The following is a 1,153,433-nucleotide window of genomic DNA, read 5'->3' as shown; positions in this document are numbered from 1 at the left end:
CTGTAAGGATATTTAAAAGCAGCCCCCATGTTAACCTATGAGTGAGATAGGCCTTGCAACAGTGAAAACTGAATTTGACAGTATTTCACTGTCAGGACATATAAAACACATTAGTATATGTCCTACCTTAAACATACACTGCACCCTGCCCATGGGGCTACCTAGGGCCTACCTTAGGGGTGTCTTACATGTAAGAAAAGGGAAGGTTTAGGCCTGGCAAGTGGGTACACTTGCCAAGTCGAATTGGCAGTTTAAAACTGCACACACAGACACTGCAGTGGCAGGTCTGAGCCATGTTTACAGGGCTACTAACCAGTGCTGCAGGCCCACTAGTAGCATTTGATTTACAGGCACTGGGCACCTCTAGTGCACTGTACTAGGGACTTACCAGTAAATCAAATATGCCAATCATGGATAGCCAATTACATACACATTAAATACAGGAGTACTTGCACTTTAGCACTGCATAGCAGTGGTAAAGTGCCCAGAGTAACAAAAACAGCAAAAACGGAGTCCAGCACACATCAACAACCTGGGAAACAGAGGCAAAAAGTTAGAGGAAACCACGCCAAGGATGAAAAGTCTAACAGAGAGCATTTGTTTTTAAGATTAATTCAATTGCGAAAGGTAATGTCAAATATTAACCTACATATGCTATTACTCTAGATGGATACATTATTACAGTTTTTGCCGGCTCATTATCACCATATACTGCTATAGACAATAACTTGTATCAACAAAAGTGTTAAGAAAGGGGTTATGTTTACAACAGGTAGATGTTAAACCAGGAAGGTATAGCAAGGATCCCACCCTCCTAGCAGACATGTTAACTAGGAGTATTTCATTCAAAGGTTGTCCCACAGTGGGGAAAGTGTATGTTGCTAAATACGTTTCCAATTTATGGGGGTGGAGGCAACAAAAAAACCTCCGGATGAAAATGGATCCCAATAACGAGGAAGGGGTTCTTTGGTGGAAAAGTAATTGCCTGGCAAGGAAGTATGGAGGAAGTTCCAAGAATTGTTTGAGGAGAACACCATGTCAATTTCCATCACAAAATCAAATTAAAAAATACCTCTGTGCCAGTGGAGTATAAGGCAAGACCCATTCCACAAGTTATGCAAGAACCTCTGAAGAAAGAAATTCATATGCTATTGCCTCAAGGGGTTATTAAACCAGCTGAACGCTCTTTATTTGTTCCCCCTATAGTGGCCAACAATAGGGTGGAAGGGGGAGAGGGGTGCATTTGGGTATTGATTTAAGAGATCTTAACACAAATATATGTTTTGACAAGGCCCCATGCCCCAGGATAAGTGAAATGGTTAGTTTAACTGGAGAAGAAAATTGTTTTAACATTATTTGCCCGTGGTCAGCATATCAACAGGTTGAACTCCATCCAGATTATGTATCCCTCACTTCCTTCATCACCCCTTTTGTGGATTTCAGGTTCTGTACAATGCCATTTGGCCTGGTGTCGTAGCTGCCATGTTTCAAAGAATCATGCAGCAGATTTTGGAAGGCCTCAGCAGTGTTTTGTTCTTCCAAGATGACATCCTCATATGAGGGCTAAAAGAGGAAGAGCATAATGATTCTTTGAGAAAAGTTCTCTTCGTAGTTAAGGAAGCTGTTTTTAGGATTAGAGTGGAAAAATGAAGATTGGAGTAGGCTCAGTGGATTATCTAGGGCATATCCTCTCCAAGGGTGGTGTCAAACTTAAAATTGACCTAATTGTTGCTGTCCAAGATGCCCCACCACCTCCTTCCAAGGAAGAACTTAAGTCTTTTCTTGGTCTAATAGAACATATGCCTAAATTTATAAAGAACTTTGCTAATCACGTTTCACTCTTAAGGGACTTCCTTACAAAGGGGATTCAGTTTAATTGGAATCAACATTGTCAAAGCAAATTCAACAAAGTACAAAAATGCATAATAACAGCACCCTCTTTAGGGAATTTTGATATAATGCACACAGCTGTTTTAACCACTGATGCTAGTACTAAGGGTATGCAGGCCAGTCTCGCTTAATGGGAAGGAATTGATTGCCGCATTTGCTTCTAGATTCCAAATAAATTCTGAATGTAAATATTCCACTATAGAAAGAGAAGCTTTGGCTTGCTACTGGGCCAGACTACATTGTAATTAGGAGTGGGTGAAAAGTTCTGCTCTGTTTGCAGAGTTTGCAGAGTTTTGGCCACTCCTTCTTACACATGTAATGCAGAGTTCCAACCAAATTCCACAATCCGCTGAATGGTGGAGTTTTTTTTACATGCACAGCTTGCCAGCATTTAGCTTGGTGAGCGCAAGCAAGAATTAGCATCCCCTAGCGTGATTTTTGGGCACTACAAGTGCACCTGGCGAGATTTTCTCAATGTGGATGGTCACAAGCAGTCACAACCCTCCGGGCTGGAAAAGCTGCCACTCAAGTAGAAAATCTACTCAAGCTGCAGCAACACTAGCTCGACCAGCAGCACCTTCTGGTTCACTGCATGGTGCTGTCCACACTGATTTATCAGCGCAGAACAAGCTATTGCCGCTAAAAATCAGCAGGGGCAGACGAGGTACCGATTTCTGCCCGCTCGTAACTCTTCAGAAATCCACGGATTGGAACTCTGCAAGTTCCACCCACCGCTAGTTGGAAGTCCTGCCTGTGGGAGTGGTCTTTCATGCTAAGCATGGACCACAAATTTTTGACATTTATTTTCCCCTCAAGAGGGGTTGGTTATACCACTCCTCGCATTGCCAAATGGGTGTTAGTTTGGAGCATTACAATTTAAAAATGGAATATGTACCTGGCAATCATAATTGGGTTACAGATTATCTGCCCAGGTTACCTTGGAAAGGGAATGAGTTGGAGGATAACAATGCTGATGAACCAGTACTATCCTTCAATGTACCTGGTATTTTGTAGCTTGAGTGGGCGAGATGCACAAAGAATCAAGAGATGTTGAAGCCGGCGAAGGAGAGAATTGTCTACGGTTGGCCGGCAAAACCTAGTGAGTTGCAGGAAGAAATTAAGGGTTTCTGGGAGATGAGACATTAAGGGCCTCATTACGAGGCTGGCTGTCTTCAGACTGGCAGCCCCGCGATAGCAGTCAGGACCGTCGCTGCTGAGGCAGTCCGACCGCCAGGTTCCGCCACCACCACCGAGATCGGTGATCCCGACGGCCTGGCAGTGCTGGAGATTGTAATCTGACAGGGCAGTGCTACATTCAGCGCCGCCCTGCTGATTACGACCTTGTTCTTCGCCAGCCTTTTCATAACGGTATACCCATCATGAAAAGGTTGGAGAGGAACAGGTGAAGGGGGTCACACGGGGGCTCCTGAACTGCCCATTTACTTGGCATGAGCAGAGCAGGGGTCCCCCTGCCCAGCACCATCGCAATGTTCATTGTCAGACAGTGAACACTGGAAAGGTGCTGGTGCACCCTGCGGCAGCAGCATTGCCACTGGCTCGATTATGAACTAGAGACAATGCTGTTGCTAGTTTCTTATTAGGGTGGGGGGCAGAAACTGAGCCCAGCGGGAAGCTCCTAATGGGTCTGGCGGGGAGGTAGCCGCTACGGCAGCAGCCACCCTGTTGGGAGTATGGAGGATGGGTTTTCCCACCTGCCAAACTCATAATCAGGCCTAGTTGTGTATAAATGACAATGCAATAATGAGAGGTGATAAACTGGTACCACCCAGGGAACTATGGGAAAGGATTTCTGATTTAGCTCATAAATGGCATCTGGGCCACAGCGTCACCAAGAGTAAGGGCAGGGTAAACTACTGGTTTCCACGTATGGACACTATTAGGGAGAACAAGGTCAAAGATTGTCTTCAGTGTGCAATGAGTGATAATTCTAAAACCACCAGGATGCCTCCATTATCAACAGTGAAGGTTTCCCTTAAACCCTGGGGTGAACTAGCACTAGATATTTTAGGTCTACTCAGACAATCCAGATGGATTGGGAAATTTTTAATGGTGCTGGTGGATTACCACTCTCATTGGATAGTGATCCACATTACCACGCATGATCTCATAGATTTCTTAATGGACACATTTATGAAGGAGGGTATTCCCATCATGCTTGTGCCTGATAAAGAGGTTCTGTTTACCTCTGATAAAATAAAATATTTTCTCACTATACTAATCTATTCAGCATTTTAAAACTGCATTGTATTGTCCCAGGGCTAATGACTTAGTCAAATATGTAAATAGAATGATTAAGGGATGGATCCAAATAGCTTTTATATCAGGTGATCCAGTAATCACATCTCTACAGAAACTATTGTAGTGATATACTGCTCCAAATTCTGTCACAGGTTCTTTCCCCATTTTTGTCACTTCAGGGCAACCAGGTACCAAATGTCACCTAAATGGTTGACTGGAGGAGAACCAAATGGGTATAACGAGAGAAAATTTGTGAGCAGTTATAGCAACATCAACGGAACTACAAAAAAAGATATAAAATATGGTACTTAAATGAGCAATTGGAAGGTGGAGATATGCTAATAGTTAAAATGCCAGATCCATGAATGGGGATGGTTAGCAATTTTTCGTAACCCATAAAAATTATACATGAGAAAAAGAACATGGTGATTCTGGAGGATGGGAGAAAAGGAGCATGAATAGACTGTTTAAATGTCTGACGGCTCATGGTGTGGAAAGTACCTACCCTCATCCATTGGTTTCCAAAGATGTTGAGCATTTGTGCACAAAGATTCAAAGAAACAAAATAATGCAAGTATGGCACGGCACAAGGACATTGTAATGTCTTAATCCTTCTTGGGAAGGAGAAGTGTTGTAATGTATTTAATATTTGTAGTGTATTTATTTTCCTATGTTAAGCCCGCTTACCTATCTCTATTTTTCTACTTTTCACTTCCTTTGCCCTCACATGGCCAACCTACCCCGGTAGTTAGTACTTTCCATTTGTTTATGACAGTTAGGGATTCTAAAGATAAGGATTGTGCCTACAGAGTGGAGCTTGGATGGTCATGTTCAACACAGTTTCTACACAGAAGGAGGATGGGAGCACACTGCCTCACATCAAAGCACAGTTTGCCCCTTTGCACTGAGGTAAATGCAGTCAAAGTTTGAACCAGGGGCGTCCCTTCCCCTGTGTCGGAGGAGCGTCGCCCCGCTGCTCGAACAGAAAAATAAAGGGATATTAAAAGATATTATTATCCCTTTATTTTTCTGCTTTCGTAGGGCAGGGCGGGGCTACCATCCTCCACATCGACAAGTGAAGAAGGAGTAGTGGTGCGCTTCTAAGTGCGCATGTCAGTTTGGTCATATGTCAGTTTGATCAGCTGTCCGAGGCCAGCCAAACTGGCATGCGCACTTAGAACTGTACACCCGGCTGTATTTTACAGCTGGGTGGAGACCAAGAGCAGTGTCCTACTCCCTCCCTGAGCAGTATTTCTGCCAACTCAGGTCAATCCTGGCACTTCTTTCCTGCTATGTAACAGGATGAGAGAAGCATCAGCATTGGCTGGGTAGGGACTAAGAAGATTAGAGGCAGCTGGAGTGGGAGTGGTTTTCTACTTCACCCCCAACTCCATGCGCTGCCTTCGCCCCTCTGCCCCTTCCTGGCAGCAGCCGTGACTGTCTGTTTATGACCGTTAGGGATTCTAAAGATAAGGATTGTGCCAACAGAGTGGAGCTTGGATGGTCCTGTTCTTCACAGTTTCTAAACACAAGGGGGATGGGAGCACACTGCCTCACTTCACAGCACAGTTTACCCCTTTGCATTGTTGTAAATGCAGTCAAAGTTTGCGCTTATTCGAATATTAGTTGTAGTTTTTTTTTTACCAGAGTTGATGCAGATAGTGCTGTACATCTCTAGACACATGTTTCTGGATTTTATCCTTCATAAGTAGAGATCAAAAAATAAATTTCATCGGGGGTTGCTGAAAATGCTGCCACATTCTTCTTTGGTCTCAGTACCTCTCAGTGGAATACAGGTGCATTTACAAAAGCTCAACAGCTTGCTGGCTCAAGGGAGCCTTTTTAATTAGAAGGGGGATGGGAGCACACTGCCTCACATCACAGCATAGTTCACCCATTACATTGTGGTAAATGCAATTTAAAGTTTGCGCGTACTTGAATATTAGCTGTAGTTTTTCACCAGAGTTGATGCAGATAGTGCTGTACATCTCTAGAGATGTATTTCTGGATTTTATCATTCATCAGTAGAGATCAAAAAAACGAATTTCATCAGGTGTTTCTGGGAATGCTGCCACAGTCCTCTCAGGTCTCTGTACCTCTCACTGGCACAGAGGTGCATCTCCAAAAGCTCATCAGCTTGCTGCCTCAAGGGAGCCTTTTTAAACAGAAGGGGGATGGGAGCAGGCTGCCGCACATCATAGTTTTTGCTTCCTCAAATAAAGAATTCAATTTAACTCAGGATGTGAACTCTTCCTAGCAAGGCCCCTTTCGGATTATGCAGAAAAACATGCATTTTGGTTGATTGGACAATGTGGGAGCTGGGGGATGGGGAGGAGAATTAATATTTACAAAATTAAACAAAGATGTAGAGAAAAATATAGAAATTATAAAGCTTGCAGATGGATAAAGGAGGAGAATACAGCAATAAATATGTTAGAAAAATAATTAGGGTACAGAGGAATAGAAATGTGCTGAACAGAAGTAATTTTTGTTTGGATTTGAAAATGAGTGGCGCAGATAGCAAGCAGGATTTTGGGAGTGCAGCTAGTGAAAGAGTACATCATGACCAGTTTTGGGGGGCCGCAGAGGAGATTTGATACACCAAACAGGCCACCTTCAGGATGCACCTGGCTTCAATTGGAAGCCATTAAAGTGATCTGAATATGACTGATGTGAGTGGAACTAAATATGGTAGAGATCTGATATTGCCAAAGCAGTTGCTACCAGATACAAAAAGAGTTACAGCATAAGGAGCATCTCTCGGAAGAACAAGATATATTTTTGGTATGCCTATACGAATGGAATTCCTGTAGTCCAGTCTGGAGAACGGTAGAATTTAACTATTGTTTTTATGTCATATTAGAGATTATGGGTTCCAGGCTTTATAGCTCTTTTAATTGATAGAGTGCATTTATTGCCATGCCCATTTATGTGATTGTGGCAGTTGAGCTTAGAGTCATGAAAGAAACTAAGAGAGTTGATGCCATTGATATCTCTAAAAGATGTTGAAAGAGTCTAGCGAAGACTACACCAGGGTAGTAGAATGAGCAGGGGATGAGGAGTAATTGATTTGTGAGAGAGTTGAGTTTATGGTGGGGTGAAACCTGTCAGCTCCCAGTCAATTGTGGATTTACCCTAACATGTTATATAGAAGCATTAACATGTGTGATGCTTACACAGCTGAAGTGGTGAATTACAGCCTTCACCGTTATTGCACACTGGAATGAATGAATGTCAAAGAACACCTGATTGAGTATCTGTGTATAACAGGAAATGGGATGGGAGGAATGAGAGAGAAGAAACGATTGCTCATTGGTTTTGTCTTCACAATTAGCTTGTGAAACCCCCTTCTTTCAATCAAAATACTACACAGTTTCAATCAGCAATTTTATAGCTTGCAACACTGCGTAAAAATATATAATAGAATTCAGTAAAACATTAATGTCACCGTAAAATAATCATCACTAAGTTTATGAATAATATTTACCTCATTAATTTCTCTTAAACATAATGGAGGCTTGTTAGACTTGGCACCAACTCTGCATACACTTCTGGACCTGTGGATACTCTGCCAGGAAGAAGGACTGCTGTGCTGCTGAAAGGACTGCCACTTTGCTGGATTGCTGCTCTGAAAGACTGATATCCTACTGACCCACTGCCTGCTTCCCTTCTCTAGGGTAAGAAGGACTGGACCTGCATCTGTTAACTCAGGATCCCAAAGTGACTCCAAGGGTTAGTTGGCTGGACTCCTGACTAGGGCCTCAGGGACAGAAGGCTCCAACAACCTTGAACCCAGCACCTGGAGTCTGTCATATGCAAGTCTACCCTGCTGAGCGGTGCCACACCAGTCCTGGACTCTTGGAAGTGGGCCTAACGTTCTCTGCCAGCCTGTGTGGTTCCAGGAGAACTGACACATCTCCTGTGCTGCGTGGCACAACCCCAAGCAGTACAGACGCTTTGCCTCTGCTGCATGGATCGTTGTTTTTACAAAGACCTGCATCGCATCACAGCCCATCGCTCATCAGAATTGCATGCATGATGCATCCTCCGCTCAGGCCTTGGCATCCCTCATCAATGGCAGCCTCAACTACGATACCGGACTCTGCATAAGAGCCTCGCAGCTCCTTGGACCTGACTCATCGCCTCAACTGCACAACCCATCCTTGATGTCACTCTTTGCATCACAAGCCCTTGCACCGCAGCCTTGCCGCATCTCAGAAATGATGCTTCTCAGCAGCTGTGCGATGCATTTTTGATGCAAACTAGCGCAACACTCCACAAACAAGGATTTAAAGTGCTTTCAATCAATCAATCAGTGATTTCTAAAGTACAGCTAATCACCCATAGGGTCTCAAGGTACTGTTTGCGGGTGTGCTGCTCCATCAAAGAGCCAGGCCATGAGGACTTTCCTGAACTGCTTCAGTGATGCGGTCTACCTGAGTTTGAGAGGCAGCGTGTTCCATGTTCGGGCTTTGTTCAGTGGACCTATCTGGGTCCCTGTAGCTGGCCTGCGCTGCATCATGATCGGACTGAACTTGTGACTTTGGCCCGGTCTGGTGCAGCCAGATATCCACAGTTGACGCTTTTTGCTTTTTGGTGCTATTTTAACTGACATATTTAAAATTGCAAATCTCCACTTCTGCTGATTGGATTTTTGTTGTTTTGGTCTTATTTTATTTATTAAAAATAAAAATAATTCAATTTTTCTAACTTGGTAAGGGATCCTTATTATGTGATGTTGTTTTCTCCTTATTACTATATGAGTGCTGTACAAATACTTTACACATTGCCTCTAAGTTAAGACTGACTGCTCTGTGCCAAGCTACCAGGGAGTTGGGCACAGGTTAATTTAGGGTTGGCTTGTGCCTCACCCTGACAAGTGCTAGTGTTGCTGCTTGACTAGGGCACACACCCCAGTCAACCACAATCCGATTTCTTACAGGCCTATTCACAAATATAATATAAACTTGTGATCAATTTATATTTGTAATTTACTCTTACACTTTTGAGTAACCTTACTACATTGGGCTATTCACGAAACTGAGAGTGAAGTTAATCAAAAGTGTAGACTTATATGTCTCTACCCCCTAAAAAAAGAGGAGGAGCCAACCTTACCAGTGTAAGTTACTACTGCCAAACAACAGTAAGTCCAGCACCACACATGGTCAACCACTGATACTGGAACATCATCCTATAGAAATCAATAGAGATACAAACTTAAAATAAAACCCAGAGGAAGTTATGGTAAATTAAAACAAGTTATTTAAAATAGATACAAATGTAAAATATAAATACATATAATTTAATGTAAAAATATAAAATAAAAAATATTTTTATGTAATTAGAAAATATTTTAATAACCTTTTTTGCATTCAAAATAATGTAGAACTACATTTAAAAAATATATAATTAAATTGTTTTTAAATATGGCCACCCATTTTAATAATTATTAGAGCACATATAACACAATAAAAACATTTTTGTTACTTTAGGTAGGAATTTATGTTTTAATTTGAACTCAAAATAAGAATTTTAATTTAATGTAATATATTTACATTCACTTAATTTTGAATTCCAAATTAAGCCAATACTACTGCAGCATTTTTTGCGTTCTACATTTAAAGTAAATATATAAAATGAAGTTACAATATTATTTTTTACATTTTTTCCCTATAGTTTACCATAGAGGAGCTCCCAGAGCACAGCCAGTGATGTAGGCCTGTGAGAGGATGGGAGTGTTCATATTTGTGATTTCCAAATTGTGATTTTTTTGTGAATCGCAAATCTGGGTAATGACCTGAAAACCAGTAAGTACTTCTCGTTACAATCTTGGAAATTAGCCAGATTGGAGGTTCTAAACAGTTGTGTGTGCAAATTGCGACTCGGACCAGAAAGCAATATTGTTTTACCTCAGGAATGGCCAGCCAAGAGCCAGAGAAGGAGACAGAGGATAGAAAGGTTTTCAGAGAAGGAATTAGAGATCCTCACTGAGAAATACTGCAATAATCATGGTGTCTTGTTTGGAATGTCATGGGTGACTGTACCAGAGTAACAGAAGGAATAAATCTGACAATGTAGTCAGTGTTAGAAATATATTAAACACATAATGGCTATATAGAAGAAGTGCTGTTCCCTGATAACATTATTTGTGACTCAATTTTTTATACAGATCAACCTGAGAATGACCGTGATGGCACAAATGTTGATGGAAAGGCTGACTCACAAATGGTAGGAAGCTGGCATGGTGTGGGGGAGCACCTACGGTGTTATCACCTTATACCAGGTCCAGGTATCCCCTATTAGTGAGGTGTAGGCAGTGTCTAGGAAGCCAAGGCTCTCTAAAGGTAGCTGTGGATGAGCAGTCAAGACTTATCTAGGAAACACGCAAAGCTTATGCAATACCACTGTAGTCACACAGCACCTGCACACATGAAAGAACCACACAGTGTTGCAATAATAAAGGTACTTTATTATAGTAACACAAATATTAGAATACTAAATAGGGAATCCCCCAACTGGAGGTAAGTAAACACACTATTATATACACATTAGCAATCAGTAAATAGCATTGAAAGCAATAAGCATTAGTAAAAACAATAGCAAATAGTGAGGGCACCAAAGGAGGGCTAAACTACATACTAAAAAAGTGGAATGTGAAAGGCAGTTTCCCCACCCAAAGAAGTGGAATCAGAAGGGAGCTGGAGGAACAAGGAACACCTAAGAGGTGAGTACCAGAGCGACCCCCAGTGACCAGGAGAGCAGAGGTAAGTACCTGGATTTCCACAAAATCAACAGGAGGAATTTGGAAAAGGAATGTGCAAGACCCAACTAAGACTGGAAGAACCCAAAGGTGGATCCTGACAGAAGAGGACCTGCAAAGGAAGAGACCAAGTCCAGTTTGAGTTGGAGTGTCCGATTGTGGCAGGAGTCACTACCCGCCCTTCTGTGGATGCAGGACCAGGTTTGACAGTGGACGAGGAAGGTCAGCAGTGCAGCACAAGAGCTGAAGAAGAGTCCCAGAAGTAATGCAGGTGATGTCCTACATCGGCAGTCGAGATGCAGTCAGTCTGTGGTGCTGGAAAACCACCAACAAGCCTTGGCAAATGCAAGAGTCTGAGAAGATGGTTTGCAAGGCTGAAGAGGACCAGCAAGGTCCAGGGGACTCGACCCAAGGAGGGGAGTCCGGGATGACCCTAAGCAGCTGGGAGAGTCACAAGAAGAGGAGGCAGCCCCCACAGGCAACTCACTGGCAGTAGGAACAGGAGTCACAGTACGGCCCACTCAGCACACCTGGAGGAGTGTCCCACATCACTGGAGCAGCTGGCAGAAAACTGTGCATGGAGGATGGGGTTACACGGAGCCTGAAGATCGCTTGGAGGAGGAACGAACAAGCACTGGTAGCTGCAAGAGTTGCAATGCACAGGGGTACTGTCTTGGATTCAAGCTAGCTTGGCTGAGGAGAGGTGATACCCTGAAACCAGTCCCAGGATGCTTGTTTCCAGTGCAGGGAAGACTTGGCCTGGCAGTTCAGGCTGGACTGTTCACATGGGGAACAGGGTCAAGACTGATTTGCATATGGCTGGGTCCAAATGGCATGGGTAGCAAAAAAACAGTGGGTCGAATGTTTGACATTGTTCAGCATTCCGTCCATCACTTGCTCTTTTTGCATTTGTTGCCATAATTGGAAAGGGTATGCCCAGACGTGGGCCCGTGCCCCCCATGCCACTGGATTCAAGCTAGCCTGACTGAAGAGGGGTGATACCTGAAACCGGTCCTAGGATGCTTGTTTCCAGTCCAGGGAAGACCTGGCCTGTCAGTTTGGGCTGGACTGTTCCCCTGGGGAACAGGGTCAAGACTGATTTGCATATGGCTGGGTCCACACTGGAATGGCATGGGTAACAAAGAAACGATGGATTTAGGCCCGGTATCTGTACTGGGGGTGAACGGTTGACATTGTTCAGCATTCCGTCCATCACTTGTTCTTTTTGCAGGTGGAGTAGAAGTAAGTCATGTCTCAGTGGTAGTGGTAAATAGTGCATCAGTGTTTTATGTATTTAAGAACCCTGCTATGAGCAAAGTGAGCATTAATACCTAAATTACTTACCAGTGATAAAATTACTTTGAGTCCAATTCCCTCGCTTGAAGCCGTAGTCCTCCCACCCTCCCTATGCACAACTGACAAATGGGATTGGTTGGAGTTTGTTTACTGACAGTAGTTGGGGAGGGGTTTTTATTACTCAGGATGGCATGGGATCGGTTTATGGGGTAGGCAGGAAAGTCTCAGTAGTGATGGGTAATGGGCATTTGCAACTGGGATGCTCTGGGTGACATCTGCGGGTGGGTGGGTGTCATGCAGTGATGTAGATGAATTTAAGCATAAAGGGGGTGTTGTGATGTGGCTATGAATTGCAAAGGGTGTATTTATAGAGGTTTGAGGGAGAATGCAATGTGGCTAACCTGGGACAGATAGAGCCAGGCCTGTCCTTTGGTCTTTTCCAGCGCAAGAAAGCAAAACAGGACAGAATCCTAGTAACAACGCGAGCCTATCATCATAAAACTCTATGACAAAGTTTTAACCTTCTGAATTCACAGCTTTCTGTGATATGGAGCCTGTAAAAAAGGTTGCAAAGTAAAATGTGCAGCGTCTTCTTGGCAATTTCAATGAGCAAAGGAAAAACACATTCAAAAGGAGCTATCATTTCTTGAAAATAGTGGCAAAATTGTGTTCCTATAGAATGCTGCAGTATTTGTTAAGTGTAGACCTATATAAGAGTAACTTCAGAGTGCCATGGCTAGCTTACACTCAGCATGCCACACTTAGCACAACATAAATAAAGAGCTGAATCAGATCCATGGCTTAAGTGCTGAACTGAAGTCCTACTGTTTTTCTTGCCTGCTGCCCCGGCTTTTAATGCTTCACACGGCTCTGAAGGTGGACACATAATAACAGTTAAGGTCCTACTACCGCTATGATCTCTGCATGTGTGTCGTACAGGCCATCCCATTTTCCGGGCATATTACCACCTGTTTTTTGAACATGGATATGGGCCAGAAAACACCACTGAAACTTTGAAAAGCTATTTCTTCTGTTGTTTTGGACTTCAGTGTGAAATAAAACAAAGTTTGGAAATATAACAGTCTCAATGTAGTATATTTCTCTAGTGCTCTTGTGCACTGTAGAACGTGTGAGTGTAATATTTACCTCTATACACTTGGGAAGGTGTCACAATGTGAATCACAGAGGGAAAGATTAGGAAACCTGACAGTGCTGACTGGTAAGAGGAAACGCTGTGTAGTCTTGGAGTGGGGTGAGTGAGGTGGAACAGTGATGGTGTGTCAAAGTCATGAGCAAACTGATTTTAGAAAATTAGACCTAAGGTAAAGCAAATTTAATAAGGATTCATTATATTCTGGATCACAAAATTGCAATATGTGCAGTAATACTGCACTTCTTTCCTACACAAATGTTGCAAGGTGTAAACTGGCAGAATTTGTACATGGAAAATATTACACATATTGTGTTTGCAGCTCAGAACACTAGAAGCATGAGGTATTACTTTTTTATCACAATTTCGAGGTGCAAAACTCAGACTGCGGGGGGAGGGTAAAACCTCAACTTGGAAATACCACACCCAGCAGTATGGGCATTTACTCAGCACTATATTACCTTAAAACACAGGATACTCATAAGGAGGCTAAAAATAAACTAATAAATGTTTTAATCTCAAGGCAAAAAAGTACTCAAGGAAGATAGGATATTGAAACTGACAGCTATAAAAGTGGCAAAGCTGATGATTTAGAGTAAAACAAATACCAGATTACTGAAACAGAACAACATCCATTGCAGTGTATAACATAAATACAATTTTAAATATGAGGGTTTACAAAAACAATTACCTCGGCAGGTTGGATGTGCAATGCTCCTATAGCAACTCTTTTAACAGACGAAGCAGGTAAAACTGGATTGCAGAAGAAACAGCAACTAAGTAAAAACATAACAGATATTACTTTGGAGTTTCACACTGATGCCCTTGTTTGGATAAAGTTGAAATATTGGTGGTAATAATAAAACCGGTAGCTATGATATTACCGTGAATGTAACTTTAAATGGGAAATTACATGTAAATGGGCGTATGCCCGTCAGTAACCCCTTTGCTAATTAGTGTCAGGCGTAAGTAAGGTACATTCAGTTGTAAACGTATTTGCGACTGAATTAACCTTTGTGAATAGACCCCCTTAAATTGGTAGACTGAGCCAACTGCGGGTCTTTCTTAAATTTGAATTGTTAATGTTTTAGCTTCAGGGCTTGGAAGAACAGACCTGTGAAGTCCGGCATATGCCACCACCTGCTCGAATCCACCATTACGGACAGCACGTGTGCGTCAGTGGCCTTCGGTGCACGTGACGTTGGGATTAAACAGCACTTCAATCTCAAAAGATTTAACATAAGAGCTCTTGCGCCAGCAGGCGGACACAGGACTCCCGCTCAAGAGGGTGTGAGCTGAGGGTGTTTGTAAACAGGGGGTGGATATGCCGGAGGCTGCAGGAGGCCAGAAGGTTTGTTGTGGAGCCAAGGGTGACTGAAAGGACATTTGACAATAATTGACTGGCTAAACAGATGACTGTCTTGCCCTCGGTGGATGATAGCCGGGGTGCAATCTGAATTGCAATCAGTGCAACGTTGAGCGCTTTACCCTGACCTTTGGTTAACCCGGAGCTACTGATGTACATTGAACATGTTTGGTGAGTGTGGCTGTAGTTAAAACAGTGCATTTTTACTGTAAGTTAAACTCGGCCAGCGCACTGTACAACAGCAAACCTACTCTACTGAAGAAAAGCAGCATTAAGTCTGGTTCATCCTTACCCTTGTACCTTACTTCTCTCGTACTGGTGCTTACGTAGGGTGAACACAGATAGGTACCCTACGTCATAGGGTGAATTCTTCGGGACAATTTGCATATTTATATATTTTAATTATACAATGAAATTAAATGGCATATGTTTACGTTAGTGTACTTTTCACACATATTTATAACTTTAGGCGCAGGTTAAGTAATTTGCCCTAAAGCACAAGATTTCCGTCAAGTGCAGGTAGCCAGAATTAAAACCTAGGCTCGTAGAATCCAAGGTCACCAGGTTAGAGACTAGACCAAATTTCGTCGCTAAAATAGAATTAGTCACAAAAAAGCGTTCGCCAATTTGTTTTTCTCAGGAAAAACTGTCCTTATCTCAGCCCCAATCATAAAAAGCATGGACGTGACATATATATTGAAATAGGTTCAGCGTTAGAAGAGGTGCGTTTCAGTTCAGTGGGTTGCCCCCATCTCGATCCAATAGTCATCTTTACGAAACAAACTAAGAATGGCAAACATGGTAAAATATATAAAATTAAAAAAAACGAGGACATATTTAAGGCCAACAGAGGGACGAGGAAAACAACGGCAATTACGGTATTTGGTGCCCCAATATATATTGTTTAAAAAATATTTGTGCACCCCATACGGGGTATTTAGAACATGTCACGCATGCCTGCATATAAGTGGTAAGTTGCAGGTTGACTGGCTAAACATATGATTTTCTTCTTGTTAAATGTGTACATCCACTTGGCAATGATGATAATCATGCACCAAGTCTGATCCAAATGTACACATGCTAATCCATCCCTGGTTAAAGAAGGGTCACGCATATCAAAGGGCAATTGCCTCTCCCTGAACTGATCCAGATTGGAGATTCAAGTGCTAAGAATTAGAGCCAGATACATTACTCCTCTCAAATACCCAGAGCTGAGAGGGTCTCACACTCCTCAAAGAAAATAAAAAATCTGGGCTTTTGGAATTGGAATGTCCTCTGCATGGTTTTACAGGCATGCAACCCTGCCCTCTGTGCCTCGTTTGTAGCTGAAGTGTGCACAACCATTATGTATATGTATTGAGACCTATGCTGCATGAATATTTTTGAGACCCAAGCTTTGTGACCTGGAAGGATGAACCAAACATGCCTTGATAGGACATAGGACTACGATCCATATCCTGGCGCATAATCATGGAGCTGTGGTGATCTGTCATACAGGACAGGCCTTTCTTCTGTCCATGAAGAGTAAGATACCTACTGGCCTCATTCAGCTAATCTCTACCATGATGTGCGCTGCCCCTATGCTCACATCCATTGGTTAGTGCATGTTCTGCACAGGGAGAATATATGGTGGCTGGTAGTATGACTCCATGTTGAATGAAAGTGTCTGCCTGTGAGGCTAGTAGGATCCATTTTGGAATTCCCCTGATAAAGAATAATACGACATAGAGGCCAAGGGACAGCCTCCCCAGACTGGCAAACGATATTACTGCCATTCTTGAGTTTTGAGTTTAACATTACACATTAAAGCATGGGAGGGTAAAGGCACTTTAGTTATGCAGCAGTGACCTATTTAACTATAGCCTGTTCACTTCTCTTTCTGCACACCACAATTTGGCTTGATAGGCAGCAGTCTGCTTTGTTGTGCAGAGGGATTCATCCAGGCAGGGCCTGCCTCTTTGAAGTTCATTTCTTCAGGCTTGATTGTATTCATGTTTTGGGTGTTCCAGTTTGAGTCAACCCTCCTTAGTACCAGCTTGGAAATCATGACCTTAAACAAAAACGTATCTTCTCTGTAGAGGGGAGAGATAAACTTTGGGCTGGCTCCAGGACTCTGACGATTAAATCAACATTCCCTGTCTGCAACATGACTATAAAAAGGGGGACTGACACTTCTCATTTATTTCCTGATTTTTTTGCTGACTGAAGAGGTAGTAATCCATAGAGTGTCTGAGGAATTCCTGAGATTCAGGGATAATGTCACTGACATTCCTTCTCCAGCAAACAACCCCTGGAAAGTTTGCCAGGAGAGCTAGAGAAATTGTGGGGCTGTCCTGGTTCTAGATACTGGCAGCCCAGCTGAAAAAGGTGAGCAGGAGATACCCCTGATGAGAAGGATGGCTAGATGAGCTCATCTGCTGTGCTCAAGAGGAGGAACATCCCAGAAGTGTGATTTAATGTGCAAGTGATGAAGGAGCTGACCCCAGAGTTGGAGTGGGTCTTTCTGCCTCCCTGAATGCTCTCAAATCAATATCAGCTTGCTGCACCCAAGAAGTAGTGGAAGCAGAAGAGGATCTGACCTGAATGCTGCAGTGGGTCTCCATGCCTCACAATTGCTGTTTAAAATATAGCAGGTGTGTTGTCCCAACCAAAGAGAAAGGGAGAAGGAGAGAGAGTTTGACCACATTGCTGCCACCAAAGACTGCACCCGACACTCAATGTCCTGTTCTGACTCTGCTGATGACTGGAGGATCACCGAAGACTGAAAAGTTGCTGGCACGCAGGGTGAGCACTTAAGTTGTTTGTGAGCAAGTCTTTTTCTTTAGGCCTGGTCACACCACTGAAGTCTGCAACCGCTGACCAGTCACAATCTTCACAGAGCTCCCAAAAACAACAGAGGAATGTGGGTCTTTGAACAAGCACTGCACTTGAAATCGCTGCTGCTACGCACTTGTAACTCCCACTCCCCTGAACTCAGACATTAGGACTCTTTCGGCTGTAGTGAAAGTTACGGTGGGTATTACCAGTGACCAGGCTGGCCTACTGTCAATTGACACAGACGTCTGTTACAGTAATCACTATGGACTTGTACCTGTGATTTTATTCTAAGCCTGATTTATTTTCACATATTTCCCCTGTAGCGCCTGTCATAGAGCCTGTTGGTAGGAGGTATTTGGTAACTGTTGAGGTAAGAGACTCTACCCCGCCTACAACTCTCTCTCCCTGAGAAATCATGGGGTGCTTGCTCTGCTACCCTGAGTAGCAGGTGCTGAAATAGTGTACCTGGTGTTCAATTTGCAGTGCCAAGATAGTTCAGGCCTGGGACAGACTGAACATATATGGGAAAGTCTGAAATCACCACACTGGAGGCCCAGTAACCCCTGCGTGCTTTGCGGTCCCGGTACAGATTCTAACATGGGTCATATTAGACTCAGATCTCTCCTTTGCTCAAATGAAGCTGTTTGTAAGAACAAGCATTTCTAATTGATGATGCTGTGATGAGTAATCCCCTGCATTGGACCAAACATCATTTGGAAATAACCAGGACATTGGTATTGTCCTGATTAGCATTCTGTGACAACATTTATTCAGTAAACCCTACGAAAGAAATCCTTAAATTGTAAATTATGCAAAATCAAGTTATTATAGACTCATACACTTAAACCACTCAGTAAATTCACTCTATTTGCTCTGAGCCGACAAGACAACCACATTCAAGATCCTACTTTTTATTTTTGAAGCAGACAGACTACAGAACCCATTTCCACTAAACCAACACTCAACCCCCCAAAAGATATCAGGTCCAGATCAATCTACAAACATGGTGGCAAGGAGTAGCTTTTTGATGCTGAATTTAGAGCACTATCTTGCTAGGTGTATTTCAAGAAGAGCCAAAAAGAGATGGTTTTCTGGAAGGTCTTGTGAGATTGTCATGCAGACACCATCCGCCATCCTCCACCCTCAGGGACAGGATGCCAACTTGAACTGCAGACCAAGACTACCTCCACTTGTCACATTGGTCAAACCAGTACACCTCAAGGAAAACCCTACCTACCTGGATGATCATTTATTGTGTCTGGAGCACCAACTAAGTTAGAAGTGGTACACATCTTCCATAAGATAACACATTCCCATTAGTTTCATATTCTGGCAGCCCATTTAAAGTGAATTGGTTGTCACAGAGCCATGCTGTTGGTTTACAAAACCCCCAAGCTGAATGAAATGGAAAGAGCAAAGAATAACCCCATCTTCATCTGCTGTAGACCTTGTGTAAACCATGGGCAAGTGTCCTTTAATGTGTGATTTTGACGTGAGGTGCAGTATAGGCCAACTACAGGTGCTGAGGGCTGGGGAGCTCTCTCAGGGCTCTTGCTCAACCTAGTGCTAGCTTGAGTGAAATAGTATGGCAACCTCACCAAATCTTACAGGGATGGCCCATCATTTTGCCTTAGTTCACTCATTTGAGACAGGTATTTCTTCCCCAAGATGTATGTGGATCTCACATTTATCTACAGGGAACACTTTGCAAGGCCATCCAGAAGTACAATATTTCTTGTGGAATATGCAGAAAACAGATATTTGTGTCTGACATCAATACCTTGCATATTGAGAGAGCATGTAGTGTGACACAAAGATTTGTGTGGAGTACTTTACAAGACATAAATATCAGTACAATCTACTTTCTCTTTACTTTACTGTTATTGCCATGTATGTAATAACATAATACAGTGGTTTGCCTTTATGGTAGCACTTAGCTTTAGATTTCAGGTATAGCTTATAGTTTAGTCTTTCACCTGACACAACAGACACAGAAAGAGCCATTGCCAAATAAATAACTCTATAGCAGCATGTGACCACCTGTCTGCCCCCCTTCCTGTTAATACATAGTTAGCACCCATCTAGTCAGTCCGACAACATAGTGCTGTCACCAGAGGAAGAATTCAACATCTTCTGCATTTCCTAGCAGAGCGGCTAGTTTGTTCCACGACTAGACTGCAATTGGTGAAATGTTAGAGGTGGGGCAATAGGGAATGAATAAACTGACAGCAGCGACTCTCTCCCATCAGTCTAATTGCTGACTAAGGGCCTGGTTACAATCTTGGTGGACAGGTTTACTCTGTCACAAATGTGACAGCTGTCCCGTCCACCAAATTACAATTCTATTTTATCTTAGGGAACTTGTAATATGGCGGACGGAATATCCATCACGTTTGTGACAGAGTTTCCATTCACCAAGTTCGTTATCAGGCCCTAAATTTGCTTCAATAGTGTTGGTAAATAGTCTCCCAACTAAGCATGTACAGTCTGCAGTGTTCTAATTTTGAACCTTACATTTTATTCAGTGGAGTGATATTACAGGTCTTGCACTATACGTGTTTTGTCCTATAGATGAAGGACATTCTCTCTTAGGTTTGTAGGGCCTGTTGATTCACACTTGTGGAAGTAACAGTGGCCAGACAGTAATAGCATATCTGCTGAATTGATGAAAGATACTAAAAGCTGCAATTAATAAAATGTCCAAAAACATTACTGTGGAGGAATTAAAAGCACCCATAGGTAAGCTGGCCTTTTAATGAAGTTAAATGAGAGGGTCATTGAAATGTGGATACATATTCACAGGGCCTACACTTCCTGTGCAGGGAGCCTGGGCACTGGGCACGGCTAGGCTGAGTCACCACTGACCTCTGTCAGCATTGTACATTGTCTGCTGCTACCCTATATCAAGCCAATATGGAGTACATGGTTGAGGGACCTCCAGGCGTATCAGACCACACTACTTTATGACTGGTGCTTGCTTCTCCCCAGGCATCACAACCAAGTACTTATTATTTAACCCGGGGCATTTGAGGGGGAATATGTAAATTTCAAACCTGCAGTGCATACTGTCAGTCTCTGTATGCACAAAATGTTCCTCTTCTCTGTTTGCGTTACTGTTTAAACATTAAAATGTAACTTGAAAAATATTTTTTTTAGTGAAACGATGAGCCCATTGATGGGTGTAATATACATAAAATGCTGTGAATGTTTTGCTTTACCCACAACTATGGACTGAACACAAAAATAAAGTCACAGTCAGTTGGATTACGAGGACTGTGTCCTAACTTGAACTTAGTTAAAATAGTGTGCTTTGGCAATTGACACCTCATCTGTCTTTCTTAACAATCTTCCTCATCACAGCCCTTGCTATCTTAGGTGAAGCCTCGCCTCTGAAGTTAGGTTTGGGGCCACACCTGCCCCAAACCTAGGAAGGTTGTTCTCAATACAAAATAATTGTGAATATGTATATTTAGGCAGCCTTTTTCTATGTATATTTGATAGGATCTTCTACGTGGACCTTGTCCATAAGGCAATCAATTCATCCCTTAAGGAGAAAGGTTCTGGGTATGGAGATGTCCATGCTGTAGGTCTCTCAAACCTAACCATTTTTAGCATGCGCATCTGCTACACGCAGTCTTTATCCATCCTACACATCACCACTTCAGGTCCTGACAACAGCAGCTTCAGCCTTAGATCCGCATACAGCTGATATATGTAGCAGGCCCAAGAATGCTACTTTGAACATCTCACATTTTATCAAAGGTATTAGGAGCAGCCTATGTCATTAAGCTTCTCTAGGTGGCTGACATATTTGCTGCTGACAATCCATGGGAGCCTAAGTCTTTCTTTCAGAATTGACAAAATGGATTAGAGAATTGACTAGCCTTTACTGAGGTCTGATGGAACACATCTTTAGATCCTTGCAGAGTCATAGGACTCCCTTTTCTGCACTATGTAATTTCACCTGTATTTGGGCATTGACCACAACAGTAAAGCAGGTTATTATTTTAAACAGTTTTCCCTGCCCAAGACAGAGTTGATTACTGTAGGGGATGTTGCACACGAGCCATTGCCCAACCTTTATTTAGTTGATTATTCAATTGATTGTTTATCAGTGTTATACCTAGCACTTCCGCATCACAAAAGTATTGGGACACTTTACATACAATTCATTTAAGCAATATTGCAATGAAAGTAGAAACAATAGTTATCAATTGACATGTACAGAAAACAATCATAGAATGAATTGATCAAATGCTGCTAACATATTAAACTGACATGCAGACGAGAGGAGGGCTAAGAAGCTGCTGAAAAGGTTACTTTTTTAGTGTTTCCTAAAGGAAAGAAGGGTGTGTTGTTCTGATATCAGACAGGCGCTGTTCTGGTGCCGGGGACTGGGACTTCTATGAGGTAGTAGATGCACCTGTGAAAGAGTGGGTACGGGTAGGAGATGTTATAAATCATGTTATCTCAAGTTGCTGAGATCTGGAATTTCTGTGGGCTCATTGGCCACTGAAAATGTAGCCCTTGTGTTATAAGCTGAGGGGATTGTTCTGGTGAATAACTTTCTAAATGAGGTAGCATAGTCTTAATTAGCTCCCTCTGGATATTGGAAGTCAGCCAAAATCAAGTATGGAATTCATGTGATCAAACGTTCTTGTGTCAATGATGACTCTGGCTGCAGATCAGAAAACAGCTTTGACTGTGCTTTGTGATGGCGGTGGGGCTCCTGCTAAAATAGTGTTTGTAATGGTTTTAGGAGAAAAGTTCCTGAATGTCCTAAAAAAGCAGAAGTAGAAATTTGCATATTTTTTATTGATTATGTGTATCAAAATTAATGTTGAGAGATTTAACAGTGGACAAGAATGAAGGGGAGAAGCATTCAGATTTCAGTAAAACCAGATTAGAACAGTAGAATTTGCAATGATTGGAAAGAGTTAATAGGTTTTACGTGTTATTGTGTGGGCTGAGCAGAAGGAGGTTCCCAAACATCAAGACATGCAGTCTTTTAAGGCAAGTGTGCATTGTCAACATATCCATTGTGCATGATTTTAGTTTGATTTGTGTGTCATTTGTATGTTGGTGTATGAAAACACCAGTATCCCCCAGCATCAGACTCAATGGCTCCATAGACTGATTGAGCAAGGCAAAGGTAAGGCCCAAGCCTTGGGTCACACTGCAAAACAGTGTAGTCCTTCAAAATGTAAATTCCACTGTCTTCACCACTTCTTCCCTGTTTGTAAGAAATGAGGGCTAAAACGACTGGACATGTCCACGGGATCAACTGTGTGAAATATGAATAAATAAATTCTCAGTGCGTGTAATATAGGATCTTCAGTGCAGGTGTATTGACACAGAAATCAGATTGGTAGTCCGCTAGCAGATATTCATTGCACATAAATGAATTTATTAGTTGGCTAGTATACCTCAGTGACCGTCTCTGGTCACGGAACTGTTCATATTCTTCATATAATCAAAATCACACAATCTCAGGGATTGCCAACTGAAGACATCAAAGCAGGCCATAAAAAGCCAAAGGCCATTAAAAACTACTCCATGGTCGACCTTTGGCCAGCTAGAAAATATTGAAAAAGGAGACAGCATACAAAGTACTATGGCCACGTTTGTCTGCATACATGCTCGCAAACACACACACCTTTGCAGTAAAATAAATCTGTGTTCTAACAATAAAAGTTCAAACAACTAATTATTTGGATCTCAAACATGTTTTTAGCAGGTGCCTACAATGCTAGTACAACAGGACCGGAATCATCACTATTCAAATGCACTGAATAATGAATAGACTTGAAAGTTCAGTATTCATACAGAAAAGTCTTCTTAGCATCTGGCTGAAGGAGTTTTTTACCTTCACATTTGGTCGTCTGATGAAATATTGCTGACAAAAATATTGGTGACAAAAATATTACCAATAAAAAGAGAGCACAAATATCAACTTTATATATGTTGTAAAATCAAAAATACCAACTTCATAAATATATGACAAGAATATTGTCAAACATGTGTGAATAATTAGAATTTTCACTACTATTCACTGAATTAAATTTCAAATATATATTAGCTTTAAAAATAATGTTACATTTAAAAATATATACCTAGAATATGTAAAAGCATATAAAAAAGCATAGATGAAAGCACAAGTACATTTGTGACTCAAGATCTTGAGGATCGGAGTGCTTTGTCCAGTATTAAGAGTCCTGGAATGCCTCAGCAGAGGCATGTGTTAATTAAGCCACACGCTAACACGAAGACAAATTGCAGCAAGCTCATAGATAACGCACCTATCCCTGTAGTACCTAGTAATTCACAAGACAGAGTATATGTATATTAGTTGTCATCAGCATGGGCGTGCAACTCCACCAAGGATCCTAATGCAAAAGAAGCCTCAAAGGCTAAACTAGCCCTACTCAAGGAAACACAAAAGGCGGTGCACCGCCACGCAGATACACACGTTGTGTAAATTAAAAGAAAGTTCTATGCTCCAATGATGCAGACGAATATTTCTTTCTTTTTAATACTTCTTTACAAGTCCAATGCTCAGTGTTTTCACAGTTCCGTAAATAAAGCATGTAAGACAATGGATGGACAGCCAACGCGTTTTTCCCAATGTAGGGGCTTCTTCAGGGCATAGTGGAATCCAGTCAATCACAAAAGGCAAAGGATAACAGTAGGTTTGGTGCCAGTAAGGCTGGTAACGGAAGGTATTTACGTCCGGAGTGTGAGGTAACGCGGTCTGAGCGACCGTTCAAGTAAAAGCGGAGCCGCACAGCTGGATCCAAATATGCTAAGCTTTTCTTTCCTCATAATCACAGTTTGATGTTCATGGTAGTGATTAGTTGGTTTGAGCAGCTTGATGATGAAGGAAAGGTGATGAGTGCTGGTGGCTAGGAAGGAGTTCCAGGGGCCACATTGATGCCAGCACCAACAGAAGCAAAGACATCTTTGCCATTGTGAAGACTTTCACCTGACCAGCAGCCCCCTCAAACTCGATAACACCCTGACAGGACCTCAGCAAAAATCAATCTCAATTCTTCAGCAACAAAATCACCACCATCTACAGCAACTTCAGTCTGAAACCGGACTCGTCAGACCTCACCAAACTCTTCTCGATCCTATCCAAAGAGCCAATGCTAACCACATAGTCCATCATCACCCCATAAAAAAATGCCACTACCATGAAGTCCATCCACTCAGGGTGCCCATCTGACCCCTGCCTCCATCATGCCTACTGAAGTGGACTGCGCCCCATCAGCACCATGTTCACACATATTCTGAATGCCTCTACTTCTCCTGTCACCTTCCCAGAACCTGGGAAACATGCAACTGTTGTCCCATTGCTGAAGAAACCATCCAAGGACCCTTCAACGCTTACCAACTAGAGACCGATCTCCATGCCACCATTCTCGTCAAGGTATTAAGGAACATTTTCAAAAGATACCTCACCCAATACCGCAACAACAACTCAATACCACTTAGTCTATTGTCATACCACATCATAGCACAGAAGCTGCTATCATTGCTGCCATTGATGACAGTTGCATGACTCTGGGCATAGCAGACCCAGCAGCCATCATTGTTTGGACTTCTCTGCAGTGTTTCACATAGTTGCCCATCCAATCCTCATCCAATGCCTACACAACATCAGAATCCAAAGACAAGGACTCTGATGGATCTGCTTCTTTCTTGAATGAAAGGGCCCAGTCATTCAGTCAGCCAGAAATTTCATCTGTGAAATTGCGCAATGATCCTCCTTGAGCCTGACCCTCTTCTACTGATGCGTGCTCCCTCTACCTAGCATCATCCAATTTCACAACATCAACATCCTCTCCTATGTCAATGACACCCAACTCAGTCTCTCCCTTCATGGACAAGACATTCTGAGCCTCATTTACAAGGCCTGTGACGCAGGACAGCACAGCAAAGTGCCTCGTTGCGCCACAATGGAAAGGGGAGAAATATGCTGTATCTACAATATATGGCACATTTCTGTCCTTTCCCCCTGCACTGACCAATGTTCTAGGTATGATTGGTTTTGTGCAAGAAGGGACACGTTCCTGCACAAAGCAATCACAAGAGGTTTTTTCCTCTTTCTATGTTTGCGCATGGAAAAATCGGGGAGAAATAAATATACTTCTCCCTGTTGCATCACTCTTATTCCATCCCTGAGGTGGCGTAGGAATCTGATGCATTCCCAGACTTGTAAATCTGGGAATGCGTCAGATTCCTTTGGGTTCCATGAGTGTTCCATGGGAACATCCCATGCAACACCCATGGAATGCCCCTTTCACACAGTGCTATGCGTGAAAGGGGTCCATATTTACAAGGCCATGAAAAGCTATATAAGGTAGCTTTACGTGGCCTTGAAAGTGTGGGCTGGCACACTGCGTCACCAGAGCGTCAAAACAAATGCTGCTCCGGTGGCACAGTATGCTGCAGGGCCTTGTAAATGCAGCAGCGGCTGGCTCTTATTTACAGTGGAGTGTGGGGGGTGAAAGGGTGGTACAATAATAATAAAATAAAAATAAAAAAACGGCACTTACCTTAAGATGGACACCCTCCTCTCAACATCTCTCCTTCTCTCCTGGGTCCAACACGTGACGGGACCCAGGAATCTGCACTAGCCAATCCTTGCACTGCTTTCAAGCTGGTAACTAGCATGAAAGAAGCATCAGGTTTGGTGGGAGCGGCCTTTATCAGTGCTCACAAGAGCGCTGGAGGCTTGTGCTTTCTTTAACCCAGTTGTCTTAGAAAAGTTTAAAGTGCGCATGTCAGGCTGGCCATCGCAAGACGGCCGGCCATAGGGACATGCACACTTTACATAAGTGCACAGTTCCCTGCTGCCACTCGCCAACAATTGCAGTGCCCCATCCTGACACAAGTTCAATACCTACATGACTGAAATGGCTTGGTGGTTGAAGACCAACTGTCTGAAGCCGAACACCAACAAGTTAGAAATTGTGATCTTTGAAAGAGCACTTCACTGTGGAACTGCACATGGTGACCAACAGAGGTAGGACCAACACCCACCGCACCATCCACTCCAAGAAACTCAGGATCAACATTGACAGAAAACTTGACATGACCATGCAAGTCAAAGCCGTCACTGCCTCATGCTTCCATTCCCTGAAGATGCTGAGGAAGATTTTCAAATTACTCCCAATCAGCACCTGGAAACCCATCACACATGCCCTTGCCACAACCAAGCTGGACTATGGGAACACCTTCTAGGCCAGGATCAACAAAGACTCACCAGACAGCTGCAGACCATTGAGAACCTAGGGGCCAGAATCACTCTCAACCTGCCATTCCAGGCTCACATCACACCACACATGTAGGAGCTCAGCTGGCTCTCCATGCTCAATTCAAACTCCTCACCACACTTTCCAGGCACTACACAAAACTAGCCTAGAATAGCTCAACAATCACATCTGCTTTCACAAACCTTCCAGACACCTCCACTCATCCAGGTTCTTACTTGCACACATCCCACACACACAGAAAACCTGATCTGACAGTTGGGCCTTCTTGTACATCAATCCTAAAGGATGAGATGACCTTCCTCTACACATTAGAGCATCCTCTTCACTTCTTGAATTCTGCAAGAAACTGAAGACCTGCCTTTTTGAATAGTCCCACTAGGCCCTAGGTTTGGCTAGACTCACCTGCTCAACACCAGCATACTCTCCCGGATGATAGTGCACTTGACAAACCTGCATAACATAACACAAGTAAAGAATGTGAGCACAGGTCTGCTGTTCAGCACCACTACCCCAGAGTTTTGAACAGAGGCTCTTGAAACATAATTTTTTTCATTGCAACACAATTGTACTACCAGTGTGTATGGAGATGGGGTATGTTAGTTATACTGTACTCTTGGAAATATATCCAATCGTTATGTTATTAGTTCCACCTAATCAATCAACTGTTGGCAGATGGTCCAGTCATGTGACTTTCTGGAGGTGCCCCATCAGGTGAAAAAAGTATGGATCATTGTTTCTCTCTGGCAATGTGCTCTTCCTGGGGCCTGCTGCTGCTTGGCGGTGGTCCTTGGCCTGTCATCAGTCTGTAATGCCACCTAGTGTATGCCTCTTCCAGAATGGAATTACTGCCCAGCTAATATTTATGAAGCAGCTTAATATTCTGTTTCAAAGACTTGAAGAGAATACAATAATTCATTTCCCACTGCCAGCCTTTCACATATCATTACATAGAATACTAAGTATCAAAGATGGATCACTCAAATGGAAAGAACAATCTTAGACAAAATTAATCAATTCTTCAATATAAATACATTCATCGTGGGTTTAATTTAATATTCTATAACCCCAATGTTGGCAGGAGGCACTCCATATGGCCTATTGCATGCATAAAGTCTGTAGTTTGTGATTAGGGTATCCCTCATTTTCTTCTTTGTTTTGGGAATAACCTCAATAATAACTGCGATTAAGAAGACAGAGAAGCAAAGATGTAATTTTGGGGTCGCAAGTGCGACCCCTCGCTTGCCCTTTGTGTTTCTTGGCACTGCCTTTGCACCCCCTGGCCTCAAATTTAGAAAAAAAACAGTGCCAAGAACACAAAGACAGCTCACCCTTACGGGGCTTCGGTGCTCCACCCTTGTTTTCTCCCCATTTTTTATTACACTGGTAAATAATACTTTATTATTCACTATTACCGTAATAAAAAGATGGTGCCATTCTTGCTCATGGAAAGTAACACAGAAATCTAGCTTTAAAAGCACTGCATAGGAAAATATCCTAAAACAATGCAGTGTTTGTAACACTGCCGCAGGATAAGCATGTGCAGATAAAAAAATGCTTCGTTTGTGCCCAGTCAGGGACTTTATAGAGTATAAAGGATTATACTTAGAACTTTTATAACAAAGAATGTTTTTGGCATTAGTGGCCATTTCCCCCACTACTGTAGATATGGACAAGTAGAGGCAAACTGTTGAGAACACTGCAATCACTTAACAAGAAACACATGCAAGAGAGAGTCTGACTATTGTACTCCAGTAGATTTCTTTTGCATGACTTTGTACAAAAGCAATGGAGCACCCCCTGGCGATTGTTCTTTAAAATGTGCCCGAATTAAGCTAAGAGAAATGTCCCATGGCGTTACTCGAGGCATGCCAGTGCTACTTCAGTCACACAGTTCTGCAATTCTGTGATTTCTGTGGTATTATGGATTTGCTGCACTACGAGATCATTTACAATCTGCTACATTCTTTGAAGTATTTATTAAAGACATGTTTCTAGCTCAAACTGATCAAAACATTTTGGAAAGGGTTCAATGCAGCAATAAAAAGGTTAACTGGTCACCTTTTTACTGTTGATTGCAGTCATTAAAATGCGAAAGCTTGGCCCAGTTGGCACTACTGTAACTGTTTGTCTGGGGGACAGGTGTTTGCCAGCAGCAAGAAAGAAAATCTTACATAGTTGAACGCAGTTCCACCGGGTCAGAGTGTATGATTGTTTGTCATGCACATGTTCCTTTTCACTATCCGTGCAAACTCAAGTTTACATCATGCACTGTTGACAGAGCAGCAGATGTGGCACCTACAGTTCTAAAAACTGATGTGTTGACTCTTAAAGTGTATCCTAATGGTACGTGTTCATAGTAAATATGGATTGTTTCATATGCTTTAGGGAAGAGGTGCTCATGAACTTCAAATTCCCAAAATGCTAGAGGTAGCAGAAGTGACATCACACTCCCTTTGCCCTTCAATTTCAAACTCACACGCATTCTTACACACACCCACATTTACGCTCACACACATTCTCTCTCTCACATAAACACACACTCACCTGCAAGCAAGCACACCACATACATTTAAAAGTGCTTTTTTTTTACTTACCACAGTTGCCAGCGAAGGCTGTTTTCCAGCTAACTGTTCTCTATTTTTTATTACATTGACAATGAATAGTAAAACATTATTCACTATTAGTGTAATAAAAATGTTGAGAGAAAACAGTGTGGATCCCCAACTGACCTCTGTAAGGAGGAGCTGCCACTGTGTTCCTGGTACTGATGTTGCAACCTCTGAGGCCAGGGGTCGCAAAGGGCAAGCCAGGGGTCGCAACTGCGACTACTGGTGACACCTAAATGGCGTCCATGGACGTGCTGCGCTTCCAAGAGCCTAGAGCGTGATCACAGAATAGCACAAAAGTGGAGGTTGAGTGACAGTAGCGATTCAACACAGTGCACGGTTAACCTTAAACCTCTCTGGTGGGAAGAAAAGCCTAAGGAATAAAGATGCCTTCCTTGATAAAACAGCAAAATTCAAGCCAAACTCAGCTGCATCTAAATCTTTACAAGTGCTGCTTCTGTTGGTGCCTTTTACCAATAAAAGGGCTGATAAGATGGATCGGACAGTGTGAGTCCCAAAGGATGAGGGTTCTAGGCATTACATTTCAAAACAACTCACACAGGAAAAGCAAGGCAAAATAGTTAGTCAATTCAATTCAGCATCAATCAGTAGTCAAATACTCTAGGTATAAGCCAAAAGGACTATTGCTAAAGAATATGTAAAAGCCTCTTGTAAATCAGTAGTGAGTCTTGCATGAAGCCTGCCACTAGAAGGACCAAGTGAAAAACTCCTGAAACAAACAAAGTAAAGAGTTAAAACACACATATGTGGAGTCGACTCGCTTAGTAAAGTCAAGAAGGTCTGGGTGGAAGGTTAAACAGTCTATGACAATGACAGGGCGATAGGAATCTCAAGAAAGTCTGACAAACATTCCAGAAACAGTAAGTTATATACCTTTTCAAACAGATAAATTGCACTGTTAAAGTGGTGTGACACAAAAGTTACATCTTAATATCTAATGATAAAACGGAAAAACATCACATGTAAGATAGCGTTTTTTCTACTACTAATGAATAATCCTGTATTATGTATGGAGGAGAAAACAAAGACACATTTTAACTATATACGGAAACTCCACTAGACCAGAAGAAATGGGCCTGTAAAGATACAGTCAAGCTATAATCCTTCCTCCAGGAACATCACGAACATGAAAAATAACAAATTTTAATGACATAAGAAAACAGGGGCCTAAAACTGCTTGAATTAAAACCATTTTACAAAATACTGATGACATATATTTTTTTACTTGAGCTGTACAGAGGGAGAGAAAAACAAGAAACCATATTTTAAATTTGCGGTGTACAACACCTGCAAATTAATCTGAGGCCTGGTTATCACAAATCTAAAAGCATTATCATGTTAAATGCAGTGCATTTACATTGTTTACGACTCAATCATCTTACATAACCATAGAATGTGTATTACATTTAAATTCAGCACCAAAAGTCAAGAGAACATTGCTATTTCCAGAAGACAACCAAAGCTTTACTTTTCAACCTGCATTGAAACGTCTAAACGCTTGTTCCTTCCTGTCTTAAGAACAAATATTATTTCATTTCTTCCATAATAATTTTTTATACTCTCTTTTATCTATTCCTTCCCTCTAAACACATTACCTAAATGTGTAGATTATCTGACTTTATTTGCTCATGCACAGTAACTTGGGTTCTTGAGACTCTGGTGGTCATTCTGACCCTGGCGGTCTTTGACCGCCAGGGCGGAGGACCGCGGGAGCACTGCCGACAGGCCGGCGGTGCTCCAATGGGGATTCCGACCGCGGAGGTAAAGCCGCGGTCGGACCGGCACTACTGGCGGGCTCCCGCCAGTGTACCGCCGCCCCATTGAATCCTCCACGGCGGCGCAGCTTGCTGCACCGCCGCGGGGATTCCGACCCCCCCTACCGCCATCCAGATCCCGGCGGTCGGACCGCCGGGATCCGGATGGCGGTAGGGGGGGTCGCGGGGCCCCTGGGGGCCCCTGCAGTGCCCATGCCACTGGCATGGGCATTGCAGGGGCCCCCGTAAGAGGGCCCCTACATGTATTTCACTGTCTGCTGCGCAGACAGTGAAATACGCGACGGGTGCAACTGCACCCGTCGCACAGCTTCCACTCCGCCGGCTCGATTCCGAGCCGGCTTCATCGTGGAAGCCTCTTTCCCGCTGGGCTGGCGGGCGGTCTGAAGGCGACCGCCCGCCAGCCCAGCGGGAAAGTCAGAATTACCGCCGCGGTCTTTCGACCGCGGAACGGTAATCTGACGGCGGGACTTTGGCGGGCGGCCTCCGCCGCCCGCCAAGGTCAGAATGAGGGCCTCTGTCTCGGGAAAAATTGTTTTAATTGTAAAGTGTTCTGACAGCCTAATTAGTAGAACACTGCTATATAAAAAACTGAAATAAAGAAAGCAAAAATCAATTATCAAGGAAGAAAGTAGGCCACATATGTCCAAAAATATGAATCTTAGCAGAGAGGCAGATGAACCCTAACAGTGTGAGAGCTAAATGGGCTAAAACCATAATGAAGGAAGGCAAAAACTTACAAAATTAGTACATATCTGTTAGAAATGTGGTCTCTAGCTGCAGAAGAATACCCCCTTGTCTAGGTAGGGACCATAATCCTAGTCAGGATAAATCACAACACAATCCAAATTATCCTGTGCTCACCCTCTGGTAGCTTGTCACTGAGCAGTCAAGCTTAATTGAGAAGGCAATGTGTAAAGTATTTGTGCAATAAATCATACAATAACACAGTGAAAATTCCACAAAAATACACCACACAGGTTTAGAAAAATAGATAATATTTATCTGAATAAAATAAGGTGAAAACGACAAAGATCCAATAAGCACAAGTTGAAATATCACTTTTAAAAGCTTTAAAAGAGTCTACATTCTTAGAAATCAATAGTTGTTTCTTTGTAACACATAGTACCTAGGATGAATCAAAAATAATGAGACACGGGGACTGCAGAGGAGGAGATGTGTGGAAAAATAGGGTGTTGCGTCGGATTTTCGGGCGCAGCACAGACAATGCATCGTTTCTTTCCACGCTGCAAGGGGTTGCGTCGTTTTTCAGATGCGCAGTCTTGGTTCCTCACTGCGATGTGGGGATACTTTGATATCCAGGGATGATGCATTGAAAAACCTTTGTGCGCTGGTAGAAGGAGCAGGCGCTGCATCAATCCGGTAGGCAATAAAATGCATTTTTACATCGCAAGGCAGGCGCTGCATCAAATTCTCTGTCGGGAAGTTGGTGCTATGTCGTTCTGGTCGGCAGTGCAGCGATTTTCCAGCTGTGATGCAGGCTTTGCATCGATTTCTGCAGGCGTTGCGTTGATTTTCAATGCACAAGGAGTTTCTTGAAGAGATGAAGTCTTTGTTGGCCCTGAGACTTCAGAAACAGGAGCTAGCTCAATCTAAGCCCCTGGAGAGCACTTCAGGAGGCAGAGTCCTTCCAGCATAGTCAGATGCCAGCAGGGCAACAAGCAGGGTGGCAGTCCTTCTCAGCAAAGTCGTCCAGATAAGCCCTTTGGGCAGCCAGGCAGTTCCTCTGACTGAGTGCATGTGTAGGTCCAGAGGTGTCTGATTTTGTGGGGTCAGAGACCCAGTTTATATACCCAAAAATGCTTTCCGAGGGGGGAAACTTCAAAGAGTGGTTTTGAAGTGCACAAGTTCCCCTTTCAGCCCTGCCCTGTTTGCCAGGACCCCTGTGGGGGTTATCAGTCCCTAAGAAGGGGCAGGCCACTGTCCTTTGAAATGCAAGTATGAGTCCCTCCATCCTTCCGGCCCAGGAAGACCGATTCAGTATGCAGGTGAATGCAGATGTGACTGAGTGCCCTGTGTTCATAGTTGTCGGGGAGGAATGCACAATGGGAGCTGTCAATCAGCACAGACCAGGCGTGGATTGGAGACAGTCTGTAAGGCACAGATGGCAGTAAGTGCAAAGAAATGCCCACTTTCTAAAAGTGGCATTTCTAAAAAAGTAATCTTAAATCCAACTTGAACCGTAAGAAAGATTTTCTATTACCATTCTGGTAATACCAAACCTGGCTACTCTTCCAGGTCAGAATCTCCCACTTAAGAGTATATTAGGGCAGTTCTGATGTCAGTCTATGAGAGGAGCAGGCCTCACAGTAGTGGAAAACGAAGTTATGAGTTTTTCACTACCAGAACATGTAAAACACATAAGTACATGTCCTGCCTTTTACCTACATAGCACCCTGCCCGAGGGGTTACCTAGGTCCTACCTTAGGGGGGGACTTTCATGTAGAAAAAGGGGTGTTTAAGGCTTGGCAAGTGATTTTAAATGCCAAGTCGAAGTGGCAGTGAAACCGCACACACAGGCCTTGCAATGGCAGGCCTGAGACATGGTTAAAGGGCTACTTATGTGGGTGGCACGATCAGTGCTGCAGGCCCACTAGTAGCATTTAATTTACAAGCCCTGAGCACACGTAGTGCACTTTACTAGGGACTTACAAGTAAATTAAATATGCCAATTGGGTATGAGCCAATGTTACCATGTTTTTAGGGAGAGAGCACATGCACATTAGCACTGGTTAACAGTGGTAAAGTATCCAGAGTCCAAAAGCCAGCAAGCATGAGGTCAGAAAAAGAAGAGGTGGAAGGCAAAAAGTATGGGGTGACCCTTCAGAGAGGCCATTTTACAACAATATCAAAAATCTTAGACTTAGTGGAGTTCCGGAGAACTCATCATCAATTGTTTTATCAACCAGACCACATCAACTAGAAACCACGTAGATTCTGGATCCAAAGCCCTATGGCTACATAGTGACCTGGTGTGGAAGAAGTTGTCCGCAATCTGGATTGATAACTAGTGAAGAGAGATACCTAAATTTAGATCTGAGATGGGGCTGAGCTCCTACAAAATCAAACTATATAGCATCTGAAAAAAAAACAGGTTTCTGTGAGGAAACCTGAACTTATCCTTGGTGGCTTGGACAAACTAAGCACTTCCCTCTAATGTATGTATTGTATTAAACAGCACCAAACATAACTAACGTGAAAAGAAATAAGATAATATTCCCAAAATACTTTAATAATAAATAATATATATGTATGATTTCAAAGACTGCACTATTCAAAATAATGGCTAAAGGGATCAGGAGTTATGATTTTCCTCTATTAAAAACAATAGGACATGTAAAAATCAATATTGTTTCATCGGATTCTGTAAGCAGGGAGCTAAATAATTTTTGCAGCTAACTGCTATGGAGGATGGGGACAAGAGAGTTCACCCCCTTCAACAGTTTTACCTTCCAACTTTTTTGAAGCTCAAAATCTTCATCAGGGAAAGGATGGATTAGGGTTCCACAACATCCAATAGCATATTTTCGGGGTGTCAAAGAAGCTCCAACGTTTGTGCTAGAATGCTTCAAGCAGAACAAAAAAGTTTGGCAGAGAGATCACATCTTTTTTTAGGTAGGCTTAGCACACTGCCACAGCCCTCCACAAGTCAAAAATCTTATTAAAATGTTGATATATTTTTCCTGCATGTTCCAATTATTCCCTACATTTCAGTAGCTTGTCTTTGAGTATCAGGTCACTGATTGCAGTGGGAGAGCCCAAACACTCTCTTTATGACCACAGCCAAAGGTCCCACGCCTACGGTCCCCACTGGGTTACTCTAGGGCAGCATATTGCACTCTGTTCATTGAACCCTCTTCCTTTCTTCCTGCCATGGGAAGAGTTAGAGCACTGCGGGGGTTCTCCTTGATACGTCCTAGACAGTTTCTTTTTGTGGGCCTGTAGGTCAGCTTCAGTGTCAATGAGAATAGCATTCAGAACTTGGGATTCAGAGCAAAGAATAATTCAGTCCCGAGACCATTCGTAGGTGATAGGTGTACGCCATCAGCAGTCTCTTCTTGTCATTCCGGATTCAAGCTTATTTGTGATTTCTAGATGGTGGAATCCTGACTTCACAAGTCACACTAGATAGTGGTGACTTGCACTCAACCTATCAAAGTAAAGCTACCTCCCTGTCTCTCATTCACTCTTGATCAAAGAGAAACATACTCTTGCCTGTTAGTTCATATCTTTGCCTCTGGGATTCTTTTCTTCAAATATATTCCCTAAAGTGTTCCTTGTTCCTCCTTAGACATGTGTACTTTAATTATTGGGTTGGAATACACACCGGACTGGGACTGTTATATACGTTCTATGTTGTGACCATGTAAATGGTTAACACGTGTGTGTTTTCTCTAACCCACTTTTCATTCCTAGAGTTAAAACAAGAATGTCTGATTATTGTTAATGCTTTATAGTCCATAGAGAGGCCCCCAACAGTTCTGTGTTATGTTTCAGTTGTGCCAGTATCTTTTATTCCAGGAATCCTGTCACATCAATATTCAGTGTACCTGGCAGACAGAGGTTCTGAGTCCGGATCTGAGGCAATCCCTCACCCTTCAAATTCAGTATCAGGTAGATAACCCTTTAAATACTCCTCTGGAGATACTTACTGTGACCCCCTATTCCAATCGGTATTAAAAGGCTTGTGCCTCCCATCCTTCACTCAGTCACACATCACCAGAGCAAATAGCACACAGGAGCTCCTTTTATCTACTTTCTTTCATACCCAGCTCCGTCCCCTGGATGCACACACATATCTATGCTCCACACAGATTTAGCACCCAATATTAACTTGGTTCACCTAGGAGATATAGCATCACAAGAATGCCCGTCCTTACTGTGATTGAAGGATGATACTTTTAACTTGGTGAACACTTTCATGTACCCTGCATGTGATTGGATGCTCTTGTTCAGGCAGATGGTTTTTGTAGTTTTCTGTTTGCTTTTTGAATTGTCTCTCCCCATCACTTAAAAGAGGACTATTTTTGTCCAGTCTGCTATCAACCCAGGAGCAAGGGTGACATAATAAGCTATTATTTCCTTTTGTGTCTAACAAATGCTGCATGATTTGTAGGAGTTTTCCTATAGCGCTCACTAATGGCTTTACTAGACACCCATATAGATGAAGGCTGGAGTAAGCACTGATTAGCCTCATGATAGAAAGTCTGCCTCTGCCACCAACTTATGCCTTTAGCTAACATTCTACTGGTCACAGACCAGCTGAGTGAACCTCGACCCCATAAGGACTGAGATTCTGCATTTTGTGAAGCAACCCCATCTCTGATCGAATGAGCTGCACCATCCATTCCTGGCCTCCAAGGACCTTAGGGACAGTATGTTCCTAGGATAGACCTCATGTTTTTACAACTCCAGTATTCTATAAAGTGTTCTATAAAATGCTCTTTTCTTTCCCTCATCAAGTCGCAGTAACCAATCCGGTCTCTTCATTAGGACTCGATTACAGGCAACCGTACCTAGTGCTCCTGTTGGTACCCACAAACAGACTGGAGAATGTTTACAACTCAGAAGGATTCCCATTGATACGTTTAGGAAACAAATAGCATGTTAACCCTGCTGCAGCTGCACTTCCTAGGGTCTTTTTGACCAAGAGAGTCAAGGCACTATGCATCGCTTCTGAAGCATCCATCACACAATGCTCATGCTTCCTCATCTGTAAATGTGTCCTCAAATGAGCCATTCTGCCCCTGAATTCTTGAAATCCCAATGTCAATATAAAATGTATGGGAGCAAGGTTCTTCTGTGTCCTCGGCACACATCTTCGGAATTCCCTGAAGTCCAATACTACAGATACCAATGACAGCAACGTATGTGCTGATTCCATTGAAACCGAGGTAGATTGCTCAATAAGACAAATCTTATCTTCCCAGAAGTCTCAGCTGTTCTCAGTGCCCAGAGGTCATCTTGATGTTGTAGGAGTCATAATTTAGAAAGGCTATAAACTTAAACTGGCATGCTTGTGTAGATATGGGCCAAATTCCACTAACTAAATAAATAATTTAAAAGCCTTGAGCATCCCTCATGCTTGCACAAATAGAGGCTCATTAACAATGGGCTGGTTTTTAGTCTGTAATTCCCTCTCTCAGGAACAACTGGTACCATGGGAATTAGGAACACTTGGGGAATAATTACTCCAGATTATGGTTTGAGGAGGGATAACAGGGTACTTGTCATGAGACCCCTAGCAGGGAAGCTCCTCAACATAGGTGTCAGTGCTCCACCCTCCTAATTTTCTTATTTTCTGCCTGCTTCTTATATTAATAGTGAGTAATAGGCAATTGTTCACTCCTAAATAAAAAAAGCCAGTCATCACAAGGGTTGCGGGCGTGTGACCTCCTAATATTAGGCTAAGGTGACACGTATTAGGGCAGTGACATCTACTACCCTCAGAGGTCGACTCAAATCTTTTGACTCAGACAGGAGTAATGGGATCATCAAATCAAATAATGAGAGTTAATAGCCATAGACAATCAAAATATGCAATGGGAGTCAGTAGTTTATACACACCATGACCTATGTGGTCATGAATCACCACACCAATTTAATCAACTGTAAACATTTATTGCTGTCATATTAACAATGCTAAAGTTACGGATATGATGCGCAAAACCAAATGACAGAAATACAGAAACACAGGCTGTCCAAAGCTTCTGAAGAATCTCAATCTTGTAAGTACAATTACCATTAAACACTCCAAAAGAATTATGCAAAATAAAAACAGAATTATTTGAGTCATAGCAACAAACTTCATTTAGTTGTGCAGATGAATCAATTACAATCAATTAATAAACATTTCATCAATTATTGGGTCAGACATTCTAACTACCAAACTCTAAAACGAAAAGCATGTGTGGGCTCGGCTTTGCACATGCAAAAAATTAAAAAGTAAGACAAAAATTAATTTGGAAAAACATCTAACTATGGCACTAACAAAAATATGTGGTTGGATAGCTAAAGTGAAAAACCTACAAAAACAAAATAAATGCACATTGGTTATACCGCTTCTAAATGAGATAGCAGCTTGCAAATTCTTCATCAGCCAAGCATAGGAACAGCAGGTCTTCAGTGGTCAGCATCAGGAACATGAAAAGGGAAAACAGTTCAGTAATGTTGCCCTAATGTAACTGAACTGTTAAACAGGAGCATAACTTAAATGAGCAGAAACTGAATGGAATCTGACTGCACAGATAGCTAAACAGAAACTAAACTGAACTGCAAAGAGCGGAATGGAAAAACTGACTTACATCACCTAAAGCTTGCTAAATTAAAGTAGCTAGGCTTCTCTTTTACAAGACTATGAGGTGTGTTAATACACAGACAATTATATTTAATCTGGGCTTCAGGTGTTTCTTTCTTGTTATTTATCCAAGATAGGGTCACATTCACCTCCTCTGGATGCAGTGTCTGTAACAATAATTTTTAAAACAGCAGCAGGGAACATGACATCTAGCTAAGGTTGAGCCCTTTCAAAAACTAAGGCTCATTGCTAAAACTTGCAATATTTATCACAAGGAAATACAGAACAAACAAGAACTGAGAAAGCAGTAACTTTCCACTGTGTACTTTCAATGTGATGTCTAATAAACAATGTTTGCAAAAGCATTTCAGTAAAGTTAGCATAAAATTTCAACATTGTACTTCTGGACAAATGCTAAAATGTAGGCCTTTTTATTAATACTAATACATGAAGAATAAAAGAGTTATAGTAATAATTTCACATCATTATTTTTGCTCACTATTATTAATCATTTTCTGTCAGTACATGTAGTTATAATTAATCATAATATATTTCTCAGTTATTTATTATTTCTCATAGAAAATCTAGGTAGCGGACACCATGTCAACCACAATTTAAACTTGCATGTTTTATTTTTCTAACACATGTTTCTCTATTTAGGCATTTTAATACAAGTTAATCATTTTGTTTTAGCTACTCATTGTTTATTAATAATGTTTGCTCTCTAACAGGCTCAAGCAGTCTCAGGGAGTGAATCTGTTTGATGGCTGGTCCATGCAGATGGAGGCACCGAGCCAGCCAGCAGACAGATTTTTCAGGAGTGGAAAAGTCACAGTCCTATCCTAGGATTTCGGTCAAGCCTACGTGCCACTCCATTTGTGACATGCTGCAGTGTCACAACTAAAGGTAGCCCTGCGTGCTTTAGGCTTTAATCCTATAATGTCCAGGTCAATGTGACATTCAGGCTGTCACCCACCCTTTCCCAGATAGTCCCATGGTGGGGGGGAGTCAGTGAGCCTCTCCCCCCTGTAAATAGTTGGGAGAGGGTGGGGTTAAAAAGCAAAATGCTGATCTGCAGCAAGAAGCTGAAATCTGGAACCTGTTCAGTGCATCAGCATGGACACAATATCAGAGGGTCGCATGCTGCATGCACTGCCTAGGCTCGAGCTTTCAGTTTCCTGCTTCAGTGCTGCTTATCCTGACAAGCCTGCTCACAAGAGCCACTTTAATCAAGAGGGAGTGCTAGCCTGGAGGCCGTGGGTCACCAGCTGTGCCAGTGGAGAGAAGAAGCAGGCCATAAAAGAACACATGGAATGGTGGTTATTGGTAGACAATAAGGGCAGATCTCAGATTAAGACAGCCAACAACTTGTGAATTAATTCAAGGACATAAAGGTTATCATTTGGAAAGGAAACTGGAAAGATAAATGGGAAAGAGAAAAGGAGTGAGAGCAAGTGATTAGAATTTGGTCTGTTATATTAAAGTTATCACATCTTCCATTCTGTTCAGGCCAGAGTTAATTGAATCAAGGCATAAAATCAATTTCCAGTTCCTCCTTATTCAGTATTGACCTAATATGTATATTGCCTGAATGCCTTTGCCACTCAAAGATGGTGGCCACTTTATTTGTCTGCGCCCAGACCACCTCATTCTTACACTGCTGGACCTACTCAGACATCTCTGTTTTAGTACATGTTGAAGTTTCCCACTTACACTAGAGGGGTCCACCAGACCCCCACATTAACTCTCGCATACATCTCCACTTCGGAGCATACCGCCATTTCTCGCTTCCGCCCATAGAGTCTGTCGGACACCATGAACCTTAATATTAAACATGGGACTCCAGTTCATACTTTCCCAGGTAATCACAACACTCTTCATGTGTCTTAATTGGCATGTTGTTCCTCTATTGTGCCTGGTACGCCAACACCTTCTGCTTTTTCCTTTCCTTTCAGTTATAACCAAGTCAACATCCAAATCATATCCTGCTCAGTTACTTTGGTAAGCCTCTCTTGCATTGCTTCGGGCTGGACAGCGCTTCCAAGAACTATAGACTCCCATTAGTGTGCAAAAGGCCACTTTAATGAAACAGATTCATTCCTATTAACAAGACAACTCCTGGCTCTAATGGTTTACACTCTGATATCCTCCTGGCCTGACTAAACATTGTCATGACTATCCAAACAGCCTCCCCCCCCATTTATCCCTTCCCAAACCCATTGGTCAAATTTCCAATTACCACTCTCACCACTCAGATCTCTGCACTCCCACCACTTGCTTCAAGGATTTGTTTTCTACTTTATTCCATTCTTCAAATTGTTTGCCTCTACCCCTCCCCATCCTCTAAAATCTCAACTAGGTCTTAAACTGTCCAACTTTTCTGTTGCGATAACTTCCTAAACTTACCAACACCTGCCACCAGACAAAAAACATGTTTTTCTGTTCTCCCCCGCCCCACCCAAGAGACATATTTACATCCCCACTGGTAAGTGCAGCAGCTGCACTATCACACTCCTGATCTGCATGAGATACACTTCCACTCCAAAAACTGAAAGATGGACTCCGTCCTCCCTGAAAAAACTCCACAGTTTTGTATCTAATGTCAGTGTGCTCAAGAAAAAAAAAACCTGCTGCCCCTTCAGAACTTTTGCAGCTCCCTGGTTCCCTTCTTGCGGGTTCTGTCGACCGCCCATGGTTTCAGAGCACCCCTCCAATTTCTCCTGGGTGTAAATTTGGTCAATATCACTGGAGTACCTGCCCAGGCAGCCTTGATCTCCAGCAAATCGTTCTTAACTGCCTTCACTAGGGCCAAACGTTTCACCCATTACCAAGTTGTTTCCTCCTAGGTGCAGTAGAAATATATCAGGACAAGACGTACCTTGGATTAAACAATTTATTTTGGGCAACAATTCCTGCAAACGCATGCCACCTTTTTAAAACCACCTTATTTGAACCAGCATGTCCGTCAGTCCCAGTTGACGGGCTACTTTACTGGCATCAGCTTGCCTTGCTGGGCACTGCACAAAAGAGTGACTGCATATCTACGCCTCAATGTAACCCCTTGCGGGGCCCGTAATGCACCCTAGGAGAAAACAAACTCAAATTATTGTTGATCCTCAAACATCCAACTCACACGCAAGCAGTGTGGGTAGCCCATGCCCCACCTTCTTAATATCTGCTGCTGACCAGCCCGAGGCCTCCATCGTCATCCCAATCCGAAAAGAATGGGTCCCGAACTCCTGTGCCCTGTAACCCAAAACCCAGAACAATGTGCGCAAAACCCCCAAAACCTGCGCTGCCGAAAAAGAAGAGCCAACCTTGTGATAAAAAATCACTGCCTCCCCTGTCCCCGCTGGCTCAATAACATCCAACACATGTGAGGGCAGATTCTCGGATCCAGATATGCCCTCATTGTAACACACATACCTCTGCCCGACTGATCAGTTTTGAACCATGGTATCCATATCTGCACAAGTGCGGCCAGCATCCTGACATCCCCCACCTGACCCCTGCCCAAGCCTTCTATCCCACGTCCTTCATGACCAGAAAAGCCCCCAAAAATAACCACACTATAATCACCACAAAGTGCAGCATCTCTCCCTCATTGTGGAACACCATCAGTAGTGCTGAGGTGACCTTCTTCAGTATGTCCAGTGTGAAAGCCCTCCCCACTCTTGGACCTTTACCCTTTTCCTGAGTCCAACCCTCAAGCATCCTCCTCCCATTTCCCCTGCTGATGGCTCGTATCCCCACAGCAACCTGACATAGAATGCAATCCATACCAATTTACTTGCAATAGCCCCTTGTCAATTTAAAGACATTATGAAAGTTACCACATCATTCCGCCACGCCAGCCCGCCATCTTCGTTGCCACACCTCACAGCCCCAGACCGCAGAAACTCCTCCCATGCAAGCCTGTTTGCCTAGCATGTGGACACAGATAATGAGCCGAAAATCAACTGTGTGTGCCGGCATCCCTGTTTTTGTTTTGTCAGCCCATGGAACCTTGTCCACTGAAAACGAAAAAGGGCATCAGCAATCTCATTGACCGCCTTGTAGGTGACATTCACATGCAAGCATTCCAGTTCAAACACATGCAGCAACCGCCACACTTTTTTTTCAGCCTTCCATTATTTTAATTTATGTTAATGTTTGTCTTTTTTCATTCTGTATCAGTTATTTTCATTGTACTCTTGACTGTCTCGGGCAAATTATAATTTATGTCATGTTGATGATCCTATAATTTCAATAGGCTTGAAAGCATAAAGACCCACTATACTAATTATTAGGAATATGCTGGTGGTACTGTTTCAAGATTGTGACATGTACTTTCACATTTAGGGGGTCATTCTGACCCTGGCGGCCACCGACCACGGGAGCACCGTCAACAGGCTGGCGGTGCTCCCACGAGCATTCTGACCGCGGCGGTTCAGCCGCGGTCAGAAGCGGCAAGTCGGCGGGCTCCCGCCGACTTACCGCTGCTCGGGGGAATCCTTCATGGCGGCGGAGGATTCTGACAGCCCCTACCGCCATCCTGTTCATGGCGGGAAACCCGCCATGAACAGGATGGCGGTAGGGGGTGCCGCGGGGCCCCTCAGGGCCCCTGCCGTGCCCATGCCAATGGCATGGGCACGGCAGGGGCCCCCGTAAGAGGGCCCCGCAAAGTATTTCAGTGTCTGCCTTGCAGACACTGGAATACGCGACGGGTGCAACTGCACCCGTCGCACCCCAGCAACTACGCCGGCTCAATTCTGAGCGGGCGTCCTCGTTGCAGGGGCATTTCTTCTGGGCCGGCGGGTGCTCTTTTGGAGAGCGCCCGCCGGCCCAGAGGAAATGTCTGAATGGCCGCCGCGGTCTTTTGACCGCGGTGCGGTCATTTGGCGGCGGTACTATGGCGGACGGCCTCCGCCGTCCGCCATAGTCAGAATCACCCCCTTAGTCACCATCCTCTGAGTACCCAGCACATTTTTCTTCACTCAACTGTCATTTATTGTACTGTTTTTGATTATTATGATATATTAAACATTGTTTGATTACATGCATTTTTCAAGATAAGAGTGTAGATATTACAGCTACCATAGGGACCATTGCTCTTTGAAAAGATGAAAACCATTTTGTCACAGGTGAAGCATCTACAATTATGTTCTGCTTCACAATTTGAAATGCAGGGAAAAAGGCACCATCCTGTGGCTATTATAGCTACTACAGGCAAGACAGGTGTGGTAGCTTTGGTAAATGCTTGCAGTTCGATTTTGTGAGTTAAGCTGTCCTGTGTCTATTGTTTTGTTGTTTTTGAAAACAGCAATAGGACGTTGAAAAAGATAGTGCCTGAAATGCTTGGTATAGTTCTATTTTGGCTCACTAGATCCCAATGGGACAAGGGCTGATCCAGAGCACTACATTGTCCTCTAGCCAGTCCCAAGCCTTGCCCACCTCTACTGTGTATGTACGTGCGAGCAAATGTGCTGGCGACTGGTGTATTGTTGGAATTCTAATAATTTTTTGCCATGGTGCACTCACTGCGCAAAATTCGGGCCCTGGCATGTTGGGGTTAATTGTTAGCATTTTGGGTCAAACCAAGTCAGATTGGTGGATGGCCTTGGAGCAAGTGGACTAGCAACAATTGTAGGAAGGATGTCTTAGAGGGCACTCCATTAGAGTACTGGAACGTTGCATGACACACAGACACACACAGACACACAGACACACGCACAAGGGTGCTCTTCAGTGAGGTACAGTTTTCCTAATGGCTTTTTGACAGGATGCCCAGCAGGCCTTTCTGACCACCTTCCTGATAGAAAGGTCGGAAAGGGATATGCATTACAGCAAGTTCATTTAGTGTTGACCATGTAGACAACAATACCAGTGACCAGGTTTAGCAGGCCTGCGAGCTGGTGGAGCCAGTTGAACCACATTCCTAATCAGGATGTTGTTGTTGTTTTATACGGTTCATTCCATTGAAAAAGGGAGCAGTTATTTTACTGTCTTGTTAGGAAGAAAACATTAAATGTTATACTTAGGCAAACTATTGCATTGACGTCTTTATATAAAATGCTGCGTTATGTAAGGTATTAGTGGCATCTTGATGCAACAAACTAAAGTTATATCACTTCACATTGCACAAAGCCTCGAGCGCTATGGACTGTTTAATGTCATCACTTTTAGGTATGTAGACAGCTCACAGGGCAACAATACACAGCCTGTTCTACAAGGCGTGCCTCTTTTGTGAAGCCAAAGAGCTGGAGATCACATTTATAATAAGGAATGCTACTCAAAACAAAAACTAGATTCAGCAGGTTCTATCCGATCTAAGTAGCACTTGCTACAGACATGGTAGAACCTTCAACATTTTTAATTTTGCAAACTGAAAGACATATATTTGAATGCACAAAGCAGCCCTTGTGTTGGGTAGATATACTCATGTATGGCATCAACCCTCTCATGTACAATTTTGTGCCTCTAGACTTTATGGATGTCCTAAAATGCTGCTTATTATTTAAAAACACATTTTCTTCCAGTGTCATACATCTTTAAATCTTAGTTACATATAAATTTCCAAGGACTTTTCATCAGTTTCATCAGAAAACAGGTATTGGCAAAACCAATAGACCTGTGTTTAATATGCTAACGCATGCAGCTCATGCACAAATTTAGAAACAATGGGCCAGTTGTACCAAAGGATTTTGCATTCGCAAATTGTGCGAGACGGTAAATCCACCTTTTGCGAATGCAAAATTGCCTTTCACGATGTATGAAAGGCATTTGCAGTGCATTTTTAAGGAATTGTTAAAATAGTTATTCCTTAAAATTGCAACTTGATTTTGCGAATCGCAATCTGCGATTCACAAATAACGAATTGCAATACAATGCATCAATCATTCGCAAATTGCCATTATTCACAAAATGGGTTTTTGCATGTGCAAATGAGTATCCTGGCAAGTTTGAGGAGAGGGAGGAGGAGACAGGTGCAAATTTTCAGATTGCGCATTATCCTATTTGATCAGACAGAGGAGGAGATTTTTGACAAGTACAGGTTGAACTCTGCCACTATACTTGACTTAATAGCTGATTTACAACCCCTACTGCAGCAACACACACACACACACAGAACCAATGCCATACCCACTCATGTGCAGGTAATATGCTCCCTGCACCTTCTAGTCTCAGGAAGCTATCAAGGGGTCATAGCAGCATCTGGAGGTTTTCTCAAAGTGCTCTTTTACGCTTTTTAAATGCATTCCTAAATGCTATGTTAACAAAACTTAATCTGCACATAAAATTCCCCAATACCCCACAGGATTTGCAAAAAACTAAATTAGATTTCTAGCAGGAAGCCCAATTTCCACACGTCATTGGCTGCATTGATGGGAAACATGTAGCAATCTGTCCACCATCTGCAACAGACTATGTATATAGGAATAGGAAAAGTACACATTCTATGAACATCCAGGTCATATGCAATGCTTCTGATAACGCGTCCAGTCCTTATAAATTAGTTATACTTGGACACGTTGGAGGTCGGTGAACCTTTTAGCCGAGTTGGGCTCTCCTCATCCTAGAATAGTCGGATCACTTAAATCAATAATCAATAACTATTGTAATCGATACCCAATATTTAATTTATAGGTCAAAATAACACATCAGGAATCAATAACAATTGATATTTCGACGCACCATGACCTTTCAGTCATGAATAACCACACCAGTTTATTAAAAGTCAATGAGTTTATTTTCTTATATTAACAAAGCTAACAGAATATATATGAGTCTCAAAATCAAATGATATATGTATACGAACATTACTAGCTGTCCATAACGGCGGAAGAAACGCAATCTACGCAAATGGCAATGCAAATCACTAATATGAGTAACTGAATTTGGCTAATTGCATACATCGGTCAGCATAACAAGATTTCAATTCAACATGGTACATCAAGTGAATACCTCAACTAACCTCTAATTAACATTGGCATGTGGGGCTTCATGCAAAACGAATTTAGTCAACACAAATTTGGAAAACTTCTAGCTTGGGCCCCATCAAAATAGCAGTTGGTACCTGTAAAGAAATGGCTCCCTGTTGCAGTTACCCCCCACTTTTTGCCTGATACTGATGCTGACTTGACTGAGAAGTGTGCTGGGACCCTGCTAACCAGGCCCCAGCACCAGTGTTCTTTCACCTAAAATGTACCATTGTCTCCACAATTGGCACAACCCTTGCACCCAGGTAAGTCCCTTGTAACTGGTACCCCTGGTACCAAGGGCCCTGATGCCAGGAAAGGTCTCTAAGGGCTGCAGCATATGTTATGCCACCCTGGGGACCCCTCACTCAGCACAGACACACTGCTTGCCAGCTTGTGTGCTAGTGGGGATAAAATGACTAAGTCGACATGGCACTCCCCTCAGGGTGCCATGCCAACCTCACACTGCCTGTGGCATAGGTAAGTCACCCCTCTAGCAGGCCTTACAGCCCTAAGGAAGGGTGCACTATACCACAGGTGAGGGCATAGGTGCATGAGCACTATGCCCCTACAGTGTCTAAGCAAAACCTTAGACATTGTAAGTGCAGGGTAGCCATAAGAGTATATGGTCTGGGAGTCTGTCAAAAACGAACTCCACAGCTCCATAATGGCTACACTGAATACTGGGAAGATTGGTATCAAACTTCTCAGAATAATAAACCCACACTGATGCCAGTGTTGGATTTGTTAAAAAATGCACACAGAGAGCATCTTAGAGATGCCCGCTGTATTTTACCCAATTGTTCAGTGCAGGACTGACTGGTCTGTGCCAGCCTGCTGCTGAGAGACGAGTTTCTGACCCCATGTGGTGAGGGCCTTTGTGCTCTCTGAGGACAGAAACAAAAGCCTGCTCTGGGTGGAGGTGCTTCACACCTCCCCCTGCAGGAACTGTAACACCTAGCGGTGAGCTTCAAAGGCTGAAGCTTCGTGTTACAATGCCCCAGGGCACTCCAGCAAGTGGAGATGCCCGCCCCCCTGGACACAGCCCCCACTTTTGGCAGCAAGTCCAGAGGAGATAATGAGAAAAACAAGGAGGAGTCACTGGCCAGTCAGGACAGCCCCTAAGGTGTCCTGAGCTGAGGTGACTCTGACTTTTAGAAATCCTCCATCTTGCAGATGGAGGATTCACCCAATAGGATTAGGGATGTGCCCCCCTCCCCTCAGGGAGGAGGCACAAAGAGGGTGTACCCACCCTCAGGGCTAGTAGCCATTGGCTACCAACCCCCCAGACCTAAACACACCCTTAAATCTAGTATTTAAGGGCTCCCCAGAACCTAGGAAACTAGATTCCTGCAACTTACCAAAGAAGAAGACTGCTGAGCTGAAAACCCCTGCAGAAGAAGAAAGAAGACACCAACTGCTTTGGCCCCAGTCCTACCGGCCTGTCTCCTGCCTTCTAAAGAACCCTGCTCCAGTGACGCTTTCTCCAGTACCAGCGACTTCTCCTCAGAGGACTGCCCTGCTTCAAGAGGAACAAGAAACTCCCGAGGACAGCGGCCCTGCTCAAAAAAGACTGCAACTTTGTTTCAGAGGAGCAGATTTAAAGACCCCTGCAATCCCTGCAAGAAGCGTGAGACTTGCAACACTGCACCCGGCGACCCCGACTCGACTGGTGGAGAAACAACACCTCAGGGAGGACCCTCCGGCGACTCCGAGACTGTGAGTAACCAAAGTTGTCCCCCCTGAGCCCCCACAGCGACGCCTGCAGAGGGAATCCCGAGGCTCCCCCTGACCGCGACTGCCTGACTCTAAAATCCCGACGGCTGGAAAAGACCCTGCACCCGCAGCCCCCAGCACCTGAAGGATCGGAACTTCAGTGCAGGAGTGACCCCCAGGAGGCCCTCTCCCTTGCCCAGGTGGTGGCTACGCTGAGGAGCCCCCCCCTTGCCTGCCTGCATCGCTGAAGAGACCCCTTGGTCTCCCATTGATTTACATTGGAAACCCGACGCTTGTTTCTACACTGCACCCGGCCGCCCCAGTGCCGCTGAGGGTGTAATTTTTGTGTGAACTTGTGTCCCCCCGGTGCCCTACAAAACCCCCCTGGTCTGCCCTCCGAAGACGTGGGTACTTACCTGCTGGCAGACTGGAACCGGGGCACCCCCTTCTCTCCATTGAAGCCAAAGCGTTTTGGGCACCGCTTTGAACTTTGCAGCTGACCGGCCCTGAGCTGCTGGTGTGGTAACTTTGGGGTTGCTCTGAACCCCCAACGGTGGGCTACCTTGGACCCCAATCTTAACCCCGTAGGTGGTTTACTTACCTGCAAAACCTAACAATACTTTACCTCCCCCAGGAACTGTGAAAATTGCACTGTGTCCACCTTTAAAACAGCTAAATGTGTTTTATGTAAAAAGTATATATGCTACTGTGATTATTCAAAGTTCCTAAAGTACTTACCTGCAATACCTTTCAAATGAGATATTACATGTAGAATTTGAACCTGTGGATCTTAAAATAAACTAAGAAAATATATTTTTCTATACCAAAACCTATTGGCCTGGAATTGTTTCTGAGTGTGCGTTCCTCATTTATTGCCTGTGTGTATGTACAACAAATGCTTAACACTACTCCTTTGATAAGCCTACTGCTCGACCACACTACCACAAAATAGAGCATTAGTATTATCTCTTTTTGCCACTATCTTACCTCTAAGGGGAACCCTTGGACTCTATGCATACTATTCCTCACTTTGAAATAGTGCATACAGAGCCAACTTCCTACAGTACCTAAAAGGAAAAACACAATGCATAATACAATTATCCTTTCATAATTACCAAATACAATCAGCATTCAAGAAAGTCTTCGTCCTTCAGGTACCGGTTCGATCAGCATGGGGCAGATTTCAAAGGGGCAAAGTTAAGGGCAAGGTTCCTTGTAGCAGCAAGGAGAATGGGGCAAAGTTACTGCATGGGCAAGACGGGGCAAATTAAAGTTAAAGTCTCTAGGGTGAGAATTCTTAAAGTCTCTTTCTCTGGAATAGAGAAAAGGGCATCAAGATGTCGTCTAAGATGGCGTCCGGCATTTGGCTTCAAAGATGGCATCAAGGAAAATGGCTGACTTCTCTTTGTCCAGTGGGTTTAAGTAAGAAACATTCCAAATTCTGCAGGGTCTTCCATTGGAGGGTTCATAGGGTGGCTTCAATTTGACCAATGAATAGTGTCTTTCTCCTAGTACTCTTTTATGCATACATTGTCTTGGAGCCTTGGAACACAAGTTGCAACAAAGTTTGCCAATTAATTTTATCTTAAGGCCTTTATTGTCTGCACCTGCAGGAGCTGACCTTGTATCAAAGGGGATGAAACCGGCCTAGCACGAAACCTTGGAGATAAGTGTATTAGTCATCTCTACTGGAAAAATACAGAATAATGGGGGTCATTCTGACAGCCAGGGCCAACGACCGCGGAAGCACCGCCAACAGGCTGGCGGTGCTTCCATGGGCATTCTGATCGCGGTGGTACAGCCGCGGTCAGAAACGGGAAACCGGCAGTGTCCCACCGGTTTCCCGCTGCCCCAGGGAATCCTCCACGGCGGCGCTGCTTGCAGCGCCGCCATGGGGATTCCGACCCCCTTACCGCCATCTGGTTCCTGGCGGTTTTCACCGCCGGGAACAGGATGGCGGTAACGGGTGTCATGGGGCCCCTGGGGGCCCCTGCAGTGCCCATGCCAATGGCATGGGCACTGCAGGGGCCCCCTAACAGGGCCCCACATTGATTTTCAGTGTCTGCCAAGCAGACACTGAAAATCACGACGGGTGCCACTGCACCCGTCGCACGCCTTCATCTCCGCCGGCTCCATTCGGAGCCGGCTTCCTCGTTGAAGGCGCTTTCCCGCTGGGCCGGCGGGCGGCCTTCTGGCGGTCGCCCGCCAGCTCAGCGGGAAAGCCAGAATGGCCGCCGCGGTCATTTGACCGCGGTGCGGTAATTCGGCGGCTCCCGCCGGGCGTGCAGTTACCGCCGCCGGCGGGAGTCGGAATGACCCCCTATGTCTTTTGTTAATAAAAGTGAAAACCACGCAGTTAAATTTGAGACCAGGCGACTAGGCCGAAGCCTCTACTAAATTTAAGCTAAGCATAAAACAGTTTCAACAAGAAAATCATAGAACACATTTGCAATTATTGTAATTGTATTGTATTGTAATTGCATTTATATAGCGCTTACTACCCCTGACGAGGAGTCGAAGCGCTTTTCGATGAGTAGCACATTACTCTGGAACCCAACAAGAATTAGTGATGGATTAGTATTGTTAAATAATGAGTACAGTTTTAGTATTATTATGAGTTAATTTGAGCCGTGGATATGAGAGTTTGTTAGTTAGATTGACTGGAGTAATGGAGGGGTGGAGGAGGAAAGAAATCCAGAAGTGTTAATTGGGAGTATAGCCTTCATTTACTCAACCCAAAGGCTTGGGATCAGTAAGGGGGGGCGGAGGGGGAAGAGTATGTGGAAGGGTTAGGGAGAGCATAGTAGCAGGGTGAGATAAATGCAGGAGAAATTTAGTAGGGTTGAGTGGGAGGTCACAGTAGTAGAGTGAGGTTTGGTGAGTTAGATGTGGAAGCGGAGGGAAGAGCTTAGGCAGAGATATTTAGGAGATGAAAGTAGTAGAAGGGATTTGGGATGAGTCAGAGTGAGAATGGAGGATAGTTTAATAGAGACGTGACATATGATGATGAGTAGATAAGTGTGATAAGATGAGAGGAGGAATTCATAGATATCTAGTATAACGACCCACCCAGGAGTCATGCAATGATCCATGAACACGCCAAGCACAGAAAACAACATATACACATACATACATATATATATATACACACACACATACACATGAATACACACACATATGCACATACAATACATAATTAGAACCATGGGTAAAAAATACTTAGTCAAACAGGTTTGGTTTGGGAGTTTGTCAAACACGAACTCCACAGTTCCATAATGGCTACACTGAATACTGGGAAGTTTGGTATCAAACTTCTCAGCACAATAAATCCACACCGGTGCCAGTGTGGGATTTATTGGGAAATGCACAGAGGGCATCTTAGAGATGCTTCCTGTATACCAGCCCAACTTCTAGTACTAGGCTGACCAGTTCCTGCCAGCCTGCCACATCCAAAAGGGCTTCTGGCCACATGGGGTGAGTGCCTTCGTGCACTCTGTGGCCAGGAACAAAGCCTGTACTGGGTGGAGATGCTTCACACCTCCCCCTGCAGGAACTGTAACACCTGGCGGCGAGTCTCGATGGCTCAAGCCTGGTGTGCTACAGTGCCCCAGGGTACTCCAGCTAGTGGAGTTGCCCACCCCTCCGGGCACAGCCCCCACTTTTGGCAGCAAGTCTGGAGGAGATAATGAGAAAAACAAGGAGGAGTCCACCCTCCAGTCAGGACAGCCCCTAAGGTGTCCTGAGCTGAGGTGACCCCTGCCTTAGGAAATCCTCCATCTTGTTTTGGAGAATTCCCCCCCTCCTCCCCAAACAGGATTAGGGATGTGCACCCTCCCCACAGGGAGGAGGCACAAAGAGGGTGTAGACACCCTCCAGGACAGTATCCATTGGCTACTGCCCCACAGACCTAAACACACCCCTAAAACGAGTATTTAGGTGCAACCCTGAACTCAGGAAAGCAGATTCCTGCATCCTGAAACAAGGACTGCTGACCTGAAAGCCCCGCAGAGACGGAGACAAATGACTTGGCCGAAGCCCTACTGACCTGTCTCCAGACTCAGAACCTGCACAGCGACGCATCCAGCGGGACCAGCGACCTATGAGGGCTCACAGGACTGACATGCACCTAAAGGACCAAGAAATCCCAGTGGACAGTGGCTCTGTCCAAAACTACAACCAAGAAACCATCTTTAAAGAGAATCTCCAGAAGCATGAGTTTCCACACTCTGCACCAGATGCCCCCAGCTTGTGTCCAGCGGAACCAACACCGCAGAGAGGACCCCCAGGCTACTCCAAAGACGTGAATACCCTGAGATGACCTCACTGCACCCCCACAGCGAAGCCTGCAGACAGGATTCAGAGGCTCCCCCTGACCGCGGCTGCCCAGTAACAAAGGAACCAGATGCCTGGAAGAAGCACTGTACCTGCAGCTCCCAGGCCCAAGAGGAACCAACTACTGGTGCAGGAGTGACCACCAGACGGCCATCGCCAGAGTGACACCTGGGTCTCCCCATTGATTCCTATCTGAATCACAACACCTACTCGAGGGTGTTTGTGTGCCTACTAGCAGACTGGAACCGGAACACCCCTGTTCTCCATAGGCACCTATGCTATTTTGGCCCTACTTTGACCTCTGCACCAGCCCAGCCCTGTGTTGCTGGGTGTTCGGTGTGGACTTGAAAAACTTAACCCCCCCCACAAAAACTTAACAAAACTTCCCACCCCCAGGAACTGTTGATTTTTGCACTGTGTCCACTTTTAAAATAGCTTATTGTCATTTTAACCTAAACTGTGTGTACTAAATTTTTAAATCAAAAGTTCTATACTTACCTGTGTGAAGTACCTTGCATTTTATGTACTCAACTCAAATCTTGAATCTTGTGGTTCTTGTCTTGAAGCTTGTGTCATGTGTCACAGTAAAGACCAACACCCTGCCAGCAACTCCTACCAACAGAGCAGCACAAATACTACCCATCGTCTAAAGCACTCTGACATCTCATCAGTGGTCTAGAGCGCCACATAAATGCAACTACAATATAATTCAATGCTGACAGATGGAGCAAGGCACCCGACAAAACAAAAGGAGCTGTCTCAGTTTCAGTGCAAAGTGCCTTGAGGAAGGGCTTTCTTGGACATAAAGCACAGCTGAAAATCCCATTCTAATTTCAAACTACAAATGAAAATTTAATTCACAAAAATCTACTTTAGCAAACTAGCATTATGGGGACCTGGGTGAAGGCTGGAACTTACTTGTATGACGTATAAATGTGTTTACACTCCCATTGTTCCAATGATGCGTTAAATTCCAAAGGCCAGAGATAGTTTACACTGAAATACTGTGCCAAGACTTTTTAAACTGAGAAGTGAAGTACACCAGACACACCAAAACATTTAAAGTAGAATACACAACAGTCGTGTCAGTTCCACTTAGATGCTAATATGGAACTTACCAATGGTTGTGGTAAGGAAGGAAACCAGCTCCGCCTCTTTCCCGTCATTGTAGAAGGCCAGGTGCCAGATCCCAGAGTCCAAGTACTGTATGAACCCGGTCTCATGACTGGTCAATGGTGCAATGCCCCGGTGAAGCCGCTGAGGTCCTTCCAGATTTCTGGCCTCTTGCACCAGCAGCCTCCTACCATCAAGGAGCTCCACAAAGTCAAACTGTATGTGAATTATGACGGATTACTACATTTTTCAATTCTTCATGATTAATTAAGCTTGTTTATAATAATGGCGAACTATTCCGAGGGCACAATTTCCCACGTACATTATTTTCTTTGCTAAAATTACACTACATTATACAATTTTGGTTACATGATATATGAATACAGGGAGTGCAGAATTATTAGGCAAATGAGTATTTTGACCACATCATCCTCTTCATGCATGTTGTCTTACTCCAAGCTGTATAGGCTCGAAAGCCTACTACCAATTAAGCATATTAGGTGATGTGCATCTCTGTAATGAGAAGGGGTGTGGTCTAATGACATCAACACCCTATATCAGGTGTGCATAATTATTAGGCAACTTCCTTTCCTTTGGCAAAATGGGTCAAAAGAAGGACTTGACAGGCTCAGAAAAGTCAAAAATAGTGAGATATCTTGCAGAGGGATGCAGCACTCTTAAAATTGCAAAGCTTCTGAAGCGTGATCATCGAACAATCAAGCGTTTCATTCAAAATAGTCAACAGGGTCGCAAGAAGCGTGTGGAAAAACCAAGGCGCAAAATAACTGCCCATGAACTGAGAAAAGTCAAGCGTGCAGCTGCCACGATGCCACTTGCCACCAGTTTGGCCATATTTCAGAGCTGCAACATCACTGGAGTGCCCAAAAGCACAAGGTGTGCAATACTCAGAGACATGGCCAAGGTAAGAAAGGCTGAAAGACGACCACCACTGAACAAGACACACAAGCTGAAACGTCAAGACTGGGCCAAGAAATATCTCAAGACTGATTTTTCTAAGGTTTTATGGACTGATGAAATAAGAGGGAGTCTTGATGGGCCAGATGGATGGGCCCGTGGCTGGATTGGTAAAGGGCAGAGAGCTCCAGTCCGACTCAGACGCCAGCAAGGTGGAGGTGGAGTACTGGTTTGGGCTGGTATCATCAAAGATGAGCTTGTGGGGCCTTTTCGGGTTGAGGATGGAGTCAAGCTCAACTCCCAGTCCTACTGCCAGTTCCTGGAAGACACCTTCTTCAAGCAGTGGTACAGGAAGAAGTCTGCATCCTTCAAGAAAAACATGGTTTTCATGCAGGACAATGCTCCATCACACGCGTCCAAGTACTCCACAGCGTGGCTGGCAAGAAAGGGTATAAAAGAAGGAAATCTAATGACATGGCCTCCTTGTTCACCTGATCTGAACCCCATTGAGAACCTGTGGTCCATCATCAAATGTGAGATTTACAAGAAGGGAAAACAGTACACCTCTCTGAACAGTGTCTGGGAGGCTGTGGTTGCTGCTGCACGCAATGTTGATGGTGAACAGATCAAAACACTGACAGAATCCATGGATGGCAGGCTTTTGAGTGTCCTTGCAAAGAAAGGTGGCTATATTGGTCACTGATTTGTTTTTGTTTTGTTTTTGAATGTCAGAAATGTATATTTGTGAATGTTGAGATGTTATATTGGTTTCACTGGTAATAATAAATAATTGAAATGGGTATATATTTTTTTTGTTAAGTTGCCTAATAATTATGCACAGTAATAGTCACCTGCACACACAGATATCCCCCTAACATAGCTAAAACTAAAAACAAACTAAAAACTACTTCAAAAATATTCAGCTTTGATATTAATGAGTTTTTTGGGTTCATTGAGAACATGGTTGTTGTTCAATAATAAAATTAATCCTCAAAAATACAACTTGCCTAATAATTCTGCACTCCCTGTATATGTTGGTCCTTCTTTTTCTGCGTCATCACTTCCAACATAATAACTGATCTTGTAGCCAGATATCCTGGTAGCACACATGAATCATACATCTTCAGGCACAGTGGAATACACACAAGAATTCTTGCTGGGGAGTTTGGTGAAGGATACAATCTTGGTATCAGTGAACAATATTGCAGAACATATATGTGATGTCACAGATAACAAAAAGTCATTTTACACACCTATCAATCTAGGACACAGTGCATATGCAGTGCGGTCCTTCATCTTGACACCGTACCTCAATCCTGCCACGCCAAGTGAACGGAGAAGTAATGCGGCACACAGGAGGACAGGGAGCATGATTGAGAGGAGCTTCGGCCTGCTGAAGAGTCCTTTCTGATGCATGCATAAGAGTTGGGGTGCACTGCAATACAGTCCGGAAACCACCTGCAAGATCGTGGCCACATGTGCAATGTTGCATAACATCGCTACAAGAGGCGTACCAGTCGAACCCACAGAGAATGATTCTGATGAGGATGATGACCCCTTGCCACCCCTTCACCCAGCAGACTGAACCAGAGTAGCAGAGGGCAGGCAAAGACGTGCTGAGATTAGGCACAACTATTTCTGATGTAAGTTATAACACCACCCCGTCTACTTTCATTTTTTGCTGTAGGTATCACATTTATTGCCTTGACTTCAGGACATATATGTGTGAATAGGACATAGGTATTCAAAAGACACAATCAGGTCCCAATTACAGTGTGATACTATTGACATCATAGTATCAATTCATTGCTATATAATATGCAAGGGCCTGAACTTCTCAACATTACTTTTTACATCCATGCACTCCACGTGAACGCTCAGTAGACTCAGTGGTACCTCTTGTTGTGGGTTCAGAGACAGAACTGTGTCTGGAACTGCAATGCCTATGATCCATAATGGGGGCTGTGACACTGCTGAGGCTAGAGAGCTCCTCACTATCCCACCACCCAGATCGCTGTTTGCAGCATTCCAGGATATCTGCATTGTCTCCAGTACATTGGTGACTTGCACCAATCCTCGTGCAATGTCCTGACTGCAATGTCCCATTTCCACTTGCATGCCCACAGCACGTCATGACAGCAAAGCAGTTGTGTTAGTGGGCCGATTGACAGGCCTGCTGAACCCTTCCAACCTACCCATCAATTGGTGATGGCGCCTACAGTGGGTGACATGCTCCTGCTGCATTACAGTGCAGAGTTCCGTAATGGCATTTGTCATCTCCCTTACATGTTCTGCTGTAGCTTGCTGTCCCTCATGCAGGCTTGCACATGCTGTGATTGAGAGACACCAAATGCCTGTGCATTGATCTCAAGTGTTTACATTGCAGGAGCTGCACTTTCAACATGGATGCCTCAAGACCACCGAACAGCGATGGACCCTCACCTTCCTCTGTGCTCTGTCTGCCTTCTTCATGACGCCTCCTGAGGGGAGTAGACTGACGTTGGAACAGGGACTGCTGTCTGTGGGTGTTTCTACCCTCTAAAGGTCGTGTGGGTACATCTTCCTGCAATTCATCGGACTCCAAAGTGAACTCAGAGAGGGGTTCCACTCTTGCCCTGCGTCTGGTTGATGCTGGTAAGATGGACTCACTGGTGTTTGTATCTGACTGTGGCTGACTTTTGTAATTCCCCCCTTTTCCACTTTCTGCTGTGTCAGGGCCCAGAACATCTTCAACAACAACAAGCAGCATGTCATTCATGATGTTCACCTTGCATTTGTAATCTTACAGTTACTTTCATGATAAACATTTCAACTGGAATAGTGTCTTTAATTGTCTGTTGTGTTGTTTCTCTGTTTGGTTTTACAGTATTCTGTTATTTATGTAGTACATGCACTTTTGGTGTATGGACTACCACTTCCATAAGGCATTGTTGTGTTGAATGGAATATGTGTCATGGACTATTTATCACAGTGCATAGTCCCATTGCAATTTTCTAATGACATTTGTCCATGCACATATGGTGGTTCAAATCATTACTGCCCTTGCCTTTGCTGGTGCCGGTTGTGCTGGAGGTGTCTCTGTCAGTGACACCACCTACTGCTTCAGGCAACAGTGTTGACCCCACCATTTCTTCCAAGGGGTTGGACAGTGTCTGGATGGGTGGTCCAGCACCAGTGCTCCTTGCTTCCTTCAGCCTTCTTGCGACCCTCTCTTTGGCACGTGGTCGCAAGTCGTACCAGCACTTGCATATGTCCTCAATTGAACGCTGCAAAACACCCACTGCACATATTTTGGTCTGGATGTCAGTCCACATTTTCCTCTTCTCATTTTCTGGGACCTGTAGTGAGTGTTTGCCAAATAACTGGTTCCTGACCACCTCTTCTGTGAGCACCTCCAATTCCTGCTCACTGAATTTAAGTTTTCTTTTTCTCCCTCCAATGTCCTTGCCATTTCCATCCGTGGCCATTGTGTTCTCCTGGTCCTGGCTGACTCTCCCGAGTGCCTCCCTGGTGAAGTGCTGGGTCTCTCTGCCTGCTCATGTGGCTCACACTTCTAGAAACAGCATGCACTGACTCACTTCCTGTTTGTGATGTCATCAAGTTGCTCCAGAATACAAAAATCGCAATTTGCAATTTCCAAATACCGATTCACTATTTTAATGAACATCTGTTTGGTACTCGCTATTTGTGATTGCGAATTTTAAGATATCGCAAAAAATTATGCGATGGTGTTGTTACATCGCATTTTGCGAATCCCAGTTAGCGATTCAGTAAAAATCACTATTTGGTATTCGCAAATGTGAACCTTCATACATCTGGCCCAATGTTTTCCACATTGAAGGCTCCTTGGCCTTCAATACACTACTGTTTTTGTTTTTGAGTCAAATGAAGGTTCGATGGCAAGGGAGTCATTATTATAGTAATTCTTTACTTTTTGTGACATAGAAAAAAAGGAAGTACTATAATGAAAGTTCCCCTACCACTTGAACTATGGGCCTAATTAAGAGTTTCGTGGGCAGAGTATGCATTGTCACCTTGATGGAGTACTTTGCTCCCACCATGGTGAGGGTACTCCACCCGACAAATTTAGAGATGTCCACCAGCCCAGCAGATATCTCTTGCATTACAAGAAACCACCCTCACAGCGGTTCATGTAAGTGCATTGAAAGTTTGACAGACAGGTCTGTCAACATGATGGAGTTCTCCATCAAACTTTAAATTGTATTTTTGTTTGACAAAACGAAATGTCAAAGCAGGAATTTGATTCTGAAAATAAAAAAATAATGACCCCTCAGGAATTTGATTTTGGAAATAAAATGACCCCACCCCGTGCTATGGGAACTTTTTCCCATGGTGTCAGAAAAATGTCACAGTTTTTACTGTCCCATACCACCGGGTTTTACCTGGTGGCGATGGACATTGAAAACTGGCCATTTGTCCGTCCAGTCTAAATAAGGTGGGCTGACAAACGGCAAAACCTCTGATGGTCATTGTTCTGTCGGGCCGTCGATGGTGTATGTCACCAGTGATGATGGAATAGTCTCTGGCATCGACATACTGAAGGTCCTCCTGACACAAATGAGGTAGGCGGACCTTCAGTTTCGCAAAGAGGGTACTCCGTTGCATTTGCGACAGAGCACACTCTCCTTCAGACTATAAATCAGGCCCTTTATTTGACATAAGAATAAAAACAGGAGTGCATTGAGCTTTCAATATAGACAGCCTTTCATTTCTAGTCACAGATCAGAAGCCATCAGGAGGGAAAGATGAGCAGGGAGAACAAGGAGGTCACACAGGGGAAAGTCACCACACGCCAAACCAGAATGACGCAGCCCAGCTCCCCGAGAGGAGATTGACACAGCACCAGCGTTGCGACCGGAACTTCAACGCACGGCCCACCGGATCGACCCAAAGCCGAGCCGGAACGACGCAGCCCGACTTCCTGTGAGAAGAATCGATGCAGCGCCTGCCGTGCAGCAGGAATTTCCACGCATCGCCCACCGGATCAACACAGCTCCTGTGACTTTGTCCTGCATGCCCAGGATTTCTCCAAATCATCCCTGGGGCGTTCGAAAACCCCGCAACCTGAAGAGGATCCAAGTCTGCGCATCGGAAATCGACGCAATGCCTTCCCTGCATGACAACTTATCGACGCATCGCCTTTGTGCGCCGGTGACATTGACGCACACCTACCTGTTTTCCACGAATCTCCTCCTCTGCAGCCCCTTTTGGAGATTTTGAATGCAAACCAAGTACTTTGTGCTTGCAAGAGACACTTCAGAACTAAAGACTTTTTATCATTCTCTAAAGTGATATTTTAACTTGTACTTATCAAATCTTGATCGTTTTGACCTGCATTTAACCAAATAAATATCATATATTGTTCTAAACACACTGTGGTGTATTTTTGTAGTGCTATACTGTGTTATTGCATGATTTATTGCACAAATACTTTACACATTGCCTTCTACGTTAAGCCTGACTGCTCAGTGCCAAGCTACCAGAGGGTGGGCACAGGATAATTTGGATTGTGTGTGACTTACCCTGACTAGAGCGGGGGTCCTTGCTTGGACAGTGGGTAACCTGACTGCCAACCAAAGATCCCATTTCTAACAGTCATCATCTGATCTTTCAACCACAGCTTGCTGCCACTCAAGAAAAAGCACACTGTTTGACTTATGGGTTCAAGTTACTAAAACACAAGCTGAGTTGTCCTTCACTTAACTATTTGCTTTCTGTAATGTTGGTGCGGCTAATGCCAATAGTCTCTTACGGGGCCTAAATTATGCGGGCAAGGAAATAGTTTCCTTCATCCGAATTCAAATGAAGGTTTATAAAACAGTGTTCCAGATTCCAAACTCAGTTTCACCTGCCCAGGTATGTTTAGAATTTTGGTTGAAAAACCATGCATTAAAGAGTAAGTGCTTACATTAAACTTTGTTGAAGACTTCGAGCGGCAGAGGTTGGTTCTATCAGCAACCTATGCTGGTTGGAGATCGAGGAACAACAGTGTAGCGGTGTGAAAGGCTCCTGGGGTCATTATTTAAATTATGCTATTAAGGAATTCAATTAGCAAGAAGCGCAAACCTTGAACTTGGGGAAAGTGGAGTTTAACCGCATAGCAAAAGTTACTACCCGGTCCTTGTCTTTTTTAACAGACAAAAACACACTTGCTACGATACGGCATGGCTGGTCTGTATTATCATTATAAAAAATGCTACGGGCCCAGGAATATCTTTCAGTGTCCTTTTCTCAAGTTCTGAAACATCACTTCATTCTATTTCGTTTTGGTATGATGGAGACAAAAGACATTGCTGCATCTTGGAAATTTCAACCGCAGTCTCAATCTTGCCGTCTTTGCGGGTACAAACGAGAGTCACTTGTACATGTTTTCTGTGTGTGCCTGATGCTGGACGTACAAAGGAAAATTCACTTGAAGTATACTTTTAGGATTTTTAACATTCGTTCATGTAGGCAAGCTGTTATTAGTTGGCTAAGTGGCACTTCAATTCCTCTGGCCTGTAGAGGTACTAAATTTCTATTGGCTATTTTTAAAGAAATGTCTAAAATAATTGAGTAGGTCAGGTCAAAGTCAAGAGTTGTCCTGCATGTTTTTTTATGTTCATAGGCATTTAACATAAAACAAAATTAAAAATTAAAAAATAGGCAGGGGCGGAGGAAAGCACAAGCTAATTTTGACCTTGAAGGGTTTACTGTTCTTAGTAGCAAAACTTGTAAGACAACCGGGTTTATAAATTTCAGTTGAAAAGCTCCCTGTCATCTCTATATGGACTGCACTTTCATGCTTATTGTATATTGTTGCACTGTCCCATTAACTAGGTTATTTGTGATTGTATGGTCTCAAGACTTAGGGGGTCATTCTGACCCTGGCGGTAAAATCCACCTGGGCCAACGACCGCGGGAGCACCGCCAACAGGCTGGCAGTGCTCCCATGGGCATTCTGACCGCGGCGGTACAGCCGCGGTCAGAAACGGAAAACCGGCGGTGTACCGCCGGTTTCCCGCTGCCCTGGGGAATCCTCCATGGCGGCGCAGATTCCGACCCCCATACCGCCATCCTGTTCCTGGCGGTTTTGGCCGCCAGGAAGAGAATGGCGGTATGGGGTGTCGTGGGTGCCCCGTAACAGGGCCCCACAAAGATTTTCAGTGTCTGCCATGCAGACACTGAAAATCGCGACGGGTGCAACTGCACCCGTCGCACCCCTTCCACTCCGCCGGCTCCATTCGAGGCCGGAATCCTCATGGAAGGGTGTTTCCCGCTGGGCTGGCGGGCGGCCTTCTGGCGGTCGCCCGCCAGCCCAGCGGGAAACCCAGAATACCCGCGGCGGTCTTTTGACCGCGCAGCGGTATTCTGGTGGTCCCAGCCAGGGCGGCGGCTTCCGCCGCCGGCCGGGGTCAGAATGACCCCCTTAGCCTTTATCATTCATATTTAATGGATATGTTTTTGTCTTAAATATTATTAGGCTGGGATAGTTTTTTAATATTTTGTGTATTTTATGCTAAAATCATGAAGAATGTTTTGTGCTTTAAATTGCCAGGATTATGTGATTTGATCATACAGTTGACACTGCTTTTAATTAACTATGCTAATAAATTTCACTTGAACAAAACAACATGTTGGAGTTAAGGATTAGCTCTGATCAGATGACAATCTGTCCTCGCAACGAGGTTATGACTGTTGACAGGATGTTTCAGGGGGTGAAGCTGTGCTTTGTTAGTGATTAGACAATGAGCTATTTATTTTGCTTGCACGACATCAACCTGGGCTGCTGGTATAGGCACTTGCTGCAGAAATAGATGGTAATTATATGCCGGCAGTCGCAAACGGTCTGTCGCTAGACGGTGGATACATCTCTACGGTACGTGCTGCTTGGTCATGAGGTTCTCGTATTATTGTCTGCATTCTTGGCAAGCTGTACCGAGCACTACCTCTTTTCTCAGAAATTGGCATAAGTCTTGTGTACTGGTTCATGCCAACAGGACCAAGCTCTAATAACTGGAGGGCATTGTCTTCCTTTTTTACTTAGGCTCTCAGAGTCGCAAGGCACTGATGAGGTGCAATGTCGGCACGCACAATTAATGTCAACATGCAGTAACACGGTACCAGTATAATGCAGCTATGAGTAAAGCTCCTTCCCCCCGATTGTGGAATAACTGTGGAGACATGTTTGTGCCAGGCAGATTTCCTCATAGTTTTCTCAATCCTGAAGTTACGCTCATATTTACCCCTTTCTCTGAGTAGGTAGTAAGTATAAGGTGGGAGCAGGTGCCATGCGGCGGGGGAAGGGGAAAAAGCTGCCCTGACATGAGGCTCCCCCTTGACTAAAGAATGCTCGAGCAGGGATGGGGATAGAGGTTTGACTGCTGTTGCAGTCAAAGCTTTATGAGATTTTAACAGCCACAATTTCCAGCTGGTAAAATCAGGTCCGACTGCCCCGCATTTGGAAAAATCGGGTTTGGGAACACTGGGCCAGTCATGATCAGGTAAAGTGTTTGCCCAACCCAGGATAAGGCTCCGCTTGATTTGTAATGAGGGCATTTTTGTCACATTTGGAAATACAGCCTTTCCTCTTCAGCAGGTATTCACAGGAAAACAGCTATCCACGATTTTTTTTATCTTACACACCACATCTTTCTTCTTTTCGTAATTTAAAGTAAAATATACACTGAAGAAAATGAGTCAGTGGCATTTCGTGTTTCTCACTGACAATGTCTGTGCATCCATCATTTATCTACCTTTCCATCCACCATTCTATCACAAATCTCCAAGAAAAGGGTTTCTTGACACTGTTAGTCCAGGATACCTAAAATCGTGACACTTATGTAAATACAAGAGTTTTTGTTTTTCTTTCATAAATCGGGATTGATTGGGCACTTTGCACAAAGCAAGGCCATGATTGCTTCACAACAAAGGAGTCCAGAATTGAAACGGACCATCCACCTTTTGAGTGCAGCAATATCAGGGGTCAAGACCATGACGATTACCTATTCCTGAACCTTCTCTGTCACCCAAAGCTCGAAAACTGCTGACAGTAGAAAGTGATATCTCCCAAAAGACAGTGGTTTTGTGCTACCACAAAACAAATTATGCTTGAACATTTGTGAACAACTTTACACAGCTTGTGGTAGGAAATTCCTAACCAATTCTCTAATATATAGGGAGATCACAATGTTCACTTAGGCTAGAAGATTCATTTTCTAAAATCTCTGGTGTTGTTTACTCGCAGTAACTGCTTTCCACACTTGCCACATATGTTTGTGGACACAAACTATATGTTATTTTTGACAATGTATTAATAGTGCATACAACGAGATGGTCCTCTTGACAAGGACAAACCATGACTTTGTCACGTTGCGTAGTATACCATCAGGTGCAAAACACTACCAAATAGCCCTATGTCTTTCCCCTTTTAGGTTCCGCCATAACTTAAAATGGGAAAATATAACCTACCATCTCTTTTCTGATAAAAGGCAATCAAGGCTGTGCATCACCTGGATCTCACTCCATTTGGGCAAATGTGAAAAGATCCTCTCACCTTGGTCCATGCTCAAGGATAGAAAACCTTAAAATTAAAGCTGGGACAAAAAGATAAAATACTTAAAGATTCACAGCTTGTGTGACAGACTTTCCAACAATTCCATTTGGAAAGAAAGATATTTTGCAGGTAGCAAAATTCTTGATGAGTATGTCTATCCTCCAGTGCATTACCAAACCAAATGCAGCCTCTTATTGGCTGCAGGTCCACATCCTATTCAACAGCCTGTCAATGTTTTATGATAATGTATGATAGGTTAGCAAGATCAAGCTTCATTACTAAGAAAATTTGGTGATGCATCTTCCGCCACATAGGATTTCCACACAAGGTCCAAGCCACCATCTCTCCTCTACTGTCTAAACTTGATTACGCCAGTGGCATCTACCACATATCATCTTTATCAACTATGGAAAGACCACAACGAATTCAGAACTCTACTGCCAGACTACTCCTACATGTAAAGCCATAAGCCCTCATCTCCCTTGTCTTGAGGGCCTTTCATTGGTTATTTGTTGCCAAAAGATCCATCTCCAAGCTGGTTTGTATCACCCACAAAGCAATACATGGAACAGGACCACTTTTAATTAGGAATACAATAACCAAATAGATACAACAAAGGAACCTCTGCTCCATATTGGCACCTCACCTCAAAACACCAGCACACAAGAAAAAAAACATGATTGTTACATCTTTCTCTGTTCAAGCAGCCAAACTATGGAATTTACTAGCCCAAACATAAGATCCAAGGATAACCATCTTATCTTAGGAAGACTACTCAAGAGTTGTCTCTTTCCTACATGACCACCATACTCAAAACACAAATGTACAGCATATGCCTGTGTATGTAAACATGCACAATTTGAGTATATGTATGCATTTAGATATGTGCATTTCTTTTTCCAAATATACATACTACTTACGGTTTAAAAATATATAGATATTCTTATAGGTCTGCTTAACAAATGTATATATTATTTCTGGTATATATGTATAAAAAAAATATATATATATATATATATATATATATATATATATACATACACATTTATGTATTGCTATATATGGTCTGATTTAAGTATATTTGAACGTTTTTGATCATATTTATATAAACTCTATAAGTGATTTTAGTGTCTTAGTACTAGCAATAAATGTCATCTTTCTCATTTTACATGGCTCCATAATCAATTTTACCCACCATTTGTATGGTTCACCTATGTTAATATATATGTTTTAAGATGGCCGCCACAGTATTTGCCCTAGTGTGTCACTGCAATTAATGAAGGACGTAGATAGCATTTATTGTTGGGAAAAAGATGTCTGCCAATGTCCAGTAGAAGGCGTTAACCGAAACGCGTAGACATTCTTTTTGGGGAGACAGCGTTTTGCTGTTTATCATGAATAAAGTGCATGCACTGCAATGGTTGAGATTTGTGTTTTTTCGCCACCTTTGGATTTGCTTTTTTGACTTGGTGCAGCCATTTGATGAGTATTTTCTCATCTTTTTTGGAATATATATATATATATACTTATATATAGTTTTTATGCTTAACATGTATAGGTCACCGCATAGTATACTTATAAATTAGTTGATTACATGCTTATGGGTTTTGGTTTTATTTTGTTTTCTTTATCACAGTACGTGATAAGTTATATAGTTATTTGATTATATGCTTATGAGTCTCTTTTTATTTTATCCATTACAGTGTGTAAATATGATCATAACTGCATATATAAGTGCTTCACTACTGAAGTATAAATAAATATAAATAAATAAATTGAAAGAAATTTTCAAAAACATAGACTTTCCAAAAAATAAGTAAAAAAAAAAACATAAATAAATAAGCTTTATGTGCAGCAACACTTGAAAGTCGGAGTTTCTAACAATTTACACATGTATACCTTTCTATGTAGTTATGTTTCTATATGCTTATTACTTTACCCCTACTGTACAAAAATAATAAATAAAAAAAATCCTTCAATTCTCTCCAGTTCACTACTCTATCTCCCATTCCATACGTCTTTCAATGTATCCTCTACCTCCACTCTTTGACTTTTTCCAAACCTCACTGTACTACTAAGATCTCCCTAATAACCCTTTCTAGCCTATTCCCAACTCTCTCTCTCTTCTTTGACTCATCCTAAACCTCATTTTACTATTATGATCTTCCAAATGACACTTTCGAGACTCTTCATTCCTTAATCTTTCATTTATCCTGTTCAGTCCCACGAACAGAATCATATGTCTACTGCTTGAATTAACAACTCAGATTTCGCTCTACTAATCCACCATTAATCGACTTTGGGTTCCGGAGTAACATGCTACTCGCCCAAAAGTGCTTCAACGCCTCATATTGGGTAGTAAATGCTATATAAATACACTTAAAATTACAATAATGTAAGCACTCCCTGTTATGGATAAATATCAAATAAAGCTGATAACCATTAATCATTGTCTCAATGACTATGTTACTTACCAGATTTTGTTTTTAATAATCCAGCATTTATTAGTGTCCAAGAAAATTAAAGGATTGCTCCTCCATTTTCCTTAATTGTCCCTATTTACCCTGTTCGTAGGCTAGTAAGCAATTCAGGACACCTCTTTGACCCACAGTTAAAAAGTCTTTCACAATTAAAAGCTTTAGTGGAGGCTGGCTACTTTCAACTGCATCCGAAGTATCCAATCCAATTCAGAACTTAATTTCAAAATGTATTCCAGTCTTGTTCCATACCTCTGCTGTAGATTCATTGATAAACTCCAGTTTTTACCATACACCTTTTATTCATGCCACACCACCTCAATCATTACTCCCTTTGCTATGGAAAATGAAAAAGGGCAACATCCTGCATGGTATGTGGTCTGAAATGGACAGATCAAGTTTTAAACACATAGAATATCATTTATTGATTGAGCATTACAGAAAGGCTTACAGTTAAAATTATGTGTCTGCTAATTAATATTTGCCAGTAACACTTAGGCCCATAGTTATACTTTTTGAGCGCCGCATTTGCGCCACTTTTTGATGCAAAAACGGGGCAAACTTTCAAAATACAGTTGTATTTTGCAAGGTTGCGCCACTTTTGCATCAAAAAAGGACACAAATACAGTGCTAAAAAAGTATAAATATGGGCCTTACTACTTTATTTAACTTACAAACCCTCCTCACACAAGAAACTAGGAGGGAGACATTTCTTGTGTAGGACACTCAACTCTAACTCTCTAAAAAGGGAGTAACTAAAACATTGGACAATACCTCTAATAACACCATGCAAGTGAAGATAAACCCTTCATCAAAGAATTAATTTCATCCTTCCTTTCGCTCATCCATCCTTTCACTTTTCTGTTTATTTATTCTTCGCCCTTCCACCCCTGCACTTTCCATTTTTACTTTTTACTTTAGCCATCATTTCGTTCACCAGTCCTCCTTATGTTTTACCCTCTTTTCCTTTGACCTTCCATTCTACTACTTTTCCCTGTATATTCCTCCCATCTTTATTTCTTTTTCTTCCTTTGTCTTTTCCTTCTTAACTGTCTTCCACTCACCCTGTTTGTCTTTCTCTCTGATCTTTTCACATCCTTTGGACCATGTCCCTTCTTCTGTGTTTGTCACCTTAGCAATTTAGCTACATATCTCACATTATCAGTTCACATCTGGAAAATATTGATTTCAACTAGGATGCTTACCAAACTTTTAGTCCACCTTTTCTTCCAGAGATAACCTAAAACGTAGCTAGTCCACTTCACTACTTAATCTTCTTTGCCCTCAACACAAAATCCATACCACAGTTGAATTCTTCAATCTCAAATTTGGTCATAGCTAAACATCGCCAAGCTATTTACAAAATGCACACATCTCAGAACAATCTACATTCTATCTTTCTAACCGATGAACTGATGCATGTTGTGGTACACCTGTATCCTTTCTCTGGCCTCATACACCACACCCAACTCTGTAGCCATAGGATGTCCACTAACCACGCACCTTCCCATCCATACATGCAGAATTTTGTCAGGATTTCAGCACAGATGGGAGTAGAAGAAAGGTTACTTGGTGCCTCTCACAGAAAGAGAGCTAGTCACTGCATTATTACACCACCCCCTCCCCCCAGAATTACAGAATCACCCAATACTGATAGGGCCTGAGTCGAATTTTAAGAAAGATACTTTAACGGCACCTAAGAAAATATAGACTGCCGAGCCACCAATGGGGGTGAGAACTTCCTAGTGAGAGTCACTTCTAAGTTATCACACGCAGAGCATAATTCAGAACTCTGCAAACATGCCAGTAACATTTCATGGTTGTATTGGCTCTCCAATCTTGTACAGTTCATCTAATCAGCCTTGGAAACCAACATCTTTGTTGTGCTCTTTCTTTCCGGTTCACTGTTGGCCAGTCACTGCCCTTCTGCTTGTGGCTTTATCTTCATTGTTAGGCTATCACTATTTTTCTCTATAATTGTTGCTGTTGCTGTTCAAGCCTCCCTGCTCTCAGGTGTCCTGTGGATCATCTCTGGTATCCTGGTCAATGTCTGGTCTCAACATCTTTCCCTTCATCTTTGAGCAGGGTAGGATATTTACAATAATCTCAAAAGATGTTATAGTGCATCATATCCTAACTTTATGATACGTACTCTCCTTATTCAGAATGCATTCCACCATCGAGCAAAGGCAGGAAGCATATCAAGCCGAAAGCCAACACCAGTTTGGTACTGGTCAAATAACAGAAAATGCACTTTTGTTTCTCTTCCCCTTTTCCTCCTTTTTTTCTCCGTTGACGTGGAATTCGAAGCAAAACAGCATCTCAATCTGGCTTTAAGTTGTCTTCGAACTATGCAACAGCGGGACCTCTCACAGCTGCATGATAAAGAAATACGAGATTGTATGGCAATCTGATTCCACGTGTCCTGCACTTCATTAGTCAGAACACGAATCTTATCATGAGAAATTACCTTTGCATATTTTGTCAAAACTAGAAACTGAGGCCCAGATTTACCAGATTCCTATGCAGTGCAGCAGCCAAAAAACCTGTGCTACGCTGCATGAGAAGGAGGGAGCAGGAGTGTGCCATATTTACAGAAATATGGCTCTCTGCTATCCTCTCCCTAATGCATAAAATGGGGTTTATTGGAATCCCAAGAAAATGGGGTTTACAACTCAATGTCACCTACGTTCATTACACCAGTCATAACTGAAATGTGTTCACTATTTAGTAAACTGAAGGCTAAATAGTCATTAATATTTTAAGTGAAGATGATTTTGCTGACGCCACGCCCACTCTAGCCAATGATCACAAGAGGATTAGAACATTCTGCTGCAGCTACTTATTGGGGTGGTGCGCTATTATGCATTGCACAAGGATATTGGTGCCTGCATTAATTTTCCTCAAATGGAACTGAAATGGTTAATTTGACTTTACAAAAGCAGTCTGATGGATTGTCCAGATTCCATAAAAAATAAAGGTATACCAACATCATGTCTAATAAGTCAATGTACTCAATCAATCAGTATTTTTATTGTGCGGCTACTCACCCATGAGTGTCTCAAGGCGCTGGGGGGAGGGAGGGTTCTCATCCAAAGAGCCACAATCAATCAATGGCATAAAATATTCACTAACATAAGATAGGCTGGCCCAAGAATGTAGACAATGACGCATTCAGTGGTATTTCAACACCACCATACTCAAAAACAACATTACACTTAAAACTTTAAGTAACTCATACAAGAAATTTGTCAGGTAGCTGGACAGTGAAATGAGAAGATTCAAGCGATGTCCCTTGACATTCAGTGCATTACTTCACAATCTCACTGGTGCACTTTGGTCTCCTTCTATATATTTCTATGTCCATAGGAATGTTCAGCTGACATGAGTGACCGCAAAATGAATAACAGCACTTGTAAAGTCTTCACCTCCCCAGCAGAGATCTCTGGATGTCGGTTTTTAGGAATCTAGAATAGAAAGGTTTTCAGATCTGCCTTAAAGCTGGCATACGTGAGACCAGGTCCTGAGTTGTCGCTGATGTGAGTTCCACTGAGTGAGTCCGGTCACTGATAAAGATATATTCTTAGTCGAAGTTGTAACCACATCGAAAGAGACAGACAGTTGTTACCTGTGCAGTCTAAAAACTACAATGGGCAGTGTCTTGTAAAGTATAAATGTTAAAACACCATACACAGTCCAGAAAATCCTGACACACAACATACATATTGTATTGTATTTGTCAGAGTTCATGCATGCAACTGGGTTGATGGTTTTCAATTAATAAAACACCTTACGGAGAAACATAGGGTAAACATGAGGAAAATGACAAGCATTGGCAAATACAATAAACAATAATTTGAATATAAAATAGGATTATTAAATGTTTTGATGTAAAACAGTAGAATATTAAATGTGTTCCAATAGTTAAGGCAATTTACCTGCGTGTTACAAGATGAAAATGTTAATTGTTTTTGATAAATAGCAACAAAGTAGCAACAACAAGGTCTTGTGTATTAACCGCTAGTTGCGTAAGTATTTGCACCTTATCGCTAAGTAGGAATTAGGGCTCAGGAGGCAAGTGCATACTATATATATTTATATATTCCCACTATTTAATTCCACAACTTAATATAACAATGGCACACGGAGATCTCATGGTCAAGGTTGAGCTGATCCTTTAAGAACCATGATACCTCACAAACTAATGTCTCACATCTAAAAATGAATCAAGAACGTTCATAGGGATATTCAGTTGTGCACAAAAGTGGTTTAAAACCACAACCCAGCTCTGGTGGTTGTTTCTGTTCTTGTGCTCATTATTATCTCTATAAAATAAAGGTATTATAGCAAAGAACGCAATGCCTGTGAAAGAAATACGAAGAAAAAGGTGGTAGGGTGAGCACCGACCTCCAGTTCACCATGGGTACCGTTTCAGGTCCTGGAACTCTGTGTGATAGCCCAAAGAATTTTAGGTGTTGTAGTCTTGTTTTGCATCAATTGAACTAAGTAGATTAAGAGAGCTGAAGACAATGATTTTTAGGTGAAAAGTGTGGGAACGGAGACAGTGTCCGTAATGACCTTGAGGGAGGTGGTACCCTACGGTACATGTAAGTTATTTTGGATGATTGAAAAAAACACATTCCTCGTCAATGAATTAACGTGGTGTTCTTTAGATTTCTTTAGATTTCATTGATTTAAACCTGGGCCATTGCTATTGTGTCCTTTGTTGGAGTCACATATAACAAAAAAGACTCAAAACAATGCACATGCCTAACTGTTAAATTAAAAAAGGTTATTTAAAAAAATAAGTACAGCTTACTTGAGAGCACCTAGATTGTACTTACTTGAACAAACTACTCTGGGATACACTATTTTCGCATGGTATTATGGAAAAATAATAATATGTTGTTAGTTTACAAAACTTTTCTGAATTATAATTAACGTTCTCTGCTTTTATTTTTTACATTTCAAAATATATTTTACTTGTATTTCTCTATATGTATTTGGCTTCTTGTGAAAAAGGATATAGTAAATGGTACATTTAATTAACCGCTATAGGTACACTCATAGTTGTATGCTTGATGGGTTTTAGTGCTACAAGAAGCAATTTATAATACATCACTAATATGTAATGCCCTTATGACCCCACAGACACACACATCTGCACCCTTTAAAAGCTTGTCCCTTTTTAGGTCAAGCCTACTACAAAGTTCATATGATGTCTGTTGTGAGACATAATGTGGGCTTAACATAAACATATGGAGGGTTGGACCCTACACATTGCTTAGCATTATTTTACTTTCCTGTCATTACCCTTTGCTTGCTTCTTATTCAATGGCTTGCTTTGTCCACCTTGTGTCTATCCCTCCCACGGAGCATCACCAATTTACTTGTGCCCTCCCACTTCTTACTTTTAGGGGCATATTTTTTTCTTTTGTCTTAAGCACTCTGTGAGAGTGGATGTGTTTTCCACCTGTCTTCCCCCCTTCAGCACCCGTGTTGCGCTCTCGTCCATGTACTTCTACTTCATATGCTCCAGGTGGCTCTCTCGCCCACTGCTTCTCCTCCCAATCCGGCCCTCTATTTGCTTCTCCAACCTGCAGCCTCTCTATCTCTCAACCGTTGCTTCACCTCCCCACCTTAGTACTGCCCGCTGCTTACTTGCTGGAGTGCTTCACCGCTGCCTGCTTTATGTTGCTCTTTCGCCTGTTGCTTCTCCCCACCCTCTGAGTCGCTTCCCCCCCCCTTTTTCCCTCTTGCCTGTTCCTTCTCCTCCTCACATTCTGTTTTGCTTCTCTATAATCTGCATTGCTTCAAACCTCCCCCATGTTTCTTCACTCCAGTCCTCCATGTTGCTTCCCCTCCACCTCAGCCCTCCATTTTGTTCGGCCCTCCCTGGCGCTTCAATTAAAAAATAAGTGCTTACGTCGTTTTGTAGGTGCTCGCTGCGAGGCGGGAGCGCCTACAAAATGACACAACCGCCACATCATTGCACTTATTCTTATGTTTATTTCCATTAGCCATGTTCCACAGCACTGAGGACGCTAGACAGCACGGCTTAAACCATTGGCAAAACCAATAGGTCCCAAAGGCGAAATCTATTTATTGACTCGGTCAATGCTTCTCATTTAACTTCCCTGCATGTCAGCCTGCACCCGTGTTAGCCGCGCAGGGGTGTCTGCCAGCCTTGAAAATAACTCGAAAAATGACGTTTCCGTTGTTCCCATATCTGAAAATAAATACAGAAAGATGCATTTCTGTTCTTATTTATCAGCAAAATAGAAATTTGGGAACCTTAAAAAGAATCTTCGTAATAAAATAGCAGGCCTCGTTAAACCTACCTGACTTGGAACAACCCTGTCAGATTACATTATAGTAGATCACCAGTGCGGCCGCGGTTGTGTTCTCAGAAGCTGCGGGACACGTCCCTCGGAATGTTTTATCACGAATTGTGATCGCAAGACGCGATCTGGCCGCTTCTGCGGCTCTTCCGGGAAAAGCAGCCACCTGGATCCCGCCAGCGGCGCACAGAGCTAATATCTGGAAGGCATTGTCTGGAAATCTTCACCTTACATAAGAGAGAGCAAACACAGATCACCCTCTTGTACAGGAGCTTACGGGAAAGGCGTCAATAAACCAAACACTTGTTTCTCTGAACCCGAGAGAGGATTACTGTAGTGGAATATACACGAGGTTTTATGGGGTGACCTTTCGGAGTAGTTGTGGCGTTCCACATCCAACTGTTCCTTCTCTACGCCTAATTTAGAAATGTAAGAACATTTGTATAGTCACTTCAGCAACTAGAACTGCTAGTGTGGGGTACATCGGTTTTGCCGCAGTGAGCACCATCGCTCATTTTTTTTATTTTTCATCATAAGGTTTTTAGCCTGAGCAAGAATGATACAGCCAACAAATGGACAAGAAAGGAGACAGCAAAAGCTAGGAAAATGGGGATGGAGGCGTTAAGAAGGAAAAAATACCTGCAAGAGTGAGAGATGCAGAGACTGTAGGGCAGGGGGTCTTCAAACTGGGGGTCTTCAAGTGATCCCAGAGGGGGCGCCAGGATCTGGCCAAAAGCAGGATCAAGCAAATAATAAATAGTACTTTGTATTAAGCAGGAAAATGTTTATTGCATTTGTAAAAAGGTATCAAAACTTAACTGCATTGTTTAAATAAGTCGAGAGGTATGTAAACATTGCTAACGTAATAGAATAGTTCTGATTAATTCGGGGGGGGGCGTTTTATTTTTTCCTGGGGAGGGGGGCATTGCATTAACAAGTTTGAAAACCACTGCTGTAAGGTGGAAGAAGGAGGCCTGAGCTGGAACCAAGACTACGCAGCCCGGGTATTCTGTTCCGCAGCCTCAAGATTCCACAGCATGGGGGAAGGCGTGTTGGAAAATTGAGGGTCCACACACAAATGGGCCTACAACTTAAATTGAAATTAGGTAAAATGTGTTCTGAGTGAAGCATGGATATCAACAAAGCTCTTGTAGAGAAAAGGCTATGGCCCTAATTAAGCCTTGACCTAATTTAGGAGTCAGGGATACTGGGCTGGATTCCTGCAAGTGTCCTCACATCTAAATCTGGCCTGAGATTTTGTCCCTGAAACGGGGAATAACCATACAACCCTGGAATCACTCAGCAGTTTTCCGACTGCAAGGACTAATCTGCAAAGAATTACCACCTGCTCTGAGCAAGGGGTAAACGGCAGCAGGGTACCCGGTCCAAGACGAGGTGAGCTTCAGAGAGCGGGAAGGGTATCTACGGCCAGGCCTGTCTGTCGCCTTGCTAGCGAGAGCGTTGTCTACTCGTTCTGTGGTGCTGGTGGGGGGCCAGGCTGTGCCCCTGCCCCAGGCCCCTTTCCTTCTCGAGCCCTGCTTTAACTCGGTGCATAGCTGCACCTGGCAAAACTGGGTCCAATGTTTCCAGACCAAGAACTTTTGTCACTTATACACAACAAAATAAGAAACGCACCTAGTTGTAAGTCTGAATTTGCAGTGGGGATTTGAGATGAAAGAAGCCGTCTAGCTTGTGGAAAAAACATACCGATGATGGACCGTGTGAAGCAAACTGGGGATCAGGTAAGGAAGGTGGTCAATTAAGGAAGGGTGACATTTACATTGTACCCAGGATAAAAAAAAGCATAGCACAGTCTTTGAAATCAGAAAACTCGAAAAAAGTACACCTTTTACAACGAGAGAGGTTAGAATTTTGCAGCAACATACGCTGTGCAGTTGTTTCCATTAGACAGGTAATTGAGAGTGGTAGCTGAAATTAATTTGAAACTGACTTATGAGAATAGTGAAGAGATGGAAAAGTTATAATTCCTAAGGCAGCAATCGTATTGCTGTGATGTTCCACGTATGAACCAAGTGGAAAATATCACTGCTTGGATCCAATGTCTTCCAAGAGAACTTTCGTACGAGGAACTGACTTTGGTCTGGTAAAGGGATGGAACTGTGATTAATCCAACATGGACTCACCGTTTTTCACAGTAACCACTGTAAATTTAAGAAATACATTACAAAATATAGGGCTAGTTGAGAGCTGGAGTCAATGCAATCTTGGGTGAAGGAGTTTTCCGTTTTGACCCATGAGCATAAAAACTGTGAAAGATGGGTTCATTTTTTCCTATGCAAGAGTTCTGAACCCCAAGGCCATTTGTGAGTGGGTTTGGTTTACAGATCCAAATAAAACTGCAAAAAATCTATTTGAATTCATAAAAGTTGACTTTGCACTTGTAAAAGCATGGTCTCACAAGAATATTTTGCTATGTGTAAATCTACTCAAAAGTGTATGGATTCATCATTCATGACTCCATAAACAAAAGTCACATAGCTACCATTGGTTGACTTTATTGTTACTCAAATGTATTTCTTCGTATTCAATGGCTTGTTTTGTGTTTGTCTCTTCCCTGGATCACAGTCTCTTTTCCATCCTCTTAAACCATAATCTTTATTTGGCTGAGTCATCTCCTTCTGCTGCTCACTTTTAGGAAACTACTTTTTTTCTTTTTGATTAAGCATTCCATGAGGCAGCATAGTTTTTCTAGCTCTCTCCCTGTCCCTAGTGTGTTCCACAAATGCCCTCATGCTTCATGTTTCTCTTTTTTGTATTTTTCCATTTCCCTTGTGCTCCTTAATCTCTACATTTATCTTGGCAAAGACCATTTGCAGCTGGCTGTCATTAGTCACACACTGTGGAGGGGTGGGGGCTGGAGGATATAGGGAATGACCGGAAGCTGTTATGGGGTATGCAATCAAGGGGAGGAGGCAGGGGCAAGATGCTTTAAAAGTGAGCCAGCACCTGGTTGCCTCATCATCATAACCTGAGATACTGCGATATGGAGGTTGCTGACAGAATTTCATTACCACCCACTCCAGCTTTGCTACAATAAAGTCCACAATAGCCGAATATTGGCACTGTGATACTTGAAAGCATTAGGTTATCCAGTTGGCCACCACCTTCACGAGAAGCTTTTCAGCAGAGAGGCTTGCTGGAAGGAGATACTGGCCTGCTAGAGACCTTACACTTCTGCCTCTACCTCGGTACCTCAAGGATTATGTAGAGTTTGACCAAGAGTCACAGAATTCACCAGCATGGACCAATGCACTACATGGTCTCTAGGTGTGTCAGGGATGTTTGTTGTGTAACTTTATGTCATCTGGTCTTTCCATTCAATGCTGCCCCCAGACAGGGGATGTAAACAGGATATGTGCAATTTGGATTTATTGTGTTCAGGTTTGCTGTGTATTTTTCTATTCTGAACACTGTGCAGTGTTAATGGTTTTAGTGGTTGTTACACAAGTTGTTTAATGGGAAGTAAATTTGCTATGTCCTACTCCTAATGCAAGAAGTAGAGTCCGTTGCCTCTGTGGTGGAAGGGAGGACCTGAGCTGTTTGTAAGACCCATCACCACTGCACAAGTGAATGCACTATTCATCTTGCGCCACTTCATTTCTCCTTGCTTGCACCTTTCCTTCTTTTTCGCTCTGTTGTTTCTCTCATTCGGCTTCCTTCTCTCTTATTCATCATGATATTTTCCAGGGCACGAGTCAAGGGTACACGCAGGTAGATGGCATCTATCTACTGTTTTCACGGGGTGGATGCCATCTACCCTGCCAAGAGTCCAGGCCCCAGAGAAATATTCTAAATTTGTCCTGGTGTAATTTTTACATTCAGCACCCGGCACTTTGATTTTGTTCAGTGCAACAACATGCAGGCGGCAAAAGGGCTTGTTAGATTCCAACTGGGCCCATAACAAAGGGAGAAGCTAAAGGGCCAAAAGGCCTCTTTTTAATGGAGTTTCTAGCTTGGAGCTATTGTGGGGGATGGGGGTGCCTCACACCTAAATGCAGTGGAGGGGAAGCAAAGGCACCCAGCTTTTCTCTTCACAGGTACTTAAGAAAGACATGTTTTTGACTTTGTTTACTTCATGCATATAAGAGATATATCCATGCACTGTAGGAATGTCAGAAGAGTTGATCTGTACCAGTATTTACACAAATATCAATTTAAATACCACTATTTTGCTTGCTTATTTTAAAGCACTAGAGCGCTAGTCTTTCTAATGCAGGGTATCGGAGCGCTTTACATCACACATACAAATTAGACATTGACAATAAATCACACGTGTATCAATGTACAGGATGTGTTACTTATGACAGTGAGGATTATAACGTGTAGGAGTCCAGTGGCCTTCAAAACTCACTGTGCTACATCAGAAGATTACAATTTATGGACTGCAAGTAACAAAAGTATCTTTGTTGTAAAAGCAGTAATCCACTTACCCATTTACATAAAACAAAAATATATTATCTGTGTGTCATATAATGTGCTTTGCAGGAGACATATTAACCTTCTAAGCTACTTTGATTAAAAACTGGGACAGACAAAACACAGATTTCTCCAGAAAATATATTAACATCCAGTTATTTTAATATTATTATTACTCCACAAGATTTTGTTGGCACACAAAGATCTCTGCAGCAGGTACCTTAACCCCATAAGATATTTTAAAATGCAGACTTTACAAACTCAACATTTTATTTGCTACATACTGCAATGAGTTCAGATATACTCCCAATAAACCCGCTAAATATATGTGTGATTTCTTGAGATTTGGTGTCACTTCTTGTGATGTCAGTTCCTGATAGGTCATGGGTTGTGATGCCACTCCCTGTGATTTCACGTGCGATGTCACGCGCCGTGATGTCACCCACTAAGATAGCACTTGCATCCTGTCCAACTTGGTTAGTCACCCTACTTCTTGTTTTTTTCGGACATGTGCCTTAATGTTTTCCTTTTCTTCTCGAGTTTCTTTCCTGTTCTATCTCTGGTAATTCGTGCCGCTCCCTGTGCCCTCCCCCTCCTTCCTTCGCAATTTCCTGTAATAACTTTGCATGTTGCACTCCCCGCAGTCATCGCGCATTTGGCAGAGGGCAGCTGGGTCTGCTCTTGAAGGTGTGTTGGATTCAGCGTATTCACACTGACTGTGAGGAGATGTGGAGTGAAGGATGTCAGCCACGGGTCCTCGTCGTTTTGTACATGTATAGTGCCAAAAAAGGAAGCCGAGTTCTAGGCATGCCATGCTCCTGTATTTCTGGTACCAGGCTCACAATACTCAGTTTTACCTTCAACGATCAAATGGTGTGACCCTGGGCTCCGTGTTTCATTGCTTTGCACTACGGCTACCGCATCTAGCCAAATTCAGAGCGCCTGGAAGCAGGTAAGCTCCCAAGTGCAGAGCACTGTATTAAAATATAATACATGCATATTACCATATAGGCCATCATCACTCTGTTAGTCAGTGGCCTTAAACACGGTGGAATTGTAACTAAAACAAGTCAAACTATAAGCCCCCTGTGCTAAATGCAGTCGACGGAAAACCAAATATGTATGTGCTCAGTTACTAGTTACATAGATGCAAATGTTTTCAGTTAAATAAGCATATATCCACGCAATGGTGCAATATGAAGGGACGCCCGCTAAGACAGCATTAAGCTCCTTGTACACGGACCATTCTAGGGCAGTGGTTCCCAACCTGTGGTCTGGGGACCCCTGGGAGTCCGAAAAGCCTCCTCAGGGGGTCCGCAAATGCTTAGAAAATGCAATAATTTTAATAGACTAGGTCCCCAGTTTTCAGTAATGACTTAGTTGGGGGTCCCCAGATTCCAGTAATGATTCTGTCAGGGTCTCTGGGTTCCAGTATTGATGAAGTGGGGGGCCACAGAAGTCAAAAGTTTGGGAACCACTGTTCTAGGGGACCTGTAGCTACAGGAAGTACGGACGACAGCTGTATTGTCACTAGCCAGATTTGACGCAAAGACTTCTGGGAGACTGGCCACAACATTCGCCCTAAGTCAGCTGATACGCCAGGGGTGTAGATTCCATTGGTGCACCAGGTGCCGTGACAATGGGGCCTAGACACCTGAGGGCCCAGCTCACTGAACCATGATTATTTGTCTATTTCAGGGTTCAAACAGCAGCCCGGAGGCCCATTTGCTTCTTTACACTAGTGCCCATGACACACTGTCTACGCCACTGCGATGTACTGCACACAAGTTGTGAGAAAGTAGCCTCTTTCTAGCCTTGTTACCCCCACTTTTGGCCTGTTTGTGAGTGTATGTCAGGGTGTTTTCACTGTCTCACTGGGATCCTGCTAGCCAGGGCCCAGTGCTCATAGTGAAAACCCTATGTTTTCAGTATGTTTGTTTTGTGTCACTGGGACCCTGCTAGTCAGGACCCCAGTGCTCATAAGTTTTTGGCCTATATGTATGTGTTCCCTGTGTGGTGCCTAACTGTCTCACTGAGGCTCTGCTAACCAGAACCTCAGTGGTTATGCTCTCTCATTTCTTTCAAATTGTCACTAACAGGCTAGTGACCAATTTTACCAATTTACATTGGCTTACTGGAACACCCTTATAATTCCCTAGTATATGGTACTGAGGTACCCAGGGTATTGGGGTTCCAGGAGATCCCTATGGGCTGCAGCATTTCTTTTGCCACCCATAGGGAGCTCTGACAATTCTTACACAGGCCTGCCACTGCAGCCTGAGTGAAATAACGTCCACGTTATTTCACAGCCATTTTACACTGCACTTAAGTAACTTATAAGTCACCTATATGTCTAACCTTTACCTGGTAAAGGTTAGGTGCAAAGTTACTTAGTGTGAGGGCCCCCTGGCACTAGCCAAGGTGCCCCCACATTGTTCAGGGCCAATTCCCCGGACTTTGTGAGTGCAGGGACACCATTACACGCGTGCACTACATATAGGTCACTACCTATATGTAGCTTCACAATGGTAACTCCGAATATGGCCATGTAACATGTCTATGATCATGGAGTTGCCCCCTCTATGCCATCCTGGCATAGTTGGCACAATCCCATGATCCCAGTGGTCTGTAGCACAGACCCTGGTACTGCCAAACTGCCTTTCCTGGGGTTTCACTGCAGCTGCTGCTCCTGCCAACCCCTCAGACAGGTTTCTGCCCCCCTGGGGTCAAGCCAGGCTTGTCCCAGGATGGCAGAACAAAGGACTTCCTCTGAGAGAGGGTGTTACACCCTCTCCCTTTGGAAAATGGTGTGAAGGCAGGGGAGGAGTAGCCTCCCCCAGCCTCTGGAAATGCTTTCATGGGCACTTTTGGTTCCCATTTCTGCATAAGCCAGTCTACACCGGTTCAGGGACCCCTTAGCCCTGCTCTGGCGCGAAACTGGACAAAGGAAAGGGGAGTGACCACTCCTCTGAGCTGCACCTCCCCTGGGAGGTGTCCAGAGCTCCTCCAGTGTGCTCCAGACCTCTGCCATCTTGGAAACAGAGGTGCTGCTGGCACACTGGACTGCTCTGAGTGGCCAGTGCCACCAGGTGACGTCAGAGACTCCTTCTGATATGCTCCTTCAGGTGTTGCTAGCCTATCCTCTCTCCTAGGTAGCCAAACCCTCTTTTCTGGCTATTTAGGGTCTCTGTCTCTGGGGAAACTTTAGATAACAAATGCAAGAGCTCATCAGAGTTCCTCTGCATCTCTCTCTTCACCTTCTGCCAAGGAATCGACTGCTGACCGCGCTGGAAGCCTGCAAAACTGCAACATAGTAGCTAAGACAACTACTGCAACTCTGTAACGCTGATCCTGCCGCCTTCTCGACTGTTTTCCTGGTGGTGCATGCTGTGGGGGTAGTCTGCCTCCTCTCTGCACTAGAAGCTCCGAAGAAATCTCCGGTGGGTCGACGGAATCTTCCCCCTGCAACCGCAGGCACCAAAAAGCTGCATTACCGGTCCCTTGGGTCTCCTCTCAGCACGACGAGCGAGGTCCCTCGAATCCAGCAACTCTGTCCAAGTGACTCCCGCAGTCCAGTGACTCTTCAGTCCAAGTTTGGTGGACGTAAGTCCTTGCCTCACCTCGCTAGACTGCATTGCTGGGAACCGCGACTTTTGCAGCTACTCCGGCCCCTGTGCACTTCCGGCGGAAATCCTTTGTGCACAGCCAAGCCTGGGTCCACGGCACTCTAACCTGCATTGCACGACTTTCTAAGTTGGTCTCCGGCGATGTGGGACTCCTTTGTGTAACTTCGGGTGAGCACCATTTCACGCATCCTTGTAGTGCCTGTTTCTGGCACTTCTGCGGGGGCTACCTGCTGGTAAGAGGGCTCCTTGTCTTGCTCGACGTCCCCTCTACCTCCTGGTCCAATTTGCGACCTCCTGGTCCCTCCTGGGCCACAGCAGCATCCAAAAACGCTAACCGCACGATTTGCAGCTAGCAAGGCTTGTTGGCGTTCTTTCGGCGGGAAAACACTTCTGCACGACTCTCCACGGCGAGAGGGATCCGTCCACCAAAGGGGAAGTCTCTAGCCCTTTTCGTTCCTGCAGAAACCTCAGCTTCTTCTGTCCAGTAGAAGCTTCTTTGCATCCACAGCTGGCATTTCCTGGGCATATGCCCATCTCCGACTTGCTTGTGACTTTTGGACTTGGTCCCCTTGTTCCACAGGTACCCTAGATTGGAAATCCATCGTTGTTGCATTGTTGGTTTGTGTCTTTCCTGCATTATTCCTCTTTTACGACTTCTTTGTCCTTGGGGGAACTTTAGTGCACTTTGCACTCACTTTTCAGGGTCTTGGGGAGGGTTATTTTTCTAACTCTCACTATTTTCTAATAGTCCCAGCGACCCTCTACAAGGTCACATAGGTTTGGGGTCCATTCGTGGTTCGCATTCCACTTTTGGAGTATATGGTTTGTGTTGCCCCTATCCCTATGTGTCCCCATTGCATCCTATTGTAACTATACATTGTTTGCACTGTTTTCTAAGACTATACTGCATATTTTTGCTATTGTGTATATATATCTTGTGTATATTTCCTATCCTCTCACTGAGGGTACACTCTAAAATACTTTGGCATATTGTCATAAAAATAAAGTACCTTTATTTTTAGTATAACTGTGTATTGTGTTTTCTTATGATATTGTGCAAGTGACACTTGTGGTACTGTAGTAGCTTCACACGTCTCCTAGTTCAGCCTAAGCTGCTCTGCTAAGCTACCATTATCTATCAGCCTAAGCTGCTAGACACCCTATACACTAATAAGGGATAACTGGGCCTGGTGCAAGGTGCAAGTACCCCTTGGTACTCACTACAAGCCAGTCCAGACTCCTAAGGGGAATGGATAAACTGACTCAACTGCTAAGTAACTGAACACCCACTGAATACACCGATGACTGACCATATGACAATGCTGAAGTACATCAAAGGACGGTAGAATGAGTTTGCATTTAAAAATGCAGTCTGTGTGAATAAAGAATGGTAGAAAGAAGTGTGTGATTGGCTGGAATGCAGTGAATGAATGAGTGGATGAATGAAGTAACCTAAAAAAGTGCATAGAAAGGAGTTCAGTAGATGAGAGAAAGAGACTGATTGGAGCTCCGATAAGAATAAATGTCACCAACACCCTCACTAAACTCCAGGCGTATCATTCCCAATCTATCCTGTGTTCACAATTTATCACACACTACATAAAAAGTGGAAATGTACAGAACCTGTGCGAGTCTAGAGTGTCCCAAACACCAGATTGGGTTCTATCACTGTGACCTAAAGCCGCAGAGGATGAGGGGGGGGGGGGGGGGTTGTAAATAAAGATAGATCCCTTGTAGATTAAAAGATGTAGGTTTATTCAACTTAGTTACAGGTAACGTCCACCCGGAGCAGCATCCTTGCTGCTCAGCCCACTCTCACCAACTGACCATTCACATCAACCAGGCACTCATCAACATTCCGTTACCTCACACACACATTGGCTAAGCAGCAGAGAACTGATAACAAAGAAGAGAATACATTTGAGGGGCGTGGCCAAACTGGCGACCAAGATAGCGGCATGGCACTGAAACTCTGAGGACCTCGCCCAAATGCCTCTGTCTACAGGTGCCAATTTTACTTCTCTGATGTGCCTCATCGGCAGTATCAAACGGTGTGCGGGCACTGTGCCTAAAAGTGCCATCCGCATGCCTCTGCTGCTCCCGGGTAAACCACTCCCTCATCTGCCAGCAACCTGACGTGGCCTTTAGAGGACCAAAAGAGACAGGGTCTGTTGGTGAGTCTAAGGATGGGGTCATGGTGAGTGCAATCTGAGTCTGCGGCCTAGTGATGTCATTGCCCAACAATGCTGCACTAGACATTGTGCATTCTGCATAGTTGCATCCCTATGATGAGTCGTGGTGCGACGAGTTTATGGGCATATTTCTGCATGCATGAATGACCTCTGAACGGGCCGACCCGTGAAGCACGAGTTGGGCTGGATGCCTCCCTACCTCCAGCAAAGCCTTCCACGCCAGCCTGGTGTGCCCACACAACTTGGGTGGGACGCAGTGGGCAGCCCTATCCCTTGTTTCTGCTGCTCTGACAAGACTCCCTGGGGATCGCCTGCAGGACGTAGGATTGTACAGTTCGTTGCCATTGGACACCACGAGACATCAGGGATTTCAGCCCCTCATGCCCTCTAGGTTTTGACCCATCTGTGCAGCATATTGAAATGGAGCAAGCAAGCATATCCTTGCCCCATACCCAACAGTGCCTGAATGGAACAGTCTGCCTCACTGTACATATGTAGCCCCCTGGAGGTTGGTGGTATCTACTCAATGCTTGAACCCATCCTGGCGATATCTGGTTCTGCTGCAATTTCATCCCTGAGGCCCTGATGTATCCTTGCTGACTGCTGTGCTACTCATCCCACGACATGCAACAATAGTGTATGCCACAATAGTTGCCCACTTGCTCTTTGCTTCCTAAGGAATAACCCCTCATGTATTGGGGCTGTGCTGCTTCCCTCTTTCACTGCCTACTGCATGATCACCATATAAGTGCAACAGGTGGAGGAGACCCCCAAGCAGAAACAATTGGCCTTTGAATCCACAAAGACTTAGCAGAGGCAACATCTAGACAAACTGGGTGACGAAGACCCTCCCTCTAACGCTGCTTCTGGCCCAGTGTTTGAAGGTGCAGCCACCATTTTGGCTTAGTTGAGAGCTGATTTCAAGGACAGAGATTCACAATTCGACACATTGACCACTCATCTAGATCGCATGAATGAGTGCATTGATCGACATGTCACTAGGCCAGATGGCACGAAGTGCAGGATATCAGATAGGGATGATGACAATGTGGATACCAGGAAACATCTTTAAGAGATGGAGCGCCTGGTAAAAACTACAGCTGCCAAAAATGAAGACTTGGAGGTGTGGTCCCGTTGCAATAACCTACGTATTACAGGAAAAGCTGAGGCCACCAACACAGGGCACCTGGGCGTCTTAGTGGAAAAACTCCTGGTGGAACTATTTGGTAAGGAAGCCTTTACTGAAACCTTTGTTGTTGAGAAGGCCCATAGATCACTTGGGCCACGTCTCATACCTGGTGCACCTCCATGCCCAATAATTGCTTGGCTTCTTAATTTCCGGGATTACAACACAGCACTGCGCATGGTCTGTGCAAAGGAGCCGCTTTACTGTCAAGGCATGGCACCATCCCACTTCCCAGACTTCACACAGGTGGTCCTGGAGGCACGCCGGAAGTTCGCTGATGTAAAAAATACCCTCCAGAAATCTGGCCTCTGGTATGGTATGCTGTATCCTGCAAGATTGTGAGTTGAGATGGATGAGCAACACTGTGTTCAATACACCTGCAGATGCTGTCAAATTCTGCAAACAACACAGGCTCAGAGTGACCTTGCCAGGGCTCCCCTCCACCACTGGTTCTTCATTCCCCCTAAATATCTGAGCTACAGGACAACCTCCCACCCTGAACATTCCTTTCAGCATATTCCCTGCCTAATCTGGTGAGACTGGCCTTGCAGCCATCATTATGGCTCGGCACATGAAGATGTTATGCTATAAATGCCGACTGTTCTTGATTCACTCATTAGACAGATTTCATATCTATACATACCCACTATATAAGCGGACCAGGTGCCCCAGAGCGTTGTCACAATCCCTGAGGTGTACCTGATTTGTTTGCGAGTTAGTGGGATTCGCCGGGGGTTGTCTACTCCGGTGTGGGTGGAGAGAGAGGTATTTTATGTTCTTGTTATGTTTATCCATGGATGGTACACTGTTTTTTTGTCGCACGACATTCCATGCCCCTTTCACCACATATATGCAAGATATACCCTTCCGACTACATGATGTCACAAGCTAATGGGGATCGAACTCTTACCCTAACATGTATGACATAGAACATTAGAGGCCTCATAATCCAAGGAAAGGGAAGCAAGTCCTTTCTTACCTGAATAGACATTGTATTAAATTGCCATTTCTGCAGGAGACTCATTTATCACCCAGCACTGATTGCATATATGCTGCACAGTGGGGACCAATATTTTTGTCACACACTACAACTTCTTCTTGTGAGGAGTATGCATGTTAATCCATAAAAGCATTCCCTTCATGAGTCGTGGCAGGGTCTCGGACCCTAAGGGGAGATATCTCCTGGTGACCATGGTCCTGGCTGATAAAACCGTTTTGATGGTAAACGTGTATGCGCCCAGCGTCGGCTCCCTGGAGCTTTATCATGAACTCTCAGTCCTAATGAGTCTCTCCCAGGCTGACTATATCCTCCTAGGTGGGAACTTCAACATTACACACCACCCTAGCCTTGATTCAACTGGCCCCTTTACAATCACTAAACAACATTCACTGCAAGCGCTCACTGATCACATTGATACCTTTCATCTCAGTGATACCTGGTGCTCTGGTCACCCCAAATGAACGATTACACCTTTTACACTGTCCTACACAATGTCTACACCTGCATAGATCATTGGTGCCTGTCTCCTGGGATGCTCTTGTGGCTCACTGATATTACGCGTATCTCTGATCACTTCCCAGTGACACTACATGTCCCACCAAAGTCCCCAAGTTAGACATTGGCACTTCCCTGCAAATGTGCTACTGGATGCAGTCTTCCGCACGGAGGTCCGAGATGCAATAAATAAATACTTTACAACAAATATGGGATCTGTCCGGAAACACTCAGCACTTTGCGAGGCATTCAGTGCTTCATGTGTATAGCTAAACATTCAGGGGAGCCCTCCATAACATTAGAAATGACCTAGCTAAAGTAGAGGAGAAAGTATATGACCTGGATCGTCAGAGCATGTTCCCTACGCATTATTCACATTTACACAGCAGATGCACACTATTGCGAGAATTCCGTGAATTGGCTGCAAGCAGGGTTACATATATTGGGCAAATATGCCAGAGCACGCAGACATGGTGAGGGCGAGAGACTGGGACGCACTTTGGCTCAACTCCTGTGGCCACCTTACCAGGCCATGTACATGACGAGCTTACTGCAGGCAAATAACTTGATAACTACTGATAACACCACCATTATAAATGCATTCACAGCATATTATAAGCAACTGTATACCTCCTGCATGAATGATTCAGCATTGGCTAAATACTTATCTGAGATTTGCATGGTGTGGCTAGAGGGCAGCCAACAACAATTCCTGGTTTCTCCCATCTCATGTGAAGATATATCCTAGGCTATTGATGCCCTGAGTGGCTCCAAGGCCCCAGGATTAGATGGTTTCATGGGGGATTTCTACAAGGCATATACAACTATCCGGACTCCACATCTACTGGAAGTATACCCTGAATTTCTTGAACTGGGCATACTTCCACCCACACTGCATGAAGCCATCATTACTCTGCTTCTCAAACATGGAAAACTCTTTCGTCTCTGTACTTGTTATAGGCACCTGCCATTGCTAAATCACAACAACAAAATACCGGTCAAGGTAATAGCTATGAACCTCTCCCTTTTAACGGATCGTATATTTTCCTCCATGCAGTCAGGATTTGTCCTGCAATGCTCCACATCGATTAACCTCTGCATGGTATTTGCGGTTATTACCCAGATATGCCTTGGGTGGTTGCTCTATTAGATGCTAAAAAGCATTTGCTTCCCTTGAATGACAATTCCTACACGCTACCTTAATGAAACTGGGAATCACAGAAGATCTAGAGACCTCATTAAGCTGCTCTATGAGGCCCTGTTGGCGCATCTAAGCATTATAGACATGCTCTCTGAGTTTTTTCCCTAACAAGAGGCACCCAACAAGGCTGCCCATTTTTTCCGCTTCTATTCATTATTGCCATTGACCCTCTTGTTCGTCACCTTCAAGAACACCATTTAGATACGGGCCTCAGGTTTCATCATGGTCCATTATTGACCTAATTACACGCAGATGATATCCTATTAGTTGTTCGTGACCCAAAGGACTCCCCAAACATCTCGTCATCTATTTAATATGGACAGCTCTGAGGTGATCCATCGTAATTGTGGACCCCTTGTGGACAGGCTCTCAACCCAAATCGAGCGATGGATCAAACTACCTCTGGAAATAGCAGGGTACACTGCTATTAACAAAATGGTGATTCTTCAGCAATTCCTATATATTTTCTCGAAAATCCCTCTTGCCCTGACAAGCACCTTTTTTGCCATGTTGCGCAGCCTGCTTACATGACTCATATGGGCTAGCTGCTGTCTCCACATACAGTGGGACAAACTGACTCTTTCCTATGACCGGGCGGATTTGGGTTTCCTGACTTACATCTATATTATTTAGTGGCTCAAATGTATTTTGCTTACTATTGGTACTACCCAGATGCCAGGATCCCTTATCTCAAACCAGAAAAAAATGCAGGCCCATAATCTCCCCCTTCTTACATCCTGCCTCAGGGGTTACCTAGGAAGCCAGTGGAGATACAGACACTTCCTACTGCTTGCTGGGCTATGTCCAAACTTTTACGTTATTTAGGTTATGTCACTTTCTACTCTCCACATATCCCCCTCACAAATACCCCATGGCTCCCACTCACTCGGGAGAGATTGACACAGCACACATTTACAACACATCATCTACGTGCTGTGGGTGATCTGTTTGTTAATGGCACCCTGTAACCCATTTACGCCATAATGGACGGCAGAAATACTACACATATGGACAGATTCATACTCCACTGTTTGCATAGTACATTGCATGATATTTTGCCTCCTTACCCTGTAGAACCTAGGGAATTTAATCCCCTCACATTAATAATCTCAGCCGCCTGACAACTCCAGCTTACATCCCGATTATACCATAATTCTCTATGGATGAGACCCGTTGGTGGGGAGAAGTCGAGGGCTTCCTGAGAACGTTATTAGGGGCATCCCATCCCTGATAAAACTTGGTATTATTGCTGCATGCAAATCAAGCTAATTTCCAACAATCACTGCCACAAGTTGCTACACTAGAAGTATCTGCATTATGCCTATACCGCTCCTAAGTCAGTAGCCAAATTTGATCCCACTAGGCCGCACCACTGCCCAAAATGTAAAACAGACCAAGCTGATTTTGCCCACTTGTTGTGGAACTCCACAGTGATCCAATCATACTGGGAGGAAATTCACAATGCTTTATCCCTAATGACAGAACAAACACTCAACCCAGATCCGCTTATGTCCCTACTGGGTTGTGTTAAGCCCCTGCCTCTGGGCATACAACGCTTTACTGTCATCGCGATGCTACTGGCTAAATGCCAGGTGGCCCTCCTTTGGGGCAGTAGCACACTCCTTCTATGGCAGCTTGGCTGCAAGATATGTCATACTGTGATATCACCAGTGAAAGTTCTGCTTCCTTACAGCCTCCAGCCTATAGGCTGAAAGACATATGGCAACCACTTAGAGATTATCTCTAAGCAATGGCCCCTGAAGATGACGACGAAAATAACCTTTCTTCTCAGGGATTGTCACGTAGGCTCTCATTATCCTAATGAGACTACTGGATTTTGAGCGGCAAGATCGTTCACAGGGTGGGGGACTAAGTCTGACCCACGGTAAAGGACCCTTGTCACTCTAAATCCGGGTTTTGCTCCGGCTAACTAGAAGTGCCTCATCTCTCCCGAAGGGAAGAGACAATTGGGCAGCCGAGCGCATGACATCTTAGCGCTTCCCAGGGAAGTCGTGTTCACTCGGGTCACAACCGGTTCTCTCATACGCAGTGCGGTCTCACATAGAAATGACAAAGGCAGTTTAAGTTTTAAAGATTAGTTTAATAAAACTACTGCATTTTAGATAGCAAAGCGTGAGCTGCAATAACCAGAACTACACAACACATTAGGATTAAAATAGTAACGATGAGAGTGAAGCACAAGAATAAGGCTATCACAGTGCCACTAGATTATGTTCTCTCTAAATTATATTCTGAGCACAGCATGTGAAGCTCTAAGCCTGCCTTTCAGGTTCCCCCAGGAGGACATCAACCCTCATAACTGAGCAAAGGCCTGTAATCTGCATCAGCATCTGCAACAGGGCAGTCAGCATCTAGTTGTAGGTTCCTGGCCGGAATCTCCCTCTGACCTGTACTAGGACTAAGAAGTGTTTTTATAACTAACACGCAGATGTTCTAAGAAAATGTCCCTAGGTAATGATGAGTATCTTCCACGAATACTGGAGACTAAACTTCTACCACGTTTATCGGCAATGTACCAGACTGTAGCCTTGACTGAGCACGGGGTGATCAAGAATGCATTATTTTAGACCACAGTGCTGAACTAAGCTAAACAGTGTGATGGAAATAAAAACAAGATCGTAAAACTGGTTATTGTAAAATAACAGGGCGAGGTTGAATAAAGTGTATCTAGGGCAAAGCGGCCTAGTATGTTAAACTAACGTGCATGAAGCTATATTAAAAATGGTTACACTACAGGATGATGCTTTCTATTATATTTGACATGCCTTAGGTCCAGGTCATATGATCTGTGTTACTGTATAACCTTTGCCGACAATTGCAACTCAAAGTATGTTAACTATATTTGCCACTTTCCTTCCTCTTCATCCGTCTGATCCCCTCCCTTTTTTCTTTCTCATTGCTTTGCACCTTATTTTTTTTTTGGAATGCAGTATATTGCTCTCTTGCTTGCAATTGTGTGCCTTCTGTGTTCATTTTTTTCATCAACCAAAATAATCTAAATAAAGTTTAAAAAAAAAGAAGAATACATTTCACTAATGAGACACAGAGTGGTGATGGACTGTGGCAGGGGCACAACTTCAAATGAGGGATTGGCCCAGGAAGACTGCATATTGGCATGAGCAACTTGAGCACTACTGGGAACTCGTGCCTGGTATATCACACCCGAAGGACATATGAGGCCTGGTTGTACATTACTTGACAATGCAGTGATGATGTGAGTCCCCCTCATGGAATGCGATTCATCTACAGGGAGGTACAAAATAGGCACCTCACCTTTGGTGTTGGGCCTCTCTGGTCACTGGGAAATGAGATGTAATGCAACCCTGAAGTGAACAAGCATGCTACCTATTTGCAGGGATATTTAAATTATACTGCAGGAGAGGGACAAATTATACGTCAGGGGTCAGTAAATTAAGCGGCATGAAAAGGCAAATTATGCTGCATAATGCGACACATTTTATAAGAGTATTATTTGATTATTTTGTCATTTTTAAACTTGGTACTCTGTATGGGCATTGGTTGCACATCATTAGTGCCAGTTTAACACCCAAATAAAGCAATAAGCAACAGAAAAATGACAAGTCCAGGTCTGCAAAGGGCTTTCCACTGTGCAGCAATATGTGTTGATGCATTTTTAGTAACGTTTGAACTGGTTGAGCTAGAAACAAAATGTATTTTTATTAAAATATGCAGATTATGCATCAGATGATGGATTATGTGGCAAATCTATAATTATGCGAATATAGCAGCAGCCACAGAAAACATGTAATTCCAGTGGCCCGTCCCATTTGTCATCCATACGTGCAGCTGTACCCCCACTAGCCCTCCATCAACTACGCATGCTCTAGATAGATATGCAATTGTCACTACTGCCACTGCCTACTGAACTGCTGTGCTGCCTACCCAGCGATGCAGGTAGATGCAGACTTGTCTTTGCATCAAAAAATTAATGGCAGCTGCAAGCAGGTGCAATTAATGTGGAGTGTGTTGATTTCTCCCAGAAAGCAACAAATTGCATATTTGCTGCATTTCAAAGCACACATCCAATGTGATTATACCATCTGAGATTGTCTACGCATAGGAGTTTGTACTTGAAGGCTATGCCTCTAGGACAAATTCTACAAGACAGCACACACTTAACCCTGTGCTATGGTGTAAAGCTGTGCAACATGCAAGGCAGAGTGTGTGCCTAAGCTGGAGCCAATCTTTGTGTAAATGGCACTGTGTTGTGTTTTTCCTTTCACAAAATAAAGCACAGCAAATTTTGATGCTAAGCTGCATTGTGTGAAATCTTGGTAAATCTAGGCCTGTGCTCTGTACAATACCATACCTGTTATATTGCAGTATATTGCCTGAGGTCATGCTTTGTCAACACTTTACAATGTGAGAGAGAGAAATTTGCAAGCATGGGGATGTTTTGTGTTCTCAAATGGGACCATTTGGTTCGGGTAAAATCTTGTGTCTCTTGAGCAATTTTTGGCTGAGGACAAAGAGGTGTATATATGTAGTCTAGAGTAAGAAGTGCCTGCCGTATAACTATTTTCAGTCTGAAAACTATGAAACACAGCAGTAAACCACTTTATAAGCAAACCAAGAGAATACAATGTTAGTATCAATACAACCTTTGAAAACATCAGGATGGCTTGCAGTCAGTTCAAGAGAACTTAGATAATTTATGAGAAAATCAATCCTCGACAGACACACTTATACATATTATGCAATTCATTTGTCTTGCGTTGGAGTTAACATAATTGGACATTTGTTAGAAATAGAGTCTCCAGTTGGCAGTGGTATGCAGCCTGTTCAAGTAGGGGCACAACCCTAGTCAGGGTAAATTTGATACACACTCTATATTAACCTGGTAGCTTGGCACAGAGCAGTCAGGCTTCACTTAGGAGGCAATATGTGTGCAACACTCAATTACAGTAACACAATGAAAGACACAACAAAAAGGAGTCCACACCGGTTTAGAAAAATAGAGAAAATTTACCTAAGTAAAACAGGCCAAATTGACAAAAATCCAATAAGTAGAATTCAAGATACGATTTTTTAAAGATGAAATCCAAAATAGTGCTTAGAGGTCACTAGCTGTCAAAAGGTTACTTGAGGTCACGAGGGACAGGTGCAAACCCAAAGTTCAGGCTGACCTTGATGGAGGGAGGCTGACTACAGAACCCACGCAGGGTACCCTGAAACAGTACCTTTGATGGGGTAAGTGTTGATGTTGAGGTCTCGATGTGGCGATATTTCCCATGCAGTTAGGTAACTGCATTATTGTCAGGCTCCACAAACGGGAATGTGATGTGTCACTGTCAAGCCACACAAAGCTTCGTCGTTGGGCCACGCAGGCTGTGAATCCACTTTCAAAAAGCCACTGCATCGAAGGAGCGATGTGGTGGAATTTCTCACACACTCGAAACAATACATCGGTTTTTGCAGAACCCACTTATGAGGCACAGGACTGGAGGGGGGCACCTCAGACAAGCATAGGACTCATATACAGCAGAGTCCATCAACACCAGGAGAGTTGCAGGCAGCCTTTGATGTCCCCGAGACTGCAGGTGAACAGGGGGCAAGCCAACAAGCCCTTGAAGATTCTTGGGTTCAAGGATGTAGAGAACAGGTCTAGTCCTTCTCACTCCAGGCAAGAGGCACCAGTCAACAGGCCAACACAGCAAAGCAGGTAGCAAAGTGGCAGTCTCTCCTACAGCACAGCACACAGCCAGCAGTAGGACAACACAACAATGCAATTGCAGTGTGGCAGTCCCTCCGGGCAGCACAGCAGTCCTTCATCCTGGCAGAATGTTCTTGATTCCAGTAGAGTTCTGCTTTGGTGGGGTTTGGAGTCCATTACTTATACCCGGTTGAGTCTTTGAAGTGGGGGAGACTTCAAAGAGAAGCCTTTGAAGTGCACAAAGTCCTTTCCTTTCCTTCCCTGGGTCCAGACACACTACAGGGGGTTATGCAGCCCTTTGTGCGTGGGAGAGGCACAGCCCTATTCAAATGTAAATGAGGCAGTGTTACGCTCCTCCCTCCACCAAATATTTAATAATCCATCAGCCAGATGATGGGCCATCAGAATGCAAATGTCACACCCCAGCTCTCTTTGTGTGTGACTGTCTATAGGGAATGCACAAAGCCCAGATGTCATCCACCCCGGATGTGTATTCAGAGACAGGTAGAGACACTGTATGGTTAAAGTAAGAAAATGCCAACTTTCTAAAAGTGGCATTTTCAAACTTTCAATTTAAAATCTGACTTCACCATAGGTTGTGATTTTAAAAATTTTGAGTCCAGAGTCACCAAGCTCCAAATTTCTTTTTTTTCCCAATTGGAAGTTACTCTTAAAGGTTGCCTCAAGGTAACCCCAATGTTAATCTATGGGAGAGATAGGCTTTGCAGTAGTGAAAAATGAATTTAGCAGTTTTTCACTACCAGGATATGTTAAAACTTAAAAGTCCATGTCCAACCTTTTAATTACACTGCACCCAGCCTTGGGGGCTAACTAGGGCCTACATAAGGGGTGACATATGTAATAACAAGCATTTACAATGCGACGGGTCTTGCGTTTGTTCATGTTAGAGCTGATCGCGTTGTAAACTCTTAACCCGACTTTTCACCTTTCGGGCAAAAGTGCATTTATGTACATAACCCGAAAAAGTGAAATCAATTATGTAAAGCGCTCGACTTCTGCCAAGCGAGATCGCGCTCTAAATTAGAGAGAAAAAAAAAGTCCACAAGCCCGATGGAAAACAGCGAGCCTCGCATGTTTTCTGTACTTGGTTGCTGCGCTCGAGGAAGGCTTGCCACCGGAAAAGGCATGACATATGGGTGCCTTTGACTAATGAAAGCAAGCAGATTTTATTAGGGAAGCCCACGAACCAATAAAAAGCACTGACGTGAAGATAACAGGGCTCCGAGCCCTTTTCTAAATACAAAAGAGTCTCCCTGCGATACGCATGCGCGAGCGCATGCAACGCAGGCTCGACCCTAAAAAGGAAGGTTTGGGCTTGCAGGTGGGTGCACCTGCTGGGTGGAAATGGCAGTTTAAAACTGCACACACAGACTCTGCAGTGGCAGGCCTGAGAAATGCTTACAGGGCTACTGTAGTGGGTGGCACAATCAGTGCTGCAGGCCCACTAGTAGCATTTAATTTACAGGCCCTAGGCAAATATAGTGCACTTTACTAGGGACTTACAAGTAAATTAAATATGCCAATTGTGGATAAGCCAGTATTACCAAATTTTAAGGGGAGAGCACAAGCAATTTAGCACTGGTTAACAGTGGTAAAGTGCACAGAGTCCTAAAGCCAATGAAACAAGGTCAGAAAACGTGGAGGAGGAAGCCAAACAGTCTTCTGATAACCCTGCAGAAAGGGCCATTTCGAATAATATATATATATATATATATATTTTTTTTTTTTTTCACATAGGCTACCTGCAATGCTGTAAATGGAAACATTTTACTTGAGTTACCAAAAAGGAGTGAAGTTTGTGCTACATTCCTAAAAGGGTGCTTAACACACTTTCCGTGTGTATATTGATGGAAGAAAACGTTGACATGGGCGTAAATAGAAGGGCGAGTATTATATAAAGAGGCGGCGAAAAGGACATTATACACCTGAAAAAGCCAAGGACTGGGATCATCTGGTTGACTGTATAAGGGCGCCGGATTTGTCCACCCCTGACAGCTCCATGTCCCCCACAAGACATAAGGATGATGAAGAAGACAGGACCACATGAGCCATATTACATTGGTGTAAACCATCTAATTGAATGGGAAAAGTAGCTAGGGCGGTATCATTCGCTAAATGAGTAGAAGAGGTAACATGGTGTGTAAGTTGAAAATGTTAGAACGTTGGGTTTCACCAGGGGGGTTGCTAACATCACCTAAAGTACAATATTTTACGATGATAATGATTACTGTATAATACATATCTGTAACATACTATGTAGTGTGTTTGAAGTGAAAATCCAATAAAATTCTGTTTAAAAAAAAGTGTACTTAACACACTCAGAAAGAAATCTCCAGTGTTTTTTCACAGCATGCATAGACTGAAACTCTGTACTTAACCCTCCCAATCAGTTTGATAAATACTTGATGTTTTAACAGCATCATTTTTATTTTATATCCAAGGCTTACATAAAATTAAGAACCCATATAAATTATAGAATGCAGAATAAGATCAACCTGTCATCCCTTTCCTTCCTTTTGAAAAAGGTGAAAGCTAAAACCTAAGATGTGAATTTGGACCTGCCTGCAGTTTTACTATATGGTTTAAGAGTGCAAGAGGACACATGGAAGACCATCTTCAAGACTAGTTTGACTTATCTGGATATTGTGCTAAGCTTTTCTGCCTCATCTTGCCATACTTAAGTTTGTGATTAACTATGTGTTGGCAGCATGTTTTGGATATATTTTCATTCTCCCTACCAATGTCATTGTGATTTTTCCAAATTTGATGAATAGGGATGGTTTGCTTGTAAGATCCACAATGAAGATTGAGTTATGACAAAACTAACTATATTCAATACCATGCAAATTCAATTTCTATCTATAAATGGTTAAATTTCCATTCAGCGTCACGATGCCCAAATAGACGAACATGTGCTCTAGAAATACACGTTATGCTGACCTCCAAAGACACAAACATTGCACTGTGTAAAGTAAAAGTTGTGATAGATTGGCCTTTGCCTAAAAAACTGTATTAGACATCCAGTCCTAACCGGTTCTGATCATTGATCTAATGGGGAAGAACATAACTTTAGTTGGATGGTAAACATACGATGTCTTCATTTCCTCATTTGATTTAATTTATTATTTTGCTGATTTATTGGAAGCTATGAAGTACTTCTGGCAGAAGAGATGCCACTTGTAGAGTGTAGATCATGTTAAATGGCACTGACTTGACCAACCCAATCTACAGCTTCTAAGATATGAAAGATGTCTTGCCATAAGGCTGCTTTGCTAAATCTTGCCTTTTGCGGATTGTGATTTAGCAGCCACTTAATGATGGGGCTCAGCCAATCAGAAAGACAACTGGACAAAACTCAGCATCCAAATTAATTTTCATCTTCTAATATGTTAGTGATTGTAACAGTGAAAGAACATGTAATATGTTTTACAGACAGCACAAACAACAACACAAGCTGATACATTTTAAAAGGACGTCTTGAGTAATGTAATATAGGCGTGTCACTGCATAGATATTTGTGTGGCCAAATTTGACACAGGATATATTCAATAATGTGAAACCGTGACGCTGTGTCTGATCATTCTAGGAATCAGGGGTTGTTAAAGCCTTTTTTTTATGTGCACACCCTCACATGCTGTGTTATTTGATATCAGTGCATATTTTCCAAATTACCACTGACGTATTTCTAATTTGTGGGTCTGGATTTGAAAATAAATTAACTCTTTGTGATATTTGCTTAATCCATCTTTTCTATCATAGCACTGCAAATATAGGCAGTTTATCATCTCCATACCTTTATACATGAGAATTGCCCTAGCTGATAGATTTACCTTCCACACTGTTTTATGAGAATATGTTTTGAAATGGACTCCTTTAGCACGAACCACAATGCCAGCTACTATCGTTTTCCAGGGTGAACAGGAATAAGAAATCCATACAATTCTGGGATTCCTTCATTTACCTTGTGAGGATCATCTTGAGCGATAGAGGGAGAGTGCAATGCTGGAAATGAATGTTCTACAAGATCCTATTATTTGTCAAATATTCTTTCAAAGCAATTAAAAATAAAAATAATATACCAGAAAAGTAACACAGTGTGGATGTTGTCATGAATATCCGAGATAGTAATGTAGGACGTTGGTTGAGTGGTGTTTAAGTACATAGGGCCAGATGTATGAATCTGGCCCAGTACGATTCGGTAATTGCGATTTTTAAGAACTCGCAATTACCGAATCGCAAAGGGCCATGTATCACATTTGCGATTCAGTAATTGCGATTTCTTAAAAATCGCAAATGAAATTACCGAATCGCAAATTGCGATACAGGCTCCATTCGCAGCTATGGGTCTGTTGGCCCATAGCTGCGAATTTTTTGCATTTTCGCGAATTGCGATTTCTGAAACAGAAATCGCAATTTGAGAAAAGCAAAGGGCCAGGGTGCTGGGGGCCTAAGGCCCCCTCTCCTGCACCCCATTTTTTTTTTTTTTAGACATGTAAAGGACACACATGCCAAAAGGGCATGTGTGCTTTACATTCCAAATTTAAAAATGCAGTTTTACTGCATTTTTAAATTGTGCACCAGGTTACCACCTGGTTGCTGGACATGGTATTTTGCACTTGCAAAATACCATTCTGCGAAAAATCGCAATTTGCGATTTTTTGCAGAATTGCTTTGCGACCTGGATTTTGCGAATCGCAAATTGCGATTCGCAAAATCCAGGTCGCAACGCAGAAAATCGCAATTTTTGCGATTTTCGGTATTTGGTCTGCGAATGCATTTGTTGCACTGCAGACCCCGATTTTGCACTCGCAAACGGCCGATTTCGCTGTTAGCGAGTGAAAAATCGGATGATACATCTGGCCCTTAGTGCCTTGGAGATGGTGAATCATCTAATCACCAGTATTATAAATAGATAATGGATATTTGCATGTAAATGAAGAAAGTCTTGACTCTCTTCTCAGCCAATTTATGCGGTGGCTTTGTTACTTCTTCTTGCACAGAACTTCATTTCTAGAGGCTGTTCTAGATAATTGATATTTTCTAACTGACCAGAGTCAGTGCAGTTATATAATTGCATCTCCAGAAATTTGTAAGTTAGAAGTCATGTTCTTTTCAATAATTAAAAGAACATAGGCCCAGATGTAGCAAATGTTTGCGACTCGCAAACGGGCAGAATCGCAATTTGCGACAGTGCAAAATCGGAAATGGGATGCAAAAAGCCCATTTCCGACTCGCAAAAAGCGATGTGCCCTGTTTGCGAGTCGCACCCGTTGCGACCCCCTTTTGCGACCCGCAATGTGCGAGTCGCAATTTGCGACTCGCAAAGCTTATGCAATTGCAACTCGCAAATTGCGACTAGTCGCAAAAAACCCAGTTTGCAAGTCGCATTTACCACTAACTCAGAGCAGGTGGTAACCATTACCAAAGTATAAAAGGAGACCCAGAAGGCATCTGGGTCACTCAAGATGGCGGACATATACCTGATAGCAGTGAGGAGGAGAGTCTACGCAGCCCAGCAGAGGAGGAGGAGGGGCCACAGACAGGAGAAGATATATAGAACAAGGCAGACCCTTTTCCAGCAAACTGAAGAGGAGATCTATGCTAAATACCGCCTTAGCAGCGCTGCCATTCTAGAATTAATAGATTTACTAAAACCACAGCTAGAACACAAGACCCTGCGTGGCTGCGCCATCCCTACGCATGTGCAAGTACTATGCGCACTGCACCTCTTGGCATCAGGGAGCTATCAGGGGGTCATTGCCGTGGCAGGTGGGGTATCCCAAAGTGCAGTGTCAAGGTTCCTCAGGGCATTCCTAGATGCCTTAGTAGCGCACAGGTCTCAGTTCATATACTTACCAAGGAATGAGGCAGAAATTAACAGCACGAAGCTGGACTTTTACCGCATTGCCCACTTCCCCCAGGTCATTGGATGTGTAGATGGGACACACATTCAAATATGCCCCCCGCTAATCTGGAACATATTTTTGGCAACAGAAAGTGTACCCACTCACTCAACATACAGGTTGTTTGTGATGCCCATTACGTCATCACGGACATCGTAGCTAAGTTTCCAGGCAGTACCCATGACTCCTACATTTTTAGACATAGTGGGATCCATCAACGCCTGGAACGTGGGGAGTTTGGAGACGGATACCTCCTAGGTAGAGCTGCATACACCTTGCAGACACACACACAGGTCACTGTGCACGACTATCTGGACTTACTAACAGTGTACTTTTGTGCCCAACAGGTGACAGTGCATATGCTCTAAGGCCATGGATCATGACTCCATTTTTAACACCCAGCAATGAATCAGAGAGGCAATACAACAGTGCGCATAAGAGGACCAGGAACCTGATTGAGCGCACCTTCGGACTCCTGAAGGCAAGATTCCGATGCCTCCACCGCAGCGGAGGCGCCCTCCAATACACCCCCATTACCGCCTTCAAAATTGTGGTCGCATGCGCCATCCTCCACAACATAGCCACCAGACGTGGGCTACCTCTCACCCCTGCAGACCCAGATCCTGATGAGGAAGAGCAAGAACAACCACACCGCCATCATGGGGATAGGAGTCTAGCTAATCAAGGCAGACTGAGACGGGAACACATCGCAACGCAATATTTTGGACGGTACGTGTAAACTCCCACCATACTCACCCATTAACCAGACACTCCTTTTGTTAAGTGGAAGAGAAATAACAGTTTTAATAATGTAATGGATGAACTATATACATGATTCAATTGTCCATGGGCAGGGAAATGCCAACCACTCATGTGGCACATTAAAGCCATGTGCCACATTTGTTTGTCCGGGCTGTTGGCTAACTTCTCCTGCCCCTCCTGCCAGCCTGGCTGGTCCCAGCCGCATCTATGGTGCTCTGCCTCCCACTCCTTAGCACCCTACTGTCAGTGGCAGATACACTGCTCACTGTGGAGCCCTCTTCACTATCTTGGGGTGTTTCCCCGGTGGCCCTCGACATCTCACGTGTCTCCATTAGTTCAATGATATGTGTGAGACGTCCCAGGCCCCTGGCAACATCCCCAGCAAAATGGCCCATCTCAATTTGCAGGCCAACTGTCCTCCTCGACAGGCCTGTTGTGTTGATGGCTAGCCTGCCGATTGATGTGGCCATCCTGTCCAGTCTTAACATAATCTGCCTATCCCTGCGCCGCCCAGCCTCTGCCTGACCCAGCAGTCCGGCCGCCAGTTCCCTGATGGCAGAGGCAATGTCCCCAGTGTTCTGGCACATCAGGTCCATCCGCCTGTTGAGGTGCCGCATGCTTGCCTGGTTTTGTCTTTCAATGCGGTGCAGCACCCCACTGATCCTGCCCAATGTTGTGTTTTGCAGGCGCTGACCCCGCAGCAGATGTGCCTCACTGCTGGTTGGAGGATGATTCCGGATATCAGACGCTCTTGCCCTGCGACGCCTGCGCAGTGGTGGCTGCCCTGTCCTCGCACCTGTATCCTCCCTGGCTGTTGCTGGGGCAGCTCCTGGCGTTGCTGTTGCAGCAGGCGTTACAACTGCAGGAATGCTGCTGACTGTGCATGTGGGGGTGCTGGAGGGTCCTGGGGTGTCCTCCTGGGCCTGGGTGCTTGGGGTGTAGGGGGTGTCTTGCTGGAGACCTGTGGGACATGGGGAACACACTGTCAGTGTCTAGTATCTGTTGCACAATTCCTAATAAACATTTGCCTATGCACTGCCTATTGGACTACATTTCCCATAATGCATCATTCTGGCTTTTTCTACCCTGAAATGGAGCTAATTTGGTTGTGCATGCACATGTGTACATGGTGGGTGGGGTATGACATTGATAGGGGTACAGGCTTATCACATGGTACTCACCGGTTGATGTGCTGGGCTCTGAAGTGTCCAGGTCCCCAAATCCACACACTGCCTCCGGCTCAAAGGTTTGCTCAATCCTGTCTTCAAGGGGTGTGGGTGGTGGCACAGATGATGGTCCCCCTCCAGTGCCTCTCATCTCCCGGAGCCTTTCTGCCACCCTCTCCTTGGTCCGAGAGCGGAGGTCATACCACCTCTTCCTTATGTCCTCAATTGTCCTGTGGCTCACCCCCAGGGCATTGATTTTCTCCTGCATTTCCTACCAGATTTTTCTTTTGGTGGCCTCTGGAACAGTGAGGGCAGCTCTCCCAAAGAGCTCATCATGGTGCTGACAACATTCTTCGGTCAGCACCTCAAGCTCCCTCTCTGAGAATTTAATTTTCCTTTTTCGGGGGGTTCCCTCCATGGCTGCTGCAGCTAGCTCAGTGTGCAGACTGGCAGTTGTAAAAGGGTGTGGTCCAGCCTCCTCCCAGGTGTATTTGTTAACTTCCTGGCTGTGATGTCATCATCATGTGCCAGGAAGTGTTTCCAGAGTGTTTTGGTGTGCTTTCTGGAGTGTTCTGCTGCACCTGCAAGCAATTTTGAGGGAACTCGCAATTTGCGACACCAACTCGCTAATTGCGAGTTCGTTTTTTGCACACTCGCAAACAGCGACCTCGCAATCTGCGGACTCGCACACAGCGTTGCGAGTCCGGATGCGAGTCGCTAAATCGGACCGGTTTCTTTCCTGGCATACCAATTTGCGAGTCGCATTTTGCGAGTCGCATTGACTCGCAAAATGCGACTCGCAATTTGTTTGTTTCGTACATCTGGCCCATAATCTGTGAATCACAGAACTGGGAGACAAGGGGATCATCTTGCACCCTGTGAGCCTAAAACAAATACAGAACACAAATGTATGCTTTTGTACAAAGAGCTCCAATGGAGGTCATGGGGCAAAAGGGAAAAATAAGAACTTTGATCAAATTTGTGGCTTGGCAGATGGCACAAGAGTGCGCTATTACCTGAGACCAGAATGGAAGAATGAAGCAAACAAACAGGTACTTGTGGCATGGATCATGCAATCTCTGCTGATGTTATCAAAACTGCGCTATAGTAGGGTGAGGTTGGGGAGGTGGAATGTTGTGGCCGTCACTCACCTAGTGCTGTCCCGACACACTCCATTGGGATTTCTTTTACAGTTCTGTTTTATCCAAGCTTGTTTCTCCATCTCAGAAGCACTTTTCTGCAACTGAGACACATTTTTTAGAGCAAGGAGTCGACAGCCTGAGAAATATACTAATGACAGAATTTGGAATCCACCCAGGCAGTGTTTTTGGCAACTACATCAGCAAAAGCGTTTTCTTAAAATACTACCTCTTGAGAGAACTGATGTGTGATACACTTTACAACTGCAAGTTTACATAGTAGCTTAAGCACCTCCAGCAAACCTATGACAATGACACCATATTTTACTGGGGTTTCAGCTGATGCGAGGAAACACTGTTGCATCCAGAATCATTGGCAATTCTGAAGGCATACTTTGAACCGGTAAATATGGTACAATTATTTGAATAGCAAGAATACAAGCACAGGTAAGAGCAACAAATTCAGCAACTTCATACAAAGCCCATTTGGTATAGGTGGCCAATAATGAGCTGTAATCATAACGTTCACCTTTCTGAGTAATGAATAGCAATGAGTACAGTTCAGGAAAGGACATCAGACTAGTGTAATGTGAGAAACAGACAATAAAATGATTTTGTACTGTGACAGTCCTGGCATCGGCAAATGCTGAGTTTTAGTGGAGCGCTAAAGGGCAACTACAGCTTGGGGAGAAGCCAAGGACAATGCTTTCAGAGGTTACAGCAAGAAAGGTGGCAGCCGCCACAGCTCATGAACGTGGCACAAGGCCTGCCACAACTGTATCAAGGGTGGCAGAGTGGTGTGCAACTAAGAGTCTTGTTATATACTTGATCTCGCACCAACACCCCTGAAGTGAACCAATATTTATTGTGACATTTAAAAGTGAATTGTTTATTATAATCAATTAGCCCTAATGCAGGGGCAGATGATAGCTAATTTTGAAGACACAAAACCTTGTTCTGCCTCTTTGATCCAATGCAAAAGCTCTGGTGTATCATTCTTTACATAATCTTTGAGAGATTTAACAATACTAGCATACACCAATCTCCATTGCCTGCAGTAACCCGCCATTCCTAACAAAGTGTGCACCTGAGAGATGGATACTAGGTTGGGTAAATGAAAGATAGCTTCAGTGTGGTCTGCAGACAGATGCCTCTCTTCAATTGTGATGTCTTGACCTAAATAGCTAATATTGGGAAGACAGGTTTGTAATTTTTCTCTAGAAGCTTTGTTCCCTTTCTTAGCTTACTCATTAAAGGAAGTGCAAATATTGGAATAGTCAACGTTGATGCACACAATACATTCACATAGAAGAAGGAAGTCGCATCACCTTGATTAGATTCCCCTGTTATGAACACTCCATCAACCCCAGCACAAACATACATGGTAAGACAGGCTCTGAGACTTAGGCCTGAGATCACTGACTGACAGGTCATAGGTGGGGTGAGGTGGCGTGAAGCCAGAAGACAAACACGCAAACAGGAAACTTAGATCAAATCCCACATATAGGCACACAACACCACAATGGTCCCAGGAGATTGGCCCCAATAAAACACACATAGCCAGAGGGGTGTGTGCATTCCCAAAAGCACCATAATGTTAGATGCCATATGTATTTCGGAACACTTAACCACTCAGAGCACAGTAACAAGCAGCGACCATGTGCCCCTCATCTGGACATGTTCTAGCTGGCCCATATTGTGTCCACACAAGGTCGAGGCCCACCTGCATTTGTTATCAGGACCTTATTTGTGATTTCATGACAACTGTTCAAATTCTTCATCTCAAAAGGCAGTCCTTAGACCCCAGTTCTATAACTGCTCTCCAGGACGGAATGTTTAATTAAACAAACCATTCCTGTTTTCCCCACAAGCCTCTTGTCTTTTGTTTTTTAAGGTACATTCACATTCGAGCAACAGAAGTCAATTTTGTAGTGGTCCAAGGAGTTAGAGGTCATCAACAAATAATCTATATTTCAAACCAAAATAGAGCCTCTTGGGAAGATGAAGGTCTCCAGATCTTTCTTGAGAGCTTGACAGAAGATAGATGGTGATTCTGTAAACTCTTGAAGGAGTCTACAACACATTAGCCGGCCATCCCAGAATGCAAATTCGAAAAGGTACTGGCCTTTAGAAAATATAGGAATAGAGAAGAACCCCGAACAAAGATCTAATAGTGTAAACCATTTGTCAGTGGCTTGAATAAACAACAATAAGGCTGCTGGGTTAGGAACAACAGAAAACTAGTTCTCACCCCAGCATTAATAGCTTGCAGGTCATGCACAATTCTGTACGTCTTTACTAGGCCTTTACATCAGTAAAACTGGGGCATTACACACACTTACAGTAGGAACCAGCAGTTCTTGTTTGGGTAAGCTGCCAATAACAGGTCTAGGTTCTGCTTTTGGGGTAAAGCAGTTCTTAGAGAATATGAGATAGGGTTTTCATTGGATTTAGTTTACTCTTTTCAGGCTCTGCAGACAGTACACATCCAAGATTATTTTCATGTTCAGACCATGAAGTAGAAGACACTTTATCAAGTATGTCAGAGATAGATTTTATTACCTCACCTGTACATTCAACATTAGCACTATAATTAGTGGTTTCACATTAGACTGCTAGAACTTTATTTACATCATATTTTTGTCCCATTCAAATATTCACCATCACTGGTACAGTAGATATACAGTTCAACCAACAGGTTTAAAGAAGAGCTGGGGCTCTACAGAAAGGCATGTTGATCTGTGATCAATGTGTGTTCAGGACACACATATTTGAAATGTTAATTTCATCAATAGACAAACCTGAGAAAGGTAATGCGGGAAATTCAGAGGTTTGTGACAGCATCAGTATCAATAATGCATGAAGTGCTTTTCCCATTAATGGTACATATGAACCATTTGGCCTACCTCTCAGCAATGCTAAAATGTATGGTATTAGTTAACTCGTCCTAAGGTGTCTTCAATCAGGGTCAAAAGATTCATTGGCCTAAAACGAGTCCCAGAGTGAATAAATTAGTCATAAAGGGATGCGTTAACAGTTCCAAAACTGAGAGACTAGTGTAAGCTCTGCATGGTCAGTTTAGTGGAGATTAGATTGGAACAACCCCATTTTCAGTGACTAAACTGTCCACAATTGAAACTTTAACACCCATCGGGTGAGGCAGGATCACCCTGGAACCTTCCCTGGCTTCATCTGCACTTCCTGCTCCTTGCCCGCACCTCTCACGTGATCTCCCCCATTACTTTCCACTCACCCCTTTCACAGTTGTTTCGAAATTAATGCATTTATTACCATATCAACCTAGCTATATTTGACTCCTTTTTCCTTTCTTCTTCTGTCAGGCAGTGGTTAGTAACAGATACCAGCTCAGCAAGATCCTTGGCCTGCCACCCAGTACAAATGGAGTGGAGTTGTTCCTTTACCTTGGAGAGCAGACCTTGAACAAAAGCAGGATCAGCGTCAGCTTCCTGAGCACTCTCAGAAAGTAAACCAGAGTAATATTCATACGCATCTTTCTAGTGATCAAGCTACTCAACAGGAGATTCAGCCTTATTTAGTTTAAAATTAGAAAATCTTACTCTTGTCAGTTTTGATTGAACATACCTCCATAGTGGCATTCACAAATGCCCCTGTCACGCCCACAAAAGCAGCTACATCACCGGGTGCCTGTCGGGGTCAGTTATTCTTTTATGCCAAATGATTCCTAACTAACTGCCCAGTTGGGTGGGTAGCATTAAAAAGCAGTCAGGAGCTCCTCAATCACACATACTTCTTGTATGTGAAGTCATAGAGTCGGCTTCTCACCTCACGCACATTGCACTGCTCTCTAGTGTGTCGCCCCCAAGGTTCTGCAGCTTGCTTGGTTCATGGCACCCATCTGTGCATCATTTGCTGGTACTTCTCCCACCTGCTGACCCACCGGTGCTGCTTTGTTTCCATTTGCCACTAAGGGCTCACACCAAGCGTCAGCTGCTGGCATGGAGAAACTCAAGACATCTAACAGGTCCTCCTCCTCATCTTCAAATGGCTCTGGCTTTTCAGACGTGATCTGGGAAAACAACTAAGTAGGAGGAGGAATAGTTGGGGCCTAGCCGTACTCATATTTCCAATGGGTCATTCGGTTTTTGAGTCTCACTCTGCTTCCTTTCATACCCTAAATCTGAGACTTTTGTTTGTCCTTCTTGACTTCCTTTTGGCAGTTTAGTAAGACTGGCAATTGGTCAGCATCAGCTTAACGTTTAATCTTTTTCTGAGACTATGCAATCACTCTAGATCAAAGGTACCATCTGTTGGAAAGCAGTACTTCCCATCATCGTTAATGAGCCCACCACACTATTTTATATACTAGCACGTGCTTTTGCCATACTGGTGGTATATTGATCACATAAATGGGAGTCCTTTTGGCCGAGACTTGTTCCTGTGTAAACTTATTAGCCAATGTTTCTCTGACTACACCTTAATTTCCTACCAGGGAGTCATTAACGTGCCTGCCAGCCTTCTTCCACAGCTCATCCCTTGGAGGGCGCTGGTAGAAGGGTAAAATCGTGAGGATGGAAAAGGCAGCCCTTTCCCATCTATTCGTGTGGATGGAGGTACGAAAGTATCTTGTACGCACTGCAGTTAGCCACCTTGGTTTCAAATTTCTCTTGTCACAGTCTGTAAAGGCTCCAAGAAGTCCTGGTGTGGCTGGGTCGGAGTCCCTCTTTCACCCGGACATTATTTTGCTAGGACCTCTGTTGGGGCTCTAGGCATTCATTTATCCCTTTCCCCCTTCTTGCCCTTTCCTAGAGTCTTCTACTCTCTACTGTGGATTTCATTTACACCTCTAACTTCCTAATCCCGGGCGACCCCTTACGTACCCAAAAACTTTAATAGTCAATAAACACTGTTTTCTGTGTTAGGTGTAACTTTCTCTTGATTTACTCCTGGTTTATTCTCAAATCCCTAACATTGAATTGAAACAAACATCCATCCATGGATCTGGACGGATCTTTATCTGATTGACTTCCGCATAAAACGCAGCTCATAAAAGTGAAGCAAAATGTATTTGTAAACGGCGCCAAATTGACATTGGGTAATTGATATTTACACTCCAATACTCCGCAGTGGACATGAGAGAAGCAGTGATCCCTGCAGAGCAGGAATTCACTCACTGTTTAACGTAGGTTCGTGATCTGATCAATGGTTCAAATGCATGCCTAGATGCTCTTGAGCTAATCCCCTCTTTTCCAAAGAATTATTCAGCTTACTTTGGTGCCTGGGGTTCTTGTGTGATGCCCGGTCTGGCCCCTCATCTCTCACTCTGGCAAAACACAAGTACTTCCTGCCAAAAACAAGTCAGATTGTGGCAGAAATCAGCTTGCATGCCAATTAAGAAAGCTAAAAATGTTTATTACCAAAAAGAAAATAATCTGTGAACGGTGCAGGTAACAAGGGCTCTCCCCATGCACCATGTGAGCACAAAAGCTAAAGCAGACAAACACAAAACAAACATTTATATGTTTTCATACATAGGGTTCCAATGGAGTTCATGCAATAAAACCGAAACAAAAGAGCTATCCAGATGCAGAAACTGAAATCATGGGACAGTACACATTCAACCTTCAATCGAATACAAAAATGTGAACTTTTCAGAGCTGGTCAAGCTTTTCAATAATTTTCCTCTGAAATGCTTGCATGAGAGTGAGGTTTTACATGTTAGAGAGGGCCCATCTTGGTAGCACTGGTTTAGTGGGAAGCAGAAATATGTCTGCCCCACTACATTTTATTTCTTAATTCCACAATGGGAACCAGCAAGTTTTGGCGTCTCCTTAATTCTGACTGTGGAGGACATTGGGTGAACTCTTGAAGATCACAGGATTCTGATACCAAGAGCAGATGCTCTCATGTATGCCATTTGGCAAACTTTACCGATGAACAGTGCCGAAAATGTTTACTCCTGTAGGGCTGCAATCCATTCCTACACAACTTCAACCTGTAGTTGTGGCAACAGATCACCTTGCCGTCTTGCTTGAATTGTATCATGACTCCTCATTGAAAAGTTGTAGTACCCTAGTTATTTTTTACTTTTGAAAAGTACTGCAGCATGTCACTGGTTAACTTGCTGAGAGTGCTACAGAATTAAAAACAAGAATGTGAACTTACAACGAGCAAGAAAGTTTAACGAGGGCAGGTGCATATAGTTTGTGACACCAATGACTGAGAAGTACAGAAACCAGACACAAATATTTACTTTATTCTGCTTGTTTATGAGAATGTTAAAGTATCTCCTAATCCCATGGCACGTATATTTACAAAAAAACATGGTACGATTAAAAAACAAGCATTCACTCTACTAAGACATTAGTACCTCAGACAAGGCAAGAGAGCACAGTCAGTTAATGGTCACCTCTGGAACCAGCATATTAGTAAAATGCAATTGCAAAATCAAGGCAGCACAAAATAAAGTACAGCCCCATTCACTACAGCCATCTACACTGCTTTGCCTAACTTAATTTGAATTATTTGGAACTAACACGAATTATCATGTAGGTTATAACCATGTACATTTTGTATTGACGAATTATTTGGAAACACCAGTTCACTCATACTCTGGACACTGACCATGTAACTGGGATCTGTGTAAATATTGCAATGTGGCCCACCAAGGCAATGGAGAACAACAAACTCCTACACATTCCTGCCGTACCTTCCCGTTTGTTATTACAGCTTTCTGCTCGTTCGTCTGCCATGTGTGATGTGCTGCTCCAGTTCAGTTTTTTCTTTGGGTTTTGGGACTTTTGGTCTTGTTCATTCCATTATAGAACAGGTCTACAAGTAGCAGAATTCAAAGGAAAAAACCCGGACTGGAGCAGCACATCACACATGGACATGGGAATCCGGTCAGCGATGCTAGACAGCAATCAATGATCGTAGCCACTCTGCACAGTCCGAGCCTTGACACGAGGTTCTCGCCAGCGGAAGACAAGACCATGAAGGGGAGAAAATGAGGATATGTGTAAATATCACAAACTCGCATTAACTGCTCGTGCAGAATCGGATACATAGCATGAGGGGTTAATGCGAGTTAAAATGCAGCGCGGCAGCCACTTATAAACGAGTCTGTGAGTGGGCTCTGATTCAATCTCTTGCTCACGATTGGACAGCTCTCTTGTCCATCTCAGTTCCTTGCACCTTATTCAATGACGCTCCACCCCTTCAAATTCTGTCTTTTTCCTGCCCCCTAGAGAATAACTTCTTTACATCATTTCTGACTGGAGGATCCTTGCTGACATGAGGGGACTACATTTTAAATATGCTTCAGCACGTCACTTTCCTCACTCAGTCTGCTCACTACCATATAAATATACAGTAATATATGTTTTTTTCTCCTGTGTTTTAGAATTGAGTGAAGGACGAGCACATTCACTACGTTTGTATTTGGTAGTTGCAATAGAATAATTTCCTGTCATATTGTGTCACAAGCTTTGGGTAATACGAACAATGGAGATATTGTTCTCTGGTGTGAAGTGCAATAGCATTCCTCCATACGTCTACTACTTGCCGTATATTTCTAGTTTTTGTTTTTGCTGCAGCACTTTTGCAGATTAGTCCTTTTTTATCTGGATCTGGTGGCTCACTATGTTCAGAGCATCCACTGCAGGGACCTGTGCTTGTCCCAGTGGTCACAGATTCAAAACATGGCAGGTCCATTCAGCCTTTCATCATTTCATGGTTAATAAAATGAGTACCATTTATTTACCTGTATGTGTTATGTACATGATTGTGTTAAGCATGCATGTCTACAAGATTGTCTGTGACCACATACATGTCAGTAGTGTTGTGTGTGCAATGCTTCATATATATATACTGTATATATATATATATATATATATATATATATATATATATATATATATATATCAAAACAAAGTCTAAACGGCCTTGTGAAATTCCTCTATGTAACGTACATCTATTAATTCACAAGAGCCTTCAATAAGACGGCGGCACTCTCCGTTCTTGTATTTCAGGAATTTATTGAATTATTAGAGTGCAAAACGTGATACCCATCAATGAGCTACTGGCAACGCGTTTCGGCCGAAGCCTTCAACTGGCTATTACAGGTGATTCAGTGCACACATATTTAAAGAGGGAGTATTTGGCCACTCCTACTATCGTTTTTTTTTCTCTCTTTTCTCTTTTTTTGCTCTTTCTTTCAAATTTCTAAAGAAAACAAAAAAAATATAAAAAAATAAATAACAACAAAGAGAGAGCTATCCATATAAGTGAAAACACACTATATCACCAAACAAATGAAAATGAAAGGGCATAACTTCATTTCCTATCTCTTCTAATTTCTTATTCTTTCTCCGATTTTTAGGGAAGACAAATTTGTAGTGATTTAAATAGGCATATTATATCAAGTGCAGTATATGTTTAACTGTACAAAACATGACATTAAAGTACTATCAAATATGCATATTACAAAAAGTGCAGTGCGTGTTTAGCTCCCAAATACTTAACAATAAAGTACTTTTGAATTATAATCAATGTTCCATTTAGGTCCTCGCATCTATGCACTTAAATGTTCATGGTCTAAATTACTACTACAAACAATCTCTCACTTTACCTCAATGATATTGGGTAAATAGTCCCTATTTCTCATAATTAACAAGCACATATTATTAAATCCAGACACAATAGCCATCAATTTACCAAATTGAAATAAGATCATATCCATTTTAAACCTATGAGTACAAAACATTAACCATAATGTTGAAAAGTTAAAAATTGAATGATATCAGTTTTCAACCTGCAAACAGGAGAGGAAGAAGATTCACAAACATGTCCATCTGATCTTTTTTTAAGGGAACCAATATTTCAATTCATCATACTTTTAAATGTCATTAAAGATATACATGATTATAAATATACATGAAGTTCCGCATGTTGATTCAAGCCCCAAGGGTGTTCAGTATTTAAAAGGATAATCCACCTGGATTCTGATTGCCTTATATATATATATATATATATATATATACATATAAATATTTTAATTTACTGTTCTAACATAGTCATTGGCCATGTAGGTATGTTAAGTTAAAAATGGCCAACTGGGCGCAATGCTTTAGTCGGGACATGTAGAAAGAAGACAATTAGCTTTTGATAAAATTGACATTTTAATACAAATTCAACAAAGGACAATTGTAAGCTTCGAGTGTGGCCTAGCTTCCTATAGCATATGTCCAGTTCTTCTCATAATGCCATAGTATAAACCTATTAGGATTGTAGGTCAGAGGAACGGGGTTCACAAAGGTTTTTCCTTGTAATTGTTGATCCTGTTTCCTGTGTTAGGTGTGCCTTTTTCTTGATTTACTCCTGGCTTATTCTTAAACCCCTAAGATTTAATTAAAACAAACATACACCCATGTATCTGGACTTATCATTACCTGGTTGTCTTCCATATAAAGGCAGCTCATAAAAAGTGAAGTAAAAATTAAATTGTAAATTGCGCTGAACTGACATCGAAGAATTAATATTTAAACCCCAATACACCACAGCTGACATTAGAGAAGCAGTAATCCCTACAGAGCAGGAATTCACTCACTGTTTAACACAGGATTGTGACCTACACACTCCATGGGAGAAACAAGGAGTGATGAGCAGAACTGAACTCGCTCCCTGGTTTTCATGGGTACTTAAGGAACCCAAACTGGTGTTGAGGTGACATGAGCAACAATGGAGTAGAAGTTATGATGAGGAAAGCACCTAGCAGAATACAAAAATAAATGAGCACAGACAAAATTCACATGTTATTCAGACAAAATCAATAAGACCAACAACAAAAAGAAATCTTTAACATCTTAATGGAACTTACATCCTCAAAAAGAATAACGGTTAGCTTCATCCCTGCTCAGAAACTTTGCTACGATCTTAACAATTTCTTTATAGTAAAAATTAGAGTAATCAAAGACAGCATTACAAATAACACCACAGGCAATCTTGAAGACAAAAATGAGAGAAATCCTGTACCTTTTACTTCCTTAGAAGACATCAATGAGGACTGACTCTGAATTTTTGATAAAGGTTACATTTGTCTCACCAGTATACAGAAGTCCACCTCCATCATAATATACTTCTGAGCAACCTTCTTAATAAGACCCTTGATCAAGGCATGGTGCCAAAGACATTTAAGAATGCTGTGGTGATTCCTTTAATGAAGAAACAAGGAGAAGACCCTTCCAATTTGTAACCCTTTTCAGACAGGTTTCCGACCTACACGTAACAAAGACAGTCATCCTGTCTATAGTTGATGGCCAGGGATCAGCCTCAGTACTGGTACTATTGGATTTGTCCACTGCTTTCGACATAGTTGACCACATGATCCTGGTTGACCTTATAGAAGAGGCAAGCATTCATGGCTTTGCCTGGAACTGGGTTAAATCATTTATGTTGGACCACACTAGTGGTACATCTTGCAAATTTCTTGCAAAGAGAAATTGCATAGATTGCTGAATCTCTCAATGATCATCATTAACTTCGATCTCACCTCTTGAATATTTATGCCAAGCCATTGATCCAGAATTGGCATCTAGAGTTAGACTCTACAAATATGCTGGTGATGCACAATTCCTAGTCTTGGATGGAACATTGGCGTCCCAACTGGAATTCCAAGGTACCATGCACTACACTGCAGACTAGATGAGTTTAAACGATTTCAAGTTAAATACAGACATGACAGACATAGTCATTCTGAATAAAAGAAACGAACCTCTTGGACCAATCATATTGTCCTACAGAAATAGGACCAAAGCCTGAGACAAAATCCTTGGCTAAAACTGGGAAGTTCTAATAGACAGTAATCTGACAATGAAACCACAGATAGGATCAGTGATATTCAAACTTACATTCTCTGTCAAAATTCTCAGAAAAATGGCTCACAATTTACCCACGGAAGTAAGGTTTGTGAATCAGAGTCCATGGGAACAATTTTTAAATGTTAGTCATGAATCTGCACCTGTTTATATCCTTTCATGACTGCCAATTAACGACTACTGTGACATTGTTCCTCAGGAAGAACCCCATTTCTCTACACCTACATCTCTGTTTACTCAATGCACTAAATGTAAACAGAGTAAACTAAGCAAGACCACTGGTAGGACCACAGATTTTTCAATTTGTCTTCTTTTGGGACCAATGAGACTGCCTATACTCAGGCCCAGCCTCACCACACGCCAACATTCACCTACTGAACGCCTGGATACCCTCACGGGTGACAACCAGCACTCTACAAATCCACATTACATCACACTGGTTTTGAGCTAGATCCCCCTGTGAACAATGGTGGCACATGAATTTAAACAGTGAAACTATCATTTACAATTTCACAAGCCCGTGAAACATGCAACATATAGGCATGAGTACGTGTTAAATAAAAAGAAGAGCAATGGAACATAAAAAAAACGCTGGATGTGAAAGACTAACCATCAAGTTAGTCACTCACATTTTCAAAAAGGGGCACACTGCTGATGGTATTAAGTGCACAATATTCGATTATATACCACCAGACCAAGGCAGACTTTCATTTCTAGAACCCTGCTCAGCAAAGAACAGTAGAGATTGCCATGGTAGACTCCAATACTGAACCCACCATAATAGAAATACTGTACATATTATCTTAGGGAAATTAAGGTAAACTCCTTTTTGCATCATATCTTGTGACATCTTAGAGTGCAGAATTCAAAGAGGTATTGGTGGTCTTAGATTTTCCTTGACACTCACTTCCAGCGAGATTACATTTCCCAGATCCCAAACTGTTTCAAAATTACGACACAATGCAATGTTTTATGCTTCATCCCACAAAGGTGTGGGCCCAGTCTTAGGCAGATCACATTCCCAGTTAGAGGAGAAATGTTATTTTCAGTGGCAGCCGCTGCAAATGTCAAGGTGAGGGGCAGGAGGAGGTGGGAGAGAGTGGGGGAAATAAAAAATAAATAAATAAAAAAAAAGAAAAAACATACCTTTCCGATGCTACCGCCTGCCGCATTGCTATTCTGCTCTCCTGGTGTCCCAGCAGTCACTGGGTTACCAGCACAGGCTCCCCATGCAATCCTAGCGCTGCTGTCATGTTATGCCTAGCATGAGAGAAGCGCCAGGATTGACATGAGTGGCTTGTTGAGCCGCTCAGACACTGCATGGGAATCTGTGCAGTTTCTCTAACCCAGCTGTGCAACACAACAGGTTGGAGAAACCTAAGTGCACATGTCAGTTTGGCCTGCCTGAGACGGCCGGCCAAACTGACAAGTGCACTTAGTGCACTGACTCCCCTCCTTCTCCTCCCCCCTCTCATGGACCAGCCTCCCCCTTCCCTGCACCTGCTGGCTGAGCCAGCAGCTGAAAAATAAAACAACAGTATAACATTGTTTTATTTTTCAGCTGCTGGCTCTTATACAGGGGGCGACGCTCCTTCGCCATTGCGAAGGAGCCGCCCTTGATTATTTTGCCTTTACTTTGCACTGTCCATAATGAAGTATTTGAATACCCTTCAGTGGGGCTACATTCCTAGTGTCCTATGCAAGTATCACCCTATAACATTATCATTCAGAAATCTGAAGTTCGGTAATCTCCCTGTGACATGCCTGAGACGTAATATGCAATATGCAAGGAAATTGCTCTCCCACTTAAGAAGCTTCCCTTCACACCTGCCTACCACTTTTCAAGTTGGTGGAAAGACATGTGACCCACCCGAGGAACTATGAAAACAAATGAACATGTACCAATTTCAAGGACTAGATGCTGTGAAGGTGTATCAAGCTTCCTTCTTTATTGGCCACTTCAAGGGTGACTCCTCCCAGTAGCCACAGTGCCATCCTGTATTTAATAGTACATGTGAGAGGTGTCAAGTGACTCCTTAAGAAAGTCTCAGTTTGGGGGAAGATGCCACAAATGAACAAAAACTGTCTACAATCTTGGAGTTCTTGGTTATGAAGATTAATGCAGAAGTAGATATGCAAGGTACCAAACTCTTCCTGACATTAGAGCAGGGGGAATTCTTGCTATAAGGAGTAAACATGCATGCCACCCTGTTGCTGCAATCCATCAGTGGTTCCCTATTAAACAATGCAACCTCTTCAAAAGCTGTTGCCTTTTATTTAAGTGCCTTACTTACATATGATTCAAACAGGGAAAAAACATCACAGAGAAAGACTCAACTGGAAAGCTCAGACAGTGAACCCTCAACAGACCATCAGCTTGGAAAGTGCATTGTATAAGGCTAGCATGCCCTTTTTCCTCACACATAGCAATGATAAAGCACCCAAAAAAGACCAAATTTGATATCTTTTGTCCAATACCAAACTCTACAGCCCCACCACTGCGTCCTGCTTGAGACTCGTCACAAGCCCTGGAGCACCCCTCAGGGTGATCGTGACCCTAAAATCATCAGCGCAGTGTACGCCCCAAGGACACCAAGTAATGCGCTAAGCATGGAGTCCTCAGCAATACACTATCTGGCCATGCAGTGCACTGTTTTTTTTGCATGCTTGCCAACTCAGGTACACTCTTGGCATAGATGTAACATTTGACAAAGTTTGGTTGCTTGGCTATTTTCTGTTCTTTGAAATTACTTTTAACTTTTTTGTGTGTTTAACTTTCTCGTAAATGTAGCAACATTAAGGCCCTTTCCTCCCCTTTACCTTGTAGTCTGGATCAACCAGTCCTAGGTGAGTGGACTCAAAGAATAATTGTACTCCTGGCTACTCTCACAACTTGCTCATATACTGTCACAGATGCAAGTCTGTGTGTGTGAGTTTGATCTGTGGGCAGAGTGCTACTTGAGTTATCATTTCGGTGGGTGCACTTGCTCTCTTGCGATGTTACTGACATTCACTGTGTGAGAGACGAGGTGGGCCTTGTAAGGGACAATCCTGTCAGGCCCATAGAGGGACATTGGAGGAGGCTGAACCTGGAGCGGGAGCCTGGCCACTCCCATCGTGGCCAAAACCAGAAAAGGTTTTGGAAACCATCTGCCATGAATAACATGTGGAGGATTTAAAAAATACACCAACTCTACACAAAATGAAAGCTATCTCTCAGGCACGCTTCACGCTCATCAGTTGTATGACATTACAACAAATATATATATATGTATATATATATATAAATATATTCAAAAAATTGTGCAATGCAATCACACATATATATACAAACTAATATTTTTTCAAGGGGGAGAGACCCCCTAAACCCCTCTTTTTTAAATTATACATTTAAATACTTTCTTAATGAGGAAACACCCCAACCCAATTTTTCTTTTTCTTTACCACCCTATTCCCTTATCAACCCCTAAACCCACTCACCCATACACTTCAAAATCACTCTTACCACTCAATACCTTTACCCACCCATAAACCCTAAAATACTCTTACCTTCTGATTCCCTTACCCACCCCTAAACACCCTTACCACCCAATACCCTTACCTACCCCTAAACCCTAAAGACAACCCTTAACATACTATGCTCTTACTCACCCCTAGACTCTAAAATCACCCTTACCACCCTAGTCCCTTACCCAACCCTAATCCTAAAAACACCCTCATCCCCCTAAACCCTTAAAACAGCCTGACCACCCAATACCATTACCCTATACTAAATGGTAAAAACACCATTACCACCCTATACCTTTACCCACCAGTAAACCCTGAAATCACCCTTACACCCTATATTCTTACACAACCCTAAAAACACCCTTGCCACTCTTTCCCTTACCCACCTCTAAAGCCTAAAAATACCCTTACCCCAATACCCTTTCCCATCCTTAAACCCTAAAAACGCCCTTACCCTAACCCCTAATATTTATATGCATGAATTTATGTACATATATTTATTTATGTATGTATATATTTTTTTTTTCATTGAAAACAACCAAGTTTACATGGACGTTATAGCTAGGAAACAGAATTTAAAAAACATATTAATTCACTGAAAAAAACAAAGATTACAGGGACGTTATAGTTAGGCTTACATTTTAAACGTACAAAACCATAACTCGTGCCCCAAGATAACTATAACTCATGCCCCTGCCATGCACAGTTTTTTCATATTGTTTTTTTTACTGCAAATATTACTTTGATATTATCCATGATGTTATCAAAGATGTCATGAATGTTGTAATTTGTGGGGTAATTAGCAGTGCATGGCAAAGGTTATAGTTATAGTTACCTTAGATCACGAGTTATAGTTACTTGAGATAGCTCTAACTATAACAGATGAATTTGTATGGTTTTGTACGTTTAAAATGTGAGTCTAACTTTAATGTCCCTGAAACCTTTGTGTTTTTTCAGTGCATTTCTTTTTTTTTAATTCTATTTCCTAACTATAACATCTCTGTAACCTTTGTTTATTTCAGTAAATTTCTATGTGTTTTTTTAAACTCATAATAATTTTCATTACTATACGAAACCAGACCCTGCAGCCAACCACCCAATCCTACACTGTGCATGGCCTTTGTGATGTAAGGTGTGAGAACAGGTGTGAGAGGGTATATCTGGGGATGAGATTGGCTGTGAGAGTCTCTGTCTCGGTGTGACAGTGTGTGCATCGGTGTCTTAGCGTGTGCATCAGTGTGTGAGCAGGTCTGTTAGTGGATGCATGAGGGTGTCAGTGGGTCTGTTAGAGGGTGTGTGAGGGTCTGAGTGGGTCTGTGAATAGGTGCATTAGAGTCTGAGTGGGTCTGTCAGTTGGTGTGCAAGGGTCTGAGTGGGGCTGTGAGTGGGTGTGTGAGGGTCTGAGTGGGTCTTTGAGTAGGTACACAAGTGTCTGAGTGGGGCTGTGAGTAGGTGCACAAGGGTCTGAGTGGGTCTGTGAGTGGGTGCGTAAGGGTTTGAATGGGTCTGTGAGTGAGAGATTTGGATGATATACTTGTATGAGATATTTCCAGAAAAATTTAAAAGAATAGTGTATTTGTCAATTAAAAAGCGTGAGATCACCGTTCAGTATGAACCTTAAACTTTTGAAGCTTAAAAGAAATTAAAGGAGGGAAATGTTCATGGACACACTTGGAGTAGAACCCTCAACTGTCAGTGTGAGGGTCTGAGAACGTAACCATTAGGCTACAGGTGACTCCTTATTGTGCTTTGTCCACACATAACTATGACAATCAGCCCACACACTTCAAGGGGATAGCAACATGAATGTTTCATTACTAGAAAGGTTTAACTGTCTGTGCATTAGTAAATAAACAGACACACTGCTTGAGATACTAGGCTTTGAACCATCAGCCTACTGAGTGACAGTCCAAGAGCTTTACCAGTAGGTCAGAAGAGACTCTGTTCTGCTTTGCATCAAAATGTAACTATAACATTCAAACCACACATCTTGCTAGTTTAACTCTTTGAAGTCACTGCATGGAGAGACCATGCAATGACAATCTCTCTCTCGCTCTCTCTCTCTCTCCCATCCCATTATGGGATGGAAGAGAGAGGGTGACATGGGGAGCCTCAAGGCTTCGGAGGTCCTAGCCAGCTCCCTGCATCCTGCAGGAGCCTGCATTGCTCCCAGAAGCAGGGAGCTGCTTTTAATATGTTATCAGCTCCCTGTTTGTGGGAGCAATATTTTAATCTGTCTTCCCTACACGCATATTTGAGTTCAGGGAAGACAGATGAAAACTCCGCTTTCTGATAGCGGGAGCTATTTGACAGGTCCCGCTGTCAGAAAGCTGACTTTGTTCTTTGTTTGCTTTTGCTTGGTGGGGGCTGTCAGTTCCCATTAAGCAAAAGCAAACAGCCATGTCCCAGTGGTGGGCACCCCAGGACATAGCAGGGGCTGGTCCTGGCGCATGACGGTCCAATGGGGCATCATTGGCTCCTCGGGGGAGGGCCTGTGCGGCCCCCCTCCAATGTTACATAGCCACAGGGAGGTGGTGGTCCCTGGGGTTTGGAGGTCTGAAACAGACCCCCTTCACTTTTTATTGTAGCTCCAGGAGGTGGAGGTCACAGGGCTGCGGGGGGGCCATGCCGCCCCCTCATAATATTTATGTAAAACCCCAGGGAGGTGGTAGTCCCCGGGAGGTATTATGTGGGGGAGGTATTGTGTGGGGTGAGCTGCAGAATATTTATGTAAAGCCCAAGGGAGGTGGTAGTTCCCGGGAGGTATTGTGCGAGGAGGTATTGTGCTGGGGGGCCATGCGCCCCCGTAGCCCCGGCGACCACCATCTCCCCGTTGCCCCTGCACAATATTTTTGTAAAGCCCCAGGGAGGGGGTGGTCTCAGGGGCTGCGGGGGGGTTAGGCGCCCTCAACCTTAAATTAGCAAGGCCCTTGGGATGTGGCCCACCTTGGGGCTTCAGAATAAAGAAGCGCGGGAGCCGGCACTTCTTTAAAAAAAAAACATGTTTACCAGATGCACTAAGAATCTCGTAAAATAAATTAAAAAAATGCTTTTTAGCTCTTCGGGGGTGGGGTCCCTCGGGGACCCCAGCACCAGAGCTAAGGGGCCAGGGTGACTGTTTTTTTTAAAACTCTTTTTTCAGTGGGACTCGGCTGAAGCCGAGTCCCAAGGTGGCTGCCAACACTTCCTAGTTTAAAGTGTTGGCAGCCAGTCAGAGCTGGGGATTTCCATGCACAAGCTCATCTTTTTTTGCAAAGTCATTGCGGCCAGAGATGCACAAGTTTATTTTCCCTTTAATATCTCTAAAACTACTGAATGGATTTACACCAAATAAGTAAATGCACAGTTTGTGTACCAAAAGCTAGCTTTCTGCTAAATTTGGTGTAATTCCTTCCAGTGGTTCTGGCTGCAGCCTTGTTAAAAGGTTCTATGGGAATTAACATGGGAAACACAACTTTTTTGAGCCCCCCTTTTTCTCAGCCCCCACTTGAGGAATCACCCCGAAACGTTCTGTGAGCAACAAGAATCCTTGGGGCACTTTTTGGGGGAAACTTTTGTGAATATTCGTCAAATGGTGCCAAAGATATAGGCAAGTCAAAATATGCTTTTTCTATGGAAACATGGTCCTAACTATAACTACATAGTGGTGACCACCATTAGGTTATAAGAGAGTCAGGAGAGAGAGAGATACATATACACACTCCCTTATACTCTTACCTTCTATATACTTACCATTTCGTTGTAAAGGCATGAGAGGTAAAGGCATATGAGCAGTAAAGACCTGTGTGGTAAATGCGACACGTGCTTAAGGATGCATGGTAAAGGCATTGCGTAATAATTGCCGCGTTGTAAAAGCTATTTCCCATGGTCATCTGGTGGTCATCATGTAACATTGGCTCTTCATTGGATGACCATATGAGAACAGCTGCTACCGTGTGACACAATGAGGCACCTTATTTTCTAAAAGAGACGCTGTAAAGTATAATGGGCTGGGTCTTCTCCATATTGATCTCCGTATTGATTTTTAATGTAAATAAACTTGTTTCCGAAGAGGTAATTAACTTTTGGATTATCTAAAGATCTAGTAAAGTGCTGTCAGGTTGTGCGTCTTTTTATGTCTTAAAATGTTTATGTCTAAGGATTGCTCTAGACCCTTTAGGTTTCCATATTAGGCCAGAAACAAGTTCAATACAGTCTTAATACACTACTCTGCTTTTAAAACAGTGGTAGGGAGTTTGCAATAAAACTAAGACTAAAACTAAAACTAAGGTTCCAAACTGTTAACCCCTGAGCTGTAATTTACAAATGAATTTCAAGGGTATGCTTAATCAAAAATCTGATTCACGGATCCGATTCACAAAACTTTTTTCCATGAATAAGTATGAATAAGCATGTCTTACCCATGGAAATTCAGACATAAGTCACACCTAAACTTGGAGTTAGGCTTAACCGCTCACAATGAAATGCTTTCTGAATCGGGGCAGGAAAGAACGGAGTAATTCATATTTCAGACTGGAGTAATTCATACATAAGACTGAAGTGAGATGCAATTACTGACAGTAAACGTTTTGTGGATTAGGTTATAAGTGCCTACCTTTATCAACTGAAGCTGGCACTATTTAAGTCTGAATATTCCATGGTATATAATTTGAACTCTACTTTTAAATTTGTACTCAGATGATGCCCCCAAAGGCATGCAGTGTACGAAATAGGGCTGCTTCTACACTAGCCTTAGAAGATAAGTCAGAACAAAGAGGTAGTCTGATTAAAGTTGCATGGTTTGCTCTGGCTTTCCTACTTCTCTAATTTTTTTATATAACCATCCACTTTAAATGAATCGATTAGTGCTCCCTCAGTAGATGTGAGGTTATGCCACCAAGAGACGTTCCAGCACTTTTATTGGTGTTCCGCACATTCATTTAGTGTCAAATGGAAAATATCAATATTATGACCTGCCAGTAATACTTGGGTGAACTCTGAATATATTTTGGATTACAGTAAATAGTGGCACATTTGCCAGTATCCAAATCTGGTGCCATTGCGTAAGTATAATGTAGTTTAGAATGTGCTATAATTGATGCATGTATACTGTAAAGAGTCACTGACATAAGAATTCGGTGTGGCTTTTTATGTGGTTTTGTTTGGGAACAGTTTAGACATGTTACGTTCTTTAGATGTTTAACTTTAGAAGAAAATACATTTTGCATTTATGTATTTATCAATTTTCATCCTTAACTAAGGGCCACAATACGAGATCGGCGGTTGAACTGCTGAACTCCAATACAGTGATGGGAAGGTGGCCGTCAAGCCAGCAGCCTCCCCACCGTCATATTATGATGTTTGCGCCGGGCTCACTGGCCGAAACAGTGCAGGGGCATTTGCCTCGACTTCCTCAGGGAGCCAAGGCCAATGCTGTTGCACACAGCACCCTCGGAATGCATACTGTCTGCCATATCAGACAGTCGCATTTTGAGGGTTCTGTCAGGGGGGCCCCAAACCTGCCTTTCTGCCAGCGTTTTCATGACAGGGACCACGTCATGAAAAAAAAGGCAGAAAGGAAAGTCACAATCACCGTGGTAGTGCCGAACTTGGCACCACTGTGGCTGACCACGACTTTCACTGCCGCCAACCCATCAGGATCATTGATCCCGGCGTTGGTGGCGGTCTTCTGTCGGTCGACTGCCAGGATCGTAATCTGGCAGTCAGACCACCAGGATTGTGGCGGTCGGACCTCCACTGTGAGTTTGGTAGTCCTAGGACTGCCAAACTCATAATCAATCCCAAAGTCTAAGATGGTCAAAAAGTCCTGGCTAGCAAGGTTATAAAGAAAATACTCTACGGTATTTCACTAAGGAGTTACAACCTGGAATACCTTTTCATAAGCATTCTTAACCATAAGTACAATCTTCAGGGGAACTGAATATTGACAGACTTCATTCATGAGACGATACTTGTGAAAGCAGAAGAATGATAACAGATACTTATTGGAAGGTGTGCAACGATTTCCACAGTTGCTATAGATATGCAGTACAGTACCTTATACTGCTCTTCTAGAAACGGACTGAACCTTCAGCCTAACCCAGCTCATCAATGGACCCACTCACATTGCCGGACGCCTCCTGGACCCAAATTTCACCAGATTGCTGACAGAATATCAGAACCAACAATACTGTGACCAAAAATGTATTTTGATTTATAATGGTGAGCACATAAATATTGACAACAAATATTGTTTTACACTAATATTGTTAAAAAACATACAAAAATAAAGTTTTTAAAAATATATATACAGTTTAAAATAGTAAATCAAATATTTTAATAAATAACATTATTACAATGTAAATTAAATACATTTAACTAATATTGAATAACATTTAAAAGTATATACTTAAATAAGCATGCACATGTGTGTGTGTAAATGTATATAGAGTAACAATTAAAAACATATTTTACATTATATCACATTTTTTATGTATTTTTGTGCACTATCAAAAAAATATATATCCTAAAAATAAAAAATACTTTAAAAATATTATATATATATATATATATATATACATATATATATTATATATATGTATATATATATATACATGTAAAAGTAAACAATAAACAAATAATAATAAATATATTTAAACAATATTAGGAAAAGTCTAACAATAATAGATACACAAATTCCACCTGACCCTGTGCAACATTAGAGAAAGCATTGGACTTTGGAGGGATACGATTTACTATTCCCACTACAATCTGTGCAACTGTAGGGAAAGAGTTGAATTTCTGAAGGGTGAAATTTACTATTCCCACTCCAGTCTGTGCAACAGTAGGGGAAAGCATTGGACTTTGGGGGGAAGGGGTAACATTTTCTATTCCCACTGCAGTCTGTACAACAGTAGGGGAAGTGTTGGCCTGCAGAAGAGCAAGATTTACTATTCCCACTCCCGCTGTGCAACACTAGAGAAAGCGTAGGACTTAGGAGGGGTACAATGTACCATTCCCACTCCAGTCTGTGTGTGCAAAGCAGGAAAAGAGTTGAACTGCAAAGGGGAAAGATTTACCCTTCCCACTGAAGTCTGTGCAAAAATAGGGAAAGCGCTGGACTTTGGGGAATTAAATTTACTATCACCACTCCTGTCTGTGCAACAGAAAAGAAAGCGTTGGACTTCGGAGTGGTAAAATTTACCATTCCCACTCCAGTCTGTGCAACAGTAAGGACGGCATAAGACTTCAGAGAGGTTACATCTACTATTCACACTCTAGTCTGTGCAAAAGTAGGGAAAGTGTTAGACATCACACGGGTAACATTTGCTATTCCCACTCCAGTCTGTGAAACAATATGGAAATCGCTGGACTTTGTAGGGGTTAAAGTTACCATTGCCACTCCAGTCTGTGCAACAGTAGAGAAAGCGCTGGACTTTGGAAGGGTCAAATTTACTATTACCACTCCAGTCTATGTAACTTCACTTTAAACATAAAACATATCTTAATAACCCTATTAATTTACAACAAATACATTTCTTAATGACAAAAAAATAATTAACCAAAAAATAAATAATTTATAAATACTAAAAAACAAAGAATTTACATGATTATTTAACAATTTAATAATTATCAATGGGAAAATATTTTTTACTAATTAACTATCCTACCGTATAACCCCACAAACCTAACAAAACACACCTAAGATATAACTAAAATAAATAAGTAAAACACTTTTAATATAATTAATAATTAAATTATTAATACAGAATTAATACTTTAATAACTTTCCACCCTATGCACCCCTACAAACCCACCAGCCCGCACCCAATATAAACTTAACAATTATAATTATTACACAATTGACATCACTACTGACCGTTTAATAAATGAATACATCAATAATTATTACCTTATTAACTTACCACCCTACATCGCTACAACCCCAACAAAGAGCACCTAATATGTAACTAAAATATATGATTATAAGACACTTTATATAATTAATAATCAATTAAATATTTAAAATATATAACTGTTAATTATTAATTAACTATCTTTCCACCCTTTACCCCTAACAACCCAGCTACCTGCACCTAACACATAATTTAAAAAATATAATTATTACACAATTCACATCACTAATAACCAATCAAATAAATACAAACAAATTAATAATTAATTATTACTTAAACAACTTCCCACCCTATAACCTTACAAACCCAGCAACAGCTCGTTAAATTACTATCAGCAATTAAATTAAAAATTATAATTGGAAAAACATCCCAGGGGAGGACTAGATTCCCAGTCTTTCTGCATGCCCGCCCTGTCACACTAGCAACCTGCAGGTAGACTTTAAAAACTTCAACAGCTGTATCACCACATGCACCAAAACCAATGGTTTTTGCCATCATAAAAGACTTAACCTCACCTGCAGCTTCCTCCAGCTACGTAACCCCTTCACAAGATCTTTGCAACCAATTCTTTTAATTCTTCTTCAACAATATCACCTGCATATCCTGCAACTTTGATCCACATTCGGACACCGTCTCCCTCACAACTTGACTTTCCATCACACTTGAAGAATGCACACTAACCGCATGGCTAACCATCACCATGAATGAGACCACAGCCACAATGAACCCATTCACTCCACAGCTGTCAGATCCCTGGCCCCACTACTACCTATCAGCAAATCTCTAGCACCCATCCTCAACCCCTCCATCAGCACAGCCATCATCCTGATTCCCTGGAAACACAACATGGTCCTGTCCCTGCTCAATAAACCCATGTGGACTGAGTCACATGCACTAAGACCGATCTCTCTCTTACGCCACCCACCCAAAGTCCTTAAGAAGATCATCAACCGCGGGCATGGCTAGCATGGCCAAGATGGAGGATGTTTTCTAAATGGAGGATGTTTTCTAAATGAAGTTCCCATACCTCCACCGAATCCTTATGCTTCTGAGGCTGCATCTGTGGTGCAGGAGCCACTGAGCCCCTCCTGAGCCACCCAGTAACCAGAGTTATCAGTGGGGTTGTCCAGGTAGCCCACATCAACGGACTGTGGGGATGAAGGAGCAGAGTCCTCCAGTGGCACTCATGGGACTCGAATAGGTTCTTCGCCCCCAGCAAAGGCCGGTCACAAACTCCCAGTGGCCCAGACTGTAAGCAGCCCCAAACTACCTGGAACCACTGCCACTGAGGGCTGCGGAGATCCTGGTGACCCGGTGACAGCAGAGAGGTGCCGCAAGAGAGAAGTGTCATCAGTAAGCAGTGGGGAGTCCAAGAGGCAGACCCTCCCCATCCTCTGCTTTCCACAGCAGTCCCCAGGATAAAACCTTGTGGCCCCATCCCTGCGATTCCCAGGATATCTGCGGGTTGGAGGTGATCTGTCCAGGAATAAAGTAGGCCTTGCCTGGTAGCAGTGAAGCCTGGGCACTGGCAAGCAAGGAAACAGCCTGCATCCCACTCTGCCCGGCCGCACCAAGAAGTGGTTTGTGTCGCAGGTCCTTCCTCTTTATACGCATGCAGACACATGGTGACCAAATAATCAGGTTCCTGGGTATAGAAGGCACTCTAGTGAGCTCCCATAATAATCTCGTTAGTGTTTACATCCCATTGCAGTCAGCCAGAGAAGCCTTGGAAGATTGTCTTTAACTAGTTCTGAGGCTCCTACTGCAGGTCAACCATCATCGGAGGGGAATTCAACCATGTCCCTGACACTGAATGCAACTCCACTGTGGGCCCAAAACACACCAGATAGGCAGTTCTAAGTTGTTGCAGTCCTGGATGGTGTCCCTGGGCATTTGCGATGATTGGATGGTTGTCACTCTCATGTTTGCGATGTGTGGAGAGTATGGCACCCTGATGATAAAGAGTATACACATTCATCAGTGGCCCGCAAAACCCTCTCTTGAATTGATTTGATGTTCTCCACAACACAGCAGTGGAGATCCTCCTGCGAGGTATCTCCGATCATTCCCAGTTCATATGGGGACCCCAGTAACAGTTCCCTACATACAGCTACTATACTCTTCACCCTTGGCACAGGTACGTGTTAATGGGACTCTTTCCCATCCCTTACCCATCCGTAAAGCAATCAGGCCGGGCTGACCCTATCTCCCTTGCTCTTTGCCAAGTGATTGAGCTACCAGCTAGGTTCATTCAGTGCGATGCACAGGTGCGAGGTTGGCAATGGGATGGAAGGAAGATGACAGGATTGCGCTATAAACTGATGCTGTTTTCCTTCACTTAATAAACCCACACAAGTTGGATCCCTGCATGATGCAGATCCTGTTTCTTTACAGAGAGGCTTCAGGACTCCAACTAATTCGGCCAAGTCTCTCCTGATCCCCTTACGAGAGGGTCCGAGGCCATGAACTGAGAAACACAGATTCCAAACAAACGCCTCAGGTTCCTCTACGTTTGTGTACATGTCTCACTAGAACCTGCTCCGACCTGGTACCTCAATCTATTCCTACTCCTGTCTAAAATGAAACAAGACTGAGTCCTGGGCAAATCTGTCACTCAAGATTCTCAGCAGATCTCCGCTATTGAAAATTATCATATTGCTGAGGTTTCTATATGTCTTTCAAAACTTCCCAATGCACACCCTGCCGTCTGGTTCCAAGACGTCACAGTCTCGATCCAAGCCTTTCTCTGGGCTGGTCAGACTCCCTGGACTGCCTGGGATAAATGCTGCCAATCAATGTACTACAGGGGCCGGGAATGACAAATATTTGTCTCTACTACGGGACCTCTCAATTACTAGTCATCAACAAATGACTGACTGGCGGCTGGGGGGACCCAGCCTACAGGATGGAGCTCTCGCTCTCTAGGGCCTTGATAATATCCTTCACATGCTATATAGGGGCCCTTTACCTGCCACATCCTCAAGCCCACAAGAGTGGGGATCTCTGTGTGGAACTCATCGTTGTCACAACTTGGCTGTGCGAAATTAATCACCCAACAGACCCTACTGTGGAGAGGGCGACCGCTTTATCAAATATGTCACCTGGAGGGATTCCATAGATGGGACAAGATAGGAATTACCTACCTGGGGGATTTATGGAAGGGATGATCCATTAAATCCTTCAAGAATTTCATACTAAGTTCTTGTTCTCCAGCAAGCAGTTTCATAAATATCTGCAACTGAACGATCTTACAGACCCATCCGAATATAACCTGATGGAAGTCAAATTACTTCAATGTGCCCTGGGTAAAAGAGGGACTTCACAATATATAAATCCTTAATAATTAATTCCCCTTATAAATTTGTCCCCAGAAATAGGAAGCCTTGGTGGGTCCACTTGATAAAGCAGACTGGAGGAATGCACAAATGCCCCCTCAGGTGCTAGCCATTCACTCCCAACTGAGGCTTATCCATCTCCACTACCTACATGTCACATACCTCACACCTTTGTATTTGTGGAAAGTGGGAAGGCAGCCCAAGTCAGACTGTGCTTGATGTGCCTCCACAGATGCAGACTTTTAGCCTGTGGTGTGGTCCTGCTCAGTCATAGCAAACTGTTGGTCAGCAATTGGAAAGGTGTCACCATGCCTCACCAACCACCTCATTAACCACCAACTACTCAATGCTACACAGTCTGGATTCAGGCCCAATAACAGCACCAGAACAGCACTCATTGCCACCTCAGGTGACATCACAAATGAACCTGGACAGAGGTGACACTGCTCCCTCATCCTTGTGGACCTTTTTGTAGCATTTGACATGGCCTCATACTCCATCCTCAAAAGCCAACTTCATGAGATTGGCATCCAAGGAACCACTGTTCACTCAACCTGTCAGCCTGGCACCATACTCTTGGGAATCCCACAATCTCATCTGTGGAGTGCTTAAGATTAATCTGCACTAATCAGTGCCATCACACATCTCACTTCCACATATTGAACAGACTGAGGAAGATCTTCAAATGGCTCCAAAGTAATACTAGAAAACTGTAATTTATGCCATAGTGACCAGCAAACTTGACTACGCAAACTCCCTCTATGTTGGAATCCCCAAGCAACTCACCAGAAAACTAAAAACCATCTATTATTTGGCAACCTGACTCATCCTCAACAGCCCTTGAAGAATACACATCAAACCACACTTCAGCATGCTCCACTGGCTCCCGATGTACAAACTTACTGAGTTCAAACTCCCATATGTGCGCTCAAGGCACCACATAACATAGGCCCACCTTCCTGAACTGCTGCATCCCCTTCAACTAACTATACAGACTACTTTACTCTGCTGCACTTTTACTCACACACATCCCACGCATACACAGAACAAATCAAAAGCCGGGTTCTCCCATACATTGCTCTTAAAGCGTGGAACGGCCTCCCACCAGACGTCAGAGCCTCCTCATGTCTTCCTGAGTTCCAAAAGAAACAGAAGACCTGGCACTTTGAATAACCCCCACCCTAGGCATGGACGTCAATTTGCCAAAATGCTAGGATTAGTGAAGTAACATCACAGGCCCTTTGACCTCCACTTTCACTCACACACACATATATACACACAATTGCACACTTACATGCACACACTCTCTCACATAAACGCACTCTCACCCGCAAGCATGCATACAACATACATTAAAAACATTTTTACGTACCTCAGGTGCCATGGAAGGGCAAATTCCAGCTAATTGTACCCCATTTTTACTGCACTAATAGTGAATAATAATTCTATATTATTCACTATTAGTGTAATAAAAAAAATGACAGAAACCAAAGAGAGTGGAGCCCCACTGATGAGCTGACTCCCTGACACTGAATATGCCACTTCTGAGGCCAGTAATCACAAAGGCAGTACCAGGAGTCACAAAAGGCAAGCCAAGAGTTACAACTTCGACCCCTGGCGGCCCCTAAATGACATCCAGGACCGTAGGTTTGGTTACCACACCTGCTCAGCTCCAGGATACCCCCTGGGTGATAGTGCACTCTACAAATACACATCATACTGCAAAAAACATCATCTCACGCTTCAGCCAATGTACATTCCTATATAATCAGTGTTTCATTAGATATGGTAGTTGTTGGTGGTACCCACCGGAACTCATATTTGGGGTGGGCACTTATTTTATCTCATCAGACTTTGATCCAGAGAAAAAGAAAGAAAAAACAAAAAAGGGAAAGAAGGAGGAAGAGAAAGTCAGAAAGGCAGTGACTAAGAAAGAAAACAGGGATAAATAAGAGCCCAACGAACTAGACAAAAGGGACACAAGTGTCTGGTCATGTATTCAGCACGCTGAGCTTCAATAGCACCAGCCACAGGCTTCTGGGCAAAACTTGAGGACTTAGTCAAAACCATTGACCTATTCTTATACAAATTAAGAACTGAAGAAACCCAATGGATTCCGTGACCACCCTGCTATCTTTCACCCGATCTATTAAGTATGGTTCAGTACTGTTAGGTGCAAGTTCTTTTTTCAGGCTTTCTGTCATTATTGTTTTGGTGTGCAAATATTCTTAATCTCCAGTGGCGGCTGCAGCAAATCTCAAGGGGAGCGGCGGTGGAGGGACGACAGGGGCGGGGGGGCTAAGTAAAAAAACAAGCATTTGCAATGCAACGGGTCTCGCATTTGCTCGAGTTAGAGCTATTAGCCTTGTAAACTCCTAACCGGACTTTTCTTGCCATATAAATTGAAAGAAAAAAAATGAGAGCGATTGTGCTATGTAAAACCATGAAACTGAAAACCAAAAAACTGAGTGTGATCGCACTATGTAAAACCCAGCGCAATCATGCTGCATGGAAAATAAAAAGATCAAGTAGTGCACAAACCAGGCTGAAAACATGAAGCCTCGTATGTTTTCAGTAGTTGGTTGGTGAGCTAAAGGAGGGTTAAACACCGTAAAAGTCAAGATTTATGTTTGCCTTTCACAAATAAAATCAAACTGATTCTAAAAGGCAAGCCCACGAACCAATAAAAGTGTGGGCATGACATGGGCATGGTTAAAAGCCCAAAGAGAGATTACAACAGGGACGGAGCTTCCGCTTGTGCACTCGACCCTAAAAATGACACCAGCACAGGCTCCTCAGCAATCCTGGGGCTGGTTTTATGATAGCATAAAAGCAGCACCAGGATTCATCTAATCGGCATGGACTGCCGCTCAGTCACAATCCTGGGGTCTGTGCAGTTTCTCCAGCCTGGCTGAGAAATCTAAGTGCACATGTGTGTTTGGCCGCCTGAGAGGGCTGGCCAAACGCACATGCGCACTTAGTGCACTCCACTCCTCCCCCCTCCCACCTCCCATGGCCCAGCCCCTCCCCACCCTGAACACGCTGGTGGTCGAGCCAGAAAATGAAAGATAAAACGAAAATTAAGTATAATTTTATCTTTCATCTACTGGCTTAGCCAGGGGGTGACGCTCCTTCGGAGCCGACCCTGTTAAAAGTCTCTAGGAGCACAACCAAATGCTCAAATCTACTTTTTAAGTGATAAGAGAAAGCACAAACAATATAAGTAATAAAAGGGAATGCGATGAAACGTCGTGGGCTGTCTGACAGAAATGGTTCCACTGTCTTCTCTAGAGTTGGGTGCGATGGTAAATGTTACATCAAGGTGGTGATACAGGAGTAACAATCTGGCGCCATCTATTGGCCAATGAGCAATTGTACACTATCGTCCCCTAGCATTTCCTTCTGATGGACAAAAACATTTGATCAGTGACACATTTTTTTCATAAAACTCACTACTACATTGGAGTGTCCCATCTTCTAGTCACAACAAAACCCACAATCTCTACTGAAATGTGAAATTCTGATTGAACTGTCAGCTATGACTTAATAACTATATTTTGTGTTAGATATACCATGCAGCATCGCATAACACTTTACAGGAATAAGGAAGTTAAATGTATTCCTAGGTCAATTAGATCAGCACTGTTCGATAATGGTGACGCCTGACACTGACTTCCTGGCCATGTTCCATGTTTGTGTTTAGTAGAATAACTCCCCCTTTCTTTCAAAAACTGGTTATGCTATCTAAATATATTTATTGTGGGGAGCAGAAGGTGCAGCAAATGTAACCAGCACTCACATTCGCAACAAGTGCCCAACACCAGCACACATGAAAACATTTGTGAAACAGGGAAAAAGCACATTTAGAAAACAAATCGGCGAAATAAAAAAACGCCGACATCGAAGTAGTGAACTTTCTAAGCAGGAGAACGCTGAAATAAAGCTATTTTTGTACTGAAATAGCGGGATTCTCCCCTCCTAAATCAGAACGGTGACACGTTTGAACATCAGTTACACACTGCTGCTGCAATGGCGACCCCGTGTGGGCATTTATGAGCAGCAGCAGCAGTGTAAACTGTTTCCTGCGCCGGGGTCTGCACAGAGCTCAGGTGCAACTGGAGAATGCTGAATACTAGAGGTTCACGCTGTGTCAAAGGTGAGAGGGAGTTGTGAACAATTATATTAAGTGCGGGGTTCAATCGCTGAAATTGATTTCTCTTTTCTCCAACACCCTGACATCTTTAAAAAAATCCACCCTAGTCCTGGGGCATGTCAGCTTGAAACCCATGGAGAATGCTCTTATGTGCTACAGCCAAGCCCCGCCCTGGCAATTTGGAGCAGCTGACCAAATCAAACATGAAGACAAAAGAGAGCTGAGGGTGTGTCCACTGTAGCTCCTGTGACAATGCAAAACTGTTTGGAGTTTGGCAAAAAGATGAATGATTTTGAAAATGTCTATTAAAGTGGATGTGAGCTGTGAACCAGGCAGGGACAGGTGAGGTAGATACTTGCACTATGTGGTGACAATACTTGCTGCCACTCACTAGCAAGAATGATGAGGAGACAGGAACTTCTCGTACTATCTATGGAAGAACAATAGATGAAATAGTACCAGAGTCAACTCAAATGGAAGTAAAAAATGTTGATCAAGATGAAATAGAAGAAACAGCCCCCACAGACATAGGGCCTCATTAAAAGTGTGGCAGGCCATACTCATGTTGACAGTCGGACCTCCACACTCCGGGAGGTTCGACCGCCCAGTTCTAACCTTGGCGGGTGGGTAGACTCGCCAGAGGACCGCCCTCCCTGCCGGGAACATGGTTTCCTACGGCATGACAGCGGTCAGAGTTGTACTCAGCCACGGTGGCAGTGAACTCAGCGCCAACTGGCTGATTACAACTCCCCTCACCGCCAGTCTTTCCATGGCAGTTTCGCCAACATGAAAAGACGGGGTGTGGGTGTGCTGAGGGCCACAGGGGGCTCCCTGCCCAGCACCCTCGGAATGCACACTGTCTGGTCGGCCCGTCTGTGCTATGAGATAGCTCTCGGCTCCTTGAAGGGAGCCAAGTGCTATCTTGTAGCACTGTTCCTGCCAGTCTGACCGGTGGGAATGCTCTATTGCAATGTTCCCGCCAGTCAATCCGGCGGGAACATTGTATTAGGGCATGGGGGAATGCCTCTCCCATGGCGGTGGTGTCCTCCCCGCGAGTTTGGTGGGACCGCCAAACTCGTGCTGAAGCCGATAGTTCCAAATATTAGGTGAACAACACCATTTAGTGAAGTGAGACCAAAGTAATTACTCAGTCTGCAACTGCGCAGGACTTGTCAATGGAGGAATTTCATGGGGAGCTCCAGGTTAACAACAACATACTCTTCTCACAATTTGGCCATGGCATGCTCCTCAACTGCTGCACTGTGGGGGCCCTGCACCTATGAGCACTATGGGTTGTCTCCATAACATGGAAATACATTTCCATAAATGCACTAAACATTGGAGCTGGTGGCCCAGCATAATCACACCTTTCTCTTGAAAGTAAACTGTAAGGGCCTCATTTGCAAGAACTGGTGCATCACCGTATTGCAGCAGCGATGTGTCAAAATTTCTTGTGCTGCATCAATATAGGTTATGACACCTTGGATGCATCATATTTACAATAGAAAGCACCAAGTCGTAAGGACCAAAGGATGTGTCAGAAATTCTGGAGCATCAGTGGGAACTCTACCACAACTCATCAGCCTCAAAAGTGGCACATTGCTGAAGTTGGCCTTAGAACTGATGCAACTTCAGCAATGTGTCAAAAATTAGAGGTGATGCATCAGTTCTCACTGACGCAAGTAACTTATTGTGTGGGGACCAATGTAAAAGACTGTAAAATGGTGGAATGGCACCTTGTACACTCTTACATTGGTTCTGGATGTAATGTATGCATTATGGCCATGTGTAAGTGTACTTGAGTGTATGTAGAGACCTGAGTTTCTATGACATAGTGAGCAACAGTGTAATGTGAGTGAATGGAAGTCTAGCTTGTAGTGTTAAGCGGCAAATCATGTATTAACTACCTTATGTGTATACTCACCTGTTGTGCTTTGGAGTACGGTTGGCTGGACTTGGAGATGCACTCATCTATTGGAGAAGTGACCAACCTGGCCCGTCCCTTACACCTAATACACAATGTCACTTTACCTTGCTGCAGTGGATGATGATATTATAGGTGCCATAGTCACAAGTTGGTCAAGGGGTCCTACAATGTTTGTCACATGTGTAGACCTTCTATTGGTAGAGGGGATGTGATTTAGGGCCATATGTATGAACACTTTTCCCCATAGACACAGAATGGGTAAAAACCTTTGCTACATCTGGCCCCTAATAACTTATTCCAGCGTGTAAGGTGACTTCAGCTGGTCCTAATGAAAAGCCGCTCTGTCATTTCCTATGTCTGGGTTGAAAAGACGTAGGAATTGTGATGCATTCCAGGCTTAGTTCGATCAGTCACACATTGAAGAACTTGTAAATATCACTGCGTCACTTCTAAGTGGGTTTTTACGAGGGAACGCCTACCCTGCATACATTATAAACTGCGTGGCGCAGCGGGTTCCAACACATGTATTTTTTCATGCAGGCCTACAAAAGCTGACGCATTGGGTCTAATGCGTCATATTGCAAATATGGGGCAATATGGAGCAGAGAATACGCAGCCAATGCGATAGTATAAAAGGAAGTAAAAGCGGCACAAGCTCCTTGTAAATAAGCCCCTCAGTATAGAAAGAACTGGAGAAATCTCAAGCTACAAACAATCAAAAACATTAGACACCCCATATCACAGGTTTCATCAATTGTTGCAATGAAGAAACTGAAACAAAGAGGGCAGTAACAAACTGTATAAGTATGAAACCACACAGTAAGGATATCAAGCTGGAGCATGTAATGCCCACCATGGATGAGATTACTACGGATTTCAATTGAGGTCCATCATTTTTTAAGCTTGACCTCCATGACAAATACTGTCAGATGTAGATCAATGAAGATTCCCATTTACATCAACTCTCCCACGACACGTCAATCCCATGAGATAGAATAGGTAGGGTTTTTAGTGTCAGATGTTGGCAGGTCTTCCAGAAAACCATTCAGGAGGCTTTATTTTAACTAAAATGGCTGAAAAATGTCAGGTGGTGTCAGGGCCGGCTTCAGCGCTGATGGCGCCTTGTGTGACAGTCTTTTTTGGTGCCCTTCACCCATGACCACCTCCTTAGATTCACTCACTGCCAATCGGCAAATATGCCCCTTATCTCTCCATAGCCCCCCTTTCACATACATTCATTTGTTTTAAAGCCCTTGTAAGTTCTGGCTTTACTAATCCACTCCGCTATCCACATAAAATATAGTTCTGTTCTTTGCAGCAGGCCATTTAACCCTCTCTGCTACTTTATGGCGAGTCAAAGCTGCCGTGGATAAAATTCCCATCTTTCTCCCTAGCAGTTTAATTACAAGAGATATCTTGACATTTTGTTTCCTGAAGGCTGGACCCAAAAGGAACATTTTAGAAGGTGCTTTTAAATCGCACAGTGCCTCCCTCCCCAATCCAGGTCAGCACCCGGTGCGGCCTCACCACTCGCACCGCCCTAAAGCCGACCTTGGGTGGTGCTAACATATCAGCACAGTGGCCACACAATGAAAATTGTTAAGGTCGAACCCCACAGGTCACTCCCAAACACTGGTAAAGATGAAATTACTCTTCATAATAAATACGAAAGAAAATGCAATACAAACTATGTCAAATTGTAAATCTCATTTGGACGGCTCTTTGTGTTTAGAAATATCACTCTTGATCTTTTTAAATTCTGGGAATACTGGGAAGTATAGACAGAAAGTATGAAGCAGGCAAATTAGCAGCATGGTCTTTCGGTTTTACATTTGGAAATCAGACAGATATGGTTGTGAAGAAATCTTCCTCTGGTTTAGTTTCATTCGATAAATTGTCTTTTAATGTTAACAAGAAATATTTGGATACTTAAGTAAAACGTAGTTCAGCGTCGTGTGCAGCGGACAGCGAGCGCTGTGGACATGCTATCGTTCGATGCTTTAATTTTGGGTCTTGAACTAAATGTGTGTCTTATATAGATATTTTCATACCTGTCTGGTTCTTTAAAACTGTATTTACAGACCCGCAGCCAAGTTTCCAAACTCCCAAGAGAGCATAATGACTTCCTTTCTGCAGGAAAACATCACCCTGGGAGTTTCTTTGCCAACCTTTTGAACGTCTCTTTAAACCCTGACATGACACCCATATGTATTTAAAGGGCAATATTTATTTTGAAATGCAAGAGCGGGCCTTGCAGTTTCCCAATGTAAGGCATAATATGCCGGTTGTGAGGTAATGTGGCCGCATTTCCACAGCTCCCGCCCGAGCACCTGAATCATGAACATATGAAGGCCACCATTGTTTATCTGGGAATTTTCACAGGCATTGCATTTTAAAGCAAAGGAAGGGTGAGGACCTCGCGCAGATTTAGGAATTATTTTCGCAGGTGCAGGTTATTTTAGTAAACGTGACATAACCCAGAAAACGGTATATTTTGCCACAATGAAGCAATTATTCAGAATGTCACAGGCATACTAAAAACAAATCGTGTTCACCAAATGCACATGAAAATGATGGTGTGATAGGTTTATTAACCAACAGCTCATCTGGTCTTTTTGACAGTGCTAGCGCAGGTGTTTTAATAAAAATTATTAATGAGTGTTTATGTATTTTGAATAATAAGTTTATGTAGAAAATATAATAACGTAGCAAAATAATGCACACATTTGAAAATGTGATTACGAAGAATGGCCACCAATGTTAACAAAATGTACTAATCAATGATTTAATAATATGGAATGTTGAATATATATTAGACTAATGCAGTAATATGTCATATGAAGGGTTATGAATTAAACTTTAGCTTTATTAATTGTATGAACGTAGCGGGTGTCTTGGCCTACTTGCCAGGCCTCATGTAAAAGCTGTATTTATTAGCATTTAATAGAATAAATGTTCCAGAGAAAGTTAAACTGTGAATTCCTATTGTATCGTGTAAATTAGCTCATAACAGAAGATTTTCGTGTGAACTGACTGCTAGGAGATTATGTTCTTGCTAAAGCAACATTTTACATGTAATGTGTGTGAAACCAACTTTCCCAGGACAAGAACAATGAAGATACTGACTAGAGCAGAAGCTGCAAGAATATTGTTACCTGACTAACCGGATGATGAGGACATCGCAAGACAAACCAATCAACGACATGTGAACGGAGTAATATTAGGATTCATAGATTTGGGATTTTAGTTTTATTGGACAGAGTGCGACATACGATTAACTGACCAATAGGGATTTGGGGGTAGTTTTGACATTTTGACTTAAAAAGACTGCACAGAGAGAAGACAGCATTACTGCCTATTTTTCCTGACCAAGAGGTTACTACTTTCTTATGCGTCTTGACAAAAGACATGCTTAACTTTAATGCTTAAAGACTTTCCCCTTCCTGAACTCTGATGCAGAATCCTGATGCCTTGCTGATCGAATGATGTCCTGACGACGAAGACTAATTCTGCTTTGCTGATCCACTCTGAGGGTAAGTATATCCAAAACTGTGATTATCATGCATATTTGCTTTTCTTTCTAGGTACCAACTGCGCTGTTTTGGTAAAGCCATAGTTAGATGTTTTCCAAATTTGTGTTACTAAATTGTTATGCATGAAGCCCAACATGCTGATGCTAATCTGATGTTAGTTAAGGATTTTCACTAATTGAGTTATGATAACAGGGACAAATGCTTGATGGAATTCTCTGCTAAACTTCATGTATATTATCACGTTGACACAGTTGACTTTGCTATTGATTTGCATCATAACCGTAGAATGTGTTGTTGTTCAAGCTTTGATTAAATTAAATTTCTTCTGCCGCTTTGGACAGCCAGTGTTGTTTCTGTATGTGTTTCATCTGATTTTGAGATTAAATTACATAACCTTAGCATTGTTAATATAGGGAAATAAATATTCTAAACTTTTACTAAAGGCGTGGCTATTTATGGCTGAAAGGTCATGGTATGTGACAATTACTGACTCCATTGATTATTGATTTTATTGATTACTAATGATTATTGGTTATTGTGTATTGATTATTGATTATGTACTGGATCTATGGTAAGAACATCTTAATTGGGAGTCAAAAGGTTAATCGACCTATTCGCTTACCCTTGTAAGTTTACTTATTAAGGTCAGACGCGCTAACAGCAGTCAGAACAGCAGTTCATTTCCATGACTGCAGAATCAGTCTGTTCTGTGATTAAACTCTCATATGACAGCTCAAAGAAAAACCTATGTTTGGACAACATGAATATGGATTGACATAGAAATGTACTATTGCAGAGGAGAAAGTGGTCCTCTGGAGATCCCACTTGTCACTGAACACTTAAAAGAAAAAAATTGCAACATTTGACCAATCTGCATAAAACGGAAAACAAAATGTGCCTCCCCTTTGTTTAGTACTGCAAATGCTCACCAGATTCAGCAAGACAGTGGCATTTTTGGGGAAGAGGGAACAACACCACAACACATTTGCTGTGTGTGAAAAAGGCTGCTTTATCCTTTTTCATGTCCTCATTATATCCAACCCTGTCCTCTGCACTAAGTCCTTTTCATTGAGATTAATAAATAGGACATGAAGACAATGAACTCTGGCTTTTAACTTCTACATTCTCCCTAACAATCCCTGCCACTTCACGCCCCCTTTTCCATCCCAGCACACCCTGTACCGCTCCCCAACCAGGCTCAGGTTGTCCTCCATTGTCGTTCTTCTTGCTTGCTTCTGGGCCCACTCTATGAACGAATGCTCCATGACCCATATCGAAAGAAAGTTCACCTCTGGACCTGGCACGGTACCTGTGGAAATAGAAACAACATATTAAGAGTTGCCACCCTCCTCCATCCCTTCTACACTTCTCACATACCTCTTGTAGGTGTTGGATTTCAACCTCCCTAGTCCCATTAATTCGTCCCTGCGCCAACCTCTTCTCCCTGCCGCTGCCGCTATCCCAAACCTAAAGGGGTGCGTCCCGAAGTTTGATGCGTCCCATCCCACCAGAGTCAGAGTTGTTCTCATGATTACCAACAGCTGATATGCGGTAACCCCCTTCCCATCTTTATGTCTGAAAACCCTTCCCCCTCTATCTGTACTGCTCGCCCACAGCTGTTTCCCCAGCAAAATGTAGCATATCCCAGAAAGTGAATATTGCCAAAGAAAAATGTGTACTCCCCTTCCCATCTGGTCCGTTTTTGAACTCTTCAGCCTAATAGCTACTCATGCGTACTAAACTGCACGCCAGTCCACAGTAAGCCCACCCTCAACTTTGACCCCAGCAGTTCTGATACTCGAAAAGCTCCAAAAAACATCCATGGCATTATGGTTTGAAACAGCAAGCATTCCTCTCCATCTACACACGTAAGCCAGGCATTACCTCTTTTAGGAGTCGCAACGACATTGGCTGTCTAACCCTGCCCCTCTTCCCCCCTTCTTTAGCCCAACCGTCCAGAATCCGTTAACCTGTTCCCCAGCGGATGGGGCGTAACCCCATAAAATTTTTCCCATAAAGGAAAGACCTGCTAACTTCCCTGCAAACGTGATTCTAGACTGTCCTCTCTCCACCAGGTCCATGATAAACTGCACCACATCTTCCATTCTGTCCTTCACTGAGTCCATCCTGCGCCCCCCAGACCTCAAAAACTCCTGCCAAGCCCTGGCATACGCCTTTTGTGTGGAGTGCGCCAGCGAGTTCACCACCAAGCGAAGCATCCTCTGTTTCCTATGATCCACAGCACCTCCAGCATCCTCGTCCTGCACAGGTCTGCCTCCGAAACTAGCCCATGGAACCTCTCCCACTGTGAAAGGTACAACGCATCTGCTATGCCATTGTTCATTCCCAGGACATGTCTTGCCCTAAACAAAATGTCAAATCTTAAACATTCCAGCACAAACACCCTCAATAACTGTAGCACCTGTAAGTCCTTGCTGACTGTTTATTAACAACCTGTACCACTGCCAAATTGTCAACTCAGACCAACACTTTCTTATGTTCCAAAAGGTGTCCCCATATGCCTACTGCCACCACCAGCGGAAACAATTCTAGAAATGTGATACTCTGCCCCTCACACAACCAATCAACCGGCCAATCCTCCGCACACCATCTGCCTTGCCAATATATACTGAAACCTGATGCTCCTGCTGCATCCGAAAATATTTGAACGTCCCATTCGCAAACCATCCACGACTGTAATGGTATGCCATTAAATGGTTCCAAAAATATGCACCACATTCTCAAATCCTCCTTCACCCCGACGTTAAGCCGCACATGATGGTGAGGAAATGTGCACCCTGACAAAGCCACACCTGCAAAATGTTCTCCCTGCTCTCACCACCCGGCATGCAAAATTAAGGTGGCTGAGTAGCACCTGTATATCCCTCACCATTCCCTTATTTCTGCGCAACATGTCATGGACCGTTGTAATCATAGCCTCCAGCTTTTTGCCCGGTAATCGAGCCATCATGGCCTCGGTATCTCACTCAATTCCTAGGAAGGCTGAGGCCGTTCTGGGCTCCACCGTATTTTCTGGAGCCAGGAGTACACCCAGGTCCCCCATAATATCCTGATACTGCTGTAGTACCGCCGCACACCTGTCCGAGCCTGGCGGTGTGGGAAAGAAAAAATCATCCAGGTAATGGGTCACCTCCTTTTGCCCTGTGATTGTGGAGAATATGCATTGCAAACATGTGCTGAAGCACTCAAATGAAGAGCAAGAAATCGAGCAACCCATGGGCAATGCTTAGTCTACTTGCCAACTCCTGTGAAATTGAATACCCAACAGCTCAAAGTCACCTGGAACCACCAGCAACAGCCAGAAGGCTAATTTTATATCTGTCTTGGCCATCAGGGGGCTTGGGCCGAGGGACTCCACCATGCCAATAGCCACATCCACAGATGCATAAGAAACGTTTGTCAACTCCTCCAGAATGAAATCATTCACGGATGACCCCTCCGGCCAAGATAAATGATGTATAAGTCGGTACTGCCCTGTTTCCTTTTTGGGAACCACGCGAATTGGGGACACAATAAGATTCTCCAGCGGCCATTCCATAAAAGGACCTGCCATGCGCCCTTCCGCCACCTCTTTCTCAAGTTTCATTCCTACCACCTCCTCTTTTCCTCTCACTGATATGAAGTTCTAAGCCCACCGCCTTTGTCTCGGTCCTGTGTATCCCAACTTAAATCCCCTGAGAAAGCCCTGAGTCAAAACTTGTGCATCCCTCCTGCTGTCATACCTCTCCAACCAGAATTGCAATCTGTGAACATTAACCGGCGTAAGAGCTTTTTCCCATAGCTCCTTGCCCCACCCCACTGCCTTGCTGGACCTTGTCCTGCTTGGGCACCCCCTGGATTGAGCTGGCCCTGCCCTATGCCCGGGGATGCGTTGTTGATGTTAGCACAGCAGTTAATGAGAGCGTGTCTCCCTGCACACCTTGAACACTTGTGTCTAAATTTACAGTATTCATGAATGCACAATCCCTTATTGTAGTCCCAACAGGCTCCTGGCTTTGTTACCACCATCCCTGCTGCCCTCGAACTTCCCTTAGTGGCTGTCCCCACCCCCACCCTGGTTGGGGCGCTCTCAAAAGGGCCGGATATGTGATGGGTAATCTGCTGGCTTTTAAAATGGTTATGCCAAACTGTGATGGGCCCATCGTGTGCTGTCATAGATTCACGTCTATCTCCCCCCACTGAACCTCTGGATCGGCCGTCATTCTTGCCCTTAATTCCTCATAGCCTTACGGATAATGTCCATTTATTCCAGGAAGTGTTTGCAGTAAACCCACGTCTGGGCATAACAACCTTCCCACTAAGGCAACTTTAGCAACACAAAAGGATGATGGACAGACTGCTGGACAATGCAAACACTCACCCACAGTCATAGATCTGGGTTTAATCCATCATTCTTTTGCTCACCATGCCACCCCAGTTTGGACCAAGCCATATGCAAATCAGTCTTGACCCTGTTCCTCATGAGAACAGTCCAGCCCAAACTGCCAAGCCAGGTCCTCACTGGACCGGAAACAAGCATCCTGGGACCGGTTTCAGGGTTTCACCCTTCATCAGCCAGGCTAGCTTGAAGCCAGTGGCACAGTGAGCAAGGGTCCCATGTCTGGGCATACCCTTCCCACTTAGGGCAACTTTAGCAACACAAAAAGATGATGGACGGAGTGCTGGACAATGCAAACACTCACCCCCAGTCACAGATCTGGGTTTAATCCATTGTTCTTTTGCTCACCATGCCACCCCATTTTGGACCCAGCCATATGCAAATCAGTCTTGACCCTGTTACTCATGGGAACAGTCTAGCCCGAACTGCCAAGCCAGGTCCTCACTGGACCGGAAACAAGCATCTTGGGACCTTCATCAGCAAGCTAGCTTGAATCCAGTGGCACAGTGAGCAAGGGACCCATGTTCGGGCTGGACTGTTCAATTCATAAGAGAAAGGACAAATGTGTAGGTGAGTAAGTGGATGAAAGAATGAGTTGATGGGGGAGCTGTATTCGTGTATTTGTGTGAAAAGGCAGTGCTATATGGAAAAGGCCTTGAATGGTTTTGGCCCCTCTTAACTCAGGGTGGTGGTTCATTTTTATTGTCTGAGGTGTACACTTTACTTGGGGGATCCGCTCCTGGCTACCATACATTGCTATAAATTAGCCAGGTAGGGTGGTAGGTATTTTCCTTTCCTTGGACCTACTTTATGGCACTCTCTTCATCTAAAAATCCAGATGTGTACCTCTCATCTGGAGTTTCGTAAAATGCCCACAAACGGGCAATTGTAAGATTATTTTAATAATTTAAGATTACTGCTATCATCTACTTTTTGTAGCACTGGGAAACCCCATTGGGGTATCCATGCACTTTATAAACCTAACATAATAATATAATAGCTGTAATAACCTATTACAGTTGAGCAGCCACGTCACTTCTTTATCACAGATCACTAGTGATATAATAAAAAAATTAGAGATGGGCTTTTAAGTAGTGAATGCAGGTTACCTGTGTGTTATAATAATCTCCTAAAGAAGGATTGTGAATCACATTGTCAAAGTCCTGGAACTGGTTTGAGACAGTTCCTTTTCTGTGTGTATTCCAACTCCATGCACTAGATACAGTCTTTGCATCTGGTGATGCTCTACTCAGCAGGTAGCAACAGGGGGAGCACCCACATCAGCAGCACAAACAAGAAAGAGGCTCTGCACCTGGCTCTCAACAGCTCTTTTAGGAGCTGCACTTGGAGGAAGACTAAAGGGAAGGTCTTCCCTTAAATGATTCCCTTTACATCTGAAAAGAATCTGCTGACAGACACACCTGCCACTGCCCACTGTCAGCTCCGCAGGTGTTGTTCAGAAAGAGATAATCTACCTATTTGCCACCAAGTGGTCAATGCCGTATTTCTAAAGCAGCTTTGTCTCCACCATAAAAAGCTTCAGTATCCAGGACTGTTCCTTCCAATTCGGATGTGCCACTAATACACTTCCTTATCAGGGAAGGCTAAGTCATAACCTCTATCCTGTTCTGTGTAGTCTGAGGAGTGGTTCAAAATGGATCCCACTGGTCTAGTGAAGCACACACTCACATTTAACTTGGAGTCCTGATAACATCATTGCATACACATGTTACATGTGCACATTCACTCTGGGTTTCAGCGTACAGTCTGGATCATATATTAAAACACAACATTTCATGAGGAGGTTGCTGGTAAGGATCACACCTCCTTTAAATAGGAAAAAAGGTCTGGTTATGACTATCAATTGGAAAACATATGGTATGCTACCTGTATCTCTTAGAGTATACATTCAATGACACAGATAATAAATAGACTTGTGAAAGCTCGAATGTACGCTTAGTGCATCCCTCCAGACTACTGTTGCAAGCCCTGGATCTCACAACTAACAGAATCACCTAGATCACAGAGGGCAAAAATGTGTTTGTGAGAGCTAGGCCAAAAGAAAAATGCCAGGATGATATTGAATATCATTCAGCTGGGGTATTCTGGGCATCTGTGTCACCATGTGTATTTCTTCAATAACAATGAGGGAGAATATTTTCCCACATAAGAGCCAATGAATATCTTTACAAGCCTGTTGGAAATTGCCCTTTGTGCAGGGTTATCCCCAAACTTTTTACCTTCTTCCTCCTATTTTTGGAGGTCTGTTTTTGCTGGTTTATTGTCTCTGCGCACTTAACCACTGCTAATCAGTGCTAAAGTGCAAGTGCTCCCTATAGAAATTGTACTGTTGATTGGTTTATCCATGACTGGCATATTTGATTTACTAGTAAAGTGCACTAGAGGTGGCCAGGGCCTTTAAATCAAATGCTACTAGTGGGCCTGCAGCACTGGCTATGCCACCCACATTAGTAGCCCTGTAAACATGACTCAGACCTGCCATTGCAGTGTCTGTGTGTGCAGTTTTAAACTGCCAATTCGGCTTGGCAAGTGTACCCACTTGCCAGGCCTCAACCTTCCATTTTACTACATGTAGGGCACCCCTAAGTTAGGCCCTATGTAGCCCTGTGGGCAAGGAGCAGTGTCTGTTTAAGGTAGGACATATACTAGTGTGTTTTATATGTACTAACAGTAAAATAATGCCAAATTCGGTTTTCACTGTGCAAGGCCTATCTCTCTCATAGGTTAACATGGGGGCTGCCTTTAAATATTCTTAAAGCGCAGTTTCTCTTTGAGAGCAGATAAAAATATGGAGTTTAGGGTCTCTGAGCTCACAATTTAAAAATACATCTTTTAGTGAAGTTGGTTTTTAGATTGTTAGTTTGAAAATGCCACTTCTAGGAAGTAGGCATTTTCTTGCTTAATCCATTCTGTGACACTGCCTGTTTGTGGATTCCCCGTCTGGGTCAGTTTGACAGTTGGGCTGTTCACACCTCTCCTCTAGACTGTGACACAAAGAGGGCTGGGGTGTAGCCTGCATATCTTGATTAGCCATCTGTGCTGGAGGGGAGGAGTGGTCACTCACACCTGAAAGGACTGTGCCTGCCCTCACACAATGCCATCTCAGACCCCCTGGTGAGTGTCTGGGGCCTGGCCTGGACAAGGAAGGATCTTGCAAACACTTGAGACTTTGCTTTGAAGTTTGCCAACTTCAAAGGCAGAACTGGGTAAAAGAAGAAGACCTAAAACCCCAGACTTTTAGAATCTTTCTGGAATCAAGAGGAACCTCTGCCCAGGAGAAGAGCTGAAGAGCTGAAGGAGGAGTACTGTTCCTTTGCTGTGTTGCTTTGCTGGACTGGCCTGCAGTTGCTACTTCTGCCTGAAAAGAGTGCAAAGGGTGAACTTTGCTGTGTGTCCTGCTTGAGAAAATTCTCCAAGGGCTTGGAGTAGAGCTTGCCTCCTGTGGGAAGTCTCAGTGACACCAAAGACTTCAGTTTCCTTGACCTGCAGCACTGGGAACTGTGTGTTTTGTGCTGTTTAAGAGGAGAACCCATGGCAACACCGCCAACGACGCCACTGGCCTGCACCGTGACCTTCCGACACCACAGAGTCTCATTGCCCTACTTTGCACCACAATCCTGGTCTCACTGACGCCGTCATCGGACGACTTCACTGAGCCGCTGCTCGCACCGCGACCATACCACTTCCAAAATGTATTTTTGAGCTTTAGAGTTCCCGTCTCAAGATTTGCCAGATGTCTTCTAGTACATATGATAATGCATCTCGGAGAGGCAAGACCAGGTTCATGTTAGGATAGCATGACTCTGAAACTAGAAAGCTTTGGAGGCTAGGTTTTCTTCGATGACACATGCCACAGTGCCATTAAAAGCAGCTTCAAATTCTTGAGAACACTCATACAGGTAGATCTTGGTACATCTCTCAAAAGCACACGGATACAAACTCTTATGTGTACCTAGAACAATAACAGGCCATGCCTCGCAATGAACAAAGTAAAAAGATGTTTTGAGTTGGTGGGTCTGAATTGAAGTCTTCCACGTTCTCAGGATCGGGCTAAATACTTTCAAGTGACAAACTATGTTCATAGCATTGCATAACCTATTTGTGGAATGCACATTTTCGCCATCTTGGGTCTGAGATCAGCTTCTGTAGAGGAGCTGCAGATCTCCAACCTTATATCATCATGGTTCTATTTGATCTTGCAGAACCCCAAAATGTGTTTTGTAGTTGGTGATGCCTTAAAAGTCTTTAATTCTGCGTTGTATTTCTCCTTGTAAACCTATGACACTTGAAACACTAAAGCAAAGATACCTATTTGGAATAAGCCCATGTGAGTAGTAAAACATGGTGAAGTAGCAAAACAATTCTTCTAGTTTAAACTAACGTTAGCCCTTGTCGAGTTCAAACCGAAGTATTATGAACCTCATTCTGCTGCTGGTTCATGTCCTGAATGAGAGGGGCAATAAGTTGCTTGCTCTGCATTGACTGTAGCATCTCCGTACAGAATCTGGTTTGTGTTCTAATTAGGGAAACCAGGGGGCAGGCCTGAAGACAGGCACAGTAATGTCCTGGTGCATCAGACTTCTGATCACAGCTTTCTCATGCATCAGAATGTTCAAGAGAATTCCAAGAAAATGCTGAGAAACTAGTGTAATTTGATATGTCTATCCTTTTGCTTTCCAGATCCTCAAACATTTTTAGGAACAGCTTTACAACATTGCAGTTTGGGAGAGGGTCACCTCAACTTATGAGATGAATGGAAAAGTACTTGCAATATCCCCATTCATAGGCCCGTTTTGAAGCTTAAATAAACACTGTATCTCAGCAACAATGACAGAAATGTAGAACTGACCGACAAGGGGAAAAGGGGATGTAGTTCATGGGTTACCCTTGCAGAGACAAGGCATTTTTGAGACAGTCATATATTGCGGCATTATCTCTAGCTGTGTATCCTAGAGCACTTTGGCAAATTTGTCGTAAGTCGCGACATTTATGGGGCATGTGTCGGCAAGGACTGTGATCTGCTTTCCTTTCACCAGAACGTCTCTTCTGGTTGAGAAAACCTTGCTATTGCCTAGGGTCAGCATAGTCAGACACAGAGGCCTATCTTGCGCAGTGATTCAAATTAATAGCCTTTTCTTTCATACTGGTCACACTACACAGAACGAGTCAGTGAGTGATGCAAATTACCCACTAGAAAGCCACTTTTGAAGCAGTACAGTAGATGGTCTTACTTTTTACCTCTAAGAGGTATGTTCCAGGGTGCTGTGACAAGATGAAGTAGAAATCATTCATTTCTGTCCTTGAGCAGGACAGAACAAACTATAGTCACCTGTTATGGGTCGAGTGAGTCAACCCTTCCCCATCTGGACTGGAAAAAGACGGGAACAGTCACAAGCTTCATATCATGTTAAAAAGGATGCCATGGCCACTAGAGCTTGTTGGTGAGTAAGGAACACGGGTGAGCACTCGGAGGTACAGTTGACAGATGCAGAGAAGCGGAGTGGAGCACAGAAGGTGGTGTGGTCAAGAAGATCATTTGAGAGGGGAAACATCCTGAAAAACTGGGTCCTAAACAACTACTTGCCTAAATCACTACTGCTAAACAACTAAAAAGTCTCTACAACGAATTACTAAACAACTACTGTCTGAACAACGATTTTGCCTGAATAATGATTACCTGAACAACGAATTTTAAGGTAAGTTCTTTTTTTTATGGTATATATATATATATATATATACATATATATATATATATATATATATATTTATACATATAATGTTCTAAACAACTAATAAGGCGTGTATAAGGACCTCCAAAGGTGCACCTGAAACAATCTTTGTGCGGACACGAATGTGCACATGTGGCATATACGGATGCAGCAGAAAATGCAATGACACCTGAAATGACTCATCGGTTCTTGACAGACAGTGGTGTTAGCAGAACATGTCACAGTTACAATGTCATCCAATATTTGGTATTTCTCTAGTAGCATTTTCCAAAATGATGAAAACTCACGTCCGACGATTTAGAACTCGAGTGCCACCTCATAAATGTACTTGTCATAGTTGCAACCATGCATGTGTACTTTTCAGCGTGACAAAAATGTTTTGTCAGCATTTTGCCATTTACAGTGAAAAAACAACATTCATAGCCTACATTTGCTGACACAAAAGCGCACCAGCAAATTGGCTATTTTAGAGAAAGCAACACATCCAGTGTTTTATGGGTGCTCGCAAATGATGCCATCACACCCCACAGACTGCATCTTGGGTTCCACATTTTCACACCTCACCCTTTGTGACCAAAAAACTCTATGTTGATTTCTAACTCTGTGATACACCTGTTTCTCCGAGGTCCCAGATTGTCTGGGTTCATTCAAGTTTAAGTGGAATGCGACACCAACCATCAAAGCATCAGCATGTGACTGTCTGTCACTCAGCATGACTGTCACTCAGCGAAGACATTTCTCTCTTGAGCCTGGTTGTTGGTTGATCGTTGTCTTTACAAGAGCTTCAGTATTGAGACTTTCCTCTGAAATGTAGATTAGTTAGACCATCTTTGAACTTGGCATGAACAGAGTTTAGTACCATCGCATACATGTTTTCATTTTAATTTGGCATTAAATGAATACATGGCTCGTATTTGCTTTACGCATAGCGTGAACTCAACTGGCAAGTAAAAGAGGGAGTGTTGAACAATGGGATACGATTCACAATTGTTTACAATAAGGTATGTGAAATGTATCCATGGTTCCTATTTTGTAGCGGGCTGAGGCTTCTTGAACAGATGTGTCTTGATTTTCTTCCTGAATTGCAGAAGGTTAAGGTTACTTCTAATGTGCCAGAACTGCCTTCAGTTTTTTTCCTTCTTGTATTTTCTCATCTTCAGTACGGAAATTTTCTGCCTCCTGGTATGATGTTGTACGTCTCAGATGGTTAGTTTAATGGCTAAGTATGTGAGGGTGCAGTTCATGAAAGGCATATAGATGATACCTAGCTGGCATTGATGATAATTGATGACGCAGACATGGAGGGAGGAGCAAGTGTACTTACTTCACACAGGGGTAATATGGTCAAATGTGTTCAATCCCTTGAAGCATGTTTAGAATTCCTCATCTGTGCAGAATGGAGTTCAGGTTGCCGAGATGGTGTTATGGAGGATGCTGAGTAGACAGTTATCTCTTCCTAGGTGAGAGGGGACTAAGGAGGGCACTGTTGTGCAAAAGTTGGCTTTCTGGAGAGAGAGAGGTTTCACTTTTTTCAACAGGGAGTATTTGCACAGTGCAGTTTTGTTTTTGTTGGAGATGAGTGCTATCACGGCGAACTCAAGTGGTTTTGCATTGTTGTCACCTGAAGACTAAAGCTGTTTAGGTTCATGACAGATAGACAGATTTGAATCCGTTGTTTGGTTGGGGTTTCGGTATGTACTTCAGGTCCAAATGTAGTTTCACTCAATGACGGTTTTGAGTCGGTGAATGCTCTTGCCTGAGGAGACTTTGGAGGCAGAGTTGAGGTGCACGTAGAGGGTGAAGATGATGAGATAGTGAATGGTTCCCTGGGCTACCACAGAGAAGACAGTGCGTTTCTGGCATCTTGTGGACCCTCTCTGTTCTTAATATTCATTTGGAAGTCTTTCTTAAGTGGCAATGCACATACCACAGAACACAAAAGAAAAAAAAGAACTGAAAAACTCAATTTATTATAATAATGTTATCTAACATGCAAATGAAGCGGAATACTATTATATTAAGGTTCCACGTTATGCACTATGGAAACTAAATGGCATAGTTACGTTAGCTCTTTCAACTTAAGACTCTGCCACATACATTTCTGATAACATCATATGAAACATCATAAAATAACATCTTAACATCATGGACAATTGTTATATTTCGCACATTATCTCTGGGATTTTGTGCTTACACAGAGCGGAAGGTCAAAAATTCCACTCACACATGGAGCACTTCGAAGCCTGACCTAACAATTTGGTAAGTGGCGTAAAGAAACTTGAGCCCCCTCCCCCCTGCAAAGTACATGGACCCCCCCGCCCCGTCTCACTGAACGAATCTTACAACTGCTAATTGTATTGTATTGTATTGTATTGTAATCGTATTTATATAGCGCTTACTACCCCTGACGAGGCGTCGAAGCGCTTTTCGATGAGTAGCACGCTACTTCTCTCAGTTTACAGGGATTGGACCCCTAACAGCTGTGTGAATATTTCTATTACCCTTGCACACGACACAAACTTAGGAAAATATCTTTAATGTGTAACAGCTGAGGCACTAACGACAAAACACTCATACTACTATTACCAACACTAGCTGGAAATCTATCAATGTTCTATTACAGGCGCACGCGTTTACAGGGAACAGACATAATAATCCATTATGTTTTTAATATGTTTTATTACCTAATTTAACGACACTCAAGTTAGTGGTCCCTGCCAGAGGGAGGGCTCAGTTAAAATTGCTGGGATATTACCATGTAAATGCAATGTGATAGATAACTCTGTGCAACATGCACATAACATGATGTCCCTACAGCACTATTTAACCAAGAGGCTGTGCAGCCACTTAGTTTCTTTTTCAAGTGTCCTTTTAATACTCCCTGCCTTTGTATAAAGTGATGCTTTGCACAACAGTTGGCACTGGGGCTGGCTCCAAGCCTTTTAAGTGTGAGATATATGCACTTAACTGTCATTAATCTTTCCGAAACAGCAATTAGGAAAGATAAAGGCAAGGCCTGGACCAGAAACGTCCTTACTTTGGACAACATAAGCTGAAGTCTCACTCTTTCACCCCATTCATCTACCAAATGGCAGAGCTCAGAAAGATACTATTTACCACCCCTTGCTAACATTAAATGCTGCAGTCCACAGGGGACATTCAACTATTTTATTTTTGCAGTTTTATATAACACAGACTCAGCCAAAGGGCACTAAAGAGCTTTACATGTGCACCAGTTACATTACACATGGTCAGGTTCATATTTTTTTAGGCACAGGTAGATTAAGTGATTTCCTTAGAATCACAGGATGTTGAGCCAAAGCTGAGAGCCAAACCCGGTTCTCCAGTTGCAAAGTCAGCAGCTCTGGCAGTAACGCCACATCCCCTCCCCATAGATGCATTTTCAGCACCATACACTATGGCCCTAATAAAAAAGATAAATTAGCCAATTTCCACTTGTTTCATTGGTCAGGTCAGATACACTGGGCACTGGACAGCAGTGTCCAGTGTGCAGAGTTTAAATACCAGCAATATCAGAACAAGCATTTACAATGCAACGGGTCTTGCGTTTGCTCATGTTAGAGCTGATCGCGTTGTAAACTCCTAACCCGACTTTTCACCTATCGGGCAAAAGTGCATTTATGTACATAACCCGAAAAAGTGAAATTAACTATGTAAAGCGCTCGACTTCTGCCAAGCGAGATCGCGCTCATAAATTAGAGAAAAAGAAGTCCACGAGCCCGATGGAAAACAGCGAGCCTCGCATGTTTTCTGTACTTGGTCACTGCGCTCGAGGAGGGCCAGCCACCGGAAAAGGAATGATGTATGCGTGCCTTCGACTAATGAAAGCAAGCAGATTTTATTAGGCAAGCTCACGAACCAATAAATAACACTGACGTGAGGTTGACAGGGCTCCGATCCCTTTTCTAAATACTAAAGAGTCTCGCTGCGATACGCATGCGCGAGCGCATGCAACGCAGGCTCGACCCTAAAAAATGGGGGGGGGGGGTGACCAAGCAAAGAGGGGCAGTAGCCCTACTTCCTTCTTACTTCATCCTCTGGGTATCCGCCCTTTTGGCACAGGATAGCAGGAAATACACTTCTACTGTCTGGAAAAGCTATCTTCACCCAATCTTGTGCCATGCTTCAACCAGGGGCACGTAAATTGAATTCTACTTTGCTGTCAAAATTCTGTGTCATACTTTAATGGTGAATGACAGAAGACACCTGGTCCAGCAATTTCAGGATCTCTTCTTGAATGTTTGCATTATTTACCGCACAATCTCACTCGCATTGCTATAATCATGAGCTGACTGCTGCCTTTGAGTGTAACCTAAAGCTCTCTATTTTTCCTTATATATGGTAACAGCCATTACTTTAAGCTTGCAGCCCTGGAGCTGATTAGCTGTTTTTGCTGAAGTAGTGGTCTAGTGGCAGCCTTTGTGATGAAAGAATGTTTGCTTGATTCTAGTGCTAATCAAAAGTACCTCACAGTAGCAGTTTCCCATATGCAAATAATGTTGTTTGTTTCAACAATTATGCACCCTTAGATTACACATCATCCTAAGAAAGCATCTTCTGTATATCCATCAAAATTTATGTTGACTTAAAACTTCCAATTGCTGTTCCGGGAGGGCAGATCTGCTCTTTTTAGACTTATCTGCTCTCTGGGGGGACAGAAGGGAAATTTGTTTTCATGGGGAGTGACCCCTTGGACAACAGTCAATCCCCATGTGGGGCATTTTGTGTGGTATTCTGCCTCCCCAGGAGTGCTGATTGGTCTTTTTTAGGCGGATCTGACCTCGGGGAGGTGGGGGTAAGAAGCCCACTAGACACCAGAGAAATGTGTTTAGAAGGGAAGAAACACCTTGGGCAATAGTAGCTCTCCTTGGGGCATTTTCTTTGGTATTCTGCCCCCTGGAGGGGAGATCGGCTGTTTTAGGCCAATCTGCTCTCGGTGGGGTGGAAGCCATTAGACACCAGGGAAATGTATTTGCATGGGAAGTGATTGGGCAAGGGTCAATCCCTTTTTGAGGGCATTTTGTTTGATATTCTGCCTTACCCGGAGGGCAGATGGGCCATTTTTAGGCATATTTGCCCTTTGGGTGTGAGAAGAAGCCCACTAGACACCAGGAAAATGTGTTTAGAAGGGGCCGACAAATTGGACAATACTCCTTCACCTTGGGGGCGATTTCTTTTATTCCCCCCTCCGCGGAGTTTGGCCGTTTTAAGGCTGATCTGCCCTCTTGGGGACCGAAGCTCAATAGACATTGGGAATTGTGTTTTAAAGAAGGGGAGTGACCCTTGGGGATCATATATTTTTTATTCCGGCCCCTCCCCCCCCAACCCCTCTGAAGGCATGGCTTTTGGTCTTGTTTGAGTGGAATGGGACTCAAGGTGGGTGGTAGCACTTGAGTCATCTGGGAATTAGGTTATGTATGTGGTGGGGGATATGCTTCTGGGGTAAGGTTTGCTTCCATCTGGTGGAGTCTTTTTTTTACTCGTCACACTTCCTTTCGGGGGAATATACTTGTCTTTTTTAATTATATTTTGTTATGTTTATTTATGTTTTAATTGTCTTTTTTTTGTAGAGTCAATCATTTCCTTTGTCTTGGTAGTGGACCTTGTTTGTGCAGCTTTGGCAGGTTTGCAGTATGGTTGATAAGCATCTCATTTTGTAATCTTTTCATCTCATGTGTATCCTTGGCCTGTCTGTGTATTTTTTTAATTGTTTTACTAATGCTTGAATCTTTTGCTTTTTTGTGATTGTCTTTCAAAGTAAAGTATTGATTTGTGTATGTTCTATTCTGCCTTGTGATATGTGTAATGTTTTTCCCTTTCCAGTGGGATTTCTTCAGTATTTGCTGTGTAGATGCAGTTGATCCTCAGTCTTGGTGTCTCTAGCAAATGAGTGGTTTTTTTGAGGATATAGGTCTTTCTGTGCTTTGTATTATTGATTGTCTTTTCATTCCAGATTACTATATGGCAGTAGCTGTACTTTCTACTTGATAAAGCCACAGTTCGTTTATTACTCATTTTACTAAGTGTAGGTTATTGTTGAATTATTTTATGTGTTACTTTTATTAGTAAGGATTATGGCTAACCCTAGTATTACCGCTCAGCAGGTTGTTGGTTTGCTTCTCAAATGTTCCTCTGACCATGGTGCTGAGACTGACTCAGCATCTGAGGCAGAGGAGGAAGTCCAGGATTCTGGCAGTGAGTTTTATGTCTGTGAGGAATCATCTGCTAATGAAGCCACTATCAGTGCCGAGGAAGTGGTACTTTTAGAAGAGGGCACTAATATGCCAATAGTGCAGCAAGAGGAATCTGGATTGCAGCCCGGGGCTGAAAGGCTTCCCATTGGAAGTGCTGAACTCTGGTTTGCCGCAAACATGATGCAGCGGGCGTTGCTTGTCTTTAGTGGTGTCGCAGGGTGTGGAGCCAATACTGAAAACATTTTGTCTACAACTTTTTTTCAGTTGTTTATGGACCATGTATTTTGGGATGAGACTGTTGACCAAACTAATTTGTATGCTGAACACTATTTGAGGGACAACAGTGCCAGACTTAAGCCCCACTGTAGCCTTAGCCGGTGATCTCACACAAATCTGGATACATTGAATATGTTTTGTGATGGGATTCATAAGGAAGCCATCACTGTCTTCATATTGGTCTACTAGTCCCTTGATGGTAACTGCTATATTTCCTGCAACCATAAGTCATGATTGGTATTTTCTTCTGCTTCGAATGCTGCGTTTTGTTGATAATGCATTTACAGGGGATAATCCTGATTGTGACTGTCTCTTTGACATGTGGTCTGTCCTTGATCATTTTGTAGATCGCTTTTCAGGGATCTATGTTCCAGGGAAAGAAATAGCTGTGGATGAGTCTTTGGCCCTGTTACACTGGTAGGGATTATTCTGTTGACCCCCCTCTGGTTGTCCTTCCACTTTTGGAGTCAGTGAGAAAATTGTGTGAGAACTTTTATACATTTATATGTAGATAACGTCTGCACTGGTGTGAAATTGTTCAAGGAATTGTTCAAAGTGGACACTCTTCCAAATGGCACAATTCAGTCTGGCCATAAAGGTTACCCTGAAGAGCATGTATGTAAAAAACTTCAGATGGACCAGTGCAGTGCCTTGTGGAGTGATGAACTTCTAGCTGCGTATTTTTCAGACAGGGGAGATGTCCACATGCTGACCATCATACATGATGAAAATACTTCACCTGTGACTGTTTGAGGTCAGATTGCTGAAATGTGCAAACCTGCATGCATTTTAGACTATAATAAGCACATGGGTGGTGTAAAGTAGATCAAAGGTTGGAGCCTTACAGTGCTGTTTGTAGGTCATACATTTGGTATAAGAAGTTGGCTGTACATTTGTTTCATTTGGCAACCTTCAATGCTTTTGTTGTATTCAAGGATTGTTCTCCAGATTCAGAGATGACTTTTGTTCAGTTTCAGCATTCTGTAAAAGGCAGCCTTGTTGTAGTTCAGCAGGCAAGTTTTCCTAGACTTGGAGAGGTGGAGGATGTGGCTAGACTGAAAGATGGCCACTTCCCCGATTACATTCCTCCCACACCAAAAAAAAAAAAACTTTCCTTGTAATAGATGTAGAATCTGTGGGCCTCATTTACGAAACCTTATTTACAAGGCCACACAGAAGCCACCTTGCATGGCTTTGCATGGCATTGTAAATATGGACCCTTTTCACCCAAAACACTGCGTGAAAGGTGCGTTCCATCGGTGTTGCTTTGGGTGTTCCCACGCGACACCGATAGAACCCAAAGGCCTCTGATGCATTCCCGGATTTACAAGTCTGAGAATGTGTCAGATTCCTATGCCACCTCAGGATTGGCATAAGACTGATGCAACGGGGAAAAATATATTTATTTCTCCCTGTTTTTTACTCTTTCTTATTCTTCAGCACACATAGAAAGAGGGAAACACCTCTTGTGCTTGTTTTTGTGCAGGAAGGTGTCCCTTCCTGCACAAAAACAATAATCCCCACACCGCAGACACCCTTGCAACAATTAGTGCGCCAGCACAGGGGGAGAGGACAGAAATGTGCTATATCTTGTAGATACAGCACATTTCTGCCCTTTCCCAGTGGCGCAGGGTGGCACAGCAAGCTACTTGCTTCGCCGTCCTGTGCCATGGACCTTGTAAATGAGGCCCTGTGTTCGAGGAGGCATGCAAAAGAAGAGTTGTTTGTACTACCCTGAGTCTCCTTCTAATCCTGGGCTATGTGTGCCTGCATGTTTTAATAGGCACCACAAGAAACTCAATTATTGGGAACAGCTGTGAGAGCAAAAATGAACTGACTGGTCTGAATCTTTTTATATTTTTTGTTCAGTTTCACGGTTAGCAGTAATTTGATGTATTTAGTTAGACCTTCTGTGTTTGTAGTCCTAGTTGGTTTTTCATCTCCTTCAAATTTTTTATTTTTTTTTATTAAAGAAAAACATTTGATGGCGGTGTATGTAGACTGGGGCATAGTAGGCGGCCTGTGTAGACTGGCACTTGGCTAGCAGTGTGTGGGGACTGGCACTTAGCTGGCAGTGTGAGTAGACTGGTGCTTGGCTGGTGGTGTGTGTGAGCTGACATTTGGCTGGTGGTGTGGGTGTAGTGACTTGCTGCTGGTCACTAAACACAGATTGCCTGCCAAATGCCAGCCCACGCACTCCAAATGTCAAGTGGTATGATGACAATGTTAGTTCTCTGGGCGTATGAAAGTGATGGGCCATTGAATGGTGCTGCCTGTTGCTGTGAGTGGTGTAATGTGCTGTGCCTGTGGCTGGTGATGTGGATGGTTTTGTGTGTCACACATGAAATGTGTGTGAACAGACTGCAAAGAGGTTGGTGCTTTGACGTGGCTTTACTGCTCACAAGCTGTGTCACTGGTTCAGCAATCTGAACTTTCAATTAATTTACACTGAATTTCATTTTTGGGAGATGTTTAATTAATAAAATTTACATGATGAACTTTTCATTCACTCTTGTGCCAAATCTAACCAGTATGTGTGTGTATTTGAGGAGTAGATGGTTGTGCAGCAATATTTGTCTTTTCTGTCTTTCTGTGCCAGGATGTTAATTTCATTTACAGAAAATCTACCAACTCTAGATATTTTTGTGAACTAGACACCAAAGGGACTTCAGGGTGGCCTGCGTGGATCCAAAGTACTGGAATCTGCTAGGACCCTCACACTTCCTGTCACCGGGATCCCACATATCTCCTATTAAAAATGGTACCATACCTGTGTGGGTGGTCCTAGTGCAGCAAAAGTGTGTGATCCAAGATGCAATGTGGCAACATCAACAAAAAGGGTAGCTCCAGTTTTTGGGCATCGGTTCGGAAGCCACCCAGGTAAACCTACCAAACCCAGGCACTTTTGAAAACTAGACACCCAGGGGAGTACACAGTGGTGTACCTACTGTGGATCCCATAAACTTGTCTTACCCACAATGCTCTGCAAACCTAAAATGTGACTAAAATCACACATTTTCCTTGTATTTCTGTGACATATTCTTCCAGAATCAGAAGGAATCACCTACCACCCAGTGTCTCCCCACTAGTCCCAGTAAAAATGCTATCCCACTTGTGTGGGTGGGCCTAGTACATGCAACAGGAGGGATCAAACTAACATAAATGGGAATCCTTCCAAAGGGTTACTCATTTACCTTGTTTTGCTCTATTCCTGTAATGGGAACTAGGCCCAGCCACAAAAGTGGGGCACCATTTTTATTGGGATAAATGGGTGAATGCTGAATGGAAGGAACATCTAGATTCCCACAGATTCTAGAACTTTCCATCACAGAAATGTGGGGAAACTGTGTTTTAGTCAAAGTTTGAGGTTTGCAAGGGCTTCTGGGTAGGTAAACCAGGATTCTACAAGGTGTCTAGTTTTAAAAATGTACAGGTTTTCTAGGTTTCCCTAGGTGCTGGCTGAGATAGGGCCCAAAATCCACAGCTTGGCACATTGCAAAAAAGTGACAGTTTTCAGTGGAAAAATGTGATGTGTCAAAGTTGCGTTTTGGGGACTTCCAGTCATGGGTGCCAGACCTACCCACACAAGTGAAATACCATTTTTATCAGGAGACTTAGGGGGACATAGAAAAAATGAAGAAATGTTATTAATAATTGTATTTATCAGCATTTGTGCCTTCCAAAAGTAAGCCGGTGTGTAAGAATGAAGACATTTTGAGAAATGTACTCTAATTCACATGCTAGTATGGGTACTCACAAATTCTGAGATGTGCAAATAACCACTGCTTCTAAACTCCATAACTTGTGCCCATTTTAAAAAAGCATAGGTTTTCTTGACATCTATATTTCACTCTTAATATTTTACTATGTGAATTGCTCTATACCCGGTGCACAATGAAAAACCATTGCAAGGTGCAGCTCAGTTATTGGCTCTGGGTACCTCGAGTTCTTGGAAAAAATACAAACCCTAAATATCCCTGCACCCAGAAGGGCCTAACAGATGTAAAGGAATATTTATTTTGTAAATCAGCCATATCAGCAATCTAATGGGATTTTGATGTCGGAGGATGGGATATCCATCACCATTGGGACGGAGTAACCCATCTGCTGAGTTCCAAATCAGGCCCTTAGTTTCTTTGGGAAAACCTTGAAGAATCTACATAAACGACCCCTTGCTAAAATCAGAATATTGGTGGTCATTTTGACCTCTGCGGTCTTTTACCAAGACCGCCGAGGGACCGCCGTGCGGAAGACCGCCAGTGGTGGCTGTTTGCCGCTCATCCTATTATGACCGTTGGCAGCTCTCCGTCCTTTTACGGACAGAGAGCCGCCAACAGCCATACTGGCGGGCGGCGGGGAAGTGGAGGTTGCTCCACCGCCACGCCAACAGAACCCCGCCCAGCGAATCACGTCCTGTGATTCGGCGTAGCGGTGTTCTGTTGGTGGTGTGGTGTCGGCGGAGCAGCCCCCATGGCTCCCGTCCCCTCCCGGAGGATCGTCGGACCAGGTAAGTCGATTGTCCGTGAAGGGGGGGGAGGTTGTGTGTTGTGTGCATGCATGGGGGTGTGTGTATGTAGAGGGGGTGTGTGAGTGCGTGTAGGCTTGTGGGGTGTTGTGTGTATGGGAATGAGTGCGTGTATGTCTGTAGTTATGTCTGTATGGATGTGTGCGTGTATGTTTGTAGGAGGCTGGACTGGCTTGTAGTGAGTACCAAGGGGTACTTGCACCTTGAACCAGGCCCAGTTATCCCTTATTAGTGTATAGGGTGTCAACCAAACCTATGTGACCTTGTAGAGGGTCGCTGGGACTATTAGAAAATAGTGAGGGTTAGAAAAATAGCCCACCCCAAGACCCTGAAAAGTGAGTGCAAAGTGCACTAAAGTTCCCCAAAGGACAAAGAAGTCGTGATAGGGGAATAATGCAGGAAAGACACAAACCAGCAATGCAACAACGATGGATTTCCAATCTAAGGTACCTGTGGAACAAGGGGACCAAGTCCAAAAGTCACAAGCAAGTCGGAGATGGGCATATGCCTAGGAAATGCCAGCTGTGGGTGCAAAGAAGCTTCTACTGGACAGAAGAAGCTGAGGTTTCTGCAGGAACAAAAAGGGCTAGAGACTTCCCCTTTGGTGGACGGATCCCTTTCGCCATGGAGAGTCGTGCAGAAGTGTTTTCCCGCCGAAAGACGGCCAACAAGCCTTGCTAGCTGCAAATCGTGCAGTAAGCGTTTTTGGATGCTGCTATGGCCCAGGAGGGACCAGGATGTCGCAAATTGCGTCAGGAGAGAGAGGGGACGTCGAGCAAGACAAGGAGCCCTCTCAGCAGCAGGTAGCACCCGGAGAAGTGCCAGAAACAGGCACTACAAGGATGCGTGAAACGGTGCTCACCCGAAGTTACACAAAGGAGTCCCACGTCGCTGGAGACCAACTTAGAAAGTCGTGCAATGCAGGTTAGAGTGCCGTGGACCCAGGCTTGGCTGTGCACAAAGGATTTCCGCCGGAAGTGCACAGGGGCCGGAGTAGCTGCAAAAGTCGCGGTTCCCAGCAATGCAGTCTGGCGTGGGGAGGCAAGGACTTACCTCCACCAAACTTGGACTGAAGAGTCACTGGACGGTGGGAGTCACTTGGACAGAGATGCTGGATTCAAGGGACCTCGCTCGTCGTGCTGAGAGGAGACCCAAGGGACCGGTAATGCAGCTTTTTGGTGCCTGCGGTTGCAGGGGGAAGATTCCGTCGACCCACGGGAGATTTCTTCGGAGCTTCTAGTGCAGAGAGGAGGCAGACTACCCCCACAGCATGCACCACCAGGAAAACAGTCGAGAAGGCGGCAGGATCAGCGTTACAGAGTTGCAGTAGTCGTCTTTGCTACTATGTTGCAGTTTTGCAGGCTTCCAGCGTGGTCAGCAGTCGATTCCTTGGCAGAAGGTGAAGAGAGAGATGCAAAGGAACTCTGATGAGCTCTTGCATTCGTTATCTAAAGTTTCCCCAGAGGCAGAGACCCTAAATAGCCAGAAAAGAGGGTTTGGCTACCTAGGAGAGAGGATAGGCTAGCAACACCTGAAGGAGCCTATCAGAAGGAGTCTCTGACGTCACCTGGTGGCACTGGCCACTCAGAGCAGTCCAGTGTGCCAGCAGCACCTCTGTTTCCAAGATGGCAGAGGTCTGGAGCACACTGGAGGAGCTCTGGACACCTCCCAGGGGAGGTGCAGGTCAGGGGAGTGGTCACTCCCCTTTCCTTTGTCCAGTTTTGCGCCAGAGCAGGGCTAAGGGGTCCCCTGAACCGGTGTAGACTGGCTTATGCAGAACTGGGCACATCTGTGCCCAAGAAAGCATTTCCAGAGGCTGGAGGAGGCTACTCCTCCCCTGCCTTCACACCATTTTCCAAAGGGAGAGGGTGTAACACCCTCTCTCAGAGGAAGTCCTTTGTTCTGCCATCCTGGGACAAGCCTGGCTTGACCCCAGGAGGGCAGAAACCTGTCTGAGGGGTTGGCAGCAGCAGCAGCTGCAGTGAAACCCCAGGAAAGGCAGTTTGGCAGTACCACGGTCTGTGCTACAGACCACTGGGATCATGGGATTGTGCCAACTATGCCAGGATGGCATAGAGGGGGCAATTCCATGATCATAGACATGTTACATGGCCATATTCGGAGTTACCATTGTGAAGTTACATATAGGTAGTGACCTATATGTAGTGCACGCGTGTAATGGTGTCCCCGCACTCACAAAGTCCGGGGAATTGGCCCTGAACAATGTGGGGGCACCTTGGCTAGTGCCAGGGTGCCCTCACACTAAGTAACTTTGCACCTAACCTTTACCAGGTAAAGGTTAGACATATAGGTGACTTATAAGTTACTTAAGTGCAGTGTAAAATGGCTGTGAAATAACGTGGATGTTATTTCACTCAGGCTGCAGTGGCAGGCCTGTGTAAGAATTGTCAGAGCTCCCTATGGGTGGCAAAAGAAATGCTGCAGCCCATAGGGATCTCCTGGAACCCCAATACCCTGGGTACCTCAGTACCATATACTAGGGAATTATAAGGGTGTCCCAGTAAGCCAATGGAAATTGGTAAGATTGGTCACTAGCCTGTTAGTGACAATTTGAAAGAAATGAGAGAGCATAACCACTGAGGTTCTGATTAGCAGAGCCTCAGTGAGACAGTTAGTCACTACACAGGTAACACATTCAGGCACACTTATGAGCACTGGGGCCCTGGAGAACAGGGTCCCAGTGACACATACAACTAAAACAACATATATACAGTGAAAAATGGGGGTAACATGCCAGGCAAGATGGTACTTTCCTACAATGTTTGAATGTGGATGTGCGTGTCTGTGTGTTTGGATGTTTGCATGTATGTCGGTATGTGTGTTGGTGGTGCCTGCTTGCGTGTCGTGTGTGTATGAGTGTTGTTATGTTGGGGGTCGGGTGGGGTGGGGGGTCCCGCCACCTTTGGGGGTGGCAGCGGTGGTGGGGGGGGTAGGGGAGGGAGTCAGGGTGGGGAAGACCCCTATCAGTGCCAGGGAAGGAATTCCCTGGCACTGATAGGGCTTACCGCCATGGATTTCATGCGGTTTCAAACCGCATGAAATCCATGGAGGTAAGCCGGGTCAAAATACCGGCAGCGGTATAGTGACGGCCGCCGGGCTGGAGACCCTGGTCTCCAGCCCGGCGGTCTTCTCCGCCCTGACGGGTGGAACGGAGAACCGGCGGATGACCATGGTGGTAACCGCCATGGTCGTAATACAAAAAAAAAAAAGACCGCCAGCCTGTTGGCGGTCTTACCGCCACTTCCCTGCCTTCCGCCAGGTTCATAATGACCCCCATTGTCTAGTTTTCAGAAATGTATAATATTTTGGGATCCACAATGGGTTTCCCACCTGTTTCCACCACAAACTAGAAAGAGGTTGAAAGCACAAAAAGTAAGCAAAATCGGCTATCCCACGGAAAATGCCAAAACTGTGGTAAAAAGTTGGGATTTCTTAATCGTCTGCCTGTTCCAGAAAGCTGGGAAGATGGTGATTTTAGTACCACAAATCTTCAGCTGATGCCATTTATAGGGAAAAAAACAGACACTTTCTTCTGCAGCATTCCCCCTGCCCCCCCAAAAATGTAACCTTATTTTGGCTAATTGCTCGGTCCCCCCACCAGGGCAATCCACAAACTCTGGGTACCTTTAAAATCCTCAGGGTATTGAATAAAAAGGAAGTGAGTTAAGCGTGGATAGCCTATGCGGGAAAAAGCTATGATGGTTGTTGTTGGCAGGTCACGAATAAAGAAAGACAGGATTCAGTTTGGCAAGTAATATGAGCATTTATGAATAACGGCCGGGAGGACAGCACAGCTCTAAGTCTGAAACTGCCCTCCAAATCATAAACTCAAGCAGCCTTTTTTATATACTTTTGCTACCTTGAATGCATCTTATCACTTGTCATGCATTTTGATTTAAGCGCTCACGTGGTACATTGTGTCACTGCTTTCGTCAGCATAAAGCCGCATTTCTCATGAGAAAGCGTCTAATTACACATTTGCAGAAAAGCGAAGGTTACATATCTGTCACATGCACATTTACTAATAAACAGCAATACCTTTTATCTCACGTTCTAAAGGCTGTCTGTAGCTCCTCCTTTCCTAACTCCAGGCTTGGAGCTCTCCCCGACTGTCTGACCTCCTTCACACAGCTGCTGACCTTCTAGCATCAAAGCTTTTACATTCCTGTCCAGAAACTCCCTTTCCTCATTAACGTGGATTTGAAATGCGTGCCTTTCCTGTAACTATATTATTGCAAGCTTCTAGGCCTTTCTACGTGTAGCTGCTTTGTGGATAACTATGCCTTTGTCTCTCTTCTCTGTCTCCTGCACTGGCCTTTTACTTGGATGCCATGAACACTCGGGCCTGTATTTCTCTCTGAGCACATATGATTCTGCACGTTTTCCTCCCAACTCTTGCTTTAGCAAAAATGGGCCTTCTCTTTCCAGGTTTTCAGTAACATTCCCCCCTTTAGTTGAACTTTCAACTACTATTCCACCCTCTCTACTACATTCATTCATTTGGATATATATGTGATCCTCATCCTCCTTTACGTCCCTGGCTGCCCAACTAGTGAACATCCCACCTAACTTCTGGCTAACCTTCTTGCAGCATCCTACCACTAACTGAAAGGTACAGAACATTAATAACATCACCACAAGTGTCGGGAATAACCCCTTAATCAGTCCTGATAACCAGGATGGTATCCATGCAAACCATCCTGAAAACCATCCATCGGGGCCACCCCCTTCGTCTGCCATCTTCTTCCGCAAGTTATGTAGAGTCTGTATGGCCTCTGTGATTGTTCCATTGTCTGCATCGTTGGCATGTAAAACAGGCAGTTACGATCTTGGCACAGACCCCACCCTCCATGGCCGTCATCAAGTCTAGCACATACCTATGTTGCATAAGCATCACTCTCACAGCCCGCATCTCTTCCTTGACTGCATTGAATCCATCTTCGGTTGCATTAATTGTCTTCATCAGTTCCCATCGTTTTATCTGCAGCCAGCGGGCTGTGGCCTTTGTTTGAACAAAGGGAAAGATGCTCCCAAAGAACAATTGGGCACCATTAAACAACCTGTGCTCTTGTGGAATGTCTTCCCAGGTTGTAGTACCCATATACTCTGCATACCTCTTTTTCCGATGACGCAATAAAGTCGTTGGACGGCTCATGGGGTGATCAAAAATTTTGAGATGTCCACCCCTGGTATCACCAGGGAGGGGGTGTGCACAGTTACTAAGGAACAGAGACCTTTCCATCCGGAAGGAAGTCGCGAATGCAGCCATTCTCCGCATTGCCAATAATAGTCCATCAGACTGGAGGTGCCCCATTGCATATCAGCATTGTACTCGGTGGTGATGCAATTGATGTTCCTTCCCACAGGGACTGTTCCATTCCCTCTGAAACATAAAAAGAAAACAATTGGTGTTCTACCTGCTCGGAGAGTTGTTGGTGTTTCCACCCAAGTTAATCTAGAGATATTTTCATCCCATATAGCCTGACACTTCTTCTGGGTGCTATTATCAGTCTGATTTCCCTTCCAGAGAGAGAGAGCTCTACATCCAAATGTTGCACCGTGGTACCACTGACCATGAACATACACTGATCCATTTACTCGAAAATATGGTCTTTCCTGACAATCTTGGGACATGGGTGAAGCTGAATAATTCTTACAGAAAAGTGTAGATCTTGATATTCCCAGGAATCCCTGTTCTATTATTTTATTCTTCCAATTCCTACTTTTATATTTCAGTATTCCCGTCTCAGCCATCCTCCCTAATTTCACCACTAATTCCTTGCGATCTGTCAAGATATTTGTTATATCTGCTAATTCCTCCTCATATTGTGTGGTGTTTACTAGAAATGCTCCCTGTCTTATCTGCAAGGGCTGCATTCGTGCTCTCATCCTGCAAAGGTACAAGTGCAATAAACATCGAGTAATATTTGGAAATACTTCTTTTGATGAATGTAGCCTATCTGTGTCACTAGCATGTGGAATCAAAGAACAAACAAAACATGATTCATTAGTAGTCTGCATGCCTATCTCTGTCATGTGCTGATACCATACATTGTCTAATAAGCTAGTATGAATATTGTGAGATATATTTTCATATTTATATACTTCTCTCTGTAAGCGCTTAGTATACTGACACATTGCCATGCGTGGACTATGATACCATAGAAAGGTAATTGCTAACATAACAAAGCATGAACAGAAAAACAAAATTGAAATACATAACTGTCCACTAGTAGTGTCGAGTAGAAGTTCTGCTGGCCTCTTTAGGAAGGACGCTGTCCTTCGTCTTTGTCTTTGTCTTTGTCTTGCTGTAAATGTTCCTGTGAAGATGGTGATGTATGACATGAAGCCAGGGACAATCGAACGTCTGATAGGTGTATCCATGGCTTCCTGCCCTCCACCTTCACCGCTGTGGGGGTGCCCTGGGTCACTAAGTAAGGGCCCTCGAACTTGCTGTCTTTCCATCGTCGCACAAAATTGCGGATGTACACTTGCTGGCCCACGGATATTGGACTGGTCTGCTAGGCTGCGTTGGTGCACTTCTCTTGTCGTGTCACCTGTTTAGAGAAGAACTTGACAGACTTCAATAACTGAGATAGATAACTACTCATTTCCTGTCCTAGAACCTCAGCTGCCTTTTGAGCATCTGTTCGGTGTCGAGCTATTGTTAAGGGAGTTGGCATATGCTGTCCTATTCGTAATCATTTCAGATAACTGCGTAATGAACCAGTCTGTCTGTAATGTGGCAAGAAGGTATTCTTTGGCAGTGTGTGCAGGGAGGTGTAGTTGTTCAAGGGCAATATACAGCAGGGCCTGAGGCATCACTGGCTTGCCTGTACTTTCTTGCCTATAGATAAAATCTGTTGGTGACTGTATACACCCTCGCTGCTCCCACAGCTCCCTTTCATAAGGTAGTGCTTGTTCTTGCAATTCGCGTAAATGCAATCGTGCCCCATAAAGGTTTTTTGTAATCAGGTGTGGCTAACACTGGAGCATTTGTAATTGCTTCTTTCAGCTCCAGGAAGGCTGTTTCACTGTCTTCGGTCCAGTCTACTTTATTTGCGTTTGCGGGGGACTCTTTTAAGGCAGTGAGAAGTGGTGCAATTAGGGTGGCATAATCAGATATCCACTGTCTCACATAATTGCAGAGTCCTAAAAACTTCTGCATCTGTTTAGTGGTTGTGGGCTTAGACATATTCCTAATACTCTGTACTCTGTCATCCTCCTCCCTGTCCTTTCTTTATGTCACTTACTGGTTGTCCCCCTGGTGCCTGCACCTGAACTGGCATGGTGACGGACATTGTTGGTGCAGTCACAAGTGCTCCTTCTGTACTTGGCTTCTTAAGCTTCTGTTGCACCAACTTCGCTGCGGCCCTTTCTGCTTGCTCTGTCCTCTCCTTGTCTTTTCCTTGTTTTCGCTTAAAATAATGTATTATGTGGGCCTGTATTTCAGGCCACGGCTTAGCTTCTATTCCCACCACTCCTTCTAAATTTGCTTGAATGTCAGTGGGAAGGCCTCGCTTTAATACATTATAAAACAAAATTGCATTTCCTCCCGTATTTTCCCCAGTTACATCCTACTTCCTGAATCCATCGCTCTTTTTTCCCTGTCTGTTATCCTATGAGTATTTTAACTATGCCACTAACTTATAACAGTATTGTGTAAGGTCAGTCCTACTCAGTATTACCAGACTTCACATATATTGTTGTAAGACCGTATCTATGGACATCAGCCATGCTTATCGCTAGTCTGTGTAACACTTCTTCTATGGTGATGTCTGGGGCAGGTGAATTTATGGGTGGTCTAAGTGGATTAGTAGCTGAAGCAATGCGTGTTATCACGTTGTCATGTATGTAGATGAGTATTTGTGGTGCTCGGGGGTGCGTTGAGCCATTCATTATTTAAAGTAGTGAAGGCATGAATATCTGTGAGGAATGCATCAAGAAGAGCCTCTAATATAAGGGGTGATTGAGTTATTATTTCAAACCTCGGGGTGTTGCATGGGCATGGGGGTTGAACGTGAGCCCACTTAAATACTAATTTTAGCTCAAGTGTATCTGTTTCTTGCCACAGAGAATTATTAGCCTCACTCATAGGGATTTATTATCAAGTTTTACTTGCTTTGGTGTTATTTATTCGGGCCTCCTGCGTTTTTATTTTCACTAATTACTGCCCCTTCACAGAACTCTTTAAGGGTGTCTATTGGGATGTCAAAAATATGGCAGAGATCTCGCACCCTCTCCTCTTCACTTATATCTGACTGCGTGACAACTGGAGGGGACACCTGCCACTTCTCTATAACCTGTCCTTTATGATTGGAAAACACAGTATTATTTTTATCCTCTTTTTTACTCATTACTCATAAAACACATTCACTAGTCCCTATTGCGCTTTGCAGGTCTGCAACCAGGGGTCTGACTGTACTCAGACTCTCACTAATATTTCAGCCCTGGTCGCTTCCCCTCAAAGACGCCTTCCAGAGGTTAGTAAATCTGGGAATCTGGTGAACCGGGCGTGTGACTCAATCAGAGCAAAATGTGCACACTTGTTACTCGGTCCACTTCACTATTTCCTACTCTAACCCCTCTGTTCTAACCGGAATATCTGTGAGGCATTCCCAAATGAATGTCTCTTCCAGGGGCTGTCCCCTAGGTAATGCACTACTTTCGTCCAGGGCTGCCCCCTGGGTAATACACTGTTGTCATCCAGGGGCTACCCCCCTGGGTAATACACTGTTGTCATCCAGGAGCTACCCCCCTGGGTAATACTCTAAATGTCTAAAAGTCTTCCAGGGGCTACCCCCCTGGGTAATACTCTAAAAGTCTTCCAGGGGCTACCCCCCTGGGTAATACTCTAAATGTCTAAAAGTCTTCCAGGGGCTACCCCCCTGGGTAATACTCTAAAAGTCTTCCAGGGGCTACCCCCCTGGGTAATACTCTAAAATACTCTAAAAGTCTTCCAGGGGCTACCCCCCTGGGTAATACTCTAAATACTCTAAAAGTCTTCCAGGGGCTAACCCCCTGGGTAATACTCTAAATGTCTTCCAGGGGCTACCCCCCTGGGTAATACTCTAAAAGTCTTCCAGGGGCTACCCCCCTGGGTAATACTCTAAAAGTCTACCAGGGGCTACCCCCCTGGGTAATACTCTAAAAGTCTTCCAGGGGCTACCCCCCCTGGGTAATGCAGTACTATCTATTACACCAGCTAGTCTTCTGGTCTGACCAGGGAATCACAGTGTAGTAATAACATACCATCAAAACATTGCTTTAACCCCCCTAGCTAGTCTTCCGGTCTAACTGGGAAATCACAATTTATTTTTTAGCACACAGCATAATATTGCATTAAAACATTTAAGCCCCACATAAATCATGCATGCATTTTGTCATATTATAGTTGCCAAAAAGAATCATGCAATTAAAAATAATAAGGTACAAGCCCGACCTCTCTTTACCCCTTTAAGACTGCAACATCTGGAATCCCCGACTGCCTGGTTGAATAGGCAGGTGTAATCTCACCTGTTTATGTTGCGCGCAGTGTTCTATTCAAGCAGTACAGACAGATATTCCTTCAGCTGCGTCCGGAGAAGAGAAGGAGGGCTCCTGGCTGGCTGCGCCAAATGTTGTTGGCAGGTCACGAATAAAGAAAGACAGGATTCAGTTTGGCAAGTAATATGAGCATTTATGAATAACGGCCGGGAGGACAGCACAGCTCTAAGTCTGAAACTGCCCTCCAAATCATCAACTCAAGCAGCCTTTTTTTATATACTTTTGCTACCTTGAATGCATCTTATCACTTGTCATGCATTTTGATTTAAGCGCTCACGTGGTACATTGTGTCACTGCTTTCGTCAGCATAAAGCCGCATTTCTCATGAGAAAGCGTCTAATTACACATTTGCAGAAAAGCGAAGGTTACATATCTGTCACGTGCACATTTACTAATAAACAGCAATACCTTTTATCTCACGTTCTAAAGGCTGTCTGTAGCTCCTCCTTTCCTAACTCCAGGCTTGGAGCTCTCCCCGACTGTCTGACCTCCTTCACACATCTGCTGACCTTCTAGCATCAAAGCTTTTACATTCCTGTCCAGAAACTCCCTTTCCTCATTAACGTGGATTTGAAATGCGTGCCTTTCCTGTAACTATATTATTGCAAGCTTCTAGGCCTTTCTACATGTAGCTGCTTTGTGGATAACTATGCCTTTGTCTCTCTTCTCTGTCTCCTGCACTGGCCTTTTACTTGGATGCCATGAACACTCGGGGCCTGTATTTCTCTCTGAGCACAAATGATTCTGCACGTCTTCCTCCCAACTCTTGCTTTAGCAAAAATGGGCCTTCTCTTTCCAGGTTTTCAGTAACATGGTCTAAGCGCAAACTCTGCCCTCCATCAAGCCCACCCCACCTTAAAAAATAAAATAAAGGGTCGCTGAGGCTATGACCAATGTCCTGGGGATTTTTCGTACTCCTTAATGGACATTGGTTGATTACAGCACAAAATATCAGCTGGAAATCCACTATATGGTGTGGTTTCCAGCTTGCCTTGCCTGCCACCCTGGGATTCCGGCTTTTCACCAGGTGAAGAGAGTCGAAATCATGTGACACTCGGTGGCACCTGCGATCGCACCTTGGTGGTCATCACGTACAACATGGAATCACTATCCACACAGTATCAAACCAGAGACAACACACATCGAACCATACATCTTACACGGTGTAACATGCTATCCATGTCAGCATGCAATTCCAGGGCCTCACACGGGGTAGTAGGCGCTATGTAAATGTTTTAGTACAACATAACCATATGCATAGGAAAGACTCTTCTCATTACACGCCACATCCAGTGAGTCTTATAAATTATTGCACTACTTAAAAAAAAATAGTTACAAATTTCTGTATTAAATACTTGCTGAAAGTGCTCAAACAATATTGAGAGACGATTTGTTTCCAGTAAGAAGCCGCAGAGCTACTCAGTAGACTCCAGAAGGCGCTTGGTTAATCTGGAAAGCAAGCGAGAAAAATAACAAGGATTCCGCGTTGTATCGAAAACGCCTTCCTTCGCTTCATGACAACTATCAGCGTTACCTTTCGCCTTTAAGCTGCGGGCGCCATTGCAGCTGCTGCGGAAGTAATACGATGCTTCGTCGTCATAGAGACAGGAAAGCCTTCCTTGGGTCACTCTCAATAAGTCGTGTGTGTTTGTAGATGGAGGGGGTGGGGGCGAGGGCTACAGCAAAGGGGGGTTGGAGAATTATACAGTTGCAGTGGAAACAAAACTTTGTCCATGTATTGTAGCGAGGTCTTTGCGCGACTGGCTTCTCCTGTTTTCAAAATCACCTGGGACTGATTCTCTTGGAAGAAAACAAAGCGATGCAGGAACCCTTCAGTGAATCCGGCGCCGTTGAAAAATCTCTTCGTTTTCGGAATTAATCGGATCTTTTTGCACCCACTTGCAGTAAGTTCCCTTGTGAGCAGTTGCTTATCTATTTGTTTCGGGCATTGGTCCTGGGGGCTTGATATTTTACGGAGCATAACTAAGCAAGACTGAATGCGTTTGTGCAAATATTTATATTTCTAAAAGTAGCTCTCTCCTGGTCTGCGCACAAAACATCAGAAATTCCAAGGTTGATAAGTCAGCTTCAGAAAGACCTTATTAGAATGAGTGCACACGCTGTTTTCTTGACCTATTTGAAATACAATGTTTCGTGTTGCAAGCAAGCTTTAGAAGTAAAAAAAAAAAAAAAAAAAAAAACCATTTTAAAGAAATATGACTACATTTCTTTTTGACCTAATAATTATTAGCTGCTTAAGCAGCTCGATCGTTCCCGGCTTTTCCATTACGTCTGGCATTTGTCGTATTTGATTAAGGATATTTTCAGGATCACGTCTACTAGGATGCAAAGAAGGCGGGGAAAACTACTTATACATGCAATCAGGAAACTTGATACCCCTTTAAATAATTCACACTTTAGTGCACGTAACGGATAATCGCCTAATCGCGCGCATTCTGATGTTATGCTTTGAGTACACCCCAGACAGCTCATAATCAGGTCCACAATTTCAGCTCAGCACCAGTCAGTCCACCAAACCATTTTAGCCTCATCACGCCAGATGGGCCCTCATTACAAGTTTCACGGTATCCTGCCTCTTCACTGCGCCTACCCCCTTAGCAAAATCTGGAGTACCGGTAAACCTAAGTGCCGTGTTACTGGGGAGTACAGGTGGAACGGGGCTCTCCTGCGAAATGTTGACTTTCTGGGGAAAATCTGTTATTGTGGATCAAATTCCATGACCGTCATTCAGAGATTTCACATTTTAGCAGTCGAAATCGCCAAGCGAAACCAACCAGATGTAAGTAAACAGATCCCCCGTGTTTCTGTGGCTCTTATCATTCCAGTGGGTGCTCGCTACATCCTTTTCGTTCTCCTGGAATAAAACCGCACATATTTGAAAGTGAGGGAACTAACTAACTGTTCTCATTTCTTATGCTAGTCAGAAAGTACTTGGGTGATGAAAGCCAGAAACACATCGTAGCAGTGCTTAGTTCGTTGAAGAATAAGTTTTGCTCAGAAGCCTGCGACTAGCACTTTCAAATGGGTGGGTGTTGGGAGTGTTGAATACCTTGTCATGATCCCACATTATGCCTTTATCATCTATCATCCACCACTAACCACTCCCGGCCAGTTTATCTCTTTTTTTTTTTTTTTTTTTTTTTTTTTTACTTTTTTTTTTTTGTCCATCCTTTTACCCTTTTTCACAGTTTTTCAAGTCTTTCTCTTCCACCTTCTTTCCCCCTTTGTTTTTTTCTCTCTTGCTCTGAGTCGCTCTAATACGAAAAAATAAGTGCCGGTGCCAAACAAGCATTGGCAAAGCCAATAGGTCTTGGTTAGCAAGAGCTATTGACTATGCAATGTTTTTTAGCCATGTTGTACACCATTGTGGCTGCTGTTTAGCATAGCTAAACGTTAGTAGTGAACAAGAGAGTGGCATGGCATGGAGTGGCATAAAGTGTAGTAGAGTGGTGTGGATTGAGTAGAGTGAAAGGGCAGAGAGTGGAGGGGCGTAGAGTGCCCTAGAGTGAAGTAAAGAAGTGTAGAGGAATTTGCATACAGTGAGTGGACTGGAGTAGAGTATCATAGACTTGAGCGGCAAAGAGTGTCATGGAGTGGTAAAGAGTGCCATGGAGGGAGTGGAGTAGAGCAGAAGGGCATAATGTGTCATAGAGTGGCTAAGCTTTTGTGTCGTGGAGTGGCAAAGAATGGAGTAGAGTGTCATAGATTAGAGTAGAGTGAAGTGGCGTAGAGGGATTTGCGTATAATGGAGTGTCATAGCAAAGTGGAGTAGATTATCAGAGTGGCATAGAATGGAGTGGCCTAGAATGCTGTAGAGGGAGTATAGTGGCAAAGCGTAGAGGGGCGTGGAGTGCAGGGACACAGTGTCATGGAGTAAAGTGGTATGGACTGTCATAGAGGAAGTTGCTTTGAGTGGAGTAGATTGTTGTAGCATAGAGTGGAGTAGTGTTGTGGGGTGTCAGAGTGGAATAGAGTGTCGTGGAGTAAAGTGTCATCCAGTGGCGTAGAGAGAGTTGCGTAGAGTGGCACAGAATGCCTTAGAGTGCTGTAGAGAGGAGTGGCATAGAAAGGAGAAAAGTGACAGAGTGGAGAGTCATTGGGAGGAGTGGTGTAGATTGTGGCACAGAGTGTCATGGCATAGAGTGGGGGGTGTTGTAGAGTAGCGTGTCATAGTGGCGTATAGTGCAGTGGTGTGCAATAGAGTAGAGTGGCGTGTTGTGGCATGGCATAGTGTCTTCGAGTGGAAGGGTGTAGAGTGGAGTGGCATGTCAGAGTCTTGTGGCATACAGTGGTGTGGCGTAGAGGAGCGTAAAGTGTAAGGGTGTGTTGTAGAGTGGCGAAGAGTGGTTTGTGGTGGAGTGGTGTTTCACAGAGTATCTACGAGTGGAGGGATAGAGGGTGGAGTGGTGTGGCGAAGTGTGGATTATGCATGGTGTGGTAGTGCACTGCCATTACATACAACACATTCTCAATTGAAATAACCATTACATTTGAACAGACATACAGGTTTACTAACAAAAGTATACAGCACACAAGCAATAATGTGTGGAAATGTCATGACCTAGTGTACTGATTTGTTTTGATAGTATTAAAATATTTATGTTCGCCACACTTCAGAATTACAAAAACTTGCTTCATTTGTGCTTTCTTAATTCTTATATATTCCGAAATATCTGCACAGGTCATTTATAACCATTTACATTTTGTTGTTTGCTAGAAAAAAGCCTTTTTCTTTCAGAGCAAGATTATCAAACAAGTCTTCTCACTTTGAAGTCAGAGAAAGAAAATTACACACGAAGCTCCCTCTTAAGAAATAGTCTGACATTTGACCCCTGTCTCTGAACACACAGCATATGTGACAAGAACAAAATTTAAAGGCATGTTTGCAGAGAGCAAGCAATTGCGGAAGAATACAGTAAATAGGCTATGCTCCACAGGTGAGGCAAACTCAAGCTACACAGCCTAAAACAAATAAAGCCAGCAAATAGAAAGTAATCAAACATGAGTTACAAAACACAAAGCCAATGGTAGACAGTGAGGCAAATACATTTCAGGGAAATCCTTCAGAATGCCCCTAAGATGTCTTCAGCAAACCGGACAGCTGCACTGCCTTTTAGGCTTCAACCTAAAAAGGGTGCAGGTTGTCTCCCACCTACAACCAGCAGCTCAATTTAGGTCTGATCCTTGAGTGCTTGTTGTTGCCTTAGTTCACATCAACTATATTTTGTTTAAAGAGGCCCCACAAAGACTCTGCTCGAGTGGCCTTGTTGAGAATGAACTTTAGATAGTAGGTGGTATTGCTTAAGAAGCTTCTGGCTCCATAGACATTGAGCACTGCAGATTCCATGTTTAATGTGTTTCATCTTCTGTACATATACAGAGATGCTGTTCTCTATGAATATATTCAACAATAATTTCAGTCTGAGAGTCAGAAAGCACATTTACATCTGTGCAGTGTGAATATGTTTTCTTGGAATTTGCTTATCAATGCCCCTTACTGTTTGTGATTCTGTTTTTGTGATGTGCCATATATAATGACACTGACACCACACGTTGAACAGATTCTCCTTGATGGCATTTTGAACAACTTTCAGAGCCGGCAATGTAAAACACTGAACCTCGGAGTATGTTCTCAAGGTCACGTGTGTGGAGAATGTGGTGGTGTGTCTCATTTCTTGAGGAGTGGTATATTCAGGCATTCTGCACTGGCCATTTAGTGCCAAGGGAATTCCCTGCAGTATTTTGGAAGTGATGCATCTGAGCAGTGTGCCCATGCACCTTCAGTTCTGTAAAAGTTTTGTAGTCATTAACTCCCTCTTAAAGATGCACCTGGGTGTTGCAAAGCTGTATTTTGGTGATTTTTCCAATATGTTCAACCGTGGCCTCAATTTCAACTTGATGAACTACTGCGCTGATGCTAGGTTGATTGATACTCCAGCTTCTGTAAACACTGTGCCACCGAGCCCTTGAACAACAAACAAGATGTAGTACAAATCTGGCTCAACGTCCTGAACCGTGACAGTTTTGAACCACACCTTTACCTAAATGTCAAGTCACTTGGATTCACCACACCAACTTCGCCCTCAGGGAACGTATTGACACACAGGGCCTGATTCCAACTTTGTCGGAGGGGGTTAATCCGTCCCAAATGTGACGGATATCCCGCCCGCTGTATTATGAGTTCCATAGGATATAATAGACTTGTAATACGGCGGGATATCCGCCACATTTGGGACGGATTAACCCCCTCCGCCAAAGTTGTAATCAGGCCCATAGTCTTTTAAGGAATATGGACGGTTGTAATGCCCTCTTCACCGGCCTCCAAGACTCTGCAGTGTCACCCCTGGGGTGCATCATACACACTGCCTAGGACCTGAAGAAATATGATCACACCCCCATGCTCCCACTCTGATGGAACTCCATTGGCTCCACCTGCTGGCCTGCACCATTTAAAAAAATAACTGCATCATTTACAAAGTCTTTACTATAAGCACTCCTACATATATCGTAGACAAGCTTGCCATCTCTGATGGTTGTCAGCACAACTGCAGCCAGGACACCGTCAGATTGCAGACTAAGAAGTGTATAAACGTAAAAACAAAGCACCAGGCTTTTTCCATCTATGCACCCAGGATCTGGAGAAACATCCCCATATCGATCAAGAGTGCCACAGTGCTTTTCTAATTTAGAAAACTGCTGAAGACTCCCCTCTTTGAATAACACTACATCACAAAGCATTAACCATGCACAACCCAGCTTCTTCTTCTATTACTCATTGAGTTTATAATAGTCTTTGACCACGTACAATGCTACGCTACTTTATGGGTAGGGTTGCACTATATAAGTGTGATATATATTCATGCATACAATGTGCATTGTGATAAAACCCTTGAAATCAAATCTAGTAATTCTGTGCAGTAAGGAAAAAGAATATAAAAAACACACCCGAAAGCAAAGGCCAATTTTATCAGAGATTAATTGATGCCTGTGAGAAAACTACTCTACCTCATAAAGAATCACATCTCTTCAGTCACCCATTGTCACCCTCAATACAAAACAATCCTTCAAAAACATCTTTAAATTCTTCAAAAATAGAATAATAATGACCAGACTTTCTCTGGACTCAAAAACTGACCATCAACCATCTGAGCAACTAACTGACTAAACTCCAATGAGATGGCAAGTAAACAGTCAAGGAAATAATACACTCCAATACCTTATCAACAATCATCAATCTAAATTCTTCTAATCACTTTTCAAACTCTATCCTGCACAAAATCCTCAAATCACCACTGCCTACACTCTCCTATAGACTAGGATAAAAGACTTTCTCTCACCAGGGGTTGTTCCTGATGGTCTCAAAGTAGGTCTTCCCCTTCTTCAAAGTAGTCACCCCCTTCTGCAAATAAAGGAAAAAAATAAGTAGCAATATCTGCCTCCCATCTAATCTTCCATTATAGTGTAAACAACTGAAAAAGTTAATCGAAGAAAACAATCTGTTTGATCAGAACTGGCTGCTTCCAAATTGCATTACTCACAAATCTAGTGGACTCCTCAGCAGTGCATCATTTATTTTAATTTTTTAAGGCATCATTTAATTTACTTCTTTAAGCGTATGCAATTCGTACTACCCCATATAACTTTTTTATAGTGTAAATAACAGTGAACGTTTTACTAACTTCTTAGATCTTTTAGTGACTTTATGTATATTGTTCAGCAGCGCCACAACTGGACCAGGAGCTGGTGGGACATCTACGATTTCAGATACTGTCATAATAATCTCTCACCAGAACATCTGGACTGGAGGGGCAAATCTGTGCCTGGTGTTAAAAGCATGTGTGGGGCTCCATCCAAACCTAGAGCATGCCTCAGATACCACAGCATTAATTTTGCATAAGTAAGATGTAGGAAGCTGGTCTGGTGTGTGGTGGGTACCTAAGGTACTTACACCTTATACCAAGTATCTCCTCTTAGTGAAGTGTAGGCAGTGTCTAGAAGCAAGGCTCTGTAGAGGTAGCTGTGGAGGAGCAGCCAAGGCTTATCTAGGAGACATGCAAAGCTAATTAAAAAACACTAGAGTCACACAGCACTTACACATGAAAGAAAATACTCAGTTGTACAAAAATAAAGCTACTTTATTTTTGGAACACAATACCACAAAGTACTAGAAGGGCAACCCTCCAATAGAAGGTAAGTAATACACTAATTAGATACACTAGTAAACAGTAATAGGCATAGAAAAGTTTAGAAAACAGTACAAATGTAGATAACCAATAGGGGCCATATGGGGAGCCCAAACCATATACTAAAAAATAGAATGCAAATACAGGCCCTCCACCTAGGTAAGTGGAATGTGTAGAGGGGAGCTGGGAGTACTAGAAAACCACAGAGGTAAGTAACACAGTACCCCCCTCTCCCCCCCCCCCCCCCCCCCATCGACCAGGAAAGCAAGAGTAAACCACTGGAATGTCCCCAAACCACCCAAAAGGAGGGAAAAGAACGCACCCAGACAAGACTGCAAGAAACCAGTGCTGGATTCTGGGAGAAGAGGACCAATGGAGAGAGGGTGCCGAGTCCAAAAGTCACAATGGGGTCCAGGAAGAGTAGGAGCTGCTACTCACCCAGCTGTACTTGCAGGAGTTGGTCAACGGTGAGGAAGAACAGGTCAGCACTGCAGCCCTGGAGCCGGAGAAGAGTACCTGGTGGATGTAGAAGATGTCCCACGCTGGAGTGAAGACTGCAGACAGGTGTTGGTGTAGGAATTCTACCAACAAGCCTTGGCAAAGGCAAACTCGCGGTTAGTGGAAAAGTGGTGCTGCCGGGGACCAGCAAGGCCCATGAGGACTCAAGCCAGGAGGAGGAATCACAGGGGACCTACAGCGACACAGAGGACCCACAGAAGAGTACGCAGCACCCACAGGAGTCCTACAGGACGGTGATACATAAGTTGCAAAAGGAGCCCATGCAGCACTGTAGAAAGGGATCTCACGGTGCAGGAGAACCACTCAGAGGGTTGTGCGTCGCAAGAAGGAGTGCTGGGGACTGGAACTACACGTCGCCTGAAGATACCTTGGAGGAGATGCAAACAAGCCTTGACAGCTGCAAGAGATGCAGTGCATGAGGGTACTGTCCTGCGTGGTAAGGCAAGGGCTTACCTCCACCAAAGTGGGATAGCTTGTAGAGAGGACCAAGAGGACTACTCCGGACCACTACCGATGATGCAGGATCCACACAGCTCACGACGAAAGGAGATCCACGTAGCCTGTTGCCTGCGGATGCAGGGGAGTGACTCCTTCACTCCAAGGGAGATTCCTTCTTTCTTCTAGTGCAGACTGAGGACACACCACCCTCAGTGGATGCACAACCAGTGGAAATGTTGCAGTTGAGGACAGGAGTCCTGAAAACAAGGTTGCAGAAGAGTTCTTCTTCTTGGAGGCAGCTTGTCGGGTCCTGGAGATTCCAGTCGCAGTTCCGGAGGCCAGAAGTCGAAGTGGAGGTTGCAGAGGAGGACTGCTGGAATCTTGCAAGCTGAATCTGCAGACCCACCCAATGGAGAGACCCTAAATAACCCTGAAAGGGGAATTGGTCACCTAGCTAGGTAAGCACCTATCAGGACATCACCTGCCTGGCCTGGCTACTCAGATGCTCCCATAGTTCCCTGTCAACTTTGGAAACAAGATGGCAGAACTCAGGGACCACCTGGAGAATCTCTGAGCACCACCCCTGGGGTGGTGATGGGCAGGGGAGTGGTCACTTCCCTTTCCATTGTCCCGTTTCGTGGCAGTGCAGGAACTGGGGGTCCCTGAACCGGTGTGGACTGGCTTATGCACAGAGGGCACCAAATGTGCCCTTCAAGGCATACCAGTGGCTTGGGACGGCTACCCCTCCCAAGCCAGTCACACCTATTTCCAAAGGGAAAGGGTGTTACCTCCCTCTCCCAGAGGAAACCCTTTGTTCTGCCTTCCCGGGCTTGGTCAGATCAAGCAGCAGGAGGGCAGAAACCTGCCTGAGGGGTAGCAGCAGCATGGGCCTCCTGGAAAACCCTGTAATACTGGTAGTAGCAATGCCGGGGTTCCTGTAAGGAGCCCCCAGAGTGCATGGAATCATACTTCCAATCCTTGCAACAGTATTGGGGTATGATTCCGACAAGTTTGATACCAAACATGCCTAGGTTCGGAGTTACCATTATGTAGCTGGACATAGGTAGTGACCTATGTCCAGTATACACGTAAAACGGAGTCCCCACACTCACAACGTCCAGGAAAATAGAGCTGGAGTTCAGGGGGGCACCCCTGCTAGTGCAGGGCTGCCCTCACACACAGGTACTTGCACCCTGCCCTCTGGGCTAGGTGGGCCTGCCATAGGAGTGACTTACAGTGACCTGGTGCATTCACCCTTTCATGCAGGCTGCAATGGCAGGCCTGCACAGCACTTTGCATGGGCTCCCTATGGGTGGCATAATATATGCTGCAGCCGATGGGGATCCTTTGGTACCCCAGTGCCCTGGGTACCTATGTACCCTGCCATAGGGGGTGACTTACATAGACCTGGTGCAGTGTACTGGTAGTAAAAGGGTGCATGCACCCTTTCGTGCAAGCTGCAATGGCAGGCCTGCATGGACTCCCCATGGGTGGCATAATACATGCTGCAGCCCATAGGGATCCCCTGGTACCTCAGTGCCCTGGGTACCTGTGTGCCATATACTAGGGACGTACATGGGGGCATCAGTATGCTAAAAGTGGGGTGAAAAACGTTCTAGCAACCATGTTTAAAAGGAGAGAGCACAATCACTGGGGTCCTGGTTAGCAGTATCCCAGTGAACACAATCAAACATGCTGACAAACAGGCAAAACGTGTGGGTACTATGCTAGAAAGAGGCTACTTTCCTACAGAAGACATTTTTAATTCAATGTTTTTATATAAAAGTTATCAGTTTGAAAGGTTAGCATATCTCCATCTGCAATTTCAGTTGTGAGGACGTCTTCACAATGTTGTTGAGCCCTGATGGTGGGTCTAGTGGTTTCAGATGATGGGGTGGCATCAATATTGGAAATGCCCACAACCTTAAAAGTATGCTGAAGCGAATCGCCATTTAAATGATGCTGCAAATTATGAGAAATTCATGTCTAACCCCACAATAAAAATTAAAAATATTCCAAATAGGAATAGCATTATGGATTAGCACAGAAGAATGCTAATCAATGATAATCGATTCATGACAATAACAAAATCCTATAACTCCAAGGATTTACTACCTTCCAAAGATCCACAAGAGCTTAATTAACCCACCAAGAAGACCAATAGTCTCTGCATGTGACTCATTGCTTGAGGACATATCATAATATGTTGCGTACTACCTAGCACCAATGGTAAAAGACTTGTGTTCATATATTAGGGATACCAGAAAGCTATTGAGAAGGCTGATGGCTGTAACATGGCACAATGAGTACAAATTGGTAAGAATCAATGTGGTCTCCCTGTACTAATCAATAAAGCATAAATCAGGATTGAAAACATGTACATATTTCCTCAAGCAGAGAGTGGTTGGAGAATTGGAACACTTGAAAATGTTATTGAAAATGATTGACTTATTTCTCAGTAACAAAATATTTATTTTCAGTCACCATTTATTAAGCAAAAGTGTGGAATGCCCTGAAAATATCCTTTTCCTCCAGCTATGCAAATCTCACCATGGGCTGATGGAATAAAGAAGCAGCCTCAGCTGATAAATATGAGCAATTCATGGACAAGATTATTTTGTGGACAGGATACATAAATGACCTGTTTATCATATGGAGTGGAACTTTACAAGAATTTGAGATCTATTTCAATAGCCTAAATGATAATGAATGGGGTCTGATGTTCACACACCACTGATGTTGATGGTGATGATAAAGTCAATTTCTTGGCTATCACAATCTATGTAGAAAATGGTAAATTAGAAAAGGAAATGCCCACCAACTCAATCTTTCATTATTTTTAAGACTAAAAAGGAATTGTCTCAACAGGCAAAATTTTTAACATAAATGTGAAGAAACACGCCAACGCTTAAAACGCAGGGGCTATCACCATGGCGGTATCAAAAAAGGATAAATTGAAGCCTGGATGGATACACTAATCACTAAATATGAACAGGGAAGGACAATCCAGAGGATAGGGCAATAAAGCTCATACTAACATGACAGGAGAGTCAACAAATTAGAAAGATCTCTCACAAACAATGGAGCCTCTTAACAAAGATCCAGACATAGGAGCAAAACTAAGATCTGCTCCATCAATCACTTATAGAAAACCACCTTCATTTCATTAGGTTATAAATTAATTAAAAGACATTTTGAAGACAATATCTGACATGGTTGGATGATTAAAAAAAATGGCTTTGTGAGTTGTACAATGTGCAAGGCCTCCAAAACTGGGAAAAATATGAGAGAAGTAGTTGACAAAAATGACCAACGTATCAATATCATTCAGGGAATAACATATGAAACACACATGTATTCATCTTGGAATACAAATGTGATTTCAAATATGGAGTAAGTACTCCCTGTCTGCTAAAAAATGAATTCTTGAACACAAAAGAGCGATAGAAAACAAAGATCCAAGCATCTAATGAGATCTCATGAAAAAGAAAATTGGAGAGCAATCAAATATTAAGGGATAGAACATATTATAACAAGAGAAAGCCATGGGGATACAGCAAGATTGCCTCGAAAAGTGGAGTCCCAATACATCATAAGATACAAGGCAAAGGTTCCTCATGGTTTGAATACTGACAAAACTGCATGTACATTTGGACTAACGAGTTTAACAAGAGAGATGCTTATGAGTTAACCAATTTACAATCAGTGCCAGACCTAGATAGTACAAGTTGCCTCTACACATAATATTTTTAAATTTGTTTTTGTACGTGTATTGTTTCATAACTACGAGACCCAGAATGCTTGATATTGCGCAGGATGGAATAATGTATAAGTGGACACTGAAAAAGGACTTGCCAGCAGTGAACAAGACCAATGGGTTGAAACTTGTTGACTGCCATGTTTGTACCCGTTACGTTTACTGAAAAAAGAATGTAATTGCAATTGGAACCTTTTGAGTGCAGTGACTCCTGTTTTGGTAAGTATCTATGGGAAGGAGGTCTGATCTTTAAGCGAGCACCAGCAAAATGTTTGTGTCAAGCTACAGACCAGTTTGGAAAGAACCTTGAACTTTACTAGTGAATGGTAATGTCTTAAAGTCTGCGGGAGATGTTGGCTATGCTTTTATGTACATTTTCCTTGCGGAAGATCAACCTGTAATAGGAAAAAGCACAGTGTATTAAAAGACCCATGATTTTTAAAGGCACAGCTAAAACTGAGGAATCCCCCTTTGGAAAACAGAGAAATGTAGAGTAGCTAAATATGTATATTTAATTTTCCTGCAGTGTTTTTGAAAGGCTGTCTCAGAAATAATTCCCAAACTACAATATCCCAAAATGGTTCCAATGAAATAATCGTTATATCAAGCTCACATTATTTATCCAGTTTATGTCAATTCTACCGCAACCATCCTCCATGTATTAATATCCTTTTCTCTTATTTGGTACTTGCTAATGATATACAACACCTGTGCTATTGGTCAAGTCAACGATTCTTATATACACATATACAGGTGGTCATTAAATGGGGGTCATGTGTCAATATGAAGCATACTGCACCCAGGCAGCAACGTAATAAAGCACCGGGTCTGGAAATTACAAGTATCCTGTGTAGTATGGTAGATCTATCATGGCCCAGCAAATCCTAGCCTGTTTCCTGACCAATATAATGGTTAATAATAAAGAGAAAAATCATTTTTAAAATCGCTTTATTAGAGGAATATGATTATTCAAAAAAGGTAAAGAAATCTTGATTAACATTTTATTAAATACATCCTTTCCAGAATGTTTTTCAGTATACCATAATCCATCAAATAACCAGATTCTCTATCTGAAGCCAAACTGTCTCATAATATTGTGGGAATATTACAGTGGTGGCTCTACAGACAACAGTCATCACATATCACATCAACTCTGCAAACCAGCAAAACCCCATCTCAATTCCCATTTCCTGTGTATTTTTAGTCCCTGTTCCCGGTCTGAGAACAGAAGATAGAAGTGGGTACCAACTAACCCACTCATCTATGACATGCACAGTTCCACAAGTGCAAGAGAGGTGCTGGGCTTCTTCTGGGGAGTGGAACTTTTAAAAAGTTATTTCTGGGGGAACCATTCTGTTTTTCTATTTATAATAAGCTTCTAGGGTACCTTTATCTAACAATAGTATTGGAAGGGCTTCACCAAGATTGGTTGATATTCTATCATTGTTGCACAAATGCAGTTTGTGATACATTCCTGATGCAAAGAATTATAGGTCAGATTAATCATCTAGTATTCAACCAAAGCATGATAAGCTTACTCTGTAAGATGAATAAATTTGTTGTTCACCCTTGGCTGAAGGAAATGTGGCTGAAGGGGGCTTGTTTCTGGATTACAGACTTTCTGTAAAGTAAAGGAAAATTTGACTAATGGGGAGTATTGTTAACACCTGATATGTATTTCCCTTGTGGCTGTTAGAGCTGCAATCATCAGGGTTATTCATAAAGGATATTTGAGGGAATATCTATATAAAATGATTACAGTAAATGTAGGGTTACTTATCTTAATCTCATTCCATTTCCTGTAGAAAAGTATGGCTGTGTATATTATGGGGCTGGTTGAGAAGTTGAAATCTGACATGAAGAACATGGTTTTCCTTACTGGTTATTGCTCAAAAGGGTCAGAATGTAAGTTTATCTATAATTCTACAACTGATTCAGTGTTAGCGATTCTAAGACAATTTTAGGGTGGACCTATCATTATCTTTTATGTCTGACAACCAAGTTTAATTTAATTCAAAGAAGAATTTTGTTTTTTTTTTAAGAAAGAGACATTCAGAAGAGGATGCCTGTGTATGCTACATAAGTAAATTATCTTGATCTTCATTTTAATAGGGCTGTCATGGAGGACATCCAAACTGCACAGATTGTAATTTTGAAAGATTAAGGCTAAATTAAGAAGGTAGTTTAGGCATGGCATTATATACTGCATTGGACAGCTGTCTTTCCCCTATTGGGTGTGTTGAAGATTGTGTTACTCAACGTAATCAATGTTTAGTACTTTACCTTCTTATTATCAACAGTGTATTAAGTTTGTTTTCCATACCACTGTGTGTTAAGCATTTCTTTTGTAGGCATCTTGTTGCCTTGTGACAAAATTGCCCGCAAGATATGTAGAGCAAATCTTTCTTGTAGTTGTATTTTTTTTATTTTTCTGGCATTTTACAATTGCCAGCAGATACTTGATGTGCTCGCCTAGAGCTGGATTCCGTTTGTGAGCTCCTGCTAATAAAGGAATAAAGGGGTTTTCTTCAACTGTGATATAATTTACTATAAATGAATGCTTCCACTGGCTATCTAAAAGATATTGATCACCTAACTATTACAAGCTGGAACACAGGCACATGTTTGTCATATCTGCAAGTCTTTGAGAAACATGCACAGTAAAATGTTGGCCAAAGTTATACCAAAGAGAACTTGGCCAGTCATGCTAATGTTGGTCCTATGGGCCACATAAGCTTCAGTCTGTAAGGTAAGTGGCATATAACCTGCATGGAGTCCTTGCCATCCTACATATTGAAAGTACATGCCACATTGGATGCAGAGTAGACTGTGCTATGTGCATTGGACTGGTTGTTTGCAACAGTCAAGATCATGGAACACTTTCTGCTACACAATGCATTTAACTTTCACTTAAATGTATAGAATATGGGATGCCATTTTGACTAGCATGAATTCAAAAGCAATAACATTAGTTGAAAGTTGCAACTAATATGATGATACTTTTAACATGAAGGGGTAAAGCAATCTGCCTCTAACTAGGAGGTGATGTAGTCTTGCCATAAACAAAAACAAATTTGGAACCAGGCAACCTGTGCTCTAGTTACAATCTTCTCACCTGACTCAACTGTGTGAACATAGGTAAAATTCCATAGTTTAATTTAGAAGGACATGTTGTTGAGGTCAAGATATTTCAATCGAAGCAAATTCAAAGTTGACCTCATCAACATGTCCTTCTAAATTTCACTACAGAGTGCCAAAGGGTGGGGCATTTTTTGTTTGAGGCCTCCTTGAGATCAAATACAGTTCTTTTCTCCTCATGCTGTTCTTGTATTTATAGATAAAACTCTGACTATGTGTTCCTCATTTGCTTTCACTGTACGTTGGGAGTGGTAGAAGTGACCATACCTACATGCACCACATTTGAATTTGTAAATTAGTAATACTAAATGTACTTGGCAAATAGTCAAAAACAAAAATGATCTATGTAGTAAAACATAAGACAATGACTCACCACTGTTTTAGGTAGAAAAAGTAACAAACCACTTTTATTTCCTTTTTAGTATTCAACAATCCTGGATCCGAATGGACAAGTACGAGAACATTCTGTCACTGGGCAGAGGAGCCAGTGCCGAAGTCTTCCTCATGAAAAATGTGGAGAACAACAAATACTATGCAGTCAAAAGAATCAAGACTGATCCAAAGACAAAAATAAAATCCAAAGAATCAGTCTTACAGGAAGCCACAATCTTAAAGAAACTTAAACACCCACATATTGTTACATGCCATGAACATTTCTCTGACAAAGAAGATGAACATATTTTTATCGTTGAGGACTACTGTGATGGAGGGACATTAGATGACCATATTAAAAGTAGAAATGGATCTTATTACCCAGAAGATACAGTTATGGAGTGGTTTGTACAGCTAGCAATGGCGGTGCAGTATATTCACTCCATGAAAATCCTACACCGGGATATCAAAACCTCCAATGTGTTTCTCACCAAGAAAGGCATGGTTAAGCTAGGGGACTTTGGGATCTCAAAAATTCTAAATAGCACCTTAGATATGGCCAGCACATGTGTAGGCACACCCTTTTATCTCAGTCCGGAACTTTGCCAGGATGTGCCATACAGTTCTAAGTCTGACATTTGGGCCCTGGGCTGTCTCCTTTTTGAAATATGTGCCTTGAAGCCAGCCTTTGAAGCAATGAATCTTGTGAGTCTGTTTTATAAAATTGTAAAAGGCAAATATTCTGATGTTCCTAAATGTTATTCAGAATGTATGCACAATTTGATCAAAACCATTCTTGATAAATGCCCAGAGAAGAGGCCCACAGCAAGTGCCATTTTGAACATTCTTTTTGTCCAGGAACACCTGCGGTTGTTCATTGAGAAACAAGAGGCTCAGCTAGTGAAGAATAATCACTTAGTAAGTAAAACCAAAGAAGGTGACATTGTGGGCATTGAGCTACTAGGAAACCGCAGCAAGACATCCATGGGTCATTGTAACCAAACCCTAGAGAAATGCAGATCAAAATCTGCTCCACCAGGCGTAAATACGCTGAATGCAGAGGAATGTGATAACTCAGACCAAGATGAAATATCCAGCAGAGGAGATAAGTCAGAATACTCTGAAGATTTTGATGAGCCTGGCAGCTTATCTTCCACTGAGGAAATTTTGGAAGCAGAAAGTCCGATTCCATCTCGGGCTGGAGAAATTCCTGAAGAGATAGGTGAGTCTTAAAACAACTGTACAAAATACCAGATATCTAAGGTCTTCGATGTTGGTCTTAAAGAACTGTTACATAGTCTATGGAAGGGCCTCTCAGCTCTTTCATTGACTTACCTCACTCTCACTATACATCCTATATTTCAGTGCCACAATACCCACTAATTACACTTTCAAATTTGCAGAGTAGTTTATGAAATGTTGTTGATTGACACAGCTCACTTGGCAACCCTATCAGTGCATTATTCTGATTCCAATGTGTTCCAAACCACAGGTTGGAGAAATCCAGGCATGTGTGATAGATCATTTAATGAGTAAAGTTATGGCGTGTGAAAAAAAACAGGCAGAAATGTAGGCTCAGGCATTGTGGTCTATGCGGATAGAAAGAACTCATCCAATGGTCCTGTTACCTTTCTGGAACAAAAAAGGAATTATGTACCCCTGAACTGATTGACTTAAAATGTAGCAGAATATATAAAACAAGTGCCACAAAAGTATAAAACTCGGCATGGTGGCTTGAGGGTGTATGTTGCCACCTTCCAAAACAACATTTGGCAATAACCTCCCTTTACACTCTCTATCTTTCTCCCATACAGAGTAAATCCCAGCATTACGCCCCCCCCACAACAACCGCTGAGCATTCCGTCCCCGACTCAGTTTGCATTCTCTGCTCTCACTTTGAGAGCAGTGAGCTAATGAAGCACTGAAAGTGGCTCTATGAGGGATGCTTCTCAGCGTGGCCTGCTTTTCCCTGCCAGGAAGGTGACAAGGCCAATGGTGGCCACTCCCTTGCATTCTACAGGTCTTGAGAGACTCTGGGGAAGTGGCAGACCACTAACAGTAAGACCACAGGTTTTGGGATTATAGGGCTGCACTGTTCCAGTGTCAGAGCAATGAAAAACAAACATGAAACAAAACTTGTTTTTTCCCTACTCTAACACCCAAGCAATGAATACCTGGTTTCAAAATCGTTGTTCCAAATATTGGGTTCCATGGAAGTCATATAGAAAAAAGGTTTCCTGTACAAGAAGGTACACAGCTCGAGAAATAGTTGGACCACCTAGTCCTTTTGTTAATCCTCCTAACTGTGCAGCACAAAAATAGAACGTAAAGCAAAAGTGGCTTAATTCTAATATGATGTAAGGGAACCAGAAAAAACAGTTTGTGATCGCACCCATTTTACTGATGCTTAGCTATAGTAAAGGGAATTTCTGGAGACTTGCACTATGGTTGTAATACATTTCCTGGAATTTTCTCCAGAGCGCAAGCTGACAGAGGGTTCTCTAGACCCTCTTGCAGTAGGGACTTAGTCAACGGACCAACATGAGACAGCGAAGCCAGTGGACTGTAACCTCCCACACCCCACTGACAGTACATCCATAAGGTGCATATTGGGTAACTTTCAGTCTTGCGAGACTCACAGGAATAGTTAGTGGAACCAAAACCATTTTTCATCATGAAGATACAGAAGCATTCACAGTAGGAATGTATTTTGTGTTTTATTAACATTAAAATCCTAGCCTAGTACACACACTATGAATCGTAGTTTCTATTAAAATTAACAAGATAGTGGCAATGATATTTGTCAGTAGGCAGATCAACAGAACATACTGTAGCATCTTAAATTAATTTAGGATTTCTCTAAATTGGTTTAAAGTCTTTCCCTTCCCTCAGCTAACTTAGCTTATTTTAGCACCAAAAGGGGCCCTATTTGAAGCTTGATAAATGGCCCTGGCCGCTCCTGCATTTCTTTTTTGAACAATAGACACAGTATGTAATAAGGAGACAGCTTTTGTTCCTGTCTCCGTACCTCAGTAACTATTTTGTCCTCAAGCAAGCGTATATGCCTTTGTTCATACTCAAGAGTGCCTTTTCTGTAACCTTCAGCAAAGATTGTTTTTACAACGACTGTTAAACCCTCAGCCTGGAGTCGCTAGATTAAAGTTCCATGTTTCATTGTATCTTACATACTCTGCCTTGAACATTGTTGAATATAAAATAAACAATAAATATAGAAGCTACTCTGGCCTTTCACCTACTTATGTTCCACGAAACATTATGTACTGTTTAGAAGCAATAACTGAGAAATCAAGAAATCAAATTAAATTTGATCTTTGTTACTATAAATATATAAATAGAAAATAAAGATATCGGGCTATGCTAGAACAAAACATTAAACAGTCTATTCGAGCAAGCTGAATTGTCACATTGCACTGTAAAACATATTTTTGGGCAAATTTGCATTTATATGTAAAAGGGAACATATATAATGCGGAAATCAGGAAACCTAAATGAAAACTATATGAATATTATATCTGTCACCGACTAAACTCTGTACACTGCTTCAGAACCCTCGTTTCTTACATTGCATCTTAAATACTGAACAGTACCTGTTGATGCAAGTCAGTGGTTTTATGTCACTTTACGGTGAGTGAATCTGTTCATGCAAAGTAACGTTGATAAATTTTAATAATACATTACATGGTCTCCCCAAAATGATAGCACTACTTGTACATTTATATCTAAAAGGGAACATGTGAAAATCAGGATACCTAAATGAAAACTATATGAAATATGTATAAGTCAAAGTCTAAACTCTGTACACTGCTTCAGAGCCCTTGTTTTTTCAATTCCATCTTAAATACTGAACAGTACATGTCAATGCAAGTCAGTGGTTTTATGACATTTTACGGTCAGAGTTATTCTGTTCATGCTAAGAAATGTGTCGACAATTATTAACAATACATTACATTATCTCCCCAGAGTGATAGCACCACTTGTAGATACGATTATTTGAGTACAGATATTGTATAAATAAGACGCATCATTCTGCTTTGATGCATTTTGTTGTTGCGTTAATGACAAATAATATAATAAATATTGAAATGTATATTGTAAAATGTATCAATATTTTTACTACACATTAATAAATATACTGCCATCCTCTGAAATCTTGCAGACAGGAAATTTTAGAAATTTCAGTAACTCATAATGATTGAAGATTCTTCTCTTTATATTTTGCAAATCCAAAACAGCAGTTATTACATAGCTAGCCTTCTAATGGTCAAAACATTATTTTTTCCATCTCTGTTGTATTTCAATTGGGCAAAAATGAGTAAGCATTTAAGCATGCATCCAAGAGATAACCAACAGTAAATTCCCTGGATATTCCCATTATACTTATTTTAGTTTTTTCAGTTTTTTTTTCTGTAGCTCTTTGCATATTCTCTTATTTCTAATTCAGAGCACTTTGTTGCACACACACATATATGTTGGTTAGTGTTGCTTCTTTCCCTCGCACACCTGTTTAGTTACCTTTCACACCAATATCCAAATCCTTCACTTATCCTTGCCTCCGAGGTGAGCTGGTCCAACCCTCTCATCTTTCAACAAAATGAGGTTGATACTGATAGGGTATACATCAAGGACTCCTTTTGTAGTTAATGTATACACTCCTCCTTCAGCAACTTTGGAAGGGTCTGGACCACACCAACCAACAACCTCCACCTACTCTGATTCATTAGATAACAGTATATGTACAGGCAGTCTCATTGAGTAGAGGCTTTTCTAATAAAAACTCACTCCAGAGAACACATGAATCCCTCTACTGTTATTCATCTTTTCCCCTTAGTTCCTATCCCTCTTACTTTTCCCTTAGTTTCTAACCCTCTGACTTAAGAAGGGGTTGTCCTTAGTATACCGAGATCAGGTGAGGTTCCCTAAAATGCAGCTATTCTCATTTGTAAACTGCTGTAAGTCCTGTTTCTGTTCAATCCTAAATGATTCCCCTCCCTTGTACAATGTACAGCACTCTGTTGCTTTCTAACCTAGGTGTATACTTTAGAAATACCATAAATGTTTATAACTTGGTATTATCACTTTTGTGGTAGGAGAACTTGTGGTAGGGGTGGCTTGGTCCCAGCTCCCACCTAACTTGGACTGGTCCTCCGCCCAGTCTAAGGCCCTTCTGGGCCCGGCCGTCTGCCTCAAGACCCTGCCTCACCTCACTCCTCCTCTCCATCTGCTCGCCCTCCTTCACACTCCCACTTTGACCTGTGCTCTGTCTTTTGTGCATGGCTTCTGTGCTCGATTGTCTTTGTGCTTTGGTTTTAGTGCCAGTCTGTCTTGTGTATCTATTTTTCTTTTGTACTTTTGTATGCATTTTGCTTGTTCTGCTCAGTTTTTTTTTCTGTCTTTTGTGTTTTGGCTTTTGTACCTGTTTGTGCTTTTGTGCCCATTTTCTTTGCTCTGCTCAGTCTTTTGTGCCTTTTTTTGTTTGCTCCCCACAGGCTTTTGCGTCCGCTGTGTTTGCTGTGCCCAGCCTTTCATGCCCACTTTTTGTGCTCTCCCTCGTCTTTTTTGTGCCTATAATTGTGCTTATTTTACTCATTTCTGCGGACTACCTTTTCTGTGTATTTTCTCCTCCTTTCTCCCTCCTCCCACCTCCCGTGCTTTTCCTGCCTCCCTCCTCCCTCCCTCTTCCTACCGGCCTCTCCCGCATACCTTCTTCAGCTGTGGTTTCCCACCCCTCCCTAGTTTAATGGCAGCTGCTGCGCAGTCGTGCAGGGACCACACCCAACACAACAGCCCATAGTCTGTCGGACCTCCACTGCTACACTTCAGCCAGCTTGCTGGGGCACCCTGGACATTAACATGACTGCTGCCCCTGTACCACACCCCTTGCATGGTAGGACCCTTCTCATGCACTTACTGCCGCTTCTCTAGCAGCATCACCCCTACTCCATCCGTAACACACACACCTCAGCTTACATCGCCTACATGCTTCACTACACCACCTAACTCTGTAAACACCCCCCATGGTCTGGGACCTCATCAACACTCACTCCCCTGACATCCTCTTTCTCAGCAAAATCTAGCTCAGTCCCATTATCCACCCCTGCCATCCTCCACAAGCTACAAGATCATCCACTGCAACAGGCTCCACAAACCTGGAGGATGACTCTGTCATCCACAAAGACACCATCATCTGCACTAAATGAACAGACGAACCAACCACGCTCATGGAACACTGGCACTTCCAACTGCTTCTCAGCCACTCTACAACCATCTCAGGTGTCCTCACTTATCATCCACCAGGACCCAGCTCCAGTTTCAGCAACCTCCTCACTGACTTCATCACTCTCATCGCCATTCAATCCAATGACTTCCTCCTGTTTGGCGACCTCAACATCCATCTCAACGACCCAATGGACTGTAACACCACCGAACTCCTAGAGAGCCTTGACAACATCGGATTCACACAACTCGTACAAAGCCAGACTCACATCACTGGATACACACTCTATCCAGTTTTCGCAGCCAGTAACATCATTACCTCCAGTTTTATCACTCTGCTCACATGGACCAAACACTTCATTGTACACTTCTACACCAAAACACCCTACCTCAGCAAACGAAAACCCACCATCATCTTTAAACACAACTCTTAACAACATAACAGAAGCAGACTGGACCCAATCAGCCTATCTTCACAGGTGACCTACAGAATGACCAATGCACCTTCAACAACTGGATCTCAAACTGCACCAACACCCTGATCCCCATAAAGAAGATGAGACAGACAAGAACTCTCGCTCAAACCTATTGGTACACATAAGACCTAAGAGACTTAAAGCGCTGTTGCTGGAAAGAAGCTGGATACCCAGTCGAGACAACGTCTCCAGCACACCTACAAATCCACTATCACAAGGTACTATGCTCAGCTCAAAGAAGCCAGAAAAGCTGCCCTCATGGCCTGACTCAAATTCTTCTTTAAATCCAGCAAAGAACTCTTCAACATCATCAAAGAATTCACTATACCTACAGCATTATCCAACACCATCTTTCACCCACAGATCCTCTATGATGATCTTTCTGACATTTTCCACAACAGAATACTCAAGATCTACACCAACTTTGCACTCCAACTCAGCGTAGAGAACATCATCGCTCATCAATTCACTACCTCCAGGAGCACCCACCTCCTAACAAACTGGAGCACCCTCACCCCAGATGACACTGCCAGGACCATGCAGACCATCGACTAAGGGTCCCCCACAGACCCTTGCCCACACCTTATGTAAAGCATGGTCAGCACACTAATCAACACCGACCACACCACCATCAACAACTCCTCCATCCTAGTGGAAACTTCCCGGACAGCTGGAAACAGACAGGGGTCACACCCTCAGCCAACCCAAAAGACCTCAGCAACTACAGGTCCATCTCGCCCCTTTCCTTCCTGGCCAAAGTCTTGGAGAAAGTGATTCAAAAAGGCTCTCTGCCCATCTTGAACAGTACCACATCTTGGACTCCACCCAGTCAGGGTTCCACAGCACAGACACTGCCCTCCTGGCATCAACAGATAACATCCAGTCTATCATGGACAGAGGAGAAACCACTGTTCTTATCCTGCTCGACCTCTCACCAGCATTCAACACCGCATCCCATGGTACCCCAATCACCATACTCCAGGCTCAGGCATTCAAGTGCCTCCCCTCCTTCCTCTCCAACAAGATATGATGAGTCACTCTACACTTTCACCTCCAAACACAAGAAGCTCGTCTGTGGAGTTCCCTTGGGCTCCTCCCTCAGCCCAACCTTCTTCAACATATACATGGCACCCTTTGCTCGTATCTTAAGAACCCACAGCATCAACATTATCGCCTACCCCAATGACACTCAGTTCATCCTCTCCCTCACATACACCCACACCACCACCAGGACCAACTTCATTGCCTGTATGGCTAAAGTGGCCAGCTGGATGCAAGAGAACTGCCTCAAACTCAACACGGACAAAATGGAAATCCTGATCTTTAGAAATATAAGGTCCCCCTGGGACTCCTGCTGGTGGCCACCCAACCTGGGTCCCATACCTACCGCCACCCCCACAGACCACGCCAGAAACCTCTGCATCATCCTTAATCACTAACTTGTGATGAACAAACAGGTCAACACTGGGATCTCATTCTGCTGCCACATGCTCAGAATACCTCACAAGATTTTCAAATCATTCCCCATGCACACAAGATGCACTGTCATCTAGACCCTCATTACAAGCAGACCCAACTACAGCAACATACGCTACGTCGGCGTCTCCGACCAATTCACACACAGACTCCTTATCATCCAAAACATTGCCGCCAGGCTCATCCTTGATGTCCCTAGAAGTGCCCACATCATTCCCTACTGCAATGAACTACACTGGCTACACATCCAGATCCGCTTCAAATTCAAGCTGTTCACCACACCTACCAAACCCTCCACAATACAAGACCAGCTTACCTCAATGACTGACTCCAGCTCTACCAACCCTCTGGACAACTACGCTCCACCTCTCTCTCTCTCCCTTGCACGAATTCCCCCACATCTGCAGAGAAGTCAGAAGGGCGTGCCTTCTCTTATCGCTGCCAAAAACTGAAACAAACTTCCTCAACACATCAGAACTGCCACACCACTTCTCAACTTCTGCAAGAAGCTGAAGACCTGGCAGTTCAACTAGGAGCATTGCCGAGCCTACGCTCCTGTTCCATGGACTGAATACCCTCATGGATGATAAGATGAGCCACACAAATCCACATAAAAGAACTTGTATGTTAGGAGCAATCCTGACCACACTCAGACGAGTACAGGTATATAAACTAACAATCTTAAGCAGAAAAAACAGACAGTAGTGTCCCACACATCTCTACTGAACTAGTTCATTGAGAGTTCACATTCAAAATAAAAAAGTACTATAAAAAAACTCCTGTTAGAGTTATAGATGGGTTCCCTTTTTAGGTAGAGCCTAGGCAGCGCACATGCACTGTCTCTCGACATGTTGTAATGTGTTTCTGTGGGCTTTCACCTCGCCCATCACTTTCATTGATTCCTTGGCTTCCCTTTAGAAATTTCTTTGGTTTGTTAGGTAAATGCTTGGTGTTTGTCCCGCCATGAGGCTGTTTTGTTACCGCCTTGGAGATTGACCCTGTTCCATGGATTATTGCACGATTAGCCATGTACCTTACTGTTGCGCACTACTTTTTTCTTTTACTTTGCGCTCCATGGCAGCATGTTGTTTAGGCTTGTAGCTGTTTCTTTGTGGTGTCTACCCCCATCGACTCAAAGGTATTGGATCGCTTTTTTCTTTGGTGTGGCAGTATATTGTTTTGGGCATGTCACTGTTTGTTGTCGTTTCTTTGTGGTGTCTGCACTCGCTGACCGAATGTATTGGAACACTTTTCACGAGTACATTTACATTAGAGGAGACATTCATTTTTGGTAGGCATGGTAGATAAAGTGATTTTCCCAGAATCACTGAATGTTGAGCCGAAGCCGAGACTCAAACCTGGTTCCCCAGCTCCAAAGTCAGCAGCTTGGGCCTTTAGGCCACACCCTCTTCCCTAGGGTTTGCAGGAAACAGGCCTACAATTACTGTGATTGGTCACAATGTATCGGAGTGGGCTGCTTTGACTCCATCTTTGATCTCTTTCTGTAGCCTGCGTTATTAGACCCGGTATTGCCTCTTGTTTTGCAGATTGCTGATGGCTCTTTACTCTTGGATCTCTCTCTTTGTACTTCGAGCCCGCTTATGTGTCCCCCTCTTTTTTTTGTTTTTCAGTTGCTTGTTTAATGCACGCTATTGTTACTTAATGCTGACTTTAGCACTTGAGGACTCGGTTCAAGTCTGTGTCATCTCAACATGCATTGATTCTCAGCAAATCACTTAATTTCTCTATAACCTTGTGTAATTTAATTTTTGCTCATGTAAAGCGCTCTAGTGCTTTTGGTTCGTGTTTGTGCTATATAAAACTGCAAAAAAGAAAATAATAGTCCTTGTCAGTTTATTCATTTGATATCTGTGCCAATTCAAGCAGTAACTGCAAGGCACTCCTGTGCAAGACACGCGTGAGACTTTTATGAACTTTAAAAAACAAATGAGGTTCGACACTTTACTTGATTTTTAGTGAAATCAACTGGGCTTTCTTTTCCCATCTCCCACCGTTCATTCGATTAGGGGATAACCCCATTCACTTGTGTTCGCTTTTCTTCTCCTCCCCACCCCCCTCGTCCATTGTTTCCCAAACACCACACCCCTCCCTCAGCCTGCTTCCAAGCTTCTAAATGGCCATATTTACATGAAAGGCCCTGTGCAGATGTCAGAAACACATTTGCGCAGACAGAATGTGTTTTTCCTTTTACACTTGATGCCGGAAACAAAGTACGTAATATAAATGAAAACCGTCAGAGATGTACTTTCACTTTACACTCTCTGCTCATTTTCTTCACAAACAAGTTTCCCAAGAGGAATGGCGATCTTCATCGCAAGAAAGCAATGTAGTGTAATGGGCAGAGATGCTGACTTTAGAACTGATGGACCCGGTTCAAATCTTTGCATCATCTCAACATCCTGTGATTCTAGGCAAATAACTTCATTTCTCCATGCCTATAGACAAAAAATAAATGTGTCCTTGTGTAACTTAATTTCTGCTCAGGTAAAGCACTCCAATGCTTCAAGTTTGCGGTATAAAAAAGTACAAAAAAGAAAATAATTCTTGTCGCTTTATTAATTTGATATCTATGCAATTTTAAGCAGTGACTGCAAGGCACTACAGTGCAAGACATGCATGTGGCTTTTATGAACTTAAAAGAAATATGTTTTGCACTTGACTAGAATTTTAGTGAAGATAACTAGGCTTTCTTTTCCGTGGCACCACCGTTCATTCAGTTATGGGTATTCTAGAGGAATCCAGAACAAGAGAAATCAGTAAGGGGTAAGAGAAAATTTACTGAAAACTAGTCTATAACGTGCTTTGTCGGGACTCAGATTGAGAAGTTTGACGAGAGGCAATTTTAAATTTATCAACACAGTCATTCAATTACCCACACACATTCAGGGACACAAATGCGCTTGAGGGCAATGAACCCAGCTGCTTAAAACAAAACAAGTAGTGGTGAAGCCACTAGGTCTGACATTAATGTTGTAACGCATGGAATCACAGACAATGCAAAAATGCACATTGCATGCATTATCACATCCAAGCCAGACCTATTGGCTCTGCCAAAGTTGGTTCAACCTGACACACCATGCCTTACCCCCTGAAATCCCACTTCCTACAAACTGGCGCTGGGGATCTCGGCGGAGATTATTTGTAACTGGGTTGTTCTAATTGAAGGTCCTTGGTTTTCACTTAGCAACCAATGTATACTGAGACTTTTAACATAGGTTCTCATCATTTCAACCAAATGGACTACAAAGCACAATAAATATCCAGGCTCGGAGTGGAGAGCGAAATAAAAAATCTGGTGGATGGAATGCTTGAAATTTTCTTACCCTCTAGCATTGCTCAAGATTGTATGCTCCTCACCATGTATGATCAAAGGTTGATTATGGAGCATTACCCGTCATATGCGGGTCATTCTAGATCGCACCACAGAAGAGGCTACCCAGGCAACATCATCTGTAAACATAAGCAGCTTCTGACCAGTTTCAGCATTATTTGGACCAATCAATGTAGTGCACATCAAATCCCTATTGTATAGTGAGGTACACCCCCCCCTTTTCCTTCTGAAATACCTGTATTTCCCCGGTGCCACCTAAGAGTAGCTCACATAGCAAAATACAAATATAAAAATGTGATTATTTGAAATGTTTGAATTGAACAAGCATTGCTCTCGGAAGCAATCCATTTCTGCAGTTGTCTATTAATGGAAAAATGTACTAGAATGGAATGTTCCGAGGGTATTTTCCAGCAGTTCAGAGTCATTCAATGTGTACTTACTAAGAACAAGTTTGAAACATACGGCATAACGTTTCATATTGTCTCACAGAATTTGGCTAGGGAGTGGGGGCCAAGATATATGGAGTCGGAATTCACTCTCCTGGGCCCTGCTCTTCTCGACTTCAGAAGTCCCTTATTTGGAGGCTTCTGCTTCCTTGTTTGCAATTTTTTTGCCTCCCGAATTTAAAGTATGGAATTTACTTTAGTTGGTCACAAACAAGAACCAGTGGCATGTGAAGTAACAGCAGATGTTGTAGCACCCAGGATAATGTGCTGCATGGCAAAATACTGCTAAGTCCCAAAAGCGAGACCTATTGGCTATGCCAACACTTGCTCTTGTTTCCAATGGGCCACGTATGAGAAAAGGAGGGATCATTTTATAAGGCTTTATTTGGAGTCAATGTATTGCATAAATGTTTATTACCGTAGGTGTTAAAATGTATGTTGCTGTTACTGTGAACTCAGACAACATAACCCCTTAAATGAATTCCCTTCTTAGAAAAACCTGGCTAATAAAAATTAGCACTGAAAGTTTTGCATCGTGAGGGAATGCAAGTGTTCACCACGTATCTGACTGCTGATGACAGGCAGTTCTGGGATGCCTTCGAGGACTTTTTGTGTATCTGCGAAGCCAGGATGCTCTTAGTTTGTAGTCTTTTCAGGAAGACAACAAGATAACATGCCTGCTTTCAGTGTAATATTCCGTCCTCCTGAAAAAGCGAACAATCCAGATTTTATAGCAATTCTCAAGACAAGTGTTTGTAAAAATATCATCGTCACCGTTTATAATATTGGCGGTCATTCTGACCGCGGCAGTCGGCGGTCGCCGCCCGCCAAGCGGTTCCCACCGAAAGACCGCTCTGCGGTCAAAAGACCGCAGCGGCCATTCCGGCTTTCCCGCTGGGCCTGCGGGCGACCGCCAGAAGACTGCCGGCCGGCCCAGCGGGACAGCCCCTTCAACAATGAAGCCGGCTCGGAATGGAGCCGGCGGAGTTGAAGGGGTGCGACGGGTGCAGTGGCACCCGTCGCGATTTTCACTGTCTGCACAGCAGACAGTGAAAATCTTTGTGGGGCCCTGTTAGGGGGTCCCTGCACTGCCCAGTGGCATGGGCAGTGCAGGGGCCCCCAGGGGCCCCACGGCAGCCGTTCCCGCCATCCTGGTTCCGGCAGTGGACACCGCCAGAAACAGGCTGGCGGGAAGGCGCTCGGAATCCCCATGGCGGTGCTGCAAGCAGCGCCGCCATGGCGGATTCCCTGGGCCAGCGGGAAACCGGCGGTCAACCGCCGGCTCCCCTTTTCTGACCGCGGCTTTACCGTCGCGGTCAGAATCGCCCAGGAAGCACCGCCAGCCTGTTGGCGGTGCTTCCGCCGCTCTCCGCCATGGCGGTCATGGACCGCCAAGGTCAGAATGACCCCCATAGTCTCTCCATATGCATATCAAAATAATAATGATCATACGTATATATGAATGCAGAGCTAAAAACAATCTGCCAAAACTCATAATGAACATAAAACAATCATATGATAATAATCGTAAGTGCAAAGATGTATGAGAATGAGAAATAGTATGATGGCTAGGTGGAAAATATGAAGAGCAGCAGAGCACCTGATACAAAAACAAGTCAATCATGCTTTGTGTTAAGGGTGGGGATGGGGAACCAAAACATGGGAAAATAGCTCATGGTTGAGGACTGAAGAAACGTGTGACAGCTTTGAGGATTGACTTTGTCCAGTGAAGCTTATGGAGATATGGAGGGCTGATAATCCTCAAAGCACAGTTTCCAAATCTTCACACTTCCAGAAAACAAATGCAATCATTAATGTGTCACTGATAGTTTAACGTCGAGAGATCTAATTCCTAAATCCTAAGAGGTAGGGGTGCATTTATTGAAAGTTCTGGTGATACTGTAAAGGTCATCTATCAGGTTTAATAGATACTGGATGCTGTGGGCTGCAGTCTGTTGCACAATGTTTGTCTTTTAGAATTACACAAGGATATTTCAGTTTGTGGCGTTGGTGATCAGAAGTATTGATGCAGCTTTAACAATGCATTACTCAGGGTTCCCAAGTGTATAGTACCAGACTTCTATGTGCGTTTTTAACCCTCCACGTCATACATCTGCTATGCTCTTGGTATTTATGCCTGAAAAACGCAGATGTTTATTTTACTTTAGAGAAATCATGTACCACGCATTCGGATTTTCTCACCATGGAGAAAATATTGTACCTTCCTGTAGACATTCCACAAACATGGGTGGAAATTTGGTTCCCTCTTGTGCCGTCTTATTTCCAAATGTCAGGCATCGCTCTTGCCCTAAAAAACTAGGTATCATCTGTACATATATTTTGAAGTCCATAAATGAATGAAGAGAGCAGAGAGGGTGAGGAACTGGTGTATTGAGGTTATGCAATAATTTGCACACTGACTGCAGTGCTCATGCCCTCACCCTTAATGCAACGCAACAGATGCAATTGGAAACATTATAATAAACTTGCATATTAAAATGCATATCACATTACGCTTACCACTTAGAAAAGGACTGTAAGTGTAGTATTAATTATTGGTTGAAGTATGTGTTGTTATGTGCTTATATTTTCCTTTTAGGTGTTGGTATTTATTAGTATCAATATTGTGAGCATTGCATTTGGAGTGCAAGTTATGTATTGTTGTCCTAAGCATAACTTGTGAACTTCAGTGTTTTTTTTTTTACAATTTTAATTTGAAACCATTAGTACACTTTAACCTTGGTTTTAGGTGAATTACTGAGTTTGTTTGAAACATAGCAAAGCCAATGTGACACCACCTCAACCTTTGTTTTATTCAGAGATTTTTTGTGTGCTTTATTTGATTATATACTGCACCCAACAAATGTGCCCTCCCAATATTGCATCAGGAGCCAACCCAACAGATGTGCACACCCACTATTGCATCAGCAGCCAACCCAACAGATGTGCACTCCCAATATTGCATCAGCAGCCCAACCCAACAGATGCGCGCACCCAGTATTGTGTCATCAGAAACCATACTTGCACAGCGGGGTTGTCTAGAGGACCTGGTTGGAAGCCAGCTCTTGTGGCCAACCCTCGCTGTGCTTGACCTTTGGGCTTTATGAATCAGCATGAAATGTGGCAGAGCTTTAGCATGTTTTTTTTTGTTGGTATGTCAAGTTTTCTGCACATCAATCTGAGGGAGGCAATTTCAAAAGGGATTTACAAAATCTGTCATGTGGTAATAACTTTAGTGCCTTACACCAGATCTGCATAACATTTGTCACTTGTTAAAGAATCAGCATGATAGTTAATAGGCATTTAGACATGCTTTTTCTAGAGAACTATGACTCAATTATAACTATACTTGAAGTATTGGCACCAGAGTAATGTAATATATATGTGTGTGTGTGTGTTTGTATATATATTACCTACTGGCGGACCTATTTTCCATAGGAAAAGGTTTTTTTTTTGGTTTGTTTATAACTTTTTCACCAGTTGATGAATCTTCACGAAAGTTTCCAAAAACAATGCCCTCCTTTGTCCAGTTCTGCATGGAAAATTTTGGGGTGAACTGTCAAGCGGGGGCTGAGAGAAAGAGAGGGGTAAATGTGTGCTTCCCATTCAATTTTATTTCCAATAGAGATTTTAGACATGATTTCAGCCCAAACTGCTGAACAGAATTACGCGAAATTTGGCAGAAGCTAGATCTTGGTCCAGAGGGTCTCTTTGTGATTTGGTGTAAATCCATTCAGTAGTTTAGGAGATATAAAGGAAAAAGAAATATAAATATCTAGGGACACAGATCCGAAGCCCAATGGGGAAAAAACCTTACCCACTCACACACCATACCCCGCCTGTGCCAACCCTTGCTGCACACAGCCGAAGGCTGTACGCGTCAGTGGTTGTATTAACGTATGGTATTTATTTATTACTTAATGTTAAAAAAAAAAAACATAGAAATGTGCTGAAAAAAACAAAGATTTCAGGGACGTTATAGTTAGGTTTGCGTTTTACCCACACAAAACCATGGAAATTCAGCAGTTATACTTATCAGAAGAAACAAACTTGTGCCGTAAAGTAACTTCAGGCCACAAGTTATAGTTTCTTAACATAATAAATATATATAGGGCCCCGTTGGCCCAATGCTCTAGCCTCATAATAAACAGAGGCTACGAAGCAACACCCCTCGGAATGCCTAGGCACCCACAAACCAATGGATCTACAGCTACTACAGAGGGCTTAATCTGAGAATGCTACCCTTTTAGGACTAGGGGTGAAGAGTCTAATGGAGTCTCACCATCAGAGATCAGCTAATAGGTGACCATAAATACACCAATATTCAGTTTGTGTGGCACTCAAGAGTAGGGGCCCCTCAAACCCTTACCAAAAAGAAATAACTGGTAAACTTTAAGGACAAAAGAAAAAAAAATGGCAGGGATAGTAGCTGCATAAATTGTCATGCACAATCTTCTTTACAGATAAGTTGGTGTACTTGGTGTCTCTCGTTCTTCTGACTGAGTGATAATGCTCCTGTGGGGTTACAAATCTACTCCTAGCGTAGGCAACTGTTTTTATGAGCTTTGCTAATTTCTTTGTATATGCTTAGGGAGGCTGAATGCATTTGACATACACATGGCCCAGAAATAATTTGAAAGGATTCTTTCTCTGCCTTTCCTCACTTCCTTGCCTTCATTCTGGTTTCAGAGTCAAAAGCATTTTTGTAACATCTCACATGTCACCATGAAAAAGGAAAGCGTTACAAAATATTTGCAAAACAAAAACCTCTTCCTTTTGTGTGCTTTAAAGAAGGTTTGTCACCCTTCAGCCATCATTGGAAAGAGGATGAAGGGACATGTGACTGAAAGAAGTGTTGCATGACAGCGCTATAGTAGTAACTGAGGGAGAAAGTACAGACTGAGGATAAATAACTGACGTTTAATTAAATTAAGATATGAATTAATCTGATGTCTCTCTTTTTTTTTTCTTTCTCAGATCTGATCGATGATGTTGATTTTAATGATTACCCAGACGATTTTGAGGAGGAAGGTGGCAACACCTTAGAAGATGTAGTAACCAATGCCCGCATCGCAATGGAGGTGGAGGCTGATGATGAAGCCTTTCATGAGGACCTCAAGGACCTGGAAGTTTCCTCAACATTATCAGCAACACTGAAGACCTTACAGGAGAGATGCATTGGTAAAATAATCCTCACTCTATTGAAATGTTATGTGTATAGCATTTAAATGGTATCGATGACAAATGAAAAAGTGTTCATCGTTTACAAATTTATCATCACACGTAATGCATCTGGATCCACATGAAACCACAAATATTTAAGGAAAATTGGGATTTTCCTAGCTTCGGTCAAGAGGAAATCTAAGATTTTATTAAAGACATCAGATTATATGAAAGAAGTGGCACTGCTACTGTTTGCCTCAAGCACACCTCATTAAAAGTGAGCGGTGATGCTAACAGGGACATTGTGATAATATGGATCCTGGTAGGCAAAAGTTGTTCGAGATTTAACTAAGATAAAGTCTCTGCCTAGTGATTGGGGAAAAATATGTTATTATATCAGCCTTTTAAACAGAAAAACATACCAGACTGTCATAGACTATTTAATATTTCATGGGAAACAGTTTCTAATTCGCCTCTTAAACATCTTAAAGAACAGAATTGGAATAGTAATGTTATTCCAAGTATTCTAGCAGACTTCAAGTTGGGGTAGAGCGATCAATCAATGTATGATGGTTTACTCCTTTTGTGGGGTCGGGAGGACTTTGGGTCATGGAGCCACAGCATCAGGTTTCTTTAGTGGCGCCACTTGTGGGATAGCACAGTATTTCAACATACTGTCCTCCAGTCCAGCAATATAAACTTTGGTCGTAGTATGCCTAAATATAATGGATCTAAATAAATTTAGGGTTAAATGTATATGCCTCACGTTTACTTATCGATATTAAAGAGACCAGATGCAGGGTGCCTGATCATCCTAGTGCCTACTTCCATCTACAGTCCGTACGGTTCACTTCACTAATGTGTTTAGCAGGAATGTGCGAAACAGGTTTAATTTGCGTTTGCTTAAGTATATGAAATTTCAGCAAAAGGACGCGAAATTATACAAAATGGAAATCCGTCAATTAGAGATATGTATATGTTGTAGAGCAAAATACATCCTTGCGTACGTTTTTGACGTGAAGATGCATTTTACCCTCAAAAATAGTGTGTTAAAACAAAAGCAATCTGAAATCAGCTCGCATTCTATTGTTCTTATGTGTTCATGGTAAATTTTTACTGCGAATGGCGCATAATTGCGCGAAGTGACGTAAAGACATAATTTTAGGAATTTTGCTAATTACGAAGGCGTAATTTAAATTTCGCCCGCCCAGGCCTAGTGTTTCGTTTTTCGTAGTAGTGTATTTACATGATTCAATGACTTTTATTGCAGTTTCAGTCACAGTGTAGCTCTTGGATTAACCTCATTCAAAACCTAAAGAACTACCACATTAGTCAAGCAACACTGCCATCTAAAGGAAAACGAATATTCAACTTGAATTATAGGATCTGTTTTTCTATAGTATTTGTTCAGAAAACCCATTCTCTGGTAATGTCTCCACTTATTATAAGCCGAAATATAAATTATCTTTTTAGCATTCACTTACAACGTTTGCAGTTAAAAAAAGAAAACTCGTTTTATTAACATTTTGCATAAACTACTTGCCTAAAACTACAAATAGATCTTAATCAAAGTGTATCGCCTTAGTCAATTCCAATTCAAGTTTCATTATCGTTTAGGCTTTTTTTTCATAATAATACATTTCACTTTCGGTCACAACGATTTGTTCAGCTTTCAAATACAATGCGTCAATGTATTCACTGTTCTTTTACTGGTTGTGTGAAAGTAGTTGTACATTTGCCGTGTATTTTGTTACGTGATCACTTTATAGTTGGAAACATACTTGTTAAATAAGGGACTAACCAAAACATGAAATATTCCCCACCTTTGAATTATTTTCGGAATGGCACTCTTCAAGCAAGAGAACTGGGCTAGCCTTACTCTGCTTTTGAGGGGCTAGAAGGTAGGAAGGAAAATTTGGCAAAAATGTGCATTATGCAGCACAATATTGAAAGTATTTAGCAAAAAGATTAAACACTTACAGGCTGTTTTATATGTATTCTCATGAAATAATCTAAGAAAATCAAAGAATAAGGCTGACCTTTCCAGGGAAAAGTGCTTTCCCCACTTTGTTAGGGCCACGGCTAAAAGCCCAGATGCAAAAGTATTGCTGGGTTTCTTCTTGGCCGATGCATCTTTCACTGCTCCTTGGACCATCCAAATCTTTCTTCCCAACATTCAAGTGCCACAGCACTAGGCTTCCCCTGGTGATAATATTGGGCCCTCTTACCTTGTGGGCCTGGAAAACACCTGCTTACCAAAATAAAACAAAATTGTGGGGTAGTCCCTTTGAGGTGAAAAGAGATCATGAACATTTAAAGGAGGTTTTTAGTAAACAGGGTATCAATGCAATCTCCTGTAGGATTCGAAGGTGGGTGGTGGCATTGCAGGAGTTTGATTTTGTGGTGTCCTATGTGCTTCGTCTTATGAACATCATTACATACTGTTGCTCCAGGTTGTGTTATGTATCTAGTGGAAAGGAGGACATGAGTTTTGAGGATGAATTTTATGATAAAAGTGTAACAGTCTGTGCAATATCAGGTGGTATTATTCAGGAAGATGAATGGAGAAAATAACATATGAATGACATGCAAGTGTAGGAAATACTTCACAGATTGAGGGAAGGTTGGTCTGAAGAAAATAAGACGTTTGAAGATATAAAGGGGTTTTGGCAAGTGAAAGATGAACTTTCATTGGAAGATGGCTTGATGATGAGAGAAGGAAGACTAGTCCCGCCAGCCAGGATGAGGACGAGGCTCATCGAGAATGCCCATGAAAGCAATCCAGGATTATCTAAAACAAAAGAGAGAGAGTGACAATGAATTACGGTGGCTAGGCATGGATCTTTTGATTGAGAGAGTGGTACATGACTGCATTGAGTGCAACAAAGGCGACAAGATCTTAAAATGAAGAACACAACCTATTCTACTCAGGGAGACCATACCTAGGCCTTGGATTGAGGTTGCTTTGGATATAGTAGGCCCAATCATTCTCAGGTGGTGATAAGTTCATCATTTGTATGGACATGTTTTCTCGGTGGCCTGAAGTCAAGGTGGTCAATGCTGTGGAAACACATGATATTAATTTGTTTCTAGAGGAAATGTTTGGAAGAGAGAGTTTTCCAGTCTCATTGCTAGCAGACAGTGGTGTACAACTGACATCTAAGATGTTGGAGGGGTTTCTGAATGAGAGAGCTATCAAGCACAAAACAACATTTTATATCATTCAGTGTCCAATGGTATGATTGAGCGCTTTAATAACCTTGTCAAAGAGTGTATTCAGCATTTAGTGGCAAATAGTATGAATTGGGTGGATGAACTGAAATGGCAAGTTTGCATGTATAGGTTAACTCCCCATTCTTCAACTGGAGTTCCACCTTTCTTGTTATTCAAGAAGAGATCTCTAAATGACATGGTAGGTCCTGCGTGGGTAAAAAGATTACGATGTCTGGAAAAAAATACATCTCTGAGAGTGAGGAATTGAGTGAGAAACTGAGAATGGAGAAGGAAAGAGAAGTTATGAGAAAGAAAATGTAATACTTTGATAAGAGCATGGCTGTGAATAATACAAGTGTCACTGTTGGGGATTAGGTGAAGATCACAAAATGCAAGGAAAAGTGGGTTGATGGACATATTTACTCAACCCATAAGAGTCATCAAACTTTTCAAAACTGCAGTCAAAACTGAGAATCATTGAATCTGGAATTTGAGTAGAGTTGCACTGTGGAGGAGTGCTGCACAAAATAAACCTGTTACTAACTCTGAAAATGAACTTGAAAGTTTAATTTCCAAGGGCAAGCAGGAATCTAGGAAGCCTTGGATTCTTTTGGTGGTGACAAATTGCAGTCAGGCAACAGGAAAAGTACATCTTCAGGCTTTTGTGTAAACTTGTAGTTTCTTGCAATGTATATTGTATTAGATTTCAGTTTACTTTTTTAAATTTTTTTTTAGAAGTAATATGGGAGTTAACAATTTGTATTAATTGGGGAGGTATGTGGTATGTTTCACTAGGTGTTTTGTGGTAAGTTATGTTAGGTTCTGTACGGGTTGAATGTTGAGTACTCCTGGAAGAATGTTATGGTTTGAAAAGAGTGTGAGTTGAACCTAGGAGCTGCTCATTGATAGAAGGGGTCTAATGTACTGGATGCAACTATTTGAATAAAAGGAATTAGTTAACTTATTGTGTGAACTCTCATACACTTCTACAGCTGGCCTATTATATTCCAGCTACTCCATGATGGGCACTGTATGTTCGGCCCAGGTTTCCTGCAAAGTAATGAGTTGAAATTACCACAAGCACTTGTCTATTTTGGTTTTAGAAATGTTGTTTTGAACTCCTGTGATATTCCAGAAGAAAGTTTGTATTGGGAGAGACAGGGAGCCTTTTGTACTGACTGCATAGATTGGTCAGTCCAAAGTTCAAACATAAAACTGTGTGCAGTTCACTTTTACGTAATTTAATGGACAGTTTTAGAAATTGCCAAAGTTGAAGGCAAAACAGGATAACTAATATTAAAAATGTGTAGGTGTTAATTATGTCATTTTCACATGAACATCCTAGAAAGAACTGACTGGAAGAGCTCCATATAGTGTAGTTTTAATTTTTTTGTGGGACTGTCTTTTAATGTACAGTGTAAATTCCCCCATCTTAATCATTTGACATATTTCAAATCACAATAGACATTCCTGCTACAAAAATTTAATATTATTCAAACTTCTTTAAAAAAAAAAAATAATAACTTTCTTCTACCCTCGTTTCTTGGCCATAGTTTGGGAATGTTAGACCATAAATTAGTTTCAACATTCTCACAAACAGCAATGGAGTACTCACTCCACTGCACAATTTGCTCTGTTTGTTTTGTTTGCTTTAGAGCACTGTGGAAAAAAAGCTAAGTAAAAAATGAAATAATCAACACAATATGCACTGTGGTCCAGCAGTGCTATAGGAACCCCTAATGTGGCATTTTTAGAGATTACTTCTACCTGATTAGAGGTTGCAATGCAGCCTACTCATCTTCATGCATTCCCTGTTATGTCCCATATATTCCTGTTATGGTCTCATTTAGGCTTGTTCTAAAAGCTCCAGATGATGCCTCTTGCGATTCTAATTTACCCGTCGGAGATTTGGGATTTTCTTGTGTATGTGCTGGGTGTTTTTATTCTCTAAAAATATATCCATACTTTTGGTCTTCACTCGCTCCATTCTACTTCATAGACAAACCAGTATTATACAGCAAATTACCTAATATAAATAATTTACATATAAAGACTAGGTTTTAGGTGTTACAGAAAAACTAGGAAGCATTTTTATTACAAAGGTCAGTTTAGTTTTTTTATAGTTATTATTGAAGTGTTGGGTGTAATTTATATTCCTCCGCGTAATGGTTTAGAACAGACCTCTTGAGTGATGTGGTTAACATAAAATTATATATTATTTATATGTTTGGGAAGACATATTGGTTCTTTCTTTACATATAAGAAGTTCATGAGAGGCCCAGAATGTTTGTTTCTTTTTTGTTACAAGTATCAATCAACATGGATGCTTACTTTAGGCGTGGTATACTGATGTGGTCCGTATCCCTTTTGATTCTTCCTGCATTTTCATGGTCAGGCTTGACAGCACAGCTGTCCCAAGATAATTATGTAAGAATGCCAGGAGAGGAATTTGGGCTCTGCCCACATGTTGGGATCCAGGAGTTTGTTTTGATTGAGAAGAATGTGATTTTCCAAAAAGAAAGTACACACTCTCTAGACGTGTGATCATTTTATTCATCCAGTTGCCAGATGTTGTGCTTTCAAGGGCATACACGTGCTGTTGAGTTGTCATAGCTAATTAGATAATGTATGGTGTTTTGGAAGAACCACAGATGGGAGGAAGGCAGTCATTAACCTAAATGGATGTTTAGGTCTGGCTTGACAATGCAACTGTTATCTCACCGTTTAACCTAAACTAATATTATTTTACAGTTCTTTTCTTCCACACAACTACATATCCAGTCTCACACTATCTACCTCTAATACTTAACATTACCATACAACATTCTTTTAAAGCCAGACCTAGTGGCATTCCCAATGCTTGTTTTAAGTTGTTCACTTTCAAGATTGTGTGTTGCTAGCTTCCTGTGTTACCAGAATTGTAACCTAAGTATAGCTCTTATGATCCAGCGTTCATGGTGTTTCATTAAGACAGTGTAGTTCCACAATGTATATATGTATGCGCTATTTAAATATTGCGTCCAACCAAAAGATAGCAGAGCACTTGTCCTAGCTAGCTAGTTATAGTTTGCGAGTGGAGGGTTGACTGGTCTGTAAGATGATGGAGTGTATTTTGAAGAGGTAAATGTCTTCAGCTTTTTTCCAAATTGGACAAATGGGGGGGCTGTCATGAAGGCACATGCAGGTTATTTCAGGTTCTGGGTGCATATACAGGGAGTGCAGAATTATTAGGCAAGTTGTATTTTTGAGGATTAATTGTATTATTGAACAACAACCATGTTCTCAATGAACCCAAAAAACTCATTAATATCAAAACTGAATATTTTTGGAAGTAGTTTTTAGTTTGTTTTTAGTTTTAGCTATGTTAGGGGGATATCTGTGTGTGCAGGTGACTATCACTGTGCATAATTATTAGGCAACTTAACAAAAAAAAATATATACCCATTTCAATTATTTATCATTACCAGTGAAACCAATATAACATCTCAACATTCACAAATATACATTTCTGACATTCAAAAACAAAACAAAAACAAATCAGTGACCAATATAGCCACCTTTCTTTGCAAGGACACTCAAAAGCCTGCCATCCATGGATTCTGTCAGTGTTTTGATCTGTTCACCATCAACATTGCGTGCAGCAGCAACCACAGCCTCCCAGACACTGTTCAGAGAGGTGTACTGTTTTCCCTCCTTGTGAATCTCACATTTGATGATGGACCACAGGTTCTCAATGGGGTTCAGATCAGGTGAACAAGGAGGCCATGTCATTAGATTTCCTTCTTTTATACCCTTTCTTGCCAGCCACGCTGTGGAGTACTTGGACGCGTGTGATGGAGCATTGTCCTGCATGAAAATCATGTTTTTCTTGAAGGATGCAGACTTCTTCCTGTACCACTGCTTGAAGAAGGTGTCTTCCAGGAACTGGCAGTAGGACTGGGAGTTGAGCTTGACTCCATCCTCAACCCGAAAAGGCCCCACAAGCTCATCTTTGATGATACCAGCCCAAACCAGTACTCCACCTCCACCTTGCTGGCGTCTGAGTCGGACTGGAGCTCTCTGCCCTTTACCAATCCAGCCACGGGCCCATCCATCTGGCCCATCAAGACTCACTCTCATTTCATCAGTCCATAAAACCTTAGAAAAATCAGTCTTGAGATATTTCTTGGCCCAGTCTTGACGTTTCAGCTTGTGTGTCTTGTTCAGTGGTGGTCATCTTTCAGCCTTTCTTACCTTGGCCATGTCTCTGAGTATTGCACACCTTGTGCTTTTGGGCACTCCAGTGATGTTGCAGCTCTGAAATATGGCCAAACTGGTGGCAAGTGGCATCGTGGCAGCTGCACGCTTGACTTTTCTCAGTTCATGGGCAGTTATTTTGCGCCTTGGTTTTTCCACACGCTTCTTGCGACCCTGTTGACTATTTTGAATGAAACGCTTGATTGTTCGATGATCACGCTTCAGAAGCTTTGCAATTTTAAGAGTGCTGCATCCCTCTGCAAGATATCTCACTATTTGTGACTTTTCTGAGCCTGTCAAGTCCTCCTTTTGACCCATTTTGCCAAAGGAAAGGAAGTTGTCTAATAATTATGCACACCTGATATAGGGTGTTGATGTCATTAGACCACACCCCTTCTCATTACAGAGATGCACATCACCTAATATGCTTAATTGGTAGTAGGCTTTCGAGCCTATACAGCTTGGAGTAAGACAACATGCATAAAGAGGATGATGTGGTCAAAATACTCATTTGCCTAATAATTCTGCACTCCCTGTATGTAGGTAGGCCTATTGCCAACCTTTTCTTTTTTGCCTTTTTAGTCTCAAGTCTGATGGTGTCCTTGCAACAAGCGTGCTGAAATATACCACAGATGGTGAGCTTTTCAGTCAAATAGGCAGGGATGCCACTCACAATGGTTCTGCAGAGGCTGCATCTGGTTTTGAAAAAAGTGTGAGCTGGCAAGGACACTTAGTGGAGTTCCGGTAGGGTGATGTGGCTGACTTTTATAGGCACATGATACGGTGTGCTACTACATGTAGCATTCTTGTAAGGTGAGGCCAGTGCAGAGTCTGGGAGGCAGGAATTTTGAAGAATACTTATGAATGGTTTCTTTTTCTCTAGTATATGAAACTGGCACTAGATTGTCTTAGATTTCTTGGAGATCTGTTCCGTGAGGGTGAGCTCTGTATCCAGGGTTAATCAGAGTGAGTTGGCATTGGGTGAAAGATGGCGTTTGAATCTGTCTAGGCTAATTTTGTTGCTTGATGGTGTCTTTCCCAATGCTCTACAGTAAGCCTGGAGCAACACTTCTCTATTTTCAAAAGACTTCTACAGACTACAAGGGTGACTACTGTGCATTTTGTATTTAAAACAGTGCAAGGGTTTTCTGGCAGTAAACCAGCTGCTTCTATCAAAAATGAACTTGAAACCTTTGCGTTGAGAGAGCCAATTGATTACTAACCTTATGAGGCAGGACTGCCCTTCCCTTAAATGGATGTGCCCTTTGTCATCACTGCTGTCCACCAACCTTTGTAACTGCCTCCCAGGTTCCCAGGGCAGCCTTGATCAGTCAGAACAGAAAAGTACTTCTCTAGCTTAACAATGAAGATGAGACAGCTGTGGCTCATCACAACTGTAGCACAAATTCTGGATCACTGTATAAAGCAACAGAGGAATAAAGGCAGAGACTGCAGTCCTTTGGGAATCAATTTCCAGGGCAATTTAAAATTTTCAGAAAAAATACTTTTTAAAGAAAACTCATACATTCAGACTCTTGCCCAGTAGAGACTCAATCATTGTATTTATTACCTTATGTTATGGCATTGCCAAGAAGTATGTCAGAGGGTTTCAGATTCCATACTCTGGGTTAAACACCAACATCCGCTTTTTAATGATCAAGTATGTGCGGTCAGGGTGATCTACAAACACTTTTGTGTAGACTCATTGACTGGTGTGGCAATTTCTGTCACTATGCATCCTTAACATCTGTTTTCCATTCTTAGTCTGTCTGATATTGGATTCCTAATGGCTTTATGTTTATGTCATCTTGATTCCCTGAAGGTGATGTTGGACAGACGCTGTATGAAGAAATTGCCTGCCAGTTCCAGAACGGCTTGTCGCCAGAAGACCTACAGCCTCAGTTTGAACACAGAATGGGTACAGACCACTTGGAGACCTGTTACCTTATATTTAACATGGACCAGGAATCGACGAGCTAGATCCAGTTTGAGGCAGAGAAGTGAACTGGTTGAATGCCTCTCTGCCTATTATCACACTTAGAGGTGGACAGTCTTTATTTTGACAAGATACATATTTAGAATAAAATACATCTATTGCAATAATGTACGCATGCACTGAATACGTATTTAGTATTCATTTAATTATAAAATAAACAGGCACGTGCACCGAAATATGGTAGAACTGGACTTAGAAGGGAATATTATCCTGTTGTCGAAAATGTAGATTTTTTTTAGCTCATGAGTATATCTTTTGGTTGGTAGTTATAAGATGTATGTTAACATTTATTGTAGTCGATTTTTTTTATTGTATATGTTAATGCTGTAGACCTTTTTTAAATGTAATCATGAACCTGAACCTTTGGGGATTAGTGGTTTTGGGGCTGCCCTTCGTCGATAGCAGATTCTCATGAAATACTTTGAATAAAGAAAATATTAAGTGAGATACACATTTTGTTTGAACTGAAATGTATATTACTTAATTGTAGTAGAGTTTGCGTGCCTTTTATTTTTAAAGTAAAGCCTTTTCTAAACTTGCAGGCACTTTTCCACGTCTCCACAGACAACCCACAACCGTGATGAGCAGTTTTTCGACTTTTTTTTCTGCTTTATCTTACTGTGTGAGTTTGGCAACCTGGGCACTGATTGCATAGAATGTAGAGCTGGCGCTTTGATCGTGCTGCCTGCACCTATACTGATGTCATCTATGAATATCTTTGCATTTCTTCCACGCCCATCCTTTGCAAACAGAAGCAACCGTTGTCCAACGAGAGGATTGTATTCACGGTCAGAAGTGTCCCCTTACTCAACAGCATGTCAGTTTTTTTTTTTAGATGACTTTAGTCAAACGAAACATGTCTGTGGCTCACTGTCTTTTATTCAGCGCTTAATTTGTAAAAGAATAAGTGCCGGACCCCAGAGCTTTGTTCAGAAAGAAGCCCGTGGCCTGTGCTATCAATAGCCAGGGTGCCGAAGCCTCGATTCCATCTTTTCCCTCTTTCGTCCACCACGAGACACTACCTACCCTTTTTATCTCACTCTTTCAGGTTCTGTTTTTTATCTCTGCTTTCTCCTTGTCACTGTGTTTCCGACTTGTCCCTTGTCTGATTTTCTCTGTAGTGCTCTGGATTAAAATCAGATGACGAGAAATGAGTGCCGGTGAGGTCCCCCTTCAGCCACCGGCTCAAATAAAGCACTGTTTTTTTAATCATGGTTTTGACAATTACATAAAAGTAAATAAAGAATGAGCTATCTGTTACCAGTGCATTAATTTTCTATGGTATGTCTCATCTGTTTTACTGCTAAGATTATCGGAGTTGCACATTTTAATACATTGCACCTACCCGAGGGTGGGGCGAGTCTTTTTAGTTTTATTTCTCTCTCGTTGGGAACCCACTGTGCTCTGGTATGATTGCAGCCGAACAACTCTGACAGCCGTGGCCTCGAGGAGGGGAACGGCCCTTTAAATATGTAAGCAGCAAGCTAGTTTATACTTTGGAAATCTCACACAGACTTTATATAGAAGCAACTGGTTATTAATGTTATGGTCGTCTACTATGGGAAGTATATCACGGCCCGTACGCAATGTATAGTAAATAGACATAAGTGTACAGTGATATAAAAAAACTGCATTCTGTTAAGGTTTTCTGGTTTTATTTATTAAGACGCATCTGACTTCTTTCTAGTCCTCTCACAGTCTTAACAGACGATACATCTAACATTTTGCCCTCCTTTGTTAATCCTCTGGTCTCCATTAACAATTCCTCTTTTTGCTATACATCACATATAACCATTCATGTATACGTCTGTGTATAATAAACATCTGCTTTTGTACTGACCTATGACATATATATATATATATATATATATATATATATATCAGCCTGTAGGTTTAGAGCTTCAACTCATATAATGTGATTAATGAAGGTACCCAAATTAGCAGACTGACAGACATCCACAATCGAAACCACACATGCACCTGCTCAAGAGGCAGCCAAAAGATTGAAAACTTGGGGGCCTATTTATACTTTGCTTGCACTGTTTTAGTGTCGATAATTTTGACGCCAAGATGGCGCTGAGCTAACTCCTTATTTATATTTTGATGCTAGACCCATCTAGCGTCAAAATATTGGCGTTAGCGTCAAGTTGTGGATGCGGCAAACTACCTTGCGCTAATATACAAGGTAGGCATTCCCATCCACAACATGACGCTAACCCCTAAGCCTGCTTAGTGCCATTAGGGTATCTGTGGACCCATTTCCATGGCCTATCACCATGGAATGGGTCTACAGATGCCCACCCCAAACCCCAGGAACACCCCCACCCACACCAGAGGGACACCATAGGATGGGGGACCCCATCCTGGGTAAGTAAAGGTAAGTATATATACATTTTTTAATGTGCCATTGGGGGCCCCTTACATGGGCCCCCCTGCCTGGCACTGGGTCTTATGGCCTTGCCCAGGGGGACACTGGTCCCCTGTGCTGGCCATTGGGGTGGTGGACATGACTCCTGTCTTTACAGCTTTACAGCTGCCACTATGGAATGGTGCTAGCCAGCGCTAAGGTTTTTGACGCAAAACTGGGCAGCATAAAGTGTTGGATTTGCTTACCTTTCTTATGGCACAACTAGACTTGCCCATAAATCAAAGCAAAACTCACATAATGGTTTATGCGCCCCCTCATACTAAAAGAGATCCTATATAATAATCCCCTAACTGGAGGTCGCTTGATGAATTTTGGACTTAGACACCCCTGGGAATGGCTAAAAATGCAGATTTGCAATGAGTATTACATCTCTATAGATTTTCAACTAAATTGGGGGCCAAACCACTAAAGCAAATAGTCACTCTGGAAAAATCCAAATGTGTTCTGAGAGCTACTTATAGAGGAGGCCTCTTGAGGCATGCTGATCATTTAGGTATGCAGAGAATGGAGAATGCATGCCTTAGGAGGCTTTTGGCAGCAGGGTCGTCTGGGACAGAAAATAGGCCCAAGCACCAAAATAAAATTGACCCCCATTAGCGAATCAGATAGTTAAAAAACAAGCATTGTCACAGCCAATAGGTCTTGCCTTTTGAATGTGAATGCAGGTTTACTATTTTTGCTGTTTTTTGTGTGTTATTGTTCATTGTCTTGCATAAGGTAGTAGGAAATGTATGTTTTAGTGGATTACACTTCACAATAACATGAGACTGCAACATTAACCTGAGCTAGAATTCCAGATTGACACAAAGTGAAAAAAATACCCTTACATGTGTGTGACAACGCCATAGTCACACGCATAGAAAATACCCACAACTCATATGTAGTATATGTAGGAAGCTGGCTTGGTGTGTGCTGAGCACCTATGGTGTTGTTACCTTATACCAGGTCCAGATATCCCCTATTAGTGAGATGTAGACAGTGTCTAGGAAGCCAGGGCTCTCTAGAGGTAACTGTGGATGAGAAGCCAAGACTTATCTAGGAAACAATACCACTATAGCCACACAGCACTTACACTCAAGAAAGAACCAGACAATGTTACAAAAATAAAGGTACTTTATTATGGTAACACAAATACTAACATACTGAATAGGCAATATTCCAATAGGAAGTAAGTAAACACACTATTATGTACACATTAAAAGTCTGTGATTAGCATAAAAAGCAATAGCAAACAGTAAAAACAACAGTAAGTAGTGAAGGCCCTAGGGGGAGACCAAACCATATACTAAGTAAGTGGAATGTGAGTGGCAGCCCCCAAGCCACGGTCGTGGAATTAGCAGAAGGGAGCGGAACTAGGAACCCCAAAAGGTAAGTATCAGGGTGCCCCCAAATGACCAGGAGAGAAGAGTTAAGTACCTAGTTCTTCCCTAAATCCACAGGAGAACTTTGAAAAAAGACTGTGCAAGACCCAGACAGGACTGGAAGGAACCAAAAGTGGATCCTGACAGAAGAGGACCTGCAAAAGAAGGGGACCAAGTCCAGTCCGAGTTGCAGTGTCCGGCTTTGGTAGGAGCCACTACCCACCCTTCTGTGGATGTAGGACCAGGTCGACGGTGGATGAAGAAAGTCAGCAGTGCAGCACAGGAGCAGAGGAGGAGTTCCAGAAGTGATGCCAGCTATGTCCCACATCAGCAGTCCTGATCCACTCAGTCAGTGGTGCTGGAAAACCAACAACAAGCTTTGGCAAATGTAAGAGTCATTTTAGAGGGGGGGGGGGGGCAACCCAAGGAAAGGAGTCCAAGGTGACCCTCAGCAGCTGGGAGAGTCACAAGAAGAGGATGCAGCCCCCACAGATGACCCACAGGCAGCAAGCACAGGAGTCGCAGTGAGGCCCACTCAGCACACCTGAATAGGAGTCCCACATCGCTGGAGCAGCAAGCAGGAAACTTTACTTTGCAGGGAAGAGGGCTGGAGGGCGGGGCTACATGAAGCCTGAAGATTGCTTGGAGGAGAAACAAACAAGGCTTGGTAGCTGCCGAGTCATGGTGCACAGGGGTATGGTCCTGCAAGGAGAGGCAAGAGCTTACCTTCTCCCAAGTTGGACAGCTGGTAGAGAGGACCAAGGGGAACACTCCCGACCACCACCTGTGATGCAGGATCCACGCAGTTGCAGAGGAGAGAGGATCCACGCAGCCGGTTGTCGTTGCAGTTGGGGCCTGCGGATGCAAGGGAGTGACTCCTTCACTCCAAGGGAGATTACTTCTTACTTTTTCTGCAGGCTGAAGACTCGTCACCCTCAGAGGATGCACAACCAAGGAAATGTTGCAGTTACTGGAAGGAGCCAGAGAAACAATGTTGCAGAGCAGAGTCGTTGCTTGAGTTGCAGATTGTCAGTTCCTGGAGGGTCCAGTTGAGGTCCCTGTGGTCAGAAGATGAAGTAAACGATGCAGAGGAGTCCTGCTGGAATCTTGCATGTCGACCCTCAGGATCCACCCCAGAGGGAGACCCTAAATAGTCCAGGAAAGGGGATAGGTCACCTAGCAGGGTGACCACCTATCAGGAGTGGGCTGTGATGTCACCTGCCTGACCTGGCCACTCAGATGCTCCCAGGTACTGCACACCTTGGATTCAAAATGGCAGGCTCAAGTGACCACCTGAAGGAGCTCTGAGCACCACCCCTGGGGTGACTTGGCCAGGACCATGGATACCTATATATATATATATATATATGTGTTGACAAAAGGGTTTACAATGCCTGGATGTTTGATGCATACTTCAGTAACCCCTTTATTGCCTTATTAGACAAGGGAATTCCGCAACTTGGATAACTCGCAGTGACCCCGCTTCAACCGTTTAATCTTTGATAATTAGGTACTGTGCTAAAAAAAAAATCTTGTGTTATTGCATCTGCCAGCACTTTCCCAAATCATACAGGTCTAGATGAAACGACCTTGGCTCCTTGTTCCTATTACTGAGATACAATTTTTGAATTCCTTGGAGATATCTTGCGTGATGTGCGTATCATTCAATCTGAAAACATTCTCTGCGCTTTCATAGGGCCCACATATCTAAAAGAATGGGCAAAAATAAAAGAGGCTGCCCAGTCACTGGGTAGGAGGCCGAACACAGGGGCAAAGTTGAGCTTAGTAACAGGAACAAAGGCAGACACGAAGCGTTTCCTAGCAGAAGCATTAGCACTGGAATAAATCAAATTAAAACATCAATATGCATGGGCCGATGACACCCATACTCTTCTGTAAGCAGTACGTATGTTCCAGTGCGTTATTGGCTATATGTAAACAGGCCCCTGCCCCAAAGAGAAGACTGTGTGCGTTTACGTGTAACTATTTGATCTGATGTATGCATTTACTTGTGACCGATGTGTACCGCCTCTAAATGCACAACCCCGGTAACGGAGTCACAGCAAAAAGAAAACATTTTTGAAAGCTCATTTTGAGTGCTCACTTTTTAAACAGAAAGCAATTCTGTCCAAAAGGCACACACGGGACGTGGCCTTTCAAAAATGTTTACATTTTGCGGTAACTGTAGAGCAAATTGATGCTGTTGAATACTGGAGTTACAACACAAGCATAAACTACTCATTATGGAGTAACAACCCAAGCATTAACTACTCATTACGGAAAGCAAAAATATTTGACAGAAAAATCAAGTGCCAACAACTGCGTTACTGTCTTCCCTTTAGGGCTGCAACACAAACACCCCTGACGCCACATATAATGTCGAAAATGGAGCCAAATGGTATGACCCTGGGGGTGAGGAATTGGTTGATTAAGGTTAGGGATAACCACAAAACTATTTTTGTTTAATTTAAACAATCTTGAGGAACGAAAACAAAGGCAAGCAAATTGAAAGAACAGTGCTTTTTCAGAAAGCGGATCAAGGGTACGTTTATTGTTTGAGGTCACAATGAAAAAACAAGTCTGTTTGCTGCAAAGGAGTTGCTTACAACACAATTGAAAATAATTGGCACAACGAGATCACGTGACCTGGAATTTCTACCAGGAAATGAGTACTCACGGTACTCCATCAGTAACCTGGTCATGTCTCTGGAATGGCCATGGTAAGGCCAGGTGGTGAGTGGCAAACCAATCTTTACACCACACCCATGAAAATTAAGAACCGAGTATGCACTCCTACGGGAAAACAAGTTTCCAGATTCTATGTCAGGACCGGAGGCTTCGGATTATGCTTTTCTCTCTCTTTACTGCAAAACTCAGCAGCCAATGAAATTCAGTAAAACAAAATAACTACATTTCCCATAAACTCAGTAGTTTGTGTCCACCAATCACAATCAACCTGTCCATATAACTGGCTCACGCAGCATAGTCCTTCCTCTTTCTTTGCTGCTGCAGCCAAGAGATAAGTGTACTCCATTTGCACTGTTTTTGTTTCATATAGTTGTTTTTAGATATTCCGGCACAGAGTGGAACGGGAGCGGGCTCTAAGCACGCCGCGGTGCATCCCTGACACGGCACGCTCGTGCCTTAATTGGTTTTCCTGCCCTTTCGGCAAGTTGAGGAACTCGGCTTTTGCCGAGGGGCGCGTGCGCGTATAGCTTAGGAGTCGTTTCGACTCCTAGACCGCAGCGCGCGCTATAGGACAAGTCCCCTTTTTTTAATTTCTATGGGCGCCCATGCGCACTCCTCGTTCCTGCCGTTCGGGGGGAACAAGGTGTGTGCTGCGCATCGTGAGTTGGAGAGGAAGCTATTTTTAGCTCGTTTCTCCTCCCAGTCAAAAAATCTGGAGCCCTGGAACGCCCAATGGGGTGAAATTACGGTGTCCGCTTTGCTGAGGGGATAAGCAGGAGCTACCTCCACACCTTAATTGCTGTGCTATGAAATTTTTATACAAGCATTATATAAAAAATTATATTGAGTCAATTACTTATTGGCCAATTTTTCCTGCTGGGAAATATAATCCCTCCCCGTGATCTCCTCCAGTTCCTCTGTTGTCATGGCGTACTACGCCGGAGAGGATGATTTCTATCAGGACCAACCTGATTTTTCTGATGACCATATGGAGGAAAGACTAGTAGAAGCCCTGGGCTACCATGTCCAGGACTCTGTAAATCAGGTTCTTATTAATGCGCTAAAGCCCTTTGCTCAGCCTTTAAGAAGATTTGGGCAGCACGAACTGAGGGGTCGCCCTCTATTAGAAGCTGGTTCGCAACCCGACCAGATACCTGATCTGGCTTTGTCCCAGGGAGCCTTAAAGAGACCTTTATTGTCAGCTGACATACTAGCAAACATGGCCGCATCAGTGATGCAAGATCACGGCTATGATGTTTATTCGTCACTAGACACGTCAGAAGGTAGCAGAGAAACCTCTACTAAGCCAGACGGCCTTTCTTCCTCTGATCAGTCCCCCGCTTCAGATCAGGAAGATCCCAAACCATCAGGAAAGCGCAAACGCAAATCGCATTACACGCAGGAGCGTAGTTCCTCCTACCCCAACCTCTCCTTTGATCAAAAAAATATAATCCACCCCAGGTCCACTGAATGGCTTCCATGCGAAGAAGTAGCTCAATACGTACAGGATCATATCCGCAAAGGGTTTGACCGGGAAGTTAGGAACACCCTACATTCGGAATACCCCCACCCCTCCCTCCTGGGTAAGGTAACAGAGACCCCAGATCTTGATCCAAACATGGCAACTTTTATGTGAAAGTTTTCTAAAGACCCTAAGAAAGGTCTGGATTGTGCCTGGAAGAATTGTCAGGACAGACTTCTGGATATTTCTGGCCCCATCACAAAAATCATTGAATTAGCTGTCCAAGCCAAGGAGTCTGAATCTTCTCTTGACCCACAGACAATTTTAGAGTGGGCTCAACGAGCAATCTGTCTTTTGAGAAATGCGAACTGCACCATGTCTATGGAGCGCAAACGCTCCTTTTCTTATGAGAAGTGATCCAAAATTGGCAGATTTGGCCCCCAACGACGCAGGCCCGGCAGCGAATGGCTTATGAATGGCTTACTTTTCGGTGACAAATTTGTGAAGGACCTGGGGAAATATGTGGCCACCTTATCCACTTTGGATAAAGCTCAATCCTCCATGAGGAAAATGTTTAATAGGGGCCTTTTTGCCAGTGCCGGATGCTTTAGAGGCTGAGCGCCGGGTCGTGGCTTCAATCAGGCCTCAGGCAGTAACAACTAAGGATACTATTCCAGGTCGGGTTTTTACCCATCCCCGAGCCCGCAGAGGCCGCGGTTACCGTAACAGAGGCAACGCCAACTCCGTCGAAGGGCCCTCCACAGATGAGAATCATTCCCTTTTCAGAGGTTTTCTTGGGAGGGAGATTGAAGGATCATTTAAGGGCATGGGAACGGATATCTCAAGATCCGTGGATTCTCCAGATTGTTCAAGGTTACAAGATAGAATTTTATGCCCCGCCTCATCAGGCGAATTTTCCTCGTCCCCTCGTTTTTTCCCAAACAGACGGTCATTTCATAGACGTCAAGATTGCACGATTACTCCAAAAACGCGCCATTTGCCAGTCGGAGCCACACCCAAAAGGGTTTGTAAGTTCGATCTTCCTGGTTCAGAAAAAAGGAGGTGGCTCTCGATTAGTTCTCAACCTGAGGGAATTCAATTCCTGGGTGGTCTACCGACACTTCAAAATGGAAGGCATCCATCTCTTAGGAGACCTTCTGTTAGAGGGGGATTTTCTAGTAAGGTTAGACCTAAAGGACGCTTACCTTTCGGTTCCCATCTTCGAACCTCAACGACGGTTCCTCCAATTCTGTTGGCGAGAGATTTGGTGCCAATTCTCCATCCTTCCCTTCGGGCTTTCTTCCGCCCCTTTGTGTTTTACCAAGCTGTTAAGACCAGTAGTTCAACTACTCAGAGAAAGGGGCGTTCGCCTCATTATTTATTTAGACGACATTCTGATCATGGCTCAATCAGAAGAGTCAGTCCGGCTACATCTTGCATGGACAATCCAACTCCTACAAGATCTAAGATTCCTTATCAACGTAGACAAATCAGTGTTAACCCCGTCCAAGGTTGTAGAATTCTTAGGGTTTCAAGTGGACTCCGTCAAAGCACAATTGTTCTTACCTCTGGCGAAGAGGAAATCCATCAAGAAAGAATTGAGGAGAGCCCTTGCCTCTCAGACTATATCATTGAAGACCCTAGCACGCCTGGTAGGTCTTTTAGCTTCCTCAATACAAGCAATCTTCCCAGGGCCTCTCCATTATCGATCCTTACAGCGCTTGAAGATTCTTCATCTCCGCAAAGGTCTTTCGAATGCAGAACAGATTGTTCTGTCGGACGATGTCATGTCAGAAATCAACTGGTGGCTAGAGCACATGGATGCCTGGAACGGCAGAGCCATATTTGCTTCGAGTCCGGGAATAATTATCGAGTCGGATGCCAGCCGGTGGGGCTGGAGAGCCCGCTGCGGCTCTGTGCAGACAGGGGGTCGTTGGTCCCAGGACGAACTATCCCTCCACATCAATTGCCTAGAACTGCTAGCGGGAGCATTTGCTATTCGTTCCCTATCTCCACAGCAGGGGAAATGTTGTATTCTTCTCCGGATGGACAATATTTCAACAGTTCAATACATCAACCGTCTGGGTGGGACCAGGTCTTGGGTACTAGTAGAGATTGCGAAGGAGTTTTGGCAATATTGTCTTCTCCATCACATATTGGTGACAGCGGAATACATTCCGGGACGAGCGAATCTCGTTGCGGACTGGAATTCTCGATTCCTTAGGGATGGCAGAGACTGGAGGCTGGATCCTCGGATATTCAACAAGTTGAACTCTCTTTGGGGTCCATGTTGGATAGATCTCTTTGCCTCCAGACTCAACTCTCAACTGACATGTTTCTTCAGTTGGAGACCGGACCCTTTGGCGGCCGGGACGGATGCGTTTCTCCAGTCTTGGCAGTCGGGGATACTTTATGCGTTTCCCCCATTCCTCATGATTCAGAGAGTACTATCTCAGGTGAGGAGACAGAGGGCAGAATTGATTTTAGTGATGCCCATCTTGAAAGCTCAGCCTTGGTTCCCTTTGGCAATGTTGATGTCTTGCGCTCTCCCTGTAGCGATTCCGCAGGACCTTTGACTATTGTTAGATCCGTTGGGATCTCCACACCCTCTGATATGGAGGGAACAATTGTGCCTCATGGCGTGGAGAATTTCAGGAGACGATGGCAAGTGCCAGGAGTTTCGGACAACGCAATGTTCTTCTTGTCACAATCTTGGGCTCCTTCCACTCATAAGCGACATCAATCCGCCTGGAAAAGATGAGTTGTTTGGTGCAGTCAACGAGATATTGATCCGTGAGTGTCAGATGTGCGAGCTTTGGATTTAGCAGGTAGAGTATTTACTCCTTCGGGAGTCTCATTTACTATTTCTAATCGGACTAAGACCTGTTCTAGAAGTGTTTCATACCCAGCTTTTCCTCATCACCAAAAGCTATGTATTGTAAAATGTTTGAAAGCCTATGAGGATCGTACTAGAGAAGTACGTCAAGGGTCAGTTGTTGATTTCCTTTCAAAAACCTTTTGGGCCCATTTCAGCGGCAACGTTAGCACGTTGGGTCCGTTGGATCCGTTGGATCCTGCAAGAAGCAGGCATTGATGTTTCTCACTTTGGAGCACATTCTGTCAGGGGAGTGATGGCATCTAAGTCATTCTCAAATGGTTCTCGCTTAGAGGACATTATGAGAGCGGCAGATTGGTCATTGGACTCTACATTTAAAGTATTTTATCACAAACCAATTGTTGATGTGGTGTCAAATGTCGTAAATCAGCTTTGAACTAAGCATAATCCGAAGCCTCCGGTCCTAACATAGAATAAAAAGATTTCTAGCTATTGCGTCAAGAAGTTTCAATTCTATTAAGGACACGGAGGCGAGGATTATCCCTCCCATGAATAAAAATATCTGTAATATTTATTGTCTGATGAATAAAGAAGTTTATTGCAATATTTTGACTATACAATTTTGACATTCCCACCCTAATGATGTAAACGAAGTATTCCGTTCCATGAATATTATTATGGCTTATTCTTTTTCCTAGGGTCGGAAGTCAAGGGCGTTTGATCAAATGGGATTTCATTATTTTGATCAGGTGAAGTCTTGGAAGCTTGAGTGGGAGGTGTTCTGTTGTCAGGACATGGTGTTTTCCCAAGAGAAGATGTTGGAGTTGGGTTCAAGAGTGTCCAGTTCGGTTCCTTGTTATCTGAAGGTTTTATCGCAAAGAAAGAGGAAGGACTATGCTGCGTGAGCCAGTTATATGGACAGGTTGATTGTGATTGGTGGACACGAACTACTGAGTTTATGGGAAATGTAGTTCTTTTGTTTTACTGAATTTCATTGGCTGCTGAGTTTTGCAGTAAAGAGAGAGAAAAGCATAATCCTCGCCTCTGTGTCCTTAATAGAATTGAAAATTCTTGATGCGATAGCTAGATTTTTTTTTATTCCTCTTCACGTCGTCATGAAAGCACAAAAAGGGGAGGAGGTGGGGTAGGCAGGGGTCTGGGAGAGGGGATGTGCTTAGCCTGGCAAGTAGCGACAGCCGGTATTGTGGGCAGGGGCAGCGGCACAGATGGTCGCCAAAGTTGGACACGCACCAAAGCATGCAGTAGGAAACAATTAAAACCAGGGAAACATAACAGAGAGAAAGACTGAAAGTGCACCTTTGGTCATATTGGCAGCCAGGCTGGCTGCTCAGAAGTAGTGCTGTGCACGTTGCCACCTTACATGCTGCCTGCTCCGAGCACCCTCGGGCTAAGAAAAAAGTAGGTCCAAAACACATGCTGTATCAATGAACAACATACTTATCGAGTACTTGGTCGTTGCACTTGGGGAGGAGTACAAACAGGAAAAGGCATGACAAATGCATGCCATCAACAAATGGGAAGCAGAAGCACACAATGAGATTACGTTCTGACACAGAGTGCAGTTCTTAAGTCCTTTTACAGATAATAACGACAGGCCTCTCCTGATATCAACCTCAGAGTTCGAAATATCACTGATGCCGAAGTACAGTATTGGACATTGTCAAGTATAAGCCTCCCAAACGTTGTAGCCATTTCAGAAGAGTAGGTAAAAGGCACTAGGATTTGTCAAATTTAGTAACCCTGTTGTGAACCAGTGCCTTGAGCTTTTCCATTGTGAAAATTGACCACACTTTACCCCACCATAAGTTGACCATGGGCACCTGAAGTTAGTCCGACAGTTGGACTTGACACATCTGAGCAGCTGAGATGACATGGAAAAGTAACTGGTGTCGATGTGGGTATTGTCTTTAAGCCTTAGGGCTTCCGAGCAAGATAAGTAGCAGGTCATGGGGCAGTGTGGTACCTATAATGTCCCTTATCATTTAAAAGATTGCCTCCCAGAAACATTGGGTGTGTGGGCAGGACCACCACGTGAGCAAGAAAGTATCTCTGTCAGTGTAGCCCAGTGGGGATCACATAGGGTGTCCAAGTTGTGTTGCCAAAGTGGGAGCTGGCTCTGATTTACCATGAGAGCCCACAGGTCCAGGGGCTCAAAAAAGCTGCTGTGAGGTGTCAGTTTGTGCTCACCGCTGAAGCCATACTCTAGCTGACCCCTATCACCCCACACTCCCCAACATGGTTCACCTCCTCAACTGTGGAATATGTTGGTGTGTGGCGGGAGGGGTAGAGCTGTGCTCCGGATGCCCTTGAACAGACTCAGTGGCACATGATATTCCAGCAAATGCTTCAGTTGGGTCTTCGGACAGCCCACACATAACCAACAGCCCCATATGGGTCTCAGGACTGCCCGCTGCATCACTGCATGTGAGGAGCCACACTCCCGGTCTGTCACTTCTCAGCGGCCTCCACGGAACGACTTGGTCCCACCTGTCCTCCCACGACTGCCCATGCCCCCACAATCAATGCCAGGAGGTAGGTGACTAATGCTGATATCTTCCCTGAGGCTGTCGTCTCTGTCAAGACATTGCAGCCACCCTCTGGCCTTCTCCCCAGGGTTGGCGGAAATCGCCAGAACTTCGGAATATCCCCATCAGGAACCCTCTCCGTCACACCATCAGCCTCATGAGCCCATGGGCGATCTCATCCCTCGAAAAACTGCCTATTTTAACAGCTTAAGCATGGGGGAATAAGGTCCCCGGGTCACAGCTAAGGGGAAGCATGTCTTGGCAGGTCTCCTCCCTGACCACGCTCCCCCAGCTAATTATTTCTTACACAGCTGGTGGCAGCAAATTGTTTTGGCAGAAAAGCAGACAGTTTCACAGTCAGCAGTTTGATTTTGAGTGCAAATATAGTCTGAGAACTCCTTAACTTGTCCAACAGCTCAAAGCAGGATTTTATTGGTTCGCTCTTCAGGAGCCTTGGTGGAGTTTGAGGACTAAAATTTTTACAGCAGAAAATTAGTAGTGGGTAAGAAACTAGTTTTGTCCTCTCTTCCTCCTTTATCTCTCTCGTCTTTACTTCTTTCTGTTCGTTGAGGTTGTGAATTAAATCTTTACAGAAACTATCTGAAGTTGGCGACAGCCTTACTAATGATGTGTTTTTTTAACTCCTCTGAGCTCCTTATGAGCAGTTTGCTTTCTGCAACCAATAAACTCTCAATAAAAAATATTGAAACTTAACCCTCCTCTGATATTACTCATCAAGTGAAATAACGGAAGGGGAAAATCCTAATTTATGTAAATAGGAAACCCTGTTTGCCACTGAAAATTCAGTATGCCCCACACAACAATGCATAGTTCACAGACCATTTTAGCAACATATGAGGTACAGTTAAGAAAACTGCACAACATTAGAAGTCCAAGAACTCCCCACTACTGCTCTCCAAGCTTCGCTCAGCAACATAAAATAAAAGGCTGGAATAAGTCAAACCAAGTTGTCATTCTTTCAAAAACAAAATATAGAAGCTCCTGAACTACTATCAGGCATTAGTCAAAATAATCGTACAGCGTTTATTTATTTGAAACTTTATAAATTATCCAGCATAGTAGTAATCACCCGGACATTTTATGACATGATACATCAAGTAGTACATAATTCACAGTGTGTCATTAGGACAGGCTACTTACATGCAGGTTGGCTAGTGAGAAGCTTATGTTGTTTGGGGTGAGAGGTGTGCCATTCTCTCGGTGTTCCACTTCTTTGTCAGTCAAGTACTGTCTGAGGGAAATCCATATATCCTGCCACAAAGAGTTACTAAGTAGGAGTTCTTCATATATGTCCATCTGAGTGTGATCATAGAGCATTTGTGAACAGAATTATAGACAACATCAAATTTCAAGCTAATCATACTCGGCAAAACACACTGAAAAAAGGCACTTACCTTCTAAAGACAACGCTTCACAACTAATATCAATATTTCAGAAGAAAACTACACTTTTAAAGATCTTCTTTCTAACTTGAAACATCCATAGTCAAAATTCTTACCACTTTCCAAAGATGGCCTAAGTACGACTACATATCTGAAATCCACCAGTTACACTCTTAACCTGCCTTCGATGATCCTGAAGTCTTTCCACTCCTGATTGACACATGACTTCAGGTAGTAAACTCCTACCTATCACAAGGTGCATTCTCTTTCTCTTTAAAAACTGGCAAACTAACCCAACTCATCAAAACCTCCAACCCATGTACAACCTCCCATTTCAACGTAAGGCCATTGAAAAATGTACAGCCACACAGAAAAGGGTCCCCGGTTCACAGCTAAGGGAAGGCATGTCTTGGCAGGTCTCCTCCCTGACCACGCTCCCCCAGCTACTTATTTCTTACACAGCTGGAGGCAGCAAATTGTTTTGGCAGAAAAGCAGACAGTTTCACAGTCAGCAGTTTGATTTTGAGTGCAAATATAGTCTGAGAACTCTAACTTGTCCTACTGCTCAAAGCAGATTTTATTGGTTCGCTCTTTAGGGGCCTTGGTGGAGTTTGAGGAATAACATTTCTACAGCAGAAATGTAGTAGTGGGTAACAGTGGCGGCCCATCCTTTAGGGCGGAGGGGTCACGCCCCCCCCCACCTTTTGCCACTCATGAAGAGTGTCTGTCAGGCTGAACAAAGGCCAGCCTGACAGACACTCTTCATTTTCAGCTCAGACAGCCAGGAGTGATCCATGCACGATTTGCGCAGACTCCTGGCTGCCTGAGCTGAACTTTGCTGGGCTGAGGAGGTCATAGCTCCTATGGGCGTGACCTCCTCAGCTCAGCAAAAGTGCCTTGAGGCCCTCCCCTGGGTGACGAGGAAAGCGTCACCCATTGACATTCGCCCTGGACACTTCAGGTTTAAGCCCTGAAGCACCCAGGGTGAGTGTCAATCAATGACACTTCGTCACATAGTGGGGTGGGGTCAGCAGTCTCACTGACCCCATCCCACTCTGTGACGAGGCTGGGACTGCTGCCTTCCCTCATTGGCTGACCTCAGGTCAGCCAATGAGGGAAGGCAGCAGTCCCAACCCTCCTGGGACCTGGAGGCTGAAGGTAAGTGTGTGTGTGTGTGTGTGTATGTGTATGTGTGTGATGTTTTAAAATGAATGTTTGGTGCGCGCGTGCATGTTTGAGTGTTATGAGTGTTGTTAATGGATGTGCTTGCGTGTGTGTGTGAAAGAATGAGTGTGTGCGATCTTTTAAAATGAATGTTTGGTGCATGCGTGCATGTTTGAATAGTATGAATGTTGTTAATGGATGTGCGTGCGGGCGTGTGCGAAAGAATGAGTGTGTGTGATGTTTTAAAATGAATGTTTGGTGCGTGCATGTTTGAATGGTATGAGTGTTGTTAATGAATGTGCGTGCGTGCCTGTGTGTGAAAGAATGAGTGTGTGTGTGTGCCCCGCCCGCCCCCCTCCCTCCTAAAGCTGCCGGCCGCCACTCGTGGGTAAGACACTAGTTTTGTCCTCTCCTCATCCTTTATCCCTCTCGTCTTTACTTCTTTCTGTTCGTTGAGGATGTGAATTAAATCTTTACAGAAACTATCTGAAGTTGGCCACAGCCTTACTAATGATTAGTTTTTTTTTAAACTCCTCTGAGCTCCTTATGAGCAGTTTGCTTTCTGCAACCAATGAACTCTCAATACAAATTATTGAATCTTAACCCTCCTCTGATATTACTTCTCAAGTGAAATAACGGGAGGGGAAAATCCTAATTCCTGTAAATAGGAAACCCTGTTTGCCACTGAAAATTCAGTATGTTCCACCCAACAATGCATAGTTCACCGACCAAGTTAGCAACATATGAGGTACAGTTATTAAAACTGCACAACATTAGGAGTCCAAGAAATCCCCACTACTGCTCTCCAAGCTTCGTTCAGCTACATAAAATAAAAGGCTGGAATAAGTCAAACCAAGTTTCCATTCTTTCAAAAACAAAATATAGAAGCTCCTGAACTACTATCAGGCATTAGTCAAAATAATTGTACAGCGTTTATTTATTTGAAACTTTATAAATTATCCAGCATAGTAGTAATCACCCGGACATTTTATGACATGGTACATCAAGTAGTACATAATTCACAGTGTATCATTAGGACAGGCTACTTACATGCAGGTTGCCTAGTGAGAAGCTTACGTTGTTTGGGGTGAGAGGTGTGCCATTCTCTCGGTGTTCCACTTCGTTGTCAGTCAAGTACTGTCTCAGGGAAATCCATATATCCTGCCACAAAGAGTTACTCAGTAGGAGTTCTTCATATATGTCCAACTGAGTGTGATCATAGAGCAGTTGTGAAAAGAATTATAGACAACATCAAATTTCAAGCTAATCATACTTGGCAAAACACACTGAAAAAGGCACTTACCTTCTAAATTTGTAATGGAGCAGTGTATGTCTGATTCGGGGAGACAGTACGAGTCACAGAGCAGCAAGCATACCACACCCTGTCTGACAACGGTCGCTCCAGGTCCATCTCCTAGGCCCCCCTTATCTCTTGGTCATGCACAGGCAGTAAAGCTAGGCAGGCTCGGTAACGTTTGGAGACCAAGTTACGGTTCATGTCAGCTGTGATCAGGAGGGTGAGGGGGTAAAGTCGGCTGGTGCGAGCGGATACGTGGCAACCTGCTCGCACATTGTACTCTGCAGGTGCCTTAGGACAAAGTGGTCCATTGTCATTGCGTCATGAAGCCTTGAGTCTCCCGTACGTGACAAAAACATGTTAATCGGCGAACAAGCCCTCCATAGTGACCAAAGTATGTGCGTCAAGTGTAGCGTGGACACGTTATTGAAGTGTGAGGGGCAACCAAGAATTGTCTTTCAAAGGTAGTGCTGGGGAGTATTGAATGGTGCCTCCCAGGAGACGTGCTAGCCTCCACCACACCCAGTAAGTCATAGTGAAGTGCTGAACATCCATGTGGTCCAATGGAACACCAGCCGAGAGCAAGGTTTTTAGATAAGTAGGAAACACTAAGTCCCTTTCAGGGACTGAGTATGACAATTAAATAATATAATTGAAAATGCACCAAAGGCCCCAAACCCGTATGGGAGTGGCAAAACATCCCATCAGATGCACGGGCACGACCAGCCCAGACCTGTTGCGTCAAGGAGGTCTGCAGTGATGTGAAGATGGAGTTTGTGAGGGGGGTAATAACATTTAGGAATAAGTATAATAATTGTGGTAGTTCCACCGTTTTGTTTAATGCAATGCGTCCTGCAAAGGACAGGGGAAGTCGGATCCAGTGTTCTAGCTGGCCTTAAGTTTGTCCAGTGCTGGACCATAATTAAGGTGTATTACCTGCTCGCGGTCTCTTAAGGATATGTACTCTCAGGTACTTGATCTGGCTGACAAACCATGTGAGTGGGTACTTACTTATGACAGGGGAAGTGGCAGCCGTGAGGGGAAATAATTCAGATTTACCCCAGTAAAGTCAGAGGCCAGAGTGAGGTACAAAGCGAGATATTTGTTGGAGCGCTGGATCAAAGTTGGCTGCAGGATGGCATAGGAACAGGAGGATATTTTCTGCATAGAGAGAAATCAACAAAGGGCCTGTTTTGAACTGTAACCCGCAATGAAGATATTTGTCGTGTAAGTGTCGTATCAGAGGATCCAATACTAGTATAAAAAGTAAGAGAGGGAACAACCCAACCTCGTCACTCTGAAAATGGGAAATGAGGGTGTTAATGTGCTGTTGATCCGAAGGCGAAGAATATAACAGCATGATTAATGATGAGGATCCATGGGGCATTCCTATTTTTATGAAGTAATGCCTGTAGGAAGGGCTATTCTAAAGAACCAAAGGCCTTCTCCATGTCAAGGAAGGCAATTGCGGTTAAGATGGTAGGCGAGACTATGAAATGTGGCAAAGACAGTTCGGAGATTAATGGACATTGATCTATGCGGCACAAATCCAGATTGGGCCGGCAAGGTTATTTCTTCTAGCAGTAAAGATAGTCAAGTGGCGAGCAGCTTCGCCAGTATTTCTCAAAACTGCGGAGAGACAGTGTTATGTAAGAGCTGCACAGTGTGGGATCTTTGACTGCTTTCAGAAGTAAAGTGATCACTGCTTCATGTAGAGTTGACGGCAACCCCCCCCTACCTCCAAGGCCTTCTGGTACATCTCAAGGAGATGAGGAGCTAAAAGTGTTTTTAAAGTTTTATAAACGCTTCCTATGAAGCGGCCCAGTCCCAGTGCTTTGGTGTCATCCAGCACATCTACGGCAGCCATGATTTCCTCTTCAGTAAAGAGAACTGCTGCTTCAGCGAATCCAGCCATACCATGGCCACCTCCTCAAGGTAACTCAGCAAGGTGGGAGAATAGAATATAGGATAGTGACGTAGGGGCTCGAATGATGCAGAGCAGCGTGCGACCCGGCCATTCGTCCTCACCGTAGCGATGTGATCTGGCATATTTACCCATAAATTCAATTTGCTGGTTCGCCAGCTCCCAGAACTCCTCCAGCAGCCGGGACTTGTCATGCAGCGAGTCCTCCTCAGATTGGGCAGCATCCTGTCAATTCAGGGCATCCAGCACCTCCTCAACCTGGCCTATATCTTGTCAGATGGAGTGTAGAATACCTGAGTGCGTAGATATAATGATTTCCCAGATATATGGTTAAAAGGCCTCCCAGAGTACCGCCCTAGACGATGCAGTTGCTGTGTTTATAGCAAAGTATTCAACGATGGACGTGTGAAGATTTGCTGGAAAAGCGTAATCATGGAGCACTATGGCGGGAAACTGCCATGGTCTCTCAGTGTATTCCGCACACAGTATTTGGTGAACAGGTGAATGGTCCAACAGAGTGCATGGAAGATGGGTAATGCTGCCTAGTCAGGGCAGCAGTGACAACGATAATAGCAAAATATCGATCCGCAACCACACATCATGGGGGGTGGAGTAAAAAGTGTATAGAAGCACCAACACTGGGGAGGTCCGCCAGGGTTCACGCAGAGTGCGCCTCGCGTATGTCCTAGAGGGTGCGCCTGGAGCATATTTTAGTGGTAGGATGGGTGGACATAGAATCTAGAGCCTCATCTTGTAGTAGGTTGAAATCCCCACCAACAATCAAATGCTCAGCAGGTTCCCTGTCTAGGTGTGCTTGAACCGTGGTCAAAAACTCTGGCAACTCAGTGATGGGAGCATACAGACTAGGCATGGTCACACATCTCCCCAGCAACACCCCTCTTATAAGCAGAAATCTACCTTCTGGGCCAGTCACAGTTTGCTGATGACGAAAGGGCAGGTTCCTATGTATCAATGTGCATACTCCGCAAGAGTAAGAGCTATAGTTTGAGAAGTAGCGGTGGGGCCCCCAGTGTTTTGCCAAGCTGCAGGTTGTAGTTGGTGGTAAATGTGTCTCCTGCAAAACAGCTATCTGCGCTCCATTCCTGTTTAAGTTATGAAGGACTAGCTTCCCTTTGCACAGATTCTTTAAGCAGCGTATGTTCCAGGATAAGAGCGTCCTATCTAGGTAGGGTGTAAAGTTGAGTAAATGACATACATGTAGTTGGTGCACACTGTATGAAGTGCATCTTATGTTTGACAATGTGGTGATGTACATATTACTAAAATTTAAATGTAATGCCACAACAGGTGACATACAAACAATTCCAATCCCCCCTCCCACACCTGACAAAAAGATCGCCGGTGACATCCCTGAGAATATAAAAAAACAACAATAACAAATAAACCCCAGAATGGAGTAGGATGTGGTGTCAACCATGGAGGAGTCACAACGCCTCAGCAGGCAAGGACCAACAGTCATGTATCTGATGCGTATTATACATTAGAGAAGTCCGGAACAGCACCATCGGTAAATGAAACAGTGCAAAGAACCTCCCTGACTTTGCAAACAGGAATTGTCCATGCGGTATGCACCTCTCCCTCCGCCTCTCACGAAACAGTAAGAAAGCGTCACATTTAGCATGGATGCAGAGCTTTTTAGACACTCAGTGTGAGGAGAAGAGATCCTGTGTAGGGGTGCCGTCGGGAGAGCACTCTGGCACATCCACTGGTTTATCAAAAAAGCACGGTTTGCCCTGCACATCGACTCGTAGTCTGGCAGGGAATAGCATGCCATATCTGAGCCCAAGTTTTCAGAGGGCCGTCTTAGCATCCTGGAACTTATGCCTGGCATCCTGCACCACCACGGTGTAGTCGGGGTACACAGGGAGCATGGAGCCCTGGTACTGCAGGGTGGACCTTTCTGAGGCTGGGTGAATCACAGTGTTGCGGTCTCTGAGATTCTAGGAGACAAGCGACTATGGGGCATGGAGGGGCCTCGGGAACAAGACGCGTCAGTGACTGCTGGGACCGCTCCACCACAAAGGCTGATGTGATATTAGACCGATCAAATAGCTCCATGAGTAGGTGCTCCACAAACACCTCCATACGTCCCCTATTAGTGGATTCTGTTACCCCGATGATGCAGATTTTGTTACGTTAGCTCCTTGATTCCAGGCCCTCATTTTTGATAGTTACTAGTTGTAAACTTGATTCTTGGACCTCAACTCTGCAGGATAGTGATGAGGTAGTGTCTTCCACTTCAGATATATGGCCATCCGCTTGCGACAATCGCACCTCTTGTCCAACCTTTCACCCATGCGGTCAACGCAGCCGACTATGGGGTCAAATCTGGCATCCATCACCTCGAATTCAGCGCGGAGTTCCATCATGGTCGTTGTTGCGGTAATGGAGGCATCCGTGCCACCCCCTCTTGGGTATCTGTCTCCATCTCATCAAATGGCTTTCAGTGCAGTGTCTGTCTCTGCTTGTCAGCTGCCTGGAATCACTCTTCCCCATGGCTCATGTAACGCAGGGGTCATGATACAGGCTTCCCAGGCACCAGGTGCAAATGGTGGCTTGGCGCCAAACGTGCATCCAGTGGTGACTCATACTGTAGAGGCCCCCACTACCTCACCGAGGCACCGCTACTACAAGCAGGTGGCAATCATTGGGTAGCTGGGGCTATATCAGCGCCAACTGTCCTGGGGCATTGTACATTTAGTGGGGGTCAACCCACAGCCAACATAGTGCTCAATCTCCTATCTGCACACGCGGCGCCCGGGCAGGCCTCAATAGCAACAACCCACCTCTGTAGTCGGTGCAATTTCAGGTGTCTCCCAGAGCCATGTGGGGTATGGTTGCACCACCCGGTGGAGCCGCAGTAGGTAGTCTTCATTCAGCCCGCAATGTGTGAGCACTAGGACGAGGCCAGCAAGCGGTGTAGGGCCAGAGCCGCACCATGTGACTTGTCAACCCATACCTCAAGCCCCTCCACAGCCCCTGACGCTGCGGGGATTCGGAGGGCCGGGCGCAGGCCGCAATGCTGCTGCAGTGTGCTCTGGGACTCCCAGGGAGCACGAGCGTCACTGCTGTCTTTCCCAATCTGCCCAAGGATCAGCGAATGCATCGGCCGGGCATGTGGAGGTGTGTGGGTCCCGGGCTCTGCCAATTTAGGCCCCTGCCTTGCAGGAGCTCTAACACAGTGAGGCCATTTTGGTCACTGGCGTAGCCACACCCCCATTTGCCCATTCTCTGTTTCTCTTCCACTTTGCTCTGCAAAGCTTTCCTATCCACCCAGACTTGTTTCTTGTCCTGTAACCACATTGGTGATTCCACAGTGGCTGGTTCCCTCCCTTTGAGAGCAACAAATGGTGATACCCCAGTTGTACAGTGTGGAGTGATTCTATGGGCCCAAAATCATTTTGTCTAACTGATTCTTTCAAGACAATGCATTAGCTATCGAAAGCTGGGTGTTCTCCATTAGCAAATCCATCCTCCATAAACCCTTCCTTCAAAAACTTCACCACATTCTCTGTATTTACATGCTCCATACTTCACACAACAACCAACTTGATATAGTAATCAACAGTGACAACAAAAAAAAGATTCCATTTCCCTAGTTTCTTCACCTGACCAATGAAATCCATTGCTAACTGTTCCCAAGGGTTTTCAGGTAATTTTCTACAACTCAGAGGTGGTTCTCTCCACAACTCACTTTTATCACTATTGCCATGTGCTACACAGTCTTTTCCTTTCTCCTCCACCTCTCTACCCATACCCGGCCACCAAAAAAACGTACTTCTTAGTCTTGCTTCTTCCCAAATGTCCTTCGTGACCAATTTCAATTAATCTTGCTCTCAAATTTCCTGGTGGAACAATACAATTAATCAATCAATCAGGCAATTTATAAAGCGTGCTACTCACCCGTTAGGGTCTCAAGGTGCTGGGGGGGAGGGGGGGAAGGGGAGTTAGTGGTCGAAGAGCCATGTCTTGAGGCGTTTTCTGAAGGTCAGGAGGTCTTGGGTCTGTCGTAGTTGGAGTGGTAAGGAGTTCCAGGTCTTGGCAGCGAGGTAAGAGAAGGATCTGCCTCCTGTGGTGGAGCAAGTGAATACAGGGGACGGAGTCGAGGACGAGGCTGGTGGAACAAAGCTGGCGGGTCAGGGTGTGGAAGGTGAGTCTGTTGTTGAGATAGGCCGGACCTGTGTTATGGAGGGCTTTGTGTGCATGGGTGAGTAGTTTGAAAGTGATCCTCTTTGATACGGATAGCCAGTGTAGTTCTCTGAGATGGGCTGAGATGTGGTTGCGGCAAGGGACGTCAAGTATGAGTCTGGCGGAGGCGTTTTGGATGCGTTGCATTTTCTTTTGTAGTTTGCCCGTGGTTCCTGCATAGAGTGCTTTGCCGAAGTCCAGTCAGCTGCTGACTAGGGGGTAGGTGACTGTTTTCCTGGTCTTGACGGGAATCCACTTGAAAATCTTGCGGAGCATGCAGAGGGTGTTGTAGCAGGAAGAGGAGACTGCGTTGACCTGCTGATTCATGCTGAGTGTTGAGTCGAGGATGATGCCCAGGTTCCCTACTTGGGTGGTGGGGGCGGCTCCGAGGGAAGTAGGCCACCAGGAGTCGTTCCAGGTAAACAGGTTGCTGCCGAGGATGAGAACCTCTGTTTTGTCTGTGTTCAGCTTGAGGCGGCTTGTTTCCATCCAGTTGGCAATGGCGTGGCGTCCCTTGTGTAGGTTGTTTCTTGCTGTTGTGGGGTCTTTCGTGATGGAGATGATCAGCTGGGTGTCTTCTGCATAGGATACTATGTTGATGTTGTGGGATCGTGCGATGTTGATGAGGGGAGCCAGGTAGACGTTGAGAAGTGTTGGGCTGAGGGAGGATCCTTGAGGGACGCCACAGACGGTTTCGGAGTATTCCGACAGGTAGGGCAGAAGGCGGACTCTCTGGGTTCTGCCGGAGAGGAAAGAGGAGATCCAGTCGAGGGCCTTGCCATGGATCCCGGTGTTGTGGAGGAGTGTTCGAAGGGTGTGATGACAGACAGTGTCGAAAGCTGCGGAAAGGTCCAAGAGGATGAGAGCTGCGATTTTGCCTTTGTCGAGCATGGTCCTGATGTCATCTGTGGCAGCAATGAGTGCGGTCTCCGTGCTGTGGTTTTTGCGGAATCCGGATTGGGAGGCATCGAGCGCTTTGGTGTCTTCCAGGTAGCGGGAAAGTTGGCTGTTCACGATTTATTCGATGACCTTCGCTGGGAAGGGGAGGAGGAAGATTGGTCGGTAGCTAATGGGGTTTTCTGGATCTGCTTTGGGTTTCTTCAACGGTGCGTTGACGGTGTGTTTCCATCTCTCCGGGAAGGTGGCTGTCTCGAAGGAGCTGTTGATGATTGTGCAGAGGTGGGATGCGATGATTTTGCTGGCTTTGTTGAAGAATTGGTGCGGGCAGGGGTCTGAGGAGGAGCCGGAGTGAATGGAAGCCATGGTGTTGATGGGGTCTTCATTGTTGACGTGGGTCCAGGAGCATAGAGGGTTGGTGTTGTTTGATGTGTCGGGTTTTTGGTTGGCTGAAGGGACTGGGGTGCGAAGCTGTTGTGGATGTCTTCGATCTTTCGACAGAAGTGGGTGGCGAGGGAGTTGCAGAGTTTCTGTGATGGCGAGGGTTCGTGGGAGCAAGTCCTGGGGTTGCAGAGTTTTTTGACGACGCTGAAGAGCTCTTAGTTGTTGTGGGCGTTGGTGTCTATTCGGCTTTTGTAGTTGGTTCTTTTGGTGGTGCGGATCAGCTGGTGATGTTTGCGGATGGCAGTTTTGAGGGCGGTGTGGTTGGATTTGGTGGGTGTAAGGCGCCAGGTCTTCTCCGTTCTTCGACATTCCCGTTTGGAGGTCTGTAGGCCGGGGGTGAACCAGCTGGCCTTCGGTCTGTGGTGGGAGTCCAAGGGTTGTTTGAGTGGTGCGAGGGTGTTGGCGCAGTCTTCTAGCCATTTGTGCAGGTAGGTTGCGGCTGTGTTGGGGTCCCGGGTCCTGGGGGGGGGGGGGTGCCTGGGTGAGGGTGGAGATCAGCTGTTCTGTTGAGATTCTATTCCAGTAGCGGCGGGGGGGTTTGGTGATGAGGTGGTGAGTGACCGGCTTCTGAAAGGAGAAATGGATTCAGCGATGGTCGGTCCATAGGAGTTCGGTGGTGTGGCTGAAGGAGACGTGGCTGCTGGCTGAGAAGATGGGGTCGAGAGTGTGTCCTGCAGTGGGGGTGGGTAATGTGACAAGTTGCTTGAGGCGGAGGTTGTCAATTAGGTTGGTGGTGTCGTTGTTTTCTAGGTGGAAATTCAGGTCGCCGAGGAGGATGCGGTCTGTAGAGGTGAGGGCTTGGGAGCTGATGGCGTCGGCGATGTCTTAGAACTGCGGTCTGGGGGTCTATAGACCAGTTTTCCTCTGAGGGTGGTGTTGGCGTTGATGTGGATTTTGAAATGGAGGTGCTCGGCGGATTTGATAGTGTCATGGCAGCTGGTGGAGACTCTTATGGTGTTTTTGTGGACTATGGCGATTCCTCCTCCTGGTTTGTGCTGCGGTCTCTCCTGGTGATCTTGTAGTTTTCTGGTGTGGCTATGGCTATGTCTGGTTCCGAGGCCAAATTCATCCAGGTTTCAGTGAGGAATGCGACGTCGGGCAAGGATGTGGTCAGTAGGTCCCAGAGTTCGATAGCATGCTTGTGGACAGAGCAGGATGCATTTTAGGCAGCAGTCTGAGGTCTTGTGTTGGAGGTAAGGTTGCAAGTGAAATTGCAGGCTTTGCAGGAGAAGGGTCCTTTGGTGCGCGTCGGGGTGGACTGGAAGCAGGTTCAGGAGCGTCCTGGATTGAGGGTGTGGAGGTCGTAGGCAGTGTAGTGGTGATTGGTAGTATGGGGGTGTGTTGGCCAGGGGGTCTGGCGCTGGGCGCGGTCTTGGCGCAGACGGGCTTGCCTTTGGTGCACCTTTGGCACACCTGTGGCGCTCCCGTTGTGTGTTAGCGCTGCGGCCGGCATATGAGGGGAGGTGAGAGGGAGTGGCAGCTGGGACGATGGGGTGGATTACCCAGTGAGAGGGCAGGGGCGGGGAGCAGGGCTCAAGGCGGGAAAAGGAGCAGACCGGAGTGACTAGGTGGAGGGAGGGGGGGCAGGGCCACGGGGAGGCAGCAGCTAGGGAGAGCCGGGGTAAGAAGGATTGGAAACTGACAAAGCAGGTAAAATGTGGCAGCCGGGTTTAGCAACGGAGAGGAGGGAAGCGACCTGCCTGCAGGAGCATGGTCAGAGGTCGCTACCTACTCTGCGCTGTGGCCAGCATAAGAGGGGAGGTGGGAGGGAGTGGCAGCTGGGAGGATGGGGTGGATTAACCAATGAGAGGGCAGGGGGGCGGGGGAGCGGGGCTCAAGGCGGGAAAAAGAGCAGACCGGAGTGACTAGGTGGAGGGGGGGGGCACGGGGAGACAGCAGCTAGGGAGAGCCAGGGAAAGAAGGATTGGAAACTGACAAAGCAGGTAAAATTTGGCAGCCGGGTTTAGTGGCGGAGAGGAGGGAAGCGACCTGCCTGCAGGAGCAGGGTCAGAGGTCGCTACCTACTCTGCGCTGCGGCTGGCATAAGAGGGGAGGTGGGAAGGAGTGGCAGCTGGGAGGATGGGGTGGATTATTCAATGAGAGGGCAGGAGGGGCAGGGGAGCGGGGCTCAAGGCGGGAAAAGGAGCGGACCGGAGTGACTAGGTGGGGCTGCGGGGAGGCAGCGGCGAGGGAGAGCCAGGGAAAGAAGGATTGTAAACTGAAAGCAGGTAAAATCTGGCAGCCGGGTTTAGCGGAGGAGAGGAGGGAAGCAACCTGAACAGTTTTCCTCTGAGGGTGGTGTTGATGTGGATTTTGAAATGGAGGTGCTCGGCGGATTTGATAGTGTCATGGCAGCTGGTGGAGACTCTTATGGTGTTTTTGTGGACTATGGCGATTCCTCCTCCTGGTTTGTGCTGCGGTCTCTCCTGGTGATCTTGTAGTTTTCTGGTGTGGCTATGGCTATGTCTGGTTCCGAGGCCAAATTCATCCAGGTTTCAGTGAGGAATGCGACGTCGGGCAAGGATGTGGTCAGTAGGTCCCAGAGTTCGATAGCATGCTTGTGGACAGAGCAGGATGCATTTTGGGCAGCAGTCTGAGGTCTTGTGTTGGAGGTAAGGTTGCAAGTGAAATTGCAGGCTTTGCAGGAGAAGGGTCCTTTGGTGCGCGTCGGGGTGGACTGGAAGCAGGTTGAGGAGCGTCCTGGATTGAGGGTGTGGAGGTCGTAGGCAGTGTAGTGGTGATTGGTAGTACGGGGGTGTGTTGGCCAGAGGGTCTGGCGCTGGGCGCGGTCTTGGCGCAGACGGGCTTGCCTTTGGTGCACCTTTGGCACACCTGTGGCGCGCCCGTTGTGTGTTAGCGCTGCGGCCGGCATATGAGGGGAGGTGAGAGGGAGTGGCAGCTGGGACGATGGGGTGGATTACCCAGTGAGAGGGCAGGGGCGGGGGAGCAGGGCTCAAGGCGGGAAAAGGAGCAGACCGGAGTGACTAGGTGGAGGGAGGGGGGGCACGGGGAGGCAGCAGCTAGGGAGAGCTGGGGAAAGAAGGATTGGAAACTGACAAAGCAGGTAAAATGTGGCAGCCGGGTTTAGCAACGGAGAGGAGGGAAGCGACCTGTCTGCAGGAGCATGGTCAGAGGTCGCTACCTACTCTGCGCTGCGGCTGGCATAAGAGGGGAGGTGGGAAGGAGTGGCAGCTGGGAGGATGGGGTGGATTATCCAATGAGAGGGCAGGAGGGGCAGGGGAGCGGGGCTCAAGGCGGGAAAAGGAGCAGACCGGAGTGACTAGGTGGAGGGGGGGAGGGGACGGGGAGGCAGCAGCTAGGGACAGCCAGGGAAAGAAGGATTGGAAACTGACAAAGCAGGTAAAATCTGGCAGCCGGGTTTAGTGGCGGAGAGGAGGGAAGCGACCTGCCTGCAGGAGCAGGATCAGAGGTCGCTACCTACTCTGCGCTGCGGCTGGCATAAGAGGGGAGGTGGGAAGGAGTGGCAACTGGAAGGATGGGGTGGATTATCCAATGAGAGGGCAGGAGGGGCAGGGGAGCGGGGCTCAAGGCGGGAAAAGGAGCGGACCGGAGTGACTAGGTGGAGGGAGGGGTCGGGGCTGCGGGGAGGCAGCGGCGAGGGAGAGCCAGGGAAAGAAGGATTGGAAACTGACAAAGCAGGTAAAATCTGGCAGCCGGGTTTAGCGGAGGAGAGGAGGGAAGCAACCTGCCTGCAGGAGCAGGGTCAGAGGTTGCTCAAAATTTCAGATCCACAAACGCTTAGTTCATCTTTGACCACACTGTAAGGTCTCATTCCTTCACTCCCCCCAACTTCTTGATTTCAGCCTCCACTTATAAGCCTCTTTAATTGTGCATAGTTTTCATCCTCTGGAACAGCTTGTTGCCAATCATCTTCTGTTAGTGCATATTCATCCATATCACACGTACTCACCACTTCCAAATTTTCTTCTTTCTCAATATACAGGTCCTCACTATCTAACAACATACGAGATAGAGTCTGCAACAACATTTTTCTTACCTTTAACATACTCTACTACAAAATTAAAATCAATCACAGATAACAACCACCTTGTTAACCTTGGCGTCACTTCCAATCCTTTGCTACATTTAAATATGTGGAGCAATGGTTTATGATCTGTCCGAACATTAAAGGGTAAACCCCATAAGTAAAATTTGAAATGATTTATTGCCCAGCATCAAGCTAAAGCCTCCTTCTCGATAGTAGAATAGCATTGTTCAGCTCCTTGCAATCTCCTGGATGCAAATCCAATTATTCTTTCCTGACCATCCTCCCTTTGTGATAGTAGTGCCCCCAAATCCAGCACTACCAGCATCAGTGGTAACTATAGTTTTGTTATTTACACAAAAGTGACACAAGAATGGTGACTTAATGATAGATTGTTTGATTTCTTCAAACACATTCTCACTCATTACCCCCACTCAAATACATTTTTATCCTTCAACAATAGCCCCCTAGGTTCCACCTTCTCAGCAAAATTACACATAAACTTGGAGCAATATTCAGCAAGACCCAAAAAAGATTTACAACTTTCCTTATTCTGTGGTCTAGGGACTTCGGATATAGCTCTGATAATGCTCTTCTTTGGTTTTATTCCAGCTTGTGAAATTTCATGACCTAAATAACCCACATTATGTTCCTCAACTGGCATTTCTCCCTTTTTATAGTTAAACCTCGCTTTTCAATTCTTGACAAAACTTCCTTCAGCACATCATCATGATCACTTTCCGATTTTCCAACCAACAAGATGTGGTCCTGGAAACATAGAACTGTTATCATGTCCTGAAAAATACTTTACTTCATCCTCTGGAAAACAGCTGAAGCGAATGGCATTCTTCGATACCTGAATGCTCCTAGGGGTGTGACAAATTATGTTAATGGTCTTCAGTCTTTATGTAAATTTACTTGGTGGTATGCTGATGACATGTCAAGTACACTGAACCAGTTTCCTCACCCCATTATACTTAACATTTTGAATGTATTTGTTAACAATTGTCTGTCCACCCATATATTTCTTTTCAATTATCGCAAATCTATACATAGACAAATTTTTTCTCCATCCTTTGGAGCAACCACCACTGGGGATAACCACTCAGATGATTCAATGGGTTCTATGATTTCTTCTGCCATTAATGTATCCAATTATTTTATAATGGCTTCTCCATCATATATGGAACTGACCTTACGTTATGCACCACAGCCACAGCTTTTTCTTTCAAAAATATTTTATGGGTAAAACCCTTCATTAATCCCAATTTTTCTGAGAAAACCTGATGGAAATCAAGTATTATTCTTTCACCATCATTATACTCCTTTTTCTCTCTATTCACAGTTTCTATTGCCAAAACCGGATCCTTCGCAATTGGATCCAATATAATGTTTCAAATCCTTCTGCGGCCCCCAAAGTAGAAGATCCGAGCCTTGCAAGGTTATGTATACCCTTTGTCTAACTTCATTATTTTTTAGTGTAATGTTCATCCATTTCATTCCCACAATTTCTATTCTTTTGCTGCTGTATCCAACTGCTTTCATGTCAGCTACTTGTTTATCTTGTACATTTCCTTTGAAGTGTTCCTCATAAGTATTCATTCCAATGTGTGTGAATAAGCTACCTGAATCTACTAAAATTCAAATTTTCTTTCCATCAAAGCGCATGTCACAGTAAGGTTTCTCCAATTTTCAATTACTCTCCATCTTCATCTTACCATACCGTTCGCCTGCTTGTCTACCTATATTTTCATTTCACTTAGATTCATCAACCTGATCTATTGATAGTACCATATCCGTTACATTTTCACATACATCACCTACTGTTTTGACTCTTTGTTTTTTCTCTTTCATCCTACACACCCTGGCTACATGTCCTCTTTTGCCACAATTCCAGCAAATGATATTCCTAGTTTCACACTTAGTGCTAGAACTAATATGCCCTGGACTACCACACTTTTAACAAACAATGTTTCTTCTTTCACTTCCTATTGTCTTGTTTGCTACATACCTTTCTCCACTAGTCGTTCCATTTGTCATCTCATTATCAGTTCCACTCACTTTAACTTGTTTTTGTCCTGTCCATTCCCTTCACCAACCTCGTCTTCTTTTACTTCTTTTTTTCCATCCATTTCTCTAATCCATATTGCCACATCTTCCATACTCCTCTCAATTTGGATTGTCTCTTCTAGGTTTAAATATTTTGCTAATTAGTTTTCTTTCATTTGTTTGTTGTTTGTACAACGTACAATTTTTTTCTCTAATCAGACTGACAGATCTAGGAACTGGCAAGAAACAGCAAAGCCTCAACTCTGCTACACAAGTTAAAATGTCTTCATCCTCTCTTTGGACTCGCAAAAAAATGTATGCCTTTCAAATACAATGGTTACTTGTGGAGTAAATCATTTATCAAGCCTCATTATTGACGTTTCATAAACATTTGCAGCATGAGCATCTCCGCCATCTAATGATATTTCAGGCAAATCATCATATATTCTCCTTCCTTCAGCCCCTAAATGATGTAAAAGGATTGCCTCTTTCCTAATTGGACCATATTATAGCCAATAAATAAGTAAAAACCATATTCTTCCATCTTTTCCAAGGAATTGTAGGTTGTCCAGGTGTAGGTAAAAAGGTGGGCGGTGCCATCATACTTTGTTCAGCCATCCTGTAAAAGTATTATAAATAAAATAAGCTAAATTAATTAACTAAAATAAATAGCATAATAGAGTGACACAAACAACTAAAATAATCTAAAAAAAAAAATGCTCCTTCTTGTTCAAAATTTCATTGTAGTCTTTCTTTGTTTCTGCTCACAACAGCCTTGTGTTTCTTCCTCTAATAGTCCTTTTAGTCCTTTTACTATCTCTGCAGCTTGAGGCTATATGTCATGAAATACAGTTAATTTCCAGTGTAAAATCTATCCGCCGGTACGAACAACTCAAAGTAACTAGTGAGTCAACCCATAAGTTATACAGTTGTTGATGTTTCTGCACGCATGCCACAGGTTCCTCAGGTATAAAATAAGCAATCTTCTATGTGCCGTGTGTAGCGGTACATGCAGTTTGGCAAACTTAATGAACGTTGCTTGAATCTTCATGTGGCTCAATGAGCTAGTGGAGTTACAAACCAAAAAGTGTACCACACGCAGCCACACTTTAATGAGCGCTCCAACACGTATGGATGATAGCAAGTGCAATTACACTGAGCACTTCAACACGCACTTGTAACAGCATGTGCAGCTGCACACAGGTCAATTTGAGTGTGAGATGGCTCTCACTTGTTATGCGACGTTAGGGAACAACAGTTAAACGGCTCTGAAATGCTCTTGGATCCTTATACACATAAACTTGTATACATAAACCTATAAATTTTTATGGTTTTGGTTCTGCTCACACAACACTTTCTTCACATGACTCAACTTATAGTTCTTTGCAACTCTCTTCCGACTCCTTGAATCCTGACAATCAAAATTTCACAGCACTTCGACACTTCCAGTGCAACAGTGTTTTAAACATGCTGCTTTTCATGCTGTCCCCTTCCTTCTTACAATATACATTACGACCACTTACTGTCAGCCTATACTCTCCACCAAGGATGGTTTTCCAGGGGTGGAGGTCAACGACATCCGTCCCCTCCACAGCTACTTGTCGCCAATTTATGTAGTCATTCCACAAGCCAGAAAGTTTATTCTTCTATATTCAGTTAGGGAAACTGCGACTTCCAGGTGGCTGACAGCAGTCACAACTGCCAACCCAAGGAATCCTCAGCACCCACCATTCTACATTACATCATAGATATACACATTCCTACAAGTTTATCAAACATTTTCAAGACGAAAACTCTCCATCCTGGATGTAATATTGAACCTGCCAGTCAGGATAGTGCAGCATGACTTCAATATACTGGATGACAGTAATGCCATTCTTCTCATACATCTTCATTCTTTTGCTGCTTTTGATAGAAATTTTCCTGAGAGGTTGTTTCAGATGAAACACGTGGGTTTTAGAGAACAGTCTTCAATGGTTTGTCTTCTTCACGAGCAGTAAGAAGTAAGACCTGCTGGAACGACCTCAGAACTTGCCACAATGATTTGGGCTTTACTTAAAGATCCATTCCCAGCAACTGGGATTATCCATTCATCAGTACACGGATGACACTCTGTTAGAAATGAGAATATACAACATCAGTGCTATCTGTTTCTTAAAATCCCATGTGAAAAATACACAATCTCATGTGCCACCAACCACCCCATGTTGAAACCTGCCAATAGGGAAAACTCAAACTGCTGGGGAGAGTGGACCTAATATTAAAAAAATTTTTTAGCCACCCATGCAAACATCCTAGAGGCATCCTAAACTCACCCCTTAGAATTGATGTCCACATCATGGGATCTGTAAACCACATGTACCAGCCATAAGCAAATCGGATAGATAAAAATCAAAGACAAAATAAGTCTTTTGTTAATACTTTATTAGTGTAATAATCTTTTTCGCAGCTTATTCGTTGGACAGAACATAATGCAAACTCAAATAAAAATGTCCTTATCCGTCCAATAAAATGAATGACATTCTGATGATTATTTCTTGCTCACAAAAGGAAGAGGGGAGGTAAAAGACTGTTAATAAAATAATTAGGCACACAGCTAACAGTGTACAATGATATGCACAATTCATTAGTTACAGCTATATTCATAACATGTGCTCTTTAGTTATTCCCTCATAGATATAAACTCTTCCCAAATGAGCAGAGCTTACGTACAGCAAGAGTTCTTACATGGAGTGACAACAAGACTTTTAAAACAAGTCCTTTAAATAAACCAATGCAGCAACAACGGAATGTACAGTAAATTGTTGGGGGGACACTTCTCTCTGTATCTCCAACCATTAAAATGTATCTGTTACATCTTTCAGATACCCACAATTTAAGTGAAAATATTGCACAAAATTAAAATGCAGATGGTGGAATCTTTATCAATCATTTTATCTCCGTCCTTACTTGATTTGGTACATATTTTGTTAATTTAAAAGTAACTACTTAACTCTAGTAGACACGAGCAGCACAAACCTGATGAACCAACATAAAAGATTTAAACAAACTTTGTAACTATTAAGGCTAAAACAAGTGCATTTGTTGTTGGGCAATGGCACAATAATTCTCGGCAAGTATTCAGAGCATTCAAATGCTTGAAGGTAACACCCAGTCGTCTAAGTGCTGCATGTGTAATTATACAATAAGAATGAAGTACAAGTATGCTGAATTCCGTATTTAGCCATTCAATGTAGAAACCTTTCCACAAAAACATGATTATTAAAATAAAAAAAAATATATAAAACAGATGCATTGTTGATGCCTTAGAGTACAAGGACCTATGTTTGGACCCACACTCTGAAGCGTCATCTAGTAATCTTTGATACCACCTTAACATTTTTCGTAGGATACACCATATGCAAGTACTGTCAAAATTTTAATATAGCCTGCTCTTCTTATCTTTAATATGGTGTACTGACACAGCTGTGTTGTACTCGCAGTTTCATCAGTCTAGGAATAAAGTTCTCAAACAGGTATTACTGATTATAAAATGACTGACTAATTGCTTAGCCTAACACGTTACTGTCATATCGTAGTAACACAAATTAACGTGTGACTTTAAAATATTAAAAAAAAAAAAAACTGTGGTAGTTATTTATCAGATTTTTTGGTCATGCTAACAATCTGCCCAATATGAAAGGCCTACTGGAAATCTTTTGCAACTGTATTACAAATCAGCAAGCGATATTGTCAAATACTTGGTCTTTTTTCACTAAGGAAGTAAGCTGGTGGACACTGCATTTTTGTTTCACTCCATTTTTGTTTGCTACTGCACACAAGGGAGGAAAGCAGACTTCAATCTGAGGGATTTTTTTACGCGATACTCTACACTTAATGACAACTTACTGTCAAAGCCTTACATTGCACAATTCCCAGTGCTGCAACAGTCGGATATTTCATCATTTCACAGCAATTGTGCTTAACCTTTCCTTCTTTAAGTGGTGTCGGACACTTCTTCACAGGTGGCAACAACAGGCGAACATTCCTTTCTCCAAGATGTCTGTTAGAAGCTAGCACGGACCAGCATATTGTTGAGGGTTCTTGCTCTTTCACTCTTTTGCCATGGAAGGGCACCTTATTGTTGAAAACATTTAAACCCATTCTGGTGGTGGTTGCAGTATAAGTGAGAATGAGAAGAGCCACAGGTCTCATAGATGCAGGTATATTCTAATTACACTTAAAGACTGGTGCAGAAATACAGCATTTGTGTTCCAAGCCAGGAAGGATCCATCCATGCCATTTCAGTGCTGGACGAAGCAGCACCATAGTCCATTGAGGGCACAACGTGATCACTAAAGTGTCACCTTTTCTGGGAAGAAGGCGCTTGAGAAGACTGTAGTCTCTGTTTAAATTTCTGCATTCGTTTTGACCTTGAATGAAGTTTGTTAAATAGCTCACGAAATTTAAACTGGGGAAATAAGGTTTCTAGGAAGCCTTCCAAAAAGACATATACCAGTCTCCTATTTAATTGGTTGTATTGAAACATCTCGAAAACCCGCAGGATCCCTTTCCTTGTTGTTTCAGCACCGATGATGTGTTTTAGTTCATCTGAAGAAATGCAAGAAATAAACAACATGAGTTCAAAATGTATTAGAATAATTTTAAAGCAAAGTTTACAAATAGTTTACCTTTCACCTCACTTAAAAGTTACAATTCTAAACTACATGATAGTATGCTTTTAGATTAAAACCTGTGACTTATCTTGCAAATAATTACAAAAAAACAAAACAAAAAGTCACACAAAAAAACGCAGGAGATTGGTTCGAGCAAAAAACCTCTTGGCAAAGCACGTCAGAACGAAGTCAGTCTTAATTGAGTAAAAATTGTGCAAAATCACCTCGTGAAATTTTGAAAACTTCACTTGAAGGAAATTTTGCCAGATTAATTTAACTTTCGCACAAGGTTAAAAAGATACCCTATGTTATGTTAACAATATTTCTTGAACTGCCTCTTGAAGACATGAAGGCCCTGAAATTGTCATCAAAGGCACAGAAGGTCTTGGTTTAGGCAGAGAGAAAAAAATAAGTTTTTGAAAGCTCTACTAAATTATAAGCAATTCTTAATGTCACTCCTATGCTAACAGTTAGCTGGTTCCCTTGTTTTACAGTCAGAAGTTAGAGCAAAAGCCCATCTTTGTGAGTAATCGGACATTTGGAGCAAAAGCAGCACTAGAACAAGTGGTCCTAGGATCATACCAACTTCGCCTCAACAAACTCAGCCCAAACATTGTAAGCCATGTGGTCCTTACCAGAGTGTAGCACTGCGCCAACAGTCAATGGAGTTGGTGCATGGCTAGTGTAATGTGGCAGTGGCATTTGAGATTCAGAGTACATAGGTTGCAGCATTTTCAATGCTTTGCAGTCAGAGGCTTGTATAGTTCGGAGACCGAGATGAACAGCATTACTGGAAGCTTAAGAACACAAAGGCAATATCTTCCAACACTTGTCGGAATGGTTGATCAGGACTTCTACACATGCCCACCTCTCTTCATTATAATGCTACTCTAGGAACATATGATAAATCAGCATTGATAATGTCCAGAATGCAAACTTGATTTGGCTGGTCCATGACAAGGTCAATCAAAATTCAAGAGTCTGATTACGGAGCAGTTAATAGCCAAAATTGTTTCTTGGTGGGATTTTTGTTTCAGTATATTTCTAATTATTCAGTCCCCAGATGCTTACAAACTGTTTTCTATGTTGGTCACTTGTCTTCCACATGCATCAAAAGCTGTTTGTTTTTGACAAACATAAAATCAGAGTCCGAATCAGAGTCCAACGGGTCCACTTAAATTAACATTAACTAACAACAGAAGCACCAAAAACAAAAAGGACAGACTGGAAATCTATAAGATCGAGAATGTACTAGAATTATTTTAACATAGGCCTAGGACCCTATGATGGAGCAAGTCGTTGTGATGCAGACTGAAACATTACAGCATCAATTCATGATTTCTGATGATGGGACATAAAGAAGTTTATCTGAGCAGTGACTTCAGCGTTATTTTTTCCAGGACTACAAGTAACTTTTTTTTCCCCTCTGTAAGCTCCTGATTTGCCTTCTACAAAATGACAATACCCTGCCTAGTAGACAGTGCAGGATAGGATCATACAGGGAGATTAGGATTAATCGTGAAAGTAGGACCTGCTTGTTAATCACAGAGCATATTCACCGACCTCTGAAAAGTAACTCTGCATAACCATTTATGACTTGTCTTTCTATTTTAATTCACTTTTCAACTTGACCATAATTTGACATTTGTTGGATAAGGCCCTATTTCATATAGCCAGTTGTTAAGTATCAAGAACGTTTTTTTATTAACAGATTTAATTTTCTTCTTTTTTTCCATTGGTTGATTTATTCTCTATTGGAGATAGTGAAGAAATTGATTCAGCAGGTGACAAGCTTCATGCCAGAGTCACTCTCTGTAAGAACTCACTGTGATCCTTTTTTACATTCACAGCACAGCTTTGGGTTCCAATACCTATGTCGGTACACTTAACATATTTAAATCAAGCCAACCTCCCTCAAGCTATTTATTAGTTAAGGGGAAAACTCCAAACAATTACCATTATCCAGCGGCCCAACTGGCCACATCTGGTTTAAATAGATTAGTTTACTTTTGTTGAGCGATTAGAATTCCTCATTAAAGAGTACAGCTTTGTAATTAAAACTGCTAAACAATGATCGTGTAAACCAATTTATTAGGGCAATAATTGAATACAAGCCAATAAAGTATTATGGATAATGGACTTTCCAAATGGGAAGTAGAATAAATATTGGTATTCTTCAATAGATGCCTCTTAACCCTGCATACCTTACTAGCTAGTTAGAAAAGAAGAGATTGAACCATGAACTGGTCCAAGAATTCAACTCAGGTTTTCATTTTCGCACCCACAGAAAGAAGTGCTGATCCAGGACGGTGTGCAACCCAAGGCAGAAAAAAAGAAAAGGGGCTGCATGGGTGACAGGAGCACAAAGATCCACTCATGCTATTAGAAGTGAGGAAATACAATTTGGAACTATGACCAGCCTAAGGCCTGAGATGGCAGCACACATAAATGAGTGGAGACCTTTTTAAATAGTTTGTTCATGACTGCCAATAGGTAAATAATGCGGGAAATCAGGCCACTGGTGAATATGTTTCCCATACCTGAGGTCAAAGAGATGCACTGGCAGCACCATCCTGAGGAATGTGTGAAATTACTATGGACATTAATAACCGACAGGATTAACAAAATAGCAACAAGCACTGGCAAAACCAATATGTCTTCCCTATGTGAGAACTATTGGCTTTGGCAAGGTGTATTAATGTTATGTGCACCAGTGTGGCTGCTGTTCATGCTGTTCAGCTCAGCTAAAACTTAGTGGCATGGAGTGAGGCGCGGTGGGGTAGACTGGAATTGGTAAGTTTGGAGTAGAGTGGAATGGGGTAAATTGGGGTGGGGTCGAGTGGAGTTTGGTAGATTGGCGTAGAGGTGTGTGGAGTTAGAATTGGGTAGAATGGAGTGGGATGGACTGACATGAGGCACACACAAGTGGGGTAGACTGGAATGGAGTTGAGTAGATTATGTTAGATTGGAAAGGAGTTGAGCAGATTATGGTAGACTGGGGTAGATGGACTGGGATATACTGGGGTAGGATGGAGTCGGATATATATTGGGGTAGGTTGTCGTGGAGTGGGGTGACGGGAAGTGGGGTAGAATGGAGTGGAGTAGGGCTCACTGGAGTACAGTCGAGTAGACTGAAGTAGAGTTGTGTAGATTGGAGTAGGGGGATCTACCCCCACTCCATTCTACCTTACTATAATCCACTGAACCTCCCCTACTCCAATCTACACAACTCATCTTCAATCTAGATTGGAGTGGGGTAAGTTAGAGGGCAGATTGAACTGGGGTACACGAGGGTGAAGCGGATTAGACTTGGGTGGAGTGAGTAGACTGGAGAATATTGGAGTGGGGTAGATTGGAGTGGGGCCCCACAAAGTGGCGTGGGATATGTTGGGGTATAGTGGAGTGGGGTATAGTGCAGTGGGGTGAGTTGAAGAAGAGTGGAGTACAGTGGACTGGGGTACGTTGGAGTGGGGTAAACTGAAGTTGACTGGGGTAGATTGGAGTGGGTGGATTAAGGTAGGGTTGATTGGAGTGAAGTGGGGTAGACTGGAGTGGAGTGGGGAGATTGGAAAGAGATAGGAGTGAGGTAGTTTGGAGTGGGGTAAATTTGGACAGGTTGGAGTGGAGCTGGCTAGAGTGGTGTGGGTATATTGGGATGGGGTGGGGTAGACCAGAGAGTGGTAGAATGGAATGGGGTAGACTGGAGTGCTGGGCGAATTGGATAGGGCAGACTAGAGTTGTAGTTTGGGGTGCAGTAGGGTAAATTGGAGTGGGTAGACTGGGTGGAGAGGGGTAGATTCAGGTGGCATGTCGTAGATTATAGTGAAGAGGAGTGGGGTAGAGAGGAATGGAGTGTGGTAGACTGGGGTGGAGTGGAGTAGGGTAGATTGGATGGGGTACAGTGGTGTTGGATGGACTGGAATGGATTGAGGAAGAGTGGAGTTGGGTAAATTAGGATGGAATGGAGTGGGGGTAGATAAAAGTAAAGTAGATGAGATTGAATTGGGGACAACTGGAGTGCGATAGATTGAAGTGGGGTCGATTAAAGAGATAAGATTAGAGTGGGGTAGATTAGAGTAGAGATGAGTGGAGATGAGTGGGGGGGAGTGGAACGTGGTGGGGTGGGACAGAGTAGAGTAGGATGGGGTAGACTGTAGTAGGATGAGGTGCAGTGGGGTAGAGAGGGCTAGATTGGAGTGAAGTAGATAAGTGTAGATTGTGGTAGGATAGATAGGGGTGGGCTGACTGGGTTAGATTGGAGTAGGGTAGATTGGGGTGGAGTGGGGTTTAGTTAGGTTGGAGTGGGGTAGACTGGAGTGGACTGGCGTGGAGTGGGTTTGATTGGGGTGGAGTAGGTCTGATTGGGGTGGAGTGGGTTAGATTTGAGTGCAGTGTGTCAGATTGGAGTGGAGTGTGGCAGATTGGAGTGTAGTACAAAGGAGTGGGGTAAATTAGACTGGAGGGGTTAGACTGGGTGGAATGGAGTGGAGTGGATGTGGTAGATTGGAGTGGGGTGGGACTGTGGTGGAGTGGGGCAGATTGAAATGGAGTGGGTTATATTAGAGTGGAGAGTAGCTGGACAGATTGCAGTGGGGTATGGAGTGGAGTAAACTGGAATGGAGTTGGGTAAATTGGAATGGGGTAGATTGGAATGGAGTGGGATTGACTGGAGTGGAGTCAGGTACATTGGACTGAAGTGGTAAGGAAGAGTTGAGTGGAGAGAGGTATACTGAGGAAGAGTAGGGTGGGACTGACTGGGTTAGACAGAGTGGAGTAGATTACAGAGGAGTAAGGTAGACTAGTGGCGTGGGGTAGAGTTGAGTGGTGTAGGCTGTGGTGGAGTGGAGTATACTGGATCACAGTGGAGTGGATTGGGGTAGACTGGAGTGCAGTGAGGCAATTTGGGGTAGAGTGGGGCAGATTGGAGTGAGGTGGAGTAGATTGGGGTGAGGTACAGCGGGGTACATTGGGGAGTAGTAGAGAGGGTTGGGCAAATTGGGGTGGGTTGAGGGGTAGATTGGAGTGGAATAGATTGGGGTAGGTTCTAGCGAAGTGGAGTGGGATGAGGTAGATGGGGGTACATTGGATTGGAGTGGGAAGGACTTGAGTGGGGTAGATAAGAAGGAGTAGAGTGGTGTGGAGCTGAGTGGAGTGACATGGAGTGACTGCTAAAGATTGGAGTGGTGTGGAGTTGGGTGGCGTGGCATGGTGCAGAGTGTCTTACGAGTGGAAGGGCTTAGAGAAGAGTGTCATGTCGTAGAGTGGAGTTTAGTAGAATGGAGTGGCGTGGAGTGGCATAGTGTGGAGTATGCATGGTCTGGAAGGGCACTGCCATTACAGACAACACGTTTTCAATTGAAATTACCATTACATTTTCACCAAAATATGGTTTTACTGCACACAAACGATAATGTGTGGAAATGTCAACACCTAGTATATTGATGTGTTTTGATCATATTCACATACTTGTTTACATCACACTACAGAATTACTAAAAAAGTGCTTCATTTGTACTAATTCTGATATATTATGAAACATCAGCACAGGTAATTTGTTTTGTTGTGTGATAGGAAAAACATCTTACTCCCTTTACTCTTACATGGATACTCAGCAGGATTGTCACATAAATTCTCTCATTTTGAAATCCGAGAAAGAAAAGTTAACACAAAGCTCCCTCGGAAGAAAGAACTTGGCATTTGACCTCTGTCTGTGAATACACCGCAAATGTGACAAGATAAGAACAAGATTTAAATGCCTATTTACAGAAAGCGAGTTAGTGGAAGAATATAGTAAACAAGGTTTGGGAACAGGAGGGGCACACTCAACCTGGACAGCCTAAAGCATATAAAGCCAGCAATCAGAAAGCCAGAAAAATAGAGTTATAAACCACAAAGGCAACGGGAAGCAATAGGTGAAATGCATTCCTAGGTCAGCTTTCTGAATGTCCTCAAGATGTCTTTAGCAAACCACACAGCTGCCCCATCTGGTAGGTTTCAACTTAAAAAATGGGGTGACTGGACTTATAATCCTGCTCCCTGAATGGGACCGAAATCTAGACTCTGTCATACAGAGAGTCACTGGAGAGTTTTTTAGGCAAATTAATTTGCTTTTTTAAGCTATAAACAATATAGAAGCATTTTATTTTTAAAGAAATAATGCTCTCTGAAATGGTTTTATTATTGGTACAAGGTTTTGTTTATTATGAATATGTTACTTACCTTCAGTAACACTTTATCTGGTAGAGACTATCCAGATGCAGATTCATTACCTTTTTTTTTTTTTTTTTAAACATTCTTTATTGATTTTCTGATAACATCAGTAAGAAAATTTGACAGGTCGGTCATAAACATAGCCAAATAGTAACGATTCTCCGGGAGGAACAGATCAAGATTTGCAATACAATGCAAAAATATACAGTACTGAATTTGCAATAGCCTGTCCCATAAGCCCATAGTAATTGCTATGAAATATGGTGAGTAAGCAGTTTTCACACTCCACGAGCCAGTGTGCCACATTTTATATTTGTGAGGCCAGGTAAAACTGTTCCAAGTTAAGAGACCGCCAACCCCCCTTCCATCAGGGGGTGAAATAGGATGTCTCTGGCAACAGGGAGTGGGCCCCCTGCCAATATCTGAGAGGAGAGCAGTGCATTTAGTTGTCAAAACATAGCAGAGGGGATAAGGCCTAAGGAATGCTGGATGCCGTAAAGGCAGCACAGAAGGAGGACCATCTTGGAAATGGCTACATGTCCCATAAGGGAGAGCGGAAGGGTGTTCCAGAAGTGTATGGATGAGCGAAGGCCTTCTAACAATGTTGTGTTGTAATCATCTCTGAGGGTGTGTGCGCCACCATGATGCCCAAATAGTGAAACCTGTTGGTCTCCCAGCAAGAGGGGACGGCTGGCAAAGTAGAGGGGTCCTGGGACTGAAAATTAATCACAAGGTCCGAGCCCTCTCCGAACCTGTCCAAGATGCCCAATAAGTGAGAAAGCAAGTGTCTCAGAGTGAACAAATAAAAATAGTATATCCACATTTAGGGACAAAAGATGGGTAATATCCCCTGCCGCAATTCCCCAGGGCGCCATCTCCTGCTGAACCCAGGCAGCCACTGGCTCCACAGCAAGGGCAAAGAGAAGTAGGGATAGGTGCAACCTTGCCACGTTCCTCTGATAATAGGCTAGCTCTCAGACCCTAATTTACTCAATAGCACAATGGTGATAGACCTAGTATACAGCAGTTGGACCCAGGAGTGAAAACGAGGACCAATCCCCATGGCACTCAGTACTTGCCTGAGGTATGGCCATTCCAGTGTGTTGAAGGCATTTGCAAAATCTATGGAGACAATGGTCAGTTCATCCATCCTCCCATCTACCTCGTGCACGATGCGGGCCAGCCGCCAAAGATTCATAGTGGTATTACAACCAGGAATAAAACAACATTGATCCTCATGGACCAATTTGGGAATGATGGGACAGTTGAAGGATTAGGGTTTTACTAAGGATTTTGGTGCCTTTATTAATCATAGACAAAGGTCTGTAGGAAGAGGGATCTGAGGTGTCAAAACCTGGTTTGAACATCACAGAGATAGAACACTTTTGCATGGACTCAGGCAGGACTCTTGGGCCACTGGCTTCCTGATACACCACCATTAGGTGCTGGGTGATGGATGGAGAAAACGCCTGATAGAATTCTGCGGGAAGGCCATCGCTTCCCAGCGTCTTGGATCAGAAGAGGTGCCGAAGCACCTCCCCCCAGATCTCCTCCAGGGTAAGATCACCTTCTGAGTCTCTACATCTGTGATTACCTCGGTGTCTAAGCGAGGAAGAGGCACAAGATTGAGGAAAGCAGTAACGCTATCCAGGGCCGGCACATTACGGCTTTGATAAATGCCTTCTACTTGAGCCCTGTAGAATTCAACAATATCCTGCTGGGTGTGTGTATCTCTGCCTGTTGACTCCTTAGGATGAAGCACTGGGGTGTGTTGAAGCAGATATGCTAATTAGAAATTATTAATAAATGCTTATATGAAGTGGTTTATAAAAGTTCACAAGAAAATTAATTGTACAGAAAAATTAATGTGCACGTTTGAAAATGTGCCCACGGGGAATGGCAGCTACTTATACGAACTTGTACTAATATGACAAAAAATGTGTGGAATAATGAAAATGTACAATAATAATGTAGTAGTGTGTCATATTAAGATGTATAACCTATGTTTTGCATGGTATTGTAGCGTTAACTTAGCCGAGGTTGTGGCCTAGTCTTTCCAGGCCTCATGAAGGAGCCAAATTAAAAGAAGTTGCTGGTGCATTGAACTGACTGTGAACTGTTTGCTGTTTAATAAAATTTGCTTTGCTAGAGTTTTCTGCAATGAACCGATGGACAGGAGATGATGAAACTAAAATTGTTACAGTTTGGTGTAAGGCAGACTCAATGTACTTTCTCAGGACCAAACAATAGAGACACTGACTGGAGAAGAAGATACAACATTTTCGATACCTGATGAGCCGGATGATGAGGACATCGTACAGTGAACCAATCAACGAATAGGGAACGGAGAAATATTAGAATTCATAGATTTGTAAAATTAATATTATAGGTTAGAGTCATAACCGCTGATTAATTGACCAATTATGAATTAGGGGGATGGACTGAAAAACTCTAATAAAAAGTCATGACAAGGGGCTAAAACTTCAGATGTGAGGGGTGAATTGCTGATGCCAAAAGATGCAATTTGAGATTCTGTCATTGGGCTCATGCTCTTGAGAGCCTGATGCGTTGCTGATCGATTCATGACCTGAGGATGAAGACTGACTTTGTTGCTGATCCATTCCGTGGATAGGTAGCTATGACAATGTGACTGATTAACTTTTGTGCCGTTCCTTTCTAGATACCAACTGTTTTATAGGTTATCTACTAGCTAGATGTTTTCCAAATTCATGTTCTGAAATGTTTTCACATGAAGTCCCACATGCTAAATGCTAATCTGGGTTAGGTAGGATTCCTTGGGTGATGCTGACAGTGACAAATGATTGACAAACTGATTGCTGAACTCTGCTATTAATGTCAACATATTTCATCTTTGTTGGCTTATGCTGAAGCATTAGAGTAAAAGTTTTCTCAAGTTCTGATTAGATTAGGTTATTGGCGCTCTCTAATAAATTAACCTTGAGCTGGTTGAATAAAGTTTGAATCTCATTACTTAGTATTGTAACCAATAGGGAAATAAAATTGATAAAACGTATATTTGAGCTGTGGTTATTCACAAAATGTTGATATAATGTCTCATGCTTAATGATTCTCTTAGTGGTTATTGATTGATTACATAGATTATTGATGTTCACCGATTACTACATAGCTAGGATACTCAATGCGATCCAAAAGGTTCATCGGCCTATACATGTCCCCTTGTAAGTTTACTTACTAAGGATCAGGCGCGCTAGCAGTTTTTGGTAGCAGTTTTTGGTAGCAGCTTGATGGTTAGTTTCCTTGGAGAACTAGTTATGTGGTGATTGGTGGTTATGGTGGTAGTGTAAGTTAGGGTTAGTTGTTCATTTTTATGAGGTTTGAATTTAGTTTTTCTGAAATGGCAATTTTAGCAAAGATGATGTCGCCTTAAGCCCAGAAATGACTTTCCCAGATCCTGGATCCCGCTAGTAAAGATGGGTATGTTCTTGGCGTATTTGTGACAGTGTGAAAGTGGTAGTATTGCGCTTGCAAAGGCTTATGCAAATCGCAGGTGAATTGTGATGTATGTGAGGGAAATAGGGAGTTTGCGTGCTCCAGTTGAGGTTTAGTAGGAGTGTGCGTACTCCGCAGTATGAGTATTTGCTTTGTGCTCAAAACTTGCCGACGTGGTTGTTGGTGATGTACGGACCCTGAGTGGTCAAAGACTCCGGAGTATATTGACAAGTGTAGGAGACACTTGGTTATATGTTGTAATCTGTCTGGTTTAGTAGGTTGATCGGACGTGGTCAACAAGTCAGTGTGAGTTAAGTGGGTAAGGGAACTTTTCGACTGAGATTTGGCAAGCCCTATGTGCACCAGGACAGACCCATTGATCAGTTGAGAGAAAATTTGCGGGTTGAATTTTGCTTGCGAATGTAGGAGTCTGAGAAAGAGGAATAGCTGCATGAGCGAAAGGGCCATCAGTGAAAATCCGTAAGGTCCCTGAAGCGATTGTGTACCTTCCTGTAGTAAACCAGCAGGTTTGTTTTTGGTTATTGTTTTTTGGTTAGTGCTCACAATAATTTTGCATTAGTTTGCGTGAATTGGCTTTTAGGAGGAAAAGCCGCAAGACTTTGTCAGACACAATGTGTGAGTGTGACATCAGAGTGAGCTCCACTGGGATAGGCTGGTTAGTGAGAAGAGTTGTGAGCAGATTGGCAGCCGTCCTTAAGAGGCATTTGGTTGAGTAAGCGGGTGAAAGGAATCTTTTGAGTAAAAGTCATTTCCTTATTGAATCGAATACACAGAAGATAGCAAGATGAAGTTTTTCAAAGCGTTCAGAAGTGCCATGAAGGGTGATTCCTACATAAAGACGACAGTGGGGGGAGCCGACCCCACAGGGAAATTCTCCGGCATATATTGTGATGGAGGAGCGTGGTGTTGCCCCATATCTTTGGTTAAAGCAGTGGTGCAAATTCACAGAGAAACAGGGAGCTTTAGCGTTTCCAGGAGCAGGGAACATTTAATTTGAGAATTTTGGATCAGTTGCGAATGACATTATGAGATGAAGCCACTTCCGAGACCAGCACTGTTCGAGGCTTAGCAATTTGGGAGCTCGTAGCCAGACAGCAGCAAGAGATGAATTTCCAAAGGAAAATAAGGAAGGTAGAAAAATCCTTGGCAGAAGCAAGGTGGGATTGGGAACAGAAAAAGTGGAGGATGACAATGTTACAGGGTGTTAGATGGTTTCCTGCTATTGCAGAAGAAGATGAGTCAGAAGAAAAAGAGGATGCTGACAAGAGTGATAAGGGTTCAGGAGATAAGAAGAAAAAGACTTATGTAGACGAAGAAGAGCATATGACCTCCGCCATATGCAGTGCATGAAGCGGGTCCAAGTACTAGTTCTGTTCCGACTGCTCCAGCTCAAGTGATGGGAACAGTGGGACCAGTGCAGACAGAAAATGGACTGGTGCAAGTGGTAGTGCAGAGTACTCCTAATGCAGTGACTACTTTGGTGGTCCAAGCGCAGATGCACCCACCACCGATACAGAGAATTCATCCAGAGATACCAATTCTTGAGACAACTTCGAACTTAGTGGTTCCTATGGAGCAAGTGGTTTCTGAGGCCAATCCTAGTCCACACTGAGCCGACTCCAATGTTGTTACCTCAAGCACAGACACAGGGTTTGCCGAAGTTCACGCCAATGACAGGGACACAGTCAGATGTGACACCAGTGATGAATCAGACTATGGGAGTAGCCCTTCCACAAAATGCCAGTGTCAGAGCAGCACCAGATGCAATATCGCTGCCGATTACTGTTGGTCCAGCTTTACCATTATTTGCGCAAAGAACAAGTTACATACCTTCGGTAAAGCTTTTTCTGGTGGATACACTAGCTTCCTGTGGATTCCTCACCCTATGAATTCTCCCAATGCGCCAGCATTCGATGGAAAATCTTCCCAACTCTCCCTGACAATAAGAGGTCCTCGCCAGTGTGCTGATGTCAGTTTCACCCATTTTTTACGTGCCTTTGAGGCGAACAGGTGAAAACCGACCTCACAATAGCTCAAATAAATATATACATATAACCATATTGATGTAACACAATTACAACAATTATTTATATAAAAATTAATCAAAACACATATACACTTGTAATACAAAAGTCTTGGTATGAGCAGACAGGCAATGGGGAGGCTGATGTGACTGTGAGGATCCACCAGAAAAAGCGTTACCGAAGGTAAGTAACTTCTTCTGATGGATACAAACACCTGTGAATTCCTCACCATATAAATAGAGTCCCAAAGCACTATCGTACTCGGAGGTGGGCGCCTGGCTTCGCAAAAGTATGAAGGGAAACCCAAGTTGCGACTTTACAAATATCTACCAATGGGACTCCCCTAGCCAACACTGAAGTGGCAGCCTTAACCCTGGTAGAATGAGCTCTAATACCCTCAGGAGGAATCGTCTTTGCTAACGAATAACAGATCTGAATGCAAAGAATGACCCACCTGGATATGGCTCTTTTACGGACAGCTCTGCCTTTCATCTATCCCACATATCCAACGAAGAATTGGTCATTCAACCAAAAGTCCTTTGTACTCTCAATATAGAAACTGAGAGCCCTTCTGGGGTCCAAGCGATGGAGTCTTTCTTCCTCTTTTGAAGGATGAGGAGGAGGGTGGAAAGATGAAAGGGTGATAGACTGCCCCATATGGAAAGGAGTGCCAACTTTAGGAAGGGAAGCCACCCTGGTTTTCAGCACCACTTTGTCAGCAAAGAATGATGTAAAGGGAGGTGTGACACTAAGGGCCTGAAGCTCACTCACATGCCTAGCAGACGTAATAGCTATAAGGAAAACTGTCTCAAAGACCAATAATCTTAAAGGACAAGAATGCTTGGGTTAAAACGGTGAACCCATTAAAAAAGTAAAAACCAGATTTAAATCCCACTGAGGCATAAGAAATGGAGTGGGAGGAAATTTATTTGTTAAACCTTTCAAGAACCTATCAACAATAGGTGATTTGAACAAGGATGGATGATCAGGAAGGCAAAGAAAGGCTGACAGTGCCGACAAATAGCCTTTAACAGTCGCAACTGCACAACCCTTCTGTGCTAACGTTAAAGCAAACAACAGAACATCAGACAGATGGGCTCTCAAAGGATCAATTTGTTTCTCTCAACACCAAGCCACAAATTTTGCCCACCTGCCGGCATAAACAGTCTTAGTGGCGTGTCGTCTGGCCGATAAAATAACATACACTACCTCTGGTGGGAGGGAGAAAGCACTCAGATTGCCCTGTTCAATCTCCAGGCATGTAGGTGCAGGTTCTTGAGGTGGGGGTTTAGAACCTGTCCCTGCGAGAGGAGGTGTGCCCTGAGAGGGAGACCGAGCAGTGGGCACAGTGAGAGTTGGAGAAGGTCCGTGAACCACACCCTTCTCGACCAATCAGGAGCTATTACAATGACTTGAGCCCGATCTTGGCGAATCTTCCTCAGAACCAGAGGAATCAAGGGTATGGAGGAAACACATAAAGCAACTGGTTGCACCAAGACATCTGAAAAGCGCCCCCCTAAAGCTCCTTGCACCGGATACTGGCGGCTGCAGAACGACAGGTAGTGCGCATTCTGCAGAGTGGTAAATAGGTCTATCTGCGGAAAACCCCACATCTGAAAGATGCCAAGGACCAGATCTGGATGGAGGCGCCACTCGTGATTGGACGAGAAATGCCGACAGACTGTCCACACGTACGTTGAGAACTCCGGCCAGAGCAAGCAAATCTGATGGTCCTGAGCCCTGGGCCAGAGCCGCAGAGCCTCTCTGCAGAGAAGGTTCGACCCATCTCCTCCCTGCTTGTTGATGTACCACATTGCAGTAGTATTGTCCGTCAAGACTTGAACTGACTGACCGCGAAGGGACGGAAGGAAGGCATTGAGAGCCAGACGTATCACCCACAATTCTAACAGACTGATATGAAAAATCTGTTCCACTGGAGACCAAAGACCTTTGATCTCCAGGTCCCCCAGATGAGCTCCCCAACCTAGAGTGGAAGCATCCGTTAAGACAGTGGCCATCGGAGTCAGTAGTGAAAACAGCCTTCCTTGGGTAAGGTTGCCGTCCACAGCCCACCATCGTAGATCCGCTGCAGCGTCTCTGGAGATCGCTATCGACTCCTCATGAAACCACTGCGTGCGGACCAACAGAATGCAAGAAGCGAACAGACTGAGCAAGCGCGGGACTTTGAGGACTGGAACAACCGCTCCATTTTGAAACATTGGAATCAACGCCTGAATGTCCTGGATCCGCTGAGGTGGAGGATAGGCCCGATTCAATGTTGCATCCAGTACTGCCCCTATGAACAGGAGGCGCTGAGAGGGCTCCAGGTGAGACTTGGGCACGTTTATCGAAAAGCCCAGACTGAACAACAACTGAGTTGTCATTTGCAAGTGATGCAGGAAAAGCTCTGGATACTTGGCTTTGATCAATCAATCGACCAGGTAAGGAAATACCGATATTCCCTTCCTCCTGAGACTTGCTGCAACCACCGCCATCACCTTCGTGAAGACTCGATGATCTGAAGTAAGAGCAAATGGAAGGACCACAAACTGGTAGTGTTGCATCCCCACCACAAACCGGAGATACTTCCTGTGCGACTTGAGAATAGGGATATGAAAGTAAGTATCCTGCAAGTCGACAGACACCATCCAATCCTCTTTGTTCAACGCCAGAAGCACCTGCGCTAGAGTCAGCATCTTAAATTTCTCCTGCTTGAGGAACCAATTCAAAATCCTCAGATCCAGGATAGGTCTCAATCGACCATCCTTCTTGGGGATCAGGAAATATCTTGAATAACAACCCTGACCCCTTTCCTGCTCTGGAACCAACTCCACTGCACTTTTTGATATCAGGATTTGAACCTCCTGCTGCAACAAGAGATGGTCTTCTGAACAAAACGAAGGACGGGGGGGATGGGAGGGAGAAACTCCTGAAAAGGAAGGGCATATCCTTTCCTCACAATATTTAGAACCCTGGAGTCTGATGTGGCTAACTCCCACTCGTGGAGAAAAATACATAACCTTCCCCTACAGGAGAAGTGTGACTCGAAATGGGTAGAAAACTAGGGCTGCTTCCCTTGTTGTTGTCCCCCAGAGGAAGAGGATGATGCAGGGTGCTGCTGGGTGGCCCCTCTTGTCCGAACCCCCCGCCCTCTAAGGGATCTATATGGAGGCTGGCAGGCTGTTGGACTGTTGACTCACACTATAAACGGCTCCACGCCCAAACCCCCTGAACCTCCGAAAGGACCTAAAAGGGGTAGTAGTGGAAGCCTGCAGACCCAAAGACTTTGCTGTGGCCCTACTGTCCTTGAAGTGCTCTAAGGCAGAGTTAGCTTTGGCTCCAAACAGCTTTTCTCTATTCAAAAGCAGGTCCAATAGAGTGGTCTGGACATCCGTAGAAAAGCCAGAAGACCTCAACCACGCATGCCTCCTGGTAGCGATTGAGGTACCCATCGACCTGGCCATTGGGTCTGGACTACTAAACTCACCGGAGTCGGATGCTTTGATAAAAATCCCAGAGCCACCTTATACCATCTTGCAACAGATCTGTTCACAGCTGGCGATGACACAGGCTTCCTCCAAATCTCCAATATAGGCTCCGTAAGAGCATCATTAAATGGAAGCAAGGGTTCTGCTGAAGCCGAAGAAGGATGCAGGACCTCGGTCAAAATAGTTGTTTTAACTTCGGCAGCCGGCAACGGAAGGCCCAAGAAATTTGCCGCCTTCCTGACCACAGAATGGAAAGAGGTCGCTTCCTCTGTAAACTCCCCTGGAGATAAAAGATCCCACTCCGGGCAAGTGTCCAGCCCACTGGCTGAGTCTAGGCCCTGATAATCCCCCACGGACTCAGCAATCTCTCTTTCTTCTAGCAGCTGCCTTTGGCACTCTTGTTCTTCTAAGTGTCTCAGTGCTCTTCTGTGCGACCTAAACCGGTCCTCCAATCTCGGCGTCGACATAGTTAGCCGACGGCGATGACACCGGCTTCAGGACAGATACTCGTGGACCAGGGGAAGAAGGGGACACACTACGATCCAAACTGGATCCATCCGGCGCTGGAGCTGATCCCTTTGGCACCGCTGACACCTGAGGCTCCGTCATTAGCTTCAACTGTGTATGAGGCAACATCACCGGTGCTGCAGGCCTATAAGACAAAGTTACCGGCACCGTAGGCCTATGAGGCGAAGTTATCGGCGCTGAACCAGCACCCTCAGCCGGATAAAAAGGCATGAATGGCGCCGACTTATAAGGGGCCGGGGAGCCCAAAGAGAATGCCATACGACCTGTGGGACCAGCCGGTGCACCAGCAGGGGCCATAGCATTGAACATGTTGAACATAGCAATCAAAAATGCCGGCAGATCCACTTTCGGAGCAGGGAAGGCAGGATACCGCTGATCTTCCTGCAGCACTTGCGCCGGCTGGATATCAGAATCCTGCACCCCATGCGAAAAGCGAGGACTCTCTTGGGGTGCAACCACCTCGAAGACCAATGGCACGTGAGGAGTCACCCTAGGACTCACCTCCCACGTCGTACAGCGCTGTCTAGATGGAGACCTGGATCGAGAATGACCTGTAGCCGAATGATGCTGAGAGTTGTGTCGGCACTGCTTCTTTGAAGAAGTACGTGAAGACGATCTGCAATGATGTCTGTGTCCTTTCTTCGCCTTAGCCAGAAAGAGTTTGGCTTCGCTCTCCTTCAGCACCTTCGGATTCATGCTTTGGCAGGACACACACTCCTCCACGTCATGCTCCGAACATTGGCACCAAAGGCAGTCATTGTGAGGGTCCATAACTGACATGCGACCCCGCACTCCTGACAAGGTTTAAACCCAGACTTCCTAGGAGGAGACAAAACAAAAAGGACACCTTCGAAACAGTAACTAGAGCTAGGAGAAAACCATTAGCATTGAAGGCATGGAAAAATGGGAACTGGCGTCAGCACGCCGGTGAGGACCTCTTAATGCCACGGTGACGTCAGATGGAGTCTCGTGCGGAGCCATGCAATTGTGACGTCGACGTGGAGAGCTGGGAAGAAGATTTTCCATCGAATGCTGGTGCATTGAGAGAATTCATAAGGTGAGGAATCCACAGATAGTTGTATCCATCAGAAAGAAAACAATTGTAGGAGAACAAGGTGAAATGTCACAGAGCCTCGTGAGTAGGGGAGTGAGTAATCACGTGCAGGTGGTATCATCTAGCGGTCAGACCTTTGATGGATCTAGGCCGTTAATGGATCTTAGTCCACTTGTTGTGCTTACAGATGCAGTAAATGGCCCGAGTGCAAGTCAGAGCCTGAAGCTTCTGACACCGCAGACTCCAGGTGCAATGATACAGCAGGTGCCAATGCCGAATGCGAGTAATCTCTTGTTACAGGGATTGGCAGCACAACAATTGAATGAGTGGTTGGACAGTATGAATACTCCTCGAAACGTGTCAAAGGGTGAAGATCAGATAAATCGTGTAAGGCTGGCTACAGAAATAACCAAGCTAGTTGAGGAGACAATAGGAGTGAATCGCTTAGAATCCTATACGGAAGAAGAGCTGAGGTATTTGTGTCCGAGGATCACGAGAGAAGTGGGCAAGATACATCAGAAATTGGCAGACCTGGCAGATAAACATGACATAGAAATTGAGAAAACAAAACACTTGAAACAAAGCTACAGGTTAGATTTCGAGGTAATAGACTTTGAACAAATGAGGTCAGCAGGGATGAAGGCACACCTTAAAGAATTATTGCAGAGTGCTCAGATCTGGGGAGCATTAGAGAAGTGGGAAGGCAGATGGGCGAAGAAGAAGGATAAAAGGGAACGAGATTCACAAAAAGGGTCTGAAAGTGCTCAGAAAGAAAAGGATCCAGTAAAAACTTTACCGATGAGGGAAATTCCAGGAGGGCAGTTTGTTCACAAATGATTATCCAAAACTGAGAGTGAAACCGGTTGAGTGGTACCAGCAGACAGATAGATTTGTGAAGCTTTTTAAATGTCTGTGGGAAGACTTGAATACCTTGTTGGAAATAGTGGTTCCAGATGACTTGTGGGTTGAATGCAAGAGAGCAGTGGATTGGCTGACGAGTGAACCGGAAAGGGATAGAGTTACAGGTGCACCATCACCTGAAGTGATGAAACCTTATTATAAGGTGATTGATTTCCTGAAAACGAGAATCTCGCATAAAAGGATTTACAGGACAGTGCAGGAGGTGAAAGAGTCAATACATACCTACTATGAAAGATTGCTGAAAACGTTCAAAGAGTACAGTGGTAAAGAAGCAATTGAGCCGAAAGACATGTCGCACTTTGTGTTCAGAGTCATTTGATCTGTTGGCAAGCGAAACCAATTGATGAGGTGTTGCAGTTTGCGAAATACTATAGTGATGAGATTAAGATGAAGCCGAAAAAGTTGAAGGAGAATGCGATGGTGATGCAAATTAAGGCAGCTCAAAATGGAGTGCAGAGAGCTTTAATGCAACAGATACCGCAGCAGGGAACTGTAGTGTTCCAACCCCAGGTGACAGGTAGGGTTTGTGGAGTCAATATGAATCGTGGTCTGGATTTGGGTACTGTAGTGGTCCAGAATGATGCGCAAAGGATGAAAAAGATGTTACTGTGTCATCTGTGCGGGAACATGGGACACTGGAAGCGGGAGTGTCTGTTGATGGTGCAGGATGGTGTTGTTCAGCAAAGTGGTGATATCAATACATTCCAAACTGTGAAAGTCCCTAGAATGAGAGGACTTAATCTGAATTTGCAGAATCAAGTGCAGAATTTTCAACCCATGCAGCAGGTGCAAGTGCCTCGTGCACAAGTGACACGGTTGCAACCAATGCAACAGCAGATTTCTATGGTATCTAGACAGCAAATGCAGATACCTCAAGCCCCGATGGAACAGCAACAGATGATGCTTACTCAGCTAGTCACAGGTCATCGACAAGACAGAAGTAATGACACAGTACACCAAATCCCATTACATAGAGAATGAAATAAATGATGAATAGATGAGTATTAGTTCGGATGAAGAGTCATGTATGCTTGCGGCGTCTTTAGAGGTAGATCAGAGAGGACCTTTTGTGAAGGGAAAGGTGATGGGTCACAGAGTCTCATTTTTAGTGGACACAGGAGCTACACGCTCTACAGTGAGAAGTGCAGAAGTCCCGAACTTACCTCTTTCAGGCAGAACAGTTCAGGCTGTGCCAATAGCAAACAGACAGTTGACAAATCCGATCACAGATCCAGTACAGGTCGAGAATGACAATTTCCAGGGACTGCATAGCTTTGTAGTTTGTGATTCGAGTCCAGTATCCCTACTGGGGAGGGATTTGTTGTGTAAGATCAGATGTTCGATTAGTTGTTCGACTGCTGGAATAGAGTTTCAGACTAATAGCGCTGATGAGGAAGAACAGACTCCTGAAACTGAAAATTAAACCATTAATGAAGAGTACCCGTTGATTGAGTTTTTCCCGATGTTTACTGTGAAAGAATTGCATGCAGACTTACAGGGAACAGTACAGGAGAACGTGTGGGACCTGACAGGTAAAGAAGTGGGCTTGATCAAGGGAGTAGAACCGATTAAGATTACTTTGAAGCCGAATGTAGTGTTTCTGCAGCTTCCACAGTATAACATTACACAAGATGTTCTGATGAAAGTGGCGCAGATAATTGGAGACTTTCTGAAACAAGGAGTTTTGAAAGAAGTGTTGAGCAGTCCATGTAATTCACCAATAATGGGCTTGAAGAAGCTGTGTGGGAAAGTGTTCATTGTGCAGGACTTGCAAAAAGTGAACAATATGGTGGTCAAGTGTTGTCCTGTAGTGCCGAACCCAGCAGTGATACTGTTTCAGATTCCTTGCGATGCTGAGTGGTTCACAGTGGTTGATTTGTCACAAGCTTTCTTTTCTGTGCCTCCTCATGAGGATAGTCAGTTTCCTTTTAGTTTCAAATTACTAGACAGAGTCTACAGCTGGTGCAGACTTCCACAAGGGTATACGGAGTCACCGTCTCTGTTCAATCAGATTTTGAAAAATAATTTGGAGTCATTGGAAGACCGTACCAATTGACTCCGGTGCAGTACATTGATGATTTGTTGATCGCATCCAAGACAAGGGACGAGTGTAAGTACGACTCAATTGCCCTGTTAAATCACTTGGGAAAATTTGAACATAAAGTGTCACCTTTGAAATTGCAGTACTGTCAGAAGTCAGTGAAATACTTGGGACACCAGATTGAGAAAGGGTCAAGGAGAATCTCCAGAGAGAGGATTAGCATGATACTCCAGAGAAGTCCTCCGACTTCACAGAGAGATGTCAGAATGTTTCTGGGAATGGTAGGTTATTGTCGTCAGTGGATTCCAAATTTTGCTGAGATTGCCAAACCATTGCAGCAACTGACACCTAAGGAAGTTACTGACCCCATAACGTTAGATGAGGATCAGATGAAAGCATTCAAAGAGCTGAGAGAGAGTTTGTGCAGAGCTCCAGCGTTGGGAATACCTAACTACACGAAGCCATTCACCTTGTTTTGTCATGAACGTGATGCTTGTTCTTTGTCTGTTTTGACACAGGTCCATGGAGGTGCTTATCGCCCAGTAGCCTATTTTTCAGCTACCTGGGACCCAATTGCAGCAGCTTTACCAGGCTGTCTGCATGCTGTTGCTGCAGTTGGTCAAAGCTTTTCACAATGTGAGGGAGCAGTGATGGGATACCCTTTGACGGTAATGGTTCCTCACTCTGTTGAGATTTTACTGACAAGGACGAAAACACAGTATTTGACTGGTACAAGATTGACAAGGTATGAGACGAGCATACTAGGTGCTCCAAATTTAAAATTGAAAAGATGTACAGTGTTGAACCCGTCAACATTACTTCCAAGCGATACTGCTGAAATTGAAAAGGAGGAAAACATCGAGCATGATTGTCTTGAGGTAGCTGAACTGTGTACAAAACCAAGGCCTGATACTCGATTGAAAGAAAATGACCAAATTGTCTTTGTTGATGGCTTATGTCTCAGAGATGGTACAGGGACATTGAGAGCAGGATATGCTGTATGCACAATCACAGGTACATTAGAAGCTTCCTGGCTTCAAGGTGTATATTCTGCACAGGTAGCAGAATTGGTAGCTCTTACTAGAGCATGCCATGTTTCTGCGAGACTGAGGGTCACGATCTATACTGACAGCCAACATGGATTTGGAATTGTTCATGATTTTGGTCAATTGTGGTTGCAAAGAGGTTTTCTGACCTCTACAGTATGAAATGGCAACAAGATAAAAGAGTTGTTGTATGCAATACAGTTACCTGAAGAAATTGCAGTGGTGAATGATCAAAAGGCACAGGATTACATCTCACTGGGAAATGGATATGCAGATCAAGTTGCAAGGTTTTGCGCATTGAACTGTATATTGTTCAAAGACAAATGGGAATTTATGTCAGAAGAAGATAACACATGTACACATTTTACATTGAAAGTGATTGATACTCTGGAAGAGTTGAAAACATTGCAAAGTAATGTTGACAAGGAAGAGAAACGTCTTTGGGACAAATTGACATGTGTCCAACGTCCTGATGAGATTTGGGTTTCTGAGGAGGGTCAAATGGGCCTGTCCAATAGTTTATTGTCACAAATGGCCAGATACTATCAAGGACAGACACACATTGGGAGAGATGCCATGGTTAGATTGTTCAAGATCAACTGGTTTAACCCTAAGTTTAGGCAGGCAGCAGAGGCAGTATATCATCGCTGTATAATTTGTCAGCAACTAAACGTGGGAAAAGGGACAGTGGTGAATTAGAGCCACATTGGAAGAGCAGGAGGTCCATTCAGCAGAATGCAATTGGATTTCACTGAGATGCCGGTGTGTAGAGGTTTGAAGTACATGTTGATGATAGCATGTGTTTTTAGTCACTGGATTGAAGCATACCCTACAAGAAGGAATGACAGTCTCACAGTAGCAAAGTTGTTACTTAGGGAGTTGATCCCACGTTTCGGTTTTCCGATCTCTTTAGAATCAGATAGGGGAACTCGCCTCAATAACAAGGTGATTAAACTCTTATGTGCAGCACTAAACATCGAGCAAAAGTTGCATTGTAGTTTCCACCCTGAACATCAGGACTGGTGGAACAGATGAATGGTACCTTGAAATCAAGAATTGCAAAGATGTGTGCAGCTACGAATCTGAAATGGCCAGATGCATTGCCTTTGATCTCGATGAGAAACACACCTGACAGAAAGACAGGGCTGTCGCCCCATGAGATCCTCATGGGCAGAGCAATGAGATCACCAGCAGTTCCAGCCAATGCACTTGTGAATATTACAGATGATATGGTGTTGGACTACTTCAAGGGTCTGGCTGATGTGGTTTGCTCTTTCTCTCAGTAGGTGAAGGCCACCACCCTGCCACCCATCCACGATCCAGGGCACAATCTGAGACTGTGACTGGGTCGTTGTCAGAAAGCATGTTCGCAAGACCTGTTTGAAATCGCGTTGGAGGGGTCCTTATCAGGTGGTGTTAACAACTACGACAGCTGTGAAGTGTGCAGGACTCCCAAACTGGATACACGCAAGCCATACCAAGACAGTGGTATGTCCACAGGATCATGAAGAAGTGTTGCTGAGAGCACCAACAACAGCGAAACAGGTTGCAACACCTGAACCAGAAAATAGAGCCTGAAGTTGAACCAGAGCTTGTGGAAGATGGTTCCATTACCCCTATAAGAGACAAGAGTGAAGAATTACAGAAGGGTGAAGAAGAATCAATCTCAACGGATACAGCAGGAGAGCCTAACTTAGCTGAGGTTCTCCCAGAAACAGACGCTGCTAAAAAGCAGGCAGAGCAAGTTCCAGACCAAGAGGGGGAAAGAGACGGATCAAAGTCAAAGTGGTCCGACTCCCCTTGCCTGTTGCAGGTCCATCAAGAGAAAACACCATAGAGAAAGAGAAGGAGAAGAGTCCAATCTTGAGAAGAATATTAACAGAAGGACCAAGAAAAGGAGATAATTGGCCTGAATCGCAGATAGGGAAGAAAAAGGAACTGGTCATACACGACACAATAGAGGAAGAAGTGGATACTACGAGAAAAGAAGAATTGAGTGAAGGAGAAATAAGTGGTGATCGAAAGTTGGAAAGAAAGAGAATAGCAAGTCGAAGTTACGCAGGTTCTGAATGGGCGTATGCAACCACCATTGAATGGCAACACAAGTTTATGTCTTTTTGTTTTGATAGAGAAGTTCTGAGTCAGTACTTTGATGTAACCTGAAGGTAATCGAGGAACCTGAATTGTTAAACTAATCTGAAAAACCTGCGAAAGAGACTGTTTGAAAAATAAAACTGAAAGAGACATTAATAACCTGATTTGACACTGAAAACTGGATGTGACAAGCTGCTAACCGATTTAACAAAGGAAGAGGGTTCCTGGATGTGAAACTGAACTGCGAGAGAAGAATTCTTCTTTATTTTTTATTTTACTGCACTTTATATAAGAATTACTTCTGCTTTCTAATTCTCTACAGATCATGGCCGAGCTAAATAATCAAGATAGAATTGCTAGGCGCTGTAGATACTGAGTGCTGGATTGGGAGTTGTGTGTGGAATAAGTGATGATTGTGCGAATGTCTGTTCATGATACGAAAAGAGCTACTTTTACTTCTGCTCCTAAAACTAATACACTAACAGCGATAGAGAAGTTTAAGCAAGATGAGAAATATTTGCATGACTATATTAATGCTCAAGGAGAGCTTTCTTCTAACGTTTTCTATCCCTTATGGAGTGAGTATGTTGAAACAATGGATGTGAGGAATTGTCTTGTGTGTTCGCAAATTCCTTCGTTAGTAGAAGGGGTTACGTACCATAGTCTTCCGTTAATCTATGGAATAAGCTGTTTTCTGCTACTAACAAGGTTCTATAATCAAGAGTATATACAGTATTTTTATTCTAACTATTATGTTGTGTTTTCGTTTGTTCCTATAATTAGATATCTGAGTAGAGTAGCTAAAGAGCATGATATAGTATTAGTTAGAGGATTCTTTGAGCCAACACTAACATTTGGAACCGCTTATGTGCATAAGAAGAACCTCACATGCTTGCTTACGTCTTTAGAAAAGAGCTTCATAGGGCATACTGACGATAGAAGAAAGGCATTAAAAGAAAAATTAGAGAAAGGGTTAGAGAAAAGGACTTACAAGAATCATTATGCTTACAATGCTATTAAAATGCAAGGGAAATTAGCCTTAGATGCACTACATGTAGGGAAGCTTTGTATATATAGGCCAAAATCATGCAGTGACACTATTTGTGGGAACGAGTGAATGTAGGCATGTGTTTTTGTTTCAGAGGAAGTGGACTTTTATGCTGAATGGTCAGGACCCTGGGATTTATTGGATTTGTGGACTAAATGCTTATTACCGTCTTCCAAGAGGATGGTATGGGACATGTTATTTGGGGATAGCTTTCTCAAAGATTTATCAGATAGATTACTCAAAGAAGTTTCCGAAATTGACGGAATTACATCATAAGCGACAGAGGAGGGAAACCTCTTCTGCTATTGTGGGAGATATCTTTGGTGCAGTGATTCCTTCAGTAGGAGTCATTCTGAATTCAATCAAGATACAAAAGTTGTTTACTATAGTGGATAACATGTTGACAAATTTTACAGGGACAATTCTCCTGATAGATACTGAATTAGCCCCGGATAAAGCTATGACGCTTCAAAATAGGCTTGCTTTAGACATTCTTTTAGCGAAAGACTGCGGAGTCTGTAAAATGATTAACTCTAGGCATTGTTGTTCTTACATACCTAACAATAGTAAGGAGATAAGAGACTTACTTACTAACCTGACTAACTCAAGTAAGGATTTGAAAGAATTAAAGGAACCAGGTGTTTGGGAAAAGGTTGGAAAAGGATTGGCTTCAGTGGGAAATTGGATTAGTCAGATTTGGAATGGGGTATTATTAAAAATCATACAAGTGGTATTAATTGTGATTGCTTGTATATGAGGATTATGGGGTTCATGTAAATTATGTCAAAAGATAACATTGAAAAGATCTAAAAATAATCAGAGGAGGGAAGTTCGAAACAGGGAAAGAATTTAAAGGAAAGATTTGAGAAGGAGACAAAATACAGCAGAAACAGAATTATGAAATGATGGGTAATGAAAGATGTGATAACATATTTAATCATCAGAGGAGGGACTGTTGAAGCAGATTTGCTAATTAGCAATTATTAATAAATACTTATATGTTATGGTTTCTAAAAGTACATAAAGAAATTAATTGTAGAGAAAAACTAATGTGCACGTTTGAAAATGTGCCCACTGGGAATGGCAGCCACTTGTACGAACTTGTACTAATATGACTAAAAATGCGTGGAATAATGAAAATGTATAATAATAGTGTAGTAATGTGTCATATTAAGATATATAACCTGTTTTGCATTATATTGTAGAGTTAACTTATCCGAAGTTGTGGCCTAGTCTTTCCAGGCCTCATGCAGGAGCCGAATTAATAGACACACAATGTAGAAGTTGCTGGTGCATCGAACTGACCGTGAACTGTTTGCTGTTTAATAAAATCTGCTTTGCTAGAGTTTTCTGCAATGTACCGATGGACAGGAGATGATGAAACTAAAATTGTTACAGTTTGGTGTAAGGCAGACTTGATGTACTTTCCCAGTACTCAAACAATAGAGAAACTGAATGGATAAGAAGATGCAACATTTTCAATACCTGATAAGCCGGATGATGAGGACATCGTACAGTGAACCAATCAACGAATAGGGAACGGAGAAATATTAGAATTCATAGATTTGCAATATTAATATTATAGGTTAGAGTAATAACCGCTGATTAATTGACCAATTATGAATTAGGGAGATGGACTGAAAAACTCTAATAAAAAGTCATGACAAGGGGCTAAAACTTCAGATTTGAGGGGTGAATTGCTGATGCCAGAAGATGCGATTCGAGATTCTGTCATTGGGCTCGTGCTCTTGAGAGCCTGATGTGTTGCTGATCGATTGATGACATGAGGACGAAGACTGACTTTGCTGCTGATCCATTCCGTGGATAGGTAGCTATGACAATGTGACTGATTCACGTTTGTGCCTTTCGTTTCTAGGTACCAACTGCGCTATTTTATAGGTTATCTAGTAGCTAGATGTTTCCAAATTCATGTTCTGAATTGTTTTCGCATTAAGTCCCACATGCTAAATGCTAATCTGGGTTTGGTAGGATTCTTTGGGTAACGCTGACAGTGACAAATGATTGACAAACTGTACACAGTAATATTGAGCAGTTTGCTACTAAGGTTTCATCTGATTTACACAAATGTTTTGATACATTCAGGAATAATAGGCATTTCTGTGATACCTTGTTGGTATCTGAAAGCGAGGCCCTCCTTAACCTAAAAAAATTATCAGTCTATTGTAATTCGTGAGGCAGACAAGGGAGGCAATGTAGTTATCATGAATCGTTGTGATTACATGGAAGAAAACAATAGGCAATTGTCAGATGCCACTTGTTACAAGCGCCTCACAAACAATACAATCGGTGGCCTGACGGAATATATTAACATCAAACTATGGGAATGGCATGAGTCAGGTCTGCTTTCTTATGACGAATTTAAATATCTCACTGTGACACATCCTAAATATCCCCGTATATACACTCTTCCTAAATTACACAAAGGTGACGACTTTCGCCCCGGAAGACCTATTATTTCTGGCATTGATTCACCTACAGAAAAATTGTCAGAATACGTGGATTCCTTTCTACAGAAATTTGTTTGTAATTTACCCTCTTTCATACAAGATAGCAAGGATATCCCTAATAAATTTGAGGACTTCACATGGTCTGATGACCTTACTTTTGTCACTATGGACGTAAATAGTATGTATACGTGCAACCGAAAATCTTATGGCATACAAGCGGTTGCTTCTTATTTGAATACCCGCACTGCTGATCATTTTGCGCATAACCAAATGCTTATAGATATGATTGACATTATTCTGTCTAAAAACTATTTTTTACACAACACTGAGTGGTTTCAACAGATACAAGGGACGGCGATGGGTTCAAAATTTGCCCCATCATACGCCTGTTTGTTTATGGGTTGGTATAAAAAGGTACATGCCTGGGGAAAGTCTGCCTCCCCTTGGACTGAATTTATTGTGTTTTGGGGCAGATACATAGATGACATTATTATTATATGGAATGGAACTGTGGAACAACTTATGTATCATGCTTATCTTAACGATAATCCTTACAACGTCAGGCTTAGCTTACACTACAGCAAAGACACTATTGATTTTTTGGACATTAGATTCTTTATTGAACAGAATCGTATACAGAGTGTTCTATTTAGAAACCCCACTGCTTGCAACAGTCTCCTTCATGCAACCAGTGCCCATCCCGCTTCTGTCATTCATCATATTCCTTTCGGCGGAACTGCAGTACGAACGATCAATTCCTCACACAGATTCAATTTGCAAAACAAAGATTTACCAAGAGGGGTTACAACCATAAAACTGTTTCACTTGCAGAAAAACGCATTACGAATACACACAGGAAAGAGACCTTGACACTTAAATCTCCTAGACACAACAAGAACTGTGGGGAATCACTGTCCTTTGTGACACGATATACTGTCCATAGTCAGGATATCTTTAAAATTTTGAAACGTCATTGGTCTTTACTGACTGACATTCCGGGTCTTAAAGGAAATCTTTCTAAGAAACCTAAGATCACGTATCGCAGAGGGCTAACCCTAAGGAATCATCTATGTCCCAGTTATATTTCTGTTCCTAGTCCCACCACCTGGCTACCTACGAGACCTAAGGGATTCTTTACGTGTCACGATTGCAGTATCTGTACTTTTGGTCTTGACAAAACCAAAGACTTTTGTTATAACAGTACTAGAACATTTACTATCAAACATTTTATCAACTGTAACACAAAATTTGTTGTTTATGTTTTTGGATGCGCTTGCAACACCATCTATGTGGGAAGCCCTAAAAGCTCTTTGAAACTTAGAATACAGGAACATCTACGTGCCCTCAAAAACAATGATACAAGCTATCCACTAACTGCACACATAGCTTTGGTTCATCCCAGCAATGCACGGATTTGGTTTCATGGGATTGACCACATTCCGACACATCCTAGAGGGGGGGAACCGAGAACTGATATTACGTCAAAGGGAGGCATCCTGGCTCTGCCACCTACGTGCGGTTGACTTGAGTCATAACACCGACCATGAACTGCATTATTTCTTACAAGCGTAGTCCTGCTGTTTGCACTTATAACCTGACAATGCTAAACTATATTAGGCAGACTGTTTTATTGTCATCAAAATGTGACTTATGTTAGGATGCATTTATCTTGATTCCCGATTGTGATTGGAACACATCCATTTATACAATGTATACATATATACTACTTGTGAAATTGGGCTGCTGTATCGACATGGTCCCCCACCACCAGAATTTCTTGGCTGCCCATATTGTACATCTTTCCGGGTTGTTTATATAGTGCTAATCACTTTTGCATTCAATAACACACTATTCCCATTGGACCTTGAGGTCCTGCCTCTTCTCGGACTCTATCTACTATTGTGTCATATTTGGCCCTATACTCCATATTGCTCTAATGTCTGATGATATCCAGTTTGTCTTCCCCTGTGTTATCTCTTACCTTGAGATGGACTTTTATTCCAGCTTATCATTCTCTTTTTCTCCTCCTATTTAGTTATACATCATTACCTCGTCTGTACTTTTAAGTCTTTAGTGACCCCCTTTTTTTGTTATGCCTCTCTGATGAGTTGGCACTTCTATATACACCTTTAATTGCATTTCTTTTTTCCTTTTTTGGTGTGCTTTTTGGATATCGCGTTCTGGCACCTTGGTGCTTTTATTTATTTATTCCTGACACATGCAAGATGGCCGCCGCTGCTGTGTCCGTTTTTTATTTTTGGTCCTCCACTTTATTCTGTGACTATTTCTATGACCTGAACACACCCGAGATGGCCGCCAATCTTCATGTCCTTCTATCTTTCCATTTTTTCCCTGACTTCCGGCTTTTCATTTACCTTTAAAATGCAACATCCGCTGGAGGCTTCTCCCTTTACTATAAATCGGGATCGGCGTTTTCATCTTTACCGGCGCAACCGCTATACTATTCAACGGTCGCTCGGACCGTATTACAATTTACTGACATGAACTGTCTCACCGTGTCAACACTTCTTTGGGTAAGTAATTTCACGTTTTTACTTTTATTTCGAGGTGTGTTTTTACTGCGTTATGGCGGTTTCACTTAAGGTTTTTTCCTTTCATATATAGGATATATAGATCGCTTTACTTTATAACGGTCGTACGGACAGTGTTACTCTTGATGGATCTTAACTAACTTGCACCATCTACTATTTTTGGTAAGACTGCTTCCCTTCTCTTGTTATTGTGCTCGCCATTATGTTATGGCAGAGCGACTCAGGGGTCTCTTTTCTTTAAACCCAGGGTGCACTGACCACTTTCCTACTATATATACTTTTAATTTACATATTTCTTACAGTTTTTTCTCATTAGGAATTTTTCGTCTTCCCCTACTACTATTGACTTTTACAACTGACTGGATATCATCCTGGTACGCCTAACTTATTTGCCTCTCACCTATGGTGGTAGCTCCGTTTTTTCCCCGCATATATATCTCATTCTGCAACAGTTGTATTTAATTTATCCCATCATCACTTCACTTATCTGACTCTGGAATTTGAGAATAGTTCGGCACTGGGTTGAGATTTTTGTCCCTTTGCCCATATAGTATTGATTTATCTATCTCTATTTCTTGTCACATTTTCTTTGTTAAATCTTGCGATCTTTCTTATTGTATTTTTCCATTCACTTCCTTTGTCACTGATATGATACTACTCATGCACTTTCTATGCACGTCCAGCACTTCGCACCAAATTGCTAACAGTGATTCACTTGGTATTGGTACACAGTTTACTATCATGATAGGTAATATATAATTATTACCTTTCTTATATGTCATACGCTTCTGTTCTATATTTTATTACAGCCCTGAAGAAGCCCCTTTTGTTGATGGGCGAAACGCGTTGGCTATGTGTTTGCATTACGTGCTGCAACATGAACACGACAATTGTGTGGAATTAAAATTAACAAATAGATGATTTGACTCGTCTCTACAACTGGAGTTTTGGACTGCTTACTCACTATTCAATGTTTTGTTTTTCTTGTGGTGCACCACCTACTTTTGTTTAATTCCAGGGCCTTGTTTTGCCTTTAGGGCCCTCTATGCAGCAGGGGCTTGGTGTAGTTGCATGCCATTTTTGATACTAGAAGTAATTATTCCCTTACTGAACACTAGGAAAATCAGGTACTCTTAGGGATTCTGTGAGTTACCTATGAGCGTGCTGCATGGACTTTCTGAGAAACTGATTGCTGACCTCTGCTATTAATGACGACATATTCATCTTTGTTGGCTTATGGTGAAGCATTGGAGTATATGTTTTCTCAAGTTCTGATTAGATTATGTTATTGGTGGTCTCTAATAAATTAACCTTGAGCTGGTTGAATAAAGTTTGAATCAACCTCATGACTTAGTATTGTAACCAATAGGGAAATAAAATTGATAAAACCCATATTTGAGCTGTGGTTATTCACGAAATGTTGATATATTGTCTCATGCTTAATGATTCTCATAGTGGTTATTGATTGAATACATAGATAACTGATGTTCACCGATTACTACATAGCTAGGATACTCCATGCAATCCAAAAGGTTCATCGGCCTATACGCGTCCTCTTGTAAGTTTACTTACTAAGGATCAGGCGCACTAGCAGGTGCGAAGAATCCCCCTCCTGAGGAGGCAAGCCAAGTGGCGTCCATCCCTATAGAGAAGCTGGCAATAGGATTTAAGGGTGTGTTTCTCAAGCCTATCTCTACTTCCTCGACATGTCACCAGACCACCAACTCAGTCTGGGGTTCAGACAGCTGCTGTATGTGCACCAATTCAGTTTCCCCACAGGAGCTGAAACTGGAGCGTTTGCCTCACACCTTAAGAGAGCCCCACACAGCACCCCCGGGATCACTGCCTTCCATGCCTCCCATTCTGTCACCCAGTGTAGGGTGGATGTCCAGTTGACTTCAAAATAGTCTGAGAGTGCCTCCACAATGATCTCATGCCCCTCAACATCCTGAAGAATCTAAGGAGCAAGTCTTAATCCCAAAAATGAGCAGCGTGCATTTCCCAAAGCAATCTCGCAGACCATGGTCGGAAAGATACTGAGACAAGTCGATCACAGATTGCACCCTCCCCTCCAGAGGGTCTGAGACCAGTATACGATGCAGTAGAATATGGGTGTTATGGGTGGGGGAATACAAAGTAATCTCCCTCACTTCAGAGAAAGTACCAGATTAGCCACTGCCCCCCAGAGGGAGAGTGTTATCCTGGGTTGAGTGGACAGTTGCGGGGGTGTCTACCCAGACCTCCATCCAGAACACAGTTAAATTCCCATGCCCAAAGGACCAATTTGTCCAGTGCCTCAGTAAGAACTCCCTGGATCTTAGGAAAGAATCGTCTCTCATCTGTGATAGGTGCATAGGTGTTCATGACAGCTATATCGACTCCATCTAGTTTACCCGGGAGGAGTAACAAGGTCCCTTCCGCATCAGCCTCCATATAGGTCCAGTCAAAAGGAACCCCAGGCGCTATCCAAATACAGAACCCTCTGGCAAATGTAGAATAATTAGAAAATTACAGTTGACCCTCCATTGCTTTCCCAATTTGGCGATTTACGAGTTGGAAAGATGGGATTCCTGTAAGCATGCAATCTGGACCGCACTGCACCACGGAAAGGACAGGACTCTGGTGGTCATTACAACCCTGGCGGACGGTGTTAAAGCAGGCCGGCAGTAAAAAAATAGAAATTACGACCGTGGCGGAAACCGCCAACAAAGACAGCCACTTTAACACCCAGACCGCCACGGCGGTACAAACAAACAGCGCGGCGGTCACCGCCAACAGACAGACGGGAGACAATGTACCGCCCACACTTTTATGACAGGCCAATCCGCCACCTTCACCGCGGATAAAAACACGGCGGAAACACGAATTTCAAAGGGAAAACGCTCACCTCTACACACTCCACGAGGAACGAGGACACCATGGAACCGGAACTCCAAATTCTCCCTGCAATAGTCTTCCTGCTCCTCTACCAGGAGCACGAACGCCAGCGGCGAAGACCACGGTGAGTACTGCACCTACGACACAGGGGAGGGGGGAGGCAAAAAAACAGGGACACACACACGCAACACCCCCACCCTCACCTACCACAACACACACACTAATGCATATCAATACATCACAGTTACACCCCCAAACCCCCCAGGAAGAATGCCAAGACCAAAGAAAAGGAGTGTAACCATCGGAATATATTAAAAACAAGTAGGCAGAAATATATATATACACCATGTACAAAAGAAATACCAGGCATAGTAGTCCAGGTACTGCACAAGGAAAGTCCTTGGAACACTGGGACCTCACGGTATGGGCGAGGCCCACACAAGATCCCCGACCATGACGTAGAGAACACTGCAGGGGCATCATAGAACAAGAAAACAGGAAAAGGAAAAGGGGGGCACCTCAGCCGCTTCAGTGCACGCCAAATCCACGAGGGGGCCACATGCCCACTGTTCAATCCTGGGGAGTGCAAAGCCACAGTCTCTGAAGTCTCTCCAGTGGGTGGGTTGCCCACTGTTCAATCCTGGGGAGTGCAAAGCCACAGTCTCTCAAGTGGATGACAGTCTCCACTGGTTTTGGAGGGGGACTGGTGCCCAGGGTGCTTCATCCTGTGAAGGACAGAGGTAGTGGATGGATCACTCCACTGGTTCTGGAGGGGGACTGGTGCCCCGAGTTCTTCATCCTGTTAAGGACAGAGGTAGTGGATGACAGTCTCCACTGGTTCTGGAGGGGGACTGGTGCCCAGAGAGCTTCATCCTGTGAAGGACAGAGGTAGTGGATGGATCTCTCCACTGGTTCTGGAGGGGGACTGGTGCCCAGAGTACTTCATCCTGTGAAGGACAGAGGTAGTGGATGGATCTCTCCACTGGTTCTGGAGGGGGACTGGTGCCCAGATTGCATCACTCACCCCGTGACGGACCCAGTTGCGTCAGTGCCCCTGCCGCTCATGGGCTAGCGGTGCTTGAGATGGCGGTGCCCTGTTCAGCGGTGCTTGAGATGGCGGTGCCCTGTTCAGCGGGGCTTGAGATGGCGGTGCCCTGTTCAGCGGGGCTTGAGATGGCGGTGCCCTGTTCAGCGGGGCTTGAGATGGCGGTGCCCTGTTCAGCGGGGCTTGAGATGGCGGTGCCCTGTTCAGCAGGGCTTGTGCTGGCGGTCCTTCATGGCCCAGCGGGGCTTGTGCTGGCGGTGGCCTCCTGGGCAGCGGGGCTGGGGCTGGCGGTGGCCTCCTGGGCAGCGGGGCTGGGGCTGGCGGTGGCCCCATGGGCAGCGGGTATGATGGCGGTCTTCTCCGCCGTGCTGCTCTTCCCAGACTTGCCGGGTTTCTTGTGGCCCTTCCCCACCTTGGAAGGTGTCACACCTGACTCCACACTCCCAACGGGAGCCCTGGGAGCGGCTTTGGTGGCTGGAGTCTTCCCCCTCTCCCGCCGGGCACTGGCCAACTTCTGATGCTTCACAGGTGGGGGACTGTCTGTGCTGTGGCTCTGTGCCACACTGGCTGTCCTGGTGGCCGGTGCACTCCACATACCGGTGACTACAGGCACCACTGGTCCCGGAGATGTTGCGGCTGAGGTGCAACTTTGGGACCTATGAGATGAACGGGGTGGGGGAGGTGTGGGAAAAAGGTCAAGGGTGGACAGGAAAAGTTTTTTGGACACACTGGGATGGGTAGCTGGAGGGGGTTTGGCAGTGGAGGAAGAGGTGGTGATAGTAGGAGGTGTACGTTTGGTGACTTTGGGTGAAGGTGCATGCGCTGGAGGCTGTCGTGAGGTGGATGGCTGTTGGGTTGGTGTGTACCTGCGTTTGTGTATCTTGGGAGGGGGGCGTCACAGACACACTGGGAGAGGACACAGGGGACGTGTGAATGGTAGTGGGGGTGGTGACTGCACGTGAGCGGGGCGTGCTGGTGGGTGTGCTGGTGAGGGACATAGTGGCTGTAGAGGTAGTGCATGCAGGTGTGAGTGTAGACGAGACTGGAAGGGAGGAGGGAGACGACGAGGAGGGGGACACAGTGGAGGCACTGGATGTTTGTGTGTCTGCATGTGTGTGTTGCTTGCGTGAGTGCCTGTGGGATGTGTGGTGCTTATGTTTGCCTGAGCTTCCCTTGTGGGTTGAGGTGTGTGCAGGCTGGTCTGATGGTGTGCTTGGGATAGGCAGAGGTACAGGGGATTGGGTCTGGGTGGAGAAAGTTGGAGGGGGGAGGCTAGAGACGGGGACAATGGCTGTCATCAGTGCTGAGGACAGAGTCTGAAAAGCTCGGTGAAGGGCCGCCTGACCAGAATGAATGCCCTCCAGGAATGCATTTGTTTGTTGCAACTGCCTTTCTACACCCTGGATGGCCTTCAAAATGGTAGACTGCCCAACAGTGAGGGACCTGAGGAGGTCAATGGCCTCCTCACTGAGGGCAGCAGCGTTGACTGGGGCAGGGCCTGAGGTGCCTGGGGCGAAGGTGATGCCCACCCTCCTGGGTGAGCGGGCACGGGGCGAAGGCTGAGGGGCTGCTGGGAGGGCGGTGCTGGTAGGGGGGTGGCGGCTGTACCTGTAGATGCGGGGGGCACAGATGTTGCCACCACAAGGGAGCTCCCATCAGAGGATGAGTCCGTGTCGCTGGTGTCAGCTCCTGTCCCCGCTGTGGAGCACCCCTCGCCCTCCGTCACACTGGTGAATTTCGAGTCCGTAGTCTCGCCCTCCAGGGACATGTGGGATGCAGCTCCCTCGTGCTGCGGTGCCACTGCTCCTCCGCCTGATGATGCTAATGCACACAAGAACAGGGAGACCACAAAACGGGGGTGGGGGGACAGAAGAAAGACATGTTGAGTGCATGGATTACCGCTACCGGACACAACAGACACAGAAGTCCCCTGCACTACGCCACGCTCTTGGGCTCCACTGTTCAATTCCTGGGAAATGGCCTAAAAGGCTATGGACGACATCTGCACACATAGATGACACAGGGGCATGAATAGCTGTACTTGGCACTCTACAGAGGTGGGCTGGGGTGACACATGGCCTGCCTTACGAAGGGGCCTTGCCTACGGAACTCACCCTGGCCTAGGGAAACCTACAGCCCTCCTCCCCCACCCAGACAACTCCACTGCGCGCAAAGTCAGCAGAATGAGAGTGTACTCACCCCCTTGTGTCTGCAGTGATGCCCTCAAGCGCCCATCCAACTCCGGGTAGGCCACCGCCAGGATCCTGAACATCAGGGGGGTCATGGTGCGACGGGCACCCCTCCCACGTTGAGAGGCCATACCAAGCTGAGCCTCCGCCATCTTCTTGCTCCAGTGGCTAATGTCCTCCCATCTTTTCTGGCAGTGGGTGCTCTGTCTGTGGTAGACCCCCAGGGTCCGGACGTCCTTGGCGATGGCACGCCAAATATCTTTCTTCTGGTGGGCCCTGACCTACATGAAATGTACAGGGGAAGAAGAGAAGTCATTACCAACTGCACCGTCAAAGTGATTGGCCCCCATCCCTACCCTTGCCATGTGGCACATGCATTCACCGTCTTTCATGCATGCAGCACTCTGCCCCCTTCCTTCTTACATCCAGCCCTCTCCACACAGGCATAGCCCATACAACACGCTCCCTGTGTACTTACCTGTTTGTCTGGAGGACCGCAGAGTAGGTTGTACTGGGTGAGGACCCTGTCCATGAGTTTCTCCAACTCCTCCGATGTGAAGGCAGGGGCCCTTTCCCCAGACGCACGAGCCATTGTCTCTTCCAGACCAAGGTCACAGCAGCACTTGCAGTGTAGGTCCTCTCCTGTCGAAGATCAGGTATCGAGTGATTGAACAGATAGAAAATGGCGGTCACGTCCGCGGCGGTGTGTACCGTCACCGCCGGTTTACATCGTCACTGGCTCCTGGGACCCATAGGGTCCAATGTTAACCAATGCAGCATTGCGCCGCGGTCTTCAACCGCCTACCGCAATGGTGTACAACGCCAGCGCAGTTACCTCACATCCCATTGTCCCACTTTAGAGGTCAGGCAGCCGCCATTTCATGGGCCTACATGGCTTCATTTTCAACTGCGTCACACATACCCAGGCTTAGACTCAACACACATACAGGCCACCTTTTGTGTATGGATGGTGTTCTGTGTAAACTGTGGGTACGTACCTCTGAGTTGTTTGACTCTGTGCTCGCTGTTGTCATTCATAGGCACCGTCCGCTGGGACATGTGAGGATATGGCGGCATCCTCCGGTGTACCGACCGTTGGTGGACCTGTCGACAATGGAGGAACGACATTTGATAATCACCTACAGACTTGACCGTGCCACAATCCAGGAACTGTGTACCCAGTTGGAGCCAGGCCTGATGTAAGCAATCCGCCATCCCACAGGAATCCCTCCTCAAGTGCAGGTGCTGTCAGTGCTCCATTTCCTTGCAGGTGGCTCTTTTCAAACAACTGTGGCCATGGCATCAGGGATGTCCCAGCCTATGTTTTCCAACGTATTGTCCAGTGTTGTCTGCCCTTCTGAAACACATGCGGAGCTACATCGTTTTCCCTCAGGTGGAGGATCTGCCTACAGTGAAAGGTGATTTCTATGCCCAGGGACATATCCCCAACATCATAGGTGCCATTGATGGGACCCATGTGGCTTTGGTACCCCCACCCCCCACAGGAGTGAACAGGTGTACAGAAACCAGAAGAGTTATCATTCTATGAATGTACAGATGGTATGTTTGGCAGACCAGTACATCTCCCATGTGAATGCCATGTTCCCTGGCTCAGTGCATGACACCAACATCCTGCGGAATAGCAGCATCCCTTATGTGATGGGTCAACTCCAGAGGCACCGTGTGTGGCTATTAGGTGAGCACCTGGAAGCAAGTCATTGGGAATGGTTGTCTGGGTCTGGGGTTATCCCTCCAGGTTAGTGTGTTCACAGATGTGGGTCCCACTGTGTGGCATCTACTTAGATTCCACATGGACTAGAGCTGTGTGACATAGGTATGTTGACATTACTATTTAAAAAACATTTTAGCACTGTAATTGCTAATACACTATTTCGACATCACAGACAGACTCCAGATCTTGGTGCTTTAGGTGTGTTTATTTAAATGCTCAATATTGGAGGGGGTAGTGAAATGGTGAGGGGTGATGACGGAGGAGTGTCAGTGGCAGAGTCCAGTCTATTAGTCTCACAGGTGCATTGCCCATATGGGCATGGCAAGTGGAGCTGGGGCAGTTTAATTATGGACAGGGTGACAAAGTGGGACAGTAGGATGACAATCAGGGTGGTCTCATTTCTTGGCGGGGGTCTTGGCATCGTGCTCTGTCTTTGTCCTGGATCTCATGGACTGTTTACGGGGTGGTTCTCCCTCTGCAGGTGGTGGGGTGCTGGTGTGGTGGTCCTGTGGCGGGGCGTCCTGTCCACTAGCGCCGGCGGAGGTGGTGGGCAGTTCATCGTCCATGCTAGTGTCAGGGGCTCCTTGTAGTGCCACAGTGTCCCTCCTGGTGTTGAGTAGTTCCTTCAGCACCCCTACGATGGTGCCCAGGGTGGAGCTGATGGTTCTGAGTTCCTCCCTGAAGCCCATATACTGTTCCTCCTGCATGCGCTGGGTCTCCTGAAACTTGGCCAGTACCGCTGCCATCGCCTCCTTGGAGTGGTGGTATGCTCCCATGATGGAGGAGAGGGCCTCGTGGAGAGTGGGTTCCCTTGGCCTGTCCGCCCCCTGTCGCACAGCCCTCCCAGTTCCCCTGTGTTCCTGGGCCTCCGTCCCCTGGACCGTGTGCCCACTACCACTGCCCCCAGGTCCCTGTTGTTGTTGGGGTGGTGGGTTATCTTGGGTTCCCTGTAGTGATGGACACACAGCTGATTGACGTTTCCTGGGGACGGAGGTATGGGCCCGCTGGGTGGGTGCTGTGCTGGTGTTTCCAGAGGGGGGGAAGGTCTGTGGTGGCCTGTGCCTGTGTGAGGGGAACCGACCGTCCAGAGGTCCCCGATGGTCTGGGCTGGTCATCTAGATCCAGTTGGACAGAGGTGCTGTCATCACTGTGGGCCTCTTCTATTGGTGGTGTGGACATGTGTGGACCCTCCTGTCCGGTGACGTTGGGTAGGGGTCCTACAGGGGTATAAAAGGATGTTTATTAAATCTGTGTGTGTAATGGTGTGCAATGGGTGGGTGACCGTGTACACCAGTGCTAGCATTCCTGTGTGGGAGCTTGTGTGATGATGGTTTAGGGGGGTGTATGGGTATGTGCAGTGGGCATGCTTTGGTGATGGGTGTCCATGCTTTGTTGTTGCATGCAGGGCTTGGTGTTGGGATGTGTGGTTTGTGATGTTGGGACATATGTGAGGAGTTGGGGTGGTGAGGGTGGGGGTGGGGGTATGTGATAGCATGCAGGCAGGGTGGGGGATGTAATAGTAAAGCTTTGACTTACCAGAGTCCATTCCTCCACCTACTCCTGCGAGGCCCTCAGGATGCAGAATCGCCAAGACCTGCTCTTCCCATGTTGTTAGTTGTAGGGGAGGAGGTGGGGATCTGCCGCCAGTCCGCTGAAGCGCCAGGTGGTGTCTTGAGACCACGGAACGCACCTTTCCCCGTAGGTCGTTTCACCTCTTCCTGATGTCCTCCCGATTTCTTGGGTGTTGTCCCACTGCGTTGACCCTGTCCCCTATACTTCGCCATAGCTCCATCTTCCTAGCTATGGAGGTGTGCTGCACCTGTGATCCGAATAGCTGTGGCTCTACCCGGACGATTTCCTCCACCATGACCCTGAGCTCCTCCTCCGAGAACCTGGGGTGTCTTTGCCGTGCCATGGGGTGGTGTAGGTGATGTGTGGGGTGGAGTGTGTGGTGAGAAGTGTGGTGATATGTAGTGGTGTGTTGTGTGAGGTGCATGGAAGTTGTGTGGGTGATGGTGTTGTGTGCCTGTGGATGCTGTTGTTCTTGCTGTTGGTGTCTCTCTCTGGCCTTCTTTTGGAATTTTTTGTCGTGGGTGATGTGGGTGTGTGTTTTATATTGTAATGGGTGTGTGGGAGTGGTGTGTGTATGTGTATCAGGTGTGTGTATTTTGAATTGTCCGATGTGGCTGTGTTTTGTAAGAGTGTGTGTATTTTGAGCGCGGCGGTGTGTACCGCCAATGGAATACTGCGGTTAAAAGACCGCCGCGTGGATTCGTGTGTCGTGATATTGTGGGCTTATTTCTGTTGCCGTGACGGTGTTGGTTTTGTTTTCGCCAGTTTATCACTAACCTTTGGTGTGGAGGACTTATGTGAGTGTCTGACTTTTGGCGGATTCCGAGATGTGGGTCATAATAGCTGTGGCGGATTTCCGCGACCGCAGCGGGGTGTTGGCGGTCCTCTGCACAGCGATAAGTGTCTTTTGACGCCAATGTTGTAATGACTGCCTCTATCTTTTAGTGTAAGTGCCCAGACCCCTCACATTCCAGGAAATCAATTTTCAGGTGTCAGGACTAATCATAACAAAGGTAAGTGTGAGCATGAACCAAGATGTTCGGCCCTGCAAAATATTGGAAACAACTAAAAAAACTGTTATTAATTCCCCCCCAGCCCGACATGTGTAACAAAAACACATATGCATACTAGTCCAATCAAGACAAAGTGCCTGTATGTGCAGTACTACACCCTAGATCCCCAGCAGACACCAACAAGTGTCCCATCTAAGAGAAAAAAGAAGAATAAGAATAGAATAGAGAGAGGGAGGGAGGGAGGAATGAAAGGCCTACTCCCAGAGGACCGGCTTCTCAAGTGTAAATAAAGCATGATTATATATTATCTGCCGCATTCAATAAATGATATGCGGCCACCTACCCAGAAGGGTAAGAAAGCAAATTTGTTACCAGTTTCTTCCCTGAAATAATCATTCCTCCAAAGGGGGTCAATCAAGCACCAGATGCAGGCTCGATAAGCACAGAGAACATTAAAAACAAGAAGAGCTCCCCAAATACGATGTCACTGTGCCCGGCATCACGTCAGTAGTCTGTGAGGGAGATCCTAGGGCATCCCTGTTGGAGGGAGCCGCAGTTGTCAGTTTCAGGGACAAAGGAGTGTTCTTTGGAGGATATAGCAACATGCATTTGAGGTTAATCTTGTAGAGCTTCTTTTTAACAGCAATGAAGGACTTGCACTGCTTCTGTACCTTATCAGTGTAGTTTGGGTAGATATTGATGTTACAGTTCTCAAATTGCAGGACCATAATATCCTTGGTGGCCTGTGGGATAATGGCCCTATCATGGTAGATCGTAATCCTGGCAATGAGGGCCTTCAGCGGAGCCCCCGGGAGGACAATGGGCCAGCGCGTGGTGGGTCTGCTCTACAAGAAAGAAATCCGAGGCGCCCCTAGGTCACAGGGTATTCCTCATCCAGTCCTCAATAAAGGTCCCCACAGACTGGCTCTCCACCCACTCCGGAAATCCCGGAAAGTGAACACTGTTTCGGCGTGACCGCTCTTCGGCACCTTCAGGGTGGTTCTCTAGCCTATTTGTGACCACAGACATTTTGGTTACCTGTTGCTTTAGTTTGCGAACCTTCAATTGCAAGGTACTAATGTTGGATTCCCTACTGTCCACCTTGTCTGCTACTTTGTTCAAGTCCTTGCGTAGGAGATTAACTTTTATGGAGGCATTCTCAATTTGTCCTTCATGTGTTTCCCTGGAGCCCTATATGGCTGCTAGCAAAGCTGCTCTGGATGGTTCTACGTTTCCCTCCGGGGACTGTTTGGGTGAAGATGCCCGGCCTTGCTGCATAAGCCTGTATGGTGCGTGGCCGTATACTGTGTGATGATGTTGCCATGATGCTGAGATCTGTCCTTCCCCATGCCAGCAGCACCACCGCGAACCAGCACGACCGAGGCATATCAATGAGTCAGGCTAGTACCCCTCAGGTGTGCAGGCATAAAGGGATGGATGGAAGCCGTCCAATGACCCCAAGCTCCCCAGGACATGATGCACCGGAGCGCCACCCAACAATCAAGACCCCAGGAGGGGGCAAGGCCTTAGCGACTCCTCAATTGAGACCAGCTCCATCGACACCTCAAAAACCGGGATATCCATCAGGAGGGGGCGCAATCATTAGGGGAGCAGAGGACCTCCAGTCCCTGTAGCAAACGCCAGTCCCCGACTCAGAGTTTGCTCAATGGCAGAGGCAGCAGCCAGGTCCAGATGTCCTCGGCAGCACTCGACTCTGGGGCCCAACAGCCAGCAGTGCAATCAGGCCAGAGGGCTGCTGCCACCAGCGGGCCCATCATCCCCTGGGGACCCCAGCACCAGTCACCTGGAGGAGAAAAGGACCTACCCACCTGTTCCCCTAGAATCCTCTGCCAGATAACATTGCCTCACAGAAGAGGGAGAGGGGCACCAGGCCAGTCCTCCATGGCCCATCTGCTACAGAAAGGGAAGGCCCCAATGAGTTCCGCAGTTAGCAGTATCCTCTGTAGTTGGGGGGAATCTATCGCCCCACCTCTTCTCCTCCGCCAGAGCCCACTTGAACCAGATGGGGCCCCAATACAAGACTCAAGCCACGTCAGCACCACTCACCGCTGCAGCCCCAAAGAGGACGGGCCACCACGAGCCAGAAGAACCTCAGCAGCTCGCCTGCCTCTCCCAGGCACTGCTAGGCCGGAGTCACACCCACCAGACACAGGAGGGGAGGGAGGGATATAGTGTGCAGACTGTGTGAGTCTTGGGGGGGGTGGCACAAGCCGCAGGCGATCCTTAGCAGGAAGCCGAGCACCGGCAGACCTCACAGCAGCAGGATACAGGCCCCTGCCCTGAGCATAAACCCAACCCAGAGGCAAGGCTCAGCTCCCACGTGCCCCAACTGTGACACGAAATCGGGCCGCATCGAGACGATAACCCTTCAACTTCACTTCTACTCATCCAGGACCATGGCCCTGTCAGGTACAGCAAAAATAGGGCAACTGGGCCAGGATATATGCCGGATTACTCGGTGGGGGCGGCGAAGCTCCCTAGGAGTGCATCCCGTTGGCCATGTTCTTTGGCTACCAGATTCCAGATTCCTTACCTTTCAATATTCCTGTAGGAAATTAAACTTTTTGCAGGTTGTCCACCCCTTTTTTTTTTTTTTACCCCATTTGGACTACTAGCTGCTGGTTTGCAACTCTGACAGTGCACAGGGCCCTGCTAACCAGGCCCCAGTGCCATTTGTTCTTTCCCCTAAATTGACAAATGTCTAATTGTACCCAATTGGAAGGAACTTTCGCACCGTTGTAACTCCCTGGTAAATGGTACCCCTGGCACCCTGAGCATGGATACTAAAGAGGGTCCCTAAGAGCTGAAACGTATTATGAGACCCTAAGGGACCCCCACACACAAACTGCATGCAGACTGTCATCACAGAATGTATGAAATGGTGCAAACCATTTTTAAAACGCAACATTGCGCACACAGCCCTTGTGCAGTGCCCATGACTACTGCATGTAATATATGTTGGTCATCGACCGGTCACCAGAGGAAGTCAGAATCCACAAGGCCATCAGCTAGAGTGACCGTGCTGCCCTGCTTTCCCTCCCTCTCCAGATCACCAAAGCCAAGTGAGTCCCTCTAACTGCAGCAACCCGCCGGAGAAAACACCTCTGCACCCGAGCACAGCAGTCCGGGCTCACAGAAACAGACTGCATCCCTGTGTCCCACAGACCCTCAAAAGCCAAGCGCCGCCTTTGGATTCTGCCGGACTTGTCCTCGAGTCCACTTGCAGCCTTTCTTTATTCAGGTACCCTGCCAATGACTTTGATGTGTAGCACTCAAGGCTACCAATGCGACCAGGACCTCTGCACCTGGACTCACCAGGGCAGGTAAACCCGAATCGCTTGTGGTTTCTTGGACCTCGATCCCCAAGCACATCTTCAAAGATCGTTCACAAGCATATCTATGCAGTCTATGTTTCTCTCATAGGATAACATTGCTGCATTCTAGGTTCATACTTTAAAACGGTTATTAGACTCTATTTCTTCTATTTTCTTCAAAATTCCATAACATCTAAAGTACTTACCCACTATCGATGATCTTGGTGTCTAAATATATGTAATAATCTGTGTTATTTTTCTAAATTGGTTCTGGATTTCTTTTTTGAGTGTGTGTCTCATTTATTGACTCTGTGTGTACAACAAATGTGCAATACTCCCTTTTGATAAGCCTTAGCTGCTCAACCACACTTCTTCTTAAGTACTTATCAAGTAAGTACTTATTAAATGAGCCCTGTAAACCAATAAGGGTCGTCTGGACTTTGTGCATAGTGTATCCCTACATTGGTACACTACATAAAAAGCCAGCTTCCTACAATCATCAGGTGTCAGACTGGATCTGGAGGATTTTCGAGCAGTACTTCTACGTGCCAGTAGGTGGCATTGTGCGGTTCCGCATCTGCCGAATCTTCGCAGTAGGTGATGTATCTGGTACCGATATTGGTTCCACCTCAGTACGATGACATCAATTACTTTTGCAACTTTCCACGCTAAAAGTGTGGAGCCACGATGAGAACTGACCACTGGTGTGAAAAAGACTACACCTGAACTGGTTTGCAGAGTAGGGAGGACAGGTGGGTCAATAAGGGATCTAGATAGAGTCTCTACCAGATAAGGCATTTCCCAAGGTAAGTAACTTGTTCATCTGATAGAGACTTCTAGCAACAGATTCCTTACCTTTGAAGAAATACCCAAAGCAATACTTCCACAGAGGTGGGTCTGTGATCCTGATTAAACCAAAAAGTCCTGCAGGGCCGAACAGGTGAAGTACCCGTCATGACGGATCTGACTGTTTAGGAAGTTGTGTTTTGTAAACGTGTGCTGTGATGCCCATGTTGCTGCCTGACAGATATCTGGGTGGGGAACACCCCATGCTAACGCATTGTCAAGGTCCTGGCTCTGGCAGTGAGCCTGCATGCACACAGAGGGCAGTTTATTGGCCAATGCATAGCCACTCTTAATGGACAGGGTGATTTATTGTGAGATGGTCTGCTTCTGCACAGCCTTCCCTTTTTTCACTCCATCTAGCCCACAAAGAGTTGATCATCCACCCGGAAAACTTTTGTGCAATCAAGGTAGAATGACAACAATCTTTTTGGGTAGAGTCTCTCCTCCTCTTTGGAAGGGTGAGGCAGAGCAAAGAAGGTAGGCAGAGTAATGCGCTGACCTACATGTAAAGGAGTGTCAACCTTCAGAAGGAAGGAGGCCCTAGTCGGGAGAACCAGCTTGTCTGGGAGGAAGGTGGCATAAAGCGGTCCAGAGAGTGTCTGCAATTCACTGACCCTCCTAGCTGATGTTATGGCCACTAAGAAGGCAGTTTTTATTGTCAAGAGCTCAAGAGGGCAATCATGTAGAGGTTCGAATCTTGCACATATTAGAAAGGTGAGGAATCAAGTTGAAGTCCCAATAAGGCATGATGAATGGTGTAGGGGGAAACATATGCTGCAGGCTTTTAAGGAAATTAAGTACAGCAGGTGACTTAAAAAAAGGAAGGTTGGTCCAGAAACCGCAAAAATGTGGAGATGGAAGAGAGATGATCTTTAACCATGCCCAGAGCAGAGCCCTGCTGAGGCAAAGATAGAGCACACAAGAGAACCTTTGATAAAGATGCAGAAAGGGGGTCAATGTTGAGGGAAGCAGACCATTACCCAAACTTATCCCAAGGGCAGGCGTTTACTGACTTGTTGGAGGGATGCCCTGCTGCAGGAATAACATTACAGACTTTGGGAGGAAGGTCAAAAGTGTTCAACTGTCGCCACTGAATCTCCACGCGTATATGTGGAGGATGCGCAGGTTGCACTCTAGAACCCTGCCCTGTTGATGCGGCAGAAGATCCTTTCCCAAAAGGCAACCTCACACCAGGAGACAAAATCTCAAAAAAGTTGACAAAAAGTCGAAAAAGACCAGTTAAAAAGCGACTGAGGGGTAGCTCAATCCAGATCAACACTAAGTGGTGTCGAAAGGAAAGAAATGACGTCAGCACACCAAGGTGGCGCTTATATAGGTACCACTCATGTCACTGCTGGTGTGGACGATGCAGATGCGGAGCCGAACAACGTCAATTACCAGCAAGCAGGGGTACTGCTCAAAAATCTTCTGGATTCAGTCTGAAGCCTGGGTATATTCAAAGGTAAGGAATCTGCAGCTAGATTTAAATTGTTTGTGTCACTCAATTGCCTTTGTTGGCTAGATAGTAGTGTGCAATTAATAAAGGAATTCCTTGTCACAAAAACAAAGTTAATCATGGAATCAGTGCTATAAGCAAGATGGGTCATAAATGCATTCGGAGTTGGGGGGGGGGGGTAAGAGGGAGCTTGTTTTTTTTAATCAGTTTCAGAATCTTCCAAAGACATTAAGTCAATTGTACTAACAGGTTTTTCAGCGTATATTTTTAGAGATACCTAAATGTTGTAGTCACTGGTACAGCTTTCTTAACCGTTTCTTTGTGACCCAGTAAACAGAATTGAGACAAACTGACTACCCTCCTATGAAGGAAATTGGTTAAAATTGTTGTTTATTCTAATTCGACATGAAGTAGGATTTTGAATGCAATCAAGGATTTGTTATGACCTAATCATTTTGATCGTGCAGAATCTTAACTAGATTCTTTCCTAAACGTATAATACTCAGAACTTGAAGAGGAAATGCAACTATCACCTACTTGTCCATGAACTAAAAATCAATGGGTCAAGTTGGCTTGTCCATGTCCTTATATCTTAGGACTGCTGGCCAGCTGGCAACTGCACTTTGTACACTTAAGTCGCTGTTTGTACCCATCTCACCCAGCTATCTTTATGGAGCAAGCAGCTGAAGGTGCAAATCCTGTTGGGAGGCCCTTAGAGGCTGACCCGGAGGACAAAAAGGCAAGATGTCACAAAGCCTATACGTTTCAGCCAGGTCTCCCCTCTTATGCAGTCAAGTTGATTCAGAAGCAAAAAGTCATCATAAAATACAGTGCGGACACACAATGTGGGCATATAAAGAACTGCGTCTGACCCAGCTTCCTCTACGGATCAAGTGGTGAATATTGCAGCTCCTGTACGGCTACCGTAGGTTGAAAGACAAAATGTGAAACATCTCATCTGCCACAGGCATTGCTCAGGCCCCGGTAGGTCCCCTCTCTTGCAGCCGAGGTGATTTCAGCAGTGCAGGGGCACAAACCCTAGATAATCTTTTCACATCCTCATTTAAACATTACTTGGTTGCAACAGAACCTTCTTTGTAAAACTAGAAACAAGATCAATTATTTGTTTACTAAACATGATAAATTGTTTCGTCACCACTGTGGTACTACAATTATTATAAATGGCTAATATATATATTTCAAAATATACACACAAACGTATAATGTAAGACATGGGAATCAGAGTTGGGTTTAGAGTTTTTTCAGCTCGTGCGAGAATCCTCTGCCCATAATCTAAAGAGACAAAATATGTTTTAATATTTGCCTAGAGCGGCTTTTCTCCACTATACTTAGAGCAACTCTAAATAAAAAAATGCATTGTTCAGAAATATTTATTTTTATAAAAGCCACTTACCAGGCATTATTTCCAACAGTTTTGTTTTCCCAGCCATTCTAGTTCTCATTCTAATTGCTTTGTCTCTTCGTGGAACCGACTCGGCTAAAATACCATTTGGCCAAAAGGAATCTCTGAAAATATATTTAAACATCAAACCATATTAGTGGACAATACATTTTGTAATGTTAGCTTTTTTACTGCTCAACCTTTTACTAATTCAAACGTAAATAATTTGAGTATGATATTCTATGCAAAGACGTTATCTCACTAACACCCCCGAAAGTAAATACATCTCACTTTAAAATAACTATATCACCACTATAATGGGAAAGGTCATTTTCAACTTTCTGTTCTGAACTATGTCATATCATAAACTAATTACACACAATTTGTATTGTACTCAAAATGAGCATCTAACAATAATTAATGACGATAATAAATTCCACAGATTTCTGAAAGATAATATACCCTATTTTAAGGCACACTAACGTGTGAAGAACATGAAGATACGGAATAAAGAAACAATTTTCTATGGAAGGCAAGTGATAAGTAGCCTGGTGTACAAGAGATTCTGTATTCAGAAAGCAATTGCAAACAACGCAGCAAATGCAAAATCTAATTTCGCAAAGTCTAAAGCGACTCCTTTTGAGAAAAGCTCAGTCAATAGTTATTGGAAAAAAACACTTTGCAAATTGCTATTTAAATATACCAAAAAAAATCAAAGTTAGTAAGAAATGCTAACAACTGCACGAAGGTGTGACCTTTGTACCAGACCAATGACATTTCAAAAAAATGTCAAAGTGCTGAAGGTGTTACCAGGAAGAGTAGTAGTTTCTACTGACTGTATTTATTACCATCACTTCCATACACATTATGATGCTTAATATTGCATCAGATACGTATTACATTAGCATTAGTACGAGTACTAAAGTAATATTATGCACTGCTAAGTACAATAATACAATTTAGAACTGTAATAATGAACACTTCAAACCATGGTACTCCAATAAAATTGAAATTGCTAACAAATCTGTAAAGAGATTGCCACCAAACCACACAATATTTCTCAAGAATTAAGCATTACCATTTTCTGATTTTGTTAATAGGCACTGGGTATTCAAGAGGACTGGTGGAATTTGGCTTTGGGACACAGGCAGTGTAGGAAGCTGGCCTGGCGTGTGATGGGTACCTAAGGTACTTACACCTTATACCAGGTCCAGGTATGCCGTATTAGTGTATTGTAGGCAGTGTCTAGAAGCCTAGCTTTCTAGAGGTAGCTGTGGATGAGCAGCCAAGGCTGAGCTAGGAGACATGCAAAACTAATGCAATAGCACTGTAGTCACACAGCACTTACACACATGAAAGAATACACTCCGTATTACAACAATAAAGGTACTTTATTATGGTGACACAACACCAAAAATACTACAGAGGCAATACTCCCTTAGGAGGTAAGTAGTACACAAGTCAAATACACTAGTTGTCCGAAATAGGCATATGAATAGTGAAAAAACAGTGCAAATAGTGTGAAACACAGTAGAGAATAGTGGGCCTAGGGGGAGCACAAACCATATACTAAAACAATGGAATGAAAGAGTGTCTCCCCCACCTAGGTAACTGCAGTGTGTAGAGGATCGCTGGGGGTACCAGGAAAGCACAAAAGTAAGTACTACAACACCCCCAGCAGCCAGGAAAGCAGGAGTAAATTACTAGAATTTCTCCAGAACACTCACTTAGAAGAACATAAGAGAATTGCAAAACCCAGATATGACTGCACAAAACCAACAGTGGATTCCCGGAGAAGAAGAGAGAGGGGACCAAGTCCAGAAGACACAGCAGAGTCCAGTGGGGGCAGGAGCCCCTACCCACCAAGCTAAGGATGGCAAGAGTTCGTCAACGGATAGGGAGAAAAGTCAGCACTGCAGCCCTGGAGTCGGAGTCGAGTTCCTGGAGGATGCAGGAGATGTCCCACGCTGGAAGGAAGATTGCAGTTGGGTTTGCGTGTCCGGATTCCACCAACAAGCCTTGGCAAAGGCAAAACTTGCGGTTGGTGGAAAGTGGTGCTGCCGGGGACCAGCAAGGCCCAGGAGAACTCATCCCAGGAGGTGGAGTTAGAAGGGGCCCTCGGCGTCGCAGAGACCATACAGAAGCACAGGCATCATGCAAACGAGTCCTACAGGATGGGGACACAAAAGTTGTAAAAGGAACTCATGCAGCACTACAAAAAGGAGACCCACGCCACAGGAGAGCCACTCAGGGAGCTGTGCGGTGCAGTTGCAGGAAGGCGTGCTGGGGGCTGGAGCTACGCGATACCTGAAGACCCCTTGGAAGAAGTGCCAACAAGTCTTGGCAGCTGCAAAAGATGCAGTGCATGAGGGTACAGTGAACTGGTGGTGAAATGGAGCATGCACCTTTTCACGCAGGCTGCAATGGCAGGCCTGCAGAACACTTTGCATGGGCTCTCTAGGGTGGCATAATATATGTTGCAGCCCTTAGGGATCACCTGGTACCACCCCAACGCCTTGGTTACCTATGTCCCATATACTAAGGACTTACATGGGGGTACCAGTATGCCAATGTGGGGTGAAACCAGGTTCCAGCAACTAAGTTTAAAGGAGAGAGCATAATCACTGGGGTCCTGGTTAGCAGGATCCCAGTCAACACAGCCAAACATACTGACAAACAGGCAAAAAGTGGTGGTAACCAAGTTAGAAAGAGGCTACTTCCCTACAGGCAGGTGAAGAGCTCTGAGCCTAGTGTAGATCGGAACAAGGGTTTTTAGGAATCCTGGGGTTCTGTAGACTATCATATCTTTAATTTCAACCATATTAAATGATAATTTTTACATACATTGTTATTGTACCTCCTTGGTTATCAGTGTTACTTTGAAGTGAATAATAATATATTAATGCTTCCAGATCTTGAGATTTTAGTTGTAGGTATTTGTGTATATTCTAGTTATATGTAGTTCTTTAGAAAATCTATATCTCTGCTATGCCATAACAATAAACTACACACATACTCTTTAAACCTGTTTAACTAATGTATATTTACTCATGGTTTAAATATGTATATGTATGTACCTATATGTGTGCATATGTGTGTGAATTTATGTGTGTGTGTGTGTGTGTGTGTGTGTGTATATATATATATATATATATATATATATTTATATATGTGTGTGTTATTCTATGCTTAACATGTTCATAAGTCATTGCATAACTCCTAGTTACGTAGTTATACTAGATAAGTTGTTATATTAGATACGTATGAATCCCTGCTCTAATTTTATATCACACTTTTGTCTACCCATCACCATATGTCATGTCTCTAACAATCTATCCTCCATTCCCACTCCGACTCATCCCAAATCCATTCTACTACTTTCATATCCTAAATAACCCTGCCTAAGCTCTTCCCTCCGCTTCCACATCTAACTCACCCAAACCTCACTTTACTACCATGATCTCCCAAACAACCCTACTAAATTCTCCCTCATTTATCTCACCCTGCTACTATGATCTCCCTAACTAACCCTTTCCACAGACTCTTCCCTCCTCCATCCCCCCCTTTACTCATCCCAAGCCTAAACCCTATTACCATAAACTCCCAATTAACACTTCTGGATTCTTCCCTCCTCCACCCCTCCATTGCTCCAGTCAATCCAACTAACAAACTCACATATCCGTGGCTCAAATTAACTCATAATAATACTAAAACTGTACTCATATTTCCCTGTACTAATCAACCACTAATTCCTTTTGGGTTCCGGAGTAGCATGCTACTCGCCAAAAAGCACTTCGACGCCTCGACAGGGGTAGTAAGCGCTATATAAATACTATTACAGTACAGTACAGTATTTTACATTTGTTGTCATTGTATTTTCATATACATGGTTTTAGTGACAATTTGAGTAGAGCCTTCTTTGAATTTCCCCAATGATGTGGGCTTGGGGGTTGTCAGGGGCAGATGGGACATGCGTATAAGCTTCTGATGACTATTCCAGGGATGAGATTGGCTTGTCCGGCAACTGATGGTAGAGAAAACCTACCAACTCTTAGCGTGGGCACTGACTGGAGGAAGAAGTGGTCATAAGAAGGGTGTAGTCACCCTAAAGGTGAATAGCCTGTTGGCGACCACCTGGCACACCCTCTAACACCCCTAAATTCAGTATTTAGGTGGCACCCCTGAATCCTAGAACTTAGATTCCAGTCCACCTAAGTGCTGGACAACACAGAAGTCGCACCAGCAGAGAAGACTGAAGACACCAAGTTCACACAGATCACCAATAAATCACACATGACAGAATATCCCTAAGCACTGGGGAACATTCCTTTTGTAATATTTTTCATTAGAAGAGAAGAAGAAATCACTAAACCCTGGGAGAAGCTGGAACATGTTATGGCTGAAAGATCTTGATGCCACAGATCCAGAGATGAATCCCTGAGAACAGATCCCTCCAGCAGGACTCTGTTCTTAGGGACAAGGCTACGTCAATGACAGAAACCAAAAATGAAGAGACAGTCTTCATTCATAATGCCTGCTGCTAAGGTTGATGTGTTTATTACACCTGAAAGAAGCAAGCGGGAAATAAAGCTTTGCCCCCGAAATGGATATGACTGTGTGTCAGACTCACCAGAGTCTATTGTTAAGTACCCGTAGAACATAAGTCAATGTAAACTGAGGTTGATGGAGGGAAGGACATAGGTAGATCAGCCATGAAATATGAAGTATAATGTGAGAGGAACAATATGTTTACTTTGAGTGTTTGTTTTATTTGTTGTATTTCATATTTGGACCTCAAGGGTTTGTTCACCCCTCAAGGAGAGACGTACAGGTGTTGTAACAGACCTAAGACAAGATTCAGGTTAGCACCAGGCAACTTCATAGAGACTGTAAATCACAACTGTTAGCTTTATTTCCCATAGTTTGAATTCATCCACAAAAACACTAGAACTGTTACACATGTTGTACAAACTTGGGGAGGGGACGAGGGAGCTATTTAGTACAGGAAAGAAAACTACTTAAAATTGACAGGCCTCACTTAAAATGTTAATGGTTTCCTTTGCATTTCTTCTCTTCTGTTCAAGTAAAGTCAGGTGTGGTTGGGTCACAATTGTCATTCCTCAGGCCTTCAAAGGTGAAGATCTTCTACTTCCGCTAAGGGCTTACGGTCTCTCCCAAACATCAACATTCTAAATACTGGCAAGAAAAAGTCCTTAGAAACACAATCAGATGTTTCATATTTGGTTGAGGGGAGCATAATCATTGGTAGGCACCTTAACGTAGTGAGGGATGGAGGGAGAGATAGATCCTATCCAATAACTAGCAGAACAGGTGCTATATCTGGGAAGGCAAAGGTAGTGGCTCTGTAGTTTGGGCCTAGAGAATACATGGCATACACAACACCCTGACAACTAATGACTTCACTTTTTACTTGGCAGCACATCACACAACTGGCAAACTGGATCACTTCCTCGTATCATTATCAGTGCAACCGAGAGTCCTTGACTTCTGTAAAGGCCATGTAGCATTGTCAGATTAAGCTCCCATCTTCTTGACACTAAGCATTATTACAAAAACAAATCCTGACAGATACAGGTAAACATGGGATGGTTTACTGCACAATATATATGGCAAAGAGGAGTTACAGAAATTATTTTGTCATTATCAACTGCAAAATGATAAGCAATACTGTCAATAACATTTTGGTGGATGCCCTTAAAGATGTAGTGTGGGGAACTTGCTACAGGCTTTGGCCAGGATAAAAAACTGAAGAGACAAAAATGCAAAATCTCAGACGCACAGCTGGGAGAAATAGAGGCAATCCATAAAAGAAATATTTCCAAGAAAATCTCATGTTGGCTTTCAGCAATCTGAGTCCAAGTTGAAACGTTGGATACTGATAAGAAAGAATATGGCTTGCCTTGGGCGAAGCAGCATTACTAAAGCGGTGGAAGAGATTAACACAAACCGAGCTGATGCAGATCAGACAATCAAGCATTTACATTATTCTGAGACACATGCTGAGGTGCTCAACCAATCCAATAAACTGGAGGAAATCATCGTGGGAACAGCCAGGTTCAAGACAACCAATTAACTGAGACCAGATCCATTTACTCCATTATCTGGTACTTGAATTCGTTCCCACAATTAACATTTCTCACTTAATATCCTTTTTGTGCAAACACAGTATCATGTTTAACCACTGGAAAGCACTCTAATACCCACTTGTGTCTAGTTCACAAAATCAAAAACTACAAGCATTTTTTTTTCTCTAAATCCTTCAGTCAAAATCTCATTCCTATTCTTGTACAGTTACTAATTTCATTTTCGGAGACTTGCACCATACCAACTCCTAATTTGGGAGCCATGATCGTGCTTATCCCCAAGATGGGCAAACACCACCCAGTGTGCAGCTCCTACAATTTTAGCTCTTCATTAAATTTAGACATGAAGATAATTACTGTGCAACTTGCTGGGGGGCAGCCATGCTAAGCCTTATAGATCTAAATCAAGCCATTTGTCCTCAGAAGGCGTTTTGGTGACAATACAAAGGAAATATTATTTAAATGTAAAATATCTGGTGAATCTGAATAAATACCTTATTATCACCACTCGATGTGGAGAAGGTATTTGACTGCAAACACTGGCAAGTCCTAATAATAACCCTTGAAAACTGTCTTTAGGCTTCAATTCTGGGAATGTGTCCTGTGTGGGTACAAAAGGCCTACAACTTCAGGCAATGTTAATGGAGGTTCCTCTTAGGCACTGGTTATTCATTTTTATTTGCACTCACCATGGAATAACTGGCAGATAAGGTGTAGAAATTTTGAAATTATTGGGGTTTAAGATAGGGAGTGACATGCATACTTTTACTGTGTGAAATGGCCCCCTTTTTGTCAAGTTCGCTCCAACTTTTGCGTGTTTGGATCTGCTAGCTATAGAACTCTGAACTTTACCACTGCTAAACAACAGTAAAGCACCAGTGCTCCCCCTTTAATATGTGTGAAGTGCACTCCCTATCTGGCATATTTAACTTCCCTATAAGTTATTTTTATATGGTTCCTTAAGTACCCAGATGACATGGAAAGTAAGGGGGGAGCTGGGGGAAGGGAAGGTTGCATAATTTGCTTTGGCACAAAGATGCAGTTAAAAAAAAAAAAAAACATAACTGCTGTTCACATTTTGCTGTTCCTGTGCCTTAGAGGTACATTTTTACCGTGAATGGCAAATAAATGAGCAAAATGGCATAATAGCAGATTTTTGCATAACAAATGTAACATGAAATTCTTAGGCTAAGCTGCAGTTTAAATGACCTCCAATGAAACATGACAGAGAAAAATGAATTTGCCATGTTTGAAAACCATATATTTTTGTATTCCCGAGTCACCCCTAAAGTACGCCTTGGAGGCCCATTGGCACAGTGCTGTTGAACAATTTATTTACTTTCGGTAATGCTTTATATGGTAGAGACTATAGCTGCAGATTCCTTACCTTTGAATTCTCCCCAGGCATCAGACTGAATCTGAAAGTTTTTTTGTGAGCAGTACCCCTCTGCACCAGTAGGTGGCGTTGATTGGCTCTGCGTCCATCATCGGCGTCGTACATGCCAGAAATGACGTTGCGGTACCTATATAGGCACCACCCAAGTATGTGGACGTCAGTTCCTTCTCACGACTTTCCAAGCCAGAAGCGTAGACCCATGAAGAACACTAAACATGAAGTTTAAACTAGGACCCTGAAAGGGTGATCGCTATCCCTAGAAGTCTGTTCACAGACCAGGGAGGATGGTGGGTAGATAAGGAATCTATACCAGATACGGCGTTACCGAAGGTAAGTAACTTGTTAATTTAATAGAGACTTCTAGCTGCAGATTCATTACCTTTGAATAGATACCCAAGCAATACCATTCCCCGAGGTGGGCCTGCGAACCAATTTCAGACAAGAAAGTCTTGCAGGACAGAACAGGCAAAATGCCCACCACTACGGACTTGACTGTCCATGCAGTAATGTTTAGTAGATAAGTGCAGAGAGGCCATGTTGCTGCCTGGTAGGTGTCCAAGACCAGACCTCCCTGTGCTAATGTGGTGGTTGCAGCTATACTTCTGGTGGAATGAGCTTGCAAGACTTCAGGAGGTTGCTCTTTGGCCAGTGCATAGCAGATCTTGATGCAGAGTATGATGGTTCACTTCTGCACATCCCACAAAGTGTTTGTCGTCAACCTGGAACTCACGGGTACGATCAAGATAGAACGCCAATGTTCTTTTAGGGTCCAGACGGTGGAGTTTCTCCTCTTCTTTAAAAGGGTGATTGACTGGCCTACATGAAAGGGCATGACCACGTTTGGTAGAAAAGAGGCCAGTGTTTGAAGCACCAGTTTGTCAGGATAAATGAAGCAATAGGAGGGCTTGGATGGTAAAGCATGTAACTCACTAACTCAACGGTCAGATGTAATTGCCACAAGGAAGGCTGTTTTCAATGTGAGAAGCCTGAGGGGACAATTGTGGAGAGGCTCAAAAGGAGCACGCATCAAAAAAGTTAGAAATCAAGATCCCACTGAGACATACTAAATGGGGAAGGGAGAAAAAGATGAGTGAAACCCTTGAGGAACCTATGTACATTAGGGGACTTAAAGAGGTTTTGATTAGGCAACTGCATGAAGGCAGAAATGGTAGACATATACCCCTTAAGAGTGCCAAAGCAGAGCCCTGCTGGGCAAGGGAAGGAATGAAATATAAAACCTCAGAAAGAGGGCCAGAAAGGGAATAAAGAGACTTCTGTGCACCACACTACAAGTTTCTTCTAATGGCAAGCATTTACCGTTTTGGTGGAGGGGCGCATGGCTGCCAAGATGACGTTACAGATGTCGGGAGGAAGGTGAAAAGCTCTCAACTGCCGGTGATCAATCTCCATGCAAGAAGGCGGAGAGTGGACAGGTTCGGCTGAAGAACCCTCCCCTACTTCTGTGACAGAGGATCCTCATGAAGGGGCAGACTGATCGGAAGATCAATGGCCATGCTCATTAGCTCAGGATACCAGACTCTCCGTGCCCAGTCCGGAGCCACAAGGATGACTTGGGCCCAGTTGTTCCTGATCTTCTTGAGAACTCTAAAAGGAGTGGTATAGGGTAAAGGCATACAGGAGACCTGAGTTCCACTCAAGAGGAACAGAGTCCGTGAGTGAGAACCGCCTTGGCAACTCTGACATGCAAAACTGGTGACATTGCGCACTCTCAGTGGAGGGGAACAGATCTAACTGAGAGTCCTCTGATCTACACATCTCCCAGCTGGCAGCCCCATCCCAGGAGTGACAAATCTGTCACCACTGTCAGATCTGGTTGGGGAAGGGAGAGGGGTCTGCCTCTGATCCAATCATGGTTTGTTAACCACCACTGCAGATCTTTTGCAGCTCCATCCTGGACCTGGACCCTGTTGAAGATTCCCAGAATGCTGCGCCCACTGATATTTCAGGTCCCACTGCAGAGCTCGCAGAGGCCACCAGCAGGATGCAGGAGACCAAGAGTCCCCAACAGCCTCGGAGTCAGTTCCACCGAAATCCAGGATAGAGGCTGAAACAAAGGTATCATAGCCTGACTATCCAGGAGTCGTCGCTCAAGAGGAAAAGCTAGAAACTGCACTGTGTCCAAAATAGCTCAGATGAAAAGGAGCATCTAAGAGGGAGTCAGCTGTGACTTTGGCATGGGTATAGTGAACTGCAGAAAATGCAGGAGGTTTGCTGTAGTCTGGAGGTGGGGGCAGACTGCCAGGGTTGACCCTGCCTTCAACAGCCAGTTGTTGAGATAGGGGAAGTCTGGAACCCCTGATCTCCGCAGATGAGCTGCAACCACCACCATCACCTTTGTAATCTTGAAGGGGAGGGAGTAGCCTTTTTGGACAATCTGCAAAACCCACCTCTCCGATGTTATGGGCTGTCAGAGGGGCAGGTGATGGCGAATCCTGCCACGAACTGGGTGCCCATGGTGGTAAAGGGGCAGACAAGGAGGGTTTAGAGGCTGCTGCAGTTGGGGGAGAGGTGGGGCAGACTCACCAGAAAGCTGGCACATGACCCACAAGGTCGGTGGGTACTGCGTCCTTGTCCATGCAGAGGCTGAGAAGCATGCATGGCACAGTGGCTGGGTGGGAACTGACATGGCCGGAAGCCCCTTCTGTAACCTTGAAAGGAGCGAAAGGCAGATTAGGTGGATGGGGCCTCCGTGAGGCCCAAGGACCTGGTGGTAGCCCGAGAGTCCTTGAAGTGCTCAAGCACCGAATCGGCCTCGTCTCCGAAGAGACAGGTGCCATCGAAAGGCAAGTCCATGTGGGAAGCTTGGCCATTCCCCTCAACAAGCCAGACATTCTCAGCCAGGTATAGCGCCTCAGGGCCATGTCATGAAATCAAGCCGGTCAAGTCAAGTCAGTAACAAATTGTGAACTTTGCTGCATCTCTTCCACCGGCAACAACCTGAGAGTGTACAGCATGTTCCTCCTTCGGGATCTGTGGCTGCACTTGCACAACTGTGTCCCAGAGTGTGGGAATAATGGCCGAAAGGCATGCAGTGTTCACAAACCGCCATGCTAGGCTGGCAGAAGAAAACATCTTCTTCCCAAACGAGTCCAGCCTCCTGGATTCCCTACCTGGGGGAGCAGTAGGGAAAGTCCCTTGGGAGGTTAAGGCTAAGACCACCAAACTCTCAGGGATAAAGTGTTGCAAGAGGAGGGTTGGGTTCCTAGATAGTGGCAAGCAATCATCCTATTCACAGGATCTCATGTGCTACGTTTGGTCCAGGTATACTGAAGGACGTCTGCTGAATGGGAACAGGGGTTCAGATGTGGAAGCTTCAGGTTGCAGCACTTTTGTCATGAGATTAGTCTTGATTGCCACAGAGGGCAGTAGAAGGTATAGGACCTCCTCACCACCATTGCATGGATACTCCTCTGTAGCCATTGTAAGAGGAGAAAGCATACCAGTAAATGCAGAGGTGTCCAGTCCACTGACTGCACCCAAATCCTCACACCAGTCCATTTCCTGTTCGTAGGGCTGGTATCCCAAAGGGTCCAGTTTTCCCTGAAGCCTGGCCTAAGAGTATAGGGCTCAGGCTTCAATCTAGGAGGCAAGGCTCCTGCCGGTGTCGGAGTTGACAATGGGTGACACCCAACCGGCTGCTCTGTGTGTGAGTCCAGAATGGCAATGCAGATGGTGCTTCAGGTGGGTGCCGTGGGGGTGTCGACATCAGGACCGGCGCCAGGGAAAGTCGCAATCGTACGACTGGTGTCGGACCGGATCCAGGACTGAATCCTCTGGTTTCTAAAGGGGGTGAGGCTGAAGCTGCCAGTGCGGAACCAGATGGGGTCCCACCCCAGACTTCAAGGGACCTAAAGGGACACCGGCGGGGTCGGACTGCCCAAAAAAGAGGCACATGGCCTCATAGAACTCCTTCAACTCCTTCAGCTCGATAGGGACTCAGCTCCTGGAAAGTTGGAGAGGCGCAGAGCCGGCTAAGGTGCACGCTCCAAAGAATGAGGCCTATAATAGATACTTCCCTCGTTAAATCGGCCGATGGATGAGGAGAAGTCGAAGACCACTTCCACTTCTTGCGCCTCAACTTACCTGATCATCCCGAGGGCTCAGAGTGGGACGATGACAACTTCAGACTCTGCAACTGATCTTGGGACCTTCCCCAGAACTGGGACCTTCACCTGCGCAGAGTAGCGTGCCAGGCTGCAATCTTAGGGACCACTTCCTCAAAGATTTCGGATACATGGCCCAGCACTCGGAGCATGACTTCGGGTTGTGGTCGCACTCCAAACACCACAAACAGATGAGGTATGGATCTGTCAGCGACATCACCTAGTGACAGGATCCGCAGGGCTAAAAACCTTTCTTGCATGATGACATTTTTAACACACCAGGGGGAAAACCTAAAAAATGTTCAACAAGGTAAAAAAATGCAGTTAAAAATTGACTGAGGAGTAACTCTTCTGTCAGGTCGGCGTCGGTTGGCATGGAAAGAAAACAGCTCACATCGGTGTGCCTGGGTGGTGTCTAGATAGGTGCTGTGACGTAATTTCTGGTGCAGACACTGCTGACCATTGACGCGGAGCTGAACACCACCACCTACTGGTGCGTAGGGGTACTGCTCACAAAAAATCTTCCAGATCTAGTCTGACGTGTGGGGAGAATTCAAAGATAAGGAATCTGCAGCTAGAAGTCTCTATCATCCACTGATATTCCTGTGTTGATATCAGTTACTCTGTTATTCCTGCTGCAGGGCTGCTCTTTTCGCAATTGCCGAGTTTACCAGTACTTTATTCTACCTGCAATGTGGAGGGACATCTGTTGATCTCCAATGTAATGGTACAAGTGGGATACTGTGAGGGCCAGGTCCATGAATATATTACCTACTTTATTTTGTAGTCTGTGAGGGTATAGGTTCGGCAGGCATATTTCTATTTTAAGTATATTTTGCCTGTTTATTGTGTGCTCAACCTCTTCCGCCACTCTGGTCCAAAACTGTTCTACTATCTGGCAGTCTCACATCATGTGTGCAAAATCAGCGCCCAGCTCTGTGCAGCGGGGGCAGCGCATAGTGTCAGTTTGTTTCAGAATGTTTACTCTGTGAGGAGTTAGGTATGTCATGTTTAAATAATAAACTGTATGCATTTATATCTGGAGTTCTGAGAAGTCTTATGCACATGTTCCAGGGATTCTTTTCACTCTTTTCCCTGAAATTCCCTATGTAGCAGTTCCTCCCACCTAACTCATAACATTGTCAGATCAGGGAGGGCCATGAGTAAGGTAGTTTTAAAAAGCCATTAAATCAATCTGTTTCCCCTCCAAAAGTGAGCAGGGTCTGTAGCAGATCATATGTCTGCATTTTCCTCACAGTAACATAAACCTCAAAAACTAATTCACTATCGAGGCAAGGCTAAACTTTAAAGATTAAGTGAGATTAAAATCTTTATTTTCCACCTCCACTTAGGAAAGGGCTAGAAAAATGCTTCAAATGTATGTTCTGCTTAGTTTTTAAGAGGTGAAGTCAGATTTCTGACAACGTAAGAAGAAAAGTAACTTTTTAAAAATATACTTTAGGCTGCCCGACCCAGAATTAGCTTAAAACCAGTTATGGTACCTATCACACTTCCAGAACTCCAATACATATCTTAGGCTTCCAGAGTAAATGACTATCTATGAGGACAATGGCTTGCCTTTAGGCCAACGGGTATTAGGTAATCTGTGCTGAGTGGTCAGTAGTCATCTGGAAGTGGACATGGACAGTTGGAAGACAAAACAGCAGCTTTAGCACTACCTCTTGACTTGCAGATGTCAAGGAGGGTTTTTCTATCATCCCCAGGATCGTCCTAGACAGTAAGGCTTGAACCACTCTAGGAGGGAAAACCTATTTGACCCTGTCAGGTAGGGGAGTGGCCAGGAAACTGAAGACAGACCGGTGGTGGCATCTTGGTCCTGTTATCTTGAACAAGGGTTCCTGGGTAATTGTACATTGAGAAAGTGAAAGTGCTGCAAACGGAGGTGGGTGCACTGAGAGAAAATTGGTAAAACCTGCCAGCAGAATTTCTCCAATCACCGGCTAGTGCATAGGAAAAAACTGGCACCTCCACCACCAATTCCTCAGAACATTCCTCGACCTAGGAAAACTTCATTGGAAGTACTAGGCCATGCTGGAAGAGAATTCTGACTCCTGCTGGAAGAAGAGGATTCACATAAGAACTTAAGGATCCCTGAATCCTGCTGGCTCTTCAAGGGTCAAGTGGTTGGCCTCCTATTTGACTCCAACAGAACAAGCTAGTTAAAGAGGACTAGACCCAGCAGGAGAACTGGTTGAAGAAAGGCTCAGGTCCATAAACCTACGAAGAGTAGTTAAGGGCTGCAGCACTGACCAGGAGCTTTCTTAACAGTTGGAGACTAAGGACGTGATTTAGATCTTTGCGGATGGGATACTCAGTCACAAACATTACAGATGACCCATCCCCCGTATAACGGGTGTAATAGTATATAAGGCACTTGTAAAACAGCAGCCAAGATATCTGTTATGTTTGTGGTGGAACATGCCATCCACCAAGATCTAAATCAGGCCTCAAGTCCGAAGGTTGCCTTTCCATAGTGTTCGACTTTTTCTAAGTGCTTTAAGCCCTAACACTTTAAAATTCCTATCCCCAGTTCTCCTTAACCTATTCTGATGATCTTGGTATGTTTTTACTCTCTATGTTTTTCTCTATTTTTATAAACTGGTTTGGAAAGTGTATTGTGGTGTCATCTTTACTTTGATACTTTAGTCCTGCTTGCACTTAAAAACAAATTCTCTAGGATTGCCTGCTGCTTGCGCCATAGCTACCAGAGGTTGACCAGAGATTTCCTCAGAACTGTATTTTACCTACCCAGAGTGGGTTTATTGTTAGTTGGAATAGGTCCCCCACCCCAACTGATAACCCCATTTCTGAAAGTTACTATCTAAGCTGACAAGAACATGGAAAATTAGCTTAGTTTCTTTTTGCATACTTACAAGAAATTTCGTAAAATATTACGTGAAATGAAGATCTGCAAAATAGTGCAATTTCATGGAACTTCACATGAAAAGAGTAACTCGAACTACATAAAATTATTTAAATTACACCAGAGTAATTTAAATATGTTACGGGCCAACCACCAATGTACTGGTGTGAACAACTGTTTTTTTTTTTTTTTTTATTCTTTACCTCCCATGATGTAGGAGTTAGAAGAATATTGCCTCCTATTTCAAAAGCAACATACATTAATCTCAAGCTCTGAAAATGTCTTCCGCCGTGAGCAAGCAATCTCACTGAAGGTGTGGCTCTCTTTCCAATGGGTTACAGATATTATAATGTTCTTGGTGACGGAAACTGTTCCATCCATTGACAAGATGGTGCAGGCCTTATATGCCCTGCAACTACAGGCAGAACAGCAGAGACTTGAAACCTGGCACTTGGGAGGCCTTTCATATTATGGCAGACTCACAGTGGTCAAAATGACAACTTTATCTTGCACTTTCAAAGTCATCTGCTGTAGGTTCCAATCAGAACTCTGAAGAAGTCTAACGTGCCACAGAAAACTTCCCGGGATACTCAAGGGACCCTGGCTAACACAGTGAAGTACTTTTAAGTGGCTCAACTTAAATCCATAGTCGAGGGGGAAATATAGTGCCTGAGAAGGATGGTGCTTTATGAACTGGCTGACTGCAGAGACATGTATTTGAATAACTTCACTGATTGTACCGAAACAGTGCTTAAGCCATTCTATTAATCATCTGTAACAGGAGTCACAGTGGCAGTACGGTACAAAGTTGTGCTATAGCTGACCAGTCAACATTTTAATCCCAGATCCCTCTGATATTAGGTAGCCCATATTTTGTCCCTGCTATGGAGGAGGGAGCATTTTATTACTAGAAGGTAAAAGGCTGTTTGCGAGCTAAGGACCTTTTTAATGAGTCGGGTATCAAGGGCTTCAAATGAATTAAAGGGGAATAGTTAACAGCAGAATCAGAAAGATATTCCAAACAAATTCAACTCTGAGTTTTGCACAGATTTAGTAAGCCCCATGCCAGTTCACTTTCGACCAATTTTAGAGAGTGCAGATCATGAGAAAGGAAGAGAAGTAACCCCACAACAAAGGTGTGAAACCAAGCAGGGTCAAACACTAATGAACAAAGAATAGCATCTAACACACTTCAGGCCTCACGCTACATCTGGAAGCGTAGTTGGACGAAATGCCTTGGTAAAATAAGTGTTATATAGTTACTGTGCCCCGGGTCAAATTACTTGAATTGGATGCCTGTAGATCACATGCTTGCTGGCTTGGTTATGAGTGAATAGGCAACTTAATACACCTTCTTTGGCACTGCCCAAAGTTCCACACTTGCTGGACCAACATTCTTGATGCAACAGACCCAGGGTTCAAAACAGCCATATCTAGATGTCTTATGTACTCATTGCTGGGCTGTCTAACAGACAGACTTATCCTTATCCTTTGTACTCTGACATGGGTAAACGAGTGCCATTAGCTTTATGTGCTGCAGACAGGCCATGAAGACCTTATGGGGAAAAGACAGACTGCAAAATTATGAAGAACAGTTGTACTGGCTGGTGGCTATTTTGGGAATGGAGGAAGGTTTGCTACTGTAAAAACAAAGAGGAAATGCATTTGAGATATTTTGGGCATGCGTTCTGGGTTATTTGACCTCAGAGTTTAGAGGGCTCAAATGCCCCTTGTACCGCAGAGTCTTATCCATAATTCAGAAAGAAAGCAATAAATGAAGGAAACACAGAGATGATGTCTGAAGTATGACGGTAGCTACGCTTGTTAAACTCTCAAAGTCCTGTAGATTCAACACTTGGACACTTCTTGATTTTAATATCTCCTCTGAGGCGAATGGGGGGCCGACAAAATCTCCCAGATTTACTGCTCCCTGATAATACATGGCACACACACGCTCTTTGCCCTCAGACACTCATGGGAGGCAGACCGTGACACTTTACACAACAGTGGCTGATCTGACACACCGCGAGCACCCAGGGAGGCACCAATTTCTGCTAATCTCTGCCTTATCCAACTTAAATATCTCCATAAGTCATACTACACGCGTCATCACTTATGGTGTATGGGGTTGATAGGCTCCCCATCATGCCTGCGCTGTCAGGCAGAGAACAGCACATTCTTCCACCCGGTATGGAGCTGCCCCTTGCTGGACCCCTTTTTGGACCAAGGCACCTCCTGTATGGGTGATGTTCTCGTCTGGACCATTCCACTAGACCCGAAATTGATTCTCTTGAACATCAGAGATGGACTCAGCGGCAATAAATACAAAGGGGTCCTTCTATTCTTGTTATTAACAATAGCAAAATGAGACCTAGCAAAGTCATGGAAGGCGGACCGTGCTCCCTCCCTTGCGGTATGGAGGCAGGGATTAGACCATTGCATGGAGCTCGAAATTGCAGTGTCTCATCAAGGGGGTGCCCCCAGAAACACCGAAAAATTTGGCAGAGTTGGGCAGACTATAGGAACATCACTTTAGAACCCATCCGTACCTTTGCCTCTTGTGTGGATGATTAGGTTAGGACCTATGGGACATCCTGTCTTTGATATACCACATGGCTTTATGCTCGTGAGATTTCTGGACTTGGACACAGGGTGTAGGGTTGGGAAGTGGGGATTCAAATGTGTCTGTTTTATGTCCATGTTTGTGATCTTTTCTATTCATATTATTTTTCTGCATCCTTCCAGCAACCATGGCCAAGTCATACCTGCAAACTTCAATGAAATCTGTTATATTAAAAAAAAAAACTTAAAAAAAACTCAAGGTCGGGGTCAGTGCTTCACTGGGACTCCTTGTATGATGATGTTATTAAAGAAGAGGGCAGGAGGAAGGAAGGGGGCAGGGGAGATTGGCTTAAACTGAATGTCATTACCATGTTTTGTTCTGTGTTATCCCCTTGTTGGCCCTTCAGTTGCAGGCAAGCATATATCTCATCTTTAAATACCAATAAAGAGCTTTGATCCATAAAGAACTAATATAAAAAAAGGCAAAAAAATCTTCAAGGAACTTTTATTGCAGAAGTGGCATAGAAGCGGCACAGAAGATAAGTAATACCTTGGTCACTGCTGGAAGGAAGCTAAATTAGCTTAAATGCTCATTCCTACCCCCCTTCTAAAGAAAACAGTTCTAGATAACAATAGCTTTGCATTTGAAAGACCAATTGCAAATCAATGTTTTTGAGAAAGCTTTTTAAGAATGATGAACTATTCTTGGGTATTTAAATTTATCAAAAACAATGACGCTGATTCCACCCCAGCATCAGGACTGAATCTATCTTGGTCATCAGAAAGGATGACCTTAGAAAAGTGATTCTATTATCTTTATTCCCTTCTATTTAGTTTCTGTCCTTCAGTCAATACTTCTAACAAGACCCTGGAATGTAGGCATTCATGATAAACCCTTCTGCTGGATTGCCCCCTTCCAGAAAACTGGGACCACTACATCTCCTTACCATCATACAGCTTCTACACCTAAAGACTGGATACACGTTTCTTCTGTGTTATACTATCTCCCCACACTTATTTGATATCTATGTCAGCCCGCTGCTTGGATTAATTTAATTAGTGTTACCTGATTCACTTAAACAGATGATAATAAGCTCATCCTTAGGTTTCAGGACCTCAATTATATCAAACCCAAAACACTGGCACCTTGCTTGAGCTCTGTCAAAAACTGAATGACCACTAAACACCTCAAATTCAAGCCAGATATAAACAGAAACCCTCAGATATGGACAACCAACACAACAGATTCCTGTGAAGCCTGCAGGGGTAGTACAGGCATTTCCCATAAGAAAGAGTAAAAAGCTTAGGGATCATCCTAGGCACAAAGCCTTACTTCATGAATCTCAAACAGAGTCAAGTACACTATGAACATGGATGCTTCCCTCCACGAGTTGAAGCCATAGCTGTACTTGTGCCTCCCACTTGGTTTATGCACAATGACTTCCAAAGGGCACCACAGTTCCTCCTAAACAAATTACAAGGCCTGAGGGCTTGCCACATCATACACTCTAAGGCATCACCCCACATTTCTCCAAAAGGAATTTCAGCCCATGCCCTAAACGCACCTATGTTTAAATTCGCTCAGAGAAAAGTGTATCTCTTCAATAAAAACATACTTAAGGACAATTCCCTCTCTGTCCAAGCCATCACGCTTCAGATCTCCCTCCCCAAATTTAAATGAAATGTCCAAAACCAGGTAATCGAAAAGCAAGAAAGCTAAATAATGTCATAATATTCAGACCAGTGGGTCATCCATAATTTCAGTGTTAAACAACACCCATCAACTACTTTAGGCACCCACACATTCAGAAGATAGAACAGCATTAAACACAGAAAGTCAGTTAAGTGCAAGAACCTCCAACAAAATATATCATTAAAAATATATCCTTAGATGTAAAGGACAGGGTAATTAATACCCCACCATGTGATGCCTCAGATGATATATGCACAATTAATACTGCATGAAGAATGCCATATATGTTATAGGGTTAGTACCCTATAAACACTGACACAGTTGCCAGCAGCGACCTGTCCAGTACAATAGCACCACCTCAGGTCAACACCTTATGTACCACCTCCAACTCTTTCCACACAGAATACACTACAACCACACAATCAAATATACAGTTATCTCTGTAATAGTGATGAACGGGTTGAGTACTAGAATGGTACACTAGTGAGTTGCAAGCTATACAAATGCTAGATAACATATCATCCCAAGATAAGTTTGGCAAAGTTAATAAAATGTTTAATGATTGTGCCAAGAAACTAGCAAGCTAGAGTTTCTCCAACATAATACCTCCCTTGACCATCAAACATACCTGAAGTGCTTCACATAATCTGCTACTTGTTCAGGCGATGTCATCCACTCTACATGGTCAACAATTTTTCTAAAAATAAAGCAATACAAATATTAAACGATTTTCAGGTTTTCCAATTTAAAGTGTTAAAAAAATATAGGAAAAAAACATAATTATTTTATCACGGCTACGTCTGCTTCTCTTTTCAGGTAGTTTCACTAATGGATGCCTGAAGAAGATGCAAAGATTTCACCATCTAAATTTAGAAAACTGTGCACACTGCTGCATATTAATTGTTACCAGAGGGTGGAGTTGTGAAGAGGGCAATATCTAAGCAAAACAAGCACTATGTATATATAATAATAAACAACAGAATAAAGAGATGTTTGGAGCCCGAGTCATTAACTCAGGCATTTAAAATTTAAATGTTTAGCACCCCTCTAAAGCTGCAACTGGTGGTTAGCAAACTGGATATATCTGAAGCAGCTGATAGAGCCATTTAAACACAACTCTGGGCAGGGCCTACTGAGGGATCTTCAATAAAACCATGGGAACTTCCAGAGATTAACAACCACTTCAAATATCCAAATTATTTTTTGTGTGCTATTGTGGAAACTAAGCTTTTTAGAAATGAGGTCTTTTTTGTTGAATTCATGTGTTCACTAATTGCAATTTGAAGATATTTACCTATGCACCATTTACCCATTTTGTGGCAAAAGGAACAATAACTATTGTCAAAAGAAAAGATTGCAGAGCAGTGTGAGACTATGGGCCTGATTATGATTGTGGCGGTCCGAATGTCGGACTGCCACTAGGACGGTCAACGACTGCCGTTTTATGATTTTTGCGCCAGGCCAGACGGCGCAGACAGTGCAGCGGCATTGGCCTTGGCTCTCAGAGAGACCTGGGGCCTATGCTGCCGCACTGTCTGTACAGCCAGCACAGTTAGAATATGCACTGCTGCTATTGCAGACGGTGTGCATTCTGAGTGTGCTGACAAGGGGGCCCCTGCACTGGCCATGACAAGGATATGGGCAGTGCAGGTGCCCCTCTGTGACCCCATCTCTACCTTTCTCTGACACCACCATGAAAAGGCTGGTGGAAAGGCAAGTCGTGAGGCCATGGGCACTGCTGTGCTTGACCACAGTTTTCCCCACCACTGGTACTGCGGGATCTTTGATCCTGGTGGTGTTGTGTCGGTCTGACCACCAGCATCCTAATCTGGCGATTGGACTGTCAGGGTTGTGGCGGTAGGACCGCCAACGCAGGTACAGCGGTCTATGGGGCGCCATACTTGTAATGAGGCCCTATCCGATAGGTATTTAGGAAGGCAACTGTTTAAATGGAAAAAGTACTATTTAGACAACAATATCAGATTACTCCTTGTCCTAGAAGTTATCGCCATCCCACGAGATTGAGTCAGTGAGAAACCTTACAATCAAACACAAAACTGAATTTCTAAGATTATTTTCTACAAATACAAATAGTACAGTGCCCAAGTGGAAGGGCATCAATATAAGCATGTTCAAAGTTCTCTCAAAGATTGAACCCTTAAGGATGGTTGAGTAATTCTGTCTATTTAAATGTCAATCATAGGCGCCGGAAATAGGGGTGCTGCAGCAACTCCCAAAAAACACATGCTGGAGTTCAAGCAGTGAACAAGAAATAAAGATGATTTAAACGTTAGTTTTTAGTTTGTATTTTTTATTTAGTTTGTCTCATTTGTGTGAGATAAAAGATTTCATCAATTGTTATACTATGTATTCTGCAAATTGATGCTTATTCTTTTACCTTGGCGACACGTGTTTTCTTTAAAAATTAAGAAGATTTTGTAAAGTGAACTATGTGAATATCTTGCTTAGTGTGAAAAGAAAAGCAGTATATTGTTATTTATTTTTAACACACAACAAAATTAGAAATAAGAACATTAACTGTGCAAATATTGCAACGAATATCAGCATTTAGGAACGCACAAATGAAGCACATTTATTTTTTAAGTCTAAAGTGTGATGGACATAAATTTCTTCATAGGATCCAAACAAATCAAGGCAGTACTTATGAATATTTGCTGAAACCTAATTGGCATACATTATAGTGTGTGCAGTATATATTTTTACTGCATTTCTGTGCAAATTTAGTGCCCATTTCAATGGAAAATGTGCAGTCTGTAAAAGACAGTGCAGTACTACACCATGTGTCAGTAATATATGCGTGACATGGTACTCCAAAATGCGTCACTAGCTACATCCTGCCTCCCGTATGGGTGTGGTGTATTTGCTACACTTGTTCTTTGTGGGGCACCTGGATGATTCACAATCCCTGTAAATTCAATGATGTACTATTGTTTGTAGCACCCCACTCTAAAAATGTTACAGTTCTAGTGATGGTCATGATTGGTGGAAGGATGTTACTTCAAATCTACCATTTCACTAAGATGATATGCACATGATGGAGTGAAGGAAACAGCAAATTAAGGTAGCTGATCAAAAACAGCGTCCAGAGTGTATAGGAGAGCATATCAAAAGGAGCAAATAATGATAATCAAAGTCAACGCGGGGTTACTAGTTGGTGAAGAGAAAACAGTCAAAATAAATTTCGAAACAGTATACTTTGAAACTTTACACAATGCTGCAGACCTTAAAATAGACAAACAGCACTTTATAAACCACTCTCCATTTTGTGTGGAGTTGGGATGTATACTTATAAAAGTCTCAATCACCTGAGGAACGCAGTATTTAGGTTAAGTCAGGTTTTGACACGGCAAATGTCATTACGTTAGGTAGGTTTTTAGATTACAGGCAAAAACATGATCGAATTTTATAATGAAATCAAAGGTATAAAAGGATATTCTGCCTCAAACTAGTGTAAAATATGATTTTTGTTATTTACTAAATATGTTTTAAAAGGCACTGTATTTTGCTAATTTCCTAAAAATTTAAATGAGGGAGAATCCTCCCTAACAAGCTTTTTTAACCTGTCAACAAACTTGAAACTGAACCATTTGGCACTAAGCTTCCCAATATTGGTAACAGTACTATTAGTAGTAGTACCATATTAGCAAAGCGGAGATGGCAGAAGTGTGAGTGTGAATGTGAGGATGTCCCTACTTCCAACATATACGCAGAGGAGTAATGAGGGCGCCATAACAACATAAACAAATTGTTGGCCTCCTATCACCCACCACCTGTACACACTCCCACCCTCACCCAGCCGAAAGCTATGCTCTCTAACCGGCACCACACTGACTGCACAATTCTGTGACAGACGCAGGTCATTGAAGCAGGATATGTCATCAACAAAGGTCTGTAGAGCCCCACGCTCTAGTGCGATCGTCTGGTCAAGATGAAATGGAGTCACAACCTTGGGTGGAAAGGAGGCACGTGTTCTCGGAATCAGTCGGTCTGGGTAAAAGGTTTATGGAGGGCGAACAGAGCGGCCCTGCAGGTCACACTGTGGGAAGATATGACAGCCACCAAAAAGACTTAAGTGTAAAATGTTGAGTGGACAACTATGCATGGGCTCAAATGGTGAACCCATCAGAAATGTGGGGACCAAATTTAAGTCCCACTAAGGCACAATAAAGAGGGAAGGCGTAAATGTGTTGCACACCTCTCCAAAACATACTCACAACAGATGGACTGAAAAGGGAAGGCACCTGTAGGAACGTCTAAATGGCAGACAGTGCCCAAAGCAAAGCCTTCCTGGCCTAACAATAAGAAAAATAACAACACCTCAGAGTGTTTAGCATGTATAGGGTCAAACTGTGTCAGAATACTGAGTCACAAATCTGTCCCAATGGCAGTTGAATACTGATTTTGGCGCGGGACGCCTGGCTACCAGAATAATAGACCACCACAGTAAGGGCAGTTGGGGGTGTGGTTTGATAAGGTCAAAAACACTCTACAGTTGCTGCTCAATCTTCAAACACGAAGATGAAATGTGCACAGGTTAGGATGCAGGACCTGATCCTGTTCTTGTCATAGGAAATCATCCCGAAGGGACAGCCTGATCAGAAGACAAATGCTCATGCTAAGAAGCGTGAGATACCATACTCTCCATGCCAAGTTTTGAACCACTAGGATGACTTGTGCCCAGCCTGTCCTAATCTTGATGACTCAGGGCAGGAGTGGTATCAGCGGAAATGTGTACAGGAGTCCAAAGTTCCACTCCAAACGGAATGTGTCCACAGCTGACCAGATAACGATTCAGTAGCCACCATTTTAGATCGTGTGCAGTCTCCTCTAAAATCTGGACTCAGTGTGAGAGATTCACCGGGGCTATAGATACTGGGATGTCAGATGCCACTGCAGATCCAGCATATACCATCTGGCGTTCTTCACAAGAAGGATGCAGGAGGCTATCAGACCCAGCAACATTTGAGTATGTCTCACTGGAATCCAGAAGCGAGGCTGAAACATTGGGATCATAGCCCATAAGTCGTGGAGGTCACTATCTCCAAAATAGGGAGTGTTTGGGAAGGAGACAGGTGCAGGTTCGACATGTTATTGAACCCCAGTGAATGTTGAAAGGTTGCCGAAGTCTGGTGGTGAATGGAGAGTGCCAGGGCGGGCCTGCCTTTAAAAGCCAGTCATCAAGATAGGGGAAGACTCAAACCATATCTTCTGAATATGTGCAGCAACCACAGTCATCACTTTTGTGAACATCGAAGAGGCACTTGTGAGGACAAAAGGGAGCACAGCAAATTGAAAAGGTTCAGACCCTTCTATGAACTGCAGGTAATGCCTGGGAGCCCTCAAGATGATAATGTGAAAAGAAGCATCTTGCAGGTCAAGAGCTACCCTCCAGCTGCAGAGGTTAAGGTAGGCTATCTCTCCTTTGTCAAGGAAGGCCCATTTGTCATCTCTGCCCGTGATAAGGGCTGTCTCAGTGCTATGGTTGCTATAGAATCTTGATTGTGAGTTGTCCAAGAGGTGATTGTGTTCCAGGTAGATTGTGAGTTGTTGGCTTATGTCTTTTTTTAATGATGGTGGCTGGGAAAGGGAGCAGGGAGATGGGTCTCTAGTTGCTGGGTTAACCGGTCCTCTGAATGTTTCTTCAGGAGGGTTTTGATGCATGCTTCCAGTCTTCTGGGAAGTGGCAGAATCCAGTGGGGTGTTAAGTAGGGTGGAAAGTTTGAGATTGATCCTGGATGATCCAAGATTGAAGATGTTGTGGGGGCATGGGATGGATGGGCCCCTGAGTGGATGGATATCATGATGGTGATGGTGTTCTGAAAGGTGAGGTGGTTCCAGCTGATTAGCCTTGGGTTGATTGTATGTGTGGCGGTATGGCCACTGAAAAAGTCTGGAGGCTTGAGCCGGGGCTTGAAGTTTATGTAGGTTTAGGCGATTTTGTTGTGGAAGAAATTTGCGAAACTGTTGCATAGATCCTGAGGAAGAGATGTTGCTTGTCACCGTTGTGGGGTTGGTGAATTTCTTGCTTATGTAGAAGAACTCATTACTGTTGTTGGGGTTAGCTTTGATGCGTGATGCCTGGGATTTTTCATTCATCTCACATAGTTGGCAGTGGTATAGGTTAGATGCTAATTTGTATGCAGGTCTGGCAGTTGGGTCTTTGTTGGTGCACCACCTTCTCTTGTGGTGCTTGAAGTGGCGCTTGGCTGTCCTGAAGTCCTTGATGTACCAGCTGGCATGCTTGGTGGACCCTCTGTGTTTCTTGATGGGGGAAACAATGCCAGGACAGTCAGTGATACAGATTTTGAAGCATCTGACGTGACGGTGGTGCATTTGATGGAGTCTCTGTGAATGATGGCAATTTTTCCACCTGGCTCGTTGATGCAGTGGGTGATTCTGTATCCTGCTGGTATGACAGTGGAAATGATGGGTGCTGATGCGGGGTTGAGTCTGGTCTTGGTTAGGAAGACGATGTTGGGTACAAGATTGTCGATAAGGCCCTAGACCTTGTTGGTGTGTTTGCTGAGTGAGCGAGTGTTGAGGAGGGTGCATACGAGCTGGTGGAGGGTAGCTGCTGTTGTGTGTTGAGTGGGCCGGGTGTTGGCAAGAGGGTGGGGGCAAGCTGTTGTTGCAGGCATGCTTGTGTGGCAGGTTGAAATTCCTACTGTGGTGCAGCGTAGTGGCAGTGTTCATGGAGGCATCCAAAGTGCAGCTGTGGGCTGCAGATGGACCAAGGCTCCTGGCACCAGATGCAGTTCAGGCTTCGAAGGGCACAGACAGGCTTGCCTTTGGTGTGCCTGTGCTGCAGTCGCTATTAGGTAGGTCCTGGAAAGGTACTAGGAGGTTGTGGGCTGGGATGGCAAAAAGGCAGGAAAGAGAAGGGGAGGCAAGAGAAAGGAGAGGGAAATGTCAAAAAGGGGCAGCAGCAAAAGAGGAATAAAAGGGCCCAAAGAGGGCAGAAAATGAGCAAACAAGAATTAAGGAACAAGGTGAGCACAAAGCAACAGGGAAAAGAATGAAGTGGAGAGTAAGAGAACTGGACGGGAAAAGGGAGGCAGCAGCAAAAAGGGTGGGAAAGAGTGCAGGTAGGGGCTCATAAAGACAGTGGAGCAAAAGCAGAAAGATGTAAAAGAATTTAGCAGAGGAGAGATGGCCTGGAAGAACGCGGATCTTGGAGCTGTTCGAGGGCCAACAGAGTTAGGTCCGGACACCTGTTCAGTGGGGCCGCATTGGCGTGGAGTTGTCTTGTGGGCAAGGCATTTTCTGTCCAGGCAACCCATATCTGAAACCAGCTACCTCTTAAAATACAGCGCCACAAACAGCGTATCGCACAAAGCTCTGCGCTCCAAGCTCCAGCCATCCAGACTCCACCCACCTCAAAGCGTCCATGTGCTTCCGTGCTACTGGTGTAGACGGTATGGTAAAACTTACAGCAGTGGGGAAACAAAGAGTAGGTGGGGCAACGATGGCCAAAGAACAGCATGCATCTCCTTCCTAGCTGTTTCACATGAGAAAGGTTGTAGAGAGGTAAAGTGGGGCTGGGCAGGCAAGTGTCACTGGCTGCCAGGCGGAGTCACTGCAACTGCTTTAGTGTTGCCGAAGGCACCCCTCAGAGAGAGTGGTGCACAGTTAAAGACCGGAAGAATATCATGTGCCAAAGAAATTGGGAAGACACAGGTAGGCACAGAGTAGAGGCACATCGTTCTGAGAAGACTGTTTGATGGTTACCCCTTGATAACGATCTCTGTGCATGCTCTGAATGTACAATGTATTTTGTCACCGGGATTTCACCAAATACAGGGGCGGGAATTGTTCATAAGTTATCATACACAATACCAATACCAATTTTAATACTAATAATAACAGCTAAATAATTCTGGACCTGTTACCTGAATAAACATATGGTTTACTCTACTGATCAACCCCTAGAGCGTTTACATTGGGTAATAGCGATGCTAGCATACTTCGACAAAGGCATCTGAAAGCGACGTGCTATTAACAGTGAGGAATATGTTTAAGCCAAGTGTGCTTCGAACCTTCGAAGAGGTCATGGAATAAAATCAGGTCTCTTTAGGACGATTCTTGGCATATAGGCAACTCACAAGGGCAGTCAGACAGACTTGGAATGAAGGAGAATAGAGCCGGACACCAATGGGGTTATGCACTAGATTGACCTTGAGAGAGAGTGGCACAGGACACACAAAGACATTGTATAAAATACTATTAAACACTAATACCAAACCAATTTCAGACCTACGAAACACTGAGCAATGATCATAGAGACAGAAATAGATGACACTAAGTGGGTTTATATGCTAAACTCCATGGCCAGAGTAACAACAAATAACACACCTACATTAATCCAACTTAATTACCTACCCCAATCTTACCATTCAGGTTATGATGGATATTGAGCTCTGGGTGGAGCCGCTATCCCCAGATGCTGCGTGTTGGAGGCAAATTATACTCTTATGGTTTGTAAAGACCACATACTATCCAACTACTGGAATGTGATACTTAAGCCCATCAATGAAGTACAGGGACCTTTTTTTATCTATCCCCAGACACTTACCTGGTAGGGCTATTCCCACACTTGAGAAAGAAAATATTCCAGCATGTTTACACACTTTGCCTTGCCAAACAGAGTGGTGATAAATTGTAAAGCCCCACACACCACGACTATAAGTTTGGCATTCAGATGTTGTCAAATGTGTGTCAGAAGAAACAGGGTTTTTGCACATACCTGATTCTGCAGGGAGGAGATGGAAGTCCCTAAGCGGGAGGAGGCGTTAGGCAAATTCCTATAAACAATGGATATGTGTGGCTTGTCTATGTAACTAACCCTTAGATGAGAAGGCAGGTCATACGGCTCGCACTATCAACAGACAAGTTCTGCAAACTGGAGGGTTCTGCTGCTCTTGTGGACTACAAGTATTGGATGGTCAGATAGGTGGAAGACAGCTAGAGCCTACAGCTTAAATGCAGATTCATGCCCTACTGTAAGAAAATATGAAGAAGACATGCATGAGCTTCCACCTGTTTACCTTGGTACTCTCCCTATAAGAACCTCTCTCCTAAACACATCTTTATGGTACACTGCTCTGAAATGTGTCCTGTGACTGATTCAGACTCTCCGCTGTGTTTAATATGCCCTCTGGCTATTTCGTGGCTCTGTGGGCTGTTTTGTCACATGCATAGGGTAGCATGTCAAAGGTAAGCTCAATAAAGCAAGTTTTAAATAAATAAATTCATCCATTCTTCAGCTTCTCTCTGTCTTTTCCAATCCTAGGCTGCAGTACATGCTATCTATCTCCTACCAAATTACCCTACCCCCTGCTGAGAGCAAACTGAGCCAGTCCAGGTTACAGCAGAGGTCATGTCAGAAATCCTGATTCTGCAGAAACTCATTGTAGGAAGTTGGCTCTGTATGTGCTATTTCAAAGTAAGGAATAGCATGCACAGAGTCCAAGGGTTCCCCTTAGAGGTAAGATAGTGGCAAAAAGAGATAATACTAATGCTCTATTTTGTGGTAGTGTGGTCGAGCAGTAGGCTTATCCAAGGAGTAGTGTTAAGCATTTGTTGTACATACAGGGAGTGCAGAATTATTAGGCAAATTAGTATTTTGACCACATCATCCTCTTTATGCATGTTGTCTTACTCCAAGCTGTATAGGCTCGAAAGCCTACTACCAATTAAGCATATTAGGTGATGTGCATCTCTGTAATGAGAAGGGGTGTGGTCTAATGACATCAACACCCTATATCAGGTGTGCATAATTATTAGGCAACTTCCTTTCCTTTGGCAAAATGGGTCAAAAGAAGGACTTGACAGGCTCAGAAAAGTCAAAAATAGTGAGATATCTTGCAGAGGGATGCAGCACTCTTAAAATTGCAAAGCTTCTGAAGCGTGATCATCGAACAATCAAGCGTTGCATTCAAAATAGTCAACAGGGTCGCAAGAAGCGTGTGGAAAAACCAAGGCGCAAAATAACTGCCCATGAACTGAGAAAAGTCAAGCGTGCAGCTGCCACGATGCCACTTGCCACCAGTTTGGCCATATTTCAGAGCTGCAACATCACTGGAGTGCCCAAAAGCACAAGGTGTGCAATACTCAGAGACATGGCCAAGGTAAGAAAGGCTGAAAGACGACCACCACTGAACAAGACACACAAGCTGAAACGTCAAGACTGGGCCAAGAAATATCTCAAGACTGATTTTTCTAAGGTTTTATGGACTGATGAAATGAGAGTGAGTCTTGATGGGCCAGATGGATGGGCCCGTGGCTGGATTGGTAAAGGGCAGAGAGCTCCAGTCCGACTCAGACGCCAGCAAGGTGGAGGTGGAGTACTGGTTTGGGCTGGTATCATCAAAGATGAGCTTGTGGGGCCTTTTCGGGTTGAGGATGGAGTCAAGCTCAACTCCCAGTCCTACTGCCAGTTCCTGGAAGACACCTTCTTCAAGCAGTGGTACAGGAAGAAGTCTGCATCCTTCAAGAAAAACATGATTTTCATGCAGGACAATGCTCCATCACACACGTCCAAGTACTCCACAGCGTGGCTGGCAAGAAAGGGTATAAAAGAAGGAAATCTAATGACATGGCCTCCTTGTTCACCTGATCTGAACCCCATTGAGAACCTGTGGTCCATCATCAAATGTGAGATTTACAAGGAGGGAAAACAGTACACCTCTCTGAACAGTGTCTGGGAGGCTGTGGTTGCTGCTGCACGCAATCTTGATGGTGAACAGATCAAAACACTGACAGAATCCATGGATGGCAGGCTTTTGAGTGTCCTTGCAAAGAAAGGTGGCTATATTGGTCACTGATTTGTTTTTGTTTTGTTTTTGAATGTCAGAAATGTATATTTGTGAATTTTGAGATGTTATATTGGTTTCACTGGTAATAATAAATAATTGAAATGGGTATATATTTGTTTTTTGTTAAGTTGCCTAATAATTATGCACAGTAATAGTCACCTGCACACACAGATATCCCCCTAACATAGCTAAAACTAAAAACAAACTAAAAACTACTTCCAAAAATATTCAGCTTTGATATTAATGAGTTTTTTGGGTTCATTGAGAACATGGTTGTTGTTCAATAATAAAATTAATCCTCAAAAATACAACTTGCCTAATAATTCTGCACTCCCTGTACACATAGACAATAAATGAGGTACACACACTCAGAGACAAATCCAGCCAATAGGTTTTTGTATAGAAAAATATCTTTTCTTAGTTTATTTTAAGAACCACAGGTTCAAATTCTACATGTAATATCTCATTCGAAAGGTATTGCAGGTAAGTACTTTAGGAACTTCAAATCATCAAAATTGCATGTATACTTTTCAAGTTATTCACAAATAGCTGTTTTAAAAGTGGACACAGTGCAATTTTCACAGTTCCTAGGGGAGGTAAGTATTTGTTAGGTTAACCAGGTAAGTAAGACACTTACAGGGCTTAGTTCTTGGTCCAAGGTAGCCCACCGTTGGGGGTTCAGAGCAACCCCAAAGTCACCACACCAGCAGCTCAGGGCCGGTCAGGTGCAGAGTTCAAAGTGGTGCCCAAAACGCGTAGGCTAGAATGGAGAGAAGGGGGTGCCCCGGTTCCGGTCTGCTTGCAGGTAAGTACCCACGTCTTCGGAGGGCAGACCAGGGGGGTTTTGTAGGGCACCGGGGGGGACACAAGTCCACACAGAAATTTCACCCTCAGCGGCGCGGGGGCGGCCGGGTGCAGTGTAGAAACAAGCGTCGGGTTCGCAATGTTAGTCTATGAGAGATCTCGGGATCTCTTCAGCGCTGCAGGCAGGCAAGGGGGGGATTCCTCGGGGAAACCTCCACTTGGGCAAAGGAGAGGGACTCCTGGGGGTCACTTCTCCAGTGAAAGTCCGGTCCTTCAGGTCCTGGGGGCTGCGGGTGCAGGGTCTCTCCCAGGCGTCGGGACTTTAGGTTCAAAGAGTCGCGGTCAGGGGAAGCCTCGGGATTCCCTCTGCAGGCGGCGCTGTGGGGGCTCAGGGGGGGACAGGTTTTGGTACTCACAGTATCAGAGTAGTCCTGGGGTCCCTCCTGAGGTGTCGGATCTCCACCAGCCGAGTCGGGGTCGCCGGGTGCAGTGTTGCAAGTCTCACGCTTCTTGCGGGGAGCTTGCAGGGTTCTTTAAAGCTGCTGGAAACAAAGTTGCAGCTTTTCTTGGAGCAGGTCCGCTGTCCTCGGGAGTTTCTTGTCTTTTCGAAGCAGGGGCAGTCCTCAGAGGATGTCGAGGTCGCTGGTCCCTTTGGAAGGCGTCGCTGGAGCAGGATCTTTGGAAGGCAGGAGACAGGCCGGTGAGTTTCTGGAGCCAAGGCAGTTGTCGTCTTCTGGTCTTCCGCTGCAGGGGTTTTCAGCTGGGCAGTCCTTCTTCTTGTAGTTGCAGGAATCTAATTTTCTAGGGTTCAGGGTAGCCCTTAAATACTAAATTTAAGGGCGGGTTTAGGTCTGGGGGGTTAGTAGCCAATGGCTACTAGCCCTGAGGGTGGGTACACCCTCTTTGTGCCTCCTCCCAAGGGGAGGGGGTCACAGTCCTAACCCTATTGGGGGAATCCTCCATCTGCAAGATGGAGGATTTCTAAAAGTTAGAGTCACTTCAGCTCAGGACACCTTAGGGGCTGTCCTGACTGGCCAGTGACTCCTCCTTGTTGCTTTCTTTGTTCCCTCCAGCCTTGCCGCCAAAAGTGGGGGCCGTGGCCGGAGGGGGCGGGCAACTCCACTAAGCTGGAGTGCCCTGCTGGGCTGTGACAAAGGGGTGAGCCTTTGAGGCTCACCGCCAGGTGTCACAGCTCCTGCCTGGGGGAGGTGTTAGCATCTCCACCCAGTGCAGGCTTTGTTACTGGCCTCAGAGTGACAAAGGCACTCTCCCCATGGGGCCAGCAACATGTCTCTAGTGTGGCAGGCTGCTGGAACCAGTCAGCCTACACAGATAGTTGGTTAAGTTTCAGGGGGCACCTCTAAGGTGCCCTCTGTGGTGTATTTTACAACAAAATGTACACTGGCATCAGTGTGCATTTATTGTGCTGAGAAGTTTGATACCAAACTTCCCAGTTTTCAGTGTAGCCATTATGGTGCTGTGGAGTTCGTGTTTGACAGACTCCCAGACCATATACTCTTATGGCTACCCTGCACTTACAATGTCTAAGGTTTTGTTTAGACACTGTAGGGGTACCATGCTCATGCACTGGTACCCTCACCTATGGTATAGTGCACCCTGCCTTAGGGCTGTAAGGCCTGCTAGAGGGGTGTCTTACCTATACTGCATAGGCAGTGAGAGGCTGGCATGGCACCCTGAGGGGAGTGCCATGTCGACTTACTCATTTTGTTCTCACCAGCACACACAGGCTTGTAAGCAGTGTGTCTGTGCTGAGTGAGGGGTCTCTAGGGTGGCATAAGACATGCTGCAGCCCTTAGAGACCTTCCTTGGCATCAGGGCCCTTGGTACTAGAAGTACCAGTTACAAGGGACTTATCTGAATGCCAGGGTGTGCCAATTGTGGATACAATGGTACATTTTAGGTGAAGGAACACTGGTGCTGGGGCCTGGTTAGCAGGGTCCCAGCACTCTTCTCAGTCAAGTCAGCATCAGTATCAGGCAAAAAGTGGGGGGTAACTGCAACAGGGAGCCATTTCTTTACACTCATACTCCCAGCAGGATATGAACTTATTTTTCAATGTGTTGTAGGCAGACTATGGATGTATTTTTTAATGTGTTACAGCAGTTTCATATAGAATTACCATGTCCCGTAGGTGCAACACTCACATGGTGAATTAAAGGAACCACAGTATTGGCAAAGCCAATATGTCTGGCTTTAATGTACAAGTTACTTACCTTCGGTAACTGTAAGGAAATGCCTCCTTGGCATGGTTACCCCCTGATTTTTTGCCTTTGCGGATGCCAAGTTATGATTTGAAAGTGTGCTGAGGCCTGCTAACCAGGCCCCAGCAACAGTGTTCTTTCCCTAACCTGTACCTTTGTTTCCACAATTGGCACACCCTGGCATCCAGGTAAGTCCCTTGTAACTGGTACCCCTGGTACCAAGGGCCCTGATGCCAGGGAAGGTCTCTAAGGGCTGCAGCATGACTTATGCCACCCTGGGGACCCCTCACTCAGCACAGACACACTGCTTGCCAGCTTGTGTGTGCTAGTGGGGATAAAACAACTAAGTCGACATGGCACTCACCTCAGGGTGCCATGCCAACCTCACACTGCCTATAGGTATAGATAAGTCACACCTCTAGCAGGCCTTACAGCCCTAAGGCAGGGTGCACTATACAATAGGTGAGGGCATAAGTGCATGAGCACTATGCCCCTACAGTGTCTAAGCAAAACCTTAGACATTGTAAGTGCAGGGTAGCCATAAGAGTATATGGTCTTGGTGTCTGTCATGCACGAACTCCACAGCAGCATAATGGCTACACTGAAAACTGTGAAGTTTGGTATCAAACTTCTCAGCACAATAAATGCACACTGATGCCAGTGTACATTTTATTGTAACATACACCCCAGAGGGCACCTTAGAGGTGCCCCCTGAAACCTTAACCTACTACCAGTGTAGGCTGACTAGTTTTAGCAGCCTGCCACACACCAGACATGTTTCTGGCCACATGGGGAGAGTGCCTTTGTCACTCTGTGGCTAGTAACAAAGCCTGTACTGGATGGAGGTGCTTCTCACCTCCCCCTGCAGGAACTGTAACACCTGGCGGTGAGCCTCAAAGGCTCACCCCCTTTGTTACAGCACCCCAGGGCACTCCAGCTAGTGGAGTTGCCCGCCCCCTCCGGCCACGGCCCCACTTTTGGCAGCAAGGCCGGAGGAGATAATGAGAAAAACAAGGAGGAGTCACTGGCCAATCAGGACAGCCCCTAAGGTGTCCTGAGCTGAGGTGACTCTGACTTTTAGAAATCCTCCATCTTGCAGATGGAGGATTCCCCCAATAGGGATAGGGATGTTCCCCCCTACTCTCAGGGAGGAGGCACAAAGAGGGTGTAGCCACCCTCAGGGCTAGTAGCCATTGGCTACTAACCCCCCAGACCTAAACACACCCCTAAATTGAGTATTTAGGGGCTCCCAGAACACAGCAAGATAGATTCCTGCAACCTAAGACGAAGAAGGATTGCTGAGCTGAAAACCTGCAGGGAAGACTGAGACACCAACTGCATTGGCCCCAGCTCTACCGGCCTGTCTCCCCACTTCTAAAGGCACTGCTCCAGCGACGCTTTCCACAGGGTCCAGCGACCTCTGAAGCCTCAGAGGACTACCCTGCATCTAGAAGGACCAAGAACTCCAGAGGACAGCGGCTCTGTTCCACAAAGACTGCAACTTTGCAACAAAGAAGCATCTTTGAAACAACACACGTTTCCTGCCGGAAGCGTGAGACTTTGCACTCTGCACCCGACGCCCCCGGCTCGACTTGTGGAGAAACAAACACCACAGGGAGGACGCCCCGGCGACTACGAGACCGTGAGTAGCCAGAGTTGACCGCCCTGAGCCCCCACAGCGACGCCAACAGAGGGAATCCCGAGGCTCCCCCTGACCGCGACTGCCTGCTTCAAAGACCCGACGCCTCTGCACCTGCAGCCCCCAGGACCTGAAGGATCCAACTTCCAGTGCAGGAGCGACCCCCAGGGGGCCCTCTCCCTTGCCCAGGTGGTGGCTACCCCGAGGAGCCTCCCCCTTGCCTGCATCGCTGAAGAGACCCCTTGGTCTCCCATTGAAACCTATTGCAAACCCGACGCCTGTTTGCACACTGCACCCGGCCGCCCCCGTGCCGCTGAGGGTGTACTTTTTGTGCTGACTTGTGTCCCCCCCGGTGCCCTACAAAACCCCCCTGGTCTGCCCTCCGAAGACGCGGGTACTTACCTGCTGGCAGACTGGAACCGGGGCACCCCCTTCTCTATTGAAGCCTATGCGTTTTGGGCACCACTTTGACCTCTGCACCTGACCGGCCCTGAGCTGCTGGTGTGGTAACTTTGGGGTTGCTCTGAGCCCCCAACGGTGGGCTACCTTGGAGCCAACTTTGAACCCCGTAGGTGGTTTACTACCTGCAAAACTAACAAACACTTACCTCCCCCAGGAACTGTTGAAAATTGCACTGTCTAGTTTTAAAATAGCTATATGCCATTTGTGTGAAAACTGTATATGCTATTTTGCTAATTCAAAGTTCCTAAGTGAAGCACCTTTCATTTAAAGTATTGTTTGTGAATCTTGAACCTGTGGTTCTTAAAATAAACTAAGAAAATATATTTTTCTATACAAAAAACTATTGGCCTGGAATTGTCTCTGTGTGTGTGTTCCTCATTTATTGCCTGCGTGTGTACAACAAATGCTTAACACTACCCTCTGATAAGCCTACTGCTTGACCACACTACCACAAAATAGAGCATTAAAATTATCTCTTTTTGCCAATATCTTACCTCTAAGGGGAACCCTTGGACTCTGTGCATGCTATTTCTTACTTTGAAATAGTACATACAGAGCCAACTTCCTACAGTAACGGAATATCTGGTAGAGATATATTCTATTTGCAGATTCCTTACCTTACAATTTCCCCCAGGCGTCAGACTGGATCCAGAGATTTTTCTTCGAGCAATACCATTGCGCGTCAGTAGGTGGCGTCGGTCGACTCTGCAGGCGTTGTGGTCGCCGTGATGACGTTGGGAGTAGTACATAGACGCCGCCCTCGCACAGTGATGTCAGTTTCTTTTAACGACTTTCTACGCCAGAGCGCAGAGCCGCTAAGAACACAGATTGGTGCACCAGAGCAAAGGACCTGAAAAGGGGGAATCCCTGTCCCTAGAAATCAGTTTGCAAGCGGGGAGGATGGGTGGGTGGTAAGGAATTTGCAACTAGAATATGTCTCCACCAGATATTTCGTTACCGAAGGTAAGTAACTTGTACATCTGATAGAGACTTCTAGTTGCAGATTCCTTACCTTAGAACAGATACCTAAGCAATGCCATCCTCGGTGGTGGGCTGCGAACGAAGATCATACTAGAAAGTCCTGCCGGACCGAACGACCAAAGTAGCTGTCCCGACGGACTTGACTATCCAGGCAGTAATGCTTACCAAATGTGTGCAGGGATGCCCACGTAGCTGTCTGACAGATATCCAGGACAGGAACTCCGCATGCTAACGCAGTGGATGCAGCAGTGGCTCTGGTAGAATGAGCCCGCAAGCCGTCAGGAGGTTGCTTTTTTGCCAAAGCATAGCACAGTTTGATGCAAAGAAGCACCCATTAAATGATGGTACGCTTTTGCACCGCCTTCCCTTTCTTTGCACCCACATAGCCAACGAAGAGTTGATCTTCCACCCGGAAGTCTTTAGTACGATTGAGATAGACCGCCAACGCTCTTTTTGGGTCCAGACGGTGGAGTCTCTCCTCCTGATGGGAAGGATGTGGGGGTGCATAGAAGGTAGGCAAAGTGATGGACTGGCCTACATGAATGGTGTGACCACCTTAGGAAGGAAGGAAGCTCTAGTGCGTAACACCACTTTGTCAGGGTGCACAGACAAGTATGGAGGCTTTGAAGAAAGGGCCTGAAGCTCACCCACCCTGCGAGCAGAGGTGATAGCGATGAGAAAGACAGTTTTGAATGTGAGGAGCCGCAAGGGACAATTATGCATTGGCTCAAAGGGGGTACACATCAAGTAAGTACAAGATTAAGATCCCACTGAGGCATGATGAAGGGAGTGGGAGGAAATAAGTGGGTGAGCCCCTTCAAGAACCTACTCACAAGAGGAGATTTAAAGAGTGAGGGCTTATCAGGAAGCCTAAGAAAGGCGGAAATGGCAGACAGGTATCCTTTAAGGGTGCCCAATGCAGAGCCCTGCTGGGCTAAAGAAAGAATGAACAGAAGAACCTCTGAAAGAGGGGAAGAAAGTGGGTCAACAGATTTGTTGGTGCACCATGCCACAAATTTATTCCAATGACAGGCGTATACAGTTTTTGTCGATGGACACCTGGCTGCCAAGATAACATTGCAGACTTCGGGTGGAAGGTCAAATGGCGTCAACTGTTGCTGCTCAATCTCCACGCATGAAGGCGGAGGTCGGACAGGTTCGGTGGAGGACCGCCCTCTGCTGCTGTGACAGAAGATCCGCCTGAAGAGGCAGTCTGGGTGGAAGATCGATGGACATGCTCAATAGCTCTGGATACCAAACTCTTTGAGCCCAGTCCGGAGCCATCAAGATAACTTGGGCCCGGTCGTACTTGATTTTCTTCCAAACTCTGGGCAGAAGAGGGATAGGCGGCAAGGCGTAAAGGAGGCCGGAGTTCCACTCGAGACGAAAAGTGCCGCCTTGGAAACTCCAACAGGCAAAATAGCTGACATTGCGCGTTCTCTGTGGAGGCGAACAGATCCAACCAAGGCTAAGGCTCTCCTCACTTGAGAAAGAGACCTTGCGCCACCTCTGGATGGAGACGCCATTCGTGATCGATAGTGTGCCAGCGGCTAAGTTTGTCTGCTCTGGCGTTGAGAGAGCCCACCAGATGTTGAACCATCAGGGTAATGCCCTGATGTTCCAGCCATGTCCAGAGGCGCAGTGCCTCCTGACAAAGGGTCCAGGACCCTACCCCACCTTGTTTGTTGGAGTACCATATGGCGGTAGTGTTGTCCGTGAACACCTGCACCACTTTCCCTTTGAGAGAGGGAAGGAATGCTTTCAACGCTAGTCTGATCGCTCGGAGCTCCAGCATATTTATGTGGAGTCCGGACTCCGTCGGAGACCAGAGGCCTCTGATCTCCGCCTCTCCCATGTGGCTGCCCCAACCCAGAAGTGACGCATCTGTCACTATAGAGAGATCTGGGTGGGAAAAGGAGAGGGATCTGCCATTGACCCAATCGGGATTCGAAAGCCACCACTGCAGGTCTTTCGCAGTTCCCTCTGAGATCTGGACCATGTCTGAGAGATTCCCCTGATGCAGCGCCCACTGGAACTTCAAGTCCACTGCAGAGCCCGCATATGCCACCTGGCATGTGTCACTAGCAGGATGCAGGAGGTCAAGAGGCCCAGCAGCCTCAGAGTCTGTCTCACCGAAACCCAAGACCAAGGCTGAAAGATCGGAATCATATCCTGAATGTCTTGGACTCGCTTTTCAGGAGGATAAGCCCGAAACCGCACTGTGTCCAGAACAGCTCCGATGAAAGGAAGCGTCCGAGAGGGAGTCAGGTGTGACTTCCGCATATTGATAGTGAACCCCAGCTGGTGCAGGAATGTGGGAGACCACTGTCAGGGGCGAAGGCACTTTCAACAGCCAGTCGTCTAGATAGGAGAAGACTGAGACCCCTAACCTGTGCAGATGAGCTGCAACCACCGCCATCACTTTCGTGAACACCCAAGAAGCACTGATAAGGCCGAAAGGGAGCACGGTAAACTGAAAGTGCTCGTGACCTACCACGAACATAGGTAACGTCTGTGGGCTGGCAGGATGGGGATATGGAAATAAGCGTCCTGCAAGTCCAATGCTACCATCCAGTCTCATGGGTCCAAGGCAGACAGAACCTGAGCCAGGGTGAGCATTTTGAACTTCTCCTTCTTGAGGAAGTAGTTCAGGTCCCGAAGATCTAGGATGGGACGCAAACCTTTGTCCTTTTTCGGTATCAGAAAGTAGCGGCCACGACCTACTTCTGGCACAGGGAACTTTTCTTTAGCTCCCTTGGCCAAGAGAGCCGCGACTTCCTGGCGGAGAAGCACCAAATGATCCTCCGGAAGGTGATGGAAGGATGGTGGCATGTGTGGTGGTGCGGATGGAGTAGCCCTTTGCAAAACCCACCCGTCCGTGGTGATATGTTCCCAGTGGGCCAGGTGATGGCGGATTCTGCCACCAACTGGGCGGGAGTGAGGGGACGGACTAGGAAGCTTTGGAGGCTGCAGCGGGGGCAGAGGTGGACTGCACAGACCTCTGGTTCCCTGTCCGACGGCCATGTGGGATTCCGTGCCCACGGCCACGCATAGGCTGTTCAGCACGCATGGCCTGGTGGCTGGGCTGAGGACGCGACAGGGCGCCCCTTCTGTGGCCATGAAACAGACGAAAAGCGGACTGTGGGGGGCGTGTAGCGGAGGAAAGGCCAAGGGACCGAGCCGTAGCCCGGGAATCCTTGAACCTCTCCAAGGCCGAGTCCGCTTTGTCTCCGAAGAGACGGGTGCCATCAAAGGGCATGTCCATGAGTGACTGTTGGACATCCCCCGAGAAGCCAGAAGTACGTAACAAGGCATGGCGCCGTAGGGCCACTGTCGTCGCAACCGATCTGCCCAGAGAGTCGGTCGTATCCAGCCCACAATGGATCATGAACTTCGCTGCGTCTCTCCCATCTTTCACTGCTTGGGAGACAATAGCATGGGCCTCCTCCGGTATCTGCGGCAGGACTTGAGCAAACATATCCCACAGTGAGTGGTATAACGGCCCAAAAGACATGCGGTGTTCACGGACCGCAATGCGGGGATGGAGGAAGAAAACAACTTCTTACCAAATTGTTCCATCCTTTTGGATTCCCTATCCGGAGGTGCGGAAGGGAACGCGACAGAAGAAGAGGACGCCTGGATTACAAGACTCTCAGGCATACGATGTTGGGACAGGAACTTTGGGTCGTTCGGCGCAGGCTGATGGCGGCGAGCGATAGTCCTATTCACAGGAGGCCCTGTGTTGGGTTTGGACCATGTACCCAAAAGGACATCAGTGAGGGCTTCATTAAATGGAAGAAGGGGTTCTGACGTAGAAGCCCCAGGCTGAAGCACCTCAGTCAGGAGATTAGACCTGACTTCAACAGTAGGTAGCTCAAGGCCAAGGACCTCAGCCGCCCTACTAACCACCATACTATAAGTAGCTCCCTCTGCCGTAGCCATGTTAGGAGGAGACAGCATGCCAGTGTCAGGAGAAGTATCCAGACCACTGGCTTCGCCAAAGTCATGTGCCCAGTCCATAGTAGGGTCTTACTGGAATTCATAAGGGTCCAGGGACCCCTCCAATTCCTCCCCGTATTCGTACCCATAGGAAAATGGGTCAGAATCCGACCTCGGGCGAATAGGGCCCACCGAAGCCAATGGTGGCGTCAACCGACGCCGCTCCGTCTCTGAGTCGTCTGGTATGAGAATTGGGTCGATAGTTGGCACTACTGATGTCGGGAGCGTCGATAATCGACCCGGCGCCGGGGAAGGTCTCGATTGTGCGACCGGCGTCGGTGCGGATCAGCGCACAGATCCGGAGGCGACCTCGGTGGCTGGGGTCGGAGCCGCCGGCGCGGAACCCGAAGGCCCCTCAGCCAAGCTCCTTGGGCCCGAAGGCGCCGGATCGGGGTAGGCACGCCCAAAGATGAGGCGCATGGCCTCGTAAAACTCTAAGTTGGGCGGGGGTCGCTCCGGCTCCGGGAAACTCGGGGAAGCGCGGAATCGACCCAGACATGGGCTCAGAGAACAGAGGCCTAGTGCGTGGACGCTCGTCCCCCGTCGGCCGAGCGACAGGGTGAAGTCGGAGAGCAATGGGACTTCTTCGACTTCTTCTTCTTACCTTGACCCGAGGACTCTGAAGAAGACGAGTGGTGATGGCTCCGCAACCGATCTCGAGACCTTCCTCTCGAGCGAGACCGAGACCTACGCGGAGTTGAGTGCTGGGCCGTCATCAGCTTTAGGGGCCGCTCCCTCAAAGCCTTCGGATGCATTGCCCGACACTGGGAGCACGACTTCGGGTCGTGGTCGCGCTCGAGGCACCACAGGCAAACACGATGAGGATCCATCACCAACATCATCCGATGTGTTGAACCCGGTCTTCAAGGGCATCCTGGACACACCAAGTGTCGCACTAAAAAGGTTTGACAAAACGGTCGAATTCCGCCAAAAAATAGCCGAGGGTAGCTCTCTCCAAGTCAGTGCGTGGCACGGAAAGAAAAGAACTGACGTCTCTGCGCGAGGGTTGTGTCTATGTACTACTCCCGACGTCATCACGGCGACCACGACGTCTGCGGAGTCGACCGGCGCCACCTACCGACGTGCAAGGGTATTGCTCGAAGACAAATCTCCGGATCCAGTCTGATGCCTGGGGGAAATTCTAAGGTAAGGAATCTGCAAATAGAAGTCTCTATCAGATGTGCTAATGCATGTTAACACGGGCAACCATCAATGCTGTTTACATGGAAGCCTGCACAAATGCAGCTTGTCAAATTAAAGCCAGCCATATTATCTTTGTCTAAGATGGAAAAACAGCAAAAAGGATTGCCTGTATAGAACGCATATAGGATGCAAAATATTGACTCTGGCAAACAACATGACAATTTAGTGTTCTATTGAGATGTAAAATAGTCCCTTATGCATTTCAATGGAAGCACTTCATAGAAAGCAGAATGATACACCACATAACATTTCAGAAAACTCATCAAAATCTGTGACTTGATGAGTGAAGTCTGATTTGGCAAATAAGAAAATACTGATAGGGCACACAGATGACCTATAACTGTTCCCACTGAAAACCTTGGTTGGCTAACAGTTAACAACATAACAAACAATAATACATCAGACAACTTGGTCTTTAGGGTATCAAAATGATGGTCTACACACCAGGCTACAAATTTCTAACAGCATCTCGAATACCACCACTTAAGGTTCCAGGTTGTCAACTCAGATACGGATGGTATCTGACAAAGTGCCCCAGTGCTGGGCACATTGAAACCAAAGGTTCCACTGTATGGTCTTTATGTGCCATCTGGCACACTGGACAAGGAGGATGCATGAGGCTGAGCCCAAGATGCCGGAGAACCCATCTTCACCAAGACGCAGGATTGAGCCCAAACCCTCAGGATCAGGTTTTAAATGTCCTGGGGTTGCAGTAGCAATGGAAAGATCCTGCATGGCATTGTTCTGGGATAGCCCATAAAAAGAGAATTCTCTGTGCAGGCATCAGGTGGGACCTAGGCTCGCTGATGGAAAGCCCCCAAGTAGGACAAAAGGATGACATTGTCCAGAGGTGGTCTGCAACTGAGTGCAGTGAGTCTGCCTTTAGCCAGCATCTAAGTACAGGAGTACACGCATTCCCCATCTTTGAAGATGAGCTACAACAACCGCCATCACTTTTCTGAAAAGCAGAGGGGCTCTGGTGAGGTCTAAAAGTAGAATTAAAAATTGGAAGTGTTGGAGCCCCACCATGAACCACAGGTAGCACCCTACAAGTCCATGGACTCCATCCAGTCTTCTGGGTCAAAAGCAGAAACAACTTGAACCACTGAGAGCACTTTGAATTTGCCGCTTAAGCACTATTCTGGTGCCCATTGTGCGACCCACAGTCTATGGTATTAAGGTCAGCAAGTTACACGTACTTTTCCACATCCTGCCCATCTTGGGTGGTTTGGGCAACATTTTCCTGGAGGTCCTCTGTAATGGCCAGTAAGATTTCATTATGTCCCCGTTGGGTGAGTGAATGCATTATTAGACAATATAAGGTCAGACTAGATGAGGAGATAAACTTCTTTCCAAATGTCTCAATATGCTTTAACACCCTGTCGAAAGGAGTGTAAGGAAAGGCATTTGAGTAAACATTACTGGTTGACACCTGCACAAAAAGGCTGTCTTGAGTCAGGTGCGGAGAGAGAAATGCAGGGTCATCATGCCACCTGCCTCATATCCACTGACTAGAGGGGCTGAGCACTGTTTTGCCCACATTGCCAAGAAAGTCTCTTTAGTTGCCTCATTGAATGGTAAAAAAGGTTCTGTAGACAGACGGATACTAGAGACTATAAGAGACTATGGGGGTTATTCTAACTTTGGAGGAGGTGTTAATCCGTCCCAAAAGTGTCGGAAAAGTGACGGATTTACCACCAGCCGTATTACGAGTCCATTATATCCTATGGAACTCGTAATACGGCTGGTGGTATATCCGTCACTTTACCGTCACTTTTGGGACGGATTAACACTCCTCCAAAGTTAGAATAACCCCCTATATCTAGCTGCAGAATCCTAACCTTTGCATTCTCCACAGGTGTCAGACAGGATCTGGTCATGAGCAGTCATCATTTGCGCTGGTAGGTGGCGGTGATTAGCTCTGCGTCTGTGCCAGAAATTATACTGCAGTACCTATGTAGGCGCTACCCAGGCATGTCAACATCAGTTTCTTCTCACGACGTTCCACAACAGAAGCGCAGACCCATGAAGAACACTGACCACTGGTGTGTCAAAATTAGGGCCCTGAAAGGGAAGTCCCCGCACACAGAAATTTGTTTGTAGAGCAGGGAGCATAGGTTGGTCGGTAAGGAATCTGCAGCTAGATATGGTCTCTACCAGATAAGGCTTCATTGAAGGTAAGTAACTTGTTCATCTGATAGAGAAGCCTAGCTGCAGATTCCTTACTTTTGAATAGATACCCAAGCAATACCATCCCCAGAGGTCAGTCTGCGAAACAGTTTAGAACGAGTAAGTCCTCCAGGACCGAAATGGCAAATCGCCTATCCTTACGGACCTGACTGTGCAGGCAGTAGTGTTTGGTAAACATGTGCAGAGATGCCCACGTTGCTGCCGGGCAGATGCCAGGGACTGGAACTCCACGTGCCAATACAGGTGTCGCAGCTTTAGCTCTGGTGGAATGAATTTGCAAGCTCTCAAGGGGTTGCTTTTTGTCCAATGCGCAGCAGATCTTGATGCAGAATATGAGCCAGGAGTTCACTTCTGCACTGTCCGACTGTACGATAATGCCCTTTTTGACATGGTCACCCCCACTTTCTGCCCTAGTACTGACTGCTTTGTTGACAGGAAGTTCACTAGGTCCCTTCTAACCAGGCCCCCAATGGCAGTGTTGTTTCCCTAAAAACAGGGTGTGTCTAAATGTAACCCAATGAGCAAGAACTTTAGCACCTTCGTAAGTCCCTGGTAAATGGTACCTCTGGCACCCAGGGCCTGGATAATAAAGAGGGTCCCTTGGGGCTGCAGCAGGTATTATGCCACCCTTAGGGGCCCACACCCAAATCGCATGCAGACTGCCACTGCAGAATGTGTGAAATAATGCAAACAATATTGAAAATAAGCCATTGCACACACTTGGGGCCTCATCACAAGTCTGACCGCCACCAATTCGGCGGTCCGAGCACCATAATATGACCACAGTGGTTGTGCCGCGGTCAGACCAGCAGCACTGCCAGGATGGTAGATCCCAGTGGTCTGGCGGTTGCGGCGGTTCTAATCTGCTGGGGCAGTGCTGCCTTTAAAGGCCATGAAAAGGATGGCGGAGAACTGGTGCATTGGCATGGGCAGTGCAGGGTTCCTTCTGGCCAGCACCATCGCAATGTTCACTGTTAGTTTTGCTGATGGTGAACATTGTGAGGGTAATAGTTCACCCTGCATCTTACAGCATTGCCACCGGCTCGATTGCGAGTCGGAGACAATACTGTAAAGTGTTTCCCACCAGGTCAACGGGCAGAAACTGAGGTTTCCGCCTGCTGACCTAGCGAGAAACTGTTAATGAGCCTGCCGGGAAGGTAGCCACTATGGCGGCAAACTCCCCGTCGGAAGTTCAGCGGATGGCCTAAAGCGTCCACCGAACTGGTAATAAGGCCCTCGGTGTACAATGCCCACAACCACTGTGTGTAAAATATGCAAGTCACCCCGACAGCAGTACCTTAGAGTCCTGAGGCAGGGTGCATTATATTACATGTGAGGGCACATCTGCATGAGCAGATGTACCCCTGTGATGCCTAGTTCGAAGGCTAGACATTGCAAGTGTTCAGGCAGTTCTGCTGAGGACATGAACTGGGCACTGGTCATTACGAGATACCAAGATACATGATGGCTGCAGTGAAAAGGCCTCGCCTTAATAAATCCATACTGATGCCAGTTATCGGATTTATTATGACTTGCTCCTAGGAAGTGTCTCCTAAAAACCCACTAGTCTCTTAGTGTGTTGGCTGACTGATATCGACCAACCTGCCCCCACAGACTAATTTCTGACCCACTGAAAGTTAGAGCCAGCACTCAGAGGCCAGAAACAATGCCTGCTCCAGGGGAAGGTGCTTTCTCCTCCAGCAGGACAGCTAGCAATATACCATATCTGGGCTGGAAGCTTCAAATCCTCTGCCGTTCTTTGATATGCAACCCTGGCTTCCCTCAGACCTGGAGAACACCACCCCCTGCCCTGAGGCTCATTTGGCTCGTTTGGCACCAGAGCAGGAGGGAAATTTGGAGGTGTGTTTTACTTCTAGGCTAGTCACACCCCCAAGATATCCATCTGAAGTGAACACTCGATGAAGGGTTCCACCATTTTGGTCTGAGTAGAATTAGGAATTCTGGATAAGGAAAATGCCTACTTTCCCCAGGAAGTGGTCATCTAGGGGGTGTAGTCACCTCAGGAGTAAGTAGCCTATTGGCTACTACCCTACACTCCCCTAAATGCACCTAAATTAAGTATTTAGGGATCCCCCTGACATCAGGACTTCACATTTGACTACTGGGAACTGAAGGAGGACACAAGAAGAGAGTCACTGCACAAACTGAGGACTTCAACACTTGGCACCAAACCCTACCCCTGGAACCTCGACAACTGCACCGACCCCACTTTTCCAAAAGCTGTACATCCTCCTAAAGCTGTGAAGGCTGTCTAGTGCTTCAACAACCAAGTGGCATTTCCCTTGGGGTGGAGGAGCCAACTGCATGTGACAGAGACACCGTGTTGTTGGACATCAGACTCACTGAGGCAGCAGCACGTCCGAAGGAGGTTTTTGAAGATCTAGGAGGTCAGCCCCATCTTTCTGCTGAGTTTTGAGACACTAGACCCTCCAGCTGCCCCCAGGCATCAATACCCTAACTACAGGAGAACATGCGCTCACCAAGTCCTGTTTGTGTCCAGTCCGGACAGCCATCACCGTCAAGTCCTACCTGCACGTGAGGGACTTTGCGTCAGACTAGCTCAACATCTAGAGTGGCCCTGCTGTGTTGTTCTATCTTCTCAGGCTGATCGAGAAGTGTGGGAGCCTCCAATGCTAAGTGGCCTGCCAGTACCCGAGCACCCCCCACCTTGGGTACTAGACTTCTGTGTCACCTTGCCCTTGGAGACTCCACGAGCTAAGCCCCACATTGGGTTTTGCCGGACTTGTTCTCAATTCCCCCTTGCAGATTCTGTTGTTTTGGCAGAAGCCTTTAAACGTTCCCAATGTAGCACTTGAGGATACCAATGCCACCAGCACCTCTGCACTCAGACACAGAAGGGCAGGTAAACCCGAACTGTTGGTGGTATTTGGGACCTTGGCCTTCCAGCACCTCAAGTCCTAAAGGAGACCCCCCCGCCCCCACAACCGTTTGCAAATAAACCTACACAGTTTATGTTTCTTCAAGATGATAACAGCCGCATTCAAGGATCATGCCTCAAATCTGAAAGTTCTGTATTTTCTTGCTACTTACTTGAAAATTCAATAACGCTCAAAATACTTACCTTGTAATGCTGATCGTGATGTTAAAATATATTTAAAAATATATGCTATTTTTCTAAATTGGTCTTTGATCTCTCATTGAGTGTGTGCCTCATTTATTGATTCTCTCTGTACAACAAAGTGCTCAACACTCCTCTTTGATAAGTCTAAGTTGCTTGGCCACACTACCACAAATAGAGCAGTTGGGATTATTAAAGTAAGCCCCTGTAAACTAAAAAGGGTTGGCTGGACTTTTTGCGCAGTGTACCCCTACATTGGTACCCCACATAAAAAGCCAGCTTCCTACAAAACCTTTCTTTGCATCCACATACCCCATGAAGAATTGGTTGTCCACCAGGAATTCATGGGTACTATATCAAGGTAGAACGCGACCACTCTTTTTGGCTCCAAGCGGTGCAGTCTCTCTTCTTTCTTAGAAGAATGTGGCGGTGAGTAAAAAGCAAGCATGCCTACATGAAAAGGCGTGACCACTTCTGGCAGAAAAGGGGCCCTAGTGCGCAGCACCACTTTGTCAGAATAGATAGAGTCAGGGTGGCTTAGATGATAAGGTCTGCAGCCAACCCATTCTGCGGGCAGACGTAATTACCAAGAGGAAGTCTGTTTTCAATGTGAGAAGCCTGATGGAACAGTTGTAGAGAGGCTCAAAAGAAGAGCAGCATTTAAAAGATCAGAACCAAATTAAGATCCCACTGGGGCATAATAAATGGGGAAGGAGGGAAGAGATGAGTAAAACCTTTCAGGAATGTATTTATAATAGGAGACTGTAGGAAAATGCCTCTCATGGCATGGTTACCCCCTAACTTTTTGCCTTTTGTGGATGCTAGTTAAGATTGAAAGTGTGCTGGGATCCTGCTAACCTGGCCCCAGCACCAGTGTTCTTTCCCTAAACTGTACCTTTGTCTCCACAATTGGCACAGCCCTGGCATATAGATAAGTCCCTTGTAACTGGTCCCCTGGTACCAAGGGCCCTGTGGCCAGGAATGGTTTCTAAGGGCTGCAGCATGTATTATGCCACCCTGGGGACCCCTCATTCAACTCATGCACACTGCCTCACAGCTTGTGTGTGCTGGTGGGGAGAAAATGACTAAGTCGACATGGCACTCCCCTCAGAGTGCCATGCCCACAACCCACTGCCTGTGGCATAGGTAAGTCACCCCTCTAGCAGGCCTTACAGCCCTAATGCAGGGTACACCATACCACAGGTGAGGGCATAGTTGCATGAGCACTATGCCCCTACAGTGTCTAAGCCAAATCTTAGACATTGTATGTGCACGGTAGCCATAAAGAGTATATGGCCTGGGAGTCTGTCAAACAACAAACGCCACAGTTCCATAATGGCTACACTGCATTTTGGGAAGATTGGTATCAAACTTCTCAGCACAATAAATCCACACTGATGCCAGTGTGGAATGTATTGAAAAATGCACACAGAGGGTATCTTAGAGATGCCCCCTGTATAACAATCCAGTTCCTAGTGTTAGGCTGACCAGTTCCTGCCAGCCTGCCACATGGGGTGAGTGCCTTTGTCACTCTGTGGCCAAGAACAAAGCCTGCACTGGGTGGAGGTGCTTCTCACCTCCCCCTGCAGGAACTGTAACACCTGGCGGTGAGCCTTAACGGATCAAGCCTGGTGTTACAACGCCCGAGGGCACTCCAGCTAGTGGAGATGCCCGCCCCTCCCGACACAGCCCCCACTTTTGGAGGCAAGTCAGTAGGAGATAATCAGAAAAACAAGGAGGAGTCGCCCTCCAGTCAGGACAGCCCCTAAGGTGTCCCGAGCTGAGGTGACCCCCTGCCTTAAGAAATCCTCCATGTTGTTTTGGAGGATTCCCCCAATAGGAATAGGGATGTGCCCCACTCCCCTCAGGCAGGAGGCACAAAGAGGGTGTAGCCATCATCCAGGACATTAGCCATTGGCTACTTCCCCCCAGACCTAAACACACCACTAAACTGAGTATTTTGGGGCAACCTTGAACTCAGGAAATCAGATTCCTGCAACCTGAGGAAAGAAGAAGGACTGCTGACCTGAAAGCCCATCAGAGATGACAGAGACGACAACTGACTTGGCCCCAGCCCTACAGGCCTGTCTCCAGACTCAAAGAACCTGCACAGCGACGTCCAGTGGGACCAGCGACCTCTGAGGACTTAGAAGTATGACCTGCACCTAAAGGACCAAAAACCTCCAGAGGACAGCGGCTCTGTCCAAAAACAGCAACAAGAAACCAACTTTAAAGAGACTCCTGCCTCACTCCGGAAGCGTGAGTCTTCAAACTGCATCCGACGCCCCTGGCTCGAGTTCAGGAGAACCAACACCACAGAGAGGACTCCCAGGCGACTCCAATGACGTGGACACCCTGGAGTCGACCTCCCTGCACCCCCACAGCAACGCCTGCAGAGAGGATCCAGCGGCTCCCCCTGACCACGCCTGTCTGGTAACAAAGGAACCAGACGCCTGGACCAAGCACTGCACCGCAGCCCCCAGGACCGAGAGGAACCACCTACCAGTGCAGGAGTGACCAGCAGGCAGCCCTCATCCTAGCCCAGTCGGTGGCTGGCCCGAGAAGCCCCCCTGTGCCCTGCCTGCATCGCCAGAGTGACCCCTGGGTCCCTCCATTGCTTTCAACACAAAACCCGACACCTACTTTGCACACTGCACCTGGCCGCCCCTGTGCCGCTGAGGGTGTATTTTGTGTGCCTGTGTGTCCTCCCTCAGTGCTCTACAAAACCCCCTGGTCTGCTCCCCGAGGAAGCAGGTACTTATCTGCTAGCACCCACAGTCCACTTTTAAAATAGCTTATTACCATTTTTGCCAAAACTGTGTATACTACTGTTTTAATTCAAAGTTCCATGCTTACCTGTGTGAAGTACCTTATAATTTATGTACTTACCTAAATTATGAATCTTGTGGTTCTAAAATAAATTAAGAAAATAATATTTTTCTATATAAAAACCCATTGGCCTGGAGTTGAGTCTTTGAGTGTGTGTTCCCATTTATTGCCTGTGTGTGTACAACAAATGCTTAACACTACCCTCTGATAAGCCTAATGGTCGTCCACACTATCACAAAATAGAGCATTAGTGTTATCTAATTTTGCCACTACCAACCTCTTAGGGGAACCCTTGGACTCTCTGCACACTATCTCTCACTTTGAGATAGTACATACAGTCAACTTCCTACAGAGACTTAAACAAAGAGGGTTGATCAGTCAACACCAAGAGAGCAGAAATGGCTGATAATTAACCCTGAAGAGTGCCCAAAGTAGAGTCCTGCTAGTCAAGGGAAAGAATGAACAGCAGAACTTCAGAAAGGGAATCAACAGACATCTGTGCACCATGCCACAAACTTCTACCAATGACAGGCGTATACCATTTTGGTGGAGGGAGGCCTGGCTGCCAAGACTATGTTACAGACTTTGGGAGGAAAGTCAAAACTGTCAACTGCTGCTGCTCAATAGCCATGCAAGAAGGCAGGAAGTGGGCAGGTACGGGTTATGAACCCTTCCCTGACGCTGCAACAGAGGTTCTTCCTGAAGGGGCAGTCCGACCGGAAGATCGATGGACATGATCAGCAGCTTGGAATACCATACTCTCCGTGCCCAGTACGAAGCCACAACGATTACTTGGGGCCAGCCTTTCCTGATCTTCTTGAGCACTCTAGGCAGGAGTGATATGGGCAGAAAGGCGTACAAGGAGGTCGTAATTCCACTTGAGACAAAAAGCATCTCTGAGTAAGAGCCAGCGTGCAAAACTGCTGACACTGCACATTCTCGGCAGAGGTGAACAGATTTAACGAAAGCTCATCCCACTGCTGAAAGACAACATGCGCCTCCTACAGGTGGAGACACCTAGGGTGATACCACATGGTAGTGCCCCTGTCTGTGAACACCTGCACTAGCCTACCCTTGATGGAGGGTAGAAAGGCCTTCGATGACAGTTGGATCGCTCTGAGCTCCAGCATGTCGATGTGGAGTCTTGCTTCCGCTGAAGACCAGAGTCCACCTCTCCCAATTGGCTGCCCCATCCCAGGAGTGCAGAATCTGTCACCACTGTAAGATCCGGTGCGTGAAGGGACACGGATCTGCCTCTCACCCAATTGTGGTTCGTTAGCCACCACTGCAGATCTTTTGCAGTTTTGTCCGATATCTGGACCATGTCGGAGAGATTCCCCTGATTCTGCGCTCACTGGAACTTTAGGTCTCACTGCAGAGCCCGCTTTTTGCCACCTGGCATGTGTCACCAAGCAGGATGCAGGGGGCCATGTGTCTCAACAACCTCACTGTCAGTCTGTGAGTCTGGATACAGGCTGAAATATTGGTATCACAGCCTGAATATAGTGGACTCGCCGCTCAGGAGGATAAGCTCAAAACTGCACCACGTCCAGAACAGCTCAGATGAAAGAGAGTGCCTCAGAGGGAGTTAGGTGTGACTTTGGCATGTTTGTAGTGACCCCAGTGAATGCAGGAGGTTCGCCGTAGTCTGAAGGTGGAAGACGACAGCCTTGGGTAAGTCCGCCTTCAACATCCATTCGTCGAGATAGGGTGAAGACTGATACCCCTGATCTCCGCAGATGATCTGCAAGCACTGCCATCATGTTGGTGAACACCCGAGGCGTGCTGGTAAGGCCATGAACCACAAGTAAAGTCTGTGGTGAGGCAGGACGGGGATGTCTAAATAAGCATCCTGCATGTCCAAAGCTACCATCCAGAGTCCTGGATCCACAGCAGACCCGAACCTGAGCCAATGTGAGCATCTTGAATTTCTCCTTCATAAGGAAAAGATCACGAGGTCAGTGTGTACCGCACCTTTGTCCACGCAGAGTCTAGACAGTAGGCAACAGCCTGAGAGAGTACATTCCAGGCGTCCTCCAGGACCTGTGGCACCACTTGTGACACTGTGTCCCACAGAGTGTGGGAATGTCTGAAAAGACATGCAGAGGTGGGGTATTGCATGAGGAAGGTTGGGTCCCTAAATGTGGGCCGGTGGCGGAGAGCAATAATCCTATTCACAGGAGCCCCTGTGCTGGGTTTGGACCAGTTACCTAAAAGGACGTCCATAGGAACATCACTGAACAAGAGCAGGGGTTCAGATATGGAGGCTCCCGGTTGCAGCACCTCGGTCAAGAGTTCAGTCTTGACTGCCACCATGGGAAGCTGAAGGTCCAGGAACACAGCTGCCCTCCTCACCACCACTGCGTAAGAGGCTCCCTCCTCTGTATCCATAGTAGGGGGAGAAAGCATACCAGTATCCTGAGATGTGTCCAGTTCACTGGCTTCACCCAAGTTTTCACGCCACTCCATTTCCTCATAAGGCTGGTATTCCAAAGGGTCTAGTGACCATTCCCAGTTGTCTCCAAGGCCTAACCCAACAGAATAGGGCTCAGGATCCAATCTAGAAGGCGAAGTTCCTGTTAACGTAGGAGTTGGCATCGGGTGACGCTCATCCGGCCCAGTGTCAAAGACGGGGATGGTGTCACCAGTAGCGTCAGCATCGGGACCAATGCTGGAAAGGTCGAGGTGGTACAAATGGTTCAGGTCCAGATCTAGGGAGTCCATCAGTGTCAAGCCAGAAGCCCCTGGCCCAGAACCCGATGGGGCCCTCTCCAACTCAGCAGAGCTTGAAGGTGCACCAACAGGGTCAGACTGGCCAAAAGTGAGGCGAATGGTCTCACCAATTTTTTTGGATCAGGTCGCTCCAGATCCCAGGATGTCAGGGAAGGGTGGAGTCATCCCAGACGCAGGCTCTGAAGAACGAGACAGAGTAACGATGCTCCCTCACTGCATCAGCCGCTGGACAAGGAGAAGTTGAAGACCGCTTTGACTTCTTGCTCTTCTTCTGCCTCGACTTACCCAATCATTCCGAGGACTTAGAGTGGGATGACTACTTCGAACTCTGTGACCAGTCCCGGGACCTTCCTCTCGACCAGGACCTCAACCTGGGTGGAGTCCTGTGCCGGGCCCCCATCAACTCTAGAGACCACTACCTTGAAACCTTCGGATACATGGCCTGGCAGTCGCAGCATGACTTCAACCTGTGGTTGCACTTTATACACCGCAAACAGACGAGATGTGGATCCCTCACCAACATCTCCTGATGACTAGATCCGTAGGGCTTAAAACCCATCTTATGTGAAAACATGTAGACACACCAGGAGGTAATCCCTCCTAAAAGTTTGACAAAATGTCGAAAAGGGTTAATCAAACGACTGCTCTTCTCTCAGATCAGCGCTCATTGGCACAGACAAAAAAAATGAAATCGGTGTGCCTGAGTGGCACCTATATAGGTACTGCAATGCCATTTCCTGTGCAGACGATGCAGACGCCGGACGCGGAGCAGATCAACGCCACCTACTAGCGTGCAGGGGTCTGCGCACTAAAAATCATCAGGACCCGGTCTGACGCTGGGGAAGAATTAAAAGGAATCTACAGCTGCGAGTCTCTATTAGATGCTCTGATTAGAGACTTTCAAGAAGTAGGTTAGATTTCATTTCTACATTCAGAAGATTGAGGTCAAGGACTAACGTGATTCGTCATACGTCAACTACTAAAGAGACACATTCTCCATCAGTGGACCAGACAATTTCAACTCTGGATAAGTATTCAACCCACTCACTTTTTTTGGGTGCAAATGGAGTCTTGCAAATGTATAATGAGGGGCAGAACGGCTAAATTGCTTGTCTCATCATCATCATAGTCTTCGTCATCATCAGGACCATGTTGCAATCCTTGGACTGTATCCAACCTCTGGGAGAACTGATGTCATGAAAGAGACTGGAAATCAGGATAATTATAGTTGGCTGTGCTTTGGTTATAGCGCTACATTGTCTGGTGTGAAAAAACGTGGGTTCTGGATCAGAAATTGTTGTCTGGAACGGATCCAATGGTCAGCATAGCCACGGGAGAAACCACTTTGGACCTTGGGATGAGAGCAATGTCAGTACAAGGTGTGGATTATGTGAGGTCAGCTGGTGCTAAGGAAGGGGATGCTGGTCTAAGTGTGCCTGCAGTTCTGTGTGTGTGTGTGGGGGACAAAGGTTCTGCAGAGGGAGAGGGCAGTGTCTCAAAAGTTTGCAGCATGGCCTCTGTAAATTCCTTTATTTGCTGCTGGACCGACAGTCTGGAGAAATCAGGGCAAGCTCGATCAACTGCAGTATGGGCTCAGAGTCAGTGGATGCCGGAAGAGAAAAAAGTCCTTGGGAGTACATATTATTAAAAGCCAGGCGAGAAGCTGCACAGTGAGAGGAATCCGATTTCAGGTAGGCCTTTTTGCCCTTGTGGTGCACCTTAGACTCTGACTTGTTTGGTGACTCAGCAAGACTAGGGTTATACAAGGGAAAGGCTCCACTGATTGAAATTAGGCATCTTTTTATGTTCTGGGATATACAGCTTTGCCATCCGCTCCCTGATCACCTTCTGGTGCATCAGGGTGCATTTATCACATGAGCACAAGTACCGGAGAGATAAGTCATGGAGGTCCATGACCAACATCTGCTTCTTGCAGCTGCAGCATGGCTTGAATTCTCCCATTGTGGGGAGAAGGCAGGCCTGCTATGGTGCAGGGAGGGTAGCTACTGATTCAGAATTCTCTGGATCCAGTCTGCTAATTTAAGTATTCTAAAGGAGTGGAATTTGCCATTAGAAATGTCCATCAGAAATGCCCCACATAAGAACCAACTGTGGCATTGCAATGATTGGTATATTTGTCAGTAGTAAAAAAAGCAGTGGACATTTTCAAAATAGAGACAAATTCACATAACAGACACAACAAACAACATACAATCAGTGCTTAAAAAAAAGACAGAATGAACTCATGAACACCCATAAAAACTATAAATTATTTGGACAGTCAATAATCCCCAGAGAGCATTGTTTTAGGAGTTAGTTAACACTACCTGTTGATCGTGTCACCGTATGTTGCTCTTATAAGTCGTTGCAGAAGGTTTTTGATGTTCATTCTTAGCCACTGATTTCTTTCTTTCACATCAAAAACTTCATCCATGAGAAGCAGCATAACTCTGAGAGGAATATTATCATCTACCTGACAATAGAAAACATAATAAAACTTAAATATGGTCTTGTTTGTCAGCTGTTAATTTTCTGCTTAAAACAACCTTGTAATGGGTTCCATTTCCACTGAAAACTCTGATTGGTATTTTCCAAGAACACAATTTAAAACCTAACTTTTCACTTTTCATTTTGTACTCTGGTTGAGTTTACGTTATAATGGCACATGATGTTTAATTCTATGTCAGGACCGGAGGCGAGGATTATGCATCATTTTTCTTCACTTTTTTATTAACAGTAGGTTCAAAGTTCACCAATAAAACGAACTACAACACCCATGGGTCCACATCCCCATGGTAACCAATGTCCAATCACACTGCTATCCGACAGTCCGTATAAATGTCCCTTCGTGATGACATCCATCCTCTTTCTTCAATGCTCACTGGTCAGGTAAGTGTCATTCCTTTCTGTCTTTGAGTTGGAAGAGTTCATAAGTCTACTTTATTTAATTTTGCCTCGTTCTGTGGTATTTGGATTGTGTTGCCGCACACGTGCTGCTTTACTTGGCTGCTTAGCAACCGAGACGCGCAGTAGGCATTTACTTTGCCCGAGCGCGGTGTTTTTTTAATCTGTGTCGGGTCCACCAGAGGGCGCTCTTTTGTGCGCTCTGGTTTTCCCGAAGCGTTCCTCAAGCGATTTGAGCCACGTAAGCGCGCAAACGCCTCAGGGCAATGCGTTAGGGTTTTAAGTGAGTTCCCTGCTCACTTTCAACCCTCCAACCCCCACATTACACTGCTTTTGTGGTTGAGTAACTTTCTGCCATTTGTAACGCGATGATCACGGATCGCTCGTCGAGACCTTGCTGCCTCGGGGCTTTTACCTAACAGGAATGTGGGGGGGGGGGGGGGGAGCTTTCCTGTGGATATTTATAGGGAGTTTTTTCCTGTAATTTTTCTCCTCTGTGTCCCCCAATGCAGTCCTCACAGGACCACGACAATTACCCTACCCTGTCCCCGGGGGAAGGCTCCTCTCAGCGGGCACTGCCCCCTGAGGTGGATCTCCTCCTTACACAGGCCATCAGCAGGGCCTTGGGCCCCTTAAAGCATAGTGTGGCCAGATTGTCAGAACATGTCTTTAAGGGGACAGGCACATTTGGGGAGACGGGGGCTGACCATAAGGGAACTGCAGCCCCCAAGAAAATTCGCAATTGTGACGCGGGGCACCTGGAGGGCTTTGGTATTCTTACTGAAGCATTCCATAAGAGTGCGCGCACGCTGAAGCGTCCACCCTTCCGGGAGGGTTCTGAACCCGAGAGACCGGTGAAGTGGTTCACCTCATACCGGACCCTGACCAGGGGTCCCCCAAGCAGGTCGAGGGGGACACAGAGGGGGATACCTCGGAGGAGGAGGAGGACCAGGATTCGGGCATCCTTGGCGTCCAACCTCTAATTTGTCGGACCTGCAAGGAGCTGAGGAGTCGGAGATGTTTCAACCAGAGGATATATATCATCCTCGATCCTCAGAATGGCATCCAGACAAGAAAGTGGCAGACTATGTTGCCAGTAAAATCCGGCAAACTCTCGACATGGAGGTTAGGGCCCGGTTGCGGCAGAATGCCCTTGTCCTACACTGCCAGACAAGGTAGCGGCGACCCCTGAAATAGACCCCAAGATGTGCACCTTCTTTGGGAAGTATGTGAAGGATCCCAAGAAAGGCCTAGACCGCTCCTGGAGCGGGTGCCAGGTCAAGTTGTTGGATGTCCTGGGACCCCTAACTCAGATAATTCAGCTCACTGAGCACGCAAAGCACGACAACACTCCCATGCCCACGGATGTCGTGGCGGGATGGGCCCAGAGGGCGGTCTGCCTGTTAGGTAATGCCAACTGTGCCCTTTCGGCGGAGAGGAGAAGGTCCCTCCTCAAAGATTGACCCCAAGTTAGGAGAACCCTCCAACTCAGAGGCTAGGGCTATTGCCGAAGGAAGCTTGTTTGGTGACCCCTTCATGAAGGAGTTGAGCAAGCTTGTAGCCACCTTGTCTGCACTCGATAAGGTGCAAAGCTCCATTGAGAAGATCTTCTCAGGGAAGGTTTTTGGCGGGGCCGGAAGAGGTCACTCCTCTGGCCGAGCATTCCAGCAGGGCCCCAGTTCCTACCCCTCAAGGAACAACGGATGGAGAGACGTCCGACAGGGCGCCTTCTTCCCCATTCGGGATAGGGGAAAGAACAGAAGGGGCGCCCGGGGCGGAGCCAACGCCCCCGGAGGTGCCAACGGTGAGTGCTACCCTTTTTTCCCTTTGAATGCTCGGGGAGGCTGCGGTTATTTTCGCACAACATCAGGCGCCTGGGTGTTGCAGACAGTATCGGGATTCCACATAGAGTTCTGGGGGACTCCGGTTCAGGAAATCCCACTGCGTCTCTTAGTCTTTTCGGAGTCAGACTCAGCACTGATAGACACAGAAGTCCAGGGGCTTCTGCAAAAGGAAGAAATTTGCCTATCGACCATTCATCCCAGAGGTTTCGTGAGCAATCTCTTTCTCGTAGAGAAGAAAGACAAGGGCTTCCGACAAGTCATCAACCTCAGAGCCTTCAATGAGTGGGTAGTTTATCGACACTTCAAAATGGAGGGCATCCACATGCTCAGGGATCTCCTGTTGCACGGGGATTGGATGATTCGTTTGGACCTCAAGGACGCCTACCTTACAGTCCCAATCTTTCCCCCTCACCGTCGGTTCCTTCAGTTCATTTGGAGGGACCAGGTGTTTGAGTTTACGTCCCTGCCGTTTGGTCTGTCGTCAGCACCGTGGTGCTTCACGAAGATGCTCAAACCAGTAGTGGAGTACCTACGGGGATCCGCCTGATCATTTACCTCGACGACATCCTTCTGATGGACCAGTCTCGCATGCGACTAATATCCAATGCGAACACAACTATTCAGCTCCTCCAGGACTTAGGGTTCGTGTTAAACCCACAGAAATCTGACCTTCTTCTGTCACAGTCCATGACCTTTCTGGGGTTTCTCATCGATTCCCAGGCGGCCTCCCTCAGTCTCCCTGGCTCGAAGATAACAAAGATCAAGAAGGAGTTGTCCAAGGTCTTGAGGCGAGACCGGATCTCGCTACGGCAGTTGGCCAGAGTGGTGGGGACTCCCATCATCCTCGATTCAGGCCATCTTCCAGGGACTGCTACACTACAGGGCCCTTCAGCGCCTCAAAGCTCGTCAGCTGCAATGCGGCCTTTCTTACTCTGAGCTGGTAGCTCTTCCCCAAGAAGCGCGGACAGAGATCCAGTGGTGGCTGGATCATATGGAGGCGTGGAACAGCAGGGTGATCTTTGGAGCCTCGCCGGACCTAGTGATAGAGTTGGACGCCAACCGTTACGGATGGGGGGCTCTTTGTGGGGATGTCTCTTTCGGGGGAAGCTGGACCCACCGGGAACTCAGCCTCCACATCAACTGCCTGGAACTCCTAGCGGGTTCTTTCTCCTGAGAATGGACAACATTTTGGCGGTCCAGTACATCAACCGTTTGTGGGACACTCGCTCGAAGTCCCTGGCAAAGGATTTCTGGCACTTCTGCCTCCAATGTAAAATCTCGGTGAAGGGGTCCCAGAATGCCTTGGCGGACTGGAACTACAGATATCTGGAGGACCCCAGCGATTGGCGTCTAGACAGAGCGGTGTTCCTAGCTCTTCTGGATCGGTGGGGCCCCTGTTAGGTGGACCTCTATGCGTCCAGGTGGAACGCCCAGCTACCTCTGTATTTCAGCTGGCGTCCGGATCCCGGTGCGACGGCAGTGGACGCCTTTCTTCAGGACTGGGGTCGGGTTCAGAATTATGCATTTCCCCTTTTCCTCTTGATCCCGAGAGTGACAGCACAGATTTGTCGACAAGGGGCGACAGTGATCTTGATCACCCTGCTTTGGCGATCACAGGTGTGGTTCCCCTCTCTTCTGGAGCTCTCCTGCGATCTTCCAATTCCGCTTCCGGCCAGCCCGACCATTCTGTTGAATCCAGATGGAAAATCTCATCCGCTGGCCCTTCAGGGCCATCTCTCGCTGGTGACTTGGAGGATTTCCGAGGTTTCCTTGGACGGACCACAGACTTTTACAGGAGGCTGAGAAATTCATCAGACAAGCCTGGGCCCCAAGCACCTGTAAGAGGTACAGATCGGCCTGGAACCGCTGGGCTCGTTGGTGCGTGGGAAGGCAAGTCAATCCCATGGGGGCCTAAATTACAGATATCATAAACTTCTTAGCCGATCTAGTGGTTTCCAGTCAGTCCTATTGCTCGATCAACTCGGTCCGATCTGCAATATCGGCAGGTCACCCCCCAATTAATAATTGCCCAGTGGGGGAGCACCCGTGGGTGTGCAAACTTCTGAAAGGCATTAGATTGACCAGCCCTCCTGAACCCAGGTATTCGTCCCTATGGGATGTCAACCAGGTTTTGCGTCTCTTGACCTCCTGGCCGGATAGAAAGTACCTCTCACGGAAACAGTTATCAGCTAAGCTGGCTACTCTGCTATGCCTCATCTCGTGTAAACGAGTCTCAGATGTCAGAGCTCTAGATATATATTCTAGTTTTTTTTTCTCCGGAGCGAGTGACTTTCACGATATCAAGACGGACAAAGTGTAATACCAGGTCAGTAACCTATCCAGCGTTTGAGTATACTCCCAAATTGTGTGTGGTAAGGTGTCTAAAGACATATGAGGATGTGACGGCAGAACTTCGCCCAGCGGGGGAGAGCCAACTGCTGATTTAAATTAAGAAACCCTTCAGGGCCGTTTCCTACCCCTCCATTGCCCGGTGGGTCAAATGGATCTTAATGGATGCAGGCATCAATGTTCAGATCTTTGGAGCTCACTCCACTTGGGGTGCTATTGCATCCAAAGCAGTCCAGTTAGGGGGAAGACTGGAAGACATCATGAATGCGGCTGACTGGTCGTCAGAGTCTACTTTTAAAAAGTTCTATTTTAAACCTATTCATGAAGCCGCTTCATTAGTGGTAAGTAAGCTTTGAACGTGCATAATCCTCGCCTCTGGTCCTGACATAGAATGAGAAATTTCCTAGCTATCGAGAAGGAAAGTTTCAATTCTATTAAGGACACGGAGGCGAGGATTATCCCACCCGACATCACAGGCATGTCGCCCACCCAAGATGAATTCACCGGGTTTGGAGGTGGTATTCATATTTTGTTGAGTTGAGATTGTGGTCTTATAACGTTGTATGTTTTCTAATTGATCTAAGATGTTGCAGACACTGTAGTTCAGTCTATTGATGGGAGTGGGATTTCCGATGGTTGTTTAATTACCTGTTTATACTTGGAAAGTATGGGTTCTTATCTCATTGTTCACAATTATTCCTAGGAGTGGAGGCTGCAACTACCTAGCGACAACCTAGCTTCAGTTCGCAGTGAAGTTGAGGATGGACGTCATCACAAAGGGATATTTATACAGACTGTCGGATAGCAGTGTGATTGGACATTGGTTACCATGGGGATGTGGACCCATGGGTGTTGTAGTTAATTTTATTGTTGAACTTTGAACCTGCTGTTAATAAAAAGTGAAGAAAGATGATGCATAATCCTCGCCTCCGTGTCCTTAATAGAATTGAAACTTTCCTTCTCGATAGCTAGGAAATGTCTCATTCTTACTTCTTATGAGACTTGAGCATTGTTCTACCGTTTTTCCTTTAGTAATATGCTAGCAAATAGGGTCTCACTAAAATATGTCCCTGGCTAGTGCCCTCCTTGAAATTGGTGACTGTGAAGAAGGAACTGTTGCAAACCATGGTGAAGTCAACTCATGGTGTTGCAGGCAGATTTTCAGCTCAGTTATTTTATGTAAGTGTTGTGCTGTTAGAGATATTTGTATACTTCAGTATGGTCATTAGTAACGACCTCACCAGAGGTGCCTTTACAACAAGCATCTGGGATAACGCCACCAAACTGGAATATGTTTTCTGAATGCTTGAGTAGGATCTCCAGTAGTGTGTAGGGGAGTAGCTATCAAAGCTGCAGCAGTTACATTTGCACCAGTGCCAAGAGGTCTGAAGGGCCCTCTAAACACAGATTGTTGCTGTACTTTACTACCCTTCGAACAGTCTTTGGGTAGTGGCGCTGGAACAAATTTCAGAATGGTGTTGCGGTCCTCGATATTATGTTATCGAAGTCATAGTGATTGTGAAAAAGTCAAGCATTACACTTAGAAAAAGTGGAGCATATGAGACACACCAATTCAGCTGCACAGTGGCATGTGTGTGGAAAGTAGCTGGTGATGCACTTTGGAGAACAGACTATCCCATATATATCACTAAAGCATGGTGTGTTGGTGTAGAGTCATTGACAGACAGCACATTCTCCATTGAAACTGCTAATAAATTTGCACAGTCATGCAGTTTTGCTAATAAAACTATACTGCACACAAACAATCTGTGGAAATCGAGTTTCACAAATAGTTATCATTTGCTCAATATGAAGTGTCTTGATTTGTTTTGATCAAATTCAAATCTATGTTTCTATCACACTTCACAATTGTAAAAAAAAAGGTGCTTCACTTGCGCTTTCCTAATTGTTGATAAAGTTTATTGTGTGTTAAAAAAATGACATCCCACAGTCTTTACTTTAACACCCCCTTTACCCAAGCAGGACTGCCACATAGTTCACTTTACAAAATGCTCTTACTTTAAAGTGGAAGTAAGCATCGATCTTCATGTTAGAAGAATTAGCAACAATTTGATCAAAGACAATCTGACATTCGACCTCTGTCTTTGAAAGCACAGCAGATGTAACAAGACAACAACAACATTTAAAGACATCGTTATTGCTCATTCACCTTCTAGCATCTATGTCTGTGGGTCTATTTTCCTTGCTTGCACAATGCCTGTCTTGCTATGACAGTAGTAGTGTGGCTTTGAATAAAAAAGTGCTCTCATGAATATGTTTAATTTTGCATGCTACAATCTATTTGGTTGGCAGAATTCTGAAAAGTCATAATGTACTGCAGGTGCAAATGTTTGATTTGGTTAGGAGGAATGTCAAAGTATAGGCATTAGTAATCAGTTCTGTTTAGATGTGTAACTACTTGAACTATCATCTTCACTTGACTATATTTGTTTTTAGTTTCCAACTGTGTTTCTGTAGACATCTCTTGCCCTGTTTAGTACTAATGAGCCTTTCAGACTCCCAGACAAGTTGAAATTAGTGGGACATAACTCACACAGTACTCCATGGTATTCTTTTTCGCATGTTTCTGCCACTGAGTAGACAGTGTTGAGCTACAGCTGTCTGTTGATACTCATAGCAGCTGTAGTACGTTTCACAGTAGCAGGATTACCTGTGATGTTGTCCTGTTAGGACAGGGTTATTATGGTAATGTGTCAAGGGTGTCAGATGTCTCTTACTGTTACACTGAGAGTTTGTGAGTGGGTTTGCCCTTGATTGTTCTGTGGGTAGATGTTAAGGAAAGAAGGGCTTGCTAAGAATCAAGTGTATTTTCAACATCTGAGGTTGTTTCCAGGCTGAAGCAAATTAAGTGGCAAAAGTGTGGTAACCAGATGCTGGTGATATAGCCTAAAACAAACAGTACTGACATGCTGTGCTAGAAATAATGCCATATTGTAAAATGCTGTCAAGTTGTAATAGACCTTACAGCATGTAAAACTTCTTTATCTCGAGGTACTCGGTACAGAGTGTTGGCTTAGATTCATTTTTTCTGAATGTTTGAGTAAAACAGTGATAAACAACTATAAACTCCTTCTGATGGCACTTTTTATGGATGGGAAGTGATGGCAAACAAGCTTTCATATAAAACAAAGCATAAAGCAATTTTTTTAAAATGATGCACAAGGGGTAGCTATCAATATGTTAGCAGGTGCAGTGGCACTGGGGGCCCAAGGTGAAAAACTGCCACTTCAATGTGTAAAAGGCAGATGCATAACACCAGCGTATACAAGAACAAGACACTTAAGTTTCAGATAAGAGATATCTCCTGCATTACTAGCCACAGAATAGTCACACATGCAGTCAGTCACAAAAACAGCAATCATTTAAAAGTAATAGAAAACTGTTTTTGAAGAAATAAATCTTACGTTGTCATCCAGCTGAGCTGAGACACGACAGTGTTCGGGATCTATGTCAACCTTTGGTATTAATGGTGGAACCTGAAATTAAAGGTAAGAGTAAATGCAAATAATCACAATGAATAAGCAACATTCTAGGTTACTTTAAACAGAGATGTTGTAAGTAGGCTATAGTGATACTGGAAGGAAAGGAAGGTTTACTGGTAGAACCTTTGAACACACTAAAAAAGCGATCAAGTTCCTGACATCTGTTTTTATGTGGGTAAACTTAAAAACAAAAAATCCAAAACACCAATAATAATTGGAATGCAACTTTATGTAACTATGCACATACTTGGTTTGACAAAGCTACACCTATCTTTCTTATATTCTACTTTTGCAGCTCCAGATGGTCTTAAGAGGTCTGCGAAAGGCATGTGACAAGATATACCCATTAAAAAAGAGGTGACAATAAATCACACTTCAGACTTTTGGAACATGGAGTTCCTTTCTGAATAACAGACTTCTTTGTGACATTAATTAAGAGAGGAACATGTCTTAAACTCAGGTTGTTAGTGCATTAAAACATTTGCATGTTTACCAGAAAAGATATCCTGGAATCATCCAATATTCTGTCCAAAGAAAATCCCAGTTATCCACAGTTAACACAAATATCCTCATAGTGCTTTCCTTCCAGGATTATTTAAATGTTCCTACAAAAATTGCAACAGAATAGATGTGAAATTTGCTCTACGTTAGCTCAAACCATACATTAAACTTAGACCCTGGCTGCTTGTTAACCCTCCTGAAACCTACCTAGGAAATTCAGTAATCTTCCCATGCCCATTGTCGTCAACTGAATGCTATCAGATTCTACATCATTCTTTTCCAAAAGAAGTTAGATCATTTTCCATCACTTCTAGGTTTTGAATGTGCCTGTTCAGAAAACAGGTCTGTAGCAAGGTATTCACCCTAACCGTAATACAGCCACCAACATCGTATGCTGGTGGTACAAATAACTCAACTGATGGAAATAACAGAACAGCAGTCAATCCTTTGTAAATCAGAGGGAAGGAAAGGACACACTTGTTGTTACTACTTTCATGGAGTTAAATTGTACTGTGATTAACATATTTATTTCACTTATAATGTATGGACAAGGTTAATTTAGATGTGAATAAGCAACTGCCACTTATTCGGAGCAGAGGAAAGGGAAAGTAATATGGTCTATGATAAAAATATATTTAAATGGTGATAAGTAACAGTTGACTAGGGAGGGGAGTTTCTTTTATAAACGAGAGTAAATCTGTAATGTCTGTGTGTCTTTTTTGGCTCAAATCAAACAATAAATAAATAAAATGAAATATTAGCAAAGAAGATTACTCGATTCAGGTGCTGCTAAGTAAGTAATACTTGATCAATAACAATGCTACCACTTGAATATAAAATAAAAAACTAACCACTTTGGTCTAGTTTGTTTGGGGGTTGGTGGTGAGACACCATGCCTAGGTCAAAAGACATCTGTGAAGGTCTGAGAAAAGAGCTATTGCTGCTCATCGGTCTGTGAAGAAACAAAACACCCTTTCCAAACAATACAAAGGTCATCATTACAGTGAGAAATATGCAACATTTACAAATCGAGTAAATGCAAGAAAGTAGCCAATCTACCCAGAAGCGGGCCTCCCAGCAAATTTACTTCACGATCAGACTGTCTGATGCTCCTGGAGATCACTTAGCTCCAAAGCTACATCTATTGATCTTTGTCAACTTGGGGAACGTTAGCGTTCATTATTCTACCATTAGGAAAAGATTCAACAGTATGGCTTTGTTTAAAGGTAGCCAGTAATATCTCTTTAAAAAGACCACTGCTTCAAGCCCATGTCCTAGGGTTGTAAAAAACCACCTGAATGAAGCACAAAAATTGATGAACAATGTCCTATATATGGAGTGTGGCCAAAGTGTAGCCATTTGGTTGCAATGTGAAAACACGTATGGTGAAAAAACAAGCTGCTTAACACCACAAGAACCTTATATCAGCAATCATGAAGTATGGTAGAAGGGTGATGATTTAGCACTGTGTTACAGCCACTAGACCTGAATACCTCATAATCACAATGAACTGCTCTATATACCAAAACATTATAGAAAACAAAATGTGAGGACAACTGTCCAACAGCTAAAGCTTAGCAGATGTTGCAGCAAAACACTAAACCAAAACACCTTCGTAAGTCTACAACTGAACAACTAAAAAAGAAAAGAACTAACATTTTCAAGAACTGTTAAGTCAAAACCCAGACTTCGTCACCATTAAGATGCTGTGGTGGGACTAAAAGAATAAGTACGTTACTTTCAGAAATTGGTTTTCTGGTGGAAAATCCTTCTAATTGCAGTTTACTCTCCTTTAGAATAATCTCCAGATGCCAGCCTAGATCTGGAGGATTTTCACAGCAGTGCTCCTGCATACCAGTAGGTGGCAGTGTGCAGTCCCAAGCTGACTGTTTCACCAAGGAAGTGATAGAGCAGATACAAACCCCACCTCTACGCACTGATATCAGTTTCTTTCTTAACTCAGTTCTCACTTGCAGACACAGAACTCAAAAAGCAATAAGAGGTACCAGTGTGCACGTCTCTAGATCATGACCTTTTCGGGTAGAAACAGAGGTAATTCCACAGCCCAGAGAGTGGAGGGCAGTCAGGAATCTGCGGTTAGATAAGAGTATAAACCTGAAAGAGCACTACTGATGATAAATAACCTGTTCTTCTGCTAGACACATCTAGTCACAGACACCTTACTTTTAGAATATAATACCAAAGCTGTCCTACCCAAGGAGGAGGGTTTCTGCAATGGGCTCAGATCAAAAAGTCCTGCAGGACCAACCAAGAGAAATTCCATCTATCGAGGCAATAGTGCATTATGAACATATGCAATGATGCTTAAGTTGCAGATAGACAAATATTCAAAACGTAAACTCCACATACCAGTCTAGTAGTAGCAGCCTTAGCCCTGGTGGAATGAGCTCTCAACAGGGCAGGACTGGGAACCTAATCAGCCCTGGCAAATTTTGTCAGACCAACCCTTCTAGGGTGCATAGCGAGCAAGCGAGCCTGACCACTGGAAGGGGACAGGGGCGTGGGAGAGGTGGAGGTCCCCCCACCTCCACAAACAAATGTGGGCAAAATTGGTGCATTCTACAACATATATTCAAAAGCATTCATTTTTTAAGCATAGTAAAAGATGATCGTAAAGTGCACCTGGATACAGCAATGTTTACTGGGGCTCTTCAATGATTCCCTCACTAATACCCTCCAATAGTGTCTCGTATCTCTCCATAGCTCCTCTCTCACAAGTAGTTCATTTGTTTTACAGCATGTCTTACCAGCGTAGGGTGTCAGAGCACTTTACAACTCACCCACACTTACAGAGACATTGAATCATGCATGTGTAAATCAAGGTAAAGAAAATGTTACATAAGACAAAGGGGACTACAAGGTGTAAGATTCACGGATCATCCATACTATTAGGCATTTTTTGAGAATGCTTGGTCTGGGGAAGGATCAACTAAGGCTTTAGAACATAGCACAGGGGTTAGGGTTGACTTTACTAATAAGAATTTGATTCTACCCAAAGAAACCCTTTTTAGCATAATTAGGATAACGAAAGACTGGAGATTATCCACCTGGCCAAAGTCCATTTATATACTGCCTTACCTTTCTCCTTTATCCTAGACAATTCCACACACATCTGACTGTCTATCTGACAGTATTTGGTGTGATCAATGTAAAAGCTCAAAGCTCCTACTGATGGAGTCTCTCCTTCTCTTTCGAGGGGTGAGACGGACAAGTTTGTCTGGTAAAAAAAGATTGTTGGGCAGCTGCATGAGGACAGCCTGGAACGCATCCATGTGACAAGTTTAAGTGATTGCAGTGAAGAACACAGTTTTGACAAGCAGAAGACGCAATGAGCAGGTGTGCATTGCTGGAAGGGGGTGCCGAGGGGGGAACCTGAGGACCAAAAAATTTTTACTGTCACATCACAAATGGTGTGCAAGGTAACATATGTGTCAAACCTTTTGAAACTTCATCACAACAGGTGACTGAAACAACGTCTCGTCCATCAAACAAAAAAGCCAAAAGGGCAGACAAAAAACCTTTCATGGGGCACACTGAAAGTCCTTACTGGATCAAAGACAAAAACAATAAAATGTCAAAAAGTTTAGCATGCAAAACGTCTGTGTTGCAGACTCTACACCAGGCCACAAACTTGCCCAGGGCCCTGCAAAATGGATTACATCCACATCCTCAATTGGGATATCAAATAAAGGCCAACTGATGCAACTCAATCTCCATGCATTGAGTTGGAGACTACGCAGGCCTGGGAGCTGAGCCCTGCCCTGCTGCTGCAACAGAAGATCCTACCAAAGAGGAAGCCTGATTGGGGGACAGATGCTCATGCCCAGAAGTTCCAGGTACCACACTATATTGGCCCAATCCAGAACCACTGAGATAACTTGAGCTCAGTTGTTCCTGATGTTCTTCAGAACTCTAGCCAGAAAAGGAAGAGACCGAAAGGTATACAAGAGCCACTTGCTACACTGTAGCCTGAATGCATCTCCTAGAAAGCTTTCTTGAAACATCAGTGTGCAAAATGTGTCATACAGCACATTCTCAACAATGGTGAAAAGAGCCTGCCAGGGTTCCCAACCAAAGCCCATCCCTCACCCTCAATGTTGGAAGATTCACTGTGCCACCTTGGTATAGAGTAGACATTCTTAATTCACCAGGCATCATGGGCTTAGTTCTTGGGTTTTTTTTTTTTCTCTCTTTCTCTCACTCTCACTCTCACTCTCACACACACACACACACACACACACACACACACACACACACACACACACTAGGCAGATAACTGACTGAGCCAAGCCCGCATTCAACAGTCTTGTCATGGAGGTAGGTTGAAAACCGATGCACCCGACTTCTGAAGATTTGGCGCAACCACAGTCATCACTTTCATGAACACCTTTGGGACACGGGGAATACTAAAGGGGATCACAGCAAACTGGAAATGGTTCTAGCCTACCCTGAACCATAGGTAATGTCTGTGGGAGTGCAGAATGAGAAAATTAAAATAAACACTCTGCATGTCCAGGGCTAACATCCAGTCACCTGGATCCAGGGCAGACTAAATATGGGCCACTGTGAGCACTGTGAATTTGTCCTTCTGAAGGAAGGCATTCAGAGGGCAAAGATATAAATTAGGACGGATACCTCCAACCTTGTCTTTCCACAGGAAATAGTGGTTATAACATCCAGTCCCTATTTCTGGGGCAGACAAGTGCTTTATGGCCTCGTTGGACAAGCCTGTCTGCACTTTCTGCAGTAAAAAGGTCGGGTTGTCCTCTGAAAGGCACTCTGATGTAAGTGGAAGATGCAATAGATCTAAAATCAATAGAAGGGCATAGGTCAGTTGGACAATTTGGAGGACTCTGAGTCTGATGTACTGCTGCCACCAGTGGACAAAGTGTCAAATCAGGCATTCTACAGGGTGGTCATGAACTTCTTAGGAAAAGTTAAAGTGGCCTGGAGGCTGCTGAGACACAGCTTAGGGACTGAGAGGATCGCTGCCCCTACTAACCAGCCTGATGTCTGCCTGATCCGCGTCTCCTACCCTGAAAGGATTGGGGTGCTTGCTGTGGTGGCACAAGGGAGTGGGGCCTGGTGTTGTCTGTCTGTACAGAAACAGGTTTACTGAGGGAATTGCTGGGTGGAAGCCAAAAAGCACAAGGAACAGACAGTGGTACAGCTTTCCTTACAGAGCTCCAGGGAAGAATCTGCTTTCTCGCCAAACAGGTGAGGCCCATCAAATGACATATCCTTAATGGCAGCCTAGACACACCCAGAAAAAACAGCAGATTTCATCCATGTGTTGTGACAGAGGACTGCAGTGGTGACAGAGGACTACACTGCCCGGCCTCAGCAATCGGTGGGGTCGAGGCCATACCAAATTACATATTTAGCAGCCCCTAGCACCCTGAATTGTTTGTAAATGGGGGCCAGAAGGTCTTCAGGGACTTCTGGCAAGATATTGCTAACTATATCCCAAACTGTGTGCGTATATCAGACGAGTAAAAAAAAACAGATGACTGATCTCAAGGCTAGTGTTGCTGGTTAGAATATGTTTCTTGAATGCCTCAATTATTTTGAGACTCTGTCCGAGGGATCATAGGGAAAGAGCTGGGATTCACCTGGCTGTTAGATGAACTGCAGCAAAAGGCTTCCGGATCCAGTATGGTGTCTCTGGATTATTCCACGGGTGATGAATCTGTGGATAGAAAGATCCGGCAGAGGAGATCTGCATAAATGAATGCCCTCAAACATCACTGAGTTTAAGCGCTTTTGTAAGGAGATGTAGTCTAGAATTTCTTACAGACTACGTGAGAGACGAATGAACTCTTCGAGGAAACTTTTTTAAGTTACTGGTGCTAAAGGGGTCCACAAGGTTGACAAATTTGTATGTGTTATCTGTCGTAGGAGGAAAGATGTATCCACTTTTAGGACTGGTTAAGGACTATATTAAAGTCGGGGTGGATTAGTACTTTCTTTTTCAAATTTTTAAATGCTACCTGAAACATTCTAATACGCTACGCAGTAGTATTCTATACAGGCATTCGTTTTGGCCATCAATGAGCAATACTTAGCAACAGCAGTTCTGAATCTGTGTGCTGCAGCACCCCGGTGTGTCATCAAAAGTAGCCTGGGGCGCCACAAACAGATGTACCCAAAGCACAGATAACATCGCATTCCTCAGTCGCATTACAGCTACCTTCAAACTTTTCATTTGAGGGGCTCAAAGTTAACCCCGTGCCGAGATATCCAGTAATGCAGCTGTTTAACAGCCACAAAATGGATTGTGACAGTAATAAAGTAGCCAAAAGTGCCGATCTGCTACTTCTGCAACACAAAAGGATGAAGGACGGAGTGCTGAAACTTTTCAACACTCACCCCCAGTCACAGATCTGGGTTTAATCCATTGTTCTTTTGCTCACCATGCCACTCCAGTTTGGACTCAGTCATACTCAAAGCAGTCCTGACCCTGATCCCCATGGTAACAGTACAGCCCGAACTGCCAGGTCAGGTCCTCCCTGGACCAGAAGCAAGCATCCTGGGACCAGTTCTGGAGTAACATCCCTCAACAGCCAGGCTAGCTTGAATGTGCTGCTTCTGTCATTCTGGCAAATGGAGGGAGGGGAGCAGTATATGAAAGGCTCAGGATCTGTCCCACTGATGATGTTCTAGGGAAGCAGATCTGCATTAAATGTAACAAAGTTAAATAAGTGGATGCGAAATAGTGATTGCATAAAGACACCATTCCAAAGGCTGACACCAACATCACTGTTTAGAAATGCAAATCAATCCCTCTCATCTCATTGTGGGAGAGGATGTGGCATAACAGTCAGAGCTGCAGGGTTTGAATGTGGGGAGCCAGGTTGGAGCCTCGGTGTGCCCTGTGATTCTGGGCAAACCACGTAATCTCCCCATGTCTATCAAAAACGAATGTGTATTTGAGTAATGTAACTCATACTCATGTAAGGCGCACCAATACCTTCGAATGGAGCTTGCGCTATAAAAAACGACAAAAAACAATAATAATAATAATAGATATATGAAGATTTCAGCATGTTTTCCAGCCCTGGAAGTGGGTAATGGGATGGGATGTATGCTTATGTAAATATCTACTATTAAAGATAATGCTGGGTGAAAGAGCGGATACATTTGTAGTACTGTTCCTGATTTAGTATGCTTTTAAATGCCAGAAGTGCTCACTTATTAGAACGGAGGATATTATTATGCTTAGAACTCATTATAGCTGCAAGCCACCGTAACTCCATTAATTATGACGTGTTAATGAAAACGAGACATGCACCCAAAAAAAATGTATTGCCTCTGCAATTTTTATTAAAGACAAAATCATGGGATCATGGTGCCTTCAGGGAAGCCCATCAGCGGCATTATCGGGTATTCCTGCTGCAGGAATCCCACTGTTGGCCAAGGAGGGCAGGAAATCTTTATGGTAAATCACCTACTCGGCAGATGAAAGCACAGCGGTGGGTAACACCACTAAAAGAGGGGGCGCAGAGAAAAAAGGGTTCGGTATTAAAAATGTAATAAATTGAATAAAACTAGCTCCTTGGGCGGGGCTTGAGCAAAACAAACATGCGAGACACCAGCTGCACTGAGGGAAAGATGGTGGGATCGAAAAGGGTAAATTTCAAGTCAACATTTGCAGCTTAGACCGACAAAATCAACTGAAAAGGCATTGGGAAATGTAGAGTTAGGGGAGATCAATGGAAGTCCAAGATGGCCACACCCATGCAGGGTTTTCATAACAGCCTATAATTTCAATGCACATACATTTCTCTCATGCGGCTGCCGTAATAATCTTACCCACGTCAAGCTCTCCTAGTTCTATGTTTCAGGATTTTTGTTTTGCATTGTGGTTATTGTAGTTTAGCAATCACAACTACACCACACACTTAGCAAAAGACTGTAATGGTAATAAGGATTTCTTTAGTAATATACTTTTCTCTTTTTGAAGTTATCCATCTTTTGAACCAATTTGACATTTTACCACTTGCTTACAATGTGGATGTTCATTTCAACGTAGAAGCGGAGGCAATGATGAAACATACCACAAGCTGTGAGAGAAGGCTCAACATCCTATTAACTAAGAGTGAAGTCATATACCCATAAACCGTGGGCCACATAGTCCCTGAATACTGTGAAGAACAAACAGTATTTCTGTTTCTTTTTCACCATTATAGGTAGGGTGTACTGCTGTCTCTTACAATTACAATTACGCCCCACACTCCCTCTTTTGGTATGAAACATTGAATAACACATTTCCTAACATGCTGAATACCTAATACTTTAATCAGCTTCATCCCAATTATTTTCAGGGAATAAAATGGAAGAACTCCAAAGGCCACGCTTCAATCCCCCCCCCTTCAAGAAACAGAAAGATTGGTGCAACAATTTACAGACATTTCACTATGGGACATACACCTACACACTATGCGTGGATGTGTGCCCCATGGGGCCATCTCTCCCTCGTAGTGTTTTTGCCTCCTTAAAGCTGTCAATCTATTTATTTTTTTTACCATTCAATTGAAAGAGCAGAGTTGATTGTTTGGGCAGACCTCAACCTAGGTTTGAATTCGAGCTTTTGCTGTCTAGTGTTTTAACTTTTTATGGTCGGGCTTCTCCAAGCCTCTGCTGTACTTTTTAGGGTCGGGCCTGCGAGTGCATGCACTAGTACATGCGCCTCTCATGTGAGACACAGTTGTGTTCAGCAAAAGGCTTGGAGCCCGCCTGTCGCTATCCATTTGTTGGTTTGTGTGGTACTCTTCTTTACAGCCTCGTAATTCGTCAAGGTATGTCTAGCATCATTTCCATTCCTCTGTGTGTAGCAGCGATCAAGCACTAATCGATTTCAACTTAATTAGTGCCCGTCCGCTACTCCTGATGTGATCCAGGTACTATTTTGCAAAGTTTTGTTTTTTAAAGCTAAATTTCTTTTTTTTGTTGTTAAGTCGTCTTTCACAGTTTCCACTCATGTTTTCTTTTGTTTTTGCTCGTGGGCGCTGTTGTCAAAAGATGACAATTAAATTGTTCGAAATATGCGAGACCTACTCCATTGTATATGCTCGTCTTTAGGTGGAGTGCCCCCTCTGTAACACTGTTGCTTTTTTATGTATGCCAGCCCATGGTATTTCACCATCTGAATCTGCTACGTTTGTTTACACTTTAAAGTGCAGGTTGTAAAATTTACCCCGAAATGTCAAGTGGAGACAAGGATAAAGCACAATTACCTCTTGCCTGGTGCCACATTCTAAAGTGGGTTTAGTACACAAAAAGAATCTTATTATTATTATCATTAAACCAATGTTTATATTGAAGAGTGCAGTTAATATCATATAACACTATGGGCCAGATGTAGCAAAGGTTTTTACCCATTCTGTGCCTATGGGAAAAAGTGTTCGTACAGATGGCCCTATGCCTACTAGAACTGTGTTTCTTACCAATACCCAAAGAAGGCTTCTTAAGGAAGGCTGGTTTTCATCAATCTGTCAGTCTGGATTTTAGGACTTAAAGTGGACACATGCCTAGTGCTGTACACATTTTTAGTGGAAACATTGCTAGCTAATGTTTCACATTCTTTCAAGTGACAAGCAATGAGAAAACTTTATCCCCATAGAAAATCGCATAAACAATGTGCAGACTCTATAAACAATGTGGAGACTCTATAAAAAAATGTATGGCCTCTTCAAATACAAGTTCACAAAAAAATACACAGTAAGAGTATGGCAGTTGGGTTAGTACACGTGGAAAAGACATACAGGGTGTTTAGTTAGTTTCTACTCAATGCCAAAAATTGAGGTATTTCTTTCCAAGGATAACGAAGGAAAAAGGAAAAGTAGAAAGAAATTAATTTTATAACCAAATGATGACATTTTTGATTAGCAGATGAGAAAGCTAATTGTGCATTCCACTTGAGTGAACTTACTGTACTTTTAATAGCCACGAGATAAAGCATACAAGCTTACCTTGAAAAAGGATTGCTTTAAATCTTGCCCCAATCTCTCAGACATTTTGCCCATATTGTCTGATACTTTAGTCATTCCTTCGGCGAGGCTGTCTGGAATGGCCTTGACTACATTTGAAACATTCCTCATAGAGTTGCGTAGAGGGTTTACAAATGTATCCATCTTTTAGGAAAAGAAATATGAATTCTAGATTTAATTGTAATACAAATGTAACAACAATAAAGTAATCTGGAACTACATGTTCATAACAGGAAAGGCTCTCCTCACAGATATTCTTATCTGCATTAACTCTAGTCAAAATTGATTTTGTCATGGAAGAATAGGACATGAATGGAGAGCAAATAAATAAGGAAACAATACAGTGTCTCAATACAGTTACCTCTAGAACAGCTGCTTTCCAGAGGAAGAGTACACTTCACACCTTGTGCAAGTGCTTTATATCTTCCATTCTGATGTCTTTCGGTGGCTCAATATGGTCCCTTATTTCACAACAGTTAAGATGTTATGTAAGGATATAGTGACAGGCAAGAGGGAGCATGTATTACCACATGTATGACCTCCTCATAAAAATAATACATGTTACTCTATCAATTTGAGTTTGTGAACTTCAATTTAGGTTTTAAACATTTCAGTGACGGAGACAGTTTTACATACGTTCATACCCACAGATAAGTAAGGTCTAATTATTAGGAGAAACCAAGTGGGGCGTGGCCTGCACGGAGAAGATGAGGGACGCATGAAGCTTTCGCTCTGCTGTAGGCAGTTCTCTGGCATACTGATCCTTGGCCCGGCCGCCCATGGTGCATTACCGGGCCGGTATGGCTCGGGGAAACTGCTGTGACATTGCGGCTGGGCTGAGGCAGACAGAGGCGGCTCCCGGCCTCTGAGAAGATGCTCTGTAGGTAGGGTACCTGGGCTGACAATCTCTGTGTCAGACGTCCAACAAGTGGAACAGTGCAGTAGTGCAAGGGAGGATCGCGATACTCCCTCTATGGAGTGCTAGGCAAGCCTGACCTATGGTGGAGAATCGCGACCCACCCACAGTGTGCTAAGGATGCATGACCTGTGATAGGGAACCTGGTGCTGCACTCCAGCTAGGTGAAGTGGGGCCAGCAAGATGGGTGCCAAAGGTGGAGGTGAGGCATCATTTCATACAACACGCCGGGCACGAGATACGAGGATGAACTGAGCCTGGGGGTGATTTCGGTGGTGTTGCCTGGGTGCTGCCCGGGCTGGGGGAGCCCTGAAGCCCCATTTGCCTGTTAATGGGGGAGACAGGCTCAGTCAAGGAGCTTCAGGGTTTTGTTCAGTGCCTAGGGGCTCAGCACTGTTGCATGCTTTCTTCAGGGCCTAAAGACTGGGTGACAGCCTGTGCCTGGTGGTGCCAGGTGGGCACCTGTGGATATGTTTGCCTAATTTTCCTGGACCAAGATGGCGCTTTGAAAGGGCGTCGGTGGCTTTTCGGGTACGGGCCGGTGACAGTGGAAGGGCCCTGCAACCCAGTACGACCGACGTGTGGCACGTTTTAGTTAGCACCTTTGTCAGTGGTGTAGAGGGCTTGTGGCATGGCTAGCTGAGAGGTGAGGAAGGCAGGCAGGGACCCCCCCTCCCTTGAGCTGATGACTGGCCACAAGTTTCCATGGAGTGCATTAGTTAGTAGTTGCCTTTTAATGAAGAACCCTGGCCCGACCGTGAGGATGCAGGGAGCACCCCGTTGGAGGTCTCACCAAATGGGGATGGTTCACAGCATCATTCATCTGCACTGCAACTGACTTTTGGACAGGATTCTGGAGGCTATTGCTGACCCCAAAGATACTTTGCAGAAGCAGATAGGCACTGTGACAACAAAGCTGGGCCTTCTTAGGGAGCACCACCACAAACTTGCAGACATGGTCAAGGAAACGGATGTACTTGTTGAGGAGTTCCAGGCACCACTGCAGTTTCTGCAGCAACAAATGGTGGCTCTCATTCAGTGTGTGAAGATCTTGGAGAACAGAGCAGAGGACCCCGAACGCTGCACTCGAAGCAACAATGTGTGGATCATGGGGCTGCAGGGGGGTATGGAGGGCAGGAGGGTGCTTGCCTATTTGGAAAACTGGATAAAACCCAGGTGGCTCCTAATGAACTATTTTTATTTTCCTCGAGCATGCCCACAGAGTCCTTGCAAAGCCTCCGGCCCCAGGGATGACATCAAGACCAGTGAGGGCCAGACAGCTGCACTACTGTGATCAAGCTACCCTGTTTCAGTAGGCATGCACAGATGGCCCCTTTTGAATTAATGATGCAGCAGTGACCATGTCCCCAGGACTTACTGCCGCAGTGCAAGCTAATGCAGTATCCTTTTTTAAAGTCAGCTGGAGTTATGGTAGGCGGGTCTCGGGTACTCCCTCTTGTCCCATGCTAAGTTGTGGGACTTGCTGGATGGAAACATCCACATCTTCTTGAACCCTGCTGATGACTGGGAGTTCCTCCATCATTTCCACATGGAGGTGCACAAGCTGAGGTGCTTCATGGGCGAGGCCTCACCCATGACTGTGCCTTGAACATGATCCGATGCGCCTGGATGAATGCTCACACAGAAAAAGACAAAGCAGCAGCGCTGTTGGCAGCGACCCGGATCATCCATGGCAGGTCCACAGACTCAGAACATGCAACCCACTCGAATGGGCGATCTGAGGAGTACAATTTGGACAACACCATCTCAGAAAGTGCAGTATGTCCTAAGTGACTCCACACATGGCTGAGGACTTGCTGTGATTTTCATGCCGCATGCTGGAAAGATTGCCCCGCGGGAGTGGGGAGGTGTGGGACGGACTGATTGGTGCCTGCACCCCTGGGAGACGTTATACTGGAAGTTGGCAGGACTGGGCGTTGTGGCCCGCTGTGTGACTGTGGAGGGTACCCATCTATCATGTACTAGTCTCACTTGGTGCCTCAGGAAGAACAAGTAACTTATCTTTGGTAAAGTGTTATCTGTTAGAGACTATATCTAACTGCAGATTCCTTACCTTTGAATTCTCCCCAGGAATCAGATAGGATCCAGAAGATTTTTTGTGAGCAGTACCCCTGCGCGCGGGTAGGTGCATTGATTGGCTCCACATCCGTTGTAGGCGGCGTCCACACCAAAAATGATGCTGTAGTAACTATATAGGCGCCACCCAGGGATGCCAATGTCAGTTTCTTTTCACAACTTTCCATGCCATCAGCTTGGAGCCATGAAGAACTGACCACTGGTGAGTCAAACTAGGGCCCTGAAAGGTTCATCCCTGTCCCTAGAAATCAGTTCGTAGGGAGGGGAGGATGGGTGGGTCAGTAAGGAATCTGCAGCTAGATATAGGCCCTCATTACGATCCTGGCGGTTGGCGGTATTATGGTGGAAAGTACTGCCAACAGGCTGGCCGTACTCTCCACCATATTATGACATTGGCGATTTGGCTGAAGCCATACCGCCAATGTACCACACCGACCACCACAACGGCTGTCACTGTACCGCTTGCAGGATTATGACACTGCCTACGCCATGGTTTTCGTGGCTCCCTTACCACCACGAAAACCATGGCGGTAGGCACTATCAGTGACAGGGAAATCCTTCCCTGTCACTGATAGAGGTCTTCCCCACTTCCACATCCCTCCCGAGAGTCGCCCCAGCCCCCATTCCTGTCCAAACCCCTCCTACATTCACGCCCTCCTTCACACACGCACTCACGCGCACACACACCCAATCCCACATTTATCCACGCATGCATACATCCATTCATTCACACACATCCGCACACACTTTAATCCATACACGCATTCACAGAACACAACATACACACACTCACACCTCCATACATGCACACACATTCAACACGCAACACACACCCGCATACACACACGTACAAACATACACACCCCCACACACACAACACCCCCCATCCCCTGTCGGAGCACCCACTTACCTGTGTTTAGGGGGTCCTCTGGCAGGAGACGGGGCAGGGCGCTGCTGCCAGCATCAGCGGCCGGCAGCAGAACACCACCAGGCCGCATAGTTGGTCATAATACGGCCGGCAGCAGACTATTGATGGCAGCAGCACCTTACCGCCATCCGCCGGCATGGCCACAGCCGGATTTCTGACATCCTTCTGGCTGTGGTCATAATACGGCACACGGCTGCAGCGACAGTCTTTTGGCGGCCGTCGCCGCGGCAGTAGGCAGTTTTTACCGCCACTGTCATAATGAGGGCGTAGTCTTTATCAGCTAAGGCGTTACCTAAGGTAAGTAACTTATTCATCTGGCAGAGACTTCTAGCTGCAGATTCCTTATCTTTAAATAGATACCCAAGCAATACGATCCCTGGAGGTGGGTCTGCAAACCAGTTTCCTGCAGGACTGAACAAGCAAAGTGTCCATCCCTACCAACCTGACTATCCAGGAAGTAATGTATAGTAAACATGTGCAGAGAGGCCCACATTGCTGCCTGCCAGTTGTCTGGAACTCTGCGTGGTGCTGTCCTTGCAAGCCTTCAGGAGATTGCTTTTTGGACTTTGCACAGCAGGATTTGATGCCCAATACAACCCAATAGGAGATAGTTCACTTCATAGTTCACTTCTGAACCCCCAACCTTTGTTCGCACCTACATACCCACGAAGAGTTTGTCATCCTCTCGGAACTCAAAGGTAAGATCAAGAGAGAACGCCAATGCTCTTTTTGGGTCCAGGAGTCTCTCCTCTTCCTTGGAAGGATGTGGGGGAGCATAAAAAGTAGGTAGGGTGATTGATTGGCCTACAGGAAAAGGTTTGACGACTTCTGGCAGAAGAAGAGGCCCTTGTGCAAATCACCAGTTTGTCATGATTTATAGAGAGATAAGGCAGTTTAGATGAAAAGGCCTGCAGCTCACTCACTCGAAGGGCAGATGTATTTGCCGAAAGAAAGGCTGTTTTCAGTGTGGGAAGCCTGAGGGGACAATTGTTCACAGGTTTGAATGGAGCACACATCAAAAAGTGTAGAAGCACATTAATGTTCCACTGGGACATAACGAATTAGGAAGGAGGGAAGAGATGAGTAAGACCCTTGGGGAACCTATGCACATCAGGGGACATAAACAAAGAGGGCTGATCAAGCAACAGCAGGAAAGCATAAATGGCTAATAAATAACCCTTAAGAATTCAGAGCCCTGCTGGGCAAGGGAAAGAATCAACAGTAGAACCTCAGAAAGGGGATCAACAGACTAGTCAGTACCCCGTGCCAAAAACATGTCTTCCAATGGCAGGCGTATACCATTTTGGGGGAGGGATGCCTGGCTGCCAAGATGATGTCACACACTTATAGTAGGATGGTCAAAATCTGTCAACTGCCATCGCTCAATCCCCATGCAAGAAGGCAGAGAGTGGAAAGGTTTGGGTGAAGATAGGTGGATATGCCATTCGTGATCTGCTAGGCATCTTCAGCTGAGTTTGTCTGCTCTGGTTTTTAGAGAGCCCACCAGGTTTCAAACCACAAGGGATATGTCCTGCTGTTCCAGGCACGACCAGAGGTGCAGAACCTCTTGAGGAAGAAACTGAGGTCTTGTAGATCATAAAATAGGGCATAGACATTTGTCCTTTTTGGGAACCAGAAAATAACAGCAATAATAACCACAGCCTACCTCCGGCACCAGAACCCTCTTATGGCTCCCTCGGCCAAGTGAGCCACGACTTCCTCATGGAGAAGGGACAGATGATCCTCCCATCATCTGGTTGTGAGGTGGTGGCATGGAGAGAGGGGTAATCCCGAAGGGGGGAAGTAGCTCTTTCGGACAAGCTGCAAAACCCACCTGTCCGATGTTCTGGGTTGCCAGTGGGGCAGGTGATGGCAAATCCTATTACAAACACTGTGCTCATTGAGGTAAAGGGACAGACTAGGAGGGTTTAGAGACTGTTGCAGGTGGGGGAGGGGCAGAAGTGGACTGACCAGACAGCTGGCCATCTGACCCACGAGGTCAGTGGATGCTGCGACCTCGTCCACACAGCGGCTGGGGCTGGTTGTGAATTGACATGGCTGGAAGCCCGTTCTATAGACACAAAAGGAGCAAAAGGCAGATTGGGTGGACGGGGGCCACCATGAGGCCCAAGGACCTGGTGTTAGCCTGAGTGTCTTTGAGGTGCTTGAGCGCCGAATCGGCCTTGTCTCCGGAGAGACAGGTGCCATCGACGGGCAAGTCCATATGGAAAGCTTGGCCATCCCCTAACAAGCCAGACATTCTCAGCCAGGCATGGCGTCTCAGGGCCATGTTGTGAAAACCGCTCTGCCTAGCGAGCTGGTCATGTCAAGTCTGCAACAAATTGTGAACTTTGCTGCATCTCTCCCACTGGCAACAGCCTGAGAGAGTACGGCTGGGCCTCCTCCGGAACCTGTGGCAGCACTTGAGCAACCATGTCCCACAGTGAGCAGGAATAATGGCCTAAAAGGCATGCGGTGTTCATGGACTGCAATGCAAGGCTGGGGGAAGAAAACATATTGTTACCAAATGAGCCCAGCTTCTTGGATTCTCCATCTGGGGGTGCGGTAGGGAAAGCACAGTGGGAAGTTGAGGCTTGGACCACCAATCTATCAGGGCAGGGGGTGTTGTGTGAGGAAGGTTGGGTCCCCAGGTGCAGAGTGATGGCAGGGGCCATCGTCCTATACAGAGGTGGCCGTGTGATGGATTTGGACCAGGTATCCATAAAGGTATCTGTAAGGGCATTGTTGAACTGGAGTAGGGGTTCAGATGTGGAAACTCCCAGTTGCAGCACCTCTATCAAGAGATTAGTCTTAACTGCCACAGAGAGTAGCTGATGTTCTAGGCCATCAGGTGTTCTCCTGAACACCATTGGTTATAAAGCTGCCTCCTCCACAGCCACGGTAGGGAGAGAAAGCATACCAGTACCTGGAGAGGAGTCCAGTCCACTGGCTTCACCCAAATTCTCACACCAGTCAATTTTTTCCTCACAGGGCTGTTATTCTAAAGAGTCCCCCTCTCTGTCTATTCCCCCAGGTATAGCCCAATGGAATAGGTTTCAGGCTTCGATCTAGGAGGAAAGGCTCCATCCATCACTGGCGTCCGTGTTAGAGTCAGGAATGACAATGGGGATGGCATTGCTGATGGGCATCAGCCGTGCAGGGAGGGTCTGAATCGGGACCAGCATCGGGGAAGGTCAAGATGTTATGTCAGCCGATGGACGAGGAGAAGTCAAAGACCACTTCAATTTCTTGCTCTTTTTCTTGTACCTCGTCTTCCCCATCATCCCGAGAACTTGGAATGGGACGAAGATGACTTTGGGCTCGGCGACTGCTCCCTTCCCCTCGACCGTGACCTCGACCTGCTTGAACTCCTATGCCAGCCCACCATCAAATTTAGGGCCCGCTCCCTCAAAGTCTCTGGATAGATGGCCTAGCAATCAGGGCACGACCACAGGTAGTGGTCGCATTTCAAACGCCACAGATAGATGAGGTGCGGATCCACCACAGACATCGGCCAGTGATAGGCTCTGCAGGGCTTAAAACCAGTTGTGCATGACAACATCCTCGACACTCCAGGAGACAAACATCAAAAAATGGTTGACAAAAACGTAAAAAATCCAGTCAAAAAATGACTGATGGGCAGCTCTTCTCTCGAATCAGCGCTGTCTGGCGTGGAAAGAAAGGAACTGATGTCCACACACCTGGGGGGGGTGCCTATAGAGGTCCTGCAACATCATTTCCAGCGAGGACGACGGCGGCAACAGACGTGGAGCCCATCAACACCACCTACTGGCATGGAGGAGTACTGATCCCAAAAAGTCTTTCACATCCAGTGCGACGCCTGAAGAGAATTCAAAGTTAAGTCATCTGCAGCTAGAAATCTCTATCAGATCTCTGTTGTTTACATGCAGGGCCATGGACGTAACATGTCTGCTTGTGGACTTTGTGGCTGCAGCCTGTTGGTGTCTGTGGGCTTGGCTACACACTACTCACCCTACCTTTGTCAAATGTGGGGACACGCTTGGCCAGGTGTGGAATTGCTGGTCTGGAGTGGATAGCTACAGACACTACCTATGAGGTTCAGCACGCCCCACACACACACACCCCTACCCACTTACCAGTGGGTAACGGTTACACGATATACATGTTGTTCATCATGCCTAGGTTTGGGCAGCTAGACATTGCTAAGCTGTTCTGTGGTTGGAGAGCGGAGGCAAATTTATATGTTGTTGTTCAGGTTCTAGAGCTGGTACATCCGCTCACTGAGATGCAACACACACACACAGGGTGGGAGGCCGCAGGGCTGGGGGGGAGGGGGGGGGCTCAGACACTGGCTATATTTCATTGCTATGGCTGCAACCTACACGGAGTTTAAACTGTTGACTTGGAGCATCAGAGGCATGGGGTTGGCAGCCATGTCACACAAGGTGCATACGTTTCTGGAACCCAGGGCTGTGCACATCACCCTCTTACAAGAGACACATCTTACTACTGTTGAGGAACAGTGTCTCCAGAGGTGCTGGATGGGGCAGGTGCGCACCACAGGTTATTATGTCTTTGCCCGGGGTGCCATGATTTGGATTAGGGCGGTGTCCCTTCTGAGGCCACACAGGAAAAGATTGACAAGGATGGCAGATATGTTTTGCTGGAAGGGAGGCTGGACGATAAACAAGTGAGTGTGTTTTTTTCTGGTCTATCCGCCCTCCACGTCATATTAGATACATTTTTGGGTTCTGCACCCCTGTACAAGTTTATCCACCACACGGAGCACCATGGCAGCACTATCTCTGATCACAACCTGCTGTTGGTGGGAATGCAGCTGGAGGCGTCTCAGTTGGTGATCCCCATGTGGCGCTTGTGCCCCAGTGCCCTGTACAATTAAGCTTATCGGGAGGGCCTCCAGGTGGTCGTCTCAGACTATTCTGAATGTACCTCAAGCACGGCCTCTGACTGCCTCACTGAGTAGGAGGCCTTTAAAGTGGTCACCAGAGGATATTGCAAGGGTCCAATGGTACCTCACTGAGAATTGGTCTCATTGGAGGGGCCAATATAGGACCTGGACAACTGTGCAGGCATCGACCCAGAGTGTGGGGTGTAGGTGGCGGGGGCCAAGGAACAATACAATGTCATACTGGAAAGGTTTCAGTGCCATACTTATAAAGAATATGTTGCTGGGCACATGATAGTGAGGATAAGGCAGGCAAACTGCTGGTTTACCTGGTGTGATCTGAGACCAGAGGGGCACCAATTATTTGTTTCGTCATTCAGGATGGGCAGCAAGAGTACTCTCAGGTAGATATTAACGATGACCAGGAAATACTATTCTGTGTTACACAGGGGGCAGCCTGCGGGGCCTGGTGAGACCATGTATGCCTTCCTGTTTTCCTTGACATTGCAGAGTCTTGCCCCGGATATTGGGAAAGTGCTGGGGGACCCCATTACACCCCAAGACATTAAATGTGACATTAGAGATACAGCATAGGGGAAAACGCCAGGTCCTTACAACTTACTGGCAGAATTGTATTCCTCTTTTTCCGGGTTACTGGCCCCAAAGCTTGTTGATGTATACGCTAAGGTGCTGGAGAAACTATAACTCCCAACTACCACCAGGGATGAGTTAGTTATCCCCTTCCCTAAGACCAACACCAAGGGGACACCTACCACAACCTAGCAACCGCTGTCCAAGCTAAATATGGATTTTAAGATCTTAAGGAAAATGAATGTCAAGTGCCTGTCCCCCATATGCAAGCGTCAGCGCACCCCGGCTAGTGTAGTTTCACTCCACAGTGCAATACCTCTCTTAACCAGCCCCACGTTTATTCAATGTTACTTGCTCCTCAGCAGGAAGGTGGAAACCACACTGGACTGGTGTCTGTTGACCTGGAAAAGGCATCTGACATTGTTAGGTGGGCTTACCTGGAAGCAGTTATGGCCAAGAGGAGGCTGGGGACTGCAGGGGTGCGCTTGCAGTTTATCAATCCCATTGCCAGGGTCCAGATGGGCCAGATTGTGTCCAGCTCCTACGACGTGCACTGGGGTACTAGTCAGGGGTGCCCGCTGTCCCTACTCTTGTTTTCACTTGCCATTCAGCCGTTGGCAGAGTTCTGCACAACACGGACCAGGGGAGGAGCATTAAGGTGGCTGGTGTTGAACACTTGATATCGTTATATATTGAATATTTGTTCTTGTGTCCGACATGGAATCGGATGTCCCCTTCATGTTGTGGTTACGGCATGATTTTGAGAAGGTTTCTTGACTTAAGGTGAACCTGGCAAAGAGATGTCTTTCCCATGCGGTTAGGTTTGAGTAGGCCGTGGACTGTGGAACAGGGGGGTTGCTGTGGCCCCTCCACCTTCCGCTACTTAAGGATACAAATTTATCATAAGCTGAAGGATTTGCGGGAGGGCAATCAAGGGGTTGGGTTACACTCCTTGCAGAGCTGTGTGGTCTTTCGATGACCATTGAGGCTCCCTATCATGTCAAGGATTGCTTTAGTCAAGATGATCATGTTGCCCAGTTGCTTTATTATTTCACTTCCTCACCAGGGTGCCTGTCGTGTGGTTTTGACAGCTGGACTTGTTGTTTCGAGAGCTTATATGGGATGGTGGGTAGCACAGGGTGTCCTTAGACGCACTTTGGCTGCCCATTCTTGAAGTGGGGTTGGGGGTGCAGGATTATGAGCTATATTTTCTGGCTGCGCAGCTGCAGGGAATTACACGATGGTTGGACGGTGCGAACGTGGCCGAACTGAGACTCCTTGGGGCTGCACCCACTCAGGAAGCGCTGTTGACTGTGCTTTTGGGGAGGGTGTAGAAAAGTCACTCTTTTTTGCATGGTTACCCCCGTTCTTTGCCTGTTTATCAGTGTGTTTGAACTGTCCTCACTGGGATCCTGCTAACAAGGACCTCAGTGATTGTACTCTCGCCTCCAAATTTGGTTGCTTTGGTACCTTTTACACCCCACAATTATCATACTGGTAAGTCCCTAGTATATGGTACATAGGTACCCAGGGCATTGGTACACCAGGGGGTCCCCCATGGGCTGCAGCATGTATTATGCCACCCGTGGGAGCCCATGCAAACTATGTCTGCAGGCCTGCCATTGCAGCTTGTGTGAAAAGGTGCATGCACCCTTTCACTACTAGTCACTGCACGAGGTCACTGTAAGCCACTCGTATGGTAGGCCCTCCTAGCCCAGAGGCCAGAGTGCAGGTTTCTGTGTGTGAGGGCACCCCTACATGATGAGAGGTGCCCCTACAAGCTCCAGTTCCAATGCAGTGCACTTCGTAAGTGCGGTGAAGCCGTTTTACCTGTGTACTGGCCACAGGTCACACCTGTGGCCAGCTACATAATAGTAACTCCGAAACTGGCATGTTTGGTATCAAACATGTAGGAATCATACTCCAATATTAATGCTAGTATTGGTGGCATAGTTCCATGCACACTGGAGGCTCCTTAGAGGACCCCCAGCCCAGTATTGCTCCTACCAGTCTTTCAGGGTTTGCTGGCAGCCTGCGCTGCTGCAGCCCCTCAGACAAGTTTCTGCCCTCCTGCTGCTTGACCAGCTCAGGCAGGGGATGGCAGAACAAAGGATTTCCTGTGGGAGAGGAAGGCAACACCCTCTCCCTTGGAAATAGGTGTTACAGGGCTGGGGAGGGGTAGCATCCCCAGGCCACCGGTTTGCTTTGAAGGGCACATTTGGTGCCCTCCTTGCATAAACTGGTTTGCTCAAGTCCAGGGACCCCCAGTCCCTGCTCTGGTGCAAAACTGGACAAAGGAAAGGGGAGGAACACTCCCCTGTCCATCACCACCCCAGGGATTTTGCCCAGAGCTCCTCCAGGTGACCACTCGATTCTGCCATCTTGACACCAAGATGTGCAGAGACCCCTAAGAGCATCTGAGTGGCCAGATCAGGCAGGTGACGTAAGTGACCTCCTCTGATCGGTGGTCGCTGTGCTATTTAGGTCTATTTAGGGACTTCCGTTAGGGCTATTTAGGGACTCACTTGTGGGTGGGTCCCCAGATTCAGCATGCAAGACTCCACTGGGACTCTTCTGCATCAACTTCTTCTGCTCCTGGCCACCGGAATCGCAAATGGACAATTCAGGAACTGACAAGACTGCAACTCGCGAGACGACCTCACCTTGCAACATTGTTTCCCTGGCTCCTTCCAGCAACTGCAACCTTTCCATGGCTGTGCAGCTTCTGGGGTCGGCAAGACTTCAGCTACATCAAGAAGGAAGAAGGAATCTCCCTTGGAGTGAAGGAGTCACTCCCCTGTATCTGCACCTAAGGCAACAATGTCCAGCTGCGTGGATCTGCTCTTCTCTAGAACTGTGTGGATCCTGCAACACAGGTTTGGTCAAGAGTGGTCCCTCTGGTCCTCTCTGCCCTCTCTCCATGTTGGGAGGTGGTGAGCCCTTGCCTCTCCTTTCAGGACAGTACCCCTGACTCTTGCAGCAACCAAGGCTTGTTGGCTGCTGCTCTAAAGGACCTTCAGTCTCTAAGTAGCCCTGGCCCCCAGAACTTCAGACAGTCTCTCTTTTGCAGCTCCAGCGACGTGGGACTCCGCTCCAGGTGTGCTGACTGGGCATCACTGCAACTTACTGAACCTGCTGCCAGTGGGTTGCCTGTGGGGGCCACACCTGTTTCTACTGACTCTCCCGACTGCGGAGGCTCAGCCCCAAATCCTCTCCAAGGATCGAGCCCCCTGGGCCTTGCAGCCGTGCAACTTTTCTTTTGCTCCAACTTTCGTTTGCCAAGGCTTATTGGTGGTCATCCTGACAACTGACCGACTGCGACCCGACGACCAACGTAGGCCATCACCTTCACGACCCCAAGGACTTCTCAGCAGCTCCTGGACTTCACAGCTGATCTTCATCTTCCCTTGTTGACCCGGATCTTCATCCATAGAAGGGTGGCTAGTGGCTCCTGCCCCCTCTGGACACTCCATCGTGGACTAGACAGTGTCCCCTTCTTTTGCAAGTCCTCTTCCTCTAGAATCCACCTTTGGGAGTTCTCTGGTCTGGTCCTGTTCTTGCAAAGTTCCTTTTTTAAGTCCTCTTGTTAGCTCTTGGGAAGACCAGCTACTTACCTCTACTTTCCTGGACACTGGGTGTCACTTAGGTACTCACCTCTTGGGGTCCGGTGTTCTCCCAGCTCTACTCTAACTACTTTACATTCCACTATTTTAGTATATGGCTTGGTCCTCACCTAGGGCCCTAACTATTTTCTACAATTTCTTGCCAATGCTTGTTGTTTCTTATGCTAATTCCTAACTATTACTTTGTATATATACACAGTGTGTACTTGCCTCCAGTTAGGGGACTGCTTATATGTAATCTAGTTCAGTGTTACTATAATAAAGTGCCTTTGTTTTTGCAACACTGTGCGGTTCCTTTCAGGTGTGATAAGTTGCTGTGTGACTGCTGTGGTATTGCTTTACACTCCTCCCAGATAAGCCTTGGCTGCTCATCCACAGCTGCAGCCAGAGAGCCCTGGCTTCCTAGACACTGTCTACCTTCACTAAGGGTTGCCTGGACCTGGTATAAAGTGCCAACAACATAGGTGTTCACCACACACCAGGCCAGCTTTCTACAGGGGATGCCTGGGAGTGGGGAGGGATGGCTTGCTTCTGGGCATGGCACTGCTGCTGGAGGTGTTGCATCTGATGAATGCTGGAGTGTCCGTTGTACACACTGAGCTCTCCCGCTCGCAGGGCTCCCACATGGTGATCCTTCCACATTTTCTCTCATCAGCACACCTGATGATTTGGCTGGAGGTGGGTCTGGTGACGGAGGTGAAGGTTATGAGACCTCCACATTACTGCCCTTAGACATCCTTATTGATGTGCATGGATTACCCCAAGACCGTTAGCTCAGACATTCATTGCCCCCTGGATTCGGGGGGGGGGGGGGAGAGCTAGACATATAGGGCCTCATTACGAGTCTGGAAGAGGAGATTACTCTGTCCCAAAAGGGATATAATAGAACTTGTAATATAGTGGGCAGGATATCCGTCACTTTTGGGACAGAGTAATCCCCTCCGCCAAACTCGTAATGAGGCCCATAACGACTTCCATATATCACTGTCCCTGGGAACAAACAGGCACCAAGTGTGATGGTTTTAGGATGCCCTCAATGGGATGGTACAAAAGCTATTAGTTGGGCTCAAACTGAAGAGGCAGGGAGTATTGGGAAGGGATATTTCAGACCATGACTGGGCAAGGATACTGGCTTACCAACAGAGGGTCTCTCGGAGTAGTCATATTAAATTCATCCAATGTAATTACATCCATCACACCTACCTCACCCCGAACAAGCTCACTGCGATATATGGGAGGGTGGGTGCAGGGGTACATCAGACACTGTCCCTGTTGTGCGCTGGCGGATTTCTGTCACATGACCTGGTCATGCGCTCACACACAGGAGTTTTGGTCATTGGTGGCGCATAAATTGAATGAGACGCTTGGCCACACTGTGTCATGCACCTTCCCACAACCAAAGCCCAATTAAGAGGAGAAGTTGTTTTCTATATTTAGCGCTTATATCGGCTAGGAAACAGATTTCCACGATGTGAAATTGGCGACTGGCCTGGTGCCGTCTAGGTGGGCAGCCCTTGTTACGGAATGGGCTCGAGCAGAGGACCATGCGCTTCACAGGGAGGAGGCTTGGGGATGCGGAAAAGGTCAATAGCACCCCTCTGGGTGGAAGTGCTGGAACCATTTGTAAACCCCGGGGGTAGGAGCTGGTCACCATCCAGGCCAGCTTGGGGTCCAGGAACGAGGATGGGGTAGCTGCCTAGAAGTAGGCTTGTAGGTGTGGGAGAAGCTTTGGAATGTGAGTGCCGTTTGAGTCGGCAGCCTGAAGTTGTGGTGAGGTGCACCTTGGTCTTGCTGATGAAGATGTCTTGAGTGAGCCGTAGTTTACATAACTGCACACCAATACAGGGAAGCTCCCTCAGTCCTTGTCTCCTGGAACCCACACGTAATAGATATTCGGGATGCTAGTCCACCTAGAACCAATTGCTTGAACTCTTAGTTTCATGTTTCTTTTTCTGGTATTCTCTTTCGCATATTGCATAAATATGTGCTGCATGTCACTGCTTTGTACACCCCAAGGATTGGAGAGAGCAGGGCGGGTTACGGTGGGGATGGTACTCACTAACTTGCATATTACTGCTGTGGAGCCTTAATGCTAAAACCATCATATACCACTCTCCCCACAGGCATGATGGCGATGTTACAAGGCTAAATTACAGTACTGTGATTGTATACCATTGAGAAAACTGTAATAAACTATTCTTTTTCAATACAATAAAATACAATGAAAAATAGCAACACCCAGAGCATAACATATTGAGGAGATCTATGCCCTCTGCATACAAACAGATCATGAACCTCTGTAGCATTTCTGATGTTGAAACTTTTGATACCCATTTACAATGGACTACTCCATCCTGATATACAGTCATTAGCAAACAGGAATCGGATCAGGTCTTGAAACAGATTTGAATCATCAGGAATAATTTAGACAATTAAGCTCAAAACTTTTCAATTAAGTTTCCACAATCCTACATGAACTGTAAAAGAGGTGCATTGCTATTGCCAATTAGCCCAAAAGAAATCAGCTCTGCTGCCATCTATCTCCCCCCGTACCGACTGTTGTATCATAACAAGCAACAGATGAAGGCACAGTCACTGCTGCAAAAACAGCAGTATTTTAACCTGCTGTGTGAGCTAGTAGCAACAGGGATGGTGCAATATGGCATAACTCCTTATGAACTGCATAGTTCTAAGATGGACACTACAAACTAAACATAATGAGGGATTATAAGGTGGCTTGTGTTAAGTTATGTGTATTGGTCTAGCGCACAACTCACACTGAAGGGTATCCTGGAGATGAAGCAGCAGTATGGGAACTGTATGGGTTGAGCCAGGGTCGAGCCAGGTCTTCAGTTTCTTGCAGAATTTAAGAACTGATGGAGGAGGTTCTGGTGTGCAGGGGCATGTCGCTCCAGGCTTTAGGAGCAAGGAAGGAGGCACCACCACCTACGGATCTGGTTTTGTATATGCGGGGAGTGCGTGCAAGTAGAAATCAAGCTGAGCAGAGGGGTCTTGCAGGTTTGTGAAGTTTATGTTGCTGTTAAGGTATGTGGGGACAATGCTGTGCAAGATTTTGTATGTGTGCGTATAGAGTTAAGGAGTGCTTGTTTGTGGGCAGAGAGCCACTAAAGCTCATTGAGATGCAGGGTCATGTGAGTCGGGGTAAGGCGTTAAGAGTGAATCTAACTGCTAAGCTTTTTATTGTCTGTAGACTTCTGGTCAGTTGAGCCTTGATTCAAGCATCAGTGTGCTGCCACAGTCCAGCTTATGGGTGATGAAGGCTTGGGTAATAGTTTTGCGAGTGTTAGTGGGGTGCAATTTTGAGCATCTTGAGTGTGTGAAAGGTGGAGACAGAGACTGTGTTCACTTGGCCGGACACTGAGTTGGTTTTCATTTACTATTCTGAGGTTTTCTGCAAGGGTTGCTAAGAGGGGAATGGGTCAGAGTTCAGTGAGTCATCTGCTGGAGTCCCAGAGCGAGGTGTCTTTGCCAAAGATTACTACTTCCGTCTTGCCTGTGATGAGCTTGAGGCAGTTGATTTTCATCCACCTGGCGTCTCGTGGAGAATTTTATAAAGGTGTCTGACGTCTTCACAGAGAGTGAGACTATAAGCTGGGTGTAGTTCGCCTAAGATATGATGTTGATTCTGTTGGTGTGAATAATGCTTGCCAGTGGGGTCATTAAGGCATTGAACAAAGTGGGGCTGAGTGAGGATCCTTGTGGAACTCTGCAGATGAGGTTGACAGCATTTGAGGTGAAGGCCAGGCTGACCGGCTGGGAGCGGCCTGTCAGAAGGAGCAAATCCAGCAAAGTGCAAGACCTAGGATGCTGGCTTTGTGCAGTCTTGGATAAGGATGGGGTGGGGTGGGAGACTCTGTCAAAAGATGCGAAAATCCAGTAGGATGATAGCCATATTATCACCTCTGCCCATGATCAGCCATTTGCTGTGCATGGCGAGGATGAGGGCAGTTTCTGTACTCTGGTTGAGCCTGAATCCAAAATGAGTGTTTTTGAGGAGGTGGTTGTCAATGAGATGGGTGGCTGGGTTTTTATAATCTTTTCCATAACCTTTGCCAGGTAGCGTAGATCATGTGCACTGGATTTAGCAATAAATGGCCCAACCACTGTGGTTTGCTCCTGTCTCTGCTCAAGAGGTAATCACTCCTGGCTTTCTCCAGAGTGGCCACATCTCCACCCCAATGGGCAATGACTGCAGTGGTTGGTGGGTATGCTGCAACATTCACATCCCACAACGTATTTTAAATAAATGACATTTTTTCTATGGCTATAGGAAAAAGATGTATTTCTTCCTTAGTTTGGAGGCCATACTCATCAGGGGGGGCACTATTCAAAGAGCGCCTTCCACTACAAAGGCTGGCTGAAAGTGTGTGTGCATAGTGACCTCATTACCTGTCCCTACATCATCTTGGGGTGTTTCATAGCTGGATGACATCAGGCATGTTGGGAGAAGCTACTTTTAATGTGCTAAAGTGCTTGGCAGGAAGTGCTGCTGTATTGGTTAGTTGAACAGGGGGAGGAGGGGAAGGTGGATATTCTTCCTTTTGACATATGGCAAGAACAGCATCAGTGTGTGAGGGTAAGAAGCTTCATAACAGAGCAGACAATCTTAAGGACTGCTCTGGTAAGCTGGGCCAGAGCACTACCTTCAAACATTCACGCATAAATGTCTTTCAACTACATGAATAGCTGTCAATGTAGAAGTCTTGCTAATCTGAATCAAGGAAATGATCCTTATTAAAAAAATATGTATAAGTTTTACTGTCACAAGGTTCACAAAATAAGATTGATTAATATTCTACAGACAAGTGTCACTCCTAAAGTGATGACACAGATTTACCAGCATGCAATTTTTCCTGATACGGACAGCTATAGGATTGCCTCTTAGAAAACACACAGATGCAGGCTGCTGACCATGTTCCAAGAACTAAGAGGAACATCTTTAGTAATTAAATACCAGAATCAAGGTTTGACCTGTCCAATCTCTTTCCCTCTCCAAGAGTGAAGGTGCTTTCTTCAGATAAAGGTTAAAACCCTGCAAATGTGTTTGACTGAGGAATGTATACTTGTGTGCTCTGTGAGCTGCAGCTGATGGCAAAACACTGCTGCTATCATGTTCCGGGTACAGATATTTGTTTTATAGGTCTCCGAACTCCATAATCAGGTCACCAATACTATACTATATGCCGTGATCTGTTAGCTTGCTCACTCCGTCTATTTATATGCCAATTTTCAATCAAAATGAATCCACTGCTAGCAGGCCCGTCAAATTACAACACTTTGTTCTGAACTATGCTTAATTAAAAACAACCATGACTTAACATGGTCTTTCACGATAGGCAGTGCCTTTTGTTCAACATAGAATCACATTTAAAGTGCTTCTGTGATATACTCAAGTGTCTTACAACCTGTCCCAAAACGCAACTAATATGTTCCATTGAACATACACTGCAGGCACTGGAATGTGATCTCCTCTCCATACTACTACCTAATGATCAAAGCGAGAAATGGTTCTTAATTTACCTTTCAGAAAAGTGAAAGCAATCAAGGAGAAAGTATCAAAGAAGTGAGAGTAAAGAATTTAGAGCCAGCAGGTGAATCATGGTGACCATCATAACAGCATTTCAGAAGGTGGTGTCAAAGGGTGGTGAAATGTTAACACTCATGAAAATAGATAATCTTTACCTCCAATCACAATGACAGGAAATCCTACTGAGATAAATAGAATCAGTGACAAGAAAACTAGGGAGTAGATGGAAAGATTCAAAGAGTTGATCATGCCTAACAGATATGGTGCTTTCATTCATTCTGGCTGTGCCAAATACAATCAGAGAAGGGCCCAATATCATGCATGCAAGAAGCAGGATGTAGCCCCCTCTTCAATACCTGCAACAATTCAGTAGGAGTTTAATTGTGTTAAGGAATCTTTAACTTGGTCTTGTATTTGCATTTGCTTATGTTTGAATGGAAGGAAATGTCCAGCTATCCCAATGCAGCAACATTTGTAGCAGATCTGCTGTCAATCCTTTCAGCAATTTGGGCATGCCCAAATTTGATGGCAGAACACACCTTTCATGAATATAGTTCATTCTTTGATGCACATACACTGCCTTACAAAAATAAAGTAATTCAAAATATTGTGGTAAGATGAACGCACATTGTCAATAAAGAATATTAATGAGTATTTGCCAGACTCTGCAAACTAAAAACTGTGAACACAGCTTCAGGTCATCGCTCTGCCTGACAGAAGCTGGATTATATTTGTAATCTGAAATGCAAACATGTCAGATAAAAAAGGAGCTCACTAGCAAGTGAGTGACCACTATGCATCTCTGCTTTTCAGGAATTCCATTCACTTTTGAAACACTTTTACCTTCTGAACTTAAAATGTCTAGCATATTAATCATTATTAAGGTCTAGGTAACAATCAAAACCTCATGTACGAAAGGACACTTGCAATTTTCAATATATGCTTATTTTTACCTTCCGGGCAAAATCCCCTTTTCCTTTGTTATATGCTTTGTTCTCAAGGAAGTTATATACACACTGAGCTATATCTGGACAGGCTTTCACCATCTCGGCATTCAGTAATATCTAAACAGTAAAAAGTAAAAAAAAACGAGTAACAAAACAGTTGATATATATATATATGCCATTTTTTAAATGATCCACATTTTTCTTTAAGACCATCTTTGTCATCTTTGAAATACAATCGTCCAATTCAAGGTTTGTGGTGCACATGTTGGAAATGCTGATCACAGAGTAAGAATAGCTAACCACACAGTCCCCCAATTTCCTCAATTCCAACAGTTTTTCTATGTGGAAATATCGACTTTCAAGTGGAGGTTGGTTAATTACTTTGTTTTTTTCACACACAAACCTTAGGAAGGTACTCATAAAAGGCTGTCAATCACTGTTGCTTAATACACTTCTTAGTACAATATTTTCGCAAACACTACAAATTTAAGAAGAGCCCTGAGAAATATGCATGACAGGAGATGCACAACTGTCCAGTTTACATGGCTGAAGAAGCATGCTCAAGGGTTTCTTGGTTGGTGTTTCAAATTCATGCCAGTGAAGCAAGGCAGTCTTCAAAAACACGTAAGTGATATGTGTAGTAGCACAACATTAAGACAGTTAAGATGTAAAAGCACTTAAAGTCCAAACCGAGCACTTACATACATAAAAAAATAAACTCAAAATGAAATAAGACAAAAATAGATGACAAGAGCGAGAGGAAGGTCTTTAAGAGGAAAGGGGTGTCAAAAGTTGACATTTTGAAATGGCCCTAAGCACCAACAGGGCTAAAACTCTCCAAAGTAATTTAATGGAGACATTTAAATAGCCTTAAAAATAATGCAGCCCATAGGTAACAGGCTTCAAGTGGTAATGGAGGACTGCAAATACTGTCTAGCAAAGTTTTTCAATCCGAACCCAGTGGAGTGAGAAACAAATGTTGCCCTTAAGATAAGATCGAAATTTAAGATCTTAAGGACCAAGGTGCGGCTTAAATTTTGATGAAAAGGCATTCCTTTTGGGGCAGACCTTTCAGTACCACATAGGTAACTGAATCCCATGACATAGCAAATATTTATAACCGGCAAATGTTTCAATTAAAAAGAAAGTCTTGTCTTTTCCTACAATGTCAAAGACTTTGGGCTTGGTAAACTTTGTTGAATGTGCTGTATCATAATTTGAGCTGGAACGTCTTTGTATTTCAGATGGGGGTTAGGGAAGGGGAGGGAAAGCTACCAACACTGTCAAAGCTAGATTAAAATCCTGTCAAAGTGCAGCTGTCAACTTTCTAAGCCAATGGGATTGTACGGATTATGTTAGTCGTATAAACTATTAAGGATACAACTATTTACAGCTATATTGATTAAGGTGGCCCAGCACACAGTTACATTGGCCTTTGACTATTTGTCAAACTTAGAATCTGATAAAGAAGCAATTGCAGATATGCTCTCTTTTGATGAAGGTAAGAAACGTTGATTGTACTAAGCTAAAGCTGTACTTTTTTATTTTAGCTTCCTTTTAAGCATTTCGTTTTTATGAATTTTTAATATATATGGTAGCCATGAGTACTTCTGCAGTAGGTGTGTATGCCTGTCCTCTTTTAAAGACAGCAAACACTAAATAAACAAAGTATATCTTTTAAATGCATTGATATTGCTTAAACTTATGCCCTCTGATTTATTTTTGGTTTTAGCAAATATGTTCCTTGACTGCTGATTCTGTTTGAGTTAGGTGATGCAACATTCATCTAAATTAGCTATGCGGCTGCTCATAGTATCATAGAGTTGCAATGATCTCTGAATATATGGTAATTAAAGCAAGGTTGTGGGGTCAGCTTATTGAATACAAGAAAAGGCCACTGTAGGAAAGTCGCTCTTTTGACACAGACACCACCCACAATTTTTGCCTGGTTTCTTTTCACCTGAGAGGACTGGGGTACTGCTAACCAGGACCCCAGTGCCAGATCTCTTTCGCCCAAAACTGCACAGTTGTTTTTCCCAAATGGTAAAACCTTTAGCACCCACTGAAAGTCTCTAGTAAATAGTACCCCTGATACCTATGGCCTGGGGTACTAAGGAGGGTCCCTAAGGGCCACAGCACGAATTGTGCCACACTAAGGGACCCCTCACCGAACACCTGACCAGCTGACATTGCTGGCTGCGTGTCTTGGTGCAGACAACAGTTAAAACACGACATGGCACACAGCCTGTGTGCCATGTCCCTTAAGCACTGCATGCAATATATGTAAGTCAACCCTCTAGCAGGCCTAAGGCAGGGTGCATTTATTTATATTACATGTTAGGGCATATCTGCATGACCAGATACACCCCTGCTATGTCTTTGTTGATTCTCAGACATAGTAAGTGACCAGGGAAGCCATTTTAAATGCATGTGCTAGACACTGTTCACTACGAGTTCCTCAGATGTGCGGGTTACTTTGAGACTAACTGGGTCTCCACTGGGAGTAGGCTTACGGAATGGGGAGCTTTCAAAGCAGTGCTAAGAATTAGCTATATGGGACTAACCTGCAGGGTCTGTAGGCAACTACAGGCCGAACTAAAAAGGGAAGAGCAGCTGCTCGCAAATGCCCAAACGATAAATCCAACTAGTGTAGCCTCACTTAAGACAGAGCACACCGTATGTGAGCGCATTACAGACATCTGTAACTGCCTTGATAAATACACTCTGAAATAACACAGGCGGCGGCTGCATCACAAAATGACAAATCTGGATGCCTCTTGGTTTGGATTATACGTAGGAAGCGTTCCCCCTGCCCCCCCCCCATCGTCTCCCCCCTGCATCATGACATACCTGACCACTCCTGTAGTTCTAGAGCCACTTGCAGGACTGACATCATAGACGTTTTCCGAACACACCTGCAACAAGTATACACAGCCAATCCAAACATAAATGTATCCACTTATTCTTTCTTCTTAGAGAGATTGGACATCCCCAAACTAGCACCAACCGCTACAGAGACACTAGGAGAACCGTTCGGACTATAAGCGCTTAGAACAGCATTACAAATGCTTCCACAAGCGAGAACACCCAGCATCTTCCCACATTAATTTCACCAAACATTTTCTGCTACAATAACACGGACTCCACAAAGTCTTCCTAGAGACCTCAAAAACAGGTATCCTACCGAAGACTACGTGGAAAGGTGAGATATGTACGCTCCTTCAACCGGAAGGGAAAACCCAGCGACCCTACAGAATACCGGCCCCTTACAATTATAAATACAGACATCAAGCAGTTCAGTACATCTTTAGCTAATCGACTTTCACCTTACATGTCACCACTGGTCCATGAAGACCAATGTGGTTCCATCCCGTAGAGAAGTACCACTATGAGCCTAAGGTGTTTAACATATGTGCTACATGAAACTACTCGCCATAACGAAGAATTAGCACTCATACTGATCGGCATGGAAAGGGCATTTGAAACCATAGATTGTGGGTACCTAATTCCTGTGCTATAGGCTTTGGCCCTCGATTCTGCGGCTTGGTCAATCTTATTTACCCGGCAGTACAAGTGGGACACAGCTGCTCAGAGGCGAGGACACTAGGCAGGGGAACACAGCAAGGATGCCCGCTGTCCCCTCACGTTTGTTCTTGCAATAGAGCCACTGGCTATATGGGTATGCAACGAAATGCGGGACTGGGGTATACAAATAGGTGAAGCATGACATGTCATCTCGCTATATGTCAATGATGCATTATTTTATCTTTCCTCACCGAGGACCGCATTGCCATGAATTTTCCAACTGCTTGATGACTTTGGCAATATATCAGGTCTCCGAATAAACCGAAATGAATCCTTAATATTCCCTCTAGCCTCTCTGATAGGTAAAAGAGTGGAGAAACTACCAGACTTGGGCCTGTGCTGGGAACTGGCATGCTTTAGGTATTTGGGGACAGATGTGGCACACACCAAACGACTACCGCCTAATGTGCACAGGGTCTTAGAGGCCTTGAGATCGTCAGTGGTCTTTTGTAACACACGGTCCCCTCTCCTTGATAGGTAGGATGGCAATAGCCAAGATTATGTTGCTTCTGAGGTGCCTGTATGTATTACAAAATTCCTTTTGCCCTCTTTGACCCTAAATACTTAAGCAACTGGACACCATTCTTATTTCACTCTTATGGGCTGGCCAATGCAACAGAGTGGCCCTAACCACATTGACTAAAAGATCTGAAGATGGGGGACTGGAGGTCCCACATCTTGACCTTCACTACTACGCTGCACACCTTCAACATGCAGCAAAATGGCTAAGCCCGGGTAAGAAATGGGAAAAATGACTACTGTCAAGGAGGGTTGCAGCTGAACGAATACCAGAATTATTGATGGAGGGCGCAGGGATCTCACGGGACCTGACATATATAGTTCAACAAATTGCCCATATTTGGCAGCGATTTGTACAATTGGTGCTAAATCAAGTCCCATTTCACAGAGAACTGGGAATATGGGTACTGAACTTATTACACTCCGATGAGGCGCATAACCCCAAATCGCATGGATCAGTGCCTCCGCTGTGGAATTAGCGGCACTGATTTTTTGCACTTAGCATGGCACTGCCCTCAGGTTCAGGACTTCTGGAAACAGATTGTTGATGACGTAACATGCACCAGACACCTACCTATGATTCTTTCTCGAGTGCTGCCTTTTAGGCAACATCAAAAGACTAAGATAGAAAGATGCGTTATAAATTTATACCCCTAATGCTGGTGTTGACAAGGTATAGGGTCGCTATTACCTGGATAAGTCAACGGTCACCTGCAATAATGCAGATATATCGGAATGATCTCCCGTGGAGGAAACCCACATGAAACTCAACAGACGAGACAACAAACTGACTGAAGATATATCAGAATGGAGAGACCTGTGTAACATACTCCTGAACCCCTATTCTAACATCATCTCCACGGATGATACTAGTACTGACATAAGTGAGGATTGAAATACTAGAGGGAAAAACCCTCTCTGCATTGCGGTATAGGTTGGGTAGGGAGGGCCTCTGGGGTATGAATTGGGTTGTACAATGTTGGATATAAAGTCATCAAAAACATTAGAAATGTATGCTGTATAGAGATAACTGAGCTCTGTTCCTTCAACACGCAACTAACTGCCTGCTGCTTTTCGTATTGTATTGTTTCATAAAACTGAAAAATAAAAAGTTTAAAAAAAATAATTATCAATTGACATGGGGACACCACTAAAAAGGCAAGGGAGATGCAGGAACATCTGGTTGCTATGTTCTCTGTACTATATAAGGAGGTCAACCCGGATGTGGAAAATCTAAGGGAGTGGCTGGGAGACAGGTACCTCCTAGGGCTTACTGAGATGGGAAGGGAATCCCTCGAAGAACAGATTACCGAAGCAGAAATATGGGAGCACTTGAGCCATGCCAAGACTTTGAAGGTGACAGGGCCAGATGCCATACCCTCAGAACTGTATAGGATACTAAGGGAGGTGGTAGTACCAATATGGGGGAAATTGTTTAATTTTATCTATCTGAAGAATGTCCAGATCCTGCAGTCATGGAGGGAAGTCATGTTAGTGCTGTTATTGAAAGCTGCTAAAGATCCTAAGAAAGTGGACTCATTTTGGCCAATCTCCCTCTTAAACACAGATTACAAGGTTTTTCCAGCATCCTGGCCGGCAGGTTGGCCAAGTTAGCCACCCAGCTAATTGACACCGACCAGAAGGGCTTTGTTTCGAAGCATCAAATTCAGGGGCTTACTCAGCAGTTAAGTGGCTGTACTGATCTGGCTACTGCTCATTTGGTCCCGCTGGCAGTCGCCACAATAGATGCTGCAAAGGCCTTCGAGACAGTCTGCTGGGTATACCTGTGGGAGGTTTTGGTAGTGCTAGGTTTAAGCCCATGTTTTATTTTAACTCTACAGAGACTGTGTGCAAATTTGCCAGCTCAAATTCTTTTTAACAGAGTTTTGGGATGTCACAAAGCAGGGGTGCCCCTCTCCCCCCTGTGGTTTGATATCTATATTGAACCACTCACTTAACTACTTAGAACTGACCCCCATGTAACCCTCTTCACTACACAACAACTAAAGATTAAGATTGCACTCTATGCTGACGATCTTATAATATATACATCTGACCCTGTTCAGACCATCCCCAGGGTAAGAGAGTTAGGGGAAGAGTTTGGAAAGCTGTCAGGATACTCCGTGAATATAGCTAACTTGGAGATTATGTGCTGGAATATTGACAATTGGGAAAGAGAGGGGACTAAGATTAAATATCTGGGTATCGCTATAGTTCATTTATTGGGGCAATCCCAGATCATAATTTAGGAAGGGTGGCAAAGAAGACAGATCGGCTCCACTAGGTGGAGAAATATGCCATTGACAATCTACAGCTGGGTTAATCTGATTAACATGTCAATTCTTCCCAAACTGATGGATCTCTTTAGTTGTATATCACTTGGGTTAGGTTTAAAAGATATTGTTAAAATACAAAGGAAAATAATACGTTTTATTTGGGGTAGCAGTGAAGTCAGTCTTTCCTGGAGAAGAAGGCTGAAGAAAGGGGGAGCTGGCTCTTCCGGATCTAAATCTCCACTCCACAGACCTCCTAATCAGCATCTGCTCGCTCCTTCCTGCCCAGCTCCACCTGCGGCTGCCTCTGCATCCGATTTACTCAAGAGCCCGCTGGCTCCGAGATCGAGGCTTGTCTCTATCCACAGGCACCCACCTGTGCCTCATCCCTGGTGGCCCAGTGGCCATCTGCTTCTGTCTGTTCTCTGTCTTTTCTGCTTTTTCCTCTTTTTTTCACTCTTTTTGTCTGCTTGCCTGTTTTTCTCCTCTCTCTGTTGCATTCTCGTGCTGCGCCGTTCCCCGTGCTCCCGCCCCGCTGCCCCACCTCCTCAATGCAAAGCGCTTTCCCGCCCTCTGACCTCGCAGCTGACCAGCCCCTCTCTTTTCCCTTCCCTTCTTAATGGTGGCCAATGCGAGGCTGTGTGCTGGTATACTGAAGGCACACCAAAGGCAAGCCCTTCTGAGCCCCCTCCACGCCTGGACCACATCCAGCGCTATGGACCCTGGTTCCCGCACCACCGTCGGTACAACACCCAAAGCTCTGCACACCCAAGACCATCAACATGCAACTCACGGAGTTCCTTGAAGCAAACCAGGTCCTAGATCCCTCCCAGTCCGGATTCAGGAGCAACCACAGCATTGAAATAGCCCTCCTCGCAGCCATCAACGACATCTGCGCCATACTCCCCGATCTCTCCGCCACGTTCGACACAGTCTCACACTCCACCCCCTGCACCAGACTCCACAAAACCGGAATCCGCAGCAAAGCACTGGAATGGATTTGATTCTTCCTTACCAGAAGAACCCAGAGTCTCAGATTCCTGCTGTTCACCTCGGCAGACAAAGAAACATGCTGCGGAGTTCCCCAGAGATCCTCATTAAACCTGACCATCTTCAACATCTACATGGCCCGCTCGCTAAAATCGTCAGATAGCACAGCCTAAACATTGTAACCTACACCGACGTTAACCAACTGATCCCCTCCTTGACTGACGACCCATCAGCAGCCAAGAGAAATTTCCACAACAGAATGAGAGCAGTAGCCGCCTGGACGGAAACCAGCTGCCTCAAACTCAACTGGGTCAAGACAGAGCTCATCGTAATAGGCTCCACCCTCTCCACCTGGGATGACGTCTGGTGTTCAACCGCCCTAGGAAACGCCCCTACCGCCTCTGCCACGCATGCAACCTGGACATCATCCTGGACTTCTTGCTCTCCATGACCTGTCAAGTCAATGCCATCTCATCATCTTGCTTTCATACCCTGCGCCTACTTCAGAAGATTTTCAAGTGGATCCCCACCGAGACAAGGGTGTTCACTCATCAGCAGCAAACTAGATTACGGCAACACACTCTACGCCAGCATCACAAAGAAGCTCCAAACAAGACTACGGAAAATCCAGAGTGCAGCAGCCAGACTCATCATGGACATTCCCCACCACAGCCACATCTCTGCCCACATCAGAGACCTGCACTGGCTCCCGGTTGACAAACGCATCACCTACAAGCTACTGACACACACCTACAAGGCACTGAACAACATAGGACCGGCCTACCTCAACCACCGCCAGACCTTCTACACCCCCACCAGGCAGCTCTTATCCCCCCAACTCGCCCTGGCCGTTATCCCGAGGATCAGGAAGAGCACAGATGAGGCAGATTATTTTCTTATCTCACAGCCCGGACATGGAACACCCTCCCACTCAATCTCAGACAGGCCACCTCGCTGAAGCAGTTTAGGAAGGCTCTCAAGACATGGTTTTTCAAGTGAGCAACATGCCTGCAACAGTGCCTTGAGACACCATGCCCTGATGTTTGCAGATGATAAATTGCTCCTTTCCAAAACTCTCATGGGCCTGCACAAAAGTCTTGTCAGGTTTGATGAGTGAAAGGCCTAGATATTAACCCTGCTGAGAAAAAATTAATGGTTCTCAATCCTATTCACTCTAATCGTCCAAACCAATATTGAGAGGATGCCCCCTCGAGCAAGTCCACACCTTTGAATATTTGGGTATAATCTTGACTGAACATCTTAAATGGCAGGCCCATTTGCAAGGTGTGGCCTCAAGTTAGTTCAAACCATCGGGCCTGTTGAAGACACTTAGGGGGTCATTCTGACCTTGGCGGACGGCAGAGGCCGTCCGCCAAGGTACCGCTGTCAGAACACCGCACCGCGGTCGAAAGACCGCGGCGGTGATTTTGACATTTGCCCTTTGCTGGCGGGCAGCCGCCAAAAGACCGCCCGCCAGCACAGGGCAAATCAACCTTCCCACTAGGATGCCGGCTCAGAATTGAGCCGGCGGAGTGGGAAGGTGCGACGGGTGCAGTTGCACCCGTCGCGTATTTCAGTGTCTGCTGGGCAGACACTGAAATACTTTTTGGGGCCCTCTTACAGGGGCCCCTGCTGTGCCCATGCCATTGGCATGGGCACGGCAGGGGCCCCCAGGGGCCCCGCGGCACCCACTACCGCCATCCTGTTCATGGCGGGAGAGCCGCCATGAACAGGATGGCGGTAGGGGGTGTCAGAATCCCCATGGCGGCGGAGCGCGCTCCGCCGCCATGGAGGATTCAGACGGGCAGCGGAAAGTCGGCGGTACACCGCCGACTTTCCGTTTCTGGCCGCGGCTGAACCGCCGCGGTCAGAATGCCCAGCGGTGCACCGCCAGCCTGTTGGCGGTGCTACCGCCGACCTCCGCCATGGCGGTAATTACCGCCATGGTCAGAATGACCCCCTTAGTACTTCACAATACCGTCCTGTCTCCCCAGTCCTGCCGGTTTACAACCACCAGTTGCTGGGAGCTCCTCTGTATCGAGTTGAGCTATGGGGGCACAGGGAGGTGCCATCTCTGACTGCAGCAGAGAACCGCTTTATGCAGCAATTAGTTGGATTACCAATTAGCAAACCATTGCTCCCCTTACAGATGGACCTGGGGCTTAAACATGTCTCTGATATAGTAAAGTTAAGGCCACTTTTGTTTTGGATGAGGATTTGGGCACCTCCGGAATTAAGCTCCTACCAACATGGTCTGGCAGAGGTGTTGCACCTGCAAGGGGAAGGTATCTAATGGGCCAAGTATGTGAGGTCAGCACTGATTGACATTGGCTTTGAGGGTCACTGGACCAATTCAAATTCTAATCTCCAAAGGGCAGGTCAAGAGAGCTTACTGGTTGTAACAAATGGGCTTATGGAGTCGATGGCCCAATTTAGGTTCTGTGAGGCAGGCTTTTGTTTTGTTGTTTTATTTTTTTAAGAAAGATGATTTTAAATTGGAGCAGTTTATGGATGAATTTGAGCCAAAACACAAGAAAGCTTTACCTCCAATTTAGACATGGGACTCTTCCCCTTGATTTGTATACCACCAGGTGGGACCTGTTGGTAAAACCAACCCTGTGTTATTGTCCATATTTTAACTGTTAGAAATGGGGTCTCTAGTTAGCAGTCGGTTTGCACCCTGTCCAAGTAGGGACCCTCACTCTAGTCAGGATAAGGGAGATACCCGCTCAGATAGTCCCTGCTCACCCCCTGGGTAGCTTGGCACAAGCAATCAGGCTTACATCAGAAGCAATGTGCAAAGCATTTGCGCATTGCACATAGTAACACAGTGAAAATACTACAAAAGGACACCACACCAGTTTTAGAAAAATACCCAATATGTATCTATATAAAACAAGACCAAATAGGATAAAAATCCACACACACAGTAATAATTTGTGAGATTTCTGCAAGATTTACTAAAAAATGCAGTTCCTGGTAGTCAATAGCTCCACCTGAGGCTATCATGGCGTTGTGATCAACAAAACCAAGAGTTCAGGCCAGCCGTGCCGTCGCGGGCCAGCTATGGTGTCGGGAAAACCCGCAAACTGTGCTTTTGGAATTGCAGGGCATCGTGATCCTCGCATTGAGCTCTGGAGAGTGGCGATGCTGATGTCGGTCTTGGAGTCGGTGGGGGAGTCATCAGCCCTTGAAGTCACACACGTTGTGTATAGAACTCCTGGCTGATGAAGACAGGAGAGCTGGCGTGGATGGCGTTGGGCTGCAGTGCGAAGCGGGACTATGGGACATGCGGTGCCCACAGTTCACGGTGCAGGCAGCAGCCTGGTGACGGCGTCCAGCGGCGTCGGTGAGACCAGGGCTGCGGTGTGAAGTAGGGCGGTGCAACGTGCAGTGTCACCAGGTCACGGTGCAGACAGTGGCCTCATCGTTGCTGAAGAGCTGTCATTGGTAGGCCCAAGCCAGCGGTGCAGGACAGGACGGTACTCTGTGACCCTCGGGAGCAGTGTACACAGGTCACAGTGCGGGCAGGATGCCTGTTGATGACACTGGAGTCGATGGTGCTGGCGTCGGTAGACCGGGGCTGCGGTGCGGTGCAGGACGGTGGTTCGTGTTCCTCACGATCAGTGCCCTTAAGCCATGGTGCAGGTAGCGGCATCGGTGTCAGCAGGAGTGTTGTCGTCGGGGATGCCCAGGCTGCAGTGTGAGCAGGCGATGCCGGAGTGCGGGGCCCACAGTTCACGGTGCGAGGAGCGGCTCCGTGCAGTCATCCGAGGACGGCGTCGGTGAGACCAGGGTCGCGGTGCGAAGCGGGGCAATGCGACTCTTTGCGGCGGTGGCAGGTCACAGTGCAGGCCAGCGGCTTCGTTGGCGGCAGCGCAGTGGTTTCTCCTCTTGAACAGCACAAAACACAAAGTTCCCAGTGCTGTAGGTTGAGGAAACTGAAGTCTTTGGTGTCCCTGAGACTTCCAACAGGAGTCAATCTCTATACCAAGCCCTTGGAGAACTTTCTCAAGCAGGACACACAGCAAAGTTCACCCTTTGCACTCTTTTCAGGCAGAAGCAGCAATTGCAGGCCAGTCCAGCAAAGCGACACAGCAAAGGGACAGTACTCCACCTCCAGCTCTTCTCCTTGGCAGAGGTTCCTCTTAATTCCAGAAAGATTCTACCAGTCTGGGGTTTTGGGTCTTCTTCTTATACTCCGCTCTGCCTTTGAAGCTGGCAAACTTCAAAGCAAAGTCTCAAGTGTTTGCAAGATCCTTCCTTGTCCATGCCAGGCCCCAGACGCACACCAGGGGGTTGGAGACTGCATTGTGTGAGGGCATGCACGGTCCTTTCAGGTGTAGGTGACCACTCCTCCCTCTACTCTAGCTCAGATGGCTCATCAGGGTATGCAGGCTACACCCCAGACTTTTGTGTCACTGTCTAGAGGGAATTCACAACAGCCCAACGGTCAAACTAACCGCGCGGGGAATCCACAAACAGGCAGTCACAGAATGGTTTAAGCAACAACATGCCTACATTCTAAAAGTGTCATTTTCAAACTCACAATCTAAAAACTAACCTTACTAAAAGATGTGTTTTTCCAATTGTGAGTTCAGAGATCCCAAACTCCATATTTCAATCTGCCCTGAAAGGGAATCTGTGCTTTAAAGCTAGTTAAAGGCAGGCCCCAGGTTAACCTATGAGGGAGATAGGCCTTGCAACAGTGAAACCCGGGTTTGGCAGTATTTCAATGTTAGGACAATTATAACACACCAGTACATGTCCTACCTTTTAAATACACTGCACCCTGCCTATAGGGCTATCTAGGGCCTACCTTAGGGATGCCTCACATGCATAAGAAGGGAAGGTTTGGGCCTGGCAAGTAGGTACACTTGCCAAGTCGAATTGGCAGTTTAAAACTGCACATACAGACAGGTCTGAGCCATGTTTACAGGGTTACTAATGTGGGTGGCACAACAAGTGCTGCAGGCTCACTAGTAGCATTTGATTTACAGGCCCTTCGGGCAACTCTTACTAGGGACTTACTAGTGAATCAAACATGCCAATCATGGATAATCCAATCAACAATACAATTTACACAGAGAGCACTTGCACTTTAGCACTGATTAGCAGTGGTAAAGTGCACAGAGACAATAAACCAGCAAAAACAGACCTGAAAAAATAGGAGGAAGAAGGCAAAAGGTTTGGGGATAACCCTGCAAAAAGGGCCATTTCCAACAGTAACATATGGTGGGAAACTATTGAGCACTTTTTATTTTCTGCTCCAGTGTACTATAACCTAGGATGAAGTGGATTGCTCCTTTATGTCAATGTTGGGCTGACAGAATATGAAGTCGTCTTGAGAATTTTTCAATTAGATACAAGGCAATCAATGTCTTTGTGGTTTCGGGGTTCTTGGGGCCACATGTACAACATCAGGTTTTGCAACTCACAAATTGCGAGATTAAGCAAATTGCATTTCGGGAGTCACAAAACCTGATGAACAAAAGTGACTCAGATATTGTGATTTGCAAATGGATCAAAAGAGGCCTGCTTCATTAATATTCACGAGGAAGGTCGCAAACCCATTTTGCGATTCGGTAATAGGTAACCGAATCGCAAAATAGGGTTTTGTAAATAGGAACATTCTTTGTTTTGGTCGCAAACTGCCTGATTCTGCAAATCAGGTCATTTGCGACCAAAAAATAAGCTATGTACAAGTGGGCCTTGATACCAATGTGGAGGATTAGGATGAGAGCAATTAAATTAATTATTTCTTTATGGTAACCCATTTTGCATGGTACCCTTTTACTTGATATACTTGGTTGTATCTAATCTGTGTATATTTACCATCATGTGGTTTTATCTTTTTGCCATGTGTTTTATCCTTTTTTTTTTTTTTACCTTTTACAAACAGTAAGATGATTTGCCCATGTTTTATTTATTACACTGTGTATGGAGTTGTTTGATACTTTTGAATTTGATGGCGAGATTTTCATTAATAAAATTTAAGAAAAATAAAAGAAAGAAATGTTGGTTAGACTCACAGCCCCCTTTCCTGGAGGACTGGCTTAAGGCTTTTGCTTGGTTTCTAATGTGGCCTTGACTGTTAGTGCACTGGTTCCCTGCTAAAAAGAACCACAGTGCCAGATCTCTTTCCCGAAACTGCACAGTCGTTTTGCACAGCTGGCAAACTCTTTAGCTACGACTGTAAGTCCATAGTAAACGATACCCTGGGTATCCAGCGCCTGGGGTACTAAGGAAGGTCTTCGAGGGCTGCAGCACCAATTGTGCCACCCTCAGGGACTCCTCACCTAACCCACACAGTGCTGCCACAGCAGACTGCGTGTGTTGGTGCAGGCTAAAATGAAAACACAACCTGTCACAGACCCCCTGGTTGCCAGGTGCCCTATCACTGCACGTGCCAGGTGTAAGTCATCCCTGAATCTGGCTGCACCCAGGCACATGTGAGGGCATATATACATGAGCAGATATGCCCCTGCTGAGTCTGTTGATTCTGAGACATAGTAAGTGCACAGGAAAGCCATTTAAATGCATCTGCTGGACACTGATCATTATATGTTCTCCAGCTACATGATGGCTTTTTCTGAATCCAGGGATGTTTGGTATCAAGCTTCTCAGAATAATAAACCCTCACTGACTGCAGTGATGGGCCTATTAATAAATGCATACAGAGGGCACCTAAGAGGTGCCCCCTGAAAACTTACCCAGCTACTGGTGTATTCAATGATGGGTACATACCAGTGCAGTCCCCTCAGACCGAGTTTGGGCCCCCTGAGGTGAGGGCCAATGTTCTGGGAGGCCCAGAACAAGGACCTGCCCAGGGCGGAGGTGATAACACCTTGTCCAGAGCAGGATGGACATTCCAGGGTGGGGAGCTTCAAAGGCCTTGCCGCCTTTGGAATACAACCAAGGTCTCTCCAGATGACGGAAATGACCGATCCCTCAGCGGCAGTACAGGCAGGAAAATTTGTTAAATTAGGAGGAATGACCATCTCATGCCAGCCCCATCCCTAAAGTGAACTAGATGAAGTAGGCACTACTTTTCAAATTCCTCGATCTTGCTTGGAAGCAATTAGGCCACTAGGGTTAGGGTTATTCCCACTTCTAAGCGAAAGTGGTCATAAGAAGTGTGTATTCACCTTAAAGGCGGTCTGCCTATTGGCTACTGCCTGGCACTTCCTGTAATGCTCCTAAATTGAGTATATAAGTGGCACCCCTGAACCGTAGAACTCAGACCCTGAAGAAAAGTCGACCCGCAGAAGAAGAGGAAGAAGAAACAGCTGACCTGGTACCGGTCCTTCCGGCCTGCCTGCTAACCTCACCGGACTTTATCAACATTGGAATAATAACAGACCCAACTAATTTCCTTGACAGGGAATAGTTACATGTGTTTTCCACTGGTCGGCTTATGACTACTTTACAATTCTAGAAAGCTGGAACTAATTGAGCCCTGCTGTGGAGCTGCTTCAATAAACTTTGGATGTGCTCAGCTATTCCGATTGAATATTTGCTTTTACATTTACCACATTCCTTTCAAATAAGGGAGTGTTACACTGCACAATTCATTTTTTAACTGATTTAAGCACTTACTGTTTCATATCCTCCCTGTTTTTAAGCAGTTTGAAACATACTCCAAAGGGTAACTGTTAGAGGGACTATGGCTAAACATGGCTAAAAGACATTGACACCACCAATTCCAATACCTCTTGGATTTCCAAGACCAATTGGCTTTGCCAATGCTTGATTTTCAGTGTGGATCTCATAGACCACCATTTGATGGTAAGTCCATTCCTCGCCTGACGTCACGCGGTTCCCCAGAAGCTCTTGTGTGTGGTCGTCACTTTCAGATTATTTTTTCTTCTTTTTTTTTTTTGCTCCACCTGTTTTCTTCGAATTCCAATTACGAGGGATTTTGGATGTGTCTGTGTGTATGTGGGAGGGTAGGAGGTGCACGTGAATCCAGAAAAAGCTGCAAAACTACTCCTACTGGTAGGTAACCATTTTGTTATGCAGCATGAATCCTTTCCTGGATCCACATGCCGTACATTAGATTAGATAGCAGTGTTCAGCCCCTTAGACTTGTTGGGTCGAAATATGGATGTGTTGATAAACAAGTGTTGTACTACTTACTGTCCCATCTGTGCCTCCTTGTTCATTTGGATGTCCACACAGTAGTGTTTTGTGAAGCTGTGTGGAGATGACCAGGTTGCTGCTGTGCAGATTTCATTGATGGGCACGTTTACTAAGAATGCAAGTGCTGTGTCCTTTTTCCTTGTTGAGTGTGCACTGGGGTGCACATGTAATGCTTTTCCTGCTCTGGAGTGACAGATTTGTATAGTTTCCATTATACATCTTGTGATTATTCCCTTGGTCACTAGTGATCCCTTGCCTGCTTTCACAAAGGAGACAAATAATTGGTTTCCCTTATGAAACCCATTTGTTTCCTGTAGGTACTACATTAATGACCTCCGCACCTCTGCATGTCCAGCCTGTGTCTTTGGCTCTTGAAAGAAAGCTGGCATATGTATGCACTGGCTGATGTGGAATGTAGGAACCGTGGATATGTTCTGAGGACCACTTTGTTCTTGTGGATTTACAGGTATGGTTAATTTATTGTCAGCGCTTGTAGCTCACTGACTGCGTAGGGATGTCATCACTATTAGAAAGGATGTTTTCAGGGTTAGGGACTTTAGATCAGTTTTGTGCATAGGTTTAAAAGGCTCTGTCATAAACTGTTACTATGCTGTATAGGTTCTGGATTGGGGTCGGAATCCCTCTTGGTGGTGCAATTCTCTTGGAACCTTCAAAGAATCTTTTCAGCACTGGAAGTGCGAAGAGACTGCTTCCTGCTGTACCTCTGGTATAAGCTACTACTGCTACTAGGTACCTTTAGCGATGTGTAGGTAAGCCCGCTGTGTAACAGGTGAGTGAGGTGCCCTTGCTTCCATCCTCCTGTTTTTCTACCCATGCATGTATCTGTTTCACTTTTCTGATAGCATTTTCTTGTGCTGGGTTTTCTGACCTCCCTAAGGATTTCCATCTTTCTGGGATGGAGCTGTAGGTGACTGAATTCTAGGTTTTCAGGAGACATACTGCTAGGTTAAGTATGTCTGGATCCAGACGGTACAGACTCCTGTTTTGCACTGATAGCAGATCCTGCTCTGCTTTATCTGGGATCGTGAGCTTTTTGGATATCCCCAGTAGGCCCGAGTACCAGGTCTGTCTGGCCTGTTGTACTGCTATGAGATTAAACTTGTCTTTGAATTGCTAACTTCCATATCTCCTGAGCTAGTTTAGCCAGAGTGAAGGACTTTGTCTCCTGTTTGTTGAGGTAGAACATGGTTGTTGTGTTGTCCGTTTGGATCAGTAGAGTCTGACCTATAACGTGTGCTTAGAAGGCCTTCAGGGCAAGAAAAACTGTCCATCACTGCATCCATGTTGTTCCATATTCCCCTGACCTTTAAGTTGCTTTTGTGTGCTCCCCAATTCTTGTGGGATGCGTCTCTCATTAAGGCCACTGTGGGGGCTGGCGTTCTGGATGGTCTCCCTATGTTCACATTTGTCAAGTTCCACCATTATATTTCCCTTTGCACCTTTACTGTGACAACTACTAGATCCTTTAAGCTTCCTGTAGCTTGTTACCATCCGTTGCAGATCCATTCCAGAATGGGGCACATTTGCAATCTCGCATGCGGTATGAGTGGAATACATGATGCCATCATGCCCATCAGCTTCATGAAGTTCCTCACTGCCAGAGACTGACATCTCTAGTAATGGAAAACTTGTTCTGCAATTGCCTCTGCTCTCTTCTGGACAGAATAGGCTTGTGCTGTCCTTGAGTTTATGGTCGCTCCCATGTACACTTTCACTTGTTCCGGCTGTAGTGAAAATATCTTTGGATTCATTGTGAACCTTAGGCATTGCAGTGCTGCAATCACTGTTTGCATGTTCGTGTGGCATTTTTCTCTTGAATATGCCTTTACTAGCCAGTTGTCTATGTATGGGTAGACATTGATTCCTTGTCTTCTTAGGTGGGCTGCTACTGCCGCTAGACACTTTTTGAATGCTTTAGTGCTGATTTTATGCCAAAGGGTAGCACCCTGAACTGGTAATGCACCTTGTCTGGAACAAATCTGAGATGTGTCTTGTGTCTTTGGTTACTAAGTACGTGCAGTTAGGTGTCCTTTAAACCTTGGGTTTCCCATATAATCTCCTTTCCTTAGAAGTGGCATTACTCCTTGCAGTATCACCTTGATGTGGTAAGTTTGTATGAACTAGTTTGGAAATCTGAGGTGTAGGACTGTTACTAGTGTTAATTCTTGTTTTAGCACCAGAAAGTATGGGGTGTAAATCCCACTGCCTCCCTTCACTGGGAGAACCCTTTCTATGGCTCTTTTTTGGAAGAGCTCTTTGATCTCCTTTCTGAGTTGCGTGATTTCCTATCCCTTGAAGTTTTTTGCTTCGGGGAATGTGTGGAGGTGTCTTGATGAGTTCTATGCAGTATCCAAGCCATATTATGTTTAACATCCAGTTGGCTGATGTAATTTTCCTCCACTCCCTGAGGAATCCCCCATATTTTGCCCCACAGAGGTGTTTCGTTGAGGGGCTGGGTGATGAAAGAGTCACTTGCCTGTTGATCCCCCCCAGCTGGGAAGTTGGCCTCTTCTCTCTTGTGTTCCCTCAAAAGGACTGCCTCGCTGAATGCTGTCACTGATGGGGTGGCGTTTGTTGCGAGGGTTGGTGCATGATACTTTGGGGCTGTTGTGGTTGCTGCCCCGGTGTCAATGCCGCCCTGTCTGTGGGCCTTCTGTTCACGGTTCTTCCTCTCCTAAAAGATCCTCTGTACTGGAGTGCCCCCATGAGCTTCACATGTAGTTTTCTTTTTTTTAAATCTGTTGTAGGGTTTCATCTACTGCCTGCCCAAACAGCGTGTCCCCTATGAAGGGCATGTTGATAAAACTGAGGCTTCTACCACTGTTTTGAATCCAGATACCCTAAGCCAGGTATGCCTCGTCAGTGTTGTACCAGTGCACAGCTGCCTATTGGCGGTGTTCTATTGCATCCAGGGCGGATTTAAGACAGGTTTTAGGAATATGATGCCTTCCTGGATCATGGTCTTGGCCCTCTTGCGGTACTCCTCAGGCAGGAGCTGCCTTAGGCCCTCTATCTCGTCCCATTGCTGGTGTCTGTAGCGGTTAAGGAGCACTTTGGAGTTTGCTTTCCTCCACTGCTTCTCTCTCTATCTTCCTGACCACTCTTGTTTCCCCTCTCTGGTGGTGGCCCCTTTGATGTGGGGGCATTGTTTCTTTTCCTTGTGGTGGAGACAATGATCGAGTCAGCAGGGACGTTGCTGTTTATATATTTGGGGTCCTGAGTGGAATGTTTGTTTTTCTTCTCCACTCAAGGTATATTGCTCTTCCTCTGGCCAGTTCACAGAAGGCCTCTTTCCCCCGGTCGAGGATGCTAAGGAGCATTGGTAGGTAGAAATTTGCCTTTTGTGAGGGAATCAATGTCTCTAGTAGGAAGTATGTTTCCTCCTTTTTCTCTTCTAACTACACCTGATGGGTGCATGCTGCCTTTTTGAGGAGGCTGTAGTAAAGGGATAGGTTATCGGGTTGTGAAAGTCTCAAGGGATAGGTGTCTACCCCTTCCCTGAGTTTGTAGAATGCTTCCTGTTCCTCTTCATGTGGCCCTGGGGTTGAGGGCCTTCTATGCCTAAGTGCTCGTCTTCTACCTCGGTGGCTGTCGATGGCCTTGTCAAGATGCAAAATTCCTTCAAGAAGTCTTGAAACTCCTCCTTTCTTTAAAGCAAGGCTGCCATTTCGGGCCTTGACTCTTTGTTTCTTTCGCTCAACCTCAAGGGCTTTTTGTTCGGCGTTGAGCAGTGGTGGTGTTCTCTGTTTTGATGGCAAGGGCTCTCCGGCCCCAGAGTACTTGCTCTTCTCACTCCCTCCCTCATGAGCAGATGTTTGCATCAATGTTCTTGTTGACGATTTGCCCCAATCGTTATCCTTTGGTTGGGACCCGTCTGGCTCTTTCTGCTTGTGCTGACCTCCAGTTATCAGCTCCTTCAACACAGAGGCTGTCTTTGAGTCCCAGGACTTAGCAGCCATGCCTTTCGGCAGCTTACATATTCTTAGTGGCTTCTTCTCAGCGTCCTTTGCTGCCTTCCTCGACGCTTGCCTCTTTTTGGCATCGGCTGCAGAGTCTTCAACGTCTGACTCCTCTCCTCGTGCTGGTTCAGCCCCCCTTGATGATCTCATCGCCGCTGGATAAGCAGAGTACTTTAAGAGATTCCTGCATCTTCTAAGCACTTCCCATGGTGTAGTGCTCGAGTCTACGATGAGGTTGTAACTTGATAGCTTTTATAACAAACTCAGTGCTGGCCTTGCAGTACTTTTCCGTGTGGTCCTATAGCAGACAAAGAACGTGGACTTTGTGGGGTTCTCTTTTGGTGAATTTGAGGTGACAGTTGGGACAGAACTTAAAAGGGGTATTTTCCATGACCCACTTCTGCCTCTTCCTATTTTATTCTCCAGCTGCGTGGTTCTTACAGAGGAGTTCCCCGTCAGATTCAAGAAGGATCCTCATCTATGCTCTTTAGATTTTCTCATGGTCTTTGTTTTTGTTTTTTGTTTTTTTTATGACTTTCCGACTTCTAGTCTCTTCTCTCTAATAGTCTTTGGAGCTCCTCCATCGTGATTCTAGACCCAAGGGTGGAAAAAAAAGAATCTGAAGATGGCAATCAGGCACAGGAGCTTCCAGGGCACCACCTGACGTCACACCAGGGATGGACTTTCCACAAACTGGTGGTTGACAATGACCATAACAAAAACAAAAAATGAAACGATAAATAAAAAAAGAAGAGCAAAGAAAAAAAAAATTCCCGACTCAACCACTAGATGGCGGAATAAAGCACAGCATGTAAATCCAGAAAAGGATTCTTGCTGCAAAAGTTAAGTTCTTAAACCTGTGTATAAAATGATCAGCAATCGGCACCAATCAACAAAGATTTTACATTCACTGATGTTTCAGGCCCTTTGTACAGCCCTTCCTCTTAACCTTTTTGACATCATGGTAATTGTATACCCTTTATATCCTTCTTCTTAACCTTTTTACAAACATAGTAATTTGATAGTATACTCATTAATAATTTTAACACTGATTGCAATTAAAGACGTGAAGGCAAGTCAGAGAACAAAGTTTAGTTTGCATTTGATGTGAATGAGGGTGGCTCAAACTTGGAATGAACAGGTCAAACCATGACATAATGTCTGTCAAGGTAAGACTTAATCTGGATGGTGATTGATGCAAAATTATTTGTGGCCTGGACTGAAGATTTCAAGGTGGTTGTGATAGTTTGGAAGGAAAATTATAACCAGACTTTTTAATCCTCTTGAGACGTGATACTAATTCAGCAGCCACTATTTCTAACTGGATACCGGCTTTAGGCTGATATGTGTGTACACTCAATTAAAAAAATGGCAAAGCACTTTTACACAAACCTAACTTTAGTGCAGTTCTTCGGGGTGGGTTTTACTGAACCCAGTATTTGGTTAGGATTTCTGCTGACAGCCATGTTGGTTTCAGAATCTTTTTAGTTTCTCAGTACCCAGGAGACTTCCTGAAGCTGACTCCTCCAGTGGGCTGTCTTCCCAAACAAGCATGTCAATAAATTCATGGAGGCCAGTCAGCCAATAATTATCCCAGGAAGCAGCTAGTCAAGAGACATGGAGGAACAATCTATTTTAGAGATCCTCTAAGAGATAGTAAACCGACCTCTTGCAGCCTGCATATAGACGTCATTAAATGTTCATGCTGATTCGCAAATGTTTGGGATTCATAAGTGGAAGAGCATTTAGATCCTAGTCCTATCCACGGAAAGTTTATCTATTGTTATAGGAGCTATATTATGATGCCATTCCTTTGCCTAGTGGCTTCTCCACTCCCCCATTCCTTTTGAGGTAAAACACAAAATGTCTGATAACAGCTGTGTGGCTAGGGAGCTTTTGCTTCCTCTCCAAATCCACATACCATTACAAAGTTCAGATCAATTAATTTCCAAGGCTTCCCAGCACAACCTTTTAACACTATCCCAAGGAATTACAGTCTTCCAGAAACACTACTCTGAAACGAACTAGGTGTCAATGCCTATACAGTTTTAAATAGAGTGTCAGTGAGCTGAGGTTAACTTCCTCCTTATTTCCTGGGGTATAGTGTATGTGTGCTTTAAGCTTGGGCTGCCTGATGTCCGTAAGCAATTTATTAGGTACAGTAAATACATCCCACACATATATAAGCAGAGGTCCAGGTCTTGAAAAATGTGCTGGACCATCCCGAACAGTAGTAGAGTGAGAATCATGTAGACCTCGACTTTAATCATTTCCCAACATCAAACACAATTGTTTTCCTGTCCTTTGCACACCACCATTTCTAGTAGGAAAATTTTGAACAAATGTGCTTTACATTCAATAGCTCAGGTTTTGTTAGTAAGGAGGTGGCCACACCGGCGAGCACTTTGGGTAAATACCAAAACAAATATGAGTGAGAGATAAAATTACATTCTTCCCTGCCTGCACCAGTGCATGAAGGTAAGGTTACGCTTCTGCTCAGGACTACGTTCTGAGAAATCAAAAATAATTTTGAAAGGAAGTAGAAGCAAGTTTAGGAAGACCACCAATAATGTGATGAGAAAGAACTAATGTCTGAAGAAGATGTTTCAGAGAAAAGGTGCGGTAATCAAAGTAGTTCTTAAAGCAAAATAAGAAGGTAAGACACCAGTAGGCAGAAGAGGGGACAGGTACAGATGAGGTGGAGCAAACACAAATTTAAAGAAGAGAAAAGCTGGTAAGGTTTCTTTGTGAACGATATGAGGGACCAGTAAAAAGACAGTGATCCAAGATGAAAGTGGAAGCATTTACAATGGCAAAGTAAATATGACGTAAGCACTGTGCACCTAATATAGGAAAGTGTAATAGTAGAAAGGACATATGCATATTCTGTATAATGAGGATTAAAAAACTGGGATGAGTAATTAAGGAGAAAAGGGGTGCCAATCAACTGCCTTGTCCAAATTATTGCACCTCCAGAAATTCACCTCTATCATAGGTGAATCAAACCAAGGAGTTCACAATATTGGATGGAAGTAAGGGATGGAAGGTATACAAGATAGTGAGGCCTTTGCAGTTCACACCACGTGACAGCTCTGGTTCGCAACAAGAACTATAAATTGGGAAGTAGCTTGACTTCTGTTTTTGGAAAAAAGAGCTATCTATTCTACTTCAAACCTTGGCGGGTGGCTGGTTCCTTCAGCAATTGCCGGGTAAGGTAAATGGTTCTGTATGCAATGTGTGGGTCTAACAGTACCAGTGTACAGCTAGAAAAGATGCAGGAAGAGAGTTGCAAGTTTAATCCTGGCGTGCAACTCGGATGGAGGTGCGCTTGAAACTCTTCAGATCATGGGTCTTATAAATGAATGTAAGATCCTACTGGTAAGGTACAGCTTTAGTAGCTTATAGGGCAAGAAACAATGAATAGGCATGTATAGCTTATTCAGAGTTTCAGTGTGTAGTTTGGGACAATGGAGTCGTACTTAGGCCCAAAGCATCACACGTTGACCTTGTGCAGGTATGAAATGAACATCTGTTCATGACAGCAGCAATGGGGCTTTAACCATGACTTCTTAAGTGGTTTTGTTCTACCTAGCACTGCAAAAATCGAAATAATCTGTCAAATGCTCTATGGATATCTGCTCCAGAATCACATCAAAAAATGCAGAAAAAAGGATTGATGTCAGGGCTTAACATGGCTCTGGTGATGTCTTCGTCAAAGTGGTACCCGATGTGAAGAAGGAGCAGCATGCCATCAACTACAACCGATGACCGATGGAAAAGTTGTGGACTTGGGAACACGTAAAAGTAAGGAATCTGCAGGTAGAAGTACCCATAACCATCAGAAAGAATGTTCCCAAAGGTAAGTAACTTCTTTTGATGGATACTCCTAACTGTACATTCATCACTTTTTGAATATATATCAAAGCAGCCCCCCTTAAAGGTGGTGGATCTGAGAAGTAGGCTTTGCATCACTAAGTCCTGCAGGACCGAGAGGGCTAAATTTTCCTCCCAGTCAAAGCAACAGTGTCTAGGGAAGGTGTGGGCAGAAGCCCACAATGCAATCTGGCAGGTGCCCTGCACTGAAACACTGCCACCCAAAGCCATTGTGACAGCCTTGACTCTAGGAGAAGGAGCCCAAAGGCCCTCAGGGTGATCCTCCTTGGCAAAGACAACACTAGTGGTCAGCTAAACCTGTGCCTTCTTGCCCAGGACTGCTCCTGATGTAAGACAGAAAGAACCTGAGAGCCAGAATTATAGGACCCAGTTCTAGAGGTTTTATGTCATGGCATCTGTCATCACTGTGTTCTCCAGATATGGAAGGGAGAAACGTCGGCTGCAGGACAGATTGGCATCCTTTTTCCAGGAGCTCCATGATTGATTGTGGCAAAACTGCCTTTAACGAGTCTTTGAGGTACAGGAATATGTATATCTCTTACTTGCAAAGGTGGTCCACAACCATTTACATCACATTTGTGAACACCTGGGGACAAATGGAGGCTGAAGGCAACATGTTGAATTGAAAGCATAACAACCACAACAGCAAAGCAGAGGACACACTGGTGGGACTGCAAGTGAGAAAGTAGCCTTTTTCTAGCATGGCTATTTTTGGCCTGCTTGTCAGTGTCTTTGACTGTCACTGGGATCCTGCTAGCAAAGGACCACCACTGCTTATGGTTTGTGGCCTACTTGTCAGTATGTTTCACTGTTTTTGTCAGTATGCTTGACTATGTCACTGGAGTCCTGCTAACCAGGACCCCAGTGCTTATGCTTTTTCTGTTCCCAAATTTGTCACTACATACTGGTAAGTCAGTATTTCACTCCAAATTGGCATACTAGTGCCCCCTTATAAGTCCCTAGTATATGGTACCTGGGGTACCCAAGGCATTGGGGTTCCAGGGTATCCCTATGGGCAGCAGCATTACTTTTTCCACCCATAGGGAGCCCATGCAAAGGCTTCTGCAGGACTGCCATTGCAGCCTGCATGAAATGGGCCATGCACCCTTTCACAGCAATTTTCATTGCACCAGGTCACTTATAAGTCACCTATATGTCTGCCTTTCCAACCCTGAAGGATTGGTGCAAAGTACCGGTGTGTGAGGGCACCCCTGCGCTAGTAGAGGTGCCCCCACGTAATCCAGGACCATTTTCTCAGACTTTGTGAGTGCGGGGACGTCATTTTACACGATCACTTGACACAGGTCAATACATATGTACATCTTTACAATGGTAACCACAAATATGGCCATGTAAGGTGTCTAACACCTGGGAATTGTATCCCAATACTGATTCCACTATTGGTTGCTCAATCCAATGCACTCTGGAGGCTCCACAGTGGACCACCAGTACTGCCATACCAGCCTTCTTAGGTTTTCCATGCAGCCCCAGCTGCTGCCACCTCACAGACAGGTTTCTGCCCTATTATTGCTTGAGCAGCTCAAGCCCACAAAGGCAGAACAAAGGATTTCTTTCAGGAGAGAGGTGTTACACCCTCTCCCTTTGGAAATAGGTGTTACAGACAAGGGAGAAGTAGTTGCCCAGAGCCTCTGGAAATGCCTTTAAGGGCACAGATGGTGTCATCCTTGCTTAATCCAGTCTACACCGGTTCAGGGATCCCCAGTCCCTGCTCTGGCACAAAACTGGACAAAGAAAAGGGGAGTGACCACTTTCCTGTCCATCACCACCCCAGGGGTGGTGCCCAGAACTTCTCCAGAGTGTCCCTGGGTTTTGCCATCTTGTATTCCAAGGTGGTGGGGCACTCTGGAAGCATCTGGGTGGCCAGTGCCAGCAGGTGATGTCAGAGCCCTTCCCTGATAGGTGCTTACTTGGTTAGGTGCCCAATCACCCTTTTAGGGCTATTTAGGGTCTCTCCTCTGGGTGTTTCTTCAGATTCAGATTGCAAGACTCCAGCAGGAATCCCCTGCATCCTTTACTTCATCTTCTAATGACTGTACCACAGCTGATCCCTCCAGGAACTCTGCAAACCGCAACAAAGAAGCAAAGATGATTTCTGCAACACTAACTTCAGCTCCTGTCAGCAACTGCAACAGTTTCCAGGTCGTGCATCCTCCAAGGACTGCCTGCACCAGAAGAACCGAAGGAATCTCCAGTGGAGTGACTGAGTCACTTCCCTGCTTCAGCAAGCACCTCTCTGCAGCGACGACCGGTGGCGTGGGTCCCCTCTCCAGATGACGATCGTGGATCCAGCAACACAGGTGGTCCCAAGGTCCAGCTCTCTAACTTTGGTGGAGGTAAAAGCTTGCTTCCCCACGCAAGACATTACCCTGTGCACTGCATGACTTGCAGTTGCCAAGGCTTGTGTGTGACTTTCCAAGAAGTTCTTAGGCCCCCAGCACTTCATTCTACAACGCACAGCTTCCTGAGTGGTTCTACGGCGGCATTGGGATCTCTTTGTGTCGTGCTGTGTGGGCCTCCATTTGCACCTTCTTTGTCCCCCTGCTGTGGGACTCATGTGCACGTTGCCTGGTCTTCTGAGAGCCCCCTCTGTCTCCCTCTCCTGGGCAGAGGCCACCAGGTCCCTCCTGGTTCCAGGTAGCGCCATCTTCCGCCAACTGTGAGTTTTGCGTGTGCCCATGGCTTGTTGGCGGAATCCAGCGACACAAACCAAACTGCAATCATCCATCCGGAGTAGGACATCTTCTGCACCAACCAGGAACCCGCATCGGTCTTCTTGGGTGCATAACTGACTCTGTCTTCTGACCGGTGGTTCTTCTTTTGCACCTTCACCCAGGTTAGCAGGGGCTCCTGTTCTCCCTGGACTCTTCAGTGCTTTTGGGACTTGGTCCCCTTCTTCCACGGGTCATCAGGTTCAGGAATCCATAATTGGTGTCTTGCAGTCTCTCCTGGTTCTTGCATAATCTTCTATCACGACTTGTTGTGTGTTTCAGGAAACTTACTGTGATTTACTCCTGTTTTCCTGGGCTCTGGGGTGGGTTCTATTACTTACCTTTGGTGTTTTCTTACACTCCCAGCGCCCCTCTACAAACTACACTTGCTGAGGTGGGGAACCGAATTTCGCATTCTACTATTTTAGTATATGGTTTGTGTTCCCCCTAGGCCCTTTGTGTAAAAACAACCCACTCACTGATTTCTATGGATTAAGACTCTTTTTACTTTAAATAGACATACCTTTACTTGTGTATGTTGGATTTTTGTAGTTTTGGTCTTGTTTGATTTAGATAAATATTGGCTAAACTGGTGTTCTGTCCCCCTTTTGTGGTGTTTTCACTGTGTTACTGTGTGTTGGTACAAATATTTTATACATTGCCTTTGAGATAAGCCTGACTGCTTATGACAAGCTACCAAGGGGGTGGTGAGCAGGGGGTATATCCTAGGTGTGTATCTCCCTTACCCTGACTAGAGTGAGGGACCCTGCTTGGACAGAGTGCAAACTAACTGCAAACCAGAGACCCCATTTCTAACAGTATTTAAGATAATTAGTAAATTGTTAGCATATAATTTGATTGTATGTACATACTGATAGGAAAAAAAAAATTTTGTGGAAAACTACTGAATTAATGCACCTACCTGTAAATATGAATTTAAATCTTTCTTTCTTTTTTCCAAAAATTCTCGATCCATGTTGTTAAATGTCTTTTTCCCAGGTAACTTTAATATACTGCCAAGGTTTTCAAACTGTAAAAACGTAAAAGAACATTTACTATGCTTAGTTGTTATACTTCTAACATCATCATGTTGTTTGACGTTTCTTTAAATATGTCCATACAAAAAGTACTGCAGCCATAGGGCAAATATGTAAAAGGATCTGTTGAGCTTTGACACAATCAGGTAAAAATGGCAAGTAATTATATAGCATCTTGTACAAATCCTTGAATCTTGTAGTTTATGCAGGTTTACATTTTCTGCAACTTTGTCACTTCCGAACATAGCATTTACAACTGAAGATTTGGTAGTGTAAAAGCTAGCCACTACAAAGTAAACCTAGGTTCATAAAACGCCAACCAGTCTCACTTTTGCCACACAACAATCCTTTGTGAGCTGCAGTAAATCATACCAACAGTTCCATTAACTTCAGCTTCACTTCTGCTGACATTTTTAAACAGTAAATTATCCTGCTAATGAATATAGCGAGAGGGTAATCTGTTTCAGGTAAAGATGCATAGCAGAATAATTTTATATTTCTAACTCTCCAGTTCTAGTTGGTTTAGAGAAGCACAGGGAGTATTCTTTCCAGCTAAAGGACCAGATACACCACTACTTCTAACTGTAGAATCACACTATTGTAAAATGGAAATGGATCATCTTTCCTACAGGTTCAAAAACAAAATGTACTATTGGTTAAAATGTATTCTAAAATGTTGGCAAGAAAGGGAAGGGATAGCGAAAGAGGGGTGAGCAGGGTCTGATTGCACTTTATTGATGCATCTGCTATAATTAATTAGCCAAGTTGGATTTAGTTGTATTGCTATTTCGACCCCGAACATATATACAGGTTTTGGTCCCTCCCATGAAGTGCGTACAGTTCCAACAGAGGCTTTATAACCCCATGAGAAGTACATATGGAAATGTAGGCAAATGAAGATTTGCATGCATAATTTTCCTCTACACTTACCTTATAGGCTCTAATTACTTAATTATAGCTATATGTATGTATCTTGGCCCTCCTCTAGTAAGGCAGATGATTTAGCCTAACCCCATTACTATGGAGATGTAAATTCAGTGCTTAATTTGTGCTTGTTGTTTCCAGTGCTGAGCACCGGCACTTATTTTTCAGGACCGGTGCTTAGTCTTCTGCGTCAAGCATTTACTGCAAGCTTCTAACCACAGAATCCTCACCTTGAGAATAGATATCAAAGAAGTACCACCCTAGGTAGTGGGTCTGTGGAATGGCTCAGACAAGGAAATCCTGCAGGACAGAACAGATGAAGTGTCCATCCTGTGTGACCTGGTTATCCAGGTAGTAATGCTTTGTGAAAGTGTGAAGGGACGCCCATGCAGCTGCCTGGCATTTGTTCGTAGCTAACGCAATGAGCGCTAGTGCAGTCTGAGCAGCTTTTGCTCTTGTGGAATGACCATGCAATCCCCCTTGGGGACTGTTCTTTAGCCAGTCCACAGCAGATCTTAGCTCCAGAGAAACCAATGAATAGTTCATCATCCCGTTGTTATTTTCTGGTCCGGTCATTATAGAGACTAGGGACCTTCTTACAATTTAGACAGTGTGCCAGTTCTTCCTCCCTGGAGGGATGGGGCACAGCATAAAACCTCAGCAAGTAATGGAATGCCCTATAAGGAAGCGAGTGACAACCTTAGGCAGGAATACCGCTTTTTTTCTGGAGGACTAGTTTCCCTGGGAAGAAGGAAGTGTATGGCTGTGCTACAGAAAACGACTGAAGCTTGTTGTCTCGCCTCAGAGATGTAATGGTAATGAGGAAAACCGTCTTGATGGTTGGGAGATGGAGGAGGCACCTGTGCACTGGCTTGGAAGTAGTGACCATTAGGAAATTGAGGGCCAAGTTAAGGTCCCACTGCAGTATGACCAAAGGTGTTGGTGTGAAGAGATGGTTCAGCCCCTTCAAAAAAAAAAAAAGTATCACAACCGGTGATTTGAAAAGGGAGGGCTGATCTGGCAAATGTAAGATGCAGTGAGAGCTTAAAGATATCCTTCAATGTCACCAAAGCAAGGCTAGCTGGATTGAAAAAAGGCAGAAGATTGGAACATCAGACAACTTTGAGGGGAAGGTTGGAATATTTTGAGAGGAACACAAAACAAAATTCTTCCAGCATCCTGCATAAACAGTTTTGGGAGATGGATGCCTGGGTGCCAAGAGGACACCAACCATTTGAGGAGGCAGAACAAAGGTCAGTAACTAATGCTGTTGAATCTCTAAGGAAGGTGGTGTAGGTTGTGCAAGAGTGGGTGCAGGTCCCCCTCTTGCTGATCAGACACAATGGTCTCCCGAATAGGCAGTTGGTTTTGGAGGACAGGTGCTCATGGCCAGAAGCCTGGGTAGAAAACTATTTTCATCTATATCACAAAGAGTGTGATGGTTCAAAAGTCAGTTAGCTCCTATCATAGGACAGGTCAAACATCCTACAGGAGTCTCTCTAAGAGAATAGAGGAGGCACCTCACTTCATTTGATGGCATGCTTAATAACAGGTGCTTCCTCATCACTTTAGGTAAGTACTATCATGATAGACACAACCAAATGGAATTTGGGAGCTTGTGATTAAAGGCCAGATGTAGGAAACTAGCAAATAGCGACTTGCAATTTGCGAGTCTGTGCGACTCACAAATTGCAAGTCGCAATTTGCTATGATGTCCCAGACACCTTCTGCGAGTCGCTATGGGGTCGCAAAGACCCACCTCATTAATATTAATGAGGTGGGTCGCAATTTGCGCCCCTATAGCGACTCTGGGCACTCACGGGGATGGAAGCCTGCTGGGAACAGCAGACCTCCATGTCCGTGACTGCTTTTAAATAAAGCAGTTTTTTTTTTCCCAAGTGTAGCCCGTTTTCCTTAAAGGAAAACGAGCTGCACTTAGAAAAAAAAAACGAAACCATTGGACCACTGCCTGCTCTGAAAAAATAATTTTGGGTCCAGTCACAAAGGGGAAGGGGTCCCATGGAGACCCCTTCCCTTTTGCGAGTGGGTTACCATCCACTTCAAGTGGATGGTAACTGCAACTCCATTTGCGACCGCGTACGCGGTCGCAAATGGAATTGCATACCACTGCGACTCGCAAATAGGAAGGGAACACCCCTTCCTATTTGCGACTTGGAAATGCATTTTGCGAGTCGGTTCCGACTCGCAAAATGCATTTCTGCATAGCAAACATGCATTTGCGAGTTTGCGAGTCGCAAACAGTTTGCTACATCTGGCCCAAAATGTCTTTTCTGTAAAGTGCAGGGTTCCAGTTAAAAAGGACTATGGAAAAACCCTAGATAGCTCTTTATTCAATGGATATCTGCATCATTGTTAAAAAACACTCCAAAACCGGGTGTAAACAGAAACGTAATGGTTTCTGCATCGGAGAATGATGCCTACATGTTTCAACCAAACCTGCCTATCTCTCCCTATTATTAAAGGAGTCTGAGTTAATCAGAAGGCATAAGACTCTCTTCTCTGCCTCTTTAGTTACTTAGGATTCCAAATAGGTTCCTAGCCCAGCCTCATCAGTCAAGAGCAACTAGGCATTTCCCTGTAGTTACACTTACGTCAGGAGTACAATGTCAATTTGTCACCTAAAGTACCTCTTCTCTGCTGTTCTGGACTGACAGGCAGGGAGTCTAAGCCCTGAAGAAAAATGAGTACCCATAGGGGCATGATGATGCCAAAGCGGGACGGATGTGAAGTGGAGCTGTACAATGTTACTTACCGAAGCACAAGGGAATTGCCAACAAAAGTTTCCGAAACCAATCTAGGGTGTTGGGAAATTTACAACGTGAGAAATATGCGGTTCGAAGTTTCAATCAGAATGAGGGATTCTTTCAGATGAGAATACTTTTACTGCATTATTCCACGACTGATACCAATTGCACAACAAATTGTATACAAACATGCCCCTTTCTCCTTTGCCTGCTGCCACTTATACTTTACCCATTTTTAAAACAAGAAACCAAACAAATGGACTTCACTGCCCATCATTCATCTCCCCAGGAATTGTCTTTTCTATACTTCCCAGCATTCCCCTCTTCAGTAAGTAACATAATTGACATCCTGCTAGAAACATCTTGAAAAGAAGCCAGACAAGAGGAATTCATTCTCCAACATTCACCTGCACAGAAAGTTCATTCACTGTATTTTTTCAGCATCCATCTCTTTAGGAAATAATATCACTTTATTTCTTCTCCCTACTTCAATCAAATGATTACGCCACCCCACCACTCTGGAACCACTAGCAAAGGTAATACACACACAAGAATGTGCCTTTTAAGCTTTGGACCAGATCCTTGTTCTTCTGCAAGCTACAAGTTAAGATATACTGATATGCCTCACCAACCACCCCATTATCACATACAGGCCTAAACCAGTGAAATAGTTACATAGCTTTCACACATCACATATATCCCACCTTATACACATCCAACTAACCACCAGACCCCCCAAATTCAAACTTATGCTCAATAATGCACACTTTGCAGAACTCCATGATCCGGAGACCACAGACCTCATTACCCATCAAAAGCTTGACACACTCCATCCCAAAATCATGGTACACCTTGCACAGACTAGATGCCCTTGTACCCACAGGCTATTACATCCACTGTGAGGAGACAGCACACATAAGAAGGGAAGAGGTCTCACTGTAATCCACAAGTCCTCCTGTTCCTGCACTCTAGGCAAGCAAGTGAAACTCAACTCCATGGAGATCCTCACATGCCAACTTCGACTCTCTGCAACTCAGTGAACCTATATTTTATGTAATATCAAGCCTCCTGTGTGGAACAAGGATTTCAGTAACAAATTAACAGTCTCTTTATCCCCTCTTAGGTCCAATCAGCTCATATCACCCGCTTGGGCATTTTCAACCTCTTAAACCTCAGGTACGCACTCATGGTATAGCACATCATCTAATTAACACACTTGGCATATATGTATCCGTCTCCTGGGAAAAAATGATGATGAGGAATACATTTTTAAAATGTTTTAGCTGTTAATTTTTAACCATGCACCTAAGACTGAAATAAAACCCCATGTCTAATTCGAATGATAGGTATTAGGGGGTAAAGTGCTTTTTGAAGGAAAGCAATTTTATGTGTTTTAAGGCTGAACATCTGTTATTTTATTTTATTTTTTCCCTTTTATCAAAACATTTTTTGTAATTGAATGTTGTTTTTGCTTTTATGGTTGAAAGTAACCGAATAAAGCTATGTGAGTGAGTGACTTAACACACTTCAAAGGTCACATTCTGAACTTCGTCCTCTCAACATCAACAACAACACAATGCAAACCACCCACATCTCTGGACTAGACTAATAAGCTCACCATCCCTAGCTCCCTGCTCTGTGTCAAACTGACAAACTGTGGGCACCCCAAAAGAGAATAATAAGCCTTTAGATGCTTCAAAGACTGTTCCATTGGGACCCTAAAGCTTCAACTAATCTCTCATCCTGCCAATTCTAACTTCTTACTTCAACACCCTTCTAAAGAACTTCAACACTTCTGGAAAACCATGTGAACACCCTGTAGGAAAGTACCATCTTTCTTGGCATGTTACCCCCATTTTTACCTGTATGTCAGAATGTTTTTGCCTGTCTCACTGCAAAAACATCCTCCAGTGCTCATAGTTTATGGCCTAATGTCTGTGTTGTGTATAGTGCTTAACTGTGTCACTGAGGCTCTGCTAATCAGAACCTCAGTGCTTATGTTCTCTCTGCTTTTATATTTGTAACTATAGGCTAGTGACTTCATTTACCAATTTCAATTGGCATACTGGACCCCCCCTTATAAGTCCATAGTATATCGTACCTATGTACCCAGGGCACTGGGGTTCCAGGAGATCCTTATGGGCTGCAGCATTTTTTTTTGCCACCCAAAGCTCAGACAAACCCTTTCACAGGACTGCCACTGCAGCCTGCGTCAAATAGAATGAAAGTGATAAAAAAAAAAAAGATAAAAAAAAAAAAGAAAGAGTTGCACGCCAATATCATGCAATAGTAACAACATATACATGTGAATGCACAGTTGAGGGTTATTATAAGGGATAAAGTACCAAGTGTGATACATTATAAGAATACTGCAAGCCACCAAGGAGTTCTGTGACCATATGGGGGAGAGATGTTGAAGACCGCATTCCTTTTTAATGTCAAGGAACTCTGGAACCCTTTATTCCTTTACAAGGTAATAGAAGTCTGGAACCTTTAGAGAGTAAAGCTCATGCCTCCTGCATTAGAATGGATAGGTGCTCCTCCTAGTGCTGGTCTGGTGTGGGAAGGGTGGGTGCAGTGGGGTACAAAGAAATGGTAGGGTATAACCACGACAAAAGATGTGGAGGCCCAATTTGTTAGATGGGATCGATCACAACGTGGGAGGAAGTACTGGATGCTGCCTCCCACAGGGATGTTCAGTGTTGCTACATCAAACTAACGTGGCTTGGAGGTTGTTGCCATAGGGGAGGGGGAGAGGGAGGACTGATGTCATGGATGACAAGTGTGCTGCCTGCTAGATGTCTGAACACATAGGGAATGAACCAGAGGTTCAACTTGCTAGTGGAAGCCTGTAGCACCAGAATCTTTGCAACAGACGGTGTGTAAGCAAAGCAGGAGCTGGCCCATGGCATAAAGCAATCTACTTATTCACTGGTGGTCTCTAGCAGCGTTTCAACCAAGTGTCATTTAAGGTATCCATAACTGAGTCATTGAACGGAAGCAATAGCTCAGAAGACATTGGTTGAGGTTGTAAAACCTCAAGGACCTTTGTCTTTACTTTAACTGAAGGCAGCTGTAGGTACCAGATCCCAGATACTTGTCTAATTACCACAGCAAAGGAAAGACTCTTCCTTTGTGGGCTCAAGAGACTAATTCAACCTTGCACCAGGAGACATATCAAACCTAGCAGCCTTTTGTAAGCCAATATAAAGGCTGTCATCATCATAGCTGGGGTTGTATCATCCCCAAACCTCATTTGAGTGGGTGCAAACCGAGGTCAGAGTTGGCGCTAAAAAGAAAGTGGAGCCTCAGGGCAATTTTGTGGTAGTGGTAGCATAGGTTCAGACTCAGGCTGGACCGGACGGGATGTAGCAGATTTGGAGCATGACCTAGGTTGTCACTAAATCAACACTGGTTTGGGGTCACACTGTCTGTACTGAATTCGCCTCTGATGGTAGCAACACTGATATCGAAGAAAGGACTGCAGTGCAAGTCTGTACCATTGTTGGGGATAAACCCGTGATAGGTCCACGGGCTTCTGCTGAAAAATTCATCAACATTAACCCTATTGGAGGCCCCTGAAGTTCCTTAGGGCCTGAAGACGTGCCAGAGGGAGCTGGCAGCATGCTGAAGATGTGCAGCACAGCCTCGCCCTATAAGTTGCAATCTGCTACTGCGCCGTAGCCCAACCCGGAAAGTAGGGGTGCAATGGAACAAGTGTTGGAATCGGCTGAAGACAGATAAGCACAGTGACCCTCTTGCACCTTCTCTGGTGAGCGAGAGTGGTGAATGACTTCAGGAGCAAGTCCACCCCCTCAACTTTGATCAGGAGCAGAACTTGTGTGGATTCTTGCGGTGTTTTGCCTTACAGAGCTTAGCCTTGCCATCTCTGGTGACCTTCAGGTTCATTTGGAAATAGTCTTCACAGGCCTTGGGGTCATGCGCCGAACCCAAACAGCAGCAGCACACCTTATGGGGGATCAGTCACAGACTTCCAACTGCAAGGTTTAAACCCTTTAGTTTTTAGTGGGGTGACAGGTTCCCTTGCATACTGGTATTTTTGTTGGGAAAAAAAGTTGCTGAGTAAAAACAAATCACTTCAAAAGATGAGGAAAAGGAGCAGAGCTCCGAATTCACGGTTGAACAAGCAGACAGAAAGGAACTGACATCAGCAAGGATGGGTGGCGCTTATTTGCAGCTCCATTTGCAACTTCCACAGTAGTAGACATAGTCGGTGTGGAGCGACATGATGCCACCTACCAGTGCACAGAAGGACTATTTCTTGAGTTTCTGGATCCAGTCTGGCACCTCAGGGAATTCACAGTGAGAAAACTGTGGCTAGTAGTATCCATCATAAGTAATTAGAAATGAAGAAGATAGTGTACAGTCATCTCCAAAAAATGGGCTGAGATGTAAAAGGTAGGAACGTTAGTAAATAGTGCTAGAAAATAGTAACTGCACTAACTATGATCTTCCACCATACAGGCTTCCAGACATACCAATAGAAAGGATATAAAATTTAGATAGAATGCCCCATTCCGCCAACACCCTCAGACCAGTAAGAGTGAAATATTGTCACCCTCATTCAAACAAAACACCTCCCCTAAATGTGTACTATATGCCAATATGTTTATAATGTATCACCATAAGAATACGAAAATGATGTATTATGACCTGACAGCATGAGTACTGAAAAAGTGGAATAAAATATGTTATATAGATGATCTAGTCCTTCTAACCGTTTCAAGAGTTTTGAGACTCCACATACCAAGACAACTTTGAAAAATGCCATACAATAGTGAACTGTTGCTGCAACGTTTCCCTAAACATTGAAAAAAGTGTTTTGTATATATTATATGAAATTTGAAAAATCTGTCTCTGCGACGTCTCATGGTCTATTAAGTTTTTAAATTTCTTTTCAAAGAGCAACATTAACTCAAGGATGGGCATTGTTGTTTATGCAATGGACAGCTACAATGTTGTCAAACGAACTAACAATACGTCATGGGTAGAAAATATTATGTCAGGGATTGTCAGAACGTCCTCAAGAATGCCATAGTATGTCCAAGGATGGGTCACTATTACATCAGGGGTATCCAGAATGTTGTCACAAATGTCCTACATAGGCCACGAATGGGTCACCACTATGCCAGGAAGACAGAATATGTCCATGAACGGCAGAGACTGTCTGGCTCTGTGAATTAGCTCACGTTACAATTGCTCGAGAGCTGTGTACAAGGTTCTCAGAGGTGCTCAAGTGAAGCAGGGTTAAATAAATCTACCATTCTCCCCAATACATGCTGACAAATGCTTTAAGTGGGAAGAAGTATTCTAAGACATCTGCACCTTTCCCTATTACAACTGGAAAATGAATAAACTGTCTGCCTCACTCCCACCATTTTCATGCCACCAAGGATGTAGATATTCCCAGGCATCTGAGTCTGAAAGAGAAAGGTCAATGAAACTATTAAAGAGTTTAAGCTCTAATGACTCTCTATGAAGGCACTGCCTCCTCATTCACAAAATTGGTCACCCCCTTTTCAGCAGTGAGAAGGGTTGGGACCGTTTCTGGAATCTGAGAAACAAATCATGGAACAACAGAGTCTGTACATGGCACTGTAGGTGCAAATATACCATGGGTAGCTTCTTGAACTTTACAGAAAATTAAGTGAATAGTACTAAGCTGGGAGCCAAAGATGGCATAATGCAGGATTTTGAGGTTCAGACAGCCTGGCGCTGATGTCACTGGCATTCTTAGAGATGCTGTCAAAGCCAAAAAAAACGCACAGGTAGTAGCATTTTCAGGGTTTATACTAGAAGGCCCCATGTGGTGAAAGGGATTTCAACTTTAATTTGGAAGTCCAGAACTTCTTATGTAAGGCCATAAACAATTTAGGTCTTATTTAGAGCTAGGCAGTCAGGATACTTAGTCAAAGCCGCAGCATTACAAGTCTCATAAGCTAGAATGCATTTGTAATATGGTGGAAATGACAGCTGCTGTGTTTGTGATGAAGTATCCCATCTCCCAAACTCTAAATAAGGCCCTTTGTCTTCTAGTGAATTCCTGTGGAAGCTTGAGCAAGTCTTGATGCCTGACTGTTTTAGGAGCCAGAATGCCTGTTCAAAATTGTACGAAAGGGCAGAAAACAAAGAGTAAAGGACTGGATGTTCTCTAGTTCCCAGCTTAAGGAAAGAAACAACATCACCAGTGTTGATTGGCAGCTTTATAGATCCCACTCAATTACTTTGCTTCCTTTGATGGCATAATGTAAGTTAGAGATTGGCACCGCAACTGCGTAACCTGGTGCCTGCTACAAGGAATTGCTGAAAATCTTCTGGATCAGACTGGTGGGGTCAGGTCGAGGAATCTGCTGGGTGGAGTTTCCATTACAATTATTCTTGTGTCTCACACATCTTTTCACCTACAGCTGCCCTCATCCCTCTAACAATTTAGAAAAGTACAAACCACTGCGTCCCTGCAGTTTGTATAAACCACCTCCCAGTATAGCTTTTTGTATCTACTGGCTAGGATTCCAAAGCTTCCTTAATGCTGCTTAATCTCCAGCCTATAGCCTTACAAAACAAAAACGAATTATTGAATACATACTGTGCAATTTCTTTGTAAAATGCACTATGTACACCCCTACATTCCTGTATTCCTTCCTGTGCATGTGAAGCTTCCTGCTGTTTTGTACATCTCCAAAATAAAAAGAAAGAAAAGACAGAACAGTTAATTCAGTCAGGAAGGAGGGGGAAGGCCTTACAGGATTTTAAGGAGTCCTTTTCTCTAATGTTTTACATGCCACATTAGTATCAGAAGATATTTAAGCAGGTTTTTGAGAAGCAAAATTAGAATGCCACAAAATCCTTAAAAGTGACCCAAAGCTCTATAAGAGTTTGTTAACATAACATCAACTTACATCTTTTACCCTCCAACATGAATAATACACATTCTGGCTGATGCACTGTAGGAATTCCAGGAAATGTAATTTCCTTTACTGGCAATTCACTTATAACTTCTTAGTTTTACATTTGTTTCTGTGGCGAATGAGTGAAATATTTCATGTTATACGGCTACTGCTTGTGTGTGGTACATGCATGTTACAAAGTTAACAAAAAATCTCAAAGTCTTCCTACCATGCTGTTTTGTACTTTATACACAGGTTTACTATGACAAATATATAAAACAATTAACGAACAGAAGCAACATCATTAAAACATAGTACCTGCTCAGTGATCCGCATGTGAAAGTCATGAAAGTCACTGTAGCGGCGATATGTCTTCCATGTTTCTTCCATGCCATCTATGGTCCGCCGATGTACTGTGATCGCATACAGTGCATATGTCTTGCCATGATCATTACACACTCCTGCCACAGCATATGGGTCACAGTCAGCATAGACTAGGTATTTAAAAAAATGAGAAGACAAAAACGCACAAAAAGCGGAAGGACAGAAGGAAAAAGACAATGTGAAATGACGAGTGCCTGAAATGACATGAGCAGGATAGCCAAGGGAAGCACAGGAAAATTATGAAAGAGGTAAAGAAAAATGGAACTGAAAGTGCTGTACTCAAAAAATCGAATCAACAATGCAAAATCGCTGGGCTGTGTTGTGATTGTAACATTTGGATAATAAGAGAACCATTGGGCTATCATTCACTGCTAATTCTACGCTTATAAGCAATGGTAGTTGTCCACACCTATTTAATCTGTAACCTAGCATATTCTTACTTCTAGGAAAAGAAGACCTCTACAGTTTGTAAACAGAAGAGATTCACCTGTAATAACCCTCAGAACTCACTTTTCATGTGGCTATTTATGTGATTCACTGCAGGATTCAACTAGGCTCGATAAGGTCTTGCTTCCAGTTAGTGAAGTCACCCTGCCCCATATGCTTGTGAGTGTCAACAGTCCCAACTACATACGCTCCCTGAAGTCCACAACACATCTCACAATGTGTATTTATAAAGTGCATGTTTATTCAGGACTTTGTGGCTAAATTACAGGTATCTGATAGGAAGGTAAATGGTATTCATTTTATTAACCTCAGAAAGATGAAAGACTGAGAACTTTCCAGAACCTGAACCTGTGATTTTGAGGTCAACACAGATATCTGCAATAGATGCATTAGTCAACTGAGCCATCAAGCCTGGTTCCTTTGTTCACTGGAGACAGCAGTGCTACTACAGTTCCTGCAGTGTGCTGGATGGCAACTGTTCTCCTTATACCCTTTTAGGTATACGGGTAACATTGCTCAGCTCTCTGCACCCATGTCTGACAGCAGGCTTATCAATGGCTTTCTTTTCAGCAGCAGTATTTACCGGGGCTCTTAGTAATTCATAGAGCAGAGTTATAGACAAACTATGTTCCAGGAAACCACATCTGCCATACAAGGAAACCACTAATACAAGGGGTGGGACTAGATGACAAGGGCAACCAATCCATGGAGGGAAAGACAAATAAGACCAAGACATGAAACGAAAAGGACAGGTCTTAATCAGGAGCAGGCGGGGACTTCAGAAGAGATAGGGATAAAAAGTGCAAACAATGTCCGTAATGGTCTTGTGCCTTTTAACAACAGAAGCAAACTGTGTACCAGCCACCCTTAAATTATATCTGAGAAGAGAGACTAGGACTGAACTGCTAGTGCCTTTATTTCTGAGATGCCGCCCTGTCCTGTGTTGGTCCAGAACAGCACTGGCTGTTTATGATGCTAGAGGGACCTTGTGCTGCGTGTCTTGAATAAAGAAACTCAGTGCATCCATTTTGCTTGCTTTATGTTTTTTTCCTCCAGATGGATGTTGCAGAATATCACAGTATCAATGTCATTTACTAGAAAACATTTTGCTATCCTCCTAGTGAATCAGAAACTAGAGATGGCTAAATTTAACAGTGGCAGTTATAGGAGAGTGAATGACAAAGCATGAAGTTGAAAGTGGACACTGGTAATGAGGGGAGCCTCTAAACTAACAATACTTGTGTATCTCCATATGAGTAGCTTCCTTTCTCTCAGACCAGGCTCACTTTCATTCCCAACCTGCTATGAGGGCTCTACAACAGTCTAGATAAAGGGTCAAACAAGCAGCTCAGGAAAGACCACTTCTATAAACTGAGCACAAAATAAGGAAAGTCCCCCTTACTGAGGACACATATAGCAATTTTTTGGCGACTTCAGAACGCACCTCACAAACTGCTTTGACTCCACCAGAATGGCTTCTACAGTTTTAGGGAGGATGAGAATTTGGATGCCACAGCAATTCAAGCAGCAGTATACAATCAACAGAAAAAACGATGTAGTGGAAACATGTCTGCTAGAAGGCTTTTCCAAAGGCTGCTGCCATGAAGCAGTGGAATTTCAGAAAACATTCCATACTGGAACTGTTGAAGAGTTGTATTTAGCTGTAGAAGCGTAAGCTCTAAGAAAAGTCAATGCAACTGCTCCACCCCAGGTTATATGAATATCTTAAAGTAGAACTGTAATGAGTGACAGGGGAGTACAAATTAAATCTATTCTCCTTTGGACAAAAACTGGTATTTTTCTGAAGCTGAAATATCATGGTTAGTTATCTGTCATGCATGGACATTCAATCACTTAATGAAAATGTGTCCTACCAAAGAGACTGGAATTAAAAGCAGTTTCAAGTATTCCTGCCAGTCCCAAAACAGACTATATAGCTCTTGAGAGAATCAGACTTAATGACTGCGTGATCCATGTGGAAGGTAAATTAATAACCCACAGTACCCGGTAAACTGCCAAGGACATTTAGGACATTTACATCATTAACACATGGGTTTTTGAGGTCATCAACATGTGGACGCCAAATATTAAATTGCTGAAAGGTGACCACACTTTCAAAGTTCAGGTAGTAATGGGCTGGAGAGAGACATCCATATGGGAAGGACTTAGTGTGCAACTTCGCGTATTTCGCTTTTAAACCTCACCGCTTGATACATGTGGCCCTCGCAAGGCTTTTTTTTAAGCCTACTTTTATTTGGTTATCTCATCAAGGCTTCAGCTTCATAGGTGCACTCCTATAGATATTTTAATACTTTTCAAATTAGGTTTTAATCGACAATGTTTAACAAGAAAATCTACCAAATGTCTCATCTCACTTTGATACTAATAACCTCTGGATGGAGTCCACCTTTTTAAAACTGGAGTAAAGGAGGTTTTTAGTGCTGGCAAACGTGAACAGTGGCGCAGCAAACTTTGGTCAAATTATCTTGGAAAGCTACCTAAATCAGTGTTGGTGAAAAATCACAGAGTTCTAATTGCTGAAAATCATTTTCCTGGACTGCAGGTCATTGCAGAGGCGAAGAACATGTTACTTACCTTTGGTAATGCACTATCTGGTAGAGACTACCTAGCTGATTGTTCCTTACTTTTGATTTTCCCCAGGCATCAGTCTGCATCCAGAAACTTTTGTTCAAGAAAAAACCTGTGCGCATACTTGGGTGGCTCCATTCAGTTATGTGTGGCGTTGTTGGCGCCGGAAGTGACGTCCCAATCACCTATACAGGCGCCACCCAAGCGCACAGGCATCACCTACTTTAATCACAAGTTTCCATGCCAGAAGAACAAAGCTATGACAAGAACTGGTGCATTTGTGTGTTCAAACTAGAGCCCCGAAAAGGGGTCACCCTGACTCTAGCAAACAAGTTTGCAGCGTGGGGAGGCATGGATGAGTGTAAGGAATCTGCAGCTAGATAGAGTCTCTACCAGCTAATGCTTTACTGAATAGTAAGTAACTTGTGCATCTAATACAGACTTCTAACTGCAGAGTCCTTACCTTTAATTAGATACCCAAGCCATATCCTCCTGGTGGTGGGCTGCAAATACTTTGAGACAACAGAAGTCCTGCAGGACTGAACGGGCAAATGCCCGTCCCTGCGGACCTGACTGCACAGGAGGCAGTGTTTAGCAAATATGTATAGGGACGCCCATGTTGCTGCCTGAAAGATGTCCAAGAATGGGATTCCAGGAGCTAACGCTGTGGTTCAGCTTTTTCTCCGGTGAAATGGGCTTGTAAGCCCTCTGCCAGTTGCTCTTTAGCCAGGGCGTGGCAGATCTTAATACAGAGAATAACCCAGTACCAAATGGTCAGTTTCTGTACTTCCCAACCCTTCTTTGGTCACTCAGACCCCACAAAGAGTTGGATGTCTACCTGGAACTCTTTTGTGCAGTCAAGGTAGAACAACAATGCTCTTTTTTGGGTCCAGTCAGCAGAGTTGCTCCTCACCCTTAGAGGGATGCAGGGGAGCAAGGAAGGTGAGAAAGGTGACAGTTTGTCCCAAATGAAATGGGGTCACCACCTTCAGAAGGAAAAAAGGCATGGGTGCAAAGCACTATCTTGTCTGGAATTCTTGTGAGATACAGGGACCTGCGGGAAAAGGTCTGTATCTCACTCACCCTCTGGGGTAGATGTTATAGCCACGAGAAAGGCTGTTTTGATGTTGGGCAGCCTGAGGGGACAATTGTGCAGTGGCTTTAAAGGAGCAAACATGAGGTAAGGGACAACTAGATTAAGATCCCACTGAGGCATGATAAAGGGTGAAAGGGAAACATATGTACAAGCCCTTTTAAAAACCTATTTAAAATAGTGGACTTAAACAAAGAGGGTTGGTCATGCAGCCACAGAAAAGCGGATAGAGCAGACACATAGCCCTTAGGAGTGCCCAGAGCAGAGCCCTTCTGGGCAAGAGAAAGAATGAAAAGAATAATATCAGCGAGCGAAGCAGAAAGAGGATTTAACAACTTATTTGTACAATATTTTACAAATCTTGCAAACGGCAGGTGTATACTTTTTGCAGAGTAATGCATAAATGCCAGGCTGCCAAGATAACATTACAGACTTCAAGAGGAAGGTCAACAGCTGTCAACTGTTGCCGCACAATCTCCACACATGAAGTCTCAGAGTTGACAGATTCGGGTGGAGAACCCTCCCCTGCTGCTGCGACAGAAGAGCCTCCAGAAGGGGCAGCCTGATGGGAGGATCGATGCTCATTTTCAGAAGCTCGAGATACCAGACTCTCTGTGCCTAGTCCAGAGCTAGAATGATGGGTCTGGTAGTTCTTGATCTTCTAGAGAACTCTGGGCAGAAGTGGTATGTGCAGAAAGGTGTACTAGAGGCCTGAACACCACTCGCGACAAAAAGCCTAGCCGAGCGATTGCCGCCTTGGAAACTCCAAAGCGCAATACTGCTGACGTTGCGCGCTTTCTTCGGAGGCGAACAGATCTAACCACGGCTCTTCCCCACTGCGGAAAGAGATTTTGCACCACCTCAGAATGGAGACGCCACTTGTGATCCACTAGACATTGGCGGCTGAGTTTGTCCGCCCTGGGGTTTAGAGACGCTGCCAGGTGTTGAACCCCCAGAGTTATGCCCTGCTCTTCCAGCCATGTCCAGAGACGCAGTACCTCTTGACAAAGGGTTCACAACCCAACCCTGCCCTGCTTCAATCAATCAATCAATCAATAGTTTATTCGGTCCAAATTTGGGCCATTTAAAAGGTTTAAAAATATATACATACGTACAGAAAGATAAAAACCATAAACCAGTACACAATAAAAGGAACAATAATAAAAAAAAAAAGTAGGGGTCCAGTAGCTGCCTGAGAAAGATTACATAAATAGGTGGGGTGAAAGAGGTGCTCGGAATAGTCTCTGGATCTTACCCTGTACATAACCCTGAACAATAAAATAATAATAACGTAAAAGCTGTTGTGTGGCACATCTCTATATAAAATCAGGCATTGAAACTCCAGACAGTAAAACTGATTAAAAATTTAAGAAGTCAGACAGAGGTAGATGATGCTCTAGGTTAATTAGTTCTTTTGGGTTAATTAATCCAATAAATTGCATCTTGACAATTATAAAATTAAATATAATTTTAAATTTATAAAACACTTTAGTTAAAATAACTCGATGTAGCACTTATTTAGAAATACGGTCTTTTGTGCTCAATAAGTCGCGGTTTACAATTAGAGCCCAAGGCTGATATAACAGGATGCTGATTTACTGTTTTCTAGACAGCTCTTCAAACAGTGAGTTAAAATCTAGAATAGTCCTATTACGAATTTTCCATGCTGCTGCCAGATATTTAGAAACAGCGCTGATTATCAGTATGGAAGTGTCGTATTTACATATTCTGAATAGACTGTTGCGGGATAGTGGATGGAGTGTTCTGCACAGGGGAATAATCCACTTCCCTCGGGGACCTTTGTACAGAGGGCAAAAAAATAGGATGTGTTCAGCTGTTTCCTTGCATAAATGACAATTTATGCATTTGTCCGATGGGGAACTGTTAGTCGACCAACCAGCCGTGTAGCTATTGACCGCCAATGTCCCGTACCTGAGCTGGAGTAGTAGAGAGCGAGCACGGGCTGGTATGGGTAGATCCAGGGAGCTTTCAGGGAAGGGAACGTGTTTGACCAGCAGGAATTCTGCTGTCAGCCGACCTGACCCATTTGAACCGAGAGATTCCTCGTTGATTTTTGCCCAACAATGTTCTTTGATCAGGCGTTTAGCACTGCCAGGAATCATCTCGGGGTTCTCCCAGTACTGGGATAGACTCAGTTTGGTCCATGCCGCTTTCATCTCCCTGAGCCACCGTACCTTTTCCCATCCGTGATGAGGTGGTAATAGTTCTTTAACTGCTGCCCTGTAGGGTTCAAGTTCGTCTGTTTTCCATAGTCTGACCCAATACAGGAGTGGTCTTAGATATGCTATGTCTTTGATACTATTTAAGCCCAGGTCCAGTCTGAGGGGGAGCATTGGCGTGCCCCTCCCCAGTCTAGATATGTGTCTGAGGAAGTTATTTTCTTTGGTTTGGAGAGTATCCATCTGTCTGTGTGATCCCCAAAGTTCTGCTCCATATAGGGCCGCAGCACGGATTTGTGCTTTATATATTTCAGAGATAAGGATCAGAGGGGGGCTTGTGGCAGTGCTAGCTTTGCGTCCTATTACTCCACATCTTTGGCTAATTGTTAGTGCCCCTTTCCTTATGGCTGGCTCCCAGCTGCCCTTGTCAGATAGTCTAATGCCCAAGTAGTCATATTCCATTACTCTCTCCAGGGGAGTTAAATCCATCTTTATGTTTGCGCTGAGCTTCTTGTTCGGGGCGCTGTATATCATAAGTTTAGTTTTCTTATGGTTTATGTCTAATCCATAGTTTCTGCAGTATACACCAAACTGATTTACCAAGTTTTGAATTCCCATGGGTGATTTAGGCAAAAGAATAGTGTCATCTGCGTAGAGTAGGCAGGGGACTTTGGTTCCAGCCTGCTTGGGAGAATCATTTGTGCAGTTTGCTAAGTACTTGATACAGTTGTTTATGTATAATAGGAAAAGAGTTGGGGCCAGAACGCACCCCTGTCTAACTCCCCTCTCAATAGCCACTGGTTCTGTGAGATCACCCTTCTTGCCGTTCCTGATTTGGGCATAGGTATTTTCATGTAGGCGGGTAATAAGTTTCAGAAGGCCATGCGGGACACCCATGTTGGCTAGCGTCAGCCATAACTGGTTTCTGGGGACCAGGTCGAACGCGGCTCTGAGATCAATAAAAACCCTGCCCTGCTTGTTCAGTACCACATGGCAGTGGGGTTCGCCACGAATACCTGCACCAACTTCTTACCCTTCACAAGGGGAAGAAATGCCTTCAATGCTAGCCGGATCACCCAGAGTACCAACATGCTGATGTGGAGTCTGGATTCCACCGGAGACCAGATTCCTCTGAGCTCCAACTCTCCCATATGGCCGCCCCATCCCAGAAGTGACACATCTGTCACTAGTGTAAGGTCTGGGTGAGGAAGGGAGAAGAGTCAGCCGCTGACACCAATCGTGGTTCAAAATCCACCACTGCAGGTCTTTCGCAGTTCCCGCCAAGAACTGGATCATGTCAGAGAGATCTGCTTGATGCTGCACCCACTAGAACTTCAGGTCCCACTGCAGAGCCCACATATGCCATCTGGCATGATTTACCAGCAAAAAGGAGGAGGCCATAAGGCCTAGCAGCCTCTGAGTCAGTCTAACTGAAACCCAGGATAGAGGCCAAAACATCGGTATCATAGCCTGAATATCCTGAACTGGCTGCTGAGGAGAATAAGCCCCAAACTGCAGTGTCTACTCATACTCCTTTCCTCACTAAAGGGATCACTAGGCTAAAGGTATTTTGACCTTCCATAACTATTTTTACATAATGCTCGTGTTGCTTACTTACCCTTTACTACTGAGATTGTTTTACTGCTATTTTAACCTGTTTTTACATGCCCATGTTAGTGGCATTTTGACACTCTTCTGCTCACTAAAACAGCCATTTTCCACCCTCCGGCTTGTTCCAACTAGAGCCGCCATTTTGGGAGGCGGTCTAGTCTTTCTTGCCTGCAGCTCTGGCCCAATATAAAGGGCTTGATGAAGCGAGCGCGCCTAGGGCAAGCGCCTCTGCGCCCGATCGAGATCAGGGACCAGGAATGCTACCCAGGGCTCTCCCGAAAGCTTAGTCTACTCAGCTTCTCAACTGTTAGCTATCAGGAAGGACACTTCTCACCTCTGTAAACACTCTTTAAATCCTGACTCCCCTATTATACATTGCAATGTGTGTCACTGGTCTCCCTTGTTTCATTTCTCATTCCAGCAGGGGAACGGCTTTGGTGGAGATTGCAGACTCCTTCAACTCAACTGTCGTTCTCTGCCTGCGCATAAACTCCATACTTTTTCAGTATTAATTGATAATGCTCAGAAGGCATTATTTCTACCAGAAACCTGGCTATCCGAGGACTCTGGTCCCGATATAGCTATGGCTCTTCCCCATGATTATCATATACACCGATTAGACAGACCTCACTCCAAAGGAGGTGGAATCGCAATCTTTGTTAAAAATACTATAAATGATCTATTCCAGACTGTGAAAGTCTCTTTTTCTCGTTAAAAATCAATCCTACCTTTACTCATTCTGGAACATTAATTTATCATCCTCCTGGTCCAGAGATGAAATTTCTTCAGGCTTTACTAGAACTAATATCAGACTTTGCCTGTAGGAAATCTAACTTCACCATTTTGGGTGATTTTAATATTCACGTTGATGATGAATATAACAATCTGGCAAACACTCTGTTGACGGATCTAACAGCTTTAGATCTGCCACAGTTGATCCAAGGCCCCACTCCTATTAAAGGGCACACCATCGAATTGGTGTTTAGTAATTTTTCAAACCTTTAAATTTTGCCTCTATTCCCTACAGTTTGGACTGATCACTTTCTAATTTCTCTTTCACTCCACTCCTGCCCCTGCACCCCCACAGTCCTCATCTAGCACTACCACCCATCGCCCCTGGTCTAAGTTAAGTCACAAAAACTGGATAGCTAGTTTAGAACGTCATTGTCAGTTCTCCACTACTAATGAGACTTGCTTGGCGTCAACATTTAATGAATGGATTTCCAGCTCCCTGGACAATGTACTTCAGGATAAGACCGTCCATAACATTGCACCTACCAAGAAGTCCTCTTGGTTTTCTCCTAAGATACGGCAACATAAAAGGATATGTAAACAGAAAGGAAATGGAGAAAAACCTATGACTCTAAATGTGAATATAGGGCAGCAATTAGAGACTATCATGCGGAAATTAAAACCGTGCAAGGACTGTTCTGTGCTGCCAGAACAGAACAATCCTCCAATTCTCCTAAAGAAATCTTTACAATTGTTAAAGAATTAACTCAAGACCCTTCTCCTTGCATCCCAATTCAACAAGCATCTTCGGAGCACAGTGACAATTTGGCAGCTTTCTTTCATGAAAAAGTTCTTGATATTCAACAAGGTTTCTCCCACCTCTCCACACAAGAAGCCACTACGGCATTTCAAGACCCTTCAAATGTCACTTTCATAGCGTTTTAGCCTCTGACTGAGAACCTAGTTCTCGATCTCCTACGCACTATAAAATCAGGCTCTCCCCTTGATCCGGCCCCACCGTCTATATTAATCCTCAGTGCGGACGTTATTATGCCTGTTCTAACTAGGATTCGCAATAATTATCTCACCTCTGGTCAGCTTCCACAAAACTGAAAACATGCTGTCATCAAACCTTTATTAAAAAAGCCTAGGCTTGATCCTAGGTCATTGAGCAATTATAGACCAATTGCCCTTCTGCCGATAAAATCTAAAATTATCGAAAAACATGTTAAACAAATTTCGGGCTTTCTCGAGGATTACAATCTTCTACATCACACTTAGATGGATTTTAGACCTTTGCATAGCATGAAATCTGCCCTGTTGGCGGTTACTGAGGACACCCGTCAACGCTTGGATTCAGGTGGCAATGCAGCAATTAGCCTTTTGGATCTGAGTGCTGCATTCGATTCTGTAGATCATAATATTCTCCTTCCGAGAATCTCTCGGATGGGTTTTTCAGGGACCCTATTTCAGTGGCTCTCTGACTTCCTGAAGGACATGGCCTTTTAAGTCCTTGATTGTTTTTCTTTTTTTTTTCTAAACCTCTGCCACTCAGTTGTGGGGTGCCGCAGGGCTCCTCTCTGAGCCCTACTCTTTTTAACATTTATATGTCCCCCCTGGCAAGAATTATTGAGCCACATGGACTATCTCTAGTATCTTATGCGGATGATACTCAGTTGGTCTACTCCTTCTCTGCTAAGAATACCCAAGAACAGGCTACCTTATGTTATGATCGTCAGGAATCCTTCCTTACTTAGGTCCCCATCCTTAGCAGTGAACTTGCTTAGGATCTACCTCTGCCTAAAGATTCTATAAAAAGCTTGGGCTTTTGGCTGGACCCGCACCTTACAATGGAATGCCATTCTAAGAACCTGGTAGCTACCAGTTTCTATTTTCTAAGAACCCTTAGGTAAATCTTTAAATTACTTCCATTTTCAGCCAAAAGACTTCTTACTCAGGCTCTGATACTGTCACGTCTCGATTATGGGAACGTACTGCTCCTGAGCTCTCCTTCACATGTTCTAAAGAGACTTCAGGTGGTGCAGAACGCTGCTGCTCACCTACTCACAGACACCCACAGACATTCATCTGCCACTCCAGCTTTGGCTTCCCTCCATTGGCTCCCGATTGAACAACACATTATTTTTAAGGCTACATGTTTTATTCACGAGCCCTTCGAAACAAGGGTCCAATCTTCCTCATACGAATGATCATTCCTTATACCCCCCAGAGAATACTCAGATCTTCTTCAGATTTTTTAATTAACTCCTTTCGTGCTAAGAAAGTTAGCTGGGGGGTAGATCCTTCGCCTGTAGAGCAGCTAAGATCTGGAACTCCCTACCCTTGGAACCTCGTCATGAAAGGACAGGATCTTCTTTTCGTAGAAAATCGAAAACTGTTTTGTTCTCTGTTTAGGTCTGTTCCTCTTACCTAGTGATCTTCCTCAGCACTAGGAGGCCTTCGGGTAGCCATGCGCTCTACAAATCCTCAAACCTAAAGTAAACTAGAGGTGGAGACAACTGCCTGGGGTGAGCTTGCCTTCAACAGCTAGTCGTCGAGGTATGGGAAGACTGAAACCCCTGCCCTGCACAGATGAGCTGCGGCCACCACCATTACCTTGGTGAACACACGAGGGGTAATGGTAAGGCCAAATGGCAGCACCATGAACTGAATGTGTCATTGGCCTACCTTGAACCGCAGGTAATGCCTGTGGGCCGGCAGGATGGGAATATGAAAATATACATCCTTTAAGTCCAGCACTACCAACCAGTCTTCTAGGTCTAGGGCAGACCAGACCTGGGCCAATGTGAGCATCTTGAACTTCTCCTTCTTAAGGAAGAGATTTATGGTCCACAGGCCTAGAATAGGGCAAAAACCCTTGTTCTTATTGGGCATCAGAATGTAGCAGGAATAACAGCCAGTACCTACTTCTGATATTGGGACCTTTTCTATGGCTCCCGTGGTCAAGAGAGCCGTAACTTCCTCTCGGAGTAGAGACATATTATCCCCCGTCAGCTGTTCGAATGTTGGTGCTATTGTGGGAGGATAGGATTGGAATGGCATGGGTACTGCAGATCATCCGGAGTCAGGGTGATCTGCAGTACCCATGAGAGTACGATGTTATGGACTGCTAGTGGAGAAGATGATGGTGTATTCTCCCTCCAACTGGGCAAGCATGGTCTTGTAGAACAAAACTAGGAGGGCTTTGAGGCTTCAGCTGTCGAGCACTGGGTGATGGAAGACTTCTGGCCTGCAGACCCCCTAGGTCTGAAGGCACTTCGCTCACATCCCCACATAGCCTGGGGTGGTTGTGTAGGATGGTGACTGGCATAGGACAGGTGCAGTGCCATGCCCCTTCCGTAGCCACGAAAGGCAGACTGTGGATGAGGGCATCGCTGAGAGGCCCAAGGACTTGGCCGTAGAATAGGTGTCCTTAAAGTGCTCCAGCGGCAAGTCTGACTTCTCGGCAAACTAGCGAGTGCCACAGAAGGCCATGTCCATCAGGTTTGCCTGGGCATCCCCTGAAAAACTAGATTTTTTCAGCCAGGCATGATGCCTTAAGGCCACTGTCGATGGAAATTCTCTGCCTTGCGAGTCACTTGTATCTAAGTAACAAAAGAAGATTGAACTTCGCTGCATCCCTCCTGTCTTTTACTGCATGGGAGAGTATGGCCCGGGCCTCCTCCAGGACTTGAGGCAGCACTTGCACACCAATATCCCAAATGTTGTGAGAGAAACGGTGTGTTCACCAACCCCAGTGCCAGGCTGGTGGAAGAAAAAATCTACTTCCCAAGATGGTCCAGCTTCGTAGATTACCTACCGGGGGAGCGGAAGGGAATGTGCCAGGGGAAGTGGATGCTTGGACTACCAAGCTCTCAGGCGTAGGGTGTTGGCTGAGGAAGCTAGGGTTGCCCGGTGTAGGGAGATGGCCGTGGGTGATCATTCTATTTACAGGAGCTTCTGTGCTGGGTTTGGACCAAGTTCCCAGCAGGACATCTGTAAGTGCTTCGTTAAAGGGCAAAAGGGGTTCGGATGTAAAAGCCCCAGGTTGAAGCACTTCAGTCAAGATGCTAATCTTGACTGCCACTGAGGGTAGATTGAGGTTGAGGACCTCTGCCACCTCCACTGCATAGGAAGCTCCCTCCTCCATAGCCTCACTGGGGGGTGGGGGGAAGCAAGCCAGTATCTGGAGAGGTGTCCAGTTCACTGGCCTATCCTAGCTCCTCATACCAATTTGAAGATCTCTTCAACTGGTGTACTAAAGGACCAAGTGACCCCTCATCCCACCAATCTTCTCCCATGCCTGGCTGTGTGAATGAAGGTTGAGGCAACAATCTGGCACCTGTGGGCACTGAAATCTGTGTTGTGCGATGCTGTTCTGGCTCCGGATCGTCTGGAATCACAGTGATGCTGGCATCACCAGCAGCATCTGGGTTGGGACCGGCGCCGGTCCGGAATCGGATCTATGAGACCCCATCAGAGACGAGACCAAAGCCTCTGGTGTGGAATCGGACAGGACCTCCTCTGACCCCGCGGGCGTGAAGGCACGACAGAGGGGTCTGCCCACTCAAATACGCGGCGCATGGCCTCATAAAATTCCTCAATCTCAGCAGTTGTCCACCCGGCTCCCGGAAACAGGGGGAGGCCCAGAGTCGAAACAGGGAACAGCTCAGCAGAAACGCACCAAGAACGTTAATGTTCCCCGCTCATCTCGTCACCCAACGGACGAGGTGAAGTCGAAGTCCTCTTGGACTTCTTTTTATGCCTCTTCCTTAAGTGTTCTGAGGACCTAGAGTGAGACAAAGAGGTCTTGGGCTCCTGGAAAAGTCCCTCGACCTCCTTATAGACTGGGACCAAGACCTCCGAGGAGTCACATGTGCCGGTGTCTCTGACTGCCGGGCCACAAGCAGCTTTAGGGACCACTCCCTTAAAGCCTTTGGCGCTATGGCCCAGCAGTCTGAGCACGACTTGGAGTTGTGGTCATACTTGAGGCACTAGAGGCCAACGAAATGGGGGGTCCGTAACTGACATGGTGCAGTGACAGGCGCCGCACGATTTGAACCCAGCCTTCTTTGATGTAATTATCGACACACTTGAAGAAAAAATCTCGACAAAATGTTACAAAAGGGCCTGTCAAAAGGCAACAAAGGGGTAGCTCTCACCGGATCTGTGCTAACTGGCACTGAAAGAAAAGAATTGACACCTGTGTGCCTGCGTGGTGCCTATACAGAGGACTATGAGGTCACTTTTGCTGCCAACATTACCACACAAAGCCAAATGGAGCCACCCAACGGTGTGCGCAGGAGTACTGCTCGAGCATGGATTTCTGGATCCAGTCTGACACCAGGGGAAAATCAAAGGTAAGAAATCTGCAGTTAGAAGTCTCTATCAGATACCGGTCATCTCAAAACTCTCGAGAGAATGAAATGACTACTCTCTGAAAAGTAGAGTGCTAGTCTCCATTTTCCTCTGAGACAACAGCAACTGTATATATGAAGACATTGAACATTTTTCCTAAAATCTGAATTGCTCCAATACAAGGCTGCATAGCTCATTTTGGAACTCCGACCATATGAAAAGCTGCACTGGCTCTTGGTTAAGGCTAATTTTGAGTATGAGGCCTTGTCCCTTGCACACAAAGCCTTCTATAGGATAAATACACTTAACAATAAAGTGAGCAGCTCCAGTGCACCAATCATACCCTTTTTGTTTAAGTGGCAACTAACTTATTTCCCCCACCTCAAAACATAGCCAGATAACCGCTGTAAAAAGAATTCTAAAGAGCAGTGCAAGACAGAAAAACAATTGTGATTCAGGAAACCATGGAAGACTTTTTTACTCACTTCATAACAGGACTTTAATGGCAACATTCTTTGGCTACGCTACTTAGGTGTCAGAAAAAAGAAGTGACTTTATGAGGGTGATCGTTACGTGTTACAAAATCACAAAGCATGAAATTTAGAACATAACACCAAGGTTATATTGAAGCTTCGGTCTCCCTTCTGATAGACTAGGTCATTTTCCAAAGTATCCATTAAAATGTCAAACTGAATGCATGCAAAAGGTAGACAATACTAGGACTCTCTTTCTGTACATCACCATTTACAGCTTTGAAAAAAACCCTAGTCTAACTAAGGGAGATATTACTTTATGTGTTTCAACTTTCAAAGTTTATTAAGTTTTATTGCTATGTGTGTTATTTTCCCACAGTTGTATTTACTGACTACAGAACAATCAAGAGAAAAAGGATAATTTGTCAACCTCAGACTGTTAATGTCCACATTATGTTAACAATTCTTACTCTGGCACTGGGGGTAGTTTACAGCTTTAGTTGGTCTTACCATAAGGACAAACTGAAACTGTATCAGAAACCTACTTTAGAGATCGAGAAAAATCAAAATGTGTGACTGTATCCAAAAGGATGAAAGGGCCTCAAAAATGGGAATAATATTTTACACATTACCTTGCTAAACTATGGATCACACTGCCTGTATTGAGAATTAAAATCAACATCTTTTTTGCTTCCGTAAGGATATCAATATGTTTCTTTTGAGTCACATTTTTAGCTGATATTCGGCTTGAGTCTTTCAGCATTCCTCTTTTAGCAGCTTGCTAGTTCTATAGATATCAACAAAAGTTCTTGGAAATGGTAAAGCCCTTTGTTTGGTCCTGATGGGGTCCAAAGTTCTTTAGAAATACCTGCCTCTGTCCAAGAACAGATGTAGAAATGCTTATTCATTCTACAGAGACACATGCTTTATAGGGTAGCAGACTCCCTTCATGTTTAATATTGTCTTTATGAATTCAGTTCTCTGACATGACACTAGAAAATACTGCAATAACTTCAAAGACTGACCAAGGTCCTACCCGAGGGCAGTGATTTGACTTACGGTGCCTGTTGTGGCTTGGGGGAAGGGAAACTGAAACAGGATATTAACCATAAAGAGATAGCTATGGCTCTTCCTACCAGCAAACGTAGTACCCCAACAGCAATGGAATGAAATGGCAGGTGCTTTATATTTATAGTGTATTCCTTTGGACAATGTTAATAGGTTGACTGGAGCCCCCACTTCCAAACAAGACACATTCTAGAGATCTGCTTGTTATTTTTCATGGTTAAAACAATGCTCAAAGCAGTTATTTTTGCATCTCCATTTCTTGCTTAAAACAATGCTTATGTTATTAGAAATTTCTATCCTCAAAGTTCCTCAGTATTTATTGTTTTAGTTCAGTAAAATTTAGCATGACCCATGAGTGTTTACTATGTCTGTGCAAGAAACAGTCACATTTAAACAAATAAATATCAAGTAATATTCTGACTTCCTGTGTGACAGTTTTCCTTCTGACATCATGACTGACATATGTAAGTACATTTATCACTGCTTAATTTGATCAAAGCCATTGCAAACAATTATAATATGTTTAAAAACTATTGCCAACAATGCAATATCAATTAAAAAGAGCAAGGTATCACAAACAAATAAAGTGCAAACAAATAAAGTGTATACATTCAACGTAGTCGCAGTACTTGACAGTAACCCAGGCAGGAAAGGTTAGCCAAGCATGCAAAGGCATTGATGTGGTCAGATGGGGAAATGTGCAAAGTCAGATAAGAAGCAGCCTCAGATATGAAGGGATAAAGTGCATATGTGGAATGGATCCCCATTGTTTGCCTGTCCACTATCGGAGGTAAGTTAATTGGCAATAGTACACATGGACATATAAGGAAATAACTAGTTTGCAGTCTGTAATATTTGCATGACTAATAAAAATCTTTGCAATATTTAGGGTCATTAAAGCGACTCTGTGTGTACCAGACTGCTTTCTTCAGCTCTAGGAGTCGAAGAACGGCATTGAGCTCAGCAGACAAATAATGTTCTACTGAAATTTATTTAAAAAAAACTTCAAATCATTTATAGGCAAACATGTTAAAGTCCCTCCCAAGTTCTGCTTTCTTTTGTGCAAAATGAAAATCATTCTAAAAGTACAACCTCCCACTCAGTGAACTGCTGAAATAATGATTTCTATATGCCATATGTATTCATTATATGTTCCAGATCCAATGACGTTCCTACTCTACTTAAGTTCTTTTGTGATCTACATGACCAGAGGGGATTCTTCTCTTTCCTCGACAGACTGAACAAACTATTGGACCATGTCAGCACCAGAATTTTGAGCATGTTATTACACAGTTTCATAGGCAACCCTGATCTGCCGTTCTCATTGCACAGGCTCACTTTAATACACCTGCTTGCCCTCAAGGTTAGTTACAGATGCCAATTTACTTTTCTCCTTGTTTAGATATCTCACAAAGTGGCAGTTTAGCTGCAATTCCTCCAGGACGAAGCATGCCATGACCACCTGTCTGCAAGACTGAATTTCACTTTGGTTCAAAAAGGGGGTGTAGCATTCCTCTTTGCTCACCCAGTAGTTCTTTACACATACATAGTAAGTGCAATATGTCTTCTCTCCCTGTTCCACACAAGCGATAACTGGTTCTGGCTGGGTTGGATTAACAGGGCGGTAGATGGAATAACTAGAGCAATACGCCAAGGTGATAACGCATCGTACTTTTCTTTATCTGCTTTGGTGAACCCTATGTGTAGGTAGGGTTGCGATGATGCTTTAACATAGCTATGCAAGACAAACTAGCCATGAGCTCTGCCTGCCAGTGTTGCCTTATCCTCAATTAAGGAGATTTGTTTGATGATTTTATTAACCAGGTTTTTAAAGCTGGCATGAGATGCAGACATTTCCCACAAGCCCTGTAGGCCCATTTGTTTTATTGACCCATTAAGACAGACCCTTGCAGGAGAGTTATAACTGGTTGTCAGTCCTATCCAGAGGTGGGCATTCAAGGTGTTCAGCTGTGCACGCTTGATCTTCAATGTGTGCATCCCTTCTGGCAAGTGTTTGCTTCTGCACGCCAAACTAGAGTCTTATCTGTGCTGGTGAATTGTACTTGGGGATCATTCTATATGCTCCTGCCATTATCCCATCCAGAGTGGACGCATCTCTACACCACAGCAGCTCGCTCTCATAAGTTATTGTCGGTACGAGCGTTGCTTAGATCACCTGGAGTAGTGGTGTAAAGCTGGAGCTAGCCATTTTCTTCTTCGAATTTTTTAGTGCAAGAGCTGGAGTGTTACCTCTCCTCCTCAGCATGATACATTGCTGCCTATTATCACTTCTAAATACTTATAATTCTGCTACTGTCTCCAGAGACTACAGAGGTTGGTTGGCCAGATACTAGCGTGGGGACCTTTTCCTGTTTTTTGATTGGTTTATTGCCATGGTCTTGGTTTTCTCTAAGTTGATCTTCAAGCCATTGTCGGCCGAGTAGGTTTGAGTAACAGCAAGCAATTACTACAGCCCAACCGGGCTGTGGCTTATTAGCACTTGGTCGTAGGTATAAAGGAGATTTGAGAGATCAAACCTTCCAACTTTCGAGGCATGGGAATTGCGGCTGCCCAGCTTTGGTGTTAAATTCACCAAAAAAGAGATTAAACTAAGCGGGGGCTAGGAGACACCCCAGCTTTAGGCCTTAGGTGGTTGAAATGCACCTGGAGTGGTGTGTTCCTACCCCCAACTTGACTTGTATCCCAGTGTTTCAGAGGGGCAGATGTAATGCTCACGCCACAATTTGCCCTGGTCTATATAGTCAAAAGCAGAACAATAGTAAAAAACAAGAACAAGAAATACTGGGCTAGCCAGACCTTCTTCACAGTATTAACTAGTAAAGAAAGGGCCAAAAGTTAGGTAGTGATGCTCGTACGCTTACAAAATCCAGTCTGGTTTAGAGGAATGATTGAGTTGCTTGTAGCCCATGGTGTTAGCTCCTCTAAGATGATCCCAGCAAATTATTTAGCTGTGTTGTCCATGAGAGCTACCAGTCTAATATTTTTGCGCTGCTCTTATTGCTGTGTTTATAAATGGGTGAGATTATAGACCACATCCTAGAGGCCATGATTGATCCCTCTATTAGGAACATTGGCACCAAACTCCCCGCCCAGTTGGATACTACCTGTTTGAACAAGGCAGGTGGGATGCTACTGGGACACGGGCCCCCCTCACGTCTTTCTTTAGATATCTGTCTCATGATTTGCTGTGTTGAAATTGGGAAGGTTTTTGTTGGGAAGTCACAGTGTAGTTGCTGGTCAAATGTTATTTGGTCTCTATCATTTTATTTAGTGCATAAGTAGTGTCTGACGGAGACTCCACTGAAGTTCTTGCTTGGGTTCCCGCCTCTGCCAAGTGGTTAAAGTGCTTGAACAGAAATGTGGCCTAGGCCTCCTCAGTTAGATGAGAGCTGACACCACAATAAATGGGGCATTAAAGCATATTCATTGTGTGCCAGAATTGCATGTTGTTGTTGCTTTTTATATCAAAGATCAGCTTGGCCCAAAGGGATTCTTCTTCTCTTTTTATGGCCCAGTTCTGTTTTTAGGCCTGCTTTGAGTCTAATGGGCACAATCAAAGTGTTTTGTTTACTGTTTTCTTGAAAGACAGTATTTTCGCCTGCTGTGGGGCAGTGTGACACCCCTGCGGGGTCATTTCCTGAATCGAGTTCCTAAGCTTTACCATAGTGGCATAAGTGTCCCTTAATGTCTTTGTGATGGCTTCCCATCCAGTCAAGGGGTTAGTGCTTATTTCTCGTTGCTGTTGAATAAGACCTTGTCCGATTCTGACAAATTGTTTAGGGACAAGGGGGTATAATTAATTCTTATTTTTACTCAGGAACAGGTATATATTCTAAAAGAATAGCTAATGTACTTAAACATGCACTAAGAATGTCTATTCTCAGCCACTATGACCTCAGTGCAGCATCAGAAAACTTCTGTCTAACTACCCTTTAAATCATGCACTCTCAGTGCCCTGCGTAAGGGGATGCAGCAAATTGCCTAATAAATTCTGACCATTAATAAAGACATTTCTTAGGTTTAAATTGTACGTCACAGTAAAGGAGGCAAACTGACTTTTGGAATAAGAGAAATGAGATTAGAGTTACCGTAGAAAGTTACAGAATCTTCATTTGGGGACACCAAATTTAAATTATCCTACCATACTAGAATAATCTACAGAAAGAGGGACTTGGCAAACAATGCAATACTTGCTGTCATTTTTTAATTTCTACTAAAATGTAAAAACAATTCTAGCTCAAATATTTCACAAAACGATGTCTATTAAATTTTAATGCCACCACAAGCACAAGCACACTTTTAATTGCTGAAGTCAGACCTCGTCGAGGTGAAGATAGCTTAGTTACTGGATTTTCTGGATAACAAATAACAGTGTTAATAGCACAAAAGTAATGAGTTACACAAGATGCGTTTAACTTTGTTCAAGGCTATACAGTGTTAAATAAAATGAGGTGAATGGCTAGTTTTTTGTAATACAAAAAGGATTATTCAAACATAAATATTCATCTTCGGAGAAGAGCAGACTAATGTTAGTTCAAGTTTCAAAGTATCCTTATGTAGATCCTTTAAAGGATTTGTTCCGTCAGTGATACCAATTCACTTCACATCCCGTTGTTCTCAAAGCAGCTGTGTCCACAATAATAAATATCTTAATGTGAGACACTCAGATGACTGTTTAGCATACATAAAGGTGGAAAAGGGGCAATTTTTTATTAAGAAGTGGAACAGCTAGGTCTACAAACATACATATCCTGCACCCAGAACAAACCACATACACACTGACCTCCTGGGCAATTCTTAAAATATAGATGCCACGAATAGTACAAACTTTCAACAGCAGTTAATGAAAATCTGTTGTTATCTCAGTCTTCTCACATAACACGATTCTCTGGCAGGTGCTAGCATTGTAGAAAACCGCATGCTCTATGAACACAGATGTTTTGAAAACAATGGGCACAGCAGCTAAGTTACTTTTCGAAAAACGTGGCTGCTGTAATTGTACGCTTATTAGCCAAAGCAAACAGCTCTGGGGATTGTGGGAAGTTACAAAGCAGACAGATTTCGTAAGAAAAAGCCTGGAAGGATTTTGTTTTCAGTAGAGCTGGGGGCAGGTGGGGGGGGGGGGGGCAGTAGGAGGTTAAAAGGCAAAGAGGTTTGATGTTGGGAGCGATTTAGTTAAAAAAAATAACGTATTAACCAACCCAGCTGTAAGCAAACAAAAGGTGTTTGTCACATATAATAGTCGCTATTATAAAAGACAGAGGGAGAAAGACAGATCAAAGTAAAAGAAATTATGTATATATGCAACAAATTCCTAATAAATAGAATTTTTTTGCAAAATAAAATTACATCGGTTTACATTTATGTTGCTGCTCTGCCTCTGGACTTTTTGACTACGCTATTAAATGTTTTTTGCAATGTAAGAATTGATTACTGCTGTTAAACACTACATTGTATATTATTATCTGAACACAGGATGTTTTTTTCTTTAACAACTGTATTGCCTAAGGCAATTGAATAGGTTTCAAATAATTAGGTACACATCTAAAAAAACAATAATGCATTATTCTTACATAAAGTTCCTTCCATAATATGTTACATTAATACGTTTTTCCATCCTGCATATCTTGCCAACCTTGCTGCATTACTTGATCCTACTTCCCAAGAAGAAAAATCAGTGGCTCTGCACCTGAACTTTGAAATACTCAGGTTAGATTTTTAATGGTGCAAAGCAAATATGTACCATTTTAGAGTATCAGCAAACCATAAAAGAAAATACTGTTAAAGACAGAAACATTAAAATAAAATATGACAAAGTCATTTTGGAAATGAGAGGAAAAGCGAAAGTGAAGGAAAAGGATGAACAGTTCGCAAGGGTATTTGAAGTGCTGGGCAACAAAGATATGAAATGTTACATTTAGCATGGGGAAATCTCTTACCAGTTTCTGAAATATATGCATGAAGCTGCACCAGCTCATCGGAAGTGACATTTGAAAGGTCATCTAGAGACTGAAAAAATAGACGTTGCTTTAGCATTACTCAACAAAGTAGTGCGCTTGAGTGCTTTACAATCAGCTACACCAAGAAAATTATAAAAGCAAAAAATAACCAACTAAGTTTAATGCTCTCTTGTAAACCAATCATATTTATCCAGCCTAATTTTGTACTACAATACATCAAACTGAATATTACCTTTTCTATCAGACAAACCTTAGGAATAAACTAAACTTACAGTTAATAAGTGAGTTGAATATGTAACATACAATGTGCAGGAATTATTCTTCATGTAAAAAACGCCATCTTGTAAGTTCTATTTCAGAATGTTCTTGTTAAAATATTACTGGTTAAGTTATGTTCAGCATGCACCAGTTACAGCAACATCACATTAAATTTGCTTAAGCATACCAAAAACAAGAAAAATGGTTAAGAGGTCAAAGATTACAGTTAACTTCTTCATTTGGCTCCTTCATGGAAGTCAGTCACTTCCAGTGCCTATCGCCTCAAGCAAATCAGACGCAGGGCTTAAAGCAGTGCCAGACCAAAAGCACTACTGGGCATATCAATACCACAAAATTAACCCTAAAGACGGACCCTATGGTCAACAGGTTCACCACACAGACAACAAATGGATTAAAAGGGTTGTGGAGTCTAGTCTATGAAATAACTTCTATGTCTTGAAAGAAGAACTAACTTACCTTTGGCGACTCTTTTTCTGGCAGTCTGGTAAAGACTCTATGTAACCAGGGATTCCTCACAGTGTAAATTTCCCAAGGCACAACTGGATCCAGAAACGTCTAAAGCAATTCCCTCAGAAATGAACAGGAGGTGATATGAGGCTCCACATCAGGTCCCTCCCAGACATGACATTGGGCCACCATCTGTCTGAGCCAACGGATGTGTCGCTATTGAAATAAGTTCATGGCAGCGTGCAGACTTCAGGTTGTAATCTTAATAATGTACTATATGAGTCCACTCCATAGAAAGGGAAGGAGGATAGGTCGATGAGGACTATGTGGTTAGACAAGAGTCTCTATTACAAAAGGCGTTACCAAAGGTAAGGAGCATGTTACTTACCTTCTAAGTATCTATTATTCGTGTGTAGTGCTGCAGCTTCACCTGCCATGCACACTAATGCCATCTGGTGTTGGGCCCGGACTCTGTGATTTGTTTTACTTGAGGAAGTCTTATGGCCCACGTCATATCTCCAACTCCTCAAGGCAATGTGTATGTTCAACAGCTGCTGTGTTAGATTGTAAAAAAATTTCCCTGCCATGCAAGAAAGGAGGATATAGTCTGCTGGGTTAGCATTTGTTGGTGAACATGCTTACATTTTCTGTGTGTATTTGACACCAGCTAGTACCTGCCATGGAGGCGGGAGGGTGCATGTAAATCTGAAGCACTACACGCTACAAATAGATGCTAACAAGGTAAGTAACATACTCCAGTCGTAGCATGTGTTTGCTGCAGATAAAAGTGCTATGCATAGTCTGTAAAGCAGTACTTCTCTCACACTGATTTTGAGGCTTTAGATGGTGTATTTGCTTGAAATAATGTGCGCACAACTGTTTGTGCCACTAGAGCTTGTTGTCTTGTTTGTACATCCACACAACAGTATTTTGCAAAAGTGTGTGTGTCCATGTAACTGCTTCACAAATGCCTGCTAATGGGATATTTCTAATGAAGGACATTAATGATCCCGTTTTTCTTTGTGGAGTGAGCCACCGGTGTTGTGGGCAGTATTCTTTTTGCTTTGAAGTAGCACATTTGTATGCATTTAACAATCCATCTAGCAATTCCTGTCTTGGAGATGGAATTACCTTTCCTTGGGTTTGAAAAATCTATCAAGAGTTGTTGTGTTTTTTAAAATGTTTTGGTTCTTTTCACATAGCACATAAGGGCTCTTAAAACATGCAGTGTATGAAGTGCCCTTTCTGCAACTGTCTCTGGTTTTAGGAAGAAAACTGGTGAATCGACTATATGATGTAGTAGAAAAGTGATATAACTTTTGGCACAAACCTTGGGTTTGTGTGTAGGTGAACTCAGTCTTGGAAAACTTGGAAATAAGTTTACTCAATAGTTAGTGAATGTATTTCTCAAACTCTTCTTAGCAATGTAACTCCAATGAGGAAAGCCAATTTCCATGCTAGAAACTGCAATTTGGATTTATGCATCGTTTCAAATGGAGGACAATAATCTTGTTAACACAATATTTAGGTTCCATCATGGTATACGAGGTGTACGTGGTGGAATGACTCTTGAGTTCCTCCATGAACGCTTTTATTACTGGCATGTGAAAAAGAGACTGAAGGTTTCTGTTTTGCAGATATGCAGCAATTGCTGCTAAATGCAGTCTTATGGAAGTATATGCTAGATGTGATTTTTGATGATGTAACAAGTAACAGACCAGTTGTTGTTCAGATGGAGTGCAAGGGTTTATGTTGTATGCAGCACAACAGTGGACAAACCGTTTCCATTTTGCTGGATAACACGCCCTTGTGGATGGTCTTCTGGCTCCCTTTCTAATCACCATACATTCTGGTGGTAATTGCAAGTGCCCAGATTCCATAGCCTCAGAAGCCAGTTTGCAAGACTGAGTTGTTGTGCATTCGGGTGGCTGACTATCCCTGGTCTGGAATGCTGGGAAGCTTCTTGTGATGTACTAGGGACAGCTCCTGTAGTGTTGTGTACCATGGTTTACATACTCATGTTGGAGCAATAGGGATCATTTTCATTGATGTTTGTCTGAGTTTCCTGACCAGATAAGGAATGTGTGGGAGAAGTGGAAAAGCATATGCGAATTTACCAGACGAGTTCTTCCATAGTGCATTACCTTTGGATTGTGGATGTGGGTGCCTGGATGGAACGTTTTGCATTTATTGCGGTGGTGAACAGATCTATTCTTGGCACCCCCCCAACCCTATCTGAAAGTATGTTTGTAGGGGTTAAGTGTGAACTTCCTATTTGTGGACTTGTTGTTGCATCCTGCTTAGCAGTCTGCAAGCAAGTTGCCCGCTTATGGTATGTACTGCACCAGGAAGTGGATTTTGTGACTGATGGCAAATTTCCATATGAGATTTTCTAGTTGAGACAGCTGTAATTAATGAGTCCCTCCCTATTTTTGGATGTAGGACATTGCAGTTATATTGTGTACATTCTCCCCTGCTCTGTTGGGTAGAAATGCTTTGAGAGCCATTTGTATGGCTAGAGGTTCTAGAACATTGAAGTGAAATGTTTGTTGCTGTGCAGACCAGTGACCTCTACTATGAGGTCCTCCATGTGAGCATCCCAACCTGTTAAGTGATGCATCCATAGTAATTGTCACCTGCGGAATTGGGCCCTTGAAGGCTCTTCTCTTTTGTGTGGTTTTCGCAATCCACCATTGTAGTGCCTGAAGAACCTTGGGTGAAACCAACATAGATCCTCCGTGTTGCACCCTGCTTGTAACCATTGAGATGCTTAGCACTCCTGTAGGGTTGCATATGGTGTCTTGCATGTGGAATTATTGTTTATGATGAAGCCATCATACCTAAAAGACTCAATATAATTTTCACCAAGAGGCAACAATGTGGTTGAAAGAGAGCCAGTTAGTTCTGGAGATCGAGAACCCTCTGTGGACTGGGGTAAGCTTTTGCTGTGATCGAATTGAGAACGGCTCACAGATAAGGTTGTATTTGGAGCAGGAATGAATGGGATCTTGTTGCATTTATTGTAAAGCCCAATCTGTGTAAGAGTTTGAAGGTAGTTTGGGTGTCTGGCTGGAACTCTTGAACAGCCAGTCATCCAGGTAACAGAAGACATGGATGTTCTCCCTTCTCAGACTTGCTGCTTTTACAGCTAGACATTTTTTAAACACACATGGGGCTGTTGTTACACCGAAAGGTAGTGCCTTGAACTGATGGGGATGTCCACTTACCACAAACCGAGGCACCGGCGATGTGCCGGGTGGAATAGTATATGAAAGTACTCATCCTTCACTTCTAATGCTGTCATGAAGTTGCCTTACTGCAGTAGTGCTATCACATCCTGAAGTGTCACTATGGGAAAGTGTTCGGATAGGATGTGTTGATTGAGCGGGAGCAAGTGCAGTATGGGATGAAGCGTTCCATCCTTTTTTGGGTAATAGGAAATATAGGGAGTATACTCCTTTCCCTTGATGTTTGAATGTGACAGGTTCTATGACCCCTTTTTTATAATAATGTTTTTAGTGCTTCATTCAGCAGATGTAATGATGAGGATTAAGGGTGTGTTTTCTTGGTGGGATATCTGGTGGTGAGTTTTTAGCTCTAGGCAATATCCCTGACTGATGACCTCTAACACCCACTGGCATGAAGTTTTTTTCCAGCCACAACTGATGGAATTGTTTTAGCCTTCCCCCACAGGTGATGTGTGATCGGGGGAAAGATTGTGAAGACACTGTTGTGAGGTAGACGCTTCCTTTATGGGTGTAACTATACATTTCTCTGTTGATTTAAAATCACCTCTGTAATATCCTTTCCCCGAGTGTTGGTGGTATTGTTGCTGCTGTCCTGGGTAACTTGGGGACTCTGAGGTGTTATTCTTTGAGGACCCTCTTACTTGGTACCTCCAAAAGGGCTGGTATTTTTGCATAGTGGACTGCAAGGCACCCTTTAATCTTGGGGTCTCTGTGTCCTTTTTGATTTTCCAGAGTTGTGTGTCAACTTCTGGACCAAAAAGATGCTCGGCATCAAATAGTATGTTTAAAATATGCTGTTGCTTTTCTGGTTGAAACCTTGATAGGCGAAGCCATGCATGTCAACGTAGCATCACACAGGAATTAATGCCTGTTGCAGCTGTGTCTGCACCATCTAGAGCACATTGTATTGTTGGGTTACACATTATATTATTTCCACAACCAGATCTCCTTTTTTCATATATTGCTCAGGGAGATGCTGTAATAGTTCTTCCATCTCATCCCATGTACCTTTATTATAGAGTGATAGGAGGCACACAGAATTTGCAATTCACCAGTGACTGGAATGTTCTATTGCAACCCTTTTCCCTGCAGCATCAATGAGCTTCCTCTCCTTGTTGGGAGGTGGAGCACCCCCTGGGCTTTGTGACACTGCTCTTTCATGCGCTGTAATGACGACTAAGGAGTCTGCAGTAGGGTGACCTCTGATGTAGAGAGGGTCTGTTGGTGAAGGCCTGTACTTTCTTTCAACTCTGGAAGTAAGCTTCCTTAATTTGACTGGGTCTTTAAAGGACAAGTTACTTACCTTCAGTAATGTCTTATCTGGCAGAGACAATACCTAGTTTCAGATTCCTTACCTTTGAATTTCCCCCAGGGCGTCAGTCTGGATCCAGAGATTTTTCTCGAGCAGTACCCTGCACTCTGTTAGATGACATTGATCGTCTCTGCTTCTGTCGTCGGCGTCATCCACACCAGATATGCATCGCAGGACCTATATAGGTGCCATCCCGGTGCGCTGACATCAGTTTCTATTCACGACTTTCCACGCCAGAAGTGCAGAGTCATGATGAACACTGGCACATCAAAATGAAGGCCCTGAAAGGGAAGTCCCTGTCCCTAGAAATCAGTTTGCAGATCGGGGATGATGGGTGGGTCATAAGGTATATGCAATTAGATATGGTCTCTACCAGATAAAGCAGTACCAAAGGCAAGTAACATGTCCATCTGATAGAGACATTTAGTTGCAGATTCCTTAGCTTAGAACAGATACCCAAGCAATACCATTCCCAGAGGCAGACCTGTGAACTAAGATCATACTAGAAAGTCCTGCAGAACAAAACAGGCAAAGTACCTGTCCTTACAGAGCTGACTGTCCAAGGCAGTTGTGTTTGTTAAACGTGAGCAGAGAAGCCCACGTTGCTGCCTGACAGATGTCAAGGACTGGAACTCCACACGTGCTAACACAGTCATCGCAGCGGTAGCTTGGTTAGAATGAGCATGCAAATATTTAAGGGCTTCCTTCTTGGCCAGTGTGTAGCAGATTTTAATGCAGAGGACGGCCCATCAGGAGATGGTCCGCTTCTGCACTGCCCAACCTTTCTTTGCACCCACATAACCGACAAAGAGTTGATGATCCACCCGGAATTCTTGTGTACGATCAAGGTAGAACACCAACGTTCTTTTTGGGTCCAAGCCATGGAGTCTCTCTCCTCTTCCTTAGAAGGATGTGGGGGTGCGCAAAAAGTAGGCAAGGTGATGGCCTACATGAAAGGGTGTAACCTCTTTTGGCAAGAAGGAGCCTTAGTGCGAAGCACCACTCTGTCACGATAGATGGAAAGGTAGGCTGGCTTTGATGACAATGCCTGCAGCTCACTCACCCTGCATGCAGATGTAACTGCCAAAAGGAAGGCTGTTTTCAGGGTGAGAAGCCTGAGAGGACAATTGTGGAGAGGCTCAAAAGGAGTGCACATCAGGAATGTCAGAACCAAATTCAAATCCCACTGGGGCATAATGAATGGGGATGGAGGAAACAGGAGTAAGATCTTTAAGGAACCTAGTAACAACAGAAGACTTAAACAAAGAAGGTTGATCAGGCAACCTCAAAAACACAGAAACAGCAGATAAATAATCTTTAAGAATGCCCATAGAAGATCCCTGCTGGGCCAGAGAAAGGATAAATAACAGAACCTCAGAAAGAGGGGGAAAAGGGGGTCAACAGACTTGTCTGTGCAGCATGCCACAAATTTATTCCTACAACAGACATATTCTGTTTTGGTGGAGGGACACCTGGCTGCCAAGATTACGTTACAGACTTCGGGCGGAAGGTCAAAAGCTGTCAACTGTTGACCCTCAATCTCCACGCAAGAAGGCGGAGACTAGACAGGTTCGGGCGGAGAACCCTCCCTTGCTGCTGCAACAGAAGATACTCCAGAAGAGGCAGTCTGTTGGAAGGATTGATGGCCATGCTCAGTAACTTGGGATATCAGACTCTCCATGTCCAGTCTGGAGCCACAAAGATGACTTGGGCCCAGATGTTCTTGACCTTCTTGAGAACTCTGGGCAGAAGTGGTATGGGCGGAAAGGTGTACAGGAGGCCTGAGTTCCATTCAAGATCAAAAGCGTCTCATAGAAATTGCCGCCTTGGAAACTCCAACATGCAATACTGCTGACATTGCGCGTTCTCTGCAGAGGAGAACAGATCTAACCAAGGATCCCCCCCACTGCTGAAAGAGACCTTGCGCCACCTCAACTGAGCATTTCCGGCTGAGTGTGTCTGCTCTAGCAAACAGAAAGCCCGTCAGAACCATCAAGAAAATGCCCTGGTGTTCCAGCCATGTTCAAAAGCAGAGCGCCTCCTGATAAAGGGTCCACAACACCACCCGGCTGAGCTTGTTACAGTACCACATGGTAGTGGAGTTGTCCGTTAACACCTGCACTAACTTCCCCTTGAGGGAGGAAAGAATTGCTTTCAATGCTAGTCTGATCGCAGAGAACTCCAAAAGGTTTATGTGGAGTCTGAACTCTGCCGAAGACCAGATGCCTCTGATTTCAGCCTCTCCCAGATGGCTGCCCCAGCCCAGGAGTGACATTTGTTACTACTGTCAGATCTGGTTGGGGAGATGGATCAGCCTCTGACCCAATAGCGGTTCATCAATCCCCACTGCAGATCTTGATCAGCTCCCTTCGAGATCTGAACCATGTTGGAGAGATTCCCCTGATGCTGTGCCCACTGGAACTTCAGGTCCCACTGCAGAGTCCACATATGCCATCTGGCATGTGTCACTAGCAGGATGCACAAGGCCATGAGGCCCAGCAGCCTCAGAATCATTCTCACCGAAATCCAGGATACAGGCTGAAACATGGATATCATAGCCTGAATAATCTGGACTCTCCGCTCAGGAGGTAAGCCTGAAACTCTACTGTGTCCATAACAGCCCAGATGAAGGGGAGTGTCTAAGAGGAAGTTAGGTGTGACTTTGGCATGTTTATAGTGAACCCCAGCAAATGTAGGAGGTCCACTGTAGCCTGGATTTGGGAGACAACAGCTGGTGGGGGTGGGGGGGCAAGCCCACCTTGAACAGCCAGTCGTCAAGATAGGGAAAGATTGAAACCCCTGATATGCGCAGATGGTGTGTAGTAAAATGGCTCCTTTAACGACGAAGGGCGGCACGGACTGCTTTCGAGTGAAACAAGCCGTCCTATTTTTATTTTTGGTATTTAACGATGAAGGGCGGACACGGACACCACCTAATTCTTTTTCGGATTGGCTGTCCATGCCCCAACCATTCTATTTTAACCCAGGAGCCGTGTTCACTTTCTGCTTTTTGGGAACGCGGAACCGGAGTATGTTTTACGGTGAGGGATTGTCAGTGATTATGTGAGTAAGCCCGCTCTAGGTGAGCGGTATGATTTATTTATTTCTCTACTTTATTGAGCCCGTGTTTCCACAGTTTGGGGTCCAAAAAATACTAACGCTTAGGCAGGACATTTTCCTCTTGTTTTTCTCTTCTTTTTTTATGGGATATGTGATTGATTATCATTTCCATGCTCAATCTGACTGCACCATGGATCCTTGAAATGCCTTTTCACTCAGATAATGCCCCGATTCCAAAGTATCGGTTTCGTTTATTTGAAGTTACATTACTATCTGGGACATGATATACTGTGATATTTTTACAGCCATGAAAGTGCACAAAACAGTACTGCGTGTTGACTTGTTATTTTACACTTGATTGGTCCTTGTATTCCTGTGATTATTCTACTTTATCCATGAACTATTCAATAGATGTCCCATCCTTTACCAGACATTTTGAACAACATTTGCAAGTATACAATAATACTTTTTTGTTCTGAGTATTTATTGCTTTACAGAATTCCTTCTTCCACTATACCTTCTATAGAAACGCCGATTATCTACAGGCCTACGTTTTCGCAGGGAGCCCTGTCCCTACTTAAGGAGGGTAAGCACTATCAATTTGATTTGATGGTTATCACTGAGCACAGTAACACAGAAGCACTGAACACCACGTCACGTTCATACTATTACATAAATTGTGTATTACATAGATAGAATCTGCGACTATTTGGCATGTCTATCTTGTGTTTTCACAGGTTTCTCACAGTTTTTATATCTATTTGACATACAACTGATGTGAGTAACTTTTACCCATTTTTTGTTTTTGTACATGTTCAGTATAGAAGAACTCAGTGTACTTTTACACTATAAGCTTTGGAGAAGTCCTGATGAAGCGCCAAGCGATCCGTTTGGCGTTTTCAAGGCACGAAATATGTTGTCTTTTTGTAGCAATTAAAGACATTTTACATTTTCTTCTCATTCTGTAGAGTGTGGGATCATTATTTCCCTCTCACTCTGTATGGTTTTTTAAATCTTGACCGGCTTCTTTCTCGCTCAATAAATTGTGTTTTTCAAGTAGGTGACGGAGCCAATTTTATATATCTTTCTCTCCAGCTGTTTCTCCTTTCTCTGGAACCTGTAGGTTTAAATGTATTCCTATTTTTGCATACTTTGGTACATACAATTCCAAAAGATCTCAAGCAGAAATTGCAGTGCTGGTCTGACGTGGAGCAAGCCCAATGATGAAGCATGACATCTTACAGATGTGTGAGGGCTCTTGCTTCTAAATTTATAAGTACCTAAGAGACCTGTGTTTTCTTCTTTTTTTTTTCTTTGGAAGAGTGTACCTTATTTTTTCAATAAGTCTATTCTTAGACATTGTAAGTACAGTGTGGCCATATTAAATATATGGTCTGGGAGTTTGTCAAAACGAACTCCACAGTTACATAATGGCTACATTGAACATTGGGAAGTTTGGTATCAATAATACTGATGCCAGTGCTGGATGTATTAAAAAATGCACACAGAGGGCATCTTAGACAGTTTCTGGCCCCCCCAGGGGGGGGAGCCTTTTTGCTCTCTGGGGCCAGAAAAAAAGGCCTGCACTGGGTGGAGGTGCTTCACACCTCCCCCCTGCAGGAACTATAACACCTAGCAGTGAGCCTCAAAGGCTCAGGCTTCGTGTTACAATGCCCCAGGGCACTCCAGCTAGTGGAGATGCCCACCACCCCGGACTAAGCCCCCACTTTTGGCAGCAAGTCTGGGGAGATAATGAGAAAAACAAGGAGGAGTCACCCCCTCAGCCAGGTCCACCCCTAAGGTGACCAGAGCTGAAGTGACCCCCTCCTTGGAAAATCCTCCATCTTGTTTTGGAGGACTTAGCACAATAGGGATAGGGGGGTGCTCCCCTCCCCAAAGGGTGGGAGCACAAGGAGGGTGTAGCCACCCTCAAGGACAGTATCCATTGGCTACTGCCCTGTGACGCAGTATTTAGGGGCGACCCTGAACCCAGGATTTTAGATTCCTGACGACCCAACAAGAAGGACTGCTGACCTGAAAACCCCGCAGAGAAGGAGACAACAACTGCTTTGGCCCCAGCCCTACCAGCCTGTCTCCAGATTCAAGGAACATGCAACAGTGACTCATCCTGCGGGCCCAGCGACCTCTGACGACTCAGAGGACTGCCATGCAATTCCAAAGGACCAAGAAACTCCTGTGGACAGCAGCTCTGTCCAAAGCAACAAGAAGAAATCATCTTTAAAGGGACTCCAGCCTCACTCCTGAAGCGTGAGTCCCCACCACTCTGCAACCTGACGCCCCCCACCCGTGTCCAGAGAAACCAACACCGCAGAGGAGACCCCCAGGCGACTCCAACGATGTGTCCACCCTGAGCTGACCTCCCTGCACCCCCACAATGACGCCTGCAGAGAGAATACAGAGGACCCCCCTGACCACGACTGCCCGGTAACGAAGAACCCGACACCTGGAAGAAGCACTGTACCCACAGTCCCCAGGCCCGTGAGGAACCAACTACCGGTGCAGTAGTGACCAGAAAGCAGCCCTCACCTTCGCCCAGTCGGTGGTTGGCTCGAGAAGCCCCCCTGTGTCCTGGCTGCATCATCAGAGTGACCCCCGGGTCCCTCCATTGATTTCAATACAAAACCCAACACCTTGTTTGCACACTGCACTCTGCCGCCCCTGTGCCGCTGAGGGTGTATTTTGTATGCCTGTTTGGGAGCCCGCCAGTGCTCTACAAAACTCACCCTGGTGTGCTCCCCAAGGACGCAGGTACTTACCTGCTAGCAGACTGGAACCGGAGCACCCCTAGTCTCCATAGGCGCCTATGTTATTTGGGCCCCTCTTTGACCTCTGCACCTGACTGGCCCTGTGTTGTTGGTGCTGGGTGTTTGGGGATGACTTGACTCCCCCACCAGTGGGCTGCCTATGCCCTGGAGAACGAACTTGTAAATGCTTTACTTACCTCAATAACTAACCTTCCCCAGGAGCAACTGAATTTTGCAGTGTCCACTTTTAAAATAGCTTATTGGCATTTTATGCCAAACTGTGTACATTACTGTTTTGATTCAAAGTTCTAGCTATACCTATGCAAAGTACCTACATTTAATGCACTTACCTGCAATTTGACTCTTGTGGTTCTAAAATAAATTAGGAAAATAATATTTTTCTATATTAAAACCTATTGGCCTGGAGTTAATTCATTGAGTGTGTGTTCTCATTTATTGCCTGTGTGTGTACTACAAATGCTTAACACTACCCTCTGATAAGCCTAACTACTCGACCACACTACCACAAATAGAGCATTAGTATTATCTATTATTGCCTCTGTCAAGCCTCTTGGGGAACCCCTGAACTCTGTGCACACTATCTCTCATTTTGAAATAGTACATACAAAGCCAGCTTCCTACAAGGTGCGATCACCGCCATCACCTTGGTGAACACCCGACGGGCGCCTGTAAGGCCAAAGGTAAGCACGGTGAACTGAAAGTGCTTTTGGCGTACTGTGAACCACAAGTAACATCTGAGGGAAGGCATATGGAAATAAAAGTCCTGCAAGGCCAACAGCCAGAGTGAGTCTTTTTAACTTCACCATCCTAAGGAAGAGATTGAGGGACAGAAGGTCTAGGATAGGGCAGAGGACTTTGTCGTTTTCAGATACCAGAAAGTAGCATGAATAACAACCATAACCTACTTCTGGCACAGGGACCCTTTCTATGGCTGTGTGGTTCCCTTGGCCAAGAGACCTCTAACTTTGTCTCGGAGAAATGGCAAGCGATCACCCGTTCTCCGATCGTAGGATTATGGCATGGATGGAGGGGTGGGTTGTCTCCACGAAGAAGGAGTATCCCCTTCAGACTATCTGCAAAACCCATGTGTCTTACTTGTTGGATTTCCAACGAAGCAGGTGCTGGTGGATCCTGCCTCTGAATGGTCCCTGGTGAAGAGTCAGACTTGGAAGGTTTGGAGGCAGCTGCAGGGAGAACGGGGGGTGGAAAGGTCAGACCACTGGCCCCTTGATCCACGAGGTTGGAGAATCCCCTGTCCCCAGCCATGCAGATACTGGACAGCATACACAGCATGGTAGTTGGATAAGAACAAACATGAAGGGAGCTCCTTCCGTAGCCACGAAAGGGGCGAAAAGCAGACTGAGGGGACGAGGGGCTGCTGTGAGGTTCAAGGACCTGGCATTAGCACAAGAATTCTTGTAGCAGTAGAGATCCGAGTCTCCTTTTTCTCTGAAGAAACGGGTGTCATCAACAGGCATGTCCATAACATTGGTTAGGACATTCCCCCCAAAAGCCAGATGTCCTCAACCAGGCCTCAACCACCTAAGGGCTACTGTCAATGAAACCAATCTGCCCAGTGAGTCGGTCATGTCTAGTCCACATCGAATCATGAACTTTGCTGCGTCTCTCCCATCAGCAACTGTCTGGGAAAGAACAGCTTGGGCCTCCTCCGGGACATGCGGCAGAACTTGAGCAGCCATATCTCACAGCTTGTGAAAATAGCCACCCAAAAGGAATGTAGGGTTTATGGACCGCAATGCCAGGATGGAAGAAGAAAACATCTTCTTCCGAAGTGCATCCACCCCCTTGGATTCCCTGCACAGGGTTGCAGAAGGGAATGCGCCATGGGAGGTGGAGACTTGGATAACCAAGCTCTCAGGGGTGGGGGTCTTACATAAGAAAATTGGGTTGCCCGGTTGAGGGCGATAGCAGCGGGCAACTGTCCTGTTCACAACAGCCACTGTGCTAGGTTTGGACCAGGCACCCGGTAGGACATCTGCAAGGGCTTCATATAAGGGGAGTAGGAACTCGGAGAATGAAGCTCCATGTTGAAGAATCTCTTTCAGGAGTTAATTCTGACTGACACCAAATGCAACTCAAGTTTTAGCTGCTCTTCGCACCACCATAGCATAGGAAGCTCCTTCCAGTAGGGGGAGAAAACATGCCAGTATCTGGGAGGTATCCAGTCCAGTGGCTTCACCCAAGTCCATACACCAATTCACAGGATCTTGGAGCTAGTATTCCAAAGTGTCCAGCAAACCCTCCCATTCCTCACCGTAACCTAGTCCAAGAGAAAGGGGCTCAGGCTCTGACATAGGAGGCAAAACTCCTGCCGGCGTCAGAGTTGGTGTCAGACGACACCCATCCAGCTCCGTTTCAGCATCAGCAATGAGTATGGGGCTGCAGCCGCACAGGGGCGTCTGCATTAGTACTGGCCTCAGGGAAGGTCAACTTGGTAGGACCGACACCATTCCAGATCCAAGCACGGTTCCATGGGTGAACCTCAGTGCCAAGACCGAAGCAGCTGGTGTGGAACCTTAAAGGGTCCCTTCCAATTCTGCAGGGCCCAAAAGCATACCAGCAGTGTCAGACTGCCCAAAAATGAGGCGCATGGCATCACTGAACTCTTTTAGTTGGGCAGGGGTGATCCTCCTACCAGAAACTTGGGGCGGCTCAGAGTAGGCCAAAACGCAAGCTCCGCAGAGGGAGGCCTAGAACAACGATGCTCCTGCGTCTCCTCAGCCAATAGACAAGGGGAAGTTAAAGAAAGTTTTCCTTTCTCCAGCTTCGTCTTGTGCCTCGACTTACCCAATCGTTCCAATAACTTGGAGTGGGATGACTACGGAGGACTCCGCGACAGCTCATCGGACCTTCCTCTTGACCACGATCTTTGCTTGCGCAGTCGAGTGTCGGGTCACCATCAGCTTCAGGGACCGCTCCATCAGAACGTTCGGATGCATGGCCTGACACTCCAAGCACAACTTTGGGTAGTGGTCGCACTTGAGTACCTGGTTTTTCCCAAACCCAACAGGAGGATTTTTAAAAAGGATTATGCAAGACTCAAAAAAGAACCCAAAGGTGGATTCTGGCAAAAGAGGACCTTCAAAGGAAGGTGTCTAAGTCCAGTTCGTGATAGAGTGTCCCCTTGAGGCAGGAGCCACTATCCACCCTTCTGTGGATTCAGGACCAGGTCGACGGGGACGAAGACGACCAGCTGTGCAGTACAGGAGATGCAGAGGAGTTCCTGAAGTGATGCAGATGGTGTCCCACGTCATCTTTTGGGTTGCAGTTGGTCAGTGGTGCTGGAGAACCACCAACAAGCCTTGGCAAATGCAAAGACGACGAGTTGCAAGGCTGAAGAGGACCTGCAAGGCCCAGGGGACGCGACCCAAGGAGGGGAGTCAGCGGTGGCCTTCAGCAGTTGGGAAACTCAGCAGAAAAGGAAGCAGGCCTCACAGGCAACCCACTGGCAGCAGGCACAGCAGTCACAATGAGGCCCATTCAGCACACCTGAAGAGAAGTCTCACATCACTGGAGCAGCAGAGAGGAGACTGTGCTTGGCAGGAAGAAGTGCTGGGGGCCGGGGCTACACGGACCCTGAACATCCCTTGGAGGATGAGCAAACCAGCCTTGGTAGCTGCAAGAGTTGCGGTGCAAAGGGGTACTGCCCTGCGAGGAGAGGCGAGGGCTTACCATCTCCCCAGTTGGACAGCTGCTAGAGAGGACCAAGGGGACCACTCCCAACCACCACCTGTTATGCAGGATCCACGCAGTTCCAGAGAGCAGATACATGCAGCTGGTCATCGTTGCAGTTGGTGCCTGCAGATGCAGGGGAGTGACTACTTCACTCAAAGAGAGATTCCTTCTTACTTCTTGTGCAGGCTAAAGACTCGCCGCCCTCAAAGGATGCACAACCGGGACAATGTTGCAGTTGCTGGAAGGAGCCGGAGAAACAATGTTGCAGAGCAGAGTCGTCTTTGAAGTTGCAGACTGTTGGTTCCTGGAGGGTCCAGTTGCAGCCCCAGTGGCCAGAAGATGAAGTAAATGATGCAGTGGAGTCCTGTTGGAATCTTGCACATCGAATCTGGAGACACACCAAAGAGGGAGACCCTAAATAGCTCAGGAAGGGGGACTGGTCACCTAGTAGGATGATCACCTATCAGGAGGGGCATGTGACGTCATCTACCTCACCTGGCCACTCAGACGCTCCCAGGGCACCTTGAATTCAAGATGGGAGTATCAAATGGCCACCTGGAGGAGCTCTGGGCACTGCCCCTGCGGTGGTGATGGACAGGGGAGTAGTCACTCCCCTTTCCTTTGTCCCGTTTCACCTCAGAGCAGGGATCAGGGGTCCCTGGACTGGTGCAAATTGGTTTATGCAAGGAGGGCATCAAATGTGCCCTTCAAAGCATATCGGTAGCTTGGGGAGGCTACCCCTCCCAAGCCATGTAACACCTATTTCTAAGGCGGGAGGGTGTTGCCTCCCTCTCCCACAGTAAATTCTTCATTCTGCCTTCCCCTGCTTGAGCTGGTCAAGCAGCAGGAGGGCAGAAACTCGACTGGAGGGTGGCAGCAGCGTGGGCTGCTTGCAAAACCCTGAAAGACTAGTAGGAGCAATATTGGGGGGGGGGTGTCTTCTAAGGAGCCCCCAGAGTGCATGGAATCATGCAACCAATACTGGCAACAGCACTGGGTATGATTCTGACATGTTTGATACCAAACATGCCCAGGTTCGGAGTTACCATTGTGTAGCGGGACACAGAGTGTCCAGTACACAGGTAAAATGGCTTCCCCGCATTTACGAAGTCCAGTGCAATGGAGCTGGAGCTCGTAGGGGCACCAATGCTCATGCAGGGGTGCCTTCACACACTGGTACCTGCACCCTGCCCTCTGGGCTAGGAGGGCCTACCACAGGGGTGACTTACAGTGACCTGTGGTGACAGGGTCCATGCACCTTTTCATGCAGGCCACATTGGCAGGCCTGCAGATACATTTTGCATGGGCTCCCGTGGGTGGCACAATACATGCTGCAGCCCATGGGGAACCCCTCGTGCCCCAACCTCCTGTGTACCTAAGTACCCTGTAGTAGGGATTTACGAGGGGGCACCAGTATGCCAACTGTGGGATGTATAAAGTCCTAGGCAACCAAATTTAGAGGGAGAGAGCACAACCACTGGGGTCCTGGTTAGCAGGATGCCAGTGAAAACAGTCAAAGCATACTGACAGCAGGCAAAACGTGGGGGTAACCATGCCAAAAAGAGGGTACTGTCCTACAATTCCTGTCTAGCATCAGTAGAGAGAGACCATACAACATTCTTAATTAAACATTCTCTGCATTCAATATTCCAACAGATAATATTTTGCGAATGTTAATAAACTTCCCCTCCCCGCAACCCCAAAAAAAGAGTCCTATAGGGTCTTGCAGACATGCGGTCAGCGAAAGAGATGAAAGTATTACTCACGCATGCAGGGAGCTGCGTGCTGGAGCAATGCCAACTCCCGCAGAAAGGGGGGAGCCAGTTGGGACCATGTGCATCTTGAGGCTTCCCCATGGTTTCCATTATGAAGCACTTACTTCTGTAAAGTGCTTATCATCCAGGTGGCAGTTCCACCTTGAAGTCACTTGATAAAAGGTGCTCGATGAACAATTACATTGGCAATGTTAGAGACAAACAAGGTCATTGGAGACCTTACTTCGGCATCCTTTACGCTGCTTTAGTGTAGGATATGCACTATACATTCCCCCAACGAGGTAGAACTTACTAATTAACCAGTAGAAAGTACTCTAGTTGGGGAGACATTCTGCACAAAAAACTGGCCTCTTCTAGGATAAACACGCTGGGCAGGATTCATTGTGGCATGATGCTCTTTCACAGAAACTGAATCTTGATCGAAAACATTTATATCTTTAACTAAAGCAGGTGCCCAAGTTGAAGATCCACTGCTGTAAAGTACTGATCATCCTAATTTCTTGCACATGGTGAAGGAAAAGCAAGTGTTTTATTCTCTGCATTTCCACTTTGAACAGTTATCTATAAACCTTGACGGAAGTGTTTGCACCCTTCCTGTTTTCAAGTGCAATATCGCATGTAGTGACTATGACGAGCGGGTTCTTTCTTTCTTGTCATCTGCTGCTGAGACCAGAGATAAAGTTCTCCATTTTAAATGCTACTAGTATGTAAAATGGGCTAGATGTCCCGACTTTTGGCCCCACTCCACATACATTAGTGTTATGCAGCGTCTTTCCGACATTTTCCAGGATGATGGACAGCCTACTAAAATAACACCCGCTGATTTTGGAGACGCATTCTTGATACACAGGAATATGATCACATCTCCACCAAACAAAGAAGCACTTCATGAGTGGTGTGGGTGGTTATAGGGGATAGGCTGCAGGCCAGGCCCTGTGGCCAATCCCCAGGCTCACGGCTGAAGTCTGTGTGTAGTGTGGGGCTCGGTGGTTTTAGGAGGTAGGTAGCAGGGCCTAGCTGCAGGCCCTGCGGTTAATCTCTGCCACACACGGCAGAAGACTGTGTGTGGTGTGGGTTTGGGTGGTTATAGGAGAATGGCAGGAAGGCTTTTAAAACCAGATCGAGCACCTGAAGCTTTAAAAGGCTGATGTGCAGCTGGCATCTGATCTCCTCTCCAGATAGTGATGCATATGCCACACACACAAGTTTATGTGGGGAAGGGAAATTGGCCTTACGTCGGTCAGGTTGGTATTTGTCTGCCCCCACAGAAGATCCTGCGTAGTCGCCTACAAGAGCATGATGGAGTAAGAAAGGCAGCCCAGCCACTGGGCCCACTGAAACCGGAAACCGGAGGTTCCACTGCAGGACTCACATATGCCATCTGGCATTCAGGATGAAGAAGATGTACAAGGCTAGGGGTCTAAGAAGCCTCAGAGTCATCCCCACCAAGACCCAGAATTGAGCCCGAAACATTGGGATCATATCCTGAATGTCCCAGGCCAGGCCTTGAATGTCATCATGTCCAGGAAAGCCACAATAAAGGGACTCATTTGCATACAGGCCCAGGTAGGACTTCAACTCATTGACACAAAACCACAGAGCTGCCATTAGCCCAATAATAGTCCGGAGGTGGTCTATAACTGTCACAGCAAGACTGTCTAGAGAAGCCAGTCATCAAATACGGGAGCACATGTTTCCCTAACCTCGAAAGATAAGCAGCTCAACTGCCATCACTTTTGTTAACTGAGGGGCTGAGTTAAGATCAAAGGGGAGCATGGCAAATTCTAAGTGTTGCGACAGCACAGTGAACCAGACGGTCTACAGCATAAGTCTATGAAAATATATCTCCTGCAAGTCCAAGGACACCACTTAGTCTTCTGGGTACAGAGCAGAAAGAATCTGAGGCAGGGCGAGCAACCTGAGTCAGTCTTTCTGTAGACAGGTAGTCACTGGATGGAAGCTGAATGTAGTCCTGAGGCATCTGTGCTTCTTTGATATGAGGAACTATATTATCCTTCTCCTCTTGCTGAAGCTGGCACATGTATGATGGCTCCCTCTGCCTTCAACTTCTTGCAGCAAGACTGTGGAATGGTTCGCTGAAAAGTAATTTTGAGGGGGTGGGGGGGATTGAGGGGCTGAGGAGTGGGGTGGGCGTGGGGGTAGCTTTTAATACTTTGTAATTCTTTGTAAGACCAATCTGTCTGACGTGATAGTTGCCCAGTCCTGGAGTAAATGTGGATCTTGCCCGCTACCAGTGGAATTTGTGCCTGTAAGGAGAAGTTAAAATAGCTTGACAGACAACGAACTCATGCAGTTCAAGAAAAGGCAGGGGAGAGCTGTGCTTGCTGATGCATAGGGCCTCCGTTACACAGCAATCTCTGCACTGAAAAGACTTTACCTGCTGCATGGGATGCGATGGCGGTGTTGTCTGTAGGTTAGTACCCTGGAATAACCCCTTAACTTAATGTACTGTTGGTGTAACTGTTTGACTAGAGGCAAGAATTCCAAGGTGTGTGCCTTGGATCGACTGTCTTTAAATCACTCTGGAACCAAATCACCATTCCCCCTAAGCAATTTAGAGCCAACAAAGGGTGAGTCCATAAGAAACTCCTGGACATTTCCTGAAAATCCGGTTGATCACATCCAGACACGCCTTCTATGCACTATACTGGTGTCAACAGCTCTGCCCACAGCCTGTTTTGTCCAAACCAGCATTCAAAACATACTTTGCTTTGTCCTGGTCATCACCTCTTGTTTGAGCCAATGAGGTCCTTAAGTCTTTCAGGACGGTCCCCAAGATTTCACTGGTCATGTCTCAAAGCATGTGAGTACCCGCCCAGAAGGCACTCTGCTTTGAAGGACCCCAACACCAAACTGGACAAAGAGAACAATCTCTTTCCAAAGGCATCAGTACGTTTTGACTTTTTGATGGACTGCTGTTCAGGCAGGCTCACTGGGAGTCTGTTTATGTCACCTTGCAACCAGACTGCTGGCCGGATGGCCCATATATGGCTTGGACCAAGTGGTCATAAGGGTGTCCATGGGCACCTTGCTAAATTGCAATAATAGCTTAGAAGTTTGACCTGGATGAAGCATCTGAGTTAACAAATGTCCTTAGGTTTCAACAGTATGCAATTGTAAATCATGCATGTTTGCAAACCTTCACACAACTACTGTGAAAGAGGCACTTCTTATGTCAAAAGCCCAGGTGGTGAGTCTAGGGTGTCCATGGGCACCTTGCTAAATTGCAATGATAGCTTATAGTTTGACCTGGATGAAGCATCTGAGTTAACAAATGTCCTTAGGTTTCAACAGTATGCAATTGTAAATCATGCACGTTTGCAAACCTTCACACAACTACTGTGAAAGAGGCACTTCTTATGTCAAAAGCCCAGGTGGTGAGTCCAGCTAAATCTCTGGAGATGTATTTTACACACAAATCATTTTGAAAATCCAGGTATAGCCCAGCATCAGTGCAATGAAGAGGAACATGCTGTCTACATCTATGTCATCATCAGTGGGTGGGACAAATTTGCATATCCTGAACAGTGTTGGAGTCAGATCCCTATAAAACTGGTATCAAGGCAGAAGCTAAGGATTATAGTCTCATTAAAAATAGACTGGCGTCATTTATCATCTCATAGCACAAAACAGACCTGGATGGAGTAGACAGTTTCGGGTCGCATACTGGCATCAGGATTGGGTTCTGGACTGGTGTCATCAGAGTTAGCATGAAAGGGACAGGCGTGGACCTTGATCTGGTAGAAAAGCTTGAACTGGCAATCAGAAAGGACCCAGGCATGTCCGTAAGGAGTCACAGTTGGTGCTAAGGAGGGCCAGCTAGTTGAACTCCACTGGAACCCCTTGCAGTTCCATGTGGCCCAAAGGTGCGCCAGGGGGAGCAGGAAGTGCCTGAAAAAGCTGCCCCATGACCTCCTCAAAGGCTGCAATATGTCCTGGTGGATCGATGATGGCCTGAGGGAATCGGAACGCACCATGATCAACAGCAGGACCGGATTAAAGTCAAGAGACGCTTGTGGAGTCAGACCTTAGTTGACACCTCACACCTTTACACCTGATTTTAAGTGGAAAGATGGAGTATAGTTCCACTTGACCTTCTTGCAATAATGATGCATCTTTGATTTACTTCAAATGTCAATCCAAATAATTCTGCTTTTACATACACCCACAAATGTTCACTCTTATTACATTCACAACTCAGCCTCTCAGAGTGCTTAGGAGCCATCCTCTCTGGCCAAAGGTTTTGCTACTATGGAACTGCACTATATCACTTTCGTAGAGTGATTATCCCCGCACACTTATCAGCTGCATTGGATCACTATCTTCCTAAAACTTCTTTCTTCACTTGTTCAGCCTGGGAGTAATTCATAGTCCCTTCTGATATGTTACTTCAAAATGTATCCATAAAGAGACGTTTTTGTAAAAAACTGATCCAATATGGCCAGGAGAACTGCAGAAATAACCGCTCTACAGAAGTGATAGGGTACAGTTCCAAAGCTTTTTTGCCTTACCAAAGGATTTTAAGTGGGACTTGGACTTTGCACTGAACAGATTCTTCAATGGTTATGCAAACAGCCCCGTAACTTGGAGTGCGATATATATTTTTTTTACCACAGCCTCTTCTTACATTCAATGAAGTAGAGTTTTGTCTCCCGCTCCCAAATCACAGTGAAGTGCATGATGGAGCAGTTATTACACAACTTATAGTCACAACCAGAGGCCAAACACCATAAGGCACATCTCATGCGGGCCTGTGACAGACACATCCTTTCTGAAGTCACAGTATGGCTTGAAGTCTGTTGTTTTCAAGGGTACACATCATCCCCCGGAACACTGCATAATAGTTTTTTTTTGTTTTGTTTTTTAAATGTCAGCAAAAACAACAAAGTTGGAAGTGAAAAGAAAGGTATTAATGTCAGTGTGCAAGGGTGGTGCTTATATGTGGGTCTGCTCTGTCACTTCCTGGGTGGAACAGTCTCACCGCGGACCCAAATGTCTCCACCAATTGGCGGCACATGGGAGCATTGCTGAGGAAATTATTTAGATGTGATCTGGCACCTGGGGATATTCTTAAGCTGAGGAATCTACAGTTAGAAGCATCCATCAAAACATATTTGATTTCAAGCTACACTAGGTGACACCAAGGGGCAAGGGTTTTTGAGGGGGGTTTATTTGAAACCACACCAGCTTCCCAGGCAATACATTTTGCACCAAGCATGTGCATCCATTGGTGCCTCTGATTAATAGCAAGTGGAATTTTTGTAACACCGACAATGCAGGCCTCCAGCACTGCCAGATTCAACAACTGAATACTGCAGTTCACATAGATTTTGGCTCAAGAAATATTAGGTCTCATGACAAATATGCTCATTTAATTAAATCCCTGGGAAACTGAGGAGTTTCATACTGCAAAAGTAGGGATGGATGAAGTTTCTCCTTGTTGGTTCCCACTCTGTAGATTTCACTGGTAATAACTGTACCAAACGAAGAGCCTCAAGTTTCTGCAAGGTGTTAAAGTTTGTCAACAGGATGTCTTCTGACCTCTATTACGACGTGTGCGTGTCTGTTTGCGGGTTGGTGCAATTAAGTTTGCATATTGGGTACTGTACAGTAATGTACATAAAAAGGAAAAAGATGCATTTCCATTGATAACACACACATACACCATGCATCCTTTTATCTTGAGTTTTTAGACAAGAATGGAGATACAAACAGAAGACATGGGAGACGTTTCCACAGGGGGGATGTTCACGTCTTAGCTTCAAAGAGTGCAAGCTGCAGGTTAAAAGTATATCATTCTAAATTCAAAGGCACTTTAATAGCGATAGCACAAAGTTTTACCATTGGTATTCCACAGCCTACGTTCAGAGAAATGTCTCTATTTAAAGACAAGCTTGGAAGAAATTACATCTCATGCATTGCTTGCCCTCTATCTAGGTGGTTTTGGCGCATTGGTTTTTGGACGTTTGGCTATACAGGTTTTTGCACATTCAACTATATACAGTCTAAAAAACAAAAAGTAAATCATAATATTCAAACAAGAACACCAAACGAATGCAACAACAAATGTGGTGGACATTAACTGGATTGTTCTCCATGACAGTTCATTAGATGTCCAAATTGCCACGTGCCATCAAATGGATCCAAAAGAAACCATTTCAAATTGGACGACTGAAATTTTCACCAAGGTCAGTAAGTTTAAACATTTTAGATGAAAAAATAATCTTAAAGTTATGTTTTAAAATTGAGAGCAAGGGTTATGCCCCATTCTGAGTATTTCTCAGCAACCATCCAAACTTGAAAGTCAATGTTTATGACAGAAAACGTGTATCATTGGCTTCTATTTTTGCTAAATATCTACTTGGCCTTTTAACAACCTAAGCAAATGACAACCAGCTAATACCGTTCCGTGCAGGCTGTTCAAGTCTAGATATTAATGCAGCATTAATCATGCTGACAGAAAGGCAACTATCAGAAACTATTCTTTATGTATGCTTTATCTATTACAGCTCTGCTTTTGAAAACAAATTAATCGCGAATTGCTTTGGCACAAACTGATAACCGGGGGATCAATCTCTGCTTCATTTTATAGCAGAATTACACAGACACCTGGGTAAGAATCAAATTAACTTCCAATATATAACCAACAAAAAGGCAACCTTAAATGGCTTACAACAAGGTGAATTCTGGCACCTCTGTTTTCCTTATACAGCTCTGATCTGCCATTTTGTCTGCAGGGACTGGAAGGTTTGCTGTCGAAATTCAACAACCAGTATAATACTCGCTTGACATTGTGATTTTCTCATTCACCCCTTAAGGCCTGAAACATCAGTTGTCCAAGCTAAATGCCTACAATCTGGAAAATAAACTCTAAGTTAATTACTCAAAACTATGGTGGTTATATATGGGGCAAAAAATAAAATCTACAACCTGGACGACTTCTGAGAACGCAGCAGCAAAATAGCTTGCCAGATAGTTATACCGGTGTGTCACTGTCAACTCCAAACTCTCTTGGCTAGGACACACAAATATTAGGCAACAAAAAACAACAATCGCAAAAGCCATTGGCAGATTTGCCAAACCCTATGGAGGAAGAGCAATCACTCAACAGATCACAGCATTAACAACCAAACTTATTCTGTTGTTGGTTCTTGCCTCTCTAGCCCTTAAACACAGGACACAAACCGAACTGGAAAAAACCTAGATGATCAGTATGAAAAATCTCCTTAACTTAGGGATAGCTACCCCACATAGCTAACTTAGGCTAGAATTAAATCCGAGTTCATTGGTCAGCTTCCATAACGCTTGAGCAACAAACTATGTGACTGTAGGAATGCAAATGCTTCAACATTAAAAGAGAGCATTTTTTAAGATCTACAATGCAATAGCTACAAAAACCTCGACATGAATCTGGACAATATCGGTGCCGTGATCAGGCAACACAATCCTCCAGACATGACCACTCTTTCAACTCTACCTTGCTCTAAATGAAACAGTTGGTGAAAAGGTCCCTTAAGTACAGGGAGTGCAGAATTATTAGGCAAGTTGTATTTTTGAGGATTAATTTTATTATTGAACAACAACCATGTTCTCAATGAACCCAAAAAACTCATTAATATCAAAGCTGAATATTTTTGGAAGTAGTTTTTAGTTTGTTTTTAGTTTCAGCTATGTTAGGGGGATATCTGTGTGTGCAGGTGACTATTACTGTGCATAATTATTAGGCAACTTAACAAAAAAAAAATATATACCCATTTCAATTATTTATTATTACCAGTGAAACCAATATAACATCTCAACATTCACAAATATACATTTCTGACATTCAAAAACAAAACAAAAACAAATCAGTGACCAATATAGCCACCTTTCTTTGCAAGGACACTCAAAAGCCTGCCATCCATGGATTCTGTCAGTGTTTTGATCTGTTCACCATCAACATTGCGTGCAGCAGCAACCACAGCCTCCCAGACACTGTTCAGAGAGGTGTACTGTTTTCCCTCCTTGTAAATCTCACATTTGATGATGGACCACAGGTTCTCAATGGGGTTCAGATCAGGTGAACAAGGAGGCCATGTCATTAGATTTCCTTCTTTTATACCCTTTTCTTGCCAGCCACGCTGTGGAGTACTTGGACGCGTGTGATGGAGCATTGTCCTGCATGAAAATCATGTTTTTCTTGAAGGATGCAGACTTCTTCCTGTACCACTGCTTGAAGAAGGTGTCTTCCAGGAACTGGCAGTAGGACTGGGAGTTGAGCTTGACTCCATCCTCAACCCGAAAAGGCCCCACAAGCTCATCTTTGATGATACCAGCCCAAACCAGTACTCCACCTCCACCTTGCTGGCGTCTGAGTCGGACTGGAGCTCTCTGCCCTTTACCAATCCAGCCACGGGCCCATCCATCTGGCCCATCAAGACTCACTTTCATTTCATCAGTCCATAAAACCTTAGAAAAATCAGTCTTGAGATATTTATTGGCCCAGTCTTGATGTTTCAGCTTGTGTGTCTTGTTCAGTGGTGGTCGTCTTTCAGCCTTTCTTACCTTGGCCATGTCTCTGAGTATTGCACACATTGTGCTTTTGGGCACTCCAGTGATGTTGCAGCTCTGAAATATGGCCAAACTGGTGGCAAGTGGCATCGTGGCAGCTGCACGCTTGACTTTTCTCAGTTCATGGGCAGTTATTTTGCGCCTTGGTTTTTCCACACGCTTCTTGCGACCCTGTTGACTATTTTGAATGAAACGCTTGATTGTTCGATGATCACGCTTCAGAAGCTTTGCAATTTTAAGAGTGCTGCATCCCTCTGCAAGATATCTCACTATTTTTGACTTTTCTGAGCCTGTCAAGTCCTTCTTTTGACCCATTTTGCCAAAGGAAAGGAAGTTGCCTAATAATTATGCACACCTGATATAGGGTGTTGATGTCATTAGACCACACCCCTTCTCATTACAGAGATGCACATCACCTAATATGCTTAATTGGTAGTAGGCTTTCGAGCCTATACAGCTTGGAGTAAGACAACATGCATAAAGAGGATGATGTGGTCAAAATACTCATTTGCCTAATAATTCTGCACTCCCTGTATAACTATAGGAAGATATTAGCTCTTTCTCAAACCATTAGCACAGTGACTTAACATGTAACTTTTACACCACTAACAGATAACCGTACCTCGATTCCAAACTTGAGGCAATAAGGAAAAAGTAAAACATGAATTAGGCTATTTTATATTCCCTTGCATCAATTCAAAGGAACTTGGAACCCACACATCAAGGGCAACAGTTTGTGTTGTTTATGTGGCTATAGGACAGAAACTACTTAATATATATTCCCTGTATCTGCCCTAATGTATTAAACCTATGTAAACAATATATTCAAGGATGTTTTAATGCAGCAAATACACAGTCCACTAGAGAAGATGTCAATCATTGTTTTAATAACGAATTCGCATCTTTTAGCAATACTTTGAAAAATTTCAGCAAACTCACCTGTAGTATTCCTGGGTTATAAACTGCCTGACGTAACTTTTTCTTTTAACATATTTTAAGCGCTTCTTGTTTTTAAAAATAAACTGCTATTAATTTGTATCCAAAGAGATGAATTTACATGCACATTCATCTCATTTTAAAAACCATCACATTTAATGCAATATGATTTCATAAATATAATAAAAACCTACCTACCTATCAACCACTAGCTTCTGTTTATATTTTGGTGATGGCAGTCAAACTTATGAAAGGTTTGCTTGCGCCATTGAAGGATTTGTACCTTTTTAATGCTTAAATTCCAGAACAAATCCATCAATTAGTTACACTTGGCAAACCTTAAGAAACAAAATAAAATTCCATCTCAGCAGAGGCAAATGCTGTCTTAGAAACAGCGGCTTTAACGGTGAAGAGTATACACAGAACCAAAAAACAGTGTGCAAGAAAATCGGTAGGACTTACCAAATTGATGCTGCCTGTGGGGGACCCGTTGAAAGATTCTATGGAAAAAATATATATATTTAAAATCCAGAAAATGATTTAATATTTACTGGAGCTAGGGGTGCATACAATAAATGAAATCATGTCAGCTGAAGAAAGGCACCACATGAAAGGAAACTCAAGAATGCTGCCAAAATCACTGAGGTTACTACCAAAACATATCACTGGAAAGCAACCAACATCAAATAGGACATTTATGCACTAGAGAGCTATTTACGTGTGATTTTAGGCTCACACGGACGTATTACGATGTCTAGGACAGCAAAGGCCTGAGGGAAATACCACGCTTAAATTTACAAGTAAATACCAGATTTACTAGTAGTCAGTCTTGCTACATTGCAAGGATATATAATACTAATTACAGACATAATGAGAAACACTAGTAGACACACACAAAATAACTTTGGCGAAGTAATTTATTCTAAAAGTAATATGTGACACAGTGAGTATTCGACCTGCCATCTCAGAACCAAGCACCCACCGTCTACGTGGGCTCCGACTGTATCTCTGTGCCCTTTGATACGAGGCTACGTGCCCTCTCGCTAGGTTAGCTATAAATAGATACCAGAGATACATGCACACTAGTTATGAAACTACTGAAAAGTACTCGTTTGTTGTTAGTTTAGTGACCGAGGCCTGATTTGCAATGGTATTTGCAAGGATACAATCCAGTTCCAGAGTCACAGCATCAGAAATAATGGGATTGACCCTTCGTTCAAATTCTGCCACTGCCAGCAGTATAATGAAATATTACTGTGACCAAATGTGTTCTTAATGAGGCCTTTCTGCGAGCCTAAATTTGGTAATATTAAAGCGCTTACACGGTGGATTCCCACCGTAAAATGACGTAGATTTGCTCCTATCACGGACAGCCGTGACTAGGCGGGACTAAAGTGGAAACATCGTCGTTTTGGGGAAAAAAAAACTTGTCAACGAGATAGTCTTTGGATAAACATAAAAAAGCATTGCTGCATTCCTGTTACATTCCAAAACGGGTACATTCGTAGGTATGCAAAACGTCTTCGGAATCTGTGACACCTGCAGAACCCGAGGAGTGATTCTGCAGTCTTTAAGAACTCCTACAAATTGGGAATGCTGTCAATACAAGACACAGCTCAGCAAAGAGTGCGACCACATTGAACAAATCCATCCCACCAGATTTTCGCATCATGAAGAAAAACTGCATTGGCAAAACAGAAGGCCTAGCCATGATCCACGACCCAAAACATAGCTAAAAATAACACAAATTAAAAACCACACCATGGACAGCTGCAAATCCTTTATGATAAAATGCTACTCCAAGTATGCCTTACCTCTTTCTCTCAGTATATAGACCACCACCTGAAAACGCCAAATGAACATGTCTTACTAGGCATCATGACCAACACCCATCTGGGCCACCCAAACCTTTACATTCTAGGAGACCTTAATATAATGTTTGGCAAGACAAATCTAACTACAACTATTGCAACCAACTTTGAAGCCTGCAACAAACTGTTTTCAGCCACACTCGCTTCACTGGACACTCTCTAGATGTCATATTTGAATCTTCGAGAAATGCCACACTCCGCCATTAGCTGGAGTGACCACAACACCATCACCCTCATGATCAACACCTTCATGATGAACATACCTATCAAAAACAATATTTTGAAGACATAAAAAACCAACATCAAACACCCATACAATTGGAAAAAAACTAGACACCCACAAATTCAACTCCCATTGTGAGAGAACCCCAATAAATATGCAACCAAAATACATATGTACCTTCTACAACTATACCCCACTTCACTGGACAAAGAGATGTTTGCCTGTAAAGGTTAAATTTGTAGGGTGCTGCACCAATCCATAAATATGTCCCAATGGTTAGCATACACTGATTTGGTGGAGGGACGGCTTGATGTCAGGATGTTAGAAACAACCTGAGGGCAAAGTTCAAAGGAGGTCAACAGTCACTGCTCAAGATCCATGCATGGATATACAAAGTGTGCAGGTCCGAGAGCAAAACCGTGCTGTGTTGCCGCAACTGACGATCCTCCCAAAGCAGAAGCTTTAACGGAGGACAGATGCTCGTGCCTCTGATTTCCAGGTACCACACTCTCCTGGCCCAATCTGGTGCCACTAGGATGCCTTCTCTCAAGTTTTTCCTGATGTTCTTCAGAACGCGGGACAGGAAGGACAGTAGCAGGAAAGAATACCTAGTCCTGAGCTCCATTCTACATATAATGAGTCTTCAAGCAACACAGCTATGGAAATCCCAATGTGCAGAAGTGTGGCATGCATATTATTAACAGCGGCGAAAGGATCAAGCCAGGCTTCTCCCCATTCCTGGAAGACTGTCTATGGCATGTCTGGGTGTAACTGCCACTTGCGATCCGCTAGGCATCTGCAGCTGAGTTTGCCCGCCTGCCATTTCAATGTCACTGGTTAGCTCACCACCAGGGACATCTCCTGGCTGTCGAGCCACTTTCAGAAGTGAAAGGCCTCCTACCACAGGGTTCAAGACCTCACCAGCACTGTTTATTACGGTACCACATGGCAGTGGTGTTGTCCATGAGCTGCACCAGCTGTCATTTGATGGAGGGTAGGAAAGCCTTCAACACAAAGAGAATCTTTCTCAACTCTGAGTTGATGTGGAGTAGAGTCTCCGCCAGAGACCAGAGTACTCTGATCTTTACATCTCCCAGATGGTCTCACCAACCCAGTAATGATGCATCCATGACCACCATTCGCTCAAGGCAATGGCAACGCGCAACCAGTCTACTGGCCTGCTCTCCCACACAGTGCTTGGCCTAAGTATCCAAAATGGTGTCAGTGCACTGTTTAAGGCTAACAGTGGTTCAGTGGAAGACAGATCCGGTCAGGTTACAAAACATCAGTTAATACATTCATTTGAACTTCCATGGTTGGCAACTGTTCAGCTGCAGCAAACAAAGCCCTTCCCTTGGTAGCTGGGAAGGATAAAAGGTCAGTATCAGGCAAAGTGTCAAGCCCAATGGCATCCTTTAGCTCCTCATACCAGTTCTGATCATCGTGCTGGCTTGCACTGTCGTATTTGTGGGAATCCATTCCAAATATGTTATGTAAAGGACCCTACCATGTGGCAAGGCCAAAGTATCACTGTCCAAAGGATTAACAAGAAGTTGCTTGCCACCAGGTGAAACTTTGGTGGAGGTTGTTGGGGCTTTCGTTTGGAGTTGAATAGCACTACGGGCTGTACATCCTCATCCAATGTTAACAGCACCATCATCAGGATTGATACAAATAGAATCAGCACAGTGGGTGACGCTGGAGCTGAAACAGGCACTAAAACTGGTGCTGCACCTCATATGGTCCAAGGGACACTGATGGAGCTGAAGGTGAACCTGCTGGAGGAGGTCTGACTGAAGGCCCCTGTGGTTTCTTGGGGCCCAAAGGCGTGCCTAAAAGGAGCCAGTAAAGTGCCAATGATTCAAAGCATAGCCTCCCAGGAAGCTTTGGAAGATAACGCCTCCATTGTCTTCCTCGAAAGTCGAACGGGCGTCGGACCAGGGATGGAATCAGCACTGATGGAGATCAGAAGTGAGACGAAGAGGCACAATGAGATCCATGCTGTAGATCTAGAGTGGAGGAAAGGAGCAGTTTCCTGCTTAGCTTTTTAATGTTTCTTCTTTAACTTACATTAAAACCGTGACAAGGACCTGCGGCAGGAACAACTTCAGGAGTGGGAACGGGACATTCTTTTTGACTCCCACTTATCACAGTACAGAGTCCTTTTATGCTTGGTGACCTACAGTCTGGCTTTGTGCTCCCATATAGCTTTTGGCTTCATCTGGGCCCAGTCACCACAGTTGTAATCAAAGAGGAATAGAGAGTGATTTATGTCCAGCAAATAACACTCCTATTCTATAATAGTAACATAAAGTGTGCAGTTCCTTTTGACCATCAGGAATCCTCAACTCAGAACCCAGACATCAGTGATCATGCAGTGTCCCCTCTTTTAAGAGCAAGAGCCCTCACCCACATGAGGGTAGCATGCTTGATCACTGGGCTATGCTCCTTGTTGAGCCCAACAAACTCCCAAGGGGGCTCTTTGATTTTGCCCTACATAGACCTCAGAAGACCAGGTTTCTCCTAATATGTTTATAAGAAAGATTTTCTGCTGGCAAGCGTAGTACAGTCATTTGGAAAGTTAAAAATAACAGGAAGTCCCCAGTTCAATTTAATTATTAAAGGGGCCTAGGCTGAAAGTTAAAACTCAGCGGAATATCTAGGAAACAATGTTCCTAATATTATTATAACAATAGGTATACATGTTTCTCTCTATCAAGGTCCAACTAGGATAAGTGGCAATTCATCAGGACCAGCAGTGACACCTAGCCTACTAAAATTGGGTATTCCATTCAGCTAGTAAGGTGCTCCCATTTTAAGATAATCAAATGACAAATGTGTTTGTAACAAATATTAGGAAATCAGACTTACAACCTGACTTTAGATGCTGAATTAAAGAACACTTATGTGACCCAAGACCAAGCACATGGACATCAAGTTAACATAACTCTTTTAACTCCCATAAACCATGCATGCACCGTTTCGTGTAGTACTGTTCAAATAAAATTGTCAAGTTTTAAATTAAGATAGCATACTATGTGCCCAGTCATGACAAGTGAGTAGAATTTAAAAACAAGCCAGGAAGTGCCAATCAAGTAAACACCCAAGAGTATGTGCATGCTTCTAAATGAAGCTCAGTTTTGTATAAAACTGTATTCCTGTCGTATTGTATACGGCCAACTAAGCAACCAGTGTATTGCATGAGACCTGCATCAACTGCAGTGGTATTGGTCAGTTCACTATACTGGAACAACTTTTTTTTTTTTATACAGACGATTCACACACATATAGCCCAATTTGTCACAATTACAGAGCTCACCCAAATTATATTAGAAACAGGCTCTTTGGGACTTGTGGGATCTTTGATCACATGGTGGTTACTTGCCCCTTCTGTGGTCACGGTCGTACTCTTACCTGTCTCCACAGTCCCGGAGTTAAAATGGGATTGGCCATGTCAGTTTAAAGCAGAGTTAAGGGGTGGGTTGAATGTCATGTGATCATTTAAGTCAAGTGATCATGTGACTGATGTCAACCTCAGTGATAGGCACTGAAGCACGCTTTGAGCGTAATAGCACTAAATTAGCTGCCATCCTGGGGGTAGTGATTCTTAACTATGGAAAGCTCTTTGTATTGAAGTAGCAGACACGCTCATGTCAACAGAGGTGTGATGGAGTGCTTTTTCAAGTGGTGTCAAAGTGTATTTTCACATAGTTGGCCAGCATATTGTGAGTGTTATGTTTTGTAAGCCCTTACTGCTATAGAGGAGAACATAATTTATGTAGTGCAGGCTCAAAGAATAATGCAAATACATTACCACCATATTGGGGAATGTTGTCTGTTGGCTACTGTCTGTCTTAAGTTTCAGGTTGAGGACAACCTAAATGAAGAGCATGCAATACCTAATAAATGTACTTGACCCATGTTAGAACTGGCATCCTTAAGGTGGTCTTACCCCAGACGTTTTGCCTTTACCTCCTGTTTTGTTGCTGTATCTTTTTGTTTGCCTTAGGACTCTAGCCCTGATGGCAGTGGTAAAGTGCTCAAAGTGCATGTGCTTCTCCCCTAAAACATGGAAACATTGGTGAATCTACAAATGGCATATTTAATTTACAATTAAGTCCCCTGTAGAGTGGTATCCCATATACCCAGGACCTGTAAGTTAAATGCTACTAATGAGCACTGATTGTGTAACCCACTTAAGTAGCTCTGTAAACATGTCTCAGGCCTGTCACTGCAGAGCCTGTGAGCAGTCTCACTACCACCCCGACTTAGCACCTAAACTCTTGCCAAGCCCAGAACTCGCCATTTCCTACATATATGTCACCCTTAAGGTAGGGCACAGGTAGCCCATAGTGCAGGGTACCATGTAAGCAAAAGGCAGGACATGTACCTTTAAGTTTTTCATGCCCTAGAGATGAACATTACTGTGAGGTTTGCCCTTCTCATAGGCCAGCATTGGGAATTCCTTATAAAATCTTTAAGGTGTAATTCCTGATCTGACAGGAGTAACTGCATCATGTTTAGTTCCATTGGAATGGTAATGAAAATGTCACTTACCCAGTGTACATCTGTTCGTGGCATCAGTCGCTGAGATTCACATGGTATGCATGAGCTCGCCATCTGGTGTTGGGTCGGAGTGTTACAAGTTGTTTTTCTTCGAAGAAGTGTTTTCGAGTCACGGGGCCGAGTGACTCCTCCTTCTGTGCTCATTGCGCATGGGCGTCGACTCCATCTTCGATTGTTTTCCCCGCAGAGGGTGAGGTAGGAGTTGTACTATAGTAATAGTGCCCGCGCAATGAAAAATGTAAGTATGTACCTATTAAAGGATTAAGTAATATATATACAAATGTACAAAATTGAAGGTAACTTCTGAACTGCTACAGGCTTCCGGGGAGGTGGGTGGGTCCATGTGAATCTCAGCGACTGATGCCACGAACAGATGTACACTGGGTAAGTGACATTTTCAGTTCGATGGCATCTGTCGCTGTAGATACACATGGTATGCATAGACTAGTAAGCAGTTAGTTCCCCATAAGCGGTGGTTTAGCCTGTAGGAGTAGAAGTTGTCTGAAATAGAGTTCTTAATACAGCTTGACCTACTGTAGCTTGTTGTGCGGATAGCACATCTATACAGTAGTGTTTGGTGAATGTGTGAGGCGTAGACCAAGTGGCTGCCTTACATATTTCCTGCATTGGGATGTTTCCTAAAAAGGCCATTGAAGCACCTTTTTTCCTTGTTGAATGTGCCCTGGGAGTAATGGGCAGTTGTCTTTTTGCTTTAAGGTAGCAGATTTGGATGCATTTAACTATCCATCTGGCTATACCTTGTTTTGATATTGGGTTACCTGCATGAGGTTTTTGGAATGCAATAAATAGCTGTTTAGTTTTTCTGATGTTCTTTGTTCTGTCAATGTAGTACATTAATGCTCTTTTGACATCTAATGTATGTAGTGCTCTTTCAGCCACAGAATCTGGCTGTGGGAAAAATACTGGTAGTTCTACCGTTTGATTTAGATGGAATGGTGAAATAACTTTTGGTAAAAATTTTGGATTAGGTCGTAGGACGACCTTATTTTTATGTATTTGTATAAAAGGCTCTTGTGTTGTGAACGCTTGAATTTCACTTACTCTTCTTAGAGATGTAATGGCGATGAGAAAGGCAACTTTCCAGGTTAGGAATTGTATTCCGCAAGAGTGCATGGGCTCGAAAGGTGGGCCCATGAGTCTTGTTAGAACCACGTTTAGGTTCCATGAAGGAACAGGTGGTGTTCTTGGTGGTATAATTCTTTTAAGCCCTTCTATAAATGCTTTGATAACTGGTATCCTATACAAGGAAGTTGAATAGGTAGTTTGCAGGTATGCAGATATTGCTGCAAGGTGTATTTTAATAGAAGAGAAGGCTAGCTTTGCTTTTTGTAAATGGAGCAAGTAATTTACTATATGTTTTGGAGTTGCATCTAGCGGTTGTATCTGATTATGATGGCAGTACCAAACAAATCTTTTCCACTTACTTGCGTAGCAGTGTCTAGTGGATGGCCTTCTGGCCTGCTTTATGACTTCCATACACTCTTGGCTAAGTTGTAAGTGTCCGAATTCTAGGATTTCAGGAGCCAGATTGCTAGATTCAGCGATGCTGGGTCCGGGTGTCTGATCTGTTGGTTGTGTTGCGTTAACAGATCTGGTTTGTTGGGCAGTTTGATGTGTGGTACTACAGACAGATCTAGCAGTGTTGTGTACCAGGGTTGTCTTGCCCAAGTTGGTGCTATTAAAATGAGTTTGAGTTTGTTTTGACTCAATTTGTTTACCAGGTAAGGAAGGAGAGGGAGAGGAGGAAAAGCGTAAGCAAATATTCCTGACCAGTTCATCCATAGGGCATTGCCTTGGGATTGCTTGTGTGGGTATCTGGACGCGAAGTTTTGGCATTTTGCGTTCTCTTTTGTTGCAAATAAGTCTATTTGTGGTGTTCCCCAGAGTGTGAAGTAGGTGTACAGAATCTGTGGGTGGATTTCCCATTCGTGGACTTGCTGGTGATCTCGAGAAAGATTGTCTGCCAGCTGATTCTGGATCCCCGGAATAAACTGTGCTATTAGACCAATCTGATGGTGGATTGCCCACTTCCATATTTTTTGAGCTAACAAGCTTAACTGCGTTGAATGTGTTCCTCCTTGTTTGTTTAGATAATACATCGTTGTCATGTTGTCTGTTTTGACAAGGATGTATTTGTGGGTTATGATTGGTTGGAAAGCTTTTAGTGCTTGAAAAACTGCTAATAATTCTAGATGATTTATATGCAGTTTTGTTTGATGTATGTTCCATTGTCCTCTTATGTTGTGTTGATTGAGATGTGCTCCCCACCCTGTCATGGAAGCATCTGTTGTTATTACGTACTCTGGCACTGGGTCCTGGAAAGGCCGCCCTATGTTTAAATTTATACTGTTCCACCATAGAAGCGAGAGGTAAGTTTGGCGGTCTAGCAACACCAGATCTAGAAGGTGACCCTGTGCTTGAGACCACTGTGAGGCTAGGCACTGTTGTAAGGGCCTCATGTGCAGTCTTGCGTTTGGGACAATGGCTATGCATGAGGACATCATGCCTAGGAGCTGTAGTATTGTTCTTGCTTGTATTGTTTGGTTTGGAGACATGTGTTGAATGACCCTGTTGAAATTGTGGATCCTTTGTGGAGTTGGCGTTGCTACTCCTTTTGTCGTGTCTATTATGGCTCCTAGATATTGCTGTACTTTGCTTGGCAGAATGTTTGATTTTGCAAAGTTGACGGTGAACCCTAGTTTGTAGAGGGTTTGTATGACTTGATTTGTGTGGTTTGAGCATTGTGTGAGCGAACTGGTTTTGATTAGCCAGTCGTCTAGATACGGGAACACATGTATTTGCTGCCTTCTGATGTGTGCAGCGACTACTGCTAGGCATTTTGTGAATACTCTTGGAGCGGTTGTTAAACCAAAAGGCAATACTTTGAATTGGTAATGTATTCCTTTGAATACAAACCTTAGATATTTCCTGTGTGATTGATGTATTGGTATATGGAAATATGCGTCCTTGAGGTCTAGGGTTGTCATGTAGTTGTGTTTTTTGAGCAATGGTAACACTTCTTGTAGTGTGACCATGTGAAAGTGGTCTGATTTGATGAATGTGTTTACTACTCTGAGGTCTAGAATTGGTCTCAGTGTTTCGTCCTTTTTTGGTATCAAGAAGTACAGTGAATAAACTCCTGTGTTTATTTGTGTGCTTGGTACTAATTCTATTGCATTTTTTTGCAGTAGTGCTTGAACTTCTATCTCTAGAAGCTGTGAATGGTATTTTGTTAAATTTTGTGATTTTGGTGGTATGTCTGGAGGGAATTGCAGGAATTCTATGCAATAACCATGCTGGATAATTGCTAGGACCCATGTGTCTGTAGTTATTTTGTCCCATGCTTCGTAATATTGACGTATCCTCCCCCCCACTGGTGTTGTGTGGGAGGGGTGTGTGACATGTGAGTCACTGCTTGTTGGTAGTGGTTTTGGGGCTTTGAAATCTTCCCCTATTCCTAGGGAATTGCCCCCCTCTATACTGGCCCCGAAAACCTCCCCTGTACTGTCCCTGGTAGGTGGGCGGTGCGGACTGTGAGGTGCTAGCTTGTGTGGCCTGACCCCGAAACCCTCCTCTAAAAGGTGTTTTGCGGAAGGTGTTATAAGATCCTCTGCTCTGCGGGGAATAGAGTGCGCCCATGGCCTTGGCAGTGTCAGTGTCCTTCTTGAGCTTTTCTATGGCTGTGTCGACCTCCGGACCGAACAGAAGTTTTTCGTTTACTGGCATGTTAAGCACTGCCTGCTGGATTTCTGGCTTGAATCCAGACGTTCTGAGCCATGCGTGCCTACGGATGGTAACCGACGTATTAATGGTTCTTGCGGCCGTGTCTGCTGCATCCATGGAGGAGCGTATTTGATTGTTGGAAATGTTTTGACCCTCCTCAACAACCTGTTTTGCTCTTTTTTGCAGATCTTTTGGGAGATGTTCAATGAGATGCTGCATCTCATCCCAGTGGGCTCTGTCGTATCGCGCTAGCAGCGCTTGTGAATTTGCGATGCGCCACTGGTTTGCTGCTTGGACAGCAACCCTCTTCCCGGCTGCATCGAACTTCCTACTTTCTTTATCTGGGGGAGGTGCATCCCCAGAAGTGTGTGAATTTGCCCGTTTTCTGGCAGCCCCTACCACCACAGAATCTGGTGGCAGCTGAGAGGTGATGAATACAGGGTCCGTAGGAGGCGCCTTATACTTTTTGTCCACCCTAGGCGTCACTGCCCTACTTTTAACTGGCTCCTTGAAAATGTCCTTTGCATGGCGTAGCATGCCTGGGAGCATCGGCAGGCTTTGGTAGGAGCTGTGGGTTGAAGAGAGGGTGTTAAATAAAAAATCATCCTCTACTTGTTCCGAGTGTAGTTCCACATTATGGAATAGTGCTGCTCTAGCCACCACTTGTGAGTAGGCTGTGCTGTCTTCCGGTGGTGATGGCCTAGTTGGGTATGTGTCTGGGCTGTTATCAGACACTGGTGCGTCGTACAAGTCCCACGCATCCTGATCTTGGTCATCGTGGCTCATGGCGGTGTGAGCTGGCGAATGTGACGGGGTGTAAGTTGGCGAAGCCGGAGTTACAGGTGGAGGCGAGGGAGGAGGTGTTACCTTTTGTGCTGTTTGTTGCTGAGGAGTAAACTGAAGCGTTCTCTTTCGTTTGACAGGTGGAAGGGTACTGATCTTCCCAGTCCCCTGCTGAATAAAGATACGCTTTTGCGTGTGATCCACGTCAGTGGATTGCAGTTCTTGTTCAAATCTATGTTTCTTCATTTGAGAAGACATAGAATGCTCTTCAGTATAGGAGCCAGAAACAGGGTCTGATGTCGCTTTTTTCGGCTCCGAAAACCCTGTCGATTGTTTTTTCGGCTCCGAGGTAACCTTCCTCTTTTTCTGTGCCGAAAATTCTTGGCCTCTATGGTCTTCGGCGCCACTGTCTCGGCGTCGATCCGTGTCGACACCGAACTCTCGGTGTCGATGCTTCTGTTTAGCACTCTCTCGGTCTCGAGGAGGCTGCGTGCCGGTGTCTCGACCGGAGTCGGACGATCTCGACACTGAATGGGCCTTTTTCGGTGCCGATTGTTGGTCACCGAGAATTTGGGTGGAGCCATGGCCGGTTGGCAGTGGCGTCCCCTGGGCCTTCTTTCCTTTTTTAAGGTTTGATCTCGACGTCTTACTCACAGTTCTTGTAGAGTGTAGCTCGTCGGAGTCTGAATCCTGGATGGAAAAGGATTCCTCCTGTTCCTCTTCTGTCTCGAACTGTCGACGCTCTTTTGGCGTGGACGCCATCTGCAGTCTTCTCGCTCGACGGTCGCGCAGAGTTTTTCGGGACCGGAACGCCCGACAGGCCTCACAGGATTCTTCGCTGTGCTCGGGTGACAGGCACAGATTACAGACCGAGTGTAGGTCCGTATAAGGATATTTGTTGTGGCATTCGGGGCAGAATCGAAACGGGGTCCGTTCCATCGGCGTTGTTCTCCACGCGGTCGGGCCGACTAGGCCCCGACGGGGTGCCGAAATCTACCCCGAAGGGCACCGAAGCGCTTCGATGTTCAACGCGTCGTCGTATGTGTCTATCTCTAACCGGATCGCAACGATACCGTCGAAAATCTTCCGTTTTCAGCTATCTTTCCGTTCCGAAACTCGGAGCGACAGGAACACGTCCGAACCCGATGGCGGAAAGAAAACAATCGAAGATGGAGTCGACGCCCATGCGCAATGAGCACAGAAGGAGGAGTCACTCGGCCCCGTGACTCGAAAACACTTCTTCGAAGAAAAACAACTTGTAACACTCCGACCCAACACCAGATGGCGAGCTCATGCATACCATGTGTATCTACAGCGACAGATGCCATCGAACTAATAAATTCTCTTTACTGGTAAAGATATATTGTTACCGAAGGTAAGTAACTTGTATATTTGATAGAGACTTCTAGTTGCAGCCTCCTTACCTTAGAATAGATACCCAAGCAATGCTATCCTCAGAGGTGGGCTGCGAACCAAGATCATACTAGAAAGTCCTCTGCAGGACCGAATGACCAAAGTAGCCGTCCCTACAGACCTGACTGTGCAGGCAGTAATGTTTAGTAAATGTGTGCAAGGATGCCCACGTAGCTGCCTGGCAGATATCCAGGACAGGAACTCTGCGTGCTAACGCCATGGAAGCAGCAGCTGCTCTGGTGGAATGAGTGCGCAAGCCCTCAGGGGGTTGCTTCTTTGCCAAACCAAAGCACATTTTGATGCAAAGAAGTACCCATCGGGAGATGGTACGTTTTTGCACTGCCTTCCCTTTCTTCGCACCCACATATCCAACAAAGAGTTGATCGTCCACCCGGAAATCTTTAGCACAATTGAGATGGAATGCTAATGCTCTTTTTGGATCCAGGCTGTGGAGTCTCTCCTCCTCATGAGAGGGATGTGGAGGTGCATAAAAAGTAGGCAAACTGATGGACTGGCCTAAATGAAAGGTGTAAAGACCTTGGGAAGGAAGGAAGCCTTAGTGCATAATACCACTTTGTCAGGGTGCACAGACAAAAATGGGGGTTTAGAAGATAGAACATGAAGCTCACTCACTCTGCGAGCAGAAGTGATGGCAACAAGAAAACAGTTTTAAAAGTAAGGACCCTTAATGAACAATAGTGCATCAGCTCAAAGGGAGAACACATTAAGTAAGGACTAGATTGAGGTCCTACTGAGGCATGATAAATGGAGTGAGAGGAAACAAATGGGTGAGGCCCTTAAGGAATCTACTACCAATAGAAGACTAAGAGTGAAGGCTGATCAGGCAACCTAAGAAAGGCTGAGATAGCCGATAAATAGCCCTTAAAGGTGCCCAAAGCAAAGCCCCGCTTGGCCAAAGAAAGAATGAACAAAAGAACCTCAGAAAGAGGTGCATAGAGGGGATCAACAGATTTGTTGCTACACCATCCTCCCAAACATGCAGTCTGAGTGGAGGATCGGTGGCCCTGCTCAATAGCTCTGGATATCATACTCTCCGTGCCCAGTACGGAGCCACCAAGATTACTTTGGCCCAGTCGTTCTTGATCTTTTTGAGAACTCTGGACAGAAGTGGTATAGGTGGAAAGGGGGCCCGAGTTCCACTTGAGACAAAAAGCGTCTCTGACCGAGCGCCGTCTTGGAAACTACAATGTGCAAAACAGCTGACATTGCTGGTTATCTGCAGAGGTGAGCAGATCTAACCAAGGTGCTCCCCACTGCTGAAAGAGACCTTGCGCCACCTCCGGATGGATATGTCATTCATGATCAGCTATGAATTGACGGATGAGTTTGTCTGCTCTGGCGTTCAGAGAGCCCGACAGATGTTGAACCACCAGGGTGATGTCCTGATGTGCCAGCCATGTCCAGAGGTGCAGCACCTCCTGACAAAGGGTCCAAGACCCTACTCCGCCCTGTTTGTTGCAGTACCACATGGCAGTAGTGTTGTCCTGGAACACTTGCACTACTTTCCCTTTGAGAGAGGGAGGAAATGCTTTCAAAGCAAGCCTGATCGCCCGGAGCTCCAGAAGATTGATATGGAGTCTAGATGCCACCGGAAACCAGAGACCTCTGATCTCTGCCTCTCCCATGTGGCTCCCCATCCCAGAAGTGACGCTTTTATCACTATGGACAGATCTGGTTGTGGAAGGGAGAGGGATCTGCCGTTGACCCAATGCTGATTCGAAAGCCACCACTGCAGGTCTTTCGCAGTCCCCTCCGAGATCTGGACTATGTCGGAGAGATTTCCGTGATGCTGCGGCCACTGGAACTTCAAGTCCCACTGCAGAGCCCGCATATGCCATCTAGCATGTGTTACTAGCAGGATGCAGGAGGCCATGAGGCCCAGCAGCCTCAGAGTCAGCCTCACCAAAACCCAAGATAGAGGCTGAAAGATCGGAATCATAGCCTGAATATCCTGGACTTGCTTTTTGGAAGGATAGGCCCAAAACTGCACTGTGTCCAGAACAGCTCTGATGAAAGGAAGCATCTGAGAGGGAGTCAGATGTGACTTTGGCACGTTTATAGTGAACCCCAACATGTGCGGGAGGTTCGCCGTAGTCTGAAGGTGGGAGATGACTTTCTGGGGTGAGTCTGCCTTCAACAGCCAGTCGTCGAGTTAGGGGAAGACTGAAACCCCCAACCTGCGCAGATGAGCTACAACCACCGCCATCCCTTTCGTGAACACCAGAGGGGCGCTGGTAAGGCAGAAGGGGAGCACGGTAAGTTAAAAGTGCTCATGGCCTACCACAAATCGTAGGTAACGTCTGTGGACAGGCAGGATCGGAATATGGAAATAAGCGTCCTGCAAGTCCAATGCTACCACATCCAGTCTTCTGGGTCCAAGGCAGGTAAGACCTAAGCCAGGGTGAGCATTTTGAATTTCTACTTCTTGAGGAAAAGAATGAGGGCCCGAAGGTGTAGGATAGGACGTAAGGCCTTGTCCTTTTTGGGCACCAGAAAGTAGAGGGAATAATAACCAAGACCAATTTCTTGCACAGGGACCCTCTATATGGCTCCCTTGGAGAAGAGAGCCATGACTTCCTGGCAGAGAAGGGTCACATGATCCTCCGGTAAACAGCTGAATAATGAAGGCATGGCTGGTGGGGCATATTCAAAGGGGGTGGGGGAGTAGCTCCTTTGAATGATTTTCAAAACCAAACTTTCCACAGTGATGGATTGCCAGTGGGGCAGGTGATGGCGAATCCTGCCGCCAACTGGACCAGAGTGAGGGGACAGGCTAGGAGGGTTTGGAGGCTGCAGCAGGGGTAGACTGGGAAGACTTCTGGTTCCCTGCCCCAGGACCATGTGGGATTCCACGTCCCTGGCCACACAGTGGCTAAACAGCATTGTTCCAGCCTTTTGGATTTCCGATCCGGAGTTGCGGAAGGGAATGCACCCAAAGATGAGGATGCCTGGATGAGAAGGATCTCAGGAGTGGGGTGCTGGGACAGGAATTTAGTGTCATTCAGGGCGGGCCGATGGTGGCGTGTGATTGCCCTGTTCACAGGAGCCCGTGTTGGGTCTGGACCAAGTACCCTAAAGGACATCCGTAAGGGCTTCATTGCGTGGCAGGTGAGGCTTGGATGTGGAGGCCCCTGGTTGAAGCACCTCCATCAGGAGATTAGACCTGACCTGAACAGTAGGCAGCTCAAGGCCGAGGACCTCAGCCGCCCCTACTGACCACCATGGAATAAGTTGCTTCCTCCGCCGTAGCCACGGTAGGAGGAGACAGCATGCAAGGGTCTGGAGAGGTATCCAGACCACTGGCCTTGCCCAACTCGTGCCCAGTCCAAGCTAGGGTCATCCTGGTGTTCATAAGGGTCCAGGGACCCCTCCAATCCTTCCCTGAATTCAAACCCATAAGAATAAGGGTCAGAATCCAACCTGGGGTGAATAGGCCCCTGTTGAAGAAGGAGGAGGCGGAAGCTGGTCCAACCCCGAATTGTCGGGGATCAGGAGGACATTGATGGTGGGCACCACAGACGTCGACAATCGAACCGGCGCCGGGGGAAGGTCTCAATGGTACGACCGGCGCAGATCCAAGAGCAGATCCGAAGGGGACTTCAGTGGCCAGAGCCGTCGGTGCAGAACCCGAAGGCCCCCCGACCGAACCCCTTGGGTCCAAAGGTGCCGTAGCAGGGTCAGACTGCCCAAAAATGAGGCGCATGCCCTCATAAAATTCCTTCAATTGAGCAGGGGTAGCTCCGGCTCCAGGAAACTTGGGGAGGCCTGCAGTGGACTTAAAAGAAGGCTCCGAAGACAGAAGCCCGAGCGTCGACGCTCCTCCCGCGTCGCATCCTGAGTCGAAGGATGAAGGGATTTCTTCGACTTCTTCTTCTTGTTACCTTGACCAGAAGACTTCGATGATGACGAGTGGTGGCGGCTTCGTAACCGGTCTCAAGACCTTCCCATCAAGCAACACCAGGTCCTACTCGGAGTTGAGCGCCCAGCTGCCATAAGCTTGAGGGAACGCTCCCTCAAGGCCTTTGGGTGCATGGCCCGGCACTCAGAGCACAATTTCAGGTTGTGGTCGCGCTCCAGGCACCACAAACAGACCTGATGTGGATCTGTCACCGACATCATGCAGTGACAGTCCTCGCACGGTTTGAAGCCAGTCTTCAGGGACATCCCTCGACACACTCAAAAACCTCACAAAAAGTCAACACAAGAGTCAAAGTAGGTCAAAAATTGACCAATGGTAGCTTTATCCGGATCAGTGTGTGGCACAGAAAGAAAAAACTGATGTCACTGCGTTGAGGTGGCGTCTATGTACTACTCCCGACGTCATCACAGCGACTACAATGTCAATGACGCCCCTACCAACGCTCAAGGGTATTGCTCGAAGAACAAATGTCCGGATCCAGTCTGACGCCTGGGGGAAAATTCTAAGGTAAGGAATCTGCAACTAGAAGTCTCTATCAGATAGATTAATTATTACTATTTTAGAAATGTCACTTTTAGAAATTGGACTTTTCTCTGCACTCTCTGCCCTGTGTGCCTACAGACTATCTGTTGTGTCCTGCCTTGGGCCCAGGTAGCCCCACTGACAGCGTATAATAATACATGTCTGGACTCCCTGCAGCATTCTGGCCCATGGCTGTGGCAGTGAGTGCCATTCCCTTGTCTGCCCGGGGTGCGGATCCAGCCCCAGGGCCGCATAGAGTTCCCCAATCGTTGGCTCAGACTCAAGCGGTCCCTACTGGCTTGCACAGAGCTCCTCGCTACTAAAAGTATATTGCCTTATTGTTGAAATGCTGCCCCAGTGAAATTATAAATAACTCACCGACAGAGACATGACTCCTAGCAGGTAGCCTTTCAAAGTGCATCTTTTTTTTACCATAAGGCGTATAATAGGCATGCATTGCAATTAACACTCTTTCCCATGAAAGTTGGCATACACTATATTGTGTGTTATACTTACTGGATTCTCACTGTTTTTTGTATTATGTTTACTATTTAAAGAGTCTTTTTGTGGTATTTCACCATGTTGCTGCGAGTGTATAAAACAAATACTTTACACATTGCCTCTGAGAGTAAGCCTGCTTGCTCAGCGCCAAGCTAAAAGAGGGTGAGCACAGGGTATCTTCAGCATGTAACTTACTTACCCTGTGTAGGGTGGGAGCTTCTGCCTGGCTTAGGTGCATAGTCTAGCCAACCAGAACTCCCATTTTTAACAACCCAGGTGCAGTAATTCAGCTTAATAGGTAAGGCCTTCTCCCTTATGAAATTTATGCAGGTGTTAATTGTCCCTACAAATCAAAGAGTTGGAGGTGTGCCTTGTCAAACATCCCATGCAGATTCCAAGAAAGTGGAGCTTCATGTGACAAAGGCCCAGTGCAAGAACATCCCAGAGGAGGAGCAAGAAATTTTGGAGGAGGAAAAGGAGGACCTGATCCTGGATTCCCTTGAGGAAATGGAACCGCCTGTGGAAAGGGCCAGTAGTTTGCCAAAAGCAAGAATGGTTCCATGCCAGATAGCAGTGTCTCTTCTAGAAACTTGTCACCAGAGTAGCTGGCAGACAGACGGGAGGAAAAAAACCACTGAGATTGCAGCTTTCCACATTGGAACAGGCCTGCGAGGAGAGAAAACTGGCTGTCGAGGAGAGGAAATTAGCCCATGAGCTCAGTTTGAGAGAGCTGGACATAACAGCACTGGAAGTAGGGTCAAGCAATGGAAATGGTGGCAGCATACCAGCAGTGCCTACAAGCGAGTCCAGAGTTCAGATCCCAAAAAATGTGGCACCCAGAATCAGTGTGGGGGTGACACATATGTGGTTGGTAGCCTACAAAGCGGCTTTAAGAGCGCTCAGAGTCCCAGAGGAATTCTCAGGAGGTAATCTGTATAAGTACATCTCCCCTCTGGCAAGGACACCCTTCTCACTTTAGAGGTGGAGAACCAGACCCACTACCCTGCCATGAAAGCCATCATAGTCAAGAAGTTTGGTCTGACACCTGAAAGATACAGGCAAATGTTCAGGCCCAGTCGCACACTCAACACAGAAACCTGGGTAGATTTTCTAGATTATGCTGGTGAGGCCCTGCAGGTTGGGTAAAGGTCAGCAATGTAAATGATTCTGGTGGGCTGTACAACTTGTTTTTGAAGACGCATATGCTTAATAGTTGTTTTACAGAACTGCCCTAACACCTCGTGGTTAGCAATCACACTGATCCAAGGAAGCTTGCTGAGGAGGCAGACACCTGGGTCAGCACCAGGTTGCCCACAAAGGTATCTGGGGGGCCCAAAAGGGTGGTCAGGGTTCCCACCAGAGGAGGGCAGGGGAGATAAAAATAAGGAGGTCTCCAAAGGCCCCCAAAGCCATCCACAAGGGAAAGGGTCTAGTTCATATTCCCAATCTGGACATCAGACACCTAACTACCCTGACATAAGTCAGCAACCCAGACGCCCAAGTGCTATGAGTGCAGCAAATATAGACACTACAAGCGGGACCTCAAGTGTCCAAAAAGAGCACACTCTCCCACTGGAAGTAAGAACCTAGGGCTGGCTAGCACAGTGCTGGGGAGGAGTTTGTCCCAGTTAATGGGAGGAAAACTTTAGTGGGGTTACCCTAGTGTCCCTGGGGGACCGGGAGATGGTTCCTAAGACCCACGTGCCACCAAATACTACTAAGTATAGGCAATGGGTCACCGTCAAAGGACAAGGTGTTGAGGCTCTGAGGAATACAGGTGCCAGTACGACTAAGGTAAGGAGACAACTGGTATCCCCAGAGCAGGTGATTCCCAATGCATTCCACTAGGCTGTGGTGGCTGACAACAGAGAGGGTCATTATCCAGCGGCCCTGGTTCCATTTGAGTGGGGAGGGGTTTCAGGCCATCAGAGTTGCTGTGAGCCCTGCCATGCCTGTGGACTGTTTGTTAGGAAATGATCAAGAGTATTCTGCCTCGAAGGTGGTAGAACTCAAGGCTCATGTGGAGATTTTGGGATTACCTGACTGGATCTGTGCTACCACAAGATCCATGGCTGTCCGGAAGGGGAGTCAAGAAGAGCTAGAGCCTGAAACAATGGCCCAGACAGCTGCTGAAAAAGGGGAGAGGCAAAGGGCACAGTAAGCCAGTCCCCGAGTGTACCCTTAGTGGGATTGATGGGGCGCCCACTGAGGCCAACTCAGAGTCCACTGAGGAGGGCACTGCTTCCCTAGGCAACATACCTGGCTGGAAAAGGAAAGAAAGACTCGCCAAGCAGGAGTTCTGTAGGGCACAGATGGAGTGTCCAACTTTTGAGGAAATGAGGCGATAGAATGAGGCCCAAGCAGTAGGTGATGTCTCTGGGAGCTATAACATTTATTGGGAGGACGACCTCCTAAATAGTGAGCCTAAGGCTCCTTTGCTTGGGACAACAAGGGCCTTGGTGGTCCCCCAATGCTACGGGGCCTTCCTACTGGAGCTGGCTCATGAGATACCCCTGGGAGGACACTTGGGCCAAGACAAAACCTTTGCAAGGGTTGTCCCCACTTTTATTGGCCCAAAATGTGGACCTCCCCAGGCATGTTATATAGTACCTGTGTGACCTGCCAGTGGGTAGACAGAGCAGAAGCTGAAGGCTCCCCTTGAACCACTACCAGCCATTATCAGCCCCTTTGATAAAATGAACATCAACATTGTTGGGCCTATGGATTCCCTGACCATCTCTGGTCACAGGTCCATCCTGGTGGATCATGCCACATGGTACCTAGAGGCCATACTTCTGAGGACCACCACTGCACCTGTAGTGGCAAGATCCCTCATGGAGATTTTCACCTGGGTGGGGTTACCCAAGAAGGTGGTGTCTGACATGGGCACCAATATCATGTCTGCTTACATGCAGTCCATATGGAAAGAGTGAGGAGTAGCCTACAAGTTCTCCACCTCTTACACCCCCAAACCAACAGGCTTGTTGAGAGATTCAAAAAGACCCTTAAAGGCATGATCAGGAGTCTTCCTGAGGAAAAAGTGGGCTATCCTCTTGCCCTGTTTGTTGTTTGCCTACAGAGAAATACCACAGAAGGGAGTGAGCTTCAGTCCCTTTGAGTTTCTATATGGGCACCCTGTCAGAGGACATTTTAGCTTGGCGAAGGAGGGCTACGAGCAAGCTCCTAAGAAAGTCCCCCAGGATGTAGTGAACTACCTGCTGGCCTTCTGCAGCCAAATGGCTAAGTTTTGGAAGCAAGCTTCTGACAGCTTAGAAGCCAGCCAGGATTTAGTGAAGTAGTGGTATGGCCAAAACTCTACCACTGAGGAATTCCAATCGCCCACTAAGTGTGGATGATGGAGCCTGTGGAGCCCCGGGCCCTGCATGATCGCTGGACGAGGCCCTATAAGGGGGCTGAGAAAAAGGTTAAGGTTACCTATGTTGTGCATCTTAAGACTCCTGGGCAACCCATAGGGTGTGGCATATCAATTGCCTCAAACCCCACTTTGAGAGGTCTGTAGTCACCATGTTGCCTGTGACTGATGGAGCTGATGAGGAGGAGAGTGTACCTCTACCTGACATCTTAGCCTTCAAGGAGAAGGGTGGGTCTGTGGAAGGAGTGATCCCTTCCCCCACCCTGACTCTCGAACAGCAGAGGGACTGCCACCAAGTATTGGAACAGTTCTCTTCTTTCTCCCTTATTCCTGGGATTAACCACTCCTACACCTATGACGTGGACGCAAGAGACAACCTCCCTGTCAAGCACAAGTCTTACAGGTTGTTTGATAAGGTGAGGACCAGCATCAAGAAGGAGGTTGCTAATATGCTGGATTTGGGGGTGATAAAACTCTCCTGTAGCCCCTGGTCCAGCCCTGTGGTGCTGGTACCAAAAGCTGCCCCACACCTGAATGAAGGTTCTGTGTGGATTGCAGGGAGCTAAACCCTGTGACCAAAACTGATGGATGCTCATGCCATCCCCTGTTCTGATGAGCTGAGTGACAGATTAAGGGCTGCCAAATACTTAAGTACCTTTGATCTCACCTCCGGGTACTGGCAGATCACCCTAACTGACGGAGCTAAGGAGAGATCAGCCTTTTACACCCCAGAGGGCCACTACCAATTCAGGGTGAAGTGCTCTGCCCTAAAAAATGTTCGTGCCACCTTACGGAGGCTGGTAAACTAGGTTCTCGCTGGGCTGGAGGCCTTCTCTTCTGCCTAACTGGATGACATAGCTGTCTTCAGTAACAGCAGGGAGGACCACTTCTACCACCTCAGGGAAGTGCTTCACGCCTTCCAACAGGCAGGCCTGAGTATCAAGGTCAGTAAGTGCCAGATAGGGCAGGGGTCAGTGGTGTACTTGAGGCATTTGGTGGATGGGGGTAAAGTGCAGCCCCTCCAGGCCAAGATAGAGACTATCATGGCCTGGAAGCCCCCCAAAACTCCAACTAAGGTCAGAGCCTTCTTGGGCCTCACGGGTTATTATAGGAGGTTTGTCAAGGGATTTGGAACCACTGTTGCACCCTTGACTGAGCTGACTTCAAAGAAGCAGCCAATGAATGTGATGTGGACAGAGGCATGCCAAAAAGCATTTGACTCCTTGAAGCAAGCCATCCGTACAGCTCCTGTGTTCCAAGGCCCCTGACTTCTGCAAAGAGTTAATTGTACAAATAGATGCCTCAGAGCATGGCATAGGAGCAGTATTGTCACAGCTCAACGAAGAGGGCCGGTATCAATCTGTAGCCTTCATCTCTAGGAGGTTACTCCCCCGGGAAACAGAAGTGGAGTGCTATAAAAAGAGAAGTTATTGCTGTGGTTTGGGCCATGAAGGAATTGGGGCGGTATCTGTTTGGCACTCACTTCCTGATTCAAACTGACCACAGGTTGCAAATGAGGGGCAAAAATCCAAAACAGTTGAGGTGGTCTATTTCTCTAAACGGTATGGACTTCATGGTGGAACACAGACCTGAGTTAGACCACGCCAATGCCGATGCTGACGGTCTATACAGGTTCTTTCACCTTAGTGATAAGAACTCTCTTGAGGTTGGGTAGCTCTCCCCACGTTCAGCTGGGGGGGGGGGGGGGGGGGAACACATGTTAGACCTAGCATCCTTAGGGTGATCTTACCCGAGGCTTTTTGCCTCTGCCTCCTGTTTTGTTGTTGTATCTTTTTGTTTGCCCTAGGACTCTGAGCACTTTGCCACTGCTAGCTTTAGCTGCATCATGTTTAGTACCACTGGGATGGTTATAATAAATCCTCTTTATTGGTAAATTCAGATTTATTATTACTATTGTAGAAATGGCAGTTTTAGAAAGTGGACATTTCTTTGCACTCTGCCCTGTGTGCCTACAGGCTATCTCCAATACACGTCTGGCTTGGGCTAGGTGACAGCTAAACTTGGGCGTTCCCTTCAGACTCCCACAACACAGGCTACTCGGCCACATCTGCATTCATCAGCATACTGATGGGTCTTCCTGGGGAGGAGGTTGGAAAGGGTTCACACTTACACCTCAAAGAGTAGGGACCAGACTTCACATAAAGGGACAAAATACTTTCCTCTTGCTGTCTGGAGCCTAGACTGACCTGAAAGGAGGTACTTTGTGCATTTCAAAATAATTATTTTGTAGTCATCCCCCACATCAAAGGCACTTTCTTGTATAAGTACTGGGTCACTTGGCCCACAAAAGTAGTCCACTTCTGGACCAAGAAGAATCTGCTGGAGTAAAGGCTGCTGTGCCAGAAGGAATGACACTTTGCTGAGTATGATTGTCCCCAGAGACTCCTGTCTGCCTTGGTGTGCTGCATTGCTGCCTGCTGCCTGCTGACCTTTCCCCTGCCAAGAAGAATTTGTAAGACATCTCCAGAGTGACTCGAAGGGCTTTCTGGCTTGCCCCCGTTTTCCCTCTGATGCCTGAGGGACACAAAAGACCTTTTAAATCGCTGAGATCGATTGATTCTGGCACCCTGTGTCCCTGTAAGCGCTCCGCTCTGAGAAGCACTTCAAAAAAGCAACAGGATTAGTGCGTGTCAACTGATTTCATTGTGGGTGCTAGAAAGCTGCAACAAGCACTTTGTAAATCAATGCTGATTCCCGATTTATTGGGGAAGGGTTATTACGCACGTTTCCGTTTTGGAAGCCTCCCATTGTTATCTTTTACCAAACGCTGGGGCACTTCTCCATGTATTGATCTTTGTCCTGCTTGTCTTGGCTGTCCCGAAACTATTGAACATTTCATGTTTTTTTGCCCTGTATATACTGGTCCTAGATCAAAATGGTTATGTCCAATGTGTCGAGACTTGGGCTTGAGCCAGTGTTTTTTAGCTATCAGGATTTTAAAGAGTGACACTTCTAAATCTGTAATCCTCGCGGTTAGCAAGTTCCTTGTGACCGCGTGGCGTATACGACATTCTTTAGTGAACTAAATCCTTTTACCTCTGCTACCAACTACCAATTGAAGATACGACTATAGGGATATACCTTCTTTGTTTTAATTATTGTATATGTATTTATTAAGTTATTGAGCTAGTTTGTTCTTATCTCTTGTTTTAACTCTGTTATGTATGTATTTTATGCTTTGATGGCCTTTTAGACCGAATAAAGCCTTGCTATTTGGTTGGTAAATCAATGCGAGTGCCGTGCTGCCACAAGGAATACACACGGGGAGAAACCGACTAGCAGAACTGCCAGAGTGCGTGGCTCCCGGTCTGCCTAACCGAATTACCAGGGTGCGTGAATCCCAGCCCGCAGACAGCAAAGCAGGTGCCTGTTGTGTCCTGCCTTAGGCCCAGGTGGCCCCACCGACAGACTTAGATACACCATGCCTGCACTGCCTGCAGCAGTTCATCCCATGGCTGGAGCAGTGACTGCCTTTCCCTTGTCTGCCCAGGCTGCGGATCCAGCCCCGGGACCACGTAGAGTTCCCCGATCACTGGCTCTGACTCCAGTGAACACTACTGCTTTGCACAGTGCTCCTCGCCACTAAAATGATATCACCCTATTGTTGAAAAGCCACCCCAGTGAAATTAGAAATAACTAAATGACAGAGACACAACTCCTAGGAGATAGTATTTCTAAGTGCATTCTTTTTAAGGTAAGGCGTTTAATAGGTGCGTTGCAATTTCCACCCTTTCACATGAAAATTGGCACATGCTATGATAGTTTTTTGTTTACAATATGAAGAGTCCCTTTTTTCATAATCTTGTGTGGAGTCTTTTTGTGGTGTTTCACCATGAAGCTGTAAGCGTACTGCATAAGTACTTTACACATTGCCTCAGAGTAAGCCTGCCTGCTCTGTGTCACGCTATTAGAGGGTGAGCGCAGGTTATCTTTAGTATGTAACTCGCGTACCCTGAGTAGGAAGGTTCTGCCTGTCTTCGGTGCATAGTCTAGCCAACCAGAACTCCCATTTCTAACAACCCAGGTGCAGTAATTCAGCATAATAGGTAAGGCCTTCTCCCTTATGAAATTTATGCAGGTGTTAATTGTCCCTCAAATCATATCGTCCACTGTCCACTACTAAGGGGGAATATTCCCCCAAAAAATGATTTTACTCAGGGTTGTGACTGAGTGGATTCTGGACCCATTTTATAGTGTATGGAATTAATGAAATATCTCAATCACAAATATTGTTTGGTGATAGTAAATCATGGACCTAGCCTAAACATTTATTATAGGCTGTGATTTATTGGAATATGGTCTCCATTTATATCCCTAAAAAGTGGTGGTATCAACTCCTTCATTCTTCATAAAGGTAATGTTGTATCCAAGGATGTGAAACATTAAGTAGTGCTACAGTAGGTAATACCGCGACTGCTTGTTTTGTGCTAGCTCTGCGACAAGAGCACCTACAAATCTGGCTTCAAGCGCTACCATTAGCAAATCAGAACCACCAAATACTCCGCATTCACCAACCACATCGAAAACAGAGCCAACAGCACCAAGGAAATCTTTGCCATAGTGAAAGATATCATGTCTCCAGCAGCACGCTCCCCCAGCATAACCGTCTCTCAGGACTGCTGCACTCAGATGTCCCTATTTTTCAGCAACAAGATCACCAGCATCTACGAAAACGTTTAACACACCAGCCATACACTTCTACCCATGCAGACCTCCTGCCCATTTCTACCAACACCCAGGCAACCACTGTGACCAACTGGTCCACCAAAACCCCTCAAGAAACTGCAACAGCCATGCAGTCCATACACTCCCGGACACCCTTGGATCCCTGCCATCACCATGTCTTCATCAAAGGGCTGGACCCGATCACTGCGGCCCTCAACCAAATGACTTTATTCTGAATGCCACCTACTGAGATGTCTCAAAATGTTTTGCAATATTTCCCCTCTTCAAGAACCTCCCAGCAGGTCCTAAGATGCTAGCCAACTTTAAGTTTAGCTTCCTGCTATAATACTTGACAAAAGGCAGAGAAAAGATAATAAACTCCTAGCCACTCACTTCACTGATAATCACCTCATTGACACCACTCTATCCAGATTCAGGCCCAACCACAGTACAGAGACTGCCCTCATCACTGCAATGTACAACATCCATATCACCATGGACAGAGGTGGCACTGCAGCACTCACCCTACTGGATCTTTCCACAGCCGTCAACACAGTATCCCATCCCAACGACTGCACAAAACGGACATTGGAATTCCTGCACATGGTTGAGTTTGCTTCAGGTTGACACGCCGCAGCCTGTCAGTCAGCCTGGCCACCTTCACCTCAGATGTTGTCAACCTCATCTGTGGAGTTCATCACTGATCCTCACTCAACTTCACTCTGTTCTAAGCCTCTGTGACCAAACTCACCAGCATTAACCGTGTACATGGAATCAACATCATATCCTATGCTGACAACATGCAGCGTATACTCGACTCTCTGAGAAGTCACCAAACACCTGGACAGCCTGCATGACCAAAGTCGCCAGATGGCGGAAAACCAACTGCCTCATGCTCAACACAGACAAGATGGAAGTAATAATCTTTGGAAAAGACGCCTCGCTCTGAGACTATACCTTACCTAGTAGCCTGCTGAACTCTGATCCACACCCCTCTCAGCAACCCATGCAAAGAACAGCGAAATAGGAATTTACCACCCACTCACCATGACTGGCCATGTGAACACAGTCTCCATCTCCTGCTTTCACACGCTCCAGATGTTCAAGAAAGTCTTCATATGGCTCCCCCCCAAGAACTGTAATCCAAGCCCTCATCTCCAGCAAGTTGGACTATAGGAACCCGCTATATGCTGGAATCAATGCTCAACTGACCAAACGGACCACACAAAACTCAGCTGACAACCTCACCCTCTATCTCCCAACCCTGCACATCAAAGCTCTCCATGGTCTCCCAATCCACAAATGGACACTCTATAAACTCCACATGCACACAAAGCGGTACACAACACTGGCCCTTGTATTTCAACAACTGCATAAACTCTCACACAAATACCAAACACCTCATCTTAGCTGGACTCCTCCTTGCACAAATCCACCAGTCATCAGTTCTGGAATTCTCCAGGAAACTGAAGACCTGGTTCTTCACCTAGCCCTGATCCTAGTTCAGCCCTCACAGATCCTGCTTCAATGCCAGGATACCCTCCCGGGTGAGTTGTGTGTTATACACACAATACCACATAACATAACAATGTAGTAGTTGACTCCCTTCCTGGAGTTCAGCAAGTGAAAGTTCTTCTCCTCCTTGGAATGGAGTGCAGGGTAAAAGGAAGGAGGGGTAATTGATTGTGCTAGATGAAAAGGGGTCACTATCTTGGGAAAGAAAGCTGCTCTAGTCCTGAGGAGAATTTTGTCTGGGAAGAAGCACGTGTACAGCGGACAGTTGCTCAGTGCCTGAAACTCACTGACATACCTTGCTGAGATACTCTCAACTAGAAAAACAGGTTTAAGTGTTGATAAACACAGCTGAAAAATGAAGGGCTTAAAAGGTGTACAACAGTCAAAATTAAATTAAGATCTCCTTTGGGCATCACTAAAAGAGTGAGTGGAAACATATTAGTTATACTATTCAGAAATCTCATTACTGACATTAAGTGGGATGGCTAGTCTGGGGGTAGAGAAGAGCTCATAACACTGCAATATACACCTTGATTATGTCCACATCACTGCTCTGCCAGCAAGAGTGCAAATGGAATGATCTTGGAAATGCAAGCCCTATCCAGCTCAGCACAACAAGCAGCAAATAAACAAATTTGGTAATGAGGTTCAGATAGAGCAGATAGAATAAAATCGAGCAACACTGGTGGTTTCTGAAAGAAGCCTAGATCTATCTTCAGGCATGAAGGTGGCATCTCGGGAGGTGTGGATGCAGAAGCAGAACCCCCAACTGGGAAAGGAGCTCTGCCTTCAGGAGAAGACTGAACAGGGCACACAGGAAGAGACATAGAAGGCTTGCATAGGACACCCTTTTCAGCCATTCCAGTGCAATAAAGATAACCTGCGCTCGGTCCTGATGAACCCTTCTCAGAATAAGAAGGAATCAAGGGTATGGGAGAAAACGTGCAAGAAAGTGGAAAGTTTCCTTTCGATTAACATGCATTCCCCAGGGCTCCCCATAGTGGACCATGGAAGGAACAGAACTGTGGGCCATCAGCATTGCTAAGATCAGCACCAAGTCCACCAAAGATTCCATTCATCAGAAGGCCATCGTAGTTGCTCAACTAGGAAATTTTCTACATGATTTCCAATCTTGGCAGTTCAGACACTTCATTTCCAAATGCTGCCATTTTTAGCTTCCCTTTTCTTTTTTGAAGCTGGACTCACAAACAAATGAGCACATGACCTCCAAAATACAGTTTTACTGTCCTGTTTGATCAAAGGTCTACCTATAGACTATAGTATCCAAAAGTGCAAAAGGATATGAGAGGTTTTCAAAAACTGAAGAAGCAAACAGAGGCCAGGTTTGTGGTACTCAGCATTAAAGTAACTGTGAGATTCATAAGTATTAATCATACCTCCATCGCCATCATCGGATCCTCTAAAGCTCGGCTCCTTCAACATGTCAAGCTCAGCAAGCATTCGGATATAAAGATGATGGCGCTTGAATGAAGGGTAGAACTGTTCATCCCGCAACATCATATCATATACCTTAGAAGAAGACAAAGAAGACAATCGACATGCATTTAGCAGAATCTGACAAATAATTCATTAAAAACAGTGCCCTATGTAGTAAACTGACATAGGAAAGTCTTCTAATTACTGCTCATTTCTCAACATAAGGAGAGCTGTCATTTTTTACATCAAAGAGTATACAATCGATTGGGCCTACCAGCACTTGACTTCACATCATATGCCTCTTTTCGCAAAGCATTAATGGTAAAGTTTGCAAACCTTCAAGCAGGCCATCCTTTAAGTTCACATCACAGATCCAGAAGTACAAGCTGTATAAAAAAGCCCATTCGTGTGTGTGTGTGTGTTTGTGTGTGTGTGTGATGTTGAGAAGAGCAAAATAAGTTGGTTTCTGTTACCACCCAGATCCCGGTTTAGGGATTGTTAGTAACCTAAAAAACAATGATTCCACAATCTACTGGGAGGAGGTCTGTGGATGACAATAACTTGTCTTTCACATTCAGTGTTAGTACATTAAACCAAGTTCACCTATGTCACTTGTGGGTGGGAAAACAAACCTTGCAGAGTTCTGCCGGAGTCACAGTTTATACAACAGAACCACAAAAGTCACTAAATTACCCTGTGCTTAACACTGTGGAAGCTTGGCACAAACGTAATCAGTCTTAACTTGAAGGCAATGTATAAAGTATTAATGCAGCACACAAACTGTAATAAAGTGATAACACAACACAAGAAAAGTTCCGCACCAATTTATAAAAATATAATACATTTTAATACATTATTTGACACTAATACAACACAAATCTAAACTGGAAGAACCAGAGGTATGCAATTTCAAAGATTTAAGGTAAGTATAGCATCAAAAAGTACAAAGTGGCAATCACGGTTATTTGGTCGTGCTAGACCAGGTGAAGCGTGAAGATCAGACCAATCCCGATGGAGCGTGGGCTGGATACAGGAACCAGGTTAATTCTGCTACAAAAGTTACCTCCAAAGGCCCAGAGTGAAGAGTTCTGTTTGTTCATGATGGAAGAGGCTGTGAGGAGCCGGGAGAGCAATGTGGATGGCCATCGCTCTAGCACGAAGAGAAGTCCAGGCGTCGAGGTGGGCATCACTATAGCGCATATATATATGCTGGTGGCCATTCCGGACAGTCACTGCTGGAGTTACACACTGGCGGGCACCGCAGGCTGTCGATGCTGTAACGCTAAGTGCAGATCTTGCATTGCCAGTCATCACTGGCAGTCTGATCTCTGAAGTGTGAACAGTGGGGTTCACCGGAGCTTTGCGTTGACGGTCGCTGCGGGTGCCAAGATCTTGGCACAAATGGGCCCGTTTGCAGTCCAAAAGAACCCAAAACGTCAATATTTTTCCTATTCTTCAAGGAGGAGCTCAAATGATGCCGCAGCAAAAGTCCAGGACCTGGAAGGCACCTCTTGGGGGATCAGAAACTCACACCAGCAGAGGCTAGCTGGGCGTAGGCAGGTCCAGTGAATCATATTCAGCTGCAGTGAGGCCTTTAAAGCGTGTTGTGTCGCTGTAGCTCAGAACAGGCGGTCGGTCAACTGACCCTTGGTGGCACTTAAGCCTGGGATAAAGAGCGCAGGTCCAGTCTCTTTTCTCAGACATTAGGGCATGCCTCAGGCAGGTCAAGTGAAGCAGGTCAGCTGGGTAAGTCCTCCTTCAATAGTATAAACAGATCAAGAAGAGTACAGAATGGGTCTGAGGGTTCGCTTTTTACACTTGGTGTCCACTTTGAAGATGAAGAAACTTCTGGAGTTTTCCCCTTACAGATGTGTCTGGAATTTCCTGCCTCCTTACCCTTGTACCGGTCTGCCAAAAGGCACAATAGGCTAGTGTAAAGTCCTATGTGTGTGAGCTGAGACAGAGTGTTTGAAGTGAAAGTGTGACAGGTGACAGCTCACTCCCCTCATCAAGTAAGGATGGTTCCTCCTGCCAACACCCAAATCCTCTACTGTGTGGCTATCTGGGAGGAATATACAAAGGCCAACTGAAAACAACACCTAGGCATGTGAACCACGATACAGGCACCAAATACTTAGGGCAAGAACACACTACCTTTCTAAAAGTGGTAATTTCAGAAATGTGCTTAAAATCCCTCAAGGGACTGTACCATAAAAGACAGTATTAGATTACACTTCCTCAGGCAGTAGACATGATATTCCTACTAGCTCTCAAACAAAAGGTTTAACTTATGAAATGTAATAAGGTAACCCAATGTTGTCCTATGGGAGAGGTAGGCCTTGAAATAGTGAAAACTTTGAGAGTTTTTCACTACAAGTACATGTAAAACTTAAAAGTATTTGTCCACCTTTTTAAATACAATGCACCTTGATCTATGGGCTGTTTAGATTCTAATCTAGAGGTTATTGAATCTGCCAAAAGTTATTTTCCCCAGGTCGAAATGACAGTTTAACACTGCACACACAGGCTGCAATGGCAGACCTGAAACATGCTTTAAAAAAAGGCTACCTAGGTGTGTGGCATATTAAGTGCTGCAGGTACACTGGTAGCATTTAATTTGCCTTCCCTATGTATATGGTTTACAGGTGTACTAAGGAAATTAAATGTGTCAATTGGGTGTAAGCCAATTTTATCATGTGTATAGGAGTGAACACAAGTGCTTTAGCACTGGTTAGCAGTGGGAAAGTGCAGAGTCCTCAAACCAATAGAAACAAGTTCAGAAAAACAGGAGTGGTGAAGGCAAAAATCTGGGGGGGGTGGTGTGGGCGACCACCCAATGGTGTCAAGTCTAACAATAAAAAACAAAATATAAAACAAAACATTCTACCAAACCAAAACATAGAATCAAACCATATAACTAAAATGCACACCAACATATATGCAATATACCATAACATATTATCTATTATGTGATAAAATACCATGTGATAGTCAATTCTTTCTTAAATAGACAATCTTTTAACTGATGGTATTTTCACTTCCCATAAAGCAGGCATATAGATTTTACTTCCAGTACATGGGCATAGGGGAAAACACACTAGATTTGTTGTAATTAAGAAATCGCTGACCACCATCACTGGCACGATGCACTGAAATATGGTCATCCTAAACCTTTAAGTGCTAAGCTAGCCGTTTAATGGTTTGCTGTCCAATGTTAAATTCTGAATTCTCTTCTTCTTAACGAAGATGGTGCAGATTGAATAAATGCCTTGCACCAATACAGTGAGGATCAATAAGAGGAATTCTATGCCCCTACCCCTCCCAATCTGAAGGATTTTCCCCACCAAAGACATTGGTCATTTTAGGTTTGAAATGTTTCATCTTGGGGGTAAACTGTTTAATTTGAATGTGAATTCTAAAACCTAAAAACCTTACAATGAGGATGCTCTTGTGATTGAAATGTTAAGTACATCTTGTCTAAAACATTGTGACTTCATAATCCTTTATCTTTGTATATCATAATCTTATATACAATATATTCAAATGACTGCCTCAGGTACATCGTATCTCAGCATCTACTTACATGTCTTCTCACTACCATCTTAAACCAGAAAAAGCCGCAGTGTGCCCCTGGCGCCTTTTAGGTCGTGAAATGGGTGGCTGAACACTGGCGTACGTTTGACTTCTCTTGCTGCAGAAGACCAAGGACCTGATTTAGATCTTGGCGGATGGAATACGCTGTCACAAACGTGACGGATATTCCGACCTCCATAAAATATAATGGGATTGTAATATGACAAACTGGATATCTGTCACATTTGTGACATAGTATTTCTCTCCGCCAAGATCTAAATCAGGCCCCACGTCTTTTAGGCAAGTCCTCCTTTTTAGGTCTTGGCTGAGACACAGCATGCTTTCTCGTTTGTGGGAGATATTGTGTACAAGGGACTTGCAGTACGTCCATTGCTTAACATTTGTTGGTTTAATTGTTAATCTTATTTGCTGCTTTCTAATTGGCCATCATGTGGTGGGTTTACTTTCTCTTATTTTAGCTGGAGCATTGACCAAGTACGGAGTGCTTTTCTTGAATGCTACCCTTGCATTGATCGCGCTGTGAATGAGGTACTACTTTTATCAGCCCTCCCACAACTGCCTTACAGACCTCCCATTCAATAGCCCTGGTGTCCATGGTCCCATAATTCAGCTCTTAATAATTAGCAAAGGGGCTTCTAATGTGTTCCGGTAAGCCACGTCTGCTAGGAGATCAGGGGGCATACACCGGCTCAGAACACCGCAAAGCGCATCACCCCAATTCAGCACAATCAACACAGGTGCATGAACAGACAGGAGCCCCAGATCCATCAGCTCGACCAATCGTGATGGAGTCACCCACCCCATCTACCAACAGACAGTCCAGACGACTGTAGGTATCATGCATCAGCATGGCAAGTGTACTCACGACCCTCCGAGTGCAGCACGCACCACTCCGAGTGCAACACATGGCAGTTATCGAGGAGGCCTAGGTTGGGTATGACTGCAGCGAGAAAGCATACCATTAGGGGCTTGGTGCCCTGTTTAGGTGGGTTGCAATCCCTATCACCATACAGAATACAACTGAAATCGCCCACCCAGATTATAGGGGACCCTGCACTACCCTCCAGTAGGACCTGAATTCTTTCACAGGAGAATCGGTCATCCACATTGGGCACATATATGTTCAGGATCGTGATACCTTTACCATCTAATGTGCTTTGAAGTAGGAAATGGTGCTCCACCACCTCACTATGTTTAAATGGGACCCAGATAGCCATTCCCCTAGCGTAAGAGTATTAAGAAGCAGCAAACAGTTGCCCCCTCCATTTTTTCCCTAACTGCTGAGGTTTCCCGCCCGTAAGGTGCGTCTTTTGTAGGCAGGCTATCTGCATTTTATGACACCTGAGAAAATAGTGCACTCTGTATCACTTGGGGTAAGTTTTGAGCCCCCTGACATTCCAGATAACAATATTCATGTACTCAGCAAAATGCCATTATGTACCCATCTTCAAGGCTGATCACCATACCATCTCCACAAGCAACCATCTCAAAAACCCCAAGTGAAGGATACTAGTGACCTGACAATACATCTGCATTGAAACAAAAACTAGGGACTCCCTAACGGAAGGAGCATATAACAAATCGAACATCCCCAACTCCCCCCAGTCCGGATAGACAGTGAAACAACAACACATCACACTGCAGATCCAGCATATCTCCCACTGTCATGACACACAGCCTAAACTCTTGATACCCAAATACTGCCTACCACTAACCGTGGAGAGGCACCCCCCTTCAGATCCCATAAAAGGCCCCAATGTACCATCGTCATGATTCTGAGAGTCTCAACTGCTCCCTGTATAGGATGTTTACACAACTCTTGAACAAAAAAGCAGATCATACAGGATAAGGTTAGAGAAAAACAGTGTTTAACATTGAGTCAGGCAGCTGAGTCGCTCAACACCAAGGCAGCTGCCTGAGAGCGCAGGTCCCCCTTCAGTTCAGACACCTGCTCAGAGGAGGCTCGTTGGGCTGTCCCCAACAGGGGCCAGCCCCACCCCCTCGCCACATTCTCCCATATGTGACCTCCAATTAGGACTATGAGCCCCCAGGTACTCCAAGCGCCAGACCTCCATGGGCTTGTCTTTTCCCTGGGCACTTTATCCCACACCACCAGCCACCTCCATACATCATCAGGGGTATGGAAGAAATTAGATTTACTCCTTGACAACACCCACAAATCTGTCTGGATACAACATCATGTAGAAGAGGCCCATCAATCTCAGCTTGGCCTTGACCTCTAAGAAAATCTTCTGGGGGAATATGGCCTGCTGTAGTGCCCCAGGCTTCGGAAGCACCACCACTGCTCAATGTGTTCTCTCGATTGCAAATAGAGGGAGCAGCCCACAAGGCTTCAAAGTATCATAGATCCATCGCTCAATGAAGCTCTCAGTAGCTCCCCCCTCAGAGATCTTCCTTCCGCATCCTCCAGTCGCACTTTCAGAGCTCCAGTTTTTGATGTGACCATAGCCAAATATTTCCGTAGTGGAGCCATCTCAGCCTGGAGCTTAGCTATGGATCCCTCAGCCACACAAACTTTATCAGGCACCTTACGAAGAGCCGTACGAAGTAGATTCACCTCAAGTGCCACAGTTTCAATTTTGCCCCCTACAGCCGCCCTGGAGCCCTGAATGGCTACCAGTAGTTCTGCCGCATGGGCTCCCCCCCAGTGGATAGCTCCGGATCACGATCACTTCTGCAACCAGTCTGAAGATGTCACCAGGGTGGTGTAGTGGTCCATGGTGTTCCCCTGTGGGAGCCCGTGCTGCTTATTCCTCCCCATTAGAAGGTCAGGGGATCCCTACCACCCCATTCCTTATCCACAGGGCCACCAGTGAGGTTTGACGTGTTACAAGCAGCAAATTAACACCTGCAGCAAGCAAGGGGTATTGAAGGGGGATGCACAGCAAGGCAAAGCCCTCCCTACCCTCCACAATATGCAAGATTACCCCACCAATTACAGCTCTGTGTAGACAGTGCCCCCACTCACCAAGCAACGGGACTTGAGAAGACAAAATCTGGGCCTCACCAGCAAAGCCACCCCCACCCCAAACTCTGTGGGGGCTATAGCCAGTGTAGGGAGAAAACAAAATGTCACTTGCCTGCAGGCGTATCGCATTCCCAAGAGAAGCTGTAGTCAAAGCCAATGGGTCCAGAAGTTAGGGTACTTCACGGCTGCAAGTCCAGTTTAAGCTTGCAATGTCCAGGGGCTCCCAAAGTAATGGGCAAGCAGAGGAGAACATTAAAGTTTTCTCAAGCAGTGTGTCCCATAGCCCCCAGAGGCCGCGTAGCCACAGGTGTGCAAGGAGGTCCAACACAGCAAAAAGCCCTCAGGATAATTAGTCCAAGTAAAGCGGCCACTCACAATAGTCCTGGTGTCTAATGTAGGTGTCTGCACGGGCCACCCTTCAGGCACAACCATGCAAAGCAGCTCCCTGGTAAATTCATAAGAGCCCCAGACAAATCTGCCTGATTTGCGTCAAGGCTGGTCCCGCCTCAGACACGGCAGGCCTGTTCCAGTGCTGCCAAACGCCTCCAGTCATCAAGGGGTCCAATACGTTGAGGGCCGGCCTGTCGCTGTCCCAAGACAGTGGCAAGATGAAGTGTAGGCCTGTCAGCCTCCCAAAGTGAAGAGGAAGCACCAGTGAGCCCAAACAAAGGTTATCCGGAGCCACAGCAAACCCACCAGCCCCGCAGGCCACAACATGCCTCGGGATCTAGGCATGCAACAGCCATTGCCTCCAGGCCAGCGGCAGGCCACAACAGTCTGCGGCCTGAGGAAGGACGCCCCAACACCAAACCCTCAATGTTGAGGTGCAGGAGCCAAGCCAGCCGGGGTGTTGTGTGCTAGTCGTTCAGGGTCCACCATCACCAGAAATAGCAGCATTATGCATGCTGTTGTTGGGGGTCAACAGAGAGCTTAAGAGTGCGCCTTGTTGGCCATCTTGCGTGGCTACTCTCTCCCCAGGCTTAGCCATCTCTTTAATGATATCCAAGCACAACTTTCAAACTGACATGGCTACACAGACCAAAACTTTTGTCTTTGAATTACAAGCGTCTTTAAGTGTCAAATTGCTTAAACTCTACATAGCTCATCCGAATGATCCCATGGTCAGCACTGATTACACTGAGATAGATGTACCTTTGGTGTACATCTATCTCAGGGAATTACCAACTGCACCTTACAAAAAAACTGAGGTGTAGTTTTTACATTGACTGTCATTGCTAAAAAAAAATAATCCTAAAACCAACAATCTTTCTTTGCATATATCTACATCCAGAGGACTAAGTCTACTGTGCAAACAAGAAAAACATCTCATCACTGAAAAGATAACATCAATGAGTGGAGCATTTTGGAGTGGTGGCAGGCACTTCAAAAGTATTATTACAGTCACTTCCACTATCTGGGTTCTCATCTATATGGAAAACCACACTGTTGCTACTCAACAAATAATTTCAATGGCAGGAACATCGTGCAAATCTAATCTGAACCCTGCATGACCATGAGAAGTCCTAGGAGAGAGGCAATTCCTACATTTCAAACTCAAATAATAGAAAATAAAGCCCACGTAAGACTTTTGCCTTGTACCAAAGATAAGATATATAGATGTGAATAGTGCTATAGATGTAAGATATAGCACTTGAGCTGGAGTTGCAAGCTTTTGGTAGATGAGCACGACTGGTACATTGTTTGCTGTTCAGTTGCAGCAGAAAGGGTTACAGTCCCATACAGATGAAACAATATGCACTACATCAGGAAATAACCCTATCAATCATGATTATTTTATTGCAAGTAGTACACCTTCCCCATTCTGTCCATTCATTTGCACTTGAAAGAATTCAGTGGCACATTGATAAGGGCATTTTCAAGTGTTAACTTATTTCCAGGAAATTATCTGACCTAATTTCTGATTATTTGCATTATGTTCTATCTTAAACGAGGAATAAAAATAGAAGTAGGTTTGATTTGCATACCTTTCTCTGTATGTCATCAAATATTTCAGGCGTTGGGTCTTCATTCTCCAACTTGTCTTCCAGTTTAGCTACCAAGTATTCTTCAACGTCAACTCTTGGTGATGCCTGCCATAGAAAACTAAATGAATTTTTGTTGGGTTTAACCTATTGGCATTTATTTTTATTAATGTATTTGACTGAAATAAAATGAGAAACAGTGTTTACTCTGTGCTTTGACAATGTCAATTGGTCCTGTCTAATTTTTATGTCAGTTTGATAAATCACTACACTGAATTTAAATGTAGACATTGTGCTTGTAAACAGTTTTTATTGTCAGTTTTTTAAAAAAGTTAGAACATATAACTAAGATTTGCCAATCGCTGCCAGCAACACAAAGTGGGTGCACATCAGCTCCATATATTTGTCCCTTGTTCATGATCACAATTAAGGTTTCAATATCAATTTTGCACCCTTGCATGAAAAAGTGCAAATACGTGTCCCATACATCACTTTCATCTTACATCTTAATATGTAGTACAGTGGCCCCCAGTACAATCTAAAATGCATTAGGGCAGTCCTGGCTAATGTACATCACCTCTCGGATGACATATACATGGTAGAAAACCATGAACTCACAGTGGGGTGGAGGTGGCTATCCAAAAGTTGCACAATGTCTCTTTTGGCTACGAATAGCCAATACCCAGAACAAAGGCCTCTAGAGTCCATGGCTACACACCTATCAGCCTGTCATCCCAACCCTTCCCAACTCATCAGAGTTGGGAGAGAGTGGGATGAAAAAGGAGAGACTAAAACCTGGTCCATGCAACTGCACTGGTTCAAGGTTTAAGTTTTATTACCTCGTATCGGAACCTGAAAGCCATCTAGTGTTGGGCTCGGAGTGTTACAAGTTGTTTTTCTTCGAAGAAGTCTTTTCGAGTCACGTGATCGAGGGACTCCTCCCATTTCGGCTCCATTGCGCTTGGGCGTCGACTCCATCTTAGATTGTTTTCCCCGCAGAGGGTGAGGTAGGAGTTGTGTAGTATAGTAATAGTGCCCATGCAATGGAGTGAGTACGTATGTACATAGTGTAGTTTAAAGTAATATATTTACAAATTTACAAATGTCCAAGATCAACTTTTAAACGGCTACAGGCTCCCAGGGAGGCGGGTGGGCGCATGTGAATCTGCAGCGACTAATGCCACGAACAGATGTACACTGGGTAAGTGACATTTTCCGTTTGATGGCATGTGTAGCTGCAGATACACATGCTGTGCATAGACTAGTAAGCAGTTATCTCCCCAAAAGCGGTGGTTCAGCCTGTAGGAGTTGAAGTTGTTTGAAACAATGTTCGTAGTACTGCTTGGCCTACTGTGGCTTGTTGTGCCGTTAACACATCCACACAGTAGTGTTTGGTAAATGTATGAGGCGTAGACCATGTAGCTGCCTTACATATTTCGGTCATTGGAATATTTCCTAGAAAGGCCATGGTAGCACCTTTCTTTCTAGTCGAGTGTGCCTTTGGTGTAATACGCAGTTCTCTTTTTGCTTTAAGATAACAAGTTTGAATGCACTTAACTATCCATCTACCAATGCCTTGTTTAGAAATTGGATTTCCTGTATGAGGTTTTTGGAAAGCAATAAATAATTGTTTTGTTTTTCGAATTAGTTTTGTTCTGTCAATGTAGTACATTAACGCTCTCTTGATGTCTAATGTATGTAGTGCTCTTTCAGCTACAGAATCTGGCTGTGGAAAGAACACTGGTAGTTCTACTGTTTGGTTCAAGTGGAACGGTGATATGACTTTTGGTAAGAATTTAGGATTTGTTCGTAAGACTACTTTATGCTTGTGTATCTGAATAAATGGTTCTTGTATGGTAAATGCTTGTATTTCACTTACTCTTCTTAGAGATGTGATAGCAATTAGAAATGCAACTTTCCATGTTAAGTATTGCATTTCACATGAGTGCATAGGTTCGAAGGGTGGACCCATGAGGCGAGTTAAGACAATGTTGAGGTTCCACGATGGAACTGGTGGTGTTCTTGGTGGTATAATTCTCTTTAGGCCTTCCATAAATGCTTTAATGACTGGTATCTTAAATAATGAAGTTGAGTGTGTAATTTGCAGATCAGCTGAAATTGCGGTAAGATGTATTTTAATGGATGAAAAAGCTAGCTTTGACTTTTGCAAATGTAGTAAGTAGCTTACAATGTCTTTAGCAGATGTGTGTAATGGCTGGATTTGATTATTGTGGCAATAATAAACAAATCTTTTCCACTTATTTGCATAGCAATGTCTAGTGGTTGGTTTCCTAGCTTGTTTTATGACCTCCATACATTCATGTGTGAAGTCTAAGGGGGTCATTCTGACCACGGCGGACGCCGCCCGCCACGCGGTTCCCGCCGAAAGACCGCTCCGCGGTCAAAAGACCGCGGCGGTCATTCTGGCTTTCCCACTGGGCTGGCGGGCGACCGCCGAAAGTCCGCCCGCCAGCCCAGCGGGAAACACCCTTCCCACGAGGACGCCGGCTCAGAATTGAGCCGGCGGTGTGGGAAGGTGCGACGGGTGCAGTTCCACCCGTCGCGAATTTCAGTGTCTGCTAGGCAGACACTGAAATTCTTTTTGGGGCCTCTTATGGGGGCCCCTGCAGTGCCCATGCCATTGGCATGGGCACTGCAGGGCCCCCCAGGGGCCCCGCAGCACCCCCTACCGCCATCCTGTTCCCGGCGGGAGAACCGGCAGGAACTGGATGGCGGTAGGGGGTGTCAGAATCCCCATGGCGGCGGAGCGCGCTCCGCCGCCATGGAGGATTCTCAAGGGCAGCGGAAAGTCGGCGGGACACCGCCGACTTTCCGTTTCTGGCCGCGGCTGAACCGCCGCGGTCAGAATGGCCAGCGGTGCACCACCAGCCTGTTGGCGGTGCTACCGCCGACCTCCGCCATGGCGGTAATTACCGCCAGGGTCAGAATGACCCCCTAAGTGTCTGAATTCTAAGATTTCAGGAGCCAAATTGCTAGATTCAGCGATGCTGGATTTGGGTGTCTGATCTGTTGTTTGTGTTGAGTTAACAGATCTGGTTTGTTTGGTAGTTTGACATGAGGCACTACTGAGAGGTCTAGTAGTGTTGTGAACCAAGGTTGTCTTGCCCAAGTTGGTGCTATTAGTATGATTTTGAGTTTGTTTTGACTCAATTTGTTTACTAGCTATGGAAGGAGTGGGAGAGGGGGAAAAGCGTATGCAAATTTCCCTGACCAACTCATCCATAACGCATTGCCCTGAGACCGATCTTGTGGGTATCTGGATGCGAAGTTTTGGCATTTTGCGTTTTCTTTTGTTGCAAATAGGTCTATTTGTGGTGTTCCCCATCTTTGGAAGTAAGTGTTTAGTATTTCGGGGTGAATCTCCCATTCGTGGATCTATTGATGATCCCGAGAAAGATTGTCTGCTAACTGATTCTGAATCCCTGGAATAAACTGTGCTATTAGGCGAATGTGGTTGTGAATCGCCCAATACCATATTTTTTGTGCTAGGAGACACAACTGAGTTGAGTGTGTTCCTCCCTGTTTGTTCAGATAATACATCGTTGTCATGTTGTCTGTTTTGACAAGGATGTGTTTTTGGCTTATTATGGGTTGAAATGCTTTTAGCGCTAGAAATACTGCCAGTAGTTCTAAGTGATTTATGTGAAATTGTCTTTACTGAGTGTCCCATTGTCCTTGGATGCTGTGTTGATTGAGATGAGTTCCCCATCCTATCATGGAGGCATCCGTAGTTATTACGTATTGAGGCACTGGGTTTTGGAAAGGCCGCCCTTGGTTTAAGTTTATGTTGTTCCACCATAGAAGCGAGGTGTATGTTTGGCGGTCTATCAACACTAGATCTAGAAGTTGACCCTGTGCCTGTGACCATTGTGATGCTAGGCACTGTTGTAAGGGTCGCATGTACAGTCTGGCGTTTGGGACAATGGCTATGCATGAGGACATCATGCCTAGTAGTTTCATTACCATCTTGACCTGTATTCTTTGTTCTGGATACATGGCTTGTATTACCTTGTGAAAAGCTTGTACCCTTTGTGGACTTGGAGTGGCAACCCCTTTTGTTGTGTCGATTGTCGCCCCTAAGTACTGCTGTGTTTGGCACGGCTGAATGTGCGACTTTGTGTAGTTGATTGAGAAACCTAGTTTGTGGAGTGTCTCGATAACATACTTTGTGTGCTGTGAACACCGTTTTTGCGTGTTGGTTTTGATTAGCCAATCGTCTAGGTATGGGAACACATGTATCTGCTGTCTTCTGATATGCGCAGCTACTACTGCCAGGCATTTTGTAAAAACTCTTGGCGCAGTGGTTATCCCAAATGGCAACACCTTGAATTGGTAATGTACCCCTTGGAATACAAACCTTAGGTACTTTCTGTGTGAAGGATGTATCGGTATATGGAAGTATGCATCCTTTAGGTCTAGTGTTGTCATATAGTCTTGCAGTTTGAGCAATGGGATTACGTCCTGTAATGTCACCATGTGAAAGTGATCTGATTTGATGTAGGTATTTAAAGTTCTGAGACGTAATATAGGTCTTAGAGTTTTGTCTTTTTTGGGTATGAGAAAGTACAGAGAGTAAACTCTTGTTCCTTTCTGATGAATCAGTACTAATTCTATTGCTTGTTTTTGTAACAACGCTTGGACCTCTACTTGTAGAAGATCAATGTGTTGCTTTGACATATTGTGTGTTTTCGGTGGGACGTTTGGAGGGAAATTGAGAAATTCTATGCAATAACCATGTTGGATAATTGTTAAGACCCAAGTATCTGTTGTTATCTCTTTCCATTGTTTGTAGAACTTGATTAGTCTTCCCCCCACAGGTGTTATGTGTTGGGGATTCGTGACGTGTAAGTCACTGCTTGCTCTGTGGAGTTTTGGGACTTTGGAACTTCCCTCTACTTTTTTGGAACTGTCCCCCTCTATATTGTCCCCGAAAACGTCCCCGATGATACTGGCTCTGATAAGTGGGTCTTGTTTGTGAGGTTGTGGGTTTTGGGCTTTGTCCTCGAAACCCCCCATCCCCCGAAACTGTGTTTTTCAAAATGTGCCTCTGCTCTGTGGGGAGTAGAGTGCGCCCATGGCTTTGGCTGTATCTGTGTCTTTTTTAAGTTTTTCAATGGCAGTGTCCACCTCCGGCCCAAACAACTGTTGTTCGTTGAATGGCATATTCAGCACGGCTTGTTGTATTTCCGGCTTGAATCCAGATGTACGTAGCCATGCATGTCTCCTTATTGTCACTGCTGTGTTTACAGTTCTAGCAGCTGTGTCTGCAGCGTCTATTGCTGACCGTATCTGATTGTTTGAGATACTCTGTCCTTCTTCCACTACTTGCTGTGCTCTCTTTTGGAACTCCTTGGGCAAATGTTCTATAAAGTGTTGCATTTCGTCCCATTGAGCCCTATCGTATCTGGCCAACAAAGCCTGTGAGTTTGCAATACGCCACTGGTTTGCTGCCTGTGCTGCCACTCTTTTTCCTGCTGCGTCGAATTTACGACTTTCTTTATCTAGAGGTGGTGCATCTCCTGAAGTGTGTTAGTTCGCCTTCTTGCGAGCTGCCCCTACTACCACTGAGTCCGGTGTTAGCTGTTGTGTGATGTACACGGGGTCTGTTGGTGGCGGTTTATATTTGTTCTCCACTCTTGGAGTAATGGCCCTTCCTTTTACAGGCTCCTCAAACACTTGTTTGGAGTGCTTTAGCATTCCAGGTAGCATGGGGAGACTCTGATACTGGCTGTGTGTGGACGACAGCGTATTAACTAGAAAGTCGTCTTCAATTGGCTCTGAATGAAGGTTGACATTATGAAACACCGCTGCCCTTGACACCACTTGTGCGTAGGCTGTACTATCTTCTGGTGGTGACGGTCTAGCTGGATAACAGTCAGGACTATTATCTGACACTGGCGCATCATAAAGATCCCACGCGTCTGGATCGTCTTGACTCATCCCTGTATGAGTTGGGGATTGCATCATTGGTGGTGTGGCTACCGGCAATGGTTGCGGAGAGCGTGGTGGAAACGGTGGCGGGCTTACTTGTTTAGCCACCTTAACCTGTGGCTGCTTGTCCTTCTCCTGGAAGGCAAGTTTGCGTTTCATTCTAATAGAAGGGAGAGTGCTGATCTTCCCTGTTTCTTTTTGGATGTGGAGCCTTCTTTGGGTGTAATCTGGCTCCATTGTCTCCAGTTCCTGTCCAAATCTATGTGTTTTCATTTGTGAGGACAGTCCTTGTTCCTCTGTGTAGGAACTTGTTTTAGGTTCCGAGGCCAGATGTTTCGGTATTGAAACCTTTTCGGCTACTTTTTTCGGTTCCGACGAAACCTTTTTTATTTTAGGCGTCGTGGTATCTCGGTGCCGACCCATTTCGGTGCCGCTGTCTCGGTGCCGAACTTGCTCGGAGCCGCTGTCTCGGGCCCGAGATTGCTGTGTGGCAGTATCTCGACCGGAGTCGGATGACTTCGACACCAGCGTGCCCTTTTTCAGTGCCGATGATCGGTCACCTATTTTTCGGGTTAAGCCATGGCCTGTTGGTGGTGGCGTCCCCTGGGCTTTTGTGGTCTTCTCGTGAGTTTTATTTTTCGACGTCTTACTCACGGTTTTCGGCGTTTCTTCTGGATCGAGCTCGTCCGAGTCCGACTCCTGGATGGAGAAGGTTTCTTCTTCCTCCTCGAAACGCCCTTGTCCTGTCGGCGCCGACGCCATCTGCAGTCTTCTAGCTCTTCGGTCTCTTAATGTTTTTCTGGACCGAAACGCTCGACAGGCTTCACAAGTATCTTCCTTGTGCTCTGGAGACAAACACAAGTTACAGACCAGATGCTGATCTGTATACGGATACTTGTTGTGACATTTTGGGCAGAAGCGGAATGGGGTCCGTTCCATCAGCCTTGAAGAGACACGTGGCCGGGCCGACCAGGCCCCAACGGGGGATCGAAAAAAAAACAAAGGGCCACCGGAGCTCTTCAAAAGTCGGTGTCGATCTGTTATAACTAACCCGATACCGAACGCAAACAATACTGATGATTTTTCCGAGATTCTAACTAACTTTCCGACCCGAAACCCGGAGCGAAAAGGAACACGTCCGAACCCGATGGCGGAAAAAAAACAATCTAAGATAGAGTCGACGCCCATGCGCAATGGAGCAGAAATGGGAGGAGTCCCTCGATCTCGTGACTCGAAAAGACTTCTTCGAAGAAAAACAACTCGTAACTCTCCGAGCCCAACACTAGATGGCGGGATGTGCACAGCATGTGTATCTGCAGCTACACATGCCATCGAACATATATATATATATATATATATATATATACACACACATACACACACACACCTGTATAGGCACACATTCACAAAGCTATGCAAAAAAAATGGGACAGGCCAGATATAAGAGTGAGAGTAAAGTCTTTAGTCCTTCTTTTATGTCTGACCTGGTCCGGTTTTTGCTCCTCAAAATGTGGTCACCCAATACCTATCGAATCCAAATAAGGCATTCCTGTAGAGTGTTACCTTGGCAACAAGTTGGCGGAGCAGTGATTTGGGGTTCATGGGGCATCCTTTTGTAGACAGACATGTATGGGGGAAAGTGACTTATTCACTGTTTTGGGGAGGTTTCCCACTCCAAAGAATATCCAAAAACAAGAAGATCATTTGCAATATCACGTGGCAAAGTTACTGAAGAAATGCAGAGAAGGAGTGAAGTGGAGTACTTGAAGAAGACAAAATTGCGGGAATTTTACATTCCAAGCAGTGCCCTATAAAGCAAGTCGCAGTTGCATGAGAAAACGTTTTTTGCTGGTAAGAGAGGGTGACTGGGTCTTATTTAAAAATCAAAGCAACATGGGTAAAACAGCAGGTGTTTCCAGGAAACTCTCACATAAGAAAACTAATACAAGTGAGCTAGACGGTAACCTTTCAAGAAATACCTACCAACCCCCACATGCAACTGAAATATTTCCTCCAGGGGCTACTGGCGGAGGCTTCCTTGGTGCCAAGTGTACTCTGTAGGCGTCACAAGGGCATTTTATGCCACACATTTCAAATGAAAGCCTTAAGTTTTTCCCCTTCCCCAAACTCCATCATAACTGTGTGTTACCACCATTTAAGAAGTATAGTGGTGCAAACATCTGAGCCAGAATCATGGTGCTTGCGGTGCGAGAACACTAGAGATAACAGAAGGGTGTGCTAACCTTGCACAATTTGCTGAGACATAATTATGCGAAATTACTGCAAAATGATTTACAATTACACAAAATGCATTACTCACTTGAACAATTACCCAAGCAGTCCAAGCAGGTAAGCGTTCAACTTCAAATGTAATTTCGAGTTAATTTCCAGTCACTTGCATTGAAAACACTACTACTCGTGTTTGGATTAGTAGTTTTGTACTCAAAATGTACTCAAACGGTCCGTGTGGATTAAAAGCCATCTATCTGAAATGCCACTCACAATCAAAAAATACCTGAACGATGCAACATTAGCTAAAATATACCAATTACACTAGCATGATTGAAATTTCACCCAGGTCTACTTTAGAGCAGTTATGAGTTGTCTTAGTTCCACTGCTAACGGGTAACATATTGTAATACTTAGGACTGATCGCAAGGTTGTCACCAAAATAAATAAATATATGATTGCGATGTAATGTAACTAAGTAATGTAAATTACTTAGTTGGGTCTAGAGGGTGATTCTGCTTTATGCACACAAGCACCACAAAGATTTTGCATCCAGTTAGCTTGGTGGTGTTTTCAAAACTAGAGTACAGATCGAACAATTATACAGGTAGGTACAGCAATGGCCGGGGTGGCTGCTGGACAACCAGGTCCGCATTTTACGTATGTTGGTATAGCTGCATGAGCTTCATAAGATATCCTAGCAATCAAAGAGCAGCTTCAGGAACCACTTATTTTCCGGACAGCGGGATGGCTTCAAGATTGGTGATGGGAAGTTGCCATAACATCTGGCAGGCAGCAAAGGCAGACACAATCTGAGATAGCAGACAATGCCACTCAACCCTCATTGGGCATTTGGATGCCTTCTTTTAACACCCATTAGAAAGAAAGGGGTATGAACAGACAAATCCCCCTGTAGGAAAGTACCCTCTTTCTTGGCATGGTTACCCATATGTTCTTCCTGTTGTCAGTATGTTTGTGTCTACTGGGTTCCTGCTAACCAGGACGCCAGTAGTTTTGATCTCCCCTCTAAATTGTACCTTTTTCTTCCCACAATTGGCATACAGGTCCCCCCATGTAAGTCCCTAATATACGTTACCTATGATCCAGGAGATTCCTATGGGCTGCAGCAGTTATTCTGCCACCTATAGGGAGCCCATGAAAAGGGTTCTGAAGGCCTGCCATGGCAGTCTGTGTGAAACTGGTGCCTGCACCCGTTTTCACTACGGGTCACTGTAAGTCACCCCTATGGTAGGCCCGCTCAGCCCAGAGGGCAAGGTGAAAGTATGCAAGTGTGAGAGCACCACTGCACTAGTAGAGGTGCCCCCACAAACTCCAGATCCATTTTACTGGACTTTGAGTGAGGGGACGCCATTTTATGCGTGTACTGGACATAAGTCACTACCTATGTCCAGCTACATAATGTTACCTACGAACCTGTAAATGTTTGGTATCAAACATATCGGAATCATACCCCAAAACTGTTGCAAATATTGGAAGTATGATTCCATGCACACTGAGGGCTCCTTAGCGGACCTCCAGCATTGCTATCACCGGTCTTACAGGATTTCCTGGGGAGCCCAGCTGCCGCCACCCCTAAGACAGGTTTCTGCCCTCATGCTGCTTGATCTGATCAAGCCCAGGAAGGCAGAACAAAGAATTTCCTTTGGGAGAGGGAGGTAACAGCCTGTCCCTTTGGAAATAGGTGTGACTGCCTAGGGAGGGGTAGCCTCCCCAAACCGCTGGTTTGCTTTGAAGGGCACATTCGGTGCCCTCCGTGCATACACCAATCCACATCGGTTCAGGGAGCCCCAGTCCTTGCTCTGGTGCAAAACCAGTCCATCACCACCCCAGGGGTGATGCCCGGAGCTCCTCCAGAGGGTCCCTGGGTTCTGATATCTTGTTTCCAAGGTTGGCAGGGAACTCTGGGAGCATCTGAGTGGCCAGGCCAGGCAGGTGATGTCCGAGCCCACTCCTGAAAGTGCTTACCTGGTTAGGTGACCAATGCCTCTTTCAGGGCTATTTAGGGTCTCTCTCTTGGGTGGGTCATCAGATTCCATTTGCAAGATTCCAGCAGGACTCCTCTGCTTCCACTTCTGGCCTCCAGAACAGCAACTGGAACCTCCAGGACCTGGCAAGCTGCTTCCAAGAAAGAAGGCAACATTGTTTCCAGGGCTCCTGCAGGCTTTGCAACACTTTCCTTGTCGTGCATCCTCAGAAGACTGCAACTCTGCAGCCTGCACAAGAAAAGGCGGCATCTTCCTTGGAGTAAAGGAGTCACTTCCCTGCAAACTCAGGCTCCCACAACAAGCGACAACCAGCTGTGTGAATCCCCTCTCCTGCTATGTGGATCCAGCATCACGGGTCGTGGTCCAGAGTAGTCCTCTTGGTCCTCTCTGCCAGCTGTTTAACTTTGGTGGCGGTAAGCCTTTGCCTTCCCACGCAGGACAGTACCCCCGTGCACTGTGGCTCTTGCAGCTGCCAAGGCTTGTTTGCATCTCTTCCAAGGGATCCTCAGGTGACGTGTAGCCCCAGCCCCAGCACTCCATCCTGCAAAGCACAGCCTCCTCTCTGGTTCGCCTGCTGAGTGGGATCCTCTTTTGTAGTGCTGCCTGGGCTCCTTCTGTGTCCTGGTCCTGTAGGACTCCTGTGAGTGCTGCCTCCACTCCTGTGGACTCTCTGCAACAGTAAGGGTCCCTTGTGACGCCCCTTCTGGGCTGAGCCCTCCAGGGCCTTGCTGGTCACCCGTCTGCAATCTTCCTTCCAGCATGGGGCTTCATCTGAATCCATGAGGAACTCTTCTCCGGCTACAGGGCTGCAGTGCTGACCTATTCTTCATCACCGTCAACCAACTGCTGCATCCACAGCTGGGTGGGTAGTAGACTCCAGTTATCCTGGACTCCACTGTGGCTCTTGGACTTGGTCCCCTCTCTCCACAGATCTTCTTTCTTCAGGAGTCCACTACTTGTTTTCTTACAGACTTGTCTGGGTGTCTTTCTTCTTTTCCTCCTTTTGGGTAGTCTGGGGAAAATCCAGTGTTTTACTCCTGTATTTATGGTCGCTGGGGGGTACTGTGTTACATACCTCTTTGGTTTTCTAGTACTCCCAGCTCCCCTCTACACATTTTACTTACCTAGATAGGGGTACCTTGTTCGCACTCCATTTTATTAATATATGGTTTGTGCTCCCTCGGTCACTATTGGTTACTGCTATTTGCACAGTTTTCTAACCTTTTCTATGCTTGTTTCTGATTGCTAGTGTATATATTTAGTGAATTACCTACCTCCTCCTAAGGGTGGGTTACCTGTCTAGTATTTTGGGGTGATTTGACCCAAAAATAAAGTACCTTTATTTTTGTACAAGTTAGTGTTTTGTTTCATGTGTGTAAGTGCTGTGTGACTACAGAGGTATTGCATGAGCTCTGCATGTCTCCTAGATAAGCCTTGGCTGCTCATCCAGAGCTACCTCTAGAGAGCCTGTCTTCTATAAACTGCATACACTTCACTAGGAGGTGATACCTGGACCTGGTATAAGGTTTAAGTACCTTAGGCACCCACTACACACCAGGCCAGCTTCCAACACCCCCACACTACAAAAAAGTCCCCATTTAGGAGGGGCCAACAAACAAGTTACTTATCTTCGGTAATGCTTTATCTGGTAGAGACTATATATAGCTGCAGAAGATTCCTCACCTTTGAATTTCACAAGCTTCAGACTGGATCCATAATATTTTCGTGAGCAGTACCCAGGCGTGCCGTTCAAGTGACGTTGATCAGCTCCATGCGTGTCCTTGGCATCGTCTGCGCCAGAATAATGTTGAGATACCTACATAGGCGCTACCAAGGCATGCTGACGTTAGTTACTGTTCACAACTTTCAACGCCAGTATCGCAGAGCCATGAAGTGTACTGATCATTCTGGCGAACCAGAGAGTTCCATATAGGGGCATATTTGCTGTAGTAAGGTAGATTTATGGCTTCCTTATCGCGCACCACACTTTTGGCGCATCTACCAATACTCGGAGCCTTACTCTCTTAAAAAAAATGTGATCCCCAAATTTGAACAGGAAGGCCCCCTTCTCCACCCTCTCAGCTTTCATCATTACTTCCAAAATCTGCCCTTATCCCGAAGTCATGGACCTACCAAAAGCACTCTTCATATTTTTGAAAAAGGTTGCTCATCTACAAAGTTGTAAATCCGAAAGTCCAAGTCCTCCCTTCTCTCTCCTCCGCCTCAGCTTCTTCCATGCTATAGGTATTCCCCTACTGCCCCATATACAAGTGCTAATTTGCTTTGGAACTTATGCAACATCTCTTTATCAAATCTCAAGGGAAGTGCATTGAAAATGAAAAGCAGTTTCGGTAAGATCATCAAGTTAACACTTCCTAAGATAGTCAGAGGTGGATTAACCCAACCCTTCATTTGTTTACATGACTCAGTCATAATTCTCTCAAGATTTCTTCCTGCAATCTTCCCCACCTCCTGTGTTATCATAATACCCACGTATTTCAACTCTCTATTCTACTTAGCATTCAACTCATGCACATGGTAAACCATATCCCAAGACATAACTTCTGTTTTCTCCTTATTTACCATGTACCCTGCTATCCTCCCAAATCTTATAATCAAATCTTCCAGAACCGGCAAGGATTGCTTTAGATTACTCGTATAAACCATAAAATCATCTGCATATAGCACTAATTTCCTAACCCAATTCCCACACTGAAATGAGGGAATCATTGACTCATTCCTAATCTTACAGGCCAATAGTTCTATATATAAGTCAAATAAAAGGGGGGGATAACAGGCATCCCTGACTTGTACCCCTCTCAATCATAAAAGAGCAGGTTAAGGTGCCATTAGCCAAAGTTCTCCCCACTGGATTCCGGTATATCAATCTTAAGATCCTTATAAACCTACTCCCCAAATTCACCGTGTCAAATGCCTTTGCAGCATCAATCATCACCACCGCTAAAGGGGCTTTGCATGAACTTGCTAGATCTACTGTATAGCCCCTATTAAATTTTGAGTTAACTCATGAAGAAGTCTGCCCTTTATGAACCCCTTCTGATCATCATGGATGAGTTTCTCTAAGACCCTACCTAATCTCTTCGCAAAAATGTTTGCAAAAATTTTGTAATCACTATTCAAAAGTGAAATAGGCCTATATGAGTCACACCTTCTGGGTTTTTACCAGGTTTTGGTATTAAAGTAATCGTTGCCTCTCTCCATGAGGGAGACAGCGCTGCCCCCTCCATACAAATACCATCACATAGCCTTACAAAAACCTTACCTATACTATCCCACAGAATCTTATAAACTTCCAGTGGTAAACCATCTGGCCCCGGCGCCTTCCCCGATTTACCAGAACTAATAGCTTCTTTCACTTCTACTCAACTAATTCCTTCATTCAGAATATTCCTATCTTCATTCCCCAGGGCCATGAGAGGTACACCTTTCAACCAATTCTGAACCAGCCCTGGGGTTATATCTGCCCTCCACGAGCAAAGATTCAGAAAATAGTCTCAAAATGGCTCTCCTATATCTTTATTTCCCCTACAAATCTCCCCTATATTGTTCAGCTGGATTCCCCCCACCTTGTTCTGGTTTGATTTTGTTTGCTAGGCTAAAACTTTCCCACAGTTTTCTCCGTATTCGAAAAAAAATTGTCCTATTAGCTTCCCATCTTTCTTTAACTCTGTTATCTAATTCAATTACAAGTTTATTTCAAAGTTCTTGAGGAACCTTAGCAAGTCTTTCAACCTCTTCCTTCTGAGCCTTTTTGCTTATCATATCCCTTTCGATTAATTGAATATGCTCTTCTATGGTACTAATCTTGTTCATATAGTTTCTCTTCTATAAAAAAAAGCTGCTCTAATCAGTCTGCCTCTTGAAAAAGCTTTAAAGGCATCCCAAACTATCTCAGGAGGAGAAGAACCAGCATTTAGCCTGAAAAATTCTTCTGTATCCTTTTTCGAACTTACTACAATAGTTTTATCTAAAAGGAGAGTTCTATCTAAGGTCCACCTGCTTTGCACCTCGTCCCTTCTAAACACAAAGCTCACACTCACTGCAGAGTGATCTGAGAGGTGTACTCCCACATGAGCAATCTTTTCAACCCTCTCTCTCAGCCTCCCATCCACCAACACATAATCAACATGAGCATTTTGAATTTCTCCTTCTTGAGGAAGCGGTTGAGGGTTTGGTGATCTAAAATAGGGTTACATCCCTTGTCCTTTTTGGGAACCAGAAAGTACAGGGAATAGCAACCACACCCTACCTCTAGCATCGGAACCCTCTCTATAGCTCCCTTGGCCATGGGAGCTGCGACTTCCTCATGGAGAAGGGACAGATGATCCTCTGTCAGCCGGTAATAAGATGGTGGCATGGAGAGAGAGGTAGTCTCAAAGGGGAGAGAGTAGCCTCTTCAGACAATCTGCAACACATACCTGTCTGATGTTAGGGACTGGCGATGGGGAAGGTGATGGCAAAACATGCAGCCAACTGGGTGCCCAAGATGGTAAAAGGGCAGAATAGGAAGGCTTGTAGGCTGCAGATACTGGGTGGGTTGTTTGGACTGACCAGGCCCCTGGCTTCCTGATCCATGAGGCCTTGGTCAGTGTAGATTAAAACAATACATTTATTAAACCATTGCAATTAACCTTCAAAGTCACATTCCCAGATAGTACTGTCCTGGTGAGAAGAAACCATTATGGTTTTCTGCAACTATTAAGATGGCTTCAGAAAATCCACATCACACTAACTGTGTAAAAGGTTCCTACCTTCTCAGATAAATACTGATCATAGATTCCAACAGCAGCTGCTCGTAAAAGGCCTTTGGTTTGATTGGTTTGGTGTTTTCCATCTCTTTGAAAATTCTGCAGCACCTCCAGCTGCTGTTGCGCAGTTACCCGGTACCCCTCCACCGTCAGCCAGAAGAAGAGATGAGCTTGGCCTCCATTCTGCTGCATGTAATCTAGGAAATAAGACAGAGTGATAAAATACCATATCACTAGACAAATCCAAGAAATGTCTGAGACAGATAATGTCCTTCGTGAGTTAGAAAGAGCCTCATGGTGGCGGCACAACAAAATATCGTCCCAATCTTTCCAAGTCAGTCACTAAGTAAACTGAAAGTACAACTACATTTCTTATTTACCCATAAAAGACTGAAGTGCAACGTTGTCTACAAGGATGATATCCAAGGGGACTGTGCAAAGTTTTCCAAATTGTGCTGCCAGCTTCACAGCATCTATTTCCTGTCGGGGGAACAGTACAAAGGTTATTTGTATGCAGCACTCTACTTCAACTAAAATTAAAATTTGCACTGCTTCCATGAAATCGGTCGATGCATGCATAACAAGTTGTCTCCAAAAAAAACGTTTACAAAAATGACTTTATACTTTATGGATATCATTATTTGCTACAAGGTTCAATTCCCACAAATTTTAAGACTTATAAGTCGCATTATTTCCAGAAATGTTAAACATTAGTCAGACCCCAGATCTAGAAAAATAATACCAAAGCACAACCCTCTATCAACATGAGTAGCCAACAAAGAAACACATTTCGACTTCAAAAACACAGGCTTAATTTTTGCACATGGAAAGGATGTTGGAAGGACAGTCCCGACATTCGAACTGAACGCAGACAGAATATTTGAGGAAAATGGTAGGAGTAGCTCTGTGGATGACCTTGCCCCAGTGACAAAGAGTTAATAGTATCGAGGCATAAAAGGATGAGTGCTCGCTTTTGGGCATGGTCAGTGCTATGACTACCAAAAAGCAAATATTTCATGAGGGGACGTTCATGTTTTATTAGGCCAAATGAACGAAATTCTAATGCCATCAGTCTGACTAGAAGCAGGGAGATGTTAAGAGAAGCGATGGGGTATCTCATCAGAGTCCTGTTTGGCATACAGTGATGACCTCACTGGCCAAAGAGAAGGACTCCTTTGCCTTTTTTTGGATAGGTCTCAATGGCCAACAGAAAAGGAGAAAATTAAATGAAGGCAGATTTATGGAAGACATTTCTTTCTGTAGCATTTTAGCCACATGCCTATGTGCTGAGTTCTGGTGGAGGACTACTTAACCATCTGGTATGGCCAGGTTTGCTGCTGAGACACCAAAGTGAATGCTAGCTTCTGAGGAACTTTGAGACAGCAATGAGCCATGGTAGGGGGAGGATGGTGCCACTCCTCCTCCCTTCACACAGACTAAACCAGATGAGGTTATAGTGCCTCTGGTGGAGCAATCTGACTACAAAACGTGACAAGGCTAAGCTGGAGCCTCAAGGAATACCACACTGCTTGAGATGGCTCCGATTTTCTGTTATACATTTGGAAAAAGGCGATGTTGGAGGAAAGTGTGTATGTATATATATATATATATATATATATATATATACGGAAAATGTCACTTAACCCATGTACACCTGTTCGTAGCATTTAGTGCTGCAGATTCACATGTTTTGCGTAAGTTCGCCATCTAGTATTGGGCTCAGAGTGTTACAAGTTGTTTTTATTCGAAGAATCCTTTTCGAGTCATGAGATCGAGTGACTCATCCTCTCGGTGATAGTGTGCATGGGCATTGAGTCCTTTGTTAGATTGTTTTCCCGCAGTAGGGTGAATTAAGGAGGGAAGAATTGTATACATAAATATATATAGTAGGTAAAAAGATGTCCATGCAATGTATTTACATAAGAAAGTACCACAACAGCTACAGGCTTCCGGGGAGGAGTGAGGGCAGATGTCAATCTGCAGCACTACTTGCCACGAACAGATGTACACTGGGTAAGTGACATTTTCCGTTCGATGGCATGTGTAGCTGCAGATACACATGCTTTGCATAGACTGAAAAATAGTCCCCTACTAAAATAAGCGGTGGCTAGCCAGTTGGAGTAGTTTGAAATAGTGTTTAAAGTACTGCTTGACCAACATGTGCTTGTTGGCGAGATAGCACATCCACACAGTAATGTTTAGTAAACGTGTGTTGTGTGGACCATGTGGCAGCTTTTCATATGTCTGCCATTGGTATACTTCCTAAGAATGCCATTGAAGCTCCTTTCTTTCTATATGAATGTACTTTAGAAGTTACAAATAGTTGCCTTTTATCTTTAAAATAGCAAGTTTGAATATACTTAATCCATCTGGCCAATCCTTGTTTTGAAATAGGATTACCCTTATGAGGCAGTTGAAAAGCTACAAAAAGCTGTTTAGATTTTCTAAAATCTTTTGTTCTGTCTATATAATACATGAGAGCTTTTTTGAGGTCAAGAGTGTGGAGAGCTCTTTCATCAGCTGAATCTGGCTGTGGAAAGAAGACTGACAATTCCACTGACTGATGTGAAGTGGTGAAACCACTTTGGATAGAACTTTTGGATTTGTTCATAAGTACTATTTTATGTTTGTGAATTTGGAAGAAAGGTTCTTCTAAAGTGAATGCTTGAATTTCACTAACTCTCCATAAGGAAGTAATTGCTACCAGGAAAGCAACTTTCCTTGAGCAAAACTGGAGAGTGCAAGAATGCACAGGTTCAAAAGTTGGACCCATAAGCCTTGTGAGCACATTATTAAGATTTCAGGCAGGAGCTGGTGGAGCTCTAGGTGGAATAACTCTTTTAAGTCCTTCCATAAGAGCTTTTATAACAGGAACTCTAAACAAAGAGGTATGCAGTCTATTTTGGAGGTAGGCTGATATTGCTGTTAAATGAATTTTAATAGGTCAATATGCAAGATTTGCTTTTTATGAGTAAAGCAAATAACATACAATATCCCGTACGGATGCTTTAAGTGGCTCAATGTTTTAGGGTTGACAGTAATATACAAAATGTTTCCATTTAGCTGCATAGCACTGTCTGGTTGTAGGTTTACATGCTTCTTTTAGAATGTTCATACATTTCAATGGAAGCTGTAGATATCCAAACTATGACCTCAAGAGCCAAATTGCCAGGTTGAGTATACTGAGATTGAGATGCCTGATCTGACCTTTATTTTGAGTCAATAGGTCTGGTCTGTTTGGGACCTTGTGATGTGGTACTACAGATAGATCCAATAGTGTTGTGTGCCAGTGTTGACATGCCAACGTGGGAGCTACGAGTATCATAGTGAGGTAGGTGTGATGTATTTTGTTGACCAGAAATGGAATTACTGGGAGAGGGGGAAAAGCATAAGCACATTTCTCTGACCAATTGATCCATAGAGCATTGTCCTTGGATTGAGGGTGTGGGTATCTGGATGTTGCCTGTTCTTATTAACACTGTTTTGTGAGTGATTTGTGTCTGGAATGCTTTGAGTGCTAAGAACATTGCTAGCAATTCCAAGTGGTGTATGTGGTAAGTCTGCTGGAATGCGTCCCATTCTCCCTGTATGGTAAGATTGTTGAGATGGGCTCCCCAGACTAACACTGAGCCATCAGATTATGGTCTGTGGCACAGGGTCCTGAAATGGCCACCCTTTTGATAAGTTGGTGTGATTCCACCATTGCAGAGAGTTGTAAGTCTGGCGGTCCAACAACACTAGGTCATGAAGTTGACCCTCGGCCTGAGACCATTGTTGAGAGAGATACCGTTGTAGAGGTCTCATGTTTAGACGTGCATTCGGTACTATTGCTATGCAAGATGCCATCACTCCCAATAGTTTCATGATAAACCTTACTGTGTAAGTTTGTATTGTAGCTGTGATATGAGATTGTGGAAAGCTTGAATTCTCAGTGGGTTTGGGTATGCTAATCTTGATTGAGTGTTCAGCATTGCTCCCAGATACGGTTGTATTTGCGCTGGTTGGAAATCAGATCTTTGGTAATTGATTGTAAACCCTTAACTGTGTACGGGACAGATTGTGTATTGTGTGCTGTTGACAGGTTTGAATGGTGCTGGCTTTTATGAGCCAGTCATCCAGATAGGGAAAAGCATGTATGTGTTGCCTCCTGAGGTATGCAGCAACCACTGCTAGGCAATTGGTGAATACCCTAGCTGTTGTTACTCCAAAGGGTAGCACTTTAAACTGGTAATGCTTGCCTGCTCTCACAAATCTTGGCTATTTGCGATGTGCTAGATTGTATGCAATGTGGAAGTAAGCATCTTTTAGATCTAATGCTGTCATGAAATTCTGTTTCTGTAATAGGGGAATGACATCGTGAAGGATGACCATATGGAAATGCTCTGAGAGGATGTACTGCTTGAGAGGCCTGAGATCTAGAATTAGTCTGAGAGTACCATCCTTTTTTCATATAAGGAAGTATAGAGAACATCCTCCTTTCCCTTGCTGAGGTATAGGTACCCTTTCTATTGCACCTTTGATGCTCCTGATTTAGTTAATGTGAATGAGGTAGCATGTTTGGTGGAGTGGAAGTGAGTTGTAGACAGTAACCATGTTGGATAATTGACAGAACCCACTGATTTGTAGTGATGTTGTGCCACTGTGGATAGAAATTTACCATTCTTCCCCCCACAGATATGTGCTCTGTGGGGATGGTGAGAAAGTCAATGTTTGTTTGATTGTGAGGAACATCTGGATTTAGAGGGTTTACCTCTTCCTCTACTGTTATATCCTCTATAGGAGCCCCTAAATAATCCTCTAGTGTAGAATTGTAAGGATTGTTTTTGATCTTTTGATGGGTGGTTGCCGTTTCTGTAGCCAATGGTTTGAAACCCGCTCTAAATTGTGGTGTACGAAAATTATCCCGGGTGGGTGTGGTATACAAAGCCCCCATTGCTTTAGCTGTTTCTGAATCTTTTTTTAAGTTTGTCTATTACTGTGTCGACTTTAGGGTCAAATAAATGCTGCTTATCAAAGGGCATGTTTAAAACTGCCTGCTGTATCTCAGGTTTGAAACCTGAACATCTGAACCAGGCATGTCTCCTAATAAGCACGCTGGTGTTAACTCATCTAGCTGCTGTATCAGCTGCATCCATAGCAGATCTCATAGCATTGTTAGATATTGCTTGTCCTTCGTTAACTATTTGCTGTCCTCTTTTTTGGTGTTCTTTAGGGAGGTATTGTAGTAGCTCTTCCATTTTGTCCCAGTGTGCTCTGTCATATCTAGTCAAAAGAGATTGTGATCTGGCTATCCTGCAGTGATTTGCAGCTTGTGAGGCCACACTTTTCCCAGCTGAATCTATTTTCATGCTTACCTTATCAGGAAGAGGGGCATCTCCTGTGGACTGACTGATGGCACTTTTTCTCGCTGCACCCACTACAATGGAATCAGGATTTAGTTGAGCTCTTATAAACACAGGGTGTGAGGGTGCTGGTTTATATTTCTTGTCCACTCTAGGAGTGATAATCCTAGTTTTAACAGGCTCTGGAAAGATATCAGAAGCATGTACGGGCATGCCTGGGAGCATAGGAAGACATTCATATTGCTTATGCGTTGATGCCAGTGTGTCAAACAGGAAATTCTGCTCTATGTGGTCTGTGTGAATTTGCACATTATGGTATGCTGCAGCTCTAGCCACTACTTGATTATATGCTGTAGTGTCCTCAGGTGGTGAGGGTCTGGCAGGATATAACTGAGGGTAATTTGGTAAAATGGGATCAGAGTCATATGTGTCCATGAATCTGTGTCCTGTTGCTCATCACTAAAATTATCCCCATGTGGTGAAATTGAGGATGTATGTGGTGATAATTACGCTTCAGATGTGGGTGATGGTGGTGGAGGTGGTGTAGAAGGAGGAACAGGAGAATGTGGTGGTGAAGGCTGTTTCTGCATTGAAGCCTCTCCCTGTTGTTTGTGCTTGAAGACCTTCTTTGACGGAGGTGCATCTTTTGAAGTGTCTCTAAAAGTTAGTTTCCTATTTAAGGACATTGGACGGGAGGCAATTATTCTTCCTGTGTCCTTCTGAATAAGTATTTTTCTATGTTTGGCGTCCATCACTTCTAAAATAGGTTGAATGTTTATGGAATCCCGGGTAGAAGTAGTTCCTTCACTACCCATAGCTTTCGACTCCAAATTTTTCTGTTTTGGTCGAACCAAAAGTGCCAGCTCCGAAGGTGGTGTAATCCTTTTCTGCTCCGAAGATGGTGCTGATCTTTTCGGCTCCAAAGTAGTTCTTTTGGATTTTCGGTTCAACTCTGAGAATGGTGTGGGAGTCTGTTTGGCCGAAGCAGAGGGCACCTTAGTCTTAAATCTCAGTGTCGAACCCGAAGGTTAGTCATCCGGACTTTGTTTTTTATTCCGACCATGGCCTGATGGCAGTGAGTGATCACCAACCAGTGCTGGAGCCTTTTTAATAATTCTTGTGTGGTGTGAGGGGGCAGTTGTACTCACATACTGCACCGCAGGCACGTAGTGGCTGTCACCATCTGAATGTCCTTCGGAGTCTTGGATGGAAACGACTGCCCCAAGCTGAACTTTTCATGTTCTTCACCGAAGATGTCCGGTGTGTCTTTTGTTGATTTTGACGCCATCTTGAGATGACAAGCTCTACGGTTCCGACGGAACTTCTTAGATCTAAAAGATCTACAGGTGTCGCCATTGTCTTCTTGATGGTCTGGCGATAGACATAGACTGCACACCGAGTGCTGATCGGTGTATGGAAATTTAGTGTGACCCTGAGGACAGAATTGAAATGGCGTTCGTTCCATTAGAATCACATGGAAGCAGGCCCTTAAAGGGCGTTCGAATAAGTTTTGAAATTCCGAATCGTCATTCACCGGATCAAGAGAAACATGTACGAACCCGAAGGCGAAAAGAAAACTATCTAACAAAGGACTCAATGCCCATGCGCACTATCACCGAGAGGGGAGTCACTCGATCTCGTGACTTGAAAAAGCTTCTTCGAAGTAAAACAGCTTGTAACACTCCGAGCCCAACACTAGATGGCAAACTTATCCAACGCATGCGTATCTGCAGCTACACATGACATTGAACACATGCATACATATATATATATATATATATATATATATATATATATATATATATATATATATATATATATATATAGAAAATGTCACTTACCCAGTGTACATCTGTTCGTGGCATGAGACGCTGCAGATTCACATGCTGTGCACATCCCGCCATCTAGTGTTGGGCTCGGAGTGTTACAAGTTGTTTTTCTTCGAAGAAGTCTTTTCGAGTCACGAGATCGAGGGACTCCTCCCCTTTTCGGCTCCATTGAGCATGGGCGTCGACTCCATCTTAGATTGTTTTCCCCGCAGAGGGTGGGGTAGGAGTCGTGTATATAGTAATAGTGCCCTTGCAATGGAGTAAGTATGTATGTACATAATGTGACCAAAAGTGATATATTTACAAATTTACAAATGTACAAGTTTAATTTTTTGTCAACTTAGAACGGCTACAGGCTCCCGGGGAGGTGGGAGGGCGCATGTGAATCTGCAGCGTCTCATGCCACGAACAGATGTACACTGGGTAAGTGACATTTTCCGTTCGATGGCATGTGTAGCTGCAGATACACATGCTGTGCGTAGACTAGTAAGCAGTTATCTCCCCAAAAGCGGTGGTTTAGCCTGTAGGAGTTGAAGTTGTTTGAAATAATGTTCTTAATACTGCTTGTCCTACTGTGGCTTGCTGTGTTGTTAACACATCCACGAAGTAATGCTTGGTAAATGTATGAGGCGTAGACCATGTGGCTGCCTTACAGATTTCAGTCATTGGTATGTTTCCTAGAAAGGCCATGGTGGCACCTTTCTTTCTAGTGGAGTGTGCCTTTGGTGTAATAGGCAGTTCTCTTTTTGCTTTTATATAACAGGTTTGAATACATTTAACTATCCATCTGGCAATGCCTTGTTTGGATATCGGATTCCCTGTATGAGGTTTTTGGAAAGCGACAAACAATTGTTTTGTCTTGCGAATTTGTTTGGTTCTATCAATGTAGTACATTTGTGCCTTTTGATGTCTATGGTGTGTAATGCTCTTTCAGCTACAGAGTCTGGTTCTGGAAAGAACACTGGGAGTTCCACTGTTTGATTTAAGTGGAACGGTGATATGACTTTAAGTAAGAATTTAGTATTTGTGCGTAAAACTACTTTATGTTTGTGTATTTGTATAAAGGGTTCCTGTATGGTAAAGGCTTGTATCTCACTTACTCTTCTGAGAGATGTGATAGCTATTAGAAAGGCTACTTTCCATGTTAAGTACTGTATCTCACATGAGTGCATGGGTTCAAATGGTGGACCCATGAGTCGTGTTAATACGATGTTGAGATTCCACGAAGGAACTGGTGGTGTTCTTGGTGGGATAATCCTTTTTAGACCCTCTATAAATGCTTTTATGACTGGGATTCTGAATAATGAAGTTGAATGTGTAATTTGCAGATAAGCCGAAATAGCAGTCAGATGTATTTTTATGGATGAAAAAGCTAACTTGGACTTTTGTAAGTGTAGTAGGTAGCTTACGATGTTTTTTGAAGATGCGTGTAATGGTTGAATTTGATTATTATGGCAGTAATAAACAAATCTTTTCCACTTTTTTTGCGTAGCAATGTCTTGTGGTTGGTTTCCTAGGCTGTTTTATGACCTCCATACATTCTTGTGTAAGGTCTAGATGTCCGAATTCTAAGACTTCAGGAGCCAAATTGCTAGATTGAGCGAAGCTGGATTCTCGGGTGTCTGATCTGTTGTTTGTGTTGAGTTAACAGATCTGGTCTGTTTGGCAGTTTGATATGAGGTCCTACTGACAGGTCTAGTAGTGTTGTGTACCAAGGTTGTCGTGCCCAAGTTGGTGCAATCAGTATTAGTTTGAGTTTGTTTTGACTCAATTTGTTTACTAGATACGGAAGGAGTGGGAGAGGGGGGAAAGCATATGCAAATATCCCTGACCAACTCATCCATAACGCATTGCCTTGAGAGTGAGCCTGTGGGTACCTGGATGCGAAGTTTTGGCATTTTGCATTTTCTTTTGTGGCAAATAGATCTATTTGCGGTGTTCCCCATCTTTGGAAGTAAATTTGTAGTATCTGGGGATGAATTTCCCATTCGTGGGTTTGTTGGTGATCCAGAGAGAGATTGTCGGCTAGCTGGTTTTGAATTCCTGGTATGAACTGCGCTATTAGGCGAATGTGGTTGTGAATCGCCCAATGCCATATCTTTTGAGCTAAGAGACACAATTGTGTCAAGTGTGTCCCTCCCTGTTTGTTCAGATAATACATTGTTGTCATGTTGTCTGTTTTGACAAGAATGCGTTTGTGGGTTATTAGTGGTTGAAATGCTTTCAACGCTAGAAATACTGCTAGTAGTTCTAAGTGATTTATATGAAGTTGTCTCTGTTGTGTGTCCCATTGTCCCTGGATGCTGTGTTGGTTGAGGTGTGCTCCCCACCCTACCATGGAAGCATCTATTGTGATTACGTATTGAGGCACTGGGTCTTGGAAAGGCCGCCCTTGGTTGAAATTTATAGTATTCCACCATCGAAGCGAGGTGTATGTTTGGCGGTCTATCAACACTAGATCTTGAAGTTGACCCTGTGCTTGTGACCATTGTGATGCTAGGCACTGTTGTAAGGGCCGCATGTGTAATCTTGCGTTTGGGACAATGGCTACGCATGAGGACATCATGCCTAGTAGTTTCATTACTGATTTTACCTGGAACCTTTGGTTTGGGTGCATGGCCTGTATTACGTTTTGGAATGCCTGTACCCTTTGTGGACTTGGAGTGGCTATCCCTTTTTTTGTGTTTATTGTTGCTCAAAAGTACTGTTCTATTTGACACGGCTGTAGGTGTGATTTTTGGTAGTTGAGTGAGAACCCTAACTTGTGAAGGGTTTCTATAACGTATTTTGTGTGTTGTGAACACCGTTCTTGCGTATTGGTTTTGATTAACCAGTCGTCCAGATACGGGAACACAAGTATTTGCTGTCTTCTGATATGGGCTGCCACTACGGCAAGGCATTTTGTAAAGACTCTTGGTGCTGTTGTTATTCCGAATGGCAACACTTTGAACTGGTAATGTACCCCTTGGATTACAAACCTTAAGTATTTTCTGTGGGAAGGATGTATGGGTATATGGAAATACGCATCCTTGAGGTCTAATGTTGTCATGTAGTCTTGTTGTTTGAGCAAGGGGATTACGTCTTGAAGTGTCACCATGTGAAAGTGATCTGATTTGATGTAAAGATTTAGGGTTCTGAGATCTAAGATGGGTCTTAGAGTCTTGTCTTTTTTGGGTATGAGAAAGTACAGGGAGTAAACACCAGTTCCTTTCTGATGATTTGGTACTAGTTCTATTGCATCTTTTTGCAACAAAGCTTGGACCTCCAACTGTAATAGATCCGTGTGTTGTTTGGACATGTTGTGTGTTTTCGGTGGGACATTTGGAGGGAATTGTAGGAATTCTATGCAATAACCATGTTGGATAATGGCTAGGACCCACGTGTCTGTTGTTATCTCCTCCCAGTTTTGGTAAAAATCTGTTAGTCTCCCCCCCCCCCCACTGGTGTTATGTGTTGGGGATTTGTGACACTGAAGTCACTGTTTATTTTGAGGGGTTTTGGGACTTTGGAACTTAACTCTATTCTTAGGGAACTGTCCCCCTCTGTATTGTCCCCGAAAACTTCCCCTCTGATACTGGCTCTGGTATGTGGGTCTTGTTTGTGAGGTTGAGGGTTCTGTGTTTTGTCCTCGAAACCCCCCTCTAAACTGTGTTTTCCGAAATGTGCCTCTGCTCTGTGGGGAGTAGAGTGCGCCCATGGCCTTGGCCGTATCTGTGTCCTTTTTAAGTTTTTCGATAGCAGTGTCCACTTCCGGCCCAAACAACTTCGGTCCGTTAAAAGGCATATTCAGCACCACTTGTTGATTTTCTGGCTTGAATCCTGAGGTGCGTAGCCATGCGTGTCTCTGTATGGTGACCGCTGTATTTACAGTTCTTGCAGCTGTGTCTGCTGCATCCATTGCCAACTGTATCTGCTTATTAGAGATACTTTGGCCTTCTTCCACCACTTGTTGTGCACGCTTTTGGAACTCTTTGGGTAGGTGCTCTATGAAGTGTTGCATTTCGTCCCAATAAGCTCTATAATATCTCGATAGCAAGGCCTGTGGATTGGCAATGCGCCATTGGTTAGCTGCTTGTGCTGCAACCCTTTTCCCCACTGCGTCGAACTTGCAACTTTCCTTGTCGGGTGGCGGTGCATCTCCCGAGGTGTGTGAATTCGCCCTTTTGCGTGCTGCGCCTACTACCACTGAGTCCGGTGTCAATTGCTGCGTGATGCTCACAGGGTCTGTTGGTGGGGGTTTGTACTTTTTCTCCACCCTTGGAGTGATGGCCCTGCCTTTTACAGGCTCTTGAAATACTTGCTTTGAGTGTTTCAACATTCCCGGTAACATAGGAAGACTCTGGTACTGCCTATGCGTGGACAACAGAGTATTAAACAAAAAGTCATCTTCAATTGGTTCTGCATGCAGGGTGACGTGAAATGCGGCTGCTCTGGACACAACCTGTGTGTAAGCAGTGCTGTCCTCAGGTGGTGATGGTCTTGCTGGATAACAGTCGGGACTGTTATCTGATACAGGCGCATCATAAAGATCCCATGCATCAGGATCATCTTGACTCATCCCTGTGTGTGTTGGAGACTGCATCATTGGTGGAGTGGCTATTGGTGATGGCTGTGGTGAGCGATGTGGTGATGGTGGCGGAGTTACTTGTTTTGTCACCTTTGCTTGTGGTTGTTTGTCTTTCTCTTGGAAAGCAAGTTTCCTTTTCATTCGGACTGGAGGGAGAGTTCTGATTTTTCCTGTCTCCTTTTGAATGTGGAGCCTTCTCTGTGTGTAATCTGGCTCCCCTGCCTCTAGTTCCTGAATTTGTGCCCTTGCATTTGTGAGGACAGGCCCTGTTCCTCAGTGTAGGAACTTGGTTTCGTCTCCGAAGCCCGATGTTTCGGTATCGAAACCTTTTCGACCGTCTTTTTCGGCTCTGAAGACACTTTTTTGGCTTTCGGTGTTCCGATATCTCGGTGCCGACTCGTTTCGGTGCCGCTCTCTCGATGTCGAGATTGCTCTGACCCGGTGTCTCGGGCTCGAGTCTGTTCTGTGCGGGTATCTCGACCGGAGTCGGATGACACGTGCCCTTTTTCGGTGCCGATGGACGGTCACCTAATTTTCGGGTTAAGCCATGGCCTGTCGGCGGTGGCGTCCCCTGGGCTTTAGTGTATTTTCCGTGAGTTTTGGGCAGGGGTGTCTTACTCACGGTTTTCGGTGTCTGTTCGGTTTCGACCTCGTACAAGTCCGAATCCGCAATGGAGAAGGTTTCTTCTTCCTCCAAGTCTTGGTGTGCTGACGGCACCGACGCCATTTGAAGTCTTCTTGCTCTCCGGTCTCTCAGCGTTTTCCTCGACCGAAACGCTCGACAGGCCTCGCAGGTATCCTCTTTGTGTTCGGGAGACAAACACAAATTACAGACCAGATGCTGATCTGTGTAAGGATACTTGTTGTGGCATTCGGGGCAGAAGCGGAATGGGGTCCGTTCCATTAGCCTTGAAGACGCACGTGGTCGGGCCGACCAGGCCCCGCTGGGGAATCGAAACCCCAAAGGGCCACCGGAGCTCTTCAAAACTCGGTGTCGATCTGTGTTAACTAACCCGATACCGAACGCAAACAATACTGTCGAATTTTCTGAGATTTAACTAACTTTCCAAACCGAAACACGGAGCGAAGAGGAACACGTCCGAACCCGATGGCGGAAAGAAAACAATCTAAGATGGAGTCGGCGCCCATGCGCAATGGAGCCGAAGGGGAGGGGGGGGGGGGGGGGTGGGTTATAGGCCCTCGATCTTGTGACTCGAAAAGACTTCTTCGAAGAAAAACAACTTGTAACACTCCGAGCCCAACACTAGATGGCGGGATGTGCACAGCATGTGTATCTGCAGCTACACATGCCATCGATATATATATATATATATCTCAGGTCACCACCTAGGGACACAGACCTAGTCTGAAGAAAAATGGCTTGCATCCGAATTTTCAGGGGATAAATGTGGCGTTATAACAGTGCAACCCTAGACCACAAAACAATGGACAGAAGGACTTCCAGGGGGACCTCTCACTCATGTGGAAAGTGGGGACACCCGTTCAGGCTGTCTCCATGGTGGGGTCAACTCCCACATTGTGAGAGCACAGCAGAAAATTTCATGTTTGATCACCAATTACCCTAGCTCCAGTAACAGCTGGCAGAGATGCGAGGACTTGGTACCTCCTTGTTTTCTCAAACAGAGGAGGGTGTGGCATTGTCTGTGAATATCGCTACTATGGATTGCACCAATGAAATGAAGGCTTTTAGCTTTCATATCATTGCTTTGATGCATTTATGTGGAAAAGATTAACCTAATCTGGCCCACACAACAAAGATGGTAATTTTGCCAAAGAAAGTGTTCCTATTCATGCTCTCAAGAATCGGTAATGGCATGGCTGTGTAATAGGGCAGACCAAAAGACTGGGAGCATACAACTCAAGATTAGGGCCAAGGAAGAAACAGGGTAGGCTCCTACATTGCCATGTATTCCCTCTAACAGATCTGCTCCCCCCAGACATCTTTTTTCCACGCAGGGAGGAATCTGAGATGCATGTCTTTTTCCTTTTTTCTGCAAAGTCTGTTAAATCCACAAGGTTGATTGCTTAGAGAATCGTACCAGGTATGCCCTCAAATGAGGAGGGATAAGCGAGAAGGATCTGTGAGGGCATGACAATTGCATAACAATAAACACTTCACATTAGTGGCTTAAAGAGACAGATGGTCAAATGTAAATACCTGTGTCCCCAAATGCATTCAATCTCTTGGATTCCATCTTCCGGGGAGGATTAGGGAAGCCATTTTGCAAGCATTTTGTCAATGCACCCTCCACTATCATGGTTTCTGGCACTGAATGTCTCTAACTGAACAGACAACGCCCTCCAGCTCCAGCTCCACCTGCCTCAGGTTACCATACATACACATTGAACAGGTATAGACTGAATTAGTCACTAAGCAGCAGGGGAATACATCCATATACCATGCAGGGGTCTTTCCAGTCTGAATTTTTTTTGTATCTAGACTGCACCAAAGCGAATTGAGCTTCATCTGCTCCAGAGAAAACTGACCTCAGTGATCATACACAATTTAAGCACTCTTGGATAGGAGCACAACTGACTTCAAGCAGCATATTTTAGATTTACCCATCATTCAAAATGGCATCTGAATGTTTCAGATTTATATATCTAACATCAAGGCACTTTAAGATTAAAATATTAGCAGCAGAACTCACTTTTCCTGACTGCAACCTCTGTATTCTTGTTTCACATATTTTCTTTACAAACAGTACACTGTTTATTTGATTCTTTATAGTGTTGATATCTGAAAAATGGAACATACTTTATTGTGAAGCAAGAGTAAACCTCTGTCCGAAATAAAATGATAAAACACTGTTATTGTTCTGGAACTCACAATGGCTGGAATAAAAAATACTTTAAGTATATGAGATACTTTAGGCATAGGAAAAATGTTTCAGGTGCCGTACATACTTACAACTAGTCTTTTATTGTCTACCCTAAAATTATTGCAAGCACAACCACATCTTAATTCAGTAATATTTATGAACTGACAGCAAGAAAACAATTGCTGTATTAAATGCTTTAATGAATAGACAATTAATAAATAAAAAAATTCCTGGTCACTTTAACGGCATAGTCTGAACTTTTTAAGAGAAACATTGCGGCACATTTACAAATGAAGCCCAACTTAAGCACTATTGAGAGAAACAGTAAGGTAAAATCATAATGCCCGGAAGCAGTAAATACAACATCCACACTTCAACAAGAAACAATAAATTACCAGTGACAACGTTTTAAACACAAATATCTTCTGAATAATACATTTCATGGAATATTCTGTGACGTCAGGAGAAATATCAGCAAAAGTATTTAGTAAAAGCATAGTAACCCCTCTGCTGTAGCAAAAGCATTCTAAAATAATTATTTAAGTATTTTATTGTTCCCATGCTAGACCAGCACGGGCTATAATCCTGTTCATTCTTTCCACAAAAAAATAGAATAACCATCTTTTGAAAATCAAAAACAAAATGCACATTTTATAAACATAGAAGTAGGAGTATCTTTTTGTACTTTGAACAAAGGAGAACAGAATTACTTAGTTGACAGCTTACTAACAGAGATAAATAAAGGCAATATGGCTTGTCAGATCCCTTTCGGGGGGTTTGCACAGGGCAGAAAGGAGCTAACGGACTACAACCATGTGGGTTAAGGTAGTTTGTCACTGATGTCCCTCTGCACAACCTACTATAGTTGTACCAAACAAGTACAAGTACAAGTACAACATCTTCCACACTCGAGTTTCAGGGATGCGAGGGTGCGTAGTCACAAGCTTCCCAGGAATGTAACATGGGGTTGCTCAAGGTCAGCACAATGATGAACCAACAGGCTAATAGCTGGAAGCTAGTAAGCATAGCCACTTAACAGTCAGAGCTCCCGAATGGAACCCCCAAAATCCTGTGAGCAAAGGAGGCGCAGTCAGAAGAGTAAATGGGGACTATGCACACGGCCACGAATGAAGTGAGTGCTCGTGACACAACATCCAATGAGCGTGTGTGGCAGAAGAGAAAGATGGCTCAGTGGTTGCAACAATCAACAATGGGCAAGACCACGTTGAGAACTGGGCCCTTGTAAGCAACACCCATACTAAATGAGTCGAGAAATGCACCCCCAAAGGGGCAGAATTGAGTTGGGGGATGGAATTTCCCCTCCTTCATTTAACAACACAGTGTGAGGAGACCAACAAGGGCCAGGCTGGAGACGGGAAACAGCCTTTACAACGTGGCTGTAACAATGCAATACCTTTACAAAACATATGACTTTACCATGGAAATTTTTGCCAAGCATATGCCTTTAACACAAAAATTTAAGTATTTCGCAATTTCACAGGTAAGTGTAGAATAAATATATATATGGAAAATGTCACTTACCCAGTGTACATCTGTTCGTGGCATGTAGTGCTGCAGATTAACATGTTATGCATATCCATTCTGACATCTAGTGTTGGGCTCGGAGTGTTACAAGTTGTTTTTCTTCGAAGAAGTCTTTTCGAAGTCACAGGATCGAGTGACTCCTCCCTTCGGTTCCATTGCGCATGGGCATCGACTCCATTGTTAGACTGCTTTCCCGCAGAGGGTGAAGAATGGAGTGATAGAGTGTATAAGATAAAAGAGATGTCCATGCAAATGTAAATGTATATACATATGTACAAATGTTAGTAACTTAAACAACTACAGGCTTCAGGGGAGGAAGGAGTGTGCATGTGAATCTGCAGCACAAAATGCCACGAACAGATATACACTGGGTAAGTGACATTTTTTCCGTTTGATGGCATGTGTAGCTGCAGATACACAAGCTATGCATAGACTACAAAGCAGTTAGTTCTCCCCAAAAAGCGGTAGCTAGCATGTAGGAGTTGAAGCTGTTTGAAATAATGTTCTTAAGACAGCTTGTCCTACAGTGGCTTGTTGTTGTGAGAAAACATCAACACAGTAGGGTTTAGTAAATGTATGAGGGGTTAATCATGTAGCTGCTTTACATATATCAACCATTGGTATGTTTCATAAAAAATCCATTGTTGAATGTGCTTTAGGAGTGATTAAAAGTTTTCTTTGTGCTTTGATATAACATGTTTGTATACATCTAACAATCCATTTTGATAAACCTTGTTTTGATATAGGATTGCCTGTATGTGGTTGTTGGAAAGCAGAAAAAAGTTGCATTGTTTTCATAAACTGTTTAGTTCTGTCGATGTAGTACATAAGAGCTGTTTTTAGATCTAGGGTATGAAGAGCCCTTGCTGCCACAGAATCTGGCTGTGGAAGGAAGACTGGCAATTCCACTGTTTGATTGATGTGAAAAGGAGATACTACTTTTGGTAGACATTTTGGACTTGTTCTTAGTACAACCTTATGTTAGTGTACTTGGAAAAAAGGTTCTTCAAGAGTGAATGCTTGTATTTCACTAACTCTTCTTAAAGAAGTAATAGCCACAAGGAAGGCAACCTTCCATGTTAAAAATTAAATTTGCCAAGAGTGCATGGGTTCAAAAGGTGGTCCCCATGAGTCTTGTAAGTACAATATTTAAATTCCATGATGGAACTGGTGGTGATCTGGGTAGAATGATGCGTTTTAATCCTTCTTTAAGGCTTTGATAACAGTAACTCTGAATAAAGAAGTATTTTTAATAGTTTGTAAGTATGCAGATATTGCAGTAAGGTGTATTTTTATGGAGGAAAAAGCCAAATTTGATTTTTGTAAATGAAGTAAATAACATACAATATCTTGTATAGATGCTGTAAGTGGATCTATGGTCTTAGATTGACAATAGTAGACAAATCTCTTCCACTTATTTGCGTAGCACTGTCTAGTAGTGGGTTTTCGTGTTTGTTTGATGACTTCCATACATTCAGATGGAAGATTTAAGTATCCAAATTCTATGACTTCAGGAGCCAAATCACTAGATTGAGAGCATTGGGATTTGGATGCCTGATTTGACCTTTGTTTTCTGTTAACAAATCTGGTCTGTTTGGGAGTTTGGAGTGAGGTACTACAGACAGGTTTAGTAGTGTTGTGTACCAAGGCTGACATGCCATTGTTGGTGCTATGAGTATCATGTTGAGTGACGTTTGACGCAACTTGTTGACTAGAAATGGAAGGAGTGGGAGAGGGGGGAAAGCGTAAACAAATATCCCTGACCAATTGATCCATAGAGCATTGCCCTTGGACAGGGGATGTGGGTGAGAAGTTTTGGCATTTTGTATTTTCGCTAGTCACAAATAGATCTATGTGTGGTATTCCCCACTTTTGAAAGTACTTTTGATTTACTTGGGGGTGAATCTCCCATTCGTGTGTTTGTTGGTGATTTCTGCTGAGGACATCTGCCAACTGATTGTCTATTCCTGGAATGTACTGTGCTATTAGGTGAATTTGATTGTGAATTGCCCATTTCCAAATTGTTTGGGCTAGAAGGGACAGTTGAGATGAATGTGTCCCTTACTGTTTATTGAGATAATACATGGTTGTCATGTTGTCTGTCTTTATGAGAACATTCTTCTGTTTGAGAAGAGGTTGAAATGCTTTTAGGGCAAGGAATACAGACAATAATTCTAAGTGGTTTATGTGTAACTTTCTGTTTGACATCCCATTGCTCTTGAATGGTGTGATTGTTTAGGTGAGCTCCCTAACCAATCATTGATGCATCTGTTGTAATTATGGTCTGAGGCACAGGGTCTTGAAACGACCGCCCTTTCATTCAACTGCTGAAATTCCACCATTGAAGGGACATTTGTGTTTGGCGGTCCATCAACACTAGATCTTGAAGATGACCATGTGCTTGTGACCACTGTTGTGCAAGGCACTGTTGTACGGGCCTCATGTTTAATCTTGCATGTGGGACTATTGCTATGCAAGATGCCATCTTTCCTAAAATCTTCATGATAAATCTAACAGTGTGCTGTTGATTTGGCTGTATGAGTGGAATTAGAGTTTGGAAAGCTTGTATCCTTTGGGTATCTGGATACGCTAGAGCTAGCTGAGTATTTAGGATAGCACCTAGATACGGTTGTACTTGTGCCGGTTGAAGGTGTGACTTTTAGTAGTTTATGGAAAATCCAAGGGTGTGCAGCGTTTCTATCACGTAACGTGTATGTTTTTGGCATTGTGTACGATTGTTTGATTTTATTAGCAATCGTCTAGATATGGAAAGGCATGGATGTGTTTTCTTCTTAAGTATGCTGCTACTACAGCTAGGCACTTTGTGAACACCCTTGGAGCTGTTGTTATGTCAAATGGTAACACTTTGAACTGGTAGTGTTTTCCTGCTATGACGAACCTGAGATATGTTCTGTGAGCTGGGTGGATAAGTATGTGGAAATACCCATCTTTTAGGTCTAGAGCCGTCATAAAATCTTGTTTTTGTAGTAGTGGAATAACATCTTGGAGAGTTACCATGTGAAAATGCTCTGACAAGATGTAGCGATTGAGGGGCCTGAGGTCTAATACTGGTCTGAGGGTGCCATCGTTGTTTGGAATTAGGAAGTATAGTGAGTGTACCCCTGTTCCTTGTTGGGACTGTGGAACTACTTCTATTGCTTGTTTGAGTAGTAGAGATTGAACCTCTTGTTGTAGCAGAACTGTGTTCTGGGGATAATTTGTGATATCTTGGTGAAATATTTGGAGGGGTGTTTATCAATTCTAAGCAATAGCCATTGCGGATAATTGATAATACCCAATTGTCTGTGGTGATATTTTGACAAAGAGAGTGGAACTGCTGTTGTCCACCCCCCCCCCCCCACAGGAGATGTGTGGAGTGGAAGGGAGTGAAAGACGTCACTGCTTTGGCTGTGTAGCAGGCTGTTTAGAGGTTTGGAATTTACCTCTATTTCTAGAGTATTGACCTCTGTATGTTCCTCTAAACCCACCTCGCTGGTACTGGGTTTGATATGGTTGCTTTGATTGTGAGGTAGAAGCTTCAGAGGATTGTGCTCCAAAACCTCCTCGAAACTGAGGCATACGAAATGACCCCCTATATGGTATGGTGTACAAAGCACCAATTGTTTCTGCTGTATCAGAGTCTTTTTGTAATTTTTCGACTGTAGTGTCCACTTCTGGGCCAAAGAGGTGCTTTTATCAAAAGGAATGATTAGCACAGCCTGTTGAATTTCTGGTTTAAAACCAGAGGAGCACAGCCATGCATGTCTTCTGATTGTAATGGCTGTGTTAACGCTCCTTGCAGCTGTATCCGAAGCATCAAGGGCAGATCTTATTTGATTGTTACTAATGGCTTGTCCTTCCTTTACCACTTATTGTGCCCACGTTTGGTGTTCTTTTGGGAGATGCTGTATAATATCCTGCATCTCATCCCAATGTGCTCTATCATAGCGGGCTAGCAGTGCTTGAGAATTTGCTATTCTCCATTGATTTGCTGCTTAGGAAGAAACTATTTTCCCTGCAGCGTCAAATTTTCTGCTCACTTTATCAGGAGGGGGTGCATCTCCTGAAGACTGTCTATTTGCCCTCTTTTGTGCTGCACTAACTACCACTGAATCTGGAGGCACCTGATGAATACTATAATCTGGGTCAGAGGGTGCAGGCTTATATTTCTTTTCTATTCTAGGTGTGATAAGTCTAGATTTCACAGGCTCACAAAAAATTTGGTCTGTGTGTTTTACCATGCATGGTAACATTGGGAGGCATTGGTACCTAAAATGTGTTGAAGATAATGTATTAAATAAAAAAAACTTCTTCGAATGGTTCAGAGTGCATTGTGACCCCATGATAAGCTGCAGCCCTGGCTATGACCTGGTTGTATACTGTGGTATCCTCATGGGGAGATGGTTTGGATGGGTAAGAATCTGGGTCATTATTGGGATGGGATCAGGATTATAAATGTCCCATGGATCTACTATGTCTTCTTGTGAATAAAAAGAGTGTGTTGGAGAAGGCATTGGTGGAGGGCTGGTGTGGGGAGAGACAGATAGCTGTGAAGAATGAGGAGGTGAAGAGTGAGGAGGTACTGGCTTCTCCTTCTGCACCTTTTCTGGTGGCTGTGCAGTGTCCAGTTCTTCTTGGAATGCCAGCTTTCTTTTTGTTTTTAAAGTAGGTGCTGTAGTAATCCTTTCTGTCTCTTTATGGATGTGTATTCTAGATTGTCGCTCATCCATAATTTGTAGAATGGGCTCAATGTCCGACTCTTCCTCAGAGGTTTTATGGCTTTCTCTTAATTTCTTGGAAAATCCTTGCTCCTCTGTATATGATGTATTTTTCGGTTCTGAAGTCTGTTGTTTTTTCAGTACAAAAATGTTGTGGAAGTTCTCGGCTCCGAAGCTGCCTTTTGAATTTTCGGCGCTGAAACTCAGTGTTTCCTGCTGGAGTCTGAAATGGAGCCCTTTATAGTTTTACTCGACTCTGAAGTGGACGGAGGAGTGGCCTTTTTCAGCGCCGATCCCGGAGGTCTGTCACCGACAGTCTTTTTTGGGCCGAACCACGGCCTTCTGCCAGTGGTGTACCCAAGGCCTTAGGGTGTTTCTTGTGTGGGGGTACAGGGGCGGACATACTCACATGCTGACCAGCAGTGATGGGTCTGTCGTCTTCGGATTCTTGTTCGGAGAATGTGTCTCAGATGGCGACTGCTGTCTGCGCCTGCTCTTCTTCGGTGACGTCGAGATGTTCACTGCTTTTCAATGCCATTTCAAGTCTTCGTGCTCTTCGATTTCTGAGAGTCTTTTTTGATCGAAACGATCGACTGGCCTCACAGTTTTCCTCCCGATGGTCTGGAGAAAGGCACAAGTTGCAGACCAAATGCTGTATATAGGTACTTCGCATGGCACCGAGGGTAGAATCGGAATAGAGTCCGATCCATCAGGCTCTCCACGCAGTAGGCCCGAGCTGGATGCACACGCCCCAAAGGGCGAACAAAGTGATTTTCTGATGGTACTACCCGTTCGATGCTAGATGGAGAACGCGATCTAAACAATACAGATGAAAAGGAAGGTTTTCTAAAGTTTTCCGAATCGAAATCGCTGAGCGAGAGGAAACACATCCGAACCCGACGGCAGAAAGAAAACAATCTAACAATGGAGCCGATGCCCATGCACAATGGAACCGAAGGGAGGAGTCACTCGATCCCATGACTTTGAAAAGACTACTTCGAAGAAAATCAACTTGTAACACTCCGAGCCCAACACTAGATGTCGGAATGGATATGCAAAGCATGTGTATCTGCAGCTACATATGCCATCAAACACATATATATATATATATATATATATATATATATATATATATATATATATGCACACACACAAAAAATAAAGATCAAATGCTGAATTTCTATGTTTTTTTAATGGGTAAAACATCAACTTAACTTTAACATCCCTACTTCAGTGGGATGGCTGGAAGCCCAATGCGGGGGATCTGCACGACGGCATGATCGCATCATCTCCCAAAGACAACCAATGAATATTTCCAAGAGAATGTTTATATATATATATATATGTTCTGAAAAAAACATTATGGGAAGAAACCTTTAAAGTGGTTGTTTGTGCTCTAAGAATACAGGCCTATAGAAGATCCAGGATCAAAATAACAAAAACCTGGCAGTCAATAGGGATGCAAGGTGGCAAGCCACTCCTTCTCCGGATAACCAATCTGGAGACACCTCTACATGTTGGGAAACAACGCTAGCAACCTCCTCGCATGGTTAGATAGGCAAAATGAGGAAGGAAGGTTCTTTTCTGCGACCATTGATGAGGTGGGAAAATAGTGAAGGGTGGCAGCAACGTACCTGAGGGACCTTCGTGACTCACAAGCACACATCACAGAGACAGACATTGCCAGTTTTACTGCAGACCTGCCTGAGCCAACATTCAATCAGCAACCAAGAGAAAGGTTGGAGACGGCACTGAACAGGGAGGAGATAGTGAACAAAGTATCATCATTGTACAGTGCGAGAGCCCCGGGACGCACATGAAGCCTGGCGTATTTATTCAAACACCGCTTGTAAAAACTATTACAAAAGTGAAGGTCATGTTTTGGAATCCAGAGAGAGGAGGTCACCTCCCCCTCTTCCTGGCATGAGCTATGTATGACCCCGATGACACTGTGTAATAGATAGGTAAATCTCCTGAGGACTGTGTTTATCAGTCAATATTACGACTGAAGACTGAAATCAAGATACTGGCTAAGGGCTTACCAACACAAGCATCAATACACTAGACCAACTGGGCCATGAGTTGCCATTAGGTATCTCCCAAACATCATTGAAGTAGTTCTCTAAAGGGTAGGGCATCTCTGTACATCATTTAAAGGATTTATGTGCATTACAGAAGGCAGAATTGCTCATCCGAATGCTCGTAAAAGTCGCAAAGAGCAACAACAAATAAATGTGTAAGGACCTCACGCTAAGGCACAAACACTCATTTTTCCACTCTAAAACTAGCAAAGACACACGGGGATCGGACAAAGTGCAGGCCCCACTCTATCAGTCACACTATGTGTGTGAACAGTGGACTAGAAAATAGGAGTGCCAGCAGAAGCCAGAACAGAAGCTACAGCGGGGTCTTGTAAGTGTGAACCCACACCAGCCTCAAAAAAATATGCGTGAGTTCAATGCATAAAAAGCCTGGGAGCTGAGATTCTCTGCTTAGTTTCACTGTGCATTCATGTTTGTATGGATATGTCTGTGTGTGACTGCCTACATGTGTGTTTGGTAATATGTTACTCTCTGAAAAACAGTGTTACTCCCTTCAACCTATGCCGGTTTCAAGATCCACCAACCGCATATGTTGCATTCCACCATACAGGGTTGATTTGCTGCACAATCGCCATTTCAGGTATTATAGTTGTCATTCTTGACATATTATGTCTGTTCTTATTCTAGTTGTGTATACTGAAATTAAGTAATTTGTTCACCTGATAGAGACTTCTAGCTGCAGAGTCCTTATCTTAGAAGAGATACCCAAGCAATACCTCCCAGGAGGTGGGTCTGTGACCAGATTACTCCAAAAAGTAAACCAGGACTTAACAGGAAAAATGCCAATCACAATGGAAGTGACCTTCCAGGCAGTAATGCTTAGTGTACATGTGCAAAGATGCCCACATTGTACAATGGTCCATCACAAATGTCCACAATAGGGTCTCAGTGTGGCTCTGGTGGAACAAGAACGGAAACCCTATGGGTGTAGCTTTTTGGTCAGTGCATAGCAAATCTTTATGCAGAACACTATCCATTGTGAGATGGTCTGATTCTGCATGGACTTCCCTTTCTTTGCCCTAACATATTAAAATAAACAATGTATCTCCCACCCAGACTGCTCTAGTACGACCAATGTAGAACAACAATGCTCTTTTTGGGGGTTAGATGGTGGAGTCTCTCCTCTTTGTTAGAATGGTAAAGTGGAACAAAGAAAGTAGGCAAGGTGATATTTTGGCCTACAAGAAAAGGTGTCAGCACCTTTGGAGGGAAGGAATCACATGGGTTCTCAGAACCAGTTTGTCAGGATTGAAAGTCATGTAGGGAGGGCGCAGAGAGCTTGCAGGTTAACTGACCCTCATGGTTGATGTTATAGGAACCATAAAAGCCCTTTTTACAGTTAATAACCAGAGTGGACAGTTGTGCAGCGACACAAAGGGGATGCACACGAAAAAGGTTCAGGTCCATTTAGGGAATAAAGAAGGGCTGGGAGAACACCGGTGCTGTAGTTTCTTGAAGAAACAAGTCCCAACAGATGACTTGAGTAAAGAAGGTTTGTCCGGCAACCGCAAGAAAGCCGAAATAGCTGACAGGTAAACCTATAACATTGCCCAAAGCAGAGCCCTGCTTGGCAAAGAAAAAGAACAAACAATAATATTTGGGATAAACGAAAAGAAAGAGGATCAATGCTTTTGGATGCACATCATGTGAAAACCTTGTCCCGATGGCAGGCGTATACCGTTTTCATGGAGGGATGCCTGGCTGCCAAAAATGTTTCACAGATTTCAGGATAAAAGTTGAAACTATCACCAGTCATAGCTCAATCTTTGCGCATGAAGGAGGAGGGCCCGCAGTTTCGGGTGCAAGACCCTGCCTTGCTGTTGTGAGAGAAGATCCTCTTTAAGGGGCAGCCTTTTGAAAGGACTGATGCTCACAGTCAGAGGTTCAGGATACCAAACTCTCTGTTCCCAATCCCGAGCCACAAGAATGACTTGGGCCCAGTTGTTCCTTATCTTCTGACCTCTGGACAGGAGTGGTTTTGGCAGAAAGGCGTACAGGAGTCTTGAGCTACATACAAACTTGAAAAGTGTCTCTGAGCATGAGCTACTTTAGAAACTCTAGTGCACAGAACTGCTGACATTGCACATTCACGGTGGTGGCGAACAAATCTAACTAAGGTTCTCCCCAATCTTGAAAGAGACCTTGCACCACTTTTGGATGGAGAGACCATTCGGGATCCACTAGGCATCAATAGTGGAGTTCATCCAACTGGCTTTCATACAGCCTGCCAGGCATGAACCACCCGGGGAAATTCCCTGGCATTCCACTTATGTCCAGAGATAGAGCCTTTGACAGAGGGTCCATGACCCCACCCACCCTGTTAGTTGGAGTCCCACATAGCACTGGTTTTGTCATTGAAAACCTGAACTAGCCTGCCCTTGATCGAAGAGAGAAAAGCTTTTAATGCCAGTTGGATCGATCACTACTCTAGAAGGCTGAGGTGGAGCCGTGACTCTGATGAAAACCCGATTCCTTTAATCTCCACGTCTCCCAGATGGATCAATAGAATTGACGAGCCATGTATCAATGTGGTACAAGTAATTTTTTGTCCAGCAAAAACACCCTCCTCATTCCAAGCAGGCCGCCCCCACGAGGAGAGGGCATATGGGCAGCTCTACAAACAATGGGATGAAATGACTCAGTCTTGTGTGATGCCGTCTATGGCAGTGAACATCCAACGATTAAGAGCAAAACAAAAGGAGAGGCAGGATTAGGGAAGAGAGGGAAAGAGGGAAGGGAAGGTCCACGCAGCAACTACATCTCCCTGGCAGAGTGGGAGCAGCATCTCTGCACCCCATTTGGAGGGGTGTGGGGGGGGGGGCTGGGGGGTAGGGGGGGTCTTCTGTTTCAAAACAAGAGCTATGTGTTAGTGGCCTTGTACCTCCTCACGGCCTGGACATAAGGAAAGATCGCAGGGGGGCCAGATGTCACGTAGCAAGGAATTTACTGCCATCAACTCCCAATAAACCATTAATTGTTCCTGCCAGTGCGCAGCATCACCCAACCATTATCTACATTGGGGTGTCTGTTTCTTCCCCCAGCACATCGACACCCTTTGCTTAGCCAGCAGAAATGGCAGCCCCACCAGCTTCCTGTTATCAGGGGGTACCTCCTTGACATATCCGAAGAGGGCAATATTGGGGGAACGCGGCACTACCAGCCCGACCATCTCCTCTATCGCCCCCAGCACCTCTGCCCAGAAACCCTGCAGCGCCCCGCAGCTCCATGTCACGTGTAGAAAATCTGCCTCAGGAGCGAAGCATCTTTCACGTATAAAATCCGATCTAACGCCCATTCTCCTCAGTCTACTCGGCGTATAGTACAAGCAATGCAAGAAATTAAAATGGATGAGGCACAGTCTATAATTAGGGGAAAGGTCTTGCATTTGCCCACAGCAGTACCGCCACACCTCGTCCGGAAGGGTCTCACCCACGACTACCTCCCAATGAGTTCTGGCCTGCATGCAAAAATATAGGCCTGTGATGCATCTACGCGGAGACAGCGCTCTGTACATAAGCTCTGGGAAACAGGGGTACTGTGGCCGCAAATTAGCCTTGATTCTGAGGAAGAATAAATAATATAGCGCTGTATTGTGTGTATCACCAAGCGCGGCTTCTGACAAGATAAACAGCCCCCCCCCCACACCCCTCCGGGAACCGATACCCCAAGGTAATCATATTCAAATCGCGTAAGCGTTCATAAAACGGTCATTCCTCCGATATCTGTAGTTCCACAATATCCCGCACAGGCATTCAAAGCCGCAAAGGGCTCTGCAACCTTCAACCGCCTTAGGAGCACCCTCCAAGCCTGCACTGTACATGCCACAGTATCGACCCCTCCCAACCTAGGCCTGCGTTGTCCACCAATCACCCCAGACAACCCCCTAGGCCGGACCAAATCATATTCCGGAGCCAGATGCGGTAGGTATCTTATAAGGTGCAACCAGAAATGCGCAAAATGGGCCTGTGCACAAATATTATAAAGTTCCAGATCAGGGGCTGCCAGACAAAGTCAGCTGTTCCCATGAGATTCTGGGCTGTCTACCCACCCAGACAAGAGCTATGAGTAAAGATCTGAGTCTTTTCAAGAAGCTAGACATAAGGACGAGGGGTATGTTAATGATTAAGCCAAGGAATTTGGGCAGAATCACCATCTTGGTTATTGCTATGCGGCCCGTAAGCGAAAGTGGCAGAGAGCGCCAGACCGCCACCTTGTCTTCCAGCCACATAATGGTGTAGGAAAATGGCTCCCTGTTGCAGTTACCCACCACTTTTTGCCTGATATTGATGCGGACTTGACTGAGAAGTGTGTCGAGACTCTGCTAACCAGGCCCCAGCACCAGTGTTCTTTCACTTCAAATGTACCATTGTTTCCACAATTGGCACATCCTTGGCACCCAGATAAGTCCCCTGTAAAAGGTACCAGTGGTACCAAGGGCCCTGTGACCAGGGAAGGTCTCTAAAAGCTGCAGCATCTGTTGTGCCACCCTTAGGGACCCCTCTCCTAACACATGCACACTGCCATTGCAGATTGTGTGTGTCGGTGGGGAGGAAAAGGCAAAGTCGACATGGCATTCCCCTCAGGGTGCCATGCACACAAAATACTGCCTGTGGCATAGGCAAGTCACCCGTCTAGCAGGCCTTACAGCCCTAAGGCAGGGTGCACTATACCACAGATGAGGGCATAGCTGCATGAGCAATATGCCCCTACAGTGTCTAAGTCTATTCTTAGACATTGTAAGTACAGTTTGGCCATACTAAGTGTATGGTCTGGGAGTTTGTCAAAACGAACTCCACAGCTCCATAATGGCTACACTGAATACTGGGAAGTGTGATATCAAACCTCTCAGAATAATAAACCCACACTGATGCCAGTGTTGGATTTATTAAGAAATGCACACAGAGGGCATCTTAGAGATGCCCCTTACCTAGTCCTTCAGTGCAGGACTGACTGGTCAGTGCCAGCCTGCCACTTAGAAGACGAGTTTCTGCCTCCCTCAGGGGTGAGAGCCTTTGTGCTCTCGGAGGACAGAAACAAAGCCTACACTGAGTGGAGGTGCTTCTCACCTCCCCCTGCAGGAACTGTAACACCTGGCGGTGAGCCTCAAAGGCTCATGCCTTTTGTTACAACACCCCAGGGCATCCTAGCTAGTAGAGATGCCTGCCCCTCAAGCCACTGCCCCCACTTTTGGCAGCAAGGGTGGAGGAAATAATGAGAAAAACAAAGAGGAGTCACCCACCAGTCAGGACAGCCCCTAAGGTGTCCTAAGCTGAGGTGACCCCTGCCTTTAGAAATCCTCCATCTTGAGATTGGAAGATTCCCCCAATAGGATTAGGGATGTGCCCCCCTCCCCTCAGGGAGGAGGCACAAAGAGGGTGTAGCCACCCTCCAGGACAGTAGCCATTGGCTACTGCCCTCCTGACCTAAACACACCCCTAAATTCGGAATTTAGGGGCACCCCAGAACCCAGGAAATCAGATTCCTGCAACCTACAAGAAGAGGGACTGCTGACCTGAAAGCCCTGCAGAGACGACGGAGACGACAACTGCTTTGGCCCCAGCCCTACCGGCCTGTCTCCAGACTCAAAGAACCTGCACAGTGACGCATCCGACAGGGACCAGCGACCTCTGAAGCCTCAGAGGACTGCCCTGAACCCGAAGGACCAAGAAACTCCTGTGAACAGCGGCGCTGTTCAAAAACAGCAACAACTTTGCAACTTTCTTGCAACTTTTAAAGAACTCACTCTTCCCGCCAGAAGCTTGAGACTTCACCCTCTGCACCCAACGCCTCCGGCTCGAGCTCCAGAGAACCAACACTACAGGGAGGACTCCCAGGCGACTGCGACCTCGTGAGTAACCCGAGACGACCCCCTGGACCCCCACAGGGATGCATGCAGAGAGAATCCAGAGGCTCCCCCTGACCGCGACTGCCTGTAACAAGGAACCCGAAGCCTGGACCAAGCACTGCACCCGCAGCCCCCAGGACCAGAAGGAACCGAACCCCAGTGCAGGAGTGACCCTCAGGCGACCCTCTGTCTAGCCCAGTCAGTGGCTGGCCTGAGAAGCCCCCGTGACCTCCAGCTCCCTCCATTGATTCCTATTCAAAACCTGACGCCTGCTTTGCACACTGCACCCAGCCGCCACGGTGCCACCGAGGAAGCGTTTTGCGTGCCTACTGTGTCCCCCCAGTGCTTTAAAAAAAAAAACTAGTCTGCCCTCCGTAGAAGACGCAGGTACTTACCTGTTAGCAGACTGGAACCGGAGCACCCCTTTTCTCCATAGCTGCCTATGTGTTTTGGGCCCTCCTTTGACCTCTGCACCTGGCTGGCCCTGTGTTGCTAGTGCGGTGACTTTAGGGTTGCCTTGAACCCCCAACAGTGGGATGCCTATGCCCGGGACCTTGAACTTGTAAGTGCATTACTTACCTGAAAAGCTAACCATTACTTACCTCCCCCAGGAACTGTTGATTTTTGCACTGTGTCCACTTTTAAAATAGCTTATTGCCATTTTAACAAAAACTGTGTATGTTACTGCTCTAATTCAAAGTTCCTAACTTACCTGTGTGGAGTAACTTGCATTTTATGTATTTACTTCAATTCTTGAATCTTGTGGTTCTAAAATAAATTAAGAAAATATATTTTTCTATGTAGAAACTATTGGCATGGAGTTAAGTCTTTGAGTGTGTGTTCCTCATTTATTGCCTGTGTGTGTACAACAAATGCTTAACACTACCCTCTGATAAGCCTACTGCCCGACCACACTACCACAAAATAAAGCATTAGAATTATCTAATTTTGCCACTATCTTACCTCTAAGATAGTGCATACAGAGCCGACTTCCAACAAATGGCCTTACCATAATTGGCCGACCACAACTCATCCGACTCCCTACTAAGCCTTATGACCAAATATCGCACCGGTCCATCACCCCAAAAAAGGGGATATCTGGAGCGGCACCGAACTGTTGCAGCCGACAGGGGAAATATCACTGACTTCGACCAGTTGATCATAATCCCAGAAATCTGACCAAACTGGACTATCTCGTCTATCAGCGTATCAAGGTTCAGCTGTTGGTCCCGAACATATAGCACAACATCACCTGCATACATAGAGACTAGTATTGGGCGCTGTCTAAACGCCAGTCCTCTGTGGTTGTGGTGTTGCCTCAAGCATGCAGCCAGAGGCTCCATCGCCACTGCAAATAGCAGCGGCGAGAGGGGGCACCCTTGTCGAGTACCCCTTGCTATCGAAAAGGGATCCAATACAATCCCATTAATTCTCAATCTAGCTGTTGGAGCTGAATATAACAAACGGATCAATTAAATGAACGTAAGACTCAGCCCCACTCTGATCAGCAGTCCGAACATATAAGCTCATGCAAGGGAGTCAAATGCCTCAGTGGCGTCCAAGAACATCGCCGCCGCCGCGCGCTCCTAAGGCTCAACCATATGAGACACCGCAAAAAAAAGTGCGGAGGTTATACAAGATCGAGCAGCCGGCACGAATCTGGACTGATCCGGTAGCGCCAAAGAAGGGAGCAGGGGCTGCAGCCTAGTCGCAATAAATTTTGCCAGGATCTCAGTGTCTATATTGATTAACGATAATGGCCTATAGGAATCGCAGCTACACGGATCCTTCCCTGGTTTTAAGATTGTCACGATGAGAGCCACACACAATGAGGGTCCTCAAGCGCCTCTGCGTAAACCTCTAGCAAATGCAGCGCTAATAGGCCTGCATACTCCTTATAGAAAGCCAACGGCAGACCATCCAGCCCCGGAGCCTTATCTCCCGGCAAACTGCTTATAGCCTGAATAACATCTTCGACCAAAAAGGGAACGTCCAGATACTGCCTGTGTGAGTTCTCAAGCCAGAGCAGGCTAATGTCCTCAAAATATTGTGAATATGCCGCATCGTGCGTCTCCTACCTTTCGGCACACAAGTCAGAGGAGAAATCAGTCAAGACCCGCCTGACCCCTTCATGTCAGTGTGGCGTATTTCAACCTAATCAAGCAGCTCAACAATATAATTCCCTGCCCACGCCTACGAAGCATTGCAGCCAATGTTTTACCTGCCCTCTCGCCCTCTCCATATCTCCGCGCCTTAGCTTCTTTTACCAGAAAACAAACCTCACAGAGTGCCACCTCCTCATATTGCGACAGCTTCTCTCCAAGTTCAGCCAGGAGATCGCTGGACCCATCCGTACACATTCGTTTCTCCAGACCAGCTAGGTCAGAGCTTCTAAGTCCGCTAATTCGCGCTGAAGCGCTCTCAACACGCCATGCCGCTCGGCAAGGCAAATCCCGCGAATTACTACCTTAAATGCCTCCCACAGAGTGCCCGCCGAAGACACCGATCCCTGGTTGACTGTGAAATATTCTACTATGGCAGTACAAATCTCCTTCCTAAAGGCCAATCTCTTAACACGCCATGGGGGAGCCTCCTCGAGAATCCGCGGCGAGGGCCCCCAGGGATCTGCAATTCCAATATAACCGGACAATGTCTGACAAAGTGCAGGGAATATGTTCAATAGGCTCCATCCTAAGTTATACCTCTCTGGCACCAAGCAATTTATCAATGCGGGTCTACTATTATGTACGGTATTAAGGCATGTACCTTCCCTGTCCGCACTATGTTTCACCCTTCATAAATCCACCAAGGCACCCTCATCCATAAGGGACAAGGCCTTCGGGGCCTCCACATGTTGCGGCCAAGCACGGCTCTCTCGATCCGCCTCAAAGTCCATCACAACATTGAAATCTCCTACCCATAACAGGGACCCAGAGCCTAAGGAGTTGATCAGTTGCCACACATCCCGAAGAACTCTTGGGTCATCAACGTTGGGACCGTAAACCAACACCAGAAACGGTCTATCCTGTAAGATACCATGCAGCATAACAAATCGACCATGCGGGTCCGTAAGAGCTTTTTCCGTACTCCATTGCAATCCTTTTCTAAGCAGGATGGCCATCCCCCAAGCATAGCTCCAATACACCGCAACGTGACTCTCACCAATACAGCCAGCCCTCACCCTTAACTTCGTGGCCTCAGTCAGGTGAGTTTCCTGAAGCATGCTGACATCTATTGCGTGGCACTGCATCCAAGCTGACAGCAGTCTTATCTTTCACCCATCATTCAACCCCGAACATTACATGTGAGTCATCTCACAGGAGTCGCATTTTTAGAAGCCATCTCATTATCCTATGCAGTCGCTTCGGATCTGAGAAAAAATAAAATTTGCCTTTGTGCTGTACACACAGCTTAGCCGGGTAGATGAGTGGGTATTTAGCCTCTGTGTGGCTCAGGGTGCACAAATTTTAGGCCTACCCTGCTCTTTCACCACATATAATTTTATATTGTTTTCTACCTATGTCTGATGTAGCGTAATTTCTTCACATTTCATTTACTCTCCAACAGAACCCATTTATCCAATGTTATGGGCTGCCAGCGTTGCAGGTGATGGTGAATCGTGCCTCCTATTCGGTGTCTGTGCTGGTATGAGGGCAAACTAAAGGGGCGTGGGGTGGTGGCTGCGGGGAGTGTGGAGTGGCTCAACCTCTTGCTTGGGTCCCACGTGGTTTGCGGGAACTACATCCGTGGCCACAAAAAGCCTGCTGGCCCTAGTAGCTGGGCAGGAAAGGACATTGTTGATAACTTCTACTGTAGCCACAGAAATGGCAAAAGGCAGATTGGGGATGGCGGGGAGCCATGAATAGGCACAAAGATCTGGCCATAGCCCTGCGGTCTTTAAAGTGATTCAGTACTGAGTCTGCCTTTTCGCCAAAAAGGCAGGAGCTATCAAAGGGGATGTCCATGAGCGAAGCCAGGGCATCCCCTGAAAAGCACGGGGTTCTCAACCAGGGGGTGGCATCTGAGTCTCACTGACAATGCAATCGCTCTGTCTAACTAGTCAGTCATGTCCAGCCTCTTCAACTGTGAACTTTGCTGCATCTTGCCCGTCAGAAATAGCTTGAGTATGGCTCAGGCTTCCTCCAAAACCATGGACAGTACTTGCACAATCGAATCCCATACAGTGTGGGTGTATCAGCTCAAAAGGCAAGAGGAGAGGTGTTCACTGACCGCAGTGATATGCTGGTGAAAGAAACATCCTCCTGCCAAAGGTGTCCAGCCTTTTAAGATTTCCTATCCGGTGGTGTGGTAGGGAACACGCAAGGATTAACTTGGGAGGTGGAGGCTTGGACCACTTTTAAAACCAATGCATTTTAAACAACGTCGCCCAGCCTTTAGTTATCTCTCGTCCCTACCATCAATTATGATCTGTAATGGATTCATTTTTATGTGCAGTGATTAAGGCTAGACTACATTATTAGGTAATCCAGTGAGGTCTTTTTAATCTTTATACGTATTTTACTAAAGATGATAGCTTTTGTTTTAAACATATTGCTCTATTGACTTTATAATGCTTCTTATGAGAATTCATCTAATGTTTTGTAATGTAACCTGTCACATGGTCCTCATTTTAGGCATGGTTTGATTTATTCTGTGTTCTTTTACCTTTTTAAATTATTGATTGACGTTAATAATATGTATAATTTGCTTTAATTATTGATTGACGTAATTAATATGCATCATTTGTTTTTATGATTGTTGAATTCAATCGAATAAAGTATTTTTGATAATGATGATGATGAACTCGGGAGGTGGAGGCTTGGACCACTAAGCTCGCCGGAGTGGGATGCTGTTTGAGGAAACTAGGGTCCCCAGGAGTGGGGTAATGGCAGCTGGCAATCATCTTCTGCACAGGAGCCCCTGTGAAGGGCTTGTTTCAGATCCCAAGCAGGAAATCTATGGGGGCTCCTTTGAACAGGAGGAGAGGTTCCGTGGATGGCGACTATCAGCTGAAGTACCTCTCTCAAGACATCTGCCACGGAGAGCAGCGTAAGATCAAGGCCCTCAGGCACCCTCTGCACCACTACTAAGGTGGCTTCATTATCCAAGCCAAGGTAGGTGTAGAGACAAGCCAGTGTCAAGTGAGGTGTCTGACCCACTGGCAACCATGTCCTCTGGTTCATCGAGGGGTGGTGGAATGCATAAGGGTCTTCAGACCCCCTCCCAATCGTCTCCCTTTTTAGGCCTATCAAATAAAACAGCACTGGCTCTGCCTTCGACGAGATGGTAGTAGCCAGATTATGCATCGGGTGGTGCTGATCCGGCTCCGCAGTGGAGTCGAAAATGATGATGGGGTGTGCACAGCCAACGCAGAAAACTACAGCACTGGACGGGGTTCCATGGAAGATAACAGTCTTGCATATGGAGCGACCAGATACATGAGGACGACTGGCTGTGAGGGCAGATGTCCTGGTGGGACTCTAGTAAGGGCTCCTCTCGAACCTTGGGGCCAACAGGACCTCTTGAGGAATCAGGCAGGCCTAACATGAGGTACAAGGCCTGATAAAACTTCTTGAGTTGGGCAGGTCAGTCTGGCTATGGGAAACTCTGGGAGGTGCAGCGTGGACCCAGGCACAAGCTGCAGGGAGGAGCTAGGCTTCAAGCTGTGATGTTCCCACACCTCATCTGAGAACTTGGACAGGCATCGTGAATTCAAATAACGCTTTGACTTCTTGGACTGCATTTTCATGTAGAACTTACTCAACAACTTTGTTCCCAACAAAGTTAATCAGGAGCATCTCAGCGAACAGTCCTGGGACCCTGGGCGCAACCAGGAAAGAGCATTGTCCAAAGTCAGGCTGTGAGAAGCTTCAGGGAACGTTCCATCAGCACCTTTGGGTTCATGGTGAGGCAGTCCTCACAGGCGATGGAGCCGTGGTCCCGCTCCAAGCACAACAAGCAAACCAAGTGTGGGTCTGTCACAGACATCTACCTGTGACAGGCACCACGGGGTTAGAAACCCACTGTTTTCCTGGAGGACATCTCACTGGTTTCTTAGAGAACATCCCTAGCACATATTGTTGAGTTCAAGCAAAGAGCTAAACAAAAGTCAAAAATCGGTCACTCAAAATTTGACTGGGAGTTGCTCTCTCTGGATCTGTGCTGATTGGTGCAGAAAGAAAAGAACTGATGACAGCATACTGGGGTGGTGCCTATATATGCACCGCACACGTCACTTCAATTGTGGATGATGCTAGTGTGGAGCTGAACAATGCAACCTATTGGCGCACAGAGATTAGAATTTCCAGATACAGTCTAATGACTGGGGATAATTTTATGATAAGGAATCTCCACTAGAATGCTGAACCAGATTTAGCTTTCATTATTATAGAAAATGTTGGAGACCCCTGATCTGGATGAATCAAGCTTTATGCCTGGCAAGGCAACAAGACAAAACAGGAGGCTACATATATCACCTTACAGTGCGCTTGGTCAGGGAGGGAGCTATGGTGACAATCTCCCTGGAAACCGATGAGGCACTTGTCTCACTTGAGTGGTGTTTTATTTTTTGCCATCTTACACAGAATGGATTTGGGGATGGCTTAATCTCCAAAGCACAGGTATTACACACTGAACCAGTGGCGACAGCGCAGGTAAATGGTCTGCTGTCTGATAGGTTTTCAGTTTCAATGGGCAGCAGGTAGATACCCACTGCTGCCGGCAATGTTCACTCTGGAAGTTGAAAAAGGATGCATTACTGAGAAGTTTGTGATGGAAAGAAGGGTGGGATTTCAGAATTTCTCTTCATGTGCACAATATATAGTTATACGTGGCAGAGCCAGACAGATCAACAGGGAGTATCATGAGGCTGCACAGGGTATTTCAGTGAATACTATACACTGTACAAACTGTTAGAAATCTACAGTGTTAATTCTCACACAGTGGACACCCAAGACTGTGTCCCCACGTGGGAAAGTCCCAATAGGCTCCAAGTATTTAAGCATGTACATAAACAGTGACACCAACTTAACTTACAAATGTAATTTGAAAGGCATCCTGGGAAGATTTAGGATTGATGTGAACCACTGCTGTTGACTTCCCATCCGCACTAGGAAAAGCAAATCTCTCCAAAATGACATATACCTGCCTAGATGTATACATACTCTAAAAAATACAGACTTTCCAGAAACGGAAACCTGCTTCACACTAACAGATGAAATGGTACACTCCCTACAGTGAACCTGACAGCTCCACGCATTTCACTATGAGATCTACATGGGACCACACTTCCAGAAATGCAAAAATACTACTGGGTTTACCAGTTGGTGGTGCTTAAACGGACCTCATTTTCTGTATTTTTTGTTTTCAGATTAATTACCCAGGTCCACGGGTTACAGGGTTTGCCTCATCTGTTGGTGCATATACCAAATCAATATGCATGGTATGGGACAAAGGGCCACACAATAGTGGTGTATGGGAGATCCCACCCAGATGATTGACCTGGACCCACATGAATAATAGAACAAACTTGGAAAAAGACACTAAGAAAAACAGGCTTGCAGGAATGAATAATGGGTAAAACTCCCTTACTGGACTGGCATGTCCTGAAAGAAGTGCTGAATTTTTACTATTTGGACAAGAACGAACATCCAAGGTGATGTGCAAGCCGGCTCAAATATGAAGGTATAAGAAGGCTTGAAGGTAGAACGTGGGCTCGCCGAGATCCAAATATTCTAATATTTAAAACTCAGATATACATAGCATAAATAAAAGGAGGGGATCGCTGAGGTATAGAAACACTCTTCTACTAATACGGAATATCTACAGAGGCCATGCCAGGCAATGAAATAAAATTAATTTATGAAATACTGATTAATAATTCTCCTAGTGCATGGTACTGATGAGAGCTAGGTGGACAAGAGCCACAAGGAGCCTTGATGACTCAGTAGGAGGAGACGATGTGGAGACGTAGAGAGGTCAGAATAAGGACGGATTCTAACAAGTTCAACTCAAGGTACTGCATGAAGCCTATTACTTGATGTATGAAGCAACACACTTATTTACCATCTGTTGCTTCTGTTGAAGTAAAATTCGATTTTGAAAAGTAAAATATAAACAATGAACTAAGACAAAAGTTGATGTCCAGCCCAGTGTCTACTCATACAAGAAAGAAAGTATATTAAACACATAGTTTTACTAAATACTACACACTTCAAATAACGCACACAAGTCCGTGGCGTTGTAGCATTTTGGTGCTCCGCCCTGCTGCCCGCTCTCTGCCTACTCCCAAGTTTTCTTCTCAGTTCTGGATTCCCCACTGTTAAGTAATCGGGAATAGCATGAATCCAGGCTAAGGTCCAGTTATTTGACACCCACAGTTCCAATGTGTTCAGTATTTGTTTTATCTCATCCCTCCTCAGGATGGGTGTCATCTCTTGGGTCCTTTCCTGTACTCCCATGGCGGACCTCCAGCGCACTCAACAAAAGCTGAAGAAAAACAGCAAGTCCTTTATGATTGTCAAAGACACAATGGGCAGAAGAATGCCTTTGTCTGCTGTGGAGGTCAGAGTGCAGGGTCCTTCACCCATGAGATAGCGAATTTGGTTCTACAGGCTCTTCGAAAATACAGATCAGCCACAAAAAGTACAGACTGCAGGTCAGTGGGTGGGGTCCACCAGTCTTGGAAGGCTGAAGTCACAAGCAGACCTAAGGTAAGTGCAGCCACTGGTGGGCCAACAGCAAATTAACAAGTGCAGCCCCAGCCCAGGCATATGGCAGTCAAGCAGATGTAGGCCCCCGTCCCTGCCACCCCACCATCAGGACCTGCACCAATCAGGCACATACAGCCCCTATGCAAGCTGTCTGTAACCAGGTAAATGCAACCCCTATCTGGGCCTTGGCCAATCATGCAACTGTGGAGTTGCAGGTTCTGTCAGAAACCAAAATGAGATAATAGGCGGGTCCACATGCACCAGATTCCTTCCTATATCGCTTTATGGCAGTCAACATCTTTCTGGGTGCCTCACAGCCGCTGGGGTTGCTCCTGGGCAGTGCCTCCTCCTGCTGGTCTTGGTAGACTTCTTCCTTCCCTCAGCAGGTAGATCCTCCACTAAAGATGTCAGACTTTAGGTGAGGTCCCATCACCTCTAGGAGACTAGCTGTCAGAAAGACACTGGGCCTGGTTACACCACAGTCCTTTGAGTCCTCTGTGGAACACTCCGTCCCTTGGTCATGAAGGGCTTGAAACTGGGGCAGTGTGGGCTAAGTTGTTTCTCACTTTTATATACAACTTCCAGACAAATTATGTACTTCTACGATCTCAAACTGTTCTAGACTGTTTCCCAGATACAGCCTTTGCATATAGTGACGCTTCTCAAGGATGTAGCACTGGGGCAATCTCAATCATGGAGCACCAAGAAAAGATACAAAGAGGTGTACGTTTTCTGCACCTGGCTGCCATCAGTTCAACTGAAGAACGTGGACATCACTTAGAGAATTCTACACCTTTCACAACAGTCTGAAGTCTACCTTCTCCTCGCCACCTACTACCCACCAAATGGCAGTGCTCAGGAAGAGTAATCTGCAGCTCCTTGAAGCTCATAGACTTACTAGTGCAGCCCCGTCTCCCTTTTCTCACTCGAGTTTCTGAGTCCCCTGCTACAGGAACACAGACAACACACTTTCACTTCCTGGGAGTACAATTCTCAATTTCCATGTTCTGCTAGGCAAAATGAATTCCACTGGCCTCCATTACTCTGGCTTAATCACACAATGGATGTGCTACTCCCCATCATCCATGCTCTATTCTCACTAAACACAACACAGAGAATGTCAGTGCAACGCCCTGAGCATTCACACACATGAAAACTTTCACAAGTAGGTCAGCAGGCCTCAACCTGAGTGACACAGAAAAGGTTTGCTCATATTTTTGATTTTACTTAACCATGGTAAACTGCCACCACCACTCCAAACAAGAACAGTAATCCACTATCAGCAATTAGGACAGGCTTTGGTCACCCCTCCAGGTCACAGGATAAGTCCAGGACCTCTAACAGAAAGGGGCAAGCCCAGGACTCTGGGCACACGCACAGATTAGTGTAACACCAGGCCCAAAATAAATGTCATGACACCAGATATAAACTACTGGGCAGGCAGCACAGGAGAACATGCCCATATACAATGCAGGGGACATTCTCATCCCAACAGTAGCACTATGGGAAATTAAATGCAACAGGTATACATAGTATCATCCATCTTAACCTGCTTTCTGCTAGTGGTGGCTTACTAATTCTGGATTGCAGCATTTAAGAAACTGCCTCCATAGTTTTCGATCAACATGTACTAAATTTACAAAATAACAGAGAAAGTTGGGGGAAAAGACTTAACTACACCAGCACATCCAGGAGGCCAGGCCAATCCAGCAAAGAAACTTATTGAATCCATTCTCCTAGGATGATCTGTCTGTGGGGACAAGAGAAGCATGTTACAAGGTTGTGCTTTTGAAGAAATGTCTGGTGCTACCTTTACGATTTTCAGATCAAGACTTAAGGTTTTTTTTCCAAGCAGGATGAAACCTGACCATTTTGATGCAGTGCCATCCGACATAGGAGACTGGCAACAAATGGTACAGAGACTGAGAAACCTTTCCTGTAGTTGTCAGAACTATTGATCCTTTGCCATATGTTAACATCTGTTGCAAATGTAATCACTTCTGTCTTGCTGCATGGTGTAAGTATTGCAGAACAAACACACTGGTCGCCTAGTGTACACCCATGAGAACTGTAGAAAGGTTCAGAGTGTCCGCTTACAGAGGACTAAGACCTCCCTGCCTGTCAGTGGAAGGTCACTGCCTTCACCCCTGACATGTAATGTACAAGCTGTATTAAATGAGCAATGGAGGACATGAACTACAGTATCTCTGCATGCAGGATTGCCATTGTTAGTGAACCAGAGGTATAGTCAGGACTTCATTTTCGGGCCTGGAGGAACTCTAAACACTGCCTTTGTGGGTCTGGTCTTAGGTGAGCCTGTAGGCCATGAGAATACAGGGATCCTATGGCCTTATACGCAAGCATAAAATCAAAGGGACTAAAATAGCTGATGATAATGAGTAATAGAGCCACACACACACAGCAGAATGCATGGAGTCCAAATAAAGGGGGCCTGGGAAATTCTTGAGAAAGCAGGGATCTCGGATAAATGGTCCAGGTGTAAGCTCGAAAATGCTTGCAACAAATGTCACTTAGTTCTGCACAATACCTGACAAAAGTACACAGCATGAGGAGCTCAGGGACAGGAACCTGAACTGTAATCTTGCAGATATTCTGCTAGACTGCAGCTTCCTGTTACAGAAATAACACTTGGCAGGGACTCATTCAGAACTAATTAACAGAAAGCCAAGAGCCCAGTCACTCCTCACTGCAGCCCCCTTGTGCATCGCTACAAATTAACCCAGCCACCCACTTTTCCTTATACAACCACCTGGGATGGCTTGTTGGTTTTGGAACAGGCATCACCCAGTTCCAGTGCTGACTTAGAGCGGTCTCAGATCAGGAGAAGGATCAAGAGAAGGATCAAGAGATAACAGCTTTGGCTCTCATGCAACAGGTCAGAATCAACCACAGGTGTACAGAAACATAAACAAATAATATGTGCCACAAAACAAGTCGGTATCTGTGTTCCTTGATAGCCCATTCTGTGTGGGAACTGAACTAACTGTGTGGTAGATGAAAGGTGTACTCGGCTACCTGCTTCGTCTGTGGTCAACCATGCTGAAAAGCGTCTTGACAAATGTTTGGTAACAGCAGACAAGTGAGCCCTCTTTGCTGCTCCAGGGTCTCCTTATCCATCTACTTCAGAAGTATGTGTAATTAGGTCAAAGCCTACTGGACAGCACAGCTGTACGGTTTGCTAAAGACATCTTAGGGACTTTCAGAAAAATGACCTATGAATGCATTCTGCCCATTGCTTATCATTAGCTTTGTAGTCTGTAGGTCATATTTACAGTTTTTTTATTTGCTGGCTTTATTTGCTTTAGGCTGTCCAGCTTGAGTTTATCCCTCCCGTTGCCCAACCTGGTTTACTGTATTCTTCCACGAACTTGCTTTCTATAAATAGGTCTTTAAATCTTCTTCTTATTTTGCTAAATCTGCTGTGCATACGAAAACAGAGTCCAATGTCAAGTTCTCTATTCCTTGCTTGGTATTTACTTTTTTTTCTCTGACTTCAAGGTGAGAAAATGTATGTGACAATCTTTTGGAGCATCTACTCCACCCATATCCACTTCACTCCAATCTATCCCTCTCCACTCCAATCTATCCCTCTCCACTCCAATCTACTAGACTCCAATCTACCATCCTCCAATGTACCCCTATATACTCCATTCCAATCTACTCTACTCCAGCCTATCCCAATCCACACCACTCCACCACACCCTACTCATTTTCATTCCAATCTACCCAAATCCATCACAATCCACCCCACACCCATCAACCACACCCCTCCACCCCTATCTATCCAACTAAAATCTAACCTTCTGCAATCTACCCAACCCTACTCCACCACACTCCAATCCACCCCACCCATCCCTCTCCAATCCACCTCACACCAATCCAATTTACTCTACTCTAATTCACCCAATATATCTATCTCACTCTACCCCATCCTGATCTATCCCACTACACTCTTACTCAATCTAGCTCCCTCTACTTCAATATATTCAACTCTACTGTGCCTCACTCCACTCCAATCTACCCACTTCAATCCACCCAATCTACCCCACTGTATTCCACTCTACCCAATACGCCTCATTCCACTCCATTTTAATCTATCACATGCCACTCTAATCTACCCCACCTTAGTCCAAGCCAATCTAACCCACTCCACCCAATCCAATGTACCCTACCCCACTCCACCGCAAACTACCCAACTCCAATCCACCCACTCCAATCCACCCCAATCCATTCCACTCCACTCCACTCCAATCCACTCTACCCCACTCCAATCTATCCTACTACAAACTACACCATTGCTATCTATCTCACTCTAATTTATCCCACTCTATCCCACTTCACTCCAGTATATCCCACAATAATCCACCTAATCTATCCTACTCCAATGTACCCCACTGCATTATATCCCTTTCCACCCTAAAGTACCCCACTCTAATCTACCACACTCCAATCTACCCTAAACAACTTAACTCCACTCGTCCCCAATCTACCCCACTCTGCTCCAATATATCTCACTCCACTCCCCCACAATGTAGCACCCTAGCTAGGCACTCCCAGCCAATCCTAACGCTGCTTTGAGCAGCGTCAAGATTAGCCTCAGGGCCTGCAGCCTGTCTGCACAGGAGAGGAGCAGAGTGCCAGTGACGGTGGTGGGCGTGACGATTCAGATAAATTTTATTTTATTAATCTCCTCCCAAACCCCCCCCCACCTGTGTGTGTGCCACCTCGCCCCTCTTTAGCACTGGGAGCCTGCTCCTGACTCTTTGACGTTTGGCGTTTGAGGCATGTGCTCCATTCAATGAAAGACATGTTACTGCCATCATGAACCAGGCAAAGATCAAGGTTGTCATAACCGGAGACACAGAGTGGGATACACTATCCTTTGAGAGGCCTTCAGGCCTTTGGTACCCCATATCCGCCTCACCGATGTTAGGTACCAAAGATTTCTCTTTCATGCCAATCTCACTTTTGTTCCTCAAGTCAATGCATTAGCAAAGGATGTGGGCAAACAACTCTAAACCCTGTGGAAAATTCACCCACTATGAAATAACCACAAAGTTAACCTGACATGGATCTTTAGCCTAACGTGCCTTAACTACTGCAATATCATCTATTCTGGTTCCTCCAATAAACTAACTGCTAGGTACCAGAGAACACAGAACCAGGCAGCTGGAATTTGCCTAAAACCTTTTAAGCGGGGCGACAACAAGCCAATCCTTAAAGGTCCCCACTTCCCTCAAGTAGATACAAGGATTGAAAGTAAGGTAAGGTAAGGTGCATCACCCACAAAACATAGGGGGACACCAGCCCTATATACCTGTGGGACAAGATTGCTCTATTACAATCATTACAGATTCTCCAATAATTGTCTGTCAATCTTAACCAATGACTGTTGAAAAAGCTAAAACAGGAAGATCTGGAACATTCTCTGCCCACACATGCGAACTGAATACTAACATGTGATTAAAGAAATGTCAGAGAACAAAACTCTTTAGACTGGCCTTTAACTTAACTAATGCAAAAAGAACAGACAGACGGAGTCCAAACATTCATCCCCAGTCCGCATTCCGTCCATCATTTGTTTTTTTTGCTTTTGTCGCCATAAGTGCGCCGGGTATGCCCAAACGTGGGTCACTGGCTCACTGTGCAACTGGATTCAAGCTAGCTTGGCTGATGAAGGGTGATACCCTGAAACCAGTCCCAGGATGCTTTTTTCCGGTCCAGGGAGGACCTGGCCTGGCAGTTCGGGCTGGACTGTTCCCATGGGGAACAGGGTCAAGACTGATTTGCATATGGCTGGGTCCAAACTGGGTGGCATGGTGAGCAAAAGAATTGATGGATTAAACCCAGATCTGTGACCTGGGGTGAATGTTTGGTTCCGCATTCCGTCCATCATTTGTGTTCTTTTGCTTTAACAGCTAATCATAGAAGATAAGTAAGCAATACATTGTGGTTACACGAAGTTTAGCAATATTTCTATTAATAGCTGCCAATTCTGGCTTGCCCCTAGGTACCCCTGGAGGCAAAAACTGCTTATAAAGACGGCTCAAGGAATGGTTCTCTCAGCAGTAAATAAGAGACTGTTGACATTATGAGCCACAGGGTGCATGAAGTCCCTTCAGCTACTCCGGGCATGTTGATAAGTGATGTCACGAGTGACACCGACCCAACCCAAGGGATAAATGTAGATAAGAAGCAACACTTTAATATACATCTCTGCCATTGCTCTAAGTGCATCTCTGAACTAGCAGCTTGAAGTCCAACACAAAGCATGGAGCTGGATCAGGGTCCTCCATTAAGAAAACTGTAAAGTAAAATACAGGCTTAGCACAATGTTCCCATAGGACCATTGATCTCTTGGTCACTAGAGGACTTTTTATCCCTAATAATTAGCTAATCAATCAATAAAGAAAAAGCATCAACTACAAGGACAGGGTTTAAAAATGTACAGCACAGGAAGTACACAACTAAAAAAAGCAATGGCAAGTAGGTCACAGTTCCGCATGAGCATTGATAACAACAAATAAGGATACAGATAACAGTTGGCAGTGTGTACCTTTGGAGAAAACCTAATGTGATACTGTAGGTGTGCACATGCTGTTCGTTGAGAATATCTTATTACCATTTTCCTGTCAGAGTGAACATGAAAGGACTTTATTAAGAGGCACGGTTGATGAAGTTTAACTGGTTTAATTGAGGGGCAGAGATGGGTATAACTATGTGGCTAATTTTGTGAGCATGAAAGACAGTGTGCACGTTTGTTAAGCAGAAAAAGAAGGCCCCCGATAAAAACGACATGTGCAGAGATTAACTATTACTACTCAAAGAATGTCACTCTCCCCTGATGGAAGAAGTACTGTCTTGGTGACCACCTGCAAGGAAAACACCCTTAACTAGGGCACTAGGCAGTCCAACAAAGTAAAGAAGTTTTGTTATTTGTAATTCTGGATGCTTACCATCACCCACTGTATCTAAAGAACGAAGATACTGCAGTTCCTCAGACGCTTTATCCCTCACAGCTTCCAGCTCTCCCACATGGTCGCTCAATTTAATGATGTTCATAAAGGCCTCATAGTTGCAATTAGAATCACGAATCTAAAAAGAATATGAAATTACTAGGATTACTCTTCAATGATAAGAAAGACAGATTTTGTGTGACCAGGGTTTTTAGAACATTCACAAAATGTGATAATAAATGTAACAGTAGCTGATATCACCTTTCACCTTACTGAGAGGTAGAGTGGCTGGGTCCAAGTTAAGCAAGGAATGGGTGGGCAGGAAAGAGGCAAGTTGGAGAAGGTTTTGGACATAAGTCGTGCAGTTCAAGAAAGGAACCCTATAGTGGGTAGAGGGGACTGAACTTTTCCAGACAAGGCGAGCATCTGGATCAGAATTATGGAGCTGGGTTATGTCCAGAAGGGATTTTCATTAAAAGTAATTTGCAACCTATGAATATAAACACCCATGCACTACAGTCAACAAAAGAGATGCCCTTGCTTAAAAGGTTGTTAGGACTTTCACACATGAAAATTTCACTGTGGGATAATCTTACCATCCAGATGACATACTGATTAATATAATCAGGGTCACTTAGTTGATTAATTAATGGAAGAAGAATTCCCCGTGAAAGGATTTCCTGCAAGAAAACATAATTAAATTATTAATCTTATTTTTGACTCTAAAAGGATTGATAAACATGTATGGAATTGTGTTGTGGACAGTGTCTTTGCCAGTGTGCATATTCAAATACCAAAATAGGAAAAGAAAAAAGAAAACAAATCTTCTGTCCCAAAGTAACATTCTCCAACCTCCGTCTTCAGAATGGCCAACTACACAGAAACTCCCACTTTTGAAGAAGGTAATAATATAGATTTTATTTTACATATGTTGGAAACAAGATCAAAAGAATGGCTGCTAATTAGGAGAAATACAGGCTCCTAAGGGACCAAAACATCACAAACCTCTAGAGTTATGATTCTTGATAAGCAACCTTGTTCTCTTTATCACAGAGGACACCATCACAGAGAAACCCAACACATAGGTATAGGTGTTTATTACAAGTAGGCTAGGTAGTCCAAGACCCATGCACAAATCTGTTTGGCCATGAATCAGAATTATACATTTTGCCAAGTTAACGATAATCGGGCTCCTCTTAAGCTTAGCACAAGGAAGGCACCTGGTGATAATCACGCAGTTGTGTTTTGAGTGTGCATTGGGAAAGCCTGGGTCATACGGTGGTGATCTGAGTTTTTAATCCATTCCGGAAACCGCTGCTCTTACGCAGCTACTATCAAAAAGAAAATCTCCAATTGCAGCAAAGATATCATTTAAGGGACAGAAAGGTATTTACAAGGGTGTAAGACACTGGCAAATGATTGTGGGTTGGTGACTAGCCACCTCAAATAATAATCACAACCCTATTGGTGTGAACCCTCAAAGTAACTAAATTAACCTGAGCTCAATCCCCTAACGTAACCTGATCTATGGCACAGAGCAGGCAATGTTTAAAGTATTTATGCAGTACTAAAGAAGTAACAAAGTAAAAATGCAAAACAATAAAAATCATAAACCAAATAAGAAAAATAGAGTAAAATGTAGAAGCAACACTGCACCAAATATCAAGAATCCAATAAGGGAAATCAAACTTTTAAAGTTTTAAGTAGAAACAATGGCAAAAAAGCACCATGTGCCAATTATAGTCAAAGGTCACAGTAGACCAGGGCCTAAGTGCAATTTGAGGCCGACTCAGATAGAGACCGGGCTGTATACGCAGGCCAGGTTATCCTGGTCAAAGACTTTACCTGCTGACCTAGTTTCCAATTCATCACAAAAGTGCATTTCTAAAGCCCCCCAGGACCACAGGGAGGCACCTAGAGACTCATGTTGTCAGGTAGAGACCAACAGCAGGGGTTCAGCAGGTCCCATTGCCATTGGTCAGGTGGACACTTCTGAAGTCACACAGGTCAGCCAACTGATCTTTGGAGTTTACTTATTTTTCCTGGGTACATGAGGTAGCAGGATTAATCCTTCAGGGCTCCTCCCCACATCCAAAACTTAGATCCAATTTGAAGCAGATACTGTACCTACAACAAACCTAAAGACAGATGTCTGGTAGGACAAAAGCAGGGTCCTTCACCAACCAGAAAGTGGATATGCAAGAATCGCCCTGGCATCCTGTTATCGCTCTTTCAAGTGTGAACACACTGTTATATGTGAACCAAGTGGATCTGTCAAGCAGGATTCGACACTGAAGCAGACTGTTATATAGTGGTGTGAAAAACTATGCCTATAGCCCCCAACATGCACAGACTGTGGGGTTAAGAGGAGCTACCTCTTCCCATTCAGGACAGTCTATTATTTGCTCTGGGGTGTATTACACTTCTATTCAAAACTGAGAAGCTGGAGAGCCAATGCAAATTTGCCGCCAAGAATTTTACGTAGGGAAAGGTAACTTTCTAAAGATTAACTTGCATCAATATCTATATATGAAGAGTAGGGTTTAAGGATCCAATATTTACACCTGGTGCCCATTTTGAAGCAGGAGAAGCTTTTAGAGGTTTCCACCCCCTTGAGGTGTCAGGGATCCCCGTCCTCCCTTCCCTAGCCCCAGCTTAGCTGGGGTGGGGTGGCGTGGGGTGGAGGGGGGGGGTCACAAAATACCATTGTCAAACCATTAGTGAGACTGCTCAGGCAGAGCCTTTCTGATGTGCGAGTGTGGTAGGTGACAGCTCCTCTCCCTCATCAACTCTGAGCGGCCAATTTTGCCAACACCTAAATTCCCTTTGTTTCACTGTCTTGGAGCAATACACAAAGACCAACTTGCCAGCTATACCTAGTCATGTAACCCAGGATCAGGCTGCAGGCACCAAATGGTTAGGCAAGAAAACGCAAACTTTTTTAAAAGTGGTATTTTTAAACTTGTGACTTAAATTCCAACTTTACCAATGAAAAGGACTTTTAATTACAATTCCTTAGACAACAAACTCAGCTGCCTACCTGCTACCAATTGAAAGTTACCACTTACTGAACGTAATAATGTAACTCAATGTTATCATACTGTATGGGAGAGGTAGGCCTTGCAGTAGTGAATAACAAACTTAGGAGTTTTTCACTATGAGGAAATGTAAAACTTAAAACTACATGTCCAACTTTTTAAATACATAGCACACTCTTTCAGCTGTTTAGGGCCTGCCCTTGGGGTGACATATGTATTAGCAGTTTGTATAAAGGAACCACACGACATTACCACACATGCCTTTACAACAATGTCATTACAACGCATGTGTTTTTACTATGCAAGCCTTTCTCACACAAAAGTTTACCACACACATGCGTTTACCATGCATGCCTTTCCAACAAAAATATAAGTATTTTAATGACAAGTTTAAACCATATATATATAGATATATACATATTTATTAACCCACAGCCCCGAAATCCATACCTACCCTAAAAATAGCCTTGCCACCCAAAAGCCCACCCTAAACTTCTAGCATACCCATGCCACCTAAAACCCCACACCCACCCTAAACCCATCCTGAAATACCTTTGCCACCCAAAAACCGACATCCACCCTAAAACTACTCTTGCCTCCCACAAACCACACCCACCCTAAAACTAACCATGCCAACTAAAATCCCACACCCTACCCTAAATCCTAAAAATACCCTTGCCACCCAAAAACCCACATCCACCCTAAACCCCTAAAAATAACCCTGCCACCTAAAAACCCACATCCACCCTAAACCCTAAAAGTACCCTTGCCACCTAAAAAAAAATACCCACCCTAAACCCTGAATATACCCTTGCCACCTAAAAACCCATACCCACCCTAAACTCCAAAAATACCACTGCCACTCAAAAACCAACACCCACCATAAAAATACACTTGCCACCTAAAAACCCATACTCACCTTAAAGCCTAAAAATACACTTGCCACCCAAAAACCCATAACCATCCTACTATATAAATACAGGGACGTTCTAGTTTGGCTCACATTTTAAATGTACGAAACCATAGAAAAACAGAGTTATTTCAAGTAACTATAACTCACACCCTTGCCATGCGCTGCTAATTACCCCAGATATTACAACATTCATGACATGTTTTATAACATCATTGATAATATCACTGCAACATCTGCAGTACAATTATTGATGAGAAAACTGGGCATGGTGGGGGCACAACAGTTACCATAGGGCATGAGCTACAGTTACTTGAAATAACGCCAACTGCTGAATTTCTATGGTTTTGAATGTTTAAACTGTGAGCTTAACTATAACATCCCTGTAACCTTTGTGTTTTTCAGTGAAATTCTATGGTTTTTTTTTTCTAACGTAAGGTCATTTTAATCATTATACGTTAATCCAACTTTGTGCCAAGAACGGCCTTCGGCTGTGCACAGTGGAGGTTGGCCTAAGGGCCTGGCCTGTGGCTATGCCCTGTTGCCAACCCCCTATGACCAACCAACCATGTACAGCCTTTGGCCGTGCACAGCCGGAGTTGGCCATAGGGTCTGTCCTGTAACCTTTATTTTTTCATTGAATTTCTATGTTTTTTTTTTTACATAAAGTAATTTTAATTACTATATGTTAATTCAACCCCAAGCCATGGCAGAGATTGGCTGCAGGGCCTGGTGCATTTATAACCACCCAAGGCCATGCACAGAGGGGGATGGCCGCAGGGCCTGGCCTGTAGCCAGGACATGCGGCCAACCCCCTATAACCACCCAAACCTGCGCCTCACATGTCCTTCTGCCATACGCTGCAGGAGTTGGTCTTAGGGCCTGCAGCCAACCCCTATAACAACCCAACCCCAGGCCACACACTGCCTTTCTTCCTTGGAAAAGGGTGGGGCTTCTAGGCTTTTCCCGTACTTGTTTCTTAAAAAGGGGATAACACAATATCTGGTCTCAGCAGCAGACGACAAGAAAGAACCTAGTCATTACAGTCACTATATGAGATATTACGCTAAAAAAGCAAGGATGCAAACACCTCCATCAAGGTTTACAGAAAAGGTTTCAAGGTGAAAATGCAGAGAAAAAAAACACTTGCTTTGCACTGACCATGCATAAGACATTTGGATGATTAGTACTTTACAGAAGTGGAGATTTACATTGGGCACCTGCTTTGTTTATATCTGTAAATGCTTCCCGTTGATATTTAATTTCTGTGAAATGAGCAGCGTGCCAGAAAGAATACAGCCCTTTGTATTTGTGCAAAATGTCAACTGGAGTACTTTCTATTGGCTAATTAGTAACTGCTACCTCGTAGGATAAATGTATAGTGCATCCCCTACACCACAGCTCGGTAAAGGAAGCTGAGGTAATGTCTTCAGTGACTTTGTGTGTCTGTAACATCGCCAATGTGATGGTTTCTCAAGCATCTTCATCAGACAACTTTACAGGGTGGAACTGCAGAGAAACCACCAAAACATGTTTTCTGTGCAGATGCACCTTGAAATGTTTTCTTTTTATTTATCACGGGGACCATATGGGGAGCCCCATGGCCCCGTGGTCCCAGCCACTTCCCCATCTCTTGCAGGAACCAGCTTTGCTGCCGCACGCAGGGAGCTGCTGGAAAAGCAGCTCCCTGCATGCGGGAGCAATCCTTTCATCTTCTTCCCTGCCTGCATCTCTGCGTGCAGGGAAAGAGATAAAATCTCCACTTCCAACAAGCGAGAGTATTTTTACAGCTGGAAGTGGAGTGTTTGCTTTTGCTTGGTGGGAGCTGTCACAGCCCCTGCCAAGCAAAAGCAAACAGCTACCCTCCAGAGGGTGGGCAACTCAGGAGGTAAAAGGAGTCGGCCCTGAGGGGGTGGCAGTCCCCAGGCCCAAATATGGCTCCTGGAGAGGGGCTGCACGGCCCTACTCTTTTGATCTGAATGGGCCGGACCCTGGGAGGTGGTGGTCCCATTTATTCTAGCCCTGGTGAAGTGGCGGTTGCCGGGCCCAAAGGGGTCCATGTCTTCATGAGGTAGTGGTCCCTGGGGAGGTGGTGGCCCCCTCCAATCAATTGTATTAATGTGGGCCCAGGGAGGTGGTGGTTCCCGGGCCCACGGGGGTCCATTGCGGCCCAACCATATTCTTATTCAATGTAGCCCAAGGGAGGTGGTGGTCCCCGGGAATTTTAAAAGCACTAGGAAGGGGAACCCACACTTTTTTTTTTCTTTTTTAAATCTCAGCAAAAATTTGAAACAAATATATACTTTTTTGCCCTGGCAGGGTCCCAAGGAGACCCCATGATCAAGGCTCGGGCCTAAGGTATTCCTACCCTAACCTATTTTCTTTTTTTTCTGTATTTTGTTTTGGGACTCAGCTGAAGCAGAGTCCCAAAATGGCTGCCAACACTTCCTCGTTGAATTGTTTGCAGACAATCAGATTTCTGCACAAGATAGGTTTGATTTGAGATACACACACTTGGTTTTCTTTTAATATTTCAAAAACAACTGAACGGATTTACACCTAATAAGAACAAGCATTTGCAATGCAAAAGATCTTGCATTTGCGAGAGTTGGAGCTATTTGCGTTGTAAATGACAATGCCTTTTACCCATGTGTTTTGGTTTGGAGTGGATGTATGTGGAGTGGAATTATGTGGGTTGGACTGGAATTGTTGGAAGCGGAATTGTGTGGGGTGGAATTGTGTAGTGTGAAGTACCTGTAATGGTGCTGCAGTTTATATACAAACTTGCAGCACTGTTGCATGACTTGCAGCTGAGCATGTAGCACAAACAAAAGCGCATCTTGGGCAGCATTTGAAAATTCTGATGGAAATTAGTCAATGAACAAAATGTTGAGCAAAGTGCTAGGATCATGGTAACTAGTCCTGGGGAAATTTCAATTACACTGCCATACCTTGTGCTATTTTGTGAACTTTGTGTTATGCCTTTTAATCTGCAATTATGCAAGTACTTCATCAGGTAACTACATGGTGCTTGCAGCACAATTACATCAAGTTCAACTTTGGTAACATTTTGCTTTCTTATTCTGTTTTGCAAGGTGATATATTTAGGAAACTGGAAATATTACTTTTTATATGGTTCAAAATAGGTGTTGTATTAAACTTTGTTCTACTATGAATATCTACTAGAAACTGTAAATACATTATTTTGTTTCTCGTTATGTGCAATATGTTTTCAAATAGTTGTGAGGTCATTTTATTTGTATCTGCTTTTGGAGTCTGAGAGAAAATGGAAACATGTTTTTCCTAAACTGGGCCTGCTTGTCACACCCTGTGGATCCTCCAACATTTGTATTTCGTCACTGTTTTTTCCCCAAACGTTGCATAGAATTGCTGGCAAAGTTCATGTTTTTGACATATTGGCCTCAATATAAAAAAAATGCGGCCAAGTTTCTTTCTAGGTATTCAGACTTAAAAGAAAATGCATGCCTTCCACCGAACAAACAGTGGAGCTATGACAGTTCAGCAGATTTACACGTGTGCATTTCACAAAATTTACACTTGTCACGGCTCAGAGAGGTAAAAGGAACATTCTTCAAGCCAGACACTGATTTAAGAGCAAAAATATGGGTGACAGATAGAGGCACCTTTTCTGTGTAATCTTCAAGTAACAAGAGATGCAATTCTCAATTGAATACTTGGACGAAGCGTGTAACATCTTGGCACTAGGGATAACGGTGCGGGTGATATCAGTGTGGTTTTACTCCCGGACAGAAGACTGATATGGTAATAAGCAGCGAATAAAAGAGGACTGGAGAGGACATGAAAAGAGTGACATACTAGAGGGCAGCAAAGACTGACTGAAACATCACAGATCAGTCAGCCTTGAAATAAAAAAAATAACATTGAGAAATATAAGAGGGGATCAATTGGTATTTCCTGTTATGACCATGGATGTAAAAGGTGATTTCCAGAAATTGTGAGAGTTTTAAATAACAATTATTTTTAGGAAGTACAGCGATAGTGCATAGGAAGCATATTGGAAGTTGGCGGGTAGACAAACGTCTATAATAGGCTGTGGCTTCTCCAGACAGGATCTTTGGGGGACACAGAAGAGGCCACATAAGAAACAAGCATTTGTAATGCAACAGGTCTCCCATTTTCTTGAGTTAGAGCTTTTGGCATTGTAAATTCATAACTGGACTTTTCTTGCCACATAAACTGGTCAACCCTGCCTAATAATTTCGTCTTTTCCTGCCATATAATTCCAGTGGCCCAGCATGTAACTAAAGCACTTCCACTTACCTTCTTCCTCTATCTTAAAACATACACAATTATCATAAAAACCGCTATCAGAAATAAAAGTTTGGCATTATAGTGTCATGCTCAAAAAACCATAACACAAATATTTGGGACGGATTGGAGGGTGAAAGGAAAGAGGGAGTAGTTGGTAAAGATGGAGAGGACACGTTGGCTAGTAACGGTGTCATAGGCCCTGGAGTAAGAAAGGAAAATGGTTGAATGGAATTTTGGTAAGAAAACACAGCAGTAATTAGAGCACAGTGAGGTCCTTAGGTCTCTGGGCCCCGGTGCCACTGCACCTGTTGCTCCATTGATTACTAGGCCTCAGGAGAGAAAGCGGATGGAGCAGAAAAAGAGAAGCGAAAGGAATACAACAGACAAAAGAAAGAAACAGAAAGGGTCGCAAAAAAAAAAAATAAAGAAGGGAAAGAGAAAATGAGAAAATCAAAGCACAACTAAGAAAAGAAATAAAGCAAATGTGTGAGACAAAAAAAAAAAGGGACGGAAGCTAGCGAACGTAAGATAGAGATGAAAAAAATATTGAAAGTTGAGTGAAAAGAAATAGAAAAATTAACGTTAGAGAAAAAAGAGATGGTGAGAGTAACACGCAGCGAAAGAACCAGGGCATGTATGTGCTGACATTTCTCAGAGAGACAGAATGGGAAAACCACTTTGACACTTTGGGTCCCGACAAGTAACTTGTGGCTTCCACATACAGATGGAAAAAAGAGGGATTAATAGTAAAACGTGATTAGACAGATAAAGATAAGAAAAACACCAGAGAAAGGAAGGAAGAAAGATCTTTAAAAAAAAAAAAAGTGAAAGGATACATACTGAGTCAAAGCAAAGAGCAAATAAACAAGACGAGGAAAGAATGAAGGGGAGAGAAAAAATAGTGAAAGAATGAATGCCCGATGAAGAAAAAATAGAGGAATGGAACAAAAAGAAATAATCAAGTTCCTGCGAGTTTGAAAGAGGAGGTAGCAAGAGGAAGAGGGAAATAAAAAAAAAAGGGGACAGGTGTAAAAATAAGCAGTTAAAAGAAAGAGCAAAACTGTTAACGTGTGGATTTAAAGAGCTGGAAAGAGAAAAGTGGGGGAGAAAGAAAACATTGGGAGTAAACAGAGTAAAGGAAAGAACACAGTGAGATAGGTGGAACAGACCCTCCCAAATAAAGATGACAGCTATGAATAGATTTAATCGGCTCCCCCATGTCCTCAAACAGTGTATGGAACAGCAGGGGGTACTGCATAACAGCAGGAGGTGCATTAACAGAGCTGTATGTTAACACCAATACAGCAACATTGGGCGCTTCAGATCAGGATTGGGGGTATATACAGAGCTATGTTCTGCCAAGTGCTGGAATAACAGAAAGGCAGCGGGTGAGGAATGAGAAACGGGGGGCCATGTAATTCCTGATATTGGAATTATGGGGCACTACAGAATAGGGATGAGGTGCACTGACAGAGTTGTATGTGGGCTGCAGTACTGGAATAGTAACAGGCACACAAGGTCAGAAGTCAGGTATATTAATGGAGCTATGTGTGGAACAAAGTATTGGCGTGCCAGTGTCGCCTGGAGGTGGCCCTGGTGAAGCTGAGAGTGGGGCCCAGCATGGGAGTGGCAGTGTCTGTGAACCACAGATGTGGGGAGTCATGAATGGAGTGTGTGTGAGCCTTAGTACTGAGAAGAAATGTGCACTGAATGTTAGAATTCATGGATTCTGTCAGAGCTGTGGTGGTTCACACCAACAGCAGCCTGGGATGTTGGACGAGGTGCACTGGCTGGGCTGTGTTTTGCTATTTTGGTTCCCGTACTGGCTTGGCAGTGGACTGAATATTAGAATTGAGCTTTCTTATATTAGAAAGGTGCACTGATGGAGCTGCGCCCGAAGTCTCTTTACTGACTTTAAAAACTGAAGTGGGGTAGCAGACAGCATGTTTGGGGTTCTGGCAAGGCTGTGGGGCTTGGAGTGTGTGAACTGAGGTTCACTAATGGAGCTGCGCCCAAGGTCCCAGTGCTGGAACAGCAGTGTGTACTGACTGTGAGAACTGAGGTCCTCTGGCAGACAGCACGTGTGGGGTTCTGGCACCGGAACGGATGAGGGTCTTGGAGTATGTGAACTGAGGTACACTGATTGAGCTGCACCTGAGGTCCCAGTACTGGAGCAGCAGAGTGTACTGCCTGCAAGAACTAAGCTGCTCTGGCACTTACAGTTCCAGTCTCCGGGGGTTATGAAGTCCACACGTTGGGGTTTAAGTTAACCCCAAAAACCCACCACCAGCAACACAGAGCTGGCCGGGTGCAGAGGTCAAAGTGTTCAACTTTAAAATGGGATCCTACGGAGACTAGGGACACTCAGTTTCAGATTTGCAGGCAGGTAAGTACACGCGACTTCAGAGGGCAAACCTGGGGGGTTTAGAGGAGCACTGGGGGGCCACAAGTAGGCACCAAACATACATCCTCAGAGGCACTGGGGGCGGCCGGGTGCAGGATGCAAGAAATATGTTGGTTCTCCAATGTTGCTCTATGAGGGGGACCCCCCAGGGTCACTCAGAGGCTGTAGGCGAGGTCCACAGGGTCATCTCAGGGAAACCACCTACTGGACAGGGAGGAGGGCCGCCTGCTGAATGTTGCTGCACTTGGTGTCGGTTTCTCCAAGGCCTAGGGGCTGCGGGTGCAGTGGGTCTTAAGGCGTCGGATATCTTCGTCCGGAGCTTTCGCGGTCAGATTGGTCCGTGGGATTCCCTCTGCAGGCGTTGTCGTTGAGTGGTGGTGAGGTCAACCCAGGGTGGCCACTTGCTCAGAATCGCCTGGGGATCCTCTCTAGCTGGTTGGGCCACCTGGACACGGGCCATGGGTGTCGGGTGCAGAGTGGTTAGGATTCACGCATTTGGAGTGAGGTTGGAGTTCTTAGTTGCTGATTTCTTCTTGAGCAGGGCCTCTGTCCATGGAAGTTCTTGGTCCTTTTTAGGTGCAGGGCAGTCGTCTGGAGTTTGGCAGAGGTCACTTGTCCCGCTGGATGTGTTGCTGTTCTTTTGCAGGTTCTTTGAAGCAGGGGTCAGGCCAGTAGGGCTGGGGCCAAATCAGTTGTCGTCTTCCTTCTTCTCTGGTAGGGGGTTTCAGCTAAGCAGTCCTTGTCAGGTCGTCAGGTCGTCAGGAATCTGGTGAGCTGGGTTCAGGGAGGCCCTTAAATCCTAGATTGAGGGGAGTTTTAGGGGTCAGAGGGCAGTAGCCAACGGCTACTCTCCCTGAGGGTGGCTACACCCTCCTTGTGCCCACTCCCTTTGGGGAGGGGGGCACAAACCTAATCCTATTGGTCAAGTGCGTGTTTATTGTGCTGAGACGTTTGATGTCAAACTTCCCAGTATTCAGTGAAGCCATTATGGAGCTGTGGAGTTCGAAATGATAAACTCCCAGACCATATAATCAATATGGCTACACTGTACTTACAATGTCTAAGAATGGACTTAGATACTGTAGGGCATATTGCTTGTGCAGCTATGCCCTCACCTGTGGTATGGTACACCCTTAGGGCTGTAAGGCGTGCTAGAGGGGTGTCTTACCTATGCCACAGGCAGTGGTTTGTGGCCATGGCACCATGAGAGGGGTGCAATGTCGATCTTGCCTTTTTCTCCCCACCAGCACACAAAAGCTGCAAAGGCAGTGTACATGTTCTGGGTGAAGGGTCTCCTAGGGTGGCATAATACATGCTGCAGCCCTTGGGGACCTTACCTGGCCACAAGGCCCTTGGTACCATGGTTACCTTTTACAAGGGACTCAACTGTGTGCCAGGGTTGTGTCAATTGTGGAAACAAAAGGTACATATTTTGTGTAAGAACACTGGAGCTGGGGCCTGGTTAGCAGGGTCCCAGCCCACTTTCAAAGCATCAACACAAGCAAAACATGTGTGTGTGTGTGTGGGGGGGGGGGGGGGGAGGGATACCATGCCAACAGTGGCACTTTCCTACACCTTCCCCCCCAAATGAAAGAAGACGAGATTAACCTTTCCCAAAAGAGTCTTCATTATCTAAGTGGAAGAACCTGGAAAGGCCATCTGCATTGGAATGGCCAGTCCCAGGTCTGTGTTCCACTAAAACGTCCATTCCCTTTTAGAGATATGGACCACCTCAGAAGTTTCCATAAGCCATCTGAGAGGTCTATGCTCAGTTTGAACAATAACGTGGGCACCAAACAAGTATAGTCTCAGCAAAGGCCTCCCTCTCAATGGCTCTCCAACGCTGCTCCCTGGGGAGTAACCTCCTGCTAATGAAAGCAACAGGCTGGTTAAGGCCATCATCACTGGTTTGGGACACAACAGCTCCTATCCCATGTTCAGAGGCATCTGTCTGCACAACTAACGGCCTAGAATAATCTGGAGCTTTAAGAACTGGTGATGAGCACATTACTTCTTTCAGGGTGTCAAAGGCTTTTTGACAGTCCAGAATACCTTCTTTGGCATCTTCTTTGAAGTCAGTTCAGTGAGGAGAGTCACAATGGATCCATAGCCCTTCACAAACCTCTCTTAGTACCCAGTCAAGCCAAGGAATGCCCTGACATGAGTCTGGGTTTTTGGAGCTTCCTGGTCCGGAATTGTCTGGATCCTGGGTTCTAAGGGTTGCACTTGGCCTTCACCTACCAGGTGGCCCAAATAAAAAAATATGCCCTGCCCTATTTGGCACTTAGATGCTTCTGATTGCAAGGTCTGCAAAACCTTCACCAGGTGGACCAGGTGATCCTGCCAGCTGGAGCTAAAGACAGCAATATCATCTAGATATGCTGCTCTAAAGGACGCCAAGCCAACAAAGACTTGATTCGCCAGCCTTTGGAAGGTGGCAGGGGCATTCTTTAAGCCAAAGGGCACAACAGTAAACTGATAATGCCCATCAGGTGTACAGAATGCTGTCTTTTCCTTTGCACCAGGTGCCATCCTAATTTGCCAGTACTCTGAGGTTAAGTCAAAGGTACTTAAAAATTTGGCTGCACCTAATTTGTCAATGAATTCATTGGCCACTGTAGTCCACACAGAACCTCATTTCTTTCTTGCCATCTTTGGTATGAGTTTTTGGGACTAAGACCACTGGGCTAGCCCAGGTACTGTCAGTGTTCTCTATTACCACCAACTCCAGCATCTTGTGGACTTCCACTTTGATGCTCTGTGTTGACGGGGTCAGACTGTCTATAAATTTTGTTTTTGACAGGTAAACTGTCTCTTGTGTCCATATCATGGTTACACAGGTGTGTCTGACCAAGGGTCAAAGAGAAGAACTCAGAATACTGCTGTAGGAGTTGCCTGCAGTCAGCTTGCTGTAGGGCAGAGAGGATGTCTGAATAGACAACTCCATCTACAGACCCATCCTTAGGGTTAGTTGAGAGGAGGTCAGGGAGAGGTTCACTCTCTGCTTCCTGATCCTCATCAGTAACCATCAGCATGGTTATGTCTGCCCCATCATTATAGAGTTTAAGGCGGTTAACATGGATCACCTTCTTGGGTGTCCTGCTAGTGCCAAGGTCCACCAAGTAAGTGACATTACTTTTCTTTTCTAGGATAGGGTAAGGGCCACTCCATCTGTGCTGAAGTACCCTAGGAGCCACAGGCTCCAGAACCCAGGCTTTCTGCCCTGGCTGGATTTCTACCATTGCAGCCTTTTGGTCATAACACAACGTCTGGATTTGTTGGCTGGACTCAAGGTTTCTGGATGCCTTCTCCATGTAATCAGCCATCCTAGAGCGAAAGCCAAGCACATAGTCCACCACATCTTGTTTAGGCTCATGGAGAGATCTCTCCCAGCCTTCATTTACAAGAGCTAGTGGTCCTCTTACAGGATGGCCAAACAGAAGCTCAAAGGGGGAAACCCCTACTCCCTTCTGTGGCACCTATCTGTAGGCGAAAAGCAGGAAGACACCCCATCTCCTTTTGAGCTTTTCAGGGAGCCCCATGATCATGCCCTTCAATGTCTTGTTGAACCTCTCAACAAGCCCATTGGTTTGTGGATGGTATTTGAATTTGTAAGTCACCCCACACTCATTCCACATGTGTTTCAGGTAAGTTGACATGAAGTTTGTACCTCTGTCATAAACCACCTCCCTAGGCAAACCTACTCTGGTAAAACTACCAATCAGGGCCTTGGCTACTACAGAGGAAGTAGTAGCCCTAAGTGGAATTGCTCCAGAGTATCTGGTAGCATGATCCACTACTACCAGTATGTACTGGTTCCCTGATGCTGGGTGGTTCAAGTGGACCCACAATGACCACACCAACCTTTTAAAAGGGTACCCCCACCACAGGAAGTGGAATGAGGGGGCCTTTGGGTGGCCACCGGTCTTGCCACTGGCTTGATAGGTGACACAGAAGCTACAAAACTCCTTCATTTTCTGGGACATATTGGGCCAATAAAAGTGTTTTACAAGTCTGCTTCACATTTTGGTTTGTTCCAAATGCTCAGCTAGGGGGATGTCATGGGCTAAAGTGAGTATAAACTCTCTAAACTCCTGAGGCACTACCACTCTCGTAGTGGCACCAGGTGTGGTGTCTCTTGCCTCAGTGTAAAGGAGTCCATCCTCCCAATAGACCCTGTCAGAGCCACTGATATCTCCCATCTCCTGTGCAGCAGCTTTCTGCCTCAGGCCTTCAAGAGTGGGACAAGTCTTTTGTCCCTGGCACAACTGTTCCCTCCTTGAGGGTCCCCCTGGGCCCAAGGACCTTACCTGTAAAGGCTCCAGCTCCATGGACTCAGTTCCCTCAAGGGATAAGACATCTTCCTGGGAAAGGAGGTCTTGTTTCTTTTGCTGTTCAGAGGCTGGTCCCCCAGTCCTCTTATCTTTTCTCTTGGAAGAGTGGGCCATTATTCCAGGTGCCAATACTTCTTTTTCACCCTGTGCTCTGCTTTGTGATCTGGTTTTCACACACACCAGTTCAGAGATTCCCAGCATGGCTGCATGGGTTTTGAGCTCTACCGTAGCCCAAGCTGAGTACTCCAGATCATTCCCTAGCAAGTATTCCACTTGAATTGCAGAAGAGACCACTACCTGTTTCAGGCCAGTAACCCCTCCTCATTCTAAAGTCACCATAGCCACGGGACGGACTTAAGTCACATTGTCAGCATTGGTAACTGGGGAAACCAGTTTCTCTGTCACCATTGTGACACTGGCATCTGTATCCCTCAGGGCTTCTACCTTTGTTCCACTGATTAAGAGTTGCTGTCTGTATTTTTGCATGTAAGGAACCCAGGCAGCCACTGTGGCTATATCCACCCCACCCTCAGAGACTACAGTAGCTTCAGTGTGAACCCCGATTTTCTCTGGGCACACTGTTGATCCCACCGGGAGACTGGCTAATCCAGTACTAACTGGAGCAGTGTTAATGGGAGTTGTCTTGGGACAGGCCATGTCTCCAGTTTGGTATCCATGCTGTTTACAGCTGTGACACCAGGCCTTCTTGGGATCAAAGTTTTTACCCTTGTACCCATTTGTGGACTGTGAAGAGGCTCAGGCCCACCCTCCTGAGCAGGTTTTTGGGGCCCCTGTGAAGCCTCTTTGTTTTGTCCTTAGGTGTCTCACCACTCTTCCCCTGAGAAGGCTTTGTCACCCCTTTCTTTTGGTCACCCCCTGTGGAAGTTTTGGTCACCCTAGTCTTGACCCAGTGGTCTGCCTTCTTTCCCAATTCTTGGGGAGAAATTGGACCTAGGTCTACCAGATGTTGATGCAACTTGTTATTGAAGCAGTTACTTAACAGGTGTTCCTTCATAAACAAATTATAAAGCCCATCATAGTCATGTACTCAACTGCCAGTTATCCAACCATCTAGTGTTTTTACTGAGTAGTCAACAAAATCAACCCAGGACTGGCTTGAGGTTTTGTGAGCCCCACTAAACCTAATGCTATACTCCTTAGTAGAGAATCCAAAGCCCTCAATCAGGGTAGCCTTCATGTGGTCATAGGATTCTTCATCTTTACCAGTGAGTGTGAGAAGTCTATCCCTACACCTACCAGTGAAAAGCTCCCAAAGGAGGCCTCCCCAGTGATATCTGTTTAACTTTCTGGTTGCACAGGTCCTATCAAAGGCTGTGAACCACTTGGTGATATCATCACCCTCTTCATATTTTGAGACAGTCCCTTTGGGCATTGTTAGGATATCAGTATTCTCTCTAACCCTATTTGTATTGCTGCCACCATTAATGGGTGCTAAGCCCATTTCTGCTTTCTCCCTTTCTATAGCCAGGAGTTGCTGCTCCAAAGCTAACCTTTTGGCCATCCTTGCTAAAAGGATGTCCTCTTCATTAAGGGTGTCACCAATGTTCCCAGAGGAGTTGGACTCCTCTGTGGAAGATCCAGATCCAGTGAGCACTATCCTTGGAGACAGGGATCTTGGGACCATGGTCTCCCTAGTTAGGTGAGGAGGGGGAAGGTCATCCTCCTAATCTCTAACATCTTCCCTGTCTGAGTTCTTCCTCCTCAGCAGGGTGGTCCCAGAGATTCTGGAGCTTGACCTTGGTACGGTTGGAACCTGTTTTAATCTTTTCCAGCTTACAAAGGACCTTAATTCTGCCATTCCTAGAGGGAGGTAAGGGTTGAGGTTGAGTTCCATCACTATTTCCTCAGAGCTGCTCATTAAGTTATTAAACTTTAGGATTACTCTTTAAGGAACTAAAAAGTACTTCTAGTAACTAAATCCTAACTTTACAATACATTTTAAATCTAAAAAGAGGTGCTAAGGGGACTTAACCAAGGTCCTAGCAGGACTTTTACAATTTTAGAAAAATATGCCAAATTCAAAAATCGGTTTTCTAAAGGTAATTTGGGAATGTAGTTGTGTGATCAGGTATTGCCTGAGTAGTCCAGCAAATGCAAAGTCATAGACCCCACCGCTGAGCCACCAATTTAGGAAGCTTTCTCTGTATATACTATAGCAAAATGAGATACAGTGTGCACCGAGTTCAGGGGTTCCCCAGAGGTTAAAGTAGATAACACTAATGCTCTCTTTTGTGGTAGTGTGGTTGAGCAGTTAGGTTTTTCAGAGGGTAGTGCAAAGCATTTGTTGTACAAACACAGACAATAGAAGAAGCACACACTCAATGACAACTTGCAGGTAAGTACTTCAATACATTTGTATTTCAATCAATCAATCAATCAATCAATGCTTGTAAAGCACAACTACTCACCCGTTAGGGTCTCAAGGTGTGGGGGCTGGGGGGGTTGGGGTCAGGGAAGTGTAGCGATCACCAGTGGTTCTTAAAAAAGCCATATCTTGAGTTCCTTCGTGATGCTGAGGAGGGAGGTGATTTGTCTGATGTGGAGCGGAAGGGCGTTCCAGGTGGTGGCTGCGAGGAAGGAAAAGGAGCGCGCTCCTGTTCTGGTCTTCATGATGTGGGGTACTTCTGCGAGAGAGAGCTGGGCTGAGCGTAGGGTCCTGTCGGGTACGTGGAGGTTGAGTCGATGGTACAGGTAGCCTGGTCTGGTGTTGTGGAGGGCTTTGTGTGTGTGGGTGAGGATCTTGAAGGTGATTCTTTTATCTATGGGAAGCCAGTGCAGTGTACGCAGTTGTTGCAAGATGTAGCAGTGTTGAGGACCAGTCTGATGTTTTAGTTGTTTGCGGATGAGTTTGTTGCCGATTCCCGCGTAGAGTGCGTTGCCATAGTCCAGTGCTGGTGATGAGGGCGTGTGTGATGGTCTTGCGTAGGAGGCGGAGGGTGCGGAAGCAGGTGGAGGTGACTGAGTTGATTTGATGGTTCATGCTGAGATTGTTGTCCAGGATGATCCCGAGGTTGCAGGCTTGGCTGGGGGGGTGGGCAGGTTTCCGTGGGTGGGTGGCCACAAGGAGTAATTCCACACGTTGGGTTGAGGGCCCATGATGAGTACTTGTATCTTGTTTGCATTGAGTTGAAGGCAGTTGTTTCTCATCCAGTTGGCGACTGCTTCCATGCCTTCGTGGAAGTTGTGTCTGGCTTTGTTGGGTTTGTTGGAGAGGGAGAGGATGAGTTGGGTGTCGTCGGCGTAGGAGATGATGTTGATTCCGTAGCTTCTGTCGATGGAGGCTAGTAGCCATGTAGACATTAAACAGCCTGGGGTTGAGGGAGGATCCCTGGGGAACTCCACAGGTGGGTGTGGGGTCTGCGAGGAAGCAGGGAGTCTCACTCGTTGAGTTCTGCCGGCGAGGAAGGATTGGATCCAGTTGAGGGCCTTGTCCCGGATGCCGGCTTCGTGGAGTCTTTGTATCAGAGTGTGATGGAAGACTGTCGAAGGCCGTTGAGAGGACTAGCTGGATAAATGCCGCTGTCTATCCACTGTCCAGCAGGGAGCGGATGTCGTCTGTTGCGTCCAGGACGACAGTTTTGGTGCTATGTTATTTCCTGAATCTGGATTGGGAGATGTTGTGGTCTTCTAAAAAACGTGGCGAGTTGGCTGCTGCCCGCTTTTTCAATGACTTTCGCAGGAAAGGGGAGTAGGGAGATGGGCTTGATGTTTTTGAGGTCGGTGGGGTCTGCTGAGGGTATCTTGAGGAGGGGGGTTGTCCTCTGCGTGTTTCCAGTCATCGGGAAAGGTGGTGGCAGCTAGTGACCTGTTGATGGTGAGGCGGAGCTTGGGGGCGATGGGATCCGCGGTTCTGTTGAAAATGTGGTGGGGGCATGGGTCCGAAGGGGCCCCGGAGTGGATGGACCTCATTGTTCTCAGAGTATCTGCGTTGGTGAGGGGGGTCGGGTGGTAATTGTTGGTTTGTTGGTGTCGGGTTTTGGTAGTGGGGGTTGTCCTTGCTGAAACTGTCGTAGATGGTTTTGATTTTCTGGTGGAAGTAGGTGTTCAGGTCCTGTGAGGGTGGGATGTCCGTTATTTCACTGTTGGGTTGGGCGAACTCCTTGATGATGCTGAAGAGTTCCTTGCTGTTGTGTGCGCGAGGAGATTCTGTCTTGTATAGCTTTCTTTCTGGTGTTTCTGATGAGTTGGTGGTGTGCAGTGGTGGCGGCTCTGAAGTTGCTATGGGCTTCTGTGGATTTGGTGTTTCTCCAGATTTTCTTGAGGCGACGGCAAGTGCGACTAGATTCTCAGAGTTCTGGGGTGAACCAGCTGGCTTTCTTTGCATGGGTGCTGTTGTTCTTTTTGAGAGGGGCTATGGTGTTGGTGCAGTTCGCGATCCATTTGTGGAAGGTGCGTGCTGTGGTGTTTGGGTCGTCGTCGTGTGCGATGGTGGGGGCGGCAATGGCAAGGGCAGCGGTGAGCTGATCGTCGGTGATTCTTGTCTAGTTTCCACGTGATGGTTGGTGTTGGGGTCAGATGACAGTGGGTGTATTGAGAGTGAAATGGCTGCATCAATGGTCTGTCCAAGGGAGTTCTGAGGTGTGACTGAAGGTAGCAGAATTTCCTGTAGTGAAGATGGGATCGAGGATGTGACCTGCGGAGTGTGTTGGCTCTGTCACCATCTGCCAGAGCCCTATGTTGTGGGGGTTGTCTAGGAGGAATGAGGTGTTGGGGCCTTGTAGGTTGTCAAGGTGGAAGTTGAGATCTCTCAGCAGGGTGTAGTTGGTGGCTGTGATGTCTTGTGCGGAGATGTAGTCCCTGATGGAGTCGGCGAAGGGAGCACGTGGTCCAGGAAGGCAGTATATGAGGGTTCCCCTGATGGTGGATGTCGGGCTGGTATGTAGTTTGAAGTGGAGGTGTTCCATCAGGCTTGTGGATTCTTCAAAGTCTGTGTTCAGGTGGAAGTGAGACTTGTGGACGATGGCGATTCCTCCCCCCCCCCACTCCACAGGGCCACTGGGGCAGTCTTTCCGGATGATCTTGTATCCCTGGGAGATTGCGATTGGGATGTCCGGGCCTGAGGTGGTGTTGGTCCAGGTATCAGTGAGGAACGCAACTTCGAGGTGGTGCTGTCAAGGAGGTCCCAGATTTCGGTAGCCTGTTTATGGAGGGAGCGGATTTTGAGGAGAATGCACTTCAGAGATTTCAGGGTCGGTGTTTTGTTACGGGTGGGTTGTGCTGGGTCCAAGGTCTTGGTGGTGGTGTAGGTTTGGCGGCAGCTGAAGAGTCCATGGTTGTTGGCTGGTGATGCTTGCCTGCAGTTGTTGTTGTGTCCTGGGTTGAGTGCGATGAGTCCTACTGATGTGTAGAGGTGGAGGGAGGCAGGACCAGAGGTCCTAGAGCTGGTCGCGGTCAGGCGGAGACGGGCTTGCCTTAGGCGTGCCTTTGGATGCCGTTAAGTAGGGAGGGGGGAGGAGTGGACAACTGGGACATGGGAGCGGGAAATGCCGTGAAAAAGGAGGGCGGGGCTGCGGGGCGGCAGCGGCAGGGAGAGAGAGAGAGGAGGGGCGGGGCTGAGGGGGCACCAGTGGCGTGGAGACTGTGAGAGAGAGAGAAGTGAGTGATAAGAGAAACAAGGAAAAGATAGAGGAAAGCAGAAGGCGAAAGCCACAAAAAAAGTACACAAAGGAAAAACGGCACAAAGACATTTTCTCTAGGAGCTACTGAGCTGAATGCCAGCACGAGTGCCGCTCAAGAGCAACGTATAAATTGGCCAACATGGATCATGCCTTGAAAGCAATCCTGAAATAACAAAATGTGTCTGTTGTTTTCAGTGTTCCTATCTTGTCTGCATCATGCGGAACATGTTAGCAAGTAGTAGTATAAGCAATCCCACATTGTTTTTAACTTATTTATTGAAATGTTCATAAAACACAGTACAGATTGTGTATCAAAACAGTTAATGGGCGCAGTTTATGAAGAAACGTTATCACAGGTTCAAAATACAGGTTACACAGTGACTGTGAATTGGCATATACCTGCCGAGGGATCAAGCAGACACTGTTACAACGAGGAGGAACAGGAGAGACCCTAGCCTGGAACTGGAATGCTGAAAACAAGTATATCAGTTTTGATAGGATGACCATTTTTATGGCGGCCAATCTAACAGCCAAGGAAAGCTGCAGCTTGTTCAAACTCTTGTTCTGTTGTGCAGCATAGTTCTGACATAGCGGTAGCCTTGCCCTGACTTACCCAGCTGCCTAAATACTAAGCAATACCACACTGTGACAACCAAATAAGTGATAAATTGTGAAATTGCTATATAACAGTACACAGCACCAATCATGGCCAGTACAATATTTACACTGGCCAAAGCCATTAGGTAAAATGGCTTTATAACTCAAATACCAACAATTTGTATCTTGTTTGAACTCTGTATTCTCTTTTTTTATTACATATTTTCCCTTCATTTCTTTCTGGTAAGTCTCATCTGGAAACATGTCATAAATTGGCCAATGGTTTTTAACAGTCTGCATCCCACTGAAGGAATCCCTCTTACTGGCAACAACAAGCGTCTTATCTGTTCACTGCATTTCCTTTCCATCCACCCTAATCAAACAACACAGAGAAGGTGATACTGATTACGCATGAGGGCAATCAATGTCTGCCTTGTGCAAATTAAGATCAAATAATTAGTTTAATCTCAACTGGCACCTACTGAAAGGTTCCAAATAACAACCATATCCATGCATTGAATGTGCTGGTTTCAACTAAACTTTTTAAAAATTGTTAACAAAAGACAAATTTGGTTAAAAAAATTAAATAACGAAGATGAGAAAACAAAAAAAACATTTAAACAAGATCTAAGAACTATAGGCTGGCAAAGTGAAAAATGTATATATTGGTTAAAGACTGACATACACAACGAAGACACTTAGCAATTGAAAACAGTTTTAATGCTGAATGTTTGTGAGCTTAGATTAGCTAGAAACAACTTTCACACTTTTTGACAAAATTAGTCTCCTGAATGAGAGATTTTAATTTACCCTAACGAAGTATCGCATGATCTTGTTCTGGAAGTCTCCAGGAGGTAGAAGTAAGTACAGTAGTATCTCACACAGATCTTTCAGGAACCCTAAAGAAGACACAGAAAAGGCATGGTAAAAAGATAAGTCCCATCGAGTACTGCAGCACGGTTTAATTTGCATATGAAGAAACTACTTTAACGTTTGGAATATCAGTAATGGAAAAACTAACAGTTCACAAAACATATATTTTCTTCCTACACGCTATTAAGATGCTGCATACCATTCACTATACATTGGTTTCTCAGAAACACTTAAAGCCTGCGAAAACGTACTCCCCTCCTAAGGCATTACGCAAATTGTTAGTTCTGTCCAATTTTACTTCGGTGATGGTGGTAAGGCCTCCAACATGCTAAAGCAACAACCGACATAAAAATGAAACATTCTACAATTTGAAGGAAACCATTTTTATGATGTAATATTACAAACTTTACTTGTCAACTGAGCTCAATACACAGAACAACTAATGGGAATCAGGAAAGCACACTGTGTCTTCAAGCCGATTACCAATTATTGCATTAAACTTAAAGTGAAATAATTGGATTTTTTAAAAGATTATCGAGGAATTAACTAGACGGGGGCCCCCTGTGCTATGACATTTTACCCCAAACACCATGCTCTTACAGTTACTTAGCTAATTTATAGAACCACCTACAGACTTCTAATCTAAACAGTGCATAGGCACAATGATCGCAAACTACCACTACATTTAGAAAGAAATACGTTTTTTAACATTTAAAGTTTTAATGACATCAGTCAAGATCGCTAAATATATCACTGCCATATTAGGGAGAAAAAGAGATGAGAATAAGCAACATTTAACACCACAACAGTACTGTTCATTAAATAGGGCTAAAAGGAGATGCACAAAGCATATCATTAAAACAACTGAAATCCCTCTTCACACCCTCTGCAGACTCAATTAGTCGGACATTTGACTGGAGCCTGCATCCATTCAAGCTGTTGTAATTAGTGGTGCATGGGAAGTGGATGCCCCCCTGGAGCATGTCTCTTGTAATACGAAATAAAGGGGGTCCAAATTCTTTCAAATTGTGCTACTTCGTGTCAAGGTTTTGAGGTCTAAATTTACATGGCATAGATTCCAGGCCTTAGACCACCACAAACCAGGAGCTTTCCGTTTCCCAGCCACAGTCAATTTACCCTAAAGCAAAAGCTGGAATGTGAGTTTACCAGTAAGGGGTATAACCCTTTATTGTATGCCTCTCCTAACAGAACCACTGAGGAGTCTAATGGTAGCAGCACACTAGAGTAGTCCTTCATTTTATGTACAGCTTGCGTCCAATATCCTTGGAAGTGGCCACATGTCTATCACATATGACTATATGAACTAGTTTTATCACATCCTCTCCAGCAGATCTCTGAGCACCCATAGATTGCCATCAGTCAGACCACTGTTAAACACCACTGAAAGCATTATTTAGTAAGCATTTTTTTTTTATACTGGACACAAACAGAGGATTTTGCTGCTATACTCCACATTAATATCCAGGAACTCTGGAATGGAATTTGAAAGCCAATACCTGCTGTCCATTTTTTCAAGGTACATGAATGTATGGAGGGGTTGAGTGTATTCTAAGGCTCTATATAGTATTGATAAAGCTCATGTTATCTTCTCTTTCTTGGAAGGCTTCCTCAATTTTGGTTAATTCTCTTCCTCTCCATTTCATCACCGCAGACGCATGCACCAAAATGAAGTAGATGCATAGTTCTGTAAAGGTGGAGCACACTAAAAGGAAAGCCGTTGACACACTGGTCCCGGGTTTTGGGGTATCCCTTCTTGTACAATATACCCAAATATAAGCTGTGGCTGTCTCCACAGGTTTGATCGCTGGTCAGTCATCCCTACTCTCTAATCAGGGTTTCAGAATATGGGTATTCCGGGGGAGGAGTAGGTCGTTATTTCATGCAAACACACAGCCTTGGGCTATTAGTGTAGCGTAGTTTCACTACAGTTCAGTAGATGCCCCTACAATATGTGAGATTGTGGTGGTAGCCAATGCAAATTCGGCAGAGGATCCCAATGCTCGACCTGACACCTGAGTGCGGTTTTATGTTGTGAACTCTAGGCTAGGGGTGGAGCCAACTGCACAGCTAAAATGCTTCTATTGATGTCAGACGCTCCAACACCTCCCTTGTTCTGGGACCTGTATAAAATAGCCTTTGCCACCCGAGGGTTTAATGGTTCCCAATGAAGTTTCATCCTTTTTCTGTATAGACTTAAGCATGTCTAGTAGGATAGTCAAGGCTGCGTTTTTACTGCAGACGGGAGTGTCTGCAGAAAATTATTTTAACACTACTGATCCGGCCAATCCATGACATTAAAAGCTTCTTAGAAAATAGAGTCTGAGAGCAGAGAATATTGCATGAGTAGGTCAGCTGTACTGTAGGGGGCAACACTATTCCCAGAAATTCTATATATGTTGAGGTCCATTTAAGTCCCTGTCCCTTGAAAATGTCCTCACTCACTTCAACTTGTTTTCCTATCCCCATGGCTATAGACTTACTGTGATTGACCTTGAATACCAGCACTGTTGCAATGTTTTCAACTTCGACTGTAATTTAGGCGAAGAGCCTCAAGGAATAGGCAGGAATTATAGTGCATAGTCTGGGGGAAAGAAGAGAGCACAATATGCTTTCCAACCACAGACAGTCTCAAAATTACGGTTTTTGAAAGGGGCCTAGTGGAAGTTACTATTGGAGTAAATTACAACACTGACAGTGCCAACATGATATTCACCACCATCAGGATCTTGTCCCATTATCCCACTGTGCCTTTTGGTCACACCGTCTCCAGTGTCAGTGACACTTTCCCTACATGATTTCCGTCTTTGCCCAAATGTTGCAGTTCCTACTGGTGCCAATAAGCAACAGCTTTCTCCTGGTCCATAAGGATAATTAGAATAAAGTGACTTCACTCCAGTGGCCAAATAAAACTGTTTGCTACTTACTCTCAGAACCAGAAGCGGCACGGGTTTAAAGATAGAGCATTGCATGTAAATAGCACTTCCAAACACCCCACAAAATCCTGGGGGCCGGAAGGTGTGGAATCTTGAACAGTACCTCTACATACAGGTAGGTGGAGTCGATCAGCTTGGCATTTATATCCTCGAAGTCAGAAGTGGAGTCACAGTACCCATATAACTGCCACCCCAGCATGCTGACATCAGTTTCTTTTGTGAATATTTCCACACAAAAACCGCAGGGCCACATAAAAATCAACATGTGACCAGTGTGGAGGGTCTAATGGGATTATTAGGGTCAAGAACCCTGTTTTCAGAGCAGGGAGGATCAGTGAAGAATCTAAGGTTAGATATATGTCTCTACCTGAAAAAGTGTTACCTAAGGTAAGTAACTTGTTTTTCTGATAGAGACTTCTAAATGCAGATTCCTCACCTTAGAATAGGTAGCCAAACAATGCCTCCCCAAAAGTGTGTGTGCGAACTAGCTCAAACCACAAAATGGGCAAAATGTCCTTCTGAACAGACCCAACTGTTCAAGCAGCAGTGCTTTGTGAATGTGTGGAGTGATGCCCAGGTAGCAGTTTGGCAGATATCCAGGACAGTAACCACATGTGTAAATGCAGTAGGAGTGGCCTTGGCTTGGTTGGAATTGGCCCTCAAGGCCAAAGGAGGCTGGCTCTTAGTTAACATGTGGCACATATTAATGAGGAGTACACTCCATCGAGATATGATCAGCTTCTGCACAGCAATTCCTTTGTTCGCTCCAGTAAACCCAATGAAGAGCTGATGATGAACCTAATGGCCTTGGCATCATCAACGTAGCAAAGGAGTCCCTCCTCCTTGGATGAATGAAGTGTAATGAAAAAAAATAGGCAGTGATGCTCTGACCAATATGACAAGGAGTGGCATCTTTCAGCAGGAAAGAGGTCTGCATCTGAAGAACCAGTTTGCCTGGGAAAAAGCTGGTGTATGGAGGCTGAACCGACAGCTTGAAGCTTACTAACTCTCCTGGCTGAGGTAAGGCAGCTAGCAAACTGTTTTAATAGCCCAAAGCCACAGCGAACACCTGTGAAGGGGCACAAAGGGGGAACACATGAGAAATGTTAGGACCACACTGAGGTCACATTAGGGCATCACCTAAAGGGTAGGAGGGAACAAATGTTACAAACCTTTTAAAAAAACGAGTCACAACAGGTGACTTCAACAGAGAGAGTTGTTTGGCAACCACAGGAAAGCAGAAATGGTTGACAAGCAACCCATAACAATAACAGGGGCGAGGCCTTCCAATGCCAAAGATAAAACAAACAGCAACACCTCGAACAGTGCTGTAAAAACGGCGTCCACATGGCATGAGGAACACCAAGCTTATCCCAATGGCAGGTATATACAGTTTCAGTGGAGGGATGTCTGGCTGTCAAGATAGTTTAACAGACCTCGGTAGAAAGACTGAAAACTTTCAACTCTCGCTACTCAATCTTCATGCATGAAGGTGGAGAGTGCGCAAGTTCAGGTGTAGGGGCCTGACCCACGGCTGTGACAAGAGATAGTTCCAAAGGGTCAGCCTGATTGGAGGACCGGTGCTTATGCTCAGGAGCTCGGGATACCATATACTGTATGCCCAATCCAGAGCCACTAGAATGATTTGGGTCCCGATCTGTCCTGAATTCCTAGAGTATTTGGGGTAGGAGTTGTATCTGCCATAAATGACTCAATTCCACTCGAGTAGAACGTACCTCTGAGGTTGATCTGCTTTGGAAATGCCAAAGCACGTAAGTGCTGACATTGCATGTTCTCTGCAGTGGCAAACAGACTGACCCAAAGTAATTCCCATTCTTGGAAGAGACCTTGCACCAATTCCGGATGTAGTAGCTGTTCATGATCCGCGAAACACCGATGGCTACATTTGTCCACCCCGGCGTTCAGTGAACCAGCCAGGTGCTGCACGACAGGAAGATGTCCTGCACTCTTGCCACGTTCAGAGGCACATGGTCTATGACCCTACCACGCACTGTTTGTTGCAAGGGATTTGTAGGGCCTGGTCGCCTTGGATTCAGGGATGATGATCAGGATCCACAGGTGCTCTTCTGAAACCTGAAAAGCCCAGGGAGGATAGTTGGGGAGGTGCTGGTGGAGGTGTAGTATATACTATCTACAATCTGTAGGCCCCAGTAGTCCAAAGTGATGGACTTTCATGCCTGTAGAAAAAGGAGCACTCTTCCTTCCACCAGCATGTTATGCCCCTTCCCTGGTGGTGGTGGGAAAGGGGAGGAGGAGGGAGGAAGCTTATGGCATGGCCCTTGCCTTTAACTCTGTATTGCTAAAGAAAGTGATTCTTTTGTTGTTGCTTCACCAGGTGTGGAATTTTATGATTTCTTTTGGAGCAACTGAGAGGAGTTCAGCTACTTAAAGTATAGAAGAGTCCTGGAAGTGGACTGGAGTCCCACAGAAAGTACTGTTGCTCTACCATCTTTGAACTACTCTAGTGCCACATCTGCTTTCGAGACGGGAAGTCTTTCTCTATCAAAGGGCATGTGCAACAGACTGCTCTAGATATCAGAAGAGAATCCTGTGGATCTTAGCCACGAATGGCATCTTAAAGTGAAGGCGTGTCCACTGACCATGCTACACTGTCTGTAGTATAAAGGCTAGTAATCACTAAGTACCTGGAAGCATCCTATCAATCTCTTACTATCACTAAAAAAGTTATCCTTCAAATGGTCTGAGAAATTCAGAATCAACATGGCTGCCATGTCCCAGAAGGCATGGGCATATCTTACCAAGACATATTGTTTTAAGCGAACGAAGGGCTAAGCTGCCAGCTGAAAATACCTTTTTTCCTATGCCTTTCAGGTACTTTGATTCCCTATCAAGGGAATGCATAGAGAAAGCTCAAAGACTGATTCTGGATGTGGAACAGCTTTGCACTACTAAGCTTTCTGGCCTGGGTTGAATGATTGAGAAGGCCGGATCCCTTGGTACTGGCCTATACCAGCAGACAATGCCCTATTAATCGATGGACACTAGGATGGTTTTGCCCAGGGCTCCTTGGAGCAATCGCTGGTTGCCTCATTAAATGGAAGAAAAGGCTCAGGAGTGGACAGTGAAGACTTTAGGATATATATAGGGGTATTCGCTCTCTCTTCAACTGACAAGTTGAGGACCTTAGCTGTCTTCCTTATGACAGAATGCAAACCCAACATTTCCAAGAGAAAAAGTCCCAGATGGGGGTCAAAGTCCGGAGATGTGTCATGCCCTCTGGCCTCTTGGACGGCTAACACATCTAGATGCGGCCCACAGTCTCCATCATCACCATCCTAGAGATACATTTTGTAGATCTTCTCTAGGACATGGATCAGAATTTGTATTTCTAGATCCCCTGGCACTAAGCAGTTAGTCAATGTGCTAACATATGACACAAACCCAGCCCACAAGCCACTGAGCAATTCAGGGACCAATCAATCCCATGAAACATTATAGGGAAAAATAAAAATAAAAATAAAAAAATCAATGGAACTCCAAGCCCTCTTTCATTAAGTATTAACACACTCAGGAACACTAGGAAACAAAGGATGCATTTTAAAGATGTTTTAAACCCAAATCCTATCATACTACACACAATTTGAATTGTAACTACAATAAAGACAAACAGAATTGAATTGCAACATTTGGCAAGAATGTAAGAAGTAAAAAATACAACATATATAGTGTATGATTTTATGGTTATCTCACAATCAATCTTCTACTTTTATTTACTATACTTATTTGACGATAAAAAAAGAAAAGAAAGCCTAATTTGAGCTTTGGAGACCTTCACAACTACATAACTGTTTGAACAATAAGACTTATGCTCAAGATAATAGCAAAGCCTACTATATTCTAGAAGTGGGCGATATGCTTTCGGATGCTGCGAGTTCAGTGCTTTCTAATCGTAAGGACTAGAGAGTACTTGGGCAACCCCCTTTATGTTGTTTAAAACTATGTATATTAGATTGCCTGAACAGAGGAACAGCTAGCATCCATGTGACCCCCTCTTTCCCCAGGGGCTCGTATACCTGAATCTAGGACGTCACATGAGTGTGTCTTGCACTTTCCACATACATCCGAGACACTTGTAGTTAAGGGTGCATTCAGAAGCACACAGCTTTAGTGTAAGATTTCAGCAATCTCTTACATAAGTGGCATGGATTATTTTTACTCTCTTAGTGAAGGCTCGGAGAGAGTACGTCCTAATGAATCACCACTAGATGCGTGAGCTGTTTTGGGGTGAGAAACATGTTGACCATTAGTTATGTAGTGTAGGAAATACCCACACACAGTTCCTCCAAACATACACCATTAATTGGACCACTAGGTACACACTTAGCAATCTCATAGGGAACCAGACCATTATACTCTGTGGTTTTCCATTCTATTGTTTTTAATCTTGGCATGGGTGTCAGGTCAGAGTAAAGATAGTTTCCTTGGGCACCCATAGCCAATTTTAAAGTTTTTGCTCCAGCCCTTCACACATATACTCACCAACAGCAATGTCCTTGAAAGAATATCTGGCAAAGAGCCCTCTAGAAGGGCCCGTCAGGCATTTCAGTGCCGACCTTATAAGGAGCATGGCCTGATGATGAAGCGTGTCATATAATCGTGAGTGAGGGCTATTGATCCGATTATGCGAATGCTTGCTGGGACTAAAACGATCCCTACCCCAGTAGGAAGAGCAAAGTCTTTCTCTCTTGGAACAAAGCATCTTAGTTTAGGAATAGGTTCTTTGAATAATGACAAATAAAACATGCAGTGGTCAGCTTTCTATCAAACTGTCCATAACTCAGCAATAATTATTTAGAACAGAACAGTCAGCATTGATTAAATATTGTGAATGTACTGAAGCAGACTTGATTATCACACTGTGAGAAAATAAACAGCATACCAATAATCATGCATTCTATATTAGCCAAACACATCCACTTCTAAATGATTAACATGTGTCATCTAAAAGGGGAATACCTAGAAATGACATGCTAATCATAACAATGGGACGGTCCCCAATATTGTAATATGCTGCACACTCCTTACTCCAGAAGCTGGGTTGTTTCCTTCCTAGATTGATGGATTTGACTGTTAACAAGATTTCAGGTGAGGGTATTGGAGACTATGCAGCCCCCGTCATCGACACTGATGGTGGGTCATCAGTGGGGTCAGGCTGGAATAGGGTGCAGATTCAGATACTGGTGTTGGACTCAACGCAGGGTCACCCCTGAAGGGAACAGAAATTGTATTCAGCGTCAGTCTCAAAGCCTGAGGGCACTGGAGTGCAAATGATGGGGATGGTGCCAGAAAGAATCTGTATGGCATTTAGGGAATCTCCCTTGCAGGCCATAGGGGCCAGCGACCGGCCCCATGGGGCCCAAGAGCGCTCCAAATTGGGCGACCACCATTCTAAAGATGCCCTTAATAGCCTGCATGTAGGTGGATAGATCCATCCCCATCACTGGACACTCCGGAATACGGGATACTTGACATGGGTTGAGGAGGAGGAGGAGTGAAGACTGCAGCATCAGGTCAGGAAACATTGCAGTACTGGGTCGGGGAATGCTGCAACACTGCCAGTGAGATCTACACTAACTCAAATTCTGGAGACAAGCGCAGAAGGGACTTGGGCTTACCTGCCAATTTTAACATTTGAGGAGAAAAGTAGTGCTTTTTCTTCTTCTTGCACCTCCTCATCTCTTTCAAACACATATGGTGGAAAGGGGTGGCATCTTGATGGTGACCTGGCCCTTGACATCAACCGTGGCCCCTGTCCTAGGGTGCCCCCGTGAACGCTCTTCAGAGTGAGCCATAAACAGTTTGGCCCCAAGCTTCTTGATGGCCTTCAGGTGCATCTGATGGTAGTGGTCACACAGTAACGTGTCATGCCTTGACTTGAGAAAACACACATCCCTATCTGCACAAATTGACAACAATTTTGTGAAGAAAAATTCTCTGCAGACTGAGAAGAACAAAGCTGCAAATTTGTTGAAAGGCATGGTACAAATGGGAACTGACTTGAGGGACCCGATCCTGGTGCTCTATGACTTGATGGCGTCATCAGGCCTCTGTGCCAGATGTCATAACAGGCCCTGCGCCTGCTACGGAGAGCTACTGCAGAAGCTTCCGGACCAGACTGGCACCTGGGAATATTCAAAGGTGAGGATTTGCAGATAACTATCCATCGGAAGAGATGGACAATAGCACTATGAATTATAGACAACTTCCAGATTTGTGCAAAAGGGAGACTCAAATATAGGGCATTTCCATAGTCCAGTCTATCAGAAACCTATATTAGCAGGAAGAATTATATGATCACTTACAATAACTATAGCTGAAGAAACAGAATGAAATCATAGTACTCAGTAGTCGAAATGCTGTCAACATGAAGACCCTTATTTTTTTAAAAAAACAAATTTATGTTAATAGGCATTTCCAGCCACATAAGGGATAATCTGATGTGCACCAGGGGCCCATGTTTAGGGTGCACTGCTCCGATCTGTGCTGCAGAGCAGCTTCGTATGGTTGCAATGGGCAAAAACCCAGTCAGTGAGTCCTATTACACTTAGGGGGTTATTCTAACTTTGGAGGAGGTGTTAATCCGTCCCAAAAGTGACGGATTTACCACCAGCCGTATTACGAGTCCATTATATCCTATGGAACTCGTAATACGGCTGGTGGTATATCCGTCACTTTACCGTCACTTTTGGGACGGATTAACACTCCTCCAAAGTTAGAATAACCCCCTTAATCCGCTGCCCTCAGTGCATCTGTAAACTCTCTTTGCATGAAGGCAGCACATTAGTGAAAGTCAGATCGCCCTTTTGAAGCAGCCAGTCTATCTTTCACTCTGCAAATCACAGCAACAGAGCCTGCATTTGAAAGGGGTACCCATTTTACCCTCCTTTCCAGAACCATACTCCTGAGTAAGGTGGTGCACTGACTGTGTGTCATTTCTTTGTTTTACATGTAGCACGTAGCACCAGCCCTATTTGTTTTACTCTTCTGTAATACCAAAGTACTACCAAAGTGCCCCAGGGGCACAGAAATCCAGTGTTGTGCACATCCCCATTGTGCCCCAGGGGCATCAGTATAATACAACCTGAGATGCCCTCCTAACCACTGACCACCATAACCACTTTTTTGTTTGCATTGCAATAAAGTTTACTCATTCAAACAAGAATGGCTGACGGACAGTGTTCGAAAAGCTCTCAAGTACTTGATCAAGTCAAAGCAGGATTTGTTTTTCATTTGGTATGAATAAAATGGTTAGCCAAAAAAATCAGGTGAGTTGAGCTAAAGGCTGAAGATAGGTATAAGGCATGATCTGTGACAAATAGCATCTCCTGCAAACATCAGAATGAATGCCTCGTTCTTAGATTGAAAAGGATAGAAAAAAGTCTGAGAATTACGCCACAAGAGGAAGTAAAACCAGTGTAGACCCATATCAGCAATTCCTACTAAAAGAAAACAGCTGAATAGGAACTATTCAAAAGGATTAACACAAAAATACAACCTGCTCCTAGATCAGACGAAGACTCTCTAGTGCTGCCAATAAAACTGATTCCAGTACCCTGGAGGTTCTGACACTATTGACAAAGAATGGACTATTTCAAGGACTCCTCAAACATGATTGCCAATGGAAGCTGTGAAACCGGACCAGGATTTCAAAGACCACAAGTATTCCAAAAAGGTTTGCATAGGGTGCTTTAACAATAGCACACTTAACTGCCAAAGGCACTATGCCACTTTGAAAGAATTAACTGTAATTGTGGACAATGCTAGAATTTCACCAGCATCAACTGAGAAATGTATGATGATAGGCAGTTGGGGGCCTGATTTAATACCACCCAAAATACTTCAGTTGACAGCACACTAATAATCAGAAATGAAGATAACATAAATTGCATCTATCACCTGGTAGAGAAAGCATCATGCAGATATGCATATTACCAAGAGATAGGTCTGGTAAGCTATTTTATAAAGACCTGCAGAATTACCTAGTTTCTGTGTTTCAATGTTCAAGTCTTAAAAGTCAAAAATATTTGCCAGGAAGTGAATGACTTCCAGTATTTACAATGTCATAAAGCTTTAAAGTTATTGTTGAAGTAGCAGACCTCTTGTTCTCTTCTGTTAATCGTCTCCAACGTCTCACCCTCCACAAGTACTGGATGTCCTGTTTTCAGGTTTCATCTCAGAATCTGCTTATTCTATGTATTCAGTTCTATGTCAAGACGTGAGGCTTATGCTTAAGCTTCCTTCTTTATTCTCTCCATCAGCCATATTAGAATCATACAACATCATTTCGACCTTTTGCAAGAAACACCTGAGAAAAGTAACAGGCAAGTATCATCCAATCACAAAGGTCCTGAAAAGAACCTATGGAACTTATGGAAAAAACGGTTAGAGCTTTCTGTGTAGAAATGTCAGAAATGACATTCCAAACATTCCAGAGGTAGAGCCATGAGGCTTAAAGGCGGCATTCACCATAGTGAAAAAAAAGAAAACAATTGCCTTTACACAGTTCAGCTACAAGCAGGCATGCCACAGTTTTTTTGTGCAATATGTTACCTTTTTGTGACTTTGTTCACTGGATTAACAACTGAAGTCTCAAATTAAGTGGTCTGGACAGTCTAAATCACCACTCTAGATTTAGCATGAGTGTAGGTTCAACAGAGCTCAATGCAGGAAGGACTAGTTGAACTACTGAAGTGATGACGTGACTGGCAGATTAACGGATGTTCTCCAGCCATAACATTAAACAGCTCCATGCGGTATCCCATTCCTAACACTCTATCCATCAAAAACACTTGCCATAGGGATCTGGAATTACTGTGACCTCAATGATTTCACTGTTAATTATGTATGTTTCAGATAAATAACCACCACCAACCACCATTTGAGTTTTTGGTCAGGTTTTCTTAAGGGTAATCTTAAGGGACAGGAGCTGCTTGGGTGTCATGTGGACAACTGAAGTGACACGAATATGGTGCAATCATTCTTTAGGTAAAAACATCGTAGTGGGATCATCGAGTAGGACGACTGATACTCCACTTACTGAACAAATGTCTTATGTAACCCAACGTTTCTATGAGAAGAGGTGAACTCCGTACTTTAAAGTGAGACATAGGCCAAAGTAATGCAGACCTGAACTAGTTTCATGTAATGAATAATGATAAATCAAAGCTTAAAAAGTTATTCCTAATGGTAGGTGTTGGACCTGGCCTTTTTACAGGGTCATCCCCAACTTGTTGCCTCCTTCCTCCTATGTTTTCTGAACGGTTGTTGTTGGCTTTTGAACTCTGGGCACTTTACCACTGCTAACCAGTGCTAAAGTGCATATGCTCTCTGTGTAAATTGTACTGTTGATTGGTTTATCCATGATTGACTATTTGATTTACTTGTAAGACCCTAGTAGAGTGCACTATATGTGCCTAGGGACTGTAGATTAAATGCTACTAGTGGGCCTGCAGCACTGGTTGTGCCACCCACTTTAGTAGCCTCTTTACCTTGTCTCAGGCCTGCCATTGCAAGGCCTGTGAGTGCAGTTTCACTGCCACTTCGACTCGGCATTTGAAAAGTACTTGACAAGCCTAAAACTCCCCTTTTTCTACATATAAGTCACCCCTAATGTGTGCCCTAGGTAACCCCTGGAGCAGAGTGCTGTGTGGGTAAAAGGCAGGACATGTACCTGAGTAGTTTATATGTCCTGGTAGTGTAAAACACCTAAATTCGTTTTTACACTACTGTGAGGCCTGCTCCCTTCATAGGCTAACATTGGGGCTGCCCTCATACATTATCGAAGTGGTAGCTGCTGATCTGAAAGGAGCAGGAAGGTCATATTTAGTATGGCCAGAATGGTAATACAAAATCCTGCTGACTGGTGAAGTTGGATTTAATATTACTATTCTAGAAATGCCACTTTTAGAAAGTGAGCATTTCTTTGCACTTAAATCTTTCTGTGACTTACAATCCACGTCTGGCTAGGTTTAGTTGACAGCTCCTTGTGCATTCACTCAGACACACCCCAAACATAGGGTACTCAGCCTCACTTGCATACATCTGCATTTTGAATGGGTCTTCCTTGGCTGGGAGGGTGGAGGGCCTGCCCTCACACAAAGGACTGCCACACCCCCTACCGGGACCCTGGCAGACAGGATTGAACTGAAAGGGGACCTGGCACACTTCTTAGCCACTCTTTGAAGTCACCCCCACTTCAAAGGCACATTTTAGTATAAAACAGGGCCTCTGCCCTACCACCACAGACACTTGCTGGAGAAGAAATCTGAACCAGAACCTGCATCCTGCTAAAAAGAACTGCCTGGCTGCTCAAAGGACTCACCTGACTGCTTTCTACAAAGGACTGCTGCCTTGCTGAACTCTTGTCTTGCTGCAAAAGTGCTCTCCAAGGGCTTGGATAGAGCTTGCCTCCTGTTCCCTGAAGTCTCAGGACCAAAAAGGCTTCTCTTTTTCAACTGGACTCCTTGTGCGCTGAAACATTCGAAGCACAGCTTGCTCCGCGGTGAAAAATTCACTGCACGCCGATCCAGAAAGACGCCGCTCTACGCGACGCCTGCGGTACGACCGGAACTTCGACGCACGGACCCGCCTGGACAAAGCTGCCGACTTCCAGAAAGGAAATCGACGCGACACCTGCCGTGAGGAAGAAAATTCCACGCATAGCCTACCAGAACGTCGCGCAGCCAGATAACAAGCCTAGGATTTCACGCACAGACCCTGGGACATCTGGTAATCCCGCGACCCACAAAAGGAGACGGTCCGCGTGCCGGAAAACGACGCACGTCTTCCCCGAGTGAAAAATAAAGACTCAAGTCCGTGTGTGAAGGGGCGAAACCGACGCACACACCATTTTTCTTCCCGTAGAACAACGCACATCTCCCCGCGTGGAAAATAACGACGCAAGTCCGTGTCTGAAGGGGCGTAACCGACGCACACACTATTTTTCCACGCATCTTCTCCTCTGCGGCCCTATGTGGAGATTTTCCACTCCAAACCAGGTACTTTGTGCTTGAAAGAGATTTTGTTTGCTTTTCAAAGACTTAAGACACTTTATATTACTTTCCAGTGATATCTTTACAAATTCATATTGCATCTTTGATCGTTTTGACCTGCAAATATCCAGATAAATATTATATATTTTTCTAAACACTGTGTGGTGTATTTTTGTGGTGCTATATTGTGTTATTGTATGATTTATTGCACAAATACTTTACACATTGCCTTCTAAGTTAATCCTGACTGCTCAGTGCCAAGCTACCAGAAGGTGGGCACAGGATAATTTGGATTGTGTGTGACTTACCCTGACTAGAGTGAGGGTTGTTGCTTGGGCAGGGGGTAACCTGACTGCCAACCAAAAAACCCATTTCTAACAGTAGGCCTAATTGGGAAGAAGAGAGTTAAGTGAAACCTGTCAACTATAACGATATTTCAGAGTTGGGAGGGTAGAATCAGTATTTTTACTGTTTCCCAAGAGTCAAGAGACAGAGTGTATCAGGAAGTTAAGAAATGAGTAGGCATCCCCAAATCTTCTCTGTCCAAAAAAACAACACATAATAACACGAACCCCAGTACAAACAAGCCATTTTTAGGCAGTATTTGCAAAAATGAGTTGGCAAGAGGAATGGTATGCAAGTACTGGAGAGCAACAAGCCCCTCAAGGTCTTCGTCCTCCAAAAGACTAAACGGGTTGAGAGGAACACTGGTGGCCCCTCCATTGGTAATTATGATCCAGCAGCAAGGACTTGTCAGCTCACCATGGCCAGCACTTATAATTTTACTGCTAACAATAAAAAGCAGGAAACTTTATGATTAAATTAAATGTCTCAGAATTGTGGAGGGACACACTGTCACCTTTGCATGAAAATTTGGGGAATTAAGAGTTTAGAAACCTCATTTTACCCTAGGTTTGTGAAAGAACAACCAGCTCAGCCAGACCATTGCATTTCAGTGAAAGGTTCAAGTTGTACCAGCATTCTCCCAGCACTCAATACACATCTACAGGTTGAGAGATAGAGGCGCTTGAGAGCTTCAGTGCAGCCCAAACACGGCACAATGAGTGGTATGTGGGTCTGTTTATTTTTAAACTGCCAGGGTGGTATTGTTTTGTGAGGTTATCATTTTTTATTTTATCAGTGAACCCACTTCGTACAATATCTGTACTACTGTATAAATTAAAGCAAATAACATACTGCCCAGTTTAAAAAAAAAGCAATCTAGAAGTGCAAGCTCTCTTCCACTATGGCTTCACATTGCAGTCCCTATGTTGCAATGGGCTCTTGGGGCTGAGCTGGAAGCTGCTACAAGACTGGGGCAATTCGAACTGATACAACTGAAACTGAAAAATAATTTTCCTCAATTTGAGAAAAAACTTTGATATAATGAAGAACCTACACCCACCCTTTGCATTGATGTGGTTCCCTTGCTGTCAAGATAGTTGTGAACGTGACCTTTTTAAAATGTGGTTATTTCATAATAATGTGTCAAATTTCATAGTAACTGTAATAAATATCTCCCTTCTTCCACATTATATTTTACCTGTACAATGTTTTTGCGGTAAGGCAGTAATGCAGTCAAAATCTATGAATAGAAATGAAAATGTTAAATCAGTAACAATCTATCTTGTGTACACTCTACCTACAGATTCATCATCTTTTGAATATCATCAAACCGAATCCACTGAAGAATGGGGTACTAGCTCTGAGTTGACACTAGAAGCAACGCCATTGTGATGTCACTGGAGCCATAAAGTGTCCACCTCAGTGCCAACACCAGTTTCCCCGTCCATTTCTGTGCAACAACAAGACAGAACGACATGAAAAACATCATTGCAGGATAGGGAAGTGCTATACGGAACCTGATTAGCACGGCCTGTGACCATCCTTCAAGACGATGAGGACGGTGGGATCTATGAGGAATCTAAACGTAGACTGTATCCACCAGAAAGATTACTGAAGGTAAGTAATGTTTGTTTTCTGATGGACACCTCTACCTGAAGCTTTGTCACAATTTGAATAGACTACTAACCACTACAACACTTGGTATTGAGACTCGAGGGGATAGTCAGACAAGGACGTCCCAGAGTACAGAATTAGCAAAATGGCCATCTGGGTGCAGTTTCAGCTCTAAGCGGTAATGCTTAACAAAACTATGCTGCAGATTGAGGTCACCAGAACTCCTCTTGCCAATGCTACAGAGGAAGACTCTGACCTGGTGGAATGGACTCTGATGTACTCAGGTGGTTCTCTATGTGCAAGTGCATAGTGGATTGATAGACTTAAAATGGCATTACCTTGGGAAGGAAAGCAGCTCTGGTTCGAAAATACAGTTAATGGAGGGTGTTCTGGGAGCACTTACAACTCATCGACAGCTCACCAATATAATGGCAACTAGGAAAATAATTTGTAAATGTTAAAAGCCTCAGTTGGCAACTATGAAGAAGCTCAAACAAAGATATCAACAATGTCAAAACCAGATTTCAGTCCACTGTAGAATGAGGAAGGGTGTAGGTGGGAATAAATGTGCCATGACCTTCAGGTACTTTAAACTGATGAATTACATAAACAAGGATGGTTTATCAGAAGGCTCACAAGGCTGCTTGGTGTGCCTTGACTGCTCTAACAGCACAGCAGTGCTGCTCTAGAAAGAGTGCAAACTTGAGAATGCTCGACTAACAGTCCAAGTAATTCTCCCTACACCAGGTAACAAACATGTTCCACCATCTGGAGAACACAGTCTAGTTAAGTCAAGGCCGGCTGACAGAGTCATTTCTACCATGTCCACCGGCAAATGGAACAAATTCAAATGTCCTTGCTCAATTTCAAGGGCTGAAAGTGGAGTTTCCGGAGTTTGGAGTGTAAAACTTGTCCCTTAAACTGGGAGAGACAGTCTATCTTAAGAGGACACAGAAATGGTGCAGGACGTCTGCATACCACACCCTTTACAGTCAATCCAAGGTGATGAAGATGACTTGGGCTGGTCTTGTTAAAGCTTTCTCAGAACCTGAGGAATCAAGGGTACAAGAGGAAAGACGTAAAGAAGAGGGAAGCTTCACTTTAACCAAAACTTGTCCCACAAGGCTTCTTACAATGGATACTGGAGGCCACAGAACTGCATGCACTGTGTGCTATTGTAAGCAGCAAATGCGCCCACCTAAGGGGTGCCACAGTAGCTAAAGATGTATTGGACCACCTCTGTGTGAAGATGCCACTTGTGCTGAATGAGGCTGTCAACCCTGGCATTCAAAGAGCCCCCAGATGGTTTGCTACCAGGCAAACACTGTTCTGGTGCACCCAAGAACAGAGTTGCAGAGTTTACTGACAGACGTTGAGGCCCCCACTCCTCCCTGCATGTTGACATCCATCAAATTATTATTTTCTTTCAAGTGTGGATGGACCAACTGCAAGGGAAAGGAGGAACGGAACACCTTAAGTGTCAACCTATTCGCCCTTATTTATAACAACTTGATGTGCGGAATCTGCTCTTCTAGAGAACCTAGATCTCTGATCTCCAGTTTATCCAGAGGAGTACCTACCTATGGTGAAGTCATCTGTTACTACTGTGGCCGCAGTTGTCATGTGTGAATAAGACAATGCTGCAAGCTTCTCCTCCGCATCCCACCAAGCTAGATCTGCTATAGTGTCTAACAATGTCACAATGATGTTAGACAGATCACCCCCATACTGGAACCATTGTCTTTAAAGGCACTACTGGAGAGCCCTCATATGCCAGCACGTATGCGTGACAAGGAGGTTGAAGTAATCAAACAGATCTCAGAATTACAGGGAGTGCAGAATTATTAGGCAAGTTGTATTTTTGAGGATTAATTTTATTATTGAACAACAACCATGTTCTCAATGAACCCAAAAACTCATTAATATAAAAGCTGAATATTTTTGGAAGTAGTTTTTAGTTTGTTTTTAGTTTTAGCTATGTTAGGGGGATATCTGTGTGTGCAGGTGACTATCACTGTGCATAATTATTAGGCAACTTAACAAAAAAAAATATATACCCATTTCAATTATTTATTATTACCAGTGAAACCAATATAACATCTCAACATTCACAAATATACATTTCTGACATTCAAAAACAAAACAAAAACAAATCAGTGACCAATATAGCCACCTTTCTTTGCAAGGACACTCAAAAGCCTGCCATCCATGGATTCTGTCAGTGTTTTGATCTGTTCACCATCAACATTGCGTGCAGCAGCAACCACAGCCTCCCAGACACTGTTCAGAGAGGTGTACTGTTTTCCCTCCTTGTAAATCTCACATTTGATGATGGACCACAGGTTCTCAATGGGGTTCAGATCAGGTGAACAAGGAGGCCATGTCATTAGATTTCCTTCTTTTATACCCTTTCTTGCCAGCCACGGTGTGGAGTACTTGGACGCGTGTGATGGAGCATTGTCCTGCATGAAAATCATGTTTTTCTTGAAGGATGCAGACTTCTTCCTGTACCACTGCTTGAAGAAGGTGTCTTCCAGGAACTGGCAGTAGGACTGGGAGTTGAGCTTGACTCCATCCTCAACCCGAAAAGGCCCCACAAGCTCATCTTTGATGATACCAGCCCAAACCAGTACTCCACCGCCACCTTGCTGGCGTCTGAGTCGGACTGGAGCTCTCTGCCCTTTACCAATCCAGCCACGGGCCCATCGAGACTCACTCTCATTTCATCAGTCCATAAAACCTTAGAAAAATCAGTCTTGAGATATTTCTTGGCCCAGTCTTGACGTTTCAGCTTGTGTGTCTTGTTCAGTGGTGGTCGTCTTTCAGCCTTTCTTACCTTGGCCATGTCTCTGAGTATTGCACACCTTGTGCTTTTGGGCACTCCAGTGATGTTGCAGCTCTGAAATATGGCCAAACTGGTGGCAAGTGGCATCGTGGCAGCTGCACGCTTGACTTTTCTCAGTTCATGGGCAGTTATTTTGCGCCTTGGTTTTTCCACACGCTTCTTGCGACCCTGTTGACTATTTTGAATGAAACGCTTGATTGTTCAATGATCACGCTTCAGAAGCTTTTCAATTTTAAGAGTGCTGCATCCCTCTGCAAGATATCTCACTATTTTTGACTTTTCTGAGCCTGTCAAGTCCTTCTTTTGACCCATTTTGCCAAAGGAAAGGAAGTTGCCTAATAATTATGCACACCTGATATAGGGTGTTGATGTCATTAGACCACACCCCTTCTCATTACAGAGATGCACATCACCTAATATGCTTAATTGGTAGTAGGCTTTCGAGCCTATACAGCTTGGAGTAAGACAACATGCATAAAGAGGATGATGTGGTCAAAATACTCATTTGCCTAATAATTCTGCACTCCCTGTATATCCCATATGGGATAAAGATACGGAGTGATGTTGGGTCTACTACTGCTCCTATGAATAGGAGGTGCTGGAAATTGTTGTGTTGGTCCATCCACCAATTCAGGCTTAGCCTGTCCTCACACTAGAATTCAGAACCTCATTGACTCCTGTCTGTTGTAGTACCACATTGCAGTAGAGTTCTCCATGAAGAAGTACATCTGGCTCTCTTGATGAATATCAGGAAGGCAATCAGCCAGATAGATCAATTGATGCTCCAGAACACCATATGGAACTGGTTCTCTGTAGGAGACCAGAGGCGTACAATTTCCTCAAATCCCATGTGCTAATTTCCCCCCTCATCCAGGAGTGACAGTCCCCACTGCTTAACTTGAGCCAATCACTGCAGGTAGGCACCTTCGGCACTCATTTTTAGGGACCGCCAATTATTTTTCCTCAAAAATTCTGAACCAGAGCAAAAGAGGGAAACAAATAATTCCCACACACTTTCCACCTCCCCTGCTCCTGCCATGTTCCTGCCTTGTCTTCCCTCGATTACCTCCCCCACTCTTAGCTCTCCCACACTCCTCCACCCACCTTTCAGGACATAATTATTTGATGCCATTGGTGTTTTAAAGACAAGCCCATCTGAGTCTGTACTGCGTCCATCACCAGGAACCCTGGTCCAATCACTGCCCAATGATACTCTCCTGCATTCCTTAGATTGCTCGACATGGATGACAACAGCTGCCACGTAGCGCCACACACACTGGTAGGATTTTTTTACCTCCACCCACTGCCAGTTCTCCTGCAGTCTCCCACCCCCACCCGCAAGTACCAACAACGCCTCCAACAGCCCCACCCAAACACCACAGCAAACCTGCACAACACCGCCCACTCGCATTCATGCTTCTCAACAAGCAATCGCTCAGCAAACATGCAAATGAAATATGGGACCTACTGAGCAGCAACACACCAGGCATAGTATCCATCACAGAAACGTGGCTCAACCCCACTTCGGCCCGACATCGCCACTGCAATCCCAGCACGCTACAACCTTGCTAAACAGAACTGTCTTTACAAGCCAGGAGGAGGTCTCAGTCATCTTCAAAGAATCTATCAAATGCACAACATCCACAGAGAACATCACAATATTCATGGAATATCTGCACTTCAAGCTGCAAATTTCAGAAATGTTCACGCTGAACAGTAACCCTCGTCTACCAAGCACCCAGACCATGAACAACCTTCACCAACCTCATCAATGGCTTTGACGCCCCCACTCACTATTGACTCCAGAGCCTACATACTCAGCAACCTCAATGTCCACCTGGAAGACAGAAACGATTCATGTTCCAGAGCACTCCTCGAAAGCCTGGGAAACACTGGACTCACCCAGCTCATCTCAGGACCAAAACATACTGCAGGACACACACTAGATACCATCTTCACCACCACGTGCTACATCACATACAACTCCATCACGCCACTCACAGGGACCGACCATTCCATCATCCATTTCCAAATCAACACACCACAAGTCAATACTAACACCAATAACAATACTCCAAGCCCCAGTTGGGGCAAAATATCAGAAGCAGACTGACTCAGCAGCCTCACCATGGACCTTCCTAGTGCCCCACACACAACCTCAACAAGAACATTAACAATTGGATCAAGAACTGTGCAGACTCCCTTGTACCTATCAAACCCAACAAGCAAAGTAGATCCAACAAACTGGTACCAACTGGTATACAGAAGACGTCCGAGACCAAATGACAGTGTAAACTGCTAGAACGGAAATGGAGAGCCAGCCACAAAACCATCAACAGAACCTCCTCCAAGTCTGCACTCAGAAGTTATCACCAGCTATTAAGAGAATCAAAATTTAAAAAAAGTGCTAGTGGACCACATCTGAGGAAGTTCCAACAGCTGCAAGGACATATCCTTGATTGTCAAGAACTCCACCCCGCCCTCAGCCTCCATCAACAACATCGAACCTCCCAACACCACTGCAACAACATATCGAACATCTTCCACAGCAAAATCACAAACATCTACAGCAACTTCATACATCAACCTGACCCTAGAGAACTCATTGCCAACTTACCCACCACCAACCAAGACAGCCAATTAACCAAATCAACAACCCTCACCAGAGACGACACAGCTTTGATCAGGAGGATCATCCATGCAGGGGCTCTAAACTGAGCCGTTCTCTCATCATATCTACACCCTAGGAACATCACCAATCAGCACATCCTTGACGCACATCATCAACATCTCCATCACACCCGCAACTTTCACAGAGGAATGGAAACTTGCAGAATTCTACACCCTCCTCAAAAAGCCTACAGCCATCCCAAAACAACTAAGCAACTTCGGACGCATCTCCTTGCTCACAAGGTGATTAAGAAGGCCATCAACAAGCAACTTACATCCCACCTCAAGCTACTCCAGATTCTAGACAACACCCAACCAAGATTCAGAAAGAACCACAGCACAGAAACAACATTCGCCACAGCCATAGTCATCCAGACCATCGTGGACCAAGGAGAAACAGCAGTCCTCCTCCAGCTCATACTCATTCTCTGCTACCTTCAACACTGTCTCCTACCATCATCAAAAGACTCCATGTGACTGGTATGGAAAATGTAACTTACCCAGTTGTACATCTGTTCGTGGCATGTTGCGCTGCAGATTCACATGCTGTGCACTGTTCCTGCCATCTAGTGTTGGGCTCGGAGTGTTACAAGTTGTTTTTCTTCTAAGAAGTCTTTTCGAGTCACGGACTGAGTGACTCCTCCCTTTCGGCTCCATTGCGCATGGGCATCGACTCCATCTTAGATTGTTTTCCCCACACAGGGTGAGGTAGGAGTGGTAGAATGAGGATACTAAAGATGTCCATGCAATAGAATAGATATGTATGTACATAGTTTGTGGTAAAGGAATATTTATTTACATATATACAATTTAAATGCAACTTAAACAGCTACAGGCTCCCGGGGAGGTGGAAGGGCGCATGTGAATCTGCAGCGCTACATGCCACGAAGAGATGTACACTGGGTAAGTGACATTTTCCGTTCGATGGCATGTGTAGCTGTAGATACACATGCTGTGCATAGACTACAAAGCAGTAATCCTCCCGAAAGCAGTGGTCAGCCTATAGGAGTTGAAGTTGTTTGAAATAATGTTCTTAGTACAGCCTGTCCTACTGTGGCTTGTTGTGTTGCAAACACATCTACACAGTAATGTTTGGTAAAGGTATGAGGTGTAGACCCAGTGGCTGCCTTACAAATCTCTGTCATTGGTATAATACCTAGAAAGGCCATTGTTGCTCCTTTTTTCCAGTGGAGTGTGCCTTTGGTGTAATAGGTATGTCTCTTTTAGCTTTGAGGTTACAGGTCTGAATGCATTTGACTATCCATCTGGCTTGGATATAGGGTTACCTGCATGGGTTTTTTGGAAAGCAACGAACAATTGCTTAGTTTTACGAAATGATTTTGTTCTGTCTATGTAATACATTAGCACCCTTTTTATGTCTAATGTATGCAGTGCTCTTTCTGCTACCGAGTCTGGTTGTGGGAAGAAGACTGGGAGTTCTACTGTTTGGTTTAGATGAAACGGTGAAATGACTTTTGGTAAAAAAATTGCATTTGTACGGAGAACCACTTTATGTTTGTGTACTTGTATAAAAGGTTCTTCGATAGTAAACGCCTGTATTTCGCTAACCCTTCGTAGTGAAGAATGGCTATTAGAAAAGCTACCTTCCAAGTTAAGAATTGGATCTGGCAAGAATGCATGGGTTCAAAAGGTGGACCCATGAGTCGTGTAAGTACAATATTAAGATTCCACGAGGGTACTGGTGGGGTTCTTGAAGGTATGATCCTTTTTAGTCCTTCCATAAAGGCTTTATTAACTGGGATTCTAAAAAGTGACTTTGTATGTTTGATCTGCAGATAAGCAGAGATTGCAGTGAGGTGAATTTTGATGGAAGAAAAAGCTTGATTTGCTTTTTGTAGATGTAGTAAGTAACTCATAATGTTTTGTATGGAGGCATCTCACAGTGTGATTTGATTTGCTTGGCAGTAGAAAACAAATCTTTTCCATTTACTAGCATAACAATGCCTTGTTGTCGGTTTTCTTGCTTGTTTAATGACTTCCATTCACTCACTTGAAAGGTTTAGATAGCCAAATTCTAAGACCTCAGGAGCCAGATTGCTAGGTTGAGCGATGCTGGATTGGGGTGTCTGATCTGTTGTTTGTGTTGTGTTAAAAGATCTGGTCTGTTTGGGAGTTTGATGTGAGGTACTACTGAGAAGTCCAACAGTGTGGTGTACCACGGTTGGCAAGCCCACAAATGATTGGGAGAGGGGGAAAAGCGTAAGCAAATATCCCTGACCAATTGATCCATAGAGCATTGCCCTTGGACTGAGGGTGTGGGTATCTGGATGCGAAGTTTTGGCATTTTGCGTTTTGTTGTGTTGCAAACAGATCTATGTCTGGTGTTCCCCAGCGGTGGAAGTAATCCTGTAGAATCTGGGGATGTATTTCCCACTCGTGAGTTTGTTGGTGATCCCGACTGAGATTGTCAGCTAACTGATTGTGAATGCCTGGTATATATTGCGCTATCAGACGAATGTTGTTGTGAGTTGCCCAATGCCAAATCTTTTGTGCTAGGAGGCATAGTTGTGACGAGTGTCCCCCCCCCTGTTTGTGTAGATAGTACATTGTTGTCATTTTGTCTGTTTTGACAAGAATGTGTTTGTGGACTAGAAGGGGTTGAAAAGCTTTTAGTGCTAGGGAGACCGCTAGTAGTTCTAAGTGATTAATGTGAAATAGTTTTTGTTGATTGTCCCATTGACCTTGTGTATTGTGAATGTTGAGGTGTGCTCCCCACCCAATCATGGAAGCGTCTGTTGTAATAGTGGCGTGAGGCACTGGGTCTTGAAATGGCCTCCCTTGGTTTAAATTTACAGGGTTCCACCATTGAAGCGAAGAGTGTGTTTGGCGATCTATCAACACTAGATCTTGAAGTTGACCTTGTGCCTGCGTCCATTGTTTTGCTAGGCACTGTTGTAAGGGCCGCATGGTAGCCGTGCGTTTGGGACAATAGCGGTGCATGAGGACATCATGCCTAGTAGTTTCATTACTGTGTACTGTTGGTTTGGTTGTATGCTTGACACTATATTTTGAAACGATTGAACTCTTTGTGGGCTTAGAGTGGCAATTGCTCTTTGCGTGTTGAGTGTGGCTACCAAGTATTGTTGTATTTGGGATGGTTGCAAGTGAGATTTTTGGTAATTTATAGAAAACCCTAGTTTGTGTAGAGTATCTATTGCATATTGCGTGTGACTTTGACACCGGTGTTGAGTGTTGGCTTTTACTAGCCAATCGTCGAGATATGGTAATATGTGCATGTGATATCTCCTTATGTGAGCTGCTACTACAGCGAGGCATTTTGTAAATACTCTGGGCGCTGTTGTTATCCTGAAGGGCAATACTTTGAATTGGTAATGTTTGCCCTGTATGACAAATCTGAGGTATTCCCTGTGAGATGGATGGATGAGTATGTGGACATACGCATCCTTTAAATCCAGTGTTGCCATGTATTCTTCCTGTTTTAGCAAGGGAACTACATCTTTTAGTGTGACCATGTGGAAATGATCTGATTTGATGAAGAGGTTTAACGTCCTGAGATCTAAAATTGGTCTTAGTGTTTTGTCTTTTTTGGGAATAAGGAAATATAGGGAGTAAATCCCTGTTCCTTTTTGATGGTGTGGTACTAGTTCTATGGCTTGTTTTGTTAATAGTGCTTGCACCTCTATTTGTAGTAGGTCTATATGTTGTGCTGACAGTTTGTGAGTTCTTGGGGGCACATCTGGAGGGAAATGTGTGAATTCTATGCAGTAACCATGTTGGATAATTGATAGAACCCATGTGTCCGTGGTTACGTCTGACCAATGGTTGGGGTATTTTGTTAATCTTCCCCCTACTGGTGATGTGTGTTGTGGAAGTGTGACATTGGAGTCACTGCATGTTACTGGGGGTCTGCTTGGCAGGCTGAAATTTTTGCCATGCTCTTGGGTATTGTCCCCTGAATGAACCACGAAATCCCCCTCTCTGGTATTGTGACTGGTAGGTGGGTTTTGTTTGGGAGGTGGGTGGCTCTGAGGGTTGCTGTCTAAACGCTCCCCTAAACTGTGGCTTCCTAAATGTTCCCCTATACTGGGAAGAGTAGAGCGTGCCCATGGGTTGGCCGTGTCTGTGTCCGTCTTCATTTTTTCTATTGCAGTGTCCACCTCTGGCCCAAATAGTTGCTGCTGGTTGAATGGCATGTTTAACACCGCTTGCTGTATTTCTGGTTTGAAATCAGAACTGCGTAGCCATGCATGCCTCCTGATGGTATCTGCTGTGTTTACAGTTCTTGCTGCTGTATAGGCAGAGTTCAGTGCAGAACGGATTTGGTTGTTGGAGATGGCCTGTCCCTCCTCCACCACCTGTTGAGCCCGTTTTTGATGTTCTTTTGGTAAATGGTGAATAATATCATGCATTTCGTCCCAATGGGCTCGGTCGTTACGGGCGAGGAGGGCCTGTGAATTGGCGATACGCCACTGATTGGCCGCTTGCGACGCCACTCTCTTCCCTGCCGCGTAGAATTTGTGGCTTTCTTTATCAGGGGGTGGCGCATCCCCTGACGATTGTGAATCCCACTACTACAAAGTCCGGAGGGAGCTGCTGTGTAATGAACACAGATGGGGGAGATTTGTATTTTTTCTCCACCCGTGGTGTAATGGCCCTTCCCTTGACCGGTTCTTGGAAGACTTGTTGTGCATGCTTAAGCACGCCTGGTAACATTGGCAGTCTTTGATATGATGCATGCGTGGACGCCAGTGTATTGAAAAGAAAGTCATTCTCCACTGGTTCTGAGTGCATAGTGACATTATGGAATGTCGCAGCCCTGGCTAGTACTTGCGTGTAGGATGTGCTATCCTCTGGAGGAGATGGCTTTGAGGGATAACACTCAGGACTGTTGTCTGAAACTGGTGGGTCGTAGAGGTCCCAGGGATCTGCATCGTCCTGCGTCTGCACAGTATGTGTGGGTGACTATGCCGTTGGTGTGCCAACTGGTGACCTTGTCCCTTGTGGCGAGTGTGGTGGCGACATCTCTGGTGTGAAATGTGGAGTTGGTGACCTTTCTGTAACCACCTTTGCTCTTGGCTGCTCAGTTTCAGTCTCTGCGTGAAAAAACTATTTCCTTTTAAACTTGAGCGGAGGGATGGTTTGAATTTTTCCAGTGTCCTTCTGGATTTGTAACCTTTGTTGACTTTGGTCAAACTCCTCCACATCCAGCTCCTGCTCAAACCTGTGTCTCTCTTTAAGTTGTTGTGAGAGCCTATGTTCTTCTGTATAAGAAGTCTTTTTCGGCTCCAAAGCCGTTTTTTTCGGTACCGAAACACCCCTGGTTACAGTTGGTCTCGGCTCCGAGAGGCTCTTTCGAGGCTTATTCGATTTGACCAATCGATGTCGACTCTTTTCGATGCCGGTTTCTCGAACGGAGTCGGAAGACTTCAGCACGATCTTGGCCTTTTCCGGTGCCGAAGATGTTATTTGGTCACCGCTTTTCTTGTGGTTCGAGCCATGGCCTTCCGGCAGTGGCGTCCCCGAGGCCTTCTGTTTTTCGACAGACTTTGGGGCTGGGTTGGGGCAGGCGTACTCACTTTTTGTCCTGCCGTCGGTGGTCGGTCTCCGTCGGAGTCGTCCGATTCCGAACCCTAGATCGAGATAGCCATCTCTTCCTCCTTGACGTCGAGGTGTTGTGTCGATTTCGATGCCATCTGCAAGCGCCTTACTCGTCGATCTCTCAAGGTCTTCTTCAACCGAAAAGCCTTGCAGGCCTCACAAGTATCCTCTCTGTGTTCCGGTGACAAACACAGATTACAGACCCGATGCTGGTCTGTATAAGGATACTTGGCGTGGCACGTCGGACAGAAACGAAAGGGGGTCCGGTCCATGAGTCTGCGACGACGGGTGTGGTCAGGCCGACCAGGCCTCAGTTGGGTGCGGAAGCCCCAAAGGGCCGCCGAAGCAGTTGTCTCATCGGTGCCGATGTATCTATAGAAAACCGGTCCCGAACCCAACAATACCGATGGATTTTCAATTATTTCTTGAACTTTCCCGATTCGAATCACGGAGCCAAGAGGAACACGTCCTAACCCGATGGCGGAAAGAAATCAATCTAAGATTGTTGATGCCCATGCGCAATGGAGCCGAAAGGAAGGAGTCACTCGGTCCCGTGACTCGAAAAGACTTCTTCAAAGAAAAACAACTTGTAACACTCCGAGCCTAACACTAGATGGCAGGAACAGTGCACAGCATGTGTATCTGCAGCTACACATGCCATCGAACACAAGGATTCATACTCAAAAGGCTCTGCTCCTCCCTCAAAGGGTCAAGCTGCCACCCTTCAAATCATAAACCAAGAACCTGGTATGCAGAGTCCCACAGGGATAATCCCTCGGGCCAATCCCCTTCAACACATACATGACACTTCTTGCCAAAATCATCTGAGCACAAGATATCACTGTCGTCTCCTAAACCGATGACACCCAACTCATCCTCTCCTTGACGGGCAAGACCACCACCACCAGAACCAACTTCACCAATTGCATGACCACGGTAGTAGGCTGGATATGATCTAACTGCCTGAAGTTCAACTCAGGCAAGACAGATGTACTGGTCTTCGACAAAAAGACCTTCCCAAGGGACTCCACCCAGTGGCCATCGGAGCTAGGACCTACTACCACACCTACCAACAATGCAAAAAATCTAGGTATCATTTCAGAGGACAAACTCAACATGACGGCACAAGTCAATGAAGTGAACACCTGCTGCTTCCACAACCTTTGCACACTGGGAAAGAGCTTCAAACAGCTGAAACAGAACATCAGATGGACTGTTACACAAGCACACATCACCAGCAGACTGGACTACGGCAACATTCTCTATGCTGGAATCTCCAAACAACTCCTACACAGACTCCGGACCGTCCAGAATGCTGCTGCAAGACTCATTCTACACCTCCAACGACTTACCCACATCACATAGCACTTCAAAAAGCTTTACTGGCTCACCATTCACAAGTGCAGCACGCATACAAATCCCTAGAACAACACAGGGCCAGCACACCTGAACAATCCCATACACTTTCACCAGCCCACCAAACACTTAGGATCAGCCTCACCCGCACACACAAAAGCAAAGCAGTTCACTTATTATCCTCCATTACACCCATGGAACAACGTCCCTCACCAAATCACAGCCTGCTCCTCACTTCTTGAGTCTTGCAAGAAGTTGACGATCTGACTCTTCAGATAAACTCTGTGGGAACCACACACATGCTGAAGCGCCTGGATACCCTCACAGGTGATTAGCATGCAATACAAATCTATATACCATTTGTGTGTGTGTATATATATATATATATATATATTTATATATATATATACACACACACACACACACACACAATATATAAATAAAACAAAACATAAAACATAACAGGCTAGTTTGAGCTTTGTTTAACGGTGCCGATGCCAAGCCCCGAAAGGACTGGACTTTTGAAATTCAGCCTGGAAGGCATGCAGAGTAGTCTCTGAATGTTCTGTATTAGTGGAGAAATAGTTTTGCTGGTGTCAGCAGTCCCACAGAATGGACTGTGGTGCAACTGCCCTTGAACCGCTACAGCGACAAATCAGTTCTTTCTCAGAAACCCTTAGAACCATTGAAGGGCATGTCCAATATGGGCACCTGAAGGTGTCCAGAATACCTGGATGATCTCAACCAGGAATGCCTTCTGATCACAACACTGGTGCTAATAGCTCTACTGGTGCAGTCTGAAGTGTCCAGGCCAGTCTGAAGCACACACTTGACATCAGCATCTTGATAGCCACAGAAGTGGAAAACTGCAGTCACTGCTGGCCTGGTTATTACTGATGCTGAATCCACAGCTTCAGAAGGACTTGGCTTACTGTTGTATGACTGGTTGACAGAGCAATTATTGCCTGTAAGCTAGCCTTTTACAGTAACCCTGAATTTCCTGAACTGGTAAGGCAATTATACCAAGTATTGTGAAGTGGCACGATTGTCTTTGAATCATTCCAAAGCCAGTGCTGATTCAGTCTTTTTATTCAAAGAACCTGGACCAGTCAAAGGGCATACCCAGTGGTGATGCCTGCATGTCAGCAGAAACCCCTGTTGATATCATCCAAGCATGCCTTCTGAGCATTACACTGGGGCCTGTCTGTGGTGTCCAGGCCAGACTGCAGCACGCATTTGGCAGCATCTATTGAGATTATACTGTATAGTTTTTGCCAAAGAGACCCTGAGGTAATCTGGGATAGTCAGCAAGATGCTGCTGCTCATATTCAATAATTAGTGTATCTACCAAAATAAAAACTTTAATAATAGACTTTCTTTTCTTTTAAATGTTTTAAACACATTTGTATTGTTTTCGGTATGAATTATACAATAATATTCACGGTATACTCCAGGACAGAATATTTCATAGTACACAATACATAGCATTATTGTCTCGGTGATACAGTTTTATATTGTGCAACTCAGCTATACCATCCTATATCCAGATTCTATACTTACGTTCATTCTTAACTAATACTTGGATATATAGATTATGTTTGCTATATTGTAGTTCACCAGGTGAGACTGTGTTCTATTGAATACTTCTTAACTTCTCCCCCCTCCATTTTCCAACTTGACATCTTGCTCTCATAGGAGAATCATAGCAGTGGCGTGCCATAATTCAGCCATTTGCTGTTAAGCGCATGACCGCAGTTTAGATCTGGTGTGGAGGAGATCTTACCGTGTATCCGTGCCCAGCGGCACTACCTCTGTATCACATTTCTGTTATTAACAAGATTTCAGTAGTGGCCACTAGGTTTTGCCAAACACAGTAGCCCAGTACGGTTAATTCTATATCTGCAATTAGACCCTCTCTGCCTCACATGTTGTTTAAAAAAAGTCCAGCATCTCATCCCAGTCTAAAGTCATAGGGTGTCTTCTCAGTTCTCTACTCTCCTCTCCTCCCTCCTGAGGACGGTACTCTCTGCTCTGCACCCCTCTCCAACACTTCTACACTCCATTGCGCCATCGAGGGGGCTAGTGTAGCCTTCCAGCGTCTGGTCAATAGGTGCTTTGCCAATAAGAGTGCCAGGTCTGCAAACCGCAAGGACACCCTCCCTTTTCTTGTGTGGGGAAACAACCCAAGCAAACATGCCTCTGCTGTCCTCCAGACACTGCTTCCTGTTACCTTCTTGAAGATGGTACCCAACGTATTCCAGTACTTGGAGATATTAGGACAGCTCCAGAGCATGTGTTTTAGTTCTGCCTCTTCTACCCGCATCTGGGACATGTTCATGGTAGTGTGGGGAATAGTATATGAAGCTTATGTGGCGTGAGATAAGCTCTATGTAGTATGGTATATTGTATAAACTTGAATCGCGTGCTTCGGGATACCTGACTAGGGTACTCTAGTATTTAAGACCACTCTTTGTCCGATAATTCTTTACCCATATCCACTCCCCATTTAGTTTTAAGAGCAGTCAAGGGTTGCAGTAAGTGTACTCTGAGTCTTTTGTAAAGCCATTTAATTAAATGTGTCTCATGTCCTACGGTATACACAGTATGAATAAAATCATGCATGGGGGGGTTCCATGCCATCCGGGGCCCAGTGGTTCTTTACGTAGTGTATTATATTTGCATGCAGTAAGAATAATGAAGTTGGCAGATTGTGTTCATGTATGAAATCCATATGTGTTAGTAAGGGGTGGTCTTTGAATAGCGTCCCAACTGTGTCCACTCCATCCTGTGTCCACCTTTGTATTCTGCTTTGGGTTAGTGTTCCAACATACACAGGTAGTCCCATCAGAGGAATGTTGCGGGCGTAGGGAACCACGCCAGCTGTGTATTTGAGCGCAAGTTTCCAGTACTTTAAGGCCACTCGTAGCAAAAGTGGCATCCTCTCGGGAGAAACAGGACCCAGAACCTATCAGGGAGTGTAGACAGCCCCTATGTAACATTGCTTGGGTGAACTCTATTTCTTGCAAGTTTCGTCCGGCCAGCCAGTATGCGAGCCATTGAAGCTGGCTCGCCACACAGCAGGCTTTAAAGTCAGGTGCACTCATGCCCCCCGGTCCACCGGCATTTGCAACTTCGCCAAGCTAATCCAGCGCCTTCCCCTAAAGTAGGTATCAGGCACCTACACCAGTAGATTCATAAAATAGTACAGGATACAGGGCAGCATCACCATCTTGGCCAACCCTAGTCTGCCCGCGATGGATAGTGGTGACGTTATCCAAAACAATCTGTGGCTTGAGTGAGGTCATACCTCTCCGCAAGTTGCTCTCTAACAGGTCCAGTGGGGTTCAATAAATCTGTATACTTAGGCATCGAAAAGTGTCTACAGCTACCCACAGTTGCCGGTCACCAAGGTCCACCATGTTCCCTATATCTAATTCACAGAAGAAGAATGCTATGGACTTGTCATAGTTTATGTCCAGCCCTGACAGCGGTGCAAAATCGTGAAATATCTGCACAGCAGAACTCAGGCTGTGGCCAAGGATTCTCACGTATAAGATAATGTCGTCGGCATATAGTGATAGAGTGCATTGTATTCCATACATCAATTCTACAAAAACAGCAGGGGAGACAATGGGCATCCTTGTCTAGTACCCCTATGAATATGATAGGAGTTTGAAATGTTCTGCCCCATGCCGCCCTCGCCGTAGGAGCAGCATAAAGCAGTCGGACCAAGTGTATATACTCATGGGGAAGCCCAAATCGTTCCAACACTTCAAACATATAGTCCCAGTTTAAGGAGTCAAATGCTTGGCGGAGATCCAAGGAAAGACAGCCCACTTGGAGGGAATCACTCTCTGGCAGAATCTATCACATGATATAACCAGTGTATATTTAAGGAGGTATTACGAGATGGTACAAATCCACATTGGTCTGTATGGAGCAAGTTGCCTATAAAGGGAAGGAGTCTTTGCGCTAATAATTTTGCTAATATTTTATATTCTGTGTTCATTAAAGATAAGGGTCTATAGGACAACATATCTGTTGCAGACTTTCCAGGTTTTAATAGTGAGGTCACTATTGATTGTTTAGTCGTATCTAGGGGGTAGCCAACTGCCAACAAGGCATGATATAACTTCTCCAGTTGAGGGGCCAGTTTTGAAATATATAGGGAATAGAATTCAGACGGAAGACCATCCAATCCTGGTGATTTATTACGCGCCATATCCTTAATGGCCCCACGTATCTCCCCTTGTTTTATCTGCGCTCCCGGGATTTGCTTGCCTTCATCATCAAGTGTCGGTAGTTCAATGTCCGAGAGGAAGGAGCTAAGGTGTACCTTGTCTAGTACTGGTGTGCAGAATACAGGGTTAATTATTAGTTTCAAAATGCCACGTTGGTCTCTAGTTGAGTATTTATACTAGTTTGTTGTGGTGTATTAATGTGCAAAATGGGAGTGGGGGATGGCTCATCTTTTATAAGGCGCGCCAAAAGCGCACCTGCCCTATCCCCTTCACTGTGTGTATGCCCCTTATATTTTGCATAGTCTAATTTTCGTAGTCATTTGAGTAGTTCTGCGTGCTCGGCCCTGACTTCTTGTAACTGCTGACCCTGTGGGGTCTGCAACACTGCCCCCTTCTCTAGGGGCCCCAGTCTGTCTTCTACCTGTTTTAGCTCCCTCAATATGGCCGTCCGTACCCCCGTCATTGCTCCCATCATTGCTCCTCTTACCACCACTTTGAACGCCTCCCACTCCACTAACGGAGAGGACGCATGTAAGGAAATGCCTCCTTGGCATGGTTACCCCTGGACTTTTTGCCTTTGCTGATGCTAAGTTATGATTTGAAAGTGTGCTGGGACCCTGCTAACCAGGTCCCAGAACCAGTGTTCTTTCCCAAAACTGTACCTTTATCTCCACAATTGGCACAACACTGGCACTCAAGTAAGTCCCTTGTAACTGGTACCCCTGGTACCAAGGGCCCTGATGCCAGGGAAGGTTTCTAATGGCTGCAGCATGCCTTATGCCACCCTAGGGACCCCTCACTCAGCACATACACACTGCTTCACAGCTTGTGTGTGCTGGTGGGGAGAAAATGACTAAGTCAACATGGCACTCCCCTCAGAGTGCCATGCCAACCTCACACTGCTTGTGGCATAGTTAAGTCACCACTCTAGCAGGCCTTATAGCCCTAAGGCAGGGTGCACTATACAACAGGTGAGAGCATAAGTGCATGAGCACTATGCCCCTACAGTGTCTAAGCCAAACCTTAGACATTGTAAGTGCAGAGTAGCCATAAGAGTATATGGTCTGGGAGTCTGTCAAACACGAACTCCACAGCACCATAATGGCTACACTGAAAACTTGGAAGTTTGGTATCAAACTTCTCAGCACAATAAATGCACACTGATGCCAGTGTGCAATTTATTGTAAAATACACCCAGAGGGCATCCCCTGAAAACATACCCGACTTCCAGTGTAGGCGGACTAGTTTTTGCCAGCCTGCCACACACCAGACATGCTGCTGGCCACATGGGGAGAGTGCCTTTGTCACTCTGTGGCTAGGAACAAAGCCTGTACTGGGTGGATGTGCTTCTCATCTCCCCCTGCAGGAACTGTAACACTGTACAAAGGCTCACCACCTTTGTTACAGCACCAAAGGGCATCCCAGCTAGTGGAGATGCCCGCCCCTTCGGCCACTGCTCCCACTTTTGGCGGCAAGGCTGGAGGAGATAATTAGAAAAACAAGGAGGAGTCACCCACCAATCAGGACAGCCCCTAAGGTGTCCTGAGCTGAGGTGACTCTTACTTTTAGAAATCCTCCATCTTGTGGAAGGAGGATTGCCCCAATAGAATTAGGGATGTGCCTCCTCCCCACAGGGAGGAGGCACAAAGAGGGTGTAGCCACCCTCCAGGACAGTAACCATTGGCTACTGCCCTCCCAGGCCTAAACACCCCCCTAAATTCAGTATTTAGGGGCCCCCAGAACCTAGGAAACCAGATTCCTGCAACCTTAACAAGAAGAAGGACTGGTGACCTGAAGCCCTGCAGTGAAGACGGAGACGACAACTGCTTTGGCCCCAGCCCTACCAGCCTGTCTCCCAACTTTGAAGAAAACTGCAACAGCGACGCATCCAACAGGGACCAGCGACCTCTGAAGCCTCAGAGGACTGCCCTGCAACCAAGGACCAAGAAACTCCCGAGAACAGCGGCCCTGTTCAACAATCTGCAACTTTCTTGCAACAAAGAAACAACTCTAAGGACTTCACGTTTCCCGCTGGAAGCGTGAGACTTTCCACTCTGCACCCGACGCCCCTGGCTCGACCTGCGGAAAACCAACACTACAGGGAGGACTCCCTGGCGACTGGGAGCCCGTGAGTAGCCAGAGACGACCCCCCCTAAGCTCCCACAGAGACGCCTGCAGAGGAAATCCAGAAGCTCCCCCTGACCGCGACTGCCTGTAACAAGAGACCCGAGGCCTCCAGGACCTGAAGGACCCGAACTCCAGTGCAGGAGCGACTCCCAGGTGACCCTCTGCCTAGCCCAGGTGATGGCTACCCCAAGGAGCCCCCCCCCTGTGCCTGGCTGCATCGTTGAAGAGACCCCCATGTCTCCCCATTGCTTTCAATACAAAACCCAACACCTGTTTGCTCTCTGCAACCGGCCACCCCTGTGCCGCTGAGGGTGTACTTTCTGTGCCTGCTTGTGTACCCCCCCCCCCCCAGTGCCCTACAAAACCCCCCTGGTCTGCCCACCGAGGACGCGGGTACTTACCTGCTGGCAGACTGGAACCGGGGCACCCCTGTTCTCCATTGAAGCCTATGTGTTTTGGGCACCTCTTTGACCTCTGCACCTGACCGGCCCTGAGCTGCTGGTGTGGTAACTTTGGGGTTGGCTTGAACCCCCAACGGCGGGCTACCTTGGACCCAACCTTGAACCCTGTAAGTGTTTTACTTACCTGTGAACTTAACAATTACTTACCTCCCCCAGGAACTGTTGATTTTTGCACTGTGTCCACTTTTAAAATAGCTTATTGCCATTTCTACCAAAACTGAACATGCTATTGTGATTATTCAAAGTTTCTAAAGTACCTAAGTGAAATACCTTTCATTTGAAGTATTACTTGTAAATCTTGAACCTGTGTTTCATTAAATTAACTAAGAAAATAGATTTTTCTATATAAAAAACAATTGGCCTGGAGTAAGTCTTTGAGTGTGTGTTCCTCATTTATTGCCTGTGTGTGTACAACAAATGCTTAACACTACCCTCTGATAATCCTACTGCTCGACCACACTACCACAAAATGGACCATTACAATTATCTACTTTTGCCACTAACTTACCTCTAAGGGGAACCCTTGGACTCTGTGCACACTATTTCTTACTTTGAAATAGTATATACAGAGCCAACTTCCTACAACGCAGTACCGGTATTGTCAGTAAAGAAATTATTTATTACTCAGGCCATTTCCTCTTTCAACGCTGCATCTTCCAGTAGTAATGGTTGCAGTCGCCATGTTGGGATTGCTGTAGACATCTTCCCCCACATCATAGTCAATTCTAATGGGTTATGATCCAATAGTGTTTTCCCTAAGTATGTAGCATGGGTCGTCTGCTGTGTAGCGGTGCACAAAACACGATCAAGTCTCATGTGCACCCTGTGTGGGTGGGAATAAAAGGAATATTCTCTCATCCCTACATTCTTGGCCCGCCGTATATCTATAAGTGCCCAGCCTTGTAACCAATTCCGCAGTGCTTCTGCTTGTCTTTGCGCATTAGTGCCTGACAGTGGGGGGGGGGGAGGAGCAGTCAAGGGTAGTGTCTAGCACTGCATTAAAGTCCCCACCTAATATCCAGGGGATGTGTGCCCATTGTGTGAGTACCACCAATAGGTGTTCTAGGAAAGCAACTTGGCTGCTATTTGTGGCATATATACTACCCAGTACCACAGGCTTCCCATCTAAGTCACCTCTGGCCAAAGTGGACCTGCCTTCCTCATCCTCCTTTGTGTCCAGTACCTTGAATGGGACCTCAGACCGTATCCACACATCCGCCCCACGAGCAAACGCAGAGTATGACTTGTAGAGCAGATGCCCTCGCCATTTTTTGCGGAGTTTCACCGCCTCATGAGTGGTGAGATGTGTTTCCTGTAAATATGTTATGTGTGCTTTACGGCGATTCAATAGGGCCAATATTCTATGCCGTTTGTGGATAGATCCCATTCCACGTACATTCCAAGTAATAATATTGTAATCATTTATCAACATCATTATGGAACATTAATAGACTAATCCCTCTCCCAGTCCACGCCAGGCTGCTTCTCTCCAGATGTATTATGTATGATGCATTTGTTGATGTCAAAACTTTGAAAGAATAAACAGTTCCCCCAACTGAACCCAATACTAGGCAAAGCCAAAACTGACTCCGCCAAAAACTTACATAATAATAACCTAATCGGCTTATAACCATTATTATGCAAACAATCAAACAAGCCTACGCAATGGGGGTTGTGCAAGATGTAGGTTCAGTATTTCTCTTCCGTGGTTAACTGGTTTCCCTATGTGAGATAGGGATCACAGAGGTTGACCGTCCGGGCCCACCACTTAGAAAAGAGATATATATAATCCCCACAGGAGGTGAGGATTCATCCACTAACAAGGAGTACGATTTTTCATCCGTTTACTTTCGTAATCGATTATCACAGCAAGTCCCTTCATCTTGTGTCAGTGAGTGTTCTTGCAAGGGTGTGATACGCCTATGTTAAAACTAATCATTCTAAGTTGCTACCCGGTCTGTGTGGGCATTCTGTGATTGTTCATAAGTCTTTTACTTCAGCACTTGGAGAGGTCTTTTAAGGGCTCATTTTCACTCAGGCTATTCACTAGAGCAGTGGTTCCCAACCTTTTGATTTCTGTGGACCCCCACTTTAACATTAATGGAACCCAGGGACACCCACTGAATCATCATGGGAATCCGGGGACCCCTGTCTGAGTCATTACTGGAAGCTGGGGACCTAATTTGTCAATATTTGTTAATATTTTTCCATTTTCTAGGCTCTCGCGGACCCCCTGAGAAGGCTTCGGGACCCCAAGGGGTCCTCGGACCACAGGTTGGGAACCACTGCACTAGAGCTCCTGCGCTGCCTGTGGAGTAATGGATGGAAATAGTGCCAGGCTTCCGATTGAGTCGGAGGCGACAGTGCTATCTACAGAACAGGAAACACCAGGAGGAGGGGAGTCTACTCTATGTATGGAGTATGCTAACTGAATTGCATCATTTTGACCCTCCAACACCTGCGACAACGTCGGGCCAGTTTTCTTTTGTGTTGAACGTTGTCGATTTTGCTAGTCTTTGCAGGGCTGGTGGTTCTGTCTCGATGGTAGGGCATCACTTTGAGGCCCGGGTGTGGGAAGGTCAAGTCCAGCCAGTCGCGCACTAAATCAGGTGTTTCAAAGAAATTTGCTTTTGATTATGTGTGATTCGCAATCGGGCCGGAAATAGTAGGGCATATGATAGTCCGGGTACAAGGAGACTCGAGTATTATCTACTAAGATGGGGTCCATTTCTCTTGTGACTTGTAACAGGGTGCCACGATCTCTGTAGTTTAGTACCCGGGCTATCAAGGGGCGCGGTGGTGCCCCTGGTGGGGGCCCCCTACCAGGAATTCAATGCACTCTCTCTATTGGGAAGTGGGTTGATAGTCCATCTATTGCTTTCGTTCTCAACCAGGCTTCCACTTACTGTGCGGCATCTTGAACTTCTTACCCCTCCGGGAGGCCGACTATGCAGACATTATTGCGTTGCGATCTCCCTTCTGCGTCTTTGACTCTTTCTTGCAGGGCTTCTACTTGTTGTTGTAAGTGTTCAATAGCGTTTTTATTTTCCTTATGGGCAGGGAGGATACTAGCGACATTTGTTTCTGTCTGTTTTATTCTGACCGTTAATTTCTTTTGATCATCCTTCGGGATACTCAGTTCCATTGTAATAGAGCCCAGCCTTTGTTCTATCGCCAGCCGTGATTCCCTGATTTCCTATAAAATGACGTCAAGTTTATCCATTAGGGCATCTGTTGCTGTAGCTGGCACCGAGTTCCTGGAGCTTAGCGTCTCTGCGCCATCAAGATGTTTGCCCTTTGTGCGGCCCATGACCTTGCCCACACATGGTGCGACTAACCCGATAGGCCGGCACACTAGGGCCCACAGTCAAATAAATGAGGGGTTTTCACCAAGGGAGGTTTCTATACTCACGGCCTCAGTCATACACCTGTCATCCTCGGTATTACGTTTCTGGGTTTAAGGTAGACGTTGGCAGTGTTTTTAGCCACCGCCTGGTTCCAAATTATGGCCCTCTCATATTGGTGGCCGTTCTATAAGCCGTGCTGCGTCGTGTGATGCGAAACGTTTTCTAATCGCAGAATTTGAGATATTCCTCTGGGTTTCTCCTCTTGTTATACTCCTCGGCAGTTAAGGTCGCCAGCACTTTCTGTCCCTCGAATGCCATTTCTACTCCATGCTTCGTCCTGCACAGTGCATCACCAGATGAGGGGTGGGGGATCAGGCATCCGGGATCGACTGAGGCCACATCGCTGTAGCCCAGACTCTCACAACCGGCACCGATCATGACTGTGCCGCCATCGCAGCCCAACTCACCGCATCACGCCGCTGGCCCAAGGGCCGTCCCATCCGATCTAGTCTCTCCACTCGCTAGGCCCAGCTCCGCACGAGGCTCTGTTACACCCTCACAATGCTGACCGGGGGCCTATTACTGTTCCAGTGTGCACTCGGTTATCACTCGAGGGCAGGTAGCAGTCCCTCGTCCATGGATGGGCCCGATTTGTGACTGATTTATTGCTCTTAGCGGGTCCGGACCGGGAGCTCTGCAATTAGACGACCGCCATCTTGGGCAGTTAGCCACGCCCCCCCTCAACTTCACTGATAGACTTATTGGCTAGAGCAGCTAAAATACATTTGCTTCCCAAAAGCATCAAGTAATTTTGATTACTTTTCAAAATGATTGGTTGAAAAGAAATCAATTTTGACCTTGCTTGCTGAAGTTTGAAAAATCATGCTCTCAGTATAGAATGCTTGGTCAGGGAGGTTGGGTCAACAGGAGCTGATCCAAGTTATCTAGACATAGGTCTAGTGACTGGTGGGCTTGAGTATGGCTTGGAACATGGAGCTAAAAGGGCATTAGTAAAGATTTCTAAATGGCAATAATGGCTGAGATAAAGCTGGTACTGGTTGAAGAATCTCAGTCACTGCATTTGTCTTTGTTTGGAATGTGGCCAGCTGCAATTTTGGTGTTTCAGTTTCCCTCCAAACCTCCACCACAAACGGAACACTGTCCTTATGTGGACTAAGTAGAGAGCCAAGTATGCTTCAAGCAATTTGTCGAGTCCACTGGCATTTTGTTAATTAGGATTCAGTTCATCAGTATAATTTTGGAGGCAGCAATTCGTTCCCTTCCTCATTACCAGTGTTGTGAGGAATATTGAAGTCCTGCACTGGGTCTAAATCTGAGCCAAAAACTAATGAATCCTCTGTTGATACGGACATGAATGACTGTCTCAGATTGGAATCCAGCTGTATAAATTCTGGTTGAGGTTTTGTGATTTTACAGCAGACAAAGGCCTGGACCGGGCTGACATCAGTTTGATGTCAGAGAATGGCATTGGATCATCAAACAGCACCGGTGGTGTCAGTATCAGTTCAGAAAGAACTGGCGTGGACCTTTTTGCTAGAGTACAAGTTAATGCTGGAGTTGGTACAGGTCTCGTAGTGGTTCCAGAGGTAGCAGATCTTACAGCAGAAGCCCGGCTGAGGATTCCTGTGCGTCTCTGGGGCTCAAAGGCACACCAGAGGCAGCCAGGATTGCACAAAACATCTGTGTGGCCTCTCTGAATGTGTAGTTTGTTGTGAAGTTGACAACAGCCCAGGAAGTCAGAGAGAGCAGGGACCATTTTCAGGAATGTTTGTGATTCATAGACATAGAGGGAGTTGATTTTTAACAAGACAATCTTGCGCCTTCTTTATAGATTTCAAGAGGTAGGATAGGGTTGAGTCCCATAAGGCGTCTTACGCTTATGCCTAGACTTTGACTTACTGGAAGACTTCGAGCAGGAAGTGGACTTTTACAGGGGCGGGCTAGTGACCAGGACTGCTATTGATACTTCTTGCATGACTTAAGAGACATGGCCAGAGCCTAAGCACCATAGGCAAACCTCTTGAAAAAATCCATCGACATTTGCTTCCTTGTCATTTTCACTAGGGACACCATACCCTAGCACATTGTGAAATATTTTTAGCAGTCATAGGAAGATCTACAAGATTCAAAACAGAGCTCTTGATCCATGGTGAAGGGCATGAAACGAAAGAAAGGGACATCACCAAGCGGAGTGGTAGTTTTATGTGGTTCATCTCAGTCCGTTCCAGATTGTATGGTGCCACCACAGAACCATACAGTGCCACCTACGGCACACAGGGGCATCGCTGGATTCAGTCTGATGAATTAATCAAAAACATGATTTTGGTGTTTCTCCTAATTTAGTAACTAGCACCTTTGAATTGACTCTTACCTTCCTCCTGAAGTTTGTCTCATTATTACTGCCCCTTTCTCAGTGTTCTTCAGCCTTGCTACAGTGTTGCTTTTTGCATTTCGAATTTGCAATTCAGTAGTCTCCCTCGCTTTACCATCTGCTTTTCACTCTTCCCTCCTTGATTTTGTGATATCACAAAGAGCGTTAGGACAGACTGAGTCAATGTGCGCCTAACCACATCTACCCACCCTGACACTGCAGGACACACAACCCATCACACCAGCTGCCTCCACTTACCTTCAGACACTTTCACCTATGTGAGCGTTGTGCCTATTAGCATGAACATACGGACATGCTGTAACTAGTTTACCAAATGGTTTAACAAATTTTTAAGAAGTTGACAATGTCTAAACTAAAATACTGCCACTACTAGTTATTACATTTATGTTTTGTATATGCTAGCACCTTTAAAGAAATACTGTACAAACAATAATAGGTTTGTGCTGGATTGAAGCATAGCATCACAAGCGGGTAAGAAGACGATAACTGTATTTAGTACAGCTTAAACGAGGGCAGCTACAATAGCGGAGAGCACTGCAGCTATAGTTCACTAGACTTCAAACTCCCTGGAACGTCATCCCCACCTAAACCCAAACATTCCAGAACCACTGCCACTCCTCCAGAGAACATAAAGTAACAGTTTATTTGCCAGTACACATAGTTGTGCTCTCCTGCCCCTCCCCCATGCAAACACTCCCAGGAGCATCTATAGCTCCCCTCCTCACTAGAAAGCACACTCAATACATAATGTCACTTAGCACAATCAAACATAAGTCAAACGTACATGAAGAATATTAACAAGTTAATGTAAATTAAGGGAAATAAGCAGGCTAGACTAAAGAGTAATATACATCTAAGCGCAGCAAGTTTTATTAACTGAATGAAAAGTTTTTGTTTTTTAAGTACAATTTTGCATATAGGTAATTTTATATTGAAGTAAATAAAACGTATTTCTTACAAACACATCTAGGTTTGTTTTTCTGTTAAAGTTCCGTTTTTAATTTATACATCACTACCATTTGAATAATAATAATTCAATGGTAAAAAATTTACCACTATTACCTTCTTCATCTTTGTGAGAAGTGCAAACCAGATCACGGCAAACCTCCTTTTCCATTTCAACTTCAACTTCAAAAAAGGTATCCACAAATTCCGATGGATCTAGGAAGATGTTTACAAAGAAATATACCATCATTTACAATAAGTGATAATCTTGAGGTTATAATTTATTCTTTTTTTTCTCTCTCTCCAACAGTACTGAAGGAAAAAAACTATACTCACACCTCCGCCGCCACAGACATTACAAGTGTCGGTGGCCCGGACATGAGTATTCAGCACACTTCACTTAGCAAGGAGCAAACCGGCATATGCTCCAGCGTTCCCCATGATTCCCTGGCTCTTACACACAATGAGACATGACACCCTGGACAGCACAATCTATCCACACCGTAGGCGACCTGTTCGTAGATGGACATCTCCTTTCCATTTGAGCAACTAATGACGTACTATAACCTTCAACCAGGTCAATTTCTTCTTTACCAACAGATTGTTCACACCTGCTGTGTCCTATGGAGCACCACAGGTACGGAACCCGTATCCCACTCAGTACTGTATACCACATTTGCAATGGGGAATGGCAGATGCCTCATCACTTGGCTTTACAAAGCCATCTGAGACCTGACAGCACCCCCCAACCTCCTAGACTTGCTCCGATGGAAGTGAGAAGGTGAGTATGGGAGAGTGCTGCACAATAAAGAAGGGACACAAGCCCTAGCATTCCATCTGCAGGTATCTCGAAACTACCATTTTAAGAACGTACAATTGTTTCTCTTACTCACAGCGTATCTTACCCTAGCTCCAAAAAAACACTTTCTCCGATGCACATGTGAGCTGCCCACGATGTCAGGCACCAGACGCAGACTTAGCACATATGTTATTGTTCTGCCCTGCCTTTCAACCCTACTAGAAGGTAGTCCACAACATCCTACAAGAGGTCACAGAACCATATGATATACACATCTGGTAAACGTGCTCAATGGGCATCTTTAAGTAACATAAAACAATATAAAATGCGCACCTGCTTTACCTCCTTGGCGCTCCTCCTTGCTTAAAGCGTACTCACACTACACTGGTGCTCCATTACAGCACCACCATTAGAGGCTTGGTATGGTGAAGTGCATAAATGGGTGATGGCATACGAGGACGCCCTTCACTATGAAAAAGCAAACAAGCCGTATCATCCCACTGGTGACTATTTAAACACAATTCCTACAGCGAGCCAAAAACGACAACCTTACTCCCTGAATCGGGCAAACCCACTTGACACTTCCACCTCTGCCATAGCCCCTAAACCTTACCTAGTTTGCGGAACACACTGCTGTGGCTTCTCACTTCAGGTCTCCTTGCTGAGCTGGTCCCATCTCACTCCCCCCACTCCTTTTGACAATGTGTCCTGCCGCACCCTCCCACAGTTCTTCCCTATTTAGCTTACCATGGTTTATGAACTTGTTCCCCAATCTATGTTTTATACTTCGCACTGGCACAGTACACTACTACTGTCTCTACAGCCTCACTGATCATGATTATGCTTGCTGTATGCTGTTACAGAACATGCCTACCGAGGACCGTAAGAAAGCAAATGTTCCTCTTGTTTGTATGCCACAGTATTTAGCAATTTTATAGTACACTCTACTGGGAAACAGTTGATGTTCTTGTAAAACCTAATAAAATTGATTTAACAAAAAAAAGTGAAAAAGCTATACTCATAGGGAAATTCTAGTATTTGCCTGTATTTACTTGATCTTTCAAGCATGGTACGCTTACCTTACAGCCTGTGGAAAAGGAGGTTCTTTGAACATGCTCTATGGTGATGGAGAACTTTCATCTGCATGCTGAATAGCACACAAGCTAGTGTAACCCTCAGATGACATTCAGTTAAGGCACAATTGGGTGACAGACACATTGTAGAGAAATACCATCTATAGAGTTCTTCCTATTGTAGCCATGCCTACGAGACAAGGTGAATGATGGAGGTTCACGGTGGTATCAGACCTTGGGCCTGGTGGTCTTCAGGCAGAGGAAGTAACCAAGTAATGAATGGGTAAGAAAAAATATGCCCTGAATTTACGAATAGTGATCCCTGCAACATGTTTCTCAACTGTCTTGTTAGATAAAAGGTTGGTGGGTGTTTACATAACATGTTTAAATGTGTAGTTTATGTATAGTGTAAAATGACTTGCATGCACAAAGTGTAGCAGTACTTCATAAAATTGAATATACTGATGTGGTAGATACCAGCAGGTGTCCTTTCTGAGTTTGCAAGTATTTATGGCATCTATAGTGGAATGAAGTGTACAGGAGCTTTCTCAATAGTGTTGTCAAATGATAATTACTGGTACTAGCATGTGCTTAAATGTTGCACTGCTTGACAGTCAGTCATAAAAGGGTTTCAAAAAGCACTGGGGTTGCTTTTTGCAGCAAGGCAAGTATCAGCCATGCCTTTGTAAATTAAAGTCTCTCTTTAAAAACCTGTTAAAAGGCACATTATTTTAGAGTACAATTTAAAATGTGTTTCATTCTACAGCTTTCCATTCATAGATTGCAATTTATTGCAAAAATATATCCCTATTGTGTTCCTAAAACCTTGCATGAAAATGGCACTTCACCCCCTTTTTATTCTGAATGGCCCTCTCCTTTCCTTTCACATGCCTCTTGTGTACATAGATTAGGTTACTGGAAACAGCATGTCAATCTTAATCTCCCTTTGACACCATACCCCTGTAACCTGACACTGTCTATTCATTGCATCAACTATTCACTTGTCAATTAGCCCCTCTAATGTCCACATCTAAGTCATGTATGTACCACACAAAAAAACTGAAGTAAATACATTCAACCATTCAACAAAACAAATCCCAAAAACAAATGGATGGATCTCTAACTCTCTACTCCCTGGTGGCATGCTACTCACAGTAAAGCACTTCAACTCCTCGGCAGGGGTACTAAGCGCTACATAATGAAAATGTCACTTACCCAGTGTACATCTGTTCGTGGCATCAGTCGCTGTAGATTCGCATGTTTTGCATAGCTCGCCATCTGGTGTTGGGTCGGAGTGTTACAAGTTGTTTTTCTTCGAAGAAGTCTTTCGAGTCACGGGACCGAGTGACTCCTCCTTTTGTCTCCATTGCGCATGGGCGTCGACTCCATCTTCGATTGTTTTTCCCCGCAGAGGGTGAGGTAGGAGTTGTATTGTAGTAATAGTGCCCATGCAATGGAGTGACTAAGTATGTACCTATTTAAGGTTAAAATAATATATATACAAATAGTTGAAGGTACCTTCCGAACTGCTACAGGCTCCCGGGGAGGCGGGTGGGCACATGCGAATCTACAGCGACTGATGCCACGAACAGATGTACACTGGGTAAGTGACATTTTCAGTTCGATGGCATCTGTCGCTGTAGATACGCATGTTTTGCATAGACTAGTAAGCAGTTATCTCCCCAAAGCGGTGGCTCAGCCTGTAGGAGTGGGAGTAGTCTGAAACAATGTTCTTAATACGGCTTGACCTACTGTGGCTTGTTGTGCGGATAACACGTCTACACAGTAGTGCTTGGTGAATGTGTGAGGCGTAGACCATGTGGCTGCCTTACATATTTCTTGCATTGGGATGTTTCCTAGAAAGGCCATGGTAGCACCTTTCTTTCTGGTTGAGTGTGCCCTTGGTGTAATGGGCAGTTGTCGTTTCACTTTAAGGTAGCAGATTTGGATGCATTTAACTATCCATCTGGCTATACCTTGTTTTGATATTGGGTTTCCTGCATGAGGTTTTTGGAATGCAATAAATAGCTGTTTAGTTTTCCTGATGCTCTTTGTTCTGTCAATGTAATACATGAATGCTCTTTTGACATCTAAAGTATGTAGTGCCCTCTCAGCTACGGAATCTGGCTGTGGGAAGAACACTGGAAGTTCCACTGTTTGATTTAGATGGAACGGTGAAATTACTTTTGGTAGAAATTTAGGATTAGTCCTTAGGACGACCTTATTTTTGTGTAGTTGTATAAAAGGTTCTTGTATTGTAAACGCCTGAATCTCGCTTACTCTTCTTAGAGAGGTAATGGCGATGAGAAATGCAACCTTCCATGTTAGGAACTGTATTTCGCAGGAGTGCATGGGTTCAAAAGGTGGACCCATAAGTCTAGTTAAGACAACATTTAGGTTCCATGAAGGAACAGGTGGTGTTCTTGGTGGAATAATTCTTTTAAGGCCCTCCATGAATGCTTTAATGACTGGTATCCTATATAGGGAAGTTAAATAGGTAGGCTGCAGGTCTGCAGATATTGCTGCAAGGTGTATTTTAATGGAAGAGAAAGCTAGGTTAGATTTTTGTAAGTGAAGCAAGTAACCCACTACATGTTTTGGGGTTGCGTGTATTGGTTGGATTTGATTAATATGGCAGTAGCAAACAAACCTCTTCCACTTACTGGCATAGCAGTGCCTGGTGGATGGCCTTCTGGCTTGCTTTATGACTCCCATACATTCTTGGGTAAGTTGTAAGTGTCCGAATTCTAGGATTTCAGGAGCCAGATTGCTAGATTCAGCGATGCTGGATCTGGGTGGTGTCTGATCGTTTGGTTGTGTTGTGTTAACAGATCCGGCCTGTTGGGCAGTTTGATGTGGGGTACTACTGATAGGTCTAGCAGCGTTGTGTACCATGGTTGCCTTGCCCAAGTTGGTGCTATTAATATGAGTTTGAGTTTGTTTTGACTGAGTTTGTTTACTAGATAAGGAAGGAGAGGGAGAGGAGGAAAAGCGTAGGCAAATATCCCTGACCAGTTGATCCATAGGGCATTGCCGTGGGACTGCCTGTGTGGGTATCTGGATGCGAAGTTTTGGCATTTTGCGTTCTCTTTTGTCGCAAACAAGTCTATTTGAGGTGTTCCCCAGAGCGTGAAGTAAGTGTTCAGAATTTGGGGGTGAATTTCCCATTCGTGGACCTGTTGGTGATCTCGAGAGAGATTGTCTGCGAGTTGATTCTGAATTCCTGGGATAAATTGTGCTATTAGGCGAATTTGGTTGTGAATAGCCCAACGCCATATCTTTTGTGCCAGCAGGCTCAATTGCGTTGAGTGCGTCCCCCCTTGTTTGTTTAGATAATACATTGTTGTCATGTTGTCTGTTTTGACGAGAATGTATTTGTGAACTATTATTGGTTGAAAAGCCTTTAGTGCTTGAAAAACTGCTAGTAGTTCTAGGTGATTTATATGCAGTTTTGTTTGATGTATGTTCCATTGTCCTTGTATGCTGTGTTGATCGAGGTGTGCTCCCCACCCTGTCATGGAAGCATCTGTTGTTATTACGTATTGTGGCACTGGGTCTTGGAAAGGCCGCCCTTTGTTTAAATTTATATCGTTCCACCATAGAAGCGAGAGGTAAGTTTGGCGGTCTATTAACACCAGATCTGTAAGGTGACCCTGTGCTTGTGACCACTGTGATGCTAGGCACTGTTGTAAGGGCCTCATGTGCAGTCTTGCGTTTGGGACAATGGCTATGCATGAAGACATCATGCCTAGGAGTTGTAATATCATCTTTGCTTGTATCTTTTGTGTTGGATACATGCGTTGTATGATGTTGTTGAAATTTTGAATTCTTTGTGGACTTGGAGTGGCTACTCCTATTGTTGTGTTTATTATGGCTCCTAGGTATTGTTGTACCTTGCGCGGCAGAATGTTGGATTTTGCGAAGTTGACTGTGAACCCTAGTTTGTAGAGGGTTTGTATGATTTGATTTGTGTGGTGTGAGCACGTTATTAACGAATGGGTCTTGATTAGCCAGTCGTCTAGATACGGGAATACATGTATTTGCTGCCTTCTGATGTGTGCAGCGACTACTGCTAGACATTTGGTAAAGACTCTTGGTGCGGTTGTTAAACCGAAAGGCAGTACCTTGAATTGGTAGTGTATTCCGTTGAATACAAACCTTATTATTTCCTGTGCGATGGATGTATTGGTATATGGAAATACGCGTCTTTGAGGTCTAATGTTGTCATGTAGTCGTGTAGTTTCAGCAATGGTAACACTTCTTGTAGTGTGACCATGTGAAAGTGGTCTGCTTTGATGTATGTGTTTAGTATTCTTAGGTCTAGGATTGGTCTTAGCGTTGTGTCCTTCTTTGGTATTAAGAAGTACAGTGAATAAACTCCTGTGTTTATTTGTGTGTTTGGTACTAACTCGATTGCGTTCTTTTGCAATAGTGCTTGAACTTCTATCTCCAGGAGCTCGGAATGATGTTTTGATAAATTTTGTGCTCTTGGTGGTATGTTTGGAGGGAATTGTAGAAATTCTATGCAATAACCATTTTGGATAATTGCTAGAACCCAAGTGTCTGTAGTGATTTCCTCCCATGCTTTGTAATAATGACCTATTCTTCCCCCCACTGGTGTTGTGTGGAGGGGGTGAGTGACATGTGAGTCACTGCTTAGTTGTAGGGGTTTTGGGGCTTTGAAATTTTCCCCTATTCCTAGGGAATTGCCCTCCTCTATATTGGCCCCGAAAGCCTCCCCTGTACTGTCCCTGGTAACTGGATGGTGTTGCCTGTGAGGTGCTAGCTTGTGTGGCCTGACCCCGAAACCCCCCTCTAAAGGGTGTTTTGCGGAAGGTGCTGTAATTTCCTCTGCTCTGCGGGGAGTAGAGTGCGCCCATGGCTTTAGCAGTGTCCGTGTCCTTTTTAAGTTTTTCAATCGCCGTGTCCACTTCTGGACCGAACAGTTCTTTTTCGTTGAATGGCATATTGAGAACTGCCTGCTGAATCTCTGGTTTAAACCCAGACGTTCGTAGCCATGCATGCCTTCTGATGGTCACAGATGTATTTATTGTTCTTGCAGCTGTGTCTGCTGCGTCCATGGAGGAGCGTATCTGGTTGTTTGAAATGTTCTGTCCTTCTTCAACCACTTGCTTTGCCCTCTTTTGTAGGTCTTTGGGTAGATGTTCAATGAGATGTTGCATCTCATCCCAATGGGCTCTGTCATAGCGCGCAAGAAGTGCCTGTGAGTTAGCGATGCGCCACTGGTTTGCAGCTTGTGCTGCGACTCTCTTTCCAGCTGCATCGAACTTGCGGCTTTCCTTATCTGGGGGTGGTGCGTCCCCAGATGTGTGGGAGTTGGCCCTTTAGCTGCTCCTACAACGACAGAATCTGGTGGCAGCTGCGAAGTTATGAAAATAGGGTCTGTAGGAGGCGCTTTATACTTTTTTTCCACCCTTACACCCTTGGTGTGATTGCCCTACTTTTGACCGGCTCCTTAAAGATGTCTTTTGCGTGCCGAAGCATACCAGGGAGCATAGGCAGGCTTTGGTAGGAGCTGTGGGTGGCAGAGAGGGTGTTGAATAGAAAGTCATCCTCGACTTGTTCTGAGTGGAGGCTTACATTGTGGAATTGTGCTGCTCTAGCCACCACCTGAGAATATGCAGTACTGTCTTCTGGTGGTGATGGCTTTGTAGGGTATGCCTCCGGACTGTTATCTGACACAGGGGCGTCGTATAAGTCCCATGCGTCCTGATCCTGGTCATCCTGGCTCATGGTGGTGTGAGCCGGGGAATGTGATGGTGTTTGTGCTGGCGAGACGTGAATTATAGGTGAGGAGAGGGTGGCGGAGTAACCCTTTTCACCATTTTTGTTTGTGGTGTTTGGTCAGTTTGAAATTCCAGTCTTCTCTTTCTCCTAATAGGGGGAAGGGTGCTTATCTTTCCTGTCCCCTGCTGTATAAAAATACGTTTCTGCGTATGGTCTACATCGGTGGATTGCGGGTCTTCCTCAAACCTATGCTTTCGCATTTGGGAGGTCATTGATTGCTCTTCGGTATAAGAGCCTGAAACTGGGTCGGTTGCAGGTTGTTTCGGCACCGAAACCCTGTCTGCATCTTTTTTCGGCTCCGAGGTGGCTTTTTTCTTTTTCGGAGTCGAAACATCTCGGCGTCGATCTTCATCGGTGCCGCTGTCTCGGCGTCGAGCCGTGTCTACACCGCTATCTCGGTGTCGATGTATGTCTCCAGCACTTTCTCGGTCCCGAGAAGGCTGCGTGCCGGTGTCTCGACCGGAGTCGGACGGTCTCGGCACTGATTGGGCCTTTTTCGGTGCCGACGGTCGGTCACCGAATTTATGGGTGGAGCCATGGCCTGGTGGCAGTGGCGTCCCCTGGGCCTTGACAATCTTCTTATGAGTGCTTTTCGACGTCTTACTCACGGTTTGTGGATCGTCGAATTCCTCGGAGTCCGATTCGTGTATCGAAAAGGTTTCTTCCTCTTCCTGTACCTCGAACTCTCGGTGCGCTGTCGGCATGGACGCCATTTGAAGTCTTCTTGCTCGACGGTCTCGGAGTGTTTTTCGGGACCGGAACGCACGACAGGCCTCGCAAGTGTCTTCACTGTGCTCAGGTGATAGGCACAGGTTACAGACCAAGTGTTGGTCTGAATAGGGGTATTTTTTGTGGCATTTGGGACAGAAACGGAACGGGGTCCGTTCCATCGGCGTTCTTCTACACGCGGTCGGGCCGAGCAGGCCCCGACGGGGATCGAAAACTACCCCGAAGGGCTCCGGAGCTCTTCGATCTTCGATGCGGTGTTGATTCCGACTACGCCGATCCCGAACGCAACAATACCGATGAAAATCTTCCGAAATTTAGCTGTTTTTCCGTTCCGAAACTCGGAGCGACAGGAACACGTCCGAACCCGATGGCGGAAAAAAAACAATCGAAGATGGAGTCGACGCCCATGCGCAATGGAGACAAAAGGAGGAGTCACTCGGTCCCGTGACTCGAAAGACTTCTTCGAAGAAAAACAACTTGTAACACTCCGACCCAACACCAGATGGCGAGCTATGCAAAACATGCGTATCTACAGCGACAGATGCCATCGAACATGTAATTTCAACCTAATATGTCTGTGGCTAACAAACAGGGTGGAGGGAGGGTCCCCTATCCACTGAGCTACTAAGTAATCAGCTTAAAGGAAGGTTTCAGAGGGATGGACAGAGCTAGAATGGGTGAGGGTTGTGGGAGCGACAGAAAGCTCACTGGAAGCCAGAAATATTAAAAAGAAATGGGTCGGGCTGGTCTGTCCAGGTATCAGACGATACATCCCAACCTTAAAGCACCAACAGTCTTTCTGCTCCTGGTAGCAGACAGGGGGAATTACTCCTGGTATTGAGCTACAATCCCTCCACCCACAGAGCCCCACAAGTCTTTCTACCCTCTAGAGCCCAGTGCCTGAATAACACAGACATCCCCATATCAAGCTGGAGGAAATCTGCATTTTATTTTGATAATTTTGACATATGGATTTGGCAGAGGAGTTAAACCCCACACTCTCCCATTCTCCCTCTCCTGGCTGGCAGAAATACTGTCTTGTGCCCGGGATTGAGAGCTGCAATGCAGTGCCAGGACAGGCAATCCCCATACCCAATTCTGTTCCCTCCTTCTCCCAGAGGCTTTGGTAGGCGTTCTGCCCACTGTCAAGCCCATCCATCCACTCCAATCAGGACGTACACATTTGTGTTAAACAACCCAATCTGTCAACACAGCAGGGCTAAACGTCAACCAGACAACCAGAGAATACAGTGAAAAAAGGAATGCAGTGGAGTTCTGGGCCATCTTAGCATCATGTCCTAACCCTAGCCAAGAGTTAGTATTTACTCCCCCAGGAGAGCAGAATAGTACCCTCTTTTTGCAAGCCCATGAATCAAAATTACGCCCAGGAAAATTCCAAATGCTACTCACCTGCCACAGTGAATGGCTGCAGTATTCTGGCTCTGGGTTAGCCAGCAACCAAAAACCCCTAACAACCCTTGGCATTTCTAAAACCAAGAGACCCAGGGGACTACACAGGAGTGTGGCTTGCACGGATCCAAGCACATTTTCCTACCCATAGTGCCCTGCAAATGTGGAAGTAAGACAAGGCAGGTACCACCCTGGGATATGACAATGTTCCAGATTAAACTTCTGTTTCCCATGTGTGGTGTGGATTTAATGCTTATGATAGAAAAAATACAGAACTGTAACCAAGATCTAATTGTCGCCAAAGGGACTTCACATAGCCTTCAGTTTGCAGACAATACACCCAACCACACAACTGGCATTCCATTCTGATTAGGAGAATTGTGAAACGCAGGGTGGGAAGAATTATGTGAATTACCACAGGTTCTAGAACATTCCCTCAAGGAAATGTGAGGAAAATCCATGATGTTTAGTGAAAGTCTGAAGTATGCAGAACACTCTTGGTAAGAAAGCATTGCTGGAGTACACACAATCATATTGTCCTGGTCCTCTCTGGGTGTCCAGTTTTCAGAAATGTATGGGGCTGTTAATTTTCCCTGGGTGCTGGCTGGGCCAGCGCACTAACACCAAAGCTACAAGTATCACCACAGTGAATGGATTTGAAAGGAAAAACGTTCATGTTTCCTTGTTTCATTTTGGGGCCTTTCCAGTTGGGGCGGTAGGCCCGCACACATAAGTGAGGTACATTTTCATAAGGAGAAGTGTGGGAACACAGAATAGTACAACATTTGTTATTCCAACAACACCTTTCCTCAGCTCCACTGGCATCAGCAACAGTGGTAGATGGACAGGAGTGCAATGTTCATAATATCAGCACACCACCCCCCTGAAGCATCCAACAGGAAATACTGTGCACATCTCGAGTCTGCAACCCGACATTTTGGCAAAAGCTTTGTTCACACGTCTACAATAGGTCCATCTTAGACCCATTGCAAATGACAGCTACTGGTTCCTAGCAAATAAATAAATAAATAAGAACACTGTATTGAAAGAAAGGAGAGGACTACGGGAGCAACAGATGTGTGGGTTAGGAGCAGGTGGCGCAACACATCAAGAAGATGCTGGGGCAGAAACAGAGGCACACAAAAGTGTTTTTCTGTAATGCAGAGCAGCACAGAAGCCTGTGGCAGAAAGACAAAAATAATGTAAATGACCATGAGTGGTAGGCAAGCAATGAAGGATCATAAATGGGAGGAGAGAAGGAACAGGGGAAGTCATGAGAGGTGGAGAAGCAGCATACAAGGGAGAGAGCTAGAAAACACTTGCACTTTCACTGAATGATGAAAAATAACATAAAAGTAATTCCTTAAATGTGAGCAGTGGAAGGATACAGGTCAACCAATCAAAAGGATGTGTGAGAATATGGTCCTGGCGAGGGACAAATGCAAGAAGAGGAATGTAAGCCATGAAATAAGAAGCAAACAAATGAGAGTGACAAAGCCAACCAATGGTGAGCAACAGGTGGGCTCTAAGTGGATTGTAAGCTTTTGGTATGGTACACAAGAGGTCTCTTACAACAAGACTTGTAGGTGAGACCTAATAAGGGATCAGTACTGGGAGGAGACCTCAGCACTTAAACAAGGCCTATACTGCAAGTAACATGTACCTACTCCTATGAACCAGTCCCAACCACATCCTTCTCCAGACTGATGAAATAATTATAGAATTGGTCATCACTTTTGTTGAATGTGTTAAAAGCATCACTGGCTACCATTTGGTATGACAAAGGCAACAATAGCAGTCTTACCAGCAACAGTTAAGGATCACAGACTCACCTTCCAATAGACTCCTTTCTTTACTAAACACAGTGAACATAGAGAAGGGTGGTCATTCTAAAACAAAAAAGGTGAAAGGTCTGTTGTCTTCATTACTGATTTCATTTGCAATGGAACCTCTTAGTTGGGAAATCATGTCTATTTATGTGGCTTATAAAGAGTTGATCTAGCTACTGGAGCAGCAGAATACCCAGAGTAACACTGGGTAGAGTTAACCGCAAGGGATATTTGTTAAGGTTAACACCAGGTGTAATCTGAGGAACAAACAATATATGTCATGGAAGAGACAAGGTAAATGAAGCTGGGCAGTTAATTTGAGGGGCGAAGGACAGCAAGAAAATGTGGTTTTAGAGATCCTTTCTGAATTCCATGTTATTTGGTTTCAACCTGATATGGTCCAGTAACATGTTCTACCATTTGAGTGCCAGGCATGCATGATTTTCCCGCAAAGAAGATTGCATAGCCCAATGGTGCAGTGGAGGATTCCAGAAGCCCTACAGACAATGCATTTCCTCTGTCCAAATGAGAGCATTAGAGTGAAGAACCCATTACCCCAGAGTGCTGCAGTGTAAAAAGCAAATGTCTGTAGTGGTCTAAACAGGGTGTTTATGTATACAGGGAAAACATTCATTACAAAGAACAAGGCAGTACTGCAGGCAGGCTGTTATTGTTCACTCTACTAAACAAACCTCAAAGGGAAAAGGAGAAATATTAGGGCAAGGACACCAGCATTCTACTAGCAGGCCAACCTTACAGAGTTTCCATTATATTCAGATCTGCGTCTGTTCATTTGGAATCTTCTGAGTACATTATTGGCTTCACTGGAAAAAAACTAATGAATTACGGCTAACTCTGGAAGTACAGATCTAAAATACAGGCATCAAACTCTTTTCAATTGGAGAAGAAGGGAGACGTCAGTAATAACTTATTTTCCTACATATCGCTTAATACTACCGTTTTGCTGTTACTGTTGATAGCCTGTGTTACTATATCAAACTACTCCAAAGCCAAACTGTTCTCCTTTAAGAGCAATAGTAAAGGTAGTCTAGCACAAAATGTTCTCAAATTAATTATAAGAGGAAAAAAGGTGTTAATATTCCTTTTATTGTCCATAAAAATAAACAACTTTCTGTCCAAGAAATCTTTGGATTTATATCATGAAGTGTAGACGAGATTAGGCATCGCCAAAAGTCCCAACAGATGAGTGTCAGGACAAACGGCAAACTAGATCGATTCATGTCATATTTGGCAACCTGGTATATAGCAACACATTTCCACATTACAAGAGAAGTGGATGTACAAAAAACACATGTAATAATACCAAGCTCACTAAAATTAAGAATTTGACCTGCTCTTGTTGCAGTAACTAAGCTATGAACTGAGATATAAATAAATGCACTACTCTATCCACCTCCGAAGTATAAATAGCAAAGGCAGTTTTCAAATTCAGAAGTTTTGGGTGCCACCAGATACCTTTCCAGCGCAGTGTGATCTAAAGATTTATTTTTTTCATAAACCAAGCCTTTTATAAACAGACGGAAAAAAAGCCAATAAAAACAGGTGTCAGTGTTACAACAATTCAGTCGATCTGGAACATCAGACATCTTATGCTTTCAGAAGTTAAGTTCACATCTACCCCACGGAGACCCTATTATTGAACCACAAGGGTCCAGTTCAGATAAGCTTAGGAGGTAGGACAGGGTGAGAAGGAATACCAAAAGAATGGAATGTAATGAGGAAGTACTGCTGGAGAAAGGTATTGATATCAACTAATTAACCCTCAGGGGGACAGTAAGCATGAAGCAATGCTCAAGAGAGAAATTTCTCCCAAATCCCCTCAAATTGTGGTAGGTCTATCATTAAGCTTATAAACCAGTTTTTCAAAGTAAGCCACTTCGTGGAGGTCATTCTTACAAAGGCACAGAATGCCGAGCTTAGCCCTGCCCGTAGCTCTAGCAAGCCACGCACTCTCGAGTAGTAAAAGACCCGGGAGGGGCCGGGTGTGTCTAGTAGGAACGGCATTCTGGCTATCAAAGGCACCTGTACCTGAAAATCAGGTTTCATGTAGTCGTATATGTGGCACTAATAAGCATGGACTTTCACATTTTGTGGTATGTGGACAACATCGCTATTTTGTTCTCTGCACCTCCAACACTTATAATGAGGGCAGTTTTACCTTTATCAGTGTTGCCAGTGACCAGTGCCAAAAGTCAAGAATCTTTAAGTAACTGTACCCTTAGCTCTTTGCTATACGAACAAATCTGCTGTCCTCCTGAAATTGAGTTTGCAGTCCCATCACTAACACAGGGCCATAAGTGGTTTCTAACAACGAGTTTGTACTGACCAGTTCAGAATAGAGGCCTGATAATGCACTCACAAAATCCTTCCAAGTGTACATGGAGTGTGCTATATGGGATTTCAAGAGTGGTGCTGGAGATTTGCCCAGGACCGTAGTCAGTGTGTGAGATATCCGAAAGTATCACCATTTCTGTGTGAATAGGAGGCCATATTCTTGGAGAACTGCCCTAAAGCATTTCTGTGAGTTGTGTGTGATAAGGTTGTCAAGTTGTTTTATATTGTAGTGCTTCCAGATTGACCAGTTGAGCTCATTGCGACCCCACTCCCATTCTGATTGCAGCATTGCACCATATGGGTGCCTTTGAGTGGATATCCTTGCAAGTTTTCAGGAGTTTGTGGGCCCTTCAGAAAGCATAATGTGAGGCAGACATGATGGGGCTGATAGTCACAATCATTTATGGTTGTCTTGCGGTTTAGGTTGTTAAATCATCTGTGTTACCGTTTAGGGCATGTCAGTTAGCAAGCCCATACTTCTCCTCTGTGGCAACAAAGGTCCTCCTTTGCTGTGGTGGCATACAACTTTGAATCTTTAATCCGGTTTTCTCTCCACTCCACACAAAACTAGATTGTCTTCTCTATCTCAATTAGGATTTTTTTCTGGCACTTCTGAGAAATCATACCAAACAGTTAATTAAACAGGGGTGCGAAATTCATTTTAATTATTTGGACTCCGTGGCACTAGGAAAGGTATAGACATACCCATTTCTAGAGGTCTATTTTCATTTTATCAACTCAAGGAAAGAGTGTTTCTTGAATCAGGTCTCTCAATACCTGGTTGATGTACACTCCCAGGTATTTCAGTCTGCAGGGTAAAGCTATCACAGAGACATTTTTAGTAACAGGCGTCAGGGGAAGAGCCTCACATTTAGATCAACTCATTTTGTATCCAGATAATGCCACAAAATATTTTAATTTGTTTTACCAATGCAGCCGTGGAATTTAAGGGGTTAGTGATAGTCAACAAGATGTCATCCCTATAATAGAACACTTTAATTTTTTCCAGCATTTGTCATAATTCCTTTAATCGGTCTATCTCGCCATACCACGATCGCAAGGGCTTCTAGGGCTAATACAAGTAATAGGGCTAAGAAGGCACAGCCCTGTCCGGTACCACTGTGAAACTGGAAGAAAGGTGAAGTGGAACACCACCTGATCAAGGCCATATGGTGATGATACATCACTTTGGTCAAGGAAAGGAAATTCTATCAAATACCCATATGTTACATTTCAGAATATATATCCCCACATTCCACCCTACTGAATGCTTTTTATGTGTCTAAGGAAAAGAGAATTTTCACGTCCAAAATTTCCTAACTTACCATATGATATGAGAGAGAGTAACTTGAGCATTCTAGGGGTTCTTTACCAGGTTCAGGTATAACCAATACCCTGACCCTGAAAAATTCATCTTTTAGATATCCCTTGTAAAAGGGTTGTTAACAGTGGGATAATTAAATGTTTGGTTAGCTTATAATTCCATAGGGAAGCCACAATACCCCTTGGGCATTACGCAATTTCTTCCTCAGATTTCTCCTTTCATCTTATCGGGCAGTCATGGTACCTGTAAGTCTCTTAAGAAGGCTGCCTCCATTTCTGGTTCAGAATAAATAGAGCCTCACAGTGTTTTTGGTATTCTTCAGTGATTGATGTTGGTGTGTGTGTTATTGGTCCCCTTTCAAAGTTCCCTTCCAAAGTGCTGGGACTGTTCTGATAGATTCACCTTGTCGAAGCTAAACTGCCAGAATCCAAAACATCTTTTCCCCCTTTCATAATGCTATTGACTGAAGCAGAACAATGATTATTCCACCTTCATCGTATGTAAGTTGTTGAGAACTGTATTAGCGTTTAGTATGTCTTTCAAACTGCTATGTGTCTGGGATTGGGAGTAAGCTACAGTCAGGGTGCAGACTGTAGTGGTGTGGTTCCCAATCTGAGTCTAGTTTTGTGTGTGCATTTCTTTGTAATTGCTACATCTCTCATCAACATCTGCTAATGCAGGCTTTACCCTCCTCCTCGTGTCTACACAGATGCACCCAGATACTTGTTTTCCCTAAGGAACTAGCCGAGTTGGGAGCTTAAGAATGTCTTGTGTATTCCTGAACTGTGATGTATTCATATGGTATGGTCCCTTACGTGGCAATATCATGCCTACATCGAACTTGATGAGATCGCGGTCCAAGACTTTGCTTGGTATTATTATGGTCTTTATTAGGTGTCTAGTCAGCATGGTATTACATTGAAGTAGGTGATTCTGGTATAAATGTTGTGAGGACAGGAGGTGAATGTATATTTCCTCTCACGCAGATGAAGTCATCGCCAAAGTTCCACTAGGGCATTATCCTGCATCAAATCTGTCACAGCCTGCCTGTCTTTATCATGGCACGCGTTGGAGATACCTGACATACCCAACATAGGTGCTACTGTAATAACCCATTCTCCACCAGAAGTACTTTATTTCTTCCATAAGAGACGACGAGTCTGTATGTGAGAAAAGGATGTCAGTTTTGTCACTTGTTGGGGCATTAAGTGACTCCAAGATGAGATACGTACCATGGACCTTACGTTTTACAAATGCATACCCTCCTCCCCCAGTTCTCCGATATAAATGCTACAATGATAAAGTGTGTGATAAATGGGGTTTATCATATGATGATTGCATGGCCTCAATGTATCATATACTACCAACTCCACCTGGAACAGTCTGGTTTTGCTTGTTAAATATTAGCTCGACCCTGGGTCACTGTGGCTCTGAGCAGTCAGGTGTACACAAAGGAACAAGTGTGAAGCATTTAAGCACCACAACTGAAAAAAGAAACCAGAAATCCGATACCAATTTCGAAAAATAGTTTTAATGAACTTTTACACACCAAAGCGAAAACCACTGGAGAGTTCTGAGATAAAGAATTTACAAGGTCTAGTAAATCAAGACTTTTCACTTAACTGCAACCAAGCATTACTAAATTCACCGAATTTGGCACTTAAAAACTTATTCCAGAAAAACTTGGATAAGATTTAACGCGGTTACTTAGAGTTACTTTAAGCAACCAAATCCAGCAGGAAGCCAGTCGGGGAGTCAGCAAGGTCAACAGAAATAGTTACCTCCTCCTGGAAAGCAGTCTCCAGTCCAGTTCCAGTGTCAGTGGTCCCTTGCCACTGACATCTAATTAAGTGGTCCAGAAGCAAAGGATAAAGGATGCTGAAGATGCTCAAGTATGCTAAGGATGCTGTGCAGTCGAATGGGTTCTTCCTGGGCCTACTCATTGGTCCACAGTCTTGATGAGGCGATCCTGGTTACAGGGATCGAAGCCTGTAAAAGTCCTCTCAAGCTTGGCAAAAGTCCAGTACTCGGTATAGCGGTTTCAGCGGTTACCTTCTTTTAGCTCTAACTTGCCTTCTGGGTGACCCAGCTGCACTCCAACAACTCTTCAGGGTCCAGCAGACCTCAGGGAAACTTTTGAGCGTCAGGACCCAAGCCTTTAGGCTGCACAGGGGAGCGGAGCAATGATCCGAAGACCTAAGCTACCAACTGGCAGGCAGGCTGCCTTCAGCTTTTGTGGCCCTGTGCTCTGAGCAGGAGGTCAGCCAACTGACCCTTGGAGTCTCCTGCTTCTGGCTGGGCTCAGAAGCCGACTTCTCCACGAGCACGATATAAGCAGACACAGTCCTTTACTTTGCTAGCGCACGGTGCAGTGCAACTTCGGGGCTGCCTTTCTTCACTGGGTCCGTGGTACAGCAGAGCGGTCCTTCTTCAGTCCCCTTCTCCAGTCCAAGAAGTACAACCAAAGATGCAGATGTTTCAGTTTTGTATTTGAAGCAATAGTTTCAAGAGATTGATCGTTCAAAGGAACAGATGCTCCAAGTGACAGCACAGAGAGAAGTGAAAATCAGTGAGCCATGGCAAATAAATGAAAAAAGTACAAAGATAAATAAGTATTTACAATATGTACAAATGGCCGATACCCAAGGATTTGAAGATTGAAACAATTCCAAACACATTGTGGCAAGCATCTGAGTTTGAGTATCCAGCAATGAATGATGTGGGTAGGCCCATGAGTAGTCGACATTTCAACCCCTAATTTGACAAATCATCCCGGGTCTTAACCAAGACAGACATATGGTAGTCACCTAGCCAGATTAGTTTGAGGGAAAGAACAAATCAAAGAAAATCCTAAAAGATTTTCTTCCTGATCCAAATTGTCTGAAAAGTCACAGCATACTCATACGAATACTTCAGACAGATACTAAAGACTTCATATTTCAAAACACATACCTTTCTCCACCTCACACCCAAGACCACCATTTACCCAAGGAAACACTTCATGTTCTTTCTTGGATGCCTTCAGACAAATTAAAATGCTGCTCATACTACTTTACAATAACCGCTGTACTCTGGTTATCATCCACTTCCTATTTACAGTCATCTACTCTTTCTTCAAGACAACCATCATTACTACCTACTCAGTAAGCCATCAACCAAACCGTGGAGCCTCATTAACCGTGCTGCCTTCCAACTTCTTGTTCTCCACTTGAATTCCAAAGCTGAAAGCCAATTAAACATGCCTCAGGAGTGATAACGAAACACACAAAAGGTGAAGGGATTCTGCTTACAATAAGTCTAATCACTGACAATAGCTCGGGGTAGCAGTCGAACCCATCGTTGTTTTGCTCACCATGCCACCTCAGTTCGGGCTCGGCATATTCTAATCAGTCTTGACCCTGCTCCTCCTGGTAAGAGTCAAGCCTGAACTGCCAAGTCCTCCCTGAAATGGAACACAAGCAAACCAGGACCGGTTTCGTCCTAGTTATGGGGTAATCAGCAGGGTACTGCTTGGTTCTAGTGACAGTGAGCATGCGACTCAGGCCTGGGCATACCCGGATGCCACTTAGGGTGGTACATGAGGTAGATGAGATGACCTACTGCATAAGAGCACAAAGCACTGCAAAGCTGTGCAAAACCCTGAATGTAATGTACACCAATGTGGCTTGCTCGGTACACCATAAGCCCCTACACAAATTACCCAAACCCGTTTTCAAGTAGGTCCAAACCATCTCATTACCCAACTAGCTCCATCTACATCCAGTAACAAGTCTCCTGTACAACTACTGCTTCACTACCCAGAACATCCACTTGTGCCACTCTCATCATATTCAGGCCTCTTCCATCCTTCCTTCCTCACAGGTAGAACCCAGAGACTAGGTCTCTCACCGTTCACCTCAGAACCTAAGAACATCATCTGTGGCGTTCCTGAAGGTTCATCCCTCAGCCCCACCCTGTTTAGCACCTACATGACTCCTTTGGCCAATATCGTAAGATCACATGGACTAAACATCATATCCTATGCCGACGACACCCAGCTCATCATCTCACTATCAGAAGACCCTTTAACAAACTTCTGCAAGTGCATGATGAACATCGCCAAATGGATGACAACCAACTGCCTCCAACTCAAAATGGACAAGATGGAAGTGCTGATCTTCGGAAATGCCTCCTCGTGCAACAACGCATCGTGGCCCTCCGTGGTAAGACCCCACCACCATGGACCAAACTTGCCAACATCTTGGACAATAAACTAACCATGACAAAACAGATTAATGCAGTCTCTTCCTCCTGCTTCCTCACCCATCACGTGCTCCCAGAGATTTTGAAGCACCACCTCATTGACACTAGGCACACCGTTACTCAAGCCCTGGTCACCTGCCGACTGTACTATGGCAGCGCCCTCTATGTAGGTATCACTACGCAATTCCTCAAGAGACTACAGACGATACAGAACTAAGCAGTCAGACTCATCCTTGACCTCTCCAAGCGGACCCACATCCCCTCCCACCTCAAGAAGCTCCACTAGCTACCCATTTAGAAGAGATGCCAGTTCAAGATGCTGATCCACGCCTTCAAAGCCCTCCACAACCTTGGACCAGAGTACATTAATCAACAAATTAATTTCCACCTCCCTTCCATACACTACTCTATGCCTCCCTCTTCCTCATTCACACATCCTGTGTCTGTCGGAGCAACAGTGGAGGATTCTCTCCTCCCGGCTTGCCACGAAATCTTGGAACAACCTCTCACTTCACGTACAGACCTCATCCTCCCTACGGGTATTCAGAAGAGGACTCACAACCTGGTTATTCCGATGAGACCCGGCAGCAGCAATACCAGTGCCTGGATACCCTCATGAGTAATTAGCAGCAATCTACAAATCTATTTTGGGATGGATTGGGATTGGAGAGCCCATTCATTCAAACATTCTACCACTTGACCAGACAACATCTACTCCATGTCTGTTTGAAAGCAGCCACCAGAAGAGCCCCATCTTTTGCTGTGAAGATCCAAAATATACTAAACCAATCACTATCAGGAGCATTAACACCACTAGAACTGTGAAGACGTGGCTTAACTGCATGCATAATATATAATGGATTGTTGGGTCTCAACTGTTTAGATCTGTATTATTCCACACAGCTTTGCAATCTTTCTAATGAGAACTCATGTGCTGTTTAAGTTTGGATCCACGTACAAAATGTGTAGTGAAACAGCTCAAGAATCCAATAAATAATACAGGCCCTTATTTTACAAATATTTATTTGCAAAAAGTGCGTTAACTACAAGCCACTTCAACAGCTTCATTGCGTTTGAGATGAAATCAAAATGGTGTAGACAGTCTTCATACAAAATGTTACCCTTTTTTTGCTCATCCATTTCTTGCATTTTTTGCTGAGATTTTCTGAAAACTCTGAGATGTGTAGCAAAGTCATCCACAAGACGTGTAGTAAAATAAGGCTGCCAATCTATTTCTTTTGACCTGACAGAAAAGAAAGGTTTTAAAGAATGTGATTAAACCCATTTAAAAGATTATTTAATTTAAGGTCTGTTGTATCAATTCACTGAAGAAAAATAACAAGCTCACCCTGCCTTGAACAAACCCCATTAAAATACATCCGTATCAGATATTTTTTAGTTCAATTTATAAAGAGAACTTATTTTTCTGCTACATTATGTGAACAATGGAAAATGTTTAAAATAGGGAAGAACTGAAACATTTACGCATAAGCCCCATTACATAAAAGTACATACATATGATACCTAAAGGCAACTGGGACAAGAAACATTTAAAAGATATATTTGTCTCTGAAAAGAACACCTATTGATTAATTATAAAACATTTTCTACAGATTATCACAGGATCAAAAGATCACCATATATCTAAAAACAGTTGTATCAAAACTTTAACTGCTACACATTTGCCAAAAGATGCATCAAGAGTTGCATGTTGCATTTTTGTATTCCACAAATATTCATCTTCCTAAAATGATGCATAAGTCAAGACTACAGGAGATAGCCTGTGTTCATTTGGGACCCAAGATAACAAATTAGCTACACAGCATGCTAAAACACGCTGTCTAAATAGACTTCTGAAACAACTTTGTAATAATTCCTTTAAAAAAAAAATGGACTGACCTCAATCATTTTAGTATCTTATTAAATAAAAATAATAATATGCAAACATAATCCAAAATGGCCTAAAGATAGGATGCGCAAATTCTAAAAATGTAATGTAAATTCGTACTTGTAAAGCGCACTCCGACCCTAAGGTATCGAGGCGCTGAACACATACCGCTGTGGAACCCCTCCTGGCTTTTCCCTGTGAGGTGCCCACTCCTGGGCAACCCCCAAGGTGAAGCCAGGCATCCCAGCGCTGTTGGGGCCGTTGTGGAGATTAAGCAAGCTATTGCCCAGAGTTGCAGAGTGAGACGCATGAATTAGTTTAGGCACCGAGGTGAGAAATATCCTGTCCAGGGAAATTGAGCCCAAGACCCGCCGAGGCGGGAATTGAACCCTGGTCCTGGGCTAGATCTCTGCATCAGGGTCTGCCTCTCAAACCATTGTGCCACACTTCTCCATGTTTGTGAAGAGGAAGGGTGGAAGAAAGGAGAGAGGTATACAGTGTTCAGTTTGGCTCATTAACGCACTGAGTGGTTCCCTTTGTTTGAATACAGGCAAATGACCCGTTCAGAGAATTCTACTTTATGAAAAGACAGCTATAAAGTCTTTATCTAAGTTTACACAGGGAAAAGGCACTCCTCTTGAGATGATCCTTCTTACGGATCTGGCATATTCACATGCAATGCACGAAATCATGCCTTGATTTCCACTGCCATCCTATGAGAATCTTTTGTGAATATCTGTCTGTAACAGACTAGGAATTATGGCGCTATTCACCTATTACAGTTATTACATTTGTGATTACAGGAGCGATTCCCCCTCTCAAACCCCTTGTGAACAGAGTTAGAATAGGTAATGACAGACGCACTAGCTGTGTATCCACACTGTTTTGCCATATGTGCTATGTGCTTTTACGAGTGCAACACAATTTCTTCATTTAAGAAGTGGTTTTAATGATTTATGAAGGCATTTTGGGACAAAAAGACTAAGCAGGTTTTAGGAGAAGGAAGATCCACTGTGGGTGACTGACTAGAAGCTTATAGAATATTGTGTTTTGTGATACACAGGTGAAAAAAAAATCTGACAGGACCAGTACAGGTAAAATCTATTCTTACCTGCATGTACACAAGTACGTAGGAGGGACATTAGGGGTTAATGCACTGCCCTGCCCTGATGTTGGCCCTAGACCCATTCTGGCCTCTAAGAGAAGTCAAAACAGGTTGGCATTTTATAGGAATGGACGATCTCCAAGACATAGGTTCACACTAGGATCCTGAATTGTTTTTTAACCTCGCCCTGAGGACACATCAAATAAAGGCACTAGCTGAGGCATACACAGAGGTAGCTTTAACATTTGGTCTGGACCCCTCCTATAGCCTGAATTATTTATCTTCTCCAAAGGTTGAGACCCTCATGGTTGAATTACTCTATCATGGTGGGACTAGCCGATGATGAAGCTTGCCACAATAATGTGGGCAAGCCTTTTCCATTCAAAATCTTATGGCCTTATTATGAGTTTGGCTGTCGGATCGCCTGACTACCATATTGGCAGTCTTTCAGACCGCCTTCATACGGGTTTTACAGGCAGGACCACCAACCCAAAAAGGAAGACCAGCAACGTTGTGGAGGCCCGGAAATAGGCGGTCCAACCACCAGCCCCAACAGCACAGCAACCAACCACCGACTGTATTACAAGCCCAAAGTTGCAGTGGCAAGCACCCAGGCAGTCAGCCAATGGCAGTCCGAACCACAGCGGTCCGTGGTCACAAAAGTAATACACAACGGCACACTGGATGGATTTGAAAACACACCTGACACACATTGCCACACTGAACACACCTGTAAAGGACACTATAAAACACACCCCTTCACACACCACAATCCTCTGCATCACCAACGCAACACACAGAAGCCAGAGCTAATTATTCAACACAGCAGCACAGGTACTAGGCATCACTTTTTTCTCACTATCTCTTTTCACGCCCAGCACACACTTTTGCCCAGTCAAACCCTTTTTCACTTCCCCTCTTTAGTAAGTCACTGTCATTTAAAAAAACAAATCCAACATATCACACTCTAAAAATCCACATTTTTCTGAGGATGAGTTGAGAGTCATGGTGGATGAAATCATAAGAGTAGAGCCTCTATTGTTTGAAGCACAAGTCCGGCATACTCCTCTCTGTATGTAAATGGAAATGTGGGACAGGATAGTCGACAGAGTCAATGCCTGTAGGCACCACACTGCGCACAAAGGAGGACATTAGGAAGAGGTGGCACAATCTCAGGGGCAAGGTGTGTTCCCTGGTCTCCAGGCACCAGCTGCCGGCCAAGAAGGCCCTCCCAGTGCCCCATTAATACTCTTTCCTTGTGAGGAGAAGGTCTTGTCCATCCTACATCCTGAGGGCTTGACAGGAATACCTGGAGGAGTGGAGTCTGGTAAGTTACAACACTAAAAATGTCACCAAAATGCAATGTCATGCATGTCCGCAACACACCTTTTACCACCTTTGCGGTCACTCCACTTACTAGCCCCGCGATCACTTGTCCAATGAGCCCTGTTTGGTAACTCACAGTTGAAGTGTTGTTACCGGGGGGTAGAACATCTGTGTACAGTGTGTGTACTACAGGGAGTTAAATGACTACAACTCCCAGCAGGCACAGATCTACAACTAAAAACACCATGGCAGTGTTTCAGTCTCCAAATACCCTTGTTTGTTAACTCCCAATTTAAGTGTACTCACTTGGGAGAGTAAAAAATGTATAGTGTGTGTAGTACAGGGACTGATAGGACTACAACTCCCAACAGGCACTGTTACTGTTACCCAAACCACCAGCACAGTGTTTCCTTCTCCAAATATCCTGGTTTGTTAACTCCCAATTGAAGTGTACTCACCTGGGAGGATGACAATTGTATATTGGGTGTATTAGAGAGAGTGACATGACTGCAACTCCCAGCAGGCCATATATGGGTCACTCAAAAACACCGGCACAATTGCTACTTGCTGATATATCCCTGTTTGCCAACTCACAAATGAAGTACAGGGAGTGCAGAATTATTAGGCAAATGAGTATTTTGACCACATCATCCTCTTTATGCATGTTGTCTTACTCCAAGCTGTATAGGCTCGAAAGCCTACTACCAATTAAGCATATTAGGTGATGTGCATCTCTGTAATGAGAAGGGGTGTGGTCTAATGACATCAACACCCTATATCAGGTGTGCATAATTATTAGGCAACTTCCTTTCCTTTGGCAAAATGGGTCAAAAGAAGGACTTGACAGGCTCAGAAAAGTCAAAAATAGTGAGATATCTTGCAGAGGGATGCAGCATTCTTAAAATTGCAAAGCTTCTGAAGCGTGATCATCGAACAATCAAGCGTTTCATTCAAAATAGTCAACAGGGTCGCAAGAAGCGTGTGGAAAAACCAAGGCGCAAAATAACTGCCCATGAACTGAGAAAAGTCAAGCGTGCAGCTGCCACGATGCCACTTGCCACCAGTTTGGCCATATTTCAGAGCTGCAACATCACTGGAGTGCCCAAAAGCACAAGGTGTGCAATACTCAGAGACATGGCCAAGGTAAGAAAGGCTGAAAGACGACCACCACTGAACAAGACACACAAGCTGAAACGTCAAGACTGGGCCAAGAAATATCTCAAGACTGATTTTTATAAGGTTTTATGGACTGATGAAATGAGTCTTGATGGGCCAGATGGATGGGCCCGTGGCTGGATTGGTAAAGGGCAGAGAGCTCCAGTCCGACTCAGACGCCAGCAAGGTGGAGGTGGAATACTGGTTTGGGCTGGTATCATCAAAGATGAGCTTGTGGGGCCTTTTCGGGTTGAGGATGGAGTCAAGCTCAACTCCCAGTCCTACTGCCAGTTCCTGGAAGACACCTTCTTCAAGCAGTGGTACAGGAAGAAGTCTGCATCCTTCAAGAAAAACATGATTTTCATGCAGGACAATGCTCCATCACACGCGTCCAAGTACTCCACAGCGTGGCTGGCAAGAAAGGTTATAAAAGAAGGAAATCTAATGACATGGCCTCCTTGTTCACCTGATCTGAACCCCATTGAGAACCTGTGGTCCATCATCAAATGTGAGATTTACAAGGAGGGAAAACAGTACACCTCTCTGAACAGTGTCTGGGAGGCTGTGGTTGCTGCTGCACGCAATGTTGATGGTGAACAGATCAAAACACTGACAGAATCCATGGATGGGAGGCTTTTGAGTGTCCTTGCAAAGAAAGGTGGCTATATTGGTCACTGATTTGTTTTTGTTTTGTTTTTGAATGTCAGAAATGTATATTTGTGAATGTTGAGATGTTATATTGGTTTCACTGGTAATAATAAATAATTGAAATGGGTATATATTTTTTTTTGTTAAGTTGCCTAATAATTATGCACAGTAATAGTCACCTGCACACACAGATATCCCCCTAACATAGCTAAAACTAAAAACAAACTAAAAACTACTTCCAAAAATATTCAGCTTTGATATTAATGAGTTTTTTGGGTTCAATGAGAACATGGTTGTTGTTCAATAATAAAATTAATCCTCAAAAATACAACTTGCCTAATAATTCTGCACTCCCTGTACACTCACCTGGGAAGATACCATTTGTATAGAGCGTGAAGTGGAGGGAGTGACATGACTGCTAAGGCCAGGAGGCACTGTTACTGTTATTCCACTCAGCCAGCCCAGTGTCCTCTTCTTCAAAGACCCCTGTGGAGTAACTCACACATGAAGAGTACTCACCTGGGAGGATAACATTTGCATAGTGTGTGTACTAGTGAGAGTGACATGACTGCAACTCCCCGGAGGCTCTGTTGCTGTCACTCCAAACACCAGTCTAATGTTCTCTTCTCCAAATACCCTTGTTTGGTAACTCACAAATAAATGTGCTCACCTGAGGGGATAACATTTATCAAAGGTGTGAAGTAGAGGGAGGGACATGACTGCTAAGGCCAGGAGGCACAGTGTTCCCTTGTCCAAATACCCCTGTTTGTTGTACTGTAGTTGTGAGAATGTTTTGGCAACAACTAGGGAGCTGACAATCTGCAATATTCAGCCAGAGGGTGCTTGAAGAATTGGCCTTTGACATATCCCCACCTTGATGTAGCTACTTTGTTGTGTCGGTCTCATTGCAATATAATTTCCTTTCCAGATGCTTGCTATGTGATTTGCGTAATAGGTATTTTTTAAAGCGTATATTCATTGTTTTGTCTTTGTAAAGGTACCTTCACCATGATATCCTGATGTAGGAATTTCAGAGTTGTGACATTAGCAGGTATCTGATGCAGTTCTGACATACAAAGTGGACATTGTTCCAGGTAATGTAGATCACAGATTTGGGGTGTATGAGACCTGTGCCATGGCAGCTTGAACAGTGTGGGTGGAAGGTCAGGACTGCACATTGGATTTGTTTAGTGTGCTGTGTTGTGTCGATTGCATCAAGTGTATGATCATGTGGGCATGAAATACGGTATACTCAACTGCAAACAACGCATTCACCCTTCACAAAGGCCAAACACTATGCTTGTATGACCTTTATGTTGCTGTAGATGTGCTTGATCACTGCAGGTCACAGTGCCTGTGCCACAACACTGACGTGTGTGTGTGTGTCATACCAACAGATGCATGGTCCTTGGATAATGATGGGCCTGTGATCAGGGAATGTTGTACTGCCCCCTCTGTCTGTACCTTGGTTTATGTGATGTTGGATTTCTTTGGTGTGGTATGTGAGAAAGCTCAAGCTGTTGATATCATCCACTTTTCTGTTTGCCTATTCTACAGGACAATGTCTGACTAAGCCCTTCCTTCTGTGATCTGGGGGGCTGTATCTTGGTATGCGTCCCTTGACACAACGTGAGTCAGCCATTCTTGGCTATGACAGCCCAGGCATTTCAACAGCCTGTGTGCTGTACTGTGCAATTAAATGTTTGATGTGACCAGACACTTGTAGCAATGTGTGTGTGTGTTGGTAGTAATCCTTAGCAGGACAGTGAACCTGTAACATATCCCTCCTTGCAATAATATCTTGTGTCTTCCTCATTTGCTTCTCGTGGTTTTACATCTCTACATAGAAAAATGTGGAACAAAAGCAAGCAGACAATGACTTTGTGATAGGTGGCTTTATTGAAAATGTGTACATGAAATAAAATTGGGGCATGATGGAAAAGAAAAGTGAAGAATTCAGTCATGGTGGATGAAAGCATTGGAGTAGATGCCACAACATTGGAAGTCCAAAGTCCAGTGTACTCCTCCCATTGAAAATGGAAAGTGGTTAAGAATAGTCAACAGAGTGAATGTGTGGAAGAGGTCACTTGCTGGCAGTGGTGGGTGTCTTGCCATCTGAACCTCCTGGATTCTTTCCTGGATGCCCCTGCTTGCATGGTGAGGGGGATCTGCTGCTACAGAGGTAGGGGTGTCTGGGGTAGGTTCTTCCTCTCACAGGGCCTCCCTTCCAGTGGCTGCCATTGATGAAGGGCCTGGTGTAGATGCACTAAAGGAAGGAGTAGTGTGTTGTTGTTAATCCCTTATCAGGGTGGTGGTAATGTCCCTCATAATCCCTGTTAGGGAGACCATGTTGGTATTGTGAGCCTCCAACTGTTCACACATTTCACGATGAAAATCTCTCTGCAGCTGCTTGATTTCCCGGAGTTCTGAAAGTATCTAGCGCATCACACCTTGGGACTCCTGAGAGACACTCAAGACGTGTTGATGGTGTCCTGGCCAGGAGCATCCCCGTTGGCCTCAACCCTCTGGCACACAGCATCCCTCCTACGCACCCTACTCCCATAGCCATGTGCCCTTGCTGGTTCGTGGACCATCACTATCCAAGGTATTGTGCTGCAACTCAGGATCCTGGACTGGGGGGCACAAGATAGCTGTCACTGTCCTAGGGACGCATGTTGGGGGACGAAAGGCTTCCTGTGGTGTGGAGGCAACCAGGTTGGGAGGTGATGTAGTGGCCACAATGAGACTCAAGGTTGGTATCGGACCAGGTTGTCCAGATGGGCCAGACATCCAGGAGTATAATCGTCACAGTGGGGTTCATCCATGGGGGTAATGGCAGTCTCTTCTGTGAGCTCTCTGTGGCCAATGGCAGCTCGATCTGTTGATGTGAAACGTACAATGTTACTGGTTGTACTGTGACATCTACCTCCAAAGGTTTACAGTATCATTTTACATAGACCTTGCACATAGTTGGTTTGCAGGGTATCCTATTTTGACAGATATCCATGCTATTGGTTGTATTGACCTGACATTTGTGAAGCATGCCAATTCCATTTAAGTCAAAACAGCTACTGAAATGTGCAGATCATTAGCCGTTAGGAGGTTGGCCTGGGAATGCCATCTTGCCAACAGTGCTGGCAATCAGTAGTTAGGTAAGATATGTCTTTGGCCATTTTGAGGCCTAGTTGTTTGTTATGCAGGCAGACTCAGGACTGGTTGGAGTCATCATGTAGTCAGTGCACTGTGAATGTGTCTGTTGCTGATACCATTCTGGTGATGCATTTTGAGGCCTTTAGGATTATTGTTTTGCACACAATGGTAAGATGTCCTTCCTGTCCTCAATAGTTCCATCTTGGGGTAGCAGGTCAAGTTGGAGCAAGGTGGCCAGACACATCTCAGTGTTGAGCATGATTTGTATCTTGGTTCCCCCCAGGTGAGTAAACTTCAATTGAGAGTTAGCAGGCAAGGGCAGTTGGACAAGTGACCCCTGGTTTGGTGTTTGGAGGTACTGAAACAGTGCCTCGTGGTCTTAACAGTCATGTCACTCCCTCTACTTCATACTCTTGATAACGGTCATCTCCACAGGTGAGTTCACTTCATTTGTGAGATCATAAAGAAGGGCATTTGGAGAACTGAACACTAGACTGCTATTTGGAAGTCGGTGAAACAGTGCCTCCTGGGACTTGCAGTCAGATCACTCCCTCTACTACACACAAACACACACTATACAAATGTTATCCTCCCGGGTGAGTAAACTTCAGTTGAGAGTTACCAAACAAGGGTTTTTAGACAGATGGACACTGGTCTGCTGGTTGGAGCTGGAGAAACAGTGCCTCATGGGAGTTGGAGTCAGGTCACTCTCACTACTCCCCAATACCTGACAAATATTATCCTCTCAGGTGAGTAAACTTCATTCGTAAGTTGACGAACAGGGAATTTGGACAAGGGAACACTGTGTTGATGTTTGGAGTTACTGAAACAGTCATTACATCAAAGGACATACTTACAATCATGAAAAGTAGCTATTGATGAGATCTTCCTGCAAGATGGCTCCTTCCACTTCACCACTTTCATCCTCACTTGGCATTTCATGAGTCTCACTTGTATGACAAGACATGATTTCTAACATTAGTCGATTTTGTCCGCAGCAACATATATGATGCATGTCCATGACATCATGTGACAAGGCATTTCTTAAGGGATAGGCATGGCAACCAGGCCACATCACAGCTGCATATAGCACAAGGGTCACATGTGACCCCCCATGGTTTTCTATACATGCCCACAACATGTATCTGGACCAAACTCAAAGATGTGCAGCACAACTGCCCCTCGAAATTTGACTGGATATCCCTAATGCCAAAATGCTCCTCAGCGGGGATGGATTGTGACCCACTGTCAAATGCCATCTGTGCCCTGCAACATGCTACAATGGTGTTTGAGTAGTAGGACCTACATGACAAGACAGGATAAGCATGATCGTGAGCTCCCAAAAATATTTTCGGATGTGTGACAGCTTCTAAAGCCCAGTACAGCATTCCTGGCCACCAAAATGGCGAGTGCCTGACCTACTGCACTGGACATTAGGAACCTCCCACGACCGCCAGTGGAAGTTATCATGGTGGAAAGTGGTTGCAACTGCAGTAGAGACAGCCATAGGCTAACGCTGTTGCCAGTGCCAGTCGTGGGCCAATGGCTGTTGGCACTGGCGGTGTCAATCATGTACGTGGTGGACGTGGCCGCCATGTTCTGCAGATCCACTCACTTGACTCCCAACACTACTGCCAGCAAGACCTCCACTACCTGAGCTGTTGAGTATCACCTCTGGGAGCAATCATGCCACATCCAGCAGGTAATAATGCCCTACCTTCTCTCCAGAGGAGCTGGAGAGGCTAGTGGATTAGGTCCTATCCCTGTATGGAAAACTCCATGGTGCATCAGAGGAGAAGGTAAGTACCTCATGTGCACAGTTACCTCTGTACTTCGCCATCCTTTCCCTCCTCACAGGCTACAATGGGGCCAGGTGTCCCAGCTTGCCAGGTTAACTACTCATATGCCTGTTGTTACAGTCTGTACGGCATCAATGAACTGTACAATGTGCAGGTAATGCTGACCAGTGCCATATGTAAAGTTCAGTCACATTGTGCTGTGTGAGGTTTGTGGGGTCCTAGATGCTCCTTGTGTTGGATGCACATACCTTGGTGAGGAGACATTACTGCCATCCATTGACATCTCTTCCCTCATAATTGTTGTAAATGTCAGACAACATGTATGTGCATGACAGCATGAGCTGAGTATGCGTGTTGTAGGAGTCAGTTGAGAGTAATGTGAGCAATGTGTATGGTGCCACAGAGATTTAACACATCTGCTCTTACTAAACTGTTCTTTAGAAAGCATATGATGAGTCACTCTGCCCTTCAGGTGGCTGCACACGCCACGTGCCAAATTGCTGTTGGCTACATGATGTAATATCATGCATGGAAGTGATGGGAATGGAGTGTCATGTAGGTTCTGTCAGCTCAGTCTGCAGACAGCAAGGCCTGTCACATGAATCTCCAAGACGCTTAGCCCAGAAGATCACTGAGGTCAAGCTGGGGATGTCCTCCCAATGGCGGCGAGGTGCACATCGGACCATGACCCCCATAATGGCCCGCCTTCTGGCAGTGGCCAATCCGGAGCTTGATGGGCATGTGAGGGCAGCACAGCAGCCACAAGGGGGTGCGTTCAGGGCATATTCCTGCCTGTCACATTGCCAAGTGGATGAGTTAGGTTCTGACAGCTCCCCCTGACAATTAGGGATAAGCCAGTAGATTGTGTAGACATGTCATGTGGTGCATACTGATGCGCCTTTCATACTGGACCAGGGACCAAGGACACAACTGGGTAGAATCCACAAACCACTTGCTCTGCAGGGACGACATATGGCTGTGTACATTGATCAAGCAACCACTGTTTGTTGTTGTAGTATGTGTAATTGCTATGCAACAGACCACTACTCCTAAATCTTACAGGCCAAAGGTAAGTAGGTGATGGATCACTGTCCTCAGCAAGGTGTCTGGGTAAATGTGTATATTGGCATCAGCCACCCAGAGGCCACTTGTCTTCAGCGTAAGACGGGTGCTGGTGCCTCACTGCAATCTGTAATGTGAAGATGTCCAACATACATGTGACAGAGCTTCCATTGTTTTGTGAAAGCAGCTATATAGGTCAGTTATTTCTCTTGGTACGTGGGGAATGTCCATTGATATTACTTATGTGTCATCACTGTTTCCAACATTGCTTGTGCCTACATGTCAGCATGCCCCTATTTCTCTTTTGAAAAACATTTGTAAGTTGCTGTTTCATTCATGGTCTACCTAGGTTGATGAGATGATGTCTATATTCCCTCACATATATGTGCATGACAAACTGTATGTGGAATGAGATATTTACAATGGGGTTAACATTTAATGTTGTGTCACGGACAGCAGTGTCACCATTGTTTATTGGCTGACACATACCCTCATGCATAATAGCATGTCATTTGGCATGTACAATTGCAGTAGTAATGAGGGACATGACAGGTAGGCCTAGATTATAGAGCCACAATGTGAATATCTATGCCCTTGGTGTGGCATCATGTGGAAAAGTGCACTGCACATGTGTAATGGGTAAGGTGTGTGACCTGACTGTTGGCCAGCATCATGGAGTGACTTGCAGTTATGTTGGAATCACATGTGTTTGGGTAGAAGCAGTCATCCATAGACAGACATCAGGGTCTGCATGACCATAATGGAGACAATTATGTAGCTTCCTATTGGGCAACATGTTGAGGGCCTTCAACAAGTACTTTCAAATCGTCACTCCAACATCCAAGAGACTAATGGTGTCTACTGATGCACTCAGAGTATGTCATTGTAAAGGGTGCAAGACATTAGTGGTGATTACCCTATGGCTTGCTGATTCATTGTGTTGTGGATTTTAAGGAAATCTCACCCTGACATACTGCACATTATGTCTACAGTGTCCATTTCCAAGCCACATGTGTAGCCTATCTGAGCAACATTAATACTACCTCAATGACTCTAATAGGGCAAATATCTCTTGGTGAAGTGTGCACTGTGGAACTGCTTCCAGTGTGACATGAATATTTCCAAGTCCCCTTCTCCGGGTTATTGTACTTTTGTCATCAACATGGCAGGCTTTTGGAGCATCATTTCTTATAGTTGGGTTATCATGTATGTGACAAATAGATGTGTGCATGACCTTGTGTGGGATCTTTGGGAATGCATTTGGTATTGGCCTACCACTGTATGCCAACAGGTAACTGAGGTTTGCTCAATGGGGCAAAGCTTGGAGGGTGATGGGTCTCCTACTTGTTGAATGGTTATTGTGATTGCAAAGCGTCAGCCATGCAATTGTGGTTGTCTGAGATTGAAAATGTCACTTACCCAGTGTACATCTGTTCGTGGCATTAGTCGCTGCAGATTCACATGTTTCGCACAGTCCGCTGCCTGGTGTTGGGCTCGGAGTATTACAAGTTGTTTTTCTTCGAAGAAGTCTTTTTGGTCACGGGACCGAAGGACTCCTCCCTCTTCGGCTCCATTGCGCATAGGCGTCGACTCCATCTTAGATTGTTTTCCCCGCAGAGGGTGAGGATGGAGTTGTTTGCTATAAATAGTGCCCATGCAATGGAGTGAATACGTATGTACATAAAAAGTTTATAATAATTATTTACAAATGTACAAATGTTTAAGATTTAAGATCTACTTCTAAACGGCTACAGGCTTCCCGGGGAGGCGGGAGGGCACATGTGAATCTGCAGCGACTAATGCCACGAACAGATGTACACTGGGTAAGTGACATTTTCAGTTCGATGGCATATGTTGCTGCAGATACACATGTTTCGCATAGACTATAAAGCAGTTACCTCCCCTAAAAGCGGTGGTTTAGCCTGTAGGAGTTGAAGTAGTTTGGAATAATGTTCTTAGTACAGCTTGGCCCACTGTAGCTTGTTGTGCATTTAGTACGTCTACACAGTAGTGTTTAGTAAATGTATGAGGCGTAGACCAGGTTGCAGCCTTACATATTTCGCTCATAGGAATGTTTCCTAGAAAGGCCATTGTAGCACCTTTCTTTCTGGTTGAGTGTGCCTTTGGTGTAATAGGCAATTCTCTTTTGGCTTTAAGATAGCATGTTTGAATACATCTGACTATCCATCTAGCAATGCCTTGTTTAGAGATTGGATTTCCTATGTGTGGTTTTTGAAAAGCTATGAACAGTTGTTTTGTTTTCCTGATTAGCTTTGTTCTGTCAATGTAGTACATTAGTGCTCTTTTGATGTCTAATGTATGTAGTGCCCTTTCAGCCACAGAATCTGGTTGTGGGAAGAACACTGGCAATTCTACTGTTTGATTTAAATGGAATGGTGAGATTACTTTTGGTAGAAATTTTGGATTTGTTCTTAGAACTATTTTATTTTTGTGTATTTGAATAAATGGTTCTTGTATGGTAAATGCCTGTATTTCACTTACTCTTCTGAGGGATGTGATTGCAATGAGAAATGCGACTTTCCAGGTTAGATATTGCATTTCACAGGAATGCATGGGTTCGAAAGGTGGACCCATGAGTCTTGTTAAGACGATGTTAAGGTTCCATGAAGGAACTGGTGGTGTTCTTGGTGGTATAATTCTTTTTAGCCCTTCCATGAATGCTTTAATAACTGGTATTCTAAATAGAGACGATGAATGAGTAGTTTGTAGGTAAGCAGATATTGCTGCGAGGTGTATTTTTATAGATGAAAAAGCGAGATTCGCTTTTTGCAAATGTAGTAAGTATCCCACTATGTCCTTTGTAGAGGCATGCAATGGTTGGATTTGATTGGTATGGCAGTAGCAAACAAATCTTTTCCACTTAGATGCATAGCAGTGTCTAGTGGAAGCTTTTCTAGCTTGTTTTATGACCTCCATACATTCTTGTGTGAGGTCTAAGTGTCCGAATTCTAGGATTTCAGGAGCCAAATTGCCAGATTCAATGATGCTGGGTTTGGATGCCTGATCTGTTGTTTGTGTTGTGTTAACAGATCTGGTCTGTTGGGTAGTTTGACATGCAGTACTAGTGAAAGGTCTAGTAGAGTTGTATACCAAGGTTGTCTTGCCCATGTGGGTGCTATCAGTATGAGTTTGAGTTGGTTTTGACTCAACTTGTTTACTAGATATGGAAGGAGAGGGAGAGGGGGAAAAGCGTATGCAAATATCCCTGACCAACTCATCCATAGAGCATTGCCTTGTGATTCGCGGTGTGGGTACCTGGATGCGAAGTTTTGGCATTTTGCGTTTTCTTTTGTTGCGAACAAATCTATCTGGGGTGTTCCCCAAATTTGAAAGTACTTGTTCAGAACTTGGGGGTGAATTTCCCATTCGTGGACTTGTTGGTGGTCTCGCGAAAGGTTGTCTGCTAGTTGGTTTTGGATCCCTGGAATAAATTGTGCTATTAGGCGAATGTTGTTGTGAATCGCCCACTGCCATATTTTTTGTGTTAGGAGACAAAATTGTGTTGAGTGTGTTCCTCCTTGTTTGTTTAAATAATACATTGTTGTCATGTTGTCTGTTTTGACAAGAATGTATTTGTGTGTTATTATGGGTTGAAAGGCTTTTAACGCTAGAAATACTGCTAACAGTTCTAGGTAATTGATATGAAATTTTGTTTGGTGTACATCCCATTGTCCTTGAATGCTGTGGTGATTGAGGTGTGCTCCCCACCCTGTCATGGAAGCATCTGTTGTTATAACGTATTGAGGCACTGGGTCCTGAAATGTCCGCCCTTTGTTTAAATTGTTGCTGTTCCACCATAGAAGCGAGAGGTATGTTTGGCGGTCTACCAACACCAGATCTTGAAGTTGACCCTGTGCCTGTGACCATTGTGATGCTAGGCACTGTTGTAAGGGTCGCATGTGTAGTCTTGCGTTTGGGACAATGGCTATGCATGATGACATCATGCCTAGAAGTTTTAGCACAAATTTTGCTTGTATCTTTTGGTTTGGAAACATAGCACTTATTACCTTGTGGAATGCTTGCACTCTTTGTGGACTTGGAGTGGCAATTCCTTTTGATGTGTTGATGGTTTCCCCTAGATATTGTTGTGTCTGACACGGTTCGAGGTGTGACTTTGTATAGTTGATGGAGAAACCCAGTTTGTGAAGGGTTTGTATGACATATGTGGTGTCGTTTGTGCACTTTTTTACTGTGTTGGTCTTGATTAGCCAATCGTCTAGGTAAGGAAACACATGTATCTGTTGTCTCCTGATATGTGCTGCTACTACTGCTAGACATTTTGTGAATACTCTTGGTGCAGTTGTTATTCCGAATGGCAACACTTTGAATTGGTAATGTATTCCTTTGAATACGAACCTTAGGTACTTTCTGTGAGAAGGGTGTATCGGTATATGAAAGTACGCATCTTTTAGGTCTAATGTGGTCATGTAATCTTGCTGTTTGAGCAGTGGAATGATGTCTTGTAGTGTGACCATGTGAAAGTGGTCCGATATGATGTAGGTATTTAGTGTCGTGAGATCTAATATTGGTCTTAATGTTTTGTCTTTTTTTGGAATTAGAAAGTACAGGGAGTAAACTCCTGTGTTTTTTTGTTGTATTGGTACTAACTCTATTGCATCCTTTTGCAGTAGTGCTTGAACTTCTAGTCCTAAAAGTTCTAAATGTTGTGGTGACATTTTGCGTGTTTTTGGAGGGATGTTTGGTGGGAATTTGTGGAATTCTATGCAATAGCCATGTTGGATTATTGCTAATACCCAATTGTCTGTTGTAATCTGCTGCCACGATTGGTAGAATTGGCTTAGTCTTCCCCCCACTGGTGTTGAGTGAAGGGGTTGTGTGACTTGAAAGTCACTGTTTAGGTGGAGGTGTTTTTGGAGTCTGGAATCTTCCCCTACTCCTTGGGAATTGACCTCCTCTATATCCCCTGAAACCTCCCCTTTGGAATGAACCCTGATATGGTGTGGTTCTTGTTTGTTGGCTGGTGGTGTCTGTGGGTTGGCCACGAAACCCCCCTCTAAATGGAGTTTTTCTAAAAGAGCCTCTGCTCTGCGGGGAGTAGAGTGCGCCCATGGCTTTGGCCGTGTCTGTGTCCTTTTTAAGTTTTTCAATGGCTGTGTCCACTTCAGGGCCAAAAAGTTGTTTCTCGTTGAAGGGCATATTAAGGACAGCCTGCTGGATTTCAGGTTTGAAGCCTGAAGTGCGGAGCCAAGCGTGTCTCCTTATGGTGACAGCAATGTTGACTGTTCTCGCTGCAGTATCGGCTGCGTCCATTGAAGAGCGGATTTGATTGTTTGAGATAGTTTGTCCCTCTTCAACTATTTGCTGCGCCCTTTTTTGGTATTCCTGGGGAAGATGGTCTATGAGAAGTTGCATCTCATCCCAGTGTGCGCGGTCATATCGGGCCAGCAGCGCTTGAGAATTTGCGATGCGCCACTGGTTGGCTGCCTGTGATGCTACTCTTTTTCCTGCCGCATCAAATTTTCTGCTTTCTTTGTCCGGAGGTGGGGCGTCGCCAGATGTATGGGAATTTGCTCTTTTGCGAGCTGCCCCTACTACTACGGAGTCAGGTGGTAACTGCGAAGTAATAAACACTGGGTCTGTGGGTGGTGGTTTGTATTTCTTATCCACCCTTGGGGTGATGGCTCTTGATTTTACGGGCTCTTCAAAAATTTGTTTTGCGTGCCGTAACATCCCTGGTAGCATTGGGAGACATTGATATTGGCTATGTGTAGCCGAGAGGGTGTTAAATAAAAAATCATCCTCTATAGGATCGGAATGCAGTTGGACATTGTGGAATTCTGCTGCCCTAGCCACCAGTTGCGAGTATGAGGTACTGTCCTCTGGCGGTGACGGCTTTGTGGGGTATGAATCGGGATCATTGTCCGGCACTGGGGTGTCATATAGGTCCCAAGCGTCTTGATCCTGATTATCTTGACTTATGGTAGTTTGCGCTGGTGAGTGCATTTGTGGCGGTGTTTGTGCCGGCGATGCCTGTTGTGGTGGAGAGGGCGGAGGCGTGACTTTTTTAACCACTTTGGCTTGTGGTTGTGCGTCATCCTTGAGAAGTCCGATCCTTCTTTTTCTCATTATTGGGGGAAGGGTTGATATCTTCCCTGTGTCTTGCTGGATGTACAGTCTCTTTTGTGTGTAGTCTGATTCTACACTTTGGAGCTCTTGTCCAAATCTGTGCATCTGGCCACTTATTCCTTGTTCCTCTGTGTAGGATGGAGGTGTGGAACTTTTCGGCGCCGAGAGAGAATCTTTTTTCGGCTTCGGCACCGACAGAATTTTTGTGGCTTTCGGCAGTGTGTCTCGGTGCTGATGTTTTTCGGTGCCGGCATCTTGTTTTTGCCTCTCGGAGGCGCTATCTCGGCTCCGAGGTTGCTCCATGGCGGTCCCTCGACCGGAGTCGGGTGTCTTCGCTATGGGCGTGCCCTTTTTCGGCGCCTTCGACGGGTCGCCGGTTTTATGGGTCGAGCCATGGCCTGTTGGCAGTGGCGTCCCCTGGGCTTTTGTCTTCTCGATGGTTTTAATTTTCGACGTCTTACTCACTGTTTGTTGCTGTTGTTCGACGTCGGAGTCTCCGGATTCTGATTCCGGAACCGAGAATGTTTCCTCTTCGTCGTCGAAACGTTGTTTTGTCGGCGTGGACGCCATTTGTAGACGCCTGGCTCTTCGGTCCCGGAGTGTTTTTCTGGACCGGAAGGCTCGACAGGCCTCACAGGTATCCTCCTTGTGCTCGGGGGACAAGCACAAGTTACAGACCAAGTGCTGATCTGTATAAGGATACTTACTGTGACATTTTGGGCAGAAACGAAACGGGGTCCGTTCCATCGGCTTCGATGTCGCACGCGGTCGGGCCGACCAGGCCCCGATAGGGGATCGAAGCTACCCCAAAGTCTTCCGATGATCGGTGTCGATGTACCTAACTATCCCGATACCGAACGGAACAATACCGACGCTTTCTTCCGAGATTCTGACTAACTTTCCGAACCGAAACACGGAGCGAAAAGGAATACGTCCGAACCCGACAGCGGAAAAAAACAATCTAAGATGGAGTCGACGCCCATGCGCAATGGAGCCGAAGAGGGAGGAGTCCTTCGGTCCCGTGACCAAAAAGACTTCTTCGAAGAAAAACAACTTGTAATACTCCGAGCCCAACACCAGGCAGCGGACTGTGCGAAACATGTGTATCTGCAGCAACATATGCCATCGAACCCTGAATTTCCTGTGGGAAAGTGTTGAGAGTTCAGAAGGCATGCATGCATATGGTATGGCACCTGTAAGGGCCACTTACGTGTTTGTTGCTGGGTGCTACTTGATATCATGGTAACATTTGGTAATCTGAGCTGCTGTTCAAGTGTGATAATGGACATGTGATGACCCTATGTCTCTTTGTATTTGCAGCATGAGCACTGGCAAGCAAAGGAGACATGGCAAAGCAGAGTGAGGAAGCATATGGCCACGGGACCTCGGTTCAAGACACCACCGACACAGAGGGACCCAGTGGCCTGGAGGGCAAGGGAGTTCCACAAGGGAGACCGGAACATCCTCATTATCATCGGATTCCTCCTCCAGTGGACACTCACCAGTGGTGGGTGACCCATCAGGGCATCCCCATGTACCATCTTTGTCCACCAACCCCTGTTCTATCACCGCCCACCCTGTTGCTCCCCAGCCAGTTGGCTGTGCCCACTCACCCAAGCGGGTGGGGGTCTCCTTTGCTGCAGGCACCGCCGCCCCGGATCCTGTTACCCCTGCTGCCCTCAGTGAGGAGGCTACTGACCGCCTGAGAAGTTTCTCTGTGGGTCAGTCAGCCACTGTGAATGCCATTCAGGGATTGGAAACTCAACTACAACAAACAAATGCATTCCTGGAAGGCATTCATGGTGCAATGGCTGGCACACAGATCTTTTCAGGCTCTGGCCTCCTCACAGACGGCAGCCAGTAGCCCCCCACTTTCAGTCCCCCCTCCATCTACCTCCTCCCAATCCAAATCCCTCCTTCCCCTACCTAACCAAAGAACACAGACCAATCTGCACGCAACAAAGAGAAGCAGCACACACAAACACAAGCACCACAAAACACACCAGCACGCGAGCATACAACAGCCACTCACAAACACAACAGTCACCACTTACCCAGACACCCCCACCATTACACACACAACATCAAGCATACTCACAGGCACCACTACAACAGGCAGTGACACACCCATCATACCCACAGACACCACCCAAACAGACCCCCAGACATCCACCACAAGCACCATACCCACAGACCCCACAACAGGCACACAGACATCCACCACATCAAGCATACAAGCTGTCACCACCCCAACAGACACACACACACACATCTACCACTCCATCCCCCAGCACCTCCCAGACCCCCAAGACACAGAAACTCACTCACTCACCCAACATACACCAACCAAACACAAGCATACCTCCCAGCAACATGCACCCACAACATCCACACCAACACAGCAGACAACCACTCCCTCAAGCTCCAAATCCCAACCCCCTTCTGCTGACCATCCTAGTGTCCCTAAGAAACTTTTCTTGTCAGACCTCAACCTTTCCCCTGCTCCCTCCACCCCCTTCCCAAACCTAAGAAGCCCCCACTGTAGGAAGTTGGCTCTGTATGCACTATTTCAAAGTAAGGAATAGTATGCACAGAGTCCAAGGGTTCCCCTTAGAGGTAAGATAGTGGCAAAAAGAGATAATACTAATGCTCTATTTTGTGGTAGTGTGGTCGAGCAGTAGGCTTATCCAAGGAGTAGTGTTAAGCATTTGTTGTACATACACATAGACAATAAATGAGGTACACACACTCAGAGACAAATCCAGCCAATAGGTTTTTATATAGAAAAATATATTTTCTTAGTTTATTTTAAGACCCACAGGTTCAAATTCTACATGTAATATCTCATTCGAAAGGTATTGCAGGTAAGTACTTTAGGAACTTCAAATCATCAAAATTGCATGTATACTTTTCAAGTTATTCACAAATAGCTGTTTTAAAAGTGGACACAGTGCAATTTTCACAGTTCCTAGGGGAGGTAAGTATTTGTTAGGTTAACCAGGTAAGTAAGACACTTACAGGGCTTAGTTCTTGGTCCAAGGTAGCCCACCGTTGGGGGTTCAGAGCAACCCCAAAGTCACCACACCAGCAGCTCAGGGCCGGTCAGGTGCAGAGTTCAAAGTGGTGCCCAAAACACATAGGCTAGAATGGAGAGAAGGGGGTGCCCCGGTTCCGGTCTGCTTGCAGGTAAGTACCCGCGTCTTCGGAGGGCAGACCAGGGGGGTTTTGTAGGGCACCGGGGGGGACACAAGCCCACACAGAAATTTCACCCTCAGCAGCGCGGGGGCGGCCGGGTGCAGTGTAGAAACAAGCGTCGGGTTTGTAATGGAAGTCAATGGGAGATCTAGGGATCTCTTCAGCGCTGCAGGCAGGCAAGGGGGGGGTTCCTCGGGGAAACCTCCACTTGGTCAAGGGAGAGGGACTCCTGGGGGTCACTCCTCCAGTGAAAGTCCGGTCCTTCAGGTCCTGGGGGCTGCGGGTGCAGGGTCTCTCCCAGGTGTCGGGACTTAGGATTCAAAGAGTCGCGGTCAGGGGAAGCCTCGGGATTCCCTCTGCAGGCGGCGCTGTGGGGGCTCAGGGGGGACAGGTTTTTGTACTCACAGTCTTAGAGTAGTCCTGGGGTCCCTCCTGAGGTGTTGGATCGCCACCAGCCGAGTCGGGGTCGCCGGGTGCAGTGTTGCAAGTCTCACGCTTCTTGCGGGGAGCTTGCAGGGTTCTTTAAAGCTGCTGGAAACAAAGTTGCAGCTTTTCTTGGAGCAGGTCCGCTGTCCTCGGGAGTTTCTTGTCTTTTCGAAGCAGGGGCAGTCCTCAGAGGATGTCGAGGTCGCTGGTCCCTTTGGAAGGCGTCGCTGGAGCAGGATCTTTGGAAGGCAGGAGACAGGCCGGTGAGTTTCTGGAGCCAAGGCAGTTGTCGTCTTCTGGTCTTCCTCTGCAGGGGTTTTTCAGCTAGGCAGTCCTTCTTCTTGTAGTTGCAGGAATCTACTTTTCTAGGGTTCAGGGTAGCCCTTAAATACTAAATTTAAGGGCGTGTTTAGGTCTGGGGGGTTAGTAGCCAATGGCTACTAGCCCTGAGGGTGGGTACGGATTAGTTACTTACCTGTAAATCCTAGTTCTCTTCCAGGGGTATCCTCATCAAAGTCATAAACATTGAATATTCCCGCCCTTGTGCGGGGACCCCGGAGCATATATATATAAAATACATACATATTATCATGTGTAAAACAGCAATGCAGGCTATAATCATAAATAGGCTAAAATGCTTTATTTCTATGCAAGTTTTTTTTTTTTTTTTTTTTTTTATATTATAAAATCACAAATAGATCATAAATATCTACCTAAGCCCCAAAAACTGGACTTAGGGAAGTAAACAGCAGTAAATATCAGAGAAAAATAGAAAAAACCACATTGAAAAACAATGAAGCATTCTTAGCCAATAGGCTGCATGCAGGTTAACACAGGAGAACCATAAAAACTTTGGCACCGTGCCTTTAAGACCCTGAGCACCTCCAGTATCCCACCATGCCTCAGGGGTGAAGGGAAGGTGACAGTTGGTTCACAGTTAGGTCAGTACTTTTTTACGGTGACAATCTGTGTAACTGATCAGAAAGATAATCTGTCCTGCACTTCTAGGAGACTTAAGTCCGGGGAGGAGGGTGGGTTGTTTATGACTTTGATGAGGATACCCCTGGAAGAGAACTAGGATTTACAGGTAAGTAACTAATCCTTCTCTTCCAGGGGATCCTCATCAATAGTCATAAACATTGAATAGATTAGCAAGCCCATCCCTAAACTCTGCGGACTGTCCGAAAGAAGTGCAGGAAAGAATACATATTCATGCAAATAGATTTCTAAGAGAGGCCTGCCCCACCTGGGCATCCGCTCTTGCATCCGAGTCTAAACAGTAATGCTTAGTAAAGGTATGCACAGACTTCCATGTAGCAGCCTTACAAATCTCGGAAATTGGTACATTGTTAAGGAGGGCAGCAGTAGCCGCTTTTCCCCTTGTGGAATGCGCTTTTGGCCTAGCCAGTAATTGCTTATTAGCCAGTTGGTAAGTGTTAACAATACAAGACACAATCCATCTTGATATAGTTCGTTTAGACGCTGCCTCTCCTGTTCTTAAATGACCATAATTCAGAAACAAATGGTTAGAATGTCTAATCGGTTTTGTTTTGTCCAAATAGAATTTCAGCACTCTTTTTAAGTCTAAAGAATGCAATGCTTTCTCAGCCGGAGTCTCCGGATTGGGAAAGAAAGTCGGTAAAGATATAGTCTGATTGATATGGAATTCTGACACCACCTTCGGAAGGAAAGATGGGTGAGTTCGCAGAACCACTCTATTATCGTGAAAAACCGTGTACGGTTCTCTGCAAGACAGAGCCTGAATTTCGCTGACCCTCCTCGCTGAAGTAATGGCCACCAAAAAAGCCGTCTTCCACGTAAGGTGCTGTAAAGAGGCCTTGTGGATAGGTTCAAAGGGAGGGCCCATAAGTTTTGACAGGACTACATTCAGTTCCCATGGAGGAGAAGGTCTCCGAATGGGAGGAAAAACCTTTTTCAAGCCTTCTAAAAAATCCTTGACTACAGGTATCGTAAAGAAGGATTCCTGAGAAGGCGACTTACGATACGCTGTAATTGCAGACAAATGAACCTTAATAGAAGATACCTGCAGACCAGACTTCGCCAGATGAAGTAAATAGGATAGTAAGACGTCCTCCTGAGCTCGTATGGGATTTATACCTTGTTGAGAGCACCAGATGTAAAATCTCTTCCACTTAAAAGCGTAAGAACGCCGCGTGGAAGGTCGCTTTGACTCTTTCAAGATGCTCATGCACTCCTGTGAGAGCCCTAGGTGCCCATACTGTAGGAATTCAGGAGCCATGCTGTCAAGCTCATAGAGGGAAGGTTGGGATGTAGGATTCTGCCTTCCATTCTGCTCAGGAGATCCGGTCTGCACGGCAACCTCCTGTGAGGTCTTTCCGATAAGTTGAGTAGGTCCGTGTACCAGAATTGGCGGGGCCATTGTGGCGCTATCAGAATCATTCTGGTTCTGGAGTTGTAAAATTTGTTGATTACTGCCGGTATGAGGGGAATCGGTGGAAAGGCGTAGAGAAATGTCCCTGACCAGTTGATCAACAGGGCATTCCCTTGAGATCCCGGACGGCAGAACCTGGACGCGAAGTCTGGGCATTTCTTGTTTGTTTCGTCTGCAAAGAGATCCAACTGAGGTCGACCCCATTGACCGAAGATGTCCTCGACGACTTCGTCGTGTAGCACCCAGTCGTGCGCGTCTTCCAGATGTCTGCTCAGGAAATCTGCCTCTACGTTTTGCTGACCTGGCAGGTGTACCGCTGTGATGGACATTCCCCTGGCCAGGAGCCAATGCCATATCGTTTGGGATTCTCGAGACAGAGGTAGTGATCTTGTTCCCCCCTGTTTGTTCAGGTAATACATTGTGGTTGTATTGTCTGTCTGAATTAGGATAGATTTCCCCTGAACCAATGGAGAGAAAGATTTGAGAGCCAGATGGACTGCTCTGAGTTCCAGTAGATTTATGTGATAGTTCTTTTCCTTGTCGGACCACAGACCCTGAGCTTGGAAGGAACCCAGATGAGCACCCCAACCCTGAAGAGACGCATCCGTTACCAGAGTGTCGACTGGAATTGTCTGGTGAAACGGAGAACCTATCGACAGGTGAGGTCTGTGCATCCACCATTGTAGTGATTGAAAAGCCACTGCTGGTAGTCGAACTCTGTCCTCCCAGTGACCAGTCTTTTGGCTCCAATTGTTCTCTAATGCCTCCTGAAGGGGCCTCATGCGTAGCCTGGCATTCGGGACAATGAAGATGCATGAAGCCATGGAGCCCAGAAGCGATGTCACCTGACGAGCTGTAGGTGCATCGGCTGTTAATAGATGTTGACACTTCCTGTGGATTGATAAAAGTCGTTCCTCCGAAGGATACACTCTTTGGAGCTCTGTGTTTAGTATCGCTCCCAGGTAGTGGAGGTTTTGTGTTGGAATCAAGGTTGACTTGTCGTGGTTGATTTGAAGACCTAGAGACTCGAAAGTTCTTAGAACGATATCTCGATGTTTTCTCGCCTGATCCGGAGATGAGGCCTTCACTAGCCAGTCGTCCAGGTAGGGGTAGACGAATATTTTTTGTCTTCGAAGGTGTGCCGCTACCACTGCTACACATTTTGAAAAGACTCGGGGTGCAGACTTCAGGCCGAATGGAAGGACTCTGAATTGGTAGTGCTGTGACGCTATCTGGAAACGTAAAAATTTCCGATGTTTGGTTGCTATTGGGATGTGAAAATATGCATCCTGTAGGTCGATGGAGCACATCCAGTCTCCCTGATGCAGTTGCGGGACAATCTGGTGAAGGGCTAGCATCCTGAACTTTTGTTTTCTTATGTACTTGTTCAGGAGCCGTAAGTCCAGAATTGGTCTGAAGAGGCCCTGTTGACCTTTTTTCGCTACCAGAAAGTAACGGGAGTACACCCCTTTTCCTTTTTGTGCCGGAGGAACCTTTTCTACAGCTTTCTTTTGTAGGAGTGCGAGAACTTCCTTGCGTAGCAGGCTGAGATGAGAAGGAAAACACCTTGCTGGCGGCAAGTGTGGAGGAGGTTTTTTGAAAAGGAGAGAATAGCCATGTTCGACAATATTGAGCACCCATTTGTCTTTTGTGATTGAGTGCCACTCGCGAAGATGATGCGTAACACTTCCCCCCACCGGAGTGGTGCACAGTGCTGAGGGAAGCAATGCCTCATTGCTTTGATGGTGTCTTTGCTGTAGACTGTTGAGGTCTACTTGACCCTCTGTCTCTTGTGGGTCTGCGTGCCTGAAACAGGGGACGTCCCTGTCGTTGTTGTGGCCTTTGAGACCAGTGAGGGGTTTGAACCCTCTGCTGGAATGGTCGTCTGTCATACGGCCTGTACCTCCGCCTGAAGTCTTTTTTACGTTCCAGGCCCACTGCCCTCATCGTGTCGACTTCCGTTTTCATTCGGGCCATCTCTTCATCCGCGTGGGTACCGAACAACGAACTCCCGCTGAATGGGAGGTTCAAAATGCGCTGCTGTGCTTCCTGTTTCAGACCCGTGAGCCGTAGCCAGGAAGACCTCCTAGCGCAGATTCCGTGCGCATACCCATGCGCAGCCAAATCCGCCCCGTCCGCCGCCGCGCTGATGACCTGGTTAGATACTAGGCCCCCTTCCTGCAAGATTTCCTGGAAGTCCTGTCTATCTTCCCTGGGCAACTTTTCTGTAAATCTGTGGAGTGAGTCCCACAGAGAGCGGTCATATCTGCCCAGAAGTGCTGAGGCGCTGGAGACCTTCATAGCAGATGCCGCCGTACCGCACATCTTTCTCCCCAGAGAGTCTAGGTGTCTGCTCTCCTTATCCGGGGGGACTGTGGAAGATGATGCCACAGAGTGTGTTTTTCTGGCTGCGGCTAAGATCACAGAGTCCGGTGGTGGATCCTTCCGCAGGAATAAAGGATCTTGTTCCGGAGCTTTGTATTTCTTTTGAATCCTAGCCGGGGCAGACTTGAGAGTGGCTGGAGACAGAAAAGTGTCCATAGTCGGTTGCAGCAAACCCGGTACTAGTGGCAGCAGTTTTCTCGAGACTGATCTGTGTTGTAGGGTCTCAAAGATAACTGAGGATGAGGTGGCCGGCTCCGGTACCTCAATATTTAGCTTCTGCGCTCCCCTTAGAAGAACCTCATTAAAAGTGGTGATATCATCCACCGGGGAAATCCTAGCAGGTGGAGAATCTGTGAGTGTGGGGGAGTAGCGCCCCACAGACGATCCTGAAGAAGACCAAGAAGGTGATCTTCTGCGTGGTGTTCGTGACCTGGTTCTCCTTCGGGAACGGGACCTGCTCCGAGAGGCTGTAGCAGAGTGTGCAGGTCTTGTGGTCGGCTGACGAGAAGCAGAACGAGCCCGTCCTGCTCTAGCTGTAGGCGATGGCGTTCTCGGTAATGAGGCAGTAGGAGAATACATCCTCGAGTATTGTGAGTCCGGGGATGCTGTGATGGGAGAAACATGCCCCGATGCTCTGGAATGGGATGATGCACTCCTTATAGAGACCACCAGTGAGGGAGCTTTGTCCGCTGGCTCTACTGCCTGTGACACAGCTGAAGGTTGTGTCGACGTCGATTGCATCCTCGACGTCGAAGGTTGCGATGGCTGGTCTGCTCTCGACGTCGAAGGTCTTGACGTCGGAGGTCTTGCCGTCGAGTGTCTTGACGCCGATCGCCTATCGCGGGACCTGGACCTACTCGCCGTCGTGTGTCTCGACGTTGAGTGGCGAGTGGTCGACGGCGGATGTTCATGCCGTCGAGGTGTTTTTGGTGTCGTGTCCTTCGACGCCAAGGGGTGAGACGTTCTCAACGGCGGACGGGAGCGCCGGAGATGACTCGACGCCGAACGGCGGCCTGCCGTCGACGGAGATGTACCCCTGTGTCCATGCTTCGACGTTTTGTCCCTCGACGTCGCTCTGGTCGCCGTCGACGGCGATGTATGCCGGTGAGACGGTGGTGCCGATGACGTCGATGGAGAACAAACAGGTACAATCCTACCTGTCGACGTCGATCGGGCCATTCCTTCTGCTGTAGGTCTGGGAAGTGAAGAGGATGTTGACTTTTTCCTCTCCTGAAGCCCATGTAGCCTGATCTTCTCTCTGTCTTTGAGAGTCCTCCTTGACATGTTCTTACAATACTTGCAGGTGTCAGGACAGTGACTCTGTGGCAGGCAGACAATACACAGAGAGTGTGGGTCTGACTGGGCTTTCTTCTTCCCACAAGAGGGACATTTTACAAAAAGAGATGGCATTTTTCTGCCAGAAAAAAAAAACCTTCCTAGCTCAGACAAAGATGTTACTTGTCGAGTGAAAAGTGAAAAAACGCTTTTTTTAAAGAATTTTTCTGAGGAAAACTCAGAAAAACTGAGAGCTCAATGCTCCAGGATCCTCTCAGAAGAAGCCGGAAAAAAGAACTGACCTAACTGTGAACCAACTGTCACCTTCCCTTCACCCCTGAGGCATGGTGGGATACTGGAGGTGCTCAGGGTCTTAAAGGCACGGTGCCAAAGTTTTTATGGTTCTCCTGTGTTAACCTGCATGCAGCCTATTGGCTAAGAATGCTTCATTGTTTTTCAATGTGGTTTTTTCTATTTTTCTCTGATATTTACTGCTGTTTACTTCCCTAAGTCCAGTTTTTGGGGCTTAGGTAGATATTTATGATCTATTTGTGATTTTATAATATAAAAAAAATAAATAAAAAAAAAAATAAAAAAAAAAACTTGCATAGAAATAAAGCATTTTAGCCTATTTATGATTATAGCCTGCATTGCTGTTTTACACATGATAATATGTATGTATTTTATATATATATGCTCCGGGGTCCCCGCACAAGGGCGGGAATATTCAATGTTTATGACTATTGATGAGGATCCCCTGGAAGAGAAACCCTCTTTGTGCCTCCTCCCAAGGGGAGGGGGTCACAATCCTAACCCTATTGGGGGAATCCTCCATCTGCAAGATGGAGGATTTCTAAAAGTTAGAGTCACCTCAGCTCAGGACACCTTAGGGGCGGTCCTGACTGGCCAGTGACTCCTCCTTGTTGCTTTCTTTGTTCCCTCCAGCCTTGCCGCCAAAAGTGGGGGCCGTGGCCGGAGGGGGCGGGCAACTCCACTAAGCTGGAGTGCCCTGCTGGGCTGTGACAAAGGGGGGAGCCTTTGAGGCTCACCGCCAGGTGTCACAGTTCCTGCCTGGGGGAGGTGTTAGCATCTCCACCCAGTGCAGGCTTTGTTACTGGCCTCAGGGTGACAAAGGCACTCTCCCCATGGGGCCAGCAACATGTCTCTAGTGTGGCAGGCTGCTGGAACCAGTCAGCCTACACAGATAGTTGGTTAAGTTTCAGGGGGCACCTCTAAGGTGCCCTCTGTGGTGTATTTTACAATAAAATGTACACTGGCATCAGTGTGCATTTATTGTGCTGAGAAGTTTGATACCAAACTTCCCAGTTTTCAGTGTAGCCATTATGGTGCTGTGGAGTTCGTGTTTGACAGACTCCCAGACCATATACTCTTATGGCTACCCTGCACTTACAATGTCTAAGGTTTTGTTTAGACACTGTAGGGGTACCATGCTCATGCACTGGTACCCTCACCTATGGTATAGTGCACCCTGCCTTAGGGCTGTAAGGCCTGCTAGAGGGGTGTCTTACCTATACTGCATAGGCAGTGAGAGGCTGGCATGGCACCCTGAGGGGAGTGCCATGTCGACTTACTCATTTTGTTCTCACTAGCACACACAGGCTTGTAAGCAGTGTGTCTGTGCTGAGTGAGGGGTCTCTAGGGTGGCATAAGACATGCTGCAGCCCTTAGAGACCTTCCTTGGCATCAGGGCCCTTGGTACTAGAAGTACCAGTTACAAGGGACTTATCTGAATGCCAGGGTGTGCCAATTGTGGATACAATGGTACATTTTAGGTGAAGGAACACTGGTGCTGGGGCCTGGTTAGCAGGGTCCCAGCACTCTTCTCAGTCAAGTCAGCATCAGTATCAGGCAAAAAGTGGGGGGTAACTGCAACAGGGAGCCATTTCTTTACACCCACCCACCTCCCTGCCTCTCCCTTCCACCTCCAAGGACTCCCCTGCCCAGCCTGCAAGCACCCATACCTCTCTCCCTCTCAAGAATAAGCCCACCTGTTGGGCCTGGCCCTTTTTGCAGGGTCATCCTTTAACTTTTGCCTTACTCCTCCTATTGTTCTGACCTCTTTTTGTTGGCTCTAGGACTCTGGGCACTTTATCACTGCTGATCAGTGCTAAAGTGCATGTGCTCTCGCTTCTAAACTTGGTGTGATTGGCTTACATATGATTGGCTTATTTAATTTACCTGTAAGTCCCTTGTAAGGTGGTATCCTTTAAACCCAGGGCCTGTAAATGAAATGCTACTAGTGGGCCTGCAGCGCAGCTTGCGCCACCCACAAAAGTAGCCTTGCAAACCTGTCTCAGGTCTGCCACTGCAGGGTTTGCATGCGCAGTTTACTGCCACATGGACCTGGCATCTAAATTTACTGGCCAGGCCTGGAACTTCTCTTTTACTATTTATACGTCACCCCTAAAGTAGGCCCTAGGCAGCCCTATAGGCAGGAGGCTGAGTAGGTAAGAGGTAGGACATGTGCCTTGTTGTGTGGCCTGTCCTGGTAGTGGCCTATTTGGCTTCTTACTACTGTGAGTGCTACCTGTCTCATAGGAGTGCATTGGAAATGCCCTTTTTTATGGTGGTATTTTCTGATCCATGAGGGGTGGCGTAGTTACGTTTGGTAGGGTTGGAATGGTAGTGAGAAATGCTGCTTACTGGTGTAGGTGGATTTTTTATTACCACTGTAGAAATGCCACTTTTAGAAAGTGGACATTTCTCTGTGCTTATGACTCCTGTGTTTATTGTTCATTGTTTCACCTACAAGCCTTATAATGAATAAAAAACAGTTTACATAAAAACAACAAAATAAAAACATAATTAGAATACAAAAGCAACAACAACAGTACAATTCCAAACAAGGCAAGTCACTAATTCATAAAGCCACACCTTGCACATGTGTATATATAAATGCAGTACCACTATCTAGGCACTAAGACATTAAATATGGCTACGAAGGCCATCCCCCATCTGTGCAAAAAGAACTTTGGAAAGGGGACACAGGGAAAAAGTGCTGCTACATATAACAATTAACTACGCAAGACATTAAGAGCAGCTACTGAGGCCAACCCCCATTGAGCAAAAGATACTTTGAAAAGGGGCTACAAGGAGAAAGTGCTGGTGCATATTACAGTTAGCTATGGCAAGACATTACGGGCCACATGAACGAACATTTGGAATTGCGATTTTCCTACTGTGATTACATGTGAATCATAATTAGGAAATCGCGATTCCAGATGTAAGAAACTCCATTTAGTTTCTTTTGCGATTCCCAGAGGGTCCCAAATAGACCTACCTCATTAATATTACATTTCAAATAAAGCAATTTATTTTTTTTAACGCATTTAAAAAGAACAAATTAAACGTTTCAGTAAGAGTTGGCGGTGGTCCGAGGGACCACCGCCTGCTCTTAAAAAATGTTTTAGCATGCATTCACAAAGGGGAAAGAGTCCCTTGGACACCCCTTCCTAACACCAATTTGAAATTAGTGCTAACGGTGATTGTTTTGCGACTGCATTCACAGTCACAAAACAATCAAATACCATTCAGATTCAGTATAAGGAGGGACACCCTGAACATGCCCCTTCCTAATACTGAACCGCAACCCATATATAGGAGGCTAACAATTTATGTGTACTAATGTTGCTGAGTCTAACACAGAGGGCTAGTGCAGTCTCGGCACAATTTGCCCCACTGGACTTAAAAAGGGGGTGAAGACACATTCGCCGAGCAGCATCAACTTTTCAGCAAAACAGGGTGAAGTGGGCAACATTGCTTACCTCCCCAAGGCTACATTCACAGTACTCTAGACCAGTCAATAGCTTACGGGTATGGGCTAGATAACCTCTTAATGGCAGTATACCCAACCAATATTTTATACACAGGGAGCGCTTCAGTTCGGGGTGTTGCAGATCCAGATAATCTGTAGATGCAGGACCATAGGGGTTATTAAAGTAATATCTTGTAATTGATTCAGGCCGAAGTTCCTGGTATACCCTCATCTTACTAAATTGAAGGTACCGATCCTTGACCTGACCTGCAGAATTCTGCCTGACTCTGCCGGGCTCCACCCACAAAGCCTTTAGTTGGAGTTTTCCTAAAACCTTTTTTAACATGAGCCCCCCCACGAATACCCCCAAGTCAGCCACTTAAAGTGAACTCTTCAAGGGTTTCCAAGTAAACTACTGCCTTAGGGTTACGTACTAACCTTACCCAGTATAACACTGGTCTTGGGGCGGCTAGTTCTGATATTGGCACCACGCTGAGCTCTGAAAATAGAGCTTTCAGGGGGGGTTCCCTGTCCCAACCTCAATGAAGATCTTAGAAAATTATTCTCAGCTACTTGCAGCATGCTGGTATTTGCATACCCCCAAATCTCTGCCCCAGAGAGCGCTGCAGCCACCGCATTTTGGGCATATATTGTCAAGATGATTCTAATGCTTATGGTGCCAGTCTTGTGCCAAAACCTCAGTTTGGCCCCAGCTGCTTGCTTTTGGACTCTAGCCGCCTTCCGTACATGGCCGTCTCAGTTTCAATTATCCGAGAACCGTACACCCAAGTAGTCAAAGTGCTTAGTAGTATTGATTGGTTTGCCATCAATCACTACTTTTCGCCTGAGACTAGGAGATGGCAGCAAAGCCATACTCATCGTCTTGCTACAGTTAGCAGTCAGCGATTTTTCTTTGCAATACTTTGCAAAGTGACCAAGTAGCCTATGGGCTGCATTTTCTGTACACGCCGTAAGCACCACTTCATCTGCAAAGAATAATACTGGTACCCTCCTGCCGGCTATGATAGGAACATCTAACTGCTCGTGTAGGAGGTAGTCAACTACATAATTCAGGAAAAGGCTAAAAAGTGGTGTTGTTAGCATGCAGCCTTGCCGGACAATCTTTTGAACCTGGAAACGGTCTGTACACTTCCCACCTGGCCTGTATCACACTTTGGCTAGATTACCCAAATGCAGTATTGCTGTAGCTTTAACTAGGGCAACATCAACCCCCTAAGCCCAGCAGTGACCTCCATAATTTTCCCCTCTCCACTGAATAAAAGGCTGCTTTCAGGTCTATAAAAAACAAGTACATTGAGGACCTCCTCATTACTGTAAATTTAGGAGAGATCATATAAAGGCGAATGACCTGATTGATAGTTCCTACACGGGACCGGAACCCAGCTTGCACATCTGCCATAACATCCTTGGCATCTACCCATCTCGGCAAGCGGTTAAGCAGGACTTTCGCTAAAACATTCCCAGCTCCATCAAGGAGGGAGTTTGGCCGATAGTTAGCTGGGCAGCCTCGATCGCCCTTCTTTTAAATAGAGACAATAATGGCCAAAAGCCAGGACAAAGGCACTGCATTCTCCCCTGAGGGATGCATTGAACTCTTCAGTGAGACTAGCCTAATAATAAGAAGCCTTATGCTTCTTTATAGCACCCAGTGCTCTGATCATTTCCGGAATTAGTATTTCAATTACATTAGGACAGGTAGGAAAAGCATCTCACATTGACATGGGATCCAAAGGTCCAGCCGAAGCAGTACTTTATAAGGTACTAAAATGGTGAACCCAAACAGACAGACCTATACAGGTTTCTACAGCATTTAACGTCCCCTTCCCCCATCATAGCTACCAGTTCCCAGAATTTCTTGGAATTATTCTTAACTACAGCCTCCCTCAATTCTGTCCATAGAGCCTTCTAGTAAAACAATTTCTTGGCAGCTAGGAAACACTTGTAGTCTCTTCCTCACTCAGAACTTCTCTTCCCTCGCATGATGCCACGCTGAAACATAGGAAACATCTCTTTTCATCTTTGAACACTCCTCATTGTACCAGCCTTTCAACCCAAACTGCTCCACACTATTAATACCAACTACCTTAGACACTGCGGACTTAGATCACAAGACGCTCAGCTCACTTACAATCTTGTCATATGTGGCTAAAATCAAGGGGCTATCACTGGTCAGGGCGTCTCTAATTGGGTACTACAGTGTCAGCCACTATATATTCAAGCTACTGGAGTTCTCACAAATACTTCTCCCATCTTATTCTCCATCTGCAATTAGATGAGGCAATCTTACACCCGCATTTACCCACGGCCCGCTTTGTCAGGCATTCTATCCCCATGGCACACATCCTCATATTAAGGGCAAGTGGGTTATGATCACTCTCCACTCCATTGATCACACCCATGTCAAGGATGGACTCCCAGGCTTCCACATTAACAATTACATAATCAGTAACTAAAGAACTTGTCCAGTTGTCAAAGGTAGCCTTAGAGCACCATCTAACTTGGTGAGGACCATTAACAAAGAAGTGTTGGTAATTTAGCAAGAGGTCGGTAAATGCCTCAGACTTTCATGTGGGCTTAAAGCGGCACATAGCCTACTCAGGGATTCCTAGGCTGCGATCTTCCATCAGCGGTTCATTACTATTGATGGCATTGCAGGGATGTGTATTAAAATTCCCGCAGATCATCATTAATTTCCTACCTCTTTTACCCGCCCTCATTAGTTTGTCATCTATCCCAGCCCGTTTAAACCTGCCAATATATGTTGAGCAATCATTCCAGTGCGCCTGAACCTACTATCTTTTTATCTAGTGATGTCTGCTGGTGCTGCTTGCTGTCTTTAGTAGTATTTTTAGTTTAATTTTAGTGGCGTATGTTGGCTGTTCTGTAATTATGTTCATAATTTAGTTTAATAGTTTTCGAGCTGTAGCTGCAGCACGGTTGGTGGAGGGCTGGGAAGCTGGCAAAGTGGTGGGAGTGGAATAACGCGCAGTTTGGTGTCACCGCTCTGTGCCAATAGCCCGCAGCTCCACTACCCAGGAAGCGGAACTGTGATTCTCATGTCACATCTTGCCAGTGAACTCTCCACGTCTCGCCAGTCCATGAACCTTGTGTTTTTGCAGCATGACTTCAATCCACGTCTGGGGTAGAGTGACAGTTCCACTTGGTGCATACTTTCCAGACAGCCATCGTACAGGAGGGGCCGGGGCATGACAGAGGAGGCAGCTGCATACTGATAATCTTTCTGGGCTGGGGAGAGGGAAGGTTGGTCACACCTTACATGTGAATAGGCTGTGTTCTGCCCTCAAACAATGGACTGATTACCCACTACCAGTGCTTTAAATGGGCCGGTACTGAGTACCGGCACTTTTTTATTTTGAGAGGGAGAGTACCGGCACATCTCAAGAAAAACGTAATACCTTTAATTGGAGAGTACCGGCACTTCTCAGAAACAAGCAGGTACTCTGGTACAGAGTACCTGCACTTCTATTTTTCCATTTAAAGCACTGCCCACTACTGATGTCGGGAGCTAGGGTTGAGGCTGAAAGGGTGGTGGCGTTGATTTCAGAGTATCCTTTGAAGTGCCCCCTTAGATCAACGACTTTTGGAGTACAAGTACAGAGGGTTGTTCCCCATGTTCTAGAACAGGTTTGGTTATTAGACAGTACAACTAATGAAATAGGGGTTCCATCAACATAAAATGCAGATTTTCCATTTTGGGCCACTAAACGCGTGATTATCTATAAAGCAACACATATGGCCATTGGGATTTTTCCGAAATAGGACAATTTAAGAGTGACATCTGGTAGCTAACTACTATGCTGTATTCTGCTGGTAGTTTTAGCTCTTTGGAATATATGTGAGCCTGAGAGACACTTATCAGGAGAATATGAGTACATGAAAAAGATTACACTCTACCATATTAGAGTGGAGAAGCCTATAGCACCAAATTACCACAAATTATCATCCCCTAAGGAAATCTTTGGAATTGGACAGCCCTGAAGTAGGTGGTTCAGTTGGAAGAACAGACACCGAAACGTGCGTTGGTGTATCCAATCCATATTGATTGCATGTTTTCTTACTTTGATGTATTTTATCCACAAAACCTTTACACCATGTCATATTGGGCGTAGACTGCAATTATAGCCTATCCAATCATACTGAAATTAATAGATTATGAAATTGACCATGGTGGATGAATTACAGACTGAAGATCATTAAAGAATTCTATGTATTGTAACTTGTTATTGTTAAATATTTGTGTATTTTGTATTTTATTTATGTTTTATTAGAAGGTGAGTGGTGGCGAATGCGTAAGTGTGGGTTGTTTCATTGAGAAACTGTTGCAAGTTTGTAGGATTTTTGTTTGCACTCTTTTTAGAAGGTATTTTGGGGTATTTTTCTTTGCCTTGTTTATCATGTTTCTGTTAGGTTTATCTAATCATGTGAAAGTATAAAATAATGATTGAATTCATTTATGTGGAAATTATAATAAAGTAAATATTTGTACAAAGGGCTTGAGAGATATACATAATTGTATTTAAATCATATTATACTACTCATCTGATATGTAGTAGGTTGTTCTGAGGGTGGCCCATGGTGTGTTTATATTAGTATATTTCCCTGGTGGGGCCACTTTTGTCACTCAGGGGCCCTCGTGTAGTATTTAGTTTATACTAGAACAGAATAGTTACACTGATAGTATTGACAGGCAGCTGCTGCTGGAGGGACTCGCCAGGAACCGCCTTGGGACTGCTCTGCTGTTGGGCTGACCTGTGACCTGCTAGGTCACTAAGAGGGACTGCCACTGCTTTCTTCTGGACCCCTGTGCTGGCCTGCTTGCCTGGGCCCTGCAGCTTCGTGCCCCCACAGCTGTCTCCGAGGCTGGGTGGTATGCCCCCCCCATCCTCCTCCATTTCTGTTCCTCTAGAGCGAGAGGAGCGATGTTTTCTCGCTGTGGTCCGAGTAGAACACGAGTAGAGTGCTCCTTGCTCTGCTGTTCCAGCATGTGAAAAGCACTTCATCTCCTTCTGAAGCAGCGACTGAAGAGTGCTTCATTTTTGTCTGCTTTGGTGCAGGGAGCACCCCCTGTGGTCACCGTGGTTTGGGCTCCCTGACAGGATACGTAATGAGGAGCCCGTCGGCAGCCTCTTGTAATAGCGTGGATGAGCGCACTTTCTGTAGTGCACCAGAGGCATAAACGGGCACCTACTTGTGAGTATTCACTGCTGTGACCCGGGCAGGAACGAAGGATGAAGTCGGGACCATAGCAAGGAGGGTCACCTGGCTGGGACGCCTTGCAGAAGAAGGGGTAGAGGTCCAGGAGGCCCTGAAGGGCTCCGGATGAGCCCCTCGTGACCGAGGGTACACTGTGGAAGGCAGCAGCCGCACTGTACAGACATGGACGGCTGCTGTGTGATTCTTTCTCTGCTTGGGGAAGGAGCCGCCCCACCCTGGGCCGATGCCTGACCTCCCCACAGGCAGGGGCCAGTGCTAAGCCCTTGCATGGGGAAGCCCAAAGCGGGCTTCCCCATCATAGCCTTGTAGGGGACTACCACCCCCAACCCCCCAGCTAGGAGAGTGACTTTGGTGATTGCGGCCCCCACGGGAGGAGCAGGGTCACTTCCCTGCTACAAAGATAACACCGCCTTTCGAATACTAGGAGTGTAGGGGAGCTCCTGCACTGGCAGGTTGTGCTATGCTTCCCCCCGCCCATGTAGCAAGGCCACAGGAGCTCCTGGGGACCGAGTCACGTTGGCATTTACTGCCTCTCAGACAACAAAGATGCAGGGGCGCCAGAACTCCTGAGGGTTATTTGCTGCATTGGATGTCATTCGGGTCCCCTAGTGATGTGTGAGCAGGGGTCATCTTAGGTGGAGGTTCCCTGGCAGTTAGTAATCAAGTACTGTGCTAAGATGGATTAATATATAGACTGCCCAATGGCCCTGGACTATTTGAATTTGGTTTTGGAATAAACCCAAACAGTTGTCCTTTTTGGGGTACACATTTGTCCTGCAAATCCTTTTTCTACCTCTATGTTGTTCCCAAGTAACTTGTTTTGAGTGCCTACAGTTCTGTGTGTTTCAGCCTTCTTGCTGATCTATTTGCTGTTATTTGCAGTATCTGACTTTGTGGGCAGTGCTGGTGTCCCCCAAGACAAGGGTATATGTTGAGTGTATGGCTCTGTGGGTGTAAAAGCAATGGTTGAGTCATAGCATTGTGTTGTGTTTGGTATGGTAAGTATTTTATCTTGTGTTGTCCAATGTGAGCATGTATGGTGTTAGACATGTCCCCCTGATACGGATTATGTATTCATCTGGTGTGTGTCAGCTTTGAGTTTTGTTTGTGCAGACATGGTGTGTGTTCAATTGTGCTACCTTTCTTTGCATTTGACTGTGCATGTGTCCATTTAGCTGTGTGTACCTTGCAGCTAGTTCTTCTACAGTTATGTCTCATGCAGTTGGAGTTGTATGTGCTTTGTTGACTTGCATTTCCACATTGTTTCAGATAGGTATGTCATTTGGGTCTAGTATTGTTTGTCACAGAGATATCGAAGGAGCCAGTTCCTGTGCAATAGTTGGTTTATGGGCAGTTGCAAGGTGATATGTGTCCCAGTGCAGCCTCCTTTCCAGAGTACTCCTGCTGGCCCCATCCCTACTGTGCAGGCATAATGATCTTTGTATATTTGCACTCTGTCTATTGTGCATCTCATTGTGTTGCAATGTGCATGATGTGTGTGCATTGCAGGGCTGTTTACTGGGAGTGTTGTTGAAGTTCCATGCCACATCCACACTTGTGTGTTGAATGTGACAACAATCCATGGCATGTGAGTTGTATTTGTGATGTTGTGTACCCTTCACTGTTCCTGTTCCTGAGATGGGCAGACGTGTGTTATTGTGTAGGGTTGTGGTGCAGTGTGATTGACCTGCCCAAAGGAGGCGTATTGTGACTGTGCATGCGTCCTTCTTTATGTACAATTCCGACTGTGTACACAATGAGACCAGTACTTGGTGCCCATAGTTTAACCCCCATTTCATGTGGACGATGGCGCAACAATCTGTTGTTACAGTTAATGACACAGGTAGGTGTGTGTGTGTGTATTTGTGGTCGGTTGCGCACACGGAGGCGTTGATTTTGTGTACGTTTGATGAGCAGGAGCAGTGGCAGGACGTGTTTGATAGGCTCCATGGCAGCACCGGATGTGTGAGGCTGCCTGCAGGTGAGTGTCTCCCTCTATACTGTCCGTTTCTGCATGCTGGGACGTGGTGGTTGGACCGTCACAGTCACATTGGCAGTGTACAACCTCATAATGTCTCTGCGGAAACACAGGCTCCACCAGCCTGTTTGCACGGACTTGTGACCGTGGCATTCTGTGCTGCCTGGCGGTGCTGGCAGGACCGCAGCAGCCTTTGCTCCATAAACCAGCTTGACTTGTAATCTGGTGGTCCGACTTCTAACCCAATGGCAGCCAGAACGCCACCACCGCCATGGCGGTCATTGGATTGCCAAACTCGTAATGAGGACCTTAGTCTTTTGTTACCATTTTGTTTAGTTTTTTAGTTTTTTGGATGCTCTATTCCAGTGATAATAGGGAAAATCGACTACAGTACCTTTTGTGTGGACTGAGTTCTCAGTATAGGCCCTATCAATTTGGATTTATTTTTTTACCATCGACGCAAAGATCTCACATTGACCTAGGAACATTGAAGAAGGACCTAAAGACCTGGCTCTTCCGACAAGCTTTTTAACTCTAATCTCCGTGCTTAGCTTGCTCCTCATGTAATTACCCCATAGCACCAACAAATCTTTGGTGAATGTGCGTTCTGTAAATCTCAATTTATACAAAATAACATGGAACTGTCCCACTCTAATGAGATATATTCAGTTTATGCTATCACACTGATTTCCATTGTAAGCATTCAAGACATCTTATTACAGCAAACACCTCCTGGAGGTTGGCCAGCATTCTCTGCTCCCCGTGATGATCCCCTTGAGTATGTACTAAGATGTATATTGTAATTTCTGTTGCTTGTATCTTAAGAGGGACGTGGCAGTGTATAGCACCCAAACATACAAAAACCAACCATGTTCAGGTTGCTAGTGTGGGGGGGGTGGGGGGCATTTGAGTTACTGTTGCTACTATACAGAGAGCAACATTTTAAAAGTCATACAACAAGATTGTACATCCTTGAGTTTCTGGCAGTCTATAGCTCATTAAACATAAGGTATACAAACTTTGCAGGGCAAAATCACTACACTACCTTCAGACGAGCAGGGGAATAACATATCTGCATTTCTCTCAACATGGAGCGGGCAAAGATGAAATAAGCCTCGTACAAACTGACAGATTGTAGGTTACGTGGACCAGTAGGGGATAGAGACCGCTTTTTTTCAAGGAACACCTCATATCCTCCAATGCCTCTCAGTTTGGGTCAAAGTGGAGCTGATCTAGAGCACTGTCCACGTTCTCCTATGCAAAGGGCACTGCTTTCATTATCAAACGGAGCAATGTTTACACTCCGCCAGAAGGAGAACAATCCTCAGTCACCTGCCACGCTCATTATCAGACCACTGGCCAGCTAAACTGATTGTTGAAGTAACTTCTTTGAGGCATTGAGCTTTCACATGGCGCTTGGCACCTCAAGTACTCCTGGACTTCGTATTTAAGGGAGTGGTTGTAGTGGATCCTATTTTGTTTTAATGGGAATCAGGAGTTTGCTTAGCCTTCTGGCTTGCAGGCCTGTGCCCCCGGCACCCAGTGACTTTTAACCTACTAAGCTTGTGTTAGCACATTTATTAAATTAATTCTTCCAAGATGACTGCCATGTTTATAGTTAGGAAGATGCTTTAGTTTCATGTTATCAGTGCCACTCTGTAAAGGCGTCACTATCAGCGTCAAAGATAAGTGAGATACGTAGGTTTTCACAATATATACTTTCGCACTTTTGTGTGCCATTAACATAATGTACCTTTTCAGGGAATTGTTTATATAATTGCCGCCCCAAGCATATTTTCTTATCTATCGTTTCAGAGCATACCAGCGTCAGGGGTCCTACCGGATCTGTATAAATACATCTAATACAGACAAGTTAATCAGAGGGATTCCTACCAGATGCTTTCAACGCTATCTATGCTACACGTCGCCTTGATGGTGACCCAGTCTTTGTGTCCCCACGGAGTATGATCTAGATACCTCATTCCAAGGTAACGAGGGTTGGGGGGCTCTTCTCGTGGATATGGTACTGGCAGATTAGGTTTAACATACCTAGCTCTCTTTAGGTTAGAGATTAGGTTCATCATGCTAGGGTATCAAGAGTCTATACCATACCGCTTTACATTTCATGTTATTCCAAGATGGTGGGGGTCTTTGAATTCATGACTCTTGTTTTTACCATTCTGTTCCTTGCAATGTTCATTATCCTAATCATTGCAGCCCATGCAATTTATCGTAGACTGCATCCATTCATAGGATGAAGGGTTTACAAACTGAAACAGAAATATCAAAGGGGTAGATTTCTGAACCTAAACTAGAGAAAGGCACAAGGAACTGCAATATACTTAAGGAGATTCTTTCAAAATATAAGGATGAATTAAAAAATAGTAAAAGTCATAAATTTAAGTAGCATGCTCAACTGCAGTCTTATTAATAAAACCTATTGAAAACTCTACTGCATCTCTTTCATTGCCTGTGTTTGATTGAGACATGTTGTTCAAGTGAGAAAGGGGTAATCTCCGTTTAACCATGACCTCCCTGAGATGTCGCACTCTTGAGTCCATGTGTAAAGGCTGCCACAAATCACCGTTTGGGTTTTTGGTGAGGTAGTGCTTGTGAGCTAGGAGGGTTGGGATGACAGGGGCGACTTGTTGTAGGATTGGCTTAGTCACCTACAAACATAAGTACTGTCATCCCTGAACCAGCAGTCTTGCCTAGAGCAGGAGTCAAACTACAAAAAGGTTAGGGAGGAGATTGTAAACTATTTCCAGCTTAAAGCAACATCAGTGAGTTCGCTAGGCACACTCTGGGAAGCTTTTAAGGCTTATATTAGGGAGATCTCCAAAGCTAAACAACAAGCGGCATGGAGAAACACCAGGCTATACTTGACAGATTGGAGAGGGAGTCACACACACTTTAAGCACTGTACACCCAACATGGCAGTGTACAAATACTTGCAAATATCAAACACGAGCTCACTGAAGTCAAAAAGATAGATGAGCAGGAAGCAAAGCATCTCCATAACCACAATTAGGATCTACAGGGAATAGGAAAGACCAGGCAGGATATTGCATAAAGAGAAGGACCCAATGGTACGATTTTAACTGATGTGGACCATGTACTATCTGATGTAGCTGCACATTACATTCATTTATATACTTCCAGAATAGCCCCATCCTCCGGCATTTATCACACCTGTTTTGACCTCCTTACTCTGGCCTAGCTGGATAATGTGTGACAACAGTTCCTCAATGCACCCATCATCATAGAGGAAAATATGGCTGTCATCTGTAGCAGGTCTACCTGTAAAGTACCAGGGAGTAATGGGCTATCTGGAGAGTTCTATAAAGCATTTTCTGTCCTGATTGCTCCCAGACTGTTGCAGGTGTATAAAAATGCATTTAATGCTGGTGTCATTCCTCTGTCACTTAGGGAGACACATACTTATTGCACTTTGAAAGCAGGGTAACACAATGGGATTCATGCAGACCTCTCTCACTCATTAACATAATGCCAAAACAGTGTTGAATGTCTTGGTAAATAGATCGTTGTTGTTGTTGTTGCCGTTTGACCTGGTCTTACCGGACCAGGCAGGGTTTATTCCAAGCAGGTCGACGGTCCATATTCTACATACCGTTTCTGATTCAGCAAGAATCCCAAAATCAACAAAGTTGCGGTCTTCTTAGATGCCACCTAGGCTTTCAACTCTCTTGAATATTAGTCCCTCTTTGATGTATTAAGCAGGACAGGCATCCCTGTTGAGTTTCTGATCTGGATCCGCATGTTGGATGAAGCACCCACTATCCGAGTTAGGCTAAATGGACTTCTCTTAGATCCTCCTGTTCCTGGAAGGGGCACTCAAAAGGGATGCCCATTGCCCCCTCCTTATTATAAGCTCTGGTCTCAGAAATGCTGGTATGAGCAACTCGTCAACTTTCCACTAATACAGGCCTACACTTTAGGTCCCAGCAATCTCATAATTTCTCTATATGTGGATGTTATTATCTTATACTTTTGTAATTCTGCCCAAAAATCTCAGCCTCTTCATTAGAGAGTTTACACTCTTCAAAGCACTATCTGAGATCTCAAACAATTTGTATAAGTTAACAATATTTGCATTGACTTCAGAGACAAGGGTCTGCAGGCCTGATTTTCCACTCCCTTGGTGTCAGTCATCTGTTACGTATCTACAGTATTAGTAGTATCTGAAAACTATGATGCCACAATGGCAAAAATCTGAGACCAGATTAAAAGAGGGATCACCGTCCTTATAACCTTGATGCCCTAATGAAAATGATTATTTCATCAAGATTGCTGTACTTGTTCCTTTTCTATCCCCTTTCTCCTTAACAAACAATCCTTCATGAAACAGATCTCACATGATTATCCTTGCATGGGTGGGTGGAGGGAACAAAAACCATTGGCAAGTCTTGACATTACTCTGCGAGCAAGGTGGTTAAGCAGCTCCAGATTTTGAACCCTCCTATAATTACATACAAGCACGTTTTGCTTGGCCCATTTGGCTGTCCAGTGGGATACTGCACACCCAACTGTTTTTTTTTTTTTAGAGCTATTGTTGGTTAAATCTCCACTGTAGTCATTCAGAAATGAACTCAGTGGCTAGTACACTGACTTGAGATGGTCTTAGGAAAATATGAGGATGTCCAAACCTTTATGCTCCAGAGCAATTATTTGTTCACTATCTCCTTAAACAACTTACTGACGAAAAGTCTTCCCTTTGTAGGATAGAAAGCTGGGAGCTAACCACAACTAGAGACCTCTTCCTGGGAAGAACATTTACTGAATAGGCTAGCATCATATTGGGGGGGGGGGGGGGGGGGGGGTATAGGGGGGGGGGGGAGAGCACAACATTCGACTCTGAGATATTCATCCTTCCCCTAGGAAGCCAAGCCTTGGAAGGCTGTGGTTTTCTCTAAAAACTCCCCTTGAACAAACACACTGTCAGCAGGCTTGATATTATTTTGCAGCCAGAGACCCCTAACGCACAGCCCACTGCGAATCAACCTTGGGATGTACCATGTATGATAGAGATTAGGATTACTGTTGTAGTAAAATAGGCACATTATCGCCAAATACAAATTACACTTTATCCATTTCTAATTTTAGTACCAAATATATAACACAACCCTTTAAGTTTTAATCACCAGAATCTAATTGTGACTTTATTATGGGCTGACTTTAGTCACTTTGCATGGTATTGCAAGATGACTGGAAATTTCTGGTGTCAACCATTTGAGCATATTTCTGCCATGACAGAAGAAATCATAACAGCATCACCTATGCTGGGTCTTTTAGTGTGCATTGTTTAGATGACAACATGAGCTGTTCTATGCCGCACGTCTTGTGACTAGCAGACATGAAAACATCTGGATGTCATAACATAAGACACCATTAAATAAGACTATATGTATGTGAAAATGCTTACAATAAATGAACTTTGATTCAAAGGATACTGCATTTCAAATAATTATTTTGGGCGCCTTTTACACATTCTCATAGAAAGAAATGGCAAGAGATAGGGCGGCAACTACTACCTTAGAGAGCACCAATTGGCTGGACATATTGCCCTAACCTTTAAAAATATGGGGATAGGCGCAGAGCAATTCGGGTTTGCCATATTTTCAATATGTCGATGTTTTTAAGCAAACATAAGTAACTTGCCAAGAATATCGTCAGTTACACTCTCACAACATCTAGTGCAGGCGAAAGTGATGCTAGTAAACCAAATCATTCCTCGTGGGTTACATAATAATATAATTCCAACTCTAGAAGACATTAATGAAGTTCATGTGGAAGCAATGGGAGGCATAACAACACTTAATTCAACAATTGATTGAACAGGCAGAATATAGGATGAAGGGTTTACAAACTGAAACAGAAATATCAAAGGGGTAGATTTCTGAACCTAAACTAGAGAAAGGCACACGGAACTGCAATATACTTAATGAGATTCTTACAAAATATAAGGATGAATTAAAAAATAGGAAAAGTCATAAATTTAAGTAGCATGAGCATGATTATCAGATGAGACAAGATAATTCATACGCTATGAAATTCAACTAGATGTTGAGACCTGAGCTTAAAATTACTTCAATTACTAGTTCTATAGGTGAATCTGAAATAAATTGTTCATAAACAGAAGTCAGTAGCTAAAGAGGGAAAAACACCACAACAAGATTGGGTTTGTCTTTTCTTTAGCAGAGTTAAAACAAATGAGATTAACAGACATTGAGTTAACAATAAACCAGACACGAGAACAGAATTTGGGAAAAGGGGGTGGGGTGAAAGAGGTAAAAGAACAGATGTGAGCCAAAACTACCAAAAGGAAGATGAGGTGCGAACAAGATCACAAATGAAACAAGACATCAAGAATAATAGGAGACCGTGATTAATTTGCCCTCTAGATTTCCGTCAGGTGAGATGGCGTCTTTATTATAAATCAGTATCTCATTCTGCCCTAATAAACACTTGGGCAAACTCAAAATGAATATAGATAACCTTCAATTAGTTCAGAAATTAGAACTGAAAAAAAAAATCTTTCTGGTTATTACATGCCTAAACCACCTATATTCCAGATGTGGATGTTCAAAATGTAGTTCCTGTGAAGTCAGAACTGAAAAAGAAATCTATATTTACTCCTGCTCTGAAACTGGATGATGTTATAGATGTGTTTTTGTAGTTGTACCCAAACATACTGAAAAAAAAAATTTCCAACAAGAATAAACATTTGAATAAATTTGAAATAAAAGCTTTTTATGAATTAAAGGCCAATTCTGATGTTATTATCGGGAAAGTGGAAAGAGGTGCGGAACATAATTCTTGTGAATTTTGTTGATTACGAAAAGAAAGCCCAGAAACAAATGTCAATTGGTACTATTATGAAAGAATGACTAAACAGAAGAACTCTCAGAGTAACACTATACGGATGCAAAAAGTGAAGGTGTACTATGAGTATGATTTATTAGATGATGATTAATTTAGATATCTAGGTGTTAAAGATCGAAAAACGGCAATCATTTACTATTTGCAAAAGGTTCACAAAATGGGAAAATTCCTACCTTGTAGGCGTGCTACCTTAGGGGTTGGGTGCAGTACAGATAAGGTTTCATAATATACTGACATACACCTATCACATTTTGTACAAATATTATTTCATTTATCAACAACACAAAACATCTGTTTAAAAAGATATATGATATTCTGTGGTATTCCAAATGCACGCTGGTTACTATGGATTTGCAATGTTTATACACCATTTATCAGCCATGGACATGGCATTAAGGCACCACAAAGTTTCTGTTTCACTACATTTGCTTTCTATTGAAAATACACACAAATCATTTGAGTTAACAAACTTTGTTCTGAATAACAACTTCTTTTCCCAAGAACAAATATCACCATAAGATAGGTGCAAGGATAGGGGTACGATTCGCCCATCCTATGGAAATTTGTTAATGGGTTTCTGTGATGAATATTATGCCTGGAATGCAGAGCTTTATAGTACGAATGAGAAAACTGTCCCAGGGTGACGATACATTGACGACATCCTTTTAATATATACTGTATCTGAAATAAAGGGTTTTCACTGATTTGTGAACAATAATGACCAATATTAAACTAACACTGGAACTCAAAACTACCAGTATGGTATTCCTAGATACTGAGTTTTATTTAGAGAATGAATTACTACATAGTAAGATTAATAGAAAACCTACTGCCTGCAACAGTACACTACAGGCCACCTCATGTCACCTTCATGCCAAATTATCAACAGCCATTACAGAGAACTTCTTAGAATCAAAACGTATTTGTAGCAGTAGTGAAAATTATGATGTAGAACCTTTGGAAACTATAAAGAAACGCAGAGTAAGAGGTCATCCAGAAAAAGTGCTTGTAGATGCTAAAATGAGAGCAGATAAGAGCTGACTGCCAATTGTTGCTAGAGAAACCAACCTAATATATCTGATGTAAAAGAACAACCCCTTCTATTTTACCCATGGATAGTAATAAACGTATTAATATTCTGAATAAGTACTGAAATATTCTAAAGTTCAACCATGATATTCAGCATTTGCTTACATCAAAACCTAAAGCTACATTCAGAAAATCTAATCTTTGGTTTCATTTGAGTTGCCCTTTGGTGTTTCCTTGGTTAGATCAGCAATTGTAGGGAACACATATCAAACTTATTAGTGAGGAATAGGTAGTGTAAATACAATCCTGGTATAGGAAATGATATGTCATATACGGGACTGGGAATGTTGCTTAATCAAATTTGATAGTGTACAGTATACAGCTCAACACAGGTTCTGACAGAGAACAATATACGTTTTTCTGTTATGCATCAGCAAGAATTGCCACAGAATCCGATACTCCTGTGTACTTAAAGACAATGAACCCTGTATTTGGATTGATGTGAATCAGCGCTCACTGACTATGGTAAAAGGAATGAAAAGAAGATATTGCTGTAATTGTCACTGTCATATATTTAGTATAGGTAACCATAGTCGGGTCCTGCTCATTACACTTAATGAGATTCATTGGGAGTGTTGTAAGGTGATGATGTAGGTTCTAATTCAATGTCAGACTTTTGTGGTTAATTACACTAAACTGCACTTAAAGACAAAACATTTTGTGCTGTGTTGTGTGGTCATATGGCGTGATGCTGCATCAAGAAAACAGTTTGATAACATAATTGTCAGTTCTAATTTGGATTACAGGAATCCCGATAATAATTCTTAGGAATAGGGTGAGTAGACACTTTTCTTGCATGATATATGTTATTTGTACATCCTGACAGAGACGGTCATAAAAACAGACGGACATTAAAATATAGATTCTGGGCAAGAACATTTAGTCCTGTTGAAAGCTTGAGATCTGACTGGCCAGTGTGAAAGGGCTGAAAGAAATCGAAGAAGTAGAGGGGGTAGGGCCATCAACTCTCAATGACAACCCAAGTTAAATGTTTTAACCATACCACAAACACCCACTGATTAAAAGGATACCTGGGAGTTTAGATGTATTTGTATCTCTTTAAAGACCCTTTAAGGATTTTATCTGAACTGCTCCCTGAAATACGGTTAAGCTCATCCTGTTTTTTCAGGGACCAGGATAAGACTCAATGTTGAAGCATGCCATTAATCAGCTGAGTAAGAGTCTAAACAAAAACCCTATAGGTTTCCTGTGGATCAAACATTCTAGGCAATACAGATTGTAGGTTGCCTCGTGTTCACGCAGTAGAGTCCGCAAAACCTACCCTAAACTACTTAAAATAGGTCACTTCCCTTTCACAGACGAAAAACCTCTGTTGTCAAAAAGCATTGGAGAACACCAAATTATTTCACAACTCAACGTCCACTATCCCATAATCTGATAAACTAGACAGAATGCCATGTAATGGTTTACCTCCCTGTAGATTTGCCCGCAAACAATTTTCAAGGTGGTACAATGAAATGGACTTCTGACAAAATAACTTGATAAGAGCCCTGACACCTGCCTCCAAGCCATCTTAGCAAACATAATGAACCAAGACAAAAAGGAGCAGCTCTGGCCATGCACATATTGTCAGAGAGGTAAACCCATCAAAAACAGTAAACTCCATTAATCTAACAAATTCTCTTGATAAGAAGTGGAAACAGTAACACTCAATTCAACTCAAGCTTGAGCAATTTTGTGAAGTACTTAATAAACTCTCAACCTAGTATCTCTGAAATAAATTTATCATACAAGGGCTATGTAAGGCACTGGCTGTTTTGAAGTATGTCTTATTGATTGCTTTATTTATAAAGTACTCATTCACTAAGATGGGCATTTTGGCACTAAATAAATATAAACAAATGACATCTTGGCATTAAAGAAAGATGAAAAAATAATAAAACTAATCGAAGAGCAACAGAAGGGATATGTTTTTTTCTGAACACTAAGTAAGACTAAATGCTCTTGATACAAAGTTGAAGGTTCTTCCAATGAAAGGGGTCAAAGAAAATGGAGATCAGAATTGTGCGAATGAATAGCAAGGAACGGAGAATACTATGTGTGAGGTGGAATGCAGACTTGTTACTAGAAGTTTGCAAGTAAAATACTCAGCAAGGGGATATTTTTCTTCAGTGTAGAAGACCCTCCACATTATTTAGAGTATTTTAACAGAATTTTTGCCTAAGGGGAAGGCTGTGGAAGTGACCTCTTGCTTGGGTTGCATCATCAAATTTGCGCAGGCTGCTGACCAAACAGACTATGAAGTTCTGGGTCCTTTGAAGAGTTACCAGTGAGGAATGATACAGAAGATTGCAATAATTAATCCTAGAGATGAAAGAATCGGAGATTACCCGAGTGTGAAAGTGAAGAGGTAGGTATGGGAAGATTATGCTCAAAAGACCGAAAATGTAGAGACATATTGAGGAAACATTAAATTGGGCTTCAAGTGAGAGATGTCCATCTTGTTGAACGATTTGGGCTTTCACTGGCTGTTATTAAAGCTTGAAGAAGTCTGGCAAAACCAACAACTGAACTTCTATCAGACAGGAAGCTAGCTTGTCAAGAGAGTGAGGGGATGGTGGTCTCAGTGCACAACCAGCTGAGTATCAATTGGATAAGGTATTTCAAGGAATCCAAAGGCTTTCATTAGATTAGCCAGAGATACACTTAGATGTTAAACAACAGTGGGGAGTAAGAAGAGCCCTGTAGACAGCCGACCAGAATGATCAATATGATGGAAAAGCCACTGAGTGCGTCACTTGAGAAAGAATTAAAACTAGGCTATGAAAACTAGATCTCTGATGCCAATAGTGGATAAGCAACTGGGTAAGCGGATCATACTCCACCATATCCAATGCCACTGAGGTATCAAGCAGATTAGGAGTGGCACAGTCACCCTGGTTTAGGAGTTTGTCAACTGCGATGGCAAGGGCAGTTTCTGTACCCAGACCTTGGTGGAAGCCGAAGTACAGGGATCCAGACTGGTGGATTCTTCCAGGCGGTGAGTTTCCTGCTTAGCTACAATGTACTCAGTGAGTTTTTAAGAGCAGGAGTGATGGTGATGGGCCTGTAATTTTCAGACACATCTTCATCAAGTTGACTTTTTTGAGACGGGTGGTTCCCATCTCACATTCCAATTGCATACACCATGTGGAATAATTTAGTGTTCAATAACATAAAATTTAGTAGTCAACTTGCAACTCCTTACCAAGGTACGCAACACACCTAAAGAGGTGGCAGTGCTTCTGTTTGTATTCAACAAACCACACTAAGCAATGTTCCATCATGGGCTTCTCTGAACATGTGGTCTGTGTTGGCCTAGTAGTGAGAGGTCTTGAGGTTCCTGTCACCTGGCAATAAAAACAGGTATTTAAAGGGAATGTGGGCAACCTGAACTCTCAATAAAAAAAAGAGGTGTTGGCACTGTGAAATTGAAAGCCAAGATGATAAACCTTCTGAAAAAGGCAGAACATGCTTGAAATTTCACATCTCTGGACAGATGTGTTACAGTGCTTTTAAATTATAGATCAGGGGAGAAATCAGAAAAGGGAGGAGCAACAAGGGAGTGGCGAGGAAAAAAAGTCTTACGGGCATCCAAATTTGGAAAAGGAGAATTATCACTGTGGTTTTTTCAATTGAGGAAAAAGCACAAAGGAATTCCTGAGTGTGGAATCTTGAATGTGCAGGGTACTTCCACCAAAGTGCAAACAACTAAAGTACACACTACCATTGTGTGTGCTGGGACAGCCCTTTGCAGCAGGAACAGCATGGTTATTATGTCCAGGAGTCACAGAAAACACTTGTTGCTGAGGGATATTTTGCAATGGTGGACCCCCTAGTTCTGTAAATTCTGACTGGGAAAGGCAATTATTTTTTTTATTTTTTTAATCAGTAGTAACTTAGTGATTAAAAGCCCTGATAATGTAGTGGAAATAGCTACACAGAAAACCCTACACTGTGGGCCTTCCTGTGTCTTTCAATGGCAAGTCTGCCTCAAGAAAGTGTCTTCATCCATGTTCTGATTGTATATATTAACGTTGACAAGCCAACATTAGCAAAGCCAATAGAGCTCACCTTTGAGACCTTTTGGCTTTGTCTATGTTCTTTAGCCATACCGTACAGCTCCACCATGCGGTGCAGAATAGCTAAATAAAAAAAAAAGGACTACCACGTATCCAGCTTTGTCATTTTGTGGTGTCCAACTATAAAATGATACAGCCACTTTTTCCTTTTCATTTGCCGATCAGTGCAAATAAAAAGAAGAAAAAAATGCATGAAACTGTATTTTTTAAGTGTAGGCAGAGGGCAGCCACATAAAAGGTGCAGTTGGAGGCATCTGGAAAGGCGTGGGTGGTTGGTAGCAACTGGGAGGGCACATGTTGTGGGGAAGGCAACACCGAATGTGTACGTTGTGGGGGACACACATAGGGTGCAGGTTGTGAGGGAAGCAACACAGAGGGAGAGAGTGGGGCAGGAGAAACAGTGAGGGCATAGGGTGGGGTGATGCAGGAACAATGCAGAAAGTGCAGGTGAAGGGAGAAGAAGCAATGGGTGACAGAAGAAGAGCACGGGTGGGAGGCGCAACACAGTGCTAGGGAGATGGAAGAAACATGGAGGGCTAGGGCGGGGAGGTGAACCAACAGATAAGGAGTACACAAGTGAGGAGGAAGCAACATGGAGTGCAGAGGGAAAAGAAGCAACATGCAGGGCGAAGGTAGGGAGTGGAACCAATGGGTGACTGCAAGATGGAGGAGTATATGACTGAGGAAGCAACGGGGTGGACACGAAAGCGAATGCAACATGGAGGGAACAGGGAGAAGCGCACAGGCGACGGTGAGCAATACAAGAGTGCAAGTGGAAAAGAAGTACATGAGGGAGAAAGCTGGAAAACTTACACTCTCATTGAGTGCTTAACGAAAAAGAAAAAGTAGCGCTTAAAAAGCAAGTAATTGAAGCACAGAATCCAGTCAATCAAAAGAGATGGTAAAGAGGTTGTGCTCCTTGGAATGGATAAACAAATTATTGACAAGTTTAAACACAAACAAAAAGCATGCAAATATGAGTGAGAGAAAAGCCACCCAAGGGTTAAAAATAGATCAGCTTCTAGTCCCTGAATTATCTGTATAATCCCGCAATTTATTTCAGAACCAGACAGCTATGCTGTTAAGTAGGCTGGACCTAAAAATGAAACTCTTCATACCGGTCAGCTCCTCAGCTACCACAAAAAATATAATTATTTCCTTCATTGTGATATGTGTTCAAGGTTTGAAAGAGGACGTTACGATTAACTTTATCTGTGTGTTCTCCCATCATGCTTTTGATGAAAATGAATAAGCCCAAGCAGATCTCCAAGTTTTCCATGTAAGTATTTAGAGTCCCCTCAGAGGTGTGTGATTTCTATAGAAAATCTACATTTATATGCTTCCTTAGATTTATGTAGATCCTATTTGGCTGTCTTGCTTGTGATAGTCCCTATCAGTAACATTTGTCTCAACTGTCATGTTACAACCATATGCCATGCATCAATCAGCACGTCACACGCCTGGCTCCTTATATTCCAACCTATAACCAGGTCCCTTCGCAATATGTCCCCTACCCACCATGGCTAGATCAATGTGACCTCATGTAACCCACTGCACCCCTCTTTCCCTCCGAAATGTTATAAGCAAACAGCGAATGGTTTTGGTTGAACCCGGGGAAAAAAAAGAGAAAAAAGAAAACCTGCTTCAGTTATTTTAAATTAAAAACAAACAAAAATAAAGTTTTTTCAGTTTTTGGTTTCTTAGGCGGCATTTCAATTCTTCCGAGCAAGTCAAGGCTTTTCATACATTTTGAATATTGTCCAGGAAAATTTATATTTCAATCAATCACTTTGTCTATGTTGCGAACTCTGAAGAATATATATATAGGACAGTAACACACAGAAAATTGTTATCTTCACAGCTCTCTTAATGTTGTCAGTAACTGCAATGTTAGTTTTAAATAAAGCATTCCTCATTTGCGTTAAAGAATAAGGACCACTAATTAAAAGAAACTATGTCAGGCAACGGTAGTATTTTTCATAGTATAATGTGAATCTAGATGTGCAAACTTACCTTGTAGAAAACCGAATTAGTGCATTTTGAACAGTTTGCCTGATTTCAAGGAGAAAGGTTTCATCTTCACTTAATGTGTAATACCAATACTGAACATAATCTCTCAGGGAAAACTGGATTACCTAAAAATAGAAAATAGTAATAAGCCTTGTAGAATGGTGTACAATGAGGCATAGCCAATCGGAAATTAACATCTTTATACTGTTTAAATGCATTTCGAGACTGCAGCACTGCATATGTTTTGTTCAGTTCTAAAATAACGTAGGTAAGCTTACATATAGATGCCAAGCTATGTCCAATATCCAAAATCATTTCAGTCCACAGTAACACATTATGCTCACTTGAAATACAGTATAATGGTCTGTTGTCTGCACAGGTCAAGGCAGTGTTTTATGTGGGGAGAAGCCGAGAAATAGGACATTCCTGTAGTAGAAGTTAGTGATAAATGTACGTGATAGCAGCAAAGCCTGTCAACCCCTCCAGCACCCCCTCCAATCCTAACCAGTACCGGGGCAAAAGCTCTGTTTTTCAACCAACGGTTAAAGAGGAATGCAGGGAGGTGAATGTGGATACACAGCTTCTTCACAGGTAATTGACAATTCTTCATTTCTTTTATTCTACAATCAGAACAGGCCCTCGGCATTTAAAGTAACACCAAGTAAAGGAACCGAAAGTGATGAAGGGTGCTTTGAAAATTGTACTGAACGGATCTTGGTAATCTGGTGGTCTGCTGCCGGTGGACCTCATGACACAGAAATTAGACTTGCAAAGCAGAGTACTTAACACAAAACAGGAGCCAAAATGCATATCTTTGTTTTTATCTTGCGTACATGTTCAGCAAAAAAAGGCTTACAAGTTATCAGGTAAATTCTCCATATCACATACGATTTCCCAACAAAGCAGTGCCACCCACTGCCCTTTCCACTACATTTTAAGGTCGCGATCCTTAACATACTGTGCTGTCACCTTATCTTCCTCCTACTATCATGGACAAGGAAGCCCTGGGTGAATTCCTGTCCCTGCTCTAGTGTTATTGCACGTTCGCCACGCACTGCAGGCCCAACCCACACTGATGGTGTAGGAAGGCTGGCTTAGTGGCTTCTGATGGACAGGTGCCACTAAGTGTACTAGAGGAAGAAACCATCCATGCATTGGGGGATCTCCCAGGTGGGGGAGTCCCACAGAATGGTAGAGGGCAGAGTGGCTTTTCATTGTGCTCCACAGACCTCTGCAATACGTTTCACCACTGTACTTCACAAGAGTGTTTAGGAGATTATAACCCTGTCACTCCCATATATACCACTCTCCAGATCGCAACCAATTTATTCAGAACCAACAGAGGCCTTCGCACACCATCACACACAGCCCTAGTTGCAGGGGCAAACTCATGGCCAGTCACAGAGAGGTCAAAGAGGCCAAGGACTGACCACAATTCATGTAACTTTCTAAAGCCACAAAGAGTCCTTTACATTGGATGTGGTTACGGACAGCAGATGGCTCCATCCAGATGAACAGGGTACAGGGACAGGCCCCATCACGGAGTTCAACTGGCAGAGCCTCATTAGCAGAACCCAGGTTGCTATTGAGTGCACCAAATAACCTCCCAGACAACAATGGTCCGAGCTACAGATCTGGATTACATGAATTTTCAACCTTTACAGCTGAGAATAGCAAATGTCTCTCAAAGTTCACGTGTGATTGTTATATTATGGACAACATTTGACCCCATGACTATTTTATAGTTCATATTGTACAAAGTAATTGAAGAGGGTACCCATAAGGCAGGGCATAAATGCACAAATAAATGGGTGATGGGACTACCCATCTATGACAGAATTATGATGCACATTGCCACATTGTTACATCCAGATTCTTCTTTCCTCACACCCCCGGATTAGGTTTGACATATTGCCTTCCTTCTATTGTCGAGACTTCCTACACAGTCACCCAACAGCTCCATCATTTTTAATGAGTGCTTTGTCTCAACGTAACTCAACTGCACATTTGTGCTCTACTGTCCCAGGACCAAGGACAGGAGCTGTCAACAGACTTAGCTTAATGAACATGTAGGATGTATGAAGCAAGTTTCAAGATTATCAAAAGAATTCCAAATTCTATGCCACTAGTAACGCTACTAAGCAACTACAACAAGGATAAGTTATTGTCAGCTTTATTTCCAGGAATAGTAGTTATTTACTGCATAGTACCTTCTATTAACCTATTTCACTAACATCAGCTATTAAAATCATACCCATCTGAACTGCAAAACCAGATTTATTAAGCTAAAGTTATTGTAGGACTACCCTTTTCGCCATCTTAACCTCCCCTCACCACCAGTTGGAGATACACCCACTCAATCAGTTGCTTCGTCAGAATGTCCAATAATCCAATCACTTTAAAACTACACCACCATGCTTCTTGTGGTTGTGATATCTGTGAATTAGCTCCTAAATATTTATGAAGGTTGTTTTTGCTTCGGTCTCAGCTACCCACACTCATCGTCCACTGGAGCAGTGCTAATGAGTGTCTAGGAGCTCTATCTGCAGAACCTCAAAGCTGAATGAATTATTGGGACCCCATCCACCTCGTAAAATATTGTGCAATAAGCCAGAATTCTCTGTGATAAACTACAACATGCCTTTCCTACAACAGTAATTACATCCTAATGAAAGGTTATGGCCCTGTTAACTCATGCAATCGGATTCAAAAAACAAATTAATAAATCAGCAAATGTGCTGAGACAAGGAATAAACTAAGAGTGGGATCAGCATCTAAATCACAAAAGCAGACTTTACTTTAACCTATTATAACATTCAGATACATGTGCCAAATCTTGCACACCATTTCAATGCTAAGGAAACGCAGAAGGATATTTTGAATTTTAACACCCTAGAAGGCCTGAAGCACACTGAAATTGGTGGAATTATCTGGTTAGTAACTCTAAACACAGGTAAACGGCAAATCCACGTGGCACAGCAGATCAGACCAGTGGGTACATTTTCTTATGTAGAACTTGTGCTTTCAGCGGCCAGGCAATAGTTGTGTTAAATTTCCTTCTAAAATGGTGTTATACTAGAAATAAATTATTTATGGGTCCAGGAGAAAGTTCCGGTACGCTGGTATAATCTTGTGTAATTTGTAATGTTTCGCATTACATCTGTCAAGCTAAATGCCAGAAATGTTGCCATTACAATACACTGTGTAATTATTTTTCAATTTCAGGAAAATCCTATTGCAGTGGCACAAGAAAAACATGAACGAACAGAGCGTGAGGGTGAACTAAAAAATAGCACTAAATGCCAGGTTTGCATAATTGTTCTGAAATTTCACATTACACAAAGGTATATTAAACAAATTTCGCTCACTCATAATAAATTCAATGTACTGATTACTTTGTCTTTTCCCTTCGGGTCATCCATCACATGATCTATCTCAGGTTTTATACAATTACAATGACGAAGTGCTGGATGTGGTGTTTCACTTCTTGCAGTAACCCAATGCAGAACCAACTCACTTCTCATTCAGAAATCCCGTCACTTCATAAATTCTGACTGAAATTGCCAGGGGTAAAACTTCAAAGCAGAAAATCAGGCACAGAAAAATCAGAGACACCACTGGAATCACTTTCACAAACACAACCCATCCAGAATATTTGACACCATTATAAAAATTAGCCTTTCGCAAACAGGCCTTTAATTCTAAACTAGAAAATGCATTGAAGTTAAAAAAATAATATTTTCATATATCAGTATTCATCCCTCAAACTATACCAACGTGCCTTACAATAGGCCTGTGTCATCGTGGTTACCCAGCTAGGTTGATATCAACATACCTCTCGTCATAAGGCAGGGACGGTTTCTCCTTAGGAGCGTAGGGGCGTTGAACTCCTCTACTAAGTGCTCCACAAGCATATCATTTTAAAATTCCCCAAATCCGGACTGTTTAAAGGACTCGGCTCGGCATGGCCGATGCGTTGGTTAGTCAGCGGTGGAGCCAGGGTGGGCCAATCCTGATGATTGGTAATGGCTTTAAGATGAGGTCCAGTGTGCATATCGGGTTGGACAGGACTCTGACTGTATCCAACCCGACATGCATACCTTGGACCTCTCAAATCCACTCTCTTTACAGGAGTCTGGGAAACACAGCACAGGCCCCCAGTCTCCACTGGAGCACTGGGCTCAGCTGCTCACACCAATCCCGACATTGCTCTCATGCGTTTTCTACTTGAAGCTGTATGAGAGTGAGAGAGCGTAGCTTATATAATCTATAATTAACATGACATGTTTATGAACTAATGTATAATAATGCCGCATAGAAAATGTATTATGTTTTTTGCTAAAACGTGAGCTTGAAATGTGCCCACGGGGAGTGGCCTTCAATGTATACGGGGACTAATGAAAATTACTAATAATGTTAAAATAATATATTAAAAGATGGTTTTATTCTAATTATTGATAAATATGTTATTAAAGTTTGCTAATGAATCTTGTAGGCCTTAGTTAGCATGAGTCAAGGCCTAGCTGCCTGGCTCTCATATTAAATGTGTTCTTCTAAACGCACAGTGTGCTGACTCGCTAAAGGACATGAACTCTTGTTTTTTTTCCCTCAAACTAGAAGCTGAATGTAACTATAGTAGATCCGTTCTCATGAAAATTCATATTGCTCGTAGAAATGTACTAGCTAAATGCAACAGAGTAGACTAATATTAAATACAAGGTTGACCAAACCGGTACAGACAATGGAGCTACTGACAGAAGAAGCGCAAAGAATTACAAAAGGATGAAATCATACCGGACATTCTACCTCTGAAGACGTCAATCATATTGACCAATAAAAGGCCTGAGACCTAATGCGGGGTGAAAGGTTTAATGACTTAATGTGTTTTTTAATTGGTTAAAGATAGTGGGGTGCAACTCTTGTCCAACCAAATTTTAGGGGAAAGTACAACGAAAAGGGGATAAAAACCCGTCACCAGGAAGTGATTTAGAATTAGGGAGTAGGAGACTAGGAGAGGGGGAAATGCTGATGTTATACTTTATGATCCAGAAACTTTGTCACTTTTATTAGTGACTGGGTGACTTATCTAGAACCATACTGCCCATTCACACTTTATCTCCTTATGAGGGAAGTGCCCCTTCCTTACCTGAGAGCTGAGTTCCTGAATGATGGCGAATCAACTGATGTCCTGAAGACGAAGACTGAACCTGAGTGCTGACCAAATTTGGAAGGTAACTATATGACAATGAAATTGTGACTGTCTGTTGCTTTTCCTTTCTAGGTACCAACTGCTTCTCTTTTGACAGAGATCATAGTTAGATGTTTTTCTAATTGATGTTCTAAATTGTTTTGCATGAAGCCCAACATGCCAATGCTAATTAGTGGTTAGTTGAGAGGGGTGACTAAACGGACGTAAATAGACAAACAACTAAATTAATGCTTTGTTGACGATACTCTGCTAAGGATAGCCTATGTTCATACTCTGCTATGTTCTGATGTTTGTGATCCTTGCTTTGACGAAATCTTATCAGAGTTGTCATATTGTGACTATCTTACTGTGCTTATTGGTTTTGAGATTAATAAACATGCTAGTAGTATTGTAAACTAATAGGGACTAAACATCACTAAGATTATACTAAACTGGTGTGGTTATTCATGACTGAAAGGTCATGGTGTTGTCTTGAGTTAATTAAATGTCATTGACTAAAGTGAAATGCATTGTTGTGATAAATATTGATGACATTGACGTATTGATTGACATGTTGATTAGCTATCTCGTCATAAGGTGTCTCTCAACTGGGTCAAAAGATTCATTGGCCTAAAACGAGTCCTGATGTGTAATAAATAATCATAAAGGGACGCGTTAACAGTTCTGGTAGCAGAGCGACAGTTTGGCCCTTTGGGGCCCTAGGATGGAGAATTTTGTTTAAATAGTTTTTCTGAGATAATGCAAATTGGAGGTATGATGTGTTTCTAAATTCCCAATGACTTTCCCGGGATCTCGGAGCCTGCCTAAGTGAGTTGGGAATGTTCTCTGCGTTTTAGCATGTGTGGTGTAGAATTTGCGCTTGCTCAGCTTATGCATTTTGCAGTTGACTTGTGAAGTTTGTGTATGTTTAGGCCAGGTAATGTTGTTTTAGGAGGAGTGGGCGTACTCCGCAGTGTGAGAGTAGGGAAGTCAGCGTACTTCATGTGAATCTGGCGCTTTGTGCTAAAAAAGTATCCACGTGGTTGGTTGGTAATGTACGGACCCGTCGCAGTCTCCGGAGTATATTGACAAGTGTAGGAGACACTTGGGGTTATGTTGTAATTTGTGCGGTTTAATAGGTCATTCGGGCGTGGTTGACAAGTCGAGTTTGAGTCAAGATGTATGAGTGAAACCTTCGATGGAGATTTGGCAAGTTCTATAGTGCACTAGAACGAACCATTGACAAGTCGAGAGTAGGATTTGCGGGTCGAATTCTGATTGCGGGTGCGGGAGCTGAGAAGGAGAGAGTAGTGGCCGAGGCTTCAAGTGAAATCTCTGTAAAGCTCTGAAGTGAATGTGTTACCCTTCCTGTAATAAACCGGCAAATTTGGGTTATTGCTGTTAAAGGTGCTCGCAATATATTGCATTAGTTTGGTGTGAATCCAGAGTGAGGAGGACAAGCCGCAAGACTTTGTCAGCTGCAGTGTGTGTGAGTGTGACATCAGTGGTGCCGCGCTGGGATAGGTCAGTTGCCGAGAGGGGTCGCGCACGGATTGGCAGCCGTCCGTGAGAGGCAATAGGTTGAGAAAGGTGAGTGAAGAGTGTCCTGGGAATTAAAGTAACTTCTTGATTAGTTAAAACAAAAGTAAAAGATGCCAAAATGAATTTTCTTAAAGCTTTTAGAAGCAGTCTGAAAGGAGACGCATACATTATGGCGAGTGAGGGTACTCCAGCTTATATAGTAATGGAGGAGAAGGGAGTCGCGCCTTGCTTATGGATGAAACAGTGGCGCAAATTAACAGAGAAGGAGGGATGTTTAGCATTTCCAGAGCACGGAATGTTCAATACGAGAATTTTAGAAAATTTGAGGTGGATGTTAAGTGTACAGAAGCCGCCTCCGAGGCCAGCTCAGTATGAGGCATTAGAAGTCTGGGACTTAATGGCCATACGACAAAGACAGCAGAAATTTGAAAGGAGAATGAAAAGGGCAGAGAAGACTTTAGCTGAGGCTAGATGGGACAATGAGAGCAAAATGTGGAGAAGGAGAATAGTTGACGGACTCAAATTGTTTCCAGCAATAACACAAAAAGACGAGACACAGGGAAAGAAAGCCACTTGTAAGACAGATAAGGGCTCTAGCAAGCCAAAAGAGACTAAGAGGTCTTGGATAGAGGAGGACGACTCGGACGATGAAGAGTTTCTTAACCAGTTGTTGCATGATCGCCCGCCACCTTATGCAATAGATGGAAATGCCCCGAGCACTAGTGCGGGTCCTGGGAACCAGACGCAGGGTAAGGAAGTTGCAATTACAGTGCAGACTAGTGATACGGGTTTGATACAGAATGGTGTCAGTGTACCCACTGCACCAGACATGAAGATACAGTTGCAACCTCCACCGCAGATACAGAAGATTTATCCAGACGTCCCAGTACTAGAGACTACTACGAGTCTGATGGTGCCGCCTGATCCGATATACACAAAATCAAGGTTAGTGCAGATTGAGCCAACTCCGCAATTGCTGCCCCAGCCGCAGCAACAGCTGATTCGAGGTTATAGTCCAACGGCAGGACCTCCGTTAATACCTGCACCAGCCACAGTGAGTCAAGCTTTGGGAGTTACTGCTCCACAGGGTTTAGGACCAGGTCAGACACCAGCTGCCATATCACTGCCAATTATGGTTGGACCCCCGGTACCATTGTATGCGCAGGGTAAGCCTGGTATGTGTGACCAGGGAGTGATGACCCAAGAGGCAATAAGAGGAGGGTCCATAAGAACTCCTCAATTAATGGCACCAAGAGAGCATTCGGCTGAAGGACCGAGGTCTTTGCTAGACCTTAGTCTGATTGAAACACCTTTGGAGGCAATGAGGCAAGCAGGGCTTGGTGTGCTAACCCCACAGACAATAAGTACAAATACCTCACAGTCGCCAACAATGCATGCAGGAAATGTTTCACTGCAAGGTTTTTCTGTGCAACAGTTGAATGAGTGGTTAGAAAAGACTTATGCTTCACAACACTACTGCGGTGACTGCAGAAAAGCCAGAAAGGGATGAATATCTGAACTTTGTGAGATTGAGTGTGGAAGCTGCTGAACTAGTGGAAGGGACAATGGGGGTAAACAGATTAGAGTCATACAAAGAGGCGGAATTAAGGTATCTGTGCCCTAAAATCATTAAGGAAGTGGGCAAGGTACATCAGAGGTTGGCGAACCTGGCAGATAAATACAACATTGATGTTGAGAATACTAAACATTTGAAAAGAAGCTACAGATTAGACTTCAATTCCAAAGATTTTGATCACATGAGATCCACCGGAATGAAAGCGCATCTTAAAGAAATACTACAAAGTGCGCAAATCTGGGGAGCCTTAGAAAAGTGGGAAGGCAGATGGGCAAAGAAAAGAGATAAGGAGAAAAGTGACAGTCCGGAATCAAATCAGACTAAAGCGTCACCGGAGACTGGTACAGTAAAGAAATTACCAATGAGAGAAACAGCTGGAAGGGTGCTAGTCCATGTACCATGGTCTAGTCGAGACATTCTGTCATTTACAAATGATTACCCCAGGTTGAAGGAGAAACCGATACAGTGGTATCAGCAGACAGACAGGTTTGTGAAGCTTGCATAGTGTCTCTGGAAGGACTTGAATACCCTGTTTGAGATTATCGTTCCACCTGATTTATGGCTTGAGTGCAAAAGAGGTGTGGACTGGCCGATGCAGGAACCAGCAAGGGATAAGGTGACTGGAGCACCATCTGAGGAGGCGATGAAGTACTATCATAAAGTGATTGAGTTTTTGTAGCAGAAAGTGTCGCCGAAAGTGACTGACTGGCAGAAAATCGACCGGACCTCGCAGGAGGTGAAGGAGTCAATCCATGCTTATTATGAGAAATTGTTGAAAGCGTTCAAGCATTACAGTGGCACTGAGACTATTGAGCCGAAAGACATGAATCATCTTGTGTTCAGATTTGTTGAAGAGCTAAGACCAGAGGTTAGGCAGATGATTAAGAATCATTTGATCTGTTGGCAAGCGAAGCCGATTGATGAGGTGTTACAGTATGCGAAATACTGCAGTGACAAGATTGAGTTGAAACAGAGAAAGTTGAAGGAGAAAGTGATGGTGATGCAGATTAAGGCAGCGCAGGCAGGAATGCAGGGAAATGGAATCCAGCAGATGGTACAATAGCAACCGCAAGGGAATGACATGTTTCAGGCACAGCCGAGAGGCCGAGGTCGGGGTTTTGTGAATCGCGGTCCAGACTTGAATACAGTTGTGGTTCAAAACGATGCGCAGGGGATGAAAAAGATGTCACCATGTCACGCGTGCGGGGGCGTGGGGCATTGGAAGCGGGAATGCCCAAATGTGGTGCATGATGGTGTCGTTCAACAAAGCACTGATGTCGGTACATTTCAAAATATGAGGGGTCAAAAATCAAGAGGTCAAAATCAGAACTTCCAGAATAATATGGTTCAGGTGCAGGGGTTACATGCAACAATTACAAATGCCGCGTGTTCAACCAGCACAAATGCAGCAGGTACAACAGCAGATTCCCATGGTACCTAGACAGCAAATTCAATTACCATTAGCTCCAATGGGACAGCAACAGGTGATGCTTCCTCAACAGTTCACAGGCCAAATGATGAGTCAAAATAACACAGTACAGCAATTCCCATTGCGGAGTGAGGATGGAATAAATGATGAATGGTCGGATGATATTTCAGACAGTGAGGAGTGCAGGCTTGCAGCGTCCCTAGAAGTAGATCAGAGGGGACCCTATGTGGAGGGAAACGTGATGGGTCACAAGGTTTCATTCTTGGTTGACACAGGAGCCACACGCTATGGTCAGAAGTTCCGAAACTGCCGCTTTCAGGGCGTACCATTAGGGTGGTAGGAGTAGCAAATCAGTATTTGACAAATCCAATTACACATCCAGTTCAAATTGAGATTGGAAACTTTCAGGGACTGCATAAGTTTGTAGTCTGCGATTGTAGTCCAGTGTCCCTACTGGGAAGAGACTTACTGTGCAAGAAAAAATGTTGGATTACCTGTTCTAATGAAGGGATTGAGGTGCAGACAAACAGTGATGATGAGGGGGACAATGGGCAGTACCCAGAGTTAGAAACGGAGACCACAAATTAGGAATACCCTTTGATAACCTTATTCCCGATGCTTACAGTGACTGACTTGCCAACCAAATTACAGGGAACTGTGACGGAGAAAGTGTGGGACCTGACAGGAAAAGAAGTGGGAGTGATAAAAGGAGTAGAACCAGTCAAAGTACAGGTTAAAGCGAATGCAGTGTTTCCTCAGGTACCCCAGTACCACATGGCACAAGATGTCCTCATTCAGGTATCGCAGATAATTGCGGACTTTGTGAAGCAAGGGTTTCTGAAAGAAGTTATGAGCAGCCCATGTAATTCACCAATAATGGCCCTGAAAAAGCCTTGTGGGAATGTTCAAATTGTACAAGATTTGAGGAAAATAAATTAAATTGTGGCAAAATGTTGCCCCATAGTGCCAAATCCAGCAGTAATCATGTTTCAGGTTCCATGTGATGCAGAGTGGTTCACAGTTGTGGACTTGTCTCAAGCATTCTTTTCAGTGCCTCTTCATGAGGACAGCCAATTTCGCTTCAGTTTCAAATTCCTGGACAAGGTGTACAGTTGGTGCAGAATTCCTCAAGGGTTTTCTGAGTCACCTTCCATCTTCAATCAGATATTGAAGAAAGATTTAGAATCATTAGAACTGCCTTTCAGTTCGACTTTAGTGCAATACACTGACGATTTGTTGATTGCGTCCAGAACGAAAGAAGACTGCAGGTATGACACAATTGCCTTACTGAACCATTTGGGAGAGAACGGACATAAAGTGTCCCCAAAGAAACTCCAATATTGTCAAAAAGAGGTAAAATACTTAGGGCACTTGATTGAGAAAGGGTCCAGGAGAATATCAAAAGAAAGGGTGATGGCTACACTGCAGATAAACCCCCCCCCCCCGACAACAAAGAGATGTCAGGATGTTTTTGGGAATGGTGGGCTACTGTCGCCAGTAGATTCCCAACTTTTCGATTATCTCTAAGCCATTGATAAAACTGACAAGCAAGGAAGTTAAGGATGACCCGAATACCATCATTTTGTCAGAGGAAGAGCTTGAGGCATTCATGGAATTAAGAGAGTGCATGTGTAAGGCACCAGCTTTAGGTATGCCTGATTACACAAAGCCTTTCCTACTGTTTTGTCATGAATGTGATGCTTGTTCTTTGCCTGTCTTAACACAGGTCCATGGAGGTGCAAACCGCCCAGTAGCATATTTTTCAGCTACTTTGGACCCAGTCGCAGCAGCCTTACCAGGTTGTTTGCACGCAGTTGCAGCAGTTGGTCAGAGCCTCACACAGTGTGAAGGCATAGTGATGTGACATCCCCTAACAGTAATGGTTCCACATTCAGTTGAAATTCTGTTAACCCGAACTAAGACTCAGCATATGACAAATGCTAGGTTAACAAGATATGAGACCATTATACTGGGGTCTCCGAATGGTTCTTTGAAGAGGTGTACAATATTGAACCCAGCAACTCTACTTCCTATTGAAAATGCTGAGATTAGCAATACGGAGGAAGTGGAACATGACTGTCTTGAGGTAACAGAACTATGCACCAAACCCAGACCTGACATCAAAGATACACAGTTAGAAGAAAATTATTACATTATGTTTGTTGATGGATCATGCTTGAGAGACTCATTCGGAATACTGAGAGCTGGTTATGCTGTGTGTACAATCACCGGTATTTTAGAAGCTTCCTGACTCGAAAGAGTGTACTCCGCACAAGTGGCTGAATTGATTGCTCTTACTAAGGCATGCCACGCAGCTGAAAACCTGAAAGTCACTATCTATACTGACAGAGGATACGGATTTGGAATTGTACATGATTTTGGCCAATTATGGTCACAGAGGGGTTTCGTGACCTCTTCTGGCTCACCAGTGAAAAATGGCAAACAAATTAAGGATTTGTTGCATGCAGTTCAGTTACCTCTTGAAATTGCCGTGGTGAAATGCAATGCTCATGTTAAGTCACAAGACTTTGTGTCAATGGAAAACGGCTATGCAGATCAAGTCGCAAGGTTTTGTGCATTGAACTGTATATCGTTCAAGGATCAGTGGGAATTGTTACCGCAAACTGAAAATGAAACGTGTTTGAATTTTGCATTAAGAGTAGTTGATACCTTAGATGAGTTAAAATCACTGCAGGGCTGTGCTAGCAGAGAGGAAAAACGCTCCTGGCAGAGAATGCAATGTGTACAGAGGGCTGACGACTTATGGGTTTCAGAGGAGGGGGAAGTTGGTTTTGCCAAACAGTCTTTTGTCACAGTTTGCAAGGCTTTACCATGGGCAGGCACACCTTGGAAGAGATGCAATGATCAGATTATTCAAAATTGATTGGTTTAATCCGAAATTCAGACAAGCTGCAGAGGTGACCTGTCACAGGTGCATCATCTGTCAACAGATGAATGCAGGAAAGGGAACTGTGGTGACTTTGAGCCACACAGGGAGAGCTGGAGGTCCGTTTAGCAAGATGCAAATGGATTTCATTGAGATGCCCGTGTGTGGAGGCTTGAAGTATGTGTTAGTGATTGTGTGTGTTTTCAGTCACTGGATTGAAGCTTACCCTACACGTAGGAATGACAGCCTCACAGTAGCAAAGCTGTTGCTTAGAGAGTTAATACCACAGTTCGGATTCCCGGTCTCTTTAGAATCAGATGGGGGCAGACACTTTGACAATGAGGTGATTCAGCTCTTGTGTGCTGCACTGGACATTGAGCAGAAGCTGCATTGTAGCTACCACCCTGAAGCATCAGGACTAGTGGAACACATAAATGGTACCTTGAAGTCAAGAATGGCATAAATGTGTGCAGCTACCAATATGAAATGGCCAGATGCATTGCCCTTAGTGCTGATGTCGATGAGAAATACACCCGATAAGAAGACAGGACTATCCCCCCCATGAGATACTCATGGGCAGAGCTATGAGGTTGCCCACAGTACCTGCAAATGCTCTTGTGAATATCACGGATGATATGGTGTTGGACTACTGCAAGGGTCTGGCTGACGTGGTCCTCTCTTTTTCCCACCATGTGGAGGCTAACACATTGCCACCAATCAGTGATCCAGGTCACACCCTGCATGCCGGTGAGTGGGTGGTTGTCAAGAAACACGTGAGGAAGTCGTGTTTGGAGCCACGCTGGAAGGGGCCATATCAAGTAATACTGACAACAACCACTGCTGTGAAATGTGCAGGAGTTCCAAACTGGATACATGTCAGCCACACAAAGAAGGTGACATGTCCGACTGATGAGGAACTTGAAGTATCCGAAACAACAACTCCAGAGAAAGAAGTCTCAGGGCCGGAGAGTATTCAAAGGGGAACTGAAACTGAAAGAGAGCCCACTGAGGACAGCTTAGTCCCTCAAACAGTAAACAAGTTGGAGAGAGGTGACAGTGAGCCTATCTCAGTAGAGGCAGCAGGAGAACTAAGTCAAGGAGAGGTTCTCCCAGAAGTAGACGGATACAGGTTAGAACTCGAGCCCGTTACAGACCCTGAAGACGAGGGGGAAGGAGCAGAGGGAGGTCAAAGTACGTCAAATCCTCCTGAGCCACTTGCAGGTCCGTCAAGAGAAAACACCATAGCACAAGAGGAGGGTGCTGTTCAGCGTCGTGAAAGGCCAAGCAGGAAGAAAACGCATAAAGGTGATAATTGGCCAAAGAAACAAGCTGCAAGAGAAAAGGTCGCTCCAGGTGAAACAATAGAAGAAGAAATCGATACAACCAGAAGGGAAAATCTTAGTGAAGGAGAGTTGCAAAGCAAACGCAGACTGAAAAGAAAAAGAGTCGCGAACAGAAGGTACGCAGGTCCTGAATGGGCATATGCAACGACACCTGAAAGGCAACAAGAATTCTTAGCATTCTGTTTTGATCGAGAGGTACCAGATCAATGCTACGGCACCTGAAATCAACCTGAGAAAGAGACTGTGTTAAAAGTTGAAAATCGAAAATTAAAAGCTGTAAAGCCGAGAAAATAGACTGATAAAATTACCGGATGTGACACTGATAACCTGAATTGTCTCTGAAAACCGATTATGACAAGCTGCTAACCTGATTTGACAAAGGGTCCTGGGGTGAGTGAAACGCTGTAAATACACGCAGAGAGAAAGAGAGACTTTGCTTTAGGAAAAAAAAAAAAGAGAGCTTTTAAATCGTCCTCAAGTTGAGTGTTTGTTTTGAAATATTCTGCTATCTGATTCTTTACAGATCATGGCTTACACTAAGAGTAAGAAAGGTAGGGTATGTGGTTGGTTAAGTGCTATCCTAGGTATTGTGTGTGCAATAATAATTATAGGTGTGATTGTGGGAATGCCGTGGATCGACAAGAAAGTGACTAACAATGCTTCAAAACCTGAGACTGCTACATTAACACCAAGAGAGAAGTTTGAGCAGGATGCAAAGTACTTACATGCAGGAACTAACCCAAAGGGGGAACTGTCTACTAATGTTTTCTATCGCTTGCTGAACAAGTATGTTGACACGATGGATGTAAAGAACTGTTATGTGTGTACAAAGATTCCTACGTCAGTACAAGAAGGGGTCACTTACCATAGCTTGCCACTAACCTACGGGATAAGCTTTAGTTTGCTGCTAACGAGATTCTATGATCAGGAACATGTGCAATATTTTAATTCTAATTTAGATGTAGTGTTTTCCTTTGTGCCTGTGATTGAGTTTCTGAACAAATTAGCTAAGGAGCATAGTATAAAATTACTTAGAGGTTTCTTTGAGCCAACACTAACATTTGGGACAGCTTACGCGCACCGCAACAATCTGACCTGCTTACTAACGCCTGTAGAGAAGAGCTTTTTAGATCACACTGATGATAGACGCAAGGCACTGAAAGAAAGACTAGAAAAGAGGTTAGAGAAACGCACATATGCAAATGGTTATGCTTACACCGCAATAAAGACGCAGGGCAAATTAGCTATAGATGCATTACATGTAGGTAGGCTTTGTATATATATATAGGCCAAAATCTGATCAAGACACTTTATTTGTGGGAACGAGTGAATGCAGGCATGTGTTTTTGTTTCAGGGTAAGTGGACATTCATATTAAATGAACAGGATCCAGCGATCCCTGGGATCTCCAATATTTGTGGACTTAATGCTTATTACCGTCTCCCTAAGGGATGGTATGGGACATGTTATTTGGGAATAGTTTTCCCAAAGATTTACCGGATTGATGACTTAAAGCAAATACCTAAAATGTCTGAATTACAACATACAAGACAAAAGAGAGAGACAGCGGTTTCTGTTGTTGGTGACATATTTGGAGCCATAATTCCTTCAGTAGGGGTTATCTTAAACTCCATAAAAATTCGAAAGTTGTCTACTATTGTGGATAACATGCTGACAAACTTCACAGGGGCTATACTCCTGATGGATACTGAACTTGCTTCGGAAAGAGCTATGACTCTTCAAAATCGGCTTGCTTTAGACATTCTTTTAGCAAAGAGCGGCGGAGTCTGTAAGATGCTTAACGAGCGTCATTGCTGCTCATTTATTCCTGATAATAGTAACAAGATTAGCGGTATGCTTACTAACTTAACAAGAGATAGTGCAGATTTTAAGGAGCTGAAGGAACCTGGAGTTTGGGAGAAAGTTGGAAAGGGAATTGCCAGAGTAGGGAGCTGGTTTAGTAATATTTGGAATAGGGTTCTTGCAAAAACATTAGGAGGTCTATTCATTGTCTTGATTTGTTTATTGGGTTTATGGGGTGCATGCAAAATTAATGAAAGAATTAAAAGAAACTGGACAAAACGAAGTAAAAGAAATGAAGAAAATGAAAGGGAGAAAATGTTTAATGAAATTTGGGAAAGTTCACACAAGGGTCAAGATGTTGAAATGCACATTATGCGCAAAGTGAAAAATTAAAAGTGAAAGGTTGAAAAGGGAAAGGTTTGTGATGACTAGGCTCATCAGAGGAGGGACTGAGAGAGCATAGCTTATATAATCTATAATTAACATGATATGTTTATGAACTAATGTATAATAATGCTGCATAGAAAATGTATTAATATGTTTTTTGCTAAAACGTGAGCTTGAAATGTGCCCACGGGGAGTGGTCGCCAATTTACACGGAGACTAATGAAAAGGACTAATAATGTTAAAATAATATATTAAAAGATGGTTTTATACTAATTATTGATGAATATGTTATTAAAGTTTGATCATGAATCTTGTAGGCCTTAGTTAGCATGAGTCAAGGCCTAGCTCTCATATTAAATGTGTTTTTCTAAACGCGCAGTATGCTGACTCGCTAAAGGACATGAACTCTTGTTTTTTTTTTCTTCAAACTAGAAGCTGAATGTAACTATAGTAGATCCGTTCTCATGAAAATTCATATTGCTTGTAGAAATGTACTAGCTAAATGCAACAGTGTAGACTAATATTAAATACAAGGTCGACCAAACCGGTCCAGACAATGGAGATACTGACCGAAGATGCGCAAAGAATTACAAAAGGATGAAATCATACCGGACATTGTACCTCTGAAGATGTCAATCATATTGACCAATAAAAGGCCTGAGAACTTTAATGATTTAATGTGTTTTTAAATGGTTAAAGATAGTGGGGTGCAACTCTTGTCCAATTACATTTTAGGGGAATGTACAATGAAAAGGGGATAAAAACCCCTGTCACCAGGAAGTGATTTAGAATTAGGGAGTAGGAGACTAGGAGAGGGGGGAATGCTGATGCTATATTTTATGATCCAGAAACGTTGTCACTTTTATTAGTGACTGGCTGACTTATCTAGAACCATACTTCTCCTTAGATTGATTGCCCATTCACACTTTACCTCCTTATGAGGGAAGTGCCCCTTCCTTACCTGAGAGCTGAGTTCCTGACTGATGGCGAATCAACTGATGTCCTGAAGACGAAGACTGAACCTGAGTGCTGACCAAATTTGAAGGGTAACTATATGACAATGAAATTGTGAATGTCTGTTGCTTTTCCTTTCTAGGTACCAACTGCTTCTCTTTTGACAGAAACCATAGTTAGATGTTTTTCAAATTGATGTTCTAAATTGTTTTGCATGAAGCCCAACATGCCAATGCTAATTAGAGGTTAGTTGAGAGGGGTTCACTAAACTGACGCAAATAGACAAACAACTAAATTAATGCTTTGTTGACGATACTCTGCTAAGGATAGCCTATGTTCACACTTCTATGTTCTGATGTTTGTGATCCTTGCTTTGACGAAATCTTATCAGAGTTGTCATATTGTGACTATCTTACTGTGCTTATTGGTTTTGAGATTGGTTTTGAGATTAATAAACATGCTAGTAGTATTGTAAACTAATAGGGAATAAACATCATTAAGATTATACTAAACTGGTGTGGTTATTTATGACTGAAAGGTCATGGTGGTGTCTTGAGTTAATTAAATGTCATTGACTAAAGTGAAATGCATTGTTGTGATAAATATTGATGACATTATTGACGTACTGATTGACATGTTGATTAGCTACATCGTCCTAAGGTGTCCCTCAACTGGGTCGAAAGATTCATTAGCCTAAAACAAGTCCTGATGTGTAATAAATTATCATAAAGGGACGCGTTAACAAGAGAAAACTTTGGATTGGTTGTGGAGACTGGACGGATGTGGTGACGTTAGCGTAGCCTGTTCCACAGTCCTGCGCTTGGAGGCAGTTAGGGTGGTTTGCTCAAGATCACACAAAGTCGACAGGTAAAAAGAGCAAACCTTAGAATGTTTAATATCTCAGCCAATAAGCAGCATCTATTGCCACTGTGCAGGTTTGTGCTGTGACGTTAAATGTGGCTGTACACACAAGTGCACATTAGTAAGATGCGGAGTCCCAGGGCGGCACACCCTCCCCTCTGTCGCCATGTCACTGTAATCAGATTCCTAGACTTCGTGCCACGAATCTGTTAAATTTCTGTTCACCGAGCAGCACATGGGGGTGCTCTGGTGGTGGGCTTAAACTTTACAAAAATTAGTATTTAATTGAAACTGGGGAGCAAATTCGAGCAATAAATGTTAAATACACAACAGGTGGCACTGACAACCAACCACAAGGTCATGCCTGGTGGTGAGTTAAGGTTTTTGTTTATATATTTGTATATATTCGATGCCATATTCTTGAGGGTTTTCCAGTGCTGTAAAGAGCAGTGTCTCTATAACCCAGCTGAACGGGGCTCATTCTGTTAACTTTGGACCAATAAAAGTTACCCTTACTGGGTACAGACATGCATGCTGGACACACAATACTGCAGCAGACGCCTTCACCCACTCCGCTACGTTATTATAATTTATCCGTAATATTTTAGTACTGCCCCGCCCTTGTTTTAAACAGTTTGATTGTTCGAACACCTTTAACATGCCCTCCTCCTCATAAGCCACCTTTGCTAACCGTCACAATGCTAAACGAAGTCACAAACGAGGAGGGGGGCTGGATGGTTACAGAACATAACTAACCACAGTGTATCTTGATTATCAAGCCATAAAGTGATTAGTTACGTTTCTTAAAGAGTGACGCAATGCTTTACACCTCATGCACAGTGCCAGTGATGGCATTATGCATGCTGAGAGTGTATGACACCAATTGCTTTTTGTCAGGAGTCCTCTCTGATGTAAGCAGTGTTTGCCTTGGAGTTAACGAGAATTTGGGAATGAGGAATTTCTCTTTGCAGAAGGGATACAGATTCAAAGCCTGTCAGCTCTGGGGTGAGACAACTTTGAAATACTGCTCAGCTAGTCGAATGCAGTAAATGTCTATTGTACGGTATGCATGCTTTGTGAAGTGCGTGTTCAGCTGTAGAGCGGGAGAGCGGGATTGGAGCACAAGAGAAGAAAACCACTTTTTCAGATCTGGAGGAAATAGAGCTAACCTCTTCCATAGGCAGGCTTTTTCGGATTCATTTAATTTAAAAAATACATTTTGAGCGTTTAGAGAGACAAACATTGCAGAACGCATACAAGGGCACTTATAGATCTGCTTAAAACATTGTATACTTTGCTGATAAGTATAGGAGCTACAGTGACCTTTAGAGATGCCATCATCAGAAACATTCCTCGTCAGAGACAATTAAATTGAAAAGAATGCTTACACCTCGGCCTTTTCCTTTGCAATCTCCCAAGCTAACTTTCGGCAGCTCCTTGCATTGCTCTTGCCATTCTGCCTGGGTTTGGGTGGTACATGCCCCCTGTGCCTGGTGGTTGTGCTATGTGGTGTGCTTCTTGCCTCCTGGACAGATCATGTTTTGGTGATTGCATTACACTACAGAAACAAAGTGGGTGAGTTCAAAGCAGACCCTGTCAATGAAATAGTAACTATTACTGTTCGTGTACAGCTTGTGTTCTGTTTGGGGAGGGGAGCAGCAGGGGGAGGAGTCATGAAAGAAAGTGGGGCCTGGCCTCCCTATTGTCGCACTCCAGGCTGTGGTCCTGCACTCCTTTAGTTCCCCAGCTAAGTTGATCCAAAAGCTGTGCAGGTCTTTTATGTCTTAGCGATGAGGACTCAAATATCCTCAACTTTTCCAAAAGTCAAGCGCAAAGGGAGAAATATGTGTAAATGTCCTGAGAACACCACTGAGACATTCACTACAAAAAACTCATCCCCAACTTTTACGGGCCACCACTTTTAAATGCCACCAGCCACCACTGCATAAAAATACTGGGCCATATCAAGAAATAGTGACCAAACAATGCATTTTTATGGTCACTAAGAGACATGTTATTAGAACATTGAGCAAAAATCAATTGACTGCCAAAAAAAAACAAATCCCTGCGCACTCCAACCCACGCAGTGGTAGGCCATTCTTAAAAATGTGTAAAACCCCGGTTCATAGTGCCATAAATAGACACCTAGGCAAGTATCTTAAAGTAGCCCATAGGTCGACGGCCAGCATCCTGGCCTTATTGTGGTGTTCAAAAGCATGTGGAACGTTTGTAGTAAACAGAAGCGTAATAAAAGCAGTTTCTTCAAAAACACCGTCTTACTCACTTGTTGTAAAGGTTCATCAATCACATTGGCACCAGTCAGTCTTCTGTCGATCTTTATAGGTCTAGCTTCCCGTTTCATTTCTTCTAAACACTAAAGTAACAAACGATATGCTCAGAAAAGACGTGCCTTTAAAACAGTCTACAGAACACAGAAACAAACACAACATAAATAATAAACAACATATTCCGAGATCCTGCATGCATATATCTTCCAGTACTAAAGCCATGCTCTCAAGGCCGACATAATTAAGACCATCGGTAACTCAATTTTGGTAAGAGGAGAACTTGCACTCACAGGCTTTCCCAAGCCCTTATCCAATTTCAAGCGAAAAATTCCAGGGTGTGCAGAAGGCGGCCAAATACACGGCCCACATTATGCAAACGTATGCAGCTACGTAAATAGTTGTCACATAACTTTGCTTTAATTTAAAAAAAAAAAAAAAAGTTCATAATTAAGTACAGACGTAGCATCCAGTCCAAATGTAATACTATTCTTAATAATAGTCCCAATGCTTTTGTCTCTTAGACATGAAAAGACTAATTTCGAAAGCAGTCAAAACATACCTACGAACTGAGGAAATATGAGTTCACAACTAATAAACATATGAAGAAATAATAAAAAAAATAATACAATCTTGGCACTCAACTTTGACCCAGGCAATACATAAACAACAGCAAACTCAAAAGAAGCACATGTAATTAGAATCATTTTGGTTAGGATTGTATCATGGAAACATATGATGAGACCCTAATATCTCAAAACACCATGATCAAAATCATCTAATCCAAAGAGTAGTAGTTGTGCCTGCATGGTAATTTTCAATTAAAACAGCTTTACACTCAGCTGTACTTCAGTGGGTAACTACATAATCTAATACTAGCATTGAACGACGCAGAGGATGAATGAACATTTCACCTGGGTGAAGCAGCAAGGCACAGTGTAAGTAATCTATTATCTGCATAGTTAATTAAAAACAGTGCAATACAACAAAACCTTAAGAAAGAAATAAAATGCACAATTAAAAAAAAATCACAATTAAAAGATACATGTTTAAACAACAATAAGGTAACAGCTAAATCTGCATAAGCTGGTCGATGAGTAAACCTTATTACGAGAAGAAGGTTGGTATACTCTAATAGACCAGAGGTACCGACTCATCAGTGTACCGACTCTTCCTTATACGATAGGCTTAGGAAAGTGCAAAGTGCGATGCTGCCATAAAAGAGAGGGGGGTTCTTGTCGATTTGTCCATTAGGGGTTGAATTTTAGGGTGCCGTGCTTATAAACTCAGTGTAGGTTGGAGGCCACTTGCTGCCGTAATGGCTGCGAAGCTAGTTAAAACAGGAAATAAGGTGGTAAAATCAACTTATCTCAGGGAGAGGGAGCGGATGTCTATATTTCAGCTGCCAATTTGTTCTCAAAGTGTTTGTGTTTTTAACATACTGCATACATTTTGAAAGAATAACTTACCATAGGAACTCCAATGGGTGTAGATGGAAGAAAGGAGTGCTCGCACGTTTCAAGGTACTTTTCCGAATTCGTCTTTCCAAATAAAAGAGCAATCACAAAGCCTCTGCGAAGAAAAGTGGTTTCCAGAAAGAAAAAAAGAAAATCAATCGAAAGTATTTCAGCTTTGCTTAAACATCTTACGAGAGGAGTAATTTCCGTTATATTGTCGGCTTATTTGGGTATTTACCTTCACAAAATAATGTATTCCGGTACGTTACAAAACGGAAAACAATTAAAAAACAAAATCAGTATACAGAACAAAAATGTTTCCTAAGAAAGAACTTTCCCCAGGTAAAAAACAAAGGCATAGCCCGCATCACGTACTTGATTCCAATATGTCAACTTACCCGTTATTTTCACTGTGCTGTTGACGCCCTTGTGTTTTGAGGGCACATCATTCGATATCATCTTGTTACTAAAATACCACAAAGTTCTTTTGCACAATTTCAGAACCACTCATATCTTTCTGCCATATTTATACAACATTGGTTCCGTTTCACTTGGCGGTAATGGTAGATAATACTGATCTATCACCACAACTGACATTTCAGTTTATAGCTCTGCAATGCACTCATTTATTCACTTTGCACTGCAACTACCAACCAAAAAATGCATCTTGAAAAGTATGATGATGTGACTTTTTTTTTTTTTTTTAGGTTATGGACCTCTAGCTTGGCCTGCAAAGTGGACAGACTTATACAAATATTCTGAATTCAAATGTTGTACAGAAAAGCAACACAACGTGTTCACATTGCTGACCACACATGGGTTTGCCAAAAGGAAAATACAACTTTCAGTCCGGCACCCCGGCTCTGCACCAGGTGCGCTTCAACAGTAAGACCTTTTATCTACTCCACCTTCTCCATGGTGCTGTATGGTCTAGCAGGAGCAGGCTGTGCTATGCTTCTGCAAACAGTTCCTACTGTCCCCATAGCAAAGATGTCCCCAGATGCGCAACCTCATCTGGTGAAGCCGGTGCCTATGGGGCAGAGGAAACAAACATGAGATAACCGGGTCCAGAATATTAAATTCCGGTAATTCCAGACCCAGAGACATAGTTCAACTCAGAGTTCTGAGTGTTGGCCGTCCACGCGCAGTTACTGCTCCAGGTGGAAAACCGGCACTAATACGGAGGAATCACGTACCTTACCTTACCCTGTGACTTGGCATTAAAAAGGGTACAGCGAAGCCTATTAATTAATTAATTGGTAGATCCGAGTGGGGAGCTAGGTGCTAAATAGAGGATGAGCCACAGAACGAGGGGAGGTCAAAGGGCAGTGAGGATTCTATGGTTATATACTACTTGTTCAACTAATAAATACTTCTAACCACAGATTCCTCACCTTTAAAGTAGATGCCAAAGCAGTCACTCCCCAAGGGAAAGGCTGATACTTGCAAATGTACTTACCTGGAACAAGATCTTTTTGGTTCTAGAAATAAAACAACAAAATACATTTTTCCAATCCAAATACATTGGCCTGGAGTTAGTCATTGAGTGTGTGCCTAATTTATTGACTGTGTGCATACAACAAATGTTTTGCACTGCCCTCTGATAAGCCTAACGACTCAACCACACTACCGCAAAAGAGAGCATTAGTATTATCTACTTTAGCCTCTGTTAAGCCTCTGGGGAACTCATGGACTCTGTGCACACTATGGGCCTTATTACGACCTTGATGAAGGGGTTTCCGCCGTCACAAATTTGGACGACAACCCGTCTGCCGTGTTATGATCCCATTATATTCAATTAGGATAGTAATACGACAGACAAGATATCCGTCACACTTGCGATGGAGGAAACCCCTCTGTCAAGGTCATAAGGCCCTATATCTCTTTTTGATATAGTAGATACAGAGTCAGCTTCCTACAAAAATGTCAAATTCAGAAACTGCAAAGGGTACAAAAACAAGCAATGAGAATCTGCCTTACCTTGAGAAATATAAACCCACCACATCTGCCCTGATGAATTTTCATTGTTCTGCATATGGCACAGAGTCCTTGAAAAATCTACTGCCCACTCGCTATGGCGAATCATATTTTATCAGGTCGAGCTATTTTTAGGACCTACTCGCCCCTTCTGGCAAGTTGCCAAATAACAGGTGTCCTTTTCAGTCAGAAAGTGAAGGAGCTATAAAGACACCTTTAAATCTTGTTCTTAACTTGTCTCGTTTGCTCTGTGTATAGAGACAGAGGTCGAAAGTCTGTTTGTCTTCTTACATATTTCCTTCTGATTGCCGAGTTCCAGGATGTTGTAGGGTGAATTGTTCATGGGCTTGCCTTTCAAAAATCCCTAGACGCCACGCGTAAATCCTTTATGTTTGTCCAGCCTGGGGGCAGTTTTGTTACCACCTTGCAGACTGACCCTGTTACATGGATTATTGCACGACTGCTGATATGTTTTACTTGCAGCGAACTACTTTTTAGGTTGAGCATAGCAGCGCCCAAGCACTGCTTTTCAGACATGTTGATATTTATGTGGGCTTTTTACCACGCCTACTGCACGCCCATCACTGTCACTCGAACATGGGCTTGCCTTTCAAAAATCGTTTGTTGTCATTAGTAAATGCTTTACGTTTGTCCCTCCTTGGAGCAGTTTTGTTACCGCCTTATCCATCGACCCTGTTACATGGATAATTGCACGACTATTGACATGTTTGACTGTGAGCAAACATCTTTTTCCTTTAAAAGGAAGGCGGGTTGGGAGCACACTGCCTCACATCCCAGTCGAGCTCGCCCCTTTGCATCCTGGTAAATGCAGTTCAAATTTCACGCTTACTTGAAAGTGTCCGAAGTTTTTCACTAAAGTTAGTGCAGTCATTGCTGTTCATCTCTATACACGTGTTTCGGGGTAGTTGCCCCTCATCAGTAGAGAGTAGAAGGCATCAAAAAATATCTGGGGTTGCTGGAAATGCTGCCAAAATCGTCTCAGGTCTAGTACCACTCACAGGCTCACAGGTGCGTCTCCAGAGCTCGTCAGCTCGATGGCTCAAGGGAGCCTTTTAACAGGAAGGCGGGTTGGGAGCACACTGCCTCACATCCCAGTCTAGTTCGCCCCTTTGCATCCTGGTAAATGCAGTTCAAATTTCACGCTTACTTGAAAGTGTCCGAAGTTTTTCACTAAAGTTAGTGCAGTCACTGCTGTTCATCTCTATACACGTGTTTCGGGGTAGTTGCCTTTTTCCTTTTGTGTCTCTCCTTCCTGCTCATGCTTATAGCGGCCGTGGCACTTTGTATTGGCTCGCTTAGGTCAACTGTTTTACTTTTCGTTTTCAATTTATGTGCCAAGAAATGTCCAGTTGGGAATTTAAAACGCTAATAGCTCTAACTCGAGCAAGCGCACGACCCACCGCATTGCAAGTGCTTGTTTCTTTTTTGGTCTCTACTTCGTGCTCATGCCCGCTATGGCGTGTTGAATCGGCTCGCACTGCCATCCCATCAGCAGCTCCAACCCATCCCAAAGTTTCCTGTTCGTATCTGCCCATCTCCACCACCCCACCCACATTGTTGCTTGATATCTATAACCACTCTCTTTAAATGCAACTTGCGTCAGTACACTTTCGGTCACTGTAGACTCCTAAAAGTGTTTTCCTTCATTAACTAATAGGAGCACCTAATTGCATTGAACCCATCCATCGTTCCAGAGATTAAAAATTGACACAATTTCTCTCTGAGTCATTTCCAGCAAAGAGGCTATATTTTCAATTATGGTGGCTACGTGAGCTGAATGGGTGTTACGAATATCGACAGCTCATAGGAAGGTCCATTCCAACAATAAACAACATTTCAGGTCACATTACATCGCTTCACAATGCGTCAGACGATTTGTCTATCTCTTCCATGTGTTCAGCAGATCAAAGGCACCAATTTTGCAGTGGTGCCTCCTGGGACTCTTGGTTCAGCACTTTCCATTTCCTTTCAGTAGCTTGAAAAGCCAGTGTTGCAATTCTGGCGCATTTTGTGTGATGCCATCGGAGTCACTGGAAGTTCCTGAAAGCTCGCGTTTGCAGTCTGTGGCGGTGTCGTCGTTCGAAGGCTCTATCAGCTCAGTCTTTTTTCCACACCACTGTGTGTGTTGTGTTCTGTTTTTAACTTTAGATTCTTTCTTTGGCCATGCACCCCACATGGATCTCTCATGATCCTCATGGGGTCCCGGTCTCATTGGCCGTTGTCGTTCTTAATAGGGGCCCCTGCCTTCCCGCGGCCTCCCTGTGCATCTTAGTGACACTTTTCGTATCCTGACAGAGGAGGAGAGCTAGACCTTGCACCCAGTTCCCCGTTATTGTTTTGTGAGCGAGGAGTCATGCCCCGATCCCTGCGTACTTTGTGTTATGTAGTGTTTGCTGTAGGGAGGGTAGTAAGGAGTGCTACTTCTCTTTGTAACCTGCCACCGCCTCCTGTGTGTCTCTTCTGGTCTCGTTTTTGTTAGCCATTTTGCACAGTTGCCTCTTTTGAAAGCTGTCACATGGCGTGTACTCTGCACCCTTCATGTGCCCCGCCTTGGTTCGCGAATGGCGAATAAAATAAATAATGGAAATATTTTCATTATATGCTACAGATAGAGGAAGACGGTAAATGGAAGTTCTTTAGTCATATGCAGGACCATAGAATTTTGAGGCAGAGAGGACCAAACTGTGTGGCAGGGTTGACCAATTTATACAGCAAGAAAAGTCCAGTTATGCATTTACAACACCAATAGCTCTAACTCAAGCAAATGCAAGACTTATTGCATTACAAATGGTTGTTTGTACCTCTGTGTGAGGACAAAATATTTAAACAGAATGAAAACAAATCAGAACTCTTTACTTGGTAATGTGCAAAGGATAAATATGTTTTCCGAACTCAAATTTTCACAGATTGTTACTATGCTATATAGTTTTATCAGAAAACCTGCAAGACACTTCTAGCACATTTACTGTAGAAGTGACAGTGTGCTACCACATCACGCTCTAGTAATATATTCATTAAAAGTGAGTGTTTAAACATAAACTGAGAAACACTCCTGCGCTGGTGGCGATGCTATATGTAAACTAAGAGGTAAGCCATGGACCATGTGTCTTCTATATGTGGGCTAGATTTGTATTATACATGAAGCAAACGTTTAGTGTATTTAATCAAACAAACGGTTCTTTGGTACAGCAGAAATGCTGGGCTCACATATTTGAAGGTGCACTCATGAGAGAATGAAGAAAAAGTTGAGTCTGTAAACTAAAATATTTGCCTAGGATCATACAATTTGAGATCCATAAACGGGTTAAGCATATTACAGTTAGGTCGAGTAGATTATTCAAGTTACTCAACCTGCAGGTCTAATAACATTTTTAAAGATTTTTTTCGAGGCCTGACACAGGATCAATTTTAAAACATTATACACCATGCACAAAGCTGTCGCTATCTATCTTTTATATTCTGCCATCACCATACCAACCGATATGGAATTTAAGATCAGCCAACGCATCTCAGCTTTTTCAACATATGTGCAAAAGGCTGAAATCTAGAGGCAAAGTGTTAAAATTTCTAGGTCCACATTTTTGGAATGATCTGTCAGTCACAGTGAGAAATCAAGAACACTATTACTAGTTCAAGAAAGACTTTAAAACCTTCCTGTTTAATGATTCATTCAATGTATCCCTTGCTCAAAATCCACCTGTTAAAACTAATTATGTCCTTTACACGTCGATTCTCATTGGTTAACCAGCCTAATACAAATGAACTATCCTTTTCTTTATGCCAGTTGTTTATCCTTTGCAAGATCAATCCACTTCAGCTTTTCCTATTTCTTTTCACTTAGTATTCATTTATTTTTTCATGTTCACATTCCCGTATAGTGATCGGCAGTGATTGCTAAAAGAAATGTAAGAACTTTATAATAAAACTCCATAAATACACACACACACACAAATATAAATAAATAAATACATAATTAAATAAATAAATGTGCAGGATTGATAAAAATGCCATACAGATTTTTAGGCACCAACCACACTTACTAAAAATCAAACCTGCATTTCTGTATTTGAGGCAAACCTATTTTTAAGAGCAAAACAAAGGCATGGGGGGATTTGGGGGAATTCGAGAGAATTGATTAACAAACTTAAAAGCATGTATTTGATAAAAAAAATTGTATATTTTTAGGAAACAATATGCGGATTGCACTTTTAAAACAGTTCAAGCAGACCGTTCTTGCTCAGTTGGGGAGACGTGTTGCTTATTTCATACTGACTTTTTTTCAATTAGGTTTCTGCTGGTAACCCTGACGGATTGCAGAGTTGGGAATCCTGCATGGGGGAGGCCACCAATGCAATCTTGTCTGAATTGGTCACCAGTTTAACACTGGCAATACTTGTTAGTCGCTCTGGGTGATTTTTTTATTAATCAGAAGTAGCTCCTCGTATATAAAGCGTTGGAGGTCTGCTCCATGGAGTAATATGCTGAAGCAGATCAAAGCATAAAATGACAGTCATGAGACAAATCTAGAAGGCGGCGACTATGAAGTCATATGGAATAGGACATGGTGATTCCACATTGAGGTATAAATCTCTCCTTTGGTGCCAGCTACTGTTTTACCATTACGCTAAAATGTATGTGGACTTTTTAAAGAAATGCCAGCATATTATCATCAGTGCTGATGAACAATTGAAATATTTCTTTCATAAATTTACATTAGTTTAAAAAAGCCCAAGCTATACTATGTAAGCAGCTTTTAGCAGCATATGAGATGTCAACTTGAACTGTAACGAATTACAAAAATAAATCTTAGCAGATGCTACAGTAATGGATGTATTATATATTGGTACTATTGGATACATAGAACCAATACAAATCACTTAATTTGCAAATAATGAGTACAGCAGACTTGCAACTGTGATCAACACTCAAATGTACTTACCCGATCACAAAGCAGAGAATATAAAAGGCCAAGTAAAATATTGCAAAGGGTCCAAACGTTATAAGAAACAGAACGCCACCAAGAAATCCCCATCCCCATATGGAAAGACTGGCCTGGAACAAAGAAAACAAAACAACTTTTCAAAAACAGTACAGTGAACTGAAAAAACAAGCTTTGATGCATTTGTTTACCAAACTCAAAAATAAAATAGTTAGGCTTTTTGACTATTATTGAGTATGCGTATTTTATTTGCTTTAATCATTCCAGGTATACCATTAAAATAATTCTCTACTACACATGTGTATTCCACGCATTGCTCAATTATGGGAACTCGTGTTGACTTGGTGAAATATTTGCACCCCACCAGTCTGGCAACAATCAATGTGAGAGAAGGTAATTAAACTAGAGAAAGTTGGTTCCAATGAAAACAGCAGTGAAGAAAATAAAAGTGTGATAATACTCAAAGTGACCACAATTTTGTAGAGCTGGCTGAACTGTCACAGCTCTGGTGTCTCTAATTGAAACCAACATTTGCAATGCAATAGGTCTCGCATTTACGTGTGTTGGCGCTCTTGGCGTTGTAAATTTGTATCTGGACTTTTTTGTCACATAAATTTGTCAACCCTGCTGCATAGTTTGGTCCTTTTTGCCACATAATTTAAGTGGCTCCTCATAAAACTAAAGGGACATTAGGCCTACTGTAGGAAAATGGCTCTCTGTTGCAGTTACCCCCACTTTTTGCCTTATTTTGATGCTGACTTGACTGAGAAGTGTGCTGGGACCCTGCTAACCAGGCCCCAGCACCCGTGTTCTATCACCTAAAATGTACCATTGTTTCCACAATTGGCACACAGATAAGTCCCTTGTAAAAGGTACCAGTGGTACCAAGGGCCCTGTGACCTAACACATGCACACTGCCATTGTAGATAATGTGTGTTGGTGGGGAGAAAAAGGTAAAGTCGACATGGTATTCCCCCTCAGGATGCCATGCCTACAAAATACTGCCTGTGGCATAGGTAAGTCACCCCTCTAGCAGGCCTTACAGCCCTAAGGCAGGGTGCACTATACCACAGGTGATGGCATAGCTGCATGAGCAATATGCCCCTACAGTGTCTAATTCTATTCTTAGACATTGTACGTGCAGTGTGGCCATATTAAGTATATGGTCTGGGAGTTGTCAAAATGAACTCCACAGCTCCATAATGGCTACACTGAATACTGGGAAGTTTGGTATCAAACTTCTCAGAATAATAAACCCACACTGATGTCAGTGTTGGATTTATTAAGAAATGCACACAGAGGGCATCTTAGAGATGTCCCCTGTAATTTACCCAATCCTTCAGTGCAGGACTGACTGGGCTGTGCCAGCCTGCTGCTGAGAGACGAGTTTCTAACCCCCTGGGGTGAGAGCCTTTGTTCTCTCTGAGGCCAGAAACAAAGCCTGCACTGGGTGGAGATGCTTAACAACTTCCCCTTGCAGGAACTGTAACACCTAGCAGTGAGCCTCAAGGGCTCAAGCGTCATGTTTCAATGCCCTAGGGCACTCTAGCTAGTGAAGATGCCCGCCCCTGGACACAGCACCCACTTTTGGCGGCAAGTCCAGGGGAGATAATGAGAAAAACAAGGAGGAGTCACCCACCAGTCAGGACAGCCCCTAAGGTGTCCTGAGCTGAGGTGACCCCTGCCTTTAGAAATCCTCCATCTTAGTTTTGGAGGATTCCCCCAATAGGATTAGGGATGTGCCCCCCTCACCACAGGGAGGAGGCACAAAGAGGGTGCAGCCACACTCCAGGATACAGTAGCCATTGGCTACTGCCCTCCCAGACCTAACCACATCCCTAAATTTGATATTTGGGGGCACCCCAGAACCTAGGAAAGGAGATTCCTGCACCCTGAAAAAACAAGAAGGACTGCTGACCTACAAGCCTGCAGAGAAGGAGGAAGACGGCTACTGCTTTGGCCCCAGCCCTACCGGCCTGTCTCCAACTTTGAAAACCAGCAACGCATCCAACAGGGACCAGCAACCTCTGAAGCCTCAGAGGACTGCCCTGGACTAAAGGACCAAGAAACTCCTGTGAACAGCGGCCTTGTTTAAAACCAGCTACTTCTTTGCAACAAAGAAGCAACTTCCAAAGACTGTACGTTTCCTGCCGGAAGCGTGAGACTTCTCACTCTGCACCCGACGCCCCCGGCGCCCCCGGCTCGAGATTCAGAGACCCAACACCTCAGGGAGGACTCCCCGGCGACTGCTGAACCGTGAGTAACCGGAGACGACCCCCCTTGACCCCCCCCCACTGCGACACCTGCAGAGAGACTCCAGAGGCTCCCCCTGACTGCGACTGCCTGTAACAAGGGACCCGACGCCTGGAACCAACACTGCACCCGCAGCCCCCAGGACCTGAAGGAACCGAACCTCAGCGCAGGCGTGACCCCCAGGCGACCCTCTGCCTTGCCCAGGTGGTGGCTGTCCCGAGAAGCCCCCCTCTGTCTGCCTGCACTACCAGAGTGACCCCCCAGGTCCCTCCATTATTTCCAACCTGAAACCTGACACCTGCTTTGCACCCTGCACCCGGCCGCCCCTGTGCAGCTGAGGGTGTGTTTTGTGTGCCTACTTGTGTCCCCCCAGTGCTCTACAAAACCCCCCTGGTCTGCCCTGCAAGGACCGGGGTGGGGCAGTTTACCTGCTGGCAGACTGGAACTGGAGCACCCCTGTTTTCGGCACCTCTTTGACCTCTGCACCTGACCGGCCCTGAGCTGCTGGTGTGGTAACTTTGGGGTTGCCCTGAACCCCCAACGGTGGGCTGCCTATGCCCCAGAACTGAGACTTGTAAGTGTTTTACTTACCTCCTAATCGAACCTTTACTTACCTCCCCCAGGAACTGTTGATTATTGCACTGTGTCCACTTTGAAAATAGCTTATTGCCATTTTTACAAAGACTGTATATGATATTGCTTTTATTCAAAGTTCCTAAAATATCTAAGTGAAGTACCTTGCATTTAAAGTGTTTACTGCAAATCTTGAACCTGCGGTTCTTAAAATAACCTAAGAAAAGATTTTTTTTTTTAAATATAAAAACCTATTGGCCAGGAGTAAGTCTTTGAGTGTGTGTACAACAAATGCTTAACACTACCCTCTGATAAGCCTACTGCTCGACCACACTACCACAAAATAGAGCATTAGAATGATCTACTTCTGCCACTATGTTACCTCTAAGGGGAACCCTTGGACTCTGTACACACTATTTCTTACTTTGAAATAGTATATACATAGCCAACTTCCTACATCTACCGGAATATTTTTTCAAACAAGACCCTTAAACACAAACTACTCCCAGGTACAAAACAAAAGTTCTTGCCATAAGAGCTTAAATATACACTGAATGATGGCTTTGGTTATTATTTTGGAGTCCCTAACTAACTTAGTTAGACTGAAAGAGCATGCTGTGGTGAACATTTTGAAAGTGGTTCCATTGACCTAGGACCACCACAGGCTGAGTTATGAGAAAGAATGTTTTATAAAAGCAATGCCATGCAAAGCATTATGGGGTGGGGTTCCAAGTGCCGCGAATATTGTAGTATGTTGACTGTAATGCTCAGATCAGCTCCAAGAGGACACCATAATAAAAATAGCTTTTCCAAAAACATGGTCATGAAACCATATAATTAGCCCTTAGAGGGCATAACCACACAAAAACAAAATGGCAGAAAGTAATGCAGTGCAACCATACATTCAGCTCCTGGAGGACGTAGTTCATTACACATTTTCAGGGCTACCAGGACTACTGCAATGATATCACAAACAAGGCCTTTGAAACACAAACTACTCCCAGCTGTAAAACAAAAGTTCCAGCCATGAGGGAGCTAAAACAAACATTGATTGGTGGGAGGGGTTATTATTTTGGGGTCCTCACTAATGTAGTGTGGGGACCCAGAGGTAATCTAGCCACGTTCTGGTGAACGTTTTAGTGGTGTTCCCATTGTCCTAAAACCACCATAGGCTGAGTTATAAGCCCCCTAAAGGGCATAACTACATGAAAACAGAATGGCAGAAAATAATGCAGTGTAACAATATATTTAGCAACTAGAGGGTGTAGTGCATTACACATTTTCAGGGTAAACAGGCCTACTGCAATGATACTACAAACAAGTCCCTGAAAACACAAACCACTCTAACCTGTAAACAAATATTCCAGCCCCAAGAGAGATTAAAAAGATACTGAATGGTAGGAGGGGTTTTTGTTTTTATGGGTTCCCACTAACAGTGCGGGGACCCAGAGATGACATAGACAGAAAGAGTGCGTCATGCGGCACGTTTTGGTGGTGGTCCCATTGTCCTAGGACCACCACAGGCTGAGTTATGGGCAAAAATGTTTTGAAAAAGAATGCTTGCAAAGCACTATGGGGCGAGTTTCCCTGAGTGCAGTGAATATCGTAGAATCGGCTCTCCCGCTGTGCCGGGAAAGCCACTTTGTTGACTTCTGTGTTTTTATTTAGGTAGAGCATTTACCAATTACAAGAGTATTTTGAAAGCCATGGAGCACGAAGGCGAGAGACAAAAGCAAAATTGAAATTACTCCGATTAGCTAACAATGTTAACAATGTGACGAGCCCTCCAATACCGCAGATCGAGTCTGCACGCTTCGCACTCAAAGCAACATGGTTGCCATGGAGCGCAAAGGGGAGAAGCAAAAAAAAACAAAAAAAAAGTTATTTGCCCTCCTAAAAGTATTTCGGCAATCATGCAATAATCCATGCAATAGGGCCAGTCTGCAAGGCGTAACAAAAGAGCCTCAAGGCGGGACAAACGTAAAGCATTTACCAATGACATCAAGGGATTGTTGAAAGGCAAGCCCAGGAAAGAACAAAAGTGAAAGGCGTGAGATGAGCTTGTTTAAAGCCCACAGAATAGATTACAACAGGTTGAAAACCATATGCACAGGCAACAAGAGAAATAACTAGTGTATACCACCTCAGACCAACACCTTTCCACCTTGCACAATCACAGTTCATCAGAGCATGATGTGATTACAAGCATACAGAATAAGACATTCAGCCTAAAGGTGGATAAAAGATGATTCACCAGACTAATAGCCAGCTTGTTTAAATATTGAGTAATCACTGGCCTAACCAGATGAAACCCGCTGGAATGTGCGCCAAAGAGGATGCTACTGTATAAGAAAGCAGGTCAATGAAGCCCACGGAAGCAAAAAAATATCTTGGAGAATCCAAACTGAAGAAACAAACTGTTTGAGATTCTTTTACGCACAGCAGAACCTGAGCACCTAAAGAGTTGTCCCATGACACTGCGACAATACTCTAAATATCTCCTCATCTCCTTTATGTAATTGGAGGTATTCTTTTGTATGTGCCGCTAAGTAACACAGGTCTCATCTAACAAGTGCTGTGAATTCAACAGTCATGTGTACTGCGTACTGCCAATGGTGCTATGCATTATAATTCCAATGATGGAATTATCTGACATACCACTGAAGAAAAAATGTATGCGTCTATCTATCTGCATCTAAGCCATGCACAAGTAGTCAAAGCAGGAGAACGCATGGCGGCCCATTTAGTATTAAGGGTACACCTTCTGCCTCGGGAGTCTCTCCTTCGAAGCATCAGTCAACCCACTGACTCTACCAGACCTCCAAATAGATAACACCCTAACCCCCAATCTCCACCGTCCCATCGGATATTATACTATTTCAGTCATTGTTTAAGAGCTTTTATTCAGATCATCATGTGCAGTTAAGTTAGCAGTTTTTTTCTTTTCTATACAGTGTTCCAGCAAAATAATCCAGTTAAGTAATCCCTACCAGGTGTTGAAAGTACATCAATATGATTTCCTGTTGTCACAACAAATCCAGGAAGGAACATCTTTTCTAATGCCAGTTTCAAAACAAGAAAACATTATTATGTCTAAAAACACAAGAAACAAAAGACAAAAAGCCTGTATGGCATTAAGACAAAAAGGATGCAATAAAAAAAACCTGTTCTGCCATATTCAGGACAAAGCCATTACACATATTTTCAGGCAATCCACAATTACAGTGACTTCAATCGATTTCTTACACTTGGAGTGGAAAAAAGGTAGAGTTAAATAAAGAAGAAACACATTCCACACATCCATCCAGGGTATTACATAAGTATCTGTTATTTACCAATGCTCACTAATAAACAAGCATAACAATATATTCCCAACATTCTAAAAGTCTGATCAGTTTGTCGTCACACAATGTTCCAGTGTACTGCTTTTTAAATAAGAGCAGCAATATGTTCACAGAGATTTACTTAAAAGCAAGAGCCCTGGTAGAGTAGAGGGGACGAAGATCAACAAATGGGATCTAAATGAGAGTCCAGAAGGGATGGGGAAGAAAACGAATACAAAGGGAGGGAGAAAGTAATGAAGCTAAGAGTGGGGGTTGTGGGGTGGTCGTTCAAAGAGAGAGTGTTAGGAAGCCACAAGGTTAGAGGAAGGAGACCACCAGAGAGAAAGGAACCACCAAGGGTGTGGGGGGGGAGGGAGTGATCACAATGGAGGGGGAAGAGACGACGAGGGGGAGAGGGTAAGAGACCAAAAATGGGGGCAGGGGAAGACCACAAGGAGGGAGAAGAATGACCTAAGGGAGGCAGCTCTGAACGAGAAGGAGAGGATTACAAGGGGTAGAAGCGGAGTAGTTACATGATTGTGAAATGTGAAACAAGAGAGGGATGAGGACACAAGTGGGGGAAGAGGAGGAAGTGGAAAGAAGGGAGAAAAAAAGAGCGATGCCACAATGAGGGAAAAGCAGGAGGTCTGTATTGGATAAGAGGATGCTACAAGTGAGAAAGAGGAGGAGACTGCAAGGAGAGGAAGATGACAGTGACAGAAGTGGGGGGATGAGCAGGGTGCATGAGGGAAGAAGAGGAGACTGCAAGGGTAGGAGAAGGAGGCCAGCAGGGGAGGAGAAGACAGCAAGAGTGAAAATGGAGAATAGCCTGGGGAAGGATTTTGCTTATGTGGTGAGAAGGAGGAAGCAAAAAGGGGGAGGATGCAGCCTAGTGGGAAATGAAGGTCACAAGTGAGAAAGAATGAGGCAGCAAGGGAGTAAGAAGAGGTGAGAAGAGGCAGTGGAGGCCGCTTGCAGGATGTAGCTGCACGGGTTAGAAGAAAGAGGCCTAAAGAGGGGCTGGGAAGAGGGGGCAGAATGGGAAAGCTACAAATGTGGGACAGGAGGCAGCAATAAAAGTGCAGCCAAGGAGACTGCAAAAGAAGCAAAACAGGAGGGGCTACAAAAGGGGAGAAGGGTGTAAAGGGAGGCAGTCCTAAAAGAAGAGGAGGAAGAGGCAGCAGAATGAGAAGGAGGCAGCAAAGCAGGGAAAGTCCACAAGTGGGAGGAGTCCACAAGGTAGGAGAGCCCTGAAGAAGATTCAGCATGTGAGCTGCTGCAAAGACAGAAGAAGGGTGGTAGCAAAGGAAGAAGACTGCATCATCCTCCCCTTTCTTCCCCTTTTTTCAAGGAGAAGACGCTTCAAGAGATAGAGGCAAAAAGGGCAAACAGCATAAAGGGTAAAAGTCACGGGTGCTATATAGGGTTGCAGTCATATAACAAGCATGGGCAAAACCAATAGGTTTCGCCTAGGTGAGACCAATTGGTAATGTCAATGTTTATTTAAAGATGTTGTGCAGCAGCGCGAGATGTTGTGCAACATGACTGAAAGTAACTAAAAACAAGGTGCTACGGTGTGGCCAGCAATGACCATGTCATAGTGCTTTTGGTTTACTTTAAATCATATTGCACAGCAGCCCGAGCTGCCGTGCAACATCTTTAAAAAACATTAATAAAGCCACATAACTCTGTGCAAGCTATTTGGCTTTGTTAATATCTTTTGAAGGCGATGTGGCGTTATGGTCAAAAATGCGCCTGCAGTAGTGGACAACCAAGTTTGAGTCTCCGCATCAAATCAACATCCAGAGATTTGGAGCAAATCACTTAAAATCCCCTTCCCTAAAAATAAAAATGAATGTGTCCTTGTGTAAAGTAAATATTGCTTGTGCAAAGCGTTCCAATACCTTTGGGGTCCAGTGTGCGCTATATTAACCATCTGCAAATGAAATAACGAAGAGAAAAGCAACAAGTGGGAGGAGGGTGGTAAACAATGGCGGCAAGGTGAGTGGATAAAAAAGAACAATGCAGCACTCCAATACCTTTGGGTCGAGTTTGTACTATGGGAGAGACAGGGATAACAATGAGGACGAGAGAGGTGGTAGCGAGGTCTTGCAAACTCAAGCACTATATAGAAGTGCTAGGTTTAGAATAGAAAAAGTACCCCTACCACCAGTGGCCAGTAAAAGGGTACTGGCTGCAGAGACAGGAAACTGTACTTCATCCAGGCTCCATGGACGACCGGACAGCCGAAGTGGAAGAACAGAAATTAGAAGCAGGAGGAGGCCGTAATCAATGAGAAGCAAGGAAATGAGAGTGACGTGGGAGGCAACCAATGGTGAGTGTGAATAATAGTAAAGGGGTGGGGTCTCTGAGCCTGTTTTAAGCCTTTATGTATTCACAACAGCTTTTGCTGACAGCGCATGGGTGTGGTAGGTGCATGGGCATGGAATTCCTGTAGCCTGACGCCCAGGAAATATTGTCTGGGGTCAAGGACAACAAGTTTTCATGTTTATTATGTCCCCCCCCCCCGCAGCACAAACCCTTGTTTGAAGTAATATTAGTGTCTGTATTTTAATGCTGTTCAAACTTGTATTTCTGGTTCATTAAAACAAAGCTTTTATTATTAGGGTGAGCGCTCTAAATAAATGTTGTAAGGTCACACTGCACTACTGACAGTGGCTCTAGTAAAAAGAAAAAAGTGTAACCATGAGCCTATGTTCAATGCTTTCAGAATGCTCTTTGATTAGATAGAAAATGTTTGCACAACTTGTAAGCAAGAGAGATGATGCTTTGTTTTCAAAAAAAACTATTCATAAAAAAATGCAAATAGGAAAAATACGTTTTGCTAAAAATTACTGTGAAATCTTAGGTACTATTTCTTTGAAGCATCATTTAGTAAAATGTGTTGATGCATGCTAGTATTTCCAAAAAATAATAGTAATGGAAAATCACTCTTACCATTTTCAACATGATTATGGAAAACATGAAAATAAACAAGCACTGACAAGACCAAATGATCCAAAATTGGTTCTCAGTCTTTTGGTTTTGTCAATGCGTGTCTTGTTTGACCATTCCTTTTGTAACACTTTATTGTTGTGGGAACTGCCTAACCCTCACCATTGTTTCAAACACTGGCAAAAAGCAAAACAAGTTTTTTGGTCTCAAAAAGCACACATTGCCACAGTAGTTCCTGGCACTGAACAAAACTACTTTGTGTGTCATTATGCTCCTTCTGAAAGAGCAGAATGCTATCACTCACAGTAAGGCCAGCTGATAGATAAAGAGAGAAACAGGATTGTAATAAAAACAAAATGTCTTGGTTAACACCAGATCTACTTAGGGGCCCAATCCTTAAAGAAAGTCACAAAAGTGCACCCATAGTATATGTCTTTGAATTAGTGGCTTTCATGAAACACAATTTTACAGAAGTAGACCAGGAAGTCCTACTACTAGAAATTATTTGTGAACTGTATTTTAGCAAGGGGAAATTATGCACGTGTAGAAATTTGCTCATGCAAAAATCTTTTGAGTGTTTACAAGCTCACTTTCCCTCTAACCACTTTTTTCCCAACCCTGGAAGAACTTTTGCTCTTTTCAGAAGTAAATGTCCAACCTTTCTCAGTATGGGAAAGATTGGAGAAGAGCTGGTGGAAATCCTTAAAAATTGCAAGCTAGTAGGTTTGCACAGACTCAAAGGCATTCCAGCCCTGGAACTACTGCTTACTGATTCCTTCAGCCCCACCTAGTATGTAGAGCTGTGACAAAATAAGGAAATAGCTATAGTAGGGCTGGAACTTGCTAGTATTCAAGCCCTAGTATAGTATTAGAACTGGCATAATCAGAGAGGCTATTATCAGAGCTCTTACACAATCAGATTGCTGCCATAATTTGTTGCTGCACTACATGGAACCAAAGGGACAAGTAGAGTTTTTTTTACAGGACAAGTAAATATAAGAAGCAACCCGTCCCATGGGCAAGTAGATATTTTATTAAATTCCACACCCCTCTAGGTAAAACCTAAAAATGAAAGACAAGCAGACATTACTTTACGAAAATATTTGATTCAATATCAGCATGGTTTGATGGTTTGAACCTCCACTTCTAAGCAAAATTGATACATTTTGCTATCTTAAAAATGTGGACTGTGTCTGTTTTTTTACTCACTTTGTGTGTGTAGGTGTAGGCATGGTGTCCAATGCCATCTCAAAAATGAATTTGTTTTGCTTGGAAAATTTGGAGATCTGATTACTAACACTCCGAAATGCCTTGTGGCTCAAGTCTGACGAGCTGCATATTTGTTTAAGACCCCCTCCAAAATATTTATGATTCCAGTCTGATTTTCATTGGGGTCCAAAGCACAAAAAAGTATACATCAAGAGTGATAATTATGACATAACCCCAGTTCCCTTTTTGAAACTTCCTACATTTGCACAGTGTACAGTGTCTCCTAGTTAACTGAGGAGTTCTGATTTTAGCATGGCCAGAATCAGATTCTTGCAAAAAAGACTGAAAAGGAGGGGGCAGGGGTGTGGAGTTTGAAAAGACCCGCAAGTGTGGCAAGGAAGAGAAAGCATGGAGGAAGAAGATGAGGCACGGAGTTGGGAGGGTCAGACTTGAAAAAGCTACAAGGGTCAGATGCAAACAGAGCAGAGATGAGAGGGTGAGAAATATCAGTGGGAGATTACACTGCTTGGCGATCGGGCCAGGGTATGTGAGAAGGAAATCTCTACCAGGAGAGAGGCCATAAGTAGGGGGAGGCCACTAGATAGCACACCACGGGAGAGGGAAGTGGAAGCATAGGAGAAGCACATGAGCATAGTGAGATCCACACAAGGAAAGGGGGAAAGAGCAAGGGAGAGGCTGTGAACTTGAATGCCACATTAGTGTGACTACATTTTCAGTTAACAATAGATCAATATTTATCACAGCATACTTGCACTGGACCAATTTATAATGCCTGCAACACCACTTTTTAACTGGGTGATGACTTCTCCAAAAGGTGGCTCCCTTGTTTTTTAAGGTGTCAATGAAGAATTCTAACTAGTTAGAAGGGGATGCTATTTTACCAGAGCACCATAGAAAAAAACAGTTCGAAGTCTCAAAGGGGATGTTTTGTTCCAGACGTTACCTTGAAAATGTGATCAACTGACATCTGGATATGAAATTATGTTTAGCACGCTATGGAGAAGTTTGCTGAATTAGATCGTTTGACCTAGAGTTCCTCAAAAGTATTTGTTTTGTAGGTTAATTTTTCAGACGGCCTACATGATGTTGAGCATAAACTGCTATTCTAATTTTAACAGATATGAATTATAGCATGAAATAGAAATGAAACATTTTCCTTACCATTTGGAGGGTGTTGGTCTTCCTCCAGGCCTAGCAGGCCTTATGTGGCGTAGTGTTCAGGAGCTTTTTGTTGCCCCCTCTGAGGAAGCATTCCCTGGAAATAAATTAGATTTATTAATTTTGAGGAGAACATTGCATTCTAGGTAAGTACACCGACATTGAGAGAAAATGAAGCCAAACAAACTTTTGAAACTGTAAAAAATGCAATTCAACAATGGTGAAAAGAGCTGCAGTAAAAATTGAAGCACTGCCAAATGAAAATAGTATCTCCTTATGACTGAAAATACATGTTACAAATAGAAATGTAAGCTGCTGCTGGTATAAGTCAAAAGTATCAAAGGCAAGCGATCAAGCATTATCAGGTTTCTTGGTTGGCTGAGTAAATAAAAAGCTTTTAGCAGGATTTAAAACACATAGATGTATGTTATTAATACTTGCATAAACTAATCTTGCATGAACATGCATCAAAAATAGCCTTTTCAAGATCTCTCCTTAATTTAGGGGACCTATCCTTCAATGTTTTCCCAATACAGTAAGATGTCACTAATATTTGTGACACACCAATAGAATGCAAATGGACCTCCTTCATGCCCCCATGGCCCTTGCCTCCTCGCTCTCATGGTCAGACGTTTCTATCAATACTCAGTTTATTCTGAGTCTGACCTTCACTCTGAGTCTGCACCCTGCCAAGCAAAGCATGAATAGGAAGGAAGAGACAGTACAGCAACATTCTGTTCAAAGAGCAGCACAATGAAATATGCTGGAGGAGAAGTGAACCTTTTTCCATTTCCGTCATTCTATTCTGAAACTATTTCTGTACCCTTCTTATGGTCCAACTGGCTGCTCATCCCCCTTAACAGAACCTATAAAATAAAACATCAGCTCTGAGGATGTCAATGAAAAGTATTAACTACTGCTCTGCTGAGCCAAACGTCAGCCTTGGTATGGTGCGAATACTAAATAGTTTAATAGGTCAGAAACAGAGCATTTTCCAACTGGCAAATGTTAACTAAAGTGATATAACTTAGGACCTGATTTAGATCCTGGTGGCGGGATTACTCTGTCACAAACGTGATGGATATCCCGTCCTCTGTATCGTCACAGATAATACAGGATCATAATACGGCGTATGGGATATCCGTCATGTTTGTGACAGAGTAGTCCCCTCCGCCAGGATCTGAACCAGGCTTTTAGTGCCTTTGGTACAGTTCTAAGTAGGCAAGCACCCACTTGCATGCACAAAACAACAGCTACAACTGCGCCCCACACTGTTTACTAATAGACTGACCAGGGAAAACAAGTGCTGAAGGACTACGGGAATTACATTGACAAAACATTGAGAAGAGTCTGCATAGCTACAGTTTTGAGCAGATAACTTATATTTGTAAAACTACAGTGTCTTTTCAGGTCTCTATCATAAATGCTAAAACTTGAAGTAAATGTAAAAATCCATGCACTGTATGAGAGCGACATGGATAGGAGCGGACCTGAAGGCAACAGAGGAGATCATCCTGTAATGGTGCGCATTGAGGGAAGGGTTTCTCCTTTTGCTTAGGCAGGCACTGGCCTGTGAAAATTTGGTTCTGTGTAACCGGAGGCAAATGTGGGAAACCACAACAACCTTTAAAAGCTGGGGGAGGACACAAGGAAGGTGACCTTTATTGCCTCTGACCCACTACTGGCCTCCTGCCTGCTGATACTTGCCACTGGTGGTACCTAGCCAAGAGCTGCAGGGAACCTTGTGCTTTTTGCTATGGGACACAGCAGTATTGATTCTCCCATTTAAAGTGCACAGACTTTGAGGGCGAGGGGTGGCGGTTAGGAAATCTAACCTGGTTATTCTCTTTCTCCATGCTTCAGGTTGGAGTTGAGATCAGCTGCTATTGGGCCAATGTCACCTTTTAGTCGGAAGGGATAGGTGTTATGAATATTATGTCTTATTTTATTCTAGTTATTTTCTTTCCTGGTTTACATGTGCTAATCAAGAAATCAAGAGATTAACAGAATGCACGCTTAGTTTATATTATGTTCTGGTCATGATAATCAAGTTTGCTCTAATATATTTGCAGTATTTTGTCCAAATGCTGACTGTTTAATTTCACATTATTTGGTATTGATTTCTCAGATGTTTCTAAACGGTTGGTAATTATACGTCTCATTGTTGTTGCTCAAAAGAACTAATTTCGCAGAGTGAAAATAAGTGTAAGGTATCCAACCACTCTGTCAATTGCATTTTAACAACAGTGAAATAAGGTTATAAGAGCCAAACACAAAAAGTAAGGGGTTAGAGAGGAGACATTCATGCCAGGCAACAGAGGGACAGGCTTTGCAGAATCAAATCACTGATTTTAATTGAAGGCTACTGGGGAGGCACTTAGTCTTCGCCTCTTCACTCACTAATCAGTGCAGCTGGCCACAAATCACAGGATTAGCAGGCCTTGCCATAATATTGAACATAAGCCCTACTGTTCAAACAGGTATGAAGGTGTGAACCATCTGAAACTTAAAATAAGTATTATTTTCTGGTGAGCTAGAATTAGCTAAGTGCTGAGAAATAGCTGAATGGTGGTAGAATTGCTACAAACGTAACTGCAGTCATGTTGGAATGGTTCTTCTTATTCATGCTTTTAGTAAACGCTGCTGCTTCCATTTTATTTGTCTTTATTGTGGTTGCAATTCACATTGTTGCATTAGATTAAGATTTCGATTTTAAAATAAACCTTTAAAATGGATTCCATGTTTTCTAGCCTTCTATAATGTGTTATTCCAAACTCAAGAATACTAGAAAACAAGCTTGGGGTTCTACTAATTATCCCTGTAATGTCTCATGGGATTTATCATTACCTGATATACATCTCATGGCAGCGGCAAATAGGGCCTGTGCTGCAGGCCTCTGCCACCTGAAGTGGGAGCCAGGAGGCACTTAATGGTTTTCATAGCTTGGCAGAAGTCTCCCCAGGCCTTAGATTACAGGGTAAGGGAAAGGGTGTAAAGACATAATTAAATTGTAGGAAAGTAGCCTCTTTTTAGCTTAGTTACCCCCACTTTTTGCCTGATGTCAGTGTGTTTTGACTGTGTTCACTGGGATCCTGCTAACCAGACACCAGTGACTGTGCTCTCTCAGTTTAAATTAGGTTGCTAGGACCACACACACCAGACATTTGGCATACTGGTGCCCCCTTATAAGTCCCTAGTATATGATACCCAGGTAACCAGGGCATTGGGGCATAAGGGGTTTCCCATGGGCTACAGCATGTATTATGCCACCCATGGAAGCCCATGTAAAATGTGTCTGCAGGCCTGCTATTACAGTCAGTCACCCCTCTGGTAGGTCCTCCTAACCCATAGGGCAGGGTGCAGGTACCCATGTGTGAGGGCACCCCTGTATTAGCAGAAATGCTCCCTCATACTCTAGCTCCATTTTCCTGGACTTTGTGAGTGTGGAGACGCCATTGTAAGCGTCTACTGGACACAGGTCACTACCTATGTCCAGCTACATAATGGTAACTCCAAACCTGGGCATGTTTGGTATCAAACATGTCGGAATCATACCCCAATACAGTTGTTAGTATTGGATGTATGATTCCATGCACTCTGGGGCTCCTTAGAGGACCCCCATCATTGCTCCTACCAGCTTTCTGTGGTTTTCTGGGCAGCCCATGTTGCTGCCACCCCTCAGACAGGTCTCTGCCTTCATGCTGCTTGAGCAGCTCAAGCCCAGGAAGACAGAAGAAAGGATTTCCTTTGGGAGAGAGAGGCAACATGCTCTCCTTTTGGAATTAGGAGTCACAAAGCTTGGGAGGGGTAGCCTCCTAAAGTATCTGGTATGCTTTGAAGGGCACACATTTGGGGCCCTCCTTGCATAAACCAGTCTGCACCAGTTCAGGGGCCTCCAAACCCTGCTCTGGCGCGAAACTGGACAATGGAAAGGGGAGTAACCACTCCCCTGTCCACCACCACCCAAGAGTGGTGCCCAGAGCTCCTCCAGAAGGTCACTTGATTCTGATATCTTGAATCTAAGGTGGGAAGAGGACTCTAGGAGCAACTGAGTGGCCAGGTCAGGCAGGTGACGTCACAGCTCCCCTCCTGATAGGTGGTCACCCTGCTAGATGACCAATCCCCCTACCTGAGCTATTTAGGGTCTCCCTCTTGGGTGGGTCCTCAGATTCGACGTTCAGGACTCCAGCAGGACTCCTCTGCACCATTTACTTCAACTTCTGGCCACTGAAACCGCAACTGGCCCCCACAGAAACCTACAATCTGCAGCTACAGCGACAACTCTGCTCTGCAACATTGTTTCTCTAGCTCCTTCCAGCAACTGCAACATTTCCCCGGCTGTGCATCCTCTGAGGATGCCAAGTTTTAGTCAGCACCAGGAAGCAAGAAGGAATCTCCCTTGGAGTGAAGGAGTCACTCCCCTGCATCTGCAGGCACCAACAGCAACAACTACTGGCTGAGTGGATCTCCTCATCATGAGCTGCATGGATCCTGCATCACGGGTGGTGGTCTGGAGTGGTCCCCTTGGTGTTCTCTGCCAGCTGTCCATCTTTGGAGAAGGTAGGCCCTAGCCTTCCAGCACAGGACAGTACCCCGGTGCACCGCGTCTCTTGCAGCTACCAAGGCTTGTTGGCATCTCCCCAAAGGGATCTTCAGAATCCGTGTAGCCCCAGCCCCCAGCACTCTTCCCTGTGACGCACAGCCCTCTGCGTGCTTCTCATGTAAAGAAGGAGCTTTCTTCAGGTGTGCTGCGTGGGCCTCTCTGGGACTCCTGGGCTCCTTGCGTCTTTTGTGGGGGCTGCCTCTTCTTCTTCAGACTCTCTGCACTGCAGAGGGTCACCCGGGACTCCGCTCTGTGGGTTGAGTCCCCCTGGACCTTGCTGGTCCCCGGCAGCTCCACTTTTCTCATACTGCGACATTTGCCTTTGCCAAGGCTTGTTGGTGGTCTTTCCACACCACAGACTGACTGCAATTCTTCATCCAGCATGGGACGTCGACTGCATCACCCAGGAACTCATCATCAGCTCCAGTGCTGCACTGCTGACGATCTTTGTCTCACCGTTGACCAACTCCTGCATTCACAGATGGGTGGGTAGTGGCTTCTGCCACGACCAAACACTCCAACGTGAACTGGACTTGGTCTCCTTCTTTTCCAGGACTTCCTTTTCCAGGATCCACCTCTGGTTTCCTGCAGTCTTGTCTGGGTCTTGCAATATCCTTCACTGAAGTCCTTTTGGTGGGTTGTGAAAAATCCAGTAACTTACCTCTTTTCTCCTGGTCACTGCGGGGCACTCTGGTACTTACCTTTGGGGTTTCCTAGTTCCCCCAGCTCTCCTCTATCGACTCCACTTCCTTGGGTAGGGACCCGACATTCCACTTATTAACTACACCAAAAGCCTTCAGTATTGCCTATTGCTTTTCATTGTTTTCTATTGCTTTTTATGCCAGTTTCTGATTGGTACTGTACATATATAGTGTGTTTACTTACCTCCTATTGGAGAATTGCCTAACCAGTGTTTTAATACTGTATTATTGTAATAAGGAGCCTTTATTTTCATAACACTGGGTGTTTTCTTTCATGTGTGTAAGTGCTGTGTGACTACAGTGGTATTGCATGAGCCTTGCATGTCTCCTACATAGGCCTTGGCTGCTCATCCACAGCTACTTCTAGATAGCCTGGCTTCTAGACGCTACCTACACTTCACGAATAGGGAATACCTGGACCTGGTATAAGGTGCTAGTACCACAGGTACCCGCCATACACCAGGCCAGCTTCCTGCATAAAACATGTAGACGCTTCATATCAATGGTGTCCAGGGGGATCAGCTCATGGCAGCAAGGTGGTTAGTGCCTGCTGACAGGCCTGCTTACACAGGAACCAGAACAGGCAATATGCTAAATGGCAAGGCTGTCGCCCATTTCAGTTTTGTACCTGTGCTGTACAAAATGACAAAGAAGTGTGTTTTGACTTGGTCTTGAAGCTATATAGAACAGAGTGGGGCTAAGGAGCCCTTGATCCTACAGATGACAAGTCCTTTGTAGACAGCAACCTTTTGGACAGTATAAACTATACATCCTTTATTTGTACATGGGTACAGGTCCAAGAAAGAGCAGGTTCAGCACAGGTTGCTAGGTACTCCACCAGGAGAGAGGAGTTTTCCTTGCTTAACCTCTAACACCGGCTATTTTAACTAATTGTCTATCATTCTAAGGAATATTCCATGCAGCATCATCCACTTGGTAGAGTAGCAATGGATGGGAAACGGAAAAAGCTACAACTGGTGCCACCTCCTAAGGACGACTAGTAAGCTTAGCAAAGCCCATAAACTGATGTGGGTGGTGGGGCCATTATGCTAGGGAGTTAGTTGTGCATCAATCCATATGCTAACAAGGGGGTCCTTATCCGCAGATGTTGTGCTACGAAATCTGCTGGGATGCAATCTATTGGTTCACAAAAGAATAACTGAGCATATGTCAAATAACCTCTGTTTGAAAAGGGAACAGTAGCTGACACAGGTGATCGGTTCACAAGGGTTAAGTTGGACGTATTGGGGATGCTTTTAAAAAGAAATGAGAATTTTGTGCTTACCAAACCATTTCTCCAATACATTCCTTTTACAATGACCGCCATTCAGACTGTAGTGTTGTCCATCTGAAACAGAGGTTATTTGACATATCTTGTCGGTCTAGCGTTTCCTGGAAATAACCTTCTCAGATCAACAACACTACAGTCTGAATGGTGGTCATTTTAAAAGGGATGTATTGGAGAAATTACTTCTCAAATTTAAGGTCCGATACTGCATGGAAAGTTCCATTCTATGTTTAGTACTAGGAAGGTCATGGAATAAGTTCCCAGATGTTTTGGGGCATAGAGAAATTTGATAGCTGCTCCTTTCCTCAGTAAATCTTACATCCCCGGAAGCAAAAGTTCCCTTGCTACTGGATTTCCTGGAACAGAGTTTTCGGGGAAAAAATAAAGCTGGACTTTCTTTTAGTTCAACAGAATACCCATCTCTTACCCATATGTTTTTCTCTTGTCAACTGCACTTGTTGTACAACCTTGAGATTATTTCTCCTATCTTCTCTCTTCCATAGTCATGCTTTTGGAGGCAGGAACTGGGGTTGCTGGATTCCTCATCTGTATGCAAGGCCAGCCCCCCACTCCCCGCAACAGGCACCGCCCCAGAAAGACTACGGCTTGTTGAGCATTCTGGTCCATTCGCCTTTAGAGAAAGGCTTTTATAAGGGACTGCAGGATCTTTTTCTCTCCTGCTGTCTGCTGAATCAGCTCATTTAGCTCTGGGCAAAATAACTTCTGAGTGAAAACGGAAAGATGATGTATCAGTGCCCTGGGACCTGCATCCAGTTTCAATCATTTCAACCATAACAGCCTTCTAGCTGCTATAGAAGCATCTGCAGAGGAGGCCGAAGAGCACAAGAATTCAAAAGTCTTATCAGATAAAGACGTTGCTACACTTCAACGTGTGTCAAGATTTGTGTAGGATCTTCACCTTCTTGTAGAAAATCAAACAGAGATGAAAGTCTTTTAACAGCGTCTGAGCCACATTAGAGGCATATGGCCAGGTTTTAATTGTAAAGTGTTCAGCCATGTAAGCCTTTTTCAGAGTACTTTCAACTTTTTTTTAATCACACCGGTCAGACAACAAGTAATCTTCCGACACCAGGGAGGAGACAGATGCCACATAAGAATTGTGTTACCTTTTGGAACCAGAGGAAAAGGTTCATTAAAATCTTGCAGAGGATATATCTTTCTTTCACTATTCTCTCAATAAAATGTTTTCTAAAATATCATGAAAGGACACGTTCGGTTTTCGGGGACTCCTATACGGCATAAAAAGTCTCTTCTGATGGCTGAGAGACCGTTTCAGATCCTAGGACTTCTCTAAGGTGAGAGGTCATCTCTTGCAATTGTGCATCCTGGATATATTAGCCTTTTGTAACAGTGTCCAGGTCAATCTCATTTGCACAATACAAGAATTGTTTCTTTGTGGCAAGTTCATTAAGGGCAATAGATACTGCTTTCTCGATCCTAGATCCTAGGTGATTTCCTTTTTCTGGGTAGTTTCTAAAGCAAGAAGATTTCATCTCACAAGATCTGAAAAGTAACAGAAGACTTCCAACCCTGGTGCTTGCCTTTGTCAGCAACTTGCGTTCTGCAACACACAAAGAGAATGACCATTCGCCCCTGCTCTGAATGGGACATGCTGGGGCTACAGCACTACCGCAGTGGAGGCTCCCCGTCTCAGCTGAGCATATAGATAGGGAGCAGTGTGACCCATCCCACAGCAAAATTATTGCTCGCTAAACCGAAAAGCATCCTACGGGTAAATACACACATTTAAATAAATATAATTCTTACCAGTCCCAGACGTCAAAGGAGACTGGAAGAAGCAGGAGGAAGTGGAAGAGGCTCGAGCCATTTGTTCACAAACATAATGTTATTTTCTTATAAAAATAAAAGAAATACACAGGCTTAAAAGTAGCCTGTTGCAAGGGGCAATCTAGCCTCACATGGTAAGGACGGTAACATGGAGGGCGGGTGAAAGTGCAATTGGCGTCTACATATAATTTTGGTTCAAAGTACTTATTTCAATTAATAAGTTTCCAAATTCGCACATGCTTCAAAATATACAGCAGCATGTTTCTTCATATCCCTTTTTCGGTCACGTCTGCAACGCTTGTAATCACTGTTGTTCAAACTACCACATTGCTCACGTTTGTACGGTAGGAAGACGCCAGGTCAACGCGTTTGGGAAATGCTTAAGAATTCTCCAAACCGATTCTTAGTTCACTCCGTTTTGTTTTATTAGATGAATAATGATGCAGTAATTCATAAAACAGTATGGCTTAAAAATTAATTCCTGCAAGTATCTGCAAGATGGTTCTACGAGCTGAATGCTTGCGTGGAAATCTGCAAGTCATAAATTTGAATCCCAGCAGGGCCCATCCTTGGGAGGTTGAATAATAGCGACATGTGTTTTAATTACAGTGGCAGAAGTGCAGTAATAAGTACTCTATAAAAACAATACTTTACTCTGATCTATGCAAAGGGGGAATAGGCGTCATAAGGGCTCTTTTGCGGGCATCCTTGTTTTTGAACACCTGCGGATTATTATATTCGGTCTTCAGACAGCCTAACATGATGACAATTTAGCATAGGGGGCGGACCTCCCCGAGAACAACTTCAGAATCCGGGATGGTCTTCTGTCTTTGTAAAACAAAGAAATGGAGCAAACGAAATTTGTTTTCACTGCTCTGAACTAGTTTTCAAAAATCCACTATTCATGCAAATGTCTTCCTAGTAATGCCACATATCACGAAGAGAGTCATTGATGGGAAGGTATTAATAGCAGAGCTGCTTCTCACCAGGAGGTTCAAAGTGAAGCCTGGGATGTCACTTGAAATCCTGAGGTGGGAATCTTCCAACTATTTACTCCTACCCCATCTACATTTTATTTTGTGTATGCCACCTTCACAGGCACTTCCCCTGTAAGGTTTTTCTAACTGATCCTCTGTCCAGAGAAAGAGGAATCATAAACCATGACTTTCCTCATCCATCTACACCTGACCTTTAACTTCCACTCCACCTGCCTGCCACAAAGAATCTGATACAAAGAGTAGGAACCATACAGCTTCCTGGACGTAGGGCATGGGGATCAGCAAGTACTTTTTAAACACCACCATATGCCATATCTGCAATTAAGTAAAACCATGCCAACTTGATTACATACTGGCTAGTACTATACCAATGTCAAAGGAAAGCAGTTGAAAGTAAAAGATAACAACTACAAGTCGTGCACCCAAGCCTATATCTTCACTACAATATGCAACCAACGATACACACACTCTTAGTGCACCTAGAGCTGTCCGTTAAAATATAACTAGGCCGGCTCCATGACAAATCCAAGGGCAAAGAACTGGTACCATACCAAATAATAACTTCCTGTGTCAAATATTATTACTTGTTTATTACTCCGAGGCTGCAAGATGGTCCACAATGGAGAGGCCGGCCAGAAGGGCTGATGAGACATCAGAAAACTAAGAGGGCTTCTAAAGAAGACTTTGGAATAGGAAAATGCCAAGTTGAGAGAAGATGACCAGGTCTCACAAGATAGCAGGGCAAGGGGAGGAGATGCTGTATGGGCACCAAATATATTTACTGATACCTTTGAGATCAGTTACACATCCAGACTCAGACTCAAAATAATGTCATTCAATAAGGTCACTTACGCTCATAGAGAGTGTAGGTTTCATATTAATCGGTGATCTCTCATTTTAAGCTCTTGCCAGTGAAGCCACCACCCATGCTTGGCTTACTTGTTTCTAGAAATATCCACTCAAAATAATCATCTGTGTGGCCAACTAAAAGAAAATAGGCCACCAGATAGGCATTATGGGTGCGCGACCTGATCATAGAATCATGGAGCCTTTCCCATATAAAATATTTTGATCACAAATGTAATGAAATGTATTGTTTATTTCCAAATGTATTGCACTGGAATACTTTGTGTTCAGGAACTAAACTGAATAGAAAAAACCGAGTTGAGGCCCATCACTTCTGTCATTATGTTTCATGGAAGAGAAGTTTTGATTAAAGCCCTCATCAAATGCTTTTCAAATACCCAGTTCAAAGTTAAATAGGGGACTGCCATTGTCAAAACCTCCAGTACTTGAGAATGCGTCACATTTGGTGGAGAAGTTTCCAATGCTCTTATTTTTGGCGAAAAAGCTGGTATAGTAATAGAACAATACTTATTTTATAAGTCATTAGATACCTTCCGCAGATCAACTTCTGTCATACTTATCCACCTCTTCCAGATAAATTATCAATTTTTAAATATTCTCAGCACATATAACCATCGAAAGAGTTAAGAATACTTAAGTTTAAAAACAAATGGCAGTGATCAAACAGCAACATGTAAAATAAAAATGAAAGTGCCTATCTGCGAGTGCACATATTTGTGCTAGAGAGCACACATACATCAGTAAATGGTCAAATGCACTGGGCTGCACACAAATAACACTGCATGAGAGCATTCGGAATGATCACATGAAAAAAGCATGTTGCATGATATTTAGAAGCAGTCGTTCTACTTCAATACTACTATCATTCATTTTTTATATGTTTTTTTAAAATTGATGTGAAATTGTCATAAAATGGTATCAATTGTAGTACACAGAATAAATATAAACTAAATAGGTTTAGTCTAATGGTTGTTGATTATATACAGAAAATGTGAAGTTACTAAAGTGTTATTATTCAGAAAATAAGATTCATTTCTAAAAAGTTTCTCCTCGTCATATTTTTACCCCTGTTGTTAACTATTCAAATGGTCCGATGATCATGAAAACAAACCACCTCCATATTCTTTAATACACCATTTAACAATGCATACCAATATTGCTTGAATGTCAATTTACCTCAAAAACAGAGGTAAAATGAGAGAAAAAAAAAAAAAGAGAGGCATTTGGCAAAACAGGAACAGTTAGTTTAATAAAACACTACAGCCGGGAAAACAGTTACAGGAACGGGGTCTGAGGACTGTCCCAAAGTACAACTGATCTGAGCACTGTTTTATACTTTTCTCTGAGCACCATAAAACAGTTTCAGTGCTCCTTTTTTGGTAAGGAATGTGGCCCGTTGTCCTGGAGTCATAAATAAGGTCCTGATAACAAATGCAGGTGGGCCTTGCTTCAACACAATGAAGGCCAGTAGGTAATGTGTCCAGATGGCCAGCCTGAGAGGCACGTGATCACGGAGTATTGCTGTGTTTTGATTGGATAACTGTTCCTAACTTCATGTGGCACCTGACTTTATGGTGTTTTGGGAATGCGCGCACCCCTCTAACCACGTGTGTCTTATTGGGGCCAAACTCCTCGGACAATTGTGGTGTCACTCCAACTATCTGTGGGATTGATCTGAGATGCCTGTTCACACGTTTGTCTGCCGGCTATGTACCACCCAAACTGTGACCTGTAAATCTGTAACCGTAGGCCTAGGTTTCAGAGCCTGCCTGGCCACGTACTTCTGTGTTGGGGTTGATGGAGAATTCATGATGGGTGAATTCAATAATGGTGATGCGATTTCATTCTTATAAATGAATGTATCATTGTGTGCATCGGCATCAATTTTTCTAATATTACCATTCCCCGCCCGTTGAATTTTCAACTACACTATCTAACTCATACTTCATGGCAGTCCCATTTTTGGGGGCTTGTTGTTCTTTGACTATTACTATTTCCCTAGCTACTTGCATTCTATCCACTTGCAGGAAACCACACAAAAACAATAATACTATGAAAACAGGCAACAATAATGTGCACCGACCGGTCAGTCACCGGGGAAGCCAGGAGAACCAGTTCGTGAACCAGTCCTGCTCATGGGCACCTCCCTCCTCATGCATGTCTTTTTGTAAACTGCATAATGCTTAGATGGTAAGAGTAAGAATACCAATATCCATGTCATTACCAGGTATAAACCTGCACCAGGATGCACCAATCCTGGTGCACAGCCCGCCACCCACAGCAGTAATTAAGTCTGTTAGACCACAGGGCCTTAGGGTGGTCACCCCTAACTTTTTGCCTGCCACCTCCACTTTTTGGGCACTGTTTTTGCTGGTTTTAGGACTCTGCGCACTTTACCACTGCTAACCAGTGGGCCTGCAGCACTGATTGTGCCACCCACATAAGTAACCTCTTATCCATGCCTCAGGTCTGCAATTGCAAGGCCTGTGTGTGCTGTTTCACTGCCATGCCGACTTGGCATTTATAAGTACTTTCCAAGCCTTAAACTCCCCCTTTTCTACATATAAGTCACCCCTAAGGTGGGCCCAAGGTAACCCCTAGGGCAGGGTGCTATTTAGGTAAAAGACAGGACATGTACCTGTGTAGTTTATATGTCCTGGCAGTGTAAAACTCCTAAATTCTTTTTACACTGCTGTGAGGCCTGCTCCTTTCATAGGCTAACATTAGGGCTACCCTCATATACTGTTTGAGTGGTAGATTATGATCTTAAAGGAGTAACAAGGTCATATTTAATATGGCCAGAATGTTAATACAAAATCCTGCTTACAGGTGAAGTTGGATTTAATATTACTATTTTGGAAATGCCACCTTTAGAAAGTGAGCATTTCTTTGCACTTAAATCCTTTTGTGCCTTACAATCCACGTATGGTTAGGTTTAGTTGACAGCTCCCTTGTGCATTCACTCAGACAACCCCAAACACAGGAGGCTCAGCCACACTTGCATACATCTGCATATTGAATGGGTCTTCCTGGGGTGGGAGGGTGGAGGGCCTGACACTTACATGTTAAAGGACAGTAGCCTGGTCTCACACAAAGGACTGCCACACCCCTACTGGGACCCTGGCAGACAGGATGGAACTGAAAGGAACCTTGTGCACTTCTAAGCCACTCTTTGAAGTCTCCCCCACTTCAAAGGCACATTTTGGTATTTAAGCAGGGTCTCTGACCCTACCAACTCAGACACTTCTGGACAAGATACCACTGGAGAAGAAAACCTGAACCAGAACCTGCAACATGCCAAGAGGAACTGCTTGGCTGCTCAAAGGACTCACCTGGCTGCTTTTCTGCAAAGGACTGCTGCCCTGCTGTTTCCCTGCTGCCTTGCTGTCCTCTGGCTCTGCTGAGAAGTGCGCTCCAAGGGCTTGGACAGAGCTTGCCTCTTGTTCCCTGAAGTCTCAGGACCAAAAAGACTTCATCTCTGCAAAAGAACTCCTTGTGCGGCGAAAGAAACGACGCACAGCCTGCCTCGCAGTGAGAAAATCACTACATGCCAAACCGGATCCCGGGCTTCCCGAAGAGGAAAACGACACAGCGCCAGAGTTGCAACCGGAAATTCAACGCACAGCCCATTGGATCGATGCAAAGCTGAGCCAGAACGACGCAGCCAGACTTCCTGAGAGGGATCGACGCAGAGCCTGCCGTGCAGCAGAAATTTCCATGCAATGCCCACCAGATCGACGCAGCCCCTGTGACTTCGTCCTGCATGCCCAGGATTTCAATGCATCGCCCCCGGGGTGTCCGAAAACCCCGCAACCCAAAGAGGATCCCAATCCCCGTGCTGGAAATAGATACAAAGCCTGCCCTGCGTTAAAAAGTCAACGACGCATCGTCTGTGTGCGCCGGAAAAATCGACGGACACCTCCCAGTTTTCCATGCAACTCCTCCTCTGCGGTCCCTTGTGGAGAATTTGAACGCAAACCAGGTACTTTGTGCTTGAAAGAGACATGTGTTGCTTTTTAAGAACTAAAGACTCTTTCTATCATTTTCCAAGCAACATTTCAATGTGTACTTATTGAATCTTAATTGTTTTGACCTGCATTTAACCAGATAAATATTATATATTTTTCTAACCACTGTGTGGTGGATTTTTGTGGTGCTATACTGTGTTATTGCATGATTTATTGCACAAATACTTTACACTTTGCCTTCCAAGCTAAGCCTGACTGCTCAGTGCCAAGCTACCAGAGGGTGGGCACAGGATAATTTGAATTGTGTGTGTGACTTACCCTGACTAGAGTGAGGGTCCTTTCTTAGACAGGGGGTAACCTGACTGTCAACCAAAGACCCCATTTCTAACAAAGTCCAACACATATTGATGTAGCATCACCAAGAGGTGGGTGGCTCTCAGTTCTTCCTTCATTAAATTAAGGCCGAGCTCAGTGCTGTTCATCATCTTTGGCATTTCTCATCTGGTTATCTGCAACCAGGGGGCGTTCACTTTTGTCTGCACGGTGTAGAAGGTATGGACCCTCCCGCAGATATCTGTGCATGACAGAACAGTATGAATTATTCCAGAATGTCCTTGTACTGAGCCCAGCCTATTAATCAGCAGTTCTCTTTTCTCAAGCCTGATGCAATAGAGTTGTCTTCTTCAGCCGGTGTCGGTACAGCTCTGACAGATTCTTTCCGGGAATGACCAGGGTCGGAGTGCGTATGCTGATAAGGGAGGAGAGGCCATGCCATCTGGAGACGAGCTGAGTGTAGGCAAACTTGTCATATTGCCAGTAAGTATCCATCAGCCTGGAGGTGCCCCATTGGATCTCCGGAATGTGCAAGATTGTGCCACAGTTTACATCTGTTCTCAGTGGAATTGTTCCTTTACCTTTGAAGCACAAGGAATACAGTATACATTTCTGTACAATTAGGGGTTGCCCCTTCCCTTTTAACCACATATATCTCTCAGTATTGTACATTTCCTGACACGGGGCATCTATGCTGTTATTCAACCCTCCTCTACAAGACTTATTTCCCTTCGTATCATCAAGGTGGATGGCCGTACACCGCAACTCCATGTCTGGGGTCCATTTGCTGTTAAAGAAGACAGCCCCAGATAAGCTAAGGGACAGCCTGGGATCACAGATGAAAGTGGAAGCGGACGGGTTCATGCATTGGTTTGGTGGTTTTGCTACCTCAAAGAATCTCCACTCTGGAAAGTCTTGGGGCAAAACAGTATCCTACCTAATGGTGTCCTTCCTATGTATCCTATCTAGCTCAGTTTGGAAATAGCTAGGCTTGGTGAGAAGGCACAGTGCTGTGGGATTGGTCTCGTATTGGGTCAGATTCACTATTACTCTTTAGGGTTGTACTTCGTTGGGTTGTACCTTGGCCCAAATCCTACATAGATATAGGTGGAGAAGGCATTTTGTTTTTTAAGGGGCTACCTCTTGGGACAAGTAAAGGATGTATGTGCCTACTGCATGTGGTATCGATGAACGAACGTAGCATGACCTGGCTGATGTTTTGGAGCCCACTGCAGTCTTGAGCTGATACCATGTGTTGTGTAAGGTGGGCTGTGTAGTGCATGTGGAACGCTAGTGCTAGGGTATGGTGTAATTATAGGTGACATCGGAGAGGTCCCTAAGCAAGCATTGTGACAATCTCTGGGTAGATCCCATTTGACTCAGCAGTTCCTTGGCAATGAATAGATGCAGCAGCACCCATAATAAACAGAGGGTATACAAATGTGCAAAAATACATAACTTATTAAGCATTACAGGTCTTGGAATGAATTCAGGGAAGATGTCTGTAGTACTCTGCTAATTGGTTTTTTTTCAGTTTTGACAGTTGAAAAAAGTTTGGGGTGCAGTTCACAGTACTTGATCCTGTTGGACGCCAGACGTCAGACCGCAAGCAGCTTCAGGGACTGCTCCCTCAAAGCCTTTGGGTTCATGGCCTGGCAGTCGGAGCACAACTGGGTCGTGGTTGCGCTCCAAAAACCACAAGCACATCAGTTGCAGATCTATCACCAACATCCTGCAGTGACAGGAGTTGCAGGGCTTGAAGCCGGTCTTCTTGAACATCCTCGATGCACCAGAAAAATAAAAATAAAAAACTTTGCCAAAAAGTCGAAAATCCAGTCAAAAATCAACTGAGGGTAGCTTTTCTCTGTATCTGTGCATTGGCTGGAGCGGAAAGGAAAGAACTGACGTCAGTTCGCCAGGGTGGCGCTTATGTACGATCAGCGATGTCACATCATATACAGCCTCCTCCCTAATCTGAACTTCTATTTCGTATCGCACGAAGGAAACCTATCTGATGTCATTCAATTCAAAGTGAGTAGGTGTCATAACAATTTTTTAACCTTTTTAACTGTTCACGTAACTGAAGATCCCTCAACTGAAGAATCCTCACCATTCTGCCTCCCCCCCCGTTCTGTGAAGTCCTCCTATACCACCCAGCGCAGACGACAAGAAAGATGTAGGAAGCCAAAAGAACAAGAACCCTCAAAGCTGCTTTTAACAGCTGCAGGACTGAGGCTCAAAAATTGAGATCGTCGCCTGAATGTCTCTGACTCATCGCAATGGTGGAAGGGCCATCACTGCACCGTATCCAGCTCAGATCCAATGAAGGTAAGCCTCTATGGAGTTAGACGTGACTTTGGCTCTTTGAGTGTGAAACACAATGATAAGAGGAAGTGAGGAGGTTCACTGTCATCTGGATGTGGGCTATGATTGTTGTGAGCCTGGTTTCAACATCCAGCCATCAAGGTACAGGAAAAGAGATATCCCTGACCTCAGAAGAGGGCATCAACCACCACCATCACTTTCATGAACACCCAAGGAGCACTGGTACGGCTAAAGGGGAGCACGGCAAACTCAAAATGTTCCAGGGCCTACCTTGAACCGCAGGTAATGCCTGTGGGGCAGCTGGAGGGGTAAATAAAAATACGCTACCTGCAGGTACAAGGACACAATCCAGTCACTCTGGTCCAGGGCAGCGAGAATTTGGCCCAACTTGAGCATTTAAATGTGTTCTTCCACAGGAAAGCATTAGAGCATGAAGGTCTAAGATAGGCAAAGTCACCATATCTCTCTTGGTACAAGGAAATAGCGAAAGCAGCAACCCTCCTCTATTTCATAATTTGTAACTCTCCTGCTAGCTCCTTTGAAGAGTAAAACTCACACCTCCAGAAAGACACCAGGTAGTGCTTCTCTGGAGATTTGCTCTGATGCAGGAGGAAGATTTGGAACAGCAGAAATAAAGGGTAGGACATAACCATACTGAACGATATGAAGAACCCATCTGCTGGGAGAAAGTACTGCCTCCTCCCTCTCCCTAAACATCCTACTCTTGGAAGTAGGATGTTTAGTGAGGAAATCATACCCAAATTAATTTTCCACGACTTCCATGGATAGGGAGTGTAGGAGGGTTCAAAGCAATAGGAAAATTAATTTTCTCTTCAGCTTGCCTACCACTGAGATCTGTCACTGCAGTTTGGTTATTGGGATGATATACACAATTTCAAGCAACGGCCAAAGCCAAAACACCACAAACACACCAAGTGTGGACAGTGACCAACATCTGTTTTCTACAGTTGTGACATGGTTTGAACCCTGTAGTCACAGGAGTGGACATCGTTCAATACACATAAGATTTTCTTAATGAGGCGTTGTCGGAAGGCTGATGAAATTAGGAATGGAGTTCCTAATCTGCAACAGAAGGCATGTAAATAAAGTAACTGACAATGGTGTGCAGGGGTGGCAATTATAAGGAGCTCTACTCCGTCACTTCCGAGGTGGTATGGAGTCAACCAGAGTCGCTTAGGAGCGGTGCACAGGAGCATTGCTCAGAAAAGCTTTCCAGATCTCCTCTAGTACCTCTGGAGTACTCTAAGGTGAGGAATCTGCAGTTAGAAATATCCATCATGACAACCTTTTAAAGTAAGTACGCATTTGACAAATATGGGTAAAACCCAACTACCAAAACGATTTGCGCTATACAAGATAGATAGCTGCACTGGGTAGTGTAGTAGGAGGGGTGTAGCAGACACGCAGAAATCGAAGTCAATGGTTTACAGTGGAGATGAAAGCGATGCTGGGTTGAGGATTACAAGAGAGCCATGGCACTGGGAACAGCATGCTTGAAGAGGGATTAGGCTGGGAACGGGAACTCTTCCACGAAGGTCTGGAATCAGGTGGTTGCATTTTGAACTACCAAAAAATTATCACAACGTTTCTGCCACAGGGCAAAAAACACTGAGATTAATAAATTTTCCCAATCAAAAAGAAAGTTAAATTTAAGTTCAAATAGCTACAAGCAAAAGGCTTGAAAAACAGGTATTACAATGCCATTTAATCAGATAAACAGCAACACTTAAAAAAAATTGCACCCATAAGAGGCCTGGCAAATCAACTGTTTGTGCAACTATTTGTTCCTGTTTTCAATCACATAATGCAGATGACTTAAAAAGAGAAAAAAGATTAGTCCATTTGCTGCTGTATTGTGCATCCAAGCGGTATGCACTGTGGTGTTTAAGGCCTACAAATGTCCACATTAAGGCAAAAACGCCCTAGAAACAGATTCCCAGGGAGACATTTAGAGGTACTGGAAGTGTAATTGGTTCCTTAGTTGCTTTTACCGCTACAGTTTAGATAATGCAGAAAAAAATGTAGGCCACTGTCGAGGCCATGGAGGAAAACAGGAGGAAGCACCGCAGTACCATTACAACACAAACAAAAGATTGGTGTAAATTGTGCTGCTTTATGTGCAACGGCACTCGTCTCAAAGAGCCCACAACATCTAAATATAATACCAAAGTGAAGACAAATATGTTCGAGACAGATAGTGTTGTACAACTGCAAAAGCAGAGGCTGAATGTAAAGCAGACTTCAAGCTAGAAATCAATGTCTGTTCTTGATGGACAGCACTTTTTTTTTATGGATGTATTTCACTAGCACTTTTAAAGGCTTCCACTGAAGACATGTTTAAATAGCACGTAGCTGAACATCTGCATTTTGTGTTGCGCATTACCTTTTTTTTTTTGAGGGTCGAGCGTGCAAGCACTCTGGCTCCTGTTGTACTCTCTCTCTGGGTTTTTAACCACTCCTATGTCACACCCATCAGTTTGGTTGGTTTATGGGTTTGCCTTTTAAAATTTGCTTGATTTCATTAGTGAAAGACATGCATACGTTATGTCTTTTCCGATGTTTACTGGTGCTCTTGAGGAGGACTAAACTACTGAAAACATACGAGGCTCCGTGTTTTCCCCATGCCTTCTGGACTACTGTTTCTTTTAATTTCCTACGCAGCATGATCTCGCTGGGCAGTAGTCAATTGTTTTGCATGACATCAACCCTGTAAGACGGATAACTGCACCTTTGCCGGTTAGATGGATAATTGCACTTTTGCCAATAGGTTTGACTGCAAGCAAACTTCTGTTTCCTTTTGTGTGTCTCCTTCACGCTCATGGTGGCCGTTGGGTTATATGAAACTGTTTTACTTTAAATTTTCAGTTTATGTGGCAAGAAAAGTCCGGTTAGGAGTTTACAACGCTAATAGCTCGAACTCAAGCAAATACAAGGCCCATTGCATTGCAAATGCTTGTTTAACATACAATGGTTTGAATATTGACCAATATTCTCTTGTGTAAGGATTCTCAGGGACAAACCATAAATCTGTGGTGCTGCAATATGGTCTTTAAGACAAGCTGGGAGGAGAAGCACATAACCGGCTAGGAGCGCGCACAACAAGGGTAGAGCACCAAGCTTGAGGTACAGGAGATAAGCAAAAGAGAAGGTGGAGACCACCTTCCGTTCCTCTCTTTCAAAATGCAGTCTCAGGGTGAAGGAAACCCACTTCTTAAAAGGCAACTGACACTGTTATACAAGTGGCTTCCTAAAAACCCCAGGAGTCCAGATCATGTATGTTTTGGGAACATTCTGAAAAATGTTAAGTGGTTGAGAACATTACATATGTAACGCCAGTCTAGAACTTTCCCACATAACCTCTGTCATACCAACACCAGTACTAGAGTATAAATGTATACAAACACACTTTTCTCTTAAATAATTTGACTGTTAATGTTTCTTTGTTATTTTTATTGGCATTTTAAAAGTTGTTGTGAGTGCTGTAATATCTGGGGTATTGCAGCAGTGCATGCAAGGGCGCGAGTTATAGTCACCTTAGGGGGAGAGTTATAGTTACTTGAAATAACTAACTAGAACTGCTGAATTTGTAAGGTTTTGGGTGAGTAAATTCTGAACCTAACTATAACGTCCCTGTAATCTTTGCTTTTAAGTGAATTTATATGGTTGTTTTAATTCTATTAACTAACTAGAACGTCCCTGTAACATTTGTTTTTTTTCCCTGAATTTCTATTGTTTTGATTTTTTTAACATAAGGTAATTTTAATTACTATATATTAATCCAACCACCACCGTAGAACGTGGTTCGGCCAACTCCTTATAATCCCCCCCAACCCCGCAACACGCACGGCATGCGCGGCATGGGTTGGTCACAGGGTTCGTCTCAATGGGTATGAGAATCCATGTGAGAATCGGTGTGAGTGTGTGCCTCTGGTTGTGAGTGGGTATGACAGTGTCTCTGTCAGGTTGCGAGTGGGTCTATGTGGGTATGAGAGTATCTCTGTGAGTAGGTCTGTGAGTGTGGGTCTGTGAGTGGGTGCATGTATGTCTCAGTGGGTTGGTGAGTGAGTGTGTGTCTCTGAGTGAAACTGTGAGTGGGTGTGTGAGTGTCTGTGTGGGTGTGCCAGTAGCTGTGTGAGTGACTTGGCACCAAAGGAACCTCACCTGCCCTTTTATCCAACAAGAGTCCACACTTGGCACATAGTATACCCCCAAGTGAAGTTCTTTCTGCCTCTATGGGTAAATGGCCAGTATGTATTCTAGCTGTTGTGTAACGTAGCACAATGAAATGTCACCAGTGGCATTGTGTGTGTTTTGAAAAATTGATTTTTCCTGTTGTGTCTTTCTCTAGAAATCTGTGATAACATGACTCCTCCTATAGAGAGCTCAAGAAGACTACAAAGGCGTAGATCTCCACCAAACAATAGTCTATCCTCTTAGCTACATGACGTAAGTGCCTCCTTTTTTGTGGAGAAGTCCTCATATTCCTCGGCATCAAGAATGCGCCACCAAATCGGCAGGAAATGCTCTGGAGGGGCCTCTTGGTAAGCTGTACAACATCCTGGCAAAGGGCGGGAAGACCTCTGCATACTACTAACGGTGTACAGTGCAGGGTCAAGTGGGTGCAGCTTCCAGGTGAACCACAAATTTGCATACTCAACAGGCCGATTTTGGCCCCGGGGACCCCATTGTCTGGGCCCAGCCATAAAGAAATGGAGGAGGGAGTCGCACTGCCCCCTATCTGGGCCAATTTGAGGCCCCGGGGCCTAAACATGCAGCTCCCTGTATGCAAGAGAAATAGTTTCATCTCTTTCCCTGCCCCTATCTTTGCAGGCAGGGAAAGATGAAACTCTGCTTCCAGCGGGTGACAGCACTTTGACAGCTCTCACCATCTGGAAGCAGAGTGCTATCAAAGCTCCTGCCAAGTCAGAGCAAACAGCTATGTCCTGAAAGTGGGCACCCCAGGACATAGGAGCCAGCCCTGTGGGGTGGTGGTCCCCAGGGCCATGTATGGCGGTCTCCCTACTTTAGCCCCAGGGAGATGGTGGTCCCAGGGGGTCTGCGAAGGACCCACTTCATTATTTTATTTCAGCCCCGGGGAGGTGGCAATCCCCGGGGCTGCTAGGAAGGGGGAGGGCACGAGCCCCCGTCCCACCCTTAATTGGAATAAATTGCCCCAGGGAGTTGGGTATGCGGGAGAGGCACGCAGGCCTCCCCTTTAATTTCATATTTAGCCCCGAAGAGGTGGCAGTCCCCAGGGCTGTAGGGGAGGCCGCACGTGCCTCCCCCATTACAATTTAGTGTTTTGTTCCGGGAGGTGGTGGTCCGCAGGGCTGTGGAGGAGGCCGTACAGGCCTCTCCCATTACAAGTTAGTGTTTTACCATGGAGAGGAGGTGGTCCCCGGGGCTAATACAAGCTCTAGGAGGGAGACCCCGTGCGCCCCCCTTCGTTTTTAAGCCCCAGTGGCCCCGGGACCTGGTACATCCAAGGGCAAAATAAAATAAAAGGGCTGGATAACACTTTTTTTTGTTTTTCTCTGAAAAATCTGCGGATCTATCTATCTCGGCCCCCTCTTGACACATCACCCCCTAACTTCCAAGACAGCAGCTGAACTGATTGCTATATTAGTTTTGAAAACATTGTAAAGCAGCGCCAAAGTTATGAGGAAAACAAAAAACCCACTTCCTATGAAAACTAGGTCCTAACTATAACTACCTAGCTACACCATGCTACTCTGCCCCCTATGTCTTTCCTTGCGCTTTTTAAAATTGAATTTGTATTTTTTTTTAAAGGACTCGAGACTGAGGCCGCCCGCCAAACTTGTTGTGTCGGAAAACCGCCAGTTTGGTTTTACACCTGCTGGCCCCGTTAGGAGTTTCCTGCTGGGCCAGCAGGCAGAAACAGCAATTCTGCCCGGCTCAGCGGGAAACTTCCCACAACATTGACGTTACGTCGGATGGGACAGTACCCGTTGCGCTTTTTTTTGTAATTCAGGCAGTAAAATATGACGGGGCTGCCCATGGGGGTCCCATCTCTGCCAGCCTTTGTATGGCAATGGAATTGTCATGCAAAATCTGGCGGACACGTGAGTCGTAATACCCAGGGCAGCGCTGCCATGGCAGATTAAGATCACCGGCACTGCCAAGTCATCAGCCGGCAAAAAAGTGGCAGTGCCGGCAGTCGGACAGTAGCGCTTTAACCATGGTCAGAATGTGGCTGTCCTAGGACCCCCACACTCGTAATGAAGGCCCGAGTGTTAATTCCTAAAATGACTGCCACAACTGGTTGATTTGGTGACAGCCAATCAGATATCAGGATAAGATCTGTCGGCTTTGCAGATCCTCTACAGTGCAATATATTAAAGAAAAAGAAAAAAAAAAAACCTTAATTTTGTCCAAAACTACTGAACAGATTTACAGCAAACACAAAAGGCACTCTTTCTGGACCAAGATCTTGCTTTCTCACATATTTGGTTTATACCCAGTCAGGGGTTTGGGCTGCAGCTGTGTCTAAATTTCCTATGGAAAAAAAAAATCAGTGGGTAAAACGTGTTTTGGGACATCCCCTCTTTTGTTCCAGCTCCCGTTTGACATATCATCCTGAAACCTCCCATGCACAAACCGGTCAAAAAGTAGCAACTTTCTGAAATGTTTCGTGGAGATTCATCGAACAGCATCAAACTTTAAAAAAGGCATTTCCTATGGAAACAACAATCCTAACTATAATACTAAGTGGCGACCATTAATCCATCACTTTAATCTTTGTTTTTACAGCGAATTCCTGGGGCTTTTTAATACAATGTAATATGTTATTAACAATACCACCACCCGCCCACAATAGTGGACGACCCCTCTATTCTTCCCTCCTCCACCACCACCACCACCACCATGCATTTCTTTTCTCAGTGCGTGGAGAGGGGCTTGCTGCATCAGCTGGCCTGTGGGACAGCCCTGTGTCCAACATCTTATGGACACTGAACCCTCCACTGTGCCAGGCCTATCCCAAGAGGCACACAACCTACTTGTATTTTTTTTAACTGTTTTTCAATGCAGCTGGACTTACCCAGGAGTAGAGAGGTGTCGCACTGGCTCCAGCAAGAGTCAAACGGGATCGCAGCAAGCTATGTAGCCTTTTCATAATGCAATGTGAAAATGGACATCCTGTAGGCTACCAGCACAAAGCTATTGTTGCCGCCTGAATTAATAACAGGGTCTGGGCTTGGGTGGCTATCCTACACTTTTGAATGGTAATAATCCGATTTCCCAGGCCAAGAAGAAAGGGCCTCATGGACAATGCATTTAATGGTAGCAAACTCTCAGATTCTCTAAATCTGATGATCTGAGACACCTAAAACACATATTGACAAGTACTAAACCCAATTAACGATTCAGAAATATTTTTTCAAATTGCTAAATGGGTTTAGGGAACAATAAGGAATTTTGAAGGAAGATAAGCATAGATCGTGCATTTAATCCTTTGTGAAGAACTATTAAAAATGGGTGTTGAATTATTTTTCTAACTGGACCCTTTCCTGAGTTAGCAGCATTAGTATTTTAATCTGCACTTTTGTGTTCTATATAGTTAGGCCTGCCACAGTGATTTTTGGGCATTGTCACTATAGGGACATTGTAATATTACTTTTCTACATCACCCACTTTTACATACCATGTACCATAGCTTGAAGGCTACAAGCAAGGTTTACGTAGAGGTGACCTAATAAAATTAAAAATGGAGGTTTTTACCTGTCAAAAGGGTTCTTTTTACAGGTTGCCCTGCAGTCTTTACGGTGCAGCAGTCAGGCTACACAGGGTAAGCTTGAAGCCATGTTTGTACTGCCACTATATTGGTTGGGACAGTAGATGCTGCAGTCCACAAATGGCATTTGACTTCCAGGCACTGGGTTCACTTTCCACATCTTATACTAGGGACTTAAAGGCAAGTTAAAAGCACCAATTGGGAATAAGCCAGTTCAACCAATTTTAAAGGGGGGGGGGGCTATTTGGAAAAGGTGTGTTTAGGGTGTCTCTTCAAAATACAAATTCCCTATGGTATGCATAAATGTTTTGTAACTGAAATCTGGTTGCAAAACACAAATATTTCACCACAAAGTCAAAGGAGGTGGTAACCCATTCGCAAATGGGAAGGGATCCCTAATGGACTCCTTCCCCTTTGTAAATGTGGACAAAACATTTTTTTAGGTTTACCATGGTCTACTCCTAAAAAAGGTTCGTATAACTTTTCTTTTTATTTTCAACATCCAGTTTTAATTTTTTTTAAACGGGCTTTGTTATATAAAAAAAGAAGATTGTTTTATATAAAAGCAATCACAGACATTGTTGTCTAAAAACCCCAATAGGTCACCATCCTTGTGATTGTGACCCATTTAGGGGGTTGCAATTTGCGACTTACCTCACGAATATTGATGAGGTAGGTTGAATACCATTCTGTATTTTGTGAACTAACCTTCAGTACATAGTTCAGTTTGCAAAATCAAAAATGATTGGTTAGAACTCAGTGCACAATTTGCAACCACTTTTAACAAACAAATTCTTAGTAAATGCAGCACATAGTGTGTATTTCTAGTCTACTTTCCCATGCAAAATTAGAAAAGTAAAATTGACAACTCAGGAATGAATACATGGCAATCAGAATTGGATCTTTTTAAAAACACTTTTCAGAAGCACAAGAAATGCCGTAGTTAAGTCAGGAATGAGGATAGCAAGACTGCACTGATGAAGAATTGAATAGTTCAAAGGTCGCTTGTTAACAAAACTCAATTTTTGGGGGTTCAAAGACTGGTTTCAGCTCAACATGAATTGCAGTACAACAAAGAAACTGGTGGTACCGCCTAGCTTCAGATATGAGAGGAAATTTGCCTTTTCTACCTGGTCATCCTGGATTTTTCACCTTTTGCTGGACCCTATACTTTTGCTGCTTTTAGAACTCTGTGCACTTTACCGCTGTTAAGCGGGAGTGGAGTGCCTCTACTCCCCCCTTTAAAATTGGTTGAACTGGCTTATTCCCAATTGGTGCATTTAACTTGCCTTTAAGTACCGAGTACAAGATGTGGAAAGTGAACCCAGTGCCTGGAAGTCAAATGCCATTTGTGGACTGCAGCATCTACTGTCCCAACCAATATAGTGGCAGTACAAACATGGCTTCAAGCTTACCCTGTGTAGCCTGACTGCTGCACCGTAAAGACTGCAGGGCAACCTGTAAAAAGAACCCTTTTGACAGGTAAAAACCTCCATTTTTAATTTTATTAGGTCACCTCTACGTAAACCTTGCTTGTAGCCTTCAAGCTATGGTACATGGTATGTAAAAGTGGGTGATGCAGAAAAGTAATATTACAATGTCCCTATAGTGACAATGCCCAAAAATCACTGTGGCAGGCCTAACTATATAGAACACAAAAGTGCAGATTAAAATACTAATACTAATGCTGCTAACTCAGGAAAGGGTCCAGTTAGAAAAATAATTCAACACCCATTTTTAATAGTTCTTCACAAAGGATTAAATGCACGATCTATGCTTATCTCCCTTCAAATTAACCACAAGTGTGAGAAAACTTTCAAGCACGGGACATAAAGCATAGCCATTTCCACATGCTACAAACGGAGCATGATGACATAAAAATTACAACAACAAAAAAAAAAAAATACTTTGCTACCATTCGGTGAATGCTTATTATTTGGAACAGACAGACAATGATCGACAAAAATGCTGAAATTTGGATACGGAAGTGGGGTCTAGCATTTCAGGTACAAAGTGTATTGTTAAAGACTAATTCACAGATCAAGAAATGTGACACAGACTCTAAAAGGTTAAAAACACACAAGGAAGGATATTTCACTGCCATTCATGTTCCACATGAAATGTACTAGAATGACCCTTGAGGCTACTTTCTAGATGATAGGTTGATTAGAGATATGCTGAGAAATTGTGGTACCCATAACGGAGTACAGTTATAAAAACACATGACAACTCACCAACGTATTAATGACTATTTTACCGGAGCACCTAGAGAAGAACTTCCAACAGTAGTAAACTGGGAGACTTTTACATCTTAGCATTTCAACAAACATACAGGTATGGAACTTTTGGTCCACTTTATATCAAAGTCAGGAGAAACAATGCAAGAATAATACAGTAGGACATGTAAACCTTTAAGTGAAGTTAGAGACACATTTTGATGTATTCCAAGAATATCGGTATAAATATTGGTTGGACAAGAGCTTCCAATCAAGTGTACTCTAACACTAGAAATGTGCAAAAAGAAATGTTTTCGATGACAGCAAGTACTTACAGGCAGAGAGAACACTTTCTTGAGAACAGGATTCAGGTCCCATTATTAATATGGTTGATGGAAATAGGAGGTTATCCAGGGGTTAAGAAAATTGCTAGTAGGCCTCCCTGCAATGGAAAGAGACTGGGGGTCATCACAATGTACAGAAGCCTTAGTTGTGGAAAACACGTTTTATGTCTTCGAATAAGCCAAGACAATAATACTTCAATCTACTTTGCAAATTTCCTCACACAGTTGAACTGTCAAGTAGGGGTTGGGTTCAAACTCTCGAAACCTGTTCCACCACTCAAATGCATTAAACAAGGGTGTGTCATTGCAGTCTGCCTTATACAGATTTCAAAGAACCGAGCATTCTGCAATGTAGAACAAATTATTGCAACTTTAGCACTTCTAATTAGGGCAGGGCAGTTAGCAATAAAGGCAACAAGTGAATATATATGGACCGGTGCTAAGAAAACCAGAAAAGTGATAATTCATATAAAAGAAGGAATGTATCCCAGTATCACCACACCCTGGGTGGTGTTTGCTCTTACTTTGGAATCATACCAGCGAACCAGAGGTGCTTTCATCACACCAACTTGCAACAGAGAGTTTTGTTGTACACAGATGAATTGAATATGGTTTCAACGATAGATCCCTTTAAGAAAATACCCATATTTGCACAGAAAAGCAATAAAAACTTAAAGGGCATACTGGTTCATTCCAACACGGAAAGACAAACCCCAGAGCAACATCAGAAGGCTTTTGGGATTGCCACCGGAACGCGGTCACCATAACTGTGGAACTGTATTGCGTGTGTGACCTTACTATTGAAGGAACCGATTTCGTGTAAATAACAACTCTCTACTTAAACATAATGAATTAACCAACTGAAGATCAAAAAATGTGATTTATTGCACGCTGTTTTTGTCAAAAAGCATACATTGGAAAAATCCTCTCAGGAAGTGGGACATGTATCAGACAGCATAAATTCAGGATTAGGTGTCCTATGATGTCAGCCCTTCTGGTGCAACATTATGTACAATAAGAGCATGCAATAACTAAATTCAGATGGACTGTGCTATGACAAAGTCAAATGAGACCAGGTGGTGATCTACCATTACCTCGCCAGGAGGCCTTCTTGATAAACTGTGGACAGTTGAAACTGGATTGAATGAAACGTCTGATATTGGCTATGTCTTCTAAAAGAATGATGTACCCAGTTTTTCTTTAAAGGCTATAAGTTTTGCATTGCTTTATCCGAATAGAGGACTTTTGAGCCTTTTACAACTTTGGCAGTATACATTTATTTAGTTAATGGATGTGCTGTTTTCCAAGCTTTTGCTTCTGTTTGTGAATAATAAGAGCATCACAGAAGGGGAGTTTAATATGACAACATTTTTTTATTTTTATTTTTTAATATTTTTATTGGTTTTATGTTTCAAGTATGCAATACAAACTATGATTATCAATAGCAGGATCACTTAAAGCATTATACAGTGTTTAACCGTTTAACAACAACCACAACCCACCACCCCCCCCCATTAAATACATCTCGGAATCCTACCAATCCTACAGTATCATTTCTTGCTGCAATTGCCTGATGCTTGACGTGTGTGGACTATCTTTGGGGGTGTTCGCGAGTGCCCAGTGTGGACCAAGTGCTGCCGGGCCTATGTATTTTGCCTTCTGCCAGGGGCCCAGTTTAGGCTAGTGGGCGTGGGAGGCCCCAAGAGTGATACCACGCCCTGTGCATTGTTGGTGATCCTACATTAGAGAGCTGATGGGGCATGAATACAGGGGGAAGGGGGGGAGGGAGATATTGGAGCCGTTGTGGCCGACTACCCTGCGGGCTCCGCCTCTATTATGGGAGACGTGGGGAGATTTCTATTGTGTGTGTAGCAGGTGTGTATTCACTGATTCATGGGGGCATATCGTCGTTTTTGGCTTCAAGTTTAGATACCAGGGCGTCCCAGGTGGAACAACCTGTGTGATACCGCCCCTTGCGCGTCAGTTTCTTTAGTACCTGGTATTCGGTGCGGGCCCACCGCAGTATTAGGATATACCAAGATTTACGATCAGGAGCACTGGAGGCTTTCCAATGCATCGCTATCAATCTCTTATACATTAAACAGGCAAGGTCAACGAATTTGTGCAAGTGTTTTTGTTTTTTAGGTCTCTCCCTTAATCCCAGTAAACAAGACCCTGGGTCTGCTATCAGCACAAGCCCCGTTAACTCGGAGATCTCCCGTACCACCTCCAACCAGGCTGTTTGTATGTTGGGGCAGTCCCATACCATGTGGTAGAAGGATGCTGACGCTGCTTTGCATCTGGGGCATACTGGCTCAGAGCCAGGGAATATTCGCTTTAACCTGGCTGGGGATAAGTATGTTTGGTGCATGTAATTAAATTGAGTGTAACTGAATCTTGGATTTCTTGAGACGCCCCGGGCGTGATACAAGGCTTTTGGCCAGTCCGCCTGTAGGATTGGGGCGGGAAGTACAGCGTTCCATCTCTCCCGGGCTTTCTCCGCTTGTGGCTCAGGAGATTTGTTTAGGATTTTGTACAGATTGGATACTATTTTTACTTGGTCATTATATTGTAAAAGATGGTGTATCACGGGGGAGACCGCTGGTTCCGAGGTGCCTGCCCCCCACATCTTTTTTATTGCGTGGCATATGGCGTGGTATGTCAGGAACTGGCCGGGGCCTATCTCCGTGAGGGCCTGAAGAGCCTCAAACGACATAAGCTTGCCATCCTCAAAGCAGTCGCCCACGGTCTGTATTCCCACCTCCATCCATGCCCGCGGCGCCCACATTGCAGCTGTAATCCCCCCCATTAGGTAGTCCAATGGTATGTGTGGGGAATAGGGGAGCGTGTCCGCTCCACTTTGCACGTATTTAGCCCAGCACGTGTGTGCCACCGCGAGCAGTGGGCTGACGTGTTCCGACTTAGGGTGTTTAGATGTCAGCCATCCTATCAAGGGGGTCCCCTTCAGCCAGGACTCCAAGCCCGTAGATTCTGCCTGCGCTGGCCTGTGGATCCAGTTTTGGACCCATTGCAGCTGTGCAGCTGCATAATAACGTTCGAAGTTGGGGGCTCCCAGCCCGCCCGCGTCTACCGGCCGTTGTAGCGTGGCTAGGGCCACACGTGCTCTGCCTCCTCCCCAAATGAGCTGCAACAGCGCTGTGTTTAAGTTTCGGAAAAAGCTTTTGGGAACGGTTATCGGTAGGGCCGCAAAATAGTATAGGAGTCTGGGTAGGATCAACATGTTTGCGATCGCCACCTTGCCAGGCGGCGAGAGCGGGAGTTTGTTCCAGAACTGCAGTGAGCCTTTTATGGAGGTCAGCGCCCTCCCCAGGTTTCCATCTCTCAGGTCTTCTGTGTTGTGGTATATGTTTATCCCGAGGTATTTGAACGTTTCCGGGCACCACTTTAGACACCCTATCTGAGGAGCATCCTGATTCGTGGGTAACCGCCCTGCCAGAGGAAACGCGCACGACTTTTCCCAATTTACCACTAGGCCTGACAGGTCTCCAAACTCAGCCAGTAAGGATATCACAGAGGGAACGAGCGCACGGCCATTTCGAATATATATTAAGGCATCGTCTGCGTATAGCGAGATCGTGTGATAGAGCCCGTTCCTGGTTATTCCCCATTCGTGTTCCATAAGGCGTACTCTTGCCGCTAGAGGTTCCATTGCCATAGCAAACAGTAGCGGGGATAAGGGGCAGCCCTGCCTCGTACCCCGGAAAATCTAAAAGCTGTCGGAAATCACCCCACCCGTCTTCACCCTTGCGCTTGGGCTGGAGTACAATGTACGGACCCAGCGGATATAGTTGGGACCAAATCCCATGCGGGCCATTGTAGCCAAGAGGTAATCCCACTCGAGCGTATCGAAGGCTTTTTCGATATCTAATGAAAGCACTATTTCCTCTTGTGTGTCACAGGGAGTATCCCCCATTATGCCCAGTGGTCTGCGAATATTTAGAAAGGTGTTGCGCCTCGGAATGAAGCCATTTTGGTCTGTATGTATCAGTGAGTGCATGAGGGGGGCTAATCTGTTGGCTAGTATTTTGCCTAGTATTTTACAGTCTACGTTTAGAAGTGATAGTGGTCTATAGGATTTGACATCAGTGGGATCACGGTCTTTTTTAGGGAGTACCACTATCATAGCTTCTCTTTGGGATGCGGGCAGGCATTCATTAGTCCACGCCTCTGCAAACACCCTTAAAAGATGAGGTTTCAGGCAAGCTAGATGGGCTTTGTAATATTCTGACGGGAGGCCATCTGCGCCAGGCGCTTTATTTCTAGGCAGCTGTGCAAGGGCTAATTCTATTTCATCCATTGTCGTGGGGGCTTCTATTTTTTCTCTGTCTATTTGTGATAATTGCGGCATTAGGGAGTCAACGAGAAAGGCCTCAAGTTGTGAAGTAGTGCATGAGGTGCGTTTGGTGTATAAGTTTGAATAGTATTTCCTAAATGCCTCGTTTATCTCTGCCTGCGTAGTGGCCATAGCTTGAGCCCCCACACGTATGGCCCCTATTGGAGATTGTTAGCTTGGCTGCTCCGCGAGGACAGACAGCAATCAGCTTGATCTGTCCCCTTCTGTTTGCAGCCTCATTAAGTGATAGTTATAGTCATGGCAACGGAGTTTGCTATCGGCGTCTTTATATTTTGAGCGCCTCTCTTTTAGGACAGCATGAGGGATTTCTCCTAGTGCTACCGCTATTTCTGCTGCTCTGAGTTCCTTCTCTAGTTTGTCGATCTCCGCCTGCAAGGAGTGTCTCACTCCCCACGTGGAGGATATGCATACTCCGCATACTACCACTTTATGGGCGTCCCACTCTGTTGCACGCGTTGTTGCAGACATGGCTTTAATATCCCAATATTGGCTTATAGATTCTTTCAATGTTTCGGCGAATGCCTGGTCCTGAAGTGCTTCCGCTTGGAACCGCCAGGTGGGAATCGCCTGACGTGATCTACCCCAGTTCAGTGTTATTCTCAGTGGTGCGTGATCTGACAGAGTTTTTGCTAAATATTCCGACTCGCTGACCAGTGTCCCTATATCTCGGGTGCCCCATATTATATCTAGTCTAGTGTGGGTGTTGTGTGGTGCTGAGTAGAATGAGTATTCCCTTTGCTTTGGGTGACCTAGTCGCCATATGTCGTGTAGACTCATTACGCTTGCCCAGTCTTGTAGGGGGCCTGTGGGTTTCCTATTTACTGGTGAGCTCGCTTGGGTACGGGATCTATCCAATATTGCAGATGGTGTGCTGTTGAAGTCACCGCCCCAGAGGGCCAGGGCCATGGGGTGAGACAATGTTGGAGTGAGGGTGCTGAGAAATCCCGTAGTACCACTGTTTGGAGCGTATATGCCAACCACTGCTATTTGCCTGCCATCTAGTCTGCCCTCCACTACTACGTACCTTCCGCCTTGGTCTATTTTATGTGCTGTTAATAAGAATGGGATTCCCGCCGCTATCCAGACCAGCACCCCTCTGGCATAGGCAGAGTACGTTGTGCCTATCAGTAGGCCTCCCCATTTTGTGCGCAAGTCGCGTAAGTCCCCTTCTAGCATATGTGTCTCTTGTAATATGGCAATGTGCACTCCTAGTCGCTTTAGCCGTGCATATACTCTGGTCCGCTTGCTCAGTGCCCCCAGTCCCCTAACATTCCATGTCACTATGATATACTGGTTTTTATTGTTAATCCCGGGAGGCATCCTACGTAGTCTAGGGGACAAGTCTCTGCGCTTAAGATCTGGACTTTGGTGTTGGCCCACCTGGCCACTACCCTTCTACAGCTGCTATTTATTAGATATAGCAAGTGCAGCTGTTTATTTTGTGTTTTGAGTGATTCCGATACATGCATTACTGCTAAACTACAATCCCCAACTCCCCACGCTAGAACCCCATTGCTACCTACAACTAGCGTAACACTACTAAACCTAAACACACATAAACTGACCCATATCCGGTTGGATTTGCATATTGGGATTCTCATAACTTCCAGATGTGGCTCTTACAAGGGGCACACATCTTTCTGCAGACTTAGTCTGCTTATAACATTAGGCGCCCCCCGGGACGTAAGACCGCTCTCCCCAACGCCGCCCGCCGCCCGCAGTCTATCCCCCACGCAACCCCTATAAAACTTAGCTTTGCTATTATATCAAAGATACACAATGCCTGGGGAAGGTTCACTCCGGTCTACAGCAGCGCCTCAGAGTCTCTGGAGGTCTTCGAACTTCGAGCATTTTTGTAGCCAACGGGCCAGCGGAGTAGGCATATGCGACTTAAAGTTCGTCTGCGGACCTGGGGGTGACCCTTGGCCCGTCCAGCTCTCCGGTTAATGTAGATGTGGAACTGGCCGTGTCGGATTCCGAGCCCTGCTCTGGAGGTGTCCTGACAGTTGCAAGGTTGCTTTGTATGTGTAGAGGCGTCTCTTTCAGCACTCTTGCTCTTTCTTCTGCCGCCTGCCAGTCATTGGGCTGGCCCCTAGCGCGTCTCTTGGATCGCTTCCTTGAAGCAGAAGTTTGCCATTCCTCATCCACTTCCGCCTCTTCCCGCGGGCGAGCTAGGCCCTTGGCATGCAGCCATGTCCAAGCATCTTCAGGATTGGTGAATATATGGATGCGGTCCTCCGTCACAACCCGTAGTTTCGCCGGGAAGAGCAAGGCATATTTTATGTTGTGTTCTCGCAAGCGTTGTTTGATTTTAACGTAGGAGTTGCGTTGGTTCTGCACCTCCTGAGTGTAGTCTGGGTATGCGTTAATAGTCGAGTCTTCGTACTTGAAAGGGCCTTTATTGCGAAATTGTTGAAGTATTGCATCCCGGTCTATATGATTCAGGAATCTGGCGATCAGCGGTCTGGCTGGCTGACCAGGAGCCGGGGGTCTGCCCGGAATTCTATATGCCCTTTCCACGGAGAAGAACTTGGATGGAGCCCCATTTAACACATTCTTGATTAGCCACTGCTCCAGGGGGATTTCCGATTCTGTTTGCCGCATGCTTTCTGGGAAACCCAAAAATCGTACGTTATTGCGGCGCGCCCTGCTCTCCATTTCTTCCGATCTCCTCCAGAGCACTTTCAGTTCCGCGTCCATGCGCTGAATCTGTTTTTGGTTACCTTGGGCAATTGGGGTTAATTCGGATATTTCGTCCTCAGTTGTTTTCACTCGCTCAGCTAAATTACGGAGGTCTACGCGCAGGAGATTTAAGTCTTGTGCAACTGCGTCAATTCTGTGTTCTAGCGATGATTTAGTGTCCATAATCGCCTGTAATACTTTCTCAAACTGAGCAGAGTGCAATATGAGGGTGTTTTCCAGTGACTGTAGGGACGGGCTGGGCTGCTGGTCTATAGGTGTTGATCCATGGGTGCTACGGTCCTGGTTCTTAGCTGACTTGGCTCTGCCGGCCATTTTGGCTGTCCCTGGATTACCTTGCGTGCAATTGTTTCACACTGTTGGGCGCTTTCGATTAACTACTTAGCCTTTTGTTTTGTGTCCCCGATATGGTGTGAGCGTTGGTGCTGGGAGTGTGAGAGTATCCGACAGGAGCGAGAAAGAGATATTTCTGACGTTGCGTGAGCAGTGTCTGTGGCGGCGTGGTCAGTGGTAGACGCCACCGCCGCCGAGCCCCACAGGGCAGCGCAACCCGGTAAGCCCGACAAGGGGAGCCGATGCCCGGGACCACGGGCAGCCACTGCGCCGGCGAGTTAGATGCTTGCTGTTCATGTACAGTCCGTGGGGCCCAGGCGCGCGCCGGCCGACGGCGCCGTGCGAGTTACTTAGGCAGAGTCTGCAAAGGTCTGCGGCACGCACTGGGCATAAGCCCTCCGGCGCTGCTTGCCTCCACTATAAGGGGCACAGGACTGTTGTGGGGCCGACAATTCCGGGGGGGGGAGGGGGGTGCCCAAAGGTTCAATAATGTCCCGGCCACGTAGATGAAGCTACCCCCTCCAGCTCACCCCCCCTTACCGCAATACACTGTCCTGTAGATGTGCTCCTTCACTTCCCTGAAGTCCTCCAGCCGTTGTGTTTTTTCTTTTTTCCCTCTTTTTTTTTTTTTTTTTCTTTTTTTTATTAATCCAGGGCAGGAGTGCCCTTACTGCCCAACGAGATGAGCCCCTCCTGGGCCGCCGCAGGGATTCCTTAAATGCCGCCTCGATGACCTGTTGCCCTGATCCCACAGCTCCTGCTCCCACCCCGCGCCGGCCGACTGCCGCGCCGCGAGGGCTCAGGGCGCCGCCCCCGGGTCCCGGCCAGCGATGTACCGGGCCCGGTCGGCGGCCCGAAGTCAATAAACGCGACCGCGGTGCTACGGCACCCGCGATCGCTCCAAAAGCAGGGCGGCGCCGGCCACGCAAAATAAAGGCGCGGGTAGAGCCGCCGTAGCGACTCCACCCGATCGCCTTGTTCAGGGCGAGTCCTTCCTGGCCGGTCTCCGGGCCGAACTCCTGACGGGCCCGAGCCCGGCCCCCAGCGAGAACGCCGGACCGTCCCGGGCTGACCCCTGCCTCGAGCGTGGCCGCGAGGCCCCGAGGGGCGCCTTTCAGGATGATTTAGGTGAAGCCCGGGATGGAGCGCTAAGTTCAAGCGACCGTCCCGGACGCCATTTTAGCTCCTCCCCCTAATATGACGACATAAAGCTGCAACTCCCAATATCCCAGGACTAAATTAAATGCCAGTCGATAAAAGAATGATGTATCAGTTTTTTATTCAAGATCACAAGTTCTGCAGGGCGTATTAATCATCTAGATTTGCCTTTTTTGTTTGACAACAAATGAGCAGACCAGCTTGTGATAGCTTTACCTTACTGTTAGACCTGGCAGCTTTTTGGCGTCTCCCCTGTCTTTTTGTTTTCCGACCTCCTGTTTTTATGGTGTACTTTACTCTGTTTTTTCTGGTTTATTGTCTCTTCACACTTTACCACTGCTAATCAATGCTAAAGTGCAAGTGCTCCCTATAGAAATTGTACTGTTGATTAATTTATCCATGGTAGGCATATGTGATTTACTGGTAAGTCCTTAGTAAAGTGCATTAGAGGTGTCCAGGGCCTGTAAATCAAATGCTGCAAGTGGCCCCGCAGCACTTCTTGTGCCACCCACATTAGTAGCCTTGTAAGCATGGCTCAGTCCTGCCACTGCGTGTCTGTGTGTGCAGTTTTAAACCACCAATTTGACTTGGCAAGTGTACACACTTGCCAGTCCTAAACCTTCCCTTTTACTACATGTAAGGCACCCCTAAGGTAGGCCATAATAGCCTCCTGGGCAGGGTACAGTATATGTTAAAGGTGGGACATGTACTGCTATGCGTTACAAGCCCTGACAGTGAAATACTGTCAAATTCGTCTTTTACTGTTTCAAGACCTATCTCTCATAGGTTAACATGGGGGCGGTCTTTAAATAACTTTAAAGTGCAACTTCCATTTGAGAGCAGATAGAAATATGGAGCTTAGGGTTTCTGAACTCATAATTTACCAATACATCTTTCAGTGAAGTTGGTTTTTGAAATGTTAGTTTGAAAATGCCACTTTTAGAACGTATGCATTTTCTTGCTTAAACCATTCTATGACTCTGCCTGTCTGTGGATTCCCCGCCTGGGTCAGTTTGATAGTTGGGCTGTTGTGAATTCCCTCTAGACAGTGACACAAAGGGGCATGGAGTGTAGCCTGGATATCCTGATGGGCCTTCTGAGCTAGAGAGGAGGGAGGAGTGGTCAATCACACCTGAAAGGGCTGTTCCTGCCCTCACACAATGAAGTCTCCAACCACCTGGTGTGTGTCTGGGGCCTGGCCTGGACAAGGAATGATCTTACAAACACTTGAGACTTTGTTTGAGGTTTGCCAACTTCAAAGCCATAAATGAGTACACGTATTGGACCCCAAACCCAAGACTTTTAGAGTCTTTCTGGAATCCAGAGAAGCCAAGGAGAAGAGCTGAAGAGCTGGAGGAGTACTGTCCCTTTGCTGTGTTGCTTTGTTGGATTGGCCTGCAGTTGCTGCTTCTGCTTAAATGAGTGCAAAGGGTGAACTTTGCTGTGTATCCTGCTAGAGAAAGTTCTCCAAGGGCTTCAGTAGAGCTTGCCTCCTGTTGGAGGTCTCAGGGGCATCAAAGACTTCAGTTTCCTCAACCTGCAGCACAGGGAACTGTGCGTTGTGTGCTGTTCAAGAGGAAAAAATACTGCAACTATGCCAACTACGCCTCTGGCCAGCACTGTGACTTGGCCTACACTGTAACCTGCCGACGCCGCACTACCCCGCTACGCACCGCGACCCTGGTCTCAGCGACAGCATCATCAGACGACTTCACCAAGCTGATGCTCGCACCACAACCTGTGGTCCGCGCACTCTGGCATCGCCTGCTCACATCGCAGCCGGGGCACCCCCGACAATACAGCTCCTGCTGACAATGGTGCCACTGCCTGCACTGTGGCCTGTGGACACCGCTCGTGAGGAGCACGAATCACCTTCCCATCCCGCACCTCAGCCCTGGTCCACCAACACCAGCACCATCGACTCCAGTGTCGTCAACAGACATCCCTGTCTGCACCACGATCTGTAGACGCCGCCCGGAGCTATCCAACGCCACAATGCCGACTTGAGCCTATTGATGACAGCGCTTCAGCAACAACAACGACGATGCTGCCTACACGTGACCTGGTGACATCACACCGCCCCGCTTCACACTGCAGCCCTAGTCTCACTGAAGCCTCTGGACGCCATCACTGAGCCGTTGCCAGCACCATGACCAGAGGGCACCAACTGTCACATCATCCTGCTTCGCACCGCAGGCCTGACACCATCCACGCCAGCACTCCTGACTTCATCAGCCCGGAGTTCGATCTGCAACGCTTGTGACTTCAAAGGCCCAACGACTCCTGCACAGACTCAGGAATTGACCTCGCGACAACAGCGACTCCGCTCTCCGGAGCTCACCGTGAGGATCACGACGCCCTGCAATCCCAAAGGTACTGTTTGCAGTTCTTCCCGTCATCGTAGCTGGCACGCAATGCCACGGCCGGCCTGAACTACTCGTTTTGTTGATCACAACGCCGTGATAGCCCCAGGTGGAGCTATCGACTCCAAGGAACTTTATTATTAAGTTAAAACTTACTTAAATTCATATCTTTAGCACTGTATGTTGGATTTTTACCATTTGGTCTTGTTTAACACAGATAAATATTGGCTATTTTTCTAAAACTGGTGTGGTGTCCTTTTGTAGTGTTTTCACAGTTAATATGTGTTATGTGCAACTGCTTTACATACTGCTTCTGATATAAGCCTGACTGTCCGTGCCAAGCTACCAAGGGGGTGAGCAGGGGTTATCTGAGCAGGTATCTCCCTTATCCAGACTAAAGTGAGGGTCCTTACTTGGACGGGGTGCAAACCGACTGCCAACTAGAGAACCCATTTCTAACACTTAGAATCACAACTCACACAATCACCCATGCTAAAATAACGGACTTCCACCTAATCTGATTTTTACGACATGCATTATGCTCTGCATACGCTGCTGCGCCTAACTAAAGGCATCCCTTGGCCTTACGGGCATGTTTTGTGCACCAGTATGGAGATCCTGAGTGCTACTGAGTGACGACGCTTTAAAGAGAAGTAAGTGAGAAGCTTTCATGTTGACATGACTAACTAAATGCAGTCTACGCAAGGGTTATATGGGATTTAATGTGACATGAAATGATAATAGGTTAAGATAAACTTTAACAGATTGAGCTATGAGCCTTCAAGTTTGGCGACTAAGTTGCTACATTCATGAAGTTTAAAAAGCAATAAATCCTTCTTCTTCCTTTAGGTTTGAAGTTGCATAAACATAGTTTATTGGTTGGCGCTCTACAAAAATAATTTCGCATAGGTGTCGGTGTACTGTACGGTACATGTGTGACCACATATATTAATGCTGGATTATTCCCCACCCCTCTCTTTTTTAATTTCCAGATTAGAGCTTCAATTCATCTTCAATCTAATCAGACTAATAAACTTTGCATGAGACCAGGCCTTTTACAAGCAATGGCAAAGCACATAGGGCTCACCTTTTTGTCCTACTGACTTTGCCAATGCTTTGTATCAATGGCAAAAAACAAGTATGGCAAAGAAAATTGGTCTTGCCTTTAATGTGTCCGGCTGAGCTATTGACTTTGCTAATGCTTGTGTACCTATGGTTCCCAACTTAAAATGCTGTTTCTTATTTTTTTTAATAATAATAAACCCCACTCTAAGGTTGCTGGCACTGTGGCAGAGCTGCTGCGAGATGAGGGGCACTGCAAAGGCAAGCGAGCAGCCCAATTTCATAGCAAGAAGAGCTGCTAGCCCCTTTAAACAGTAAGGGAAAAACAATAATCTAATCTTGACAGTGAGTATCGAAGCATAGTAAACTGGGACCCGTTTAGTAGTTGTAGTAAATTAAAGAGATTTTTGCTTGCTGTGAATAGTTTTATTAAAATGTGAATTTAGTTTGGCTAAATATTTTATAGATCTGCTTTTGGCAAACACCATCTATACTGTTGCTGAACTTAATGGTAATCATTTATCAACTTCATAATGAAATTATAAGTGAACCATTACGGATTCCAAAATGTGAGTACAGGGTCAAAGAAATATCACTGCAGTGCATGCATGAGTGCACGTAGCCTGGCACTGCTAATCACTTCACTATGAGGTTTATTGATTTCCTTTAGACTTAAGCACTAGGATTCTATCAAATGCAAGTTTCCATTTATGAGCAGCATGCAGAAGGAAGGACATCTACCGCTGAACTTAGTGAAGTCCCTGGTTCCGATTTTCTTGTAGAGATGTCCAGTGTTTGAAGTAATAGCCATTTTGCAGAGTTCATTATTAATTCTCCAACAAAAGTGGGGTACCGTCTCGCTGGCCACACACAGGCTTCCGGTCTGCTGACTTCAGGCTCCTGCAATTAACTAGTTGTTTGGGGTCGAGCGCGCAAGCGCTCTAACCTGTTGTAATCTCTCTGTGGGCTTCAAACCACGCCCATTCTTGCTATTCATTCTATATTGTGCTCGTCTTAAATGCTTCATTTTTATTAGTGCATTTTGTGAAATGTCCCTCCTTTGTGTGCTGAGTTCCCTCTCCAGACGTTTTAACTAAGTGAACATTTCTGTTGGCCATCACATTACGTCACGCTTCCTCCTGTTACAGCGTGTGATGGTCCCTCCTCCGGTTTCGGTTCATGGCGGCGGTGGCGCTTTGAATCGGCTTGCATCTTATTTTTATACTTGCTTACAATGCAAAGACGTGGAAGGCTTTCTTCTTGCTTTGGGCCTCTAACAAGTTTTACGTGTAAAAAAAAGGGGCGTGTACATAAACTAAATTAAGCAATGCTTAACCTTTTATCCTTTACTTGTGTTTAGAAAGCATAAAAAATGTTCTCTCACACTATAGGCTACAATAAGTCTTGAGAACACTCCTACTTCCAGTTCTACTCTGCATTTAACTACTGGGTGGTAGCTCACCAAGCCTGGTACAATCCCCCCTTCCCAATCTTGTTAAAGGAACAGACTTCAAAGCACATATTTTACATGTTCTATTAAAAAAAACTAATTTCATTCTTTGTGGTGCAGCTCTGTCAACATGGCTTCTATCGCTCCATTAAGGTCAAAGCATACGTCATTCACAATAATATATGCAAAAGGTTTAGAACATCCTTAGCTGAGCAATTACTTCAGTTACCAAGTAAATAAAATAAAAAAATGCTGCTTTCACAGCTTGTTGTCAGTACCCCCTAGGGAATGTGTTTTTTTCCCCCAATATCCTTTGTTTTCTAAAGGTCCGAAAGGCGGATTTTCTTGTCACAGCAGTCCCGAGAGGTGATGTTTGACCATTTTTGGGGTTTGTTGCATTGAACAGTATTTTTTTCAAATGTGCATAGTATGTCTTTTGCTGTGCGTTATGATGTAAACTATTTACCCACTGGAAGCCTGTTTTCATACTTATATACCCCCCGCCCCCAACGTGTATACTTCGGGAGGTGCTCACTTTGTGACTAAATAAGTAATGTATTTTTTACAGCACGATAAGATTTTAATTTTTTTTTCTGCAGAGAAGGCTGCTCGGTCCCTTAACACCCTTTGCTAAAATTTCGGTAATGGCATTATGGCACTAGCCTTTCTGGATAATAATCCATATCATGTGCTCTTGTAGTGGCACTGAATCTGTTCGTTATAAAACATGACAATTAACACTTTTTTTTTTATTATTGAAACCGATATGCATTTCGCACAACAACAAAAAAAAAAAAGAAATTATATATATATATATATATATATATATATATATATATATATATATATATATATATATATATATATATGCTTGTGAGGCAGATGCCCTTCTTGCCATACAAAATAGTATGCAGTTTTCATGCATTACATTACGGAGCAGCTACAGAAAAAAATTAAGTACTAGAAAATGTAAACTAACAGCTTTGAACGAGAAAAGCATGACCTTGGTAAAATCATCAATTCAAAACTCCTTTTCTTATCGGAGTAAGCCGACACTGCATATTATAACATTTCCTGTGAGAGGCTGCAAAAGACGACTGAAGACGTCAGGGGAAGTTAAAGCAGAAGCTGCGGCGCTGCTCAGAACACTTGCTGCGTGAGATTTCCGAGGGCCCAGTGGGAAGTGGGGTAAACAAAGAGCATGTCCCCAGGCCTCACTCCATACACCATTTCATGTCTGGTTTAGTCAGACATTTTCATGCTGTTCTGAACAATTGTTATCTACTGGTAGCTGGCCTCAGCACCGGGCAACTGTATCCATATGTGTCCTTGCATGTTATCTGGCCTATCACGAGGCTTGCTTCACAAAGATCTTGCATTTCCAATTTGGGGGAGGTTGGCGGGGATGGAAGGAGGCGAACGGGGGCGGAGAAAGGGTTTAGAAACATGCACACTCGTGGAATGATAAAAGAAAAAGGAAAAACAAGTACTTCCCTGAATGTAACCAATGGAGCAATAAAAGGCGTCAAACAAAAAAGGATGGTAAAGAGGCAATGCCTCACAGAAAGGATCAACACAAGATGAGGGAGGCAATCATTAAAAAATAAGCATTGGCGACCCCAATAAATCGCAGGTCTAACCTTTGGGACCTAATGGCTTTTCCAATTGTTTTTGGCAAGCTACTGATCCCCGGAGCTGTGCAGTAGTATGGCTAAAAAAAAAATGGGGAAAAACCTATATGGCTGGCAAATCCTACTGTAGAGGGGCAGTGAAGCCAACCAATGCTAAACAGTGGGTGGGCTCTCTAGGCTCACTGTAAGCTGATAATGCTTCTCCAAAAGTCAGCGCAAGCAGTCTAGTACTTAAGAGATGAAACGCAAGCATGAGTGACAATAAAGCCAAAAAATGGTAAACAGTGGACTCTAAGCACAGTGAAAATTAACAATAGGTATTTTGAAACCAAAGAACTTGACATTTCAACAGAAACAGGTTAGCAACTAATTGCAAAATTAATTTTCTGCATCACGTTTCCAAGATACAGTTAATAACACAAGTATCTAGACATCTGGTCTCCTATCTAGATTAGTTTAAGGGTAATGAAAACCATACATTTTTGAAACAATCAATTTCACAACTTAAGAAATACACACATACATTTACATAAGAGCACAACTAGTCTATGCATTATTACAGAAATGAAAAAAATCATGCAAAAAGCATATCACAAATTCAAGTTATGATACGCATCTATAAATATTAAAAATGCTACATTTCATTGTCCATTTGTTCTAGCAACACAGAACTGAAAAGCATAAGATATTTCAAACCACCAATTGCTTTATAATGGGGTACAGTCTGAATATTAATTAAGAGCATTCAAAGGTTATCCAATCTAACCAGAATTAGGCTAAATCGATGAATATAAAAAGATAAATAAACTAGGACGTTATGGCTGACACACTACTACTAGAAGAGATATAAGAAGAAGAAGAACCACGGCACATCACAAATGCGTAGAAAGTTCAATTTATTCCTCTGTAGTATCTCAGGAAATTCATCACCCGACCCCGTAGTATACAATGGGTGTGGTGTCAAACGACCAATAGCAATCACATGTTCGGAGAAAAACAACAGCCGACATGTGTTTCGTCAGAATTGACTTTTTCAAGGCTCCAATATATGGAAGTACCACGTTGTATTGTAAGGCTCCAGTAGCCAATGGTGATTTGAATGTTACGTAGCATGAGCTATGAAGAGTATTTGAAGACCATGATAAGCCTTGGTAAAAACGTAGCGAAAGTGAGTTCACGCTGTAGGCGGCGTCGCAACTGCCTTACAATACAACATGGTACTTTCATATATTGAAGCCTTGAAAAAGTCAATTCTGACAAAACACGTGTCGGCTGTTGTTTTTCTCCGAACATGTGATTGCTATATTGAAACAGGACAAGGGTTTGGCAGCTTTTATCACACTTATTTGAGTATCTTCAATACATGGCGGGCAAAAACCCAACAATCTTCCTTGCCAGTGCAATTATCTACCACTCACACAAAAAAATGCCAAAAAATGTTCTGCTTGGATTGCCTTGATCTTGTCCAGTACTTTGTAATCAACTCTGACTGAGCGCCTATTCTTGGCGATTTGTACATCTGACGGATGACCCATCTGATACTTATGCTGCACTATGGATTCCCTTCACTTTAACTAGCAAGTCCACATACTCAGTCAAGCAGGAAGGCATAGTCTTGATTTGCACTTTTCCCTGTAACCTGAGTTCTGGCAAGAAGGGTTCCCATAGCTCACATGGAGCGATCTATATTTATTCTAATTCTACATTATATTACTCCACTGCCTGCTTCCGGCAGGTAGGTAGGACCAGACTGAAAGCGTCTAGCAAATGCATTAAGTAGAGTGTGCTACATTACTGTTAGCATTATTAGTAGACATTATTTATTTAAAGCAGCACCTACTCTTTTAAGTAACACAGAAAACATTTCCTGTTTGGAACGCAAACATAGGTGTATGGTGGTCAGGCCACTGTCCCTGTGTTCCTAGCCAATGTCAGAGGGTTACAAACGTCGACCTGTCTAATGTTCATTAAGCTGGTCTTATTAACCCCCTGATATTGAACATTTTCCGATGCCAAGTTTATCACAGAGGATACATCACAAAATGACAGATAAGTTGCAGAAAGTGAGTCCACAATTTGCACTATTTGCAACAAACTTGTCAGTACATATAGTCCCAGTGCCTTTGCTTCTGTTAGAGTTTAAGTTGTTGGAAGTGGTTAGTTGTTGATGCCACCTATTGACATTTTAAGGACTGTCTATTTAATTTACATTTGGGTCCCTTGATTGGTATACCATATACCTAGGACCTGTAAATTAAATGCCACCAGTGGGCCTGCAGCACTTATTGTGCGTCCCACTTAAGTGGCACCTTAGAAGTTGTCTCAGGCCTGCCATTTCAGCCTGAAAGCAGTGCCCTACTGCCATGTTATCTTGGCATTTAAAACTCCTTTGCCAAGCCTTAAACTACCCTTTTCTTACATGTGTCACCCCCTAAGGCAAGCCTAAGTAGCCCACAGTGCAGGGTGCTGTGTAATTAAATGGTAGGACATGTACTTTGTAGGTTTACATGTCATATTAGTGAAAACTCCCTACATTTGTTTTCCTACTACCGAGGCCTACTTCTCCCATAAGGTAACATTAGGGGATTCCTTATTAAAATGAATAAGTTGTAATTCCTAAACCAGATGTGGTAGATGTATCATGTTTGGTACCTATGAACTTGTGATGACAAATCCGACTTTACCATTAAAAAGGGTTTATCATTGCAAGTTAAAATGTTGGCATTTTCCTGCCTTTGGCCTTTTGTGCCTGTAACCTGCCTAATGTCAGATGACTGAATGTAACTGACAGTTGGGATTTTGTGAATTCACCCCAGACAGTCACACAAAAGGGAGATTATCAGAGCCAGAACAGGGCATTAACTTACATGAGTTGGGGGAGGAAAAATGGGGATTTGCACAGCCCCACTTGCAACTGAATAGGCTGGGTTTTGCTACCACACAATGTGCTTAACGACCCTGAATTGACAGTGCAGCCTGCTAGGAGCCAGGGCAGGGGAGTTGGGAAATTCCTGGAACTTCAGAGAACCATTCTGGAAATTTCTCCTAACTTCTAGGAGCAGGGCACCAGGGTATCAAAAGAGCTCTCTCAGACCTGCTCCTAAGTTCACTACTGGACCTGTCGAAGGACTCTCAGAGGACTGCCTGCTGTTGTGATGTGCTGTGCACTCTGCTAGACTGCTGCTCTATCTGGAAGGACTCCTTTGCTGCCTGTAGTCTGCTTGGTACCTTCAGAGATCAGCCCTGCTGCAGAGACCCGCATCGCCACCTAAACCAAGAACTCCAGAAGTGACTCCAAGGGCTAGTTCAGCTGGGCTCCTGTTTTGAGCCGCAGGGACATAACAGGCTCCCACCATCTTAAACCTTCACCTGGATCCTGCCTGAGTGAGCCTTGCACCCCCAATAGATCTCCCTCCACTCTAGATCCTTGGTTGTGGTGCTAAAGGTGTCCATGTGGCCATTGTCTAAAACTGAGGACTTGCAATTTTGAACCTTAAGCATAAACAAATCATAACTCTGGTTCTATTAATTGGATTTTCATGGTTTTTGTATTAAATCATTTATGAAACTTAGTCTATTTTTCCAAATTAGTTAGGGATTTTTATTGTGTTGTGTTTTCACTTTGTTGCTGTTTGTGTACTGTACAAATATGTTCATATTGTACAAGTGCATGCAGTTGGCACATCCCGTTAAGCCTACACTCACCAATATACTTAAAACAAAGTACAACTCTGTCTTGGGAGATTATTTGACTTAACATTAAAATTTAATACGATATATTGGAAATCAGGGGCTAGATTTGCCAAAATGCATTGGAAGAGACTGATTCAAGAATAGTCACTGCCACGCAGCCCAACTGATGGCTCATGTTTCTAACACATTACATACTGATTTGTCTGACTGAAGCCACGATTTTGTGCTTTTGTGGAAAGAAATTCCATCCTGTAATGAGAAAAAGTCTAGAAAATAGTTGAGATTTCCTACCCTATTAAACACTAGGCCCCTGGTGAAAAGTCAACTCACCTAGCCTGCAGGCCTTTATACTTACTCACTGTCTTGGGTTTCCGTTTTTGATATGTCTACTAATAATGCTAACAGTAATGTAGCACACTATACTTAATGCACTTGCTAGAGGCTCTCAGTCTGGTCCTACCTGCATAGAATCTTGCAGTGATAAGTGTCTGCTTACACTTAGTTTTTTTTAGAGCACCTCTCACCTAGATCTTGATCCAGAGGGGGCATGATTAAAAGATGCTGATTGGGGCACCTCAGTTTGGAACAGTGGCCCAAGGCGGCCTAGAATCAAAGAAGTGGTCCAGTTGATGGCCCACTTGATTGATAGATAATAGTTAAGTCATATTCTATTCCCTTCTGGTGGCCAGTGGAGGGCTTTTTATTGTATGGGATTCAAGATCTCCTTTTTCAGTTCATAACGTCAGTCACAATGCAGCATTTCTTCCAAACAGCCTGTGAATGAGACTAGAGAGAAGGACAGCATGAAAGCCTATCACAGTAGTGCCGGCATTAATTGATTGCAGCAGCTTTACTGTATGCTGTTTTCATTTATAAAAATAGTTCTGAGCATGTGTTGTTGAGAATGGTACAGTCTCTGTAGACGGTTTATGCGCTTACAATCACATTACAGTGATAAGATCACGTGGTAGGACATCCCTGAAATGCTTGCACTGCTGGGCGTTCTGTGCATCCAGTAGTTTTCAAATCTTATGACTGCCTAGCAGATGCTTCGGATGCCTTGTGAAGGGGCTCCTTGTTGAGCGGAAGGGCAAGAACCTTGTTACAACCCTTAGGCTTGCCATACCTCTGCGTGGTCTGTTTCAATAAGTTGTCAGTGGCCGACAATTAAAATAATAAATGGAATGCAGTGACCGAGATTCGATCTTGTCTGTGAGTTTGCGGCCATTCCCAATATATGTAAACGAGTGAGGGTGTTGCATGCTTAATGGAACTGCTAAAACATGGTAAAGCATATTATATTTTCATCAGTTTCAGGGTGCGAGACATACTGCTAGGCAAACCCTTTGTCTGGCAGCAGGTGTAGCTAGAAATTGAGTAAAGTTGAACCCGTGTTATATGGACTTTACTGGATTAAAATTATATCCTCTGAGAATAAATTGTCAGCCAGTTGATTGTTTGAAGCAGCGACTCTAGATTTGATCACCCCTGGGCTACAAGGCTAAATAACACTCACTTTTGACAGGTTGGATTTTTGGAGTGGAATGTCTTGCTATGGCTTGGATGGACAATTTGGTGTAGTTAGTTTGTAGGGTTGGTGCACACTGTTTTGCCTTTTCACTCCTATGTACACCTCACATGGTTTAATATTAGAAATGCTCTCATTTCAGGATGTATTTAGAACATTTTGCTGCTTTAAGTTGTATAGAAAAGTGTGCTTGGATACTATCGTGCAACAACCCTTGTGCATCAGCTGGCTATTTTTGTTCATTGTGTGCCAGCTTGCCAATTTTGTCATTGTAGGAAGCTGGCTCTGTATATTCTGTATCAAAATGAGATATAGTGTGCAGAGAGTCCAGGGGTTACCCAAGAGGCTTGACAGAGGCAATAATAGATAACACTAATGCTCTATTTGTGGTAGTGTGGTCGAGCAGTTAGCTATATATGTAAATCCCCCCTAACAAAAGCTTATGGAGCCCCAAGGTAGGGAGCTATATATTATTAAGTGAGACATGTATTTTTATATGTATGTCTTAGCAGCAACACCTTTAAATTGATTTTTTGCTCTGGGATGGCTGGTAGCCCCACTGGCTAACACAGGGTTACCGTCTGACTCCTCAGCCCGGTTAACTTATGAAAAGGACTACCTAGCTGGGTACTGTAAGTTATCAAATTAATTGTGGCATTAAACCCAACTTGATGACCACGTCAAATTTAATGTCACTATAAAAAAAAAATGCAGCTTTTAGAAAGTTGCCACTCTGTGGTCCAGTTTGTCTCACACGGTCTCTGGCCGCCAGACCGCATTCTGCCCACCTGGAGAATTGTGTGAACGACTCCCAGACTTGGGAACAATAGCAGCCTGCTGTAGGACGAGGTGTTACCTTCTATTCGCAAGAAGCCACTTGGGGTGTTGTAGGAAGTTGGCTCTGTATGTGCTATTTCAAAGTAAGGAATAGCATGCACAGAGTCCAAGGGTTCCCCTTAGAGGTAAAATAGTGGTAAAAATAGATAATACTAATGCTCTATTTTGTGGTAGTGTGGTCGAGCAGTAGGCTTATCCAAGGAGTAGTGTTAAGCATTTGTTGTACATACACATAGACAATAAATGAGGTACACACACTCAGAGACAAATCCAGCCAATAGGTTTTTGTATAGAAAAATATCTTTTCTTAGTTTATTTTAAGAACCACAGGTTCAAATTCTACATGTAATATCTCATTCGAAAGGTATTGCAGGTAAGTACTTTAGGAACTTTAAATCATAAAAATTGCATGTATACTTTTCGAGTTATTGACAAATAGCTGTTTTAAAAGTGGACACTTAGTGCAATTTTCACAGTTCCTAGGGGAGGTAAGTTTTTGTTAGTTTTACCAGGTAAGTAGGACACTTACAGGGTTCAGTTCTTGGTCCAAGGTAGCCCACCGTTGGGGGTTCAGAGCAACCCCAAAGTCACCACACCAGCAGCTCAGGGCCGGTCAGGTGCAGAGTTCAAAGTGGTGCCCAAAACACATAGGCTAGAATGGAGAGAAGGGGGTGCCCCGGTTCCGGTCTGCTTGCAGGTAAGTACCCGCGTCTTCGGAGGGCAGACCAGGGGGGTTTTGTAGGGCACCGGGGGGGACACAAGCCCACACAGAAATTTCACCCTCAGCAGCGCGGGGGCGGCCGGGTGCAGTGTAGAAACAGGCGTCGGGTTCGCAATGTTAGTCTATGAGAGATCTCGGGATCTCTTCAGCGCTGCAGGCAGGCAAGGGGGGGGTTCCTCGGGGAAACCTCCACTTGGGCCAGGGAGAGGGACTCCTGGGGGTCACTTCTCCAGTGAAAGTCCGGTCCTTCAGGTCCTGGGGGCTGCGGGTGCAGGGTCTCTCCCAGGCGTCGGGACTTAGGATTCAAAGAGTCGCGGTCAGGGGAAGCCTCGGGATTCCCTCTGCAGGCGGCGCTGTGGGGGCTCAGGGGGGACAGGTTTTGGTACTCACAGTATCAGAGTAGTCCTGGGGTCCCTCCTGAGGTGTCGGATCTCCACCAGCCGAGTCGGGGTCGCCGGGTGCAGTGTTGCAAGTCTCACGCTTCTTGCGGGGAGCTTGCAGGGTTCTTTCAAGGCTGCTGGAAACAAAGTTGCAGCCTTTCTTGGAGCAGGTCCGCTGTCCTCGGGAGTTTCTTGTCTTTTCGAAGCAGGGGCAGTCCTCAGAGGATGTCGAGGTCGCTGGTCCCTTTGGAAGGCGTCGCTGGAGCAGGATCTTTGGAAGGCAGGAGACAGGCCGGTGAGTTTCTGGAGCCAAGGCAGTTGTCGTCTTCTGGTCTTCCTCTGCAGGGTTTTCAGCTAGGCAGTCCTTCTTCTTGTAGTTGCAGGAATCTAATTTTCTAGGGTTCAGGGTAGCCCTTAAATACTAAATTTAAGGGCGTGTTTAGGTCTGGGGGGTTAGTAGCCAATGGCTACTAGCCCTGAGGGTGGGTACACCCTCTTTGTGCCTCCTCCCAAGGGGAGGGGGTCACAATCCTAACCCTATTGGGGGAATCCTCCATCTGCAAGATGGAGGATTTCTAAAAGTCAGAGTCACCTCAGCTCAGGACACCTTAGGGGCTGTCCTGACTGGCCAGTGACTCCTCCTTGTTGCTTTCTTTGTTCCCTCCTGCCTTGCCGCCAAAAGTGGGGGCCGTGGCCGGAGGGGGCGGGCAACTCCACTAAGCTGGAGTGCCCTGCTGGGCTGTGACAAAGGGGTGAGCCTTTGAGGCTCACCGCCAGGTGTTACAGCTCCTGCCTGGGGGAGGTGTTAGCATCCCCACCCAGTGCAGGCTTTGTTACTGGCCTCAGAGTGACAAAGGCACTCTCCCCATGGGGCCAGCAACATGTCTCTGGTGTGGCAGGCTGCTGGAACTAGTCAGCCTACACAGACAGTCGGTTAAGTTTCAGGGGGCACCTCTAAGGTGCCCTCTGTGGTGTATTTTACAATAAAATGTACACTGGCATCAGTGTGCATTTATTGTGCTGAGAAGTTTGATACCAAACTTCCCAGTTTTCAGTGTAGCCATTATGGTGCTGTGGAGTTCGTGTTTGACAGACTCCCAGACCATATACTCCTATGGCTACCCTGCACTTACAATGTCTAAGGTTTTGTTTAGACACTGTAGGGGTACCATGCTCATGCACTGGTACCCTCACCTATGGTATAGTGCACCCTGCCTTAGGGCTGTAAGGCCTGCTAGAGGGGTGTCTTACCTATACTGCATAGGCAGTGAGAGGCTGGCATGGCACCCTGAGGGGAGTGCCATGTCGACTTACTCGTTTTGTCCTCACTAGCACACACAAGCTGGCAAGCAGTGTGTCTGTGCTGAGTGAGAGGTCTCCAGGGTGGCATAAGACATGCTGCAGCCCTTAGAGACCTTCCTTGGCATCAGGGCCCTTGGTACTAGAAGTACCAGTTACAAGGGACTTATCTGGATGCCAGGGTCTGCCAATTGTGGATACAAAAGTACATTTTAGGTGAAGGAACACTGGTGCTGGGGCCTGGTTAGCAGGGTCCCAGCACTCTTCTCAGTCAAGTCAGCATCAGTATCAGGCAAAAAGTGGGGGGTAACTGCAACAGGGAGCCATTTCTTTACAGGTGTTATCCCAAAAGGTGAGCTTTAAAGGCAAAGCCACCTTTTTGTAGGGTAAAGGCGATCACACTTCTGAAGGACTGCCTTTTGTTCAGGTAGACATGCTGGTGACAGGTATAGAGAGGGGAGACCGGTGCCCAAAATAGTTTTCCTGTTGGCGTGTTGGGTGGGCTACCAAGCTCTTAACAGCTGAGGAAGGGTGGAGACATCTTGGGAGTGGACAGAATCATTCACTCTGGGATTGCTAGATGCCACACGTTGCCAGAAAGTCATCACCAAGGACAGGACCTGGTAGCCCACTGGCTAGTGACCATATCATCACCCCAGAGCACGTTGTGGGAATAAATCTGGCACTCCTGGCAACCTGAACCTCAGACCACAACAGAACTGGTTCAAGGGCCAAAGTACTGCCCTGCTGACCCCTGGACTGCATAAAGAGAGGCTGCACTGTCTGCTGTACTGCACCTGCTGCACCTTGGGCTAGTGAAGAGGGGATTGTGCCTGTGGCTTATGACTTGAGAGGAGGGACGGGGAGTTGTGCCAGAGACCAAAGAAGTGACTCCAAGGGTTCTGACCTCCTGTAAACAGCTCCAGGGACAAAAGACCATAAGTAGCCCAAACCGACAAGTCAGTAGCCACTTCACAACAATCCCCACTTACTGCGGCTGGGCACCCCAAGATACCGATCCTCGGTGGCCAAAAGTTGCACCGGAGTCAACTGGACCAAAGAGTATTGTCTTAGTCCAGATTATTCTCCCAAGAGGGACACCAGCCTCCATCAAAGGGTACCTCTGGGACCGCTGTATACAGAGACCAGTAGCCCAGTCACAGCTGGCATTGTACTGTCTCAGTGGACTTCAAGAGACTCCAACCTCAGTGGCCGAAGTCACACCATCTGACCTGTGGACTGAGAAATTACCACAAAGGCACCATCATCGACTGCACATCTGGAGTATCCTTGAGCATCTGCATCTCCTGTATCCTCAGCATAAGGACCATTCCATGGAGGTCTGTGTGTGAAGTCTGGAACTGGACTGGAAAAACGCTCCTTCTCCCGGTTGGATTTGGTAATTGAAGCCGGGCTGGAGTAGTCAAACTAACTTCTACAAACAGTTGACGTTTTTTCCAAACTTTACGGTTGCCAGTGCTTGTTTGCGGTTGGATTAAAAATGACAGTTTCTATTAAAAAAAAAATCTGTATCTCCATATCTCTCTGGATTTTGGTAATCTTGGACTATAAAAATTCACAAAAATCGAAATTAATTTATATAAATTGGTGTTATGCTTATTTTGTGTTGTGTGGCTTTCTCACTTCAATGTTTGGTACTGTTAAATGCTCTACACTAGTTCCTTTGTGCAAGCCTTGCTGCTCTAAGCCATAGCTACCCAGGGTTGAGCTTAAGGTTGTTCAAGCAAGCCTCAATTGGACCCAAGACAGTTTTTTTAAGTGTATTCTGCAGTAATGCCGCCCAACCATACAAAAGAATACTCCCAAATTCTCACAGTGACCCAATAGTTAAAATTTACCATGCTCTCTGGGGACTTTCTTTAGTGTACGCTGCCTGTTGTTTGTTAGGTCCCTAAGTAGGTGACACATTAGGCTGTTCTATGTGCCACAGTTTACATATTTCCAAATGATCGCCTTGTATGGAGTAATGTGGTTGCAATAAAGTACTTTTCTTTTTTATAAGAAAATCACTGACTAGAAGAGTAATTAATTAAATGCCTGCATCTCTAGCCCACAACACCTATCTTGGGTAAGCCTTGCACTGCTCTGCCTCACTACTCTGAGAATCAAGTGCTTCAAAGGGGTACTTGCTTCCCAGTAAGAGGAAGATTTTTAGACTTATTACTTGTAAAGAACTCCCATCATTCCCAGCTATTAACCCACTTTAATTCAATTAGTGTAGGCCTCTTTTACTCATTGTTTCTCTTTTCTTTAGTGGAAAGTTTGACTATCTTTTCTGGTCCCCCATCATCCTGCATGAGTAGTTGCTGTAAAAGTGGACCCAGTACAAAATCAAAAAAGCTGTAAGGGTCATTATTACGTTGTTGCTTTCTACTGCCATGGTCTTATATAGCCCTAGATCAACCACCACCCATAAGTGGAAAAACAGCTTTTTTTTTTTTGTAAATATACTATATAGAGTGGGCAGTGGATCACAGCGTGTTTCACCTGACCCATGTTCCAAGAATGTAATTCTTAAACATTCAGTTATCTAACTGTGTGCACCCATTACAAGGTCCAGCTGCAAAGGTTTTTTTAAACAATTGGCATTTCGTTTCACAAGAGGTAAAATAGAAGTTTGTGCTTGTTTTTAGGCACCAATTGTAGTGCCATTATTAGACAAATTGACCCCGATCTTCCATATAGCTGATTCCAAATGTGGAGATTTATGAAAATTGATTAACCAGTATTAGTGGAAGCTTGGGAAACAAGTTAATATTTCAGTCTTTCACCGTGACTGTGATGGAATAGGATAAATTGAGGAAGGGAACCCATTAAGATCATGAATGAAGTCTATTCTACGTATTCGATTTGGAGAAATGTGATTCTTATTCACATTGTGCCCTGAAGAAGTCCATTGTTATGGATGAAACACGTTGGCTGTCTTCGCTATATATGTATGACTTTTAAAGAAAGTAAAGAGGAGAATTTTACATAGTTCACACGTGATTGGAACTTTATTTCTGTTGACTTCAGATGTGGTGCACCTCTGCGCTTTGTATTATGGTTCTAGCTTTTTTGTAAATAATATTGCATTAAAAACAGGGTGTGGGCTCGTTGGTACTGAAAGATAATTTCTGATCCTGCTTAGGTCTTTGCTATGCAGTGCCCCACAAACTTGATAATATAGCAGTTGGATTTCCAGGTAGCGTAGGCTTTAGACATGTTAAGAGGATGATTGGACAGTGGGAGATGGTGATTACGTTTGGACTGTAACCTCACTTAGTTATTGTAGCAGGATACAGTAAATGAGTAAGAAGGACCATTTGTTTTTAAATTGACATGCTTGAAGGGCTGAATCTTCCTTGACCCCTTAAATGGTTTAGTGCTTCTGTGTTTTGTCCCCTAACTCACTCTCTCATACAACCGAAACCAAGAAAAAAATAGTTTGAAAGAGGGGCTACTGAAACCAGGAAGCAGGTGCTAGTCTTTTCCGTTGTATAAAAAAGGTTCTTGTCTTTTTCACTTCCCTGTTTTGTATGTGCATATCAGCACACTGGTAAGTAATTCTGAAAACTTCTCGAAGAAATCTTCATTGTGTTGGTGCTTGAAGCTATTCATTCTACCAGAGTGTGGATTGGTGGGAGGCGTAATCTTGCTCAGTAAAAAATGAGTTGGTACATTTAAAGGGAACAGCCCATGAATGCACTTGCACATTTTTCTCATTCCTTTCCATATGGTCATACCAACCCCTAAAAGCAGGATTTTAATTAAGCATTCCATGACATTAGATCATGAGCTGGAAGTTACCTGCCCATCTCCACATGGTTTAAGGTTTTCCGAATTATAAAACGTAATTAGACTAGTTTAATTTCAGCTTTGAGGGATGCATGTTGTGTATCCCAGTATACACTAAGTGAATACACTGGTATACATTTCTCGGTACACCCCTTTGATAATATGATTCTCTGTAATGAAAGCAGAATTCACGTACAGGCTCTTTTTTTCAGACAGGTCACCGGGCCTGCTGGAGAATGGAGGCCGTCTATCATATAACTAAGGATTCCTTAGGTTGTGCAAAATCGGAGATTTTTATGTTGATATATGTGAGAAGGTAGCCTCTTTCTAGCCTTGTTACCCCCACTTTTGGCCTGTTTGTGAGTGTATGTCAGGGTGTTTGTCACTGTTTTCACTGTCTCACTGGGATCCTGATAGCCAGGCCTCAGTGCTCATAGTGAAAACACTATGTTTTCAGTATGTTTGTTATGTGTCACTGGGATCCTGCTGGTCAGGACCCCAGTGCTCATAGGTTTGTGGCCTATATGTATGTGTCACTGGGACCCTGTCACACAGGGCCCCAGTGCTCATAGGTGTGCATGTATATGTTCCCTGTGTGGTGCCTAACTGTCTCACTGAGGCTCTGCTAACCAGAACCTCAGTGGTTATGCTCTCTCATTTATTTCAAATTGTCACTAACAGGCTAGTGACCAATTTTACCAATTTACATTGGCTTACTGGAACACCCTTATAATTCCCTAGTATATGGTACTGAGGTACCCAGGGTATTGGGGTTCCAGGAGATCCCTATGGGCTGCAGCATTTCTTTTGCCACCCATAGGGAGCTCTGACAATTCTTACACAGGCCTGCCACTGCAGCCTGAGTGAAATAACGTCCACGTTATTTCACAGCCATTTTTACACTGCACTTAAGTAACTTATAAGTCACCTATATGTCTAACCTTTACCTGGTAAAGGTTAGGTGCAAAGTTACTTAGTGTGATGGCACCCTGGCACTAGCCAAGGTGCCCCCACATTGTTCAGAGCCAATTCCCTGAACTTTGTGAGTGCGGGGACACCATTACACGCGTACACTACATATAGGTCACTACCTATATGTAGCTTCACAATGGTAACTCCGAATATGGCCATGTAACATGTCTATGATCATGGAATTGCCCCCTCTATGCCATCCTGGCATAGTTGGCACAATCCCATGATCCCAGTGGTCTGTAGCACAGACCCTGGTACTGCCAAACTGCCCTTCCTGGGGTTTCACTGCAGCTGCTGCTGCTGCTGCCAACCCCTCAGACAGGCATCTGCCCTCCTGGGGTCAAGCCAGGCTTGTCCCAGGATGGCAGAACAAAGGACTTCCTCTGAGAGAGGGTGTTACACCCTCTCCCTTTGGAAAATGGTGTGAAGGCAGGGGAGGAGTAGCCTCCCCCAGCCTCTGGAAATGCTTTCTTGGGCACAGATGTGCCCAATTCTGCATAAGCCAGTCTACACCGGTTCAGGGACCCCTTAGCCCCAGCTCTGGCGCGAAACTGGACAAAGGAAAGGGGAGTGACCACTCCCCTGACCTGCACCTCCCCTGGGAGGTGTCCAGAGCTCCTCCAGTGTGCTCCAGACCTCTGCCATCTTGGAAACAGAGGTGCTGCTGGCACACTGGACTGCTCTGAGTGGCCAGTGCCACCAGGTGACGTCAGAGACTCCTTGTGATAGGCTCCTTCAGGTGTTGCTAGCCTATCCTCTCTCCTAGGTAGCCAAACCCTCTTTTCTGGCTATTTAGGGTCTCTGTCTCTGGGGAAACTTCAGATAACGAATGCAAGAGCTCATCCGAGTTCCTCTGCATCTCTCTCTTCACCTTCTGATAAGGAATCGACTGCTGACCGCGCTGGAAGCCTGCAAACCTGCAACAAAGTAGCAAAGACGACTACTGCAACTCTGTAACGCTGATCCTGCCGCCTTCTCGACTGTTTTCCTGTCTGTGCATGATGTGGGGGTAGTCTGCCTCCTCTCTGCACCAGAAGCTCCAAAGAAATCTCCTGTGGGTCGACGGAATCTTCCCCCTGCAACCGCAGGCACCAAAAAGCTGCATTACCGGTCCCTTGGGTCTCCTCTCAGCACGACGAGCGAGGTCCCTCGAATCCAGCGACTCTGTCCAAGTGACCCCCACAGTCCAGTGACTCTTCAGTCCAAGTTTGGTGGAGGTAAGTCCTTGCCTCACCTCGCTGGGCTGCATTGCTGGGAACCGCGACTTTGCAGCTACTCCGGCCCCTGTGCACTTCCGGCGGAAATCCTTTGTGCACAGCCAAGCCTGGGTCCACGGCACTCTAACCTGCATTGCACGACTTTCTAAGTTGGTCTCCGGCGACGTGAGACTCCTTTGTGCAACTTCGGCGAGCACCGTTTCACGCATCCTCGTAGTGCCTGTTTCTGGCACTCCTCCGGGTGCTACCTGCTTCAGAGAGGGCTCTTTGTCTTGCTCGACGTCCCCTCTCTCTGCTGGTCCAATTTGCGACCTCCTGGTCCCTCCAGGGCCTCAGCAGCGTCCAAAAACGCTAACCGCACGATTTGCAGCTAGCAAGGCTTGTTGGCGTTCTTTCGGCGGGAAAACACTTCTGCACGACTCTCCACGGCGAGAGGGATCCGTCCACCAAAGGGGAAGTCTCTAGCCCTTTTCGTTCCTGCAGAAACCTCAGCTTCTTCTGTCCAGTAGAAGCTTCTTTGCACCCGCAGCTGGCATTTCCTTGGCATTTGCCCATCTCCGACTTGCTTGTGACTTTTGGACTTGGTCCCCTTGTTCCACAGGTACCCTAGATTGGAAATCCACAGTTGTTGCATTGCTGGTTTGTGTCTTTCCTGCATTATTCCTCTAACACGACTACTTTGTCCTTAGGGGAACTTTAGTGCACTTTGCACTCACTTTTCAGGGTCTTGGGGAGGGTTATTTTTCTAACTCTCACTATTTTCTAATAGTCCCAGCGGCCCTCTACAAGGTCACATAGGTTTGGGGTCCATTCGTGGTTCGCATTCCACTTTTGGAGTATATGGTTTGTGTTGCCCCTATCCCTATGTTTCCCCATTGCATCCTATTGTAACTATACATTGTTTGCACTGTTTTCTAAGACTATACTGCATATTTTTGCTATTGTGTATATATATCTTGTGTATATTTCCTATCCTCTCACTGAGGGTACACTCTAAGATACTTTGGCATATTGTCATAAAAATAAAGTACCTTTATTTTTAGTATAACTGTGTATTGTGTTTTCTTATGATATTGTGCATATGACACTAGGTGGTACTGTAGTAGCTTCACACGTCTCCTAGTTCAGCCTAAGTTGCTCTGCTAAGCTACCATTATCTATCAGCCTAAGCTGCTAGACACCCTATACACTAATAAGGGATAACTGGGCCTGGTGCAAGGTGAAAGTACCCCTTGGTACTCACTACAAGCCAGTCCAGCCTCCTACATTTATATTAAACAGGTGAAGACAGAGATTGAGCCGTATGAAAAGTAGGCATCAGTTATGCAGGGTCTCCCGGGCCAGGAGGTATGCGGCCATATGTTTGTGACATCAGTGACGTTTTTATGTGTGAGATCACCTGACTTACTTTTTCTGGATGGGGGTGGGATTACTGTAGTGTAGAGATCAGTGTTCTTTTTTTTATCTGACTATAACCAGCATAGTTCATGAAACGCTAAATGCTTCTGAACTACCAAGCATTGATTCTCTGTTGGTCATCGACATCGATCTGGCCTTGCACTCCTTCATATTTACGACCTGGAGAACCCCACACTCCATGAAAACCTGCACTCGGAATCAGAGGACCTAAAGAAACATGTGGCTCAAAGTGACCGACTAGCATGTACCAGTTTGAGTTAGGTGGAATAAATATGATGGTTTCTCAATTTTTTGGCAATTATTTATCCAATATCTCCTGGAGAGCTTTTAAAGTGGGATACCAGTCACCTCACTGACTACCACAAACCTAGATTTCTTCACTTTATAAGTAAACAATAACTTTTATTCTGCATTAACTGCTGACATAAGCGCACATATATAGGCACTGCAGTGATAAAAACATTGTCAATGCATGCGTTTATGGTTTTGGGCATTGGAACGTATCAAATTATACATAAAGGAAAAGCAAATTACGCGACACATTATTTAACGTTATTGTCTCGCTATATATGCCTTTTACCACACATTGATACAAGAAGGATCTCAAAATAGAAATTACAAAGATCCCTTAGGAAGGAAAACTATACATTTGACAGATCCTATTAAAAATATTATTCACCAACAAATAATTGTGTCTTACATAGAAATACTTGTCTCTCTAACTCCGGAGTAAAACAGTTTACATTAAATATATAGCATTCAACAGAAAACAAACTTGCTTATTCATACTTATAGTAATAACACATGTGCCAGTTTCACCTATCATGTCGCAGATAGGTTTTAAAACGGATTCTGAGTTTTGTATTTCATTCTCTTTCCACGTTGTGGGCCTCAGAAACAACCTGTTTCAATCAAGAAAGAGCCTTGAGGACAGCACTTTAATTATTGATAATGTAAGTGCATTACCAGGAGTCACTTAAGTTCAAGACGTCAGGCCCAACAAACGAAAGTAAAGTGTTCTTATTTTTTTATTCTTCTGCACAAATTATGATGTTCAAATTGCTGCTGTGCAGATGCAGTGTCTGTGGTGTAGGTGCTATAGCAAGAATGTAAACGAATAATGAAACATTTCATTTACATAGCTTTATTCGGTTACTTTCAACCATAAAAGCAAAACAACCACCGGTAAAAAGATAAAAGATAAGTAAAAATTAAGTTAAAAAGGAAATAAGAGGAATAAAAAAAGAACATCCTTTACGGCCTTAAAACACATAAAAACCAAACACCTAATCTCCTACTGACTGTCATTTAAATTAATCATGGGGTTTTGTTCCAGTCTAGGTGTGTGGTTAAGATTTGATGACTAAAACATTCCATTGTCAATTTTTCATGTTGTCCTTATTTTTGAAGTAAGTTCCGCATCAGCAACTTTCCCCAAGCGATTAATACGTACATACCAGGCAGCTGTAATGTACTTACTAACCGCACAGGGTAAGGGGGGGGGGGAACTTCAACAATACAATGTCTTACCCCCATATTTCTACACACAGGCCGTAACCACTTTCGACGCGCAATCAAATAGGCAGGACATAAAAACATAAAATGTACAATGGATTCTGGATTATGGGTACAGCTCGGACAAAAATCAGATCTTGTAGTTGCACTCCACTTACTGCCATATGTTTTGAGAGGCAGACAACCATATCTGAATTGGATATATAAACTCTTACTTAATGGGTCAAGAATTATATCCATAAAAGATTCAAAAGACGGATACCATTTAAAATCAAAAAATTGTGAGGTCAATCTGCCGTGAGTAGGGCACAGCAGATAGTTTTCCCTGACATAAGTCCAGTATACAGTTTTCAAATGATTCTTCTGCTCCTTCCTTATACTTTCTGGATGACTCCATAGCTCACTAAGACCCAATTTGTGAAACCATTTAGAGATGTGATTAAACCAGGGAATGGTGAGTACATTTGGTCTATCCAAGATGTCTTGGATAGACTCCTTGTATGTAGATAACTCAGGGGTGGACCAAACACGGACCCAAAAAAGCAGAGGTCGTAGGGCAACTACATCTGTGATACGTGAAAGCCCAAGGTCCCAGAACAATGGCAGCAGTGGGGTACTGCGAGGGCAGGCCAAAGTAGACCTCACGAAATTGTTTTCCCCCACTGCAAGCCTGCCAGTGTTTGAGGATCCCCAAATTTCTGCCCCATAGACCGCAGCACTTTGTGCCTTTGCTCTATACATTTTAATAATTGGAGTAATCACTCTCTCAGAAGTAGACTTATGAAAACGAAGAATGGCTCCAGATGACTGTACCAGGCGAGCCAAACTTTTGTCAATTTGGGCCCCCCAATGCAGATTGTTGCTAATTCTCACCCCCAAGTAATCTATAGAGCTTACCAAACCTGGGGCGTTCCATTGTAAAATATTGAATATCTCTTAGTGGGGCCACAACCCAAAGTCATAAGTTTAGTTTTGCTATGGTTAAGTTCCAGACCATAGTCACCGCAAAACGAACTGAACTTGTCCATGAGTACCTGGAGGCCCATAGGGGTTCTGGAGATCAAGAGAGAATCATCGGCAAATAACAAAATTGGAATTTTATGGTGATTCAAAGATGGGGCATCATTTTGACAATTGGACACGACTTGCACCACCTCATTGATGAACAGTGTAAATAGCGTTGGGGCAAGAACGCAACCCTGGCGCACTCCTCTCTTGAGGTCTATTTTGTCTGTGAGTTCCCCCTGATTGCCCCATCTTACTTGTGCAAATGTTTTTTCATGTAATCTTTGGATTAAATGCACTAAGTTCCCTGGGATACCAATTTTGTTCAATACTTCCCACAGTTTCTCTCTTGGGACAAGATCAAATGCAGATCTTAAGTCTACGAAAGCCACATAGAGTTTGTGCTTAGATAAGGTGACATACTTCCAGAACAGTAATGACAGCCTGAAAACTTGGTCCATAGTATTAATTTTGGGCCGAAACCCAGCCTGTAAGGGAGATAAAATTTGCTGGTCTTGAATCCAATCAGTAAGCCTCTCTAAGACTTGTTTGGCAAACGTCTTCTGAAGGATAGCAATAAGGCTAATTGGTCGATAATTTACAGGCAACCCTGTATCACCCTTTTTATAGATCGGTATTATTTCAGCACCACGCCAAGACTCTGGAATAGGGCTGCCAGCTGCTATGGCATTAGACAACAAATTGATATACCATGCCCATATCTTAGGTTCTGATTTGAACAAATCCCCTGGAATCTTATCCGGGCCAGGGGCTTTTGCTGGCCTCAGGGAATCAATAGCAGCTGTGGTTTCAGCTAAGGTAAAAACAATTCTCTCAGATGAGATCTTATTAGCAGCCCAACACTCGACATGTGCAGGGACCTCCGGAGCTTGCTGTACAGGCAAAGCATAGATTTCAGAAAAGTAGGACACCCATCTTTCGGGCTGTATATGCAACCCAATATCATCCTTACCCCTTTTCGAACTGGAGGTCAACAACCGCCAAAAAGAGCTATCATCTTTACTTTGGACTGCTGCAAGCAGTTTCTGCCATGTCTCATTCTCCCAGTCTCTTTTGGCTCGCTTCAGGGCATTAGCATACCTACAACGAGCCTCTTTAATAGCCGCATGCGTAGAATTTTTAACAGCCTCTTTTAAGATGGATCTTGCTTGCGCACAATCCTGATTATACCAGTCCCTGCGAAGGGTGTCAGCGGGTCTCGATTTAAAGGAAGTTTCCTTATAGAAGATACCCTGAAGGGAATCGACCATCTTAGTGTGGATCGCCATAATAGGAATATCCGAGGATTCTTGATCTTCGTAATCTACAAAGAGTTTTAAAAAAGATGAATAAATTTCCCCAATCAAGTACGGGTTAAATTCAACCTTTGGCCAGCAGACCCTAGAGCGTCTATGGTTCAAATGAGGGAATGGAACATTAGTAATCCTTAAGTGCTGGACTCTTAAAAATGCATGATTAGTCAATACAAGACACAAAGGATTATGATCACTATCCAAGCGAGGTAAAATTTCCATATCAAGTGAACTTGACCATAGCCTAATGTCCAAAAGAATGTAATCAATAGTACTAAAGGAAAGCCCTCGCTTGAAAGTAATGGCTCGCTCTGAGTCAGATTTAGTGCGGCCATTGCATTCTCTCAGGCCATAATTCAGGCAAAGGGAAGAAACATTTATTACTTCCGTTCTGTTTGAATTACATTTAAATATGATTTTTTTTTCAGGACACAGACAAAAAGTCCTCCTATCTGGACAGCATTTTGTTAAACTGTAGTGCCTAACCAATATCTGCAAGGTGACCAACTAACTTTTCCTAAGGGTTTGCCTTTGTGTTGCAACATGTACACACTGTTTATTTGCTAACTTTCAGTCCGTTTGAGCTAAAAACAGGATTGTTTTTGTCGAAATCCGCAAATTATTCAAAAGAGGTGTTATATTGTGGATGTGGGAAATTCATCAGAACGCAGAAAATGCCTGAGTCCACGAATACCATAATTTCCGTTACCCTAACTGCACTCTCACATAAGGGCTCTTATAGAATGAAAATGACCCAGCATTGTACAGATGCAAATATATATAATTTGGGATATTTCATTCATTATTCATTCATTAATTGAGCTATTTGATAACCTCTTACATGATTAAACTCTTGAAACCATCCTTACATCTCTTCTAGTACTATATTACACAAGTAGCAACAAAGATTGTGGCTGTGTGAAGAAGGTGCGCACTTCCAAAGGTAAGCTAGCACATAAATACAAATTCCATATCAATAGAGTATCTGCTGCAGGTAGGAGTGCCCGAGTGGTTTAACACCCAGCCACAGGGTGCATCAGCCGTCACCTCAAGAAGGCCACAGTGATTTATAACAAGAAGAAGAACCACAGCACATTACAAATGCGTAGAAAGTTCAATTTATTCCTCTGTAGTATCTCAGGAAATTCATCACCCGACCCCGTAGTATACAATGGGTATATAAGCTATATTTCTCATGTATAAATATATAAGTATATAGACATATGCACACATGGACACACAGTTTTAACAAACAACGCATGAGAGGATCTACAAAAGGATCAGGTTTCACAGATGAGCCTAGACTAGTTTTCTGATCACAAGCAATTTACCCAAGAAGCAACAGAGATAATAAGATAACAAAGAAGAACAAACATTTTGTCAGACAAACTACTTAAATGAGTAGACCATGGCTGTGTGCACTCTCCATACGAGCACTGGCAAAACCAATAGTTCTAGCATTGGCTGCCTGTCTTTTCACTTTGTCAATGCTTGTCTTGCTTTCTAATGGCTTTTGTAAAGATTTACTGATGAAGGAAATGCCTGCCAATATAAAAAGAAAAACATTGCTAAAAGCAAAAATATTTTGTTCTTGAAAGCAAATATTGTCAGTATACTACGTGGGTCTAAAGGCAACTACTTTGTGTGGAGAAGTGCTATTTGTGAAAAAGCACAATGCCACCACTTACAGTTAAGCACCCAATGGCTGAAGTGTACTGACCTACTGCTGCATACGGTAAGTTGCAGTGGGCGGAAGAAAAAGGTGAACAACAGACCAGTAAATGGAGATGGCCGATGTAAGCCCCATTATAAATAAGTATATTATACATATACTTTTAGTAAAATAAAAATTTCCTGGCTAAACCCAGACCTAAAAAGAATTGTTTAGTATATTGGTGAATGTAAAAAAAAAAAATTCAAAAAAAAAGCCCACAAAAGCTCAGCAAAGTCAGACTCACAGGTGCAAATCTAAGACAAAAAACTATTTTTAACAAGTACTGGCAAAGCCAACATGTCTGGCTATTATGAGCTAACCTTGCACTCACAGACGTACACCCCTCACACAGTTGGCAAGCAGGCTACCCAAAAATTATAAAAATACTTTTAGTAAAATAAAAATGTCCTGGCTAAACCCAGACCTAAAAAGAATTGTTTAGTATATTGGTGAATGTAAAAAAAAAAAAAAAAAAAAAAAGCCCACAAAAGCTCAGCAAAGTCAGACTCACAGGTGCAAATCTAAGACAAAAAACTATTTTTAACAAGTACTGGCAAAGCCAACATGTCTGGCTATTATGAGCTAACCTTGCACTCACAGACGTACACCCCTCACACAGTTGGCAAGCAGGCTACCCAAAAATTATAAAAATACTTTTAGTAAAATAAAAATGTCCTGGCTAAACCCAGACCTAAAAAGAATTGTTTAGTATATTGGTGAATGTAAAAAAAAAAAAAAAAAAAAAAAGCCCACAAAAGCTCAGCAAAGTCAGACTCACAGGTGCAAATCTAAGACAAAAAACTATTTTTAACAAGTACTGGCAAAGCCAACATGTCTGGCTATTATGAGCTAACCTTGCACTCACAGACGTACACCCCTCACACAGTTGGCAGGCAGGCTACCCAAAAATTCACATCAAACCTTTCAAGCAGAAACAAATATAAAACAAATACACTACTCTGCAACCACTTGCTTGCTGGTCCATGGCAGGAGGCACCATATACCATGAACACCTCCATAAGATAGCCACCTGTTTCCGTATGGGGCCAATCAGCCAAAAAGAAAAGCATTCAGTAGGCATGTGAAGTCAAGTGAACTAATGGAAGAGCAGGAGACTGTGGTACAGCAGAATTACTCCAAGTAGTTCTGGGCAACTGGGAGATTAGATAAGGGAGCGCTAGAGTGAAGACAGAGGGAAGAGGGTGGGAGGCCCCAACATGCTCAGTTCTGCAATAATCGTTTAACCTGTCTGTTGTGTTCACAGTCTTTATAATATTAAAGTAGGTATCTCTTCAAAAGACCTTATGTCTACGCATATGAATGACTGTCTTCTATTTATTTATTTTACTCTTCACCCCCATAACTTCCCTCCTTTGGAACATGCAATCTTGGGCACATGCAGTATTTCCTATTGTTACTTCTGTTTGCCGGACAGGAATTCGTTCGTTAAGACACCTCAGACAGGGAGCAAAAGTGTATGCTCTTAGAAGGTGGTATGCCTGGAGTCTGACGTCATGGTACGGTGTTTCAGGTGGCAGAGGTAGATGAGAACAAGCCCGTTTATCTGTCATCCATGCAGGCCCAGTGAAGATGGAACTCGGAATAGGCACTTGGCATGCACCTAGGATTAGTGCCATGATCATCACACACGTTAGTGATGTCATCAAGAGCGTTGTAGTTGTATGCAGAAATAATGCACCCCATGACATTAATAAGAATTACAGTGACAATCAGACTGACAAAATCTTGACATTGCGATGACAAGTAAAACGACGTGAAATAACCTCTACGTGGCGGGGGTGGCTAAAGCACTATGACTGGATTTAGAATAGTACATTTTCCAGGCGGAGGTCATAACAGGTGGAGGGAACTGCCAAGTCTGTGTTGTGCTCATGTTGATGTCAAGGTCTGCTGATTTGCTTCACAATTAAGGCTGCATTTTCAAGAAGATCCTTCACAATGCACCACGAAAGACCTCCTGAAGTGTGACACTGGCGATTTAAGAACAGGCCCTGTGGCTTTGCATACTGCTTATACACAGCACTCATGCCAGTCTCCCTCTGGGGTGTAAGAGCAGGCCCTGCAGCCCCAACTAATGCTATGCCCGCTCCAGCCATCCGTTCTGCAGCACCTGCAGAAACTATGGAGCCTTGGCACCCTTCAGTAATATGATCTGCAAGGAGCTTCCCTGAAAACACTGGTCTCACCAGTGAAACATTTTTGCTTGTTTATTACAAAAACAACAGCTAAGAAAAAAATGAAGGCACCACGCCCAGGCATCTCTAGGTTCACGGTAGGATTAATTATGTATGTGTCTAAGTATGGCACTGCTAACATACTTTTGTAAAGGTGTGATTCGGGTGGTATAGCTGCATGTTTACCGACCTTAGACAATATAAAGAGATTGGCTGCTGCACTTATGTTTTGTTGTTTATCTGTATAGCGCTTCACCCAGCAAGGTCAACTCAAAGCACCGTGATGGGGCAGGAAAGGTGGAGGGACTAGTGGAGGATACAAAATAGGAACAGAGGGAATAAAGAAGGAACCCTGCAGATGGAATGATTGCCCAAAAAACACTACAGTAAGATTAGTATCTGTTAGCTCACCATTGTGCGCAGACTGAGGCACAGATGACACGTCAAGGGGAAAGTCTGGATATTTCACGTCTATTCTGCAAGCAACCAATCGGGGCTAATGCATTAAAAGGGAACTTACTCTAACAATTCTTACATCTGTTACAGGTTTGCAATTTATACATGAGTAACAGGCGGCATATTTCAAATTAGTTCGTGCCTATCCTAGTACTTTACAATGAAGAGCACCTGGAGCAGCAAAGAGCAACATCTGGGTGCAGAGCGCCTCGATGCAGGCAACCGGGTGCTTCAACCGAGCTCGGAAGGCTATGCGTTTTGTCCCCGGGCTCTTTGACAGAGCTGCCTGTCTCTGGACAAGAGATCAGCAGTCAGAAACGCGCACTTTACTTCAGGGTCTCAAAACGTAGCCTGCTAATTATCTCGGTAACAGTGCAGGCCTGTAGCAGGCCTTCTGTATCCCAACACCACAGGCTACAGCTGAGGCCGAGGTGAAAGTCGATGGAGGTGCAAGGAGAAGGAAGGGGGGGGGGGAGCGGGGGCGCCTCTATGTATACGGGGTACTTGCGCTAGACGCCTTTCCGCCTGTTAAACTAGGAACAGCACGGGTTACCTGCGGTCTGAATACTCTTTTCCTCCATCACTTCACTTAGACGACATTTGCGCCCCAAGTCAGGCTCGATTGGGAAATCTGCATTCTGACCATGCCCACAGGATTGTTTCTTTCAGTCAGCGTTCACACTACACACAGCGTACACAGCGTGAGGCACAGACCGAGTGCTGGTTTATCCGATTACAAATGCAGAGACACAGACATAGTCGTTTTAGTCGAGGGAGACCGTGCGAGCAGTGTTGTCTGGAACTGTTGAGAGTACTGAAATCTTCATTCTGTACTGAACAAGCGAGCCACTAGCCCTATTTACTGATAAGGACAATCTTGTACTGGAGCTTATTCCCTGATTTAGTTTTAAGGGCAAGACACAATCGACAAAACACGTGTTGGCAAGGCAAAGGGGGAAGAATTCAAATAAACATTGTATTTCTGAATGTTAACGCGCTTTTGATGTTTGATAAAAATAAACATTTTGTTTTTGGACGTTTTAAGTGTGCTTAAGGCATTCAATCGCCTCACAATATGTTCCAGAGCACATGAACTGGGTCTCATCCACCCCACCACCAACGACCGGAATCTCCGGGCCTAATGGCCCAGAGAGGACTCAGGGATATTGGGGGGGGGGGAGATTCATCGACAAAGGGACAGCCATAGACCTGATAATGAGTGCCAGGAGACCAACAGGCGTGCAGCAGTGTAATAATTGAGTTTTAAGTCCTGACCCATTTTACTGACTCTACAAACTCCAAAAGACTTTATTTAACAAAGTTCTAACAAAATTAGCTCCCTAATACTAACCAAGCAATGCTTCATAAAAAAGTTGAGATCCACAAATGTGAGCCTTTTTTTTTTTTTTTTTAAACAGGTGTCTGGGCCAATTTTTGGCCTAATCCTCCTGTGCACTAAATGCTTCTTGAAGCAGCTCCACCTAACACGGGCCCACTGATACTCGTCACGTGACCCTGGTATGCGGTGGAGAAGCTTCTCAGAGAGTAGCCTTTAATGCCTCAGAACTATTACTTAAAGGAGTAGCACAACCAAATCCTATACTGCGGTTAATCAACATCTGGGCCGAGGTGTAATAACCCCTTTCTCAGTGGTGCTTCTTAAAACACTTTTTGTGGTGATCACATAAGGTCTAGTGACAGCTTTACTGCCAGCTCAGACCTAAAAAGGCCAGGAGGTGTTTGCTAATGACAGAGCAATCTCATCAATGTGATAATAGCATCACTCACCTTGGAGCCAGTCAATAACGCTACATACAACATGTTATCCAGCGTTCTTATACCACACCAAACAAAATATCAAGGGCAAATGAAAGAATAAGCCAGTCTGCCAAGGAGCATGATAATTCCAGGAAGGAGCGTTTTTGCCAGGTCAACATAACACAAGATAATTGTATCTGCCACAAAGGGACAAGCAAGACAAACTGGTTTAGGCAGGATGCGGGACGCTGAATGCTTCTGATAGGAAGACGGCGAATTCACACAAACATCCCTTTGTCTAATAAACCACAGGAAACAGTTCGACTGGTTTTAAATACTGAGCTGCAAATCAAATGTACTTTTCTACAGCACGGGCTGCCTGTTTTAATATGGATTTTCAATGTCTGTTCCTCGACTAAAAAAAAAAAAAAAAAAAAAAAAAATCACAACAAAAGGTAATATCCGCTTAAAGTTCTGCAAGCTAAGACATTACACATTTCACGTTACTTCACAGTCTTTATGCGGAAAAGAAGCAAATAACCCTTTGACAAGCAAAGGTCAAACGATTAGATATGTTGCTTTGGAAGAAAAAAGAAAAAAAAAAGAGAAGTAAACCGTAAAAAGTGATGTAAGCAGTCTGTTGGAGCCGCCACAACTCACTGCTAAGCGTCTGCTGAAAAGTCCCCTTGAAGAAGCCGCCGACCCAGACAGTGTCCACCTTCATGACGTTTGCAAACATCTCCTATGTTAGCACTTCAATAGGCGGTTTATAAACACAGGTTTTAAATAAAGTAGGTATTGGCAATGACAATCTGTTTGAACTTTGCCTATTGGAAATCATTTTACAATCTTGAGTGAAGCACATAACATATGAGTAGGTTCGAGTAGAAGATATGTCTTTCTCACGTTTGCGCAGAACTTGTTCTGCTACTCCGAGTTCTGAACCATTGTTGTTTGTTAACGAACTTGATCAAAACCGTTATCCCTTTACCACAATATTAGCACTTTCTTTGGAGCAAGGGGTTAGGAGGTGTGTGATAAGTACTGGTTCTCAAGGCAGCACAGGGTGAAAGAGATGAAGGGGCCAGAGTGCAGCGCAGCATCCGGTAGAAGAGCGGGTTGCAGCACGTGGTCCTAGAGGTCCATGGGGGATGCTGGAGTTATAACTAGGGAGGTAGGGCAAGTTACAAAGGAGCAGGGAGCTGGGACAGTGGCCTAGGAGGCACAGTATAAAGGAAAAGGGATGTATGGGAGCTGTACAGAGTAAAAATGGGGTGAAAATAGCAGCACCTGGTCCGGGGGGAGGGGGGCTGGGGAGTTTTAACACAGTTTGGCCACACTTGGACTGTGAGTTGGTGCCCGTGGTTCCACTTCCAACAGCACTTACAGCCAGCATAACCATCGCATTTTTATAACCAGGCACTGGTCCCACTACTATTATAAGATGGTACAATGAAATTTTTTAAAGTGGATTAATGTGGCAAAGAAAGTAATGTGTGATGCACCCATCGGCTCCTTCTTGGCGAGAGGTCCATTTCTTGAAAGAAACACCCCCAATAGGTACCACCCAGCATCTATAAAAGAACGTAAAAATGTGCTCAGTGCAGCGTATTTATCAGAAGGTAACTGCAGTCCACATATTAATATATATATGGTCAAATCAAGATTGTGACTTTTCATTCCAGCTTAGTGTGCGACATAAAATGACACGGACCAAGTGGTTTAAAGTCTTGACATTCAGAATTTTCAGTCCATTCATGTGTATCAAAAAAGCAAGCTTTCAGAACTCATTTTACAGTTTACACTAATAATGGTAAAATGTGACAAAATACAACCGCCGCAGTTCATATGGACCATAAACTTGATTACCAAGAATGAATGGGGAGGGATGAACAATAACTCTTGACCAACACACATTTCATGGTGAGATTGGCATTTTAACTGTGAATCTATGCATACAGGTACATGTTTACCACTTTTCATTCTGCTAACATTCAAATGATCACCCTTCACACTCATTTTGAACAAGCAGTGGCAAAGTCATTCAGTCATGCTATAAGGACATATTGCTGATGTTGTACAGCATAGCTAATGACGAAAGAAGCAAAACAAAACAAAAAAAGGCATATTTACATGGCCACTTCATTGTGTAGCCACGCAAATGCGTTTTGGTGTATTTGCGCATGCATCATTAAGCATGCATATCAACAATATGATGCAGGCACAATTTTTGTTTTTTTGGGTCGCAGCCTACCACAGAATGCCGCTGTCTGGTTTCCTAACAACATCTTGGGAGATTTCAGAAAGTTGACCTAACAATGCATTCCACTCATTGCGTACCAATGGCTTTGTGGTTTGTATCTCCCATTTTCTGGTTATATTTGCTTTATGCTCCAGGTTCAGTTAGTCCCTCCTGCTGTCTAAACTGCGTTTTCTGTATCCTTCCACAAACTTGCTTTCTTTTAACACGCCTTTAAATCTTGTTCTTATTTTCCTCACATTTGCTGTGCATTCAACGAGTGAGGTAAAATATCAGGTGGTCTTCCAATGGCTCTTGTTACTTTTCTTTCTCAGACTTCAAAGTGAGAGGATTTATGTGACAATGTTGCTGGATACTGTGGGTAAGAAAAACTTTTCTTCTAGCACATGACAACGTTTAGGTGAACTATGTAAGTATTTCAGAATATATCTGAATTATGAAGATACAAATGAAGATATTTTTTGTTATTTCTGAAGTGTGTTGAAAACAAATACTTTAATATGATCAAAACAAATCATTAAACTCTGTGACGAAATTTCCACACATTTTCATCTGTGCACTGCATAGTTTTATTAGTAAAACTGTAGGTCTATGAAAATGTTTTGTCTTTAAGGGCAGTGTGCTACCACACCATGAATACTCCACTCTACGGCACACTGCATCACACCACTTTGCACCACTGCACTATACGCCACTGCACTCTGTGCCACTGCACTCTACATCAGTCTACTCTACGTGACTCCACACTATGCCACTCCACAACACTCTACTCCACTCTTCGCCATTGCAATCTACGACACTCATCGCCACTCTACTCTATGCCAATAACCTTTAGTCATGCGGCCACACTGGTGAACAACGTGGCTTAAACACACTGGCAAAGCCTAAAGCTTTTGAATAGGCAAGACCTATTTGGCTTTCCCAATGCTTGTTTATTTACAGGTCGAAGATAGATTGGTAAATTAAAAAACAAAAATAAAGTAACATAAAAAGCGTAAACCCCCTTTTTTAAGGCAGAGGGACCCTCAGCAATTTGCAAAAAAAAAAAAATGACAGAGGTTGAGGGGCAATCAAGGATAGGGTGGGGAGTGCCAGGGGAAAAGGAGCACAGGGAGAGGAACACAGGTCATGGTGAAGTGCATCAGCAAGAAAGTAATAGGGTGCGCAGGGTAATGGGGTGTGCAGGGTAATGGGGAGCTGCACACAAGACAGACAGCAACAGAGTGCAGGTGGCTGATATTTGCCACACGATGGAGAGAGCTGGAAACCGAAGACCCTCATGGAGTGATTATTCAAAAAGTGACCAGTAACCAATGGAAGGATTTAAGTCAGCCAAACCAAATGGTGGGGAAAAATGGTATGTTCTGGGGGAGGAACAAGCACAAGATGTAAAAGGACAGCCGTTGAATATGGAGCAAGCAAGAGTGACAAAGGAAACCAATGGTAAGCAATGAGTGGGCAGTGAGCTCACTGTAAGTTCTTAGTAAGCCTACAATAGATCTCTTCCAATCAGACAGCTTACATTGTCTGGTAGGCAAAACTACAAAAGAAAAAAAAAAACTGCTCTTGAATTGTCAGAAAATGAAAACTAAATAGATTTCACTCGCTTTCCATTACAAATGTAAACTTAGGTATCTGTTTCTAAACATAGGTGACATCATTTTTAATTAGTTCCTACAGAAAAAGTGCTAGTGAGAAAGGCACCTATCCCGGTCAATTATCCAACTCAAATAAATTTACTTTAAGCTCACGTTTGAGTCAAAATTAAATGGATATGCTCTCATGCAGAGTCTTGATAAGAAGTCTTAAAATTAATCAGCTCTCATCTTAAACTCGTTTATCACAACAACTTTGTTTTACATTTAGAAATACATCAATTCCTGCATTTGTTATTATTCCCAAGACGTACACATGTCTAACTCTGATGCATGGTGTTGACTATTTGAAAGAGTGGTGCATATTTATATATATATATATATATATATATATATATATATATATATATATATATATATATATATATAAAAACATATTTTTTCCACGTTTTGTAATCCTTACATTTCGATTCGGGATAAAAGGGTGGATAGATATAAACTCAATTTCAAATCTACTATACTTGCCTCATAGCAAAGTGGGAGTAAAAGGCATAAGTATGATGGAAATAGTACTTTGTAAATAATAATGCAATGGAACAATTGATTTCAGTACACCACACTAAAACTGTTAATCCCTCCCTATGGTGTTTTTGTTACGTAAATGTAACACACAGCACTGACACCCACTAACATTAAAAACGCTATTCTTTGTTTTATCATCTTAAAACATGTTTTGATTACTAATGAAGATCCATTCCAGTTAGACTGCCCTATTATTTCCAGGTACCATTCTCTTTCATTGGTTTTCTCTCACAGGAATATTTTTGTGAAACCATAAGGAGGCAATTTAAGAGCTGATAAATTTCTTTGGGGAAGGGTCACATGGAGCTCCCGTCATGCTCTGTGACTAGTGTGTGTCCAGATCAGAGGGCAGGAGGATGGGCCGGTGGGCGGAGCAGAGCGAGCGAGGCGAAATGAGGAGCCAAGTTTCGTGGTGGAGCCATGAGTGCCGTCTATCTCAAAAGTGTTTATGTATAGCGAAATTTGGTCCAAAACTGGCACCTATGGAAACACTTTTTTTGTACGTAAACCAGCCTCAAATAAAATGTAATTTTCATGAGGAACACAGCAGTAATGAAAGATATTTACAGATTTATTTTCTAGAGCTACATTGCTAGTAACTCAAATTTATTCTGAACCTTCTACACACAGAACTGTAGATAATCTATCACTGCTTTTTCCTCTTTAAATGTAGGATCACCTTTGCAGGCCACATTTTTTTCCACTAGCACTGACTATCCACTAAGTTCACTGGCCACTTACTTTATTTAATTGTTACTATTGCCCAACTATTGAATATTTTCAACAAACAGCTGACCACCTTCCTGGAAGACAACAACCTGCTCGACCCCTCACAGACCGGATTCCGAACCAACCACAGCACAGTAACCGCCCTCATCTCAGTCACAGACGACATCAGAACCCTGATGGACAACGGTGAAACAGTCGCCCTCATTCTTCTCGACCTCTCGGCTGCCTTTGACACCGTCTGTCACCGCACCCTAATCACCCGCCTCCGCTCCACCGGGATCCAAGACCAGGCCCTGGACTGGATCGCCTCTTTCCTCGTAAACCGCTCCCAAAGAGTCTACCTCCCTCCGTTTCGCTCAGAACCCACTGAGATCATCTGCGGCGTACCTCAAGGCTCATCACTCAGCCCGACACTCTTCAATGTCTACATGAGCCCCCTCGCTAACATCGTACGCAAGCACGACATCATCATCACCTCCTACGCCGACGACACCCAACTTATACTCTCCCTCACCAAGGACCCCGCCAGCGCCAAGACCAACCTACAAGAGGGTATGAAGGACGTCGCAGATTGGATGAGGCTCAGCCGCCTAAAGCTGAACTCTGAAAAAACTGAAGTCCTCATCCTCGGCAACACCCCGTCCGCCTGGGACGACTCCTGGTGGCCCACGGCCCTCGGCACCGCACCGACCCCCGCAGACCACGCCCGCAACCTCGGCTTCATCTTGGACCCCCTTCTCACCATGACCAAGCAAGTCAACGCCGTGTCCTCCGCCTGCTTCCTCACCCTCTGCATGCTCCGCAAGATCTTCCGCTGGATCCCCGCCGACACCAGAAAAACCGTGACCCACGCCCTCGTCACGAGCCGCCTGGACTACGGCAACACCCTCTACGCTGGGACCACCGCCAAACTCCAAAATCGCCTGCAACGCATTCAAAATGCCTCAGCCCGCCTCATCCTCGACGTACCCCGCAACAGCCACATCTCCGCACACCTGAGACACCTGCATTGGCTCCCAGTCAGCAAAAGGATCACCTTCCGACTTCTCACCCACGCACACAAAGCCCTCCACGACAAGGGACCGGAATACCTCAACAGACGGCTCAACTTCTACGTCCCCACCCGCCCCCTCCGCTCCTCTGGCCTCGCACTCGCCGCCGTCCCTCGCATCCGACGCTCCACGGCGGGTGGGAGATCTTTCTCCTTCCTGGCGGCCAAGACCTGGAACTCCCTCCCCACCAGCCTCAGGACCACTCCGCTTTCCGGAGACTCCTAAAGACCTGGCTGTTCGAGCAGCAATAACCACCCCCTTAGTCCCTAGCGCCTTGAGACCCGCACGGGTGAGTAGCGCGCTTTATAAATGCTAATGATTTGATTTGAATATACTATATTTTTCTTGTATGCTCACCAGAAAACCAGATTATTACAATAATATTTGGTCATGTTGTCTTGCATGTAGTGATTGTAATTTCTACAGTCACTGTCATACAGATACACATTTTGGTATCTGATGAACAGTTTAAGCTGTGTCACTACACCTTCTGGATGTTGCTGTTTTCAACTACGATCAATAAATCCACAATGTGGATTTGTTTTTAAATAATCTACTTGACCAAGGGACAAAATGCTACGAAAATCTATGTCCTATAAATTCTAGTTGTCTCACCCACTCATTATATCAAGTACAAGGGTCGGGAGAGAAACTTGAAAGGATTTCTAATTTGTTTTATTAGACTTAACAAAAATAATGCTTTGCAACAAAGCTTAAGAAATTCTTGATAAGTGGTATTATCCCTAGTTATAAAAAAGTACACCAATAAATTATATTGCAACCCTATAGGGGCAATGACTCAAGCAGAAAAAGTTTTAAGTAGCTATACGTGTGCTTTGTGCCTTCTGGTGTAAGCCAGAGATCAATAGCTTCATTTGGGTCATACTTTTCAAAGTTGGGTCATTCCACCTTAAGAAGCAATAGATCTTGGAGTAGGTTTTGATTTAGCAATGCGCTTAGCAGATTCTTAACAAGATTTATTGCAAGAAATACATTTGGCTTCTGTTCTACATACAAGGAATGTGAACATTATTGCCACAAGATTTAAGATAGGAGTCAATGTGGGAGATTATTTTGCCATCAGGGTGGAACATTCAGGAAATATAGTAATGTTCTTACTATGAAAGCTTTCTACATGGGTTTTAGATCAACAAAACTCCTCTACAGTTGCCAGCCTCTTTTCTTTGGTGAGAAATACCTCAAAATGAAATACGATTTCCTCAATATCAGACAGCTAGTGTTCGTAGTGCTGCTCTCTACTGTCTGGCCACAGTGTGTAATCAAATTACTTAAATCCTTGAAGTGACATGCAATTAAAATTTGCAAACCTCTTATTCATGTTCCTAACTGCATTATCAATGAGCTATGTGTCACTTTCGAATGCTGTTTCTGGTAAGCAGTTTGTCCTTGTAACGTTATCCCCCAGCCATCATTAAAAATATTTCCCAACAAATATTTTTCCAGGTGCTACCATTTTTTAAACTGCTGAATATGTTCACCTATCTAACTTGTAAAGCCTCATATGGTCAATGCACACCTGTGTACAGCAGGCTTAACTCATGATAAAAGCAATTGATTACGCTGAAAGAATTCTGAAAGCTGAGACACTGAATTCAGAACAGCTCATAGACTGTAAAGATTTTTTTTTATTAAAGTACTATGGAAAGGTACTTTTTCACCTCTTAAAATTATACCACTAAAATATGGGCATTCATTTCTTCAAACTGATTAATAGAGGGGCACGTTTACACAGTTGCAAAGCAGGGGGATGGCAGAACAAATGGAAAGTATTTCTTGCTGTAGCCCTTCCCTTTGATCCCACCATAACAGAAGCACCATCAAAACTGACAGCTATTAGTGTTGGGCCTGGTCGTTCTGTTGACTTAGAACCTACTAAATCCAAACATAACGTTGCAATTAATTTAATTATACCCTCCAGAACACCTTCAGGAGTGTGGAATTTTATTAAATATCTGCTTGTTCACGGGACAAGATGCTTCATAAACGTACTTGTCCTGTAAAAAATGCACTTGTCCTTTTGGTGCGAAGCAGTGAGTTGACAAATTATATCAGCATTCTCACTGAACCAGAGCTATGAAAATAGCCACTATGATTATACCAGGAATCATTATGGCAGGGTTTCTTATTCTATCAACTACCTGATTTTTCCACCATTTCGCAAAACTACATACTGGAGCTGGAAGTACAGAGGAGTGGTAGTTCCAGGGTTGGAATAACCTATGAGTCTTTGAAAACCCACAAACTAGAATGCTTAAGGGTTTTAACCAACAAGTTATCTGATTGCATCCCACAAAGGGACACACTGAAATTTACTCCTGAGAAGGGCGGAAGTAAAACGTTTTCCAGGGTGGAGAAAAATATGTTGCAGGGAGAGTGAACTTGCATATGCTCATCAGATTTTTTCATAAACAAACATACAGGTCTGTGCATTGTGCTCACACAAAAATAAAGTTCACAAAGGAGTACTGTTTCCAGGCCTACTTCTGTAAAGAACTGTGAATTAATGAATGTCGTAAATCTGCACTAATGCAAGTAAATATGCCATTGGTGCACTTTTGCTACTTTCTTTAATAATTGGGCCCTACTTACATCTGGAATTGACCAAAGGCTTTTGTTTATAATTCCCAGAACAATAATGTGTTACAAAAACTATGTCAAAAAGAAAGGACACATTGACAAAACCAAAAGGCTGGCACCCACCACTAGACTAATTGTCTTGGCAAATGCTTGTTCATTTCCATTTTTCCCCATAATCTTGCTGAAGCTGGTTTTACATATTTATTTGGAATAATAGGATGTATCAAACACATTTTACTAAAGGGTGCTTCAACTAAATGGTGCCTAAAATTGCACAGTTTAGCAAAACATTTTTCTTCTAGCTGCAATTTGCGGGCACATTTTATTTTGAAAGCAAAGAATCATCAATCTTGCTTTCATGGTTCTGCAAGTATTTACATTAAGTCACAGAACATTCTAGGAGCATTATAGGTAGCCTCAAATATGTTAAAATTGGTGCATACATTTTCATACTGGAACCACTGCCAGTAGCACAAACTGAACTCACATCATTTCCTACCAACGCTCACCCTATTGATACAGACTTAGCATTAATGAACCATAAATACAAGATTTAGGAGCATGGACATATGAATAAAAATCTTACCTTAACGGCAAACAATGCTCTTTCACTGTGCCCACCATCAGCTGCAATGCAGATGACAGGCGTCTTTGAAACTACTTTCCTGATGTTGTATGAAGTATATCTGTCTCACTTCCTATGAGCGTAGAGCCTTTTCCCACGTTTGTATAATTTTCTCTATTATCAACGCTTACCTTCTTCATAGACCTTCGTGGTGTTTCCATATCTGAGACAGGTTTACATTGTTTTGCAGTTACAAAAGCAATGTTTAAAAAACTAGTTCGTCTCTTTTTTAGGGCTACTTCTCTTTTGCGTGATGAGGGGCTGCTCTGTGGGGGCTGGAGGGGTTGGTATTTGATGTATTCACTGCAGGAGTCAAAGATCGCAAGGCAGTCTTTTTTAATTTCTTGGTGATGCCATGAAACACATGCATATTTGAGCGGTATTAGATTCGGGTGCTCTGGTTCGATGCACAACTGTTCATATCCATTTAGGAATGTATTTCTACCTGATACAGAGTGGCTGACTGCTACAGCAGCATATTTCTTCCAAATATCCAAGAACCCAAAATTGTGGGATTCACATATCTTAGCAAAATGATTGCCAAGAATAAAAAAAGAACAGTTTAAGGGGAGAGATTTGACTGAGCTCCACGGTGGATTTAGAGAGGACGATCGCCATTAGAGTTCACTTACTCTTTCTCTTTTAAGAAAAGGCAATACTTTAAGATGGGTTAACATCCAAAATTTCTTTACACTCTGCTTAATAAGCCATATTAGACAATAAACATGTATTTGTCAGAAGGCAGATGTCACTTAATAGACCTTGTTACGGGGTATACAATATCCAAAGATCTCTTTACTTAAGCTATGTTATCCAGTATATTAAGGGTGTATCTCCCTGCCTTATATGAAAGGATATTATCAGGCCTTTCAATTGTTATCTGCAAATCTGTAAACATAGGTTGTCATCGAAGAACCTAAAGTAGATCAACTGGTCATGATGTAGTAGACAAATTAACATTTTACACAAGGAGGAGAAAATGAGGTCAGCAGTAATAGTTGTGGGCTGCCAAAGATAAGGCGACTAGGGAAACCACACTTTGTTACGAACATAGAGGTCACAATTTCAAAGGAATAAATAGGCCTTGGGAACCATCAGGGATTTCTGTATTGGGTGGTCTAAGTGGGGGGCAAGAATCAGTTAAAAACCTTTCTCGTACCCAAAGTGATTACAAGCCAGAAATCTCCAAACATTATGGGTAACATACTGTTCGACATGCCTAAAGTAGTCAGGTATACAATTCAGGACCGAACACCATCACAGGCCAGACTCCTCATGGAGGCACTACAAGGAGGTCACACTGAGAATCAATATGAACATTTTACACCATATGGTCGGAAATCTGATAGTCGAATGGTGTCAAATCTGAGGCAGATGGAGGATTCAGAGAAGGAGGTGGTTTTGGCTCACCGAATCCAGAATGAGATTAGTAAAACTCAAGATCCAACATACTGTCTCACATCACAAGTCAAAGCTTTTAAAAGGTTGCACGGTTGAGGAGGGAACAAGCATTAAACACAGATAAGAAGTTGGTTCAATCTTTCTTACATACAATTTAGGGCTATATGGTCTTCTGTAGAATGGAGGGAATGGAAACCACACTCTAGTTGGTTGAGTAGATAGTTAGAAGGGAGGTAAAGTGTCAAGTAATTTAAGACCAACTGCTTTAATACCCTGGAAAATAAGAGGTAAGGGCTGAATGACTGGATGACAGGGCTTGTTTGTGTTTTTTGCCCTGAGCTGCACCCTCAGGGCAGCAGCGGGTATGGTAGACACTGGAAGGTCAAAATTACTATTCGAACCCAGTCCTAGGATATTTGGGGGAAGATCAACTTTCCCCAAATAGTTCTGGAGGCTTATTTAATATTTCAACTTCAGTCTTGGAATATTTTGGAGAAAGGTGTAAATTCCCCAAGTATTTTCAGGAATAGTTGCAAAGTAGTAATTTTGAATGCTGAAAGTGCTGCTCTAAGGTCACAAAAAACTAGGACTACTGGTGGCAGGTTGGCAAGAAACAAGGGATTAGCAAAGGGGTTTTATTTTAGGAAGGGGTAGAACAACTTCTGATTTGAAGCACGCACCACACATGATTGTACTGAGAGTGCAGTTGAAAAAGGATCAGACAGAGTAGGGCACTGGCTAAGAGTGCCAGGAAATTGCTTGTCTGAGCGCTGAAAGGGATGCACGCTGCAAAGGGCATGTTTGCGGTTATGAGAGTAGCTCAGGGAGATTGAGACAGGGTAAAAAGTGGTGGAGCAGTGAGTCGTGTTGTCAGAGCTTACCTGACTGTAGTGATTTCAGAGATTTATGTATTGAAATTATCATCAAATAGGCTTGGGGAGCAGTGATGTGTGGTCATGGGTAAATAGGAGGAAATCATATAGATCTGGACACAGACTTACCAAAATGTCACAGCTCAGTTGTAAACACATACGGATAGTGGAAACCTAGATAAAACAACACTCTTTCTCTCACAAGATAAGCATGGTGATATTGGGTGCTTATTCTGGTGATCTGGACCTACAACACCCCACCTTGCTTGTGACAAAATAGGTGGCTGCTTAGTGCTGCCATGCCACAGAACGGTTCTGTTTGTCTGCAAACTGTTATCACAGATACAAGTTTGGTGCCTGATAGTTTTTGCCATTCTACGTTTGACAATATAGAATTGAAGTATTTGACATTGGTAGAATACGGATTGCTTGATAACTTACGAGGTAGTTTATAAAATATCAATACAAACTATGAAAACAACAGTGCAGGTAAAGCCCTTGGCTGCCTTGGTAATCGGTTCTAATCAGCCAACATTTAAAAAAAAAAAAAAAAACTCTGGGTCTGTGGAAGATATTAGTCCATCCTTAGCTTAAACTGATTTCAAGCATTACCTTTCATCCCCACAAGTAAACAGCGTTGTACAAGAAAGTAAAAACATAATGCAAGTTGATGTTGATTCATGACATAGACAGTGAAATAAGAGTGAGTATGTAGGAATAGCATTTAACATGTTTCACAAACCCAGCAACCGCACGGAGCATTATGCTATATCTTAATATTAACCAAAGGATGTGCTGTGAGCTGTGTAGACGCTGAAACGACTGTCTATAAAAGGCTGTGAGTCATGCTGCAACTTAAGACAACTAGGAACGCCTGGGTGAACTGTGTTTTCACGAAGTCAGCCCAGCTGACTCGCACTGTACCACTGTGTGTCACATGATATCGGCTCCCTTCAGATGGTCACCAGATTAGGAACTAATATAACAGTGGCAGGCAAGGCATGCTGGAAATCACTGGAAACCAGCCTGTCTCCTGACACTGTAAGCGGTAATGTCCATTAAGTTGTGTGAAAACACCTCAGGACATCGGCAGCCGCTGATGTATGTAACCTATAGTATTTTTAGGTCTGGCGTAAGCCAACACGTTTTGTTTTTCTTTAAAAAGATTAAGAAATATACATGGTTAAATACATATAGAGGGACTTTCAGTCAGTCCTCTTTAACCATTTGTCTTTTGCACTGTTATTCCAATGTTGCTTCCACCTAACACTGCATACCCCATATGGCAATGGGTAAACCTACTTCAGCCACAGGATCTCCTTACTATGAGTGATGGCATTTTGGCATTTTACTTGTGCCTTCGCATCAGCAGGGGCAGCAGCAACAACAAGTGAAAGAGTCCCATTAATGTATAACATTAAAAACTGCGTATGTGGTAATGGTCGAACATATGAAAATACAGAATACTCCAAGCTCACTCTACTTGGCAGACTTGTATGTCACCCATCGAGACATAGCAACTGATCAAATAAACTCAGTGTTCTTTCTCTTCAATAAAAAAACACTTCTGACATGATAAGCAACTAAAACAATATTAGTAAATAAATACCAGTTGGCGAACTTAATACCCAACACTCACTGAACTCTTCACAGTTCAATAACGAAGAAGAAAAACAAGTAAGATGCCTACATACACTGTACTTCTTCCCAAAATATGGCTGGCATGACTGGCAATATATCCCTTCTTTATTGTTGTACTCCGAAGGAAACTCTGTCTTACTTTGTTTTCAACTATAGATGACAGAATTTGCGAAGGGGGATATGCCACAGAACAGTTAACTCCAAAGCAGCATAAGCAATCACAAAAGGGCACAAACCAATAGAAATGCAGGATGCTTCCTTGTGGTGTAATGGTTCTGTGTCACTGCTTTTGTACATCTGTACTTAACAAATATGTATTTGTATCACTGCAGCAAGATCATAAAAGTGGAGCATATTTGGTTTAATGTTTTACCAAATTTATGGGTCCAATGGACTGCTCACATGGATTTATTTTAGTTTATTCTAGTGAGGCCATTCCTGTCTCGCCCTTAGCATTAACTTAGTGAAAATAGGCAAAATCTTGGCATTTGGCCTGCTTAGACACAATGGGTGTGTAAGGTTTATGTACAAGTACATGAAAGATAGTGGGTGTAACTTTGAGTGTCTCCCTGTCTCTTGTTCCTCAAAAAAATCTGCAGGGATAACGTGCCTTTCTTCAACCGCTTTTAATTTAATCTTTCTCCAACACACTAAAATGTTAAGTTACAGACAAAGGAAACGAGCATTAGCTTAAAATGTTGCTGAACTTAGCTGCTGGTCCCTTTAAGTGAGTTTTCATTCACTGTTTTAATGTCAGGTAGATGGGTTTCTGGGGATGAGCTGGGTTAGTGAAAAAGACAGGACTTCCGACAGTGTGTTACCAGCAAATTACATGATTTTTCCTGCTACATTGTTCGCCTGTGGCGAGGCTGCAAAGTACTTCTGCTGGAAGATGTTGGGATATTTATGAGTGGCAACAAGTCAGCTTTTTCTCCTGATATTCCTTCTGTCTAGTTGTAGTGCATACTCTCCTTCACAATTGCCACTAGTGTATCTACAGTTGTGTGCAATAGTAGAGGATATGTCCAGGTGTCCTAGAGAGTAAACTGCAGAGCAAGCTTTTCATCTTCTTGTAATTCACCTCCTACAGAACAAAGACCTTTGGCATGTGTTTAAATAGATCACGTTCATATGGGCTTATCAACAGAACGATGAATAAAGATGCACATCTGTATCAAGTGTTGTGGTTTTTTTTTTGGTTTTTTTTTTTAGAGCTGGGACCTCTGTACTCTGTAGCTATTGCAACACACCACATATTGTTAATTAAAGATAATGATGTTTTAATCTGGTCTTTGTGTATTTAACAACTGAGAGGTGCGTCGTTCCCTTATCAAGAACTACCTATGTGGCCATAAAAAACATTATGGTCACTGTATGCCTCCATATTAAACGTTTGGTACAAAGTTTAGTAAGAGAAGTAAGGCACTGTTAGATCCCTCTGCAGAGAGAGGAGCATAAAGTCAGCCCTGCACGGACATTAGTTGTTGTAAATACTTCTGTTTTCGTACATAGATTTGTAGATGCCTGTACAGCTTTGCTGAATACACAATACATTAATATAGAGGTCATGCAATCTATCTCTCACTTCTCTTCCTCCCATGATATGCCTAGTTTTAGCAACGTCATACAAGACAAGAACAATCTGGACACTAAAGCACAACACCAAAACATTTCCCACGATTCCTCCCTGCAACGTCAACACTCTCCCAGCCGGTCACCTTCTCACTGTCTAGTGTGCTAACAGTTTGTGGATGTGCTTCAGTGCACTTGTTGTGGAGTTGTCTTCCCACTGTGCAGGTTTGTTACTTATTAGTTTGATATTTTATGTGTCTTGTGTTTGGAAATTTGGTATCTGAGACGAGGATGAAGAGTCAGATCTGGGGCATGCTTTTCTTCAATAGGTTTTCCTTTCTTATTCTGTTGTTTCTCTGCTTCTGGCATGTCATCCTTTCTCTACCATAATTGTTTCTGCATTTGTCCCCCTACTTCCTGTTCATTCCCTAGCAGGAAGTGGTGTCCAAGGTCTATTTGGTGTCCAGACAGTCTTTGGCTTCTGGGTACTTATGTCCGCTTGACTAAAACAATGGATGGCTTTGCTAAGTTCTATAAGGCACACCAGGCTGTCTGTACAGCCACATGGTTGCATTTGTGCAGTTGAGTTGCTGTCCTGTCATTCAAGTGCTCACAGACCTCAGCAGTCACTGGAGAGAATCAGCCTGCTGTATTGTTTCTAATTTCCAAATATATACTGTCTTTTGAGGTATTTTTTTCTGAGAGAGCTCTTACTCTGCATCTTGATCTTTGTTGCATAAAATACAGATGATACACAGGGGCCAATTCGCAAAGGCAAATTTACAGGAGTAAATCTACACATGTAAGTTCACTCTTACACTTTGCAGCAATTTATTGCTTTTGGCTATTAACCATTTGCAAGTGTAAATCTACTACAAAGTGTAGGCTTACATTTCTCCACCCTCAAAACAGAGGATGGGGGACACATTTACAAGTACAAAGTTACTACCAGTAAGTTTTCACATGTAGGTAGAGCTCTGATACCATGGCAGAGCTCTCTCTACAGCAAAGTAAAGGGAAAGATGAAAAAAAAAAAAAAAAAAAGCTTATGAAAAACTTTAAAAAAAAAAAAAAATTGTAAAAATATTTTTGTTGAATATTAATGTAGATTAACTATATATTTTAAATGTAAAAAATACGAAAATTGCTACAGACTAGAAACTTAATTTTGGAATAATGTAATTACAATTATTTTTTTGGTTTTATTACAAAAATCTCACCTAAAGAAAAATATTTATTATGTACGGAACAGTTGAAAATTTAGAATTTTAATTAATCTAATTATAAGGAATATTATTACATTGTACCATAAAATATATCTTGTTTATATTTTTTTAATGAAATACAATTAACATTTAAAAAAAAAAAAATCTAAAAAATATATATTTATTTTAACATGAATTCCTATAGGGTTCGAAACTCCCTGTCTCTATTATTTTCTAAGGGAGTGTGTTGCAGTACCAACGCCTGGCCATGTTTGGTGCTGGACTTACCCCAGGTCTGAACTGGAGTACAGTTACAGCCTTTTTACATTGTTTTGCTACATACCTTCAGAAGTGCAGTTAGGGGAATAGCAAGGGGCTTACCACTTTTCTGGGTGGTTGTATGCTCCTCCCTAAACCCATTCTTACTCCTCCCTAAACCTTTCCCAATTAGTAGGAAGAATTCCTCATTTTCCAGCCACTCCTCCTGGTCCCTCCCATATTTACTACCAAGTAGCAAACTTAGATGTGTGAAGAGCTCTCCATAGAAAAGATGGGAAATGCTGAGGTGGCGGTTTCCACCCGTAGGTTTGTGAATTACATCTTGTAGCAAGTAGTACTACTGAAGTAGTACTTCACGTATTACAAACTGCAGTTTATGATTAAGGCCCACAGTACTAAATCAATAGTCCTACGTACGTACATTACACACTGATGTAGCCGACTCAGTTTTCCCACTTCTACTGCTTGCATTCTGGGCAGAAACATTAGATATGCCACATTCCGGACCCCTGAGGATGGGGCCTCGAATAATCATAAATTCACATATAGCGCACTTGGCCATGAATCAATCAAGTACCCAATGAGATGTAAAGCGCACAAACTTAAATCAAGTGCTTGTATGGGAGATTCCCTTTATTATTTCAAAACCAGCTAAAAACAACACAACTCTGACATGAACAGTTACCTGAACAGTCCTCTTTTTTTTTTTTTAACTAAACAGTCCCAATTGTAGGTCTAGTGCCCACTGACAATCAATTTGAAAACACATATATAAGAAAAAACGTAAGAACCTATCAAGAGTAGTCGAAGCCCGTAAATAAGTGTGCCTTAAAAGAAGGCTGTTAAAGGGTCTTAAGGAGACGACTCAATTCCAAAAAGAATAAGTGTGTTCACAAGGCCAACATTTTGTAGTAGGGAAACACAATTGAAGTCGGAGGCCATGATATGAGACTGTAGGAAAGTAGGCTGAGAAAAAACGTTTAAATATATATTATTTAGAAAGGGCAGTAAAACAATGTAGGTAGGACAAGTCTCTCAGTAAACGAAGATTAATTCCACAAGTAAAACTGCTTCTTCATGGATTGTCCAATTTGGGCGTGTAGCTAAGCAAGTTGGTTAATGCGATAACCAAGGGTTGGAAGAATAGATTGATACATCAGCGCAAGAGTGTACTAATAAATGGCTATGTGAGTAGATGAATGCATGCATTGATGACAACCACCTATTCTCATATTCATTGTCATCCATCCACTTCATCTTTTTCATATTGATCCACCCACCTACACTAACTTAATCAGTAAAATGCCATTCCTAGAGCCTTTTGATTTCATTAAAACAATTACTTAGATGGACTTTCAGCCAGCTCTTTTAATCCACTGGTCTATTATTTAGTCATTCACATGGTTCTTTTGACCACTACAGCATAAGGCACGGGCCGGTGAATTAGCTCATTTTAACCATTGGTTAACCTCACTGTACATTATGGCACTCTGCTCTTTACAAGGGGCATACCCAGACACAAAGTAGTTCACTTGAGTGCCAAGGACCCCTATTTCAAGGTGTGCTTTTTGAAACCCAAAAGTATTTTTTGTTTTTAGCTAAAGTTTTTTTTTTTTAGATTTATGAGGGTCCAGCAACTTCCTCCATAATAAAGTTTAGCAAAAACCCTTGACAAAGGAGGCACTGACTAAGACAAAATATTGGTAACCAATGCCAGACTGCTAACTTTGCTAATGCTTGTTTCTGGAGTAGGAAGAAGGTCGATGTGGACAGGCAACAGAGACAGACAGCCTCACACGCACTTCTTGGCGTAATGCCCTGCACCTATAAGCAACGCCCCACTTCTCACATGGCGAATGTTATTTTCAAGTTGGCAGATCTGCAAATCCCGGCCGTACATCGTTAAGGCAAGGACAGGCCTTGCTCTATAAGCAACTAGCAATAGTGGCTTCTAGATGCACTGGTAATTGTTTACATGCCAATATGTTACGCATTACAAGATTTGCTTCAGATACCGTCTTACACAATTTGTCAAAAGCTTCCCAAATGTACGAATTAAAAATACAACTCTTTTCAAATGTATGATCGACAGAGTCGACAACATACACACACACTTAACCGTTCAGTCACCAAAATGTAAAATTGAACTTTTAGTAACTACGACTCACCATGCAGAATCTCTGTAATGATAAGTAAAAGGAAAAACTATTGTCTTCCCAGTGAAAGATACACTTCTAGGCAGTGCATAATAATAAGCTCCCAACACATATCCAATAACCCAGAACACAAAAAAAACTGTTTAAAAACAATTCCTACATAAAACAAGGAAAATAATATATATCTAGGATAACGATCTGCAAACATCCGTATTTCTCTCCAATACATTTTGTATAGACAAAAGAAAGTAATTTCATAGCTCAAACAGATATGACATCCAACCCGTTCTTCAAAACATATGGCCTAACCCATGTTTTCCCCAGGTGGGTTCGATATCGATGAGGTATCCAGTAGGACACAAAACTCCGCTAGGCTGTACAGCACCGCACGTTTCTATCCTCACTCTTACCATGATAAAGCTACTGACAGTTTACCTACTAATGGGGAGACAGGCTTAATGTTGCTAGGAGCTGAGATTTTAGTGAAATCTAAAGACCTTTTTACCTGTAATCCTAAGAAAAATGTCCCCTGATTTTTCCTTGTAAACTATAATCATTCCCCATACCTCTTCCCGGTAAGCCCCGAGAGGAGACTGCATTAAAGGAGGAGAGCGAGTCTCCTGCCGGTTTAAGGTCGCTTTACGGTAGGCGTTCCCATTTCTCCTTATTGGTAACTGTGAAAGGTATAAGGTATTTGTAACACTACGTTCCTTCCCCTCCCTCGCCCACCCGTCACCTTGTAAACAAACGCAGGTACCTCTTCACAGCTCATGCTCTCAGACAGCGATGGGTGAGAGACATCCAGCAGACCCACCGAGGACTCCCCGTCCAATCAATTCCAAAGACCGCGAAGGAATACGTGAGTCGCAACGATGTACTTAGACTCCAAACCATGCATATGGTGATCAGCTGTCAGCTACTTACACTAACCTTCCGTGCATTCAGGCTCATGTCCGTCATCCGTAGCTTTTTTTTTTAAGAGATGTCATTCGTCCATAGTATTAGCACTTCCGGGTCGCACAATATCTAATCACAACGCAGAACATATTTTGAGAGTCGCCTTAGAGTGGGCGGTGCTGCTAATACCTAAAGTAACCCAGGATTGGAGTACGTGGGAAGCCCAGCCATTCCGAGCACGCCACACAGAATTCCGAATTGGTGATTGGCTGTAAGGCCGCACGTGCAGTTAGCAGGGTCTCAGACTTAAAGAATGCCGGGTGTAGCTGGGGATACATAGCTGAGTTTGTTCCGTAACAGGAGTCAATAGTCTGTTTCTGACGGACAGGCCAGGCTACGCTGGTACTTACTGCGCTGGATTGGAAAGCATGAAGGAAAGGTGCGAGAAGAGGAAGTGGGGAGCTTTGTGGAGTAGGTCCTCCTCAGGTGATGACAGCCAGCGATGGATGTTTGAGCTTTTTCGCGGCCTGTTCGAGGCTGACAGCCGGGCAGGCTCTCTGGCCTCTCTTGTGGGCTTAAGTAGGCAGGACATGACTGCTTTACTTGTCGCACTGGACACGGAAATAGAAGGTAGTTATGTAAGGCACAAAGTGCCTTCATTATTGACACGGAAGTCAGTGGCACAACGCAAAATGTGGTGCCCCTTGCAGAATGGAAAGAAGGGGCCCCAAGTCTTCCATAGCTCGCGGATTGTCTTTGACGTTCGGGTGAAAAGCCCTATGCCCTCCCCTCCCCCCCCCCCTCCCCCCCCGTTAAGGGATGGGGGCTGCGAGGGAGTTTGGAGAGTTGCATGCATTTCCTCCACCTCCGTTGCCCGTCATCCCATTGACCATTTTTGTAATTTCGCACTGCTGTCTATGATGTATTCTGATACTTTTCTTTCTGTTTGGCATGACCAGCTCGCTCCCAAATATTTAATGACTTTTATTGTGAAGGCCTAGGTGCTGGCTACATTTTATATACATTTTCCCTCAAATGTTCAGTAATTTTTAAATCAAAAGTGCCATGGTGTGGAAATCTGAGTGGTCCTTAATTTTCAGTGCTCTTGCGCTATTGGAGGAGCCACAGGCATATATATATATATATATATATATATATATATATATATATATATGTGTGTTTGATATAGTTTCCCATTTGGGCATTTTGTTACACTCTCACTAATCAATATCAGTACACTCCCTCCCAACAAATTGTTGCAGGCCTAGGAGCACATGTGCAGCCTCTGGTGCCTTACCAATTTGCACCTCAGAGGACAAATAACTCCACACTTATTATTTCTTTTTTTGTCCCAGGTTTTTGGATTACTACTAGTCCGGTAACTTCAACTGCCCAACATCAAGCTCTTAGACAGTTGTGATGCATAATCCTAATGATACACATACTTCTGCAGCTGCCTTCTGAAACTGTACTCTTCAAGTTTGAGCTTTGGACTTCAGGGAGAAGGGCAGGATATTGTACTCCTCCCCTCCTCTCCTTTTTTTTAATTTTTTTTATCTCTTGTGGCATTAACCGTCCTCTCGCTACCTGGCTCCTCATCGCTGCTGACGGGATTGCCCTCTTATTATGAACAACTATCATGGGAAGCATCCATTGCTAGCCAGATGGAAAAACAAAGGTACATAGCACTTAGATCATCTTACGAGGTCCAAAAAATACAACCATACTAGAGCCTAACCCTGCGAAAAAAATGCCTGGAAGAGATCCTGTGGGCCAGGCTGGTGCTTCTCCTGATAAAGGAACTGGAAATCCCTGTCATATAACATAGGATGCAGATTATGCAACTACAGAAAAGAGTAATTACTGCATATTAGGTGCTTCTGTCCAACTTTGCAACAGAAACTACTAAAACCATTTTTTTGTCTAAAAGGGTATGGTCCTATGTAGAAGCACTTTTCACAAGCACTACACCGTCGCATTTGGCCAATTTTGGCACATTTATGCTGTGGAAAGAACCTGCTTGAAAAAAGCCACTCCCCAAAGATCCCAGAAGGACTGAAATTAGTTACATGACCAATCTATATGGAAGAACATGTATTTTGTTTCACTCTTTCCACATGCTCTAAGCAGCAAAGCGTGGACGAATCCAGGGGGGACAGCAGAGCACTTTAAAGTAGTTTTTGCACAAGGTCGATCTGTGCTTTAACAATGAACAATCTATAAGGAAGCCCTAGCGCTTTTTTTTTTTTTGTTTTTTTTTTGCATGTTATAAGCACTAGAACATGGATGAACTGTAGTTGAAAGTCTGGCACTTAAGGCAGTTTTTTTCTCAAGGTTTTTTGTAAAAAAATGTCTGCCCACGGCTGACTTTTTGTTTTTTTAACAAAATACAGACTTATGGTCGCATTTTGTGAAAATTGTTATGATTTTATTGGCTGGAAACTTGTAATATTTTTAATGATACTGGTTCAGTTCACACCCTTCTGCTCCTTGGCATATCTGACAGCATATCAAACTTTTGGAGCACGACTGACTAGGCAAGCCAGTTTCCCTTGATGCCCATGCATATGGTATTCTGCATGACACTAATAACCCCCAGAGGGACGTATGCACTAGACCTATAATTTAGCTTTTTTGTAGTTGTGTGTTGGATTGTATAGTTGATGCATATTTTTCTGGCTCAACTTTTACAGAAAATTTAATACATCAATTTTGGATTTTAATAGCCTGGTCTGTTTATGTATTTCAGACAACTTTATTAGTCTTACTGACCTCCGATTGCTAATGTCTTATTCTGTTTATTAGAGAACGCTGCTACTGTTAACATATTTGCTTTTTAAATCTAACTTTGACCCACGGGCATCCCCTTTTAACGCTCTGTCAGCACAGCTTCTCAAAGTCTTCTTCCTTCCTCGTGGTCTAATTGTCATCTCAGTGTTTAAAAAAATTACAAAATGACACTTTCTGCTATATTTCCATTTGATTGAAAGACTCAACAGTTAAAGTAATAGGGAGAGTACTGTTCAGCAGGTTAACTGCGTGGGCTAGTGAACATCAGCTCCTGTCCGTCATACAATGCGGCTTCCAGCCTGGAAAGGGTACGGTAGACCAAATTATTAACACCGCCCTACTTATTGCCAAGTACATCTAGGCAAAGGTGGGCTCCCTGTATTTTGAGTTCATGGATTTAAATTCAGCCTTTAACAGGTTAAATCTCTGGATTATAAGGGTGGTCATGGGTTTTGATAAAGCAGTGGTTGCTTTTCTCAGAGATTTGCACTCAGACCATAGAGCAACTGTCCGTTATGGACCCGGAGGGGAGTGTATGACTAAATTTGCCATTAATCGAGGTGTCCAACAATACTGTCTACTGGCACATTTGTTATTTATTTGATATCTAAATAAATAACCTCGAGAGGGTCCTCTTTGTGGAATGGCACGATCTACCAATGGTGAATTGACGGTCCATGTCTGTTCTGCTAAATGCTGACAACGCTGTCTTGATATTGAGAACTGCTGTTTGATTACAGTGGCTGTTGAGCAGTTTCACCAACTTCATGGACAACCTGGATCGTTCCACAAATTGTCTTTATTATTATGCAGTTCAAAAATCATGGTACTGGGCCCTAAAAGTATCAAAAACAGAAAGCAATATATTAAGAATAATATACTCCGCTCGTGCTTTCTAATTATCAGTGTTTCCCGCTTACTCATTTCAGGTTTAATCTGATAGGGCATTTTGCTAGGTGTTCCATAGGGCTGGGCTCATGATGAGTTAGACATCCCCTGAGACAGGGCCCAAGTTCCTCAGGAGCAGTACCCTACAATGCCCACCTTCCAGCAGCATCAACTCTTATATAATCGATACCAGAGGATAGGAGTGGCTCGACGTGAAGAAGGGTGTTGGGAAGGGTACTGCGGGAAGGGAGACCTGGAACAAGATGGTAATCCTGACTAGGCGAATAGTGTTCCCTGCTTTCATCTACAGTTACAATCCAGCAAACATCATATCACATCATATCGTAGCACAGTCATTTATGGCCCTCTTACCTGCGTCGGGAAAAAAGAGGATGGGTTAAGCAATCTCATGCTGGTTAATTACAAGTGCTGATGGTATTCTGGTAGCAGGTATTTTCAAGAATATCAAAGCTATGAATGCGATTGGAAATGCTAAGTTTCACACGGCTTTCTCGCTGGGCTTTTCAGCATGTATACAACTGAACTCCATCAAGTAATCCTTGACCGTTTCCGAGTCATGTAAATATCCTTCAATTCTTGTCTCACGACATGGCGTCAGGCGTAATACAATCGAAAGTCTCACTCTTTGTGTGATTCTGCAGAATCGCATTGGTGTCCTCTGAATGCGCAGGTGCTGATATCCTCTGGGTATCTCGAACTGCAAGTGTTCAAGGAAGGGCACAGTCGGCATTTATGGCATGGCACTCAAAATTGCCGCTCGAGTGGAGGAAGTCTTGTGAGATCTCGCCATGCCAACCTCTTGCTGGATCTCGCTAGTGTGGCAGTATTCACTGCATTTTCTGCTGATAACAAAATAAACACATGGCATGCACAGCACAATAATTACGTTTCTCTATGACATGCGTTATAACAAAGTTTGGGCTATTGTCTTATAGCCTTCAATACATAACATCATGTATGATTAACCCCAGCGATAACTTTGTAGTTTCTCTTAACACTAATAACAATTGCATAATGTTCTCTGTGAACACTGATCTCATTGGACTTCCAGTCAGAAGGGTCTCTATTTACACTGATCTCATTGCACTTCACATAAGATACTGTCTCTATTAACACTGATCTCGGTGACATTCAATCAGCAAGTGTCTTTGACGTCATATAATTTTGCATGGTTTGTCTGGTCATTGGAGTTATGGCTATAGACCAGCAACGTTTAGAAACAATACAGCGCACTGGAGGCGGACTGCGAAGAGTGGCTGGAAGAGCCGTGACACCCTGCCAGTGCAATAGTCGTTCACCTCAAGATACTTTGCACTTTGTCCTTATGTGTCCTTTTTATCTGTCCATACACAAACACTTCTTGAAACTAATCTTGACATGCTTTATTTCAGATGTGCTATGCCCATCTTGCTGTATGTGCAGAAATTTACTGATTTTTAGAACTTGTTCTAATGTGGCATGATTCCTAAATTGCACCATCAAAGTAAGAAACAATGATTTTAGATTGATGTAATGGTTCTAATGATTGTTTACACTTCTGTAAGAGTTTACCATGTATAGCTGTATTTTGTGGTTGATTTGCTTTAAACCAAATAAAGATTTTGATTGATATTTGCTTTTTATGATGTATCATATCCCACAAAGCCGCAGGTGTCTCCAGTTAGCCAAGTGGCTGCCAGCACGCTTTACGGCATCTTCACTGCTGTTGATGGTCAATGGTTTAAAGCTATCAACCATCACTAACTGCTTTCTCCCTACCTTTAATGCACTTTTATTTTCTCACTTCTCTCTAATGTCTGTCTATGCAGGTTGCCAATGCTCCTCTGTCTTTTTGATTTTGCCGTTTACATCACTGATTTTGTGACGCTCAAATTCTGCTGTGGCTTAAAGGCAGTTCACAACTAAGTTGGGAAGGTGTGTATTTGCTTCAATGTGTTTCAGAAACCTAGCTGTAACGATTGAGGTGATTTTACTGTCGGGCAGTGATGACATGTCAGTCATGGTACATGCCCTAATCATGTCCACCAAGTGAAGAACCTGCAACTTACCTGAGATAGGTAAGTGTTGTGACTGGTAGAGAGTACCTAAATGCAGTTTTTTGTTGTCATTGTTTTTTTGCAAATGTGGCAAACACAGTGTGCATCCACCTTATAGTGCTCAGGGCCTGCAACCCAGTTCTTTGTACTGCATATTTCAACATGTCAGACATAAAGGTATTGTAGGATTTTGCCCTACCGCCATGACTTTCATAAGGTAAAACAAATGTGCTATGTAACTCTTGGGATAAGAACATTCTTGTTATTTGAGTAGCACCTTACCCCCAAAGCGTTTTGGTGCCAAATAGAAACCATCACATTTTGACCACTCAGCTGTGCTGTAGTATCAAGAGCTAGGCTTTTAGCTTGGTTGAATTGGAAAGGAATTTCAGAGTCTGGGTGCTGTTGCAGAAAACAAAAACCCTGTCTCCTGACTTTTTGATTCTTTATTCGACATATATCAACAAACATTTGCATTATCCTACGTTTCATACATGTGAACACAATTTGAATTTTGTAAGTAGAAAAGGAGGTGCGATATTAGAAGATCATGAATAAATACTTTTGGAAGGAGGACGTTCAGTACTGTCCCAGGTTAGCGAAGTCCTGTCAGTAGTAATTCCGCCTTTGTGGTTTTTAGCTTCAGAAAGATTGTTGCCATCTATCAATGACCTGTTCAGGGGATGATGTGACATTAGTGTCCTAAACAGTAGAGCTCTTCAAGCCTCAGCACTGCAAAAACAAAAAAAATGATGGGTAAAGTGTAAGACTATTCAGGACTATTGCCACGCCTTCTGCAACTCAAATATAGGAGCTCAGTGGTAATCTCCCTAATGAAGGAACAAGGCATATAGGTGCGGACGCTTCAAATTTTCATATAGCACAGCTGGCAAACACTTGCCACATCAAAACCTGTGGGAGGAGGGATCGTCACTATCATTGAATTAATCCTTAGTTTTCCCTGTAAACTAAAAGCATGTGAGCGGTTGTATGGAGTGTGACAACTTTTATGTGCATTCAGAATTTCCCTGCTGAAGTTTGCTATTATTCGGAAGTATTTCTTAAACACCTGGATGAGATTTGATTTTATATGTGAAGTTTGGCTCCTCTTCTGATATTCTGTGGTGTACTCCATTTATTTGTAATCTTGAGTAAACATTGGTTGAATATGGCAATCCTCATTCTTATTTAGTGACTTGTTCCATCTATGCAGAGCAATCATTTCATTTACAGCATTGTCAGACCCTGTTTGGGGAGCAAAGAGCAAGCAGGGGCTACTGGGTCCCAACTCTACTGGTTGAGGATGTCTGCGTCGGAAGCCTGGTGATCCAACCTACTATGACTCTGTAAAGTGGGACAAGTGCAACCCCTTCAGCACTGGACTCTCATGGTAGCAAGGATGAGCAGTCTTATGCTTTTCAGGGATATAGTGTGAGAGTACTACAACTTGAAGCTTAACAGTCGCACAGTAGTGCAAGAGGCAAATACCCAACTCATTGCTTAACTGTCAGGAAAGAAAAATACTTTAATGTACACTATAATAATGGAATTCCACAGACACATCTAGTCACAACACAATTTGATGTCATGGCCGTTGGGTGATGCTGCACCTCTCAGATACACCCCCTGAATTTATTCCCCAACTCATTCTGGTCAAGGCAGTTCCTGCCCCTTCGCAGTAAAATATTAACATGATGTTTGGCTCAGGGGCAGATCTTCCCTCTACCATGCTTGTGTCCAGTCCTTTTCATGTCAGTGTTTGTTTTCTCACCTGCCACAGTGGATCAGTCCTTCAGGGATCTACCTGGCTTTCTCCGCAGCTGCTTGCTTTTCTCTCTTATCACCCACAAATGGCAGTGTACAAAACAACTGGCCAGCAGAAGGCCTAACTGAATTTCTAAAAGGGCCCTGTCTTCATTCCCATTCACTTCAGTGTCTAGGTCTCTGCTTTCCAGCTTCAGGAATGTTAGCAATACCCATTTACTGACTATTAAACCAACCGACCTCCATTTTGCACAAAAGGGTGGTTCACACTTGCCAATTAACGTTTCAAGTTTCTGGTGTTTCTCTTGAAAGTATGGTAATGATTGTAGCAGAAGGACAGAGGATGATGGGCTATTTTTTTTTTTTTTTGTAGTACCTTATTTTTGGGTTCAACTGTAGGATGCTCAGAGTGAAGGGCAACTGTGAGGAATGAGAGGGAAAATTGGTTTCTCGAAGGAGACAAATGATGGGAGCACAGAGAATCAATCACTAGTGCCACAGGAAAAAAGAGGAAAAGCAGCAAACGGAGGCAGAAAATGAGGAGCCCAAAGAGGGGGCTACGTAGGATGCCTAAGTGAGTTTCAGAAAGACAAAGGTCCCCACTAGGACATGGTCACTTTTTGTGCCCGACAACCAAGTTATTTAAAATGACCAGCAGTTCCTAGTCTGACAGGCCAATAATGCAGCTAACTCCACACAATGCCATATGCTGTTGCCAGGTCCACAAACTGATGTGGCATTGTGTGTAAACGAACAATGGAATAGGAGGAGGCCACAAGTAATTTGCCAGTGGCCAATAGTAAATTAAGCATTTGTGTACTTCAGTGTGAGGCTGTAAGTGCAATGGGTATATCCATACATGGGTCACATCCTCACTGTGACACTGGAACCAGGCTATACCTGACTAAATGAGCCCAATTAGGGCAAAATCGGTCTTGGGTTGCTTGTGTTCAGGTTCACTGTGGACCTGGCCTGGCATTTCGGGCTGGACTGTTCCAGTTGGAGCAGGGTTGAGACTGATTTTCATATGGCTGGGTCTAAACTGAGGTGGCATGTGCTAAATAGCAATGGAATGGGATACGGCCGCAGTCATTACCAGTGGCTGAGATTAATTTAAGCATTTCACCCATCACTTTTTGTATACTTCAGTCCGCAAAGGTAACAGCCATTTCAGGCTGAGTTGTTCTTTTGGCCAACCATGGTGCATGTTGCCCTAAAATGCGTGATTTTCTGAAACGTGTGACTAGGGAATGCCCCAGGATCAGTTCACGATTCTGAGATCAGATATATCTTTGTAATTTTCAAGTAAGAGGTAGATTTACTCCTTGGGTCCTGGTTTCAACTTACTAACAGTTTGTGGTGTGAACAGGTGTGAAACCAAGGGTTGATCTCAGAAAGCTATACATTTCTGGGATGTAGACAACATTCTTAATTCAGCAAGGGATCATGTGTGTAGATCCTTCAATGTGTTCTGAAGAAACAAACTGTTGAAATAAAATAATGAAAATGAGTAGGAAAAACCCTATTTGTGACAGCATTTTCATCTGTAATTTTTGTCACAACAGCCAGTTTACAAAAGCAATCAAATAGACCCTTTTGGTTGTGGAGGTATATTGGGTTTGTAGTTTCTCCAGGAATACACAATACCCAGAGCCACCAACTGAGGAGCACCATTTTGCAATTGATATGGTAAAAAATAATATATTGTGCAAATTTAGGGTAAAATATAAGGGAAAAAAAAGTGGGTATGAAGGAATCCTATGTACCTGTGAAATGTACACAATATACTGAGTTTAGGAACAGTGGTTATTTTCACCTCTGAAATTGTGGTTACCCATACTATCATGCTATTCAGAGGACATTTTCCAAAATAAATTCTTTCACTTGAAAGCCACCAAATCCAGTTGGCACAACAGTTGTTCTACTATGCTGTGTTCCCAAACGTCTCCTGATAAAAACAGCACCTCACTTGTGTGGGTGGGCCTAGCACCCACCACATGAAATGCCCCGAAATGCAAAGTGGTCATATTGCAGCAGGAGGTGGGGGGGAGAGGGGGTGACAGTTACACCCTCCTGTGCTGGATAAGGAGTCCCCTACTCCAACTTAGGTGAGTGACTGGAGGGGAGTTGGGGGGGGGGGGGACAGCAGCACGCTCAACAGCACGGCCGCTGTTCCAGTGCTGGCCATTTAAATATGACCTACGAGTCCATAGAACCCAGTTATGGGGTCATGTTCATAGTGCCTGAGGGGTTAAATGGTCCTCTCCGTTTTGTTATGTAAATGCTACTCGGTGAAAGTAATGATTCTATCAATACTGTGTTACCACCTAGGTAAAAAATACATGTTGACAGGACTGTAATCTTTAGTAAAGTTCTTCTTAGGTCAAATTTATAATTTTTACACATGCAGATAAGCAACATGTTTTTACCAACAAATGCAATTTATGTGAGTTGATGGTTTTTGTGTGATATACTAAATCCAGCCTTTATTAATGCAACCCATATCCTGCTGCACGTGGCCTTGGGCGATTAATTCCTTTGGATAGACCACCGGACTTGGTGTATGGGCAGGCTCTGCAAGCTCGCTCCCAGGGCGACCAACCCCTGAAGTACATAGCCTACAACCGTGTGCAATGTGGGGGTGCAGCAAACATGCAAATCCATAAAAAAGGAAGATCAAGATATAAAGTCACAATGCAAATATGCTTTGCAAAGACCATGACCACAGTCAACTGCAGCACTAGCTCATGGTCAGGCATGCAGCTAGGCCCAATACCCAGAGCCTTTAGTTCACTTTCAAATGCTGAGCATAGCTGGTTCAAAGGCACAAGGCCAGTGCTAACCTGGCTTCAGGATGTGCCCTACACCAGGAGCCTAATGTACACACCTGATGGCCATGACATCTACTTTGGGGAACAGAGGTTGCTACAGGTGCTGCTGCAGGTCACGATCTGCACTGAGACCATGCTCTGCATTGCTAAAATATGATGTAGTAGCATGGTGATTGTTTGGGCCCTGCATCCCAGGCCTGCAGTGAATGATTGAAAACACTGCAACAGAAGTGTGAGCTTTATGTTGGATGTTTGGCCTGCCAGTGACCCCTACTGTGAAAGGCTGAAGGAGGTTGGGGGTAGTACCTGCTGAAAGTCCAGGCGCTATGGCCGCACCTCCTTCTGCTATGGATGCGCAAGGGGCTGGGTCCAGGGCCCGGCTCTATATCCTGTAGTGCGGCCAAACCCTGTTATGCGTGGGTCGTGGCATGCACATCAAGAGGTAGGAGCAGAAGACATTGAGACTAGTGCCTGTCCAAAGATGCATACTGTTAGAAATGGGGTCTCTAGGGCAGAGGTATACACTCTTTTCCAAATAGGGACCACAATCCTAGTCAGGGTAAGTCACACTCAATCCAAATTATCCTGTGCCCACCCTCTTGTAGCTTGGCACTGAGCAGTCAGGCTTAACTTAGAAGGCAATGTATAAAGTACTTGTGCAATAAATCAAACTGTAACAGTGAAAACACCACAAAAATACACCACTCAAATTTAAAACAATGTATGATATTTATCTATTTAAATTAAGGTCAAAATAATAAAGATTCAATAAGCACGAGTAGAGAAATCACTTTAGCAAGATTAAAAAGAATCTTAAAAAACAACAGTTGTGTCGTGGTTTCACAAAGTACCTGGTTTGCGATAAAAATAACAGGCACGGAGACCACAAAGGAGGAGATGCGTGGAAAATTAGGGTGTGCGTTGGATTTTCTGACGATGCGTTGTTTCTTTCCACTGTGCAAGGTGCTTTGCATCATTTTTTGGCGCACAGGCTTGGTTCCTCACTGTGATACTGGGATCTTTTTGACGCCCAGGGACGATGTTGGGAAATCCTGGGCATGCAGGAAGAAGTCACAGGTGTTGTGTCGATCCGGTATGGAGATGCGTCGGATATTCTGTCTCATGGCGGCATGCGTCGATTCTTCACTGGGGAAGTCTGGCTGTATCGTTCCGGTTTGGCTGTGCTTTTATCCAGTAGGCTGTGAGTCGAATTTCTGCGTGCAAGGTAGGTGCTGCGTTGATTCTTCACTCGGGATGTCAAGCTGCTTCATTCCAGCTCAGCTGTGCAGCGATTTCTCGATTGCAAAACAGCGGTGTGTCATTTTCGTCAGGCTGTGCGTTTATTTTCGGTGCACAAGGAGTTTCCTGAGGAGATTAAGTCTTTTTGGCCCTGAGACTTAACAAGAGACAAGTTCAATCCAAGCCCTCGGAGAGCGTTTCTCGGCAAAGTCAGAGGGCAGCAGGGCAGCAGTCCTTCTCAGCAAAGCAGTCCAGAGGAGTCCTCTGGGCAGCTAGGCAGTTCTCCTTGACAGGTTGCAGGTCCAGGTCCACCAGTGTGTGATTTGGTGGGGTCAGAGACCCAGTTTATATCCCCAAAATGCCTCTGTAGTTGGGGAGACTTCAAATAGTGGGTTTGAAGTGCATAAGTTCCCCTTTCAGTACAGGTCTGTCTGGCAGGGTCCAATTAGAGGGTTTGGCAGTCATTTGTGTGAGGGCAGGCCACTAGTCTTTTAAATGTAAGTGTCAGGCCCTCCACTGTTCTACCCAGGAAGACCCGTTCAGCATGCAGATTAGTGCAGGTGTGACTGAGTGTCCTGTGTTTGTGGTTGTCTGGGTGAAATGCACAAGGAAGCTGTCAACCACCCAGCCTGAGCTTTGATTGGAAAGAGGCTGTAAGGCACAGAAGGATTTTAAGTGCAGAGAAATGCTCACTTTCTCAAAGTGGCATTTCTAGTAATATAAAATCCAGCCTTACCAATAAGCAGGTTTTTATATTACCATTCTGGCCATATTAAATATGACCTGGTTACCCCTTTCTGATCAGAATTCACCACTCAAACTGTATATGAGGGTAGCCCTAATGCTATCCTTTGAAAAGAGGAGGCCTCACAGTAGTGGAAAATGAATTTAGGAGTTTTCCACTACCAGGACATATAATCCACACATGTACATGTCTTGCCTTTTACCTACATAGTGCCTTGGCCTATGGGTTACCTAGGGCCCACCTTAGGGGTGACTTATATGTCGAAAAACTTGAGTTTAAGGCTTGGCAAGTACTTTTAAATGCCAAGTGGAAGTGGCAGTGAAACTGTACACACACGCCTTGCAATGGCAGGCCTGAGACATGGTTAAGGGGCTACTTATGTGGGTGGCACAATTAGTGCTGCAGGCCCACTAGTAGCATTCAACTTGCAGGCCCTGGGCACATTTTAGGGAGAGAGCATATGCACTTTAGCACTGGTTAGCAGTGGTAACATGTCCAGAGTCTTAAAGCCAGCAGAAATTAGGTCAGAAAAGAAAAGGAGGAAGGCAAAAAGTTTTTGGGTCACCCTGCAGAGAGATTTCAACACATACCCAGTCATGGGTACACAGGAGGTTAGGTGTAGGGCCTGATTAGCGTAGTAACTAATCTCTGATACACAAAGCCAAAGACCATAAATTGGAGAGACACAATGTGTGGTGCTCACCTGGTCGAAAGCTAGGTACTGTGTGTTAAACCCACTTCATAGCTGCAGTTTGAAGATTATCATCAGATTAACATAAACATTCACTAGTGCTCACACCGTGAATGTACTTTTAAAAGAATCTCATAAATTCCCTTCAGAAAGTATAGTTATTGTGAGGGTATGATTTCTAAACAAAACTAAGAAAATGATGAAATTGGCCAGTTATGGTTAGCTCAGCAAACAATACATATGTGCCAAAGCAACTGTCATCATGCATCCACACAACTATCAACATATCCCAGCACAAGCAACGTTAAATGTCAATACAGCCACATCTGTTGAACATCATATATTAACACAAACATTATTCATCCATACGTCTAACATCAAACCCCAACATATTGACCATAACATGCCAATACACCCACTATCATATGTCCACACAAGCATTATACACCAAGACAGCAACTATCATACATCCACAAAACTCACATCATATGCCAAGGCACTCATCATCTCAGATAAAAACAACTAACATTGTAATCCACCATAAACAGGCAAAATACACACTTTCATATGTGCACAAAACAAAAGTGAAGGGAACACTGCAAAAATGAAACTCCAAAAAAAGGTAGAAGGGATATAAAGTTGACTAATTTATTAACTGTAGTTTCACCGTTTTAAAAAAGTAATGAAATTCAAGAGTCGTGGTGCTACTTCCCACCTTGTGTAACAGTTTTCCCAAACTATTAATAATGCCACGCACCCTTACAAACAAAAAATATTACACTGCACAGTATGAAACAGCATTAAATAAATTATATGCGAACATACCCAGATAATATGCCCACACACCCACCTTCATACATGTGTCCGTACACCATCATATATCAATACACTAACCATCATATGACCAGCCTCCGTTCTATATCCGTACAACCATCGGCATATAACAAAACATTCCCTATCAAACCACCACACAGCCAGATCTATACTCCGGCACTCACAAATGTGTCCAAATGCACACACCAAATGGTCATACTAACCTTTATTGGTATACAACTACACATGCTCTATCATACAACCGCACAAGCACATTCATATACCCACACTCACCGGCATACATCCACCATCAAATGCCCAAAGTCCAGAACCACATGCCAATTTAAATACCATGATGCTACAATTTACCAGTGCTCTTCAGTGGGACTCCAAGAAGCTGGCCTTGCCATCGTACATATCTGTACAAACTCATGAACATAATGATTCTCTCACCTAATCTCATTTTAAATTAAATTTCACCACTTTTTCTTAATTATGGTAAAGCATAAGTTAACATATGGGTCAACCTAAAGTCACACAAAATAATGTGGTATAGAAGCAGATATATGTATGTGTGTATTAAGAAATACGTCTTTCCCTGAGAGAATAAATAATTAAGAGAAATGTATGGCTCTATTTGTCATGTTTTAGCAACTATTAAAGAAAATGACCAGGATAGTCCCATTAATGGAATCATTTTGGAAGACTGATTATACTAAAATATATTGGATGTAATTGTAATAAATAAAATACATAACTTTTGATCATGTGTTGATTAATTCAGCATGCGTTGCTCTGCTGGAAATAAAATAAGAGGGCTGTTATTGGTATTGGTATTCAAATAATGAACTAAAATGTTTTAAGAACATCTACTCGTAGAAATGTATCCTTGATTAATACGTGGACCGTGAACACTCAGAAATATACGAAAATAAAAACAAAAAAATATTGAAGATAGTTATGTACTAGAGATTCATTGAATTGGTTGTTATGTACATCAATTACAGAGAGACATATCTATTGGAATGAGCTTTGGAACGAATTAACAAACAGCCAGACCACATTTTGATATTCTGATGATGGCTAACACTATGTATATACGGCAGATAATCTGTAGAGTGTAGGCTGTATAAAGAAGAATCTTCTGACATATTTGTTGGAAAATTGATGGTCAAATAAGATATCACATAAGTTGTAGATATTGTCCTGTAAGGGTATGCTTTAGTAGGTGTTTATATACAATGTAGGACCAAATCATGCATCATGCCTACCTAAGGTATGGGGCAAAAGAAGCCAAATTGTGTGAATCAATCTTGTTCAGTATTATTTTTCTTCATTTGACCTGCCACATATTTGTTGAAATCTACACATTATACTGCAAATTATGTAGCAAGTGTGATAAATCCATAATTATGTGGCAAAGTTCGCAGCCGCTTATCACATAATTCAGCTGCCCTTATCATTTTCCCTAGTTTTATCAACAATCTGTGTAAGTTAAACAGAACCTAAACTGTCTACTTACAAACTACAATTTGGGGAACACTGGATTGTAGGAATTTTGTGGAAACCTGTGGATTCTGGAAGTTTGTCAGAAATTCAAGGGAAATGCATGATTTTGGACAATGTTGTCAGTGTGCAGGATACTGTGGGTAAGAAAACATCATAGGATCTATGAGAGGCACAACATCTTATACTCCCCTGGGAGTCCTAATGACCTATCACTCACTCCACCCTCCCTCCCTTTATGGTCAGTGTTGTCATCAATTATGTTGTTTCAGATGTTGCATTGATATTACCTATGGTGTTATAGACCATATCATGATGATGTAATATGTGAGTTAATTATCACTGTATGATGATGACAGGAGAAAGTTACTTTAGGGCATGAAGTATAGTTACTTGAGATAACTATAAATGGTGAAATTCAGTAGTTTTGTTCATTTAAAAAAAACTGTAAGTTTTAACATTATCACCTAGCTATAAAGTCCCTTTAACGTTTGTTTTTTTTACTGTAAATATTTGAGGTCTTTTTTTTTTTTTTTATGTCAAGCAAGGTATTATTACATTGCCTTGCAATAATGTCACTCAAACCTTTTGCTTTTTCAGGGAATTTCTATTTAAAAAAAAAATATAATGTAAGATGTTGATCGCCATGTGCAGCATGGAGGGGTAGTCACAGGGCCTCACTTGCAGTCTGGCTCTGAGCCCAACTCCCTGCGGGTACCTACACCACCACCCCTCCTGCCACACACAACCGAAGGGCACAGGGCTGTGGCAGAACACCAAAAATATACACTGGCTTGTCTACTGGCTATATATTTTATACATTAACACATTGCAATGTTTAATAACAGTGAATGTCATAAAATATTTTCAATAAATTCCCACAAGAGTTTGTGCAGTCCAGCTGAAGAGCATATGCTCAAGCTCAAAGTGCTTCAAAACATGTGGTAATCTCTCCTGGGTTACGGATTCAATGACCCAGGAGACTTAGTCATCTATTACAAGACGTGGGCGCCAGAAGACCACCAGTGCTGGTGGTCTTCCGACCGCCATATAATAATGACTGACAGATTTCCGCCACAATTTTGGTGGAAATCCACCAGTAGTCATGCTGGCAGTCGGAGGCGCAGGGGCGGTTCCACCACCGGCTCGCTAAAAGGACTCCAGCAGTCGTATTATGAGCAGTAATACAGCCTGGCAGGGCCCGTACCCATTCCCTGCCGGATGACCTTCTTGCCAGGCAAGGTAAGTCAGTCGTCGGACAAGGGAAGGGGGTGGGGGTTGTTGTCTGCGTGTGTGCATGCGTGTATGAATGTTGAAGTGAGTGCATGCTGGAATGTCTGTGAATGCATGTATGGATGCTTGTGAGTGCATGTATGTAAGTGTTGGTGAATGAGTGTATGCGGGGTGTGTGAATGAGTGTATGTGGGTGTATGCAGGAAGGGGCACTGCACTGGTGGGGAATGGGGTGGAGGCACTGTACTGGTGGGTGGGGGATTCTGGTATGGAAGGGGAGTGGAGAGGTATTGGGTTTGCTGGGGGGGGGGGTGTCGTCTGCCGATGACAGTAAAGATACCACCAAAGAAACCCTGGTGGAAAGCTGACTCCTAAAACTGCTGGCGTACTCCATTGGACCGCCGGGTCAGAGATGCCAATCTCTGGCCTGGCTGGTCCTACCACCCTGGCGGTAGGAATGGGTAAGTGGCAGTTTGGCACAGGCCAAACCGCCACACTCGTAATTTGGCGGTCTTCACCGCTGGCTTGTCTGAGGTGGTACCACCACCGCGAGGCTGGCAGTCAGTAGACTGCCAGATTCATAATGAGGGCCTTGCTGTGTTATCTTTTTTGCTAGGGCGCGCTGTGCTTTCTGCAGCCCTCCGCAACCTCAATAACATGCTTGGTGTGCCCAGCACCACCAGGATCCAAAAAATGCACATAAAAAGCCCTTACAAGGGATTGTGGGGCACTCCTTGCTTGGAACAGTGAATAATAAATGAGTGGCTCCTGCCACTCATCTATTCTTCCTTTTTTTTTTTTTTTTTTTGAGTCTGGTTTCACCCGGGACACCCAAAGTTTATTAACTTTAGGACTCTGGGGAGAGCTCCAAGGCCCCTGTGGCCCCTGCTTTCTCCCCAGCCAACACCCATAGTGGGTGCCGGGGGAGCCAGACATTATTTTGAAGTGGGCCCCCCCCCCCCATGTAACTGACAACATGCCAAATGTTGGGGGCTGCGAAGGAGTCTCAAGACTCCTACTGCCCCTGCCGATTCCCTAGCGACCAGTCATCCTGGGTGCCAGCTTCATTGCTTTGCTCCCGCCCAGGCAGTAGCAACTTATTTCTTTGCAGGCAGGAGCAAAGATGTGTTCCCTGCCTGGAAGAATGCAGGCAGGAATATAAAGTGTATTTCCTGCTTACAGCAGTGTCCTAGGGAAGCAGGGTCCTAGGGAAGCAGGGTCCTTGGTACACTGTTTTGATTCAGCCTTGGGGAATGGTGCTCCTACGGCTCCTACGGCTGTTGAACAGCTTGGGGAGGGCGGACCTTATGTCCCTCTTGCCTAAATTTCAAACTTGGCCATAGGGATGGAGTCTCTCTGAGGCTTGGGGAAAAGGGGCATGCCCACCTATAAAAACCAATGTCAACCCTAGGGAATGGGGTCCCTGAGCCTCATAAATGCTTGGGAAGGGTAGCTGCATGCCCCCCAAAAAATAAAGTGGCGACTCCCAAGCCATGGCTAATCCTAATGGGCTTATTTTTTAAAAGCCCTTTCTTTTTTTTGTAACAGGACCATGGATCCTCTGCAGATCCACAACACTATTAGAAAAAACATAAAATAAGTGTTCGGCCCAAGGGGGTTCCCTCTGGGACCACCCCTAACCAGCCCTTATGGGACAGTGTATCCCTACCCTGTCACCCTATATGTTTTCTTTTTTATACACTTGTAGGACAGGGGATTAAGTCCCTGAGTCATAAAACGGCTGCAGCCATATCTTTGTTGACGTGGTGGCATCCAATCAGGGACCACATCGCCTTCAGCTGCACCACCGAACTCTACTGGACCGACCACCACTGCATCCACTTCACCTTCAAGAAACAAACCAAACACCACTACACCGAGCGACCACCCCGTCAATGCTGGAGCAAAGTCACAGAACATCAGCTGACCAACGCCCTAGCCCAGAAACCGCCCACCGACCCTGACATCGCCGCCCACAACCTCAGGCTATAGATCAACGACTGCGCCAACCGCCTCGCACCACTCAAAAAGCCCTCCAACAACCAAACCAATAAGAAAGCCACCTGGTTCACCAACAACCTCCAAGCCTCTAAACGCAACTGCCGTAACCTCAAGAAGAAATGGCTCCACGAACGCACACCTGACAGCCACACAGCACTCAAGAACACCACACGCAGACATCACCAACTCCTCAGGCTAGCAAAGAGATCCTCCTTCAAAACCCACCTGGAAAACAACGCTCACGACTGCAGAGAACTCTTCAACATCGTGAAGGAGCTCTCCAACCCCAGCACCACCGTCAACGACATCCCACCCTTCCAAGAACTGTGCGACGCCCTAGCCACCGCTTTCCACCGAAAGATCGCTGACATCCACGACAGCTTCAACACCCTAACTACCTCAAACACGCCAATCTCCCCCTCCACAAACTCCACCGCACCAACCGCCTGACCTCATGGATCAGCATCAACGACGATGAGAGTCGCAAGACCATGAATTCCATCCACTCTGGATCACCGTCAGACCCGTGCCCACACCACATATACAATAGACACACATATACACAACCATCGCACCACATCTACGGAAGGTCATCAACATCTCCGATGAACCAGCAAGATTCCCAGAAAGCTGGAAACACGCCAAAATCAACGCTCTACTCAAAAAACCAAAGGCGGACCCCAAAGACCTTAAGAATTTCCGGCCCATCTCCCTGCTCCCATTCCCGACGAAGGTCATTGAGAAAATCGTCAACACACAACTTAACCGCTACCTTGAAGGCAACAACATCCTCAACCCCTCCCAGTCCGGATTCAGACGGAACCACAGCACCGAGACCGCTCTCCTCGCCGCCACAGACGACATCAGAAGCCAACTCGACAATGGAGAAACATCAGCCCTCAACCTCCTAGACCTGTCAGCCGCCTTCGACACAGTCTGCCACCAAACTCTGAAAATCCGCCTCCACAAAGCAGGGATCCAAGAGAAAGCCCTCGACTGGACCACATCCTTCCTCCCCAGCAGAACCCAGAAAGTCCGCCTTCCCCCTTTCCAATCCGAAGCCACCAACATCAACGGCGGCGTACTCCAGGGCTGATGAGCCTGATGAGGGATGCCTCAGCTTGACGCTGTTCAACATCTACATGGCCCCCCTCGCACAAGTGGCCCGCCAACACAACCTCAGCATCATCTCCTATGCCGACGACACCCAACTCATCCTCTCTCTCACCAGGGACCCACACACCGCTAAAACCAACCTCCACGAGGGCATGAAGGCCGTCGCCGACTGGATGAGAGGCAGCCGGCTGAAACTGAACTCGGACAAAACAGAGGTCCTCATTCCAGGGCCCACCCCCTCCGCCTGGGACGACTCGTGGTGGCCAGCCTCGCTGGGAACCCCATCGACACCAACTGACCATGCACACAACCTTGGCTTTATCCTCGACTCATCCCTCTCCATGTCAAAACAGGTCAGCGCCATCTCCTCCTCCGGCTACAACACCCTCAGCATGCTTCGCAGGATCTACAAATGGATCCCAACCGAAACAAGAAAAACAGTAACACAGGCCCTCGTCAGCAGCAGGCTCGACTACGGCAACGTACTCTACACAAGCATCCCGTCCAAACACCTGCAACGCCTCCAACGCATCCAAAACGCCTCCGCCCGACTCATCCTCAACACACCCCGCTGCAGCCACATCACGCCCCACCTGAGAGACCTGCACTGGCTCCCCGTCGACAAGAGGATCACCTTCAAGCTCCTCACCCACGCACACAAAGCACTCCACAACACCAGACCAGCCTACCTGAACAACAGACTCAGCTTCTACACCCCCACCCGACAACTCCACTCTTCCAACCTCGCCCTCGCCTCCATCCCCCGCATCCGACGTAAATCCTCCGGCAGTAGATCTTTCTCCTACCTCGCCGCCAAGACCTGGAACACCCTCCCGACCGACCTAAGAAAGATCGAGGACCTACTCATCTTCAGAAGACACCTCAAGAACTGGCTCTTCAAGCAGTAGCAGCGCCCTCCCCCCATTTTTTTTCCCCCAGAGCCTTGAGACCCTCACGGGTATGTAGTGCGCTTTATAAGTGTATTGATTGATTGATTGATTCTATCTTTAGATCGGTCAGGTCCATGGCCTGACATAGGCATACACTTCAAACTTTCATTTCTCAAAAACTACTGAACGGATTTACACAAAAAGTGTACTTTCTGGACCAAGCTCTGACATTCTGTCAAATTTGGTGTAATTCAGTTTAGCAATTTTTGCTCTATAACTGTTCAATTTTCCGATGGAATGTTGTATGGCAAAAAAGCATTTTTGACCCACCCTTTGTTTCGGCCCCCCCTGATATTTTAATTTTCCACTATGAAGCTGAGGTGGATAAGACATTTTTTTTTTTTTTTTAAGAGTTTGATGAATATCCATCAAACAACACAAAATTTAAAAACAAATAAAAAATTATATTTATTAATTACCTAGTGGCGTTTAGAGTTAGGACCTAGTTTTGATAGAAAGAGTGTTTTTTTGTTTTGCCTTAAACTTTGGTGCAGCTTGCCGAATCTTCACAAAATTTTCAAAACATATACTTTGCTTAGTTCAGCTTCTGTCTTTAAAGTTTTGCGATGATCTGTCAAGCGGGGTCCGAGATAAAGGGGGAGGGGCCAAAACAGGTTTTCTACATTAATTTTTCCATAGGTCCTTTAGACACACCTACAGCCCGAGCCACTGAACGGAATTACACAAAATTTTGCATGAAACTAGTTTCTGTTATGTAGATCATGCTTTTTGTGATTTGGTGCAAACCTGTTTAGTAGTTTCAGAGAAATTTAAGGCCCAAAAATAAAGATATATAGGGATGCGGATCCAACTTTCCTGATGCTGATATCTGATTGGCTGCCAAAACTTCAGCATGGAAGTGTTGGCAGCTATCTTGGAACTCTGTTCAGCCGAGTCCCAGAACAAAAGACAAAAAAAAAAGAACAGAGGCTAGGGTAGAGTCACCCTAACCCCTTACTTAGCCCTGGTGCTGGGGTCCCTGCAGGACCTCACCAGAGCTAAAAATCATTTAACAAAAAAAAAAAACTGTGGAAGGATCAGCGCATTTTTCTGAAATGAAAATGAAAAAACTAAATGCAGTCGCCTGCTTTTTTTTTTTTTTTTTTTTAATTGCCCACGGGTGAGCCAGGTTTTGGGGGCGTCCTAGAGGAGGGGGCACGGGGCTCCTCTCCTTGGGCTTTAATAAGCCCCGGGGACTGCCACCTCCCTGGTGCAAGTAAGAGCGAGGGGCCGCGGCCCCTTCGTACCCCAAGGACTGCAACCCCGCGGGGTTATGGGGCTATCAACTTAATGTGGGGGGCCTATAGCTCCCAGGTGCCCTGGGAACCACCACCCTCCGAGGCTACACTTAATTTGGAGTGGGGGAGGCCCACCAGCTACACTTTATTTGTGGGCAATTCTTCAAAAAAAAGAAAACATACCCCCAAGCCCTAGGGATCACCCCACCCCCGGGCTATGTCTTTGTCAGTGGGGGCTTGTCACGTGTGCAGGGGGCAGAGATTAAATGCATCGCAAGCACGGAGCTGCTGTGAAAGCAGCTCTGTGCTTGCTGAAGCAATGGCACTGCAGGGGAAGCCTTAAGCCTGCCCCTGCAGTGCCAGGTAACACGTAAGGGCATTTTGTTATAAATAAATAAAAAATATATATATATGTAGGGAACGCAGGAGAGCCCTTGAGGGCTCCATTGCAGTCCCAGAAAGCCTATAAAGAGCTATAAAATAAAATTTAATAAAACTAAAATCCCTATAGCTCAGTGTGAAGGTCTTTGGGGGTTCGTGTCCTGCTGGACTCATTGCCATTTTTTTTTTTAATATACAGTTTTTATTTTAAATTGGATAGAAATATCTCATTCTAAGTAAATCAGACATCAAAGACTAAAAACTCTCTCTCTCTCTTACAAACAATTCTACCACTCACACACACGGGCACCCACTCAGAGACTCACGCACCTAGTCACAGACCCACTCAGACCCTCAAGCACCTAGTCACAGACCCACTCAGACCCTCATGCACACACTCAGAACCCCAGTCAGATCCTCACGCACCCACTCAGTTACGCACCCCCTCACAGACCCACTCACAGACCCACTGACACCCTCAAGCTCACACTCAGATCCGCACGCACACTGACTCACCCACTGAAACACTGATGTACTCACTCTCACATCCAGACAGACAATCTGAAAGCCACTCTCAACCCCAGATACGCCCTCTTGCACTTATTCTCACACCCAGAGAGGCCGTGAACAACTTCTGCCATGCATGGCCAAAGGGCAATGCGCAGCATGGGGTTGGGTGGTTAGGGAGATTGGATGCAGGGTCTGGCTGCAGGCCAGGTCTCGAGGGCAACCTCTGCTGCACATGGGTGAAGGCCATGCACGGTGTAAGGTTAGGTGGTTATAGTGGGTTGGCCACAGGCCCTGTGGCCAACTGCTACTGCGCACAGCCAAAGGCCATGCTCAGCATTGGTTGGATTAACATATAGTAATGAAAATTACTATATGTTAAAAAAAAAACATAGAAATGAACTGAAAAAAACAAACGTTACAGGGACCTTATAGTCATCCAGTGAATGTAAGTGGTTGTATCGATGTGTGAGTGGGTCAATGAGTGATTGAATCATTTGCAGTATGGGAGATTGAGTGGATGTGTACGTTACTGTATGTGTGAGCAAGTGACTGAGCAGCTGCATTTCATTTAGTGAGTGGGTCTGTGGGTGGCTGTATGTGTGAGAGACTGGGAGTCAGACTGGTTGGGTAAGTGAATTTGTGTCACTGTATTGGTGAGTGACTTTGTGAGTCAGTTACTTTATGGGTGAGTCACTGAGTGAATGGCTGTAAGTATAACTGAGTGTGAGTGTATAGGAGAGTCAGTGAGTATATGAGTAGCTGTATTCTAAACTGAGTAGGGGTGTCAGTTTTTATATAGGATAGTGAGTGGACATGTGAGAACGTTTGTTGGTCAGTGAGTGGCTGTATGGGTGACTGAGTGGGTAAGTGAGTGCCTGTTCATGTGAGTGAGTTGGTGTGTGAATAGTTGTATGTTGAATGATTTCAGGTGTCAGTGACGATCAATGACTGTATGGGTGCATTTGTGGGTGTGTCAGTACTTCTATAGCTGATTAACTAGATGTGTCACTGAATGAGTGATCTATTAATGGGCTATATGAGTTATTATATGAGTGGGTGTGTCAGTGGGTATATAAGTGGGTGTGTAACTGTATGAGTCTGTGAGTACCTCAGTTAGTAGTGTATGGGTGAGTGAGTGGTTTTCAGGGTCCGTATATCACTACTTTTATGCATCTGATATGATATGATACTTTTATGTATGTGAGTAGATGTGTGTGTGGGTATACAAGAGTGTGTATCAGCAAATGTGTGAGTGTATGACTGTGTGGATAATGCCATCAGTGATGTTATATGAGATGTCATCAGTGATGTCACTGACCATGTTATGAGTGATGTAATATGTGAGGTCATAAGTAGTGCATTACGGGAGCACAAGTTATAAGTAGCTCAGGTAATTGTAACTGCTGAATTTCACCGGTTTTGTATGAATAAATTCAGAACCTAACTATAACGTCTGTGTGTATATATATATATTTATGTGTGTATATATATATACATATATATATACACACACACACATCCATCCTACTGCATACTGGCAGTCACAAGCAGGTAGTTATAGTTAGGTCCTAGTTTCCATAGGAAAAGTGTTTCTTGTTTCACTCATAACTTTGGTACTTCTGGCGAATCTTCACAAAATTGTCAAAACTAGCTTGCCACTCACTTCAGCTGTTGTTTGGAAAGTTTTGTGGTGATCCATCAAGCAGGGGCCCGAGATAAATGGGGGATGTCCCAAAACATGTTTTCCCCATGAAATTTATCATAGGGATTTTAGACACAACTATAGCCCAAACCGTTCAGTAGTTTTGGAGTTATTAAAGAAAAAAATATATTAGGGGTCAGGATAGTGGTATCCTCCCCCAGGGGAATATGGAGGTGTCTCAGAAGGATTCCTCATGGGCAAGAAATTGCCCCAAAATGTTTTTTTTTTTTGGGGGGTGCCCGTGGTTCAGTGGATCTGCCAAGGTGCTCATTGTAGCCCCTCTTGTGAATCCGGGACAGATCCGCAGGTTCAGACCCCAATTAAAAACAATACACCCACTCAGAGACCCGTCACCCACTCACAGACTCATACACCCACTCACACACCCATACAACCACTCACACACCCATATAGCCACTTACACTCCCACTCGCAGACCCATATAGCCACTCACACACACTCCAAAGTCAGAAAAACACTTGCGCACCCACTCACAGACCCACAAACTCACTACCACACCCACTCACATACCCACTCACAGATCCACTTAAACTTCCACTCACAAATCCATACAACCACTCACACACACTCAGACCCATAAGCCACTCCCACTCAGACCTAAAAATCCACTCACAGACCCACAAAACTACTCACACAGTCACAGACCCACACAGCCACTCACCCACTCACAGCCACTGTCACTCACAGACCACAAACCCACCTACACACACAGATCCACACAGCATCTCACACACCCATTCATGCACCCATTCACACACTCGCACACCCAGTCATAGACCCACAAGATCACTCACACACCCACTCACAAACCCACTAACGCACCCACTCACGGACACACCCAGCCATTCACATACCCACTCAGACATCCAATTATGTACCCACAGTCACTCACACCCATACAATCCCTCACACACCCACTTACAAGCCCATACAGCTACTCAGACACCCACTCGCAGACTTAGAAATCCACTCACACACCTACTCAAAGATCCACAAAACTACTCACACAGCTACTCACAGACCCACACAGTGACTCACACACCTTTCACAGCCACTCTCACAGTAACTCAGAGACCCACAAACCTACCCACACTCCCACTCACAGACCCACACAGCAACTGACACACCCACTCACACACCCGTTCACACACCCATTCAAACATTTGCACGCCCAGTCATAGACCCACAAAATCACTTGCACACCCACTCACAGACTCACACAGCTATTCATACAACCACTCACACAACCATGCAGCCACTCATATACCCACTCAGAGGCCCACACACCCACTCAGACATCTTTTCACAGACCCATTCACACATCTACACACACACTTTCACATTCATGCAGCCACTCACACAGCTGCTCATTCACACACACACCCATTTACACACACAACTCAAACACCCAGCGACGGGCCCACTCACATACCCACACTCACATAGCCACACACCCATTCACAGGCCCACACAACCACTCACACACCCTCTGACATACCCAGACACTCGCACACTCTGTCACACACACATACAGCCACTCACATGCCCACTGTATTAAATATGTTGTTATTTTGAATGAGCTCTTTTGGTTGCGAATGGATCCACTGATCCGGCACGGATTAAAATGTGTTATTGTTTTGTGTTGCATGTGTGCTTTTTGTTGGGGATACGCGATGGATCCGAATGAGAAATGAAAGAAGAGGATTTGGGAAAACAAAAACAGTGTTTGGGAAAAGGGTTGGCTCTGAAAACAGCCTTTGTGTTTATAATGTGTAGATGATAATTGCACACAGAGCAGGATGCAGTCTTTAAAGTCGTTGAGGAACACCCTGTTGCCTCTGTCTTGTGAAATGGACTCCATCTTTTCGATATATTCCATCCATATCGAAGAGTAAATTGTTATGGTATATAGAGCCCATGTTGTCTCGAAGGAATGCAGAAACAGTTTATTGGCATGTTTTCTGGATTTGTCTATCTATAAACAAAAATCGATTGACCACTGCCACTTCTGTATTTGGCAACTGCTGGAGAACACCTTGGCAGTATGTAGGAAAAGTGTCATTCATTTATGAAAGCTATATTTCATTAGGATTCCAGTCCTACCTCAGTAGTTGGGCCTAGGTCATTGCCACCAAAGTGCATCATGAGGTCTGGATGTTGACTATCCACAGTGCTTTAAAAAAAAAAAGGCAGCAATTGAGGCCACATTAACCTTCTCTGGCCCACCGAAGTAATGTCTACATTAGGTAAACCTAGGTCCCTGTCAATGCCACTCTTTCTAGCACTCTCTTTGTCCCAAAACACAAAGTATTGCCCATAATCTGACTACTTTTGAGACAAACATGAGTAGCACACAAGAAAAGGCTGCAGTATAATGAGGCAGTTTCGAAGACGAAAAGCAGTAAAATGGAGGACAACACCTAAAATATAGAAGAACATATTTGATTGGATGGTGGAGATGTGTAGATGTGCAGGGAACTAAAAATAGGTAGTGATTTTAAGAAAAAAGTAAGTAAATTCTGTGATAGGCTTGTTTTGGAATTGTAAATAGTCTACCACACCTGCTTCAGTTTAGCATGAAGCTAGTATGCTGTTCAGAGAAAGTCTTGTGAACTTTTGACCTACTGCTAGCCAGAGACTGTTGGAAACATGTTTACTATAGAAACGGAACTAAAAGAGTATAGGGTGGAAGGGTACAAAAGAGACTGCAATGTGAATCAGCAGAATAGTGTATATAAATTGCTCAGTAGGGGTATATGCCGTGTAAATGGGAATATTTTACAAATTAAAATATAAGTGGAAAGCATTGATAGAAGAGTGTTAAATGCCTTTTAGGGCTTCAGTATGGACCCATGGATCTGCTGCTGATTTACATGGGGGAGGGACTGAGCTAAGCACCCTGGCTAATCCGTGGATCCACCCAAAATAACTACCACATTGGGCTTCTTTACAGGAAGCTTGGAAAGGGTTACAAAATAGGGACCGTTTAGAAGTGATGCAACAAAAATAAAAGATGAGCCTGTAATTTGCTAAGTACAGGAGTATTCGTGAAAGCACAGTGGTAAGGACAGCCATTATTGGTTCTTTTGTACTGCGAGAGGAAAAATATTGCTATATTGCTTCTACCTGTGCAATATCCCTGTGAAAGCACACCTACCATAAGTTTTCCATACCTGTTCTTGTCTCTGTGCTCGTCAGAGTCCTGACTAATCCTGTTTAGTTGCCAAGTGAACCTATACTAATTACTTTTCACCATTAGGTACTTGAAGCTCAAGAAAACACATCTTTCATGCGCCATCAGTGGACTAACTGTGCTAAATCCAGCTCCTTCCAGTTTGTGGGTGCAAGTTGGGGGTGTCCGAGTATGCCTTGGGAGGCCTATTCCTTGAACTGAGCTAGCATATCTACCATTGAAAATAAGGCAGACATGCTGGTGAATACATCTTAAGGTCTCTAAAGTAAAAAGTCAAACAAGTATACTATGTGACCCATTCACCAACACTTCTACATTTGCTTTGAAAGTGAAGCTACAAATTGAGTTTGCACACTTTCAAACAAGTAGAAATGTTGGTGAATATATCCGACAGGACATTTGTTTGACTTATTACATTTACATTGGTTCTCGTTAGCAATCATGGCCTTGTGAGGCATACACAAATTCCCTAATTAGCACTTCAAGATTCAGTCATGCCTTTAACATTTTGCCACACAGGGTACTCTGTGACAATGTGGCATATGTTCTGTCCACTAGTATGTGCAGTGTGGGGAATATAATGCACGTTAATGAAACAGAACACCTACGACGTTCTGACTGTGGATATAGGTGTTGAGCAGGCCATAAGGAAGTCCATGATTTCCTGAACAAGATGAAGTAAAATTCTGTGGCTGCTTGCCTAACGAAGCAGTGGCCCGTGGGCGTTCGGTATCCATGAAAAGCTGCTGAAAGGTTTACCCAATGGCAACTCCACCTCGGTCGATTTCTCAGAACATTGCTTTAGTATAATACAGTGCAAAGCAAGTAGGGACAAAGAGGCCTGGCTGAGATGGGCACTAGGAACACTAATAGCGACTCTCCTGCCGCTTTCCATGCTTCAAGCACACTTTACAGCGGCAACATGGACGATCATTTTCGGTGTTTTAGGAATGAGATCAGCAAAGTGTCACTCCTGCAGCCTTGCCACACCCTTCTGAACATATGAGGTGGTGGCTGTTGCTTCTGTAACAGCAGTGAGGCTTTCAATTGCAGACAACTGGAAGTCAAGGAAAGTCATGAGTCTTCCTGTGGTTGTTTGACAATAAACAACATACACCTTTGCCATCTGGATCAGGTAGGTAAGCAGTTTCTTGTGCCAACTGTGAGTTTTTCGACATGCATTGTATGGTTGAAGAACTTGGTAGTTCTTGTCCACTCTGCCCATGTACTTATTGTAATCAAGTATACAGGTGGGCTTGTGGACGTCAGCCATCTGACCCCAAAACGTAATGGGGGAAGTGCTCTCATCATGAATTGTAGTGAGCACATATACATCACACCTATCCGAGAACTTGTCTGTGAGCAGTTCATTGGAATGCTACGCAGTACTCTGGGATTTCTGAAGCTTCTTGCAAACAAGCTCCTACGGTAATCCTTTGCGGTTACAACAAACTGTACCGCAGGCCAAAGTGCCATCTTTGCAGAGCTCACTGTACAGCTCTACTCCTGTTGAAAAATTGTCCACATTAAGGTAATAACTTTTGTGAAGGAGTGGCTGGACAAGTTCCTGTACAATTCTACCTGTGACCCCCTAAAATGGGAGGGCAACCTTCAGAGTTTAGGGTGGAATCCTTCTCTGTACACATAACCAGAAGAGCTCTCACACAGCATCTTCAGCTTGATGCCATAGCGAGCTCTTTTGCTTGCACTCCACTGCCTGAAGAGCAGCCTCCCTTTGTACAGGATCAAGGACTCATCCACTGCTATATTCTTTCCAGGAGTATAAATCTCTGGAAACCTGGCAGACAAATGTTCCAAAACAGGCCGAATTTTTAACAACTTGTCATGGTCTGGATGGTCCCGGGGAAATGCAGCAGGATTGTCATTGAAATGCAGCATGAGCTGCATTAGCAAACAACGATCACTGGTCATGTAAGGTGCGAAGAAGGGAGTTACCCAAACCGTGTGAGTCGTCCAGTAGGACTGCAAGGCGGGTTTCTGCACTAACCCCATTTTAAGCATAAGGCCCAAAAATATCATCAACTCCGCCAGCAAAGTGGGAGTCCACTGGTGTGCCCTAGAACGGACCCTTAGAGAGCCTCCATGCTCCCTCAGAAGAAATTGTTCTGCATGCAAATGTGTTTGCTGCACAATTTGCTGAAGTAAGTCAACATCCAAAAACAGATAGATGTAGTCGACTGGCTAAAAGTTGGCCATATCGACTTTACATCCATTGTCACCAGGAAAAGGTGGTATTTGGGTCTGAACTAAATCGGGCAGCTGCCAAGAGAGCACTCTCTCTGTGATTGCTGCTGCATACACCTCTTCTCTGGGTTGGGCTATCCCGCTGTTGTCCCGCTGCACAAACTGTGCTTGCGAAGGGACAGCACAACTGTTCTTATCGTCTCCCTCAGAATCACTGTAAGAGGTGTTGTTGGATGGGGCTCCGCCGACTGAAAAATCACTCCTAGATTCTGCCCCATTGTCCTCTCCCTCAGATGCTGACTCAGTCACGTCTATCTCAGTCTCTGATCATGCCTTAGAGCTGTCCACCATAACCCTAGTTACGACTTCAGTAGCAGTCATCCAACGAGATGCCATTTCTGCTACTGGCTAAACTGTCCTTCTAAAGCACTAGTCTATGTAAAAGGCAGATAGGGTCACAGAAGTGCTTGTGTGTGTGTCTGTGATGTGTGCAACGGTACGTGTCAAGTCACCTTACCTCCACTTCATCTCAATCAGCAGATTCTCTGAAGACACTGGAAAAAAACAAACAAGACACACTGGTACTTCACCTTACCACTTACCCATCATCCCAGCCTTTAGCACTGGTGGCACCCAGTGCGACAGTCATTTTGGGTGCTCCACCTCCCATGACCTCCTCCTCTAATTCCCTCAGTACCACCCAGCAAAAGTGCCCCTCATCTCTCCATAGCCCCCCTCGCACATACATTTCATTTGTTTTAAAGCGCAGGTAACACCTGGCTTTACTAATCCACTCAGCTATATACATATCTATGCAGCAGGCATATAAACCATCTTCGCTACTTTATGGTGTCAAACCTGCCACTAGACATATCTATTTATATATAAAGGGAATCTATCTCTAGAATAAAATACATATATATATATATATATATATATATATATATATATATATATATACAGCGGCGAACAGAAAGTAGCTCAAAGCTTTTATTTGAGAAACAGAGGCTGGTGGTTTGTAATGTGCACGTGACATTAACATCGAGTTTGGAGAGAATGTGAAATAGCTTGGAAATTACTATTTTTACATGCTCGATTGAAAAGCACGTTGTTATTTCAAAGTGGGATGATATTATTTTGGATTAGGAATTATAGAGAGAGCCTGTTAAAATCTAGAGATTCTGAAATGATTGGCAAATACGTGTGCCTTTAAGTGGGGACAAAAGTGAGTGCAATTAACAGGAGAAGGGCCTCGAGTGTTAACAGCTGAGTAAACTGTAGGACTGTAAATACCAGAATGCCGCTTACCTATTATTTTAATGGAATTAAAAGCGCAGAGGCTGTTATTATGGACTGAAATATACGTGTGGCATTAATATTTGAGAGGAGCCTCGTTTTGCAAGAACGTTATGGATCAGGAATGTCAGAAAGTCGCCTGTTCATGAGAGCAGAAACCACTGTGAAAAAAACTGACAAGTCGAAACGCGTTGTGGTGCTGGATTGAACACTATTGCTAACAAGATGAAATCAACTGAGATAAATAAAAGATGAGTTTATTTGCAGTCTGGGAGTGTGTATCCCTCTTCCTTTTTATAATTTATAAGGTTTGGTCCTTTACCCTGACACAGCACCGGCAGCAAGGCACGTCGCTGTTTTAGGACTTTGTACTTGTAATGAATATATATATATGTACATATATATATACATATATATATATATATGTATATGGAACCTCCCTAGGGGTTGGTCCGTGTAAGGAGGGCCGACCCTGCCATTTTTTCTATTTTTTTAAACACAATTTTAGACCCTAGGTGGTGTGCTTGCTCCCCAGGAGAACCACAACATGTTTGGCCTAGGGCCGTTTCCTAGCCACGGATCGCAGCTGTGCTGTGATCCATGGCTAGGAAACATGCGAGGAAGGTATTGATGGAAAAGGGAGACTGTATCCTTTACATTGATGCCTTCCTGGCATCAGGGGAGGATGCTCACGTGCTCCTGCGATACTCCGGTGGAGAAAAATGTGGCTTCAGCGTACCTCATGGTGCACTGTCATCATAGATGGGCGGGAGGGGGACTGGGTGAAAGGTAGAAGTTCTTCCACGTCTCCAGGGCTTAAAAATAAATAAATCCTCCAGTGCATTGCTCAGGAGGATTTTTAAAACTTCTCCCTGGCGTTGCCCACTGGTCGTGACCTGCACCAGGGAGGGTGTGCATGTGTTGGCCGGTGGCCAACGCATGCACCTGTAGGGTTAATGAAAAAAGCTACTTATACCAGAATGCATTAGAGCATGCAGTTGAAACAACTGGCTGATGCAATGAGGTAAAAGACGGTACTCCCATTGGAAAGGAGGAGATGGTTCCTGGAAATGTAGAGGATGAGATAGGTGATGAGGTACAAGGGAGGTATAGACATGCCCCTGTGAATAAATGGGACTGTAGTAGTATTTGTAGTGTTCACCAGGAATCAACTGATATATTAAGGCTTGTTCTGCGTCAATTTCCAGATAGAAGTGTGAAGCTGAAAATTGGAGTGTTGAAGTGTTAGATCCATGCAAAGTCAGGAAATGTTCTGATTTACAGGGATACTTCCTGGTGTGTCTATCCAAGAAAGTGCTCACAAGTACTTTTCATCATTTTATAATGTTGGCTGTTCATCATTAAAAAATGTGAAATTTACTTAGAGGACTTTACTTTGTAAACTGTCTTACATTGTGTTAAGGAGGAATGAACAAAGCACTTTTGTATGTTACAGTATCAGAGGTTAAAAATGTTTGTGCAGATATTTATTTATGTTTCTTTAGTCCTGAAGTGCAGTTTGGGCAAAAATGAGAAGTTGTTATGTTTAAATGTAGAGGAATAAAACACAAATATTAGTACTGATAACTTTAGACGAGCAATAGCAAAGTTTAATGCAGTTTCTATGGAGAAACCAAACTACTGGTCTGATTTAGATCTCAGTGGAGTGGTTACTCCGTCGCAGCGGTGGTTGATATCCCGTCCGCCGAAATCTAAATACAATTTTTTCTATTATATTTAGATTTCAGTGAACGGGATATCCTTCACCGTTTCAAAGGAGTAACCTGGCTGTCAATATCTAAATCAGGCCCTATGTTTGTATTTGTTGTCAGTGTGCCACTGCGAAGGCCGATTTCAAAATGTTGATGTGTCCTTGCAAACTGAAAAAAAAGAAACGCAGCTAGAATTTGCAGTGTATTCCTTTGTGAAGGAATGTTACAATTATCAACACTAGGAACTTTGACATATTAATGTTTATTAGGTATACTCATACAATATATACACCCTTTTGAAGCAATAGGTCATATGGAACCAAAGACTGGAAAACTACCACCCACTGAGCTTCGGAAAGGGCTTACAGGTAGAGTTGTGTATTTATCTTTAGATATGAAACACAATAATGAAACTGCGGATGTAGAGAGAGATTTGGATGAACCGAATGTGATTCTAGTGAATGGTGTGCTCATGAAAAATAAAAAGGTCAGGAATGACCTAGTGGATGTAAATTAGGTGAAAAAATCTACTTTGTATCTTAAATAGAATAATGTGTACTATTGTTGTGTAGCCATTTTAGCTATAGTTCTATACACATTTTTTTAGCAAACTAGGCCTGCCGCTGTGCACTTAACCTAGATGGGTTTTATTTTAGTTTTGTTATATTATTTTAACAGTAGCCACATTTGTGGTCTTGTTTTATTTTCTCTATCTAGCTGTTCTACGCCTAGGTCAGCACTGCGTTCTTAAACAAGACATTTCTTTCACTCTGTGCTTTTCTCAAGGCTGCAGTAAGATATGTTGCCAGCAGAAGTGGTACGCTTTGTCTCCAGTGTTCACAGAAACATGCACACTCTTACGTGGGGATCCTTTCTTGGAACATCAGCTGTTTTATTATAAAAATACTACTTTGACCCATGTACATTAGAGGGAGATTCCAGCCAGATGACCACGACTGTGTGCTGATTGCTGAGTGCTTCGCTGCAGCTGCTTATGTAGACTACAGGCCTCTTGCTCAGGTATAAGGGATGATGTCTTCCCAGGGGGGACCTGCAGGGCAGAATTAGAGCTTAACATGCTGTGCTCTAACATAAACTTGGTGGGGATTATCCTTCCCAACCTTAGTGACACAATGGTAGCGTTATTTTTGTGTTTTACTCTCATTGTCACAATCTTAATCTTGTTGTGCTTCATCATCTTAGTTATTGCGATACGTGCTTTATTATCTAAGATGCAGTTACTTCAATAAAACCTTTTTGAACTATATTTTGCCTCTGATTGTCCTTTAATATGTGAGCCCAATGTAACTGAGTGAATTGTATGAGATCTGAGTGACCACGATTTCCTTAAGGACTCATTTGTGTCATGCGCCCGGTTGCCCAATCATCCCTGCTCTTGGGTGGAGATGAGGCACTGCTAGTTAGCCGGAACAAACCCGGATTAGGCTGACAGGTGTCATCTGGTGTGGGATCTGACTCAGTACCCCGCAATACAGGTGATTCTGCCACCCGAATACAGTAGTCTCATTAGTATAATGAGAACCTACGCGACTCTATAAAGATGTAGATGTTGTTGCACATGGAAGTTGCATAGAGGAAGAAATGTTGCCTTCATGTGGACAGTTTGAAAAAGTGGATAGAAATAGATCTGAAGAAATATATGAGCACCACTGTATCTATTCACTGCATTCAAAAGAGGTTATGGGGGATGCTATTGAACTCCATCAGATGAAACAAGCTAAAGGAGCTCCAATGAGTGTCTGGGAGAAACGTTTAGACACTCAGGGGGTTATTCTAACTTTGGAGGAGGTGTTAATCCGTCCCAAAAGTGACGGAAAAGTGACGGATTTACCACCAGCCGTATTACGAGTCCATTATATCCTATGGAACTCGTAATACGGCTGGTGGTATATCCGTCACTTTACCGTCACTTTTGGGACGGATTAACACTCCTCCAAAGTTAGAATAACCCCCTCAATGTTTTCCTCAACTATTTCCAACTGGAGTAGGCAGTGATATGATGACTGCCCTGTGCAAATACCTGCATCTGAAAATAGGTCAGCAAGATTATATTCAGAGGACTCTAGATTTCAACAAAGTATTCCATATGTATTCCATCTCTTATTTGAAAGTGATTTGTCTGGACTGATGTATGCTGTTAACCGTATTCTTAGGGCAGGAGATAATTTCAATGAATTAGGTTGAGACTGCATTGGAGAAAGCAAGATATGAAACAATTGATTTGGCAGATTTAGTTAGACAACTAAATGATGAGCAAATGGACCTGTAAATGGAAGTGAAAGCTACAGTTGAGCATAGATTGCTTCATGCCAAGAAAGAGCGTGCATGATCAACATTTAACTCTACTGTATACTGCTGTATGTCAGCGGTCAAGCTGGTACTGGTAAAGGTTTCTTAGTACAAGTTCTTACTGCTTTTCTATGAAAACCACCGACTGTAATGTATCATGTGGTTACCTACTGGATTAGCTGCGCACAATATCAAAGTTATTACTTTATATCGAACTTTGATGCTGCGTGTGGAACATGACAACAAACTAGAATACTAAAAATGATCCAGTAAAGCTTGTCATGAAGTGTCAAGAGTGTTAAACAAGTTTAAACTTTTAATCATCTATGAGGTGAGCATGGTCTCAAACTTACTGCTTGCCTTTGTACATTTGAGAATGCCAGCGGTTCTGAGAATGAATTATGATGTCCTACTTGGAGGATAACAGTTGATTGTTTTTGAAGATCTACCGCAACTTACACGTGTGAAGGGCCAGCCTGGATTCAAAACACCCCTCCATGATAAAACTAGCAATTCTTTGGGAAGCATTGGAAATGTGAATATTTGGTTAACTTTCAAATATAAAGAATTAATCAGGAATATGCAACAAGCATCTGACATTGAATATGAAAATATTTTGAAACCTATTAGTGAAGGTGTCCTTTCAAAAGAGGGAAGCCATGGTCTAAAAAGTAGTCTTCTTAAAAAACCTTATCCAACAACAAAGAAATCAGCAGAATTAATGTTCTTAAACTTTATCCAACAATGAATCCAGCAGCAGAACTATTGTTTGGTTTTATACAAGAAGGTAAACATGTTGTAGGCTTAATGCCTACATTGGATTAGTGGGCATTTGTCAACAGTGAATTTCTGGAATTCGAGAAAGAAGAAATGTTGCAACTGAAGACAATAGATATAGTGGAACACCAAGGTGTCACTGTATCACTAAATGAAAAGTTACAAGCAAAACTGGATTCTTTAGAAAAATCTGTTTCATGAATTGAAGGATTGGAGAAATGTTTAAGTCTTTGCAAAAACTGCAGGGTGATTTTGTGCTGAAATGTGAATGTTGAAGAGGTTTATTAATTTTCCTAATAAGAATGAGGCAGAATACCTTATGATTAACTTTGATCAGATTGACAAACCAAAGGTAATTGGATGATATACTGCACGTTTTATGCTTCTGAAAGATTTATAGGTTTGACAGAAATAATTTCCAGTTTCTCTAGCATATGCTATTGCTATTCATAAATAACAAGGTTTCAGTGCAGCAAGGAAGGTATCTTTAGTAGATTTGTCTCGAGCTAGGACCTTTTATAGTTTATATCTAGTTGCATTTGATGAGAACACAGTAAACACAGACTCAAGTTGTGTTAAAGAATACAACTGATTAAGAAGTCTTTATGCTACTCATTTAGGGAAGTATCCAGTTTATGAGAAATGCTCCATCTGTCCAAAGCAGACATTTTCAAAGCAGTGTAGTGATGGTGTTGTAAAGAAAGAAATGAAAGAGAAGAAGAAAGTTGTTAAGAAACAAAACATTGAAAATGTTTGAGATATTGTTGGTTATCAATTGTCAAATCCCTCAGGTGTGAACTGTTATGTAAATGTTGTCGCGAGCCTTTTGTGTGCATTACCTGATGTTGCAGATACAATTCAAAGGAAAAATAAGAAGGTATTGAGCTGTCTGCATACTGAGAGAACAAAAATGCATTCTGCATCGGTAATTTAAGGCACTGTAGATATATGTAGTGGATCCATACAGTTTAATTAAAATACTCAAGTGGATGCACAGGAGTTTTTAATGGTGATGTTTGCCATTTTAGAAGAGGAGATACCTGTTAATGAATTATTTGGACTTACTTACCAGCATGAATATGAAGATTGCTCATATACATCAACTACACAAATAGAATCTGAGCATTTTACTTATCTAGTGTTACCAGATTCCAAACATTTGACCAAATTGTCAAATAGATGTTTTGTTGGCTTTACGTGTACCAAGAACTGGAAAGAATATCATTTTAATTCTACAACCATGCACAGCAGATGGTAGTAAATTATATATTTGAGATTAATAACTTTAAAGGAGTATAAATATCTACTTCTGATAAAACATACTGTCATTTTTCAGGAAGGAGTTAGTATTAGACCGGGTCATGATACTGTTTGTTAGAAATTGGGTCTATAATTGGCAGAAGTCCAAGTAGGAACCACAATTCTAGTCAGAGCAATCCAGATACACACTCTAAATTAATCTGTGCTCACTCACCGTGGTTGCTTGGCACAGAGCAGTCAGGCTTAACTTAGGGGGAAATGTGTGAAGTATTTGTGCAACACTTGACTATAGTAGCACAGTGAATGACACCACAAAAAGACTCCACACCAGTTTAGAAAAATATAGAATATTTATTGTAGTAAAATGAGACCGAAACAACAAAAATCAAATAAAAAGATCTAGAGATATGCAGGTTTAAATTTAGCATTGAAGTAGGCAAGATCGTAACAGGAAGAATCACATCACACGATGATCACAACCGATTGGCACACCACAAAGGCAGATGCGCTTGATGAAACCAAAGCAGATTTGCACACGATGATCACATCACAAAGGCAATCACGACTACCTGGTTGGTGTACCATGAAGGCAGATGTGCTTGATGAAACTAAAGCCGCTTGCACACACATTGATCTCCTGGAAAGGGCAGGCACACCAGTTTGATTGTTGCAAAAGAAGCCTGTTATGACCCTGAGACTTAAGGGAACAGGAGGGCAAGCCAACAAGCCATTGGAAAATCTTGGTTCCAGGATGTAGAGCTAGGCTTTGACCTTCTCATTCCAGACAGGAAGCAGCAGTCAGCAGGCAATCACAGCAAAAGAAGTAGCAAACTGACAGTCCCTCCTACAGCACAGCAAACAGCAAGCAGCAGGCCAACACAGCAATGCAGTTACAGGGTGGCAATCCCTCCTGGCTGCACAGCAGTCCATCTTTCTGGCAGAATGTCCTTGGTTCCAGTGAGTTTGGATTTGGTGGGGTTTGGGGTCCAGTGCTTATACCTAAATGTCCCTTTGATGTGAGGGCAACTTCAAAAGTCTACTAAAGATCACAAGGTCTCTGCCCTTCCTTCCCTGGCTCCAGATGCTCTACACTGGGGTATGCAGCTCTTTGTGTGAGGAGAGGCACATCCCTATTTAGGTCATCTCCTCGCTCCCATTTAACCCAGGAAGACTAATCAGCCTGGTGATGGGCCATCAGGATGCAAATGTCACACCCAGGCTCTCTTTTTGTGTGACTGTCTAGAGGAAATGCACAAAGCCCAGTTCTCATCTCCCTCAGATGTGTATTCAGAGATAGGCAGAGGGCTGCATACGCCCTGTAGAGTGTCTCAAGCCAGGGAAACAAGTGAATCGACCCTGTGATCTCCAAAGTTCTCTTTGAAGCCTCCCCCCAGTACTGGACACCAAACCCCATCAAATCAGTTCCTTTTTGGGTCCTGAGGAGACTACCGTGAAGAGGAGCTGCGCTGCCAGGAGGGACTGCCACTATGCTAACCGCTCTGCTGTGTTGGCCTGCTGATTACTGTGCTGCAAGAAGGGACCACCACTTTGTACTTTGCTCTGCTGTGCTGGCCTGCTGCCTCTTACCTCTTGTAGTGAGAAAGACTGGAACTCATTTCTGCAACATCAAGAAGGAACTTGAGTAACTCCAAGGGCTTGTTGACTTGCCCCCCTGTTCACAAAGTCTCAGGGCCATCAAAGACTTCACCAATATCTGCGCTGCTGTCAGACTCTGCCATCTCTATCCAGCAGCTGTGCACTGCATCGATCAGCCTTCATCCCTGAGCGCACCCTGCTCTAATTGATCTATCAGCAGAGCTCAGTGCTTCTTGTACCTAGACCTGTGCAGGCCCCTTCCCACTCTACAGAGTAGCGTGGCGTTCTGGGCTACACTATCTCCCAGAAGCAACCCCTTTTGTTGAGTGACAGCAGAGTGACGACAAGCCAAAAGCAGTGACTATGCTGAACGGAATGCAAATCCATCCCAGCGTGTCTCTACCGAGCGCTGCATCCCCTCCCCTACCTGTTGCTGGGGTGACAAGAACACCAGGAAGAGTGACAACGTCAGTGCCACCACCATCACTCTCATCTGAGCAGCGTGAGTCACTGCAACCCCCTCTGTCACCAGGGGAGCCCCAGACTGGAGGTCAGCACCGCTGGGCACTTGTCTTAGCCTTGTTGCCTCAGATGAAGGTATCTTTTGCTTGCTAACGGACCCAAGAGGTCCCTGCCAGCTGTTATGCCCTCCTCACAGCCGCTGTGCTGAACACAGAATGATTTCCTAAAAACACTGCTTGGGGACAGCTCTACTCTTGAGAGCGTTACCAAACTCCCAAAGGGGCATAAATACCTTAACAGAAGATGCACAGGCTCTTCTAAGGCTGCAATAATCTACATTCTTTAAATATCTATAGCTTGATCAATACTGGTGAATTTGGAGTCTTTTTGTGGTATTTTCACTTTGTTTCTGTAATTATTGTAGTGCACAAATACTTTACACATTGCCTCTTAAGTAAAGCCTGACTGCTCTTTGGCAAGCTACAAGAGGGTGAGCACAGGTAAATTTAGGGAGTGTAAATGACATTCCCTGACTAGGATTATGGCCCCTACTTGGACAGGGTGCATACCGCTGCCAACTAAAGACCTAGTTTGTAACTTTGGTGCTTAGCGGTGAGGATAGAATTTGTGTTTGCGCAATATCAACCAGTGATTTGGTGTACACTACTATTCACATCTACACAAATTGGAATCAATTGTCCTGTGGCATACGTTTTTTGTCCTTCTCTCTTCAATTGGCATTTTTATTTTTCAGTTCTCCCTAATTGGAATTTTTGCTTTTTATTCTAAATCATGTCTCTTACTTGAGGTCCCATAACTGCATCCACACCTACACCTTCAATACTGGAGTGTGAGTTGTCCAAATTGGAGAAGTACACAGTACAATAACTCAAGGATTTTTGCAGGGTATTTGGGGTTCTACTAAAGACCGAGAACGTGGAGCTGCAGGAGGCACTGACTGCCTGGTTAGAATCAATGGATGTAGCACATGAAACCCCAGAAGAGGATAATGTGGTGATAGAAGATGGTAAAGAGCTGTTCTGAGTCTTAGGGGGTCAAGGAGCTCAGGAGCGATGTCACCTACCTGGTGGACTTCAAAACTCCACGGAACCCCTTGAGGGTTCTACATGTAAACCACCTCAAGCCCCGCTTTGAGAGTTCTACGATTACCATGCTCTTGGTAAATGATGATGGGGTGAAAGAGGACAGTGAACCTCTCCTGATCTCCTATCTTCCAAAGAGCAGGGTGGGTCAGTGGAGGGTGTCAGCATCTCCCCTACAATGACCTTAAATCAGTTTCTGGTGCAGTTTGCTTCTCTATTCTCACTTACTCCAGGACCGACTACATAGTGCACCCATGATATTGACACTGGGGACCGTTCACACTGTGAAGATTAACATTTACAGGTTGTCTTGTCTCATAGGCTTTCATTATTCTAATGAGACTACTGGATTTGAGCAGCAGAATCGCCTGCGGTGTGGGAGACTGAGTCTTAACCCACTACAGGTGACACCTGTTGCCCTAATCTGGGGTTTGCTCTGGCTAACTAGCAGTGCCTCATCACTACCCAAGAGCAAGGATGAGTAGGCAGCCGAGCGCATGACACAATTGACTTCTGAAGGAAATCGTGGTTGCTCAGGTCTCATCCGTTTCTCTCAGTTACATTAGTCTCACATATACAAATGACAAACAGAAGCAGTATATGTTTCAATACGGTTTTAATTAAGCAACTGCATCTTAGACAAGCTTGTGCTGCAATAACCAGGACGACAAAGCTTGACAGGATTCGAATTGTGACAAGGAGAGGAACGCATAGGAATAACGCTACCATATTGTCACTAGAATCAAGTAGACTAATTCCTACCTAGGCTATATTAGAGCACAGCATGTTAAGCTCTAGTTCTGCCCTTCAGGTTCCCCTGGGAAGACATCATCCCCGATACCTGAGCAAAGGCCTGAAGTCTGCATAAGCAGCTGTAGCGAAGCGTTCAGCAATCAGCATACAGTCATGGTCCTCTGGCTGGAATCGCCCTCTAACGTGTAAGGGACAAGGAAGTGTTTTTATAATAAAACAGCAGATGTTCTGAGAAAACGTCCCTACGTAAAGATGTGTATTTGTCTATGAATACCAAAGATAAAATGTTTACCATGTTCACCGGCAACCTATCTTACTGCAGCCTTAAAAGAAGCACAGCGTGAACAAGAATGTCTTGTTTAAAAACGTAGTGCTGGCCTAAGCAAGAACAGTTACATAGAGAGAAATAAAACAAGACTGCAAATGTGGCTATTGTTAAAATAATAAACAAAGCTGAATAAAATATATCTAGGCTAAAGTGCACAGCGGCAGGCCTAGTGTGATAAAATAACATGCATGGAGCTAAAACTAAAATGGCTACACAACACCCTCCCCTTGCAGGTTGAAGGTGGTTCAAAGCCCAATTATGTATAAAAGCGACTAAAACGCAACCTAAGATATATATGTAAAAACGTCAATAATGACAAGTTAAAAGAACACATGAAGATATATAAAAGAACAATTTAAAATGTTAACATGTGGCGTAAAAAAAGCAGAATTTCAAGAGTCAGAGTCATTTTGGAAGTTGCCAATTGAATCCGGGACAATGGAGGCTAGAAAATCTTCCACTTCGGCAGTTGTTAAAGTTGGAAATGCATTGCCAAGAAGGACCAAGGAGCATTCGTGTTCCATAGCCCGAGCGTCAGCCAAGGCAGCAGCATTCCGTGTTGTGCCCAGTAATGAGTTCAGAGCCGCATCCTCCAGGAAGGGCAACTCATAAGCAGCTTCCCGTAGCAAACGCACCCTCAACGCGCATGTCCGATAATGAACCCTCAGCGAGAACATCAACAGATAAGCGTCCAAGGAAAGCAAGCGCTGCATAGAAAGACAAACTTTCAGTGCATGTTCGAATGAGCACTAGAGGCACCGAAACACGGGCTGCACACAATGCAAAACCGCTCTGAATGACGGGGACCAGTCACACTCCAATTGCTCCAGGAGTGTTGCTCTGAATTACTGCATCATGCGTTCATGACACAGGTGCGCTTTTAGGAGCGCTTTCATTCCTTCTTGTTGTGGCGGGACAGCCACTGTGCAGAAAAAGTAGCAATAGCAAAATGCCACCTATTATAGCCAAAGTTATTGGAAATCCCCCGAAAATACTGGAGAATATCAAGTGGATGGCTGATGGTATTAAACCAAATATTGAGGAGACGGGGTGAACGAAACCAGAACCAACAGCCTTAAAGAAATTTGCGATTCCAGTAGTATTGGATGCATTAAATATTCATCTCACGAGTTCACCAAAGTGTCTCTGAAAGCTGGTACTTAAAAGGGACTGTATCTCTGCTGATGACCTTGCCACCTGAAGTATGTAGGTCTCACATGCAGATGTGAGAGCCACATGTTTTTGGAACAATAAAGCTTTGAGTCTGCTCAACTTGTCAAAATTCACATTAGAAGTGGCAATATGGGGCCAAATGTCAGCTACCTCTATCTGTCTAGTGGGAGGAAAAAGTACGTTCCAGCATGAAACAATGTTAGAGATAGAAACAACATAAACTATTCCGGCTCATATCCCACAACAGTCCCCACTATCGAAGAGAACATAGCTGCCATTTGAAAGCACCTGGAACGTAGGTCTAATCAAGGGGACAGGAACTCCCTTCAGATAACAAGCCAAGTTCGCTGCTGAAGCGTTACACGCCCCGCGCAAGGACAACTGTTTACAAACCATCGAATGGCTGACAGAAGTCTTGCATTCACTACAGCTAAGAAAGTCCTCTTTCATGTCATTGAGACATTTGTACGAGAAGAGCAGCTCCGACACCTCATGGATGTAACTATCTCCTAACCTTTCATATCTGCCCACTGGAATGTTTTTTAAGCAGGATGCAAATTGAAGTGTTGAAATATGCAGATTAATTATCCTGCATATTAACCACTCAGCAGATGGTATTTCAGCCACAGTAAAATGCAACTTTTCTAATTTCTCAATATTTAACATGACATAAGTCGCTTCTTTTTTAGCCATTAGTTGTTGTTGTCACGTTAAATTAAATGTAGAAAATATGTCTCTTGCGTTAACGTGTTGCCAGGGATTGCAACCTGTCTTCAATGTTTGAAGTGTCCAACCCAACTGCATAATGGACCTTAGTCTACTCTGTCCATGGTGTAAAGAAGACATATCACTTTGTATTATGTTTATTGCAGAAGAGACAATGTTATTTAGGGTGTATATCCTTTCGGACAGGGTATTAATCCCATTATCTACAACAGCTAATGCCTTCTATAAGTTTTCCTGGTCTATTTGCCTTAACCAGGCAGCAGCTTCTTGTTGGGAAAGCTTCCAAATGTCATTATATACTTCATACAAGAAGCGCTTTCTGCATTGTTTTCTAGGGCCTAACAGAAAGTCCTGTAAATCAGTGGTATTAGGAGACTGAGGTGTTCTCTAACCGCATCTAGTGAGGAACTCTTCAACCATTGCTGGCATAGTTTTCCTAACTGTATGTTGTTACTATACCCGCATGTTCGGATGATGTATAGCGAGGGTCCAGCCTACTAGTTCTAAAAACCCACGTGAAGTTTATAAAACATTTATGACACCCATTGGTATCTATTGGCCACAATAACCACCCACTAGGACATGACAGTGAAGCATTAAACGTGCCATTCTGGACCCATTCATCGAGTTGATCTTCAATTGTATATATATATATTTTTGCCATTTGTGAAATTTTGCAGGGGCAGGAATACTGGGCACATTCAATTCCTTAATCTTTGCTAAGCCTAAACAACTTGTTTGTTGTACAGTTTCAATTAAAAATATAATTTGAACAGGTATCAGGCATGCTCTAAACAAAGCTTCCTTCCCCCTATTTGCCAATTTCATGTTCCTCACACACTTTTTAAGTCACTCCACTTCAGCCAAAATTCATAGCCTTCTATAGTCAACCAGGAAACAAAGGAATCCGAATAAATACATTTTGTATCTGTTAATAATATGGGTACATTTTCCATTGATGGCAATTTAAAATAATACGACTCAGCATTTTAACATTGTGCCCAGCGAAATATGCAAACTTTGGAGAGTATGTTTTAGAACTTCCCTGTGGTGGAGTTGGGCAATGTTCCCATTGTGTGTAATTAAAAACAGTTTTGGGGGTACTTGCCTGTGAATTGAATGGTGTCTATAGTAATTATAGCAAAACTTATCATCATAATTCTCTTTAGATAGATAAACATCTTTGTTTTCAAATACAGTATAATACTGCAATTCAGTCATCATAGAATCAACTGTTTTCACATCCCAATCATCAGAAACAACTCCGGGTACTATTACATTGTTCATTGAAAGTTTAAAAACATATGGTATTTGAATGACCTCTGTGGGGCCGTATATATCAAATGTTACTGTATCCCAAACAATCCCATCAGGAATTGGTTTAGAGGAAATGTTCCCAAAAGACACGTCTCTGCGGACCTTGTGAGAAGAAAAATTTGTATTTAGGACCTCATCCACCAGTTCAACGGTTGATCTTTCAGGAAGAAAATGACCATGTATTAATAACAAGAATGTTATGACAAAACCAATCCAAAGTAGGAAAGCCAATACAGTCATGGAAAGCCACAGATAGTTCCATGGGAGAATAAAGTAGATTTCTTTAGTCAGTTTATCAGCTTACGTGTTTTTGACAGTTCAGATGTATAAGAGGTGAATGAGTCCGAAACGGTATTGTTGATATCGGCAAAGAACCAGAAGCAGTTTGTGCAAAAGCTGGAGCCGTGTTTGTAGGTGGAGAACCAGTGGGTGTTTCCCGTGGTGGTTCAGAATAAGTGACGCTTCCGTCTGGTGAAGTTGCGTCAAATCAATCAATTATTCTGTATTGTTTGTTGAAACAGATGTCAGTGGAACCAATACAAGATCATTTCCCCCCCTCCCCAAGCTCGGAGAGGTGTAAGTGTTGCTGCTCACAACTTGTAGAGGGACATCTTGACCAGTAGTGAGAGGGATTTGGGAACTACTGGCTGTTCCTCTTGGTCTGCTGTGCAGGATCGGCCACATGGTGTAACTTGACATTGTCGATAGATACAAAGCGGTTTTCTTTAGCACCAGCCAACGCTAGTAGAATGACAGTTCTGGTACCATGTATTCCCAAGACTGGGACTAGGGCACGATAAAAAGGACCAAACTCCTTTTCTCAGTGACCTTTTCACGTACTAGATCCCCAACTTTAGGAATCCAGCCAGTAGGTGTTTCTGGTACATCCTTAATTCCTGTGGAGGCAGCACTGGCAGAAGCGTTGTCGTCACAGAACTGCTGTAATTCCTGCAAGATAGTGACATGTTCATTTATGTCAAAGGGGGTTTCTGCCGCCTCCACGCCAGGACCATCAAGACCTGGAACATACATTTGAGTTCCAAACAGGCACTCGTATGAAGTACGACCCCCCAGGGACCTTCTAGGCAGATTGTTAAGTGCTCCCTGGACTCTATACAAGTTATTACCGTACCTAAGACTCTGGCTGTTAAGGACTGCTTTAAATCACGGTTTCGTCGCTCCACAACACTATTTCCCTCAGGATGACATGGAGACAAGTAATGGAGTTGGACCCCTAAGGAAGCCATGGCGTCCCTGAATGCCCTTGAGGTGAAAGCAGGGCCCTGGTCCGAGTGGAAAACCACAACTGCATATGTACCGATAAAGACTCGCAAATCTTTAATAACAGTCCGAGCATCAGACGAGCGTTGTACCCACACCTATAGAAATCCGGAGCAGGAGTCCACAGCAACTAAAATGTATTTGTCAGGGGACCACAATGGTCCAAGTACACACATTGTAATGGTTTGTTGGAAATTAGGAGGGGTGTCTGTGCTGGGTGTTTAGCAGTGGAAACCTGAATTTGTTGGCAGATGTCACAGCAAAGGACATACTGCTTGGCCGGTTTGTATACACCTGGCCACCAATAAAGTTGCTTGCAACACTGATATTGTAGGTGCCACACCAGCGTGGGCAGATGCTACCCCCTTGTGCGTTGCTTCTGATCTCATGTCTTTGTTGGGAATTACACAAACCCTTACGCCTGTTATTTTTACCTGTGCGTCTAGGCAGCCTCCCATTTGGTAGGAATATTTAGAAGGAAATGCTTTTGGATAGGGTACATCTTCAGGCATAGCTTTCACAGAAGTCCATATGTCATTGTCCGGTTTTGCTCCTGAGTGGGTTACTGCAGCAACAGTGGCCATAGCTACTGCTGAGTTTGCGGCTTTATCAGGCAGTGTATTTCCAGCAACGTGTATTCCAATGCGCTGGTGTCCAAGTGTTGCGTAGGCTTTCATTATTCTGAGACTACTGGATTTTGAGCAGCAGAATCGCCTGCGGTGTGGGAGACTGAGTCTTACCGACTACAGGTGACACTTGTCACCCTAATCTGGGTTTTGCTCCAGCTAACTAGCAGCACCCCATCTCTACCCAAGGGCAAGGATGATTGGGCAGCCGAGCGCATGACATAATTGATTTCTCAGGGAAACCGTGGTCACTCAGGTCTTATCCGTTTCTCTCAGTTACATTAGTCTCACAAACACAATGACAAACAGAGGCAGTATAGGTTTCAATAAGGGTTTTAATGAAGCTACTGCATCTTAGCAAAGCATGTACTGCAATAACCAGGACAATACAGCATGATAAGATTAGAATTGTGACAAGGAGAGTGAAGCATAGAAATAACGCTACCATATTGTCACTTGAGTCAATAGACTAATTCCTACCTAGGCTATAATAGAGCACAGCATCTTAAGCTCTAATTCTGCCCTTCAGGTTCCCCTGGGAACACATCATCCCCCATACCTGTGCAAAGGCCTGAATGTTTGCATAAGCAGCTGTAGTGAAGCATTCAGCAATCAGCATACATTCATAGTTCTCTGGCTGGAATCTCCCTCTAACATTTAAGGGAAAAGGAAGGATTTTATAATAAAACAGCTGATGTTCTGAGAAAATGTCCCTACATAAAGATGTGTATTTTTCTATGAATACCAGGGACAAAACTTTTACCACGTTCACCGGCAGCCTATTTTACTGCAGCCTTGAAACAAGCACAGAGTGAACAAGAATGTCTTGTTTAAAAACTTAGTGCTGGCCTAGCAAGAACAGTTAGAGAGAAATTAAACAAGACGGCAAATGTGGCTATTGTTAAAATAATAAACAAAGCTGAATAAAATATATCTAGGCTAAAGTGCACAGCGGCAGGCCTAGTGTGCTAAAATAACGTGCATGGAGCTAAAACTAAAATGGCTACACAACAGTCTGACAAAGTGAGGGCTAACATTATAGAGGAGGTCTTCAAGATGTTGGCACTTGGGGTTATTGAGACCCCAACACACCATGGTCCAGCCCAGTGCTACTGGTCCCCAAGGCTCCCCCGCCAGGTGTCACCCCTGAAGTTTGGTTCTGTGTGGGCTACAGTGAGCTCAATGCAAACCACGGGACTGATGCACCCCATCCCCAGAGCTGATAAGCTTATAGATCAGCTTTGAGCTGTTAAGTTCCTCAGCACGTTTGGCGTGACATCTGGGTACTGACAGATTGCCTTGACTGATGGAGCCCAAGAAGGTATGCATTCTGTACACCAGAAGGGCATTGCCAGTTCCACGTCATGCCCTTCAGATTGAAGAATGCCCCTGCCACCTTCCAGAGGTTGGTAAATCAGGTCAGAGCTGGCTTGGAGAACTTCAGTGTCGCCTACCTAGATGACATTGCAATCTTTAGCACTAGCTGGGAGGGCCAACAGTGCAACCTGAGGGAAGTGCTTCAGGCTCTACAGAGCGCTGGCTTGACTAACAAGACCAGGATGTGCCAGATTGGGCAGGGTTCTGTGGTCGCAAGATACCGACAGAGATGAGAGCCTTTTTAGTCCTCACTATGTATTATAGGAGATTCATCAAGGGATATGACACCATTGTTGCCCTCTTGACAGAGCTGACTTCCAAGAAGCAGTCACATCTGGTGATCTGGACAGAGGCATGCCAGAAAGCTTTTGACTCCCTAAAAGAAGCCATGTGCACAGCACCCGTGCTCAGGCCCCTGATTTCTCCGAAGAGTTTGTTGTACAGACGAATGCTTCGGAGCACGGCTTTAAGACCCGTGCTCTCACAACTAAATGAAGAGGGCCTTCATCAACCTGTAGCTTTCATCAGTAGGAGGCTACCTCCCAGGGAACAGAGGTGTATCATGATTAAAAGAGAAACATTTGCTGTGCTCTGGGTGCTGAATAAGCTAAGGCTGTACCTGTCTGGCACCCACTTCCAGATTCAGACAGACCACAGGCCCCTCAGATAGTTAATGCAGATGAGGTGTGAGAATCCCAAACTGTTGAGATGATCCATCTCCCTACTGGGAATGGACTTTACAGTTGAACACTGCTCTAGAGCAGACCATGTCAAAGCTGATGATATGTCCAGGTTTTCCCATCTTAGTGAAGAGTACTCTTACGGGGCTAGGTAACTCTCCCCACTTTCAGCTGGGGGTATGAATCGTGTTGACCTGGCATCCTTGGCGTGGTTTACCATTGCTGATCAGTACTAAACTGTGGTGCTCTGTACTCTAAACATGGCAGCATTGGCTTATCCGCAGTTGTCATATTTAATTAACTTGTAAATCCCTAGTAAAGTGCCATATATATGCCTGTGGCCTGTAAATAAAAGGCTACTAGTGGGCCTGCAGGGCTAATTGGGCCACCCACAGCAGCAGCCTTTCAAACATGTCTCAGGCCTGCCACTGCAGAGCCTGTTTGAGCAGTTTTAAACTACGACTTTGACATGGCAAGTGAACCCTCTTTCCTGGCCCAAACCTTTCTTTGTATTACATATGCCACCCCTAAGGTAGGCCCTGGTTAGCCCCAAAGGCAGCCCCAAAGTTGGACATGTATGTTTTAGTTTAACATGTCCAAGTCGTGACAAACTACTAAATTAATTTTTCAGTACTGCAAGGCCTATTTCTCCCATAGGTTAACATTGGGGTTATACTGAATCATCCTTTAAGTGTAAACTGTAGCTGGGCTTTCTGCAGACCCTCTAGACAGTCACACACAAAAGAAACTGGAGTGTGACATTTGCATCCTGATGGCCGATCACCAGGCTGATGGGTCTTCCTGTGCTAAAAGGGAGGGAGGAGCTGACACAACTGAATAGAGATGTTCCTCTCCCCATACAAAGGGCTGCATAACCCCCTGTAGATTATTTGAAGCTAGGGAAGGAAGGAGAGGAAATGTGTACACTTCAAAGCTGCCACTAGGTGAGCACGGGTTAATTTAGGTTGTGTATCTGACTTACCCTGACTAGGACTGTGGTCCTTACTTGGAAAGGGTGCATACCTCTGCCAACTAGAGACCCAATTTGTGACGGCACCCACACATGGAGAGTCCAAAATACATACCGGCACTGCGTACAGTTTTAGAGTGAAGGGTGTATCACAGTGCTCTGCAGCCCAGCTGTGATCTCTTGAGCAGTACCAACGCAGTATGATGCATCGCCCTGCAGACTCCTATTGGAACCGCTGCAGCAAAACACAAGACCTCACATTGCAGTCCAGGAGCTCCTCTTAACCACCACTGCATGATGCCTCCTCAACATAGCACCTCACTGCCACTGCTGCACGAGTTGTCCTTGACGTGAGACACTGCAATTCTCCACAAAACCACTTTGTTCAGTGGGCCTTTCTTGGTCCCTGGATCCCACCCCCACTCCATCACGGTCGGCCTGAACTTGTGTCTTCGTCCAAGTCTGGCGCGACTAGGTACTTAGTGCTTCTAAGCATTGTTTTCATTTCAATCTTTAAAATTGCATATGTCCAGTTCCACTTATTAGATTTTTATTGTTTTGATTTCAGATAATTTAATAAATGTTGGTCTATTTTTCTAAATTGGTGTGGGTTTTTTGTGTTGTATTTTCACTTTATTAATCTTTGAGGTGCTACAGAAATATTTAACACGTTGCCTCTAAGTTAATCATGACTGCTTTGCACCAGGCTACCGGAGGGTTGAGCACAAGTTAATTTGTGGATTGCTTGTGTTTTACCCTGACAAGAATTGTGGTGGCTTTACCTCCAAACAGTAACCCAATTTCCTGCAAAGTGTAACACAAAATTCCAGAAATTATGAGTATTATGCTGGAACAATTTACATTTTGCCTAGGTCTAATTTAGTGTTATTTTTTTATGCAAATGCAATTTATGAAAGAGAAATTAAGTTGACAAACAGGATAGACGGGGTTAACATAAAAAACAAAATACAAATGACTTTAACACAGTTGTCCGAGCAGGGGTGTGTGGCCAGGATGGCAGCTGAACTGGTCACATAGAGCTGAGCTCTGTGTGTGGCCCTCCCACGACCCTGCCATTGATGCCCTGGGCAGTCCGGTAATGGGGACCCTGCTCCAGACATCAACCCCGCCTGGGTTTGCCTGGGGGACACCTCGTCTGCTGCACTCAAGGCAGTGGGGTTGCTGCGGGCCAGACCGCGTCCCTGAGGATGACGATGCCGAGGAGTAACACCGTGGCACCTGTTCGCTGTGAGCCCTTGACCTGCAGGAAGGAGAGCTGGCCGAGAGGACAAACACTGCTGGCCTGGGTGGAACAGCGTGTTGGGGCCCTTGGCGGCTTGTTGTTCAGGACATCTGTCACTATTGCCTTTGCATCTTGGAAGAATGATGTTCACTGTGAAGGGACCCGCCCATTGGAGGTCAGGCCATGGAGATTGCAGGCACTACCTGCCACTGAGCACTGCAATTGTTGGGAAATGGTGCCCAGGTACCTGCTTTAATCCTCCAAACCAGCACCCTGCACCCAGGGGCCCCAGTCCGCTATCACATGTGGGTCAACCTGGCAGCACCACATAGACTCAACATCGGACTCTCTATGGTGCTGATACAAACAAGACTTGAGGGAGTATGTGATACTATCTTGTCTCTATACCCTCATAAGGGTTCCTGGTGTGGGAAGAATTATTGTAGTAGTCTGAAAGACCCTGCAGGATTGAATGCAGTGGCCTTTGACCCCTGGTGTAGGACCAGTGGAGTGAACCTTGTTGGCAATGGTGAAAACTAAAGTGGCAAAAATGCTGTTTGGGGTCTCCTCGGGCGTGGTGCCCTCACTAACGGGCCTTTTAGTGAGGGGGCCAATTGATCAGGTGGAACTAACTTTGGAGAAGCACACCACTCAATTTGACCGGATACTTCAGGAGATACAGGATACTAATACTTTGTTAGAAACAAAAATTGACAAAATCGATAGTCTCTCTGTTGCAAGCAAACCATAAAATACTGTCAGAATGTGTGGCTGAAACTGAATCTTTATTGACAGAACTGCCTCCCACTGTAAAAAAACTTGCAAGGCCAGCCACAACAGGTAAAAGAGCTGCAGCTGAGAGCCGAACATGCTGAAGGCCACTCTCCATGTAATAACCGGCTGCTGGGGAAACCCGAAAAAGTAGAGGACCAAAACACTGAGATTTTTCTGCAACAGTTGCTCACAGAGAAGGTACTGGCTGGCAAACCAGCTTAATTCTTCTTTATCGAGACAACATATCGCACCGTGGGGCAACCACCGCTAGCAGGGCAGCACCTCGCACCGTCATCACTAGGCTGCTCAATTACAAAGACCTGCTCATTCAGCTCTTTTGTGCTAACGGTCTGTAGCGATTTGAGGGGTCTACTGTGTCAGCATATCCGAATTATATTGCAACGGTCAAGAAGCAACAAAATTCCTACTTGGTGGTCAAGAGACAACTGCACCAGCTGAGTTTGAGATACGCCCTACTTTGTCCAGCAAGGCTAATAGTGGTAGATGACAATTCTACGCATTTATTCCACACCCTGGAGGAGGTCTGGACCTAGTTACACTCCAAGGGTACGGAGTAACACCTGGACGATGGGCAAACTGGGGGGAGGTGGAAATGCTAGTATCTGAGCGAGCAATGCAACAAATATGGCCAGTCCCACCCTGCAATGGAACATGTGGCTAAAGAGAGGACACTGTTGGTGGCATAGGTCATGCACTACCATAAGAACTTATTTGAAGCACTGTACCCCAGTCATGGCATAGACTCAGAGGTGAGCACCTATGGCATGATTTATGGTAGACTCACGTTTGGAGACACACTGAGACAGAGCAAGAAGAGCTCACTTGCTCAACTCTTTAATGAGGTAAAGGGCAGCACCTGAGTGGTGCTGCTGAACTGGGGGAGGGAGCTTGGATGGCTTGGATTGTCAAGCATGGTTGAAGCCGCGGCATGGGGCCATTGGAATGGAGACCTCATCGAAAGGGGAGCTGAACACCTAATTAGGTGTGTGCCAGAAGGGAAAGATAGGGAAAGGATATAAATTAGTCTTGTAGGAGGCTGGCCTGGTTTGCAGTGGGTACCTCTGTTACTTACAATCAATCAATCAATCAATCATTAAATTTATAAAGCTCGCTATGTACCCGTTAGGGTTTCAAGGCGCTGAGGGGGGGGGGCAGCTGCTATTGGTCGAAGAGCCAGGTCTTGAGGAGTTTCCTGAAGGTGAGGAGGTCCTGGGTCTGGCACAGGGGGTCGGAGGAAGTTCCAGGTCTTGGCGGCGAGGAAGGAGAAGGATCTGCCGCCGGAGGTCTTGCGTTGGAATCGGGGAACGATGGCGAGGGAGAGGTTGGCAGAGCCTTATACCAGGTCCAGTTATCCCTTATTAGTGAAATGTAGGCATTGTCTAGAAGCCAGGCTCTCTAGATGTAGCTGTGGCTGAGCAGCCAAGGCTTATCTAGGAGACATGCAAAGCTCATGCATTACCACTGTAGTCACGCAGTAGTCACACACATGAAAGAGAATATTCAGTGTTGCAAAAATAAAGGTACTTTATTTTGGTGACACAGATACCAAAAATACCAGAGACTATACTCCCTTAGGAGGTAAGTAATACACAATTTATATACACTAGTATGCAGAAATAGACATACAAAGACTCCAGCAGGAGGTAGAAAACAGTGCAATTAGTGAAAATCACAATAGTTAGAAATGGGCCTGGGGGAACACAAACCATATGCTAAGAAAGCGGAATGCAAATGTCAGTTTCTGACCTAGGCAAGTGTAGTGTGTAGAGGGTAGCTGGGAGTACTAGAAAACCTCAAATGTAAGTACTAAAACCCACCTCAGAGCCCAGGAAAGTAGGAGTAAATCACAGTAACTTTCCCAAGATACATAAATAACCGAAAAGAAGGATGATGCAAGAAGCAGAAATGACTGCAAGACACCAATAGTGGATTCCTGGACCTGAGGACCTGTGGAAGAAGGGTACCAAGTCCAAGAAGCACAGAAGACTCCAGAGGGAACAGGAGCCTCTGCTAACCCAGATGAAGGTGCAAAAGAAGAACCACCGGTGAAGAAGAACAGTCAATATTGCACCCAAGAAGACGGAGTCGGGTTCCTGGTTGTTGCAAGTGATGTCCCACGCTGGATGGAGGATTGCAGTCTGGTTTGCATCACTGGAGTCTGCCAACAAGCCTTGGTAAACACAAAGCTTGCAGTTAGTGGAAGATGGCTTTGTCTGGGACCAGGAAGGACCAGGTGGACTCTACCCAGGAGGGAGATTCAGAGGGGGCTCTCAGCAACTCAGAGAGCCAATAGAAGACCAGACAGACCAAATGAAGGTGCAAAAGAGGCCCACACAGCACTACGACAGGGGCTTCCACGCCGCATGAGAACCACTTAGGAAGCTGTGCGTTACGTGATAGAGTGCTGGGGGCTGGAGCTGCAAGATGCTCGAAGAACTTCATGGAAAGATGCCAACAAGCCTTGGCAACTGCAAAACATACAGTGCATGGGGGTACTGTCTTGCGTGGGAAGGCAAGCTTTTACGTCCAGAAAAATTGGACAGCTGGACGTCAGGACCATCTGGACCACTTCAGTCTACTACCTGTGATGCAGGATCCACGCAGCTCAGTAGCAGAGGGGATCCACACAACCAGTCATTGTTGCAGTAGGTCCCTGCTGAAGCAGGAGATTGTCTCTTTCACCCCAAGGGAGATTCCTTTGCTCTTCTGGTGCAGGCTGAAGACGGCTGTCCTCAGAGGATGCATGACCAGGAAATAGTTGCAGTTCTTGGTAGGAGCTGAATATACAATGTTGCAGAATGCTTTTTGCTTTTTTGTTGCAGTTTGTAGAGTTTGTGGAGGGTCCAGAGGCAGTTTTTTCATTGAGAAGTCGAAGTGTAGGATGCAGAGGATTCCTGCTGGAGTCTTGCAATCCAAATCTGAAGAACCACCCAAAGGAGAGACCGTAAAGAGCTCTGAAATGAAAATTGGTCAGCTAAGCAGGTAAGCACCTATCAGGGGAGGGCTCTGACGTCACCTGCTGGCACTGGCCACTCAGATGCACCCAGAGTTCCCTGCCAACTTGGAATCCAAGATGGCAAAACCCATTGACCCTCTGGAGGAGCTCTGAGCACCACCCCTGGGGTGGTGATGGACAGGGGAGTGGTCACTCCCCTTTCCTTTGTCCCGTTTCATGCCAGAGCAGGGACTGGGGGGTCCCTGAACCGGTGTAGACTGGTTTCTTAAAGGAGGGCACCAAATGTGCCCTTCAAAGCATTTCCAGTGGCCTGGGGAGGCTACCCCCCAAGCCCGTAACACCTATTTCCAAAGGGGGGAGGGTGTAACACCCCTCTCCCAAAGAAAATCCTTTGTTCTGCCTTCCTGGGCTTGAGCTTTTCAAGCAACATGAGGGCAGAAACCTCTCTGCGAGGTGGCAGCAACTGGGGCTGCCTGGAAAACCTTAGAAGGCTGTAATGACAGTACTGGGGGTCCTCTAAAGAGCCCCAGAGTGCATAGAATCATACAAACAATGTTTGCAAAAGCATGCGGGTATGATTCCTACATGTTTGATACCAAACATGCATATGTTCATAGTTACCATTATGTAGCTGGATATAGATAGTGACCTATGTCCATTCCACACGTAAAATGGAGTCCCCGCACTCATGGAGTCCCCGTACTCACAAAGTCCGGGAAACTGGTCCTGGAGATCGTGAGGGCACCTCTGCTAGTGCAGGGATGCCCTCACACACAGGTACTTTGCACCCTGCCCTCAGGGCTGGAGGGCCTGCCATGGGAGTGACTTATAAGTGACCTGGTGCAGTGTATATGGCAGTGAAAGGGTGCTTGCACCGTTTCACACAGGCTGCAGTGGCAGTATGCAGAAGCCTTTGCATGGGCTCTCTATGGGTGGAAAAATATATGCTGCAGCCCCTAGTGATCCCCTGGAACCCCATTGTCCTTGGTACCTAGGTACCATATCCTATGGACTTATAAGGGGGGACCGGCATGCCAATTGTTGATGAAATACTGTGTTAACAGTATCCAGTGACCAATTTGGAAGAGAGAGAGCATAACTACTGGGGTCCTGATTAGGATGATCCCAGTAGACACAGTTAAGCACACTGACATCAGGTAGTAACCATGCCAAGAAAGAGGATACTTTCCTAAAAGTTTTGATTAATTCAATTCTACATTAGACCCCCAGATTATTTATTTTCCTGATAAGACCCTGGTATCCTTGAATGGGTCAAAACGCTGTTGACATTTGAAAAGACAGGCCCCTGTATTGTTTATCTCACATAGGAACTACCCTGTGTGATCATTTGCATTTCAAACATTTGTAGCTGTCTGAATACTGTATACCAATATACCAATTATTTCAAAATATTGGATACCTCTTCTTGTTGTTGGTTTTGGCTTGTTTCACTTGGGGTGCACTACTCACTAACTCATTGCTTCACTTTAAAAAAAATCATTTTTGCATTTAAGAAAAAACTTGTTTAATGTTTACTACAAGTACTGGTTGCTTTGTTAATTATGGACTTATGTCTGACAGAATGAATACTGTCTTGATGGAAATATTCTTTATTGATTGATTCTATGCAGGACTTTATGCCTAATTATATGTACATGATAAATAAGTTTCATGTGAACAGTCTTCTGTGCTGGAGTGAGTTAGGTGGGGCCCAGGCACTTCAGGAGTATGTCTCGGGTGCTAGGTTGAAGTGCTTCCCAGTGGTGGAGGTGACCCCAATGGACAAAGCTATCTTGTACAGGTGCTAAGAAGGGAGATTAAGGTTATGGTGCGGGGGAAGGTCTTGGTCACGGATGGCCTCCATAACAAATTCTATGAGACTTATTTGGATTGCCTGGCCCCCCCGCTAACAGCTTGTTCTGTGCTGCTAGAGATGCCGGAGAGTTCCCACGCAGTATGTGTGAGGCTTTAATAATGGCATTGCCTAAACTGGGGAGAAACAGTGAGGAGGTGGGATCATACCACCGTCTCTCCCTGCTGAATGTTGATTATAAGATTCTTAGTCACATACTGGCTAGTAGACTATTATCCTGTATACAGAGGATCATTCACCTGACTAGTAGGAGTTTACTCCCATGTGCAGCACCTTCCAAAATATCAGGTGATTGGTTCAGATAATGAGTCATGCTGTGCTGCTGCTAGAGACATCACTGGCACTAGTGGTAGGCTTCGAAAAGGCCTTTGACTCCATGGATTGGGATTTTCTATACAGTGTCATGTCTAACAAGGGCCTGGGTAGTGGTTTAATCAGCTGGACCAAATTGTTATATGCAATTCCTGCAGCCCGCTTGAAGACTGGCTGCCATTTCTCCGACAGCTGCGCAGTAGTGTGGTAGCTTAGAGTAAAAAAACACCAGAATTGTTCAAAATGTGAAACTAATATGGCATTTAGCACATTGTTAGGTAGTCATATGACCATTGATTTTTTTTTTTTATAGACCCCAAAGGCGTTTGATGTCATAATACAAATTTGCCTCCGCAAGGGCCAGTAAATTATCAAAATTGTTATTTTAGATTTCCAGCACATAATTGTAAAGGTTTTACACTATGATAAGTATGGTAGATATACAGGGTGTTCCAGATAACTTGCTCACCCCCCTTAACTTTTGAATGGCTAAAGATAGAAATTTCAAATAAAAATCATGATTTACTAAAAAATTACTTGTTTATGTTGGTACTATTTTAGGGGCACTTGGGCCCCATATACAGGGTGTACCAAATGTCTATTACAGAATTTTAAATGACACCCTGCATACTTTCGCTATATTTTTCGTTATTCTATAAAACAGATTTTGTGACAATTAAACATTAAAACATTTTTTTTAATTGAAAACGAATGAAGATACTAATAATATTGTCCGAATTGTTTATTGTTATCAACAGTTTTTTTTAAAGGTTACAATTTTCTCAGTCATCTAAAACATGCTCTCCAGATTACATTGTCTGTCACAAACTGAAAGACTAGTACATGGAAGAGACAATTGTTTATATTTACAAGCATGGGTACATGATGTTTTACATCCACACTTAACAAGTTACTTGCAATATTTTGAAGCATCAGGCAAAAGTGACCACTGAGTTTCATATTCAGAATCTTCCCTCTGCCACCCCCACTGAGCAGGATCAGGTGTATCAGCATACACATTCCACCACTGAGACCACACATAACCTACTTGGAAAACAGCTCTCTTGCTGTGCTGTAAAAAAAGCAGCCTCACTTGGTGGCATATTTTCTAGAGAGCAATTAAGTTTGGTCACTATCATTCTTTGACACTCGTTAAAAGAATCTGTTTTATTGTTCGTATTGTATAATCTAATTACAAATTGCTGAAGCTGACTGAAACTGTTATTTTATATATCTGGTGGGCAATGAGAGAGCTTAATAAATGTTCCTGTGACAGCCTGAAAATGTTGCCACGTTTCCCAGCCTGTTTTCTTGCCACGACCTGCAAATGCATATACAGTGTTGCAACCTGTAAATGCATGGAAAAATAAAATACCATCACAAACATTTTTGCCAAGTTTATTAGCATACTCATGGATAGGCAGTAGCCTTTGATGTTTCTCAATACCAACACCAATCTACAAATTTGAAAGATTTAAGCTGCGAAATGCATAAAGAGCAATAATTGCAAAATCGGTATCAACAGTACGTATAGTTATGGACTTCTGGCCACTTTCACTAGCATGCTTTGCATGTATTAGTATTCTGTTATCAGTTTCTTCTTGATAACATCGTCTAAGTTTAGATACATTCAGATTTTCAGGAATATTCACCATGTAATCATCCTTTGTGGGTACTACAATTTTACCCTCTGTTATCTCAAGACTCAAAAAGTTAGAAGCCAAGAATTGAAACAAATAATTTTTGCTATCTTTATTTTGTAGAAAAGTCACCCAGCTTTTTGGTATCTTTTTTATCCTTTTTCTAAATAGCGTGGACCAAAACGATCCCTATTTCCTTCTTCCTTTTTCAGAGACCCCTCTATGTAACGGTCAAATACTATGTCTACTCGTTTCGATTTAAGTATGTTCATTACATAAGGCTGGAATATATAAGACTTGAAAATTGCGTACATTGTTGGGTTTAAGAAATGGATCATTGCTGATCCATCCATAATGACAAACCTTGCAGTTTTTGAAATGTTATTGATATTATCTTCAGCACCATTAAACTTTTCAAAACAAGAGATGATGTCAGACTGTGGACCCTTTTCTTAGCAATCCTCCCTCAAAAAGGGATGGAGGATATTCAAGATTCTTATGGGTAAAAAAAATCCTTTAAATCTCCTTCTTTATCTTGCCAATCAATATACAGTCTAGTGAAAAGTGAGCAGTCGCTTTTTAAGATGATTACTTTATGTTTCACTGATTTTGGGACTGCCTTATAAAATAAACTTGTTTATAGGAGTAGGTTCAAAAATAGATTTTTCACAGCATACCAGGAGTTCTTGAACAAACATTCCATAGTGAGTTCTCCCCATGTTGTCAGCAATGCACACAGATTTATTTGCATTATCACTAATGATTAAGTTGGATGCAATGTTCATACGATTTTTGACAATACCACAGGCATAAGAATTTCTGTTATCATGCGAGAACGCTTGTGTATGTTCCTTAACATAATTTACAAATCAAGTGTTGCAAGAGACAGTTTCATGGTGAATGCAGTTATTTTGATTTCACTGAATCCCATTTCTTCATTGAATTGTCCCAGTAAGTTGGCAATCACAGGTCCAGACTCCATCCTTCTCATCAGTGCATTAGGATTATTAAGAATACCAACTGCCCTGCTGTCTGATTTCATATCCTTGTTACACTGATCATACAACTGATCATGAGATATGCAGGAATAAGGTCTTCCACTTTTACAAGCAACAAAATGTCAGTTTGAAAATTCTTCATAAACATCTGGAATTCTTGTTTTCAGCTCAACAATTGTTTTAATGAACATTGGAATCCACCTGGCATAGTGGATGTGGTCCATAGCAAACATCCAAGGACAGATCATTTGCAGGGTTACAATAAATTTCTCGAAATTTGCTTATCGAATGGTATCTAGAAATTGGAATAGCAGTAATTCGAGTTGAAGTGTAATATACCAAGATTTGTAAGGAACGGACTCTGCAACTCTTTGTGTAATACATTGTTTCATGGATATTTTGGTCGTTAGTAGATATCATAAGCCTTCTCCAAAAGAATATACAGTGATGCAACACTAACTTTGTGTATGTAGTGGGCTCGTTTTACATGAGATCCTTTTAGACATTGTCCAACTTTACCCTCCCTGGTAACATTGGCTTCAACTAAAATATCAACCCAGCCACTGCCATCAAGCCAATCTCCTCAAACTGCAAGGAATGACATTTCAATGTGTATTTCTCCCATCGTGACTACCATTTTGTCTTCCCTGCACAATTCTGGAAGTAACCACTGTAATTGTTTAGCTGTTACATAGACTGGGGGATGACATGTCACCAAAGAAGTCTGATTAGGATCAAGTGTGGCCAGTGTATGCTTTAGTACATCCAAGCAGTGGTGTATCATAGAAGGATAATTTATTGACTCATTTAATAAAGGTAGTAATACACTATGGCTTTTTGTAACAGACACACTTCTATTGGAGTGGAAAGCAGCCCACCTGGTGTGGCTTAAATCGGTTATATTATGGAGATCAAGAGTTTGAATCATCTGCAGTCATTCATCTGACATAGGTTCATTATTATTAGGAGGAGGCTGAAAGGCATTAATATTACTCACAGTCACATTTGGCTGTTTTTTTTTGTCTTTGTACATGGTAACTACAAATACCACTCTGGTAGGGATGAAGTACATTTCTTGGTCCACTCATTTTCTTCAATTTCTAAATGCATCTGATTTTTTTCTGTATCGGAGATATGGCTGTTCTGTGGAATGACGTAGTGGATGAAGAAGACGAGGGGTTGTGATCAATATTGTCTATTGCAGCACTTATGAAAATGGAGAGTTGAAGGCCTTTGGACACACAACCCTGTCATTGTAGAATTGCTTACATTGTTTGTTAATTATTGTTACTGACACTTCTTGAATATGCTCATATGACATGCATACGCCCAATTTGGACAGTGTGTCAACTAGCTCCCATTTTTTAGTTTTAGCATGCACCATTAATCCAATATAAAGAGGTAGTGGAGTTTCATTATCTTTTTTTGTGGCAGATGTTTCCTTTCGGATTTGCCTTCTTACACTTACTGGTATGATTCTGAACAAGCTGTGAGACTGACAAAGCTGCACTCCTCTTATCATTTACTGTGCTGTCATTTGAAATGTTACAACCTTCCATAATTATTTGTATTAGATTTATCATAGCAGTCCCTACTGGCATTTCTTGGCAAGTTTGCTCAAACTATCCACTACCTCCATCTACCTCAAGTTGAAACATTTCTTTTCAAATAATAGCAGCTGCACTGGCCAGGAAGACGCCATCGTGAAGAGCTTTTTGTTTACAGATACTGAATATATTTTCTTCTATATTGTTTTTGTGTAATAGAAGAATATCTCTACATTTTGGTTCAGCTGTAAGTTCTGGTATGAATGCAATAATTTTTTCTTTTAATCATGTGCTGTATACATATTTGTCTGCATTTTCTAAACCTAATTCTGTCATACCACGAACTACAAGTGACTTGATGTTAGGTAAATGAAATTCTGGTGATGCTTCAGAATTTTGAATTGTACCTTCGAGATAGTTTACAATTTCACCTTATACCATGCCATAAATTAAGGTTCATTTGTTGCCTTTTCTTTTTTCTTTGAACTGTATTTGCCAAAGTCGGTTATAAAAACTAAGAAGACACTTTTTGTGGTGCTTCGCTTCGTGTCGCAACCATATCACCACCACTTAACTTGGCGAGTACTTTTGAGTCACTTAATGCAACTGCAGCATCTCGAACTTGATTACTCAGTTCAAGTGTACGCACATTTATAAGCTCTGCCACTGATTCTTCATCACAGAAGAAACACGTATCTTTCAACTCACCAACTATAAATGACGCACACATACACCTTGAAGTACTCCCTTGAAAACTGTCTTGAACTAACTTAGTTTTTTTTTGTTAACCTTACAAGTTTTTGTTTGTCAAATTTGTTTTTACAAGTTTTGTGGAATTTTCCAGTTTTCATTAACCAGTTGTTCAACTACACTAAGATTTTTAAACAATTTTCTCTTGATGATTGATGGAATTCCTTTTATTTTGTCAAAAGCTAGCAGAACGTCAAGCAAACATTTGTACCCAATTCCTTTACCAGAACGTTTACTACAAGCTGGACACACTAAAATGTATGATAAATCTTGTAGACAAAATACACACAGATCCTGATCAATCTCAGTTCCAACATTTTGTGTACTAGATATAAACGCTTCATTAATATTTACACAATCACACCTTCTTTTGGTAGACATTTTGACTCCTTGACAGTGGATAATCTTTTCACAATTTCAGAAACCTGCAACAAAAAAGATGTGTTAGTTTACGAGGGCAGTACAACATACTTTTTTATTTACATCATAAGGTATTTACTTTCTGGATCCATTCAAATTTCTCATACTTCATGAGGGGTCAAGTAGAATGCAGAATTTGCACCACTTTTGGCATTCCTGACCAGAAACACGTGTGAAATTGTGTGATGGATGTCTAACATTAGATTCATAATCGCTATACAAATAATAGCGGTGGCCATTCTCTTTTATGATGTTATATGGGTAAAGTAGCCATACGATTTTTGAGGTCTATATCATCACTCATTTTTTACCTCATTATTAAGCCCTGTGCAGTTTCATGTTGGAATCACATTTTGTACGATTCCAATGCTAAGCTGCCTCATTACAGTGCTTAGGCCACCTGCCCATCCCCTATAACCAGTGGTGTTAGCAATGGCCCTGGAGCCATTGGCCAACATGCTTTGTCAGGGCACCCACTACCAGGGACAACGGCTTTGTAATGTTCCCATTTATTTGTCACTATGCTGAAAATATGTGGTTATATTGCTTAATAAGTATCTATGTCTGAGGGAGCAGACGCAGTGCCAAGTGTTTATGTTACAAATCAGGAGTCGTATAGGACTCCCAATAGTACACACCCACAAAAAAAACGAACTTCACCAGAAAATGTAATTGACAAGAAATAGGGATTATGAAAGTCAAAGTAATGCTATTGAGTCTGACTCAAGCATAGCAAACACCTCCACTTTTGTGCCAGTAAGAAAGTATTCCAGATGAATTAACGCCCTAAAATTCATCATAATAAAGCCCTTCCAGGATGAGCATCATTTGCCGATGATCTCTTGAATCTTTGGATGTGCAACAACTGTTTCTTGGTGCGTTAAGATATGTGCCTATATTACTCTACTCAGTTGTTCTCATTAGGCCTGGGTGAAATTTCCTTTACGTAAATGCAAATTACGTGAGTTTTACATCGAACTAAAAAACACAAAAATAATTTATGTGGCTATTATTTTAGGACTATAACCTCCCCTCAATTTAGTGCCATTTTATTAAATACATTGAGTAGCGAATAAATCTGAAGTCTCTGGCTATCGGTGCCATAGTATCGATTCAAGTTTGTAAAGCTGGACTGCGGGCATTTGAAATAAAAAAAAAATCGCATCCCCCTTAACATATAATCTTACATGCACCATCTCTTAGATGATCTATATTTAAAACAGTTACTCAGTGGGTGAAATATTTTTTTCATGCAGTTAAATTGTTTTTAGCGCGAATAACTTTTGCAAATGAAAACGTTGAACATTCACAACAGGAGAGTCCAAACTGAAACTCTAGGTGGCGCTTAATTCCACGGAAACGTAGCGCAGAACATGCTTTAATTCTTCACGCTTCTTAATGGAACAGGACTAGAAAATGCTAAATATAAATTTGGTCCTAGCACATTATCGAACGAATGAGAAAGATTATGGAAACTATACCAATGTGCCATTCCTTAAAACGTGCAAATGTTTCACTTGGATGCACAAAGAATAATTCTGCCACGTGTATGTGGATATTTCCGGGCTTCTAAGTAACTAAGATTTGTGAAATTTATTTCATGACTTTTCTTTTTCTGAAATATATGTCAATTAAACGAGATAAACTTCATTTATACTATTATACACTGCCATCCCTTCATAATCTAGTGCAGAGGGATCAGTACCCGATGGACGATTTAGTTATTTTTCAGTTTCTGAAAGTCCCAATTTTGATGTTATTCCGACTAGGAACCTTCTTGCATGGTAATCAGGTTTTTTAAAAAAAAATTCTGTTCCGCGCCATTATTATTCATTAAGAAAGCACCTGTATTACAGGGAGGTGCACAAGAATTACCTGAAACGACTTTGTAATACAACTATATCTCAAATGAATGCTCAGAAATATCTTTGTCATTTTATTGGTACGAAGGCTTCCAGAATTTGGGTTATTGCCTAAATGTCTGAGCCAAAATCTACTAAAAAAAAAGAAGGACTGCCGGTAAAGGTGTTACTGGCTCAACACCGTCCTTCCTTCGTATTTTTCGGGCTTCGATTATAATCGGGGCCCCAGAATTGCAGATAAGGTGCACAGAATTACAGAAAAGGTGCGCTTGGAGGCTGGTTGGTTCACGCATCACATGAACGGATTTCTCTGATTGCAATGTAATACTTGTAAGCAGGACACAAGACGGGCTCTCCCTGCTGTGTAGGTCTATCTTGTCGGTGCAGCTGTCGGATACTGTATATGATGCACAGAAAACAAACTTTACAGAAGCGCGACAGATGGAGGGCTTAGCCCTCCCATATGGTAGTTACCTTGAGAACAGGTTCCACAAAAAAACATTGTAATGTACTTTTTTCCTTGTGGGAAAGCTTATAGTGAAAACAGCAGGCAGTGGTCCTGTGGATAAACCGTTGATCAAGTCTATAGGCCTGATTTTTTGTTATGAAAGGTTACGCCAAAGGCAGTATGCCTAACTTCTTTATTGTGAAAGGCAGTGCTTAATTTGTGCTTGTTGTTTCCGGTGCTGAGCACCGGCACTTATTTTTGAGGGCATGAGCTTATTCTTCTGCCTCAAGCATTTGCTGCGAGCAAAAGACATGTGGGAAAGACGGAGGAAGGGAAAAACGAAAAAGTGTCACAAAGGTAGAAGGTACAATGCTGCGAGTGGGCTGAAGGGGCAGGGAGTGGTTTTCAATGGTCCAAAGAGGTCCGAGACGACTTCAGGATTACGCCGCCTCAGTATTCTGTGTTCGCACATTTATTTGAAGCAGCCGCGTGTTCAAGAGGAGGGCTTTGGACACCTGCACCTTTTTATTTATAAATTGAGCACTGGTGAAACTTATATGTTAAAGCCAATAGGCACTTAAGGGTGGATTGTCATTACACTGTGTTAAAGCTCGTAGGCAGGTATTTTGTTATAGAAAACCACAGAGATGACTATAGTAAGCAAGTGTTTTGGTGATTGACAAACCCTCAGGGTAGACATTTGTACTATGTGCCTCCTTGTTACAGACCTGCTAACTTGGAAACATTTTTGCTCTGCGAGAAGAAGCAGGGCCTCGTAGACGTGGCACCTGGAGTTGTGGGGATAGATTTTAGGCTGTGACAGGGGCAGGGGATGGTTGTCTACTTATACTACGGCCTAAACACACTGAGGGCTTGTGAAGCATCTTTTCGTGTGTGTCCAGGGACATTGCAAAATCAGTAATGGATTTCAGTAGTGCAGAAACGCCACACACTAATTGGAAACCCACTCTTTCAAAGGGTTTCCAGCACACCTGTTGCTCAGTGTGTGATATCGGCTCTTCACTGTGACCCTGTCAAGTGGACCATATTGTATGATACACCATGGTACCCTGTGAATGAGCACAGCTGTTGTTATGCCAAAGGCCATGCACAAGGGGGATTGGCAGCAAGGCCTGGTCTGTCGCTAGGCCCCACGCCCAACGCCCAGCTTGTGCCGCAACCTCCTGCGGTCAGGCATTGAGTGGCTAACTTGCATTAAACCTCCAGCCCACATTTTCTTTTTTTGTTTTTTGTAATTTTATTTTTCTGTCCCACAGTACTCTTGCAGGAGCACAAGTGGTCTGTGCTATCTTCTCAGGGAGTCTGGTGGAACCACACAGGGCCTTGCTGTATCCAGTGGAACCACAACGCCCCCAAAAATATTTATTTCTTTTTGGTCCCTTCAGAGGGTCTTTCTGGACCCCTCCGCTAAAGTCTAGGGGTTCAGGTGATCCTTACCCTGCCCTCTTTTAGGTTTTTAAATTTGTTTTTCAGGACTCTAGGCTCGAGTTGCCAGGTCCTGTAATGGCAGCCACAAGATTTCACCTCATGTTGCTGCCAGCCAGTTGCAGCTCTTTGTCCTTGTGACTGCTCTCAGCCCCTCAGGACTGACCAATCCAAATACTCAGTTTTGTTGATTTTTACGGCTGGGCTTTCGGTCTAGCCCTGAGATTTTTAAATCTCAGTTTCTTTAAAACAGAATTACACTAAATCAGAAAAAGCACACTTTGTGGGTAAATACCTACACGTCAGCCAAATTTGGTGTAATTCTGTTCAGTCGTTTTTTCTTTATTATTGCATGGGAGGAAAAAGTGCTTTAAGACCCCCCTTTTTCTCACCCTGCCCCTTGGAGGAATCACCGCGAAACTTTTCAGGAATGAGCTGAGGCAGGTGACCTTTTTTTTTGGTGCGAGTCAAGAAGAATTGGCAAACGGCACCAATGTTAATAGCAAAACAAAAAACTCTCTTCCTATGGGAACTCTGACTTATGTACAATTACAGTGTAAATAGATACATATACCATTTTTGCTGATTTCAAACAGTGCAAATGCAACATACGCAAAGGTAAACAACACTTTGTATGATTTGAGTGGGCAGAGCCCAAACCTTGGTTCACCATAATTACATGACACATACAGCACCTCACTCAGACATATGAAGTTTCGCTTTGCACCAAATACTTTGTTGTTTGCCAGGACATTTTGTACCAAAATAATGGAATATTCATGAACAGGACAAAAAAACTTAGAACACTAATAATAAAGTGGGCTTGTTTTCAACCAAAACCGTGGTTCTGAAGGGCCTTGGGGTGCTAGGAGATTAGGTATAAACTATTCTAAAAATAAAAAATGAATGTGAAAATATATTCTTCACTCCCTGTCAGTTCTTCTTTGGAACAAAAGAGTGAATTATTCATCTTTAGCTACTGAGCAGATAATCGCTCAGTAGATATTGCAGAATGCAGTTACAGCGACATTAAAGTAAGCTGCACAGATTTCAGTTGGCTCAAAAGAAAATTCTTAACCCTGGTTCATCATCTGAGCAGTGGCATACACAAAGCTACATCAGAAGTTCCTGCTCCAGCCTCTTCCTATTGCATAGTATGGAGTGGTTGACCGCAACCAGCCTCATGATCACAAACATGGCCAGTTTGCCACCAGTTTTCAAATGTTGATGTACATTGTTTGGAAGTGCTCTATCGGTAAATGTTGCAGCATACTTGCCTACAGCCGGAACCTCTGAATGAAATTACACCAAATTTGGCAGAAAGCTAGTTCTTGGTCCAGAGAGAATGGTTTTTGTAATTTACTGTAAACCTGTTCAGTAGATTTGGAGTTATTAAAGTAAAAATCTTTATGTAAATAGAGAGACACAGATATGCAGAGGATCTTCCGCAGATCCGGATGGATTTGCAGACTCACGCACCAATGACAATGCCTGGCTGCAATCAGAGCGGATGGTTGCGGCCTCCATTTTGTTCATAGGATCTCTGTTCCCAGCATGGAAAATTAAATTTGAAACTGATAGAAGGGGTCAGGGTCGATGTACTCCGACCCCATGGGACTGATGGAGGGTCTGTGAGGGACCCATCATGGCTAAGAAATTGTCCCATAATAATAACAAACACCCAACACACCTACTCACACACACACTCACACACCCACTTACCCACACGACCACTCACACACCCACTCACACACTCATAGAGCCACTCACACACAGATGTACACAGCACTCACACACACACACTCACAGACCCACACATCACTCACACATCCACTCATACCTTTACACAACCACTTACACGCCCACACAACCACACACACACACACACACACACCTATACAGCCACTTACACACCTACTCACAAACCCACAAAACCACTTGCACACCCACTCACAGACCCACACAGCCACTTACATAGCCACACACACACCAACTCACCCATCCACACACCCACTCATGCATCCTCTCAGCCACCCATACAGCCACTCACACACCCACTCACAGGACCACAAAACTCCTCACACAGTCACTCCCATACCCATTCACAGACGCACATAGCCAGTCACAAACACACTCACACATCCACCAAACACACACTCCCACTTAAATACCCACACAATCACTCACACACCCAGGTTATAGAGATGTTATAGTTAGGAAGTAGCATTAAAAACATAGAAATTCACTGAAAAAAAACAAAGTTTACAGGGACATTATAGATAGGAAATATAATTTAAAAAAATATAGAAATTCATTAAAAAAAAACAAAGATTAGAGGGACATTACAGATAGGTTCAGATACTACACACACCAAACCATAGAAATTCAGTACTTATAGTTATCTCAAGTAACTATAACAGGTGCCCTAAGGTAACTATAACTTGCGCCCTCGCCACATATTACATCAGTCATGACATCTTTTATGACATTATTGCTAATGTCACTGGAACATTTCCAGTGAAATTATTGATAAAAAAACTGTGCATGGTTGGGGAACAAGTTATAGTTACTTGAGATAACTATCTATAACTATAACTGCTGAATTTCTAAGGTTTTGTGTGTTTAAAATATGAACCTAACTATAACTTCCCTGTAACCTTTGTTTTTTTAAGGAATATAAATCTATATATAAATTAGCTAATTAGCTAACTCCACTTACATCCATACATGAAACCCAAAATCTCTTCTAGCTGTTCATTTGCATATTTATTGTGTTGTTTTAAGTTCTCTTAATTTGTCAAATGTTTTTGAACATTGAATACCCTTACCCATCCCTGAACCCTAAAAAATGTTATTTTGTTTAGGTGATATGGTCACCAGTAGGTAATTGTAATTGCATTTATATGGCACTTACTACCCCTGACAAGGCGTCAAAGGGCTTTTCAGCAAGTAGCATGCTACTCTGGAACCCAAAAGGATTGGTGGTGGATTTGTATTGGGAAATATGAGTTCATTTGAGTGGTGGACATGTGAGTCTGTTACCTGGATTGAATAGAATAATGGAGGGATAGAAGAAAGAAGAATCTAAAAAGTGTTAATTGGGAGATCATAGTTGTAAGATGAGGTCTGGGATGAGTAAAAGGAGACATAGAGGAGGGATGAGTCTGTAGAAAAAGAGTAGTTATAATTAGGTCTGCTTTTCCATAGACAGAGTGTTTTTGGTTTGCTAATAACTTTGTTCCTGTTGGAAGAATCTTCTCAAAACTTTCCAAAAATAAAGTTCATCCACCTGAGCTCCATCCTGGAAAGTGTAGGGGTGATCTGTCAAGCAGGGACGGAGAAAAAAGGGGGGTCCCAAAACATAAAATCCCCATGCATTTTCTATAGACTTTTTTAGATATGGCTACAACAAAAACTGCTGAACGAAATCACCAAAAACTTGCCAGGAAGTTAGATCTTGGTTCACAGATTGTGCTTTCTGTTCAGAAGGTTTTGAGAATTCAAGGGTCAAAAATAGTTGTATATTTGGATGGTTAGGCTCGCAAAAGTCCCATGAGCCTTCTGTAAGGGCACAAATTTAAAAATGGAGGCCTGTGATTGATTGATAGGGCCATTTTTCCTGTGAACCTTTACGCTCTTGTGGGAGCAAGAGGCTTCCACGAGCACTCTGATTGTTTGGCTGTTGGAATGTTAGAAATGAGATGGTGTACTGTTTACTGTGTCAAATTTGAGATATTGTGGTAATTAATTAAAAAAGCAATATAAGCGGGCAGAAGAAGGCATACTATCATCCTAGATTTAGAGAGGAAGTGTCTAAGGGATAACTACTGTGATAAAGGTAAATGTATCTTGTTTTTAACCAATTTTTATGATCTTGCAGGACTCTTGCAGGGTCAAGAACAGTAAAAAGGGGTAGATGGGTTCTGAATGCATTCCAATAGTAAGAATGCATATTGTGGTCATTATTTTTGAGAGGAAGTGTGTGAAAGGTAAGTGTTGTGATAAGTAGATGGTTAATTCGTATTTTCCAAAAAAGTTACAATCTTGCAAGACTCTTGAGGGATCGTGAAAGGTAGAAAGAAGTAGGTGACCTTTAAATGCACTGTAGTATGCACATCTGTTACTGTAGGAAGGAGTATTACTGGAAATGGTGCTTGTCAGAATGTACTATTTACACCCATTGGCTTTGTAATAGTTGTAATTAGGGCATAGTCTCTTCCCACACCCTACTATGCACACCCATTATCCAAGAGATTGGTGTTAGCAGAGATGACAGTCCCTGGACAGAGCATGCTCTGCACAACTGACATCCAAGGGAGCGGTCTCAGCGGAGAAGCTGGTCTCTCTCCACATACCATATTAAGTACTCCCGTCATCAGAGACAGAGTTGTGACCGAAGAGGCCAGTTCATGTACACACCAGTCATCTGAGAGAGAGGTCCGACAGGAGTGGCTAGTCAGTATAAGTGCCCTACTATGTACAGCATACTCTGAGACAGAGTTCTGCCAGAAGAGGCTAGTCATTCTCCCCACACCCTACTAGGTACACCCATCATCTGAGAGAGAAGACTGGAAGGAGAGGCTAGTCCATGTACACACCATACTACATATACTCATTATCTGAGAGAGGGTTCTGACACAAGAGGCGAGCCCATGTACACCCCTTAATACGCACACCTGCCATCTGAGAGACAGCTCTGACAGGAGAGGGCAGTCCATATGCACATTCTAATACGCACACTGGTCATCTCAGAGAGATGTCTTATCAGAGAGGCCAGTCTCTGTTTCCACATCCGTTAACACACACCCATCATCTGCAACAGGGATGTCAGTGGAGAGGACAGTCTCTCTCCACACACCTTACTACGGAAATCTGTCATCTGAGAGGGAGGTGAGGAAGGTGAGGGTAGTCCATGTTCATGCCCTACTAAGCACAGGCACCATCTGAGAGAAGGGTGTGACAGGAGAGGCTAGTCCATGTACACACCCTAATATATATACACTCACCATCTGAGAGAAAGGTCTGACAGGAGTGGTCAGACATGTATACAATCCATATGCACACTGGCCATCTCAGAGAGATGCCTCAGCAGAGAGAGCAGTCTCCCTTAGCACACTGTACTATGTACCACTGCCATCTGAGAAAGAGGTCTGGCTGGAGCGGCCACTCTATGTGCACACTCTACTACATCTGTGTTTATATGTTAGCAGAGACATCTGACATTTCAGAGAGACATATGTGGAGAGGGCAGAAACTTCCTATACCCTACTGTGCACAGGTGTCATCCAAGAGAGGGCTGTTGACAAAGAGGACAGTACTTTCCTACATCCTAATATGCACACCTGTCATGCAACAGAGAGATGTCAATGGAGAAGTAAATTCCTCTTCACACTTTTCTATGCACACCCAAAATCTAAGAGAGAAGTCTCAGTGTAGAAGCCAGTTTCTTCCTACACCCTACTACATACACTCTTCATCCAAGAGAGAGTTGTTAGTGTAGAGGTCAGTCCTTCTGCACACTGTACTGGCAATCATTGTTGTACTGGTGAGAGGTATCAGTGGAGAGGCCAGTCCTTACTATACCCTACTTTGCAGACTGGTTATCCTTTGTTGAGGTGTTATTGAAGAGGCCAGTCTCTCCTCACTCCCTACTATATAGTGCTGCCATACTGTGGAAAGCTGTAGTGAAGTGGGCACTTTTTACTAAAAACATAGGAAAAAGAAGTAAAAGCTATAAGCACTGTAATGAAGGGAAGTGTAAAATCACTGAAAAAAGTTTTGATCTCAAGAGAGTCTTGCGAGATTATGAAAAAGGTAGGGGTTGGTAGAGAAAAGTGTTTGTGGAGAAAGCTGTCAGCGCACAGGATTATGGGGGTCATTCTAACATTGGCGGGCGGCGGAGGCCGCCCGCCAATGTTCCCCCGTCAAAATACCGCTCCGCGGTCACAAGACCGCTGAGGGTATTTTGAGATTTGCCCTGGGCTGGCGGGCGGCCGCCAAAAGGCCGCCCGCCAGCCCAGGGCAAATCGACCTTCCCACGAGGACGCCGGCTCCGAATGGAGCCGGCGTAGTGGGAAGGTGCGACGGGTGCAGTTGCACCCGTCGCGTATTTCAGTGTCTGCTTTGCAGACACTGAAATACTTTGTGGGGCCCTCTTACGGGGGCCCCTGCAGTGCCCATGCCCGCGGCACCCCCTACCGCCATCCTGTTCCTGGCGCCGCCGCCATGGAGGATTTACAAGGGCAGTGGTAAACCGGCGGGAGACCGCCGGTTTACCCTTTCTGGCCGCGGCTGAACCGCCGCGGTCAGAATGCCCTTGGGAGCACCGCCAGCCTGTTGGCGGTGCTCCCGTGGTCGGTGACCCTGGCGGTCACCGGCCGCCAGGGTCAGAATGACCCCCTATGTGTTTGAATACTCTACTATTCACACTGAAGGGTACAGACCTGTTATCCATGAGTAAAATACTAAGGTGGTCATTCTGACCCTGGCGGTCTTTGACCGCCAGGGCGGAGGACCGCGGGAGCACCGCCGACAGGCCGGCGGTGCTCCAATGGGGATTCCGACCGCGGCGGTAAAGCCGCGGTCGGACCGGCACCACTGGCGGGGTCCCGCCAGTGTACCGCGGCCCCATTGAATCCTCCGCGGTGGCGCAGCTTGCTGCACCGCCGCGGGGATTCCGACCCCCCCTACCGCCATCCAGATCCCGGCGGTCGGACCGCCGAGATCCGGATGGCGGTAGGGGGGGTCGCGGGGCCCCTGGGGGCCCCTGCAGTGCCCATGCCACTGGCATGGGCATTGCAGGGGCCCCCGTAAGAGGGCCCCTACATGTATTTCACTGTCTGCTGCGCAGACAGTGAAATACGCGACGGGTGCAACTGCACCCGTCGCACAGCTTCCACTCCGCCGGCTCGATTCCGAGCCGGCTTCATCGTGGAAGCCTCTTTCCCGCTGGGCTGGCTGGCGGTCTGAAGGCGACCGGCCGCCAGCCCAGCGGGAAAGTCAGAATTACCGCCGCGGTCTTTCGACCGCGGAACGGTAAGCTGACGGCGGGACTTTGGCGGGCGGCCTCCGCCGCCCGCCAAGGTCAGAATGAGGGCCTAAATGTTCAAGCTTGCAAGACTCTTGTGAGGTATGGAGAAATACATGGTTGTAAGTAGGCGGTTTGTGTGCCCTCACTCATAAGATCCATGCAGAATCGTATAAAAAAAAGTAGTGTGGTAGGGTAAATTTCTCACCAGAGAGAGTTTTCGGTGCAGAGTGTTGTGTGTGTGTGTGTGTGTTTGTGTGTGTGTGTGCAGGCTGTAGTACTAGCACTCTATTATGCACAGCTTTTATACATTAAATATATGTGGAGTATTTGAGCTTGTAAGTCTCTCACGAGAGTCAGACAAATACATACATGGAAGAAGGTGTTTGGAAGCTCTTGCGAAACTCTTGCTGGTGTCAATATTTCAAAAGAAGATGGAGTTGTAACATGACAGTATTACATTACGTAAGAATAGGGTGACTCTGACAAGAGCCTTTGTGTTTATAGTGTGGAGTTTTGAGCTACACATAGACCTGGATGTATTCCTTCATGTTATTGAGGAAGATACTGTTCTATTTTGCTGTGACGTGTACTCCATCCCTCCTAAGGACACCTGGCATATCAAATCAGATGTTGTTGTGATAGGGTCACGAAGAAATGCAGAAACTGTTTTACTGACATGTTTCTGGGACTTCTGAGTCTTAGTACAAAACTCTTTTGACCATTGCCATTTCTGCCTTTGGCATACATTAGCATATTTAAACAGAGTTTGAAGAAAGAGAGACATCAGTTGACAAAAGGTTGGATCTCAAGCGCGAAACCTGTGATTGTGCCTAGGTCATTGCTACCACACTTCGCTATCATCAGATTTGGGTGCTCACAATCCAAAATGCTGTCAACCATTGGTCAAAACGGATGCCACTTCATACCTCTATGGCCAATCCAAGTTATGCCCAAGTTTGGAAATCCTAGATTCTTGTCAATACCACAATTAATGGCATAACCTCTAGCCCAGTGGATGAAGCTGTGTTCCAAAAGCCAGATGCAAACCATGGTGCGGAATGGAGATCTCATTCACAAGAGAAGGGCTCACCAGAATAAGTAAGCTTCAAGAGCAATATGGAGTTATATGAAGACAGAAAAGGTTGGCAAGATTATAAATGTAATTGGTAGGTTTTTGGCAGGTACAAAAGTAATCTAGGTTGTGATCAACTTCTGTCTGTATAATGCACAGTTACTTGATAAACAGTATGAGCTTTTCTATTGGCTGACCTTGAAAATATGTTACAATCCTGCAAGAGTCTCACGAGAGTCATTGACAAGTTTCTGCAGGTGAAGCTTGATAAGGGGGTCCTCATACAATCCCTCAAGATTCTCTCTAAAGAAGCATGGGACTTGACCGGGTGACACTGGCAAGAGGTCTTTCTTTCAATCTCGCAAATCAGATTGTACAGAGAGAGAAAAGAGCATGTATTACCATATTATCAGTGCTATTAACTGGTTAAAAGAACCATAAAGCAATAGAAGTAAAACACAGGTAGTCAAGATGAATTATAAAGCAAAAATGAAAGGTTACACAAGCTATTAAGGGAGAGCATGGTGTATGTAGTACATGTAATGTAAAATAGATGCATTTTGTCTAGGAAGAATCCAGCAGTAAGGTTATAGTAGGGTCAACCAATCGTTGACTTTCACTCTTCATAATTCAAAAAAGTCTCAATGTGATTGGCTGGAAGGCTGAGATTGTCCTTGGTGGTTTAGAGGTGAAGCAAGTATAATTTCTTTGACTTGTGGTCAGCAGAGGTAATTTGACTTTTGATTAAACATGATTGGCGTATTCAACTACCATCAAAAGACAGTTTTATTTTCAGGTAAGTAAACAAATACCATAATTTAATCATGAAGCCTGTGACTAAATATTAAAATAAAATAAAATGTTTAGAGACAAGTTGTAATATATTTGTTAGAGTCGAGCGCAAAGCGCTCTGTCCCTGGTGTAATCTCTCTGTGGGATTTTAACCACGCCCATGTCGTGCCCATCACTTTCATCGGTCCGTGGGCTTGCCTTTTAAAATTCACTTGATTTAATTAGTGAAAGGCATGCAGACGTAATACCTTTTCCGGTGTTTAGCCTTCCTCGAGCGCACCGGCCAACTACTGAAAACATCCATGTTTTCTGTATGGTTTCTGGACTACATTTTCTTTTAATTTCCTAAGCAACGTGATCTCGCTGGGAAGTAGTTGAGCTCTTTGCATGATATCAATCCTGTCACATGGACAATTACACTTGCACTTTTGCTGGGTACATGGATAATTGCACTCTTGCCAGTTACATTGATAATTGCATTTTTGCCCATACAGTTGACTGGAAGCGAACCTCTGCTTTTTTTGTGTGTGTTTCGGTCATGCTCAAGGCGGCTGACGTCTCTCTTATGGGGAACTGTTTGCTTTTCATTTTTAGTTTGTGGCAAGAAAAGTCTGGTTAGGTTTTTTCTCTTGCTATGGCTTCTGAGCACATTCATTCTTGCTTCACCCAGCAGATATATACACCAGGTGAGTGTGGGAAGCCTGGAAAGAAAGAATCAGGAAGAGACAGCCTGTCAGCTCCCCTGGAATCTTCTAACGATGACAATGCAGCAGGTAGAGGTGAAGCAAATACTTAGGATTGAGATTGACTTTTAACAGATTAGCCAACACCAATACTAAATGAAGTCATGCAATAATGTGGATCTGATAAATAAGGCACAGCAGATAAATGAACCTAGAAGCTACAAATTGTATGGGGGCCTTCACGTTTTTTTTCTGTCAACGTTAGCAGTGTACTGCAGCATGCAATACAGCTGTTGTCTTGTGAGCCATATGTTGAGAGAGGCCTTGAATTGGTCAGCATCAAGTTTTGTTCTGATATATGTGGTGTAATTGACAATAATAGTCAAATAAAAAAGGCAGGTGCTGTGGGACGATAGGAAAATGGAGAGAGGGCTGTAGGTTGTCCAGTGTGGTGTGACACTCAGAGGCCGATAGTGGTAACTAAGGCATTATTTTCAGCACCAAGTTGCGAAGACTATATAACATTTCACCATGCTGAAATAATGGCTCTGTTATGTCCTCAGCCCTTATAAGGGCTGGGACGTCCGGTAAGTATAGCGTGCAACCGCGGCAATAAAAAGATTAAAGCCGGCTTGTAATTTGCAGAGGCGCGGCCGAGTGCGTACGCGCTGTCAAGCAAGCCCGTCCGCACGGGTCTTGCTATTGCAGCGTGTCTCCGTGCGTATCTCGCCGCACCCAGCCACGCCCTTCTTTATTATATAGCTCCCGGCCGACGGCCGAGGAGCAAACCAAACAACACGAATAACGAGGTGAAATGCCCCGTAAACATCCGGGGATTTCACCGAACTAAAATGATCACCCCTACAGTGTTACACTAATCTGCTGGCCAGTTACGTCACTGGCCAGCGACATTACATTCCTCCACAAAATGCAAAAACACACAACAAAAGAAGTACTATTCGGAAACGTAAATCAATAATCACACACATAATCCCGGAGACGGGATGAAGGACAAGGATTGCCCCGCAAACCATATCTGGCAGACCCAGATCGCTGAGAAACTAATTCAGTGGAGGAACCACCAGTCTCGGGTTCAAACGGGATCGACACTTGACCATCTCCAACGCCAATCAGCGATCGGCTTATTGGGATGCCCACCTCGGGCCCTTCACACACAGGAATACTGGCCTCAGCATCTTCCACAACTTCTTCCCGAATGTCACTCTCACCATGAAATTTTTTAAACAACGACACATTTCGGGTCACTGTGTCATTTCCACGCTGCGCAACCACAGCAGATCCATGTCGTTGAACAATTCTTCACGGGACTGTCGAAAAAGGCGTACGAAACTTGCTACCAGGCAGAGTCTGCTTGAGTAATACCTGATCACCAACCTTCAAATTAGAATTCGTGGCTTTCCTTGCACGGCTGACCCTTTGATTTGACATCCGTCTCTTCTCTTGGACCACACCCGAGCCATTTCAGGAGGACACCATGAAGGATGATGGGGAATCGCGTCAACAGACTCCCTTCCAAACGCAACATGACCCAGAGCCAAACTAGTGGTGGAGTGAGGTGTTTGGCGATAGTTCCGTAAAAACAAAAAAATCGCATACGCCACAGACTGGCCACCGGCCACAGCAATCCGGATTACCTTGTTTAAAGTCCTCATGAAACGCTCCACCTCACCATTGGCCTGAGGCCAGCGCGGAGTGATCCGGCGGTGACGGGTGCCAGTAATCTTCATGTACTCAGCAAGTTCATTGATCTGAAACGGCGGTCCATTGTCAGTCTTTATTTCGGCAATAAGACCATGAGTAGCCATCATTTTTTCCAATCTAGCAATCACCACATCAGCGGTGAGGGCCGGAATGATTTCAACCTCAGGATACTTTGAAAAATCATCGATGACCACCATGGTGTGGCGACCATCGGGCAAACTACCAAAATCCAGACTCGCCGATACCCATGGACCGGTAGGGGTTGGTTCAGTTTCAATAGGAACGGGCCTAGCTGACTCACCAGTGGCTTGACACCAACGGCATGACCTGACCGCACGCTCAACCTTTTCGTCCATGAGAGGAAACCACACCTTGGATCTGAGTCGGCTCTTGGTCATGACCATACCCTGGTGGCCATTGTGTGCCAAGTCAATCGCTTTGTTGGTGAGGGAGGAGGGGATGACCAGACGACTTCCCCTTAACAAACAGCCTTGAGAGTCAATGGTAAGCTCACCCTTCACGCCAGAAAGGTTTTCAATGATACGTTGGGCTTCAGAGTTCAATAAGGGTAACTGACTTTTGATTCGGTACCACTGACCGGTCTGGACAGCCTTCATGACTTTCTGCAGACACTCATCCGATTTGGTTGCTTGTATGATTTCCTCCATAGTCATAGATAAAGGCCGGGATCGATCAGCCACGTATCGGACATATTCTTCAGTTTCTCTGGCTTCTTCGACCTCTACTTCTGAGGCACTTCTGGGATGCCTCGATAGATAGTCAGCCGGATTCTCGGATCCCAGGCGATACTCCAACTGGCACCTATAATCTTGCAATTGTTGCATCCACTTCTCTATTCTTGGTGGGGGTTTGGAAGCAGTTCCGTTGAACAAAGGAAGCAGAGGCTTGTGGTCCGTGGTAACCACAAACGGGCGGCCATACACATAAATGTGGAAATGCTTGCACCCCCAATGGACCGCAATGGCTTCTTTCTCAATCTGCGAATAACGCTGTTCAGTGTCAGTCAGCGAACGGCTGGCATATGCGACAGGAGCCTACATTCCTTTGCGTTGCTCCTGCAACAACACAGCTCCTAGACCTTTGGGTCCCGCATCAACAGCAATTTTGGTATTTCTTTTCGGGTCAAAGTATTTCAGTACAGTGTCACTGGATAACGCCTCTTTGATTTTTTCAAACGCTGTTTGTTCAGCAGACCCCCACTGCCACGACTCAGACGTTTTGAGAAGATTCCTCAGGGGTTGGGTCAGATTGGATAGATCTTTTATGAATCGACCACAGTAATTAACCATTCCTAAGAAACTTCTGACTTCCGTGACAGTGGTGGGCGGTGACGCATCCTTAATGTCGTTGACTTTCGCAGGATCAGGGGCCACTCCCTTCGCCGAGAACATGAAACTGTATCCGGTCTCTCAGAAACTCACACTTTTGTCGGTGCAAGGTTAGTCCAGAGTCCTGGATGCGTTGTAGGACCTTTTGTAACCTGGCGTTGTGTTCCGCCACGGTGGGAGCATGTACCAGGATGTCGTCATTGACATTTATGGTTCCCGGCAAACCCACCAACAGCTCCTGAATCACGTTTTGGAATACTTCCGCCGCACTTGATATCCCAAAACTTAGACGCTTGTACCTCCTGAGCCCCACGTGAGTCGAGAACGTTGTTATGTAGCGGGATTCCTGGGCCAATACCAGCTGGTGGTACCCCGACCGGAGATCCAGCTTCGAGAACCACCTCGAATCACTGAGCTCGCCCAGAATGTCATCGATCGTAGGCGTCAAATGTCTTTCTCTTTTGATGGCCGCATTTGGGAGACGCATGTCCACACAGATTCTCACCTCGCCTGGTTGTTTAGGCTTCCGAGCTACCACAATGGGCGACACCCAGGGGGTAGGCCCAGACACCTTCTCAATGATCCCAGCTTTTTCCAGATTGTCTAATTCTTTCTCCACCTGGGGCCTGAGATGGAACGCCACTCGCCGATGGCGGAGAGCTATCGGTTGGATGGTGTGATCAATATGGAGCTTGATCTCCCGTCCTCGTAGACACCCTATGCCATTAAAGACTCCCTCGTACCTGGCAACCAATTCCGTCACCGATTCTTGGTGAATGCTGAGCGCGAACATCACTATTTGTAACTCCTCCGCCGCCTGACAACCTAACAGCATGCCAGTCCCTCCTTCGGTCACGTAGACCTTTGCTGATATTGAGTGTTGTCCATGAGTAATAGTAGTGTGGAACATACCCCTCAGGGGGAGGGGGGTGTTTTGTCCATAGGTATACACCTTGACATTTGTCTTGGTCAAAGGTGGGGTCAGGGACATCTGGCGATGTTCTTCAGCCGCTAATAAATTTATGGATGCTCCCGTATCCACGACAGCTAACACCTCATGATGATCCATCAGTATCTGGCACTTCGGAAGTTGTGTTTGGCGATAATTGGTAGGTGTGGCCGCAAATAAGGAGTGAACGACATGAATGACTGTTTCATCATCATCCATGTCACTCCCTCGCTCTGATTTTTCACGAGGGGCGTCTTCAAGCGCAACATTCACAGTTGCTGTTCGGGCGTCTTTGGACCTGCATACCTTTGCGAAATGATTCATCTTTCCGCAGCTCACACAAATCTTTCCCCTCGCTGGGCACTCAGAGGCTCGGTGTGGCACTCCCCCACAGTACCCACATTGCCTGGGTCGCGGACTACTCACTTTTTGTGGAGTTTTCTTCCGGGGTGTCACAACTGCGTTGATGACCTCTTCTTTTATAGGACGTTGTAAAGCCGCCTCCATGTGGGAAGCCCTGGCTTTCGAGAGCTCCTTCGTTCGGCCTAGTTGTAGAATGTCCGGTAGTGATTTCCCCGATTCTTCTAGGATGCGTTCCCTGAGGGGAAGGGAAGCACACCCTTGTATTAATTGTCCTCGGACTTCTTCAGTCTCATCATTAAATCTACACGTGCCCGCTAGCTCTCTTAGTCTTAGGTGAAAAGCATCCAGCGACTCATCCGTTCGTTGTCTCGCCTGTCTAAACATGAACCTTTCATAATCAGTATTGACCATTGGCTCAAAATGGTGGTTGAGGGCAGCTATGAGTGTTGTATGTGTCTTGGGTGCATCTTCCACGATGTTTTTCACAATCTTGTATATGTCCTTGCCTCCTATGTGAATGAGCAGGGCACCTTTCTGGTCATTCGCTACTTTTGTGGCTTCAAAGAACACCAACACTCTTTCCACCCATTCTCTCCACTTGGGCACTTGTGTCGAGGGAGCCCCTTCCACCACAAAAGGCTCTACTGGCGGTATTGCTGACATTGTGGTTGGGGTGGTGTTGGGCTGGATACTTGCTCTTATGCTAGCGCTGAGAGTATTTTTTTTTTTTTTGGATTGCCCTCTTTGGGGGTTTCTTACTCACTGTGTCCTGCTATTTTCTCTTTCTTCCACGTTTTGGCGATGATGCCCTTCCTCAGATTTGCTTTAGTGCACTGGATATTTACTGTAGGCACTTTGCTTTTTTTTTTTTTAAGATGTCTGTCCAAAATCCTTCCTGGTTTCCTGCCCTGCCGCACGAGCACCGCGGTAGACACGCGGCCGCAGCAGGGTTCGACCCTCGAGGCGGGGTTCGTCTCCCCTCGTCGCCAATTGTTATGTCCTCAGCCCTTATAAGGGCTGGGACGTCCGGTAAGTATAGCGCGCAACCACGGCAATAAAAAGATTAAAGCCGGCTTGTAATTTGCAGAGGCGCAGCCGAGTGCGTACGCGCTGTCAAGCAAGCCCGTCCGCATGGGTCTTGCTATTGCAGCGTGTTTCCGTGCGTATCTCGCCGCACCCAGCCACGCCCTTCTTTATTATATAGCTCCCGGCCGCCGGCCGAGGAGCAAACCAAACAACACGAATAACGAGGTGAAATGCCCCGTAAACATCCGGGGATTTCACCGAACTAAAATGATCACCCCTACAGTGTTACACTAATCTGCTGGCCAGTTACGTCACTGGCCAGCGACATTACATTCCTCCACAAAATGCAAAAACACACAACAAAGGAAGTACTATTCGGAAACGTAAATCAATAATCACACACATAATCCCGGAGACGGGATGAAGGACAAGGATTGCCCCGCAAACCATATCTGGCAGACCCAGATCGCTGAGAAACTAATTCAGTGGAGGAACCACCAGTCTCGGGTTCAAACGGGATCGACACTTGACCATCTCCAACGCCAATCAGCGATCTGCTTATTGGGATGCCCACCTCGGGCCCTTCACACACAGGAATACTGGCCTCAGCATCTTCCACAACTTCTTCCCGAATGTCACTCTCACCATGAAATTTTTTAAACAACGACACATTTCGGGTCACTGTGTCATTTCCACACTGCGCAACCACAGCAGATCCATGTCGTTGAACAATTTTCCACAGGACTGTCGATAGGGGTACGAAACTTGCTACCAGGCAGAGTCTGCTTGAGTAATACCTGATCACCAACCTTCAAATTAGAATTCGTGGCTTTCCTCGCACGGCTGACCCTTTGATTTGACATCCGTCTCTTCTCTTGGACCACACCCGAGCAATTTCAGGAGGACACCATGAAGGATGATGGGGAATCGCGTCAACAGACGCCCTTCCAAACGCAACATGACCCGGAGCCAAACTAGTGGTGGAGTGAGGTGTTTGGCAATAGTTCCGTAAAAACGAAAAAATCGCATACTCCACAGACTGGCCACCGGCCACAGCAATCCGGATTACCTTGTTTAAAGTCCTCATGAAACGCTTCACCTCACCATTGGCCTGAGGCCAGCGCGGAGTGATCCGGCGGTGACGGGTGCCAGTAATCTTCATGTACTCAGCAAGTTCATTGCTCTGAAACGGCGGTCCATTGTCAGTCTTTATTTCGGCAATAAGACCATGAGTAGCCATCATTTTTTCCAATCTAGCAATCACCACATCAGCGGTGAGGGCCGGAATGATTTCAACCTCAGGATACATTGAAAAATCATCGATGACCACCATGGTGTGGCGACCATCGGGCAAACTACCAAAATCCAGACTCGCCGATACCCATGGACCGGTAGGGGTTGGTTCAGTTTCAATAGGAACGGGCCTAGCTGACTCACCAGTGGCCTGACACCAACGGCATGACCTGACCACACGCTCAACCTTTTCGTCCATGAGAGGAAACCACACCTTGGATCTGAGTCGGCTCTTGGTCTTGACCATACCCTGGTGGCCATTGTGTGCCAAGTCAATCGCTTTGTTGGTGAGGGAGGAGGGGATGACCAGACGACTTCCCCTTAACAAACAGCCTTGAGGGTCAATGGTAAGCTCACCCTTCACGCCAGAAAGGCTTTCAATGATACGTTGGGCTTCAGAGTTCAATAAGGGTAACTGACTTTTGATTCGGTACCACTGACCGGTCTGGACAGCCTTCATGACTTTCTGCAGACACTCATCCGATTTGGTTGCTTGTATGATTTCCTCCATAGTCATAGGTACAGGCTGGGATCGATCAGCCACGTATCGGACATATTCTTCAGTTTCTCTGGCTTCTTCGACCTCTACTTCTGAGGCACTTCTGGGATGCCTCGATAGATAGTCAGCCGGATTCTCGGATCCCAGGCGATACTCCAACTGGCACCTATAATCTTGCAATTGTAGCATCCACCTCTCTATTCTTGGTGGGGGTTTGGAAGCAGTTCCGTTGAACAATGGAAGCAGAGGCTTGTGGTCCGTGGTAACCACAAACGGGCGGCCATACACATAAATGTGGAAATGCTTGCATCCCCAATGGACCGCAATGGCTTCTTTCTCAATCTGCGAATAACGCTGTTCAGTGTCAGTCAGCGAACGGCTGGCATATGCGACAGGAGCCCACATTCCTTTGCGTTGCTCCTGCAACAACACAGCTCCTAGACCTTTGGGTCCCGCATCAACAGCAATTTTGGTATTTCTTTTCAGGTGAAAGTATTTCAGTACAGTGTCACTGGATAACGCCTCTTTGATTTTTTCAAACGCTGTTTGTTCAGCAGACCCCCACTGCCACGACTCAGATGTTTTGAGAAGATTCCTCAGGGGTTGGGTCAGATTGGATAGATCTTTTATGAATCGACCACAGTAATTAACCATTCCTAAGAAACTTCTGACTTCCGTGACAGTGGTGGGCGGTGACGCATCCTTAATGTCGTTGACTTTCGCAGGTTCAGGGGCCACTCCCTTCGCCGAGAACATGTAACCAAAAAACTGTATCCGGTCTCTCAGAAACTCACACTTTTGTCGGTGCAAGGTTAGTCCAGAGTCCTGGATGCGTTGTAGGACCTTTTGTAACCTGGCGTTGTGTTCCGCCACGGTGGGAGCATGTACCAGGATGTCGTCACTGACATTTATGGTTCCCGGCAAACCCACCAACAGCTCCTGAATCACGTTTTGGAATACTTCCGCCGCACTTGATATCCCAAAACTTAGACGCTTGTACCTCCTGAGCCCCACGTGAGTCGAGAACGTTGTTATGTAGCGGGATTGCTGGGCCAATACCAGCTGGTGGTACCCCGACCGGAGATCCAGCTTCGAGAACCACCTCGAATCACTGAGCTCGCCCAGAATGTTATCGATCGTAGGCGTCAAATGTCTTTCTCTTTTGATGGCCGCATTTGGGAGACGCATGTCCACACAGATTCTCACCTCGCCTGGTTGTTTAGGCTTCCGAGCTACCACAATGGGCGACACCCAGGGGGTAGGCCCAGACACCTTCTCAATGATCCCAGCTTTTTCCAGATTGTCTAATTCTTTCTCCACCTGGGGCCTGAGATGGAACGCCACTCGCCGATGGCGGAGAGCTATCAGTTGGATGGTGTGATCAATATGGAGCTTGATCTCCCGTCCTCGTAGACACCCTATGCCATTAAAGACTCCCTCGTACCTGGCAACCAATTCCGTCACCGATTCTTGGTGAATGCTGAGCGCGAACATCACTATTTGTAACTCCTCCGCCGCCTGACAACCTAACAGCATGCCAGTCCCTCCTTCGGTCACGTAGACCTTTGCTGATATTGAGTGTTGTCCATGAGTAATAGTAGGGGGAAACATACTCCTCAGGGGGATGGGGGTGTTTTGTCCATAGGTATACACCTTGACATTTGTCTTGGTCAAAGGTGGGGTCGGGGACATCTGGCGATGTTCTTCAGCCGCTAATAAATTTATGGATGCTCCCGTATCCACGACAGCTAACACCTCATGATGATCCATCAGTATCTGGCACTTCGGAAGTTGTGTTTGGCGATAATTGGTAGGTGTGGCCGCAAATAAGGAGTGAACGACATGAATGACTGTTTCATCATCATCCATGTCACTCCCTCGCTCTGATTTTTCACGAGGGGCGTCTTCAAGCGCAACATTTACAGTTGCTGTTCGGGCGTCTTTGGACCTGCATACCTTTGCGAAATGATTCATCTTTCCGCAGCTCGCACAAATCTTTCCCCTCGCTGGGCACTCAGAGGCTCGGTGTGGCACTCCCCCACAGTACCCACATTGCCTGGGTCGCGGACTACTCACTTTTTGTGGAGTTTTCTTCCGGGGTGTCACAACTGCGTTGATGACCTCTTCTTTTATAGGACGTTGTAAAGCCGCCTCCATGTGGGAAGCCCTGGCTTTCGAGAGCTCCTTCGTTCGGCCTAGTTGTAGAATGTCCGGTAGTGATTTCCCCGATTCTTCTAGGATGCGTTCCCTGAGGAGAAGGGAAGCACACCCTTGTATTAATTGTCCTCGGACTTCTTCAGTCTCATCATTAAATCTACACGTGCCCGCTAGCTCTCTTAGTCTTAGGTGAAAAGCATCCAGCGACTCATCCATTCGTTGTCTCGCCTGTCTAAATATGAACCTTTCATAATCAGTATTGACCATTGGCTCAAAATGGCGGTTGAGGGCAGCTATGAGTGTTGTATGTGTCTTGGGTGCATCTTCCACGATGTTTTTCACAATCTTGTATATGTCCTTGCCTCCTAAGTGAATGAGCAGGGCACGTTTCTGGTCATTCGCTACTTTTGTGGCTTCAAAGAACACCAACACTCTTTCCACCCATTCTCTCCACTTGGGCGCTTGTGTCGAGGGAGCCCCTTCCACCACAAAAGGCTCTACTGGTGGTATTGCTGACATTGTGGTTGGGGTGGTGTTGGGCTGGATACTTGCTCTTATGCTAGCGCTGAGAGTATTATTATTTGTTTTTTGATTGCCCTCTTTGGGGGTTTCTTACTCACTGTGTCCTGCTATTTTCTCTTTCTTCCACGTTTTGGCGATGATGCCCTTCCTCAGATTTGCCTTAGTGCACTGGATATTTACTGTAGGCACTTTGCTTTTTTTTTTTTGAAGATGTCTGTCCAAAATCCTTCCTGGTTTCCTGCCCTGCCGCACGAGCACCGCGGTAGACACGCGGCCGCAGCAGGGTTCGACCCTCGAGGCAGGGTTCGTCTCCCCTCGTCCCAATTGTTATGTCCTCAGCCCTTATAAGGGCTGGGACGTCCGGTAAGTATAGCGCGCAACCGCGGCAATAAAAAGATTAAAGCCGGCTTGTAATTTGCAGAGGCGTGGCCGAGTGCGTACGCGCTGTCAACCAAGCCCGTCCGCACGGGTCTTGCTATTGCAGCGTGTCTCCGTGCGTATCTCGCCGCACCCAGCCACGCCCTTCTTTATTATATAGCTCCCGGCCGCCGGCCGAGGAGCAAACCAAACAACACGAATAACGAGGTGAAATGCCCCGTAAACATCCGGGGATTTCACCGAACTAAAATGATCACCCCTACAGTGTTACACTAATCTGCTGGCCAGTTACGTCACTGGCCAGCGACATTACAGGCTCCAACGTGCTTTCTACATATACTACGGATAGCAGACACGTTTTCAGTTTGCTAATGTGTGATATTTTCCTTCTTTGAGTATGCCATTTTGAAGACACTTTAACACGAGTAGATTAAAGCATCTGATTAGAGAATTGAAAGAAACGAGCCCCCTCCCCTTTGTGTAATGCAACAGTCTAGAAACTGCCTCAAAAGCCTGTGAGGTGGGCTGATTCGAGGGTGCTAGTCACACAATGACGCTTGTCAGAGTGTTCCAGGGCTTCCCATATCCATCTCCCCACGCAGTGCCAGTGTCATGTAAACGTCAGGGTACATGGAAAATAGCAAAGGTACACTAATGTGTAAGCTCTAGCAGCGGTGGAAGAAGGGTCCTAGAGGGTGCCCTGTGTCATCTTTGAAAAAGTGCATTCATTAATACTAATGTTGAGTTACAAGACTGTCAGTTTTGAACCCCTGTTAGAAGCAAAGGGATTTCAATTAATTTTTCAAGTGACAGACTGAACTTTTTATCCCACAACAACGTTACCCAGCTGCAGTTATGCTTTCTAAATGTTCATAACAGAATAATGTTGCTAAAGTGGGCAGTAAGAGACCAGGCAGGAGTGAGATCTGCCATGGTGCCATCACCGACAGGAAGCAGATGTGAAACTGCAGGCAATTTCAACATTTTCACATCTGCATCCCTCAAAAAGCATTTGCAAAGCTAATAAGTCTTGCCTTTGAGACGTACTGGTTTTGACAATTTTTTTACATATACTACTCAACATCCCTTTTGCTGTGTCTCATAGCTAAAGAATAAATAAAAACATTTTACGCACCTACTCTTGTCATTTTCTTTGCACGTATACCACGCATGTACACACTTACAAAATGATGAGGGTAATTTTTTTTCGTTTAGTTATCAATCTGAGCTGGATTGGTAACTAAAAAGAAAAAAACATGCAACAGTATTTTTAGGTTTGAGTGCGCAAGCACTCTGGCTCCTGTTGGAATCTCTCTGTGGGCTTTTAACCACGCCCATGTCACCCCCATCACTTTCATTGGTTTGTGGGCTTGCCTTTTAAAAATTGCTTGATTTTATTTGTGAAAGGCATGCATACATCATGCCTTTTGCAGTGTATAGCCCTCCTCGAGCGTGCTAGTAAACTACTGAAAACATACAAGGCTCCATGTTTTCGGCATGGCTTCTGGACTGCTTTTTCTTTTCATTTTCTACGCAGCACGATCTCGCTAGGCACTAGTGGAGCGCTTTGCATGACATCAACCCTGTCACATGGATAATTGCATAACTGCTGATACGTTAGACTGCGAGCGAACTTCTGTTTCCTTTTGTGTGCTTCATCACGCTCATGGCATAGCACTTTGAATCGACTCGCTCATGTAAAGCTGTATTACTTTTCATTTTCAATTTATGTAGCAAGAAAAGTCCGGTTAGGACTTTACAACGCTAATAGCTCTAAGTCGAGCAAATGCGACACCCATTACATTGCAAATGCTTGTTTAGTTTACCAGTTCTGCTAATTTGGATTTTAAAAATACTAAATAGAAATTAAAAGTGCTTGCTATTGAACCTCAGCTAATTGTATGTTTCAGATATTGTTAAATTCATAGCTGTCTATGGAGATAGTTTCAATTTAAGCTCTAGATGTTTCTCAAGCATGGTTGATTTATATTCCTATCTCAGAAGTTACTGCATATATTTTTGGGTAATGAGTACCTTAAATATAGGTAACTATGTTTTTGCAGTAAAGAATGTGCACTAAGTGCACTGAGCCAAAGATTCAGGTCAGTCTGAAAAAATATGTTTGGATAATGAATTAATTGGTTTCTAAGGTGTCTAACACTGAGATTTCACCCTTTGCAATGGTATTTTGTATGTGGTAAAATTGTAGTTCATACTCTATAATGTGGTATGATGCACACTGAAGGTTTTATCAGATTGCACTGTATTCAACCTTAAGAGTGTTAAAATGTATTGTATTCATGCAGTGTGGTTAAAGAGGGTACTGTTTCATAAAGCTCTTATCCATGATGTTTTCTGATAGAGGGATGGGTTTAAAATAAAACCAGAATTTAACATGCTGAGAGGTTTCAGTATAGAGGCCATTTTGTTAGAACAAGGTTTGACTGGTACTGTTTCAACCGTAGCAGAGTGTTTTGCATGCTGTATTTAGCATGTGCTGAGGCGTCAGTGGAGACGCGATTTTGTTAGTAAAGTGTTTTACCATTTTGAAATCATTCATTTAGACTGTATACACTTACAAGAAAATGAGCTTCTTTCTCCTGAAAATGAATATATAATCTGAGACTTGTTAAGGTGTGATAACAGAGGTGTCATTTTACATAGATCCTTCTACAAGCATCTCTTACAGTACCACAACCAAATTGTACCCTGTTTAAATCTGGTAGCAGAGGGCCTAGTGCTTGTCTAAATCCTTCTGCACTAATCTTTTACTCTCATCAGAGGTATGAGTAGAGACTTTGCTATCTGTAAAGCCATTATTATACCATATTCTGTCAGTAGATATGACTTTGTGCAGAGGTGAATTACTTACTAAACCCTTTTACACCCAATCTCTAACCTCAACACTTCTATTAGTAGAGAGGGAATGCTCTTAGAAAAGTGAGCCATTCACTCTGTAAACAAGTGGGCCCTACTATGTCAATGCCCACCCACTCAAAATGGGTGCTCACAACAGAAAATGGTTGGAGGGGAGCTTTACATTTCCCTCCACTTTTGCCACTTGCTTGGCAAGTCTGGCAGGTCCTACAGAAAGCATCTGTAATTTTTCTCATTTGTGGCCAGTAGAAGTGGGTGACAAGCCCTGCCCCAAATGTCCTGCCAGAGGCACATTGTGAGCCAAACCCAGTAGGAAGGCTCTGAAGCATTGGGGTACCACCAGCACATTGCTGCCCAGGCTTAGCAGCCTCAGGCTCGCTATACAGGAGACCATTCTCCCAATAGATCAGGTGATTCTTGGGCTCAGCGCCAGCTGCCTGGTCCTCGGCCTGTTGTCTAAGACCCACAAGTGTAGGGCACACCTTCTGTTCTGCACAGAACTCCTACCTGGTGGGACCCCTTTTTTGCTGTCAATGGGTCAGCTCAGATAGGTCTCCCAGTTTAGCCACTTGTTCCCCTGTAAGTGCTGGGGCATCCCCCATGAGGTCAGCCTCCTCCCATACCATGGAAACTTCAGGTGTGGGTTTACTATACCCCTTGCCCTTTCTCTTGGTGGGCAAGTGCAACCTGAGCTCCTCCTCCTTACGGGTGGAAGTCTCCAGGTTGTTGCCCAGCAGATAGTCAACAGGCACGGTGGGACTCACAGTTACCCTTGAGGAACCTGAGACCTCCACTCATAGGGAACCTGCGCCACTTTACAATGGCACTCTGAGTTGTCCACCCTAACTACTTGGTGGAATACACAAGGGACTATCTGCTCTTCAGACACCGAACCGTGGTCACACTGTCTCCAATATCTCTGAAAGCCTCTACCCTCTGCCCATTCATGGTCACCCACTGCCTGTATTTTGTAGTGTTATCAGGCATTAGGTTTCTGTGGACCATCTCACAGTCCCCTAGTGAGAAAAGGGTCATCTCAATTGGTTGCCCACACCTACCTGGGACCAACTGCTCCCCAAGCGCTACACTGGCCAACACCTTGGTCTGCCCACTGGTGGGTGGCAGTGTCCATTTGGAATACTTGGGATCCCCCTACCTGTGATCCACCTGGTCACAAGCAAAGCATTCACAGAGTCCTGTCCCTGTAGGCTTTGATGAAGAGGCCCATGGATCCTATCTCCTGGGGGGTGGGAATTCCTACACCTTCTTGTGGACCCTGGTACTCACCCAGAGGTCCGCCTCCATAGCAAGCTTTCCGGGTTCAGCCAGCTTACTAATAGTCAAGTGCTGGCGAAGTGCTAGACAAGTGCTCCCATGCAATTAAGTTGTATAGGCCCTGAAAATCTGTGACATTACTGCTCTTCACCCAACCATCCAGTTCCCTGCAAAAAGATTCCACACATTCAAACCAGGTCTGTGAATCAGTTTTCCTACTCCCTCTAAACTGAACCCTGTACTTGTCAGGAGTGAGACCGTAGCTAGTGAGAAGGGCCTCTTTCATGTCAGAAAAGGTGAAGTTGTAACCCTTACCCAAAGCTAACAAAGTGTCCTTCCCCTCTGTGAAGTGGTTCCACAATCCTGCTCCCCAATTCTTCTCAGGGACCCCATTCATGTGGATAGATGCCTCATATCCCTGAAACCACCTCTGGATATCGTATCCCTTCTTGTACTTCCTCCCTACATTTTTGGAAAAGTGGATTATCCTATCTGACTGCACTGAGGTATTGCTGCCACCATTGCTGCTGGATCTACTCCTTTGATCCAGCTCCTTTACTCTGAGGTCATGATCTAAGAGAAACTTTTTCTCCTACTTTGTCTCCTGGTTTCTCTCCTGTCTTCCAGCTCCTCTGGAGTCAGGACCTTTGAACCACTGCTACCTGTCTCAGAGGGTACCTCCCCCTCAGCAGCTCCTGCACCACCAGCGCATCGTCCCTTGGATTTGGCTCCATGGTCTCACCAGTTTGATCCTCAGAATGCCCACTGGCATTTCTGGCTGCTACTCAGGCCCTCAGCACCTTTTGTAGCTCCTCCTTCCTGATGAGGCCTCTAACTTGGACTTTGAGGCTTTTACAAACTGACTTCAGTTCCTTCACGGTGTAGGTTTCCAACCTATCCTCCTCAAAAACCAAATCGAGGGATGTAACTGATGATGCTCTTGTCTGAGTGATGATGTAGTAGCAAGTTCAACTTGAACTCAAGACCAAAAATAGATCAAAGAAAAAATCAAAAACAAAAACCTGTATCTAGTAGTCTGCGCTATTGTAGTAGTGTACACCAGTCACTGTAGGTCAAGTGCAAATGCAAGTCCTATCCCACCGCTGCAACCAATGTTAGAAATGGGGTCTCTAGTTGTTATGACTCGGTCATCCCATCTCTAGGGGGTGCTGTATGGGGACTGTCACAAGCCTGGGAATCACCTGGAACAGTTATCTAGAGTCCCTTGCTGACTCTGGTTTGTTTCTCTTTTGGCCATGGTATACTTGTGTATTACTACATTTGCTTCCTGGGACTGCAAATCCCATAATGCACAGCCTGGTAGTCAGGAAAGCCCGGATTCTGTTTCCCATTGTTTTCTATGGGAGGAGTCCACTTGCTCCTTTTCACCGGATCCTCTCCTCCAGGACTTGCAAGTGTCTGAAATTACACACACCTGAGACCTTTCCTGTGCAGCCCAGTTTGGAACTGCTTATAAGCAGCCATTTCCTCAAGATCCCCGTTGTGCATTGGAGTTGGGTTCCTTTGTGTTACAGACCCCCTATCGGATGGTGTTCCAGTTTTATTCCTGATCTGTTCCAGCTTGAACTTGCTTCCTGTTTCTCTGCCCTGATTGTTCCAGACAGTGTCTGCTCCCTACTTCTTAGCCTTGTACCTGTTTGTTTGTTCCAGAGCCTGCTCCCTGTTTCTTTGTCGTACTTCTGCCTTGTTTCAGCCTGAACCTGCTCTCTGTTTCTCAGTCCTGTTTTACTGCTTTTTCCTACTCCCTGTATTCCAGCCCTGTCCTTGCCTGTTCCAGCTAGAGCCTGCTCTCAGTTTCCCAGTCCTGTCTGTTTGTCCCAGCCAGTAGTTTGCACCCTGTTTTCCAGTCCTAGTTTTGCCTTTGCTTCAGCCTGAGCCTGTTCCCAGTTCCTACCTCTGTCTCTTAGTTGTCTCTTCTGTTTCTGTTACCTCTCTGTATTTGTGTCTGGTAAGTGTTCTATCAGTCTTCACCAGTGTATAAGTGTCCTCCTCTGTACTGGGGTTGCCTCCTGGTTTCCAGGAGGCAATTCCAGCCCCCATCCTTGTCTAGTGTTATACGTTGTCTTTCGTGCCTAACAGTGACAGTGTGCTATTGCTGTTGTTCCAGGAATCGCAAATGTTTCCAGCTGGACCCACAAGAGCTTGTTGTGTGTATGTAAGTACTATCCTTGTTTGTGCTCTAGGGTCCAGAAACAGAATCACTTCTGCTGCCTCCTTTCTATGGGGCATGCAGGGTGACTATCTGTAAGAGCAAACTGCACAGAGGCACTGACATTCCCTGTCACTGTGGGAGGTTCTGCTCCCTACTCAGTGTACATCCCCAGCGTGTTTGTCCATTAGTAATCCGTTTCCTATTTGTTCACACAAGGGTTGCTCTGCATTTACTTTCCTGTTTCCTGTGCCTGTCTATAGCTGTCCTTTCTGTTTATGCCTTTAGCTGATCTTCTGCCCCAGCACACTACCTCTTTAGGATATTCAGTGACCTCAAGGGGTGTCCCAACCAAAGTCCTGATTAGACCCGCTTGAAACTGTGACACTAGTTGGCAGTCGGTTTATACCCTGTACAAGTAGGGACCCTCCCTCTAGTCAGGATAAGGGAGATACCCAGCTCAGATAAACCCTGCTGACCCCCTTGGTAGCTTGGCCCGAGCAGTCGGGCTTATCTCAGAAGCAATGTGTAAAGCATTTGCACATAACACACAGTAATTAAGTGAAAACACTACTAAAGGACTCCACATCAGTTTTAGAGAAATAGCCGATATTTATCTGTGTAAAAACAAGACCAAAATGAAATGAAAATATAAATACAGTTCCTTGAAGTCGATAGCTCCATCTGGGGCTATCACGACATTGTGAACAACAAATCCAACAGTTCAGGCCAGCTGCGGCGTTGCGGGCCAGCTAGAGTGTCGGGAAGCCTCGCAAACAGTACCTTGGTAATGCAGGGCATCGTGAACCTCGCTATGAGATCCGGAGTGCGGCGTAGCAGGCGTCGGTTCTGGAGGTCGGTTCAGGGGTCGTCGAGCCCTTGAGGTCACATGTTTTGCAGATCAAACTCTGGGCTGATGACGAAGCTGAAGTCTTTGAAATCCCTGGGACTTCCATCAGGAGGCAAGCTCTACTACTCCAACCCCTTGGAGAAACTTCACAAGCAGGATACACAGCAAAGTCTAGTCTTTGTCCTCTTTAAGGCACAAGCAGCAACTGCAGGCCAACCCAGCAAAGCACATACAGCAAAGGGGCAGTACTCCTCGTCCTGCTTTTCAGCTCTTCTCCTTGGCAGAGGTTCCTCTTGATTTAGAAGTGCTCTAAAAGTCTGGGGGTTTGGGTCCACATCTTATACCAGTTCTGGCCTTTGAAGTAGGCAAACTTCAGAGGAAAGTCTGTTTTTCACAAAATCCTGCTTTGTCCAGGCCTGGCTCCAGATTTACTCCAGGGTGCCGGAGGCAACATTGTGTGAGAACAGACACAGCCCTTTCAGGGGCAGGTGTCAGCTCCTGTTAGGGTTTGTACACAGCAAAGAGCATGTCCCCTCTCACTGCACTAGTGGGTTCTGTAATAGCTCCCTTTTAAACTTACTATTGAAAGCCTTTCTTGTTATCTCACCTTCCCCCCCCCAGGCTTCTGTGTATGTTGTTTAATGTGCTGTTTTGTTTACACATTGGGCCTTGCTTTTACCAAGGCTTCTTTAAAATACTCCTCCCTAGGCCATGTGTTAATCCAATTCATTTGTATAATAACTGAAACTCTGCACACCTTTCAAGAACATGTGCAGCATGTGAGGACCACACCCAGCTCTTCAAACCACACCCAGCTCTGCACACCTTCCAAGAACATGTGCAGCATGTGAGGACCACACCCAGCCCTGTCTATAAAAGGCATCCCCCGAGCCTCACCCAGTGCTTGTGCTCGTCTACCTCCCGCTTACCTGAGAACAGATCCCTCGGCGCTGGCACTCCTGCTCTTTACAGACTTTCATTGACTTCAATGGGTGCAGCTTCTGGCTCTTCCTTCTTCCGGTTTCCGGTTCCTCCTTGCTTCAGCCTCTCTCCTATGAGTAACCTGCAAAAGAGAAAGAAGACAAGGTTAGACTGATCAGTATCTCTTGCCAGCAACAAGTAAGTGCAAAACCTTTTATTACCTGAAAGAACTTTGACAACAATTTCTGGATTCGTGTATAGACAATTTGAAACGAAATACCTTCCACGAACATTGTGATTCAAACTCTTTGTTACAAGAATATTTTGCAGAACTTTGTGAAGCAAACATTGTTTTTTCTCATGGAACTTTTAAGAATCGAACAGTGGAAACCATTAACAGCAAGGCAAACAGTAAATCAAGGACTTGCACAAATTACATGCTGTATTTTGATGTAAAAGTACAGTATTTGTTTTATAAAAGATTCTGGAAATATGGGAAAAGTGAGTCTGCTATTGGGAATTTAGGCTTTAGTTATATTATGATGAATGTTTGATATTGGTAATTCTGATAACGGTATTTGTTTAATGTTTTAGAAGCTTTACAGTAATAGAAAACACATCCCCGAGCAGTAACACATTCCAAACCTGGAAACTAGAGACCAGGATCCAAGAGGTACTTTTAGAAGAGAATTTCTAATAAATAAAGGGATAGTCAGGAACCCATTTAGGAATAGGTTGCACTTATCTGTTCTTTGTTTATGTTTCATTAGGCACCAGTTTCTACAGAAGTCAGAAAGGGCCGCAGATTTGTGCAGCACTTCAACAGTGGAAACGCAAGAACGGTGTTGTCTCTCTTTTTTATTTTATCAACTTCCCCCCTTCCCTTGAGCTTCTGTTCTTAGTGCACTGTTTTAAAAACTAGTGTGCTGGAACAAGCAGTTTCAGGGTGGGGTCGGATTGTCCTCAACCTCCATCAGAACTGAACAAGAACTCAGGTGAGCTGGGCTTTGACAGCTCCTTCCTCCCCACTCTAGCCCAGAAGACTCATCAGGATATGCAGGCTACACTCCATCTTCCTTTGTGTCACTGTCTAGAGGGAATTCACAAACAGCCCAACTGTCAGTCTGACCCAGACGTGGATTCAACAGGCAGGCAGAGGCATAGAATGGCTAAGCAAGAAAATGCCCACTTTCAAAAAGTGGCATTTCCAAAGAGACAATCTAAAAAACAACTCTACCAAAAGATGTATTTTTAAATTGTGAGTCCAGAGACCCCAAACTCCATATCTATATCTGCTCCCAATGGGAATCTGCACTTAAACGGCATTTAAAATCAGGCCCCATGTACCTATGGGAGAGATAGGCCTTGCAATAGTGAAAGCCGAGTTGGGCAATGGGCAGTGTAGGAGCCCCCATGGACAGCCCTGTTGCTCTTTTCACTGCCTCAATGAAAGTCAGTGAAAAGCGTGATGGCTGTTGTTGCACCTGACACATCATAACATTGCTGCCAGCTCGATTACGAGCTGGCATCTATGTTGTGGCCTGTTTCCCGCTGGGCCAGCAGGAAACTCAGAATAGGGCCAGTAGGCGGAAAACCAGAGTGGTGGTTTTCTGTCCTAAAGAGTTTAGTGGGTGGCATCTGTTACTCCGGCAGGGCCGCAGGAGCCCAAACGCTGCATCAATAAGAAACAACACCACAATGTGTTCCGTTAATTGGCCTGGCGGGAAAACTTCCCGAGTCCGTTTATTCATGTCGGTTACATCACTGACGAAACCATTAATCTTTATCACTATAGGGGGATTCAAATCATCACCCTACCAAATCGAAAGTCATGGAAGAGTCCATGACTAAACACAACATTCCTCCTTTACCCATGACACAAACAAACATTACTTCATGTTCCCCAATACCTATGCATCAACACTAAAGCTGTAGCACACAGCTAACATACGAAGCATGATCAATCCAATACATAACCCTTTAGCCTGGTAGAACATTGTGGGCAGGGCCGTAGGCTATATGGACCATCCCCACGGCTTGACACAGCCGGGCCCGCCGGCACAGGTCTGTTTGTGACAGGTTCCAAAATCAAACAACCAGTAGAGGCCCGAATATACGGGCTCTCTGGCACAGATCTGTGTGTATAAGGTTCCACATTCAGATGACCATCAGGGCTCTGCATACTCGAGCTTATGAACCCACCTGACAATGCACCCTCAGTCACCGAACATGGACCAATAACATCATCATCCTGACCAACACTGTCCCCAGGATCAGAACCACATGAAGATTTCCTTGGATCTTCCCCAGTCACTGGGAAGTCAGAGAATGGCATCTTTTTAAAAAACAAAATGTTTCTTGTGACAGTCTCCTGACCTCGTGTAGCAGTAATCATGGTACCTTTAACCTCACTCACCACCCAGGGATCCTTCTCAAACGGTAACACAAATTTACTTCCCCCTCTCCTGCATTTCACTAAAACCAAATCCCCGACAGAAATGTCACGTTCCTTGGCTCCCCTTTTCCGTGACATGTTGTCATTCTGGTTCTTCCTTTGTGACAACGCTTACCCCACCTGATGATACAGATCAGACGTTTCCTGAACTTGGGGAATAGTATCTCTAACCTTCCTATTAATACATATAGAACTAGGAGTCTCACCAGTGGTAGCATGTGGAGTCAGACGATATTCCCGTAGAAAAGCATACACAGCACAGTCCACATTATGACCCTCAGCACCGGCAATTCGCAGTACTTTATTCAGAGTTCTCATGAATCGTTCCACCTTCCCGTTTGCTTGAGGCCAATGAGGGGTGATCTTCCTGTGCACAATCCCCCTAGACAGTAAATAGTCAGCAAACTCTTTGCTTGAAAATGGAGGACCATTGTCCGTACGGATCTCCTGTAGCAAACCATGGGTGGCCATGATCTTTTCCAAACGCGCCGCAGTGATAGAGTCCATGATTTCAACCTCCGGGTATTTTGAAAAGTCATCTATCACAACAAAGGTGTGACGGCCATCAGGCAGACTGCCAAAATCAGCACTCGCACGAAACCATGGGACAGGAGCAGTAGTTTCTGTAATAATCGTGGGGGTAATTCATCCGGACCAACAGCTTGACACATCAGGCACTGACATACAACCCTTTCTACGTGGTCATCGAGTACCGGAAACCACACCTTGCTCCTCAACCTGGATTTAGTCTTCACCATGCCTTGATGAGAAGCATGGGCAAGTTCCATTACAGAGTGCTGCAACGCAATGGGAATGACCAGCCTATGCCCTCTCAGCAGGCATCCTTCGGGAGATATGGCCAGCTCCTGTCGGACCTTGTGTAGCGAGGACAACATAGTGTGGGCCTCTGCCGTCCTGAGGGTCATATTCCGAAGGATAGAGTGCCATTGCCCCGACACCCCCGCCGACATCACCAACTGCAGACACTCATCGTCATCCGTGGCTGACCTGATATTATCAGTGCTTCCCATGCCACTGGATTCAAGCTAGCCTGGCTGATGAGGGGTGAAACCCCGAAACAGGTCCCAGGATGCTTGTTTCCAGTCCAGGGAAGACCTGGCCTAGCAGTTCGGGCTGGACTGTTCCCATGGGGAACAGGGTCAAGACTGATTTGCATATGGCTGGGTCCAAACTGGAATGGCATGGGCAGCAAAAAAACGATGGATTAAACCCAGATCTGTGACTGGGGGTGAATGTTTGACAATGTTCAGCATTCCGTCCATCACTTGTTGTTTTTGCATTTGTCGCCCTAAGTGGGAAGGGTATGCCCAGACGTGGGTCCCGTGCTTCCCATGCCACTGGATTCAAGCTAGCCTGGCTGATGAGGGGTGAAACCCCGAAACCGGTCCCAGGATGCTTGTTTCCAGTCCAGGGAAGACCTGGCCTAGCAGTTCGGGCTGGACTGTTCCCATGGGGAACAGGGTCAAGACTGATTTGCATATGGCTGGGTCCAAACTGGAATGGCATGGGCAGCAAAAAAACGATGGATTAAACCCAGATCTGTGACTGGGGGTGAATGTTTGACAATGTTCAGCATTCCGTCCATCACTTGTTGTTTTTGCATTTGTCGCCCTAAGTGGGAAGGGTATGCCCAGACGTGGGTCCCGTGCTTCCCATGCCACTGGATTCAAGCTAGCCTGGCTGATGAGGGGTGAAACCCCGAAACCGGTCCCAGGATGCTTGTTTCCAGTCCAGGGAAGACCTGGCCTAGCAGTTCGGGCTGGACTGTTCCCATGGGGAACAGGGTCAAGACTGATTTGCATATGGCTGGTCCAAACTAGAATGGCATGGGCAGCAAAAAAACGATGGATTAAACCCAGATCTGTGACTGGGGGTGAATGTTTGACAATGTTCAGCATTCCGTCCATCACTTGCTGTTTTTGCATTTGTCGCCCTAAGTGGGAAGGGTATGCCCAGACGTGGGTCCCGTGCTTCCCATGCCACTGGATTCAAGCTAGCCTGGCTGATGAGGGGTGAAACCCCGAAACCGGTCCCAGGATGCTTGTTTCCAGTCCAGGGAAGACCTGGCCTAGCAGTTCGGGCTGGACTGTTCCCATGGGGAACAGGGTCAAGACTGATTTGCATATGGCTGGGTCCAAACTGGAATGGCATGGGCAGCAAAAAAACGATGGATTAAACCCAGATCTGTGACTGGGGGTGAATGTTTGACAATGTTCAGCATTCCGTCCATCACTTGTTGTTTTTGCATTTGTCGCCCTAAGTGGGAAGGGTATGCCCAGACGTGGGTCCCGTGCTTCCCATGCCACTGGATTCAAGCTAGCCTGGCTGATGAGGGGTGAAACCCCGAAACCGGTCCCAGGATGCTTGTTTCCAGTCCAGGGAAGACCTGGCCTAGCAGTTCGGGCTGGACTGTTCCCATGGGGAACAGGGTCAAGACTGATTTGCATATGGCTGGGTCCAAACTGGAATGGCATGGGCAGCAAAAAAACGATGGATTAAACCCAGATCTGTGACTGGGGGTGAATGTTTGACAATGTTCAGCATTCCGTCCATCACTTGTTGTTTTTGCATTTGTCGCCCTAAGTGGGAAGGGTATGCCCAGACGTGGGTCCTGTGCTTCCCATGCCACTGGATTCAAGCTAGCCTGGCTGATGAGGGGTGAAACCCCGAAACCGGTCCCAAGATGCTTGTTTCCAGTCCAGGGAAGACCTGGCCTAGCAGTTCGGGCTGGACTGTTCCCATGGGGAACAGGGTCAAGACTGATTTGCATATGGCTGGGTCCAAACTGGAATGGCATGGGCAGCAAAAAAACGATGGATTAAACCCAGATCTGTGACTGGGGGTGAATGTTTGACAATGTTCAGCATTCCGTCCATTTTGCATTTGTCGCCCTAAGTGGGAAGGGTATGCCCAGACGTGGGTCCCGTGCTTCCCATGCCACTGGATTCAAGCTAGCCTGGCTGATGAGGGGTGAAACCCCGAAACCGGTCCCAGGATGCTTGTTTCCAGTCCAGGGAAGACCTGGCCTAGCAGTTCGGGCTGGACTGTTCCCATGGGGAACAGGGTCAAGACTGATTTGCATATGGCTGGGTCCAAACTGGAATGGCATGGGCAGCAAAAAAACGATGGATTAAACCCAGATCTGTGACTGGGGGTGAATGTTTGACAATGTTCAGCATTCCGTCCATCACTTGTTGTTTTTGCATTTGTCGCCCTAAGTGGGAAGGGTATGCCCAGACGTGGGTCCCGTGCTTCCCATGCCACTGGATTCAAGCTAGCCTGGCAGATGAGGGGTGAAACCCCGAAACCGGTCCCAGGATGCTTGTTTCCAGTCCAGGGAAGACCTGGCCTAGCAGTTCGGGCTGGACTGTTCCCATGGGGAACAGGGTCAAGACTGATTTGCATATGGCTGGGTCCAAACTGGAATGGCATGGGCAGCAAAAAAACGATGGATTAAACCCAGATCTGTGACTGGGGGTGAATGTTTGACAATGTTCAGCATTCCGTCCATCACTTGTTGTTTTTGCATTTGTCGCCCTAAGTGGGAAGGGTATGCCCAGACGTGGGTCCCGTGCTTCCCATGCCACTGGATTCAAGCTAGCCTGGCTGATGAGGGGTGAAACCCCGAAACCGGTCCCAGGATGCTTGTTTCCAGTCCAGGGAAGACCTGGCCTAGCAGTTCGGGCTGGACTGTTCCCATGGGGAACAGGGTCAAGACTGATTTGCATATGGCTGGGTCCAAACTGGAATGGCATGGGCAGCAAAAAAACGATGGATTAAACCCAGATCTGTGACTGGGGGTGAATGTTTGACAATGTTCAGCATTCCGTCCATCACTTGTTGTTTTTGCTGATATTATCAAGAGACAGGGGCAGCGGACAAGACCGTTCCACCACCAGCCGTCCATACTCTTCTACTTCAGTAGCAGGCCGGGCATGTCATGACAGGTAATCAGCAGGGTTCAGACTTCCTGGTCGAAACACCCCAAGAAGTCGATAGTCTTGTAACTGCAAAATCCATTTTTCAATTCGTGGTGGAGGTTTGGATGAAGACCCATTAAACAAAGGAATCAGGGGATTATGATCAGTGTGTACTACAAAAAAAAGGCTGGCCATACAAGTACAGGTGAAAATGTCCGCAGCCCTAATGCACTGCAATGGCTTCTTTTTTCAATCTGGGAATAAAGTTGCTCAGTCTCGGTTAGGGCTCTACTGGCATATGCCACAGGAGCCCATTCCACGTCCATCTGCCTCTGCCAACACTGCTCCCAGCCCTACGGGGCTAGCATCCACCGACAGCTCCGACTCCTTCTTAGGGTCAAAGTAAACCAAAGTGATATGCTCAGATAACGCTGACTTAGTGGCCTGGAAAGCAGCTTCCTGATCCGCCCCCCATTCCCAAACAGCATTGGTTTTGATGAGGTCTCTGAGAGGAGCCGTCAGAGCTGTCAGGTTCTTGATGAACCGCCCACAGTAATTTAACATGCCTAAATAGCTGCGAACACCAGATACATTGACGGGAGCCATGGCAGATTGAATGTCTTTCACCTTGGCTGGATCAGGTAACACTCCCTCTCGAGAAAACTGATACCCAAAAAAGGCCACCTCCGGTCATAAAAATGAACACTTATCCCTGTGATGCGTCAGACCATTCTCGTGAAGCCTCCGGAACGTGGCTCGGAGTCGTGTAAGATGTAACCCCTCACTGGGAGCATGTATGAGTATGTCATCGCTGACATTGATGACTCCTGGGAGACCAGTGAGCACCACACGAATGGTGTGCTGGAAGACCTCCGCAGCTCTGGAAATCCCAAAACTCAAATGTTTATAACGCCTTAGACCCACATGAGTAGAAAACGTGGTTATATCTCTTGAGTCAGGATGAAGCAGCAGCTGATGATACCCCGCCCGTAAGTCCATCTTAGAGAACCATCTTGACCCTGCTACTTCTGCAACAAGGTAATCAACAGTAGGAGTCAGATGCCGCTCACGCTTAACGGCAACATTGGGCAGGCGCATATCCACACAAATCCGTACTTCCCTATGTTGCTTGGGCTTCCTGGCACTCACAATGGGCGATACCCATGGCGTTGGCCCATCGACCTTCTCAATGATATCCGCTGCTACAACTTCCGAAGCTCCTCCTCAACCTTTGGTCTCAGGTGGAACACGACCCTGCGATGCTTCAAAGCCACAGGCCGTATGGACTTATCAATATGTAACCGCAACATTCGATCCTTTATGCAACCTATGCCTTCGAAAAGCGGTTCAAACTCAGTTATCAAGTTCTCCACAGTCTCCCTATGAACACCAAATGCAAAGGAGATAAGGTTAAGCTGCTCGGCCGTTTAACAACTTAGTAGCATATCTGACCCAGAGATGGTGACAGAAACCTCAGTCTGTATTGAATGCTCCTCATGAGATAATGTTGTGGTAAACACACCTGCCAACGGTAACGGCCTTGATGATCCAAACACACCTGAGTCGTTGTAGGTCGTTACTGGGGCTGAAGAGGAAGACGCTTAAAACATATTTAGCCATAACATTAATGGAAGCACCAGTGTCAATCAATACGTTAACTTTGTGGCCTGCCAGGAAAACTGGACACCTTGGTACTCGCTTCCGTGGAAGCCTGCTGGGCTGCAAAGAATGTATCACATGGACTGTCCCTTCGCCGGTTCCATCGTCATCCAGATCATCATCTTCGTCCAGCATAACTGAAGGCTGCACCGCATGAACAGATTTAAACTTCATTGACCTAGGACGGGGCACTGACCGGCATACCTTGGCAAAATGATGCAATTTATTACAGCTGGAGAACTTCTTGCCTTGCGCAGGACACACCCCTTGATGAGGGATTGGGCCTCCACAAGAGTAACATGATCGCAACGACGTGGTAGGTGTATGGTGGGCCCTCTTCGGCCACTGATCGTCCCAGTTTATGAATGGCTGCACCCCCAAATGTAAAAGCATAGGACGGCGTCTGTCATCTTCCAGAGCTGTTGCAGTGAAGTATGTTTCTAACCGGTCCACCCACTCCTTCCACCGAGCAGCTAGGGCGGAGGGAGGGCCATCAATAACAAAAGGTTCCAACACTGGTATTGACGCCATAGTTGCACCTCAAACAGGTGACTCCAGACCACCCCCACAGGCAGCCGTGGCCACGCAAAATGAGAGACAACAAGAAGCAAAACGAAAGTCACTGTGTACTTGCAATCATGTCCACATACTCCTGATACTCCAGGGACCACTGTCATGCGACACTCCAGGATACACAGTCACTTGTAAGTCACTTGTAAGATAAACACGCACCAGAATCCAATAAGGGGTGACAGTCCAGGTCAATCATGCACCACCCAACGACAGCTCACCTCGTACCAATCAGTGCAGCTGGTCCCGGGTGTGCTCCGGTACCCACTAGGACGCCTCGTTCTGGGTGAAGGAACTCGCCTCCAGGCAAATGCAGCTGGGATCGGTTGCTCCGGCAACCTCTGAGAAACCCTCGCCGGATGAAGGAACTCACCTCCAGGTACTGCAGCTGGGATTGGTTGCTCCGGCAACCACTGAGAAACCCTCGCTGGATGAAGGAACTCGCCTCCAGGCACTGCAGCTGTGATCGGTTGCTCCGGCGACCACTGACAAACCCTCACCGGGGAAAGAACTTGCCTCCAGGCAATGTGGCTGGTGTTGGTTGCCCCGGCAACCACTGAGTAACCCTCGCCGGGGAAAGAACTTGCCTCTAGGCAACGCAACTGGTCTTGGTTGCTCCGGCAACCACAATAATGCTCGCCGTGTGTAGAAAACGCCATGCGCCAGGGACGTTGGTCCGACAACAGCCGCACTCAAATGGGGGCAGCCGCACACCACCACGCTGCTCAGCCACTTCATCAATGCCGGACACCGCACACCCTCCAACACCAGAACGGAGGGGAAGAAGGAAGCGGAACCAGGTAGGAGCACGGATGGAACCGGGCAACAGAATCCCACCCTCGTTGCCAATCTGTTACGCCGGCAGGGCCGCAGGAGCCCAAACTCTGCATCGATAAGAAACAACACCACATTGTGTTCCGTTAATTGGCCTGGTGGGAAAACTTCCAGACTCCGTGTATTCACGTCGGTTACATCACTGACGAAACCATTAATCTTTATCACTGTTGGGGAATTCAAATCATCACCCTACCAAATTGAAAGTCATGGATGAGTCCATGACTAAACATAACAGCATCCACCACCCACCAAGTGAGGGCCCTAGCGTCTACCTTCTACGGGAATAACAGGAGTTATGGTGTGATGTTTTGAATATGAACCATTCGCTCTCTATGGGCTTATATAAGAGGGAGTTAGTCTACCACAACCAGACTGAGCCCTGTTTAAATCTGGTAGCAGAGGGCCTAGTGCTTGGCTGAAACCTTCTACAGTAACCATTTACTCTCTTCAGAGGTATTAGTAGAGACCCTGCTATCTGTAAAACCAGTTATACATCATATGCTGTCAGTAGAGATCCCCTTGTTCATGGATGAATTACTTACTAAACCCTTTTACACTCAATCTGTAACCTTAACACATCTATTAGAAGAGATCCACTCACTCTCTAAACAAGGGTATTGCAAAGCTACACTTATAAGAAAGTGAGCTGCTTTCTTCTGAAACTGACTGCAGAAAATCTGCGGATTGTTAAACTGTGCTAATACCAGACCCACGTTTGTCATAGATCTTTCTACTCACAACCTTTATCCACTTCAGAAATGTCCGTACACAAGTTGGTCTTTCTCATCTAAACCAAACAGTGTTCACTGTGAGAAAATAGGTGTTGAACGACGTGGGTCTATTACAGAATTCTTCACATTCAGTGTCTAACCTGTAAAAGGCTGTCAGGAGAGGTGGTGAACAGTTTCGAATGGCAACCATTCACTCTGTATGGTTGTATAAGAAGGAGTTACTCTTTCATGAAAGAATACTACAACCAAAGTGTACCCTGTTTAAATCTGGTAGCAGAGGGCCTATTCCTTGTCTAAAACATTCTACACTAACCCTTCACTCTCTTGAGGGGTATCAGTAGAGATGTGTCTGTAACCCCAGTCATACACCATGTTCTCTCACAGGACATACCTTTGTGTAAAGGTGAACTACTCAGTAAACAGTTTCACACTCAATCTACAATGTTCTGAAACAAAGGAGGTAATGAATCTCTATAGAATGATATTACTAAGCTTTGGGTTTATATCAAATTCTATTATCCATGATGTCTCTGCAGGTAAAATGTAGTAGCACAGGGGCTAGTGTTTGTGTGAGGCCTTTCAGACACACCCTTTACTGTGGTCAGAGATATTAGTAGAGATTTTGCTGTTTGTAAAGCCATATAGTACAAGATGTACTACTTCTCAAAGGCCTTCTACACTAAGCAGTTGGTGTCTGTTGAGTTGTGACTCAAAGAGACTGCTGTGCAGGGTAACATGAGATAAGATCAGGTTTTGTTTTAACAGTACCATGGAGGATGTGTAACATGCTAAAATGTAGTGCCACAAAGTCTACCTTTAATTTAATAATAAGTACTCTTTAAAAGCAGAGATAAATATTATGTGTGGTGTATTGTTTCTATAGGGTTCACAGTCAGATCAAGATTACACAAAACAACAGAACAGAAAGAACACAAAGCAACAGTACTAAAAAGACCTCTCCAAACATGAAGCAGACACAAAGAAATAAAGTAACGGTAAAGGAAAATGCACATATAGTAAGAGTACCGAATGTTTTTTAAAAAGATTAATAACATCATGTAAACTTTAATCTAAAAAAAATGTATTTAATGTCATAGAACATGTCATGAGTGCTGTCATGTGAGGTCATAAGCAATGCATGGCAGGGGTGCAAGTTATTATTAGTGCTGCTAACTATAACTGCTGAATTTGTGTGTATTTTTAGTTCAGAACGTTAACTTTGTCACAGAGAAATTCACCCAAGCATAACGGTACTTTAACCTTTGTTTTTTTTCTTTGAATTTCTGAAGTTAAAAAAAAATGAAAACAGATATTTTATTACACATAACAATAACTTTACTTTAACCTTTGTTTTTTTCAGGAATTTCTAGGTATGTGTTGTGTTCAGAAATTATTTTCGTAAAAGAATGTTTTTTTTATTGTAACAAAACAGGATATGGTTGACAGTTTGCAAAATCTTTGTAAAATGTGAGTGAGTATTAAACAGATTAACAGCATTTTTGGCCTTCAAACGCCACATTAGCATAAAAAAATGAATTGACAATAATGTGGTGTTAGAATGGCACTAGGAGCTCTTAAAAATGCCCCTATGGGGCATATTTGAAAAAAGTGGTGCTAGACACAGTGCTGCGCCACTTTTCTTGTGCCCCTTAGCGGCCCCATAAGGCCACCATGTGTGTGTTGTATTTAATATACGGCACACAATGGAGATAGGTAGGGAACTAGCGTCAGAATTTTTGACACTAGTCAGGCTCTTTCGAGGATTATTGTAAATTTTTTTGATGCTAATCCTGCAAAGCACCCAGAGGCCCATTGTAACCAACGGAAGCCTCCTTTTAATGCCTGCTCTGAGCAGGCGTTAAAAGTCCTGGAAAAACATGACACTGCGCCATTTGTTTGGCCACTCCTAACTGGGGGAATGCCACCTATGCATACATTTTGGCTGGTGCAGGCATAAGGTAGCGCAAAGGGTTACAAAGTGGCACAGGGCATGTCCAACAGTCTAGACATCTAGCAAGAGATATAATGCAGTTATACAGATAACCATAATCATAACACTGACAGGCACTGTCCAAGTAATATAGTTTTTACATGCTGTGAAATAGTTGGTTATAGGTTTGTTTTGGTATTTAGATACATTAGAGATGTATTTATTAACACTTTGTGGCCATCTACATGAGTTCTGGCAACAGCAAGGGACTGATAGGTAACTTGCACAACTGAGAAAAAGATACACACTGCGGTATTAGAAATGTAACACAACCACTTACATAACCATTCAGCCCTTTCCAACTAGCAAAACATAACACACAGGTCCTGGATGCAAATATCACACCCACTAAAGACTGGTTGTTAGACTTGGCCCTTTCTGTAGAGCCACCCGAGACATTTTACCCTTTACCCTCCACTTTTTGCTGAACTCATTCTTATTGGCCTTTGGACTCTACATTTTACCAGTGCTAACCAGTGCTAAAGTGCTTGTGCTCCCTCCTCTAAACATGGTTAAAGTGGTTTACACCTGATTGGCATATTTAATTTACCTGAGTCCCTTGTAGAGTGACATATCATACACCAAGGGCATGAAAATTAAATGCTACTAGTGGGCATGCATGCAGCACTTATTGCGCCACTCACTTGAGTAGCCCAATAAAACATGTCCAAGGACTGCCTTTGCAGCCTGAATGCAGTTTTATACTGCCAATTCAACTTGGTAATATAATCCCCTTGCCAAGCCCTAAACTCCCTTTTATTGCATATATTACATCTAAGGTAGGCCCTAAGTAATCCACAGGGCAGGTTGCATTGTAATTAAAAAGTTCAACATTTATTTTCAAGTTTTACATGTCCTTGTAGTGAAAATTCTTTAAGTTTGTTTTTCAACACTTTGAGGCCTACCTGCCCCATAGGATAATACCCAGTTGCCTTATTACATTAAATAAGTGCTAACTTTTGATTGGGACCAGGTAGCCAATTCATGTTTTGTATCTATGAAGTTTTAATGAAAAATGCCCTTTAATGGTAAAATCAGATTTTTTATTACAATTTTGAAAGTGTCGCTTTGAGGAAGTTCTTAAAAGTAACATGGCAATCCAATTTTCCCCACAGAACAAGGTAATCTGAAATATAAAAGAAAAAATGTTCCAGGAGGCATTATTTGTATACAGTCCACAGTACCCAATATTGGTCAACATATTGATCCAGCTAGAATATACCTGAGAAATGTGCTAGAAAAAATCTGCAGGAAGAAATCGGCAAGAAAAAAATCAATTGATGTGTATTGTTGTAAAGGGAAACAAATGTCTTTTGATGTAGCAAAGGTAAATAGTTGGTCACACAAGTTGTTAGACATCCAGCATATGCAGCAGTACATAAGACTATAGCACTGACACTCCCCCATTAGCAATCCCTATATTTACACAATTCAGCGATCAGGGGAAGTGAACAGTCTTCCTAACCATAAGAGTTAGTTCTCTCCAGTCCAAAATGTTTTTCATCCTTATCTTCAAGATTTCCAACAATGGACAAAAGCACCAAATGCTGAAGTAGCTGTAGATGGAGAGGACCCACATTTGACGTTTCAGTCTCATTTGGCCACGATATCCAAAAAGATCATCTACAGGACTCAAAGGGGGTTATTACAACTTTGGAGGTGGTGTTAATCCGTCCCAAAAGTGACGATAAAGTGACGGATATACCACCAGCCGTATTACGAGTCCAATATATCCTATGGAACTTGTAATACGGCTGGTGGTATATCCGTCACTTTACCGTCACTTTTGGGATGGATTAACACCTCCTCCAAAGTTGTAATAACCCCCAATGTCAGGAAGGAAGCAAACCTAAAAATCGCTCTACCTGTTCCTCCAGTCGTAGATTATTTTGAGCTGGGCAATTGACTTTGCACGTTGTACTCTAACCGCAGGATTCAATCAGCACATTTGAGAAATTTGGCATTTTCCTTCCATTAGCCCTTTTGTACCTGCAGCCTTTCTTGGGTCACATGACTGGGTGTAACTGACAGTTTGACTTTGTAAGTTCCTCCAAGACACTCAAACAGTAGATGGATTAGGTGTCTGATGTCAGGAGCTCCATCGCAATTGGTCAAATGTTTTTACTTTGACCTGTTCCCCTGTGACTAGATGTCCACTGTTGGTGCATTTGATCTTTGAGGAGCTAGTTTTTACAAAAATGTTTTAAAACTGATAACTCTGGTTCTACTGATAGGATTTTTGTTGTTCTGGTGTCAAATAATGTATTAAAATGTACTCTCTTTTTCTGAATTGGTGTGAGGTTTTCTTGTGTTTTGTTTTCACATTAGTACTGCTTGTGTACTGCATAAATACTTTACACATTGCCTTTAAGTTAAGCCTGAGTGCTTTTTCTGCCAAGCTACCCATGGTTAATTTAATGACCTTTTCTTTTTTCACCCTGCAAGGGATTGTGACTGTTGCTTGACTAGGGGTCATACCCCAGTCAACCAACAACCCAATTTCTCATCCTAGTTACATGTTTTTTTTTATTTACTAGTTGCACAATTTGCACCTGATTTTCCTTTCTTACATCACAATGGAAATTAACATGCCTGTTAGCCCCATTGTAAGGTGCACAAATAGTACTCGGTTTGACACACATATATGTGCCAGCCTTCACCAACTTTTAAGTAAGGTTACAATTTATTTTAATGGATGTTAGACTTGGCATCCTTGGCGTGGTATTTCCCCAAAACATTTTGCCTTAACCCCTCCTGGGTGGTGAAGTCGTTTTTGTTGGCTTTAGGGCTCTGAGCACTTTACCTCTGCTAACCTGTGTTAAAGTGCTTGTACTCTGTACTTCAAACATAGTTAGACTGGCCTATATCTGATTGGCACCTTTATTTACTAGTAAGTCCCACGTAAATGGTACTACATTTACACAGGGCCAGTACACTAAATGCTACTAGTGGGCCTGCAGCACTTATTGTGCCAACCAATTAAGTAGCACCTTAAAACATGTTCCAGGCCTGCCATTGCAGGCTGAATGCAGTTTTAAACTGCCAATTGCCTTGGCAAAATAAAGCTTTTGTCAGACCTAAATCTTACTTTTAAATACTTATAAGTCACTTCTTGTCTTGTCTTGGTAGTGAAAAACTCTTAAATTAGTGTTTCCCAGTTATAAGGCCTATCTCTCCCACTGACTAACACTGGGTTACCTTACTGCATTTAATAAGTGGGGACTTAGAATTTGGAGCAGATAGAGATATGCTCTTTACACTCAAATGAATTGTAGTTTAAACTCCTCTTTAATGGTGAAGTTGGAGTTTAAGTTACGATTCTGAAAATGCCACTTTTAGAAAGTTGGCTTTTTCTTGTCCTAACCATTTGTGCCTTCGGCCATTTTCCTGGGTCACATGACTGTGAATGGCTCTGCAGTTGGGAGTTGTATATTGCTTACAGAAAGTAATACAAAGGGTGCTTTGGTGTACACAAGAGATGCTATCCCGGCTGGATGATGAGGAAGGGTCTCAACCCAGCCCACTTTTATACCAAAGGGCTTTGCCTCCTACACACACACATTAATCTACATCCAGCCTTGCCCTTCCTTTTGTCACCCTGAGACAGTTTGGAGCCTTGACAGGAGAAGAACTTTCCAGAACCAGTTGTGGAGGCAGGACAGGGGTCCCCCTCACCCACACACATACAAATGCTTGCACCAGGTATAAATATTAGACCTCTCGAGCCATTCATCATAGCAACACTCCTGGACCTGTGGAAGATTCAGAAGAAGGACTGCGCTGCTGCCAGAAGATTGCCTTGCTGATTGAAGAACTGCCTTGCTATTTGAGAAGAAAGAGTGGACCTACTTGTCTTCATCCCAAGCTCCCCAAGAGTGACTCCAAGGGTCATTTGGCTGATCCCCCTGAGTGAGCTACAGGGACAAAGCAAGCTTCAGAGGTTTCCCTACAACTGCCCAGCTGGCCTGCTGCAACTGAGCCTGCCTGGACCTGCAACTGGATCTGTCTGAGCCATACTGCTTGCCTCTCCTGAAGTAAGTCCAGATCCCTTATTGGTGCCCCCAGGTCCCAGGATTTTGGCTGACATCAGTGAGAACTCGTCCAAAGCAGAAATGATGTAAATGCTGAAGTTTATGCTCTTTGCGACTATGAACATGCCAGTTCACTGCAAGACTCTGCCGCCCACGTTTACGGCAATGCAAGGCAAAGGCGAACCATACACTTCACTTTAGAGCAACAACACCCCAGGGCAACCGCCAATGCAAAGCTACACAGAGAACTGTCTGTGATTCTTGACCTGCTTTTCATGCTACAGCGATGACTGTCTGCAATTCCCAACTGGCTCTTTGTGCTACAGTGACAACAATCCATGCCGCTCAGTACCTTCCTCGAGGTCTCCTCCAACACAAATCAAAATTTCACACCAGACCTAGAAGGTAACTTTTCAGAGGACTACTCTGGCCCCTTTCTCTGACCCGCGCTCTATTGCATTGGCCTGAACTTGTGACGTTTCCCTGTCTAGCATGACCAGATGACCACAAGTGGCACTTTGTGCTTTTAGGCACTGTTTTCACTTAAACCTTTGAAATAGAGTGTCTCTGATCCCACATTTTGGATGTTTTCTGCTCTGGTGTCATTTTATTTATTAAAATGTAGTCTAATCTTTTACCTTGGTTTGGGGCTTTTCTTGTGTTTTATTTTTCACTTTCTTAATGTTTGTGTGCTGTATAAATACTTTACACCTTTCTTCAACGATAAGCCTAACTGCTTCTGTGCCATGCTACCAGAGTGTTAAACACAGGTTAACTTAGTGACTCCTGTGGTTTATTGTGGTTGTTGCCTGACCACCCTTTTAACCAACAACCTAAATTCTTGCAGTGGGAAAACTGTATTATTGAGACTCACTTCTTGGCAAACTGAAACAAATCATTCAAATAAAGGGTGCTCACACAACCAGATCGCCTAAAAACGTAGTAAATCATTATGAAGTAACAACCTATTGGAAAAAGTCTGCATTCTTCTACCCCGTGAAAACCATGAATATTCCATACTGGGAGATCACTGTTGTCTGAGCACTTCACATCATATATCACGTAAACGAGAACATCTGAACAAGTAATTGGCAAAGTCCGCAAGGGGAGCAAAGCAATTTCTATATGATGCAAGAGCATTTTGTGAAAAATGGGGGTTATAGGGAACTACAATCCATAGCTCTCCTTCCCCGGTACAGGGGTTCACACAAAAATGTCTATAGTCTGTAAGTCCCAAGAATGGTACGCAGTTAACAAAAAGATAATCAAAAACAATTGATGTGGGCATGAGCCTACAATGAGGTCTTAGCTCTACCTGAAGACTATATTCAGAATGGTCAGTCTCCTTCTCAGGGACTGTGGATGTTCCTAGTGAGATTAAATCATCTTCCTCTTTCAATATCAGCCTTTTAGAAAATCTTGAAAAAGCTTGTAACTAAGGTATTTCTGTTCCATTAAAGCAATTCACAAATCCCACCAATTTTAGAACAGCCAACACAGGGCCAGATGTATCAAAGCTTTTTGCATTCTCAAACGGTGTGAATGCCCATTTGCGAATGCAAAAAGCCATTTCAGAATGTATTAAAGGCATTCTGAAAGCAATTTTAAGGAATTGCTAAAATAGCGATTCCTTAAAATTGCGACCCTGTTTAGAGACTCGCAAATTGCAACTTATTTGCGATTTCTAAAGCACATGTAAGAAGCAATTCCTAAATGCGAATTGGGCATTTAGGAATCGCCATTTACCACCAGGTTGAACCTGGTGGTAACGATGTTCAAATTTTAAAAATGCATTTTGGGGTGCAGCAGAGGGGGGCCTTAGGCCCTCCAGCACCCTGGGGTTTTGCATTTCCAAAATTGCGATCTCCAGTTAAGAAATCGCAATTTTGGAAATGCGAAAAATTTGCAGATATGTGCCTACAGGCCCATAGGTGCGAATGGGGCTAGTATTGCAATTTGCAATTCGGTAATAGCATTTGTGATTTTTATGAATTCGCTATTACCGAATCACAAATTTGATGCATTGCATTTTGCGAATCAGAAATAGCGATTTCTTAAAAATCGCTATTTCCGACTCGCAAAAGGCCTTCTTGATACATCTGGCCCACAATATCCATCAGTGGAGGAATTTGATAAAACAAAGGTAAAATTCTTGTCAGATTTAAAGGGTGAAGCTTCATATCCCTCTTTCCTTTCCTGCACATATCACAAGAAAATATAGGCAAACTCTCTACAATACTGTGAGACCCATCTCAAATGAAATATTAACCTTGAAATGGCAAGAATGTAAAACTCTTTGCTTTCCCTTGTTCCACCAAAGTTGTCTTAACTTATCATTTATCCATGTGAACATTCATTTTGATCTTATTCGTCTTTGCTGAGTAGTCACTTTATTAGCTGAGATCCTTAATTATCCTTCCTTCTCGCTTTGAAAAAGGCAGGCCACTCTGGAGGAAGCAAGAAGTTCCTTACTAACTGGCGGATGATGCGAGGACTTTGGACCATCTCTAACTACAATTTTACTCATGGTAGTTTGCTGACTCTTTTTGAAATTATCATTGCCTGCATTCCTTTTTTGTAATTGATTTTTGAGTTATAAAATGGTGGCCTAGCACATAACATTGGGCATATTAAGACCATTCACCTCTCTGTTTTATAATCATTGGCCACCACAAAATATAAACTAAGGACGATGGCTGCTGAGTAGGCAGACTAGTTTGAGTAGACTCATTTTCAGTTTCTGAACTCAATGCAGCATAAGATCACAAAATAGGCCATATTAAATTTGGCATAGATAGATCAGTGATTTTAGTTTGGACAGAATTTCTTTCAATAAAGTAAAGTGGGCTCTGTTTGATTCACTCCCAATAACAAGAGGGTCGAGCATCCCATATAAAGTACTCTGTAGTAGCAATAGGATGTTGAGTATTGAAGAAGAAGGCGATACAGTTAGATTCAAAATGTAGCAGCAAAGGAGTTTACCCTTCTTTCTTGCTGAACTTCACGCTGGGAAGATGAAGTATTAAACAACCCAGATGTTGAAGGCAATGAAGCAATTAAATGTGGTGCAACTTCTGGTAAACCCTGACCTAAATATGGTATGCTGTTGGGTGGACGGCTAAGCAAAATCAGAAACTGAAAAGATGAAAGATGAGGTTCATTACCTTTAAAAGGAAAGAAAGATGAAGAATGCCTTCTTATGAAATTTAATGGTGGAATTAAGTGCACAATGTCTCTAAAGCCATCAATGCTGGAGGTGCATCCATTTGAAACACTTTGATATCAAGGATTATGCACATTGATTGGTGGTGTTAAATATCTTGCAGAAATCCTTATTCCTTTTGATTTAGTTAAGGACTTGGGGCCTCGCAGTGGCAATCCTGACCACTGCCATTTTGGCAGTCCAACTGCCAAATTAAGAGTTTGGGGATGAGCTCGCCAAACGACCACTTTCTCCGCTGGGAAAAATGTTCCCAACGGACTGACGGCGGTCCAGGTCGGATCAGCCAGGGTGGCGCTGAACTTAGCGCTACCCTGCTGATTCGACCTGGTTCTCCACCAGCCTTTTCATGGCGGTTTAATTGCCATGAAAAGGCTAGTGGAGAACATGTGCAGGGGGCCACAGGGAGGCCCCTGCCCAGCACCCTCACAGTGCCCACGGACTGCTGTGCAGACAGTGAGCATTGCGAGGGTGCTGGTGAATCTTGTGGGTGGCAGCACTGCTGCCGGCTCTATTGCAAACCGGTGACAATGTTGCCGCCACTTTCCCACTGGACTGATGGGCGGAAACCTTGGCTTCCACCCATCAGCCCAGCCAGAAAGTCGTAATGGGCACGGCGGGGAGGTAGCCAGTATGGCGGCAACCTCCCCATCTGAAGTTCGGCAGAAGGGTCATCCTGTCCACCAAACTCAGAATTAGGCCCTAGATCTGAGTCACAGATCACTTAGGAACGTACGGTATGGTAATAATATCTGGGTCAATAAGTGATAAAAACCTCCCACCTGCATTTAATTTAAGCAATCAATCAAATTAATTTGATATTGAAACACTATGAAATGAACAATATCCCCTAAGAACAAACTCTTAAACAAATGTTAATAGGCCATTCATTTACCACTCCCTTGTGCATCCAGAGAGAAAACAGGTAGACACCATATGCCACACTGGGACATCACCTTCTTTCCATGCTTCCACCTTTCACCTTAGTTCCAATGGATCACAGCCCAAAGTAAATTTTACTCACTCTTCAATAAACTGTTAACTCACCAGCTACATACTATCAGATGTAAAAGACCCAAGTCAAGCCAAAAAATTGTCCATGATTAATTAGCCATTGAAGAACTCTCTCCTACAATGTGATTTTTCCATCTGCTCAGTCCCACTTATTCCACTGTTACCCACTGGTACCTTGCATGGCACTGCTTCTAAGAGAGATGCATGTCTTTACAATGCATGTATTTACAAATAATAAAGTAATTACATCAAATAAGGTAAGTTATATTAAATGGTTTGGTAATTCGAGAATGAGATTTGTTTTTTTTAAGTGGGTGTGGGATTTTTACCCCCAACAAATTTTTGTGGGAATTTCAATTATTTATACAATGATTTTACTTGGGAGGTTTCCTCCAATAAATTATTGTGGGAATTTTAATTCATTTATACAATGATTTTACATGGTTCAAAAAGAAAAAAGAGGCTTGGAAGTTCACCCCCAATAAGCTATTATGGGAATTTTAAATAATTTATAAAATGGTTGATTATGGTTTACAAAAGCAGTGCTTTGGTGGTTTAACCTCCAATCAATTATTTTGGCAATTTTAAATAATTGATATAATTGTTTAGTATTTTTCTTACATGTGGGTTTGGAGGGTTTTCTTCCAATTAAGTATTACGGGAATTTTAAATCATTCAAAACATAGTTTAGTATAGTTTTAAAAAGGGGGAGTTAGGTTATTTCATCTAATGAATTATTGTGGGCCTTCTAATCCATTTATGCAATGATTTTACATGGTTTATACATTAAAAGTGGATTTGGGTTTACTCCCCAATAAATTATTTTGGGAATTTTAAATAAGCTATACCAGTGGTTCCCAACCTTTTCACTTCTGTGGACCCCCATTTTATCAATACTGGAGCCCGGGGACCCCCACTGAATCATTATTGGAACCGGGGGACCCCCACTGAGTCAATACTGATAGCTGGGACCTAATATTATTACATTTTTTAAGCAGCCACGGACCCCCTGGTGAGACTTCGCGGACCCCCAGGGGTCCCCGGCCCACAGGTTGGGAACCACTGAGCTATACAATTGTCCGGGGTTTTAAAGAGAGGACGGTGGGAGAAATTTACCCCCGCCAATTAATTAATATGAAAATTTTAAAAGAGGAGTTTTAAGTTATTTTCATAATGTGTTTTTTTTGTTTTAGAAATGGGATGTTAGGATTGTAGGGGCTAAGAGTGGGGAAAAGTTTGCATTCTGGGGTACATTTTGTTAAATTAAAAAAGTGGTGTAAGTATTTATTTTAATTTCTTTTTTGTGGGTTTGGATATTCATTGTTGTTTAAGAAAATTATAATTTATATTAGTGTACAGAAACAAATTATGATTTAAAAATGTTTTTATTTATCGCTCATGAGTATTTAGAAGAGGGATTTTAGGGTTAACAAGGGGTAAGGGTGCAGAGTAATTGTAATTCCGAGGTACATTTTTTAAAATTAAAAAAGGATGTAGGTATTTTCATTTTAATTTCAAAGAGCTGTGGATATTATTTTTAGTGCATGGAAATTAATCATGAACTATTTTACTGTAATAATAATTAGAGTATTACATTACAAAAAAATAAAAAGCAATAAAATGTAAAAAATATGAGAAAAGCGTATTGTATGCTTTAATACTTTTATAAAAATTATTAGGAAAAATGTGCTAACTTTTTTACAGTTTTTTTCATAGGTAATCCCACAATTTTGCTTTCAATTCAACGGAAGGAAATGTCCCTTTTCTATTTTAAACACCACCATTTATGTTAGTGTTCTCCATGTTATGTGTATATTTCTATAGTAGGTGGTGCTTCGCATTTAACACTTTCCTAACTATAATAACAGAAAATTTTAATTCTGCTAAGGACTCAGAGGCGAGGATTATGCTATCCTTTCTTCACTTTATTGAATAGCAGCGATTTCACAACTTCACCAACATAAACTACTATTCCCATGAAATATTGGGAATAAGTAAAAGAAATAATAACATCCAGTGGTAGATCCATGAATCCATGGATTAGCCAATTACCCATTAACAGTCCACAATATAGTCCATCACTTGTGTCCTCTCTGCCTCTTTCGATGCGTGAGACACGCCGTTGCTTTGTTGTCACACGTCCTGTTTACGCATCTCAGTTTCTATAAAGAGGGCAATTTTAGCAGATTACCGTGATTAGTGTTAACAGCTTGCAGAAATAACAGCCATTATATCCACAGAACATCAGATACATGAGGTATTCTCATAGTAAGTACAATGGAAACTAAAAAATCCAAAACTTACTAGTCACAGGAGGATTCTTCATATCGTGATTGACAGGGTGTGATAATCTTCACCTCCACATCCTTAATAGAACTGAAACTTTCCGTTATGATAGCTAGGACATTTTTCATTCTATGTCAGGGCCGAAATCAAGGATTGTGCTAGTTCACATCCTGCCCACTACCAGATGAGCGATATCCAAAACCGGCTTGAAATAGAATCTCTTAAATGTAGTGTCCGAATACCAGTCAGCTTAATTCATGATCTCTTCCAAGCGGGCACCTAAACTGAACGCCTTTGAGGCCATGGCTCCATGCCAGAATGCGCACTAAAGAGAGAAAAGTCGATACCAGCCTCTTGCATCACCCATCGAGCAATGGTGGGGGAAGACACTGCCTTATGTGCTTTCCGCAGTGCGATGAGAAGCTGGCGCTCACCTGGAGCGCAAAATTCAGAAGACATCTCCTCATATACCTTAAGGCATTGTACCACCCACAGCTGTGGGAAGTCCGGAGAGGCTGGATATGAAATCACTCTAGTGTTACACTTCGTTCGGATGCGCTGAACAACTTGTGGGGGACTACATATTCCAGATTCCTCTTGTCCCCTGGAGGTGGCCATTTTGGGGACCAGCTGCTCACACTTGAGACCACTCATGAGCACTAGAAAGCGCGGGCAGATCACCGATGTGCAGGAAGACGCTGGGCTCCGCCCACTCTCTTGGTTTTTTATTTCTTTTTTTAAAATGTTTTTATGTATAGTCACTGAATGTTGACTCATATAGCATAGAAAGTGGTGCGCTAAGTAGGGTGCACAATAAAGATTGCTATAGGGCTATAACAAGTTTTACGACCATTGGTAGCGGGCTATATTTGACTATAAAGCAGTCATGGACAAGAAGAGCATAGCCTGCAGTAAAACACCCATAGCATGCAATTCTACAACCATTGATTCCTTTTCGGTGCGAGCAGTTAGTGTTGTCTCTAAGGAGATTGATTTGGCAGAGAGGCAGTTGTCTTTGGGTTTCGCAGGTTCCTCTCATACCGATACTATAGGGATACCTGATGTAGAAACTGAGATAGGAGGGCAGGCTATTAGTGCCTTAAACAGTTCTATCCCTCTAATTAGTTCAGATGCCCCTACGGTCAGTAGTATGGCATTTAATTCTCATGTGGAGCATCCAAAACAAATTATAACTACAGCCACAACTGCCACTAAGCGGAAGAGGAAAGCTAAGACTACTGATTCCCTTTCACCTTCCATAAGAGGGTCAACTGTAGGAGGGCAAGGTGAAACAGTCAACCACGGTATGGTACAAATACCGGATTCGAATATAGTCGTCCAAAAGTTTATAATTTCCCTGAATGAGTGTTTAAACCCCATGAGAGATAGATTGGAGAAATTAGAAGTAGCAGTAGAGAAGATTTTAGGATTATGCCAGGATCAGCAAAGGTTGTCACCGAGGAGGCCTATAGTTACTATAAATAATCCTGAAAAGACCCCTTCAGGACATCCTTCTTCATTGAATGTTCTCCCCCTTGATAATACTTGACAGAATGAGATAGTAGGAAGCAGTCAACAGTGACCCGGCATATGGTTGCAAGATAAGTGGCCTGCATCCATCTTAGTTCCTATAGTTAATCTATCTGCTCCCAATGTGTCTTCAACTGTCTCTGATGTGGCGCCACAAGAGTCTTCAGCTGTTACATCATCTCCATACTTACTAGTGATTAATCTTCCCACTGCTTGTTGTCCATATGTTGTTGTTTTGGCCGGTGTCCCTTCTGTGTCAAACTCAAATTTAGAATCTACCTCTCAACTACAAAACAAGGTCTGTCACTGGTTAGTAAATGATTTTAAATTTGACATCTGGGATCATGGAAATAGCTTGCTGACTCGCCGTGTTGCCTGGATTGGTCCGCCTGGTCAAATTATGCCCGGTGACTGTATTATTGTTTCTTTTTAGGTATCCACATCTGGCAGAGAAAATTATTTCCCAGCCTTTTGAGACTCTTGGCAATCCAGGAAAAATTAGAGCTTTACCTCTTGGCTTTTTCTATAGACCAAGTAACCCCCAAAAGCCCATGATTCCTTCCTTGACTTGCTTAACACAGCCCCCCTTAGGTGTTTCCAGTGTTGCATGTAAAAACCACTTTGATCCATTGGTAGATCTTAACGAGGTGGACTGACAGTATAGGGGCCTGCAAAAGGTAGTTCTATGTGTCAGGAATAGGGAACTGGATGGAGGTGTTCCCTTTAGACCTGTGTCTTATCATAGTGTAATCTCACATCATTATGAGTCTGCTCTAGAACTGGTGTCTTCCATCACTCCCTTGCCTCAGTCAAATAACTTATCAAGGAAAAGGGGTCAAGGAAGTGAGGTGTATTGTAATAGCCATGGTGGGGATAGGTAGCTTTCGATGTTAAGTTGGAATGTGGCTGGCTTAACAAATAAAATCTCCAATCCAGATTGGATATCCGTTATTGAAGGTTATGATTTCATTGTATTTCAAGAAACTTGGGATACAACTTCTGTAGTTTTAAATTGGCTTTTCCTGTTATTCCTGCCCTGCTGTTGCTGCTCAATTCTGGAGAGCTAGTGGTGTTCTTGCTACCTGGGTAAGGATTAATATTAGAATTACTATTACAGTTATAGATACAGGTAGTTCTGCTTATCAGGCCTTATTTATCACACAATAAGCGATCTTTTAGCTTATATTCCATATATTTTTATAACAATAACTTTTCCAATACCTATTTGAGGAGCTATTTAGCTTTATTAAAGTTTTATGGGAAGAGCTCCACTCGGCAACTGAGCATCTTAATTTGTGGTGATTTTAATGCTAAAATGGGCATTGATAATATGGATTTTGGGCTAAGAAGTAAGGTTACGGAAGAAGTACCCTGTGATGTGAGAGGTCTGTATCTGTGGAATCTAGTAGCCCAATATGATTTGATAGATGTAGTTATTTTTTTCCAAGGCTTCGGCACAGATAAGCCAACATACAGAGGAGGGGGTCATGGTTCTTTTATTGATTATATATTTGCCACAAAAAACTATCTTCAGTGGTGTAAAAATAGCATGGTGATAGAAACGTCATGGAGTGACCATAATGCCACCCACTTAGATGATTGTTTCCCCTTGAATAAGGACGCCAACCCAAACGTGTCTGACAGCATCAATAAACATACGAGGGATGGCTTAAGGGTAGTAACGGGCCAACAATCTCTTGATTATTTTGGGTTGTTTAGAGGAAGGTTCCGGGGCTGAGTTGTTCCAGTGCTATATGCTATTGTGTGAAGCAGTCAAGAATGTGTTTTTAAAACCTTTTAATCCTAAAATAAATAGTCCCTATTGGTTCGATGCAAAGTGTTTTACTGCTAATCGCCTTTTGAGATCAGCATTAGTGAAGCTCCCCAAGGATATAAAAAAGAGGTTCAGGAGGCAAGATGCTTTTGCAATGCACTCATAAAAGAAAGGAGGCACTCTTTAACAAGGACTGGTAAATGTTGGAACGGGCTGCAGCTCAAAGAATAGCAAGGTGTTTTGGGAGAAAGTAATAGGCTGTATCAAAGGGATGTGCCACAAACAATCCATCTAAGCAGCAGTATTTCAGGTCATGATTGTGTAACACACTTTAAAAATGTTTACTCTGCAGAGGGCATTTGCATCTGCTGGCCCGCTGCAAGTAACAGTTCAGGAGGTTATGATGGCCATTGTTTCGAGCGCAGGTGGAAAGGCGCCAGGCCTGGATGGGATCCCTATGGATCTATTTAGAAGTCATCCGGGTCCCCCTACTTACGAAGGTATTCAATAACTCATTATGCAATAGGATACCCGAGTCTTGGTCACTCTCTACAATTGTCCCAATTTTTAAAAAAGGAGACGGGGTCACCTAAATGTTACAGGCCCATATCTTTAGTTGATAGCTCTGGTAAGATAATAGGGCGAATTATTTTTAATCTTTTGCAGGCTTGGACCACAGAGAATAAAGTTTTGTCTCCCTGTCAATATGGTTTTCGACCAAGTCTTGGAACTGTAGAGCAGTGCTTGAATTTGCATCTCATTGCAAGTAAATATACTGTCAGTAAATATACTGTTGCTAAGCGTGGCCCAGTGTACTTGGCATTTATAAATCTGTCTACTGCGTTCGATAGGGTAAATATAAGTAAGCTCTGGATGATGTTAATCATCTTAGGAGTGGATGTTGCCCTAGTGAATTTTTGTATGGTTTTCATGAAAATTTAGGTGCTAGGGTGTGTTATGGTCAGCAGGGTGAACTATCAGACACCTTTTCTCTAGACAGCTGTGTCCAGCAGGGGTGTGTTTTAGCACCTCGCCTTTTTGTCCTTTATATAAATTAATTAAATGCCAGTCTCTCTAGCTCTGCACGGGATGTACCGTTAATTGCTTATCTTCCTGTGCCGGCCGACGACTGGGTTCTGTTGGCCAGAACGCTGCGCGCCTCACAAATCTTAGTTGATGCTTTTGTGACCTTTATGCATAACCAAGACATGAACATTAATTTAAGTAAATCATATATTATGACCATTAGACATGGAAAAAGACCAGTAGTGGCCTTGAGAGTGGGAGGAAATTCCCTCAGTGCTGTTATGAGGGCTGTTTTGAGGGATTTTTCTACAAACAAATCATGGTCAAATCAGGTATCTTTGGCTCATCAGAAACTGGGTAGATCTGCTGGTTCTCTACTTTATTTAGTAAGGAAAGAAGGAAGGCCCACAATCATACCATTTATGAAAATTTATAAAATGCAATGTATACCGACTGCGGCTTATGGCGCAGGAGTATGGGGTTATCAAAATTCCTCAGCAATTCAGGTGGAAGAAAATAGAATCTGTAGGCTCCCACCTTCGAGTGCCAGTTTTATTTTACACTCTGAATTGAATATGGAATACATTATGGATGTGATAAAGTGGGCTCCTCTCCTGCTCTGGGTTAGTGTGTGGTGCAATAATAAGGTGTGCCTCAACAGGGAAATAATTAGGGATTGTTTGAAGTTTGATAAAGGGTCTACTATTCCATGGCTATAGTACATAGCTAATTCCCTGACCAATATTGGCCTCCCAGACTTGTTTAACAACCCTGATATGATTGTTAAATCAGGTAAGATGGTGGTGAGGCAGAGATTTGAGGAGTAAACCACCCAACAGAGGATTTGTGATGCTCTTAGTAAACCGAACAATTTTTATTTTACTCTGGCAGTTGGTAACACTCCCTTGTATCTTACGTTAAAGATATCAAGATGGGAGAGATCGATACTTTTCAGATTCAGGTCAGGTACTATAAGGCGACTAGTCTGTTTTAATAATGGATATGATGTGTGGGGTACTTTGTTGCCACCCTATCCCTGCAATGGTAGTGCAAAACAATCCCTACTTCATTTTATGTTTTTCTGTGGCTTTTATAGGAGATATTTCCAGATATGCCTTAAGCTATTGTAAAATCAGCTATTCGAGTGTGCAAAGAGGCTTTAATCTTTCTTCAGTTGTTAGGTAATACAGAGGTTTGCATTGGAGTGTGTAGTTTTTTTTAATATGCCATCCGCTGTAGGAAAACAATGGGGACATTTAGTAGGGTACTCACTGGAGTGGTCCCATTTACGATTATATTGTATGCTAATGTTTTTTATTAGACCCCCTATCAGATTATAAATAATTCACCAGTTATATATATATATATATGCACTTTATATGGTTATGTCCCCCAGCTGAGCTGAGCTGAGAGATTTAATCTAGTACGGTTTTAGATAATTGATAAAATCGAATCAGATGCCAAAACTGGAATTATATATGTCTAAGCACTTTAGAGGGATTTTAACATTATATGTACTATGTTTGTCATTTTATGATATGAATGTATTTTATTGACATAGGCCCTCATTACAACATTGGCGGTAAATGCCGCCTACCACCGTGCTCATGGCCGCCAACATACCGTGACCGAGGCGGTATACCACTACGGGTATTATGACCCACACAGAGAAATCCGCCACTATACAGACACCCACACAAGTCCGCCAGCCCAAAGGTCAGTGATAAACTGGCGGTACCAAAACCCACAACGTTACGCCAACAGAAATACGCCCACAGTATCAGGACCCATGAATCACTGCGGCGGTCTTTCAACCGCGGTAAACCATTGGCAGTACACACCGCCGCACTCAAAATACACACACACTTACAAAACTACACCACATTAGACAATTCAAACTACACACACCTGACACACATACACACACCACACCCACACACCCACACACCCACACCACTATAGAACACACACCCACATTACCCACAACCCTTTCAACAAAAAAAAGATTGCTAACAGAGAGAGAGAGACAAGCCAGGAGCATCCACTCACTCTGAGCCACAGAATACCATCACCCATACACCATCCACGCACCTCACAGCACACACCACAACACATCACCCCACACATACTCACACATACCACTCACACCACATCCATGGCACCCCAAAGACACCCCAGGTTTTCAGAGGAGGAGCTAAGGGTCATGGTGGAGGAAATCATCCGGGTAGAGCCACAGCTATTTGGATCACAGGTGCAGCAGACGTCCATTGAAAGGAAGATGGAGCTATGGCGGAGAGTTGTGGACAGGGTCAACGCCGTGGGACAGCACCCCAGAACAAGGGATGACATTAGGAAGAGGTTGAATGACCTACGGGGGAAGGTGCATTCCGTGGTTCCAAGACACCAGGTAGCCGTACAGAGGACTGGCGGTGGACCCCCACCACTAACTTGGGAGGAGCAAGTCTTGGTGATCATGCATCTTGAGGGCCTCGCAGGAGTAGCAGGAGGACTGGACTCCGGTAAGTCAAATCTTTACTACTATATTCCTCACCCTACCTGCATGCCATCACAAACTCCTACCCTTACTCTCATCCACATCACTCACATCACTCCACCACCTCACATATACCCCACTATCACAACGCACCCATCCCAATACCAAGTCCTGCATGCAACACCAATGCATGGACACCCATCACAGACCTTCATGGACACCCATCACTAAAGCATGCCCATTAGAGAGAATCACCTAGCCCACAAAATCACCTCGCACACAAGGCAAAGCTGACAGGGCAATCACAACTGTACAGGGAAACACACCCATGCAGAAGATGGCACACGCAGATACAATAACACTGCATTTACATCCCCACAGGACCCCCACTCAACGTCACTGGAGAGGAGGTGCTACCAACATCCAGTCCCCCCACAGAAGAGGCCCACAGTGATGACAGCAGCTCTGCACGCCTGGATCACGATGACCAACCTGGCCCATCAGGGACCTCTGGACAGTCGGTTACCCTGCCACAGTCTCATACCACCACAGACCCTCCCCCCTCAGGAAACACCAGCACAGAACCCACCCAGAGGGCCCATACCACTGTCCCAAGGACACATCAATCAGCAGTGTGTCCACCACTACAGGGACCCTACGCAACCCCACAAACCCAAGACAATCAGGGACCTGCGGTCAGTGGCAGTAGGCACACGGCTCAGGGGACAGAGGCACAGGATAACAGGGAAGCTGGGAGGACTGCTGTGCGCCAGAGGGAGGACAGGCCCAGGGAACCCACTCTCCACGAGGAACTTGCAGGGATCCTGGGAGCATACCACCATTCCCAGGAGACCTTGGGCCAGATACTGGCCAATTTGCAGGAGACCCAGCGGCTGCAGGAGGGACAGTACCTGGGGATCAGGGAGGACCTCAAACACATCCACACCACCCTGGTCACCATTTCAGGGGTGCTGGCTGACATGGCCAACGCCATGAGGGAGGCAGTGGCACACCAACAGGCCCCTGACACTAGCCACACCGAAGAACAGCCCTCCACCTCCACCGGCACTAGTGGTCAGGAAGCCCCGCCACTGGAACAACAGGCCACCAGCACCCACCCCCTGCAGAAGGATAACCACCCTACCAGAAGCAAACGGTCCCTGTGATCCAGGCAGCAGGCGGAGAACATTGCCAAGACCCCTGCCAGAAAATAAGACTCTCCTGATTGTCACCCTTCTGTCCCACTCTGTTACCCTGTCCACCTTGAACGGCCATTGCTCCCCTTCCTATGCCCCATTGGACAATGCACCTGTGATACCAAGAGACTCTAACTGGGCATTCCTCCACTATCACCCCAGCCCATTGCACATCCCCCTCAACCTCTTAGCACTTAAATAAACACCCCTGGAACAAATACAAGTCTGGAGTCTGCCAATTGATTGAAATATGTATTATTCAACAATCTGTAAACATTGCAATTCATATGTACAGTTATATATACATTGGTATGACCTGTAGTGGGCAGCAGTAAACACACCAGGAGCCAGAGTGGGGCACAGATATCTGAAAATAGAGATGCCAAAGGGTACAGTAAGTGGCCACAGACATAAGGAAATCATGCTGCCATGTCCAATGTCCAACAGAAAACGGCAATGTAAAGTGAAGTTACAGTGTCTTACCTGTGTGTCACTGGAAGTACTGCTGTATGAGAGAACTTCTTCATCCTCTGCCTCCTCTTCCTCACTGTCCACAGGCTCCATCGCTGCCACAAGACCATCTCCAGGCTCATGCTCCTGCAGAAAAGGCACCTGGCATCTCAAGCCCAGGTTCTGCAACATGCAATGAGGATCTGGCACACCTTCTTGGGTGAGTAGTACAGGGATCCACCGGTCAGATGGAGTCACCTGAACCTGGCCTTCAGGAGGCCGAAAGTTCTCTCAGTTATCCTCCTTGTTCACCCATGTGCCTCATTGTAATGTTCCTCTGCCCTTGTCTTGCCATTCCATACTGGGGTCAGTAGCCATGAGAGTTTGGGGTAACCAGAGTCACCTGCAAATATCGAGGAACAACTGTTAGACACACACTAACCCTTAGGGACAACCCCTTACCTATACACCAACAAATACTGGGTGGGGACCTTGGGCTCACCTATTAGCCACACCTGGTGCCTCTGGAGTTGAGCCATCACATATGGGATGCTCCTATTCCTCAAGATAAAGGCGTCATGCACAGAGCCAAGATACTTGGCATTCACATGGGAGATGTACTGGTCCGCCAAACACACCATCTGCAGATTCAGAGAGTGATAGCTTTTTCTATTCCTGAACACTTGTTCATTTCTCCAGGGGAGGGACAAATGCTACATGTGTACTATCAATGGCACCAACGATGTTGGGGATATGTCCCAGGGCATAAAAGTCAGCTTTGACTGTGGCCAAATCCTCCACCTGGGAGAATACGATGTAGCTGCGCAAGTGTTTCAGCAGGCAGACAACACTCTGGTCAACACATTGGAGAACATTGTCTGAGACATCCCTGATGCCATGGCCACTGTTGTTTGGAAGGAACCACTTGCTAGGAAATGGAGCACTGACAGGACCTGCACTAGAAGGGGGATACCTGTGTGGTGGCAGATAGCTGAAATCAGGTCTGGCTCCAATTGGGCACACAATTCTTGGATTGTGGCCCGATCAAGTCTGTAAGAAAGGATTATGTGCCTGTCCTCCATAGTCCCCAGGTCCACAAGGGGTCTGTACACGGGGGATGTCTCCATCTCCTATTTATCCTCAGCTCAGGAACTCTAGCGTGGAAAACAATGAGCAGAGGGTCAAATTCAGACATATGTTGCAATAAAAATGCATTTCTTCCCTACAGAAACAGTATGTGAATTTGAAAATCAGATGATGTGCCAATGTCTGCTGTGATGCAGTTAGGTGCCATGGCCTGTGCCCCCCTGAAATGGCGGCTGCCTGACCTCTGAGGAGAGACAAGTGGAAATGACGTAAGTCTGCTGGCGTTGTGCGCCGTTGCGGTCGGCAGTCGATGACCACCGCGCAACTTCGCATTGGTTATCATTGAGCCCTATGGGTTCCAGGAACCAATGCGATGTACGCCAGCAGTAATGGTACGTACCGCTACGGACATGACCACCATTTTCTAACTATTCAATCACTTGCTACCTGACCTTCAACAGGAGAGGATCTATACTGCACCTTCACTTCAGAGGAGTTAGAGAGACTGGTGGATGGGGCCCTACCCCAGTATACTTGCCCTCCAGACAAACAGGTGAGTACACTGTGAGCATGATGTGTGAGCCATGAATGTATGGAGTGCTGTGTGTGCATGCCTCGTTTTCGTGGGAGGCTGAGGGGTCCTGGGTAAAGTGCTGAATGTCTGGTGGCCAATGTCTGTGCGTAAGGGGATGGGAGGGATATTGTTGGACTTGAGTGTAACAGTCTGGACGTTATTAGTAATCCCTTTTTTCTATGCATATTTCCCTGCAGGTCAGCGCCCATTAGAAAAAGGGTACTTGGCGTGCCATCCCCAAGTAGGTGCCGACCCTGGGGGTCTTTGACAGGTGGAGCCCCACTGCCGCAAATGGTGGGAGGACCTGCGCCGCTGAGCAAGGAAGAAGGCAGAGGCCCAGCTCGTCGTACCCTGACCCCCCTAATGTTCTGCATCCTGGTGGTGGCCTATCTGGAGTTGGATGGGCACTTGGAGGCATCACAGCAGCCACAAGGTGGTAAGTACAGAATCAGAATCATGACTTTGCATGCGTTAAGGTTTCATCTGGGTGGGGGATGTGGGCTGTGGGTGCCCCTAGGCCAGGGCGTACTGGCAGGGTAGGTCCCTTGTTGGGAAGGCTCTGAAGCACTCCAACCCCAATAGTGTTAGTGGGCATCTACTACTGGGCAGGGTCCTGTGGGTTTCAGGTGTGCAGCTAAAGGTGTTAGGCATTGTACCCTATAGGCTGATGACTAGCTGTGTAACTGGTAGTGCATGGCCTAGTGCATAGGGCAGCTCCCTGTGTGTTGTGTACTCCAACGATAGTGTTGTTGCTGGCATTGACCAAGTGTATCCTCTGTCTCTCCCCCCTTTTTGTTTTATCACGCTGTCCTTGCATCATCTGGCGGAGGAGCAGAGGCGCCGGCGGCAGAAGGAGCTGCATCCCACATGGGCCTGGAGGCCGAATCCACTGACGGGGATGGCACCAGTGGGACAGAAAGCGAGGGGAGCACCACGACGGAGACAGGAGGGGACACCACAGACAGCAACTCCTCCTCTGATGGAAGCTCCCTGGCGGTGGCGGACACCCCTGTGCCCACCCCAACAACAGGTACAGCCGCCACCCCCCCCTACCAGCACCTCCCTCCCAGCAGCCTCTTAGCATGTTTCCCGTTCCCGCTCACACAGAAGGGTGGGCATCTCCTTCGCCCCAGGCACCTCAGGCCCTGCCCCAGTCAGCCCTGCTGCCCTGAGGGAGGAGGCTATTGACCTCCTAAGATCCCTCACTGTTGGACAGTCAACCATTCTGAATGCCATCCAGGGTGTTGAGAGGCATTTGCAAAAAACAAATGCATACCTGGAGGGCATTCACTCTGGCGTGGCGGCCCAACAGAGAGCATTTCAGGCTCTGGCCTCTGCACTGATGGCAGCCATTGTCCCTGTCTCCAGCCTCCCCTCCAACTTCCTCTACCCAGTCCCAATCCCCTTAACCCCAACCTATCCCAAGCACACCTTCAGACCAGCATTCACCCAAATCAACACACAGAAGTGGCTCAGGCAAACACAAGAACCACACATCATCCCACAGGCACTCACACAAGCACCATCCAGAAGCAGACACTCCAACATCCACTGCCTCCAGTGTGTCCCCCTCCTCCTCCTCGTCCACCTACTTCCCAGTAGCGTCTCCACTCACACCTGCATGCACTACATCCTCATCCACTACCTGCATCACCAGTACACCTATCACTACACACCCCTCACTGGCAGTCACCACCCCCACATCCATGTACACGTCCCCTGTGTCCTCTCCCACTGTGTCTGTGACTCCTCCTCCCAAAGTACACAAACACAAACACACAGCCACCCAACAGCCATCCACCTCACAACAGCATCCAGCTCATGCACCTGCACCCAAACACAGCAGACTGACACCTCCTACAACAACTCCCTCTTCCTCCACTCCCAAACCTTCACCCTCTTCCTGCCCCAGTGTCCCTAAGAAGCTTTTTCTTGCCACCCTTTACCTATTCCCTACCCCTCCCCCCCACATCCTTCACCTCGGGCTAGGGTGGCCAGAACCCAGCCCAGCACCTCAGCCACCAAGTCCACGTCCGCTGTGGTTTCTGGAGCTCTGAGAGGCTCTAAGGAGGCACCCGTCAGCCCAGCCAGTGTGCCACCAACACATGCCAAGGACAAGAAGGTTCCACCACCAGGATAGGGCAAAAAGGGGAGAGCATCCAGCAAGGAGAAGGAGGCACAACCAGCCAGCAAGGCCAAGGCAAAGACTCCAGCTGGCAGAAGCAAGGAGGCACCACCATCTGCCAAGGGCAGTAAGGGGCACAAAACACCAGCCAGGGCACTTCAGCTGTCCGAGGCTGCAGGGGAAGGGCTGGAGCCTCCCCTCTCCACTGGCAGCACTGCCACCTGCACCGCGGCCAGCACTGCCCCCTGCACCACAGCCACCACCGCCACCTGCAACGCGGACAGCACCACCACCACCAGCAGCAGCAGCCCCAGTGGGCAGTCGTCCGAGGCTGCAGGGGAAGGGCTGGAGCCTCCCCCTCCACTGGCAGCACCGGCAGCTGCACCGCGGCCACCACCACCAGCTGCACTGCAGCAAGCACTGCCGCAAGCAGCTCCGCCACCTGCACCAGCACTGCAACCACTGTACAGCCGTCCCCGTCAGCAGATGGACTGTAGTCATGCATCCACGGTGTGTCATGCATCCTGCCCACAGAAAACCATGTGGATCTGACACCCAGGTGAGTGACTGTGACCTTGCACACCCCATGTGTTGCATCACTGGGCACCAAGCCCCCTCCAGAACCACTGGAAGAAAGCATCCACTCACCCTATCCTTGGCAGGACGAAGCACACTGGGCACTGAGCCCCCTCTAGAACCAGTGGAAGAAGGCGTCCACTCACCCTATCCTTGCCAGGATGAAGCACACTGGGCACCAAGCCCCCTCCAGAACCAGTGAAAAAACGGCATCCACTAGAGAGATTGTAGCCTTGCACTCCCCAGGACCAAGCAGTGGGCAAACCACCCACTTGAGAGACTGTGGCCTTGCACTCCCCAGGACCAAGCACTGGGCAAACCACCCCTTGAGAGATTGTGGCTTTGCACTACCCAGGACCAAGCAGTGGGCAAACAACCCACTTGAGAAACTGTGGCTTTGCACTCCCCAGGACCAAGCAGTGGGCAAACCACCCACTTGAGAGACTGTGGCTTTGTACCATCTTCCGGCTGAGGTGCCCCCCCTCCCCGTCCCCCTGAGGTGCCTGTGTGTTTCGACCTCATGCCCCTGCAGTGTTCTCTCCGTATTGAGGCAGGAGTCAAGTGTGGGCTTGGTCTATGTGTTTTGGCCCTGTGGGCCACGGACATTTTGAGTGGACATTGTCCCCCCTTTTGTAAATATTGTATATTTTGTAAATACTGTTTTTGAATTCTAAACTTATTTCTGACTATTTCTAATATAACACTCATTTGACTCAATTACTTTTGTCCTTACGTTATTCCAGAGGGTTACGGGGTGTATATGTAATGTTGTTGCATTTGTTTGTGTGTATGGTGTTGGGGGTGAGGGTGGGGGTGTTGCGTGTTGTGTGTGTGTGTCACTCTCTTTTTCTTCCCCCATCCCCTATGTGCTAGGTGCAGTACTCACCGTGGTTGTCGCCGCCACCATTGGCACTCCTGGTATATGAGCAGAAACACCAGCATGGGGAAGACCTGCAGCTCGGTCTCCATGGCGTCGTGGTTCTTCCTTGAGTGTCGAGAGGTTAGTGGTTTCCCTTCAAAGTACTGTTTCCGCCGTGCTTTTGATGGTGTTGGTACCGCCCCGGAAAAGCTGGTGGATGGGTGGGTTATAATGGGGTGGGCGGTACATTGTCTTCTGCCTGGCTCTTGGCAGTTACCGCCGCAGTGTTTGTTGCTACCGCCGTGGCGGTCAGAGTGTTAAAATGGCTGTCTGTGTTGGCGGTTTCCTCCGTGGTCATGATTCCATTTTTGTTACCGCCGGCCTGTTGGCGGTATTACTGCCGCTTTAACACCGACCGCCGAGGTTGTAATGAGGGCCATAGTGTTTAAAGAATGTTATATATTTAGAGAATTAACCGGATGACCTTTAAAAGAGTTCTTGGTATCAGAAACATAATGTAAGTATTAGTTAGATTACATTGGTTGAGGCCTGTTGGACAAATCGCAAAACTTAAATTTTGTATGAATTTTAACTGACTATTTATTTTTTGTATACATTTATAGTTGTTGATTACCCGAAATAAGTTATTTTTTTACTTTGACTTGACTACACTTCATTCTCCTTCTTACCGTGAAGGATACTCCAGAAGCAGAAAATGTCCTGCCTTAGATATCCAAGACGCACACATCTGAGACCTTTCTACAGGATATCAGGCAGAGAAGCATAGCCAGCTTAGCTGATAGTTCCTTTCTGGACAAACATTGTTGGGTTGCCAGGACAAGAAAAAAACAAGTAAAGCACTTTTCTTGACATCCCAAAGTGCTGAATAGCGAGGTTCGTGTGGAAGGGAAAGTCTGATCCCCCAAAGAATATGGCACGCAAACTGGTGTTCCCACAATGGGGAGCGCTCCACCAGAATATGTCCAGCCAAAATAGCCAAACAGAAAGTATTGGCTGAGTGATATGCCAGTCCATCCATCACCAGGCCAGCCAGGAAGTTAAGGACATGAACTACATCAGCATTCACGTGATCAAGACCCCGTTGCAAACACCAATGGATCCACTGAATCCAGGCAGATCTGTAACGCTTAGTTGTGCTGTCTGCCTAGGCTTTGGACAGGAAACCTCAGCTTGGTGCGAAAGGCCCAGGACCGACCATCATCCCCGGTAATCCTCTATGCAGGTTCTTCTGGAACTTTCTTGGGATTCTCCAAAATGACTCCCCATGTGTCGGACCAGTCCTCGGACCGCCAAATTTGGACCATTCTTTTAAAATATTTTTACAAGAAGGATTCTTTAATCTTCTTTTTAATTAGAATACATTTCAGGGTTTTATTTTGAATTTACCTTATGGTTAACGGTAGATGCTGTGTTTATAACAAATATACACAGATTGTATATTTGTTATAAACACTCCCCTCTCCCTTTCCCCCATTACTTGATTCATTTGTATGGATTGTTTTCTTTTAAACATTGATCTTGCATTACTTGTTTTCTCTTTTTATTTTTAGGGCATGCTATTTCTGGGTTTTTGAAGAGCTTCAATTCCAGAGGATTAATTGATTAGGCACCTGTTTTTTAAGAACCAAGAATATTAGTAACTCTTTTGGGTTTCCTAGGAGTGTATTTTCTAAACACAAATTTCCAACAATATGTATTTAAGCTTTTTTTTGTTGTTAGAAATTGGGTCTCTAGATGGCAGAATTATGCAACCTGTCCAAATAGAGACCACAATCCTAGTCAGGGTAAGTCCCAACACAACCTAAATTATCGTGTGCTCACCATCTAGTAGTTTGGCACAGAGCAGGCAGGCTTAACTTGGATGGCAATGTGTAAAGTATTTGTGCAATAAATCATGCAATATCACAGTATAAATGCCACAAAAATAAACCACACAGGTTTAACAAAATAAAGAAAATGTATCTGGTTAAAGTAATGTCAAAACGATCAAGATTTGATAAGTATCAGTTGAAATATCACTTTTGAAATGATCAATAAAGTCTTTAGTTCTGAAAAAGCAATAAGTTTTTCTTGCAAGCACAAAGTACATGGTTTGTGTCTAAATTATCCGCACAGGACCACAGAGGAGGAGATGCGTGGAAAATGGGGAGATGTGCATCGGTTTCTCCAGTCGCACAAAGACAATGCGTCAATGTTTTTCTATGCATCAAGGGCTTTGTATCAATTTCCGGCACGTAGGCTTTGATCCTCCTTGGGTTCCGGGGTATTTGGACACCCCGGGGATGATGCAGAGAAATCCTGGGCATGCAGGACGAAGTTACAGGAGCTGCGTCGATCCGGTGGGCAATGAGGGGAAATTTCTGGTGCACAGCAAGCGCTGCATCAATTCTTCTCGCAGTAAGTCAGTCTGTGTCATTCTGGGTCGGCGATGTGTTGATTTAGTGGGCCGTGTGTCGAAGTTCTGGTTACTACGCTGGCGCTCCATCGATCTCCACTCTGCGACCTTCCGGTTCGGCGTGCAGTGATTTTCTCACCGCAGGATAGGCTGTGCGTCGATTCCAGCAGGCTGTGCGTCGATTTGTGCTGCATAAGGAGTTCTTTGCAGAGATGAAGTCTTTTTGGCCCAGGAAACAGGAGGCAAGCTCAATCCAAGCCCTTGGAGAGCACTTCTGAGCAGTGTCACGACTTACGCGTTGCTTGAGCCAGGAGTCCGCTGAACGAGTGACGAGGTTCTTGTTCTTGAATGCTCTGCCTTGGCCTAGGTAGGGGCGACTCTTTCTGGTAGCCACGGTGCTGCAGGCAATAGGAACGCCAAGGGCAGTCTGTGTCCTTCAGAAGTAGTGCCAGAGGGAAAAAAAAAACCTAAAAAGGGGAAAAAACCTCGAAAAGGAGATTCCTGGAATGAGCAAAAATCAAGACGTAGAATATAAGACCAAAAATTAACAGGAAAACACTGGAACAAAAGCGTAACCAGTATCTGACACAAGGGAGAAGGAGCGAAGACACCATCCAAACAGAAAGTGTTGCAGCGCAATAAAAGAATCACAACCCTTAAATACCCACAGAAGAGGAAGTGACCAACAGGAAGTGCAAGGACACCATATTGGATAGGAAAAAAGACATAGAAAGTAATGGACAAGGGACCATAGTGAGTAGGGAACCAAAGCATACTGGGAAGAGAGGGGAATAATGGGAAAAAGGAAAAACGTAAAGGGAAGACAAATGAGGGCGACAGTAAAGAAGCACAAAAATAGCAGGTGAGTGGGGGAGGTTATGTGTGCAGGGAGGCGTGCTGTGCTAAAAAGAAACGAGGCCCCATGCCCAATTTGGGGCCTCGAATGTTGCAGGAGAGACTGGGGGCGCGTCGCGTCTCAGCGCCTCGCGCCGCGGCCCGAGTCGAATGTTCGGCTTGCGCCATACGCCGCGGCGCAACAAGCAGAGCCAAAGGGCAGCAGTCCTTTTCAGCAAAACAGTCATGTGAGTCCTTTGGGCAGCCAGGCAGCTTCTCTTAGCAGGTTGCAGGTTCTGGTTCAGAGTTTCTTTCCAAATAGGTATCTTGTCAAGAAGTGTGTGCAGAAGTGTCTGCGTTGGTAGGTCAGGGTTTATATACTCATATGTGCCTTTGAAGTGGGGGAGACTTCAAAGAGTGGCTTAGAAGTGCACAATGTCCCCTTTCAGTACAATCCTTTCTGCCAGGGTCCCAGTAGGGGGTTTGGCAGTCCATTGTGTGAGGGCAGGCCACTGTCCTTTGACATGTAAGTGTCAGGCCCTCCACCCTTCCAGCCCAGGAAGACCCATTCAGTATGCAGAGGAGTGCAGGTGTGAGTGAGCATCCCATGTTTGGGGTTGTCGGAGTGAAATGCACAAGGGAGCTGTCAACTAACTTAGCCAGACGTGGATTGTAAGGCACTGAAGGATTAAAGTATAGAGAAATGCTCACTTTCTAAAAGTGGCAAATCCAGCTTCACCAATAAGCAGGATTTTCTATTACCATTCTGGCCATACTAAATATGACCTGGTTACTCCTTTCAGATCATAATCTACCACTCATACAGTATATGGGGGTAGACCTAATGCTATCCTATGAAAGGAGCAGGCCTCACAGTAGTGTAAAACGGATTTAGGAATTTTACAGTACCAGGACATATAGAACACTAATGTTCATGTCCTGCCTTTTACCTACATAGCACCCTGTCCTATGGGCTGCCTAGGGCCTAACTTAGGGGTGACTTATATGTAGAAAAAGGAGAGTTTAAGGCTTGGCAATTAAGTTTAAATGCCAAGTCGAAGTGGCAGTGAAACTGCACACACAGACCTTGCAGTGGCAGGCCTGAGACATGGTTAAGGGCTACTCATGTGGGTGGCACAATCAGTGCTGCTGGCCCACTAGTAGTATTTAACTTACAGGCCCTGGGCACATGTAGTGCACTTTGCTAGGGACGTACACGTATATTAAATATGCCAATTGGGTATGAGCCAATGTCACCATGTTTTAGGGAGACAGCATATGCACTTTAGCGCTGATTAGCAGTGGTAAAGTGCACAGAGTCCTTAAGCCAGCCAAAATGAGGTCAGAAAAGGAGAAGGAGGAAGGCAAAATGTTTGGGGGTGACCCTGCAGAAAGGCCATTTCCAACAATATATATATTTTCTATTTTAATAAACTTATCAAAGTGCATGTACAACAAAGTTTCTTGGTGCTTCAGACATATACTGAGTGGAATTCTCAGAAAGAGAGAGGTAAAGGAAAGGACTACTGTCTGATGAGCTACGTTTTAACACCCTCATAAAGTTCAGCAGTAATTCAGCTTGATGAACCAAGAGACAGGTTGCATATTGTGCACTGACTTTTTGCTACCCATCTTTAATTTTGCAAACTATGTACTGATAGATAGTACTGCAAAATATTTAGTTGCAGGGGGTCTCCGAATGACCTGCCTAATGAATATTAATTAGGTACGTTGCTATTAATGGCGAACGTTTTTATATCATCCTATGTTCCATAAAGAAACTGGTGCTGCTTTAAAAAAAATAATGTTTCCCGAGTAGACCGAGCTGGCCTGCTCCCCCTTATGTTGTCCAGCGGGATTCAGAAGGGTAATGTGTCACACCTTCCCCTTTGCAAATACGCTACCCCCTGTTTTGAGGTCACATTAACTGATCAATAGTGTACGACCACAATCGTGATTTGCATAATTGATAAATGTGCACCTTTGATAAATACCACTGTGATTTGCATTTGGAAGGCAATGCCCCATGCACACCTCTTCCTAAATGTGAATCAGAATGGGTCTCAAAACCCATTTTGCAAGTTGGAAGGGCTTTTCAAACTCACAAAATGGTTTTAGTAAATAGATGAAAACCATTTTGCTGTCTCGGACCCAGTGTTTTTGCGAATCGCTGGGTATACAATCACAAAATTAATGACCGGGTGTTCCAGACCTTTGCTGCAGCAACTGAAAGAGCTCTGTCCTGCTCATGCTATTTTATATTTTTGGACAGTTGTCGATCCAGCTTATCATAAAATCCTATTGGGTTTTCAGAATTAACAACAAACATGCAAACAATTTCCATTGATAATCATTTAGTATAAATGGTTCTCATACACATTTGTTGTCAATATTCTGAGCACCTGTCAATGAGCACAGCCTTAATATTGACCTGGTTGTGTTCGTAAATTGATGGAATATTGACCTGACAAGTGTAGGAAAGTACCATCTTGCCTGGCATGTTACCCCCATATTTCACTGTATATATGTTGTTTTAGTGTATGTGTCACTGGGACCCTGCCAGCCAGGGCCCCAGTGCTCATAAGTGTGCCCTGTATGTGTTCCCTGTGTGATGACTAACTGTCTCACTGAGGCTCTGCTAACCAGAACCCCAGTGGTTATGCTCTCTCTTTACTTTCCAAATTGTCACTAACAGGCTAGTGACCAATTTCACCAATTCACATTGGCATACTGGAACACCCTTATAATTCCCTATTATATGGTACTGAGGTACCCAGGGTATTGGGGTTCCAGGAGATCCCTATGGGCTGCAGCATTTCTTTTGCCACCCATAGGGAGCTCTGACAATTCTTAAACAGGCCTGCCACTGCAGCCTGAGTGAAATAACGTCCACGTTATTTCACAGCTATTTACCACTGCACTTAAGTAACTTATAAGTCACCTATATGTCTAACCTTTACCTGGTAAAGGTTGGGTGCTAAGCTACTTAGTGTGTGGGCAGCCTGGCACTAGCCAAGGTGCCCCCACATCGTTCAGGGCAAATTCCCCGGACTTTGTGAGTGCGGGGACACCATTTCACGGGTGCACTATACATAGGTCACTACCTATGTATAGCGTCACAATGGTAACTCCGAACATGGCCATGTAACATGTCTAAGATCATGGAATTGCCACCCCAATGCCATTCTGGCATTGGGGAGACAATTCCATGATCCCCCGAGTCTCTAGCACAGACCCGGGTACTGCCAAACTGCCTTTCCCGGGGTTTGACTGCAGCTGCTGCTGCCTCAACCCCTCAGACAGGTTTCTGCCCTCCTGGGGTCCAGCCAGGCTTGGCCCAGGAAGGCAGAACAAAGGACGTCCTCAGAGAGAGGGTGTTACACCCTCTCCCTTTGGAAAAAGGTGTCAGGGCTGGGGAGGAGTAGCCTCCCCCAGCCTCTGGAAATGCTTTGATGGGCACAGATGGTGCCCATCTCTGCATAAGCCAGTCTTCACCGGTTCAGGGATCCCCAAGCCCTGCTCTGGCGCGTCCCCTGACCTACACCTCCCAGGGGAGGTGCTCAGAGCTCCTCCAGTGTGCTCCAGACCTCTGTCATCTTGGAAACAGAGGTGCTGCTGGCACACTGGACTGCTCTGAGTGGCCAGTGCCAGCAGGTGATGTCAGAGACTCCTTCTGATAGACTCTTACCTGTGTTGCTAGCCTATCCTCCTTCCTAGGTAGCCAAACCTCCTTTTCTGGCTATTTAGGGTCTCTGCTTTGGGGAATTCTTTAGATACCGAATGCAAGAGCTCACCAGAGTTCCTCTGCATCTCCCTCTTCACCTTCTGCCAAAGGATCGACCGCTGACTGCTCAGGACGCCTGCAAAACCGCAACAAAGTAGCAAAGACGACTACTGCAACCTTGTATCGCTTCATCCTGCCGGCTTTCTCGCCTGTTTCCTGGTGCTGCATGCTCTGGGGGTAGCCTGCCTCCTTCTTGCACCAGGAGCTCTGAAGACATCTCTTGTGGGTCGACGGAATCGTCCCCCTGCAACCGCAGGCAACAAAAGAGTGCATCACCAGTCCTCTGGGTCCCCTCTCAGCATGACAAGCGTAGTCCCTGGAACTCAGCAACTCTGTCCAAGTGACTCCCACAGTCCAGTGACTCTTCAGTCCAAGTTTGGTGGAGGTAAGTCCTTGCCTCCCCACGCTAGACTGCATTGCTGGGTACCGCATGATTTGCAGCTGCTCCGGCTCCTGTGCACTCTTCCAGGATTTCCTTCATGCACAGCCACGCCTGGATCCCCGACACTCTAACCTGCAGTGGACAACCTTCTGAGTTGTCCTCCGGCGTCGTGGGACTCCCTTTTCTGACTTCAGGTGGACTCCGGTTCACTCCTCTTCTAAGTGCCTGATCCGCTACTTCTGTGGGTGCTGCCTGCTTCTGTGAGGGCTCCCTGACTTGCTGGGTGCCCCCTCTGTCTCCTCATCCAAGTGCGACATCCTGGTCCCTCCTTGGCCACAGCAGCATCCAAAAACCCTAACCGCGACCCTTGCAGCTAGCAAGGCTTGTTTGCGGTCTTTCTGCGTGCGAACACCTCTGCAAGCTTCTTCACGACGTGGGACATCCATCCTCCAAAGGGGAAGTTCCTAGTCCTCTTCGTTCTTGCAGAACACCAAGCTTCCTCCACCCAGTGGCAGCTTCCTTGCACCCTCAGGTGGCATTTCCTGGGCATCTGCCCTCTCTCGACATTGTCGCGACTCTTGGACTTGGTCCCCTTGTTTCACAGGTACTCAGGTCCGGAAATCCACTGTTGTTGTTTTGCTGGTTTTGGTCTTCGTTGCAGAATCCCCCTATCACGACTTCTGTTCTATCTGGGGGTTGTAGGTGCACTTTACACCTACCTTTCAGGGTCTTGGGGTGGGCTATTTTTCTAACCCTCACTGTTCGCTTACAGTCCCAGCGACCTTCTACAAGCTCACATAGGTGTGGGGTCCATTGGTAGTTCGCATTCCACTTTTGGAGTATATGGTTTGTGTTGCCCCTATACCTATGTGCTCCTATTGCAATCTACTGTAATTTTACATTGCTTGCATTACTTCCTTTTGCTTTTACTGCATATTTTTGGTATTGTGTACATATATCTTGTGTATATTTGGCATCCTCATACTGAGGGTACTCACTGAGATACTTTTGGCATATTGTCATAAAAATAAAGTACCTTTATTTTTAGTATATCTGTGTATAGTGTTGTTTGAAATGGGGTCTTTGGTTGACAGTCAGGTTACCCCCTGTTCAAGCAAGGACCCTCACTCTAGTCAGGGTAAAAGAGAATCACCCTCAGCTAACCCCTGCTTACCCCCTTGGTAGCTTGGCAGAGCAGTAGGCTTAACTTCAGAGTGCTAGGTGTAAAGTATTTGTACCAACACACAAAGTAATGAAATGAAAACACTACAAAATGACACAACACCGGTTTAGAAAAATAGGAAATATTTATCTAAACAAAACAAGACCAAAACAACAAACATCCGACATACACAAGTCAAGTTATGAATTTTTAGAGATTAAACTCAAAAATAGCGCTTAGAAACAAAAATGCTTCAATGAGGTGTTAACACGGCGTTGTGACGGAGTCGTTCCCAACAAGCCGACACCAGCGGTGCCGGACACGGAGTCGTGTAGACCCCCAAGTACAGTACCTTTGGTGAAGAGTGAAAACAAGCAGATGCGCGAAGTCGGGGATCGCGGCGTCTGTGCGAAACGTTGAATCCGTGCACTTCGAGCGGCGTTGGTCACGACGTGGTGCAGCGACTTCCACGGAGTCGCGGACTTCAGCGGGGCTGCTGCGGCGTCGGGCCTGCGAAGAGCGTCGCGTTCAAACGAAGGTCACGCCGTCAAGTGCAGGCGGCGTTACCGGATTCAGCAGCGGTGTCGGTCCGAAGTCGATTTCCTTGGATTTCCACCAGCTTTCCTTCCAAGGGCCCAGGAACTGGATAGGGCGCCACTTGTCAGAGCAGGAGTCTCTCCAGAGACTCCAGGTGCTGGCAGAGAGAAGTCTTTGCTGTCCCTGAGACTTCAAACAACAGGAGGCAAGCTCTAAATCAAGCCCTTGGAGATTTCTTCACAAGATGGAAGGCACACAAAGTCCAGTCTTTGCCCTCTTACTCTGGCAGAAGCAGCACTGCAGGAAAGCTCCACAAAGCACAATCAGAGGCAGGGCAGCACTTCTTTCTCAGCTATCAGCTCTTCTCCAGGCAGAGGTTCCTCTTGGTTCCAGAAGTGTTTCTAAAGTCTGTAGATTTGGGTGCCCTTCTTATACCCATTTTAGTCTTTGAAGTCACCTTTCACCTACTTGTGAAATCCTGCCTTGCCCAGGCAAGGCATCAGACACACAGCAGGGGGTTGGAGCCGGCATTGTCAGAGGCAGGCACAGTCCTTTCAGATGAGAGTGACCACTCCACCCCTCCCTCCTAGCAGAGATGGCTAATCAGGAAATGCAGGTTACACCCCAGCCCCCTTTGTGTCACTGTCTAGTGCGAGGTGAAAAACAACCCAACTGTCAAACTGACCCAGACAGGGAATCCACAAACAAGGCAGAGTCACAGAATGGTTTAAGCAAGAAAATGCTCACTTTCTAAAAGTGGCATTTTCAAACGCACAATCTTAAAATCAACTTTACTAAAAGATGTATTTTTTAATTGTGAGTTCAGGGACCCCAAACTCCACATGTCCATCTACTCTCTAGGGGAATCTACACTTTAAACATATTTAAAGGTAGTCCCCATATTATCCTATGAGAGAGACAGGCCTTGCAACAGTGAAAAACGAAGTTGGCAGTATTTCACTGTCAGGACATATAGACCACATTACTATATGTCCTACCTTATCCATACACTGCACCCTGCCCTTGGGGCTACATAGGGCCTACCTTAGGGGTGCCTTACATGTAAGAAAAGGGAAGGATTAGGCCTGGCAAGTGGGTACACTTGCCAAGTCGAATTTACAGTGTAAAAATACACACACAGACACTGCAGTGGCAGGTCTGAGACATGATTACAGAGCTACTTATGTGGGTGGCACAACCAGTGCTGCAGGCCCACTAGTAGCATTTGATTTACAGGCACTGGCACCTCTAGTGCACCTTACTAGGGACTTATCAGTAAATCAAATAGGCCAATCATGGATAAACCAAATACATACAATTTACACGGAGAGCATATGCACTTTAGCACTGGTTAGCAGTGGGAAAGTGCTCAGAGTTCAAAAGCCAACAGCGACAGGTCAGAAAAAAATAGGAGGCAGGAGGCAAAAAGATTCAGGATGACCCTGCATAAGCAAAAGTCCAACATGTGTTTTCTTATGATATTGTGCATATGACACCAGTGGTATAGTAGGAGCTTTGCATGTCTCCTAGTTCAGCCTAAGCTGCTCTGCTACAGCTACCTTTTATCAGCCTAAGCTGCTAGAAACACCTCTTCTACATTAATAAGGGATAACTGGACCTGGTACAGAGTGTAAGTACCCCTTGGTACCCACTACAAGCCAGGCCAGCCTCCTACAACGAGGCAGGTGGTAGCCATTCAGAAAGTGTAATCGGTTATCACAGACACCTTAAACTTTGTCAGTGCCAGCTGTAGACATCAGTAGGAGTAGACAGTGGCCCATGGAAACAAAGCATGTCTCCCAACTCTGACATCATTCATAGAAAGCCAACTTTCATTTTTGACAATAGCCATGGTCCCTTAAGGGTAAGTTACTGTTATTAAAAAACTGGTTGCTATTTATTAAATGCTCATGCAGGGTCGGAGGCCTCCAATTTGTTGCAGGCATGTATCTTCCCTGCCATTGCAGCCATTTGTAAGGAGTCTCAATAGGCCTCCTGCTTCTTAAGTATTAGTGACTCTGTGAATGGGCATCTTAAAATAGTTCTGATTTGTGCATCAATTGGAGCAATGAGGTAAATAAGCAGATTAATTGTACAGATGAAATTAGCAGTAATCCAGAAGCCTCTGTATGTCATGGTCAATCCATCTTTAATGTAGCGAAAAGCAGCATGTAAATTCCTTCATTCGAAATAATGAAAAAAGAACAACAGCCATGAGGAACAGCCAACACGTGTTTCGTCATGGGGGGTATATTCCCCTTGGCTTTTTCAAGGCTATAAAACACAACAAACAACAGTATTTGTACATTGAAACAGAAGGCTTGTAAAAACCATACATGTATATATCAAAATTAATATGATTAAGTATCAAACAAGTCTCAAAATTAACTAAAGTTTAGTATCACTAACAATGGAATATAATGTATATGAACCCCATTATAATTTATATAATTCATGCATGTGCAAATTAATTGTTAGACCATCACATCCAAAAAAGTGAAAGTGACCAACCACAGCACAAGCGTGTGGATGACTCGAGCTGGTGAATATCAATAAGCTAAAAGTGTTTGCTAACAGCTATGTGCACCAACAAAGTTCAATGTGTTTAATCCCCAAGGACCACCACTAATCACTGACCAAATGAAAAAAACCTACCTCACTGAATCTTCCAAAGTAACACTAGAACACCAACCCTAGGCGTTAAACAGAACTGCTGTAAAGAAATTATAATACCAAAATGAAATGAGAGAATTTTCCAAGTTCTAAATCAAGCCCTTGGTGTTTTTCCAGATTTTTTTTTTTTTTTATGTAAACATATTTTTATTAGCATTTTTGAAAATAGTATAGCTACATTATAATAGCATCATGCCCTGGGAAGGTCTTGGGCAGAGACTCTGAAGTTACAAAATGTGAGTACCACCAGGGTAAGCTAACCATCAAAGAAAGAAACAACCAAAAAAAGAATCAAACTATCTCCGGGTAGATGGTGACCCTAAGTGAAAAAGTGAGAAAGAGAGGTAGTGAAGGTACAATAGTGCAGGGGTTAGCAGTCCAATAAATCTATGGGCCAGGTAATGGCATTTGCTCAATATTCATAGGATGGGGCGAAAAATGGGGGAAGGACCGTCAGACAAGTAGGCAGGGAGGTCACACCAGGTAAAAGAGACCAATGCTCACAGTAGATGGGGGAGGGGGGGGACAGCTCCTCTCATCTAACCTCAGTATCATTCCTGTGATTTGGGTTTCCATCCTGACCTCCATCAACATGCTCAGCCTGCCTGTCTGGATCTGAATCTGACTCTTCCTCAGGTTGTTTTCAACTCTCCAGTATCTCCATCCACAGCCCAGCTATTGGATGTCACCTCACCCCTCGGGCCTCCTCCCTGTGCAATGCCCTCTCCTCTGCCCTGGCCCCCTGGAAACACCTCAAATCCATGTCTCTAGTACAGGTCCAGTCACAGATTCCCATTGTAGCGATGATCACAGTGAGACACAAGACAGTAAAAAGGTAGAAGACTGTTTGTGTCTTTTATTTCTCAGAGTAGAGGAACCTACGACATGAGGCACCAGCTGACAGTAACTGTCCCATCCCTTCCAACACTTGACAACCAACTGCCTGTCATAAAATTCCATGGAATCTTATGACACATTTGGAACATGGTGACAACAAACTATTTAAAGGCACAGCATAAAGAAACACATACTAAAACAGATACTACATACTACATCACCTTCCCCCTTTAAAAGCTAACCAAAAAATAAAATGATAAAATACAAAATAAAACACAATTCAAATCTTAAAACATAGTAATACAAAAACTTTAGAATTCGCTAATACAATTTAAAGTCTTTAGATTTGCTTGGCACCTTTACTTGACGGACACCCATGGATCTTGTACTTGAACACAGAGTGTCATGTAACTTTCCTGACATTTGATTACATGCAGTACCTCTACTGGCGAGATGCTGATTATTTTGTTGTGAGAGAACAAAATTATCATCAACACATTTAAAATCCTGACAAACATCAGTGGAAAGCATAGAATCTTCTGGATGTTTTGCTTTACAAACATTTTGATAAATGTGAGCCTGCATATCAGAAATAGGAACCACACTATCTCTCTGTCCCACCACCCTTTCCCTTGTAACAAAAGTGACGTTTTTGTAACTTTTTGTACTTTCACAGGGGACATGAACTTTGTTTCCCCCTTTAAACATTTTTTTTTTTTTTAAATTAAAACCCAATTACCTACTTCTATTTTAACTTCGCAAACATTATTCTTTTTATCATAATAGTCCTTCTGTTTGATCTGTTTAACTAGTGCATTCTTCCTAATAGTCTCACAATCTATAGCAATGTCATTACTATTAGGGGCTAATCTCAACCACTGAGGAATAAATTTAGATTTAGGATCTCTGCCTCAAAGCACTCTGAAAGGAGAAACATTTGTTGTGGAATGAGGAGTTGTTACATACGCCCAGATTTTTTCTTTTAGAAAAGTTTCCACGTCAATGTTCAATGAAACGGCAGTCTGAATACTTTCTTTCAGTATACGATTGGCCCGCTCTACTAAGCCATTAGAAGATGGACTATATAGAGCCACTTTTATGTGTGAAATATCTAGACCTGTCAAAAACTCATTCATTTCTTTTGAGACAAAATGCATACCATTATCTGTGACAATATAGCGTGGAGAACCCTCAATTTGAAAAGTCTTCTTTAACAAATCAATAGCTGTTTTCGTACTAGGTGATTCAACAAAATCGTAATAGATCCATTTAGAAAAATAATCTACTAGCACAATAAGGTAACGTTGTTGTCTCGGAAGAATAAGGAAAGGACCAGAGTAGTCTAAAGCCACCTTCACCCAAGGAGATTAAGGCATCTCCACAAGAAATAAAGGTTTGTGTGTAGTTTTCCAATGTTTGTCCGAAGCAATACACTGAGGACAAAGTTCAATAAATTGAGAAACTGCTTTGTCTATACCTGGCCACCAAAAATGTTGTTTAAGTTTTTTAACAGTGGCTGAAATTCCTAAGTGTCCCTCATGTGCCATCGAACACAAACGTTTCCTTATTGCAGTAGGTGGTACAATTAAATCTTTGCGTACACATATTTGATTTTCACACGACAATTCAGATAACACTTGTGCAAAACATTTGAGATCACCTGAAAGGGACTTATCTTGAGGCCAACCCACATTTACGAAATGTAATACTTTTTTTAATACTTCATCCTTATCCATAGCCTCCAACCACTCTTGTTCAGAAATAATACCTTCACAGCTTGATATTACACCAACAATAGCTGCAACACATTCTTTTTCTACTCAAATCTCACAGTGAGCTTCCCTGAGAGGTAAGCGGGATAAACAGTCTGCCCTGAAGTTCTTTCCACCTTGTATATACTTGATCTTAAAATTGTACTCTTGTAATTTGGACAGAAGTCTAACTAACCTCGCAGAAGCTTTTCCCAAACCACTACCACTTAAAAGAAAAACAAGAGGCTTATGATCTGTAAATAATTCAAATGATGTACCCCAAACGTAGGTTTTGAATTTCTCCACCGCCCAAGAACATGCAAGAGCCTCTTGTTCAATGGTACTGTATTTCATCTCTGCTTCACTGAGGGACCTAGAAGCAAATGTTATGTTATGTTATGTTATAATGATTTATATAGCGCCTAACTGCCAGACGGCCTCGTAGCGCTTATACTGCCATAGCGGTGATATACTGTTTATGTTTATACAAGGAATTTAGATTTTAAAAATGCAACTGTGTTCTCTTTATTATTAACCCACTGTCCAAAAACAGCCCCCAGCCCCTTCAAACTAGCATCAACGGATATGAATGATTTATACCGAGAATGATAAGGCTACAACATAGGTGCATTAATAACTAACTCCTTCATTTCTTCGAAAGCTTTGTTAATGTGTGTGGACCATTCAAATTTAACCCCTTTTTTGAGCAAAGATTTCAAAGGTTGTACTAACATGGCATAACCCGGCACGAAACGTGCATAATAGTCACACAACCCAAGAAATGATTTGAGAGAGTCTTTGTCTGTGGGCGGAGGTGCCAACTTAATAGCCGTCACATTGCAGGCCTTAGGCTTGATGCCCTCACTAGTGATAGTTTGGCCTAAATACTCAACTTCCTTTAGCATAAACTTGCATTTATTCAACTTTACTGTCATGCCACACTTCATCAGAGTACTAAAAACTTTTCCTAACTTAGCGACATGTTCCTCAATAGTTTCTGTGAATACCAGAATGTCATCCTGGAAAGCCTGGATTTGTGTCTCATGGCCAAACAAAGAATTCATAAGTTTTTGAAACACACTGGCAGCAGATGCCAGACCAAAAGGCAACCTTAAATACTTATAGGCACCAAATGGTGTCACAAACGTAGTCAAAGCCTGAGACTCTTCACTCAATGGTACCTGGTGATAGGCAGAGTGCAAATCTATTGTGGAAAAGTATTTTGCATTACCCACATTAGCCACCATATCCTGTATATGTGGCAATGGATGGCAGTCTACAATTATATTTTGATTCAACGACCTGAGGTCAACGCATAACCTTAAATCCCCAGAATGTTTCTTGGTCAAAACAATTGGAGAAACCCATTCCGAAGAATCAGTAGGGGCAATAACCTTCTCCTGAACCAGTTTGTCTAAAAGTTTTCTTAAATCAGCTCTGGCACTTAAAGGAACAGGCCTCACTTTATGTGTGATGGGTACGGCATCTTTTTTTAACTTAATCACATGCTCAAACCCCTTTACATTGCCAATGTTATCCCTGAAAACAGCTGGAAATGTCCCCCATAACCAATCCACTATATCACTGTCTGATGATAAATAGCAAACAGGCATATCACCAAGAACAATAGGTTCAATGTGTCCAGGACGCAGATGAATGCCAAGTCTTGCTAAATCTTTCCAGCCAACAATGTCACAACCTTTAACTGCAATGTAAATTTTTGTTACGACATTCCTCCCTAAACATTCCAAAGTTGAAATGAAAAACCCTAATAAGTCGACATCTTGTTCACCAAAAGCCTTTGGATTTATATCAGGTGAAATAAGACACGTATCAGAAGGCCAATACTTACGAAATGTCACATCACCTAAAATTGTTACAGGGGCCCCATAATCTGCCATAACAGTAATAGATTTCCCATCAATAGTTGCTTGACAAAAAGGCCCTTTGATTTTCTTGTCAGGAGCCAAATTGATATGATTCAAATCATGAATGTCAATGGTTAACAAGACATTAGAAAATCTATTAAGGCAGTCTTGGAGATGATCATCATTGTCATTAACATTCACCTTACTAATCTTCATCTTCTTACCATTACCTGAAGAACTCTTACAAACTACCTGGAAGTGACCAATTTTCCGACATTGTAAACATTTTTTACCTAGTGCAGGACATGAGGGAAAATTTCCTAAATGATTCCTTGAGCCACATCTGTAGCACACAGAACCAGAACCCCTCTTCCCTTTAAAAACTTTGTTGATTACACAAATAGAGGAGTCGTCAACCACTAGGTTGACTGGAGAAAGACCTTCCTGGTTACTCCTGCCATGTGCATTCTGACCAGAAAGTACTTGTGTTGTTAGTATGAAAGTCTCTATGGCTCTAGCAATGTCTATTGTTTCTGATAAGGTAGGGTTTCTGCAGGTCAAAAGACGTTCTTGGACTTTCTTCGAATAACAGTTGAAGACATATTGGTCCCTGATGTAGATATCCACATTATTTTCAAATTCACATCTGGACGCTAATACCCTCAATGTAGCAATGAACTCCTCCACCGACTCATCGCTGGCTTGCTTGGCTTTGAAAGAATTGTGTCTTTCCAAGAGAACGCTAGGTTCTTCTGTATATTGTTTGCCCATACGAGTTTTTGCCTCCAAATAAACATTCCAAGCAGCCTCATCACCATCTGGCCTAGGGATAATTGGCAGATTGTCAAATACTCTTTGGCCAGCAACACCTAAATGGTTGAATAATAACGCCATTTTCCTAGCAGGTGAATAGTTAGTGGCATCAATGGCCGCTAGGTAGTTCTCAAAAATCCGGAGCCATTCCTTACATTTAATCTCAGGTTTGCCAGCTTGCTGCAAAAAGGGAGGTGGTTGTACTGTAGCCATTGAGTGAAAGCACAGAGGATAAATCAGGATCTTCACAATCTGACAATGGATGCCACGAAGCCTCCAACAACCTGTGGAATCCTTCAAAGGCTTTGTTCCAATGAGAAGACTGCCATCAGTAGTTGTTAGGTAAGGCTGCTGTTACTAGTTGCTAGGGAAGCTTGTCAGCAAGAAGACTGCTGTCACTTGTTGCTAAGGAAACTCTGGAATCCTTCAGAGGCTTACTCAGACAGAAACAATAGTGGGTTACTAGGCAACGTGGAATCCTTCAGAGGCTTGTTCAGAGATCAGCATTAGCATGTTGCTAGGCAACGAGGCCTCAGACACTCAGAAATTGAAGGAAAGCAGCTTTTTTAAAAAAAATTTAAGGACACAAAATAGCTGCCCTGCTATTTTAGACAAAATTAGCCTCACCGATAGCCAATGCTTCCCAGGGCCATTTTCTTTCCTCAAAGCAGGAAGTATTCTTTCGTCGGTGGGTTCAGGAAAAACTTAACCCCACTCCTGGTACCAAAAATGTAGCGATGATCACAGTGAGACACAAGACAGTAAAAAGGTAGAAGACTGTTTGTGTCTTTTATTTCTCAGAGTAGATGAACCCACGACATGAAGCACCAGCTGACAGTAACTCTCCCATCCCTTCCAGCACTTGACAACCAACTGCCTGTCATAAGATTCCATGGAATCTTATGACACATTTGGAACATGGTGACAACAAACTATTTAAAGGCACAGCATAAAGAAACACATACTAAAACAGATACTACATACTACACCCATGCCATTGCAGTTCATCTCCTGGCCAGTATAACACCCAGATCTAAAAACCTGGAGCCAACTTTTGGGGGTTTGGGTCTGGGGAACCTTCCCAAAAGGGCAGGTCTCAATCATACAGTGGGGTGTGTGACTTCCTCCGAATATTGTTGGAGGGTAGGGCAGCCCCAAGTCATGTGGCAAAGGTCTGCGTCTAGCTGTTTACACCTGGGGTATTCCACTGGTTCTCCCGCATAGATGACCTGGTCTATGGAGAGTCAAGTAGGTCATGTGGGCGCAATTAAACTGGATATACTTCAGCCTCGTGTTGCGGGATACTGCCTTAGGGTATTTCAACCTCTTGTACTATTACTGGCCTGAGATCTTGCGACCTAACATTCCCTCCCATGGAGCCATGAATCTCACTAAGGATTTTGGCACCATTGCATTGAGGGCCCTCACCAAGTGACCATATGTTGTACTGCCCCCATAGAAATCAACAGTTGGAGTATTTCATGTGTCACAGGTTCTTCTCGGTTATTGCCCCTCAGAGCCTCAAAGGTTCTCACCAAAGTCTCATAGATCAAGTTGTGCTGAGCTGTCAGATTGTCTAACAGGGGTAGAATGCCTAGCTGGAAACAGTCATGAATTGGCGTGAGCCCTTTTTTTTGTTCAGGTGGATAGCTGTGGAGTCATAAACAGGGAAATGGGATCTCCATGTGGTAATCCTACCAGCAGCAGGGCAGGGGCATAAAGTGGCACACCTCTGGTCATCACCACACAACAAATACAGCTTTTCAGTGCTGCAACCAATAGTCAACTGGGCTGTGGGATACCAGTGCTGGTCGAAGCAGGTGTGCTGCTAATGATCCCTAGTGAGGTGCCAATCCCAGCAAATCCAGTCTGTCCTGGGAAGCTGCAGCAAACCATCTGGCCATCCACTGCACTTGGGCCACTAGAAAATACAGCTCAAAGTCAGGAGCCCCTAGTCCACCTTCACTGGGCTGGAGATGGATATCTGGGTCATGATGGGGAGTTGAAACGACCACCAGAAAGGAAAGCAGGACCTGAGGTAGAGGAGTACTCCTGCAAATCTTCCAGGGTATGATATACTTGGATACCTAGATATTTAAAAGATGTGGGGAACCAAATGAGACCTGGAGGATAGCTCTGGGTCGTTGGGCCCCTGGTGTTATTGGAAACAGGCACGTCTTGGCCTTATTGTTCGAAGACCCGAAAGGGTCCTGATTTCCTCCAGCCGCTTAATTGCGTTTTTGGCATTGTTTTCTCAAAAGTCTGAAATTTGAATCCATAAAAAAGTATCTTTCAAGCAAATCTTATTCCTTTCCACTCCACTAATGTTAAAATGAAATGTGAATGATAGCTTCTGGTTAAACTAGGAGATTTCCAGAATATCTTGTTGGATCTCTCCAGAAAACAAAGACACAACAATAGCATCAGACTTGCAAAATCGTTTTATAGAAATGGAAACGGTGAACTCGACACTGACGAAATGTCCGAGCACTGCAGATATCTATGCACACATACAAGAGCCAATATATATTTAAAATATAAATAAATGTTGATGCTACTGTAAAATCAATATACTTACCTTTTTCCATGCTTTCCCTGACTAATGATGTATATCTCTAAGTCTAATTTCTTATGCAAGATAAAAAAGCAGAGAGCAGAATCTTGCTCTTTGATTGTGTATTTATTGTCCTTTGAGGTGCACCATAATGCTGATTAGTAGTAATGATGTTTCACTGAGTCTTTTCCTTCCCTTTCCTGCTGCTTCTTTTGCAGGTCGAGGTGGCACATGAGTGTTACCTGAAAGAAGGGATATCTTCTTTTTAGATCAGCTTCCTGTGCCTTCAGCTGCCTGTCCCATCTAAGTATGTCTAGAAGTGACAGTAAGAGAGCTTTCGAAGTAGAAGATGTAAATCGCTGGCCAAGTGAGTGAAGTGATCGAGTCTGACCCTCTTGAGGTAGATTTGGTGAAATGTTGGAAGACTGGATCTAATAGTCTTGGTTGCTGTGCATTTGCCATGTAAACTTAGTGACAGCACATGACTGCTCTGTTCCGGGTGTTGTGACAGGGCACTCTTGATCTAATGTTGTACCAGAAAACCTTACCGTACCCAAGATTATTTTGAAAGGGCAGTTGTTCGGCCATGAAGAAAAGTTTGGATAAAATGGGACAAACAGTGCATTTTTGTCCGCACTGTCATTCAGTATTGGTTAAAAACACACATGCCAACTTCACTAGCAGCCTGGTTATGCGTATGATATTTATAGCGCTTGATAAGATTCGATTCTACTGAGTTGGAATTTATCAGGTGTGACAAACACCACGCAATTACCAGTTTTTGGGGAATAACATACAGAATTTGGGGCCAGATGTAGCAAAGTGTTTGCGCCTCGCAAACGGCGAAAATCGCCGTTTGCGAGGCGCAAAAGCCACTTTGCTATTCAGAAATGCATTTTGCGAGTCGGCTCCGACTCGCAAAATGCATTTCCGACTCGCAAATAGGAAGGGGTGTTCCCTTCCTATTTGCGACTCGCAGTGGGATGCAGTTCCATTTGCGACCGCGTACGTGGACTCGCAGTTACCATCCACTTCAAGTGGATGGTAACCCACTCGCAAATTGGAAGGGGTCCCCATGGGACCCCTTCCACTTTGTGAATGGACCCAAAAATATTTTTTCAGGGCAGGGAGTGGTCCAAGGGACCACTCCCTGCCCTGAAAAAATACCGAAACTAAAGGTTTCGGTTTTTTTTAAGTGCAGCTCGTTTTCCTTTAAGGAAAACGGGCTACACTTAAAAAAAAAAAAACTGCTTTATTTAAAGCAGTCACGAACACGGAGGTCTGCTGACTACAGCAGGCCTCCATGTTTGCGAGTGCCTATACTCGCTATGGGGCCGCAATTTGCGACCCACCTCATGAATATTCATGAGGTGGGTCATTGCGACCCCATAGCGAGTTGCAGTCGGTGTCTGAGACACCGTACTGCATACCAATTTGCGAGGTGCAAAGTGCGAGTCGCATGGACTCGCACTTTGCACCTCGCAAATTTTAAATTTGCTACATCTGGCCCTTGGTGCTTACTGCATGTTCTGGTAAATACCACAGACGTTTCTGCAATAAATATGTGCAGGCTTGGTCTGCCAATATTTATCGCAAAACTCATAATTGTGATAGGTGTGATAACTAGTTATCACACAAATCATAATTAACCAGGCCACTCATAATGGGAGCACTAAGGAATTATTTATGAGAAAATAGTGTTATTACATGTTATGACACTATTAAGACTCTTCTATGCTGCTTCGGTTACATGAGACAGTAAATCGATCAAAAAATGAATGTGTAGGAAGATGCTGAATGCATATGACATATATTTAGTGTATTTTATTATGTTCTGCACAGTCATAAACAAGCTCACGTGAGTATATTCGCAATATTTAATTTAACACTGACTGCTTGATTTTACATTAGCTTGTTATTGATTTCTAAGAGTTTCCAGAAGGTCAACAAATATGCATCTTGTTTATTGTTGTTATAATAAAAAGAACACAATCTTGTAGACAGAAAATAATTTAAAGAGCATCAGGCCACTTTCTGTTATTTGTTTTCTCAAAGATTTTCTGAAAATAATGAAATTATTTTATAAAAGTTGAGCATAGAGTGTATAGGAGAGAGAGTCATCTTCAAGCCAGTCGCAAATGGCATATGGCGCACTGAATCAGATCTCCAGTTTCGGCGCCTTCTTTTGCATTGGTGGCATCTGGTTTGACTGTCTTTATTGGGGCCCACAAATGGCCACTACCACTCCCCAATGTCACCCTTTCCCTCTTCTTAGTCCCTTTCTAACATTTATTTATTTTACAGCTCTACTTGTCCCAATTTAGAGTGCCAGAGCTCTATACATCACAAACATATATAGAGAGACAATAAGACATACACGTGTGTAAATCGATGTATGGAAAATGTCACTTACAACAACGAGGACTACAAGGGTTAGGAGTCATATATCAAATATTTGTAGGCATTGTATGTTAAGAGTGCTGGGTATGGAGAAATGAACGCGCAGATTTATTAAGTTTTTATGCAATTCAATAACCAAAGTTGCTCTGCAGCAATGCGGTAAATGAGAGAGCACAACAGCACCATATTTATTAAGACGCATCTTCGGTGGTGGTGTCTCTTAGTCTTCCTTGCACCAATGCACACCCCCTTTCACCATAGTGCACAAGTATGTATGTGATGTCACTCAGAGGTTTTATATTGGTATCCTTCTTGAACAACCTTCTATGCTTTGACAAAGTTTAACACTTTACCACTTTGTATGCATTCTATAAACAAAGGTTGGGAGAAAATAAATATTTTCTACAATTTTATGCCTGCTTCAAAGAAGCATAGTATTGTGATGCGAATCCTTTTCTACCAAAGTTAGTACCAAGGGTAGGTCGCTCCCCCTGCCGCTGCAGCTCCTCCAGGTTCCTGAGTTCCTGAGACCCACCCCACAGTAAGTACCCCCCACTTCCCAGCCCCTCGTTCTGCCCCGCGCTACTCACCCTCTCTCCTGCTCCTGCTTCTTTTCCTCTTTTCTTCTTCTCTGTTCTTCCTCCTCGCTCCTCGTCTGTATTCTTCTTCTGTACTCCTCTTCTCCCCGTCTTCTCTCCTCTTCTCTTCTTCCTCATCTTCTGCTGTGGTCTTCTGCACTCTGTTTCTTCGTTTTTTGTGTCTTCCTCCGTGTTCTTCTGTGTTCTTCTGTGTTCCTCTGTCTTCTTCTGTCTTCCTCTGTGTTCTTCTGTCTTCCTGGGTGTTCTTCTGTCTTCCTCTGTGTTCTTCTGTCTCCCTCTGTGTTCTTCTGTATTCTTCTCTGTTCTTCTGTCTTCCTCTGTGTTCTTCTGTCTTCCTCTCTTCTTCTGTCTTCCTCGGTGTTCTTCTTTCTTCCTCTGTGTTCTTCTGTCTTCCTCTGTGTTCTTCTGTATTCTTCTCTGTTCTTCTGTCTTCCTCGGTGTTCTTCTGTATTCCTCTCTGTTCTTCTGTGTTTCTTCTGTTCTTCCGGTCTTCTGCTCTTCCGGTCTTCTGTTCTTCTTGTCTTCTGCCTTCAGCTCTTCTGCCTCCTCCGTCCTCTTCTCCCCGCGTCTGTCCTCCTGCTCCTGCCTCATCCCCCTCCCCCACTCGCATCCCCCCTCTATCTCCCCTATCTAACCCGTTCACTTTCTACCTCCCTCACTCCTCCTATCTACCTATCTCTCCATCTCTCTATCCAACTATCCAACTCCCTCACTCTCCACCTCCTCCTATCTTCCTATCTCTCTATCTTTTTCCCTATCTATCGATTTCTCTATCTACCTTTTCTCTCTACCTATTTCTCTATCTCTCCCCCCCTCCCGCCACCCCCTCTATTACCTATCTTCCTATCCTCTCACTCTACCTCTCACCCTCACCCACCTCTACAACCCCCCCTCCCCTATCTTCACAACCCTACACCTATCTTTCTCCCTAATCTCCTAAACCTCCTAACACTCACCCCCCTCCACCCTTAAACACCCCTCCCCCAGCTCTTCTCACTCTACCTGTCCCCCCCTCCCTCGTGCTTTCCCGCCGCAACCTCCTGCACGCCCCCGCGCCCCAGCTCCCATTCGCCCCCACCTGACCCCTCCCCCCCCCTCCTACATCATATGGCGGCCGCTGCGCGACAGTGGTAGCGACCCTTGACTCAAGGGTAGGTCGCTCCCCCTGCCGCTGCAGCTCCTCCAGGTTCCTGAGTTCCTGAGACCCACCCCACAGTAAGTACCCCCCACCTCCCAGCCCCTCGTTCTGCCCCGCGCTACTCACCCTCTCTCCTGCTCCTGCTTCTTTTCCTCTTTTCTTCTTCTCTGTTCTTCCTCCTCGCTCCTCGTCTGTATTCTTCTTCTGTACTCCTCTTCTCCCCGTCTTCTCTCCTCTTCTCTTCTTCCTCATCTTCTGCTGTGGTCTTCTGCACTCTGTTTCTTCGTTTTTTGTATCTTCCTCCGTGTTCTTCTGTGTTCTTCTGTGTTCCTCTGTCTTCTTCTGTCTTCCTCTGTGTTCTTCTGTCTTCCTCGGTGTTCTTCTGTCTTCCTCGGTGTTCTTCTGTCTCCCTCTGTGTTCTTCTGTATTCTTCTCTGTTCTTCTTTCTTCCTCTGTGTTCTTCTGTCTTCCTCTGTGTTCTTCTGTATTCTTCTCTGTTCTTCTGTCTTCCTCGGTGTTCTTCTATATTCCTCTCTGTTCTTCTGTGTTTCTTCTGTTCTTCCGGTCTTCTGCTCTTCTGTTCTTCTGTTCTTCTTGTCTTCTGCCTTCGGCTCTTCTGCCTCCTCGGTCCTCTTCTCCCCGCGCCTGCCCTCCTGCTCCTGCCTCATCCCCCTCCCCACTCGCATCCCCCCCTCTATCTCCCCTATCTAACCCGTTCACTTTCTACCTCCCTCACTCCTCCTATCTACCTATCTCTCCATCTCTCTATCCCACTATCCAACTCCCTCACTCTCCACCTCCTCCTATCTTCCTATCTCTCTATCTTTTTCCCTATCTATCGATTTCTCTATCTACCTTTTCTCTCTACCTATTTCTCTATCTCTCCCCCCCCTCCCGCCACCCCCTCTATTACCTATCTTCCTATCCCCTCACTCTACCTCTCACCCTCACCCACCTCTACAACCCCCCCTCCCCTATCTTCACAACCCTACACCTATCTTTCTCCCTAATCTCCTAAACCTCCTAACACTCTCCCCCCTCCACGCTTAAACCCCCCTCCCCCAGCTCTTCTCACTCTACCTGTCCTCCCCCTCCCTCGCTCTTTCCCGCTGCGACCTCCTGCACGCCCCGCCCCCCAGCTCCCATTCGCCCCCAGCTGACCCCTCCCCCCCTCCTACCTCATATGTCGGCCGCTGCGCGACTGCGCGCAGTGGGTGCGCCGCTGGCGCGCCGGAGGCTCGCCAGAGGAAAGCCCGTCTGCGCCCGTCCGCGCCTGGCCCGCGCCCAGCGCCAAGACCCCTGGTCCCCAGCTCTCCCAAGCCCCGATGATCCGCTACGACCCCACCACCCTCCATGCCCTCAACCCAGGACGCTCCAACACCTGCTTCCAAGCTCACCCCAAACGCACCCATGGACCCTTCCCCTGCAACTCCTGCAAACGCATCTTCCACCACGCAACAACTACGACCACAAGCCCACGCGCCATCAACCACCTCAAGTGCATCCTAGTCAACGCTCGCTCTGTTCACAAACACGCCGTTGAACTCTGGGACCTCCTAGACTCCACAGCACCGGACGTCGCCTTCATCACGGAGACCTGGATGAACGCCTCCTCTGCTCCAGACATCGCCACCGCCATCCCCGAAGGCTACAAGATCTCCAGGAAAGACCGCACCAACCAAGTAGGAGGAGGTATCGCCATCGTCTTCAAAGACTCCATCAGCGTCACCACCTCCACTGAAGACTCCCCTCTCGCCGCTGAACACCTGCATTTTCAGATTCGCACCGAGCCGAGGACCACCCTCAGAGGATCCCTCGTCTACCGTCCTCCCGGACCTCGCGCCCCTTTCAGTGACTCCATCGCCGACTTCATCTCCCCGCACGCCCTCGCCTCACCGGACTACATCCTCCTATTCGACCTCAACTTCCATTTGGAACAAAACAACGACCCCAACACCACCACCCTGCTCGACAACCTCGCCAACCTCGGCCTCAAACAACTGGTGAACACTGCCACCCACATCGCCGGACACACACTCGACCCTATCTTCTCCGCCAGCAAACACGTCTTCTTCAGCCACGCCTCCGCCCTTCATTGGACCGACCACAGCTGCATCCACTTCACATTCCGACGCGAGACCCGCCACCTCCGCACTCAACCCATCCCTCGCCGACAGTGGAACAAGATCCCTGAAGAGCAACTCTTCTCCGCACTCGCCGCCAACCAACCCACCCTCACCACCGACCCCAACGACGCAGCCCTCAACCTCACAAACTGGATCTCCAACTGCGCAGACAACCTTGCTCCCCTCAAACGCTCGCAGCGACAGAACAACACCAAGAAACCCCTCTGGTTCTCTGACACCCTCAAAGAATCAAAGAAAACTTGTTGCGCACTTGAGAAAGCCTGGCGCAAGGACCGCACCGCTGACAACATGACCTCCCTCAAGAACGCTACCCGCGAACACCACCACCTGATCCGCGCTGCCAAAAGGAATTTTTTCACCGACAGACTGGACAAAAACAGCCACAACAGCAGAGAACTCTTCAGCATCGTCAAGGAGTTCTCCAACCCCAGCGCCAACGCCAACGCCGTCACGCCCTCACAGGATCTATGTGAATCCCTCGCCACTTTCTTCCATCGCAAGATCAGCGACCTCCACGACAGCTTCGGACACCAGACCCAACCAAACACCACAGAACCCACCTCCCCGACCATCACCCTCAACAACTGGACCCACATCAGCACGGAAGAAACCAAATCCATCATGAACTCTATCCACTCTGGCGCCCCTTCGGACCCCTGCCCGCACTTCATCTTTAACAAAGCCGACGACATCATCGCCCCGCACCTCCAGACCATCATCAACTCTTCTTTTTCTTCTGCTACCTTCCCCGAATGCTGGAAACACGCCGAAGTCAACGCCCTACTAAAGAAACCTACGGCTGACCCGACCTGAAAAACTTCCGCCCCATCTCCCTTCTGCCTTTCCCAGCCAAAGTAATAGAGAAGACCGTCAACAAACAGCTGACCACCTTCCTGGAAGACAACAACCTGCTCGACCCCTCACAGACCGGATTCCGAACCAACCACAGCACTGAAACCGCCCTCATCTCAGTCACAGACGACATCAGAACCCTGATGGACAACGGTGAAACAGTCGCCCTCATTCTTCTCGACCTCTCGGCTGCCTTTGACACCGTCTGTCACCGCACCCTAATCACCCGCCTCTGCTCCACCGGGATCCAAGACCAGGCCCTGGACTGGATCGCCTCCTTCCTCGCAAACCGCTCCCAAAGAGTCTACCTCCCTCCGTTTCGCTCAGAACCCACTGAGATCATCTGCGGCGTACCTCAAGGCTCATCACTCAGCCCGACACTCTTCAGTGTCTACATGAGCCCCCTCACTAACATCGTACGCAAGCACGACATCATCATCACCTCCTACGCCGACGACACCCAACTTATACTCTCCTTCACCAAGGACCCCGCCAGCACCAAGACCAACCTACAAGAGGGTATGAAGGACGTCGCAGATTGGATGAGGCTCAGCCGCCTAAAGCTGAACTCTGAAAAAACGGAAGTCCTCATCCTCGGCAACACCCCGTCCGCCTGGGACGACTCCTGGTGGCCCACAGCCCTCGGCACCGCACCGACCCCCGCAGACCACGCCCGCAACCTCGGCTTCATCTTGGACCCTCTTCTCACCATGACCAAGCAAGTCAACGCTTTGTCCTCCGCCTGCTTCCTCACCCTCCGCATGCTCCGCAAGATCTTCTGCTGGATCCCCGCCGACACCAGAAAAACCGTGACCCACGCCCTCGTCACGAGCCGCCTGGACTACGGCAACACCCTCTACGCCGGGACCACAGCCAAACTCCAAAATTGCCTACAACGCATTCAAAACGCCTCGGCCTGCCTCATCCTCGACGTACCCCGCAGCAGCCACATCTCCGCACACCTGAGACACCTGCATTGGCTCCCAGTCAGCAAAAGGATCACCTTCCGACTTCTCACCCACGCACACAAAGCCCTCCACGACAAGGGACCGGAATACCTCAACAGACGCCTCAACTTCTACGTCCCCACCCGCCGCCTCCGCTCCTCTGGCCTCGCACTCGCTGCCGTCCCTCGCATCCGACGCTCCACGGCGGGTGGGAGATCTTTCTCCTTCCTGGCGGCCAAGACCTGGAACTCCCTCCCCACCAGCCTCAGGACCACCCAGGACCACTCCGCTTTCCGGAGACTCCTAAAGACCTGGCTGTTCGAGCAGCGATAACCACCCCCTTTGTCCCTAGCGCCTTGAGACCCGCACGGGTGAGTAGCGCGCTTTATAAATGCTAATGGTTTGATTTGATTAGATAGGATTAGTGTCAACGTCCATGGGTGGTTCCATGGTAATGTCCATTTACCTCCCATTGAATCCCTCTTTCATGCAAAGTAGTGCATAGTGCTACTTTGAGCTACTTTAGGGTTACTGTCCAGTGCAATTAAAATTTTGCACTGGATAGTCAACCCCAAAACAACACTTTGCATCAGATTTTCACCACTTCTGTGAGGCAAACCAGGTGGAACCCATTAGTAAATCTGCCCCATAAACTCAGGATTTGAAAGATAACAATGATTGGGAGTGTAATACTAATAGAACCATAATAATATTCAAACAGTTGTTTTTTAGAATCCAAACAGTAACAGAAGATTGAGGAAAAAACACAATAAAGCTTTAAACCTATGCTTGCAATTTGCAAGCAGCGCTTTGATTCTAGTCCATTGCTCAACCTGCTATATTTGGAGAATTGTAACTTATGAACTCCAAGTTAAAAAAGATCTCTGTGACAAAATCATTAAGCCACTGAGCTATCCATATAAAATATAAATCTGTTATCTGCATGTTACACGTTGTGGTTTGAAGTGGGAATATTAAAGCACTGGTACTTTATCATGAGTTAAAACTGTGACTAGAGAAATCACAGAACTCTCCCTCAAGAGCACTTACCACCAGTGGCCATATTACAGAAAGTGCCCGGGTGCACCCTGGGGAACTCTGGTAATACAGCAGGGGCGGCAGACACTTATGCCGCCCCTTCTGTAATACTGATAATGGTGGCTCACATGTAGCACCAGAGCTATCAGAAGAGGGTGTTCCCTCATTTGCATGGAAGCGTAGCCCCATACAAATGAAGGAATCACTTTGTCTCTGCCCCTGCGCCGTAATTTAGACGCAGGTGTGGAGGCAAACATGCCTTCAGGAGGTGCACTGAAAGTGTGCCACAAAACGATGGCCTTCTGGAGGGAAGAAAGGGGGTCGTATGACCCACAGACATCCCCCTGCAGATGGGTACAGCCACTTACTGCATCTGCCTGCAAGGTGATCTCACTCCCCCTCTTGAAAGAGCATGTGGATTGCTATATGCATTGTGAAAACAGAGCAGTTTTAAAGCAGCTACTCTGTATTTCACTTGAATTTGCTGACCCCAGGAGCAAGTGCATGGCTGCCCTGAGTGCAAGTGCATTCAACAAAGTAGAGTACACTTTCCCTATTTGGGGAACTGTTTGAAGTTGTGCTGTGGGCAAACAGAGAAAGTGCACGCTTATGGAAATACAGGCCCAGAGTTATTGAGCCATTGTAATTATCCCTTGAAAAAGTCAAGCACACAAAGATCCCTGCAGGCTGCTCTTATCTCGTCCTAGCCTGTCATACAAAGGGCGCTCTTCAAGCTTGGTATCCACTGCGGAGACACCAGCCACACTGCCCTAAAGTGGACACTGTCCAGGCTAAACTGAAGGCTACCAGGATGGGAGGCGTTTAGCCTTGGCTCACTGACTTATCAGTGACGTTGTGAGACCAGAATAGCAGAACTAGCAACTAGAACGTACAATCTATTGTTCAAACACTATGCCAGTGTGTATCATCTCTGAAACGCAAAATAATACTGCTTTGCTAGTATTAGATCAGTCCTTTTAAATAGCAGATTGAGGGTAGGATTGTTATAGACGTATCACCACTATGATGTTAAGAATGGTTTTTCTTATTTACGCTTTTGGTGAACATTGCTCCTGCCATTTTATTTGCCTTTCTTGTGGTTACAAATCATATTGTGTGCATTAGACTAGGATTCTGATTTTAAATAAACATTTCAAATATATCCCTTGTGTTCTAGAATTTTTGAGTGTGTAATTCACTAATGAAAGAGGGCTTGGAATTCCACTGAGCTTCCTTGTTATGTCTAATGGGATTGATTGTCACCTGAAACACATCTCGCTCAAATATTGCTCAGTGGGTTGTAGATTGGTTGCAATACAGTCCATTTTTCTGATTCGGATTCACCCATTGACTAAGTACTTGCTGCCAGGTAGTCTAGGAAAATGACCTCTGTGAAACCGACCTCAGTAGCTGAGTAACCATTGTCTGTTGTGGATGAGGCAGTCTCCAGCCCTACTACAGGTGGAATGCCACATATACCAGGTTTTCAGCTATGTCAGGGGGTGTTTTTATTGGAAGTAGCCCCCACTTCCGTTGTAAAAGCATATTCGGGGGAGAAACAGAGACAGTTAGTCTGGCACATAATAGCAGCATTGTGAACACCAATGCAAATTATTTTTGTTCTCTCAAGACAGACCCTTAAAGCAGGGGCCTACCTCCTGGAGAAGAAAATGTCCCTAAGCGCATTTATGCACTTTTCCTGTCTGGGCCATGGGAGCTCAAATGGGTGACCTGGGCAGGAAAAAAGAGACTAGATAGTCATTGGAAGGATACCCTAAATATTGAAGCCCTTGAAAATCCGTTTTCACCAGTAGATGCCCCACAAGCTGATTTTCTCAGTAGAGAAGGTGGCAGCCCGAGGCTATTGGGAAAAACACCTATCCCAGTCAAGAGATGAAGTAAGAGCTAGCCGATTAGTGGCACATTCTCTTTGAGACCCAACACTAAATGAGGATCAGAAGTTTTTACAGACATTTCAAATAATCTCTGGCTGAAATTTCACACAGCCTAATAATTTATAAAATGTATAGTTTTCAAAATGCATATGGCATTTTTCTTCACTTCTTTATCCCACAACATTCCAATTTCCTATTTTGCTTTAGCCTGATCATAGGTAATAGACCTTTGGCTATCTTCTGTTTCGAAAAGTAACTAGAGTCTAAACACTTATTACGAAAAACAGTGATATAACTGGAATTATTGTTTCCAAATCCGGCTAAATTGAAAATTGTGAACTACATTATCCAATTTTGGATACCAAGTACATCAATAATGTTAGATCTGCTATAAGTAACTGCTTAGAAACCATTAGTTTTTATTTCTGAACATAAATAAAAAATTGGTATACATGCTAAATTTGGGGACAAATAGGTGTGCATCAACACAGTGAACATCGCGCAGTACTTGCAGAACATGTTTGTAATAATTTAAATAAGATCATCAACAAAAGAGAAAACCAATTTAGGAATCATTTAGACCCAAGGATGGCCTGAGGATGCTGTTGTTGTAATGGAGGCATCCCTATGCCCGCTGTGTAGCACACTGCTCACTCATTAGTTCTGAAGCGGGACCTCCCAATGACGTGGCAGAACCAAGTTTTCAGAAATAAATGCTGGATGACTTCCATGGTGGTCCCATTATTTTGTGTTTTTAAGAAACAAACTCTCAACGTGGGCTTTGTTTCAGAAAAACAAAGCTAGTGACTAAGGGGGTTTCTCCCTTTGCTTTGAGGCAATTGATGATTTTCCATCCTGATGCCTGCTATGCTTCAGATGAAGGATCTTGGCAGGGGACATCTGCACTGGGAGGACAACACTCAGGGCTGTCAGAAGAAGGGGCAGTGATGTCATTATTGCCCGGGTCCTGCACTTTTTTTGAGCCTTCACTCATGCTGCAAAATTCATTAAACATTTTGAAGCAAACATTTCCTGCTTTTGAGGAAGATAACATGACTATGGGACTAGTTGCTGGAGCTTCCATGTTTTATTTTTCTGTGGACTATGGGTCTGATTAGGAGTCTGTTGGTCAGACCACCAGACCTCCAATATGGCGGTGGGGAGGTTGCCGTCAAGCCAGCGGCCTCCCCACGACCGTATTATGATGTTTCTGCTGGGCTGGCCGGTGGCAACTGTGCGGAGGCATTGGCCTCGGCTCGCAGGGAGAGCTAAGGTCAATGCTGTTTCAGAAATGGTGCTCCCAGCACCCTCAGAATGCGCACTGTCTGCTGTGCCAGACATTGCACATTCCGAGGGTGCTGATATGCCATGGTATGGGCAGTTCAGGGTCCCCCCCTGTGGCCCCGTTCCTGCCTTTTTGCCAGCCTTTCCATGGCACGGATGCTGCCATGGAAAGGCCGGCAGAAAGGCAAGTCATAATCAGCACGGTGATGCCGAACCCGGCACTGCCGTGGCTGATCACGACTTGCACTGCTGCCAACATTTTGGGATGTCTGATCCTGGCAGTGGCAGCGGTGTTCTGGCAGTCTGACCGCCAGCATCATAATGTGGAGGTTGGACTGCCAAGGTTGCAGTGGTCCAACCGCCACCTTTGGTACGGTTGTCTATGGACAGCCATAGTCATAATTAGGCCTCATATTTTTAACTTAGAAGCAGGTGATTGTGGTAAGTGGGGACCAATATGACATTTTTGACCTAGGCCCTGCAAAACATCACAAGTTCCTGACCGTCCTAATTAAGGTGGGCCTACTGATGCAGTAAAGGCATTGTCTTTGTGGTGGATAGGCAAGCACCTCTGATGGTTCTCCATTGGAGTTCATGGGGGCTTTAACATCTCACAATCAGCAGTTCCCCCTGTGGCAAATGAGAAAGGGAAAACTGCAGTGTTGGATAGCTTCCGCACAACCATACCCTAAATGAGGACCTAAGTGGTAAGATTAAGTGAGATAATCTGTTAATACATTGGTATTGTAGAATACTACAGTGGTGGTTTATGCACTCAGTCAATCCACTGTAACAGGCGATGTTTCTGGCCTTTTCTATGCAATATTTGAGTAAAACTCAGAACCTTTGTTAAGCTAGAAAAATCTTAGCGTCATATTACAATCAGCAAATAGTCCAGCTGGCTCATCTAAAAAATATAATCAAAGAAATTCACTTATGAGGATAGTCCACTTTAGTCAGACCTGAATAATATTTGCAAAAGGGCTCAACTGTGTGGTGACTGGGAGAGTTTAGGAACTGTGGCTTTTTTCTATGCTAAGACCAGAAAGATTACATTGCAAAGACTTTTTTCTAAAGATGACTAATTCATGATGGTCCACAGGTAATTCATGATGGCCCAGTGTGGCTGTGTCCACACTTGCATAACTTCTGAACAAACCTGGTTTTCACTGTGGTCTGCAAATATTTTTCCTGACTAGCTGAACAGCTCTATTGTTCAAGATGTAACACAAGGATAACAGAAGGTTAAGGCAAAGAAACACATAGACACACGCACACACTCAAACATGCTCACATTTACATAAAAGACACACACACACACACACATATACATAAAAGATGTGGATAAATGACCCTCAATTCCCCTAATCTTCTGCACGATAGCATGCAAGCTTAATAGAGCAGCTATGTACACGGCAGTGAACTGCACTTCAATCTTGTGATTTGCTCAAATGTACATCATTGTTATCCATATTTGAAGCAAAGACCCAAAAATGTACATGTGGCTGTGTCTTAATAAATTCTGGTGCATCCCTTATTCACTAAGGGATGTGTCGCATTTGGAAACCCCTAACTCCCAAATATCGTGTTGACATTTGGAGTACCTGCAAGTGAAAAAGAAATTCACTCTCTCACGTTGTGCAGCCATACTTATGTTTAACATGAGCATAGTGGCTCAATATTTATTTTCACCTCAAGACACGGCTGATATTTCAAGACTTATATAGAATACTTCAGGATGATTGTAATTACTCAGAGATGATTTTTAAGACCTGCTGTTTGGGATTTTGTTTATCACCCCATAGGGACTGAGTCTCTGCAACACAGTGGGGACAAGGTTAAGACTGAGCAGGAGGCGAATGAGCCTTGCATCCTAGCACACCACAGTTATCCTCCCACAAATGCAGAAGATTTGTGAATCAGTGAATTTGCACGGTCTACTGATTTCGTTCAGAGTTCACAAGTGCAATAATGCACATGTCCTTGCACATGTCACTATTCATTGTATCGCTATTGTAGTTTTAATCTGACTTGTTGATCTCACAATGATCAAGGATGGATCTAATGTCAGTAAGGGGCATGAGGTCAGTGCATCCTGGCAAATATCGCAACCGTCTTCTATTTCTGAAAATGTGAACATGTAATAATAGGGAAATGGAATATAAAATAATTCATTTAATTAATTTTAGTCACTTTTTAATGCTTGCTGCAAGTTCAATGCACACAAGAGGACTAACACTGAATGTCAGTTAAATTCAGTTAACTGCAGCACAAACTGTTCTTTGCTTTATTAAGAACTTTTAATTTTGTGCTTCAGTGTTGCAAATGTAATTTAGTTGTTTCCAAAAATAGAAAGCAGATACAACCTGTACTGTGTCAATATGTGTCAGTTGCCTGGAAAACATTCTGAACTTTTTCTAACGCAATTAAATTTTCGCAATTAAAGCGTTCTTTTATTTGATACTCATTTCCCTATCTAGGACTGATACCGCACACGTCCTGTTTTTAAACAGTACAGTTCATATTAAAGTCTTCGAAACTGGTTTAATTGACTTCTGTGTTACTTTTGTGATTGGTTTGTTATAAAAGCACCGTTAAAAAGGAGAATTTAATTACAGTGACTCGTTCCATATTTACAATATAACTTTTTGTTAGTACTGTTTATTACTAAGATCACTAGTACAACGTATGAATTTACTGTTCAGATGACTTGCAAAACGCGGGGTCACGTCTAGGCTCATTTAAAATGAATGACCATTAACTTAAACATTGTGACAAAGGGAAGGATTTCCTTACACAAAAACAAGGCAACGCTTATTGAAAGGCTTCACAGTCAGCAAGCCGTCTTCAGATGCAGTCTCACCCCGCAGGGTGTTACTTGTCTGTGCATACTACGTGGGGCACTTTTAGGTACTTTACCCCTCTGCATTTTACTGCACAGATAAGTATTTTTTTTAAATTACATAAACATTGCCATTTAAATAATTTAGGGGTTGAGGGTTAAAGGACAGGTAATGATAACGGAGGGTAGAGGTAAAGAAAGGTAAGGTGTTAGATTTTAGGGGTGGGTAGTGGTGGAGGGAGGTAAGGGTTTTATAGTGTTCAGGGGCGGATAGAGGTTAAGGGAAGCAGGGGTTTTAGGGTTCAGGGGAGAGTAGAGGTAAATGGAGGTAAGAGATTTTAGAGTTCAGGGGAGGGTAGAGGTAAAAGGGTGTAGGGGTTCTGTAGGGTGCAGGGGTGGGTAGTGGTAAAAGGGGTAAGGTTTTTTTTTTAGGATTCAGGGGCTGGTAGAAGTAAAGGGAGGTAAGGGTATTTTTAGATTCAGAGGAGGGTAGAGGTAAAGGGGTTAAGGTTTTTTTTAGGATTCAAGGGTGGTAGAAGTAATGGAAGCTAAGGAGGTTTTAGGGTCAGGGGAGGGTAGAGGTAGGTTTTTTTAGGGTTCAGGGGTGGTTAGAGTGAAATGAGGCCAAAGGTTTCTAAGGCACAGGCGCAGGTAGGGGTAAAGGGAGATACGTTGTTTTTATGGTCCCAGGCCAGGTAGAGGTATAGGAGGTTCTTACAGTTCAAGAGAGGGTAGATATAAAGTGAGGCTAGTGGATTTACGAAAACAGAAGTTGGGGAGGGTTACTCTAGAAAAAGAAAAATTAAAAAAGGGGGATGGTTTGATCACTGAGGATATTAACCAATGAATGGGAAAGTTTGCTATTTGATTTCCATACTGGAAGGTATCAGCAAGCTACACCTAGACCGACTTTTTAACCACCTCTGTAGTGCTAAAGGGTGTAACATGAAGGGCAAAAGACATATCTGTGAAAGCGCTGACATGGAGTAGAGATTATTCTCTTTTTTGCTGGTATTCAGGAGTATATGAAACATAGGCCCTCATTACGAGTTTGGCGGTCGGAAGACTCTGACCACCAAACTCACGAGGAGGAGGCAGCGTCATACCGGCTTCCTCCACTCCCCAGTCGTATTACGATGTTGCCACTGGACTGACCAGTGGGAACATTTTATTACGTCATTCCTGCTGGTCAGACCGGCGGGAACAGTGCTAGGCCAATACCGTAGTGTGACAGCACCCTCGGAATTCGCACTGCTTGCAAAGCAGACAGTGCGAATTCCGAGAGTGCGGAGAAGGGGGGGGCCCCCAGCACTGTGTTTTTACCATCCTTTCCATGGCAGTGTCCCCGCCATGGAAAGGCTGGTGGAAACAGGAATTGTGATTAGCATGGCAGCGCTGACTTCAGTGCCTCCATGGCTGACCACAGCCCGTTAGGCAGTGATGGGGGTCCCCTGGTGGTCTGACCACCAGGGTTGTAATGTGGCGGTCAGACCGCCTGAAGTGCGGTGGTCCGATCGTCACCACAAGTCTGGAGCTGCGTGGACTGCCAGACTCGTAATGAGGGCCATAATGTCTCTGTAGACATTAATGTAATCTGCAATATATTGACCCTTAAATGCTATTTAAAAGAGTGTTTGGTAAATATATATCTGTGCTTTAGCCACCGATAAGTCATGTTTATAAAAATACCTTAAACATACTCTTGAAATGAGCAGAGTGGTGTATAGCATTACAAAAATGAGCAGAATGTGTACACCCCTTATTCTCATCTCTAGCTTGATGAATCACAGCAAAGCTTTCTAGGAAGGAGCTGAGGTGGATGAACCTTTTTTGGAAAGGTTTGTGAAGATTTGTCTAACAGGGTTTGTTTTGTCATTGAAATTGCGCTACAAGAAGCAAAGTCCGGACATATTTTGTATTAGTTCTCTAATCTGTTCCTCATCCTTTTCAGTTAATCATTCTGACATGCAGACTGAAACATGTACTTTAAAACCATCAGTAGCCTGACAGTTAACTCCCTCATGATCAACTTCAACTTCAGCCACGTGTTCTAGTGAGCAACTATAGTGCTAACAATCTGTATTTATGACAAAAGCATGGCACACTTGAACACCATGTGAAAGGGGACCACGTAGCACTAGGTGATGGGGCAGTGGCAGCCCAACAGACCACATATGGCAGGTATGAGGGTTAGTGGCAGCAAAGAGGGCCATGGTGGGCAAGAGAGAGGAGGCTGGGACATGCACAAAGGACCATGGAAGGGAGAAGGGAGGGGTAGGGGTTGGACTCAGCCAACAGAGTGCAGGCTGAGGTGAGCAGGTTCAGCAAGCTGACCATGCAGGGCAGGCTGGAGGGACAGTATCAGTACAAAAGACCAGGCAGGAAGGGCAGTGGCAGAACAGCATCTTACAGAGGGCAGGAGGAAGGGGATGGGGCATGGTATTTGACAGTGGAAGGCAAGCAAGGGGCGGGGACGAGGGCAGTAAGATGACCATACTGGGCAAGTGAGAGGAGCAGTGGCAGCACAGCATACCATGCAGGGCAGGCAGGAGGGGCAGTGGCAACATAATGGACCGTGAAGGGCAGAAAGGAAGAGGCAAGGCCAGGCACACAAACAATGGAGGGCTGGAGGGAGCAATGCAGGAGCAGGAATCTGACCAGGAAGGGCAAGCAAGAAGGGGAGCACCATGCAGACAGGGAACAGACAGCAGGCAGGAGGGGCAGAGGTAGCAAGCAGACCACGGAGGGCAGGAGGTGAGAGGCAGTGACGTGCAGATGGAGAACAAAGGGGAAGCAGGACATGAGCAGGGGCTTCAATAGGTTGGTCACCAACAGGAGGTGAGCCTGTGCCAAACCCCTGCTATGAATGGCCAAAAGCTGTGCACATGAAGGTGCTGTAAGAATATGTGTGTAGAAAACCATGGGAATTCACAGAACAAAATAAAGATTATAGTGATGTTATAGTCAGGTATGATAACAGTATCTTAGCTTACATTGTAGTTAGGTGTTGAAATGCGTTAAACACCAATGCTTGAAAAAAACAAAAAGCTGAAATTAGCCAGTTATAGTTCAGTGAGCTAACTGTACTTCAGTCTCTAGTCATGCACTGCTTACTACCTCACATTTTACATCACTCATGACATTCTATAATATCATTGACACCATAAATGCAACATCTGAAATTACATCATTGTTGTCAGCACAGTAAATAGGGATGGGTAGATGAGAGAGAGCAATCAAACCAACGATAAGTCCATTTGAAGCAAATTAACAGAATGGTAAAAACATGAAAGGTGCACAATGCATGGAGGCTGGATGCACACTTAGAGCAACTGAATAAAATACACCAACTCGTTATGTTGGCAGGCAAAGAGTGATTTTCGTCATGGCCTTTTGAACTTTCCCTACCTATCATCACCTAAAAGTAAACCTGTTAGAAATTGGGTTTCAGGTTGGCAGAGGTATCCATCCTCTTCAAGCAGGAACCACAGTCCTAATCAGGGTAAATTAGATACACACTGTAAATTAACCTACGCTCACCCTCTGGTAGCTTGGTACAGAGCACACAGGCTTAACTTAAGAGGGGATGTGAAAGGTATTTGTGCAGCAATTGAAACTGAAAGACAGTGAAAACACCACAAAAAGGCTCCACACCACGTTAGGAAAATAGATCTAAATTTAATGAACAAAACAAGACCAAAATCACAAAAGATCACAACAGTCTAATAAGTAAAAGTCAAGATATGCATTTTTTAAGAATATCTGCAAATGTAGTGCTTAGAAAGTTAAAGCACCAACCAGGACTATCTGGTCCTGCTCAACCGGGGTAAAACCAAAAGTTCAGGGTGACCGTGATGGAGCCTGGGTCAGCTACAGAGACCAAACTTGTCCCGCTGAAATAGTACCTTGTGTGGAGGGTTGTGTCAACATCACAGATCTAATGTGAGGAGCAGAGGAGACAATGCAAAGGTGATGCATTGGCTCTGATCCACGCATTCAGGGGATGCGTCGTCGCCGAGCTGTGCAGTCATAGATCCTCGAGCAGCGGTGCAGTGTTGAACCCTTTTGCAATAAAGCTGATGCATCATTATTGACCTGTACTGCTATCAATGTGATGCGCTGGGGCTGATAGTGATACGTCGATCTTAAGCTGTGGAATCAGCGATGTGAAGCAGAGGTGATGAATTGGCGTCGAGGAGAGATGTGGCAGTTGTGATTGGTGCAGTGACGGCGATGCTAGATTTTTGTAGAGCGCAGTTGAAGAATCCACTTCCAAGGGCCCAGGACTGGATTGGCATCTCTTGGCAGGGTAGTACTCACAGTTTGCAGAATCCAGAAGCTGTAGCAGAGGTGAGTGAAGACTTTGATGTACCTGAGACTTCTGAACAGGAGGCAAGCTAGCAAGCCCTTGGGGGCACTTGGTTGTGGGGATGTAGAGGTTCAAGTCCAGTCCTTCTCACTCCCAGGCAAGGAGGAAGGAGGCAGAAGGGCTGGCACAGCAAAGCAGGAGTCCAACATAGTCCAACAGGGCTCCAGGAGAGGGCAGAGGGACAGTCCCTTCAGTAGCACAGCAGTCCTTCCTCCTGGCATAATGTCTTCAGGTCCAGAAATGTACTGATATGTTAGGGTTTGGTGCCCAGTACATATAACAGTTGTGCCTTTGAAGTGGGGAGACTTCAAGGATAGGCCTCTGAAGAGCACAAAGTCCCTGCTCTTCCTTGCCTGTCTCCAGACACACTACAGGGGGTATGCAGCCCTTTGTGAAGGCTCAGGACCCAGCCTGTTAAGGTGTATGTGTCAGATCCTCCCTCCCATCGTGCCCATCATGACCCATCAATATGTTAATGACCCATTGGGATGTAGATGCCCTCTCAAGCACACCTATGCTCTCTTTGTGTGTGGCTGTCTAGAGGGAATACACAACAACCTCGCTATCACCTACTCAGATGTGTATTCAGAGACAGGCAGAGGTACAGAATGATTAAAATAAGAAAATGCCAACTTTCTAAAAGTGGCATTTCAGACTTGCAGTTTTAAATCTGACTTTACCATAAGTTGTGATTTTCAATTGTGAGTTCAGAGACACCGAGCTCGAAATATGGATCTGATCCCAATTGGAAATTATGCTTATAAAATTTAATAAGGCAATCCCAATGTTAACCTATGGGAGAGATAGGACTTGCAGTAGTGAAAAACGAATTAGAGGTTTTTACCAGCTGGTCATGTAAAACTTAAAAGTACATGTCCATTTTTTTAAATACACTGCACCCTGCCCTTGGGGATGCCCAGGCTTATATTAGGTGAGACATATGTATTAAAAAGGAAGGTTTGGACCGGACAAGGGGGTTTACTTTCCAGGTTGACATTGCAGTTTACAACTGCACAAACAGGCTCTACAATGGCAGGCCTGAGCCATGTTTGAAGGGCCTCTGAGGTGGGTGGCACAATCAGTGCTGCAGGTCCACAAGTAGCATTTAATTCACAGGCCCTGGGCACCTGTAGTGCACTTGACTAGGGATGTATAAGTAAATAAATTATGTCAATTGTGGACAAGCCAATATTATCATGTTTTATGGAAAGAGCACCTGCATGTTAATACTGGTCAGCAGTGGTAAAGTGCCCGGAATCCTACAGCCATCAAAAATGAAGTCAGCAAAACAGGAGGTCAGAAGGCAAAAAAATCAGAGGGAAACCACATCAGGGATGCAAGGTCCAACAAAAACCATAACGGAAAGTGGAAAACATGCAACATGTGCTAAAACAGTATTTCCATGATAGATATTTGAAAGAAAGATGGCAAGTGGTCAACGCGTTACACCATGGTTCTCATTATGTATTGCCCATTTATTTCCCCAATGTGGAAACTTCACATGCAGAAACTTGTTTTGCTCAGAATATTTATTATACATGGAACAAGCCACTGCCCGGTTTCCACTTCCTCCTGTTACCTTTGGACTTTTAGGTGAATTTTCCTTTTCATATTGTTTCTAAATTTTACCCTATTGTAAATAGACTTTGTCACTGATGCTCCCAAAGTGTTGTTTTATAAATTGCCATACTCCTCCAAATTTCTTTCCTCTCCCTATTTTACTTTAATTTTTCCCAATCCTAAGAATTGGCTACTTTATTTTACTTATGATTTTAAAAACATTTTTTAAGTTACTTGCACGAATAATATAAAAGGATTGTTTTTGATGAATTGTTGACCTTTTTGAGGCAAGGCGCTGTTGATGTACTAGTATGCAATTGTCCTACATTATTGTGGAGTCTAGACCTGTATATATATTCTTATGAAGTCCCTTTACACATAAGATCAGCAAAAACACTTTCATTGGCAAAACACACATTAAATCTTACCTATGTTTAGGTTATGCATTATATAGTTTTATTTTCAAATGTGCTTGCAGTTTGGAGGTTAAGACGTCCAGTTTTGTAAATGCTGCAGACAAAAGTAAGGTTAAATGTGTCTTTGAGTGAGTGAGGTTGTAATTCATATGGGGGGAGGGGGTGTTGCGGTGGGCCCTTCACAGCTCCAGCTACCTAATTCTGGTTGTACTTCTGGTTGTGGTTGTAGAGATACAGGTGGTGGGTTTTTGTCTGTTACGGAGGATTCATAAATGTTTTGTGGGTGATGTGGGCCTTATAGGTGGTGGTGCCTCAGTTGAATCCTGTGCATGCCTTTGCCCTGGATATTGACATTGTCACTCATTTATAATTGCCTCTGCCCTTTTCATGGTTAAGTCATGTTGTCTTGGCTTCTGCCCTCTTCATTGTTAAGTCATGTTACCTTACACTCTCTTCCTTCAAATATGAAGATGTTCATGGTGCATCTTTGTCACATCTTGATAAAATTTCACAACTTTATCCAAGGCACAGGTCTGCTTGTCAACCATAAGAGGGAGTCCTTTTAGGTGGTCGACTGCCTTCATATCATTAATACCCACCCACGCTGTGAACTCCTTTTGGAAAAATGTATCCTCTCAGAGGACAGGATTTAGCTACACCAGTCTCCCCCGCATGTTTAGCCATTTACATTGCCTGCAGGTTGACTGTCATGGAGAAGATAGCTATCTGGGAGGTTTTCGGAGGTGATGGCTGAAGGAGAGAGAGGTCCATCTCACCAGGGGTGTCCTGCTTCTCTGATGATTAACAGAATAATTGAGCTACACCTGCATGAGGGCAGTGAGTAGGGGAGTCAACTGAGGTACCAGTAGGTTGAAGGCTTTGTGAAAGTGAGTTTTGCATAATCAGGATAAGCATCCATGACTGCTTACCTGGTGGCTGAGGTCTAGTAATCCTCAGAGAGACCTTAGCTAAAGACTGTTGACTGACCATGACGTGATCTTTAGTGATGGTTTCTGTTTGGGGCCAACAATGTCCTCTTCCTCCTCCAGCAGCCCCTGCTCCTCCTTCTTTTCCTCTTCTGCAGTGACAGACACCAAGGTACTTGTATGAGGACTGGATTTTCTCCTGGGTTTTCAGGAGTCCTCTACTTTTGGTTGATGCAGGATCAAGGTCTTGCCCTGTACCTGCAAGAGGAAGATGATAAATGAAGAAACACATAAATATACTTTGTGCTCAATAATTCAGAATGTTTTACAATATATTTATGAACAAAGTCATGCTTTAACATAACCACATGATAGCACACTTAAATATATAAAGGTAAGAATTGATCCATGCCTGGAATTAATATATGCAGTGCCAACTCATCTCCAGCCATAGGAGTTTGCTTTGTGGGTTGATCCTTTGATACAAGCTGATAAACCAATGTCCTTGAAGATGGCGGTGGCAAGGTATCCTCACCGAGCAGCTGGAGAGAAGATTAATTTGAAATCTGAGTTAAGAGTTATGAATCAAATCAAAGGACAACTGTGATATTGGACCCAAATATTGTCACTACAGAGAGCTGTACATGAAAGATTAACAATAATCCATAGCAAATAAAGAAAGAAAAAAACAGACACTTGAAACAACTTAAAAACGATCTTGAGAAGCAACAAATGATGAAATGTAGCAGTACATGTCAATTGTTCACAAGCTTACCTAATTTATGTTGAGTAGAGGGTTGAATTGATGATGCCAGAATGCCCATTCATGTAATCTGTGTTGTTGGTTACAGTGTGGATACCGGGGTGTGTTGTCTCACTAGCTGGCCAGGGAGACCGGGTGAGAAATGAAGCGCATAGTGCTCTGCCACAGTTTTTGATTTACCGATGGGCAGGGTCAAGGTCACCGGGGTCGATGCATGACTGAAATTGCCCTGAGCTCTTTTGCTCCCCGGGACCCCTATCTACCTTGCAGTCAACACAGAAATCAAGAAGAAAACAAGCATGCCGTGCTTGGAATCATGGTGTCTCTAGAGACCCCCAGTTCCCAGGGACAGAAGTAGACTGATTGTCACTGTACAAAGCTACCCCAGGGATACCCTAGCCCGGAAGCATAGTGCTGCACCACTTGATGCTTCCCACATGTCTGTCTGCAGAAAGGAGGAAAAAAAGTGCTGCAGGAACAGGTAGGAAAGAAGGGAAGCTTCTATTGAGCAAGCTACATATAGCTGAGCTGGGTGCAAACAGTTGCTGAGGCTGTGGGGCTTTGGGGCTCCCCCTACAGCTTCCAACGGAAGAAGAGGAGGGGTGTGTCCGGAGTGGGACCAGGTAACCCTAAAAAATAAAAGAAGAGACATAGCGCAATGCTATATATTTGAAAACTTAAGCAAAAAGGGAAATCATTGTTGCATCCTGCAGCTGCTAGTTCAATAAGCATGGCTTCAGGCCCAAGGTGCGCCTCTGGGGCGCTAGAGGAATTGGATTCTGTGGTGCCCAGTAAGTGAAGGGGAACCACCAACAATTTTATGGAGTACTGTGGGGGCTTCCAGATGTCTACAGCCTCCCCAAACATTTCCCCCAGTGTCAGTCTAAGTTTCCTTGGAGGTTACCTGGATGACCCTGCGAAAGCTTACCATCACTTTCAATCAATTCTAGCGCTATTGATTTAGTTCAAAGGCGCTGGAGTGTTGCTTGGTCCTAAAGCAGCATTTGCAGCATGTTAAAAGTAGAAAACGAATGCATGAATTGCATTGAAATTATATTGCTTTATTCGAAATGACAAAATTAAAAAAGAAATGTTATATGGTTCAATCAAGGTCATGGAAAGGCTTTAGTGACCAGCAGAACGTTAACAATCATTACATGTTTTTACAAGGTTAACAGTTATTAATGACAACCTCAATGATTGTTACTGTGGGATGATACCATCCATAGTGATTTTAATAGTGTTGCGTTCGTTTTGTATGGCTTGTTCCTGTTTTTATTAATGTGATAACACCCTGGTTTAGCCAGTAGGCCTGCCTATAGATAGGTACACTTCCTTGAATCCTGTCTAGTATATGTGAGGGGTAATGTTATTTTAAGGGTCAGGGCTCACTAGGCATGCAAACTATTAGGATGCTGTCACTATAGTTATTTCAACATGCCTACATGAATGTATTTGTAAATTCATGTATAATATTGAGTAGCGTGTCTGTAATAAAGTGCTTTTCCTTTTTATAAGTAATACTTCTGTCTAAACCTGATATATTGGGTGCTATTCGTTATTTGCTTGCAAACTGGGGTACTTGCCCACACCACCTCCCTGGGCAGTCTCCCCTGAGAGAGTCAAGTGCTACAAAAGGTTACTTGGTTCACAGTAGATGGATAGTTGTATATGTATTACTTGTAAAGGACCCGTATTCTATCACAACTAATAACCTGCTTTCTTACAGCATGTCATCCAGGATGTCAATAATGTGTGAGAGCTGCCAACTGACACCCTGGATGGAATGCAACAATGCCATCTGCCCCACAGAGAGATTCTTTGATCTCTCTGTGCTGGTGGGACGGGGAGGAGGCAGAGGTGCCTGGGGGAGCAAGACTCTGGGACATATAGTGACTGGGTGTTGGCTTTGTACCAGGGGCAGGAGTAAGGGGTGGTGGTGGTAATAGAGGTGGTAGCGTCCCAAGTCAGAGACCTCAGAATCAGATACACTAGTGGCCTCCTGTCCAGTACCACTCCCAGTGGCTCTCCTGCTGGTCCCACAAAGTCTAGCCTATGCCTTCATTAGTTGCTGAGGAAGCTGAAAGAAGGCATGCAAGCCTCTGTTACATACTACAGAGGTCAAAAACAAAAGATACACACATCAGAGTGGTCCACAATTTTAAACGTTTAGCACACTTATCTCAATAAACACACAGTGTGACATCATCAAGGACTTAAATTTGATTTTGGCAGACCAGTTCCTCCATCACAAATATCATGGACATATTTATCTTCCTTTTCACAAGTGCATTATATTATCTAGCATTTGTAATAAGGCAGATGGGATGGCTGTCACTTTTGTGACAGGCTGCAAATCTAAAAAAAAATTTAAATATCTGTTAATTAAATAATTTTAAGTACATCTAAAATTCCAAAAATATGCACAATTGTTATCCAAACTCAAACAGCAAATCACTTCTATTCAGTTTGAGGTAATGGACACTGTCACAAATTCCTAAATACATTTTGGCCAACACATTACAAGTTAGATGTGCTTTAATGCTGTAGGAAAATGGTGAATGTGTGTTCTGCTATGCTTTTGAAGGCCTGTCACATCTGCAGAAGTCAAAATCAGACACATATTATTTTTTATCTTTGAAATATTGTTGTCAGTTATGTTTGATGAACAGTGTATACTCATTGCCCATGCCCATCGGCTATAATATTTGCACAGCTGTTTGGGACTAAACCCAAACTAAACCTCTGTGTGTGTGTGTGTGTGTGTGCGTGTGTTTGTGTGTTCATATACTTGACCAGGACTTAGATGTCCCATTATGTCAGATATGAGCAGATGCAAAACTTTTTTATGTGCACCACAAAAGTATGACTCTCATGATCTCCTTCATTATAGGCCAGGTTGCAACTATTCTGGAGGGCATACTCCATCAGAAGTGTCACAGACATCCCATCAGCAAAGTTACACTAACATACTCATAGGCACACACACACACCCCTACACCACCCCAAAGCACATTCACTTACCAAGCATGCACTGCGCAGCATTATATCCTTCATGTATTGTGACACTCTCAGGCACACATACAGCCAGTGCATACATTTAACATGCACGCACTGCCTAGCACTTTATTCATTTGTATATTGTACCATTTACAGGCACACGAACATCCAGCATATGCATCCAATATGCACACACTGCACAGCACTACATCTTTCCTGTATTGTACCAATCACAGGCCCACATACACCCAGCACATGCATTGAACAGCACTACATACCTACCCAATGTAGGGCCAAGGGGTGAGTTAAGCACACAGCAGCCGTAGGCCTCACTCCAGTGACACAGGTTGAAAAGGACCTATTCACTCATTCTGATGGCAACACTGTATGCTGCCACCACCACACTCATGCTGCATAACTCCTGGTGAAGGTTGTAGCCTTACACTACTATGAAGGTAGTGCTTTGAGGGCCCCTTCAAGTCCAACAGGACCACAATCCATGAGAGAGGTGTATGTCACGATGCACATGCTAGATCAGTATTTGCCCATGACAACAAAAATCAACATTGAGGATCCTGACCTCAGTACAGTTTGGGTGCTCAGGGTAATGATGCATGTCTATTACTATGCAGAGGGCTTTTCCATCCCAACAGACACACTGTTCTTTTAATTGGCCCTCAGGTCCTGAAGAAATTAATAATACATACTAGGTAATGAAACATGTTGCCTTTGTATTTACAATGGTCTAACCATGTCCTGATGTCTTTAACCTGTGCATAGAGTGCATCATTAAATACATTTGCACTCTCTGAATACATGTTTAGTCTCCTTCATCTGTTGCACTCAGTAATTGAGGACTCACACCATACAGAGATAGAAGATATCACCTGGTGGTTCAGGTATTAGAAACCAACAGGGTCAGATGTCGATCAGCCTTATGCGTTCTGCACAACTCAGAGCATAGCAGGTGCTAAAAATTGACTGTTGCCTTGTGACCAGTTAGACCTTCCTTTGCCCGGGAGCTGATGCCAATGGTAATAAGCCTGGGGTGCTGTAAACTTGGCACGTGTGTCCCCTCCGCGCAGCTCCATGAGGTGTCTCCTATGCTTTAGTAAATTCCCTTCCTCCTTTTTCTATAGCAGTATTCTGTGTCTACATTGAGCTGCACCCCTTGTAAAAAAATCACTCTCTCCAATGCACTACTTTGTTTCACCCTGTACCTCTCTCAATATATCCTCTAGCTCCACTCTCTGACAATCATCCCAAAGCTCATTCTACTACTATGATCTCCAAAATAACTCTTTCTAGACTCTTCCCTTCACTATCCCTCTTGGCTCTCCCCAAATCTCAGTTTACTACTATGATATCACAAACAGCCCTATTAAATTCTTCCCTCATGTATCTATCCTGTGACTCATTCCAAACCTCATTTTACTACTATGATCTCCCTAATCTCTTTCTACAGACTCTTACCTCCTCATGTTTTCTTTTACCCATCCCAAACCTCATCTTAATACTATGACCTCCCAATTAACACTTTCTAGATTCTTCCCTCTCCTATCCCTCCGTTATACCATCCAATCCAACTAGCAGACTCACATGTATACTGCTCAAATTAACTCCTATTTTCCTATACTAATCCACCACTAATCCTTTTGGGGTCTGGAGTAGCGTGCTACTCACCGAAAAGCACTTTGACGCCTCATCAGGGGTAGCAAGCACTATATAAATACAATTACAGTTACAATTACAACACCAGCATGTGTGCAAAATTTCAGGTTCCGCCAATGACTCACTAGTGCTACGTAACAGATGCATACCACAACAGATGACCGACCTTGCACCATGGAAGACCTGGTTTGTTGCTCTATGTCAAGCATTATGTTGATGTCAATTGTTGTTGGCAAGTTGTGCCCTTCCAAACATATTTTCACTTGCATATACTTCTGTAGTTATATTTTTTAGGGGTTTTAGCTTACTTAAGTCGTTCATTGCATTCAACATTCCTGAGAAATCCAAAAGCCCTGTGGAAGTCTAATTCAATTAGGACAATGTGTGAACGAGGGGTCATTTGGAGTAGGCTATTTGGTTCCTGAAAGCCTAGTTCATGTGTTTGGACAAGGCTGAGGGGGCCCTCATGTAATCTCCTAGCATGGTCTGCACAATTACTTTGTTATGTTGTATGCTTCACAACATTGCCCTGCGGAGGATCATTCCATTCATTTCAGATGATGATTACCAGGGGGAGCTCTAGGGTGATGTTAGTGATATGCTTCAGCATTATAAGAGTGATTAGGATGAAGGCACTGACCTCAGTCATGAACTAATTGAAAACATCTTTACGTAGTGGTAAATGACTGTAACAGAAATGTAATTTATTTATATTTCCTAAGGACATATCCTGTTTTATTATTTATGCTACTAATCCTCTACTTAAATTTCAGATTTTTAATTTTCATTATATTCAAAGTGTTTCTGATTTTGTATGTTTTTAAATGTGGAATAATACATGAAAATATTTTACATATAATGATGAGCATGCTGTCAGAGAATTTGTTTTATAGCCGTTGATGTTTGTTTATCGGAGATTGTATAATGTGATGTTAGAGACAAATGTATTCATATTTTTGCTTAATTTCTCCTAAGCTGTGTCATCCTCTTATCTGCGGATGTACTAGGAAGTCATACGTGGATACTTTGAAGTGTTGCAAAATAATGGGTATAGAAAGAACTGCAGTACAAGTTTCCTGACCATTAGTGAAATAGTTAGCAGTCATGGAATGACGCCAATGTTAATGGTTTTTATTTGAGGTACCTTACACATGTTATGTATGTGTGAAAGTCTAGAACTAGAAATGCCTGTGTAAAACATAAGGACAACCCTCTGTGTGGTGGACGCCTATCAATTGTGTTGTTAATGTATCTGGAAGACCAATTGGTAAGAAAATGTAACACTGATTTTATATGTTCACAGTAGGTAGAATCATTATCTACCTTGCATTGTAAGAGCAATATTTTCTTTGTCATGTTTTATGCTACCTTTTTCAGATTTTAGTCTTTATTTGAACATTTTTTGTCTACTCTGCATGCTTTGAATAAAGACAAGTGTATGTACACATTGTGGATGTGTCCGTTCCTTACTGGGCTTGTGGATGTATAACTCTTACACTAAAACACAAATTTGAACTACCACTCTAGTGTAAATATACATACTCAGATGATGTTAATCAAAATTTTGTTGTGATGAAGTGTTTATGTGTATACTAAATGATTAAGTATTACATTTCAAAAACATATGTGCATTTTGAAAACACAACAATGTTACTTTTTTACCCTTGTTTGCACTCCTCATTTATTTTATATTTTATTGATGCTTAATGTAAAAGTAACTCATAACTTTCAGATTCTCTGAAAATAAGTTAACCTATATGTGGGATGAGGAATTAACAATGAGCCAATGGTTGCTTAGTGCCCTCTTCCAGACAACAGTCCATGAGTGGATAGGAAATGTTTGGACTTGAGGATGGTAAGTTGAATGGTCCACACACTCCCATTAAGACATCACTTGTTGGGTTTCTTGGTGGTAGGTCCTTGGGTGTTGACTTTAACTGGGGCTTAAAAAATGACCTCACTGAAGCAGCATGAATGTCAACTGGGGGTGGTGACAGGTGTAGATATGCTTTGTCGCAGGAGCAAGGATAGTAGTGGCCACAGTTGATGGGAGTGTGGTGTGCAGAGAGCTTGTGCTAGCCCTGATGTAAATAAAATGTACTGGGCTCTGCTTCTCAGGGAAGGCAGAGAGCATAAGGCACTGGCTACAAACACCTGATGGGCCAGACTGGTCTTGAAGACCATCTTTATCAGCAGGAGTGCTGTGCCCACCGAAGGTTTGTGGTCTTCTTTCCTCAGGCAGAATAGGTAACACAGTTGAGGCTGATGACTGAGATGTTTCTGCATCACCTTAAATAATAAATTAAAATGTTTAACTACAATGATAGTTGATACCAAATTTTGGAGAAGTATTTACCCAAGTACATTTGGACTTCAAGATCATGAAGGTGAGCTGGCTATCAATGTTTTAACACTGCTGATTGCATTGAAGGCCCAGAGAATGTTTGTAATTTCTGTAAAAAAACTATTTGAGAAAGTTTGATACATAGTGAAGTGATCTGGAGGTCCACAGGTCAGGGCTGGTCTAGTGTGTATGAGCAGCGTAATGAAGTGATGTTTGGTTCTCCTTCCCCAGGTTCTATTGTATTATGCCTTAGCAACACTGTGTGATGTATAGCCCTCAAACTTTTGTCAAAATGTATAATGTTGAATAGTCTTAGGCCACTTATGGAGGCGAGTGAGGACATACAGCACACTATGGTATGGTATTTTATGTTATGTTAAGGGTTTTGTAAATCTCATAGCTGCCCTGGAATGAGGCTTCTCAGCACTAGACTTCCACAAACTTAAGGACAGCCACTGCCTACGGAAACCTAAAGGAAAGGGCTAAATTGAGAAAAGCAAGGTTTTAAGAGATTTTCTAAGAAGAAAGTGATTCTGGATTTTCCTTAGAGGAAGGGGGAGAAAATTTCAGAGGCAAGTGGCCCAGAACGCCCACCTTCTCTAGCTCTCCTAACTCGAGGAATGACAGCTAATTGATATCCACAGAATGCAACAGTTGAGTGGGCCAATAAGGTGTAATGAGGGGGCCCCAAGTAGTGCATGGTCTTATGAGAAATACACAGGGTCTTGAAGTGGATGCATATACCCACGGACAGCCAATGCAACTTACAAAGAAAGCAGAGACAGGGAGAATTTAGGAAGCAGGTTTTTCTAAAAACAAAATGGGAAAAAAGGGCTGCAGAAGAAGGCTTGTAGTTTTTCCCTGAAAATGGCATCAACAAAGGGTTTGCAGTGCTAAAATCACCAGCTTCCCAGCTTTCAGGAACAGACAGACTTGAATCAGAAAACCCAATTTTTCAACACAAATTTGGCATTTTACTGGGACATTTTTACTATGTTTTGTGCCTTCAGCCTCCTTCCAGTTAGTGACAGAAATGGGTGTGAAACCAATGCTGGATCAGAAAGCTAAACATTTCTGAAAAGTAGACAACACTCTGAATTCAGCAAGAGGTAATTTGTGTAGATCCTACAAGATTTTCCTACAGAAAATACCAGCTAAAATAAAAACATATTGAAATTGAGGTGAAAAAACAGCCATTTTTCTCAACATTTTACTCTGTAACTTTTTCTGCAATGTCATAATTTTTAAAGCAGTATACTGTTAGGTCTGCTGGACTCTTCTGGTTGCGGGGATATATAGGGCTTGTAGGTTCACCAAGAACCGTAGGTACCCAGAGCCAATAAATGAGCTGCACCTTGCACTGGGTTTTCTTTCTATACCGGGTATACAGCAACTCATGTGCTGAAATATAAAGAGTGAAAAATAGGTATCAAGAAAACCTTTGTATTTCCAAAATGGGCACAAGATAAGGTGTTGAGAAGCAGTGGATATTTGCACATCTCTGAATTCCTGGGTATCCATAATAGCACGTGAATTACAGGGCATTTCTCAAATAGACTTGTTTTTTACACAATGTCTTACATTTGGAAGGAAAAATTTAGAGAAAGACAAGGGGCAATAACACTTGTTCTGCTATTCTGTGTTCCCCTAAGTCTCCCGATAAAATGGTACCTCACTTGTGTGTGTAGGCCTAATGCTTGCAACGGGAAACACAACATGGACACATCAAATTTTTACATTGAAATCTGACATGTTTTTTCCAAAGTGCCTAGCTGTAGATTTTGGACTCTTGTTCAGCCGGCACCTAGGGAAACCTACCAAACCTGTGCATTTTTTAAAACTAGACACCTAGGGGAATCCAAGATGGGGTGACTTGTGGGGCTCTCACCGGGTTCTGTTACCCAGAATCCTTTGGAAACGTCAACATTTGGCCAAAAAAACACTTTTTCCTCACATTTTGGTGACAGAAAGTTCTAGAATCTGAGAGGAGCCACACATTTCCTTCCACCCAGCATTCCCCCAAGTCTCCCAATACAAATGGTACCTCACTTGTGTGGGTAGGCCTAGCGCCCACAACAGGAAATGCCCCAAAACACAACATGGACATATCACATTTTCCCAAAGAAAACTGACCTGTTTTTTGGAAAGTGCCTAGCTGTGGATTTTGGCCTCTAGCCCAGCCGGCACCTATGGAAGCCTACCAAACCTGTGCATATTTGAAAACTAGACACCTAGGGGAATCCATGATGGGGTGACTTGTGGGGCTCTCACAAGGTTCTGTTACCCAGAATCCTTTGCAAACCTCAAAATTTGGCCAAAAAAAACACTTTTTTCTCACATTTCAGTGACAAAAAGTACTGAAATCGGAGAGAAGCCACAAATTTCCTTCCACCCAATGTTCCCTCAAGTCTCCCGATAAAAATGGTACCTTGCTTGTATGGGTAGGCGTAGCCCCTGTAACAGGAAATGCTCCAAAACACAACGTGGACACATCACATTCTCCCAAAGAAACAGAGCTGTTTTTTGCAAAGTGCCTAGCTGTGGATTTTGGCCTCTAGCTCAGCCGGCAGCTAGGGAAACCTACCAAACCTGTACATTTTTTAATACTAGACACCTAGGGGAATCCAAGATGGGGTGACGTGTGGGGCTCTCACCAAGTTCTGTTATCCAGTATCCTTTGCAAACCTCAAAAGTTGGCCAAAAAAACACTTTTTACTCACATTTCGGTGACAGAAAGTTCTGGAATCTGAGCGGAGCCACGAATTTCCTTCCACGCAGCGTTCCCCCAAGTCTCCCGATAAAAATGGTACCTCACTTGTGTGGGTAGGCCTAGCGCCCGTGAAAGGAAATGCCCCAAAACACTATCTGGACACATGAAAATTCTCAAATACAAAACTACCGATTTTTGCGGGGTGGAGGCACCTGCGTTTCTGGTTGTGGGCTCAGCAGCCATCTAGGGAAACCTACCAAACCCAGACATTTCTGAAAACTAGACACCCAAGGGAGTCCAGGGAGGTGTGACTTGCGTGGATCCCCCAATGTTTTCTTACCCAGAATCCTCAGCAAAGCTCAAATTCAGCAAAAAAAATCTAATTTTTCCCACATTTCTGTGTGGGATCACCGCACCGAGACACATTTCCTACCACCCAACGTTCCCCCTCAGACTTCCGGTAAAAATGATACCTGACTTGTATAGGTGGGCCAAGTGCCTGTGACAGGGAAGAGCCAAAACCATGTCGAAATTGAGGGGGAGCCAAAGCGGGTCCAAAAGGGCAGTTTGAAAAAAAAAAACATTTTAGGCTCAGAAGTGCAGCAGAATTTTTATCGGCATAGATGAGACAATGCTGGGTGACAGGAATTTTGTGGATTCCTGCAGATTCCAAAAGGTTCCATCACAAAAATGTGGGAAAAATGTGTGATTTCCAGCAAAGTTGGAGGTTTGCAGGGCATTGTGGGTAAGAAAATTGTGCGGGGTGCATGTGAAGCACACCACCCTGGAATCACCCAGATGTTTAGTCTTCAGATGTGTCTAGGTCTTGGGGATTTTTCTACATGGCAGCGTCCCAAAGTCCAAAAAGTGCAGCCCTTACCATTCCAAGTGGGACGATTTTGATAGTTAGCCAAGCTCTCATGGCCCAAATGTAAAACCAAAACCGAGCAGAAATGGCCTAGAATACATTTGCCCCCCCAGGGGAGTGACCCTTGCCTAAGGGGTTGCTCCCCTTGCGTGAAATTGGAGTAAAAAAAATCCCTGGTGCCTAGTTGTGAAATGGCCTAAAATAAATTTGTCCCCCAGGGGAACGATCCTTGCCTAAGGCGTCGCCCCCCCCCCCCCCCCTTGCGTGAAATTGACGCAAACACAATAAAAATCCCTGGTGTCTAGTGGTTTCTGCCCCCCCGGGGGAAGATTGGCCAAATAAAAATTGGCCGATCTGCCCCCAAGGGGGGCAGAAATGGCCTAAAAGTAAATTTGCCCCGAAGGGAGCAGCCCTTGCCCAAGGGGCCGCTCCCCTTATGACATACACAAAAACAAAATAAATTCCCTGGTGTCTAGTGGTTTCTGCCCCACCTGGGGACAGATCGGCCTAATTATAATGGGCCGATCTGCTCCCAGCCGGGGCAGAAATGGCCTAAAAAGAAATTGCCCCCCCTGGGGAGTGACCCTTGCCCAAGGGGCCGCTCCCCTTATGATATAAACAACAACAACAAAAAATCCCTGGTGTCTAGTGACATTTCTGCTGCCCGATCGCTTTCCCCTTGGGCACCTAGCTGGACATACCGATTATATCCTGGGCACCCGAGCGGTGCTGCCCAGGACGTAACCGTTAACGTCCGGGGCACCCGAGGGGTTAATGGAGGACTCGGGCTTAGGGGGAGGCCTGAGGGAGACAGGCCACTAGTAATTGCCACAAGAATGAACATGTTTGCCTAACAGCAGAATTCGGCATGAGGCTGGGAGCCCTAAGTGGAGAGATGACCTCGAATGAGAAAGGAGGCAAACCATATCACAACGGACCATCCTACGCTGATGTTTTGAAGGCGCTGGAGCAAGATTTTATGAGACACCATGACGAAGCAACACTCAGATTGAGCAGGATCAGGGCTGAAGAAATGTCCTCTTCCAAGGTTAACGCAAGGAGGGCAGACTGTTCTGTGCACCGACCTGAAGCCAATTTGAGAGACATCAAGAAAATGGTTGTCTTCCAGAAATGTAGTCAGGATGCAGTTGACATGTCTCTCTGTGACCTTAGCAAGGAAAGGAAGGAGTCATCCAAGGAAGGGTTTTTCAAAAGGGGATAAACTTAGCATGCTTCCAGGGGCTGGGCACAGAGACAGAAGAAAGAGAAAGGTTAACAATTGCTAAGCATGGTTGGAGAAGAAACACCTGTAGCTTCATAAAAAGATTATGATTAATGGGATTCACTGGTGAACAGATTTCACTAGACTGCAGAGGAAAAGAAAAGAGGATGAGCTTAGGAGAGGTAGGGAGTTCAGCACAACTCTAGGACTGGTGATAGTTGGCTGCACCATAAAAAGAGGCTTAACATCAGGAGCCGCCAATTGAAAGTGAGAGTAGATATCATTGGTCTTTCCAATGAAATGCTCTGTCAATCTTTTGCAATTTTAAACTAGAGGCTTCAATGGGATCAGCTGAGAGCACTGGTTTTGTGAGGCAGTTCACTAAATTAAAAATGTATTTGGCTGAATTATTGCTAATCCTAATTTTTTTTGCAAAACGTTCAGCCCTGGCTTTCACAATCCATTTATGATAACTTTTAATAGCTGATCTGTAGGAAACTTTAAGTATAAGATTGTACGTTTTCCCCCATGCACATTCTAAAGTCTTACAGTGCTTTTTGGAGAGGCGTGCTTCTTCTTTACTGGAACCTGTCTGACACGAACAAAGGCATCTAGAGCTGAGGTAAGCCAGGATTGCAAAAAAGTATTAGCTTGTTCCGCTTTTGTGGCCAGGTGGGGGCGTTTGCCTGAATAGAATGTCCACATTTTTTAAGGTCTCGCAAGTATCAAGGGCATTTTCAGGTTGTGGCATGAACCAAAGAATCTGCTTGACAGGGCAAACAGATAGACAACATTGACAATATAAATCATTTAAAATGTATATTCACAGTGAAGCCTTTTGATTTGTAGTGCTATATTGTAAACATTTTAAAAACGTACATTGGAAAAAATTTCTATGCATTTCTGTTAGAAAATATGCAGGTGTGAGTCAAAGATCCCTAGATTAGCTCATTCCCAGTGACTCTCAACACTCTTATGTAGAGTTGAGTAAATTAGCTAGATACACAGCTGAAGTGCAGGACTCCCCCTGAGCTCATGCATACTATTCCTGACAGGTTAATAATCACTGGGCATCATGTGGCAAATGTGTCCCATCCACTGACAGTCTGTTGTTAGCAGAGATATGCTGTGTCACAGGTGAGTGAGACAGCTGAACTATCAAAGTCACCAAACACAGGCCACTTTGAAGTGCTTTTGAGTAACTTGTATAGACATATCACTGTACTTCCAGTAGAAGGTAGGTGAACCTATTGATGTGTGTTTATTTTTAAATATAAATGAGCAGTTCTTGCACTTTTCAAGGACACAATGTTATTTGTGTCAAAGTAGAGTGTTACTTGGTACACAAAATAAGACAACTTCTTAAAGGCTCAACTTTTTCATTCCTTAGCTTTTATGTTGCATTAGAATATTATGTGTTTGTTCAATATTCCAAAAACAGAATAAAGACTAAATAAACTTCCAGAATGCAGCGATATGTCAAATCATAAACCAGAGCTGGAACATTTTAGTCTTGGTGACATAAATTCAACTATTCCAACTTGTACTACCACAAGTTATTCCTTGTATAAGAGCGGGTAGAGCTTGTATTTCCTATTGGAGTTGTGTTAAGAGATGAAAATATAGAGAATGTAGAGAGTTGTGAGAGACAGCTTATGTGAATTGTTTTTCATTATTTTACATAATTGCATTATTAATTAGGGTGGGGAGAGCTTGAATTAGTTATAGTGTCAGAGGTAGTGTTGGTAGTTACTAATCTCCACTCTGCCTTGAATTTGCACTATGCCTTCATTGGGAAGTGTGGACAACACCTTCTTCTCCAACGGAATGTGGCTGAGGGGCCTGTGAGATCCACCACTAGCAGCGAGGGCTTCTAGGTGTGCCAGGCAGTGAGGGAATGGGCTCTTCTTCCCAGGTAATTCCACCCCTTGGAGATAACCCTTCGTAGGCGTTTGGTGTTGGAAAAACATTCACCTTATCCACAATTCTAGCCCTATTTTACTTCTCTGGCTCATAGTTGTTGTCTGGGCCAGTAGCCCAAACAATGGGGACTCGATCCTAGTTATCCCATCCACCATCACAGTTAACTAGTTTTCAGAGAATCTAGGTTGTCTTATTTCAGACATTTTAATGAATAATGAAGATGTAGATCTGATGGTGGTGGTTCATGTTGTGAAAGGTAAATGGTTTCTGTTTTTAGGAGTGTTTATTGTAGTGGGTGATGCAGTTGGAGATCAGATGCGTCTGTCAACATTGACAGAGGTGTCTGTCACCAGAAATACTGCCAGCCATTGCTGTCCTCTGTTGTGACGGTTTCTCCATACCGCTTTGGTGGTGGACAACCTGGACGGATAAACGCCATACTAACTTTGATGAAGCATTGTCAACCAATGATGGCCAGGGGGATCAATGATGGAGAACTGAAGTACAGCTCATGATCCATCCTCCATCATGATTGCCAAAACCTAAATACTGAGGACAGAAACCCGCCGCCTAATGGACGGATCTGATCCACCATGATGGAGATACTACAGTTCGTCCACCAAACTCTAGATCAGGCCAAAGGTAGAAAACTGACATGGCCCATGAACAGTGACTTCTGATTAGCTCTTTCCATTTTATTGATGCTTGGGGCTTTATAAATTAATATCTTGGTTCATCTTATTGGGTTTCAGTCATTTTAATACCATTTTTCTTATTTTAATTTTTTCTCCATTTTCAGAAATTGGTTGTAAGACTTGGCTTGTGTAGTGTCTTGACTTTCTGATTGTTTTGGCACTGCTAAATACTTTACCAACTGTTCCTTAAATTAAGAATGTTTGCTCTGTGGCATGGTTGTGTGTTGGCTCTAACAGTATTTTGGACTTATTACTTGGGAAGGACTCAAATCCTCTCCAAACAATATTCCATTTTCTTAGACCCCCCCTAATATCAAAATATGCTTATTTCTGTAATCAGAGTTTTATTAATTTATTTAATTAATTATGTATTTTTGTAGGGCAAAGCTGTTGCTGCATTGAGTGATTGTTAATCATTACTGGGCATTTTTTCAATCAGCAGCAGAAACATATAAATTAACGTCCTTCTACAAACAACTTTGTAATTCTTTAATACTCGTTCACCTCCATTCTCTTTGCTTCCGCCACTCTCCACTTTCACCATCATTTCCTCACAACTTTCCACCTCACAACTCTGCATCCACCACTCTCAACCACCTCATTTCTCGACCTCCTTCTTTCTCCACCACCACCACCACACTCCACTCTCTAAAATGCCAGTCTCCTCCACAATCCTTTATCTCATTCATCAAGCCACTCTCCTCCGTAATACTGTATACTTCACCACCCAACTTTGCATTACCTCCGTTGTCAGTTTCCACTGCTTTCCTCCACTGCTACTCACTGTCACTTCCATGCTCCTACTCCATTATTATCTACCAGACCATTCTCCACTAAGCAGCTCTTCTCATCCCCATCTCAACCATGCCACACTCTTGCCCCACCACTGCTCTCTCATTTACCTTCCCCATGACATCTTGTGACAAGCGGAATGCCACAACGCACTGTTTGCCACTGGTGCTATCCTTTTCTTAACTAAGATTACCCTAACACCAGAAGGCCTAGGTTACTAGCTGGAGTCCTCATTATTCCTAATCCCAGTGACATAAGGATATGATCAGAGACACAAGGGCTGTGAAAAGGGACAGGGAGAGTGATTATGCAAAATGATTCAATCTCCCTCATTCTCAACCTATCGGCCTCAAAGAGCGGCCACAACTGAGAACCTGAACATTTTATTTTCATCAAAGTGAATATCTATTCACAGGATGGGGGAGTGACAAGCAGGATTGCAGAACTAGTGTCCAGAAATGCAAAGGCTAGCTTGAGCTAATGTGCAGACAAGGCTGCCACTTTCAATGCATTAGGAAAAGAGCAGTGAAAAGGAAGTTCCTTTTTCTCTTTTTGTCCCCTCCCTCTCTCATCTCCTTCTGTCATCTTCCACTTTCCCTCTTCTACTTTCCTTACTCGTAATCTTTCCCCTCTCTCTTCCTCTCTTGTTCTCTCTCTATTTTCATCTCTTTCTCATTCCCCTCTTTCTCCTCACCCTCTGTCTCTCTCTCTCCCATGGCTTTTTATCTTTCTCTCTCTCCAGCTCTTTCTCACATATATTCACTTCCCTCTCTATGTATTAGTGCACCTCCATGTTCATGTGCTTTCCCTATACATGCATTTGCATGCTGCCAGTAACAACACATTTCAGACAAAAAGCATTTCAATTCGGATCCTTAATCCCAGGGTAAATCAGAAATAATGTATATGATATCAGTTTTCTTTTGAGTGTTTTGTTGAATCACAACGGCCGATAGTCGTGATTTGATGCTCTTATAACATTGTCAATGAACTCATGTTAATACTATTTTCACTTACCAATTTGAAAGATGTACATTGACAGACACTACTGATCTAATCAGCTTTATACAAAATAACCACCATTTTATACCACACACCACTACCTACTTGTAGGAGCTACATTAGGTATTAGTCCAACTCAATTGCCCTCAACATATACATTTCAGAAAGATAAAAGGCTGAGTTGGGCCATTTGTAGGATCTGCTTTTATTAATTTATAGTGTTTACTGCATGAGAATTCAGAAGTCAAATTTGTGCTTCCATTTTCGATGTAATATTGTTATGTATCATATGGTCATTGTTGGTTTTTCGTTGTAATAAAAAAGTGTAGGCTTTACATTGAAAAGACTGAGACTTTCTCAGTCACACTGAATACTATGTACCTAATCAAAACTAACCTGACTGTCTCATACTGAATGGTGTACTATGAAACAAGTCATGTCACCAGAATAGACTCTGAGAATGCCCAAGTCTAATGTAATAGAATTTTGAGAGAATTCTCAAATGTATTCTTTAGTGAAAGGTTTCTTCTTGTTTGTTCTCATTGGTGCATACCTAGTGAACCATCTATTTGTGTAGTGAATGTATGAAATCCTATGTCTAAATTCCCATAAAAGGATGCAGTTTCTCTATGTTAGCAACTCACCTTTTTCCTATTCCTAGAAGGCAAATCTATGCTGGATTTCCCGTTAATCTTTACAAAGTTCCTGTATTATAATGATTTACATGCTTATATGCTGAATTGATTAATGCTCAGCTTATTTATTCTTGCACATATATTCTTTGAGTAAACTTTCAAACTCTACTCTGTGTCTGCCAGCCAACAGAGCTATCCCAAAGACTATGGCCTTTATTGACGATTTATGTTAGTGTGGGATTTGCTATCCAACACAAATCAGGAACCTAATGCAAAGTAAAGTGTTATGTTCTGCTATGCATCACGTTGCGTCAAGAGGCATTGTATGATTGGTACATGGTCTTTTCCATGTAACCCCCTTGGGATTTGACAGAAATCCCTGTCTACAAACATTAACAGACAGGGATTTCTAGCAAAATCCAAATCCTAACGGAGGAAGGTGCAATGAGAAGAAAATGTTTTCATGTCTCATGTTTTTTCCTAATTTATATCCATGCTGCATTATACAGCCCACATACAAAGTTTGAAAAGTGCACCAGTACAGATAAAGAGGAAAACAGTGCCATATCTTTAAACATATGGTGCTGTTCTGCTCTCTCCCTTTCACACAAGGCAGTGCAGTAGCTGTGGTTGCTGTGCCGCATTGCATACCTTTTATTGTAAATCTTTTTGCTGGATTTTTTTCTTGTTGGCCTTGGGACTAACCAGTGCGAAAGTGCTGTTTCCCTAAAACATGGTTTGATTGGCATATACCTGATTTGCGGGCACCTTAATACTTGTCCGAGACCTGCCTTTGCAGCCTGAAGGCAATGTCCCACGGCTCTGTCAACTTGGCATCTAAAACCCCTTGCCAAGCCATAGCTCCCCTTTTATTACATATGTCATCTCTAAGGTAGGTAGCCCATAGGGCAAGGTACTGTGTAATTAAAAGGTAGGACATGTCCTAGTAGTGAAAACTCACAAATTTGTTTTTTTACTACTGTGTCATAGGGTAACATTGGGGATTCTTTATTGTATTTAGTAAGCTGTCACGGTTTTCAATGGGCTTACCGTCGAAGTTGAGGAGGGTTGGGGAACGACCCCGGTTCCGGCAGGTTCTGCTCTGGCCGAGGTAGGGGCGACCCCTTCCGGTAGCCACGTGCTGTTTGACAATAGCAAGCCACTACAGTCCGTGCCCTCCAGAAGGAGTCCCAGAGGAAAAACCCCAATAGGGTAAAAAACCTCCAACAGGAACTCCCTAAAACAGAAGGAGGACACCAAGGCGTTAGAGCTGAAGATCCGAGGGTACAGGAGAACTGGAAACGAAGACAGGTCAGGAAATACTGGATTCACAGGAAGAAACCAGCCGGAGCGTGACTACCACCAAAGGAGTGTTGCAACGCAATGAACAAGCAGCTGAATTCCCCTTATATTCCTCTAGACAGGAAGTAGGAAACAGGAAGTAGAAACACCACCATCTTGGATTGGGGAAAAGAGTATAATAGTGAATAAAGTACATGCGTCCAAACAAAGAGAAACAATGCATGCTGGGAAGAGAGGAAGTGGGCAGCATGCTGGGAAAGGGAAAAGGCAGGCATAAAAACACCACAATGTGCAAGTATTCGGCTTTTACCTGTAGACATTGGTAAGTGGTGAGCAGATGTTTATATCATTTAGACTGAAATGTAAAGCGCACTAAATGCGCTATGCGCGGTCAGGCCTGAAACCCACTTGGGGTATCAAGCCCTGCCGCGTCTGCCTTTGTGGCAGAACTGAAAGAAGGGGGTGCAGCGGGTGGCCGCGGTATGAAAAGAATGCCGCGCTGCGGCGACCCGAGGCCGCGTCCGCCGTGGGAGCCGCCGCGGCCGCGGCGTGACATAAGCTGTAATTCCTAAACCATACGTGGTAGATATCTCATGTTTGGTATCTAGAACTTGTAATGATAAACCCTCTTTAATGGTAAAATTGGATTTATCATTCCAAGTTTGAAAATGCCACTTTTAGAAAGTAAACAAACACAAATGAAGAATGGAATGTGGAACCAATCAAACATTCACCTCCCAGTCACAGATGTGGGTTTAATCCATCAATTTCTTTGCTCACCATGCCACGCCAGTTTGGACCCAGCCATATGCAAATCAATCTTGACCCTGTTCCCCATGGGAACAGCCCAGCCCAGCCCAAGCTGCCATGCAAGGTCCTCCCTGGACTGGAAACAAGCATCCTCATTTACAGATTGCTGGGTCCAAACTGGGATGGCATGGGTAGCAAAAAACAATAGATTTGGGCTTAGATCCCTGTACTGGGGTTGAGTGTTTGACATTGTTCAGCATTCCTTCCATCACTTGTACTTTTTGCTCCTTTCTAAAGTTGTAATTTGTCTGCCCTTATCCCCTGTGCCTGCAGCCTGCCTTAGGTCACCTGATTGGGTGTAACTGACAGTTGAGAGTGTGTGGATTCACCCAGACACTAATACAATAGTGGGATTAACAGAGCCTGAATGGGCCATTAACTGACTTAATGAGGGGGCGGAGATAACCACAGCCCCACTTGCAACTGAATAGGCTGGGCTCTGCCTCCACACAATAGGCTAAACGTCCCTGTATTGTCAGTGCAGCTAGCTAGACGCCAGGGTATGGGAGGCAGGAAACTCCAGGAACTTCAATGAACCCTTCTGAAAACGTCTCCTAACTTCTAGGAGCAAGGCATCAAGGTATTAAAACACCCACTCTTCTGTTCAGTAGTGGACCTGCGGAAGGACTCTCAGAGAACTGTCTGCTGCTATGATATGCTGTGCATTCTACCAGACTGCTGCTGTGCCTAAAATGACTGCTTTGCTGCCTGTATCCTGCCCTGAACCTTCAGAGCCCAGCCCTGCTGCTCCAAGGGATAGTTTAGCTGGCCTCCTGTTCAGAGCTACAGGGACAAAACAGGCTCCCACCATCTTAAACCCACACCTTGATCCAGCCTGAGTGAGTCTTGAACCCAAAGGAGGTCTCCATCCACTCCTGGACCCTTGGTTGTGTTGCTAATGGTGCCCAGGTGGCCATTTTCCAATACTTAGGATGTGCTATTTTTACCCTTAAAATGTAAAAATTCATAACTCTGGTTCTACTTATTGGATTCTGATAGCTTTGGTGTCAAATAATTTATTGAAAATTCTTCAATTATTCTAAATTGGTTTGGAATTTTTATTTTGTTGTGTTTTCACTGTATTGCTGATTGTGTGCTGCATAAATGTGTAACACATTGTCTCTAAATTTAGCCTGACTGCTTTTTTGTGCCAAGCTACCCAAGATTAAGCATGGGTTAAACTATTGACCTTTTTGGTTCATTCAAGGGACTGTGACTGTTGCTCCACCAGGACTCACACCCCAGTCAACCAACAACCGAATTTCTCACACTGGCCTTTTGTATCAATTCTTGAATGTAGCAACATGTTGGGATTCTCTCTTGAAAGAATATATCTGACATTTTTAAGTATCTGAACATGCTTATTCCTTGATTGCCGTGCTCGTGTGTGTGAGACTGTGTGGATAGGTGAGTAGTTGAATGAGAAAATAAGTCAATGGTTGGATGGGTGAATGATTTGTCAAGTGACTGAGTGCACGAATGGTTAAATGGCTAAAGGATTGTGTAGCAGATTGAGCTCCAACCAAACTGCTCTCTCTCTCATTCTGGTTTCAGTGACTATTGAGGAGTGCAAAGCCTTTTACTTTCATTCAGTTTCATGGCGCTCTCACACGAAAGTGCCACAGGAGTGAGCCCTTCCTTTTCTGGGGTGAGCCATGCTGAGGGCTATTGTAGCAAAACACAGAAGCATTGATCAGCATTGCGGAAAAGAGTAGTTTATTGGGCATAATCACCAAAACAGCACACCCATGCCTCCCAGCTGACAACTCCAGTCTGGAACTTTAATCAAGCGATGCCTTGGAATGTCCGATGAACATTTAAATAAATAAAGAACTAGTGCCAATGATCATGTTATAGCATATAACACACCTCCAACTTACCAAACAAGAATGTAGAATGTAACTAACAATTAACAATAAAGATAAACAAAATCAGAAAATATATGATAACACATAGGTAGTCATTATGAGCTGCCAGACTCACAGTGGCGGCCCCACCGCCACCAGGCTTGTGGTGGGATCACCACCTAATGACCGTGATGAAGCAACCACAGTCAGACCACTGATACTGCCAGGCTGCCGCAAGCTGGCAGCCTGGCGGTCCCGGTGGGTTTTCATTCTCCAGGGCAGCACTGCCTGCAGCGCCACACTGTTTCTGCATGCCAGCCCTGCTGTGAAGTCCTATTAGGGCCAGCAGGGTTCAGGCCACACAGGCAGTCTGAGGGTGGGAAGAATTAGGCTGGTTGCCTCTGCCGCCCGCCAAACTCTTAATGACCCCTACAGGCTTTGAGATATTGCAGTTTGTTGGCAGCCCTTGTGTTTCTATTGCACAATAACACAGCTTCACTGTTCCTCTGTTTACCCCTGTCCTCTTCAGGAACACCTGAAAAAGAGGAACTATCACCTTCCAAGTGACAAAACTGAACATTTATGTTGACACCAGTGAGAATTCACTGACTATGAAACCAGAAGTATCACCAGAAAACAAGCAACCATCCAATCTTCTTTCATAACCATGAAACAAATCTGAACTAGCACTCTTTACACCTCCAGCTATAGCAGCCTGAAATTTTGCTACATTCCTCTTATTCCACCAACATCCATCATTCACTCTAACAGCATGTTTGGAAGTTGAATTAGGGTAGCATTAGAATAAAACTTGGAGTTGCCTTTCTTTGACCTAGGAGGATGTTTCACTCTCGCTATGTTCCCCACCTCAAAATTTACCTCACGGGCAATTTTCATTTGTACCATATCTTTTTTTGCTTTTACGGTGCAAATCCTCAACTCTTAGACATACTTCCTGGACATCAGAAACAAATCTACCTACCTCAGTTATTTCCAAAAACTGGGAGAAAGTTCTCTCGAAGAGTGATGTTTCCTCAACAGAAGTAAAGGTGCAACAGGTGGTCGAATTAGGAGTGTTGTGATAACTCTACAACCTTATTTCTACAGCACATTGAACGTCTGCCCAGATTTCAATGCCACTTGAATATTTCCCTTTATTAGATGGTTGACCATTTCCACCATTTCATTTCCTGAGGGCTGTGTAAAGCAACTGTTAAAACGTTTGACCCCCCAAGGAAAAGAGAAAATACTTCATCATCTGAGTTTTGAACTGCAGACTGTTGTCTGTAATTAAAACCTTTAGACTACTCTTTGTGTGGAATACCATCTCATTCACTTTGATCACCACTGCAGTAGTGTGCTCTCTCATGAATTTATGGTACACCCCCTTAGAGTGACAATCAACAGTCACCAAAGAATATCTCAGATTCTCACTCAGGAATTACATAGCCCATATTAAAAGTCATACATATTTTGTTTTCTCAGGGAAATTCAGGAAATTCCACGTGTGATATAATACTATGAGTGTGCAAAGACTTATCTGCCATACTACAGTCACACTCTGTGACACAAATCTCCACCTCAACATGCATACCTGGCCGCCAATAGAACAAACTCAATCTCGTCTCAGAACCTATCAAGCCCACATGACCTATAGGAAAAAATGTAGGCAACTTACTCCTTAACTTCATGGGACGGTAAAAGTACGTTTCCCCTTAAAATATAGCCCACCCTCCAATAGCTAGCTCATCTTTGACTTTGTGAAAATGTCTCATTTCAGCACACCTATCATTGATCTATGGCCAACCTTGGCCAGTATACTTCTTGAGCAACATTTGACAAATGTCCTTGCCACTTTCATCTTCCCATTCTTTCTGAGAAACAATTCCATCAACAGTAAAAACATCATGAACCAAAATTAAAACACATTAAAGATTCTCAAGTGACCCACCAATTTGATCCCCAAAAGTGGAACACTGTGAGGGGAAATCTGCTCTGCAATTTTTCTCCCGGTATGTGCTTAATTTTAAAACTGAGGGGGTCATTCTGACCTCGGCGGTAAAAGGCCCTTACCGCCGGTCAGAAGTCCGCCATTCTACCGCCGCGGCCGCGGTAAACCGCCACAGTCATTCTGACCACCAACTGTGAAACCGCCAAAAACCCGACATCCAAGGAAGGCCGCCTCATCAGCGGGCCGCGGAAAACTGGAGATGACCAAACCTCCACCGTCACGCCAACACAAACACGCCCATGCCATTCTGACCCACGAATCCACGCGGCGGTCTTTCAACCGCGGTATTCCATTGGCGGTACACACCACTGCGGTCAAAATACACACACAGCTCCAAAACACAGCCACATTGGACAATTTGAAATACACACACCTGACACACATACAAGCAACACTCCCACACATCCAAGCAAGTATAAAACACACACCCACATCACCCACAAACCCCCACTAGTTGGAAATCGGAGAGAAGGCGATAGAGATAGAGATAGAGAGAGCGAGCACAGCAATCGAAAACCCCAACACACACAGGAACCCAACTTCATCACCCACACCACATTTACGCACACATCACCACATATCACCACGCACATCACCACAAACACCACAAACACCACCCCACACCTCATCCACACCACCCCATGGCACCCCAAAGACACCCCAGGTTCTCGGACCAAGAACTCAGGGTCATGGTGGAGGAAATTATAAGGGTTGAGCCCCAGCTCTTCGGCACACAGGTGCAGCACACCACTATAGCAAGGAAGGCTGAGCTATGGCAAAGGATCGTAGACAGGGTCAACGCTGTGGGACAGCATCCCAGAAATCGGGAAGACTTCCGAAAGTGATGGAACGACCTACGGGGGAAGGTGCGCTCGATGGTGTCGCGACACAACATCGCTGTGCAGAAGACTGGCGGCGGACCCCCACCCCCTCCACCCCAATTCACAGCATGGGAGCAAGAGGTAGTAAACATCATGCATCCTGATGGCCTCGCTGGAGTACACGGAGGAATGGACTCTGGTAAGTCGAATCTCAACTACTTCACCCCCCCCCAACCACCAGCATGCCAACCCCCCCCTCACCCCAATCTCAACCCCCCAGCACACAACCTCCCTGCCAATGTCTCACCAGCACAACCCACCCTAAACAACACCAACCCCTGAATGCCAACACAAACCATAGACAGCCACCACCAAAGCATGACCATTGCACATACCCATACACCCCCCCCTACCACCCTCACAACACCTCCCACAAGGGAATGCCAGCACTGGGGGACAAGGGCACTCAAAATGCACGCCATGGCACACACAGAAACAATAACCATACTCCTTTACCCCTGCAGGGCCCGAACGCCAACACACCGCCACGGAGGGTCCAGATTTGTCCATCCCACCCCCAGAACAGGCCCCCAGCGAGGACAGCAGCTCTGTCGACCTAGAACCTGATGACCAGTCCGGACAATCGGGGACCTCTGGACAGTCGGTTCCCCACACACAGACACAGGCCACAGTAGACCCAACCCCCTCTGGGAACACCAGCACAGCTCCCACCCAGCGGGCCCATGCCTCTGTCTCCAGGACGCGTCAAGCAGCGGTGTGTCCGCCACTACAGGGCACCCAGGCTGACCCAACACCCCAACAACAACAGGGACCTGGGGGCAGTGGTAGTGGGCACACCGTCTAGGGGACAGAGGCCCGGGGAAACAGGGCAACTGGGAGGGCTGCTGTGCGACAGGGGGGGGAGGACAGGCCCAGGGAACCCACTCTCCAAGAGGCCCTCACCACCATCATGGGAGCATACCATCACTCCCAGGAGACGATGGCGACGGTACTGGCCAGGTTCACCGAGATCCAGGCACAGCAGGAGGAACGGTACATGGGGTTCAGCAATGAACTCAGGAACATCGCTAACGCTATGGGGACCATAGTCCAGGCCCTCAACCGGATAGAAAACACATTGCGGGACCATGTGGCACCACAAAGGGACCCTGTCACTAGCCAGGAACAGCCTACCACCTCCGCCGGCGCTAGTGGTCAGGAGGCCCCCACAGAACGACGGGCCACCAGAACCCCACCTCCTGCTGAAGAACAACCACCCCGCAAGAGGAACCTGAGATCTCACAGGAAGACAGTGTAGGATGCCAAGACCCCCGCAAGCATAAGATACCCCCTGATGTCATCCCACAGTGTCACCCTGTCCAACCTTGAACTGCCCCTGCTCCATCCTTCCACAGGCATATGGACAATGCACCTGTGAAACTGAGAACTGGGCTCTGCCATGGACATAACTCCAGCCTCACCCATCACCGTTTTAATATCATGTACCAATATCTTGCACTAAAAATAAATCACTCATTGCACTGAAATCATTCAGGAGTCAGCCTGTATTATTTACAAATGTATAACACATTACTGATCAATAATGTTCAGTCAACTTTGTGATGAAAACATACCGATGTCAATAAGCATTAGTCCATGGGCTAACCAAGCAGAAGTCACGCAGTGGGTCATACAGCACTGAAAAGGGAAGGGAAAATCAAACATCAGTTTAAAAGAACTGGGGGGAAATACACAAAGTAAAGATGCAGTGGGCTTTCAGAAAATGTTAAATGGCGTGGGTGATTCTTACCTGTGTGCTACTGAAAATACTGTTGGATAACTCTGTCCCTGTTGTCTGTGTCGTCCTCTTCGTCTTCCTCCTCTTCACTCTCCGCAGGCTCCACAGCTGCTTCAACACCACCATCTGGACCTTCCTCCTGCAGGAAAGGCACCTGACGTTGCAATGCCAGATTGTGAAGCATACAGCAGGCCACGATGATCTGGCACACCTTCTTTGGTGAGTACATCAGGGATCCCCCTGTCATATGCAGGCACCTAAACCTGGCCTTCAGGAGGCCAAAGGTTCTTTCTATGATCCTCCTAGTTCGCCCATGGGCTTCATTGTACCGTTCCTCTGCCCTGGTCCGGGGATTCCTCACTGGGGTCAATAGCCAAGGCAGGTTGGGGTAACCAGAGTCACCAATTAGCCACACACGTTGTCTCTGTAGCTGTTCCATCACATAAGGGATGCTGCTATTACGCATCACATACGCGTCATGCACTGACCCAGGGAACTTGGCATTCACATGGGAGATGTACTGGTCAGCCAAACAGACCACCTGGACGTTCATAGAATAGTAACTTTTCCTGTTTCTGTACACCTGCTCATCGTCTTTTGGGGGTACTAAAGCCACATGGGTCCCATCAATGGCACCAATTATGTTGGGGATATGTCCAAGGGCATAAAAGTCACCCTTCACAGTGGCCAAATCAACTTCCTCAGGGAATACAATGTAGCTCCGCATGTGTTTCGTCAGGGCAGACAACACTCTAGACAAAATTTTTGAAAACATAGGCTGAGACATTCCAGATGACATGGCCACTGTTGTCTGGAATGAGCCACTTGCCAAAAAATGGAGGACTGACAGAACCTGCACTAGAGGGGGAATTCCTGTGGGTTGGCGGATGGGGGACATCAGGGCTGGCTCCAGCTGGGCACACAGTTCATGTATAGTGGCTCGGTCAAGTCGGTATCGTAGTATGATATGGCGTTCTTCCATTGTTGACAGGTCCACCAGCGGTCGGTACACGCGAGGATTCATCCTTCTCCTCGCAAGTCCCAGCGGACGGTGCCTAGGAAGGACAACATGGAGCACAGAGTCAAGCAAATCACAGGTACGTTCACCACAGCATGCCTAGCACACGATTATCTATGTATTGAAAGGCGTGTATGTGTGGCAATGCAAGGCCTAGGCCTGTGTGACGCAGTACAAATTATGCCATGTGGGCCCTTGAAATGGCGGCTGCCTGACCGGTGAAGTGGGACAATGGGATGTGAGGTCAATGCGCTGGCGTGGCACACCGTGGCGGTAGGCGGTCGAAGACCGCTGTACGAAGCCGCATTGGTTAACATTGAAGCCTATGGGTTTCAGGAGCCAATGACGAGGTGCGCCGGCGGTTGCGGTACGCACCGCCGCGGTACGCACCGCCGCGGGCGTGACCGCCATTTTCTATCTGCTTAATCACTCGTGACCTGATCATCCACAGGAGAGGACCTATACTGCAAGTGCTGCTGTGACCTCGGTCTGGAAGTGACAATGGCTGCTGCGACTGGGGAAAGGGCCCCTGCCTTCACGTCTGAGGAGTTGGAGAAACTTGTGGATGGGGTCCTCCCCCAGTATGCGTTACTCTACGGTCCTCCAGACCAACAGGTAAGTACACTGGGTGCACATTGAATGGGCTATGCCTGTGTGGAGTGGGGTGGATGTAAGTTGGTGGGGTGGGGGGCGAATGAGGAGTGCAACGCACGACAGATGAGAGCATGTGCCATATGGCAAGTTTGGGGAGGGGGGGCCAATCACATCTAACATGCTGAAAATTTATGAATTTTTCCTTCCCACCCTGTACATGTCAAATAGGTCAGCGCCCATCAGAAAGTGGACATTTGGCGTGCCATTGCCAAGGAAGTCCGGGCCCTGGGGGTCCACGTCAGACGGGGCACCCACTGCCGCAAGAGGTGGGAGGACATCCGCCGCGGGACCAGGAAGACCGCTGAGTCACTGCTGGGGATGGCCTCCCAACCTAGGAGGGGTGCCAGTCGTACCCTGACCCCCCTGATGTCCCGGATCCTGGCGGTGGCCTACCCTGATTTGGATGGGCGCTTGAGGACATCACAGCAGACACAAGGGGGTGAGTATCAGCACATTCTGCTATCTTTCTGCGCAGTGGAGGCATCTGGGTGGGGGAGGAGGGTTGTGGGTGACATTAGGCCAGGGCGCTTTCTGTAGTGTAGTCCTCTCCTTTAGGCATGGCCCTGTGCTCCCGGCCCCCACCTCTGTAGGGTGACAAGTACAGCTATCGATGGTCCAGCATCACACATGTGCGCGTTTGTCGTCTCTATACCTGTTGTCCTAGTCAGAAGTACTGAGTAGTGTACCCCGAATGCGCGGCTTAGTGCATGAGGCTCCTGTGTCTGTCCTCTCCGCCAACGGTGTTGACATTGCATGCACTCAACCTGGTCTTCGTTTTTCTCCCCCCACCCTTCTTCTTCATCCTCTTGTGCATGTGTGCATTAGCATCATCAGGCGGAAGAGAATTGGCATCGGAGCACGAGGGAGCTGCAAGTCACAAGGCCCCGGTGGGCCCAGGAACAGACACCGAGGGCACCAGTGACCCGGAGGGCGAGGGGAGCACCACAACGGGGACCGGTGGTGACACCAGCGACACCGACACGTCCTCGGATGGGAGCTCCCTAGCGGTGGCGGCAACATCCGGGCCCCCCGCCTCTACAGGTACAGCCGCCACCCAGCGCACAAGCCCCGCCCTCCCAGCAGCCCCTCAGCCTACGCTCCGTGCCCGCTCGCCCAGGAAGGCAGGCGTCTCCTTCGCCCCAGGCACCTCAGCCCCTGCCCCTGTCACCCCTGCTGCCCTCAGTGAGGAGGTCATTGACCTCCTTCAGACCATCATTGTTGGGCAGACTACCCTTTTGAATGCCATCCAGGGGGTAGAAAGGGAGGTGCATCGGAGCAATGCCTACCTGGAGGGCATTAATTCGGGTCAGGCTGCCCATCAACGATCGTTCAATGCTCTGGCCTCAGCACTGACGGCAGCCATTGTCCCTGTTTCCACCCTCCCTCTTCTGACTGCCTCCACCCTGTCTCTGTCTCCTGTTCCTCAGCCTATCCCATCCACACCATCAGACCAGCCTGCACACACCTCAACACCCAAAGGCAGCTCATCCAGACACAAGCACCACAGAACCCACAAGCATTCACCCAAGCAACACCCAGATGCAGACATTCCAACAGTCACTACCACCTCTGTGTCCCCCTCCTCCTCGTCTCCCTCCTCCCTCCCTGTGACGTCTACACTCACACCTGCATGCACACCACCATCAGCCAGTGCTTCCATCACCAGCACACCCTCCAGTACAGTCCGCACACGTGCAGTCACCACCCCCACTACCATTTACACGTCCCCTGTGTCCTCTCCCACTGTGTCTGTCACCCCCTCTTCCAAGACACACAAACGCAGGCAGACACCCACCCAACAGCCATCCACCTCACGACAGCCTCCAGCACAAGCACCTGCACCCAAAGACAGCACACCTGACTCTCCTACAACCACATCCTCTTCCTCCACTCCCATCACCACTACTCCTACCCTTTCCCTTGGTCCTAAAAAACGTTTCCTCGCTAATCTTAACCTCTTTCCCTCCCCTGACCCACCCCCTCCATCTGCAAAGAGTCCCAAGAGCACCTCAGCCACCACCAGCCCAGCTTCGAGTGTCACTGTGGTGCATGGGTTCTGGAGTCCACCCTTTGCCAGCAGTGACACTTCAATCAGCAGCCAGGGGACAGCCAGCCCCCCCCTAGGCAAGAGGACCAGGAAACTAAAGGGCCGCCGTGAGAGGACTGACACGGCTGCCCCCAAGGAGCAAAGTTCGCCCACTTCACCAGCCACAACATCTAGGGGAGGCAAGGGCCCGAGAGCCCCATCTAAGGAGCGAAAGGGCAGCAGGGCGGAGAAGTCAGCCAGCAGGAGCGCGGAGCAGGAGGGCCCCACAAGCCCCATCCCGGGTGTTAGGGAGTACACCAAAGGGCCCAGGACTCCGTCACCGAAGGGTCCAGCAACAGCACGGTCGGAGGGCGACTGAGCAGGGAGTCCAGGCCAGGTCTGGCTCCCTTGACTTACTGGACGAGCACCGCTGAAGAGGGCCCCGCCGTGCAGAAGAGCACCGCTGAACAGGGCCCCGCCGTGCAGAAGAGCACCGCTGAACAGGGCCCTGCCGTGCAGAAGAGCACCGCTGAAGAGGGCCCCGCCGTGCAGAAGAGCACCGCTGAAGAGGGCCCCGCCGTGCAGAAGAGCACCGCTGAACAGGGCCCCGCCGTGCAGAAGAGCACCGCTGAAGAGGGCCCGCCGTGCACAAGAGTACCGCTGAAGAGGGCCCCGCCGTGCACAAGAGTACCGCTGAACAGGGCCCCGCCGTGCAGAAGAGCACCGCTGAAGAGGGCCCCGCCGTGCAGAAGAGCACCGCTGAACAGGGCCCCGCCGTGCAGAAGAGCACCGCTGAACAGGGCCCCGCCGTGCAGAAGAGCACCGCTGAACAGGGCCCCGCCGTGCAGAAGAGCACCGCTGAACAGGGCCCTTCCTGTCAAGCACCGCTCCGCTGGGCCCTTCCTGTCAAGCACCGCTCCGCTGGGCACCGCCGTCTCAAGCACCGCTCCGCTGGGCCCCGCCGTCTCAAGCACCGCTCCGCTGGGCACCGCCGTCTCAAGCACCGCTCCGCTGGGCACCGCCGTCTCAAGCACCGCTCCGCTGGGCCCTTCCTGTCAAGCACCGCTCCACTGGGCCCCACCGTCTCAAGCACCGCTCCGCTGGGCACCGCCGTCTCAAGCACCGCTCCGCTGGGCACCGCCGTCTCAAGCACTGCTCCGCTGGGCCCTTCCTGTCAAGCACCGCTCCGCTGGGCCCTTCCTGCATGCACTGTTAACGGTTCACTGTGCCCACCATACCTCCTCCTTGACCAGTGGAGACTGTAATCCACCTGATGGACTGTGGCTTTGCACTCCCCAGGATGGCACAGTGGGCAACCCACCCACTGTAGAGACTTGAGAGACTGTGGCTTTGCACTCCCCAGGATGGCACAGTAGGCATGGTGGCCCCTTCGTGGATCTGGCGTCGTGGACTTATGTGGCTGTGGTGCCCCCCCCTTCCCTTCCCCCTGAGGTGCCTGTAGTTTTTTCATCAGATGCCCCTGCAGTGTTCTCTCCAAAGGACTCAGGTCTCCTGTGTGGGCTTTGCCCTTGTGTTGTTACACTTTGGCCCACGGACACTTCGATTTTCTTTTGATGTGCAGGCCTAATTGCCTCGGTTATCCATTGCAATGTATATAGAATTTTTTTTATATTGATTTTTTGGCTAGTTGACCAATACTTTTCAGAGCCTATTTTGTACATAAATTTTTGTTCACAATTTAATTATGTCTTTGCATTTTTCAGGGGGGTTTGGGTGGTGTCACTGTGACTTGTTGCTCTGCATTGGTGTGTACATAGTTTGGGGGGGGGTGGGGGTCGCATATGTGTGTGCCGTAAGCTTTCCTCCTCCCCCCTCCCGTGTGTCGTAGGTGCAGTACTCACCGTTGTCGTCTGCGCCGGCGTTCGTACTCGTGGTAGATGAGCAGGTAGACGAGAGCAGGTAGGATGTTTAATTCGGGTTCCATGCTGTCCTCCTTCCTCGTGGAGTGCGTAGAGGTGAGCGTTTTCCCGTTCGCAGTCTGTTTCCACTGTGTTTTTATCGGCGGGGCTCCCGCCCCGGAAAAGGTGGCGGATTGGTGAGTTATGATACTGTGGGCGGTACATTGTCTGCCGCCTGCCTGTTGGCGGTGACCGCTGCGCTGTTTGTCTGTCCCGCCGTGGCGGTCGGAGTGTTAAAGTGGCGGTCTCTGTTGGCAGTTCCCGCCAGGGTCAGAATTCCATTTTTTGGACCGCCAGCCTGTTGGCGGGTTGGCCGCCGCTTTATCACCGACCGCCAGGGTTAGAATCACCCCCTGAATTTTTTAATCTTAGACAATAACCTTACTACTCCGGGACTTGACTTGTTGAAATGACCTTCACTTAACAACAGATAAACTAATGGCTTATCGTCAGTTACCAAAACAAATTCTCTTCCGTATACATATGTAGCAAAGTGTTTTTTTGCCTACATACACACTATAGCTTTTTCCCAGTGGTACTATAATTCTACTTTGCTTTCAGAAGAATAATGATGTGAAAACCACTGTGTTTTCCTTGCCATCAACCATTTGCCTGAAGACAGCACCCAAGACCCACACCACTCATATCAACCTTAACAATAGACTTGGCATCGTTTTTAAAAGCCTGAAAGGCAGGAATACTTAAAATGCAGGTTTTCAATGATTGAAAGGATATTTTGTCCTCCTCCCCCAACAATAATTTCTGCAAATAAACTCAGATAAAACTGAAGTATTAGTGTTTGGCAACCAATCCAGTTGGTCCTCCTTCTGGTGGTCTCATCCATTAAGGCCCTGTCCAACCTGACAGCTACAGCTCGCAACCTTAGTGCCATATTTGACAATAAATTGTCATGTGAGCCTCACAAAAGGAAAGCAGCTTCATGATTATGAAGGAGTTAAAAAGGATTTTACCATTTATCCCTCAACAGTCCATACAGTTACTAGTTCAAGCTTTGATTATCGGCAGGCTGGACTACTGCAATGTGTTGTATGTTAGCCTCCTTGGCTATTCGATATGCAGATTGCAGCTAGTCCTGAACGTGGCTGCTAGACTGATATTTAGGATTCAGAAACTTGACAGCATTTTGGTATATAGAAGGAAGTTACACTGGCTCCCGGTAGAGAAGAGATGCTGGTTTATGGCTCTCTGTATATTTTGTGAAGCTTAATACCCCCAACGTGTTAACCATATTTCATCTATGTTCAAAAAACATAATCCTTCAAGATTGCTGCCTTCCTCATTGGAAAATCTGATTATTGTGCCTACGTTTTGCAGGACACAAATTAGTGGAAATGCTTTTTCAGTAGTTACAGCACAGGCATGGAACAAGCTACTCATTAAGCTTTGTTCTGAACCCAACATTTTAAAGTTTCATAAGTCCTTCCAAACCTATCTATTTAATGCACTGTAATCATGCTTGCCTCTGAATTTCAGGATAACATTTTTAGATTACCAATGTTTAACTGCCTTATATCTGCACCAGGACACCCAGGAGTAATTACATCCTTACTAAAGTGAATAAATAAATAAATAAATATTTAGCACTAGACTATCAAAGCTTTCTCAGTGGTTATGACTGAACTGCAAAATGTTCTAGAAACTATGAGTAATACTTACAAAGGCCATAAAATGATCCTACTTGACCGTTGTCCTTGGGTGCAAGTGCATCCTTAACAGCAAACAACAAACCTCCTTCAAAGAAACATGTAAAAACGGAACAACCCTCAAAAGGAATGTACAATTTTTTTCTTAGACATGCCAACATCTTCAAGAATACCAAACACGTTGTCCAGAGAATGCAAATGTTCCTCCTCTGAATTGGAATACAAAAGAATATCATCTTGGTAGGCCAAAATGTTTATCCCCCAGAATCATGTACTTTTTATTTTTGGAAAACTGACACAGCCTTTGCTTATCCAAATGGCATGAGTAAGAAAAATAAATGGTCCAAATGGTGTGTTAAATGCAGTCAAGGAATAAAATTATTCACTTAACTCAACCTGACGGTAATCAGCCCTCTGGTCAAGAGTAGTAAAGAATTTAGCATGCCAATTCGGTCCAATACCTCTTGAATGCTAGGGAGGGGAAAACAATCCACCTGAATATGTCTATTGTGTGATCTAAGATTCATAGAGTCTGAACTTCCCTAATTTGTTTAGCAACCACTAGGAGTCAATAGGGTCAACGCCCTTCTCTCTGACTCAGATGTTCAATGATATTTCAATTGACTCCTGACAGTAGTTTACGTTCCTTATGAACAACGAGGATGGCATCAGGTTTAACCTAAGCCTCAAGTTTGCCCAGATGTTCATCAAAAATGTGTTGATTTTTCTCTAAAACAATCTTTAAAGAACATTCCTTAAAGTCTGATATTTCAACCAGAGAAATGGGATACTTAGGGACACATGTACAAAGATCCGGTTTTGCGACTCTCAAAACCGGATGTACAACAGTGTCAATGACACTGTCTGCGATTCGCAATGGGGTCGCAAATGACGGTCGCAATTTGCGACCCCATTGGGAATGGCTGCCCTCACAGGGATGGTGACCTGCTGTAGACAGCAGACCACCATGTCTGTGTTTGCTTTTAAATTAAACCCTTTTTTATTTTTGAAATGCAACACGTTTTCCTTAAAGGAAAATTAGATGCATTTCAAAAACACAAATGAAAAGTTTTCTTTTCATTTTTTCAGAGTAGGCAGTGGCCTGTGGGACCACTGCCTGCTCTGAAAAAATATTTTCACTGCCATTCACAAAGGGGAAGGGGTCCCGTGTGCAAATGGGTTAGCACCAGTTTGAAACTGGTGCTAACTGCAATTGTTTTGTGACCGCATTCACGGTCAGAAAACAATGCTACATCATGCTGCGACTCGCAATTAGGAAGGGAACGCCCCTTCCTAATTGCGACTCACAAACCTATTTTTCGATTTGGTAAATAGATTCCCGAATTGCAAAATAGGGTCTGTACATACCAAAATGTTTTTTCCTGTCGCAAACTGTCCGATTCTGTGAATCGGGCCGTTTGCAACAGGAAAAATGGTACATACATGTGCCCCATAATCTTAAATCCATACCAAAGGTACCCTGATATTTCAATCCCAAAATGTTATACCTCCTTTTATCTACATAATCCTAAGTAGTGATACACCTACAAATCTTGTATAAATACCCCATCAGAGTCCACAGTCACTTTGATTAAAACATCATCAATTCTTATGTCACAAGTTGGATCTCCTTTTCTCTTAGGTACATTTCTGCATCCACCATGTATAAAACAACTCTGTTTCCTGATTTACTAGTTTCAGGAACCATTTTATCCAGTGATGGATCATTTACTAAGACCACCTTTTGCATATTTCTGCACACTTTGGTGAACAACCAATTTTGTTTACATTTCATGCACATTTTCCCAATGACCCCACATTGTCTACTGTTACGCAAATGTCTCCTGGGTCCCCATCTGAAAAACAGGAACTCTGTGACACAGAGCTGTTCTTGTCAAACTTTTTCTCAGAGACAAATGTGCTTGCAAAGAACTTGGGTTTCATACCAATAGCACCAACCAGTTTCGTATCATCTGTATGCCTGAATTTGCCTAATTCTTTTGAGGCTATGATTGAACATTCATTGCCTGTAGCAATTTCCAATATCTCTTCTAATATGGAATTCTGGCAAGATAGGATTATTTCCTAGTTTCTGTTGTCATAACAATTAACAACTAACTGATTGCCTAAATAATTCTCTAAGATGCCATCAAATTCGCAGGTAGCAGCAAGAATTCTTAGTACTGCCAAAAGGCAGACCATACATTTATTTTGTTGCTGACAATGAGTGAAAAATCAGTGTCTTTCATCTGTAGTACTCAAATGATCGTTAAAAAAATCTTATAGTCTTGATATTCTCTGTAAACTCATTCCATACAAATGAAACAGGAGGTCTCGTAATATAGTAGGAGAGTTACATGTAACCCAGTGTCAATGTGCAGATGAACATCCAATGAGCAAAAGGTATTTAAAACCTCTGTCCAATAAGAATGTATGTTACAGCTTGCTCTCAAGTTATTCAGCAGACAAGAAGGAGCTTTCACGCTGGAGAACACACTTAAAAAACAAGTCAGCACGCTGTTATTTATTTATCTTGAAACCAGAGAAAACGGTTATCTCGAGACAAAATGTATGTAAATCTCTGTGGCCCAGCAGGGAAAATGGCTATAAATGTGTGCTCACTAAGCTGATTAGCCCATAACTAGGGTGAAACCGGACCCAGGTTGCTTGTGTTCTGGTTCAGGGCAGTTCAGGCTGGACTGTTTTTATTGGAGCAGGGTCAAGAATGGTTTGCATATGGCTGGGTCCAAACTGAGGTGACATGGTGTGAAAAATAACAATGGAGTGGAATGCTGCTTGAGCGATTACCAGTTGCTGACACTAATTCAAACATTCAATCCATAACTGTTTTGTATACTTATTGAGTAACACTAAGTGAGATGGGTATGCCCTGAGGTGGGTCCCCTGTGCACTGTGTCACTGGAACTAAGCTGTATCCTGCTGATAAGCCCAAAACTAGGGCAAAACCTGTTGCGTTGCTTGTGTTCTGGTTCAGGGAGGACCTGGCTTGGCAGTTTGGGCTGGACTGCTCCTATTGCAGCAGGGTCAAGCCTGATTTGCATATGGCTGGGTCCAAACTGAGGTGGCATGGTGTACAAAATAAGGATGGATTGGGATGCTGCCTGAGTATTACCAGTGGCTGAGTTTAATTCAAGCATTCCATCCATCACTGTTTTGTATACTCATTAGGGACGGATCCACAAAATGTTGTAGCTCCTGACAGAAAAGGCGATCTTGAGCGCAAACTGCAGGGGCCACTCGCGGCTCAGATTAAAACTAAGTCCAATGGCATGGGAGGAGAATGAGGCATCACAGCGATCAGATAGTCCCAACAACATGCATGACAGCAGACAGACGGAAAGGGTAACTCAAGGTTTAACTCAACCTGTGAAGTAAACAAGAGATGGTTAGCCAGCTGGAAATCCAAAACAATGCTGTGTTCGGAAGATGGTGGGAGTTCTTCAAGCTTGCTGCCAATCATGTGGTATCGAAACACATGAGCACTAATCAGCAAAGAGGAAATACCAAAACAGTACAATGACGCCTTCCTGACAACAGCTTCAGGCTCCAGTCACTAACTGACATTGAGTCTGGAACATTCATTAAGTGATGACTGGAATGTTCGACGAACATTCCAATAAATTAAGACACATTGTCAATTATCATTTTGTAACATATAACAAGAACATTAGTTCATTCAATAAACACTACAGTGCTGGATCTTGTACCCATGAACTGCTGCATGGTGACTAACCAGAAAATGAACCCATTTCTTATCTGCCACCATTGTGTCCCCTGTTTAAAAAACATATTTTGGAAAACTTTTCATCAGCACAACTATCATATATTACTTCAATTCTAAGCACTAAACAGGTTCCTACTGAGGGGTATGAACGCTTTCAGGATCAGTCTGTTTGCTCAGTGACATACTGTCCACTATTTTAAAGTTTAGGATTGAAACATCCTGTAAATGTTTTTGAAAGAACTAAACTGCATCACTTTACCATATGATAACACATTCTCTTAATTAATTGTATTTTCATAAAACCACGTGCACCTTTGAGTGTGTTTCTATTAAGGCTAGAATGCCTCAGAGTTTGCTTATTGTTAACGTGTTAATAGACTACGTGTTAACTTTAATAGCGGTCGGCACCGAAAATAAAGTAATTTATATTTACTTTCACATGATGCAATGTATAATATGTTCAGTCCATTGGTAATACTTTAAATTAGTAATTCTAAATTTAGGTTGGCAGCTAAATGTCTTGCCAGCCTTGTGTATTAAAAACACGTAGTGCCCAAAAACATCAATATGGAAAGTAAACTGAAAAATGAGTAATCATCTTGACTAATTTGACAAGAACATCGGTTGCATGGCAGATTTATGGCAGATTTATGTTTGCATCCGGTAAAACTAAGAAAAACATTTACGACTTTTTAGTGCATTGCCTGTGCTCTGGTTTGCAAATAGCTTCAAATGCAGCCAAGGAACTGTCTGTTCTATTCACATTTCACTACATTTTGACATTATTTGACATTTACTGAAGTAGCAATAATTGCTGCTCCAAATACATTTTCTCATGCTGGCATCGGAAAGATGAGCACAATCTAGCATTAAAAACAAGCATTTTTCACTCTTAAGTAGAGGGCTTTCCATCTGTAACCTAACATTTTACAAGAGAGCGTTCCTCCACTCATCAAAATCAAAAAATATGAACTTGAATATTATAGATTGAACATCACAGCAGTGGTCACCGACAGCTGTGCAAAATGTCAAGTAATAACACCCAAAAGACTCTCAGAGTGTATTTGATTATGGCTTATGTGTGGAAGAGGCCCATTTGATCCATGCCAAGTGCTGCAATTCATCGTGCCAGCATTATTTCATTACTATTTACAAGTATACTTTGGTTATGGGGCCATTTTATCTTGTTGGCAGGAATCAGCCCCATTTTTATCTTCACCATATTCCTGCAGTGCATGCGTATTTCTGCTTCTTCTGTCCCCTCACTTAATCCACTTGAGTCTTTCATGCACTGTTTGACAAAAAGGCCTCCTACTGTAGACAAGCTTGGCTGATACATGGTTTTATGTCAGAATACTGTTGTCAGAAATTTTGCCTTACCTACACATTGAGTCTTAATTTGGTTACAAAACTATTGGGTCTAGAGTTTCTTTTATTGACTCAAATGGGCGATATTTTTGTCAACGCTATTTAGGTCACAATAATTAAGTTGGACGATATTCTGACAGTGAACTGCTGGTAGTATGCCGGTATGGGTGAGGCTTTCTGGTGCCTTGTTTGGGGAGAGCTTTCCTCTTTATCTGTTGAACTGTAATTTGGGAATCATAGGTGCACCATGGGAAATCAAAATTTGGCTTAATAGATTTTTGATTTTGTGACTTTTATGATTCCCCAGTCATCCATGATAGTTGCATGTCTGACTTACCACCGAGGAGAATGGGGTAGCCTAAAAGTGAACATTCACTTATGTTGCTGGGGCTGTTCCTGATACCTCATTTGTTGTGTACACATACAACACTAAGTAAAACTGGATTACATCCACACATCGTCATTAACACATACATGTATTTTGAAAAATATGTACAACATTTTATTTCTGTTAATATTCCTACAATCAATGGAGGCACTTTTGATTACAGACATGAGTTTCCTTTTTCATTTGCAATGTTTTCAACCTACATACTAGATTTCGATGTCTCTGCTATGGAGGTAGGAAACACCATAGTGGAGTTGGAGAACTTTGTTGTTGGGACAGAGTGCTCCACCAAGCACAGCAAACAGTAACTGGCTTATAGGGATACAAGGGACAGAAAGTAGGCCATTCCAGAGCCACCTATTGACCACAACTTGTCCATTTTCCACCTTGCATCTTCTTCTCTCACATATTTCCCCACAATGTCTGAAGGTCCACAAGAGAGGGCCCACAGTTTTTCCCCAAGACAATTGAGACATCACCAGGGAGATCACCTCCAAATGTATAGGTGTCCACATAAAGCCAGGGACTGTGCGAACATTAGGAGTACCTCTGGCAGTAGACATGGCTCAAGTACGAAGATGTGCTGGATGTATATCCTGCCAGCCACATACGCAGTACCATAGGGTTTTTCCACAGAAGGGTCCTGAAAACAGCTTGGCTGCCCCTACATGCTCAAATGAAGGTCCACGTGCATCAACAAGACAGTAGGTCTGAACATCACCAGAATACATAATTTCACATATGGTTTGAAAGAGTTGTCCTGTCATGTGTAAGGTTTTTGTGCTTTTCTTTTTTTATGTTGCCTGTATTATATGTTATGCTGTAAAACATGATGTTGAATGAATGCTGTTTTGTTACCTATCTTTATTTTTGACTTTTAAATACATGTTATAAATCATAAAACAATATTTTGGGATATAAGGGCTTTGTAAAGACAAAACGTCTGTGTTTAAAAGAAATGTTGACGTCATCTTTGCCATATTGCCTTATCTGAAAGATAAGAGACTACACATTATGTACTCGAAACTTATTGTCATAAGTGGGGTTGTTAATTTTGGGGTTAGCCTACCAACTCCATGAATCCACACTGGTTAGGTAAAAAAAAAAAGCTCTGGAAGAATCTCTGCTCATCCTCTGGTTGCCATGGCGCACAGGGAACTGCTTTGTCGCCGTGACCCTGCTGGGTTCCTGCAGTCAGATGGCCAGCCCCTGTTCGCCCCCCCCTGCTTGACATGTGGCTGCCGTCGGGCCGTGGTGCAACCAAGCTGTCAAGTGATTGGAGTTGCCTGCCATCTGTCATCTGCCATCTGCCTGCCATTCCCCTGCCATCTGCTGCTTGCCACCTGTCACCTGCTTGGATGGTGTTTGATTGTTGCCTGCTATTCACTGCTGCTGTTGCTGCCTCTGCTGGCAAGGTCTTCTAAGAAATCCTGGAGTGGTCCAAAGCTCCATTAGGTGGACATCTTCACAGCAAGATCCTGCTTAACAAGCTAAAAACTCAGCGAGGGTCAATCCTGAATTTCTTGTCTGTCTTGGGTGAAACATCCCTGGACACATTTTGTACCTTTTCCTGGTCCTCTTGAGGTCCCAACTTCTCCAATGTTCCAGGAAGGTTCCTCCTGGTTTTGCAACCCCCATTTCTTCAGGCAAGACTTCTAGGCATCAGTTCTTACTTCAGCTAGGTCTCCTGCAGGCTTCAGTCCTCAATAGTCATCTGGGCCATCCTGGAGTTGTAGTGTTCTACAGATGTTGATGGTGGACGCCTGACGGAGGATGTCCGCCACCCAAATTGTGCATTTGCCCTTAATCCTGCACCAAACCGGGACGTGGGAGGTGACGAGCGGCTAGGGGACAGTTGTCCTCGCCACAGTGAGCAGGACAGTTGGCGGGGATCGCTGGGATCTATTATGAAGGCAGCCTGCATCGATGGGCCCAGCACTGCGAGGCCGGCCTTAATGGCTCATGTCTATTGAGGCCGACCTTAATGGCGCACATCAATTACTGTGGCTGCGCGTAGGGAATCTGGGATCGATGCAGTATGCACTTACCTGAGTGGTGCTAGGCACCTAATTTCTGCTGTTCCTGTGCTTATTTCCACAGTTTTTGCCTCACTGTGTTCTCGGTTGGGCCGGGGATGACATGATCAGCATATGTAGAGTGCCGCCTGCACTGTATGTGAGGGTGGCTGCTCAAAATGATACCAGGCACGTTTACTGGTAGCTTGTGGGAAGGCTCCTCATAACAAGTGAATCAGCAAAATGGGAGGTAAAAGATGCTGCCAGGTCTAATACGCAACTGATAAAAATAAAAATACCCTGACAGTTGACGCTCCAGCAGTTCCAGCATTAATTACATCACTGTAACATAGTAGGAACAGCGGCAACATAGCAGGAATAATACTTGCCCAGCCCTCAAGTAACTTGGCTCCTCATTTACGCTGTGAAAGGCTGCATTGCTTGAAGAATACTTATCATTGCCCAGCCTTCAAGCAGCTCTGCTCCTAATTTATGCTGTACTTGCCTGGGGAACACGCACCATTACCACATTTTTAGCCCTACAAAAATGAAAGTATGCAACTGGGGCATTGGAGATGAAAGTTACCCTAACCCACTACATTAACCCATACTGCGCATGGCGCCTACCATGATAATTCAGACTATGCCTATCTCAGTTTCAAAACTGAGTGGCTTGTAAAATGGCATTCTTGTATTAAGAGTTCATTTGGAACACTGCCTTTCCTCCACCCCTCTGCTGTCTGCCTCCTAGTCTGTCATGGGCTCAGGCCAGGTTTGAGGTGGCTCACAGGTTGCCCACCTGGACGGGTGTGCCTGTCTCTTTCCTCCACGGAGACCCTCCAACTGCCTAATACCCCAGTCTGTCAGGGACATTACCTGAGGCCTCCTGGATATGGCCACTATGGGCAAACAAAAGAGTATCAGGAGCCAATCTTGCCCACTCTCACTGGTGCCTCAAACATCAAATCGATTGGAATGTGGTGACCTGGTACCTCCACAATCTCAAGATAAGTTAGACGCTATATTACATGCCATCGAGACCTCACACACGTCTTTCGAGTCCCATATAGATGAAATTCAAGAGGAGGTCAAGCTCCTCCATGAAGACCAGCAGAAATTAGCCTCTAAGGTCACTGATGCTGAGTGTCGCCTCTCGAACATGACAATGTGTTTGGCAGATAAAGACAAGTCCATACAGGATCTCTGCTAAGGAATGCAAAGACTGGAATATCGCACAGAGGATGCAAAGGGGAGGGCCTGGAGAAACAACATCCGAGTAGTGGGCCTCCCAGATGGTGCCGAGGGATCCAGAACAATGGTTGAATTCCTGGAGGAGAGGGGGAAGATCTTCACACCAACCCAATTCCTTTCACCCTATTTCTCAATTGAAAAAGCACACTGGGTATCCTCCCGCATACTACTTCCTCCTTGGACACCCCCTGTCCAGTGGTAGCAAAGATGCTCCATTACAAAGACAGAGATGCTATCCTACAAGCAGCTAGATGTGCAGCTCTGTTGGCATTCGAAAACTGTGGCATATCAATAGTCCCAGACTACACAGTGCTGACTTAATGCCACCTCCGGGACTTGAATACCCTCTACTGTTTCCAACAAAGTTGAAGGTAATGCATGACCAACAAGCCCACTTCTTCACTGAGCCAAACTCAGTCTGGGGGCTGGGTGGAAGCCCACTTTGTGAGCAGCCATCACCCACCACAGATAATACCAAGCATCTCAACGCGGCAGGTGGAGAGACAGAAGAAACATACCTCGAAATAGGCCTTTGGGCTCTCCTAGAGTGCCTTTACCTCCTGCACTTCTTCAGAATCAGTGGCCAGAAATAAACGCAGCATTTGCCCTCCAAAAAGATTCCTTGTGACTCCAGTGATATCACGTGAGAGGATGATTTGGTTCAGAATGAGGGGCCACTGTCAGGCCTGGTAATAATGCCACGATCAGCAGACGATCTACTATAAAGGTGCCTCTCCCTTCCTCCTCATGGATACTGAACATAGCCCCTGGCCGCCCTGGGGCCCCCTGGTGTCCGGCCTCCACCATGACTTGGGTTGCACGTCTAAAGCCTCTTTTTTCGTTATTTCTCCAACTTTAGCAGTTCTCCGCCATCACTCCTGTTTCATGCACTGGCTCATAGAGCAAATGTTTGGGCCTCTGTTGAGGAGGAGATTGTGAGTGATGTAGATGGATAGGTGTTTCTTTCTCAACTTTTTTGTGACTTTTGCCGGATAAGATATGAGGGCGATAGGCCAGTAGTTGGCTAGCATCTTCTGGTCTGGTGAGATTTCCTTAAGGAAGGGGTGTGTTGTGGCCTGATTCCAGGCATCCAGGTAGGTGGCTGTGATGACTGAGTCATTCAGGAATGGGGTGAGGGCTGTGCTGATAGGGTCCATCCTTTGTTGAAGATGTGTTGAGGGCAGGGATCCGAAGGTGCTCTCAAGTGCAGGGACTGTATGGTTGTTTCTTGAGTGGTGATGATCGGCCAGGTGGTCAGGTTGGTCCTCAGAGTGCTGGCAAGAGGGCTGCAATGGTGAAAGCATCTGGTCGGGGCTCAAAGTGTTGCTGCTGGTGATTTTGTTTTGGAAGACTATGGACAGAGATCCAGAGGTCCTGAGAGAGGATTGCACTGGTGGAGCTTGCTGTGGTACTACTTTCAAACGATCAGAGCTTGTTGTTGGTGTTGCTTCCAAGTGGCCGATGAGTGTTTGATGGTTCTGATTTTCTGATGGCAGCGTCTGAAGGCATATTTGTAGGTGCCCTAGTTGGTATTTCTCTGACTTTGTCTCCTTCTGCATTCAGTTGCTTGCACTGGCATTTGGTGAGCCTGAGCTCTTCCATGTAACAGCTTGCTTGCAGTCTGGTACACATGTCTTTGATGACTTTGAGAATAGCCAGGGTAGCTGCACGGGTGGTGATCCAGGCATTGAAGTTGGAGGCGGATGCAGAAAAGTTGTTTTTGGGTCAAGCTCAGTGATGTAGGAGTTTATAAGAGCAGGATGCTTCTGAGCTCTTGTTTCAGTCATGTTGTGAAGATTTAGTGATGGTGTTTCTGAAGTGGTATAGGATGGGTTTAATGAGGTTGATGAGGGTGTGGTCGGAGCAGTTGACTGGTGTTGGCTTGTGTACTGTGATTTGTTGAAGCTTTTGAACATGGGGTGCAGTAGGTGTCCAGAGGCATGTATGGGGTCTTCTACTCCCTGGGTGAGTCCAAGGTTGGACAAGTCCTCAAGGAGGTTGGTCATGTTGCTATCAGTGAGATCCTCCAGGTGAACGCTGAGGTCACTGAGGATGATGAAGGCACTAGTTTTGAGGGTTGAGGTCGACCTCAAAGTCCACAGTGGTGCTTTTGAAGTTGGTGCATGGTCCGGAAGGGCGGTAGACAAGGGTGCGGGTCAGGCTGTAGCTGGAGTTTGAAGGTTAAGTGTTCTATGTTGCTGGTGTTGCTATCAGAGGTGATGGAGCATTGCAAGGATTATTTGAAGATTATAGCAACTCCGCACCCAAATCTGTTTGTCCTGTCCTGTCTTGCCATCTTGTATCGGGGGAGATTGCTGTGGTGATGACAGGGACTGACAAGTGAGTCAGCCAGGTTTCTGTTAGGAGAGATACTCCAATGAACATTCATTTAATAGATCCCACATTTTGGAGGCCTGTTCAGTGGCTTAGCCATTTTGTCATGGGCCAAAGTGCAACAAAGGAAATAGGTCCCTTGGTTGCTATTGGAATTAGAAAATACAGCAATGATCAGGGTCCTCAGGCCTCTGGGCCTTGTTGCCACTGCACTTGCTGCACCAATGGAATCTACATACCTGTGTGTGTTTAATGAGGGAGCAATGGTTGAGGAGTATGCAGGACAGGGAGGAGTGTGGTGTAGTTGGAGTAGGAGTATGTGGTTGTGTGTGTTGAATGTGTTGAGTGTGTTGGGTGTGTAAGATGCATGGGGAGGGAGGTGGGTACGGGAGGGTGTATGTGAAATGTCAGGTGGTGCAGGAGAATACACCTTCAGCAGCTGCATTGCTGTGAAATGTGACTGAGGTTCCGGGCACGGAGGAGTAGCAACGAGGGAAGGTGCATAGGAGGGGGATCAGAATCCTGGTGCTGGGCACATGGGGCACAGGCGAGCTTGCCTTTGGTGCGCCTTCAGCACACCAGTGGCGCTCTTGCTGCAAGTGCCAACTGTGCGTCTGTGCTGAAGCCTTCATTAAGTGAGGACAGTTTTGACAGGAAACCAGTGATGTCATTTACTTTTCTAATGGATGATGGGAAATCCAGTGGTCACTTTCTGTGCAGATGGATGGGAATTCCAGTGATGCCACTTTCTGTATAGATAGATAATGGGAAATCCAGTGATGCCACTTCCTGTGCAGATGGATTAAGAGAAATCCAGTGATGTCACTTCTTGTGCAGATGGATGAATAAAAATCCAGTTCTTGTACCAAGACATAACTGTGACAATGGAAGAATATGTGTCAAATAGACTAAGTATCTACGGTACCCAATGTCTAGAGTACATAAACAAGACACTCTTGTAGACCAAAGTCATACAAAAGAAAATTCACATTGCAAACTGTTATTTTATCCAGTCAAATTGACAAGAACCATAGAAGATTATAACACTGTACATGTACAATCTTATTGATCTATGAGGCCTAAAGTAATTCTCAGCTTGTGCGGTTCCGATGTATTGAGGGATCATCTAACTTTTAGGAATCAATTAGTTTCTATTTATATATTATAGTAAACTCCACCTTAGCATTAGAAGTGGACTTCAGCTGCTCAATTAATTGGTCACCATATTTTATTAGTCTGCTGATCACTATTTAAGCCTAACGCTTTACTAAAAGTGGGACCTATTCTTTGTAAACAATGATTGTTCAAGCATTTCTGCTTCCATGCCTAAACTTTGAACTGGCTCAGAAGAGTATGGGTGTCATTTAGCATTTGCAGGCTCATCCACAAAACCACCTAAAGGTGGGGCTACAGCCCTCTCCACACAGGATGAGGATGTGCCCACCAGTAGGTAGTTCTTCCCAGCAGTGATTCCTGTTAGGTAGGAGCTTTCTGCATGAAAAAAAGCCACTGGTGGCAGGTCCAGCAGAGTAGCGTGACTGCCATCACAAATGCAGGTCCTGAAAATGCATTCTAAACGGGCAAACATTTTGAGGATCCACACAGAAAATAAGCCTGAGGTACTGGGAGCAAGATGGACAAGGCTGGCATGGTGGTCACACACAGATGGGATATAAGTGGATATGGAGTTACACCTATCAAATGGGGAACCCTGATAGCAGAGTTCACAGTGGCTCCAGCACTGGGAACGCCACGTCTGCCTTCCATATACTATGGTGCCTAAATGCAGAAAAAGAGATGGATACATCTGCCTTCTTTAAACTGATGGGTCTTCCTCTGAATCTCATTTTCAGTCCTCCGCCTTCCCATCGACAGACGATTTTAAAATGGAAGCCCCAGTGTGGATGCCCACATATATTAGCACTGCCTGAAACCTCTGTCCTTCCTAGTCTATTTTGAATTGCCTTCTCCATATTTAACTGCATTTTATTTCTTAGTATTCCCAGAGCCTCGGTCTTCCAACCAAGGGATGTCTAGCCCTTTCAGACCTCTTGCTTTTATTAATTCCAGGTTGACAGCCGTAATACTGTGCTTGGAGTGGTAAAAGGCCTCTGCCATTTGTTTTCCTGTTCATCACAGCTTTGAAATGCTCCAGCTTTGAGTGAATGGCACAGTGTTAGTTCTAGGCTCTTATGCTTAAAACACTCTGCTAGAGAAAAATACAATTGAGGAAAGGAGATTTATAGTGTTGGTGGTATTGTAGGGTGCTCCATATAAAGGAGCTCGTCACCTAAACTTGGGAAATACCCAGAGCTCCTTGCTTCCTTTTTTGCATACTTTTTGCAGCACTCTATGCCTGAAAGGGTAATATATAAATAGGAGCATGTTTCCATAGAAAAAGCATTTTTTGACTTGCATAAATCTTTTGCACTGTTTGACGAAAGTTCACAACATTTTCCCAAAAAAGTGTCCCAATGATTCTTGTTGCACATAGAAAGTTTAAGGGTGATTTGTCAAGCGAGGGCTTATTTTCTATAGAGTCCCTGAGTGTGTCAGGTCCTAAAGGAATTTATTTACACATGTGGGGGGGTCTCCCCGCTCCCCCAGCAGCCCTGAGGCCCACCACCTTCCCGGGGTGATTTCAGTTAAATGTGTGGGACTGCCCCGCAGTCCCCCGGGCCCCGGGGACCACCACCTCCCAGGGGCATTAAAAAAACAGTGCAGGGCGCCATGTGGCTCCCCCCTCAGCCCTAAGGACCACCACCTCCCCATCACAAACACTAAATACAATAGAAATGGGGTCTGTTTCGGACTCCGGCAGCCTGGGGGGCCATCACCTCCCTGGGGCTATTCTATGTTGGAGGGGGGGCACCCAGTCCCCCTCATGGAATCACTTATGGCGCTGGGGACCGCCAACCCCCAGGGCCGGCTCCTGCTATGTCCTGGGGTGCCCACCCCGGGGACATAGCTGTTTGCTGTGGCTTGTCAGCAGCTATGAAGCTGCTGCCAAGTCACAGCAAACACTCTGGTCCAATGAAGGGAGAGCTGTCCTCCCTTGGGGGCACCCAGGTCACATGGCCAGACCACAGGGGATGGGGTCCCTGGGGCCGAGATCAGCCCTGGGGGGGCCACCGGCCTCCCTCTCCCCCCAAAAAATAATTTGGCTGCACCCCGGGGGATGGGGTCCCCAGGGCCCAGATCGGCCTAGGGAGGGGGGTTGCAGGACCCCCTAACCCCTAAAAAATAATTAGGCACAGCCTTGGGGGTTGGGGTCCCCGGGCTGTAATCATCCTTGAGCGGGTCACATTTTTAAATATTTACACTGGGCTCCAGGGGATGCGGTTCCGGGGGCTAATAGCCTCAGGCGGGAGGGCCATGAGGGATTGGGTTGTTATAGGGGTTGGCCACAGGGACTAGCCAAAGGCCAGGCCCGGTGGACAACCCCCGCTGCGCACGGCCAGAGGCCATGCACAGTGAAGGGTTAGGTGGTTTATAGGGGTTGGCTGCAGGGACTGGCCAAAGGCCAGGCCCTGCGGCCAACTCCAGCCGCGCACGGCCAAAGGCCATGCACAGTAGTGGAAAGATTAAAGTATGGTAATGAAAATTACTATATGTTAAAAAAAAATACATAGAAATTCACTGAAAAAAAACTAAGGTTACAGGGATGTTATAGTTAGGAAAAAGAATTAAAAAAACATAGAAATTAACTGAAAATAACAAAGTTTACAGGGACTATATAGTTAGGCCCACATTTTAAACATTTAAAACTATAGGAAATTCACCTGTTATAGTTAGAGTTATCTCAAGTAACTATGATTCATGCCCCAAGGTAACTATAACTCCATAACTATAGCTTGGAGAAAACTTGCTCTTTATCTTATTGTGAAAAACAGATATGATGTTTGTGTTGATCAAATTGTATCTTATTATTGTCTTGGAAAACTAGATGTAACTTCATGCATTCAAATGCAATTGTTTAATAATTTGAAGATTTACCCTATACCTTCAGAATTACAAAATTTGAACTTATATGAAAGTACATTTATTCAAACTGTACATCCATTTCAAACAATTATTCAAAATGCAACCTAATCTGGGAAATTTCAAGCACAAAAATTAGTGTGTGCACTAACAGAAAGGTTATTCTACCATTAGATTTTTTTTTAAACATTGAAACTTTGTGAGTACAACAGACATTAGAAGAACCTTTGGTTGCATTAGCTAATGGAGTGCCAACACAAGTTTAAAAAAATTGAAAGAATTAATAAGCATTTTGAAAATACAATGGGCTATTTCATACTTGTTAGAAAATAACATACACTTCCAACATTTTAAAGTGAATGACTTCATAGATGCAACTAACTTATTATTTATTGATGACATTGCCATCGGGCCAGTGTGAGAAAACTAGTAAACAACACTCAGAAGAAGTATATGGCACTATAGTATACACCCACTGAATCCTAAAGAGTTAATGGGTGATGGTTTAGAACTATATCAAATGAGAGAGGCTACAGGAGATCCAGTAAGTATCTAGGAAAAGACCTTAGAGGATGGATGTCATCCAGTTTTACTTCCAACTGGAAAAGGAGGGTGATATGATGATTGTCCAATCATCCTATTGTAATTTCAGTATTGGAATATCATTCCACAAGACTATTTTCAGAGGACCCATGTTTTAGGCAAAACATACCTTATATTTTTACTTTACAATATGAAAGTGAAAGTGAATTATCCATTACCTCTTATGATGTTGCGCATCTGAAGCAAACTGGAACTGGATTTAAGGCCAGATGTAGGGAGCGTTTTGCATGGTGCAAACAGTGAATTTAGCTGTTTGCGCCATGCAAAACTTTCATTGCGATGCTCATTCCCATTTTGCGAGTCGGTAACCGCGTTACTGACTCGCAAAATGGGAATGCCACTCGCAAATAGGAAGGGGTGTTCTCCTTCCTATTTGCGATTCGCATCGCAATGTAGAATTGCTTTGTGACCGTGAACGCGGTCGCAAAGCAATTCGCAGTTAGCACCCATATCAAATGGGTGCTAACCCATTTGCAAAAGGGAAGGGGTCCCCATGGGACCCCTTCCCCTTTGTGAATGGCCCTAAAAACATTTTTTCAGGGCAGGCAGTGGTCCAATGGACCACTGCCTGCTCTGCAAAAATGAAACAAAAAACGTTTCATTTTTTCGAGTGTATTGCAACTCGTTTTCCTTTAAGGAAAACGGGCTGCAATACAAAAAAACTGCTTTATTAGAAAGCAGTCACAGACATGGTGGTCTGCTGTCTCCAGCAGGCCACCATCCCTGTGAGTGCTGCTAATCGCAAGGGGGTCGCAAATTGCGACCCACCTCATTAATATTAATGAGGTGGGTCTTTGCGACCCCCTTGCGATTTGCAGATGGTGTGGGGGATTCTCTGAAGAAGAGCAGAGTTCCTGCATGGCAGAGTGGCATCCAATCAAAGTATCCTGGTTTCCATGGTGAATTAAAAAACGAGTAGGTTGTAGCGGCAAGGCCTTGATGACTTCAATTTTGGAGGAAGTCATTACTTCCAGAAGTAAAGCACCTCTTAGCACAACGAGCAAAGCATTTTCAGTTTCCAGAGTATAGCAACCTTGGCGCGACGATCAAAGGCGTTTCATAGCATAGGTGTTAAGCTCTCTTTGCACGACAATTCAAGTGCTTCAGTTCACAAATGTAAAGCGCTCTAGGCACGGCAATTAAAGCGCTGCAGTCCCCAGATGTAAATGGCTCTTGGCATGGCAATTCAAGCGCTTCAGTCCACAGATGTAAAGCGCTCTTGGCCCTGCAAATCAAGAGCTTCAGTCACAGGTGTAAAGCACTCTTGGCACGGCAATTCAAGTGCTTCAGTCCACAGATGTAAGGCGCTCTTGGCACGGCAATTCAAGCACTTCAGTCCACAGGTGTAAAGCGCTCTTGGCACTGCAATTCAAGCGCTTCAGTCCACAGATGTAAAGTGCTCTTGGCACGGCAATTCAAGCGCTTCAGTCCACAGATGTAAAGCGCTCTTGGCACAACAATTCAAGCGCTTCAGTCCACAGGTGTAAAGTGCTCTGGGCACGGCAATTCAAGCGCTTCAGTCCACAGATGTAAGCGCTCTTTGCAAGGCAATCAAAGTGCTTCAATCCACAGGAGTAAAAGGCTCTTGGCACAACAATCAAAGTGATTCAGGCCACATAAGTAAAGCGCCCCCTTAGCCTAATGAGTGTAGCGCTTCAGGCAAGACAGGTAAAAGCGCTTCCTGGTATTATAAGTAAAGCGCTTAAAGTTCAATGAGTAAAAACATTTCGGCCTTTATAGTTGTGAATGTGAAAGTATTTTTGGAGATAAGCAAATCATAGTTTTCATTGGTTTTTTTGGAAAGCATAATATGTGAAAAGCATATTTAATTATTTGAGATTTTCTAGGTCATGATCAAAGGTTTATGTTATGAATGCATAGATGTTACAGGATTGATATTCTGAGTATAATCATAGTCCAAAGCTCTTATCATCTCTTGGTTCTGAGGTCGTAGTTTATTTTTGTTCCATGATGATCATAGTCCTAAGCTCTGGCCATCTCTTGGTTCTGAGGTCATAGTTTATTCTTGTACCATGATTCAAAGAAGGGGATTTGCCCTCATTTCAAAAGGGATCTCTATCTGATAGACGCATTTAGTCAAGAGTCTATTGATGAGTTATATTTCTATGAATGAGTAAATGCATATTTGTTCTAAACTTTTCTTTTCAGATCTCTCTCCCTGCTGTTCCCTACCCTAATTCTCTTCTTCCGACTGGCTTCATCATAACTCTGTGCTATAATAGCTTTCTGAGTTGGTGATGCTGGAAGGTGGGCCTTTTGTTCAGCAACGTGCAGATCCCGAGGAAAGGACACTGTGACAGGAATCCTGCCTTTACAAATCTTCCTCCTGGGGGAAAGCAATGTAGCTGCACATGCGTTTCACCAGGCCAGACAAGACCCTTGCCAGCACAATAGAAAACATTGGCTGTGACACTCCAGCTGCTAAGCCCACTGTCACTTGGAAAGAACCAGTTGCCAGGAAATGGAACACTGATAGCACTTACAAAAGAGGGGGGATCCCAGTTGGATGACGGATAACTGATATCAGGTCAGGCTCCAATTGGGCACACAGCTCTGTGGTTGTGGCCCTGTCCAGTCTATAGCCCTGTCCAATCTATAGGTGAGTATATTGTGCCTGTCCTTCAGTGTAGCCAAGTCCAGAAGGGGTCTGTACATGGGGGTTTGTCTTCTCCTCCCATTCATCCATAGTGGTAGGTATCTAAGGGTCACAAAAGTGAGTAGGCTGTCACAACTTGAACTATGGAACCACAACCTCAGTGTACATGTTGCATTTATGTGATGGGGCAGTGGTAATGACAGGTAAGTGCAAATCTAGGCAGTGACTCAGTAAAAGTTAATCTGAAGGTTGTCCATCTCCATGACATGGCATCCCCCTGTCCTGTATGTAGGGACAGGTGGAAGTTAGGCAACTCCGCCGACATTGGGCATTGTTGGACTTTTTGCCTTAGCAGGGTCATCCCCAGTCTTTTTGCCTCCTTCCTCCTGGTTTTTCTGACCTCTCGCTGTTGGCTCTAGGACTCTGAGCACTTTATTACTGCTGACCAGTGCTAAAGCGCAGGTGCTCTCCCATCTAAAGTTGGTATGATTGGCTTATACCTAATTGGCACATTTAATTTACCTATATGTCCCTTGTACAGTGGTATCTCTATACCCAGGGCCTGTAAATTAAATACTACTAGTGGGCCTGCAGCGCTGCTTGCACCACCCACTGAAGTAGACTTTTAAACCTGACTCAGGCCTGCTAGCGCAGGGCCTGTGTGTGCAGTTTTCTGCCACAGGGACCTGCCATCTAAACTTACTTGCCAGGCCCAGAACTCCCCTTTTACTACATGTAAGTCACCCCTAAGGTACGCCCTAGCTAGCCTTATGGGTATGGTGCCATGTATGTAGAAAGGCAGGACATGTGCCATATTGCATGGCCAGTCCTGGTAGTGACAAACAGCCTAACTGGTGTCTCACTGCTGTGAGTGCTACCTTCTCATAGGATTGTATTAGAAATGCCCTGCCTTATGTGTAAGGGGTATTGTCTGATTTATGAGGGGTAGCGTAGGCGTGTTTGGTATGATTGTGATGGTGATAATAAATGCTGCTTACTGGTGTGGGTGTATTTTTTATTACTATCACAGAAATGCCACTTCTAGAAAGTGCACATTTATCTGTGCTTATGACTCTGGTGTTTTGCAGCTTGACTCCAATCCACGTCTGGGCAGAGTGACAGTTGGGGCTTTGTGCATACTTTTCAGACAGCCTGTACACAGGGAGGGTGGAGGTGTCACAGAGGTGCATCTGCATACTGAATAGTCTTCCTGGGCTGAGAGAAGGGAGAGGCGGGGCACACCTGCATTTGCAAAGACTGTGCCCTGGCCTCACACAATAGGGTCGTTAACCCCCCACTGATATTTGGAGCCTGTGCTGAAAGGAGAGAGGGGGCACTCCCAGAACCAGTTGTAACTGGCTGGAACCTCCTCTCCCTACCATTGTAAAACACTGTAAGAACTGACTATAAGTACAGGGGAATTTTCCCCACAATTTGGAGACTCTTGAAATAATCTTGGAACTGGACACCAAAGGCTGAAAGGACTCACCAGCAACCGCCTTGGACTGCTGCTGCTGTGCTGACCTGTGACCTGCCTGGTCACTGTGAAGGACTTGCACTTGCTGCCTTTCCCTTGTGCTGGCCTGTAGCTGGGCCCTCCACCTGAGGACCTTGTCTTAAGATTCTGCTCCCCAGGGGCAGGGTGCTGTGGCCCCTGACCCCTGCATCCATTCCTTCACGAGGGGTGCTTCTCCGTGGTTGCGGCTGCCATAGCGCTGATTGCAGCGCGCTTATGGAGCCTTGGGAGCTCGTAGGCTCCTTGCTGCATTGTGACCCTTTAAATAAGATCACCACAGCGGGCCGGGAAGCTGGAAGAACACTCGCGCACCGCATCGGGTGCAGGCGAGTGTCTGCTCGGGCCCCAGGAGGGTTCCGATCTTCTTGTGGCTTCACAGCAGGACCAGGGGAAGGTGCGGGGAGTGCCCTCTTCCCCCTGGCCTCTGCGTTAGGAGCAGGACGCTCCTTTTCTGCTGTTAGGTAAAATGGGCATTATTGTGGGTCTCCCCCCCTTGGTGGAAGGGCCAGTGGAGGCCCGGGGGGGCCCCCAGAGATCGTGGATCCGGGGGGGGCTGTCATTAAATCGGAGGGGGTGCGTGGTGCCCCACTCCTGCCCTAAGTTGTTTTTGCTGGCTTTGGCCCCCCTTGTGAGGGCCGGTTGTGGCCCTGGGGGGCCCCCAGTAATCACGGTCCCCAGAGGGGCCTGTCTATAAAAGAGAGGAGGTGCATGTCGCCCTCCTCTGACCCCAGAATATAAGGGAGGCCCCCGTTTTGCACATAGGAGCGCCGGGGGCCCCCTTGTTCACCTTCTAGGCACTGGAGGTGCCTTCATCCAACCAGGTACTGTTTAAAGGACCAACATAGTTAAAATCCAAAGTTCTTTCTACAGACTTTTGTTTGATTCATATATTACCTACCTGCGTTTGATGTTTTTACATATGTGTATGCAAATGTTCCTTTTATGGACATGCTTGCTAATATGTTTTCTAATGTTCTTACTATGGGCATTTTATGATATTCTTATGACAAGTGCTGTGATGTAATCTTGACTACTGCTTATGTTGCAGAATACTGAGTAACCTGTGTGTTATGTGTGACTACTGCTAGGTTGCAGAGTAACTAATGTGTAACGTTCTGACAACTGCTAAGGTAGCAGGATAGTACTGATATGTGATGTTTGGTTTGATAATTGCCTTGTGTACAATACAGTCTATTTTCATATAATCTGGTGTTGTGTTTCCTTCGTGGTGGGGATATTGCATCACGTGTGTTGTGTGTGTTGTGCAAACGCTTTACACATTGCCTCCGGGTTAAGCCTGACTGCTTGTGCCAAACTACCAAGGGGGTGAGCAGGGGTTATCTTGGACGTGTAACTCCCTTGCCCTGACTAGAGTGGGTAGGTTATGCCTGGCTGAGGTGCATACCCTAGCCAACCAGAAACCCCATTTCTAACAGGCATCATGGCGGAAGGCAGTCTTGCACTGCTGTGCAATTCCTCATTGGATAATATGGGGCTCTATGGAGTACAGTGGCCAATGGGGATGAGCGCCGGCGGTGACAGTGTACACCGCCACGAATGTGACTGCCATTTTCTATCTGATTCCTCACTTGTTTCCTGACCTTCAACAGGAGAACACCTACACTGCGTGTGCTGCTGTGACTTGTGTCTGGAACCTACTATGGCCTTTGTGACTGGGGAAAGGGCCCCTGCCTTCACTTCGGAGGAGTTGGAACGATTGGTGGAGGAGTCCTACCCCAGCACAGACTACTGTATGGGCCTCCAGACCAACAGGTGAGTACACCTTGGGCACGATGCATGTGGAAAGGATGCATGGAGATGTGTGTGCAAGCATCGTGTCATGGGGGGTATGTAATCTGGTGGTGTACATGGTGTGCGCCGGCCGATGTGTGTGCCAATGGTGACGGAAATTGGATTTTTGGGCCATATGTGTGACAGACTGGATTGTATGTGTAATGGTTTCCTCCCGTATGTATCGCCTCTGCAGGTCAGCGCCCATCAAAAGAAGGGATTATGGCATGCCATCGCCAAGGACATGTGGACCCTGGGGGTCTATGGCAGGCAGGGCACCCACTGTCGGAAACGATGGGAGGACCAAAGATGCTGGGCACGGAAGACCGCAGAGGCCCAGCTGGGGGTGGCCTCCCAATGAGGAAGGGGTGCCCGTTGGAACATGACCCCCCCTGATTGCCCGCATACTGGCGGTGGCCTATCCAGAGCTGGATGGGCGCTTCAGGGCATCACAGCAGCCACAAAGGAGTGAGTACAGTGTGCACTACTACAATAATTGGTAAGTGGCATGGGATCCGGGTGGTAGGTGTCAGTTAGTGGGTGCCTCTTAATGCCAGACCAGACATTGCAACGTGATCCAGCTCAAGGGTTATGATTGAAAGGGAAAAAAAGGTAACCTAGCTAGGTTGAATTCCATGTCAGACAGGGCTTAGTGGGTCCCAGGAGGCATGCAATTGGAGGTTTTTGGCCCTCATCTTGCTGTGGCATCTAGCTAAATCAATGGCAGTGCAATGCAAAGTGCTCAATCCTGATCCCTGTGTGTGACAGTGCTGTTTATGCCAACAGTGGTGTTGGTGCAGTAATTGCCCCTGTGTTCTCTTTTTCTCTTTCTCTCTCCCTCCTTTATCTTCTGTCATCCTGTCCATATGTTCATTAGAATCATCTGGCGGAGGAGCAGGCGCACCGGTGACAGAGGGAGCTGCATCCCACAGGGCCCAAGAGGCAGAGTCCACCGACACCGAGGGAACCAGTGCAACAAAGGGCGAGAGGAGCACCATGGAGGAGGTGACAACACAGGCTCAGCTACCTCCTCCGATGGAAGCTTCTCGGTGGTGGCGGACACCTCTGTGACCACCCCAGCTGCAGGTACAGCTGCTACCCCCAGTACCAGCACCGCCCTCCCAGTAGCCCCTCAGCGAGTTGCCTGTGACACTCACCCAGGAGGGTGGGCATCTCCTTCGCCCCAGGCACCACAGGCCCTGCCCCAGTGAGCCCTGCTGCTCTGAGTGAAGAGGCTATTGACCTCCAGAGATCAATCTCTGTAGGGCAGTCAACCATTGTGAATGCCATCAAGGGGCTGGCATCCCACATGCAGTAATGCAATGTATTTCTGGACGGCATTTACGGTGGATTGGCGGGCCAACAGTGATCGATTCAGGCTCTGGCCTCCTCCCTGATGGCAACCATTGTCCCTGTCCATACCGTCCCCCCTAAAACTACAACTTCCCAATCCCAGTCTCCTCAACCCCAACCCATTCCATGCACACATACAGACAAGCATGTACACAAGACAACACACAAGAGTAGCACAGTCAAACACAGGCACCACACTTCAACACTCAAGCACTCATACAAACACCAGACATTTGCAGACACAACCACATCCACTGCATCCACTATCTCCCCCTCCTTCTCCTCCTCCACCTCCCTCAGAGTCATGTCCATACTCACACCTGCATGCACTGCTTCAATAACCACCACCAGCATCACCACACCATGCAGCACGCACACCTCACTAGCAGATACTTCCACAACATCCATGCACGCGTCCCCTGTGTCCTCTCCAACCCTGTCTGTCCCCCCTTCCTAAAGCACACAAACACAAGCACTCAGACACCCAACAGCTACCCACCTCACATCAACACACTCCCCATGCACCTGCACCCAAGTCCAGCAGACATACTCCTCCAACAACCACTCCCTCAACCTTCGCTCCCATCCCTCCTTCCTCCTCCCGCTCCTCCAACAACCACTCCCTCAATCTTTGCTCCCATCCCTCCTCCCTCTTCCCGCACCACTGTTCCTAAAAAGCTTTTCCTTACCCAACTTTACCTCTTTCCTCCCCCTCCCCACCTGTCCTGCCCATAAGAGCAGGGTCCCAACAACCCAGCCCAGCACCTCAGCCAAGCAGTCCACGCAGACAATGGAGGTGCCTCCTAGTCGTGGAGGCAAGACAGTGATGGTTCACAATCCACCAGCCAGGAAGGGTAAGGATCCCACAGCCACTGCCTGGAAGGAGAAGAAGCCCTCGACTCCTGCCATGAAGGGGAGGGAGCCCGCACCTCCTGCCATGAAGGTTAAGAAGCCCTCGACTCCAGCAGAGGCTGGCAGGGTGACACCACCAACACCAGTGGTCATGGAGCACCTCGAGCTGAGGCAGTACAGCCCACTTCTCATGCAGAGGCTGCACCTTCACCTGCTGAGACAGTGCAGCCCTCACCTCCAGATGAGACAGTGCAGCCCTCACTTCCAGCAGAGGCTGCCCAGGAGGCACCTTCACCTGCTGAGACAGTGCAGCTCACCTCCAGATGAGACAGTGCAGCCCTCACCTCCAGCAGAGGCATGTAGGCTACCCTCCTCTGACTGCTGTAAAACGCGCCCCCTCCAGAAGCAGTGGGGAAGTCATCCACTCCAGAGACTGCGCCTTTGCATTTTCCCAGCACTGAGAAATGGGCATGGAGCCCCCTCCAGAAGCTGTGGGAAAGTCACCCACTCCAGTGACAGTGGCCTTTCACTCTCCAGCATGGAGAAATGGGCATAGAGCCCCCTCCTGAAGCAGTGGGAAAGTCACCCACTTCAGAGACTGTGGCCTTGCAGTCCCCAGCATAGAGAAATGGGCATGGAGCCCCCTCCAGAATCAGTGGGAAAGTCACCCACTCCAGAGACTGTGGCCTTGCACTGCCCGCAACAGAGAAATGGGCATGGAGCCCCCTCCATAACCAGTGGGCAAGTGCCCCAACTCAGCTGGGGTGCCCCACACCCTCCTTTCCCCTGATGTGCCTGCCCACTTACAACATGATGCCCCTGCAGAGTTCTGTGCAGTTGATGTCAAGAGACAAGTTGGGCCTTGGACTGTGCCCTGTGGCTATGTGGGTGCTTTGTACTTTGGACTGGGCATTGGCCCTTTGTAGACAGTTGTACATATCATGTTTATGTGGTGGCTTTTCCCTTGCTAATAATTTTCAGTACTTACAAAATCTGGTCCATGTTTTATTGTGCCGTGTGTTGTGTGTGATTGGTTTACGTCTGCAGCAGGTTGTGTGTATGGTGTGTGTCTGGTGTGTGTTGTGCGTGTGTGCGTCACTCTCGTTTTCCTCCCTCCCTTCCTTGTGTGCTGGGTGGCTGTACTCACCGTCGTCGTCGTCGTCTTTGTCGGCGTTGGTGTTCCAGGTGGAGCATGGCATAGAAAAGCATTGGGAAGGCTTGCAGTTCCGGTTCCATGGCGGCGGCGGAGTCCTCTGTGTACTTGTTGGTGAGTCTTTCATTTTCTGTGTTCGGTTTCCGGCAGGCTTTTGATGGCGTTGGCACCGCCCCCCGAAATTGTGGCGGTGTGCTGTGTCATAATATGGTGGGCGGTACTTTGTCTTCCTCCTGGTTGTTGATGGCTACCGCCTTGGTACATGCTGTTAACGCCCTGGCGGATGGTGTGGCACATTGGCTGTTTATGGGAGTTCTCACCGCCATGGTCATGATTTGGCAGTATTTACCGCCAGCCTGTTGGCGGCATTTCCGCCACTTTTTCACTTACCGCCAATGTTATAATGAGGGCCTTAGTTTCTTACTTGCAGCTAACAATAATGTGCCAGATGTTGCATTTAAAATTCCAGGGAAATTATGTTCTTTAGATCCAACAAATGTTTGCATATTTTTTTAGCACATATTCCAAACCATTCTTAAGTTTATAAAAAATAAAAATAAAATTCCTGTACGAGAGGTTGTTGATTTCTTTTGACGAAGAGAGTGCCAAGAGAGAGATGCACCTCATATTCATATACTGTTACGGATAAAAAATCCCCCCAAATTTGGATATGACCCAGATGAATCTGTTTTTAAATTTATTCAGCAATATGGTACGTGTGACATCCCGAACAAACAAATAAACAAAAAACTGAATGGACAAGTTATTCAATTTTAAAGTAATAAAGGCGGAAAGTACTGTTAATGAACATTTTTAAAACAAATCAAAAACAGTAAACTAAATGTAATTTTGTGTTCCCAAGACCCAATTTAAACAAATGAATAGTTGACAGTCTAATGTCTTGGGGAAAGCCAGCTACGGGTGAGGGGAGATCATGGCAGCTGGCTACGAACAGGCCGCGGGGAGCACCCTACTAAGTAGTACACACCACGCTGGAGAGTACATGACTGGGAAGCGAGGGAGTTGAGTAAGGTAATAGTAACCCTGTTAGAACTCCCTCCCTCAAAAACTTACTGAGGTGAGGTTCAACAGCTGGAGTGGCGACTATTATCCTTGCAGAACATCCTGGTGGGAGCGGCTGCGGTGGAGGGGGTGCAGGGGGATTGTGAGTTGGAGCATTGGTCGAAAGCCGTGCTCCGACAAGGAAGAAATGCAGTAAAAAGAATCCCCTTCCGGGGGAGAAGGGGAAGAGACAGCACTAGTACTTGCGGCTGTGTTAGGAGCACTGGGGAGGAAGCAGGTTGTGAAAGAAGGTCCACAGAGGTTGCAATTGGAGATTTTGGTGCAGCAGCAGTAGAGATATCCGGGGCACAGGAGAGAACAGTACTGTTGGGGGTAAGGAAACGTCGGGGTAGAAGCTTGGTTGGAGGTGACAGGAGAAGGAAGGAGGGAGATGTTGTTGCTTCGAGTAAGCAGAGCAGGAGCCTGGCATATGCACTGAGAAGTCTGACCTAGGCTCTGAAAAGAGGGTTGTGAGCTGACAGCAAGCCTTCAGGAGAAGGAGGAGAGTCTAGGCCACCCTGCTATACGTACGCACTGAGGTTTTAAGGTTGAGAAGGGGGGGCAGTCGAGTGAGCCAAATAAGAAAGTTAGGATCACCCCCTCACTATTGACATATTTCTAGATCCTGCCTAAGATGCTGATTCTAAGTGAGGGAGTGAGAAAGATCCCCTTTGAAAGGTCACAGGATGTGCAAAGGTCTTCAGAGGCCAGGGTGAATTTAGGGGATACTCAGATAATGATTAGCCCTACAGATATCAAGTTCTGGTGACAATGGATTATAGTGGTGAGACCACACAACAGGGTCAATAAAAGCTGTGCTTTCGAGTGACGTGCCTCCTGAGCCCCATATTGAGCAGCTTAGGTTACCCCTGGTGATGTTGGGTGCAGCAGATCCAGAGGAGCCTGGGCTAGAGCAGGCCTCAGAAAAGGAGGTAGGGGGCAGGTACAAGGGCTAGAGACAATAAATCAAGCCACTCTATTGCAGATATGATACAATCTCTGTCTATGGAAGCTAGGTGCAGATTTGAGATCTCTAATGTTAATCAAAAGGAGATTAGACTTTTGTGTGAAAATATGGGGAAGAAGCTGAATCATCTTGCAAGTAGGACAGCTATCTTGGAGGAAGCGGTGGGGGTCTAAAATTTTCAGTGGAAGTAAATAAGGAGAAAATTCAGCAGCTGAAGGCACATGAAGAGGGGAGTCTAGCAAAATTGGAATCCCTGGGAAACAATCAGAAGATAAATAATCTGAGAATTTTATATATCCCTGAGGGGTTGGTGGATGAAGACTTAAAAGCTTTCTTTGTGCGTTTGATCAAAGTGGGGGTTCAAGTGGAGGAATCAGAGGAGGTCATTGCAAAAGACATTCAGAGAGCCCATCATCGCCCTATTAGAAAGGCCCCTCACAGAAATAAACCTAGAATGATTTTAGTGAATTTCCATACCTATACTATTAAGGAACACATCCTTTTGGCTCCATTGAAGCAAATGGCATTAACCGTGAACGGGATGACTTTTGAGATCAGATCTGATGTTTCCAGTATGACACTTAATAGACAATGGAAGAGAATTGATCTATTAAGGAAGCTGGTTCAGTTGAAGTTCCCACTATTTTGAGAGTCATGCATAACAATAAAATGTACAACTTTAGAGGATGCAAAGGGTTAGATGACTTAATTAAGGAAATGGAGAGTAGCAATTAAGAGCAATGATAAAGTTTGTTTCAGTGGCTTCTTCTCTGCCCCCTTGCCTCTTTTTGAAAATTGTTTTTTTGTTAGGTTCCTATTTTGAGGGTGTTGTTTGGTGATTTACTCATGGTTTATTATTTGGAAGTTGGTTTTTGCACTCCCTGGAATTTTTCGTTAGTCCTGGTGCTGAGACGAAGTGGTGTCTGCACTCAGTGGGGTTCCCCGAAAGCTGTACACCATGAGGAAGATCGGGAGGGTTCTCCAAGGGTTTGGGTTTGGGGTGGAGTCGGTGGGGAGTGTGGGCACAGGCTGGGGAGAATGTGGGAAAAAATATGTCCTCAGAAGCCAGTTAGATCTTTTGGTTGTCAGGGATGTCAGGGTTTAGAACTGTGATTGGAACCACAGGGGGGTCACTCAAGGGGAGCATACAGGATAAAAAGATTTGTCCTGGAATATCAATGGGCTATGGCTAAAAAGTAGGCTGGGAAAGTTATTACACTATCTAAAGGACTCCCAAGCGTATGTAACGTCCCAGAGGAAACGCAGCTGACTAAATCAGAATGTATGGATGTGCTTAGGCCTTGAAAATGGGTACAAGTTGTATGCCCAAGTCAAACATGGGAATAAAAGGTGTTGCTATTGTGCTCAAGAAGCACCCAAAACTTTTGATTGGTGAGAGTGTGAAAGATAAGGCTGGGAGGGAGGTCATTTTGAAGCTAACAGCACATGACCATGCATATACTCTCGCCAACTATTATAGGCCGAATGTTGATGACACAGGTCCATTGATAGATATGCTTCAGCATATGTTGCAGTTTCCTGATTCTATCATTGTGACAGGGGACTTTAATGTAGTTTTGAATTACGACTTGGGCAGATCATTAGGAAGTAAGTCAAGAGCTAAATGTGGTCTCAGGTAAACTATGGTGAAACAGCTGGGGGGTATGTAATGTGTGGAAAGAAAGGATGGGGTTGTTGTGAGGTAGACTTACAGCAATTAAAAATACAGGCATCAGTCAAGGATTGACTACTTTTTTGTTGATCGGAGGTTAAATGAATTTGTTCAGGATGTTTTGCATGTGGGGGCCCATTAGTCTGACAACTCTGCTGCAAGCCTAGATATCAACTTAGTTGGTAAGCTGAGCAGAGCAGGTGGACATATGATTTGACGCTGCTATCAGATGAGATTGTGATAAATGAGCTCTGATTAGATACAGAGGCGTTTTTCATTAGTAATCTCAATTTGGCTTCTAAGGGGATGATGTGGGACTACTTTGAAGCCTTTCTAAGAGGTAGACATATCAGGTTGGCCTCTTTTGAAAGACGTGCAACAAGAAGATAATTGAGCTGGAGTTATGAGTGTAGGAGTTGGAGGAGAAATTGTCCCAGCATGGTCTTGGTTCTGGGGAGATAAGCACCTGAAGGTGCTGCTTCAATCAGCAAAGGATAGGCTTACAGCTGTGGTTGAAAGAAGGGTCAGGAAGAGATGTGAGTTTAATAGATTAGCACATTTTGAATATGGGGAAAACTGTGGTAAGTTACTTGCTTGGAAAATAAAATTGGACTTAGTTAGAAACACAGTAAGGGAATTATATTGTAGGAGAACTGGGGCCATTCTAAGGAGTAGTAGAGATATAAAAAACAACTTTTGGGGTTTCTTCGGGATTTATACTTGTAGGACTTGGAGGTCACGGAAGAGATGGTACGGAGCTGGATCAATGAAGAAGTTCTAGCTGTACAAGGTAATGAGGAAAACATACTACTTAATGGTTATAGTGAACAAATGGAAGTAGAATAGTCTATTAAGACTAGCAAGGTGGGTAAAGCTCTGGGCCCAGATGGTCTGCCTTTGGAAGTTTATAGAACCCTGGGTGACAGTATAATACCAAACATGACCAGACTTTTTGGAGGGATCTTGGAGTCCGGTGCCTTTCTACCCCTGTCTTGGAATGAAGCTATTGTTATGCTAATCTTAAAAGCAGGGCAGTGCCCAAGGAGCTGTGATTCATACAGTCCAATATCCCTTTTAAACTGAGACTATAAGATCTTTACAAAAGTATTGGATGATAGATTGAGCGGTGTGATTGGTGGGCTCCTACATGATAATCAAAAAGGTTTTCTAATGAAAAGGTTCATGCATCAGCTAACACATGCTCTGATTGGTTCAATAGATTCAGCCACAACATGTGTGGCACCATTGGCTATATTTATGTTAGATGACACAAAGGGGTTTGACAGAGTGAATTGGACATACTCACATACTTTGTTTAAGATCTTCAAATGTGAAGAGAATTTTTGTTGGGTACTGCAAAAATTATCAGAATCTCCATGTAACTTGTATATAGAGACCCTTGACTGTAAATCAGAAAGGAGACGAGTGTGGTGCCACTCAGGTGCAATGGCTGGTAAAGGAAGGTCGCGCTCTATGCTGATGATCTTATGGTTTATAAGGGGCACTTTGCCAGCTGTGGAAAGGTTAAAAGCAGAGCTTGGGAGGGTGGCAGAGTACCTCTTTAATAATAATAAGACGGAAGACATGGTCTGGAATATGCCAAGAGGAGTGTGCACTAATTAAAAGTGAAATTAGGTTTTTGGGGATAACTATTAACCAGAATATCAATAAGCATCCAGGTTATGAGGGACTATTGTATGTTAATGAAGAGTTGGGAACATTTACCACTTACCTTTCTAGGGAGAGTTCATCTAGTTAAGATGTGCATTTTACCCAAATTCATGTTTATTTTCACTCAATGCCAATGATGCTCAGGGAAGGGTGGTTTGGTACATTATAGGGCAGGATAAACATCTTCATCTGGGCCTTAAAGGGGGTAAGTATTGCCTGGAAAAAGCTGAGGAGGAAAAAAGAGAAGGGGGGATGACACTGCCTGATTTCCAGTATTATGCGTGAGCAATCTTTCTGAAAAATGGCAAATGGAGGGGGTTGTTTATATACAACTAGAACCTTGATGTAAGGACGTAGAAAATGGAAGCTACACGTTTTTGCTCCCACTAATGAAGTGGTTGGAAAGATAAAGATCTAGAATAATGGGGGTAAGTCCCCAGTGAGAATTTTAATGAAGCAATGAAGCTGATATCCTACTCAAACTGTCCTATGATTACACCTAGTAGTTGCCTGTGGCTCTTTGACACCGGACTGAAAGAATCAAGTTACTCCAGGCAGGATTCTTCCCCTCTGCGATACGAGACAATGGTGGTTCCAGATAAAGATCTTAAGGGGAATACCTGGAATTGAACGAGGACATTAAAAAAAAACAATCATGTCTTCTGTGAAGCATATTGTCAAAGGCATGTCCCTAAAAAACACATATTATTTATAAAGAGAACAAGCATTGCAGTGGATAAATGAAAACAACCCTTTCATACTGCATATGTGGAATGCCAATATCGATATACAATTTGTTGCTGAGAAATCAACAGCTGTTGCCCGGTATGTGACTTCATATATTACTAAAGCCGAGAAAACTGATATGAAGGAAGTATATGAGCGCTCTTTACCTAAAAGGCTGTATTGATTTTGCTTTCAAATGCTATCACACAGAGAGCTTAGCAGTTGTGAAGTGTGTGATCATTTGAGCTCTTCAAGTTTATATGCTAAATCTCTGGCTATTACACGGGTTAGTTCAGGATTAGCATCCACTTGAAAATAATGTTTAAAAAAGATTACCAGAAATTAAATATCTTGCTCAGTTTGAAAACAAAAAATTGTGAAAACAAATTTGTTAGACACCTACTACCTTAACAGAAGGCTTTTATTGAACAGTTATCATTATATGAAGTAGCTCACAAATAATGTTGTTGAGGATGTTAATAGTGGAAGATTTCATGTGAATGCACACATGTGAATGCACACACAGCTGCTTAATGCATCATTCTGAACCTGCATCAACATCAATCATTGCAAGCTTACATGTGATAACCCTTTAAATGAAGAATGTTATTTTTTGGCAGTGTTACAGCTTTTTAAACCACATTTTGTTAGCTCCACTTGAGGGACTGATGTTCCTTTTACAAAATACTTCAACTCCTGGTCTCTGAGTATCCATGGGTTTCCCTTGTTTCTACAAATGTGCTTTTCATACCATGGCAAAAAGAGGTACAATAGAATGGTACATCAATATAACATGAGGAAGCATTTTATTTGTACAAACCATATATTACAATACCAAAGCTCCAGATTTATGATGACATGTTGGACTAAGAAAATTTACAGGAAAAAAAATCCATTTCGAAATACTATGCAGTATTCCAAGTACAAATAAACTTTCTAACATTATACCTGCGGACCCACTTGGACAACCAAATATTGGTAATGAAGGTACTGTTGCTATGGGTGAGGTACAACTTGCTATGGGCGAAATGCATAAAGATTGTGAAAACCTTGACTACCTTTTATCACAGTTAAATAGTGAAGAACATCAAATATTTGAAAACATCAAAACAGCTACTGATCATGGTCTTCAACATGAACACTGTTTATGTTTAAGTTCATATCTTCAACCTATAATAAAATATTTATCAGGAAAGGCTGGTACCAGAAAAAACATTTTCTTATAAACTGCTTACTTCCAAAAAATGACAAATTCAAACTTATCATGTGTTGCTACTGCTCCAACTGGATTAGCGGCACCTCATACTGAAGGGATTACATTATACTGACTAATACCAGTGGAACATAATACGAATCTAGAATGCTTAAAATGAATTTGTGATACCTCTCAGAAACTGTGCAGAGGTTTCAAACATTTACACATTTTGATTAGAGACGCAGTTAGTATGTTTTCCAGCTTAATGGTGGCTTTTTTTCGCTTACCTATGAAAGAAATGCTGAAGACATCAGATAATAATCTATTTTGTGGAAAACATGATGGTTTTTGGTGATCTCCTTCAACTTACTACTGCTAAAGGAAACCCAATTTTTAAAACTGTCACAGACAAAGAAACTAGAAACTCTTCAGTATAGGTAATGTTAATATTTGGTTACATTTCTCATATAGTGAACTTAAACAAAATATGAGACAAGCAGATGCTGTAGAATATGAAAAAATAATAAAATAAATTAGGTTAGGAATTGTAACTGAAAATGTAAAACAAGTGCTTCAGACAAGAAGTATATCTACTGTATTCCCACATTTGAAAACTGTAGCAGACATTATGGGGGTCATTACAACCCTGGCGGACGGTGTTAAAGCGGCGGTAAGACCGCCAACAGGCTGGCGGTCTTTTTTTCAGTATTATGACCATGGCGGTTACCGCCATGGCCATCCGCCGCTTTCCCGTTCCGCCCACCAGGGTGGAGACGACCGCTGGGCTGGAGACCTGGGTCTCCAGCCCAGCGGCCGTGACAATACCGCCGCCGGCACGCAGGCACCACCAACACAAATACACGCACACACACCGACATACATGCCAACATCCACACACACAGTCAGGCACGTACACCCACATTCACACATTCATGCACACATCCATACATACAGACATACACGCATACATTTCCGAAACACGCATAACCCCCGCAAGCATACACGCACTCACACACCCCCCTACATTAACAGACGCACACCCCCATGCACCCACACAACACAAAACACCCCCCACCCCCCTAACGGACAATCGACTTACCTGTTCCGTCGATCCTCCGGGAGGGGACGGGAGCCATGGGGGCTGCGCCGCCAACAGAACACTGCCACGCCAAATCACAGGACGTGATTAGCTGGGCGGTGTTCTGTTGGCGTGGCGGTGGAGGTGGGGCAACCTCCACTTCCCCTCTGCCTGCAATTATGGCTGTTGGCGGCTCTCCTTTGGACAAACGACGGACGGCAGCCAACGGTCATAATACGCCGCGCGGCAAACCGCCAGTATTGGCGGTCTTCCGCACTTCGGTCCCTCAGCGGTCTTCTTAAAAGACCGCTGAGGTTGTAATGACCACCAATGCGTTATCTTTTGAAAACACTACCCATTGTTTCTTTGATACCAACCGTAAGAGAATTATACATTTACCTTGTATAGATTATTTTGAAACTCATGGAGCAAATATTCTAATAATTAAATCCTTATCTACAAAATTGCGAGGGTAGGAAACCGGCGCAGAGCTAGCGGGCTCTTCCCTGGCCTTATTATAAGGTTTGCACTGGGCTGACAGGCAGAAACCTCAGAAGTCGATGGTTTCCGCTGGTCAGCCAGTGGAAAACGTGCGGCGGCATTGGCCTTGGCTCCTTAGTGAACTGAGGCCAATGCCGTCGCACAGAGGGTGCCCTCAGCACCCTCAGAATGCGCACTGTCTGCTGTAGCAGATAGTGCGCATTTCGTGGGTGCTGAGCAGGTGAGCCTCTGCACTGCTCACGACATGGTCATGGGCAGTACAAGGATGCTCCTGGGGCCCCCAGCCTTGCCTTTCTGCTAGCCTTTTCATGGCTGGGTAGCTGCCATGAAAGGGCTGGCAGAAAGAGGACTCGTGATCAGCATGGCAGTGCTGAGCTCAGTACTGCCGTCGCTGACTACGACTCCGACCGCTGACACCACCTCAGGAACTACGTTCCAGGAGGTGGCCGTGGTCCCCTGACGGTCTGAGCGGCAGGGACGTAATTTGGCTGTTGGACCGCCAGGAGTGCGGCAGTCCGACCACTACTGTGAGTCTGCCGGTCTTGGGACTGCCAGACTCGTAATGAGACCCTTATTTGTTTACAAAAAATGCTGTGTGATGTTACGACACAATTTGGATGTAGAACATGGACTTGTAAATGGAGTAACAAGACATATACTACAGTTTGTAAAATACAATAGTGATGATGAAATTGAATTTGTTATTGTAAAATTTTACAATATTAAGGAACCAAAACAGATTGCAAGAGCAACGGCAAGAAAGTTACTAATGAAAAACATATTAGAAGAAAACTATTTTCTTTATATTTAGCCTATGCTGTAACAATAATTAAATCTCAAAGTTTAAGCTTGGATTTTGCATTAATTAACATAGTCTCAACTGTTTTTACAGAATGTATGGCATATGTAGCTGTATAACATGTGAAAATATCACAAGGGCAATACATTACAGCTCTGGATGAAACCAAAATGAATGCAGATACTTCTTGTGTTTACAGATATAGGTGGTCATTCCGACCCTGGCTGTTCCAAACCGCCAGGGCCGGGGACCACGGAAGCACCGCCAACAGGCTGGCGGTGCTTCCAGGGCCATTCTGACCGCGGCGGTAAAGCCGCGGTCAGAAAAGGGGAACCAGCGGTTTCCCGCCGGTTTTCCCCTGGCCCAGGGAATCCTCCATGGCGGCGCTGCATGCAGCGCCGCCATGGGGATTCCGACCTCCTTCCCGCCACCCTGTTCCTGGTGGTTTTTACCGCCAGGAACAGGATGGCGGGAACGGGTGTCGTGGGGCCCCCTAACAGGGCCCCACAAAGATTTTCACTGTCTGCTGAGCAGACAGTGAAAATCGCGACGGGTGCCACTGCACCCGTCGCACCCCTGCAACTCCGCCGGCTCCATTCGGAGCCGGCTTCATTGTTGCAGGGGCTTTCCCGCTGGGCCGGCGGGCGCCCTTTTGGCGGTCGCCCGCCGGCCCAGTGGGAAAGTCGAAATGACCCCCGCGGTCTTTTGACCGCGGTGCGGTCTTTCGACGGGGTTACTTTGGCGGGCGGCCTCCGCCGCCCGCCAAAGTTAGAATGACCCCCATAATCGTTTAAGAAAAATATATACTCCTAAATTTGGTGGTGTGTAAGCCTAAAATATATATGAGAAGGAAAGAAAGCTTCAGAACTAATGAGCCTTTAGAAAATGTGGAATCATTAAAAAAAATAAAAAAAGAACACCATGTTGAAATTGTAGGCTTTCAGTTCAGTAACAGAACTGGTAATAACTAATTTTTCCATGAAGCTTTTTATTGTTTATTATTAATAGCAACTTCGTAAGTTGTAAGCACCTGCAGTAACAACGATATGCCACATTAAGGAAAAGCTCCTCAGGTGGTGCTAAGTGTGTAAGTGGATGGAAAAGATGCGTTAGTCATGCAAGTGGTCAGGGCTCAGAGGTGGTCGCCGTGTCGGGGAGATGAAGCCCCGCTAGCCATCGGGACACCCACTGAAGCTGTGATGCCAAATAATAATGTTCCAGGTTCGGCGCCGAAAGGCCACCGTGCTCCAGGGGTAAGTAGAGTTTTTTCAAGGCTACTCTGCAGCGCCCCTTATTCCAGATAAACTCGCGCAATCTGGGTTCCAGTTCTCTAAAAAACTAACTGGGATATAGTATGGGAGATTGGAGAAATAGTATAATAATTGCGGTAACATGATCATCTTCAGGAGGGCAACTCGGCCTGCAACAGAAAGGGGTAGCGATTGACAGAAGGTCATTTGGGAGCGGATGAATGCCGCTGCCCTTCCAAGATTTCCATCGTATAAATCCTCCTTCCGGTGATACATATGAATGCCTAAATATCTGAACATCCGTGGCTGCCAAGGGACATCAATACCAGAAAAGCATAACCTTGGATTCGGAAGGTCCGGCTCGAAGGGGAAAAGGCATGATTTTGCCCAATTGACACGCAGGCCCGAAAGAGATGCAAAGCGCTGGAGAATAATTCCAATCACCGGAGGGATATTAGTAATGTCCCTGAAGTATAATAGGAGGTCATCAGCAGATAGTGAAACAGTATATGAACCGTCACCCAGCGCGATACATCAGTGGAGACCTCGACTGCACAGCTCCACGGCCAATGGCTCCATTGCAAGGAAGAACAGTAACAGGGAAAGGGGGCAGCCCAGGCTCGTGCCTCAGCGTACTTCAACCGGGTCCGAGATCTTCCCACCCATCTTGACCCGAACCCTATGGCTGGTATATAGAAGCTTAACCATTCACAAGAAGTGTGGGCCATGGCCAAACCGCTGTAAAGCTTCGAAAGGATACGGCCACTCCAGTGAATCAAAGGTCTTTTCCAAATCAAGAACCAGGCATCCTGCTAGCGGCTAGTCACGTGTCGAGTATCGCATGATACGGAATAGGAGCCTGATATTGTGAGAAGTGTCTTGTGCAGGTATAAATCCATTTTAATCAGTGTGAACTAGGTCTGAGACCTTGGTTGCCAAGTGTGTCGCCAGGGCCTTAGCCAGTATTTTATAGTCAGTATTGAGCATCGCAAGTGGTCTGTTGGAGCCAAGTTCCGATGGGTCTTTGCCTGGCTTAGGAAGCGAAACCAGCAGCGGCTTTCTTTGCGATACTGACAAAGACGCCCCCTGTATAGATTCCTCGCACAAACGGAGGAGGTGAGGTGCAAGAATTGCGGAGAAGGTCTTGTAAAGTCAGCCGGAAGGCCATCCGGACCGGGAGTTCTGCCCGCTGATAAATCATGAGTAGTGCCCTGGATCTCGGGAAGCGCCAGTGGTTCCTCCAGTGCCTCCCGCTGTGCATCCTTCAAGCAAGGCAGGGTGATTGACGAGAAGAAATCCTCACAGGCCCGCTGGCTCAGTGGTGCAGCCGAACTGTAGAGTGTGCCATAGTATTGTGTAAACTCAGAATGGATCTCTGAGGGAGTGTGGAGCACACTCCCAGTCAGTGAGTGGATTTCCACAACCAGGCCCTGGTCCTGCCCGCGCCTGGTCAGCCAGGCTAAAAGCCTGCCCGACTTATCAGCAGAGGCATGAGTGCGCGCCGAGTGAGCCGCATAGTTTAAGCAGCGTAGTCGCTCTATAAGAGATATATGCTGAACTTTGGCTGATGATAACTTCACCATCCCTGCAGGGTTTTGAGCCGCATCTTGCTCAAGGTGCAGCAAAGTCTGTTCCATTCATGTGAGAGCACCTTCAATAGAACGTTGCAGATTCCACTGCGTACCCAAGCAGTGGCCCCTAACTAAGACCTTAAATTCATCCCACTCGTTCAAACCGGAGGACGCCGTGCCTGTGTTATGCTCGAAGTATTCGAGGATCGCCCCATCCATCGATGCTCTAAATGCTGCGTCCTCAAGGAGCTCAGGCCGGAGCCTCCAGGTAGGAATACTTCAGGGAGAGGTATCCCACCCCAGTCGCATGAGCTGTGGGTTGTGATCTGAGTGAGTGCGACCCAAATAATCAGTGTCCAACACTGCAGGATAAAAAGTTTGTGTGCATAGAAGTCTATCAAGACGAACATGTAATTGATGTGGGGCAGAGTAGTATGAATAGACTCTGGTGGTAGCGTTGCGGTGGCGCCAAATGTCTAGTAGGTACCAATTCTGGATCCAGGCGTTTAGCGCACATGCAGCAACCACAGTAGGCGTGGTGGGTAATGGAGTGAAGGATCGGTCCAAGTCAGGATCTAGCACACTGTTAAAGTCCCCCTCCAATAACCAAGGGTAACCACTTCATCTCGATAGCTGACTAGACAGAGAGCGGAGGAAGGAAGCCTGATTTGAGTTCGGTGCATAGATGGAGCCCAGCACCAGGGCTCGGCCCGCGAGTCGCCCTCGCAGCAAGGCATAGCGACCCTGCTCATCAACAATTTGATCCTCTGCTACAAAGGGGGTGCCTGGCCTGATCCAAACCAAGGCACCTCTGGCATAAGAAGAGTAACCTGTCGCGTAGAGCTGTCCCCTCCCTCGCTGTTGCAAGCGTGGCACCTCAGGATGTGCTAGATGTGTTTCTTGCAAGAAAGCTATGTGTATTGAGTGTCTTTTGAGATAGGAGTATATGGAATATCTGCGCGCATGCGTGTGTATGCCACGCACATTCCATGTAAGAGCAGAGTATGTGTTCATGGTGGGTCATGGTAACAATAGCAACTAAACAGCTGAGTGTCACGCATATGAGAGGCTGTATAAAGAACAGTGGGGCTCCAGCAGACAGGTAGGCTAATAAGGTCCGGACTCCAATCCAAAACTAGCAAAAAAAATACCATTAGAGTAGAGGGACAACTGGTGTCTGCCCAAACCGAGCAACCCATGAAGTCAACAAAACAGGTATGAACAACAAGTCTCCACTATTAGGAGAGTGGGGTAGGCCAGGTAAATTGGAGGTGGTCGTAAAGTAGAGCAGGTTCCCCGGAGAACATGGATGAAAGGGGGACCAATGGAAGTGAGGCTAGTAGATGCATGAGGGGTACAGGAGTGTGAAGCGCCCTACAGGGGGCCTCCACCGGCGCCCAAGTGCGTCAAGAACCGCTTTGTAGTGGTCAGAGTCTCTGTCAGATCATGGAGTAGACAGTACAGAAGACATTCCCGATTATAGAGACTGCAGTAATTAAGGGGAGAGCGATTTCATAAGGATATCATCCTGGAATGCCATCAGTAGGCGGAGATCAATATAAAGGCGTTAGAGCAGATCGTCCGCTGTCCGGAGTGTCACCTCCAGGTGTGCCGGGGATCCCATCTCGGAAGAGTGTTTGAGGGAAGAAGGTTCCTCACTATTAGACTGTGAGAGTTCAGTTTCCGCCTCTGAAACAACCGGGAGTACATTAATAGCTGCTGCCGACTGCAGTGCACAGCGACGCTCCTGTATGATCTGCTCTAGAACAGGGATATGTTTAGCCTTCCTCGGGGCGGCCGTGCAAGTTCTACGGTTTTGTCTCCTGCGAGAGCGCCAACCCTGCGTTTTTGGTGGGTCCGTCTCTGGATCTCGTCCATTAACACGGCCAGTAGACTCCAGCCACTCCCATGCCGACTCTGGTGTAGTAAAAAAGTGATACTTGTTCTCAGCTATTATGCGAAGTCTGGCTGGAAATAAAAGAGAATACGTGAGGTCAAGGGCCTGGAGCTTACGGTTTAAAGGCAAATATGAGGCGCATTCTCTTTGTACAGCCAGCGTGTAATCAGGAAACAGCATGACCTGGGCATTGTCTACTCGGATCAGGTGTGATAACCTGACCACCCAGAGGATAATATCCCTGTCTGCATAGTGAAGCAGATGGAGCAGAAAGGGACGTGGTCCGTTCCCTAGTGGTTGCGATCTAACAGGGACCCTATGCGCACGCTCCACCGAGAAGAAAGGTGTCAGGGATCCCTCCGGCACCAGCCCACGAAGCCAGGACTCAGAGTAGGCGAACGCATCCCGGCCCTCCACACCTTCCGGAAGGCCAATGACCCGAATGTTGTTCCTCCGGGTGCAGCCCTCAGCGTCCTCAACGTGGTATTCCAGTTCGCCTATGCGGGTCAGAGCATCCTGCAGCGAAGACTCCAGTCAAGACGTCGTGGGGGCCAGCTCACCAAGCCGGACCTCGAGTGTGCATGTCCTATCCGCTAACTTGCGGGGATCTGCATGTAGCAAGGTAAGATCGCTGGTCACCTTATCTATTGTGCCTTTCAGGGATGCACGGGCCTGCTCCAAAGAATCACCTATGCGCTCCACCGCTGCCATCACAGCGTCTAACTTTTGACTGTCCTGATGCAGTGCTTCCGATGAGGATTTAACGCCAGTTCCGGAGCGGAGGTGGCCTGCGCCGGCCATACTTGTGACAAGGAAATTGTGCGTGCTGCTGGAGGGTGTCACCATATGCACAAGCTAAGTCTCAGCAAACCTGGTTAGGAGGGGCCCGCTTGCACGCACCATTTAGGGGAAGGGCGCAGCAGTACGAGCAGCCCCAACTCCCATCTTGTACGTGCCACAAAATAAGTCAAAGCACATACAGACCCATAAGAGACAGATGAGTTGACCAGTCAATCGTAGTGTAGCTGAGTGCTTCCCAATAGAAGTAAATCATCCGCTCTCCGGTCCACAAAACAATAATAAGCGACCAGGAGGTCAGCAAGAAGCCCCCTTCATTCAGGGCGCAGCCGTCAGCAGGATCAAGTGTTGGTTAGTAAACAACGAGTGCAGAAGCTAGACAGGCCCGCTTGCGTGCGCATCAAATATAGTGGGGTGCAGCAGCATGGCGCCGCCCCAGCCAGCGCTTATTCCAGGTGCCCTTGGTGCAGGATCACACCAGCACCTGCAGGCAGCCATAGGGCATCCAGGATATGAAGAGGTGGGGCCACGCTGCACCTATCTTGCTTGTAGGGTCGCAGCAGTCCCCAGGTCCGTTCCCAATCACCAGGGGTCAGCAAGCATCACAGGCGCGTCGGTGCCCTCAAGCCAGGCATTAACTCTAACCCCACAGCCGGTGTCCTCCCAAGGGCCGCCGCTGCCACCGGCCGCGTGCGGCCGCATCGCGTTCCTTCAGCGAGGCCCGCTTCTCCCACCTCCTCCAGGGAGGCCGCCGCCGGCAGCCCTACACGCGATGGCACAGCTTTAACAGAGATCGCAGCGTCTCTTACAGCCGAAATCGGAGCCACTGATGCACCGGAGGTTCCACCCAGCGGAGCGCAAGGTGAGTGGTGCTCATCAGCCCCCCATGCCGTTATTCTCACGGATAAACCGGGGATGAATCGCAGAGCACGATCAGATCGCGTCCGCCATCTTGGCTCGCTAGCCACGCCCCCACAGAACTGGTAATAACTGATAATGTGATTGTTAATGTGAGTTTATATTTAGTGTTAGAAACGGGGTCTCTAGATGGCAGTCTGTATACACCCTGTCCAAGTAGGGACCCTCACTCTAGTCAGGGCAAGGGCGATACCCAGCTCAGATAACTCTTGCTCTCCACCTTGGTAGTTGGGCACGAGCAGTCAGGCTTATCTCAGAAACGATGTGTAAAGCATTTGCACATAACACATAGTAATACAGTGAAAACACTACAAAATGACACCACACCAGGTTTAGAAAAATATTTATCTATGTAAAACAAGACCAAAACAAGAAAATTCCAACATACAGTAATAAAGATATGATTTTTGCGAGAATTAACTTAAAAATACAGTTCCTTGAAGTTGATAGCTCTGTCTGGGGCTAGCACAGTGCCATGAGCAACAAATCCAACAGTTAAGGCCTACCGCGGCATCGCAGGCCAACTAAGGCGTCAGGAAGTCCCGCAAACAGTACCTTGGAAATGTAGGGTGTTTTGATCCTCGCGATAAGATCTGGAGTGCGGCATCGCTGGCGGTGGCAGGCGTTGGTTCCAGAGGTCGGTGCAGGGGTCATTGGGCCCTTGAAGTAATTCATGTTGCAGATTGAACTCTAGGCTGATGATGAAGTAAGGAGCGCTGGTGTTGATAACTTCGGGGCTACCGTGCAAAGCGAGATGATGCGACGTGCGGTGCCCACAGGTACAGGCAGCAGCTCGCTGATGGCATCCTGCGGCTTTGGTGAGACCACAGCTGCGGTGTGAAGTAGGGCAATGCAACGTGCGGTGTCTCCAGGTCAGGGTGCAGACAGCGGGGGTGGCATACCTGAAACGCTGTCATCGGTAGGCTCAAGGTGGTCATGTGGGGCGGACTCCATGCAGCGCCCATGTGTCGCGTTGCAAACAAGAGCGTCTGTTGAGGATGCTGGAGTTGATGGTGCTGGCATCGGCAGACTGGAGCTACAGTAGAGGACTGGACGGTTCTCTGTATACCTCACGAATTAAGTCCTCAGGCCACGGTGCAGGCAGTGGCGTCGGTGTCAGTGTAGAGCGGGATACCAAGGCTGCAGTGTGAGCAAGGCAATGCGGAGTGCGGGGCCCACAGGTCACGGTGCAAGCAGCAGCTCGGTGATGGTGTCAGGTGGCAGCAACGGTGAAACCAGGGTTCTGGTGCGATACAGGGCACGGCCACGTGTGTCATCGTCAGGTCAAAGTGCAGGCAGCGGCATCGTTAATGCTGTGGTGGTGGTTTTTCTTTTGTTGCAGCACAAAACACACAGTTCCCAGTGCTATAGGCAGATGAAATCTGAAGTCTTTGATATCCCTGAGACTTCCAACAGGAGGAAAGCTCTAATTCAAGCCCTTGTAGAAACTTAACAATCAGGATACACAGCAAGAGTATTTGTCCTCTTTAAGGCAGTAGCAGCAACTGCAGGCTAACCCAACAAATCACACACAACAAAGGGGCAGTACTCCTCCTCAAGCTCTTCATTTCTTTTCCTTGGCAGAGGTTCTTCTTGATCTAGAAGTGTTGTAAAAATCTGGAGTTTCGTGTCCACTACATATACTCATTTCTGCCTTTGAAGTAGGCAGACTTCAAAGGAAAGTCTCTGTTGTTCACAAGATCCTTCCTTGGCCAGGCCTGGCTCCAGGTACACTCTAGGGGACCGGAGACTGCATTGTGTGAGGACAGGCACAGGTGTCAGCTCCTACCTTCCCACTCTAGCCCAGGAGACTCATCAGGATATGCAGGACACACTTTAGCTCCCCTTGTGTCACTGTGTAGAGGGAATACTCAAACAGCCCAACTGCCAGTCTGACCTTGACATGGATTCAACAGGGAGGCAGAGGCACAGACTGTTTAGGCACAACATTGCCCACTTTCTAAAAGTGGCATTTTGAAACAGACACTCTAGAACCAACTCTATCAAAGGCTGTATTTTTAAATTGTGAGTTCAGAGACCCCAAACTCCTTATCTACTCCCAATGGGAAATTATACTCAAGAGGAATTGAAATGTAATCCCCATGTTAACCTGTGGGAGAGATAGGCCTTGCAATAGTGAAAAACTAATTTGGCAATATTTCGGAGAAACAATGGTGCCACTCTAAAAGTGGTATAAGAGATATTGTTGACGTTTGTACAGGGAATGTTTTTTTCTCTATAAATCAGCAACAGGAAATTTTGTATGGCCATTTTGGAAATTCTAGCTAGTGAGACTTTCCCACATACATATCTTTTTACTCTAAGCTACTGTTGGAAACATGAATGTTTCCATGCCAACGCTTGAATGTTTTCTCAACAGTCATGGAATTTGATAGATTTGTCTACATTCCTGTTCCTGATTGTAAATCAATATATTTTACGAAATTAAAATATCAAGCTGTGTGCTCTAACTTTTGTTTAAACTGTGGATTGAAAATTGTGTCAATTCTTAGGTTAACTATGGTTAATAAGTATTTATGTGTAATGATGGAAAGAGGTGCTCAAGATAATAGAAAAAAAAGACTACCTTAATTTCCGAATTCACTGCTAGCCGAATTTCCATTTCTGGATACACTTTTACTTGTTCTGCAATCATTTTCCATTATGGAGAAAATACTATTTCAGGACATTTAAACAGTATACTTAAGGAACGCCAACAGGCTGGCGGAGTGGACTGCCATATTATGAGTTCGGCGGTTGAGGCAACAGAAGACCGACAGCGGTCCACCAGCACAGCCAGCCAACCCAGACCGCCAAGATCTGTCAGATCCACAACAGGCCGGCAGAGACCATGTTTCTGCCAGACCAGTTATAAGGTAGTACACAGCCAATGTGGCCGCTGCTGTCCAACCTCAACGGATCAGGAGAGAGATACTGTTGGAAAATGGGTTATTGGTAGGGCAGGTAGGTACCTACACCTAGCAACAAGCCACAAACCTCCACATAAGTACAGTTAGGTCTCAGTAAATTAATCCCAGCTCTACCCTTGGTAGCTTGGCATCGAGCGTCAAGGCTTAACTTAGGAGACAAAGTGTAAAGCATTCAAATATCACAAAACAGTAATTAAATAAAACACAGGAAACAGTTTAAAAATCCAAAACCAATTTATAAAAATAGCTTATATTTTTATCTTTAAAATGACACAAAAACTATTAAAATCGGTTCAGGGGAACCGGAGATATGAATTTTTAAAGTATTATTATTTTCTAGCGCTTAGAAACAAAAAGCGCCAATCGGGTCATCTGGTTGCACCAGGACCGGGGCAAAGTCAAACTTTCAGGCCGACCGCGATGGAGCCCTGCTCGGCTACAAGTCGCGGGAGGCCTCGGTTAAAAAGTTACCTTCTGACTTAGTCTCTTTTTTGATGTTTTTCTTCCCCGGGACGAACCTGCCAGTTGGATCCGACCTCCTGGAGCCCTTGTCCGGATACGCGAAGTCGGTTTCCTCGGTGGTGATTTTTACCTTCGGACTTAGTCGTTTTTTCGAGATGAAAATCCTTCGACCGGGGTAAACCTGGATCTTGATCCGACGTCCGTGGAGCCCTTCTCGGATACGATGGCTGGAAGGTCCCGGTCAACTTTTTACGTTCGGACTTAGGGGGTGATTCTGACTTCGGCGGGCGGCGGAGGCCGCCCTCCGAAGTTCCCCCGTCAAAATACCGCTCCGCGGTCCAAAGACCGCTGACGGTATTTTGAGGTTTGCCCTGGGCTGGCGGGCGGCCGCCAAAAGGCCGCCCGCCAGCCCAGGGCAAACCAACCTTCCCACGAGGACGCCGGCTCCGAATGGAGCCGGCGTAGTGGGAAGGTGCGACGGGTGCAGTGGCACCCGTCGTGTATTTCAGTGTCTGCACAGCAGACACTGAAATACTTTGCGGGGCCCTCTTACGGGGGCCCCTGCCGTGCCCATGCCAATGGCATTGGCACGGCAGGGGCCCCCAGGCGCCCCGCGGCACCCCCTACCGCCATCCTGTTCCTGGCGGGCGAACCGCCAGGAACAGGATGGCGGTAGGGGGTGTCAGAATCCCCCATGGCGGCGCAGCAAGCTGCGCCGCCATGGGGGATTTCAAGGGCAGCGGTAAACCGGCGGGAGACCGCCGGTTTACCCTTTCTGGCCGCTGCAGAACCGCCGCGGTCAGAATGCCCTTCGGAGCACCGCCGGTCTGTCGGCGGTGCTCCCGTGGCCGGTGACCCTGGCGGTCACCGGCCGCCAGGGTCAGAATGACCCCTTTAGTCTCTTTTTTGGATGTTTTTCTTTACCGGGACGAACCACGAAGTCAGGCCGGGTCGCGGTTGAGGCAAGCCGGCTAGAATTTCCGCGGCGGGTCGGTCCCTCTCTGGAGCTTTTTTCCAAAAATTCTCAAATCTTTTCCAAACTTCTGGGGCTTCACCCAGATGTTCTTTCAAGGTTCTTTTGGGGTCCACAGCTCACCCCAAGGGTCCAGAAGTTCTGTGATGGTCCTTGGGAAGTGCGGACTTCAACTCCCAGAATACACCTGGCGCAAACTCCTTTTTGGCCACTGGACAGTGGTCAGCTAGTCACTTTTTCAGGAGTTGGTGCAGGGGACTCTGGATAGCAATTTTTCCCCTGTAGCAAACAGGGAGTCCCTCCTTGAACCAGTGGAAGCCAGGCAAAGTCCTTCTTGTGGTGAAGCCCAAGTGTGCAGCTGGTGCAGTCTTTCTGAGTGCAGGGTCCAGGTGCAGGCCAGGGGTCCAGCAGGGCAGTCCTTCTTCTCCTTGTAGTTCCTTCTTCTTGAAATTTGGTGGGGATCTAAGGCGTGGGTGCAGGTCTGCCAGTTTTATCCTTGCTCCTGGGTGAAAAGCAGGGGGGCCCTGGTTCTCCAATCAGGGACAGGGTCGTCCCCCTGTGATGACCACTTCCTGGGAAGTGTGGCAAAAATCCATCCCAGAAGGCAACAGTCTCTAAAAATCCAAAATGGATGAATCTGATTTTTGGAGGAGAGATCTGGCTGAGCCCACCCACTGGTGTGGCTAAAAATCATAAACACACCCCTCTCCTGCCCTCTCCTAATCTAATCAAGGGGGCACCTAGCTGTCTGGGGTTGCAGGATGTGGGGGTGTTGCTGGGTGCTGCAAATGTCCTTCTCTGCCTTTGAAGACCAGTTTGGCAGCCCTCCCCCTTCCTGCCTCACCATCTGCTGAGGGGAGATTCTCTCCCCCAAGCACATTCCTTTGTGTGAAGCTAGGCCACTTCACACCTCATCAAGGCAGCCTGGCAGAAGCTGCTGCAGGCTGGCCAATCAGAGCACAGCAGCAAAAACAATGCAGAGCTGAAATTGGCAACTTTTTAGGTAAAGTCTAAACTTTTTACCTGGACAAGTTATATTAAATCCAACAACTGGAAGTTGTGGGATTTATTATAACAATCAATTTGATACCAAATTCTTGGTATGTAACATTTAAGGAGACTTTAAAATTTAAAATAAAGTCTGCCCATTCTAGCCTATGAAGGCCATTTACTTCAATGAGGGAAAAACGAATTTGGCTGTTTTTACCTCACCAGGGATTATAAATCTATTTTTATAAAGTCCCTGCTTATAGTTACATGGCACCCAGCCCTAGGGGCACATAGGGCACACCTTAGGGGTGACTTATATGTAAAAATAAGGTAGTTTAAGACTTTGGAAGTACCTTTAATTCCAAAGTCGAATTTGCATATAACTTTAATTTAAAAGCAGCCAGCAAAGCAGGCCTGCCTTTAAAATGACACTGGGCACCTCAGCAGTGCACCTAGGTGTGCACCACCTATGCTGTGGTCCCTAAACCTACATGCCCTACCATATACCAGGGACTTATAGGTAGGTTAACTTGGCCAATTATAATTAGCCTAATTTGCATATCCATTTTACTCAGAGCACAGTCCCTGGGACTGGTTAGCAGTACCCAGGGCACCATCAAAGTCAGGAAAACACCAGCAAAAAGAGGAAAATGGGGGCAAAAAGTTATGGGGCCTCTGCAATCAGCCCTGTTTTCTCACACAACCCCCCCCCCCCAGCCCACACGCCCAGGAGACTCAGCCCAACCCTGGGAGAGTCTTCCTGGCTTGTTAGGCGAGGAAGACAGTGAAGAAAACTGGCTGTCCCTTTGCAGGGCCTACTCTGCCTTATATCCTCCTGTCAGGGTCACTCCCTATGGGTAGTGAAGCCATCCCAACAGTAAAAGGACCCAACACAAACTGAAACTTTCCTCTAGGGGGGTCTTTCTCCTTTCTCTCTGCCAACTTGGGTAGTGAGGTGCCCACCTCCCCTACTCCAAACTTTGCTAGGGCAACACCTAGCTTACCCAAAGAGGTCACCCAACACTTGAGCAACCCCACCATGACCAATAGGGTCAGGGGGCCTACTTTGCTATTGGCCCTGGGGTCTGCCTCCCAGGCCAAGTACAGTGCTGCCAGGAAGGCTAGCACCCAGCAGAGGCTACTGACAGCTGTCAGTACCCAGAACCACACCCTAAGCTCTCCACTGACAGGTGGCTGAGCTGCTTTAGGGGCAACTTTGGGGTCCTGGCACCCCTCTTGCTGTCTAGAGTGGGGGGCTACCACCTCCTGTGGCAGACACCCTCCTTCCACTCTCCCTTCTGTCAGTGCAGGGGCAACACCTTGCATCTGGACAGCTGCCTGACTACTCAGGACTTCCTTGGGGTCAGGTGAGGCCTCACCAGTGCCAACTCTGGGCTCCCCCCCTACTGGGGCAGAAGGCCTTTGGCTCCCTGGAACTCTCTTTAAGAGTGGCCTACCCTTCCTTTTCTTCTTTCCTTTTCTTGGGGACCCCTGTCTCCTAACTGTAGGGACTGACTCCCCAGGACTTTGGGTTGGGGGGGCGCCCTGGGCGACCACCCCATCTGTGACCAGACTGACCTCTGGGAGGTCATTGCCCAGGATACAATCTAGGGGAAGGTCAGCACTGACTACCACCCTAATCCAGTCAAGATACCCTCCCTCTCTAGGGGCACTATGGCTACAGGTTTGGAGGTGACCTCCCCTGTGGCTATCCTGACTTTCTTTGTCTTTCCTGGGACATACATGTCTGGGGTCACTAACCGGTCACTCACTATAGTGTGACTGGCACAGGTGTCTCTCAGGCCAGTGGTAGGGATCCCATTCACTTGAATGTGGTGGAAGTGCCTACTCCCACCCTCAGGGATCACCAGCTTACCATCTGGTCCTGTCTCCCAGCACAATGCTAGGAGGACTTCATCATCTGAGGAATCCTCCTCTATGGCTACACTGGACAGCCCAGTGCTAACCACCTTCCTTGGACAGGCTGCATCTCCTTGAAGTGACCTGTCTGCTGACAGTCAAAGCAAGCCCTACTGTCCAAGAGCTTTTTTAACCCTGGGTCTCCCTGTCTCTGCTGGTCAGAGTGGGAGTGGGATTTACTCTCCTCCTTAGGGTTCTGGGGTACAGAGGGAGTCTCTGTGGTGGGCTTACCACCTCCCTCCTTAGGTTTTTGGGGACCTGTCCCCCCCTTCTTGGAGTCTCCCCCCTGGGACTTGACAACCACCCTGGTTCTCAACCACTCATCAGCTGCCTCCCCTAGCTCTCTAGGGTTGGTCTGCTTAGAGTCCACTAGATGCTGGCGTAACCTTTCTTGGATACAATTGGTCAAGATGTGCTCTCTCATGATCAGATTGTATAACCCCTCATAAGTATCTACTTTGTTACCAATAATCCAGCCCTCTAGTGCCTTTAGTGAAATGTCCACAAAGTCAACCCAAGACTGGGTACTGACCTTCTGGGTGTCCCTGAACTTCATTCTATATTGTTCTGGGGTCAGACCAAACTTCTTGGCTAAGCACCTCTTCATACTAGGGTATGAATCTGCCTCCTCCCCCCTTAAGGTCAGAAGCCTATCCCTCCCTGAGTTGGGGACCAACTCCCACAAAAGGGAACCCCAGTATTGAGGCCTAACCCTTCTCATTTGGAGTGCCCTCTCAAAGGCCCCCAGCCACTTATCTATGTCATCCCCCTCTACATAAGCAGGAACCACCCCCTTGGGTAATCTGGGGCAAACTTCCCCACCCATGGACACCTCAGCTTCTTTATCGCTGCTTCCATCTCTTTTCTCTTTGTATGCCCACTTTTTCTTTTCTAGGGCCAGCTTCTCTGCTTCCAAAGCTATGTATGCTAGCTGGGCCTCCAGCTCTCTTTCTCTGATGGATGGGTTCTCTCCTCCTGAAGGGACCCCCTTCCTACCACTAGCTTTGGGTCTGCCCCTAGTGACTGTGTCTACTGAGGACCGTTCTTCCTCATCCTCACTTAGGCTCAGATGCCTTCCCTCCCCTGAGTGGTTAGAGCTTGCATCCTCCCTTCTTTCTCCCTCCTCTGGAGCTTCTTCTGACTCTACCTCTTGGGCCTCAGCCCATGCTGTCAGGGATGTGATCAGGATTTGCTTCCTGAGATCAGTGGTTGCAGGCAACCCTCTTTCAATACACAACCACCTAAGCTGGACTACTGTCAGTGTGGGTAGGCTAGCCAGATCAAGCTCCATGGTTCCCTAGTTTTGTGTCAACAAAAACATTTTGCAAAAATTGGAAACAAGAATTTAGAAAAATTACAAAAATTCAATAATTGAAATTAATCCAAATTAAAAATTAAAAACAATTTTTGCACTAGGACAATTTAAAGGATTTTTAATTTGTTTTACCTAAAACTGTAACGTGATATTGAACACAAGTACAGGATCCCGTCGCTGCTTCCAATTATGTTGGAAAATGGGTTATTGGTAGGGCAGGTAGGTACCTACACCTAGCAACAAGCCACAAACCTCCACATAAGTACAGTTAGGTCTCAGTAAATTAATCCCAGCTCTACCCTTGGTAGCTTGGCATCGAGCGTCAAGGCTTAACTTAGGAGACAAAGTGTAAAGCATTCAAATATCACAAAACAGTAATTAAATAAAACAAAGGAAACAGTTTAAAAATCCAAAACCAATTTATAAAAATAGCTTATATTTTTATCTTTAAAATGACACAAAAACTATTAAAATCGGTTCAGGGGAACCGGAAATATGAATTTTTAAAGTATTATTATTTTCTAGCGCTTAGAAACAAAAAGCGCCAATCGGGTCATCTGGTTGCACCAGGACCGGGGCAAAGTCAAACTTTCAGGCCGACCGCGATGGAGCCCTGCTCGGCTACAAGTCGCGGGAGGCCTCGGTTAAAAAGTTACCTTCTGACTTAGTCTCTTTTTTGATGTTTTTCTTCCCCGCGACGAACCTGCCAGTTGGATCCGACCTCCTGGAGCCCTTGTCCGGATACGCGAAGTCGGTTTCCTCGGTGATGATTTTTACCTTCGGACTTAGTCGTTTTTTTGAGATGAAAATCCTTCGACCGGGGTAAACCTGGATCTTGATCCGACGTCCGTGGAGCCCTTCTCGGATACGATGGCTGGAAGGTCCCGGTCAACTTTTTACGTACGGACTTAGTCTCTTTTTTGGATGTTTTTCTTTACCGGGACGAACCACGAAGTCAGGCCGGGTCGCGGTTGAGGCAAGCCGGCTAGAATTTCCGCGGCCGGTCGGTCCCTCTCTGGAGCTTTTTTCCAAAAATTCTCAAATCTTTTCCAAACTTCTGGGGCTTCACCCAGATGTTCTTTCAAGGTTCTTTTGGGGTCCACAGCTCACCCCAAGGGTCCAGAAGTTCTGTGATGGTCCTTGGGAAGTGCGGACTTCAACTCCCAGAATACACCTGGCGCAAACTCCTTTTTGGCCACTGGTCAGTGGTCAGCTGGTCACTTTTTCAGGAGTTGGTGCAGGGGACTCTGGATAGCAATTTTTCCCCTGTAGCAAACAGGGAGTCCCTCCTTGAACCAGTGGAAGCCAGGCAAAGTCCTTCTTGTGGTGAAGCCCAAGTGTGCAGCTGGTGCAGTCTTTCTGAGTGCAGGGTCCAGGTGCAGGCCAGGGGTCCAGCAGGGCAGTCCTTCTTCTCCTTGTAGTTCCTTCTTCTTGAAATTTGGTGGGGATCTAAGGCGTGGGTGCAGGTCTGCCAGTTTTATCCTTGCTCCTGGGTGAAAAGCAGGGGGGCCCTGGTTCTCCAATCAGGGACAGGGTCGTCCCCCTGTGATGACCACTTCCTGGGAAGTGTGGCAAAAATCCATCCCAGAAGGCAACAGTCTCTAAAAATCCAAAATGGATTAATCTGATTTTTGGAGGAGAGATCTGGCTGAGCCCACCCACTGGTGTGGCTAAAAATCATAAACACACCCCTCTCCTGCCCTCTCCTAATCTAATCAAAGGGGGCACCTAGCTGTCTGGGGTTGCAGGATGTGGGGGTGTTGCTGGGTGCTGCAAATGTCCTTCTCTGCCTTTGAAGACCAGTTTGGCAGCCCTCCCCCTTCCTGCCTCACCATCTGCTGAGGGGAGATTCTCTCCCCCAAGCACATTCCTTTGTGTGAAGCTAGGCCACTTCACACCTCATCAAGGCAGCCTGGCAGAAGCTGCTGCAGGCTGGCCAATCAGAGAACAGCAGCAAAAACAATGCAGAGCTGAAATTGGCAACTTTTTAGGTAAAGTCTAAACTTTTTACCTGGACAAGTTATATTAAATCCAACAACTGGAAGTTGTGGGATTTATTATAACAATCAATTTGATACCAAATTCTTGGTATGTAACATTTAAGGAGACTTTAAAATTTAAAATAAAGTCTGCCCATTCTAGCCTATGAAGGCCATTTACTTCAATGAGGGAAAAACGAATTTGGCTGTTTTTACCTCACCAGGGATTATAAATCTATTTTTATAAAGTCCCTGCTTATAGTTACATGGCACCCAGCCCTAGGGGCACATAGGGCACACCTTAGGGGTGACTTATATGTAAAAATAAGGTAGTTTAAGACTTTGGAAGTACCTTTAATTCCAAAGTCGAATTTGCATATAACTTTAATTTAAAAGCAGCCAGCAAAGCAGGCCTGCCTTTAAAATGACACTGGGCACCTCAGCAGTGCACCTAGGTGTGCACCACCTATGCTGTGGTCCCTAAACCTACATGCCCTACCATATACTAGGGACTTATAGGTAGGTTAACTTGGCCAATTATAATTAGCCTAATTTGCATCTCCATTTTACTCAGAGCACAGGCCCTGGGACTGGTTAGCAGTACCCAGGGCACCATCAAAGTCAGGAAAACACCAGCAAAAAGAGGAAAATGGGGGCAAAAAGTTATGGGGCCTCTGCAATCAGCCCAGTTTTCTCACAGATACTAACAGTACCGAGGTAGATGTCATCCTGCTGCTCCTGCTCGCAGAAAGACAAAGGAATCCACGCCGACAACAACAACTGTAAGTAAACACATACTCACCTGTGTCAACTGTGAAATGTTAAAAATTGTTACTTTACAAACCATAATAAAGGGTGGGGTGCGAGGGGCAGCACACACATGTCATAAACCATTGCTACACACTCACAGCATCAGGGAATACCACACATACACTGCACGCACACCTCAGGCCACCCACATACACGTTACACTTCAATACCACACATATACGCACAGCAACACAACACAGGCGCAAGTTCGCACAACCCCACATAACATACAAATTAACAACAACAACACAACTACACCACACACACAAATACAATTCACACACACACAACTCTGGCCACATACACAACACACATATACATCCATGTGCCATCATTGCGACAAAACACCTCCATCAAACCACACAGCAATCGACACACACATCACACACACAGCACATAGGTTCAACTAGGCCATGCACAATACACACACACACACACAAACATACCAAACACAAAAAGCAACACACCACAACAAGATCGGTACAGCAATGAAGACAGCAACAAGATCACACATGGAAGGAGCCCGTATTGGGACAGATGTCATTTGCGACAAGACCCGAACAAACATATACACATGAACTGGCCACATTCACAACTCTGAGCCAAGCATTACCAATAACAAAGATACTGCACAGACATACATATGGGTGAAGGGGAAGTACATAAAACATACACCACTCCAGACACCATACAGTAGACCTAACAACCATGAGAGACACACACCAAAACTGTCACTTGCACACAAAAACAAAGCAAAAAAGCATAACTCAATGTGCACCAAACATGTCCACATTGCACATAACCACATCAAACACATACCACCACAAACAACACAATACCATGACAACATCATTTATGATACATATACAAACCTAACACACCACACACACACTTCACTTGGGGGACCACAGCACTGTACACAAACCCACATACATCAAACCATCACACGCGAATCAGCAAGCACACACACACAAATACTTACACTCAAGCAATGCCAGCCAGGAGCAACAAACACCTAGGGAGTCAAATGCAGGACAAAGATGTAACCTAAAAACCAAGAACTGGATGTATTTAATGTAATAGATATGACAAATGTCATTGTCCAAGGCCATTAGCCAGTCCACAATAGGAACACAAAAGGATGATAGACGGAGTGCTGAACAATGCAAACACTCACCCCCAGTCATAGATCTGGGTTTAATCCAACGTTCTTTTGCTCACCATGCCACCCCAGTTTGGACCCAGCCATTTGTTCCTCATGGAACAGATGGCTGTTCCTCATGGGAACAGTCCAGCCCGAACTGCCAAGCCAGGTCCGCCCTGGACCGGAAACAAGCATCCTGGGACCAGTTTCAGGGTATCACCCTTCATCAGCCAGGCTAGCTTGAATCCAGTGGCACAGTGAGCATGGGACCCACGTCTGGGCATTACCTTCCCACTTAGGGCAACTTTAGCAACACAAAAGGATGATAGACAGAGTGCTGAACAATGTAAACACTCACCCCCAGTCACAGATCTGGGTTTAATCCATTGTTCTTTTGCTCACCATGCCACCCCAGTTTGGACCCAGCCATATGCAAATCAGTCTTGACCCTGTTCCTCATGGGAACAGTCCAGCCCGAACTGCCAAGCCAGGTCCGCCCTGGACTGGAAACAAGCATCCTGGGACCGGTTTCAGGGTATCACCCTTCATCAGCCAGGCTAGCTTGAATCCAGTGGCACAGTGAGCACGGGACCCACGTCTGGGCATACCCTTCACACTTAGGGCAACTTTAGCAACACAAAAGGATGATAGACGGAGTGCTGAACAATGAAAACACTCACCCCCAGTCACAGATCTGGGTTTAATCCATTGCTCTTTTGCTCACCATGCCACCCCAGTTTGGACCTAGCCACAATAGGGCCATGAGCACCAAAGGCACTAAAAGGTGCCCCAACTTGACTCCTGACTGCCATTTTACCTCCACAGGTAGAGGCATCAAGGGGGCAGCCAGGCACCTCAGGGGACATTGGGGGTGGCGGGGGAGGGGTTTGGGAGGAGTGGGTTCAGGCTTTGGTTTGGGAGGGGAGGAGAACCTTCTTGAGAGGGGTGGGCTTCTTCTTGGTGGGGGAGGGGCATGGGTGTTGGTGGGGGGGTTGAGGAGGCCTTGGAAGTAGAAGCGATGGCCTTTGGGAGGGTAACTGATCTTTTGGGGTGTTATGGGGGTGGAGTATGGAAAAGGATAAGATTACATAGGAAGACTTACTTAGACACATGGGGTTGGTCAGCAGAAGGTGGTTTGGGTGTGGATGGTGAGGAAGTGGGTATATGATGCATAGCTGTGGATGTTTTGGGTGCATGTTGGTGGGAGGTGTGCTTGTGTGTGGTGGGTGTCTGTTGGGTGGGTGAGTGAGAGTGTTTTTGTATCTTGGGCTAATGGGGATGGAGGTGCTGGAGTTGCCATGGTAGGTGTGTGGCTGTCTGTTAGGGTGGTGCCTGCTGGTATGGTGGATGTGCTGCATGTAGGAGTGTCAGTGATTGTAGTGTCTGTGGGTGTGGTGACTGGGGTGGATGTCTGAGGGTCTGCTGGGGTGCTGTCTGTGGGTAGGATGGGTGTGGTGGCTGGATCACTGAATGTTGGTGTGGTGTCTGTAGGTGTGCCTGGTATTGTGTCTGTTCTGCAGGGGGTACAGAGCATGTCATGACAGGTTGTGACTGTTGGAATGCCTGCAGGTGGATGTTGTTTGTGTGCATGCCTGTGGTGTGTCTTGTGGAGCTTGTGTTAGTGTGCACTTCCTTTGTCTGTTGAGGTGGATGATTGCTGATCTGTCTGTGTGCTTTGGCTGGGTGAGGGAAGGGGGGATTTGGACTGGAAAGAGGTAGGTGGAAGGGGGACGAGAAACAAGGGATGACTGGCTGCCATCAGTGTGGGGGCCAGAGCCTGAAAGTATCTCTGTAGGCTAGCCATTGCACTGTGAATGTCCTCCAGGAACGCATTGCTCTGTTGGATTTGTCTTGCCATTCCCTGGATGGCATTCACAATGGTGGACTGACTCACAGAGATAGACCTCAGGAGGTCAATAGCCTCCTCACTGAGTGCAGCAGGGCCAACAGGATCTCGGGCAGAGGTGTCTGGGGCAAAGGAGAAGCCCACCCTCTTGGGTGGGTGAGCACAGCCAACTGGGTGGGGAGCTACAGGGAGGGCGGTGATAGAACGGGGGTGATGGACAGAGATGGTACTGTGGGGTCTCCGATGGGTCCGCCACTACTAGGAAGTGGCCACTGGAGGAGGATTCCAAAGATGAAGCGGAAGATCCAGTCTCCCCTGTGGCACTCCCTCCTGCCCGCCATGCCACTGGGCCACTCGCTGTCTATGGTGTCTTGATTGGAGGTCCCGTGGCCAGTAGCTTCTCTACTCAGCTGTGCCCTGTCTCCTTCGCATGCCGGTGCTGATGCTGGAAACAGATAGTGAAGTGGGGTTAGGACATACACATAAAAACACTTCCTTTATGGTGCAGATCTACAAAACATACAAAACATATCCTAAGGACAACTGACCCCCCGTAGGAAGTGCCTGAAAAATGCCAACATCATGTATCAACACCTTCAATAGGGAAACACCTTCAGAGCTAACCATTTGAATATCACACTAGCACAGATTACCTACGACAAACCCACTAACTAAACCATGCCTAGGTGACTTGTCTACCAATAATGGGTGTCATATACTGCAATTACAAATAAGCAGTAGACATGCAATAGATTGCCATTGCCAAGGTAGCTAAAGATTGACACAGACCCAATGCCATCCTCACTTATACCTTCCCCTGGATTCATTAATCTGACCATTACATAGATTTCAAAATAAAAGCAGGCAACCCTGTTATAAGCATTCCTCACCTACATCAGGTGACATTGGATAATCCAAATCACCATGGACAAATGACATTACATGACTTATCAACAAGAAACACCTGCCCAATGCAATGAGAGCATAGTATCCCTGGTCTATCAACAGCATTTTGCAGGAGGAAGCAGACAGAGCCTACGATCAATACATGGAATACACCTAATGTCAGCAGAATGAAAACCTATGTCACTACACAGAAATTAGACATGTTAAGCATGGCATCCTTCACTGGGGTTAACCCAGACTCCCTACATCTGAAAGATAAACATGGTTGGAACAGAATCCATGATGGGAAGCCACACTTAGTGGACACATCCTAAACTATAAACAGGTATATTAGAACCAGAACAACTGCACCAATGATGTAAACATTCAAATATAACATGGCCAAAAACAACTGAGCCCAAGTGTTAGATCTTTCATAGTCATAGCAGGGACTTATTGCAAAATGCAATCAGTGATGTTTGACCATTGAAGGCAGTATACAGATGATGTACCATTCCTACTATTTGTGCCAGAAGGACACCATTGTCAGAAGACTCATGCATGAAGACACCATCATGTCACATGCTGACATCTCATTCACAATACTGTGCCACAGTGGAAGAGCAGTTCACGCACACAGGCATTAGACATGCATTAGGGGAATTGTGGTGTAACATCACACATGCCTATGGACATACGTCACTTACAAAGGGAAATAAATCTGCAACCGCTGACAAGATTTGATCTCTGCAAATCATATAACGTATACTGGACACAAATGCGTAAAGCTGTGACACATCAGTGAACAACATTCAAGCTAATGGCCCTATTACAGCTGAGGAGGTAAGGGCGGCCCTAGCGGGGGGCAAAGACGGGAAAGCTCCGGGCCCCGACGGTATCCCGGTGGAGGTGTATAAAGCCTTAGGGGACCTTATAAGCCCGATTTTGTTGGAATTATTCGGTAGAATCTTTTTTAATGAGATAGATATGCCTCTCTCTTGGAATGAAGCTGTTATCACGTTGATTTTGAAGCCGGGTAAAAACCTGACTAACCGTGCATCTTACAGACCTATCTCACTTTTGAATAGTGATTATAAGCTATTTTCTAAAATTATAGCGGACAGACTAAATAAAGTTGCAAATAACTTAATACACTCAGATCAGAAGGGCTTTTCAAAAGGTAGATACCTCCACGAGTTGACTTACGAATTGATTGGGGCAATAGACCTTGCGGTATCACTCGATTCCCCTTTGGGGATTATTACAATTGATGCAGCTAAAGCCTTCGATCAAGTAAATTGGGACTATCTAAAGTTTCTGTTAAGGAAGGCTAATCTGGGAACTAATGTGTGTGGGGTAGTAAATCAAATCTATAAGGCCCCCACCGCCAGAATATTAGTGAATGGGAATCTTACCGGCCCAATTGTTATTGCAAGGGGTACTAGACAGGGTTGCCCGTTATCCCCTGTACTGTTTAATTTGTATATGGAGCCTTTTGCAAGAAAGATTCGGCGAAACAGGGTGATTTCCCCTTTCCGTTGTCAGGGCTGGGAGAAAAAATTATCTCTGTACGCAGACGATCTTCTGCTTTTTACTGATAATCTTTCAACGGCATTCCCTGAGGCTATTAGGCTTGCGGAAGAATTTGGCAAGATTTCAGGGTATCAGGTGAATGTAGATAAAACAGAGATAATGGCATGGAATATGGATTATAAATCAGTCCATTGTAAGAAGGAAATCAGATATTTGGGAATTTTGATACCTCAAAACATTGATCAACTAGTAGAGAGGAATCAGGTTAAATTACTGCTGGAATGTAAGGGCCTATTAAAAGGCTGGACCCATCTCCCTTTGTCTATTATAGGCAGGGTTAACTTGGTAAAAATGTCTATTCTCCCAAAATGGATTTTTTTGTTTTCAACTTCTCCACTCCCTATGCAGAAAAAATATATAGAAAAAATGCAGTGCCTAAAAGCGATTTTATTTGGAACTCTAAGGGGGTTAGAATTTCAAGGAGAAAGTTGAGGCGGCGTAAGCAAAAGGGAGGTTTGGCATTACCGGATTTGCAATATTATGCTTGGGCTTTCCTTTTAAAAAACTTTAGAGTTTTTTCCACATCGGACTCTACAACAGTTGGTCTAATGTTCAAAACAATGGCTTCTAATATTAAGGGTGCGTCAACAAACTTTATTTTTAAATTTGGGGACCCCAAATTCTACAAGAAGATAAGGCTGAAAATTATGCGGGGCCTAGCGGAATGTTGGTATCGGATCAGACGATTAGTAAAACTAACCTACTATAACTCCAATGCACCTATTTGGGATTCCCCGGGTACTCCAGAATGTTTTCAAGACATACTAGCGTTACCGTTAAAACAGGCGGGAGTAGAGCACTGGGGAGAGTTGTTTTTTGAGAGTTGTTTTTTGAAGGAGACCTGCTTTCATGGGAAGAATTAGTGTTACTAACGAGAGGAGCCGTGTCTAGGTGGAAATATTTGCAAGTTAGAGAATGGGCCAAAGGGATTAAGGAAGGTGTGGGTAAGAACAACCCTTTGGATGTGATTATCCCGTGCCCTTTAATAGGCCCCCACAAAGTGTCAGCTTGGGTACTGGGGGATCCTGGAAGGGGTAGATGGCGATTTTGACCTTCCTGCAAAACTGTGGGGAGATTGTTTTTCGGAAGAACTGCTTGAAAGGTGGTGGAAGGAGTCATTAGCACTGCTCCATGGTACAGTGAAACCCGCTGTGCTAAAGAAAAATCATTATTACACGCTACATAGAGCTTACATTTCCCCAGATAAATTATCTAAAATGAAAGGAGGCCAGGGGGTGAACTGTTCAAAATGTGGGGTGGCCCAAACTACAGATATTCATATGTTTTGGGACTGCTTGGATGTTCGACACTTTTGGGAAGAAGTATGTGGAGCAATTTTGAGTATTCTGAAAGAGAGAATAGAGGCCTCCTTAAGGTTGATAATTTTCGGGCAAACCCAGGATTGGTTGGGACGGCCTGTTACGGTGAGAGAGAAAAAGTTAGTATTCTATGCAATAGTGTTGGGGAGACGTGAAATATGCAGGAAATGGATGTCGATGGCTCCGCCAGGATATGCAGAATGGCTTAGAGATATATTAAGTATAGCAGATTTGGATCAAGCTATAGGGGGAAAAGATAAGGTGCGAGGGGATTTCTGGGCACCATTGTTGGATTGGAAAATAGATCACTGAGGGTTGTAACTTTACTTTTATTTTTATTGTTTGTTGAAATTGATATGGTTTTGTGTTATTGGTCCGATGATTACACACCCTACTCTGAAATCCTTGGGGACTTAAGATAGTCTAAGGATTGGTCGAGAAGAGAGGGTAACCCCTGGCCGAAAGTAACTTCCCATGTGTCGGTTGACAAGCAAAGGGAGCTCTATGCACTGCCTAGGGTGAATGAGGACTAAAAAAAAAAAAAAAAAAAAAAACATTCAAGCTAGATTTCTTACCCATTTCTGCATCACACACTCACATATTGATATCATCCACCTTCCTACGGTAATAATAAGGATGATCTACCTGTCTGTGTGAAGTTACATCCACCTGAGGAATTACAGCTCATCATACTAAGACAATACAATTTCAAATAGTAGCCATGCTGTAGTAAAGGACTGAGGGGAATACATGGTAAGTACCAGGACCAGAGCCCAAATGGATAAGGACACATCTTGGCAATACATGACCCAACTACACCTATGTGGGCACAGAACAAATGAGACACATGACATTTCCCACACACTCAGATGTAGCATTCAGTCCCTTACTCATTCACCTGGAAGTGGTCCAACATGCAATAGGACTGCACTTACCCCCTTGTGGCTTCTGTGCTCCCTTCAAACGACCATCCAACTCAGGGTAGGCCACCACCAATATGAAGGCCACTAGGGAGGTCATGGTCCGACGGGCACCTCGTCCTCATTGGGAGGATATCCCCAGCTGGGCCTCTGCGATCTTCTCTGCCCAGCGTCTCAGGTCCTCCCACCTTTTTTGACAGTGGGCGCTCTGCTGGCTGTGGACCCCCAAGGTCAGCACCTTATTGGCGATGGCACGGCAAATCCCCTTCTTCTGAATGGTGTTGACCTACATGGATCAGAAGACAAAAAGGGAGATCATGTTAACAAGTCCCACAAAAGAACAGCCTGTGTCATATACAACAAATGTCAATAAGTCAATTAGAACCTGTCCAGAAAATCCTGTCTACGTGTAGCACATAGTAGTCATTGGATATAGGGAAATCACTGCACACACTCACCATAAGAGTGCCCATCACACACCTTAGCTAAACATGTGTATCATTTCCATGGTGGGTCAGAGAACACGCATTGTACACTTCATATGTTCTGTCTGGACCTCACATAGTTAAATGCACAGTAAACCTACCATGTATGCACACTGTTAACACCTACAGGGATCACATGACACAATCTAACTTTTAACCCAAATGGTTGAGCAAGACTAACTAATGTGGGGCTGAGCAACTGTAGTAGATCTGCACATGGTGCTCTTACCTGCTCCTCTGGTGTACCATAGAGCTGTCCAAACAGGGGAAGGCCCTCCTCCACAATCTTCTTCAGCTTTTCTTGTGAGGCAGGGGCCTTTTCACCTGTAGGTCATGGCATGATTGCTCCCAGAGGCAGTACACAGCAGCTCAGGTCATGGTGGTCTTGCTGGCAGCAGTGTCAGGAGTCAAGTGGGAGATTCTGCCGGAGATGGCGGTCACGTTCGTCACGAACTCGACTGTCACTGCCAGCAGACACTGCCGTTGGCCCAGCCCAGGATCACCATAGGCAGCAATGTTATCCAATGGTTATGTCCACCTTGGTAGCAGCCGCCTACTGCCATGACGACTTCCGCCAGCGGTTGTGGTCATATCACATTGTCCAGTAGAGTAGGTCAGGCAGTCACCATTTTAATGCCTCTACATGGTGGTAATATGGAATATTTGATGTGTCACAACGTGTTAAACAGTACTACATCCTCCACATTTGTGTGGGTCTTGACTACAAATACGTGTATTTACGGGTAACTGGCTCATGTTGTAATTTTGGCATGCTCATGTCAAAAAAATCGAGGGGGAACATGTCACCGCCCTCTCGGCCATGGGCAGACATATGTATTGGGCAAATGACCACAGCCAATGTCTGTTGTAGTTTTCACTAATTTTCGATGTGCTATTATGTCAGGGATATATCTATGTATTTGGATAAAGTGAAGAAATGTAACTATGGTGTACTGATAGCATTGTTATGTCATGTGTGACATGTTTTAACTGTTTAAATTGGCATCTCAACTTTTTTAATGTGTTAAATGTTTTGCCACATACAAATGACACAATGATTGATGTAAACACCTTATTTCCACTCACATAGTTTTCCTGGCATAAGAAGAGTCTGACAACCTCGAGTGTACCATCCACTGGTAAATTTGCAGACGATCGAGATTCGTCATGTGATACAAACTTATCACCTGGAAAGGCAGACAATCAAGGATCTCTGTTGTCAGTTGGAGACAGATCTCATGCCTGACATCAGGCATCCAACCTGCATACCACCCAATGTGCAAGCCATGTCTGTGCTGCATTTCCTGGCTACAGGTTCTTTTCAAAATACAGTGGCCCTGACTGCTGGGATGTCCCAGCCAATGTTCAGTCTTGTCTTGAAGGATGTACTATCTGCATTGTTGAAACACCTGGACATCTGCATCAGTTTTCCTAAATGTGAGGGGTTTGTCCATGTGAAGACAGAGTTCTGTGGTTTGAAACAGATTCCACATATAGTGGGATCCATAGATGGTACCCACGTAGCCTTGGTTCATCCTCATGGCAATGAACAGGTCTATCAGAACAGGAGAAACTTCCATTCCATTAGTGGCCAGGTAGTCTGTTTGGTGGACCTCTACGTCTCCCAAGTATGTGTACGGTCCCCCCGGTCAGTCCATGATGGCTTCATCATGCAGAACAACACTATTCCCCAGCTGATGACAAGACTTACTGAGAGAGGGCCTTGCTGGTTGGTGAGTCACATATGTCGTGTGTTTGTATGCTATGTCTGCTGCCACATCTGATGATGCACTGAACTTATGTTTGTACCCATGTTGTATTCCCTTACAGGGAACTCTGCATACCCAAATCATCCCTGGGTGTTGACACCACTGAGGAACCCAACCACACCAGGGGAAGTTTGCTGCAATGAGGCTCATGGAAGGACAGGGCGTGTAGTGGAGCAGGCTTTAGGGCTCCTGAAGGCAAGATTTCACTGTATCGATAAGTCTGGTGGAGCCCTCCTCTACTCACCTGTTAAAGTGTGTAAACTCATTGTGGCCTGCTGCATGCTCCACAACCTTGCCCTGAGGTGACAGATACCATACATCCCAGATGAGGGGGAGCTAGCAGTGCCACTGGGTGAGATTGCAGATATGCCAAGTGAAGATGACAGTGATGTGGATGAAGGTGGAGACATGAGGACTGATCTCGTCAATCAGTACTTCACCTGAGTGTAAGTATGTAATGATCTATGATTTAACTGATTCCTAAGAGTACTATGGGGTTCATGGTTGTATGTGAAGGGTCTCTGTGTGATCATCTGACAGGTCATTTGATGCTATGCAGTGTGCAGCAGAAGTTTTCTAGGTTTCACTGACTTGCGCTTGTGACTATCATGAGGAACACCTTAGTTTGGGGCATTTGCAAAGCATAATCTGAGTTCACAAACAATTTGTCATGCAAACTTGTAGGTCATGTAAGCTTTCACCTGGATAGCATTCTGGTGTTACACTTTATTTTTCCAGGTCTCTTCACTGTGGCATCCTCATGTGGACATATCTGAGTTGTGTCATTGGAAGAAGGATGAGCTGGTCTGACGTGAAGTAGACATGGATTGATGCAGGTACTGTGTTCCAACAAAATGGGATTTATGAGTGCTATGTCCAGGCTGCCAGGACAGGGAGAGGGCAGAGACATGTGCTACACAGTGGACTTGTTTTCCATGGTAAGTTGGTATAATAGGGTTACTCTTTGCGAATTTGTGTCCCTATCACATCTAATCCATTTGTCTACCTTCACATTGTGTTGAAATATTTCATGTGTGACAGGGTGTAGCTGTCACTGTGTTCCCTTATTGCAGGCCTCAGTGTCAGTGGCACAACAATGACATAGGTGTGAAACATGCCCACAAATGTCTGGTCATGGTAAGTGGAAAAACCTCTGACTATGGACTGCTGTACTGATTTGTGTCGGTATAATGGGGTATGTAGTTTTGGTTGGCATGGGGTAGGTTTGTGATGAGGGTGAAGCTGATGACAATTCCAATCATTCTGTTGACCTATTTGGTTGGACACAACCTGACGTCCATGAGTTCAGTGACCAGTGGGATGGTACTCATAGATACAGGAGCAACAGTGTACATTATATGGACAGGCTTGACCATAACAGGCCTCACAAATGTGTTGACTTTGTGCTGCACAGTGTAATGAAGATAGTTTAAAGACGTTTTTGACTTTGGTATTTGTGTTTTTAGGGATCCTCAGCATGGCATTACCGAAGACATGCCCCTCCTGGCATTTACCTACCTCTGTTTCAATCAGGAGCATATGACATATTTAACAAACATTCAATCAAATTGGAAAACAATGCTCACAATACATAGAGGGTGTGTTAGTACTGTTTATTTTGTTGTGCACAGGATATTGGGCTGATTGTGTGAGAAACACAAATGGTCAAAACATGGAAGGGATCAATCATGGTGGATGTGAACATCAGAGTAGCAGCTACAACATGTTGTCCCAAGTCCAGTGTCCCACTATCATGGAAAATGGAAAGTTTCTTAGGAAACATCAACAGGGTGCATCTGTGGCAGACCATTGGGTTTCATCAGTCAGAGGTTACTTCCTGACAGTGGTTGGTGTGTCGTTCATGTCTCTCAGCACCCCTGTAAGTGAGGCCACGTGGCCATTGAGGGCCGACCACTGTTGCATTGTGGAATCGCATTTTACAGTTCTTAGGTATGCTATGCCTAGTGGCCCCTGTGATACACAATGACAATCTCTGCACAGGCCTATCATTAAGTAAAGAGGCCTACAAATGTAATTCGCTACTGCTAGGAACGCATTATGTTGCAAGGCTTGCTCTCTGAACAGCCATCATGAAATATCATCGTCATTGCATGCTAGCTGAAGTAATCTCCCTTCTGGAAAGTACCAGTCTGAGTACGTGATGTTCTCAAGTTCTGTCACAAGATGGACCATGTGATATTAGGCACGTAGGCCACCTTGTGTAAAATCCTTTTCTATGCTTTTTGTTACTATATATGATATGGTAGGAAAAACTACCTTCAGCCATAATGGAGAAGTAGTCATACGTCAATCATACGTCAATGCCAAAGAACCAATAAGACGTTCAATTATGTTTGTGGTTTAATACTATAAAAGATCGTGTATTACTTCCTTGTATTAGGCTGTTCATGTACAACTATTACAGAGCATCCTCCATGTACATGTCTTTCTATTCTATCCCTAATAAATTCTTTATGTTTATCTAGAAAGAGCTGGCTAACGGTCGTTTATATCCTGAATGGGTGCTGAATAATTAGGCTTCTACATTTGGTGGAAGAATTGCGGTCTCGTTCAGCGGATAGCTCCCTTCAGCCCGGCTCCTGTTTCGGTTGGGGCGACAGCTGACCCATTGGACAGGGCCCCTCCTGCGACGGAGGCTGGAGCTGTCGTGAGTATCTATTGCTGCTTCGTGGTCCTGCTCTCGCTGTTTGCTCTACTGTATTTTCGGTGTAAATATTGCGAAACAGGGAGGTAACTGGGGTGTTTCGTTAATATGTTTTCTGCATAGAGTGGTTATGCATTTATGGTTAATATTTCTATTTGCCGTACCCCTTAGCCTGCTCTTTTTTATAATTACATTTTTTTTTCTCTGTCTCCGGTGGCATGCCAAGGGCATTTCTTCTTTTGTTGTCCTCTGTTGCGGGCTCCGCTAATGCACCTCGTGAAAACATTCAGATGGTTACCTATAACCATTCGTCGGCTGCTGGCATTCTGTGTATTACATCATTTCCTTCCTCCCTGCGCTGCAACTGTATACTTAGAATAGCTTCCTGTATTTCATGTAGTTTGTTACTGTTAAAAAAGAAGTCAGAGGAATAGGGGCAACTAGCGGTGTTGCTTCAGAACACAGCGCAAGTCGCTGTTTGCAGTCCCCAGCCGGAGGGGCTGGGGCAGATAACTCTGGCCAGAGAGGGTGTTGTAGGCGCTAAGCCAACCCCAGGTTAAAAGGGCGTTGCCCAGATGTGGGATGGTTGTGGTCCATTCCAGAACGACTGGCAGGTGGTGCCAGGGTCTATGTGTCCAGTTAAGAGGAACTGGCAGGTGTTGTCAGCGTCCTTGTGTGTATAGGAGTGATAGTGGTTCATTCCAGTATCTGGATGATAGTGGTTCATTCCAGTGGAGCAGGCAGGCTCTGTTTGTCGTGTTAAACAATTGTTATGTTATCTGTTTCCTGTGATATTGCAGCTCTTTGAACAATGCTTATGGCATATTGAACTATTGGCTACTCATGTGAAATGGTGTAAACTATAGATGCTGGTTTGATTACGTGTGTGTGTGAAAGTGGTTTTTGAGCTATAAATATGTGTGTGCGAAAGTGGTTTTTGATTCATGAAGGAAGGGTTCACCACAAGGTGGTGTACTGTGATTTATTTTGACTGCATGCATTTGCGCTTTAGGATAAGAATTTTTAGAAAATTTAAGACTAGGTGGGTGGACTCCTGGGCGACATAATACAGATTTTTATGACAATTGACTGATTTAATATGCAAACATCACACAGTACAAACACCGCCCTGCACTCACTACATATTTGATACAAGGGGTGGGAGTAGGATCACCCCACAGGGCTAGTTGTACTGTGACCCTTGTCTATGGTTCTGCCGTCACATGTGGTTGCCTGACTTGTTCACCACTATTGCATTTTCTGTGTGTATCTTTCCCTCCTGACTATTCTGTCATCTCTTGATTCGCCCCAAAGGACGCCAGTGTGGATGCCGTCACTTGCACCTTGGGTACTGTCTGATTTCAAACTTTGTGTGAGCTAAGGTGGACATGGCTGGCTGAAATTGTGGCATGAATGCAGACCGGCTTGCTTCCTGCTTTTACTAATAAATTATTGCTGCTGCAGAGAGAGGCTGCGTGCGTGAATGTACCCATTGTTATCCCTTCTGTGTCATGGGGTATGAGGGGTGTAAAGAATACACCGACATCCTACTGTTTTATGGAGCGATTGTAATTGTCTTCGTGTTATGTAACAAAAGGATAGGGTAAGACAGTCACGAGGAACCCTCTAAGTAAAGGCAAACTAGAGACACATCAACATAGCCCCAAGGACAGTCCAGCATACCAAATAGCGGCGAAAGAAGGCCTACATGCACTTAGACTTTGACTTTACAAGGAAAGTGACAGTAGTGTTTCTGTGGCTTTGCGGACATGTGTTGTGTTTTTCAATGCCACCTACATACTAGTAGCATATGGGATGTCCCTTGAATGTGGGGCTGTCCTGTATGTGGAGGATTAAAAAAAGAAAAAAAAATGCCTGAACTGAAGAATGGTTTCCTCCACATGGTGGGGGGGCTGACAAGGGCAGGGAAGATTGGAGGACGAAAAAAAAAATAGAGATAATAGGGGCTTGTCAAGCTCTCTTCCTGTGGCGAGTGCACAGTCACAGGAACAAAACATCGATTTTGTTTGAAGACATTTGGGAAATACACTACAGCCTGAGGGCACCACAACAGGGACCAAACACTCTGAGCTGCCTCTACAACAGCAGGCAGAGACGGAACGTGAAAGCCGCACCCTGGCATGGCGTTTGATGGATGAGGAAGTGAAAAATAAAAGCAAACGTAAGAGACCTTGTGACTAACGCAATTAGAAAACATGAACAGAAGTACGAACAGATATTAAATGAAATGGAAAGGTGTATTGGCAAGGGGCGTGAGGGATCACACAATTTACTATGGGATATGTCCACGTATGCAAATCACACAATCCATAACATCAAGATGTGGAAGGAGGTGCTCAGCAATACAAACACACAGCTGGAGATCACAAGACACAGTCTCTCGACGTACATAAAAATGTACAGAATAATAGCCATGGGAAGGGCTGCTTTGAAAGGATCTGGATACATTGTTTAGCATTATTGTACCATGAGATTTGTGGGAGGATTGTAAGAAGGCGATACACTGGCCTGAAATATGTGACTACTACTCCAATTACTACACTATCATTTCGCACTAGACTGAGTATGGGAAAGGTTTGCAAGTAGACAAGGGATGGCTGTAACATGCTTACACACTGTAGAAAATCTAAGTTCAATTGAAAAGTCATCACACGTTGTAAGACACAAAATTCTGACTTTATTACTTGTTAGTGGCTTTAGGTTAAGATCCTCAGGGGAGCATTTCACTGTACAGCTGTGGATAGTGTACAACAGTGGTTCCCAACATATAGTCCGTGGACCCACTGGGGTCCGTGACACATTCCCAGGGGGTCCCCAGGCCTGGCTGGGAGGAAGTCACTTCTCTAGCTGGTGCCTCTACAGAAACATATGTGTGAGTGTTTTTATATTTATTACTTCCTTTCTTCAGCAGGTTTAAAAGCACTGCAAAGAGCATTGTACAGCGAAAATAAAAGTGTCAAGATAACTCCAGTGATTAATGTACCTGCTGGGGAGGAATGAGAGTTTTGGACAGTGGCTGTTTTGACTGAAAGGTAGTGCAGATGGTTAATATGCAGGCTGCAAAGGATGTGTATCATGAAAAGAACAGTATTTTATGTGGATGGCACAGTGGGCTACTGCTTTTGTCACAGAGATTCTTTAGTTACTGTACAGTTCATAATAGTAGTCTAGCACAGTGAGCTATGAACTGCAATTAAGGAGCTGCATGCCAACTGCATAGCACAAATTAGAAAGCTGTTTTTTCCCAGTCTTTCATTTTCCTTATGTGCTCAAAAGAAAAAAAAAAAAAAAGGTTTGCCTGTGTAGAAATACATTCTTATTATTAAAGACAACGCTAACGACTGTGTAGTGTTCTGAATGCTGAGTTTGTGCTTCTCCAGACCAAGAACTCTTAGAAAAATGCCTACCAGTGTGGATGCCATGTGAATCCTACACTTTGTACTCTCCTGTAAAGTGCTCCAACACCTACACTGGTATGAGAGATGCTATAATAACAATTAATTACATGTGACAAAAAGGATAGGGAGAGAAGAGAGGCACTTATGGTTTACTTCCTTTCCCCACCACATATTTATGTATAAAAGCTTTCTTAGATCTTATGTACCTAAAAATAATAACAGAAATAGCCCCGGAGATAATTAAAAAAAATTGCCCGAAGGATTTACCTTTCCTAAATAAAACTAAAAATTGAAAAGTTAGTCGCCGAGATGCAGCACCAACATTTCCAATAAAATGTTTAGATTTTTGCATATTTTTTCAATATAAAAGAATTATTTCATGTTTGAAATTTAAATTGTGCAAATTGTTTGGGGGTACCTGGCTTCCAGTAATGTTTCACTGGTTGTCCCCAGGAGTAAAAAGGTTAGGAACCACAGGTGTACAACAAATAAGAACTTTCTTATGTAGGGATTACATTTAAAAATATTTGACCCATGCAAAGGTTGCCAAAATTCTTACAGTGAACAAATTTAGTCTTGAGGGAACAGAGGATTCATTTGCAGCAGTTAACAATATGTTGTCAGGAGTGTGGAATTTTATAAAATGTCTAATTGTCCATGGGACAGTTTGTGTCATCAGTCTACTTGTCCTGTAAAACCACATGCATATTTTCCTCCTGCTAAAATGGTGTTTACAAATATTGTCTAGGAGTTCGATTTCCTGGTCTGCCTCATTAAATGGTAGCTCATGTATAAAAGCTGTAAATCTGCACTAATGCAGGAACAGATACCATGGGTGCACTTTGTGATTTTCTTTAAGAATTCTGCCATAAACTGGTTATCACAGACCTTTTGTTATTTGAATTCAGTCCCTCTGTTTATTGACTGGCTTCAGTGGTAGTGACACCATTCTGCTCTTCCATACGAAGCATATTGGCACAAAGTAGTTTTGGCACAAAGTAGTTTTGTTCATGCCAGGAACTACTGTGGAAATGTGTAACTTTGATGAAAAGGTTACATAGATTTTTCCATTATGAATATAAATTTTGGAAATACCACCATGCATCCGCACATTTTACTAAATGATGCTTGAAAGAAATGACACCTAAAATATCATGGTAGTTTAGCAGAATGTTTCTTTCCTAGTTACATTGTTTGTGATGATATTTTGAAAGCAAGGAATAGCAAATGTTGCTTTCAAGCTTCTGCAGATATTTTCATCTGATGAGAGAGCATTCTGGAAGAATTGTGCTGGGCATTTGTTTACGGTAATTCCATACCCCTGGTTGTGTATTTCTTCATAGCTCTATAGAGTACATACTAATAATTTAGTCATGTTCAATGACAGAAGAGATATAGAAATTAACAGAAGAGTTACTATGTGCTGAATTGTAAATAATATAAGGAAATAATAGATATATAATAATGTGGGTTCTTGTTGGGGTGTAGAGTGAGTTAGTTATGTGATAACAAACTTCTACTAAGGTGTATTGATATTTAAAATAAACATATTAGTGCAGTAATAATAATTACACATGACGTGTTAGTGACTGATCGATTTCACTTAATAGGAGGCTAAAAGAAAATAACACAAGTGGATGTTTAAACATCTGCAGTACATTTAGTATGTTGAAGTCATGTGAGTGCAACGAGGGTGTCAAAAGGGCAGTGAATGGGTAAAAACGCAGCACATTTGTCACAAATGTGTTTTATTTTTATTGCATTTTATTTTATGCACTTATCTGCGAGGTCCCTGTATTAAATTGTGGCAGTTAAGATTACCTTCCCCATTTCTGAAAACCACAGACTCTGGGCATGGCTCCAAGGGCAAAGCAACAGATTGTTGGGATATGTTACCATGACGGACCATGTAGAATTGTAAAATAAATGTACAGCTAAATGTTACAGTTAATTTTAAAGTTTATAAGATTTTTTTATATACACCCTGGACGCAGGATGTATGTATCTACGTATATATATGTGCATATAAATGGCGGCAGGAGGAGTATTTTTCTTTCCATGTTTTTCCTAGGTTTCAGTACATGGACGAGAAGATGTGGTTTCTGTATCCGTCTGTCTATGTTACGTTTTATGTTTTCATAATTAATGGAGTCTTCCGTGGTACATCTTAATGTGCACAGTGACATGGATTGCCTTCATGTGTTGGTAGATTGCAACTAAACATTCTCCAAACTGGTTTTGGGTATTGAACATACCTATATTAGGATAGAGTTATTACTACCTTAGGATGTGCTATGTAGTACTGCAATACAGCTATTAGTAATATACTTCTGATGATGAGGGTGCCAAATATAAATAAATAAAATAAATATAATATCTTAAAGGAACATCAGCATTTCAGAACATCACACTTGTACGAGAAAGGGGAAGTGACTTCTGATGGCGGTGATGCCTGCAAAGTCCCAACCCTTCCAGCATTGATGCAGATATTCTGTGTGTTGAAATAGAATAATAGGATACAATGCTATGTTCCAAAAATACTGGCTGTATACCAGTGTAACATGTGTTTTCTCCTGACCTTTGGATCACCATTTGTTTGGTGAAATAGTTTGTGTGAATATTCCACTGTTACTGAGTGTAATTGTTATTTATTTTTTGAGTGTTGATTTCAGTTTAAGAGTGCGCTAGTTACCCCATAAACCAGTCAGATATGTCCCTTTATAAGATTTTGTGCATCTGCTGAGCGGTTCTAGATTGATGCACTACCGCTTGCTTTATTGGTCAAGAAAGGCACCCTTGACAAAGTTGTCAAACTGAGCACCGACTGAAATACTGTTTGACTGGCCTATGAACATGTCTAGTGCTGAGAAGTTATTATCTGATAAGACATTTTGACAGCAGTTTGCCTTACCTTCAGCATTAGGTGCTGCAGGCCCTTCCTGGCTGGACAACACTACCTGGACATGATCTCCAACAGGGAGATTGGGCTTGGGTCACCTGAAAAGTAGGAGGGACTGACCTCCTGGATCCACAGCTATTACACCAAGAAGGTACACCACCGGAACACGACTGCATCCTGGAGACTGGGTGTGGGTAAAGGCCACACCAGACGTCACTGCCTTCAACCACGGTGGAAGGTAACACACCAAGTCCTGTTGACAACAGCCACAGCAGTCAAGTGTGAGGGCATCACCTCCTGGGTCCATACCTCACACACCAAGAAGGCTGCTTGACCAAAGGACGACCAGCCACCAACAAAATTGCCAACAAGAGTAATGCCAACTTCACCTCAGCGGTACAACCTTTGTTCAACAAGCTCCACCAGCCAACACTGACGGAACTGCTCGTGCTACACTCCCACAGGAGTCGGAGAGTGTAAGCGAGTTCCACGGTACACCAGAACATTGTTTTTGGACTGCTCGTGCTGCAACCCCACAGGAGTCGGAGGGTGCAAGCGGGTCCTTCAAGACACCAGGATACTCTTTCAGAACTGCTCGTGCTACTCTCCACAGGAGTCGGAGAGTCAAGCAAGGCCACTTAAGTATTAAAGACATCAGGATATAAACGAACAGAATACTAAAAGTCCGCTAGAAAAATTTGCACCAAGAGGTACAGATCCCAGTCCTACGGAAGCGGCTGGTCACTAGGATCAGTGCGGCTTGTAGCCCATTGGGAGGTGCCTCTTCCAATTAGGAATATAGTAAAAATAGGACAAAAGGGCCATCCCTCGGGTCAGTGGACTATCGCACCCAACTCCCTTAGAACTGGACATTGGGATTCATCCCTTTATACTCTGCATAACTACAAGTGTCAAATAGCATTCAACGTCGCCCCGAAAATATACAGAAGGAATACGCTACTCGTGTGGCACTCCTACAGGAATAAGGAGGTACCAAAGGTTACATACCAATAGAACTGGTTTCAAGTGCTAGCCACATCCGACCACACCCTATAAGGCGACATGGATTTCAGATTACAACGTAAGAAAAAGGAGCAGAAGAAGTGGCTCGTGGTGGTCACAGCATTACTCACCCCGGTAGCAGCTATAGTACTAACAACAATCCTGATAGTATATAAAGACGACATACATATTCCATGGCTCGACCAGGAACACTACATCCCCAAAAGTGGCCAAGGTGAAAGAGCAACCGGTGGTGAGAACAACAATATGTAAACACAACTTGAGAGGGTGGAGGATAAAACAAAATGGGTGAAATATACAAAATGGAAAGAAGATGGAGAAGATTATAAGGACAATACATTTGTGCAAATGGTATCAATGTACAAAGAACTAGCAAATGTGTCTGATTGTTATATATGTACCCACCTACCGACCACTAGCCAGGAGAAAAGAAATTACACTCAAATGCCCCTTACAGAATTCGTGGCATGTAACATATTACATAATATGTTAGGGGGAAATTTAAAAGGAATGAGAAGAAGGAAAAGAGAAAAGGAGAGAATAAGAGAAAAGATAAGCAAGGAGAAATGAGGAGAAAAAGGGATGACTATGGTTTGGAAGATGAACCTTACGTAGGTGATATGTAAGGAAAATTGGTAGAAAGAGTGTTAAATAAATTGAAGGAAGAAGATAGAAGGAGAAGAAAGAAGTGTAGGAGATTAGATCCTAAGAAAGAAGAAGAGGAGATTAGATCCGAAGAAAGAAGAAGAGAATTTATTGAATGCATTTACAACAGAAAGAGGGAAGGGTTACACTGAAAGGGATCATGGCTCAGAACAACGAATACCATGCCTGGCCATAGATACAGAAATAAAGGCACCAAGGTGTTTCAAATACTCAAGAGGTAACGCAGACACTAGCAAAAACGGATTTGATGTGGGACATAGTATTTGCAATACAACATTGAGCCTGGACTACAAAAGAAATGACACAACAGGCTTGTCCATAGGCCTGACACCTCCCAAAGGAATATTTATTATATGTGGGACATCTGCATTTTTTAAATTGCCAGCAGGATGGCAAGGTACCTGCTACCTAGCATTCATGCTACCAAAAATGGTGCATAGAACAGAATTACAGAAGGGGGAAAAGAGAACACTTGGCGGGGTGCGCAGGAAGAGGACACCAACGTGGGTGGATGAGGTAATAGTAATAGAGGGGATCATAGTGACGCGATCAGGGATAGCACACTCACAATATGAAATTCACAGATTGGCCGAATTAGTGGAAGGGCTAGCCAGCAACACTGCAGCAGCCTTAGGGAACATCACTGAGGAACTCAGACATGAGGGCACTTGTAATCCAGAATAGGCTTGCGCTAGACACCATTCTGGCAAAAGAGGGAGGGGTCGGTGCCGTGATCCATCAGGAATGCTGCGTGTGTACACCGGATAACAGTGGGAATATAAGAAAGGAAATAGAGGAAATAAAGAAGGTAGAAGAAGGAGCTGGGAAAGTGGCAGATGGGACAGACGTTGGAGGAATGCTGGATCGAATAGCAGCATGGTTCAGGGGTTGGGGTACCTGGTTGGTAGAGGTACTAGCGATAGGGATCGTGGCACTGATAACGATATGTGTGCTCATACCAGTTTGCCCATCCTTCCTGGCCCTACTCTTGAAAAAAAACCTGTCACCAGAAACACACACATTATCGAAGAAAAAGATATAAGGATGACAACAGGGACGAGCAAGAGGTATAAATTAGAGCAATACACCATGACCCTTAGATTTGTCATTGAGTATCAGAGGGCGGAATGTGGAATCGCATTTTACAGTTCTTAAGTATGCTATGCCTAGTGGCCCCTGTGATACACAATGATAATCTCTGCACAGGCCTATCATTAAGTAAAGAGGCCTACAAATGTAATTCGCTACTGCTAGGAACGCATTATGTTGCAAGGCTTGCTCTCTGAACAGCCATCATGAAATATCATCGTCATTGCATGCTAGCTGAAGCAATCTCCCTTCTGGAAAGTACCAGTCTGAGTACGTGATGTTCTCAAGTTCTGTCACAAGATGGACCATGTGATATTAGGCCACCTTGTGTAAAATCCTTTTCTATGCTTTTTGTTACTATATATGGTATGATAGGAAAAACTACCTTCAGCCATAATGGAGAAGTAGTCATACGTCAATCATACGTCAATGCCAAAGAACCAATAAGACGTTGAATTATGTTTGTGGTTTAATACTATAAAAGATCGTGTATTACTTCCTTGTATTAGGCTGTTTGTGTACAACTAGTACAGAGTATCCTCCATGTACATGTCTTTCTATTCTATCCCTAATAAATTCTTTATGTTTATCTAGAAAGAGCTGGCTAACGGTCGTTTGTATCCTGAATGGGTGCTGAATAATTAGGCTTCTACAGCATGACCTCCTGGTGGTTGTCCCTCTATATTTGTTTGAACGCCCCCAGCATGGCAAGTACCTGGCCCGTCATACCTTGGAATTGTTGGTAAGCTTCCAAGACTAGGGAGATTGTGCCCTGGCCAGAACTGTCCCTAGCAGCCTTATGGTGCTGATCTAAAAACATCCTTCCCATGCACCCTACCTCCAATGTGCCTGTGCCCTTGGCACAGTTTGGCCACTAGCGCCAGGCCCATCATTGTCAAGGATTTGGAGTTGTGACTCCAGTAGCTGGACTGGTGGGCACAAGATGGTGGTAACTGTTCTCCGGGCACAGGCTTGGGTGCACCTGGCTGCCTGTGATGTCGATAGAACAGGGCTAGTGGGAGTGGATGAGGGCAGGGTGGCTGAGAGTTGTCATCTGACCAGGTTCCCCAGATGGGACAGATTCATCCTCAAAATCCACACAGCCAGGAGTGTTGTCCTCACTGAGGTCTTCTTCCAGGGGGAGTGGAAGTCTTAGGAGTGGATTGAATGGTCCCAGTGGCAGGTAGACCTGTTGAAGATGTGAAACAGACTGTTACTGGTTGTTTTGTGATCTGTGCCATCCTTTCCTAACAGTAAGTTACGCTTTGGGACATGTACAGTTTGGCCTTTTTTGTTGCCCTTATGTGACAGTGACTTCAACTTTGAATCACATGGAACTGCACTTTGGGGTTTCTTAGGATTTATTTTCAGCTCACCCTGCTACAGGATGTCTGGGTCTCTTGCACTTCTCTGTCTGTTTATAGACCCATGTCTCGGCAGCAGTGGAGCATCATCGGTTTCATGCTACCTTTCAGTTAGATAAACAAGATGTTTACGTTTACAGACATTACAGTTTTCATATCAAGTACAGCATAATGATGTCTATGGTCCAAATACCATTAGCTACGTCAGGAAAAAATCGGCACGAGCCTGCCGAATCAGCGTCTTATTCCGGCGCCATATTGAAAGCCCTAGGTGAACACACCATAGATGGCGAAACACATGTCCGCTGTGTTCGTTGTGTAACCTTCAAATCTTTTCTAAGATTGGATATCGCTGAATCAACCAATAAATATAATTGAATCACAACATATGGACTGGACGATTTTTTGACTGCTTGCAAGATTGCATTATGCAATATTACCTTACCAGTACTAATTAAGTGGGTCCTCAATCTCAACATTTACAGACTTTTGTTCCTTTAGGGGAATTCTGGTCCATACCCCCATTTGAGTTCCCACCATGAAATCTTCAAACCCTTATCGGGCATTTACACATGAAGAAAATGTGGACCTTCACTACTCATGGTAATTCCTTGAAAGCACAAAGTAGGAAAGTACCTAATGTAAATATCTGCATCTTATCTATTTTTTGGCGCTGATAGTGAGCAGAGTGGCACTTATAGCAGGAAACTAAAACATTGTCCTAACTAAAACAATGCAGCCATCTTGGAAAGATATAATTAAATATTTGTGCTAAGACAGAGCAAGCTAAGTAGGGTAAATGTCAATGGGTGACAGGAACACAGGTCTTCAAGCCAGAAGGCTAAGCTAACTCCTGCTTCCCTGTTAAAGCAAGATAGGATTCACTACTGATTAAGTATTAGGCGATGACTAGTCATCCAAAACTGGATATTGATATTCTTGAGGGTTGTTGCTATGTAATCATATAGTTTTGAAAGTGTAAAATAGCCTTATCTGGGATATTCTTAATACTTGGCCATTCAGTACTGTCAAATCATGTGAAATGCTTAAAACATATTTACCTGTTTTATTCGTTCTAGGTTTTGTTGCATTAATTTTCAGGACCTTGATGCCACACATTTTTTAATACAAACATCAGAATTTTCATATCCTAGTTCAAGAAATGAAGTCTTTCAATCGCCTAAAAGTACTCAAAGATAGTTCTCACTTCCTCTTTCATAACCTGTCTTGGAAAATAGCTATATTGAGCATTAGTATAAGACCTCCAGATAGAGGTAGAGTGTGGGGGCACCTCATCATGCTGAAAGTCACTGATAAAGAGGTGTGAACAATGATCATGAATGCGTTAAAGAAACAAGCACTGTCAAAATCAGTAGATCTGCCCTTGGCAAGCTAGAGCAACAATTAAATTTTTTCTTTTAAAAAAAATCTTTTTATTGTAAGCATATGACACAAAACTAAAAAGAGGAACAAAAAAAAGAAACACGCTGCCGTTTAAATTGCAACCATGTGTTTGCCATAATAATTTTACATAAACAAATTAACCATTTTGTCTAATTTTAATACAACCATGTTCCGGCAGGCACATGTACTTCAAACTGGCATAGAAATTATTTTTATTTGTAATGCACATCAAAGGAAAATGTTATTCAAATTAATGAAATTAACAGGTGCTTTTGACTTTAAAAATACAAAGATGACTGAAAAAGAGAGAATGCAAAGAACAACACATTGATCAAGATAGAAAAGTCAATAGCTACTGAACTGAAACTTTCTCAAGGGTGTTAGCTCAAGAACTAGATTGTCAACTTACTTAATTAATACCTAGTGTACTGTAACAGAAATGAATGCATACTGCAAAAAGCAATACCAGATAAGAACATCCTCCACTAAAGACACCCCGAAAAAGAGACAAGTAGGTGGAAAAAGAGAGGACCCAAACCATATTTCTACACCTATTAATATCTTATCACACTTTGTTTTCCTATTGGATCTTCACCCTTCACAGATTTTGACATGACAATGTGCCTTAGATTCAACTACTGCAAGGAAGAGCGCTCCAGCAGGCCCCTCACTTATTATTGAGGAGACTCTCCCTACTAATGTTAAGGAAGACAGTATGTAAGAGTGTACTTAATTAGCAGTACTCATAGTTTACCTACAGGCAATAGTGGCATAGGTCATAGAAGCATAGGCAGTCAATGATGCAGCCGTTTCTGAACCATAATGGATTGATGATACCACCGTCTAGATGACTAAATTAAACCTTGGGTTCAAGTCTAACACAGTTCAAGTCTAACAGCTGAAAACACATGAGAAAAACAAACAAAGAACTAAGGGAGTGGCTCTGCAAGTCCCAGCTGGAGAATATAATTTTGTCTGAATCTGCTTCCACAGCCTACCTAATGGCCATTCTCAATGAGCAAAGATATTGAAAGCACTCAATGAAGTGCAGGTTTCCAAAGTGTCAATCAATACCAGATCTGGGCTATAAAAAAATTGCAACACTGTTCCTGAAAAAAGGAACATTTCACAATATATTAAACTTCCAAATTCTTCAATCATGAAAATAAAATCGAAGTGGTCAGAAATGTGGAAGTTAATTGGTCATAGTCCCGGCTTCATGACTCAACCTTGATATGTCAGCGAGACCGGATCCTCGGGGTTTGCGCCTGTTCCCAATATGTCCATCTCTTGGCAGCTCCAAAATCTACTAGCCGTTATAGCACAGAGTTAAAGAATGGCCAAGCGGGGGATGGGGTTTAGGTTGGGAACAGCGGGGAAAGAGACCTGTGGAAGCAAGCGTTAAGAACACAATAGCAAGGTCATTCACATTAATCTTCATGAACTTTGTTTTAACTCTTCATGCTGTAATAACATGAGAGATCAAAAACTTTTCAATACCGTGACCTTTTTAAAATCATATACTCGGAACATAGAACTTTCTCAAGTTAATCCTTAGAATAGCAATTACATCACAACAAGAGTCAATGAGTACATTTGTTCCCAAATAATTAACTGCTATAGGATTCATGAATTATACTGTGGAATAGGCAAACTGACTAAACTTGTTTTGTCTAGAAAGATCACACTCTGTTTGATCTAAGTTTCAAGATTCAATTGCCCAGAAATTATTGCGCACCTTATTGCTAGACTGCACATCAAGACTCAAGTACCTGGAATGATCGCGCTCTGTTGATCTGAACTGCAAGGGTTAGTTGCCAAGAATGAATCACACACACTGTTGCTGATTCAACCATCAAGATTCAAATGTCTTGAAATGATCGCGCACTCTGCCGATCCGAACTGCAAGGGTTAATTGCCAAGAATGAATCGCGCACACTGTCGCCGATTCAACCATTAAGATTCAAATGCCTTGAAATGATCGCGCACTCTGCCGATCCGAACTGCAAGGGTTAATTGCCAAGAATGAATCGCGCACACTGTTGCTGATTCAACCATCAAGATTCAAATGCATTGAAATGATTGCGCACTCTGACGATCTGAACTGCAAGGGTTAATTGCCAAGAATGAATCGCGCACACTGTCGCCTATTCAACCATCAAGATTCAAATGCCTTGAAATGATTGCGCACTCTGCCGATCCGAACTGCAAGGGTTAAGTGCCAAGCGTAAATTGCACAGGTGGTAAATCACAAAGCCAAAAACTCAGATGTTTCTAGAAAACGGAGTCGAGGTCTATCCTGAACTCTGCCTTACTGCCCTCCTTGAAGATCTGCAAGATAATGAGGACAGGGCTAGGAAATGTCCAAGTAGGCCTCTGAAACAGGAGCCCTGGAAAAGGATGCTGTCTTGCACCGGGACCTCTGAATAGTGAGCACGTGGAGCTGGGCTGGGTTCCTTAAATAGACCCAAGCCCTGCCCACCTGCCACACCACACCCAGCCAGGCTGCAGGAAAGGCTTGAAAACAAACAATACATTGCAAGCAGTATTAAAGACATTTCAAGATAAATACCTGCAATGCAAAAAGATAATATGCAATATCAGCACACAATGCATGAGTTATTACATTGCATAAGGTTTGTCATTTTGCATTATGTTGCCTGTAGAGCGTGCACTGTCCTGGTGTTGACAGTACCCCTCCCTCCCGAACACGCTCTAGGACCTGGTTTGTCTGGGTTTAGGCAGTGAAAACGCTGCACTAGTCATGGAGCATGAATGTCAGATGCTGAGACCCATGAGTCGTTCTCTGCACCATACCCTTTCCAGGATATTAGATACCAGAGAGTACGACCTCTAACTTTTGAATCCAAAACCTGTTTTACTTCGTATTCCAGTTCTCCTTGTACCAGTACTGGAGTTGGTCGAGAGCGAGTTTTCTGGAAAGCTCTTTTTAGGAGAGAAGTATGGAACACGGGATGAATACATAGTGATTTTGGTAACTGTACTTTGTAGGATACTGGATTGATCTGTTGAAGAACTGTGTAAGGACCTATATATTTGTGATTAAACATATGTATTTTCTTGAAGTCAATGTGTCTTGTGGAAAGCCACACTCTATCTCCTGACTTATATTCTGGTCCCTCACAATGTTTTTGTCATAATTTTTTTTATACTTTTGTTTCGCTTTCTTCAGATGTTGCTGGATTTGTTTCTGGGTTTGATGGAGTTGCTGTATTGTTTCTGACATTGCTGGTGTAAATGAACTTTCTTTTGGAATTGTGACTGGCAAAGTATCTGGGTGATAACCAAATAGACCGAAAAAGGGCGTTGCTCCAGTAGAAGTATGATACGAGTTATTGTAGGGCAGTTCAGCTAACCAAAGCATTGATACCCAGGAATGGAGTGCTTTTTTAGCGTAGGCATGCAAATATTGTTTCAATGTTTGATTGAGTTTCTCAGTTTGGCCATCTGTTTGAGGATGGTGACTGGTAGGTAATGTAGATGTAACTTAGAGTGTTTTGCACCATGTTTTCCAGAAGTTAGAGGCAAATTGTGACCCTCGATCGGAAATAATTATTTTTGGTAATCCATGATAACGGACCACTCGATTTAAAAGTATTGTTGCCAATTCACTGGAGGTAGGCAATTTCCTGCAAGAAATGAAATGTGCATATATTGTAAGACTATCTACCACTACAAGGATTACTGAGTGATATTGAACAACTGGCAGTCCTGTAATAAAGTCTATTGATATGTGTTCCCAAGATCAGAGCGGAGTTAGGAGAGGATGTAACAGTCCTTATGGTTTTGAATGGCTTGTCTTGGTATGGGCACAAACTTCACAGCTAGTTACCATTTGCTTGACGTCTTTTGTCAAAGTAGGCCACCAAAATTATTGTTGGATTAGTTCAAGTGTTTTAGGAATACCTGGATGACCTGCCGCATGTATAACGTGCAACCAATTAAACACTAATTTGCGCAACTTGGTAGTAGGAACAAATAAACATGCATCATGAAAAGGTAGGCCTTGTTTGATTGATCTTTTGGGGTTTGCTTGAGCCCATTTTTGGCATTTTTCGATGGTGAAAGAATTACGAATATTTTCAAAAGAATCTTCAGTTTTGAGGATACAAAGGATTTTGTCTGGAGCAATGATAGCTCGTGGGGGCTGGATTGTGGGTAACATGTCTTGTCTGGACAAGGCATCCACTTTGTGATTATCTTTGCCGGGGCGGAAAGTTACCACAAAATCAAACTCGGCAAAAAACAGCATCCATCGTAATTGTTGAGGAGTCAAAAGCCTAGCTGAACTCAAGAACTGGAGATTACGACAATCTGTGTATACTGTAATAGTGTATCTGGCACCTGGCAAATAGTGTCTCCACTCTGTAAAGGCATCACGGATTGCTAGAAATTCTTTCTCAGCAATTACATCATTTTGTTCCGCTTCATTTAGTTTTCGGGACATGTAAGCTACAGGGTGTAGCGGACCCATATCTTTGTTGCGTTGTGATAACACTGCACCAATTGCCACATCTGAAGCATCTGCTTCTACTACAAATGAACGTTCAGTATCTGGGTGAGTCAAGACTGGGGTGGTGGAGAAGGCTTCCTTTAAGATTGAAAAAGCCTTGTCAGCTTCTGGAGACCATACAAATGGTTCTTTCTTTCGTGGTAACTTGGTGATTGGTGCCACTGTCTGTGAGAAGTGGTCTATGAACCTACGTTAGACATTTGCAAAACCAAAGAAGCACTGACAATCTCGAACATTTTTTGGGATTGGCCAATCGGATACGGCTTGCACTTTTCTTTCTGCCATGACCATGCCTTGAGGGGTGAGGATGACCCCTAAAAATTCAACGGTGGTAACATGAAATTCACATTTGCTCAATTTGCAATATAAATGATGTTTCCGAAGGGCTGTGAGAATCTTTTGGACATGTTGTACATGTTTGACTTCGTTATCAGAATAGATTAGAATATTATCAATATAAACTATTGCAAATAGATCTAGATATTCTCTAGGGACATCATTCAGAATGAATTTGAATGCTGCTGGAGCATTACAAAGTCCAAAGGGCATGACTGTGTATTCAAATAGACCATATCTAGTTTTAAAGGCTGTTTTCCACTCGTTGCCTTCTCTCATCCTGACTAGGTAATAAGCTCTTCTTAGGTCTAACTTGGTGTAAATTTTGGCTATTTTAACTTGATCCAACAGGACAGGGATCAAGGGATATGGGTATTTATTCTTTATTGTGATTTTGTTTAACCCTCTATAATCTATACAAGCCCTAAGATCCCCATTAGCCTTGGGAACAAAAAAAAGAGGAGATGCTGCACGACACTTGGAAGGACGGATAAATCCATTAACTAGAAATTGGTCTAAATAGTTCCTTAGATATTGATTTTTGTGTTCAGACAGGGCATACACATGACAACTAGGGAGTATAGCACCAGGAGTCAGATCAATTTGACAGTCATAAGGTGTGTGCAGTGGCAAGGTTCCTGCTTCGTTTTCATCAAAAACATCAAGGAAGGATGAATACTGAAAAGGCAGCGTTACATCTTTTTCAGTGACTGTGGCTATGTGGGATTTGTGGGAATCTGTGACACTTGATGTTTGGAGAAATTTTTCTTTACACCGAAATGAAGAAAACTTGATTTTCCTTTCTTGCCAGTTTATTAAAGGACTATGGTAACTTAACCACGGCATTCCTAGAATAATTCCATACTGAGGAGCATGGATTACATCAAAGATTATTTTCTCTACATGTTTGGTGTCTTGATTTCCCCCTTTACAGATCACAGACAAGGGGAAGGTCTGTAGAGTCACCGGACCTCCAGCTAGGAGTTTTCCATCTACAGCTTGTATTATTTCTGGTGTTTTCTTCTTCTTACATGGGATCCCCCATTTTTTAATCAATTGTGCATCGATAAAATTACCAGTAGCCCCGGAATCTACTAAGGCTTTCTTTAGATAAGTCTTTTGTTTTACCAGTACTTCTAGATCTAATTTTAAATGTCTTGTCTCGAGTAAAACATTTTTAGAATCTTGTGAAGGGTCCATGGTTACACCCAAGAGCAACCCTTCCTTACATCTTGGGTGTTCTAGTTTTCCTTATTGATCTGAGCATTTGCTACAACCTTCTTGGTAGGGGTTTGTTTACTTTTTGGTTTTGCTGGACGTACTTTAGCTAAATGCCCCTTTTGACCACAACACAGACATTGTCCGTTCTTTCTCTGTAGATCTTTCTCTTCTTTTGTTAAGGGCTGTCTGATGGTTCCTATTTCCATTGGTTCATGATTGTGGTCTCCATGAATTTGTGAGTCTCTATGCTCATAAACACGCCAGGAACGTTTCTCATTCTTTTTACGTGTTCCACGTCGTTCTGCAAGACGATGGTCTAACCTTAAAACAAGATTTATCAGATCTTGACAATCCGTGGGTTGAGGATCAATCTGTGCAAGAATGTCTTTTAACTCATCTTTGAGTCCTTGATAGAACAGGGCAGATCTCTTTTCCTCGGGCCAGTCCGTTTCTGCTACCAGCCGATTAAAGTTAGCCAATAAGAGACAAGATCCTTATTTCCTCGTCGCAATTCTAACAGTTCTCGGTCTGCGGACAGAGTAACTGTTCTTCGATCGAAAACACGTTCAAATTCGTAGACAAAGTCTCTCCAGTTATAAAGCAAAGTATTATCTCGACGCACAAGAGGGATTGCCGAGGTGGCCGCATCTCCAGTCAAATAAGCAATGAAGAAGGCCACCCTGGATTGGGAATCAGGGAAGGTGTTTGGTCTATAGGTGAAGTGCAATTCTACTTGAGTCAAAAAGGATTGTACTTTCTGAGGATCTCCTGAAAACCTTTCTGGGGGAGCCAAAGGAATGGGTGTGGGAACTGCGAGTGATATGTTAGTTGGAGGATTCCCTCCTGAACCTTGAGGAGTAGGATTAAACCTACCCGCACCCAAAGGACTTTGCGCCTTCTTTCCCACCCTGTCTTGTAACTGATCCACCCTTTCTGCTAGATTGGTTGCTATGTTTTTAGACTCGACTACAGCCACTTGAAGCTGCGTAATTACCTTAAGTAACTCTTCCAATGTGGCCATATTGAAAACCTAGCACAAACCAGGAGGATAAAAAATTTGTGGGGTCACTATTCTGTGAGCGAGACCGGATCCTTGGGGTTTGCGCCTGTTCCCAATATGTCCACTTCTTGGCTGCTCCAAACTCTACTAGCCGTTATAGCACAGTGTTAAAGAATGGCCAAGCGGGGGATGGGGTTTAGGTTGGGAACAGCGGGGAAGGAGACCTGTGGAAGCAAGAGTTAAGAACACAATAGCAAGGTCAATCACATTAATCTTCATGAACTTTGTTTTAACTCTTTATGCTCTAATAACATGAGAGATCAAGAACTTTTCAATAACGTGACCTTTTTATAATCATATACTCTGAACATAGAACTTTCTCAAGTTAATCCTTCGAATAGCAATTACATCAAAACAAGAGTCAATGAGTACATTCGGCCCCAAATAAATTAACTGCTATAGGATTCATGAATTATACTGTGGAATAGGCAAACTGACTAAACTTGTTTTGTCTAGAAAGATCACACTCTGTTTGATCTAAGTTTCAAGATTCAATTGCCCAGAAATTATTGCGCACCTTATTACCAGACTGCGCATCAAGACTCAAGTAGCTGGAATGATTGCACTCTGTCGATCTGAACTGTAAGGGTTAATTGCCAAGAATGAATCGCACACACTGTTGCCGATTCAACCATCAAGATTCAAATGCCTTGAAATGATCGCGCACTCTGCCGATCCGAACTGCAAGGGTTAATTGCCAAGAATGAATCACGCACACTGTTGCTGATTCGAGCATCAAGATTCAAATGCCTTGAAATGATCGCGCACTCTGCCGATCCTAACTGCAAGGGTTAATTGCCAAGAATGAAACGCGCTCACTGTTGCCGATTCAACCATCAAGATTCAAATGCCTTGAAATGATCGCGCACTCTGCCGATCCGAACTTCAAGGGTTAATTGCCAAGAATGAATCACGCACAGTGTTCCTGATTCAACCATCAAGATTCAAATGCCTTGAAATGATCGCGCACTCTGCCGATCCAAACTGCAAGGGTTAATTGCCAAGAATGAAACGCGCTCACTGTTGCCGATTCAACCATCAAGATTCAAATGCCTTGAAATGATCACACACTCTGCCGATCCGAACTGCAAGGGTTAATTGCCAAGAATGAATCACGCACACTGTCGCCGATTCAACCATCAAGATTCAAATGCCTTGAAATGATCGCGCATTCTGCCGATCCGAACTGCAAGGGTTAAGTGCCAAGAGTAAATCGCACATGCGGTAAATCACAAAGCCCAAAACTCAGATGTTTCTAGAAATCGGAGTCGAGGTCTATCCTGAACTGTGCCTTACCGCCCTCCTTGAAGATCAGTAAGATAATGAGGACAGGGCCAGGAAATGTCCAAGTAGGCCTCTGGAACAGAAGCCCTGGAAAAGGCTGCTGCTCTGCACGGGACCTCTGAATAGTGAGCATGTGGAGCTGGGCTTGGTTCCTTAAATAGACCCAATCCCCGCCCACCTGCCACACCCCAGCCACACCCAGCCAGGCTGTAGGAAAGGCTTGAAAAGGAACAATACATTGCAAGCAGTATTAAAGACATTTCAAGATAAATACCTGCAATGCAAAAATATAATATGCAATATCAGCACACAATGCATGAGTTATTACATTGCATAAGGTTTGCCATTTTGCATTATGTTGCTCGTAGAGCGCGCACTGTCCTGGTGTTGACAGTACCCCTCCCTCCCGAACAAGCTCTAGGGCCTGGTTTGTCTGGGTTTAGGCAGTGAAAAGGCTGCACTAGTCGTGGAGCATGAATGTCAGATGCTGAGACCCATGAGTCATTCTCTGCACCATACCCTTTCCAGGATATTAGATACCAGGGAGTACGACCTCTAAATTTTGAATCCAAAACCTGTTTTACTTCGTATTCCAGTTCTCCTTGTACCAGTACTGGAGTTGGTTGAGAGCGAGTTTTCTGGAAAGCTCTTTTTAGGAGAGAAGTATGGAACACGGGATGAATACATAGTGATTTTGGTAACTGTACTTTGTAGGATACTGGATTGATCTGTTGAAGAACAGTGTAAGGACCTATATATTTGTGATTAAACATATGTATTTTCTTGAAGTCAGTGTGACGTGTGGAACGCCACACTCTATCTCCTGGCTTATATTGTGGTCCCTCACAATGTTTTTTGTCATAATGTTTTTTATACTTTTGTTTTGCTTTGTTCAGATGTTGCTGGATTTGTTTCTGGGTTTGATGGAGTTGCTGTATTGTTTCTGACACTGCTGGTGTAAGTGAACTTTCTTGTGGAGTTGTGACTAGCAAAGTATCTGGGTGATAACCAAATAGACCGAAAAAGGGCGTTGCTCCAGTAGAAATATGATACGAGTTATTGTAGGGCAGTTCAGCTAACCAAAGCATTGATACCCAGGAATGGAGTGCTTTTTTAGCGTAAGCATGCAAATATTGTTTCAATGTTTGATTGAGTCTCTCAGTTTGGCCATCTGTTTGAGGATGGTGACTGGTAGGTAATATAGATGTAACTTAGAGTGTTTTGCACCATGTTTTCCAGAAGTTAGAGGCAATTTGTGACCCTCGATTGGAAATAATTATTTTTGGTAATCCATGATAACGGACCACTCGATTTAAAAGTATTGTTGCCAGTTCACTGGAGGTAGGCAATTTCCTGCAAGAAATGAAATGTGCATATTTTGTAAGACTATCTACCACTACAAGGATTACTGAGTGATATTGAACAACTGGCAGTCCTGTAATAAAGTCTATTGATATGTGTTCCAAAGGTCAGAGCGGAGTTAGGAGAGGATGTAACAGTCCTTATGGTTTTGAATGACTTGTCTTGGTACGGGCACAAACTTCACAGCTAGTTACCATTGGCTTGACGTCTTTTGTCAAAGTAGGCCACCAAAATTATAGTTGGATTACTTAAGGTGTTTTAGGAATACCTGGATGACCTGCCGTAGGTATAACGTGCAACCAATGAAACACTAATTTGCGCAACTTGGTAGTAGGAACAAATAAAAATGCATCATGAAAAGGTAGGCCTTGTTTGATTGATCTTTTGGGGTTTGCTTGAGCCCATTTCTGCCATTTGTTGGTGGAGAAAGAATTACAAATATTTTCAAAAAAATCTTCAGTTTTGAGGATACAAAGGATTTTGTCTGGAGCAATGATAGCTCGTGGGGGCTGGATTGTGGGTAACATGTTTGTCTGGACAAGGCATCCACTTTGTGATCATCTTTGCCGGGGCAGAAAGTTACCACAAAATCAAACTCGGCAAAAAACAGCATCCATCGTAATTGTCGCGGAGTCAAAAGCCTAGCTGAACTCATGAACTGGAGATTACGACAATCTGTGTATACTGTAATAGTGTATCTGGCGCCTAGCAAATAGTGTCTCCACTTTGTAAAGGCATCACGGATTGCTCGAAATTCTTTCTCAGCAATGACATCCTTTTGTTCCGCTTCATTTAGTTTTCGGGACATGTAAGCTACAGGGTGTAGCTGACCCGTATCTTTGTTGCGTTGTGATAACACTGCACCAATTGCCACATCTGAAGCATCTGCTTCTACTATAAATGAACGTTCAGTATCTGGGTGAGTCAAGACTGGGGTGGTGGAGGAGGCTTCCTTTAAGATTGAAAAAGCCTTGTCAGCTTCTGGAGACCATACAAATGGTTCTTTCTTTCGTAGTAACTTGGTGATTGGTGCCACTGTCTGTGAGAAGTGGGCTATGAACCTACGTTAGACATTTGCAAAACCAAGGAAGCACTGACAATCTCCAACATTTTTTGGGATTGGCCAATTGGATACTGCTTGCACTTTTCCTTCTGCCATGACCATGCCTTGAGGGGTAAGGATGACCCCTAAAAATTCAACGGTGGTAACATGAAATTCACATTTGCTCAATTTGCAATAGAAATGATGTTTCCGAAGGGCTGTGAGAATCTTTTGGACATGTTGTACATGTTTGACTTCGTTATCAGAATAGATTAGAATATTATCAATATAAACTATTGCAAATAGATCTAGATATTCTCTAGGGACATCATTCAGAATGAATTTGAATGCTGCTGGAGCATTACAAAGTCCAAAGGGCATGACTGTGTATTCAAATAGACCATATCTAGTTTTAAAGGCTGTTTTCCACTCGTTGCCTTCTCTCATCCTGACTAGGTAATAAGCTCCTCTTAGGTCTAACTTGGTGTAAATTTTGGCTATTTTAACTTGATCCAACAGGACAGGGACCAAGGGTTATGGGTATTTATTCTTTATTGTGATTTTGTTTAACCCTCTATAATCTATACAAGCCCTAAGATCCCCATTAGCCTTGGGAACAAAAAAAGAGGAGATGCTGCACGACACTTGGAAGGACGGATAAATCCATTAACTAGAAATTGGTCTAAATAGTTCCTTAGATATTGATTTTCGTGTTCAGACAGGGCATACACATGACAACTAGGGAGTGTAGCACCAGGAGTCAGATCAATTTGACAGTCATAAGGTCTGTGCAGTGGCAAGGTTCCTGCTTCATTTTCATCAAAAACATCAAGGAAGGTTGAATACTGAAAAGGCAGCGTTACATCTTTTTCAGCGGCTGTGGCTATGTGGGATTTATGGGAATCTGTGACACTTGATGTTTGGAGACATTTTTCTTTACACCGAAATGAAGCAGGCGTGATTTTCCTTTCTTGCCAGTTTATTAAAGGATTATGGTAACTTAAACATGGCATTCCTAGAATAATTCCATACTAAGGAGCATGGATTACATCAAAGATTATTTTCTCTACATGTTTGGTGTCTTGATTTCCCCCTTTACAGATCACAGACAAGGGGAAGGTCTGTAGAGTCACCGAACCTCCAGCTAGGAGTTTTCCATCTACAGCTTGTATTATTTCTGGTGTTTTCTTCTTCTTACATGGGATCCCCCATTTTTTTATCAATTGTGCATTGATACAATTACCAGTAGCCCCGGAATCTACTAAGGCTTTCTTTAGATAAGTCTTTTGTTTTACCAGTACTTCTAGATCTAATTTTAAATGTCTTCTCTCGAGTAAAACCTTTTTAGCATCTTGTGAAGGGTCCATGGTTACACCCAAGAGCAACCCTTCCTTACATCTTGGGTGTTCTAGTTTTCCTGATTGATCTGAGCATTTGCTACAACCTTCTTGGTAGGGGTTTGTTTACTTTTTGGTTTTGCTGGACATTCTTTAGCGAAATGGCCCTTTCGACCACAATACAGACATTGTCCGTTCTTTCTCTGTAGATCTTTCTCTTCTTTTGTTAAAGGCCATCTGATGGTTCCTATTTCCATTGGTTCATGATTGTGGTCTCCATGAATTTGTGAGTCTCTATGCTCATAAACATGCCAGGAACTTTTCTCAGTCTTTTTAAGTGTTCCACGTCGTTCTGCAAGACGATGGTCTGACCTTAAAACAAGATTTATCAGATCTTGACAATCCGTGGGTTGAGGATCAATCTGTGCAAGAATGTCTTTTAACTCATCTTTGAGTCCTTGATAGAACAGGGCTGCTCTCTTTTCCTCAGGCCAGGCCGTTTCTGCTACCAGCCGATTAAAGTTAAACCAATAAGAGACAAGATCCTTATTTCCTTGCCGCAATTCTAACAGTTCTCGGTCTGCGGACAGAGAAACTGTTCTTCGATCGAAAACACGTTCAAATTCTCAGACAAAGTCTCTCCAGTTATAAAGCAAAGTATTATCTCGACGCACAAGAGGGATTGCCCAGGTGGCCGCTTCTCCAGTCAAATAAGCAATGAAGAAGGCCACCCTGGATTGGGAATTAGGGAAGGTGGTTGGTCTATAGGTGAAGTGCAATTCTACTTGAGTCAAAAAGGATTGTACTTTCTGAGGATCTCCTGAAAACCTTTTTGGGGGAGCCAAAGGAATGGGTGTGGGAACTGTGAGTGATATGTTAGTTGGAGGATTCCCTCCTGAACCTTGAGGAGTAGGATTAAACCGACCCGCACCCAAAGGACTTTGCGCCTTCTTTCCCACCCTGTCTTGTAACTGATCCACCCTTTCTGCTAGATTGGTTGCTATGTTTTTAGATTCGACTACAGCCACTTGAAGCTGCGTAATTACCTTAAGTAACTTGTCCAATGTGGCCATATTGAAAACCTAGCACAAACCAGGAGGATACAAAATTTGTGGGGTCGCTATTCTGTGAGCGAGACCGGATCCTTGGGGTTTGTGCCTGTTCCCAATATGTCCACTTCTTGGCTGCTCCAAACTCTACTAGCCGTTTTAGCATAGAGTTAAAGAATGGCCAAGCGGGGATGGGGTTTAGGTTGGGAACAGCGGGGAAGGAGACCTGTAGAAGCAAGAGTTAAGAACACAATAGCAAGGTCATTCACATTAATCTTCATGAACTTTGTTTTAACTCTTTATGCTCTAATAACATGAGAGATCAAGAACTTTTCAATAACGTGACCTTTTTATAATCATATACTCTTAACATAGAACTTTCTCAAGTTAATCCTTCGAATAGCAATTACATCAAAACAAGAGTCAATGAGTACATTTGGCCCCAAATAAATTAACTGCTATAGGATTCATGAATTATACTGTGGAATAGGCAAACTGACTAAACTTGTTTTGTCTAGAAAGATCACACTCTGTTTGATCTAAGTTTCAAGATTCAATTGCCCAGAAATTATTGCCCACCTTATTGCCAGACTGCGCATCAAGACTCAAGTAGCTGGAATGATTGCACTCTGTCGATCTGAACTGCAAGGGTTAATTGCCAAGAATGAATCGCACACACTGTTGCTGATTCAACCATCAAGATTCAAATGCCTTGAAATGATCGCGCACTCTGCCGATCCGAACTGCAAGGGTTAATTGCCAAGAATGAATCACGCACACTGTTGCTAATTCAACCATCAAGATTCAAATGCCTTGAAATGATCGCGCACTGTGCCAATCCAAACTGCAAGGGTTAATTGCCAGGAATGAAACGCACTCACTGTTGCCGATTCAACCATTAAGATTCAAATGCCTTGAAATGATCGCGCACTCTGCTGATCCGAACTACATGGGTTAATTGCCAAGAATGAATCGCACACACTGTTGCCAATTCAACCATCAAGATTCAGATGCCTTGAAATGATCGCGCATTCTGCCGATCCGAACTGCAAGGGTTAAGTGCCAAGAGTCAATCGCACACGCGGTAACTCACAAAGCCAAAAACTAAAATATTTCTAGAAAACGGAGTCGAGGTCTATCTCGAACTCCACCTTACCACCCTGCTTGAAGATCAGCAAGATAATGAGGACAGGGCTAGGAAATGTCCAAGTAGGCCTCCGGAACAGGAGCCCCTGAAAATGCTGCTGTTCTGCACGGGGACCTCTGAATAGTGAGCACGTGGAGCTGGGCTGGGTTCCTTAAATAGACCCAAGCCCCACCCACCTGCCACACCCAGCCACTCCTAGCCAGGCTGCAAGAAAGGCTTGATAATGAACAATACATTGCAAACAGCATTAAAGACATTTCAAGATAAATACCTGCAATGCAAAAAGTTAATATGTAATATCAGCACACAATGCATGAATTATTACATTGCATAAGGTTTGTCATTTTACATTATGTTGCCCGTGGAGTGCACACTGTCCTGGTGTTGACATGATAGGCCAAACTGATTTAATGCAGGCATGTCCAACACTTGTTTTGAGAGATGGAATTCAGAGGATTTGTAGGAAAGTACCATCTTGCCTGGCATGTTACCCCCATTTTTCACTGTATATATGTTGTTTTAGTTGTATGTGTCACTGGGACCCTGGTAACCCAGGGCCCCAGTGCTCATAAGTGTGCCTGAATGTGTTACCTGTGTAGTGACTAACTGTCTCACTGAGGCTCTGCTAATCAGAACCTCAGTGGTTATGCTCTCTCATTCCTTTCCAAATTGTCACTGACAGGCTAGTGACCATTTTTACCAATTTATATTGGCTTACTGGAACACCCTTATAATTCCCTAGTATATGGTACTGAGGTACCCAGGGTATTGGGGTTCCAGGAGATCCCTATGGGCTGCAGCATTTCTTTTGCCACCCATAGGGAGCTCTGACAAATCTTACACAGGCCTGCCACTGCAGCCTGAGTGAAATAACGTCCACGTTATTTCACAGCCATTTTACACTGCACTTAAGTAACTTATAAGTCACCTATATGTCTAACCTTTACCTGGTAAAGGTTAGGTGCAAAGTTACTTAGTGTGAGGGCACCCTGGCACTAGCCAAGGTGCCCCCACATTGTTCAGAGCCAATTCACTGAACTTTGTGAGTGCGGGGACACCATTACACGCGTGCACTACATATAGGTCACTACCTATATGTAGCTTCACCATGGTAACTCCGAATATGGCCATGTAACATGTCTATGATCATGGAATTGCCCCCTCTATGCCATCCTGGCATTATTGGTACAATTCCATGATCCCAGTGGCCTGTAGCACAGACCCTGGTACTGCCATACTGCCCTTCCTGGGGTTTCTCTGCAGCTGCTGCTGCTGCCAACCCCTCAGACAGGCAGCTGCCCTCCTGGGGTCCAGCCAGGCCTGGCCCAGGATGGCAGAACAAAGAACTTCCTCTGAGAGAGGGTGTGACACCCTCTCCCTTTGGAAAATGGTGTGAAGGCAGGGGAGGAGTAGCCTCCCCCAGCCTCTGGAAATGCTTTGTTGGGCACAGATGTGCCCAATTCTGCATAAGCCAGTCTACACCGGTTCAGGGACCCCTTAGCCCCTGCTCTGGCGCGAAACTGGACAAAGGAAAGGGGAGTGACCACTCCCCTGACCTGCACCTCCCCTGGGAGGTGTCCAGAGCTCCTCCAGTGTGCTCCAGACCTCTGCCATCTTGGAAACAGAGGTGCTGCTGGCACACTGGACTGCTCTGAGTGGCCAGTGCCACCAGGTGACGTCAGAGACTCCTTGTGATAGGCTCCTTCAGGTGTTAGTAGCCTTTCCTCTCTCCTAGGTAGCCAAACCCTCTTTTCGGGCTATTTAGGGTCTCTGTCTCTGGGGAAACTTTAGATAACGAATGCATGAGCTCAGCCGAGTTCCTCTGCATCTCCCTCTTCACCTTCTGATAAGGAATCGACTGCTGACCGCGCTGGAAGCCTGCAAACCTGCAACATAGTAGCAAAGACGACTACTGCAACTCTGTAACGCTGATCCTGCCGCCTTCTCGACTGTTTTCCTGCTTGTGCATGCTGTGGGGGTAGTCTGCCTCCTCTCTGCACCAGAAGCTCCGAAGAAATCTCCCGTGGGTCGACGGAATCTTCCCCCTGCAACCGCAGGCACCAAAAAGCTGCATCTCCAGTCCCTTGGGTCTCCTCTCAGCACGACGAGCGAGGTCCCTCGAATCCAGCGACACCGTCCAAGTGACTCCCACAGTCCAGTGACTCTTCAGCCCGAGTTTGGTGGAGGTAAGTCCTTGCCTCACCTCGCTGGGCTGCATTGCTGGGAACCGCGACTTTGCAAGCTTCTCCGGCCCCTGTGCACTTCCGGCGGAAATCCTGTGTGCACAGCCAAGCCTGGGTCCACGGCACTCTAACCTGCATTGCACGACTTTCTAAGTTGGTCTCCGGCGACGTGGGACTCCTTTGTGCAACTTCGGCAAGCGCCGTTTCACGCATCCTCGTAGTGCCTGTTTCTGGCACTTCTCTGGGTGCTACCTGCTTCAGTGAGGGCTCTTTGTCTTGCTCGACGTCCCCTCTCTCTGCAGGTCCAATTTGCGACCTTCTGGTCCCTCCTGGGCCCCAGCAGCGTCCAAAAACGCCAAACGCACGATTTGCGTGTAGCAAGGCTTGTTGGCGTCCATCCGGCGGGAAAACACTTCTGCACGACTCTCCAAGGCGTGGGGGATCCATCCTCCAAAGGGGAAGTCTCTAGCCCTTGTCGTTCCTGCAGTATTCACAGTTCTTCAGCCTAGTAAGAGCTTCTTTGCACCAACCGCTGGCATTTCTTGGGCATCTGCCCATCTCCGAGCTGCTTGTGACTTTTGGACTTGGTCCCCTTGTTCCACAGGTACCCTCAGACAGGAATCCATCGTTGTTGCATTGCTGATTTGTGTTTTCCTTGCATTCTCCCTCTACCACGACTATTTTGTCCTTAGGGGAACTTTAGTGCACTTTGCACTCACTTTTCAGGGTCTTGGGGAGGGTTATTTTTCTAACTCTCACTATTTTCTAATAGTCCCAGCGACCCTCTACAAGGTCACATAGGTTTGGGGTCCATTCGTGGTTCGCATTCCACTTCTGGAGTATATGGTTTGTGTTGCCCCTATCCCTATGTTTCCCCATTGCATCCTATTGTAACTATACATTGTTTGCACTGTTTTCTAAGACTATACTGCATATTTTTGCTATTGTGTATATATATCTTGTGTATATTTCCTATCCTCTCACTGAGGGTACACTCTAAGATACTTTGGCATATTGTCATAAAAATAAAGTACCTTTATTTTTAGTATAACTGTGTATTGTGTTTTCTTATGATATTGTGCATATGACACTAAGTGGTACTGTAGTAGCTTCACACGTCTCCTAGTTCAGCCTGAGCTGCTTTGCTAAGCTACCATTATCTATCAGCCTAAGCTGCTAGACACCCTATACACTAATAAGGGATAACTGGGCCTGGTGCAAGGTGCAAGTACCCCTTGGTACTCACTACAAGCCAGTCCAGCCTCCTACATTGGTTGTGCAGTGGTGGGATAAGTGCTTTGAGACTACTTACCACTCTTGTCATTGTACTTTTCATAAGAGAAAAATATACAAAACAAGGTCAGTGTATATACACATAGCCAAAAAGTTTTGCATTTCCTCTTTTCACTCTTTTCTAAGTGCTGAAAAGTACTTCTAAACTTTCAAAAAGTTCTTAAAAGTTTAAAAAGTTTTTTCTGTCTTTCCAAAAAGTTCTGAAAACTTTTTTCTCTTTGTCTATCACTTTAACTCTCTCTAAAAATGTCTGGCACAGGCCAAAAAGTTGAACTGTCCAAACTTGCATATGATCACCTTAGCTGGAAAGGAGCAAGGAGTCTCTGCATAGAGAGAGGTTTGAGTGTAGGGAAGAATCCTTCCTTAGAACTGTTAATTAATATGCTTAGAGTACAGGATAAGGCCATAAGTGCCCGATGTTCGCACGGCGACACCTTAACCTGCTAGTGAGACACTGTCTCAAATCTCTCATTGGCCGTATTTGAACAGGCTGGGCACAAATCAAGTTCTTCCCTGTCATTAGCACGACAGTTTCAACCTCAAATTGACACCACCCAGACTTTGCTGAACAACTTTAACCTCAACCCCCTTCAGAAAAATCTATAATTCTCTCACTACATAAGAAAAGAGCTGCTTCTGCATTCATGAATGCTACCTCTTTCACAGAGGACGAGACTTTATTGGGTCAACATCAAATCAATCTGAAAAAATACAATGAAGAAACCTCTCACCTAGATCATCTACAATGCTTACTATCTGAAATACAAGAGATGGGAATCTTGCAGTTTGCAGCGTTTCAATCAGAACATTGAAGAAATGGACCAAACAATACACCTGTATTGGTAGAATGTGAGAACTGGAAAAGAAAGTTTCTGAAGTGAAAGATTTGACTACCAAATTTCAGACCTGAGTCTCTTTCGACAAACAAGTTGCAGAGATCTAGAGTAATCATAAGGACTTGGAGAACAGATCAAGGAAAACTACCATACTCTTTGTGTGTATTCTGGAAGATTGCAAGAGCAGCACGTCAGTCATCACTGTTATTGTGAAATTGATTCATAATCATATTCTGCATCATTTCACAGGATGTTATAATTAGCCAAGTGCAGAGTACCATATTGCTTACTGGAGCACACACAAGAACCTGGACCATTTTAGTGATTTTTCAAAATTTGTGGATCAAACAAATGATTCAGAAGAAGAGAATCCAATAGAAAAAGGTATTGGGTAATAATGAATTTGATGTTAGCATTTACTCAGATATGAAGTTTGATTCTGCAAAACGATGCTGTAAGTTTAAGCAAAGTTATCACACCCTATTAGGTGGCAGGTGCTCAACCAGGTTGGAATAACAGTCAGAACTAAACGTTCTGGCCCACATGAAGATTTGCATATTCACAATTGTTTCTGTAGCAAAAGAGTTCTTGAACATAATGAGCACAACCTCAGAAGTGAAAAACTCATCCGAAGAAGTAGAATGTTGAAGATAGTGCTAAATATTCGATTAATTATTGCTGTGGTGCTAATGGCTAGGAAGAGGGAGAGGCTGGTGATTACTCTGAGAGTGGGATAGACTCTCGGTATCACACCTAATCTGATATTAGAGGGCACCCTTTAAGAAGCGAGGGTTCCAGGGCTAGTTTGTGCATACTGCAGGGTGTACTCAGTATCTGGGTACAGGGTAGGTACTTTGACGGGTTGTCTTCTGAAGTGGAACTTTGCTTAGGATGGATGGCGCTTAGCATATGGTTAGGAAACAGGGCAGGGTTATTGGTGTTAGCAAAGAAGAAGAAACAAATATTTCAGAAATTTTGTTTTGTAATGATCAGATAAACTGTGGTAAAATCATTCTAAATGGTGTTTAATGGTTCTCAAAGTTAAAATAACTATGTGTGCACGTTTTTCTCCCTTTATTGTACAGATATTCTAGATGAAAATGAAATCTCATATTTTTCAAATCGGAATCCAACTATCGCCATGACTCAAAAAATACATTTAAAATTGTTGACAGAAAAGCAACTTCAAAGGAAAAGGGTAGATCTGTATTTTTCCCTTTGGGATCAGCCACACTTAGAGGCTTTGCCAAATAATTTAGGTAAGGTTTGAAAATTAATATTCTCTCTGCAGGAAGGACCATCAAGGGAGGCGTGCATGGTTTCTTTTAGATGGGTTCCATTTAATTTAAATTTGGGAGAGAAGAGGTATGTAGCAGCAACATATTATTGGCCCATCAAAGATAACAAAGACATCTTATTTTCATTTAATAAACTGATCCTAAAAAAAGTGGAAAGAAAATACTCAACAAAAAAAAAAGAAACTCGTTATAAAAAACAGTCATACCATCAGTACCGGGGAATGGTCCACGGTGGTGCCTGGAGTATTTTGGGATAGTCACATAAAACTATTATAACAGCACTACATGATTTATCTGTGGCTGTGTGAACGTGTGTTATTGAAGCATCTGGGAGTGTCCTTGCATTTGCCCTATTTTTGGTTATCAACCAAACATGGTGTTCTAATTATAAACAGGGAAATTAATGCTTACATCTTGTTTTCTGCTTATTTCGTTTCATCAGCATTATGCCTTCACTTGGGAAAACAGAAAGCTATTTTAGGTAGGTAAATTATTCCGCATTCATATTTCACGTTTGGTTTTACGTTAGACAAGCATCAAGCAGGAACATTCACCACCTTCATATAAAGTTACGTTAGAATCAGGATTGAAACTATTCACAAATATTTACTGGAAAATGAGCTCATGAAAAAAGAACCATGAGCCTGATTTATGAAAACTCAGTCCACAAACAAAAGATGCAAATAGTGCACTGATTATTTGTGACCTATACGAACAGATCGTGTCACAAAATACCCTGTTGCAGAGGACAGACAATGAGTCTATTGAAAATTAATTTGGCAAGCTGTGGTTTGTGATTGGCTAGAAACACAGGGATAGTGGCCTGCAAGGAACAGAAGACAACAAACACTACGGACCTCATTTACGAGGTGCTAGCGGCACACTGAGCCACCGGAGCGTCATTTTTTTTAAGCTCTGGTGGCACAGTGTGCTCTTCCATATTTACAAGGCCATGCAAAGTCACCTTGTGTGGTTTTTCATGGTCTTGTAATTATGGACCCCTTTCATGCATAACACTTTGTGAAAGGGACATTCCATGGGTGTTGCTTGGGGTGTTCCCACGCAACACCCATGGAACACAAAGAAATCAGATGCATTCCCAGATTTACTAGTCTGGGAATGCATCAGATATCTATGCCACCTCAGGGGTGGTGTAAGGGTGATGCAATGGGGAGAAAGATCTTTATTTCTTCCTTTTTTCCCTCTTTCTATGTGTGCTGGATTCTGCAGTACACATAGAAAGAGGAAAACACCTCTTGTGATTGTTTTTGTGCACAAAAACAATCATCCCCACAATGCAGGCACCCTTGAACCATGGTGCAAGGGTACATGCATTGGAGCATGGCAGTAGTGTGTGCACCAGCGCAGGGGGAGAGGACAGAAATGTGCTGTATCTTTGTAGATTCAATGCATTTCTGACCTTTCCCAGTGGTGCAGGATGGCGCAGCAAGGTACTTGCTGCACGCTCTGTGCTATGGGCTCCGGAAATGAGGCCCTATGTTTTCGATCACAAACGGGAAATATTTGTTTTTGAAGCAGTTTGTGTTACTTAAAGGAGCTGGTATTTTATTTGGAAATACAGTAGTGGGAGCTTGCTGAAGACCCTTTACCACCTCCTACTTTCTTGAAGCCATCGGACGCAATTCCCAGAGGGGAGCTGTTCAACAGACAAAGCTTTCCCTTTACGAATCAGTTACCACCTCAAAAAATGTTTTATTAATTTTACAATAATTTTAAACTGCAATTGGGGTCATAACATTTCATGCATCTCATAGAAAATTGCAGAAACGAGGGGGAACGCCTATCATTTCCCCTCTTATTGCGATTTAGATTGAGTTACAAAGCTCATTTTGCAATTCAAAAAGGCTCTTCCGAGTAACAAAAAGGGGGTTAAGACACAGAAAAAGAATTGTGGTTGCAAACTTTGTGATCTTCCAAATCACAGATCTAATATTTTCGTGTCCTACTATAAAACATGTAATGTCGTGCATATGAATTTACATATGTAGTAAGCTAATTATAAACAGGTGAAATTTATAAAAGATGTCTATATTTTTAGACATCAGTGTTTCTTTGAGTGAGTTTTGAAGGAAACGCAGAAATTGTCAAATAAAATCAGATTGTGTTGTGAGTTGAGAGTTGTGGCCAGTAGCCTGCAGCCACATCTTCTTTGGGTGTTCACATGGCAGAGCCTGGTTACCTGCGGGTGGTGACAGAGGTGTTTGCCAAAAAAGTTTACAGTCTTTCTACATCTGTATTTTATGCGATGTGTGGCGGTGGTTTTACAAGATGTGTTAAAGTCTGAATGTGGCATTTAATGAGAGAAGATCAAAACAGCATTGTTGGGAAAGTAGTAAAATTGACAACTGCAGTTTAATACTGATACCCACCTAAATGGTGGAACTGGGGGAAAGTTACATCCAACAATCCACTGGGGTACAATGGGGAGTGAAGGGCAGCCATAACTGGTACTGATAAAAGAGCAAAGATAGGAGAGCAAAAATAACTCCACTGATCATGTATGCATTCTTATGTCTGCTTCTGCCAGAAATTCTTTTAAGATACCTGATTCTTATTTCATTGCCTTCCTTTACTATAATGACAACAGTGTAATTCTAATCATTTTCAGAAATTATTGTAATCTGAGTTATGTTTTGTATTTGGTACATTATTACTTTTAGATTTCACTCCCATTGCAATTCAGGCATACAAACTGATGACAAATACATTGTGTAAAATATTTAAAAATGTCACTATGGTGAGAAAGGCCATAAGGGCATTACAAAAAGTAACACACCATACATGATTTTAGTAGCTCTCCTTGTAAAAGGAAATAAGGATTGGTCATGGATTCTTGTCTCTCATGGTTCATAGTTTTGGTAATCTGGCCGAGCTCGAGATTACCCATACAGCGGTAATAAACTTAGTGCCATACGTATAAAAGATTGATTCGGTGACAGTGACTGAAAATTGTGCACCAAATTTTCCCAAATCGATTTTGATTTTGCAAAGTGACCTATGTATTAATAAAATGAATTTGCAAAATCATAATTTGTAGTGGGTCGCAATCTGAGGTACCTCATGAATATGTACAATAATGTAAGTTGCAAATAGCGACCTACTATGATTGTCTACAATCCCCACGATGGAGACCTGCTGGGGTCAGGAGAACAGAATGTGTGTGAATGCTTTTCTTTTTTTTCAACATTCAGAAGGGGAAAGGTGTCCTTTGGGGATCTCTTCCCATTTGCAAATTGGTTACCACCTCCTTTGAGATGTTGGTAAAATGTAAATATTTTGCAACTGGATTTCAGTCACAAAACATTAATGCATACCATAAGGAATCAGTACTTGTAAGGGACGCATTAAACACACCCTTTCTAAATACCAATCAGGTATGGTTTCCAAAACCTATTTAACAATTCAGAAAAGCTTTTCTGAATCACTAAATGGGATTAGTACATTTGAAAAATGGTTTTGGCGTTTGCAAACACTCTGATTTACCAAACCAGAGCATATGTGAACACGCAGACCTTTGGCACATCTGGCCCCTAGAGCCTCACTTAGAATTTGATGGATGCTGGCTAGCCACTAATAAGCGGCTAGTGTCCTTCTGCCCTATTAGAAAGCATGGAAGTCTGTTAGACACTAAGCAGGTTGGACGGGACATCTGCTACTTTTGGTGGATGCTCCACATCTGTCAATCTTTAAGACCCTTAGCATCTTATGAAAGAAGACAAAATGTCACGACAGAAGCAATAATAATTTTCCCAGCTAGAAACCAGAAACCAAAACTATGACTCTTTCTATCAACAATAGGAAAGTGCAAATTTAGGTGTAAGGGAAGGCACCACTGGCAGAACTGACTCCCAAAAAATAATGCAGCTAATCAAAGCCACAAGCACAACCCATGATAATTTACTGAAAGCTTCCACACAATGCTAAAAAATGTAGACAACAGTACTAAAATGTCAAAATCCGTACCAACTGACCTTGAAAAATAAACTACAAAGGACACAACAGTGCACAGGGCAACACTGTAATCATTTTATTTAAAAAATAATTTGAAAGTTCTACCCACACCACACCACACTCCACGGTGGCCAAAGTTGCTATTGCATTTAAACTCCTACTTCCATCCACCACAGAAAATAGACATGTACATGACATCTAATGCAAGTAAAAATAAGAGCAGCTGTGAGGTCCATAAATTGAAATCATTGGGCTGATTCAAGAGCTGCAGTTTGAAGTACAATTTGAGTTGCTACAATAATACTATGAATGTACTACAAAATGCTATTCATAAACCCAGGTGCAGAATTTCTGGCTCTGCCTCTCATATTTGCTTCTGTGCTGAGATCTATGCCCTAGATGCCAAATCTCTGCTCACATAAGTAAATGTTTTAGTAGTAAAAGTGTGAGGTACAGGGACCAGTGACTGTAAAATGGGTAATACTACTAACGGGGAGAGGGTTAAGGATGAGTAGGGAGGGATTATTGAGAGTCAGGGAGGGGGTCTACAGAGGGGAGTCTACACATCCACAAAAGAGTAAACCCAATGCTATTTACAAACAGCACTTCTAAAGTTATTAAAGCCAAAAGAGGACCCAAAACAGTAGTAGGTTTCTCCAGCTTGTACTACAACACCCACCAACAGAAAATGATGGAGATAGGGACACAACAGCATATAAGAAATTACATTGAATTCCATTAAATTATTTAAAATAGTTAAAAACACAAATATTACATTGTGCAGCCGTCCGGTGATTTCTTTCTCACTGGGTTTGATATATATATATATATATATATATATATATATATATATATATATATATATATATAATTCAATGTTAAAATAGTTATAAAACATATTTATATTTGTATTTTAAAATAGTTTAAGAATCTTTTTTTATTTTAAAAACTGTCAGATTATATTTTAATAAAATAAGACTACAGTACTTTTCAATATTTCCAAAGATAATTTTCAATAATTACTAATACATAAAAAAACATTTCTGCTAATAAATGAAATATTCAACAAAAAAAGATTTGCAAAGGCTCATGATTTTAACTTAAATAGCTCTTTATCATATACAGTTTCACAGGGACATGTGTGGGGTCCGAAAGAGCCCACCCCTTGTTGGGCTGGCATAACATGGGCAACATTTTGTGGCAGCCATTAAAGGACTCTAGGACTTGAGCTCCATTGAAACACATTGTAGTGAATGCCGGGCTTTGGGGGTCACAAAAAGACACACATATGAATGGTGATAACAGATTTTGGTCACAATACAAATCCTTTGATGGTGGTATTTTACTAATTTTAGAAATTCTGGTGAGTTCTCAGGGGCCTTTATCCTGACAAAATGCTGACCCTTTGTTGAGATTTGATTAACTATGTATGAACGAAAACGTTTTTCTCTCATGATTTTACCACTGAGTTTATGGAAGGCGCTTCTGATGCTAATAGGGGAATACGTTTCCTGGAAGTTCATTTTCTCTTCCTCCACGACATGAGCATAAAGTCTGGTATTCTGAGTAAAACTTATACTTACTGTTCTAGAAGGCTAAAATGAGGACACTTTTTCTGTGATTTCTCAAATATCTTCCTCAGCCTTGTCAGTAAAGCATTGTGACATGCAGAATGAACATGTACTTTCAACACCAGTAGCAGTCTTTAACTAAATAACTTCCTAGTGATCAACTTAAGCGCCTTCACAGAGTTCTAATGAACAACTTGAGCACAAACATTCTGCATTTCTGACAAAAGTGTGGCACACCTGAACGCCATCTTGATGGTATCAAAACTGTATCCATTTCAGTAAAACTATCTGACATGTACTTCTTATATCAGTAGAGGTCTGTCAGTTAACTCCCTGGTAATCAACTGTATTCTCATCATATAGTACTAATGAGCAGCTAGAGCGCAGCCATTTTGCATTCAAGACAAATGTGAGGCACTCCTGAATGACATTTGTTGGAGCAAGAGCAGTGGAATTTAAAGTCTTTGCTGATGAGCAGGCTGAAGTAAATCAACACTGAGATTCTGATGCAGGCATGAAACCAGTGTGTTGAAAATCTGACGGGAGGAATACATTTTTAGTAATTTGAGGAATAATTAATTTTTAAACCGGCTAACTGTGGTTCAAGAGAGAGACATCTGCATAAGTACTGCATCCTATTTCCACATGTTTCCTCAGCCTATCCATCTTTTTATATATGAATATACGATTATATTTGTAACTGATATTTTCACCTAATTGTTACACCACTTTTATCTTTCTTTTATTCAGCTGGAATTTTTTTTTATATATATATAAGAGCAATCAGGTTGGGCTATTCACAGCAAATCTGTCAATTTTACTTTGGATTCGCCTACATAGGTTTTGCATTTGGGTTCATTATTTCGTTTGGCTCCAGCAACCCACTTGGGGCAAAATTAAAAAATTGCAGGACCACCATAACCAGCATGCACTGCTCACTTGAGAGGCCCACTGGGGCGGACTGGTATTTAAAGAGACTAATCAGGTGCCTGCAATTAGACAAGCTGAAGCCATGCCGGTCTTTTCAACAAGAAAGAAATGCCTGGAACACTTCCAGCACTGGCTGCACCTACGAGGGTGAAACACTTCTATATTTTTCTCTGCTGAAGAAAGGATTGACCTAGAAACACGTGTCCAGAGATGATTTTATAACCAAAGGCCTGGAATAATGAAACAGCTTAAAGAAATTCACTGTGAGTTGCTGGCTTTGCTTTTTCTTCCCGTTTAATTAACCTGTTGGGAGTGCGCTTTCACATGAGGACAACTTCATTTTTGATAATTAACCGGCCCGTCCAGTCGGGAAGGCAGCACCACTGCACATCGAAGCAGGTCTGTGTGACTAAAAATGGATTGTCACATAAGAGCAATCAGGTTGGGCTATTCACAGCAAATCTGTCAATTTTACTTTGGATTCGCCTACATAGGTTTTGCATTTGGGTTCATTATTTCGTTTGGCTCCAGCAACCCACTGGGGGCAAAATTAAAAAATTGCAGGACCACCATAACCAGCATGCACTGCTCACTTGAGAGGCCCACTGGGGCGGACTGGTATTTAAAGAGACTAATCAGGTGCCTGCAATTAGACAAGCTGAAGCCATGCCGGTCTTTTCAACAAGAAAGAAATGCCTGGAACACTTCCAGCACTGGCTGCACCTACGAGGGTGAAACACTTCTATATTTTTCTCTGCTGAAGAAAGGATTGACCTAGAAACACGTGTCCAGAGATGATTTTATAACCAAAGGCCTGGAATAATGAAACAGCTTAAAGAAATTCACTGTGAGTTGCTGGCTTTGCTTTTTCTTCCCGTTTAATTAACCTGTTGGGAGTGCGCTTTCACATGAGGACAACTTCATTTTTGATAATTAACCGGCCCGTCCAGTCGGGAAGGCAGCACCACTGCACATCGAAGCAGGTCTGTGTGACTAAAAATGGATTGTCACATAAGAGCAATCAGGTTGGGCTATTCACAGAAAATCTGTCAATTTTACTTTGGATTCGCCTACATAGGTTTTGCATTTGGGTTCATTATTTCGTTTGGCTCCAGCAACCCACTTGGGGCAAAATTAAAAAATTGCAGGACCACCATAACCAGCATGCACTGCTCACTTGAGAGGCCCACTGGGGCGGACTGGTATTTAAAGAGACTAATCAGGTGCCTGCAATTAGACAAGCTGAAGCCATGCCGGTCTTTTCAACAAGAAAGAAATGCCTGGAACACTTCCAGCACTGGCTGCACCTACGAGGGTGAAACACTTCTATATTTTTCTCTGCTGAAGAAAGGATTGACCTAGAAACACGTGTCCAGAGATGATTTTATAACCAAAGGCCTGGAATAATGAAACAGCTTAAAGAAATTCACTGTGAGTTGCTGGCTTTGCTTTTTCTTCCCGTTTAATTAACCTGTTGGGAGTGCGCTTTCACATGAGGACAACTTCATTTTTGATAATTAACCGGCCCGTCCAGTCGGGAAGGCAGCACCACTGCACATCGAAGCAGGTCTGTGTGACTAAAAATGGATTGTCACATAAGAGCAATCAGGTTGGGCTATTCACAGCAAATCTGTCAATTTTACTTTGGATTCGCCTACATAGGTTTTGCATTTGGGTTCATTATTTCGTTTGGCTCCAGCAACCCACTTGGGGCAAAATTAAAAAATTGCAGGACCACCATAACAAGCATGCACTGCTCACTTGAGAGGCCCACTGGGGCGGACTGGTATTTAAAGAGACTAATCAGGTGCCTGCAATTAGACAAGCTGAAGCCATGCCGGTCTTTTCAACAAGAAAGAAATGCCTGGAACACTTCCAGCACTGGCTGCACCTACGAGGGTGAAACACTTCTATATTTTTCTCTGCTGAAGAAAGGATTGACCTAGAAACACGTGTCCAGAGATGATTTTATAACCAAAGGCCTGGAATAATGAAACAGCTTAAAGAAATTCACTGTGAGTTGCTGCTTTGCTTTTTCTTCCCGTTTAATTAACCTGTTGGGAGTGCGCTTTCACATGAGGACAACTTCATTTTTGATATATATAAATATATATATATATATATTACCTAGTGGTGGTCACCACTAGGTAGTTATAGTTAGGACCATGCTCCATCGAAAAAATGTTTTTTAACCTGCCTATATCTTTGCCACCATTTGAAAAATCTTCACAACATTTTCCAAAAAAAGTGTTGTAGTGATTCTCATTGTGCACAGGATCTTTCGAGGTGATCCTTCAAGTGGGGGCTCAGAAAAAGGGGGCTCAAAAACATTGCATTTCCCATAATAATTCCCATAGGATTCTTTAGACACATCTATAGCCCGAACCACTGGACAGAATTACACCAAATTTGGCAGAAAACTAGCTTTCGGTATGCAGATTGCACCTTTGCTGACTTGGTGTAAATCCGGTCAGTAGTTTTTGAGAAATTTCGGGAAATTCAAATTTGTATATCTCTGGCCATGAAGTATTCATGAAAAAAGACGAGCTTGTGCATGGAAATGCACAGCTCTGATTGGCTGCCAACATTTTAAACCAGTGTTGGCAGCCATCTTGGGACTCGGCTTAAGACGTGTCCCAGAAAAAATGTTTTAAAAAAAGAAAAGGGACCAGGGTAGAGTCACCTTCACCCCTTAGCACTGGTGAGGGGATCCCAGAGGGACCTACCCCCACAGCAAAATGGCATTTAAAAAAAAAAAAATTGCCACGAATTTGTGATATTTGCGAATTCATGGCAAAAAAAGAAAGAAAAACAAGCGTGGCTCCTGTGCCGTGCCTGTTTTTATAGGCCCATGGGAGGATCAGGTCCCAGGGGCATTAAACATTTTGTGTGGGGGAGGCTTCCTGCCCCCCCAACAGCCCCAGGGACCACCACCTCATTTTCAAAAAATGTGGAGGGCCCATGCCCCCCCACTACCCTGGGGACTGCCACCTCCCAAGGGCTTTCATTATTATACATGCGGGGGCCCATGCCCCCCCCCCCACTGCCCTGGGGACCTCCACCTCCTCAAGGCTTTCATTTAAAAAAAAGCAGGGGGGCCTGCGGCCTGTCCACTGCCCTGGGGACTGCCACCTCCCCATGGCTTTCATTTTAAAAAATGTGTGGGGACCCATGGCCCCCTGCTGCCCTGGGGACCACTACCTCACCAGAGCTTTCATTATTATAAATGTAGGGGGGCACGCAACACCCTGCTGTTCTGGGGACCGCCACTTCCCCAGGACTTTCGTTATATTATATGAGCAGGGGACCGCAGCCCCCCCACACCCTGGGGACCACCACCCCCAGGGCATAAAGTAATTTATGTGTGGGGGCACGCTGCCCTTGGAACCACCACACCCCAGAGCAAATATTCCCCCCAAAAAAGGGGGTCCATTTGGGACCTCCAAGCCCCAGGGACCACCATCTCCCTGGGGCTTTCATTTTTAAAAAATGCATGTGGGGCCGCAGTCCTCTCCGCTTCCCTGGGGACTGCCACCTTCCCAGGGCTTTTATAATTACATATGCGGGAGTCTTGCGCCCCTGCTGCCCTGGGGACCGCCACCTCCCCAAAGCTTTCATTAATATATATGCGGGGACCCATGCCCCCGCTGCCTTGGGGACTACCACCTGCCCATGGCTTTTATTTTTAAAAATGCAGGGGGGCTTGCGGCCCCTCCACTGCCCTGGGGATTGCCACCTCCCCAGGGCTTTCATTTTTTAAAATGTGGAGGGCCCGTGCCCCCCTGCTGCCCTGGGGACCGCCACCTTCCCGGGACTTTCATTATTTTATATGCAGGGGGGGGCCCACAGCCACCCATGCCCTCGGAACCACCACCCCAGGACAAAAAGCTATTTATTTGTGGGGGGGGGCGCATGGCTCCCCCATTGCCCCAGAACTACCACCCCCAGGGGAAATATTTAAAAAAAGAAAGGGGCTCCCTTGGGGACCCTTAAGCCCAGGTACCACCACCACCAGGGGCTTTTCTCATTGGATGGGAGCCACAGATGGCCCAGGGTTGGCTCCTGTTATGTCCTGGGGTGCCCACCACCGGGACATAGCTGTTTGCTATGGTTTACCTGCAGCCAAGCCACAGCAAACACTCCAGGTTTTGACAGCGGAACCTGTAAAGCAGGTCACGCTCTCAAAACCCAAAGCTTTCACCTCTGTCTCCTGCACACATGACATCACAGTGACCATCTATATGTGACCATATTTCCATTATATTGTTTGAAGTTCTAACAAGCTTAACTGTAATATGGTGCACTCAAACTCATATTAAGGTGCATTCTCTGTAGGGTAGTGATCTAATGTGATGCTTTAGAGCTATTTTAATCTAAATGTAATTATTTGTTTTGATTCCATCTGTATTCTAATGTTATCTAGTAATAGTTTTCATTAAAAACAATAATGAATTTCTAAAAGAACATTTTTAAATGTCACATGTTAATGTTGAAAATGTAGTTAGTGTTTATAGCCATTGAAATGTATTAACAAATCTATTTCATTTTAAAATCACTGTAACATGAACACTGAACAAGCCTATTAATGATGAATTAATCATTTTAACGGGTATATGTGCTCTAATTAACATAAATGAATGTGTCATTTTAAATAGCTCCTTTAGCCCAGGTGAGGCCTGCAATGCCCTATTTCCTAAAATGTGTGAAAAATGTTTAGTCAATTTTGCTAACATCACATTTGTTTTCAGACTTCGTTCCCAATGAATGTTAGCTTGGAAATAGATGTCCTATTGTTTTACCCATTGAGAGCCTGAGAAAGTAACCTTGAACTTGGTGCACTGAGGAACTGTGGCGATGGATGATATAAAATAGTTTCAAATTGTACAGGAGAGAAAGATTGATGCCTTTCCTATATTGACAATGAGAATCTTTCTTGCTGTTTCAAGTGACTGTCAAATAATGGGTTATGATTGGACAGTTATACTTTCCGGTTTGTGTGGTGCGATGGAAGAACAAATCATTTTTGACTTGGATTTTAGTATACTGTTCCCCCGTTGGATTTCCACCACTCCTGATTTTCCTTGACCTTTGAGAGGTACAGACCTCTTTGCCCTTGCTGCGAACCTTAATGCTAAGATGAGAAGACTTAGATTTTTTATTTGACCCATGAGAAGACTCTTGAACGAGCTTCTGTGCTGTGCTGACACCTTTCTTTTTTACTTGCTTGTTTCCAACTCTGGTTAGCTTTATCCTGCACATACCACTAAATAGGACAAGGAACACAGGTACATATCTAGTACCCCATTTAGGTTCTACCAAAATAGAAGACAAAGCCGGGTTTGTTAAAAACTGCCCTCACTCATTTATCGTGGCATGTTTCATCATTAGGCTTTGCTACAACATCCTTGAGATAGCCAACGTCAGGGATGGAGCAATAGGGGACAGGGAACTGTGACAATACACACACAAACAGGGACCTACTGTGCAGAAAACAAAACAATAAAATCTACCCCATGGGTCTCCATGTCCAATTTTATTCCTGAAGCCCCAGGTTAGAATTTAAAACTAAACTAATGGTGGTGAAGATGGGGAGTAACTGCAGGCTTTCAAGCATTACAGTGGTACTGAAAACATAGAGGCAAAAGATATGGGAAATTTTGTGTCCAGATTCATTAAGGGATTGAAGACAGAAATAAACACCACGATTTAACAGCATTTGATTTGTTGGCACAACAGACCAATTGATGAGATCCTGTAGTACGCAAAGTACAATAGTGACAAATTGGAGTTGAAGCAGAAAAAGTTGAAGGAGAAGCTAATGGAGATGCAATTTAAGGCTGCACAGCTAAATCAGAATCTACAGTTTGTAGGGAACACTGTTGGAATGCAGGGATCTCAGATAGTGCAAAGGAATGGTTATCAATAGTAAAGTAGAGGATGAGGTATTCCTTCAGATCAGAATGTAGGTGTGGATGTGCCAACTTTAAAAATAATTATTTCAGGTCATGTGTGCACCAAATTGGGCCATTGGAAGAGGGAGTGTCCCCTCAATGCTAATAATAATAATTTGCAGAAGGAAGAATTTTTTCAGATGCAGAGAAATAATTAGGTTCAAATGCAGAGAGTTCAGAGACCCCAAATGCTAAATTCAAATGCGTGCAAAAGACAACAGATGCAAGTTCCACAAGCTACAATGGCTCAACAACAAGCAAATGTTTCCCGACTGAACTTAAACTAATTTGCAAATGTAGATTCAAATCAGTTGATAACTCAGTTTCCTTTAATTGACTTGAGTCATGAGGAGTTTCTAGATGTTTTCCAGTTGAGCTGCCCAAAAGAAGAGGAATGCATACTTGGTGCATACTTAGAAATAGATAAACCTGGTCCATATGTGAATAGTAATATATATGGTCATCATGTGTCCTTTCTAGTTGATACAGGAGCTACACGCTGTACTGTCAGGCAAATTTCAAGTTGTAGGAGTTGCAACTCAGCAATTGACCAATACCTGTAACAGAACCAGTGTCCTTAACAATAGGTTCCTTTGACGATGAGCACAAATTTGTAGTGTGTTATTCATGTCCTGTGAGATGAATTGGATGTGATTTGCTGTGCAAGCTAAACTGTTCCATTTGTTGTACCCTAGGAGGAAAGGAGATCCATACAAGTGATGAGGATGCAGCATTTAAAACTGTATCTAATGTTAACTTGTAATGACTAACCCAAAGATTTAAAAGATATTGCGTACCCTGAAGTTTAGGATTTCCAGGAAAGGAGATACGGCTTATTAAAGGAGATGAGCCTATCAAGATAACTGTGAAACATGACAATTGTAGGAATAACCCCAATGATTGAGCCCTTGATATAAAAGGGCATTCTGAGAGAGCTAATGGGAAGTCCATGTAACTCTCTCATTATGGGACTGTGGAAGCACGTGGAAAATACTGCACAGTCCAGGACTTTAGAAAGGTGAATGAGATAGTTGTTCCATGTTGTCCCTTGGTACCGAATCTAGTAGTGGTTTTATTTTATATTCCATAAGAAGAGGAGTGGTTCACCATGATTGACTTGTGCCAAGCATTTTTCTTGATACTATTGCACGAGGAGAGCCAGTTTCCCTTCGTATTTCAGTTTGGCAGTTATGTTTTGGTATGGCGATGAGTCCCACAAGGGTATACTAAGAGTCCCTCATTTTTCAACCAGATCTTGAAAAAGAATCTGGAGTCCTTTAAAATGCCTTTTCATACAGTTCTGGTCCAGTGTATTGATGACCTACTGGTGGCATCAACTACTCAGCAAGCATGCAGGAGAGATACAATTGCCCTCTTGAACCACTTAGCTAAGACTAGGCGTAAGGTTTATCCAACTAAATTGCAGTACTGTAAGAAAGATGTCTTGTACTTAGGACACCACATTGAGAAAGGTGCAAGGAAGGTGTCACAAGAAAGAATCTCAGCAATTCTGAAAAAGAATCCTCCAAAGACTCAGAAAGAAGTCAGAATGCTTTTGGGAACGGTTGGCTACTGTCGTCAGTGGATTCCAAACGTTTACCTTATACAGAGTCTGCCAAACAAAGATGTGCCTGATCCTGTACCATTGGATGACAACTGCATATGTGCCTTCACAGAGTTGAGAGAGAATCTCTGCTGTGACCCTGCTCTGGGAATGCCTGATTCCAGTAAATGTTTCACGTTGTACTGACTAAGTTGCATGGAAATGCCAAGAGACCTGTGGCCGATTTTTCTGTCACTCTTGATCCTGTAGCTTCAGCTTTGCCTGGCTGTTTTAAACCAGTTGTAGCTGCTAGTGTCAGCATAGAGCAGTGCAAAAGCATTGTCATGGGTCATCCTTTGAATTGTTTTGTCCCCTGCTATGCGGAAAGTTTGTTGACCTGCACCAAGACTCAGCACTTGACTCAGCACTTGACTAGTGCATATCTGACCTGGTATGAGTAGGTCATACTAGCTGTGCCGAACATTAAGCGTTGTACCACTATGCACTCAATGAATTTACTTCCTTTACCTGTATAGGAGAAAAATGTAAATGATTGTACTGGTGAAATTGAGCATGACTGTCTAGATGTCACTGAACTATGCACCAAGCCAAGACCTGATATTCAAGATATTCTACTTCCCAAATCTGATTATGTGATGTTTGTTAAAGGCTCTTAAGAGACAATGATGTAACCTTGAAAGCTGATTATGCACAATCTCAGGTGTAGTTGAGGCCTCCTGGCTTCAAGGAGTCTTTTCTGCCCCAGTAGCTGAATTAGTTGCTCTTACAAGAGCATGCTGTGTTTCTGAACAGCAGAAGGTGGCAATTTTCACTAATAGTCAATATGGCATTGGTGTCGTTCATGACTTTGACCAGCTATGGTCCAAGAGATGTTTTATGAGCTCTTCTGGTCCCCCAATATGCAACGGAGAAAAAGAGATTCATTGCGACTTTGGCGGTCCAATAACTGAGGGTGGATGTTGAGGTCGCACTGCGGGGCAGACGACCATATAATGACCATGGCTGTGTTCTGCCTGGACACAGCCAAGTGCAGGTGGGCCGCCGTGGCCGACAGTAGGCATCTCCAGGCCGGCGGGGAGCATGTTTCCGCTGGCCATTTTATGAGGGTGCACCCCACCAGGATTTCCGCTGCGGTTGACCCGCCACAAAAACCCTGGCGCATACGAACCACATTAAATGGGACACTCACCTTTAGAAACACAGGCACGTCCGCAGCCACCATGGAACCCGAACTGGAAGTCTTCCCAATGCTCCTGCTGGCCATATGACTCCAGAACTGGTGACGAAGACACCAACTGTAAGTACATCCGCCTAGCACACACTGGAGGGAAGGATATTCGTACACACACAACACACACAACCGGCACGGCTAGCGATGGCTACAAACACACGCAAACAAACACCTGTAGCAGCACACACACACACACATACACACACAAACCACACACAACAAATGGTGAAATGCAGCACATACATGTGGAAGGAAAGCCAGGACATGTATGTAACCCTCGACACTAAGGGGTGCTGGTGCAGATATATTCGAATGAAAATTGCAAATGATAATTAACTATATACAATATCAGCCTACTGGCCAGTACAACTGTATTGTGTGCCCCAGGGCAATGTTCATGGCCCCATCTTGACCCCTGACTGCAAATTGGCCTCCACCTGGCAGGGGCATGCAGCACCTCAGGTGTGAGGGGGGTCCAAGGTGGAGGGTTTGGGTTTGTAGGGGAATCCTTAGATGGAGGTTTGGAGTGGGGGTCCTTAGGAGGAGGTTTGGAGGGGGGGTCCTTTGTTTCGGGTTGGGATGGGGCTTTTGTAATGGATTTAGGTTTTGTTGGGGGGGGCTTGGATTTTGCTTTGAGAGGGGTAACATTGGCCACGGTGGTGGCAGATGCTTTATGTGGGGAAGGGGCATGGCTTAGACCAGGTGAACTATGGGAGGCTTGGGAGGTGGAAGGCAGGGGTTTTGAGAGAGGAACAGGGGGCTTGGGGAGGGGACAGGGACTGGGTCAGTGGGAGGGAACAGGGAAATCTCATGCAGGGAACATTTTTTAGGGGCACAAGGTTGTGAATGGGAGTAACGTTTGGGAGTGGAGGGAGAGGGAGTGGTAGTGAGGTGTGTATGGTGAGGTGCCATCGGTGCAGGTGCGAGCGAGGATGTCATGTGTATGCTGTGTGACTGTTGGGTAACTGTTGAGTGTGTAAGTGTGGGTGTTTAGGTGTAGTGGGAGGAGAGGGGGAGGAGATGCAATGAGATGACAGGGGGATGTTGGAATGTAGGTTGTGGTAGTGTTTGCAGGTAGGGTGGATGTGCTGCATGGGGAGGTGTTGACAGTTGTGCTGAGTGCGCATGTGGTGTATGGGGTGCATGCAGGGGGGTCTGCTATTGTGGTGATGGTGGGAATGAGTGCACTTATGGCAGGTTCTGAGACTGATGATGTGGTGACTGCAGGTATGAGTGGTGTAGTCCCTGTGAGGGGAGAGGTGGTGGGGGAGTCCTTGTAGGGAGTGGATGTTGTTTTTTCTGCATCTGAATGTTGTGTGTGTATATGGCGGTTGTATCTTTTGTGAAGCTTGTGTTTGTCCTTGCAATCTGGGTCTGTTGATGTGGATGCATGTGATATGAAGGTGTGCCTTTGATGGGTGAGGGGAGAGGGATATGGGATTGGGAACAGGTAGTTGGAGGGGGGACGGAAGAAGAAGGAACACTGGCTGCCGTCAATGTGGAGGCCAGAGCCTTAAATGATTTCTGCAGGGCAGACAGGACACTGTGAATGCCTTCCAGGTAGGCATTAGACTGCTGCATTTGTGATGCCAGTCTCTGGATGGTATTCTCAATGGTTGACTACCCCACAGAGATAGACCTCAGGAGGTCAATAGCCTCCTCACTAAGGGCAGCAGGGCTGACTGGGGTAGGAGCAGAGGTGCCTGTGGCAAAGGAGACACCCACCCTCCTCGGTGAGCAGGCATGGGCAACTGGGTGGGGAGCTACAGGAAGGACAGTGCTGGTAAGGGCGGTGGTGGACAAGGATGGTGCTGGGATGGTCCCAGATGGGTCTGCCACCACCAGGGAGCGTCCATTGGAGGAGGAATACGAAGATGTAGTCGTTGACCCTGTCTCCCCCGTGGCACTCCCCTCACCCTCCGTCCCACTGGTCCTCTCAGCTCCGCTGGTATCAGCCTCCTGAGTCCTGCAGGCTGCCGCATCCCCACTCGCTGGTGCCCCTTCGCCTTCACCTGATGATGCTGATGCACACAAAGGCAGAGTAGGAAAGGGAGGGAAGGAGGGTGGGAGAGAGAAACAGGGTGCAATGGGTCATATACACACAGAGTAACAACAAAATAACTGCTGCTATGCCATGGCACCCAATGCCCTCACCTATATATGCCACAACAGTAGGACACCATGGGGGATACCATAGCCATGCTGATGGAAACTGCTAATGGTGGAACAGTAGCACTCATGTACTCCATGAGGAACAACCTAGTCACACTTGCCCAGTACCTGGCACATGCCAATGGTCGTGTGTTGAGACATTTCCTGTACACCTTACTCAACAGAATCCTGCATGGTGGAAGGTAGCATGGCCACTACTCCATTGACAAATAGCACACTGACATCTGGCCCCATTGTACCTATCAACACATACGGACATGCCAGCTGATTGAGGACACACCAATAACCTCGCTCACAGTGGTAGGCTGATACTGATGGCAATGCCCTGCCACCTGACTAGTACTGATGCTGATGGTAGGAGCATGGATCGAAAACCCTGTTGAGGGTCACCAGACAATTCCCAGATTGGAATTAACTTCCCGCCTAGTCCCTCTCTCCATGGTATGGGCACACATCTATGAAACCAATCCTGCTAAGACGGCTGAAATCTATAGTCAGAGTGCTAATAACAAAGACCTACGCTACGTCATTCCACTAGTGGGAAACACAAAGCCATAAAGGCAGAACATCATCGAGGTACTTACTGCCTTGTGGCTGCTGTGCTGCCCTCAAGTGCCTATCTACCTCAGGGTAGGCCACAGCCAAAATGCTGGGCATCAGGGGGGTCAGAATCCGATGGGCACCCCTCCCTCATTGGGAAGACTCCACAACTGGGCCTCTGCGGTCTTCCTGGCCCAGCGTCTCAGGCCCTTCCACCGCTTTCTGCAGTGAGTGCTCCGCTGGGCATGGGCCCCCAGGTTCTGCATTTTCTTGGCAATGGCACACCAAATCCACTTCTTTTGATGGGTGCTGACCTGCATGGGTGACACAGACAGAAGGACAAAGACATATAGATTGGCATTGCAAGGTCAGCAGTGGACATCACACATCAAACACATTTCATGACCACAGTCACGTGTCCTCATGACACTACCGCTCAGACTCCTCAACCATCTCCATGTATCCACTCCCTCTGCCTTGTCCCAACTCCTTTCATCCTCACACACATCACAATCACACATGACAGTGAAATGAGACTCACCTGTGGCTCTGGTGCCCCATACAACTGTCCATACAGGGGTAGGACCCCGTCCATAAGCTTCTCCAGCTCTTTCTGGGTGAGGGCTGGGGCCCTATCTTCTGCAGGATGTGGCATCTTGGCTTCCAGAGGTCTTGCTTGCACGAGTGTCAGGAGTCATGTGAACTATGTAACAGTAAATGGCAGTTATGGCTGCCGCGTACATGACACCGCCGGTGGTGATCGCCATTGACCCCAGTCTCCCATAGGCAACTATATCATCCAATAAGGATTTGCACGGCGGTTTAGATCGCCTACCTCCATGTTGTCTAACCCCTGCGGAATGAGGTCACGTCCAACTGTCCTGTGCATACAGGACAGGCAGCTGCTACTTTACATGCAACAAGTGATTAGTAGATGAATTTTATGTGCGTCATGGTTGAAATGTAGTGACTATGGCATAGATTGACATTGTCCACACATTCTGTACATCAACGTTTGACTACTCCTCTCTCCTGTTCCCAGATACAGTGCAATGGTGATGATGAGACATTCCCCTGTGTACCGGCCCCTAGAGGACCAGGCTACCCTGGAAGAGAGGCACATCATTCAGATGTATTGTCTGAAGCGTCAGACCATCATGAAGCTGTGTACCCAGTTGTAGCCT

At 44.6% G+C, this 1,153,433-nt stretch overlaps 2 protein-coding genes and 1 long non-coding RNA gene across 10 annotated transcripts; 1 reads left to right on the top strand and 2 right to left on the bottom strand.

Moving 5' to 3' along the window:
• Positions 1-161,896: 161,896 nt before the first annotated feature.
• On the bottom strand, positions 161,897-169,266 carry LOC138262036 (uncharacterized). Its single transcript, XR_011199191.1, has 2 exons — positions 169,234-169,266; positions 161,897-163,536 (listed from the first exon to the last, which is right to left on the bottom strand). It is a non-coding gene; the product is annotated as an uncharacterized lncRNA (long non-coding RNA).
• On the top strand, positions 169,204-211,170 carry LOC138262035 (uncharacterized). 3 transcript variants are annotated; one of them, XM_069211708.1, is made up of 4 exons: positions 169,204-169,603; positions 184,178-185,349; positions 201,089-201,292; positions 210,546-211,170. In XM_069211708.1, exons 2-4 carry the CDS (start codon positions 184,200-184,202, stop codon positions 210,701-210,703), a joined length of 1,512 nt encoding a protein of 503 aa, XP_069067809.1. In that variant the 5' UTR covers positions 169,204-169,603; positions 184,178-184,199; the 3' UTR covers positions 210,704-211,170. The 3 variants fall into 3 exon arrangements, with proteins under 3 accessions (XP_069067809.1, XP_069067810.1, XP_069067811.1); XM_069211709.1 differs by lacking the exon at positions 169,204-169,603 and adding an exon at positions 170,124-170,499; XM_069211710.1 differs by lacking the exon at positions 169,204-169,603 and adding an exon at positions 182,454-182,522.
• A 32,670-nt stretch (positions 211,171-243,840) lies between these two features.
• SNX13 (sorting nexin 13) lies at positions 243,841-831,731 on the bottom strand. Of its 6 annotated transcripts, none has more exons than XM_069211703.1 (28): positions 831,641-831,731; positions 771,249-771,355; positions 744,035-744,128; positions 732,540-732,652; positions 725,615-725,717; positions 724,145-724,234; positions 703,895-704,016; positions 651,985-652,106; positions 631,412-631,510; positions 589,301-589,389; positions 567,872-567,955; positions 567,276-567,414; positions 537,207-537,295; positions 523,177-523,276; positions 522,800-522,993; positions 507,844-507,948; positions 499,236-499,368; positions 471,164-471,201; positions 444,571-444,640; positions 422,994-423,169; positions 411,964-412,071; positions 384,936-385,046; positions 365,374-365,535; positions 354,803-354,874; positions 346,608-346,753; positions 311,912-311,980; positions 292,533-292,645; positions 243,841-246,023 (listed from the first exon to the last, which is right to left on the bottom strand). In XM_069211703.1, exons 3-28 carry the CDS (start codon positions 744,035-744,037, stop codon positions 245,776-245,778), a joined length of 2,898 nt encoding a protein of 965 aa, XP_069067804.1. In that variant the 5' UTR covers positions 744,038-744,128; positions 771,249-771,355; positions 831,641-831,731; the 3' UTR covers positions 243,841-245,775. The 6 variants fall into 6 exon arrangements, with proteins under 6 accessions (XP_069067804.1, XP_069067808.1, XP_069067803.1 ...); XM_069211707.1 differs by having other exon boundaries at positions 422,994-423,136; XM_069211702.1 differs by having other exon boundaries at positions 831,647-831,729.
• Between the last annotated feature and the right edge of the window lie 321,702 nt (positions 831,732-1,153,433).

Source organism: Pleurodeles waltl, chromosome 10, assembly GCF_031143425.1.
Source record: "Pleurodeles waltl isolate 20211129_DDA chromosome 10, aPleWal1.hap1.20221129, whole genome shotgun sequence".
Classification (NCBI taxonomy): domain Eukaryota; kingdom Metazoa; phylum Chordata; class Amphibia; order Caudata; family Salamandridae; genus Pleurodeles; species Pleurodeles waltl.
Note: the sequence above shows the minus strand (reverse complement) of the source record. Positions and strands in the feature narration are given on the sequence as shown.

What these genes read in the sequence shown, in the direction of transcription:
- LOC138262035 (XM_069211708.1), top strand. Translation starts at nt 184,200, where the DNA reads ATGGACAAGTACGAGAACATTCTGTCACTGGGCAGAGGAGCCAGTGCC. An exon ending in AGAAATTCCTGAAGAGATAG is followed by an intron (nt 185,350 to 201,088) that starts GTGAGTCTTAAA and finishes TTTCTTTCTCAG; the next exon opens with ATCTGATCGATGATGTTGAT. An exon ending in CTTACAGGAGAGATGCATTG is followed by an intron (nt 201,293 to 210,545) that starts GTAAAATAATCC and finishes GATTCCCTGAAG; the next exon opens with GTGATGTTGGACAGACGCTG.
- SNX13 (XM_069211703.1), bottom strand. An exon ending in AATGGATGAGCAAAAAAAGG is followed by an intron (nt 631,511 to 651,984) that starts GTAACATTTTGT and finishes ACATCTTCCTAG; the next exon opens with ATCCATCGGAATTTGTGGAT. An exon ending in ATCAGTATGTCATCTGGATG is followed by an intron (nt 567,415 to 567,871) that starts GTAAGATTATCC and finishes TATTCTTTTTAG; the next exon opens with ATTCGTGATTCTAATTGCAA.